This window comes from Aythya fuligula, chromosome 8 (assembly GCF_009819795.1).
Source record: "Aythya fuligula isolate bAytFul2 chromosome 8, bAytFul2.pri, whole genome shotgun sequence".
Taxonomy (NCBI): domain Eukaryota; kingdom Metazoa; phylum Chordata; class Aves; order Anseriformes; family Anatidae; genus Aythya; species Aythya fuligula.
Window position 1 is genome coordinate 19234185 of NC_045566.1, and position 1130037 is coordinate 20364221.

Sequence of the window (1130037 nt, forward strand, 5' to 3'; positions counted from 1 at the left end):
TTTATTGTTGTCCAGTTTGCTAATAAATAACTAAATAACAACAAAAAGAAAAAAAAATATATTGCCATAAGGAACAGATCTGAATGTGCAGAAGCATATGGGGAGAAGTCCACAGGGACAGAAGCTTGGAAAAAGAAAGACATAAGAAAGTAAAAACAGAAACAAACAAGCAAACAAAAAATGGGAAGGTGAGAGAGAGAATAGTTACAGGGGATTGAAAATGACCGAGAGCCAGAAAAGAACACAAAACTTCTTTGGAATGTGAACTTTTTAACAAATGTTCATCCCAAGAGCAGTACATATTTCTCATTTACTCTATTTAAGTAAATAATTTAATGAGCTCACTTTTAGGCAAATATGCTACTGAGCTTGTTGTTTAGTTTTGTTTTTATATTTTAAGTCCAAAAACACTTCCCATAAGTGTAAATTCTGAAAACATAGTTTTGGGGAATTTCTCAGTCCTTGCTGTCTTTCCTGCTATTATTTTTAGTTTATTTGTTTTGTTTTTAATTGGATCAAAAGTGCAGTTCTAAAAATGGCAATGTTTCCATGGAAGAGAGAAACGGTCTAATGGTCATTTTGAGAATCCATGACATTTGTAGCAACTAAAACTAATTTTTGAAAGGCAACTCTACAGTCAGATTTGTAAGATTTTTTTTCTTAGTGAGTAGATGTCCCACAATGATGTCATATTAGGCCAGCAGCCTACCAGATCATAAACACTACTGAAATATAACAATTTCTTTTTCAAGTAAATAATACTTGATTTGGTCACATTTCCAAAGGAGTAGCTGAAGTGCTTAATGTTCAGTATTTTAGCATGAATTACTGTTATGTCTTCTGGAGCTCTTCTATTTATTTTTATTTTTATTTTTATTTTTTTTAGAACATTTACTGAAGCCAAATCATTTTAAAACTTTAATAAAAATAACAATGTTAGTAATGTTATGAATCAAACCTTTGTTAAGTCTTGAAATGTTCTGAAGTGCTATACAATGTTATTTTGCAAACTGTCTTTATATTTCAATGACAGCTTCACAGAATAATTCCCTGAAGCCCTAGCTGTTCAAGATCTACAATGTTTAATGAAAAAAATAAATCAGTTACCAAGATCATTAGCATTATTACTAACTGCTACAATAGCATATTTAGCTATTACTTGCTCAATTGATTAGATATCTGGCAGTGCTTAAACAAATTCCCCACTTATAGAGGCAGTAGTCACCACTCTAACAGTTATAAAGAAGTACCAATCTCTTTCTTAAGCATGCTTTAAATTACTACCCTTTCTAATAAAAATGATAGACAAGTTGACAGATTAACGGAAAGAAGGCTTGTCTGTTAATACATCAGTGCTTTTTAACATGTAATGGAAAAAATGGGGCATCTCAAACAATGAACAGAAAAAGCTAAAGCTCAGAATTTTAAAGATGTTTTGAAAAATTCTTACACAGAAGCAAAGTTTTTGTATACACACTAAAATTATTCCTGTTTACTCTAGTGGAACAGTCTTTGGAAATAAATGTTTTAATTGTTTTAAATGTTTAAATGTTTCCAAACTGAACCTCTTCTACCAAGTCTAACTCTTCCTTGATCCAGACTTTCCCTCTGGTGTCAGGTGGCTGGGATTCCTGAAGGCTGTTTTTACCACCGAAGATATAAGTGGAGACACTGAGCACTTTTCTGTGTGGATATCTTCTCTTTGTCCTCTTTTGCCCAATGGGACTCCTGCATAGCTCAGGCTCAGCTGCCAGAGATTAACTTTTTGAGAGAGTTCCTAGTTCTGAGTTCCTCATCAGCCAACACTACACTTGGGTAACAGATGAGCGAGGGAAAACAGTGAGTTAGGAGCTGCCATTCAGCCAGCACAGGGGCCACTGTAGCTTCTGCTGAAATACCAGGATTGGAGGAATACACAGTTATCTCAGGACTAAATTTGTACACAGATATTCTAAATTTTTTTGACCATAACTAAAGATCAAACTATGAATCTCTTGAATCTTGCTTAAGAGCAAGTTCTTGTGAATGAAAATGGATTATTGATGCATTAAAACTAGATCATTCCCCAGTATTCCTCAGACACTCAGTAAAGCCTGAAAAACTCTGGTCTTTGGTATGACTGGCCTGCTTTTCAAATCACTTGCTCTGCCATAAATTTGAATAGTACTTAACTGATGGAGACTCTTAGCACACACTGGTACTGTTACACTTTGGAAAAATAGCCAGGACAGATTAAGGTTATCCAAACTGGTAATGTGTTGATTCTCCATATTAAATGCAAGACAGGATGGAGCAAAGAAATATAGATGAGTTCTTCAACACAAGGTGACCTTTCTCCATTAAATGCAGTGGGAACTCATTGCTTTATAGCATTCAAGCATTGAACTATGACAATATTAAAAAATTGAAAATATATATATATAATCTAGAAAGTGATTGTCTATGAAAATATTTGAAAAGGCCTTTGATAATTGTTTTTAAAATATTAAATGAAATCAAATGGATTCATAAGATCCTAAGGAATGCAAACATTCTGTAAAGTGGCATTCTTTTTGTAGTACAAAAACTATTAATTGGAAATCTAGAGGTTGGCAGTTTGCAGATTGGCAGCTCCATTGTAGAGTTTTATACAATTTAAGAAGCCATTCAAATATGTTACATAAAATCTCATGTATTGACAAGTCTTAAGTTCACAGAACAAAACAAGGCAGACCCATTTAACAGATAAGACATGAAAGAGAGATTGGGAAACTCATTTACAATCTAATAAGCCTATTGATGAAGTTAAAAATCCTACAGCAATAGAAGAAGGAAATGCATATTCATAACTAAGTTTCTATGTTGTGATCTGTGTGATGCATATACTTTTTTGGAATTAGTAAATCACCCAAATGACTCACAGTTAATGACTCTAATTAATGAAGAATATTAATGTATTGCTTTGACTTTCATCCTCAGATTTCATTTTTATAGACTATAAGAGACCTTGTTTTGTTTTGTAACATGCCGATTCATAAAAATTCTGCCAACTGTTGCAAATGCTTTCATTGCTTTCCTGCCTTTGACACTTCCAAGGTTGTTGTCATAACTGATAATTTTTCCTTCCATAAGGACACCTTTTTAAAACATAGAATGAAAGACATAGAATTCACCTCAGAAAATTTCTTTTGTGCGATTTTTGGGGAGATTGTGTACAGATTTAATTCAAAAATGCCACATGTATTGTCATCAAGCAGGATCCAAATGTATTGACTTGTGTAGCTGAAGTAGAATACATTATATTTACATATAAGTTCATATTATATCAGCTGTCTTTTTGGCCTTTCTCAATGTCTGGTTCTAATTTTAATGTAACAATTTTGTTCACACTAAGACTTTTTATGATTTGGGCCCAGTTTCCTCTCACTTAATCAGGGTAATCAGTAAACATCCATGAAATAACTATGGTCTTATGGGCTTAGGAGGCTTAATTAGAGCTGCAAGTTACACAGTTGGGGTAATAAGGATAAGCTCTAAGGTATGTTTTTTTCCGTATATCTTTTTCCCCTCTGGATTCATTGAAGATTCCTCTTTCTGACATTTTTGCCCCCGTTTACACTTCAGTAGGACTAGAAAAGTGTAGGGACATGCTTCAGTGTATCCTGTGCTTTAAAGGGACAGGATGTGAAGCTATATAGGTATATCTGAGACTCTGGCAGAGCAGAAAACATCACTGTAAGTGGAGATGTTGTGATTTCACACCAACAGTCAGCTAAGAACCACACAGCTGCTCTCTCTCATTCCCCCTCAGAAGAACAAGGGGAGAAAATACAAACAAAAAGCTCATGGATCGAGGTAATGATTATTCATTGATTACAGTCATAGGCAAAATAGACTCAACATAGGGAAGATAAATATGATTTTTTGTCAGTTAATAACAGACGAGCTCCTGCATGGGCCCTCAGCAGGATGCATCTTGCTTCTGACCATATCCACCTGCTTTGGTGTGGAGCCTTCTGCAGGCTGTATGGTGGGTATCTGCCACCATGTAGTACACCAAGGTCTGCAGGGGGAGAGCCAACTACACCATGGTCCTCTCCACAGGCGGTGGAGGAACCTCTGTGCTGACACCTAGAGCACCTCTTCCCCCTCCTGCTTCACTGACCTTGGCGTACGCAAGGTTGTTTCTCTCTACATTTTCTCAATCCCCCCTCCCAGCTGCTGCTGTGCAGCAGGTTTTCCCTTTCTTCAATGTGCTCTACCAGAGGCACAACCAGCATTGCTCATCAGCTGAGCTTTGGCCAGTGGCTGGTCCCTTTGGAGCCATCTGGAACTGGGTCTTACCCAACATAGGGAGAGCATAGGGAGAGCCTCTCACAGAGGCCACACCTGCAACCCCTCCCTTCCTCCCCCAATGAAATCCTTGCCACGTAAACCCCATACACTACCAAACCACATTTGTCTCAAAACAAGTTTCCTCACTTTTCCCCTTCTGATTCTTTGCCCCATCCCAACTGGGGACGGCGAGTGAGTGAGCAGCTGTGTGGCTTAGCTGTCTGCTGGGGTTATATCACAACACAGATCCCCCGTTAAGCCAAAACTGGTGAGGAGAAACCACATCTGCAGTTTTTCTCTTCTTAACAGCAAGCTAGAATGTATCTGATGAGCAGTAGATGACAGGCTTCAGGATGGCCCTTTAGAAAATAACATTTAATAATTTCGTTTTCTGACTTTTCAAGGATTATAAAAAAATTTACAGCACATTGGACTCTCACTGCAAACTCACAGCTTCTCTGCTACAGCATGAGGATCATTGCAGAGAGAACAAGAATACAATCCTGATCCAATGAATAAGCATGTTCATTCCTCTAGTGATCAGTGTTACTTATCTTTAACTCATTCCCAGATAAGTTTCTACCCTCCTCAGTTAAGCACTATTAAAGCTGATACTCTGTGCTACCCAGAGCCCATCAAAGGGGAGCAGATACGATTCAACAGAATAGTACCAAGAAACTTTTTACCACTGTTACACATACCTATTGAAAAGGGTAAGTGCACATTCACAAGAAAACCTTCATAGCAGATACCTAATTACTAATTCCATCTTTTCATTATCCCAGTGAAAGAAAATAAAGGCTGAATAAGTTTTTGGCTGTAAAAAAACTTCCATAATTGCTTCATCATTTTTTGAGGGATAATGCAAAAAATTTTATTCACAGAACAAAAATGTATCTTTTTACCATATTCCTATCTCAATGAAAAAGGATCAAAGAAATAAAAAGATTACGTATTCTGCTAAAGTTCTTTACCCTGCTTTTATTTTTGAAAAATAAACTTAACGGTTCCTCCTGAAAGAAGTCAATGTCTGTCCCAGCAGAATGCAGCACTCATGATCACCACTGTCCCAAATGTTTTTATCTTCTTTGTCTTGGAAGAAGAAGCCCAAACTTACTTTGCAGGTTATTTGCCCAACTACTCCATCATTTTGCAATGCAAAAAGCTTAAAACTCAGTCAAAAAATGTAGTACATTTGTAGTACATCAACAACACCTCTTTGTTAACCCACGTGGGAGAGAGATCCTAAGGCTACCCCGACAGGATTATACCATGTTAGAGGAATTACAGCCCATACTCTCCCTATTAGTTCTAGCTAAGTACATATTTCTTTGTCATGCAGTGTGGATGCACTGCCACAAACCACATTTCTGTATAACTTGGGTTCTAGTATGTGCAATTTATCAAACAAAATAAAATATTGTCCACAAGCAGAATGAAGAGTTACTTCTAACGTTCAATTCTCCTGGCTGTTAACACATCAAATAATCTTGATGACAGACCTTCTGCATTTACTTTTAACCATTTATTCTATTATTGTCGTAAGGCATGTGAATTTTCAATAACAGATGCAAATCTATTCCTCATATTACAGGGCATGTTATTTTCAGACAGGGTGTGTGCTTCAATGCCCAAAGAGAATGCTTGATGAAATCAGTAACCAAAATCTTCTCAGGAAGACTTAGATGTGAAAGACTGTGGACAAATAGATTATGCTGAATGAAAATTAATTTGTCATAAGTAGAAGTTACTTGTAATTGTTCAGTGACCATAACAGAGAGTGAGCAATAAATGTATTTCTAAATGTTTTCCTTCACTTCAATTACGAGATACATATTCTGCCAAAACTGAACTCTTCTAAATATATTGTCTCATTCAACCATGGAAACACTCTCTTTTAAGCACATATTTACTCTTTTTCATGAATACTAAAAGCCAGGCTAGCCTGCTTTGTTTCAGATATACAGCTCAAGGTCATTTTGCTTAGTGTGAGAAACATACAGCCCACGACACATGCTGACTGGTTCATAGAGCCAGCTGTAAATTTAGGCTTTGAAATCTACTGAATTCATTGGGTTGTGCAGTTCTTGTCAACAAAGGTACAATAAGTGGTTCAGTAAAACTACCTAGACATGCAGTATGAGTGCTTTACCATTGCCCTGTTTGGGCATCAAGCCCAGTCTCCCATTGCTCTAGGAAAAAAAAAAAAAATTGCTTTCAATACTGAAAAGTTACCTCTACAACTTACTGTTTGTGCATGCCTCATTGCTTCTTTGACATTTCTTCTTATAACTTAATCAAACTTAATGGACCTTTGATAATTTAGACCAGCTGACAGGTATGGTGGCCTTTCATGTTAGAGAGCTATATGACATTCAGCAGTTTCTTTTATACAGTGTGAGATACTATCCAATTTATTCTGAAAGCCTGTGGGAATGTTTTTTACAGAACAGCTCTTAGCAGGCAATAACAAGATGTTTCAGTGCTCATGGAGGCCTTTAAAGACTTGAGCAGCAAAGTTTTGTATTTATCTTCAAGGTCAATGAACATGACTCACCTTGAAGTAGATTGAAATACTTTTCCATAGCTCATACCGTCTTTGGTTTCATTTTTAAAACCACAGCAAATACATACATTATGTTGGTCTTATCGTATTTGCATATACTGGCTGCCTGTTCACACCAAGCCTACTTAATAACCATGTAGTATTGATAATCTACATTAATATCTAAATTCAGCAGTCAGGCAGGTAAAGATGAAAGATTCCTCTACACTTATTAGCTCCCTCTATCACAGTTCTTCACCACAAAATTTCTTGAAGTGTATCCTACAATACACAAACCAATTACAGGAAGGAGAAATAAAAGAGGTAAATGCGCTTAAGATGCACTGGCTGCCACCACCTCACATTAATAGCAGTGGCTGAAAGGACAGAAGTTTATGAAAGAAACAGTGTGTCTCAGCTAGCAAAAAGATAGTGAGAAGAATACCAAAGCATCCCAGAGTGGCATTGCTGTTAGCAGCACTCTCCCAGATAGTCTGCATCCATTGTCAATGGGAAGACATAATCATAAGGACAGAAAATATATACTGCAAAGCATACATTTTATTAGCTGAACACTTTGTAAGGTAGATATACCAATGCTGTTTTCTTTGTCTAATAGAAAAATCTTGAACCCGCTGGGTATGTGCATTTGGTGTTACAGCTAAACTGCATATGCATAACTGTAGACTGCAGAACGTGAAAAAATTCTAGTATTCATTTCATGCTTTATAGCTGATTTTAACCTTGCTACAACTGCAATAGAGGAAAAGATTCACTTGTAGTCTAAGCAATTTCTCTTCCTCCATTTTTTACAAATAAAGATTGTCACGTAAAACAAGTCATGGAACTCATATGCACAGTAAAACTCAGACACTGAAGTTAATTGATTAGTTAATAACTACTTTAGCTGTATCAATTTTCCTGTTACAAACAGGCCTGGAAATATACAGTAAATAAATTATTTACAAAGTCCTGTTCCTAACCTGTACTGGATAAGGAATTTTCCACAAGATAGATTTAACTTGTTAGTTGCTGGCAAATATCACGATTCAACATAGCAGTTGTAAACTGTCTACACTGAGCCAAAGAGCAGTATTCCTCTTTCATTCCACCAGTACTCTCATCAACACTGTCTTGCCGCCACAAGGAATGTGACAAACAAGTCTATATGATGTTCTACCTTCTTATATTAAGCTATTCCTCTAAAGGCATGACGACATCAGCAAAACTTGCAGCCTTACACTGGTGAGCTGATGACCAACTGTAATCCACATTTAAAGCAAAAAATAAATAAATAAATAAATAAATAAAATCTAAAGAATCTACAGTATAATTAAAATAGACCCTTTTGTATCCTGGCATTTCTTCATGATCAGATCATAAGACACTGGTTTATAGGTTTTTTATTTGTGTGTGTAATACACTGCTTGCTTGGCTACACAGTGCTTATTGATTAACATTCATGGGGAAAGAAAAAATTAAAAAATATATTCAAGAATGAATATATTCAAATATATTCAAGATAATAAATCTTTGTGAACATTTAAAGCAATTTATAGAAAATTACATTGAAGGGAGTTGGTCAGTTCAAATTCTAAATTGTATTTCCTGTCTTATTTTTGACTTGTCAAAGCTACTTTAAAAGACCATTAAAAAAAAAAAAAAAGTGTTCTTCACATCAACTTCTCTTCACATCAACTTCTCTTCACATCAACTTATTCTGGTTAATCCCCTAAATGTTAATTAGAAACCTAAAGAAATCATGGTACAAGTCAAAAGGGCCCTGTATTATCTCTGTCATCTCAGCAGGCTTGGAATAATGCAAATTAAAACACAAGGTACCTCATCTAATAAATTAAATAAAATGAGAGGTTTCTGTTTTTTTTAACAGATTTCATTTAAAAGACAAATTGCTTTCACATATTCACCCATAATATTTTTAATCATGTCATGAGACCATACAGGCAAGGATTTTTCTCTTTGCCCCCATTATTATTATTTTTGTTTCTCATCTATGACTGGGAAATCCTTGTAACAATAGTTTGCTATATGGTGTTGATTGTTATATTTCTGAATATTCGTTAGCTTTTAAAAATTAAGTCATAAAAAAAAAAATGCAGTTAGCATCAGTTTCTATACTTCTCCTGTTAGATTCAGTTATAAAATTAGACCTCATGGAGTTGTTCTTCATCTTTGCTTTATCTTTGAACATGTTACTAGTTCTCCAGAACCTTCCTGTTCTGAAATAGTGATCAAAATCACCTTTTCATCAGTTATACTTCCATTTGGGATTCTGATATTAGTAAGAACTATTCCACCATGATGCTGTTCTGGGTGTCCCAGAACCATAACATAAAAGTGAGGAAACATACAGGAATCAAAACAAGGATTTACAGTGAGAAGGAGTTGAATAAAATAATCTCCTTGTAAATCTTACTTAATTCGTTTAAATGTATGTTCTGGAAGAGTAAAATAAAATAACAACGTGTTTTTTGTTAAGGGATGTTAAGAGTGTGGCCATCTCCAGGTCCTGGAAAGCTTCCTATACCAGCATCATTAACTGGGAAGGCTATACTTTGTCAGTTTAGGGGATAGAAAGATAAAAGGCTGAAAGAACACTTTGGCCTCACGAAGAATATGCTACATTCCGCAACTTTAACCTTTTACTATAAAGCTTGGAAGAGCACAAGATTGTCACAAAACCACTGGAGAAATCCAGAAATTTTAGCTGGTAACATTCTATTATGCCTTTTATACTGAAGGGCAGGAAAATAACAGGAGAACTTTCCTACTACAGAGAGGCTTCTACTCCTAAAATACAACACAGCACACAGTTTTTCTTGGTACCTAGAAAATAGACCAATCATTAACAGTAAATGTAAAGCAGATCAGGCCTCAAAGTAAATCCAACACAGGAGAAATGCTGGTGTCTTGTCCAGTTTCAGAAGGACTTTTTCTCACAACTCTATCACTGTGTACCTATCTAAGATTTAATCTCTTCTGTTGTGCCAAATGTTGCATCAGCTGCAAGGTGGAATGAATCAACAACAGAAACAGAGACCTTGGGGTGGGGACTGTAGCAGAAGAAATCTGCTCAGTTCATTTATTTTAAAGTAAGTCAGGGTCAGATTGGTCTACTGATTTCTTAATGACATGCAATCAGTGAATTATACTTTCCAGATCAATATAAGCAAGAGGTAAACTACAGTATTAAACACTTGCAAAATGTTCATAAGCTCCTGCCAATTTCCGAGCACTACAGCTACTGCTAAAACCTCTAATCATATGCGAGTACACAGAGAGTGTGTTAAATACTTGCCTGTTAACCATCACACACTGGCATGGTGTGTTCTCCTTGCACATCCTCTTTGGGAGAATTCAATGCACCAGCTCCATGTGTACCCCTGCCACTCCCCACACATTGGTGACAAAGTCTCCCAGCAATCACACCTGCACACAGGTTGGGTCCCAGTGTGTGCTGCCCTACATACTGTCACACCAACAGCTGGCTGCTGCCTGCTTACCGTGTCCAGTAGAAAGAGCAAAGCTAGTAGGATGACATTTGTCGGTTTCCAACCACATTTTTGCTGTTGGTGTTTCCACTCCAAAATCACTTTTCTGCTGTTATCAATTTTTGTGTTACTCTTAATCCCCTTCTCAAGCTTTGTTTCAGAAGTTCCTTGTTCTACCCCTTACTTCTTGTGACACTATTTCTATTTTATACAACTACCTCCCTAAGGCAGTGAAATACAATTTCTTGCTGGTAAATGATGAAGGGGAGAAGTGAGGAAGGTACAAAGTTTTCATCACTACAATCTGTTAGTGGGATCCAGATATCTTTGATTTGACCCGGAAAGGGAAGAGCAAGTAAGGGATTTAAACTAAGTCACAGATGTGTGTAAACAGTGACAAATGTGAGCTCTGCACTGAGTGAAAGTCAAGTTACCTGCTGTAGTGGGTTTACGTGGCAAGGTTTTGGTAGCAGGGGGCCATAGGGTTGGTTTCTGTGAGAAAGATCTAGAAGCTGCCCCATGTTTGGGAAGGGCCCCATTGTTTTCCAGAGCTGAGCCAATAAGCGATGTTGTTTTGAGCCTCTGTGAGAGCATATTTAAGACAGGGAAAAAAAACGCTGTGCCACACAGCAGCTGGGAGAGTGAAGGGAGTGAGGAACAGCCTTGCAGGTGCCAAGGTCAGTGTAGAGGGAGGGGGAGAGGTGCTCCAGGCGCCGGAGCAGAAGTCCCCTGCGGCCTGTGGTGAGGACCATGGTGAAGCAGGATGTCCCCCTGCAGCCCATGGAGTACCACGGTGGAGCAGGGTTCTACGCTGCAGCCCGTGGAGGAGACCACGGTGGAGCAGATGGCCCTGCACCGATGGAGGCTGCCGCCTGTGGAAGACCCCTGCCGGAGCAGATTCTGGGCTGGACCTGTAGCCCATGGAGAGGAGACCACGCAGGAGCAGGTGACCTGGCAGGAGCTGCTGCCCATAGGGGAGCCAGGTTGGAGCAGTTTTCTCCTGAGGGATGGACCCCGTGGTACGGACCCATATCTGGAGCAGTTCTGGAAGAGCTGCTGCCTGTGGGAAGCCCACGCTGGATCAGTTCATCAAGGACTGCATCCCGTGGGTGGGACCCCACAGTACAGGGGACGAGAGTGACCGAGAAGGAGCAGCAGAGAAGAAGTGCTGTAGACTGACCATAACCCCCATTCCCCCGTTCCCCTGCGCCGCTCGGGGGGAGGAGGTGGAAGAGGGTGGATGGGGGGGAAGGTGCTTTTGTTTTCGTTTTTTTTTTTTCCTTTGTTTCTCACTTCTCTTGCTTGTTAGTAATGAGCAATAAATCTTACTATCTTCTTATGCTGAGTCTGTTTTGCCCATTACAATAATTATTGTGTGATTTTCTCGCCCTTATCTCAACCCTTGAGCCCTTTTTACATATTTTCTCCCCATTCTTCTTTGAGGAGGGGGAGTGAGAGAGCGGCTGTGGTGGAGCTCGGCTGCCCACTCGAGCAGAACCACGACATCTGCTATGTAGCAAGAATTAACTAGAACAATTTTTAACTCAGGTTCAATAAAATTAGCCTGACACTGACATCTATTGGCAGAATTCTGAAAGAGGAATTTTGGGTCAGTCTGGACTGAAATGGATGAAAAGAGAAATAAACTTTATTTCAAAAAAAAAGGATACCAGCTTGATCCAATTAAGTTTATTTCCAGCAGCTAAGAATCTGATTCTTAATCTATAAAAACATAAAGAACAATCCTTCAAACATTTACAAGCTCTCATAGTTCTATGTATTTACATGTTACAAATGTACATACACCGATGAAGGACTATAGTAAAAACATTTCAAGCTATGTAGTTTTAAAATCATGTAATTAAAAAGGTTCTCCCCTTCTTTTTTCAAAAGAGAATCACCTCTTTTGCCTGGCTGGCTATGCTGTGCTTAATGTGTCCTAAAATGCAGTTTACCCTCCTGGATGCCATTGTAATCAGCATCCAGCTGTGGCTCAGCAGGGTGGCCTGGCCCTAGGGAGGATGGTAGTAGGATGGGTAGGGCAGCACTGGGGTAAACTGGAAGAGGGTTCCAACTCAAATCAGGCACCAGTGCTAAAATCACCCACTGGGTACACGTAGAACAGAGAAAGCACACCCGGCCTCATCAACATGTCCCCTAGCCACTGCTCCTCTCTGGCTGTCCCCTGGCACATCCCTTCACACACGGTTTCTTTTCCCCTTCCCTGGGGGTGCCCACATCGGTGCAGAAGGCAGAACTGAAATCTCAGCTGAGGGGAAGTCTGAGGCAGGACACCCTGATAACCTTCAAACACAATGCAGACCAGCGTGCCTCCTCTGCCTTTAGTGGGGTGCTCATTACCCCCCCCCCCAAAGCACAACCAGGACCACGGTTCCTCGCTCCATGTCTGCATCTGACAGGGTCATAGGGAAGGCCCATACAGGGCTGCTGCAGGCTGAGCCCGTGCACCCAGCTCAGACACAGTCAGACACAGGGAGATGAGGGCAACAAACCCCTTCCCTTCCCTGGAGCTGCCCCGTGGAGAAGTGGGGAGGCTGTGATTGCCTGGCTGGCCCAGAAACTGCACTCATGATCCCACTTCCCCTGTGGCTCATCTCAGCATCACCCAGGGGATGTCCAGCCACACTCACAGAATATTTCCATCTCTCCTGGCAGGGCCACTGGCACTATGATCAGAGGAGAAAGTTTGGCTTCCTGTTCTTCAGGTTCAGACTTCAGCCTGCAGCATCTTCCAAGCACTGTGGAATGTTTTGCTCCAGGCTTGCTCTGTGCTCAGGGAACAAATAGCCCATATGTCCTGTTGGTGCTGAGACTGCAGCCTCCCAGCCCTGAGACGAGCCCTTGCCAAAGCTGAAAGTTTCATCTATCTGTCCTAGCCCAGCAAGCTATCAGGTGAGTTTCAATATAATCTTCTGCATCAAGGCCCCTCAACCCTGCAACACCAGCAGATGACTTTGGCTGTCATGGAAATTCAGTCCTGCCCACAGCATTATGGTTCATAGGCATTAGCATAGCTGTGGTGAATGTGGCCACAAGCCAGTGGTATTTTCTTGTGACTCACCTGATTGACTCACACATGGGTGCCAGAAACCTTTGCTGTGAAACTTTCTGAGGAAGCTTCCTTGTGAAACAAAACCTTTTGAAGCTTCATGTTCAAGTGTGTGGCTGGGAGCATAAACTACATTTCTTCCTACATATGCCTAAACTCCACTGTCTGATGAGAGGTTGACTTCCTTTTTCCCCTCGTTCAGGAGGCTTGGGGACACTTTCCCCCTGTATGCACAGTTGCTTTTTTCCATGAAATACTTAAGATTTAAGATACTTAAGAATACTTACTTTTTCCAGAAATACTTAAGAACTTCTTAGTATATGCACAAATAATTTCTAATTCTTATTATTATTGCTCTGGTATTTCCTGCAATTAGCACTGATAATTCAGTGGTGCCACACTCCTGTTTCCATTTGTAGCTGGCCAAAACTTCCATGAGCCCACCAAAACCCAGAGGAAAGAAGTGTTCTTGATGAAAATACCAATGTTTAATTTCATTTTATACACATCTGCTACTCCCACAAATTACATCAGTTTCAGTGTTACTCAATGCTTTCAAACATGGTTTGTGGCCAAGTGGTGTTAGTCTGCATGCCATAATTCAGGTTCAGCATAAATATTTCTGGAATATTGTTAATAAAGGCAGTTTTGGGGAGAAAAAAAAAAAAAAAGGTAATAGAAAGTGACAACAGAAGGACACAACTTACTGCCTAAACATATTGTTATACTAGAACTAGTAGAAATTGCCACTGGGGATTGGTGTACCTTAAAAAGCTTCAGCAGGTGCACAGGCAGATCCATGAGGTAAGGGATCTTTATATATATATATCTTTATATATAAGACCTTATATATAAGGTCTTAGACCTGTATGCCTGTCTATTTAGTAAACTGAAATAGGTCAGGACCTGACCAGGTTTTCCCACTGGAGCTCCAAGTCAAGTCAATCTCACTTCTGGCAGTGCCCAGAGGTTTGCTGCAGCAGAACAAGGTAGAGATTTTATCTTCATGAGGGTGGTGGAATCAAAAGGCAATTGTTTGCTGTCTCCTGGGCTAAGCTTCATTACTCACGATGGAGCTCGTGGGCTCTGATTGCTCCATCTTCTGGTATTTTCTGAAATGAGAGGGGGACAAACCTCTTGAGAGACCAAGTTCTTTGGTGCTACATTTCAGAGGCCTCCTGGACACATAGCCAGCAGCCAATGAGGCTGGAGCAGGAGCTATGTTGCTGAATGCAGTGACCCCCCGGGCCATTTCTTCCCCTCCTCTCCCAGTGCCACACAGCAGGGCAGAAAGAGCCTCACCTACGTCTCCAGACCCAAAGCACCACGATGGCAGCCACAGTCACACCTGCTGAAAGAGCAGCCACAAGCCCCGAGATCAGCACAGCCTTCGAGTTTCCTGAGAAACACACAGAGCAGGTGACCATGTGCTTTATATCTTCCATCCATTACCAGTGCCTGTCTGGTGGTGTAGGATGGTGCATCATCCCCATCCCTAGAACATACCCCAGGGGATAAGGAGGCTGCGAGTACCCAAGCTGCGGTGGCGTATACGGCAGGTGTAGCTATGCCCATCGCCAGGGCTCATGGCCAGCACGATGCGGAGCTGGTAGGTGAGGTCAGAGTTGGGCAAGATGGCACTAGTGGTGAGCGCTGGGCCTGGCAGCACCTCCTGGCCATCCCGCAGCCAGGCCACACTGATGGGCCGCGGGTAGAAGCCAGTGACATGGCAAACCAACAGGAGCTGGGCTGGACTAGGTGCACGAGCGAAGACGGTGGCCACGGGTGGCTCTGGGTAAGGGTAAAAGCAAGGGTTAGGGAGAACCCCAGCAGGGATATCACTTGGTCCCTGTGATGGGGGGCTTTGAGGTGGGCTGTGTCTGAGTTGGGGCGGTCTCACCTTGTCTTGCCAGAGCTGCCTTCCCATACCGGAGTAACAACTCCATGTCATCGACACAGGTATCGTTGAAGAGGACTTGTACCAGCTCACTGAAGGCGGTGTAGTTCTGGAGAGTGGCCTGGACATACCGTGACAGATCGGTGTCTTCATAGAGGATCCACTTGCCATGGTCCACATCATAGCTGAGGAAGTCCTGGCCATTGTAGCCAACATAGGCAAAGGCACGGGAGGTCCTGTTGGGGTATAGCTCACAGCCTGCCATGCACTGGACCACAAAAGGGTCTGGAAAGGAAGAGAGGAGAGAGATACGGTGTGAGGGGATGGGGTTGTGGTCAGTGTCTCAGGCACAGCACCGGGTCCTTCCCCACCTCCTGGACTCCAGTTCAGAGTGGAGATGCTGAGAACACCAGATACTCACAGGGCACATCCCTCGCACTAGCACCATCATTGATCAGGTGGCTGAACTTCTGCAGGTAGATTTTTATCATGTTCTCAATGGTGTCCCAGTCACTGCGGGGCAGGGCTGGGCGCACCCAGGGCTGATAGAAGTGGATACTCCAGGTGCGCTTGTCCAGAGCCCCAAGCTCTATGTCTTCCAGCAGGCCAAATCCCTCTGTGTCCACAAAGGAGGTGTTTTGGAAAGTGGAAATCTGGAGCAGCCGGACGGTGAAGGACCCTATGGGAGACCCTATGAGTCAGCAAGGGGAGAGGGGGACACAGGGAGAGGCCTGGGGAAAGCAAAGGGATAGAGGGATGGATTCTCAAGGTCATAGGAACCTGTGCTCCCCTGCCTCCCCGCCCCCCCAGCACACTGTGGCCTTGGCAGCCCCATCTCCCACCCTCCACAACCCTTAGAGGTGGATGCATTCCAGTCAGGGAGGAGGTGTGTACCCAGAGGACAAGCAGGGCTGCAGTGGCAAACACATGGAATGGGCAGGTGGGCAGGGAAAAAGGAGAAGCTTGCCTGTGAGGTCCACAGAAGGATAAAATGGGTGAGGAAGGACTCCCACTTACCTTCTGGATCTGCCCATGTGCCAGGCAGGAGGAGGAGGAGGAGGAAGAAGAGAGGGTGCTGCATGGTGAAAGTGGTGAGACCCTAAGCTTGCAGTTACTGCAGGAGGAAGAAAGGAGTGAAGGAGCCAGGGTCGCACACTTCTCGCCAAGGCAGCTCTACCCGGGAAGCTCCCGCTGTGCCAGTGTGTGCCTAGCACCCAATAGGACAAGCACTGAGGTTTTGGGGAGGGCCCCAAGGTTCCTTCCAAGGCGGGGCTAGGTTCTGACACCCTGGCCCTGGGGGGAATGTGGATGTAAGGCTGTTCCACTTGCTGTAAGTAGGGTTCCCTATGGACATGGTGACACCCCAACACCTAGAAGGTGCAGGTGGCTAGCTCCTCTATACCACTGCTGGTGAGGGTTGGGGTCCAGCCTGGCTGTGGGCCATGTTCACTGTCAGTGATGGGAATGTCTCTAGCTGCCATTTGCCTCTGGAGCTATTGACCCTGCATGGCACAGAAATCTCTATCCCACCTGCGCTGCCACCCCTGGAAACGAAGTTTTGCCATGACATGACCATCTTTCCCATGGGGGACACAAACTCCATTTCAACAGCCTAGCATCGTGCCTTGGCTCTCCATTCTCTCAAGATGGGCACTGGCCCCATGCCTGTTTGTCACTGTCCATGGATCCTGGAGACTGAGACCCGGTGCAGAGGTACCCCATGAGGGGTGTGGAGGGGACAATGGTCCCCACTTGCTGTCCTGACACCATTCCCCCTGCCACCTGAGCTCTGTCAGCTTGGGGTTGGGCTGCAACCTGGTGCTCCCCTTCTCTTCCCACCATCTTCGGTGTCACCCACTGTCTCCCCTCTCCAAGTGCCTCCAAGCCATAGAAATGGGAGTTGCAGGAGCCACAGCCCTCATTCCATCTCCCTGTTGTCACGTGGAATTTTTGCTTAGATCTAGTCTGAACCCTCTTCTAGCAGGGCTTTGTGCCATTCCTGTGTGGAACACCTACCTCTCAGATTCCCCTCTTCACAAAATTATAGATCACCTCTTTAGCCTTTTCTTCTCCAGACTAGACAAAGTGTCCCCAGCCTCTCCCCATAAGACCTACCTTTCATCCCTTTTACCATCTTTCTTGCCCTCCTCTGGATGCTTTCTAGGATCTTAATATTCCTTTGATATTGTGGAGACCAGAACAGCACACAATACTCACTGTGAGGCCACGCCAACTCTAAAAAGAGTGGGAAAATCACCTCTTTTGCCTGGCTCGCTATGCTATGCTTAATGTGTCCTAAAATGCAGTTTACCCTCCTGGATGCCATTGTAATCAGCATCCAGCTGTGGCTCAGCAGGGTGGCCTGGCCCTAGGGAGGATGGTAGTAGGATGGGTAGGGCAGCACTGGGGCAAACTGGAAGAGGGTCCCCACTCAGATCAGGCACCAGTGCTAAAATCACCCACTGGGTACACTTAGAACAGGGAAAGCACGCCCGGCCTCATCAACATGTCCCCTAGCCACTGCTCCTCTCTGGCTGTCCCCTGGCACATCCCTTCACCCATGGTTTCTTTTCCCCTTCCCTGGGGGTGCCCACATTGGTGCAGAAGGCAGAACTGAAATCTCAGCTGAGGGGAAGTCTGAGGCAGGACACCCTGATAACCTTCAAACACAATGCAGACCAGCGTGCCTCCTCTGCAGGGAGATGAGGGCAACAAACCCCTTCCCTTCCCTGGAGCTGCCCCGTGGAGAAGTGGGGAGGCTGTGATTGCCTGGCTGGCCCAGAAACTGCACTCATGATCCCACTTCCCCTGTGGCTCATCTCAGCATCACCCAGGGGATGTCCAGCCACACTCACAGAATATTTCCATCTCTCCTGGCAAGGCCACTGGCACTATGATCAGAGGAGAAAGTTTGGCTCCTGGGATAGGAAAGGGTAGCCTTAGGGAAGCCAGCAAAGGAAGGGTCACAGATGGACATTCATCCAAGTGGTCCTATCAGGTGGCTCTTGGGCCTTAAACTCCCCTCAGATGTCTGTCAGTCACTTCTGGCTGAGTAGCTGATACAGCAGCACCAGGTCCATTGCTTGTGGACGTTACTTTGAGTTCAGTCGTTGCAGGGTGTCTGATAGGCCAGTTTCAGGTATCTGGCTTTGCAGATGCTCATGATTTTTTCAATTCCCTCTGAATTTTCCTCAAATGTATCTTACTAGTGTATTGAACCAGAAGTTCTGTGTGCTCTCCTTATCAACCCTCGCTTTACTTGCCGTCATGTTTTCATTGCTTCTTTGTATTGACTTAGGACTTGTGATACCATAAAAGCCAGTCAAACTAAGACTAAATTTGGAGTCTTAGAAAGCAGGCATTCTTTAATCATTGTGCCAGACACACAGGGGATCACTGTACATAGTGTGCATGCCAAATTGTTCAAGCTATGGGGGTTATATGCAAGCAGAAGATACACTTTCATTAGATTTCCAAAAAACAATTAATACTTTCATACCATTTTCCAAAACTCCTTAAAATTTGTAAATGTCTGTGACACATGCTCATTTGTTTCTACTGGTGGTCTTTTGGGGTCTTCTGGAGGCCGTCTTCCTCACTGTGGTTGAACCCAGTTCTTGTGCATGCTCAGGCCAACTTGTTCTTTCCTATCTTGTTGTTTCAACTTAGGCGTGCTTTCTAATCTAAGTCATTTACATGTACACATCCAAGGAAATATGCATACCATGAGTTCCTCGCCCAATGTTCTGACACATCCTCCAGGCCTGGATCATCTACCCCTCACTTTGAGATAGAAGTCTGTATGTTCTTAAAAATAAAGCTGACTAATTAGTGATTAAGATAACATCAGGAATACGGCAGCATCAGGGATACGAAGTTTCTAAACTTCCTTCTGTCTAACTAAACATAGTAAAGGTTTGACCTATCTGCTCGTAAAACATTTTAGATTTGACTCCATTGCTCTATCAGGGAGAAAACCACGTGTCCTTTTGGCTCAGTATCAACTATAACAGAGGTCACAACTGCTTCCTCCTTCCTATTTTCACATTGTTTTGCTTAGAAAATGAATTCTTCTGTGATGTGACTTCTATATCCAAAATCTCCAAAATCTGACCTTGTGTTACATCAAGAGATGTGTTCAGCAAAGGAATAAAAAATCTCACTCCTTGGTTATCAGACTGGGGAAGGACTATACATATTCCCTGGTCAGCATGGATGTAAACTCTCACAAATCCCTTGATTAGTTCTTCTGCAAAGATTGGAGAATTATTGTGTCTACTACCTCTCTTCTCCCCTTAACTGATAGGGGGCAGGAAAAAGAGGATTGTCCAATATAGAAATGACACGTGCATCCTAAAACTACTAGCAAACCAACAAACAAATGCTAAACAAAGGCTAACCATCAGCATGTGTCCTGATAACACAGACACGCTTGACAGGTGGAGATTGGTTTCTTTCCTCTTCTCCCTGCAAGAAAAAGAAGAGGAAAACTTGGTCCTTTCTCAAGGTTGGACCTGATGATCTTTAAGGTCTTTTCCAACCTTAATGGTTCTATGATTCTATGATTCTAACTTCTGCCTAAGCTTAAACATGGAGAACACTCCAGGTCAAAAGTACACCCTAGCTAGGGCTCCCATGAAATACTGGTAGCCCTCAACCTCCTTTTACAACCTTTACACAAATTTCTTATCCATAGGTTCATGCCCGGTGCGCCTCACCAATATACACACGGAATCAGAATCCACACAAAGGTCTTTTAATTAAATATTTAATTACGTAATGCTGCAGGTACTTGGCAATCTTTCACAAAGCGAGCACACCTCTGACTTGTATCACCATTATTTATACAAAGCAAATTTGTGAAACTACCTCTCTGGCGACTTTTGATTGGCTGTCTTGGCTCACCCAACTTATCTCTACTGAGTTTGTGCATTACAGATGACCAGTGGGGAGGGGACAGGGACATAATAAATCCCATATTCGTATACACTAGCATCTTGGTGGGTACGATTTTTAATATGTTAATGACCCTTGATGAGCAAAAGGTTATCATAGGTCAGTCTGATTTTTTTCCTTCTTGTTGTTTAGCTTTCATCCTTTCATAGTGGTTTTACCTTGCTAGGCAGTTGAACTCCATCACAACCACACTATTACTCACCCTCCTCAGAAGAGGAGGGGAAAAAGAAAAGGAAAAAAACAACTCACTCATTGAAATAAGGGTAATTTAATTAAAGGAAAAATAATTAATGGAAAATTATTAATAATTAAATAAATTAACTAAAGGGAAAAGGAAAAGGGAAAAAAAAAAGTCATGTGGAAGCACAGAGAGAGAGGAAAGAAATTACTCTCTACTTCCCACCACCGAGTGATGCTTGACCATGTGGGGGGATGACACAGAAATGACTACAGTTTATGCTGACATTTAGAATTGAAAAAAAAAAAAAAAAAAAAAAAAAAAAAAAAAGTATCCTATCCAGTGGATACAGCCTTCATTGGCATCCCATTTAAAATAATGAAGAGATACCTGTGTGTCTGATAGGTGAAAGGGTGTGAGATGTTGTGCTGAGATTTTTGGAAAACTTGTGCCACTTTCTTTACAAAAAATTCTTAAACTTCAAAGAGAAAATAGAATTCTGTAGTATTAAATACTGTGACAGGCTAGTTGAGCCAGTCTGCTTGCATCTCACTCTGCACCCAACTAGCAAGGGGGTGGTGCTTGGGTTCAGGAACACAAGTTATGTAAAGGTTTTTTTAAAACCTTTTAAAACATAGCATTTTTTTAAAACAACATTTGGGACACATGCTAAATAAGGCCTTTACCAAGATATTTTGGCTACTTGTGCTACAGCCTGTATGGAATAACTTGATCTTTCTACTACCACTTACATGGGTAGGTCTTCAAAGCAGCAGCTTTCTGTGGAGCATATTAGTGCCTTTGACTAATGTTTCAAATCTAAAAGGTATTATGATTATGGATATAGATAAAATATATTTGAATATCCCAGGCAAAACTGGGATATAACTTTTGTTTTGTCTCATGTCTTAGTTTGTTCTTCTGGAAGTAATATCTGCTGTGTAGTGCCAGTACAAGAATTTCAGTAATTTGCTTTTTCCTTTGTGTACTCTGAACTGTTATACTTGGTATTGTTTGCAGTGTCCTGTTACCATTACTTCTAGCTCAAACTCAGTCTTTTAAGAGGCTCAGACTTGTCTTAGTAAATTCTTTCATTTTCTAAGTAGCCTTTCAGAAAGATGCAGGTATTCAACTGCAAACTCTGTATTAACAAGGTTTGTCTTGCAAAGTCATTGTTCAACAGGACAATGGAGGAGAAGTCCAAAGAACTCTTTTTTACAACCCTAGGCTGGCACCACTGCAATTTGGGTCTGCTGAGAGAAGAGAATGGGGAGACGCAAGCCATGGAAAGGCTGCTGTAAGAAAATTATAGAAAAAGAAATGTGCGTATCTTAAGTAACAATTCCTGAAGCCTTCCTGTTCCACCAGCTTTCAGTGGGACTTGATCTGTGGGCAACACAAAGAAGTAATTTGCATTAAGAAAAGGTTTTTACAGTATATTTTGATTGCTTTCTTGCCTGTTGTTTTATATGTTGAAACAGAGAACCAGAGAGGTGACTCTCTGAAATTAACTTTGGAGAGGTGACTTCAATTAAACACTGCTCTGTATCTTTCTCACCACAATTTGTTGTTGCAGTGGTTGTTTTTTTACAGCTCTGCTAATCACAACCACCTGATGGCACTGTTTCAGCAACTTCTATACAATGATTCTCTGTCCCTGTCATGGAGGGATATCCTTGTATCTGTGGTCTGTCAGGTAGCTCAAACTGTACGTCCTGATGTGAAGAACAGAGATGATGACATAGATATCCACCAGCCACATCAAAAGAATAAGCTTCAGACGGGGTTGTAAGGAAAGACAAAGAATGCATGTGCTGGCAGCACCTGCTATTTGAAGAGAAGGGTCATCCCCACTACCCTCAGCATGTTCAGTGGCCTTTGGATAATGTGGATTTTTAGGAAAAGTTGTAAAGAAATAACTTTGTATCCTGGGAAAGGATTTAAGTGCTTTATATAATGCTCTGGAGCTGACCTCTTCTTTCAGGCTGTAGGATGGAGAAGGTAGGGAAGAGCAACACTTCTGTAATGACTCGTTTTCTTTTTTAGCTTCTGTGTGTTTTATGCTTGGATTGGAGAGATACGCTGGATAAGTAACTTTCAGGACTCTGTGTATCAATCTATTGCCCTGTAACTCCCTGCTATAGAGGATTTAACTCTTCCCATGCTAATTACAACTACTTTTTTTTTGGAGGAAAACTTGATTGTTATGGGATGGTACTTTCAGGTCTACTAGATGTCCCAGAGATGACACTGCTGAACTGTAAGCAGCTGTAAGGCTGGAGCTGTAGCATGCAGCTCTTCTGAGACCTCTAAGGAAGCAGTGTCACTGAGGTTCACAGGCTCAGGCTTATTTTTGCTTGGCAGAAGTTTGTCTTGGGAGGCTTCTTTCGTTTGTAAGCAAGTTAAGGTCTGAGCAGAGCCTTACGTTACTTATGACAGTTCCGTAGCATCTCTTGAAGCACCAGTAACTGATGTTTCATGTCCTGAAGCCTAGCTTTGAAAAGTAGGTGTTCAGATGTGAAAACTCTCATAGGGATTTTATACGTCAGTAACACAAACACACCCTGAAATATGTCATTAGGAATCTGATTAATGTTTGTTCCTCATGTGACTGATTGTGATTCTAGGAAGAGCAGTCAACTTTTTGTGTTCAAATAGTAAGTAGAGGTTTGTTTATTAGTTTTTGTCATTCCAACTCTTGTTCATTTTTAGTGAAAACAGTATGTGCAAAGGCATATGCTCCCGATGGCCTGCAGAACTTCTGTTCCTTTGTTGTCTTCCAGTGTGTACTTGAATTTGCAAATCTGTATTTGTTGGCAGGAGCTTGGAGATCCTGGAACTTAATACTTGCTTTCACGTTGTTGTCTCTAATTTGCCAGACTTTAAGGAAAAGAGTTGTGTGTCCAGCATGACAGCATCTGATCTTTCATCTGATAATTGAGGGTGTAGAGGAAGCTTGAACAGTAGTCACAATAGCTATTCTGTTAGGTTTACAGCATTTAGAAGTTATGGGAATGTGTAACAGTTTTAAGTGTTTGACTTCTTTTGCTCTGTTAGATTCCTGGTGGAAAGAATCATGACTCCATGGCAGTGAATGGATTCGTTTGCACCAGGAATGTTGCACACAGAAAGGTAATGCAGACTGGATCGATGAAGTGCTGGCTGTAGTGCATGCTGAGGAAACAAATGTGTGCTAGAGGCTTCTCTCACCAGTCTGGAGGTGTATGGGCTTTTTACAGTTTGCTGAGCTCCTGAATAAGAATGTATTATAACGTGTTTCTTTTCAAAGCGGTTTTCTTTTATCTCAGAGATTCTAGTGAAGGGAGAAGAAAACGCTTCCCTTATGCATGTGTTATCTTTTTAACAGAATAATAAAGTGAAACTTTAAATAAAGCTGGAGATCAAAATGGAAGTGATCTGGATGGAGGCTCCAAGGTATGTCAAGCTTTAGTGTAGCTGGGGGGGGGGACTGCAGAATTTTCCAACACTTCACTCTTGCTGGACAGTAGCGGTGGAATTCCAAGAACTGGGTGTAACATAACAAAGAAGAATGTATCGCTCACAGAACCACAGAGTGGTCTGGGCTGGAAGGGACCTCAGGGACCACCTGGTTCCAACCACCCTGCCCAGGCAGGGCCGCCACCCACCGGGCCTCCGCAACACCCCCCACGACCGGGGCGGAAGCGCCCGGGGGCCGGAAGCCGGCCTCGCCCCGCCCCGCCTCCGCCCTCAGCGCGCACGCGCGGGGCGCGGCCGGGGGGCGCCTGCGCCGTGAGGCGGGCGGGGCCGGGCAGGGCTGTGGCGGCGGGCAGCGGGGCGGCCATGGCGAAGCACACGGTGTCGTCGGCCCGCTTCCGGAGGGTGGACGTGGACGAGTACGACGAGAACAAGTTCGTGGACGAGGAGGAAGGGGGAGACGGGCAGGCGGGGCCCGACGAGGGGGAGGTGGACTCGTGCCTCAGGCAATATCCTTCCGCAGCGGGGCGCGACGGGACGGGACGGGACGGAGGGAAGGGCAGGGCCCGAGACGGGGGGCAAGGCCCGGGGGGGCGGGAGGGACCGGGACGGGACGGGCCCGGCCCGGGCCCAGGCCCAGGCCCAGGCCGAGGGAGGGGAAGGGCCGTTCGGAAGGGCCGCTGTGGTCCCGCTGTTTGCCCGTCCTTATCCGCCCGGCACAGGGAACATGCTGGCCGCGCTGCAGGCGGCTCTGAAGAACCCCCCGATCAACACGAAGAACCAGGCGGTGAAGGTGAGGCGGGCGGCTCGCGAGGTTACGCCTTACCGGTGCCTCCCTGCTTCTGCAGCGCCAGCCCACAGCTGCCTGGGGGGGGAGGGTCGGGGAAGGCAGCGTTAGGGTATTGCCCGGTGTCCAAACACCTTTGGCCTCTGCTGTTTTAATCAAAAAGCTCAGATGTCATCTGTCTGTGTTCCTGTAACTCGATGCTAGGTCAGGTTTATTGGGTCCTTCAGTCAAGCTCAGTACAGCAAGTTCACCTGGCAGCACGTAGCCATAGCCAGTACTGAGCCACCAAGGAACCACAGCCTCTGACTAATGACGCTGCTAGCACAGCCAGACCGCGCACCTACAAAAAAGGAAGAACTGGTGGTTATTGCGCCCAATCAAAATTAAGCCATTAAAACCTCAGAAATTGCAAGCACGCCCCCTGAGACAGAATATAGGAGCATGCTGCCTGTATGTACTTCTGAATCTCCCCAGAATAAACCTCAAGTGGCTCAGGATTGCAGCGGCGAGAGCAACAGACAAATAAGATGAGGAACTGCCCAGATGTGGAGTGCCTGTGAAGGACTGTCCTCCCAGTGTGAGGGGAGCCCTACAGCCATGGTGCTGGGCTTTTCTGGCACAGGAGGTTTTTCACTGAGCTCTATCCCTTACCTGAGGGCTTTTACAGAGAAACAGCTGGTGTTTCTTACAGATCCTGCTGTCTAAGAGAGTGACCGTGTTTGTTTTCACATGGAGGACTTGTTTTCTTTAGATATGCGTTCATGTATTTAAGAATACAGTGTGAAGGCAATGGAATTGGAGAGGTCAGAGCAACTCAATTTTCATGTTTGGCTTCATTTTTAGTTGTGCTTGTGGAATTTAAGTTTTGCTCATAGTTCTTGCTGTGAGAAGTCTTTCTAAGTAGCTGTAGGACATAAACAAGAAAACTTACATCTGTAATTTCTGCAGGAGGAAGCTGCTGGAAGCATTCATATAATTGAATTACTTAAAAGTCTAACAAAATTGAGACCATTTTTCTTTCATACTCCCTCAGTGATGGGTGGGCAGGAAGACATGATTTATGCTGATTAGATAGATGCAGCTGTAATCATGCTACACAAATTCCTGGGCCTGAAACGATACCCAGACCGATTTGCAAATGGTTACTGATGCAGGATATTGTTAATGCTGCCGGGTTGCATCCTGCATGCCTGGGACAGCAGTTGGCTGTTTTGAAAGTTTTATTTGTGTGGCTTCCAGCAGTCACCACTTCCAGGTTGGCCAATACCAGTTCCATGGAATATGATAATTGCATCTCATTAAACAGTACAAAGGTGTGGAAAAGGCTCTGGTAACAGGGGAGGCCAGTCAAGTACTTAATCCTTTTTTTTTTTTTTTTTTGGAACTTGCCAGACCTTGAATTTCAATACAAAAATTTAATATTTAGTCCTAGCTTCACTTAATAGGTAGAAAATTGCAAAATGAGCAGAGGGGCAGAAGAACGTGAAGCAGAACAAACTCGTACTCTGTTGCGCTCTTCAGCACTGGGAGGCTATATCTGTTACACGACAGTATCACAATCTTTTGTACAAGCTGCTCTATTCAAACATATTTTAAAATTGCTAAAGAGAAGAATTCTAGTTCCACTTGTTCTGGAGGTGACTGGTGCTTGGATGTACTTTATGTGCAAATAAATATATCTCTGCTTTTCCTACTTGTTGACAGGATCGTGCAGAAAGCATTGTCCTGAAGGTTCTCATCTCTTTCAAAGCCAATGATATTGAGAAGGCAGTGCAGTCGCTGGATAAGAATGGCGTCGATCTGCTGATGAAGTACATCTACAAAGGCTTTGAGAGCCCTTCTGACAACAGCAGTGCTGTGCTGCTGCAGTGGCATGAGAAGGTGCGTGTCTAGGGCATGCTCCCACCCAGGTCCTTCTTGCTAGTAAATTCTTGGTCCTGGGCATGCTCCCTGAGCCTGGCAAGAACCTTCTTTCTGCCTGGTGAAACTGAAATGCCCCATTTTGCACAGGTGCTGTCCTGCACACTCAGAACTGTGTCATTCGTTTTCATAGTTCTGATTCCTTGGGTAAATATTCTACCTTTAAAATTTGATTTTTGTTAGACTGATGCAAACAAAATAGTTCAACCTAGTGATTCAGGCAGATGGAAGTAGAATTTCCTTCCTAGAGGGAAGCAAAATTTGCAATTTAGTTATGGAGGGAGATAAAGACAGTTATTTAATAAGCTTTTAAAACAAGTGTGGTTATGTTTCCCTGCTACACTGGGTGCTAGTCTTTTGCTTTTGATGTAAAGTGCTGGGAGATGCTCCTTTGAAATACAGTCAGGAGGTCTTTCCTGGCAGCAGTTGTTTCAGTCTGTAGCCACCTTGACCCAGAACTGCCTCTTTTCTCTTCTCAGGCCCTGGCTGCAGGAGGAGTGGGGTCCATTGTCCGCGTTTTGACTGCCAGGAAAACGGTTTAACTCCAGCAGGGAGCAACTGTCTGCCATCTGTGGCGGGGGAGATGCTGGTGCAAAACCCAACCAACTCAATGCCATTGCTGCCCTGTGGGCAGTGTCTGTCTCTCAGCTTGTCTTCTCACTGCTTCTTTCATACCTGACAAGTAATGCATATCATGATCTCTTCTTGTTAAACTCTGGAAAATTATGAAGGTGCAATTTTATTTCTAACAGGAATATTTGGTACTCAAGCATTTCAGTGGCATGTATGGAGCTACATATAAAACTTCGTGTTTAGGATGATTTGCATTTGTGTATAATTGTGGCAGATTTGGACCTGACTTTCCAAACAAAAGCTGAGGGACATAGGGCAATGTCTTAATTCTTTTTTACTAGCCAAGCAGCGGCTTGACATAAGATAAATATTTGAGAAGTGGAGCAGCTATTCCTGTAGGTAACGGGACCACGTTTTCTTTGGTCAGCCTCTGAACCTACAGCAGTGAACAGGACAGAATACAATGGCTTGCTTCTGACCGATCATCATTCCAAAAAGCTGAGTATTTTCTTTAACCTCACATCTCATGGCCAGTTCTGAAGTCTTGTCATCAGATGCCAGGCCCCCAGTGGGGAAGTCACACAGGATAAAGGTGCCTGTCCTGCAGTTTGGATGGTAGAATTTAAAGGGTTGATGGTCCATTTACACTGGAGCCCAATCCAGTGAACTCTCTATTTTGGGGAGTAAAGATCCTAAACAGGAGAAGACAAGGAGCTTTCACACAGCAAATCACCTTTCAGCAACTTGAATGTGATTTGATTCTCTCAAGCACAACGTGGTGGCTGCCTCTGGTAATCTGAGAAGCAAACACTGGTGTCCACACCAACCTTGCAAAGCTCCCATATTTTGTTTTCTAGATACAATTTTAAGGGTACCAGACAGTTAACATTCCTGTTGTACCACAGTGCGTTAGCTAGTGGGCAAATTAAGTTCTAAAATAAAGAGGAGTATTTTAGAAAGAATTAAGAAAGCCCAGGGTATCCCAGACCACAGATCACCACTGAAGGTCAGGGCCAGGACTGATGTAAACACGTTTTATGTTCACCATTTTACAGAAATTCAGTTGTGTAAAACTATTGGGGAATTTGTGAAACCTTTGCTGTTTTTTGATATCTGCTTTTTTGTTGTTTGGTTGTTTTTTTTGTTTTTTTTTTTAATAACAATAAAGACCAGACAAATAAATTGTCACTGAATATTTACCTGGAGTCTGAAATACCTTGGAGTTAACTGTTCAACTAACTTAATTTTTAATTCAGCAGGTGGCTGGCTACTCAAGGACTGACAAAAAAAAAAGAAGTTAAAAAGTAAGCCCTCCCTTATTTTTCTGGCTAAGCTTGCTTTATAGCAGTTACTTGTCCCTTTAAATAACATCAATACATGTGCGCAGCTTCATCCCACTATAAAAATCTTAAGTTATTTGAATATATTAAACACCCCAAAATGTTCCAAACCAGGACTACCAGAGATGTCGCTGCCTACGCTAAAATCTTACCAAGGGAGTGAGACCATCACAACCATGAATGGTAGGTGCTTCCTCAAGAGAGGAAAAACTGATGGCTTAGCAGGGTTGTTGTGTGGGTGAAACTCCTGATACCATGGCTGGGCTTTTGTTTGTCTTTCTGCTGACCCCAGCTCCAAGAGATTAAATGTTTAATTGTTAGTTTTAATAATTTAAGCAAATATAAAGTCCTGGGCTTGTCCAGTGGGCAGGATGACTGTGTGTGTGTCATTGCTAATGGTACACGTATTCACCTTGAACTCTTGAAGCATACAGAGAAAACTATTGGTGAGCACTCTGACATCTGAAGGGCAGCTCATATTTGTTACTCAAGTGATTGCTTTGGAAAACCAGAGCTAGTACCTTCGGAATACCCAAACCAAAGTGTCCTGATGCACCACATTTGCGTAGGAGTTGGTAAGAAGGCAGTTTCAGATGTTTTCCTCCTGTCCCACCTCCTCCGCTTCCTTTGTAGAAGAGCCAGCGTGGGTACCTCTGTCATTCAGCTCTGGAGACTGGTTTCTCTGCAAACTAGTCCAAATTTGGGGTGGAGAGAAGAAACTATTTTCAAAAACAACCAATGTCAAAGCAGGCCAGCTACCTCTAGGGGGTATTAGATAAACAAAGGCAACGAGAAGAATGATCTTAACATTTCCTGGATTCCCCATCAAAGTATCCGATGAAGGATTTAGAAGCATTTTTAATAATATGCATGCTTATTCCACCTATATTTTCAGGGGCGTGCTAAAAGAGGATGACTTGACAAGCACTGCTGTGGAGGTAGGAGTACAAGGTTTGCATGAAAGCTGCTTCTGTTAACTGCTATTAACTGAAACAGGAGAAGGCAGCTTACCAAGGAGCACTCCCGTTGCTCCTGTCTGGTGTGGCTGCCTCCAGGTGAGAGCCCAGATCCTCGGGCACGCGCTGCCACTGCCTGCTTACAAAGTGGAGCCTGAAGTGCAAGCTTGGACTCCCCAGTACTGGAGACACTCCATCAGCTTTGTTGGTTCATGAACCAATGATGTTGGAAGCTGAGCCCTACCCAGATGACTCTGGGCTGCCTTGGCCACAGCTGTTTGGAGAAGAACTGCAGCATGACGTATGGGCAGGTTCCTGGCAGGGAGAAAAGCATCTTCCAGGCCAGCAGTGAGGACTTCTCAGCTTGAAGAAACCCATTTATGCCCATATACACCTGGATATGGAGACACATGGGTCAGGAGAAGGAAACAGCAAGTTGTACATTGCACAGCGGCACTGGGGACCCACAGGAAACGAGGAAAACTGAAAGACACAGAAGAAAAAATCCCTATTTCAAGAAGGAAACCTTCACTGAAAAATACTCTACATACAAATGGGTCCCACTCCAAGGGGAATGGTATTTGGAGAGCTTCTCTAGGAAAGCTTTGTGCTGCCAAGCCTTCTTTGTGAGCATCTCACTACTGCTTTTAGCTTTGGCAGAAGTGTGTGGTAACAGCACCTTCCCGCTTTTGCAACAGCTGAGCACGTTAGGAGGGAAACTGCTGCCCTTGTGCTGCTGAGAGGTGCAGCCTTGCTGAGTCCGGGCTTTGATATGTTACCATCCCCATTATTCACTTCCTCTTGGACAAGAAATTAGTTTCTTCTTCTACATAGAGTTGGTAAAAGAAAGGGGAACAAGAGACACATTCTGTTACTAGAAAGGTTGTGTTTACCACAGTTTTGACATCGGACTTTGTATGTTACACTAAAAAAAAATAAAAATCAAGAAGAGGAGGAGTTGCTACGTGCATTTGCTGTGCCTGCATCTTTCAGATTCCATTTTTCTGTGAAACAGGAGGGAAAATGGCACTTGCCACATGGGTGATCTTGTATCCTCCTCCAGCCCCCTTGCACTGTTTCTGGGATCAGCCTGACCCACCAGTGCACTGAGGCAGATAACTAAACCAGAAGACAATTATTCCTGCAGCAGGTGAACCATTTCCTGCTAGATGGCATCTCCCAGCCACAGGAGATGGGAGAGAGAGTCAGAGCCTTGCAGGAGCCAACAGTGGTTTAACAAAACTGTGGAAGTCTGCTCTAACTGGGGTCAGCCTCTGCCCCATGGAGCTCAACAGCAGGAGGACAACATTGGATGGGGAAATGGAGCCAAGAGTAGGGAAAATGGATTGTGAAAAAAACTGTTTGTTAGGGACAGGAAAAGAGTCAGATCTCTGGAGTGGTGAGTGCTGTAATTCAATGCAAAATCTTCAACTACAGAGTGCATCCTCTTCCCACTATCTAAACCCTGGAGGGTAGAAGAGAGGTCAGGTTTGCTGCCCCTGAGCATTGAAATAGCTCTTCAAAATGAGATGTACAAGGCTTCTGAGCAGGTCTTCCTCATGGGAAGGACAAAAGGCTTCTGGGAGCGTTTTCACACCCCCTACCCAGGTACTCCCCTCCCTCTCTTCCACCACATTGGCTGGTTGCATTTCCCTCTGCTCTTTTGGAGGTCATGGAGCCTGCTCTGTGCTGCCCATAGTTGTTTTAGGAAGCCCATGGGAGCTGGCTGGGTGTAGTGGGATGCTGAGGAGACACTCAGCTTGCAACTGGAGAACGGAGGTTCAGGGATGGGTTCTGTCACACATTTCAAAGCCAGGCCTCATTGTTCAGCAGCTCGGGTTCTTTCCAGCCCTGAGCAGAAGTTGAGCAAGTCTCCTACTCAATCTTCCTCCTGTTGTAGGCATTATCTAGTTTGTTGGGGAAGTCTGAGTAAACACATGAGGGCAAAGTCTTGCTGACGTGTTTCATTTTCTTATGAAATGCGCGTCGCGTCACCGCAAGATGAGGCAGAGGCAAAGCACCAGGATTAGATGCTGTATGAGAGCACTGAACCCCAACCCTTCTGGGCCAGGAGGTCAGAGCCCTGTTCTCCCTCTGGGACTGTCACATGCTGAGCATCTCTTCTCCACCCAGCAACACTCCAGGGCCAGGCTGTGCTCCATAGTCCATGGAACAACCAGAAAGAAGTGTCACTGGGGTGACGACAAGGTGACAGTGCTGCTGGGGCTCAGCAGCCCCCAAAGGCCACTCTGGGCTGTAGTGCTCACCACACAGTTTTGTGAGCCCAACCTGATAGAGCGCTCAGCTGCCACCAAGCAGGGCTTTTGATGTAGCCCTCCCACAGAAGTGGAGCCCCCGGAGGGCTCAGCATGACACATGCTGAGCTCTGCGTGGAAACCCACTGCGGCAGGGGCAGCCTCTCTTCCACTTCCCCATCTTGGGCCGTGTTGCACTGACAGCAGTGAGGCCACTTCCTGGCAGGTTTGCGACACGGGCTGCAGAAAGGCAGAAGCACAGCTAAAAGGGAGCAGGGAGAGGTTGAACGAGGAAGACGGGCAGTGAGTCCCCCAGCGTGGCCGGGTACCCCGTGTCCTGCTCCCACCGCACCATGTCTCTGGTCGAGACGATCCGGCTGTGGCAAGAAGGGGTGTGTGCTGCAGACAGGAAGGAGTGGAGGGCAGCCCTGGATGCCTTCACAGCCGTGCAGAGCCCCCCGGCCAAAATCTGCTACAACATCGGCTGCATCCACCTCGTCCTGGGGAAGCTGGCTGAGGCAGAGGAGGTGAGCGCCACGGTGGGAGGGCTGGGATGGAGCTGTGACAGCCCCAGGCTGTTCTCTGTTCTCGCTGAGCTGGTTTACTCAGTGAGTCATGGATGGAGGCAGCAGCTGAGGCACAGAGCTTTCTGACAGCGCTCTCCCTCCTGGAGGCAGCCGCAGACCCAAGTGCCTGGTGCCAGATGCTTCCAGCTCCAAGAACAAGGAGCCTGGTGCAGGCTCTACCCCCCGGTGCTGCAGGGAGGCTTTGCCCACAAAGCCCAGCTTAGGACAGGTGGCTAAAGCAGACAGGACAGGCAGAGCCACTCTACAGCTTCAGTTTTCCTTCAAGACCTTCCCTTCTTACCCCTCGTTTTGCAGGCATTCACCCAGAGCATCAGCTGTGACAAGCACCTGGCTGTGGCCTATTTCCAGCGGGGAACCATCTTTTACAGGAGGCAGAAGTAAGTGGATGGGGTTCATGCTGTGGTTTTGCCCCCTGCAGTAATGCCAGCCTTTGGCTGAAAGCCGCTGTGGGTAGGTTGGTGGACCAGGAGCTAAAACACAGCCCCAGGAGGCAGGGAACTTCCCCATGGGGCATCTGAAGACACCACGAGGCCATGGGAGAGACCCAACCAAACTCAGTCAAGTTGAATTAAAGACTCATGGGGGCCCAGGTGGTGTATGAGGTGGGGAAGCCCTCTGACATTACCTTGTCCTCTCCTTCACAGCCACGAAATGGCCGTCAAGGATTTTAAGGAGGCACTGGCCCAGCTGCGAGGCAACCAGCTCATCGACTACAAGATCCTGGGGCTGCGGTACAGGCTCTTTGCTTGTGAGGTGAGAAAGCCTGACCAGCATTTTTGGCCTGTTCATTAGCAAAAAAGACAAAAGAAAAAAAAAAAAAAAAAAAAAACAGGGGAAAAACACCCTGCCTTGCAAAAAAACAAGCACGCTGGCACAGGGATGGGGAACCTAGGTGCTACCTAGGGATTTTATTAAGGTGGCAGAAAATCCAAATAGCAAGGGTTCAGTGCCTCTAAGAGCTGAGTTCTTGCTCCCATCCCTGTGGCAGATACTTTACAACATCGCACTGGTGTACGCCACGATGGAGGACTGGAAGAAAGCTGAGGAGCACCTGACGCTGGCAGCCTCCATGAAGAGTGAGCCCCAGCACAACAAGATTGACAGGGCAATGGAAGCTATCCTGGTAAGGAGCAGGCCTTACAGGGGGGTGCTTGCTCATGGTGTTCTGACAGGAAGGAGAGAGAAAGTCCCAGGAACAGGGAAAACACCTTTTAGCTACAGCTTTAGCTGTGCAGGAGAAAACTGTGGATGGCTGCACAAGACATGGGTGTCACAAGGAGGGGGAATGGTGGGAAGAGCTTTCAGGCACTGTGTTGGTAAGACGGGGCTAAAGAGATGCTGGAAGGGCTTGGGTGAGATTGGCACAGTGATGGTTTGGCTTTACGGAGTGAGACCTTCACCACAGAGATAGAAGGAAGGAAGGTGGCAGTGTGACAGTCCCTGATCGCACCCCTGAAGAGCACTGCAACTTTTCTATGCTACAGAAGCAGAAGCTCTATGAGCTGGTGGCAATTCCCCCAGGGAAGCTATTTCGACCAAATGAAAAGCAAGTGGCTCAGCTGGAGAAGAAAGACTACCTGGGAAAAGCCATGGTAAGAAAGAAGCATCTTCTTTATTCAAGCCAAGGCTGTGGGCTGAAGAGAGCTGCTGACCACCCGCTACCTCAGAGCCACCAGGCGCTGAGCTGATGCGCAGTGAGGCACTGTGACAGGGAACCAGTTTGCACCCTGGGGACAGCACCCTGCAGGAGCAGAAGAGATAAGCTCTGCAGAAATACACTTTTATCTGTGCAGCTCTGCAAGTCCTATTTTCAGTTTCCTTAGCGGGAGATTAGGGACAGTCACTCAGCAGTGAGACAGGAAGGCCCCACTGGAGCTTCTACCTGGGCCAAAATCTTGTTTGGGGTACCGGGGTTGGGGAGGAAATGAAGCTATTTAAACTCTGACACCAACAAGTGAACTCCAGTTCTCCCCCTGCTCACACTGAAGCAGTTTTTTCAGCTCAGACAATCCAACAGGACTTCTCTTGCACTAATGAGCAAAATCCAAGCAGTGGGGTGCACCCTTGGGCTCAAATCCTGGCAAGGCAGAACAGCCACCCAGGTGCCAGTACTGCTGCAGAAAGCAAACCTGGAGCATTCACACCCACAGAATTTGGCTTGGACAACAGCAGAGGAGGGCGGGTGTCAGAGATGAGAGGTCTAAGAGCAGATACAGGTTTAAGTCACCGTGTGTCTTCCTTTGGCTGTAGGTGGTGGCATCTGTTGTGGACAAGGATGATTTTTCTGGATTTGCTCCACTTCAACCACAGGTAAAGCTCTGGCCACCCACTCATGGTGCCCGCAGCACCGCAGCCCATGTGGTGTGGGTAGCTTTGAGTGTACGTGGGGATGGCGATGGCCATCCCACACCTTGCCCAGGGCTCCAGCGAGCGAAGACACTTGGTTTGTTCAGCCCAGAGCAGAGCAGGCTGAGGGGAGGCCTCATGGCTGCCTGCAGCTTCCTCGCTAAAGGAGCAGAGAGGGGCAGGCACTGAGCTCTGCTCTCTGGTGACAGCGACAGGACCTGAGGGAACAGCATGGAGCTGGGACAGGGGAGAGTCAGGCTGGGTGCTAGGGAAAGGTTCTGCACCCAGAGGTTGGTCAGACATTGGAACAGCTCCCAAGGGAAGCAGTCATGGCATTAAGACTGCCAGAGTTCAAGAAGCATTTGGACAACATTCTCAGATACAGTGTCTGACTTTTGGGTGGTCCTGTGTGGAGACAAGTTGGATTTGATGATCCTTGTGGATCCCTTCCAACTCAGGACATTCTATGATCCTATGATTCTAAGACCACCATGAACTTTCTGCTACTGCTGGGGGAGGATGAGGTGGAAGCTGCCCCCACATCTCAGCTGCTTTCTTCTTCATCAGAAGGTGCAGCCCACTCACATCTGTAGTTACGCTGGCTCCCTGAATGGAGAAGTAGTGGCCTGGTCACACATCCTCTGCCCCCACCGTGGGATGACTGATTTCAGCAGGGCCCACAGGGAGGTCACGAACCTGCCCCACAAGCCTCCTCAGGGCTGCTCTGTCTAAGCTCAAAACACCAGAGGATCAAGAGCAGTTCTGGTTTTGTTCCTTGTCTTCCTTTCTGGGTCTGTCAGCTCTTCACATTTGCCTCGATATTTTCCTGATGAAGTAACAACAATTTTCCATGGTTAAAGTCACCAGAGTTTTTTCAAGGGTCTTTTGAGAGGATACGAGGAAGCACAACCACTGCAGGCCTACAGTGCTGTTACGTGAGATAAAATACACTGCTTTCAACGCAACAGAGCTCCTTGCTCCAGGAGCCAGACATGCCTTACTATTTCAGTACAAAAGGAGCTTCTTCAGAGAGTTCATAACATCCACCTGACTTTACATTACAGAGGCAGGAGGGACTGTAAAGCTCTGTGACAGCAGCTGGGCGTTTTATAGTAACGGGATGATACACAGCAGCACAACGCACTGTTTAAGCCAGCTGATCTCTAACTCATGATTCCAACCCTCTGTGAGTATGTGAAGCTAAGAACACAAAACCAAACCAGGATCATGCCTCTGGAAATCATGAGGGGGAAGATTTGGAAACTGCTTATCTGAAGGAGCAAACGGACCAACCCAACACGGACCCGTGTAGGGATGACAAGAATGGGAGGAGACTGCAGGCCATTTCTGCAGACTAACCAGAATTTGCCAGATTACAGACAACTTTCTTTTTGTTCACAGGCCTCTGGTCCTCCACCCAGGCCCAAGACACCAGAAATCCTCAAGTAAGTTGGAGGAAAGGTGAGGAAACGTTAGCAGTGTTGCTAACAGACACAGCCAGGTCTGCTCCCGTCCCACGCCACCACAGCTGAGTGCCCAGCTAGCACCCAGAACTAACAGGGGGGAAAGAGAATGGACCAGAGAAACAAGGAAGCAGAGTTCAGGTCCCCTATGCAAAACAGCAGTATCACCTCCCCTCCTGACATGGCTTCCAAATCTAGGGCCCTCGAAGGGCAGCCGCACCGTGTCCTGTACGAGTTCATCCCAGAGACCACTGAGGAGCTGCAGGTCCTGCCAGGAAACATCGTCTTTGTCCTGAAGAAAGAGAAGGACAACTGGGCCACAGTGATGTTCAATGGCAAGGTACCAGGGGCAGGCTTGGCACAAGGGGGTAGATGATGGGGCTGGCACCAGGAGGGATTCAAGTCCCAGGGATTCTCCCATGTTCAGGGCTGGGACAACTCAGTCGCTTCCTCCAGCAGCAGGTTCCTTCCCACAAAGCAATCCTCCTTTGTCTCTGTACCCCTGCAGAAAGGGATCGTCCCCTGCAACTACCTCGAGCCCGTGGAACTCCAGAACAAGCTGCACAGCCAGGTAAGGAGCCCAGGAGGAGCTGGCATCCTGGGGGTTGGAGACAGATCCCCACACAGATCACCCAGCACTTGCTCTAGCAAAACTCAAAACTGCAACTCCTTCCCTCTTGTAACACTGTGGGGCTTCTGGCTCACGGTCATCTTGTTACTCTCACTGAGGCTAGAACTGCCTGGTTCCACCCCAAAATGATAGGTGGCATGGCAGAGCTCAGCCCCAAACCCCTGGCTCGGTGGGCTGGAGTGGGTCCCTAAGACAGGAGCACCCCAGGGCTGTGCCCGCTCCCTCAGGAGGGCTCCGAGTGACAGCACTGTCCTCTTCCCACCTGGCACAGGACGAAATCCCTCCTGAACCTGAGATCCCCGAGCCTCCCAGCTCCATTGCTCCAGCAAAGGCCCGTCGGCCAGCACCAGGTCAGTGTGGGGAATGGAAGGGGTGGGAGGACTTTGGGGACAAGCCTGGGGACAGCCTTCTCGGTGCTGTGTTCTCACAGCCGGTGCCATCTGTCAAGACCAGGGCTGGGGGCCAGCTTCTTCTGTTCTCCAGATCCTCTGGCCCCTTTTGACACCAAGGATGGGGAAGCATTAAGGCAGGAGACAACGCTGCAACTGCACTGTTGAGGATGGAGCAAACCAGAGCATGTAGGCCCCTCTGTGCTCCTAATTAGCACAGCAGCTAATGGAAAAAAGGGCCTGGAGATAGGAACAGGGCAAGTGACCCAGCTTGTGCAAGTCCCAGAGCAGGAAGATCATTGCAGGCTTCTCCTTAAAGCAGGGCATCTGGGATTATCAGAGTGCTGAGCTAGTTTTGGAGGCTCTGCCAGTGCCCTGGGGACTTCTGGCTGATGCTGCTCAGCAACCACATCCCAGGCTGGGGCTGTGGGTGCTGAGACACCAATTTGCCCCAAGCACAGCCTGGAGGAGAGGAGGCTCAGGGGTGACCTTATCGTTTTTTTTAGGTACCTCAAGGGAGGCTGTAGCGAGGTGGGGGTTGGCCTGTTCTCCCACGTGCCTGGTGACAGGACGAGGGGGAATGGGCTTAAGTTGAGCCAGGGGAGTTTTAGGTTAGATGTTAGGAAGAACTTCTTCACTGAAAGGGTTGTGAGGCACTGGAACAGGCTGCCCAGGGAAGTGGTGGAGTCACCATCCCTGGAAGTCTTCAAAAGACGCTTAGATGTAGAGCTTAGGGATATGGTTTAGTGGAGGGCTGTTAGTGTTAGGTTGGAGGTTGGACTCGATGACCTTGAGGTCTCTTCCAACCTAGAAAATTCTGTGATTCTGTGATGCTGTGAAACTGATGCCCAGCACCTCAAAAGTCAGTTCCCCTCCTCCCAGCCACATAAATGAGCTGAGGCAGCACTGGAGTCCCACTCCAAACCCAGCTAACTACCTCCAGGGCCCCCTCCCCAGGCAGGGAGGGCAAGCAGGAAACAAGACTGCAGCCCAAACACAGGCTCTTGCTGCAGGGAACAGGGCTTCTCTTTCACCCCAGAGCAGCCCACTCCAGCCCCCAACAATCAATCACTAGCACCAGGTCAGTGTCAGCACTGGGATTTGCACCATCTTTGCAAATTTCCAGCCCCAGAGAAAGACAGCTGGGAGAGGCCTATGTTACAGCACAGGCCAGCTCTCGCTTTGTCCACAAAGTCCAGTACTGGAGGTCATTCAGCTGTCAGAGCACAAGATACATCATTATTTGTGCTTGCAAATGCATTCATATTTTAAAGAAGTCCACCCAGGAGTAACATCCCAGCCCTAAAGCTCCTACCCCACGAATGCAGGACAGGCTCCACAGGGAGAAAGCAAGAACAGCACAGACCTGAATCAAGGCAGGGAAGACAGAGCCCAAACCTCTTTCCAGTGGTTACTGATAAACCCCATGTAAGGATCCCACCACAGCTGGCACCACTTCCATTTGAGTGACTACAGGTGGCTCCAAGGTTGGTTGGTGTCACTGCAGATCACAGAATCACAGAATTTCTAGGTTGGAAGAGACCTCAAGATCATCGAGTCCAACCTAACACTAACACGTCCTCCACTAAACCATATCACTAAGCTAGATAATGATGGGTGTCAAAGAGAAGGGCTACAGAAATACTGAAAACATTTATGCCCAGAGCAGTAACACTTACGCTGTTCCACATGCTGAGGCACTGTTTTCTTCTTCCTCAGACTATGTTCCTGTTGCTACAACGCAGCCCAGAGAAGCTACAGCGGTAAGATGTGTGTGGTGGGCATCACGGGAAGGTAGAGCCAGGGTCTACACTACAAACCAACACCTATTGCACGTCGAGAGGTGCTGGCATGCTTTGCAAGCACCATAGCCCTGGGAGTGCTTCAGCTTTTTGTCACTCAGGAGCTTCTCCAAAGCGTAACACAGGGACTAGCAAGATATCAGGGTCTGGGAGGTCTCCTCCAGAAGCAACAATCCCAACTGAAGACAAGAACAGAGGGGAAGGGAGTGGGGACACCTTGAATTTGGACACCTAGGAAGCCACACATGGTCACTAGATACCTAGTGCACTCCTGTGCTCTCTCCTGGGCCAAGCCCAGGGCAGCCAAGCAGCCACACATGCTACATAGCTTTGGTGGCCTAGCTCAGAAGTATTAAAGGCTGCCAATGGTAACAGGGATGGCTCCCAGACAGCTGATGGCACACAGCTCAGCTTTTACTGAGGTGACAGCATTTTCTGTGTCCCAGTTCCTCTCCCTGCCCACAGCAAGCCCCTGCGCTGCAAGCAGGCACAGCCCCGTGGGGAGAAGCCTCTGACACCCCCATTTTCCACTTGCAGGAAACCAAAACAGCACCTTGCATTCTCAAGGTGCATTACAAATACACAGTTGCAATGCAAGTCCAGCCAGGCCTCTCCTACAAAGAGCTCCTGAACCTCATTTGCAAGAAACTGGAGCTCCAGCCTGAGCACACACAGCTGAGGTGAGGTGCTGCCTGCTGAAGGGGCTGTGTTTTTGTCTCCCACCCTTACCCAAATCCTCTACGTGCCCAGGTACAAGCCTGTGGGCAGCGAGGAGCTGGTGACTCTGAGCACGGAGAATATGGAGGCAGCTTGGAGCCACAGCAAGGACAACTGCCTGACAGTGTGGTGCGACATCACAGAGGTCAGTGACAGCTGCTGGTGGCAGCCGCCTCTTCTGGTGGCAGGGCCTGGGGCTGAAACCTAAGCAGAGCTTGTCTGTCTTATTCTGGGACAAAAAGAGAAAAGCCAAGACATGTCTTTACCAGCTTATTTCCTGCCCTAGGGAGAGGGATTTTTACCAGAGGAGCCACAGAAGGCAATGCCGGAGGAGATGGGAGCAACCCAAGTGGTAGCACAGTACAATTATGAAGCCACCCAGCCCGAAGACCTGGAGTTTCAGGCAGGAGATGTGATACTTGTTTTATCCAAAGGTAACTATGCTCCTGCCGTGACAGGGGAAGGGAGGGACCTTCCAGCTGCGGTGAGGGCATGGGCCTGACTCCAAGATGCCAAGCACCTGCAGCAGCTCCTGTTAAGCTGCAGGCTCCCAGCACCTGCCAGTCAGGCCCAAATCCCTCGGGTACCTGGTGGCACAGAGGACAGGTGCCAGCAGTGCTTTAGCCAGCTCCTCAGGGCAACCTACAAGCTTCATTAGAGACATTGATCTCTTGCCCCAAGATCTCCACTTCTCTAAAGTAAACTGTTTCACAGTTGGGATCTGCAAAGCAGCAGCCTGGCCCAGGCAGCCTGCACCAAGAGGAGGCTGCTTCTCCTGCAAATTGCAGTTGGCCACCTTCAGATGGAAAACCGGCTGCTTGGATTCTTAAGTTAGCCTCAGTCTTCTTTAGTGATTGCATGAGAACTGATGTTTAAATACAAGCCAGGAATCTCAGCAAGAGCTAGTCTACATTTTTGACTTTGATCCTCTCACTTATGCCCAACAGCCAAGCAGGGAGGACAAGCTGGCTGTGCTGTAGCAAAGGCTGCAGGTGAGCCCAGCTTGAGTGAAAAATTAGCTACAGCGAGAGCTGCTTGCACAGGGCAACTGTTTCTTCCTCCCCTGAGCCTCTGAATAAAGCCATGACAGCAGAAATGGTTTTAAATGAGGAAAAAAAAAAAAAAAACACCACCACAAAATTACGATACCTTGCTACACGCAGCACTACCACTAAGTTGTGGAGCAGGGTTAGGCAGCTGTACACCAGTTCCTCCTCCAGTTGCACAGATGAAGTTTTACACGTTGCAACACTGATGAAGTAGTGTCATGAAGAGGGGGAAGTCATCACTGAGCTAGCTATACTATTTCCCATTAAGTTTTTTCCCTTGTTGGGTTTCTGACAGCAAGAGTTTTCAGAGCTCCCAGCTTTAATCACCCTGGGGTAGCAGAATCTTTTTGTTTGAGATGAACGTCGAACAGCAGGTGAAACTACGCTTTAGTTCTTATCTTGAAGGGGGCAGTCCCAGGTCTCTAATCACTTCTGCACTCTCATCTTGTTTCTGCTGTTATTCAAGGCAATTTCTGAGCCCACATCTGGCTTTAAGACCCCAATTCTCAAATTCTTAGCAGAAATACAACCTTGGAAAGCACCCTCTACTGCCTTCACCATCCCCGCCTGCTGTTGATGATAGTTTTAGATTAAAAGTTGGATGTTCAGCAAATAAAACCACTACATACTTTATTGTGGTTGTAATTCACGTGAATGCAGGCAGAGTGAGGAAAGGCAGCGATACAAAGTCTTTAATACTTACAGGCTTATTTGCCTACATAAATTGCATGGTTTCTCAACAGAAAAAACTTGCAACATTTCCAGGAACATACATAGTTTTATCTTTTCGGAAACTTAGCTGCTATATCTCAAAAACAAAACAAAACAAAAAAAAAAAACAAAACAAAACAAAAAAAAAACAAAAAACAAAACAAAACAAAACAAAACAAAAAAACTTCTATAATGATCTATTTTCCCACTTTGTTCAGTAGTGTATTGCTCTGTACAACTCCCTGAAAGGAAGGTGGGGGGAGCTGGCAGTCTTCTCACAGATAGCTGGTGATAGGACTAGAGGGAATGGCCTCAAGTTGTGCCAGGGGAGGTTCAGGTTGGAAATTAGGAGATATTTCCTCTCAGGAGCAGTCAGGCATTGGAACGGGTTGCCCAGGGAGGTGGTGGAGTCACCGTCCCTGGGAGCGTTTAAGGGAAGGTTGGACATGGTGCTTAAGGATGTGATTTAGTGGGTGACATTGGTGGTTGGTGGTAGGGGGGTGTTTGGAACAGATGATCTTGAAGGTTTCTTCCAACCCTAATAATTCTGTGATTCCTATCTCTAGACCTTGCTGTCTGCCTTTCTTCCTCAGACCTTCTCCCTGTTTCCACAGTCACCTCTCTATCAGGCTCTCAGGTGGCTATTTTATCTTAAAATGGTGAACTAAGGCCTGTCTGCAGCACACAAAGGTATGTTATTATCATGCTCCTGCACATCCCTGGAGTGACAAAAATTGTGTAAATTTTATCTTCCAGTGAATGAAGACTGGTTAGAAGGCCAGTGCAACGGGAAGATAGGCATCTTCCCATCTGCTTTCGTTCAAGATTGTAACACTAAAGACCCAGAAATCTGATTTCTAAAGAGCTAAAGGAGTCTTGGACACCAAAGAAAATTAAGAATTCAACTGTTGCAATCAAGTTTCCACATTAATCACTGCATCTGAAAATGGACTGAAAATATTATTGCTACATATATTAAAAGCTTTATTTTTGTTTTAACTTTTGCATTGCTCTGTCTGAAGCGGGTAGTTATCTTCCTGCTAGGGATACATGCAGTGCTAAGGCTGTGCTCACCAGCAGACTCTGCAGCACCAGCTCTGCCCCACCAACCAGCCCTTTGCCTGGGAAAATCCATGGCAGGGTGGTGCCAGTTGCTTTTACAGGCCCACTGACCTGGGGAGCTGCTCCTTGAGAAGCTATGGACCATGAAAGGCTGTACTCGAACAGAATTTACTTCCTTCAAACATTATTGCTCACTGCAAGAGCTTAATCAAAAGCCACTGCACAGCCTTGCCCTGCTCCACTGACAACCCTTCACACACGTACACATTTTCAGCTCTAGGGGTCGTTTCTGGGAGCTTTTTCTCAGCAGTCACAAGAGACAGTAATTTAAGATGACACTGCCACAGATCTCAGCAGGTCACCTGGTAGTAAAGTTGCTCCCTACACATTAGTCTGCATAACTGTAACTTCCATAACTTCTTCCATATCCAAATTAAACAGGTTTTAAACAGGTTTGTCCCCCTTCTGCCATTGGGTGCCATGACTCTGCTTTCACCATATTTAACCTTCCCTGGCTGCTGAGAGCTGCTCCTTCTGGCGTTTTAAAAATAGCTATGCTGCCCTGTCCTCAGAATGTGAGAGCTGGAGGCACAGCAAGCCCTCTGCTTCAGGGAGGTTTCCCCAGTTCTCACCCTATCACCCAGGTTCTGTACAACCCCACCCTCCCATTGACTTGCATCTCACATTTAAATTGAAAAGGAACTCATTCTGGAGAGTTGCATGGATAAAACAAACACCTGACCTCTCAAAAATGGAGCAGCTCTACAGCTTTCTTAACCTCCCTTTGACATGTCTGGAAGCATGCTGTTTAGAAACAACCAACAAGTGCAAGTGCCATCCTGATTTACAGGCAGGTCAACAGCAGAAGAATCCACGTCCTCCAGCTCCTGGTGCCTGTGCTCTACCAGATTCAGGTAATCCAGCCTGCAAGTGACAGAGCTTTGTAAGCTACTCCCAGCCCAGATTTATGATTGAGTACATAAAAACATATTGTACACAGGCAGCACAAAACCACAATCCGATTATCTGCACTGAGCCCAAGCCAGAATCTGTGATTTATTTAGTTCTCTTTCAGGAAAAAAAAAGAAAATCAACTCCAAACCTTCATCTGACTTATCCAGAGAAATACGCATTTTTGAAAGACTGCTGAGTTACACAGGAAATGAATGCTACACACAGACCTGGATGGAGAGAACATGGTTTAATTAAAGGCAAAGCTGATTTCAGCAGCTGCAGATCTTGCACAGACAGACAAAAAACACAAAAAAAGCTTACGACACAAACCAGTTTCTGTTGGGGGCCCCTTCCCTTGCTCCCCTGGACTCCGGAAGACAGGAGGGGAGTCCCAGCCAAGCGTCAGACGCGTTCCTGACACCGGATTCTCATGCACAAGTGGAGCGGTGTGGCTGGGACCCTGGCACGGCCGGGAGTGAGATGGTGAACCTGGTTAGCTCGTTTAGGGTGCAAGAGTCAGTGACAGTTCAAACACTGGAATGTCGCAGCTGCCGGGGCGCACAGCTCAATACACAAACGGGGAAGGCTGGGGATAGGTACAGAGGGGTTTGGTTCATATTAGCACTGGGTGGGAACTTCACTTTTTGGACTTGTTAAAGGAAATACATCTTCAAAATGCAACAAAGAACAGTGATGTTGCTAACGTGGAGAACGTGGGGGAGCTGCTCATACCCTCGGATGGGTATTGGGTCTCCATCTTCCCTTTTTGTATTCTGTCGGGGCTGCCCAGACTCCAGTGTCACTTAGGCTCCTGCATGTGCTTTGCTCTGCAGCTGACTTCCAGCTCAGAGATCCTGAACCATCACACAAACCCCTACTGCTAAACACAGCAAATGGACATTGAGATTGTTTCCGTAACTTCCCTGGGAAGCCTAACAAAAACGCTGTCCTTTCCTTTAATGAAGTTTCCAGTCTTCCTTCCCCCTAATAAATAGCAAATAAAACGTTTTTCTTTCCCTTCTGCACCTTTTCACATGTGAACAGCACTATGCTTTCTTCTACATGTGGGTTGCACATGTGTGTCCACGGTGCCTCAGATTCCTTTCTAGAACTGAAAGCCTGGGGGCTGCATCTGGGAGGGCAGGGGACGGGTTTCTGCAGAGCTGGTGTGTGCCTATGGGGGCTCGTACACTCCACATTGTCCAGGCTGACTGTCGTCTTTACCCAGTCCTGCTGGACCCCTGATTACTTTCTGCAAGATGTTGCACATTGGCAATAAAACTACTAGCATCCAGCGAAAATGGGAGGATGGGGAAAAAAAAAAAAAAAAAAAAACATTGAAAGCTTTCTACCTACCTATTAAAATGAGTCAGGCTGTGAATGCACAGACTAGCCTGCCCTTTGTGGGGCTAGCCACTATGCTACAGTAAAATGTACAGGAATCAAACATTAATTTAAAACCCCATAGCAGTTAAACTTGCTTGTCCAGCAGGGTGCTGCAATGCCCCACATCACTGATAATAGCTCAAACACCTACTGAGAGGAGGGCATTTCATGCTGGAGTCTCTAACCCACCCACAGGCTGGCTAAAGCCTTTGAGTGAAAGGAAGTGGTGTCAAGTGCCAGATTCTCCTTCATGAAACTCCTTCAGTAGCCCAGGAGATAAAGCCCACCTTGCCACCAACCTCCTCTGACCAGAGCAGCAACTGGGGCTTCTGTTGCTCTACACTGACTAAAACGCATGTCTCTGTATGGAAGAATTCAGTGTGATCTTACTACTGAGATAGTCATAAAGATGTTTAGGAGTAATTTCAACTACATTCTCAGTCAGCGAAGCAATCATTAATGGATTCCTATTTTATCTCCCCAAAGAGAGGAAAAGGATTGAGAAGTTCTCATTGGCTTCTCCCATCTGCCCTTCGTTCTCAGCTTTTACTTCCCATGTGGCTGGGGACATGCACAATGGAGAAGGTGAGAGGCGGTGATATCGGGTTACTGAGTGAGACAAACAGCAGTTCCTCTCTCCCTTCAGAGGGCCCAGGGATGGGAGAGTTCCTGATGTTGTTTTCTTGCACTGCAGACGTTTTGTGCACACTCAGTGGGTTGGTGGAGCACTTACGCCCTCCTGACAGCGAGGAACAGAAGAGAGGGCTGCCACCTGCACAGGACTGTGTGGGCCAGTCCTGCAAACCCAACATGCCATGGTTTATGGAGCCTTTGTTTGCACGGGTTGCCACCTCGTTCTCAATGCGGTGGGTTCATGGTGCCTTGTCCACGTTGCTGTTTCTGCTTCTGCTGCATTAACAGCTGCTCCAGGGCTGAGGGTCCTGGGTGCATCATGGAACTGGACCAGATGGACTAAAAGTAAACAGTCAACACTAGCATCTCCTTGTTTTCTTACAGATGAGGAGACTTTACTCATTTTCCCCTCTTCCCTTCGTCACTCATACCTGTCTTACCATGAAAGTCAGACTTCAAAAGGTGGCCTTCTAAAGGGAGCTCCCCTTGAAGCAGCTTACCCTCCCCACCAGAATCCTCATTACCATATAAATATATCCCACATTCACAATTACTAATTTTAGACCAGTCAAAGCAAATGTTATTTCTTCCAGTTCTGCCAGCCTGGTCTTGTTCCACAAAATATTCTAGAACAGCAAGAACTGAGAAACTGTGACATCTTCCAGAACTGGTCATGCCTCCCACATTGCCTACGTAAGCAAGGAATTTGCATGAAAAGCCTCCAAGGTTTGACCCTGAACCCCGACACCTGGAACAGCAGCGTGAGCTGCCTATAGCCACCAGACCCTGGCCCCATAGGCAAGTGCCTGTTCCCAAGCACAGCTTTATAGTTATAAGCCTTATAGTTAACTATACCTTCAGACTCTCCATGAGCACAGCTGAGGAGTCCTCTATGGCAGGGCCTTGGGCTGCCCAGGTGCCACTGGGAGTGCTGGGCTGGTGCCAGCTGCTCTCTGATGACGACGTTGCTGGGAGATAGTCCAGACCAAACCCTCCCATTGCTAAAATGGGGAAGAGAGACAAATTCAAAGGAATCTAGCAAAACCATTGCAAAAACAAACGTCAACAGCTGGCTTCATCCAGGCCTGGAACACAGCACTTGCCTGGCTTATCTGTTTTCCAGCGGTCTGCGATTCTCCTGTCTCTGTTGTCTGGAGTCCCAATAGGTCCGAAGTTGGAGAAGGGAACAGAATTGTGGTTATGGGTTGGAGGGGAGCTTGGCAAGCTGCTGGGGTTGGAGGAGTGAGGAGACTGGCTGGCTGGTGTCGAATGATCTAGTGATTACAAGGCAAGAGGGAAAAAGTGAAGAGAAACAGCAGGAGCCTCCTGATTTTGAATTTCATAGTGCTGCTGCAATTTCTGCCATCACTCAGTTTTCTCCAGTACTGAAGGTCAGTTTTTATTCCCTCTATTGCATGAGTAAATTCATAAATTCTGAGCGAAAGCATTTGCACATATACAATAATAGAATGACTGTGTTTAAGTGCACATACATGCCTACCAGAAAGCAAAAATCCAGGAAACCTCAAGAGGGCTGGCTAGTGAACAGTGAGCTTTCCCCTTGTTTCTTGAATAACTTCTCTCAAACAAACAAACCTATCTCCAAGCTTGACAAGCTAATAAAGAATAACTTTAGACCAAGGAGTTTGCAAGTTTACAACTTCAATTTGAATGTTTTACACTTCTTTGGGTCTTAAAGCAATTCAGACCAGAACTGAATACTGAGCAAAGCAGGAGTGCAGGCATGGAAGAGTCTCTCTGTGAGCAGGAGAGCGCGATGCCTGAAGAGAACAAAGCAGAGCAGGGTGCCAGGATGTATTCTTGTATGAGGAGGTGAAGTGAAAACTAAAACCCATGTAGTGTCATAAATCCTGCTAGAATAAAAGCACTTTGAAGCTCCCTTCATTTCATCAACAACAGTTCCTTCTGATTGGCTGCGAAAGTCTTGATATGACCAAAGAACATCTCCAATGGCTAAGTTATTTAAAGTCCTCTTTTTACATTCCTTCCCTCCCCTCACATTCTTGTGGACTTTTTTGGGATGGCAAGGTTATGACAACTCTAATGTGTTTTATGCCCTCAAGAAAATTGTTAAAGAAAAAGCTGGTTTGCTTTGTAGGCTGCTTTACCATTAAAAGAAATAGTGTCATACTTTCCTCCTCACTCTTCAATCATAGAGTTTTTCCTCTTTCAAATATCTGCTTTATAAAATCCAAATCTTCCTGGTTCTTCCAAAGAAGCAACATTAGAAGTACAATAATTTTTAAAATGCATAAAGTCCTACTCTCAAATGCTTGTCAGGAATTTAAGTTAAAGAGATTTCAGTATTCAACACTTCCTACAACTTTTATCCTGCTCAGCTACTTCAACTAAAAATCTAGGTTCTTACCCTATATTAGTGACAGAACCCCATCGCATTTCCAAGGATTATATATAAAGGAACACAGAAACCTTCAGACATTGTAAAGAAGATTTTTTTTAATTTCCAGTTACATTTAACTTGCAGTAGGCTCAGAATTAACTCCAATCCTCTTAAAATACACACAAGAAAAATTGTACCAGGATTACCTGAGCTGGCTGGAAGGGATGGAGACCATGGAGTCCCTTCAAAGAGAGAATATAGTGAAGTCTCCTGATGGGCAACTGAAGGGGTGACTTCTGTTTTTGTGCTGGTATTCATGTTTTTCCCATATACCTCATTAAACATGCTGTTATTTGGATATCTTTCCTGGAATAAAGAGAGTATGAGTACAGGATTTATTTGAAACACGGAGAACATATGAAGGAAATTATTGAAAAGGAAAAAGTGTTTTGATTTGTCACTCCTCAGAATCTTCTCTGAATGCTTTATTTAACCAAGTCCTTCACATCCTGAATCGGGGCCCATTTCTCCTGGCTGAATTGCAAAGCCTTCATGAAATTTTAAAATTTCTGCTCAAGAGACCCTGCTCTGCTCCTTGGAAGAGAAGGGGTGTTCCACTGGTTAGGAATAAAAATACTCCCACACCACAAAATGTGGGGATTCACCTTTTCACTCAACTCTACAATCCCACTGAAAGCAAACATCCCAGGAACTCAACAAGACTCAACAGTACCTCTGCAGAACAGTACCTAGGGTGAGTTTGGGAAGACAACTGATTTTCAACAATGGGAAAAGGCAAACAAAATAACCTTGTTAATACAGACTGAAATTAGGCCCGTGGATCTCCTTTCCAGTTTGCCATTAGTTTGCACTAAAGGATGTGCCCATACTTCTGCCATTGTCTAGCTAAACAGTAAGTCAGAACAGCAAAATGCTACCAGCTTTGGCCATCACATACCTGATTAAGAGAAAAGCCACTGAGAGATAGGAAAGATGATGACTGAGACATCAATTCTGACGGTTTTTCCAGCAGGGACTTCTTTGAAAAACCAGAAAAGGAAAACAAGCAGTTGGTTTTCAGTGTGGTCAGCAGGAGGAAAGTAAGCTACAAAAAACTGCCCAGGTATTTTTGTTTTAAACTTTTATTGCATTTTTGACCTCAGCACCGTGGAGGGCAGGGGGGAACAAACTAACAAATGCAGAAAATCAGAAGTTTTCCCATTAATTGTAATTAATAACTAAAAATCAACAGTCATGACAGCTGAGAGTCCCAAGAAACCCCACTGACAGCAGTTTCCCAGTTCTCAAGCGCCTCTGGCTGCTTCCACAGTCTGACACGTCTAGAGGGGATGTTCCTGCCAAACGCACCAACCCTGTGGATGTATAAAAACCTTGCACAAATGAGACAGGATCCTTTCCAGTGAGCAGAGTGCTCAGTCATGCCTGACAAGACCCTTGGACATTGCTATTCATTGATGGATTGTTTGTTACTTTCGAGTACTCCTGCTGTATAGACACTCAGAAGAATCACAGCTTGTCTTACTGACTAATTGGGTTAAACAGTTAAAGTTGCATTTATTTCTCCCTCATTTTCATTATAAATGACTACAGAAGAAGAAAAGTGTTTGCAGCAGAGGTTCCAAAACTCCCATGGGCTCCATGTTGAAATATTATGGCCTTTTCCATGACCTTTTCCATCTCTGCACCTCCTCCCATACAGCTATTATCTGCAGCCTAGTATTTCTCAGTTTTTGTTTTCAGTTCTTATTATGATTAAGCAATGAAAAATACTGATATGAATTATAACAGTATGAACCAAGCCTATTTAGGGAAGAGACAGAATTAGTTATCACTGAGACATAAAGGACAGAAAAACTGTAAAGCTTGGCTGGTAGAGAATTGAACACCCCTGACCTTAGGGTCAGGATCAAAAATTCACAGAATTAGTGAAGTCACAAGTAAAGCTGTGTGTGATCCAAAATTACGTCTGTAGTTTTGTTCCCTCTTGCCCCCAGACCAGCTCAGCACATCAGGTATTTTAAAATTTATAGTTCAAATAATAAGAAAAGCCCCTCCCTAACATGGTCTTAATACCTGGAATAACTTTGCTTTTATCCTGCAAGCTTGAGACAAACAGCCCCATTTTCTTGGCAAGCAGCTCCTAGCTTGTTAGATTTTCCAACTGACAACTCATTACTTTGAAAGCACGTTGTAAAAAGCAGACACAATTTGTACTCAGCACATCCACACAGCCTGCACAGAGAAGTGTTTCTGTCCATTTGCCAGCAGACAGCAACTGCAGGAGCTTCAAAGGAGGCTGCTGAAGCAGCAGCTGTTAGTTCCTTAGCAAAGGTATTGAAGAAGACAGCAATGGGTGTCTGCTTTGCTACTGGCTCCTCGGGACAACATGCAAATTAACGGAGGAATAGATTTATTAACCAGGGATTTTACACAGAGTCACAAAATACCCCTCACTGTTACAGCCACAGATCTGAAACACAAGTACTCACTGAGCGTGCCTGGAGCCACACAAGAAGCGCACTGTGTTTTTAGAGCTAAGTTAAGACTTCAGCAGCTCACAGGACCTCCAGCTATCAAGCTAGGAACACAGAAATGCAGACAAATCTCTCAGGCTGTCAAACTCCCTGCACTTCTATAGGAGTCAGTGATTATTTAGTCAGTTGCTTGCAGGGTTCTTCTAAAACCATCTGGCTCATTTGCAATCTCTTCTGCATTTACTAGGGTAGTTTCCCCCTGCCTTTATGTGTTTCCTACATGCAACTGTACCAAAGGCACTTGTTCTGATGACTTCCTTTCACTGCACACACCCTTGCCCCTGTTACCACGCCCAAACAACTGGGGAACAGGAAGTATCTTAAAGGGTGCATCAATGTGAACCAAAGGTTCAAATCCTGTGAACCGTGCTTACAAGAACACCCCACAATTATCCTGCTTTCTGAACAAACTGGCAGGTCTGGCTGTGGACCAAGAGCTATGTGGGATGCTACAGCACCTCCCCAGCTCTCCAGAGCCAGGGGCCTTGGGCTGAGCTCTCGCACGGAGACTGGCTCAGCAGCAGGAGGGAAGTGCAGAGGAGGGATGGGGAAGAGAAAGAAATTTCCCATTTCTTATAATTTCACAGAAGAAAGAGATGCCAGTTTGAATGAGAAGCAGCAGTATTAAGTCAAATACATACAAAGAGGCTTCGTCCAGGAAGAGAGGCGAGAGGCCCCAGCAGAGCTGGGTAAAGATCAGGAGGATTAGAGAAAATCAGCTCTTCCTCCTCCTCCAAGGCAGCCAGACTCTTTAACAGGTCCGGAGGAAGCAAAGGGGAGCTCTTGGGGTCCTAGTGACAGAAATGAGCACAGTGAGACAACAGAAGACAGAAAGGGAAGAGCAAGAGCCAAGTGGGGAGAGACTAAACCAAAGCAGGAGAGAGAAACCAACAGGAGAACAGCAGGCTGTGGCAAGGAGCGCAGCATGCACGAGTGTGAGATGAAAACAGTGCAACAGAAGTGGGTGGAAGCACACAGAAAAACGCTGAGCAAAAAACAAACCAGCCTCATGGCCTAAGGTGTAGCGGGAGAGGTCCTGCACCTCCCTGGTAAGTGGTGCAGCCAAAACGATGGGCAACTAATTGCAATCAATGCAGCACGTGCTTCCCACAGCATTACTGACAAATACTGAACCCATTTTCATATTAGAGGACAATAAACATGATTCTTCCTGAGAAGAAAGATCTTAAATTATTCTACAGCTGTAATTCAGGTTTCAGCTGAAATTACATTTGCATCTTCCCTCATCTGTTTGCAGAATTTAAACCCCCTGAGACACTGCCACTGTTAACAGCTACTGCACAATGGTATAGAAAAAATAAACTTTTAAGTGCTACGTCTTGAATTTTGAGAGGGATGCTTAAAACACAAGCATCGCTGGCACAGCCTCTGTTTGTACTGTGTTGTGCTTACACCAAGGCGGTTTCCGATTTAGGGATGAGAACAAGGCTTTGGCCCAGCCTCCATCTAAAAATCACAGCCTGACATCAGAGGAGAGGCAGTCTCCTGAATATTGTCTGTCTTTTCTCCCCAAAGGATAAGCTATGTGATCTCAGCTGACCTTTTGAAATTCCTGAGTGCATTTACAGAGGCATATCTGACCAAAGGTTTAAAAAGGCCTCTGTTTAAGTTTCCTTATAACCATCACCAGAAGCACTTCCAGACAATCCAGGACTTAATACATAACAAAGATTGCAGGCTTTTTATAAACTGCAGCACAAAGCAGAACTGCACCAAAGCAAACAGAAGTAAAGTATTCCATTAGTGCAACCAACAGCTAAGGGATGGAGTTCAGCACTCTTGCTACGTGGTGGGATTTGCAGGAGGAAAAAAAAAAACAAAATCAAAATGGGGTTGCTCCTACTATCCTCAATTTCTATCCCCAGTTTGGCTCTTGCAGCCTCACCTATTCAACACACTCAAGATACTCTGTGGGTGGCAAGAGTTTATCTAAAGGGTAAGAATTCAATTACAGTTATTTAGATGCACTCATGGTTTTCATCAGTTGCCAGACAAGTATTTTCCCTGTCAGCTGCCATGTGTCTTGGCCCAGCAGATGCAGTGCAGAGACCAGCGTCATGTCTACACTGAGCATGACTTACACCTATGTGAAAACAGGTCTTCAAGAGCCTGATCCCCCTCCACAGTCCACTGAAGCAGCAAATCCAGTACTGTACGCTGGGATCCCGTTTCCGAACATCCAGCTCCCTTGCAAATGTTTTCATTGATGCACTTGGGTCTACAGGGCATTACTACACTGGGCAAATTGCCTGAGCAATATCAGAGCCTCGCTAGATTTCACCACTTTTACATGGATCTTTACCTCAAAAGTCATCCTGGAGACAGCATCCTGCTCTGGGCGGAAGACTCCTTGCCGTTTCCCCCTGCGGTCCATGTTGGACTGCTGTGCCATCACCCTGTTGTCGGCCATGCCGTAGGAAGAGTCCCAGTAATATTCTGGCACCTTGACTTCTGAGGGGTTCTGGTTATATGGCTCCATTGGGAAAGGCTTCATTTTTTTCTCCAGAGGTTGCTGTTGCATCACAGGAGGCTGTAATGACTGTTCAAACAATTTTAGAGGGTCCTGGGCCTGCAGGTAATAGGACTGCTTTACAGGCATGATCTTCCCCAGAGAACCTTGGACTTGCGGCGGGTTCCAGAGCTGCTTTGACGAGTCTGTCTGTGGGTACTGAGGCAGAGATGCATGCTTTTGTCAGCAGGTAGGAACAATTAACATCAACTGGTTTTCTAACTTCAAGCTGTCATTCTAGCTGACTCATAGCAGATACTCTGCAAACATTCTCATCGACTACATTATTCACCAAAATTCAGTCTCAGTAGGCATACAGCCTCATCAAGCTCAAAGCCACCAGCCAAGCATAATCCCTACTCCAGTTCGGCACCTTACAGACACCTTTATTAAGGTACTGAACTGCTGCCCAGAGCAACAGGAGGGCCTCGCTTGCCATCAAGGCCAGACATGCCAGAAAGGAGGTTTTGTCAAGTACACAAGCACGAAACCAAGAGGAAGGAACTGACAGCGGAACCCAGTAAGCACACAGGAAAGAGCGAGTAGGGTGAAGATTCAGAGCCCATCCTCATTGCTCAAACAAGACTTATTTACAGAGGCCTAGGACAGAAATATCTCAGAATCATCACCTTCATACCTTGTCTACACACAGAAACACTTACAAAGATTACCATCTTCTCAGCCCAGTAGATACCTTCCTCTTAGTTACAGAATAGCAGGTTCATGACCACTAAAATTCAGCTGTTTTTCAAATTTGCCCAGAAGTTGACAGATCAAAATTCCACAGCGAGGTCTTTAACAACAACAGCATGAGGTAGACCGGGAACAGAAGTCTCCAACATCGCCAGTTATTTTTAAACACAGCTTAGGCACACTGTACTAGCCAGGCTTACCTGCTGGAACCCAGAGTGGTGTGGCGGGCTCTTCCCCAGGCCCTGCACAGCTTTTGTTGGGGACTGTTGCTGCTGCTGCTGGGCCAGCGCTTGGACCTGTAACTGGCCTGCTGACTGTGCTGTTGCCTGAGCTGGTAGAGATGAGAGGGGTTGCTGGGAGGGAGGTGGTGTTTGCTGAGCTCCCTGGGTCATTGGCCCCGGTCCAGAGGGCCGCTGCTGGCTGTAAGGAATGTGGGACTGTTTCCCACCTTGCACCTGGTTTCCTGCAGGTGAGTGAGCCGTGGGCTGGAGGAAGGTTCCTGGGACAGAAACGCCTCCCGGGAAGGTGTATCCCGTACTCATGGAGAAAGCCACAGGGGGAGGAACAACATAGGTCGGAGGTGGGAACCCTGCAAAACAAAGAGCCGTAACTGTAGTTTCCCAGCAGAAAGCAGCTTCCTCAAGAAAACATTCTGGTTTTTTTTTTATTTTATTTTTATTTTTTATTTTTTTTTATTTTGTACATTTAGAGCATCAGAACAGGAAACACCAAGCACAGTTTGCAGACAGGCACTATCATGTCCTTTTCCACCTTTGCAAGTACACAGCTATGATCACAGAGGGATTCGGAGCATTCTTCAGTTTTCTTCCAATATTCCAGGCACTGGCAACAGTCTGTCAGAGCAGCATCTAGGAGAGTTGCAGGATTGTCCCCATACCTCCACCTCCCTGCTCCTCCTCCCCTTTTTCACTCCCCATCATGTTTTTTTTGACGTGTTACCCCCAAAGTTCCCACCCCTTCAAACACACATTTCCAGACAATTTCTGCAGCACTGGACACAGAAGAAATCGATAAGTCTCCTGCCTCCCGCCAGAGCATCACCAGTCCTAGGATTAATTTAGGTAAGGAGATAAATGGCAAGCTAACCAATCCTCACATCTACAAGATCAATTTATTTCCTGTAGCTCACACTGAAAAGCCAAGTTTGGAAGGCACGATTTAATTCTATGACAGGCCATATTTCCTGCTGGCATTAAAACAGAGAAGAGGTCCCTCTCTCTTATATTGAGGAACTATGCAGAGGAGCTACAGGAAAGATACAGCTCCCAGCTATTTTGCGAGCAAAGATGGACAGTAAGGCATGACAGGAATGCTCCGCAACAAAATGGGAACACACAACACAGCAACAGCAAATGACACCACACAAATTACAGCTTAAAACATGAGCATCACTACAAAAGAAACCAAGCTAGAAAGAAAGCAGCGTGACTGATCTTTTGTAATAGTCGTACATACAGGGAACGCTTTCTCCTGGGCTAGCAGAAGACTTTGTCATGTTTTGACTTACTACAGAAACAGCCTCCTGTGAAATCTCTTGATCTTGTGCTAATCAAGAAGGAAGGTGGCAGATTTCATGGCAGACACTGATAACAAAACATAAGGAATCCTATTCATCTCATTTCAGTTCTGCTATGCCCCTTCTTTACAACACTAAGACTCTCACCATGAGAATGCACGTTCATTAGAACAGCCACTACCTTCAGAGGCTGTAACAGCTAAGAGCACAGACTTTTCTTTGCAGACAACTGTAAAACCACACATTGAAAGAACACAAGTTACCTGGCCGGCTAGGAAGGGGAGGGAAAGCTCCTGGGTGATGAATGGGGATGAACTGGGAACTGCTGGCCTGACTCGGAGTCTGAGTTACAGGTGTTTTCCTGGCTTCAGACACTGGAGTCTTCCTCATCTCTGTCTGGGATTTCACCTAATACAAAATAAAGCAAGAAGAAATTAGGTAACTTTTCCTGTAATTAACCAAATGTCTCAAGCCAAAAAACAAACTCAAATAGTCAGAGAATTTTCTTTTGCCCTAAGTTACTGGAGGAGGTTTGGAACATCAGAATCCAGTTCCTTCTTCTCTGGCCTCAGGCAGGTGACTTTGCCTCTCCTCAGACACTCCTTGCCTCACAAAAGCACTGGACAGATGCCCACCCAGAAGACTGCAACAGGCTCATCCTCTAGCAAGAGAGTGGGAAGCAGGCATAACATCCTCAGACCATACACAAAGGACTTACCATGCTGCTCACCTGCAATGCCTTAAGAACAAAAACAGAAGATGCAAATGCTATTACGCTTCTCCTAGGGCACTGCGTCGACCTACTTCAAGCTACTTACATGCAGCACCTTAGAAAACAAACTCTGCCACCTTCTTCCTAGGGAACTTTTCCAGCCTCATCTACACAGTGCAGCATATGCACAAACTCCTGCATATCATGAAATTCTTTCAAATAAGAGCATACACGACACATAGCTGAGGTGGTAACCTCTTTCAGTTTACCGTGAAATTGCTGTATGTTCTGTTAAAAGAGCTGCACCAGTTAAAGGCAGAGAGAAGAATGTAATGTAATGTTTACCTGATTCTGAGTCTGTTGCGGGCTGGGTCTTCCTGGAGAGGAAGACAGAGGGGAAGACTACTTTCCCTTTCTGTTCAGCTCGGCAGAACTGCCTGGAATGCAAGATGGAGCAGGCAGGAAAAAGACAGCAAGCAAAGAACCCGGGCAATATAGAAAGGGCCCAGGAGCAGACCTGATGCCAAGCCTCAGAGGTGACTGAAAGGGGTTTTTATCAGTGATCAAATAAAAAACCCAAACAATAATAAAAAAAAAACCAGCTGCGTGGGACTTCTTTCAACATTTAGAGCTACTGATTTGAAAGGACTAGGAGGGTAGGCACTTCCTTCCAAAATCAGTGATGGGGTGAAAATGCATTCAATCTTTCTCTTAAGTCTTTCTTAAATAACTCTGAATTTCCCCATTTTTAAATTATGGGAGTGTAGTTTGGTTTTTGTTTCATTAAAAAAGTAGCTTTTGAGACAGAGGTTTGGCTGTATTTTTCATCTCCCACTAGAAAAAGCTGGGAGGAAACTCCACCTCAGAGTCTGGCTGATGCTAAATGTCACAAATGATGGAGCAGCCCCTGCTCCCCCTCTCATGCCACAGCTGTTTGCTGCCCACCTGTACCCTTTATCACATTCTGTATGTTCAAATTATATCATGCTGTACCTTTTTTTCCTCTCTCCACAAGAAGCCAAACATTGTTACAACCCATACTGCATTCATTCTTTCATAGCAATGTCCAAATTCAAAGATGCTCTTCTTGCACAGGGATTTCAAAACACGAGCTCTAGTCCACCATAAACTCAAAGCTGCAATCAAACATTTCCAAAGGTGGCTTCCAAAAGACTCCCCTCATACAATTTATAGTGGGCTTTTAAAAGCTAAATAACTGAAATTGGTTAATCAAGAAAGCTTAATTTCAATCACTTCATTTGTTTCTCCTCGACCTCACCTCAAAAGCATCAATACTCCCACATCTTTACATCCCCAGCGGTCTCAAGAGTTCCCACTTGGTGCCTGGGAAGAGCATCGCTTCATCCCGGTGGCCTTTACATTACCTTGAGCAGGTCTGCATTACGCCTTCCTTTGCGCCCAACAGCATCTCCCCTCGAGGCCAGGTTCAACCTACGCCACGCTCGCATGATCCTGTCTGAGCACGCAAGTTTTCCGCCTATCTGTGAAACAGGACCAACTACTTCCCCTACAACATTCTTGACATTTTTGCTAAAGTAGGAGCTGCAGCTTTATAGAGTTTAGGCTTTTGAAAACAAAGAGCTACAGAGTAGACAAAGTTTGAAATTTCAGGGAAAGCCAAAGCAAAGCACTAGCAGACCATGAATTGGTACAAAGCCTAAGCAGGCATCTTAGCAGGGCAGGGAGCAAACCCTCCCCACGTCCTGGAGTAGGTGTGGGTAAATAAGTTCAGCAAACGGTGTTGTGATAGTTAAACTAAATAAAGCTGATAGAATTAAAAACTCCAAATTAGTTTCTCTTCAACAAAAGATGAAGTGTGACCAACCAGATCCAACACAGCACCCTATCCAGGAAAAATGCATTTCAAACCCAATGGTAAGTCTTAAGACCAAAAAAACAAACAAGTTTCTGATAAATTGACTGGGTTAAAATTACCTTCCCTACACAAGAGACCTACACTACTTCTTCGAGCATATTGGTTTTTCAGCCTCAAGCCCTTCTTTTGCAAGGCAGGGTCACAAACCCCGGCACAGGAGTTATGCTCAGGCCTGCAGCCACATTCCAGACATGTTCAGCAAATAAAGCCTAAACACCTGCCACTCCAACTCCCCTATCTAGACTGTTTTTCAGGTACCAGGCCGGTGTCAGTGACTCAAACAACTGTCACAGTTTCTGTGGGTTACTCCTCTTCCCCTTCCCACCCCTGCACAGACCCCATGCAAACCCAACGCAGGACTGCCCATGCAGACCTTCCCTTTCGTACTAACATTGCCTAATAAGAAATGATCAGAAGGAGAAGAACGATCCAAGGGTCCTACCAACACACACCAGAAAGACATGGAGCTGCTTTGTCTAGCCTAGGGAAAACAAAATTTCAGTAACAGGTCCTCAGAGCACTTGCAAAGAGAAGACTTGAGTTATTCTCTAGACCAACATGAGTTATTCTCTAGACCTGTCCTGGGAAGCAGTAGGTTTACGCAGTAGCAAGGGAGATGAAGTGCGTTAAGAAATGATTTCTGCTTGTAAGAACAGTGAAGAACTCACCCTGTTTCTCAAGGGAAATAACTGAATCTCCATTATCATTAAATGCCTCTAGACAACACCTGTCAATGGATGAGATACAGCCAAAACAATCCAGGTACAGATTACATCGACCCTGAAATTCTCCACCCTTATTCACTACAACTCTGTGGAAGCCAGAACAGTAAATTCACTCCCTACACACGAGGTGAGCATTTTTGTACATAGCGCTACATAAATGGGGGAAAAGAGCATGCCTTTAAAAAATACAAAAGAGAAAAGAACAGCTGATGTGAAAACCAACAATTCTCAACAAGCATCTCAGTGCAGAATTACAGGTTAAAAGCTGCGTGGCTTTTCTTACAACCACCGAGGGCCTCCTTACTGCACACGCAGTACAGAGGATCCTCCTCCAAGTAAACAACTCAGTGCTTTTGTGGTGTGTTCGATTTATTGCAAGCGCACAAGCCAACTGAACAGAAAATGCCCAGCTCCTTCACAACAACCACAGCATGGGTAATAGCATGACTAAGACCTGGCCATGCACGCTGCCCCTTGAACTGTTTGTGGAACAAAAGCTAGAAGGCTTTGTTGTTTGAGTTTGTTTTTTAAATACTGAACATACAAAAAAAATCGCCTTTCATTGCTCCCTACCTTTTCCTCCCCAATAAACTGAGACAGCATCACGGAAAAGGGCAGAGACCCAAAGTTTACTAATACCTGGTCTCTGAGACAGATTTTTTTTTTCCCCTTATGCATTAAGGGTACCTGCAGGCCCGCAGAAAGACCTTGGCTCTACTGATTTCTGTGCAAGCAGTGATGGCCCTGACACAAACATACTGCTAAGATGCAGTATCCCTTTGATCTAAAGGCTTACCTGAACTGCCACATTCTGCTTTCCTGCTTCCTGCATTTTATCCAAGCCGCATTTCTTGGTCTCATTCTTTCTTTTATTGTTATCCTTCTTCCCATCGTTCTTATTGGCTACTATTCCTTTGCTATAGTCCCGTCTTTCCCTACCTACATCTTTAGGTGGATAGATCCGCCCTTGATCTCTGTTCATTTCTCGTGGCTTAATATTTTCTTTGAACGTGACCATTGGTTTTTCTCCCGCATCACAGTTGTTGTTTAGACTTCTGCCAGAGGACAGAACTGATTTGAGTCCAGGGCTGCCATCTGTGGATAGTGGTTCTGCGATAGATGTTTCCTGCAAGGTGAGACTCTCTTTGGCTTCGCTAGAATCCTCTAGTAATAATTCCGGGATTTCCGTCAGAAACAACAGCTTTCCTACCTCATTTTCACACTGAATCAACCTAAAAAGACAGAAATTGAAAAGCAAATATGAATAGTTGGTGGCTTTTTTTTCCACAGGGTAACCTAACACTCTTGCTACAACTTCAAATACTGTTTCCACTCATCCCAGCTGTGCTTCGGTATCACTAAAGCGCCTCACTGGAGTGAAGCATCACATCCGAATGCATTCCTTATCAGAATTAGCTTAGGGAACAGTGGCATGCTGACACACAGAACATGTTACTAGCACTGTCAGTATCCTGAACTCACGTTATTTTGAATTGCTTGGTAAAATAACGAGAAAAATAAAGTTCACCTCTGGCACCTGTACTGCTTAAGCTTACAGAAGCAACTGAAACTCCCAGAAGCTATTTGCAGTTACCTTGGCTGATTATCAGCAATCCATTTGCCTGTGAAGATGAGTCGCTGTTGCCGTATCCGACGTTGTTGCCCTTCCTTATCTCCTGTAATCGCCTGGTGACCTTTGGAAAAATCCAAGTTCCTAACATTGAAATAGCACAGGGAATAATATTAATTACAGTTACCCTCAGCAAAAGCATGTTTCTTTAGAAATACAACTGGTCGGCATTATTTTGTCATAGGTTGTGATATTTCACCAGATTCTATTCAAAGTATGCTGTCTGATTTAGATTCAATTTTCTTCTCATAACATGTATCTACATTGAAGAGGGTCTTTTGTGTGTGTGTGTGTGCATGTTATTAGGTACAGGGACATAGTTAAAAACAGAAAAAGTAAAAACACAATTTTCAAGGGAAAAAATATTCCTTTCCTCATTTCTTAAATTATTTCTCTTTTATTTTATTAGTCTGAAGACTGCAGAAGAAAACTGAGCAATGTCATTGGCTCATGGCATTCCTCAGAGTTTTATTGAGGATTGGCATAGGATCTGTTTTCCTCTTCAGAATGCAGATGAAATCCTACGTTACCTATTACAGTCCCAAGATGATAGCTGCATCAATCCATATAGCAGCACGTGTTCATAAAGAAAGTATAGCAGCACGTGTTCATAAAGAAAGTAACCACAACAGGGGAGTGGCTATCAAAGCAGTGACACTAGCAAGGAGGCAGTTTCCTTCAGCTGTCACCTACCTGAATGAGGGTCTCAGAGCCAAGAATCCCTGCAACTCAAATTCTTCTGGAAGGGGGGTTGCTGGTGAATAGACAATAAAAATAAAAACAGCATTAACACTAATTACAGACACAAATTCACACCCCAGCAAGGTAACTATATACAGTAAAGCCTTCAACTAACATGTCCACTATACTTGTCTGCCCTACAAGCTGAGGAGCTCAAGAAGGAGAAAGCAGAGCAAGTCCGCTCAGCACAAGAAAGAAGCATTTGCAAAGCATTAGTGTGCACTAATACTAGAAGACAACTTATTGCATGTTTGCCTTTCAACTGCAATTTCCCACAACATCACAAAAAGCACGTATCATTCCCAGTCACAGAATCACAGAAAGTCAGGGATTGGAAGGGACCTTGAAAGATCATCTAAGTCCAATCCCCCTGCCCGAGCAGGAACACCTAGATCAGGTCACACAGGAACGTGTCCAGGCAGGTTTTGAGTGTCTCCAAAGAATGAGACTCCACAACCCATGTGGGCAGTCTGTTCCAGCGTTCTGTCACCCTCACCGTGAAGAATTTTCATCTCATATTTAAGAGGACCCTCCTGTGTTCCATCTTGCACCCATTGCACCTTGTCCTATCATTGGGTGTCACAGAGAAGCACCTGGCTCCATCCTCCTGACACTCACACTTAACATATTTATAAACATTAATGAAGTCACCCCTCGGTCTCCTCCAATCTAAAGAGACCCAGCTCCCTCAGCCTTTTCTTATAAGGGAGATGCTCCACTCCATCTTCCTCAGGGCTCTGCACTGGACTCTCTCAAGCAGTTCCCTGTCCTTCTTGAACTGAGGGGCCCAGAACTGGACACAATACTCCAAATGCAGTCTCACCAGGGCAGAGTAGAGGCTGAGAGAGGTTCTCCTCCCCACTGCTAACCACCCCCCCCACTTCTGATACACCCCAGGATGCCATTGGCCTTCTTGGCCACAAGGTCACAGTGCTGGCTCATGGTCATCCCGCTGTCCACCAGGACACCCAGGTCCCTCTCCCCTGTGCTGCTCTCCAGCAGTCCAGTCCCCAGCTTATACTGGTGCCTGGAGCTGTTCTTGCCCTGATGCGGGACTCTATACTTGCTCTTGTTATATTTCATTAAATTTCTCCCCGCCCAACTCTCCAGCCTGTCTAGGTCCCACTGGATGACAGCACAGCCTTCTGGTGTGTCATCCACTCCTCCCAGTTTAGTGTCATCAGCAAACTTGCTGACAGCACACTATTTCCTCATCTAAGCTGTTGATGAATGTATTAAATAATACTGGTCCCATTACCGACACTTCAGGGGTTCCACTAGATCCAGGCCTCCAACTAGACTCTGTCCCATTGACCACAACTCTCTGGCTTCTTCCCTTCAGCCAGTTCACAGCCCACCTCGCTACCTTAGACCACACTTCCTCGTTTAGCTGCAAGGATGCTATGGGTGATGATGTCAAAAGCTTTACTGAAATCAAGCTAGACCATGTTCACAGCTTTCCCGTCATTTATGTACCTGGTTATATCCTCATAAAAGGCTATCAGGTTGGTCAAGCACAACTCTCCCTTGGTGAAGCCATGCTGACTGCTCCTAATGACCCCTCTTATCCTTGATATACCTAGAGACAACCCCAAGGATAAGTCATTCCATCACCTTTCCAGGGGTGGAGGTGAGGCTGACTGGTCTATAGTTACCTGGGTCCTCCTTGTTGCCCTTTTTGAAGGCTAGAGTGATGTTTGCTTTCCTCCTGTCCCGACACCTCTCCTGTTCCCCATGACTTACCAAATATGATGGAGAGTGGCCTAGCAATGACTTCTACCAGCTCCCTCAGTACCCACGGGTGCATCCTATCAGGACCCATGGACTTACGGATGTCCAGCTTGCTTAATCAGTCCTTAACCCAGTCCTCATCAACTAAGGCAAACTCCTCCTTTATCCTGACTTCCTCTGGGACCCCAGAGGTACAGGGGGCTCCTCAGGACAGCCTCCAGCATTACAGACAGAGACAAAGAAGTAACTCTGCCTTCTCTTCATCTTCTGTCACCAAGGCACCCATCTCATTCATCAGTGGGTCTCCATTGTCTCTAGTGTTAGTTTTACCTGCAATGTATCTGAATTACTCTGTAATTGCCACCAGACCTCCTGACCAAACGTGGATTTCTAACTCCTCCTGCTTATTCCCCATGCTGCATGCATTGGTGTCCAGGCACTTCAGGGAGCAAGCTGAGCACACCAATTTCACCCCAGGGGGGAGGGAAGCCTTCAAGTCTGCATCAGTGCTAGAGAGCTGCCCCGCCAGTGCAAGCCCAGCTACAGCCACATCCCCCTTCGGATCTAGTTTAAAGCTTTCCAAATGAGCCAGCCCTTCTCACAGCACAGACCAGAAGCATCCTTACCATTATTATTGGACAGATCTTCTTCATGAGGCTGGAAGCTGTTTAGAAGAGAAATCAGCCATGGCCATATGCTGCAATCAGAAAAGAAACTAAGTGAAAACCACAAAACCCGAAACTTACTCACCTTACCAAGAAAACACTGAAATCTACTACACAGCCACAGCTTGCATTAGTCCTTTGATTCCCAATAAAAGGTTTTTCCCTCAAGCATCAGGGAAAATAAGACTGACTTGAAGAACCTAGTATTTTTAAGAAGCCATTGCAAAGTTACCCATGAAGCCAGACAGTCACAGTATGAGTTGCTTATAATCCAGCAACTCAGGAAATTTACCATGAATTTTACTAGACAAAAACATTGCATGAGCAGAAGTTGAGAACACTCTGAAGTCGTTTGCAATCAATGTTTTTCAGTCTAAAGCTGCCTACTCTCAGTGACAAAGTAAAGGAAACAGTTTGGAAGCAAAACAAATCACCGAGATACAGATGTACTTCTGGTTCCACTGACATTAGCAAAGCTCTGTGGCACTGGAACAGACACCAGAAAGACAAGAAGGTCTAAGTAATAGTTGCACTGAGTAAGGAGATTAAAGTGAAGGTTAGCTGGCAGTAACCCAGTCTTGCACCAGCAATAGCAGTGCAAACAATGACTAGAAATCCTTTACAAAGGCCCTGGAGCAAATCATTTAAAAATCACAATAATCACTGTATAGGCAGTTAACATTTAACTACCACCAACAGGCTGCTTTTTTTTTTTTTTTTTTTTTTAAAGCTACAGCCTAAAACTCTAAGCATCCTTCTCTGCTTTAGTGTTGGGCATCAAGTCACTGAAGGCAACAAATTAACTATTTCTTAAAGTGGAAATAGCAGGCACAGGTGTCCACTGTGCTCCTTATTAGCAAAATGAATCTTTGTCTTCCCTCAGCCAGGCTTTCAGCCATCATCTAACACCTGGACCGAAGAATGCAGCATGCACCTGAGAGCCTGAGGTTAGCCACTTCCCTGCACAGCTGCAGGGACAGTAAACACAATGTTTATATACTGTATATTCTGTATGCTAAAATAAGCAATAACTCCTTCCTCCCTGTGACTGACAAAAAACAAAACGAAAAAAGGGAGAGTACAAGTCTGTTGCAATCTACAGTAAATTCTAATCTTCTAGTACATTTGAAAAAAAGATTTTTGCAGTAAAAGATCTCTAAAGTAGAGTGATGTAGTAACACATGTAAAAAAAAAAAATCTAGATCCAGTGTGGCTGCCCCAGGGAAAGTTTGGAAAATTCATTTCCAACACACACACTAGTGTTGATATTTTGACTTCTGTCCTCAGTTCTTGCTTTCAGATTCATCTGCCATTCTAGATAAGCACCTTTCTTTCCCATTTCAGATGCTCAGTCTGTATGGAGTAGGGTTAGTTCTCCACAGGAGAACAATAAGCACAGAACAGGGACAACTGAAAGTTTAGAAAGGAGTAAGGATTATTTCTTGGTCTGAGAACACAACTACCTATGAACTCGGAGTAAGGAAGACTTCAAGTAATATAAAACAGACATCAGTTTATTCAGAGGCCAATAATGGCACGCGTGCTTGTGTGACCTGCAGCCAAACAATGCCTTTCATAAGGATTTTACAATGGAACTAGAAGGAAAACTAATTCTCACCAATAATGGGGAAGACAGATGTCATCTTAACTTTTGGGGCCAATGAATGGAATGACTACTAACTAGAGCCCATTTTGACGAATCTTAGCAGTACTTCACTTTAAGTTCAGCTGTACACATTACAGCTATTTGTTGCCCACTTCACAGCTCCTTTAAACAACATGTACCTGGCATTACTAGAGAATATTGTTATTTATAATATTGTACAATATAAAATATTGATTTTTAAATCTGTGATGTGATAAATACAAGTGGCATCTTTAAAGAGAACCTGTTACCGCTCTGGGTAGAGGGATCTACTCTGGCTAACTCAAAACATGTTTACACATGAGTATTCATTTTGGTGCTCCATAAAATACTACATGCATCAATCTGCAAGGACTACTTTACATTGAAGAGTCTTGAATAATCTTCACCATTAAAATAGTGGGATAAAGCCTTCCTTTAGAATACACATACAGCAATACTTACTACCTTATTACCTTCTGATAACAATTTGTTAACTTTTATTTTCCTTAGTGTTGCCTTTGCGAACTGCAGAAGCTCCTGAAGCTCTAGGACTTAACGTTCTGTACATGACCACCAAGTCTCAACACTTGTTCAGCATTTCCACAAACCAAGTTTACAGGTACCCCTGCTCCCCAGACATCAATGTACAGGAAGCACAAGCCATGGCCAGAATCACATCTTATAGCACAGACCACCTTGAGAGAGCTGGAAGCACCGTGGCAAATCACACAAGATCAGCTAAGCTGCTTTCACACTATTTTCCTTACAGTGGCCATCCTAGGAAAAATACCCATCCAGCTGTGTCAGTAGCAGTTGTTCCAATCTGAAGAAATACCTAACAGGCCAGAAATACTTTACTGAACTGCTACAATTCATGAAAAGTTAACAGGCTAGCTATAAATTGAACTCATTTTCAACTGTTTAAGCATAAATTTATGAGATTAGAGGTAGAAGTGAAAAATCAGAGCAACAACCCAGAACAGAAATGTCTGTACTGACATTTCTTCCCTACAAAATTCAACTTAATTCCAGGATCATGAGCCAGTAAAATTTTGGATTCCAGCTCTGCCCAAGCTGATGACTTACTGCAAGAAATTAAGGCAAGTTTTTTCCTGCCACCTCAATAAATCTGAGAAATCATTACAACAGACTTGACTAAGGCTCTACTAAGTAGTTACACTCAAGTCAGACATTAAAGTGGATCCTCTGATCTTATTAACTTAAAAGTTACAAGCAAACCTAAGGCCAATTAAAGCAGTGAATTTGCTGATATAGCACAAAAAAGTTTCACGATCACATTTATGAACGTTTTAGCACATGCACATTCTCTGGGATTTTTGATCAGTTATGTGATCAGCTTTCCTACTACCAATTTGTGTATCATCAGTCATTATTACCTTATGCAATTAAATGTATCAAAAGAAAGATTAACACTCACTACCGTCTTTCATCAACTACTGCCTCCTGGAAAACACTGGGCCTAAGTTTCAGCCAGTCCATTGAAACCTTCACAGCTGGAAGAGGATATGCAGCCCCAGAGTCTTCCTGATAGTCATTTTGTAAAGGGCACTTGCACAGAACTCCGAGAAAGGACACTGGAAACAGAGCACAGGGAAAACAAAAATCAGTGCAGGAGCAATACTTTAAAATTGGCCAAATAACCTCAAACAAATCCAGGTCCCAGAAAAAAAGCATACTTAAAGCGCTAGTTCTTTAAGTAGTACAATTACTTCATCTTAACAAATCCTCTGCCAGATCAGAGCATCTTCCTTCTTCCCCCCCCCTCACTATATATTTTTCTACAATTAAACATTTTTTCCCCCTTTTTCTTCCTCTAAGCATTATGGTAAATCCTTTTGACAAACTAACAAAACCTAGTGACACAAGCCCATAACAATCAGATCAGAAAATACTATTTATTTATTTATTTATTTATTTTTAAGTGGTCAACCATTTGTCTGCATTTTATTCACTTCCCTAGGTCAGGAGGCACACAAATGGAGTTAGCTCTGCAGGCAGGCCCGTTAGAGCACACACGCTGAGAAACAGTACCAGGCAAGTATGAACACAGTGCTTTCTCCAGATTCCAGTCTGGAGTTCGTGAAGTTCTGGTATGCAGAAATTTAGGTATTTATGAGCAAAGCCAAGCTAAGCATAATCCCTTTCAGATCAAGGGAATCAACATTATAGGAAGCCTAAAATGCTCTGCACTCCTACCTGATATTATCAAGGGCACAGAAGCAGCCAAGGCCCAGAGCCTATCGGCACCATTTCACCCTCAGTCCTGGCAAGTTAGAACTGCCTCCCATCAAAGTGTGAGAAACAACTCACACCACACTGCAGACAGCTGCAGAGCAGCCCTACAAACATGGTACTACCCACAGACAAGTCAGATCCAACTGAGCACCCAGGTCCTTCAGAATGGACCTTCAATGGACATATATTGGTACTTCAGAAACAGGGAAAATATATAGAGCTCTGTAAGGTTTCAAACAGGGGGGGGCACAAATCCAGTGGTCATTAACACTGCTAGACATAAATGACTGCACAACCATCTTGTCTTAACATATGATAGCAAATCACTAACGGATTCCACGTAAAACCAATCTAGAAATATAAGAATAAATAAATTCTCATACTTACTGAAGAGAGCCAGCAACTGTGTCCAGCAGAGCTGCTCATCCTGGCTGTAACTGTGCTGCTCTGTTTCATTGCTGAAGTCTCGCAGGTGATGCAGTTGGAACAGATTGATAACAGTAATATGTACCAACTGCTGAGAATTGAAGGCCTTTTGGAATAACAACCTCTGCAACAAAGACATACATACAGAGCATGCATTTTTACATGGCAAAGCACACCCTTAGAAGGATTAGTAGCCTCTACTGCACTGCTAGATTAATGTTCCTGCCCTCAAGGCAACACCCGTTCTAGATTGCTTTCAGGTCATCCCTAATAGCTCAGCACTCAGCTTTCCCAGCAGGACACAGGCAGATGCCTGCTGTTAAACCCAAGGTTTTTGCTGGTACACCAAGTCATACACACAACAAATCAGCACTCCCTTGGGAATGGCTCTCTCTCAGAGAACGCGTGCCTTTAACGTGCAATTACAGCATTGCAATGCAACTGCAAGAATTGCAAGGGCATGCACGTCCACTGCGGTTTTCAGCCTTTCCATGAAAAAGCAGAGATAGGGTGACATTTCAGAAGAAAAAACACCCCAGGAAAATTTAACTACACTGTGGTTATATATTAAAGACTAATTCCACATCTAACTTTATGGGTCATGGAGTGCTGTGGTTAACTGAAATAGCACAAGCTATTTACTGATGCACTTTAGCAGCTACATTGTAAGACATCTTTCTCAAAGCAGGAAAAAGAGATATCCTAAACCACAACCTAGGCATTCTGTTCAGATACACAGGCAGGCAGGCAAATTGACCAACCAGCGTAAGCATCAGAAAGAGGTCTGAGCTTCCTTTTCAACCTCCACTTTCAGTTACAGGCCTGAAGCACACAGCAGTCAACAACTGCCAGTGCCACCAGGAGCAGAGCTGGGGGCCTGGCTGAACTCTCCTACCTAGGACCTGTCTCCTCATTCAAAGTTGCCATCAGCCACGCAGCTGAAGTGGTTATCCACCACACAGGCAATTTCACATCCACATTCAACACATCTAAGTCAGAAGAGTTGCTCTCTAGTAAATTAAGCTCTCTGTTGCACAATGTAAATAAAAGTAATCTAAGCAACAAAGCAGGTCTCAATTAGAGCAGGGTTCTATTTTAACACTGTGGATCAGTTAAAGAAAAGGCTATTCCACATGCCTGAGCAATGCTCATAATTATTGATTATAGGCATTATGGAAAAAGCAATACTTGCTCAACAGCCAACACAACACACAAAGAGATACAATTATTTAATTTAGAAAATTCCCAGCATTCAAGCAGTTCACATTCAAAGCTCATACAATTCACAAGTTCCATTTCTCTGTTTTTATTTCAGTGACTGTTTGGACCTAGCTCTAGCAGCCCAATTAAATGCAAAAATTCAATGTAAATTGACACTGTAAAGACTATCTGTATTTCCTTACATTGCTAAAATCTGCTCCCTCTTTCTTAACTTCTAAAAGCATACTCTATTTGCTCTGTCAAACCTATCCATAATATCTGCTCATTCTCCACAATGAATGACATTGAAGAAACTGCTTCCAGGAGGCGACTAACAGTTAATATTATGTCCACTTTGAAATTGTACTACCTTGGATAAATACCTTAAGTTCGCTTTGTTGCAGTCTTTGCTATACTGTCCAACTTAATGAGCTGGCTGCATAATTAATGGATACTCCTGGATTTTCCAGAGGAAACATGTTCTGAATAGTTCTAGTCTACACACAAATTAAGGTTGTACTAGTACACTGCTTTTAGAGGCAAACCACTGGTAGGAGAGGCAAGTTGTGTGAGGAAGATTAAAAGCCATCTTAATAACCAGTGGGAGTGATGGAACACCATCCAGAAATCAAGCACTCAGAAGTCTTCAGGCAACTAAGCCAAGACTTTCCAGATGAACTGAGGGCTTTTCACAGGCATCAAAGAATCATCCAGGTTAAAAAGTAAAGAGCAGTTGTGGTCATTGATTTCTCCTGTATCTCCACCAACAACACGCCACGTCTCAAAAGGGAAAAAAAACTACTATTTGAAGAAGTCAACAGAACCATCTGTTATTAGCTGTGATACAAACCTTCCCTAACTGACTACTTGAATTTTCCATATTTTAGCATGTGAAAAAGTTATCACTGGACTGTAATTTCAGAACTCTGCTGCTAAAAACATTCTCTTCAATATACCAATTAAAACATTGTTAGAACTAACCTTGAACTGTTCTTCCAGCTTCTCTCGAAGAGGGCTCAGCTTCTCCAAACTCTTACTCAGGTACACATGGCCATGGAATTTAATAAATGCCTTGATGAAGTCAGACACACTCCATCGGGTCTTCACCTCATCACGACTACATTCAGAAAATAAGGACCTGGCTTTAGTCTTTGGAATTAGACAACTGCACATAACATTATAAACTTTCTCTGTGAAGTTTAAGAAAGGAGGAATGCCCGTGCAAGACTGCTTTTTCATATTGGCACAACGCCTTTTTCCTGCACTCACTATTCACACTCAAGTGCATCCCAGACAAATTGTTCTAAACATGCATAAGGATACTCTGATGAGGAAAAGGGTTAAGGAACTTGTGCTCAGTCTCCACTTCCAAATAAAACAACAATAAAAACAATTTCTGGCAAGGGAGTTACATTTAGAGGCAATCTCCTCCATCCTATCTGAGTAGAATTACCTCATGCCTAGTCTTACCTTTCCAGTGCTTTAGAAAGTGCTTTTTGTAGGTTAGTGGAGGCAGCTGGGAAAGGAAACTTCACAGCAATACTTCTGCAGTAGTAGAAAATCGTGGTCAAGTGGTCTCCTTTGGAAGAGGCTAGAATAGCCAACTGATTATAAGGCTGACCTAAAGGAGAGAAAGGAAATTTGTCCTCCAACAAGCTGTTATTGAGTGGAATGTGCTAGGTTTAAGCTGAAGTCTGCTCACTTTAAAAAGGGAACACAAAGCCATAAGATCTTTAGTAGACAACATTCAGATTTATCTACTAACCCTTTTACTCCAGCCTCATTATCAGTACCAATCAAAAGAAAAAGCTTTGAAACTCGTGATACAGATTTTTAAGCATATCATTAAAACAAGGCAACAATCATGCTGCAAGACTTTTGTCTAAACAAGATACTTTCAAACTAGACTTTTCCCATAACCATATTTATCATCCCCTATCTGGAAAAGATCTAATCCAGTTTTACCTCTTGAGGCAAATCAAGAGTTGTTTTTTTCCACCTATGGTGTAAAATTTTTGCTAGTTAGAATATGGAGAACTGTTTGGTTAAAACACTGCTAAAAAAATTAAGTACTGGTTTCACCAGCCTGGCTCAAAAATAATTCATCCTTCACGCCATCCCTAAGTTTCAGGCCACCATAACCCAATAACTAAAAAGCTTCATTCCAAAACTAATGAAGCTCTTAACTTGCATGAGTAACTTGAGAAGTACAATTTTAGCTCCCCAACTTTACAAATGGGAGTGTGAACAAGCAATGAAAGAAAAGTATGCCACTGGTAGACAAGTATTCATTAACTGTCCCTTATAGAATATACGTGTTAAACAGTGTAACGTAGCAGTAGAAGTCTTGGAGTGAAGCTGCACATTACCTTCTTTGTTATTAAATACTCATAAAGGAGAAAATTCACAAAGATCAGACAAACAGCTATTATTTAAATGACTTCCTGGTGGATCGGGCTTTGTTACTCAATTGCTTTGGGTATTAGGGGAAGGTCTTATACAACCTGTCAAGTTCCAAATCACCACATAAGAGAAGCAGATACTCCAAATCTTCCTTTTGAATTATAAACCTAAATGGTATCCCAGACTTACCATTAGAAGGGACAAGCTGAGCTGCATGTCTGTAGTAAGACTCTGCCTGGCTGGTCTGATTCCTATATCGAGCTAAAAACAGCAACAACAATTGAAATTGAGACCAAAAAAGCAACTTTCTTGCAATTACTTTAATACAAACCAGTTTTACCCGAAGAGCATTTTGCTATCATTTCGGAAATGAGCACAAGAACATACAATTAGACTGAGCAGCACAAAGATTCAACAGGTAGAATTTTAAGGCGATCATTTTTCCTCAGGTCTTTCCTCTTGTCATGGCTCATTATTTTTTATTCAGAAAGTTGCTGTGCCAGCAGCAACACATCCAGAGAGCTTCAAATATTTTTTCCTACTTCTCCACACAATCAACAACTAGATCTACTTTTAGGTTACTACATAAATAATTGGAGGTTACTGCAAAAATAGCACTTCCTACAACAACACATAGCTTTACTCTAAAGGAATAAGCCTGTTGAAATTAATGTAAAAATCAAAGTCTCACTTGTAAAAGGCTGGATCTAACTATCTTCTTTATATACAAGAGATTTAAAAGTATCGTTCTGAAATGGAGAAGTATGCTAGCCTGCTGCAACAAGTTTTTGTAATAGTTACTGGTTTCAACATTTCACTGTGCCTACCAGCTATAACATGACTATGTGATTAGTATGCTGAAACACAAGATTCCAGCAAATCACTAGAAAGCTACGCTTAACTGTCTCCATGCATTACTGTGTAACACATCAGAAAAGTCTAACAGCATTGCTTTCCAGACTTTCCCCCTGCAGCAACCAAATACACCATCAGCTGCTAATTTGGAGCACAGTTGGTCTAGCAGTTGCACAGGGAACGTACATACTCTTCCTTGTGAAGGCTGAACACTGAGGTAGAATTCAATGCTCCAACTCCTTTTGCTTAAGAAACTCACCAATATCTCCAAGGTGGACAAGGCAGTGCTGGCAGATGTAAGAGCAGGAGCTGGACTGCGGCTTCACTATGGCGCTGGTGTGCGTCTGTTTATTGCTAATGATTCCCAGCTGGGAAGACTTCACGCGACATGGCAAGTCTACATTAAAAACTGTGCACAATTCCTGTAATAACTAGAAAAGCGGGTCTAGTTTAGTAGCAGTTAGAGACAGTAATCAGAAAAGCATTGAAACAGCAGACAAAACCAGCACAGATCACTCAGAGACATGGATTAGTTAAACATATTTGAAGTGAACAAGCCTATGTTACTGAAAGAGAGACTTAAGAATTACATTATCTATATGGAAGACATGAAGTTTCATATTGCTTTATTCTTCCCAGAACCCTGAAGATATTTTTTTACTGAAGCTGTGCATCTCAGATCAGTAGGCATCTCAATCCCCACACTATTCAAATTACCAAGCATCAGGGGAGATTGATTATCAGAGGTCTCAAAATCTTGAATATATTTTTAAAATAGGTCACTTCAGGGGAAAACAATCTTTATACCTACATGAAGACACACCATTCTCTGGAAATAACAGAAAGAAATGCCGTTCTTCTTCTGTAGTTTGTTTCAACATCAGAAATAGCACTACCCTGACTTCAGCTTCAGGGAGAAGTGTGAACAAAACCAAGTTTATAGGCAATACAAGGCAAAAGTGACTGAGTTGTCCCACTGGATGGGCTGCCAAATCAGTAATCATTTGTGTGAAGCTAATGCTGAGGCTCAGAGAACTAGGCAGCAGCTACTTAATCAAATATCTCAAAAGCTGATTCAAGGAAAAGCTGAACTTTGCCATTCTAATTAGCACTTTTGAAGTTCTTCCTAATGGACTCCAGTCTAGAAATGAAAAGTTTGTTCTACTGTGTTACAGGGTTAAAACTTCAAGTAAAAATTGACAGACTTTTGCCGCTGGGAACACACTCAATCTCTACATGAAATAGACCTGTGGCAGAGTCCCACTTCTAGATAAAGGCTCTCAGAAAACCCAGGGCTGAGATGTGCACTACCAACAGCTAAAGACTCAACACAGGGTTCTTGTTTGCTGCAGAAAAAGATTTGTGTTAGATCTCCTTCCCCTTCTACTCCGTCTTTTATACAGTAGATAAAAATCTCCAAGCAAGAGGGACGTCACAGATAAAAGTGGGATAAAAGAGAAACTTGACATCTTCCAACACGCTGAATCACAAGAATTTGTGTTCTCCTTCAAAACTGTCATTTACAAAGGCCTCGCTGTTGGAGAGCGGGTATAATGGCTGAGGAAAGTCTTTAGACTAAAAATGGAACGATTAACATCACAAATGGAGAAAGACAACCTAGACTGTGGTGTCACGCACAAGAGCAAAGTTTCCTGAAACAATGCAGGGAAGAAAGACTTGTGCAAGACAAATGGCGTAGATGGCAGAAAACCCTTGGCAGTCACACCACAGCCTGTCAAACTGGCTGCTTTAAATCAGAAGCATTCCAAAAAGCAATGCCCAAGGGAAAAAAAGAAATAAAATCACAGATTCTAAAAAAAAAAAAAAAGTGTTGACTTGTACACGTTCAGAATGAAACTCAGAACTGATGAAGAATGACTTATTGCACATGTAACCTAAATCCAGTGCAAACTGAAATCGAGCATTGGAAAGACTACAGACAAAGAAACAGCAGTAAAGAGTAAGTACATGAACGTGATTTTGAAGTGAACTGAAAACTCACAGAAGATACTTAGCTGAAGAGCACTCATCAATACATCTTTGCATAATGGGAAGAAGAGCTCCTATATCTGAAGTTTGCACTTCCAGATTATTTTTGATAAAAACAAAATTGAGACTGAAGATGTGCTTGTAAGCTTAGAAGCCCTGATCAGAAGAACAGCAAGACATTACATGTTGTTAAATGCAAAGCAATATTCTTGGGGATAACCACCCTACTTAAATCCACAGCTGTGGAAGGCATTAAGTTAGGTTGCAATATAATTCAAAATAAAAAAGAAAAGCTGTATTTATTGTAGATAGCTCTTGGGAACCATGAACTCAATGCTTATGATTGGTGCGTAACAAGGAAGGGACACAGAACAAAGCACAAAACATTACACCATCACACAAATCCTCACAGTGCATCCACATTTTGGAACTAGCAGTTGCTGGAGCAGCACAGGAGACCAACAGAGGACAGTCAAAGCTTTGTGAAGGACCCACATGCACTTTAGCATAGGCTGAAGTATGCTTGCCTACAGACTACATGAATGTACCACAACCAACAGATTTTTTGCAACTCACCTGTGTGTAGAAGCCACTAGCTGCCTCTAAGAACAGAGAAAGGTTTGCCTGAACTTCGCTCCGATTTGGATTTGCTCTATTTTTCGCCTGACCCTGTAGCGTCGTGATCTGATTTTTAAAGGCATGATTCCAACTGCAAACAAAAGAATCATTTTCCTTGTTGTTTCGCAAGTGTAAGAAACTGGAAAACTGTTTAATCACATAGCATCAAACACGAAAATGGAGTATATTCAAATTCAGACATCATTCAGATAATAAATAATGTTAAATATGGAAGAATTACCATTTCCCACCTCTCATTACTACAGAAACCAATCCTGATACTGTATAGCTAACACTGCAACACCATAAATATTTGCTTGTAATTGCTTTGTTTTAGGCAGCACAGCTCTCTCCTCTTAAAACAAAATGTGAGGTGTAGAAATCTGAGGTAGAAATCACGCAGCAGATACAGGCATGGACAAGACAATTTTTGACAGTCTACTCATCCTGCCAGCCTCAGAGCCCTGGAAGAACCACGGGCCTTTCTCAGCTACCTGTTACAGCCTATGTCTGCCTCTTCGATAACAAGGACTGGACTTGGAGCATGGAGAAAACCCAGCACAATCTTCCCTGGATCCATAAAGTGCTTCTCATGAGTGTCTGGTAAAGTCCTCTCTTGATGCTCCTCCCTCTTCCTTCCCCTTTCGCCCAAATACACCTCAGAGAGCTTACAGCGAGGGGCTCTAACTGCTATTCAGCCTCTGCTAGATCTTGTTCAAAGCTCCTGGCGACTGCAGCAGGCAGTTTTCCTCCTTTCTGGAAACTTACAGCTTCAGCCCTTCCTTGACAGCACAGAAGACTGATGTTTCTTTCCTCATTCCCTTCCATCTTGCTCACCAAACCCCACTCTAATTGCCAAAGGTAAAATACTCATCTATTGAACTCTCTTAATCTACTGTATTTTTATGTTTCACCCTCAGCACAGCTCTCACGTTAAAGGAGATAAGGCAACTATTTCATAGGATACAAATCACTTTGTGAGCCTTGGGATTTCCTGCTCATCAGCCCAGGTTACACACATACACACAGAGAGGTTTATTGCAGTACTTACAGGTCCTGCTCCACTTTTTTATCTAAAGCATACTCCAAATCGGTCACTAGCATTTTCTGGTATAAGTCCTGTAAAGCCTGTCTGGATGTCCAGACTTCTGCTGGACCCAGCTTTGAATCTAAGCAAAAAAAAAAAAAAAAAAAAAAAAAAACAGACAAAAGGTTTTTGTAACACTTGAATTTACAGTCATTACAGCTGATTTTTCACTGACCTACCAAATTAAAGAATGCAGCGCAGTGTAAGACAGGCAATGCCAAACACCCACTTTTCCTCAGATTCATCACAATTTTGAAATAGAAAAACTACAGAGGGATTGGGGATTGACTCATTGGTCTCCTGCAACACAAGAACTAGGTAAGAGCAAAGTCAGCAGTGGGAAAGCTCAAAAAAAAAAAAAAAAAGAGACAGAAGGGGGTGATTCTCCCCAGCTCAACATGCAGAAGAACTTTTTGACAGTGGATAAATTTAAAAAAAAAAAAAAAAAGAGGAACCTGGAAAAATAGCGGAAAAAAATAATCACGTAAAACTAAACAGGAGAGTCCATGAGCCAGTGCTGCTGCTGTTGAGGAGAGCACAGTGGAGAAGTAGAGCTGCATGCTTGCCATTTTCTAACTCCCCTTCTGCAGTTCATCACTTCAGGGTGAGTGCAAACACTGTCCCAAGCTATCAGAGTTACACAGTCCAGTTTCCCATGCTTTATAAAATCACCTGTGCTGGGGCTGCTGGAGCACAAGGGACAAGCTAATCATCCCAGGGAAACCATTCTGCTGACAGCGCCTGCTGGGTGCAGGCAGGCCGTGCTCCCACAGGGCCCACACCGAGCCACGAGATGCGCTACGCCGAGGTGCTACACTCGGAGCAGGGGTTCATCGTGCAAGCTGCTTGCACGGCGTGGTTGGTACCTTAATGTAAACCATCCCCAATTGCCGTAACTACAGATGGTTTAAAAGTCAGCTCATAGCATTTTGTAGCAGTCACGGGCTGCACTTTGTAAGGCACGTGTTAGTGTAAATTCCCTCAAAACCAGCAAGATCCTTTCCCTGCTGCTAATCCAAAGTACAGCAAATCCTGTGGCAGTCTAGACAGGAGTCTCTCATCCCCAAACAGAGAGTAACAGGGTCACGATCTGTCTCTAAACACTTTTTAGCGCACTCAAAAGTCAACTTTAACAATACAGGTATTTTAGACAAAGAGATTGGCACAATTGTTAAGACTGTATTTATTTGCATATAAACCTTTACTTTCCAGAGGATTCTTAGGAATGGTAAGCATAAGGAACATATAAAAAGAAAGCAAGCAAAAATCAAGTATTATTAGCTAGATCAACCATCTAACAAAGACAATTACCTGTCATGTCAGCCTTCAGGACTTCTGCCTGCCTGTAAGAAAGCAATAAAACAGTAAATTAGAAATAGACTGATCAAAATAATCAAGTTATGCTAAAGCACATTCATGCACCAGTGAGTAGAGAAAGTGGGGCCAGCTCCTCTAAGGGCTGCCTACAGCCTAAAATGCCATATAGTTTATCCCCTGAATTATGGATTTAAATTACTGTTGCTAAACAGCATTTCTTCTACTTTCATACCATAAAAAAAGTCAACAGTTCACTTTCTCCTGCTTCGATTAAGTCTTTCAGAAAAAAAAAAAAAATATTATATATATATATATATACACACACACACACAGAACCTGTCACTGCATTTTAAACTTTGCCTGGCAGCAGTGTCCTGCCACATAAGCAATACCTGCTTACCTGTAAGCAGGGATCTGAAATTCACCCTGCCACATGTGAAACGCATTTGGAGAGGAGAGTTGTGATGGGTTTGGCATGGAGGCTCGGGAAGTACTGGAGCCAGGAGAAAGCCCCTCCTTGCCCCTGCCGGGGAGGCTGCACAAACAAGCATGCACTCTCTCAATGTCAAGTGGTGGTGACTATAAAAATAGCAGTTTCTCAGGTTGTTCTGGGTCCCACCTCCTCACCACAAACGAGGAAAGGTTTTGAGATCCACATTAGGATTAAGAAGTTATCACATGAGTCTCAGTGCTTCACCGGGAAGACACACACTGTGTGGCCCCTTCACCAAACCTGACTGCATTAAATGCAGGATCACCTCCAGCAACTGGCCACGAGGCACCAGAGCACCACCCAGAAAGCAATGGGATGCTCTGAGGGCTTTCATCAAGAATATCTTCACTGGTGCCAAAAGGAAAGCTGGACTTGCCTCACCAGCTGAGGCAGCCCGGTGATGCTTCAGTTCACAGGTTAGGAACAGCAGCAAGACAGAGCTGGCCCTGCCAGGTGCACAGCTATCTTTTTTGCTGTTCTGAGCAGCCAGCCAAGGCAATAACACAGCTTGGCTCACCCAGGAACACCCGCCGGTTCTGCAGGCTTCTTTCCTTTGAGCTGAGGCAGCCGCAGCTCCCGCAGAGCAGGACACCCAGCACCGCCACCACCACCCCCACGCTCCCCTCCCAGGAACGGGCTCTGCCCAGCCGCTGCTCTGCCCACATGGGACCACCTGCAACTACCAGCCTGGTAAAGGAGAAATGCAAACACCACCATTATAAAGGCTTCTCCTCCCTCCCCCCCAAAAAAGTTTGGCCCAGCTGTTTCCTGGAGAATTACTTTGCACCAAGTCAGTGCCACTGCTGAGAGATGCTCTGCAAACACACCACCCCACCAGCGTGGCTGGCCCTGGCCGACTGTGAAGGAAGATGCTGATGCCTTAGCCTTCAATATTCCTGTTACTACTGAGTAGTTCCCCAGAGCTTCTGCTGAAAGAGATCTTTGCTGGAACTTACACCAAAATTTTTTTCAATCTGTTTTGGAAGTCAGTCTTCAAATACCTTTAATGCTAATCTCAACAGCAGCTGCAAAGCAAACTGCCTTTTGTATTTCATAAGCTTGTGACACGCTAAAGGGATTATCACTATATTTTTTAATAAAATGCATAGGAGTTATTTCAATACTTCCTCGAGGCCAAAGGGATTAGTCAGGCTGGTCTCACACTTGCATGCTGCTTCTTGTTTCCACCTAAAGATAACCTCCAAATAAAACACCTGCACCCACGGTGGCTGAGATAGGGCAAGAGAGGACACACTGGGCACCAAACCTGCTCTGCCTTGCTGCCCAAATACCAGTATTTGAGAGAAAAGATGCACTGCCTTCACTGAAGTGCCTTTGCTGGTGCCTGTGGACTCCCAGTGGGCGCACACCGTGGCCACTGATACCTGCGAGAGGATCACGAATGGCTCTTCATTTGCAAGTCTCATCAGGCATCTGGCAATAAGCTCTTTTTATCCCTATCTTTTCCTGAACCAGCTCATGTTGAATTTGCATTAGAATGACTCACTCTGCTGCAAAAACGTGTTGCCTGTCAGCAAACTCAGCGCAGCTTGCCTTTTATCACCTCAAGACTATTCTGAAGCAGCTCCTTGCTTGGCTTGTCTCAGCAGTTGTCTTCAGGCCACGTCTTCCTGACCAGTTTGTAAGTCCAAAGCCAAAAAACACAAAACATAGTTCAAATGTATTTCAGGCATCTTTGTCAGAACGTACAGCTTGATGCGCTGTGCTAGCTGTTCAGTTACACTCTGCCTGGTGTTTTAGCTTGAAGCCCAAAGACAAAAGCCTTCTGTTCAATCCCTAAGCACCTGTTAGGCACTGCCTTTGTGTAACAGGTGGTTAGACACCTTAAATCCATACCCCAGACCATCACTTCTCTCTTACGAACTCAAATGTTGGCATTTATGGACCAAGCTTTCCAACTGTCTCATTGCCACCTGCCTTCAGACCCTTCACGTATCTCTAAAGTAAAGAATCCATTTTATTGTTGCCCCAAACCAGCTCACTTTGTTGCAATACAAATTCCTTGGCTTTATTATAATTCAACACACTCTTAAGAAAATCAGTCCCGTACGCACCATGCTGTAACTATTAGAGGCCACAGCAGTTTGAGGGAAGCACAGTTTTGTTAACCAGCTTCACCACTGAGCACAAAACGAAGCCCAGGTTTTCAAAGCAGCTGTCCTGGGCTGCCTCGCTGCCACACACTGCTTCCAAGGGGCACAACAGCCAGAGCCAAGATTCATTTACCCCACACTCCTTTCTCTTACACAGCAAGGAGGAGCTGGGTGAAATCTGTGATGGCCCAAGTCCTACAAAACCCATGAAAACTCCCAACCTTGCAGAAACACACAGCACAGCATGCTGTTTTCCACCATGCCTGAAGGGGAACTCCATTTGGTTTTCCCCTGGCAGCTCTGAAGCATCAGCAACTATTTCAGTTCCCCTATCAAATCCCAGATCCCCCTACACACACTGATAAGGAAGCAACAAAGGGAGTATAGGGGATTCTTCATTTGGGGAAGAAAAGGTCACTTTTCAATAATAGATTAACAAGAAAGCCAAATACACTTAACACAAGTTATCATTAAATGTTTAACCACTCCAACAGGTGGAAATGCTCACAAAGAAGCAATTCCAAAACAACACCGAGCAACCACTCTTCAATTTTCCTCCAAAGAAAAGTTAATTTCAACAAAAAAGAATTACAATGGTTTAGTACCTGAATATTGGTGTCTTGGTTTTGGTTGGGTTTTGGTTTTTGTTTTGTTTTAAAGTATGCTGTTGTCAATTTGGGGCTGAATCAACAGCTGAGAGAAGGGAGCGGAGAAAGGGGACACAGAATAGCATTATTTTATTTTTTTTTTTTAAATCTTATTTACTCCCTTTCTCCTAGTTCAGGCTCTATTAGAGGAGAGACAAAAGCAAGGGAGAGAGAATGCTCCCACAAGGAATAGCAAACACATTATGACCAGCTCTGGTACACTCACCTGAGTTTTCTAAAGTTTGCTCTGAAATCTCACCTACACTGCTTGTTAACTTTCCACCTCAGCCTACTGGTTACCTGGAACACTGTTTTACCAGAGACATGGGAAAAAAATAAACTCTACCTGGTTGTTGCTCGTGGTTGAGAGGAAAGAAGAAAAGCACAAGCCCTCCCTGTGTTCACCTTCCTGCAGGAGCTGACAGCAGAGCTCTTCAGCTAACCATGGCAGTGCTCGCACTACAGAAAAATTAGGAACCTATTACCCAGGGATTAAAACCAAGCATAACTACAAAAAGGCACGATGATAAAAGATTGAATGGACAAATGGCACTTGTAATACTTCTGGCACTAACACGCAGCAATTTCAAATAAAAAAAGGATGCAGACATTAAATTCTCACCTCAGGCCACACAACCAGCACTATTTCCTACAGAGCTGGACAAATCCACACAGATGGCCTGAGGTCTTGCAGTACCTGCGTGAGCAGCAGGGAGCTAGGGGAAGGAGGCTTTGTCACCTTGCCACACTCAGCTCCTGGCTGAGCCATGCAGCTCTTCATCCGGATGGGCTGCAAAACTTGAGAGTCCACCAGCAAAATTCACGTGCTCTGGGACATGTAGGAGCTGCTCTCTTGTCTGCGTTCAGCTGGAAGAGAAGCCGACCCCAGCAGCTTGGGGCTGGAGCATTTCATGAGCTCAGGACTGGAGCAGCACAGATGACACTACTGAGAGAGCTGCCCCTCTCTAGAAACTGAGCAGCTTGAAGTTTCTGAGCGCAAACTGGAGCCAAGTGGTTCCCGAGGAAAACCAACATGTATAAATAACCCTTGGCCTGCTTGGCGGTGTGGCTCAGCTGCAGAGCCCAGCAAACCCCAGAAGTTCTGCTCACAGCAGGTTGGGACCAACTCTGAAGCAAGCTGCTCGGTAACCTGTAACGCACCCCTCCAGCCTCCATAACTCACCAACCAGCTAGGATCAAGCTTCTGAGCAAGTCTGTAACTTCTACGGCTAGTCCTGCTTTGGGGGATTGCCCATTTTTACAAAAATCATTGTATTTCAAACATACATCTCAACCCCTCAGATACAGACTCAAAAAGGATCGTCTCTGAGCAGCTCATGCAGAGCAGAGCTGCTCACCATGCTCCCTCCACCCGCTGCAACGGCTGCAAAAAAGGCTCCACAGCACTGGGCTACAACCCCCAGCCCAAGGGAAAAAATGGCAAGGCTGGAAAGGACATCCAGAGACAAGGTATGCGATTCCCTCACCCCATCATTCCCACAAAACACCATACCGCATGCTTCCCAGCCCACCCCAGCCACACCGCCGGCCCCACAGAACTGCGGCCTGCCTTAAACCGAGCCATGCCTTACACCGAGACAGCGTTTTCTGCATCTCTGCTGCAGACTGAGTAAGAACTGATCGTGCCGGGAAAAGATCCGGCGTGAGTGCGTAATTAAAGGCCATTAGCTCAACGCCCGCGCGTGCTCCGCTCACAGAAGCCAGCTCAGCTCTGGCATTTCACTCCACAGCCACAATAGCTTGGACCTTGTCACCACACAAACGCTTCATGGAGTATTCTAGCACACCCAGAACAAATTGGAAAATAGAATGGTTTGGCACTGCATTTTGGCATTTGACAGAAAAGCATGGAAACTACATGAATCATGCCGCTTCAGCCTCAAGATCTGAGCTCCATATGCTCAGCGGTGCTATCAGCCCTGCAGAGAAGGCTTCCTGCAGCCAAGTCCTTCAAGGCTCAGAGGTCTTCTTCAAACACAAGCTACTCCTGGGCTGCATCCGAAAAACACAACTCCAGCATAGCAGTTGCCAGTTTCATAGTCCTCAAAGAATTATTTCAGGAGTTAACAGAAACAGTTACACACAAGGCACATCTTTATAACTATCTTCAATGCAAAGCAGGCAGAATTTTACCTGATTTTGAGACAGTATCCCAAAACTCTGCATACATAACAAAATGTTACAGGTAGACACCAAGCACCTTTAATGCTCGCTTCTACCCAGCAGGCTACAATGGAAGCTACCAAAATAGCCTGTAGTTGCCCAGACAGCATCAGCACGCATTTGGTATCTTCATGAGAAAGATACTGGACATACCTTTTGGGATAGCCTAAAGCTGTAGAGGTCACTGCAGTCTTTGAGGTCAAACCCAGGAAGATGGGTGTTTCAGCTCACCCCGCAAGCCATAATTCCCTACACCTGACTTTGCCCCAAGCCCTGTCACTCCTGCAGCATGCTTCAAAACTAAAAACATCTCGACAACAAGGTAGTACGGAGACATAGCACCAGGTGGGAAAATCTCCAGAAGTTCATCCCCTTACATACCCTGTGTGATATGCTCCTAAATTAAGGTATTCTGTATTAATTTGGATTAGTAGTAAGGATCCATAGTAAGCACTTCATCACTTCTTTTCTAGTTAAAGATTTTACATATAGGTTCAACTTCATGCGTATTGATGGTATTAACACGAACTAACATCCCTCCTAGATTTTTACAACAGGTTTACCCTGTATCTTTCAATCATTTTTTATATTCAGTAACCCATACCAAAAATAGCCTTCCTTGAATCTCACATTTCCATCCAAAATGAAATCACATTCCCTTTTTTGCTAGCAACTGCGGATGAATGTTGAAGCTCAAAGAGTTGCTTCTGTTTTCATACACTTCTTAAGTGACAAATTCTTTAAGACTACTCTTAGTGACATTCATAAAAGCAGACCTGCTTGCCCCCTGCCTCCCGAGGAACAGCCGGTTAGATCAAGCCTCTCTCCTCAGCACTTTTGTCACTGCATTGTCCTCTACCAGCATTTATACTGCTTCAAGACAACTAGCATCTAGGCAAGAGCCAAGCAAGTATCCCTCTTTCTCCCCCTCTTCACAGGGACAGATGATTAACTTTTCTATTTTTAGTTATTAGGAGGCTGTTCTACAAAGACTGCCCTAGAGACCCCTCTCAATTGCTCAAATGTACCTCAAACTAGGAGTACAAATGCTCAAAGGCCCTGGTACAAACATCCACTGACTGCAGAAGGAACCGAAGCTGGAGTCTGTCAAAGGTTTCTTACTGGCTCCGAGAAACCCTGGTTTAAAACAGGATGACATGGCACAGCTGCCTGCCACAAAGCAACACCCACGTGCTTTTGTTAAATCGGAGCGACCAAGGCAGGACACGGCAAAGCAAACTCCAGGAGGCTGGCTGTGCAGCAGAGAACACAATAGCAGAATTTCTAGGATTATCGTAGACCAAAGGGCTGAAAGATGGTCTTCCCAACTGATTTGTCACATATTCATTCCCCTCCCCTTCTGACATTAGCTGTAAGAAAGCTAATTAGCTCCTTCAAAGAAAGGGGAAAAAATATACAAAGTCAACTTACACATACCAGCATTAGATGAAGCAGAAAAGTGTTCACTAAGGCTGAGCATTAGGAGATACTTTCAACAACACAATGAAATTAAAATATGGGAAACAGACCTCTGACTTATTAGGGACATTCTAAGTACTTTCAGGAAAGTGACTTTTTCCCCCTACAGGTGGAAGACAAAATTAACTCTAGCAGGACTCCTAAGTACCTCAAGGGTATCTCTGATTTGAGTCCCACCAGTGAAATTTGGTCTGTGGCCCACAGCAGGGTAACAATCCCAAGAGACCCCTCAGCCTTCTGGTTCCTTATAATAACCCCTTGAGTGCAGAAGCCAGTGTGAATAACCTGAGAAATTCCTACTGGAATACAGAAAGAAAAGAAAGCAGACCTCACATTACTCCAAAAGCTCTTGTTCCATCATACCTCACAGCATGATGTTGATCTGAACGCGTGGCTGCAAATACAGCTTGGAGGAATAGAAACATGCAATATCCAGACACTGCTTGAGCAATTTCCCCCGCATTTGGTTGTCTAGGAAGACACCAAGCCTACAACCTGAACTGCTCCTCCAGCTCTTAAGTTTAAGTGGGAAGAGCAGCAGCGGCCACACAAGCCTGGAAACAGGGCCTGAAGGCAGCACTGTGAGCAGTGGTGACGAACCCGGGCTAACCGTAAGACTGCATCCCACAAGATGCTGCCCGCAGCCCGAGCGGCCAAGGCGCAGACAGAAGGGCCAGCAGTGCTCCCTCCTGTAGGGACCAGTGAGAAACCAGGGCCTGAGGGCAGAGCCACGGCCCCAGGTCACCCCACAGCACCACTCCTTACTACCACCCCTCGCTCCAACGCGTCTGCTCACACAAGCGGATCTCTGCTGGGAGGCCCGAGAGCAGCGATGAAGGGCCCTCAGCCCCCAGCAACTCCAGGCCCCCTCTCCTCCTTCCCCGACCAAAACACACACCCCATGATCCCTCCTCTCCTTCACCAGGCGGGGCAGGGAGGACTGAAGGCATCCAAAGCCGCCATCCTCCCTACCAGCCCAAGGGGCGCCCAGCAGCAGCTCCAGCCTCTTCTCCAGCGGGAAGCATCACGATGCCTGCAACAGCCAGAGCTGCAAACCCAGCAGCTCCACCTTCCAGGCAGATGGAATGACACGAAGCTTTAGGTTGCCTACTGTAGAAGGGAACGATACAATTCGGCACCCAAATCAGCTTATTCAGAGGCCACCACACACCTCATCGGAGAAGCCTAGGGTTACTCGTTATGAAGCTCCTGCAAGGACAATACTCTTTAGACAGAAGACGTGGATTTTATGGGTAGCTTGAATATCACAGTATGCGTTACATTCAGTACTGAAATAAAACAAGCTAAACCATCATCAAGTGGATGTTAACAGGCAAGTGTATCTTCTCACCATGCTCTAAAATAAAGAAACTTAACCCAAAGCCTCTGCAAGCCTGCACTCAGGGAAAGGGACAGCCTGTTCAAAGTGCTGTGTTCAGCTCAAGAACCCCGCTCCTAGCTCCAGTGAAACACCACTGGGTTACGCTGCCACAACAGGGCCCCCTCCTCTTCAACACAGGTCACACCGTGCAGGAATACACCGGTTAGAACAATACCCGCTGCAAGAGTCATCCCTCTAACCAGAAACGAATAAATAAACACAGCTGCAGCTTTACTTACACCAACTGCACTTGTAGGTCACTGGAACACTGCTTTGCAATAACCCCAAGCACGGCGCAGTAACAGCAGCCGCCACAGGCCATGCACTAAGGCAGCAAAAGGAGGGGTCGCAGCCCAGCCTGAAAGCTGGGGTACCACTGCGACAGCCACACCACTGATGCACGGGCACGCAGGGGTTCACGGATCCCAGCAAATGGGGCATTATTTCTTACTGCTACAGGTCAGTGAGTGCTTCAAGACAGCAAGCACTACATCGCCAGGAGCAGCAGCCCCTTGCTGTTAGCACCTCGCTCCTGCCGTGCACAAAGCTCCCCCGTCCATCAGCAGTACCTCAATGAATGGCACTGGGGAACGTGTTCCAGTTAAATGGAGGAAGCTAAAAAAGAGGAAATAAAGCAGTTCTCTGGAGACCTGGCCCAAAACGTACACTATCAAATCAGGGCCGAGGGGAGAGGGTGAGAGGAAGAGTGGGGTGCTCTTGCAAGCAGCAGCAGCTCTCCAGATGGCAAGCCCTTGGCAAGGCATTAAGGAAGAAGGGCCAAGTCACCTGCTCGCTGCAGCCTTCTCCCCCTGCCTGCATCCACACCGAGCCACCTCCCTGCCAGCCAAAACATGCCCATCAGTCCCTGAATGCCCACAGGACTTGGGCCCAGCCTCCCCGTCTGCCCCAACAGGACCTTGCAGCGGCGCAGGCTCAAACCCCACACACTTCGGCTAGCATGAAGCCCTGCATGTGCCTACTGAGCCCAGTGAGCTCTGCCCACCGCTCTCCAGCAGGAGTGCCGCTTGGATGGCTGCTCCAACCACACAGCTACCACCATGCCGATGGGAACTGTCAGCACCGAGACTCCTGTCCCTCTGCAGATGGGTCAACTGCATCAGAAGCACTGGAGGAAGTGGAGCGACAGCTGGCAAGCAGGATGTTCACAGGAGCCTTGCTTCCTTGGGCAAAACACAGCGTAAGGTCTACGAGAGATGATGTGACCTTAGTGCAAGTTGCCCCTGGGTGGCAGAAGGATGTAAAAAGCCCCAAAAAGTCCATGAGAAAAAAAAAAAGGGGGAGCTGCTTGGCTACAGCTGCCTGGCACACACTGAGAGGACAGACCCAAGGGACACAGCGTGTGTCTGGGGGCTTGCAGCAGGAAGCATTTATTCCAGCAGGTAGCTCTGGGGGAATTGCTTAATGTCTTTTTGTCCTTTTTTTTTATTTTAATTCTTTTTACTCCATAGGTCACCACACAAAGCTTGTAGATCTGCAGTAAGCAGTACTCATCATCAATCTTATTTGCCTTTAAAACCACGGCCCTCTGCCTTGAAGAATAGCTGCTCGTGTTAAATAACGGCAGTAAGTCTAGTTACCAAGTGCCAGGAACAGCTCGTATAGACAACAAAGAAGGAACGCTCTTCCCTTTACTTCTCCCCAGAGAAAACACCTTGCTAAGAAGTGCCTCCCAAAAGGCCAGCGCAGCTTTCTGACCTCTCTACTACTCCTCTCCTGTTTAAAATCCAAGAGTAAACAATGCATGAAAGTAGCATTAATCATTGCAGAACATTTTAAAAAAACAGAGGGAAAGCTTTCCCAGACCCAGTGGATGTGAAGACAAGCCACAAAGGACTGCAGACCAGCCAGAGCGAACTCTCTAAAGCCCCAGGTTGCACTCACCCAGCTTGGGGCAAGGGGCAGCAGCCACAAGCCCATGGGCTGGGATAAAAAGATGAAGCCAGGCCGCCAGCAGTGGCACATGGCAGGAAGGCGAGCACAAGGTTCAGACAACACAAAGGAGGAGCAGCACGGGCTGTCTCCTTCCTTAGGGGCTGTCAAGCCCTGAACAACCTGCTGCGACACCGGGGGGCTGCCCCTCCTGGAGAGGGGGTTAAGACAGGGACTGCTGAGGTCACCTCCAGCCCCAGTGACCCCATCAGCTCCAGGCAGTTTGCTCCAGCCATGCACTGCTGGACTCTTAACCCTGAGCTGACATTTACTAACCTTTTTCCTTCCATATACTCTCAAGGTAGTTAGCTGGCTCTGCTCTGGGCTTCAAGCAGTACTGGTTTGTGCCTTTCGGGCACCGACACACATCGGTTTTACATCCTCCTCCTCAGGGATCGGTACCAGGACACGTTCACACGCGAAGGCTGCAGCACTAAATCACCTCTGCTCCTGCCCTCCTCCACTAACAAGGAAGAAACCTGGTGAGAGGTGTGTCACGGCCTGGCAGACAGCAACGGAGCAACCGCACAGACACGGCAGATGCAGAGGTTAATGGAGCTACTGATGAGTCTTTGAAAAGAGAGCCACGATTTAAATTATTAAAGCAGTCAAACCTTTAATGAAGTTGGTTATAGCCTCATCCTAAGACTAAAGGAAACTACCTCCCGGTTCGTCAGCACCAGGATTTCTAAGCAGTGTTTGAGCCCTGTAATTCAGGCACTTTTTATGCTACGTTTACATAGTGCTAAAAGCCACAATTTACCGGAGTAATGCCACATGTAACTTGAAACTGGAGTTCACAGCTCTGTAAAACACAATCCAGACGGTCACGTCTCCGCCAAACTGCGACACTTCTGAGTCCACGTTGACTACACTTGGAACGTTAGCATGCAGAATTGGCAGTGAAGCTCTTTCCTTAGAGCAAAGACAAGAGGAGTAGGTGGGTTCAAGCTTAGTACTGTCTTTAAAAAGGAATTTTCAGTGGTATTATGTTAGAGATCCCATCGGCAGTATAATTTGCTTCTAAGTGCCTTCTGTAGCTAGCAGGATACATGAAATGTTTAAGATGCCTGTCCCACAAGATCAATTTGATGTATGGGGAATACCTGAAGACTCCCCAAGCAGCATGAATTTGGCCAGATCAGACACACCAGGCTGAGAATGCATTCACCTGAACAGAGAGGTGCAAACTCTGCCGCCCTCCTCAGAGCTCTTTAAAAGAACTTTCTGATGTTTTTACTCACCTGACTAGATTGAGGGATCTTGGTAAAGTGTCTCAAAGACAGACCCAAGAGAAGTACCTAGGAAACTTAACTCAGAAGAGACAGAATGCAACCTGGTCCTCCTGAGAGGTGACCTTGAAAAGGATATTGCATGCAGGAAAGCGAAGACCTCCAACACTATCACGATATATGAAGATGACTTGAAAAAGGACTTCAGAGAGACTGGGTACATTAAGTCTGACCTTCTCTGTTCTTTCTGGAAAACTTCTGTAGGAGCACCAGCTGCTTCTCAGCTCTTGCACTCTTACTGAAGGGTCAGGATCTTTTAAGAACAGCATTTTAGAACAACTGATTCGTGTACATATACACACACACACACACATATATATATAGACAACGAGAGGCTGGTAGGGGAGGAGTTAAGGCACTCTGGCCAAGAGTCCCTTTCTTCCCTGCTCATTCTCTTCACTGTCTCTTGATTCTTGCAGAGTCATTATTTCACTAGTTATTCAAGCATTACACGGTCACCTCAGAAATTCAGCTCTCTCCTACCTAAACTTCAAACACACAGAGAAAGGTTTTTCACACAAACTTTTCTGTCCCTCATTAGCTTTATGAAGCAAAAGACTAGCAGAGACAAACTGCCCTGCACCTTTACCCAGCTCAACATTTTTTAAGCTACCTTTTTGTATCATTACCCTTTATCTGTCTGTTCCTTCACCATTCCATGTGGATAGAGCTTATGATGCTGGCGCCAGGAGGATGCCCTCCTCCGTAAAAGGACTAACAGACCTGGCTCTGAGAGCTTGAGGCCTTCTTCCCTCATTAGCCTGGGCTGCAGCATCCAGTTCCCAGCAGCTCAATTTCTGCCCTATGCAAATGAAAGAACTAAACATACACAGTAACACCGCTGTGGACATAAAAGGCATCTTGCAGATTTAAGGAAACTGCCCCCAAGCCTACCCTCTCCACAGAGAACTGAAACAAACACTGTGCAGAGGGAAAACGTGCACGTTGCTGGCTACAGACTGCTTGGAAAGTTTTGGGGGCTTCCCCCCCTTTCTTTTTTCCTTTTTCTGAAGGAGATCAGGTTTGTGGTGGCAAACCCAGGAATCACCAGATATAAGGTATTAGCACCCAGTGCTCAGTCCTGTCACATTAGGCACTACACAAAACAGAGCGGTCTGAAAATACACTACAGGCTGAGCTACACCATCAGAGGAGCAAAGTTAGCAGAGAGAGGTGACTACTGCCCACGTGCTGCAGGCGAGGAGGATCTCCAGCTTGGCACAGAACAAGGAGTGCCAAGAAAAGGCCTGGGGGTGCAGGAAGGTGCCTTGGGCAGGACACACGCGGCTGGGGCAGCGCTGCCTTGCAGGAACACAAGGCAGTCACAGGCTCATAGCCACGGGGGGGGAGCTGCAACATGATTAAGACAGATATTAAAGTGACTCTTGTACCAGCAGAGGAGAGCTGACAACAGACGTTTTAGACCTTGCATTCATGAAGTGTCTGGAAAAATGGAAGAAGCAGCTAAGACAGCGCAGGTTATAGATCTAATTGGGAAGAAAAAAAACCTTGTGAACTTGTTACTAGAGAAAAGATCAGCTACTTCTAGGGGGCGAAGGCTTGAGTTGGGATCTGGACCACCAGGGAGGCAGGCGCAGATAAGATTAAGAAGAACAGATGGATCTGAAGAATCAGTACAGAGGCACAGCTGAGGTGCTTCACAACGGTAGTCAAGAATTGTTTGGGAAATACAAGAACCTCCTGGAACCCGCTCTAGAAACCTGCCCAGGCCTTTAAGTCTCCAGAAAGAGCCAGCATGTCTTTCTGGTAGCACTACACCTTTCCCACGAGGCGCCCCGGAAGGCTGGGAGGTGCACAACACCCCCTCCTTCAGCACGTTACAGACACCGAAAGGCCACCGGCGTCTCACAACTCTCCTTTCCACAACTGTAAGACAAAAAAAGCATTTCGTGCCCGCCGAGGGAGCCTGCAGGAAGCCAGGCGGTGCCAGCCCCCAGCAAGACCCGGGGCCCGCGTCCCGGCCGGCACTCCCAGCCGCCCAGCTCCAGCCGGCGGGGGCACGGCAGGGCCGCCCCGCAGGGCCCGGCAGCTCCCCGCCGCCCCGGGGCACGGCGTGACCTTGCGGCGGGGCCGGGGCCGGGGCAAGGAGGGCCGGGGGCCGAGGGCCGTCCCCGCTCTGCTCTGCGCCGAGGCTGCCCCGGCCCGAGCCTCCCCGGCCCCGTGGCGGGGCTGGGCCCGGAGCCCCCCGAGCCCCCCGCGGCCTCGCCCGGCGGCAGGAGGCGCCCCCCCGCCCCCGGCAGGGCTCTCACCGGAGATACTGCGCGCACAGCAGGCTCATCCTCCGCCGCTCAGCCGCCGCCGCCGCGCCGCCCCGCCGCGGCTCTCACAGGCCGGGCCGGCCCCACGCCCCCAGGCCGCCGCCGCTGCCACCGCCGCCTCCGGCCGCCGCCGCCATCTTCCCGTGCAGGGCCGCGGGGAGGGGCGGGAGGGGAGGGGCCGGGGGCCGCGCTCCGGCCGGGCACGGGCCGCACCGGGAGGAGGAGCTGGAGCCGGAGCCGCCGCCGCTTCAGGTGCGGGTGCGGGTGCAGCCGCCGCACGGCTCCGTCCCGTCCCGTCCCGTCCCGTCCCCGCCGCCCCTCCGGGCCCTCCCGCCCCGCCGGCCGCACTTCCGGGCCCGGCCCCGCCGCCACTTCCGGCGGCGCCACCGGCAAAGCCTTCCCCGCGCCTTGCCCCCCCCTTCCCCTGAATGGCGGCCGCCGATTGGCTGCCCCGCTGCTATGGCAACCCCCGGAGGGGAGGGGGCCGAGCGGGCTGTCGCCATGGCAACCGCGGCGCCGGCCCAGCGCGGCCCCCGATCTCCTCAGCGAGCGGGCGGGCGGGCGGGCGGGCAGCTCGAGGCCCTGCCCCACGCCGACATATCGCGACTCAGTGTGTGTGCGCACACGGACGGGGCTTGCCTACAGCCGCCTCGCCACTGGGTTCGGGCCCAAACTGGGCTTTGCGCTGAGAAAGCACCCCCCTCACCACCACCACCCCCAGCGCAGCAGCCATTTGGCCGCCTGGGCCCGCCTGAGGCAGCGGGGCAGGAATGTGAGGGGGGAGCACGAAGCCACAGCGCAGTCACCGGGGCACCCGCAGGGGCAGGGCGCTGAGGGGCCGGCACGGGCTGCCCGCAGGAGCTGTGGATGCCCCGTCCCGGCCGGTGCTGGAGGCCCGGCTGGATGGGGCCTTGGCAAGGCCCCTGAGGACAAAGCACAAACTGTGTTTTGAAAACGAACCCCTCGTGTTTTGTTTTGTTTTCCAGGTTGAAAGGAGAACACCCTCGGGGAAGTGGTGTTCGTGTTGGAACAGAAGCCTCCTGAGATGACGGGATCGGTTTCCTGGTTTCCTGGCAGCTCCCAGTGCAGCACCCTGGGCAGGGCTTGGGGCTCTGCCTCCATCCCTCCTCTGCGTGGGCTCTTCCCTGCAGAGTGGGAACAAACTGGGCAGCACTGGGCAAACTGGGGCTGCTCTCACCTGCCCAGAGCTTACTCTGGGGTCCAGGGTCTGCGCCTCATCCCTTCGTCTGCCTCAGCCAAACCTTTCCACCTTTTTCTACCTCTTTAGCTAGACAGGAGCCCCTGCCAGAGGCTTCCTCTGAGGCAGAACAACACTGTACAGCATGACTATAGCACAGCCACCAAACTGCAAAGGGTACTCTGGAATGTCCTCTGCTTCCTGTACCCCATGGCAGCAAGGCCTTGGTGCTACCTGCACTGTTATTATGTAAATTAAAAGGTGGCTGCAAGGACAATTTGATATATATTATTTTTTTAGCCAGCATTAACACCGTGATGGACTTTATACAATGCAACTGGAGCACTGGCTTGTCTCTGTGACTCTGAGTGCACTTCTGAGCAGAACAGGTTGGGTCTGTCCAAACAGGAATTTTCAGTGCTGCCTCACCCTAAACTCAGCTTCTGCATGTGGATTCAAAGACAGAAGCTTAATTTGGGGTGTTTTGGCTGTGTGGCACATCCAGGGTGGCACATTCTGGCTTCCTGCAACATCTGTCCATCCCACGCACATGGATCTCATCCCTCATGCAGCGTTGGGAAGAAGCAAGGAGTGGGCTGCATTGACTCAGTGGCTGTCTTTAGTCTTGTTCGAGTCCAGTTCACCTCAAAAGCCCCGAGAGAGTTGCATGGGGCAGAACTGATTCCTGAGTCTTGGGCAGCTTGCCACACTGGGGAACGAACAGCCCTGGTGTTTCTTATTAATTTCTACTCCAAACCTTTTTGGAGTCAAGGCTCCTTCCATTTAAGGAGGAGTCACAAGTCTATCTCCATTTAGTTTTATTCAAAGAGAGTTGTGATAAAGGTCTTATCTTCAAAGAAGCAGATTTCTCAGAGAGGTCAGAGCGTATTATAATTTTTATTGCTAATGAGTCAATAATTGTGGTCTACCATTTTATTAATTACATGGTACTGGGAAGGATTTGATCCACAGATGAGCCCGGTTGACCAGATAGCCCAAGAACGCAGTGAATAGCAATGTATCCTGGCTCTGCAACACAGTCAAAATGCTGAGGAGTGAAGGGATCCTGATCCCAAAAGTGAATCTGCTTGGCATCCTTCAGCAGCCTAAAACACTGCAGAGCCCAAGGTGTCCTTTTTGTGCGTGTAAACTCTCCCCGTTTTCACAAAGGCCACCTGCTGACTCCCCACCTCAGTATCAGACCTTGACTTGTGGATCTGTGAGACATCACACCGGGCTGCCATTCCAGGTGAAAACCTGGGATCATGGAAAGCTGAGAGTACAGAGTGCAACAACCAGATGAGAAAACCCCAGATCCTCTGCCGATTTGGTGATTATTTCAATCTCAGTATTCTGAATCTGGGAAATGAGCACTTGAAGCAATTGAAGAACTTGAAGGAAGAAACAAAGTATGAAGATACCTAAACAATCTTAATTTTGCCCTGTATCAGTCTCTCTCAGTAATTATGTTGCTGTTATTAAAATGTATTTGTTGTCATCCCAGATTTTATTACATGGGTTTTTAATCAGTGACATGTTAGTGACAAAAGCCTTGTCTTATCCTAATTATAGCCTTGTGGCTCCAAATACAGTCTATATGCAAAACTTTAGAAAATTTGAGTCTATATGGGTGTGTAAAGTCTTCATTGTTCCCTTGCAAATACCATTCCAGACAAAGAAAAAATGTGAGACAAAGAAAAAAAAATGTAAAAATGCTGCATTCCTTAAAGAAATCCCTTTTAATCCTTGTAATTCAGAAAGTATCTAATGGATTTACTCTTAATTCTGACAGTGTGTGCTGCACGTTCTTGACAGAAGTACTTACACACTAAATAAAAGCCAAATCCCTCTTGGAAGGGAAGGACAAAGCCTCCATCTCGCAGCCCCTGCCTGCCCAGCTCAGAGCATAACTGTGCAGATCAATCCTGCACGGCCGAGCTGTAACCTCAGACAGAATCGGGGACGGAAAAGTGCCAGCAGAGCTGATTGCATCTGTGGCCAATGCTCAGCTGCTGCATATAAGCAGGAGAGAAATCTGCTACCAAGCTGACCTTCCCCCAGAGATAGCCTGACGAGGCAGTGTCACATCCCAGGAGTGCTGGGGATGTTTGCAGAGGTGGCTACACCAGGCTCTTAGGTCCACGATCTCAATGCCCCCAAGGGCCCCCAGCAGCTTCACCCCACAGCACCCTGTGGCAGCTTTGTCCAGGCCACGAGCCATGCAGGGAGCAAAAGCTGTTGAGCTGGAGGAGGTGCTCAGTGGTTCTGCTCGGGAACCTTCACACCTCGGCTGGAAGTCACTCTGTTCACTGGACAAGGGCCCTGCTCTCTCCTTCCTTGTTTGGATGGCCGTGTATGACTTGGGGCACCAGAAAGGGACATCCCGCAGGCTGTCCCATCCTGTGTGGCCTCAAACCTACCATAGCTCTGGCAGCTCCCTCCAGCTCAGCCACGCTTGTGCCACAGCAGCTGCCCCTGCGCTTCTAGTTTGTGCGCTGTGTGGTCACTGTCACCAACTGGCTCAGCTTGGCTGTCTCCCTTATGCTTTGGATTAAGAAAAAATTGTGCTTGGAGCACCTCGCCTGAGCTTTAGTTTCTTTCCTGCAAAAGGAGGCAAGGCGCAGTGGAGTGAGGCGAGGAGCCCTGGGAGCATCGCTGCCTGCGCTGTGCCCGGGCTGCAGCTGCTGCCTCTGCTAAAGGCGCCGAAGCATCTGCAGTGGGAAAGCAGCACCCCCGTCCCCCGGCAGCAGATGTAGGGCCATTCTCCCAGCGCCCTTCTCCCCTCCCGGCCACCGGGGGGAGGCTGCGGGAGGCGGCCCCGGCCCCGGCCCCGCCCCGGCCCCGCTCCCCCCCGCTCCGCCTCCGCCGCAACCGCACCGAGACACAAAAAAAGCGGCTGGGGCCGGGCCGGGGCCATGACGGAGACCACCAAGACCCACGTTATCCTGCTGGCCTGCGGCAGCTTCAACCCCATCACCAAGGGCCACATCCAGATGTTCGGTGAGGCTCCGCGGGGGAGCGGCCCGGGGGGGGCGACACCGGGGGCGGCGGGGCCGGGGCGGCGGGGCCGGGGCTGTCCGCGGCCGTGTGGTGCTGAAGGCCGGGGGGGAGCAGCAGCAGCAGGAGGAGGAGGAGGAGGAGGAGGAAGAAGAGGAGGAGGCGAGGTCCCGGCCTCGCCAGCAGCCGGAGGCCGCCGAGGAAGACGGCTCCGCTGTGGGGAGCGGCACAAGGCGCAGGGGGGGCCCCGTTTGCGCTCCCCTTGTCGCGCCCCTGCCCCTAAGACCCCCGGGGCCGTCCCGGCAGTGTCCGCCAGCCTGCGGTCTCCGCAGCGCTTTTATTTTCCCCCTGGCTGGGGAGGGAGGAGGGAGGGAGCGGGCCAAGCAGCTACAGCCAGGTATGGCGTAAGGGAAGGAAAATACGGGCAGCTGCTGGAGGGATCGGGCTGCCCAGCCGTGTGTGTCCGATCGTCAGCCGCAGGGGTCGGACACGCCGGTGGTCGGTGTCACCGAGCGCCCGAGGGGAGCGCCGGGTGGCGGGGATGCCGAAAGCACTGCTCCAGCCTGCTCAGGGGAAAGGCAGGGATGGAGGGAGGCAGGGATGGAGGCAGGGAGGAAGGGCAGTCGCTGTCAAAGACAGTCTGGCGTGCCATAAATACTGACTGCCCGGATAAAGCTCGGGCTGCCTGGAGATCCCCGTACATCAGCCGCTCGCCTGAGAACGTGGGTGCTGCGAGGGTTCTGCATCCACGGCACACCGCCCCACGGCATGGAAGTGCAGAGATCGGCCGGCTCCTCGCACACGCCTGCCCAGGGCACGCAGAGAGGATCCATCCCCGATGGCTGGTGGGGGATTTCAGGCTGGAGAGCAGGTGCTGAAGGGCTTGTGCTACAGCTGGGGAAGCATCCCTGGGGTTTCTATCAGCTGTACGCAGGTTTCTAAGAACAAATAATAATAATAATAATAATTGAAATCAGCTTGGGGTATTTCTGCATCAGACCTTGTTTTTGTAGATTATCATGAGATGGTCAGCAGGCCAGAAAATAACGGCTTTCTGGATGCAAATGATTACATTGTAATTTCTTTTCCTAAGTGCCAGCAGATTTTCTGGACACCAATATACCCAAAACTTCAAAAAACCCATTCCATAAGCTAAAACCAATTGCAAACAAAAAGGAACAAGAGGAACTATTTAAAAATCAAAACATAATTAAATGAAATTACAGGGTCTTGGTTGTGACCATTGATAAAACGGATTCCTGTAATCCATATTATTAGAGATGACGTTCTGATTAAGAAAGGTAAAACTAAAAATATCAATGTGGCCCATATTCAATGGACTAAAAAACAGTAACAACATTTAGAAAATAAGGATCAGTAAAATATTGTTTTGCAGTTGACACACGAGATTTTTTTTCTTTTTTTTTGGCTCAGTGCTGTTCAGTATCTTTTATCAATGACCTGGAAGAAAATATATAATCCCCGCTGGTAAAAAGCGCCAATGACTCCAAAGTGGATAGAACAGGAATTAATGATGATAACGAGTCAGTTGTGCTGCCCGACGTGGTCTGTTTGATAGAAATGCCTTACTTGAACAGTGAAGTCAAATGCAAAGTCATGTGTCCAGCGAGGAGGAATGCACGTCACATATAAACAACAGGCAAACAAATGTCTTCTGCCAAACCGTGATGTTGTCAAGGACTGAGGAACAATCGTACGGAGTGCACTGCATACAAACAGTGCGATGCTGTAGAAAAAACAGCTAGTGCAATCCTTGTGCATGCGAGCAGGGGAGTATCAAGCAGAAGAAGAGAGGTTGCCTCGTTTTTACATACTGCATTAGCAAACCCTTCCTGGAAGAACAGTAACGAGAATTGCATTAGCTCCGGAAACCAGGCTTTATGGTGAGAGCGGAGAGAGGCTCGGTCTAGATTTACAAAAGCCACAAAGGAGAAACGAGATCATGGCCTAGGGGTGTCTGCACGAGGGAGGGATGTGGGACCGGGGGGGGGCTGCTTCTCTTGGCAGAGGAGGGACTGATGACATGCCAGGAGCAGGTTGGGATGCCACACAAGTTCAGACTAGAAATCTGGTGTGTGCTGTTGAGTGAAATTAATCAAAGAGTAGAAAAAGACATTCAGGCACCTGGTGGATTTTCCATCACTGGAAGGCTTTAAATCAGAACTCAGCAGTTTTCTAGGAAGACATGTTTTAGCTCAGAGAGGATGGCTTGATGTGGAAATTTTCTGTCTGTATGTCCTGGAGAGATCCTGGACTGTAAGGTCCTGAGAAACCGGGACAGGGACATGAGAGTCTTCTACAACTAAAGGACATGGAAATTAGTTCCTAAATCCCTGTCCATTTTTGTTTGAGGACTCCCTCACTCCCTTTTTAAAAGAGGAATCGTATGAGGGCAGGGAAATCATGACCAAAACTTGTATTGATCCTTGAGCTCTGTGCTATGAGAGCCCAACAGAAAGAGTGTCCTGTCCTGTAAATGCTGTATTTCCAAGAGCTGAATTTGTGCAAAATGACTGTCTTTATTTTTTCAGATAAATATTTCGGCTTCATTGGCCTGTTACAGTTAGTTGCCTACCATAAAGAGATACCATTTATCTATTTAATTCGTGGCACCAATTAAGCTGAGAGAACATATAAAACTTGCACTGGCATGTCACTATAGACATACCACTGTATGCCCATCACATGTCTCAGTCTGGATCTTACCGTGTTTTATTCAGGCCAAACCCCAAATTCAGGATTTTTTCCTGAATGAGAGGTGTTATTTGTTAGTTATTTGAAAGGCTCTTCTAATGGGGGAAATGTTTCCCTAATTTCCCCTGAATGTAAATTTAAGACTCATTATCATGATGCTCAGGTTTCGAGGAAGCTGGGAACTTGTCCCAGCCCCAGACCTCCAGCTGCAGTCCGTGGCTGACCCTGGCATCCATGAAGGTACTGCAGCCGGGCTCCTTCCCTCTCCACCAGTTCCATGGCTGGGTCAGTGGGGCTCACCAAGCGAGCCTGATCTGTGTCTGTGCATATACAATAAACATCTTACATAAAAGCTAATAATTAACACAAAACATAAATATTGCATATAAGGAAAAGGAGGTGAGATGCTTTGCTGTACAGCTGTCCGCTTTAAGGGCTTGCGACAACACCCACATAGCCCTGAAAACACTCTGAGTTATTTGTGGTGTTAGATGTGCTTTGAGATGTACGTGTATTCTGAGTCACAACTTTAAGTTGTATTTTCTATATTTATGTGGCAACAAGAAACTCAGCCTAGGATGTGGTGGGGGGGAAGGAAAGCTGGGAGGAAAGAAGAAGGCAGAGGTGGTTTAATGAGGCTTTAACATGATCACTGGTGGGCTTCAGCCTGCGGTGAGAAGCACCCATCCTGGCCTCACTGCAGTTCTCCCCATGTGAGCAATGCCACCCAAAGGACAAGAGCCAACGGGCCAATGTCAAAAGCAAAATACTATCTGCATGGTGATGCAAACGGACTGGAGCCTGTGCCGGCGCTCTGCCAGCTTTGACAAGTAAAGCGTTTCCCTGCCACGTCCCAGCACAGGGAACCCCAGCACAGCTGTGTCTCCTGCAGAGCACAAAACCACAGGGCAGCCTCCAGAGCAAGATGGAAAGCATAGCTTAAACTAAAAAAAAAAAAAAAAAATGTAGTTCACTTTGAAGGTAGTCTTGGGCATAGTATGGGATTAAAGGTGTCCCTGTGCAAGGTCACAGGCTGCAGGGTCGGTGTGGTTCCCTCTCAGGGTGTTTCAGGGTTGGAGAGGGAGGTAATGAAGTGCTGGAGCTGAGGGGAAGAGTTTCTGTTGGGGGAGCTGCTTTGTAGCACTGCATGGGAAAGGGCTTGTCCCATCCCATAAATGTACAAGATCTGTGGGGTTGTCCCGATAATTCCTGCAGCCGAACCTCAGGGACTGGAAGGAGGCGTATCAGGTCAATCAAAAGGCAGTGCTTTAATATTGATTTTTTGTTTATTTGTTTTTCTTAAATTATAGAACAAAAGGTTACTCTCCAAATGCAATATTTCCCATTTTGGCACTTCTGACACATGTCAAACCTGACCTGTGCACTCCTCCACCCCTATTTCCCCCTCTGTTCATCAGGCTTTGGTTAGTGGAGCGTTTCCTGGCCCCTCTGCCCTGGCAGAGGATGGTTTCAAGCCCTGGTGGTGCAGTGCTCATGGGATCCTGGAGGCTGGGTCACGGGGGATGCTCAGAGCTGGATTTGAAGGCAGCACTTTGGGCAAACCCCAAAAGGGACACAGTGCTCTTATTTCACTCTGTCAGAGGTGTCTGGTTTTATTTACACCATTTTTTTTTCTGCACTATCAAGCACTGATAGCAAATGGGTGATTTTAATTAAATCTATGGTGTCTGCCTGCATCCAGACTTCCTCATCTGCTGCAGCTTGGTTTATCGAGCCCTAGGTTGCTGAGCAGGGGCTCTCAGCACCCTACGCACTTTACATCTGTTTGGCCATGGATATGCCCACACACTTCATTTCACACAGCTCCGAGCCCTGGGCACGTGTAGAGAAGCAGAGCTTGTGCGTTGGGGGAATCTCAAGCCCTGAAATTCAGCAAATCTCCACTACCTTCCCTTCCCCACCCTTTTTGTCTAACTAGAACTGAACTTTCCCCATATTCGACGTGCATCTGTCGTTGAGGTGAGCTTGTATCCCAGCCATTAAGATGGGTAAAAAATCTCTCTGACACCATGAAATACAAGGCAGCAGTCTGAAATACAATACTTCGGCAAACAATGGCAGAGGGCTCCGCCATTAAAAGTAAAACTCTCCGGTGCTTTGCTTCTTAAGAGAATTTGAGCTATTAAAAATCCCAGCAGGCTGAGCCGCTCGCTGCTTGTTCAAAGCAGCCCCTGGAGCTCCTCTGCGCTACATCAGTGGGCTTTGGAGCCAAAAGGACCAAGCCTGGGAAGGAAAGGGGAAGGAAAAAGCAGGGGCTGAGGCTTTTGTCACTCTTGTGTTGTTTCAGTAGCCTGAATTTCAGGAGTCACGTTGTCTTACTAGTTGAGACAGCTGAAGTGCAAGGCAGCTTAATGAGCTCTGCACTGCCTGGAACAGGGCTGGGAGAGACGGGTGAGCAGAGGGACAGCTCGTCCTGTCCCCTCTTCCTTAAGTGCAAAAATATCTGCAGATGACCAGAAGCAAAATTCCCCCTCTAGCAAAAGCTCATCAGGGATGTGAGAGAGGCTTTGCCTCTGCAGCCAGCACCATGAGCAGGAAGCGAAGGCTGCCTCATGCTGCCATTTCATCCCTGCAGAGATCTAGCCATGCCCTTAGGTCCAGTGATTGACGATCAAGGTGGGCGAGGGGGCCCAGGGTGGGCTGGAGGACATCGCAGATGGTGAGGTGCGCATTTGGGCCTGGTTTTGCTCCCCGCTGAGGTGCCAGAGCGTGGCTGGGCTTGGGGAGTGCTGGCAGCAGAGGGATCAGCAGAAACAGGAGAGATGTTATTTGTAACCCTCCAGGTGAGTTATCGGACATCGGAAGTCATAGTAGGGCAAACTCCACTCCTCCGTGCTCACATCTTAGCATCCTTTACGTTAACTTGGGCTGGGCTCTGAAGCACCCAGAGGAGGACCCACTGCCCCCCAGCTTCCATCATCTCCAGTATCTCATCCCATCCTTCTGATCCCCAGAGCAGAGGAGCTTCCCTAGCACCAACTGAAACTCCATCAATAACTGCTCAAGGAGTCTTCTAAACTATTTATAAGCTCTTAAATATTTAGCAGTATTTGTTACAGCTGGTGAGGCTCTGCATTGTCTCTAAAACAACACCCCCTGCTGAAACGTGCCACGTGCTACCTTCTGCTTCAATCAAATGCAAGCAAACCCAGAAATTCACTCCTACAACCTCATTCAAGCAAGAACCAGGGGCTCTACTTCCATTTCAAAACCAGAGGCTCACACTAAGATGCTCACACCTCCGGCATGGTCTGCCCTGTTACTTTTGAGCAGCAGCCCGTGCAATGTTGAGGACATCGCCTAGCTGCGTGCTGTGCTCACATCTCTCCTGCATCCTTGGGCACGTTGCTTCAGCTCTCCCAGCTGGTGCCTCTAATACAGCAGGATTATTGAGATTTTGAGAAGATGCAGAAGAGCTCCCATGGAGCATGGGGAACCCAGACGGAGCAGCTTTGCTTGCAGCTTCTTTGCTTGATGCCTGGGGGCATCAGGAGGGTGATGGGGGTCTCAGGAGCCACCATGCAACTGCACCCCAGCAGGGGCAGTGCCCGTCCCTGCCCCCCCCAGGGCTGTGCCCAGGCAGCGTGCTCACTGGGATGTGCTGCCACAGTTTGGATATGCAAGACAAACCCCATTTGATTGCACAAGAAAGGAAGCTGGTGGAAAACAAGTGAAAAAAATCCTCTTTTTTCTCCTTTAAAACAAAAAAAAATGCTCTTGGTGACAAGGATGTACCAGCCTGCAGCTGGCTGCAGTGGGGAGCGGCACCTCTCTGGGGATGAACAGCGAGGCACCTGTCCTACATCCACCAGCATCCTGGCAGAAGAAGAATGGGACCATTTCCACGGCAGGATAGTGAAAATATTTGCCATGTGCCTTCTGCTGCTGAGTTTGTCCTACTTGACTCTATCCACAGGCCCGAGGCAATAAAAGTGAGCAGTTGGGAATAGCTGGAACACACTCACCTTTGTTTGCCAAAGGGTTTACTTTGGTTACTGATATTTGGGCTCTAATCAAAGTAGAGACACAGCCATGTGATGCAAGTTTGGGGTCAGACCCTGGGGGGAATGGGAGGATCTTTGCTGTGGGCTGGTGTTTCCCCAAAAAAACGGCCGGTGGGTTCCTTGGGGAGATGGGCAAGGAAAAAAGCAGCCAGCGGAGGTGTACTCACATCCCCAGGGGTTCGTGGCAAAACCAGACCACTTTGTCTCTGCAGCACCTTCTTTCCTTCCTTCCTGCTCAGGAGGGCACAGCTCTGCACCATTCCCTGCTGCAGTTCAGTGGGCTTGGGGCATTTTTTCCTCAAATGCTCACCTGTAATCATTTTGGCCCGTTTCTCTCTAAACACTGCACTGGAAGAGGAAGGAGCTCAGCACCTTTCTCCCACAGCAAGTCGCACCTGCAGAGTCAGTGCCCACCCACAGGCACCAGTGCAGCTCTGGTGCCAGGAAGCAGCTGCCATAACAATGCCCCTGCACACACTGCTCCTCAGCTCCAGGTGGGATCACCCAGAGGGGAAAAGCACCCTGGCCTGGGTAAGGCTGTCCCTGCGATGTGTCCTCTCAGGCTCCGTGACCCGGACCCAGACAGACTGGCACTGGCCTGATCCCTTCCAAGGCCCCATCTGGCCAGGTCTCTTTGTAGGTCAGCTCACTGGGAACTGACTCAGCCTTCAACCTTCTCTCTCTCTTTTATTTTTTTTTTAAAGTCATGATGCCATGAGTGGGCCACAGATGGCAATGGCCTGAGCATCCTTACTCATCCTTCAGGCGGCTCTCCAGGGCCCAGGGGGGTTGCAGGGAGGATATGCAGGCGCTGCATCTCTGGAGGCTTTAGAACCTCGGCTTCCACCTCTAGTATCAAGGTATCCTGCTGGCTGGTTCTTTTTTGTGCCTGTGAGAAGCCATTAAAAGAAGAGTGCAGCAACAACTGAAGCCATTTAGCATGGAAGTCCCTCCCGATCTTCTTTATCCAATGCCTGGGTGCAGCTCGGGACTAAAGGAGTGGGGGGAAAGTGTAACGGAGCAATTAGCTTGGAGATGAAAAATCATTAAGCATTAACGGGGCTTAATGGGATAGCTCTACCCCCTCCTCCCGCTTCTTTGGAAAGTGAAGCTCTCCTTGGAGAGCAGCCAGGGCTTGTTTCTGCAGCAGGGACATCGCCGTGAGCCCTGGAGAGCAGGGCTGCTGAAGCCAGGCGGGCGGGCAAGGGGTGCTGGGGGACAGAGAAACGACAGATTTGTCACACAGGTCAGCCTCGAGAGCTGTCCCAGCCCGGTGCCCGAATTCATTTTTCAGCATTATTTGAAGGCCCAAGTGGATGCAGCTACAAATACATCCCCGATTTGGCATTCGGAATCATATATATATGTATTTGTATACATCACTCAATTAGGCCAAGAATACCTACTGGCTCCTTGCCTGACTTAGGCAGAGGGTATGGAACAAGATTTAGACTCAAAAGTGCTGCCGGCTAAAGGATAAAGCATTGTGCTTGCGTATCTGGGTCACTGGTCCCCGCAGGAGCAGGAATTTTGGCTTGGGGGGAAGGCATCCACCCTGCCCTCAGTGCCTGTGCAGGTTTGTAGCAGGGGCTCCGCAGCATCCCCCAGGCTGCATCTCCTTGCCTGGGAGAAAACAAAGGAGAGAGGAACTCGGAGGGGCGGGGATGGATCGGGGACAAAGGCAAAACATTTGAAATCCCACCTTGAAAGATTAAGCACAAGGAATATTTGATTTCATTAACATCAATTGAGGCAATGGAGTGGTGCCAGTGGGGCAGAAGTGTTATGATTAAATATAGTTGGTGAAAATCTCCAAAAAGAAATGTCTCTTAAATAAGCATCGACTTCCTAGCAGGGGAGCAGGATGCTATTTCTGGAGCGATCTGGACACAAAACAATCATTTATCGTTTCTCTAGCCCTGGAGCATGCCCTGTGATCAGTCCTTGCCTCACCATTGTCTCAGAGGGGGCGGCAGTGCCAAACCCATACAAAATCCACTGGTGGCAGAGGGGAGGAAGGCTGGGCTGGGGACACAACCCCTGCCAGCAGGGAGGTGTCAGCAGGACCCGTGTCCCCCCAGCGGGCTCCTTCTGTCCTTCCCTGGCTCGGTAATGGTTGATGCCTGACGGCGTGGACGTGGTAGTGTTTGTCACATGGTGCTGGGCAAAACCAGGCTGAGGAAGGGCCTGGAGGTTGGGGCACAAGGAGGGCAGCTCAGTCCTGCTCTTCTGGCCACAACGCTGGAGGAAAGCCCACCGCTGGCACTGGGATGCTCAACACCAGCCCTCCTGCTGCTCCGTGTGACGTGCCCAGCTGCTGCCCCGTCCCACCAGGTACCAGCACTGGTGGAGGGGAGACTTCAGAGGATGCAGAGAAGCATGTCAGCTCCCACCACCGACATTTTCCTCACCAAGAAGCTGTTTCATTTCAGTCCAGCCCTGCTCTCTCAGGCCAGCCTCAAGAGCCATCGGTTTGGAAACCTTGTCACCAGGCTGAGCGCAGTGACAAACAGGCCAGGAACCCAACAAACCTGGGACCCAGACTCCTGAGACCAATGGCTTTACTGACAAAATCTCGTGTTTTTTTTTTTTTTTTTTTGCTTGTTTGTTTGTTAGTTTTTTTCCAAGCAGCAATCTTTGCATAAGCAGGGAGATAAGGCCAGGAGCTGCACTGATGGCTGACCATAAGGAATACAGATGAGAAGAGCAATGCGACACCTTTGCATTATCTTTGGCACCCCTATGTCTGCAGGGAGTCTTCAACCTGCTCCTCACAAGCAGCATACTTTGCATGAAAGATAAAAGTTTTATTTAAATAGGCATTTTCTGAGAGGGCATAATGGCCCAGGGTTTTGGAGGAAGCACTGAGCACCACAGTGTCGGAGCAGCCATGACTGCTCAAAGCAACGATCCAACAAATCCAGCATCCTGCTTCCAGCTCCAGAAACCAAGAAAAAACAACCAAACCAAACAAGTAAACCCACAGGTCATACTTTGGCATGGAGCAACTCAGCTTAACCCCACCATGTGCACAGCACCGTGCTTTTGGGCTGGAAGACCCAAAGGCAGACGAAGACTCACCCTCAGCTCTTTCAACACGAGTTGTGACCTCCACCACTTTCCACCATCCACGCTGTGGGCACCACCATCCCCTCTTAGAAGACCTAAAGCAATTTTCTCTTGCCTCGTATAGAGAACGACACTCAAGGCTGGATAAGCTTATGTGTTTGGACAGGCATGGCTACAGCTGCCTGTAGCTTTCTTTATCTCTACATTGAAGAGTAATTCAGTCCAAGAAAATTAAATCTGTGAAAAAAAAAAAAAGGCTTTAATGCAGTTTTGTGATTACAGCACTGATGTGCCACAAACTCACACCACCATCTTGTGACATCCCAAAGCCATGGTGCCACCTGCCCCAGGTCCTCTGCCACTGTCCCAGCATTTATCTTCTGTCTCCTGGTGTTTGGTATTTCTGTCACAGATGTCAAACTCTTGCAAACGCAAATCCCAACTTTTAAATATATATTTTGTAGAGCAACAGAATTCTTTCAGGTTTCTCAAAAGGCTGATGTGCAGTGAGATAGCAAGTTAACAATTCAGAGCAAAAACATCCACCTCCTCCCTCCCGTGAGCTGCACCACCGGGGCACCTGGGCATCTGAAAGGATTTGTCCTCCCGAGGCTGTTGGACTTGCTATAGAAACAGGCAAGCACTTTCTCTGCCTACAGCTGCTGGAATTATACAGGATCTCTTGGGCTTCCACTCCTTTGCTTGCAGGTGCCCAGAGGTTTTTCCAAAGGGCACTCACGTCCAGTCTCTCCTGAGAGCTGCTGTGGAGAGGATGTGGCGCAGGTTGGGGTCAGTGCCCAGGGGTGTGGGATCAGAGCTGGGCTAGCTCACACTCACACAGCCCTCAGTAAGTGTGTATCTGGCTCAATTTTTTGGTTCTGGCCACCAAAAACTTGGGCCCAACTAAGAGTATAGGTCACCTTCACAACCATGAAGCCATTCTGCCTTCCTTAGAGTTAATTTGACAAAGATGATGCACACAAACAGGAAGCTTGGAGGTGAACGGGTTGCTGTTTTCAGTCTTCTCATGGCAAGTAAAATCAGTCCAGGGCAAATCAGGAACTAATGAGAGGATGTGTTAATTTAGAAGTCCATGAGCATTTTTGTTAGATTTTTTTTTGTCTTAGTATTTTAAATGCAAAACTTATATTCTATGCTGTCTTTTTTATTTATTTATTTATTTTCCTAGTCTGTTAGAGATCTCAGGGCAGGTTCAGGAAAAAAAAAATACAATTTCCCCCTTCACAACTGACTAACTTTAGAGGTACTCCTGGGAAAGCCGTTAACATGAAGGATGTGGGGCTGTTAGAGTGGGTCCAGAGGAGGGCACAAAGATGATCGAGGGGCTGGAGCACCTCTCCTATGAAGAAAGGCTGAGAGAGCTGGGGCTGTTCAGCTTAAAGAAGAGAAGGCTTTGGGGTAACCCCATTGCAACCTTGCAATATAAAGGGGTCTTATAAAAAGGACGGAGAAGGACTCTGTACTCAGGTAGATAATGACAGGACTAGGGGGAATGGTTTTAAACTAAAAGAGGGGAGATTTGCATTCGAGGTTAGAAGGAAATTCTTCACTCAGAGGGTGGTGAGGCACTGGAACAGCTTGTCCAGAGAGGTTGTGGCTGCCCCATCCCTGGAGGTGTCCAAGACCAGGTTAGATGAGGCCCTGGGCAGCCTGATCTAGTGGGTGGTCACAGAATCACAGAATTGTCTAGGTTGGAAAAGACCTCAAGATCATCGAGTTCAACCTCTGAACTAACACTAACAAATCCTCCACTAAACCATATCGCTAAGTTCAACATCTAAATGTCTTTTAAAGACCTCCAGGGATGGTGACTCCACCACTTCCCTGGGCAGCCCATTCCAATGCTTCAGAACCCTCTCAGTAGAGAAGTTCTTCCTAATATCCAACCTAAAACACCCCTGGCACAACTTTAGCCCATTCCCCCTGGTCCTGTCACCAGGCACGTGGGAGAATAGACCAACCCCCACTTCTCTATAGCCTCCTTTAATGTACTTATAAAGAGCAATAAGGTCGCCCCTGAGCCTCATTTTCTCCAGGCTGAACAAACCCAGCTCCCTCAGCCACTCCTCATAGGACTTGTTCTCCAGACCCTTCACCAGCTTTGTCACCCTTCTCTGGACTCTTTCGAGCACCTCCATGTCCTTCTTGTAGCAAGGGGCCCAAAACTGAACACAGTACTCGAGGTGCAGCCTCACCAGAGCCAAGTACAGGGGGGACAATCACTTCCCTAGACCTGCTGGCCACGCTGCTTATTATGCAAGCCAGGATGCTGTTGGCCTTCTTGGCCAGCTGAGCACACTGCTGGCTCATATTCAGCTGACTATCAACCAATACTCCCAGGTCCTTCTCTGCCAGGCAGCTTTCTAACCACTCAACCATCTTCAGACTTCCAAATCTACAGGAACACTTTGGCTGCAGCCTAAAAGCCACATGGGGGAGAGCATTGCCTGCGATGTCGAGCAGGGACCTCTTTCCATTCCTCCTCAACTCCTAGGTCACCTTCCTCTGCCTGACAGCAACAGGGCAGGGGGTCCATCCCCATTTGGGGTGTCTCACCCTGGTACCTGTCCTTCAGGCCACGCAGGGAGTTGCTTCACGAGTCTATCTCATGCTCACACTCTCTGATATCCCTCAACCTCTCGACCTCCTCCTTGAGTTCTGCCATGAGGCAGACCAGGTCGTCCACCTGCTTGCACCTCACGCACACAGTCTCTTTGCCCCCCACAGGTGGTAGCAACAGGCTCAGGCACTCCCTGCACCCGGAGACCTGAACTGCCACAGTTTTGAGCGGGCAGTCGGTCTGGGTGTGTACAGACTTCCTGGAGAGCGCACTGTGCCTGGTGTACACCATTGCAGCTGAGCTAGCGGTAGGCGTTAGAGGAGGTGTTTGTATGGGCAGGGGGGAGCGCTCTGCCCTTCCTGCTCGCCCTGCATGTGCGAACTGCCGCGCCACGCCCCGTTTGCCCGTCCTCTTCGCCGCTCTCCTGGTTGTTCGCGCTCCCTTGGGGCAGTTTATGAACCGTCGAGGAGGGGGCGCTGCTGGCTCCGCCTACGCCTCCTCGCCTCGTTCCCCTCCCTCGTGAGGGCTGCCGGGTCCTGGTGGCTCCCTCGAGTGGGCTTGGTGCCAGAAAAATTAGCCCTGCCAGTCCGATCCCCCTCTCCGCTGCAGAACACGTCTGACCCAGATCCGATCGCCTCGGCAAGTCAGGGTGTCCCTGCCCATGGCAGGGGGTTGGAACCAGCTGATCCGTGAGGTCTCTTCCAACCCGAGCCATTCTGTGATTCTATCAACATCAATAACAGCATGCAAGGAGCATCCAAGAGGCAGAAGCTGCCACTCTTTCCCTACAATTCCTCTTTTTAAAACACAAAATGGAGAAGAAAGGCTTTTTTTTTTCATGACAGTAGGCTACAAAGGGAAGTCCCAGGGAAGTCACCACATAATCCTCATCCCGCAGCTATAAATGGGAACAAAGCTCCCTTTCTCCAACACTCCTCCATTGAATGCACATAGGAGTCTGGGGTCAGAGCAAGATTTTAGGCTTTTCTGGGGACTGGTTCAGTGTTTGTGGAGGTCCTGAGCATGCACAAGGGGCTCTCAAGTTTCTGCATAGGGTCTTTTTATGTACATAACTTATACCACACATAGCAATAATCATGCAGGAGCACTGATTTTAGCAACCTGCCCCAAAGGGGACAGCCACCTTCACCCAACGCCCCTACTCCTCTCAAAACCCCTTTCCAACCCATTTTCTCTCCCTTGGTTATCACAGGGCTGAGCAAGCCAAGATGTCCTCCCCACTCCTCTGCACAAATCAAATTATTCAACCCCATTTTAATTCCTTCAGACACCAGCATGTACAGGGCACAAGGACTGGGAAGAAAGCCAGAGAGAGGATTTAGGGGGAGTCTAAGAGGCGCACTAAGGCTGACAAATGTCTCACTGGCTGTCCCAGGGGCATGGCAATCACAATACCTTTCTTGAATTCTATATGTCCCAAAAGCGGTTTTAATGAAAAATATTCCTTTTTCTGCATGTCAAAACTTGGAGGAACAAAATAATTTTTTAATCAGCCCTGCAGAAGACAATAAAAGGCAGCGGAGGATGAAGATGTTAGAACCCTTGCCTAAATGATGGAAATTACTAATTTTGGGGGGTGCAAGAGGTACCAGATTCACAGCTGGGAGCTGAGGGTGCAGCTTTTAGGGCAAGGCAGGTGGTGGCTATATGAAGCTGGAGGTGAACCCCTCAAAGGGCTTTTGGCAAAACCAAAAATATGGTTTTGCAGAGCTTGGTGGGTTGGGCTGGTGCATTGACCCCCTCTTGTTCTTCCCCTCCAGAGAGGGCCCGCGATTACCTGCACAAGACTGGGCGGTTCATCGTCATTGGTGGCATCGTCTCACCTGTGCATGACTCCTATGGGAAGATGGTGAGTTGTCCCCGTGATCTCTTTCCTCTCTGTATGCGCCATGTTGAGCGTGCTGGAGCCACGGGAATGCCTCCAAGAAGATGGAGAGGGATAAAACCACACAGGCTTTAGGTAAAACTTGCAGTGAGAGCCTGTAACCAGCTAAAACTAGAGAGCAAAGAGATGGTGGTCATTCTGCTTGGGTTGGGTTGTCTAAATGATTTTAAAACCTAGTTTTATTTTGAGGAGAACAGCAATATAAGTGAGCTTTAGAAGTGTGTTCTAGAGAAAAACAAACAAGAAAAAAAAGCAAACAGCATAGGAGTGGAGATGTTCTGCCTTGCCCAGCATCCTGGGTCTGCAGCCACCATACCTCAGCCTCGCGGACTGCCGCAGCTCTGAGAGGCAGGACTCCCCCTCACCCAGGAATGAGGAGTTTAAATTGCTTTTTGCAGCTGTGTTTATGGGCCATCTTTTAATCTTCATTTTGATCGCTCCTTCACTCCTCTCCTGCAGGGCCTGGTCTCCAGCCGGCACCGCCTGACCATGTGCCAGCTGGCCGTGCAGTCCTCCGACTGGATCCGGTGAGTGGCCCCGATGGTCCTCATGGTCCTCGTGGTCCCTTCCAGCCTGAATAGTCTGTGGGTGACAGAGTCAGAGCCACCCTGGGAACAGGCACTAGGACCAACGGGCCGGCAAGCACTGGCCCGCAGGAGGCCCACATCTGAGATGGGACCAGCATCTCAGCTGCCTTCAGGAGGGAGGGTCATAGCACACATAGACGCGTCCGAGCCAAGTGGAATTTGGGTACCTTGAGCAGGAAGGAGCCTGGGCACGGACACACGTGTTCGGGTCCTGTCCCGCACAGGGAACTGTGCAAGGAAGGGACAAGTGGGGATGAAGCCATCAGGGAGAGCTGGGTGGAAGGGCTGGAGGAAGGCCACATGAGGACATCAGCCCATGCTGTTGCTCCTGCAGGGTGGACCCCTGGGAGTGCTATCAGGACACCTGGCAGACCACCTGCAGCGTGCTGGAGCACCACCGTGACCTGATGAAGGTGAGTGCCCTTCTGCTGTGGGCACCCTGCGACCTAATCCCATGCCAGGATCAGGCAGCCATCCTCCACCCAGCTGGTGCTCCTGAACCCAGAGGTGGGCACCAAAGACCAAAACAGAGAAGATGCAGACAATTGGCTGAGCTGGAGGAGTGTGTGAGGCCCCTTGCCACAGCTATTGTATTGCTCCTCCTCCCTGCACACAAAAGCAAACGGAGCCCTTCAGATCAGCTACTCGTGTTGTCACCAGTAAGCAGGGGCCAAGCAAGGAGCAGTAGATAACAAGGAACACTTCCTCTAAAGCAGAACTGTCCAAATGCCCAGGCAAAACTTCTCAGAACTTATGAGCACCTCCAAGTGACAGAGGTTGCACCTGCCTGTGCACAAGACAACAGCAACTTTGCCAGCCTTAAGGGCCAGTGCAAAAACCCAACCTCACTGTCCTAGTCACAACTCGTTGGGCCCAAGACCCATCTGGTGGGGGTCACATAGCAACAGGAATCCTAAAATGAGTCTGGATGTGTCTGTCACTAGTGATGACCTTCATCTCTGGGTACAGGGGCTTGCTACCAGGGTGGTAAAAGTTTTGGGAGGCACCTCCAGTCCTGGGGAAGCCACCCTTTCAATTAAACTTCTTCCTTGCTGCAGAGAGTGACTGGCTGCATCCTCTCCAACGTCAACACCCCCTCCATGACCCCTGTGATCGGACAGCCCCAGAATGAGTCTCCGCAGCCCATCTACCAGAACAACAACGTTTCCAACAAGCCCACCGCAGGTAGGTGGCACTGGGGGTAGAGAGGAGGAGCTGGCCACCCGGTCCTCACATCCGAGCCCAAGCTACCAAACACATGCCTCTTTGGGTTGAGCTCTCCCAAGTTCCTCCAGCTCATCCTCCTCCACCGCTAATGGTGGAGCAGAGATTTCTCTCATCCTTCTCACAGTTATTTGGTGTGCTGGCACCACTGGAGATAGGGAACGGCAGGGTGCTTGAACTCTTTGCAGCCCTGGGATCCCCAAGATTGACCGGAGGCACCTGCCTCATGACTCATACTTATTTTTGGTTGTCTTTCCTAAATCAAACAAAAGATTTCTATACCTCCATGTTAAGCTGCCCCATGTCCATGCTCCTGATGAAAACCAGCCCAGCTCCCTCTACTCTCCTGGCTGCATATTTCTGCCCTTCTCTGCTCCATCTGAAAAAAAAAAATCGTTTTTCGGCTGGCCTGGGTCAGGTCTCTCAACAGGATCCATTGCACCTAATGGATATTTGGTTATTTGAGGCTGAGCCATCTGCCAGAGGAGGTGGCAGGAGCTGTAGTACCCATGTGTGGGAGCCTCCCGTACTCTGTGCAAGTGGTCAGCCCATCTTACCTCTTTTCTTCTCTGCCTTTAGCAAAGATCCTGGGGAAGGTGGGAGAAAGCCTGAGTCGGATTTGCTGTGTTCGTCCGCCCATGGAGCGCTTCACCTTTGTGGGTAGGTACAGGAGACACCCAGCACCACCTCCAGGCCCTCTTTCCCTCCCCAGCACCCTTGCCAGGCACTAGCACTTCTCTTCTGCCTCCCCCCAGATGAAAACGCCAACCTGGGGACAGTGATGAGATACGAGGAGATTGGTGAGTACCCAGCCCCTCGCCATGCCGTGCCGGTGCTCAGCAGTGCAGGAACCCTGGTGGCAAGGGACCTGGGACCATCAGCTCCCAAGGGCCTTCCAGATTTCTCTGTGGATCAAGCCCCCACAGCGGATCACAGAGCACTTATGCGCGTCCATAAAATGCAGAAATGACCCCTGTCCCATGGTATATCTCACCTCCAGGGCACAGCAGCTACCTAGGGGCAGACAGCACTGACACAGCAGCACACAAGAGGAGATGAGATAGTGTATGGGGTAGTTCGGGGTGAACTTTCTGTTTGGCACCACTGGGGATGCAAGAAGGACCGTGGGATCTTTAGCAGGACATGTTTTGGCAGGGGGGAGGGGATTTTTTTTGGTGGAAGGACTCACTCAAGCAGAGCAATGGGATGACAGCAAGGAGGGGAGGTCTGCCCAGCCCTGTTTGCCCCACCTCTGAGCTCTTCCACTTCCTTCCTTCAGAACTCCGCATCCTCCTGCTCTGTGGCAGTGACCTGCTGGAGTCCTTCTGCATCCCTGGCCTCTGGAATGAGTCTGACGTGAGTCACCGCTGGGACCCCCCCGTGCACCTTCCCCAGGCTCCATCCCTCCTCCGCTGCTGCCTCCCCTGTACCCAGCGCTGCTGGGAGCTGCCCAGGTCCTCCAGGCTCATAGGAGCTACCCGTGCTGTCCCCACTGCCCCCAGCCCATTCCTCCCCTGCACAAGTAACCACGTCAGCAACCCTGCACAGCTTTCCTGGCCTCCAAACCTGTGCCTGCTTGCACAGGGTCACCCAAGGGACAGCTGCTGCAGGATAACCCTCTCCTAGGGGATTTTGAAGAATGCACTCCCATTTATTTTCTCTTGGAAGGAGACAGGATCAAGTAGGTGCGTGCCCCAACAGAGTAAGGTGACAAGGTGGGAAAGTAGAGTTTTACAAAACTGCTGTAAGAGAAGCATTGTCCTGACATTAGAAATTGAAGACATTTGAAACAATATCAACAGCTTACACTCAATGAAAGAAGCATGAGTAATAATAATAACAACAACGATTAAAGGAGAAAAAATAATAATAATAAAGGAAGAAAGAAAAAAGGAATTAAGACTAAGAAGAAAAATCATCTTGAATCCTCAGCCAGATGTTGTCTGACACCATCTCACGGTGGGGCAGGGAGCGAGCCAGCTGCAATAATGGCTGTGGTGGAGTTGGTGGGGAGAGCAGGCATCTGAAACTACATCCAGATTGCAGAATGCAAGGCGAGAGATGGAAAAGTCTCTTCTCCCTTGCAAAAGCAGATCCGACCTGCAGATGGCAAATTACCCCTATAGAGATGCCTAGCTCTGCGTTTTGCTCAGATGTTGGTGCTTTTACAGTGAACTGCTAGGATTCTGGCACGGTTCAGTGCTCTGAGACACGAACCCATCTCAAACACCAGCCCGAGGGAGAGGGGCTGGATTACTGACCTGCTCATCCCCTTCTGTGCGCTGAATCACAGCTGGTGACTGCTGGAAATAAAAAATGCTTCAGCCAGCTCTGGGCAAGTCACTTTGCCCCAGGCTGGTGGGAGCAAGCTGCATGGTGCTGGGATCAGTGCCTCCAAACCTCTTCCCTTCCGTCCTGAACCCAGCCATGGTGAGACAGCCTTGGAGCACCATCTCAGGGAGAACAGTAAATAATAATGTAAACACAAAGAGGGCCAGGGATGAAGGGCTGTGCAGACAACGTGCCTGACCCAGCAGTGCAGCTGCAGCCTCTTCCACTCAAATCTCCAGTGAGGCAGAGTTCATGTGCTCCTCAGGCAACATCTGCTGCTGCTAGCCTTTCCACCATGACAGGTCCTCCCTAAAGCCTAACTTTGACCTCCATTAATAGAATTTAACCCTGTTCCTTTTTATTTCATCTACCACAGACCACTCAACATGTCACCAGCAGCACTCCTTAATAAATCCAAGTTTCTCTCAAAGGTTGCCCAGAAAGGGAGGAAATTTGAGACTAGCTCCATCCAGACCTTTGCTAAGCATTCATGGTGTGTGCAGCTCCATTTTGGGGGGGTGGGGGGGTAGGGTGGGATGGGAGATGGTAGCAGTTTTTGCACTGGGGTTATGAAAACTCTCTTTGGATTGATTCTAGATGGAGGTGATCGTTGGGGAGTTCGGGATTGTGGTGGTCCCCCGGGATGGAGCAGACCCTGATCGGATCATGAACCACTCCTCAATACTCCGCAAGTACAAGGTAAGGGGATTCACACACAGTCAGGGAATCAGAGAATACCCCAAGCTGGAACTAGAGGATCATTAAGTCCAAGGACCACCCAAAAATCAGACCCTGTGTCTCAGAGCATTGTCCAAATGCTCCTTGAACTCCAGCAGCTCGGTGCTGTGCCCACTACCCTGGGAAACCTGTCCCAGTGCCCTACCACCTCTGGGTGCAGAACCTTTCCCTAACCCCCAGCCTGACCCTGCCCTGTCCCAGCTCCATGCCGTTCCCTCGGGTCCTGTCGCTGTCCCCAGAGAGCAGAGCTCAGCGCCTGCCCCTCCACTCCCCTCATGATGGAGCTGCAGGCCGCCATGAGGTCTGCCCTCAGCCTGCTCTATGTGGGCTGAACAAACCAAGGGGCTTCATCCATTCCTCACACATCTTTCCCTCCAGACACTTCATTATCTTTGTTGCCCTCACTGTTGCCCTTTGCTGCACTACTTCCATGAGATGAAACTTTCTTGTGAGCCCAAATGAGAGCCTCAAAGTGCCACCCGGCCCCACCAACATCACACAGGGCTTGGGGGAGTGGCAGACAATTCCACCTTGGTTTTGCCCCTGCTGCTTACAGGGATCAGCAATGGGGCCACCAAGCCCTGCCCAGCTCCCTGTCATCAACTGGGCACTGGCTGACACCAACTTTCAGGCCATCCCTTTGCTTCTTTCTTCTTCCTCCCTCCACAGAGCAACATCCTGGTGGTGAAGGATGACTCGAACCACCCCATGTCAGTCATCAGCTCCACCAAAAGCAGGTGGGTGATGCTGAGGGCCTCCTGCTATGGGGGGGAATCAGGGTGTCCCCAGCCAAACCCTCCATCCATGGGGACACCACGGTGTTCCCAGCCCTGGTCAGCCCTGGAAAGGGGCCACCCAACCCCTCTGACCCATCCTCTTCTCCCACTCCCCCAGACTGGCCCTGCAGCATGGGGATGGACATGTCGTGGATTACCTCTGCCAGCCCGTAATTGACTACATCCTCAAGAGCCAGCTCTACATCAATGCCTCTGGCTAAGCACCTGAGGCCCTGCAGCAAGACAACCCTGTTGCCCCACGTCCCTACAGCTCTCCATCACACTTTTCTCTCTCTTTCTGTGTCTCCATCTCTCCCCACCCCACAGCCTCTCACTCCCGGCGCCGACGCTCCATAGTGCAGCAACATCTAGCGGCACAGCCCCGCGGGGAAAGGTTTGGTCTCCTTTTTTTTGGGAACTGCCCTCCCCATCATGTGTGGGGAGGGAGGGGGACAGAGATGTGCTCAGTGTGCTCGGGGAAGGAGGCAGCTCTGGCACACCTCCCCCACACATGTCACTGGGAAATGGTCCCCCCAGTCCAACCTCCCAGCATGCTCAGAGCAGGGGCTTCCTCTTTGGCATCATCTTACCCTACTTAAGCTCAATACATCTAGGTGGACTTTTTTTTTTTTTTTTTTTAATTAGTTGCAATGTCAGCCCCGTGGAGCTCTTGCCCCAGTGCCCTGCTTCCAAATGTCCAAATGAATCCTGGTGGGTAGTGGACAGGTGTAACACAGCTGGTTCGGTGCCCCACCACAGGTGGACCTCCTCAGGCCAGCAGTAGGACAACCCAAAATCCTTCTCTTGACCCTAAAAATTAAGGAGATGGTATTTCTGAAGGAGTAAACACTATTGCCAAAGCATTACTTGCTGGAGAGTATGTCACGTCTCACCTTTCCTTGGCTGCCAGTGAGCCCAGCCCATCCCAAGGCAAGCAGAGCTGGGGTGAGGCTATACTCCAGCCCACATCAGAGCGGATGGCCCACAGCACCTAGACAGGGACCTGCCATTTCCAAGGCCAAGAAGTGTGGGAGAAAGAAGAGGGATGAAGCAGGAGGCAACCCAAAGCCACTGATGAGAATTGCCTCAGGCCTGGATGAGCTTCATGGAGACCAGGTCTTGCCTCATCCTCTAGCCTCCAGCTCTCTGTTTCTACCTGTAAACTCCCCCCTTTTCTCTTCACTCCAATCCTTGAAGAGTTTATTAAATTCATGATATTTTTGCCCTCCCAAAACTGGCTTTGGATACTCCACACATCCCCTGGGACAAGCCAGTCTCCTACTTTCACGCCTGTGATATGCCCTGTGTAACCTGCTCAGCCAAATGCCCCAAACCAGGGCAGGTAACATGGAGCAAAAGAAATTAAGTCCTGCGGAGACAAAGGTTACTGAAGTGGGACACCCTCCTGCTGGGTATGCCCAGGATGAAAGGAATCTGCTTCCCCTGATTGCTCAGCCTCATGGAAGGACGACAGCCGCAAGGAGGAAGGTACAGTCCTGCTCTACTCCTCACCTTCTCCCCTCCCTTTGCTCCTTCTAACCTTGTATCTCTAGTGTCTATAGCTCCTGGACCCATTCCCCAAAGACCCGGGCTGACGAGGCCTAGGGAACCCCCTGCCACAGCACACCTGCTCTCCATGATCCCCAGGGCAGCACTGTGACCAGCTGCTGCTCCCCAGCAAGGGCCAGTACTGTGCTGTCACACACGAAGGCTGAGACTCCTCCAGGGTGTTTCAGGGAAAGAGCTGAATTTACTTCTTCCTTAAACTCTACAAAGAGTCATGAGCTGGAAGCTTCAAAGACGGAAGCTTCAAAGATGAGACACTGCACTAAGCGTGGTGACCTGCTGGACACTGCAGTCCTCTGTGCTGTAAATCTGCCGCAGCCCGCTCCAGAGAAGGCAGCTGGCATCTCTGCAACAGCAAGTGACCTCGGGCAAGACAACATTGCCTGCAAACTCCAGGTCCTCACAGCGCACAGGGTTTCATGAGCAGCAGCTAGCAGCTCTGCAGAGAAGGACCAAACCAGAGAGAGTGGCCAGAGCATGCAGGAATCAGCCCGCAGGGATGCCTCTGCTCCTGAGATGTCCTTCTGCTAGTTTGAGCTGCTAACTAACATCCTACCGAGCCCCTTAGCTAATGCATTGGGCAGGTACCCCTAGCTTTGTTTCTTGTCCATAAATACCCAATGTCTGTAAGCCAGTGGCTAGATTCCTCTAAATCCATCGTCCTCACTGTCCTGTGTGGTCAGTTTTTCAGCCTCTCCATCCTTTCAAACCCAGCACAGAAGTTATTCTAGACAACAGCCTCAGACATCACGCTCAGTTTTTAGCTCCAAGCTGGAGGAGAAAAAATAATGTTAGAAGCCAGCCTCCAACACACACAAACACAAAGGGATTTTAACCTCTAGGAAAAGTGAAGCAGCTTTGAAGAGGGAGGAAGGATGGTGGATTTTAATGGTGGAAATGGGAAAACAAAAGAGGAGACACTAAGGAGTGAAGGTGGCACGTCTGAGAGCAAACTCAGATCCCCTTCTCCCTCCCTCCCTCAGGTACACGAGATGGGACGTGCGGGAAGCCAGCTGGCTTTCAATCTCATCGTGTTTAGGATGGCATGCCTTAGAGACATAGCGTTGTGATAGGGATGATGAATATATTCTGTCTTACTAGTCTTATCTACGCCTTCATGTATCTGCTCAGTAAAACTCACAGTACGGGGCGAGAATGGGGTGGGAGGGGGGTTTGTAACAGGTCAGTCAATGCTGGGATTGGTTTTGAAAACGGCTCTGGGTGGGTATGGGAAAGATCATCCCTCGAGATCCACGTAGACGGTGGGGAGGCGAGGAAGGGGGTGTCCAGCACATGGGTGGGGTGGGAGGAAGCTCTTGTGTTTGGGTCTTTGAATCTCCAATTTTAAAGTGTGGTTTGCTGAAAGAGAAATGAACTTCAAATGCCTTTTGGAAAAAAAAATAAAATGTGGGGGGAGGGGGGTGTTGAAGTTGCCATGCCACCAATATCACTTTTGTGAAAGGTTTTGGAGCCTAATTTTTTTTTCTTCTGTTGCTATATGAAGAAATTGGTCATTGACAAAAGAAAAGTCTTTATCAGCAAAATGTTTAAATTATGTAATAAACAAAAGAAAAGAAAAAACAGATGCTGCTGGTGTCGTCTTTCACCACTGCTGTGTCTTTTTAAACCAGTGCCAAGACAGAGTCAGTACAAGGAGTGCACGCTGCTGGGAGAACTCATGGACATCCTCGCCAAAGCATGGCACTGGAGAAGATAAACCAGTAGGCTAGAGCCAGCCAAAAGTATTCATTATTTATTGGCCTCCTCCCTTTCAAAAACCCAACTCATAAAAGAATAAAGTTGGCTCTGTAATACCTGTCCTATCCTGTACAACAGGAGAAGGAAAACATGCCAAAGGCAAGAATATTGCTTAAATACAAAGACAACACAGACAATTACTCAGTATACCTTTATCAAGCAAAAGCACAGGCACTGCTTTACCAGAGAATCAGAGCTAACGGGGTGGGTGAGTCCCCCAGCACGTCCTCCTCTGCCCAGAGCCGCCTCCTTCACCACTATGCAGGTCAGGGGTCTTCAGCAGGGCTGACCAGCACCTGAGAGCTCCCCCAAATGGCCTCTAAAGGAAGCTGGAAATAGTGGCAGAAGGAGGTGGGCCCACAGGAAAGCAGCAGGTGGCTGAAGGGAGGATCGCAGGCTTCTGCTACTCCACGCTCTGCTCAGAAAAGACTTATGGCAGAAACAACCTGTGCACTCAGGACTAGTGCCCTTTGGGAAACATCCCACACCACACTTGAGGAAGGGGAGGGATCGGGCAGCACCAAACCAGAGGTGGAGAAACATTCAAGCCATTTTCAGTATTCTAAAACAGATCAAATTAAAGTGCTGGCACTGCAGCAAGGATGGGACTGGGCTCTCAGATGCCAACGTTTTGGCTGATTCCCCCAGAGAAAGCTCCTGTTCCTGGGACAAGTGCCTCAGCTCCTGAGTGCCTGTGCAGAGGGGAAACAACCTTGCTTTTCCTGGGCACATCCAGGGAGCTGCCTGGTACCAAACTGACCGGTCACAGAAGGGAAAGTTGTGCTCGTGTGCCTGTGTGTGATGGGCTGCTAGGGAGACCCATGTTTGCCCAGAAGGAGCTTTGACAAAAGCCCATTCCTCAAGGACTTTGGGACCCAAAAAGAAAGGGTGTCCTTTCCTCTTTGCTGAAGGGGACAGGTGGAGCAGAGGAAAGACTTTCCACTTCAGAAGCCCCAGCAGTCCCCTCCTCCACTGACCTGCTAGTACAGGATCCCCTCCTTCCTCCATCTAGCATATCACCCCGAGCTCCAAGCCAACTGGCATCATTTTCTTTCCCCTCTGTTCTGCCTGCCTGCAATGCATGGTGGAAGACCTGCAACTTTATGAAAGGGGTCAGCAGCAGCATCTGATGCTGAATCTCTAAGACACACTAAAAAAACACACCAGGACTATTTCCAGCAAGGCCAGTACTGGGCAAGCTGGGAGGAGAGAGCCATGAGAAGCATCACCAGTGCCGTGGCTCAAACCTCATCCCAGCTTCCACTTCACACTGCTCAGTCCCTACCTGCTGAGCTCCAGAAAGTGAGGAAAAGTCCCACAAAGAGCACAAGGAGGTGGCAGCGGTGTGAAAAGCAAGGAAAGGGCCTTCAGTCCTTCTGTGTGTACCAGACAAGGAGAGGGGATCCAAAGGGGTTGGAGAACCTCTCAGCCCTGAGCTTCAGGCTCAGAACATGACCATGCAAACTCCCCAGGCTGGCACCAAGCAACCCCCCCCCCTGCACCTCAGAGAACTGTGGAAGGAATGGGCTTCTTGGTCAGCAGCACCTTCACACAAGCAGGTGTCTCCTTCCTCCTGAAATTGAGGGACGGATTATTTTGAAAATCAGGGACTCTCCCGGGCCAGTGTGACAAGACGAACTTCAGCTGCTATGCTAAACTCAAGTGTAAAGCTTAGTTTGACACAAGTCCGACACAGCTGATCCTGCCAGGCCTGGGGAGAGCAGCTGGGCCAGGCTCTCCCACCTTCAGCCGGGCTCAGGCTACAGCCTTCCTGGAGCTGGCTCAAGGTAATTCAATGGCTTTTGTGTTGTAGCAGCCAGGAGGAAGACTTCTCTGGATGTCCTCCAGGTTCTTAATATCTGCTAGGATCTCATCAATGCTCATGTCCAGTTTCTGTACCCGGACCTTCTGCAGCGTGGCTCTTTGCTCCAGCTCTGACATCTGTATCTTCAGCCGGTTGGTTTTGGTTTTGGCTTTACCAAAATTCAGCTCAAGCTGCTTCAGGCCTTCTTCATCCACAGCACCAGGCTGGTCTGTTGCACGGGAGGGAAACAAGGAATAAGTAACCATGGGTGGAGGCTGAGGACTAGCTCCTCCTAGATACTTCAGCTTTACCCTGCTCTCCAGCCAATTTACAGGTGCCATCTGAGGCAACTTCCCACAAAACACTCGGCACCCCTATGCAGAGCTCAGTGGTGGCCTGATTTGAACTACACGGTTACAGCAACATTGCAAAACCTACTCATCAGATGCAGCAGCTCCTCCAGGGCGCTTAGTGTCTCCTGCACAGCCACCTCTGCCTGGTCAGCCTCATAATGGACGCTTTGAGCTTCCTGAGCTGTCTGAAGAATGCAAGGTGGAAGCTGTAAAGCAGTCTTGCCCAAATGTCAGCAGGGAAGGGGACAAGGTGTGGGAGCCAGGGACCCACCTCGCGTATCATAGCGGTATCCGCCTCAACCTCTGACATCTTGCCCTTGAATTCTCCATCCACTTCTTTGGCCTCGTGCTGCAGGGCTGCCACTGCCTTCTCCAGGGCAAGAACACCGTCAGCCGTTTTGTTGGCCTCCAGCTTCAGCCGTGTGAGCTCCTACAGAAGGGAAAGGCATTTTGCTCAGGGGCAGAGCATGGCTGGAATCACTCTGGGTGTACCCAGGCGTGGAGCTGGTGGGAACTGGGTCCTTCCAGGGACCCTGGGACCCAAATTATCACAGGTTCTCCTGCGTCCTTCATGTGCTCTCACCAGCTGGTGCAGACAGTTGTTTGTATGATAAGGGCTCAGCCCATCTGGCACACGCTGGTGAGTCCCTGGGGAATTACAACACGCAGTTTGGGTGTCAGACCCAAAAGCACCAAACCTGGGATCTCATTAGCCTGTCAGCAACTCCGGCCGTGGCAGTGACAGGCAAGGGCTCAGGGTGAAAAATCCCCTTGGTCACCAAGAGGTGGCTACAGAAAGATGCTACAGAGATCCCCATGGGACAAATTTGCCTGCGGAGATCCCCATGCACCCACTCTTTTCCAGCTACCTCAGGTATCTCTGCACAATCCACTATAGACAAAAGTCAACAAAAAAGCCAATGCATCACATCCACCACACAGACCACAGGGGTCACCAGCCATCTCCTCCTCCACGGTTTGTCCTTCCAAACCTCTTTTTGTCAACAATAGCACCAGGGCTTGTCCTCACCTGCTGGATCCCCATGGTGATTTCCTTCGCTTCTCCTGCTACACTGCTGGCTGCTTTGGATTCAGAAGCAGCATTGCCCAGGATGGTTTCGGCTCGGTCTGTCTTCTCCCTGGCACTTGCTACCATGCTGCTGATAACTGGAAGCCTCCTCATAGCATCTTCAGCTTCCCTTCTCTTGTCATCTGCTTGCAGGTTAAACTCTAAAGGAAATGCACATCAGCATGAAGTGGCATTACCTACGTGAGAACTCATGAGGGGGAGAAAAGGAAAGGTTTTCCTCCTGGCTTGGCCTGGTTTAGACTTCTCTCATCTTCCACAAAGTCTGCCCACAATGGCAACAGCACAGGTAAGAAAGGAGGAGAGAAGCAATTGCCAGAGAGGATCTGCTACAGGTGTTTGCTCCTTCTCATGAGCTGCTGGTCTGGTGGGGGCACTGGGACAGTCACCAGGCACTGGGCATCATGTCCCCACCACAGACACGGTGCAGAGCAGCACATGGTGCTCTGAGGACGTCTCTGAGGACATTTCTGGCAGAGGCCACCTGCAGCCCACTGAGCGTGTTCAGCTGTAACATGGAACTTGGGGGGAGGAAGAGGTCAGGAGCACAAGGTTACCCCGCAGGCTCTTCAGGATCTGCTCCACTTCATAAAAGGTGGCGTTGCCGGCACTCACGGCTTGCAGGGCTGTAGTCCTGGCGAGGTTGGCTCGGGACAGCAACTGGGTCAGCATCTGTGACAGACCGAGGGGACACAGTGAGGTGAAGGACATGGCACAGGAGCATCAGATGGTCCCAGGGCAGTCACAGGAACCACAGCAGCAGCCTGCAAGGAGCTGTGCTGAGAGAGAAGACTGCAAGCCCATTCCCAAATGCCTGCTGTTTCCCCTGAACCCAGGTTACCACAGCCTGATCTATCAGCAGAGGCTTGCGTGAGTGCTCCTCACCCGGCTCAAGCCACCGTGAGCCACCTTAGCTCCGGTTTGTCCTGGAGCAGGTCCCTAACCTGCCTCACGTGGAGGAGGTGTGCTAAGGAGAGCCTGCAGCAGCAGCTCTGAGCACATGGTGGCATCTCACTCCAGCTCTGGCAGAACCAGAAGAAGGTGGGACCAACCCCAATGGGCTGTGTTTGGGGAAATGTGCCACCTGCAGCACGGCAGAGTGACATCCAGCCCCTTTGGAGCACAGGGGAGGACAGCACGTAGTAACTGCAACACAAGGGACATGCCACCTGCAGCTCAAGCTCAAGGTGACTCAGTCAGTGCCTTACTGCTCTCTCGCCTTCTCCTCTCTGCAGCAGCTGCTTGATTTCTTCTTCCCAGTGGCCCGTGCGACTCTGCAGCTGCCTGTACTGTGCCATATACATGTCCACCATGCTCAGGAAAGCATTTGCATCCTTCTTCAGCTGGGTTGCCTCCCCCTGAAACACAAAGATGGAATCACTGCCTTGGGGGGGCTCAATGTCACCCTGTTGCTCACAGGGAGCTGTGGCAAGCAGCAATGGATGCTTGTACCACAGCCAGCTGCAGGAGCAAAAGGGTGAGGAGTGGGACAACCAGGGCCCAGCTGAGATGGGGTCCTGGAACGGGATGAGCTGGTGGAGGGGCAGGATGAAAGGGGATGGCTTGGCACGTCAGGATCAAAGCCCTCACCTCAAAGGACCCAAAACTGGTCTTCATCAGGCGGGAGAGGGAGCTGAGGAGCATCAGGCTGCTCTGATAAGCCTTGTCTGCCTCAGAGGCTGTCCTGTCAGCCTCAGCATCCAGACCTCCAGCCAGTGACTTCAGCTTCTCATACCTGCGCAGATACAATGTGTAAGACTAAACCCAAGGACTGAAGTCAAGTCCTACCGTCCTGCCTCCAGCTGCATGTTTCTGAAACATAGCTGAGGAGGCAGAGGTGGGGACACAGAGGGTTGGACACCCCTCTCCTCCATCCCACAGCCCCTCTCCCCCCGCTGAGACACAGCCAGCAACTTACTTCTGGAGCAGCCCTTGCAGGGAGCCAGAGGCTGCTGCCTCCCCACTCACAGCCATGCGCACCAGCTCCAGCGCCTGCTGCGAGTCGTCCTGCGCCGCCTTCGTGGCTTGCTCGATGATGTTGGCTGCTTGCATGTGGCTGAAAAGCACAGGAGGAGCCTTGTGAGAAGAGCTTCCCCCCCCAAGTTTCTTCCATAGATTTCCTTTGCGGTTTTATCCAGAGGTGCTGGATCAGGCTCTCCCAGGAAATGTCATTTGAGAAGGGGACCTGCACCTTGGGATCAGCTGCTTCGCTTGTCTCTCTTGCATCTCCCCAGGGCAGAGGAGCACCAGATGAACAGATAGATGCTGCCTGTTCCAGCTGGATGCCCATGGGCCAAACTCTGACCAGGAGTTTGACATCAACCAAGCTCTGACCAGGAGTTTGACATCAACCAAGATGCTTGTAAGACACACTGCCCAACATCACTCTCATGGAGGACACCAAAGGCAACCCAGCAGACATGTCTCCCCTGCTCCTGGACTTGTATGGAGCCCATGGGAGCTGCAGCATCAGGGCTAGGCAAGGCCACCAAACTGGGTCCTCCCATGTCCCCAGCAGGCTCTCGGTCCACTGCCAGCACCGCAAGGAGGGACTCACCTGTTGGCTAACCTCAGAGCCTCTTGGGCCAGGATCAAGAACTTGTTTGAGCCTCCAGGGAAGTGTGAAACTGGAATAGTCTGAGGAGAGAGGGAGAGAGGTGTGATCGCTCTTTCCTGGCCTTGCATCCAATTCACCAGGGAGAAAAGCAGCTGTAGCATGCTAAACCTCCAGAGTCACCCAAAGACCCTTGCCTGCAGCTCTCCAGATCCCAGCCCTACAGAAAGAGCCAGTCCTATCCACCACAATTTCTTCTCTGCTCACAAAAAAAACACCATAACTGTAACACATCAAATTCTTGCTCTCTCCATGGACTTTTTCACCTGGTGGCTGGTCTGAACTAAGAGTGTGTCACACCAAGGTGCTCTTACCACTCGACCCAGGGTGGCTCCACTTCGGTCCAGGTCCAGCCTGGCTCTCTCCAGCAGCTGCCTGGTGTCCTCCACCTGCCTCTCATACTGCCTGCTGAGAGACCTCAGCCTCTCCACCGTCGCCTTGGTATCATCCAACTGGCTCTGGCAACTGGACCCTTGTCCCTTCATCCTGGTTACACGGCTTTCCAGAGATCTGTCGGAGGCTGGGAAGAGGAAAGAGGGAGGCAGTGGCTTAAATGAAGTGCAAAAAGGCAGGGACAGCAAAACCACAATGTGATACGACACAGGTTGCCCCTTCCCTTGGACTCTCAGTGGTCCCATGCGATGGACATGCTCAGGGAAGCACACAGAGCTGCCCCAGACCGTCATCTCCTGAACGATTTCTCTCAAGAGACAAATGTCCTCTCCACGGAGGCACCCCCAGAAGCTGCTCCCTCCCGGCCTACTCCTCCAGCCCTGTCTGATGGCAACCCTTGTGTGGTACCTTGCAGGCTGAGAGCTTCTCCAAGGATGGCCTGCAACGTCTCCTCAGCCAGCTGCATCTTCCTCTCCAGCTCCTTATCCATGACCCCGCCGCCAGCTTGTGCCTCTGAGAAAAGCAGCTCCAGTTCCTGCAGCTGCTGCAGGTACAGGTCCACCTGCAAAACACAGAAGGTCATCAGTGCATGGCCACCAAACCTGTGGTGGAGAGGCCAGGGCATGAGCCAGACCCACGGCATAGAAATATGGAGTGAGGAGTTGTTTTATTAGGTGAACACTGCTTGCTGTGGGCACAGCAGGCCAGCAGCTCTAGGTCATCGTTTTTTTCATCAGTTGAGTCAGATGCAAGCACAAACTTCAGGCACAGCCTGCAGAACCACCTTTCCCTCTTGTGGGGAACCCAGGGACAAGATGCTTGAGGGTAACTGTATCTTTGCATTCATTCCAGTGCAAAGCCTCTCATTTCTGCTCAGCTGCTGCCTTGCTGATCACAGACATAACAAGGGCCACCGTGAAGAGCCAGAAGGACCACAGCATCAGGGCTTCACCTGCTAACAGCTAGACTGAGACAACGACTGGGCTCTGCACCTCAGGGCTGGCTGCAAATCTGCTGCCTGACTCTGCGCAGAGAGTGGCCTGCCCAGAGGGACAGACGGATGGACACAGGGACACCCACCTGGGCTTTCACCTGGCTATAGCAAGCTGGGCACTCGCTCTGCTCGCAGTCAGGGCCCTCAAAGCCAGGCTTGCAGATGCAGCTCCCATCACTCCGGCATGTCAGGGGCTCGGCCCCCACCAAGTTGCAGTTGCAGGCTGTGGAGCATGGCGACAGGTTAGAGTGGCCAAGGACCAGGACCTTCCCTGCTCCTTGCTCTGGGCACATCTTTCCACCCACTGCCTCTCCCTGCTTCCCTCTAACCTCGCTTTCCCACCGCTTGTCCACAGGTGGGAAGTGTCCTAGGGAAGCCCCTAGGACACACATCAGCCCCCTCAAGGCACCCCATGCTCTGTCCCCAGGGCCCTGCCACCACTGGGGAGCATGCACCTCCTGCCCGTGCTGGAGAGGGAGATCTGCCTTGGGTAAGGCAGCTTGCCTTGGGTAAGCACTGCGAGCAAACACCCCTTGTCACCTCTGCCAAGGGCTTGGAGCACAGAACAAACACCAAAAGCCACGAGGCCAAAGTGCAAATGCACAGGGTCCATTAAACCTTCTTGCATGCCAGCATGGACTTTCTTATTCATCCCCGGTGGTGGTGCTCAGACCATGTCCACCACAGGTTCACTCCTACTTGGCCCCAGGGTGCTGCTGTGTGGTTTTTGGGTGCCGCACGTACAGCCCCCTGCAGCCATGGGCTCCAGCTTGATGAAACCTCCTGCACCCAGGCAGTGTCCTCGAGCACAGCCCCCCACCCATCCCTGTCCTCGTACCCTGGCACTTGTCGGCAGGGTTGGGGGCCAGGGGGTTCCCAAAGAAGCCGTCCTTGCAGCGGTCGCAGTAGAAGCCGGCTGTGTTGTAGATGCACTTGAGGCACTCGCCCGTCCGGCGGTCGCAGTTCCCCACGGCATTGGGCTCCACGTTGCCATTGCACTGGCAGGGCTGGCATGGCCGGGAGGCTGCAGGGTCTCCAAAGTAGCCGTCAGCACAGTACTCGCAGTTGGGCCCTGAGAAAGGCAGGGCGAGAAAAGCTCAGGGTGTTGGCCACAAACTGGAGGCCCCCAGCCTCCCTCGGCCCATGGGACGGGGACGCTGTGCCTGAAGGCTGCCACCTCCCATATGCCGAGTGCCCAATGAGCTCCTAAAAGCTGGGTGCAATGATTTTCCTTGGCGAGTCATGTCCTCCTGATCCCCTCCATCCCCATCAATCCTTTTCCCCATGTATTTTATCTGTTTGTACAGTAACTTGCCCAGGTGACTGCAGGAACAGCTCTGTTTATGTACAGCACATGCAGCTCCAGGGCAGGGCACGCACATTTGCACAGCCCTTGGCACGATGGGTGCTGGTGCTTTGCCTGAACACCAGGTTACCAGCAAGAGCAGCAGTGGGGTACACGGGTGGGGAAGCCTTGACGAGAAGACATGATTGCCCACCCAGCCCATGGACACCCACACCTCCACCTAAAGCACACGAAAACCCCTGGGGATGGACTAACAGACCAGAGCAAGGGCATTACCTGCAGCTCCAGGAGGGCAGTGGTCACAGACGACTTCTTCTCTGCCCAGCACCACCGAGCAGCCCTGGCCGTTGTTGCAGGGACATGCCCTGCAGCCGTGAGGGGGCCGGCGGTCTCGGTAGAAGCCGAATGGGCAGCTGATGCTGTTGCCCACATTTTCATCTCCCGAGTAGCATTCACCTGAGGGAGGAAGGACAGGGTATGGGACAAGCCTTTTGCTGTCACCCCGCCCAGCAGGACACCCTCTGTGAATCCAAGCACACACAACGTGCTCATGACTCCTCTTACCAGTGTCTGGGTCACAAATTCCTCCCCCTTGGCAGCTGCAGGGCACGCAGATGCTGAACGGCCCCATGCTAGGAGCGTCTCTTCGGTAGCCAGCAGCACAGCTCTCACAGAACTGCCCCTGGTACCCGTCAGGACACTGGCACCGCTCCACCCAGGGTGCGAGGATGCCAGCAGCAGGCTGTGCTGACACCAGGGTGATGTTGTCGATGTAGCCGGTGCCTGGTGGGAAATGCAGCAGCTCACCTGCAAGATCCTAGCTTGCTCTGCAAGCCCCCGCGTCTCTGCATCCATCTGCACACAGGCTGTGCTGCCAGACACAATGAGCAGGGGCAGGTGGACCAGAGCTAAGGTCTTGTTTTCCCCGCCCCATGGTTGTTGGCATCCTGCTAAAGCCCTTCATGATTTCATTTGGCCTGTGTTATGACATGTTTTTCTTTGTTAAACACCATTTAACATGGCTGTCTCCAGCTGGAGACTTGTCTGCAGCAAGGAGAGCTAAGCCTTGTGGCTCCCTCCACTTACTGTACTCCCCAAAGGTGGCTCGGATCCAGAGGGCCGTCAGGTTCCCCAGCAGCCTGCGATATTCAAAGTAATTCAGCCTGGGGCTCCACTTGCTGCTGGGGTGCTCATCCAACCTGTGCACGGGACCAGGTAGAAGCTGTGTTGAATACCATGAGCTGTCCCAGCTGCTCTTTCCCATCTCCCTCCTGTGCCCAAAGCACCAGGGGACAACCTCCACTGGCACAACTGGCACCAAGCGAAGCCCCCATCCCGACTCAGGACAGATCCTACCACCCTCTCACCCTCATCCTTGTCCACGAGGAGAGATGCACGGAGCACCAACCCAAACCACGTAAGCCTGGCCACCTCTGAGGGACCTTAGCTAGGTCCCTGAGCTCCCCAAGCTCACCCTGCCCAAATCCTGAGCTTCACCTGAAGGTGTACGTCTGGCTGACGCCACAGGGCAGGATCTTCCCGGGAGGCAAGAAGGGGGCAGTGACTCGCAGGCCAGCTCCTTCCAGGACCACGTCGTGTGGGGAGGGCTGCTGTCCCCCTCGGTCCAGGCGGTAATCAAAGGAGAGCACCTGACCGTAGCTCAGCTGCTGGTTCCCAAGGAATTTGGCTGCAAATGGAAGCAGGGAAGAGGACAGGAGGGAAGGAATTACAGGCTTAAAGTTTTGCTTTCCTCTGGAAGGCACACTCTGCAGGGTCAGACCAAGCAGCACTGCAATGGCTGACCCCAGCATCACCTCTCAGGGTGGGGAAGCACTGGGGATGTCACCTCCCTGCCCCAGGATGGTCCCTTCACTCTGCCCATGCCACCTCCTTCCCCAGCCCCACAGACCCCCGTGGGTCACCCCTTTCTGCCTCGATCAGCTGGGCTCCGTGCATACCAGGTGCCACAAAGTAGAGCGCTTCCCACGTCCTCGCTGCTATGAACACGTCCTGGTGGCGCGGAGACCACTGGAGCTCAGCTGGGTACCCATTCTCGTGGACCCCTGTCCAGCCTTCTGCACCTGGAGGGCAAGCACAGAGGAAGCACCCCCAGTCAGAGACAGGGAAGGGTGCTTCCAGCTCTCCAGCATCTTCTGCAAGCTGCATCTTTCAAAAAAAAAACAACTCTGGTTTGTCTTGACCTGCTTGCGTCCACACCCTGCTTGTACCCACACCAGCAACCTCTTTGACAGCAGCTGGGAACTCCAGGGCTCCTCCGGTGACTAAAGGGCAGGAGGGTGGCAATGACCCCCCCCCCCCCCCGCACAACAGCCCTGGGGCTGCAGGGATGGCCTCACCTTGCTGGAAGCTGGAGGTGATCCTGTGGACACTGTAATTCTCAGCGCTGACACATGAGGACGAGTGTCCGTAGCAGAAACACGGTGAGCATCCTGCTGGGTTTCTGGCATCCAAGTTATAGAAGTTTGGTTTGCACCTGGAAAAGAAAGGCTACAATGCTCGCGTGGTTTTCTTCCTCTCCCTCCCACGCTCAGCCTGCTGTAGGGCACAAACCTGCACACAGCAAACTCAACCAACCCTCTGAAGACAGCCATGTGCACCCACTGCTGCCTTTCAGGGCTGCCCCCAGGCCAGGGCAGCAGGGCAGGCATCTCCCCTCCCGCAGGGGGGCTTGGTGAGCAGCTGGGAGCGGGGATGAGCCCCCTATCACCCACCTGTCGCAGCGCTCACCAGCAGTGCCGGCCTTGCAGATGCAGCGGCCCGAGCTGCACTCCCCTGTGCTGCCAGCTGGGTCACAGGCACACTGCAGGCTCCTGCAACGGGGACAGCAGGGACACCACAATTACCTCCAGATCCACAGGAGGCTCGGTGCCGCAGAGCACTGGTCATACAAGACACCAGAGAATCCCCCCTCTCCCCCCAGCTGGACCAGGGTGGGGCACAACGAGTAGGAGGAGGCTGCAGCACTGATGGTGCAGCACTGACCAAGAGGCACTTCCAAAGGTGCTTAACACGTGAAGGGGGCTGGTCCTGGAGGGGTCTGGCCCTGGAGGTGGTCCCCATGGCTGTCCCCACACATGGCCAGCCGCCAGCACTTACTGCCCGTGTCTCTGGCACCCGGCCTCGGAGAAGGAGTGGAAGCCCGGCTGGCAGCGGTCGCACTTCTCGCCCATCACACCGGGTTTGCAGCTGCAGCGGCCGTCACTGTTGCACTGAGGGCTGAGGGAGCCTGGATGGAGGAGCTGAGTTGGATTTTTCCACTCAAAGCAACCCAAAGTATGGGGTGTCCCCCCTGCTCTCTCTGCTTGCCACCTATTTTTTGTGTTTGTGGGAGTGCCCCGGGCATCATTTCTCCTTAAAACTGCAGCAATGTGAAAAGCAGGCAGAGGAACTGGGGCCGGGGGGACTGAAGCTTTCCACCCACCCCACAGCTGGTGGCCCTTTGCAACATGTCCTGTCCCCAGGTGTGATGCTCTGAGCTCAGGAATTAGCCTTTCACTTTTACAAGTGGGAGGCACAGGGCAGACCTGGCCACAGCGCAGCCTTTTTGGGGGCTTGTTGGTGGGCCATTCTTCCTCTCTGTTCTCTTTCCCTCCTCCCACCATCCACAAGCTCTGCCAGGGCTACTGAGCCAAGCCTTGCACAAGTGCGAATGCACTCGATGGAGTTGGGCATCACCAGAGGAACCTCCTGGGGACCACGCGGAGAAGAATAGGGAGTAAGACCCAGAGAGGCATCAGGGTGTTTTGCTGGGACCTCTCCATCTCCCCCTTCTTCAGGGACAAGGAGTGGGATCCAATGTCCCTGATTCCCCTCCAAGGACTGCCCTGTGAGCACCATGCTCCACAACCAGCAAGGGGCACCAACCTCGGGTTCTTTAGGGCTGGAAAATGTAGCAGAAGCTCAATAAGCAAACTCTTTAGGCCTCCCTAACCCCACCGCCCTGTCAGCCCCGGTGGTGGCCCCGTACCCTGGGGGTGGCAGCGGCAGGGCAGGCAGCAGTCCCCGTTGTGCTGGCGGAAGTATCCCTCCTTGCAGCGCTCACAGCGGGGGCCCTCGGTGTTGCCCAGGCAGCCGAGGCAGCGGTACCCGTTCCCCGTCTCCATCAGCAGGTGCCAGTCAAAGACGCACTGCCTGGACATCCCATTGCAGTCGCAGGCTGGGGAGAAGAAAAGAGGAGGTTAGAGGGAAGGGCACTGACTGTGAAGCTTGCCTGTGACCTGAGGAACAAGTCCAGGCCACACAAATCTCCCAAAATGGGCTCGGCGATGCTCTCAGTCCCATCCTAGAGAGTTACCAGCCACGGCCATGGGAGGCCATGCTCCACGGTGGAGAGCTGTGCCACCAGCACAAGGCATGCTTTGCTGCCAGTTATTTCCAGGGCAAATATGGGAGGGCATCAAGCAATGTTTTATGCTTGCTCGACAGCTGAACGTTTATTGGTGCACCACATTCAAGGCTCCGAAAGGGGGAGGCAGGTGGGATGAGAGCTGCTGTGGACAATGCAACCTTGCTGAAAAGGGACTTGTGGCCAAGGCAGTGCTGTCTTCCCATCTGTCCGCTTGCTCCGAGGGAAAGTGGGGCCACCCAGGTCACCTCCAGCAGGACCCAAGCCCCTGCAGCACAGCCTGGCCCCAGCCTTGCCCCCAGCCCCCAGCCGTCTTACTGCAGAGTGTCTCAGTTCAGCAGCATCACCAACTAGAGCAGCTGAGGTTGGGAATTCTCCCTGGCAAAGACAGGCAGCAGAAGGACATGACCTGAGGGATGAAGCAGGATGCTCAAGGATGCAAAGCCTGCTGAGGAGCTGCTCCAAGATGCCCTGGTGCTGCCCACAAAGGTCCGTCCCAAGCTGGCTTCCACCTAGTGCCCTCAGCAACTGAAGACCTCTGTCCCCCCCACCCCGGGGCCCCTGCCATTCCTGGGCCAAGGCTGAGCCTTCAGGCCCACTGCCAGTGCTGACAGATGCCCTCGGATGCCCATCAGCACTCGTGTACCTGAGCAGCACGTTCAGCCCAGCCTGATACTGAGAGGAACGCAAACAGGGACAGAGCTTTCCTAGCTCCAGCAAGTGTGGCTCTTGGTCCAGCCCTGCCACTGGGAGCCCAACACCCAGCAGCAGTTCCACTGCCCAGCCTGCTGGGGACACCTGCAGGAGCCCGAGTCCTGCCTTGGTCGGTGTGGAAGAAACGCCCAAAGCCTCAGTAAACAACCTCCAGTGACCAAAGGGCAGAAATGATTAAAAAAAAAAAAAATCTCCAAAAGAAGCACCGTGGTATTCTGTTTCCCAAGGTATTTGCACTCACCTGCAGGCTGTGACTGCTTGGTGCCCGTCCCCTCCCCTCCATATTAAAGCATTTAACCCCACCCACACCTCGCCCTGCACAATCCAGAGGATTTAACAATCCAGAGGATTTACCAGCGTGCCAAATCACAGCTCCCCAGGGAAGGAAAGCCTGTTCTCAGGTCTTGCTCCAAGGCTGAAGCATGTTGAGAACTGACTCCCAGCCTTGGCACGGATTCAGGGCTGGCTAACAAGAAGCTGTTCACAATGCTACTGCAGGTCGGTGCCATGGCCTCACCGCTGCTGCTGGTCTTCTCCTGGGGCCTGGCGGGCTTTGGCAGGCCGAGCGTTACCACAGGCAAAGCAAGATGGAGCGGGCTTGAAGCCAAGGACAGGAGCTGCTCTGCAGCCGGCTGCCCCAAGGCTCTACCCACAGATTTCTTCAGTGCCGCATTGGGATGAGGGAGGTCTGGGGCATGCATCCAGTAGGACCTCGCTCCCCAAGCTTCCACCCAGCAGAAAAAAAAAAAACATGAAAAATGTTTGGTTGCTGTGCTGACGTAAACCCCAACATGGGAAAGGCTTGGAGAAGGAGACAGTTCTTTCCAACGCAGCGAATAAGCACGCTGTGCCTTGGCTACAGACACTGTGCTGCCGACTTTGAGATGCATACATGTACCACAGCAGCCAGCACCAGGCCAGAGATGTCAGCTTGTCTGCATGCTTGCTGTTGTAGGTGCTCTGCAGCCCAGTAAGCTTCCATTGGATCTCCCCAAGCCAAGAATCGCAGCCAGGAGCCTCCAAGTCTTCGCTGAAGTCTTCAAACATCCATTGCCACCCAGAGGAGCTCAGTGCTGTAAGCCCCTCACCTTCCTTGTACACCCCAGCCCACCTCCACTCAGACAACCAAAGCCCTTTTTTCCTCCCTCATTTCCCAGTCCAAGGGTTGGAGAGCTGTGAGCCCCCTCCACCCTAGCTCATCCCTGTACCCTGGAGAATCTTAAACAGCCCCAACCAACACCCAGGGATGTGTGTGCTGCAGCCAAGGCAGCGAGCAGAGGCAGAAAATAAAAATCTCCATCGGTATTTTAGAACACAATTATGGCTGCTGTAGTAATTACCCAATTAGCAAGCAAACCAAATTAGGTCTGTCCTTTAAAAACGCACTCATTCAGCACTTTTTTCCCCTGTCATGTTCCACTGCACTTAAATGAAATCTGGTACCAAGGGACCTGCTTCAAACCCTGCAAGCCTACTTCCAAGCAGCAGTACTACAGAGAATCAAACAAAAACTGAGGCTGCTCAGCATTTATGAAGACTATGTAAAGAGCCAATTTTGGTCTTGAGGACTGCATGCATCCCGTGAGGCTCCAACTTGCACAAAACACAAACTCTGCACGTGTTGCTGCTGGATCCTGGACACTTCCAGCTCTTCCTCAGGCTCAGCACACATGCTGGTTATCAGCAGCGGCAGGCAAACAAACCCCTTCCCTGTGCAATCCTCGTGCTCACACCCAAATCCCACCCAGGCAGCCAAGCTTTCCTCAGAAAGCAATAAAGTAATTACACCCAAACACGTTTCTCAAAAGGGATGCTGGTAAAAACCGGTCTAGGTGGTCACAGGAATTTAGCTCCAGAGAAAGCCTGAGGAGAAGCACCGTCAGGTGTGGGCTTAACCCCAGCAGCAGGAGGGGAGAGCGTGGCCCGGCAGAAGAGCACTGCTGGACCCTAAGAGCTCCACATTCGCGGGGCTGGCAGCAAAGCTGCCAGCAGGACAGCTTTCCAGCCTCAGAGCGGACCTCCCCAGCCCCCTGAAAGCCTCACCTTCTCCTCCTTCAGTGCTGAGGGCTGCGAGCAGTGGGGACACTGCCAGGACCACGAGCCAGCACCTGGCCATCGCCACAGCCCTGTGGCAGGCGCTGGGCACGCAAAGCCCCAGTTCCAGGCTGCTGCACTCAAGCTCTGTTCTTATTTGCGATCCCCCCCCCCACACACACCCTGGTGGTTTTTATCAGCTCCTCCACCTGAGTCACTCCCAGCAGGAAGAGCACGGGTGCCTTGCTCTGACTCACCGGGAACAGGGGAGCCCAGCCCAGCAGCGCAGCCAGGCGCACATGCGCCTGCCGCCAGCCGAAGGCATTGCCAACAACGGGACGCAGCACCCCGAGGGCCTCCTGGTGGCACCATCCCAGGGAAAAGGGCTGCTGGGACAACATGAATTCAATGGTGGCTGCCCAGCTCTGTCCTGTCCACCCTCCTCCATATGGGCTTTTCCACCACCCTCCAGGCAGGTCTGCACATAGGAGCGGGGCTGCCCGGGCATGCAGGCGGCGCAAGAAGTAGCGGAGTGAGACGGGATGAGATCATGGGGAGCCCGAGGAGGGGGGACAGGGGCTGCCTGCACAGCCTCCCGGCTGCTGAGCCACCCTGCCAGAGCAGGGCTGGAGGAAGGCAGGAAGAGAAGCCCAGCAGGACCCACAGCCAAAGGCTGCTGGGGATGCAAAAAGCCCCTGAAGTCAGCTTGGACACATGCTAACAAAAAAAAAAATAAATCTATCAGGATCTACAGGCATTTGGAACAGGAAATCCCCAGACCTAGAGATGGGAGAAAGGCTGGGAATTATCAGCGACTGTCATGCGTGTCATGCTTTTACACCTGAGACAGAAAATAAGGTTAAACAGGCCATTGGCCTGGCCCAGTACAACTGCGTTTGTGCTGGAAAAGGCTGAGGAGCAGACACCCCAGAGCCCCGTGCCCATCGGCGTTTTGGTCCCAAGGGCTGCAGACTTGCTGCATGAGACCTGAAGGCAGATCTGCCTTGCTCCTCACCTGCACGTCTGAGGCAGCCACAACCAAGTCCGCTCTGGAGCTGACTGGCTCCAGAAGGACCCACCGTTGGCCAAGCCAAGCCAGTGAGCACGTTTTGAAGAACGGGAAAAACTGCTGCAGGACAGCAGTGGGGAGAGAGAAAATGTAGAGGAAACAGCTCTGCAGACACCGAGGTCAGTGAAGGAGGGGAGTTCTTCTCTAAGAGCTGCAGCCTGGGGGAAGCCCACTGAGGACCAGTTTGGGAAGGACAGCATCCCATGGGAGGGGTCCAGGGAACCATCTCCCTGTCCTTATCTCAACCCTTGAGCCTATTCTCACTGTATTTTTTCCCCACCTATCTTTGAGGAGTGGGAATGAGAGAGCACAGCAGTGGCATTAATTTTGCTATCAGTGTGAAACCTCCACACCAGGGCCTCCCAGCCCGGCCCATAGCCAAACACACAGGAGAAATGGGACGCTGGCACATCCCTATGACCCCCCAAAAGCAGCCCCGAGGCTGATCTCAGGGAAGGATGGTCCTCATGCTGCAGCTCAGCACTGCTTATTGCCTCGATTTGTGACCACGAGTGGGTCACAGACACCAACACCTGCAGATGAAGGTGCCCAACAAGTTCACCCCCAGACCAACGCTGCAGTTACCTTTCTGCCTCAGGGACTGGAGCCCAGCCCAAATTAGGCTAACACTCTGCTCCTTCCAGAGCTAACAGATCTGGGCTAATTAACACTCAGGTCGCCTCCTGAACCTTTGAAGGTGCCCAACAGCCTCTGCACACTGATGGACCCAGCGGTGACTCAGGGCTTCCCTCACCGCCTCCTCATGCCGTGGTGACCTTCTCGTACAACCAGCCCGAATGCACTGCCTTTTGGTGACTCCGTTTGCCAAGTTTAACTTGCCTCTGCCGACTGATTCAACTCTCTTTTACAAACAGGCTGCTCCCTTTTAATTGCATACACTGTGTCTTAATATAGCTCACAACAAGGAAACTAGCTTCACAAATGCAGTAGTGGCATGTTGACATTTGACAACCAAGATTGTCTTGTCTGATTCTTTCATTATTTTTTAAGTAGTGAGACAAAAACACCGCATTCCCACCTACTTGGCAGAGTTCCTATAGGCCTGTTTATTCCTTTAGTGAAATGCACTTAATCCGTTCTGCTCCAAAACTCAAATTCTTGACCGAGTTCTCTATTAGACCAGATCTTGCCATCAGGAAGCTTTTCACAAGAATTGCGATTTTTCCTTATTTGGCTCTTTCTTGTTATTCCTTCTGTCTCGCCATTTGCACTCAGCCTCTGACCTCACTTCTGCAAACAAGCACTGACACAGCTCGCTCTCTAGTCATTTCTGCATATTTGCTTTGGTTACTCTGACTTCGTCATCCTCCACCAGCACTCAAAGTCACCTCTAAAAGCTGCATTAATGCACTCAGACACTGCCCAAAGCAGAGTTTCAAGGCCGTGATTTTCAAAACACACTAGACCTGAAAAAAACTGGTGCCCACCACCCACTGCAGGAGAATTGTCACCCACTGTGATGGCAGCGCTGGCTGGAGAAGGCCTTACACAAACGTTGCTGCTCCCTTGGGGCCTGTGCAGAAGTGGGTTCTCCTCAGGTGCTTGCTGGCTTGCTTTCCTTCCAGCCACTGTTGCCCCACGTGCACGTGCTCACCTACATGTGTCCACGTACTGCAAAACCTGTCAGCATAAGGAGCTTCCTCCCAGTCCCACAGTGCCTAAAGCAGAACACCAGTTGGTTAATCCTTTAAACACAGCCCCTTGCTCAGGAACATCCTTCAGAAGACATCCTTTGGCACTTCTGTGGTTTTTATGTACACTTCTGGCGTACCTGGAGGCACAGCTTGGCAGCTGGGACAGCCCATGTTCAGGAAAGGCAAAGCCTCTAACTTCAGCTACACAGAGCAGAAAAGAGATGGAGAATTTGGGCAAGAGCTTGGTGGGACCCCCAGGACCCAGCCGTGCTCACCAGAGCCAGTGGCCCCTCGGGTCACGGGGGGGCAGAAGAACAAGAACCCAGCCGGACCCCAGCAGCAGTCCCACCACCTCCACATTTTACTCCAGCAAGGCATAAAAAATACACAGCCTTTGGCTCAGGGAAGCCATGTCTCATATGCTAAAAATTCCCCCTGGATTACGGGGCGGGCTGAGCTGAGAGCCACCCCTAGTGACAGGAGTGACCCCGCAAAGATCACAGCCTCGGGGCCGCCTTTCTCTGGCTGGGACCCAGGCCCTGCCTGCGGGGCCACGGCGCTGAGCAAGCGGGGCAGGGTGCAGTGAGGAAACGCCGTCACGTCTGGCCTCGCCTCGCCACCGCCCTGCCTGTACACGAGGGGATGAGACACAGACAGGTAGGCAGGCAGACAGGCAGGGACTCTGGCATTTCTGTCCTGCTGTGCTCTCCCCTTTGCCTCCACAGAGCAGCCTGGGAAGGGCCCCAAGCTCCACGAAGCCCCGCAGAGCTCCCACTTTCGCTAGGACAAGCACCCGGCTGCTTTTCACCCTAGCTGTGAAGACCCCTCCACTGCCCAGCTCCTCGCCATTGCCAGCTGACCCCTGGGGCAGCCCCACCTTCCTCCAGAGAGCACAGGCATGGAGTTTGACCTCTGAGAGTGGAAAAAGTCCCCAGAAATTAGAGAAAAGCCAGCAAAGCATGTTGCATCCCCCATGAGCAAGGTCCCTCCTCTTGATGTCCACCTCAAAGCCAAGCTCAGCCCCTGCTGGGCAGAAACATCCCCCTCAGATCCTGGGTGGACTCCTGGGCTCAAATACTTGACAAGCTTCCTCAGCCCACTTCCTTTCACACTGCCTTGTTTCCCAGGTCACAGCAGCGAACAAGCCTGGAGAGAGGCTGCTGGGGAGCAGGTCCCTCGGGTCCCCACATCCCTGCAGCTCCTCACTGGCCATGGTGGCATCTCCTGCCAGGGTCAGGCACTCCAGCCCGTGATCTGTTATCACAGTCATCTTTCCTAACATTCAAAACTTAATTCAGGAATGAAATCTCTTCGCTCTTGCTGACAGGACACAGGAACAACAGAGAACACCCAGGTTGTCAGCAGTTCCTGTTGAAGAAAACCCAGGTCCTTTATGTAGGGTTTCCATTTCCCTTTCAGTCCTTTCACCCCAGAGGCCCTTGCTTTTCAGCAAGCCAGCTTTAAGCATACAAGATCGTACCCCTGAAGTGCAAAGAGCCACCCCTCCAACCTCCTGTTCCTTCAAGAAGAGCTCAGATCCAACAGCGTTGCACAGACGGGACACACTCTTATTTCCAAAGGATTGGAAAAACAGCAGTGTAAAATTCATTGCAGTCAGTGCAACTCAGCTCTGGACACAGAGAGAAACCTGTGTTCAGTGTGTCCATTTGCAGCCCGCTGCAGGAATTTGCAAATTACTTTTCTCCTCCCTTCCCTGCCCCTCACCCTGCTCTTCCAGCTCACTGAGCAAGAGAAGAACCCCGTAACAGAGACAGACCCACATCAACCAGCGCCAAAAAAGCAAAACTCAAAGGAATCCCAGTGTATAGGGGGTTACAAATATTCAGACTTTATTATAAATAAGAAATACTGTTTTATACATAAAAACTGCAAGTGTTGCATTTTGTTCACCGCCCCAGACAGCGAGACCACAGATTAAGGCAAAAAAGCTGAAGTGAAGGCACATACTGAGGGGGCCACAGTCAGGAATCAAGTGATGAAGGGACCGCCATGCGCTGCCCGCGACACCCAGCACCCCACCAGCAGCTGTCCCAACATCACCTTACACAAAGAAATAACTGGACTTATACAATGAGTAATGGCTGTAATGCAGTAGTGATTAAGAGATCGCTTATAAAGATTTTTTTTTTTTTATTTAAAAATAAAATTCTGTTAAAAACAGCTTAACAACAACAAAAAAAAAATAGAAGAGAAAGCAGGAAACCTTAGGCCTGAGGTCAGCCAGGGCATGCGCGCATCTTCACATCTGCTCTTCTCACAGCCTTGGCAGAGAGGTGACGTGGTTAGACAGCCATCTGACCAGAGCAGCCAGCCAGAAAACACTGATGTGAAGGTCCCACGGGCGTGGGCAAGCATAGGGAAACTCTCCTCCAGGGGTGGGATTGGTATGTTCACAGGTGGGGGCAAACCCCAAGGCAGTTTTTGGTAAATTGCAAGAACTCTAGGAAGATGGGTATAAGAGAGAGGCAGGGTTTGCTAGAAACATCCCCTCTCCCCGCAGCAGTTTGAGGATGCGCTCAGCCTCCAGTTACGTCCTCACTCCTTGCACAGAGGTCTGAACCCCAAACCCAGCTCTGACCACCTCAACACCGGGTCCCGACAGCGCTCCAGCTCCTCACAGTCCAGCTGCGAAACTGCCGCCACTCCCAGAGCATCGCGGCCAGAACCTGGAGGGCCCAAAGCGCCCGTCCCCCGGCTGCAGCAGCAGGCGTGGGTCACTGCTGGCCCCATGCCATGCGGATGCTGAGAACACGCACTGGGGGAAGAGGGTGGGAGCCCTGCTAGAGGAAACAGCGGGCTCCAAGGGGGTTATATGGACAGAAGCGATACGTGGTGCACGTGCCTTGATGGTTACAGGGGAAAGCACGTAGAGGAGGCCAGGCTGTGCCACTCTGGAAATATGGCTGAGTATATTTACACACGCATACACATGCACACGAGAGACTTCCTCACACTATAATCATGATAAAAACGGAAAAAAAATATCACATTCACACAAAAAATATAAATTTGAAATAATTAATAGCACCAGTGTGTGTCAGATAATAATTTCTTCCCCGCTACGCAAACGTACAAAGTTGCATAGTGTTTAAGGATAGATATATGCTGGATCTTAAGGAAGAGAGAGAGGGGGTGCTGGGCTGGAGCCATGGAGGAAGCTGCAGAGGGTGCTCTCGTATCAGAGGAGGGCTGAGGGAGGAGTGAAGGGCTCCCACTGCTGCCTCCCAGCACCACCAAGCAGCTGGCAGTGGGAAGCACTGCCTCAGGAGGAACCTGAAAGCTGCTCTTTCAGCCAGGTTGGGGGGGGGGGGGGGAAAGTACGGTGAGAGCAATACCAAAAAGTGTAAAAATACTACTAGCCTCCTTCAGGAAGACGATGGGGAGAAAGACCTTCTCATTTACATCTTCAAGCCCTCTTCCTTCCCTACCCAAACACATTCAGGTTGAAGTTCAGACCAGCTGTCAGAGCTCTCTGGATGGCAGCTCTCCTCTTCAGCAAGATTTCTGCTGCTTGAACAAATGAATCTGTCAGTCAGACACCTGTAGCCTAAAACAAAGATCCTCTGGTGATCTGAGGGCAACACCTCCAGATGGGAACTCAGCTCATCACTTCCAGACTCCCCAGCCTGGACTACCCAACCGGCAGCTGCTTGCAGACTGCACACAAAACTTCTGCTCCACAGGCCCGCAGCAGTGCTGGCAAGACCTACCACTCCCCTAGCATCCCATCTTCCCAAAAAGCTCCTCTCAGAGGCTGCATTATTCTCAGAGCGATGCATCATCACAGAAAGCATTTCAGAAAGAGGCTTAGGATATTTCATAAAAGGCTACCAATGGTTTTGATTGGCCACTAGTCAACGTAACGAAACAAAATAAAAAAAAATCACAGGGTTAGAAGTTGGGAACAGGGATCTGAATGAGTGCAGCTATACTGGCCATTACAGTAATACTTTGGTAGCCAACCTCCTTCCTTCATAGGGACAGAGCTCTGGGACCAAGGATTTTACAGTCAAGGGGAGAAGAAAGGAGAGAAAGTAGAGTTAGTTTTGCCTTGCTGTATACAGCTCACATGGTTATTTCTGAACCACAGAATAAAGAGTCCAGAGCATCTCTCATCCTTGCACTAATTAAAGGGAAACTGTCTGAGAAAGGGGTGAAGGTGGAGTGCTCAGGAAGACAATTTATATAAAAAACCCTTTGATGCCCAACGACGGATATTTAATTCGCCTCTCTTAAAAAAAAAAATTAAAAAAAAAAAACTTTTCAACTTATCCTGATTTGAAAAGAGAACAGTGGCTACGAGCCACGAAGAGTTGGGGATTTGAAGAAGGTAAGGTGTGTTAAGGCACTCCATAGCCAAACCATTGCTCCACCAGTCACCCGGGGAATACCCTCCACCCCCAGCGCTCCCTTAGGGTTTCTCAATGGACGGGGTGTTAAAACAGCCAGATGGCAAGGTCTTCTTGATGTCTTCCAGGTTGCTAATGTCTTTCAGGATTTCCTCAATGTCCCTGTTGTAGGCCTGTATTGCATCATCTTGCTTCCTGGCTTCTCTCTCAAGCAAAGACACTTTCTGGTCCAGGTCGCTACTTCTCATCTGGTCTTTGGCACTATTCAGGGTACCCTCAATCTCGTTCAGTTTGTTCAAGTCCACCGTCTCCAGTTGCCCTGAGAAGCCAGAAGGAAATAGACCATTAAAAAGGTTTTGAAGCACTGCTTTCGGGTGCTTACACACAGCAGAGCCCCTGCTCTGAACGAGTGAACCAAGATCTCCATCAGACTGTCCATCTCTGCATTAAAATAGGACCACGTGAATTGGCTGCACACTCCAGTGCCTCAAAAATAGTCCTCAGCTTGCAGGAAAGCAGTACTGAACACTGCACAGTGAGCTTTGAAGCTAACGCAGAGAAAAAGAAAAAAAAGAAAAAAACACTTGCCAAAAGCACATAAACCCAATTTCTAAAAAAAGAAAAAAGAAAAAAAAAGAGCTATTTGATTCATGGCACAGCACCACACAACACTGGCTGCCAGCACTTCCCAAACAGGAGACAGGAAAACACTCAAAGGAATATAGCACATATAAAGAGAGCCTTACCTAGTTGATCTAAAAGATCGTTAATGACAGTAAGCAAGCTGTTCACAGAGTTCTTCGCTTTTCTTGCATTGTCTTCTGCCTCCTGGGCTGCCTGTGAAGCCTGCAGGGTGAAAAAAAAACAAGAGCACAATAAACTCTGTAGGGTTTATGAAACCACTGCCTCTCCTTTTCATGCATTTGCCCAAGCAGTTGCACATATCCGTTTCCTCTCTCCAAAATGATCTCTGTGCTGAGATACCTGTCACAGCGTTGGCAAAGACAACCTTCAAATACTCAGTTTTCTACAAGAAAGGATGTGGATCCCTGGTAACTAAGAAGAGTTATGCATGAGAAGTTAGAACAGAGTCAGGTTTCTGTTAAAATAAAAGTACTATGTTAAGGAAACTGGCTCTCAAAGTTGAGTAATGAACCTATGGTAAGGTTACTATAGGAGCTCCTTCATTAGTCTCATGCATTCAATTCCACTTAAAATTTGGCAGATAGAGAATACTAACTGCACCCAGTGAGCAGAAGAAGGCTTGCACTGGCAGGACAGCAGGGAGAATACATCTTCTTGCCTCTGCTGTCAGCGTCACTTACCATGCCTGCCATCATCATGTCCTGATCAGCATCATCTTGCTTTCGCTTCAGCTCTTTTTCTGCTTCCTGGAGTTGCTTCATCATGTCATCCACTTCTTTGGCCAGCCCCGTCACATCAGAGAAAGTCTTGTCAGCTTCAGCTCTGGTAGCAGCAGCACTCTACAGCCAACATGGGAAGAGGATGGAAACAGGCAGTGAAGGCGTCGAACATTCTGGAACAGAGTTTATGCAAATACACGCCAATACCTCCGGAAGGTTGGCTCCAGAACTGCAAGGGACTCACCTTCTGAACAGAACTGGCGATCTTCTCAGCATCATCTGCTTTAGCCTTGGCTTCGCGGGCATCAGCAGCAGCATTGCCAAGTGCCATCTCTGCCTGGCGTGTCTTATTGTTGGCTTCAGCAATGGTCCGGGTGATGGCAGGAATCTTCTTCAGTGCCTCCTCAGCTGCTGTCTTGTTGTCGTTCACTCGCTTATCAAAATCTAAGAAAGGGCAAAACAGATTCTCATCATCTGCTCCAGAAGAGCTTTGGGATGCTTCTCTGACCAAACTACCTCCTTGAAATTAGAGGGAAGAACAGCAAACTGGGGTCTGGGGGTGCACACACTTGCAGTTCACACTGTTACACATCATCTCAGGCTAAATAAGTAAGCTGGCCAAAAAGGAGATTTCTAGTCATTGGAAAGACTTCCATTTTCCTTTAAAAAAGCCAGAAGAATCTGTCCAACACTTGGGTACTGGCAACAGCATGACTCATTTAACTGAGATGGCTATACTGCAGAGTTACCTCTCTAAGAATTAAGGGATTCCCTGCAAGTGTTTTCTCTTTACCTTTCAGGTTGCTGAGAATGGTATTAGCCTCCTGCAGTGTGCCGTTGCCTTTCCGAGCAGCTTCCTCAGCCAGGGCTTTTGCTGCATCTGCTCGAGCCAGGAGCTGGTCTGCAGTCTAAGGAGACAAGACATCCATCAACATACTCTTACCATTTGATGGATGACCATGTAGGCCTCTCAGAAAGTATCATTTAGCATGAAACACCACTGCAATACGGAACTGCAGTGATCCCCTAAGTGAATGGCAATACTTCCTCTGAAATCATAGTAAATTCTGGTACTTTGGAACACCATCCTGAATACACACCTGCCAAATATACCAACTCTCCAATGTACCAAAATGTACCAATGTACCAACTCTCCAAATATCCCAACTCTCCACAATGAAGTGGCTTTAGCATTTCCTTCACAGGACCATTCCTCAATATTTGTGTAAGTAACAAACACTGCTGAGATATGACTGAGTAAGGCCAAGTCTTTCACATCTGGGCAGTTATTTGTTTGTTTTTTTCTTCTTCCTTTCAGGGAACAAAAGCCTGCACAAAACAGAACTGACCTGCTGCTCCGTCTTCCCTTTCTCCAAAAGGTTCTTTACTTCCTGCTCCTTTCCTTTCATGTCTTCTCTCAAGTCTTCATAGTCTTTCAGCTTCCTTGCTATTAGTTGATCTAACTCCTCTGCTTCCTTCTTGATCTTATTTGCTTCATTCTGCGTGTAGAAATCAGAAACAAATGCAGATTCTCCGAACATTAAAGAAATTCTGAACAGGTGACAAAACATAGTATAATTTCTAATGTTGAAACAGGCAGAAGTGATGACAAGTTATAGCTGTAACTTTGCTCCTTCAAAGTTCCAAATACAATGGTCTGTGCAGTGCAGGACAGGGGATGCCAACACTTTTGTGCGTAAGAAAGTCTGCACTACTACAGTGAGTGAAGGAAACGGAGCAGCTCTGCAGACTTCAGCGGGGACCGGATTCTTTGCACTTTTTGATTCAAGCCATGATGTCTGACAAATAACATTTCACTCTTTTTTTTTGTCCTTCAGAGACTGTGGGAGGGTCTATGTTTGCAGTTTCCTGCTTGTTAATCTCTTGCATAAAGAGCAATATAGAAGTCTCAGTGATACCTTGATGGATGAAAATTCCACAGACAGATGTAGAGTAACATTAGCAGAGCACATACAACATGTGCCTGCAACCTAGCGTGCTGCCTTAATGATCATCCACACCTGTCTTTACAAAATACTATGTATGATGCTTCATTCATGTACCTCTAGCCCTGTGGAATCCACGGTGGGCAGACTGGTGAGATTAGCATAGATTTGAAGGGCCTTGTTTCCAGCTTCCTCTGCCTCTGTAAGCACCTTGTCAGCCTGTTTCTCTAGGTCCCGAGAAATGTTCCTTGCTTGATTATATCTAATTAAAAAAAAAACAAAACAACAAAAAAAGAGCAAACCACAGATCCAGTTACTCTATAATTCTTTTGGTAGACTCAAACTTACTGAACAAGTAGAGAGGCTAAAACAGAGGCAACTGTCGTAAGATCTAAAGCATAAAATGCTAAAAAGGCATCTTAAACTTAAGTACTGCTCTAAAGCCAGGAAATAAAAACAATTTTCTGTTGCTGACTCACTTCTGGTTGAGCTCATCAATATCATTCGCTGTTTGGTTTTCCCCAGCCAAGGTCTTCAGCAGTAGCTGATACGCTTCTGTGGAAGTATCATTTGCTGCCTTGGCTACACGAACAATCTCATCCGCTTCTTGCTTGTGTCTGGACAAGATTACAGAAGAAAAATAACGCCATTGGAATTGTTAAGCAGCAGTTTCTATCCTCAACTCTAAGTTTTTATTTTCTCCTATTTTTCCTTCCTTCACCCAGATTTGCACAGCTGCAACATTTGCAATGGAAGATGCTGTTTGGGAACATCTCTGCAACCACAAACGTTACTCCAGCAGCACCCATGAGACCAGTCTATGAGCACCCACTACGGCCACACATGTCCCTGGTGCACAGACACAGCGTTTGCCCAAACACACAGGTGTGCACCCAGACCAAACCTCATTTCCCCCCCTCTTCTAGGTGGCTGTAGGGCACTGATGTGGGCTGGGGAGCATGCAGCACCACAGGCTACCTTTCAGCCAGCTTACGGGCCTCTTCTGCCAACAGAGTCATGTTGTTAGGGTCGCCAGTTGACTCCGGAGGTGTAATGGACTGGAAAAAAAGGAAGAAAAAATACCTTGAAGCTCTACTACCATATTTTATTCATCAATGCTTTAAACATTTATTGTCATGATCTAAATGCTTTGAGATGTGTCTAACCTACTTTTGGCCTCTCTATTTTTTCTTAAGTTCATGCAGTTTATACTAGCAGTTACCCCTTAAAAGCAAATGTTTTGGTATTTATTTATTTTAATATTTTTCTTTGAGCAGGGGGCTAAGATACGATTTATGACAGATAATTGAGATTTTCCTTTGTTTTCCACATTACTGAGTAAAGGAGAAGATGCTTCCATAGCAAGTTTGCTACAAGAGAGAGAAAGAGCAGAGAAACACACCCAGACAGCACAGCAAGGAAAGGCCCTGTCCTCTCCTTGCCCCACCGGATCTCCACTGCACACTCACCACATTGTCAGCTGCCATCTTTGCTTTCTCTAGCATATCAGAAGCTGTCGTGATCAGGTCTTCTGTGGCTTCCACCCGTTTCCGGGCTTTCTCTGCTAAGTCCTCCGTCTCCTGCACAGTGTTCTGGATGTTCCTCAGCCTGTTGAGCTGACTCACTAGTGTGCTGTTGATGTTTTTGAGACGATCCATCAGGCCCTGATCTACATCTGAAAGACACGATACAAAAGAGGAAGCAAAATTGATTACAGCAGGAAGAGAAGTTGGAGCAGCAGCTTACCTTTGCAGGCAACAGGTTGGCAGATTAACCCCCTATTGAAAGGGGACTTAGCAAAGCTGTTTCATGAATCAGTTCACTTGAGATCGAAGCCATCACCAGAATGTGCATAAGAGTCATTAACTACTAATGAGACAGTCTGCTGGGTGTCTGAACTGGCTCTAACAGGAGATTTGTGTTCAGAATCATTTTTCACCTCTACATTGATTAAAAAAAAAAAAAAAAAAAGACAACAGAGCTGCTCCTCATTAGGTATGAAACATCTGCTTTGCTAATTCTTTTTTATCTTAATTACTACAAGGGCAGTACAGCCCTTCTCTTTGGCCAATGGTGGCTCCCCCCCGAGAACCTCCAGACAGAGCAGCTGCAAGATCTGCAGAACAGCAAATCCACCCCAACTCTTCCCAGCTTTCAGCATCCCTCTGGACTGGGGAGGACAAACAACCCAGCCTTGGTTCTTCTATCTGTAGAACCTATGACCACCCAAAATACCCAAATTCTTGACCACCAGGTAACTCCTCAGAAAAATGTCATAATAATGGAGCCATAAAACACAGATGCATGCCTCAGGACCAGAAAGAATTATTTGTGAAAAGGTGAGAGCACTGTTAAGAAATAAAGTAAAAGAAGCCCACACACATCCAAACTTATGATTTTTTACAAATACATTGTGTCCTCACCTTGTAGCACATCCTATGTATTGAATGTGCACATTTAATGTCTTTAAAAAAAATGCATCAAGTAGAAAAGCACAAATAAATGTCACATGGGCTTTTTGCAAGGGTAGGACTTGCATTTAACTTGTCTTTTCTTGAGTGAGGATGTGGAAAGAAAGACAAAAAACACCACCACAAAACCCAATCCATGCCCTAACCTTACCACAATGCCCACTCTCTCACCTCCTACTCAGGACTACTGTTATCTAGGTGTGGATGCTAGGCAGGGAACATAAAGCTACCCCAGTTAGAACTCAGAAGAGTTTCATGAATCATTCCCGCTACCAGCAGGAATCTTTCCAAGCAAATGACACGTGATGTCAGATTTTTGCCAGCTTTTCCCAGTTTCGCAAAAAGGGGACAAATTTTTTCAGAAGTGGTTTCAAATTAAGAATCTTCTTCAAGTTGCTCTTCTCCAGAATACACATCAACTTACGTGTTAAAAACCTCTCAGCAAAAATTCAAATTCCTAAATGCCCTGCTCACAGACATCCTACAGTAAAGAACCTCTTTGAAGCAGTGTTTAACAGGAAAAACACCTACAGGCCACCGTAACAGCACTTTTCAGACCATTATACACTTTATGGTGGGATAATAAAACCTGCCAGTAGGATTTTGAAGCTTTCGTTCTAATCACTGATGATAACCCAACAAGAAATGCTTTATCCCAAGGTATCTGAGCAAATTTGTGAACATTTTCACCATTTCTTACTGGTGAAAGCTGCAGAAACACAGATGTACCCATCCGCGTACTGGAAAGTCTTCTGCTTCTTTACAAAGCAAGTAATCTTCCTTTGCACATGGAGGAGAGGGTAAGACTTCTATCTATTATACAAAGGCAGATCTTTCTTTGCTTAAATAAAGACCATGGGGAACACCAGGGATAAAATCACAGCCCTCGTTGTTTCAGTGATAACACGTACAGTCTCAGCACTACCCAAAATAGTTGTCTATCCTAACGCACAGTACAGGCCTGAAATTAAAAGCTTTGCATCCTAAGGGAATGTGCACGTCAAGCAAAGACCTCATTTCTCCTTAGTCCATGCCTGATCGGCTCAACTCACCTTTGCTGTTTTGTGCTTCTCGGAGCAGCTCCATGACATCTCTTTCTGCCTGCTTCAACCTCTCCTCAAAGGCTTGGTCAGTTACAGTTTCTTCTCCCGTACCCAGATTCGCTATAAGATTTTCCAGCTCCTGAAGCCTCTCTCGCTGCTCTGCCACCTGCACGAGAGGGATGGAGCAGAGCTACAGCATGGAGCGAGGAGCAGTCAATATATTTGCTGATGGGCAAATAGTTATGGTGCGTGGCACTGACTCTGGAAACCAAACAGTTACATTTGTGGCCTTACCTTATCTTTCACTAGTCGGTAACATGCAGGACACTCCTGACAGCCTGGCCACGACCGGTTATAGAAATAGTTCTCCTCACACTGGTCGCAGCGGGTCCCCACAAAGCCTTCCTTGCACTCGCAGCGACCGTCCTCCCGGCACTGCAGGGAACGTGAACCCTCAGGGTCACAATCGCACGCTGCAGGGAAGTCAAACCTCAGTCAGATCTGAGAGGACGCAGAAATACCCTACAGCTACAGACCATTCCCTGCGAACCAACAGGGGACCCACCAAAACACAGACAGAGCTCTGCTCCCCAGCAGAGTGCTGCCACACATGGGAAGGCACACCGTGTAGCTGGACACAGCTCATTTCATGTCAAACTGTATTAATAGTTTTGCCATTGCCTCTTCCACAAAACATTTTAATTTCTTACCCCATTGCATTGTAACCAACTTCACTTTTTTTTTTTCCCCCCCCCTCTCTTGAGAGGTGGGGATATGAGGAGAAAAGTTTGGACCATACTCTTTTGCAATTATGTTTACAAGGTATGTTGCTCCTCAACACTGGATCTGTGAACTGAGACCACTTGCAGGGAATCTCACTTACGTTTGCAGCCTTCAGGGCCAAATCCGAAGTGGTTGGCCTCGCATCTGTCACAACGCTGCCCGGTGACGCCAGGCTGGCACTCGCACTGCCCTGTTCGTATGTCGCACTGGCCGTTGGTGGAGCCCAGTGCATGGCAGTCACACCTGGAGGACACAGCCACAGGTTAGGTGGTGACAACAGACAGCAGGCATGAGTGAAGCACCTCTGAAGGAGCCCTAGTGAGCACAGCTGGAAGTTTCCATGCCTGTGGAGTGACTTTGCAGTGCAGATATGGGACAAGGCACTGAGCCTTTGAACCATGCAAGGTCACTTGGTGGTTGCACTAAAAAAGGAACCCACGAGCCCCGGCTACCAACGATCACGCAGCCACGTGACATGTTTCTATTTAAAACTCTGATTTAAAGCTATTTATAAAGCTATTTATAAGTCAAGCTTTTTGTACAGCCTTCGGAGCTGCTCCTTAACTCCTGCTCCTCCCTGCCCTTGGCAGCATCAACACAAAACACCAGTTACTTGTGAGAAATACCACATTCCTCCACCTGCTAAACACAGATCCTCCAAAACCAGGCTCATTGCCCCATGCCAAGGTGACTTACCTCTCACAGCCACGTCCGCTCTGGAGGTTGAAGAAGCCAGGCTCGCAAGCACTGCAGTCCCTCTCGGTGACATGCGAGAGGCACTCGCACTGCCCCGTCACTTGATTGCAGCTTGTCTGTTGATTCACAGTGCCATAGGGATTACAGTGACATGCTGCAAAAAGAAAAAGAATGGGAAGCATCACCCAAAGGCAGTTCTAAGGGACAAAACTGCTTTTAAATGCAAGAGGAAAAGACTCTTACCCCGGCACTTGTCAGCAGGGTTGGGGGCCAGGGGGTTCCCGAAGAAGCCGTCTTTGCAGCGGTCGCAGTAGAAGCCGGCTGTGTTGTAGATGCACTTGAGGCACTCCCCTGTCTGGCGGTTGCAGTTCCCCACAGCGTTAGGATCGATGTTGTCATTGCACTGGCATAGGCGGCAAGGCCTCACAGCGCCGTTCTCACCAAGTGGGTCCCCAAAATAGGCATCGTCACACAGCTCGCATCTTTTGCCTGGGGCAGGACAGAAGCACACGTGCTACAGCAGAGAGCCCACTGCTGCAGTCTCACCTGGCCTCCTTCTGCAGCCCCCCAAGAAGTACACTCCTCAGCTTCTTCCCTTTTTCTCCTTGTGAAGGAACCAGAAAGGTGCACAAGACTACACAAGAATCCCTCTCTATCTCTAAATTTAACCCTTTTTCACTGGAACTTCGTGTTATGAATTATTTCAGCTTCCCCCTTCCCTCCTATCACCTCAAGCCATATTTGCTGTAATTTGTTGTTAGTAGGTAGAACTCAGCTGGACACCACTGCTTCAGGAAGCCACATGGCCAAGGAGACCTGCTGAACCTCCACAGGCAGCCACAAAGCATCCAAGCCAGCAGTTCCCAAAGCTCATTGCAGACACATCATTGCCAGCCAGCTAAAAGCTGTTTCTTTGGCAGCTCTTACATACACCATCCATCTTTCCCTTCACCTTTCCCACCACATCACAACCACATACAGAAAGATGGGAGTCAAGAGGGACCCTTGTGTGACCCTGTCAGCTACAAGTAAAGCTGAGCTCATACTCATGCCTGAGCTGCAGGGGACTTCGAACTCAGGCCCCCAGGCTCTGCTTTAGTTCACAAAGTGGTGGCACCCATGGCAACTCCCAGGAGCTGCTCTAAATAGTGTGTCTGTGTGCTTGATCAGGGGCTTTCCTAAGCATTTAAGGCATTTACAGGTAGTCTGTACTTTGGACTCTTTCATGCCAAGCATAAAATCAACAGAGAAGCACTGAGGCTGCCAACCATTTTACGTCTTATTTGCTGTTGGCAAGCAGAACAAAAAGCTCCACTTAACAACTCAAGTACATGCTCAGCCTTCACGGTTTATCATTAAGAAAAAAGAGCAGCACCTGTTCACATATTTCTCTTTAGAACTGTTGAGTATAAATTTGGCCTTGTACTTTTCGATTGGTATGCATGAGTCAACGCAGCCTTCCTACTTTATCCATGCAGGACACTGGCGCTCTTGCTGCAAGCATCCCAAGGTGCCTCTGGCTGGCAAATAGGAGGCTCATCTTCTAATTTTGTTTCAGTCTGACCCATCCTTCCTGGCTCTTTTAGATCTATCAAACTTTCAGCCCAATGCCACACAATTATGTGTACTAGACTCTGTACCAGAAGCTAGCATGGCTCAGATACATAGCAGAGAAACATCTGGGCTTTGTACAGATTAAATCTTTGTTACCCTTTTGATCTTAAGAGAAGGGCACAAAGAACAGTTCTGCATCCCTGAGCCTTACAAGAGAGAGAAAATAGGTCTAGAAGAAGGGAGAAATAAATTGCATTTGAACCTGGAGACACAGCAGTTGTCAGTGCCACTCACTGTGGGTCACAGCAGCAGAACTGGTACAAGACATGTCCACGGGCACATGGGGTGTAGAACAAAGCCCTTTCTGGTAAGGACTCACCTGTTGTGCCAGCCTGGCAGCTGGTGCACACAACCTCCCTTGTGCGGGGCACGATGGCACAGCTGGAGCCACCAGGGCACGGGCAGGGCTGGCAGTCTGAGGCCGTGCCTGCCGTTGCATCCCCGTAATACCCATCGCTGCACTTCTCACAGTGAGACCCCGCTGTGTTATCCCTACAGTTGCACACACCTGGAACAGAGAACACATTTTTTTATTCTTCATCCAACACAGGAAGGAGAACAGCCCCCTGGCTGCTCCCTTTCCCATCACCCCTTCTTACCTGTCTCAGGATCACACGTCTCGCTGTGCCCGTTGCAAGTGCAAGGCACGCAGGGGCTGTAGGGCCCGAGACCGGGTGTTTCTCGGCGGTACCCAGAGGAGCAGCGCTCACAGAACTGCCCCTCGTAGCCTGCTGGACAGGAGCAGCTCTCCACCCATGCTGCAGGCACGCCGGGCCCGGGGAGAGCACTTGTGATGGTAACATCATCCAGGTGGCCAGCACCTGAGAACCAGAGAGGGGAAATACTTCATCAGCATTTCACCTAGTGCATCAGAACTGCACAAGAGATAGGTCTGCAGCTGATAAGGTGAATCAAGAAGCAAAATCCTCCAGGGAAGTTTAGATAGATGAGCAAAGATGCAATATAGATCACACAGGGCATGTGCAGGGCTAGAAAGTCGAGAACAACAAGCCAGAGGAGGATGCTGAGTACAAGCAAGTACTGTCAGCGAAAAGAAGTTATGCTTTACACGCATACGGTTTCCATTTCCAAATCAAATACCGAAAACAATTTCTGCCTTTCTAGGGAGGACAGACCATCTCTCCAGCAATTTAAATACACCTTCCTCAAGCAGTGTCTGTAAACCATGCCTCAGGGCAAACTCTTCAGCATTTGAAAGCTTCCCCCCCCACCCCAACCCACCCCTTCCCTGGAGCAGAACTGTGCCTGGACACACAATAATACAATAGCCAGTGTGTGTTACAGCACTAGGCTTGTACTGCTGTAGTGGCTCTTAAGCACTGAGCAGAGCCCCCAGCTTCTGTGTTATTAGCAACTGCTATGGTGCCATAGGGACAGCTTGCTCCACACCTTTGCCCCCCTCCTCTTCACCACCCTGCATTCTGCTTTATGAACAACCTCTACTCAAAACACTTGCAGCTTCCTCATCTTCCCCAAACGCAGATTTGTCCTTTGTACATACTTGTTTTTAAACTCAGAAAATCCTTCACATGGCAGTATCCAAAGATTCAAATATTTTTGCCTCTAATTAGTGCCTGATTTTCATAAATCCTCGTCATGGGGTACTTTTGAACATGTTCAGCACATGCTGTGCTTTCAATACCTTGTCCTCCACACTTGTCCTGCCAAGGCACGATTAGAAAACAGGGGAAGTTAACTGTTCCTGGAGAAATTATTTTAGACTCCCTACATCTCCTTTACTGTGTCCTTCAGGACTCTGCATTACATATTACCACCAATCTGGAAGACGCTGGCTGCACAACACAGCAGAACTCCACATTTAGAAGCACAGAACCACATCTGCTCCCCAGAGCAGCATCAGCAGGTAATGAGTGCTCATTTTGAGACTCTCACAGGCAGCACTTTGCTTCCCCATCCCCTCTCCAGAAAGCCCGAGAGAAGCTCTTGCACTGCAAGGCCAGGTAGAAAGCAATTCCACATGGCTCTGCCAAATTAACTCTCCACAGCTATTTATGACCAGGTCTTGTAATAAAACAACTAGAGCACTGGACAAAAGGGTCTGTCTGCCCCTCTTTTCTGTGATGCTCTGCTCAGTGACTCACTTCTCTCGCTGTATGTCCCACGGATCTTGATGGCAGTCAAATTGTGGAGAAGCTTCTGAAAGTCGAACGCAGACAGAGCAGGCCTCCACGGGTAATCGGTGGCCTCATGGAGCCTAGGGAGAAGAACTGTGTATCATTTGCAAAGCTTTCAGATACTAACAGCTGTGCTCTTTTAAAGCACCATTTCCAACAATGGTATGCGATTGCCACATACTTTGCATACATTTATGCAACACTGATGAACAGCGAGTTTCAAATTAACCTGATAAGACTGCTCTTGCGAGCTTAAATTAATGCTGTTTGTGTTCTCAAGAGCTGATAGGGCAGGGTGCACAGCAGGCTAGGTCCCAGCTGCTCCAGCCTCTTGCTGGGCTGGGACCACACTCACCTGAAGGTGTAGGTCAGTGGGCTCTCACTGGGGTAGGAGTTGCCCTGGGCAATGAGAGGCACTGACACTCTCAGCCCAGCCCCTTCCAGCACCAGGTCCTCTGCAGAAAGGCGTGTGTCTCGTCTGTCCACACGGAAGGAGAAGGTCAGGTTCTGACCATAACTCAAAACTTGGTTGCCCAAGAACTTGCCTGAAATGGGAAGAAATCTTTACAGTCAGGGGATAGAGAATGGGAAGATCACAGGCAGTGCAGAAAACCTCGCTTCTTGAATGACCTACGTGGTGCAACAAAATACATGGGGAAGTAGCTGTCTGAGATGACAGAGATATCCTGGGTCTCTGCACTCCACTGGAGGGGGACTTCTGAGCCGTCACGTTGTTCAGCACGCCACTCATCCTCTCCTGAAAACCAAATGTACAAGGATCAACACCCTTTGAAGGAGCAGCTTTGCACAGACTACTCACATCATACTGCAAGCTGCTTATATATAACTAATTTGCATTTTATACACTGGTACTAACTGACCTGAGTCAGTTATTGGAATGCTGACCTGAACCCTCTGAATTTTGAGCCCTATAAAAAATACTTTTCAACATCTTCATTTCTAAAGACCTCAGTAAAGAACTGGAAAACCTGAAGTCATCTATGACTTGATGCAAATTTCAGCCTTCATAAGAGCTGTTCTCCATTGGAATTTTAACTAAAAATATGTTCTTTTTAGACTATGCAGAATGAAAACATTTCTATGCAGGAAACTGTATGAAAAAAGATTTGTGCACAGCTTACACATCCATCAGAAACCCACCTGTTTTATTCAGAGCCATTTAACCCAGGATCTAAAATGATTATAATACTCTCAAACTCCTCATTCGGCTCTAAAATTGAGAAAATGCCCCTTCTCAGATACTCTCTGTTATAAAATTTTACAACACTTACTTAAAACCGTGAGGTGTACGTTAAGCACAGTGGGTGCCTGAGGCCAAAGCAGCGAATTCCTTCCACCCCAACTGAACAAACAACCTGAAGACGGGGAAGCTCCCATTGACTTCAGTAACTCAGCACTTCCGAGAAAGGGATCCTGTACCTGCCTGCCCAAAGTTTGCTATCCCACACAGGGAGGAAAGAGCACGATTTTAATCGCTTCTCATGCTTTGGTCTACAGCCCAACCTGAGATACAAAGACGGACTCGATTTTACCGAACTGGAAGCTGGAGGTGATGCTGTAGATGCTGTAGCCAACAGCATTGGTGCAAACTGAGGAGTGTCCAAAACAGAAGCAGGGGGTACAGCCTCTTGGATTTGAGGGATCCAGATGGAAAAACCCAGGTTTGCATCTGCATATGCAATGGAAAAAGAATTAATTTCCTTGATGTTTACTCCAGGCCATTGCTCAAATATTTCTCATTCTTGAAACAAAGCCACAGGAAGAGAAACTCACCTCTCACAGTGGAAGCCTTCAACATTGTCCTTGCAAGTACATCGTCCTGTTTCGACATTGCATTCACCTGTGCTACCAGCAGGATTGCAAGAACAGGGCCTGAGAGAGACAAGAGAGAGGATAATTCATTAAAGCCGCACAGCCCTGAAAATGTATCTGCTTTTTCTTTTAGACAGAGGTTCCTCCACCAAAGAGCAGCAGTTCCCCCTTACCTGCACCCAGCCTCAGAGAGGGAGTGGAAACCTGGCTGGCACCGGTCACATTTATCACCCATCACACCAGGTTTGCAGCTGCACTGGCCGTAGCTATCGCACTGCGTGCTGAGGGAGCCTGTGGGGAATCAAGGGACAGGGACCTTAACAGACCCACGGAACTGTATGAGCTCGTGATTTTCTTCAGCTCTTGAAGCATGAAAGATACACAAGAAAAAGTCTGAGGCATAGCTTCAAGCTGGTGAGTGATGCCTTACAGGTCCCTGTTTTTCCATTGCAACTCTAAAGAGACAAACCTTTACCTACTTTTCCAAAAACAAAACTGTTGTCAGCTTTAAGTATTCTTTCCAACTACCCTTTTTATATGTACCTTTACCCTTTCATTGCATGCTCCTCCTTATTCCTCTTCTGTCCTCAATGCTGTCTTTGCCTGCCTAATTCCCTGCCTTTTCTTTCCCTGCAACACATCCTTTCTGAGATTTTATACCCTAAATCCTGTGTTCTTTCTAATTATCATTTACCCGTTGCCAGGAGATATTCTGACCTCTTCTCCCCCTCATGTTACAATTTTCTCCATTGACTCCCGAGTTGAATTTAAATACTGAATTGTCTCCTCAGAGAGAGTCTGCATGTGACACTATTAACCTTAATAAATTCTATAGCAAAAATCTTTTTTGACAGGACACATTCCTCAAAAGTACTGCTCACAAGTAGAAAGGGACTTGCACAAACAGTAGCACAGGTTTCTTTAATCTGAGGCAGACAAAATACTGTTTTCCCAAGCACCAATGCAGCCAGCAGACTACAATTTGTCAGCATTGTGAGAGTTAACTACCAGAATAAAAGTATATAAAAATACAGGAATAGTTGCTTCTTTCCACTTTGATCCACACTGGAAGATTATAGCAAAGCAGAAAGTTGTGATATGATGAGGTCAGACAGAAGAGAGAGAAGAACTCACAAAGCCTTCACCATATGCAGAGTTTAAATATCCATTGCAGTCCCACTATTGAATACTTAGGAAAAAACACTAATCAGATGGAAAACTAACATCTAAACTGATTCAGGGGCTTCAAATACTCATGGGGTGACAGTGTGCCATGGCATACAAGCTGATGGCTAAAGTTATAATGCCCTTTGAAATTCATCCTTAAATACCTGAGACATCACCTCACTCCTTCTCCCACTCCCTGACACAAACCCTGTGCACAAACACGCCGTAAAATAAGGTCAGGCACAAGAACCAGGGAGAGCAGAGGGAGAAGAAAGAGGCCTTTCTTGGTCATACGTTTCACAACTGTGCAACTCTCTGACCAAATTAGATAGGAGACATACCCTGCCAGACCTCTTGCTGGCTGCTTTTAGGGCATGCCACAAGCAATTACTTATTCCAGCTACTCTATTTTGGAACCTAACATCATATCTTACTATCTGTTACCCTTTGTTTCCTTCACCCGTATTTGTCATGGGACTGGTGTAGTTATGGGATTGCTCCATACAGGTCAAGTGGTTCCCTTGGCTACAACAGGTTGGTTCTCCTGCCAGAATTTTTTCCAATCATTTTAAAAAAAAATGAGTCTGACTACATATTTTGAGTCAACTTTGTTTTTTTCTCACCCCCTTTTGTGTTTAAGGTTTCAGAAGTTTATATTTACAGTGCTTAGATACTCAGTAGGAGAAATTGATGCTGCTAATGCTCTCTACCATTCTTCAGTATGAATAACTTCCAGAAATATCCACCCGCATAATCTTGTTTATTAAGAATTTAAACGAGCACTTCAGTGCTGGGTGTGTCCAGGGTAACACATACACAGTTGTGAAAAAAAAAAGACAACTACTTTAGAGCACATTTGAAGGAGGAAATGATGCAGTGGTGATCCATCTGCCCCTGCCACCCCATCCCCAGTTAGATCCAAGGATAATTTTAACCATAATACAACCCAATAAACATTTCCTGTGTAGGCCAAAAGAAAAAAAAAATCTCTTTTTACCCCTACAGTTTGCCAAGAGCTGAAAAACAGAGAAGAGCTTGCATGAACTTCCGTGCATAAATATTTGCTGCCTCTACTTACCAACTGGGTTGCAGTTGCAGGGCAGACATCCCTCCTCACTCCCAAGGCGGTAGAAGCTGTCCCTGCACCTCTCGCAGTGGGCACCATCAGTGTTATCCTGGCAGCCCACGCAGTGGCCACCGTGGCCTGTTGAGCGGTACAGCTCGGGATCGAAGTAGCACTCTTGGGACCTCCCATTGCAGTCGCAAGCTGCAGAAAAAGGGTATCATCCATGAGTGGTGTGTGTGTGGCTGTCCAGAGCCCAGCCATCACAAGACCCACTACACACAGCTGAATATTCAGCTTGGAGAAAGAACCTTTAACCATCCTGAGACATTTGTGCAGCAGTGAGAAGAAAGAGGAAAAAATGTGTTTTTGCAGCAGTTGCAGGTACAAGGCTGCAATGATGAAATGGGCTTGATGTGCCAAACCAGCACATGGCTACACCAGCTGTCAGCACAGACCTCGAGCACTTCATCCCGTCCATCCCCTAGGGGAGGGAAATGACTGGCAGTGCCACCAAGCACCCGAGACCATGGACAGGCAGGGCTGGAAGATACCCGGCATCGCACCCTCGGGCCAGGCTGCCACTTCCAGCCAACACGCTGCCTCCCACACAGCAACACTGATCTCAGCTGTGCAAACAAGCACCAGAAGATATCAGTAAGGGCTGACCCCATGCTGCACGAAGAGTTTCTGCTCTGGGAGCAGGCAGATCATGGATTTCATCTGTTTGGGGAGCAGGAGAGCTGGGTTTCGGTGGCCTGTCAAGGGAAGCCACAGGTCTCCACCAGACAGCTGGGAACTATCAGCACACACAGAGGTCAGACAGGAAGAAAGCTTTTCTGTCTGAAAAAGCTCCCCATAAAGTAAACTAGCAGGAGCTTTGGTCTGTGACACAAAACTGAGAAAAATTTGGTCCTGGAGATTCACATTTGCAGCCCAGAACTGTTGCAAGTCTTGAAACTGGATGAAACAGTTTGCAAGTAACTAAAAAACAATAATCCAAATGGAAGAGGAAGTCAGAATACCAAATGAGCTTTGTAAAGGACATTTACACTCCAGCATACTAAATGCAGGCTTTTTTTCTAGTACAAGCTGTTAAGTTTTTGTGGCAAATCTTTCCTAAAGGTCACTCCAATCCTCCAGAAAGGAGATACCCCTTTGTACAAATCTTCCAGAAAGGTCCTACAGGACAGGAATGACAAACCCAAGGCAACATTCTTCAAAAGACCTGGATGTGCTCAGAGTAGCACAAGGAAATGGACTTTGCTCTATTTTCTCATCAGCTTATACTCTGGGACAGGAATCTGAGCTCATTTTGAGAGTGCCTTATGTGTGCAAATCCCTGAGGAGAATCTGAATGCTGACACGATAACAGTAACAGCCCATCTGCAGCCATGCGCTTCATCAGAGAACAAGCAGGACATTCTGTCTAAATGCCAGATAAAATACAGCATTTGGTTGTTTCAGTTCAAGGTCTGCCTCTAAGGGAAGCTCTGGTCTTCTTCCTCTGAAAATGTGGGCAGGCATTTGAACTTAGATTATTACATTATCTAAACTCACACTGAAGGCTCTCTGTAACCTGAGATACTTCCAGAGGCATTAAGAGGGATTTAAAGCATCTCCATCTTGAGAGCACAAATCCTACAAGCAGTTTATTGGACATGTATTCCTAAACCACTGGGGAAACTGTATTCAAGACCCTTAGCACTGGCTAACTGGAGCTGAGCCTTAAAACCATGCAAGACCAGCACGACAACAGAGGCAGGGGACCAAAACCATGAGCAATTTCCGTGCAAGGCACGTTCACACATACGCAAGCATTCATTGGCACTCTCTGCTGTCGCTCTCCTCCACGGCCGGTCATTGAAGAAAGGAAGGCACTTTTCACAGTCGACCCCAAAGGTGTTGTGCTTGCAGTTGCAGACCAGCTTCCCAAGCTCATTCCTCACGCACTCACTTGCATGACCGTTGCATTTGCATCTGGGTAACAAGACAAGGAACAGGTATTTAAACTTCAACAATCCAGGTCACCCACAGAGCAATCCAGAAAACAACGCCCAGATCTCAAAGTCTGAGACAAGACATATTTGAACGTGTAAGACTCTGGCAAAACTGCTAACACAGTTACTATGAAACAAGCAGGTGTAGCATGCTCAAGGCAAGCATTTAAAGAGCAAGAAGGCTAACCTGCCTCCTCTGAAGTCCAACACTGAAGTAGAATAAACTGAGCAGGAGAAGTAAAAATGTTGGGTTTAGACTAGTATGCATCTCTCTCATGAAAGTCCAAGAAGAGATGCGCACACTGGCCACATGCTACCGTTCGTAAGGGTAAGAAATAAATTAGCACAAGGTGACTGATACCAAAGCCCAGTCTCAGGACTGCTCTCTACAAACAACCTGAGACACTCCATTGGTCCCAACTCTATTTATGAAAACATTTTACTGTCAGAAAGTTAAGATTAAAGCATTTTGCAATATGCTTTAGCAAAAGGAAACGGCCACAGAGAACCATGGCACTGTACAGTGCTTCAGATCTTTGCAGGATTTGTCCCCCAATATTTAGGTGTAGCATGTCAAAAATCTCAACATCTCTGCTTTTATTCTAGGCTACACGTAAAGCAAAACCACAAAAAGCATTGGGTAGAAAAAGGTTTTTTTCCCTTTCATTTTACATTCTTGTCACTCTTTTTGTACCCCTTCCCTGATTGCTTAACATTTGATCTAATCAGGAAAATAAAATATTCAATCTGCATGTCCCTGAAATTTATAGCCTCAATAGGTAATACGTAGTGTTTGCAAGCTTCACAAGACGCATTCTACTGCATTTTTGACTTAGGACAGTCAATAAAGACTGGAACCTAACGGTCCACGTGAGTATAATCAAAAACTTTAAAGCACTTCAGTAATCCTGACAAAAAGCTTCAAACAAATACATAGGTTTGTTGTTTACTCACCTACCACCCACGGCAAAATCAGAAATAGCATAGTAATATGACTTGAGAACTTTGGGGTCGTTGAAAACTTCATCTCCAAAGGTGTTCAGACGGTTGAGGCTCACCCTGATGTCAGTAGCCGTCACCCATTCCTAGAGCAGACAAAAATCCCATCAGAGTACATACACATCAGACGTAGCCCTCCAGTGCACGTCAGCACCGTATCGTTAGCAGCTGTATTTACACTCAGTAAGTCACGCCAGCAGTCATTCATCAGTCAGCACGCTCCTGCCTCATCATTTCCCCCTCTGTACCTCTGAGGCTCACGCGTCCCTGCCCAGGAAGCCTCGCATCATATCCTCTCGGTTCAGATAAGTTTTCCAGACACCCCTCCTGTCCCTGCCTCCCCTTCCCCGTGCCTCCCCGGGTGCTGGCTGCTCTCAGCCGGGAAGCCGTGGGCAACATCTTCAGCAAACAGAGCGGGGGGCCTGTGTGCTGCCCTCACATACCTCACCGGCTGACAACAGCTTTCTTGCAAAGCAAGAATGGAAAAAGCTTTAGGGTATGCTCGTCTGCAGCCACACACCTCCAGACAAAAAGACACAGACAGATGAGTGAGGGTGGGAAGAAAAACAGGCAGGCAGATCTGACTTGCAACACAAGAGCTTTTCATAATATTTACACAGCATCTTCAGCACAGTACCCTACCCTCCTCCAGCAACAGCCAGCAAACGTAGCTTGTCCCCAAATTCCATGTCATCTTCAGCCTGTGACTACTATTAGCACCACACTGTTCTTGTTACAGCTTTTGCAATACTTCTTTCCTTCAAACACCATAAAGAATATGGGAAAAACATCCATGCATGTACAACTGCACTGCAGCAATGATGCTGATTAACCAGCACAATAAGAAGATTTGCTGAATTACAAACACTGGCATAAACACAGGGAAATGCTGAGCACAAAACACACACTGACTTCAGTTCTGAAAAGCAATGCCAGAGGTTTGCATGTATTTTAGGAAACCAGTGGTCAGGTCTCCATTCCTATGGGAGTTTATGGGAAGATCACGCATCGTACCACTAACTTGGGATCTCTGTTCACCCTTAATGACCGGACTCTGCTCACAGCAAGGTCTAGCTGCATGAACAAGGTGGCCAAATTGGCTCTTTTCCATTTTGTGTGTTTTTCTCTTTTCCATTAATCTTTATTTTCCTTTATATAATTGAGCCTTACCAGACCCTGCTTTTCTGCCCTCTGGCTGCAGATCAGAGGCAGGCGAGCCCCGTACCTGCTGGGCGCCCACAGCTCAGTGTGCTCTTGCTAATCTATGAGAACAGGGAAGGACGGCTGACGCGAGGGCGTGCCGGTCACAGCTCCAGAGGAAGGAGACAAGCCCCGATGGGGCAAATTCCACAGCTTGAGCTCTTTGTTGCAATGTAATCTGGAAAAGTCATCAAGCAGCACAGAGAAAATTGCGAGTAAACTGGATAAACTGGTGCTACTGGTATGCTCCAGACCACTACCCAGCCAGTGCTGTGAATGGTAAGAACAAAAGACCCCCCACTAAACCCCTTATCCAAGCCTTTTGTAAGAGAAACTAAATGCTGTAGATAAAACCAAGCTCCCCCCACCACAGCACACGAGATAGAACAAGTTAGAGTTTCAAATAATCCTTTAATTGTTTAGAAGAATACCACATTTCTTAAACTTTCATGCTCAAAATCTACATGCAAATGCCTCAAATATCAATCTGATACAGGCACTACCATCTCCTGGTCTTTTTGAAACAGCAAGATGCACACAACTGCCTTCTAAGTTGGCAGAGGTAAGTATCCAATAATTTCCGTTAAGCCTCTTAAAAGTCATCTTTCATGCCACTAATTTTTTTTTTTTGTTGTTGTTTTTACCATAAACTTACTTTTGATAGAGTCTAGAGTTTACTCTTTCTTCAAATGCATTTCTTCGGATCGTTCAACCCAACTTACCTGTCCAACGGTCCTTCAGGCTGAATAAGGGCTGTAAGTGCAGCCCACAGTTCACACAAAGCTGCCACCCATGACAGCTAAGCAAAAGAACTCAGCCCAGACCATCTGATATGCTCCCGCTCGCGTACCTGTAGCACAGGGCTGTTGTCAAAGTTGTAGGCACTGGGTCGCCCCTCCAGCGTTGAGAAAGCCACGTTGCCCCCAGTGAGAGGGGAGATGTCACTGAACTCATCCGTGCAGAGTGCCTGCTGCTCATCCTCTCCAGTCCGAATAAAACCCCGATTGACTTTGTTATAGGTGCTCTCACAGGACCCGCTGTAGTACTGGTAGGGCACCCACGGGCCATCTTCCCTGGTGCGTTTGTAGATTGCAAAGCTCTCCGGCCGGCTGGTGTGGAACTTCAGACGCACGTATGTGATGTCGAAGGCCTTTCCTGCGGGTGAGAGGAGAAAGTCATGAGAAAGACTCAACTTAAAACAAAGACTGAGGAGACTGCACCACAGTTCTGTTTAGAACATCTCCTCTAGGACCATCCAGTAGGATGAGCAGTGCCCAGTAGCACCAGCACTGTATTTCCCAGCAAAGACAAGGTGAAGATACCAATGGAGAAAGTCAACAGGAAGACTGAGTAGATAAATAAACAGATCTATGGATTTCAGTGCAACCAAACACACAGCTCGTGAGCTCTAATTCGTTTCTACAGGCATCACTGATAATGTCCGTATGCCCAAAGGATGACAGATTACAACAGATACATTAACAGTTTGTGTCTGTTGAGATTCTCTCTGCTGACTTGAGTGCCCACCCCTGAGCACTAAGCCAGCCATGAGGGGCTTCACACCCACAAGAAAACCTTTAGCCTCTTCACATTGCTGCATTCTTCACCTTGGCATTCCTGCACCAGGAGCAGGCATGTTGCACTGGCCAAGCTGCTTGCTAGCTGTTACTGCTGCACCTTGGCCAGCAGGCTGTGGGCGATCACCCCATCCCGGAGCTAAATGCATGCTAGATTTTGGATTTGCCGCGGGCAGCCAACAGCCGTATGGAAACGTGAGAGGCACAGCCACCAGCACGCAGCTGGGAGCACGCAAGGACAAGGCGAGGTTTGTCTAGGACAAATCATCAGGAGTTTCATCTCTGCCGCGCTCTTCTACCCTCCCACCACCTCCGAGAAAAACACTGCTCGGAGCACAGCCTGCAGCAGCCGCTGCTCTTCACTTACAAAAAAAAAGCCACCAGAAGAGTTTCAACTGATCAAGACTCAGGCTCTCTCTGCCTGGAGGTCATGCAGATTTAACCTCAATTTGTAAAAATGAGCTAACTACACTGTGTTAAAGTTTAACACAAGGCTTTGCACCTGCTGAAGAGTGGTTCACTGCACAAGTTAAAACAAACCAGGCAGCACAAGGCAATGGGAACAGTGTGCGCCTCTAAGCACATATGCAAAAACCTGACTGCAATGAAAATCCACCTGCAACTGAAGTCCTTCCATACCTAGCCTGACTTAAATCAGCTCAGCTTCATGCAAGGTAGGCTTTGAACTGGAGTTAATGAGCGACTCCAGACAAGATGTTCTATCTCCCCATCTCTCCGTGAGACGTGGGGTTTGCAGGTGCCGCTCTGCAGGTGGGAGCCTTGCCCCAGGGTTGTGCTGAAGCCCCTTCTTGTGGTCACACCGGCTGCAAGATGCACACACGATACTCGGGCTGGAGACACCAAGTGGTCAGGCTTGGGTCGGTGGCCGCAGCTCCCGTGTGCAGGACACCAGGAGCAGTCCGTGCTAGGCACGCTCACTGCATGGCCGGTGCAGATGACTCGCTGTCCTTTCTGACCACTGGGAACACAGAAGCAGGAAGAAAAGCGTGCTAAAGGATCCAGAACTCAGCACATCAGCACACACACGTACATACAGCACGTGACAAATTGATGCTGGCATGTAGCAAGGACACACACACACACAAAAGACCAAGCTCATGTTTAAAGGCTAAATCTGACAATACTCCTGCCTACCAGAAGGGCTATTTTAGGGTATGCCGTGGAAGACAACTGGGGCATTGTACAGACACAATCTCTCTCCCCGGCACTTCCTACAAAAGACTCACTACTATTTATATAGTGTACAAGCTGATGATGACCGAAGCACAAGACTGGAAGCCAGATATTCACGATCTGTGGCTCTTGCTCAATACCAGCTCACTGTTGGTTTGGGGTCAAGCCACTTGACACGAGCTCCTCACACTCAGAAGGCAACAAGTGAGAAGCAATCACACTGTTGACGACAAATTGATTCCACAGAAGCCAGAAATTCTAAGTGTGAACACTCAACATCATAACACAACTTGGGATAAGCCTCCAATTGCTGCCCAGTTCAAGCAGGAGATGAGCAACCCCTTTCTATTTAGAAGCATTTTTTGTATGAGTCTCAGCACAAAGCGAGGAGGAAGCAGCATATATCAGGTGTTTAAATCAGACCCTCACAGGCTTCCCATTTCTCCTGCTATGTGGTCTCTTCTCAAGAACAACCCCTCACCGAAGGCAAAGAGTGCTAAAAGGTGAAGAGCAGGTAAGCAGAACTTCAAGGCAAGCACAGACACAAACCGATAGCCAGACGTGCACAAATAGCTTGGTTTTCTTCAGCTAGGACAGCCTCTCTAGATAGAAGCAAAACACAAGTTCAGGCTTCATCAAGATGACTTCAAGGAGGAAATGCGGTGAAAGAACCCAGCGAATGAAGAGGAGAAGCGGGCTTGTGCTTACACTCTGCAAACACAAAATGCTCTAGCAGGAAGGGCAGCTCACAGCCTGCATGTCCCAAAAAAAAGAAACAGATTGTCAGGTTTGCAGGGCTGTCCCAACAAAAACAACCATGCCACCTCCACAGCACGCAAACAACCCCGTTTTTTTTCCCCTTCTCTACTACTAGATTATAGCTCTGTTCCCCAATCAGGTCTCCTACAGATCCCTGCAAAACAAAACAAAACAAAAAACAGCTAAGCTAAAGGTACAACACGTGCAGAATGCACTCTCGGCAGCACAAAACCATTTTTCCACAGAAATCTCCCATGCTAAATGGAAAGAACCCTCCCCTTCTCCGCCTGCAGTTTTACACCATGGGCCAACAAAAACACACTGGAAACTGCACGGGTTTGCCCAGGTGAAAATAAATTCATTTCAGCTGGCACTGGAACTCCTTGAGAGGCCTTGCTGATGGCGTGACACAGGAATGCAGTTAGTGCACGCAGCAGGGCTGTGCTCCAGCACTGTATCAGCTCGCCACGGGTAAATACTGCTGGAACAATAGCGTTTACCCAAGACAGCTGACAGTGTTGAAATACGTTTTCCCCCTGTTTATACTGAGTGCAAAAGCTGTGCTTAGCAGCCTGGCCACTAGCAGGGCTCTTCAAGGTTGCAGAGCCTTTTTGCTAGCAAAGCTAAGCCTTCCAGGCTGCCTTCGAGTCTTGCAGGGCTGAATAAATACATGCTACTATTACCCTGAGACATGGCAACAGCAATAACTAGGTGAAAGGCAGTTCTAAACGTTTAATTTGGAAGACAAGAAGTTATTGCTCTTCTGTTCCTAGACGTTGATCATTTTTTTAATCACGGTTTGGTCCACTTGGTCTCACATACGAGCAGTCTCTTAAAGCAGGCACACGGATAAGCCTTCAAGGAAGCACTTCAGTTCCAGATTTTAGCAAGCCTGTGTGGTGAAGGGGGAGAGGGGGCGAAGATGGTGTCAGAGATGTTCCCTGTGCCGAAAGCTGCTAAACACTACCCCCAGCAACCTGACCGTGTTGTCAAGCTGGCCACAACCTCCAGGCAAGCTGATGGATGTCAGCAGGGTCATCTCCCACTTCTGCGTCCCAAGGTCTAGCAGGACACATACTATGCTGAAAACCATAAGGATAGCCTGGAAAATTTAAGTAAATGCTATTTAGATCTTTACAAGAAACTCTTCCCTTTCCCCCCAAGTTAGGAATTCATCCCTAGACACAAAAGGCCTCCTTGTGCTCAGGCCCCTCAGAAGGGATGGATAATTTACATCAGGAAAGCATCCCGCCAGCTGGCACTCTGACTACAAGCACTGGATTGTGAGCAGATGCCTTTGAGATAAGCCCCGACCGACACTTGCCTCCTTCATTATCGGTCCGCTCACATCCTCTGCATGGCTTCAGAAAGAGCTCACGCTCCCTCTCCTTTATTCTCTGCAACTCAGTACAGCCCCAGAGCAGTAAGCTTTAAAATGCAGCTGTTAAGTTTTGCTGCTGAGGATAAAAGTCTGTCCGAGAAGACCACGTCAGGCAGAGTCAAACTTCTGCACAAGTATTTTCAGCAAAATTCCCTGAATAGTAATGGAACAGCTCAGCTTTGCTCTGAATGTTTCTCTTTTGGTTAGCTCTGGTTTCAAGCAGCGTTTTTCTTAGAGACACCTGCTGACGACAATTCCATGTAAAATTTAAAAGACCTGAAGACAACACGGTAGCATATTTATTACTTTGTTACTAGATTTCATTTCCAATTCACAATGACGAGACAGAGCGAGCAGCTCTCAATACCCCTGGCATTTCCTTTTGCTTTTTGACCCGTCTGACCCGTCCCACTCTCAGCCCCAGGACAAAAGGCCAGGTTTGCCAGCCCACAGAACTGGAAGGCACTCACAGCCATGCACCCTTCTTGTTCTCCCTCCTAACTCCATTCTGCCTTCCTGAACCACCACCCATCATCCAGCACAGTGTTGAACCAGCAAAAGACTCGAGGGCAGCGAAACACTTATCTGCTCCTCTCTGAGGAATGAAGAACTACCAGCAATAGCAGGAGGCAGCAGCCCCCACCACGTACAGGGCGTAGCAGAGGTACTGCGACCCTACACGAGCAGGAAGCTGCAAGGAACACACACACTGATGCTGGCAAGTTAGCGAGCTCTTATTTAAGACTGATTGCTGCTTCCTGAGTCCACTACTCCAGACTCAGCTACTGCCATGATTTTGGGCAGCCTTCCATGCTAGAAACCCTCCCTAGAGCACAGGCACAGGGACCACTGGTGCAAAGGCAGTATTTAAGAAGGAGTTATCCCATCCTGCAGAATGGGAAAGGGTTTTCCAGCATGCAGACAAGCAATGAAAGCAGGACAGTAGTTGGAAGGATAGGAGAATGAGAAACTTCCAGAGCAACTTGCTCTTTTGGAATAAAATAGGTTTAGTAAACATCAGCCCAACACCTGCAAGACACATAACTGGTAAGTTATGTCGCTTGCATCACATACACATGAAATGGCCAAACTTATGACAAAAAGCAAGAAATTATTATAGTTCTAGAGCAAATATCTGTTGTAACTACACCCTAGCTTTTCTGGGAAAATTTGTGGAGGAGGAAGATTACAGCACTGGTGTTGCACATAAAATGGAATAGCCAGAGAATGAAGAAAAAAAAAAAAAAAAAAGAAAAGAAAATGCAGGGTTTCTCCTTTTCCGATGATCTTCCTTAGAAAAACAACACCATGCAGCATCATGGACGACAGATCTCATTCTGAACCTTCCTGGCCTTCCTGGGAGCACATGTGAAAAGTGGTAATGAGAAAGCTTCGGTTGATTTTCTTGTCTTCTCCTGAAGGACCCAGGGATTCAGGCAGGTGTGTCGTGAACAAGAAAGGTCTGAAGGATTTTAACATAACCTAATTACAAACCACATTCTACCAAATGAGATTTCGGCACGCAGAGCTCCACAGAGTTGCGTGTTTGCATTTTTAAGAAAGTCCCTGGAGAAACAAGTACAGATTGCTTTTTCTAGGCATTCGTACCAAAACAGGGCAGGAGGAAGGAAATGCGTTTGGGACACTCGGTGGAACTGGTGCAGCCTTTAGCACACTGGAACGAACATGAACTCCCACCACCCCATGAGGTCATGCATTCTTCCAAGCACTCCTGAACAAAGGCACAATTGACTTGGGAGTGTAGGCGGTCCGGACAGCAAAAGGCTGCCTAGTAAATTATTGCATAATAATCCAACATTGATAAGTCATCAAGGCTGCTTGTTCCAGTCATGTTTCCAAAGGGGGAGGAGGGGAAAGTTGCTTTCCCCTGCATGGGCTGCAGGCAGCCTCAGGAAATAATTAAAAAAAAAAAAAAAAAGAAAAGAAAAAGAAAAAACACATTTTTTTCATCTGATGTTGAGAAGTCAGCGTGTGGATCAGCATAAAAATCAGAAAATGTTGTCCAATAATTCAGTAAGGCTTGCTGCTTTATTTGTACAGCTTTGATGCAAAGATGTTAAGTTGACTTCCCAAAAAAGCCAGCTGTGTTTATTCATTAGGGACTGGAAAGACAGATACCATGTACAACACGGAAGTCCTATCTGCACAAGCAGCCTCAAAGCCCTTTTTCAGCACAAATGATAAAAGCTTGTTTTAAAAAGGCAAGTACAGACGGATCACAGATGATCGAGGGCTCCATGTGCCATTTTGGGAGGGGCTCTATTTTGTTCATGTACCCAGACTGCAAAGCTACCTCCTGCTACCAGCATCAGCACCAAGGCAAGAAGATCTGGGTGACAGCAGATTGGGATCCTTGACAAGTTCATCTGCTGGTATGAAGTGGCCAGAAACTGCTCCATGGCCTGTGCTCAACAGCTATGGGTCAAACCAAGTTGCTCTTTCGACTCAAGAGGTATTGTAGAGTTGGGGTTTACTGCCTACCTCTCCCCCAAACGAGAGCAAGCTGTTTTTTGCCCTTTATTCCCAGCAGAAGGCAAGGCAACTGCCAAGAAGCAATCATTTCACCACTGATTCACTGTAATGACCCCACCACCAGTGACTTCAGCAGTTGCAATCCCTTAAATGTGGCAGCTCCCACCCGATCCCCATCCCAAGGGACCCTGGAGCCACAGCGAGGTTCAGTTTTCCAACCAAGTGCCTCCTGCAGGAGATGCAGCTACCACCCAGTAGGAACTGAAGCAAGCAGCCACCAGCACAGCCCACACAACAGAGCAGAACTGGTGGCACCAGGAGGTCAGAGATCCACCGAAGAGCATTCAGCTGAGCCGTGTATAGGCAGCACTTCCCATCCCTGGCAATGGGGTAAGATGCCTCTCTTACAGCTGGTTCTTGGGTAAAGTATCTTGGGAGGAACCAAACCAAACCTGACCCACTGTCATGTTTTTCTCATAGGATTCAAGTTAAAGTGACAAAATAAGTCACAAAAGAAGCAGAAGTTTAAATAGCAACAAAATGAAGGTGTAGCTACTTGTATGTGATGTTTGGCCAACTGTGAAATGTAACTTCTTGCAAGAAGAACAAGCTTCATCAGATTGTGCTGCAGTGCCTTGCAAACAGGCTGTGTGAGTACCAGGTGATCTGCTGAGAACGGCAAAGCCATGTATGTAAAGGACATGCAGATTTTACTCACTTGCCATGGAAAAAAAAAAAAAAAAAAAGTTGAACCAGAGAAGCCTTTTAGCAGGGAGGGAAGGCAGTGCAGGGCTTTCCTGAGGTCCGCTCTTCTTCTGTGCGGGGGCAGCGCGAGCTCCCCCAGAAGCGCTGTGCTCTGGCCCCTCGCTCTTTCAACCTGCACATGTCCTGCACGTGCAGTGCCAGGGCTCTGCAAGGCCAGCAAACCCGAGTGACAAGCCCAAGCACCCGGCCACAGGCAGCAGAGGGGACGTGGGTCAGGCCTGCCTGGGCTGGCGGGACACCGAGCAGCCCCTGCGCTCCCATCTCTAGACCCAGCCCAACAACGCAGCCCCCAGCTCCTGTTACATGAGGGTCTTTGGGCTGTCCCCTCGCCTCCATGTGCTCATAACCCGCAGCAGCTCTAATGCCTAACTTTGCTCCTATCTGAATCAGACATCAAAAATACACAACTTGTGCTGTTGAGCCTAATTATAAACATGTTAAATTAAACGACTATACAGAGCAGCAAATCCAGCAGCTGCTCTAGGAGTGAGACAAGTTGTCCAGACCAGTGCTGTCTTCACAACCAGCAGGAGGCGATAACATCTTCCTAGCCTGAAACCATCCAAATTCCAGAGAATTCGGTGGTTTATCTCCCTCCTGCCCCTGCCCTTCCACCTCCCACTCACCAGGCAAAGATTTTTTTCAGACACAGGCCATAACTAACGCTGCAGCTAGTTGGAAAGAGCGCTGCTGCTGTTCGCATCCATCACCTGGCTCAGGGCAGCCAGGACAGCTTTCTTTTTTCTCCAGTACTTAGCAAGTTTTGCATTCTTCAATAACTGTTTGAGAGAATTAACTTCTAGCACATCTGAATGGCATCATTCAGCACAGCCCAGAGCTTCCACACCTTCCATCTCTCCATCACACTGAGAAACCTCTGCCTTTTCCACCAGCCTGTCTCTCCTCCTGCCAGAGCCCTGCCTGGATCTCAAGTAGCAGTTCCCATGCCTTCACACTATTCCTTAATGCATTTTATGTGAATTACAGGCTTATGTACAAGCTATCACTATTTGTGAAACAAATTACAGCAATATCCATAAGGACCGTTTTCAACCAGCCACCCACACAATAGTTTTACTTTCTCAGCCTATTAAGCTGAGGAAGGAATTGGGATAAACAGGCTTGGCAAAGCCATTGCTGGAGCGAGGCCATTTCCAAAACAAAGCTTGCCGCTGACTTATGTTTCAAATATGTTTTGGAAAGTCAGAAGCAAAGTTTCTCTCATTTTTATGTTCTTTCTCGAAGCAGAGAGGGAACTGCACTTAAGTTCTCCACTCACGACAGCAGCTAGTGAGTGCCTTCAAACCCGCACCTGGAGAATGAAATGCACACACCGAAAACACTCGTGAAGGTTACAAAGGTACATTAAAACACCCAAGTTCATGTACATCTACACATCCTTTCTGGAAAGGCACCAAATCTCTAGACACAGTGATTATTTTAAGGAGAGAGAATTCAGCAAAACCAGAAAGCATACTTGAGAAGGAAGCATGGCTTAGCTCGACCATTTTCCCACAGAAACAGCTCAATAGGATTATGTCAGAAAACCACTAACAAAAAAATGAAACTGGGTGCTCTCTATTGACACTTCAAAGGGGATGCTAACTCCAGGCTTCTGAGTACAGTCAGCTTCAAGATCTGACATCCTTGGTTAATGCAAGGACAGACTACAATAGAGACAAATCTGCTTTGTGTCAGGCTCAAAAAAAAAAAAAAAATCAACACCAAACCTAGATTTGGAAAGTTATCTGTACATCAAAACTCCTCCCTAACTAGGCTACAGGCTGGATTTATTTATATATATATATATATTAAAAAAATGCACGTGTGCACAACCTTTCCTTACCATTTTGTGTCAGAGGGAGATCTCCAGACAAAGAACATCACTTTGCTGCTACTTTATAAAGGAAAGATTTCAAAAGCTACCGACCTCGCAGCTGGAAGTGAGACTAAACACCACCTGGGATATTGCTGAGGCAATGTAACATCAAACAAGTTTCCTACAAACTATGTTTTCCGAGAAGAGCCCTGGTGGAAACAAAACATTAGATGTTAACAAAAGAAAAGACCATTCACAGGGACGTTCATTTCTAGAGCTTATCTGCTGGTCTGACACAAAGGCTGTACTACCACTCCATATAAAGCCAAATGGTAGTGACTTGTTCCTGATGACAGGAATGCAAGCAAACCCTAATAACTCCCCAATTAATTCACCTTGTTAGGAGTTGAACAGGGTGGCAGTTATATCGTAAAGAACAGGCTGAGCAGGCTGGTGGAAGCTACTCAAAGAAATACGTTTTATTTCCCAGATGGTCAGGGGTCACGACACTCAAGAAGTCAGAGCTGCCTTTAAGGAAAGAACTGTGGATTAGGAACAGCTGCAGAAACACAGAACAAAGTCCAGACAAGGCAAAAGAAAACCCACTCACTTCACAAGGAGTAGGTTCACCAGCCCCAGGGTTACTGTGCAGGACGCTGCAGGGAGGTCACTGCAGAACCCCCTGCCAGCAGCCTTCAGCAACTGCCCGAGCAGCACCCCGCGCCCAGTCAAATCCCAAAGGCACTCTCCAGCCTTTGCTTCCATCACCTTCAGTGATAGTCAAATCCAAACCTAAGGCTCCTTCAACCTACAAACACTCCATCAGAGCTGAAGAGCATCATGCTCTTCAGTCTGCTGGTGGCCTAGAGCATCAAGGGCTTTGCTTCTCCAAAAGCTCACTGCAGTATAACCGTGTCTCCTTGTTCCCCAGATGGGTTCCTCATTCAGAGGTCAAGGGAAACTACCACCACACCAACCCCAAATGTCAGTCTTCAGATTTCACCATTAGTAAAACATCAGGGTGTCTAAACGTAAAAAACTGGAAAAGTGTGGGCAGCTCATGGGAAGCCAGCAGTTGGAAAATGGAATAATTTAATCTGCTTGACACCGCCCAGGAAGATAAGCTTCTTACTTCTACCTTCCTAAATACTGTCACCACTCCCTCCTGAGCAAGGAGCTAGCTAAAGCCATCAATACATTTATCACTCCCAGATGGATTTGTGTAACTCAGTGCAACAGAAATGACAAAAAAACGAAGATACCAAATCATACAAATTCTAGATTTGCTTATTTGATAGCCTGATCAGATAAATATTTTTTAAAGCCTACCATTTCCCACTAAACTTCTGATATCAAATGAAGGCATCGATATATATTGTCAAAGTAATTAATAGGTTCAGTCATAGACCAAAAAATAAAACCGATTAATTTTAAGCCCTCAGCAGCAGCACACATCAGCCACAATGACACAGAAATCTTGTGGCACAATGCACACCCTCGTGGGTCTCCCCACAAATTCATGAACAAAACATTTTAGTGAATGAGATTCAGCAGTAGCACAAGCCTCTGAAGGAAGAAAAAAAGGCAAACCCAGGATCTGTCCACATTAAGGAAACACTATAAACATGCTGGAGAAATGGGGGAAGGATTTTCACTCATCAAAAATGCACATACCATCAACACTGCCTTCTAACCTTCAAACCCACTTGGACTTCTCATTATAGACCCTCACACCAGAATATAAGTGAAAAACCTTACTTGAGTGTTTCTAGCTTGAAAATAACGAGTGCCAGAAATGGAAAGCTTTCCAAGGACTTCATCTCTTGTCTTAAATCAAGGTGTTTTGTTACTGTAGATCAGCAGATGAACAGGAGAGGCAGTAGGACAACTCAGCGGCTGTTGAGATCTTCTCAGGTGAAGTGAGACATTCAAAGCAGGCAATCGAGACCTGCACAGTTCCCAATATTTTAGCAATACAACAGGAAGGGTGGGACGGAAGCAGCCCAGTGAATAGAGGAATTAATAACATATGGCTTCCTACATACAAGCCTCCTGAGTTATGGAAGGGAAGTCCTGCATCTTCTGATCTCCTTGACAGGGATACCTCACACCTGACTGCAGAAGCCAAAACCCACAAGAGGTGAAGATGAGTGTTTGAATCCTGGTTCCCTCTGGCTGACTTTTTTGATAACGCTAACAAGAACTGTCATTACCGCAGAGAGCTTCCTTCTTCTATCCAGCCAAGCAGAAAGAGAGGAAAGTGTTCAGAAACTATGCGGGGCACGACAGGGCACAGACCAAATTCTTGGGTGAGTTACTTCCTAAGATGCATTCCAGAACCAGAAGCACAACTGCCTCATGTTTGCAAAGAGTAAACTAATGGCTACGGTTTCCTGAGTCACACTGAAAATTTCCATGAGCCTCCTGTCACACTGTCATAAAGAGGCTTTAGCACACAAAGTAAATGGAATGATACCGGATGGAACAGCCTCCCTCTGCATGAGCAAACGGACAGCAACAACCTTCTTGGATGTCTCACTGCTCTGAAGACTTGGTGGGTGGATTTGGGAAATGGTTTCATTCACAGCCTACTCCAAAAGCAGAACAAACCTCAGAGAACTTCAAATTTATGGACAAGTTGAGCGCATGCTCAGATTTCCTTTCACCATGGTCTAATAACCCTGTATTTTGCTGTAAATTACTTGCATGAATACAATAATATTATTTTTATCTGGAAAAAAAAAAAAAAAAACTTTAAAGGAGATAAAATTTGTATTTCATAAAAAGTCAGAGTCACATCTAAGCTCATTCAACAGCTTCTACTACCAGCTGCCTGCTCAGACGTGAGGAAATTTTCTTAAGAAAAAGTTTTTCAGTGCACCCAATATAGTTTAATTTCAGGTCTCCTCACATAAACCAAGGCAAAGGAAAGGGTTGCTATAAAAAGCTATCAGCCTGTGATTAGACATGCCAGATTTTACACAGATGACAACAGGAGAGACTTAAATCAATACTAACAATAGCATTAATCATTTCCAGACCTGGGCTACTTCTGCAAGAAGTTGTTTGAGCATTTTAACTCAATTGCTCTTTGCAAAGCAAAAGACAGAAGAAAAAAGTTAATTTTCAGTTGATTAAAAACAGCAATGGACTTTTACTGTTATTACTTTTTTATTGTTATTACTTTTTTGTTATTACTTTTTATTGTTATTACTTTTTATTGTTATAGGCGTATAAAGAAATCCAGATGAGTGCTGCTAATTTTTGAAACGTGGTGAGAACAGTAGGAAAAAAGGTACAAACCTGAACAAAAAAATTGACAGCCTGGGGGAAGATGCGGGTTGTTTTCCTGGAATAGCTGGTTTTGCTGAGAAAAAGGCAGTCCTATAATTTAAAGTGCAGTATATACGGTGGTAAAGTACTGCTAGAGTAAGCAGAGCTTACTTTGGAAAACACCTATGGGAAAAGGACCTTTAGGAAGTTTTTGGATGCATTCATGCTTGAACTCCTACCCCTTACTTCAGCTGTAAGCATGCAGTTTCCTCCTCTCAGTCTTCCTCTATCCAAAAACCCTACTTGCTGAAGGTAAGTCAATGTGAGCAATAACAGAAATAAAATTTGAGAGACTTCAGTTAAAAATCTGTGTAAGCCAAGTACTTTTTATCCAGACAAAGGTCTCTGCTCCAGAACGGAGCACAAAATCACATCAGTACACTGAGCAGATGCGGCTTTGTTTTCTCCAGTAACACTCAGCTTATCACCTAGCCAGATCGGGTTACTTCATATTTTAATTTATGTTGTAGAAGGATAGGGCTGTTGGACAGATTTGCTTTTTAAGAGCGTTTCAATCTCCCAGGAACATTAAGTACACAAACTATGTAAAGCTTCATTAACCAAGTGACCAAGTAGTAATGGTCCCGCGATTTAAAGCACATTGCCTAACACGGCCATATCCTCCCCCAGACTCACTGGCTGAAGAGAAATCATTTCCCCCCAACTCATGGGAAAACAAAGCCAGGCTGTTCCCAGCCCTTTCAGGGACATGCCAATGAGCTTTGGAAACAAGATGAACTTCACTAGTAAAGCTGTAAGCATGAAGATGAGATGCAAAAGAGGAAAATCAGGATGCTGTTTAATTGCATTCATATATTACATTGTCACACCAAAAATAACGTGGTTTTTTTTCTGATTTTTTTTTTAACAGTTCTTCTCAAGAGCCAACTGTTTCCCTCTAGACAGAGCACTCAAATATTTCAAGGTCCCTCTGACATAAATATCTTTAGAGCTGAAAAAAGGTGGATTTACTCATGTATTTGCTAAGCAAAGTTTCCCTAAATATTTGCATCTCCATAGCAAACAAACATGAAGCTGTGCTGATCCTATCTGCATTGAATAGTCTCTACCTAGGGTTTAAAGGAGCACCAGAGGGAGGAAAAAAAAAAAAAAAAAAAAGTAGAAAAAAACCACCACCACCACTAATTTCTAGGTATGAGACCTTTGAGGTTATGTTCCAGGCTTCGATGGACACTCACTGTCAGCACACAGGAGGCTTGCAGCTCTTCCTTTTCCCACACCCCTTTGAAATCCCTTTAGAAGCAGCTAATCGCCCCCAGTTCCCACTTCCCTGTCAAACAATGAGGCACTACGATGTTGGGATAATCCCTCAATCCTAATACCCACCATTAACAGTGAATCTTGGAAGTGTATTCAAACAAAACATCATTCAGAAGAAAAAAAGAACAAAAACAAAACTTCAAGACTATTTAAAAAAAAAAAAAAGATGAAATAATGAAAGGTTGATAAGAAACCTGTAGCTAAAGAGCTGACTTAACTCCTGATCTAATCTATTTATTTTTCAGAACACTGAATGAAAAAAATATGGAAATCTCCCAGCCAAAGTCAAGGTATTTAAATTTTTCCAAAGAATCCTTTATTTAGTGATTTTTCTATGCATGGCATCTTCAACAGTGTGTCTGTGGTTATGCTATACATATACAACGTTCAATTCATTTTAAAGTCAAAATTAAACTCTAGATTTGTTTTCCAGAACAGGACATCAACACACCCCTTATAACATTTTTGCATGACTCCCCCTTTACAAACTGCATGATCATGGACATGTTCAACTTTTGTAGGTTTGGAAGGTAGGTTTAGGTTTTGTAGGTAGGTGTAGGTTTTGTATATTTGAAATAATGCAAAAAGAGAGAAATATTAATATTTGCACTAACTCTGCAGTCCTCCGGCACTACTACAGATGGGAGGACAGGTGATCATCATCTTACATTGCATTGGTACCTGCACAGCTTTGGCAAAAGTGCTTTTTTTTTGGTTCCATGCAAGTATGGAAGCTGTTAAGATGAGCCACAACCATTGCTCAACTCTCCTTCTCCTCAAGGGAATGCATTAAGAAAGGAAGAAGAAATTAAAAAACTCAGGTCTACAGTGAAGTCTCCAGAGGGAAAGCCCATCGCGTCCTGCACCCAGCTGAGTGTGCAGGCCTGGGAAGGATGGTGCTCCACAGAGGACTGCCAAAACCACTCACACCAGATACGCCACATCTGGTCTGTTTTCATTGCTCAGTGTCTGGACAGCCCAACCAAGCACAAACTGTGCTAACATCTTTGTTTTTCCTCTTGTTTATCCTTTAACTTGCAGCTGCAGAGAAGCCTCCCCTTCCCATCGCAGAAGCCCCACCGGGCCCCAACTGCAGAACAGCACGTAAAACAAATCCAGCTCCTCCACCCACCGAGCTGCAATGTCACAAGCTTCAAGCAGAAGGCTCCAGCATCCATCCTGGCAGCAGAGGAATGGCATCAACTGCTTTGATGGACAATGGGTTGGACAGAGTGGCTGAGCTGGCATCCCCACCTCCACCCTTCCCAAAAAAGGATAATCCCTGTATTCATCTGACCACTTAATATTTTACATTTGCCGAGGCTTTATCCAACAGGAAATTAAAGCATTGTGTTGCTGGCTTAAAAGAGCTTTTCAGTGTTTTACAAAATTTTGCTCCTTTAAGTATTGAGGTTATCCCTACTTCGGAAAAAGGTAGGTAGGGCTTTGAGACGCTACACTCATACACTCTCAAAACCAATCCAAGGAGCTTTAATTGATATTCAGCATAAAGACAGAAGAGCTTAAATGATGTACCACAGCAGTTTGCACTGAATGGGATTTATTTTGCACCAGAGTAGAAGGTAGGTGTTCCCACTGAAGCCCATCAACCTCCATCTGCAGACAGACAGCCAACTTCACTGGTTTTCCCAAAACACATCCAGCACTGCTGCATGTACATCCAAGAGTGCCATTTCCCATAGCAGCTTTTCAGTCCCAAGTCTTCTCATATCTAGAATTTTTCCTCCCTTCTCCAAGTTCATAAAGGGGACAGACGATCTTGGAACTATTTTGCAAGGTGTGGAGTGAAGAAGATGCCAAGGGCAAGAAGCCTATCTGAGCTGCACTGCTCCAGGAGAACAAGCTTGTCATTTGTCCTCCCCTCAGACTCTCCTTTTCCTGCTGGAGCTGCTAAAATCAAATGTAAAACAAGCACCATTGTAAATTGCAGATAATCACTTCCTAATGACAGCAGTGAAAAATCCCTGAGTATACGTTCAGCAGATTTTTTTTTAACCTTGTCTTCAGTGATGTTACCACAGAGATTTGGACCCCACTGGGCATTCCCATTCTCCCTTCACTATATCTTCCATTACTAAAACCAATTAATGATTCAATTAATCCCACCTGCCAATGAAGACTCATCCAGTAATGTATGGCTGAGTGTTTTGCCCAGTGTAGCCAAGAATTAACGCAGATCAGTGGAAGTGAATGTGTCAAACACCTCCCTCCATCAGGCGATCTTCCACACATCCATGGAGCATTCTATTTGCTGTGCTACAGAATAACCTAACATTGCTGCAGCCTTCTGAAACGCCTCTGAAACCACCTAACCAGCTTCATTAGTACTGGCTTCAGGAGCTGTGTCATCTGCAAATATTACCTCTTCACCTTTTAAAGAGATTAAAAACCACAGATGCCAACAGAGGTTCTTGAGAAATCCCACTGCTAACCTCTGATGAAAACTGACTGCATTTTTTTTTAAACCCCTCGCCACAAGGAAATCTTGAAGAGTAAAAACCTGCTAAAGCCTCTCCCATACTCTAGCAAATACTCTCTTTTTTCATGCCAGGAATGTACCTCCGACAGCTTATTCCTCTATCCCCAGCCCAACGCGGCCACAGAGCTTCTTCCCTCCCTGCCAGTCACCAGCACATCCTCTCAGCTGCACATCAGGAATACTAATAGCTTCTTGTTTATTCTTTAATTTTAAAAGACCATACAACATCTGGAACAACAACTGCAGGCTTCAAGCCTCCCAGACGTTGCAATGCTGGGGCCCCTGCCCTTTAGAGCCAGCACACACCCCCAGCCCAGGGGACAGGTTTACTCCAGCAAAGATAAAAGGCGATCCGCGCTTCTATCCTCCTTCCTCCCCTGGCCAGAGATTTGCTCTCAAATGTACAAACCAAGGCAGATCTGGCATTTGTTTATGTATATTTACACAGTCTGTTTACAGAAGTCACTGGAATTAATAAAAGAAATCATTTAATCTGACCACAGGGGGTGCGGGAAGGGGAGAAAACGCTGTAAAATTAGAAATAAGAACCATCTGTTCCTCCTGACAGCCCCTGTCCACCCTTCCAGCTTGGGTGAATTCTCTGGAGTGGGCTTCAGCAGGGCAAAGAGATGTCTTCTGCCATCACCCTGATCTTCACACGCTTCCAGAAAATAACAGCTTACTGTAACCCTATCTGCAGGGGTAAATGTTAAAAACAGGCACAAGCATCCAACTGTCTGGATGGAGCCCTGCTCTGGATGGAGCCAGGCAGCTGCCAGCGGTGCCCAGGGCCAAGCCCAGAGGCAGGACTCAGCCCGCAGCCCCTCAGGCAGCACCTCGGGGCCTGGCACAGGCTGCCCACGGAGGCTGGGGGGCTCTTCCCTGAGGGGCTTCCAGAGCCGCCTGGACGTGGGGCTGGGCACCAGCTGGGGGGCCCTGCTGGGACAGACCTGGGGTCTCCCCTCCCAAAACAGCTGAGAGTAACCAAGACGTAAAGTGTGGCCACAAAGAACAACCAGACCTGAAGCTGGAAGCATAATAGCTATATATTCACCACACCAGTAAAGTCAGTGACGCATGCAGTTACAGCCTACAGCTCACCAGTGGTGTGCGAGCAACACCACCACAATAGCAAGGAAACATGGCAGAACACCAAACCCCTCTGGATTTACTGTGTTAAAGTCCCATTCAATGGAAAACCTATAGGTTGTTTGAGTAATGCTGCAGCACGTGTTCCCATGCTTAAAAAAAAGCATATTCAAAACTCCAGCTAGAGAAACCTCAGTTATGTATTAGAAGATTTCTTGTTTTTCAATAAATGACATCCTGAACTATCAGATTAAAACAAATACATCTAGTAGTACTCAGATGTCGATCACAACTGAAACCTGTAGCCATGAGGTCACTAAGGAACAAGACCAAAAAAAAAAAAAAAGACACACCTATTTCTATAATCCCCCCCACCCCAGACACACGTGTAGCCCCCTCCAGACTGCTCCTGAGACACACTTCCATTACAATTTCTGCTTTATAAAACAGTAAAAAAAAAAAAAAACACACACAAATTAAGAGATCAGCTTGCAATTGACAGCAGTAAAAACTTGTCCTGGTGAGAGATGATGAGGAAAGGGCTTCACATCTGCCCTAAGACAAAACTTCATTTGAGATTTTTTTCCTTCCTACTTCCTTTAAATTTCAAGCAAAATGTTTGCCAATTACCTACTCAGATGAGCACTTCTCATTTCTTAATGGGGCTTTGTCACTTCACCAACTGAAAGTATGAAGTTCTGCAAATCAGGAAATTCTAGATGTAGGGAAGCATCAAGTCCACAGACTTTAAACACAAGGATGTCCAATAAGAGGAACAGAGACGAGGAGACATCCCTTGATCCTACCCTGCACACTTGGTATAACCACTGAGTGTGATGTTCCCATGTTGTCAGATACAGAAAATGGGTGAGCCAGTCTCCTTTTTCCAGTTTTCCAGTTAATTTTGGACAGAGATGCATCCTCACTTAGGCTGTTTTTCTTCATAGCACAGACTTGTCCAAGTCTGATTTTTTTTTTTTTTTTTTACACAAATTATCCCACATGAACAGGACTATTGCTGAACTCCACAGATGGAAACAGATGCTGCCGCCCTCCATGCTGGCTCCACATCTCTCAGATAAATTCTGCACCTGCAGTAAAATAAATTCTGCATCGTGTGTAGCAAACATGGCAGAGGCGAGAGCAGCACTGAGGAACCACAGACCTCGCAGGAAATGGATGCAGGGAGGTCTGTGGCCCTGCCTGCAAGCAGCATTGGCACTTCTGTAGCGAACTTACTAAGAAATCAAAAAGCCTTTTCTTCGGGAAGGAACCAAGCCAGAGAAAAAAACATTGCATGCAACAGAGTTGGATGTTCTAAAATAGGTATATTTTCAAAAGTTTTGAAGAATTAAAACACTATAAACATTTTCCTCTGCCTGCACCAGACAGAAGTAGAACACAAGCCTGTTCCATACCAGCACCAGAGGACAGGCAGAAACAAAATGTTTCAGGCATTTTTCAGGAGCAAAGCTGTAAGGAGTTACCGATGTGGAGATCACTTCGCATGTAGCCGACCAGCCAGCACACCAGTGGCATCACCCCATAAGCAGGCTGGGTAGAGATACAAAATATTTCACATTCAAGAAAAATCACTTGGCATCTTCCCTACTAGTTCTATCTAGATCAGGAACCTGAAACTCTGTTCCTAGGCTCCAGACCAGTGCTAAAATAAACAGAAACCAGGCTACAGTGTCCAGACCAACTTCTTTCCCTAAAGCATGAAAGCCAGAAGTGTTCCTAGTGATATATTGCTTTAAGCAAAAATGTGTATTTTGGCAAAACTTCACTTAGTTGAAAGTACTCCGGCCTGCTCTTTGGACAGTAAAAAAGGAAGCATCCAGCTGAGAGCCCACTGCTATCTCTGCTCTCTGGAAAAAAAAATCAGTTTTGGAGCAAACAGTTCTGCAAATGAAACCGCATGCGCTATTTTCAGTGGAAAATGAAGTTTTCCTTTAAAGAGTACACACCTGTAGCATGCCTGAGGTTTGAAAGTCTGCCCAGGAGCAGTAGCTCCAGATAGAAGCCCTCAAGCAGAGCAGCACTCATGGGTGGCTCTGGTAAAGCTGCAGGATGGAGTCCCCGTAACAGAAATTTGAGCATCTCTGTCCTAGAACAAAGCTCTCTGTCGTGCCCAGCTCTGCCAACAAATCACGAACTTTCCTTCACCAAAACCCTGAGTGGATCTGAAGGTGAAACACCATCTGGATGTCAGGTCACTAGACAGTCCTAAGGGCATCCCTAGAGCTAGAACACAAACTCAGGAACCACCAGTTTCCTCCTTTGATTCACAACCAGTGCATCCATCAGTTTAATCTTCTACTTCTCTACCATGCCATGAAGCCTCTCAATGGCATAGAAAGGTAATGAATCTGTAGGTCAATTCCTGAAATACACGTATCAAAGCTTTTTTTTTTTTTTTTTTTTTTTTTTTTTTTTTTAATATAACCGCCTTCCAAGAGTGGTTTATAGACTACTGCTTACATTCTCCTCACTCTCATGCAACCTCCAGCTGTATCACATTGTAACAGCAGAGAGGTTTGTCTCAATTACCAATTACTACTTACTCCTATCACTGTTTGATAATTCAGCACAGAGTTTGGAAACATCTGAATTCATCTCCAAGGTAAATGCCTCAATCAGAAAAACAGGATGACCATCAGCTTCTGGCAATTCCTAGCTCTGCAAACCCTCATTTCAAGGGGCTGTGCTGCACTCAGGATATAAATCATTGGAAAAAAAAATAGGAAAAGCAACTAAATACCATTTTCATTTCTCTAATGGCCTCCTGTTCCAGAAAGGAAAATAAAAAAAAAAAAAAAGTTTGCCAGGGCTGTATTTTTACATGTTCAAAGACAAGGGGAGGTTTCTCTCTGCCACTTACAGATTGATGTGATCATTTCCAAAACCAGGAGAGCAATCAAAAACTGCACAGAGAGCAACATGCAAGAACCCTGAGATACATGCAAAAGCACTTCATTCATAAAGAGCAGGATGAACATCTGAAAGCCAGGATGCACAAACAGGAAAGCCGCAGTCCCTGAAAACAATAGGATCAGCCAGGTCACCTTTCTGGGTTTTGCCACCAATTGTTTGCCTGTACTTTTGCAGAGACTGGAGAAGTTTAACATGTATGTGCCTAAGAGTGCTTTGTTTGGCTGGGGATCCCAGCACCACCACTGAAGGACACCTTGGGAAAGTCTTACATGAGGTATCCATTTAATAACTGGGGACAAGAACTAAAAACTGGAAGTCAAAACACAATCTACAGAACTAGTGGGTGACACCCATCACTGGTGAGCAAGAGAGGAAGGCATGACAAGCAGCTTGACTTTTCCTACTACCAATTCTACAACAGAAGCCACATCCCCTTATGTGGCCATCCAGCTCTGGAGGACGCATGCAAGTGCAAGCAGCCAGGTGAAGACCACTCATCTCTGATTCTGCCTTTTTTTTTCTTAAAAAAGTTTGATTAGCCACAATGCCATAGAAAAAAAAATTCTGAAATCTTTTTCTCTCTTTTTTTTTTTTTCTTTCCAACCACACAAAATAATTACGTGCAAAATGCTGGGGGAAAACATTGAAAAAACTTGGCTATATCCAACTGACAGAGTTTCATCTTTTTTTTAAAAAAAAAAAAAAAAAAGTCATACCCAGTGCGGTTGTGCCTCTGCTGCACACCAAAAGCAACGAATGGTTGTGAAAAGATTCCCAAGCTGGTATAAAGCTGCAAGCAGGAAGCAGATCTGAAACAAGGGGGTTTGGCAGGGAAAAAAGAAAAAAAAAAAAAAAACACAAAGAGGAAATGGAGTCTTGTACGCAAGAGGCAATGCAAACATGAAACTGAATACCAAGTCGTTGCTAAAGTTCAACCACTTCAAGTCTCAATTTATTCCACAGAAGTGGAAAAGGCCATGAAAAAATACTTAAAAAGTAAAAACCAAGTAACTGGAAAAAAAAAAAAAAAAACACAACTAAGAAGCTTTTATCCCCCCCAGAGCTAAGTATCTGAAGCTTTCTACACCAACCAGGCATGAAAAATTCCCTGAGAATAAGCCAGCTGCCAGCTATATTCCCAATTTAGCACAGAAATTCTGTGACCTATGACAGTGAACATTTTGGAAGTTATTTCTCCACAAGGAGAAATAGAAACTTTTAAAAAAGTCTTACAGAAGCATGATACTCACTTGAACTCCAAAAAAAGAAACAGTGTTTTCTCACCAAAAAAAAAAAATCTAGTCTCCATTAGCCTCCAGAAACGTTAAGATAATTCGCCAGCATTTGCAATTAATTGTTGAAGATAGAAAGTAAGCATGTGCGCTCCATCCGAACATAAGCCCACTTTGGCTACGCACCTTGTGAAGTCAGGATGGGGGCAATCCCACCAGGCTGCTGTGCCGTCACGGACCTGCTGCGTCCAAGAAAATAAAGAACTTTCCCACATTTGGAATAAAGCACAACCAGTAAATGACATTGACCCAGTTATTTATTTTTATAAGGTCATTTTTTTACACATGCTTCTTTAGGATCTCTTTATGTTACTACAATCATCCACTGAATAGGGTGCTACTGAGCCATATGGAAAAGAGTATCCTAGTCCTAACATGTAATGCAGAGTTTGGGTAAGGAAGCAAAATTAACTGTTCCTTGTCAACACACATTCTGCTGGACTGCATCTTGAAAGTCAGCAGATCCTATTAAATCAGACTGAACATAGAGGGAATCTTAACAATAGGGGCGAGGGGTATAAAACCCCTTGCAATGCAAAGAACGAAAGGAGCAATTGCTACACTGCAAAAACCTGAATGTCAGCAAAAAGCCTCCCTTATTCCCACAACTATACATTCACCAGACTGGATTTTCTTTGACCATTTTAGGCAAGCTAAAAAAAAAAAAAAAAGCAGCTTTTTACGTTTCCCTTACGTTTGCCGTATGTCCTAATTTCTCGCAGAAGTGTGGTTCCACACGAGTTACAGATGACTTTCACAGCTGTGGAGGAGACAGCTGGGTACAGAATAATATCTGGCAAGTGCTGTGCAGGCTTGAGATAAGCCTATATATCTGCTGAAGCAATCAGCAACAGCACAATAAAATCTGTGTGGTCACCCTTAGATTTCAGCGATGACAAAAGGCAGATACCAACAGCTGACAGCTACTATGAAGAAGGCAATTTCAGACTGGAGGAACAGGAAACTTCCTCCATCATTTCGGGCGCTGTTTACATTTGGAAGCTCTTCTCTGCAGTAGCAACAGCCAAGGCGAGGCTGCCTGTGGCTTCAGTTTGTATTTGGGGACACAGCTCCATAGTGACTGAGTCCCAAGCAGCAGCCCTGCCTGCCTTTCCTTCCCTTCTGAAATGCTCACCTTCCCTTTGGGGCATGCTTGGTAAAGTTTGGGGTCCTGAAAAATTAATTTTTTCTAGTGCATACAGCTACTTTGACAGGTGGTGGAGGGGTGGGAATCATAGAAACTCACTTATTTGCTTTGGTTTCCTTCCATTTTGTTCTACTCTAGGATGGATACAAGGTGATCCAACCTTGTCTCAATCCTCTGCAGCTGACTTTACTGGGAAGGACTAAGTTGGGAGGTCTTCACCCAAGCTGCTGCCACGTCTTATCATTACTTGTATTTTATTTATTTATATTTATAGTCTTGCCTGCGGAGTGATTAAACAAGGAAAAAAGGATTTCAGCAGAGGAAGAAGTTACCAAAAAGCAGTTGGTGCCTCAGATACTATCTCAGGTTCTTCTTCTGACTATCTTTACAGCTGGTGTCCTCTTCATCACAAAAGGCAGAAGTAATTCAGAAATCCTGAGCTGTCTGTTATTTGGACTATTTGGCCTACATAATGGGTGGCAGCACACTGAGAGGGTAGCGAATCCAAAAGATGGTCTCCTCTTAGCGCAGAAAAGCAGCTCCTCGGTGCTGGGTCAAGATGACATCAGAGAGATCTTAAAAACGCAGCACTTCTTAAAATACACAGTATGCATCAGCTTCCAGCAAGCCTGTCAACACCAAAACAATAGCCCTGCCTTGAGCACTTCTATTTTTAACATTTTCCATCTGTGCACAGGACAACTATTTAATAAATCTAAGGGAAACAGAACTGAAGGAGTTGAAGGAACTTTTTCAGAGCAAACCCAATTAACATGAACACAAGCTGTAACCTCCAGCAGCCCAAATGCATCACAGGGATTCCTGAACAAGCATCACATGGCAGCCTCGGAGACAGGACAGATGCTGAAAACTGATGCCTGATCATCTGGGAGCACAACAGCAGGTGACAGAGTTGAGCCTAACACAAAGTTTCCTGTGTAATATGCTTGTGCCATGGAGCAAACGTCACCTGGCATGGCTGCCACAGAGAATGGGTGTTGTAAGGGAGCAGGGTGATCCTAAACAGCTTGTTATTCCATAGATGCACCTAATGCCTTGAATTTTCTTTAGGATGCTGAGGACTGTGCTGTAAATGCAAGCAGTACAAGAACACCTGGAAGCCCCCATGGATGCACAGACTACCCTTAGCGAACAAGCGTTAGCTTGAACTCAGCTCACGCTCAGACTGAGGACACTTTGCCCTAAAACGGTCACAAGCCTGCTGCAGTGGAAAGAAACTACGCATTGCACATCTAAAAACAAAGTTTATGCAGAGGTTTCTCCCGTTAGCAGGGAGGAAGGGCCCAGGACCCCCAGCAGCAGCATGACAGTGGCCCCACGGCTTGAATGCCCCAACACCTTCGCACTGTTTTTCAAACCAAGGCCGTTTGGGGCAGCTTTCAAGTGTTATTCAGACAGGAGACAGTTGACAGCTCACCTCCATCCACAGCAGTGAGAAGAAAGGAGAAAAAAAAAAAAAGCTGCACTACAAAACTCTGCCCGCACTTACAAAGAAGTCTTTGGTAACCTGAATGAAGAGCACTTGCTCCCATGATTCAGGCACCACTACACATATACAACCCTTATGTGCAGAAATGAAAGCTGTCGGGGTGTGTGCTCCATCCAAGCCCCTCACAACCCAGGAACCCAAGCGGGCAGGTGGCTCCTGCTCCCGGCACAGCGCCTCTGGTCACAGAGCCAGGGCCTGCCCCTCAGCGCCACTGGATCCTCTGCAGTGGCCTGGGCAGGAGCTGCTGCATACCTGCACAAAAATTCATAGCTCTAAGGGTTTTCTTGCTCATCGCTGTGTGGGTAGGACACATAAATGGAGAACTCTAAGTAAAGCCCTAAGGTATGCTAAGCTCCTTTTCCATCCCTCCAGGCAGCCACAAATTAAGTAGGTGAAAGTTGCATCAGAAAAAAAGAAAAAAAAATACTCTCCTTAAGACTAATGAATCCCGCTCATTTTCTGGCCCAAAAAGCATGTTTTCGGCCATTGGTTTTGCATCTGTATTCTACAAAGACTTGCAGGGCTGTGTCCTCCAAGATGGGTTTGCCAGCCGTGCATCCCTGGGGAAGGTTTTCAATAAAAGAAATGCTGACACAGCACCAACCTGGCCAGCCTGACAGTAATTCTGCAGGAGCTGTTTAAGCAGCTAACCCAAGGCACTGAGACACAACAGACATCTCCAGGCTCTGTCTGTCATTCAGTAGTTTGATTGGCTCTGGGATGGGTGTTGTCAAGCAGCAGCACAGGAGGCTTTTATGGGCTTTATCTCATCCATCACTACAGAAGCTCTTAGCCCATAAAAAAAAAAAGTCATTACCTTATTAATATTAAAATGAGTGTATAAATGTAATTGTATTTGGATGCACCAGCTGATACTTCAGCATTATTTATGAAAATTAGGTTTAGTCTTCACATCAATTCATCTTAATTATGATGAACAGATTTAAAAGAGACACTATTGATCAATCCTTCGCCCCTGAATCTGCTTTCCAGAGCATCAAACAGCTGCATAAATATCACTTTGTCCACTTATTTTAATGGATTATTAATTTTTAAAAGTTTGCTTATGCAAAGTCAGCTAGAACAAGCTAGGACAGCTGAATCTCAAACTAAAATGAAGATGTTTTACATAAAGTAAAACTATGTAAGAATTCTGTGTTTAAGTCAGAACACAAACATGCGTATTTTATTTATGAAAACCCTTCCCCAGAAAGGCCCTATAATATCTCAACCTTTTTCCTAGGTTTGTCAGCTGAATGATCTGCATCCCTGTGGCAAGGCCCAAAAGAGAAATTTTAGCTTGCTCATTTCTTTCTTTTACTGAAGTCTGAGCATCAAAAACTCTGAGTAGCTTTACATAAACCAAAGTGCTCACTTCTGATTAGAATTACTGCAAGGCTCTTTGTAAAAAAAAAAAAAAAAATCCACCACACTTTAGGGTGTTTCCAAAATCGGCTGAAACTTGTGTAAGTTGTGTCCAGTCCCTGCCGCAGGCTGTGCATTCCCAGCACTTCTTCCCCTTCAGCCAGCACTTGCATGGCCCCAGGCACATTGCAGCAGTGATCCCCTTATCTCCAAACCCACCAAAAAGGTTATCTTTCGATCAAGGAAGCCACTAGGACTTGATGAAACAAGCTGAGAGGCTCAACCCAGGGCTGCAGATCCGTGCCCCCAGCCCCAGCAGAGCAGCAGGAGTACCTTGGTGGCACAGGGACACTGCACCTTCACCTCCTGCCTCCAAAACAAAGCACAAGGCCACTGCGGGAACACTGCGCAGTGTTTCTGCTCTGCAATGTGCTGTCACAGTAACTGAGTGCAGAGACAGCATAAAAACTGCGGGAGTTGGGGAAGAAGGAAGGGAAAGAAGTAGGTGCACAACACAAAATGGTACAGCCTGGGCGAGGAGTTGAGCAACTCATGAACGTTGTCCATTATTCAAGCCAGAAGTGAAAGCCCAGGCTTCCTACAGAGCATCCTTATTGCTCGTACTTAATTTTGGAGGAGCTTAACGATGATTTGTTTGTTTTTTACCTTGCAAATGCTCTTCAAAGAAGAAGCGGTGTATGTCCTTTAGGCATGAGGATGGAAGGCATTCCTGGAATGATGTACCAACTATTTATTGATTCATTTTTAATTGCCAGTTCGGAATGACAAGTCATCTTTTCCAACAGCTTAAGAAACCTACTCTTTAAGTCTTTAAACATACTTTTCTCAGGGATGTAAAAAAAAGTACACTAAGCTAGGACTTAAACGTTCTTTCAACTACAAATGCTCACTTCTACTTCAAAGCAATGGTCTCTGCTACTAGAGTTTAACTAGTTTATCATTAACTGTGTGATAGCTTTTGATGTTCGACTCTAAAATACCTCAAACCATCACTGCTTGTCCTGGAGGCTCAAGGTATACCCCACCACTCAGCTTACATCTGAGAAGGCAGAAGTGGTCTTCACAGCTATCTTGAAGGGCCGGACACTTGGAAAATTTACCAAGATGTGGTGGTTTTACTCAGGTGGGCAGCTGAACTCCACCTCAACTGCTCCTCAAAGAGGAAGGGGGAGAAAATATGAAGCAAAGGACTCAAGGGTTGAGATAAGGACAGGGAGATCACTCAACAAGTATCATGATGGGCAAAACAGACTCAGAGTAGGGAGATAGTAAAATTTATTGGCTATTACTAACAAGCTAGAGAACTGAAAAACAAAGAAAAAAAAAAAAAACAACCTTTCACCCATCCACCCTCTTCCACCTCCTCTCCCCAAGCGGTGCAGGGGAACAGGGTCTGCAGTCAGTCCGTAGCACTTCATCTCCGCCGCTCCTTCACGGTCACTCTCTGCCCCTGCTCCCCGTGGGATCCCTCCCACGGGATGCCGTCCTTCCTGAACTGAGCCTGCGGGGGCTGCCCACAGGCAGCAGCTCTTCAAGAATTGCTCCCACACAGCTCCATACCACAGGGTCCATCCGTGCTGGAGCAGTTTGCTCCTGACAAGTCCCCCACAGGTGGGCGGCAGCTCCCCCGAGACCCTCTGCTCCTGCGTGGGCTCCTCTCCACAAGCTGAAGCTCCAGCCCGGGGCCTGCTCCTGCAGGGGCTCTCCATGGGCCGCAGCCTCCTCCAGGCCACATCCACCTGCTCCACTGGGGGCTCCTCCACGGGCTGCAGCGTGGAGATCTGCTCCATGTGGGACCCATGGGCTGCAGGGGGACAGCCTGCTCCACCAGGGGCCTCTGGATTCTTCTCACAGAAGCCACCCCAATGGCTCCCCACTACCGAAACCTTGCCACATAAACCCACTACACAGGCACGTATTTTTTGTTTCTCTTTTAAAAATGCACGGTGAGGCAGTCATTATTTCAGACCTGACAAGACACCTTGTGCTACCACCTGAAGCAAGAGCCACTTCTCACCCAAGGGGTGGCCAAGCATCACGTACCTGATGAGCTGCCACTGTATTTAAAACGCCCTTCACAGGCATTGCGCCCGCTTGCCAAGCAAAACATTTTAGCAATCAATTAACTTTTCTGCTGAGTTTCCTGTGACAAAAAAAAATGGCTTTCAGAAGTCAGCACGAGAAGAGCAAAAGCTGACAGACCACAACCACGTGTTTCAAGACAAGCTTGCCTCGAAGCACCGCGGGCAGCCAGCACAACTACCTGCACAAGGCGAAGGCTTCTGGAGATGGCACACGTCCACAGACGGACGTGCTTCATGCTCCCTTTGTGCTTTGGACTATTACCAATAGATTTCTTGGACAAGTCGGGACACGCACCAACCCTCAGAGGGGGCGATGAAGAAAGCTTTCCTGCGCTGTGCTAATTACACACAGGGAGCACAGACGTGAAAGTGAGCTTGAGAGGGAGCCGAGGGTTGGTTCATTTCACATCTGCACCTTCTGTGGGTCCGGTGGCGACACCGACTCATTTGCTTGAGGTTTCTTGGAGCCGGGCTCTCATGGTTTCCCCAGAGCCACCAATGGCTTCCTGCGGTGGGATGGGGCACAGGACTGCTGGGCTCGACAAAAGCCAGGGGGCTGCCAGCACTGCTGTGAATTTCAAAGAGTCGTGCTATTTAGTCAGGCAGAGTTTAAACTTTCTGGTACACAGTGCTAATGACACAGATTAACAACTCTAAACTGCATTCATTTTGCTGAACAACCTCTCTTCCCACAAACCCTTTCTATACACTGTGTAAGCACTCAATACCACTCCTGCCCATGGGATCACCCTTTCAAAACACATTTAATTCCCTCCCACTGTTTTCAAGTTAACGTAGATTTTTTAGGGGTGGGGAAGAAACAGAAAAGCTGGATTTGTGTGACAGAAAGGCTGGGGAACAGGGTCCCTCCCATCTGCCAGAGCAGCATGTTAATTTTCTACCAAGCGTTCCACAACAGAACAATGCCACAGCCCCTGAGGTTGCAAAACAGACGGCTTGGATGACATGAAAAAGGCTATTAATTCGCAGACAAATTAACGAGGAGACAGTTGGTACAAGGTTTGCAATAGGAAGAACCAAGCTTCCCTTCCTATGAACACTTCTGGCCTCTTCCATGCAATAGCTACTGACACTGTGTGCACAGAAATCAATGTCACCAGCCCAGACCACACCACGGCTGCAGCAGCGCATCCAAATCCTGGGCAGTAATAAACATTAACTTGGTTAAAACGTATGGAGAGACCAGAGCCAGCTACTCAAGCACACCCAAAAAACAAACCAGTTCCTTCCCTGGTGTGACCAAAAATTTCACCTCTGCTGGTGACTGCAATGTTCCTCAACAGCCAGAGCTGCAGCCGCATCACAGCTTCTCCAGACCGTTTTCAGACACTACTGTTGGGTGCTACGAATTAGGAGCAAAATATGATTTGTCATCAAAAAGCAGGATTTTTATTGCCAGGCTTGTACTCACAGAGAATCAAGGCAAGAAACCCAATTTGGGGAATCTTCTGATGATCTTCCCCAACACTACCTACATAGAGAGTTGAACACATTTTCCCAGATCTCTCTAAATGTATCAGTGGATACCAAATTAAATACCTTTTAATAGTCCCTTCTGGGGGACAGTTCATGAAGTTGTGCAATCCTCACCCAAATAAAGGCTGGCAGCAGTGCCAACAGAGCACACCAACTTGGGATGCTCTGAGTTTGGGATTTCTGGCCTTCCAGCACCTCCCAAGCTGATATGGACTTATTCTTACACAGCTCCTGCACCTTATGAGGGATGGAAGTACAGGAAAGTAAGGTCAGGAAGAAATCTGCAGCAGAGAAAATACCCCTCAAACTGACCAAAGCAGCTGTGTTGTAAGCAGTACTCCTGCCTGTTTGCCCTGGGTAGATGAGTGATATGGTCTCCTCCCCGAGGCTTTCAGCCAGATGTTTGCAGTTCACACACAGTTCACAGCAGCAGGACTGGGAAGGTCTATGGTGACTCACAGTGACACATCAAACCTTCCACACAGGATGCCAATGATGGGGAACGCCAATGATGGGGTCAATAAATGTTTCTTTTAAACTCATCTACTCAGACAGCTTCTAGTAATTTTTTCCTCATCCAGTAGCCTCAAATCTCCAGTGTTTAGAAATTTACCCATGAAAAGAAAAATGCATTGTTTATAACTGCCCTTTTAGGATAATAAACGACACCAATTACTTGCAAGAGAGCTCTAGTTTCAGATCAGTAGCTCTGCAAGTCATTTCATTGTTTCCTAGAGGCATTTACTACCATATGAAATATCAATCCCTCACGAAAACCACAAGCTTCCATTCCCAACCAGAAGTCAAGGACTGGCACCACGACAACCGACTTCAATGTTTTCAGACAAATTACCAATGGATAAAAGCCATTCCGTGTGAGAAAGTGGCAGCGTGTACGTACAGACGTATGCAGAGTCACTCTGCTCAGAGAGCAGAAGAGCAGTGATGTGCAATGCCAGTAATTTAACCAGTTAACTCATGCCTGCAGAGTGCCGGTCGACCTCCACTGAACATCCATCCCTTCCCAGTGCAGCGTGAAATCTCTGGAGAGGAGGAGCTGGGGGGCAGGGAGCAGGCTGGGAGGTAAAGCAGGCAGAAAGCTGCATTTCATTCAGTAGGGAATGATCACGGGAGTTTGGTTTATTCAGAGTTCAAGCATTTGCATGGCTAGCAAGAAACGCTTGCAAGCCTACGCCTGGTCAGCTCCCACAGACGCCCAACTGTCCGAGTGCCCAGGTAAGTAAGCTCAGCCTCCCTGTCTTGAGGCTTGCTCAGGGTTTTCCAAGTCTCACAGAATCATCTAGGTTGGAAGACACCTCCAAGATCATCAAGTCCAACCTCTGACCTAACACTAACCAGTCCTCCACTAAACCATATCACTGAGCTCTACATCTAAACATCTTTTAAAGACCTCCAGGGATGGTGACTCAACCACTTCCGTGGGCAACTTAACAACCCTTCTCAGTAAAGAGGTTTTTCTTAATATCCAACCTAAACCTCCCTTAGCGCAACTTCAGCCCGTTCTCCCTCGTCCTGTCACCAGGCACGTGGGAGAACAGACCAACCCCCACCTCGCTACAGCCTCCTTTAAGGTACCTATAGGGAGCAATAAGGTCGCCCCTGAGCCTCCTCTTCTCCAGACTGAACAATCCCAGCTCCCTCAACCTCTCGTCGGAAGACTTGTTCTCCAGACCCCTCACCAGCTTCGTTGCCTTTCTCTGGACTCGCTCAAGCACCTCAATGATCTTCCTGCAGTGAGTGGCCCAGCATCTCCTCACTTCATGCTTTTCACATCTTCTTCCTAACCCTCCACACATTAAGAATCAACAGCGAGAAGAGCTGAGGTTTTATGATGAAATGATGACTAAAGAACATTAGGGCATCCAACTACGGTGCACTCAGAGTGTCCTAGGTGTGAGGAATCCCCTCAAATTACACAGCTCATGAACATCAGCACCAGGGAAATGGGAGCAGGAGGGAAGCAAAGCCCAGGCACACTGCAAGGAGCTGAGGAAAGGAACAGAAAGCCAGGGGCAGATAGAGGAGAGGGGCCAGAAAACACAAGAGTGAAGCCAACAGGGGGTCAGCAAGAAGATGAGAGAAACCATATGTGGTTGAATCACCAGATCATTCACAACTTCCATCAAGCAAGTGACTCAGCACTGCAAAACTGCACGCAGTACGCTCCTCAAGCCAGGCTAGTGGGAGCCAGGAGACCGACCCACCAAGGAACCCAGAGAAGGTCCTGAAGCACAGGAGACACCAAAGCAGTGGCAGGGAGGCATCAGCACCAGAACCAGAGCAGGGAGAGCTGGACCACACCGTGCACAGCACAGCAAGGAGGCAGTACCGGCTCCAGCAGATGCAGATATGCAGGATACCCACAAATAAACTATGCTCGGGAGCTCACAGGCAGCAGTGTGGCCTCTCTAGGGCTCATCCCCCGGGACTGGCTGTGCAGCCTAGCTCACTGCAGGGGACTGTCGGGAAGAACATCCCACACAAAATCCCATAGGATGGGACATGCAGAGGACTGCACATGAAAGGACCATAAATAACCAACATAATTGGAAACGAACCACAGAAGTCCCTGGACAAGAAAGATTTCTTTTCACTTAGTTAAGCAATTTTACTTAACGCTATGATGCCAAGAAGCATTTTTCCAGAAGGGAATGATTTTTCATCCCATTAATCCCAGTAAGAGATAGTACCAACACAAACGGAGCATTTAGTTTACAGCATAAGAAAGTATCACAAAAAGGGACTGCTTATCCCTCTTGAAGACAGAGGTTCGATACAACCATTTCCTTAAAGCCCCAAGAGAGACGTTATCTTTGAATTAAAAGAGCTGCTTTCCAAAACTATATACATTGAAGCAAAATATACAAGGAAAGGAAAGAAAATCCTTTTTACCAACAAATCTGCTCAGGATCCCTGGCACTTTTCCCCCCTCAGAAATTACTCAGCCCACGTGCCAGGTGCTCACCACGGCAGAACCAGGCCTTTTCTGGTGCCCAAGGAGGCTGAGCTATAAAGCAGACCTTGAAAAGATAAATCACAAGATGAAAGCAATTTGCTGAGAACTGGACTGCTGCCAACTTGAGACTTTGCCGAGTTCACTCGGCCCTGGAACAGGGGAGAGAAGAAGTGCCACGGAGAAACCATGCGGCCGCGCGCACACCGTCCACTTAGACATGGAGGGGCCAAGGAACAACAAGCCCTGTCATCAAGCAGATCTTGATGTGTCATGGAATTTAGGTGTTTTGTTTTTAGAAGATTCCCAAGATGTAGCTGGCCTTTCTGTCAGGAAGGGCCGAGCCCCCCTTCCAGCTCAGCCTGCCCAGCGTTGGGACCAACTCTGCACCCAGCCTTCCCTCAAGAGCATCCCACGCCCCTGACGCTGAACTGGGGGATTCCCTTGCTGCCCTCCCAGAAGATGTGGCACGCAATGCAAAGCAAGGCCAGATAAACTGTTCTCCAAGTACTTCTCTCTGCAACAAAGACAAGAACACTACCGAGAGCTGATCCACAAATCCACAAACCCCATGTCTTTGCAAGATCTCACTACACCACCTCACCAAAAAGCTCACAAACCTTCCCCTTCCCCCACAAAACAACCATGCCCCAAAACAAATGCACAGATAAACCCTAAAGCTATCTGGAATTCTGCCTCCTATATAACAAGATAATACTGGCTTACCTACACACAAAAAAATCCTATAATAGTTTTTGGATACTATTTCTGAAAGAGGAAATTTTGAAATTCTCCATTAGTGAACACAGCTGTGTTGTGTCAGAACTGCAGGCATGATTACCACTGGAAACTTCTCTTTGATGACTATCACATTGGAATATCTGCAACAAGTAGAAGCATGGAAACCAGGAGAGCTTTGCCACCCAGTTTCAAAACAAAATGCTGAAGATTACTGAATAATACATAGGGGGCTTGGGGGTTTTTGTTTTTTAAGTCATCTCTCAAATAGGGCTGGACCAGCAGAAAAGAGATTAAAGACTGAGGCTGGGTGGTTTGCATTTAACTTAAATAAAGTTTCCTTACCATTTCTGTTCCTTTTTGCAGCTGAAATCTCCACCACTGTAGGAGCTTCTGTAGAGGGGAGAGTCTGAGAACTTGCGATGTGCTCCCTCAGAAGTACGCAGTGCCCCCTGTGAAGGCTCACAGCACGGTACCAGCCCGTACCTGTGGCCTGGCAGGCTGTGGGAGGTAGCCTCACCCCCACGGCCCCGCTTGACAGCCGTACGCTTCTGCGGGCAGCAGCTTTCTAATCTCACAGCACAAAGGGTGTGCTGAGCACCCAGCCAGAGCACTCGTCGGTGCCGATGGGATGGCCAACGCCGCCCTCGCACGAGCACGTTTCTAGAAAGAAGTCGCTGTGACGGCAGCAGAACAGGGACGGGCCCCTCTCACACACCCAAGAGCAGTCGGTCGCATCCAGCGTGCAGACAAGACACGGCAAACACGGTCTAATAATGCACCTGCTTTCACAGGCACGCAGGGCAGACCACCACCAACGCGCCCTCAATCTCACGCCGCTCACAGGCTGCCACGGGCCGACAAACCAACCCCAAGTCCATCCTCAGGGAAGGCCTTTGCCTTAAGCTGCTGAAACATCACAGCGAGTTTGGAACAGAGCTAGCATTGCCACAGGTCCTCGACACAGGCACCCACCCATGCTTGTCCTTCACCTACAGCCAGTGAATTTCCCTGGGCTCACCGTGCCTGGGCCAAAACCAGGCTTATGCCACAGGACAGCTGAGGCCACACAGCTCCTGCAGCCTACGGGGCAGTTACAGAACTCATGTTATTTTCTGAACCAACTTTAAAATGCATTGTGCTAGCCACTAATAAGCAAGACTCGATGAAGAAGAGACACATAAGCGTAGGCTGACCTGATTTTATCCCACATGCCAGCTAAGGCACAGGTAGACAGCAGCCAGCCCGCGCGGGAGCTACCACAGCACTACCAGCAGCAGCAATCAGAGCACCGGGGCCCCAAGGACATGAGCGGTACCAGCACTGCCCTGGCAAGAGCTGCATAATGAAGGACATCAACGCTATGCTCTTTATGCTGCAGTTTAAGTATTATGGTAAACCAGAGGCTGCAGATCAGTGTCATTCTTCATTTCCATGAAAAGCAGCGGCCCGAGATTTTTGCTTGCAGCCTTGCCAAGGCCAAGCCAGCCCCCTGGAGCTTTGGGCTGCAAATCAAATGCTACTGAGCAAACCAGAAATTTTTCAGTAAGCTCAGCAAACAATAGTTTCCAAGATTTAAAACTACAAAAACAGCTATGTGTCTGTGTCAAAACTGGTGATTAATCCTTCCAGCAATTCAGGGCAAGCACCACAAATAGCAGCTATTTCTGCTGCAGAAACACCACCCAATCGCAGCTCGCTCCATCCCCTAAAATAAGTGCTCTGCCATGTATAGTATTCCCAAATGCCTCACTGCCATCAGCATCCCAAGAAGGACGCAGGACAGAGGAATTGGAGAAAACTTTGGAATTTAAGGAGTATGTGAGTAGCGATAAACAGCTTTAGAGCTACTTTATATAACTGCACCGAACAACTGCTGGCCACTAAAAAAACTGATCTCTTAACTACTCATGTTGAAACCTGCAAAATGTAAATCAAGCCTTTGTGAGGCCAACTAAAATAGAGTCCCCTCAGGGCTCTGCAAATACCACAGAGAAGGCACTGGAGCACTGGGCAAGCCATTCCCAGCCCAGGTCCAACAACGTCTCCCGAGGACTTCCCAACAAATTGCACTGCTAAGGTGCTGTGTTCGGCACAGAGGACTCTTCCAAATTAAATGGCTTGCACAATAAAAAACCTTTACTGAAGAAAGATTATAGATGCAGGATAAAGCCCCTGCAGAAGGTAATGCGGGTCAGGAACTGAGCTCCTCAGCCTGCCCCCTCCATGCTCTGCTGTTTGGGAATAACCAGCACCATGCTGGGTGAGCCCGCTTGCTGAGTAGGCTCTCACCTGAGTAGGTAGTGAGAGCATCCCCTAAAAGCCCTAATTTGAAAGCCAAACTAGTAACTGAGGAGGATCTTAGGCTGGAGTCACAGTGTACTTGGGCACTCACAAACCTGGAGTGCCTACGTAAGTGCTAGGAACACTCTGCCAATGAATCAATCACCTTTTCTCAGGGTTTAGTTTTAACTCCTTATGCAAACCTTTACGTGCAAACAACCCACTTGCTTGATTTAGTTCCATGCCTGTTTCCTAGGAAGGCAGCGCCCGGCCAGCCTGCAAGGTTTCACCAGGACAACCTGCGGTGACTGCTTGCTTCCCAGCTGCATAACTGAATACTTGAGTTAGGGCACGTTTTGTGGCCCTTCCTTTAAAAAAAAAAAAAAAAAAAAGCTGCCTTTCTGTGCTTAAAAAAAAAAAAAAAAATCTCTTCTGCTACAAACAACTGGCAAATCAAACTGAAGCTGAACATAAAAGCTGGCATCTTGCCTAGGTTTCCTTGCAAATGCCTTCAAATGGCAGTCATGCCCCAAAGTACACTTCGCAGGCAGAGTATATATAACCAAGCATCGGTACTCTCCTCAAAGCCAAATAAAGGACTGAGCGGTTAGAAAAGGGGGAGGTGAAGGAGCCTCACAACCCATTTCTCCTAACAGCCAGGGGCTTTAATGAGTTTTCTTTATCTTACATTGACAAGATGCCGACCGTCATGGAGAGGGGTGCTTACAGACCAGCCTGCAGCACGGATTTCAGAAGAAGCCACGAGCAGCAGGGCTCAGCTCTAATTGTGACCCAGCCCCACAAACACAGCTGACATGTTTGTTACAACAGACAGTGCAGAGGAAGATTGGACAGAAGCAGGACTGCTTGCAGCAAAGCTGCCGGTGTGCCGAGGATGGATGCTGCCCCTTCATCCAAGGAAGGAAATGCTGGGATCCCAACAGCTGGAACCAAGCCTTTGCCAGCACCGGGAATAGTCCACACTTCTTCTTGTCCTCTTCTTCCAGTGTTTAAAGCTTTACCCCAAGGCTTTGTTTTGCTGCATGAGGGGTCTAACTAGCAAAGCCGTACTAAAACGTGCACACAAAGTGCTGGGGAGATGCCAGGACTGTCCCAGTGCTGCAAGCAGAAGTGAACGGCACAGGCTGTAAAAACGATGGGACTCTGACTTCAGAAACAAGCAAAGACAACTACCTACACATCGCAGCGTCTCAGCTTCCACACTCAGCTTAAAAGACGTCATCACTTCCCTGAAGTCCCTGATTCTTGGAATGCATGGGAATAAGGGGGTAGGGTGGCACTGGAAAAAAGGAAGATTACTTTGGGCAAGGCTCAGATAGAAAGTACTCAGCCTCAGGAGCTGGCAGCTGGAGGAAGCAAGGGGATGCTTTTAAGAAAGTGGAAGGGAAGGTCATGGCGGTGCGCTCCTGCTCTCACCCATCAGCTCGCTTACATGCGAACCAGAGACACGCTCACTTCTCCAGAGCTCTCGGGGAAAGGCTCTTACTTGGAGGGCCTTGGTGCTCTTTCATACGAAGATAAGAAGCATTTATGACTGCTGATAGCCATTTCTAGAAGGGGTGGTAATTTCCCCTCTCTTCTGTGAGCATCATAATTTTTGGGCTGAGACCTCCTGTCCACACACACCTGCAACTTCATAATGCTGATCCACGCTATTCTCTATACCAAGCTGCCTGCTAGCATCCAATTCCCAAGCTAAGGTTTTTAAACTTGACGTGTAAATTCTTAGAATTTCCAAAGAAGTTACAAGGCCCAACAGCCTGCTTTCACATGTTGACAACAGCCTTGCAACTCTTATTTGCCTTCTGCTGTGGCAGGAAAACATTACCCTGCTCTGCACAGGCCGAACATCATTGTACGTTAATCAAGACATCCCAAGCTGGCAGAAACTCAGCGCAGGACAGCATTTGCAAGCTGGAGGCACAGAGGGGATGCTGCCAGCCCTGAAGGGGCACACAGCAGTGCTGAGCAGCCAGGATAGCAGCACTTTAAAAGTAAAGGCAGCTGCAGCATCAAGTGGGTCCTTGGAGATCATGCAGAACCAGCTGTGTAGAAGGGCTTCATGCCCCCAAACGCCTCACAAAACCATACAACACCACCTGCATAAGTAGCTTAACACTTCGCTATTAAGTCTTCTTAAAATTAACTCCTGCCACCATCAAGCCTAGAGCAAGTACCTCATAGTTGGGAAGGCAGCTTTCCCTTAAGACAAACCCGAAACCCATGTGATTGACAGACACCACATTGCAGTGCCACAATATTGATTTGCCAGCGATGTTTTAAAGATGGTGTTTTCATGAAAGACACAAGCACACTTCTTCAAAGCCTGGGACACAGCACATCATTTGTTCCAGTATGTTAGAAAAGTGGATTGTTTTTCAAATGATACACACACACAGAGCTGCACAGGATCAAATGCAGCAGTAATGCAGATAAGCCTATAAACTAAGGTTTACCTTGATATAAAGGGTTATGATGATGATCTAAGGTTTACCTTAATATAAAGGATTATGATGATGTTCTATTAATAAATTAAATCAACTCTTAGCTTACTGCTTTCTCCAATGACGAGAATAACAATTCCCGATGTACAAGAAGTAAAAACTAAAGCAGAAAAAGAGATGTTACTGCCCGCCCTAACCCAAACGCGCTCCCCTAGCCCCGGTAACGCCGGTGTGCTCATCGCAGCGCTCCCAACACGAGGGGCTCTGCAGGTGGGTGCAGCCGGCAGGCGCTGCTGCCAGGGGAGCCCACGGCTCGCCTCCATCACATGAGACACGGGCGCATCCCACCCAAAGGTCCCGAAGCCCAACGCCCACCTCCCCGACCCCAAGCGGGGCTGTCTGCAGGACGAGGCGCGTCGCTGGGCTCCGGGGCGGGGGCTGCGGGCGGCACGCCGGGGCCGTGCGGTTACCCCGGTTAATTAGCGACCCCTCGGCGACTCCCCCCCCGAGGGGCTGCTGACCCCGCGCCGCCTTACCCAGGTGCAGGGTGAGGTTGACGGCGGCGGGGTGCTGCACGCCGGCCAGCATGCTCTGGCTCTGCCACCAGGTGGTGTCGGCCTGGCTGTTGTAGTCGGTGAGGAAGGCGGCGCCGTGCCGCAGGTGGGGCTGGGCGGCGTCGCAGAGGTGGCACGACTGGGTGACGCCGGTGACGCCGGTCTGCACGCAGTACTCCTCGGCCGGCGACCCGCACGTGTTGGTGGCCACCACCGTGGCGTTGAAGGCGGCGTTGACGAACTCGGGCATGCAGCGCTGCGGCCGCCCGCTCCGCTCCTCCGCGCACTCGTCCATGGCGGCGCCGCAGCCGCGGGGCAGCGCCAGGGCCGCCAGCGCCGCCAGCACCAGCGGCAGCGCCCGGCGCCCGCCGCCGCGCATGGCGGCGGGGCTCGGGCCGAGGGGGCCGGGGGGCGGCGGGGGCTGCCTGGGGCCGCCGCGCAGCTCCGAGCCGCCGACTCGCGCCCTGCTCCCGCTGCGGGCTGGGCCGGGCCGCGCCGCGCCGCCGGGCGGAGCCGGGCGAGCTGCCGAGGGGCGGGCGGGCGGCGCGGGGCAGGCCGGGAGCTGCCCCCGGCCGCCATGGCCCGGCCCGGCCCCGCCGCTGGAATGCGGGGAGGGGGGGACGGGGGCGGCCGCGGAGGGGAGGCGGAGGGCGGGGACCCGCGGCGCGGCGCCGCCCGGGGGGCTCCGGGGCTGGCTGCAGGCTGCGGGTCCCGAGCCGGAGGGGTGCTGCTGACAGGAGGAGCGGGCGGCTGGGCTGGGAGCACCGGAGAGCACCGAGTCCCCGCGCTCGGTTCTGCCCACCAGAACCCGCTTCGTTCCCTTGGCCGCGGTTTCTCCCCTGCCACGCGTGTTTGTAACGCTGCGGCGGAGCGATGCGGCCACGCTTTGCTCACCCAGCTCGCGCTGATCTCGCCAAAATCAGAATTACACCTCCGCGAGCCTGAGCTGTGCTCGCTCTTCAGCGCCTTACCTGCTGAAACAGTCCGTCAAAGCTTGGAGCCTAGCAAAGCATCCCAGCGTATTCCCCGTAAATACATTGCTTTTGCAACACACAAAAATAAATAAAATATTCTTTTCCCACTTAGCTATTTGAGCTCACATAAATGAAGCAGGTTTTAAGCAGTTACCAATTGCCATCTTCATGTATGAAAGTGCACAATTCCTTTTCCATGGAAAAGGCTCCATGTTGTCAGGGCTTACAGCCCAAATCTGTTTCATTTAGGCACTGGGAAACCCTTCACTGCTGCCAGGTTACTGACCCGGACTCGAATCTGAAAGGGAAGGTGTCACAAGTAATAATTCTGGGGTCAGTATTTATCTGGTGCTGATAGAGCAGGACAGCCAGGTAACCTCTCTAACTTTCCAGTGCTTACAGGGCGAATAACAGTAACAGTACCTGGGTCAATAAATTCTTGTGACTGGAAAATCCCACGAAGTAGAGTGAGTCAAGCTGTGTGGGAGGAGTTGCCTGAAAGGAAGGAAGGACTGCTAAATAGATAGGACTTTAGTCTGGGCACAACAACAAAACTTACGGGTAACCACCAAAAAAGAGCAAATAATATTTGTGGATAATGTTGGTAACTGTGCTGGGCTTAGACAGCATGGGGATAAATGAAAGAATAGTGAAAAAATGACATGGCAACTTCTTTGAAAGCAGGTTCAAGTATTCAAGCACTTATTGCCCCAAACTGCGCTAACTGCAATGATACCAAGGCTCAGAAAAACATGCTCTGTATTTAGCCAAGAGGTGGTCAGGAAAAAATATATAAAGATGACTGTAAAAAATGGCACTTTGTTACTTTAATTCTTCTTTGAGGTACTCAGATTAAATTAAATGAATGAGAGCAAGAGGGGAGAGAGTCAGAACAAAGAGATGAAATGCGAAAAAGCAAAAGCACCATAAAAACCTGAGAGGAAACAGCCTTTATTACAGTAGCACCACTTACAGGAAATAGAAGAAGAAAATGGCTATTTTCTTTCCATGTGATCAACAACAACAACAAAATTGCAACAAGGTATTGTACATCCACAAGCAGTTTGAAAGAAAGTACAAGCACAGTTAATCTCTCTCCTTCCACAGCAGCTCAAGGAAAACACTAACACACCTACATAAAGAGCCTTTTTACTTTTCTGCAAGGAACAGATGAGACATGCTTGTCTTGCAGAATTAAATTAAGTAGATACATTTGACCCACTTGGGGTTATAAAGTCCAGAATGTTTCTAGTAAGCATCACAGGACAACACACATTTTAAGTTTTGGTCTTCCCATACTCATTTATCTTCATTAGTTGTTCATACAAAAAATTTCAATGCACATGCTAAGGAAAACTGTTCACAAGTTTTAGACTGTCAAAGCTGAGCCTGGTTGCTCCATGGGTCTCAATTTTTAAAACAGGTTGTTAGAAGTTATTCCCACAAAGAAAAACAACAAGCATGAAAACTGCTCAACACCTAAACATTTCACTGCATACTTTTATGTCAGTTTACACGAAAAAACAAATGACAGAAAAGCCCTGTGCTATCAGTCTTATAGAGTTATCAGCCACCGGAGAAGGCACCCAAGCGACCTGATGTTACTTTTCACAATCTGCCTGTTCTGGGAGATGTAGGAAGAAGTTTCCAGCAGCTGCATTTGAACAATTTGCCTCTCAGGCTGGCACAGCCAGCAGAGGAAGTGTGTGCAGTGGTGGGAGATGAAGCACACTTGGCTCTGCCCTGCCGTGACCCCCATAACGCAGAGGCTTCCCACAGGCCCGTCTACTTTTCTCAGTGGACACAATCCAAACAACAGTAATTACAGCAGACATACACTCCCCGTCCACCAAATAAACAAAAACACTTAAAAGAAAGCAAGTCAGCAGATTTGCCACAGGGTCAGTACAAAAAAATAAAATAAAATAAATAAAATAAATTCAGAAACGCTGGGTGACAAAATTCAGGTGGCTTTACAGGTATATGTGAAAAGAAACCACACTGCAGTTTTCTGTAAGGTATCAGCAAACACAGAGAAAACCTGCTCTAAGCACTTTGATTTTATTAAGATAAAAGCAAAGTTTTAGGCACTCTTGATTTTCTGTATAAAGTTGAAATCTTTATTTTAAAAAGTTGGCTTAAATATTTTGACTGACAATTCCAGCTGGGATAATCTGTATAATTACACTGAAGCATACAAAATGCTGCAAATTTTAATCAGCTGATCCATCATATCTTTCTAGTGTCCGAAGTGAAACAATCGAAGTACAAGGTGTGATTTCAATTCCATCCCTGCCAGCTCAGCACTGCTTCAGTCTTGGCATCAACTGCAACAACAAAAAAGCTTGATTTCTCCAGGCAACAACCTACAGGCATAGCTGAAACTGAAGAGAAAAGTTTTGCCAGAGTTAATGTACCTCACAGTTTATTACAACAAGGATTGCAGGAACTGCAGATGGGGAACTACTTTAAGGATCTAAGGATATCTTTCCACATGTAATGCAACAAATGCAACTTAGAACTAATGCTAGAAGTGCACAAGAAATGCAATTCTGTATTACGATATGGTTTAAGGCCATCCTGCTTAGAGAAGTCCTGCAATCAACAATGGGTCTGCAGAAAATGTGAATTATTCTGGTAAATGTCTGAGGTTTCAGTATAATCTTTGTCCACTATCAACAGCAGTAAAAGTAAAGAATAAACCAGATAACTGTGCTAGTTACTAAATAGTTATATATATCATGGTTTTATGGAAGCAGAGAGTTACAGCATTTATAAATAAATCTGGAATAGAAACTGATAGCTGTGAAAGCAGAAGGCGTTTCATAAAGTGTTTTATTGAAGTCTGACTTTCTAGTCACTCTTTTGCAGATTATCCTAAATAAGCCCATGCAGCAACTATCGGTAGGTGAATAAAAAAATCTCTAAATGCATTAATGAAAAGTAATCTGCTTCTTACAAGTTTCTGCAAACCCGGGAGAAATGGAGAGAGAAGCATATCTATTCTGGAGTGGGTCTGGGATGTATCCTAACCTTCTCTTGTAAGACTGTAATGTGGCAAAAAAAAAAACTAAAATGAAAATTAAAGATGAAAGGACTGTGCAGTTTTTCATCTTCATATTGTGGATTCAAACACATCCCATCCTTTAAACAAAAAACACTTTTGCTTAATAGCTGTTTGGTGGTGTGTATGAAATTAATTAGTAATCTCTGTTTTCTAGCAAGTGAGAATTATCTTCTATCTTTATCCTCTCTTTCCATTCCCTTCTCCAAGACCTCTACTTGCCTGACCACAATGAGCTCCTGCCTTTGTAAAGCTCACTGACGACTGCGAAAGGGGCACACATGGATGGGTGAGTTCAACCTTGAAACATCCAGTGAACTTCTTAGAGATGAGATATTCCTCAACGCTCCTCTTCTCCCCTTGTAGCTCTCCCAATCTCAATCAATGCACATGCAGTGCACTGCAAGGATGGAAGTGTGTGAAAGGAACTGGTTAAACTTATCTCTGTATGCTATTACATCTCTAAAATATAGCCAGCAAATTCACCAAGAACAGTCTCAAGCTGTGTCACCTTTGTCGACTGATGTATGCTCTGCCACCAAGAAGTTACAGCAATGCTTAGCTTTCCAACATGCTGTAAAGAGCAGGAATCATTTACCCAGACCCATTCGAATAATGTCTGAGTCCTGTTCTTCATTGATGTGCCCAGCAATGCATATCCTTCACGTGCATGAGCTGGAGCTGTTTACACTAACTGTAGAGCATTCCCAGTAGAATTATCTTCCAAGGCTGATAAAATGCTATCCCAGAAAGTAGCGCGTGTTCTGGGGGTGGTCATGAGTATCTCACCATAAAGGATGTTGACCTATGTGACCACAGTCAAATTGTTTAACAAATATCCTTCCTGAACTTCCAGCAAAAATCCCAAGATCTTTTGCAATACACAGCTGGGTAACTCCTTTTGCCCAATGTCTCCAGGCTGACATTTTCTTCCCAGTTAATTGTTAACTATTGTGTATGGTCACAAACTGTTTTTTTCATAGCATGATCTGCTAGTTGTCTTCTCATGATCATTGTTTTATTAATAATAAAACTGGTTGCTGTCTCATCACTTGTGAAACCCTTCTTTTCCTCATAGAAATGGCTGTTGAGAGCAACCCTAAATCAAGCATACCCCTCATTTTAAGAACTCTCATTTATAAGCTTAATGCTCTTTTAGCATAGTTCTTAAGATCTCCAAAAACAAACAAACCAAAATAGCACAGCCTCTAAGAAAGTTAGGTGCAGAAAATAATTGGTAAGAAATCAAAAAAGATCAAAAAAGATACTTGCTGATTAGCCCAGAAGACAGACCAAGCAACGGAGACAGTCCTGTAAAGAACTGTGGACAAAAGTTGTAACAGATGCTGATTCATTTTGACTGTTTCTAGAAGGAAAACTCATCACTGGAAATCCAGGATTCCTAAACTTCCAAAGTCAGATCAACCATCTAACGGAGGGGGCAGTCAGTTGAGAAGTCATCATCTTTCAGATGACTGATTTTAGATGAGCAGAGCTCACGTTTCTCCCGCTAAATAAACAGTTTGTCTTGCCAAGCAAGCTGCAGTTTGATTTGTTGTTATTCCTGAAGAGTTAAAACTTGGGTGCCCTGCTGGACAATGATAACAATAACACATAACTTGGGGATCTGTAGATTCTCTGGTCACCCCTACTGCTTGTTCCTCCTTTTAAAGCTTCTCAGCAACCTGTCTCTGCTCCTGTGTGGAAGTGAACTGAAGCAGAGTTGTTTCTCCTTTACATGACTTGGAGCATACAGTGAACGGTGAGGACCTGCAAGGAGTTTGACCCTACAGAGCTGTCTCTGCGATACACACCCATGCCTGTTCCTGGCCGTGTATCTGGCGTGCCCCATCTCTAGTCTTGGTTCTCCCCAGCTCACTCCATTCTCCCCTGCACTGCCTGCATGCCTGCTGGCAGTCAGACAGTGACCAGCTGAGAGGACAGAAGACACATTCTCTGCATTGGAAAAAACTACTACTGCAAAGGACTAAATAGTCAAAAGAAGCAATTCAGGGAAAATCTGTTCAGCTCCTGTAGCCAAGGAGCAAAAAATGAAAATACAATACTCAGAATGAACACAATCTTCTGAATACACAGCTGTTAAACCCTACAAAGTCACTGCAAAGCTACAGAACAAACATGAACTACAGTTTTCAGAAGTTTGTGACACAGACATCTTTAGACAGACATTTGCAAGAACACTCAAAGTTTATTTTTGACATCAAGATCATTCTACTATCAAACACCAATCCCTTGATCTAGAATTCAGAAGGAGCAGTGTCCCAGTGCAGTACGCACAGTGGCTTTGACATAAGTTGCACGCTGTAGTACGCACCGACATTTCCATCTGATCCAAATCACTCTGCATACTACATGCAGTTTCAGTGAAATAAATAGTAAGTCTGGCAAAATTACAAACAACTGAAAGGTCAAGGTCAAAAACGCTACAGGTCTAACAATGCTACCAGTTTTGTTTACAGCACAATAAGGAAGGCTAATTTTGTTTTAGCAGAAAAGAGGGCATAGGCGAGGGGTTTGACCTTCCTAGCAGCATCGCAATTGTACTGTTGACTTTTTTCATGTTCCTTGTCAGATCACGTAAACATTGTATCCTCATTCCTTCCTGTCTATAAAAGCATCTGACACCTATCCATTAACACAATGCTGCACCCGCTGTGTGCTCTTGGGCAATGTGCCATCCTCTCTGGTCCATCACATCTTTTTAAACTGAACTCTGCACGGTAAGTCACCAGAAAGGACCGTCGTGGTGGGATAACACAGTACCATTACTGCCTTAATATTATTTTATATCTCCTGGTTTTTCTTCCTCTGACTCCAGCCTGCCAGGATTTATGGCTCTTCTGTATTGTGAACCATTGCTAAGCCTTCTAAGTAAGTTAACAGCAGTCAGATATAGGTCTAGTGAGCTTCTGAACAGCACCCACAACTCCTGCTGCAAAAAGCTGGGAGAAGTGCCAACACTCTGATATCCTACCCTTTCTTCCCTTGTCTTAGAGCCAACAAAAGCTTGTCCAAAGACCAATCAGGCTGGGTCTTGTGGGAAAGAGGATACCATCTGTGGAGGCTAGAGGCTGTAGCTAGGGCTGTGTCTACCCTCTCAGTCATCGGCTAAAGAGGAGGGAAGTCACATCTCTTGGGATTGTTAAGTCTTCCAGTCTCGCAATCATAAGAGGAACTATGAAAAATGTAAACGTGCAAGACCCGTTCTCTGGTAGTTGTCATCGATAGCTACCACAGGACTGGAAGACATGCTAATTTTGCAGGCACTAGGAATTAATTCTGATCCATAAAGCAGAGTGTTGAAACCTCATTAGATGACATCTTGAGTCCTCTTCTTCACTGGCACAGCTATGCAAATCCTTCACAGGAAAACACATGTTGGAGCAAATTCCTTTTTCCTTTTTTTTTTTTTCCTGTGTCCGTAATTATTTGAATAATAAGAGAATTTAGTCTCCTACTTTTAGGCATTCAAATCGCTATGTAAACCCACACTACTAATTATGGATTATTAAGCAAAGTGAAAAATTAGGAGCTGTCAGGGAAGGAAATGACATTTTTAAACTCATAAGTGATCATCATAAACAATAGGAAAATGTCTAAAATGCTTTATAAACATTGTTTACTGATAAATGTCTCCTGTTTTGGCTTTTGATGTACCCCGAGCAAAGTACTTAAGGAAAAGATTTGAAAATGTATTAAAATAACTTTTCGTAGTTGTCTTTTGCTTGCTGTGAACGTCAACATACTGCCCACATTTTAATTTCTCCTACTCAGTGCAGCATGGAAACATAAGAAAGACAAAGACAGGTGTTCAGAAAAATGCCGTGATTGCAAAGGGATGGTTAATTCTAAAACATGTGTCCTGCTCTTTTACTTGTCCGATCTTTAAATAGGAAATCTGTACTCTCTTCAACTGGTAATAATTTCTTTCGTTTTGGAGCTCAATACAATCATTACATCAGAGAACTTAATTCAATTAAAAGCCCTTAACTGCAGTATTTATCTAATAATTCATTTTAGGTATGTTAATTTACCCTCAGCTATTACCCTCACCTATTGTCATGTCTTTTTAAAATCATATGAAAAAGTTAAAATCAATATTTATTGCATTGATTTATTAAAAAATGAACTGCAATCATCTGTCATGGGGTTAACTTACAGTAAGCACCAGGAGAGTGTACAGAGGATAGGCTACAGCTTTACACGGTGATCATGTCAATCTCTCCCACTTCGGTTTTCTGGCAAAGATTCATCTCAGATGCCTGTTGGTTGAAGACAGTTGTATTTCAATTAGCATTGAAATGACATAGATACAGATAGATACCAGAACATGCTTCTTAAAAGTTATTTCCTACATGATTTTAAATCACAGGATACTCTTTAACATAGCACCTCATTGTCACTTCTCATTGTTTTTTTAACCTAGAATGTGCTTTTCGTTGGTCCACTTTTGGCTTGTGTCATTCTCAAAGCACATTTCACACTTCCTTTCAACCACTAGCTTGTGGCAACCAAGTTTTTGCTACCCAAACTGTTTAACTCCAAAGGTTAAGAAAACAAAAAGCCTCCAGAATATAAACATCTTTATGTAGTAACACATACCTAGCATACCATTTTCATCAACACTTCAGTGCAGTTCAAAAGGTCTATAATAGTATCTGAAATGTTATATGTGTTTGTTCGTGTTCACATTTTCGCAAATTTAAAACAATTAAGTGTTACTGCATATGCATATTAGTAGGGAAGTGTGCCTTACTGAATGCTATTGATTTATCAGTCATCACCAGATAACACTTCCTGGATTTTGTACACTTCATTTAAAGGCTCTTACAAACCCAGACAGAATAGACACATTAAGCTTCCCTTTCATTTTACCAAATCACCTACCTTTCTTCTTAAAATGATATTGGTTGCAAAACGGGTGAGTTGCATTTAATAATTTTGGCCAGATAGGAATCCCTCCAGGTTACTCCCTTCTAGCTCATTTAAGCAAACATAAAGCTACTTCCCCACGCTGTAGCTGAAAGCACAATAAGCTTCCAGATAATCACTAAGAGTTCCTTTTAACTTGTCTCAATTTGGGAAAATACTTAAAGTTCCTTCCCTCCTTCTCTCTTTCCCTCCTTCCCTCCCTCCTTCCTTCCTTCCTTTCTTTTTTTCCCCCCACCTTTTCTTTATGTTTTCCAGCCATTTCATGCCCTGCCTGCATATGAGACTGTCCCAAAGTCCCAAAGGAGCCAAGCTGCAGGAGAATTCCCTGGTTTCCACCTTTAGAAGGAATCAGGCTTGAAAGCTTTTACAAGTATTTATCTCCAATACAGGAGTCCACATTTTTAACGAATTCTGTCTTTCTGAACAAGAGGCAGTAAAAACTATTCAGTCACTGGAAGCCACATGGCCAAATCTCAGTTTAGCAACATCTGGATTTCTAAACAGAGAAAAAAGAATGAATAACAGCGCACAAATAGATGGCAGATAGCTTTATTAGTCCCCTGAAGTGTACAACAGACAGTTAGCATTTTTCTCATACTGATCCCAAGTACTCACTGTCAAATTTCCTTCCAAGTCTCAGTTGGGACAGCAGATGTTCTCCCAGTGTGTTATTCCCCTCACATCATGCAGTCAGGATTGCCAATTATTTCAGGTTCCAGAGTACAAACAGGACTTCGCTCAATGAAGCAATTGTTCATCCCACTACAAATTATGTATGATAATTCTGCAAGCTTCTGTTGAATTCCTCCTTCAGGGAAGCTAGTATGTGAAGGGGTGATGAGAAGACCTGATGGCACCAGGTAAGGTGGTAAGAGGTAGCTTGTGGTTGCTCTCAGTAAGAATGCTTCTTGCTGTCTTGTGCATCTGGAAGAACGCTGGACAAAACGTTATACTCATTGTTAAGTCATTAATGCACCATTATTTTTTTTTTGCTATATATTTTGGGAATTTAAGGAATCATCAATGCTAGTTCTCTATAAAATGATTTGTGTGATCAACAGCAACATACAAATTCGATGTTCTTTGGTAGATAAGACACTTACAGATTTATTCAGAGCCATGTTATTGGCTCAGGGTTGTAATAAAAAGAAAAAATCATGAAATGTACTGATAACAACTCTCACTCAGCTGAATATCTTGAGTAATCAAGTTAGTAGGGGGTGTAGGATACAGCAACTTTGAAAAAGGAGATGAGCTGCCAGATGGGCTATTTCAAAGAGTGCTTACCAGCATCATGCTGCTTTGAACTGGTCAGAAGGATTCCCAGTCTTCACAAGAAGGACAGAGAGCCAGTAGTTTATTTTGTTGTTGTCCCAACCTGAACTGTCACTCACTTTCAAATTGTGGCATTGCATAAGGCCATCATGACTCTTCCGACTACATTATTGTTTCTGTAGCTGGGCAGCATTTTTCACATTTCCTGAATTCTTCACATTTCCTGAAACTTGAGGAGTTTGAAATCTCCAGTAAATGGCTGGTTTGAAGAATGATTACCAGGAATGGCAGAAATCAAGTGGGCTTGTTAGGTATGTGCAGTCCGGGAGCACACAAGAGGCAGAGCAGTCCTGAAACAGTGAGATAGCAGCGGGTTAGTACAACAGCAGAGCAGCATCAGATAGCGTGTGAGCTGGGAGGCAGCTGGCAGACTAACCAGGTACTCTGGTTAGTCTGACACAGACACACGAGCATTATGAGATGCAGCCTAGGTGTGAATCCAGCAAAGTGAACGCTGCAACATTTCTCATGTGACAATACATTATTTAGATGCAGATTGCCTTGTTTGGTTTTTTACTTTGTCTATTAACTACTGTCATGTTTCTTTAGCGTATTCTCTCCTCTTTTTCAGTGGCTTTCCTCTTAATCTGGGCCCACAGACAGAACTACACGGGTAGTTTTACAGAATAGTGCAAGGTAATACATGGGGAAGGTACATCTTTTGTTCTGAACACTTAAAACCAGGCAGAGGGTGCCAGCAATGCAATGGCAAATACCTTTTGGAAAAACTGAAGATGAAAGAAAAGAACTGGCTTGGAATTTGAAAGACTAAACAAGAGCATATCATTATCAATTCTGAAGATTTAATTACTCTTCTGTTGGAAAAGCTGTTGAGGTAGCTTCTTTGCCTATATTCTATACCAATGATATCCATGATATCTATCTTGTTGACCCATGAAAACTCATGAGAGGCAAATGACCTATATAGTCTATTTAATATAGCAGCATTTCACCAGGGGTCTCTCACAGTGAAAGGAGTTATCTTTCCGTGGGATAAAATGAACATTACTAAGCATAGTATGTTGTCATTAGAGATTTTTTTATTTTTTTTACTTAGAAAGAAAATTCATGTTCTCTTTTAAGACTTCGGTTATGTAAACACTTTCATCTCCAGATTAAGTTCCCAGCCGTCTCTTGGATAAGTCAACTAGACTGAAGGCTTTTCCTTAGACCTATTTTTGGCCTTGGATATTTTGTGATCACTTCAAGCACTCTCCAAATTTTTAACACTATGACAATGTCGGATGTGACAGTTGGGCATATTTTAAAAGTAAATTTTCCACTATCATATGCTGAAGTAATATTAATGTTTTTATGCATGTACGCCTTGTCAGTCACTGTGTGCTCAAATCTTTTTGCTCACTTATCAATGGTGATTTATAAGCCCACCTCAGAGACAGCATTCTACATAGCCAGCTGGGCAGCTCTGGTTTTACTAAACGTGCTTTTCTGACCCAGACTCAGAATACATTGAGAACAATAAATAAATAAATAAATAGTCCTGTATCTATATTTAAGTTTACAGTAACTTCTCTTGCTTTCATCTGTTTTGGAAAGTCTCCATTCAGACTTTGAAGATCACCCTTGTACAGACTGAACTTTGAAAGTTTCAGAGAACTGAAGGCTCAGTGAAGCTGGAAGCAACTCAAAGTAAGGTATATAGTGTGGGAAAGTTAAATAAGCTATTTGCGGTGTTTAGACAACTTTGAATATATGTCATGTGCAATGAGTGAAATAACTATCTTGTAAAATGTAAATTCAGAAACTAGCACTTGGGACACTTAAATACACTTCTGTTACTTACTTGTTGATGCTGGTTACTATAGTTATCTGATGTAGCCACTACTTTTAATGTGTATTGCACATGGACTCAAAAATATTCTGCCTGGAAAGAATTACAGAAAGCTAAGATACTACTCTCACAAATACTGATTTTTTAGTTTAATGTTATAGACCATTTATTTTTACGGAATTTTCAGGAATCATAAGAAGCTTTGTGAATTGAATCACAAGATCATACAACCATGTCTCTGTAGTTCCGTGTGTGTACGATGATACAAATGCAAAGAGGTACTTAGATATGTAGCCTGTTGTCTAAAATAGGCTCCTTGCAAGCAACCTCTGAGTTTATCATCTCAGCTCAAAGTCGCCTCACCTTTTGCTGAACCATTTTCTTTTAATTTAGAAAATATACAAGACACCTGGTTGGTAACAGTTTGGAGGAACTGGACTATTGCATAACTTTACTGGAAGCTTACCTTGTCAATGGACAGGACAATGCTGGATTTGAGTTGCCCAGGCTTTGGAAATTGTGAAGTATTTGGCACTTTTTGCACTATTTTATCATTCACAGATGATGCAATTTTAAAAAGGAACTGTATCTGTAGCAGAAATATTGGAAAGCTTACTTCAGCTTGATAATAGCACAAGAGGAATGACATAGAAAACTTGAATCTTAAGTGCAATAAAACTCAAAATGCATTTTGAGTAAATCCACTCCCCATAGCTAGAAAGATATTCTGGCCCAACATGCTGACCTAAAGACTGAATTGTTTAAAATTTCTGTCAAGCAAATACAGTCTGGAAGACTAAAAGATAAAACTCTTTTCCTAAGTTTCAAAACCAATAATTTTGGACTTTGTTCTGAGTTGGGGAAGAAAGAGTAATCTCCATCTGAAACTCTTCAGGCTTTGAAAACGTGAAAATACTTTCAAATTTAGCTGCTTCGCTTCATTTTTGGTGCCTCCCACTTAGAATAAAGATTATAGAATGGCAGTGTATAGTTTGTAAAAGAATTTTCTCATAATCATTTGACTTGTTTTTTCTCACTTTATGTACCGTAACCTATTTCAAAAATTGCAAAGCCTCTTAGCAGGGGAGGAGGTGAGGGTGCCTTGAGCATGCAGCTCATGAAGACAATGCATACATGACTCCCAGAAGAGAACAGCAACAGTTATTCCCACGGTGGGTTTTGCTTCTCTTAGTCTTTCTTGTTAATAGTAGTAAAAGTATCATATATGTAAATAGTCCTCAGAATGTTGAAAGATTATCATGTTCTTGCCAAGAGTGAGCATGCAGGATCTGCTTCCAAGCAAATGCAAAACCTTTTGTTTTCAGTCCAACACAAGATCACTTCCTTCAGCTTCATTAGTGATGTTTAATGGTAGTCAGATGGTTGGTTGCTGCTCTTCGCTCCAAGGGTTGGGAACGTGCTGGTATGAAAACTGGAGTTTAGCTCTGACTCTTCCACCGACTGATGCTGATTTTTAGTGGTCATAAGCATATGCAGATGAACATATTTCTGCATGACTTGCCCTAATTTATAAAAACAAAACAAAAAAAAACCACTCACATTCACTCAAAGCACTCAAAAATTCAGAACTCAAATTCTGACCCAAATTCCCGTCCTCTTATGGGTGCCAGATGCTTTGTGATCCAGAAGCTGCTATGGAAAAGGAGAAAAGCCCTTCTGAACTTCTGTGATAACTGCGCTTCAGGGCAGGCTGCTGCTTCCCACCGCAGTGCCATCACGTCAGGGATGCTCGCAAGGCCGAGTGCCTCTCGTACACTGGTGCCTTGCCTGAAAAAGCTGGAAGTTCTTCAGTTCGGCAGGCACTTTGTCTCTCAGCTGTGGGAAGGATTTCTGCAGGATGTTGATCCACCACTGGTGACTGGTTTTGTTCAGTTCTTTGTGGTTGGTGTGGCTTAACCCACCTGCTGTTTCACCACCCTTGCTCTTTTTATCAGCACAGTAGAGCCACCCAGCTTCTACTGGCACAGGCCAGCATATAAAAGCACACCTCTTGTACCCAAGTGCACCACTCAAGTGCAAAAAACAGATGAAGCCTCTACAGATAAAGCTGCAGGAATATTTTTCCCTTCTCCTTCTGTCCTTTTGTGGTAGACTGCTGCCTTGCCCAAAGATGAGCTAAACCAAACTCCAGTCCAAGGCTATTGCAGAGTTTCTGGCTATTCATGCAAGCAGCCTGACAACTCCACCAGCCAAACTAAATGTCTGTGATAGCCCTAAGGGAGGAGGATGAACCATTTTATGGCAGCTGTAAAAGGTCATATAGTAAATACCAGTGCTACTGCTCATCTGTTGTCCCAGCCGATACAGTTTGGGGAGAGGGGGTGTGGTGTGCATGCGAGCGAGCTGTTCAAAGCTCTTTCCTGGCTCTTCACGATTCAGGTTACAAGCTAGAGAACTGGAAAAACTTGGCTGATCAATTTGGGGTTGTTCTACCTATCTTGAAATGGTTGTTCAAATGAGGTAAACCTCAAAACTTGAAAAAGACTTGAAAACCCGTGTCCTGAAATACACATTTTGCCTATTATACAAAAATTCATGCATGGTCTGGAGTTTGTTTTTGTTTATAAGGGCAGAAGCACTAGAAGACATTATTAGATTCTATAAATATCTAAAAACTCAATGTTGTTTCACTATCAGAGGCTTACTACAAATCTTCTAATTCGGCTTTTCTTAAATACAGAATCAAACTGTTTTCATTATTGTGATTGGTTTTCATGTTATAAGTTTAGTAGCCCTTTCCTTCTGCTTCCATAGTTTTTGCAACAACATGTTTCACATTTTCACATTTCCTTAAGTTTTATGTCTTCACAGGGATTTACTTGGGATACTGCTTGAAACTTCTAATAATGTTACTAATCTCAAAATCGTGAGAAACTAAGAAAATTTTGCTTTTTTTGTATGCTACCAATTATATTCTGCAGAAAAACAACTAAGTTTTATTGTACCAGAGTGCTCCCTACTCTACCTACCCACAAATGATAGGTATGCCAGAATTTACTCTCATTTAACTATATTATCTGCAGTCTTTCCATATTAGGAAAATTATTACAAGCTTTTACATTTTAGCATTTTAAATTTTCTTAAATCTTCCTGCTACACTGGTACATGCATACATTCCATATTGCTGCTCTATTCACTTACAGATTGTAACATGAATATTTCCTTTGTGACTTCATTTGGAAGGGCCAGGATGATGCTAACAAATTAGTGGCTTCAGGACAATAGCTCATTTCAAGAACACATTTGTACATCCACACTCTAAACAGGCAACTTTAAATGATGTTAATATTGTAAAATAAACCATTTAAAAACTAGAAGTGCCACAGCTCTAGATATGCCATAAGGCACTGCAGTAGCCGTGAACAGGCATGATCACATGCTACTTTTCCACACTCTCCTAAGAAAACAGCTCCTGGGACTGCCTGTCGATCACTTTCCTTCATATGCTTCTGAAAGTCCTGTCAGACTTCAGTAAAACCGTCTCAAGGGCTGACCTTCATAGATAATTTTCAATGAGTTCAAATAGTACAAATACGCAGACAATTACATGCAGTAAGCTCACATACTTTAAATGCAGTTCTCTAGCAAACAATTGTTTCTGTTGTCCGTAGAACAATTATATTTTTTAATCAAATGTCTACTTTTGTTAATGCAGAGCTTGAGTGGTACCCGCTGAATGCACAAATGATTTATTAAAATTCACATTTAATCCATCTTACTATAAATAAAGTAGCTTTCACTGCTTGCATATCCATCAGCTGATATGTGGCTACACACAGCACACAATCTAAAGAACGTATGTTTCACATATGAAAGTGGATTAAATCTTCTGTTTGGAATTGCATGGGAAATCTGACAGTGTCAGGGAGAATTATTTTTTTTCTGATGTAAATAAGCATATAAATCCCTTAATTATTACTTGAGTATATATCAGAAGGACTCAGATATAAAAATACTTCGCATTTTAAGAGGGATAGTGGGCAGAAACTTATTAGGCAAAATGTTCTATTTAGTATCTGGCACAGAATAGTAAAAATAGTAAAGAATAAAGATACATATATATACACACATACATATATATATATTAGTCTTTACCATAATGTATCTTTGTATTAATAGATAACATAGTGTGTTTTGATTCTAACATTTATAGCCATGGTCTTTAGTTGTCCTGAGACTTTTGAGATCTGATGAGCACCTGGTATCTATGGATTCTTTCTTCTACACTGGTTCCTTAAATTCATTTTCAGAAAAATCTTCTGTTGGACTAGAAGAACTTGTAATGTCGAACTCTACTCTTTCAGCCACTACAGATGTATGAACAAAGCTTGTGCTTTGGCCAGTGCCAGATTCTGAGTCACGCAAAGATTTTTACAAAATTAAACCTTATAATACTGCCATGGAAAATACTACACCACGGGGAGTTTCTCACAGAAGTTTTCTCCCCTGCAGACCATATCCATATAGTTCCCTCACTGCAGGGTTTGGATGATTGTAAATCCTCAAATTCTTTCTTGCCACTAAATCCCAGAACTGATCAGGCTGGCAGTGTGATGGGATGAAAGGTATAGAATCATAGAATATCCCCAGTTGGAAGGGACCCATAAGGATCATCGAGTGCAACTCCTGGCACCACACAGGTCTACCCAAAAATTCAAAGAGGTAGAGGATAAGTATAAAACAGATGTAGAAGAACATTTTCAGGAATGTCATTTCTTGCACTGAATGAAGTAGAGTATGTAAACATACATATAATTAAAACTAAATAAAACTGTAACAGATCCACCTCCCTGTGTATCTGCATTAACTTCAGAATCTGTAAAGAAACTGCATGTCTGTCTAAGACTCCTACGTGCCACCTACCGCTTATCTTTTTACAGAGGTAGGACTAGACTTTCAGCTGTTTGTTCTCCATCCTTAGGTGAGAATTTGTGCCAATGATCACAGCAGTAGTGGCAGTCAGCACAGAGCTACACGACCAATCATACTATTATTATTTGTGCTTACCGTGGTTGAAAATTTTCTTTTTTCTTGCAATGTGTTCCTTTCAACATGTCGCAACTGCATCAGCATATTTTCCAGGAAGACAACTCTTACTCTCTTCCATCCCTTAAAAAAAAAAAAAAAAAAAAAAAAAAAAAGTTGGCTACAATGAGCAACTAATTCATTTAAGAGAAGGTAAGAGGAAAAATGGATAACTACATAGCAGACACTGACTATAGGACTATAGGTCAGGAGCTTAGTTATGCACAAAAGCAGTAGTTAGGAAAAAAAAAAGGGGGCAATTCTTCATTTATAGTCTCTACGTATAGTCTTTCTGCCTTTTCTTTTTTTTCAAGCCAAAGCATTGGAGGAAAACTTGAAATTCCTCTCCCAGAATACAGTCCTGGTACATAAAGAATCAGTTGCTTTTGCAAAGAGCTAACAAAAAGTATGGTGCAGTTGATTTTTAAATTGTATTTGAATTTACAATTTTACTTTCACTTCTTTAGTTCACTCTGATCTAGGAAGTGGTACTCATTCGTTTCTGCACAGGTGAAAGACTTTCCTACAGATGCCCCACCTCAGCAACATGAAAACTTGAATATGGCTTATGGAAGTTGGCACCGTGGAGGCCACATGGTCATTTTTCCCAGGACAAAACATGGCTGTAAAGTTATCCATGTCAACTAAAGACATTAATATTAGATCTTAGCATTGTGGTCTTTTATAACTTACTGGTCTTTTTGGTCTTTATGAACTGGAGCTCTGAGGCAGTCCTGATCAATGGTTCTTAACAAATGTTAGAAAAAAAGTTTACCAGAGCTTTTAATCGGATTTAAAACTTTAAGTGTGAGAATAAACAGCAGAGTACAATTAGTTAATTACTACCAAGGGAGAAATGCTGTGCAGCTGGAATGCAGTATAGCAGGACTTGGTGAAAATGAGGTTTAACAAAACTTATCTTAAATCAGCATAAAATTCATCAGTAATGGCACCTATAAAGTAGGCAGTCCCTCTTTCCTAATGAAACTTTAAAGGTGTGGGGGTTTTGTTTATTTTTCAAAAGAAGGTCAACATCAGCACTGTATTTAACACTTTCATAAGGTGACAGGTTTAATTATAAATTAGCACCAACAAACTTTCCAGCCCTACTTATCACACCTTGCAGATTTGAAGCCTGCAAGCACCTAACTGGTGCTTCACTTGCATACATTGCCTTGTTCAGCTTGATGTTAGCTGGTCTCACACCTTGTAAAATACAGCATCAGGTTCTGAGTTTATCTTTTACTTCATCATTTCTAAATTCTTTTTAGTATCCCAAAAACAATGCAAAAATACTCCTCCAATTCCTGTGTGCCATCCTACCTCCAGGTGAGAAAGTTTACTGGAATGCCTCCTGTAAAAGTTGGCTCTTGTGTGCTGCAAAGGCTTGTGCTAACTGGAAGAGCAGAAATCCCAGCAGTGGTATAGATAAACTGAAGGCATTCCTCACACCTCGGTCTTTTATCCTCCACTTCTCTGCCCAGACACACAATGCATGTGCTTCACCAAGGCCAACAACTGTCAGTGATAGCAAACACTAAGGCAGCACCCGATGCTTCTTTAAAAGATTTTCTTATCCTCCTGGAACCAATGTGTATGGGTTTGGTCACTTTGAAAAAACAGTGCTTCACGCAAAGCCTCTGGCGTGGATTGTTTGTTCAGTGCTTGTTTATTTTAAGGATGCTTTAATGCAGCTTCCTGTTACTGCTGAGCACAAAGAATATCAAACAGATTTTCAGAGCTCTTGACAGTGTCAAGAAGATCAGCAGGAGGCTGGGACATAGGCAATGAAGTGCCATGCTGACATTAATTGCTTGAAGCTTCTTTTGCTTCATTTGCCTTCCCATCCCTGGAACTCCTGGTGTGTTTGCTGATTTATTTATTTATTTGTTTATTCCCAGCAGTTCTCCAGCTTTAATTTGTTGCAGTTACCTGAATGTAAACTGCTCATGTAGATAGATGCATTTTTTTTCTTTTTTTCTTTTTTTTTTTTTTAAGGGAGATTTTGAACAAGGCAAGAGAAAATCTCAGAGCTTGTGTGTGTCTCTTTGTTGCATATAACAAACACTACCAAGCTGATGATGCTTGAACCGCCAAACTGTTTTCAGGCAGCCACTTTCAGGTAATTTTCTTGTCAAAGCTCAGGATGAACAGACATGTTCCAGATTAGAAGTGTTCACACCTTCATCTTTTTTTCCTGTTTTTAAACACTAACTGCATCTTTTTCAGAGACAGCTAAGGCATCATTGACTTGCCTGCTAAGCCTCACACTTTTATAAAATTGTATCAGTGATACCAGCTTTCCCCTGGCTGGTATTCCTCACAGCATTTTTGATTTGCAGACAGGAAAAGAGATCAATTACCTAACTGTAAAGCTAACTTGGTCAGTTTTCTCAAGAACAGTATCTGGACACTTTTAACACTTGCTATATAGCTCAAGTACAAATGTTTTGAATAAATCCACAGAAAGAATCTTTACTATAAAGATATTGCTCACAGAAAAGATTTCGAGAGAAGGCCTCATCCTCCACCTACTTTCCCTTTAAGCTTTCTCCAGGTAAAGATCTTGTAGAAGTTCTGTTGAATTTCTCTCCATTGGTGGAAATCTCTCTATGTCTAGAGTTTTTCCATTCTTACCCTGAGATACATTATGCGAAGTGCTGCCTGAGTAATACCACGTAGAGGAAATGAATTTTCTGCATATTTACTCTAACAGTACAATAAAAGACAGATTCTCGTATTTCCTCTGTGCCTGACTCTGACAGGCTGTTCCCAAGCGACGGGACCTCAAAGACAAAAGTTAACATGGTGTATTTCTCATCTCTCTCTATGCCTTTGTGTTTTCTGTTCTGATTACCAGACTTTTGAAATCGAGCAGTTTACAAGAACAGTGTTTGTGTTTTCTGTTTAATGCAGCATGGTGCATACAAACAGGAAGGCAAGCATGACGTCCAGCTTGAAGAAATTAAGATAAAAGTTGGCTTAATGGCAACTTTGCAATTTGTTGGTAGCATTTTTAGTATTTCTGTGAAGCTTTCAAACTAGCAAGATAAAAATTCAAGTAAACAACTGACAAGTATTATCCTCCATATTATTGTTTTGACACTATTGACAATATTTCTCTTACTCTTCTCCTTTTCCATTTGGAACTGGAAAAACAGAAAAAAAATGCAACTGTTTCAAAAGCCACTCATGAGAGTTTAGCAGTATCAAAAGCCTAAGGTACAAAGCTAATGCACCTTACATTGGTACAGCTAGGAACAGCCAGTGGTGCCGTGGTTGCTGATCTGACCAGTTGACTAAAAGTAAATTGTGTATTAAGGTCTGAGGGAATTGGAGTATGTGCTCACGGGCTTCTCTGACCATCACAGATAGCTCAGTTACTGGGGCTCAGGTGCTTCATTTGCCTTGTATTTCAAATGACTGAATTTGTTGCACAAAACAATGTGAGTGTTCTGACAAGCTGGCTTTTTGAAACAAAGCACAGCTTAATTTACTGACACAGTAAACTCATCTCAACCTCAATTTTTACTGTGAAAACACACATGTCATGTCAAGTTAATTTTCAAATTTATGTACCCAGGTTGTTTAAGGATGTCAATCCTCGTTTAGACCACTCTATTAATTTCTGGCACAGGAAATGTTGCCAGGGATTAAAGCTTTCCCAATTAATTTGCCCTGATGGACTAGATGTAAAAAAACAGACAACATTGTTAAGCACAACTTTCATGCTGGACATTCCTTAAAACATAAAACACTAGCACAGAAAAAAAGATCAACTATACTGTAATTTCTAGATGCTAAATAGTCCGTGTCACCTCCGCTTCAACCTGCATTCTGTGTCATTCTCAGGTCTCTGTACTCTTGGAAGCTCCATCTCAGCAGCAACTTGCAACACAGGAACATGACCTGCAGAATTTCATACACTATTGTTACTTGACTATACTTTTAAATGTCAAACGTCAATTTTTAAAACAATTCCTACAAGCAATATTAAGACAGATTTAATCTTTTTGTCAATGACTGGTGCCAAGCTGTACTCCAGAAGCATAGCCATCTTAGGGAGTAACAAAATCCATCACTGCAAAAGTATCAGAACCAGTGAGATCTCACATCACAGCCTTGGTGGCATTAAGGTAATGTTTTACAGTCTTTTTCCAGCAATAGTAGATAGATAATAAACAATAGTAGATAACAGATAGATAATAGTAGATAGTAGATAATAGTAGATAATAACTTTACTGTTGCAAATTAGAACTTTTTTTTTTTTTAATAGAGCTGAGAACAATCATATTTACTCTAAAGAGGGAATTTCTTTAGCTAGGACTTAACATCAAAGTACACCCAGTAAAACTGTTTTCAGCCAGCATCATACAATATTTATTGTACACATACTTCATAATCCCTAGTACCCACACAAAGACCTGAACAGATCAACAAAATCTTAACCAGAGTAGCAGGACTGAGTAATGGAAAAAACAGTAAAACTGCTGTCAAAAGCATGGCCAATTCACTAGAGTTCATCCGAACTCTTCCCAGTATTCCAGTTCTGTTTCTGCCCATGCCAAGGCTGAGGCAGTGCTGAGCAGCTGAACAGCCTGTTGCTGTAGGGCCATCCCCTTAACCTCTGTTTTGTGCTCACCTTGCATTCATCTCCCCTTTAAATGCTGACTTCTTTTGAAGACCAGGAATAGCTAGAGAGAAAGACAGAAAGCTTTAACAGATAATAGATCATCTTTAAGACCTGGAGGCTTGATACTGAAATTTTTAAGAATAATTCTCTTTAAAATCATTGGACATCTGCTTCAGGTTTCCAGTCTTGTGTTAGTAACACAACCGGAATAAGACGAAGTTGGGGGGACAAGCAAAGGAAAGCCAGTTTTGTCTGGGCGCAATAAATACAGATGCAAAAAGGGAACGTGGCTAACGCTACAGCACATCTTTCAATGTCCATCTCTTCTGCTTCCCTAATAGGTTGTACCAGTTCCCAAGCTGGAGATTTTCAGTAACAACAGCCATGGAGAAACCATTCTCCAACCTACACAAACACTTACATCAGCAGATGGCACTGGGGAGTTTAATGCTTGAGCTTTATACAGTTTTTAAGAACTCTTCATTAGAAATACAGGAAATGCTGTACTTTACTCAAACACCGGTACCCCCATGCCCCTGTAAATACAACCAATTATTGGTTCTGAATAATCCAATGCCTGCTGGGTTATCGGGGGGGGTTAATTTCATCAGGCATGGTAGCAGAAATTTTGTACAGAGCTGCTCCCACAGATGCCTCGTGGTCTCCTGAAGCCCTGCAGTACCAAGTGTGTGCACAGAAGCAGTCAGTCCCTGCCTGCTGCTGCGCCCGGCCAGCGTAGCTCTTCCTGTGGTCAGGTATACATGAGGTAAGGGAGCCCAGCCAGTTTGGGCCAAAACAAAATCATTTACGTACACATTTAGTGTGAACTGGAGCACTTTGCTCATCTTGTTCATACAAGAGTTCCTGCACAACAGTAAAAACAGCCTGACTGTAGGACACCCTTACCAGTAATCTGTGCCTCCACTCCTGTTCCAGGTCACTTCTCTGGTCCTAGTCTGAGAGGTGAGGAGGAAACCATACCTCACTGGAGTTTTGTGGGGCTTTTTATCCCTTTTGCACTGGTATACTTCTGCAAACACAAGTCAGCCAGCAAAGCTCTGGATGTCTGGAATCCACAGGCTATAATTTCAATGAATTCTAATTAAAAAGGCACTCTCACATGTTTTTGGAATAATGAAGCGTGACTATTTTGGAATAGGAATGTAAACAAACACTGCCTCAGATTAAGGGCACAGTTCACGTCAGGTTCTGCAGACACGAGAACCATCACATACAGCAGTCTTGGAAAAGGTATTCCATGTTCCCGCATCATCTGAATAAGCAAAAGAACTCCTCAGCTGCTGGGCCATGAAGTGCAACACAGCATGCACTACGACAGTGGCTGGCTGCAAAGGAACAAAGTACTGCCTGGCATAGACAGAAAACCACTACAGCAAGGCCTATTTGCACAGTTTATTAGACAACAAAGAAAAATCCCCACTGAGTCCAGGTTCTGTAACTTGAAATTTGTTTAGCAGAGAATGGTTTTAGACAATGCTGAGATTTCTTCAGAATGCCTTGTACTTCCTACAACCAAAACTAACAACAGATGGCTTCAAAATCTAAATCCAAATCCTATACCTGCTTATATGATCATAGGGATATTTACTTTGTTCCTCACAAAATACACTGAAGTGCATGTCTAAGGTGCCCTTTGTTTTGATTCTAAACTAGTAATGGCTCACAAGTGTGTTCATTTTCCTCTGCCTAAGAAGACTTGAATAAGGGGCAATAAATGGGTGCAAGCACAGCTGAATGTTTGTTTTGTTTCTAGAGAAAGCGATGAAGAAGTTTGCCCAAAATAAAGTTGGATTATCTTGTCTATGAAAGTCATTGTGGTTTGGAACAGGCGATGACAGAGCTTTTATTCATGAGAGCTGTTTGTCCTTCCTGTGGAAACAGGCAGTGATTTGTCTCCATCAGACCCTGAACATGACAATTTTACATATGCTCAGACTATTGACCTTGCAGCAAAAGCCTAAAGCTCCTTTCCACACCAGCCACAATTCTCCTGGTGATACTAGCTCTGGGCTTCTGCAGCCTCTATGAGCAGTGAGCTGACAGCTTGAAGCTGCTGTTTGGGCACTTGGTGTCCCTGGGGGCAGAGGCGGTGAGTGCTCCCTGTGTCCTGAGCTCTGACGGCATGAGCCAGCAGAGGCAAGCTAACCTTGCATCAGCAGCCATCAGGCTGATGCCTGCACCTGATGGCCTGGAGAGCTGATGGATCGCATTTGCTCGTTTGGTGGGTCCAGCTGCTAAATGATCCCCAGATTTTTAGTCACCTAAATGGAGAGCCTCCATTGCAGCATGCACAGCAGGGATGCAGGCAGCCACGCTGTGGGGCATTTTCAGCTTGATCCTAGAGCAGAAACAATTACATTAGACATATCACAACTTCCAGGGGAGAACCTGTTATGGTTCAAATTAAAGATAAAATTAAATTTGCTCTTCAGATTTAACATACTTAGGTAACACTTAATACATAATCCTTATTGCCAAAACAGAAAGATACAGAAACAAAGCAAACTAAAACTACGTGGCTCCTTAAGATCTTGAAAGGAACAGGCCACAGTCAAACATACCAGTGAACTAGACTTAAGCAATTCTTCACCTTTGTTTTACAGGCTGGGAAGTTAAAAAAAAAAAAAAAAAAAAAGACATCCAGATGGTATTTGGTCATGGGCATAAAATGCATGCTGCCAGAGCCAAATGACAAATCTTTAGCATTTCTCTCCTCCAGCCATGTTTCTGACACTTAAAAATAAAGTTTTCCCAGCCTCTCGCTTGAGGGAAGGTGCAAAATACATAGTATCTCTTATTCAAGTTCCAATTAACGTAGATTTTCATGGCAATTACCTAGTGTCATGTTTTCAGTTTAAGCAGAAACCACTACACATGCTCAAAAAAGAGACACTTCTTAAGAGGCTGTCCTTACTGCAAGAAACCTTGCTAATACAAGGGTTATTCACAAAAATCTCTTCAGGGCACTTCCCAGGCAGAGTGAACCCTAGTGTTGCACACAGCTGGTTTCAAGAGGAGGCGGCGCACATCAGGGTATTGCCATCATGGCACCTCAAGTAACTGCACAGGCACCACAACCAGGCTTGTAGGCTACTTTTTTTCCAAACACACACACAAAAAAGGTGGTAAATACTTGATGTTCTGGGTGCTGAGAGGGCAGCTGACAGATGACTTGTGGAAGGCATTGTGCCCCTCAGTGTTAAGAATTTTCCTCTTCTCCTTGTGGCAGCAGACATTGGGGTAGACCCAAAAGCAAGCAAGGAGATTACAACATCTAGATTATTATCTGGTCCAGTGCTGTTAAACGGTTGAGTCATCAAACATTCTGTTGACAGAGAACAGAAGACTGGCTAGCATCCATGGGTCATGTACAGCAATTGTTTAGGATCCTGGATCAATGCATTTTCTGATTCAATCAACTGGCAGATGGGCATCTGCTCTCAAACGACCTCTGCACTCAAAGCATTTCAGTTCTACATTTAGTTTCCAATTAATTCATGGATAGCAAAAAGCTAAAAAATACTACTACAAAGAGGTATTTTTCTCTCCCAAGCTCTTCAAAAACAAGGAGCGAGAGGTTTGCCCAGAATGTGCTGTACCACAGTATGTTTCCTGTCATTTGTTTTGGAGACAGATCTTTTGGGGGAGGTCAGAATGGATGTTTTCATTAGCTTATTTGTTACAAACTTCCCCAGAGTCTCTGGTGGCTTGTTTTCAGGTCATCTTGCCCAGAAATAAAGTTAAAGATAAATGCAGCAATGATTCTAACAGCATGAGGAGAAAAAAAAAAATAATTTAGGAAAAAAAAAAAAGAGAGAAAAAATAACAAAGGGAGAGGATCATTTGCAGAATCCTGCCAGCCATGCCATATTGACTAAACAAGCTCCTCAAGGACATGTGGCAAATTCAGAACCTGGTCATCAGTTTTAAAATAGCAATTTTGGAAAATTGAATAATATGTCACATTATTGCACATCTTTCCTGCTGCACAAACCCAGAAAACCAAAGGACACATAGCACGATGTTTAGATCACACAGACTCCCTCAGGCTAATAAAAAGGAGTGAGAAGCACAGTGCTTACAGAACACGTTTTATGGATGCAACGAGTGAAGAACAAAGAAAACCAGAGAGGTAACTCTCTAAGGAGAATTAGTCAAACATAATTTTAATCATGAAGCCCTAATGCCAGCCTCCAAAATCGCCCTATATCACACCTCAGCCATCACAACATCCGTTTTTCTGTCTGTTAGGCAACTATAAGAAAATGAGACAGCACTAAAATTTCATCTGAACACAGCTGTAAAGGCAGAAGATATTTAGGGCATGCCTCTATGGTTGTGTGTTCATCAGAGATTATCTTGTTTATTTATCCCTCATATCAGAATGAAAAACACGATCATAAATTGCTATGTCCACGTAGAATCTCATTCTCTAGGAAGACAGAACTTGTACCTTTCAGCTGGACTATTGCTTTCCAAGTCATTCGTAAGCATAGCCATGCTCAGTCTTTTGTGTTCACAAAATCTTTTTCCTGCTTCTTCACCACCCATTCTAGAACACAGATTGAATTAGCGGTCCATGCAAGAAAAGGATTGACAATCTGGCTGTTAAAGCAGCCAATGACATATCTAGTGCAGTCACACAACTGCTCACCATAACTTCTAAACAGATTTTGTACCTTGCATCATCCCAGGCTTGGAAGACTGAGAGCGAAGTTAGGCGATCTGAAAACCTGCTCCCAGCACAATTCCTATGGACACAATCCGGCCATTTGCATTCACTGATGGTAGGTTTGGGGAGCAGGTGGCTAGAGGCAGTACAAACAGCATGTCCCACATTGAAAGAAACCTCAAAAGGCATCAGAATGGGGTTTATCAAACCCTTGGCAACAATAAAGTCAAAGAAGTGCAGTGGCTGTTTACAGATCGAAGGGTCTCATGGGTGTCCCTAACTTTCTGGCCATTTGACCATAAGCATTAACTCTGCTTCATAATTTCATGTTCTCTTGCGCTCTCTTGCCCTCTCTCTCTCAAATTTGCATGCCAAAGAAAACCAGCACAAATATAATCTCTAAAAACTCTTAAGAAACCAAGGAAAAATGCAGACTTACTGTTTACATGCTCTACAGACTCAGGCATCAAATACTCTGGAAAACATCAGCCTAATTAGACCATTTACATTTCTTGCCTCAGCAATAAAATGGGAAAGCAAGCAAACAAAGAACTCCTTAGCCACCATCAAATCCATTTTTTAGTACCTACTGATCTCAAAATCCTAAAGAAATGCATTTCTTATCAGCAAAGTAAAAAAGCACTAACCATTTTCAGATCATTAAATTTGAATGCATATCCCTTCAGTTTTTATTCTGGTCTCCCCTCTATGTACAAGCATTGTAGTCTCTTTACACTTTTTTTTTAACACAAAAGTCATCAAATAGATATTTCAGTTATTGGAAATGTTAAGAAATGCTTATTTAGTGATATTTACAAAGCATGCTTAGGTTTGAGATCACTGTTTTAAACCTTGCTTCTTTTTACTCGTATTCTGGCTAGTTCCTTGAAGAAACTGGGGAGACTGCTTAACCCCCACTTCAGTTTCTTTTTTAGGAGGATATTGATTGATGTTTGCATATTCAGAAACTGGAGATTTAACTACTTCACATAATACTGAAAACTCAGGTTAGCAAACTGTGGAAAGTAGTAATTATACAAAAAAAAAAAAAATACACAACAGTTAATCTCTCCTTTTTATTAGTTTTATAGTAGCTCTGTTAATGCCTTAGGCACTAGACTGAATCTATGTCATACACAACAGTGCCACAGCTGGAAAACAGGAAGCTGGAAGCCAGCATCAGTCACTGGTAAAATAACAAAACAAGCCTTAAGTTTAAAGGCTCAAATTTATTAAAGGAAAGAAAATCCACTTGGGAATTCAAATATTTCTTCAGCTGGAAAAAGACATTGCCACCCACACAATCTACTACAAAAAGCTACTACACAATCTAGCAAGAGAGATGTTAAAGCAGTTTGTAAATGACCACCCTGCATGGGAAATCACTTGGACTCACCTTTGTTAACACACTACCTTGTGGACAAACGGTGGTACCTCTTAGTGTGCATTCTGCTTCCATCACTGCACCCAAAGGTGGTGGTTTTATTGCTTTGGCCAAAAAATGTTACATTCCTCCCAACTGCAGCAATTTGATGCTCAAAGCTATTTCACAAAATGGTGTTCAGAACCTTTCAGGTGTCATATGAGTTTGAAGTCTGGAATGAGAAGACAACAAAAAGCATGCATTTTTTTGAACATGCACTTTGATCACCATCATGGGTCATTCCATCAGCATGAAGTATCACCTCCTCAGCCCCCCAAGCAAATACTGTTTCCTAGTCAATCCATCCACACTTACTGTACTCTTCTAAGAGTATTTGTTTTCCATTCTTCTCTATTCTTATCTCAGGGAAAATGTAAAATGTAAATGCACAGAGGGTACAGCCCTCACATCGCCAGTACCCAGTCTGGTTTCTAGCATGAGTTGACCATGCAAAGAGTCAGCTTGCAGCATGTTTGTGTCCAGCCCCAAACACGTCCCTTTCCACTTGTCTCCTACATGGCTAAGGAAGGACTTCCATTTCTGAGAAAACAATCTGCTTTCTGATGGCCTCATATTAGCACTTCCATATTTGTTCTTCTCTCAGCTCCATACCAACTCCACCTGCATCTTTCTGCTTTGATCACTAAGAGTAAGTATTTTTTTGCTGCGTACTTTCCAAGATTGTTTTTCTGGTAGCAAAAAGATCTGTTAGAAAGAGAGAGAGCTCTTAAGTCTCTATCTGTGGCACAGCATTGTTAGTGATCATTTAGCTTGCTGGTTGAAATTATGAACTCCCAGGAATGGCTGTTCAACAATGTTGCTCAATGTACTGAGCAACAGACAGTAGAAAATGTTTCAGAACACCACAGATTTCACATTCTGATAGCATCAGATTTAGTTGGTATCTCTCTCTGCATAAGTCCACAAAACACACACTTTCCTTATTAGACACCATGGATCTAGCAGGTTTTGTTTCTACATTCCCCACAGGAAAGTAACCTTCAAGGCATGAAGACCCATGATGGCTTCAGTAGCCTAATATCAGTTTAAGGTCAAATATTATTTTTTAAAATCACTGCATTGTGCTAGAATAATATCTACTAGACTAGATCTAAAAAATCTGGTCAATTTAGGGGAGGTTTTTGATCAACTGATACTTTTAGAGGTTACAAAAAGTTGAATTATGGTTGCATGTTCAGAAACTGGAGAGCAGATAGAGCAGCTATGCTCCAACTGCTACCTGAAAGGGGCACTGTAGGTTTCCCGAGGGAGACCAGTGAGTGTAACAGCTGTGCAGACTTCTGCAACTGGCAAAAAATTTCCATGGCTCTAGTAAACGAGAAACAGTTTAACCAATAGAAGATCCCAAGTTTCAGCAGCAGGGAAGGTGGAGCAGTTCAGCAGCAAGAAGGGTCTTCCAGGCCACAGAACGAGGATGGAGAGAAAAGTAACAACTGTCTTGCCTTATTTTTCCCACCTAAGCAAAATAACTGAGATGTCCAAGAATTCATGCATCTCCTTTGTTTCCTCAATTTACTTCCCATGTTTGATCAGAAGTAGCATGGAACAGTTTTTAGAGAGCTCTCCGAAGTTATTGTATTTCTGAAGGACAAAGCCTCACCCTTCAAAGAGAGTTCTACTGCACAGAAAACACACACACGTGTCCAGCTCTTCCTTTCCACTACTCCAAATTAGTTTTTTATGCCCAGACCATGGCGCAGTTTGTTATGTTATTGTGAGCAGTGAACAGCTTCACTTTTTGTCTGTTTCAAAAAGAGCAAAATATCAGATGTCCCTCATCTTAAGTCCTGCCAAATCAGCTCTTATTTTCTTCCTTGCAGCCACACTGCTTCTAAGAAGCAAACCGCCCCTGTTGGACTAGCTAAGCTTTGGCTACTTAGCCATCTGTCTGAAACTAAAGCACCACACTATTTATAAAGCAGTGCTCTGGGCTATACACAGAATGAGATTCTCAGAGCTGTCTTAAAAGCTTAAAATTCTAATGCAATTAGTGAGATCCCTATGCGTAATTTGCTCAGAGAACATGCATAGCAAGACAGGAGCCATAATAGACTACAAAATTCTTCCTATTTTCCACTGGCTATATGCTCTGTGTTTTTAATACTCATTTGGCAGCTCACATATTTCAAATTCGCATGGAGACCCAGTGACACCTCACATGAATGCAGATGACCAAAAGCAGCCTACTGAAATGCCAGCGTGGTTTGTAACTGTATGGAATGGCTAAAGACAATGCACATTTGTCTTCAGGGAGCTAGAGTCCTAAATTCAGCTCTGTGACTATGGGAACACAAGGCAGTTTTGTGTGTTCAGAAAACCTTTTTTGCATTCCAAAGAACAGCATTTACAAAACAAAAAGCTGTTTCATTTGCAGCAGTCTATAAGATAGAGCACATCATTGATGGTAATGCTGGTCTCCGCCAGAGCGATAGATAAAATAGCCTGTACAAACAGGAAATGTGTACTGAAATAGTTGGTCTGAAAAAGTTAAGGATCTTCTGCCAGATAAACTACATAACCTCTTGTCAAAAAATTCAACAATATATTCTGCAACAGCACAAAGTATGTTAATGTCAACACAGAAAAGGCTCTCATACTCCAGGAGGCATGGGATGAAACACTCAACACTGTTCCTCCAAAGGAATCTGTGAATGAAGAAGTGAAATTCTATACTGGCAGCTTTCTACAACATGAAAACAAGAAAGTCTGTTACTGTGTAAATCTCCTTTCTTCTTTGCCTAACATAATTATTTCTACCCATTCATTTTCATGCCAAATCAATCCAATTCTCCAAGTCACTTATGCAACTCTTGTCTTTACACACAGACAGATGTTTCCTTTGGAAAAGAAGATTAAATACAATAAACACAGTGGCTTGTACCAAAGCCTGGATTCATTTCTATAGGCTTCTGCATTGTATATATACATCAAGTTCCAGCCAGGCAAGGAAGCAAGTACAACTCCCAAGACATTCAGAGTCCTGATGTACATTAGCAGAGCCTCAATGAGTTCAAAAGAAGTTTCTTTCTCATTCAGCTGAGAGAAGAAACTGTGTACTTATGGACCACATTCATCACTGCAAATAAGGCTCCAATTGCCCGACAAAAAAATAAAAGGGAAGGGAAGGGAAGGGAAGGGAAGGGAAGGGAAGGGAAGGGAAGGGAAGGGAAGGGAAGGGAAGGGAAGGGAAGGGAAGGGAAGGGAAGGGAAGGGAAGGGAAGGGAAGGGAAGGGAAGGGAAGGGAAGGGAAGGGAAGGGAAGGGAAGGGAAGGGAAGGGAAGGGAAGGGAAGGGAAGGGAAGGGAAGGGAAGGGAAGGGAAGGGAAGGGAAGGGAAGGGAAGGGAAACAATATAAATTTAATTTACTCAACCTGTGAAGACTGGCTGGCCAGACAAACAGGAAAATGGAAATAAAGACAATCTCAGGCACTGCTCACAGAATGACTCACAATGAGCAGTTCAAATTCTGCCTCCCCAGCTTTCTATTACAAGAATGGTGTTGCATTTCCATTGCATTAACTTGTAACTCAATACAATTTTGCAGCAGGAAGCTAGCAAACTAATTTAACTTCAGTTCAGATGAACGAGTATAATGTTTAAATAAGAAAATTCAAGACTTCTCTCAAAAAAAATGATTTTTAAAAATTCCAAATAATTGAGCTTTGGAGTAGTTTCAGATCTACAAATTAAAATACAATTGTATATGAAAATTTAGAACTTTCTGACACAGATCACATTATTTTAAATGTTTTTTCTTCTTTAGAATCAAGAGAATACCAGAAATGTTGCAAGTGAGACTCATGGAAGACTGCAGTAAGGACATTTTCTTGTATTCCTTAAAAAAGAACCAACCAAACAAAAAAACAAAAAACCATCCCAAACATATTTATTCATAAAAAATATAAGTTTATAAAACTGAAAAAATGGAAACCACAACAAAATCTAGCAGCAGCAGCAGCATGCATTATTTCTGGCCACAACACGCAATTGTTTCACTAGAAACAATGTAAGCTCTGATGATTTTTTTGACTATTCCAAATGTGTAAAAATCCAAAAACATCAATTATTTATGCACAATCTGTTATGCGTGATTTTTATTTAGGAGGAGGAGCACATGTGAATTTTCTGGTGGAACAGGCAGAAAACCAAAAAAGGGTAACACCCACCTGGGTCCAACTGAAATTTAACACCCTCCAAATGCCTTCAGGAAGATTCTGCCAAACTCATTTTTCCTATAGGAGATTCTGCTACAAACAAAGTTAGTTGTAATGAAAAGATAAATAAAACGTCCTCAAAGCACATTTCTATAGAAGCAAATATAAGTATATTTAAGATTTATTTGCACACAGGCACCTACAGTCACCCAACCAACCACTGCAAGCAGTTCAGCACTCTTTCAATTCGCAGTGGTACGTCAACACTTAGCTAGATCATAGCAATTGTAAACCTTGCACGTCCATGAAGAAGTCACTCACATCTCAGAACCAAGGCTCATCACCCTCATTTCAAGATTTAGGGATGTTACCACTCTGGATAAAATGGTGTACAAACCAAGTCAAGGGCAGCAAAATGAAGAGAGAAGGAAGAAACTTCAGAAAGGAATGTGGAGACACCATATTTTTCTCTCAAGGACTTTAATTGCTCTCTTTTAAATGTTAGTGGTTCTGGTAAAGAATTCTGCTTTAACAAGTGGCGCTGTGGAGCACTGCAAATAAGTGTGTGTAGCCACTGTCACCAAAATTATTTCTAACCCTTGATACATAGCAGGTGACTAAAACTACCAAACTCGCTGTGGTCAGGCCCAATTCGAGTCTATTTATATTCTTCTCAAATCTCCTTTTGGAAAAACATGGTTCAGACACGCATTGGCATTTTCCAAGGTCCAGTTCTAACACAGCTCATCATTTAAGTCCTCTACTTCTGAAGGTCTAGTATGGAAAAAAGAAAGTTCCATACAGCATTCTATAAAAGCATTTCTACCCCAAAAGGTAGCCCTGACCTACTGAATTTCAGCAATTACAAAACCAACTGCTTCAGCACCCACGGCAAGCTAACAAATACTGTTCCATATCTTACATCCAAGACAATTCAAAATATTCTATATGAATACAAACACACAAACCAACAAACAAACGAAAAAAAAATAAAACACTAACGCCCTTAGGAAGTGACAAAACCATGGTCTATGATTACACTTTGAATTCTTCCCATTTTGAAGCTAACAGATCAAACCACCTCCACTCCATTCAAGATACAGAGCATGCCATCACTGCTTAGGATCTAGCCGTGCAGCACACGGCATTGCCATGAAACTAACTGGTCCATCAGAAATAACACAGCTCCTATTAACAAAGGGCTTCACCCAGGCTAATGAGGCATGGACACTGCTTCCACTACCCAAACTATGTAACTTAGATACATCTTTAACAGGACACTGCAAAAGGACTCTTCCTTCCCCTCCCAACATTCAATACATAGCTTCATGCTTTAGTTACTGTACTCCAAAACTGTTGTAAAGATAAGAGGCACCTTCCTCCTCAGCTTTTATGTCAAACATCATAACAAGCAGTGATCCCACTACACAGGAGGAGCTACAGCAGAAGGCATCTGTGGTTTAGAAAAATCATCACATTTTCAATGTCTGGTTTGAAATGTCCGTGATGGTGCTGTTTCTGTGTGTTTGTATTTAATATATACAATATTATATATCACAATGTGCCATTTAAAACAATTCCCAGTGTCAGTATTGGTATTAAACATTTTTATATTCACCCGTGAAATGCACTTTCCAGGAACTGTGAATTCTCCCCCAGATTCACCAGTTAGGCAGAGCAAAACACAGGTGTTTTTACCAGATCATCCTCCATCATTCACCGTCTATATTCCAGGCTTCCAGCACTGCAAGCAGAAGCTCTGCAGGTTCACTTCTCTTCACTGCACACGGGAGCCAAACTGAACTCCTGAAATTAAATGCACCTGGATGCACAGCACTGCAATCAAAGATTAACCTTTGGGAAGAAGAAAGAGAGGCTTACACCAAAAGCAGGAATTTTGTCCCTTTTCATTTCATTCACCTGAACTAAGTGACAAAATCTCAAACATCGTTCTTTGTGGAATTGCCTGTGACAACATAGTTAAAGCCTTCCACCTGAGCCTGTAAATAAAGAGACTTGCTGCACATACAAGTTAAAGTGTCTTGAAAATCAGTAAGTAATACAGAAATACGAAATTCGACTTGCTAATAAGCACAGAATAAATATTACCAAGCATTATTACATATCATTGTATATATCTATAGCTATCTACATAGATAGACACAAACGTTCCCATAGGTTTTGAACATATAGCTTGTGGCCAGAAAATATACCTATTAAAGAAAACGCCTGCAGTCCATTCCCAGGGAGTGTGAGTGTTTCCCGAAATCTCGTTGAAGAAAATGAATCAGTGCAGGGAGGGATACTGCCGAAACACAGCAGCGAACTTTGCACAGCTTCACCTTCCTCGGCCTTAACCCCAAAGCCCCGGACGAAAACACCAGGAGCGAGCTTGTGCGTCCTCTGCTGTTGTTCCTCATGATGACAGCGAGCAAGGCTGTCAGAAACAGAGCCATGCTTTGGAATAGCAGCCTTACACCCTGCTAGCTTGACTGAGAGGCTGCTACAAAGCTTGAACATAGGAAGCTTATTTAAAATTCAGACCAACCAGACATTTTCTACCTGTTTTTTCTGCGACCACTGCCCCTCATTTTAAATCGTTTTCTTCCCTTTTACATCCGTAGTCAGTAACTCTATTTCATCTCAGCTTCACATGCATAGATCGTTTATGCACTTCTGACTTCTGCTCTTTGTTCTGCTGAGCATGTGAACGGTTTTAACTAAAATACAATTTCTTCTTCTGGGAAAAAACATAACAAAACAAAACAACACCCCAAAACAGGCAGATTTGCAACAGTCCAGCCAGCCTCAACCACAGTTTTGTACAACAGCATTACCAGTAGATTGCATCCATTCTTTGGTGTTGTCACACAGGTAGCTAACACTCATTTCCTCACCACCAAACACACTTTTCTGGGATTCTGCTTAAGAGGTTCCAAATAACGGGTTTTGACTTCCAGCACTATCAGTTTGCCAGGAAAACGGTAACACCAATGAAACTGGGTTTAAAACCATTGCCCCATATCACAAAAATTATAAAAGGGAATGTTTTAGGGAGCACCCTCCATTCATCCGTTAAGTGTCTGTGAGCAGTCACTAGCCCTCAACACACAAAAAACCTAATGGTTCAACGAGCTAAGTGAGCACACAGCCTCCTCTGGAATAACGTGCAACCTCAGCCTCAGTACCTTAAGCCTCGTTCAGTATCACTGTGCTTCCCAGACTTGTTACTGGGTTTTTGGTGGGGAAGATGAAGGAGGAGGAAGGGTACAAGGACAGATTCAACGCTCATTGCAAATCTGGTATTTCTTACAACTAACCCACAGTACAAGTACCTCGTGCCAGTCAGCTCCTTCCCAAAGCCAACCTGAATTCCAAGCTTCTGCTGCCACAGTCATGACTCCTGGAGCCAAGCACAGAGCAGTATTGTAACACCACACACACCAGATGGCAATTCAACAAATTTTTTTTAATGCATTTCAACACAGGTTCAGCACATGACCATAGTTCTTTACAGCTGATGTTTTAAAATAAGAGCGTTTTTCCATGCTACTTTCCCCTGACAAAGTAGATCAGTGCACTTCGCACTCACAGGCAGGAAGCAGGGATGTTCTGGCTGTCACACCGCCAAGCTTGCAGCCAGCTGGGTGTCTCCAGGCACCCTCTGAGCACCCAGTTGCCCACACCGAGCTACCACGGGTCAGAGCAGGGGCTCCCCAGGCATCCCACCCACTGCCAGCTGCAAGCACCGGACAGCCACCCCACAGCATCACCCCGTGCCTCCCAGCTGCAGCTGGGCAGCCGGAGGGAGAAGCAGGAGCAGTGTGAGGCTGAGGGACACAAGGGGGCAGGGCCACTGGTGTGCTGTGAGGAAAAAGCTGCAGTGGCACCCACTCATTAGAGAGCCAAAGGCTGTTAGAAAAGTTTTGTTTTAAATTGTGTGTTAAGTGAAGGTGTGCAAAGGCAACGAGAGGAGGCACAATCGGTGTCCCAATGACTTTGTGACAAACAAGGAAACACCAGCCTGAGCAAGCAGATGTTTAAAAGAGCAGTGTTTAAAACAGAGTAGTGTTTAAAAACACACTAGTGCTGGAGACGCTCAGCAAGGGAAGACAAAACATGGTCTAAGTGGAAGGAGGTGCAGGCCTTTTTTTTTTTTTTTTTAAGACACCAGCTGGTCCTGGGCAGTGAAGAGCTCCACAGCAGCAGAGCAGAGTTACACGAGAAGGTGACTATGCATGTGCCAGCTGTGCCCGGATGAGGCTCAGGCACACTGCCAACTCCCTGAAAGAAATCACAGCCAAACCATCTCCTGGGGAATGTGCCGAGTGATGGTGAATCCCAGAAAAGGAGCCTCTACTTCCAGACCAACAGGGGATGAAGTCAGTCACTATTGGGCCACACAATGCTATCCAGCTTGGCTTTGGCCTTGGCAATGAACTCCTCAGAGGCATTAACAAGTGGAGGCCGGGGAGGTCCCATGGGGATGCCAGAAACAAAAGTCATTACAGCTTTCGTCTGTGCAACACCAAAACCTGGGCAGATGAAAGCAACAATCAGGTCACTTACAGATCATTTCACTCAAACCAGTCTCTGTGTAGGTGTCAAAAAGCAGGAACAGTGTGACCTGCCATCGTCCAGGCTTTAAGCGCTTCTCGGAAGTGAGAACAGTGCAATGAAGAAGAGATGATCATGTTTGGAGGCAGGAAAGACATTACAGTAAAAATCAGACCTACTTATTACACTTATTTATTTAATATATTGATACTACTATTGTTTCCCTTCTACAGATAGAGAGGCAAAGTATTTTCTCAGATGTCCACTTTACTTTTTGCAACCCAACATTTGCAGCCACCCCTGATGCAACCTACAGAGTACTCACATAGAATAAAGTCTTGGGAGTAGCAACATCCTACTGGCGTGTGGCAGTGACACTAGGCACCTGCTTACACCTCTACGAGAAACTTCAGGGGACCTACCTGTCCATATCTCAAGTCTTCTTATGCATCTCTGAGCTCTTGCTCTGACTTTTAACCTGAAAGTTTAGCCAGATTCATCAGGGTTTATATACAGTATGTGTAGCAAAAACACATCGGACCATTCTATTCATTATGTGAAAACCATGAAACATCCCAGTCTCCCTCCAATACTCTGGCTTGGTTGCTTTAAATTGCTTTTTAAATTACAACTTGGTTTTGTTTTTAAAAATCATTCCATTTCAGAATACTTTGGCCTTATACAGCCTGGAACTGGATTAATCTTTAATTACAGTAAGGAAGGGGAGACAAGCATCAGAGCTGTGTTATCCTACTTAGGCATCACAATCTCAGAAAAATGGCTCTCCAGAAATTATGTTAAAATGGGCTTTTGGAGGCAGAAAAAGAAAAACTAACAAAAAAAAACAAAACAAAAACCACAGAAATAGTATAAGAAAAAAGGAAAATCACAGAGAGAATCACAGAGAGTCACAGCTTTGAACCTCTTTTTGCAGCAGAAGGAAGGAAGTGACAGTGGGTTCTCTCAGGGATGCTTGGTCAGCTCCCTTTGAGCTCCCAGCTGCTATCAACTCAGGAAACTGCATAAGCAACAGTTTCTCATTGTGAAATCTTTCAGGAAGGAAATTCTGAGGGTACAGCAACAGGAGAATTTCTGGAGCATTGAGTCTGCATTTTAAGATATAGAAAGGGACAAGGGCAGTGTATAACTTACCTAGTTTGATGACAAAGTTGAGAAATTCCCCAATGAGAAACTAGAATAGACAAACAGCAGCTTATTCACCCCTTCACATTTTAAGATGTAAAAGCACCTAGAGCTGTTATGTTATTTACATACATGCAATTGGTGCACAGCTTTAAGAAAAGCCCTTGGCCACCTAGCCAGCCTGTGTGAAATACTAACTCTACTCCAGTGGAACAGGGAAGGTAGGGGTGGCTATTAGAAAGCCATCAGTCTCAGTCTCTTTACTAATGCTCAGGCTGTCTCTTGCTGCAAGCAGTCTGAGAATACTGGCAAGTCTCACATCAGGCTCTAAAGATTTTAAATCTGAACAGATCAGATGTCCTTTAGACGTTCATCTTGCAGTCATTTCTACATGTATTTTAAGGCAAAAGAAGGATGCATCAAATGTCCCAACAGGACATTAAAATGCTGAGTATAGTTTGGATACTGATTGCTCAGAACTCCTCAAAAACCTTCAAGCAGCCCAAGACCAGGAGGGGTCAGAGCTGAGCTGATTTCGGAAAGCTTTCTGCATTACCTCAGGTAAACTATCACCGGAATAGTCCTAGCCAAGGGGCTTGGCCACTGTGAACTTGTTCAAGAAAAAAAGGCCAGGCCATTGCCCGCTCTGCATAGATGAGATCTAAGTGTTGAAGGATAAATAAAGAAGTCTTGGTTAGAAGTAAGTCAGTAAAGACTGGTCAAAATGCAAGGAGAGTGAATAATAAGCAGAGGGTTGGAACTAAAAGAAATTTACTCTAATAAAGGTATCTCAGTGTATGGGTGACAAAACCACATAGAAAAAAACACTCCCAGCACAGTTAAAGGAGAAAGAAGCCTAGTGGGGACAGCGAAAATACTGTACCTGATACTTTTGTGCTAATGCAAGGTCTGGCTTTGCAAAAGCTTGCAACATCAGCTTGGTTTTTCTACCCAAATAGTTGTATGTGCTGCCAAAGACAAACAAACAAACAAGCCAATCAGTAAATGCAAAGGGGGAGCTTAGAACCACTGAAACAAAGTAGCCGTAAGTATTGCCTGTTGACATTATCAGAATGCCATTGTTACCTTCCTGCAGTTTATGAATGGTTAAAAGTCAAGCATCAGAAGTATGCGAGCCCTATGGAAGAGTTTATGAGATCAGATTTCTCTCCCCATTTCTTTCCAAACAGGATTATTTTTCAAACTTACGAATAAAAAGAAATAATTGGACAATACTGAAGTTCAGCATGCTAACTGTACTAAATTCAGAATACAAACTTCCCAGTTATTTGTTCTTTTAATGGATCATCTACTAAAAGCTAAGGTGGCATAGAGGAATTCATTTAAGCAATCTCACAGCCTAGTACAAGGGGCAGAAGTCAAACCAGAAAAACTCAGCACGCATTGTTGCAGAGCCCATTTCCTCACAGACTTCTCATGTGAACTAAAGTAAATCATTTTTACCTTTCTGGGTTTTGGTTCCTTATCCATATAATGAAGATAAAAGCAATTTCCTACTTTGAAAAGTTGCCATGAGCATAAAGAAATATGCTGAAACCTAAGGGTAGACTTAGTAGCATGGTTTAGTGGTGGACTTTAGTACTAGGTTAAAGGTTGGACAAGATGAGAGACCTTTTCCCACCTGAATGATTCCATGATTCTGTGGTCAGCTCACAGACTGCAACAATAACCACCTAAACTAACCCACTCTGAGGTCCCAGATGGTAGTCAAGCATCATAAGCACTGGAGCTAGCTTGTCTGTCTGTTCTGTACCGTGCAGCTTTACCCTAGAGAATCCCCCAGCACCGTGACGGAGGACGGTCACAGAAGCACCATGCAGACAGTGGAAGATACACCAGTAAGGTGTGTGTGGGAGGGGGACGGGAGTCCAAGCCATACTGACCTTCCAACTGCTCCGTTTACCCCTACTGCCAGTGCACCCAACAGTTGCTAGTTTGGCATGTGGGGAGAAAGAGAACATTTTTACTTTATTTAACAAAAGAAAGAGGGAAAAAAAAAAGGGGGGGGGGGGGAAGCATAGCAAAACTAGCTGGTACTGAATGTCCAGGATTATTTTTTTCCTCAAGGGAGCCTCTTACCTCATCCACCCCGTAGAGAAATGCAAACTGTTCGCTCCCATTCTTGTTTATACACTGTGCAAGGTCCAAGAGGTCTGTGTCGCTAAACTTCACACCCTGGAAGGTGGGGATCTGCTCTCTTATTCCATCCAGCAACTCTTCAACACGAACTGTGCATAACAGCAGCCTCACATGAAGAAACACATCCCTGCTCTGGGAGATTTCCCTGTTTCCTCCCCACTTAATATTTACAAGTTAATCACTTTTGGCCTAAGCTTGGTAAACTACATAGTTCTAAACCGACCCATCAGACAACGTCAGTGTCATTACTTCCCAAAGTTACAACAAAGGCATTTTCTCTGAAACATTCCTTTTGCCAGATTAGAAATAAAAACCATGGATAAGTGAAAACTGAGCAACGAACTGGCAACAAAGAATAAATATAAATTCATACACCCAGAAACACCACATAACCTGGTGCCTAGGGCAAACAACTTATGATCTGTATTCTATTCCTTATTCCTCTGCTAAATATTTTGGGGAAGGATGCTAAGCAGAAGCCCCATACTGCTGGTAGGCCAGTCACACCAGCTGCTAGGGTTTCTCAGGATGCTACATGTCTAGGGGCTCAGGAAGAGCTGACTAAGAAGTACTTACTCTTTACACCCGTCAGAGGAGGAATGTGATAGTAATAAAATGGAACCCCAGGGGCTTCAGATGCAACTTTCTGTAAGAAAGCAACCAGTTCATCTGGAAGAAAACAACCAAGTACCCCCGTAAGACAAGGAGACCAGCCGCAGTGACAGAGTTCAGATGCACAGCAGACAGGGTCTGGGGATAGGCCATCCACAGTTTGCATACCCTGTACAGCCAATAATATAAAAACCTGCACACATCACAAAAATCAACTGTAACACAGCTCAGTGGAAGACCCTAGGGAAGGCAAAGGTATTTATTGCAAACCAAACTGATTTCAGTATTTCACACTCATTCTCTTACAGAAATACATACCCTCACACATCCAAGCCTCAGGACCTCAAACACCAGACCAAGTGGTCTCTCCTACCTGTGCACAACACAGAGGACAAGGGATGAAGTTTACATCCGCCTTATTAGGGTTCTGCTCAACTGGTGATAGCAAACAGGTCCCTCAACAACTTTTTTTTGCATCATTTTAGGAATCAGAGAGTTATTACAGTTTATATTCTTCCCGAGAATCTTTTCACTGCATCATACATAAATCTTAGACAATCTTTGTATTGGCACAGCAGGAAGAATAATGTCAAAGAGCCATGTGCTAAAACCTTGCTGTCATCCTACTACAATCACAGCAAAGACCTTCAGCTAATGTTTGTGCTGTTCCTCTGTGCTTACCAGTTTGATTGCCACTGACTGTGTCCTTGGCTATCAATTCCAGCCATTCTGGCAATCCACTCCTGTTTCTTCTGGTACTTTCATATAAACAATTCCAGTCATAATTAGTTCAGACAAAATTTAATATTTCTATTACAAATCTTCACATCATGTGGTTCTTTTACATTATGGTCATCATGTTGAAAGCAAAACCACTCAGTTTGTAAGTTTTGAGGTAACCCTAGGTGCACAGAACCAAGAGATGGATAACCCTGCTGGGGCAAAGGTATGCCTCAAAGTCACAACCATCACCTCAATAACAAGGGACACTGCTGTATCAACAGCTTATTGAGTTAGTCAGCACAGAACTGACTGCTTTCTAGAGCAGCCCAGATCAAGCACAAACTCAGTGCTCTCTGTTCAGAAGACAGGGTAGTTAACTACTCTTTCAATGAGCAACTCCTCATTTCACAACATGCTAACAAGATATATCCCAAATGGCATTCATCACACTTTTTATTGTGAGACTTCTTGAAGACCATCCTTGAAAAAAACATTCTCCTTTTAGGTTTTGTTTTCTCTTGATGCCAGACTCGGCACAGGTGTACAAACATTACCACCAGAATAGTTTCCAAAGAAGGAAGAGAGCACATGCGAGAGCTATGATAAAGGATTATTGCACTGCTGAAATGCCCATCCTTTCAGAATATTCTTCAAGATGTGGAATTTGGAAGAGAAATCTTGCAAGCAGCTGGAAACTCTTCTATTTCTCAGAGGAAAGCCACACTTCCTCCACAAGAAGCAGTATTATCATCAGTGGTCCTCAAGAGTTCTTGAGCTCTCTTTTACCAGAAAATACGGCTAGTGGCTTGAAGGCAATAGAATAGGGCCTCAGGAGGTCTGGCAATCACATCTACTCACCTTTGTTTGTGGGTTTGAAGAAGAAGGGGGCTATTACAGCAATACCGCTAGCACCTATGGCTGCTGCGTGTCTTGCCTATGAAAGAGAGAACAGAAAATACCTGAAGGTACATCTACTTTTTTTTTTTTTTATTACACACATAGTGAAAAGGAATCGTATTATATACGCACCAGGTCTTGGGACTCTGGTAGACTTAGTGCTCCCACATGAATGATCACATGATCTAGTCTGCATAAGAACAAATTCAGAAGGTTTTAGTGATGGTGAAAAATACCAGTCTGCCTAAATGAATCAGTTCAGACCAGGAAGCCACAGAACAAGAACTTCACTGGGCTAAATTAAAAGACAGCCTGTCTGATCCTGCCAAGAGCATTTTCCAGGTTCCAGTCCATCAGTCCTGTTTCTGTGTTTCACCTTTATATCCACACAGACCGTAAGCCTTCACATCAGTTTATTACTGCTCACTATCTCCCTCCTACTCCAAAACACCCCCTTCTCTCCACATCTTCTGACAGCAACTAAGGAGAAGACAGAGGCAAGTGATAGAAGACTACAATAGGTGCAGGAGACAGAGAAGAGACTTGCACTTAGACACATGACTGAAGATATAGGTTGAATTCCTTCTTTTGCCACTGACTTTGCATACTTTACACCACAGCTTCCCCCATACCAAATAATTTAATGAATATATTAAAAGGTTAAGAAATGCTCACAGGGCTTTAAATAGCCCTTTCCTTCCCTCCATCCTTCAGTCTACCAAAGAGGAGCACTCTTACAAGCTCCCCAAGGAGTAGGAATGGATACCAGCTAACTGGCAGCGACAAAAAAGCAAGCTTCTCTGAAAAAGGAGCTGGGGAATAAAGCCCAACAACAAAATACTCAAAGGAAAAAAAAAAAAAAAAAGCTATCATCAAATGTTTCTTTTCATGGCTATACATGTCTTAGGCAAGCCTATATAATAACACGAGATTTAGAATTCCCGTTTCCTCTCAGCTACTCACTTGTCTTTTCCTTGGCGCACCCATTCTTCTGCCAGCTGCTTCCTTTCCTGGATGCTAAGGGACAGGCCTTCTCCTGTGGTGCCATTCACTGTTTCAACACAATACAATACAGCTGCTGAGGCCTGGCCTACAGGCATTGCTTTTCCTGAAGGTAAGTACTGACAATTTTGATGAAATTAAGCAGAATTATATTTCCTCCAATTCATTTTAAGATAACAGTGGTCTGCACCAGCATCTGCAAGGGGATTACAGCGTTATCATTGCTAAATGCCTGCATCCAAAACCTGGGTATTTCAGCTGATGAAACTGTTAAACCTTCTTCCCCCAGCAATGAGACAAATGCACGAAGTGACAAGCAGCTAGCCAGGTAGAGGGACTTTCATTCCTCCATGCCCAGGAAAAGGTCTGACATTTGGTGAGTGAAACCATGTATCTGAGGCTAAAGCACCTCTTGAAAAGAAGGAAATGTCAGTATGCTCAGTCACAAAACAACAGATTAAACAAACAGCTGAAGTTATTAGCACGCTCCATTTTTCATTCTGCCACTCTTAACTGAAATTTCGAACAGAATTCTCAGCGCTGGCTTCAGCTTAGTAAAGTACACAAGGCTGTGAACAAATGTGGTTTAGCAGATGCTGTATTATCTATCCAGACACCCCTAAGCCCTGGCAGCAGCCTCTTAGATGGAGGCAGAAGAGAAGGATGAGAGCAGTGACCACTCCAGTATCACCCAGTGCATTGGAGGGCTCCTAGAGAAGCTCACGTGGCTTTGATGAGCCCATAGGATTCTCTGCAATGCTGAGCGGATGTTATTTAAGTCAGATGATTATGTCCTGCTTGGTCAACGGGAAGTATCATTCAATTAAGTCTTGTCTGCCAGCACAGCATTATCCATTCATTGCTTCATCCAGTTACTGTATGAAGGCAATGCTTATTTCACCCCGCACAGAAATGGTGTGTAGGCAAAAGATCTCTTAAGTATTGCTTACACTCTTTCCACTGATGAATATAATTATCACTGAGGATCCCACATCCACAGTCCCTCCCATTACAGCTCTTATCAGGCAAGATATCATAGGTTTGCTATCCAGGTAAAAGGAACATAACACACTTTCTGTGGGAAAACAAAACAAAACAAAAAACTTACCAAAGATGTTCTTCACATTCTGCTCCCTTACCAGATAATCCACATATTGGCGAATCACTGAAAGATTGATTTGTCTGAAATGAAAGGAACCGCAGCAACCTTAGGAGCCTTAGCAACTCTAAGTCTCTATTTACAGAAATTTTAAACTTAGTGATAAAGTAACCAAAAATAAAGACATGTATTTCTGATGTCTTGGATTTGTACACACACAAATACCCCAAGGTATGACACCTTCAGCACATGCTACATTCCACAAGAAATTAGGTAGACTCAAACCTTTTGGACTGTTAGGGAAACCAAGAGTTCCTTAAGACCACAAATATATTTGTGCACATGCTGGCAAACAGTTAAACTATACTTGTAACTGCTGGACACAGACCGTGTAATGGTGTCTGTTGCATGTGACTTTGACCTCTCTCTCTCTCTCTCTCTCTCTCTCTCTCTCTCTCTCTCTCATTAAAGAATGAGGGAAGCAGACTTCCCTGACAAACAATGGAAACTGAATTCTAGATTTATCTTCTCTCCAGAGCAAATTTATTTTGTTTATCAGTGTGTAATTTTCCTTTGCTGTTTCCATACGTTTCCACTCTCCACATACTATGTTGCAATAAATTCAAGAAGTAATAACAAATGAAATCAGAATCAAGTTTCCTTTAAATTAAGAAATTAAGCAGTGACTGTGATGCAAATGAGTTCCCTTACTGTGATAGTACTCTGCTTTACAGTATTTTTCAAAACTAAAGGCTAATATTTAGAAGAATGTATTAGCAACTCTCAACCTTGTCCCTCAGAAACACACGTGGATCTTGACAAATCTGAGAAGCTCAGGGTCCTTTCCTGATTCCAAACAAGTCTGTCTTGCAACATCAAAATACAGTAATGACGCATCTGTTTATCGTCATTTCTTTGAGAAAGGCAGAATTTCAGCTCTTGATTTGATGTTATTTTTGGAACTGTGCAATCCCTGCAATATTTTCTTCCGGTTTAAACTAATTCTGTGCACACATGTATAAACTTAAAAATTTGCAAAAGATAGCCAGGGGTAAGAAACGGGTATACAGACATCGGATTTAAAGAATCATTGCCCAGTTCACAAGAGCTCTTCTAATCAGGACTGTGATTTGCCTTAACAAGTTTGAAAGTACTCTATTCATATGACCTTACTGTGATTTAATTTGCATCTACCAAAACAATAGAAAAGCAGGTGAAAGACTGATCCAAACTCTCCAAACCCCGACCTACAGCACTTGCTGGGGAACAGGAGGACACAGGGGCTAGGGGAACCTGGAGAGCAGTTTCTCACCTAGACGTCTCCTCCCTCATCAGAGACCTGATTTAGAAACGAACCAGATCTGATCTGTTCCCAGTAGGAAAGGAGGAGAGCGGTGGATTAAGGGAATAGTTGCCAGAGCAGTTTGACAACACTCCGTGCCATGGTGCGAGGTAAGGCTTACCCATCGGGAGTCATGGGAGTGATGGCAGCTGCCACGAGACCCTCCAGCTTCTTTCCGGGTGTCATTGAGCTGTTGGGGAAAGGAAGAGAGAAAAGTGATTCCCACCTTTAAGCTTTGTTTCGGCTCACTGCAGTTCACAACAAAACCGGACAGGCAAAGTTCAGAAGAAGTGGACTTTGCGTTGGCATTATTTTGAGCTGAGAACGGCACTTGGAGACCATTTTGACAGCTTGCTGCGGGCAGCACCATCCCGGGAGAGGAACGGGCTCGGTACGCGCTGCAGCAATGCAGCGGGGCGGGCTGAGCGCCGAGCGGGGACCGCGCCCAGGCCGCCCCCAGACCCCCCAGCTCCCCCCGGCTCCCTTCCCCTCCTCTCCCCTCACCTCCCCGGCGGCTCGGCGGCGGCAGTGGGGGGCCCCGCTCGGCCCCGCTCCGCCTCACCCCGCCCCGCCGCGGGGCCGGGCCTGCCGGCGTGAGGCGGAGGCCGCGGGCTGCCCCTCGCGCTGAGGCGTGGAGGGGACTCGGGGCGAATTTCTCGTGAAATAGCAAAGTGCAATCGCCTGGCATGCAGCGGGGGGCTGCGCTTGGGTCATACCAGCCCTTGGGTCAACTATGAGCCAGCAGCGTGCCCAGGTGGCCAAGAGGGCCGAGTGGCTTGTACCAAGAGCAGTGCAGCCAGCAGGGTTGGGAAGCGAGTGCCCCTCTGTGCAGTGAGCCCGCACCTCCAGCCCTGTGTGCGGTTTTGAGCCCCTCTCTACCAGAAGGACAAACAGCAGGAGTTGGGAGGACTGAAGGAACCGGGGCTGCTTACTCTGGAGCAGAAGTGACCGAGGGAAGACCACATCGTGCCCTGCAACTCCCTGACAGGAGGCTGCAGTGAGGAGGGTGTTGGTCTCTCCTTGTGCCAAGGATGTGGAGAAGAACTTCTTCACAGCAGGGGTGCTTAGGCACTTAACAGGCTGCTCAGGACAGTGGTGCAGTCGCTTACCCTGGACTTACTTAGGAGACGTGGATGTATCACTTGGTGACATGGTTTAACGGTGGCCTTGGCAGCATTAGGTGATGGTTGGACTCGATGTTCTTATGGGTCTTCTCCAACCTAAATAATTCCATGAGTTATGGCACTGAACAAACAAGCAGAAGACAATGGCTAATGGGCTGCTAAAACCGCTGCCCACACGCAGCCCATGTGGCTTTTGTTTTCTTCTCCCACGTGTGGTTTTGCCAGATGTGTAGCACAGGCAGCGCAGTCTGGGCCCCATGGAGAAATGAAGCTCCTGCACAGCACAACTCTCCCCATCCTTCCTGGGGAAAATCAGCTGGGTTTTCTACACCTGTTCCTCATCCCTAAAGCAGGTGCAGGGAGACATTCTGCCTTCAGCATGCACTTCCAGATCTTCCATTATAACGCTTTTTCTGACTACCTAGTATCTACAAAAACAATCCCCTGTTGTTGTGTGCTCTGGGAGCACATTTTTCATGTAGTCACATAATAATCTCAGAGGTTGGGATTCTGGTATTCCTCCTCCATTCCAAAATATGCACGCTGTGGGCTATTCACACTGTGATCACTTTCTCTGGGATTTGGCTTCACTAGCAGGTTCTCACAAAGCACATGTATTTTTCCTTTCTTTGAGGCTCTGAGAAGAGCCTTTCTCATTCTTTGAGACATCCCCTCTTCTCTGTGCTCTTTCCATCCATATGGGTAATGTGGAATCTCTTTCTCCAAACTGAACCATCCCAGCTCCATCAGCCTCTCCTTGTAATAGATTCTCCAACTCCATAACCATCTTCAAGGCTCTTCAGGGGATGGGCTGTAGTAAGTCCATGTATTCCATGCAACAGAGAAGCCCAGCACCAGCTGTGTCTCTCTGGTGCTGACCAGAGGGGAAGGATTGCCTCCCCCTCAACCTGCTGGCAAAGCACTGCCTTAACGCAGAGCATGATACTGCTGGCTCATGTTCAGCTTCGCAGCAGGACCCCCAGGTCCTCTCCTGCCAAGCTGCTTTCCACCTGGTGAGCCCCCAGCAAGCACTTGGTTGAACTCCATGAGGTTCCTGTCAGCCCAGGTCTCCAGCCTGCCCAGGTCCCTCCGGATGCCTGCACAGCCGCCTGGTCTGCCAACCTCTCTTCCCAGCTTTGTGTTTCCATCTGCAGACTTGTTGAGGGTGTTCTCTTACACATCATCTGGGTCACTACTGAAGAGCTTAAGCTGTATTTGCCCCAGAACAGTATCTCTAGCAAGGTTCAGAGGCAGTTCAGTGCTGCATAGAGACATTTAGAGGAAGTTTTGAAGATTTTTTGAGTATATTAACAGAATTTTAGAGCTACTCAGTGCTGCTGGCAAAATCTGGCCACATAAGCTCAATGCATTGACAGCATATGAAACTTTTATAATGGGTTGAAGTGGATTTGATTCTTCTGAGGCCTGATGAATATACAAGAGACTTATGGGAAATTAAATGAATATGTATTTGTCCCACTAATATAAGCACACTGCCATTAACTGTTGGGGTGCAAGTTAGGTGGAGCTATCCCCCTTGCGTCCAGCATGTGTGCACAGCGCCATATAAACATACCTGCTTCGTAACTATTCCAAGGTTATAGTCTGTTTTCCACAAGTCAGGTTAGACCTGCTTAGAACAGTCTGTAGGAGTTACAGATTGGTCTAGAGGGATTTTAGAGCTGCTTAGTGCACTTCAGAGGAATTTTAGAGCTGCGTAAGAGTTTAGAATTGCATAGTAGAAAATTAAAGATATTTTAGAAGTATTTAAAGGTATATTATTGCTGCTTACAGCAAGACACAGGAGCTTTAGTTTAGAGGAACTCCGACTGTTTTAGAAGAGGCACAAGAGTTTTCAGTTGTTTAGAGTACTTTACAGCAGTTTCTGCACGCTTTACAAGACATTAGAAACATCGAATGGTTTGGGTTGGAAGGGACCTTAAAGCTAGTCCAACCCCTCACCATGTCAGGGATCTTTCACTAGATAGGTTTAGAGCTGCTAACTGTTTTTAGATGTGTTAGATCAGTTCAGACAGGCTTGGAGCTTCTCTGCACTCATCAGCATGATCGAGTTTTAAAGGATCGAAGAGAGGTTTTAGCATGGTTTCTCTAAAAAACAGTTTCAAAACTGTGGAAGAGTTTTAGAGCAGTTGCATAGAGATAGAGAGGGTTTTGAGACGTATTTTGTGGTATGTTAGTATTGCTCAAAGCAGTGTAAAGGAGCTTAGATGAGAGTAGTGCTGTTTTCAGAGTGGTAAAACGGAGCTTTTGGAGTTTATAGCTGCTCACCCTTGTTTATAGCTGATTCTGGAACTGTGTAAAGAAGTCCAGACTGGTTTAGAGGTGCTCTAGAGTATTTTAGAACCGCTTAAATGATTTTTAAAAGTTGGCTGTAGCAATTAAGGGCTGTAATACAGCTCTTTAAGAGCCTGTGTTGCATAGCTCTCTAGTGCTATTTCAGAGGGGTTTAGAGCACCTCAAAACATCTCCAAGCAGTTTTAAAGGTTTTTGGTGGAGTTGTAGAGTCCCAAATGAAATTCAGAGGTTTTCAGATCAATATAGAGGAATTCTAGATAAGATCAGATCAACCTGAAAGCTCCTTGGAGCATGTTTAGGAGGATATTGGTGCAGTTCAGAGGACCACAGCACTCTTTAAGGGGTATTACAGTTCCTCAGAACCTCTTAGAGTGCTTTTGAGGAGTTTTAGAAGAACTTGAGGAGGTTTTGAGATCTTTAGAACTGTTTACATGAAGTTTTAAGGCATCTTAAAGGTGGTAATAATTTGAGATATTCAGAACTATTTAGTGGCTGTTTATAGCTGATTAGAAGAGTTTTAGAGTGGTTTAGAGGCCATTTAGAGTTGTATAAATTACATCTGTTTTGAAGCAATGGCCTCACTGCAGCAATATGGAGGTCCTCACCACTTCTCAGAGCTGATTAGAGGACTTTTAGAGCAATTTAGAAGTGATATATACTGGTTTAGAGCTGCCTAGAGGGGGTTAAAGTCTTACAGTAGTCTTACAGTAGATTAGAGACATTTTGAGAAATTTTGGAGTTGCCCTAGCCCATTACCTCCCCAGTTCAGAGCTGAGGTCTGTCAGCCCAGAGCCCAGCCCAGGGCTGCGACTGTCTTCCTGCATCTTTCATAGCCACGATGACTGTTTCAGACACCCCACACTGCCTCTGTCCCTCTTACCTAGCCCTTGGGTGCAGGTTTGCTATTTCAGGGCAGCCTTTGCTTATCTCAGAAGGAATGTAATTAAGAAAATGATCGTAAAGACTGTAAGGCTCGCAGATATTTACACTGATAAAGCCCCTTGCAATTACCAGAAGACAAGAAAAAGAATGTGCTTTAGCCCAAGCTGGTGTGCAAGTTATTTCACAGTGGTTTGAAGGGCAGCATGGGTTCAGTTCAGCAGCACTATACAATACAGTGGATAATTACTAAACCTCCTCCAGGCACCAGCAAATAACCACCTGCACAGAATGAGAATTCTCCCTGAAAATGCAAGAGTTGCACTAGGCTGAAACTCACACCCATGCTTTACTTTTCTCTATCTTGTAAAATCCTGCCATCCCAATGCACCAGTTCAGGGTCCACTACAGAGCAATCAGCAGTGACATGTATGGGAATACAGCATTCTACGGATGATCCTTCCCCTGAAGGAAAGAAGAAAAGGAGTTTACTGTGGCCATTTAAAATACTTCCTCTCCTTTATACTCATTTTAAGTGTGTGTTTAATGTCTTTTTTTTTTTTTTTTTAATATGTAAAAACAAGTTTAGAAAAATTTAAATGGCTGTGGAAATTTATATTCAGGAAAATATAAATTCAGGGGAGAACGTAAAATTTGCACTGTAAATTTTGGGAAAAGCAGAAGAAAGGTTTAGGCTGGCTGCAGCTGCAGCGTGCTGTGCAACGACCGGAAAAGTGTTTCCCCAGTTGCCACAGAAATAAGCAGGAAAGTGTTAGCGGTGCCAAAACTCAGAGGATAAGGACACCACCAACAAAAATCAATTGGTATTTTTCCAAACCAATTAGAGGAATAAAAGCATGGTTTTATAGATTTAAGCATTTTTTCTCTATGGGAAATAAACAAACATTAATGTCAAAAGCTTATCTAAATTACCACATAAGGTAATTTCAAGTAGGGAATTTATAAACACCAGAGGTTTTGTGCCAAGAGGCTAAACTTGCCATGTGCCAACATAACCGATTGACATGCCCATCAAAAGTGCTCCATTATTCAAATCACTGCTTCGCTAAGGCTGGTTAACTACTAAAGCCAAAGGTCCTCTAAGTTTCCTCTGGAGTCTGTTAGGTTGGGGTATGGCTTTTGTTGTTGTTGCTCTGCTAACATTTCCAACATTTGCAACGCTAACTATAAGTACCACCCCTGTCCTGTACTTTTACTTTGCCCACACCACAATTCTGTACACCTACACAGTCCTGACATCTGCATTTTCCCATTTCTTAAGCTATCAAGTTGTACTGGGTCTGGCTGGAGTTTTGTTTGGGCATAATTAAAACAGAGGTTTGCTTCCATTTGTCTTTGAAGTAAATAAATGTATCTGGATACCATTTTCCTTTAAAGATGATACACTTACTCAAGTCTATTTTTAGAACTAAGAGGAAGTACAAAAGCCTAAATGGTGGCAGAAATTCAAAAAGGTAACATCCATGAAAGCGAAGAAATTTGGTTAAATACCATTTGGCTGCTGATTCTCATCTTGTCTTTTGACACTCAGAAATGCATCATCCAAGCAGCTGGCGTGACGTCATTACATGTATAGTGTCCACCTTGCTTTCTCTGCTCTGAATCTGAAGGTGCAGAAGTTCTCAGATTTTAAATTTGAGTTTGAAACTGGTAAGTTGGATATCAGTACTGTCTGGAATACCACCAGTTACCAGTTTAACTCTTCTTGAATTGAACATAACCTGGAAGATTTTCCTAATTTAGGACTTTTGTTAATTTTCCTGACAGATACTCACTTGTGTGTCTGCTGCAGAAAACGCTTGGCATGCCAAAATATTACTAAGATGTCAGGATGAATAAACTTTTAATATTACCAGAAACAGATACTAGAGAGTATTCAAGTGTAAAGCTTTAGAGGTACAAAGAACTGTGACTATCTAATGGCTCCCTTTGTGAACTAAAGGCACTCTTTACAACCAAGATGGTTTGAGGGAGTAAAACTCACCTCAGAACACAAACAACAGTGCCATCTGCTGCAGGAAACCACATCAGCCTATTTTATAAGGAGAGATAGAGACCAGATTCTTAGTGAAAGCATCTCTGGAGGCCTGCATAATCTAAGTAAAAAATAAATAAATAAAAAAGTCCCCCAGAAGCTCACCACTTTTTCACATCTGTTTTGGAGAAAGTGGAAAACAATATTTTAGGAGAGCAGTTATTTAATATTTCTTTTATGCTCTGGACCTGTTTCCAGCAACTCTGGACATGTTCTCAGGTCCATGGGACTCCAAAAAGAAACCCTGGGATCTCTAGAGCAATTTCTGTATACCTTGATCTTTTTCTCAGACTCTTGGGGCTGTTCCCATCATCATTGCCTTCAGCAGTCAGGAGCTTATCCCAGACCCCAAGCAGAGGAGCTGCCAGGTGGTCTCACCCCATGCATCATAAAGATGGGAGAAAGCTGAGAATGAGATGGAGGGGAGGGGAGGCCAAACCAGGTGAAGAAGAGAAGGAAGAAGTCACCTTAAAGACTAGAAAGGTGCAGCAAATAAAGAAAATGCAGCACCATTCTGCTCCTGCCCTTAAGGACCGGGCAACAAGCAGTTGCTTGAAGGACTGCTGGAAGATGCATGTAGAGAAATGAGTCTTGCTGGAGGTGAAAGTGAATACCTACCTTCATCCAGAGAGCCCATCTAGTAGCTGAGAGACAGAAGCTTTGGGCTGCCATTGTGGTTTTTAACTATCTCCTTCTCATTATGGCTTGAGAGCAGTATTTGTTGTACGGATGGTTGGTGACTTCAAACACTGGACTTCAGAAAGAGGATTAATTTGCATGGGAAGCTGAACTCACTTCATATCCTTCTAGAACTGAATGGGGAGTGCATGTTTTCTGTGGATTTAGGTAATTATTAATGCTGGCTAAAGAAGTTTACTGGCTTAATTGCTTGTGGAGTTCAGCTGATAGCTAGATCCCTAAACAGATTCATATTAAAAATAACCCTTATTTTGGAAATAAGACAAGTGAATAAAGCAGAAAAAGCTTCCAATTTCTCCCTGGGCTCTTTCAAGATAGAGGAGAGGAAGGTTTAGGGATGTTTTTCATGACAGCCAGAGGGATTAATAAAGAATAATTCTTCAAATCTAGAATGATTCAGAAATGCAACCTTCAGCAAGAGAATCTTGGAAAATGCTAATGCAGCAGTGATCCAGAGTGGCGTTACATGTAGAATGCTTTTTATTTGGACAAAATGAGTCAGTTCCATGCAATCTCTGACTAAGTGATCTACTAGCAAGGAGTCATTCGTTTGGAACGATTTTAGGTTTTGCTCTCATTGAGAGCTGTTGTCTCATTCACACAAACTATCTTGATGTCAGCTCTTCAAGGTAGTAGGGAGATGCCTTAGCTTTGTGTGTCCCTTGAAATATACAAAAAGCACATGGACAAAATCCACAGAGGCTTCTCCAGGAAGCAAGTGATTACTGGCTGAAGGGCAATCAAATGGCAACAAATTGGTGTGCTGACATAAAATATGTATGCTACAGCACAAGGTCTAAACAGCAGCTCATTGGAGTTAGAGGAGAGATTGCACTTTTTTGCAAGGGTTAACATGGGGTCTACTTTAGTACATTCGACTGCTTCTTTAAAAGATGGTAGATTTGTCTTACTTCTATTTCCCTACCAGAAGTGAAAATAAAAGAATTTGCTAGAAAGTTTCCTCTTTCTTTAGAGCAAGAAGTTTAGAGACCTGCGGTTTAACCTGGCTGGCAGCTCAGAACCGCACAGCCGATTGCTCCCCACCCCCCCCCATCACCCTACTTGGGATGGGGGGGAGAATCAAAAAAAGGTGAAAGCCTGTGGGTTGAGATAAAGACAGTTTATTAGGACAGAAAATAATAATAATAATAATAATAATGATGTGTACAAGTGATGCACAATGCAGTAGACTGCGATGCCTGGTCTATCCCTGAGCAGCCGGTCCCCCAGACCCCAGCCAGCCCCCCATATTAATTGCTCTGCATGACCCCATAAGGTATGGAATAGCCCTGTGGCCAGTTGGGGTCAGCTGTCCTGGGTCTGTCCCCTCCCAGCTCCTGCAGCACAACCAGCCTGCCTGCTGGCAGGACAGAGCAAGAAGCTGGAAAGTCCTTGGCTTAGTGTAGGCACTGCTCTGCAACAATTAAAACATCAGTGTGGCATCAACGTTATTTTTATCCTAAATCCCAAACACAACACCCTACCAGCTCCTAGGAGGAAAATTAACTCTATCCTAGCTGAAACCAGGAAACTTCTTTAGGGAGATGAATTAGCAGAAAGACACGGATTATCTAACCACGTGTAAAGACATTTTTTCTGCCCAGACTATTATTTATAGTAGAAATAAACATCACATGGTTTACTTCTCTGTTGTGAAGTAGGAGCTTCTGCATCACCTGCTGTTTGCAAAAGCAAATGCAATTTATACCTTAAGATTCTCATTTCTGTTAAACCATAATCATTACCAAGAGCAAGGTTGATGCTGTGAGCAGCTTAGGCAAAAAAGCAAAACTGCCTGGAGCATGTGCACAGCACACGTTCCTCTCTGTCCCTTACACGCTATTTTTTTGTATTAGAATACAGATTTGTCAGTCATAAGAACATAACTTAAAAATATCATGAAATGTACCGTAGCTTTTTCATGAGCTCCATGTCCAATACTGACACAAGAATTCAGTGAAGATTCATCCCTTTGTGCAAGCCATGTGTGCCTGCCTCTGTGCATACAGGTGACCTAAAATGCCTTGCCTAAATCTGACAGCAGCGGCTGTAATGTTGCCATAGAACAGACAGAAGCATTTTTGCTTTACAGCATGTTATTTAACGTATTGTTTGGGCTTGTTAATGGTAAGTGTAGGTAGAGTCTATAGAGAAGAAAAATGGAAATCTCAACTGATTGTATCAAAGGCTTCTTCCTATACTTACCCACCATGCGCTTCTAGCCTGAAACACTGGTACCTAAACACAAACTGTGCACAGGAGTATCTGCTCAAACAGTACAGTTACAGCCAGAAACTGCAAGCTTCTGTAGTGCCTGTGAGCTTGTACTCTCATTTCTGCTTCTTTTGTTTACAACAGTGCAAAAAAATATTGCTTTGTCAGCTAATCTAGAGAATACCAGCCACGTGCCATACATATCCCAGCTCCTCCTCCCCAGTTATATAGGGTAAGGGTGCATATATAGTTAGGTACCAGACACATGGCCTCACACCTGCCCTGCTGTCTCTTACTACTGTTGGCATGTCCTCACAGTGCATATGTGGAAAACAATGGAGTGTTGAAAAACAACCTCTTGGGAAACACTGGCGATTGTTCTCAAACTTCGGGCTACTCCACCAGGAACAGTTGGCTGTTTGTTGGGGACAGAAATGTCAGCTGGACACATACATACTGACTGGGGATTTGTTGTGGGTCTCTCCAGAACAAAACAAGAATTCACAGTGGGCTTGTGTTTATCTACATTTTAGTTGCCACCCCCTTTCAAGGCAATACTCCTCTGTACAAAAGATCAAGGTTAACTGTGTTGAGATGGACCAAACTGCGGTGGCAGGGTGTAGGTTTTTTACTACTTTACTACTACTTCTCTGCTCTGAAGAAAGTAATTACCAGCACACACTTTACAGTAAAATTAGGTTGAGAGAGTAACATAACAGCTAACCTGACACAAGCAAATGCCTCTGCATGCCTTTAGCTCCGATGCAGTGCCTGCCATGTAGCAGCTTCTTCTTCTCCAAAATGCCCTGCTGAATTTCCTGTTTGATCCAAACAGAACACAGGTGAAACAGAGACCGTTTACTCCATAAAAGTGCTAAACCTGCAGGGAACTGTTCTGAGGCCTTAGCACATTCTACCAGGCTCAACTAGTAAACCCCACTTCACACCAGCCCACTTTTGTGGCATTAGGGAGCAGTGTGCAAGAGCTATTTGGCTTTTTTTTTTTTTTTTTAATTTCCCTTTCAGAACAGGCGTGTATCAAACAACATTCCACATGAAGTGTTCTCAGAAATCGAACTGCAAAATTCAATCTGCTTTCCTGTGCTGGTACCTAAATGCACCTGGAGCTGCTGCTGGTTAAATGAAGAGTCCAGCTTAACTTTGTGTGAAGCACAACAGATTTTCACAATAGCTTTGTACAATCCCTTTGTGCAGATATCCAAGGGCTAAGGGGTCTGATCAGTCTTGAACGCTGTTCAAAACAGCCAGTCATTACAGAACACTGTCTGTCTTTCATACCGGGTCAGCAGAAATCTTGTGAGGATGGTCTTAGCTGTTTGCAGCCAGATCTGTACCCACCATTTCACCCCAGAGTTAAAAAGGAAAAGCTTTCATTTTCTAACATCCCCTTGCAATCTGAGCAGGGGGCGTATGACATTACTTTTTTGTACATTTCTTTCTCCCGAGAGCACAAAACCTACCGCTGACCTCAACATAAGTAGGCACAGTGCCATGGAAGCTGGTGGAAGTTACACAAGGGTGTGAAACGGTTTGTGGAGCCAGATCACACACTGGACCCAATGTTGGCTCGTGGGCTGTAGGTGGGGCTTTCGGCATTTGTGTGGGAGCTCTCCAATGAGACCCAGAGGGGTCAGGCTACAACATCTGGTTTTCATAAGAGCATCTCCCTCCAGTAGGGCTGAGGCATGGGCGGGGTTTGATCGAACTAAAATAAACACCGACATGCAGCATCTGCTACGTGCAGCCTCAGAAGGACAGCCTAATAGTTAAGACGACAGCTTATTCACCAAAATGTAAGTATGTCCACTTTCTGCACTTTAAAAATATAATTAGCAGCTCTATGGAATATCGTATTCTGGCTGTGTTTACTCACAGTCTCTGGAGGTGCTTGCAAGGAATTCAAGTATAAATATTTGGAGGGTTCTTGGTGTTCTCCATATAATTGCCTTATGTAACTCAATTATTTCTTACACGCAGCCACGACAGTATTGGCTGCAGTTACAGAAGTTCTGTGAGCAGCAGCTAAGAAGAGGTTTAAGGAGGGGTTGGGATTGGCACACAGAAACAAGCCAGCTAATACAGCAGCACATTTAAGCAGAGGAACATTTACTTCTCTGCTTTCTAAGATACCCAGGGAGCACAAACCAAGCATGTTTTCTATCGAGGTGTAGCAATGAGAAATAAAGTGAAGTGCCAGCAAAGCGTTATCAATTTTTTTTGAAATGGTAGCGTATAAAACATATTCACACAGTAAATTTCCATATAGATTGTTCACATTTACTTCCAATAACACAGTTGGATTTGTGCCTTCTTGTTATGTTTGGATGATACATGTACGTATATACTATTGATAAAAAGTGAAACGTAATGGACGTATAACAGTCCATTCCAGTCTGACTGCTGAACTTCATGCAGGTACCTTTCTTCAGGATGGGACAGGGAGGGGAACAGTGCCTGCTTTTTTTTTTTTTTGTAATCAGTATCCAGCTGCATTGTTCTGGTATTCACACCACTACTCCACAACAACGGGAGCTACTAGAAAACACTTTTCAACTTGTGCATGTATGTGTGCTCCTTAAAGGATTATATGTGAAATCAGTGCCAACAGGTTGGGTTGTTTTTTTTTTTTTTTCAATAAAATTCATAGATCCCAAACAGAAAACTCGCTGTAGCCACCTCAAAACCAGGGTAAAGGAGATCAGAACTGAACAGCAGTCTGCAGCAGTGTATGGTTACAGTGAATACGTACTACTGCAGCTACCAGAATATCTCAAGAGATAACAGGACCATCATGTTTAAGACAGCATACCTTGAAGACTTTAAAAAATGCTGATCACAGATTGCACACGGTCTATCCGTTGTGTTAGATACCACCATCATTCAGCAAACTGAAACACTTGTGGACTTCAGGAATCAAGTGTCAGTGATCTGAGGTGGCATGATTTCACCGTGGCTCTCAGAGCAATGCTGTATACCTGCTGCTGGAAGTGGGGGATGCTGTCAGTTATAGCACCTTGAATTCAGTGTTTACGAAAGCCCGTGAAAGAAGTGGTCACGAGTCACAGAGCAATCAACAGCTTCTTGTGTGGGCAGCTATGAACAGCTGAGGAGGCAGAGAAATTAAAATTAACCCCAAAGCTGCTACTGCTGCCCAAGAAATACACAATAAAGTCATGTTCTGAGAAGACAATGCATTATGATCGAAGTATCACGAATCTTGCTGAATTAATGGCATGCTGCCATTGCAAATTGAGGTGCATGCTAAGGGTATTGTAATAAGGATATTGTAACAGAAAGCAGAGACTTTCTCTGGATGTAGTTGTGTAGTGCTATCTGCCTGGTGTTGACAAAAATGATAAACCAAGGCTCCAAATATTTCAAGGTAAGACTTAAAGAGCTCTCAATATTTCAGTAGTGGTTCTGATTATTTTGGAACAATGAGGTGAAGTTGAGTGTTTTCATGTTTTCAGCATTCTCCTTCCATGTGAAGGCTAGATAGGAAAGCAGCAACATATTCATAAATAACAAAAATCTCACCCAGTCACCAGACTCCGGAAGGTCTTCAAGGCATCAACTACTATGAGATTTCCAATAACGTTACGTACGCCATCAGTACTACAGCAGCCACCAACAGTGCACCTTCTCATCCAGGTGCAAAGTGGTTTAACTGCTCGGGTCCATTTCACTTGCAGGATGATTTCCACCTTCTGTTTTGCAGCCAGGAAATGCCCTCACTTCACAGGGAAGGCAGCTTACACTGAATGATGAACACTCCAACAGCAGCCTAGCCATGGTTTCACGATCTTGTTTCATGATCTTGTTTCTCTGTTCCCTCACAGCTAAAAAGATTTCAGGTCTTTTCGTTGAAACCCTTAGGATAAGGGTAATTTCTGGGACAATTACCTTTCAGAAGGCGTCTGGTCTTTGCCTGAACTTAGTCTTTGGTGCATATGTTACTGATAGGTCGGAGACCAGAGGCTGAGAAAAGCCTCTTAAATTTAGCAGAGAAGCCCTAATGTTTTCTCATATCCCATTCATACTGCATTGAGTGGAGGCCAATGAACTGTGTCTACCTTTCAGCTCCACCACGATGATCAAATCCTTCAAGCAAACATTTCTGTCCCTGGATCTGCAGTCCCCTCGGTGGAACACAGCAGAGACAACGGTAACTCCTAAAGGCCAGGAGAACAGAGTTTTCCATTGTCAGTGTGGATTTAGGATTCCCAGTCTGAGAACGAGCATGAAGGAAGTGTTCCTACACTGTTCATGCCTAATTGCAAAGGGGGCAACAAGCACACCTACTCCTAAGCTCTGAAGAGCTCCATCTAAGGCAGAATAGCATGGTTTTGCAATGGAAGTGTCAGAATTTGACCCTGGGGGTACACCTGTAACTGCATGCTATGAGGCTGCCAGGGGTTATTTAATCACAATCCTTCCAGGCTGATTTGGAAAGAGTAGCCCTTTGTGTCATTAGTATTCATCTTGTGGTTACTGTGACTTTTGCTACCTTCCAGGCAAAGGATTATGAACTGCGCCAGTACGAAACAGCTAAGTGGGTCAGCACAGTCATCAGAGGAGAGACCCAGAAAGAAGCATTGCGCCAGGGCTTCTGGAAACTCTTCCACTACATCCAAGGGAAGAATGAGAAAGGTAGAACATGCTGGGTTTGAACTGCTACAAGCACAAATTAGATGATGCCAAGTAGCTTACAGCAGTAGATAACCTTGGACACAGAGACTTTTCCTAGTCTAACACCCACCTGCCTACACTAGGCCACCATACCTCTTCCAAGGCCCTCAGGGATTACACCTTAGAGGGATGCTGAAAACTCTGTTCCAAGGACCACATAGGATTGAAGGAGCTGCAGCCTGGACAGTGAGAAATTGCTCTACAGTTAGAAATGAAAACAGAATGTGGCAGTACATTCCTTTGCATCAATGTGCAAAAGAACAGTAATGCTGGGAAGTTGTTTTGGCACGTGGTTTTAGGCAGCCTGCATCATCCCTTAGAGTTGCATTCAGACACTGTCTTTGCTTTCAGCTCATTACACTTTCTACCCTCCTTTAGAGATGAAGATTGATATGACTGTGCCAGTGACATGTCTGGTAAAGCGTGGCTGTGCAGACTTCAAGGTCTCTTTCTTTGTGCCATTTGAACACCAGGACTCCCCCCCCCAGCCCACAGACTCAGATGTGTTTATTGAGGAGCGGAAGGCAGCAGCTGTCTTTGTCCGGTAAGCTCACAGAGGGTTGGGGCTCACCTAGCAGGTCTACATTCTTACTTGCATCTGATTTTTAACTGTGCATAGTGAATACACACTATTTAGAGCCTGGAGTTTAGATGCAGCAGTCATTCACCCTGACAACTTCTGATGTGCCATTTAGTAACTACAAACTGCGTGAGAACTGCTCAAATACTGCATTGCTTCCCCACCCTGTCATCTCTTCGGCAATGCAAAGCAGGGAGCAGATATTTTGGCCTTCTACAAATTGTATAACCCCCCCCCCCCCTTTTTTTTTTTTAAACTTCAACCAGGTCCTTCAGTGGATTTGCCTCAACAGAGAAATATGCTGAGGAAGCTGAAGTCTTGGCCAGAATCTTAAGAAACAGAGGCCAACTATTCCACGAAGATTTCTTCTACACTGCAGGCTATGACAGTCCCTTCAAACTCTTCAACAGGCACAATGAAGTGTGGTATTTTAAGAAGTAATGCAGGGGAGGAATACTAAGAGGCTACTAACCAGTTCTGAATGAAAATAGACCTTATTAATGGCTTTTGCTTTAGTGCAGAAGAGATTTAATTTGCACATGAACACAGCAACATCTCTAATTCACTTTATCTAGGATGAAAAACTGTTCAGCCTAAGAAGATTTCAGTTCTGTTCTACAGAGACGTCATTGAAGTTTAAGTAGTTCACAGAGGCTGGGTTATGAGGGAGATGAAACTTAATTCTGTTCCTCATACTGAAAATCTCTTGGTAGCACTAATTATCTGAAAACATTCCTGCACAAGCATTTGTATGTCTGATTCTACTTCTTGGTAGAATTGCCACAGTAATAGTTCAAGTGTTACAGATTAAGTTCTTCATAAAACTTTTACCCTATTGATATTACACCTGAAGCACCACAGAAATATGGGGAAGTACATTAAATCTTTTTTTTTTTTTAAATAAAGAAACCTGGCACTAATTAGCTTTGGGAATAAAGCAAATCTTAACAGGCCCCAGTGCCACCCAAATGTTTATATTTAACAGGATTATCAAAACCTCCCTCCTCTGCTTATAGCTTTGTCTCCTGAAGGCTGAATGCTATCTTGCCCCAGAAAAATTATACTCAATCCAGGGGAAGCATGTCAGAATACAAGCTATATATTGTTGCTCCATTATAGACTGTCTCTATACTGTTTCCATAGTTGGTGTTTTTGAGCAATATTTTATCTTTTGGAATTATCTGACTAAAAAGCTCTTAAGAGAAGTTGCATCAGCCGCTATGGGTCTTGGAATGAGCTAGTATCAGCACTTCAGCAGGCTTCAGTCTCAACAAAAACAAAGCTCTCCAAGTAGTTGCAGTCCAATAAAGCACCAGATCTTCTTACTGAAATTATTGCTGAAATTAGCATAATTAAGTCATGTATTACCAGACATACAAGTTTAGAACCAAATAGGCAAATCATGTTTAGCTCCCACCTATGAAACACTGAATGTACTTCTTTGTAGGTTTGCCTAAATCCAGACAGAGCAGACTGGAGTTGACATGAACTCTGACACTGGCAATAGCCACACATCCTCTACAGTGAAGAACACTTGCAGGACTAGCATTACCTAGTTTGCTCCCTGCCCTAAAGTCAAACATTTGAAGCTTTTACAAAATAGCCTAGAGCTAGCTTACAGCAAGCCCTTCAAGTCAGAAAGCAGTTGACAACAAAAGGCAGAGTTTACAAAATTTTATTGGCTCCAATTAGTGTATGAGGTAAATGTTACCACCGCAAAGTCTTGGCTTCCTAATGCTGTTCATGCAAGTGTAGCCCATTATTCTGGGATCTTCCACCTATTAAGTACAGCATAAGAACCATTATAAGGCACCAAACCAGCACAAGAAGCTGACTGGAACAGCTCAGACCTTAGATTTTCATCTCTGTTCAGTGAGAGAGTTCAAGCTAAGGTTTTAATCATCATTTGGTTCCAGCAAATAAGTTTTTATTACTACAGTTACACTCACCTTTCTCATTCCTCATATTAGTTTCAAAGTTGCCTCCTCACCTAAAGAAAGAAAATGCAGTTAGCACACAGTAGCACAACTACTAGAAGTTCCTCTCAGCAGTTGTGTAGCCTCAGAAAGAATGGAACGGAAGTGGTGATATCACAGTAACTCATCTGGCAGAATCAAGTTTCATCAGTGGCTACAGAAATTCCGTACATTTAAGAAAGAATCTGTGTGATCTTACCCAGTGAGGCAGCTGACAATAGTTCATTCCTAAGGAAGAGAGAAATTGTTTCAAAATAAGGTATCGCTATACGCAACTTCATAAAGCTATGAAATTCTATACAAATTAATTTTAACCTATAACAAGGCTGCATTTTGGCCACCAAGTGACAACTTCAACATTTAACATTCAAATAGAATACAAAAACTTAATCTTAATTGAATTAGCAATACAGAATTACTAATATCAGAAGAACCACAAAAAAGTAGTTGGTTAGATTTGCTTTATGATACTGTCCCTCCCCAGAGAGACAGTTGGAGTAAGTTATGATACCTAAAATACAAGTCCCATGAAGGACATGTTTTTGAGATGAACTTAAATAGGCAATTTATTGTAGGTGAGACTGGGTCTAGTTGAGAAAAGTTTGTACAGTCTGGAACTTCAATTTGATGTGTGTACATTGAACAAAACCACAATTGCTACCACTCAGGTGATTTTTGCCAACTACAGGATATTAGATTTTTTTTTTTAATTATTTCAGGAGTGCAGCAGTGTTACACTGTCAGTTCATAAAACAGCCAGGTACATCAGGTAAGAGTTATGATGGGAATTGTATGCTTGCTGCTGTATTACATTAACAATATTGTATCAGCTTAAGTAGTTTCCACAATTTTTTTATTTTTTTATTTTTTATTTTTATTTTTATTTTATTTTATTTATTTTTTATTTTTTTTTTTTTTTTTACTATTTCCACTGTGTAAAGACAAAATAAGAAGCTTGAGTCATGGAGGCCACATCTTTTGCTCATACAAACTGAACTCTACATTAAGTTTGTCAGTGACTATAGTTAAGAAATTGTCAGGGTACCAAAGCTGCTGGAAAACCTCCTATAGTGAAGTTCATTCTTGCTCCATGCACATCATTTTTATTCCCACAATGGCTCGGAGTGGAAGATGCACAATAAAAAATATATCTAATTATGCACTAATCTTATGCACTTAACATAACAGAAATATTGCAGAAATTACTGGACCACCACGATCAATAAAATGTTCTATTTTACACTTACCTCAAAAAAGCAAAATCTTGGTTCTCACACACTCCTTCCTTCTCAGCTTCACTCTGTAACAAGTGCATTTTTATTAACACTCTACTTGGCCATGCTTGAACAGTTAATCTGAATGTGTGTACTGTTTCAGATCAAGAGTCCTCCTCAGTCTTCTTCAGAGAGATTCCCATTGCTTAAAATTCATCATCACAAACAGTACATGCTTAGAGTAGCTTAACATCTACCTCTTCACTCATACCACATAACTCTCATCTTGCCTGAGACAGGGAATTTACCAGATTACTCTGAATATAAGATCAGTACTGTCTGCCAAAGCCCACTGCATGCATTGAACAGCAAATAGGCATACTGTTTTCAATCAGCAGAACTCACTGATGCAAGCTCTGCGCTGCTGAGTAAAGGCACGTTCTTTCTGATCAACTAGAAAGTCAAATTGTGCAAAGCAGTCACATATTTCAATTGGTCTACACTATTTATTGCCAGGTCAGGAAAGCAGTTAGCATTTCAGTACAAAATGTTATCTTATGGCAATTGAGAAGCAAACAGCTTACCTAACATCTGTCACAGAGTATCTGGTAGTTCTTCCATTCTCAAAACTAAAATAAAAAAAAACAAAATAAAAGTTTCAGTGCAATGCTAATGTTATATTCCAACCATCAGACTTCAACGAACTTCCATTCTTGTTGCAACCATCACCACCTCTTTGCACTGTCTTTAGGGGTTCCACACACAGGTTGAAACTACTTACTGGTGCTCACAAATGCCCTCAGACTAACCTGTCATTCATCTGATGGCAGCCAGAAGCACGCATGTTACATCAACACCACCCCAGAAAAAGCCAGGTAAACTATCTCAAAGCATTCTGCTCTAGAAGAGATCCTCAATTACAGTTCCCTAAATTACAGTTCATATCAGTGGCATTTTATACCAACTGCACATCAACATTATTAGTACTATTGCCACTATTTTTACAGCTACTGTCAGTTACAGGGTCTTTCAGTAAAGAGCAGTCTACATTAGTAGTTTCAGGTCAGACATTTGACAACATCATTACAACCCTGTAAGACATGCCACGCCTGTCTGCAAAATTACCAGATTATTTAAAAACTTCTCAAATAATTTCAGTCTTCCACATAAGATTCAATCCCCAGCACCTTGGTAAGTGAGGTTTGCTGGCTGCTAATAACTTGTGAAAATCTTGAAGGAGCCTACTACGTAAACAGGCACCAAAAGATGGCACTACAATTAGGGGCCAGCACCTCACAACTTCCCCATCCCACAGCACAGCTATAAGCAGTTATACAAATTCACTGGGAACTTACTTTTTCCTTGAGCACTACCAGCTGGTACCACCTCACAGCTCTACCACAACAGCACTAGAAAAAAACACAGAATCAGGACAGCACATAAACAGACACAGGAATGAAATCCAGTCAGATGCCTGAAGTCAGATAGAGCTAATTGCAGACCTCCACAATTGAAGTCAGTGTGTTTGCATTTCATCATACAGGCAGCTTATACTATCAGTCTGTGGACTGCTATCTGCTTTAGGAAGAAGGCAAACAGTGCAATCAGAGCAACTTCAGGAGCTCACAGATGCACTAAGTTTAGCAAAACCAGTCTGCCAAGTATGGGTCTTATCCAGCAGTTCTTCCCTTATGCATCCACCTGGTTTGGCTGAAAAGCAAGCAGCCAACACCACCCCCTTTGCCCACACCAAATACTTCACTTCACATGTATATTCTAGGCTTTCTACACTAATAAACTTGCAAAGTTGAAATAAGTACTTACATCATGACAAGAAACAACTCAGGAGTCTGCAAAGGAAAAGTCACTGTTAGTTGTGGTCCAGGAGAAAGTTTTAGCATAACAACTCCAAAGGCTGTATCAGTGTTTAGTCAAGTTTTATCCTCACTGGGATCAGAGACCTGATTCAACATCACATACAGCAAACTGCAGCGCTCCCATTCCCTTCCACAAGGGGGCCCAAACCAATCTCCCAGCTCTCAACATGAGATATCACTGCTGAGACTGCAGAAATCAGCACACCTCTAAAGTGGGAACACCTGACATTCAGACTGGTCCAACCAGGAAAAGCATTTTGGATACTGAACTCATAATTTCCTAAACATAAATGTAGCAGTACCACATTTATTTACAGAAGTGTTCTGTGAAATTTTAACCCTCCAAAATAATTACTTCATATTTCTATTGTGAAACATAAGGCACACTTAGGGCAGTTATATCTTTGCTTCACATTTTCCAGGAACAGAATGTATTTGCAGACTCATCTATAAACAGAAGTTCCCAGGCTGAAATGCAGCCCAGTAGCTGACCTATTACTTCACAAGAGCAGCACAGCCAAACATAGCATCCAACTAAAACATCTTCTATTACCTTCAGTTTGAGAAGTCTCGTCTTTGCCAAAATCACTGACAGGTGAAAGCTTCTCACACCCAGCACAGGCATTCTGTCTCTGTCCAGGGCATTCTGCAAAGCAACACTTACAAGACTTAGAGCATGAACACCAGATGAGCCAAGTTTTCACTAAAAACTACATAGCAAACCCTCTTCATCCTACATTTCAGCATTTGTCTGTCTCCTTTCCTGATCTTCTGAAGGGCTTGACAAAATGCAACAGAGGGTAGCATTTCACTGTAAGCTTTCCATTTCAGTTCTCTGTCAACTTATCCTAAGGTACAGGAGGCTGCATCAGATAGGAGCGAAAGACTGAACAAGTGATCACCACTGATCATCTGCTGAACTATGCTATCATCATACGCAGCCTTTTCATGGACAGAAAGCTGGTTTTCACAGACACAGGCAATATAATATTTACCTTGCATAGCTTGTAGCTGCTTCTCCCAGTGCCTGCAACAAGAGAAAAATCAGATTCCCTCAGCTTTCTTGGCCAAGTCTACAATTTCCAAGCAATATACCACAACAGCAAGATACATCAGATAGGAGCGAAAGACAAAACTGTGTTCATCACAATAATCTCTGCTGAACTATGCTATCATCACTGTATCTGCTGTGGAGTAATAGTATTGACCAATCTCCTGTGATAGCTTTGGAAAATTGAATTCCCCAAAGAAAAAAATTAAAGAAATATTCAGGAGTATTTTGAATACTATGAAGCATCTATTATTTCTGTGCATTAGCAGAAAATAATCCCAGAACATTTCTTATCCATTTTACACACCCCACTGCCATGTGGCAGCAGCTCCATTGAGGAACCCTCAGCAGACTCCATAATGGTTTTTTTTCTTACCAGGTGATGTTTTTTCTGTAAGTGCATGATTCAAAACCTGAAAGAAAAAAAGCTTATGAGAAGTTTGTCTAAAGTCAAAATATCCAGGTGAATTCTAAGCTGTTGTGCCTCAGATGGAAATCATGGTGGTATGAGCTCTCATCATTGTCTTGGTCAAGAGTAGCAAACTATATTAGTCATCATTGTGGCACAAGAGGGAAAACTTAGCATAGGGAATACAGTTTGCCTACTGGTCACTAAAATAAGAAATGTACTATAGACAAACAGCAAATCCTTAAACACCATTTTATGTTAAATTTTCAGTTTTATATTTACCTTGTGAAGTAGCATCAAGTCTTCATATTGAGCAGCAGACCTAGAGGAAACAGGATAGTTTGAAGTGTGTGTAGAACCAGGTGCAGTATCTCTGACTGTGACACTAATAACAGAAAAAAGCCTCAGTGCAGAGTTTTCAGAAATCACTTCTGTCCACTACTCTAATAACTGAAAACATCACAGGCTCTCCAATTTAGTTATCAATCCTGATAGCTACAAGCACTTTTCTCTAGTCTGTTGCTGTGCATGATGAAATAGCAGTAACAAAGGAAACAGAGGTATCCATTATACTCCTGTAGTCCAATTAGAAGCTGCAATAGTGTTTTTGAACAGAAGCCTCACATCCCATCCTCAGCACAAAGAGCACATGACTCTTACTAGTAGCATGAAAACTACTCAGAGACATCAGTCAACTGCTGCATTACAAATGCTGGTCCTGCAATGTTCTGGGACACAGGAGTACCCCAGGCTAGTATCTGCAAGTACACCTACACAACAGTTTATTTCCCAAATTAAAATCTGCATTTCAGCAGCTGTACTTACCTTTTTTAAAGCCACCAAAGCACATTTAAGCAGAGGAACATTTACTTCTCTGCTTTCTAAGATACCCAGGGAGCACAAACCAAGCATGTTTTCTATCGAGGTGTAGCAATGAGAAATAAAGTGAAGTGCCAGCAAAGCGTTATCAATTTTTTTTGAAATGGTAGCGTATAAAACATATTCACACAGTAAATTTCCATATAGATTGTTCACATTTACTTCCAATAACACAGTTGGATTTGTGCCTTCTTGTTATGTTTGGATGATACATGTACGTATATACTATTGATAAAAAGTGAAACGTAATGGACGTATAACAGTCCATTCCAGTCTGACTGCTGAACTTCATGCAGGTACCTTTCTTCAGGATGGGACAGGGAGGGGAACAGTGCCTGCTTTTTTTTTTTTTTGTAATCAGTATCCAGCTGCATTGTTCTGGTATTCACACCACTACTCCACAACAACGGGAGCTACTAGAAAACACTTTTCAACTTGTGCATGTATGTGTGCTCCTTAAAGGATTATATGTGAAATCAGTGCCAACAGGTTGGGTTGTTTTTTTTTTTTTTTTCAATAAAATTCATAGATCCCAAACAGAAAACTCGCTGTAGCCACCTCAAAACCAGGGTAAAGGAGATCAGAACTGAACAGCAGTCTGCAGCAGTGTATGGTTACAGTGAATACGTACTACTGCAGCTACCAGAATATCTCAAGAGATAACAGGACCATCATGTTTAAGACAGCATACCTTGAAGACTTTAAAAAATGCTGATCACAGATTGCACACGGTCTATCCGTTGTGTTAGATACCACCATCATTCAGCAAACTGAAACACTTGTGGACTTCAGGAATCAAGTGTCAGTGATCTGAGGTGGCATGATTTCACCGTGGCTCTCAGAGCAATGCTGTATACCTGCTGCTGGAAGTGGGGGATGCTGTCAGTTATAGCACCTTGAATTCAGTGTTTACGAAAGCCCGTGAAAGAAGTGGTCACGAGTCACAGAGCAATCAACAGCTTCTTGTGTGGGCAGCTATGAACAGCTGAGGAGGCAGAGAAATTAAAATTAACCCCAAAGCTGCTACTGCTGCCCAAGAAATACACAATAAAGTCATGTTCTGAGAAGACAATGCATTATGATCGAAGTATCACGAATCTTGCTGAATTAATGGCATGCTGCCATTGCAAATTGAGGTGCATGCTAAGGGTATTGTAATAAGGATATTGTAACAGAAAGCAGAGACTTTCTCTGGATGTAGTTGTGTAGTGCTATCTGCCTGGTGTTGACAAAAATGATAAACCAAGGCTCCAAATATTTCAAGGTAAGACTTAAAGAGCTCTCAATATTTCAGTAGTGGTTCTGATTATTTTGGAACAATGAGGTGAAGTTGAGTGTTTTCATGTTTTCAGCATTCTCCTTCCATGTGAAGGCTAGATAGGAAAGCAGCAACATATTCATAAATAACAAAAATCTCACCCAGTCACCAGACTCCGGAAGGTCTTCAAGGCATCAACTACTATGAGATTTCCAATAACGTTACGTACGCCATCAGTACTACAGCAGCCACCAACAGTGCACCTTCTCATCCAGGTGCAAAGTGGTTTAACTGCTCGGGTCCATTTCACTTGCAGGATGATTTCCACCTTCTGTTTTGCAGCCAGGAAATGCCCTCACTTCACAGGGAAGGCAGCTTACACTGAATGATGAACACTCCAACAGCAGCCTAGCCATGGTTTCACGATCTTGTTTCATGATCTTGTTTCTCTGTTCCCTCACAGCTAAAAAGATTTCAGGTCTTTTCGTTGAAACCCTTAGGATAAGGGTAATTTCTGGGACAATTACCTTTCAGAAGGCGTCTGGTCTTTGCCTGAACTTAGTCTTTGGTGCATATGTTACTGATAGGTCGGAGACCAGAGGCTGAGAAAAGCCTCTTAAATTTAGCAGAGAAGCCCTAATGTTTTCTCATATCCCATTCATACTGCATTGAGTGGAGGCCAATGAACTGTGTCTACCTTTCAGCTCCACCACGATGATCAAATCCTTCAAGCAAACATTTCTGTCCCTGGATCTGCAGTCCCCTCGGTGGAACACAGCAGAGACAACGGTAACTCCTAAAGGCCAGGAGAACAGAGTTTTCCATTGTCAGTGTGGATTTAGGATTCCCAGTCTGAGAACGAGCATGAAGGAAGTGTTCCTACACTGTTCATGCCTAATTGCAAAGGGGGCAACAAGCACACCTACTCCTAAGCTCTGAAGAGCTCCATCTAAGGCAGAATAGCATGGTTTTGCAATGGAAGTGTCAGAATTTGACCCTGGGGGTACACCTGTAACTGCAGCTATGAGGCTGCCAGGGGTTATTTAATCACAATCCTTCCAGGCTGATTTGGAAAGAGTAGCCCTTTGTGTCATTAGTATTCATCTTGTGGTTACTGTGACTTTTGCTACCTTCCAGGCAAAGGATTATGAACTGCGCCAGTACGAAACAGCTAAGTGGGTCAGCACAGTCATCAGAGGAGAGACCCAGAAAGAAGCATTGCGCCAGGGCTTCTGGAAACTCTTCCACTACATCCAAGGGAAGAATGAGAAAGGTAGAACATGCTGGGTTTGAACTGCTACAAGCACAAATTAGATGATGCCAAGTAGCTTACAGCAGTAGATAACCTTGGACACAGAGACTTTTCCTAGTCTAACACCCACCTGCCTACACTAGGCCACCATACCTCTTCCAAGGCCCTCAGGGATTACACCTAGAGGGATGCTGAAAACTCTGTTCCAAGGACCACATAGGATTGAAGGAGCTGCAGCCTGGACAGTGAGAAATTGCTCTACAGTTAGAAATGAAAACAGAATGTGGCAGTACATTCCTTTGCATCAATGTGCAAAAGAACAGTAATGCTGGGAAGTTGTTTTGGCACGTGGTTTTAGGCAGCCTGCATCATCCCTTAGAGTTGCATTCAGACACTGTCTTTGCTTTCAGCTCATTACACTTTCTACCCTCCTTTAGAGATGAAGATTGATATGACTGTGCCAGTGACATGTCTGGTAAAGCGTGGCTGTGCAGACTTCAAGGTCTCTTTCTTTGTGCCATTTGAACACCAGGACTCCCCCCCCCAGCCCACAGACTCAGATGTGTTTATTGAGGAGCGGAAGGCAGCAGCTGTCTTTGTCCGGTAAGCTCACAGAGGGTTGGGGCTCACCTAGCAGGTCTACATTCTTACTTGCATCTGATTTTTAACTGTGCATAGTGAATACACACTATTTAGAGCCTGGAGTTTAGATGCAGCAGTCATTCACCCTGACAACTTCTGATGTGCCATTTAGTAACTACAAACTGCGTGAGAACTGCTCAAATACTGCATTGCTTCCCCACCCTGTCATCTCTTCGGCAATGCAAAGCAGGGAGCAGATATTTTGGCCTTCTACAAATTGTATAACCCCCCCCCCCCCTTTTTTTTTTTTTAAACTTCAACCAGGTCCTTCAGTGGATTTGCCTCAACAGAGAAATATGCTGAGGAAGCTGAAGTCTTGGCCAGAATCTTAAGAAACAGAGGCCAACTATTCCACGAAGATTTCTTCTACACTGCAGGCTATGACAGTCCCTTCAAACTCTTCAACAGGCACAATGAAGTGTGGTATTTTAAGAAGTAATGCAGGGGAGGAATACTAAGAGGCTACTAACCAGTTCTGAATGAAAATAGACCTTATTAATGGCTTTTGCTTTAGTGCAGAAGAGATTTAATTTGCACATGAACACAGCAACATCTCTAATTCACTTTATCTAGGATGAAAAACTGTTCAGCCTAAGAAGATTTCAGTTCTGTTCTACAGAGACGTCATTGAAGTTTAAGTAGTTCACAGAGGCTGGGTTATGAGGGAGATGAAACTTAATTCTGTTCCTCATACTGAAAATCTCTTGGTAGCACTAATTATCTGAAAACATTCCTGCACAAGCATTTGTATGTCTGATTCTACTTCTTGGTAGAATTGCCACAGTAATAGTTCAAGTGTTACAGATTAAGTTCTTCATAAAACTTTTCCCCTATTGATATTACACCTGAAGCACCACAGAAATATGGGGAAGTACATTAAATCTTTTTTTTTTTTTAAATAAAGAAACCTGGCACTAATTAGCTTTGGGAATAAAGCAAATCTTAACAGGCCCCAGTGCCACCCAAATGTTTATATTTAACAGGATTATCAAAACCTCCCTCCTCTGCTTATAGCTTTGTCTCCTGAAGGCTGAATGCTATCTTGCCCCAGAAAAATTATACTCAATCCAGGGGAAGCATGTCAGAATACAAGCTATATATTGTTGCTCCATTATAGACTGTCTCTATACTGTTTCCATAGTTGGTGTTTTTGAGCAATATTTTATCTTTTGGAATTATCTGACTAAAAAGCTCTTAAGAGAAGTTGCATCAGCCGCTATGGGTCTTGGAATGAGCTAGTATCAGCACTTCAGCAGGCTTCAGTCTCAACAAAAACAAAGCTCTCCAAGTAGTTGCAGTCCAATAAAGCACCAGATCTTCTTACTGAAATTATTGCTGAAATTAGCATAATTAAGTCATGTATTACCAGACATACAAGTTTAGAACCAAATAGGCAAATCATGTTTAGCTCCCACCTATGAAACACTGAATGTACTTCTTTGTAGGTTTGCCTAAATCCAGACAGAGCAGACTGGAGTTGACATGAACTCTGACACTGGCAATAGCCACACATCCTCTACAGTGAAGAACACTTGCAGGACTAGCATTACCTAGTTTGCTCCCTGCCCTAAAGTCAAACATTTGAAGCTTTTACAAAATAGCCTAGAGCTAGCTTACAGCAAGCCCTTCAAGTCAGAAAGCAGTTGACAACAAAAGGCAGAGTTTACAAAATTTTATTGGCTCCAATTAGTGTATGAGGTAAATGTTACCACCGCAAAGTCTTGGCTTCCTAATGCTGTTCATGCAAGTGTAGCCCATTATTCTGGGATCTTCCACCTATTAAGTACAGCATAAGAACCATTATAAGGCACCAAACCAGCACAAGAAGCTGACTGGAACAGCTCAGACCTTAGATTTTCATCTCTGTTCAGTGAGAGAGTTCAAGCTAAGGTTTTAATCATCATTTGGTTCCAGCAAATAAGTTTTTATTACTACAGTTACACTCACCTTTCTCATTCCTCATATTAGTTTCAAAGTTGCCTCCTCACCTAAAGAAAGAAAATGCAGTTAGCACACAGTAGCACAACTACTAGAAGTTCCTCTCAGCAGTTGTGTAGCCTCAGAAAGAATGGAACGGAAGTGGTGATATCACAGTAACTCATCTGGCAGAATCAAGTTTCATCAGTGGCTACAGAAATTCCGTACATTTAAGAAAGAATCTGTGTGATCTTACCCAGTGAGGCAGCTGACAATAGTTCATTCCTAAGGAAGAGAGAAATTGTTTCAAAATAAGGTATCGCTATACGCAACTTCATAAAGCTATGAAATTCTATACAAATTAATTTTAACCTATAACAAGGCTGCATTTTGGCCACCAAGTGACAACTTCAACATTTAACATTCAAATAGAATACAAAAACTTAATCTTAATTGAATTAGCAATACAGAATTACTAATATCAGAAGAACCACAAAAAAGTAGTTGGTTATATTTGCTTTATGATACTGTCCCTCCCCAGAGAGACAGTTGGAGTAAGTTATGATACCTAAAATACAAGTCCCATGAAGGACATGTTTTTGAGATGAACTTAAATAGGCAATTTATTGTAGGTGAGACTGGGTCTAGTTGAGAAAAGTTTGTACAGTCTGGAACTTCAATTTGATGTGTGTACATTGAACAAAACCACAATTGCTACCACTCAGGTGATTTTTGCCAACTACAGGATATTAGATTTTTTTTTTTAATTATTTCAGGAGTGCAGCAGTGTTACACTGTCAGTTCATAAAACAGCCAGGTACATCAGGTAAGAGTTATGATGGGAATTGTATGCTTGCTGCTGTATTACATTAACAATATTGTATCAGCTTAAGTAGTTTCCACAATTTTTTTATTTTTTTATTTTTTATTTTTATTTTTATTTTATTTTATTTTATTTTTTATTTTTTTTTTTTTTTACTATTTCCACTGTGTAAAGACAAAATAAGAAGCTTGAGTCATGGAGGCCACATCTTTTGCTCATACAAACTGAACTCTACATTAAGTTTGTCAGTGACTATAGTTAAGAAATTGTCAGGGTACCAAAGCTGCTGGAAAACCTCCTATAGTGAAGTTCATTCTTGCTCCATGCACATCATTTTTATTCCCACAATGGCTCGGAGTGGAAGATGCACAATAAAAAATATATCTAATTATGCACTAATCTTATGCACTTAACATAACAGAAATATTGCAGAAATTACTGGACCACCACGATCAATAAAATGTTCTATTTTACACTTACCTCAAAAAAGCAAAATCTTGGTTCTCACACACTCCTTCCTTCTCAGCTTCACTCTGTAACAAGTGCATTTTTATTAACACTCTACTTGGCCATGCTTGAACAGTTAATCTGAATGTGTGTACTGTTTCAGATCAAGAGTCCTCCTCAGTCTTCTTCAGAGAGATTCCCATTGCTTAAAATTCATCATCACAAACAGTACATGCTTAGAGTAGCTTAACATCTACCTCTTCACTCATACCACATAACTCTCATCTTGCCTGAGACAGGGAATTTACCAGATTACTCTGAATATAAGATCAGTACTGTCTGCCAAAGCCCACTGCATGCATTGAACAGCAAATAGGCATACTGTTTTCAATCAGCAGAACTCACTGATGCAAGCTCTGCGCTGCTGAGTAAAGGCACGTTCTTTCTGATCAACTAGAAAGTCAAATTGTGCAAAGCAGTCACATATTTCAATTGGTCTACACTATTTATTGCCAGGTCAGGAAAGCAGTTAGCATTTCAGTACAAAATGTTATCTTATGGCAATTGAGAAGCAAACAGCTTACCTAACATCTGTCACAGAGTATCTGGTAGTTCTTCCATTCTCAAAACTAAAATAAAAAAAAACAAAATAAAAGTTTCAGTGCAATGCTAATGTTATATTCCAACCATCAGACTTCAACGAACTTCCATTCTTGTTGCAACCATCACCACCTCTTTGCACTGTCTTTAGGGGTTCCACACACAGGTTGAAACTACTTACTGGTGCTCACAAATGCCCTCAGACTAACCTGTCATTCATCTGATGGCAGCCAGAAGCACGCATGTTACATCAACACCACCCCAGAAAAAGCCAGGTAAACTATCTCAAAGCATTCTGCTCTAGAAGAGATCCTCAATTACAGTTCCCTAAATTACAGTTCATATCAGTGGCATTTTATACCAACTGCACATCAACATTATTAGTACTATTGCCACTATTTTTACAGCTACTGTCAGTTACAGGGTCTTTCAGTAAAGAGCAGTCTACATTAGTAGTTTCAGGTCAGACATTTGACAACATCATTACAACCCTGTAAGACATGCCACGCCTGTCTGCAAAATTACCAGATTATTTAAAAACTTCTCAAATAATTTCAGTCTTCCACATAAGATTCAATCCCCAGCACCTTGGTAAGTGAGGTTTGCTGGCTGCTAATAACTTGTGAAAATCTTGAAGGAGCCTACTACGTAAACAGGCACCAAAAGATGGCACTACAATTAGGGGCCAGCACCTCACAACTTCCCCATCCCACAGCACAGCTATAAGCAGTTATACAAATTCACTGGGAACTTACTTTTTCCTTGAGCACTACCAGCTGGTACCACCTCACAGCTCTACCACAACAGCACTAGAAAAAAACACAGAATCAGGACAGCACATAAACAGACACAGGAATGAAATCCAGTCAGATGCCTGAAGTCAGATAGAGCTAATTGCAGACCTCCACAATTGAAGTCAGTGTGTTTGCATTTCATCATACAGGCAGCTTATACTATCAGTCTGTGGACTGCTATCTGCTTTAGGAAGAAGGCAAACAGTGCAATCAGAGCAACTTCAGGAGCTCACAGATGCACTAAGTTTAGCAAAACCAGTCTGCCAAGTATGGGTCTTATCCAGCAGTTCTTCCCTTATGCATCCACCTGGTTTGGCTGAAAAGCAAGCAGCCAACACCACCCCCTTTGCCCACACCAAATACTTCACTTCACATGTATATTCTAGGCTTTCTACACTAATAAACTTGCAAAGTTGAAATAAGTACTTACATCATGACAAGAAACAACTCAGGAGTCTGCAAAGGAAAAGTCACTGTTAGTTGTGGTCCAGGAGAAAGTTTTAGCATAACAACTCCAAAGGCTGTATCAGTGTTTAGTCAAGTTTTATCCTCACTGGGATCAGAGACCTGATTCAACATCACATACAGCAAACTGCAGCGCTCCCATTCCCTTCCACAAGGGGGCCCAAACCAATCTCCCAGCTCTCAACATGAGATATCACTGCTGAGACTGCAGAAATCAGCACACCTCTAAAGTGGGAACACCTGACATTCAGACTGGTCCAACCAGGAAAAGCATTTTGGATACTGAACTCATAATTTCCTAAACATAAATGTAGCAGTACCACATTTATTTACAGAAGTGTTCTGTGAAATTTTAACCCTCCAAAATAATTACTTCATATTTCTATTGTGAAACATAAGGCACACTTAGGGCAGTTATATCTTTGCTTCACATTTTCCAGGAACAGAATGTATTTGCAGACTCATCTATAAACAGAAGTTCCCAGGCTGAAATGCAGCCCAGTAGCTGACCTATTACTTCACAAGAGCAGCACAGCCAAACATAGCATCCAACTAAAACATCTTCTATTACCTTCAGTTTGAGAAGTCTCGTCTTTGCCAAAATCACTGACAGGTGAAAGCTTCTCACACCCAGCACAGGCATTCTGTCTCTGTCCAGGGCATTCTGCAAAGCAACACTTACAAGACTTAGAGCATGAACACCAGATGAGCCAAGTTTTCACTAAAAACTACATAGCAAACCCTCTTCATCCTACATTTCAGCATTTGTCTGTCTCCTTTCCTGATCTTCTGAAGGGCTTGACAAAATGCAACAGAGGGTAGCATTTCACTGTAAGCTTTCCATTTCAGTTCTCTGTCAACTTATCCTAAGGTACAGGAGGCTGCATCAGATAGGAGCGAAAGACTGAACAAGTGATCACCACTGATCATCTGCTGAACTATGCTATCATCATACGCAGCCTTTTCATGGACAGAAAGCTGGTTTTCACAGACACAGGCAATATAATATTTACCTTGCATAGCTTGTAGCTGCTTCTCCCAGTGCCTGCAACAAGAGAAAAATCAGATTCCCTCAGCTTTCTTGGCCAAGTCTACAATTTCCAAGCAATATACCACAACAGCAAGATACATCAGATAGGAGCGAAAGACAAAACTGTGTTCATCACAATAATCTCTGCTGAACTATGCTATCATCACTGTATCTGCTGTGGAGTAATAGTATTGACCAATCTCCTGTGATAGCTTTGGAAAATTGAATTCCCCAAAGAAAAAAATTAAAGAAATATTCAGGAGTATTTTGAATACTATGAAGCATCTATTATTTCTGTGCATTAGCAGAAAATAATCCCAGAACATTTCTTATCCATTTTACACACCCCACTGCCATGTGGCAGCAGCTCCATTGAGGAACCCTCAGCAGACTCCATAATGGTTTTTTTTCTTACCAGGTGATGTTTTTTCTGTAAGTGCATGATTCAAAACCTGAAAGAAAAAAAGCTTATGAGAAGTTTGTCTAAAGTCAAAATATCCAGGTGAATTCTAAGCTGTTGTGCCTCAGATGGAAATCATGGTGGTATGAGCTCTCATCATTGTCTTGGTCAAGAGTAGCAAACTATATTAGTCATCATTGTGGCACAAGAGGGAAAACTTAGCATAGGGAATACAGTTTGCCTACTGGTCACTAAAATAAGAAATGTACTATAGACAAACAGCAAATCCTTAAACACCATTTTATGTTAAATTTTCAGTTTTATATTTACCTTGTGAAGTAGCATCAAGTCTTCATATTGAGCAGCAGACCTAGAGGAAACAGGATAGTTTGAAGTGTGTGTAGAACCAGGTGCAGTATCTCTGACTGTGACACTAATAACAGAAAAAAGCCTCAGTGCAGAGTTTTCAGAAATCACTTCTGTCCACTACTCTAATAACTGAAAACATCACAGGCTCTCCAATTTAGTTATCAATCCTGATAGCTACAAGCACTTTTCTCTAGTCTGTTGCTGTGCATGATGAAATAGCAGTAACAAAGGAAACAGAGGTATCCATTATACTCCTGTAGTCCAATTAGAAGCTGCAATAGTGTTTTTGAACAGAAGCCTCACATCCCATCCTCAGCACAAAGAGCACATGACTCTTACTAGTAGCATGAAAACTACTCAGAGACATCAGTCAACTGCTGCATTACAAATGCTGGTCCTGCAATGTTCTGGGACACAGGAGTACCCCAGGCTAGTATCTGCAAGTACACCTACACAACAGTTTATTTCCCAAATTAAAATCTGCATTTCAGCAGCTGTACTTACCTTTTTTAAAGCCACCAAAGAGGCAAGAGTGTACTTGATGCATCTTACACTGAAATCAAAAGAACAAGCATTACTTTTTAAGAGATTAATGTCATTGCAGTCACCCATTCCCTTCACAATATTTAAGTAAAACTCAAAGCAAAGCCCTGAGCTTTACAGTAGAAGCCTTCCCTGATACAATAGAAACAAGCCTGCAAAAGTAACTTCTAATCCTTTTTTTTTAATTTAGGCAAAAATCACAGGATCTTTTTTCCTTTAACTTTTAACCTTCTCTCCCGCCCCCACTGCAGTGCGCGCCCGGCCAGCCCTGCGGCCACGAGCTGCCCTGGGTGCCGCAGCGCCCCGCTCCGCGCCCAGCTCAGCGGTGTTGGCATTCATCAGCCCCTCAGATGTCCCTACCAACACGGTTCTCATCATGCGCAGGCACGCGGCGGGCTGCAGGATCCCACCTACCCCCCCCCCCCCCGCCTCCCGGCACGAGGCCCGGCTCCCTTCAGGGCGCACCCCGAGGCCTAGGCCGCGGCCTAGTCCCCGCGGCCCCAATCCGCCTCCATCCTCCTCCGCCAGCGCCCGCCGCGGACCCACCGCGCCCCGCCGCGCCTCCGCACCGCCCGCCGGTACCGTCAAAAGGCCGGGAGGGGGGCACAACGCCGCGTGCTGCCGAGCCGCACCGGGAGCGTCGCAGAGCCCCCGATCCGCTCCGCCGCCGCGCCTCGCCTCGAAAGGCCGCGCGCCCCCCGCGCGCCCCTTATATAGCCGCGCCGCGGTGACGTCAGCGCGCCGAGCCCCGCCCCCTGAGCAGGGCGGGGCGGGGCGGGGCGGGGCGGGGCGGGGCGGGGCGGGAGGGGGGATTTTCTTCCTGGGCGGGGGGGGGATGAGGGGGGGGGCAGCGTTGCGCTTCCGGGCCGGCGCCGGGGCCGATCCCAGCCCCGGGAGGTGAGTGCGGGGCGGGCGGGGGGGGCCGGGGGGATCCGAGCCGCGCGGGGCGGCCCCGAGGGGAGCGGGGGGCGGGGGGGGCAGCGCCCGGCCCCGGCGCACGGGGCTCCCCCGGGACTCAGCGCGCTCCCGGCTGAGGCCGCCCGCGGCCGCCGCCAGCGCCCCGCAGCCCCGCGGGGCTGGGCTCGTGCCCCCCGCTGCGGGCAGCGCTCCGGGGGCAGGGCGCGGGGAGGTCGCGGACCCGGTCCCGGCCCTGGTCCCGCGGGGTTGTGGTGCCGGGGGTGCGGGGAGCGGGGTCGCCCAGCGCCGCCGCCGCGACCCCCAGCGCAGCGGGGAGCGCCAGGGCTGTGTCGGCTCTGCCGGGGAGAGCCCCGCGGCGCGGCTGCATTCCTCCTGCCTCCCTGTGCTTCGTCCTCCCGCAGGGGAAGGGGGCAGAAAGCTTCCAGACGCCGCAGCCTCAAAAGACGAGCAGAGAGCGAAGACACCGACCGCACGCCCCCCCGGTGCATGGTGCCGTTAACGTGACAGGTAGGGCAGCGGGGTGGCAGCGGGGTGGCATCGGCCTGGCCGCGCCTGAAGCGCTGCTCCGAGCCCTGTGCCGGCGCGGCTCTGCGTGCTACAAGCCGCTTCCTCGTCCTTTGTGGGTTTTGTCGCTTCCTCCCGAAGATAGGGCGAGGGGAGCAGCAGCCTTCAGATGTGGCACTGTTGAGCTGCACCTTGGGAAGTTGGATGCAGCCCTGAGCTCATCCGCCCGGCAGCCGTCCCCTGGTTTAGCAATCCCCGTGCGCGACCTCGGGAGATTGACAGGCTGCTCTGCAGCTTCAGGTTTAGTAACATATTTTGCCAAGTTTGCACAAAGGCAGTTCTGGCACACGAACATGCACTATCCTGCAGCGCCCGTAGCTGAGAACGAAAAAACGTGCCGAAGCTCTAGGCCCCTGCCCTCCGAAGGCACATGTGCGTGAGCTGAGGCATGCGCTGGGCCCTTTTATTCGGAGATTTCTCAGAGTAGGCACTGTCAGCCTCAGTATTCCTGGACTGCCCGAAATTGTTTAGATATCTGCAGCACTCTGCCTAATCAACACTTCAGATGCCATCCAACTGGGGAGCAGCTCGTGCCACGAGAGGTCTTTAATGAAGGTATTTATTTTCCTTTTTTTTTTTTTTTTTTTTCTGGTGTGTGTGTGTGGGGGGGTGAGTTTACGGCTAATTTTGGACCATTCTGAATTTTGACCATATATGGTCAGGACTTCTTTTCAAACTTTGCCAAAATGAAATGTGATGATTATAAAAAAAAAAAAAAAAAAAAAAGAGAGAAATTACGGAAAGGAAAGTAGGAGAGCTCGTGTGCTAATCCCCATTGTTCACAAGGCATATTCTGCTGTGCGCAGCACCTCAAACTACACAGTCGTTGGCTGCTTTTCTCGTGGAGTCGTTTGAGCCGGCTGGATGGTCGATGTGTTGGTGGCTGGAGCTGGTTACTGCTCTTTTGCTTTCACTGGCCTGGTGTCTGTTTTCTGCCCTGTGTCGGAAGTGCCACAATTGATGAAAATCTTTGTTTTAATGACGCGATTAAGAGGTCTTGAGTGCAAACACGTGCTGGTCAGCTTTTGAAAAGTCACTGGGGAAGACTTAGGCCCCTGTCTCTCCTTCATGATTCCTGCTCTGTAAAGGACAATCTTGTAACAATATTTATTTCCACTTCCAAAATGCTTAGAAGGTACAAGTGTTAAGTATTTTAATCCCTTATGCAATCATTACCTATTTTTAGAACCTGAACCATTTTCAGTGTTCTTTTTACAATGCAAATGCGCTTTTATTGAGGCTTGCAGAATGAACTGTTTCGAGCACTTAAGCCACAGGGAACGGGGATCTGTCAGGGACTGTTTTAACATAATGTTTGTAAAAGGCAATGTACAGAACATAAAGATCTGCTGTGAGCCACTTGTAAATTAAGCACTGAAAGCTCTCTAAAAATCCCGATATTTCAAACTGAATAGATGTAGATGAAGAAGGCTCTAAATGCAGAGGACAGAGCAGCTTTGTTAATGACAGCTTGTTTGTTTTTTTTTCTTTCTCGATCGGGTTACACCTGCAAGCGGGACAGCCATGGAGAAGAGCGGGAACATTCAGCTGGAGATTCCTGACTTCAGTAACTCTGTCCTGAGCCACCTGAACCAGCTGCGCATGCAGGGCCGCCTGTGTGACATCGTGGTCAACGTGCAGGGGCAAGCTTTCCGCGCTCACAAGGTGGTGCTGGCTGCCAGCTCGCCCTACTTCCGCGACCATATGTCCTTGAACGAAATGAGCACAGTTTCCATTTCTGTCATCAAGAACCCGTCTGTTTTTGAGCAGCTCCTTTCCTTTTGTTACACCGGTAGGATATGCCTGCAGCTGGCTGACATCATCAGTTACCTAACGGCTGCCAGTTTCTTGCAGATGCAGCACATCATAGACAAATGCACGCAGATTCTCGAGGGAATTCACTTCAAAATTAACGTGGCAGAGGTAGAAGCGGAGTTGAGCCAGACCAGGACAAAGCATCAGGAGAGACCCCCAGAGTCTCACCGGGTGACGCCAAATCTCAACCGTTCCCTGAGCCCTCGTCACAACGCCCCGAAAGGGAGCCGCCTGGGCCAGGTTAGCACAGTGCTGGACATCCGGGAACTCAGCCCACCAGAGGAGTCTACCAGCCCCCAGATCATCGAACAGAGCTCAGATGTGGAAAGCAGGGAACCCATCCTGCGGATCAACAGAGCGGGACAGTGGTATGTCGAGACGGGAGCAGGAGACCGCGGCGGACGGAGCGACGATGACGTCCGAGTGCTGGGAGGAGTGCGCATTAAAATGGAGAACCTGGAGGAGTGGCTAGGGGCAGAGAATCAGCCGTCAGGAGAAGACGGGAGCAGTGCTGAGGAGGTCACAGCGATGGTGATTGACACCACAGGCCACGGATCAATGAGCCAAGAGACTTACGCGTTAGGGTCCTCAGGGGCCAAAGTGGTCAGGCCGACCAGCAGTGAGATTGACAGGTGAGTTCTCTTCAGCTTATGTCCTGACCTTGGCTGTAAGAGGAGACTGAGATGATTTTCACTTGGTTGGGTTGGTGCTTTTGAACGTTTCCCCCTAATATTTCACGTGTCCTTCTTAAGCCTAAGCACTGGAGGATTTTTTTCCTCGCGTTACAGAGTGTATCTGGTTTGGGTCATAATGTTTTGGCTGGACAGCCATCAGCCCAGGATCTCCAGGTGTAGGCTAGCTTGGGATCGTTAGTGCTCACAGATGTATAGAGTGGAATCTCTGCCTCTCAGCGTTTCAGCTGACGCAGGGTTTTTGTCTAAAAAAGAAGTTGCCGTGAAGCCTCAGTAGATGCCATGCTCAGCACTGGAATTAACAAGGTCGTATACAATACGTTACGCAAAGTACCATTGTAATGATGCCTTCTGGCCTGAAAATCTGGGAGTTGTTCTGTTCTAGGAACAAGCTGGCTACCAGCTGTAGGTCAAGAGGAAGCTTTCTTCCTGGTGGTCCAGGATAGCAGTGGGTCCTGGGGTTGCATCTGTTGAAGCAGTTGTGGTGGGGAGCCCATTGGCCTCTGCTGTTGTTTGGATTTATATGAAACAGCAAAAAGCCTATACTGGGAATAGGGGGTGAAATATGCTGTGTTTTGTTTCTTCGTCCATTTGCTTCCCCGGCACTGCAGCATTTGTTTCCTTGCCCTTAGCTCAGACCAAAGAATGGATCTGATAAAGAGCGGATCTTGTGTGTCTGAGAGGGCTTGCATTTGATGGCGGGAGGTTCCCTTCACACTCCTCCTCTTCCAGCTCAGTCCCTCTGGTCCTCCGGGGGAACAGCTCCCCGGAAACAGTGGATATTCCATCACTTACCATTTAATAAACCAGTCCGTGGGAGTTATGTTGAGCTGGCCCTTGGGAGAGCAAGCCTTTCCTAGCCTCTCGACTCTTCACCATGGGTCAGCGGGCCCCAAGCATCTCTTTTTTACACTGCACTCAGTATCCACTGTTTCCTACTTGGAGTCCCTGGCATCACTTTTGTGATATGCCGTAGTTTCACACTCACAAGGGGGATAAGCACGAGGGTGGTATGTGAGAGGTGCCCTTAGAGAACCAGTTTCTCCTCCTGTTGGAGAGTTCCTGAGTCACTGGGCCCATATCAATTTACTTGCTTGCAATAGCAACCCAAAAGCTCTCTGTGACTGAACTGGAAGCCAAATGACTCAGTTTTATTTTTCAGATGTTAAGACTGAAACCACAGACCAGTATGACTTGGTTTTTCCTTTATACTTGCGCTGTTCCGCCTCCTGTGTGTTAGCTGGTGAGGATGAAGAGATGCTATACAGGTGCCTCTATTGCTCACCCGTTGTTCTACACACCATAGTGACCTGATGCCCATTAAAAACTCCATTTACACTCTTCCCCCACCCCACAGATTTAGCCCTTCTGGCAGCATGGTTGCTGTGACTGAGCGGTACAGATCAAAAAGCGAGTCTCCCGGGCGGATGGATGAGCCCAAGCAGCCCAGTTCCCAGGTAGGCAGTTCCAGCAGTTTGCAAGTAAACGTTGGTGTTGAAGGTTAAGGGGACTACGTTGCGGTGTAGCATGTAACCTTTTATATTTGCAAGCAATGCTGTTTGTAAAACGAGGACCAAATATTTACTAGTGGCAAGGGTTTGGTTGCCCATCCTCAGAATGCATGCCGTCAGTGTATGGTGTATAGCTGATTCTGTCTGTTGGTTGGGATTTCGTCCAGATACCTGGAAAACATGAGGAGTTTCTCTTGTTGTCTGAGGGCGTAAATGTCAACCCTCATTCTGGGCAGGGCACCAACTCCTGAGGAGAAACCCTGTTCACCTGGATCTGTGCTAAAACACTGCCAGCAAGTGCCCGAGCTGAAGGAAGAGGCGTTAGCTGGCTTCTGTAGGGGGCTGGGGGGTGACAACATGCAAACCTTTTCCTACTGGTACCAAAACCATTCCAAAAAGCACTCCAAGTACTACACCAGTAAAGCTTTTGGGTGGAGTATCGGAGGACTGGGGGTTTGTACAGAGGTCTCTTGTCTTTTGTCCCTTGTCTAATTCTTCTGTTGCATGCAGTCAGTGTTGCAGTGACAGTAGCGCAAGGACATCACCCAGCACCCTGTGGAAGGACATCTCGTGTTCCTGACACATAAGTAATGTGTTAGTTTGTAATCAAATGACTTTGCTGGAAGCATGTGAGGAGTTACCAGGCTGCTTTGACCTTGAGTAAGACTGAGTGAAGTGAAGAATAAAAACCATGATTTCTGTCTGCTAGCTTCCGGATGCCCTTCGATAAAACGATACCTTTTTGCTCTTATTTTGCCAAAGGCCTGTTTTGGGTCCTCAGAATATGTCTAGAAAATTTCAGGTCAAACTAACCCTCCAGGGCAAATGCAACAGAAAGCAATTTCAGCTCTAAGTATGGAAAAGATGCTGTTACTTCTCTGTAGTGAGACAGCCGCAATCTTAGAACCGTGGGCTTCAACACATGCAGGGAAGTGCTGTCACCTTTCACACTTCTGCTGTTCCCACGTCAATGTTATAAACAGCCTGCCTGCAATCCCTGCCTGGTGGCAGCGTGCGAGGGAGGCACCACAGCTGTGTGCATCTCCTTTAGTTCCGAGCAGCTTGCCACTGCTTGTGCAGCTGCACTCGGCGGTGCCTGGCACGGTTACACTGCTCCTTGTGTGTGCCCAGCCCCAGCTGTCGGGGCAGAGGCTCTTGTGCGTTCACACTGGTTGCTCCTCCATGCTTGGCATCCTCAGGAAAAGGCGTGAGGCTTGGAGTACAAACACGTAGGCCTTCAGGGGCTGTCTAGGTGTGCTGCCTCCGGGTACAGCAGCTCCAGAAAGCAGTGCCTGCGGCTGTCCTCGAGCCGTGTGGCTGAGGGATGCCCGTGGCTCTTTGGCTTGCAGCAGGCGGCGAAGAGCTGCTGCTCCTTGCTGTGCGTCTTGGAGCCGGTCGCAGCTCGCTCTGCTCAGCCTCTCCCCTGCAATATCGCGGGGGTGGATGGATTGCGTAAGCCTTTAGTCAAACGTGAGCCATTATAAAATGAAGCCTGAGGGACACCTGAACAAATACCCACGTGAAATGACACCCGGAGAGTTTCAGACGTGAGCTGGAGTTTATTCCACCTTCTTGTTACTGTAAGCTTATTAATTGGCTTTTTTCTAACATTTAATAAGTATAGCAGAATACGGTATACAGTATTTTAGTCAAACTGCTCCAAGATTTTTTGGGGAAAAAAAACGGAGTAGCTTGTATTGACACCTTTGATCCACAGCTCAGTCAGTGGCTAACTGCCCTCCTGACAAAGGCTGTATTTTCTTCCCCAGACCCAGTGAATGGCTTGGCAGAGGGGGCCGCTAGCAGAGGTTTCTAATTGATTGCTCATTTGTCTCCAGCCCCAAGGCTCCAGTTAAGCACTTAAATGTGTGCTTGAGGTTGCAGGCATTAGTGCTGTTGATTTCTAGGTTTGGCACATGCTCCAGTGCTTAACTGGACTGGGGCCTAGAGGAAGAAACAGCAGATCTTTTCCGCATAGTTTTTTTTTTTTTTCTTTTTAAGCTGCTTGTTTTTTGTTTTGGTTTGGTTTTAATCTGTTTTTTCCTTCGCAGGGGGAAGAATCAGCCATGATTGGAGTGAGTGGTTACGTGGAATATCTCCGGGAGCAGGAAGTTTCGGAGCGCTGGTTCCGGTACAACCCACGGCTCACCTGCATTTACTGCGCCAAATCCTTCAACCAGAAGGGCAGCCTGGACCGGCACATGCGGCTCCACATGGGCATCACACCTTTTGTCTGCCGCATGTGTGGGAAGAAGTACACCCGCAAGGATCAGCTGGAGTATCACATCCGCAAGCACACAGGCAACAAGCCCTTTCACTGCCACGTCTGTGGCAAAAGCTTCCCTTTCCAGGCCATCCTCAACCAGCACTTTCGCAAGAACCACCCTGGCTGCGTGCCTCTGGAGGGGCCTCACAGCATTTCCCCCGAGACCACCGTCACGTCTCGGGGGCAGGCGGAGGAAGAGTCTCCCCCGCAGGAGGAAGCTGTTGCCGTGGGGGAGACGGCACAGGGATCTGTGTCCACCACTGGGCCAGACTGAAAGGCAGCGGCAGGGTGTGGGGAGGAAGGACCACCTTCCCGTTTTGGCTCTAGAGAGTCAGCACCAACCTGGCAGGCTGGTACTGTAATTAGTGCAATGCCACCATTGGACAGAAAGAAGCTCCCAAGATGTTGCCAAAATAGAAAAATCTTTCTCTCTCTCTCTCTTTCTCTCACAACACCCCACAAACATAGTGTTAAAGGTTTTTCTCCCTTATTCCTCATCTTCCTGAGGAAAAACAAGACAACTGTGTCAATCAACTTCTTCTTATTCAGGGATCGACAGGATTTAAAATTTTTGTAATGTTCGATAGCGATCATTCGGGACAAGCAGTCCTTTTTATTTCTCAAAAGATTGTGGCCCAGCTGCCAATTCCTGCCAGCGCAGAGCCAGTGAGCCTGGCTGCTCCTCGCTGTGTCTTCTGGCCCGCATCAGAGGGGCAAGCAGGGGCGAGGGGCACTTGCCTTTCTCCCTTTCCCAGGTAGTGGCCACGTTAAAAAAAACAAACAGACTGTCCTAGTGGAACCTGCCTTGCCTGACTATATTTATCCCTGTCTTATTTTTGGTGTGTCTCTTTTTACATTTTTACGTAAACTATTATTTTAGGGCTTTTGGCTTGCCCGTTCCAGGCGTGTGGCCTCCTGCCCCTTGTTAAAAGCGGGCAGGGCTATGAAGCAGCATTCTAGAGGTCAGCAAAATTTGAAGCGCTTAGGCTACTGAAAGAGAAATTTAGCAGCTGTGAGGTTTGCGTCACTCTAATGTGTGGGGAGAAGGTTTGGAGGGGTCTTTCGGAGAGGGTTGTCCTCTGCTGGTGCTGATCTGGAGGGTTCGGAGCGCTCCGACGTCCTGAGCGCTGCGCTGCCATGCTTCAGGTGCTGCCAGGCTTTAGGAAGAGGTTTGTTTGCTGGCTGAATGGAGGAGTTAGAGGCTGGCTACCAAAGTCGTCCTTCACCCCAGCTCCCCCCTTGACACGCACTTGATCTTTTATAACAGCAATATGGTTTACTGAGATACTGTAATCCCAGCCAAGCAATCATGGGTGGTTGCTTTTGAACATGTTTCTACAAACTAGTTTGATAACTTTTTTATTGCTGAAATGAAAAAAGAAAACCCTACTTTATTTCCTCGTAATGGTTCAGGAAACTTAATATCAGTGGTTCCTAGAGCAATCACAACTCTGTCCCGTTGCATGGACTTAAACTTTTGTATTCTAAGAAGCTCTGATGTTTAGAGCAAGTTTAGCAAACCTGGAGAGACATGCCTGTGTTGTGTATTGTAGGTGTTTGCACGTGCTTACGTGTTTCCTAAACAGAAAAGCATGGGACAGGTAGATAAGTGCAAATATCTTGACATCTTCTGAAGAAGTCTTTTTAAAAATATGCAATACTTTAAGAGTTTTCTTTGGTTCTGTTGCTGAGTTGTTGGTGATGGAAGGGGAAAATGCACGACAGGTTGCGCAGATCGGGTTTGGGAGAGGACATTTGGTTGAAGGGATTCTCTTTAGGATTTTTAAAGTGTGTCTTAGGGAAGGATGAAGTTCTGATCCTTAGGACGATGGGAGGAACAATGAGACATTGAAAAAGAAACACATTCCAGCTTGCTTTTGCAAAGAAAGCTGGACAAGTGGTTACAGCGTGGTCTTGGCAGGCAGGAGGCTTTCTGAGTGCAAACAAAGCTTCTCCTGCTGCCTGCCTGCACAGCTTTGGGCACAGGGAATATTTCCTGGCCTCGCTTTCCCCACCTGCAAATTGGGACTCGTGATCATTTTCCTGCCCTGTTAGAGGCAAGAATTTGGAGAAGGGCGAAGTGGTCTTGCCCGCCCTCCACTTTGAAGAGGCAAAGGGTCTCACTGTTCCTCCCACGTCTCTCAAAAGGCAGACATGGCTCTGATGCTGTGGTGTGTGGGGAGGGGAAGGGCTTGGTGCCAGGATCAGGTGCACCAGGGACGTGCTCCTAAGAGAGGAGCCTTGGCAGGTGTTCTGAGCAGGGCACCTGCCCAGCGCAAGTTCCTTGACCGTTTCGAACAGGACAACTGACATCTCCCCTTCCGTTTTCCTTCTGTCCCTTCTTCTTCCTCTCCTGTCAAGTGCATCGACACGCAGGGGATGATGTTCTGAGCAGCCAACCAAGGGACCAGCCCTGTTCAGTTTCCTGTCAAAGGTCAAAGAGTAAGGTTGCCAGAGAGTAGTCGCAGAAGATGAGAGGTAAGAGGGTGGCTAAGGTAGGTTTCGTTGCAATCGAGGTGCGGGGAGGAGCGGAGATACGCAGAATATGCTGCTTTAGTCATAGCTTTTGAAGTTACCAAAAATCATTAAGAAAAAAAGTTAAAAACTTTGAAGTCCTATCCCGTTCACACTAGAGAGTGTCAAAAGTTACTTTTAGTTGCTTCAAAGATTTTTTTAAGTGTTTTAAAATAGAACTTTTAAAATAATACTACCAAACTATAAAAACATAAGATTATTTATATACATATATTATATATAAATATAGTGGGAAAGTTTCCCTGCTAAGCTTGCTGTGAAGAGAAGGGTGAAGGTGCAGTAACTGCTATACAAGCAACATTTTTCAGAAACAGATGGCAACTGATCCATCAAAGCTTAGTGATGAAGGGCTGACATAAAATGGTGAATGCCTTATTTGTATGGCATAGCTGTGAGTTTCTTGAGCAGGTTTTTGTTTTTGTTTTACTGTATTGATACTGTGAATGGAGGAGCATCCTAGCAGCCCGGGGTGAGATTGGTGCATCCTGTTTGGCTGATTTGCTACTTTTAATTGGCCTGGTGAAAGTCGTGAAATTGTTCCTTCATATTGTTCTAGGCTAGCCTGAAAACAAAGCTTGTGAAAGGTTTTCTTTTTTTCTTTTTTCTTTTTTTTTTTTTTGGTGCAGAGGTTGCCACTGTACAAATGATCATTTCTGATTGCATGCAAAAGAGCCAATATTCTTGCCCAGGCCTCATTGAGGTGAAGTTTATAAGCTTGTAACTAGAGTCAGTATAAGGAATGGTAGTGGGAATCATTTTAATATTATTTCTGTACATTTAATGGACATGTATGTGTACGTATGTGTGGAAATCATGGTGTCTCTAATGCTTTTGTGAGCCGTGCTGAAAGCCGTCGAGGCCAGCTGCGCTAGGAGAGGGAACCAGTTCAGGAGGAGTTGTTTGTTCAACTTTTCTTTCAGCGATTGGCTTCCTCAGCGCAGATGCGGCTGCAACTGCAGGATCAGGGCTTGGAGGCTGTGTGCAGGCTGGAAAGACCTCGTGTGAGTTTTCCAGCAGCGCTGCAGCTGCTTGGGGTCGCTTCCCGTAGTGGCGTGGTAACATCTTTTGTTGCATCTCCATCTTGTAGCTCCACTGAAGCTGTGGAGAAACAGGTGCCGGCTTTCCAAGTGCCAGTGCTTCTGCGATGGGTTGAGGCACGGCTTGGCATTTCCACATCTAGCTTCAGCTTTTTCCCCTTTGCCAAAACTGTGATTTCAACTGTGATTCAAGGAGGATGTGAAGCGAACTGTCGTGTTTTAATACCTCTGTAACTTAACATTTCTGTCAGCTTCAGAGCTAGGGCTTGCTAACCCGTTTGTTTGCTCGCCTCAGGCAGCAGAGGGAACGTGCTCTGTTTCTGCAGCCTTCCTTTTTGGAGGGGGAACGCATTCCGTAGGTCTTTGCAGCGGCAAGGAAACCTTCCCGATGTGAAGTGTTGCGGTTCTCCCCGTGAGCCTGCAGAAAGCCCCAGTGCCAAGGCACAGCAGGGCAAAGCGCGGTGCTGCGGACGTTCCCTGCTGCTGCTGGGCTCCCTGTGAATAGCTGTGAAAATAACAGGAATTGTATTAATACTGTGCTGCTGCTTGGGGGAAAAGCTAACAGCCTTCCTCTCGGGAGGATGACTGGCGTAGGGCTGGAAGAGAGAAAGAAGCAGAACAGGCCGAGGCTGCTTACTTGCAGCAGCTACAGAGAGGGGGTTGTGAAATGTGAATTTCTAACGGGAGGCAGAGAACATGCTTGGCCACCTAACGCTGGCCGGGAACACCGGCCTGTGCAGAGCAGTCCTGTGGCACGGCCATGCCACCCGCCGCTGGCTTCCCGGTGCAGCTCCTTGTCAGGCTGCTGCCGCCAGGTCGTGGCCCTTTGCTTCACCGATGTCTCCTCTGAAATACTTTTAAGCTGTGATCTGTTTAACCGAGCTTGCCGAAGGTTGGGTGGCTGAAGGCAGGAAGAATAGAAAGCATGTAGTGCCTCTGCGGCTGTTTCAAACCTGGCCGAGGTCGGCAGGGGCTGACCGTGGGCACTGGCCAGCCGCCGGGGCTGGAATGGTGCTTGGAGCAAGCTGCGGCCTCGTGGGAAGGCACAGCGGGGCAGGCACAGGGCCAGGAGCTCAGCCCTCTTCAAACTGAGGCCAAAACACATCAGTGAGACCGATCTCTGTGCTCGGCCTGCTCCTGCTTTGTGACAACTCAGTGACTTTTTAGCCAGGGCAGTTAGTCCCACGCCTCTCCGCCGCGATGATTTCACTTAATAATGTCACATAAAAGTTTGACGCGCAGTTCTTTAAATACTTCTAAGCAGTCTGGTCCTTGAGGACAGTCCTTCGTTGGGTGATGGAACCCATGTTGTGGGTTTGCAAGAGCAACGTTGTAGCTTTTATTTGCTTGGCCCTTCCTCTTCCCAGCAGAAGCCAGTGTACAAAAAGACAACTGAACAGGTGCAGTTGGTTTGGGAGGAAGGTAGCTTGCAAGAGAGACTGAGTCATGCACCTTTAACGCCGAGGAAAATTAGCACCCCTTAAACTTATTATTTAATCTTCATAATAACCTTCTGTTTGATACTTGACGTGCCAACGTCGCTGTGCCATTCAGGCATCCGAGTGTTCCTGCAGCTAAGTGACACCGATGCTGTTCTTCCCAGAAAAGTTTGGGGGATGGGAGAGGTCAGGGGGCTGTGATTCAGAAAACTTCTGGTGTTTCTTCTAGGCTTGGGCTCTGAGTTTCTGCAGTCAGAAACCCGGAGCCTTTGGGTGGAGCTGACTGCTATTATTCTGTAAGGTGGCGCTCCAGTGGTGAGCACTACCCACACCAGGGGCTGAGATCATGCACAGGGCTTTGACATCGTCAGCGGAAGGTCCTAAAGAGCAGCTAAATATCTTTATTTTAATCATTGTCACTCAAAGGATATTTTAATATAAAATGCATACATACATCTGTATGTAGGTTTATATAGAGAGATATATTTGTAACCAAATAAAAGCTAGAACTATGCAAACACTACTGGCTGCTGCTTGAAACTAACACCTACCAGAATATTTTGGAATACTTTGGAGTATATTTGTTGCCTTTTTTTTTTTTTCTTTTTTTTCTTTTAAATAAAAAATGCAGCAGGGGCCAAAGTTTTGCTGCAGTTAGTCTCAATAGAAGCTTAGATCATTCTGAATCTGGAATCTGCTCATAAGTGGGTTATAAAAGTATCTGAAGAGTCCTCCAAACTCTAAAATATATCCAGCTGCGTTAGTATTATTGCTGAAAAGCTTTTGTTTGCAAAACATAGGAAAATTCAGAGGCTGGGACTGGGAGAGATGGAACTGTGGTGTTAGGGATGGTAGGTAGAGAAGAGGTAGAGTCAATAATGCGGGTGTTTGAAGAGGAAGGCCTGGGAGCATTTTCTTTCCAGACATAGGACTGAGTTGGCTACAAGGCATCTTCATTGTGAACATCTCCGTCCTTGGGACGGAGGCTGTGATCAAAGCAGGACTGGGCTGAGTTCTGGTCCCAGGGAGGTACTGGAAATCTTCCTGTTGAGACTGATGGTGCCAGAGTTCAGAGTGCTGGGAGAAATTTCATGGGGTTTCTACCATTTCTTTGTGCCGGATCCGATCTTTGCTTTTAGGTTTAGCTAAAACATATCCGTCTGGAATCTTCACTGACCCGTTTGACTTTTTGTTCTTAGGGACTGTAGAAAATTCAGGTTTCTTATAACATTATCCTCATCCCAACTGTGAACAAGTTACTACTGCTTCTAATTTATTGTCTTTCTGTTCCTGAACGTCTGTGTCATCTGGCTGATTACCAGTGCCACCTTGCAGTGCTCCATTAGCTTTTATGCACAGGGAATTGTTGCAATGGATAAGGTGATGAAGCTAGTTGGAAGAGTAGAAGCCTTTGGAGAGTAGCTTTTGCTTCCTCTAGCTGTCGTTAGGGAGTGCACACACACGTACCAGTATATGCATATATATGTATACATATATAAAGTATTTCAGTATAAACTCATTTAGCATTATTGTTTAATTTATATTTTAATCCAGTTATAAACCAAAGTATTACAGCTTGTGAAATGATGCTTCTTGGAAAGATCGTTGTTGACAAAAATGCAGGTAAGATGGAAGAACTTGTTCTTTTGAATGCTAGAGACTGGAAACCTCGGGTGGATTTAAGGCGTGCTAGTAAGGTTGGATTGTGGGGAGACAGCATGGGTGACCACGTGAAATGCTGTTGGTTTTTGTCTCACACAGTTTAACTTGGTGCTGGAGGAACTGCTACAGGAGCAGTGTGGCCTGGCAGAGACGAGGCACTTGCCTCTGCTGGAGGCGGTTTGAGTTTGTGCTTTGACCAGGTCTCGGCAGCGCTTCTGCTGCTGGACTGCCCCAGCAGAACTGCTCCGGAGCCCGAGCCGCCCCGCTGTGCCTGTTGGCCACAAAGCACCGTGCCTCTGCCCCGCCTGGTGATTTGGGGTACTTTAAAGAAGAATAAGGACTTCCCTGCTGGAATGCCTCAAGGATTTTCCTGCAAGGGAACTTGAGAGTGGCTTTGCCTTATGCTGTAAGATGGATCTGAAGTGATCCTCTGCCTGACCCTGTCCTGGTCAGCGCGGGATTAGGGTGATTTTTTGATACCGATGGGACAGACTGACTCGGTTCTGGCACTGGTTCTGCCTCTGTCCCCAGTGGCTTGCTGTTTCAAGCTGTGGTGTCTAACCAGGGTTGGAGGCAGGAGGTTCATGTTGAGGTGGAGTAGAGCTGCCACTGGACCCAATGCTCCAGGGCTTTGGCTCCTCTGTGCTGTCACAGTGATTAAAGCCAGCCCCGAGGGAGTTTCCAGGGCCTTCTGAAGGCTTCTGGACATCTTTGACGTACAGAGAAGTGGTTTTGTTAAACAAAATCAAGGCTTAAAGATGCAGTGTTCTCCATGGCACTTAAGTGTTCTGTAGGAAAACGAGCACATTCTGGCAAGCCCAGAAGTAAAAAGGGAGAAGGTGGCAAATCAGACCGTGGTCTGGCACAACTGGGTGCTGGAGAGAGGAGGCCACAAAAACAACTGCCAGTGTGTTCAGTCTCTAGCTTAGTCTTTTAGAAAACAGGCACTTGCTATTTAGTGATGTCTAGAGGTGCAGGTATTTTGTAGTAACCTCTGAAGAGATGCATGTTTTGTTGTCAGCAATGGAAAGAGGAAATGGGTTCAACAGTGAAATCTGGCTATTTTTTTCTCTATGAGGGGAGTAATTGCCTTTCCGAGGAACTTACAAATGCTACAACTTGACCACAAAAAGTCTCCTGCAGGCTTAGCAGCAGCCGTGCTTCCTCTTGCTCTCCTGCTAAGCCCGCATGCCAGAGGCTCTTTTTATGGCAAGCTTCCCTGCATCCCTCCTATCGAGCAGTGTGATACCCACCCACCCTTGTTGATTAAGTTCATTTAATACTCTCCAGCAGGATTAGTGCGTACTCGCAGCTCCTGGTGTACACGCAATACAATTTATAGCTCCTGAGTTCAGATCTGGCAAATATAAAAAGCCTGTAAGCTAATCTATTTCTAATTGTAGTCACTGGGGACTGCGGGCTGAGTACAAGAGCCCTTCTGTGCTGCACCAGTGCCTAGCAAAGCGTCACGGCCTCTGCTTTGCTTGGGTTTTGTGAGGAAAGAGATTCCATCAGGCTGAGGCATCCCGTAACCCTTCTTGGGGCAGGAGGACACTTCTCTGCTCTGCTGGCAGGGAGGAGAAGTACCTTAGACTGAGCTCTGGCTGCTAACTGGGCAGAACAGTTACTGAGACAGCCGTATGTGAAATTTCTGCCACTTCTCTTTAAATAACTTTCAGTAATATATATCCGTACATGCATAGCATTAGTTTTACAGAAAGATAGCCCTTTTCGCTGAAAATGCCCCAAACTGAACATTGAGTAGCAGCAGTGTGCTGCACGGGGCGGCTCCTCGGTGCTTAGGGGGTTGCTGCAGGGGTGTGCCTGAGGCTTTGGGCAAGGGTGTTGGAATTTCCTTCCCTTGTAATTGCTCTGATGGCTTTGGGACACTGCCCACAAAGCTGCTTTTTGTTTTTAAAGCTTTAATTCCTATCATGGAAATGCTGAAAAATCACAGGTCCCCTCCTCCCTGATTACTTTTAAGCTGTTTAGGTAATCTTGATGTGGCATGACGGCTTTCACTTTGTCATCTACATGCAACTTCTCCGTGAACTAGCCCAGAAGAGCCAGCCCGCTGCCAACGGGTTTACCTCTGCTGTTCAGGCACCTGCACTAGGAAACTTGTCGGACTTCACAGACAATCGGTTCAAGTCCGGGGCTGTAGGATCTGATGCTCGTAGCAGGGCTTCCCTGCTGCCGAGGGGCTGGGTTAGCTGGGGGACCAGAGCTGGGGGCTGTGCCGCAGCCTGGACCAAGTCACCGGGTGCTGGTGCCCACTTGTTGGGGTCCGTGATGTGAGGGACGTGGGCTGGGCTTTCTCCTGAAGTTTGCCTCGTGACTTCCCACAGACTGCTGCCTTCAGCTGCAGGACTGTCAGCACCGAGGATATGCTGGGGGGATCTGGGCAGGGGATCCCGTAGCTTCAGAACCAGAAGCAGCAGGATGTGCCAAGCGCTTCTGCGAATGAAGAATAAAAACTGCTTTTGGCAGGGTGGTAGAGCAGACCTGGGGGTACTGGCTGGTAACATATGTTCAGCTACTTGTTTTTTCAGGGTGAGATGAGCCATTTCAGAAATCTGGGACAGGAACAGTGGTAGCATTTGAGCCCTGCCTTCTCACTCCAGGCGGCCACCGAGACCCACAGCAGGTATGTCCGTGTCGCCGCCAGGGTGGGAGGGAAGGGAGCCCCAGTACCCGGCCGGGAGCGTGGAGCTGGCACGCTGCAGGGGGAGAGGCAGCCCCGTGCCAGAGGTGCCCCAGGTAAATCGTCACCATCAGTTTTATTTAAAAAAAAAAAAAAGTATTCTAATTGGGTGATGGTGAGCTGGCAAGGAAAGTAGGTTGGCAAGGAGGGAGAAAAGGCACGTGTCCTCTGAAATACGAGGCGGGCTCATCTGCTCTCAGCACCAGCTGTGGCTGTTGCCACTGGAAGGCAACAGGAGGTGTTGAGTGGAATGGGGGTAGGTGAAACGACAGCACAGCATCCCTGGGGAGAAGCGTGTGTGGATGTTGCGGGCAGGGAAAGGGCTGTTTTGGAACCTGCCTGTGTGCAGGAGCGTGCGGGAAGCCTCGTGGTCTTGGAAGACAAGAGATGCTCATGCCCAGTTCAGAAGCATTGGAGCTGAACATCGCCGGTGTTCTCTGCTCTGGGATCTGCAGAGCTCTTCAAGGGATCTGAGAATGGAACCTAAGGAAATGAGCCAGGTTGTAGTGCAGGAAACTTTGCCCTGCAGATTTTGGAAACTCCCTTGGGAGAACCTCAAGGGTGGCAAGTGACAGTTGAGAACAGGTAGCACCAGGCAGATTGCAAAGTGCTGTTTTCTGAATATTATGCTTTCTAGCATGTGTTAAAGCTGTTGAAGACAGAAGTTTGCTTTCATTTCAGTACTCTTTCCTTCATGCCATTCCTTCTACTTAAACTCCGCAGCCAAGGAGAGGGTGTAGAGAAGACAGAGCCAAACCTCTCAGAGGCGCGTGGTGGAAGGAGCAGCAGCAGTAGGCAGAAGTTTGTACACGGGAAGTTCAGGTTAGGTATAATGAGAAACTTTTTCACCATGAACATAGCCAAACATTGGAACAGGTTGTCCAAAGAGCCTGTGAGCTCTCCAGCCTTGGAGATACTCAAGACCTGGCAGGTAAAACCCTGAGCAACCTGCTTGAAGCAAGCCCTGCTTCAAGGTGGGAGGCTTGGACCCAAGGGTCTGCCCCTCCCTCGGGTATGTGGGGCTCCTCTGTCACCCCACAGGGGTGTGAGGCACTGCCCCGCCACATGCTGTGAAGCGAGGGGTAGAGCCTTACCCCACCACTGCATTTCCATGTCACATTGTGTTTTTTTTTCAATTTGTCAAGGATTAATCCATGACAGAGCATCTTGTCTACAAAGGTCTGTGGAGAAGTCCAGCTGCGCCCAAGTGTGAGTGCAGCCTCCTTTTTTTCATCAGACTAAGCCAAGCTATATATATATTTTTTATAGAATTATCATATAAAAATGGGCAGCTTTAATGGGCTTCCTAGTTCCTATCAGTTAAGCTTTTGAAATATATTCAGGTGTCTTTTAAATACTGCTGTGTAACTTCCTTGTTTAATCTGACATATTCTGAGTTATTATTTTTCTGCAGTTGTCTAAGGCAGTACTTTAAGAAAATAAGTGCATTAATTTTTTGCCAACTGTCAGTTATGTTAAGCCTCCAGCTTTACTTAGATTTTGTAAATGTGCTTAATCCTCCTCAGCTTTATGGTTAAATGTCTTCATTATTTTTATTATTAATTGCAGTGAACTTATTTATTTAAACCTTCCCATTACATTTGCAGTCTGAACCAATACCATTCACTAAGGCCCACAAAAACTGTGAAACTCACTAGAAAGTAAAAATGAAGCTAAATTGGTTAATTTTACTACTGGTCATAAAATACAGAAAGTAGCAGCATTAAAAAAAAATAAATTACTGAGTCTGGGGGAGGAATCATGAAGCCTCAGACAAGAAACTTCACTTGGAAATGAGCTACAACCTGATGATCTTTCACTGGTTCCCCATTTGGGCAAGGTCAGAAGCTGTCTTGAGATCGAGAGGTTTTTCTGGGGTCCTTTTTTTTTTTTTTATTGATGCGTTTAGGGCATTGGTTTGGTCTGGATGCTCCCATGATGCTATTTTCTTAGACATCTTACACGTCTAAGGAAACTATGGATTACTGTGAAGCTTTTATTTAATACTTTATTGCATTAAGGTGGTAACTGAGCAACTGTTGGCTTAACAGAGGCACGGGCTGGTGTGGAGAAGGAAGGTGCCATGCCGGTGTTGAGGCAGGTAGCTGTGAGTTACACTAACACAACAGGGACAGTGCAATTCTCTGGATTACAGCTTCGAGTCTGGCTAAAAGCGTGAAACGTGCCTCGCATCACCCCTGCGGCTGGTCCCTGGCCCTGGGGTGCTTTGCTGGATGCACCAACGTGACCAAAAGTCAAAGTGAAGCAGTCTCACATTTGCTCTGTGAAAATACAGGGACGGGGTTGCTGTCAGCACAGGCTGTCCCGTGTGCGTGGTTAGAGGCTGAGGGCAAATGTGGTCAGGGACTCATTTTGTGCATGGTGCAGGTACTTTCCTTAGGGGTTTGAGAGTTTCCAAAGCCAGGGTTCTGCTGTTAGGTGAAGCAGCAGATCTGGATCGCAGGATCCAGATGGATCACATCCATTTGGGGATGGAGGGCAGAATTTGTCCTGCCCTCTGCCCAAGATGAAAGCCCTTCAGCTCCCCTGAAGTTCTTGCCTGGAAAAAAGCCCTGCGCCACTTTCCAGGGCTGTGTTGTCACAGAGCAAGCAACTATGAGAAAGATGTTGAAGCGCAAGGGGAGCGTTGTCACTCAAATAAGGCATGTTTCTTTTGTGATTGTGTACATAATATTGCTGACAGGTAGGAGAAGACAGGCCAAGGACAGAGTAATCCTTGCTGGCAGAACAGGGACTTTGCTGAATAAGCTCTTTTAAAAGTTGAGTTAGGAAGAGAATAATATGCAGCTCTATGTTCTTGTGGTAATTTATTCCTCACCTTGGGCCCCGTGCTTACAAGGAGGGCCAGTGAAGGACAAGGGCAGACTGTATCAGAGGCTAGTTGACAGAAACGAAAGCAAGCTATTCAAAATAGTGCTTTTGTCTGAAAAAGGGAAGGGAATGTACGTCGTTTTCCCCTAAGCCTCTGGTCTCTTAAACACTAGCTAAAGCTCTCGTGAGCTGTGCCCCAGTTGTTGCTGAAGGTGCCCTCTGCCCCCTCCTTTCCCCAGCCTCACCCCCCTTTCCTGTACAACACTGTGAATAGGACACCAGTAGCTCTTTTTAACATTTCCATTGAACTTGCTCAGAGCATGAAATGCTGTCTGATGCTGTCACGTGGTGACACTGCAGAAGATGAGCTGTGACTGAGAGCCCTGTTCAGCCCAACAATAACCCCCAAACAGGGACACCGCTGATTTAGCGCTTCCACGTGGAACAGTGGAAGAGAAGAGCATTGTAACAGGAGTTAACAACCTAAGTGGCTTTATATAGCAATTTGCTAATCAAATTTGATTTCGTAACAAGCTAAACTGACAATCAATTTCTAAAATAGAAAAAGCCTCTTGGAGGGAATAGTTGAGTATGTCTTCAACAGAAAGATTTAACTGGGCTAACTTCTAATGAAGAGCACAGGAGTTTTTTTCCTTTTTGATTTTGAGCAATCACTCCAGAAATTGAGTTGCATTAAGCAGCAGAAGATTCGCAGGACAGTAACTACCTCTCTCTCTCGGAGTGCTGAGGTTGCCATGCTACACACTATCAGCAAAGCTTTCACTTCAAACAGATTTGTTTTCCTTACCTCCGTTTCAGAAACGCAGGTCTGCTCTGTAAAGTGACTCTATGAAAATGGCATCGGGCAGGAGCGGGGAGAGCCTTTCAGGTGCCACAGTCCCCCTGACGCTGGTTCCTCGCCATGCAACCCCTGGGGACGAGCTGCGGGGCTGTGAGCGTGCAGGGTGCGTGCGTTCCTTCGCGTGTCCTGCGTCGCAGCAAGCTGGCCGGGGGCCGCAGGCTGAACTGCTAACCAGGACCCGAGCTAGCAGCACGGAGGGGGAGAGGAGAATCCCTCTCCCTTCCGCCTCCAAGGGAGCAAGAGCAGTGAAAAAGCAATAAACTTAAATAAAAATAACACTTTTATACGTCGGTCATTAGTCAGCAGATCTGACTCTGCAAATTTATATATATTATACAAGCATACAGGGAGCAGATCTGTCACAAAAAGGTGCCATTTTTTTCTAAGCAGAGTCCCTTTCCAAACTAGAACAGCACTTTAAAAAGGTTCCTCTTAAATAAAAAAAATAAATAAAAAAGAAAAAAAAAAAAAAAAAGAAAAACCCTTTACTGAAGAAATGCACTTTAAATGGTAAGATGAGTATGGCTGTTGCAGGCTTTCGAGACAGCCGTACAGGCAGGGGGCTCGCCGCCAGCCACAGCCCGGGAGGGAGCGATGGTGCCAGACCCTCGGCTGCCACCGGCAGCCCCAAAACTACCGCAGCTCTACCTCCCGCTCCCGCACCCCTCCGGGCCCGGTGCTGCCCCTGCCAATGTTATGGACAGGATTTTCCACCCCGACCGCAAAGCTGGTCGCAGCTCAGCCGTGCTGTAGCACTAACAGGACTGGCATGCGTTGACCTGTTGGAATACTTTCGTAACGTGATCAAAAAAACAACAACAAAAAAAACACCCTTGCCTGTAAAGACTCTTGAAACCCCATTTGTGGTAGGTCAGAAGTTGCACCCAGTTGTGACACAGCAGGCGGCCTATCCGTGGGCACCAGGCTGAGCAAAGCCATGGTGAAGCTGTTACTGAGGTTGGGGGGGAGTCCGTACTGTAGATATGGAGCCCTAGTCAGTTCAGTATTTAAAAATAATAATTAAAATCCAAGTTGGTGTGTCCCACATTGATTCCGCTCTAAGCTGCTTTGCAGAGTAACCATTAATAAGAAAAATTGTGCTGTCACCATCAGCTGTTGGCCTAGAAATCCAACTTTTTAGGACAAGTGTCCTAAGACTCAAGACTTATTTTCACAGTTCAGAAATTTCCTGCTGTGCTATTATTTTTTCAATTTTATTTTTGGTTGCAATCCTTGTTTCAAAAAAAAAAAAAAAAGTCAGTGTTCACACTTAGTCTGCAGTAGGTTGAAGTGTGATCCTGCTGTGTGTAACTTGTGGATATCAGACTGTTCTTAAAATGATTTTACAAGCTGTGCCCAAGCTGGTCCTCTGCCCTGGCTTTTCTTTTCCTCGTCCAGTGGCAGCTGGCAGAAGCAGATGCCCCAGCGGGGCTGCCTGCTCGCAGGCTGGTCACATACAGCAACAGCCGCTGCTGCTGGAAGGGGCCAGGCAAAGGCAGCGCGAGAACCAGAGTTGGGGAAGGGGGGAAAAAAAAAAAAAAAAAGGTAGAGGGATTGTACAATTGCATTTAAAGCAGTTTAACAAAAAGCGCTCTCATCAGACAGCTTTAAGAACAATGTGAATGAGAACTTAGCAACTTGGGTAGGAATCTTTGAAAATTCTATAAATGTATACTTGAAATTCTGTTTGTATTAAAACAAATTGCATTTTCTTCTTTCTTTTAACACTGTGTAAAAGAACATTATGCATGTGAGTGGTTTGAGAATTAAATGGTTTAATACTCAGATCCTGGTCTGTCTCTTGTAGCCACCCAGTCCTGGCTGATGTTGGCTTTCTCTGGGCTGCCCAGGCAGGACGGGCACCCAACCCTTCTGATCAGCAGTGCTGAGAGCACCCCAACCCTGCTGCCCTCAGCTTACCAGCGTGGCAGAGCCTGAACTGTCCCAGGCTGCTTTTCCTGTCACCTTAGATGCCTTCTGGTCCTGGGTTTTGAGCTTTGTCTACCACTTCTGCAGGCTCAGCCCTTTGCAGTCCCTTGGGCTGGGGAAGCCACTGCTCTCACACCCGATTCCTGTTGCAGCAAGAGGGCTTCCCCAGCTGCTGATACCAGAGGAAGCATTTTGGTTCAGTGCCATGTTAGGGAGATCCAGGCGTATCCTCAACCTTCCTTTTCTTTTTCCCCCCACCATCTTCAATGTCTGCAGTGTAGAACGATCACAACAAGAAAGGCAAAGGTTACAGGCAGAGATCGTACACAGCTGGAGCTGTGAAACGAGGTAAGCAAGCAGAAGGCAGCACCCAGCAAGAAAAGCAGCAGAGGTGGGTGTGGTAAGGGAAAGTGAGCTTTCTGACCCCTTTGTTATTTCCAAAATGCTCCCCCTTGTCTCCCAGAGTTCCAGCCTCTGTGTTAAAGTTGCTGCATGCAGTTTCTTTCAGAGGCATTACTCCAGATAAGCACACCAACAGGAGGATTTAAGACCCTCAGCATCACAAATGTCAGTGCCTCGTAGGCCTCTTCTCTGCGTAGGGCACTGACTGCAACAGCCATGAGATGCAGCAGAGAAGACAACTCTCCATGTCTGAACTGTGCAATACAGGTGCTCAAACCTTCCTCCTACAGGAGTGCTGCAAAGCCCAACTGCTCCCAAAACCACTCCCAAAACTACGATGGCCCCAGCCACGACCACACATCCTCCCGTGCTAGTCTTCCCACAGACTATTCACATCTGTGAACTACCTCACTGTTGGCGTGCCGAGGCACCTGCTGCTAAGAGGAAACCTTTCTAGAAACAAGTTTTACTGGTCCTACAAAATCCAGGTGAAGTTGCACTCTGGGGAGTGCCATCTGCCTGCACAGAAGCAGCTGCCTGCACACAGCACATCTGGAACACGTACCACGAGCAGGACCGGACCATGCTTTCACTGCCTTTTTTGCTCGTTTTAACCAGCTGCCTTGAACACAGAACTCAGAGAGAAAAGCTCATCACACTTCACTTCTGCATCTCAAAGGCAACCCTGCCAGAGGTCCCACTGCAGCATAACCACCTCGGGTAGACCAGAATTCAAATCACACACATGGCGTGGCAGCAGGCCAGCAAGCCTCAGCTCTAGGAGTACACTCAGGTGAAATAGCAAACTCACACACAGCTGGAGATGGCAGTTGCATTAGTTGCAGCTATCACCTTAGTAGGACATCACCACTGTCCAGAGCCACCCCCGCTACAGTAACTTGAATGTGGAGCTAGTTTGAAGCTTACTTCTCAAAACAACAGATTCAGGAGCCTTGGCTACATGAGGCTTTCACCAGCGCCTGTACAGCACTTGGACACATCAGACACACCAAAGCTGCTGGCAAGGAGGACTCTGCTGCTCGGCAGCTCTTCCACCCAGCATCTGTTCAGTGCCAAACTTCAGAAAGATGTTTCTGGCCCAGCAAGCACGTGCCCTCTGGCTGTGGCAGTTCCACTGGCCTTGCCAGCTGTTCTGCCGGGACTGAGGAGCGTAGGTAAGGGCGCGTTCCTTGACAAGTCTCGGAAGCAACTTAGTGAAAAGCGTCCATTCAGAGATCAGTTTGTTACAGACAGACGTATAGGCTTTTAATGTACTGGGGGATCAGAGTTACAGTTTGATGCCTGAAAGGGAGGAGGGGTTGGATACAAGAACAACAGCGATGCTGGACTCAGTCCTGGATGCCACAAAAAATTCAGTTTCCTCTGAGCAAGAAGGAGAGGTGCCCTCTGAGACCCCCTCACCTGATGACCCAAAACCCCCGGCAGCGATGTGGGCTGCGTGCCGATACCCTACTGCCCCTTTTTCAAGGGCAGAAAGGGAGAAGTGAGGCCCTGACAGCCCATTTAGGAGCAAGGATCAGATATTCTGCCCATGAAGATGATGGTGTTGAGGGCGGCTTCCCGGATGAAAAGCAAGAAGGGCCTGTTGGCTTCAAAGATAATTCTGTTCATAGGGAAGGAGCGGCCGGAGACAAGGACGGCTGTGGCCGCTGATGCCTCGCTGCCTTCTTCATTCACCTACCAACCAAAAGAGAAGATGGGTTTAAAATACAGGCATTATGCAGCAGTTGGAGGGCTCTCCCTCCTACCCCACCAGTTTGGAGCACAAGATGACAGCACAGGTCAGAGCACATTCTTTTACATTGGTAAAGAGGAGATCTCTACCCAAGGAAGGCAGGAGGATAGCACTGCCAGCCCAACCGTGCCAAGCTGTGCCACCCACCCGGCACACACCTGCCATGAAATAAGCAGGAAAGAGCACTTGAGTCTTGTCACAAAGCTTTGGATCAGGCCTCAGGCTCCCATCGTGTCCTACTTGTGCTCCCAACACCTGCAGCATCACTGGGGGCTGAGCACCTTTACACGCTCAAGGTACTGAGGTTCTACCTTACCCCAGAGCCCCAAATCACTGAGGAAGTGACCACCACTGGTCCAGAGCTACTTTTTTCCCTTTATGCTTCAAGTTTTTAAAAGAAAGAGCAAAACATATCCTGGGACAAAAGAAGGCTTACCTCAAGGAAGGCTTTGTGGAAAGCCTCAGATACGTACAGGTCTGTACGGCCCTCTGCAACTATGCCTGAAACCCAGAATAACAGAATGGGGAGAGTTACAACAATGTATGGAGAGAGCAGCTCAAGATACAAAACACCTCCATCCTTCATGACCTTTCATGACCTGTGTTCAAAACAGAAGGCACATTTGCCCTAAAACAAGGATATCCTCCATCAACTGTAATTGATTACTCAACTCCCATGCCCTTGGTGCTGAGCAGGGCTGTGCGTCCTCGATGAGGACAGAGCACTGAGTCCCTCATGGGTGTAGCATCACTTCAATGTGGGCACAGTCTTTTTCCTCACGTGTTGCCCTGGCACCTGCAGAGGAGCGGTTATACCTCCACCTCCACCACCCCATTTCCACATCTGACCTGGGAGTCTCGCATTTTCTGGACTGAAGAGATCTTCCAGCCCCATTTTTCTCAGCTTCTCCTTGACACTGAAGCTGTCCTCAATGCGGAAGCGAGGGAGAGAGACTGTGAGAGAGACCTCCCGCATGGAGTCTATCCAGTCCTGCAGCTTCTCCGATGTCAGGTCTCGCTCTACCTCCACCAGCGGCGTCCCAGCATAGGGCAGGACCAGCACCATTGTGATATCGTTCCCCTTGTAAGGCAGCTCCATCACCTGCACTTTGTCCTGGGGAACGGATGCGTGGTGGAATTTGGACTCTTGGTACATGATTGGGACTTGACAGGTCTCCCCGTTGGCTTTATGAAACAAATCCAGTCTTGTGTTCGGAGTCGGGAACTGTGATTTCCAGTGCCCCTACAAGGGAGATTGAGGAGCACAGAGACAAACATGAGCATCATTACTCCCCCCAGGGAAGTTGGCTGCTCCACCAAGTTTTGTTAGCTGTACCTTAAAATAAATGGTGTTGACCAGGACCAGGACAGTGAGATCATTGATGCTTCCCTCTGGGATCACTTCTGTAATGCGCCTCTCTGTCTTATTAGCCACCCACTCATTTATGATCTTCCTGGAAAGCTCTGGCTTCTCCTGAAGGACGAGACCAAAATAGGTTAAGTCAAGGGTTATAAAAAACTTCTTTGTAACCCTTCTGTAGGAGGCATTACAGGGTGCACGCTGAGGAAGGACACCGCACAGTGCTGCAGTGTTTAGAAATTAGGAGCTGCGAAGTGATTGTGGTTAAGGAGCTGGGACAGGAGGAGCTGTGTCCTGTCCTCCCGCCTGCCTTCACTTGTGTCCTGCATGCCCAGAGCGTGGCACTGCCTGCGGGCAGGAGGTGAGGACGCAGCAAAAGCAGAAGGGCAGGGAGGAAAAAAACACTCCCCTCCCTCTGCCACAAACCAAAAAAAAAAAAAAAAAAACCCACACAGAAAAAAAAGACACACACAAACAACAGAAGTTCACACTCACTTTGAAGTTCAACGGCCAGAGTTTGGCTCCATACACTATTTCGCTGATGTTCTGGTAGGTCTCGTTAAAGACCAAAGATTTCTCTCCAAAGAGGCGGTTGGCTGATATTAGCTCCGACGATTTGTTGGCTTTCTTGTAAAGCCGGCAGTTGAGCTTGGCAAAGAAGAAGTGGACCTGGTCGGACGTCTTTTCTGAAATAGTATCAAACTGGAAGACCTGGAGGGGCCAAGCAGCGAGAAGAGATTCACCAGCCAGCTCCTGTACTCCCCCACAGCTCCAGGATCCCACCAGCAGCCTTTGCCCTCCCTCACCAGCCTAAGCCACAGAACTGAGAGCTCTACAGGCCTTCAGAGCTTTTGCCCCCCAAGTTTTTCCTCTGTGCCCCCAACCTCTGTCAGGGAACCAGTTCCAGCCCAACATGTGAGCCACCAGGCTTTCCCCAGCGCTGTTACAACCAGCACAGTCCATGCTCAGGGATTCAACCCCCCTGCCCCAGCCCCAGGGGGCCTCACACAAGGCGGGCAGCATGGCAGGGGCCTGGAGGCAGCTCCTGGGTCAGCACAGGCCACAGGAGGTTTGGGCTAAGCCCTCCCATGAGAAGGCCGAAGGCTGCTCCTTCCCAGGAGCAATTCTCATGGTCTGCTGAGTAATTCTGGTACTTGTTATCTGTTTTCTAGGATGTAGCAATTGCTTTGAGGGTAGGTTTCTGCAGCGCATTTTTTTCTCCCTAATCTGTTCCTAGCTGCCAACTGGAAGAACAATTCGAATTTGTCAGCTAGTCTCCAGCTCAAGGCTTTAGGCACAGAAAATCCCACAGCACAGCGCTCACAGACATCTGGGATCCCTGGCACCACCTCCTATGGGAGGGCACTGGCTCAGCGAGAGAAGGGTCCCCTCAGCAGGGGGGGCTGGCCAAGAGGGGAAGGATTTCAGCATTTTGCTGGTCTGCCCCCAGACTGCAGATGACCACAGGTGGTCCCTGCAGAGCTGGGATCTGAACACAACGAGGCACGAGCAGCCTCACGTCTTCCTCCCCAGGGGCTGTTTAACCCAATGGTGCTTCTCAAGCCAGAGAGCCACCCTGACACGGATGGCTCTCGGCAGCTGTTGGCCACCGTCACCTCTGCAGCCTTTCAGCCCTTGGTGACGGCTACAGGGAAGGGCTGAGGAAACACCACCGACCTCCATGAGCTGCTGCAGGGTGTCACCACACGCTCCGAGCTTGGTCATGGCGAAGGCTGTAGAAATGCTGAGGGGCGACATGAAGATGTTTTCTCCATTGTCCTTGGAGTCGGCCAGGTACTTGTAGAAGACGATGGCGAAGCGCGAGTTGGCATTTGACAGCTCCCAGACCCGGGGGTTAGTGGACTCCGGGATCTTGCTCTTGCCCTTCCCTGGCTCTTGCCCCTCGCCCTCCTGGAACTTCTTCTCAGGGTTGCGATAGATGCACATGGGGTTCACCGGGATGTCGCGGGGCTTCGCAGTGCAAATATCTTCCACAACATAGGGCTTAGGGGCAGCCAGGCCCCAGACGCTGAAGAGACACACCACAAAGAGATGCATTGTCCTGGAACCAGAGAGAGAGCTCACTAGGCACCCGCCTGCCCAAGAAATCCCCAGTATTGTCACAGCACCCGAGCAGCAGGACCGCCACTGTACCCCCCTCCCATTGCCCTTTCATATTGCAGCTGCAGGACGAAGCAGGAGCAGGAATGCCTCGGAGCACACTCTGCTTTTACACATGACATAATGAGAACAGTGCTTTCCTACAGCCCCGGGTGCCTGTTTTTAAGCAGCCCTGGCAAATTGGTGCAAGGACATGTGGATCAAAGGTCTGAGCCTCCCCCACTGTACAGCTGCCAGAGCTGGGTCTGCAGTTCAGTTGCATTTATGCTTCTGTACAGCTCCTACCCAGCTTCCTCGTGTGGAGGGCCCCTAGGTGCCACAAGCTTGGCAGACAAGCCAGCCTTAGACAAAATGTTTGACCGTTTCCTTCCCCTCTTCCAGTCCTTCCAAGCGCTGAGCATCTTCAGTCCCTAAAAAGCGCACTACATACAATCATATGGTGTAGCCAGGGTATTGCAGCTATTCCCATCCATGCTGCGATAAAAACTGACTGTCCCTGTTACCTGAGGAGGTGAGACTAACATCAGTGACCACATTCCAGCAAAAACAGGTCTTGAAAAGTCTCCTAGAAAGCCAGAGATCATTTACATTTCCACCTCTGCTAAAGCAAGGGATGCCCCTCCCACCAGCACTGGCAGCAAACCCTTGCTGGCCATGCAGGGGCTGATGAAGCAGCACGCAAGGCCTTCTGCACGGAGTGGTTTGGAGATGCCCTTTACGTGACTCTGTCGGGTTTATTCACGTGTCCTGCGGGAGGAAGCTCACAGACCACAGCCACAGCAGCTTGGGAAACAACTGCTGGAAAGGGCTGGCAGCTTGCCCAGGACGTGCCCGCTGTGGAAGAGAAGCATCCAGCTTGGGTCTCCGCCTGCCCCCGTGCGCTCAGCGCTGCAGTAACCGCGCTGCCGTGTGAGGAACCAGAGCAAGGACAAGCTGCGTTCACCACCGGTGCTGCCTGTCTCTGCAGCACCTGGTGATCTGGGATGTGGGAGACCTCTGCCTTCTTTCACAGTCCCCTCACCGGGCTCTTGAGCAACAACTTCATCTGGGCTCCAGTTCTTCTGCAAAAGCAGCGATTACCTCATTTGGCACCAAGGCTGCGTTGAGCCCTGAGGGGCCCTCTCCAGCTAATAGCATAGCAACAAGCACTGCAAGAAAACATGCCAAAACAAGATGTTCTTGCTCAGGCCATGGCCACTCTTGGTGGTAAAAACAAACAGATTATCTTTCAAAAGGTTTAGTACGGGTGTGCAGAGCAGCTGCAACACCACGAAGAGCAAAACCTAAACCAGGCAGGAAGTCAGCCGCCCTGACACCAAAACCACCCAGGGCAGGAGGGGAAGAGAAAGGAAAGCTGTTCAGATGCTTTTGGGAGAGGTATGGTCACAAGGAGCACGATTGCCTGCTTCTTTCAAGGCAAAGGCAGATGTTGGCGCCTCGCGCTATGCATAAAACCCAGCACACAGGGGAAGGGAGCACGTGTAGACTGCATGGTACAGTCCCGACTCCGTAAGTTAGGAGGTGATACAGAATTTTACACTTAACGCCTTAATTCAGATTTATCAGCCACTTTGGCCAGCTCAGCCCACCCAGTGCACGTACACAGCATTTTCAGGACGAGGGGAAACACAAGGCCTGCAGAGAACGCCCTCTACAAGAAGGGAGGGCTGCCCGTTAGAGCAGGAGCCCTCCCTAGCTGAGGCCAGCTCAGTGCCGTGTCACTCTGCTGAGAAGCGGCCCGCCTCCCTCCGCAGCTCTTCGCCTTCCCCTTTCCCCCTGCAGCACTGCCACGCATCCATATGGCAACCGCTCTCATCCTGGAAGGATCCCAAAAGCATTACAGCAACATCGCTGTCTAAAAAGGGTTACTGGCAGGGAAGAATGTACAAACTGGGAAGGGCTCATTTTTTCTGGGAGAAGTGTAGAAAGCCAAGAAGCAAGTTGCTGAATCAGCTTGAAACCAGAAGACTCCAGGCAAAGGCAGAGAAGCCCCCAGCCCACGCCTGCCGTGTGACACAGCCGGGCTGCAGCCAGCACAGCACATCCCCACCCTGCCGCCGCTCGGCTCTACAGGGAAGGGCAGCCACAAATGGGGCTCAGAGCCCCCAGCTTGGGGAGCTCCCCCAGACACGCCGGGCTGAAACTGCCATCGCTCTCTGCTGTGGCACAAACGTCCTGCAGCACTCGCAGGGAGTACCAGGCAGTCCAGCAGCTCACACCACTTGAAGATGACTTATGCGCTCAAAAAGAGCTTTCCCTGATCCCCTGAGAGCCCCCAAATGGAGCAGAGAGCAAATCAGCACTGCTCCTTTCCAGCCAGCTCAGGGACTGGTGCACACAAGGGACAAGACCCAAGCACAGCACAAGCACCAGCAGGCCCGTGTGAGAGCCGGGCTGGCAGAGCCTTCTCCAAACAGCTCCTCTGGCCCATGCCCGGAACAAGAGAGCAGGCTGGCAGCAGCCTGGGTTCACAGGCTCCTACAAAGGGAAATGAACCTGTGACAAGGAGTTAATTAAAAATGAAAGAAGAGTGGAATTGGTTTCTCTTACCTGGCCCGCTGCCTCCAGCCTTCTGCTTTTGGGATGTAAAGACAAGTTGTTGAGAAGACAGGCAGTCTTGCTCGAGACCTGAGGGTGCCCAAATCAGTCCAAAGCAGTTTCCCCACTGGGTTTCTGTGCTTGAGCAGAGCACAGACGAAAGCAGAGGGTGGGAGGGGAGTAGGATGCTGAGGCCAAAGGCTGATGACCAGCTGCAGAAGGTTAAGCAAAGAGCAGAAAAAAACAGTGTTTGGTTTGAAAGAGGTTTTAAAGTTCAATCTGACAAGGGAAAGTTTGACCACCCATCGCACACCAATGCCAGCTGCCCATTTCTTGCCAATAAGAAAATTATCTGCTCATGAAAAAACTTTCAGGAGGGCAAATAAAAACCTGATCATCCTAAGGTATTTGTAAACCTCACATTAGCATCTCATAACTCAGCAAAATGCTTCTTTCTGCCCCGAGCCCTATCACTGTCCCATCAGTCCGTTTCCCAAACAAATGGGCACAATGTAGGACAATCCACCCCGCTTCCTGCCCCGTGGTTTCCAACACACGCCCTCCTAAATCCCCTCACCTTTCCACTTGCACAGCTGGGCAGCTGCGGGTTAACAGCCTCCACCCTGGCCCAAGCAGTGCTGGGGGCAGCATTGAGCAACAGATTTCAGGTCTAGGACACAGCTGCCCCACAAAGGGAGCGGCGCTGCCTCCGAACATGGCAGCGCAGGAGCTGGCTGGCTCTGCAGGCACCAAAGCCAACCGCTACTGGCCCAGTAAGAGCCAAGGTCTCAGCGGACAACACAGCTGCAGACTGGAATTAAATGGGACAAAGATTGGGGAAGTAAGTGCCAAAGAGGATGGCATGCTCTGCACCCAGCTTTGCTTTAGGGGTTCTCCCCCACAGCCCGTGGCCACAAGTGCCGCTCTCACAGTGGCTTTGTACAACACGAGCACCGTACCTGCTGTGCCTTCGTGCTTGCTCTCATCTCTTCCACAAACTGGGGGGATCTTCACCAAGAACAAGCACAGAAGCTACAGGATCCCCTCCAAACAGTGCCCAGCAGCACACCCAAACCCACAAGCCCCTCATGTTTGCTTTCTGCCTGATGCAGGCCGGGGCAGGAAGCACCCAGCAGAGCAGATCTGTGATGCAAGGCGGGGATTCACTGCAGTGTTTTTGGCCACGTGGTAGCACAGGAGGTAAAATGTGCTCTGTGAGGACAGGCTTGCACGCTGTACCTGCTTGGGGTGCTCCATGAGGCGGCTGGTTTCCATGTGCTGAGGCGACACACGGGCTCACAGATCCCAGAGCCTTCAGAGGGAATCAGAGAGTCTCCACTCCCAGCAGGCAGATACCCACGCACAGGCTTCCATTCATCCCACACTGAGGCAGTTCAAGGCAGTAAAAAAACAACCCACGAGCAAACATCTCCATACTCTGCACACCCCATACAGCTGGGGCTAACGTGAATGAACCGCCAGCAGTGTGACAAGGCACAGGAGCACTGCGACTTCACGTTCCTTGCAAACTGAGGCAACTGCCGGCATCCACACTGCAGGCAAGCCAGCTGCTTCCTCGAGGTATCCCAACCCTTGGGGAAGGGCTGACAGGATCTTTAAGCTGCCCGAGCTGTGCCCTAAAGGGTGGCTGACAAAAGCATCTAGGTGCAGCACTTCAGTGCCAGTTAATTATGGGTTCAGTTCAAAGCAACAACTCAGCAGCGGTGCCTGGGCTGTACCTAAGGAAGCATCCAAAATGCCAAGTGCTTTACAGCAAGTCCCTGGCTGCCTGATGGTGCTAGGGCAGAGACTTGTTCTCCCAAAGCTGCAGAGGGGTCCCAGCTCACACCGAGCAGCCACCAGCTGCCCCAACCCAACCCAACTACAGCACGGGCAGCCTGGGGCAAAGGGGATCAGGCACCTGCAGCCTCTGCTGCACTCACAGGCAAGAGCTGGGGAGTCAGAGCTGCACTCACGGGTCAGGGAAAGCACAAGACAACGATGGCCCAGCCAGGGATGTCGTGTCAGGGTGCTGCTGCCTTCCCTGAGCCCCCTCAGCACAGCACACGGCTCCCTGCCAGCTCTGCGGGAGCATCACAGGCTCTGCTTTTCGCAAAAAAGAGCCCTGAGCTACTGAGAGCGACTGAGAGCAGCAGGGAGAGGCGAGTCATGTTTTCTGAATGTGCTTGCATGGCCCTCGTTTTGGAGAACCTGGAAAGAACCTAGAAAGAGACAGCCATTAAACATACCTGAGAGGTAAGCAAATTCACATCGATTTCGGTTCGTGCTTTGAGTGCTCAATGCTGTTCTGTGGTGGTGCTCAGGGAAGACACACTGAGCAAGGTGGGACGAGGGAATCTCAAGTTCTGGGCCAGGCTTTGCAGCTCACTCCTCTCCTGGTATCCCCACCCAAAGGTGAGAAGTTTTTCCAGCAGCTGCCATCCACTCGGACCAGCCTCCCCTCCTTGCCATGCAGTTTCCCCAAAGCTCCTGAGTTAAAGCCGCTCCTTTCCAATGGGATCAGACCCTCCACAGCACTGCAGATGTTTTTTTTTTTTAGAAACCAACTGCTTGACAGAAACTCTGCAGCTTTTTATTAAAGCCCCTGAGCGTCCTGCAACTCTCAGACCAGTGGGAGAATGGGAAAGAAAGCCTTCACCAGTAGCAACGCCTATTTTTCTGCTGGATTGCTAGCTAAACACACCTCCCTTTACAGGAACTGAATGTTTCGAGCCCTCCAGTGAGGAAGCTCAGCTGTGTGATGCGTGAGGGGCCCTAACGGCGATGATGGGCTTTGGGTTAGCCAAGTGAGCACCTCATGCTGGATCTCTCCAAGTAGCAAAGGAGATTATTCTGAATATCCTTCCTTGTTCAAAGGAGCTGCTTGGCTTACACCAGCAGAGCCACCAGAGCACAGACCAGACCCTAAGAGAGGGGCACGGCTTCTCTGCTGTTCAGCATCGCTTGTGCTCCAGCACAGCGGAGAATAAACTTGCCTTGGTCTGAAGGAAGCCTTCAATTGTCAGGACATCACATCCCACTTCAGAGAAGGTACACTCATCCGAGACAGAAAATGAGAGATATTTCAAAGTGTTCACCATTAATTTATCATTTAATATAAATGCTGACAGAAAAGCAGATACGACCTTGTAGACACTTTCATCTATTTACAAACCAAGTAGCGAATCACCACCTTTCCACTCAATAAAGTATTTGTTTGTTGAATCTGCAGCTCAAAGGACCCTTACACACTATGTGGAAGCAGGGAGAGGCTGAGTCAGCTTTAGGAGGGAGAAAAACAAGGTGAAGAAAGAAATCGCATTTTGACATATGGCTTTTTCTACATAACCACCATGCACACACAACAGGTCTCCGCCTCCCCATTCTTTAGTAAGAAGTAACACTGTTGGCTCTACAGGTTAAAAAAGAGACAAACTCTGCTTTTTGGATCTCTGGATCCTCTTGCCTTTTGCCTCCTTCAATCTGCTCTGTTCCACTTCAGCACAATACCTAAAGGCTTTTCTTTCACATTTAAAAAAGTCTGTTGCAGGAGTAAAGACACAGGGAGTCAGAGTGAACTCCTCTGCTCTTTTTGTCATCTCAGAGACTTTCCAACAGGCAGCAAAGCCTCTAACATTTCAAGGGAAGACATCTCAATGCCTTACAGGCCTCAGTGTCTCCCCACGACTAGACCTGTATGTAAAAAGCTTCAAATTTCCCCTGAATTTGCAAAGAATTCAGTTTATGGAATTCTTCTCGTACATCCTACTTAATCTCTACTCCTAGTAAAAGTGTTCTGGTAGTTACAAACAATACATATTCACAACAGCACTCCAACAGTCAGCCATCCCCATAAGGCTCAAGATTTTTTTTTTTTGGATGGGGAAGAAAAGCAGGAAAGGAAGAAAACAGCAGGAGGAGGAGAAAAGCAACTAAAGAACCAGTTCAATAAACAGAAATAATGACATTTTGTTTAGCATTGACTTTTGAGAACAGCAGACAGGGAATTTCACTTATCCAATGTCCTAAATAAATTCAAGAAATAGTTCATAACCTGACTCAACAAATCTCACGGTCTCCTTTATTACCTAGACTATCCTTTTTATTTTTTTGTTAAATATACCTCTGCAGGGCACAATCACATACAATCAATACGATTGGAAAATTACATGAGCTCTATCCCAAGCATATATGCACCAATGTTAAAAAGTTATTTAAAAAACCAACCAAACAAACAAAAAATAAACTCCACCCAAAAAGGTGATAATGACTGCAGAATGTCTCGGGGAGACTTGTACAGAACTAATAAGATCAAAGAAAACTAGGCTTACAAAAACAGGAGAAAAAAATGTCATCTATAGAGAAATCCCACAACTGGAAGCAGACGATTTCAAAGAAGGGGGGGGGAACTGTCACAGAACAGATCCCGCAACTCTTCCTCCCTCCTCCCACGCATGCCTTGCCTCACCTCTTCTTCCCCATAGCAACAAACACAATGGGGAAGGAGCTCTCGACACTATGCTACCGGTTATAGAAAACAGGGAAAATAATCAAGCTCCAGTACAGTTGCTAAGCTGACTTCAGGGAAAGCTTCTCTTAGCATAGAGGCTGTTTACACAGCAAGCAGAGGCCAAAAGGGGTAAGGGGAACTTCTTAAAATCACAAAACCAAAGTCATTTGGTGTGCTAGATTTGCCCATGTTAGAGCAGCTTCCCTTAGGAGAGGCTGTGGATTGAAGGTACCAATTGGTAAACTGTGCAGCAGCTGCAATGCGAACAGTGTTCTCTTCTGTCTCTAGTTGCTTTATACATTTATGAAGTACTGCTGCCAAGTTTCGTTTTAAAAAGCTAGAAATAAAGAGGTCAGTGCACACGTCCAGTTGTGGGATCCATCCAGTACACAACCTGGTTTGGATGCCAAAGACTTGTGAGTACTGTCTGCCACAGAGTTAGTAAATCCATTTAACATTACAAAGAAGCAAATAATTTCTTAAACATCAAATACTCCACAAGATTTTTTTCCTTACAGATATATATTTTGCCCACATACATTTCATATGTAATCACATCATCTTTTTTTATTCTTCTTCTTTTCAGAGACACTGCACCACCTGTTGTTTCTACCTTTCCCAAGATTGCGTTTTGTTAAATTGAAACTGATAACGTGTGTTTCTAAAACTTTCATTTGTTTCCTGGAGTATGAAAACTTCCAACCTGTATGTCCAAAGATACTCACTTTGTTGGATGAAGTTAGGTACCTGAATGTTCCAAAATGTTGAACACCTGGCAATCTGCACTAACATCTTACATAAACTCACTGAAATTGCAAAGATTACCTGGGAAAAAAAACAATTATTTAGGTTACTAAGCTACAGACATCCAATTTTCATTACTGTGGTCACATATTCTAAGCTTCAAATGACTGGGATGTTCCTGATGCAGAAAGAAGAGGATACAGACAAATCCAAATTCCCACATGCTGCTGGGATGTAAAAAGCTGCACCCTCTTCACTTACCATAGTGTTCAGAGAGTTTCTGCAGAATGATATTACACTTGCCATTTAAAAAAATAAAAATCATTATTAAATTAAGTTTGCTCTTCTTTCCCTGCTAATCAAGGCTCTACCTGCATGACAATAAGTGCCTTGAAGACTGTGACAACACTGAACAGCTACATTCTTCTTCCTACACAAGAATAAAGACCACATGTTAACTGTGTAAACAGGCTTGACTGGGATAACATTTCCCTAAATCACTTACTTATGTAACTTGAACTCGCTCTTCAGCCTCTTTCATCCTCCTTTCAGTAGGAAATAATGCAGTTGATAACAGTTGAGTATGAAAAAGAGAATCCCCAATGAGGTTTAACATTTTAGATTACATTTGATCTGAGAAAGATCAATTTGAGCTACGTAGCCTGTGTGCTCACATCCTGCAAGTACCAGCCACCTGACTTCTAGCACCAAGGCCATACCTTAAGAGGTGGCTCAGAAGAGCTGTTTCACTTTCCTCAAATTCAGAGTTTACACGCAAAGAAGGCAGATGTTCTTCCAGTTCATTTCTAAATTCCTATTTAGACAACTCAAGAATTTTGTTTCCTTTTTTTTTTTTGTCCAAGGAAATTGATCTATTATCATACAAAACATTAAGTTGCTGACACACTTTGTTAAAAAAAAGTCAGTGCTAACAGCATTGGAAGCGTGTGTTTTCTAAACATGACAAAAATTGAGTATGACAGTAAGATCATGCCACAGTCAGCCTTGTGATGTTCCTTCTAGGTATTCTAAGACTACAAATACGTCTTCAAACACACAGACATATACCAAACTTGCATACTGCTGATGTGTTTTTTGTTTGTTTCCCACTTTAGAACAGAGAAGATGAGTTGGCACTCCTGCTGTTGAGCCTCCTGATTATTAGTACTGAATTTCTTGGACCATACAAGCGGCTCTGAAACAGCTAGTTTGTACTAGGGTTCTTCAGGACACCACCTTCTAACCTGCTTCATTATAGTCCAGATTATAAATGGAAATCAGCAATTATGCTACTCAGATTCCTCTCTGAACCCCAAAACCTTAATAGCAGTCTGCAAGAGTTTAAGTTAGATCAAGGAAGGGAAATGCAAGTGACTTACTGTATTATCAATGAAAAGCTTCATTCCTAATCTTTTCTAAAGAAGAATTTGCCCCCACCTTACTCAATTCTTGCCATCATGAGACAATGTCATCATACAAGTTTGCTTCTTCCACATCTAATTTAATGTAATGGTAGTTTGACATATCTTTTCAGTTCCAATGGGCTTAACAGTCACATCTGCACCACACATTATCCTTTCCCGTAACTGAAGAGATTTAAAATCAGTATTCAAGTCAATTTAGATTGAAACTAAGACAAGGCTTCTTTGACAATATAAAACTTCTGTTCCTTCTCCCTCTCTAAATGAGCCACTCCATCAGCTGGGGGAGTGCACGTGAGACTAAAAACATGTCAGAATACCCCAGATACATCTCAGTACATTGCAAATCGCGTGACTACATGGAATGATTTTCCACAATTCAATGCATGGATAAGGCTTAACAATCAGGAACTTTAAAAAATTTCTATTAGGATAATACAGTCAACTCACAAAACCCTACAAAGATTTGACAATCAAATGGCTACACCAGGAAAAAAAAAAGTGTAAAGCACAAGTCTTTGGCTCTCCTTTAAAGAAAAACAGCAGTTTACCATGTTTATACAGATCCCCCGTTTGCCTACCAGTAGGGGCAATATCACATTTGTGCATCACTGAGTAATAACACCATTAGAAAAGGCAACTTCACAGAAGTTATTGGCTAAGCGAATTCATTTGAATGCTCTGTTTTGAGGCAGCAAGCTGTCACTGTTACACAATCAGGGAGGGTGAATGGGAAAGCCACAGAAGGAAAGAAAGGAAGGTACAGACAAAAGGGAGAGAATAAAGCTCAGAGGAAACTAGACAAAAGGAGTTGAGAAGAAAGAGGACAACAGTGCTGCAAGTTTTGAAAGGTACTCTGATCTAAAGAAAAAAAGGGCTGCTCTAAAATGGGACAGGATACACCAGTGCACAAAAGGAGCAGATGAAGACGTGGAGGTTTCTCTTATTTAGAGAACTAGGACATAAGAGAAGAAGCAGAGATGGTTACAAGGGAAGAAGGAAAATAACACTACAGCATAAAACAAACCACTTCTACAATGACCGAATCACTGTTCGACATACTAAAGCTTAACCTAACACCTGAAGCTTCCCATTCTGAGGGGTTTGTCCATGCTGGGGCTGAAACTCCCGTATCAACAAGTGTTCAAAGATGTCTACTGCAGTACAAAATTCAGCCTACCTACTAAATAACGCAGTAGTGCCCTAATGGTATTGTAGCATTGTTACTACTTGCCCCAGTAGGAGGGACTGAGCCACTGCCTAGGTGAGACCAGTTTCACTCAGCTAACAGTATTTCTGTACAGCCCGGGCCATGATAGGACCAAGCAATATAGAGTTGCTCCAGGGGTGCTGTAACCACAATTGCTTCCCTTACATGTACTATCAGTGCTATTAGCATGCTTTTTCAGAAAAAGTGAAAATTTTACGTGCAGCTTTCAAAAAGACTTAAAAGCATGCACTGTATTTTTGCTGTTTGACTTCAGTCAACTCAACTTTTCCAGGGAAGCAGGGAAAAGGCAGGAGAGGGGAAAAAACCCAAAGCCAAAAATCAATATTGTTGGTAGATATTAAACAAACTGTTTAACAAGCCGAACTATAATACTGGGCAAACAGGCCTTTCACCTGGACACATTGATCACAACAAGGACACTATGCACAAAGTACAGCATGGAGAGCTGGACAAAGAAAAAAAAACAGTAAGGTCTCCCTTCTAATCCACGGGTTTTGGAAGCATTCACCATACGTAGGCCAGTAAAGGCAATCTGAATAGCTTCACTATTAATAGAACACCTCCCAAGAGCAGAAGTGGAGAGAAGGGGAGGGGAGGAAGGTAAATCAATCAGGAAAGGAAAATAGCTGGCACAAGTAATAAAAGGTGAAAAGTATTTTGCCCCTCCACATTTTTCTTCCTAGTGTTGAAAATGAATCTGTAGTTTCAAATTCATCATAACCATTTTTGACAATTCAGTTTACATAAACTGAATTCAGTTTACATAAAAAACCACTGCTATCAAAGAAAAGGTACATTCTGGGCTTGTCCTCCTAGATGCGAATATTGCACTCATTATCTCAGCTAAAACAAGCTCCCTGTGTTAATGAAGACACAGCAGGAAGAAGAGTTAAAATCAGCCAGGAGGTGGCTGACCTGACGGTGGTGCTCTGCGCTTAGGGATGGGAGAATGCAGCAAGGTGCCTGTGGCAGCTGAGTGGTGAGCATGCTGCCAGGGGAACCCTCTACTCATCACCAAGCCCAGGGCAGAGGAGGGAGGAACAGACCTGACAGGCTCAAAACTGCATTAGCCCAGTTCTGCTCAGCTCCTAAGGGAGAAGCTGGAATGCCAGGCTTCAGGTAGGAGATATGGATGTATGGGGGCGGGCGAAGCTGTTCTAGTGCAAAGACGATTCTTTGCTGAAAGTTAGAGGGATTTTAAAAAAAAAAAAAAAAAAAAAAAAAGCAAGCTTCAAAACTACTCTTAGCAGTTAAGAGGCCATAGTTCAACTAAGAGAGAAATAAACCTGTGTAAAGACATATGGAGAAGGTGGGTGTGTGCTGAAAAATGCCTTTATTTTCATTCAGTGCTTCTACCTCCCAGACATTTGATCACAACAGCTGCGCTCATGCGAAAAAATTCTTAAAACATACCCAATATATATACAGATATAACTATGTATATATGTATATATATATTTATATATAAATTTTTATTTAAATAAAAAAGAAAGCTCGAATCCCAAGCCAATATGTGTATCAAATCCTTTGACCAGCCAGGTCTGTAGGGCATAATCAAATTCAATGTGAAATAGTATACAAACGCGGTGCCTTGACTGGGCAAATTAAATAATTGCTACTCAAAAGAGTCTTCTGTTTGGACTCTCCTACTGGTAGGCAATAGTGGGACTGTATCCCCTCCCACCCCCCATTTTGTTTTATTTAACAGTATGATGAATGCAAAGCTTAGCCCAAGGTAGCTATGACCTCAGCAGGAGTTAAGGTTAAGGAAAAAACTAAAAACCAAGAAAATTATTAACTCTTGCTTTACCCAACCAAAGCAATGCAGTAATTTATTACATAACCAGTGCTTTCTGATTTAGTAGTCTAACCCAGAAAGAAAAAAATGAGAATGGGCCAAGAAGATGCAGAGGGAGCAGCACTTGAAAATTAATCTCCACAGAGTTCTTTGTATACAGGGTCTCACCCCAGTGCATGCAGATAAGTCAAAAAAAATGTGCAGCAAGAACAACTTTTTTTTCTAAAACTTTTAAAGAAAACAGATCTAGAAAGGCTTATGTTTTTTCCAAGTTATGCTTAAAAAGCCAAAGTTGCTTTTCACTATTATTGACAGAATCAATGCTGAAGCTTACATGGCATTTTTGATGCAACTTTCCTCCTGTGAAACATGAATCTAGGAAAGACTCAGTGCAGCGGTGACAGATAACCTGCAAATTGATTCTGAGGCATCTGATATTGATGCATACAGACCCTAAACAATGGGAACCTTAAAAGAGAAAAAAATGTTTTTGAAAGATTACTATCACTTACATGCACAAATCAAAGACGACTTTCTTCTCAGAAAAAGGCTCTCACAACAGCATTACCACTAATTAACTGGTGTACCATTGAACAGAAATAAGAAAACAATCAGGTCATAGAAGTTATGATGTTTTGATAGTAATTAAATAGCAGTGAAGAAATAACAAAGGCAAGAGTTGCTGAGAGGGTGGCACACTTTAAAGATCTGCTTCAAAAAGCAGAGGTCAGAAAGACCCTTAGCATTAACCTAATTGTACAGACTTCGGGTATGCTTATTTTAAAGGCCCAATGAAAATTGGAAACAAAACAAAACAACAAAAACAACAAAGCAACAAATGCTGGATGACCCAGCACAGTTGAGCAACCCATTTGCCGTTAACATCCTTCCAGCAACTGCACAGCCTTATGTTTTCCTTGTTTGCTATTTCTGCCTTGCTTGTGCTGCACAGCCTTCACTGGGTACTCAAGCCTCTTTACCCCAGGCCCCAGCTAACCAGCTTCGGAAATACCCATGTTGTAGTAGATCAGTCTGCATACAGCTGATCGCCTTAGCCCCAACAGAAAACAATACGCCAGCAACCTTTAAATAAAATGTGTATTGGACACTTCTTTTGTTCTTGTTTTAATCACACGTGCTGTGATAGGGCTTATGCTATGGACTGCACTGGTTGCATTGAAAAGATTCTGTCATTTGTACTTTAAATTTAAATTATTTAAAGAAGAATAAGTCTTGCAAAACCTAAGGTTCAGTTCCTAGCTACAAGGGAAAGATTTATTTTAAGAATTAAACTTGCTGCACATCTTTTGACACTGCAATTCACAGCTACTCTCCAACCCTCATTCCTTGTTTACTCTTAGATCACACAAGGAAGTGGCCAGGTTGTTTTATTTGTCAAGAAATTAAAGTGATAAGGAACTATGCACTGGCTATGTAATAATACCAAAATAAAAGAAAAACCTACTTCATTAAGATCATACAATTAATCAAACAGAGTATATATATAATATCTTTTTTTTTAAGCCCTGGGACCCAAGGCGTCCAAAGTTATTAAAATAAAGTTCATTCACAGAACAAAAACAAATTTAATTTGAATCGCTTGCAGATACTGCTAATTTTCATTTTTTTTTTAATTAAAAAATGCGTTAATGTGAACTATGTGCAGGATTTGTTTCTAGTAGTTGTGTTTGTGCACATTGCCTCTGGACCTGCTGCTCTGCTACTGCTGTTACTCCTGGGTTTCTCCAATCACCCCTGGAAAAAAACGTGATGGAAGCTAACAACACCCCAGCAAAAGAAACTCTGGGGTATGCTGGCCTCACTTCATGGAGCAGATGTGGGTGTAACTCCCACTCTCTGGGAGTCGTGGTTGTCTCCTCCTCCCTCTGGGTCCTCTGACAGGCTGAGAGATGCTGTCTTGTTTGACAGGAGGCCGATGTTCTCCTGTGTCAAGGCAGATCCATTTGGAACATCACTGCTGAAAGAAAGTTGCAAGGAGAAAGGGGGTGGGGGTAGAGAGAAGTAATTACTCAAGGTTTTTTTTTGTTTGTTTGTTTGTTTGTTTGTTTAAAAAAAAAAAAGCAAAAGGAGTTCAATACTTGCTGCTGTAGCACCTCAATAAACAGTTCTGAACACATGTAGGCATGTAAAGACAAGCCTTGTCCAATCAACAGGTCGCCTCCTATGCTTCAGATAAGTATCAGAGAGAAAAAAAATAAGGCTAATTGCAGATCAGAACTCAAGGATTGGTTATAAGAAGTGTGGACTTCATAAGCTATTGAGATGGATACATTTCCTGAATAAATACACTTTCTGAATAAATATGCAGATTCCAAACCGCTCATGTGAAGTTTTATAAACTTGACTTAACGAAGTATCTGCAGCACTTGAGCATTTCTGTTTAAGTATGACTGAGGTAGCTAACAGAAAACAGCTGCTACATGGACTCCCAGCATTGCTAGCCAACAACTTACTTCACGTAAGTATGAAATAAAAAGATTAAAGTAATCCCAGCATTTGTGGTAAAAAGTTGCTGCCTACTAATAAAAGTAAACTTCATTTCAAAGTTACAATATACCTTCCTAGAAAACATTCATATTACTAACCTTAACTGGGTGGAATAACTTCCCGCTGCATTTGGAACATTTCTTTTCCTTGAAACTAAAACAGCAGATAAAAATTTCTTTTATAGTTGTTGTGCTTCTCCTACTTCACCCTACTAAACATCCAATACGGAGTAGATGGACTTCTGGTCTGGCAAATACGTCATTGTTTCTGCTACATTAATTGATATACAGCTACCTGCCAGCTGCAATTCAAACAAGCGCTATAAAACCTTAATGGGTGTGATCTTTTTCTAGTAGATGCTTGCATATCAGAGATGATTTAGCAAGGTGTATTATTTATAAATCAGAGATTGCCTCTGGTTAAATCACTCTCTTGTTGCGCAAAGGGAGACTGAAGACCCATGTTCACTAACCTGAATGTTAGTGCGAGGTCCTCAGCTGGAACCTTGCTTTGTGGTTCTAATTGTCCATTTTCTGTCTGTTTAGTGGTGCCCAGTTTGTTTTTTATATCCAGTGAAGACTGGCTCTCCTTTAGAAAAAAAAAAGGATAGAAGAAAAAAAATCTTTAACACAGTGTTAAAAAAATTGAGACTTTTTTCTTTGGGACCAATGATGAAAGCCTGTAAATTGGAGTTGTACAGTGTAGCCCACAAAAGCCATGAGACGAGAGACTTGCTAAGACACATTTATCCTCTCAGGACACAGTATTTCCTGAAAGGAAGGGATAATTCTTGTAACAACAAGCAAAGACCACAGACTGTAACAGCACACAGACTACTGAATGCTAGCCTGTACCTGCAGAAAATGTTTTCTGTATTAGAGCAGTTTACAAATCTCATGGCACAGTGACCTCGGAGACAACTCAAGGCTTTCAACAAACTCAATGCCACACATTTTCAAACAGCAACAAAATAACAGCAAAGTATTTTAAAGTGTCTCCAATTCAAGTTCTTCACAAAGAAGAAACAAGAAACATCTCTAGAAGTTTTGAAGAGGAGAGAAGTGATGAGGGAGATGGGGGACTCCACCTATGGTCATCCAGCAGAGAGCCTTTTGCCAGGGTGGAAGGGCTGCAGCCATCTGCACGGCCCTCTGCTCCACCTCTCTGCCTCCCAGCCCCACAGCACTCACCATGCTCAGCTCACGGGTTCTCTTCCCAATTTCCCTTTCCACCTGGTGTAGCTCCAAGCTCAGCTGCTCACTTGAGATCATCCCAGGCCACTTGGGAGGTGGGGGTGGGGGCTGTGGTTGGCCTGCCAGGGTAGTCGCCTCCCTCTGCAACAGCAGCCTGTTACTACCAGCCTAAATACATAAAGCCAAGCACATACACAACTGAGCACACAGCACGCTGAGCACAGAAAGGGCACTAGGCCATAACTCTGGAGTATTGCTTATTTGCAAAACCGAGTACTCTCTCTGCATGCTTAAAAAGGTCCCAGTTGAAATCACTTCCAAGGCAAGTTTAAACATTTCTTTTTCCATGCAGCCAAGTCTTTTCCTTTTTAAACAAGCAACGTGAAATAGCGTCTACTGTAATGAATTTACACGGATTTTCCCTGCATACCCTTTCCTTATTGAAATTAAGGTGAAGCACATGAGCAAAACCAATACTCTTTTGTAAGCTACTTGTTGAATAAAAGGTAACAGATAAGCAAACTTGCTGCTTTGTTTATACTAGTAGAATTTTTCAAAGCTCTACGTTAGAGTTCAGTATTAGTACAAGTCACATAAAATGTTGTAAGAGGTGGACATCAATACGTAGCTCTCGACTGACCCAGATAAAGAAGCACAGGAACAAAGAAGGTCAGATGACTACAATCCCTTGCAAGCTACCAGCAGCCAAGTAAAGGCAGTAACCATGTCAGGCACTTAAAAAAAAAAAATCTGGAAACATCTGGGAATCAGTTCCTTATGTTTGTGCTCTGCGTTTAAACACAGAAAACACTATCTACTACTCCATGCAGCCAAACGTCTGGCTGGGCTAACAAGTGGAAATGCTCATTTGTTTGATAAGAAAGCAAGATAATCTAGTTCTTTATGCTCAGACTGATTTTGGTGATTGTGACAACCTTCTAACAGGTAAATTAATAAAGCCTTCTGGATTTCAAATACCTAGTTGCATCTTTGAACACAAGGGACAAATCTGTTGTTACTCAAAATAACTGACAAGTTCCAACAAATCCAAATTATGGCAAACCAAAGTTCAAACCTGACTACGGAGGATTTATCGCTGACACATTTGCAATAATAATGAGGAGGAGAGGCAGGCCACTTCGGGTTGTTGAAACTTTCCAATACTCTTCTGTTGTGGCAAAGGCAGTCATGCAAAATTTAAAACAATTCCTCCTCTGGTTCCCAAACACGAACACAAGTTATACTCCAAGTAACTACTACTTTTAACTGTTGTTGCCACTTCAAATTTGTTAGCTATTAAGACAAATTTGCAATAACCCCTCAGCCATAACAGAAGTTATCAGGTAACGGTAGCTTCAGTGGGAACTGCAGTCCACCATTTATAGCAGTTCCTTCCAGGAAAACACTAATATGACTAGTGGCTGAGGCATCTAGAATACATGTGGTTTTTTGTAGACAGAACATGTACTGATTTTTTTTTCCTAGGAAAGGAAAAAAAAATGCAACTAAAGCTTTAGTACATCCATTGTTTCACAATGCCTTGACATTTCTCCTATTTCTCACAAAATAGGAACAGAAGTATCAGCTCATTAATTCTTTTACAAATGCAGACTCCCATCTTTCCTTGTTTTTCAAGTGACTACATTTGTTCTAAACAAGGAGACAAAATATTGAGTTTTAAGTTTTCAAGCTAAACATCTTTAATATCTATTTTCTTTACTCATGTGTCTTAAGCCATTTAGGAAGAAACAGGCACAACACAAAGCCAAACACTGAACAGATGAAGGTCAAAGCTTTCTGTACATAAAATCAGACATTTTCAATGGCAGTGAAGCCAAGAGGAACAGATACATCAAAAAAGTGTGCCTCTGAGTTAACAGGTGAACAGAGGGGGAGCGAGAGAGATAATGAAAGCAAACATGAATGAGCACAGAGTGCAGCTTCAAATATGGTGTTGATTTCCATAATGCGAAGAGTAGGGAAGTTTCTGCTGCTAAGCAGACAAGTTTACACTTGTACCACAGGTCTGATGACTGGCATCAGAGGATTAAATATCGCTACAGAGTGTTATTAGAGTCGGAGAAGGATTATCAGCGTATGTAAAGTAGCTTTGCTAGCTTCATCTCTCTCTTCCACTCCTTAACACCCTTACAGATGGTACCAACCTCTAGTCCTCGCATTTGTGTCTGCTGGCTAATCTGGTGGTCCACTTGCTGCAGCTCCATGCGCAGCTGCTGCTCCCGCTCAGCTGAAGGCAACTGTTTTCCATGACCAGCCACATCTGACATGGACAGTCTCTCCCTTTGGGATCAGAAAAATATTCAAAAGTAAGGAGATTTCAAAAAATATTTCCTCAGCTGCCACAGGAAGAGATAAAATGAAGATCTAGACAATGGCAAAGAAAAAAAAAAAAAAACACAAACAAAACACTCCTACCTGTCATTGAAACGTCCCTGAGAAGGTATATTTTGATGGGGAGAATAAGGAGAGCCTCCCCAGCCACCATGAGTTCCATAAGGACTGTAGTCTGCAAGTGAACAGAAAAAATCATGTTGCAATCCTGCAAAACTGTCCTTCAACACACAGAGCAAGACAGACATTAGAAAATAATCAGGAAGGCCAGCTCTCTAAGAGTACAGAAGTCTAATATTTCCATTTCTGAAATTAACACAAAAATACAGCATGAGAAGTCACACATGCGTAAGGCAGGACTCTTCCTGTATGTGCAACGAGAGTTGCTATGGACTTTCTCAGTGGAAAAACAGCTTCAGCATCTCCAGAGTCTACAAGTTTGTGAAGGACTTCAGACATTCAGGTCACTAGGGGAAAATATCTGACAGCCACTGTAAGAACAATCATTTTTATTACCCAAGTCTCTAAAAGGCCTGAGTGTTGATTGATAATTCTGCAATACTTAGTTAATACCAGTTTGCAGATTAAGCCTTCATAGAAAGCTGAGTTCTATCTGTGATAAAGTCTAGAAAGTTGTTTCTTGAATTAATCAAAAGAGTTTTGTTTTTGTATCCTGCAGTTAACACCTGAAAAATCTAGAAGGAAGTTTTGGGGAAATATCATTAAAAAAAAAAAAAAAAAAAAAAAAAGTAAAGATTATTCAGTACACCTCAAAAAAGAGAGCAGCTTTAGGAGTACGATATACAGCCATACTATACATATGTTTAGAAAACAGATGCATAGAAAGATAGAAAGAACTTCCTAGTTTATTGGTTTTTCCTAACAGTACTCAAAACTATAGCTGCATTAAGCCTGCAGCTGCAACCACCTATGAGCGCAGTACAGTACTTTATGTTACGATGGTTTTCCATTACATATCTGAGAAAGCAGTAGGTTTCTAGAAAGCTTTAAATTTAAATTTAAAAGAAGCTTCATCTGAGAGGGACCAACAGAACAAAGTAATTTTTCCAGAACAGTGACACCAGATTACCATTGCATTACCTGTGCACAAACTCGTCCTTGGAACAGGAAGTCGTGCAGCCTTTTTCTTTGGGCTTGTCAGTCTCCCGTAGCCCTATCTACAGTTATTTTAGTGTCTTAACATACATCTGATTTATATTTCTTAGACAAGAAACAAGCTGATAAGGGCTGCCTCCAACTTGCACTATACTGTAGCACTGAAGAAAATAGCAACAACCTGCAAAATCCCAGAGCACACATCCTACCTGAAATAATCGATTTGGTGGAAGCTCCCTGAACCGCCATGGCCTGCATGGGACCAGAATTCTGGTACATTGCTTTGGAAGTACGAGAGATAGCCCCAAATCTCGACACAGTTGGTCGGTCTCCAAATGGAATGAGGTCATCATCGCCAGTCTCTGCTGCTCTTCTCTGCATGTCCAAGCGTTGGTCACGCATGGCTTTACTATCTACATTCTACAAGAGATGGGAAAGGCAGTCAAGAACTTGACCAGAAGAGAACAAAAACACATTGCTTTTATAACAAGCTGACACCGGTATAGCAATCTCTCTCATATTCTTGATTCCTTTCACCCTTCAACTACACTTCCTGTTCTGCAGTTTGTAACTCCATTGTTAAGAGTTCGCACCTCTGTAACAGCCTAACTTGAGCCAACCGTTAGTACCACCACCGTGAAAGCTGCAGGATTAATTCTGATCAAACCAATAGAAAGGAGCAGCAGCAAAAGGAAGTAAAGAGAGAAAGTTTACTTGCACAAGAGAGAAAGAACTCCAGAACGAAGTCAAAGAGATCAGTAGGCATCGTGGAGGAATATACATTCCTTTCATAGTTCAAAAGAAATTCCTCTGAAGCCCAGCCTTAAGGCCCGTATCATCTAACAGACTGCAGATGACTCAAAATGAGAATTACTCAGTAGAACACTTGTATTGGACACATCCAGTACATCTTTCCATAGTCAGATTTTTCTTTAAGGAGTAGTACTGCTTGGAATGTCCAGCTTTCTAACTCAAAGTCAGAGTTACACACTCATGGGTCACAAATGAACAGATAAACCCAACAGTTAAGGGTTAAAAACAACTTTGCTACAGTGCAAAATTAAATTAAAACTCTACAAGTTTTCATTGGGTACAAGGACTGGTGGAAACAAAGTAGCATAGCTAATTAGGAGTAAAGGGGGTGTAAAAAGAAATCACTACTGAGCTGGAAACTAAAGAAACTCAACATGCTAAAACTGAAAGAACCGTTAGACAACATCTACTTCAGAATTCTAAAAAAAACTTGTGCCATTTTAATCTTGAGCCTGTCAGATGCTAGCACCATTTCTAATTTGTTTCTTTTTACTGAGTGGGGAGGAAAGAAAGTAGCGCCATTTAAAGTGCCACCTGCATGAAATCCAACATAATACAGTCCCAGATGATACTACTCTTATCCTTAAGAAAAGGAATCTCACATGAACAACAATAAATAGAGAAAGAATTAATTCATTTGCCACCTGTAGAGAAGGTCTCCTGAGAATTTTTTTTCCCTGTGAAGAGACAAAAACCTGAAAAGCAGCAAAGATCCCATTTGTTTTCCTGGGATACAGCTCTGGGGCAGAATGTTAGCAATGAAAAAGGAGGCTGCTTCTTCTCAACTAAGTTAGTCTGTTTGCAGTTTTCTAGCAGTAAGAGTGAAATACAAGAATTTTCTGTTGGTTTCCTTGAAGGCTGCCACTTCAACAGCAATATGAAAATACTGAGCATAACCTCAGCTCTTCCTCAAGCTAACTGTGACAGTGTTATGACTCAAGCCAAATACGTTCTGTAGTACAGAGCAGTAGAGGCCAAGTAAAACTGAACCAAAGCTGTATATGAAATTACTTTTCTAGATTTTTTTTTTATTTTTTCTCCAGGAGAAAGCCTTCTTTTTGTTCCCAGTTCCCACAGTTCCTTCAAGGCTTTCAAAGAAAGCTATTCAGCAGAAACCAAAAAAGAAATAAAATAGCATTGGTATTTCAGTCAGTGGTTTTTGTTTGTTTCCTCCATTCAAGATCCCCAGTAATAACACCCTAGCAGCCCTGCCTCTTTCTTTTTGCACTAGGAAAATAGCAGCTGCACAAAATAAGATTATAGACACTCAGAGTTTTAGCGAAGGATAGAATATGCAGAACCTACAGTTTGAAATAATTTTCAGGAAGAATCAGTCTAGTGTTATGTTACGATTACACTTCTCTTGAAAAGTTCCAAGCAAGTTTAGGGTATTCTTGTGGTCACAAAAATCACAAAAGAAACATTTAAGTAGAAGCTAGTAGCACTGCTACCACAATCATCACTCTGTACACATTCTTTGACCACAACGCATTTTTGAGCTTAAACACAATCACTGCCATCATCCTGGAAAGTAAATGGAAGAGGCCTTCCCAACTCAGAGGTATAAATTTTCCTCCTGTGTTCCCCTAATCCCTACATACCGCCATCTCCACGCTCCTTGCTGCCACAACATCTTTGGGTTTTGCATCTTTGGTTCCAATGTAGGAGCCGATGGTGTCACAGGACCAGGGAGAATACTGGCTGTAGTCATTTCCTTTGTACTTCCCAGCTACCTTCAGGTCTTCATCCAAGTACTGTACAAAAACAAAAATCTGGTTCTGTCAGTGAGGGGAAGAAGCACGTTCACAGCCACAGCTACTTAGTTCAACAGCAGGGAACTTGAAGAAAAATACCACAAGGATTTTTATTTATTTTTAAAATTTGATCCATTTGGAGTTGGACCACAACAAGCACAAAATTCCAATCACCTGGCTACACTCCCAGTGCTGACTGCTCACTTGGCCAGTATGAAAGTGGTATTTTAACCTTGGATAAAAACAAACAAAAAAACACTTCTAGCAAGCTGTTACTTAATTCTAAACATGTCAGGAGTAAACGATGCAAAGTCCAGTGGCTGTAAAGGCCGACTCCAATTAATAGTGGCTTGACCTCATTCTCTTGGTTGCTCCAGAAGTAGATCATGTAGGATCAGTGGTAGATCACAGAACAGCCAGCCAGATTGAAGGCTGCACTATAAGGACTTCCCACCCACAACACAAAATCTCTCCACCATAAGTTTTCCAATGTTGTGCTGTTAAAATTTTCTTGTTATCTTCACTCCTCACCACACACAAACTCAGTGTTTTCTAAACATGTTTTTGAATCAGTTTTGTCAAAATATGCTTACCTCCTCCGAATGAAAAGGATGGGGCAAGGTTGGTGAAGGTGCAAAAGGAGGTGGAGAAATCACTTTCCTCTCCTCTAGCTGGGCCATGATCTCCTTCCTTCGTCGGTGAAGTTCATCCAGACTGGGATGAGGCTGAAACAAAGACAGAAATACATTACAAAACTTATGAGGTACTAATATACAAAATTACTACTTTAGAAAATGCTGTTTATCCAAACAAAGCATAACTGCTATATGCTGCAAGAAGAGGAAAATTATACTTATCTACTTCGAACACTAAACTGGATCCTGCTTTTTTTTTGCACGTTAACATCATTACAGTTACCGAGTTGATTACAATTACTGAGTTAACCAGTGAGTAGATTGCCTCCCAGTTTTTGATCAGCTTTATCAAATGCACCCCCTTCTGAAACTTCAAGCTTGTAATTCCTCATAAAACCCATCACCTCACTGCAAAAATATTCAATTTCTCAAGTAATTCATTTTTTCTTCTCACAGACACAGCTACAAAAATGCCGTTTAAAAACCATACCCTGTGGCATGAAGGTCTGATCTGACTGAGATGTGGAGCCACTGGGCAATAACCCTCTGTTTGCTGGTATCTGTCCCTGGATTCAGGTACATAGGAGGGTACAGCCGCTTGGGGAATTTCAATAGGCACAGGGCTTCCTCGGACCATCTCCTCTCGTTGATATGGCTGCACAGGGGGGTACACACGACGGCTGTCATAGTGTGGTGGGTAAATGGGTTGTCCCATAGGAGGATACTGCTGCGGCTGTGTGTACTGTGAGCTCACCACACGATCCTGCAGGTAGGGTGGGTAATGGTCTAGATAAGGTGGACCAGGTTCAGGAGCTGATGGAGGAGGTCGCACAAAGCGAGACATGGTCTGAGGATAGTAAACTCCTGAAATTAGGCAACAAGAAGAGACAAACAAGATACAGAATGTAATTATGACAACCGTTCATAGAAAGTAAAGATTTGTTCTGCCTCCTGGACAGCAGATGCAAATTTTAATACTCTGAACCACCAATGACTTCTAAGATTGAAACCTTCAGATAACCAGAAGGTACAGTAATTTATCTGGCACTTCTGGATAATTCAAATACATACATGGACACATGCACACCACTAACAATGAGCACATTCAATTTAGTGGACAACCGAGATCTTCTTTGGCACGCAGAAGTCAAATATAAGCTTTGTTCCCCAAAAATGCTCTGCAACTTTTTTTTTCTTCCCACTTTTAGTTTTTCATTCCTTCTTTTCCTTTCATGTTAGCTTATCTTCACTTTGTCTCCAATCTTACATTACATGACAAACATCATTCCCTACCTTTATAATTGTGTCTTTTCTTTTAAAAATCCCCTTCATTATTTTCTTTCTCCATTTGGCCTCTACATACTTGCAACTTCTCCCCTTATTTCCTTTTCTTTTCCCTTTATTTCCTTTTTATACTGTTTTCTTTTGTGCCCAGCACTTTTCTAATATCACTTGTCTCTAACTATCTCACACACGTGAAGACAGTTCTGAAATACCCATACACTTTTCAATGAGTACTTTTACCCCGCAAGCATAAACCCTTCTCAGGAACAGAGTCTTCAGTCAAGACATAAAAAGCCTGCTGAGAGGCAGCTCAGTAACTGCATTTACATGCTTAATACATCTGTATGTCAGACATGTCAATTTCCATTGTATTTATACCATAACCACATTAATTCCCACGGCTCATGTAACATAAGAAAACTCTAACTTAGTAACTTAAGTAAACACCAGGGAGGGAAAGAAGAATAAAATCAGCACGAAACTCAAAAACGAGACAGAACTTGGTCTCAAACTCACCTTGTTGGTATGGTGCTGGCTCAAACGGGGGGGCAGCTCCTCTGTGATCCTGATAAAACATATCTGCTTGCTGAGTACTATACAACTGAGACCCACGCGGTACCATTTGCAACTGCTTTGTGACAGACACTGAAGGCAGATCTGTTGGTGCCCGAGCAGGCACAGGATGAGGGTTCACTGGTAAGGCAGAAATAGAGTTCTTGGGGACAGATTCCAACCTAAAAAGTAGAAAGATGACATTGCACATTAAGGCCTGATATAGCTCACTGGTTCCTTGTCTATATTCCACCTTGTGAAGACTTTAATCATGTTTTCCAATTAAAATACAAGCAACCAGGGACATTAAGCAGTTTACAGCTTTAGCTTTAGTTTTCTACTGCACTCTACCACTACAAAACATCAACACCAGCCCCCAGACTAAAGAACAACAAAAAAAAAGTTCTTTTTTTTTTTTTCTCCTAGAGAATGGGTTTACTTGGTTCTACTGCATATTTACACACATGACACTTTCAACAAGTTAGGAAGACCCGTACAAGTCAGGAGGGGATCCAGGGGCACTGCTACTCAGATGGTCCATCTTCCCTGGCTTCAGAGCAGTTTCATAACCGGAGTCAGTCCCTCGAGAAATAAGTTGCGTCACTGTGCTGCCTGATGACACAATTCCATTTGGCAGAGCAGAGGTTTTCCTGTTGGGCAAGTCCACTCCCCCTTCATCCGAGAGGATAGCTCCTGAAGGTAGGCCCACTTCGTTCAGCTGGCCCAGGGAGGCACTCAGGGGTCTTCTTGGAACCAGACGCTTGTTCATTTTACGAAATCTTGAGAAAAAGAGATCATACATCAAAAATTGAAACAAAACGCTGAAAGGAATTTCAAGCTGTTGTTTTTTTTCCCCCCAAATACAGGTGCTACTCAAAGCTTGAAGTTGTAATTCAAATTTCCTAGGGGCTAGTGAGAGATATGTTTTTCATAGCAATGAAATTCTACCATATATCTGACCTGTTCATAGCAACTTTAATCAGAAGAACTAGTATCAGTCACACTAAGGATGGATTTGTCATGACAAGTATACCAACTATTCAGAGCTCAGGTTCCCACAGCAAGTTTAAAATCTTACCTCCTGTACATACATCCATTACAACTGTAGCAAAACCAAACAAAACCAAATATCACAAAATACTACCCATAATAATGGAAACTTAGAAATAAGAATTACAGGCTATTCAAGTCATTTTATTTAGAGAATAAAATGATAGCAAACAATTAAAGGGATCAAAGAAGATGAAAAGATTCCGTTACACCATTTGTCTGACAACAAGACAACCTAAGTCTTTAGTGCAATATGATATCATATATTAAAGCAGTTTGCCAAGATTTATGCTGCTATAGTCATATGCAGCTTTACCACTTGCACGGCTTGATAAATGAAGTGATTTCAGAGATAGTATTTCTAAACACAGTGTAATTCCAAAAATCTAACTGCTTCTGATAAGTCTAAACAAACACGAGCCTTTTAAGGTTTGACAAAAATCAGCAGACTGATGGTACTGGACTAACAGAGCAAATTCCAGAGTTGAAGGTCCTCCACTAAACCTCCTGCCATTAGACAGATACCAGAATGCAGGTGGGATGGCGTATCTGTCAGCCTGAGCGTTCCCAGTGGTTATAACTGCAGAACAAGGGGCTGTTCCCTATCTAGGAAGCCTTCAAAGGGGTTGAATGGGTTGAAGCCAACACTTCCAAATCGTATCTAGCAAACAAAGTGAGATAACACAGACTAGGAGAGTACACACATTGCTGCAGACAAGGAAGAAAGTGGGCCATTATACTCTAGCACTCAATCCTTGGATAATCTTCAGGTTTGGCCACATAAACAGGATTATCAGCAATGCAGCCAGTAGGAAAAAAAGTATTTTATATTTTTTAAATATGTGACTGACTGTATAGAGGCAGACAATTCTTACCATATATATCTGGGCTGTTCACCTGTAAGAGTTCAGTGGCAAGACATGTTAACTATCTTGTAGCTAACTCTGTAACTCTCCAGCAGCACCCCTCTTTCCTGGCTGGGTCACCCACGTACCCGAACTGTCAGTTCACGCTGCACAGTACTGACAGTGGACATCATTCAGAATGTGGAAAAAGGAGTAAACAAACAGGGATATCACCACGCTGTCAGCACCTGAGTAGGGCCAGACCACCTGTGGCTTTCTAATCATTTGCTGCTCCGAACTTATTCTGGCATCTCCTGTCAGACAAGTGAATCAGCTGGAGGGAGACACAGAGGCAAGCTGAAGTGAACTCCCCAGGTGAACTTACTGCTTCACCTGGGCATCCTGCTCAATGCCCAAACCAGTTCTCTACTGAAAAGCAGCAACAGGATGTTGGGAAACCACTGTTATGTTCTGCCTGGCAATTACTTCTGGTCATCTCCCTTCTATTAGGTCTCTTAGAGATGCAGTATTTGATAGCTCCTGACCCTTCTTCTGTGAAGGTTTGCAAGCAACTTGCAAGAGGATGATGACTAGACGCCCCTGCTCATTCATCTAGAGCACAACAGCATGCTCAAAAGAGAGACAAACATGTATAACACACATTCAGATCAAAAGTGACAGGAAGAGCTCATACAGTATTTTATATAATAAAATGCTTTGAAAGAAACCAAGTTGTACAGTGCTGCCCTCTGGATTCTTTTGAACAAATTTATGAATGTTTGCTGCAGTGTGTGAGGGACAAATTTCTTGTAACACCAAAAAATTAACCTATGCAAACAGGGTCTTCATCCCTTGCCAAGAAGGGGAATCAGCTGCTTTTTAAGCAGGTCTAGATTATAATTTGCAATCTAAGGCATTACCACATACTACCCTATAACATCTCTTGTAAAATTAAAGCTAATATATATATAACATATATATATAATACATATATATGTTATATTATATATATATAGGATCTACATAGCAACAGCAATTTTCTCCCCCAAAAAAGCATTTCAGATTTTCTCCCATGCATATTGTACATACCAAGTATTTCTAAAAGGAAAACAATTAATGTAATATTTGCTCAAAGGAATTAAGCATAGATAAGAGACACAAGGAAGAATCAGAACTCAAAGTACTCCAACCACCTACAGAAACCACCACAACCTGAAGCAGAACATTCACCTTGCTTCACCCCAGGACAACATTACTACTACAGCAAACAATCCAGTCTGGATAAATTAGGCCTCCTCCACCCGCAAACCTGATGAACTGTCTTTCTTGACATACGCGACTAGTTTGGTGGTGAGAATACTGACTCACCACCCTTGATAACCACCCAAAACGGCACTACCATTCTCCATTTTCTTAATACTATGACAAAAGGGAAAAATTAAATAAAATAAATAAATAAAACAACTGTTTCTGCACATGTATCAAAGTCCTATTCTCTGAGATTTTGAATAACCGCTTTTGTCATTCTAAAACCATGTGCGCTGCTCTTTTTTCTTCCTATTTTGCCTATGCATTACATGCTATACAGCTAGTGAACTGCTGTATCAGTATTTCCAGTTTTAGACTTTAAGAAATCTACCAGTATCATCCTCTCTCTCACACCCAATTAAAAAGCCAGGATGAAAATCATAAAGGACTGACCACAATAGATGCAATCTAGTAGTATTTTAAGCCACACTTATGAGATAATGAACAAAGAAAGCCTACCCCCAACATCTCTAACACTTCTTGTGGAAATGTCAAATTTTCAAGCTGCTGTTGTATAAAGCAAAATATTTCATATTTGAGAATAAACAGCTCCAAAACCTAACAGGTGACTGTTGTAAAATTTTCATGTTATTTCTTGCCAATGTAATAGATAAGCAATGCTTCCTCTCCTCATTCCTAGATATGATTAAAAAAAAAAAAAAACTCCTAAGGATAAGGCGAAGCAAATGATTTGTACACTTACTTTTCTAGCTCTTCCTGTGAATGTGCAAAGGTGCAGCTGGCTCCTCGGGGGCATCCTCCTCTCTGTTTCATGTCTCGGCACATGTATGTCTTGTACTTGCTGTGCTGAGGAGGCTGGCAAGGTTAAAAAAACACAAGGAATATACCAGATGTAACAGCACTTAACCAAGAACTCAAGACATCCTTTTATTAAGAGAGAGGCACAACTGCTGAATATTCCTTCAATTTAAACATTCCAAAGGGTATCTAATGTGAAGCAACTGGAGCAGTATTGATGTTTGGTTGTTCAACAGAACATTAAAAGAATAGTTGTTTTGACAACTAAGGCACTATCACACTTTTAAAACTTGTTTATTCATTCCTGGATCTTGACTGGAACATAGTTTTAAGTTTCTGGAAACAGTTCAGTGAACAAAACTGATACAGACTGGAGAAAGATAATACCATGCTTAATCAGAAATTGCCAAATATTGATCAGGCTTTGTAGTAGACGGAAAATAAACGCACTTTGGTCAGTTACTTTTCCATTGCTTTCTGTTAGCTCAAAAACAGCACTGAATTATCCCTTTGATCTCTAAGAGTTAAACTTCACCAAGACACTTTGTGTCCTCCTTCGGACTAGAAGTCTCTTGATTACCTCTAATAATTATTTTTAGTAATAAATGTTGAGGATTCAGTCTTACTCCTACACAGATCATCAGGATATAGGCTGTCTTATAGATTCCTGTTAGTTTAAAAATATACAGTGCCTCGCTGCAATCTCACCATCTGCATGTATGCCTGTTTTCCAATCTTTAAATCAATTTTGACAGAAGGCCTGAGGTGGTCTTGAAGTTATTGAAATGCACAAAATTAAATCAGTTGGAGGCAGAAATATTCCATATCAGACTTCTCACCAAGGAAAAGGTCTGTAAAAGTAGACTCTTGCTTTGTGAGAAACTCAGCCAGAAGATGCAAATCTGTAAGAAGTCATCTGCAGACTGTTCTTTTTTTTTTTCTCTTGCTATCTACTACAGTGAAAAAGGATTTAGGCAGAATGTATGTGAGCTGCACAGCCCTCTGCTGGCCACTGTTGCTAGCCAGCAAAACTCTGCCCCAAACTCAGCATACATCCCCCTTCCCACCTGGAGGTTGTGTGTTCCTTTACGAGCATATGCCAGGTCTAGGCAATGGCCCCTCCAGAACAAAAACCTTCATTGTTTTTCCCACCCTGATTTCCACTTGTGTATTCCTACTGCCTTTCCTCTTGCCAGTAACTGTGCTCATTAGACATCTGAGTGAATGCAAAAAGGTAGAAGAGCTGAAATAATTTACTTTGATTTTTCTTCCCCCTTGTCCTAAGAGAATCTTTCTACCTGTTCAGCTCCCTGAACCAGCTCTCCAGGAGGCTGAGTGCCAAGACAGAGAGGGAATGGGAACATATGACAAGCAGCTTTGTCTTTCTGCAGCATCTAGCATTTAGATCAACTTAGCTATACAACAAAATGAGATCAAAGGAACATGTGGTAAGATGTAATTGTGAGATAAGCTAGTATGTATTTGGCAACATCAATTTCTGAAACAATAGCAAAAAAATGGTTTAGAAACCCAGATGGTTCCTTCACATGAAGTCTTCCTAAATCTTTAAACTTTATACACCATTAAATACAGGTGTAAGATTCTTTTCATTAACAGAGCGACTTGGCTGAAATGTGTCATTAAAAACAAGAAAATTCCCACAGATCACAGTGTGAGGCACCCCAGCTCCTCCTCCCCACCCTCTAATGAGGAGTGTTAATTCATATCCCTATTCTTGTAGCTTGATCAGATTGTTTTCTTTTCGTCTTAGTGAGCTGTGCAAATCCATGTTTTTTTTTTTTTTTTTTTTTTAAATATGAAAGAGTAGCAACATTCTCAACCTGCTCCCTGTGAAACCAAATCTCTCCAGGTGGCACTAACAAACATCTGCTATTAGAAAGAGCCAGATAAGATTTACGAGTAAGCTTTTCTTGTATGATTTGGCTTTTACCTGTTGCTGATCTGTTCCTTTCTTGCTGTGATTCTGGATATAATCAACTAAGCCATGAACAACCGTCCTCACGGCAACCAGTCCATTTTCCAGTTGTTCCCATGTTGGAGGTGGAGCATCTATAGCATCGACAGGAAACAGAGAATATATATATAGGAAGAAAAAGAAAGTCAGAAGGATTTTCTAAAACCAGGTTTACTAAGAAACCACCAATATCATATTTTTTTTGTTGCTTCTGATAAAGCTTCACAAACGTCATTGAACAAGGATTAAGCACTTTAATTCAGAGATACGTACCACGTAATGAATAAAGGTATGTATAGAGTCAAGATTGAACCACACATAATATCAAACGGGCCACTCTATCAGCCATTTATTACCATGTCAAATCTCCTTTTACAAGAGCTTTCATATTCCAAAGACCTCCAGAGAAAATGCCTTGTACAAAATCTCCATGTAATGGATAATCTGTCTCAAAATCCCACTTCACAAATTAGGCAAGATTATTCTGTATAAATGCCATCATCACTTGCCTAGATCATGCAGTCACTGAACAGCAACCAAAATTGTTGTATCCCACATGGAAACATGTCACAAGGCTAGTATATGCAGCAGAGCATCTAACACAAAGCAGTGCAAATAAATTTCAGGCTTAATTCTAGAGGGGTACTTGCTCTATCTAGCTGACTGACACACTTGTCTAACCATTTAATCTGTTCCAGCAGGTGACACTCCCACTGGGTGCTGACACACTCTGCTGCAATACACAGGACCTCCAAGTGTTTCTCTAAGCGCCTTTCAAGATCTTTAACAGAATTATGTTCCGCTCACAAGTACATGACACTTGCAGAGGAGCTGCAATGTACCTATAGAACAGCAGGGAAGCAACTCAATAGCACAGCAGAGCAATGACTTCAAAATCAGACTTCCCTACTGAAACTTCCGGCAAGGCTATTAGTGATTCCACTTTCCTTACCACTCTTTGGCTAACAAATTGCTAGTACGCACTGTTTTGTCTCTGGCTAGTTACAATATGAACGATTTGGGAAGAAAGTACTGCCTTGCCTTTAACTGTGAAGTACAACTGTGAGAAAACTTTGTTTCTCACATAACTGGTCCTCATTTGAAAGGTCAGTTTATTTGCTTAAACAGACAGAAACTAAGAACTATGACTCCTGATGTCACAGTTTAGGCATTAACACACTTGATTAGTTTTGGTTTTAACAAAAATTAATGGGTATAAAACTTCAACTACAGCACTATCCCTTCCATCCCTACTCCCTCAGGGGGTCCATACTCATATTGCTACTGACTTTTCCAACACTTTCCATCTCTCTTCTGTCAACGTCTTGGATTTTATTTACCCTTTATGCTCTTTCCAGCTTAATTTCCCCTTCCCAGACCATTGTTCACACTTCTACAGAATTCTAAATCAACAAGGAAAACAATAAATTCCTTAGCATAACACACCTGTCTCATTAAGACCAATTCTTGCCCAGCTTCTGTCTTTTCTGTAATTCCTTTCTTAAGGAATATCCCCAGTTTGTAAATAAATTTGCTCTGGTAAAGAACTGGAGAGGAAAAAAACTCAGACTGGTAGCTAAGGCTTTGCATTACGGGCTCTAATGATAATCCTGTTGCTTTGCAAATCTGGTTTCCAACAGCAGCATGTGTAATAAACAGGGAAAAGGATAAGAGTAAGACTGCTGCCAGTCTCTCCAGTTAGAATTGCCTAATATAAGGCACACACCATGTAATCTCACAGAATTGTATGTATCCAATATCCTCATTCATGCTCACCTAGTGCTGTCAAACAAAGAAGATACCTTCTGAGAAGTTGTAAAATTATTCCTGACACTCTTGAATTTATTTTAGCTTCAAAATAGTTTTTTCACACAAATCACTGCTGTTCCCAGGCTGGTTATAAATACCATTTGAGAATCTTAAGTTTGAGTTACAGAAGATGTCTCCTACCACTTGAGAAACAATTTTTTAAACCGTTAACACTTTAAAGGCTCTTCTTGCTAAACCAAACGTGGTGGTTTCTTTTGGTCCCCCAGCCCTGCAAAACATCTAGACTGACCTGGACTGGGATCAATATTTGCCAGGAGCTCAAGGTGAGGTCGAAGACGATTCAGGTTAGCTGGATCTCCAGTCCTCTGAAGAGCAATAGTTAATTCCTGAACACTCTGTGCAAACGAGGCTGGGGTCTGCAACTTAAAAAAATTATAATAATTAACTTTCTACAGGCAAAGCAATCCTCAGCGTTTCTAATGGTTGCTCCACAAGATCACAGAGCTGCCTTACAAAACTGGACTATTTTTTAACTCACACAAGCTGACTTCAGCACCTTGTATTAAATTCCTTCTATGGTATTATGAACACACCCTTTTTTGACATTAGATATTGAAACGCAGTCCTAAATAGACAAAACAAGCTGGCATTACTTCTAGCAATGTAACCTGTCTTTTCTGTGTTGTACTAGCACCCAGAAAGAAATGCAGATATTAGAAAACATTTAAGTAAGATTTCTGAACAGTCTGGTATCTCCAATCCCTGAACCAACAGCACTGCATCCTGGTTTACACCAAATGCAGATGACAGTAAAGAGCAAGATGGTAGAAGGAAAAAGATTACTAGCATCCCCGCATATTAAGTATTGAAAAATATCGTAACTCTACCTAGAGCCTTCATATGTCCTCTGTCAGAACACCTGAAAATGTGGGCAAATATATGAATACGTAGCAGTCCTTGGAGCCAATCCTCCTGAATGGCAACCCAAAGCGATCATTTCACAGCTTTTGTAACTGTTCAAAGCATTACAGTTCAGTTCTTCCCAGCTAATTTAGGCACTTTTACGTGTTGCCTAACATCTGGGGGGAAATCCCCTAATTTAAACGTTTAGGGAACATTTTAAACGTTTTAGGGAACACAGGACAAATGTTCCCTCTAACCAAAATGAGGTATGAGCATTTCCAAATGCTAAGTCATTGTATTTAAGAAACATGTTTCAACATCTCTTATTTCATTCACGTACAGACTAGGAGACTGATTTTCTTCCAACTTATTGGCTAGCTCCCTGCCTGAAAACGTGAACCATTAACCTCTCCTGCCACGTTCACAGTTATCATATGTTCACAAAGGACACCTCCCAGCTAGCCCCGGTGCAGCTAACCCCTGTGGCTTCTCACTTGCTGACAGAGGTAAAGAAGAAAGAGATAGCAAGATGGCAGAGGGAGCAAGATTCACTAGGTTACAGTTATAATTATTCAAGCCATAACAGGTTTTGAAATAATACAGCAAATGATTAATGGGTGAGTACACCTGGGTACAATGCGTGTATATATCAAGCATTCAAATTACAAGCATATAAACCTAAAACAGTTGCAAGGAAGATAAAGTGGGCTGGTCTTAGGTGGCTTTACCTTATCAATGATAGACTGCATGTGGGATTTGTGAGATTGGTCTCCGTATAACAGGGAGGACCACTGATCTGGTGCAATGCGTAAACCTGCTTCCATAGCAATTTGAACAATCTGGGAATCATGTTCCCTTCTCAGAGCTTCGTAAGTCCGAAATTCCTCCTTCAATTGCATCAGGGAGGAATCCTCATCACGCTTTGTCACCTAGTGGGGAGAAACAAGCCAAATACAATTAAACAGGGTAAGAAGATGTAAAGTCCAAGGCAAGAGAAATTGTTAGCCAGCAAGTAAATTCTTCCTCCCAAATGAAACCGAACTACGATAGTATGCAGCCAACACCACCAGTGGTTCCTACTAAAATAACACTTGTCCACTTCTCGGTGGTTGCGGTTAATATCAAATATAGTTTACTCAGAATCTGACCCAAACATTGGTGGCAGTATCAGACTTCATAAACAACTTGACAGCCTCTAGACTTTACTTCTCAAACCAGGGTATTTTGTTTGTATTGCACATTTTTGTTTTAGGGTATCAGTACCAGCAACAAAGCATTTTTCTAATTTAACAAGAGTGAAAGACATTGAAGTAGAGCACCTAGGAATGGACCATTAAATAGTGTAAAGCACCATAAACAGCTTAAATTCACTTTATTACAATTCTGGTACTCCAGTGCCTTGCATTTCTTTCTATCCATATCACCATTCAATTAACAGAACTGGAGATTTTCCAGCTTTAAGACTCTTCTAAGGAGATAAGCCACACCGACTTACATACAGGTTTTGTTACTGTGCATCTATTAAGCCTGGACAACACCCAAACTTAGATTTACAGCTTAAACTTCCAATTTCAGCCTACACTGCCACCACAGATGTAGGAGAAAGAACTCTCTAAACACATTCCGGACTTGATTAGGAATACTTCTTATAACCATACATATTTTTAGACACAATCAATAGTACAGGACAACGAAAACTGAAAATGAAGAACAAAAATGTGCATTTGTACACATTTTTGTATGTTTAAATGTGTACTGAAATGAATTTTAAATTGAGACATCTTTTTGCTATATAAAGAAATATTTCCCTGCATTATGAAGTCTCCAGGCAGGATCTTCTTCATACCTTGAAGCATGAGGCTCTGTAAAGAAGCTGGACAACGTGCCCAATGCTAGTTTTAGAAGCCTGAGGAAATCGTGGCTCCAGTCTCTGAACCACAAAGAGAACCAAGACCTTCCGTGACAACGCAGATCCATCTTCCAGAGCTAGCAGAACCAGCTTTAAAGCCTCCTCTTGCATGGCTGGAGGGAAAACAATGAGAAGAGAAAGATGAGAGAAGACCAAGGAAGATATCAGCATTGTTTCATGTTTCCCTACAAGTAAGGGTGGGAGACCAGGTACAAGCCACACACGTGTACTTCCAGATTACCAGACTGTGACTGCAGAAATATTTTCTTTTATTATTATTACTTTTTTTTTTTTTTTTTTGCTTTATTCTTTTTTGGGTATCAGATGATAGGAAGACTTCTTCATTCCTGTCTGTATCTCTGTTCTAGTATAAGTTTTTGAAGTGCATTATCCCCACACCTTTCCCAGCACAGAATGCTGCCATACTGAGGCACAACAAGGCTGCTTCCTGGGCAGGTAAAAGTAATTAGTGTCCCCACAAATATATTAGGCGATGTACCACTAAGTATTTGACTAGATAACAAGCCTCTTTGATCCTTGCAGCAGTGCATAAGTTAGCATCCCAAGGTTACTCTTCCTTTATCTATTTCAGTGGTTAAAAAAAAAAACAACAAACACTTCTGTTTTAAGCAACTGGCTTCCTATTTCACAGCATTCTTTTTTGTTGGTACTCAGAAAGTTAACTCTACATGTTCAGTAACCAGACTTTTTTTTTTAAAGCAAATTTGATTTAGTGTTCTATGGAAAAGAATTTAGATTTCTAAATACGTAACTTAAAAAAAAAAAAAAAAAAAAAAAGACTTGACACACCCATACTCTATGGGTACCAGATCTCTTCTACACAACTCTAGAAGGGTCTTGCCTCTCCAAAGGACAGCTGAGAGACTATTTTCTATTTTATTTTATCACAAGAACAAAAGAACACAGAGCAGTCAGAATTTTACAGATTTGCAAAAGCACTAAAAAAGCGAAAAGTCCATGACAACATCCTAATAGCTATATCATTAATTCTGAAGACCTACTATTATAAAATCAGGCCAGTGCCCAATAAAAATCACTCGGACAATTTCAGTCACAGTTTCTTAGTCCTTCCTAATTCTGAATTGCTTCTAGTACACAAGCAGTACTACATGTGTGTTACCTACCTGGGCCAAGAAACTGGCACCCCCTGGCTCTCACTGCAGCCCAAAGGTTAGAAGAAAGTTGCTGAGGATTTTGATGCTGAAGAATGAGCTCTGTGACTGTTCTTTCACCAAGTGACCGTGCAGCACGCATAGCTCTGATCCGTCCTTCTTCCTCCACTAGCTGGCAGTGAACTAGTGTCACAAGTTTCCTTTGCATAGGACGACTTAGAACGCTCTGAGTAGTACTGTTAAGACCCACACCTTCAAAATAAAACAAAGCAGAAAAAATATCAGCTACCTCTTAACTCCTCCTCTTGTGCCAGCCTTCAGCTGCCGTGCTGGAGAAATGCAAAACTAGTTCTCCTGATGTCCACTTGTTAAACAGAACACCTCAGAGAAGGGATATCATCACTTCGTTTTTGTCAGTTTGTTTCACCCAGCATTACAAGCTGACAGCTCCATGCAGTCAGCCTTCCCACAGATTGATGTTTTTGTCTCTGTGACTGCTTTGGCTGTCTAAGATGTTACAAATTCTCCCCCCATGTAGGAAGTCTGCTCTGAACCTTCCCCGATGGATTCTCAGGTGTCTCCTCAAGGACAGGATCATGCTGTAGCCCTTCCCTTATTTGTGGGCTTCAGGGATCACTGTCTTCTTTAACCACCTGTCCATTTTCAGACGTAGAGTATCTTACCTATATTTGAGATCGATGCTGCTTTGACCTACCCAAACTAAACTGGTATGACCCAAACACTTTTGAGCTCACGTGAACAAATACATTCACAGATGTTCTGGGAACCACTGAGAGCAGGGTAAGAAACAAGTCACCAGACACAGAGCTACCTCGCTGAGCTTGTTCTGCAGCACGGGCCACGTTCATTAGGGCACTACTACTCAAGAGTGGTTACGGTACTACTGTTGTGCTGTACAAGTTAGAAAAGCTTGAGAGAACTTTTTGTAAAAGTCTAGTTTTGGAAACCTGACACCCATATTGCTCACCTCTCCTATTTCATTGGCTTCTACATCTAGGAAGGGTTGGCAGGTTTTCCAAGTCCACCATACGCAAGGTAGGTAAAATACATACTCTGGAACTCAGTTCAATTTTGTTACTTTAGAATTACTCAGACAATCCTGCACTTGTATATAATCTTATATATCAAAGTATTACTTGTTTCTCTTGTAGGTCCTATATCCAGTAGTTCTCTTGTTTCAGTTGATTCTTCTGCTACAAACATGCTGCACTACAGTTATCTCAAAGCAAAGCAGAAGTCAAACCATGATTTTTAGCTTTATCTAGTTTACTGAGGTGAATTCAACTAAGTTTGTCTCAACTTACTGTACCATGGCCAAATGTGCCTCAGCATTTTCTAGGCGTTATTTTTGACTTAAGGACTTAGAATTTATTTTCCCCAAATGAAGACATAACCCTAATGCCTAGGAAAGTGTTTTCAACCACCAGTCATTTTTAAACTAGATCTGTATCAATTTTTCCCCTAATAGACTAACTAGTCATTTGGACAGTTTGCTATGCACGTTACGTGTTTCCATATTTCATTTTGAAAGGAAACCATGTAGGAATTACCTCTTGCGCTGCTGAGTGGTTTGAGGTACAATGCTAATTCTTCCACACATTTCTTGCCCTCCTCATAATGCTTGGTATCTTCAGCTCCACTACATAAAGTAATTGGCTGCTGCTCAGGAACCTGAGAAGAGATGACGTACGTTTATGACAAATATGCATAAATAACAGGCAGTCATACTTACAAATGCCACATGAAACTAGTTAATATCAAGCATTTCCTGTTTTGTTCTTCTTCTCAGTGTTTTTCTACATTAGTAAGCATTTTTTTCCAGCTTGTTTAGTGAACAAATGGCAAAAAAAAACTATCAGTTAAACGGAAGATTAAACTAGGCAGAAAATTTATGGTTGTATCAGACTTTTTATTTAGTGGCTGACAGGAAATAGAAGCATAACAAGAGATATATTAGCATGAGAAACTTAGCATTCTTTGCTACTATAAATTTTTGTTAAAGTCACATGAATATTGAGACATCTCTAGAGCTGGCTGACCAAATATAGAACAGATCAGACAAACTCTAGCTTGCAAGAACATGCAGATTCACATCTAGGGCCTCACAGCTCTGATACCATCCAGGGCTAAGTGATCTGAGCTGTGTAGGTGGGAGAAATACCAAGCAGCAGATGCACTAGGCCACCCTTGCAGTGTATTCTGCCCAGGCCCAGTCAAGCAAGCAAAAAGACCACGTTACCCTGCATAGTACGAAGGAATACAAACTGCAGGTACCAATCTGGCAGCACAGGACAGTTACAGGCTTGATTTTATTTTTATTATGTTTTGGCTATGGCATTTATTCCTTCATCCAGGCATTCACCAGAAAACAATCATTTTTGAAGGGATGTTGAATCCCACCCCCTGCAGGTGTTTTTTTTTCCTCCTCCAATTTCAATTCCTACAGCTTTAACAAATCTGGGGGTGCAGCACAGCACCGTAGACAAACACTACTACTCAGCAATCAACTCAACAACTACAGGGTAGCATAAAGAACAGGAATTTTTCAGAAGACTAAACACAGGCACTTTTTGCGTATGCTACTGAAGTGCAAATAGATCTCAGACTGACTTCCACCATTTCCAAGTCAATCACTACAACATAATGCTAATCCTATGCAGCTGCTCACCCGAGCCTCAACCTGGAAGCACAAGTCTTCAATGCTTGAGCTGCAGACTGCTACGGACCCGTTAACCTTCACACATAAGTACCCCAGCCATGTCAAGAGTAACATTACAATGGCAGCAGTGAATAGAAGCCGTGAACTGATATAAACGTACCTCACCACAACCGTGGACAGGAGTTTTCCTATTAATTTTAACAGAAATCATGTTCCAGTGACATGATCACGCTTCTACAGGCCTACATGCTGAGTTGGGGGGAAATTCTCATTCTGACAGGCCTCAGAGAAAGCAGGGTTACTACTTGCATAACTCCTGCTTTGAAAGTCAGCAACAAAAAAAGCCTCCCAGTGCAAAACACAAGCTGCAACAATTACAAGAGTTGATACCACTCCAGAAACAAGATAATCAAAACAGCCTGGATCAGACACTTTTACTCCTCCTACAGGGGAAAACATGAGTTTAATCACACCAAGACAGGAAGGGTAGCCTGGATGCTTTCCACAGACTACAGTTAACTTATGAGGGATTTGTTTTCCTGTTTCTAAACAAGAAAGATTTCGCAAAAGTAGATTTTTGTAGCCCGATCTTACAGAGGTGAAGTGTAACTGTTTCACCAACACCAACCTCAGCCCTGCTGGCTTCTTGTGACTTGGGCACCAGGCATTAATTAACACTCTGGCATTCCCTTCCATGCTAACAGAACACCCCACCTCCTTTTCAAAGCCACTGCCATTTTCCCAGGCTGCTGTCTGGGAAGTCCTACCAGCACAACTGGCTCACTGATCCCACAGTGTGCATCTCATGCATTTGTGCCGAGACAGGCACTGCGCAGTCTCTGCCCTATCTCCAGCTGTAATGTATTTGGGGGAAATTCCCTCTTGCTCCTGCAAGCGTGCAGTCCGCCAACAGCACCGACTTGAAATGCAAGCACAGCACCACGACAGGCAGCAGACAGAGCGGGCTGGGAGCAGACAGGGCAGGAAGCAGCACTCAGCCTGGGATTTCTGTCTGGAATCGGTGCTGGGTTAGTGTGCATTCACGGCAGTGGCCTGGAATGCCGGACACAGCACAACACAGCTGGCAGCACACGGGCTGTCTGGCCAGCTCACAGAAAGCCTCCCCTGGCCCAGGAAAAAGCTGGCACAGGAAAACTGCCAAGAGTTGAAGAAACTATTCAACACTGTGCCTCTGCACGTCAGTCCCTTTTCTCCTCTTTGCAAGGGAAGCTTTAACATAAAATCCGAAGGTCCTGCACAGCTGTACTTCTGGTAAAACAACAGCTCGACAGAGATTTAACTTCCATCTTAAGCTGAAGCAAGCGTCACATGGAATGATAACACAAGAGGCTTATTTTGTGGCTTCAGGAGCCTTCAGAAGAGAATACATTTCTCCCCACATGGATCACACCACTGAGGATGAAATAACTCCCAGAAAAGCTTACGAGTAATTTATCCTTTTGCTGGTACTACTATACACAGTTCCAAGGCTTCCCCCCCTACTATTTCAGATTAGGGGAACAGCACTGACCAAGAAAAAAAAAAAAAAAAAAAAAAGAACAAAAAGCCATGATTCACAAAAGTCACATAAGAGCTGTATTTTAATGTTGGCTCTATCAAACAATCGCTGGGGGACAAGTGAGAAATCATTCAAGTTCAAAGCATTTTCACTTCCCCTTCTCAAAATATCTCTGAGAGCATGACCAAAGTGTCCGGCATGTCTGTTTACAATGCCTCTTGAGAACCTCAAAATAGATGCCCCGCAGAATGAGTTCATGATTTTCATCCTCATTCAATATTCCATTTTCTCAGACACCACACCCTTCACAGTTTTAGTTTTCACTGCAAGTACATTTACATAACACAACGAATGCCTCCCAAGGGAGGCTCGAACAAGACCAGAAAAATAACCTCAGATGCTTTATTTAAGCCTTGCTCATTCTGTGCACATCTGCCTGAGTGACAGGGGCAGGTACCGCGCGGTGGAATGCTGCCCATCAGCGTGGCTGCACGCGGCTGCAGGATGAGGCAGGTTGCTCGGTGCGAGGGGGGGGGGGGGGGGGCGCCGAAAAGAATGCTAATGCACCATCCTCCATCCCCACGGATGGATGTCTTGTTTCCTGCTAAGAAACAACCAAAAAAAAAACAAACCAAGGCCACAGCCCACTGCCCAGTTCCTGAAGGAGCCTTCACCAAGGATAACTTCTTCACAGAAAATTCCTGTCATGGCGCTCGCTTCACCAGAAGCTACACCACCACATCACCAAGCGGTAATTCAAGCTTTGCAGCCGCAGTCTTCCCCTTTTCAAAGGGCTATGAGTTAAGATCACTCAGCACGTTCTCTCATTGTGCACATGATTCCGCTGCCTGCTGCCTGGAATTGCATTTATCATGTCCACAGGAAACTACGGAAGAAATTAAACCACCACAGGAATTACTGCCACTTGATGTCACCTGTTTGGAGTGCACACAATGCAGTTTCAGGTGCCGCAGAAAACAGGAGGGAAGAGATTAGATGACAGGTCCATGACTAGCACCTTCAAAACACTGCCCTGGTCATGTTTAAAATATTTACGTACCGTGAGTAATACAGGGATGCTTGAATAGTTAACATGCAAAACCTCGTTCCCTTAGAAATTGGCTTAAGGGATTTTTTTCCTCTACCTAAGAAGTTTAAAAAGCAAGCTATCCCAGGGATGATCTAATAAAGCCTTTCCGATTTGTATTAGAGGCACTGTGCCTCCCTTCCCTCACACTGTTCTTAGCTCTCTCTGAAGTGCTCAGCTAGTTCCAGCCCTCCCAGGAATAACAACTCTCACCCCCTCCTTCCAAGCCCTTCTCCCCTGGCCTTCAGAGGCTGATCCTATCTACGTGCGTGCCAAACTACCCAGCTACATTCCCACTGAACAGACCCTGTGTCCATGCTCGGTGTGCCCCACACTATGGCAGGGAAGCAGAAATTTGAAACTCTGCAACAGTTTTTGTATCAAGTATGGTTTTAAATTGGGAAACAATTTTACTCCTTGGAAAGGGGTGGGAAGAGGGAAAATTCATGAGCAGACAATAATTCAAGCAGGAAACCAACACTCTTCACCACGAGAGCAACAAAACCTTCACAAAGATAATGCTCTTATTAAGAAAATAGGTTACTGCTCCTCAGGTGCCTGTGTGACAAGTTCAGCACATTTTCTGCAGAAATACAGTCCTGCTTGCTTCACCCCGTGGCTCTGTGTGAAAGCCAGCCGATGTGACTTGCCCTGGAATCCTGTCGATGCTGCCAGTCACAGCAGAAGAGATTTGTTTCATGAACTGCCTGTTCTCCTCCTCTGCCTCCAGCAAAAAGCACACAACGCTTATAAACGTGTGAACTTTTCAGAAACCTCCCCAAAGGGAGAAGAACAAACTGTTCTTTTCTCCCCCGGATAAAAGCTATAATTGTGTTCTACTGTATTTCCATCTAAAAGGAAGCCCGCTTTTTGGGATTCATCATTTAAAAATAAAGCATTACAGGTCTCTACGGACTCAGGTTAAGGTACACACGGGTTTGTTGGAGATTAGGGGAGTTTAAAGACACACACAGCCTCCTGAAACTAAGACAAGAAGTGGAACAATAACGTGGGCTTTGTTTTGTTACGGAAATTGATGATACCGCTTGTTTCGTGCTCTGGCTTGCTGCTCTCAGATCGTTTTTGTTGATGTGTACCAAAGAGAGCCCATCTTCTTCATGAGACAGAGCTCGAAGTAGGTATAGTTTCTCTGCAGCACTGTTTTTTTGTCCATCAGCGAAGCCTTCCTCTGCAAAAGATGTCAAGCCTGGCCATTCTTAAAGAGACTCGAGGAAAAAAGCCACTGTTTCCCTGTCCTTCCCAGCAGAGCAGTCTAATTATGCTCTAGTACTCCAGAGTCTGGTAAACACTGCAAGAGGTGCCAGGAAGGGAAGGAGAAGAGGAGAAAGGATGGTGACTTACACTGAATGCTAATTTCATTCACAGCACTGCAACATGCTCACTGAAACTAGGAGAGCTGAGGGTGTGTGTGTGTACAAGTTTCTCTTAAGGGGAACGTGGGGACAGAAATAAAAGCCCCACTAAGCCCACCAATTACTGCTCACGTCACACACTGCAGTGAGCAAGCATGCATGCAGGAATGGGTGACAAACAAGAGGCAAGAGAGTACAGTCTCTTTTGGTGACATTTGCAGGTTTTAAGGTCACCATGAAACAAGGTTCTATGAATCTGGATTGTGGAAAATTTAAGATATGAAAAGGAGCACAAAAAAATATGCCATTAGGTCAAAATCTGAACCTAGAGCTCAGAGGGCTCTCAGGACACATACAGCACTGCCATACCCTTCTTCACACATACAGATGAGGAAGTTCTGACTAGCTAACTAGCAAAACCAGAATAAAACTCACAATTAATTGTAACAGGGGCTGGGTGATTTTCCATCTCATTCCACAGGATCTTCTTTTTGTGGAAATTCTAATTTAAGCTATCCCATAGCTTCCTACATAGACAAAGTATAACAAAGGTACACAAAACCACCAAACAAATGCAGAAGCAAAGACCTTTATCATAAATGTGGACATTTGGCTATAGTCGGAACTACTCTAGAAACTCCAAAGAGGAAGGAAGAAAGATACAAAGGAGCAAGAGGGGAAGAAGAGAATGGTAATATTTATGGCATCACCCACAGATCTCACACTGCTTGGAAGCCCTTCAAGGGTGGCAGCATATGCACATTACAGAAATGGAAGCACAGAAGCTCATTATCCTCTCCTGCAGAGCAGGATGAATCACCAGTACAGCCAGAAACACAAGGCAATTTTAAATCTTCTGATACAAGTTCCATACCAATACACCGCATGAAGAAGAGAAATAAGCATTCCTTGATAAACAAAAACACAGAACAAAAAAGGAAGTCGTAAAACCACACCTGGATCTTTGTCATAGTACCTTGTGAAAAATATCTTAAGAACACATTCTCCTTTTACAGTTTTTCCACAACACAGGTTATCTCTTTTCCCTGACCTACACATCTCCCTGAACTTTCTGCTGAAACTCTGCTGAACCCAGACAGGGAAGCAGGAAATGGGAAAACAACGGCCACTACAAGGGAACTGCATTCCTTCTACATTTCTGCTTCTTACCCGTAAGTTTGACACAATCATCCCTTCTCTCCCCAAGATCATGACCCTGTCCAGCCTTGGGAGGTATGGGCTGCAAGAAACTGCTGATGCTCTAACCACGATACGCTTATATCAATTTAAGCCTGTGCTGCAACTGAACAGGACAGTCCTTCTTTCCCCTGGCCCCTCTCCCTAGGCTGCCAGTAGCACCAGTGGAGTACTCATTCTGGTCAGAACATCCTTCATCTGGCCTCAGTGCACCCCTGCCAGCAGAAAGGGGCAGGCTCTCCCATTCTCCTGAGGGGGTTTAGATTAACATCAGCTCACAAAGTTATCTATCTCGTGCTTTCAGCAGAGCACAGATGGTCACACCTTAGAGAAGAAGGAAGGGAACAGAACCAGCCCTTTTGATTTAGTGTAGTTGTGAGCTGTCGACAAACCTAACACCAAATCAGTCAGTGACCAGTAGAAGCAAGATCTGACCTGCTGTTCCACTAGAGCAGGTCAGAGATCTAAAACCTATAATCACCACAGTCAGCCTACAGAAAGGTAGATGTCTCTTCTACACTGTAACATTCTTTATTCATGAGTCTTTTTACTCCTTTGCTTTTGGAGGACAACACAGAAAGAGATAAAAAAAAAAAAAAAAAAGCATTGCTACCTGAGCACCCACTAGCTGCAGCAAGGCCGAGTTCACAGGAAGGAGTTCAATGTCGGTGTTGATAGTGGTCTGGTCAAAGGGGCACGCCTTCCGGTGGAGCTTGTTGAGGCACATCTTGCAGACAGTGTGGCCGCAACCCAAGCTGATGGGCTTTCGGATCGTTTCGTCGAAAGTCTGTGTGCAAATTGGGCAGGAGAGAAAATCTGTCCATTGTGGAGCTTGTACAGGCATTGCTTCAGGAGTTAATTGACAGGACAAAAATCTAAAGCACAGATTCCACTGGAATCAAAATCTTTGAAAAAAAAGTCTGTTTGTTTTTAAATATCTTCTGTAAGTACAGACGGTCAGCACATAGTGTGAAACATAACCTAAAAGAGAAGAGAAACACAGTTAGCATTCTCTGCTGGAACAGGCATTTCAAATCCTTTGTGCTATGCAAACGCCACTCACAGACGTATAGCTCAGCTAGGAGGGTAGTTCTAACATTAAATAGACTGAGTCACAACCTGTTTTAATTCCAGCTACTCTATGGCACTGGAAAAGCCACTTAGAACTGTTTCTGCTGTTAGGCATCCTTAAAAAAAAAGCAAGGTAGGTATCCACCTGAAGTTATGAGGCTGGATTAATTTTCCATTTTAATGTTTTCTTCTTTACAGGCAAGCTAATTAGCTTCAACTAGATTTGAAACAAAACAAGACATTTTTAAAAGCATTATTGTACTGATTCTACTAAAACAATATTTATTTATTTAAAGTATTGATTAAAATTTTACTTTGACAAGGCTTCATCCAAAACCCGTATCACGAGCAAGTTTCCCCCGCCTTCAGGGGCTCCAGGCTGGCACACAGTGACTCTGCAGACACATCTGGGCTGCCACAGCCTCAGCAGTGCGGGGTGAATGGCTGGGGTGCAGCCAGATACCACCTGCATCAGCACAGCTCACACACAGTGCCAGGTAACACCCCCTGCTGCTACTACAGCACCAGTCCCAGGCTCAAGCGGATTCCCATAGACCTGCATTATGCCACAGGGACTTATCTGGGCACATCTCAATTATCCTGGGAATCCCCACGTGTTACAGGGTGTAAGTCAGCACTGCAAACTTGCCCTCAGCCTGTCCACCAAGCAGCGCCGTTCCTCAAAAGAAGGAAGAACTTCCACAAGTCATTTCTGACTCTAAGAGCAAGAACTGTCTCTCAAGAAAACCCTTTCTAAGCCTGATTTATATCATTAATTCCCTATCTAGAGATTTTATAGGCAGAGAAAGTCAAATTTTCTCTAATGCATTGACAGATGACACAAACACCATAACAGACGAGAACCCGGAGGCAGTCTGTTATTTGCCACTTTCGTATCAACACACAGAGGAAGCGAATGTTACTACCTGTGAGGGAGTGGGAAGATAAGACACCTCTCTGGGACGATAAAGAAATGCAAGACTACTTAATGCACACGATGAACGTTAAAAAACAGCACACAGGAGACATGAATTGATGTGAATAGAATCATTATCAGAAGCAAAATCAATAATGAACAAACTCAGTGTCTGTCCCGCTCTCTATAACCTGTGAAGTCAGCAAAAACCAGCTCAGGTAACACAGAATTAGTGCCAGGTTTTTCTCCATCTCTCACTTTCCCACACCGCATTGGCTTAGGCTTTACACCAAGGAGAGAGCACTCGCTTGCTATAATCTGTTTAAACAGAAGCAAAGCCAGCAACCTTTCACCAAATCTTAGCTATAACAAAAAGGAGAAAAACGTGAAAACAAGAAAAATCTCAACACCAAGTAAAGGCCAAGAGAAACTTCAAGTTAGAATTGCATAATTAAGAATCAAAGCATTTTAAAACAGCAACAAAAATGGGATGCTAAAACAGGCTGAAAAGCCCCAGGCTTTTGTTCCAGAGTGCAGCGCGATGTTGTTCACAGTTAACATCATTTTGCCAAGGCAAACAATGAACAGTCACTAGTTAAGCTTTTAGCCGTGTTTCAACAGCACATCCAAAGCTTAGTTCTAAAGCTAATAAAAATAAGAGGCTACCTATATCATCACAAGATGCACAGCACCATACAGCCACATAACGAGGTACCCGCTGCAAGTCCGTTTCCTCGGCAGCACCCTGTGTGGATAGAGGCACTGCAGGTGCTAACCCCAACATACCAGTATCCTGCAGCGCGTGCTGAATGGTGTTTTTCCCTAAATGACCTCTTTATTAGAAAACCAGTATTTTTCATCTTGTCAGCAGACCGCCACATCAAACCCATTACTAGTGCCTCATTATATTCCAAAGGAAAACATGTACACTGGTCAGTTACTTGAATGAGCTAACTGCCTAAAACATTTAGGGAATTTACTTGCAAGCCTCCCCTTCCTTTATTGATTCCCTTTATTAATAAGCCTTGGCATTCAGCATCTCATCTAGAATCACTCTTTGTGAGCCAATCTGTAATAGGAACTACCTTGAAACACTACAATCCTCTCTGCAAAGAGTGTCAGTACACAGCTTCACAAGGAGCGTGCATCCTGCCGTACACCATCCGAGGTTCACAGTTTAAGAGCTGAATCACATTGCTTCCTTCCTACCCTGCTGGCATTAAAATAGCCAGAAACAATTTCCCAGACTCATCTGCAATTCAGAAGTAATTGGAACAGTCTATTTGAAACATTGATTATTAACCACCGTGTTAAACCAAGCATTAACAAGAGGAGCAATTTCTTACTGAGAAAATCTAAAAGCAGACACTAACACGAAGCTACCCTGCCAACAGAGCGAGTGGGGGAGCACAGAGACTTCACCAGCCCAGACTCAGAAGTGGAAAGAGGAGACTTCAGCACACATTAACACAGGAGTTAACTAATTAAAAAAACAGAGACATGTTGTTCCTGCTCATACCAGCACAATGAAGTAGGTCACATTTATTTAGTCTTAATGTTAGAGAGAGAAGTTTCTGTTTTCCAGTCGGGGGAGGGAGTAATTCGTAGCATCACTGGTCCCTTAGCAAGTGTTGAAGGACAGCAAGGCAGGTTCCAAAACGCTAGGAAGCAAAGGAAGGCAGGCTTACACACAAGCACACTGCAGGAGGGTCCTCAGCAGCCCCAGCCTGGCGCTGAGCAGCCAGGCCAGAAGGGCACTCCCACCCAAGCAGGGGTGAGATGGCTACAGAGGCACATCTCACTGGGGGTGAAAGCTCCCCTTCTGCCTCACAGAGTTCCCTGCCGCCCCTCACTGCGCTGAGCTTTTCGCTCTGCAGCACCTGGGGACAAGTCCTGGTGCCTAAACACCAGAGGAAGGCCGCTGATAGCGCTGACAATAGAAAATACGTCTGGGAGCAACCTCAGGAAGCCATCCATCCATTTCAGAGCAGTCTAACTGCCGAAACAGATGGCTAACTGGCTCGATCCAGCCAACCTTTTCCCCACAGAGGAAAATAGCTGTTGGAGCACCAAAACCTGTTCCGCCAATAAATCTCCCAAACAGAACAGCACAGAACCAGGAACTCCTCTGGTCCCGTGGCCAGTGGGAATGGCACGGCAGGGACCGACAGCTCCCAGGGCTGGCACTGCCCCAAGCACTGCCGCTGCCACGCAGCTCTCCACATCCACGGCTTCAGTTTCCCAGCTGGGTCCTCAGTCTTTGGGCTTGGAAGCGGTCGTGCACCGAGATCCAATAGAAACCTTACCCAGACACAAAGCGTACGGACGGGTGGGGTAGGTAAGAAGTGAAACTGGGGAAGATGCATCATTTGTACAAGGTCTGTGACTTGCCATGACCTTGTAAGTCAGAAAACACTTAGTTTCCAAGAACTGCTTTAAACACAGGAGACATTACAAGCTGCAAGGAGACAATGGCAAACAGTGTTTCATTGCCACAGACAGCTATCAGAACCACCACTGCTGGAAGAGGGAACAATTCCCAGAACAGATAAGGTAGAAAAAGCACATGCATGCCTTCATGGGACAACACTTTTTAAATATGCCTCTCCAGGATTATGCCAGAAGTACGGAGTCTGGTGAGCACAATGTAAAGCCTGCAAGCAAACCATACCAATTTGGGTAAGATCCCCCTCCCCAGGACATTATGACTTCTTAGCCCACTCTGCCTTCTCTTTCACACGTTAACTCCCAATATTTTAAACATTTACACATACATCTTCATGCATGACTGAAGATAAATACACGCTAGAAAAGAAGACCAGAAACTACACAGGTGCTGTCATATACAGGCGTGTAGTGAATAAGAGGTTAGGGACATTATTTGAATTGCTAGCATTTTGAACAGGGCCCACCATTTGCTCAAGTAATAGGCCACAGATCTCAGGACAAGGAGGAGTCAACACACTTGCCTAGAAATTAGTTACCAATATTTCAGTTGCTAGTGTCATTTTATGCTATACCACGCACCTAGCCTACTCTAAATGGAGGTAATAGGCTTTTTTTTGTTCTGTTTTGCAAGCAAGCTTTACTACCACTGGTTTGCCTTCAGCTTTCTACTCACACACTGTGGTGTGGGGAAGAACACAAGAAAAAAAAAGCTACAAGACATCCATGGTGCAAGAACTGGAAAATACGGACCTGTAACTAGGAATGAAGAAGACCCAATGAAGACTAGGAATGAAGAAGACGTACCTTGGACACTGCACTGGGACCAGAGACAGTCTGAACATATGAAATGTCTGCATGCAAGTCTCCTGCTTATGCTTAGCGCTGTACAGGCTTTATTTTTCCAGTTAGAATTTGGAAAAAAATCACTGAGGTCTCTTCTCTTCTGGATCCTCCCCCATCCCCCCAAAATCCTTGAGATTCCATCCTTAACCCAGACTGGAAATGTCACACTGCGATCAGATCAGTGACCTGTCTCCCCTGGGATGCCACCGGAGAGCTCTGCCGGTGCTTCAGACAGCCAAGCCTCGGCACAGCGGCACGACGCTGTCTCATGTTCCCTGCTCAGGCCGAGGCCACAGAGGTGGAGCTGCCTCCTGCCCCAGCCGTGTTCTGCCTCAGGGCCAGAGCCTCTCAGGCACAACTGGAAAGCTTCTGCAGCTTCGCCCTTGGAGATGAAAATGCTTTTAAAATCCACACTGCCTTGTGCCAGTACCTGCTGGCACCAAGCTCTGCATGTAATGACACCCAGGCAGACTCCCTTCTGCTTTCGGTTAAAATTCAACTCCCTCCGAGTTCACTGCGCTCCCCGAGCCCCTGGGTACAAGCCCCAGGTATCAGCCGACTTCCTCCCAGCCGCAGTACTCGGACCTAGCTCCGAGCCCAGCAGTCCCTATCATGTGTCCCTTCGTCACAGCCGCTCTCCACGGGGCAGGCCGGCCGCAGTCACGTTACACTCAGGCAGATGACTCAGCACACCTCCAGGGCAGCCCTGCTCCCTCTGCAGTTTCAGGACACCCATCTCTTAAAAGCACTGCCTGCTGCCCTGGCTGTACAGGGCTCCTTACGGTAGTTCACTCAGCTTTTCTCACCCAAGCAGTATCAGCTTTTTTTGGACGTTTGAAGACCAAAATTCTGGGTAATGGTAATTTTTACCCACCTGCTTTTCATTTTGTCCTGAAGCTGTATTATTTTTACTTTGTCTTACTCAGAAATAAACCCAGCAGAACTTCCTCCAACAGCGAGCACACAAGCAAGCCTACTTAGTGCAAAGCTTAATGCAAAAGCAGTTCCTCATTGCCAAAACAAACTGAGCCTTGCCAACCAACCTGCTCATGCAAATACAGCTCTTAGCTAATCTATAATGTAATCTACTAAGGAAAACACCAGTTCATTATTTTCAAGACTCTTACTCCTTGGTAGTACCATAAAGATTTCTGAGAAAGAGTAACCTGCCCAAAGATGGGATCCTCTCTCATACTGGACTGATGTGGTGAGGCACGAATTACTTCAAAACCCCTCTGACTCTTGAGATGAAAAACAACTCAACAGCCTAAACAAAGCAAGCAGGTAACAGTAAAACAATTCCCGGCTAACGAGGACTACCTGATGCACACAGCACAGCCCTGCCCAACAACCAGACCCCTCTGCTACCACACAGACATGACCGATTTTCACTGGTGCTTCACAAGCAATATTTAAGTAAATAAGCCTCCCAATCTACTGCACTCTAGGTAGCGCAGATCATTTCTGCGTACACAAATAGCTTCTGTTTCCTGATGGGAAGCACAGCACATGATACTTAAAGTATCCAATTTTAATTTTTGGGAAAAACCGGCAAGCTAACCATTGTTCAAGAGTGTGAAACTCTGAGCAGCCAGAAGTAATCGGTTGTTTATAGGCCTAGCAAACACACTGTTCTCAAAAGGCATGCTGAAGCCACACACACACACACCCCAAAGCCAACCTCCTAGTCTGCAGAACAGGACAAATACCAGCCAGCGTTTTCCCTATCTAGTTCCACAGAAAAGTTTCTGGGGACAGGGGTAGAAAAAAGAAAGAAAGAGAAAAAGAAAAGGAAGAAAAAAAGGAGAGAAGAGAGAAAAAGAGAAAGAAAGCCCATGTCTGACCAGACAAGAGTAGGCAGAAGAAAAATCTTCTTACCTCCACCCGGGGAGCTCCATGAACACCGCTACCACGACAAGCCCAGAATAGTATTTCTGACAGGTTGAGCTTTTCCACCCCTCTCCCGTTTGCTCTCTGAAACTTTGCCGTGCACCCCAGGCTGGCGGCAAGTGCAGCGCTTCCTCATTCCTCCCCTGCCGCGCATGCCCGCCCCCCGGCAGCTGAGCACTCGCCCAGAAGACAGACCTCAGTAACAAAAGAAATTCCCACCCAACAGCAAATCCTGGAAGTCTGTGTGTAACATGTTCCCACCCTTTTTTCAAAGCCATGTAAAAACCATCAGGCTCTGGTGACCAGAAGAATCTTTAAAAAAAAAAAAAAAAGAAAAAGAAAAGTTACAAATGTCACCAAGCTTCTGTCCCAACCCCCTGAAGCTCAGGTAAATCAGGTTCAAGGTTTGCTTTGTCTTCCTCAGTAACGTATCTGAGCTATGAAAACAGATGAAGAAATGGATCTACTGTCATGCAAGTCTCTTGTTTTGGCAATCTGTAAAGTTCCTTCGGAAAATGGGGCCAATTAAGGACAAAATGTTATAATCCCTCATTTGAAACTTCCTGGCTTGTAACACCACGAGGGGCAGGGAGGGAGTATCATAACTCTGCTCTAGTATCTCCCCAACAGAGGATCTAAAAGCAATTGAGAACAATTTGAGTTTCACAACATCCCATAAGGCAAGAGCTGAAGTCTCCTACAGACCAAAAAACTGATGAATAAAGTTATTTACTCAGCATTTCGTGAGGGGGAAAAACAAAACAAAACAAACAAAAAAAGAACGAAGCTTAATGTGTCTTTTTCTTGACTTCTTAACTTTCCTTCAGTATTTGATCACTTACAGTATTGGGATCAAGAACAGGAAAAGGCAACACATGTGGAAAGGCAGCTGAGACCTCCCTGCTCATACTCCCTGACAGCACAGCCTGCGCTTGGCTGGGACAGTAAAAGTGTTCATGGAAGACAGACGTGACTAACTTCATCTTTTCTGGTTGATATCAGACAGCCCTTACAGCTTGTTTAAAAGAAAGGGGAAGTGACCAACCCCTAATAACAAATGGCTTCATGGTCTATTACCTAGGAAAAATTTTTTACCAACAACCATAGGGACAACTAAACCCACAGCTGATTCAGGCTGGGGAGTGAGCAGCAGACAAGCAGGGCCAGAACACTGTATTTTCATTGCAGTTTAATCACCTGCATGGAAAATGCACAAACTCTTATAACAGCAGCACAATGAGTAAACCTGAATTAAAAATCAGGGACGAACCAAACAGATTAGCAGCAGATAGCATCTGAAATATCCACTGCGGTTTTCAGAGGAGTGGCTTTGGTCCCACAGGTCGAAGACTTGGGAGCTACCAGCCTTGCTCGTAAGAAGTGATGGAAGCAAACCCCTCTCTTTCTCCCGGAAGCAGACGCCAATCGAAGGGCTGCTTTCTGAACACCTAAGAATTAGAACAGCTAATTTGAGAATGAGAGCTAATTATCAAGCAATTGATGTGCCCCCAGACAGCTACATGCTGACACAACTGAGTCTGAAATTGGGCAGCACACCAGCCACATAAACACCTCACCAAACAAAGCAACCTAAACAGCAGTGAACTTCAAAAAGAGAAAGCTACAGGAACTAGGCAGCCAACTAGAGACGGTGAACACTTTCGATGCACAGGCATCTGATGTGCTTGCTTCAGTGAAACATTTTTTCTATCCATCTTCTAGTGACGTGAAGTATCAAAAGCAGCATGCCAATAACGAGATGGGCATTTGCTAATGAGGCAATCTAGATTAAATATCAAAATCACAAAGGCCAGTATTGTTCTTTCCCATGCAGGAAAAAGCTATGGCTACCTGACTACTACTAGAGGTGTTCCAGAGCTGAGAAGTAAGTTTAGGAAAAGGGGAAAATCAAGACCTTATTGCCACTGCAAGGCCTTCATCATGTCTTAGACTGAGATAAGTAGACATGAATCATTTTGTGAAGATCCAGGATGATTCACTGACATAGATGGCAAAAAAACAAAAACAAAAAACAATCTAACAACAAAACATAAAAAAATAAAAAAATAGAAAGTGTTGTTTGTCACCTACTCTCTACTAAGATTTCTGTCCCAGCTTGATTCAGCAGCTGTAGTACTGCTTTGATGCCAGTAATTCTACAGCTACAATAATGCTACCACTGCAATAGGTAGCTGTGAGATGGAGAAGGGTAGAATTAAAGTTTGCCTAGTGACTTACCAAAAACTGTCCAAAAATAAAAAGCAGCCTTCCCCAGCCTCCAATAACACAGTCTCTAATAATTGCCACCACCACCTGCAAACTTTTACAAAAGCATCTCAGCCACTCTTTCTGAAAAGAAAAAAAAATATCAGAAATTACCAAAGCTGGAATTCTGGGAGCTGTGTAGGTGTTTCTGTTAGTTTGTCTCAAAACAAAACTAACAAAAAATAAAACAAAACAAAGAAGTTTACAGTTACAACTTTAATGAACATAAGTCTAGATTTACAGGCCTAGAGTTACAGGATAATCAGGTAATAAGTTTGAACTTCCCACCCAGCTCCTTCCCCCTCTGTTCAATGGATCGCATTGCATTATTGACTCTACCAAAGAGGTTTTGACTTAAAGTTACCTAGTAGACTGAAAACAAACCAAGCAACCACCACCAACAAAAAACCCTCACATGTCCAACGTTACAGGTGACACAGAAAGGAAAGGCTGAAACATGCTGCAAGTGTAGAATTAAGTGAATAAACCTGGCTACTGCCAAGCAGAGGAAAAAAAGCTGCAGCATCAATTTCACTGAATCATTAAAAGAGTAAAACGCAAATGTAAAAATTCCACTTTACACAGAACTTCACAGGGATTCAGGAAACAAGTATTCTACGTGTTCATTTGAAAATTTTGACTCAGGAGTTCCTCTTCCTTCTACTTGCTTTGACTAGGAGTTGGTTTTTCTTGTCACTGAGTAGATGCTGCCTCCATTTAAAGGCTTTACGTTAATAGCTGTTTACATAACAGTAGTCTCTAATAAAGCTTCAGTTACTCTATTTACCTTCAACTGCAGTTTATTTTGGAAGACTGCATTTAAACATCAAAAAGATCTTTTAATAAAAGCACAAAGTCATCAAAGAGCAGTAATGAATTTTTAAGCCACAGAAACCTACCGAAGCATTGCATGCCTGCCTGTTTCTTAATTCAGGAGTTCATTTTATTAAATGTACTGTAATCAAAAGAAGGGATCTCCTATTTTATGTTGTATACAAAATAATCTGTAGACCACTGGGATATTATTTCAAAAGGTAATAGAGTATCTAGGTTATTGGTACAGCATTCATGATAGCAGGCATTCAGAACAACATTTTGCACCCCCAACCCCATTTTAATTCTACTCCATTATGTTCTCCATTCTCAAATGTTTTGAGAAAGAATTATTAAACTACATCAGCTTCAAGAACTCAACTGCTCTTCTTTGGGAACCTATTCAGCCAACCACGTGATATCACTTCTACATTAGTACAAAATTGTATGATATCATCAGCTTTGCAGAAAAGGCACAGGTTTGTAAACATTTGTCAGAACACTGCTTTGCCTACCACCACACTGCAGCCACAGCCACTTTCAAGCAGCAGAGGTGAGGAGCTGCTATCAGAGGATAATCTAAATTTTCCCCATTCTTCTCCCAGCTCACAGTTTAAGACTTGCTGTGCTTGTCTCATGAAGAACTAAAACCAGTATTGTTAGAAGTTTTTTTACTGGAAATACCTCTACCTACAAGCGGGACAATCTAAAGGTGGCTTAACACCACAGCAACAGAAACCTACCTCACTAAGGCACCAGACAGACCCATACTGCTCACCACACGCTAACATGGGCTAACCATTTTAACCTTGAAGACTGAAGCATCCAGACTTGTGTTTTAACTGCATGCCCAATGAAGACAGTTAAACAAATGTATTAAACAAACATATTTGGGGTTTGCAGTGCAGGTTTGTGCGGGGCTTACACTGGAGCAAATCAGAACCATTTCTTGGAGAGACAGCATGGCCTCGCACGTGCCAGCTCTAGATCAGACACATCTGTGTCATCTGTATCTGGGCCACAAACCGCCACAACCAAATCCCTCTCCTTCCCACGTTAGCTCTTTACAGGCTCCAGGAGCTGCTCCAGCTCTGTCAGCTGGTCAAGCAGTCTTGGGAACACTAGGGAAAGAGGGAGGAAGCACAGAAAGGGGAAACTGCGAGAGAGCTGCTTATAGCATCAACACGTGCTCACCAGGTTTTTAGATGCAGTTCCACGAGCAGCTTCTTGTGCAACAACTAGAGCAACAGACTTTTAAAGTACATTTTCACTAATAGAATCCATCTCTGATGTAGCAGCTAAATTTTCAAACCCTACTAAGCAACCCTACCAACGAGGATGACTAGAATAACAGTCAGGCATGACAAGAGCAGGTGAAATGGAACATGCAACTCAAACGACCACAATCGATCGAATTGCTCCTTTATGCTAAGTGCGCCTACAAAGGCATCTATGCTTCAGAAGTAATGCTCCACATCTAGGTTTAACCAATGTTTCTCAACAGTGCAATTCATGCAAATACAGTCAAACCATCCTTTTGGCTCACCACGGGGAGCAAAGTGCTCTCTGAATATGAGCAAATGCTGTAGCAGCTTGTACCTCTTCAAGTTTTCCACTGCTCCTAGAACCAGAGTTGCAAATGCAGAGGCCATCATGTAAATGCTACAGTAGCTAACAAAAATAGCTCAAGGGGACCAAACTAAGCCACATATGCCCCTCTGGCAACCCCTGCAGCAGCCTCACTGATTATAATAGTAGGAATATTAAGACAAAGAACATAAGTTTCACAGATGACTATTCTGCTTGTTTCCATGACAGAGGCTGCAGCTGTGTTTTAATAACCAACCTAGCTAAAGCTCTGGAGTCATCCAAGGTTAAGAGGCAGATTGTTGCAGTAATGGCACCAAGCCTGGAGAGTTTCAGCTCTGTTGCAACTGTTGCACAAAAAAAATGAAGCTACTCAAACATACTGTTCCAAGATTTTCTCCACACCTCTGAGCACAGTTTTGTTACAAAAAGTCAAACACAAAGCAACACAGACAAACCTGCTCAACAATTCTAAGTAGTTTTAAATTACCACTCACACATGGCTCAAAAGTCTTTGAATATCAGTACCAGAGGTCACACCACCTTTGCTGGAAAGCAGGTTAATTCAGGTACTTCTGACTCAGAAGGTAATTGAGCCTCATTTGCTTTAAATGCTACTGGCATGGTGATTCAATTTGTAGAATTGCTAAAAAGAGCAGTCCCAGAGGCCAGAAATAGCCTGGGGCAAGCTGCTATGCCTGAATGGGATTTTTCAACTTAACCCTTCAATTAAAAAAAAAAAAAAAAAAAAAAAAAAAAAAAAAAAAAAAAAAAAAAAAAAAAAAAAAGCACTGCTCTGGTATTTTGGTATTAATCTCACCTTCCAGATTTATAAATAGCATCTTTTCTTTACAACTTCGTAAAATCATTAAAAAACAATACTCATGTGGTTTTAGTGAATGGAAACTAAGGGCTTAAGTCTCAAGGTTTCCATTAACCACCTACCCTTATCCAATAACAGACATTTCAGAGCTTAACCACAAAAAAGAATACTACACAGTTTTTGATATATACTTTTTTAAATACACCTAACAATGCAAGACAGTTCTGTAAAAAGGAAAAAAGGAAAGCCTTGAACCTCCCATTGATCCTCCTATCAGTAATGGATGAGAATTATAATTATCTTTGGCAGAAGCCTGACTTCAAATAAGAAAAAGGACTATCGGATAATCTCTTAATAGGGGATTTTGAATTATAAAATCCTTTTAAAAGTTTCAAGTTACATAACTTGAACATGATCGAAGCAAAAGGGTAAAATACAATCCCAGGAAGTTACCTGTTAAAATCCACTGCCAACTTGCTGAATTTTGCTACTTGAGCCTTGTAATAGGAGATCTATTACAGAAATGTACTTCTTTCAGAACAGAGCGCTCTTATTTGCTGCTGACTTAGCAGAGCGCTGTTTACACAGTTTATACAGTTAAGTATTACAAGATTTACTCATCTCCAAAAACATATTACCACCATGTTTTAGCAGTATCAGCAACTGGAACCAAGTAAAATAAAAATACAGAGGATACTTCACCTCACGTGTCCTATTGCCAGAATTTTATCAGTATAAAGCACAGAACTCCTCACGGCATGCTAACTAGTCTATGTTTTTAAAAGCAAAGGGTAAACTTCTGCTAAAGAACCTCATTCATTAAGGAAAGGACTAGAAGGCATCCAGAAAGAAAACTGGAGTAGCTCCTCAGTGAAATGTCTTTGTACTTCACTTGGGTGTTCTGACCCCTGCTAAGGATTTTCTTATGGAAGCAGCCCCAGCCCAGCAGGAGCTGGTACCAGGCACACCACCACAGGCTGCAGCAAGACTACACGCGTTTGGGCCCTCACACGCCCTCTGACTGCAGCATTACTTGTTCCAGTACTTTGAGAGAGAATCTGGTAATAAATATTGCAGTTACTGTACACATTGACCACACTGAAAGCTACTTGGGTTTTTGAAGTTTCCTTCTTTTAGAGTCTTAAAATGGAGCGCATGCGTTTAGCTGCCAATCACACTTCCTTTGCTGCAAACCAAGACAGAGTAAGCACTAAGTAAGCCTCACACTGACAGTATTTGCATGAGTAGATCATTTAAACCCTCTGTCCTGTGCTGTGTAAGGCCCCAGTTAGACAGCAGGTATCTAAATATATTGTAAGGCAGAAGAAGGGAAAACCAGACATCGAAACCATCTTACCACCCATGTCGTCAACGCCTCTCTATACCAATGCCTCTTTAGTGGCTTGGGAATAAAAGCTATGACTGTAAGCTAAAACCAAAAGACAAACAATCCAAAGGAAAATTCTCAAAATCCATAAAACAAAACTACTGTGAAGCCCTTGCAGTTGGTCTGAGAATTATTTTCTTTGATATACCAAGCCTAACAGGAACAAAGCATTTAAATGTATTTATTAGCATACTGCAGTCATTGGATTTTCACAGGCTTACTGACAATTTTCATTCCATAGTGACAGCTCATATATCAGCCCACTGCAGCAACCTGACTGATTTTATTCCCACTTCTCAAAAGCTACACTAATTCATTAATGCAATTTCAGGACTTATCAGCTGGGCTTGGAGGAAAGGATTGCTGTCACTCACTTCCCTTTCCTTAAGGCTCCCCATTGCTGTCACATGAAATGGTCTGAGGGTTTTTTCTTCCCCTCTCCTGGGAAAGGGCAGTGGGACAAGACAACTACCATTTTTATTTTGCAGGTGAATGCATACATTACTCAAAGGCAAACACAATGGTACGTATTTTTTTCTTCAGATTTTACATAAGAGAAACTATGCATGTGATCATTTTAATGCCTAGTGAGTAATACCAACACCACACCCCGCTCTCATCGTGCAGTGCCTAATGCGATAGCCACGCCATTACGTCCTCAAATACCAACGCATGCAATTTACTTTACCATTTACTCCTGTGGGTGCCTTCTTCCACGTATGTCCTGAAATCATCTAAATCATACCCAAGCTTCAGCTTGACAGTGATCAAGTTATTCTATTCTGAACTGGTCTAGCAAAGCTAAAAACCCACATAAAAATGGCTGTGACCATGTAATTCCTCCTTAGAAACACACCCAGAGACATCCCCGCCCAGTCCTTGTGTGCAATTTTGTTAGAAACATTTGACCGAGAAGTTCCACTGAGAAAGGAGTGACTGAAATGCTAACTACAGATTTCTGCTTGCTAAAGCCATGGAAATCCTCGCTCAGGCTTTGAAAACAGGGCGGGGGAATACTTAGTTTCTATTAGTTGCAACGCAGAGACATTGATGCTTAATGTAGAATAATCCAACTGGTTTGTTTCTGACACACCTGGTACAGAAAAAAATAGCTAAAAAAAACACACTTAAGGTAGCTTGCCCTTTTTAATGCCATCTGAATAGTCCTGTTTTTATTCATTCCTTTTTGCAAATGCTATAGAACTGAGACAGAACATCACACGTTACGGAGACGTGAAAGTGTTGCCAAGCGTTCCCCCACCCCTCTGGAACATACTCTGCAAAAATTACAGTGCTTCGAGAGAGAATAAGTCTCAACAGCTCTGGTAATAGGAAAAAGAGGATACATCTCGTACAAGTATAACCTATGGAATGTGTTTTCATTTGTGGCCACAAAGCTGCCAAGCTTCCCCTACGAGAGCTCTCTTATTCTAACCCAGTCAGACTTTATCAGCAGCTCTGAAACAACAAAGCCAAAACAAAAATGCCATTCTCCAAATTCACTCAGGCAACCAAAGGTGACTTACTGTAAGTCCTTAACTTGAGAAGTACCAACTGAACCACGCCTTTTTGCTTTCTGGTCAAGTGTTTCAGAGAGCATTGTCCACAGCACCATTCTTCTGCACTAAGGCACAATTATGAACGTGAGATAAGTTATTCATCTCTTTGCAGCTCCTCGACACAAACACATCCTTAAACCTGACAAACGGAATAGATGATTCAGAAGAGAAAAACAGAGGAAAACATGTAGTAAGCTGTCTGCAAGTCAGGAAAAGGCTCTTTGCAAAGTACAACACAATAGCTAAGCAGCATACAAAAGGTATTGTACAAGCCATGCCTTCAGACAGCAGTCACGTGAACACAAATACAAGAAACTAACAACGCACACAAGCATTAGCAACATCAGAAAACATCCCTGATGGCTCACACTTTTCTGTAGAGTCCAACAACTGCTGGCTACAAAGCAGTCATTTAAAATAGTCTGGATTATTCCAACCGAAGTTTAAATTTAAAGGATTAATAGCCTGGACTTTTCCAACCAAAGAAAGTTTAAAAAAGGAATTCTCACTTTCCTGATAACATTTTCCTTCTACTTGTTGCACACATCACCTACAAAGAAGTCACAGTATCCAGGCTTCCATTTTTAAGGCCTGAGCCGTTAAACAAAGAAGATAAAAATTAAAAAAATAAATCACCATTTTAACTAAACTGCAAGGTTTTTGCAGCACTACTAAGATCTCTCCTTTAATTAATTCTACAGGAGGCCTTTTCACGCAATTAAACAGGAGAATGACTCATAAACAGGAAGGACAGCCTGAATTGCAGCCTCTGGTTTAACTTACCAATCCATTTCAACAAGCCAGTTTAACCTAACTTATTTTTATCTTTCAAATTTACAGCAACAGCCAAAGTAGTCACGAGGGAGTGTGCCACGAACAATGCTTCCAAACTTCTCATCAGTTCCAGAGGAAGCAGTGACATTTTGAGAGTTGACAGCAAAGTCCAAGAACAAAGAGTCCCACAGCCGCTCCATTACCCAAGCAGCCCATCCTGGATTATCAAAGCAACAAAATTAATAAGCAATATGCCATCTCTGTTACCTTATCTAGATGAATTGAATAGTGGCTCAGATCAGAACAAAGCTTTTAAAAAAACAAACAAACCAACCCAACAGAATACTTAGAAGAAAAGTAGCTAATACCACAGAAAGATCATTAAAGACATCAATGCATTGAGGAGAAAATAACCCGCAAAAACCAGAGCATTGTAGCACACAAGCAAAGACCCTTATAATAAAGTCATTTGAAGTCTGAAAAGACACATGGGAAAGTGATATTTTCTTTCATTTGTTCTTTATCATTTTTGTTTTTGTCCTGATCTATTCTTGAGACAAAATCCACGTTCCCTTTACAAAGCAAGTAAAGCTAAGAATTCGTGTTCTTTTGGAACTGCTGAATAAAAGCTGCTGAGTACAAGCTGGTCATTTTCTAGCTTTCAAAAAATATAAATATTTTTGAATGTTAACATCTAACCACACAATAGTTATTAATATTGAAACTGTCATTGTTCACCTATGTTGTTGTAAGGAACAACTATTTAATCACGATCTTTTGAATTTGATTGTTTCTGTTGTTTACAACACAGTACTTTGTCAATTTGGTATGTTACTTGAGAACACCTGAGTTCGCCAGACAAGTCTTAAAAAGAAAAAAAATAAATCACTCAACTGCCACGTAAAGGACTTTTTAGTTGCTCTAGGAGAGCTCAAAAAATGCCTACCTCTTCAAGCCCTAAGTCAGCTAGAACGCACACCACAAGTACTGTGCAGGTGTTCTATGTAAGGAGGGGGAGGTTGAGACTTGCTTCCCAGCACGTTACACACTGCTCTTTCTTCTATACCTCCTCTGTGAAGCAGGACATTTTGCTCTTTCATAGTTCCACAAAACACCCAGAACACCTGACTGTGGCACAAAATTCAGGCTTGATTTTGTAAAACAGGCTGAAATACAAACCATCTCAAACAGAGACGATTGCTTCACTGGACTCATGAGCACAAACAGATATTTTCAAAATTTCATTAACATGATGTTCACTTGTAAAGAGAGGGCTTCTACTGAGTCTCTCAGAGAACAGCCTACACCCTGAAACATGAGATTTACTCATCATTAGGTCTGATCATAACTGCCAGAGTTAGGAATAGTCATAAAATAATGTTTACACAGCATGTCACAAGTTCAGAGTGCCATGTAAGCTAATCAAACTCACTTTCTATTTCTTTTAAATTGGCTGATAATTTCCAAGGTCTTTTTTTTTGTTGTTGTTGTTGTTGTTTTGTTTTTGTTTGTTTTTTTTTTAGATACAAACCACTTTAGCCTTGCTGTGCTGTGATTACCAGATGCAACAGATACAAACACTGAAGGAACTCACCACTTTCATTTGTTTGTACAGTTCCAAATGTCAAATAGTACCTGAAGAACTTCCATTCCAAACTGATAACAAAAGGAAGGGGAAAAAAAAAGAACAAGCAAAAAACATGTGACTTACAAGACAAGCAGGAGCCAGTAGTTAAAAGTTGTATTTAATTCTCATTTTTGCAGGAAAGCAGGCATTTATATTACACAATCATTGTAGTAAAACATGGAAGAGTTACTGATTCACATACAACTGCTACAAACAACTGAAGAGGATTAAGTCAGTATGAATAACGTTTACTCTAAAAACAAAGCACAGAGAATGTAAAATGCTACTGAACAGTGGGAGTGTTCCAAAGAAGCTGGTTTACTAATAAGTGGGTAATTAAAACCACCCCCCTCAGCATGAATTTCAATTCATTCTCATTGCAATACCTCCCCTGAACCTGACTCCTTTTGCCTCAAAAGACAGCTCTTAAATTTGAGTTGGAGACCAACACTGCCTGCAACAATTTATCAAAAATAATTAGCTTGCAGGTCCCTGAAGACCTTCAGTGCATACTAAACAGACAGGATTCCTGCTTCTCTACCAGAAGTTTCCTTTCAAAACAGAAGGGAAGTTAGAAGTTTTAATTGAAAAACCTTCCAGCTTGTTCACCATTTTAACTGAAGTAATTGCTATAAATGACTTGAAGAGGAAATTCTGAGAAGGCCTTTAGAACCAGGCTAACAGCACTATTGTTTCATCAGCTGATCAACCAGAAGTTTGTAACGAACAACAAATTTTAAAACAACCAGACCTCAACCTTCAAAGCTTGTCCTGACAGGGTTTGGTAAACAGGGAAGCGTTCTGAAAAACGATACTTGGAATGCCTGGATCATATGTTAAACCTAACTGCCTGCTTTTAAACAGTAGTTAAAAAGCATGATTTTAAAAACACATACTTAAACAGAATAGTGAAGGGATGAGAGTAACCAGGCTTCGTTAAAACAATAAACAAACCAAAAGGAATCAGGAACCTCCCAGAGCAGCATGGATTTCAGTTACTACAGCTATTCCACATGCTTTGTTTCTTCAGCAGGCTTGCAGCCGAAGTGCAATCATAGCACAGAAGTCCCAGATTAACACAACGTGCACCCCATTGTAGTTCTAAACATTTGTGTAATTGACGAATGGTGCTTTCTGAGAAGAATTACAAAAAAAAACCCACACTGATTTTGCAAGATTTTTTTGCAAGGAATCAGTGGTGGGATGGCTCTGTATAGCAAGAATGTTGTCACTTATGGCTATTTTAGTGACATAGAGGTTGGGATGAATAATTGTCAATAAACCCTGCAGCTTCTGGAATGCTGAATTCAACTCGCCTTACCACTGTATTACCCATCACTGAAGCAAACACCCTTTACTGCACTGTCTCAAAATACAGAGCAACCAGAGTGCCACTATCTGTGTGAAGCAAAGGAAAGATTGGTTCCTTTCCTTCTGCTACACTTGCAATACTCCTCAGTTTCACTGGGTATCTTCCATTTCTTATATTGCAAAACAGGAAAAAAATATATTTAATTGTCAAAACAATCCTCTTCCCTTAATTCCTGTCATCTTCCTCCCAACCACCTCTCAGGTGAAGATTTTTTCTACGTTCCCATTAATTCCTCTTTTTTAATCATATAGGTAACATTGTACAAAATAGCGTAGGTAAAGGCACACAATCAAGTGACACAGATTTTTTGTTTTTCTACATGTAGCCTTTATGCTTCCTAAGATCCTGTTTTCTTTTTTCCAAGAAGAGTATGCTGAGTAATAGCTTCCATGTAGAAATCTGCAAAGGATGTCTAGGTCCTTTATCTGTGTGAATTCAAGTCTTTAGATTTTTCAAATGTCAATGGTTGGTGCTCAGGAAGTGCTGCTAACCAGATGAGGTGACATTTCTCATCTAAATAAGGCATCAGTCTCTTGCTCACAACAAGTTAAAGCTTGGCCCAGAGCCAAGAGCTACCTTCTCAATGGTAACCTGCTCTTGTTATTCTGCCAGTCTTACTGCAAATTATTCCAAGTCTGCCTGCGTAACATTTCTGTAACATGTTGCTGATGTACATAACAAGCCATTTGCACCTGCCAGACCACACGTACACACCTTCTTTCAAACTACATTAAAGACGAACCTCCTGGGAAAAATAAATAAATAAATCTTGCACAAAACATTTATCTAACAATTCCAGCACAGAGCACTGTACTACTGGTATTGCTCCTGGCCACACAAACTTCCAGCAAAAGATCTAGGAATCTTGATATTTCAATCAGAAGAGCTAGTTCCCCCTTCACCTGGTACCACACAACGAGTTGTTATCATGCAGTAACAGGAAAGTTATTTCCAAAAACACTCTAACCAGACAGCGTTTTATGTCAGAAGGACTATTTTAACAACCTAATAGGGCTTCACCTTCTTCCCAGTTACGTATTTCCACAAATAAAAAAAAGCATTAGAAATCATATAGGTCTTTGAAATCTAATACCATTGCAGCTTTTACCGTACCGGTAATGAAGAAAATGAAACCGATGCAAGATAATGTCATCAGAAGTACTTCTTGAGAAAAACAAGTGACCGAAGTAAGTGATGGGAACTGCACCCAATATCTACGTACAGAGAGGAAAGTAACAAGAGTAAATATTTGTGGTTTTCCTTTTCAGTTATCGTGAGTCTGTAAGACTTCAGATTGCTTTACTGTAATATAGCCTACACTGAAGTAACCTTGAAGGTCACACCAATTTCAGCTGGTGCTGAATGTTTATATAATAACCTTTCAAAACAGAAACACATTATATATTTATTCGGTATGATAATAGCTGCATATTCATTACCAAGTGCAGTCCAAGGCATTAACTTCAAAGTACAAATTCTCCCGTGGCTTATCTCTCATGTACTTTGAGCCAGATTTCTTTTTTGGCCTAGCAGACCATATTACTTGGTATGCTCCAGCAAACAACTATTCTCCAACTTACTGGGGAGCAAAACCACACAGTTTTATCTGTCAGATGATTCAGTGAATCTAATGGGGAAAAGAATTTTACATGATGCATGGACTTTGCAAGTTCTACAAAGGATTGTCTGCTTAAAAGGTATTGTACAGCTGCGGCAGTCTGCTGCATAGCTATTTTGAGACACTGGGGATGCATGTTTGAGTCTAAATGCAGATGAGCACTTTCCTTTTCGTGCAGTTTTACACTTCATGTTATTTGAAAGCTACAACTTCACAAGTTCTTCCACAGGGATGAAATATTTTTTCCAGGTATCCAGCGTGTAAGCTATGATTTCTCAGGTGGAGTAAAAAAGGTAATTATCTTTCATATTATTAAATAGTACAAAACAGGAAGGGTCAATTTCCTGTTTTTAAGTATCAGACACCCTTTTACCGCAGTGGTTAGTTAGGAGATACAGACACTAGATGATGGTGAAGTTGGATATCACACTTCACCATCACCAGAGGTGATCACTATCATCACCTGCAAGACCTCTGAATTAAATATAAATAATTTAGGTCAATATTTTTTAATATACTTGCTCATTGAATCTTAGCATCTGCAGTGCTTAATTGAACAAGATAGACAAAGGTTTCCACCCAGATTGCTGGTCAATCACTGGCAGAGGTTTCTAAAAACAATCCTGTTCATTTCTGTCATCTGCTTTAACATGACCAAGTAGTATTATATAGCAATATGTGTCCTAAGATGCTCTTATATTAAATCTTGACATATTACTGAATGCAATTACTGGACTCATACATTCACCTGTTCATCGGAACATTAGATTTTAAAATTCTTAACAGCATACAATAATATTACAAGTCTCCAGAATATTTTTGTTTTAAACTAAAATAATTTGGATGCAACACTCACAAAACCCAGAAAACATACAAACAACTTCCCACCCATCTCCATTAACATTAATGCTGCACAAAAGTGACAGATGAGCATGGCACTCAAGACTCCGGTTGTCAAAACAGAGTATGTTGACAGCACCTGCATTTCCAAACCTCCCTCAACCCAACCCATCAAGCTGTCTGCTTTGACAGAACCTTTTCTAGGACAGGAAGGTAAAGCTATAAGCAGCTGCAGAGAAAAAGAAACGTGCCTTACTGATAAAGTCTGTCTCTATTTATGTTAGTGGAAACCATAAGTTCATATCCACATTAGGTATTAACAGATGAAAGAAAGCCATGGTCCATGGGTCTACTGGTGAAGCTTAGAAACTGCCAGTGATGCGCACACTTTTCCTAAGAACACCAGGCTACTTGTACAACCAGGAAGGCTCCTATTAGCTTCATGGACTCCAAATAGAGATATAGAAAATAGAGATATTTACAGTTGATAGAGCACCAACCCTGCTACCCTCGTAAAACTAAAGGGGTAAAAAAAAATAAAAATAAAAAGTTTAGGAATGCACATTTCCGTCTTGTAGTATCCGAGAGTTGCCTAACAATTCTGTGTAGGTATATAACGAGAGTAGAGCATAAACAAAGAACTTAACAGTGGCATTTCTCTTACAAGCAGGATCATTAAAAGATAGCACTGCTGAAACAGTTACAGTGATTAAAGCAGCTCCGCTACAGCCGAGGTTGCCTTGTCCCTTTTGATTATTTGAATCATTTTTTACTTGGCCATTTTCAGTATAATAAAAACCACAGTGAAAACAGTACCTACTATGTGGGGAGGGAGGGGCAGAAGATTTTTCAGTCATACTTGACCAAAAATTAAAAGTAAGAGAGCTATTCTTAGGTAAAAGACATACATCCGTGTGGAGAAAATTAAATATTCCCACTTCTGAGGAAAAAATAAGCACATCGGTTTGCTCTTCATAAAATGGCACAGACTCCACAATGGCTTTTGAGGACAAAAACCGACACCAGGGCATTCCCAACCACCAAAACACATTAAAACGCGGCTGTGCCAATGCCGCACTCCCGGCACGAAACCTTACCCATCCTCGCCCTGTCATCCGACAGCTAAAATAACGCCAAAAACTAGTGAAAGCGAGCGGAGTTTCTGTTGTGTTCTGTCACGGCCGGGGCCACCTCGCTCTTCCCTCAGGCGCCACAGACAAAAGGGCGACAACCGGCGGGGGGAGGGCGGCGCGGAGAAGGGGGCTCCGGCCTTCCCTCTGCTGCTGCTGCTGCGCCTGGTGCTGGTTGAACCGTGCGGGGATTTGCTTTTCTCTTCTTTCCAGGCACACACGGCCCCTGGAAAAACAGCAGCAGGCGCAGGCCGCGCACAAAAGCCGCCTGTCGCTCCCCCGCCGTAGCCTGAGGCAATGCTGCTTCGCCCCCACCCGGCCGGGCCCAACCGCTGGGCCCTCCCCGCCCCCCTTTGCCTCCGCCGGCCTCAGCAGCTCCCTCCCCGGGGCGCTCAGAAATCGAGCCCGGCAGAAGCCCGAGGCCTAGCGAGGCGAGCAGCAGCAGCAGCAGGGGCCCCAGCGCCAAGCACAGCCCCCACCCCTCCGCCTCGACCCCTCTCTGGGACGGGGGCGCAGCCCTCTCGCCCTCACCCCATTGTTCCCCGCACCCCCGGCTCCGTTCCCCTCCGGGGAAGCAGCGCACTCACCACACGGGCCGGGCTCCCCCCGCAGCGGCCACCGGCCCCCTCAGCTGCGGCACACGGGGGTGGCCGCAGCGTCCTGCGCCTCCAGCACCCACTGGCTCCGGGGCGCCGCCGCCGCCTCCCGTCGCCCCGCCGCCACCGCCGCTGCAGCAGCGGCCATCTTGTGCGTCGGCTGCCTCCCCGCTCCGCTCCGCTCCGCCTCGCCTGCCTGCCCGCACCGCCTCGCCGCTGCCGCCCGCCCCTTCCTGCGCCCGGCCCCCCCCCGGCAGGTGGGGAGGAACCGGCAGAAAGAGCCGAGTCACGGGCTGGAGCCCGGGGACAGCCCTGCGGGGCGAGGGGCCGGCGCTGCCGGGCGGGGGTGCTGTCACCCGCCGCGGGGCGGGCATCGCGAGTTCCTGTCAGGAGCAGCAGGCGCTCCCCTCTCCCCTTCGTGCCTTTTGGGTTGTTGTAGCTTTTTTTTTTCCTTCTTTCATCCACCTTGTTTCCTCCTCCCTAGCGTTCACCGCGGCTGCAGCGAGGCTGTAGGGCCGAGGTTGTAGCTCTCGGTTACGTTACGTGTGTCCCGAGGAGCCGGGTGCGGTCCCGCAGCCCCCCGCAGCCCCCCGCAGCCCGCCATTTTACCTCAGCGCCCGCAGCCGAGGGAGCCCTGCCTCAGCGGGGCGCGCTGCTCTGCCCTGCTCTGCCCCCCGGGACTGCCTCACGCCACCAAACCTTAGAGTTTGGGGTTGGTTTCTTACTTTAAAGGGTGGTGTGTGTGCGTTTGCATGTGTGTGTGTGGGGAAATTAATGCTGCTCCCCATCCTGCGTATCCGTGCAGTTCAGAGGCCTCATTTCTTTATTCACCAGGCCCCCTGGAAGGCGCAGAGCTTGGCTTGCTGCTGAAGAAGGTCCTTCCTTAGCTTGCTTTGCTGCAGGATACATTTGTTTCATCATCATCCTCAACAAATATAAAGGTAAGAGGTGATGGGGACCCAGCAAGCCCTACTGCATCACGTACTATCTGGAACTATGTTTCTACATTTCGTCTACTTAAGAAGTTTTGAAATGAAGTCTTGAAGGATTTTTCCATATATTCATGACAACTTGCTGCACTGAGTTAGCACATACGGATTGCTATTTAGTTCTCAAAGCATTTTGAAACTGACATCGGGATATTTCAAGGTAGCATCAATTTGATTCACGTTTGAAGAAAACATGAACTGATATATAAGATGCTAAGGAATTTTGCCAACAAAATGACAAAACAAAATTTTGTTTTGATAACAAATACTGGGTTCAATGGTCCCATCCTGTTCCCCAGATATGTTATTATGTCTGTGCCTAGCAGGAGGCCTAAATGTCTGTAGTGGGCTCTCTGGCACCAGCACCCAGGTGAAGTAACATCAGTCAGAGGCAAAGCTTGGCACATGATTTGTTTTGTATGGCTTCTCTTGCACCTTGTTACTTAAGAAAATTCAGTGCTATAAAAACCACTAATAGCTAATTCTATGCTTTGCCCTTTCTATAAGGTGTTACGTAATCTCATCCTGATTTTTTTTTCCCTCTCATTCCCCTTTTATGAAAGGCTTTGATGTGCTAACCCAAAGTGAAGGCCTGTGCAGGATACTGTGTGTGGAATCACTGCATTTCTAAAGGCTTTACCCTACTGTAGGGAGCATGCGCTGCATTATCAGTTCAACATCCCAGCTGCAGAGGACTGCATGACCTTGAGACACCATTGAAACGATGCAATGTCAGGTCGGAAATAACCAGGCCCAGAGCCAGGGTCTTGAGACAGCAACCTGCAAAAGGAAGCTGGATCATGACATGCAGACACAAACCCGGAAACAATTAGCAGAGCTAGATTCCTAGACAAAAGGTAAAATTTACATGGTAGAATTTAATATTCAGCTCACATTTCTGGCTTTTGTATTGATTGCAGACTGCTGTGATTTTCACATTAATTTTACAAGAACTGTGGTGATGGTAGCTAAACATGAATTCTGTCACTTTTAAAAAAGAAATTGTCTATGACAGACTTTCACCAAAACAGTTAAGCTTAACGTTTTTCAAGGATCGGTGCTTGAATAAAATAATATTAAGAACAACTTTAGTTTCTGAAAACAAAGTTTTCTTGCCATAGTCACAGGCATTTGAGGTTTTATGAACAGAGAAGATTAAGATCTTTCCAAAGACCACCTTTAAATTAGCTAGACTCAATTCTAAATGAAATTGCAACCTAGGTTCTAAGTTGTGTGTTCTAAATTACCCATTAGCGATGTTCCTTGGCCTGTTTTCCTCTGTTGGCTAGAGAATTGAGACAGCTTTGTGAATTGGACCCTTCCTTCAGCAATAATGAGTTAGTGTGAATTACAAACAGAAGTGCAACTTTGACAGTTTAACATGGAAGTGTGAGTCTTAAGCATTATGGCTGTTCTCTTGTTATATCAAAGAGCTTAACAAATGACTTAAACAAATCTAAAGGGATGTTTGCAAGCATCAGAACCTTTAGTACCATTGTTACAAAATTAAATATCTTAATAAATGATTTAATTGAGAGTACCAAAGTTTACCAGATTCAGAAGCTGGAGATGACCACAGGTTAGTGTGTTATTACATTTTTACCATTATGTTGGCATACAAATACTTCCTACAATGCCCAAATGAAACATTGAGATCACTTATTCCTAATGACTGTATAAATTATGTAAGAGTCTTTGTCTTGAAGTATAGTCTTTCATATAACCAATTGGCAAATCACAGCATGGTTTATTAAAAAAAAACAACAACAGAATCATCATATTCATATCTAATTAGTCCTTCTTCTTGTGAACGAATCAAGAAGTGATATCACTGCATATTATCCTAGATCAGTTTAAATATCCGCTTCATCCTTTTACTCTAATTTAAAACTTTACATAACACAGAAAATTTTGAACCAGCATTTGTCATCTTTTGCAGCCTGCTTTCCTAAATGTTACACTAGAAATGTGAACCTTACTGAAGTTATTAGTATCCTGTTCAGACACAGAAGCCAGCACGAGGAACTAAAATGCTAGGTGTTCACTGCAACCTTTGTTTAAAGTTACAGAAACTATAAATGGTCAAGGCCTCAGGACATCCTCTTACTTCCTAGTGTATATCAAGTGGTTGTACACTGCACATCATATCATCCCGGTGTTTTCTTCAGTCGAGTTTTTAATACTCCAGTCTGGAGACCTTACCACTTCCTATAGTCAGTTCCTATATATGGTTCCTGTTTATTGAAAGGTTTTCATTTTCAGGTAGCTTATGTTTGCCCTAGCATTTAATTCTATGACCACTTAGTAAATTCTATCCAGTATTTACTTGCTAACAACAATTTTCAGTATTACAGCACAGTTTACCACAGTACTGCATTGTTTAGAGAAGTGCGATCTGGAATGACCTATGTAACTATGACCATGCAAAGATGCATGCATGCTCTAAATTTCAAAACCCATTTTAGAACTTCATCTGATTAACGCTTTTCTAGCTGATTATTCTTAATTCTGAATTTAAAACATTCAGAAATTTGTAGATGCGATTGTTCCCTCTTTTTTTCAAGAACTGATCTCACTAAATAGCTAGATTATTTTAATGTCTACCCTCTGCAGTTATCCCGCATTTCTTCCTTCATGATACACTGCTTTCACATATGAAACACAAAACATTTGCTTTTAGGATTACTGTTTTCATATCTCATTGCAGCTTGTTATTAATTCTGCTGTCATTTATCTCTAATTATTCAAATTGTTCTTTATTGTCCTGAAAAATCCACAGGAATTAGTTTAGATTCTAGAACGACATGTGTCAATTTTCCATGACTTTTTTTTTTTCCTCACCAAAGAGGTGCTAATGTAGGCACAATTCTAGGATGTTATATTTGTGGACAACCTAGTAACCTTCAGATTATACATTCAAAATCTATCCCTCCATTAGAGTGTATTACCGAAAGGAAAAAGGTAAAATATCAGTGCAGCTGTCAGGTGGTATCATTTTGATTATTCAATTTTTGTATTACTGTTTCCATATAAGCTTCAATGCAGTAATACAATAGCTGTCTTCATAAAAAGAAAGACTTTTAATGCGTTGGCAGTGTTTCAGTTTGCTATTTCAGTTATCTACATGACCACTAAAGCTGATAATAATGGAAAATTTCTCATTTTGAAACCTGTGATATCAAAATGAAAGGCAAGATTTAAATATTTTCCCAAAGGGCTGCAATCATTAAAAAACGTCATTGCTGTAGAAATAAAAAAAATCACACATCCAAAATTATTGCATTTGTGATGTAAAACAAAATAAAAAAGAAAATCTTTAGCACTTTTTAGCTCAGTATCTAAACCATAACATACGAAGTTTAGATTTAATTTATACAACAGAAGCCTTAATGATGTAATGGGATGTGAAAGGCACAAGTGTAAGATGAAAAGTAATTCCATGAATGTACTTTCACTTTCAATCATTCAATTCATACAAGCAAGATAATAGTATGTAACTCAGCAACTGTTATCAGATTTCTTTAAAAAATTGTAAAACTTAGTAACTACAAAGTAACTACAGTTACTTGATGGTATGCAAAATAGATTTGCAGAATATCAATGCAGTTCACATTTGCATTTTCAGACTACTAGGAATGAAAAAATAACATTTCCAGTATGAAGGAAAAGAAGGAACGAGGAAGGTAAGAAAATTCCCTCTGATTTCTCATTAGAGGTTCCACTCTGATTTCTCATTAGAGGTACCATCTCATTAGCCTCCCTGTCCCACTGACAGGGATCACTTCATAGTGAGTGGCACAGATGCTCATGGTACTCCTTTTTGCTTACATGCCATTGCCTTGTTTGCTTTGATCCCACAGCTTCGAGTGTCATTCAGCAACATTTCTTTCTAGGCATAAGGGAAAAAAAAAAACACCTTGAAGCATTATAAAATATAAGAAGTAACAACATGACAAGAACACAGACCCACTCTGAGGCTGTGGGGATATCAGAGATTTAATGTTCACTGGGCAGAGCAAGTCAAAGGCACTACAATGTATTTGTTGTTCTGGTGCCCTCTGCTGAAATAACCATCTGTTTGGCTTCTGAATCCCCCAGGGAGAGCCAGGAGTCCTATGTGCCAAGTGCCATATGCTGCCACCTCTTTATCTTGCATTTTAGTTCCTTGATTTAGTTCCTTTTCTCTCTGTCTCAACAAAAAACAGAAGCACAAGCCTTTCCTTCCCTTCCTCCCTAGTACTTCTGTTGAAATTTATCTTTTCTTCCTTCATAAAGTTGTTGCATTGCAGCCTGCAACAGCCTTTCACTGGTTTCAGGAAAACAACATGAGTTGTGATGATGAAAATTAAGAAAATAACATTTTATAAGAATTCCATCTCATGTATAAAACCAAGAACCACCTAAAGTAGCCACATTATTTTTGTTCCTTTCTGGCAGCTTCCTCATGTTCTGTAAAACTGGGGGGAAAATGAAAGACGAGTAGGATGATACAGTCAGCACGGTTTTTCTACAGCAAGTCAATGTGTTTGTTTAGCTGCACGTAAAACCACAGCCTTACTCTCACTTTGAAGGGGAAGCTATAGAGGTTAAGTAACTGCTCAGGTTCACATCACAAGCAGTGGCAAGATGTGGAATAAAACCCAGATCTCACGGTCTGGTCTCCTGTTCCAACCACTAGACCTCACTACATCCTCCACACCTATGCAAATTACAGTAATTGCATTATGACTAAACTGCTGTCTGAGTAATTTTTCCAATCAAATTTCCAAGTTAGAGTACAAGTAAAAAGTGGGACTGTCTTAATTCTCCATGGTGGCATGACATTTCTGCAGTAAAATAAAACATGCTGCCTATTCCAGGAGTTATCCTTGCTTTGTGTCCCATGTAAAGACTCAAGTTTTGTACTGGTTTGCTTTAAGAACATCTGATACAGGACTTCCCCAGTGCATCTTCCAGCAATCATGACTATCAGTTGTTGTAGGAAAATAAAAGTAAAGGAGGAAACAAGCTTTAGCTAATTTTAACACATGAATGAATACATAAATTTGGATTATTATTATCATTTAGCTACTGTGGATATCTAGTAGCTTCTACTTTTTCAGATCTCAATTCTAGCACTTTTTTAAAAGTATGTTTTTTCAAGTAATTGCAGGGGGAAATAATATATCATCCCTCACTGTTTCTTGAAAAGAGTACTATAAATTTAGTAAGATATAGCTACACCACATGCTTGATAAACAGATTACAAAAATATTTTTTTTCAGAAGGAACATGTCATTTTTTTTTAGGTAGGCTGAGATTGTTTTTGTGAGATTGTAGCTGTATGGTTATTTCCGTAATTCTTTTACCAGAGTCTACATATCGCATTCTACTTTCACAAGCAAATTCTATCACACACAAAACCCTACCTCTTTGCTACAAATTTCCTCCCCTGCTTTTAAATTTATTTTCAATAGAATATTTTCATTTTATTCTTTCTCTCATTACTGGTAAAACACTGTTACATAACATCCTAGGAGTTCAATTTGAGCAGGAAACACACAAGTATGATTTGTTTTTATTGTTAGTAATCTGATGTGTCAAGTGATGCTGTCTACTCTTCTTTAATTCCAGCAGGTGAAGGAGGAGGCATTTACAGAAGAAGAAAAAAGAGATTTCACCAAAGCGAATCCGTGAGTTGATTGAACAATAGTAACTAAGTAGTGGAATTAGCTCACATCACTAGACAGGAAGAAATAGTAATTGTGGTTTGGCTAGTAAACTACTGATATAATTGCTACAGAACAAAACAACAAAAAAAAACACAACCAAATGAAGAAAAAAACAAAACAACAACAACAAAAAACACAAACAAACAAAAAATAACAACAGTGCAAGAATCGGAAAATACTCTGCAAATGTGATTACAGATGTGGCTTGTATATACATTTTTAAGACATTCAAATAATTTTAGTATAAGTGACTTCAGTTTATTGGAGATAAATGAAAACTAATTTCATATTCATTGAGGTACCCAGAAGGCTACAACATGGGTAAAAGTTTTAGCCTGTTAACAAAGTTAAAGTATTTTGAGAAGCGTTCTTTCTGGCCTGTTAGGTATGTTTCTCATTCTCATACATAAGGCCACAGTATCTCAAGTCTAGTTGTCTCCAATACTTCTGGTGTTCCAGTGGGTCTGCTTGGAAATTAGGAGTAAGAAAGAAAGAGAGACTCGTCTTGCTGTCATTGCAGTTTTTATAACTTGGCTGTAGTTGAACTTCATTTCAGCAGTTTGATATGGAAAGGTTGTTTATGCTGCAGTTTATCACTGTCTCGCCTAAGCGGCAGCTTTTCTTATCAGCATTTCCATTAGCACATAATGCTTTGCAATAAAAAAAAGGAGTGTCCTCTTTTTCATACACAATAAAAGTCCCTCTCCTTAGATTTTCTTCCACAGGAAATGCACATGCATATATATGCTTATTTGTGTATTAAAGAGACAAGATAAAACTGTTTCTACTCCACATAGGTGAGTCAAACATTGAAAAGCACATGAGAGTGTACACAGACCTATTCACTGATTTATCAGATCTAACAGCCACAACCCACAAGTGTCAGGAGGCAATTAACTTGCTTTGTATTTATTGTACTTCTCAAGCTCACAAATCTAAAGGAGAATCATTGGAATGCAACATAAAAATTCTAAAAATCTGACCCTCCATCTACCTTTACATTTACCTGCTAAAAGAAAAAACAAACAACAAACCCAAACAAACAACAACAAAAACAGAAACCATTGAGAAATAAACTGTAATTTTAAACGATATTATTAGCAAATACTGAGCTGCAGCGTAGCATGGTAAATTATTGCTTCTCAAGTTTTTGGAAGTCTTGTCACAGGAATCTGCTACTTCCTGAGACTATAAGTGCTGGGTTGCTCTGCATTTTTCATTTTTTCTCTGCAACATGAAGGAAATATGTACTCTGTTAATCTTGTATCTTATAGCCATTGCCGCTCAGCCGTCTGTTCAGGGATTAGATCTTGTTAACAACCAACTGATAGATATTTTCCTCAGAAAACAGTTAATCGCACTCCGATTTTCCTATTCTTCTGAACTTTTCAGATGAAGGGATTGCTTTGGAGGTCAGGGATTCTCATACTAGATACATATGCTGATGAGCAGAGACACACTGACAATACAGAAGCTTTTTTGCCCCCTGTCATTTTGTACCCCGTTAAGACTGACATTTTGTCTTAGTCCTTACACCTTTGTAGGGCATCACTAATGGAACCTACCAATTGTGGTTTACCACAGACGGGCCTGAAGTTATATCAGCTTTTCTGCTGTTAAGATTCAGAAGCACATTTTTACAGCAACTTTTAGGCACGTCTTGCATTTTTGAATGAGATCAACAGATGGGGATTTATGGAAATAAGACCCTTGGCTTTAAAGGCAGAAGAGTATATAGATGTGGCAACAGTTACAGATATTTAGATCAGAGAATGTGTGTAATACACACAATGTTCATGTGGGTATGGGTGTATGTTTGTATGTTTATATAATACGAATAGTTGTGGATATTCTTTGTGTGCATATATATCAACAGCAAAGCACTTGGTGATGTGGTGATAACATTTCCTATCACACATCTTTGCGCTTACTTTGTTTCTTAAACAAGATAGCGATCTTCTAACTCAGCAGCATCTAATGTAAGCATGAAATGTCATGACGATAAGACTTCCGTAAAACATATTATTGTCAAGTGGATCTATATTACATGCACAGTGAAGTGACAGCTTACATGACACAGCTTTATCTCCATGGGTCTTCTGAAAATGGATATAATCCTTGTCAGTTTTTGCAGGAAAGTGACCTGTTTTTCCAGCCCCATTTCATGTAAAAATTCTATTCCTAGGTACTTAATGTGTTAAAATAGCCTTTTTTAAAAAAAAAACACTCTTCTGCCAAATCTGAGCTTGATACTAATTACATTATCAAACCTACGTTTCTCAGAAGGAGGCAGCTTCTTTGTTATGTATTCTATTCCATCTCCCATCCCCCAAAAGGAAAAAGGCTTCTCCCTTCATTCTACTGACCAGTTATTTAGTAGAGCCCCCTGGTTTAGCAAGGCCATTTGGAACCTGACACTTGATTCAGGTGTTACAGAGCAGCACCAGGAAGGCCACTAACAGCCCAGTCACTCTAGCACAATGACCTCGTGCTTGCATTCCTGTGTAAGGTCATACACTGTTACAAATGGCTGTGAGACAGTAGAAAATTATTTGAAAAACTTAATGGTTGGACCAGATGATCTTGAAGGTCTTTTCCAACCTTAATGATTCTGTGAAACCTTACTCATATCAGGAAACTTGCAGCTAGAAAAGTCTTCTGCTGAGCCTGGTGAGAGACAGGGACATTGTTTCTCGTCAGCCAGGCACAGGACATGTTGATAGGTAGCAAAAGGATTTTTAGGTTCATGATGTTATATGGATGTCTTTGGGTACAGATCACAGCTCTAAAAAGTGTGTAGTTAACAAAAGGGTTGCTGTTCTTTTTTAATGTTCTAATTTCATGAAAATAATTTTACACTTCTAATTAAAAGCAGTGTATATCAATTTATTCTCTGTAAAATAGAGTAACGCTGTTTTTTGAGACAGGTGAAGTTTGTGGATTCAGCCTACATCTGTAACTGTTCAAAGGCCACATCTTCATCTTAAAAGTGGTAGCAATGTTTTCTGTATTTTCTGCCACGTAATTACTGCTGAAAATAAGCTACTTCTTAAGTTCCAAATGCTGTCAGATTCATACTGATTTGTTCTGTCAGAAATAACTTGTAGACTCACTTCTGTACTATTGAACTACCAAATATAGGAAACCAACAATCACATTATAAAACAAATAGTCTATATTCTGATCCTCGTTATGTGGACAGAATTCAACAGTGTGTTTATTTAGTGCTGTGTCAAGTTTAATTAGAATTAGACAATGTGTTGGACATCTTTAACACATCTTGTATCTAGAAAGTCTCAACAAGTATTTAAACTGTGAAATATTTCCCATAAACTTCAAATATTAATTAATTACTTGTTGAAGAGGATTTGACTCGATTTTATCTCTGGCATGTGATGTTTGGCACCAGCCCTATGGTTTTAAGGGTATCAAATCTCCCTGGAGAAAAGCCACTTCATGAGCTGTTCCTAAGTATTTCCAGTGCTGTTCTAAACGTGTAAGAAGTCACTCCGTTTTCTGAGTTCTAAAGCATGTTCCAGCAATAAAATCAATATATTAGGCTAGTGTGCTCAGAGGTACTGTAAAGACCCGAGGCAGTGTCCCTGTGATGATGCTAGGGTCTTAGCTGTGTGGGAAAAACAGCATGGCGGGATCAGTTCTAAACACTTTAAGGTTTTATTTTTATTTTTGAGCTTCTGGTTTAAAACAATATACAAAAGCACATACAAAGACCAAAAGTTTCTGGAACCGTTCTGTCCATACAAGTTACACACAGGTATATCTGAAAATAGAATATATTTTTCCAGCTTACCTGCCCCAAAATTGTTGGTTTTGTTCCAAACTATGTAACTTTCTCCAATTATTTACGTGGATAAGATAGATTACCTCCTGAATAGGAATCCTGCCTCGAGCCTATTTTCAGACATTTCAGGCAGTCCCTCACAGTGTCCTGGATTCTGATTCAGACAAGTCTCTAGTGGTGGCAGGAGCGGGTGCTGGCAATGCCCCTTCTGGGCAAATGCTGGATGACCTTGGCTTTGGCTCTCCATTATCCTTTAGAGAAGGTTAAATGGCATTCCTGTCAAAACAAGTACTTATATGTGACCTTTGCAGCATTCAGGTTGTGAAAATAATGCAAATGGACTTTATAGCTCCAATTTAGAATGCAGCTGGATTCCTTAATCACCATCTGTCCAGCAATATTAGCCTTCAGCTCCCCATAGTGGATACTACAGGAGAGGCCTGGCATTGATTTATTTTTTTTATTTTTATTTTTTTTACTTCAGTGGATTTTAAAATAAAAGATTTTCTTCTCAGCTTGTGGATGCTCTATGTCTTCAGGGTTTTTCTCATACCTCTCAGGACATTACAGGTGATTATTTGTGATAATCAGTGCTTTAGCCTGAGAGTTTATTATGCAGCAAAAAGTTATTTCCATTACTAAACAGTTGAGCTGGTGTGTGTATTTACTTTTCTCATAAACAATCTGCTTTCTTCATTTCAAATTCTCATATTGCCCAGGCTGGACATTTCATATGTCTTTGCTGGCTTTTCAAGTATCTATCTGAACTTCTTTCAGTCACGCTCAGGTTTTCCAGACTTCTGGTAGCTTTTCACATTCTCCGCAGAACTCTCCCTGATTGAAGGAGGTGCCCAAAACAGAGAACTTTTCTTCACTAAAAGCCTTTTTGAGCTCAGTGGAGTGGAAACATTACTTCACTTTTCTTGTGCTTGACAGTCTTTTTCTTCCAGTAAAGTCGTCACAGTTTTTTTTTACAACCCTGAATCACTGTTGACTCATTTTCTTTTGTGAACTGCTCTGAACCAAGACTTCTTTTTGTAAATTAACTACTTAGCCAGTTTGTCTCCAGCTTACAGTTTTGCAGTCAGTTATTCCCAGCTCTACTTGAGTTTCTTGCCTCATGGAATTACATCCTATTTACTTTAGAACTTTGTTTCAACTTGCCGTGATTTGTTCAGTTCTGTCTTCCAAAATGCTTGCAGCTCTCACCTGAACAGGATATCCTTCACAAGGATAATAAAAATATTCTCTGTCATACGGCACCAGGTAACATTAGGCAGTTTGAGATTCAGGACATAAATATTTGGAAATCTCACATGCTACAAACTTCTGGTTTTGAATGTGTGACACAACTTCTCGTTTAGAATATGTGACACTCAGAAGTAACTCAGCTACTTACCTATGTGAAACTTACATGACATGGTTACAAAATGACACTCAGAAATAACCTAGTTACTTCTGACTGTAACTGAGTTACTTCTGAGTGTCATTTTCTAACCATGTCATGTAAGTTTCACATAGGCCACGTTCCTCTAGCCTTCTTATGAGAAGGGTGGATGATATAGCATGGGAATCCTCGCTGAAGCCAAGATCCCATGATTTATTTTTGACGTGTTCTTGATGATTTTTTTTAACACTTATTAATATTAAAAACATGACTTTCAGTTCTTCATGTTTATTACCCATATTCTCACAGAAGTGTGTCGCATCTGAGGATAATGACAGTTAATTTGTTTAATCGTGTTCCTCTCCTCTAATATTCTTCCCCCTTAATCTTTCTTAATTCTTCACACTGTTGTGGTTTATCTGAACCCTGTGGTGCGATAAAAACAGTCTGAAGATTATTTTACACCAGCTGCAGACAACTAGGACAGATAGCTCTAAGAGTGCATAATAGTAATACCAACAGAGAAACACTAATAATGCACACAACTGACCAAATAGTCCCGCATACAGTGGGCCAAATAGCTCTGTGGGAATGCTCACCCGTCTGCTTGCTTTGCCAGTCTTGAGAGCAGTTTGCTGCAGCACCGCAATGCAAAACGGCTGAGTAACAAATAAGCCAGCTCTGGGCCTTTTTGCATATTCAAAATGTGTCTGCTTTTCTTACATGAGAATTAAATGCTTGGATATATCAACTTTAAGTAGCTGCACTCTTAAAGTGATTTAAAAAGAGATCTAAAAATTGCACTTCGGCGTTACTGCTGCTGCAAGTGGTTGTGCTTCAGCCTTTCCCCTGTCCCCAGCCGCGCAGCCCTGCAGCAGGCAGCAGAAGCGGGACGTGCTGCAGCCCTGCATCATGCAGGACACGAGCTGCCTGCTGCGCTGCTGTCTGTCCGTCTGTCCTGGCTGTCCAGCGACAAGACACCCGCGTACACCCAGCGCCCGCAGGGCAGTCTGCGTGTCCCAGGCTCGCTGTTGGTGGCACTGACGGTTGTTTAGTGCTGGGGCCTGATGTTCCTCGAGGCTCCGAGGCTCCCTGTCTGACATGGAAAGGGCGCCAGTGAGCTGCGTAAGCTGTGGGGTTCATTTAAATGCAATTTGTTTCACACAAAAGGCAAAAGAAAAGAAAGCAACGGGACAACCTTTCATTATTTACACATAAACACTGCGGATATTTACTTAAACATACACGTCTATTTACCGTTTACACATTAAATATTTATTTAGCCGTACAAAAACACTGCTGATAAACAACCCACAGCTGGGATCCGCCGGCGGAAAAGTTTGGTTATCCCACGCCGGTCCTGTCGTGCCGTAGCTGGATCACCGGAGCCCCTGGGCGCTCAGCAGCCTCCCTGCGAGCCGCGCCGCTTCCCGGGGGCCGGAGGGCGACGTCTTTGCCGTGGGCGGGCCGCGCCCGAGCCGCTGCTCCTGGCCGCCGGGCGAGGCGAGGGACGCGCTGCCCCCGGGGGCACCCGGGCCGCTGAGGCGCCGAGGGGGCGGCGGTAGCGGCGGGTAACGGCTCGGAGCGGGGCGGGGACGGGAGGGAAGGGGAGGGCAGAGCGGGGAAGGAGGGGAAGGAAGCGGCGCTGCCGGAACGTGGCCGGCGCTGGCTCGGCCCTGAGGCGGCTGCGCGGCCCGCTGAGCCCCGCCGAGCCCCGGCGGCCCGGCCTGCCGCTGCCGCTGCCCTGCGGCCGGAGGCGGCCTGAGGCGGAGGCGGGCTGGGACGGGCCGCAGGGCGGTAAGCGGGAGGCGCCGCCGCCGGGGGGCTCGGGGAGGGAAGGGGAGGGGGCGGCTCCCTGAGGGGAAGCGGCGGGGGGCGGGAGGGCACCGGGGGCCGGCGGCCGTCCCGGCACCGCGGGGCTGCCTCCGAGCCGCCGCCCCGGCCCCAGGAAAGGGGAGGTGGGAGGGGGGCAGCCGGGAGAGAAACTTGGTGCGGGGCCGGGAGCGCTGCGCTGCCGCCCTGCTCCCGCGTAGGGCAAGGGGAGCCCCTTCCCAGGAGTCAGCGAGCCGCTGGCCTAAATCCGCCTCGTCTGCGTCGCTCGGGCTCACCCACCTTGCTGTGGTTCTTTTCTTCCTCCGTCTTCTACTTCTCACCAGCTCCCTTCCACAGTTAGGCCCTCCCTGGTCGTGGCTTGGCACAAAAATCCCTGTCTTGAGGTAAAGTACTTGAAAAAGCAGCTGAGAGCATCTGAAGTGGGTATGGCGCTCTGAATGAGCTGGGCTCGGCAGCTCTGCCTGTCTGCAAGTTTGTGAAGTGTGGCGCGTACTTTGGTCCTGCTGTCACTCTGCGAGCTCTGTGAAGACTGCTTGGTTGTGATTGCCTTGAGTAAATAACTTACTGCGTCTCCTACCCGCGTGCTAGTGGGCATCCCTTCTTTTCTGTGAGAGGGTGGAAAAAAAGATGTAAAATGGCAACGTTATGGTTTTTGAAGACAGTAACAGGTCTGGTAAGAAATAAGAAGTAGCCTGCTTAGGTAAGCATTGCTTCTCTCTTTCTCAGTCAGGCTGTACTCCCACGATCTTGTTGGTGACTTTTCAGACAGAGCTCTGCAGAAGGGCAGCTGGCTTTTCTGTCCCCAAAGGGACTTCTCAGTGACACCATCTCCCTGCATGCTCGGGCAGGCAGCGTAGCCTTGTTTGACTGAGCCTGAAGGTGTAGGTGAGGATCCCAGGTGACTGTCATAAGTCATCATGTGCCGTGTCTTCTGAAGGCTTATGGGGGGTATGGGATAGGTTCTGCAAGCTCTGCCTGCATCTAGGTAGCACTGTAGGCAATGCTGTTTGTTTGTGTGGGTTTTGTGGTATTGATGGTGCTACTTGCGAGGTTAGTTGGCAGGCTAAGCTTGAAGGGACTACTGCTGCAGTTACACACAGGAAGCACAAATTGACTCGCTGTTGTAGGAATTGAAGCTAACTCAGAATGTGGTTTTTTGAAGTACTCTGCAACGTTCTCTTTAAGGTAGTTACAGCAAAATGTAGTACTGCTCAGTTAAAAACAGCATTCAGTCCTTTGAAAAGTGATCAAGATTCGGTGATGTTAGTAATGGAATTTCAAAAACATCCAGGCCATAATGTGGCTTTCTGGGGAAACCAAGTTGCTGGTGTGTTCTCAAGGGCAAGTGAAGACAATCTGAGTTGTGGTTACTCCTTCCCTGTGTCATGAATGGGACTCATGCAACCAAGAAGTGAGTTAGTCAAGAGAACTAATCTGGGCAAAAAGTAGTACTTCTTAATTTATTTTTTTTCCCTTCCCAAGTTACTTTTTGGTTAGAACAACTTCCTGAACTAGTTCACTTGCCTGGTCTTATGGATATTGTCTCCAGCTGAAGGAGGAGGAAGTGTGTTTTGGTAGGGAGGAAGGAACAGCTGCGGTCCTGGTGCAGTCGCAGCCTGTGATGGGTATCTGGGTCGTGCTTTTATGGCCGGTAAGTTAATCTAAGAAGGCACCGCTACTAAAAGAAGCTGCCCTGAGTGTATGATTGGTATATGGTGCTTGTGTTGAAGGTAGCAGGTGATATTAAGGGTGTAGGAGCTCCTGTGTGCTGCCATCCCTTGGTCATGAAACCCTGGTGTCATTTGTCTTTTTTTTTCTCTTCTCTCTTAGCAGCAGAGCCACCTCTGGTTCTGTATTTTAATTCTGCTTGTCCCCAGTAGCAGTTTGCTCTCTCCTTTGCATACCCTTTCTTCTCGCTAAACCTGCCGTTGATTCATTAATTGTGAAGAACGATCTGGGTGTTTTTAGACAGGGGTGTTTGTGCAGTTATTCCGCTCAAATTTAAAAATAATCATCCATATATTTTTGTTATTTCTGTTATAACAGGAAGGTTATTTCAAACTTGACTGACTTCAGTAATTGCTAACCTTCTGATTTCCAGTTTGAATTAATTCGTCATTAGGTTATATCCATTCTGTGTACCCAATGGACTGATACACCGTATCAGCACTCTTAATTTTGGTGTAGCAGGACTCTGAAACAAATGGATGCAAAAATGTGTCAAATTGCAACACTGAAGCTTTTTTCCCTTCTGGCCACTGGCTGTACTAATCTTTCCTGTAATTGCTTTTTCTCCCCATGAATTTTAATGTTGACCTAAGTGAAAATTGAACCATACCTTTCAAATATTAACATAAGCTTTGTAGAAGTATTCTTTTAAAGAAGACTAAGATGTTTTAAAGTATATTTTCATAAGACTAAAATTTATGACAGCTTGTTCCAGCCTCAATCTTAGTTTGTTCTAATGGTACAGCTTTTAAAGGAGCCATTATTGTAACCTGAATCACTTAGGGGTTTCTCTTTGCTTTGATAGAATCCTGCTTGAGAGGCAAAGCTTGAAATTTTTGAAAAGAGATTGAAATTGATTTATTTCACCTTTTCATGTGTTCTTAACTTCAACAAGAAACAGAAGTTGTGTTACAAAGTATTAAAAAAAATACCTCCATGGATTTTTAAGGTTTGTTTGGTGTGTGTGTGTGTGACTGCTTATAAGTGATACCTAAATAAGTTTCTAAAACCTGCTAAGTAGATTACTCTGAAAGATGAGTAAGGCCATTGTGGGAAAACTCAGTTATATTGTTGCTTTGCGGAGATGTTTCCTGTTCTTTGGCAAGAGCAGCAGGAACAAAGGTCTTCCTAATGTTTTTAAGCAGACCGAAGAAAAATTAAAGTTTCTGCCACAAAGCAAGACAGGTCACAGCCCTCTGCTTTCCTGGTCTTGTCATCCCTGAGACTTGAATCAGAATACCAAAGATGGTGTGTTTTCTTTCTAGGTCAAATGAGCTTAAAAGTGCAAAATTAACACTAGAAACATGTTTCTGTATGAGTTACAGGGAAGCACAGTGGTAAAATGGAAAAAAGTTTAAAGGGCAAGTGGCCGAGGGATGTTTACGTTTGTGCGTACTGCATCAGATGAGTGCTTCCTATATGTACAGGACAGCTGCAATTCTTAAATACATAACTAGCTTATTCTGTCTTGGATACAGGACTTTGCACTTGTCTCTGTTGAACTTCATGAGGCTCCTGCCAGCACATTTCTCTAGCTTGTCCCCATCCTTTTGAAAGGAGCATGTCCACGTCCTTTCCATTTCCTGAAAAAAAATGTTGCTTGTTTACCCAGTGCCTGCCTCACCAGTCTGGCTCTGAGGATACCATGAGAGACCGTGTTGATTGCCTGCTGTGTGAAGTGCTCTTCCATCATCCCCTAAACGGGCCATCTTGCAGAAAGCTGGTGTGTTGGTCAGGTGTCATTTGCCCTTGGTAAATCCACACTAGCTGTTCCCAGTCACCTTCTTGTCCATCTGGGCAGGACGGTTTGCTCCATCGTCCTCTCATGGACTTAGGCTGGTCTGTAGCTACCCAGGTCTTCCTCTTCCACCCCTCTTGAAGCTGGATGTGATATTTGCTTTTCTTCCAGTCGTAAGGAACCTTCCCCAGGCTTACAGCCTTTTAAAAACTTGCGGAGTGTGGTCTCTGTGACATTGGCCAGCTCCCTCTGGGCTCCAAGTTGCACCCACCTGGAAGCACACAGAGTTGTGTGCTTCTGTCTTGCTCAAGTGCTTCCAAACTCCATCTTCTTCTTTTGGAGGTCATTCTTCATTCCAGCAGACTGTGCTACCAAGCGCAGGGGTGCGGGAGGCTTGAGTGCAGGCCCTACAAGTGAAAACTGGGGCAAAACAGGCACCAAGCATGTCAACCTTTTCTGTGTCCTGTCTGAAAAGCAGAGGGCAGCGTGTACTCTGGTGCCAAAGAGACAAAGCAAGTTGAAAAAATGAACTAGACCTTAATTTTTGGCACAACTAAAAATAATAAATTCCAGGTAGAAATTTACAGCTTCAGTGTGTGTCCTTCCCTGTTGTGCACTGTAAATAACAAGTTGTTTATACTTAGGAGCAAGCTGGTTGAATTAATACTCAATGCAATCCATACACAAGTGCTTTCAATTGGAGTTCATTTTACATCTCTTTGTTGCTGCATAAACCCATTTTAGAAATCACTGGAATAAAACTTTGAAATTGTACCATTTTATTTGTGTGGAGGGGATAATTTGTTTCATGCTCTTGTTCAACCCTGCACATGTTATTCTTGTGTTTATGTCTTAGCAATTCAAGGACAAACAAAGTAGTTCTGGAAGTCGGTGAGCTGTAGTCTGCAGAGTGTTTGAAAAGAAAGTTCTTGTGTGGTTTGAACTCTCTGTGTGTGCTTGACGTTGCCTGTGACTTCTGAATGGGTGTAAGTGTTTGGGTTTGTGTTGATGTTGACTTAACCACAGGTTTATCTTGGTACTGTTTTTGGCTGGGTATGTCAATTATAGCATAGCTGTGGGGGTCTGAGTAGGTCTCTGGCATTGATTCAGTCTTGCAATACGATTTGTAGCATGGCTGGGAATTCAGAATTGATTGCTGGTGGAAGGTATTTGAGAGGAGTTACGTTTCCATGCAGTACTGTGCTCAATAAACCCTGTAGTAATGGTAAAATTGCAGCCTGGATGTTTGCCTTTCAAACGTGATCGTTTGTTTTATGTTCGGATGCTGGTAAACTCTTGTTACGGTGAAGCTTGTCCCTCGTGGTGGCCGATAACTCTGTGACTTAATGGTTCAACTGCTTTTCAGGGTCTCTCACATGATTCCGGAATAGGAAAGAAGAGGCCAAGGGGCAGAAGAAAAAAGAGGTGTTTTTTAAGTACCAGCAAATTCTCAGAATAGAATTTCAGTCAGTGTCTGAATCTAAGAACAGATCCCGAAAGCTGTTTGGTAGGTGGCTGAGCAAGATTTCCTCTTTGCTGTTGGGCTGAGGAGTGAGGTGTAGCACGGTGGTGACCTGGGTGAGGCATGGAGCAGACATGGAGGCAATGGGCAGCAAAGCCCTTTCTTGGTACTTGCTGTAAAGCTTGCGTGGTGGTAATCCTTTTAACATAAAAAACCTGTTTTGAGGAGCTTATTTATGACCAATCCCTGATGTTTTCTTTTTCTTGCAGGTAAATGCAGTTGTGAGAATATTTGCTACTTTCTCTCTTTATAGTCTTTCCTTTGCACAGCTTCTATAGGGCAGGTTTCCTACTGCAGGACGTAACTGTGTGAGCTGCCAGAGGAGAGTTACTGCGTAGTCATGGCCAAGTCCCAAAGGTACCCTTTTGGCAGTGAACAGCCCTTCTTAAACCTCCGTGCTTTCAGGGTGCAGAGATGAGTTCAACAGTGGCACTGTTTAGTAGAGCACAGCTGCTGGTTCTGGCTAACTTAGGTCCGTCATGTGCACCCTAAGACACGCACCAAGTTTTCCCTGGTGGGAATTGTGCACTGGGCAGCGATCTGTTGCAGCTGTCCATGCGTTTGGTAAGCTAATGCTCTCATTTTCCTTTTGGAAGAAAAAATGAGCGAGGGCTTTCTCTGAGAATCTTAAAGATTGACTTTTAGTATGTCAATATGTTTAGTACGTTTAGTAGTGTTTAGTTAATTTTAATAATATTCATTATTATTAGGGAGATAACACTTTTTATTATAAATATTTCTCGTTAAGAAACCAATAAATATAAACAACTGCTGCATTGAATTGCTTTTCTGTTCAGTACCATTATTATATAAGGAATGCCTTAGTTGGTGCATTGTCATCATGTGGTTGTTTATATACAAAACCAAATCCGTAACTTTAAGTTAGAAATAGGTGTAGAAATTTAATAGCTGGCTAAACTTTTAAAATAGGCTTGCAAAAATAATTTGCAGGTTTTTATTTATATTTATTTACACTTAAGGAACGTGCTGGTATATTTCTCTTCATTAAGAATGTTTGAACACTGCAAATTGATTTTTTTTTCCACAGGAGACAGTTTTTGGCTGGTCTTCTGGAAGGAGAAAAAAAAAGAAAGGAAAACAAGAACCTTAGGCTGGGCCATTTGAAGTGCCTGTGGCAGAGACGTGGTTTCTTTCCCCTCCATTCTACAAACCCGATGCTTTATTTTGTTCTCTGGCGTATGCTTTCATTATTTCCTGTTATTTTGAACTCACATCTCACAAGTTACTTCTTGGTGGCAGTGCTGCCTAAGTAACGGTTGTCCCCAGTCCTTGCTGCCTGGTTTTGTCTGTTCTGTGCAGTGGCTGTGTGAACACGGGGGCTTGCTGAGCCAAGCATTGCAGTGGCTGAAGGAGTGCTCTAATCCTCCTTTCTTTCCCTGGGGTTCTTTGTCAGTCACGTAAGTTGTCCAGCCTCTTTCAGCGCAGTACTGCCTGGACACTCGCAGTGGGAGCAGATGGTGGGAGGGGAAGCAGCTTTTTTAGGCAGTTCGTCACCTCCTGTGTCTTCAAGGTATTAATGAACTATCTGTAGCTTGTAAGTATTGATGTTTTCAGCTTGAATCGGCATGTGTGTAAGCATCTGAGTACAAAACAGCAATTAAGTTGAAAGAGATGAAAGAGAGCTTGATGTGCATGCCAGTAGTAGGTCTGGGAGTAAAACCTGAATTAGAGCTCCGACTGGGCAGTGCAATGAAGATGAGCCTGTGGAAATATCAGTCCTTTCTGTTTGTGTGCAGTTTGTGTTTGTTCCTGGACAGCTTTACCATAAAATGTTTTTTTTTATCCATGTTATACTTGATCCTAATTGTTAATACTTTAATCATTTGTTTTGGCTTTACAAAATTTCAAGAAACTGGCAACTGTTAGCTAGATTTTTTTTTTTTTTTGGGGGGGGGGGAATAACTGTTCAGTGTTTTTAAGTCAAAAAAAAAAAAAAGTGATTAAGGGCACAGAAAACTCAGTAACTGATTGCACATTGTTTTGAACATTAATTGTTAACTGTTCGTTGCTGCAGGTATGTATAAAAACTGTTAGGAGAGAGGAGATGGTTGATGAAAACGTCCAAGGAAATCAGTTGTCAAGCCCCAAAAGACTAACATGAAGTTGGAAGTTCCTTGTTACGGCTTCTATACTTGCCTTTGACTATTACAATTTCTCTATTTTGATTCTTTTTTTGTTTTATTGAGACATCAGAAACTGAGACCCCCCTATGAAGGGGTCAAACTGAGGGACAGCGTAGATGAGTATCTAACTTCTGGTGGTAGCCAGAGAGATAAGGACAAAGGGTACGTAGTAAGACAAAGACAGGTGCTGCTCCTTCCAGTGTATCCTCCCAGTTTCCACCCCGGCCTCTGTGATCCTGCTTCTTGTTCCTTCTGGTAGCTGTATGCTTTCTGAGGTGGTATTGTGGAACATGGAAAAAGCAGCTGCGTTATTTTATATATTTTCTACGAAACTCCCAGGAAGCGCCGCAGTAACGTTCCGTTCTTACACTCTGTAGGAGTGCAGTGAATACCATCTGCTTTGCTGGGACTTGCGAACAGGTGAATTTTTGTTCCCTGCTACACACAGAGCTTGAACACTTTGTTGGATTTGTTGAAGACTGAAGTTCGACTTGAACGCGTGGCAGAATGCTGGAGCTCATCTAGGTTGTACTTTGTGTTTGGGGTTTGGATTCCTTGCATTGTAAATCGTTTGCTTGTCCCATGGATTAATGGCTTTTGTGAGTGTGAAAGGAGATGAGTGATCCCTATGATTATGTCCTACAGCACATCCTGCTAAACGAGTTTATGGGTATCAGAATAATTACTGTCCTTTCGTTGGGTAGGTGAATACGAGTTGTAAGAGTTGATTGTGTCGAAACTTTAGAAGTGTATTGCTGGGATGCATCTGAGAGGTTCATGGCTGTGGCTCCTTTCTAATTTTGACTCTGTTGTTCTTGGCAGTATAGCAGGATTTAAAAATCCAAATGATAATGTGGAGTATAAATTTCAGCACCAAAACAGTGAGGCGTCAGTCAGGCACTTCACTCCAGCTTTTTCCTGGTGGTGTCAGCTTTATCCATTGTAACGCCGGCTTTGAGGTTATTGTGGGCCCCCCCCTCATTACCTGTTGCACTCCTGCAGTCTCTCAGCTGAATGTCTGCCATTTTGCTGCCTTGTCCTGAGCTTAGGGGCTTGATAATGGGATGTTCCCATAGTGGTGCTCAAGGTAGCATGTTGAAAATGCTGTTATGGAAAGTAAATCCTTGTGTAATTATTAGAAGGTGAACTTCTGTCATTAGTAGTTCTGTGAATTTTATATTTTGCATTAGTTGACTGTAATACCCTCCTCTTGTTTCGTGAAGTAAAAATGTTTAATTGGAGTAGTGTAGTATGTAAATATCGATAGTGAGTTTTATATCTATGTTTAATGACAACCACACATAGATTGTGCTGAAACCCACAGCACAGCGTGCTTTTTTGGGGGGAAGTTAACTTAGCCTTTGAGAGATTGAGACTGTGTTTTTTAAAAAAACAAACAAAACAACAGCCAAAACCAATCCAACTGCATCTTTTTGGCTCAGGATTTTTTGGAATGGGTTTGTTTAGTTAAAAAGATCACACAACCAAAATCTTCCCAAAGAATGCACAGTTCTTAATAAATACATAATGCTTTGTTTTAGTCAAGGAAGGTATGTGGTATTCCTTGGCATGTGTCTTTCAGAAAGTTTCATGTGCGCCTCTTACCAGTTTCTAAAAGAGTTTGGGGACTTTGGAAAATACGAAGTGACCTGCATGTTGAGACCAAACCACTTTCTTCTCATCTTGATTGATGACATGAGCAAATTGTATTGATCCTTCAGACTTAACATGGAAAAAGCAGAAATAGAAATTTATTGTTATTATTATGTGATTAGATGGACAGAGCAGTTTATTAGTACCAGGTGTATCTGGTTACGTAGTGCCCTGTTCTTACCAGTGAAGTCTGTTTTTCTGGGAGAGAACCACTTTCATTTTCTCAATTCTTCTAAAACCTGTCATGACCTTTGAAACTAGTTCTAGAGCGGCGTCGCAGAATATCGTTATAAAAACTTGCCCGGGGAATGTGGGATATCAGCAGATGACTGCTGGCATGCAGAGGTATTAAGAATTTACTGGTCAAATCAAAACTAAATACTGTTTACACCTCTACAGTTCAACATGCACAGGACTAAGGGAGGCAATAGTTAAAGCCACGTACTGTAGCTTTTAGTTGTGTACACCGTTATGTACTTACTACAGTCAGGTTTCCCAATGTGAAGCAGTTAACCTGACTTTCAGGAGGTTTCACTTTCAGTTAGTCTCAGCCCTTAAAAGAACTGTTGTCTCCATCTTTTCATGCTCTATCTAAATATTTAATTTTTCAAGTGATGATTTAAGATCTTAGCTTGGATTCTAAAAGATTTTAAGTGTGTTACTTCTGTAGAAAGTATTTGTTTTTAATGGGAAGCTTTGTTTTGCTTTATGTTATAAAGAAAATGTTTTTCTTATCTATTTTTGGGTGCACTGTTGAGACTGGACAGTCTTGCTGCAAAAGCAGGAGAACTTTTGGTGGCTGTCTAACTAAAACTCATAGGTCTTGCCATTTTGGAAAATCCATAAATGAGTAGTGTTGGAAAAAAAAAAAGTCTGGAGTGGCTGCTCATTTACAGCTTATGATTGCTGTGACATCTGCTAGAACGAAAGACACAAGACTAAGGAAAATAACATTAAAATAGGCTAGGAAGTATCATTTGTTCAGCCTGCGGTGGTAGCGTTTGACCAGCTGCAGTTTAACAGCATCTGAGAAGTGGGAATCTCACTTCCTGTGGTCAGAGAGCACAAAGGTAGTTCCTGGGGTTGTGAACAAAACACTGTAATTTCATCTTGAATCTGTGAAACTTAATATTCCCCAAATTTATTCTGCAAACTTAAGATCACAATTGTAATGTATGGCACAGATTCCTCTGAGGAACAAGGGGTGTAGTAGCTCAGGAGGCAGGCAGTGAATCGAGGTGTCTGGAAGAGACAATTCATAAGGCACTCGTTTGGCACGGGGAAAGATTGGCACCCAGGATCTCTACTGCCTTAGATCAGCCTGCTCTTCCATATGGTCTGCTTTGCATTACATCATGGGGTGTCTTTTTTTTTTTTTTTTTTTTTTCTTTAATTTGGAAATAATAGCTTGTGGAGAAAATACCTGGTTAAAACTTTCAGTGTATTTAATGGAGAGAGGTTGTCCCATAGGCTAAATTGAACTGATGCTGTTATTTTTACTATCAGGGAATAAAACATTAACACCCTTTTAAAACACTGGTTGTCCTATGCTACTGCCACCCTCTGGAATATAGGTCATGAGATTTTTGGAGTGAGTGGCCATATGGTTTAGTAAATTAGCTAGTGCTTGGGTTCAGTTTGAATGCTGCCTGGAAGCATCATCTTGCAATGAAGAGCAGAGGAAACCGACGTGCTGCCCAGGCAGACTGTAGCTGAGAAAAATCGGGCACTCTTTGCTGCTACCTTATATTTTCCAAAGTAAGAAATGACTTACCGGCCCAAGAAGCCAAGTGTTAGTGCTTAGCTGATGGCAGGGAAGCAGTGTGAAGAAGTACTTCAGGGCTCATTTACGTTGGTTGCTCTGTCCTTGAGGTACAACGAGCTGCTGTGCTTAAGCAAGTTGTCTGAAATCCTGGGAGGCTACCGAGTAAGCCTGGGTACCAGAACACTTGATGTGCAGATTTACTGTATTTGTGTGTGTTTCTGCCATAAGACACAAAAAGAGTAACCTCTGTAGGGTAGTGGAAGCTGCCATATTTACACTTATTTCTGAAGTATATATTTTGAAAGGTGGATAGAGAGGACAATAGCTTTGCTTTTAATTGGCAGAATATCAAAAAATTCTTTAAATTGGTTCAATACTAATTGGATTAGCTGCTACTGGTTATACTTGTAAACAGCATAAAGTAGCATGCGTCAGTAAGAAGCAGGTATGCTGGTGTCGTCTGTTTGTTAGCTCCTTTCTCCTGCCACTCACTTGTGCGTGTGGACAAATCTTAGGCCTGAATAATTGTTTCTCTCTTCCTAAAAACACCCCCCTCAACCTTATTTGTAACTCTGTTTTGTCTAGCGTGTAGCTTGTTCACTGCAATGCTTTTTTCTTGGTTTGTGGAGTTTGTGCAAATGAAAGTATCCAGCTTACTGGCGGCTACCTCTGTGGCTAGCAGCTTACCTGATGTTTTTTCATTCACCTGGACTGATCTTTCATCTAGCATTTATGATACCCTTCCCTCTGCCCCTAAATTGTAGGGGGTTTGGATTGGTGGATTGGGTTTGTTTTACATCTGCTCCTCATCTTCCCTCTTGCCTTTGATTTGCAGCGGTGGCTGATCTCTGCTGAAGAGAAGAGATGGCCCTTCTCTGCTGGGCTGTAAATGTCAGCTGCTTCCTTGCCTGAGTCACACTCCGCTGATATGCCAAGCACATGCCTACCATCGTTCTGGAAGGGTTCTTCACACTGGTCGTCTTAGAGTTAAGGTGAATAAGACCAGCAGTTTTCCCAGAATGACTCCCAAACTATTCATCTCTGCAATCTTTGAGTGGTTCAGTGGCTTATGCATAATCCAGTTTCAGCTCAGCAAAGCAGTTTCTCTCCTTTAGAATAAAGAGCATGGCATTCAAAATAGGATCTGTTTAAAAGGTTGTGCTAAAATTTATTTTGTAAGATCTGTGTGCAGTATGCTTTTGAAGGAAAATATACATTTTCTTGTTTATGTAGTTTTCTTTTGTTTCTGTCTTCCTTTAAGAGTTATTCCTTGGCTACAAAATTGACATAAGACCAGTCTGTATCTAGGCCTCTTGTTTCTCTGTATCTAGGCACCCGGTACAACAACTCAAAACAGTCTGCTGTCTGTGAACAGCCTCATTATTTGCTGTTGTGTATTAAATAGGAGTTTGCTTTCACAGAGGAGGCAGTGTTGCCAAAATAAGCTCTGTGGTTACTTTTCAGTTATATGGTTGATTTTTCTTTTCTTGTGTGTGTGTGTGTGTGGTTGTTTTTTTTCCTGTTGTTGTTTTGAGCTCTTAACATTGCTTTAATGGAAATTAGAAGATGCTTTTATACATATACATATCTATACGTATTAATATTTTAATATGATATGTTTTAATGTTTTATACAGCAGCAATCTCTTTGTGTTAGGTTGATTTTAATTTCAGGAAACACTATTGGTAAGCCAAGTAAATGCTAATTTTGTTTTTTCCAGATGTTCTTTACAATGCCTTTCACAGCCAGAACTAGGATTTTGGGAAACAATTGATGGATCATGGACCAGTAGTAGTGTGAACATAGGGACTTAGCTTCTTATAAGAACATTACACAGAGAGAATTTGGCATTAAGAGTAAAATTACAGTGCTGTTGATTTTGGTGAGATTTATGCACTGGTTTTATGAAACGTAGAGTTTTCAGCTGCATATGCATGTACTCGGTCAATAGGAAAGAAAAGGATTTTGTGGGAGATGGTTAGCTGCGCTGCTTAAACGTACAATGTAGTAAGGAATTTTAGAAAGCTATTCAGTCTTTGAGTGAAAAAGCATTGAAAAGCTAAAGCTTTGTGAAGTGTTTGTTGGCTTTCTGAAGAAGGTATGCCTCTCTAGTGGTAGCTACCTCACTGGGTGAGACTTCTGGTAGCAGTGTTTTGACATGCTGCTTAAAATACAAAGTAATGGTAAAGATACTCGGTTATTTGTGTGTGTGTGTGTGTAGGACTGTCCACGTCTGTCTGGTTTCCAGCTTCCTTAGCAGCAAATTAAAATATAATGCCCACCACTTCAGCAAACTGCAACTCTAAGTCACATCTGTGCTTTCAAGTGAAGTTGGCTAAATGCTCTTTTCGCACACGTGCGTTGCATTGTGTGGCTCAAAAAGGGAACAAGTTACGCTTCTCGGTGTACATTTGCACTTCAAACATCTGTTAGCAGAAGGTGAATCACTGCATAGTTTTATGAGACTTTCCAATTCGGAAAGCTCCCACAGAGTCCCTTGAAGAATATCAGTTCTGAAAAGAAGTAGGATTTGTTTACTGGTATGTTGAATGTAATACTGAAAGAAAATGAAATATAGGCCAAACCTACAGTGAACATCAGCAGTAACTTTGAAATACTCGAACGTGAACTGAAAGTAAACACAAAAATGTCAGGTAACTGCTTCAGAAGATTAGTTCCTGTTAAAGTTGGCATTTGCTAATGGGGACCAGTCTGAGGAACTTTCTGAATTTAGTCAGGTCTGCAAAGCAAGTCCCTTCTGGAAAGTCGCTGACCCTTCCTTTGATTCTCTCTTTCCTGTGGAAGACATGAGTCCTCCAGAGCTGCTGTTCTTCAGCTTCTCTTGCTCTTCTGCCACTGAGGCTGGCTTTGGCAGTTGCGATGAACCCATGGTGCCTTATTGGAATGAAGCAGAGAAGCTCCTAGGTTTGGGCCTTCTAACGCTTAGCACTGTACGCATATGCAGTGAGTTCTGGTCTCTGGCCACAAAACACTCGTAGTCCAACAGGAGTGGCTTAGCTTTTGTCTAGGACTTTGTATAAGCAAGGCGTTGGGAACTGAAGTACAGAAAGACAAAATGAGCGGTGTAAAGCTCATGGAGAAAAGCAACAGCTTTTCTTCGTTTGTCATAGTACCACTAGAACTTAAAATATTTTGCAGAGGAAGTTCTTCCCCCCCGCCCCCCTCTTTTAGGTAAATCTGATTACTTTCTATGTCCAATATATTTTGTTTTGAAAAGCTGTTTGTCAGAAAGCCCTTTCTGAGATTGTTCCTCTTTTAGAATTGCAGTCGTTTCATCATACAGTTGCTTTATTTAGCAGAGTTTTGGGATAATTTCTTCCTGAGTAATTGTTGCTGAGTTTCTGAATTGTTTTCTTTGTGGTATTGCTCATCAGTGTGGAGGAAGAATTATCTTCTCTACAGGAAAGAATGTGACTGCTCAAGATACTTCTTTTGTAGAAATTACTTCCTTGCGGTAGTAGTACATACTTCCAGTATTACTGTCAAGAGAACTTTGAAAGCACAATTTATTGTCATCTTTTTGAAGGCATTGTTGGACGAGCCCTTCTGACTCTTCGCCCTGCTGGTTTGGGTAGTGACCGTCTAGCCTGTGGTTTTTATCCTTTGAGTGCTGTTGCCAGACCCGAAGGTGTATTCACACCATTTGAAACTGCATTAGCAGCTTAAACAAAGCCACTGGACTTCATGCAAAAGCAGGTGAGGTGTGTTACTTCTATGGACTTTCCTGTCCCTGACTGTCAAGTGCAGTTTGAGAAGTAACTGAATACAAATGCTAAACCTCTTTCATTGAGTATTCTGAGAGAGCCTTCAGCTCCAGGATCATCTGCTGGTAATTTCAGGGAATAAACTGAACAGGACTGTAGGCTGTATAGCCGTCTATACCTTCTGATTAATGCAATCAACAATAATTAAAAAAAAATATAAAAAAAAATATTTCTGAGTTTAGTAGGGGGCCTGTTCTTTGCATATGCCTACTTGTGATACTGTCATTTGTTTTTTGACTTTTGTAAGGAAAAGGGGAGTTCAGGTTTATAACTCTGCAATGACTAAGGACTGAAAGTCCTTAATATGGGGTGAAGCTAATGAAGAAAGGGAAATAACATAATGATCTACTGATGTCCAGAAGTCGTTTGCCTTTTTTCTTGTTAATACAGTATAAAAAACCCTCTCAGGTGTTCTATTCCTTCTGTTCCCCAAATAACCTTGATTCATTCAAATGAGGTTTTTATTCTCTTCATTGCTTTTCTTCAAAAGTGCTTAGCCGAAGTATTAGAACCCGTGTATTTATGATGTGGAAAAAATAAACAAACATCATTTTCCCTCTATCTAGCTTACTTCTTAAAATGCTATAAATCTCAGTAATCTTCTTGAGACTCCTAGTCAAATTATTAAACGCTCATGAACTTAAGTAAAATGGTTTAATTTTGAGTACAACTTGATCACGATTCTTGGTATATTTTCAGGCATTAAAAATTATTTTTGATCACAGATTGGTCATGCAATATTGTATGGAAAGCTTTTGCTTTCTGAATGGCATGTGACTTGAAAGGGGGAGGAAACGAGCAATCTGTTCACAGCGAGATGTTCATCCTTATAATATCCACGTTTTCCATAGTTTCCATTATTTTTAATTTGTCACCTGGCATGATGTCTATCATGGGCATCAAGAGGTGGTCTTAGCAGAAGACCTGTGTGGTTTGTAGACTTGTAACTGTGCTTGTGTGGGATGAGGAGTGTAGAGAAGCATTCTTCTGGTCAAGGAACTCACCTCCTGAACGGCTGACCTGTGCGTGTTCATCTTTGGCTGTCAAGTGGAGACTGCCGGGGTTTTAACTGAGTTGGGGTAAAGAGCATCGGGTGAATAATGCTGATGGCAGCTTGGAGTAGGCTGGAATGAAAAGGTCGGGGTGGTAATTTATTCAGCTAGTATAGCTGTGTCTGGAAAAAGGTATGTGTCTGCACTCAGTGTGGTGGTTCAAGCTTGAACTATGCTCTAAAATACATTAAGTGCTTTGCAAATTGAATGTAATTGCAAGAATGCGTATGGTATGCTTTTAGCAAATTTGCACAGAATTAGAAACTCCCTGCAGTCATCTGCTGTTTATAATACTTCCTTCGTCTTCCTTATTTAGGAAGTAGGACTTCCCTTAAACTATCTTTATCCACATAAGGCAAGAAAAAACCTCAGTATGCCTTCCTTGTTTTGTTATCATTTTCTCTGGCTTTACCTGTATTTGTTTTTTCATCGCCTTCAAAGAATTCCATAAAGTGACGTTCTGCTATTGTATTGAGGATTGGCTTTGAAATTAATACTCATTTTCAGTTGGACTGGCTCTTTATTGCAAATAATAGATAGGTTCTTCAGTAACATTTTTCCAAGATTACATTTGTTAAAAAGCAACTAGATGGGGTTAATAAACTGCTCATAATGTACTCAGTGTCGTATATATAGATTTGGTTTTGTCTCTTGCCAGAAAGACCTTTAAAGCAAAGATACTTCAAAACACTGAAACAAAACTGACAGCAGTGGTGAATCCATTACTGAGGCTTGGGCAGAGCTCACCTTACATCATTTGTCTGCAAAAAATTCCTGCTTGTGAGTTCAACTCACTGCTGATCCAAATTTCTAATCTCTCTCTCAGTATTTTAGCCATTGCTTGGTGGCCTTTTTCTAACGTGAGTCTCCTAGCAAATTTTTGTGCTATAATACAAGTTAGTTATTTGAAGAATTTGAGTTCTTTAGTTGCTCTGAGACTTCTGGGTATAATGCCCTCGCTGCCTTGAAAGGTAAAATTGTGACTGCGTTAGGGAGAGGGAAAATATTTTGGTGGAGCTGTGTGTACATGGTTTTGACAAACCAAGTCTTTAAAAGACCAAAAGCATATTGACTGTGGTTTCAAAAGTGATACAAAATATTTTTGTATTGAAAGCGTAGTTCCCACGTTTGTCTTTTGATTCCAAATTACTGAACTGCTTCTTGTAGCTAGCAGGTTTAAATAACGCTTGCTGAGAAAGGAAGAGGGCTTTCATGGCTTTTCTTAAGTGATGTTTTTGTAGTTCCCTCTAGGTAGACCTAAATTTGCGTTCTTTTCGTGATCACTTCTTGTTTTGAAACTGTAGCTCAGAAGGAGGCAGGGCCCAAGCAGTGTTTTAGGTCTCTACATCAAGGTAAAAATTGTGTTCGGCCTTGCAAATATGGCAGTAGGGAGCAGTTTTTGTCCCCCACTGCTCTAAGTGATCCTTCAGAACTCTGTGGCTTACGCACACCAATGCCCAGTGCTTAGCCAGACTAGGATTTTTCGGGAAATTGATATGGAAGCATACCATGTCTGCAGGTATCTGCTATTTATCAAAAGTATCTGGGGAAAAAAAAAGTAATTATATGTGTGTGTGTATGTATATTTGTGTGTGTGTGTATATATATATATATATATATATATATACACACACACACATTTTAAAGAGAAAAAAATCACAGATATACTTTATTTTGAAAATAGCATGTATTGTCCAGTGTTCTTCATTCTAGGATGTTGTTCCCTAAGGGACCAGGAAAGATGTTCTGAATTGATGTAGGTGATGATTTCTTTGTGTTGGATACCTACAGTAGCTGTCGACATTCTGAAGTTCTGGTATTGGTCTTGATTGTGCAGGGCTTTTGTGTTTGTTTGCTTTTGTTTTTTAATGAACTTGCTATGTAAAGAAATACCAATAAATTGCTATTTTTTGTTATTTTTTTCCCCTTTGTGGACAGGAGAAAACTTGTTCAAGTATTTACAGGCTATTTCTTTGCTTTGTTTGTGCAAGTAACAGAATTAACTCTATTGTAGACAATTTCAGAGAAACTTGCTGAGAAGGATGTGATTGTGGTTTAGTATCATCTTTGACTTCATCAGTAGATATAATAATGAAAAAACAACTAACATAATAGCCTGTTAAATATGTTTTAATTTGTATAGTATACACTTCGATACATAATTTCTGGAAAACGAGTTATCAGATTATCTGCATCTTCACATAACCTGTATGCCACTCTAGTTAAGAAACAGATCTTTATGAGGGAGAAAGGAAAAAGGTGGGAATTTGGGAGATAGAGGGAGCAGGCTCTGGAGGATTATAAACAGAAGTGTAAGCTCCAAAGTAGGCTTGTTTTTGTGTTACCCATACACATAGATAACAGTTTCTGCTGTTGAATCATAGAATTTTTAATTAGACACCCTAAAAATCACACTTCCTATTAAAAATGAACTTGTATATCAATGAAATCAGTTTGAGAAATGTCATCAAGCACATTATAATGAATTTGTGTGACTTTAAGTATGATATTATCGTACAGAAACTTCCTATTACAACTATTATCATATTATTTACAGCTTGGAAACTCATTCCTTAACATTTTCCTTCTTCTTTAGGTTATTTTGGCAGGAGAAGACTACTGACCTGAGATGGAAGTCAAAACATCATTTAGTAAAGCCAGTAGAATTCCTGAAACTGTATCCTCGTTAATTAATGAAGATTTTGTCCTGGTTAATCAGCAGTCTGAGGACTCTGGAAAAGATGAAAAACCTCAGCTAAAGGTTTACTACTGCTTTATTTTAAATAAGTATTAAGATTCCTGCTGTTTCCATATACTTGCACCCCTTGTAGGTGTGGGACAATTGATGAAACAATTGAAATGGATTGGATATGGCTAAGAAAATAAGATTTTTCTATAAGAAAAGATTCTATAAGATTTCTATAAGATTTTTCTATAAGGAAAAATCTGCAACAAAGTCTGTTATATTCTTTGAATGGAGAATCTAAGCACACAAACCCGTTAATTGAAGAGGTGTCTGTAGGTTTTAGATGGTTGTTGGACTAGCAGTGTGAATATGTGCAGTGTACATAATGGGAGGATACACTGGGTTATATTTGATTTAATTTTCTTGATTCTGAGATCTTTGGTTTCAGTGCAATTTAGTACTAAGCTTTGAGGTATACATTAGTGTCCTCTGAAACTAGAAACTTATTGCCAATTTTGACTGGTGAGTGGGTAGTGTAGCAGTCTGCCAGGTGAAAATAGAACGGAAGTAGCTGGCTCCACTTCTGGTGTGTTGTGTGACTCAGGAGGAAGAATGCAGCTGTGGCCAGGTTACTTGTTTTCCCAGATTGTAAAGATTGTAAAATGTAATAGTCAAACTACAAGTAGCTATAAAAACTGTCATACCCTTCTACTTACAGGTATTTTCGAATGGAGATGATCAGCTGGAGAAGGCAATGGAAGAGATACTGAGGGATTCTGAAAAAGACCAGAACAATGCTCTCCAAGAAGGTTCCAGTGATGCCTGCAGCCAGGCAGCTGGAAATGGGTCAGCAGATCAAACAAATCAGCCATCTTTGCACCTTGTTTTAGACCCTTCTGCTACAGGTATTGACAAAATGCTTCCTCATCTTATATCCTGTTCCCAATCATATATGGCAGTTCTTTCCTTTAAAGTTTGAAGTTAAAACGAATATAATGCTTTCTGGAACTTCATTTGGTAACTGTTCTGGAGAATAGCCTGTACAGATCGTGCTTGGATCAATACCCCTTGCTATTCAGTTTTGGTCAATATTAATATTAAGCTGCTGAGTGGATTTCTTACTGTTGGAGTTGGACTTCTTACTCCCATGCTTCTCAGAAGCAACTGGAGATTTTGCTCTTAAACTTATTCAGAAAACCATACGTGAAAAATAAAACCAAATAGTTAAAAAAAAAAAACAAACAAACGTTTTCTTCATTTTCAGAAGTGTCTGCACCAAGGCCATCTTCTCCTACTGAACCCCTGGAAGAGGACAGTGTATTGTTTAACAAACTGACTTATTTAGGTTGCATGAAGGTGTCTGCCCCTCGGAACGAGCCAGAAGCTCTACGTGCCATGGCAAACATGAAATACTCATGTCAGGCCCCTTTACCCGTAACGCTTTATGTTCCAAATGTTCCAGAAGGCTCTGTAAGGTAATGTACAAATGTTCCTTTTGTTACTTGCACAGACGTGTAAAAGACGAGTTCTTTGTTGCTCACGTGGGGAAGTAGAGTTGTTGGATTTGGGGCTAGGATTCTTGTACGCTACAGTGGAAAACTTTGTCTTTGAAAGGGAAGCGATTTATCTGTGGAAGCGCTGCATTTGTGAACCCATTCACTGCTTTGTGGTTATTTTCCCTAAAGCCTATGAAGGTTGATTTCAGCCTTTTCAAACCAATGAATCATGAAAATGAAATGTGAAGCTGGATCTTTTCAGTGTGGGATTACTCTGAGGGTCAAATTCTCTGTACTAATTATCAGTAACTGCCCACTTGTTAGCTGTAGAGCCACATAAGCATCTTGTTCAACGATTACTGGTATTTTGGAAAGGGAGAGCTGATGATGCCTGTTTTCTCCCATTTTTTTCTATTGTGTAATCACCTGCAAGGTAAATACGTTGAGGTAGTGGTAGTCCTGCAGGTCTTGGGTTAGCTGAGGGAGTTTGTTTTATTCTTTCATTCTTCTTGAGGGATTGAGATGTTAGACTCTACTTCAAGACATAGCTATGGTAAAGCGAGGTCTCACCTGTGCCTGTCTCACAATGCATGCGTCGATTATCTCCAGATAGTAGAAAACATTTTTTTGTTTCCTGTGAGAAGGATCTTTTAATTAGTGATGAAAATGTCCTGTTAATCAGAATACAATAAAGGTTTTATCTGCAGCGGCCCCACATCCAGAAATAGGGAGCATCTTAATATTCAGGGGTTTTTACTTATTTATTTTAACTCTGAAGTTGAGATTTCTAAAGAATCTGGTTAGATTTCCTTCATTTCCTGTCTTCCTCTGGTAAGAGACATGGGTTCTTGGTCTAATTTAACTCTTGTCCTTAGTTTCTTGATAAATTAAATGTCTGAGCTTCTTGACCTTCTTTCTTCATCTTCTTGTGAAAACTGTGTTGACTATAATCTTCCCTAGACAGAGAGAGCTTTAGGCATATAAATTATTTTCTTCCATTTTGGTCTTTGAACTCGATTTAAGATTTCATTTGAGGATTTGAGGTTATGGCAATACTTCATTTGAATTAGGAAATTGCACTGCATGCTTTAAGTATGGCAGCTGTCACATGGGCGTTAGAAGTTAGGTTTGCTGTACTTATTTTCACAGATGCTGTGTGGCCATTCAAGAAGGTTGTTTTCTTGCAAGTAAAAACAGGTTTCTTTTATCTTTAATTGTAGAAGGCCACCTGTAAGGTAAAGACAGCATAAGAATCTGTGCAGAACTGTAAAGTTGAATCCGTGTGTGGTATAATATGCTCCATCGAAGTTCAAGTGACACCAGTGCCATTTTTGAGTGTTTCCATTCCTAATACCTGGCAACTTATCTGAAGTTCTATGTCACATGTCGCTCCAGTATTACAGTATGCTGAATCCTCTCTGGGCTTTTCTTGCCATTGGAAGAATACTTCTTTATTGTTTCTGACTTGGGATTCTGTTCATGTAACTAATGCTTAGTCAGCCTTGGTGTGAATGTGCATATGCATAAAGAGTGAGGAGACAGAGGAAGTCTGTGTTGCTCTGTTAGTGCTTGAAATTCATTGTGCAGTTGTCCATTGTGAGCACACTGTTCTCTTTAAAGTTTCTCAAATACTCTTTGGATTGTTTTAGGAGTTTGAAATGAGTTTAAAGCTTTGTGTGAGCCCTTAGAGCAGTGTAAGTAGCAGTTAGAGGGAAGGACTGGATGGGAAGGCACGTATACCCTTCTGGTGCTGCTGAAGCAGAAGTTATCCTGCCTGAGAGTGTGATTAGATCTGCAGCCAGCATACTGATAAGCCAGAGCATTACACAGCAATTTCTTCTTGATGGACCTACATACAGAGTGTTGTTGCTGTGATCTTTTCTTATTATCATTTGTTTTCTGCATTTATTTTCATAGTTGTTAATGCAATTTTCATGCAGTTTTTTTTTCTTTTAGAGAAGCAAACACAAAACTTTCATTTACATTGATTATTTTTTTTCAGTGCTAAGGTTGTTTTCTAGTATGATAAACATCTTTTTTTGTTTTTGTTTTTTTTTTTTTTTAAAGTGGCACCTTGGAAGTATTTCAAGGGAGTTACTATATTTGTCATAGATGTATCGGTCCACTGAAGTTTTCTGAGATTACAAAGATGAGGAGGGTGAAAAGCCTAATTCCACTGGAAATGGTTTTTGTTTTTGAGCACAAGCCTGTTTGACAAACACATATAAATTATTAATTTTCTATAAATACCTAATTAGCTCAAAGGGTAGGGCAGTATAATAAATTCAGATGTTCACGGCAGACTGGATTTTACATTTTTGGTGTTTTTAAAGCTGTTGTGATTCATGATCACTTAACACTGCAGGAATTGTTTACTAAGATAAATAGTTTTACATGTTCTGCATAAACAATGCTTCCTTAAATGGATTTTTCTTTGGTCTTTGTATGCAAATTATGTTTTCACAGCTGTGGTGGTTTCTACATTTCTGCTTTTGTTTCTCATAAATGATTGCAGAGCAATGGTGGTCAGTATTATTGCATGAGATAGAGGTACTATATTTGTCTTACGGAGTGTAATAGGGGCTTAACTTGTTTTAAAACCCAAAATATTTATCTCTTAAAGCTGGAACCTGACATACCTGTACCTACTCTGCATCTTGTATGCTTGAATTTAATAGTAATTACAGTTTAGATATTTTTTTAATTGCAGGAAAATCTTTTAGGTATGTCTGTTTTACTGACCTTTTTACTTGATCTTCCCTGTTCCTTCTCTCAACAGAATAATAGATCAATCGAGCAATGTGGAGATAGCTTCTTTTCCGATCTATAAGGTGTTGTTTTGTGTGCGTGGACAAACTGGAACTTCAGAGAGTGACTGTTTTGCATTCACTGAAAGCAGTTGTGGAACAGAGGAGTTCCAGATTCATGTTTTCTCCTGTGAGATTAAAGAGGCAGTGAGTATTAAGTGCTCTATAGTGACTCATATAAAGGATGGAAGGCATATCTGAAAAAGTTATTCTTGATGTGGAAACTTATATATTGCCGTGAAAAATACATGGATATTAACACGTAATGGATTTTACAGAACGTGCAGGTGGTCATATGTGAATATTAATAAAAATTAAAAGTTATACTCTAGAAAGCCTAGATTTAAGGTATTTTGTTTTTCAGGCATCATTTGGGTAGGTTTCAGACTCATTTTATAGTGTAGATCTTTGAGATTTACAAAGAATCATCTTACAGTACTATGGTTGCCCTATTTATTTTGGCAAGAATTGCATGATAGCTTGAGAGAAGGATTTTCTAGGGTAGAAAAATAAAGGATGGAAAAGAAGAATCTTATTTTTTAATGTTTGCATGAGCAAGCTGTGAGATGTATTTTCAAATGCATTACTTGAAATATAAATTGTTAAGTGTCCTCTAATGGTTTGCATTCCCAATCTTGTAATGTGTATTAACTTACTGAGTATTACAGCAGAAGTGAATATGATATGAATAGAAATAGGTAATATTACTATTGAATTTGCTTGGCTATTAAACACCAGATGTGATTGGTGGTGTTTTTTGTATTGTTTTTGTTGTTTTTTGTTTTTCTTTGGTATAAAAGGCAAGTGACAGTAATTCTAGAATTGACTGAATTTGGGATTGACTTCAGAAACTGTTGTATATTGGGATTTGTTCCTTAAGATAACATATCATAATACCACATTAAAATATACTGTGGTTTTTTATAATACCACTATTTCTTTTGCTTTTCTGCAGGTCAGCCGAATTTTATATAGCTTTTCAACAGCATTCAAACGTTCTTCCAAACAAGCATCTGATCATGTTAAGGACTTTGTTCTTCCCACTCCAGATAGTGATGTGTACACTTTCAGTGTTTCCTTAGAAGTCAAAGAAGATGATGGAAAAGGAAATTTTAGGTAAGCTGAATGGAAAAGTAGAAATTGTTCTGAATCATGCATGCTTGCAAAATTCACAACTCCTATGTTGCGGTGAAACTCATTTGACTTCTTTCCATTAGTAGACTTGCTATAAGTAGAAAGCTGTTGCTCTGTTTTTACTTTTTTTTTTTTACTTTTTTTTTTTTTTTTCCCCCACATGTTTTCTATATAAAGGTTAAAAAATCAGCATCCATTTTTCAAATTAGCTTCTTTTGAAGACATTTTTTGGTAGAGATGCTCAAGATACATCTGTGCATATGGAAAAGACAGGAAGTCTGTACAAACTTCTGTTAAAACAGTTTTTCTGAATAAATAAAAGTTAGTACTCTTTTAATTGAGATTTTTGTAAGCTAACTAATTCCAAATTCATTGTAAGTTTGGAAAATTGTAAACTACTCTGAGCATTACAGGGGAACAAAATAATTTTTGCTTAACAGTTAATTACATAAATTTTGGAATGGACGAGAGAGTTGATGATGTGAAAATGTCCTCTTTATTTTTTGCTTCATATGTATTATACTTGCTATTATTTCAAAACACAAAATACCCCATGAATTATTGGCTATGTGGGCCTGATAAATCCTGTGGGCAGTTACGATGCTACATACGAACCAAAGTGAAACTTCAGTGGCTGTTTATTAATTTATGACTATATTATGAGAGGTTCTCTCAAATTAACTTACCATTTAAGTTGGTTACTACTGTCTCTTCTGTATTTAACAGTTAATCTTCTCTATCTGTACTAAAGGAGCTTCTTTATTATTATTCTTTTAGCCCAGTACCAAAGGATAGAGATAAATTGTATTTCAAACTTAAACAGGGAATTGAGAAGAAAGTGGTTATTACAGTTCAACAACTCTCGAACAAAGAACTGGCCATTGAAAGGTAAGAGTAATAAGATAATGCGGATTAAGTTTTTGTGAGGAAAGTATTTAATCTACTTTTCCCTGGAAAAAGAAAGAAAAACAACAGTAGCATAGTATTATTGAATAATATAATTAATTTCTAGGTGCACAGTTCAGTTTCAAAGTTCTCTTGAAGTAATTTGTGTGATTGTTAAGATGGAAACAAGATGTCTTGGAAACATAGTATGTAATAGTCAAACTTCTCTTTTTGCATTTTAAATGTATTTTTTGAATGTGCTATTAGGATACTTATGGCATTCAAATGCTTTTGATTTTACTTTTTGTTGTTCTTAAGTAAAGCAGAAACACACGTTTATTGTAAGGCTGTATTATCAGCATCTCACTGTTTAGAGAAAGTGACCAAATTAGATTGTCTGGGCTATGTTAAACTCTGGAGAATATTTTTCCATTAGATCAATGTACTAGAATAGTACAAATTTGGACTCAATCCAGTGGTTAGAAGCAATCTCTTGTTGGAATCTTCCAAGACCAGTAGGATTTCATTGTAGTTTGTTTTTTTAAAAGTATGTTTCTAATGTTTATCTTTAAGTAGTGGTGAAGATCTTGGGACTGGTTGATAATCCATGTTATTTAGTAAAGTTATTAGTAAAGTTATAATAAAGTAAATATTATATTTACTGGAAATTAAATGAGGGGAACTCTTTTAGAATGAATAATTTGATCTTTGTGCAAGACATTTGCACAAGAAGCAGACCATGCACGTGAAGAATAACAATTAGTTAATGGGTTCGTTAACAGTAGACACTTGCTGCTACGATAGTGGGTATTGTATTAGCTTAAATTAGAAAATTCCTTCTTGATATCTCTATTTTTAAAAAGAGCAAATGCCACCAGATGGCAATCTTATCATAAAAGTAACAATAGGAGAATTCGAGTTTATTGAAAAGGGAATTCAGGATAACAGGAGTATCAAAAAAAAAAAAACAACAACAACTCATAAAACCTGATTGATCTGTGTGCTTTCAAGGTATTTTTTTCAAAAATGAAACAAAACATTTAGACGAGGGATATAGAGCAGAGATTTTTAACGATAATGCTTTTCTATTGTAAAACTGTGCTTTTGCTATTCATCAGTTTAAACAATCTATTTTCAATAGGATTAAATTTTTAATTTAAATAATGTTGGCTTGAAATTTCAGTTCATGACTGATGAACTATTTTAAGCATTTCTGAATAACATTGAATCTCTATACATAATTTTCTTTGTGGGGGACCTTGAGGAGTCTGCTTTTTTTTTTGTTTTTCTCCTAAAACTACCTTCATTAGAATTGAACGTTTATTTTGGTGTTATTTAGAACGACTCAATTTAGATGTTATTTTTATCACCACAAACTTGCTGATAAAAGTCGTGTAATAGATATGACACACACAAGCTTGTAAGTCATTTTATATACTCTTGGAGCATAATATATATGCGTGTGTTACACTATATAATAATACAATAAAACTGGTGTAAAAGATCAATTGAGCTTGCCTAAGAGAACACCAAAAGTCTCGGAAATATTTTTAAGTGAAATTATAATGCAAAAAGGAGGTTGCTAAAGAAATATGTTCTCTGGTCTAAGGAGTTCCAGAATCTTTATTGGCAGTCTCAGAAAATCAACCTGATACCACTGGCAGAACCTCTGCTGATGCCACTTCCTGGCGTTCAGGCTGGGCCCCTGGCTGGGTTGGATAGCACAGGTTACCCACAGCCAAGATACTCTGTCCCTTCCTACCTTTGTGGCCTGTTCTTGAACAAGCCCTGTGGAGCTTGCCTATTTTTATCTTGGTTGGAGCAGGTGAAGAAGCAACGTTCACTCCTGTCTCCCAGGTTTGAGTCATGGTGGCACTGCATTGGTTCGTTCCCCCAGTGTGGGATATCAAGTCTCTGTTTATGGGGTTCAGGAAGAAAATTCTAGTTACTAATTAGGGGGCTTTAAGAGTTGATTTTTTTTTTTTTTTTTTTTTTGAGAGTGAACAGCCTTTTATTTGGAGAAGTTCTAGAACTGACTCTGTTGGTTTTAAAATAGTGGTGTTTAAATATACTGTGCTACCATTCATACAGGAGAGTTACTTGCAAGTTATACAGATATTCCTTAGGTTAAGGTCTAGACTTGATGTCCTTAGAAGTGATATGCAGAATATTGGCTGTTTGCTGAGTGTTACTGGAAACTCATAGATCATGTTATCATGTTAATGTAATACCACTGGCTTTATTGGTGGGTAGCATTTGTATTTATACAAATGAAAATCTATATTAGTGAGGAATAGCTTAAATTCTTTTTCTTTTTACAGGTGTAGAAACTAGCTGAGTTTAAACAGAGTAGTGTACCTGTGTGTAGTCACTTGATAGCCAGCTCTAAGTGCAGAAAAGCCACAGCTCAGAAATGGCAGGACTGAAGCCCATGGTCTTTACAGGTCTTTCTGAAACTGAGGTGTGTGGTAGGTTGTTATCATTCTTCTGAAGGTGATGTTCGTAGCTGTCATTTTCACTTCTAAAATTGGTGGCTGAGCACAGTGACAACTGTTTGTGTAAAATCAAGCTCCTCTGCAAGCAGAGGTCTTGAGCTCCTTTAGTTCAGTTAAACTCAGTTTAGTCTTTTGAACTTCAAAGAGAAGCCCTGACTCTTCCTGTAGCAGGATGTCACCAGTCATCGTAAGTACCTATTTCTGTGAGAGGCAGGGGTTGCTTGTTGCCGACTCAGTCTTTTAGAAGCATACTTCTCAAACATTTTGGCTGGCACACGCCAGAATTTTTGTGTGCCTCTGAGAGAAGCACAGCAAGAGCTGGGATCTGTGAGCTGTTGCCTTTGAAAAGCATGGTTATTTTGCCTACATCTGAATCTCAGCCTCAGTGTTTTCTTTAGTAGATGTGCCAGAAGCTGGTGACTCCTCTGTTATAAGTTATAGATTATTCTTAGCTATTTCCACCTCAGGAACTAAAAATAGTGCAGTTGGTCTACTGTAACATTCTGCCTGGTCTAATTAGTCCTCCAGAGAAGTCTGCACATGTGGTTAAGTACAAGTCCTGGCATCCTAGCTACCATTGTTTTACATGGCACTGCCATAGGCTGTGTAGATACATCTGCATTGCTGCCTAATATTTCATTTACCACTTCACTTTTTAGGACTTTTGTAGTGCAGGAGCATGGGTAAGAAAAAATACCATTATGGATGTAAGTTAATGTATAAAAGTAATGAGGTAGAAAACAAAAATCATATATCCAAATGTGCTAGGGCCAAAAGTAATAGATGGTGTAATAATAGCTTATGTTAAGACTATCTTTTACAGTTCATATAGCATTATTGAAACAGTAATTGCTATTCTATCTCTGTTGATGATAGTGTTCTTGCCTGAAAGCTGTGAAACTATTCTGTCTTCTCTACTTTCCTATGACTGTTTAAATGATGCCTTACAATTTCTGCTTGCTGAGAAATCAAAATTTTCCTTTGGATAACTGGCCCAGATGACAGAAGAGTTTTTGTTGAGCCTTAGAGAAGGTGGGAGTGGGAGCTCCTCATAGTGCTTTCCCATAGCTTGTGGGGTACAGAGGAGAGGGAGCCAGTCTCTTCTTGGGAATGCGGAGTGGTAGGATTAGAGTCAATGGACACAAGTTACCTCCCTGGAAACTCCTCTGAGTTAGGCCAGTTGTTGTCAATATGAAGGGAGTTGAGCACTGGAACGGATTGCCCAGAAAGGTTATTTACTTTGTTTTTTTTTTTTTTTTTTTTTTTTCTTATTTGAGATCTAACATTAAAAAGTCTGTGCAAACCAGCTTGCACCTTATGTTATAAATACATAATTTGGTTCAATATTTTTCATTCATCATGGAGTATGCTCAAAGGAGAGATACAAATGTGATTTGCAGAAACTTCAGAACTGAATTTGTGCTTTCAATAGTCAGGAAGTTCAAAAGTTTAAATGATTGTTCACAAATCATTTAAATCATTTTTTTCCTTTTAACTACAAATCTTTTTTGATACTTTTAAATGACTCCACTGGAATTCTGGAATTCAAAACCCTGGCTTATTTACTATCTCCGTGGTGGAGTAATCTCATAGAGTTGCTAAATGGGCATAAAACTTCCTTTGTCTTTTCTGCTTAGGTTGCAAACTCTTTAAGGCAGAAGCTGCTTCCTACTCTTTTATGTATGCACATTTTAAATTGTGGGTAATGGTAGGATTCCTCAAAGTCTTGTTGTCTTGATTTCCTTAGAAGGATGCCAACAATAAAGCACTATGAGGGCTACAGTATGGAATATTGCATACAGTTCTGGGCCCCTTGCTTCGGGTTCGAGGACACAGAACTGCTTGAGAGAGCCCAGCACAGAGCCCCGAGGACGATTAAGGGAGTGGGGCATCTCCTTTACGAGGGAAGGCTGAGGGAGATGGGTCTCTTTAGCTTGGAGAAGAGGAGACAGGGGTGACTTCATCAATGTTTTTAAATACGTGAAGTGTGAGTGTCAGGAGGATGGAGCCAGGCTCTTCTTGGTGACACCCAAAGATAGGACAAGGGGCAATGGGTGCAAGCTGGAACGCAGGAGGTTCTGCTTGAATATGAGAAGAAACTTTTTTACACTGAGGGTAACAGAACGCTAGAACAGGCTGCCCAGGGGGGTTGTGGAGTCTTCTCTGGAGACTTTTAAAACCTGCCTGGACACGTTCCTGCATGACCTGATCTAGGTGTTCCTGCTCTGGCAGGGGGATTGGACTAGATGACTTTTCAAGGTCCCTTCCAATTTGTAACATTCTATGATACTGTGATAACAATTCCTATTATGTGATCAGTAAGTATAAATAAACAAGAGGTACATCTTGAGATAGCTGCTGGTTGTTAAAATGCCATTAAAACCCAAGAAGAAAACATGACCTTTTGTCTAAAGAGAAGGAGACAGTAGAGAATAGGCATACATACAGAAGTGGTTATTGGCACATGGAACTATCCCAGGATACTTAAGGAGGTGATTTTTGCTCTTAGCAAATGGAAAGGGTGCGAGGAAGGTATGAGCCTACTTGCTCTGGTTTATCAGATCACTTCTGGCATGCAGTGAAGATAGTGGGATTGGTATAGAATCTATTTGAGCAAAATTAAACCTAGCTGTTTGTGCTGGATTAATACTGTGTTGTAGGGCTATGGTGTTTTTGATCTCATCCTAATCACGTTAATCACGTGTGTTGTCACAAGAGGTCAACAATGTAAAAGATGAAGGCCATAAGTTGCAATCATGAAGAGCCCTTGTGTCTGCAAAATACAGAACTTTGGTCTTAAGAAAGAGAACAAAAGTCTAAAAATAGAGCAAATTCTTATTTTAAGGGTCTGTGAGGCTAGGTGATGCTGCACTAGTAAGGTTATGAGTGATACAGTATGTGAAATTGTTACATTCATTTAGTTGTATGAAAGCAATTTTAAAAATAATTCCTAAATTCATTTTTGCTAGGGACTGAGTGAATTTCTTCTGTTCAATCTCTTTATAACGTACATGAATTGTTGGTATCCTTAAACCTAATATTTTAAGTTGTCTTTAAGAATAATTGTTTCTTCATAGGTTAGACACCAATTTCTGTTGTCTTTATTTTGGAAAATAATTTCATTGTCATTTCTGTAATCTGTGTTGTGGTATTTCCTGAGCATTACCATAATTCTAGCAAAAAATGACTAAGATTTGTTTTTATATTTGAGGCAGTGGGTAGCTGTGTCATTATGTTCAATAAAGTATTTTTATCTTTGAAATGATAATTTTTTTTTAATAAAACTTCACAGATGCTTTGGGATGCTACTAAGCCCTGGACGAAATGTGAAGAACAGTGACATGCATTTACTAGACATGGTAATGCTTAGTTCTAATAGTCCACTTAGATACAGGTGATTTAAAAACCAAATGAAAAACAAGCAGAAAAAACACAACCAAATAAAAGCACCCCCCAAAAATAAATCTCCCATTGTTTGTATTTGTTTGCTTCTGTTTTCTTAAATCCTGGATTTTATATCTTAGAACTAGAAACAGATGGTATGTGTAATGGACAAAATATTTCAATTAATTTCAAAACCTGTGGCATCTGTTTTTGTTAAATTGATGGAGACAACAATGAGGTCAGTTGATAGCTGGTTATTACATATAACCAAGCTTTCTGTATTGTGTTAAGCACGTTGCCTAAAAATATAGAGCAAGTAATTGAGTTTTTTTTTCTTATATATATATATATATATATATATATATATATATATATACACACACACACACACTTGGGCATTAAGGAAGTGGTGTTATTTTTTTTCTGAAAAAAATACATTTTCCATATTTCCAAAAATAACATTTCCATTGCTGAAAATTTTGCCATTATTTGCTTCATTTGAATTTAAATTCTTGTTCAGAACTTGAAGTAGTCGCTTGTCTTTTAAAATAAATATTTAAAAAGTATGTTGGTAAGCTGTCTTGCCTTCAGTTTCTTATATAAAATATTTTTTTTTCCATTATACATAATATTTCTTTTTTCTCTTCCCTATACCCTTTTTCAATCCATTATATCTGCTCCATTATAATCCATTATATTCTTTATTTAGGTTGTGTTTTCTTGATTGAACACAATGTTACTCTGAGCTTCCCAGAACTGTTTTCCCCACTCCCAGTCTCTTTGATCTACAGTCATGACTCTAGTAAAATCCTGTATGTTTTCACTTTTAGGAATCCATGGGAAAGAGTTCTGATGGGAAGGCTTACATAATTACTGGAATATGGAATCCTAATGCACCAATGTTTCTAGTACTTAATGAGGAAACACCTAAAGGTAGTTTAATTCTTAAATTTGTTTTTTATGTGACATGAGTTTGATGTATGCATGTTTTCCTGGGAATCATGGTGTATATGTCTGACTACATATACCACCATGTTCCAAGCATCCATGGCTAAAAGCAGAACTTGTGTATATAAATGTATGTGACATAAAAATGTGATGTTCATAGAGCATTGAGCATCATAGAGCATTGGGAAGGTGGAAGCAATGCATGGAAGTGCTTTAATATATAGCATAGTTCCTTATCCTTAGAATTGATGTTCTCTGATGTGATGTGAAGTTTGACTGCAAACCTGGAGTTTGTTTCCTGTCCCAAGGCAGAGTTTGTATCAGTTGTGTAAAGGCATATCTAAGTATATACGGTTAGTGGTGGTGTTCTTGCTGCTCAATTTTCAAATCACGTTATTTCTAGTAGTGTGTAGGCTACTGTGTGAAACTACTTGCTGTGAAGCTTGACATGGTTTCCATTTTAAGATACGACTTTGTGTTTGCATGTGGCTTTTGTTGTTTTTGAAATTCCCACTTGCTTCTTTGGTCTTGTGAGAAATACCTCAATAGTTTTCTCCGACAGGGTCTTCTGTAAAGCTATTTTATTTGCGATTGCAGTGGCGGGTGTCCTGCCAGCCAGGAGTGCCCAGCAAAAGTGTATCATAACCTTTTCTTCTCTATTACCTAATGCTTGATTCCTCCTGTTTCCTCATTGACTGAGTACTACGGGTTCACAAACTACTTGATGCTTATTACTATACTTTATATGTACAATTTTATTTGACCAACCATTAATTTCTCCTTTTCCTTTGTTTTCTTTCCTTCTTCTCTTGTGACTAGAGGGCCTGTTACTTTTTGTTTTCACTGATTTTGCACTGCTCCTCCTGTTTTTCTTAGCTATCCTCCTTATTTTGGGACAGTGGGACCTTCCCCTTATCTGCTTCACATACTCCCCACTGCTATGCCACTGTCAGGCCTGCACAATCACTTTAGAATATGCAAGGTTAGTGAAATTTTCCGCTGCTAAAACACAACTTTGTCTCTCACAGTCTGAGAAGACAAAAGGGCCTGGGGATCCATTATGTATGATTCTCAATATTTGTTTTAAAAAGCTGTGCTTCTTGGATGATAGATACCAGTTGTATTACAAAATGATGATTGCTAACCTTCTCTGTGATGATATAAGTTTCCAGAACCACCAATCCTTTTCTTGCTTTGTAAACCTGCAAGATAAACTTGGACTATTTCTGTGTCATCTTCTGGTCAGTTTATCCCGTGTTCTGCTCTACTTAAAAAAGTTTGAGTTAGGCTTAAGTATGAGGAAAAAAATAGCATTGCATACTGCTGCTATGAAGATAGCCAAGCACAAAGAATGGGACAGGGATGGATAAAAAGTATCCTAATGCTGTTTTCCATGCATGACGCTTTGAATCTGTTTGCACAGATATTTTTTTTTTCCAAAAAAAAAAGTCATCGGAGTTATCATCAGATTAATAAATCAGATGCAATAGAATGAGTAATTTATAGAAAATGGTTTCAGTTTGAACAACAGTTTGTCATTTATTGTTTTAATTTTTGACACTTTTTCTGTACGTGACTTCTTGTGTTTTAGATAAGCGTGTGTACATGACGGTGGCAGTGGATATGGTTGTCACTGAAGTAGTAGAACCAGTGCGGTTTTTGCTGGAGACTGTTGTGCGTGTGTATCCTGCTAATGAACGCTTCTGGTACTTCAGCAGAAAAACCTTCACAGAAACATTTTATATGAAGCTAAAACAGGTACCGTGGTTTTTTTTTTTTTTTTTTTTTTTTTTTTAAGAAAATTTGATGCTGGGAGCATTTGTTTTGTCTGTTTTAATTTGTCCTTTACAAAAGTTAGTATGGCACTGCACCTTAGGGTTTTTTAACTTGTTGAAATGTTTAAATACCTTACGGTTAAGTAGCATATAGAAGTGTTCGATGCCTTTGTAAACTGAATTATTATATACGTCATAAGTCATTGGCTTTGTGGGCTTAAACAATTTTGAATCTGTCTATTGAATTCTCTATAACTTCATATAATCAGATGTAGGCACAGACATCTAAAACAAGTCTGTTTGGTAAAAATCAGGAAATGACATTAATTGTTCACTGTAAAATCAACTAATACGTAACATGGAAATCCTGGGTGTTAAGATTCAAAATACCAAGATAGGTGGCTGAAAGGATGTAATCAATTAAAGGCAGAGGAACCTTATGCAGTGGTTTGAGTTAGGCCATTACTACTTTTTTTTTCAAAGTATCTTGGAAGGGTGCATTTATTTCTTCCTCAAGCACTAAGAGATGATATATCCATCCATCTCATCTGGTCACGTTTGTTCAATAGTTACCTACTGAGTAGACTGCTAAGGACTCCTTCATTCTGGCATTGGGTAAGGTACATAAAGTGTATGCCTTCCTGTTATCAATATACGATGATATACAACGCATCCTCGTGCAGAGAGTTTTGACCTGCTTTCTCCAAAGATTTACCATTGAATCATAGAATGTGGGGTTCTTGGTTCAAAAAGGGAACAACAGAGGCTAGCTGTATCATTTGCACTGGAATCATGATCTATTATCTTTGACTAATGAAACCAAATAGGAGTGATTTAATTCTACTGAGCCTAGTGTGAATGTTTTAATTGTCATCATCCTATGGGGTGTAGTAATGGGTCTGGCAAAACAAGCTGTGTTCATGCTATGTAGCAAAAGTGCAGCTGTGTTTAACACTTAAAGTAAATAAATAGCATGAAATGCTGTTTATGTAATTCTTCTGCAGATTAGCATAGTAACTTGGAATTCAAGAAAATGTGAGAAAACCAAGTGTTACATGCAAATGTTGAGGATATCTACATTTTCAATTTAAGGAAATCACATTCGAAGATATTACTTTTTCAACTGTTGGATACATAGCTATAATCAATTAACCTTTCCGCTTAAATCAGTTAAAACCCTACCAGTTTTAGTTTTGAGTACTACGGATGCTTTCCTTTTGCTTTCTCACCCCTTATAATGTGACAACACACACATGCCTCCCTTCCCTGAAGAAACACAAGCTTTTCTTCCGGCTGTAAAATTCCGAGGAGCTGTTCTGCAGACTTTCAGGGAAGGAGCATTTTTAATCCTGGCAATTTTACTCCAAGATTAGGCCCTGGTGATGGAAGACAGGATCTCTGGTCGACCTGTAGCAAGTCGTTACTCAACCAATTATCTGTTGGGTAATTTGTATTACAAGAGCTGTTGATAGATAACTCAGTAAAACTCAGTAAATAACTTGCAGGTAACGCTGAAAGAAGCTATATATAAGGACGCTTTCTTCTTTAAAAATAACTTTGCAGATGGCATTGAGATCAGCCACTTGCGGACCATTTTGGAAAGTAGTTGAATTTAAGTGCATTTTAGCGAACCAGAAAGCTGTTATCAGTAGCCTCAGTTGTAGGATAGGTGTTTTCCTCTGTGCAGGACAGTGAATGCTGTGGTATAGTTTGCCTGCTGATGTAAAATCATGACAGCAGTGCAATCCATTATTGTACAAGCGTAGCCTGTTTGACTGTAGCTGAGAAATTCAGGCATGCTGTCTGCCCAGTTCTGAGTTCCAGTGTGCAGAGTCCTTGGCAAGAAGCTTTTGACTTGGGCTGTCTGAGCAAGGTGCCCTTCCCAGTAAAGAAGCATTCATTACGGAGGTTCAGAAAGAAAGGAAGTAATGGAGTATCATTTCCCAGGGTGAGACTTGCCCATAAGGAGAGAAAAATCAAAATTCTGGTGAGGAAAGAATCCTGTACACCTGCTAGTCTGAACCCAAATTTGTGAGGGGCAGTCAGGTATGAGAAACGACATAAATGCAGGTTGCCGTGAGGTTTAGGACTGCTATAAACATACTGCCATGCTGCTGATACACATTCTCATCATCAAAACACGACCTTTGGAAAGGTTGTTGTAGATAACAAATTCAGGCTTCAGAAAAACAACTAACCAAGTTACTTGCATTGTGTACAGATGGTCTTGCAGTTAAGCAGAACATGTGCAAGGACCTGAAGACGCATGATTCTTGTATGTTGCAGAAGAATTCATAGTACCTCTCATGCCTTACTCCATGAAAAATAAAAGCTACAGATAGTGATGGTGAATAATGCTACAGGCATCAATATCTGATTGATTTAGCCAAGTACTTTGTAATTATATGATAAAGGTGTTCTGTGAGAATAAAACAAGTAGAATGTAATAATGTAATAGCTTGCTAAATATTTAAAAGACAGAACAAAACAAAAAAAAAAAACAAGCGCCTTTATGCCTCCGTCCCAAAGTTCATTAAACACTTTGAGAAGCTCAGTCAGCAAAACTGATTGATAGTAGGAACCACATGACTGTCTTCTTCCAGGGTGTATCAGCTTTAAAGGAAGCAGATCTGAATGATTAATATCTCTGAAATAGTATAGATTTTCTCAATATAAAATTACTCATGTTGTTTTAGTACAAGCAGTCCTTATTTAAGCTACCTATCTGCATAATGTCAACAGCTTGTCGAAATTGCTAGTTCTGTTTAGTCGTTTCCAGCAAAAGGTGTCATGGAGTCGTCTTCCAACTCCTTCATAGTTTTGCTTTTGAATTAAATTGAATACACTCTGTGATTATATTCTTTTTCTTTTTCATGGTTAATTTGATGTTTTTAATATGCTCAAAAATTGTCTTATTAGACAAGAGCACAAAGAACAAAACAGAACAAAATTTTGTGCTGGTTCTAGTCCATTTAATATAGTCATTAGTTTGCATTTTGTACAATTCTCTGCACGTATATTAACCACTGCATGTAACTGAATAATAATTGTGTTCAGAACTTTAACTCAGAGGAAAAACTAGAGTTGACTTTACTTTAAAAACTTGCAGCGTTGTATCCAGTGGGGTATGGTTAACTAACTGTTTTCACGTCGAAGTTCACTGAATGTGAAAGACAAAGATTAAACTCTGACCTTCTCCAGTTTTAAGTAAAAATAAAACAATTTTCCCCTGCCCCCCAACTTTTGAGGTAGTTTGCCTTGGAAGTTATTGCACTACCAGAGGCAGATTTGGAAGAAAAGCTGCTCTTACAGAACAAAGTGTTTTCTGTTGAAAATGTTCTGCCCCCAAATCCATAGCTGCAGACACCACACTCAAAATTCCAAAGTTTCCAAGTTAAATTATGTGATAAATTAATGTATATACATGACCTCTACACATGTACACAGTCATATGAGCATATTTTTATATATATAATCAAACTTAGGCTACAAACACAAATTTTGTAGCTAGATACAGCAGATACATATCCCTATTGAGAGGAATATAGTATAAGTTATACTCTCTGGAATAAAGATGAGTTGGTCTGTTTTGTTTTGTTTTGTTTTCTTTTCTGGGGTTGGTGGTGAAACACTAAGGAGTTTTTCATGATTTATGACTTAACGTTCTGTTGTTTCTTTAGTCTTGTCTTTACCTAATAAAACCCTTAAACTTTTTTTTCTCTAAGTCATTTGATTCCTGTTTAAGTGGTGATGTCAGTTATTCCATTTTTTTTCCTATTCTCCCCTATTTTCTTTTGCTGCAGTTTCTCTTTGACCTCATCTCATTGTATCTGTGCTTAAATGGAAAAGCCTTTCTGTCATAGTTCTGAATGATAATTAAGATGGTGTCTAGGAGGCAGCTTTGGAAGTAATGCTGGTTTATTTGCAACTTCTGACTGTAATCCTTAAAAGAGAAGCACAGTTATGTTTTGCTGCCAGCCTACATATGCCATTACAAAGGAATCTGAGGGAGTCTTCCCCAAACTATTCTTTAGCCATGATATGATTTTTTTTTTGTCTGTGTTTTGGTTTGGTTTTGGCAGACCATTAGAACTGTATTAGTCAATAGTGGGGTCCTATACATGTGTGTATTTTGTTTTAGTCCGAAGGAAAAAGCCACACGAGTACTGGGGATCCAATTTATGAGGTTGTCAGTCTACAAAGAGAATCTGCAAGAGAGGAAGAACTGGTCAGCCCAACAAGTGGAGGAGGACCCATATCATCCCAGGAGGATGAGGCAGACGAAGGTAAGAATAAGTGAGCACTCACAGTTTCCATAGATAAGACTATTACATTTCTCCTGTTAATTTACTCATTTAATTCTTCCTGTTTGTGTCTATTAGAAGTACAGCTGGACAGTAAGATCACACACAATTTCCTTCTAGCAGCAGTTCTTTAGCATTAGCATTTTTCCCTGCACCATTATTTGTAGTTCTTTCAATACCAGCAGTAGACGGTGCATGTCCATTTTTCTGTGCACTTCAGAATTGGTTACTGCTGCACTTGTGCTCTGCTAATAAGATAGAAAACATTTTCTGGAGTGTTTTTTCATCTGACCAGAAAGCATTTGCCTTCAGTGTGCTGCTAAAGAATGACATTGAAATGGCTGGCTGTAAACGCCTATGTACAGGAAAACCAAACAAAATTGATGTGGAAATGGGCTCAAAGACAATTCCTCTGCCCCCAAACTGTGGGCCTAGCATGTGAGTTTTTCTCACTTCTAAATGGGGCTTATCAGAATACTTCTAGGTTCAGTTGGTGATCATGTTGGGGATTGCTGATGTTTCTGGAACCAGAGTATTTGCCTTCTCATCCCAAAGCTTATGGTTCCTCAGGGTATTGCCACATGTTTTTTGGAGCCCTTGGCCAACTGTAGTCCATGTGTACCCCGAGGGCTAGCTCATAGCCTTCAGAATAGGCTTTTAGTGCCAGCTTTGATTTGAATATTTGACCTACCAGAACTCATGATAGTTCTACAGTTATTCTTCAGATTTCTGGCACTGTTCTGTCAGTACTGTAAAAAGTTTTTCTTATTGGAAAAATAAGTGGAAAAAATCCATTTTGATTCTTAGTTGATTGTAAATGGTTGGATATTGGTTCTGATTCACATTGCATAAACTCTGTCACTAATGCGGGAGCAGACAGATCTGGTTACTCCCTACTGTTTACAAACAACAGCAGCAACAAACGCAAATCCCAGGTGACACTAGGCTTAGAAGAACAGAGCTAACAGAGCTGGTCTTTGCAGAATTGGAAACCTTCCACCCCTTCCATGGGAGGGAACAGGATAGCTATTGACTATCACTGACATTCCACTATCAATTCTAAATAGTAAAAATGCTGTTGTCTCTAACAGAGCTTTTGTATTAAATGGGTACTTGGGATTACTTTGATTATAGCAGGAATTATTTCAGATTGACCTTTGAGTCTTGTAGTTCAGTGTAGTGAAGTTCAACATCTGTGGGTGTTCTTTTGTTTGCTGGATGTTAGAGCTGTAAGAGAATGTTTTCTGTAGCTTGTCTGGTAGGACAGAGTTTAAGTAATTACTTGAACGCTTTTTTTGCTTGTTTTTAATATTGCTTCTCACCAAGAAGAGCAAAGTGCTGTTCTTGAGTTTGATGAATGTAGCACAATTAGCAATAATGTAGATATTATCCTCTTGGTGCTATTATAAAGCTGTTTTACTTTATTATAGGGTAAAAGTATTCCACTGAGGAACCTGAGTTTAACTTTGGTTTAGCTTCCTAATGCTAGTTTCCATATTTTAAATGTAGATTACTTCCTAAGAGAAGACATTAAAAATATCATGATGTGACTCTGTTCTCATGGAAACTGCATTTAGAGCTATCTGCCTAGAAGTTATCTATCCTAGTGGATATGCAGGTTAAATGAGTCACTGCCAGTTGTTCTAAATAAATCTCTTCATTCTTTTTCTTTCTTTTTCTTTTCAGGGTACTAATTATGATGATGGAAAAAGAACTTGAGTTTACAATGTCTTGTCTTAGCCTTGGAAGAAGGCTTTTTCTTTTGTCTAATGTTAAGGCCATATAGATTTTTCTGCTTGCTATCATGGCAAGTGTGCATTATAAGGAATATTAGATAGGCCAGAGGCTGGTATTCCCATTTAGAGATATTGAGGATTATCATCTCTTTTCTTCTCTCTTTTTTTTTTTTTTTTTTGCTATATCTTTAGCTACATCCTATATCCCCACAGAACATTACTTAATTTAGTCCAGAAACACTACATACTGCAGTTTCATTTGTATAATGCTGTAAGAATGCATGTTTCATGTGCACCTTACCTGATTTCTGTGTACGCTGTGCATCTTACTTAGTAAGATGCCTTATGTTAGTAGTATGTGAATAAAGATGTTTTTAAGAAAGCATTTTTTTCAGTATTCTTGTTCTTTTTTGCTTTAATGAAAAGCCAAATGTATTTTCCCAAAACAAGACTGTTTGCTTTTTTTTTTTTTTTTTTTTTTTTTTTAATTTTAGCCTCTCTTTTATGTAGCTTTTCAGCTGAAAAATGATCTTTGCAAAGACTTTGAGATAGCTACTTAAGAGATCTTTCAGGTCAACGTGGAGTTTTTAATAAAATTATTAATATCATAATAGATATTTCTGGCAACCTAGACTCGTAAGGTTTCCTGCTTTGGAAATAATGTTTTGCTTTTTTTTTTTTTATGTTTATTTCTTGTGGATTTTTTTTTTTTCTCCTTGGTAAGAAGTTTTCTCTTAAATTCAGGCTCTAATCTTTTTTTTTTTTAAAAAAAAAAAAAGCTTCAAATAAAATAGATTTATTACCAATGAGCTGAAAAGGATACTTTTTAATATTGAATTATGAGTAGAACCTTGTAAAAAGGTGCAGAGCACTATTGAGTGAACTAACCTTTCTGCTTTTTGGTGTGTTAAGAATGAGTGAGAACACATACAGAAAGCTTGATTGCATCTTGCATTATTCAGAAAAGTCAAAGCTGCATGGACCACTTTTACTGTCATGTCATTCTGAGGCAGGGTGAAGTGGCTGCATGTGTGAGCCTAAGGACTGGAGAAAACTGGTTTCTGACAAAAGCATTTGCAAGGAGAATGTAGTCCTGGAAACATTTAAGTGACAAAGGGGAAGAATAATTCTGCTTATTTTAGCAGAAGTGCTGGTTAGACAATAGATGAAATCATGACCTTTTGTTCTAATATTTTAATTATTATTTTTTAAGTGGTCTAACTTTTCAGGAGAATACCAGATAACTATTTGAGATTCATTTTAAATCAAATATTGTTAGGATCGTAAAGATCATTGTAAATAAGAGCAATTCTGTTTGAAAACACAAAATACTCTGTGTTTCCAAAGTCTTTAAACTGATTGTAATTAAGCTGAGGATTTTTTTAATTTTTACTTTTCAGTTTTATGTGGTCCCAAGTGTCTGGTTTCTAGCTCTTGTCCCAGGCCATTAATTGCAGGGTAAACACTGCATGTTATGTTTAGTAGACATCCCAAAGCAGGTAATTCATGCTAGGTAAAAGGTAACATGCCTACCAAGTCTCCAAAAGAAGCTCCTAAAAATGAGTTGTAGATTGCCTCTAGAACAGTCTGAAATGACTTCCAGGAATGCAGTACTATCTGTGCTTGTGTTTTTTGATTTTTTTTTTTAATTATTTTTTTCTCCTGCAACATTAAATTTCTTGATCTTTTAAAATATTACATTTCTGACAGCTGGGAATTGAGCAGAGATCTAGCTGACAGCACAGGGGATACTGATCCATAAACAGTTGGCTTAGACCAAGAAGGATCCTATTGAAATGTGTTCAGAGCTTAGCAATTGGCTTTTAATAAGGAGAAATTATATATAAATATCAAGCTGTAGGAGTAAGAAAGGGCAGAAGAGAAGAAATAACAAACATAATAGGGTAATGCTTTCTGTCTGTTCCCTCTAGTTATCTTGGCTCTACGTACAAAGAGAAGTATTCTACAATAGAAAAATTAATATATAAGATGTGGAAATTCAGTGAAATTTGACAATGAAAGTAGATTAAAAGGGTAGAGAATCCTGAAAGCTTCAAAGAAATTGAGATAGTAATGTTTTGGAAGAGCACAAAAAGACAGGGTGGGTACAATAATTCAGAGGTGGGCAATAGTAAATGATTAGAGATGATCGGCAAGACTAAATTAAGATCCTGGGTCAAACGTTGTGGGTGGGTAGAGGCTGTTTTCAGGAATCAAAAAAGCAAAAGAGTAGAGGAGGTGGTGTTTTAGGAGTCAATAAAGCTATTGAGAGTATTTTCTGATAAAACAGGGGCTTGTGACCAGGGAGAGTATGAACACACGAGGATGACTGAGTGAGACAAATGCCATTAGCACTATGGAAATAATGAACTCTGCATTTTTATCCTATTTAAAAATAGCTTTATGTAATTCATAAGAAACGTTTCTTAGAATAGCTCAACGCAGAATAATGTTGCTAGGTACTAAACAAGATAAATCTATATTGAAGTCTTATTCTTACAATAAAAATGAACTAAAATTTAAAAAATCGTAAATCCATTAGGCCATTTGGCTAGTGTTTATCTTCATCTCTTACGGAACTTCAGCAAAGGTGAAGTGTCTGATTTTTAAAGTGCTTTGGAGGAATATGAATCTGTAGCTTCCAAGTGGGAAAAAAAAAATATTCTTGATGTCATTTTATGGGCTGTAGTATCCGTTGTCTTGGATTTTCATGCCTTACAGGTTAACATCTGTAATTAAAAATGTACTTGATTGACTTCTCCAGCTATTTTTGTGCTGCCAAAAAGAATGTGATCACTTTGTTATTATAAATTAAAAAAAAAGAAAAAGAAAAAAGAAAAAGGCAGAATACTTTTTTTTTTTAGTTTGCTCTGGAAGGTGTTATTGATAGTTACAGCTGTGTTCAGATCTATTTGTGCATATTCAGTTTTACTCATGCAAGTATGGCCTTTCTGTTAAAAAAGCAAGAATTTCAAATGTTTTCAATTTGAAGCAATTTTGTGGCTTTCAAGTCAATTTCATTGTGATGAAATTGCAGGGTTATATATGAAATGGAAACAACCTGAAAATTCTCCAGCAACATGAAAATTCTCTCAATTGCAGTTTTACAGGTAAATGGATACAAAGGGACAGTCACCTGGCAGGGACTTGTGTTCTTTCCTGTCATTTAATCCAGATCTCAGAGTTCATCTGTGAACTGGGTTTCCAGGCTAGGCCATCTAGAGCCATGTGTGACTTTCTCTGGAGTATTGTGTTCCAGAGGACATACCTGCAAGGTGCTTGTGGGAACATGGTTTTGTAAGGGATTCTTTCCCTGGTAAAATACCTTGTTTCGCTTTGTGAAGCTCAAGGCAAAATATCATTCCAGAACTCTGTCCTGTTGTTCATGAATAGTGGAGGGGAATCTTTCAGCTTTTGGGGTTTATTCTTTGAGTGCACAGGTGAAATCTGGTTCTTTGATTTCAACCTTTTTTTTGTATTAATTTACATAAAATAACTTCAGATTGTGGTATAAAACAGACATTTTTCTCACAATAAGTGAGATTAAATTTGCATCTTGTCCAGAAGCAATAACAGATTATTTTGAATGTTTCGATGCTTTATTTCTGTAGTGGTCTTTTCCTTGTCTGCCTACAAGCAGTATGGTAGCGTAAAAGTTGTTTGAAAAAGGATTTGCTGCTTTTTGGATTGCTGTTGGCTTCTTACGAATTAGAGCTTCCTATTGCTAGAGGATCTTCCCAGGTGTCAGTCATGAGTGCCATGGCTTTGTGTGCCTCAGAGTGCCACCATTATGCTCATACAAATTCACGTTTCATATCAGTTAAAAAACAAAAAAACAAAAAACAAAAAAAACAAGTGCCTTTATATAGAGGTGATTACAAAGACTTCTCAACAAACAGTTCCCCACAGCTTGTTACTAATAATTGGGAGGTTCTTGTCTCTTTTTGGGTTTGGTAATTAACTTTAGCTGTTTTGTTCAGCCTTTGTATTTCATAAGTGGCTTAAATACTGCCCTGGCACTTTAAATAAACCATGGGCAATATACAATTCTAATGTTTTTGTAACATTGATTTTTTTTTTAAACATAGATATATCAAATGTGGCATTAGACATTAATCTATAAATTTTAAAATTCATAATATGGCAAATACAGAATAACAAATGGCATTGTCTTAGAATTGTGACAGCATCTCAAACTTGATTTTTTCTTGCGTGTTCTCAAAGCTGTCATTTTTCAGACAGCATAGAACATGGGGAAGATGTTTATGTTTACAAGAATACCTCCACTGTGCAGCATTTAGTTGGCTTTGTCATTTGTGTGGGAGCAGAACTACTCAACTGAAGTGATAATTTCCTCCACTTTTTATTCAGCTTTAAGCATTTTTACATCCAACATAGAGAAGTCATGGTGGCACACTTGTATGTTCACTACAGGAGGGTAGGAGCATCACTTTGCACGTTTCTACACTCAGATTTGGCTGAACAGCTCAGGCTTATTTTTGTGAGTTTTAAATCAATCTTTTTTAATGTGACAGCAGTGCAGTGCCTATGTAGCAACTATATGATTTGGAACTGAGATATATGCTTAAATGCAGAAATTTTTATTAAAAAGGAAACGACAGCTTTGCCAATGGGAGTGATTTCTAAGGGGAAGGTTAGGTCGTTCGAGAGGTATTGCACAGACTTCATAACCTGTGCAAAAAGCATTATTGTTTGCAGTGTGAATATAACAGGGAGTGAAATACGGCATCATCTCTTCCACCTTCTTTCAATGCTTATCAGCTGTAGGTGTTTTCAGTCTGGGTTTCCAGTTGCAGAGAGAAGTAATTAAGTTTGTAGGTTTCTTGCAAAGTAATGAAAATTTTGGAATTCATCAACATTAACTTATGTTTGAGTGACACTAAGTAACAAATGTATACATTTATAGTTCATAAAAAGGAATAGGAATAAAAATACCTTTTGCTATTACTGGTTAACTTTTAGGGGAAAACTTAGAATCCTTTTTGGTTTTGGTCTCTTTATATGTACTTCAGTAGCTGCTAAATTATTTTTCTTCAAGTTTATTGTGTAACTTAAGTATTAACGGAAGTTTATTGTGAGCAGAATTCAGTGCAAGTTTTCTTTGTTCATATTCATAAAACTTTTTTTTTCTGGTTCTGATTAATTTTCTTTCAGACAAATTGGGAAATATGCTGTATTTGCTCACTTTACTGAGCAGAATTTACTGAGGATCATCATTGTGTAAATATATCACTCGAAAGGCATTTTGAAATATTTTGTCTTCATCAAAATACTTTGTAATGCATTAAAAAGTTGAATCATTCTGCAAATCTACCTTATTTGATAATACAGTGAATTTCATGGCTTAAACTTTGTTTCACTCTTGTCTTTTCTGTAGCTCGTGCTCTATAATTTCCTGTTACCTTATAAATGGAAGCTTGCTTTTTTTGTGGCCTTTCTCACGATCCTCTTTCATTTCATACGTACAGAATGATTCCATGTCAGTAACGTCTATATCTTGTTGCCCTGATAATATGCTGCCAACTTCAGCTCCCCCTTCATTTTTGTTCTTCTCCTACATAAAAATCAAGCTTCTCATTTTTGAATTATTCCAATTCTATTCACACCTATCTTCACAACCTAATTTCCTTCTCCTACAGGCTGCCCTGCTCAGGTTGCTCCAACTATATTATTTTTCAGTTCCACCTACTCTTTATTTCACTTGCAACAGCTTCTCAATTAAAACTCATTAAAAATCCTTCTTTCTTCTTCATCTCAGTGCTCAAACCCCACCTGTTCATTTTTTTTTTCCTGCTATCTTCATGCATTTCCCGTCATTTTAGGATGTATTTTGCTTCTTTGCTTTTATGCTTGAACTCTTGGAATGAACAATATAGTTCTGTACTTTATTTGTATTTTTTGTTAACAGACAAATTAGTTTGACTCCTAAGGCACTGCTGTATTTCAGGTAATCTTGTAGACTTCTTGAAGCAGAGCAGACCTACCTTCCCAAAAGGTAGCTCTATATCTAGATAATGTATCTTTGTATCTAGCTCTGTATCTGGTTTCATCTAGGGGTTCTCCATGTTCTGCATTTGTGGGCTCAAAAGCATTGTGTTACCAAAATGAACAAGGGGGAAGGAAAAGCCAACATTTGTGTGTGTGTGTTAATTTCTGTGGGGTATTTGCTTACAGTAAAGAGCTACTGTCTGTGTAATTCTTCTGTTTTGAACACTTGATGTCTCAATATTTTGTTTGAACATGGCTCATCAAGCAAATACAGACTAGTTGAAGGGAGAAGGCAGAAATGAGCAGAAGCCTCATGTGGAAAGAAGTGGAGTTTTCGAGAGAAATAAGAATACAGAAGATTTTTCTTTTTGTTGCAAGATGTGCTAATATTGTTTTCTGTGGCAACTCTGTTTAAGACAAAGTAACATTGGCATAAGTTGCAGAAAGAAAGAATTAGATTAGCAGTGAGAGATACAGTCCACGAGTTACAGTAATGAAGTCCTTGGAGTGAACTGCTCAGGAAGATGACTGGAGGGTTGTAGCGTTAGCTTAGAACAGTATCTTCAAGGGTCTAAATGATCAAGACCTGTGTTGTCTTTAGCCTAGTTCAAAAAGTGCCAACTTGGATAACCTACCGGAGCTGTCTCATAAGGCTTGACTTTATTACTCTGTGGGTTTCCTAGGAGATAGTCAAAGCCTCTTCTGGTTTTACAGTACTGCAGATGTGGACAACCATAGGGTGGCCTGCTGTGGCAGTTCATCATTTGTGAATGTTGTAGTAGAAAAAGAAACAACCCCTCTAACCTTACTGCCACTGGATATCAAGTGGAATAATTGTGAAAGTTCAAGTTGTTTTCCATTAAAATTAGCCTTTCAGGGTGTTCTGGGTTAGACTAGATCCAAAGAGGTGCCTCTGCTGTGTGGATGACAGGCCACATGAGGATGCATTTTGCAAATTATTTGTTACCAAGAATAATGAGCCAAAGTTTGTTTTTCTACAAAGTGGTAAAAGGTCTTTCATATGAGCAGTCATATTTCTACAGGATGGAGTCTGTTTTTAAAGGGGCAAAAAAGTTGTAATTGAGCCTGGTAAGTGGAGTATTGTAACATAACAAATGTTAGTGCTGGGCCACTTAAAATACAACTCCCTGTCCCCTATTCAAAATAGTCTGCTCATATAATGAATAACTTATGTAATGAGTGTTTCTAAGCAGAGTAGGCACAAAATTACATACATCCAATAGGCTGCCAGTCTTCTTTTTAGTTAGTCATTAATTATAGTTTGTTCTTGAATGTTCCTGCAGATTTTTCAAAGAGGCCACTTGTGTTTGTCTATAGGCATACTAACAAAAGCAGCCTATATGCAAAATCTGTCATCTGCAGATCTTCCCCCCAACCCCAGTAGCATCTGTATGTGCTTCAGTATTTATCTCATGCAAATGGCCAATGTCTAAAACAAAATACAAGAAGAAAAGCAAGTACACTGGGCCAGGAGTAAGGTTATGGGCTGGTCAGTCTAACCTCAGTCTGTGGGACAGTTAGGGAAGAAGTCCTCCTGCAAGTTGGTTCTAACCACCTGAAGGATAGCAACGTGATTAGGAACAGACTACATCGATGGATGAAGGGCAAACCATCGCTTTCCTGTGACAAGGTGACCAGTGCTGTGGATGAGAAAAGAGCAGTGGGTGCTGTGTACCTTGACTTTAGCAGGGACTTCAACACAGCATCACAGTGTCCATACCATTAAATTGATGAGATAGGGACTGGAAAAGTGAAAAGTAATGTGGTTGAAAAGTTGGCTGGACTGTTGGGCTGAAGGGATTGCTCAGTGATGCAAAGTCCAACTGGCAGTCAGTAAGAAGTGGTATATTTCAGGGGTTGGTGTCGGGATCAGTGATATTCAAGGTCTTTAATAATGACCTGGACAGTGGGGCTGGGCACAGTCTCAGCAGGTTTGTGGACAACACCAACCACCGGGTCGGTGTGCTGGAGGGCAGGGCTGCTGCTCAGAGTGACTGAGGGACACACTGGAGAAAAGAGCTGCTGGGAACCTCATGGAGCTCCAAGAAAGGCAAATGTAAATCCTGTATCTGTGATAGAAGAACTGTGTGACAATACAGGCTGGGGGCTAACTATCTGGGAGGCATCTCTGTAAAAAGTACCTGGAGATCTTTTCACCTGAGTGGAAAAAAACCTGCAAGGAGCCAGCAGGGTGGCCTCGCAGCAAAGAAGGCTGAGCCCAGCAGTCCACAGGTCCAAGGAGAGCTCTATCCCCTCTCCTCAGAGCTTGTGAGACTGCACTGGAGCACTGCATCCAACGCTGGCCCCCCCAGTACAAGACAGACAGACACACTGGAGCAAGTCCAGTGGATGGCACCAAGCTGGCCAGAGGGCAGGAGCACATGCCATATCTTAAAGAGTTAAGGAATTGCGTTCATTCAGGCTGGAAAAGAAAGCTTGCACGGAGGAGAGCCTTGTTGTTATCAGCTAATACATCAGAGGACTCAGGGGTGGACCGAGACTTTTCTCAGAGGTGTACAATGATGTGCCGAGGGGCTGCAGGCATCAGACACAAGTTGGAACAGGATCTGATCAGATAAGAGGACTTGTTTTAAACCACGATCCTGGTCCAGTAGCAGAATGGGTTGTCTGCAGAGATTCAAGAATCTTCTTTCTTGAAGGTCTTCAAGACTACCCTTGCTTTCAGGTCCCTGGGTGACCTGATCTAATTCAAGCTGTTTGGAGTAGGAGGTTGGACTAGATGACCTCCAGAGGTCTCTTCCAGCCCAAATTATTCTAGGATTCTGTGCTGAAGCTGTATGGAGTGATGCTGGCTGTGGAAGTGCAGTCCTTCAGCCTTGCTTTAAAAAGACTCTGAATTTAGAGAATTGTTTCATGGGGCACCCATGAATTATCCATCCACAAGGTAAGAATAAGTAATACGGTTAAGCAAAAAGGCAGAGAGGCTTGATGTTATCTGTAAGTATTCTTAAAGGCTATTTGTGTGTCCACACGTTCACAACCCAGCCCTTCAGGTTTGCTTCTTTGCAAATGTCACCTAGCCTCTTCCTGTTCTGATGAGGCATAGGTTTAATTTTGCAGGTTAGAGGCACTGAGAGCAGGGCGTATAAAAGAGGAAGGGAAAAATACACAGTATGGCTAGAGGAAGGGATCTGTTGCATTCCCTGCAGAATCAGACAGGATGTAATCATGCTCTGGCTAATGCTGCTGGCTTATAGATACTACAGAATGTGGGGAAAATGTGCGAAAGCACACTTCAGGGAAGAATATCTGCAGTTAAATATCCCTCCGAAGATACCCCTCCCCCCTCCATTTATACTTGATTTCTTAAACAGATCAGAATATGTAAATAATCTTCAGGATGGAAACAAAGCAGAGATTTTTTTTAAAGCTGTTTATTCTCTACCTTTTGCCCCGCTCTATTTTGAAGTTTGACATTAGTGTCTTTTGAAAGGGAGCATATGGTAGTTCTAATTAAGGCCTGTGATTTTCTGACATACAACTGAATAATACATTCCAAATACTGTTAAGCCTTCCAGATGAAATAATTTTCAGGGCTGAAGCACAGTAGCTTTATAATCCATCTTGCTGGAATATATATGCTGTGTAACACTGATCTCCTTAATAACTTTGAAGAATTTGATGTACAATACCAGAGCAGCAAGGAAAGAAGGGTTTTGTTTCTGTTTTGTCTGATGCTATTGGCAAGCTAAGTTTGGATCAGATAACAATCAATGTGCTTTGTTCCTGAAAGTATTCCTTGTAGCTTTGTTTTTAAATGTTTTGGTCAGATTGAAATTTAATACATTCATCTTTATCAGGTTTTGTTTCAGATTGCTAGATTTGTTTGTTTTACCAGTCCCCCTGGTAGAGATGTTGTAACTCTTCAGTCTCTCCAAAGTAATTCAGATCTCTTGAGACCTCTGTGCCAGATTGTCTTGCTCTACCTTGAATGTGTGAAACCTTTTTGAAATAGTGGTTTATGACAAATTTCTAATGTGAGTCAGGTTTCTTGAGATTCTTAATATGTACCATATGTTCATCTTATGTCTCTGAATTGCCAGGATACTCTTACAATCTAGAGAAGGTTTCCTCAAATTCTTTTTCTCAGTTTCTAGGGGAGGTAGTAGGGCAGCATTTATAATTGATCTCTTTTATCCAGTTAGGCACAAATCAGGAGAGGAGAGGATTTAAAGAATGCAATGCATTTAAACATTTTAACTTTTTATATATATATATTACCAACATCGATATAAAGTGAGATTTCCTTGTAGAATACTTTAGGTAATTTTAAAATTAAAGGAAAGTTTAGTCTTCAAATTATATATATATATACATATATATATATATTTTTTCCCCCACTGGAGCTTAATGGTTATTGGAAGACCTTTTAGAGTGATATCAGATTTTAGTGAAAATTGTGTTGTGTGTTTTTTGTTGTTGTTGTTGTTTTTTTTTTTTTTTTTTTAGGATCTTCATGTTTCCATCTTTAAATATAGGGAATATATGCAAAGGCTTGCAAATCCTTAGAATCATAATTTTCCTGTAGATTTATGATGAATGTTTTCAACTTCTATTTCAAATTAAACAATACAGCTTTACAGACCCAAAAATATAAAACCAACCTGCACTTAAATACTTCCCACTGTAATTTAAAGCACGTGAGAAATCTTTTCATTTCTTTTCCTTTTCTCTCAGGACAGCATTTTTGCTGTTATTTGTCTTTGAAATACAGTATCTGCCATCATTTGTCCTCATGTTTTGTTATCAAAATAAGAAATCTGTGATGTTGTTATTAATGACTTGCACTTGGCAAAACTATTAATTCGAAAGGTGTAGTTGAAAACAGAATGACAAAGATGAAGACTTAAGGGGATAACTGTGTAAGTATTGATGGTCCTTCTGTACCTGAACTCCAGTTGTCAACAAGAAGTCAGATACGAAGTGTTTAATGTACCTGAGGAATTAAAAATACTAGGTCAGCAACCGATGTGACTGGACTGATTGACTAGTTAAGGGATTCTGGGAGCAGATATGGCTTTAATCCTTCTTTTGTTTTATTTTAGCTTCTTAAGATAACTCGGTTCATAGCAAAGAACAACCTTAGAGACCTTCTATCATCTAAATCATCATGGTCCCAGAGGCCTCCAAGGGTAAAGGGACTACTTCAGTGTCTCCTTTTGGGTTGGGTTTCTTGTTTAGTTTTTAGCAATACTTTATTCAGATAAAACTGGAATAACTGCAAAGACATGTTCATGTGATGAGCCATTCTTAAAAGTTACTGTTCCACTTACTCTGAACAGCTGTACGGAGTTCTAAGACACTTTTAAACAGGATATGGTTACTGCTTATTTGAGCCCACAGTCACAGGCTCATGTTATCTCTTCTAGTTCTGTGTGTTTGTCATATATAATGCCCTATATTCCTACGTAAGTAATTTGTTCTTAATATTTTTGAGGTTTCTTATCCATTTTAAGCATTGTTTTCTGTCCCATGCAATATGACCTCTAATGTCACAGTGTCATTTTTGCTGCTCTTCTGTGAACTTATTTCAGTACAAAGTTCTTTCATTCATTGCTCCATGGAGGCTGAGAATGGTGTGCCACGTGAGAGCAGAGTGCTGTGTAATGGTTGAAGTGTACTGGAGCACTGTTAGCTGCTGTGTTTTACAAGAGACTTCTCTTTGTGTGAAATACAGAGTGGATGTGACTTTTAGATCATTTTTCATTGTGAAATATCATTGAACGGAGAGTTGACTGCCTTGAATCCTTTCTCTTGTAATGCTTTTCTACATCTCAACCCTTTTCCCCATAACAACATTGTGAATTGTTCCCTAGACTTCTCTTAAAGTTTATGGTAACTTTACTAATACACTTTTTTTTTTTTTTATTAAATCAAATCTACTATACTTTCTTCAGATTTCCACTAATACTTTCTATGTCCCCTTGGTTTTAAAACTGATAAGTGAGAAGACTTTGTCTGGTACATATATGTATGCATCTTTATTGTCTGTTCTTTTTGGTAAATCTGTGCATGCTTTTGTTTTCTTGTTTGTGTCTTTGTTTTTATTTTGCAGAGAGTGATAATGAACTCTCCAGTGGCACTGGTGATGTGTCAAAGGATTGTCCTGAGAAGATTTTGTATTCCTGGGGAGAATTACTAGTGAGATGGTAATGCTGTTTTTTTGCTTGTTTTTCAATTTAGACTTTAAATACTAACCTTGTCTTTGTTTTGAGACCTGTATGCTCTTGTGCAGGAGGTTTGAAACTTCAATTTATGTAGTTTAAAAACTAAAATGCAAAACACTGAAGTGTATTTATAAATTTGGTTTGAAAGGTGAAAGGTGCTGGTAAATCCCTTTATTTTAACTTAGCTGTTTGACAAATGTTTTCTCCAGTTTCTGTGCAAGTCTTATTTCTTTCAGTGTTTTGGAGTATGTCTCTTTATGCTCTCACTGCTTGAACGAGTTTTCAAATAAAGAATTTCTGGCCACTTGGCTTCCTTGAGGTTGGATGTTGAACCCTCCTGAATCTCAGTGCCTCTTAGTGCTAGGATATAAAAGACGGAGTAAATCTAGTCTGCCATTGTGCTAGCTGATATGCATTTAACTAACTGATTTGTTTAGGAACACTTTTTTTCCTTTGATGTGCTGCATGTAATCACTTAAAAAGAGATTCCAGGAAGACTCTGACCCTCACTTAAACTCTTTCTGGTGAAGAGTAAGATGAGGATTATTTGAAAGCCTAAAGTGTATTCTTAGCAGTGTTATTTCTGTGGTTTAATTAAATGCTTCAGCAGCAGCATATATTTTGCCAAGAGAGAAAAAGTCTCTATTTGCTACCTCTGCAAGACCTTATGCTACTAGCAAATGCCAGAACCACTTATTTGGTTTTTCCCTTTTTAAGTAATAGCTCCTGCTGTCTGGGACAAATATAATCAGAGGTTCTTAATTTGAAATTGCCAAAGTCGTTTTTTCCGAACACCAAAAAGAGCAGAAAAACATTTTTAGGACTTATTCAGATGTTTTTCCCGTATGCTTGGCCACCTTGTAGTTTTAGAGAAAACCAGCTTTTTGCTGCAGAGCTGATCTTTAATGGACATCTCATGGAAAAGTTTCCTCAAATGAGACCACCAGATTCTTAAAAGGACCCTTCCTTCTTGTTGTCGTTTTATTATGTTGTTATTCAAATTTCTGGTGAAAGATTTTTGGGGGGATGCACAAATATTTAATACAATGATTGTATGAATATTCCCACTATGGGCCCTCTGAATGATTAAGAAAATATTGAGGAAATGTGTGGAAGTGAGTTGATCCCTACACAGAAGTATGTTTTCCTCATCTGCAGTGGCTGTAAACGGATTTGCTCTGGGGCTATTTAGAACTCTCCAAGGCCTGTTCTAAAGGGCATCCCAAGTGAGTTTATAAATTGCTTGGAATTTTACATCTGTCTAAAATTTTGTTTGTACATTCTACAAGACTAATTAGCGAAGCCATTTTGAGCCCTTAGAAGAGCTGTGTGGCAGGTCTGTTTCAGTCTCCATTGCATTTGCATGGAAAGATGTTACCTTTTTTTTTTTTTTTTTTTTTTCTTGCATAAACTTGACTGTCCATTGATTCAGTTAGTTTTAAGTTTTGCCTGTGACAAATATCTGGACTCGTGTAGGTAAACATGCTGAAGTAAAGAACTGGTTGACTGCCCACAGCTCATTCTCTCCAGTTTCACGTAGCCAATAATTTCTTCATCTTAGTCAAGTACATTATTCAACAAGAAAAAAAAAAACAAAAACACTTTTGTAGGAAACTATTTTGTAGCCCTAACATAAGTATAGAGACTTAACGCAGAGGATTATTTAGTAGCCAAAACACTAAATAATTTTTAGCCCAGCTAAAGTGAGTTAAAGGAAGAGAAGTGGGATATCCCAGCCAGCTTGAAGACTAGCAGTAGCAAATATCTTCTTTAGGAGTGTTTCACATAATGTTACTTTTTGAGATAAATTCAAGCATATAAAATACTTGGGTTCTTGAACAGTGTTATGTTATATCTTAAGAACAAAACCTGGAAAGCGTAACAGATGAAAAACGGTAACAATTTGAAAACTAAAAATAGATTGAAATCTTCTAGCGTTTTAAACGTTGCACCATATGCTAAAGGAATATCTGTGCACTTGCAGAAACCATAAATAAACAAAAATTAACATTTCCACTTGGAGAACTGGTGTGCTGATTTGTCTCTTAGATGAAAAATTTCTTGCATTTTAGATGCTTCCTGTCATTTAATTAAAATGTCACTGTAACCTAATGGGCTGACTCAGCAGAAACATTGCTCTAAGTCTCCTTCAAAGGGTACCATATAACAAGGAATAAGAATAATTTCACAACAAGGTATGATAAACAGTTGGAAATTAGTGGAATACCTATTAATTTATTTCACAAAGCATACCACTTACTGCATCCTCAGCACTAAAGATTTTCTTGCAAGCTGGACTAGTTTAGCTGAGTACTTGTCAAGGTGGAGCATAGTTAGCATTGCTGTTCTATGTCCTTGCTCTTTGACCTTTTAAAATGATGCATTTGAACTTTACGCAAGAAAATTATAGCACTTTGTTACAAATTAAACATGTCAGCATCCATGAATGACCCACATGCTAAAGGATAAGACTGGGTGTAAGGCAGGCTTTTATTTAAAGCTCTTTTCTGTTACAGTCTGGCCAGAAAATCTCTAGCAATGTAATGTGCCTGGGCCTCTATACCAGGGAGGGAAAAAAAGTATATTTGTTCAATATTGCAGAACACGAGAGTGAGGGTTATTAATGATCAGACTCTTTCCCAGACAGATATTCGGAAACAGAGAGGTTGCTTTTTAAAGCTAGTTCTGCTCTACAGCAGGCACTAGCATTGCAAAAACATTGCCTCTACTGTAAAGCTTTGTAAATGTTTGGCAAATACATTAAAATATTGTGTGCTGTAGAATGCTTCATTCTTAGTTCCAAATATGGTTAGGAGTAAGGATGGTGGTGTAACATGGAAGGAGCATCTCTGTTAGTTGTTGCCATAAGCTATTTGTATTGTTTCTTAGTGTCACTGAAAAAGCTCTGTAACATTTATATGGGAATGTACCTTTTTAGGTGTTGATTTTGTGTTACCTACTTGTTGAGTCCTTAGAGAATGCCTTCTGTATTTCATATGTAATGCATATGACCAAATTAATTTAATATGCAGTGTCTTGTGAATGGTTCTTATTTGCACAACTTGTGTTTTAAGTTTCTAGTGTCTTTTATTTATTTATTCCTAAATTCCATCACTTTGTAACTGTTTAGAGTGTCTTGTTCTCTTAATAGTCCTGTGGATGGGACATTGTTTTTTGTTTCTATCTTTTTCCCATCACAAGAGTACTAACGTGACGTGCTACAAAACATACTGAAAAAGAGAAGAGGGGCTACGTAATGGCCTTCAGTTAGGCTGAGTAAATAATAAACTTTGAAATGATTTGTGTTGCACTACACGCTTACAAATACAGATAGTTACTGTGCTGAACAGAGTAAGGGCATTATAGAACAAGTTTCTCCCTCCACCCCCATTTCCCAGTGATTTGGGACGAGTATATCATGGATATCGTCCTCTGAGCATGGGAAAAAGGAAATTATTTAGAGCACATTTTAAATTTAAACTATAGTGGTAAACTGTTCACATACTAATGACCTGTTTCAAAGAATGAGTACTCTAAACATTTACAGAAAATTGAGGGTCAAATTATGGGTTATGTAGTTTATGTAATTCAGTGGCAGCTTGGTAGAATTTGGCTAAACTGCCATTCTCACTGTTCTCCTACCAGTAAAAATGAGAAACATAACAATGGTCAAAACAATAACGAAGCAAATTGTTGTCAGCATTTCCTACATTAGACAAGATAGAGCCAATGCATGCATTCTTCCTGCTGCATTGTTATGAAAATTGCCATAACCAGTCAAAGCCAGGTTTAATCTACGTCAGTAAACACCATTATCTCAAAAAGACTTTTTAAATATCTGTGACTGAAAGCTCAGCAATATCGTGTGCAGTAATCATCTCCTAAAGGTATGGGCTCAGTAACTAGTTTATGTTTGGAAAATACGTGATCTTCAGTATCCAACGGGTCTGATTACAGCCTTCTGGTGGCTGTATACACCCGATTTTTGTAGGACGAATTATGTGCTGCTGGGGAGTCAGCCTGGAAGTGTGCTCCAGCGTTGTTTGGTGTGTACAAGCAGGTAGTAAAATGCCAGCGCAGCCCACTAGCAGGTGTGTTTGGAGAGCTGGGATTTCGCAAAGCTGTGTGCAAGGGCTACTGCTTTGTGGGGCTTGCAATATCCTCTTGGCATTAAGTGTAAAAACTTCAACTTGAACCTTTGCATTAGTACTCTTAAAATCACCTTTTAGTTGTTTTCCAAATTTTTTTCCCCTGTACGGATTATTTTTCCTTTCATTTTTTTAACCTATGCTAAACATATACATTGAAGAAATATTTAGATCGAACTGTTTTCACAGATAGCATAGTCCTCTCTTTCAATTCAAATTGTTCTTTATTAGCCAGTTTAGATCAATTTCTGCAATTGTTTATTGTTCTAATTAATATCTCTAATCCTCCCAGGATTAATTTTGGAAATCGCTATGTTCTGCTGCTGGTGGTTATTGTAAATCCTTGCAGCAATTTTTCTTCCCATCTGAAGAATACTAGTTTAGTATGAGCAGTACAAGAATTATTTATTTGTCAGTTGATCACTCTTAATTTTCGGAGTAACATTGGAAAGTTGGAAAACTTCTCATATTTGTATCTTGATATCTGTTTCTGTAGAGTAATAGATGAATGATTGTCTGTTTCTTAGGCACAATAACCTTGTCGTGAGACCTAATGGATTATCTGCACTGGTGAAAAGAGGTGTTCCCGAAGCGCTGAGGGCAGAGGTTTGGCAGTTGCTGGCAGGATGCCATGACAACCAGGCGATGCTGGACAAATACAGAATTCTCATCACAATGGTAAGTGACTTTTTTTCTTGTTTTTTTTTTTTTTTTTTTTTTTTTTTTTTGGCATTTTACTCAGTTAAAATGAATTACACTGGCAGCAATTTTTTTCAGTGGCAAAGCAGCAGAAGAGTGAAACAGTTTGACTTGTTTGAAGCAACTGAAGTTGTGATTAGGTGACTTTACCTCCTGCCATGGGTACCTGCTGAATGGCATTAACAATGGAAATTGCTGACCTATATCTGTAGTAATACTTGACATTTAGCTTTCTATGCACTTGCTGTGATGATAATAAGCACATCAGCTTGTTGTTTGGTGGTGTTGTTTTTTAACTTCATGTTTTTTTCAGCAATTTCTGTTCACTGCATACTTCAGTTTACTGTTTCATTTTGGTTTTGCTTTAGTAACAAATAAGAAAGCAAGCTTGTGGGGTTTTTATTTTGTTGTTTATTTATAAAAGAAATTTAGAGGTATTTTACTTAGCAGGAGCTACTCTCCTTGCTGTACAGGCAGCTTGAGAAGAGAATCTTGTCAGGAATCTCCTGTTCTGTATGCTAATGCTGCCAGTGCAGTTAATAACCACTTCAAGTTGTCTGTAGCCTGTTCCAAAGTGCTTATAGCTGTGATTTAAAGATTGAGAACCACTGTACTAGCAAAAACTCTGTTCAGTTTCAGGAAGTACCCTCACTGTAGTCCTAAAATTCTTGCAAGGCAGGGTGCTTACGCACTCTGAGGAAAAAAGTGGTATCAAAAATGGTCATAATGACACAAAGAGATGAAGATACTCTCTACATGTTGCTCAAAGAAAGTGTTGGATTTGTTAGCTGGAGAAGGGACCATCTGTCCATGCGCAAGTTCTGGGGTACAGTAAACACTTCGTTTCATAATGTTGTGACATCTTTTTGATGCTTGCCCTCCTAATCTGATCTACCAGCTTTCTTACTAAAGTTTAAGAGTGTCCCTGGAGTGAGATTTGTCATCATGGCTTCTTTTTCCTTTACTAATAAAGGTATTTTGATAGTGTAAACCTTTCTTTTTGACGTGGTAGCTAGGTTATATTTTCCTTAGGAACCATTCACAGGACATCTGTCAGCTGCATGTTGCATCAAAACCACCTCCATTATTTTGCCCTTGCTTTCCAAAAGTGGGGAAGATGTTTGTTGCACAGCGGAGGAGGGAGTGGAAAACTTCTAAAATACAATCCTGATCTTGAAGCTAGGGCCTCATGCCTTAAAAATACCTTGCTACATTTGTCCTTTTCATGGCAGAAATATTTCAGTGACGTTATGTTGGAAGACGATATTGCATATAGTATTTAATATAAAAAAAAAAAATACACTGGTATGGATTATAAAATTAAATTCTATTCTGAAGCATTTGTGCAAACTCAGTTTTCTTCTAAAGTAAAACACTTTTATTCTGAAATCCAACTTTCTTGGATTGTCTGACTGTATGTAATTGCTGGTGCCTACACCATTTGGCATACATTAGATTAAAGGATTCATGAAAAGAAATGAACAAGAGAAATACTATGCCAAAGCAAAAATAAGGTATGTTTTGAGGAATAGCTAACGTTAGGTGTGTTGGAAACACTTGTCTGTTTCATTTTGGTGTGCTTATAATGTGAATTAGGCTCTTTATAAATAAATAGGCATATATATATTCTCTGAATCCGACTAAAATTTTTGTAATAGTGTAGTAGTAGATCTTAAGTGTATCAATAATGAGATGCATGTTAAACAGATTTATTGAGTATTCATTGTTCACTTCTGTATGAAAAAGCAGAACTGATTTTTTTCTTCATTGTATGCTACCATCCCAATATACAAATGTGTACTTGATTTTTTCCATAATTAACTATTCTTCCCATCAAATGCATAGCTTTAATTTTGATTCTTTCGGTTTACTCATGAGTCTGGACAGATTCATTGTCTCCTTGTATTTTGGTCATTCTGCTATATTGTCTCTGTCTTAATTAGGCTCACTTCTGATGTTTTTGCGTGTGTCTTGACCATTCAGTATTCTGTAAGCGTGGGCATCCTTGAGCACATTTCTGTAAGACAGCCCAAGGCGGTAAGAGATGGCAGGGTTCTGCACTGGGCAGTCCTGAGGATCGAGTGCACTGAGATATAAGAAGCAGGATCAACAGCTGAACCTGAACCCACTGCCTGCTTCCCTCCTTGTATGGCTCTTCCTTTGACAGCTCCCTGCTACAGCTGGCTTGCCTTGGAAGTTTGATGCCGTGTCCCATGCTGCTCAATTTTCTAGCTCTTTGTAACAGCTCTTCCAGCAGAGCCCTCTCTGAACGCCCTGGTGGAAAAATCTCTGTGCCTGGAGATTTGTAAGAAAGTACATTTATACAGGTGCAGGGTTTTTTGTTTGTTTGTTTGTTTTTGGCCTGGTGATCAAAATAACACAGCTAAATTGTGTCATTCGTAGTGAAAGGGTATAGAGCACTGTGGTCATTAACACATTAGCTGTTACTAGTAAGGTAAGGAATACTGGACAGTTTTGTTGAGTGAGGCTTGACTTTAAAAGCATCTTTGTTTATATGAGATGTAAATTTTTTTTCTAAAGTAAATTTTAGAGGCCTAACTTGAGGAACAAGTCTTGAAAACTGTCATTTCACTGTCACGAGTTGAATGTTAAACCCAGTAGCTGGAATTACCAGTATTGAACATATGATGCCTAATTTGTGACTTCAGTTTCTGGGGATCAGAGAGAACTATGTTAAATGCTGGGACTTTAAAGGAACTTTAAAACTACTCCAGTGTTGCTGGTTAAGTTCTGGTAAAACTGCTTACTAATGGAGGAAAACAGTGTTGTTGGCAGGCTGAAAATGTGTCCCTTGTGATGAACTGAATGATAGCAGAGTCTCAACATTTAAATTTACTTCAGAGATTGTGATATAGACATTTGTTGTTTTATGCCAATTGCATGCAGTTTGTGCAGAAGTGATATGTTAGATTGGCCAACTATTATTCACATCACTTGACAAATCTGGTGTGCATGTTACAGCATGCGTGTGTGCGTGTATATATATATATTATATATATGTATTCATCACTGTGCAGAGCTCTGAAATCTACTGCAGAGTTTTTCTGTTAGAAAACTGCTTTTTTCAGTGTGTTGTGTAAGAGAGTGAGTAATTTGGGATTTGTTTTAGTGTTTCACTTCAGCACAAAGGAAAACAAAATCTCCGTCCTGTAAGAAAAATGAGTGCCATACCATCTCCAAGAGGCACGTCCCATGTTCATCTTGTGCACTGGAGGCTGACAGTCAAGAACGTCCTAGTGAACTGAGTTTCCATTCTCATACCAGGGTCTTCACACGCTGATACGTTCCCCATTTCTGGCTGAGTTTGGAGTTCTAGGAGGGCAGGGATACAGAAATACTTCTGCTCACAGAAACATTTCTTACATCTCCTGCTGAGTTCCAGCTTGGTGATTTCTCTGGGCCTCTTAGAAATCTTTACTGGAGCACAATAGCAGGCCTTGCATACAATTTTAGAGAGTAGGAGTTGTGATTTGGCAGCTGTTTCCCTTCTGGCATATATGTAAATCTGCACTGTATGACAGAATCTTCCTTAGTTACCTTTCTGGTATGCGTGCCATAGGCTTTTGACCCTGCTGCATGTGGTACAGCACAGAGAGGGGAAAAGAAAACATACGTTAGAAGAGAGAAATATGTATTTCTCTCTCTTAAGGGGAAAAACGAAGGCAAAACAGTGTGACAGCACTGCTTATGTGATGATAATGAAGGGGTAATATATGTGATGATAATGAAGGGGTAATGCTGGTATATAGAGCTTTTGTAAAAGCATGTCAGGCCCATTTGTTAGATGAAGGCAGATAGAAGAACAGATGCACAAGTGAGGGTCACTTTGTTGAGGGAGTTTTTTCTCCTGCTTACCTTGGCAGTGTTTCACGTTCACCTTTGTGGTCCCTCTCAAGATGCTTAGGTGGACTGCTCCAATGATGAGATATATTTTGAACTCCCATAAACTAACCACCAGCAAGCCACAGTTTGTCTGCCTCATTACAGTTGAAGGCTCTGTCCCTGTCAGAATGGGTGTCAGGCATTGTTGATGCTAAATTACTAGAAATCTGTTGCCACTTGATGGTGGTAATAAAGCAACTTACTAAAGTGCACTTGTTACATTTGAAATGGAACAGATGTTTTATTTCTTACATTTATGCTGCCCATTAATAATGTTTTGCTTTTGTATTTTAGATGTTTTCCTTCTTGCATGTGTTTTCCCTGTTGAGTTTGTAGGGCAAGGCTTCTATTCACCTTTTCAGTGTTATGGGTTACTGGGTTCCTATTCCTTAGCACTGTTACTGTTGAAACTACCTTCTTTCAGGTCCTTTTTCTTAAGTTTAGAAAGCAACACGTGTCAGGGCTATATGGAGTTGCTTATGTAAAATAAAGAAAACGGAAAAAGAAAACAGCCACTCACGTTCTGTAGTTTGAAAACTTTGGGATGGATCCTTCTGAGCCAAGATTTATGATTTGGTTAATAGTATAATTCCTCAGTAAGAGATCTTCCATTTACAATCTGATTTCCACTAAGAAACGAGCAGTATGTATAAAGTTAATTTAACAGCATATGCAGAGAAGTTTGAAATGCTGCTGATTCTCTGGATTAAGAAAACAAAATCTCTCTTCAATTCTCATTTTTCTTTTCCCTCACTAGAATCAGAGCAAGAAGCCTGGTTTCAGATGAACTAGGCTTTGGTAGTAATGCGTTACTCAAGAGCAACGAAAGTTGACGTATGAATGTGAATGCCAATTTTTGAAATGGCTGATGATTTTGAGTCAAAAGGCTTAAAGAAAGACTATATGTCTGTCCTTCCAAATGACTTTCAAGAGAACCAAAAATAAGATTGTTTGTTGTCATAATTACCTTTGGCAATATGAGCATGTGCCCAGAACAGTTAGAGATAATAACTAATTAAAAGGTCAAGCTTGAGAAGAGCTGGCCAAAAAATAGCTTTGTGTGCTGACTGTGTAATGTTGGTTTCTGTCTGGGCCAATAACATACCAAGTCATTCTACAGTAGAGTGAAAATCTGGAGAATTTTCCCAAATCTCAAAGCAAATATGAGATGTTTTGATTTGGGGATTATATATTGTCGAATCATGAAAATAATTTATGTCAGTAATGTGGTTATTTTAAATCAGTACTAATCACACTGAAGTAAAATTCTCTTGCAGTAAGGACCAGCTATATGGAAGTTTGTTAGGGCATCTAGCTGATTTAGAGCTAATATACATAGTTTATTATTTCTTTTCTGACCAGTACTGGAATTTCTGACTCCTACAAGACACATCCTCTCATTTTAAAGGAGTGAATAAATAAAAAATAAACACCAAAACCCAAACCAAACAAAAACAACGGTATGATTTCCTACGTCTGTATACCTTTCAAATTAAGTTCTGCAGGTCCAGGTACAAAATTAAAGATTAACACTTGTTTGCTGGAAAGAATAGTAACTTATGGCAAATAGAAGCAGTCTGCATTCAAGAATGAAATTGCACTTTACATATTGCTTATACTAATATACTAAATTTCTCGTACCCATGTACTCAGAAGCCCTGAGGTGTGTGCGCCTGGCTGCATTGGCCAGGGTCAGCTGTGTGATGCGTGGAGGACAAGGGATGCTGGCTGTGAAGTGCTCCCTACATCTCCTGGGTTTATCTTGGTTATTCTCAACAAACTTTTATTTTTAACAAGTTTTTTGCCCTCTTTAAGAGCGGGGCATTTCTTATGGCACAGTCCTTTCCCACAAAGCTTGCTTTCTTCAGCCTCTGGATCAGTCACGTCGCTGCCCCTCGCCTCCGCTTCCTCCTTGCGGGTGCGTTGGAGGCTTGCGGCCTGTCCTGGTGGCAGGGCTGGTGCGTGGTGGCTTTGCTGCCCTCTCCAGCTGGCTGGGCATCTCTCGTGGGGCCTGAGCAGCGTGCGGCCTTCTGCTTGAGGTGTGGCAGGACGCTTCTCGTCTGCCACTTGGGCTGCTGTTTCTTCTGCCCATTGTGTGTCAGCGCTTGTCCTTCTCCTAGCCCTGTCTCTATTGTTTCTTCTGGTGCTTTTGCAAGCAGATGCTGCCATTCGTGCTTCTTTCAGATCGATCTTAAGACTTCTGTTACAAATCTCTAAGAGTTACAGTAGAGAAAAACATTTGAATAAGCCCAGTTTCATTGTTCTAAGCACCTTCTCAGAACACAAGTGTTTTCATTGTAGTAGGGCTGTGGGACGTCTGAAGAACGGGTGTCAGCATCTTATCCCAGAAGTGTAATGGTAATCTCTTGTCCAAAAGTAAAAGTTAAAAATGGGATAGGTAAAATTAGCAAGTAGTGTTGTTGAAGTTTCATCATCTGCTTAAGCATAGCCATTGAATTAACTTCATTAAACTGTTTTTCTTGGTGCATCTGTCTCCAAAAAGATCTCAAAGGATTGAAGATGAACTTTCATGTAAACTCAATACAGAAATGTTTCCCTTTAACACTTTGAAATTACTGACACTGTTCCAAAGTAAAAAGGGTATTTGCTTCTTTGTTTCATATGTAATATTTGCTTTATTTTCTTTTAGTGCTTGCTTGTTAGCATAGGTAGAAATAGAATGTGGAGGAGATTACAAATGAACCATTCTGTCCATGTAAATGTAGTTGACTTGGAAACTGGTGCTGTGATGTCACTGCTTTTTTATTTGTGTGAAATAGTTTAGCCATGGTTTGAGAGGATTACTTATTTAGGAAGACTGTTTTGCTTGGAGTAGAAAATTAATCAAGCTTGTTATTTGCAGCTATACCAAAGGTTATTAGGTTAGCAGTAGGAAGGGGAATATCTTTTGTCCCAATGGCATCGTGCAGGGTTCCACTGCTCAGTGTTCTGAGACTAATTAATCAGTAAGGGAGGCTAATTAAAAAGATGACTGTTCACCAGCTGCCACAGCAGGTTGGTTAATGGACTGAAACATTAGAGTATTTTTGTGGCAAATATTTGTGTTTAGAATTCTGTATCTTTGTCCTCAGTGAAAATGGGTGAGTTTATGCTTCTGCGCAAAGTGCAACAACTTAATGCATTTGTAAAAATAAATAAATAAATAATAATAATAATAATAATAATAAATGACTGCTTAAGCATTTTCTGATGTGTTATTAAATGCAGCTTATTCACTATATTATATTTAGTCCAATCAATTTGCACTTATACTGCAGCCTTCCTTAACGCATCTCCAAATTCTCTAAAGCAGTAAATAATAATGAAAGACAATGCAGCCCAAGAGTAGGCAGACAAGCTTTAAAACCTGGAGGTCTTAAAAATTATTTTCTTTGAATCACCGACTTTTGTAAATCAAGAGTGTTCTACAAGTGGTTTAAAAAAAAAAAAAAGAGTACATATCTATGCTTTGTGTGACCCTGATTCAAATACGTGTCCATTAGAATAGGAAGAACATAAAATTCCTGATGAAAAATGCACTAACCTGTTTCCACAGTCTGATATCTTCATTTGGCACTTAAAATCCAGGAAGCGTTTAGTGTTAAGGCTGCAGATGCTAGGGCCTTACTGTTGGTAGCAACAAAGAAACGGTACCATTTCTCAAATGCATGAAGGAGGTAGCTACTTTGTCTACAAACACTATAAATGATTGCCTGGAGACTGATGAAAACATATGAGCACACCAAGATCTTGACAAAGCATGTGAGTTGGAGTTGTCCTCCCGGGTAACTAGTTATGATGAGGCAGTTTTGTGCAGTGATGGAGATTTCAAAACAGAACCGAAGGATCAGAAATGCGTACAGGACACAGCCCCTGATAAAAAGGCAACAAAAAGAATATGCATTGCATCAGAGCTGAGAGGACAAAGTAAATTTCTGGTGTTTACACTAAAGGCCTTTAGGCCTCATTGCTGCCTGTTCAGCCTTGCTAACATTCAATTACGAAAAAGTAATTTCATAACTCACTTTTAGGGTATTATAAAGGCTGCTCTTGAGAGCTGCATAGACAAGTGATAGTGTAAGTATGGTTTGCATATGCTGTGGAACAGCTACTTTGTTCTGGGTAGATGCAAGAGGAAAAGGTAATGGTGTCTGGAAAAAGAGCGGAACAAAAATAGAGTGTAATCGGGAGCAGAAGAGACACAAGCCAGCAGCCATGGAAACCTGAAGTAATGTTTTACAGTGACAGTGTTCTGTATTACTTTGGAAATAATGAAGTAGAACAGCTCTTGCTTGTACTTTTCATAGTACGTTTGAAAAACTTTCACAAGAGTAATTAAAATGTGCTGAGTGTGTAAAGCATGCCAAAGGGCATCCAGTGAAAGGCCAGCTCCAGGGCTGGTGTGGATGACAGAGATGACAGACTTCTGAGAAGCTTGTCCACGCTGATAGGGGCCGTGGCTATTGACCTGTTGGTAAGTTTGCCACTGTAATTTACGTAATGAGTGTTTTAGATGCCAGCTGTTTTTTGACTGTTCCTAGTATTAAAAGCAAAGGTTTTAAAAGCAATAACAGCCTGGGAGTATTGAAGGAGAGGTTGGACATGGTGCTTAGGGACATGGTTTAGGGGGTAGCATTGGTGGTGGGGTGATGGTTGATGATCTTGGAGGTCTTTTCCAACCTTAATACTTCTATAATTCTAATCTGCGTTTTCTGCCCTGTTCAGTGGGGAGCATCCAGTATCCTCTGAGCTCTGCATGTGGTTACAGATACTACAGACACAGCATGCCCGTCTCCATGTTGTCTTTTTAACAATCAGTGGGAAATTTCAATGGTAATACTTTGGAAAATGCCAAGCTGTAATATTTTTGTTGTTCTAGCATTTTTTATCTTATTTTTTTTTATGCTAACTAGAAAAGGTTTTGCTTCACTTCTAAAGAGATTAGGTATCAAGAATGGTATAGTTATATGCTTCTCAGTTATTTAAAAATAAGCGTTATGAGGATCAGGTATTAAGAAAAACATTTTTTATTTGACCAGAATGAATACTACTTGTTTTATTGCTTTTTTAATTAGATGCTTAGATATGAAGTAAAATAACTGTAGAGGAACGGATCACTGAGAGATGTGTATGTAACATTTCCAGTTTCATGTTTGTTTTAAATTCAATTTATTCAATATGTATAGGCAGATTCACAAGCTTTACTTACCCCTACCTTCCCTGAAAAAGGGGAGGGCTAGGATAACTTTTACTTACCAATTTTGTTAAACTTACATTGTTCATTTTGTGGCATGTAGATTCTTGACATTTTGTTAATTTTATGTGTTTTGTAGAGAAGGATAAGACCATATGGTGGTTGGATTGATAGGACGCCTCATTTTTGGTATAAGCTGAGCTGTTATTCCTTGTGGTTGGTTTTCTGCTTGTTTGAATTATTTTAGTGGTGCTGCATGTTGTGGAATAATAAATTAGAGATGAACTGAAAATACTTACAGAAATTAATAAGGAAGTATTGCCTCTGAAGAGCAGAGGTTGACAGAAGTTTTAATTCTTTAAATAGCTTCATTTAAATTCAGACTTCAGATAAAAGGTTTAGTTTATTACGAATGTACCAAGGTACCTAGTTTCATAGTAAATGTTAATACTTCTGTTACAAATTCAGGAATAAAGTGTCCCTAAGGTGAATTTAATTTGTCAAGTTTTGATTCATTTATAGCTCATCTGGAGAAAATCTTTCAATTTTTGTGTGCGCAAAATGAAAATCTTGTGTTCACTCTTCATGTTAAAAGAAATTCTTATGTTTAATGACAGCTCTTTTCAGGAAAAAAAGGAATAGCATCCATTAATAATTTTTATTTAATAATAATTTTAACCTTTATGCATGATATTTGAGGTATAAAACATAAAGAATTCTCTTGCAATTTTTTTGTACATAACCACTTATGATAGCATTAAAACGACACAATGCAATTCCGGGCTCTTGGGACACTGTACGACCTACTAGCTCTAAAATGCTATAAATTAACACATTTGTTCTGAAGGGTAGAGTGCAAATGAGATTTGCATTTGTCCTCTTGGAGACCATGTTCTGCTGTGGTCTCTGTGACTTTATAATCTGTTATCTGCAGAAGTAGGGGAGCGCAGTTGTTCATCACTTAAAATAGAATGATAGTAACAGTATTATGGCCTGAGTGGGTTTAAATGATGGTTACTGGAAGAATTGATACTTAAATTGATATTCTCATCAACTCTGTGTGTGTGTATAGCATATATGCAATATATGTATAGTATATATATGCTGATAATAGCATTTTGTTGGGCAAGATGAAGCAGGGATGTCTCAGTGTCTTGCTGTATCTTTACAATGTAGCGAGCAATAAGAGCTGGTAGTTCTGGTAAATTCTTTGCGCCTCAGAGCTTGTTCCTAAAATCCCTGATGCCCCTCTGTAGATAAAATGCTACTAGATATCCTGGGTTAACTTGCATACTGGTTTGTTAAGAGGTGTTCAGTTTTCCTGTAGCAGTAATGATGTTGATGCTGAGAGAGCAGCCACAGCAGAATTCGGTAGAGGTGTCAGTGTTCTGTGCTGCTCCTTTCTGAAGTTCTCTGCAGCGTGTTGTCTTTCTGCAATGCATATGTATCCTGTGCCTGCATCTTTCTGCTTAATCTGAACAGTGCCCTACACCATATCAAATAGTTGTGTGTGGACAATTGCAAGAGCACTGCAATTCCTGACAATATACATATTTTTTTTCTTTTTAAGTCAGCCTCCTCAGGGTATCACCTTTCATTTGAAATTCTTTGTATGCCAACTTCTTAACCATGCCTTGCTCTCAAACAGAGGTTGGGTATCTGGAGTTCGGGAGGCTGCGTTACTCAAGGGCTGGAGTTATCTGACGGTGACTGGAGGAGACGAAGCATCATTTTGCATATGTTACTGTAACGGAGCAGTTAGTTTGAGAGGAGTTCAGCGATATATATAGGATCTGCAGTCTAGGAGTTGGAAGACTGCACTGAAAAACGCAGTAATTGTATTTTAAATGCCTTGTTTATAAGGCTGACTAATTTCTGTTATTGCGTGTATAAATTAATAGTGGCATTAGTCTTTGGGAGAAATCTGGGACAGCCTGAATCTGACATGTGAATTGGAAGGCCATTTGTGTGTCAGCTGCATGCAGAACTGCCACAGTGGATCCCAGTGCGGTGATTCCATCTAAAAAGGATTTTCTTGAAAATCTGAATTGCGTTTGAATGGTTTTTGCCTGAATTCAAGCTGTAAGTTCTGTTGTATGATTTTGAAAGGTTGTTTAAATTCTTAGGAATAAGAGTACCAGCCCAATCTGAGGTCCTGAACTTCCTCACGTAGAAAAGGGTGCAAAATACAGTTCGTAAAATAAGCGGTATTTCCTGTGCCTGCTTGATGAAAGCTATTGTTTCTAAATCCTTTTTAAGAGAGCTGACTACCTAATTGCTGGTTTCAATGTGTCAGTGTTTGATGTGATGGGAGTTAGAGAGCCCTGGATGCTCAGAAAAGAACACTAAGAATCAAAGGATCCCGAAGTACTCTTCATGTCTAGCTTTTTATTTCATAGCATCATAGAATATCCCGAACTGGAAGGGACCTGTAAGAATCATCGAATACAACTCCTGGCACCACACAGGTCTACCCAAGAAAATCAGACCATATTACTAAGAGCACAGTCCAAACGCTGCTTAAACTCCAACAGGCTTGGTGCTGTGACTGTGTCCCTGGCGAGCCTGTTCCAGTGCACAGCCACTCACTCAGTGAAGAACCTTTTCCTGATGTCCAGCCTGACCCTCCCCTGTCGCAGATTGACACCTTTCCCTCGGGTCCTATCACCAGTCACTAAAGAGAAGAGATCAGCGCCTGCTCCCCCTCGTGAGGAAGCTGTAGGCTGTGATGAGGACTCCCCTCAGCCTCCTCTTCTCCAGGCTGAACAGGCCAAGTGACCTCAGCCACTCCTCATAAGTCTTCCCCTCTAGGCCCTTCCCTGTCTTTGTAGCCCCTATTTCTCTTTAGGAACCACAGTTTGAAGTCTCTTAAAATACCTTTGTTATCAAGGCTAACAGTGGTGGTCAATGCTTTAGTAAAGCACGTTTTACTACAGCGGTGGACAGTTCACAAACATTAAAATTGTAACAACAACAGCAACCAAAAAAAGGCTTGACATGCACATGTAGAAAAATTAAAGCATACGTACGTGATGAACACAACATTTAAATTCCAACTGGAATTTAATATAGGGGAGAATGCAGATACCTATTTCAAGCTTAACTTATGTATGACTTCTTTATATTGTACTTTGGGATTTTATCACTACTCATTTTTTCTTTTTCTGTGATATTCTTCTAAGGGGATGAGCTAGTATTAACTACATTTCACAGCAATCACTTGGAAGGCAATGAGAGACCTATAGATCTTATTTACTGCCTGTATCCCATAAACGTTTTCCCTTTGTAGTGATGAGTATACTCATACCAATTAAGAGTAATTTCCCTATCAGTACCAAATTCACAGCTGCTGAGGTAAACTAACTAAAAGGAGACAATTGCTGTCTGCTAGTGCATTTACTCTTCCTAGTAATCTTTTATGTAGGTTTCTGTGAACATACACAAATATTTTGGCAGCTAAGAATTTTTTCTGGTTGTGAATTTTCATCAGATGTTTTTCGAGCTGACAATTGAATATTAGTGATATGGAGCTGTATCACTTTTAATCAGATACCATATTTGATAAAGCCATGTTTGTGTGGCCAGCTGGTCTCAGAAGTGATCCTGTGTCAAAATACAACCTTTTTCTGACCAGGTAGTACAATATATACAGTCTGAATCTAAAACTAAAGCTTCTCATTTGGGGGTGCAGTTTCAGACTATGCCTTATCCAGGCTGTCAGCTTGCCAGAAGAGGTTTCTTCTACTTCAGTTACAAGGCTGTTGCATCATGGTCGCTTGTAGATTTTTATTTAGAAAACTTCCTTCCCCACATTTCCCTGTCAGGGCAGTGAGGCTGCCTCTGCGGGTAGCTGTGGTGTATGGGCTGAGATGGGAGCATGCAGCTGGGACAGGGCAGGAGGAGCAAGGGGCTGTCTTCTGGCAGCCTTCAGATAGCTTTGGGTTAATGGAAAACTGCACTTGAGCTATACTTCTTGTTATGGCAAGTGTTATACTACCTGTGTGGCAAAGGAATTAGTGGCACCTTTTGGAATGATGCTGCCTTTAAAAAAAAAAAAAAATAAATGAACTCATAACTGTAATTTCAGAAACTGCTTTTGGTCTCTGTTGTCACACCTTGCAGCATTTCCTTTGCCTTTCTATGAAAATCACTTGCTCTCAAATTCTTCTTTTATGGAAAATTACAAATATAAAAACATGCGTTAGGGATAAAATGGGCCTGCACAAATTAGAATAAATATTCTTTTGGGATGCTTATATATATTATATGTTTGGTGCAGAATGGCTATATCTGATATAAAAAGAAATGTGCCCTCCGGATGGATTAATGTAGCTGTCAGTTAAGTGGCATGATATTTGGACTGCTGCACATTTTCTTTGAACTGAAAGACTTGCACTTCAGGCAAACATGCAGTTGATTAATTTTAGAAAATTATACAATGAGGAAACTAATTTCATAGAAAGCTCAGAACAGCATGTTTTCTGTCTTCAGTAACTGGTTGAGTCAGCAGCAAGCCTTGAGAATACGCAGCCTGACTCCTTGCGCCTAGGCATTACAGAGAACACTTTCTGAAATTTTTATTTAAACTTTGATATTCTTATGTCTAAGGTTTATCTTTGCTGATGAAAATTTATGTATAGCGACTCTAGTACATGGAGTTTCCTTTGGTGAATCTGTGACAAAGTCAAGAGCTTCTGTAATTAATGTATTTTCCTGCATTGTTATTTGCACTTTAGAAATACTTGTAGCTTCGTGGGATGCCTAAGAGGGAATGAGTTTCCTGTGCACCTAATCTTGTGGATTAATATGGAGGTTGGGGAAGCAAAACTGCACAAAAATTTGTTACCCTTGCTGCACTTCCTTATGCGTTGCTTGATTTACGAGGTGCAGCTCTTGATTTCTGTGCAGGATTTGATCTGATTCTTTTAGCCCAAACCAGAATTCTTGGCCATGCACCCTGTGCACATTGAAAGCTCTGGTGGACAGAGCCAAGGCTTTCATGTGGGTCAGAGAAGAGTTGAGTAATGCTACTAGGAACCTTGGTGAACAGCAGGGAAGACCAAGTGCAAGGCAGGTACCGTGCTAAAATGTTAGCCCTCATGGAGAACGCAAGCAAATGCTACGTGCGTGGTTCCAGTGGAAGGATTTCCATTATAAGTTACTCTTCAAAATCGTAAGTCTCTGAAACATCAGTTAAATACTTTGCTTAATATTAATTAAGGCTTATCTGGCTATGAGCCTTGGAAAGTTTCACAGTGCAAGGTTCTATTAACTTTTTAATTGAAGTGGCAATTTTGGCACCTGTCAAGAGCTGGCTGTCGGAGAGTGAGTTCTCTGTGCCTTTGCTGCACTGTCGAAGCCCTTGCGTAAGCTAAGAGCCCTGTAAAGATGGTCAACCAAGTATCAGAAATTTAAGTATAGTACTATCTTGTAATTATAGCCATGTCTATAATCCCATCTATATAAAGGGGCAGAACTCTGCTTGCTCAGACAGAGGACTTCTGGTGTTCCTGAACTTTTCAATGCTTGATTTAAAACCATCAAGTAACTTTCAGTTATATATTGTTCTCTGATTGCTGTGCTGACATAGTGTCCAGTCGCAGTTTATGGTGGTAATGAGCTGCTGTGTGATGCAGGGCTCACTAAGGCTGCCAGGGCATTAAGAAGGGAGCACGAGGTGTGGGGACTCAGAAAGCCCAATTTTCTGTTTGCCTTCACATCCTGCCTTGTGCTCTGCAGAGCAATCTGAAACCTGCGCTAATTGTGGTCTCCCAAGCAGAGTCAAAAAAAGGAACACTACTTGTCTCTGAAGCTCGTTCTGAAAATTGAGTCATAGACGTTACATTTTAAGCCAAGAGAATGTTTGATTATTCTACTTTTGACTGCCTTTAAAATTCTAGTTGCCATAACAACTTTATTTCTTTATTTTTAGCACATCAGTTGCCATAACAATAAAATATAGCTTTTTGAATGTAACCATTTTTTCCTCACTTTTTATTTTGCTTTGTTTTACAAATAACCTTTTGGGGGGGGTGGGGAGGGGAATGTAGCAAAGCTCTTCCCCTGTGAGCACTTTGGTTAGAACATGAGCTGAATTTTTTTTTTTTTTTTAATCTACTTTATCTGATTTCTTATGGAGTTTTTTGACTAATGATTGTTTTCATAAATTGTGCATCAAAAATAATGCAGATATTAGCGTGTAGTCTCTTCTTTTGTAGAAAATGACCACTGAGATTTTATTTTTATGCATTGTATATAGTGTATTACAGTACTGTAACTGAGTAATTTCCAATCTCTTTATTTCACTGTATAGAATAGCTATAAATAAGATGTAGCAACTGCTGCTGAAATAGGGAGTGTTTTTCTTTACTCTGTTGAAAGCTGTCCTTTCTGTTTGTTTGTTTGTTTTCTTACTGGAAGATTGTTTTGCAGCCAATAACTCCATTTTTGTCATGTCATTCTTTATCTATCTTTCATTAAAAATATGAGGACAAATTATGCTCAGTTTGCTCTTGCAGCAAACATAAGAGACGTGTTGGGAAGAAGGGTGTTCAGTAAACATTCTGTGTGCCTTTTCAAGCCAAATTAATTCCAGTGGCCATGTAAAAATAACTGCCACTGGCATACTATGCAAATAAAACAGGTAGCACCCACTGCTTCCATTTCTTCCCACGTGGCCTTCCCAGGCATAATGTCAATTAGTTGGAGTCCAGTATGTCGCGCAGTGTATTTATCTACCAAGCTGGGGCACTTGTGTGATGTGATACCTCTTCAAACCCTGTGAGATTCATGTTTAGCTTCAAAGCTCAATTTTGAGCAGAAGGGAAAAGGTTTATTAGTTAATTTAATATTAGTGATAGAAGCTGGACTTGAACTTGATCTATAGACTTGATCTCTGTATTCCCTGATAGAGTCCTTTCCAAAAACATTTCTAGATTCTCTCAAAAATGCTGTCTTTTGCCTGGGATTTAGCAATCCACAACATCATTTGCCCAGTGAGTGTTGTTAAGGCATGCGTGCACATGGAATGTCTCAATGCTAGTATTAAAGACATCTACATCTGATGTGCAGATGTAAGGTAAAATTAAAAACGAAGTGAATATGAAGTACTTAGTAATTTACCTACAGAAATTGTATCGTTTTTTTGTTTTGTTTTGTTTTGAGGTTTCATGGAAGCAAAGCTTATGTAGATACACGTATTCCTTTTTTGGCTGCATAGATTTATCAGATACTTGGACCTGAAAAGATTTGTAATACTTTTTGCAAGACCTAAAATCAATTTATAAACAAGCCCTCTGTTTTTAAATGTATATAAGTGGTAAGTTTTATGAGGTAATGGGATAAAATATACTTGGAAAATCTTAGAGGGGGAATACATGCATTAAAAAGCAAACTCATTGAATTGTCTCTGCTTGGACATAATAACAAGAGAGGCCTGTACACAGAGTGCATGAATTGGAAAATTCTGTTCTTCAGTTTGCTGCTACTGTTTTTTTTTTTATTAAAGGGATATTTAAGCTATTAACGGTACTGACAAAGTATGTGTTCAATTTAATTTTTTTCTTTTGCTAATATGGCAAATAACGCCAATTTTTATTCAAAAAAAATATCAGAACTAATTTCGCAGCTCACATAACATTTTGTGTGTGCCAATTTCTAGACTTATATATAAACGTCCTCATTATATAATACAATCAAACTAGTTTAAGACAAAATTCACTAGATACTGGAAGTTGAATGTATTTAGATGTTATTAAACTTGTAATGTAGTTACCAGCTGAGAGATGATTTTATAAACTTGAATTAGCTAACTTTTAACTCTGGAAGGAAAAAATAGGTCAGTAATTCTTGCTTTCAGGGGCATTTTCAAACATCTGTCACTGCCAGGTTCCATATCTGTGAGTCTACTTCAGATGCTATTGTATGCTAAATTTTCCCTCCAGACTTCTTGGTGTAGGACTGTTCCTGATCCTTTCTCCTGCGTGGTATTGATGTAAGTGTGTGCTGATATTTCTCTTGCAGTGTGGAGTCTCTAAGTGATACCTCTTCAGCAGTTCCAGCTGGGAGGAAAATTCAGTCTAAATGAAGCTGAGCTTAAAACCCATAAAAAGAAATCGTACCACATTACGGTTTATAAATAGTTTTTATGCCATATTCTTTCCATGCTCCTCTTTTCCATTTCTTCACAAAACTGGTGGAATAGTAATACCGAGTAGCACATTGTTTAAAGATAGTTGTCTAAAAATCACAGATTTACTTGGGTGGTTTTCACCTTTTTCTTCTTGGGAAACAGTGAGTCCACATTTGGGATTGGTACCATGTGTTCCTCGGCAGATTTTGCACTAAAACAAATTCTGAATCTTTTAGCTCTTAACTGATTTTGCCTATACCAACAGGTAAAGCTGTCATTTTTGCTCCTAATTGTCCTGTTTGTGCAGTGTTTTTCTGAGCTAGAGCCGCCTCTTTTATCCTTGAGGAAGCTCTATTTAAAATAATCTGTTAAAAGAAAAGTTTAGGGTGGAACATGACCATTGTATAAGCAAATCAAAACTGAATTGTCTGTGTAACTAGACACGCGTTTCCAGCCAGCCCATCTTCTTATTAGGCTGGGTGCTCTGGGAAAATGCACCAGGACCGTTTAATATAGCCTGCGGCCATAAAAAGAGGAATTGAAGCCATTTCTGGCATGCATCTGTGAATTCGTCACCCAATGCTAGCTGCCAGTTAACAATTAGTTAGAAAAGAGAACTGGAGTGAAGCGGATAATTCTGAAGGATTTAAAACTATTTTTGAGAAGAAAATAAATTATGCATGCAAACGCAGTGTGCGTTGTAACTTTCAGCACAGATTCTCAGTAATCATGCGTAGCACATTAATGCAGCGTATTTTCCACCATCCTTCTAAGCCCGTATACTGTGTACACACCTATTTTTGTTAAAAGTAAGCTGACAGTGTTGCGCTGGGAGCTTTTATAGGATGGGTTTGTCATTGTGAAGGTTAATAATATTGTACTGAGATGGAAAAGAATTCGGAAGCACATGCAGTGGTGGCCATTAGTAGTTTGCAGATGTGTGGCACTGGCATTGAGCTCAGTGGTATGTTTCAGGGATAAAATAGAGATGGTGCTCTTGGAAGAACTTCAAGAATTAATATTGGGCACAATTTTTCTTTTTTTTCTTTTCTTTTCTTTTTTTTTTAAAGGCAATGAAGAATGCAAGTTATATGTGCATGTATTTCAACTTTATTCTTTGTTGCATCCAAACTTGTGATTCCGAAAGACTGACACATGTATATGGTTTTGATCCTTGTGTTTACATCTTGGTAGTTGCTTTTGGGCAAGCCTCAAAGCTTGGCTTCCTAATCAACACTGCAAATGATTATTCATCATTTGAACTCATTTTAAATCAAAATCACCTTTAAAAGGTCATGCTGTAGTTTAAAACAACTACTTATCTTGCGTTATGTGGAAAGACAAAGTAGGTGAGCATAATGTTTGTGATTTTTTAATAGGTATGCTGAAATGGAATTATAATACTGACCGAGTTTATGCTTTTGTGAAGTCAGCTGGAATCCTTTTGAACATACTCTCTCATGGTGCACAGTTGTGATACATTTTTAGAATACTGTTATGAACATATCTGTAGGATGTACTGCCTGGCTTGACACAGACAAAAGTATTAGTAAAAGCACAGCTAGGTCAAAATGTGCCTCTAAAAAGTTTAAAGGAATGTGATATTAAAATCAGTATTATTAAAAAAAAATCAGTATTATTTTAATACACGAGGAATGATTCCCATAGGACAAGGGTAATACTGTGCTATTCAGACTATTCTCTAGGTTTCATCATTTCTTTATTTACAGTTCTCTTAATTGCTATCTTTTGCCCTGTGATACATTTAACAGGTGTAACTTTTAATTGTCTCTTGAAAGCAGCTCAATGTAATTAATAGCTAATTCAATTTTGTTTGCTCTAGTGTATTTCCACACACACAGACTGTTTTATGCTAGGATAGCTGCACAGCACATGGGTTTGTTATGGTGCTTGAAAGGCAGAAGGACGATTTGGAATGAAAAGCATGCTCTTTTAGAATGTAAGTATGCTTTCACAAACCGCTAACTAAGCATGAGTCACGTAATCAAAAGCAAGAGTTAAAGGAAAAGTCGGGGCTCTTCATCGGGCTGCCTGGAGCACTGGTGCTTAGTGAGTCTGCATGCTTTTGCCACTGAACTTTTTTAAAGCTATGTCTGGTTTAAGGACAGTTGGATTAGTTTTAATGGCAGCCACATGATCCTGTCTGTGGGCACCTCTATAATTTTTTGCTTTTCATACCATTCCTAAGACCTTTTTTCATGTTTCCATTTTCATTTTTTGTTCATTTTAGGGCTTTTTTTTAATCATATGTGGTCAGTTAGTAAATAGCATCCTTACACAGCATTAATCCTAAACACTGTTTTTTCAAGCAGGTGCTATGTGTAATTCTCGACAAATGTTAATTATCACCATTCATTACACTTCACAGCAATTCCCTGAAGAAAATTCACTTCTTGATAGATAGCTTATTCCAGGGTGTTTTATTTATATTGTTGGAGGCATGGAAGATTGGTGGGATATGTCACTCCAAATAATGCATGTGAAGTGAGTTCCATTTGTCCTAGGAGCTATGGCATAATCCTGAGAACCCTCTCCTGAACAAAAATGTTCTTTAACGTAAAATTCAGAAAATTCATGAGATCATAAGTAGTAATGTTTTAAGGGAAATTGTAGCAGTTTAAGAATTTTTTTAATACTTTCTAAATACATGAATAACATTTGTAGCTAGTTCTGAAGCTACAAACTTCAGGGGTGTTAAATGTTTACTAACAGCACAAAGGGCTGCACAATAGTTGCAAACGTGCATGCCCAGCTTTCTCTCCTGATCCACCACAACACAGAAAAGCAACCTGAAGAGACACCTTTGTTCTATAGGCTGAGAAGAAGGTGGGTGGAAGAAAATATCAAAGACTTGGGCAAAAGAAAAGGAGTTGGTAGAGAGCTGTGAAGTAACTGCTGTGTTCTGCATCCCATGCTCTCAGCTGCATCTCCCTGCTCTGATCAATGGCTTTCTTTAAAAAAGATTTTAGAGAAATTTAGTCCATTTAGTCCAGCTGACAATCCAATATTTTAACAGAGTCTTGGAAGCCTTCAAAGGATAAATGAGTGATGCAATGAGAGAGATGTTGCTTTGTGCATTGCAGGATCTGCTTGCATTAGTCCTGTTTTCTTATGAAAAAAAAAAAAAAAGAAGAGGGGGGAGAAGGATTTGGAAAATGGCAATATTCGGATTCATTTTCAGATAAGAGAAATGAGAAATAGGTTGCTTCCTTGCTCGGAGCTCCTAAGTCAACTTCTGGACAGGCTGTTTCTGTCAGAGCTTTCCCTTGCTTCCTTGCAGGGCCATGCCCATCCCTACAACTATCACAGGCTTTCTTTCTTTTCAGACATGAAGCTCGAGTTCCTTTCACATCTCCTGATTTTAGCAGGGTGCTTTGGTGTGAGTCTCCTGTTTTGGATGGTAACTTCTGTTGTTTCTAGATGATTCCCAAAGAAGGTGTGGAATCACTGCTTCCATTCAGCTTGAAGGAAGAGTGCTTCGTCCTCCTGGACAGCACCATCTGTGGGATTTATGCTGCATGCAAAATACCTACCTAGGGACACCTATTAGATTCTGCCACTATAACTACTCTTTCTCACTTCCTTTTCTTTAGATGCAAATGAAATTGTGAAGCGCGTTTTGTTTAGAACTGTGCCAGCATCCCTGATGTGTCTTTCCCCAGTGAAAACTTTTTCTGTACAGCTTTTTAACATGCTGCTTCTGATGAACTGTTCCAGTAATCTTGTAAACTTCTGGCTGCAATCGTGTAGTCTCACCAGGACTAGCTGATTTGTGCTTTAATTTTCACTCGCCTCCAAATGCAAGTAAAATCCCGTACAGGTTGGTGCAGCCACTCCGCTGCAGTTTGCCCCGGGAGCAGCAGCGGGTGCTGCAGCCGCTGGCAGCTCACAGCAGGCCCTTTGTTTCTGTAGCAGAGGAACTCTGGTCGTAAAGAAAGAATTGAGATGTCCTTACTCTTCAATCACTCTGTCCCTTTCATTACAATTCAGGCAACAAGCGTTCTACCTGCAGCGAAAACCAACCAGCAGAGGTTGCCATTGATTTTTCTGTTCCCTCTTACCTGCTGAGCAGCTCTAGGCCTTCTTGTACAAGACCTGCAGTATTTGGGTGATGTGAGGGCTTGTTGTCAGAGCTCGGGCCTGTGCATGCACTATCAGGTGCTGCAGGGTTGTCCATCACCCGGGGGTGACCCCACGAAGGTGATTTGGTTGCAGTGGTGGCTGTAACGGGGGAGTCTTAGGAGTTAGCACTGCTCAAATCCATATCCAGCACAAGGGACTGGGATTGTCATGTCTGCGGTCTGCTTAGTTTTAGGCTTTGCCGTTGCTCATCTGCCTTGCCCGTGGGTCTCTTTCTAACAGGCCCTTTGTTTCTCTAGTGCTAACCCCAGCCTGGCCTGAGGAGGGGAGGGAGAAGCCCTGCCTGTGCCCTCGGTGTGTGTGGTGCTTTGTTCTGCTGCTGCACAGGAGGAAGGAGAACTGCTCCCTGCTCCACCTCTGCTCCCCATAGGTCTTGCTTAGAGCCCTACATGCAGACTGTAAATGTGGTCCGCAAATTTGTCCTAGCCGTTCACCATTTTGAGGTACCGGAGCGCTTTTTGTCTTCTCTTCAGTCCTTCGACGGCGGGCTCTGCACTTGCCGCGGGGCGTTACTGCGACCCCTTCCCCACAGCTCCGCCCGCTTTCGGGGCGCCCTGCCGGCAGCCCCCGGGCCGCGTCCCGCACCCCGCCGCCGTTCCCCCGCCGCGCTGCGGGGGGCGCCCAGCCGCGGCCATCGGCTCCTCGGCTGGGAGGAGGAGGAGGAGGTGGTGGAGGAGGAGGAGGAGGAGCAGGAGCAGGAGCTCGGGTGCCCGGGGGGGGCCGGAGGGGAGCGGCGGCAGCGGCCCCGGCCGCCCGGCGGGGAGCGCAGCGCCCTGCCCAGCCGCCCGGCGCAGGGCGAGGAGGATGCGCTCGGGGGGGGCTCGTCCTGCTGCCCGCACACGGGGCCGGGGAGCGGCGGGCTGGGACGTGCCGGCAGCCGGAGGGCTGAAGGACCGGAACCGTTGGGGGATGTGATAAAAGCCGATAAAAGCCGAAGGACTTGGTGCGCGGCGTGGCGGTGCGCGGCGGGAGGCGAACTCCGGGAAAGCGAGCTTGCCGTCGAGCTGCTGCAAGGGAATCGAAGACGATTTTTCTTTTCTGGTAGCTGAAATTCCTCTCGAAGACCCGGCAAGGACTGCCGAAAGCTCCAGAGAGGTTCCGGTACTTTTGCAGAGACTTGAAGCGAACGCCAGCGGAATATCTCAATGACCTTGGAAATCATTTTATGTGGATTCATTAATTCTCACCGCCAGTCTTCTGGTCTCAGGAACTCCAGGATTAAAGATGGTTTTAACCTGCTAGGGGCCTTTCAAAAAGCAAGATTGTATGCTATTAATTACCTGCCTAATGATTCCTGAACTAATCAAGCATTTACTTTAAACTGAACGCAGAAGATGCTTTCTTGTAATGTTTGCTTTCTCCACAACTGCGAATAAAATGAGCAAGGTAATGTCCTGCAATTAGAAGAACAATTTTGTTTACACAATTGTTATTATGCCGGTCATCTAATAAATCTAGCAATTCTAAAACTACCTAGAAGAAGCAGCAGAATAACAGAATAATGGAGTAGTAAACAATGGCAGCTTTTCTAGTCAAATCAGCATTTCATTAGCCTCACAGCAGAATGCAGATGGAAGTTTCTGTTCGTGTAGTGTGGGGGTTTGTGAAATGATTCAGGTGTTGCTACAGAGGTGAGCAATATCATGGATATAGCTATAAACTCCTGTGTGCCGACCCACTCTAGCAGATACAGCAGAGTTTCTAAAGATGATTATTTTAAATTGCCATTGCTGAAATTAAATTCAAGAGGATTTATTTTGTCTGTGGGGACCTTGAATTATGCTCCTGGCATTAATAATTGTAATGGACTATAACTGTTTAAAGGAATTATGAATATTGACACAAGTCTCCAAATTCTATTCTTAAACCCTTTGGATTTTTAAATGAGTAGACACGATCTTCCTCATTGTATGTGAGCTGTATGTTTTCTTTCTTGGGAGTCAGAGGACACATCTGCCTTGTCCCTCACCTGTCTCCCTCCAAATAAAATTCATTATTCATACCCAAACAGTGGTGAGTCTATTGGAATTAACCTTGACAAAAGTGTTTTCCTTTACCTTTCTAATGAATAGCATGGAGACAGAGTACCATCTCCTGAACAGAGCCAGAACAGACAGCATTAGATGATGAACTTTTTCATTTACTCTCAAGTCACTCTGTGATTTAAATTGAGACATTAAAAAGATTGCCTCCAGCAACCGCTGGACCAGGAAACCTGAGCTGTACCAAGATTCCTCCTTCCTTTCCTTCCCCTCACCCCCCTGTATTCCAAAGTAAATGACTTTCTCAGGAAAATAAACAGATTTCCCTGTCATACCCTGGGAAATGAAGGTGGCTCTTCAGTTTTTATTTCCGTATTTCACGGTACCTGTTTGTTTTAGAAGTGCCTTGTGTTTGTAAAGATTGCTCAAGAGCACTGGAGGAGCTGATCAGTGGCCTTTCTCTTTCTGGCTTTTTTTTCTTTGCTTTTTTTTTTTTTTTTTTTTCATTTGTTTTCCTTTCCTTCTTTCTTTTCTTTCTCTCTTTTTTTCTTTCTTACTTTCTTTCCTTAAAGCTAAGGTGTGCCAGAGGTGATGCACTGATGCTGAGGAGGCATCAACAGCTCTGGAACTGTAGAACCCTCTCAAATGTAAGCACTGGCAGTGTCTACAGAGAGATCGTGAGACGCTGAAGCAGAGCTTAGCTGCTGTTAAGCATGTCATCTGCTCGCTAACACTCAGAGCGCAGTGTTCCCTAATCACAAAACATGAACCAGTCCCGATGGATTGAATGGAGGACTCTGAATCTGAGCAGTAGTGTTACGAACATATCTGAGCACCTCTCCTGCCCTCTTGGATTTGGTCACTACAATGCAGTTGACATCTGTATCCTTGAGACGGTTGTTATTATCTTGCTAACTTTTTTAATTATTGCGGGTAACTTAACTGTGATATTTGTTTTCCACTGTGCTCCACTTCTGCACCATTATACCACCAGCTATTTTATCCAGACCATGGCCTACGCTGATCTTCTTGTTGGAGTTAGCTGCTTGGTTCCTACCTTGTCACTGCTTCACTATTCAACAGGTGTCCACGAGTCCTTGACCTGTCAAGTTTTCGGATATATCATCTCTGTGCTAAAAAGCGTGTCTATGGCGTGTCTTGCTTGCATCAGTGTGGATCGCTATCTCGCTATAACAAAGCCTCTCTCCTATAACCAACTGGTCACACCTTGTCGCTTGAGAATCTGCATCATTTTGATCTGGATATACTCTTGTCTGATCTTCTTGCCTTCCTTTTTTGGTTGGGGAAAACCTGGTTACCATGGAGATATTTTTGAATGGTGTGCTACCTCCTGGCTAACTAATGCCTATTTTACTGGCTTTATTGTGTGCTTACTGTACGCTCCCGCTGCCTTTGTCATTTGTTTCACATATTTCCACATCTTTAAAATCTGCCGGCAGCACACCAAAGAGATCAATGATCGGAGAGCTCGATTTCCTAGCCACGAAGTGGATGCTGCTGGGGAGACTGGGCACAGCCCTGACCGCCGCTATGCCATGGTGTTGTTTCGGATAACCAGCGTGTTCTACATGCTGTGGCTCCCTTATATCATATACTTTCTGCTGGAGAGCTCTAGGGTGTTGGAAAACCCAGCACTTTCCTTCTTAACAACGTGGCTTGCTATAAGCAATAGTTTCTGCAACTGTGTGATCTATAGCCTCTCCAACAGTGTCTTCAGGCTGGGACTGCGGAGACTGTCAGAGACAATATGTTCATCTTGTATGTGTTTAAAAGACAGGGATGTACGGGACCCTAAACCAAGGAAACGGGCTAATTCCTGCTCCATTTAAAGAGAACTGGTGTGTGTCGTCAAACACGGAGTTTTGATAGTATTTGCTGTATCTGGGAACTTACCAGAAGAGGAATGTTTACGTGATTAGTGTGCTATGCTGTTAGAGCTGAGTTTAAAAGTGCTTTTGGAAAAGAGAAAAGCTGCTCTAAGAGGGGTCACTGAACTTTGCATATAGCTCTTGTGCAATTGTGAGGAGAGCCGTTCAACAGAGGTGATGAAGAAAGTCAGAACTAAAATCTTCCAAAGGGCATGTTATACCTACCACATCAAAGGAGGTTCCTCATAAAATAAATAAGTTAGTTACTACCTTACATTTTTGCCCTTGTAGAAAAGTTGTCTTACTATCTTTGTGTCAGAATATACTGTAGCCTTCTGAATTTAAATATATTTAAGAGGCAACAATCAACTACACAGTAAGTGGCTATCTGTAAATTATATTCCTGAGGACTTACAGTAGATGTTGCAGATTAATAACCAGCTCTGTCTCTGCTCAGATCTTGTACAATTTTCAGTTTTACAAACAGTCCGCAACGCGTAAAACCTACACCGGGCATGATGCTTTTGGATAAAATGGCACATTCTGGTACAACTTTCACAGACCCTTGCCCTCATTTCCCCTATTATTTATTTATTTATTTATTTATTTAACTATTTAACTATTTTCCCTCCATTCTGTGCATCTCTAAATTCCATCAAGTTGCAGTGCTTCAGTTTGAGGACACCTACAAGGTAAAATGAGTTTCAAATCACTCTTCCTGGAGAAAGCAATACCCTTTCCTGGCCAGCTGAGTATCTGCAGCTGCCCGTGTACAATGACTTTTTCAGTCTTTCATTCTCTCAGTCCTGTTAAATTAGCACACAGTATTGATGTAGTGTCCTTTAGGGTGTACTAAAGCTTTTTCTTTATTGGCTACACAGATAATCCTAATGCAAATATGATAATCACACACAGCAGTGTGCTATTCTGCTTAGAAAATTAAAAATAAATAACAGAACCTTTTATTTGGGAAGTCTGAATAGCTTACTGTTGTAGCTGTCAATCCTTTGTGTGAACCTAGCTTGCACATACTGTATTCTTTTTTATCAAAAATTTTTTTAGAGAAAATGTAAATTGTGGTCTGTGCCTAATGTTTTCATAGCACATGGAATAGGTCAATGCTACAGGATTAAAAAAAAAAAAAACTCATTTTAAGAGAACTACTTCTGTGCAGTTGTTGAATCGATGTTTGTTGGACAAGTGCTTTTGGAGAAGGTGAACAAGACAGTCTAGTATTAAATACAGGCAAAGAGCTTCAGTATTTCCTTTTGTAGTGAACTGACTTTCAGGTCCACTGATTGAAACTTTTTTATTTTGCAAGGGCGCACGTTAGGTTTGTGTAATAAACTGCCAGGGGTTCAGATGCATGCCAATCAATAAAATACTTAAATTATTATTTTGAACCAAATGTAATTTTCTTAGATGGTTATTGGCTTTTAAAGAAGGCCCAATTATTGATTATTGGTGCCTTTTAACACTGCACTATTATTCCTTCTTTCACCAAAATGCATATGTAAAGACCGTGCCTATTACTTTTTGTACCAGAAGCTAGCCACGTTTGCACACCTGTGGTTTGACTCTAGATCTCCCTTAATTATGTACTCTGTTTTGTTGAGGTGGTTCTGAACCCCTGTACATTTTTAAACGTGTAAGAAAGTTGAAACAATGGAATAAAGTAGTATTATGTATATCAAACCCAGCCTTGGCTTTAGTTCCCTGCTGTTACACTCTGTTCTCTGTGAAAGTTCCTCTGGGCTCCGATCACCTTACAAAGGAACTCATGAAGGACTTACAAGTTAACTATTTAAAATCCCAAACTCAAAGCTGTTTGCTTTCTGTCTTAAGTATTTGTATGCTGGTTCCTAACATTGCACAACCTTTAAAGCAGATTGAAATACATCTTGAAACATTCCTCTGGCTAAGCTGAGCTGTTGCTGACAATTAGCCCTGACCTATTATGGAAAAATGAGTAGCTCTCCTTCTGTGGACCTCGTATTCCTCCACGTCTATGGGAATGGGCCTGTCGCCTTCTTTTGAAAAGTTGCCGTTTATTTCCAAAGATTATTTTGGGCTGCTCCAGAAGGTTGTGTAAGCCTGTTTCTTCTCTCAAACAAGACTTGGATTTGTTTAGTTCTGTGATTATCTGTATTGTTTCCTGCTTAGTTAGGTTCTCAGTGTGCAAGACTTAGTCAAGGAACAGTGAAATATCTCATCTCTCCCAGCTCACGCGGCTGGTGCCATACTGATAACGTAGTTCTACAGCTGTGCTCCAGAGCTGGGTGCTTCCTGCTTCTGGTTTTGTTGGCAGTCCTGGTAACGGGTTTCTGTGTGACCTCCAGAAATTCAAGAAAGGCTCTAGAAAATCCTTGAAGTTGGACAAACCTTTTATTAAAAACAAGAAACACGTCTTGAAGGCAGTAGAATATCTATTTAGCATGGTACTGTAACTACAAACATGTAGAAATACACAAGCTAACTCGTTCATATTGGTAGTGCCTTAGTTGAACCCTGCTTGTAAAACCTCAACAGAGTTGACACACATCAACTCGGAGCTTTACTGCCTGCAAGCGGGAGGCCAGGCCGGGAGGCTCCCTCTCTGCAGAGGCTGCAGCACAAGGTTACTCACCAGCTGCTGGCCCCTTGCCCCACAGGGCAGAGTTAGCAATACATCCCTCTCATCGTGCTGAGCTTGTTGAGTTATCAGGAGGGAGTGAAGATTTCTCTTTTCCTTAGGCAGGCTTTGAAGGGAGAAGATATAGCAGAAGTCCACTGCCCTGCACACAAATCCTAGTTTTCTATACTCCTCACCTTTTTTTTTTTTTTTTTTTTTTTTTTTTTTTTTTCTTCCTTAACCATCAACATAACATTGGTGGAAGAGCACTAATTTGCTTGTTGGGAGCCTGAATTTCACTATTTCACTTTCTCTAAAATCAGAATTCATTCTGTTGTCTGTAAACCTGAGTCTCCTACTTTCCTGGAAAGTGTCAAATTAAACATCTTCAACAGAGTTAAATACCGCATTTCCTATTGCTGCTTTCAAGGTGATGGGATTTGACCCAGTGGTTAGTCATGCGAATTTTTAAGTTTAGTGTTTCATTTTTCAAAAGTGCTTTCTAAACTCATAATGTATTTATTTTTTTTTTAAGGGAGGTTTGTTATTGTTTTACTAATGCTATCTGAGGATTCCAGCTGGTGCTGACTTCTCTTCCAAAAATGATAAAGGCAGACGTTTCGATGGATAAAAAAAAAAAGTCCAACAGAAATTTCAGTCACTCAATCTGTCACTTTTAATTTTCAATCTGTATAAAGTTCCATGATGTTGTATGAAAATCTGATTAAGGAATGGGACTTCTAAAGCTGGCATCTCGTACACAAAAATGTTTTAAGAGTATGTTATCCCAGTTTCATGTGCCTAAAGTTCTTCATGAGGTATAAAGTTGCAAGTAATAAGATCACATAATGCTAACCAAATAAATAGATCTGATCGCACCATTACTGATATTATAGGTAATAAGGTAATTGCTAAAGCTTTAGGTTCCTTAAAAAAAAAAAAGGGGGGGGGGGAGCTAACAGCTACTTATATGTAAAATAGTAAATAAAAAGGTTAAAGTGAAGAGAGACATCTAATAGGTAAGCAAAACAAACATGCGTGGATTTCTTTTGTGCCGTTAGGTTTCTCTGGAATACTTCTGCTTGTAGGAGGCAAGGTAAAGGTCAACTGTGTTACTGTGTTTAGAAACTCATGTCTCCAGCCTAAGGAAAAGGAAAAAAAAAAATAAATCCTGTAATGGCAGAAAAAATGCTACCAGAAAAGTATTATTTTCTTCTCCAACTACTATTTGCTTCCTTCTTTTCTGGAATAGCTGAGTGAATTCCTCTTCAAAATAGTCTTTAAAGGGAAAAACAACTGTAGTAATGAAAAGCACAAGGCTGTCTTTTAAATGTTTAATTACTGTTTTTCTTATAGGAAGATTTTTTTTTCCACTTACAAACCCATCTTGTGATTGTACTTGGTAAAGCATGAGGTCTCATACCAGGCTTATTTTTATGCAAAATCTTTGTGCATCCTTTGTTGAAAAGTTGTGTTCTGCTTTACTGAGCCACCTTTCCCAGGTACATTTTACGAAGACTTTTGAAAATAGCATTTATTTCATTTTTACAAATATTTTTATGTTATTAGTGTTTGGCAACTGAATATCTGTAGTGATGCTCAGTTTTTATCCTCTCCAAAATTAATAAAAATGTCTTTTTTTTTTTTTTTTTTTTTTTTTTTTTTTAGTAAAGTAACTTACTAGTCAGTATTAGAAATTGGCTATTGAGAAAAAGTGGGTCGATATAACAATTTGCAATTTCATTAGCTTCTTATCCTGTGCATGACAAATGGAGCTGAAATATAAACAACAGATAGTTGCTGCAACAGGGTATCAAGTTGCTGGGAAATGCATCAGGGTTTCTGCTCTCCCAAAGCTGGTTTTCAGCATGGAACTGTTTCATCTTTCCGTATGGCGGCGGTAGCCCAGCAAATAACCATATGGATTGTTTTGTGCTGCTGCTGGAGTGTTGAGGCTCTGTACGCCAACGTCCGAGCTGCTGCGAATGCGCCTTAACCAAAGGTCTGGCTCAGTCCTGGAGCTGGCCCTGCCAAGGGGACGTGCCAGAGGTTCATCAGGCCATGGGTGCCGGGGGAGGCCAGTCAGCGGAGGTGGCAGCAGCCTCCTCAGCTAGCCTCTAGGATCGCCTCTTCTGCAGGGCTTTCAGTTCTGCTGTCACTGTCACCAGAAGGATCGGTTTAAGCCTTTGACTTACTGCCCCCTGTACCCTTGCCCTTTCTCTTTGGGCTGTTTTAAGTGCAGGGTCTACATCGTTCAACAAATTCACTGAATTAGGTAAAATATTTTGCGTGTCACTTGACTGGCGAAACCTGGCATCGCTTTGTTATCTAGGTGATGATTAATTTTTAGGCCTTTCCAGAAAAGGAAGCATCCTGGAGGTAGCATTTTCTTGTCGCTTGCAGACTGTCTGGAATGTTGCTTAAAGACGGCATTTTCCAAAGACTGCGTGATTTTTGCTAAACCAAATACCAAGTTAAAGTAAAATCTGTTTTTTTTTCCCATTTATCCTATACGTGTTTATTTTTTTTTAGTTGATACTGAATTCATATGTAGATCTCTGCAGTCATTAAGTGTTTTTAATTGTTAACAATGGACTATGTCATTATTGTAGATCAGTGGGATGAAAGCGATTCAGAAGGATATTTAAGGTAGCTTCCTACTCACAGATTTTTCTAGTCAAGCTTAAAAGGCATGACTCCTTTCTCCATCTGATGTTAGGAAAATCCTTCCAGAAAATATGATGTGAGCTCAACAAGCTTTAAGTGCTAAAGGAACAGTACGTGAGTGGAGGAGAAGCTGTTAATGGCTCTGTTCCCCAGCACAACCTCAAGAAAACATCAACAAAATCTAATCTCCCTTTAACATATATGATTTCTGTGGACTTTTCCTTTGTCTGTACTGTGTAAAAAGTACTGTGAAAGTACTGTGAAGGATAGGTCGAATATAAGGAAACCTTAGTGCTGTCAGCTGTGCTGACAGGAGGCTGGGAAAAGCAATTTCAGGCAGTAAAAATGCCTGGAGATTTTGGGATTTTATCACAGTCTTATGCTGACTCCTGCCAAACATAACCCTCTTGAGAAGAAGGTGATAGAAGTGCTACAGGCTTTTCATTTTACTGTTAATCACCCTGTGACTCGATTTGAGCAAAGCGAAGGCGATTCTGATCGAAATGCAGCTTCTATAAATGCAGTCATTACCAGGCAAAAAAGTTGTACGTTTTGCATATGATATTCACTCAGGCCTCAAAGCTTGTAATCTAAATTTTACAATCAGCAATATCAGAAAAAGTGACAAAACACAAAGTTTTTTGTGAAGAGGAAGCTCAGAGATGTCAGCATTAATCACGTGAGGGTGTTTCTGCATCTTGGTGATACTGCTTTTTCGGTCTTTGTTTTCTTTAACTGAAATGCATATGCCTGTTGGCTTGTTTCTCTTCTTTTGTAAATTATTTGAATAAGCACAAATTCTTTTCATCATGGAAGAGGTCTGTTTTATGAAATATTTTCGTGAAAAATTGGATAGTGCCTTGGGGAAGTATGATCGAGTGCTCCCTGGGAGAAAGTGCAATGTGTTCCTAGCAAAACATACAAGTGCTTTGAATTTCATACACTTCAGTTAGGGAAGTCTTCAGATGTCTGTATGCAGTGAAAGTTTCTGGTCCTTGAATGTGTCTCTCAAGTGATATTTATGCTTGTGCATGTATTATTTAAAAGCTGTTCTTGCGTGACATTTGAATTTATAATTGCAAATGGACAAGTGGTATTTCCAGCGATCAGGCAGACTCGTTCTGACCTATGAAAGATGCCTGCTGAACCCACAGGCTGTTAAGGCTCCCGGAGTGATGGCAGCGCACAGGTTCTCGTGAGCTGTGCTGTTGTGGGGGGCACAAGGCCAGGATGTGCAGACTGAGGCAGGAGAGCTGCTGGATGAGCCTCTCCGTGGCTCTGGGGCACGGCAGCGGGTGACCTCTGGCTGAGTACTTTGTATTAATACCGTTGTGTTACTGTACGTCTGTGCTCACATCTGCGCTTAAACGCCAGCTGTCAAATACAAGGCGTTTGTGTCATTTTGGAAGATGCATTCTCTCGTCTTTCCTGCTGAGATTCCTGTAGATCCCTTTCAGTACCACGTGCCATTTAAACCTCTGATTCATGCTCACTGACTAAACCGGCCGTGGTTTAAATGGTTCCAGTTGCAGCAGCAGAGGCAGCAGAACGAAACATGCCTGTGCCTCGCCTCCTTTTACCTTGGCGCTCCCAGGTCAGGCTGGCAGCTCCGAGCAGAGCCACGTTTCAGGGGCAGGGCTATGACATCCAGTGCGCTGGTGTGGCCGCCAAGCCCTCATGTGCTCTCGTACCCACGCTGAGTGGGGTTCAGCAGCCAGAAAAGGGCTGTGGGAGACAGCTGAAGGCAGCAGTGCCTTAAATGGCTTCTACAAGGTTTTTGCAGGGTTTAGAATAGTAAGGAAATTAGTAGAAAGTTTTATTGAAAAAAGGGGAAAAAGAGAGCTTCGTATGCTGAGAGTAATGAATTACTGGGTCAGGAACTGATGGATCTCTTTTTAACCTGTGCCCTCACAAGGTAAACAGGATCTTCATCAGAGAGTTTCAGTATAACCAGGTGGATTGTGGACACTTCAGTTTTTGTAATGATTATTGTGCAACTATACGTCCTTAAGGCTTGTAAACAGTCATATAATGGCAAGGTTCCAGTGGCAGCTTCTTCTTCATTTCAAGGGCTTTGGGGACCACTTTGTGGCTAGAGTCAGATGAGCACCAAGCATATGCTAAAACAACCAAAGCCAAAACAGTCAACGCTGGCTATCGGTGAAAGACCTTTATCCAAAACTGCTTTCTCCATAATACTGGCTACTTAAATGTTTTCCAGGCCACACTTCATATTGGCGTATGAAGATGACGTAAAACACTAAGAAATCTAATAAATATAATTACATAATATAATAAAATTAGTTTTAAGATTTTTAATTTTTCAACTCAGGACTTTAGGAGACCATATTTTCTGATATTCGGTATCTTGGGATCCAATTAATTATTTTCCTTTGCTGGCTGTGCTTTATGTTGACCTCTGGCATGTGTTGCTTTTTTTTTTAATTCAATCTTAAATTTGAATTTGAATTTTAAATTCAATTTTGCTGTTACTTAGATGTTCTTCACTTGACTCATGTAAAAGCCTTTATGAGAATATTAGAAAGATCTCGTCCTTCACGGGAACACTATTGAGCCTTAAATCTACTTAGGATGTATTCCATTGTACCTAAAAGGAGCTGCTGTTGTACCTTTTTTACCAGATTTCAGGTGTCTTGGCAATAAGCCTCAGCTCTGGGTGCCAAGTTCTCCAACTTCTTCTGTTGAGCTAGAATAATGTTTGCCACTGATTTTTTTTGTAAATGTTACTGACTAAAGAAACTCTGTTCTGGTGGTGAATCAACATTCTATTCTATAGAAATTTCTATCGCTATGGTATGTATTTCCTTTGATTTTGATGAGAGCATATGAGGGTTATTGCTTACGTGCAGCTAGAAGTTGCGTCCATGTTATCCCTGTGAATTTGTGGCTCCTTTCTTCTGGTTTGCCTTTCTTCTGCCTTGGAAAGCTCGTTTGGGGGGGGCGTGGGGGGAAGTGTGTTTGTGATGGTTGGTCGTTGATACAATTGTGCTTTGATGGTCATTTTATTTTATGAATTTCACTGCATTAGCGATGCCTGTATTTTAAAAATAAAAGTCATGGCAAAGTGCTCTTGTAATAATGGTATTGATTTTGTTTGTGGTCGAAAATAAATTTATAGCAAGACAATTTTCATTGGTAAAAGAAGATTTCAAATGTGATGTAGGTGAGGAACACCTGCTGATAATTTATTTGGGGAAAGATTTGAATTTCAAATGGCAGCTGAGATTCAAGAAAGAAATGTAAATGCTGATCCTGAAGTAAAGCAGCCCTCGTTTTTCAGCTGGTAATGAAATGAGTTGTGTCCGTCTCCTGTCAGCAAGAGGTTCTGGGTTACCAGAAGTCATCGTGTGGAAACATTAGTTTAACAAGCAGCAGCCAACCCCAAAGCTCTGGGATAGTAGTAGTTAAAATAAAGAAAACTATTTGAAAGCATCGCTACCATCAGCATGGCATGCCAGGGTCTTGAATATTGTGTGCAAGCCTGGGCTGTGGTGTTCCAGCTGGAGGAGTGGTGGGGACCTGCTTGGCCCTAAGGCAGAGTGGAGGGGCTGGGGGTTTGGGCCTGGGGTTTGGGTCCAGGGCTTGGGCCCAGGACTTGGTCTGGGGGCTTGGGCCTGGGACAGGAGAAGGAGGCACAGGGCAGTGAGAGGCCTGCATGAGGCCTGAGTGCCCTGGGCAGGAGGGCGGCTCACAGTTGCTCGCTGTCTCCCTTCCAGTGGAATAAATGAAGATTGAGGTAGTGGAATGAAAGCAAAGCCTGCGGAGTGATGAAACTGGGGGATGCATTGACAAAAGACACTTTTCCATAGCCACTGTTGGCACCTGCTGGTGCAGGTGGCATGATGCCAGAGCTGAGGGTCAGCCTGAACGGTCTGCTCATAATTCCTGCTGTCGCATTGTTGCATCTTTAATACTTTTCTTATACTAACCTTGAATACTCCTTTTCATAGTTTTTCTGTCAGGAAGAGAATGCACAATTTACTGCATCTGTTTTTTATGAATAAAATTGTGAGTGAAACATGGACATCTGTGGCTGTGCATCTTTGTGTGTCTGTGGAACATGGCTGTGAGAATAGAAGTGTCAGGATGATCAAGTGTCCCCATCGTTTCTGCCTGCTGAAGCAGAATATCTGTTGGAAGAGCACCATCAAAGCAGTAGTTCTGATATCAAGTGGTAGGGGGTAAACTTCTCCTTTTTTCCCCCAGTAATCATAGTAGCTAGGAGCCATTTTCAGCAAGTGTTACTGGCAGTCCACAGCAAAAAGGGCTTCTTAGCCCTTTCTAAACATCTTTTTTGTTGTTTGTTTTAAAATATAGAGTTGACTGAAGTTAACAGGGAAACTAAGAAAGTCCCACAGTGAACAAGGCAAGTGCCTTGATGAGCCATAGTAAGGATGGAGTATGACTGTGTTGTTCAACTAGTAATTAGCAGCATGTCATTTATTTTCAGAAACAACGCATCATCCATTCAGAAATAAAACCAAAATTCAAACCAGAATTCTGTGAAACTGGGGCTGATATATTTATGGAGTTGGAAGCAGCATCTAGTTTGCTCTGCCCGTCAGTGTATCTCCGTAACTGTATGTTCTCACCAGCTTTTTGTAGAGGAGAGCTATTTCATCCCACTCCTTTCATTCTGCAATTAGATAAGTTAAATATGGCTTGTCCCTAATAACAAGTTCTCATTTTCTTTTAAAACCAGCATCAGTAGTGGTGTTCTGTGAATAAAATGTGATGTTTGATGTACGTTCAGATCCTTTCCCCACTTAGATGCCTCATATAAACATTAGCGCCTTGTCTGGTTTGTGTTCTTACAGAATTTAAGCAGGCTTGCAGAAGCCAGCAAGATGATGGGAACTTTTAGTTTTCTTCTGTATGAAGTGTTTCTCAAATAATAACAGATATACTTGTGCAGTTGACCTTGAAATTTCAGGCAGATATTTGGTTTATACTATAGCTTTGTGTTTGGGAAACATTCTTGTTACTACTCATTTAAAACACTGAAAAATTAAGGTATAGGTACTAACAAGCACTTCAAACATGCCTCTCAACAGTATTTACATTCATGCACAGAAAAATTTCGGTCTAGAAGTCAGCAGAACTTTACAATATTTTCAGCAAGATGCCTTTTTGTAGCTTTTACATGTCGCAGCTTGTTCCAATGATTAATTGTAGGTAATTTGGTTCAACACTTCATCCTTTCTTCAAGTAAAATTCCCATTGACTTTTGGAGAAATCTTGAATTTTAAGGAGCCTTGGCTCAGTTCTCTACATTCAGTCTACCAGTGATATGGAAAGCCTTAAACTTGTGATTTTTAGGCAAGTGCATGACGTGACTCATGATTGGCTCCATTGCAGTAGGAGGGAATGCATCAGCAGCATTACTAATGAGAACAGAAGTCTCACAGAAAAAAGTGTGCATCCGTGTGTGTGTGTATGCTAAACTGAAAATAAAGTTAACTTATGTCCAAAAAAAAAATCACATTTTTCATCTCTGTTAAGAAAAACTGCTAAAATGCTAGACCATAAAAGAAAAAAAAAAAAGGAGCGAATGTTTCAGTCTGGTTTGCTACATTGCACTTCATATTTTCAGTCCATTTCCAGAACAAGCAAATTGACCAGCAGGATTGCAAAACAATATTAATTTTCCATGTATGTAAACATGCTAATAATTTAAGGGTATTAAACTCTATTTTATAAGATTAGTAAATAAATAAATAAATAAATAAATGTAGATATAGTTCGTTGCGGTAAACACATGACAGTTTAAAAAGTATAACTGCAGAATATTGCTTTGGAATGACTGTGTCTGAATTCCAAAGAGTTTAGCTAAATTTTGTTGTAGTTTCTTTGTTGAGCCCTCCCAACCCAATCTATTCTGAAAACCGTATTGCATTGCTCTTATTTTGTAGTTTAATAGGCATATCGACAGCTTTTCTTTAAGTGAAGTAATGCCATATGAACAAAAAGGCTTTAAGTATTTTATAATAAATTCATTCATTCAAGATCAAGTCTTATTTTTTATTATTGCCATCTGATACTGTCCATTTTACTTGGCAGAATACTTGAACATTCAAAAATAGTGTTGAAACCTCAAATCCTCTAGGAAATATATATACATTTTGAAATCAAAAACACAGTTTTCTATTTATGATTTAGACTGTGATCCTCACAAAACAATCTTATTTAATTGTTTACTGTTGTGTAGAATTTTTGTTAGATATTTAACATGGTTCCTTGACCACTGCTACAAGGAGCTTTTTTTCTGTGAGAGTTTTCCACATAACAGAAGACTGTTGGTCTTACCTCAGTTTATTATTTGTGCCTTCTTTATTGTCCACAGGAAAATAATCTCATGCATATAAATCAAGTTCAGGTCATATCTTTTGCTGTTACAGCTGGAGAAAATGTTTCATCTCGGTTCAGTCTTCTCAGCTCTTTCTGGGTCTTTGCAGCAGCATCCCTAGCTGTATTTGAGTGGGCCTGCTTTCTTATTAATCATTTTCCTTTAAAATTAGGGCAATATTTGCATACATTGTGTTACATTTGTATTTAATTGTTCTTAAAATTTCATTGATTTGGATAGATTTAGAGCCTGAATTTAGAATTTGGTGCCAGTAAATTTGTATCCTGTCTTGCTCACTGCCACAATCTTTTACAAGTATTTTGGAAGATTGGTAACTTGGATCCTCATCAACCATGTAGTTATAGGTTGTAAAACAGGCAGCCTTCGATTAACACTCATTTTATTAGTAGTAAGGTCATTCATAAGACATAAAATGGTGTGTAGGAATAGACACAAATCTATGCTAAGGTCTCTTTGACCTTGTGTTCTGCAATTCTGGCTTTAAAGATACCAAACCTAAAACCCACCTCAAACTCACAAAATGAATTCCTGAAGCCAGGACCTAGTCAGGCCACATAGGCCTACGAGCAGGCTTATGTCAGCCTCATGTGCGAGCACATGCATTGAATTTCATACACACAAGGCAGAAGCTAGATGTGTTATGTTCCAGATGTGTTTTTGTGCTCCGATGACTGTCTTCCCTTAAAAACTCTTAAAACTTTTCCTCTATCAGAGAACAGGCCAAGCGACACTGGAATTCTGATGGAAATTATTATTATCATTATCATCATTATTATTATTATTATTATTATTATTATTATTATTATTATTATTATTATTATTATTATTATTATTATTATTATTTTATTGGTGTGAGCAAAGAATTGTGTGTAGGTTTGCTGTTAGGGCTTATGTAAAATGTGAGGCTGGAGGAGGACATCCTTCCCTCTCAGCCTGCCACACGCAGAGATCCCATCTGGGGCATGGGATGAACTCCAGATAGGGCTTGGAATGCACCCAGGAGATGGTACAGAAACCTTGAAGCAAGCACAACAAAACAGAACCAAGCAAAGCTTTTCGGTGATGCAAGGGTTTTTTCGTGTGCAGGAGGCTACAAAGTGTTAATTCCCTCCAGCCAGTGTGGGAAGTTTGGGAAAGGGGCAAGTTTTAGGGGTTTCAAGAATGTTTTGGCTGAAACCTTATGCCTTGTTTTGGAGGGTGTTTCTTCTTGTGGTACTGTCAAATACAGGCTTCTGGAGCAATGCTCTTTTTATTCTCTAGTTAATTTATTTCTCCTAGTAGGACTGAGCATGAGAGAAAAGAGAAGCCTACACAGCCATCCTTACCTATCCTAGATTATATTTCTAACATTTTGGTATTTGTTTCTGTGAAAAGTCATTTTCTCAGACCTGTGAAGTAAAATCTTCCTTAGAAAAGCAAAAACTATTTTTTTTTTCCTTTGGATGGTTTTAAATTGCTGTTTTTTCTTATTGTTATACATCATTTTTTGATTTCAAAATATACCCGTAAGTCCAAATTTGATCTGATCTGGGGCATTCACAGTCTCTTAGTTTATATTCAGCTTATATTACCTAAACTTTAAGTAATAATATTTTAATTCTGTCATCAGGTATAATCTATCCAGTAATAATTCTGTTTAAAACAAAACAGAAACTAACTTATTCAGATCGTGCAAGAGCTCAGCTTCTAACTAATTTTGCACTTTCAGATCATCCATGTTTCTCTTGCCAAGGTTTCCCTTTGGTAGTTGATTGGTAACCCCAGTTCTCAATTTCTCATGTGCTGGGTCCACAGCTGCTCCAGATCTCTACTTGGGGTTTGTCTTTCGGTTTAAAAGATCTTACTGCTCTGAGAAGGTGTCAGAGGGAGCTTGGTGATCTGAATTGAAATCCTCAGGTCCTATTCAGACACAAGTCAGGCAGGGTTTCTTTGTCATCTGCTCCTGCTCACACCGTACTCGCTATTACAGGGCAGATACCCACAGGATATGGTCTGCAAATTTAAAGGTCATTCTTAAGTGGTTATCAGAGAGGCAATGAATAATCAAGAAAGGTAGCATTTTGTGAGGCAAAAAATAAATCACATGGCTCAGAGAGCTTTGTGTATTGTGATCTTTTTTGATGGTGTAATAGATAGAGGTAGGTGAGGCTGCACCTCAAGTGCTGCGTTCAGCTTTGGGCCCCTCACTACACGAAGCACATCGAGGCCCTGGAGCGTGTCCAGAGAAGGGCTACAGAGCTGCTGAAGGGCCTGAAACACAAGTCCTGTGAGGGGCAGTAGAGAGAATTGGGGTTGTTTCGTCTGGAGAAGAGGAGGCTCAGGGGAGACCTCAGTGCTCTCTGCAACTCCCTGAAAGGAAGGTGTGGGGAGCTGGGGGTCGGCCTCTTCTCACAGGTAACCAGTGATAGGACTAGAGGGAACGGCCTCAAGTTGCTCCAGGGGAGGTTCAGGTTGGAAATGAGGAGACATTTCCTCTCAGAAGGAGCAGTCAGGCACTGGGACAGGTTGCCCCCGGAAGTGGTGGAGTCACCGTCCCTGGGGGTGTTTGAGGAAAGGTTGGACCTGGTGCTTAGGGACATCGGTTAGTGGGTGACATTGGTGGTAGGGTTGGACCAGATGATCTTAGAGGTCTTTTCCAACCTTAATGATTCTGTGATTCTATGGACTGCGCTTTGAAACTTGGGGATTTAAAGTTAAGTTCCCAAATACACATGCGGGGCTACTGAGTAGTCCTGGCCTGATTTTTCAGGGTTACTGAGCAACCCAAAATCCAAGTCAAATCACTCAGCAACTGTGGATTTGTTAGTAAAACAAGTAAGGAATCCTCACAGGTAACTTATAAACTTCCTGAGATTTGGAATTTGGTCATTTTCTTCTAACTAAGTTTGCATGGTGATTGTTTTCAGCCTGGTTAGGGATTATGAATACTTAATCTTTTATTTTTGATTGTTGGCTTCCAGGAGTTGAAAGTTTTGTCACTGATGTAAATACTGTTAGGAGTTAAACGTAATGGATACACCATCAGAATGAATCCTGTTTCCATTTTTCCTGTTTTTCATTCATTTATGTATTTTTAAATACCATTTATTTTGTCAGTCTTCTGTTTTTTTTTCCGATTCTCCTTTTTCCTTGTAGTTACAGGCAAGCGCTTTCTGCCTTTTCCAACAAATGGTGCTCTGAAAATTATCTCTGTTGCATTGTTCTGAGGGCACTGTGAGTGGAAGCACTGTGGCTGCAAATGCAGAGGAGAAAGAGCTGCTCCACAAGGGAACTGAAAGTAACTGGATGATTTGAGTCCTTTCCGAGACCGTGTCTAGGTGGTTCCTCCTGAAGGATGAGTGCAGCTGAATCCAGCTACGTGGCTGCATGCCAGCCAGCACATGCCTTAGGATGCTCTGATTCTGCCTTTTGGATCTGGCAGTTGTCTAGCATTTGGTTGAGATCAGAAGGGAGCAGAAAAGTTAGGCTACCTTTCTGAATACAAGTTATAATTATGGTATTGGTATCAAGTGTTTTTATACTACTACTTCCAGTTTAAGTTGGGAACTGGAAATCTCTAGGGCATGAACAGTTAATACTTAATAAAGAGCACTTGCAAAGTAAGCAAGTTTTTGTTGAGCAAAACATATTTCAAAGATACAGAGTTGTATTCCAAGTTGTGAGCATTTTAACTGGGTAAAAGACTTAGATGAGAGCTTGGACAGTGTAGGGGAAAACAAAGCCAGATGAAACAAGGGCTTGTTGTAAGCTGTTGTCCATTGCTTTCATGATGGGTTGTATCCATTGTATCCTTAACAGAGAGCTTGGTTTTGCTGGGCTCCATTGTAATGAAATTTATGAAGTAGGCTACTCTTTTAACAAATTCAGTGGTCATACTTCTGTCTGGTGTCTAGGACTGGTGATAGGATGGGCGACGTACTGTTGTTCTTCATCAAATACATATGAAGTTGTTTCTGCTAGGTGGTGGCAGGTGGGTAAGAATAAGTCATGTTTTGGCTCTGTTGGAACCAACACTGTTCATTTTCTCTATCTCTTTCCATCAACGAGTAGAGAATTTTTTAAGCTTCTTGTTGATGCCAAGAAGCAGACAGCACCCACTCCTTCACGCTCTTTTTTTTTTCCAGTTCCACGGTGTGCATAACAAAATAATTACCTTAGCAATGAGAGGTTTCCTAGAAGTTGGCACTGTTACATTTGTATTTGCTATCTTGATCCTGAGCGTTAATAATCATGAAACAGGATTAGCAATGTAACGTTTGGGAACACCTTGTTTGTTTGCCCCTGGTAATTCTTGGTGTGAGGCAATTTGCACTGGAGAGCTTTGCAGCATCCCTGGCTAAGAAATAAAATAACATCTTTTCTGAGGCAGTAGCGCAGTTTTGTTGAGGTGAATGACGTGTTTTAGAAAAACTGCTTTTAGTGCTTACAATTCTCCCTGCCAGCTGCATGTTTTCAAATCCTATGTGTGAGCTCTGGGAGCTGTGCCTCCTGTCCTGGGGCACTGTGCGGAGCAGGGCTGTGCCAGAACCGGTGCTGCTGAAACAGAGCTGGAAGCCAGAGCTCCGCAGAGGCTTTTCAGGAAAGCTGCAGGTGCACCTTGCAGCATGGTTAGGACAGTTTTCTGGAGTTTGGAGGTATTTCTTGGTTAAAGTGTGAAGAAAATCTCTGCTTCTGCAGAGGTTGCATTTGCTAGAGATCAAAACCAAAACAGCTTACACATACTTCACAATGAAAACAGGAAAAAAAAATTATACTGGTGTTAGTGATAAGTTTGTCTCCATTAAATAATTTGACGAGCGGTGTAGTATTTTAGAAAACTTAATCCCAGAGGGTCAACACACTTCAAACACCTCTGTTATTTCTGTGTAAAGTAGAAAGACATTTAGTAATGACTTCTGTTACAGACAGTGTGTTAACAGCATCTGAAGGGTACTGCATCCTGGCACAGCACTAACTGTGTGTCCTGTCTGTACTGTTTCATTCTATTGCCATTGTATAAGGGATACTGTACAGTGAAAAAATACCTTTTTAATACCAACCTTTTCACGCATCCCCTGCTTGCAAGTACAGTTACTCATTCATGCTCATACTATTCCAAAGTGGATGCGGTTATACAGGAAAAATACCTGAGCCACATGGACAGAGCATTAAAATTCTCGTAAGAGTCTGGGTTGTTAGTGCAGAAAACCCCATGCGCAGGCATTAATGGTTCTCCACTGTAGTTGATTTTCTAACGCCTGAGTAAAATAGCAGGATAATTCTAATACTTGCATGGATGCTGCTGTGTATGGAGTCTTCAATCACAGGTTTATGGGATTGTTGTAGCATTACTTATGGGGAGGTCGCATCAGTGATAAATTGTATTGGTATTTATGGGCAATGTGTCTCGGGATGAATTATTAACAGGGTGTAAATAAATGGATAGTTTTGAAGTGCTGTTGTCAGCCCTATAGGTCACGAGGCTGTATTCTAAGTAGGCAGCTGAGAAAAGCTGTTAGCACTGTGACTAGGTAACTGCAGGCACCATAGTGGTGCTCCTCATCCTCTTCGTTTTGCAGATGCTGCTGCTGACAGGTTTTTATCATACGCCTCTCACTTCCCCCTGCCTGGGTAGATGCAAATGGCTCAGCCGTTCTGTCCTCCCAAAACAACTAAATTCTTCATGGTATCAAGGAGATAGCAGTGTGCGTTTCTTTTAATAATGATAAAACCCCAGCCTACCCCCAAAAGTAAAGAAAAAATACAAGTCTTTAGACAGGGGAGCAAGTGGGATTGTTAAGTTGTGGTGCCCTTTGTGGATGAAATTGAGCTGTTGTCTATGGGAGCAATTAATTTGAATTATAAAATTGCATATTTTTTTCTAAAAATCAACAACATAGAAGAAAGGGATATGAGTACAGCTTATTCAGAGTTACCTGAGTCAAACAAAATCTGTGTCATGAGGAAGAAGAATGTTTTACCCAAAATTTAAACAAGCGACGGGAGATTTTTGTGAAGGACATTGCACTTACATTCCCTACTTGAGCCCTCAAAGACAAACAAGCAAACAAACAAACAAAACCTCAGCTCCCTAGCTCACCAAACATTCCAGGCTTTAAGAAACATGAAGGTGGTATCCACGTGTGCTTTTAACTTGCTTGTTATTCACAGATGCTATAACTGAGCGCCTTTAAAAGTGTACACTGCCCAACAGTGACTACAGAGACAAGGAAGAATGTGATCTAGTGAGAATATTGTGTTTGAAATCATTAATTTCCTCTGTCTTTATTGATGGTTGTATACATTTTGTCTATGGGTAAGAAGCTAAGACCTGGAGGTGTCAAGCGGCTTTGTGCTACGTGCCAGTGAAAATCCTCTCCTCCTGCCACTCACCGGGGGCAAGCAGAGGTGATGCCAAGTGAGGGAAAGCAGGAATCCCACAGTGGTTGGGGAAGATTCATTTCCATATGAAACAAGACTAAAAATACATCTTAATGCATCACTGGTATCGATGTATTGGTGAGAGCAAGTTTAATGAAAAGCTGTCTTATGCGTTTACAGGATAACATTGTTCCTGTAATTGGGCACTGAAAGCAGGCCTTGTTATTTGTTTCAACAAATGCCACAGAAATGACAAGATAAAGAAGTGAGGTCATGGAATGATGATGAAGCCTTTAAAAAAGATTTAAAATAGAAACAATATAAGCGAACACTTCCAATTATGAGATAGTGCATGAATGGTATCAGTGCTACTGTATAGTCAGCAGTGTTAAAGTTATTGTAACAGAACATGTTCTCAGGATGCAGACAAAGTTTTATAGAGCCTGCTCCACTCGATCAATGAAACGATACTTGAGAAAAAGAAGAGAATGGATAAGAAATATATTTTGAAGTGGAGTGTCTAACACACTGCTCTGTCTGAAGCCATAGGTGAGAATTTCAGTAGTCCGATGGTTCCTTATATTACAAAGCCTGTGTGTATGGCTCTGCTGCAGGGGAAACATGGGGCAGGCTGCAGGGCCCCAGGAGTTCCGCGGGGTGACCTGGCCTTCGGTGTCTCGCTTGTCCTGCACTCATCCCTTTGTACAGAGTGGTGAGCGATGGAGAGGCTGTGCCAGGCGCTCTGCTCTGTGCCTTGCTGCGGGTGCTGGGGGCTGGCTGACGGGGCTGTGGGTGGCTGTTCTCCTTCCGAGCTGCTCCGTGGGCTTGGCCAGGAAAATGCAAGTGAGGGGCTGCAGGGTAGGGAGCCCTGCACCCTCTCAGGCTACCTGTAAGCAGCTAAAGGGAAATTGAGACTGTGTGCTTCAGGCAGCAAGAGGAGCTTCCCTTGCTGATCTGTGCTGAGCAGTTTTCATAATAACATGTCAAACTTTATTATAGAGTTACTTTCCTTAAGGAGAGAAAGGGAAGTATAATCTCCCACTTTCGATTTCGCTCAATTTTATGTCTTTACATTAGTAATTGATTAAAATGAGATCACTTTTCCTCAGAAATTCGTTTGCAATTTGCAGTGAGGAGCATCAGAAGACTGCAATGCCTGTTGTCTTCGGTCCCCATTACGAGCAGCAGCGGCCTGCCTCTGCCTTCAGCAGGGTAGCTGCCAGTAGGCAGAAGCACGCTGGGGAACGTCGCTTCTTGGGAGTGCTGCTGCCAAAAGAAATGACATTGAAGCTCATGTTGGTTGTGTTTAACACACACATATTTTGCAGGGGGATTTAGCAACAGTTAAGTGGAAGTGACGCTTCCCTGCTTTAAGAAAGGTTTTGGTATAAAATATTCCAACCCAGGGACAGTGTGTAACGTTCTGGGTGCTAAACAGGTGTGTGGAGTAGGCATTTGTCTTAATTATGGTCAGTCATTTTCTTCTTAAAAGTGAAATACTAATATGATTTGCTTTTTAATTTATGCTGGACGCTTGGCAAAGCCAACAGCGTTGCCGGGCAAACCTGGTTATGGTCAGTCCCAGCCCTTTGTTGTGGTTTCTGCGGTAAGGAGACTCTGCTGGCTGGGGACAAATAGCACGGCCCCAGCCTATGCAGGAAACATGATTCATTTCCTTCAAGCTGCTGCCCCCCCAGCCCATGTCCGTGCCTCCCTCCCGGTTCCTTTGGATTTCGTAGGTGTTGTGTTTGCTGCAAGGAAACTTCAGTAGAAATTCTTGAGGTTTAAAGTTGAAAAACCACCCAACGCACACAACAGTTAAAAAAATAAAAATAATAAAACAGGAGGAGGTGTTTGCAGGTGGGAGTTGAGATGAATAACAAGCTAACCTCAGCTTTGTTTCTTCGGTCTTTGGAAAAATACATGTCTTCTCTCCTCTCTCCTCACCTCCGTGACAAAAGCACTCAACTCCCTTGCCTGCATTATCCCCAGCGCAGTGTGAGGGAACTGGGCCCGCCGGGCTGAGCTGCTTTGGTGGCGGCCAGCGGTGCCTTGGCCAGTGCTTGCTGCTGGTTCTGCTCCACACATCTCTACAGAGGTGCGTGTGTCTACGTGCAGGACGTAGAAGCATCCTCACTGCTGAAAAATACTGTGAAAAGGGATAGATTTGTTTGCATGCCCATTTCAATGTATATAAACTGACTGTGAACATGTGCTACATCAGCACACGAAACCAATTGTGGAAATGATTCTATTACTGAAAAGCAGAGGAACTGGAATCCACAAGGTCCCAGGACTTGTAATGCTTTTATTGGTAAGGCCTTTGATAAAATTTGTATTTCTGGAGTTAAAAATGAGTAGTTATTAGATTATCTTAAACTCATCCACATAGGATAAACAAGATTAAACATTTAGTGATGGAGAGCCTTGCTCATAGCAACACGGACACTTTCTTGTTCAGGAGAAATAACCAGCCACTAGTTTTAACCTTCTAATTGCAATGATTCTTAAATAATTACTGAAAAAAAAAACTTTAATTTCACAAAATCCATTCTTATCTAAAAAGCAGGACCCAAATACGAGCAGATTAGCTGCTGTCTGCACTCTGTTTTTGGCTGTTGGTCTCTGTAAATGTCAAAGAGATGTATGTTGTGGTACTAACAGGTCTGACATGGATTGCTTTCAAATTCATTCTGGTCGTTCTGATTCCCATCTCCTGGGCCTGATCAGTGGTATAATTACTGCCGTTTTTCCTTGAAGAAAAAGATCCTTGAAGAAGAGGAGCCTGTAATCACATTATTTTACAGCCTCGCTTTCTGTCTGCATTATGTTATTTTCATGCATTTCAACTTGATTGAAAATGCAATTTTTCTTTTTTCAATTTCTATATCACTTATTTTTCTTAAAATGTTATTTCTAACTTCAATGCATATAATTTCTTCAAGACTTCCTGTGTTTGATTGGGAGATATTGATTTATACGTATCTAAATTTAGGGTTGAAATACAGCATACTGTACATGCCATTGTCTTTTAATTGTAGGGAGTGCAGAACCATTTTTAGGTCTTACAAAATAAGATTCTTATTCTTAAAATGTGACCAATTATCTAATACAATCCTTTGTGACTGTGGGTTTGCATGGAACATGGCACAGCAAGCAGTGACGTGTAAGCTCTCTTTTGAGGAATATGTATTGTATTTTTAAAATACCTGCTGACAAGCGCTGCCAGAATTAGGCAGAAAAATTAGATTAAGAAGGTATTAGAAGCATGAACCTAATATCTGACATGCCACAGGTTTGTAACTGTGTATTGACTAATATCTTAATTTCATGAACTCAACCATGCATATTCAGTTTTCCTACTTCTATGACTGTATCTGTTCTTGTTTTATATCCCATATCACTGCGGCATCTAGCAATATTTTAAGAGTCTGTATGTACTCAGGCTGTGTTTTGTTTTAGTTGGACATAGTTCTAAAACTTAGAAATAAAAAGGCATATTTTTTGATGGCGCTTTCAAAGACACATTCATATGGTTAATCTCCATGTGAGCGCAGCGATGTTTCCAAAAGGTAAGGAACAACTTTTTGGGGAAAGATGATCTAGATATTGGCAGCCATAGCGGCAGTGCAGAAAGAGGCGTGCGGCACTGCTGCTGCATCTTGCTTCTCTTTGTTATAAATGAAGTCTCATCTCAATCTGAATTTAGTAATATTTATAAAAGAATATTTATAAAAGGTATAAAAGGCAAGTAAACAGCGCTGGGTGTGCAGGGAGTTTACACTCCACCAACACGCACACACAAACATCAAACATTCTAAATATACAGAACATTGCTAAACCCAAATACGCCTATACATACGTACAGTCAGGAAAGCTAGCAAACAATCCTTTAAGTTCCATGACTTAACAGTCTCCACTTTCTATTCCTTTTCTTGACTACAAACAAGTCTCCATTTTCCATTGCTTTTGAACAATATCTCTTGCTTTAAGTTGTCAAGCAACTTGGCCTTCAGGCCTTATGTATCCCGTTCTTCCTGGATCGAAGAAAAGCATATCCATCTCCTTTTCAAGGCCAATAGGCCTGGGTCAAAAGGCATGTCCAGGTCACCAGGGGGCGGAACAGCAAAAGACTTTGATGGCTGTAGCAGCAGAGGCATAGCAGTTGGATCAGTAAAGGAGCCAGCCTGCAGCTCCCTCACTGTCTGGTAAACCACACATTTGTGATTGTGGCCCCACAGGCCTCCATGCTTCTCTCAGCTTGAGCTTCTCTCCAGCTCCGGTGCGCCCATTTCCAGCAACTTTCAGTATGAGCTTCTCTGAGTGGTTTGCTGAGTCTGGCCGAACCCATCTTCATGAGGCGATCGATGTGCCTGTTCCCGTCCTGGTCTCCGTTCCACTAGCCTGTTCCTTTTCATTCCTTCTTTCTGCTTCTTTATTGATGACATAAGGCAGCTCGATGTGATGAATTTCTATTTTTATTTTTATTTTATTTTATTTTTTATCTTGAGGACAGGCACCCCTCTTATATCCTTCTCCCCACAGCAGTTCTCTTCAAAACAACTTTTCATTGGTCAACAACTTTGCATATAACAGCAACGGCAAACACCCAAAAACTTCCATGCCTTAACAGCTGGAGAACAAGCCACCCGAGACTGCATGGAGTCTCCTGAATCACCCTTCTTAGTTCCCTCTAAACTCTTTTACATTCCTGATGGCCTCATCGTTAAGAGTCTGATGTTATCATCAATGATGGGGCTTGCTGACCTCCATGGCCACACTCCCACATCTCCCCCTTCTTTATTAATATCAACCATTTTCTCGACACGAATTACCACTCCATATATAACATCTTTGAGTGAAATACAGCTTCCACTCTATTTTGGCTAAAAGTTTCAACTTTGTTTGTGCTGTCATTTCCTTCTCCCTTTAAGCTCATGTATGATTTTCCACCAGGAGGTATGGAGGAATGTCTCGAGGCAGTACGACTGAAGAATGGCAGAGCTCAAGCACCTTTCCAGTTCCGCCCCTCCAGTTTTGTTTTGTCCTTCATGACTGCAAGTCAGGCTCTATTTTTCAGCACGAAATTTGAAGTGCAGTTGTTGAAATACTGTATTAGAAACTAAAAGAAGCATAAAAATTAGGAAAAGCCTTGAAAATGTAATTGTATGTAGTAGTGAACTACTAAAAGCTGTTCAGCAGTACATGTCGTGAGTGTTTAATTAGAGAAGTTAAAAGGTTGGTACTTGTGATTTTCCAGATGATTGAAGGCATTCAAAGCTTTTCAAGTCCGTGCCACTTCTCGACTCTCCTCCCACCTCTATTTTTTCATTCTCCTTTGGTTACCTCTGTGTGTGAGTCAGGGAGAGATGAAAAGAAATAATTATCAAAGCAGAAGAACACAGAATGAACAAATTAGATATTTTTTAAAATATTGTCAAATTCTGAGCTATATTTAGCACTCCTTTAGCATGGCAGAAGAATGGAGATGTGCGTTATATTTTGAGTTAACACATATTTGCAAATTGCATGATACTAAGAATATTCCTCAAAAGCAAGTATTGATGCAGCTCAACGCATATAAAAGAGAGAAGCTTTTAAATCAAACAGCGTGAATTTTTTATGTGTTGGGATCTTCTCTTTACTATTCACAACCTTTTAAACTTGTGTGAAGACTCTCTACCAAGATTTTCATTTATTACATGCAGTTTTTCATGGTAATATTTAGATTTGTCTTCTCTTCTGGTAGACAAGTGCTCCCTACCCTGTCAGTCATTTGCCCCTCGCATGGCAGTAGTCTGCTTTCTTTGGGGATTTGGGAAAGAGCTTGGAGGGGGCTGCCTCTGACTGCTCACTGGGCTGGATACAGATGAATTGGATTAAATTCTGTCCTTGGTTTAAGAAGGATTTAAATAGATATTTCTAATGTCTCAAGGTCCTAGCTTTGAGGTGAACAGCAGAAGTGAGATGGATGTGCTCTGCGCATTGGAAGAATTTAGGATTTGTTAGGCCAGAGAAAGCAAGCGAAGCTGAGCTCTGAAGCCTCATAATTTGGGATGCTTTCTCGGAAAAGGAGATTTTCAAAAGAAGTTTCTGACTTAAGTTACAGTTCCGAGTATAGCTCGTGTGTCTCAGTCCCATGGCAGTTCGCTCATTTTCCCCCTCTGTGCCTAGTTACTGTGCTTTAATTTTTGAAGTGTTTTGATGCAATTGATGTGTCAGATTTTGCTGGGCTGCATCTCCTTACACTTGTCAGTGGGCAACTTTCCCCTTCCTCCCAGTGGGCTGTTTTCCTGCCTTTTCTCAGTTTCCACGCACACAGTTTGCCTGTCTATCCTGCTTTTTTTGGGTTGGTGGCTTTTTTTCTTCTAAATTTCATTTAGCAGTTAAGTGAGGAAGATGGTTTCAGTGCTGGACACCTTTTCTCTGAGGCTTTTCTGTCTTATATTGAACTCAGAACTTATTTTTTTCCTAAGGAAAAGAAGCCTGTGTAAGGAATTGATAAGTAATTGCAACAGTTTTTAACATTAGTCATTAAGATTCAATAAAATATTTAATTATCTCTCATTTTCTTCTTTCCAAATATTATAGTTTTTAGTGACAGATATTAACTGCAATGGAAATGACCAAAGGTGATTATAAATAAAAGAGATACTGGCATTTTGGTTTTCATTGTCCAAATGGATACATAAGAATGACAGCACATAATTCATATTAAAAGACACTGTGTCAATTCGTATTTAAACAATCGCTAATTGTATTTCCACTGCTTAAAAGCAAATCTTTCACCTGCTATGAAAGTGTTTTGTGGTGCTAAATTATTTCAGTATATTGCTTTTGTATCCCTTTGATAGATTTTTTTGGGGTTTCACCAACAACGGTATCCCAGACTTGTTTCTGGAAGTTGTTTTTTTCATCATGCTGGCTGTGTAAATGTCCTAAGGAATGTTCTGTGCGAAAATATGGACTTGATTCAGGATAGAGCTGTAGAAGTAGGGAAGAATAAAATCTGTGCTAAATTAGTTTAATCACAGATTAAGTGGAGGGATTTAAAAATAGGTAGTCTCAGATGGCATTTGATAAAGGTAATTAAAGCATGAAGAGTAATGATAAAAATCGTTTGTTCTGCTGCTCACCTGTAGTGCTTCAGGCTTAATGTTTAACAATCAAAGCACTTGTTTCTGGCCTGGAAACCTCACGGAGATGGAAACTCCTTGTCTGCTGCTGAAATGCTTGTTAGCCTCCACTAAATATACACATCTCTAAAGAAATAGACTGTTTCCAAAGGTATTGACATGGGAGCTTGTTGTGTTTTAACCATTCATTCGGGGCTGCATTTTTTCACAGAAATACCATCCAGAGAGAGTGATGTGTTAAAAGAAAAAAAAAAAAAAAAAAAAAAAAGGTCTTTTATTAATTTCTCATGTGTATTATTTTAATATGAGTTGCAAATCCATTAAAACTCACATGATGCTGGCTAGCATAGCTCGCTAGGTGGATATTCTTGTGTGAAGGCGTGGTGACCAGCTGTGCCCATGAGGGTCCACAAGGTGTACAGTAAGTGGGTGCGTGTCCTCCCCCTCTTTCTCCTCCTTGTGCATCGTCCCCCTCCTTTTCTTTCTCCTCCTCCCCCATCCTCCTGGTTCTCCTCCTGGTTCAGGGCTGCCTCCCAGGGCAGGGGGATGTGAGCACGTTGAAGTCACTGCAGGACAGGGCCATGGTTGCTGGAGATACTTGACCATTGCTGAATGTGGTCCTGAGCAACTTGTTCCAGCTGTCCCTGCCAGGCAGTCTCCAGAGATGCCTTCCAGCCTCAACAACTCTGTAATTCACTACTGGTTGAGGAACTCTAAAATTGCAGGAATTTGGCCGTGTATTTCTGTTGTGATAAGGATTTTTTGAAGCTGTGTTGATTATTAGCTTAAGCTCTCCATGTATTAGTGTTTCTTTGTGCTCAGGAGAAACCTCCTGTGTGCTTTTTTGCTTATTCAGACAGATGAATTTATCTTTTCAAGAATGAGATGAAAGTTTTACAAAGGATGTGTCTTACCCCATTTGGCAATCTGAACATATAATTGAAAAAAAAATCTTTGATAGTCACTTATGAGAAACTAAAATTCTGCCAGCTACCTTGGAAGAGATAATGAATGCTCCTGTTACACTAGCTCCTCCACTGAGACGAATTCTCAGGTGAAGGAAAAGTGGATGTTTAAAGTGTCAAGATTGTGCAAGTTAACAATACGTGGGTTAAAGTATGTTAAAGATTACCTTGTCAGAAAGATTACCTTCTAAAAAGTAAATGTGAGTATTTGCTATCTCCTCCTACTGACTTGTTCTGTAGCTACTAAAGTGTCTACTACGTGCTCGGTACTTCACTCCTCACACTGAGCTGCTGAGCATGAAGACAGGCTTTGTGCATGCTCACAACAGAAATACAAAAACTTTGGCAGATGCTTGCTGCTGTTGGGGGAAATAATAGTGACCACCAGCTGCTGTCGTCCTGAACCAGACAACTGAGCTGGGACAAGTTCTTACCACTGCAAGTGACTTTAGAGCAAAGTTGGGAGCCTGACTCTGGAGTGGGATCTTATTTATCGCCTCAGAATTTCATCTTCCCTTCTCCAGATCTTGTTGGAGAGTTCTAGTCCATACAGCATGTCCTAAATAGAAACGGAGCCAGGAGAAGCTGCAGTGTGTCCGAGGGGTCCAGCCCGGAGACACAACCAGAGATGGGGAGAGGAAGACTAGTCTGGAGGTCGCCTAGTCCAACCTGCTTCCCGGAGCTGGACGGCCACTATCCCTAAAAGTAGGAAGCTGCAGCTTGGTCTAGTGAGGCCTTGAGACCTCCAAGGGGGGCGCTGAATGTGCTCCATGTAACCTGTTGTGCTGGGGCACTGCCTTCCTAGCGCCGGGTCAGTGCACAGCACCTTCGGGATGCTGTGTCACAGGTGCCAGGTGCAGAAGAATAACTGCTTCCCTCGAGCCACTGTAGGGAATGTATAAATGAACTAGCAGAGAAATGAGAGCTTCGTTTAGAAAGCATTGACAATATTGAAGAACAAAATGTGTGCAATGTGACAAAAGTACTCAAAGAAAATGAGTGTTTGAAAAAGAAGCAAAATGTGCTTGCTCGATCTACTGATAATTCTACAAATACAGATTTATAAATGTAAGAAGTACTGCTGAATTTTGTGTCATTTCTGAATGGTGTGGCCAAAATCTTTATGTAGAGAGAGCTTTTGCTTTACAACAGAAAAGCCACAGCAGTGCTGCTGCTCGGCAGTTCTGATCCCGTCCACAATGAGAGCAGAAACGAGCCCTGAAGGATTGAATTGTGAGAGAGAGGAGAAAAGAGAAATCAAATGGCCTGTCTTCTTTTTTTTTTTCCCAAATTAACTGTGTTATTTGGCAGACAGTAATTTTGTGGTCAACTTTCTTTCAATTTATTTCCTAGGGAAATGACACGGTTATCAGCCCTGTTGGTCGTGTGTGCTCCTAGGGGTCACCTCCATCCTTGGGCTGGGGATTGCTTGAAAGGTCGGGGACTGCTGGACATCTGAACTGCCTGGGTTACATTGGAAGCAAACAGCTACCTTCTGGTCACTCTGAGTCGAAGCAACACTCACAGGGTCTGTCCCCAGTGTCCAGCACTGGGCCACGATGCTGGACAGCACTGAGGGCTTGGGTGGTGGACGGCAAACCCTCGTCTCCTACCTCACTCCCGAGTCCTGATGCTGACTCATTCAGGTTAGGTCTGGCTCCCCAGCCGGATTATTTTTGGCTACTGCGGTTGATATTTGAGGTTTATTTTTATCTATTACTAATTTCTCTGTAACTGGAAGTAAAAATGGTGTCATTGTGAAGAATCGCTACAGTAAGAAAAGTGCCTGCAGACTCCACACGGTATTATTAATTATCCTTTTAAGGTTCTCTTAGCCTCCATATGATTTCTTTACAGCACACAGTCTCGAACCAGCAGTTAATTACAGCGATGCCGCCTTCGCTCCTCACCTCATTATCTCCGGCTCACACCCGGGCCCTGCGTGGCTGCCGGCTCCCAGCCGCGGGCCTGGCAGAGCGCGGGGTGAGCGCGCCAGCAGCGCCTTCGGCACAGGAGCCGGCTGGCAGATGGTGCAGGCACTATTTATAGCTCCGGCCAAGCTGCCCGAGGTGAGCGCTGCCCAAACAGTCTACCAGGATTGTTTGCAGCTATTAGGAGACCGAGAAGACAATTGGAGGAGGGAAAAAAAAAAGTCAGCATTTGCATTCTGCAGAAGCCACCTTGGAAATGTGGAAGTCTCCTTTAGTATTGATTTCTGCATTTTGTAAACAGTGGAAGCTATTTTTGCTTTTGATTTCTGCCCTGTCTCCTCCAGGCACCCTGCAAGCCTTCCGCAGAAGCCTCCCTTGCAGCTCCCTAGCACTCTTCATGGCTGAGCTTGAAGAATTTATTGTTCTGTGGAAGTTGTGCTGCCATGGCAACTCAGGCACACTGAATTTTAATTGCAAGGCACAATATATGTTTATGAAAATAATTAATAAAAATGCTAACAGGGATGATTTTATTACCTTAGTGGTATCTTTTCTCCTGTGGTATATTTTCTCCTGTCTTTCTCACTCTTGCTATTTTGCTGAAAAAGGATGCACTGGGGCAGAATTTTTTTAAATGACTAATTTTGCCGTTTTCACCTTAACCTTTTTTTTTTCTTTTTCTTTTTTTTTTTTTTGAAAGGTCCAGTGAAACATTGTTTTCTCAGTGTTTAACCCAGGCATGTATGGTCAATGTCTTTCAAATGTCATATCAAATGCTGTAACTAATTTTTGTACCGGAGCAGTCAATTTTGTGCAAGCAGATGCACACAATCCTTCAGATCCAGGCTTTGGGCTGATAGGACCCTGTGTGAGAAGGCAGAATGAAGAGATAGTATTTAAGTTTTGTATTAGTCAAGCAAACTTCTATTGCTTTCCAGTTACTGTCGCCTTTTTTTGTGTTCTGTAAGTGTTTGGCAGGTGCTCAGCCCAGCATCTGACCTGCTGCTGCCGTGCCAGCAGAGCGTGTGAGACAGATCCCTCTTCTCCCCCTGTGTGCTGTGTAGGACAGCCATGTTTGCACAGAATAAACCCAAACTGGAGAAACAGCGCTGTCAGTAACTTGAAATGGAGGCAGGGTGCACTGGGTGTAATCCTTGCAGGAGGTGAATTTCCTTATTGCATCTCATTCAACAGTCCAAGTCTGTTTTTGGTACCAACTGTGGGTTCTGACTGTAAGCCACACACTAGCCCTGTCTGCTCGTGAATAGCTAATTTTGGTTATTATGATGAAATATTTTATATTTTTATTTTAAAAAGAATTAAAGATGACCTGACTGGTTAGTTATGAACTGAATGAGGCACTGACCTAGTGCTCTCAATATGGCAAGTCTGCTTAGTTTCTCCACACGTTCTCCGCATTTCTCCCTGTCCCTCAGGCATGAAGATTTTTATGCCGTAGCTGCTAGTAAAGTGAAATGTCATCTAGCTCGTTACCACATTTTTTGCTGGGTACATACAATATATGAATTTAAATGCTAATGAGTAGATTTTTTTTTTTGAGGTGTGGTGCCTTGTGAAGTTTCTCTTAAAAATAAGGAAACTGAACAAGACTTCTTCCTTTAAAGATTAGTAGTATGTGGTATCAGTGAGACTTTCTTTTGGGACAGGAAAGCCAACTCCAATTCAATTATGTGTGTATGCATCACCACTTGTTACCGACTTTCTCAGGTGTTCACAAAATACTACCTCTGTTACGATACATTGTGCATTTAATGTGCTGGCTTAATGATTTTCATTGCTGTGTGATAGCTTTCAAATGGATGGGAAAACAAAAATACATTCTGCTCATTAAAGGGTTGTGTATCAAGTTCAACTTCATTAGTTTTGATTAGGACTGAGCCGGTGCCATCTGTGCTGTCAGTATTGTACATCTTTCACAGAAAAGATGAGAGATCTGAAATCCAATTCTCTCATGGTGTATTGCCCTCTTACTTTGTGTGGTTTTGTACAAAATTAACTTGGCTGGATTCCATTTCTTTGTAGCTGAGCTTTTTATTTTTGGCTTCAGGTACCCAGCAGCAATCTTTGGGCCAAGTTTTGATCTTGTGTGCCTGAATGGTTACCCTGATTTTTTTTTTCCGTGCTTCAAGTTTGTTGGTTTCAATGTATTTTCAAAACTGAGAAATACAGTGGTGTGATATCACCGTTTTTATAAAAAGCAGTAGAGAAAAAGTTGCCTGAGATAATACGGGAGTATCTTTAGAAGTATTTATGAAGCATTCAGAGCTGTACAGGCTGCAGTAACGAGGTGCAGAGAGCTAGGTCCTGCCTGGCAGAAGAGTTCTTGTGGGATCACCCATGAGTGGAACAAGCACTTGGAGTTCATTTACCAGCTTCTAGGAGTCCGCTACCAAGTCAGCCAAACCTGATCTCTTTTTAAAACAGAATCACAGAATCATTTAAGTTGGAGAAGACCTCTAAGATCATCTGGTCCAACTTTAACCTTGCCCTCAAAGGCAAGGTTACAGCGCTTTTGGGGCTGTTCTTTGCACATGGCCATTCCTACGGTGCTTTGTGAGATGGAATTCTTCAGATTTATTTATTTTTTAAGGGCTAGAAGGAATGTAGCAGGTGTGCAGATAATCTGGGAGCTAATGAATCGTGCCAGGTACTACCCGAGCTCTCATTTCATGAAGCAGCTTCTCTTGATCTGTTCTGTCTACTGCTTTCAGCTGAAAAGGATCTTTACACTTTGTCCTATAAGAAATATTGTCTGGCCCAAGGCTGCAGCTGTTCGAAAGCTGGGACATGGAGAGTTCCTTGGCAGCTTATGTGGGTCTGAACTGGGGCTGCAGCCTGCCTTCCAACTTCCCCGCGGACACCCCAACCTCCTCTGCTGCTCTGTTGCCTCTGTGGCTCCTACAGGCAGCCGGGGCACACACCAGGCAGTTGGCCCAGCTGGAAATGACCGCTGCCTTTCCTCTGTGGTAGCTGTGGCCTCCTTCAGTTCAGCATATGGTTAGTTCAGTGCCGGCCCCAGCTTAAGGGAGTGTGCGGGGACGTGTAGTCCACAGGCAGCATGGTTCGGGTAGCTGTCTTTATAAGGGACAAGATGACTTTTTAGCATTCGTGTAGCACACTCACCCTAAGATCTCAAAAAAAAAAAAACAAAACAAAACAGAGTGGCTTTGCTGCCTACACGTAGCAGCAGAGCCCAGGCAGTGTCTTTAGTGACTCGAGGCATCCACCAGTGCTTTCTAGTGTTGTGACTGTGTCTTAAAACAGCTTGTGTGGTTCGATGTTACAGTAAGTGGTGTGAATTTTAGACAAGTCCTGGATTCACAGTGCCATTTCCCACTGTTACTTCCATTTTATTTGGCAAGCCTGAAGAAATCCCCTATCTGGCTTGCTGCCTTCACCTCTGAAGTGACGTGCTCTCTGCCGTGCTTGCCCGCGTGCTTGCAGTGCTCGAGCTGCAGTCGCCGCCTGTGCTGCTCTAGGAGACTCTCTCCTCTCTGGGAGGCAGCTGTAAAATAAGTAGTAAGCCTAATGAAGCATGATGAATTATTGGCCTGCAAATTAACAGTTAAGTACTTTGGGTTTATTTATTTTATTTTTTTTTTCTAAGACCCAGACATCTGTGCTTGTTTTCTCAAAAAGTAAAGAACAACCCCACAGCGTTGAAGTATTTCCAGAGAATCCTCTAGGGAAGAAGTGTGGAAAAAAACGTTGATGAAAAATACATTTAGTTTGCTCCTATGGTGAGAGTAATGTAGTATTTAAAGTGTGAGTTGAGCGTACTTTGAATGTAAGGTAGCGGTATCACATATTACTTTGGTGTTGTTCCATGGAGATAAGTCCTTTCCAGCCTAGAAACACTGCTGCTGGGTACTGCTCTGAGGTGCACTCATTGCAGTGTCAATGTAAGGGGGCGTGCTATTAACGGTGTCGTTTGTGAGCGTTTTCCACCTCTTTTGTCTTCAGAGGTTTCCCAGTACTGTTTATTTCTCTTAGTAGTTTCCTCCAATCATTCTCTCAATTATTGATGAGGCCTTCCCTCGGAGCATTTGTTCATAATGAATGATTTCAAAGACAAATAAATTTTCCCCTCAGCAAATTAAGTGTAGTACCCTCTTGTAGTGTTTTATATCATTTTCTTGGAAGGGCACATTGGGAAAACCAATCCGAAGCACAAGCTACTTTGTTGGAAGTTGAATGCATTATGTATGTTTCTTTTACAAAGCTACAGTCCCTGGCATACATGTATTTGGGATGACTGAAAATGACAGGCAGCAGTGTGATTTGCAAATGGTATGACAAATCTTCCTTTTAAGTTAGCATTTTGTATATTAGTATTTTGTTTTTATATAGAATCATAGAATGCTTTGGGTTGGAAGGGACCTCAAAGACTACCTGGCTCCAGCCCCCAGCCATGGGCAGGGCCCCTCCACCAGCACAGGCTGCCCCCAGCCCCATCCAGCCTACAATCTAAAATGTGGATTAATTAATTCCGTGCTGGGTCTGGAAATCAGGGACAATCAGTGCTATCAGATTGCATGGCGTTTTCTTGTAAATGAAGGCTTGATCTGTGGCTTTATCATCATGTGTTCTTCTTTTCCTCTTTGTAGCCCAACCCAAAATGTCTTGCTGGAGGAAGCGATATCATTAGGGCAGCTGGGAAGCAGCTGAGTTAACGTGTCCCCTGGCCACTAGGAGCCTGCGATCTTTGTGTGTGTTATTCAGCACAGCTGAATCCTTACCTTCTTCAGGGCACCCCAGCGGGCAGGAGGAAACACCATCAGCCCTGCTCAGTCTGAGTCATCTTTGAGACTGAACTCAGCAGTGCTGAATGTACGGGGTACCTTTCACCCCTTCTCGCCACCAATTTGACTTGTGATGAGCTCTTTAAGCAGCAGAGTATATGAAGTAATACAAGGTAACTGGAAAAATCACAATCATAGTATACAAGATTTGATAGCTCTCTAGAGTTTTAAACCCAGAACCTTAATTTCTCCACACTGCTTTTTTTTTTTTTTTCAATGTAATTTAAATGTCCTTTATTTATTTATTTATTTTTACTTTATTTGTTTGCCATTTCTGGCTGACAGTGGTTCTCAAATTAGGCAGAACTTTTAGGTCATTTTTCTACTGCTTTCTTTGAAATGATAAGTTTAGCAGGAGGAAATCTGTAGTGATAATTCCAAAATCTGTCTTCAGGCTGATCTTCCATATTTTGTCTCTTCTTTATGTGACATAAAGCAGAGCTGAACTAAAAATAGGCTATGAACTTTAATATAGTTAACTGCTGATTAAGCCACTGTCACACTTCGTTTTTAAGAGCAGCAATGTGCAGAGAGATTTAATAGGGTTAAAAATTAGATAAAAGCTTTTCCAATTACAAAGCTAGCATTATCTGTTAAATAAATAGCTCCCTACCTTACTCTGAGACAAGCATTGCAATTTGTTTATTTAAATTTTCATTATTAATAGGATAATGTTTTCTGATAGCTTTGCAATAAATTAGGCCTCAAGTCAAATACTTCTACAGTCTCTGGAGATCATGTCTTTTCCAGTTTAGGGACAGCTTGGGAAAGAGGTGGCTGTCATGGAGAAGAGTACTATGCAATATCAAAGCAGGAGAAACTCCAGGTGTTTACTAGATGCACATTCTGTTTTGCCTATAAATAGCAATCTACGTTTACACTTACTTATTCGTTGCATAAAAAGCTGCTGATATTCAACAGAAAACTTTGGTACCATATTCTGTTTAGAATCAAATGTGGTTTTATACAGTACTTTTGGTGTTTTCTATCTTTTATATTGGATATTGACAGGCATTTATATAGTGGGATTTTAATCTTTTGCCTCTGCTTAATCTCTCCATGAGAGCCTGCAACCCACTTTGCTGTGACAGCAGGTTTAGGTTTCTGTCTTGGTCCTGAGAAGGTGCAAGTGCTGGTAAGGTTCAGGATCTGCGATGCCCTGGTCAACAGATCAGTGGTTATCAGTAGTTATCATCATTAAGATAATTAGTTGGTTTTAGTGAGAATGAAGTCCTTTTGGATCATAGTTATAAAGCAGCCTGGGGAGTTTTCCAATGCAAAAATCCTCATGGGAATGTACGCCATAATGCTGTCCCATGCTAGGTGGCATGGCACAAAAGAAATGTGCCCTTTGCTTTTCTAAACGGGGTTGTTGGTGTGCTACTAAGCTGGTCTTTCTGCTGATCCTCGCAGAGGTATGTCTTTTGAGCTTGTACGGGCTGTGTCGCCTCACATTGCCTCCTGGGATTTGCAAGTCTCTGCTCTGTGCTCTTAGACAGGGATTGTAAGGCCAGAGGGTGAGTGGAGAGGCAAGGGCTGTACCCTGGAAGCTTTACCACTGAAAGCTTTAGATACCTGCGTGGGGCAGCAAAATGAGATGCTTTTCACAATGGGTTGTGCAGCTGTATCGTTCTGCTCCGGATATGAGATTTTATTACAACAATGTAACTGGATAGCTGTGGTAAAGTTCCTTTAATTACTTAATAAGGTTTATCCGCTCCCCCACTTTCTCTTGAATACGAAGTAGTTTCAGCAACTGCTAGCAGCATGTGCAGTTTTCAGCAAGCTGCTATTAAATCTGAGACTCCTTGAGTGAGATGTCCTCCTCTGCTGGACTGAGCAGCTCTGCAGGTTTTGCTGGGCCTCAACCGAAAGCACTTACAAAGGAAAGTTTGGCCATTCTGCTGTAATCTGTGTGAGAAGAGCCCAGATTTCGCAAATTTGGTAGAGTTTGTTGTTTCTGTGTGAGTTTAGTCATACTTTGTGTTTGTTGGTGGTACTTTTTGCTTTTGGCATTGTTAGCTTGTTTACATTTGCTGGCAACACAAATAACTTCTGTAAAATAGTTTTGTCCGTCTAGTTTATTCCTTACTTTGCAGTCAGGAAAAGAATGAGTGTGAGAAGCGTGTAGTGTGTTCTGTGGGACTCATTTCATCCTCCGACCTTGTTCTGCACAGCTTCAAAGTGATAATACACACATTCTTATAAACCTATATGACATTCTGTTTTAAAATAGAACTAAATACCAGTTTACAGAAAGCAGCTTCATAAATTGCTTTTGACCTTCTAGATTAAAATTCCTTCTGGATTAAAAATTCTAACAACCCAAAACTTGGATGGATCTCACTTCTATGTGCCAAATGATCAGAAGTAATGTAGGCTATTATCTGTAAACCTCAAAGGCTACCAAGTATTTCAGAAGGAACAACCCCTGAAAATATAATAGAAACATTATGTGACTGATAGATTTTACCTACATAGAAATACAGATGGGAGGCAGAAATGGCTGGAAATGGATGTAGATATGAATGCGTGATGAGAGAGAAATGTAAACTCAGAAGTAGTGAGAAGCTATCTTTTTTTCAATAGTTTCTGATACACATCTATACATCTGTAAGTCGATCTTTCAATTACTATTTCCTTCAGTTGGCAAATTAACAGTTGTACCTGATGGTGAAAGTTGCAAACAGCCTAGTAAAACTCCTTGAATTAGGTTTAGATGAGCCATGATCAGATAGATAAGGAATCACACAAGATAACAAAATAAGATAGGGAAGTGTCTGTTAAGAAATGCACTGAAGCTACAGTAATGCTTGTCAGAAGGAGTAATAGGAACAGGAATGAGCACTTGTGATCTGTGTTGTTTTCAGTAGTACCTGTAAGTACCCAGGCTAATGTCAGTAATGCCGCGTATTCCATGTGTTCTTCAGTCTTGGCTTCTATCAGTGATAAAGTGCAAGAAGTGAGCATCAGTATCAAAAAATGGCAAAATGCACTTAAATAATCCCAAAGCAGAGAAGCAACTTCAGGAAGTCTAAAGTTCAATGTGCATCAGCTTTATAGGAGTTACAGAATTCTTGACGGTAGGATTGTTTCAATAGTGTAGTATATATTTAAAATAAGAAAAGAAAGCCTTTTCATCGATCTAATAGCTATAACCAGATTTTACAAAATTCTGTAGTTTGCATAGTGCAAAAGCAATTTGGATTTTCTTTAAAACTGATTTTTATTTATTTAAATGAAGATAAGGTATTTGATTTACAGCTTCCTTTTATGCAAGAAGAACTAAATACAATCTCTCTGGTACTTCTCTTTTGTCTTGTTTTGTTTTATATCCCATGATTTCTTCTTGTTCCTCTCCATTTTGCCATCACTTCTTGGCTTCACTTCTGTCCCTTCAGTCTCAGTCTGCTTCTCCCCTGCCCTGTACTTCACTCCCTCCTTGCTGCTCATTGCCCAGTGACTGCTTTGCATGGTGACAGTCTGGCAGTGTTTGTTATCTTATTCTGCTGCTGACCAGCCCATCGTAATCATGTTTGTGAAGCACTCGAGGTCATTCAGCCACAGGTTGGAACCTTTCCTGCACCTCAGGCAAATACACACGTAATGAAGTAACTCAATTCATGTGAAGTATTTAGTCTGGAAAGCCAAGAGGATAAAATAAAGGAGGAAGTGAAGTGAAGACAAGGTTACCTCTTCACTGTAACCTTGTCTCTGTATGTTATCCTTCTTTATACAACCAAAATGTGCTCCCAGTTCCATGGCTCTGGGCGATTCCTCTGCAGACAGCAGCTTAATGTGAGTTTCCTTGATTTATGAGGAGTCATTTTGCTGGCAGTTTTGAGAAGACTTCAGAAGTCCCAAGAAATTGCCTTTCCAGCCAGCCCTGCCAAGCCCCAGGGGAGGATGCTTCTGTGTCTTTCCAGTTTCCTGTCATACCTGACTGGAGGATGCCTGCTTGTTACAGCTTCTGCCTACCACCAAGATCCTTTTAGGTGCTCTCAGAGGTGCTAAGGGTGTGGATGTTACTAAGCCTACTTAATTTTCTGGTGTTTTATGGGTGGGCTTTGAGTTTTGGCAGACCTCGGTATAGATCCTGGTGGATGAGAATTAATTTTGTGTGCAAGCAGCCTTATCTCTAAAAAGTGTGGAAATAATCTTCTTTGCGTCAAATGTAATGATCAAGTAACATAATAAACAAGGCTCCAGAATTATAAAATTGTGTTCAATTGATGATTACTGTTGAAAAATACTGTAAAAAAATATAGTTGACTTCAGAGAAATGAACTTTTTTTTTTGGGGGGGGGGGGAAGGAGGTGTGGGGGGAAGGAAGGGAGTGTTGTTAATTTTTACCCATTGAGCTTTGCCTTATATATCATGTGGTTTTCAACATGGACGTTACTGTAAGTGAGTAACACAGCTGAGACATGTTTTGACTTTAAATGCATGGAAGGCACTTTTGTAAAAGCAAGTGCTGTCTCATGGTATTTTTCCAGTAATATCCTTTGTGTGAAGGGATTAACATGTTTTTGTGATTTGTTTTCATTTTATCACTGTAACTTTGTTTTATTCCTCCATGCCTGAGGGTTTTTACTGAAGTGGGCTCATTGCATCTTCTGATGATAAAAGTAGCTATTTTCTTGCGTCTCATGGTTATTCCTTGTTTCTGATGGGATGGGAAATCATTGATTTTCTTTTTGTTTTGCAGATTGGCACAAATGTCAAAGTTGCCAAGAAGGGCAGTGTTGATCCAATTAGAATTAGCATATTTAAACAGATTCCCTTTTTTTTTTGTCCTCAAGAATGTATGCACAGACAGAAATTTTGTTCATGTGTTACTTTTGAAAACTAAGGAATTCAGAAAGAGATCTTTGTGAAGTGACAGCATTATCTGTAAACCCAGAAAACCTCCCCATTTTAATCAGAATAATTGGAATAAACTAAACTTAATCATTAAATAAGAGGTAGATGTAGGCTCTGTTGACTGATTCCAAGAAGAAAGAACAACTGAAGTATCCCTGGACTATAGGCTTATGCCTATACAGCAGGTACACTCTGAGAAGTAGTATATAGAAAACAGATATCATTTGAAACTAAGTTAGGGTTATTTTAGTGCACTGTGCTGTCTTTGTACTGTCTGGTCTTTATTGTTATGACCCATATATGACCAGATTAATGCTCTCTAATGTCAGTACTGTATTGATCTGAATCTTAGGTGGTACTGAATCTAAAGTGAATTTCATTTTCAAACAATAGGAATAAAACAGACCAAAGTACAAAGGCAAAAATGGAGCTGCTTTTGGTGATTCACACACAGCCCCATAGGTCCCAATTATTGGCAGAGCTCTATAGCGTGGTCCTTCCTTTGTAATCTGCAGCTGTCACACTGCTGGCTCTGCTGGTAAGAGTGGGATTTAGGGGACTTCAGGGTTTATGCTGAATTAAGGGATTGAGGTAGCCTGAAAGCGCTGCTTCTGCTTGTGAATTACAGGTGCAATTAGAAGGAGCTACTTAATGTGGTCATTTCTAGCCCCCATTCTGGGGGCCAACAAACTGGAAAGCAGCTTGGCAGAAAATGACCTGGGGGTCCTAGGTGGCACCGAGTTGAACATGAGCAAAGGAGGTCTCTGGTACCCTGCTGCTGCATGAGGAGGTCTGGGGGAGCTCATCCATGTCTCTAACTACCCCCACAGGGGTATGGAAAGGACAGAGCCAGGCCCAGAGGCAGGGCTCAGCCCGCAGCCCCTCAGGCAGCACCTTGGGGCCTGGCACAGGCTGCCCATGGAGGCTGGGGGGCTCCTCCCTGAGGGGCTTCCAGAGCCGCCTGGACGTGGGGCTGGGCACCAGCTGGGGGGACCCTGCTGGGGCAGGCCTGGGGCCTGAGGAACCAGGAGCCCTGTCAGCCTCAGCCGGTCTGGGATTCTGTTATTCTCTTCATTGCAGTATTGGTTCATCTGCCACTGTATGAAAGATTTCTAGTAATACACTCAGATATTGACAATCAGCCTAGGGAGCACCTGCTTAAAGCTACTTTATCTATACGGGGCATTATCAGCAGGTGAAGGCCCCTTCATGCTACATTAAACAGGAGAGGATTTGAGGAAAGGGTTAAAGCAGAACTGTAGCCCCTGTGTGTCAGCATCTCTAGATTGTTTATGTCCAGGATCCATCTTGCAGCAAATTCCAGAGCTGTGTTCGCAGTACGTGCCACCTGTGGTGACTGTGGTGGCTCAGCAGAGACTTGGGTAAGCGCGGTTTCAGCAGCTGTCTCTAGTGTCTGATACACTCAGAAAGATTCAGTGAGGAAATGTACATCAAGTGTTGACCAAACAGTAGATGAATAGAACATTATTTCCAGAATTTTATTTAAAAAGCAGTAACAAACAGAATAATATCTTATGTAAATGATATACTAGCCTTGCATAGCTTTTCCTTTTAGCACAGTGTTGTGTCACCTCCATAATCACTTCTGTGTTAGGAATAAAAGTGCTCGACATACACTAATTGCTTATTTGTGGATATTATCACTCTAGATTTATAAATGAGGAACTTGATGCTCAGAAATTAATAAACAAAATTCAGTATATCTACAATTGAATCGGGTTCAGAGGCAGAAATGAAAACCATGTGCTTGTATTTCTGCCCTTTACTCTAACCATCTGGCTGGCCTTCATCTTCTGCAGTGCACTGATTCCTGAAGCTGCAATAAAGACTTTAAGATATCATTGAAGAGTGGTTTTGGTGTTAAATACTCCAAACAAGCTAAAGAGCCTTGCTCTTCAGTGTTCAAGTCCGATATGAATGCCGAGTGATACCAAGGGCTGCCAGTGAAACCATCAGGTTTTGTATTTCTTATATAAAGAACAAACAAAAACACATGGACAAAAGTAGATTTAATTTCAGAATTAGTAAAAACATGCTGAAAGAGATACTGACTACACAGACATCTACTTGGTCAGTGATGCTGCAGGAGATGAATCTTGTAGGCACTAGGTTTTTAAATGAGTTTACTTTTTTTAAATGTCTTTTTAGCTAGTAACTGTAGTTTTCTTTCTTACGTAAGAAAGAAAAATCTTTCTTGTAGTGAAGATTTCAAGACACTTAATAAAATTGAGCAAAGTTTTGTAGCACTACCTTTTTGATTTTATGTAAACAGTTTCAACATAGTCTTTCACAGCCATCTGCCAAGGGTGCAGTTCAGTATTGCTTGTTAGAAGCAGGCTTACCTGCTTCTGGAAGTTACCCAGTGAGTTGGTGGTAGAGTTGGGAATATTTGAATTTCAAATTACAGATTAATCACAAAAACATTTTTTCTAGCCTTTACAAATAGAATTGCATCTCTAACAGAGGAGACATAAGCAAAAACCATATCTAAAAATAAGCAAACCAGAAGGAACTTGAACAAAATTAACTTGCTACATAAATATGTTAGTGGATTAAATTTTTTTCTTGCCTGTTAATGAGGTAGTGCCTATACACTTTTCTAAGATAAGAGGTGAACTACTGGTGAGTAACCTGGACAACATGTCTTTCACCTGGTCTAATTGTTCTGTTCTTCGTATCCTCTGCAGAGGTGAACCTTCCTAAGTAATAGCTATTAAAAACAAGAAAAAAAAAAAAAAAAAGATAAAATCCACTGCTTAAAAAATTCTCTCCTCTCCACCTTTTAACAAAAATGTTTGATATCATTTTTGCTTAAGATTGTCTGACACAAGTAAAGCCCCAAACACAATAAAATCAAAATTGAAATGCTGTCATATCTACAAATAGATGCACATGGCCCGTCATGCCAACTGTACATCATATGGAAAAGAAAGAAACCCAAAGCCATCTGCTTATGTACAGAGTTCTTTATATCTTGTGGGAGATCAGGGAGCTTTCAAGATAAGTGTTCAGGGGAAACTGGCTTCACAGCTTACTATGCCAATGGCAAAAATTTGAGCCTGGTGCATTCAAAATTTGATCTCTAGCCTGGTAGTACAAACAGCATTTTTCTTTTGACATTTTTCATAAAGGATATGGCAGAGGAAATAGAATAAATTATCTATCAGTCGCATACCAGAGAGGGACAGTGTAAAGAACAAGGGAAGGAGAATAAAACACAAAGATAGTAAAGGTCATGGAAAGTCTTTGTTTTTGAGAATGAGTGAGCACATGCAGAATGAGTATTTTGTAGCTGATCTAATGTTGCTGTGATTTGCTACAGAAAAATGTCATCTGGTTTGTGACTGATTGATGGCTCAACCCTGATAAGAGCTGAGCTGCTTCTGCCTTACCTGTGAGAATGCTACAACAGCATGTCGTTTTTTATAGCTGCATGTAGAATAATCGTTGCATTTATGCCAAGGAGAGAAGAGAGACTGACGCTATATTCAGTTCTAGGTTTGAGCTGCCAGAAGCACAGGTCTGCTCAGGTTGGAGCTACTGATGGGGGGGTCTTTCTGCTTGGGGAAAGCAGTTTTGCCCAAGCAATGCAGCGGTCACAATTTGCAAAGTGCAGTTGACCAATGTATTTACTGAGCTAACCTAAGTGTTATGTTCATGTCAAATATCTTGATGTGTGCCTTTTTTTTAAAGTCTCTACAGAGTAATCCACTGCTTTTTTCTCAGTTTGCTTCTTTGTTAATTAGTACTCTTGTGTGTTTTCTGCTCTCTGCTGAATAAAAGCTGATGATGATAGAAATACCTATTTATAGAAAAGAGCTGAACTACAAGGTGTATATTACAAAAATGCTATAGAAGAACTGAACATAAGCCAAACCTCTTTTATTGACTGTTTTTAAAAGGAAGAGCTATTGATTTTTTTTTCCCAGATATTTATTGGTAAAGAACCTGGGATTTTGTTGGATCACACTTCTACTGAGAGGGCTATAATGTGTATGGAAAATGATGAGAGAAAGGGGTTGATGATATTTCATAGAGGTATCATCTATCAGAGGTCATTGTCATCTGGAGAGTTCCCAGATGACAATTATGCAGCATAAGTCCTGTGAGGGGCAGCTGAGGGAGCTGGGGGTGTTTAGTCTGGAGAAGAGGAGGCTCAGGGGAGACCTCAGTGCTCTCTGCAACTCCCTGAAAGGAAGGTGTGGGGAGCTGGGGGTCGGCCTCTTCTCACAGGTAACCAGTGATAGGACTAGAGGGAACGGCCTCAAGTTGCTCCAGGGGAGGTTCAGGCTGGAAATGAGGAGACATTTCTTCTCAGAAGAGCAGTCAGGCACTGGGACGGGTTGCCCAGGGAGGTGGTGGAGTCACCGTCCCTGGGGGTATTTAAGGAGAGGTTGGACACGGTGCTTAGGGACATGGTTTAGAGGATGACATTGGTAATATGGTGCTGGTTGGACCAGATCATTTTGGAGGTCTTTTCCAACCTTAATGATTCTATGGTTCTGTGATTTGTGTGCATGTGCTGGCACAGTGGGATGGTAGGTTTCATTGAAAGCAGGAGTTTGGGAGCATGTCAGTAATAAGGAGGGGCAAAGCTGCATGCTAGGTACATGGCTCATTGCAGACCAATACTGACTGATTTGTGTGTTCTGTGCTTGCTACCTATTTGTGAAGGTGGAGAATTTAAAGCTATTAGTCCTATTCCCATTAGAGTAACACACATCTTAGTTGTATGTGTGGAACTGTATAAGAACACCAAAAAAATCTTTAAGGAACAAAATAAGCAAAATGAAAAACAAAGTTATTTCTTCAGCAACATGTGTCGCGTACTGAAACAATGTCTAATAACATGGACTTGACAGTCAATAATTACATTTACAGCATTTCAGGATTAAGAACCATGAATGATGCGTTTCCACATCATGTATCTCTGGCTAAAAGAGTGATAGACACCTGTGGCAGCCTGGGAGTGTTGCTTTCCATATAGGTCACAAGAGTTTTGGTATCTAGTCCCAAAGGAGTACGACACATCAGACTTACGATGTACTGTAGTATTAGATGCTGAAAACATTTTGATTATTTATTTTTTCTTATTTCCTGACACTGCGGTACCTGGCTATTTTGGGGTAGTGAAGAGATAAAGCACGGGTGGGACAATCTGATGAAAGATCAGCTGCTTACACCTCACCAGAAATGCAGACCTTGTAATTGGGTTCATTCAGGTGAACTTGTGCTGACTCTTTGGCACATATAAATCATTTTGTTTCTGCATGTAATGGAATAAAACCAAACCAGAAAGGTTTTTTATGAGATTAGAGATAAACCTTTGGAACTTAAGAGGTGCGGTATAAAATTGTCTACTCATATGCATTCTGACTCAGTCTCAATCACCCACAGTTCTGTGGTTTTGGTGTCTTCTTCCCAGAATCCCTGCCGTATTGTATACAGAAAGAATAGGACTTATCTAATGGGCAGGGTTTTGTTTGTTTGTTTTTCCTTCCCCACTTATTATTTTTCATTGTGTAACCCTGTGCCTTACTATAAACCATTCAAATCAGGATTTGAGGATGAAGTTATTATTTTCCGATTTGGCATTTCTGTAGGACTCAATCACTGCAGTATTTCTGCACTTCAGATGTTAATTGATTTCCACAACACCCCACTGAGATGGGGAATTATTATTAACCAGGGAAATGGAGCACAAGGATATCGAGGTCAGAAGTACTGCTCAGTTTGAGTGCCAGGTTTGAGACACCTGTGACCTAGTTTATTGTTTTTCTTAGTATTCACATAAAACTTTTGAAGCAACTCTCCTTCCTTTCCTTGCGTTGTAAGTGATTCTGCATTTCTCCATACCGAGTCCACAGCGGTAATACAGGCAGCTATGTAATAAGGAAAACTCAACCAACGACTTGCAATTTTTCTTGTGGAAGCTGTATGCCTGTTTTCACAAAAGAATTTAAGGGTATTAGTTTGGAAAAGGATCTGAGTCTTAACAACCAGCATCAAGAGGCCGTGCCCTGAGAGATTTTTCTGTCTTCATTGCATTCTTCTGGCACATACCATCCATATCCTCCAGCTCTTACAACAAAGGAAAGCAAGGCAGGAGGCACTTTTACCGCATAAGCCAAAATCCATCTCCAGAATAGGTACTCTCAGGACAATACATGAGCAGGAATCTCATTTGAAGTGTCTGAAGTGCTCCTAATTAAAACATAATTCCTGATATACATACACAGTGATTGCCCTATATTTCTTACTTTGAGTGCCTCTATAGCCTTAATTTTCTTTTACTGTTTATTTTAATGTAAATAGCTTTCTTTCTCTGTATTTCTATTTCAGTCTGCCTTCTGGCATCCTACGTCCACATTCAGTGGCGTCTCAATAGTGCAAAACAACAGCAGTGTCGACAAGTCAGTATACCAGTACAGTTGCTTCACAGTTGCAGAACTTCAGCTGTTTTAAAGTGTGACGACTCAAAATAGAGAACTTGTTCAGTAGGATGTCAGCTGTCATAAAGTTGACATATGAAGATAATTCTTTTCCTCAGTAGAATATTGTTTCTCTGAGTTGGCAGCACAGAAATTATTAGAAGTGAGAAAGATCGTTAGAACTCGTCATGCTTTGATAGCCATCTCACCTTATCTTTTTTTTTTTTTTTTTTTTTCATAAGAAATTAACTAATCATGAGTTTCAGAAGAATAAAAACTGTCTCTGAAATCCTGAATTAGGATAAGGGTAAACTAATCTGCAGTGGTACTCCTGAGAACAGGGCTATAAATGAATTCTGTTTGAAAAAAGGCAGAAAATTTAACATTTTTTTGTAGATATATATATTTTAGTAGTAGTTCTACACTGATCTCTCTGGACTTTTTTTTTTTTTTTTAAACTCATGGTTTTGTAGTATTTCAGATGGATGTTGTCTTTAGAGAAAAAGTTTGTTCTGTCTTTTATTTTAAATTCCTTTTTCTGTCCATTTAGTTTCCAATTATTTTCCCCTAGCTTTTTAGACGTGCCTGTTCTTACTGATGAATGAAGCCTCTGCTTCAGAATCCTTCCAAGGCAGTAAAAGTGAATTTGTATTTGGGCCCTTACACAGATATTTTGTGGTCCTCCTGTGGACATCTACGCTGGCAGCTTTTATGTGCTCACAGTTAAGGAAAAGACAGAAGTACAGGGAAGTCAAACATCATCTGCCTGTAGGACAGGAGAAAGATGAGTGTGGTGGACAAAGTGGCCCTCCTCTGACTTTCTTTCAAATGCCTGCATCTTTCCAAACTTGTGCTGAAGAATGAACAGGAAAATTATTTGTTTATATGAGAAAAAGTGATTATTATAAAGATACAAGTATAAAATAGAAGGGTTTTTCAAAGAGTGACTTGTTTACTGCCAATTGTAAGAAAAAGAGAAGATGCTGAACCAAGATATTGATTCTTTATCATGCATATTTTTATGGGAGTTTTCACAGGCGTCTTTCACTGTTCATGCTGTGAAGCTTATATATTTCAGGTAGTTTCACGAACAGTCACCATGAACCACCTAGAAACTGGAGGAATTGAAGTTTTTAACATCATTCTTAAGGCTAATCGAGACTGTGCCACTTGAAAAAGGGTATTTTAGGCAGTGCATTACAATTACTTTGCAGTGGTCAACAGCACAGCACTGTTACAGAGGTCTGTGCTTTCGCAGGAGTTTTGTTTGCTTCTGCATCTCTCAAAGGCTGGGGTTGGCCTCATTCAGAGTGAGACCACCAGGGTCCCGTTCTCTTTGGAGAGCATGCCTGCAGCAGGATGGTCAGTCCTGGGAGGTGCTCATGGGCAGTCAGAGAGGGATCAGACGTCAGGGTTTCAGCCTGTAGTGGGATTGTTCTCACAGCAGTATTTCTAGCATAAATCTGCTTCCAGACTGATATTTGGGGCATTGATATGAGAGCACTGAGTTGCCGTCCTCGCTGTGGGCCCTGAAGTTTTGTTTGCTGCAGCTGTGCCTGACCAGGCGGCCCCGTGTGGTACGGGAAGCCCAGCAGGCTTGGTAACTGTTCTGTGCCGGTGGGTCTTAAATGCTGCTCAGGGCAATTCCTAGGAATGTCACCAACCTGTCAGACCTGTCGGAGAGGGGGAGACTGCCATTATTTAGCTGCTCTTGTGTTTAGAAGCCAAGTAAATGAAAATACTCATTAAAGAAGTCTGTTTAGAGAGCTGCTCATTATTAAACATTTATTATTATTCCTGGTTTTGTTGCATGTGATTTAAACTGCGTGGTTAGTTTCAGTCGCTAATAGTTGTGTGATGCTTAGAGATCCTGCAAGTCCTGATGGTAACCTGGTGGAAGCACAAAAGCATGTTTATTTTCTCCAGCTGTATCAGCAAGTGTAATAAAAACACCTCCTCTCTGCAAGCTTTCCTCTTCTCAGCACATAACAACATGCCTGGTATTTTACAAAATACAGATTGCGTTGTTGCCTTGTACTAAAGATGTTACTGTCAAGCAAAGGGAGAGCAACAGTTGAGATCACTGAAAATTAGGGCGTCAGAAACAGAACATTCAGGATAGCAAAGATTCACAGAAGACCTGAACTTTGGGGGGAAAGTGGGGAGAGGAAAGAGGAAGACTGCTGTGTGCAACACCGGAGGATTGGACTGGGTCCAGAGGGTGTGGAGGAAGGATGGAGCTGAGGTGTAACACGGCAAGTTGAGAACAAAGGGAACAGAAGATTACTCAAAGGAGTGCTGGTAGAAAACAAGTTAATGCCACATTTGCACTTGATGCAACTCTAGCTATTGTCTTAGCTCAAATGGGAGTGAATGGAGAAACCACATGATTTCCTTGAGCTTAGGAAAAAAAAGGTTTATGATCTTTGGAAAAGAGGGCAGGCCACTCAGGAGGACTGTAAGGATGTTGTAAGGCCAACTGTATGAAGTTCAACAAGGCCAAGTGCCGGGTCCTGCACCTGGGGCACAACAACCCCAAGCAGAGCTACAGGCTGGGAGATGAGTGGTTGGAGAGCTGCCAGGCAGAGAAGGACCTGGGAGTGATGGTTGATAGTCAGCCGAATATGAGCCAGCAGTGTGCTCAGGTGGCCAAGAAGGCCAACGGCATCCTGGCTTGTATCAGGAACAGTGTGGCCAGCAGGGCTAGGGAGGTGATCGTCCCCCTGTACTCGGCTCTGGTGAGGCCGCACCTCGAGTACTGTGTTCAGTTTTGGGCCCCTCGCTCGAGGTGCTCGAGCGAGTCCAGAGAAGGGCAATGAAGCTTGTGAGGGGTCTGGAGAACAAGTCCTGTGAGGAGCGGCTGAGGGAGCTGGGCTTGTTCAGCCTGGAGAAAAGGAGGCTCAGGGGTGACCTTATCATTCTCCACAGGTAACTTAAAGGAGGCTGTAGCGAGGTGGAGGTTGGTCTGTTCTCCCACATGCCTGGTGACAGAACAAGGGGGAATGGGCTAAAGTTGCACCGGGGGTGTTTTAGGTTGGGTATTAGGAAGAACTTCTTTACTGAGAGGGTTGTGAGGCATTGGAACAGGCTGCCCAGGGAAGTGGTGGAGTCACCATCCCTGGAGGTCTTTAAAAGACATTTAGATGTAGAGCTCAGTGATATGGTTTAGTGGAGGACTGGTTAGTGTTAGGTCAGAGGTTGGACTAGGTGATCTTGGAGGTCTTTTCCAACCTAGATGATTCTGTGATTTTGATCTCTTGGGTTTTCAGTTTCCCATCTCTGGGGTAGCTGGGAGCTGCTTGTTTCATGGAGCCACAGACTCACAGAAGGGTTTGGGTTGGAAGGGACCTCGAAGCTCACCTAATCCTCCCCCTGCCATGGGCAGGATCACCTCCTGCTGGAGCAGGTTGCCCAGGGCCCCACCAGCCTGACCTTGGGTACTTGCAGGCAGCTGCCTTATTGCACAGCGTAGGTACACTGTAGGGCCTTTATGGGATTAGGAAACCACCTAAACCTGGGAGATTACCTGGTTGCTGACTCCAGCGGGTTTAAAACTTTTTTTTTTTTTTTTTTTTTTTTTTTTTTTTTTTTTGTGGAGCGTCCTGGATTACAAACTGTAATCTGAGGGCTTCTCTATGGTAAACAGATGTATTTTGTTCTCAAGATAAAAGTGTTTATAAAGGATTTCTTTCCTAAATTGCATGTGTAGTTTCTGTTGGTTTTTCGTTCAGGATTACAAAGGTAATAATTAAAAGCAGTGTTTGCTATTTACTGACCTAAAGGTACTATCTCCTACTGAGAGTAACTGGAACCCAAAGATAATGGATTAGCTGCTGCAGTTCCAGCTCTGACGCTTTGGTATCACTTCCTCATACACACAGTAGCATTTCTCAGCTCTTTTTGCAACGATTTCCAGCTTTTCATAGCAATACAGTGTTGTAAGCAATTACTTCTTTATCTACAGAGGCAGGTATGGCTAGAGATCAATTCAGTTGACTAAACAGGGGCATTCGGTGTCATTTTAGATGTATGTGGGTATGCAGATCGTCCATGTAGAGCTTGCAGAGATGATGCAGCACTTACAGGAGGCTTGTATCCTTCTGCAGTAGCAGCTGCTTATCAGGCAAGGTATTTTAGGGCTTCTAAAACGGCATTTGACACACATGTTTAGGCACCTGAACTTATCCCTAGTTCCTTGTCAATGTAAAAATGAAATTAAAAGCTATCAAAGGTGTTCTAATAGCAAGGAGGATATGAGATTTACCTGAAAGTATAACATTTTCTTGTACTATTTCTGATTTTGTTCTCTTAAAGACCACTTAACAATGGACTTTGAACATTTCTAAGTAATAGCTCTAATTTGTAATTAACATGGTTTTTATGGTAGATTGATATACATTTAAAATTAATACCTCTGAGCCTTTGAGAGATGGTCTGATTTTCTTTTTTTGCTTGTAGAGAAATACAGTAAGCATATGTTCTGTAGGAAAAATGCACCTACAATTAAATAACCAGTCATTTTCTATGAGTTCTGAAGTTGAACTGCAAGCCTGAAGGGCAGAAAACATGCCACGTTGCTCTTGTTAAACTGTCAAATTATTACTGTGTTCAAAACTAGAAGCTTTTCAGTTTCTTCCCAAAGCATTTTTGGAGTATGACTCAGTCAGTAAAGCAGTTATCTAACGTAACCACATCGACTGCACATAGAATTTTGTGTTCTGTTTGTTTAATTACACTGTTACCAAACCAATATTTTGGGATTTTTCTCTCATTTTACAGGATTCTGCTCAAGAGAGTGTCATCACACGAGATATTCATCGTACATTTCCAGCACATGATTATTTCAAAGATACAGAAGGAGACGGTCAGGAATCTCTATACAAAATCTGTAAGGTACAGTCAGTACTCTGAATTTTCAAGTGTTCATGTTTTTGCTGTGATTGTATTTTGCCCTGCTAACCTTGTTCTGATCCAAATCACTAATCAATACATTTTTAACACTTTACTTGGATGTATGTGAAGAATAGTACTAGGTATCCTGAAATAGTTTTTGTAACTTAGCATTTTGTATCTCCTAAGATGCACGTGAGAAGAGCTGAGGCTCACGTGAGTTTTACTGACAGGCAGCTTGCTATCAGAGGGCCGTTTCAGTAGAAGAATGGTGGATTAAAACTTTTTTCCTCCCTCCTGGCAGAGAGGATTTCAGAGGAAGAGAAATCCACAGAGCAAACTTTGCAGTTAGATTAAGCAGGAATATCTCTGAGATAATTATCTAGAGAACAAGTTAGCTGACCTTTCCACAACTGATTTCTGTGTATAGCTTTTCACTCACAACTTCAGAGCACCTCTGATCAAGGAAAAGTCTAATGTTTTTCAATTTAAATACATATATAGGGAAGGTGAAGTACTAAGTGAACAGATTTGGCTGGGCTATACAGATAGAGTTTTGTTGCTCAGGAGGGATCCGGAAGGTAGAACATTGCAGCTAGATAGGTAATTCTCTTGCTGTCAGATTTTATTGTGTTTTTGGCAGTTAGTTTTTGTTTTACATTTTTTTCTACATGTAGAAAAAATGACAAAGACATTTCTACTGCTCTTCTTTTCCTTATTACTCTGTTTCCTCCTCCAGCTGATTTATAGACAGAAATGATGGAGTTGTCATAACAAGTAGACATGAGTGTCCTGCCTTTGGGGTATATTGATACGTATTCCTGTTCTTCAGATAAATTCTATGATGATACAGTCTGCTATTCAAACAGTAATTTGGACAACTGTTAAAAATAGCTGCTTAGGTTACATATATTGAAGTTCATTGTCCTAAATAATCCACATAAAAATTAATAATAGGAAAATAAAAGATCAGGGAGGACTTCGGACCAGTTATATTGATTTCTCACTAATCTTGGAGGGCTTTGAAAAGAAAAACTAGGATGGGTAGGTAATTATTCACTTGTCAGTTTGCTATCAGTTAAGTGAAAAATGATGGAATGGCATTCAGCTTATCAAGAATTAAATGTGAGAAGTATATTATAATGAATGCCTGTAAGTTTATTGAAAATAGATCTTGACAAGCTAACATAAAAAAAGGAAATACGATTTTCTTTGGTGAAGGCAATTTTATCACAATTCTGTAGAACATGTAGTCTGATGCAATGCTAAGAAAATTATAATCACTGGACTAGTTAGAATATGAATAAAATACACTTTAAAGAATTAAAAACTGTCTAACAGGTTGCTAAAGGTAGCAGCATTGAATCAAATGTATTTCAAACAAGGTGTCACGAAGATCTCTTGTTTATTTGATGTTCTCCTGTTAGTCACCTAAAAGAAAACAGAAAAGTCATTTCTGATAAAAATTTGTAGGGGACACGGAGAAGGGAATGGTAAATAATGAAGTGTAGAAGGATGTGTATGTAGATGAAGCTTAGGTAGGAATAGAATCACTTGAACAACTCAGTCTTTTACAGTTGCTGCAGCTGCTTTTCATTACAGTGTCCAGAATTAGATGACTACTGCTAAATTGGAAAGAATCTGTAGAAGTTCCATGCCAAGGATGAACTTGATTTGAGAACATTCTTTGGAAAGAAAATCTCATTCTCATGAATGGGTATCTTAGCTTATTTTGTTTAATAAAGAGAAGATAAAGGAAGGAAACTGATTGAACTAGAAATGACTTAACAGACTTTTCTGTCTAGCAGACAGCTTCAGAGAGGTAGACATTTCAGTCCTTTCTGGGTTGTCTGTAGCAAAAGTGAAGAACTGCACTTCTCTCCCACAGCCAGGGCTTTTTCTGCCCTCTGGACCTCTACTTCTGCAGAGAAAGGAGCTGCAGATGTTGCTTCTCTCACCCTCAGGTTTCTGGAAGAGCCTAGATGAGAGTCCACCAGCATGTGCATCAGGTTGAGGACTGCTTTTCCCTTGAAACATTCTCTATCTGCAGTCGAATCACCTCTGCCATTTTGCCACTCTATTTATATGAACAGGTTCTGCATAGCATCTTTGCAATCAGCTTTTAATTTACTACTCTAAGCAGCTTTGTATCATCACCAGACTTCGTTTCTGTGCTATTTTTTGTGTTCTGTATGATTTATGGATATTTTCAGCAGCATCAGACCTAGCATATATTTCTGTAAGATTCTGCAAGAGACTTCACCTTCATTCTGTGGGCGAAAACCGACTGTTTATTCCTTCCCTTGATTTCCTATCATTTAATCAATTATTTGAGCCTTCTTCTGTGGCAGCTGAGTTTCCTAAAAAGTCTTTGGGAAGGAATCTTGTTGAATGTCTTTTAAAAATCCCTGTATACTATACTGACTGCCTTATTCTTTTATGTACTCAGTGGTTCCTTCAAAGAAGGATTTGTGAAGCATTGCTTCCTAGTATAACAGCCATATTGAATATTCAACATTGAATTATTCATAAGTTTACTGCTTTTATTCTTGCCAGTTTCTACCTACTTGCCAGTATGGAGATGAAGCTTAACTGTAAAGTGTATTTCTAGGCAGCCCCTTTTCCTCATACTTGTACAGTTTTCTGAAATGGTGATGGCTTTGTTCTGCAAATGACCCATCTATGGCTGTGTCTAGCTGGACCTTGAGTTTGTTATTGACTTGGTGAGTTTTAGAGGAATACTCTTAAAAACTAATTAATTTTCTTATAAAGTTGCCATTCCACTGGCTGCTCTGTTACTGGAATAACTTCCATCAGAGGTGCTAATGCACTCACACCCTTCTTCTGAAATGGCAACAGGATGTTTGAAGAATGGGATTGCTGAATGAGGCCAGAAGAGGGACTACCCTCCCTCCTCAAGGTAAAGAGCTGAGGAGCGTTTTCTCCATGCCCTACTGGAAAGAGAGTTGATCTGAGCAGTCAGATAAAAAGGAAAAGCATTAAAAGCTCACTGCCTCATATGAACAGGTCTGTCAGTTCTAGTTCAATCTCTTAATCTCTTCTTCAGAACAGTGGGAAATCAGGAAAGATGGAAACTTCTTCAGTTGCATAACATTTATGTGACAAAGTAAAGTATCTAAAAATAAACTTTAAGGCTGACAGTGGTGATAAGGAATGAAAAAAGTTCCAGATCGGAGATTTCACTTGAGGACATCGCATAAGCTAGATTTTCCAGAGCAAGCATCTTCAGGAAATACTTACATTTCTTGCACCCTTTCTGTTTAAATAACATGAAAATTCAAGCTATATTTAAAGAGTTAATTCGCTGTGTTACAAAGCATAGCAGAAAAGTACTCTTGACCTCCTTCCATGCTTGCATATGTAGTTAACAGCTCTATCCTTCAGGGAATCAAGGTGTGTGGCTCTTGAGTTTTGGAGGGTACGCAGTGCACTATGTAATGCGAGATATGTTTTCTCTAATTTTTTGATTAAAGTAACTCCTCTTTGATAAACAACCACTGTGATGTTAATAGCAGGAACTGAATATGTTGCCTGGTAATCAGTTTATCTAGGTTAATAATCTTACTGGACAAACTGAGAAAATTATATACAACATCTCTGTGTTTTTGTGAAAGTGGTTGAATAATTTTTCAGAGATTTGGAGTTGGTGTCAGTGTTTTCCAGTGAAAAAGGCATTATGAAAAGCTATGAATCATTTGTGTCATGATGTATTTTTGTTACTGAGTACTTATCTCCTTGCTTTATCAAATTCGGAGCTTTTTCTTAGACCCAGTCATACTTGCCTGGGATCAGTGTGATTTTTGGCTTGAAAAGAGACACTGCATTTCAGCAGTTGTCACAATGCCTGTTTGTTGATACCCAGATTAGTAGAGGGAATGATGAACTGTTTTTCTAGTAAAGCTAATACTTTACTCTCTTTGCTGTATAATTGAAATGCGAAAATGTCTTTGAATTGCTCTTTTGTGACCAGTAGCTTCTATATCGTGCTAAGCAACAAATGATGGATTACTCTAGGCTCATCCTCCAGCATGGCAGAACTGCTGCTGAATGCCATCCTGTTTTTTTTTTTTTGTTTGTTTGTTTGTATGTTTTGTTTTGTTTTCATTTTCACGTTGTTGCAGCATCTTCTTTCATATTATGACCTCTTTTCTGCATGCACGTGTTCTTCTGCATTTCTCAATATTTTCTTAGTATCTCTTCAAGTTTACAAATGAGTGGTTTAAGTATTTGTCCCCTTTGGTTTAATTACTTGTCAAAGAGCAGGTCTATTTCATTGCTATAGCAGTCTATTGTATTTTAGAATATACATAGGAGCATAAACAGAATCTGTTAAGAATCATTTTTCATCTATTTTTAGTTGTTTATTTTCTTCACTACTGGATTGAAGAGCAGTTTTAGTAAATATTGTTTCTTATTTCATGCAAAGGATTTTTAATGTTGCCTTGTCTTCTTCAATTTCTGTATTAATAAGGTTCCTCCTCTGTGCATCTGTGCTTAGCGAGGCAGCAGCAGTACTGTTCCTGCATATGGATTTTCTGCTGAGACTGTACTAGTAAAAAGGTCAGGGTTGTGAATCTCAAGTGCTAGAAATGGAGTAAAGACTTTACTGTGTTCAGGGGCTTGCCTGAGTGAGTGCGAACCCATCTTTGTTCCCTGGGCCTTTGCTAGGCCTGTGGCTCTGTAGGAGGTATAGTGCATATGGTACAGCTGCCCCTCAGGGACACTCAATAAATGAGTAACTAATTTTGAAAAATGCACTTTTCAGTTAACATGGAAATTCCCTGTAGGATGGGACAGTCGTAGGAATATCCCTACCTTCAGACTGTTGGCCCTGTAATAAATTTAGATGTGGAGCCTTACATTGTACTATTAGGTGTGGCGTTTTAAATTGTGCTCTCACTGACAGCTTCTTCAGGCACCATGCAGGTTTTTAACTCTACTGAGATGGACTCCAGCACAGAGTCATCTCTGTATCAAACACCGAGAAGATGTCCTGGATTGTTTCTGTCATTTCGGTAGTGACACAGAGAATAAGTCAAGGGAGCAAATCAGGCTTATAATTCTAAAAATTTTGCATTTCTGTTACATTTTCTGGCTTTTTTTCCCAGGGACAGAGATATCTAGCATGGCTGTTAACAAGCAGCTTGCCAGTTCGCCTGTCACTATTTCAGAGAAGCGAGTTCCCTGTGCCAGAAAACTTTACTATTGACAAGAGAGACACCGGTACTGCAGATGAGGAATGGAGATCTGTAGGGCCTCTGCTTGTACCTTTTCCACGGCATTGCTGTGAAGCGTGTCTGTATGGGTGGGGGGGGATGAAAGCTCTGGCAAACAAGAGAAAGATCTTTTTATGAGGCAGGCACTATAGAAATATTTATCAAGAGATCTGCTTAATTTCTGATGTAATTGTAATTAATGGAATTGAGTTACTATGGTAAAGGCAAATTGGCAGTGTGACTGTAAGCTGATACTTACTAGTTAGTGTTTTGCATTTTGCTGCTATTTCAAGTACATGTGAACCTTCAGGAAGTATAAGCAATACTTTCCGTGCTTATGAGGACAAAATGGTGAACAAAGTTCAGTCTGGAATGCAAGATGTGCTCCTTACTCTTCCTTTTCTCAAACCGTTAGGACTGATACATAGTAATTGCAGAAATCCCAAAGCTGAGTTATTACATTCAGATCAGCAACCTTTCATTTTTCAGCAGTACATACCTAGAATTTTTGTATCCATGGAAGATTCTGATCTCGGAAGATTTTCCTCCAATAATTATTTTAAAGAAGAATTTCTGTCCATCTCTGGATTCTTCAACCACTTTCCCAATATGCATGTGGTTTAAAAAAAAAAAAAAAAAATCACTCCCAGAAAGAAGTCTACTTCTGTGATTCTCTACCATGGACTTTTTTTGATGAGACTCTTTTGCTTCCAAACTGTTCGCTTTCTGATGATTTGCTAATAACTGCACACTTCAGCTCTGCAGAAGACAGACAGTTATTAAAAAGACACTTTAATTCTGTAGATGAGGTCTTCGTTAAGTTAAAAGGAATTAAAATAGGCTTTGAGACAGAATTGTTATTAAATCTCAGTTGTGAGAAAGAGAATATTTCAGATCCTGGTTAATTGATGCATTGTGACTGGAGGTTCCTGAAGAGCTTAAGAAAATAACAACTGAAAGTTTACTACATTATCAAAGCTTGTCGTGGGAAAAATCCCATTCTCTTGAAATTACAAAGTAAACAGTGACTTCAGTGGAAGTAGGAGGTTTGGGATTTTGCTTTGCTTTCATGTTTCATACAGAAAAACAAAGTTAATGCTCCTAAATTCCTTGAAAGGATAAATCTTAATTCATCTTAGATCTTTTATCAAGAACTTAATATTATTGAGGTATCTGTAGGCAGCATCCTTATTTTTGAGGGTATTTTGGTTAATTACATCACATTTCAGCAATAACAAGTCCCATAGGTTATTTAAAACCAAATAATAATAATAATAATTGGAAATATGCATAAAGCTTCAAAAATGCATTTGCTTGGGGCAAATAAAATGAAACCATGTAGATTCTACAGACTATTTTTTTTTTAAATAAAAATCTTTTGCTTTGACTTATCAGCAGATTTTTTTCCAGTTTGATCTAATTCTCATGTTCAGATCTAAGTATCTTGTAACAGCTGCTTTTGAAGATGAGTTGTGGGGAGGGGCCTAGTGGAAATTAATTTAAAAACAAAACAAAAAACAAGCAGATTCAACAGTTAATACATACATATATATTTTCTTTAATAGTTCATGGTTTCTTCTAGGACATGTTAGAAATGTTCCAAGATATGTCCCATTTACTGGACCTCTCAGATGTGTTTCTCTTATGTCCTATGTATATACATGTCCACTAATTAACTTGCAATTTTTTAAAACCAAATTATCCAAAACTACTTGTTTGTAGTCCCATGGATTTCCTCTTTTTTACAAATGTCTCCCATTTGTTGTCTGTTCTTCTGATTAAGTAAGCCAATTAATGGTTTACCAGTTTATTTTCCTTTGAAACTTTGTGTCCACACTGTCTGTTCTTAATAAATTTTTAGTATTTTTTTGATCATTTTAATTTATAATTTCTTTCTGAAACTCAGTTGGAGAAAGACCCTTCAACACATTCCCTGTTAGAAGTGGTTCCAGCAGGATGACAACCTCAGTGATTATTCTGCAATAAAACAGACACCAGGAAAGTTCCTGTGGTTTTGTGCTGGAGTTAAAATACAATTTTGTACATCATGTTTCATCATGTATTTTCCAAGTAGAAACTTTGCCTTCCTGCTCTGGATGTGTTTGAAAATCGATTTATTATTAGTCTTATTGTGCTCAGGAAGTTGGTCATGAGAAAGTTCTTTGGTCTTCCTTTATATTTTTATGCTTAAAATGCAGAGCGAGGCTTTTCTTGTTGTTTGTTTCCTCCTGCTTTTCCCCCATTTTCTATCTTTTGCCACAATTTCATTTTGTTTCACAATCTCCAAGGCATATCTTTTTCTTTCTGACAGCTTTCCTTACCTCACTTTTTGTCTATGCTAATTCTGGAGGCAGTTTGTTTGCTCCACTGTGTTGATTTCCCAGTAGTTTTGTTGTTGTTGTTGTTGTTGTTTTGTTTTTTGTTTTATAAAAAAAAAAAAAAATTGTTTGCATTAGTTCAATGCTGTTTTCAGCAAACTATTAGCTATTGTGCTAACATTGCTTCTGATAAGAGAATTTTCTGCAAATTATTACTGTTGCAGTATTATTACTTCTCAAGACAAAGGGAGCCTCCCCAAAAGGTCAATCATCTACTATTTTTCAGCTTGGATTTTTTGTTGTTGTTGTTAAGTAAAATAAAAGTGTTTTATGCAGTATGAAGAAATCATAAATCAAATTTATTATTTGCAATTTGGCATATCTGGAGCTGGCCTTTCAAAAGCAGAAATAATGCATCTTTTAGGAGTGCTACGGAAACAAACTAATAGGCATCCATAAACTGATAGATTTGGGGAACAAAGACATAAAGACTCTATTTACTGTGTATTATTAACCAGAGATGGTTTTAATAAGCCCTATGCAATATTAATTTAAGCGTTGAAAGTAATTTCTGTTAATTCCATGTTTGGAAGCTAAAGAGTAATTTAAAATTCACTTTTTCAAGGACAGCACCCTTATTTCTAGTTCCAAGTTCTGTGCCTGTTATTGTATCCTTCTGGAGTTATTTTGTGTATTTTGCTTTTATGGCTTGAATAGGTGAAACCAATAAGCAACTTATAATGGTTCCTTAATTTTTTATTTTTTATTTTTGGCAATAATTTGTGTGATTAGTCTTCTTGTATTTACTTGACAAATGAAAATGAGCAGTGGGTTGGAATCCAGGTCACCCCAGTTCCAACTGCTGGGGACCAGCAGCAGCACAGACAAATGCCCAGTGATGGTAAGGCATGCTTTGGCTTTTCACAGTGCTGCAATTGTAGTAGGAGATGTATGGCTGAGTTGTTTGCAAACAGTGACCTTTAGCGGAATACTCAGTGAATATTCTTGATGGAAATCTTCTCTACTGGAGTCAGCGCATAATTTCTTAGAAATATTTCTTTCTTTGTTTCTGCCAGTCAGAGTGAAAAAGAAAGGTGGTTTAAAGACTTGACATACATTTTGGCCTCCATTTCAATGTTCTGGCAGAAATTATTGGCAATTATATTAATGCACTTGGCTTAAAAGGAACCAAATGTCTTTCTGAGAAAAAATTCTTGACTTTTGAGGCACTTCTAAAATCCAGTGGGGCAGACCCCTGTGGCTTTGGTTCCCCCAGCACTACTCTTGTCGTTCATCCTGCTTCCACTTACTGAATTTGCAATCTGATTCCATTGCAAACTTAAAACCTGCAGGTAAGCACAGTGTTCCAGTTCGAAACACGCTTGGCTGTAAGCGGTGCTGGAGGTAGTCCGGGGGCAAAGCACATTTCTTGGTTCACGTGGCTTGTTCCTGGAGCTCTGGCCTGGTGCTGCTGTTGTGCTTCGCCTTGCTTTTCTCTCAGGATGGCTGTCTTTCTGCTGTCAGTCCTGCTCCTGCTTACTTTCTCAAGTCTCCTCAGATTTTTAACATCCTCTAACATCTCTTTCAAAACAGTATTCATCATCTTGTCTCTGAAAAGCAAAGAGGAAGGGAAGGTCAGTTATTTTTAATAGGAAGAAAAAAGTGGCGCAGCCATCATACTGTAGGAGAAGGAGTCTTCATTTTTCAGCATAGCAAGGAAATGGAAAAGCTGTTTCTGATGAAACTTTCAGTGTAGGGTAGTGCTCAGTGATTTTCAAACTAACAGCCTCAGATCCTGAACTTTCATGATGTAAAGATTTGTTTTTCCAGAACGAAGTAAAGAAGCACGCTCCCCATCACACAAAGGCACCTGGTTCGTAGCTTACATTTTTTATATTCCCATTATTTCATTACTGAAATGAAATTCCCATTCCTCAGTGAAATTATCTCCAGTTTAGGTGAAGGGAAATTGCATCCAACTCTTTTCATGCTGTTTTAAAAATAAAAATAGACAAATACAATGTTCATGGAAGACTCAGGGCGAAATACCCAGGTTTTCCTAAGTGCACTGAAAACCTATGCAAGGTGGGTTACAATCTCACTCCATTTATTATTTTAGCCTGCATGGTTGTACGTATTCTGAATATCAAAATGTAATACAATCAATAGCAAATGAGTAAATACATTCTGAGTATATGTTGACTTTTATTTTTTCTAGGCATACTCTGTCTATGATGAAGACATTGGATATTGCCAGGGACAGTCCTTCCTTGCAGCTGTGCTACTCCTCCATGTGAGTTAATTGCAAAATGAAAGCTTTGATATTTGAAGCCAAAGCAGCTTTAAAATCAGTAGTACTGGAACATAGTGTTTGACAGATACTTACTCTTGTTTATTTGTCTCTGTTCATTTTCCTGTTGTTGCTTTTTGGCAAACAGTGAATAATGGCTTCTATCTTTACGGATGTAGATTTCATTTATCTAGGAGAAATCTGATAAATTATCAAGCATTTCTGTGTCAAAAACAGACACCGATGAGTTACATTTTTCCTTTGAATTTAATTCTTATGTAGGTAAACTTCCTTTGGGTTTAAGGGAGATATTCTCAGAGTAGCCAACAGGAGCAAGCAGTCTCATTAATTTTCAGTGTCCTAAGGACATTTTGTAATATCTTTTGAATGAGAGCTGAATTTGAACATTAGTATTTTAGCCTGTAACCAAGAACTGTAGAAACTTGGATCTGTCACCTCCTGTATATGAGTATGTACATGTATGTGTATAGTGATAGGGAGATAAATAAACAGTTTTTATATTTGGCTTTAACTTTGATCATGTTTCAGTGGAAAAGAAACAGATTCAAATAGTATGGATATTGGTGGATATTGTAAAGAATTTCTGAATAAAACTCCCCAGACATCAACAGCAACTCTAATTCAGGCCATTACCTTTTTCTATCAAGCTTTAATTAATAAATTATTAATCATGGTTGAAATATGCTTTAGATTGTGGTTTTGGATAGGACGTTGGTGGCATATATGCTACATGTACTCTCCCTAAGGCATCAAGAAATCAAATTCTGATCAATTCAACTATAATTTGTAATTCCTAGTGAGATCTAAGACTCCTCGAATATTTATGGAGCATGACACACAGTGGAAGTGTTATAGAGAAGCTTTAGATTTCTCAAGAGTAAACCTGAAATTAGTCAGGTTATTGCAGTCCCACATATGCTGCAAATCACCTCATCTCTCAGTTATTTTGCGAGTAAATTTTTACCCAAAGAAGTTGTTTAATTTCCACTGGAAGAATAAGCCAATTGCAATACGGGAGGGTTTTAGAAATGAGTAGGTGTCACATTCTTAATGTTCAACTAATACTTAGCTCCTTTCTCTTGGTAGTGTGCTGTCATCACGATAGAGACTCACCTTTGTTTCCAGTGTTTCTGCAGTTAGAAGAAATTGGCCTGTTATGTGGGGAATACTAAATGGCAATTGCACTCATTTTAATTTGCCCTTTGTAATGTTTGCTTTCATAATAGGATATTAAACTGAAATAATCAGAGAAAGGGGGGAAGGGAAGCTGTGTCACTCATGTAAGTTGGGAGCTTCCCAGGATGTCCTTGAACTTGTGTTTTTCTCAAATTTTCCAACCAATCTGTATCTGTGAAAGCTTGTGAGATCCTCTCTAACTCTCCAGTCTTTGCATGGATTCTATCCCCTTTCCTTTCCCCCTTTTTTCTGGGACAGGCTATCATTTCCCTTCAGTGTAGATATCTTTCAGGGATGGTTGGGTAACCTGAACTTCCATCCTGGCTTTTTGTGATTTTCCTGCTTTGGTGAAATCCCCATCAAAGATGAGCAAGTAATTTCTAGTCATGGGAGACCAGTGTTGCCAACTCTGATAGTTTTACTGTTAGTCTCATAATATTTGATTATTTTTTTTCTCACTGTCTAACTCTTGGAATCATTACTACGTGAAAAAATAAAAATTCATTAAAAAAAAAAAAAAAGCAGGTAAATTTCTGGCTTTTGTGATTCCAAGTAAAAATAATAAGGGACAGATAGCTGAATGTTTAAAACCAGAAATGCCCAAAATAGGCATTTTCTTAAAAATAATAATAATTTTAAAAAAAAAGATAAACTTCATTTTATGATTTTGAATTCTTGGGGTTGGTAATATTGGAGAACCTACGTCCACAGAGTGAGGACTCCATGGCCTCTGCCTTTATGTCCTTTGGCCCAGTACTCACCTCTGTTCCCTCTCCCTGTGCTGGGGGAGGAATGACTGTCAATGCACGTGTGTCTGAGCATGCAAGGTAGGTGTGCTTGTGCATGAGCATCTGTCATTTTATTAGAAATAATTGTTACCTTACAAAAAATGTACATGCTTTCATTTTATTCTAGAGCAGATTCAAGCTTTTTGGTCAGGATAAAACATTTTCTTCCCTTTTCTTTGTCTGCAGCCTTTATCCGCTGTCAGTGGGGATTGTTCTGACCAGATAAAATGGTGATAAAGAGCACAGATTTCTAAGAGCTTGTCCTAGGTGAATCTAGCCTGCACAGATAGCTAGCAGCTGACTTGGCAGTTCTTTATTCCAACTAGTTATTTTTATATATGCTGTCTGAAAATGAAAATGTCCACACATGGCCCTGGAGACAGGGCACAATCATAGGCTGAATTACAAAAGATAAAACCTGGAAGGTAAATATCATCAGACTAAAATTCTCTTTGAAAAAATACTGAGCTTTTATCTATTGCTGATATTTGATAAGGGACTGGCACGAGAGTGAATGAGGGAGTATACTAAAAGGTCAAGAATTGCCATTCTTGATACTCAGTAATTGTTTTCATTTGTAACAGTCTGGTGCCTGCAAAAGCAAGGTGTTTTTTTCAAAGACCTGATCTGTGGCCTGCAGGGACTCTGCTTGTGCATGTCTCCTTCCTGTGTTACCTGAAGGCATGGGGGAAAAGGGAAATGGCAGCACTGGAGGTTTGATGACACAGGGCTTCCCACAAATTCGACACTTTATAAGTTCAAGCCAATAAATCAGAGTGGCCCACATAGCTTTTCCATCAGTACCACCTTCTGAAATTCTGTTGGATGAGAAATTTTGGTCAAACTGGAATAGAGAGCTTATGGAGATACGGCTTCCGAAAAAAATCACAATGTTAATAGGGGGGAGCGGTCCCTCCAAGCTCCCAAGGAGGTTCTGTTGGCAAAACTTGTTATTTCCTTATTCATCGTTTGAAACCTGACTTCAGAGATTTTCATGTCTTGGGGTTTGGATGAAAGTAAACAAGCATTATTCTCACTAAGGGTTCTTTATCTTAGCTCTCCTGCTTTTTTCACTTAATCAAGTTTCTCTCAATAGAAATCAGTGTCTTGGGATGTTGTTTTTCTTTTTCTTCCCTTTTATTTATTTATTTATTTATTTATTTTTAACTCATATTCTGAGAGTTGTGTGCTGGTTGATCTCGTACCTATTGGCAGAAAGAATACTGATGACAGTATCGGGGTGCTTTGCTGAAAATTTTAATATATCCCAGTTTTTGAATTCGTTGTTCCTGAGGTATTTAAGCATACGTGTGTGTGTGTGTGTTTCTATCTGTATAAAGAATTTCCATCCTCAGCTCAGTTTTCTAAATTATGTTTGTGTATTTTTCCAGATGCCAGAGGAGCAGGCATTCTGTGTATTTGTGAAAATAATGTATGACTATGGCTTGAGGGACCTCTACAGAAATAACTTTGAAGATCTCCATTGCAAATTTTTCCAGCTGGAGAAGTTAATGCAGGTGGGGCCAGAGTAACAAATTATTCTACTTTCGTAAATGGAAATATTGGTGAGGAGACTAATGTTTTGATTTCATAACCTACTGTATGATAAAACCCCTCTCCTTTAAGGTAGTATAGAACCAAAGCAGGGAAGTTTAATATCTGGATCCAAACATTGTGAGTCAGATTTATTTATAATTTCTTGATTTCTTTCATATACCAATCTTGCTGCTAATCTTTGTATTGAAGCAGAGTATGTATCTGTGTTTTTTTCACTCTCTGTTTGCTTACTGTCTCTCCTCCCTGTTTTGTTATGCTACTTAGAGAGAATTTTTCTGTTCTGTTAAGGCCAGCAAATCTTTTGGACTCCCACCATCAGTGTCCTACTTTCTATGAATTGTGTTGATGGTTAAGAGGTCAGGCAAATCAGGACATCCTGATGCTTATGAAATACAAATCAAGTGTAGGTTATTTTACAGATTTTGCTGTAATTTCAGTACATCGCTCTTTTTCAGATGTAATTATATCATATTCAAAGCAATTTAAATAAAAGGTTGCAGGTTTTACACATTGGTGTTCTGACTAATAAGCACTTACTAACAGTCCATTAAGCCTTGACCTGGATTTCTGTTATTATAGTGAAAACTAGCTGCTAGAGTCATTTACCATAAATGAACATCCATACCTCTGAGATTTGTTAAAACAAACAAAAACGTTCACAGACCACAATTAATTGAATGATCTTTTTTCAGATTTCAAACTGTGCATATTTCCTACTTGATCAAGTACAATTTAATACTAATTAATTTGATTCTTAACACTAGTATATGGTCTTTTCAATATTTATGTTATGGGCATAAAGCTTTTTACTCCATTGACAGAAAATGAGTATATCATCAGTGTAGAGTATAATTATCGGTGATTATTTTGTGTTGGTTATATATGTTCCTAGTTAGAGACATTGTGTGATGAAGTCATGAACATTAGTGTGCTGTGCTGCTTTCATGCTCTGCAAGGTGGTCTATTACTTGTTTAGCAGAATAATTTGCAAGAAGACACAGTTAAGAAGTAACTTTTAAAAACATATACCATGCATGACATAGATTTCACATCTGCTCTGCCTTTTTCCCGTTGAAGATTTTGTAATTTCTCAGTATTACCTAATAGTATGTTGTTTGATGCCATGACAGAATCCATAGTGAATATTTTCCTACAAATTGTAACCATGGCCACTGAAAGTTATAAAGAAACATTACCATTGCTCTAAAGAAGCCAGGATTTCACTTTATGTTTTTCAGTCTTTAGCAACCTGGTACTTGCTGGCAATGCAGATGATGAACCTGAAGTAATGAGTAATACTGAAACATTTATTTTTTCTTTTACTCTAGGAGCAGTTACCTGACTTGTATAGCCATTTCTCAGACCTCAATTTGGAAGCTCATATGTATGCATCCCAGTGGTTCCTCACTCTTTTCACTGCCAAGTTTCCACTCTGCATGGTCTTCCACATCATTGACTTACTACTTTGTGAGGTAAAAATACCTTGAATCAGGAATCCCTTTCTCCATCCCCCAAATGTGTTAAGAACTTTCATCTTTCTTTGTTTCATTTCATTGGAGTAATTTACTGTTTAATTTCAAAATGTGTATACTAAATTCTTTAGAAACCATGGTTATATCGAGAAAGATGTTCAGTGAAATGCTGGTTTGGTTTTCAAATTAGAATGGTGGATCGCTTCATTCTTTGTGAAGGGATCTAATTAAGAATATCTGATGTACACATCTGTTCTAATTTAATTTGTTAATAATTTATTCAAAGTTAGGAATTCTAATCTTTTGAAGATACCTAGTAGGCTTTTAGTAGGAAAACTCCCCAGATTTTCTGATTCAGAATGCCTAAAGACTGTAAGGATATTGCATGCTGCTTTGATGGCCTGGTATTAAACAAATAATGAGAACTGGTAAGCATCTCAATTGAATGAAGCTCTTTCCATCCTATTTTTTTTCTAATATTCCAACTAAGGAATACATTACTGCAAGTACAGAATGGTACATTTCTGAATTGTAGACATGTGAACTTTGTTTAAAAAAATAGAATGGAATGGGAAAAAAAAAAAAAAGGAACGTTAATTTTGGTGAGGTGTTAGTACTTCTTTTTGTCACTGAGAAGTCAGGGCATAGAGATGGTCGTATTCTACTTGTGTATTTTGAAAAATATGTATATATAATTGATATTTTCAGATGCAAAGGGCTTCACAAGTATGAAACACTGCTGGCTCTAGTTTCTTCTGTTCATTTCTTACTGTGAAGTATTCTACTTGTGAATTTTCAGTCTTGCTGCACACATGTTGGTAATATTAATTGCAAAACAAATATTGTCCACTACTCATAACTCAATACTTTTTCCTTAAGAGTATTACTTCCGCATATTGGTGCTCGGTTATCAAAAAGAGGTGAGCTAATACTTCCAGGAATCAATTCCATGTTTCCATATAAGTATGTTTTGCTTTTGACTTATCTGAGCTCTGATTTTTCACTACGCCTTGATTATTTAAGTAAGCAAATAGAAAGAGAGCAGAAGTTGTTAGTCTTGTTTCATCTTTGCCCTCCTTTTTGCAGAGATGGTTATGCAATAGATGAACATAATACCCTGACCACTTTTGAATTGTTAGTGAGCTCATTTTCCGAATGGACTTCTGGTGTGGATTTGATCATTCTTTGCTAGTTGAGTTCATTTCTTCATTCTGATATTGGTGTACAGTTGATCTCAGAAATAACAGTTTTAAGAAATAGTTTGTCAAGAAGTACAGAACACCATTTCCTGGTGGCGATCATTCTGCTAGCAGTATAGTTACATCCTGACTTAAGCTCTTGCACTTCTTATTATATTAAGTTTGATGACAAAATACGCTGAAGAAATATTTCAGTCATTGTTAATATAGATTTGAAGTTTACAGTGAAAAAAAAAAAACCTTCCCCATTAAATATCTCACATCTGGCAGTGTTCATCTCAAAAGGTCTGAAGGAATTTCTCTGGGAAGGAAGGTGAAGGAATCCAAAAAGAAAGTGATAGAATCAACAGTAGAGTCTGCTAGGGAAAGAGAAACTTGTTAGCATCTGTGAAGGGTAACCACATAAAGCTAGAGAAACATCTTTTACAACAGTTAAAAATAAATCAGAACTGGTAAGAAAATTGATTTCAAATGGGAAGATGCATGCAGACATCTTGAGAAACAGTGGGGCAATGCGTAAACAGCATACTGAGGCAACAGCGTAGACTATCAAACTGCTCCTAATGTTCATGAGTCAACCAGTCTGGAGTGTAACAGGCAATTAGTTCTGAGAATCTGTGAAAGAAGCATAGATTAAAATTACATTAAAATGAAGATCTAGTTGGCCCTCATTGTAGAAGGAAAATGATATCAAAGGACTTGGGTCTGTTCAGCCTGGAGAAAAGAAGACTGAGAGAGGATCTCATCAATGTTTATAAATACCTGAGGCGTGGGAGACAGTGGGATTTGGTCAACCTCTTTTCAGTGGTTTGTGGGGACAGGATAAGGGGTAATGGTCACAAGATAGAGCGCAGGAAAATTCTGTGCCAACGTGCAAAAGAACTTCTTCACAGTGAGGGTGACGGAGCACTGGAACAGGCTGCCCAGGGAGGTTGTGGAGTCTCCTTCTCTGGAGATATTCAAGGCCCGTCTGGATGCCTACCTGGGCAACTTGCTCTAGGGAACCTGATTTGGCAAGGGGGTTGGACCTGATGATCTCTTGAGGTACCTTCCAACCCCCGCGATTCTGTGTGATTCTGTGACTAGACAGACTAGGCAAGAAATCATTCCTTAATGAGGGACTGAAATCATATTGTGAAGCTGTCCGTCCAGTCAGCCTCCAGAAGGAGCAGTCAAAAAATAATTTTGGTCTGCATTAAATTGCTCTTTACTTTATCTCTGAACAAACAGCATGCCTGTAATTCCAGCAACTGGAAGGAGAAAAAAACAGTTGCAGCTGCTAACACCAGAGCATATTCTTCTGGAAAAAAAAAAAATCTTTGAAGGCTTTTTTTTTTTTTTTTAATAAGCTTCCAGCCTTCTCATTAATTTTTCATAAATACAGATGAATTTTAAGTAGCTTCAGTTTCCTTCCTGGCTGTGCTTTCTCCATATCTCTGTTCTGTCAGTCACTGACAAACTGTTTACATCACATGTGACTCCTATGAAAGAAAAATATTGGGGGAAGAAAAAGACTTAAACCATTGCTGCCTGGGTGCTGCAAACTGGACATCCCAAGGGAGGTTCTCTGGTGCCCACAAAAGTACTTGAGTTATGGATGGACAGTTTGGGTCATGCAGGAATTCTTGGATGAGATTTGTCTTTTTAGTTTTTGACTCTGGCTGGAAGAGTGACGTTGACCATTACAGATACCTTTTAACTCTCAATCCAGAGAGGACTGGGTAAGTGGGCACATCTGCTTCCCTTGCTCGTGTTGTGGGATGGCAGCAGCCCAGCTGGGACGTGGCCCTCCTGAGCAAGACCAAATCCAGGGATGTGGCAGCCCATGAACTATTTGCTACATTGGGATATGAGAATAATCGAGAAACTTTTAAAATCACATCAAAATGCGTGCCATTACATTGAAGGTCTTTTCATCATTCTCAACTTAAATATGACTTGATAGATAAATAAATAAATAAATAGCCCAAACTCGTATGAATTTTGGACTTGCTGTGACCTGTACATGATTCTTTCATCCTGTTGTCTTCCTCTGACCTTTTTTTTTTTAAGCCATATGCAGACTGTTGAAGATGTCATTCAACCCCCAAATTACCCAAATTTCCAGTGGCCTTAGAATTCTGCCTTGATAACTGTAGGACAGAGTCTGTCACCCAGGGTTATCCAAGAAGGAAATGTATTGAAGTGATTTGTCTTTCCTTGGACAGCAACTTGAAGAAAATTTCGGGCTTGCAGGCTGGTAATCCATAGTGCCATGGTACATATTATAAGGCTTAATACTTCACGTTTGACTGTAATAAAAAAACAAACAAACAAACAAACAAAAAAACACACACAACCTGTAGATCCAGTTGAAAGCTTTTATATGATTACAGCAAAGTGCTTGCTTTTGAGCTTGGCTACGCAGATAAATTTGAACATGTCAACATCAGCTGAAGATCTTTCTACAAGGCTCCTTTTAGCTGCCTGTTTCAACACTTCGTTAGCCTCCTTTTGCTATTTCTATTTGCATTAAAGAGTAACTTTATGATAAAAATCCAAGTGCTGTGTGGACTTGTTGGTCTTATCCATCAATGTGATATTATGGTATTGAACACCTTGTGAGTCTGCTTTGTTTTGCTGCCTTCTTTTACTGCAAATTTTAAATTATTTGTTTAACTTTTAACATTCAACTTCCTTTTGCATTTTAAAATTTACAATTCAGAATTAAAATATGTGTTTTAGAAGTACTAAATAAGTGACATTAAGAAAAGGGGGAAAAAAAGGAGAAAAGGAGAAAAGAGAAATGAAAAAAAATGGTTGACAGACAACTTAAAAGCATTTTTTTAAAATTTCATGAAAAGAAAATACTCAAATCAGTTGGGGGATGGGTGGACACACGCACACACACACAGAAGCTCAAGGTTTTATTTGGTTATTACATGGTTATTAACCTGGAACTTTGAAGCTTTATTGGTAACCTGCCTTTGTCTGGCTGTTTTTGTGTGCAGTTCCTGAAGATACAAAATACACAAGATTGTACATCTTTGCTTTCAAGGAGTATAAAAAAACCCTTCATGCTGCCTTTTCGGGGCTGGTACAGAAATTTATATATTATAGTGTCAGTAATTATATAGTCTTCTTACAAAAATTGATAGTTTGACTACTGAGCTACGATTTTATGATCAGAACTAAATAGGAGAGGAAGCAACTGGTTATCTGTCACTTTTGAATATTAAATAATTCAATGTTTTCTATACAGCTAGTATCAGAGAAGTGAAACTGCGTTTCCCAGGACTACATAGCAGCACGGGGGAAGATGTTGGCCTTTCTTTATCAAGTATCACATTTTGAATTTCATATAAAGCGGCTTTTATAATCAGTTTTGATAAACTACCTGTGATGGTGAAGGCTAATGGGTGTGGGCTTTTATTATTATTATTATTATCATTATATTTTATTTTAAATAGAAATTAAAGTGTGCCTTCTTGCTGGCAAATGAACACCTATCGCTGGTGAAACCGTGGCCCTGTGTTATATAGGCGTGGTGCCTGGGAGCACTGCTTTGTAGTGAAATAATGAAAACCTTAGACAGCGTATAACTATCAGTGCTGAGGCTGTGGTTTCTGTCTTACATGTGCCGTACTGAAGAAGGGGTGTCCCAGGACCCCCTGAGCTGTGTGAAGTCGCTCAGACGCTAAGACCAGCCATCGCTGAGCGTTTGTCCTAACTGCAGAGTGGGTACCCCAACGGGCTGCTGGTTTGTGTCTGTCACTGCCAGATACTTCTGTGATCCCTTCAGCAGAGTTGAGAAAGAACAGATTAACGTTTTAATTTATTAAACTTCCTCAGGAACCAAGTCAGGAACAAGCCCACTTCCTCTGTAAATCAACATGCAGATGAAGTGTGAATTAAGTAAAATATTGTGCCTGGATTTTTATCTTCTGTAGAGCCACAGGGAAAGATTTGGAAAATTTTTGGAATTAATGATTGTTGTCACATTGTTTGCATTTGTTAACCCTTCAAGCTGTGACAGTTTTAATAAACCTTACAACACAGCTGACAGGGCTTGCTAAAAATCAAATCTATTTCAGTAAAAACACATTAAAAACAAGACTGAAGTAATGAGTAGATATAGATCTGTGCTGAAACTTCTCTCATTATTCCCATGCTATTTACAAAAGTAAAGCCAATGTCATATGTGTGAGCTGGAAAAGGCTGGGGGGGTTGTTTGTTTTCCTTCTTATGAATGCAGGCAATGTGACTGGCGTGCAGACTGCGTCCTTCCTCCTGCCCGGTGCTCCTTGCATTATGGCTGCTCGGGAGCCAAGTCTCCTTTTGGAAGTCTTTATCAGCCACTGCTCCTTCTTGCAAAGAGACTGGAAAGGATTTCTTTCTGAGGCTGTTACAGTTGGGTTTTAAGTGGCTTAAGATGAAGGAGAGTGGGCTGTGTCTCAGGCTGCAGATGGAAGAGACTCGGATTTGAACATGTGTGTCCACTTGGGTAACACTGGTGTGCTACCTTTGGGGCTTGCTATGCTGAGGAAGAAAGTATGCATGGGTTAGTTGGTTTAAGGCCTTCCACACAGTCAGGCACAAGTTGCTATATAAAAATCTTTATTTTTAAAATGGCATATATCAAGACTGTTAGGGTCTGAAATGTTGTCATTAAGGAGCGTGTCCCAGAATAATGTTACAAAAGCATAGCTACATTTGTGCAGTGTTCTTAAATCAAAGTATGACATGTACCTATACGTACAGTGTGTGGAGAGTCTCTTATCTCCTAAAACAGATGTTACTTTAAATGTTGTGAGGCAAAAGAAAGCTAGAAAATTAAGGTGATCCATAACCTAGAAAAAGGTAAGGAATTTTAAGTTGATTATCTGTGGAATAGAAATGACTTTTCTGCATCGAGAAGCATCTGCTGACATATCAGCTGTTATCATCATCTTCATTGCAAAAACCTAGGGTGTGCAGTAGGGTTAGCTCAGGTTTTCTGGCCCTGGATGCTTTGCTTTTATGTATTTAGGTGAATTATGTAAATCCATGCTAAAAGAAAGTTTAGCTTAATTTGTCTGATGACTACTGCCGTGTTATTTTTCAGTACTAGAAGATAAACTAAAAAGAATGAAAAAAGGATGTAGTATTTGATTGGGTGCTTTATGGATGAGCAACTTTTTGAAGTTGTTGTATGTGTGTGTTTGAAATGTTCAGATTATTATAATTAAGATTTTAAATTTATTTTCTAACTGAAGGCCATAAGAAGCATTGGGTGTTGGGATATAAAATTTCAATCAAAAGCAGAAATATTAGAGGTATATAACAAAATGTTCTATATTGCCACAGGGATACACGAGATGCTCTATTATCTTTTAAAGCTATACAGATTTTATAAGAATTCAAGTGTGGATTGAGGAGAAGAGTATTTTAATAGAGCACATTCAAGAGGTTCTTGGAGAGACACAAGATTTAACACAACCCTTTACACTGTGTTGTCCAGCTGTTCCTGTGAGCATCCATAATTTATGTGTCTTCCATTCATAGCTGCAGCTTGTTTATCCCGAAAATAACAAGGCTGGTGATAAATGCTCAGCATGAGCAAAGAAAAAACTGCTTCACAGCAATCTGCAATTCAAGATAACTTATGTGAACAGAAGGTACCTTTTTGGTGATGTTGATAAATGTTGTGATCCCAAAACATTGGGGCTGCTTCTGTTCTGAGATGCAGGTGAAAAGTTGCCGAAGATGAGGGATCCAAGCGAATGACCTAGTTGTGCCTTGCTGGGGTGAGACAGCTCATGTTGTATCACAATATGTCTCTGAATTATTTTCTCCATCGCTACTGAAAGATTTTAGCCACTTACTAGTTGATGTTCACTTGGTTGATTTTTCTAGGAATATAGTTAATTTCCATAATGCTTGCTTAACACCAGTGCCATCTGCTGTATTTGAGTAGCAGCATAGTCTAGGCAGCTTTGGCAGTACTGAAAAACACTTCAGAAATAACTGAAGGAAAAGGATCACAAATAGGAGAGTGATATTCTGTGAACAAATCCAGGAAGCTAAGCTAATTTGGGGACTGTTTTTAAAAGACAGGGTGGTGCAGCCTGCCTCTGCCAAAACACATTCTGTTACTTTGTACTTGGAACTTGAGGTTGTGCTGGATTTTTTGATAAAATACGTAAAATCAGAAAGTGAACTTTGCATTCAGGTGCATGTTGGAGAGGGGCAATGAAGGCAAAGGCAAGGGCCAAGGCTGTGTTGTCACTGGGAAAGGGACATCATGAATAACGAGTGTTGGGAAAGAGATCAGATGGTGTGGGGGCATGCATTTTCCTTGTGTTGTGTGACTGGGGGAACATGCAGAGGGGAAGGAGACACGTCTCTCTCAACAGGTGTTCTGAGCCCCTCATCTTGTCTCTTCTGAAGAAACTTGGGGTCTGGAAGATTTCTGCTTCTCTCAATGTGTCTAATGGTCATCCCATTTCCCTGTGAGAGTTGGAGGACCTGTCTGTCTACAGAGATCTGAGGTCTCTTTTTCCATCCCCTGATGTGGATTCAGACTCTTTTCTCTGTCCCTATATTAATCAGGTTAAGAAAGAGGGAAAGGAATGTCAAAAGGCCATCAGATTTAAACCTCTGAAAACCAGAAGAGCCAGTACCTGATGTTAGTAGATGGCTTGGTCAAGCAAATGGAGAAGGCATGCTGCCAGCCCATAACCAGCTGCCAGTGAATTAGGAGCATGCCACTGCAGAAACGCCAGATGTCAGGGAGCAATTTGATATGTAGAAATGACTTAAAATCCCACGGCTGTAATGTTCGTTCTTTGAAAACAGTCACAGAAGCTGGACAGAAAAAGGGCTAATCTCATAGCACGCTTGACCTTCATCCAGCCTTAGCAACATCTTAGAAGCAAATTACGTGAAAGTCAGCCAAAGCATCTAAATATTTACTAGCACTCCTAAATCACATTCATTTCTGTTAGAAGCAAACAACCAAAGAAAATGTAATGCAAAATCTTATTTTCATGGTTTCCTGGTACTATTACTCACATGCCTTTTCATGCTGTAAAATACAGAAAAATAGCACAATGAATACTGAATCCCATGGTACCATTTTTAATTATCTCCATGGTACCTGCTTATCTAATAACTCAGTCAACTGGTCTTAATTGGGTCTGTATATTACCCACCACATTGTAGTATCAGGATGGAGAAATGTGCATTTTCTTTGCTTCTTTTACGTGTTTATAACATTTCCTGCTGTGAGTTTTTGTTGGAGCAATATATATGGGCGCACTGCAGGAAAACCAGTTTGCAAAGTCAGCTGTACCTCATACTCTAGCAGTAAGATCTTTTTGCAATATTTCTTTTCTCCAAGATAACTGTTTAGTAAGAAGGCTGTCCATTGCTTATACAAACCTTGATATTTTACACAATAATAAGATCATGTTTTTGTAGCTTTTAGTTATATGAAGTCAAACCAGAATTTGAAAATTAAGTTTCTTTTGACCTACTAGAGCAAGAGCTGTGAAGTAATTTTCCAGTGGAACTTAGCAATTCTTTTTGTGTGTGTCCATGATCTGCTAGGTTAGCAAGAGCTAATAATTCAAAGGGTATGTTAGTAGCTAAAGCAATAACCATGACTGAACACAAATGCACGTAGATGAGCTGTGTACAAGTGCAGACAGTTTTTGTAGCAAGAACTATACCTTTTATCTGGTGCCTTATTTGAGTGAGTTGGCCTTTCTTTCCTTTAGTTGTCCTGTTGCTGAGCTTGCATAAACACATGAGCCTATGCATCTAAGTAAAAGATCCAAATTAACGTGCAGATCCCTGCAGAGTGTGCTCCAAGTTTGCATTACTTACAAAGAGAAATTTGAGCTTCAGAGCATGTATTTGTGGTGTCAGCAAAGTAAATATATTTGTGACATCCCTAAAATTTGTTGTGTATTCTCAACATATTACAGTTGCCAAACAAATGTTTTGCTGAAAGCAATCCAAAACATAAATAGAATTTTAATTCTCCTTTAGAGTTTGTAACCCCAATTACCCTCTACAGCTCTTTTGAAAGAGTGTGCAGTCAAACACATCATTATGAAACACTTTCAAATAATGAAACAATGTCAAATGAACTTCAGTGGAATAGCTAATCTCTCTCTCTTTTTTAAAGGGGAAAAAAAATGGAAAATTCAGTTATTAGAAAACTAGCACAGGTTAACTGGTTCTTGATGACATGTCATGTGAGTCTGGAGACTTCTCAGCCCATCCTTAAGTGCTTATACATTCTTCTTCACTTGGTGTGGAGCTTCAGGGAATGTTGCATCGATATCTTCCCTACTTCCCACTATGTGTCACTCATATCTAGGAACAAAGCCACAGATAAGGGTGCTCATGTTAAATGAATTTCTCATACATTCTTTGAAGAGATTCACTTCCTTTTATTTGTGGAAATGATGCGGGGGTGCTGCCCTGTAACCAGAGGAAGGTCTGTCAGATGGTTTGGGCTGGAGAGGGATTATTGCTAGTATTTAATGTAGCCTAACTTCCCAACAGGCTTCTGTCAGCTAAGCAAAGCTTTAAAATGTGTGATAAACTCCAAAGAAGTCCCCATGACAAATGTTGTCCAGATACTGTATGATTAAATTGTTTGGCCTAACTCTTCTGTCTTCTCTGCGCCAGGCTGGTGAGCTTTGGCCTGTATGAGTTTACTGCTTCCTCAACACCCTTTTTTCCTGTCTCTTGGCAGATTTGCTAGGTCAGATGGATAGCTGTGCCTCCTCGCTTCTACAGGAAGCCACTAGCACCCTTTCTGTTGCAAATCACACCCAATAAGACCACTTTAATAGGCTCTTTGTCATCTTTGTTTGTTATTCCTTGTTCCCAATCCACTTTGAGGTCTTTGCGGAAGTCATCTCGTTTCAAAGCGCACAGCAAGTCGAACTGAGGGCACCTCAAGGAGGGCTTCTGTCTTTATGGGGAGTCACAGCTGCAGAGGGTGTTAGGGAACGGGGAAAACCTCTCACTAGAAGAAGGTTAACATAATAATATTTCCACTTATTTTAAGCCAGCCTTGATGTCAGTGTACATGTATCATGCGGTTGAAGCATTACATTTTTAGAGTCTCAGGAGATATGGTTTCAGGGTTTTGCTCATGAGAATTAGCTAGAACCTGATGGAAAGTACAGTCTTTTAACATAAATTTAGACAAATGGGTACATGATAAGCAGGAGCCTTAGAAGGTTGTAAGGTAGCACAAAGGTTGGGAAAGGGAACATTTCCATTTCTCTTACCTCCTTGACTGCAGAATAGCAGAGTTGTCTGCTTTGACATGGGTTTGTTCGTTCTCCAGAAGTCCTGAGCACGAGCACTTTCATAGACCTCCTTGAGGCCTCTACACAAGCTTAAGAGGGTTCATAAATAACACCTGCTGGAAGAAAGAAGATACTGTGCAGGTGCTTGACTGGACAGATAAGCCTCTAGACAGGCTGTCGTAGGAGCTGCTGGGCTTTCTGCAAAATGCTAACTAAAAGTGCTGTGGAGGAGCATATCCACACACTGTGTTCCTGGGGCTGTTGCCCATGGGCTTCATGTCTGAATCTGCACACTGTACACCCCTCCAGCATGCGTGCAGCATCAGTGAACCCCTTGGGGTGCAAGACAAGAGAATGGCTGCATGAGGAATGATATGACACAATGATAGGCCCCCAACCATTCCTGTGCTCTAATAACAGTTCTGGTTTAGAATCCTGAATATTTTTAATTTTGGCTGTTGCATGTTAAACAAGTGAGTGCTTAGGTAATTATCGACAACTTTCATGTTTGCAAGGATGTTTTTAATATTAAGATCAGATCTTCATGACATTAAAGCATTTGCTTCAAAATGGGTTAAACATAGGAACTTTGGTTTTAAAGAGTAATTATCTAAAGCTTATTTAATATGGGCTCACTCCTCTTCCCAGTTGTGGATGATTTGTATGTACTTTCATTTTTCCATTATAAAATTGCTGGAGGGATATTGCTAGCAATGATTTATATGTCTGGTACACATTGGTATTTTTGGTACTTCTGCTTCTAAAATAGATGGAGGAGTTTAAGCTGAATCTTATAAATCAGTGTGTTGTAAATAAAGTAGGCTTTTAAATAAGAGATTGTGGGGGAAAAAAAAAAAAAAGAGTTGAGCTAGCCTCCTTTTTCATAATCATAATCATTAAACTTGGCTATATCAGAACAGTCTTCCATGCGCTAGGAAAAAGTCATTCAAGTATGCAGATCAGTGGTTACACAATGAGTTGTTAAAATGGGTGGGTAAGGTGCTGCACTGGAAATGTAAAGCATTGTGCTGGAAATCCAAGCACCTGAGCAGAAGCCACCTCCAATTCACCCAGCTGTCGACGGGTATTCATCCTTAAGGTGCAGAAAGTCCGAGCTGGTCAGCATGGAGCTGCCGTTGCCTGCAGCACTTGCTGCCTCTGCTCTGCAGTATTGCCTTGGTGTGGGAGTTACCTCTCCTGTGGAGGAAAGGGAAAGGTGCAAATTGCTTTCTGTTCTCAGGAATAATGGGGTGCCAATGCAGTTCTGTATAAACGTCTTAAGTCTTTTGGCTTTCTCGTTTTTGGGTGTTTGTGGGTTGCACATCTAATGTAACGTTAGGGAATCTGTGAGCCACCCTGGGCATGGTGAGGCAGGAAAAAGAGCTGGGGATCCTCAAGGCAGGAGGAAACCCATTTCTGCCACATTTGTTCTCCATACAAAGAGTTATGATGAGGAGAAACAGGAAGGAGTGTGATTAGTGTGAATTCATGAACAATTTGAGTTTCAGGCAAGTCAGAAAAAAAATATTTAAAAAATAAACGAAGACTGGTTTTGTTTTGTTTTTTCTTTTTTCTTGCTAATGCCGGAAAATATACAGGACATGAATTCCTCAGTAATCCAACAGTTATGCATTTTACCTAGTCATAAAATAACTAAATCTGATCAACCAGTTAGAAAGAAAGCAGAATGTTTGCCATAGCCTGTAGTTGTGACTCTCATTTATACATTGAATGCTCATACTGAATCCTCTCTGTTAGTAAATAATAGTTGTTAATGTGTCATGACTGTGCACAATGAAGTGATGGCTTCAAGTGGATATTTGGAATAAAAGTGGGAGTGCTGTGAACTTAATTCACTGCTGCTGGTGCTCTGGTGTTAAGTGTCATGACTGAAATTCACAGCCAGACTTTTTTTCTATTAAAATTAAGTATAAAGAGCAAAATAACTATTGTATTTGAAATATTTGTTATCCCCTTTGGAAAGGAGTTTCCCATGAATGTTTTCTTTTTTTTTGGTTCAGTCCTGCTGCAATTGTGACCTCTAGTGGAAAAAGCCAGTTTGTTATCATAATGATGATGCATCAAATTGCAAAGTAATTCATTGTGTTGCAATATTCATTATGGCTGATGTAGTAGCATTTCCAAGACTAATTAATGGTAAAATCCCTTCAAGGCACTGTATGTATGTAATGTCAGTGTCACTTGCGTGCAAATCTGTTAAGACATTTTTAGGTATCTGCTCTGAAAGATGTTACAAAGAAAGATTTATCTTTCCATTAAAGAAACATATAAGAAGATATGTTAAATATAATCCAGGATATACGGCATTCTGAACACGAAGGACATGAGGCCCACATGGCTCAGTGCCAGGTCCTGCACTTTGGCCACAACAACCCCATGCAGTGCTACAGGCTTTGGGCAGAGTGGCAGGAAAGCTGTGCAGAGGAAAAGGATCTGGGGGTGTTGGTGGATGCTTACCTGAACATGAGCCAGCAGGGTGCCCAGGTGGGCAAGAAGGCCAACGGCGTCCTGGATTGTATCAGGAATAGTGCAGCCAGCGGGACCAGGGAGGTGATCATCCCACTGTACTCTTCTCTGGTGAGGCTGCACCTCGAGTGCTGTGTTCAGCTTTGGGCCCCTCACTACAAGAAGGATATTGAGGCCCTGGAGCGTGTCCAGAGATGGGCTACGAAGCTGGTGAAGGGCCTGAAACACAAGTCCTGTGAGGGGCAGCTGAGGGAGCTGGGGGTGTTTAGTCTGGAGAAGAGGAGGCTCAGGGGAGACCTCAGTGCTCTCTGCAATTCCCTGAAAGGAAGGTGTGGGGAGCTGGGGGTTGGACTCTTCTCACAGGTAACCAGTGATAGGACTAGAGGAAATGGCCTCAAGTTGCATCAGGGGAGTTTCAGGTTGGAAATGAGGAGACATTTCCTCTCAGAAGGAGCAGTCAGGCACTGGGACGGGTTACCCCCGGAAGTGGTGGAGTCACCGTCCCTGGGGGTGTTTGAGGAAAGGTTGGGCCTGGTGCTTAGGGACATGGGTTAGTGAGTGACGTTGCTGGCAAGGTAATGGTTGGACCAGATGAACTGGGAGGGCTTTTCCAGCCTTAATGTTTCTATGGTTTTATGATAACACGGCAAATAAGAATTACATAAGGTATTTTTCATATTTGGATGATCTTGAAGCTATTTATAAAGTTAAATTACCCAGGTAGGTAGGCACAGTTGCCACTGCCAGGCAGAGGGGGGTGCACACAGCAGTGGGGCTGCTGGCCCTTGGCTGGCTGTACAGTAGGACCCCAAGAGCACTTTCAGCTAAGGTGCTCTAAAGGGGCATCCTTCAGTGTGTGCTTCCTTGGCTTCTGAGAAAATCTCAGGCTCTCAGTTGTCAAAAAGATGCTGAAAAATAGCGGAGGAATGGAATTCCAGATTTTTGTATAAAACAAGTGGAAATGTAGCCTTTTTCACCCCTCTGTAGTCAGTAAATGAAGTGCTGTGTGCTTTCTTTGATTTTTAAGTGATTAGACATTGTCACTGTATCATTTACTGAATGGATTTCTGTATACATGTGTTTCCAGCTTTTGTGAACCAGAAATCAGACTATTTGATGCAGATATCGATTTGCTGACCTATGAAATGGTTTTGACTTAGGCTATTACCAGGTGTATTTTGTACTTGTGTTTTTTTGTTGTTGCTTTAATGGTGTGTGTGAAAGATTTTACATGATTAATCTTGGCTTTCGGTTACTAGGCAAAAATCTTATCATCTTATCATTTTCTTGAGGACCTGCTTATGACAATATTCTGCACTGTTTGTGAAAAATATTGGGAGGAACCAAAAATCTGGAGGGATGTCCTGTGACATGCAGGGCACCTGGCTAATGACAGTGAGATTCCTAAAGCTCCCAAGAGCCTTTATTTTCTCCAGCCAGGAGTTTGGAAGCTGGGCCTTGGGGCTTTAATGATGAACTTTGAAGTATAGCAGAGAAAAGAGGCATTCCCTAGGGATTTGCAGTATCTCGTTAAATATGCTACATAATGATAAGTAATAGGGAAAAGAGATTTGTATATGGGGAATGATTGAAATCTCTTTCTTCTTATTTTTCAGGGCATGAACATAATCTTTCATGTAGCCTTGGCTCTCTTAAAGGTAAGCCATTGATTAGAAGCTTTTTTATTCAACCGTATGGAATGTTTTCTCCAGCTGAATGTATTGTGTTGAAAGGGAATGATAACGGTGGGACTTCTGGGGGAGGGAGCAGAGGAGAAATATCATAGGTAGAGGTGTCTTCGGAATTACACTTACAGTAAATTTGTTTTTATTAAACTTAATCATGTTCCAATGTTCCTGGAACAAGGAGTGCAGTCTCAGGATTTAAGTGTCTTCCGTGCAATTACTATTTAGAAAACAATTATGATTCACTTCACAGGGTATTTCTTTTGTGGCTGGATTCTTTCATATCAATACGCAAGAAAAGTAATTGAATATTATTTGGTATTAAATGTATTTGTAATGCCAAGAGAGGAATGGAAGCCTTTTATGAAATGGGTAACTTCTACCTTTCATTTAGGTGAACAGCATTTACCTAAAGCACAAAAACCCCACTGACCTCTAGGTAAACCACTGGTCCTTTGGATGGCAGCGAGACAGCTCAAAAGTAACTTATATCAACGTTCACAAGTTGTGCAGTTATATAAACTGGCTTTGAGACTGTGGGTGTACACCCAGAGGTCAGAACAACTCCTCAGAAAATGTGATGAACGTTAGAAAGGACTAAAATCCTTAATTCAGACAAGTTATACCGCAAATTTATTTTTCAAGCCAAGTTTCTTTTAACAGACAATGCTCAGTCTTTTTATTTTATGTACATTCCACAATACACTGTTTTTCCAGTTGAACATTTCTCTTTGGCCTTTCCAGGAGAGGAAAATTCAAGGAAGTATTTTGTTAGTGTTATTATAAAACTATTTTCTAGGCTAAGGAGTTTTAAGAGTTGTTTTCTAATTCTGCTTGTAGTGATTCTTCTTGTGCTTATGCAGGATTCTCTATCTGCCTCTTTGGTAGTAATGGGCTCTAAATGGTAAGGGAAGTATTATCCTGATAAAATATTTCTGTATCATAGCCAAAAACAACTGTGAAGAAGATACAGCTAAGTAGGCTAGGATTCTAAATCAGAAGCGTTCACATCAGAGCACATTTCCAAGTGTTACCAGCACAGGGCTGGTGATTGTCTATCATCAAATTAGCATTATGAATTGCTCTCAAGCAGGAATTGCTGTTCTGTTAGGGGGTAAAATAATTTCATACCTGGAGACCTGAAATAATTTTTTCCTGTTCAGATGTGTTCATAACCTCTCTTAACCATTAAAGACAATGTGCTTTATTTTACTGGTCTTTTTAAATTGAAGAAAGTGAATACGAGTGCTGCAGAACAACAGCTTTAAAAGCTGTGAGTTTCTAAGGCGTGCTTCTTGCTGATTCTGAAACAGATGAGAACAATTAGTAAGGATTTGTTCTATGTTAAAACAGAGCTATATGTTCTCATCCTCAATCTCTTATATTAGTTTCAGTTTGGAGGAAGTCATAAATCAGAGGAATATCTGAGTCTTTACTCTGCAAATGCCAATTTTCTCACATTTTTGTGAAGTGTGTGCTTCTCAGTCCCTTACTAAATAACAACAGAAAGCTTTTAGATTGATCTTCCTCTTACTCAGTGCAGTTTCTCACTGTTGCAACCAGCTGCTTGTATTTAAAGTGAGTGGCTGTTGGTTTTGAAACGACAGTACTACTTCTGTGACCAATTACCCATGACATCTCAATGCAAAAAAAAAACCACGCATTTAAGACACGAGAGGAATCCTTTCCCTTTCCACCTCCCACATACTGAGCATGTTTGCAGCAATGAGCAGCTAGCAGATTAAAGCTCTTCAGCCACAGAGGCCATCATTTGTAATAGGGCATTAATCTGATTTATCAAAGTATAAACAGAGTCTTATTTTTGTGTAGCTTTCCAATGCCTGTCGCTTCAGCAGGCACTGCTCATCAGTGTGCTCACCAGTCACGCTATCCAGCTGGTGGCAGCATTTTGCAGTTTGACATTAATCATTCAGTTACGTCATGTTGAGACTGCACCTGAATTAACATCCAGTGAGCTGAGCTAATAGCATAGACATTCCTTGCTTTTCATTTGCTGAGCATCGGAAAACATGGTGAATTCAGCACTGGGGTGTGAGAAGAGCCCTAGTGCTGAGAAAGGCAGCATAGACCAGTGTGGTTCAGAACAAGTCAGCAAACAACATTGTATTGGTGTTTTCACTTACAAAATCTCCAGTAAGACTTAGTTGAGAGTGACAGAGCAAAATGAACCATTCCAGTGCCAGCATATTTTCTGGTCTCTTTTGTCATCAGCTAGTTAGTTTCTTTGTCAGAAAATACAAAATAAACATGAAAATCTTCACATGTGGCAAGAAAGAAAGAAAGGAAAAAAAAAAGCAATAAGCTTTGTTTCAAATTTGCATATTTCTGTAATTATTTCCGTAAACTTATGTTTCTGATCTTGCTACCTCGGGAAAAAAATAAAAAGCTAAATGCATGCTTTAGTTTGGAATTAGCAAAATGAGGCAAGTATTAAAATATGTGATGTGGAAAAATCAGGTTCTAGGTTAGGTTACTACCTACTGACGAGGGAAGAAAGTTTCATAAACTGGAAACATAAGAAGTAACCACAGGTTTTTAAGGTAAGTCTACGTCCTAATTTTCTTTCCAGGGGATGCTCTACTCCTAGCTTGTGGTTTGTAACACCACTCAACGGCTAGGTTGTTGAAAGTTATTTCATCTGTGTAACCATTAAAAATGCATAGCTTAATGCCAGAGAAAAGCTATGGTTTTCATTGGTAAAGTACATGATACTCAAATTGAAATGGGTAGAAAATAGTAAGAAACAAATAAAGTATTTGTTGTTTATCATCTAGAGCTTCACTTCAGTAGGTATGTTGTCTTACAGTCAGCACTGCTATGTGTTGGTCCTTGAACTCAGGCAAATGGGAGCAGCATTTCTGATAGGGGCTCTGAGGTCTTAGGCTCCTGCTCTAGGCTATGCTCTCTGATGGTAACTGTGTGTTACATGAACAAGGCGGTGGTGGTTGTTGGTTATTTCTGTTGCCACCTTTCAGTCTCCGTGCTGTTTGTGGCAGTGTGTGCCTAACAGATTAGGAAGAATACCAGTTACACTGGCAGGGACAGCAGGTGATTCTATTAATTCTTAAATTAATAGATTAGTTGATACAAAGGCTCGTTTAAAAAATAATAATAATGATAAAAAAATTTGCAAAGTTGCCCTAGCTTATGAGGATTATTTGATATTTTTATATTATTATGCATGTGGACTGTAAAGGAACTTCTGGGCCAAAGAAATGCTTCTCTGCTGAATCGCACCATTACGTGACGTGGCAGCCATTTTATAAGCTAGTAACAGCAACAAAATTGTTGGTGGAAGGCCATTTTTTGCTTTTTGCATATATATATTTTTTTCTGCAACATTACTCTTGTTTCAGTCTAAACTTACTACTCAGCTTTCTACACTTCCCTGGTCTTAGATCAACTGTGTCCTTTATCTTAAATAGCCCTCTTGCAGAGACATGCTGGTGTTTCTCACCTTGAAGTATTTATAACTATCAATCATATTCTTTACTAAACAAATCAATATTCTTGGTATTCTTGAACCCTTGAACATCTTAGTAGTGGCCTTCTGCATCTGCTCAAATCTGCGTTTGTCTTTTTGGATGTGAATGACTGGATCTTTGAGAGAGGTTGTGTTGTGTTTCCTGTGTTGACATTGTATTCCTTATTTCTAGAAGAATCTACTTTATCTGATTACCATTAGGATTGTATTGTTCTCATATGTTTGTATGGAATAATATTCATGATTAACCAGCGTGATCCACAAATCCTGTTTCACCACTTTAGGTATGGAGGACTTCAGTAAGGGCAAAAAAAATGAATAAAATTATTCTGTACCAAAATAGACATTTACGTTTCACTTCTTAATTAACAGATTACAGGTTATATATTTATTTTTTTATTTCACTTCCAAGGCACTCATTTCTTTGAACAGACATTTGACCTAATCTGTCTTGGATTTTGTCTGTGATTTATCTCTTGCATTACCACTTAATGCCAACCCAGAACTTTAAAACCAAATCTGAAATTTTGTTCTGTGTTAAAGGCATAGCACAAAAATTTATGCTCATGTGAAGCAGACATACCAAAGATAGCTAGAGTAGTGATTCAGTCTTATAGGCACTGGATTCTGTTGTTTGTGGGTAAGTTACTCCTATTTCTTCAGGGAGCTATGTGGCTTGCATTGTAACCCAAATAGCCGGTGTAACATCCCTGAAAATAAAGCCGCCTTTTGTCACTCAACACATGCCCGGTGCTGAAATTACCACTTGCCACTATCTTTATTTGCCATCTTCACTTGCCACTATATTCATTCAGAGTAGCAATTGTCAGCTATCACTTATATGTAAAATTGATAGTTTTTTTTTCCTATTTGCATCAATTTACACTTTTCTACGTTGACTTGTAATTTACCGTACTATTTCCCAGTCATTCAGTCTCTTACAGTCCTCCAGCAATTCTTTACTGTAATCCCATGTCTTTAAAACCCTGAATAATTTAGTAACATTCGCCAACATTGTCACCCTGAGATTCACCCTCTATTCACCCTCTTTTCCAAGCCATTTAAGAACAGGCTAACCAGCACGGACCCCAACACAGATCACTGTTGGAATCTGCTCTGAAAATTAATTTTGTTGTGTTCTCTCTAATAATGTTAAAGATGTAAACGTCACTCAATTCAGATTACACAGTTGTGATTAGACCCAGAGAACACAAAGGACAAAGTAATTTCTGATAAGGTAAGAGGTGAAGCTCTCATTGTGGGCATGATGTAATTGGTATGGATTTTCAGAGTTGTTCTGGTGCAGAATTTGTCTTATTCTTTGTAGAAATAAACTTGAAAGAGAGCTTTCTATTTTATTCTTCTAGTTTTATATTCTATTTAGCTTTTCAAAGCCGGTTACTTTTGCCAGTAAAACACTAAACACTAAAATGTTAAAGGCAATCCAATTCCTTTTTTTTTTTTTTTTTTTTTTTGGACAGTTGACATAGAAAAGAGAGATGTTATCATACATAGGCAATTAGCAATTGATATAGCAATTATGAAAATGTTCAGTGTATCTCAGTGCTGACCTTTCAGTACCATGCCCCATTATCGTAAACATTTTATATTCTTGTCAACATAAAGCACAGGATAGGAGGTAGGACTAGTGATGCTTTTGCCGGGAAGATGGGGACAGAGAGAAGATACACTTGGCTAGGCTATGGGAGAATGTGGAGAATGTGTGGGCAGGGGAAGCAGAAAGGGAGAAAGGAATCCACGGCACTCACACGCTTGTATAACCCAGTGCCAGCGGTGCGGATGTTTGTTGCATGGATAGGAAGGCCAGAAACAGAGAATTGTATTTAAAAGCCCAGGTAGCCTACAATATGGAAATCAAAGCTCAAATAATAGGTGTTTAGCATAAGGTATTCTACTTCATGTGCAAGAATACAGGACAGCAAGCTAACGGTAGGGTAAGAGCAGTGGTGAAGGCACAGAAAGGAGCAGTGAAGTCTACGTGAAAGGAAAATCACAATTCCTCATCAGACATGGGTAAAAATAAGATGCAGTGTTCAGTTAGGATGTGGAGTATCTGAGAATGGCAGGGAGTATAAAATATCTTAAACTGCAAATCTAAATGACAGATCACTGTTACGCTGTGTGAAGAACTGGCATGATTTTCTCCCACATACTGTTTTGATATTCCCCCCAGCTCTTCTTCCAAAGAAGAGGCATAACAACAACAATGAAAGCCACGAAGTTTTTGTAGAATGAGAGCTGAAAAACCTAATAAACACTGGGCATTGGATTTTAGCTGATAATTCAGGTTTTTTTGTGAAGCTTTGGAACTTTTCAGGTTTTAGAGACCTATTTTTAAAGCAAGTAATCCAGGCCTGATGTAAAAATTGTAATGATGGTAGTAGACCACATCCCTTGGGATGCTAGTCCTGTAGTTAATTTTCCTCATTCCTAAAAATTTGAACCTTATTTCTAACCTGAATTCATCTGGTTTTAGCCTCTAACTATTGGATCCTATTACAACTTTCTAGAATTAAAGACTTTAATTAATAATCACTTCGTTCCATTATTCATAAGCCCAGACATTACCCAAAGTGAACCAAATGCAAAACTCTGTAAAGATGAGAGCTAGTAGCTTAAGTTTGGTTTATGCAAGGAAAAAAATAAGGCTTTTTATATGGACAGCACTCAGTTCTCTGTCCACAAGTTGTGTTTGGTCACCACTGACTCTTCCCATTCACCCCTATGCTTCCGGTTACGTCTGTATCTTCTTTGTTTCCCAAAGCACACAACAGAACACTCTTATTTCTTCCTTTTAATATTTTGAGTAATATTTTCATTCCCATATTGAGAATAGAACCTGAATGTCCCTTGAATATCATGCGTGCCCGCAGGTGTTTAAGCTAGATGTAAGCACTTGAAAAATTCCACACACACACACAAAAAAAGATCTACTTTCTTTTCTTTAAACCCCTTGCCCTACAAACATAGCTCACTGAGGTGAGACTTCAAGCTGTGATATATGACTGATCGTGGTCCTTGCCTATGCACAGAGCACAAGCTCAGCCTGGGCAGAAGCGCCATCACCTCTCTCTTCGCAGTCCTGCTCTGTGCTCTGCTCCATCTGGGTGGGTTTCCTCTGCAAAGCAGCATCTCACAGCCCATGGTGCTTCAGCCAGCTTTCAGGTGATAACCTGTATAAAAGAGCTCATTCAATACTGCACAAAATTTGCTGGCGAATTTGGTGGTGAAGTCAACTTCAATCCCATTTTGCCCCAGGAGAGTTCGCTGAGGCCTCATTGTTGTCAGTTGTTGTCTCTGACCTGTGACTTCTGCTCTTTCTGATGCTTCCGTTCTCCCACCTGCTTCACGTGTCTCCGTGAGCCAAGGTGACCTGTGTGCATGGGGAGATTTTCAATGATACTGTCCCTTTTTTTCATCTCTTCTTCTTCCAAGAAAACTTGCTTGTATTAGAAAGGAGTCTGGTATGGGTGGTGTATCAGACTGTACGAAATGAATTTATTTTTCTCTGCCATTTGCAGTTTTTATTTACGCTTGTTCATGGCATATTAAAATTAGTGTTCATATTTGAACTACTTGTGAACATCTTTCTTATTTCAATTCAACAAATCCAAGCTACTGATTTTTACTTTGCATTAGTATTTTAAATGATTTTTCTTGACATGATAGACAAATGGCTTTTATATCAAAAATAATGTATTTGCAGAAGTGTTTGCAATTGCTCTGCTTTAGATCTCCAGATCTCCTTGCGATATTTTAAATTATCGCCTTTCTCTGTGTTGGAATCTGTGCAATATCACCGCTGTGATTGAAAAGTGTATTGTTCTGTTACAGAGCCCAGGTTATAATTAGGCAGTGCAAAAGGGAAGCAGCATAAAAACATGCTTTCTAAAATACAGAACCGCAGAAATAGCCTGCTGCGTTGTCCTTAACCAGATGGCAGAGGCACCTGGCCTGCTCCCCGCACAGGGAAGATGCGAGGCAATTTAATGTGTGACATCACAGCATTTCCTTACAAACGTGCAGTTAATTTCTAGAACCAATTGAAATGCACATGCTGACATCATCCCCTCTCTACTGATTGTATCCAGGTTTAGAAACGCCTCTGGAGAAGACAGTGCTGGAAATGATCGTTATTTAAATTATTTAACTCGATCCTGCGCAGGCTAGGCTACATCTCCCTGGCTTTTCGGAAGCCGGCTGCTGCCCTCCTCGCCAGCAGTCCCTGGCGGTGTCCTTGCCCCGCTCCAGTTTGGCAGCCTGGGAGGGAGGTAGGAGGGTCCCTGCCCTACCTGCCCGGCTCCAGATTGCACTTTGTCTGTGCTTGCGTTATGCAGAAGCAGATCGACCAAAAGTCATTCCACTGCCTGGCAGGCTGATTTCTCCCTAAACATCGAGCGTTAGAGGATGCGGTTCATGTACACGAGCCTTGGATCCAGCAGCAAAACCCGTCACAGTTGAATTGATGTAAGGTAGACGGGGAGGGGGAGCTCATCCGTCCAGCCGCTCACTATTGGCTTCTTATTACGGCATTCTCCCCCGAGACGCACGCTGCATGCTCATTCACCCCCTCCCAGCCCCCTCCTCTCCTACCCCTTCATTACTGATGCACAGCAAGAGGCAGCAGCAGCAGCCGCCACGCTTGTCACGGATCCGAGCTTGCAATGAGCTCATCCTTTTCTCTTTGCAGCTTCCTAACTGCCCTGGCTTTATTGCTCTTATTGCTGCTGCTGTCTGCTCACACACACAGTCTCAGACACGCTGAGCCCTGAGAGCTCTCCATTGCTTTCCTTCTGTCAGAGCTTTCCTGCACTCATTTTCTGCCATTTTCCTGCCTTTTAGGTACATTTTAGATCCATGTTTTCTTTGGTTTCTTTTTCAAATCTACTTCGGACTCTGGCTGAGCCAGCACAGTGGATCATATTTTTCCTTGATTCTTAGCAAAGATGCTTTTCTCATTTTGAGAGTGTCTGCTGTGCTGTAGACGCCCATCTGAACCGATAGCAAAGAGCTCAGGCTGGCTCTTCTGGCACTGCACTTTTTGAAATTGTGGTTAAAAGCCTGTTCTTCTCACTCTGGATACTTACTACTTACTGCTCATGGAAGAAGGGGTACCTTGCAAAACCCCAGCTGCCAAGCTCACACCACCTGTCAAAAAGTCACAGGACATGCATGACGAGAGAAGCAAGCTGGTGAATGAGTATGCATGTCGGGTGCTGGAACTTCTGGGGATGGGGCATCGCCTGTTTGTGCCTCGGCTGCTTGCGGTGAGATCACGTTTTCTTGAAATTAATTCTCTGTGAATTTGCCATCTTTCCTCCCAAACCTGCTTTCCCCCCAGGATTCTTTATGCTGAACAGAGGTGTGAGATGTCTCCTCTTTTTTTCCTTGGCTTCTTACAACCCTAAGCACCGACTCTTTCTTCTTCCTGGCATCCTGGGAGGGCTGAACACAGGTCCTGCTGCTGGGAGCCAGTGCCACTCCTTCAGCAGCTTGAAGGGTCGCAACCAGGTCTGCATCACCGAAAAATCTTTTCTAAAGCTGTGAATGCTTTTGTTCTCAGTTCTGCAATGACTGCAGATAAGCAGCATGCCCTGTCTACTTCTAGGTGCTGATGGAAAGTGAGTTAATTCTCTGCAGTTCAAATCTTACACTTGTGACATCAAAGGTTTGTTTTAAGCATTCATAACATTTAAGCTGTGTTGATGTGTTTTGGTTTTCTGCTGTTTCTATATTCGGTTTTGACAAGGCAGGTGACACCATGTAAAAAAAAAAGTTTAAAATACATGTGTGGAATTATCTGGGAAATAAATTGTTAAAGATGTTCTTATCTGTCATAGCAACTGATGTCTGTGTGTGAAATGGCCTGAAATCGGTGTGGCATCTTATGGTACACAGAAGTACGCCTTCATCATTGCTGCTGCTGTGCAAAACACACCCAAAGCCACGAAATAGCAGAGAATCTGAAAGTCAGCAACTAGCCCTAGCTGGGTCTGCTCTGGGGTGCCATAAACTGAGCTACAGCCCTGGGGCATGCCTGCTCAGTGGTGTGACACCAGAATGTCATTTTTATGGGATGCCTGGGAAAAGAGTGCTTTTACTGACCTGTACCATGTTCTTGTGGCTTGGTGCCTTTCCTTCATTTCCACGCCCTGCGTAGTCCTGTATTGTGGTGTTATGGAGTGACATGTCTTGCATTTTCATCGTGCTGCTGAACCTCTGCTTGGTGTTCTGCAGTACCCTCAGATAAATGATGGTGATCTGTGCATTGCAAGATGCTCAAAAAAAATAATAAAAAAAAAAAAGCAGGTAGCTGAGTCTGTGTTGTGTTCCAAACGTTGTTAGATGGTAGGGACAATGTTCACAAAGTCTTAAATTGCTAGTAAAGTGAAGATGAATTTGGATACCTACAGGCACTTGTAGAATTGGGTGTAGTGCCTGCCGTAATGGCTAATAATGCATGGCTGAAGCTGCTGTGTTTGTAAGCATTATGCCAGTCTAGCTCAAAGTGCATCTAAACCTTCTTCCATCCCATCCAGCTGCTTTAGTGCTGTTGGTCTCCTGGTCAAGGACTACCAAATCATTCTGAATTGTTTTGTGATGACCTCTAAGGAAGCAGAGGCAAAAATACAAAGCTCTTTTTCACTTGACTTAATCAGGCTTTGGAGCTGACCCTCCTGATAGGGCATACCAGGGAATTCAGTGTACTTCAGCAGCCAGACATCTGAGCTTTGCTGAATGACATTATTTTATTTATTTAAAAAAAGGGGAGGGGAAGGAAAAAGGCAAAACAATACACACAATGCTTGTGTTATCAAAGAGCCTTGATTTGTGAAGTCAATGTGATTTCCTGCCAGGTTTTATTAGCTAAATATACCTCTTTTGACATATATCCCTTCTGACATATACCCATTCCATGGAGGACTAGAGACTGTTTCTGATGATTTAAAAAAAAAAAAAATTAGAAAAGCCTGAGGACCAAGAATTTGTACTTTAATCAGAACTAAAGATACTTCAAAACCTTGGACTTTTGTAAAATTAAGAAGTAGATTCTTTTGTGCATATATAAGCATCATTCTCTGCTGTGGTTTGGGGAATAAATGCCTATGACAGGCAGAATATATACCTATATAATATATATAGTTGTATATATATATATTATACCTATAGGTATAGGTATAATAATAACACTATATAATAGTGTTATTTGAAAAATATAATCTGTAACCTCAGAAAAATTCAGATCACCTGCTCACTGGCATCAGTTATATGTGATGATGAGCAAGTGGAACAGCACTAATTCTGTGTGGATTTTTCCCCTTGGGGATATCTGTGGGTGGGTAGAGCTAGGAGATTTTTTGTTTGCTCTTCCACACATTCATCAGCATTTTACAGGGCAGAATGAACATTGCCTTTCATAAGTCTGGATCTGCACACAAACACCTGTGTAATTTTGAGCAGAGGTGCACTGCTGTATGTAGGCAGTGGGCAAGCAGAGGATCCCTGCTGGATGCCAACTCATCGTGCACAAAACCCCAACTAGGCCTTCTGAAAGCTTTTGCCTATAGTCAGGTTATATTTTTTTGCCGTGACACTTTTATACCAAGCCGTGTTTAACAGAGAACACAGATTTTAACAGGAAAAAATATATGTCTTTGTGACAGTATAGCTTTCCCAGCAAAGAAGAGCGTAGAAGTGATGCCAATGAAAGGAGGCTTTTGATGGATCGTGTTGGAAGTGCATGCCAGCGCACCTGTGGCAGGGTAGCTTTGCCAGTCCATCTGTCCCCAGCCTGGATTCCAAGTCCACCCATCCTGGCAGTCCTTGGAAGCTCAGCAGGTCAACTTCCTCCTCTTGGAGCCATTTCACAGTCCTCAGGTCAAAGGGCAGCACAGCACAAAATCATGCAACATGCAGCATTGCAGTCTGCTGCTACCAGTGGGAAGGGAACCATCAGGTTAGAAAAAACACCTCCCATACCTTCATGTTACACTGCAGCTTCTACAAGAACTTAAAATCACACAGTACATGTTAAGGATTTTTAATATTAAATATCAATATTAAATATTATAGTCTGTGAAATTAGTGTAAAATTACATGTGAGCATTTTGAATTTTCTGACAGCAAATTTAATAGTGGAGTAGAGTATGGCTGGATTCTTCTCTGCCTTTTACTTCATCTTGTTCCTGATTCATATTCCTAAGATTGTACAGCACGTACTTTATGTTCGCTCACATTCTATAGAAATTCTGTGTGTATATACCGTATGCATAGAACACTACAGATTTTTTTTTTTTTTTATCTGTTTGTGTAAAAGAGGAAGAATTAAATTAAGGAAGTGCCATGTGGTTGATCTGAAATTTCTTCTGCTCTATAAGTTCCCAGGTGGGAACAGGAGATTCAGTTGGTACAGTCAGTAAGGAATGAGACTGCAAAATTAATAATTGAAGACAGAAAAATTAAATTAAAGAAAAAAGCCAAGCCTATGTCTTAATCACATTTCCCTAAGTATTTTGGAGATGGCAGTAGTAACAGTATTTACTTTAAAATGATGATGATGATAATAGTAATAATAAAAAAAACATCATTTAAGTCTCAAAAAAAAGAGCTGTGATGATCTGTTTTTCAGAACTTTGCAATTTCACAGAACTTTGTCTATTGACTTGAAAGTTTGCTGATTAATTCTGCAAAGGGGCTTGTCCTAAGTTTCAAATAATCCAATTAAGATCATTTTATGAACATATTGAAATACTTAAGTGATGTGGGAAGGACATGTGAGGGAACGTGTATAGCCAAACCCTAAAACGCAAGCTGAGAGTTTAGAAGTTCATTGGAAGTTGACGTTATGTTCATAGTTCTCAGTGAGGCTCATCTTTTGCCTGTTGTTTTTCTTTATATATTTTATACAAAAATATGATTATTTAAGAATTACATCTTGAATATTAAAAAATGCCCTGAAGTCCCAATGTGCCCCAAAATACAATGTACCTGCCAAATGTGAATTATTGCTTCATTAGACTTACAGATGGTTTATTGAAATGAGTTGTTCAGGAGATCCATGAGCTGAGTGACATGAACCAGCAAATTTACAAATCTCTGCCTGTCAAACAGCTGCCAAAAGGTGCCTGAAATGTCTTTATGATTTATTGATTAAAATCACAAAATGTCAAGAAATGTGAATAATAAAACAACAATGCTATACACTTTTTTGTACTGCATATATCGTATATGTATAAAAAATGTATATTTGTATGTATTTATATACACATACTGATTTTTGTTGTTTCCTGTTTTTAATTAGTACCTGAAAAGCTTTGTTTGCATAATTTAGGCCAAAAAAAGCATTAACTATACAAAATGCAAAACCCAGTTAACATTGCTCTCAAAAGATTACTTTGATTTCTTCTGATTTTAATAGTGAAACTCTAACTTTCTGGTCAACAGATTATTTTAATGAAATGAAAATACTCAGCCAAGTAGAAAGAGCTGAATGTTAGGGGCCTACCTCTCACTTTATTGACATATATAATATTCTGGACTGGAAATGCAGCAGCAAGCTTGTCTCCAAAGAGGGCAAATGTATAATGTTGTAGGGAAATCTGTTTGACCTGTATGGCAAAAACAGCAGTCAGCATTGTGGAGAGAGAGGGGGGGAAATCACTTTGGAGTCAGCTGGTTGTTAAACCAATTACTGCTTTTCTATCACCGTTATCCAGCTGAACTTTGCCCAGAGTGCCTTGGTTGTCAGCGTGGCTTCTGGCACAGAGCACTGCTCGCTGCCAGCAGGTCACCCCAAATACAGCCCGCTGTGCGTCCGAAGCACTGACCAAGCCTCAAGCATGGCAAAAGCGTATACAGCCTTACTAAACCTTGTCCAGAAGAAAAACAGTGTGCAGAGGAGGAAATGGATGTGTTGGCCGTAGCTGTGTTCACGAGTGGGTCTGATTCATTAGGTGCCTAAGTGCACCAGCTCACTGTCCACATGACATTGGTCTTGTCAGATGGAGCCTCAGCCAGATAGTCCTTCTGCCAAAGTTTTGTGGACAGAATCAGATGTGAGAGTTGGTAAAGCTGAGCATTTCTCATCCACATCCTGAAAGCAGCTTTTGTTGTGTCCTTGCAGTGATGACCCAGCAGCTACCTTGGCTGCAAGTGAAGGGAGGATCAAAGAGATCTTGAGGGAACTCTGAGCAGCTTGAAGACAAAGTTAGAAAATGCTGAAGTCAAAGGGAAAGAGATCTGCCAAAGCAACTTCAGCTGCATTTAGAGTTTTCTCACTCTTACCTTGAGATTAATGTAGCAGAAACTACTAGTAAGTCTTCAGCAGGGTGTACAGTATGATCATCTCCAGAAATATGTAGGGTAATAGGTAAATGTACAGAATGGATATTTTGTTGGTCTTGATTGAGGAAGCCAAAGGACAGGTTGCTGTGCTGTCCCCAAAGTGGAAGGTTGGACACTGAGCAGTGATGATTATTGGTGCTCGGGTGGCAGACCTCTGATGTCAGCTCATGTTCTCCGCTATCGGAAATGCTGGATAACCATGAAAATGCCCTCTTAAATTCTGTGGTTCCCAGTTTTGTTCATCATTAAAAATCCATTCAAAAACCCTTCTCCATTTCCCCATCAGATAAAGCTTGGTCAAACTGCTATGTTTTAGTGGACCCAGCTGTAGCATTTTTAGCAGGACTATGGAATATGTCAAGCCGTGTTGGAGTCTTGCTGTTGCATGCTCGTAGTATCTGCAGTACCACATTGAAGTTCAGTTTGCTTTGGGAAGCAATATACTTGTACTTTTAATAAAATGTTTTACATAGTAGGTTTAATTAGTTTCATGTAAATGAGCTACTGAGACTTGTTAATATGATACATAGGGAGAATTTGTAAATAAAACCCATTAGTATTTTTTTTTTTTTTCTGTAGTGAGAATTAAATTTATTTCTACTTATTTGAAACAAATCTAACACCGAGGAGAAAGAAGAGTATCATCTAGTCTTACCTCTTTCATGACAAGGACTGCTGTTTTCCCAGTTCTTCCAGTGTGGAGCCAGATCCCATGTGTTTGGCTGCAGCATGTTTGCTGGAAAGTGGTTGTGTGGAAGCAGCAACGGATTTTGGGTGGGTGAGAGGATAGCTTAGGAAAGGAGAGCCCCTTCAGCAAAGGCACCTGTGTCTCTCTGGAGGTGTCGGCTGAAGTGTGGTGGTACACAGCTCCAGCCTCCGTGGTGCTGCTCTGTACGCTGACACATGTTCCTTTGTTCCTTCTGGCTTAAAAGACATTCACATTTTGAGGTGATGTCCTGAATGTCTTGTCTGGATGTACAGTCTCTGTGAACCTTTTTAAGGAACAGCCTAAAGGCTTGCTTTTGCATATCTGTAAAATCTTCTGGTATAGTTCTCGCATCTCCAAAAATTAATGCATTTGTCCCTGACCCATGAATCATATTACTCCGTCAGTAGCAGAACTGGATTAATGCTGAGTGTTTAACATTTTCTGACCTGTTAGGCTTGCTACCACAGTGAGAGGTACAGTCTTATGAGAAATATCGAAATAAACATGTGAAACATTTTCTGGCAGAGTGTTCTTTGAGAAATTGTGTCACAGACTTCTACATATTGACTTGCTGATGCCTCTTATGAGTCATATGCATTTTTGCTTCTGCTGTTCATGTCTGCAACCATATCTATGTATCTATGTATTATCTTTTTAGGGTAGCACTATAAAAATCAGCGATGTTCTAAAGCATAAGCTCTCTAAAAACATTATGGATTCTCCTAGGTTTTTATTGTTTGCTTGGTTTTGTTTTGTTTTGTTTTTCCCTTACTCAGTTTCATCTTGACAGGCTTAGCCAGAATCCCTTTCTTACCCTGCAGGTACAGAAGGATGAAATACATTAATGTGTTGTAGTCCTCTGATTGTGCTACTCTGCCTGGGATTCCTGGGATAAGTTTTAGCCTCTGTCTTGTTTTATGAGAAATGGATTAGAGAGCCGATTTTAAAGAGGATGTTTTTTGGGCTAATGTGAATGTTGGTGGTTTGGAATGCAGTCAGTAAATGACAAATCCAGTAAAAGTGCACGACTACATGTTCTCAGTGTTTAGCGTAGTTCTCTGTGTTTGATTGCAGACCTCAAAAGAGGACCTTCTACAAGCTGATTTTGAAGGAGCTTTAAAATTCTTCAGGGTTCAGCTGCCCAAGAGGTACAGAGCTGAGGAGAACGCCAGGAGACTGATGGAACAAGCTTGCAACATTAAGGTAAGGGCAGTTTTCATTTCCGCTCATTCACCCAGAGTTCTTACAGAAAAAGTAAGGTACTGTGTATAAGAATGACAGTAGCACGTGCAAAGTAAAGCAATGAAATCATTAATTTATTATTTTTGGTGTATGTATGTATATCTGTACACACTTATTATATTTAAAGAAAGTACAGCACAGAGCTTTACCCTCTTTGCTTTGGCACATTCTTAATAATTAAAACAGTAAACTTATGATCGAAAAATGGCACAGTCAAAACTTGCTAATTCATTGATTTATAAATAGTGACAGCACTAAACAATGAATCAAATATCTGATGATCATCATGGTTGTATATTGTTTGTTTCGCCCCAAAGCTATTTATTTGCAGAGCGCCGCTCTCTGTATAAAACAATTGAAGTGGAGTAGAAACTTAGTTTTGTTTGTCTATCAAGCTTACCAAGAGAGAACATCTTTTTTATGTTCTATGCTACCAAGACCATGCTATACACCCACAGGATGACCCAAGAAAGAGCCATGGGATGGGTTTTAACATTTGATTTTGAAATAAGTGGTTTTGTTACTTCTTGAAGTGTGAGCACTGATGGGAAATGTGTGTTTAGTGTGGTCCAATAATGGGCCAAGACCATGTGAACAGAAAGATTGCTCCTCTAACACTTTGCTTTATATCTCTCTCAATGTGTTTATTCACTTGCTTTTGTGCTGCTTGATTTCATAGTTTGTGTAATTTAAGGATTTATCAAGTACAGTAACATTATCTTTATGTTGTTTATTCAGTCCATATTTTTCTGATGAGAGGTTAAAATAGAAGTTCTCATGGTACTTTTTGGAATAGATGTTTATCGATTTTCTTGGGCTTCCCTTTCTAATTTCTTCTTGTACAATACATTGCAAGCCATATGATATTTTTTATGATTTTTTTCAATTTGTACTGGGTATGTATTTCTAAGATGTGTTTTATTGGAAAGTATTTTGAAATGCATTTGAGGCAGATGGTAAGTGCACAGTGCCCTGCATGGGTTCAGCACGTGGGGCCTTTTAAAAGGAGAGAGTGAAATTCTGGACTCCTCTTTAGGTGGATTCAGGGTCAAGAATTATGACCTGGGATTAGCAGAGATGGGAAATAGCAGAAGATTCAAGCTGCCTTCTGCTGTGTTAATAACAGCCCACCCTTGCAAGGAGCCTAGCTGGGTTCTACTTGCCCACTGGGCTTGCAGTGCATTCCTTCATGCAGTGTAAGGCAATAGCAGGGGATCAAAACCGTCCTGAGCAAAACTGTTCTGATAGTTAGGCTCAGAACAGCTAAGCCTGTGGAGAGGCATGTTCTGAGATTCAGAGACTTTTAGTTGAGTTTGTCATCAGGATTAATAGCATAGTTTGGAAAACTAATCTAAATGGGAGGAACTCTGGACATCGGGGGATGTTGTAATCAGTGAGTAGCTTGTGGGTACTCTCATGGAGAACTGAGGTGGTCTGAAGTAGGGCCATGACTCATCTTAGCTCAGTGAATGTAGGTTTGCTTACAGCAGCTCTCTGCCTTTCTGAGTCACCAGCCTGCACGTGGGGTTATGCAGTGCCCATTTTCATCAAAAGTGGCAGAAAATGTGGAAGACTTACATGAATGTAATGCAACAAAACCCAGTGCAAGATCTTATCGGAGGAGAGGGTTGTAGTTACTTGGACTACATCTGTTTTCACTCACCTGTGCTCCTTCTGTCATGGATTTCATGCACGCCGGTGGCCACGCACTCACCACCACCAGGCCTACTGCTTGGCCAGGTGCACCCGTGTGTGGTGAGGAGGGCCAGTGGCTGTAACATCCTCACTACGTCTCTTGGGTTCCTCTTGGCCAATGTCAATAAACTGTTAGGCAAGTTTTTTGCCCTCTTTAAGAGCGGGGCATTTCTTACGGCACAGTCCTTTCCCTCAAAGCTTGCTTTCTTCAGCCTCTGGATCAGTCACGTCGCTGCCCCTCGCCTCCGCTTCCTCCTTGCGGGTGCGTTGGAGGCTTGCGGCCTGTCCTGGTGGCAGGGCTGGTGCGTGGTGGCTTTGCTGCCCTCTCCAGCTGGCTGGGCATCTCTCGTGGGGCCTGAGCAGCGTGCGGCCTTCTGCTTGAGGTGTGGCAGGACGCTTCTCGTCTGCCACTTGGGCTGCTGTCTCTTCTGCCCATTGTGTGTCAGTGCTTGTCCTTCTCCTAGCCCTGTCTCTATTGTTTCTTCTGGTGCTTTTGCAAGCAGATGCTGCCATTCCTACTTCTTTCAGACTGCTCTCAGTATTTGTTACGCATCCCTACTGAGTGATTATGTGGTGCCTTGACTCTGTTAACTTGATGTCCCACATTAAATTAAAACACAAGGGTTGAACTGACTTCACATTCACAGTTTTTATTTATTTGGATCATTTTTCTCACTTTTGCCAAGTAGAATGTCTTTAGAGAGCCAAGTCTGAATCAAGGGAGCATGACCTCTGACTGCAGATGGCACATTAACTGTTTGATAGGCAGTAAAGAAAATCAGCTCATGAGGAAGAAAGTGATGAGGAGTAACCAACATGGATTTAAGAATGGGAAATGACACTTAGCCAAGCTGATAGCCTTCCATGACGAGACGTCTGGCTTGGTGGATGAGGGGAGAGCTGAGGATGTTGCTTATCTCAAGCACAGAAAGGCTTGTGATGCTGTCTCCCATAACATCCTCACAAACAAACTGATGAAGAAGTGGACTGGAATCTGGCTGAACTGCTCAGTTTAATGGGTTGTGGTTAGCAGGGTGAACTGCTGGAGGACAGCCACTGGTGTTGTACCCCAGGGGCTGATACTGGCATATTCTTCAGCTTCTTCATTAATGACTTGGAGGACAGAGAAAAAAGAATCCTCAGAGAGTTGCAGATGATTATTTTTTTTAAACTTCAGTGGTGATCGGACACAGTAACAGGTTGTCCAAAGGGAGTTGTGGAGCCTCCATCTGTGGAGATACTGAAAACACAACCGGTCCTGAACAGCCAGCTTTACCTAACCCTGCTTTGGGTAGGTGGGCTGGACAAGATGATCTCCAAAGTTCCCATCCAACCTCAATTTTTCTGTCAGTCTTTAATTAGTTATAACATGGTCTGTATTTACAAACAGGAACGAATAATTACACAAGTTGACATGCTCAAATAAGAAATTACGGTCTTGATAGTTACATTACAAGAGGTCCTAGGGACTGCAGAGGTTACATGAAGAATAGTTAGCTGTACTGTTGAATGCAGCAAAACCCGTGCTGTTAAAAAAGGCAACAAACAAAACCATTAAACGTGTATTTTCTGTTGTATAAGTCAGGCACTGTGTGTCTTCCACTGCTTCTCACTAGTGTATTAGTATTTGTAGACCAAACACCAGATGTTTGTAGGGTAAGCATCACACAGTAAGTGCCAGGGAGTGTTTTAGGTTTGTAAACTAATGACTGAGGCATAAAAACTTGAGAACAGAGTCATTGTGTAGTCAGACTTCATATTTGTGCTATATCTTTTGCAATATTTCTTTTCTTTTTTTTTTTTTTAATTCCAAGTTACTACAAAATGCGTGCTTTAACAAGTAATTATCCACCTTTTGCTTTTTTTTTTGCTTTTTTTGCTTTTTTTTTCTGCCATGAGCTCCGTCATGGTTCTAGAGAAGGCAAAAGAAAAAAGGCATGGCATTTTTTCCCCTTAGTTTCACACTTAAGTTTAACTCATGATTTCAGGAGCTAACCCTCAGATTTTAAAGGTGCTGTACTGGAAATAGTAGTCTTGTCATCTGATTTTAAAAACAAATTTAAAAGAATTAGCATGAAACTCTCCCTTGAGAACAATTCTGCGAATACAAAGAAAAAAATCCTATTAATTGAAAATTGTATTTAAAATGCGTTAGAGCCTGTCTCATTCAATTAAGGACTATCCATGGTGATCACCAACCAGGTCTGAATTTCCATAACTTACCACTGAGGAAATCATTGTGATCAAAGTCAGTGGAATTAGAAATAATGGCAGTATTTCCTGGCATGTGATTGTTGGATAGAATTCCGTGGCTTAGGAATGTTCTGTAGTAATTCATACTATGAAATAATATAGCCTAAGAAGCTTCCTGTCAGTTTCCACATATGCGTGTTACATAATTGGAGAGTAGGGTCCCACTGATACCCGGCTGATGTATTATATCCATCATTTGCAGAATATAAGATTTGTTCAGGTGGAAGAGACTGAATTTGTGAAAGTATCTGCTGAGACTCTTAGGGTAGATAGAGACCTGCATTGCATAAATTTCCCAGCTCAGAAACAGCCAAACAGAGGAGAAAGACATTAATCCTCTGAGTAGGATGTCAGATGCTAATTTAAGGGCTAATAAAAATTTAATAAAAGATGAAAATGACAAAAGATTAAATTCGGAGTTAATAAATGGGAGATATTCCTCCTTTGTTTCCTGTTGGTCTTCTGCTTCTAATGACCATACCTTCCATTTTGCAATGGCCTTTATGGAAGGAGGGGCGTATTCCTCCCAGAGCATCCAGCAAGCTTTACAGTAGTAAAAATGGGCTCGAGGATGATAATTTCCTACATGACCAGAGCATCTTGCATATTATGTCTCTGTGATAAAAAGTAACCCTAGAATGATGAACAGTGCTTTTTTTGCTCATGCTCTTGGGGGTGATGGTGGAATTCAGAGTTTTTTCTGTGTGTCTGGAAACTCAGTGTGATGAATGAATGAAGAAAGAAAGTGTTTATTCTAGATGAACGAAGGTTAAACTTAATGTTGCTGTTTTATTAAAACAACAGCACATTTGACATACTAGCTCAATCTGTCTGAGTTACATTTTACATCTCCTAATGCAATTTCTCTTGCAGAGATCTGTGTATGTCCTAAGGAAAGTGTCATGTTGTTTCACTTTAATACAGGAAGCCTACCACCTCTATTCTTACACTTGACTTCAGTCAGTTGAACTGTAGATTGGGACAAAGTAAGGGGCATTGTGAGATTTTCTCCATAGGGAAATGTCTCGGTTTGACAGTACTTGAGTGAACTTGGAGAGTTCTGCTCATTTCTGTCCTGCGGTCTTTCAAAGACGAGGAGTTGGCATTCAAACCATGTTACATTGCAGACCGAGAGATGCCCCGCAGCTGAGCATAGCAGACAGGTAAGTGGAGAGCTACCGGGAACATCACTGTAGGCAGCCATCTCTTGGGGCCTGTGAAGGTTGGGGGAAGCCATGGAAGAGGCTCTACAAACACTGAGTAAAAGAACCTGCAGGACAGATTTTGTGATTGAAGGGCAGCTGCTGCAATGACACCTTCCTTCATGTAGCCCAGGAATAGCAGTGTCACCTTTTCTACTCTGTCATCACCATGAGTGGCTGGAAAGACCTGGCAGAAGTTCTTATAGGAGAAGCCACTTCCTAGCCATGTAGTGGTCTCCCCTCTCTGGAGGAAATGCAGCTGCTCAGTAGACCCAGCAGTGCTACGGGGTTGCTGCTCTCAACACCTCAGAAGCAAAGGGCCTTGAGAAAAAAATAATGGCTTTTTCAGTGTGTAGTGGGTTTACTTGGCAGTGTTTTGGTAGCGGGGGGCCATAGGGGTGGCTTCTGTGAGAAGAATGCAGAAGCTGCCCCATGTTAGATAAGGGGTCTGCTGCCTGCCAGAGCTGAGCACCCCCACAGCTGGTCTTGCAACAAAAGCTGTGTCTTGGCTCATGGGGAAACTGCATGAGCAGAGCCAAAGGTTGGTAGCAGGAGCTGTACAAAAGTTCTCCTTTCAGGGTAGTTCTTTGTGTAGTTTTAAAACAGATTAACTTTAATGATTTCGCTGTTTCAATGTTTTGAAAATTCAAACCGATGTTTTGAAGCTAACACCTTGGTATTGTGAGAGATGGTAAAAGAACACATGCAGCAGAAAGCAAAAGAGATACTGTGGAAAGGCTCTGAAACTGCACAAGGTTTTTATTCCTTTGGTTCTTCCAGCAATATATCTAATTCATCTTCCAATATAAAGGACAGGAAAAAAATTGCTCATTTATCAACTTCTCAAGAAAACACCAAACTAAACTGAAAAGAATTGTGTTTAGATCTATAGAAAACCCTGCTGTGTCTGGATGTGATTTCTTATTAAAAGCCAATGATCAATTCCACTTATGCCTGCGCTGTTATCTCCGTAGTGCAGGATCCTATTGTTGCTGTAAGGAGGGTCATGTTTTTTAATGCCTGCTCTGTTTTCAACTTTAGCTTCTTCCTTTCTGCTTGGCTTTGTGGTATAATGCAGCACAATGGCCTGGCATCTGGAAATCATATTAAAGTGGCAACAGTAGTGCAGTGGATTTAGATGTTTAATACTATCGTCACCTTGCTGATAAATGTTAACAATGTAGGAAGAGTCATGCATTTAAAAATCACTTTCAGCTATGAAGTATTTATTTGAACTCTACATATCTGTTTTTCCAGTGAGCAGACATGATGCTTGTGTTTGGTAGTGAGGTTAGATTTTCATGGTGTATAAGCATTAGGAAAACTTCTCTCTCTCTTTTTTTTTTTTTTTCATTTGCTTTGAGTTGGCATTGTAAATTGAATCAGGTCAATTGGTAATTTTTATCAACAGGGAAGGAATATGATTTTCTTATTAATAATTGCATATAATCACATTTTAACCATCTAAAGTATCTTTGCAACCAGACTGAATACAAATTGAATACAAATGTTGGTGTCCTTGTAGTACCCATTTGTCTGCATGTGTGCTTGTACTTCTCAGAGTAATGCCATCAACAAGAAGAGTGTTGAAGGTAAGGGTTTTTAAAGTACTGTATAAGTTAGAGCCATTGTCCAGATTCCCAGCAAGTGTATGACAGTATATATCATTAAGAGATTTGCACTAGATAGTATAAGTTTAGTTGAGTACAGTATTGACATCTGGAATATATTCCAAGCGTTGACATTTGAAAACTGTTCCATGGTCCAGCAGGCCACAGGTAGCATATATTCTATATATTTTAACTTCCATTTTGTTCAGCGTCATGCTGTCAGGAGTCACAGCTGTCCAGGAGGACAGATGTTTCCCCTTTCAGACCCACAGAAGGAAAGCATGCTCAGAAGATCTTTTGGCTCAAGCTTCTTGAATCTGGCTCTTTCCATCTGCATGAATAACAACTCCTTTGCTTCCTCAGATCTTGGTATGAATAGCTCCTCTGTTTCTTCAAGAAAACCTACATGCTTCTTCTAGTAATGTCTCAGAATATCTGTGTGTGATAATTTCTCTCTGAACCTGCATTGTTACCCACATGGGAGGAGGACACAGTCATAGGGTCAGATGGATAGCACAAAGGTGCAGATTGTCTATAGAGATTGATTTCTTCCAGAGTAAGCTTAAATTAACCTGACTTTAATTCAGAATGACTAGGCATGTCAAACCTAGCAAATGTATTTCATTGCATGTTGTATTTGCTAAAAAGCTCGTTTGGATTGTGCAAAACTACTACAATTTTAAGTTGAAGTTGATTTTTTCTAGGAGAAACTCCAGATTTTTTGGAGAGGAGGGGGAAAATAAGTGTAATCTTCCACCCTCTTTGTGAAGGGGTGCCAAAAATAGTACAGAGAGCAATAGATAAAGGTGGCATGGACTCTCACTGACATTTCTGTCTTCTGTGATCTTTGATACAATTTGTCTAAAATAACTCAGTTCTATGAAAGCGAAATTTTTTCCCAAGTTTGATAGGACACATGAATCCCATATGCAGGTTGGCTGGGAGATTTTGTTAGGTCCTGACTAACCTCCTGTATGGTGACGAGTAAGGATATTGTATAAAAAGTTTTTTATATCCAGTGGTCTGAAGGACAAGTGGTTGCAGAGTATGTAGAGTCACAGTTAACACTGTGAGCTTCAAGGTCATCTTAGTTGTTCTTTAGATGAGAAAGTCTAAACTCTCTCATCCTTTGAAGAAAAAAAAACCACCCGAATGAAAGAGCTGCCTGTAACTGTTTCTTCTGAGGGATGCCTTGAGTCTGAATATGGAGAAAGACTGTGATGTTGGAGTCCAGCAGGTTTGCAGTACCTCTTGTTCACAGTAAGATGTGTTCTTCTTTTAGACACTTCTGTGACACACAAGAGGCTGTAGACGAAAAACAAATGTATCCCAGGATCGATACTTATGACCAGACTGAAAGATAAACAGAAAGCTAGGCTTTCCTGTTCTGTGGAGGAAGGTGTAGTTAAAAGTGCAGGTTCGAAAATTTCTAGAAATGAGGCCTATGCTTGTATTGGCCAAGCATTCCTTCAGCAGCAGCAAAACTGCTCAGGCTTAAGAAGGCAGAAACCTTCCTGGAGGTGGAAACTCATCTCTTCTTCTCTTGGGCTCATTCAGGCAGTCAGACCTGAGGAAACAGGCAGCACCTCAGCAGTAAGCAGCACAGCTTACTTCCAAGGAAACTTGGAAGAAATCTGTTTCTTCATATACAAAAGACCCTGGTGCCAAATTGCTGAAACCTTTGCTAACCTGAGTCTTTGTCTTGTCTGTGATAACCTATTTTTAACTGCAGGATCCCATAGAATATAGTGTCTTTATTCTTTTAAAACTCAGTTCCTGTAAATACAGATAAATTCTGTATTCTCCCTTCTGAACAGTGGGGAAAAAAGCTCTGTTGTCTGTTGGAAGTTCCTTGCTAGCAAAGAGAGTTATTATCTATTTCTATGCTTAGAAATCTTAGAAAATTTGCATTTGGAAGAGATTACATCTTGGCAGAAGTTTCAAGCTGCCTTGTGTCATATTTGATCAACCTTTCTGATATGCATCTTTGTCAGAAGTACTGTGATTATTTTGTTTCTACAGATGTTATAGAATTTAAAGCTTAAATTATTGGAAATGAGTCTTGACTTACACAAACCTCAGGTAATCCAGAGTCAATTACTACTGCATGGGGTGACTTAGGGGAAAAAGTGGATGATTCATTCTCAGCGTAGTGCAGAGGGCAGTTGGGTCTGGTCTGTTATCTGAGAAATTAAATGAAGTAACAGAACTCTGAGGCACTATGCCATACTTACACCTAAAGCTAAACTTTAAAAATAAAATAACAATAAAAAATAAAGTTAGGAAAAAAAAAAAAAAAGACAAAGGTTGACAATGTTCTTCTTTTTTTTTTTTTTTTCCCCAGAGCTTTTGCAAATAAACAAAGAAAAGACTCTGGGGACAGTGTCTTTGTGCAGTTTTTTGCTGGTGTTTGGTTTCTTAGGCACCTGCAGATGAAGTTCTGCACTTTAAAAATAAGTGTACAAACAAAACTAAGTATAGAAAAGTGGCAGTATGCATTTTATAAATGCAAAGGTCTGCAGTGACAGCAGCTTTTAGAACTGAGGTCCCTATTAATAACTTCCCATTACAAACCCTGGCTACTATTTTTGCCATTATTGATACAGTTCTAAGTCAAATGCAGTGAGTGATTACTTGATTGTTATCTAAGCAATATGCAGCTACTGGAGTAGAAGTTTAGCTGAGTGCTTTGTAAGGCAATATTCACGTTTTTAGGATTTCCTTGTTGCTTTGCTTCAGGATTTTCTAGTGTCCTGAAGTTAATTCATTTTAATTTTGCTATATTATAGGCTTGTTTCTCTTGTGGAGAGTAAGTCGTGTAGTAAATATAGGGTTCAATTGTTCATATAATTTAATTTGTTTGTGTTTGGGCTTAAGTAAATGCAGGTGTGTTGAGGACTTGAAGAACTCCTGGGGGTCTTGGGAGGCTGGGAACAGGTTCCTACTCCTCTTTGCTTACACTTCCCCAGTTTCTCATCTCCACAACAAAAAGTAAAAGGGGAGGAAAAAGTTAAAAAGCATCAGTGTAGGTCAGGTCACTGGAAAACATTGCCAACGTATCAATGATTTTTCTCTTCAATTGTTTAAGCAGCAGTTGAAGATTCAGTCCTCGTAGTGGTTTCATATCTGTTTATAATTCTTTCAACTTCTTTACTTACTTAATACAATTACCTTCACAATAATTCTTAACCAAAATTTGACTCTGCAAGTGAAGTTAGTCAAAAGCTGGGGGGGGACAACAAACAAACAAACAAACCAAACAAAAACAAACAAAAAACATTCAAGCAACAGAAAATCTCATCTCTGAGTAATTAATCAGCATAATACGTACTCTCTTAAATTGGGAAGTGTAGGGTACACTCGGTGTGCGTACATGACTCAGGCCCAAAGACAGCATGTCACATTGAGTCACCCAGTTACTGTGACAACAGAGCTGCAAACCCGGCAGCTTCAACAGACCTTTAGCCCAGCTGCATCTGCACATTTCACCACCCTGGAGGGGGATATTTTTCACTCCTTTCCCAAACAAGAAATAGAGGTGTGCTTCCATGAACAGAAATATGACGTGGCTGATACAGCTTGGAGGCCTTGACCTCTGAGAAAAATAAAACTAAAGCTAAAGTTCTTAGCAGAGTCAAGTGATTGTCTGAACAGCTTTTTCCTAATCCCAGAAATCCTTTTGTTAACCCATAGCTTAGAGCACAAGATCAATGACCTTATCGTCCATCCTCCTGAGGAACAATTTTACAGCAGTCTGAGAAAGCCACCTGATTGTGCCTCATGGGATGCTTCATCCTTACACAGTAGGGAATATCGATTATCTCAGCTAGTCAAGAGTTGTGGAAGAAATTGGAAACAGATCAAGGCTTTGATTCCTAAGTGGCTAACGAGAATGCTTCGTCCTGCTTGCTCACGCTGACATGCTCCCTCTCTCCCCAGAGGTAGCTGGTTGCAAGATACTGTGTTCAATAACATCTGCATCTTCTGATAAGCTACCTTCCTCACTTGAGGCTCTTTTTCCAATGTTAATGGCACAAGAAAAAATTATTGTCAGGCTGTTAGTTTTGATGACTTTGCAATCTGTGTGACCTGTCAGAAATGAGATAAAAAATCATCACCTTCTCGGTGCTGTATTATTTTAAGTAGCCCTGAAAACAGTACATGTGATTTCTTTATTCGTGAGGTAAAAATGAAAGGGAGCTTCTTGCAGTGAGGAGCTGCAGTTCGATGCCTGCAGAATATAGATCCGAACAAACCCATTGCAAGGAAGAAAAGAGAAAACAGTCATTCTTACATAGGTCCATATGGACATAAATCTCATCACTTTTAATAGCAGCAGGATGTTCAGAGGCACTTTAGGCTTTTGTTTCTCTTGTAATAAAAGGTTAAATTCAAGCGTGTGTTGTAATGAACTTCCTTCAAGTGTACATAATTTGTTCTTTCCTTTTCCAAGCACAGCTTGAAGCAGGGTGTGTTCCTTTTTGAGGGGGAAGGACATGGATCAAGAAAGTACATCTTGCCGGGGACAGTTTGCGTCTCCCCCAGCAGGGTGCTTTGATGATGGGCTCATGCCAACGCAGTGACTCTCTAGCCCAGTGGAATCTCTTTTTGCAACCTGTTTTGTCGTTCTGCCCTGAGATGCACCAGAGCCTTCTCTCCTGCTGCTGTGACAATCCTGACCACTCTGGGACTCAACCAAGAGGTGCCTGGGCAAGACTGGAGGAAGTGGCACTAGGAGGGTGTGCTGGGGATCGAGGTGCTGCCTGGATTAGGTAACCCTCAAAAACCCTCCTCCTCTTGTTCTCTGGCAGCAGAGTAGCTCCTGACCTGAAGTGAAAAAGAATCATCACAGACACCACTGATTCACTCCGAGGTGAATTAGGAGGACATGTGGCTGTGGGACGAGCCAGAAATCCGTCTTGCATTCTGCTTGCGCTCATCAATCTCTCTCCATCTGGCAGCTTCTCCTCCGGAAGCAGACTGAGGCCCTAATGGCCTAAGTGAGCAGGAAACGAGCAGCACATTTATAGATTGAGTGCTGGGCTGAGAGCGCACACAGCACTCATCAGGAACCCTGCTCTGCTGGGAGTGGCCAGGAGTCCCTCTTTGTTTTCCTTCCAGCTTTCTTTATTGTAACATCCACATTTCAGTAAGAATAATGTCTGATAGACGTACTGTGTCACAAACAATGTTTACAGACTACCTGTTTAAACAGGTGAACTATTTACCTGTATCCCTTACAGGTTTCCAGCCTTTGATCTGCAGTATAAGAATGCTATGCAAGATCTTGTACCATCATGGGAATTTGGGGGTAGGGGAGAGGAGGAAAAAAATGAAAAATGATTTCAAGTCAGTGAGGTGAAGGATTTCATGGGTCCTTACTCATCCAGGAGGGCATGTGTTGAAAAAGCACCTGCCTTAGGGTTATGTGTGTCTGTGTTTTGTATTTGTTTCCTTTGTGTTGCTTTTATGATAAAAAGCAAGTTTTAAGGATTAACAAGAGGACAAACAAGCCTATGCTTCTTGGAAATAAGAGCAATAATGGCTCTTAACTTTTTATGTGCCTTACACTACACTAATGGACCTAAACTGGTATTTTTATTCTAAAGGCAAATTTGTTGACATAAAGAAAGGAAGCTTGGCTGCTACAGAAGTGTAAAGAACATACAGTAAACTTCTGTAGGAAGATACTGAGCTTTTAGTTTTGTGCCTTGTCCAAGAAGATACCGAGCTTTTAGTTTTGTGGCCTTGTCCAAGTAGGAAGTAATTACAGCATAATTAAATTCTGAAAGTCTGGAAACCATGACGATTGACAGAATGACATTTTAAGAGAAATAAGCATGTGTATTAATGCATCTTGTCCTTCAAGCTCCTAAGCATTGTTGATCCTGTCTGCTCCTCCAGCTTCCCCTTCTCTTCTGCTCTTAATATAATCTCTACCCTGCATATACTTGAAGTGGCTTCTGCAGGCAGTGCAGGCAGCTGTTTGCCATGCAAGGAAGACTGCTTCCCCATAAACTGGGGCTAAGCAGTGGAAAATGAGCAGTGTTGGGTCGTAGTTAATCTTTTAAATAAAAGTCTGTGTGGTAGAGAGTGATGTGAGCCAGTTGCTGTGCGTTGCTTTGCCCTATAACTAGGATATTTGTATGAATATAGCAACCTTTTTTAAACTCTCTGGGGAGGTTAAAACCTGAAATGCATGCTGGCAAAGATTCACTTAGGAAAGTTGGAAAATGAACTCCCTTTTGAGTTTTGTTAGTGTTTGGTTCATATGACCTGAAATAAGCACATCTCTCTTAAGTCACTCATTTTGCTCAAGTTCAGAAGCTGTATGCTCAGACATAGCTCTTTGGCCAAGCAAAAAGAAAAAGCACCCAGGTATATGAGATTAGTGTGCTTCTCCAGCAATGTGATCACATTGTTCCCAACTGATTATAGTTGCCTATAGGTTGTTTTCTTGTGTTCATGGACTGTGAATATCTCAGGACAATCTGTTCTCTCTCCGTGTTTCTTTCCTCTGAGACTCGTCCTTACACCTTTGATAGATTCTCTTAATAGGCTCATTAAGGAAATGGAGGGCATCTCTCCTAAATGTTTGCCAAATCAGGAAGCCTCAGTTGCCTTCTTTCCAACCCCAAACAGGAAAAGAAAACATTGCCAAAGGTGCCTCAGCATGTGTAGCTCCCCAAGGACCCAGAAATCATGCCCGTAATTATGCAGTTTGAAAATGGCCAATGTACTCTACAATCTGTAATTTACTGCTATGAAACATGATGGCTTGTAAAACAAGTTTCCGCTGTTCTTTTTATGTGTAAAAAGCAAGGGAAAGGTCCACTTAGCATTCCTTTCCTAACCTGACTGCCTTCTTGCACCGCCGTCCCATGGGTGGTGGAGTGGGGATCCACAGCTGTGAGGGACCAGCTTCATATGCATTTAGCAGTGGAATCCATCTAGCTGTTGCAATCTGGCTCCAGAGTAAGTGACCTGGAGAAATCTTTCATTCAAAACTCTATTCGAGGCTCCTATTTCCATGAAATGTTTACCAGCGTTGTTCTTGCTGTTCTCATTACTCTGTTCTCTGTAATCGCTGCTGTCTATGTAATGATCCTCAGTGGCCACATGGGGTTGTTGCAGAAGGCTGGAGAAGCAACATGATTTAGAATTATTTGGCCAGAATAAGTGGGTCTGTAAAGCTGAGATTCAGTTACTTGAAAGATTCACAGGGAGCAAATTCCTTAAGTGAAAGCTGAGATGGCATTGAGATAACCCAGAGCTGAAGTAATGGGGAGATGTGTTAGATGATTCTGAAAATGCAGTGTACAGTCAGCTGTCACTTACATAGCAAGGGTAGTCTGATGTGATTGGGTTTGAGATTTAAGATTGTTAACAAGTAATTAACTCGCGAGGTGACTGGAATGGACATCATTTGAATAAAGACTGAATTATTAACATGCCAGGTGTGCTTTGGAGTTTAGCAGGATGCAGGCAGGACAGAGCCCCTTTGCCACTGTAATTACAGCCTCCCCCACCCTCGGGAAGCACCCTTAGAAGATGCCTGCTGTGTCAGCTCATTGAGGTATTGCTCTTCTCCCCCTGCCTTTCTGGGGACACCTTCCCGGCCCCACAGAAGACAAACTGCAGGTAAACCTGCCAATTCCCTGCAGCCTCAGCCTGCAGCAGCCCGCTTGTTGCCAGGCAACCTCCAAAGTACGGGCTAGGCCGCAGGCCTCTGCTTGTCTGCAGCTGGCCCTCGACTCTATGGCTTTATTTGTGCTCTTCACCTCCTTATTCAGCTAAACAGATTTCTCCCACAACACGGAAGCAGGGCTGAAGGCCTCCGAGTCGCAGCAGTGCACCTTGCCTATCTGCCTGTCTTTTCTCAAGCAGCACCAGCCCTGTTTCTGCTGTTTTTCCTGGCCAGCAGCTGAGCAAACCCTCATGCTGTTTGCCAAGCTGCAGCAGCAGCCCCCAGGGGGCTGGAAGTATATTTTAGAGGCGTAGCTGGCCATGGACCGCTGTACTCAGTGTGAATCTGTTTGGTCCCAACAGTTCTTGATGGATTAAAAACAAACAAACAAAAAGGCGAGGCAGCTTTAAGCCATTTTTATGTTTGGTTTATTTCTGGCTGCTTTGATTTCAGCTTTATCTGTGTTGCAGGCTTCATGTAGCCTAAGTAGGTCTGTGAAGAATGAAAAGATGTTATCCCTTACCTGGGAATAGCCCTCCTGCAGAAGCAGTTACACAGGAAGAGCTGCATTTTTGTGGGGTGCGGCTGGGCTACCAGCCAGGGCACAGGTTTGCCTTCAGTTGTATCGGCTAGAGGAACAGGTTGCTGCTAGAGGATTTGTTGTACAGACCAACCGGCAGCATGTTTGCAGTGGCTGCACCTGGATGGACAAAGGAGAGCAGAAGCGGAACGAAGCCATTTTTTCTGGACGTGCTCCCAAACTGGGGGAAGGTAGAGATAGTTTATGTGCAGCATCCCGTGTCGCCCAGAGGATCTCCTTGCCAAGCAAAAGTCAGCACCACTGGTTTTCATGGCTTTTCACAACCAGGAAAGTGTTAAGTGAAATAACAGAATAACAGAGTCCAACTTTATATGTCATGGTAGCATTGGTCATGCCAGCGTGATCGTTCAACTCCAGAGATAACTTTGATGACAGAACTACTGCGCTTTTCAGTAAGGGCTTGAAGAGCATCTGTTCAGATGCTCTCACAAACTCCAATATTTTGCACCTTTACTCCATGCTGTAGAGCTTGAGAAAGAGGAGAAGGAATCCTGTAGAGATTTATTTAGAACAAACAGCTACCAAAATGTTTTTTCTTCCTTTTTTCCTTTTATGTTTTCTACTTTTTCATTTCATCATGCACACACGATATTAATGAGCTGATTGTCTGGACTACGCTTCTCTGGCAGCTGTTGCCTTGTGGTCCTCTCCTTACTGCCTTGTCTGCTACAGACTGACAGCTTTTTTGTCTGTGTTGTAGTTTTCATCACAGACTTCTTTTTGGTAGAAAGTCATTTTTCTGCTTTGGTGATCCATCCATTACCTGACCCTCTCTGGAGAAGAACAAAGACAAGCACATGAATGCTTTGTTTTGTATGTGCACTCCAGCAGAACAGGGGTTGTGTACAATGCCTAGTGTAATTTTTTTTTATTTTTTTTTTAACATCAAAGTAAGATAAGAAAGTTGAGGTTTTATGTCCAGATTGAATTTTGGCCGTACTTGCTTTAAGCATTCAGTTACCTGTTTGGAAAACTAAAATATTTCTGGGAGCGGTTTGGCATTCTTGTATTAGCTGTATTCTGGTATTTTCTAAAGGAACTCTTGACCTTTTTGTCATTCATGACACACGTTTATCACTGGGATATCATGTTGTGCTATTTGCATTAGTGTGTACGTCTTGGTGCCATTATTCACTTAGAGCCCTGAAGTTTCCTGGGGGCTCAATCAAGTATTTTTCTCAGGTGTACTTGAGGCTGAGTTGTGAGCAAAACAGAGGAGGCTGAGAGCCATCTGAAATGCCCTAAAATAACTTCTACTGCCCTGAGAATTTGTTTCAGGTACTTTTAGCAAGATTGAGTTAATGGATCTTAATTTCATTAAATGAGGATAGAAAGAATAGGATCTTTCATATAGGAAGAAGTCAGATGTTTTAGGGAGTGGAAAATCATGAGTAATACCCAGAAAGAGGCAAGTGGCTAGTGTGGATGGGGATCCCTACCCTTGTCATTGCTCTCCCTACCTGATGGACTTGGCTTTTGTTCTGTACATTCACGGGGTGTCAAATTAATATTTCATAGAGTCATAGAGTGGCCTGGGTTGGAAGGGACCTTCATGATCTAGTTCCAACCCCCCAATATATATACCCCTATATTTCAGTCCTGAATTTTCAAGTCAAGGCAAAATGCAGGGTGATTTGCAGTGATGAGAAAGGATGAAGTATACCTGGCTGAGAGAGACACTGCAGGAGATGTAGCTGCTCTGAGGCTACAGGATCAGTATTGTCAGTGTTCTTGCACCCAGCCAGCTGCCTGTAACCTGGAATCCTGCAACTGAAAGATTCAAGAAGGGCACAGGAATGCAAACAGTACTGACAAAGGAAGCTCAGCTCATACATTCCTGATAGATGGCCAAAAGTGTGGAGATCCTAAGATAAGGTGCTCAATCTTTAGCTCACAGTAAGCTTTTTCTTTTGGTGCTGTTTTACTCCATTGTGAGAGACAAGAAAAATTTGACTCAGACCTGTCTTGTCTTTCTCTATATATTGTATATTCCTAAATGGGGATAATGAAACTATTATTTTTATCCCAACATGGTTCAGCAGAGATAGCATCCATCTCAGTAATGTCAATAGTATGCAACAAAATGAATGCTCTGTATCACAAGAATTGCTTATGCAATTCATTCACGTCACTCACCTTATAACCACAAGGGGACCACTTTATGTACCACTAAATCAGTTGCCAGTCCCCAGCCAACTCTTCCAGTGCCAGGAGTGTTGCTAAGTCTGTAGTTCTCCAGCTTATTGTAAAGTTCTGCAGTGAGGTGTTTCTCTAGAAGCAAAAAGTAGTGTAACATACCAGTAAATCAACACCTTGGGCTGAGGAAAGTGATCAAGAACGGTGATCAAGTCTATCACTACTTTTACAGAATAATTAGAGGAGGAGCTTAGGACATCTGTAACCTTTCAAAACATTACATAAATCACTAGGATTTACATTACATATAGTATCCACGTAGAGACAGCAATATAGCTTTTCTTTTTATGTTAGTTATTAATTAGCTTATTATTTTTTATTAGCTTTTTTCCTTCCTTTTCAGATCAGTATCATGTTTACACTATCAGATAAACTAGCACGATTCACTATTGCTGTAGGCCAAAGAAGGAACACTAGGGCTTTTTCTTGTTGTTTCCAAATGAGTGAACTAATGAAGACGCTGATTTTCCCCCTATTCATTTGAACTGTAAACCCAGAGTTGAAATCTGGTGGAAGGGATCCTTTCTGAATACTGGTGGTTGGCAGGCTGAAGCTGCTGCCTTTTATCATAACCAACATTAAAACTGAGAGAAGCAGAAAGTAAGAGAAGCCAAAGAATGATCTCTCATAGTTATTCACGGCTATATGCCCAACTTTCCCATTTTTTAGGCTTTTTCTGTTTGTCTTAGGGATTGACTTTGACAGACAGTGAAAACAATGATGCTGATCATATAAAAAGTGTAATTTAGAAAATCATTATGGAAATTTATAGTAGAAACCTCTTTTTTTAAAACTTATTTTTGCAACTCATCCTAAATTTTATTGCAACCTTTGTTTTTGTGCTGTTGTGTTGGTTTGGGTTTTTTCCTTCAAATCAAGCAGGAATTACCTCTCATGTACTCCATGTACTTCCCTTGCATTCCTTGCAGAAGGAATTACGCTTAAACACCTCCCCTCTATACCAGGCACGTTGAAAATCAAGAACAGGTTAAAAGCTGTGGTTCAATTTTCTCTCTAAATATAGCTCTTTTTTTTTGAACATTGAGGGGAGTCAACAGCAACAGAGCAAGCTTCCAAGAGAGCGCAGCCCTCGCGCTCATGGCAGAAATGCCAACATCAGCTTGAGCAGTACGTTGTGTGCAGCCTTCACACAGGGGTACAAGGAGAAAATGTTCCCTTGCCCTGCAGACATCTGTGCTAAGCTGGACCAATTCTTGTCTTTATTTTTTTAAGGGAGCGTCTCATTTCTTTTAGTCGTGGAGGTATAATAATAGCAATAATACCAGAGCTGTAGTTCAAAGTTTAAATAAAAAATAAACTTGGAATAAGACAAATGAGGAGGGAAGAAGGGTGTGTTGAAATATTTCAGGTTGTCTGCTGGCTGAAATACCTCATTATCATGCTGTTCCAGTAAAGTGTGTAAGAATCTGCCTTCTCTCCCCCCTCCACACATACCATTTGAGCTCTTCGAATAAGCTTATTAACAGTCAAATTGAGACAAGTTAATCTTTAAATCATATATAAATACAGAAGCTTTTCCCATTGTGGTATTTTGAGGCATTAAACACAGATGCAGATTTTCACAGTAGGAGACTAGATCAGCACAGTTAAGCACTGAAATAGTTTGTCTCCCAAATCATCTTCTGAGAACAGAATTTCCCTTTCACTGTACTAAGTGATGATGAATAAGGATTTAGCAGCAAAGGATAATGCCAGGCTTAGATTAGTGGATGGTGCAGGTATCTTCTATGGCTGATCAGTTTGCACAGTCCAGAGCTGCTTCCCTCCTCTGGATGTGACCTGTACAAATCCCTCCATCTTCTCCTCTGGAGGACCACTGAGACTTCTTTCCCAGCAAACAGATCTCATGTCAAATGCTTTCTATATCTGACCCCTCTTACTCACCTTCAGTATGAATATGTACTAGCAAGTATGGTTTTCTGGACCTTTTTTGGCTACATTTCATCCTTTGACCTCCAAGCTAATATTTTCATCTTTAACTCCATCATAGTGGGACACACTGCTCTCCTGGAAAGCAGCAGTAGTTTATACTTTTAATGTATAATGCATGAAATGATCCCATTTCAGAGTCTACAAGCATTCCTCAGTCTAGACTGCCTCTCACAGTCAAGCTGTCTGACTTCTAAACCTCAACCACCAAGATACTCGGACTAGTCTGTCTGGTTTAATCCAGTGTGGTTGACACCATGTGCCATATCCTGCTCATCCACATAATTTCTTTATCTCATCTTCTAAGCAATCATAGTCCTGATTTATTTTTTGTTTGGGGGACATACCATTACTATTGTGTTAGGTACACATCAAAATGTCTCACCTTTCCCATTCAGCTTTCATCGGGGCTCCCGGTAGAAGATGGCCACAAACCTTTCTGGAGCTTCGCCAGAAAGGGGTTTTATGTGGGGCTTCAGACAGAGGTACCAGCACAGCCCCTGCCTAACCACTGCAGAGCAGGATGGGCTACAGTGGTTTTGTGCCAGCCAGCTCGTGTTGTGATGGATGGAGGGTGCACTGTAGTCCTGCTTTTATTATTATTCTTATTATTTGGACTACAGGAATTTTTCATAGTGCCTGGCTCCTCAGTCTTTTGTTCGTTCTCGTTTTTTCTTGTCCCAGGCTAAAGGGCAGGTGCAAAGTTACAGTAACTAAATATACTAAATCACTGTGTAATACAGGGCACACCAGGCAGGGCACTCTGGAGAAAACTTGACAGACAAATTACTAACAAGAATAACAAGAATAGTGATAGTATAACCTATAGTTTTGCACTTTTCCTGGATTTTGCCATTATTAATCTACCACCAGGAGGTAGATAATGACTGTTAATCCCTGTTTAGGGAGGTAAAGATAAATTTGTGGGTATGTATCTACCTGGAGAAAGAAAGTCAGGAGTGGGGTTCAGCCTTGAGTCTCTTCGTGTGACGAACACCACTTCTCAATGTGCTACGAGACATTAATTAATGTCGATCATTTACTTGAAATAAAAAGCCAGTTGACCATGGATGAGGATAGCAGTACAAATCTATACTTATTGTATGATTATTGCCTGTATGAAAAACTGGTTCTTTTATCCAGATGATTTTTTTTGCTTGATGAAATTGGCTCTGCTTGCATTAGCCTGCCTGCTGTTTGGGTGAAATCCCAGAACTGAAATACGAAATATGTCCAGAAAGCCAGTAAGTAATGTTAAGTGCAAAGCACTCCTACTACAACTCTTATGCTAATTTTCTTGAACAATACTTGATCCCATTTTTTTTTCTTTTAAATACTAGTTGTAGCAATAAATTCAACAATTTTAACATAAAATTTCCTGTGTGGGATCACTTTATTACAGAATTTAGTTCTTAATGGCATTTGCCTGGTCATAATGTCATACAAACCATTGTTCATTTCTTGGATTAATAGCCCCAGAGAAGATGTACAAGAGACGTTTATCAGATTATTTATCTTTGTCCCTTCGGCAGCTGGAGGGACCTGTTTGCATTTATTTGGCCCCAAGGGCACAGATTCAGGAGATGCTGGCCATGGCCTGGAGCACATCTGAGGTTCCCTGGGACTTCCCCTACTCCTGCCCTGCTCTAGCTTCCCTCCCTGTGTATGTTGTGGGTGCCCACTGCCACTGAGCTGGGAGGAGGTAAAAAATAATTCCGCAAAGAGACGGGGCAAAACACAAAACAAGTGGCAGAAGTGTGCTGCCTCGGGGGAAATTATGCCCTAAGTCAGGTTAGGAATTTCTGTCTTCTGAATGGTTTCTGTGTGGAAATCTGTGATGCAAACCAGTGTGACCCCACTGGGAGTGCCTTAGGATCAGAGTGGCTGTTTGTGTGTCGTGAAGCTCATTAGGAGCATCTCTTGCCTCTGCAAGCAGAAAAAAAAAAATCACCTATTTTCCTAATATAAATGGATGGCTAGGAAAGAGTAATGCTCATCTATTGTAAGCCTCACTACGTTGTATTGGGTTCTACATTCGATGCATGCCCTGGCTGTGCTGTAAAATCCATTTTCTCAAAAGCCAAAGACTTCCAGAAAGCTTACAGTAAGCTTCAGCGTGACTTTTACTTGGTAGCAAAAGCTGCTCAGGGATGTCTGGTGCACTGCATGTGCTGCGCCCTGCTGCGTTCACCTCCCGTGACACCGCAGCTCTTTGTAGGGCCACACAATAAACCACGGCAGGAATTAGGCCAGGTGAGAGCCCTGTGCTGGCTTTGCCTCTGAAAAACACAAGCCAAAAGTCACCCCAACTCCCATACAAGCTTTTGGCAGATGAGAAAGAAGTTCAGGAAGAGAGGTAGTTTTGCCAGACAGCTGGCATCTGAGGAGAACTTAGCTGAAGAGAGGAAATCACTGCTGGTGCCCTTAAAAAGTGACAGTGGCAGCATGGAAAAGAAATATGGAAACAGAAATTAAAAATGTGAATTTAACTAAAATTAAAAAGAGAGTCGTAAGTTAATTTAAAAGGCTGCAGAATATTCTGTCATGGACTGAGCTGACTGATAGCGAGTATGTACCTGTAGTCTAGCATCCAGTTATGCTGCTTTTTAATCTTTTTCAAGTTCATACAATTTTTAGAAATCAGATGGGTGGGTTTGTTTTAGCCAGCTTCACACCCTTGTTTAGCTGTAGTTCAAGCTGTAGTTTCATGTAAATGTCAAACTTGAAATGCAGACTTGACACAAGCCCTTTAAAATTGCAGGCATTAAGAACAGGCTCTGAGAAACGGAGCCAATACACAGAGCAGAATTAATTGAGAATATACTTTCAAAAATACAGGGAGTGACCTTCAGAAGCTTGTGGGGCTGTCAGCTGGCTTGTTCTGCCTGTTGTGATTTTGGTGGTGAGGCTGATGGTTTGAGGACTTTTTTCCCAAGCCTTGAGGATAAGTTAGGCGCTGCGGGGAAGGCAATTCCTACGTGGCAGATATGGAGGGTGCAGGATGAGCACTTAGTTGGGCACACAGGTGACTGGGAAAGGCTGGAAGGAGGGTACCCGAGCGTTTTCTGCTACGTTCACTTCAATCCTAATTTTGTAAAGGTCCCTGCCTCTTTTACAGTGAGTTTGCTTTCCTGTACAACTGAAGCAGACGAGGGAGATGGTACCAGCATCTTTTATTATCTGTGCTCCCAGTTGATAATGCAAAAGGCAGAGCTGGCAACATAACTGAAGAACCAAAGGCCTTGCCCCTTTTCCTACGTGTGCAGCAGGCCACATGTTTACACGGAGGGGGAGAGCGCGGCAGCATCACCGGCTGGGTGGAAAAGCCCCTGCCTCAGCAATTGCAGCCCCGCTGACCTCTGCCACCGCTGGAGGGAGGATATTCACTCCTTCCAGCCAGCTTTCAGCTGTGAAAATGAGGTTACAGTTCTACCCGCTCTCGTATCCTAAGAATGTGGCATGGCTGCGGATGCTGCGGGTTTACCCGTGGAAGTACATGTGCTAAAGCACGTCGAGCCCAGATTTTTCCACACGTTGGGAGGATTATTTTAGGAGAAACACAGGTGCACACACCCACTTACTTGGGAAAAAAAATAGGCCATGCTATTTGACATTTTAAATAATAAAAATAAAACTTGGAGATGCGATTGCTGAACCAGCCTGATCAGCCTGAACCTGCTGGCTGCTTTTATCAACTGGCATAGAGCATTCTCCGTGAGCAATGGCTTAGTATTCAGAGCTCACTTTGAATCCAAAAGCACCCCTAGAGATATTCCTGATGTCTAAAACCGGAACAGAGTTATGAATAACATTGTAGCATTGCTGAGGGCTACACAGCACAATAGTAGAGGATTTGCTGCTTAATCCGGGGGATTGCCACCTTTGTGAAGGGCAGGCAGCTGCTCCCCACCTTGTGTCCCAACACAGAGATTTCATCTGGCTGCTAGATGGGCACAGCAGAGACTTGTTGGGGGCAGCAACACGACCTGTGCTTGATCAGCTGCGACAAGGGGGCTTCAGGTGGGACCGCGGGTAACTTCCATGCATGCTGAAAAGTTGGGGTGTTCGCTGTGCTCCGATGGTCAGCTGGCCCTCCTTGGGTGAGGAGAGAAGGTGGCTTCATTTTGGGATTCACAGTGTTTGACTCTGTATGAAGTCTTTTTCACTGCCGGTTGTGTTGGAAACAGTTGATACTGGTCACTGCTGGGTAAGGGAGGTACCGAGAGAGCTTGATACTATCATTATTCATTCTCATTTGGGTGAAAAAAACACCCTGTAAGCTTACCCTGAATGCTGCCGAATGCCATTTCAAGTGCTATGAAAGGAGTGTTATGTTTCCTTATCTGAAGGCTGCTGTAAACTTCCCAGCGTCATTAATACAAGAAAAGCAAATGGCAGCAAGTGACATTTCAGAAGCACAGCGGCAGTAATGAGTGCTTAGCCAGAAACGGCACATACCTCACCTAAGTAACGCTTTCCCGTCTATCAGAAGATCCCGTCCCTGTCAGCTAGCAGTAAGACATTCCTGGGGGTGGAGTGAGAGTGAATTTATCTTGGGAGTGAGCAGGTTTTGCTTTGCTAAGCTAGCTGGTTTGCTCAATTCAGGAATTTTCCATTCACCTCTGTTATCCACCAGCACAGAAATCCCAACAAATGTAATTAGGGCTACTTACCTTAATTAGTTAAAGGTTATCTGCAGCTCACCTGTCCTTCTGCGAGCTCTCCTCTGTCATCTTGACTGCTCGGGTGAACCGTTTCTCCAAAAACTGCTGCTTTGGAGGTATGCTTTCAAAATACGTTGCGTGAGGGACTGCTCCTGCTCCTTGGGGAAGGCAGCTGCAAGGTAGAGCTGGTGTTACACAGAGAAGTGCTATTTGATTCAAAGCTGCACTATGTGGTTTTTGTAGTTTTTTTGACAGATTATTCATCAGTTCAGTAGTCCGAAATATTGGGGGGGGGGTGACTGTATTGAAATTCCGGCAAGAATGCGTGGTGTGGCCTGGGGAGGTAGTCACGGGTATCTCCATGCTTGCTGCCTTTTCCTTTCCAGTGTTTGCTGCTTCCACCAGTTTAGCCCACAAGTTTTAGTCTAACCGTATTGAAATACTTATTAAAATTTTGTGCTCTGTTTCATGTTGAATGCAGCACAGACTGTTAATGTGAATGCAGACTGCAGGTTCACAGAGATCTGGAGGCAGCTCAGCCATCCTAGCTTGAAATAACAGCTGAAAAACATCCTTTTTAAAGTGAAGATACGCATTAGCCAACATCCAAAATCAGTTGTTAGTTCCCGTGATTGCTAGTTAGAACATGCCAAAATTGTCAGCCCTCTGTTAAGGAGATATGTGAGAATTACTCAGGCAATGGTACATTAGAAGCCTGTAGATCGAGCTCTGTTAAGTCATCAAACCCCTTCTGTTGAAGGTGAAAAAAGGAAATAGAGATTCAGGCTCTTAATTCCTTACAAATAAAAATGCCTGTTCTCTAAATCAGCAGAGGGATCCGAGTAGCTGCAGCTGCCGAGCACGTCTGATAATTTGCATTCCCCACCTCCTGCCCTTATTGCAGAATTAAATTGGTCCCTCATTAACATGGCAGTGTTTGTTGTTACACTGCGCGCTCTCTCCCCTGTGCATACATGACTATTCAAATGTAATCTCAGGCCGTGCTCAGAGCCTCTGAGCGATTGCCAGCGAGGCGGGGGCACTGTGGGAAGTTATTTTCTTTACCTCTCACAACAGGTGCCTTTGTCAGTGCGCCGCGTAGGCACCCGTGCTCCTGCCTGGGCGAGCCGAGGAGCAGCGCCTTGGAGCATTACGCTTTTAACTTCTCCTACAAAAACAGAAAAAAAAAACAAAACACCACACAAGGTGATGAAGCCAAAGAGGAAGCGGTCATTTAAAGTACTTCTGAAAACATGAGCAGATTTTAGCATATCAGGTATGATTTTTTTTTATAGGTGACACAAAGAGCAAACCTCTGAGCTGGATGTTGCTTCAGGATCTGAATCTGAAGTGTCCCTGCTGCGGGAAATAATTGGAAAAACTCTGTAAGCCTTTGAAGAAGGATAAAGATTTAAAAAAAAAATATAGAGGCATTTCAAGGAAAAAATACCTTTCTTCGTCCTGCAAGGGTTAAGCATGATCAGAAGCTGCTTTAGACTCCAGGATTTAACCTCAAGTACTGCATTTTTGTTTGCTATAAGCCTATTAGAATTCTCTCTGTTTCCTAGCAATAACATGTAATTTCTCCCCCTATTTAAGTGAAATACATGTTGAGTTTTTAATCCTGAATGCTACAGCTGTTGCTCAAATTTCCTATTCAAATGCAAATAGCACCTGGTTCTACTTAGACATCCATGTAATCTTTGACAAGGATACTTCAAGAGCACGGGAAAAAGAGAGCAGTGAGGTGCGTCTTGCCCTGCTAGCTCTGGAAAGCAAGAGCTTAAACATCTGCTACTGGCAAGTTGAACTGGATACTTCTACCAGGTTTGCAGCACCCAGCACATACTCTATTTTGGGACAAATGCACATCTGAAGTGATTTATGCTTCTCGAGCAGGTACAATTTTTTATATATATATTTTTTTCCAGGAAGAACAAAAGGCTTCCAGAGAGGAGAATGTAGCAGAGGAATCTAAGCAAAAGTGCTGGCTTAGTTAGAAGTTTTACCTTGCCAAAGTATCCTGAGAAGAGTTTCTGCTGGGGATGTGTGTTTGTTTTGTTTTCCAAACTATTTATTATTTTCTAGATTTTCATTTATAGCTTTGAGAATATTGATTTTTAATTTTTTTTCCACATTTTTTTCCTCACACTAGCTTTTTCTCTCTGTCAGATGTTATGATAAGTGAACTGGCAAGTCAGAAGTAATTTGAAAGACAACTTTGCTGCTTAGGGCTCTGAGACAAGATAGCATATTGCTTAACTGAAAGCAAAGCAGTCCTGGATTCAGGTTAAAAACCTTCTGCTGTGAACATTTTCAATTGGATAAATTGATTTTATTTCAATTGTGGAGGTTCAAGCTGATTCAAGGAAGATTTTACGCATTTCATTTGCGCTTTGCACGACTGTTTTACTGTGTTATGAATGGAAACTGAAGGACTCTTTTGTGGGGGGGTTGTGACTTGAGACCGTCATCTTCCTGCGAAAAGCAAGGAACCAAGTGGCACAAAACACAGTTCAGCTCTGCCTACAAGAGAAGGTGAATGTTTCTTAAGAGTTTCAAAGGAGAGATTTAGAAACTCATGGAAATCTCCAGGGAACGTTTGAAAGAAATCATCATAACACTGTTCTCTGTGAACTTACAAACAAGCCAAAAGAACTAACTCCCTGGGAAGCAAACCTCTGCTGAACAAGAATATCAGCTTTCTCTGGAGGAAAGCTAGATATAAAGAAAAAACTATCACTACCAAGTTTGAGAACAACAGAAGGGATTCCAGTTCTGCTGCCAAGTGCTGGTGGATCATTTCTTGATTAATTCTGATCTGGTTTGGCTACTGCTTTTTCACCTGCAGCCTAATACTGGAACTTAAACTACTTGCTGGGATTTTTTCAAACTTCAGGAGATGTTTTTGCAAGTGGGCTGTTGAGAATATGAGCAGGTGTTTCATATGTGCTTCCTGTAATAATAAAAGGCACCCTCGAGAGGGAAGCCTGTGTGAGAGCTGGTTTGCTAGGTCATATTTTCTCTTGTGACACTCCTTCCTCGTTAGCTTCTTCAGGTGGGTGTGAACAACTGACAAAGAACTGAGCCAAGGTTCAGGCTCGGATCGTGAACCTGCTCTCGCTGCTAACGGCAGCTTGCCGGCAAAATGATGGAAGAGATCTCCATAATGGTGGCTTACGATGCCCATGTTTTTAGCCAGCTGTGTGATGAAGACTTTCTAGCCAATCTGGTGGCAGTCAGCAAACCCAAATCTGTGGTAGGTGTTCCTCTTGCTCCTTTGTCAGTAGTGCTTAAGGTTATACTCTTTACAGTGGTTCAGTTCTTCTGCTGAAAACTATGTATTATTTATCTATTTTTTCTCTTTTATTACCTTTTCAGCAATTTACTTTTATCAACAAAATTAAAATTAACCCTTTATTTCAGTGGAGATAAGATTATTAAAATAATAACTTTCTGGGTTGCTAAGTTTAGAAGAGGACAACCTGCTTAGTAGCAAAATAATTGAAGTAATATTTTGGAAATCCTACTGAAATAAACTGAACTCTTCCAACAGTGGAATTGGCACTAAATGCTGTAAGCTCTTCCTGTGTCTGAACATGTCAGTTAAAGATTCAGGCCTGGGATCAGTGATATAGGTCACCCTCAGTCACTGAGTCTCTGAGGATGATTTAACACTTTTCTATGATCTTCTGAAATCAACTTAAGTACCTGTAGGAACTTCTTAGTCAAATTGTCTCTTGCTTTTTTGATAAGTAGCATATTTGTGTAAGTTACATGCAGTGTGAGCATCTGCTGCCCCCATGGAGATCCCAGCTCTTCTAGGGAGCTGCACTGAAGTCGCTGGTTTGAACTCTGAAATTTGGTGCCAAAATTCATCTTTGGTCTCAAATCGTACAGCTGAGCCCCTGTGTGAGTCAATCAACCCAGAATGAGTTGAAAGAAGACTTTGAAAATATATGAATGTCTAGATGTGGAGCCTAGCTTGAAAGCAGATACTGTTCAAATTTCACTGTGAATACAAATCAGGCTAATTATTTAGCAATCCAATTAAGCATTTGTGTTTGCAGATTTTGGTCTGTGAATGTATCCACGCACTAAGCACATCCTAAAGCTACCTGAGGTGGTTTGTTAAACTGCAACAAAGGAGGTGCTCTCAGAAGAGAATAATTTGGCTTTCTTGCCACACTGTGTAAAACCTTCCTACGTGTATTTCCTGCTTGGGTTTTTCTGCCTGTGCACAAATTCATCTTCTGCATCTCCCCCAGACCCTCACACCTGAATGAGGGTTTGCCCGGTCCCTTTGGTTGGGATGCCCTTCGCTGTCTCACCCGGACGTGAGGTGTGCTGGAGCAGCTGGCTATCAGTATGTAGCTAATCAGCATGGCAATCCAGACAAGCTGTGTACTTCCACGTGCCTTGGTTAGAGACCAGGCTCCATATAGCTTTTATCTTAGCCAGTGTACCAGGGGCTGCCTGCTGTGCTGGGGTCTCCCGGGTGAGCTGGCATGCTGCTGTGCTCTGGGGCTAACCCTAGTTGGTTAGATAAGAATCCGTGCGGTAAGGAAGCACGTCATGGGTGGCTTACCCGATAATTTAGACCTTTGAAAAGTGCTGCTTAGATGGCTTCAGTGGTGGCCTCTGTGCTCTATGGCTTCAGAGAAGAAACAAAGGATGCTGCCTTATGGACCTGGCTCGGGGTGCGTGGATTGCCCTGGGTCAGGAGCACCACGTAACAGCTCCTCCAGGTGCTTGCCCTGCTGAAGAGGCGATGAAATAACTTTTTTATTTTAGTGATTTCTCAGTGAAGTAACTGCTTACCTCCTAGCAAACAAATATTACGAGAGGAAAAAGTATCATTATTAATGTTTTTGATAAGATATGAGTGGTTGACTTTCCTGCAAGTGTGTGTTCATAGCAGCTCTGTTGCTCCCCTGAATTAAGGAGCATTAACATATTTCAGTGCATTATGCTGCCAGTTACTAAGTGAAGGTGGTTGTTTTTTTTTTTTCCGGATTTACATAGGAAATATTCGGTCTTTAAAATTGTTTTTGAAATGTTTAAGATATGCTAACAGTGGTGCAGTCAACCTAAGTAGGTTTAAGATGAAGCTCAACAAAATGGTGATAGGATTAAAGGATGCGTGGGAGCCTGTGCTACTATGGCATGACTCAGAAAGTTTCTTTCGGTTCTCTGTTGCTACGTTTAATCATGGGACAAGTGGGGATATGTTGGGGCAAATCCTACTGACTCTATCCTGGTCGCTTTACCAGTCTGCACCAAAGTATGTGCTGTCCGTAAAGCAAGGTTCTGCAGAACGAATTTGCAGAGTTTTCCTTTATTCTGAGAGTTTGTTACCATCATGGGTGTTTTTGTACCTGGGAATTCATCTGTTTGTTTGCAAAATCAAGGCTTGGCTATTTTTCAAGGTGTTTCTAGTATGCTTTTCTGGCTGCAGAGAAAAGTTAAAATATGATTCCAGTCGTATTTCCAAATGGAAAAAGGGAGCATTTCGGTGGAACATGTAGCAGTGCTTTTAGTGTTGCTTTCATGCAATACCAGACAAGTTAGTGGGAGTACTTGCTCTCTGTAAGAAACCTCGTACAGTACCAGCAGGTATTTGCTGTGTGTTTCAATGGCAATTAACTCCGGCTGGTATTAATTCAATTTCAGTGTTTTGGGGGAATAATGAAAAATAATTTAAAATAGAGGATGCCATAAAGGTAGGTGATCTGAGATAAAGTTTTGTTAGATGTGCCCCAAAGCAACACTGCATGACAGCAGTCCTGTAAGGTATCTTTTCATAAACCTAGTCCTGTTGCAGCATGACCATGGCACCTGGGGTATTTGCTCTGTAGTCTTGCTTCTCTGCCGGTTTGCATCTTAGGTAATCACTTGCACCTGTGCAAAAGGATTTTGCACTGTTAACCATCATGATATGGTCTCGAGGAGGGGCAGCTGGCTATAGCGAGAAAGAAGCACACAGAACCAGACAAATAGTGTCAGTAAGTGTGGGATCAGGATAACCTTCCTTTAGTTTGCTATGTCCTTGAGGGAACATTTCTTTATGTTATTCCGAGGCTACATTGCACAGAAGTGCAAAGAAGCATGTAAGTTGACTGCTGTGTTACTTTGTGCAAGAACCGAGTAGCTTTCCTCTAGGGAATTTAAATTCTCAACTTATCTGCAGAAAACTTGGATCCGAGGAGTTACAAATGTGCTGTGCTAAGTGGTATAATCCTCTTAATCCAGGGTTGAAGGACATTCTTCTGGAAAGCTTCGTTGTATTCTCATTTGCCTGCCTGCCTTGCCCCTCTGTTTAGGGGGATTATCAGGCATTTTACAGAAATCCTTTGTGGTTAGACACCAGCAGACCCTGCCACAATGATTTCTCTGTTTCCCATAGAGGCGGTGGAGGCAAACTGAGGAGGTGAGAGGGGACAGGTTCATGGCACAGCGGGTGGAGAGCTGAGGGTCAATGCCCAGGGTGCAGGGGTCTGTGGCCGGACCACTGGCACCTGGCTAAAAGTTGGTTTTGGGGTTGCCAGTGGGCTCAATGCTGAGGGTTGGTGCTGTTTAACATCTTCAGGCCTAGCCACTAACAGAGGACGAGCCTTCATTTTCAGCTGGCAGAAACTTGGTTTTCAGGTGGCAGAACCACAAGGGTGCATCTCAAGTACTGAAACCCATCGAGAGCTGCTGACAGAAAGGGATATTCCCAACCGGAGCGAGTTCGGCAGGGGGCTACAGACTCTTCTCAGAGATTCACAATGAAAATGCAAGAGGAATGGTCATGATTGGCAGCAAAGCAAATTCTGGTTTAATATAAGGGAAAGCAATTCTGCTGGGGGAGCCCCCAGCATCTCCACCCTTAGAGGCTCAATAATTGAGCTCATGCTAGAAGCTTTCAATGACTGAAGCTTTCAATAATTCAAGCTAGTCCTGCCTAAGCAGGAGGCTGGACCACGTGCCCAGTGGAAAGCCCTTCCAATCTCCGTTTGTCTGTGAGTTTGTAATTCTGTCGTCTCCTGTGGGGTCTCACAGTTAGGAGGAGCTGCCAGCACATGAGAACCACATTTCTGTGGGTGGTATTATCCCCAGCTTGCTGCTGTTGCTGCTGCCAAAAGAAGAAAAAGAGTTTGGGTGGTCACTGTTACTAGGACTGGCTCTTTCCAGCAGATTTAATCCTCATCTGTGCCTTTCCCATTATCCTTCCTTTCTCTTTTCCCTTCCCAAAAGAAGCAGAGATCCAGCTTTCAGGAGCTCTCTAGGAGCTCTCATCTCTGCCCCTGCTCCTCCATAGGGCAGGGTCAGATTCTGCCCTAATCCTCTCGCTTTTTCTTTGGAGAAGCATAATTTTTCTTATATATATATATATAATAAGAAATACAATAACAGTTTGTTATAATCAGGTAATCCCAGAAGAAAAAAAAGAAACATCTAATCATTTTTGTCTTTCCCTTCTCTTCATCGTTCAAGTCCCTTGTCCTCTATGATAGCAGCACTCAGCTATGTTCCCTTTAAAAATCTGAAGATTTTTTAAACTTTCGTGTGTTTCACTCATAACCTGTCACCCTTGTTGTTTCTATATCTTTGATGCAGTTTCTTCTACCAGTACAAATCTTCAGTCTCCCAAAAAGTCAAATGAGGCTTGTTTATGTGAAGTAATAAAGACAACGAATATCATCTGAATTTTTATTTATAAAATAATACATACAACCTATTATGCTTTAGGGCGTCAGCTCTCCAATGTTATCTTCTTCCACTGAAGCTCATCAGGATTTGAAATAGGTAAAGAAACTGCTCGTGTGAAGCTGATGAAATGGGCAGTAGTGTCAGCCTGTGGTTTGCTTGGTAACTCTTACTTCAGATTTGACAGTGTGACTAACAAACATTAGTTGGCTAGCAACTTTTTTTCTCATCAAGACTTGATTGACACATTTGGATGCTAAAACTAAGCACATTTAAAATAAAATGCCTTGTTTCCGGTGTTTTAAACTTTAAAATTCCAGCATAATTAGGAAAACGGGCACAGCTTCCACAGCGACAGCGTGAAACACCTGTATGTGAAATCCTTTCAGGCCAGAGAGGCATTAACCTCCCTGCAATGGGGAAGCTCCTGGTCCTTTCTGCTGCTAATAACACAGCCTTAATTATGGAGCAGGCACTTGTCTGATAACACTCAAAGTGCATGTTTAATGTACATAAATCCAGCCCCAAATGTGCGTCTTATAAACAGTGGAGCAGCGTATGTTTTACGGCACGGTACTGTGCAGCTGGCGTGTAGTTTGACTCTTCTTCCTGCCTAGCTGACCTTCTTCACTCATTAAACATGAAAATGAGTAACTGGTACTGAAATACCTCGGGCTGCTTGTTTTTATATTGCATCCCATTTGCTTTCTGCCATCCTGGACCTCCAGCTTGTGGCACCAAAATGTCTTGGCAGCAGTGCGTTACTGCTGCAGGGCAGAAGTGGACAGAGGCGAAGCTGCAGCCCTTGGTGCAGGGGCAGAAAGCAGCCAGCTCCCTGCTGTGCTGCTGGCTGGCAGCTCTGCTGGGTCCCTGCTTGTTCCTCTGAGGGTTCCTCTTCCTAGCCACGTGTCATCTGCAGATTTCATCAACAGGATTGGATTTTTCACTTCCTGGTCACTGATGTAACATCTAACAGAGCCGGATCTTTACGAGTCCCAGAAGAAACACTTTTGAATATCATTAACCAAACATGAAAAGTGTCACTGAGTAGCAATTGCCTTTGGTAATGGTGTTCTGTTGTTTGTTTGTTTTTGACCCATCTCCTAAGCTTTCAAATTCATGCTATTATATACTCTTCTGTTTGTTTTTTTTTTGGTTGGTTGGTTGGTTTTTTTGTTTTGTTTTTTAAATCTGTCATGTGGTAGTGAACCCAGTGCTAGAAAAGCCCAGTAAAGCTGTAAAGTTACTTTTATTAGAGGAAAAAAAAAAACAGAACGGTATCTCCACTTCACAAAATCACATTGATGTGGAACTGGCCACGTTCCTGTGCCAATTATCAGCTGGATCCTTATCAGTTTATCAGAGCTGGGGTGTGTGGTTTTCTGGGTTTCAGCTAACCAACTGAAGTGATCCAGGTGATTTGATTTGTGCCTTGCAAATATTGGTAATAACAGAATTCTCTTTTAGTCTAAGTGAATCTCTGCTGTGTTCAAGGATTTACTAAAAATGAACATCAGTGGGCCAGAGACCTCCTCTGCTAGTTCTGTCAGTACTTCTCTACTGCCTGAAACTGTACGGCCTGGTTTCCAACAGAGTAATGCTATTTTCTGGACACTTCTGACTCTTCTGTATAATGTTTTTGAGCTCTATTAACATATGTGAACAGCAGAGGAATCCTATTGTTTCCAATATGCTGTAGAATAAATTCTGTGTTGGCCTTCATTAGGCTGAACTTGAAACTTTTTATCTTCTGCTTTTAACGTTTTTTTGTCACTAACTTTGTTCCTGTTCAATAACCTGTATTATTTTCCATTCATGTTTTCTTCATGATTAAATGTGCTGCTTCTTGCTGTCCTCATACAGTAATTGGATCAAGAAGGATTTAATCAAACAATCTTTCTAATAAAGCACTCAAGAGTGGGATATTTCAGTATTTTGGAGCTTCCTCATTTTCTTCTTAGAAATAATTCCAGGAAAATTGATACACGCTTTCTAGGTACTCTAGAAAATCCACCACTGTTACAAGCACATTTGGGAGAAGTGAAATAAGTTTCCAAACATGATCAGTTCACTAAGCCTTTAGGTTCATTGACCTGGAATGTGTTGGGTATCAGTAAAAATGTCTGCAACTGAAGAAGTGTAGGTTGCGAGCTACTTTGTACTAGGCCACATTTCATAATTGAAGTACAGAAGTAAAGTAACAGCTTATCAGAAGTCCTATGTGAGGCAGCATGCAATTTGCTTCTCTCCCCACAGGTGAGATAGGTCAGGTAAGATTGGTACGGCCACTTCAAATCTCTTAGATACAGGAGCTGTCATAAGATGAGAAAGTGAAGTCAGAATAAAGGTTGGAAGCTCCTGAAGTTGAGCCCTCCAGCGTTCTTACCTCACTTCTCACTTCTGTAGGTTGCCATTAATGTAATCCATTGCCACTTACTTAAAGCCATACACAAAACCCAAACTTGTGTGTGCAGTTATAAGAGATGCAGAGTACACATTTATCCATTTTCTGTTAATACCTCCATGAGGTTAATCCAATTTGAAAGGAGTGCTGAAACTAGATAAAAATGAAATTCATCTCTTTATAAAAGCCTAACTTTTTAAGTATTAGAATGTGAATAAAAAGTTCATACAGGTGGATGTATTAGTTAAAATATTCTGTGTTTGTTATCTACAACTGTTGTCACTCTTTGAAACCCGTTCTCGGGAGAATTTGACACATATAACTCCCGACCTTGTCTCTGGATGTACATTCCAGTTTCTCTTACCCTGGTGTTTGCGCTTTCATGCACTGTTGTATGCCCATCTTTGTTTTTCTGCTTCCTTATAGCTGTGTCAATATGAACTTAGCACAAAAAAAAAAAAAAGACCTGGAGTGCTGGTTATGCTGGTCATGTTGTTGTGAAGCTGTAGGCTGTCTTTTGTGCTAAGAAAAATCCCAATGGTTTGATTTCAGAGTAGCATATTAGGTAAGTCAAGGCAGAGTTCAGCATATGCACAAAGCGCTGTGGTTCTGGCAATCCCTGCCAAGTCACAAGGTGCTGCAAGTTGCAGCATTAGGGAGTTTGTTCAGCCTTTACCCCGGGTGCCACAAGAGCGTGTAGGCAACACCAAGCGCACGCAGATGGTTTAGGCTGAGCTGTCAGCACTGTTGAGGCAGCACGGAGTTCAGTTACCCACCAGCTGGGTGCCTGGGTCTTTCCCTGCCAAGAGGAAGGGGAGATGGAAGAGGCAGGCCTGGGACGGAGAGCTCAGAAAGAAAATGGGGCTGTGCTGCTGAGGTGGGGATGGCACCAGAGGGTGAAAAAGGTGGGAGTTAGGTGTTGCTGCTAACGTTATCTGACCTTTTCCACAAAAAGTGGGTGTTTTCGCTTTGTGGGAACTTTTTCTTTTGTAGAGTCCTTTCTTGAGAGGCGGTGGCAGCCTGGGTTTCCAGCTGGCCTTGGCATTGTGGCCATGTGTGGCCTTCAGCCCCTCCTGCCTGACGCATGCCTCCTGCTGCTGCCGGTGCCGAGATGCTGCTGGGCTTCCACCTGCTGGATGGTGAGGTGGTGAGTCCTGGTCCATCAGCAGTGGGTTAACCTAGCAGCGTCTCATGTAGTTGCAATGGATGAGAGCAAGTCTTCTGTGTGGGGGTTTATAGGTTGTGTTTACCACTCACTACGCCCACCTCGTCTCTCTCAGGGCTGGTGAGCAGCGGTGCTGTGCGCTCCCTTCCCCAGAGGTGCTCTCCAGCAGCACTCACAGCCTGTCACCGGGCAGCTGATGCTCTCAGACTCTCCGAGCCTGCCCTGCCTCCAGTGACCTGCTGGCTCCGTGACAAGAGGCTTTGCAGGTCCCATATAGGCTGAAAAATACACAAAATACGGCAAAACCCAAAGCCTCGTTAAAGGCACGGAGGAAACCTCGGCAGATGAAGGACTGTAAAGCTATCAGAGCAGGGCAAGCATTAGTTATCTGCCTAAAATACTGCCATCAGTGAGTGTTCCCAATACCTGGGAAACCGGGCGGTGTCTGACGTGCGTTTTCAAAATGCCTTCATTTATTGTGCTGCTTTAAACAATGAGGTTTTTATTTTGAGGCTTTTAGCGGTGTTTTTTTTATGGGGTTGGGCAAGTAGAAGGAAGGCATGGCTTTTGAGAAGATGTGGTAAAAGTTGTGTTAATTACTGAAAGGGAGGTAAGAGTATTTGATGTAACAGAAATGGCTGCGGAGCCCTGAGTGTAAGTGTATAATGATTCAGCCGTAATAAAGAAGAGGTACGTATTTTCTGCTTGTGGAGTAATGCACTAGAAAGTAATTGCTCTTAATAACCTGGGGGCTTGAATTATTCATAAAAGTAATGAAAGGTGTTCTTAGCATCAAGGACCTCACCACACATCAGAGAAATCTGACTGCGATTTTAAGGACACTTGCAAATGTAAGTGTGACAGCAGTAAGACTTTCTTAATATTGTGACGCAAAACGATTGATGTAAAACAACATTAACAAAATAATCCATGCTCAGAGAGCACCAGCAGGTTCCTCAGCAATGAACACAGCTAGCTCTTGGACATATGGCTTACACTTGCAATCCTCCTGCTCAGGAAGAAGACTTATATATATATATATATATATATATATATATATATTTTAATTTTATTATTATTATTATCATTTTTATTTTTTTTAAACAATCAGCCCTGTGCTGTGCAGGCAGTGTGACAGGAGGCAAGATGGGATGTGATAGTTCAGCAGTGTCCTGTGGACAGCTGGTTGCACCAGCCTCGTGGCAGGCTTCGGGTGCATTCAGCTGAGGGCGTGTAAGCTGCAAGCTGTTGGTTCTGTGGGCTAAATCTGTTCAATGGGACCGGCTTTACAGCCTCGATAATAGCAATATTTTTTACCGGGTTACTGATCAGTTGCTAGCCTCATGTTGGCAGTTTCCCGTAAGTGTGCCAGTAGATAGATCTGTGTTAGCGTCAGGATCTTACAGACGGGGCTGGAAAGGGAACCCAAATACAGTGCAGCTGCTTCCTCTAGCTGGGGAGAGGTTGTTTCTTTGTGAAGTCACGCAAGAAAATTCCTGTGGGCTTTTTCCTGATTTTCTGATTCTGTTGTCCCAGGGACACAGGTGAAGACTTCACTTCTCTTCCCAATCCCTTCTGTTTCATTACTGTGATGTGTGAAGAAATGTGTCAAGAAGCCCAGGCCACGGGATTAGATTTTATTCATCCCAGATGTTCAACACTTCATGCCGCCACAGGCTCTCATGTGGCAGTGACAAGGACAAGGGTGATTGAACTGGGAGGGAGTCATGGCAGAAAGTTTGAAAACTGCTGCTCAAGTCACACTTCATCCCTTTCAGAAAAAGTGGGGGGCAGTGCAGAGGGGTGGTAGTGGTATTTTGCACATGAATCCGAGTCATGAGATTTTAGGCACTGCAACGTGAAAAAAACACCTTGGGGCTGGGGGAGAGGAGTGGCTGACATGTCAGCTCTTAGAGTGTACAGGCGACAAACCTGGCACGGTGACCCTCAGTCAGGCAGCGTGCCTTTGAGGTGGGATTTATTGGTGAGCCGCGTGGGCACCACCAGGGAAAGCACTGTTCTAACGGAGAGCGTTTTGTTGCACCACCATGGCATTCCCTTCTCTCCCAAAAGCCAAAATGATTCCACTTGGTTTGTTTTTCAAATTTACTGAATTTCACCATTTTCTCTGTATTGAGACAGGATTTCTCCATGGGCTTTCTAGGGCTGCATGTAGTGTAACATAACAGTCCTCATTTCTTTTCATTGGCGTGGCTTAGGTCTACAGCAAAGAACGATGCACCTCGAAATGGGGGAGAGCTGAGGGTCTGGTTCTGCAGAGTCACCAAGGAGGTGTGTGAGTGTGTGTGTGTATAGACACGTATATACATAGTAAAACCTTTAGCACCAAGTGCTTTATACTGAAAGGTGTAAGAAAGACATATAACATCACACAGAACTCTTATTTTGCAAGGTACAAACCAACAGATAAGGTCTGTGATGGAAAAACTGCTGCTGTTGGTAGAAAACTCTTATGGAGAGCAGGACTTTGTCCCAAATGTCTGGTCAGTGCATCAGTTCCACCACCTACCCACTCCTAGCCCGTGTCCTCAGGATATATCAGGATTTCCATTTAGCTTACGTAGTCTTCTGTGGCAGAGACCTTGTCGTTCGGACATTCTTTAAATTATGTCGGATAATACAAATGACCTGTGTACAGACCTCTTCCATCTAGAACGTTTGGAATATTTTCATCCTTCACAACAGTGCTCCTGTTGACCAGAGCTGATTTAAATGCAAAATGGTTGCTTGCTGACAAAGCAGGTGTAGCTGTTTCCCTTCACCGTGTACATCTCAGTACTAAAGCCCTTATCTATATGAGAGGAAGCAGTTTTTGTCTGTGAGCAGCTAGACATCCGTTGCAAGTATATAAAATAATCAGCCATTTCTAAGCACTGCTTTTAAGCCACTCAGGATGTTGGGTGTGGGTTTTTTGTTGTTTTGTTCTTGCTGAAACATAGTGTTAAAGTGGATAATAAACCCTCCATAGCTCAAAGTGCAAAGGAATTTTTGAATGCTGAAAACTAATTTGGGAATCTGGAGGTGAATATTTTGAAGAATCTCTGCCACAAGGCATAACGTGCTTTTCTGGAGCCTTTTTTTTTTTAATGCAGATTCCCCTGTAGTCCATATATGTGCCTCCAAAACACAAGTACTGCAATGAGTGCCAAAGTACGCTCCGGTGTTCAGAGCCACAGCTTGGGGAATCTGAATTTCTTGTTCTCTTTCCCTGTGTTGCTGGTGGATTGCTGTATAAAGAAGCTTCCCGAATATCTTTCGGCCTCAGCTAACTCTTAACTAAGTTCACTGTACTGTTAACTGAGCCTAACTAAGCAGATCTGTAAACAGAAGGGCCATGGCAGAATAATGTGTTATGCCAGGTTCCACAGGTTTAGATGAATGGAAATACGCTAGAGACTGAAGACTGACAAAAGGATCTGCTTTTGGAAATCATCCAGCGTTGCTGATCATGGCTACTGCCATTTTGAATCACAGCAAATTGTGCGGGTACGCTGTAAGCTTGCAACCTGCCTTTCCTCTTTTTATAAATTTCTATGCGTGTCTCAGCTGCAATTGAGATATTTTAATAGTGGGGTGATGTGAAAGAGTTGAATAAAAATAAAAGTTCAAAGCAAAGCTGATTTGCTTTGCCCCCAGCCAGCATTCAGCCTGGATTTGTGTTATCCTGAAGGCTCTCTTCAGGAGGTCTTACACCTACAGAACTGCCAAAGAGGTCGTGAACAGAAGGAATAAACCTCAACCCTGCAATGAAGGCACACTTAGGTGCGCTGTTTCAGAGCAAGCTGCTTTGCTGATATGAAAAGAGCATCTCTGTAAGTTCTTTTTTACAACTACAGGGTAGTGAGAGATGCTGCTCTGCAGCAGGCAGCCAGACAGGCGCACGTGAAGCAGACGATCTCTCCAGCATAGTGGACCTTTCCAAGGAATTCCAGGCAACATCTCCTTCCTGTCTCTGTAGATGGCAAAGTAACATCTGACATTCAGGGCTCTTACCGTGCTGCTGGCAATGCATGAGCGCGAGCAGAGTAACAGCAGTGCGGACCCACCTTTACCCGCTGCGACGGGACTGCAGGTTTTGTGCTGCAAATTTGCGCAAAGCCAGGCTGCAGTGAGGATAATGCTAGAATCAGATAAGAGGCTTCTTCACAAAAACTTTTTGACCATGTTGCCCTAAACCCAGGGGTGATACAACATTCAATGAGATTTGTGGCTGTGTTTTAGAATGGGGATGTCAGGGTCCTGGCAGTGATACTGCAGCAAGGAGAAACAGTGATGACAGTTGTTCCACTTGCTTCACTGCAGGTTTGAAATCAGCCTGTTATCAGCAAGCCCTTCACTGCACAGTGACAAAAGGAGAGGCGGGAATCCTTCAAACTGTGTTCCAGCTTGTGCATTTTATTTAGGAAAGAGCTGATTTTAATCCCTACATTCATTCTCCATATGAATGCTGCAGAATTTCTTTCTGCAGACAGTGTGAATGGAGTTTTGTGAGAAACTCTGATTTGGCCTTTTTCCTTTCAGACTTCATGCTTGTGGCTAATATTTCATTGGAGATAAAGTTGTTCTGATTGTTTTGCATAATGTCTCTATATGACATCCCACTCATCCCCTTTAAAATCTAATCCAAGAGACAAGTCTGTTGTGTCAACATGTTTCTGTGAGTTTTTTCTTTTTTGTTACTGTATCCTCCCAAAAGAAAAATAAATTGCTTATCTACTTCTGCATCTTATTTCCAGTGCCAGATCTTGCAAGGTGTTTCTTCACACCTTTTGCCAACCATGCTTTGAAGGAAGGATGATACATCTATCCACATCAATGACTGAATAGTAAAGCATCAAGTCAGTTTCTTCATGTATTAAATTTGAGTCTTAATTTGGCTTAATGAAGTGCTGAGCTGGACTATCCTTCCTTGAATCTAATTTGTCTTTTAAATATGAAGTATTAATTAGAGAAAAGTGAGACAGCAACTTCAGATGTGAACAAAGACAATGCATGAAATCTGTTTGGTTTAATTCCACTAATCCACCTTCTGAAGTTCTGTTTAAAGCTTGCCATCTTCACAGGACACACCTCAGAGAACCAAGCATCATGTCAAAATTAGCTTGCTTTTAATACTGTTTTAAACCATCACGTGAAGAAAACTAAGTATGCACAAGTGTAACTGGGATTCCCTCGAGGGGAGCATGTAGCTGTGGTTTTGTGAGAGCCACTTGGAGCCAGTGCTCACTTGCAGAGCGAGGGCTGGACGCTGGTCCTGGGGTGCTGGCCCTGTCCTCTCCGAGCACCATGTGTGCTGGGGAGCGCAGCTTACAGCAGTGGGTAGAGTGGGGCACTGCAGGCTGAGGCACGTGACAGACGGGGAAAAAAGGGAAGTGGGACTGTAGGGTGTCTGTGGCTGCTGTCGGTGCGCACCCTAATCTCCTGTGTTGGTCACCAGCACGTCACATAACCTCATCTTTGAGGGAATGCAAGTCCCTGGCATCACTCCTAAATGCCAAGTGCATATGTAGCCAGGGAAACAGCAGAATTTTGACGACTTCAGAAATGGGAAAGGAAAGCATCACACAGTTTGGGCGCTGGCTGCGTGTCCCCAGTGCGTTTCTCAGAACCAGAAGGTGTGCAGAGAGCTGAATGCTGACTGTACTGGTCGCTTGATGAGACTATGTATTTTTGGAGGCTTTATGCAATGCTAGAAAGCAAGAGAAGGGGGAATGTGGGAAAGATGCTCTGCCCTGTGTGGCACTCTGATGATACTGGAAATTGGAAAACAGGTAATGGGATCTATCTGGATCAGCCTCTGGCTGTCTTCTGCATGTTCAGGAAATCACTTTACATCTCTGCTTCCATTTCCTTGGCTGCCAAATGAACATAATGATAACTACCTCTTCTGAGTGCTCGTGCTTCATTAGAGCAATAAAACATTTCAGAGGAAGGAGTCATAGATGTGTGATTTATTAATCCAGCAAGGTCAGACTGAACTGCCTGTAAACAGCAAAAGAAATTGCAGAATGAGGGAGAGGTCTCTTGGAGCTGAGTGAATGCCGATGCTCGGCACGCTGCCAGTGAGCAAGATTGCCAGAGAAGGTGAAGCAGATCTTTCAAGTCTTGCCTGAACAGGGAGCCAGCTAAAAAACAAGTATTTTTTTCTCACCTGAGGCATATCAGCTCACTGCAGTGACTCCTTGGATGCTCCATGCACCTGTCTATTATTTTTTCCAGAAAGAATTTTTGTTTGTTCATTTCTTCTGCATGGACGTTTTGTTAAGATGCTCTGCGTGGCTTTTTCTGTATGTATGACTAGTTGTGATGTGATTTTATGCATGAAGACAATAAAATAAAGTGAGTCAAGAAGATACTGAGATAAACAGATGAACAATATTTATAAACCATGAGAGTCTCCTAAATTTGATAACCATCAGTTCTAGCCAATATGTCTCGTGGTGCTTAAGGAAGAAGAAATCAATATTACAGAAGCTTTTACAGAAAATTTATGAGCACGCTTTGTTCAGGAGCAATCCATGAAGACCAAAGCACAGCTAGCACTAGGTGCTTATAGAAGGGCTTAAAGACAAGTCCCTTGCTGAATTCACAAATTGTTTAAGGGCATTAAATTAGGAAATATGGAAACAGGCTTTAATTTTGTTGTTGTTGTTGTTTTAGTTTAGCAGGGTATTTGCAGAAGGAGAAAGTGCTGTAATAAATCACAAAACTTCTTTGAATACTGTGGCTGAATAGACAATAACAGAGTAACCTAGTCTCTGCCAGAGTTATGAAGCATACCTGCTAGGGTTTGTATTTCATGGGATAAGTGGATTAGTATGAACTGGTTCTCTAATAGGACTTTCCTACCACAACAAAATCCTTAAGATAGAATTGCACTGTATTTAGGTACTGCTTTCCAATTAAGACAAGGTTGTAGTGTACATTGGCATTGCCATGCCAAAGCCAGGATATTCTTTTGATGAGCACAGAAGCCATTTTCTAACTACAACGCTGCATATTCTCATGTACCCTGATGCTTTGATCGGGGTTTAGTATATTTGCTGCTAACACTGGTAAAGAAACATTGGCACGCCACTTGCTGGAGAGCAGACCAGGCGTGCGGACCCTGCGCTTGGTCCCAGCACACAGCTGCTGGTCCATGGGTGGCTCTTGGAGGAGTTGTGAACTTGCCCCTGCTGTGGCCACAGAGGACCCAGGCATGGTCCTACTCACAGCTGTGAATCAAAACTGAGGAATGTAAAGAAGAGATGAGTGGTTGGTGGGAAGAGTTACAGGGTGTTAAGACGTGCCCTCTTGATTCGTGAGCTTGATTCCTGCTGAAGGATTCATGTGGCTGCATGCGTGGCACGCTTCTCTCCCTCTCTCTCTGTAGTGAGAGTTACTTCTTATTTGTACTGTAAAAGCTTAGTTAAAAGCACCAGAATCAGGAAAATATTTAGTTGAAGAGATCATCTCCTAAGTCTCACCTATGTTGCACCTTTTTGCTATACTGCCCCATGATGTTTCCCTCATGCCTATCTTAATTTTGTGCTGGTAGCACACAGGAGCATAAAATGCCAAAATAACACAAGAGAGCTGGGTCTGGAGGATCCTCGTAATGCTCCAGCCTGGAAGCCTTGATCTGTTTCTCTGGGTAAGATTAAAGTAAGCATTTTTGAAGGAGGGAATAGATGAGGCTTTGGATGTGTGATGGGTTTACGGAGTTCAAAATGCTGTGCCGAACTGATTTCTTATTCTTGATTACTAAATAGCCTCAGTGGTTTCAAGTTGCAGCTAAGACAAAAAGGGCTGGTTGTGTACCTCGTGTGTTGCCCGGCTGAAAAGTTAAAAAGCGCCTCTCATTAAATAATTTGTATTTCACTGTGGTTTGCAATACTGAGTGATAGAAGTGAAATTTGCATCTGTACGTCCGAAACACTGAAAGTTTTTGTTTCCCCTTTACTTTGCTTTTTTTTAAGGGGGGGGGGGGCTTGTGTAAGATTTCATCTGTGATTGTGGGCATCAGTATGGCTTTGTTAGCACTGTCTGCTTCTCCAGGATAGCTCCTTGCACACTCTGCTGTGCAGGTCACGGGTTTCATGTTTTCTCCTGTACCTCCCAGAGGCCTCTCTGCAGTGACGCTGAGAACTTGCTGGTCCCATCCCGTATCACAGAGGAAGGAGGTATTGGACTGAAAACCAGTAACAAAACCACATGTAAAAATGTATCTCTGCTCATTGGCAGTAATTTTGTGCCCTCAGGCAAGGTGACAGTGGCATGCCCTTGCACCAGCAGTTAGCTAGACAAGATCAATACATACAAGAGGAAGAGACAGATACATAACAGATCAGAAATACATAACAAAACAGAAAGAGCATGTATTTACAAGTCCTGATGGTGTGTTGTGTTAGTGATCTCTCTGGATGCCAGCATATGATAATGGGCAGCTTCTCATTGTACAGCAGAGGTACAGTAATGCTATTACTGGTCTCCAGAGAGAGGCAGGATGGCTCGTAACGCATGGCGTTACCAATTAGGTGAAAGTAAAGCAAAGGATCTCCATGCGTTGTTTAAAAACATACTTGGGCTCTCTGTGTACCTTGTTTCATGTTCAAAGCTGTGCTTTCCCAGAAATCAAACTCCCTGGGACTTGACCTTTCTGCCTCGTTGTTTACCAAACGGCTTGTGATTTCTGTGTTGTTGCTTTGCTGCTTCCCTGCTGCGGCTGGAAGCGAGTGCTGCAGCATCTCCACCTTAGCCTAGGATTCTGGTGCCAGACTGCATGAGGGCATTGGTCACAAGCTAGCAATTTAGACATTAATACTCTTTCAGCAATAAAAACCATTACTTTGATCTCCCCCAGGGAACTGTCCAGTCCTTGTGCATGCACACTCTTTTCTTCTAATCTCAGTGGTAGCAGTTTTTTTGCTAAGGCACTTTGTTTTAGTGAATCATACATATCAAAGCATATTTTCCTCATCCCTGTTCTCTCAATCCTGTTTTTTGTGGTTCTTTCCTTCTTGTTTCTCTCATTAAAACGTCTCTCCTTCACTCTCATTTTCTGCTAAGTATTTGAAAAATTAACAACAGTAGGCGCAGAAGGATTTCTGCCAGTGTGAACTGTATTGGTAAGTGTTTGACATGGCTTGCTGAGTAGGGACGGGGGGGCAATGGGGAGCGACTTCATTCATCAGCAGCTTTCCAGCACTTGCTTTGCTTCCTGTTTGCAGGCAGAGCTTTCAGGCAGCCTGTCCAGCATTTCTCTAATCTCTAAATACACGTCTTCCAAATGTGTTCCACAGGTGCCAACAAAAAAGCTGAAGAAATATGAGAAAGAGTACCAAACAATGCGAGAGAGTCAGCTGCAACAGGAAGATCCCATGGACAGATACAAGGTATGGGAGATGCTGTATGGGAACTTGGTTCGTTGGCTACTTTCTGTGGGAAGTGATCCAGTTCTAGCAGTTAAGCAGAGGTACGTGTACCACGCTCACCTCTCTAGGATATGCTGATGCAGATTTTAGGGAATTAAAATGGCAGGTGAAACTTTCTTGAAAGAGCACTTTGAACGCTTGGACTTAGTGTTTTACAGGAGTATTTGAATCACAATTTGTTACTCTCAAGACATCTTCAAATAGCCACATATAATATTTTTCTTCTTTCAGTTTATATGTTTGTAGGTAACTCTCCTGCTGTTGCACTTTTACGGGAGATCTTCATGAGACGCAGAAACAAAGGGTGATTCTCAGCTACAGACACAAAAAGGAGAAAATACATATTGTTCTAGCACAAGCTGTATGCAGTAACATCCACAGAGACTTTTGGAAGATGAACTCTTCCTTGACTGATATGATCCTTGTTTTTCATCTGTTTGTAGGAAATGTTAGTAATTTTTTTTTGCTAATATGATGCCTAGTACAGTGGGATCCTGAGCTCGCCTGGAGTCCTAATGTACTACTGCAATAGAATTCATAGTAATAAATATCCTGCTTTAGATCAGCAGAGGAGTAGAGCTTCAGTTATTCATATGATAACTTGATAGTTCACCAAAAAAAAAATAATAGTTTTTAAATTTTGGATCAGTATTGCTTATCATTCTGGTGTATTTATTTTATTGTTACTGATACATTCTGTTGCCATAGATTTTTGTGTGATGGAGGTTCTGCCTCTATGTTTACACTTTACATAGAGTTCAGGATTCATTTATTACTTGCTTATTTTAAAAAGAGGTTAGATTTCCTTAGGTGAAGCTGCCAGAATTGAAGCACTTTACTGCATATTGCCCAGTTTTGCTGGGAATTGATGTTGCTTACACACACCTGTATTGTTATCCTGCTGTTCTTCATTGTGCCTTATTATGTGAAGTGACAATGCTGTTGGTATAGAGAATGCCTGGAATGTGGAGTAGTAAATAATAGGGCGTGCAAAGGTTTACACAGTATGTGAACGTAAGGAAAGTACACCATGTTCAGAAAACCACAGTGTGAAAACCTGTGGCAAAAGACTATGCCGTGCTTCATAAATAGGATGAGATAGAGTTACAGTTACAGAGAAAGTAAAACTGACTTTTTTAATTTTTATTTTTTTAAAGTATTTACCTGTGAACATCAATGTTTTAAATATAGTTTTTTATGTTAAGGAGTGTACGTTTTATGGTTCATGAGGACCGGGACTGCTGTAGCAGCCAAGAGTTGTTAACCAGAAAATTTCTATTAAAAAAAAATAAAATAAAAATTAAGTGGTTCACTCATGCTACTGTGGAATTAAAATAATGCTTAAAACCCAAAGAAGGCTTCTTTAAAGCTCTGTAGGAGCACCTTAACTAGTTAATCTTGGGCAACTGATGGTGAAGAATATATGCTCGTTTGCAGTTGGGGGATAATTAAAAAGTAGCTCTTTGGCCCCTGCGTGTGTGAGTCACTGTCACAGTCAAGATCACAGCCCAAGTTTGGGCTTGTACTTTTGTAACTCACTGGATTGGTTCTGCTCTTCTTACTGAGGCTGTGATTAGAGAGAGGCTCCATAACTGGTTAGCTTCACATTAAATGCACAGTTTGGACTCATTTTTCAGCTGACGGATGTCATGGAGAAATGCTTGTAAGTGTTCTCTGCTTCTTGTCTTGCTTGATTTTATTTATGTGTCTGGCTGAGATTGGTGGGAATGGACATTTCCATAGTGTTTCCTAGTGGGCAGAAAGTAAAAAGTCAGCTTCACTTCCCTTAAAAGATCATACAGCAGCCCGTATGCTTACAAATGCATTTTGTTTTGGCAGCGTCAGTGCTAGACGCTGTCCAGCTGGGCTTGGTTTGGGAAATGACTGAGTCTCCACTGCTTTGAAGAGCTGGTATTGCCTCTGAGCACAGCATTGCTGCTAGCTCCCTCTGGCCTTGCGTGCTCTCTGCCTGGGCTGTGCCCCCAAGGCCCACGTTGTTAAACTTTTTACAGCTTCTCTTCCAGAACAAAATGTTATTTTAATTTACTACCCAGGAAGGAGGTGTTCCTTAGATGCATGGAGATCCACGCCGAACATTCCTCTTCTAGGTCGAGGAGGAAACATGCTTTCAGTTTGTTGACAGTTTTTAGTTATAGCTTTTACAGATTTGTTGTTTGCAGCGTATCACAGTTCTTGTTGCCAAAAGAGATTTGTTGGGACTATAGAGGTGTACCACAGCAATGGGGGTGTGTTGGCACTTCGGAATTGCAGTGAGGAAGGACGTCTCCCTGTGAAATGACCTTCTGGGCACAGGAGTGCTGGGGCTGAGGAGCCCCGGGAAAAATGCCCTGTGTCTGAGGGCTGAGGGCAGCAGGGGTGTATCCAGCCAGCTGGCAGCTGCTGCTCCAAAGCCACCAACCTGAGTGCTCCGTAAGCTCCAGAAGAGGACTGGTTTTGTGAAGCCAGGCCTGCCGTTCACCAGTCACGTTTTCTTGAGAGGTTGAGTTCACGTGCTACAGTAAGATGTGTTACATGCCACAGGAGTTCCTGTGCAGCTCCTGTTTCACATGTTGATTGCAGTAGATTTGATTTACCAAAAGAACGGTATTAAAGAGAGCAATAAGGTTTGGTGTTTTTCTCCTGTATTTACAAGTTTTATGTAGGAAAAGTGTTTTGTTTTTTTGTGTTTTTCTTTTTTTGGATGTTTTCACAGTCAACTAATTTTATCTTCTATTACACATAACAAGCTATCACTCATATTTTTGTCAGATTTTAAAAGGTTGTAAAAGTAAACAAGTTCTAAATTCCTGTTTGCCACCAGTTTTCATGATTTTTAGTTAAAATAAATTAAAAATTGCCTATAGAAGTCAATAAAAAAGTGACCTGTATGTGCAGAAAAAACAGCAATATTATTCAGATTGATATTTTTCTATAATTTTTTTTTTCCGTGTTTGAGAACAGAACATCTCATGTAACAGGGTTGTGGTTGATTTGATAAGAAATTGCTGAAGTTGGATCTAGGAATCTTTGAGTTTAAATAAAAAGGATATGTTCATGCAAAGTTGGCTGGAGTTTTCCAGTCAGACCCTGCCTGTGCCCAGGGTTCTGTTCTGAAGGTAGGAATGCATTTTCATCTGTGGACTTTGTTGCGTGACAGAGATGTTGTCTGTCTGAATAAAGGTAATTTGGAGATAACAGCCTTTTGTGTCTTTGAAGTGGAAGCAAAAACTAATACACTGGTCATTTTTATTCAGAGTCCTGGTAACTGCCATGAGGAGAAATGTAAGGTAACTCCTGATGTAGATTTTTTGTTTGTTTCTGGTTTTAAGAAAAAGGAAAGGAAAAAAAAAAAAAGTGCTATGGCACTTCTGGGAATATTTTTTGAGTCAACAAGCAAAAAACACAAACCACCTCCGGGTGCTTGAGTTTTGCTTCCCATGAAAGGTTTTCCTGGACAGTTTGCTGTAAAAGCCTTTTGGCTTTCTAGGTGGCGTTTTACAGGATTTTCCTTCAGAGCTGCCTTCACAAGCCAGAGGTCTTTCCAATGGGCTTACGAAGACCTCAGTTTGCTTGCATCTAGGAAAGTGAATTTTAATTCATGCTGTCATTCTGCCACTGAGGACCTGTTCTTGCCCAAAGATCTGTGGTTTGGGTGTTTGTTCATCAGCAAATGTGACACTGAATTGCTTAACAAGGTTTGTGACTCATTACACCCAGCTTGAGTAGCAGCATAGAGAGAATACCTCATCATCACTAGTCATGTCTGGTATCGCTCCTTCATGCTGGCTGGATGGGAGCAAAGGGTGGAGTCTAAGCCTTTCGGTCTTCCTGGGCTGAGGCTCGCCTGCTGCTCTCAAGTTTGTCTTCTTTCTGTCAAGTACGTAATGGAAGTTGGAGAATATCCTCTTTAAAAATAGGAACCAAAAACCCACTGAAGATTTGGCTATTTTATTTTATTTTGGCTACTTTTGTTGGTATTAAAAATTATTTTATATCCTGTTTTCACTGTCTTTACACCAATGGTTGAAAGCAGTATTTGGTCTGTGACTTTACTGGAGGTAAGTTTTTTTTGTGTTTGTCCGTACCAGCGGTGTTTGTCCCTTTTGGAAATGCAGTATCCTCCTTTTAAAAGAGTTCACCAGATGCCTTTTGTAACAGGAAAGAGGTATTTGGGAAAGAGGGAATCTTGTGTTTTAATGATTGTAGAAACCTAGAAACTGGGTGATACTGAAGAGAAGGAAATTGTTGGTATAGTCAGTAAATTGTTAGTGGTGTCTGGAGAAAAGGCAGGGAGCTGTCAGTTTACACTGAGGACAACTAACAGGTCTGACTAGTTGGCTAATGTCAGGTTACAAAATACTGCTTGCGAGTCCTGCTATAATGAACCAGCTCCATCTATTGAGCTTCATTCCATTGCAACTGGTATTTTATAAAAACCCTGTGTATATCTCAGAGGCATCGGAAGTAATTTGCTAGATACAAAAAGCACTGTTTGATATTTTTGTCTTCATTGTGTAACGTTAGGTTTTATTTAGACGTAAGCAGATAAGAGTTTCCTCCTGAGGAAGGAGGCAGTTTTTCACTGCTAGATCTGGGGGGAGGAGCTGGAAAGGACAAACCATCTAATCGCACATACTGCCCTGTGTGGAGGAAGAGTAAAGGTGGCCCAATGAGAGACTCAGCTCTTAGATATTGACTGGATGTCCAAGGTAAGAGATATTTAACTTATTAAAAACGTATTGTGTAAATTTCAGTTTAAGAGGAGGATAGCGCATTTCCAACCACGTAGCTTGCTTTCCACTTGTCTGCGAATGCAAAGCAGGAACTCCGAACTTCACACCGTGCAGCTTGCTTTGCGGACACAGAAGCTTTTGGCAAAAGCATAGCAAAAATGTTAAAGCAAACTTCTTTCTGGGTTATTTTGTGGAAGTCTAAGAACTTGCTGATTTCTTGCTCTAAGCAACATCCCTACAAAAAGGTATTGGTGCTGTAGCACTTGACAGTAATACAGTCCTGATTTTGTCCCAGTTTCTAAGTGAACTTATGACTTTTTGATAACTGCTCACTAACAGACCTGTGTCTATATAAACCAACACTTCTTGGATGGTCTGAACAAAATACAGAAATAAAGCTTCATTGGAGTTGTTTATTATTATTATTACTGAAGATAGCAATTTGCTGTTATGCTTCCAAGTATATATCATCCCTACAGGATAATTTTACTTTAAAAATTCCTTGTCTCAAACAGAATATGATGCGATTAAAAAAAAATCCCCAAAGTTAGGTGTCTTTTAGCAGTGGTTATTTTAATTGTGTGAAATCACAAGTATTTTAGGGTTTCTATAACAAAACAAAGTTATTTAAAGTACAGTCTTTTGGGGAGGAAATGAACTTACTTTCCTGTAAAGGGTAGTGCACAATCCACTTACACAATAATGTCCCAGTAAGAAGAAGGTATTTGCAGAGGTTCTGCTTCCTGCCACAGAGGAAGCTAAGACAAAGAAGAGACCTTTTTTAGCATCCTCTTAGAACTGTAGTTGTCCTTTTTTAAGACAGGCATGCAAAAACTTTTTGAAACAGATGAAAAGCAGTTGTTTCACTGTGGTGAGCTTTGGAAAGAATTATTTGAGCATAGCTGGTGAACAAGAGGAAGTGAAGACTGGTGAATAATATGCTTATGCAAAGAAATCACATTTTGTAGGAAAACATTCAATGAGCAACTCTTGAAATATTTTTGCTGTTCTAAGTGCTGTTAATATATTCCCTTTTACTGTATTTCTTTGGAGACCATAACCTTTCAAGTGGCCTTTTTGAGATGTTAGCATGTAGGTTACTGTTTCTCCATCTATAAACTTCCATGTGAACTTTGCATTTTTCTTGAGTTTCCACAGCAAACAGATTCCATTTCCAGTCTCTTTTGCAGTCACTATGTGACTGAAAGTCAGCAATTTTTTTTGCTCTCTCAAAATCTGTTTGAGAAGGGCACCTGTATCAGACTCACCTCACTGTGTTCTTCTGAAGCCAGGGGATTTGATGTGGACTCCTGGAAGTCCACCAACCCACAGATACCTTCTGAATATAATTATGCTTCTCAGCCCTAAATAACAGTCACATAAATTGATTTTTAAGAAACATGAATTGCTGGTTTTCTTTTTTTTCCAATGCATTACCTTCACCAGTTAGTGCTCTATGTAGTCATTTCTGCCTTTATGGAGCAGGTAGGAGGTGCCTGCAGTCTTGAAGGTCTACATTTCGTGTTGTCGTGCATCGTGGGCAGAACAGGTTCTGGACCTGTGCTCAGGGACTGATGTCCCCTCTCCATCTGGCACTTTTTCTCAGCAGGTGTCCTGTAAAACGTACCTGTTGTCACTGGTGCAAGTTACAGAGAAAGCATACAGGTGGATGTACATGTTATATGAGTTGTAAGGAGTTCCCTTCTAAATGCTGTTCTTTACTGGTCCCACAGAGGACGAATGGTTGGTACCACAGCATCTCCAGAATGGACTATTTTTATGGATTGCCTGCAGATTAGGTTTTGTAAAATGGGGCAGAGGACAGCTTTCTGCATGGAAACATTATTTCGAGTTATCTCCCTGTTCACTGCTGCTGGGTGGGATTTTATCTGTCTGATTCCTCCTCATCAAAGGAAATAAGAAAGCAGATGTTTTTATTGAGAGGACTGTGTTTACTTTTGACAGAGAAACCCTACAATCAGTGTGTCACTTATGTGACTCAAACATAACCATTGGGATGTAAGTGGAATTGCTGCATTTGCACTGCTGGCTTAATTCACTGTTGTTTCCCAGAGCAGCAGTCCTGTCTTAATGTGCACTCTTGCCTTATCAGTGTTTTATACATACAACATATTCGCTTACTGCTCTTTAATATTGATAAGAGTTAATTTCCTCTTTTGGTTGTTCCTTTCTTTCTGCAGAGGGAAAATCGCAGGCTCCAAGAAGCTAGCATGAGGCTGGAGCAGGAGAACGATGACCTTGCCCATGAGCTTGTTACAAGCAAAATTGCCTTACGGAATGACCTGGACCAGGTAATGCTGAAGGAGATGGCTCCAAACTCCAGCTTCGCAATGCTAGTTTTAGTAGCCCTGTTGTTTGCTCAAGTGAAAGCATTTACACAAAATTAAAAGCATTGGTATTTGTGCCTTTGTTTTCCTGACAGCCTTAATTCTAGTTGCTGTATCTCCACGTGGATGCAGGCAGAGGCATACACAGTGTATTATTAACACTGACCGTACCTTCTCTGTTGCAGTTCATTTTACAAAATGTAAGCCATAATCTTTTAGGCAGGTACCAAAGAACAAACGTTTACTGGAAAAAGGTATGATATATTCCTCAAAAGAGCGATTGTAAGGGAAGTTGCTTTGCAGAATGTCTGCTACCTTATGTGGATCTATTTTTTTCACAGCAATTTCAGTATAGCCAACTACATTAAAGAGAATGAAGTGGTGTGGTATGAAATACAGGAGGGCCATATTCCACCACCCCTCATGATTAGCATCTTGCTTAGTGAAGGCTGTAGTGCCTCTTACAATGTAAAATCTTTTCCTGCAGGGGTCTCTCAATTTGATTTTCTGTATTTATTTGGCTTCTTTATCTAACCTCAGAATTGTAAACATCATTGGCCACAGTAGTGTATTTCTATTTAGTCAGACCCTTGGCAGCTAGGTACTTCTGATGTGGATTCGTGTGATTCTAAAAATCTGAGGCACCTTGGTGAGCAAGCACGGGCAGATAACCACTTTGCCTGCTGGAGTGGGCATTGCAGTGTAGAAGACAAAAACACTGCATCGAGGTGCTCTGTCTTCCCCAGGAATAGCTGTATGTAAAGCAGCTTTATATCTGCTTCTGCCCCTGCTGTGTTCTGAAGTATCATCACAAAGCTGTTAGACATACCTTTGCCAGCCCCATTCTTTGCTCTCCTGCATTTTAGCAGTTTCTCTGTAGATGAGTGGCTCCATTAAGTGTTCCCACACCCCACCTCAGTTCAGTGGCACTGAAAGAAAAGCTTTGTGCTGCTGCATTTCTCACTCGCAAGGAGAGGTGATACTGTACACCATGGCAGGTGCTTGGAAAACCTGGAATGACCATATAAAAGGAGGAAAGATTTTTAGTTGATTCTCCGAAGTATGTCCTAAACAAGTCTTTTGTCAAAAATACTTTTGTTATCCCTGAGCTCTTTTGTTTTGAGATGTCAGCCTTATCCCTCGTCTGTTCTATTGCTTCTCATTTTTGCTTTCTCCCATACAGCCTTGTATATGCAGTGAGCAATGCAGAAATCCTCAGTCCATCTTTTCAGACGAAGTCTTGGTGGAGCTGCTTCAGCTGCTCACAGTCACCACTAACACCCTCATTAATAATTAACACTGTAGCAGTAGATAAGCTAATACCATTGGTAGTAGAAAAAAACAAAGCGCAGGTCAGAGATAATATCTGCGCTGTTGTTGTTTGTAATATCATTTTCCCTCTTGTATTTCCAGCAAGTAAGTAATATTTGACTACAGTCATTGCCTGTTCTGCTCAGTAACTGGGTGGTGGAAGTGATGTGTTGCAGTATGTATCTCCCAGTTGGGGAAGTCAACAGAATACATCCAGGTGTTGAAAAATACATTTCTCTCCTGGTGCTCAATCTGGTGATCTGTGAGGACAGTGCTCTCAGAATCCAAAAAATTCCCAGTATATATCTACATAAGCTTGGCCCCTTAAAGAAAGGAGAAAGTTTGTATTCTCCAGTACACACGCAGTATCAAGGCTCTCCAGGAAACAATTGTTAACAAACCTTTTTTTCTGGTGGTTCTCTTTGTCTCTTATACTTGTCTAAGCTCTGATGCTTTGTAAGGTACACTGCAGGCAACTAGCCTGAAAGATAGAAAAATTAAATGTTATCTAAAGTTACACAGGAGCTGAATCATGCTTCCTTCTCTTACATTAATATCATTCCCAACAAAAATATTTTATATATCATTTGTATTACGACATATGATCTATGCTCACCTGTCACCTGGGTGTGGGTAACACTTGACAAAAGGGTTCTTTTCCACAGTTGAAGCACAAAGAAATAATTTAGAAAATAGCTACTTGAAAAGGGAATTTCATTTACAAAATAGGTTGGGTGAGCCATCGAGGGCAGGAAAAGGCAACTCTAGATCATGAAGCTGCAGTATTTGTGAGATATATACACACCGATACACTTATATTGGCACAGATAACATGATTTACACCAGTGTTTCTAATTCTAGGCTGAAGACAAAGCTGATGTTTTGAACAAGGAACTTCTCCTGACCAAACAGAAACTAGTGGAGACGGAGGAAGAGAAACGGAAGCAGGAAGAGGAAACCGCTCAGGTAAGGCATTCTCCAGTCTTTCCTACTAAGCTGAATGCAAGCAAAAGGATAATCTGAAAAGCATGAATGTATTGTGGTTACGGAAGGGATTTTTGTCTTCAAAATGCAGTGGCAATTAAAAGTTCAAAGTGCCAGGGTATTTTTTTTTCTAAGTATATGTTTCAGTGTTTTCCTGAATGTCCAATTTTCTGTATCTTACTCCCTTCCCAGTATTATAACAATCATTTTCATAGGTGGTAAGCAGTCACAACTAAGGAGGCATGATTAGATGTCTCTTAATTATCTACAGAGGGTTACTGGAGGAATTGTTGCCTTCTAAGAGGCTGCTGGTTCACTGAAACAAAGCTATGGGCATTCCTCTCAGAAGCTAGAATCAACAGGACAGAACTGAGGTTTGGAGTGATTTTGCTGCCCAGACCTGGCTTCACTCAATTGCAGAATGTTTAGTCTTAGTCTTTTGATCCTGCATATCTTATGTGCTGAATACTGATGTACATGTAAGCATGCTTTGAGAATGATACAGGGGCTCTCATTTTTGCCATTTGACAACACTGACTATAACAATTGATATTTTTTCTTCTTTTTTTTTCCTCTCTCTGCAAGTTCTGTGGTTAGTATATAAAAGGCAATGGAGGCCTTAATCCTGCTGAGATGGCTCTCCATGTTTAGTGGTTCTTAATGGTGGAGGAATGAGTTAGCTGGCACAACTAAAACAGATTCCTGCTTCTGTTTCTCTTTGTCGGCAACTAAAAATATTTTTTTCCTTCTGTTTTGGGGATGAGCGTGATAGTGCTGAGAGATTCTTCTCCTTGTTCCATCTCCAAACAATTTGTCTGCCCAAACCCCCTGTGACAGTGTGCAGAGGAAAAACAAACAAACAAACAACCCAACAACAAAGCATGTAACTGTGGACCGTGCTGCACACGGAGAAAGAAAATTCCTGTACAGGACAGTTCTCTGAACAATGATACACTGTATCACAGTATAGACATTTTTTTGTTATCGTAGATGTTTGTATATTGAGTAAATCAGACTTTCTACTTCTGAAGCACTGGAAATTGGTAAGAAAAAGATGTAGAATTGTTGTAAACACAGCAAGACTTTGAGAGAACAATTTGATGATGCATTTTGAAACCTTTTTTCAGTGTACTGTGTAACTTCTCTCCTTCAACTCCTAGCTGAAGGAAGTCTTCAGGAAGCAGCTAGAGAAGGCAGAATCTGAGATTAAGAAAACCACAGCCATTATTGCAGACTATAAACAGGTAATGGTTCTAAAGACACCCTCTTGTATTTATTTGTAAACTCTTTTCAACATGTCCTGAGAGCTGAACTTTTAGAGTTGCTTATCTCATCCTTTAAATAAGATATGTTATGTTTTAGGCTTTCAAAAAGCATTATAATTTGTGATAAATCTTTTTGATTTTCCTAATAGTCTGCTAATTTGGGGAATGAAGAATAACCCTTCTTTAAGCTATTTTGTGTACTGTAGGATGAATGTTTCTTTGCTGTGTGACATAATGCAGTGGAAATATCATAAACCCGTTAATCAATAAAATGTTCTGGTGTCCATGTTCAGGTTCTATGTTGAATGCTGCCATTTTTTTTGGTCTCCGTTATCCCCAACAGTGGATTTGTTGAGGGGGAACACACGTACCTACCTGAGTGAGGCAGAATTTAAGAAATGTTAGCTCTAATAAAAAAAAAAAAAAAAAAAAAAAAAAAAAAAAAAAAAAGCTAAAAAGATTAAGTAATATTTTAATAAAATAAACTTTATCTAAGAGACTGCTTTCTCTGCTCCAGATTTGTTCCCAGCTGAGTACCAGGCTGGAAAAACAGCAGGCAGCCAGTAAAGATGAACTGGAAGTTGTGAAGGTGAGAGTGATGCCCCTACATACAGGACGGCTCTAACGCAAGTGTGGTCAGTGACACAAAACAAAAGGGGAAGTGAAATTTATTGCAACAACTGTGACATCCAAACAGCTGCACTGATAGCCCCATGTGCATTTTTCACACAATGTGAATGATTCAAGGGTGTATCTCCTTCCAGTGTTCTTTATCTTGTATCATACAGGCTGGAACTCTCAAACTGAAGTGCATATAGATTTTCATGTAGAAATGTATACTTTTGGCAAAAATGTACAGAGGCTGTATTTACTTAGATTTTTTATTTAAATGAAAACAAAAGATGTCTCTCTAGAGGAGAAAACGTGCTGCTACTCCAGCATGCATGCTGGAGGGGATCAGCATTGCTATTAGGCCACTGTTTATCTTTGGCTTTCTACACTTGCCTACTGTGTAAGTTAAGCAGAACAATTTTAAGTAATTAGCACAACTTGGTTCATACCCAGAATTTCCATAGCAGTTCCTCCTCTCCCTTCTAGTATCTGCACTGATGGTAAATATTTCCTGATCAGGTAATAATTCCATCCCTCTTCTGTGTCACTACTGAGTAGGCAGAATCATTTTCTCTCTGCTGTAACTTCTAGTTTTTTCCTTAGTACTCAAGCTGAACCTGATTTGTTGCTTTGTAGTGGTAATTTTTATCTGTTATTCATCCAAAAATACACTAGTATAGATGTTCCTATAATTTGCTGAACAGTTCAATATCCTGTGTTTGTTTGTGACCCAGGCCAGCTGTGCTATATCTTCAGCCATGAGCGGCTGGCTCACCTTGCCAGGTAGCATGAAAACTTTACTACTGTGTGTCAGATGTTGTTAGCAAAAAGGACCGTCCCCTAGGAAGCTAAACAAGCATCAGGAAGGTAGCATTGTCCCTTGCAGCAAACGCAGGCTGACTGCTTGCTTCTGGAAATGTGGAAAAGTTACCTGGGTTTCTTGGAAATATCAAAATCTGTACGAAAATTTGGTCAAGTGCTTTTGTGGAAGTTCCCAGCATGTAATTTATTCTTCTGAATTGTGCTGACATAAATACTGCAAAATATGAAACAGCTTTGGTAGCAAGAAGGTTTGAGTAATGAAGAGGAGCAAAGGCATTATCAGAGCATGCTAAATAGGCTTTAGGATTTCTTTATACTGTTTCATGCATTCAGGAAGTTGTTCAAGAAATTCTCAAATTCTCTTAATGTCAAGTGTGAAAACTTCAGCACAGAAAGGCAATCTAACATAAAAATGGCTCTTCCAAGAAACAGAGCGACTCCTGTAACATGGATTAAAAACGAGCTTTCTGGCTATTTCAGGGTAAAGTGATGGCCTGCAAACACTGCAGTGAGATTTTCAGTAAAGAGGGGACACTGAAGCTGCCTTCACTAAGCATGGAGAATAAAGGCATAGAAACAGATGACGAGAAGGATGCACTGAAGAAGCAACTGAGAGAGATGGAGCTGGAACTTGCACAGACCAAACTGCAGCTTGTGGAAGCCAAGTGCAAAATTCAGGTACGTGGAATGCAGGTACTGCAGGGCAGTCTCCTTAGCCTTGTCGTACTCTGTCCAAGTTGATCCGTGCAAGTTATGAATCATGGGGTTAAAAATGGCGCTAAAGGGAGCATATGCCTGTACCTGCTCTATACCTGTGAACTTCCAGAATCTTAGGATTGTCTGTTTTTGTTGTTGTTGTTGTTTGTTTGCTTGCTTTTAAAAAGAGAGAGAAGAACAAAAGAAAAGAGATTTCCATTTGTATGTCTAAATACTGTTTCAGTGATTTCAATGTTTTTCTCCCCAGTGCCTGGGAGGTTGCAAGGAACTGAGTCTGAAGATGCTCTTTTTTGTTTGTTTGTTTGTTTTTGATCAATTCTGACCATTTTGCTTTCTTAGGAGCTGGAGCATCAGAGAGGAGCCCTTATGAATGAAATCCAAGCTGCCAAGAACTCTTGGTTTAGCAAAACTCTGAACTCTATTAAAACTGCCACAGGCACACAGCCACCACAGCAGCCTCAGCAACCCCTGCCACCCAAAGAGGGCAGTACATAGTTCCAGCCAGACCTCATACAAGAGCACAAAGAACAACACAACTGAAACCCTGGAGGATTCTTCCAGTGGTCTCTCCTCTTGGGTAAAGGACAAAAGGCAGGAGTGCAGGCTTGAAGTGAAATTCTTCAATGTTTTTCATTCATTCTGATGTGATCCTTTTCAAAGGGGAAAAAATATTCTGTTTTATGTTGAATTCTTACTTCCCAAACTGCCTTGCTGAAAGCCACGTTCTGATACCTTCATACTTTTACACTTTATTTTATATGACTAGATGTTAAAATGAATAAATAATTCAAAACTAGCTCTTTAATACATGACTAATTATTCAAAATTATTTTTATCTTGCATAGAAGTTGTTTTTTTTTCTTCTGGAGGAAGAGAGAATGGAAAATGTAAAGTACTGCAGCATAATCTCTTCACAGAAAGCACAGTGTAACAAGTACTAGTGTGTGTGTGAGTGTCTAGGATAACTTATGCCCTGGGACCATCTCAGAAGTTTATCGCAGTGACTACGTCCTGCAGAAAAGCACTTTTTCACTTTTTTGTAAAGCTTAGGCCATAGCAAAGAAGCAAAGATAGTCTTGCACTGTCTTGGCACAATTGTTTGTGAGCTTCCCGGATAATTTCATAGTTTTGATCATTTTTTTCTTCAGAAATGCAAATAGTGCAGTTCTTTGTAGCACTGAGTAGCACTGTTGTTTATTTACAACTGAACTGGAATTTAACATAGTTACCTAGTTCCCCTTTTTTATTTCATGTTTATACTAAGAATGCCAAGAAAGAATTCCTTCCACTGGGAGAAAGGGAAAACTGTTCAACATTTATTCGATGTTTTTTCTGATAAGCCAACTGAAAACCTTGCATAGTTTTGACCTTTTGTAAGTCCTGTGCAATAAAGGGTAGCTTTTATGAATAAAATTAACAAAAACTTTTCCCTGGGTCTATATTCAATTTTTGAGTTTTACACGGAAGTGAGGTGTCAAATAAAACAAACAACAGGCTTTTGCTGCACTGATGAAGAAATCACCACAAAAACAAGATCAATTTGCCATAAATATTTGGCTAGGAAATGCTATATCGGTATTACTTATTTTTATAAAAACAAACATTTTCAACTCTAATACAAAGCTTAGACTTTTCCCATGGGATAGACTTCTCTGATGATTCCCAAACCTCTCTGTTTGTTTTATATCTCTAAGGTAAGAAAATTCAAAAGTGTTTGTTTTGACTGAACATAAAGTGTTTATAGAAATACTTCTTTCATGGAAAATTAAACTATTGCTTGAACTGATGGAATATTTTTTTAATTATACTTGTCATGTCTATAAGGTGGTCTTGCAGATAAATATTGCTGGACAAAAGGTTGTGTATTAATTGTTCCATTTACAAAATTGTTCCAAGTACATTTGTTCTCTTTTGATCTTTTTTTAATTCAAAGGAATGCCATATCTTGTCCGTTTTGTACAATAAAAATTAATGATACTCATCTTGTGCTTTGTTGTCAAGCATAATTGTGAATTACTTCAAACAGGGCGGTACAAGTTTAATGTTTACTTGTGCCAGAGGAACAATTCTGAAAGGCAGTCACTTGTTTGAAGTAGAGATCAAAATATAATCACTGTCCTGACACAACTATCCTGCGATGAACTTCTAACTCTCTTCTAAGAATAAGGAGTTTAAAATGTTGGTATTTTTTTAAAGTACCTGCAAGAAAAGTGATAATCTGGAAACCTTAACAGGGTGAGGGAAAAAAAAAAAAAAGAAAAAAAAAATAGGAAAATGCAGAAGGGATCTCTTTTGCAAAGAGAAAAAAAAAAAATCTTCCTTTTTGTGGTCACTTCTAATAATATTTGCAAAGATGCTTCCATTCTGTAGGCTATCTAAACCTAGCATTATTAACTCACTTATCAGTACCATTTCACACTTGAAATAAACAGTGAAATAAATTTGAAGTGACACTTAAGAACACTTGATTGGTATGGTGAGAGTACTGTGCTGATGAGTGACACCAATGGTTGGACAAGTGTCCACATTTCTCATGTCATTTATCTTAAATCATACTTACAGGTGGATTTAAAACCTTGATTGGAAAAATGCAGTAATAATAATAATAATAAAAATGTTAAGACTGTGATTCCCTGAGCAGCTGAGTTCATGTAACAGCTCACTGCTGCTCCCTGCTCCAGCTCCCTGATGTACAGTCATGTCCCTATCCTTTTTATGGCACTTACTAGAGGTGATTCAAATTAAAAATTAAAAGTCTTGATTTTTTTTTCCCCATTTAGTCTTTTGCCAAGTCAATGTGTTACATCATGTAAAGGGTCCAATGAGAGAGAGTAAGTGGATGAGTGAAGCAGTACTTCCCCAGTTCATCAAAAAGGAAGTGTTAAATAAGCTTCCATGTTTCATAGAACTAGCTTTGACACACTATCATCCTTCTCATTGTAATATCTCTCTGACTGTGGAAGTTGAGTTTCTGTGAGAAATACATGTTTGCTACCTGCTAGCCATGATGATTTCAACACCCTGTAGGATAGGAACTGGCTTACCTTGTGCCTCTCACAGCACCAAAAAAGTTTCAGAAGGCAATGGCTGAATTACACATTTTTGGCAATGATGTAAGGGCAGTAAGCGACTTTCACCTTCCATCTGTGCATCCCGGGTAGCATTCGTAGCAGTGGCACTTGGAAGAGTAATATTTATGTGGAAACTATCTTCTCAAAATTACTGAAGGAATGAGAAAAATAGCTCTATGTTATTATCTTGATGAACAAGCATAGTTAAATGCAGAAACAAGGAAAGCAGCAGAGCTGCAGGATTAAACCAGGCAAGCTAAAGCTGCCTGCTGACTGTACATGCTGTTGAGATACTCAGTTTCTTGTAAGAAAAAAAAATCTGTTTTAATTAGTCCTTTCAGCAGTGGTTGATGGAGTACTTGCTATAAATAATCATATCCCAGACCAACTGATCTGTCAGGGATAGCTGGTTCAATATTCAGATTTTCAGAGGGAAACATCATCAAAGTCTTGCTGAAACTTATTTTCATGTGGCACTGGAACCCACTTCTTAAGATTCGAATGATTCTTTTTTTTCTTCTCCTTAGTCGGTATCGAACTATGTATCAACATAAAAATTGTATTGAAGATAATTTGAATGTTATAAATATATCTTTATGGAACTAAATCTATTTTTTAATTTTATTGAGAATGCACAGTTCTGAAATAAAGCCTTTACTTTGATTAGGGACAAACCTCCAAAGAATATTTTTAGTACAACTGCTTTATCTTGTCAGATTCTAATCTTCTCCTGAGATGCCCAATACAATATGAAAAAAAAAGGGGGGGGGTGTGAGGGGGAAATACACAACTGCTTTTTTCCACTTTAAAAAGTATTTACTTTGACTGTAACACTTTACAGGATAAATGAAGCAAGGCTGATTTAGTTCTGCAGTACATCTGTGAACTAGTCTTGGATTATCTTTGTGACTCAAACTTACTACACTAAAGTAATAGCACTTCACTTACTTCAACAAATTCTAAACATACCTAGAAATAATTAAAGACAGTAACATAGAAAATATCATGGGTGGCTTTAATCCAAGAAACTGCCCGAGAAACTGCAAAGTCCCTGAGATCCATACCAGTGAATGATTAGTAAAACCTGTATCAGGAGAGGTAGTCAGCTGTGTAATCAGTACTACCAGCTGACAAACATTTCTTTGTATTGCCTGTTAATTAGTATATTGTCTAATTTGCTACGGTTAATTTACATGTTAGATAAACTTTTTTTTTCCTTGTTAGACATTTTAAAGAACTGAATTTAAAGAACTGGTTTGCCCTTAAAATTTCTTCTAAATAGATGCTTTCACCTGTGCCATTGTGTGAAAAACAACACGGAATAAAGACAGCTGTTTACAACAGGAGAGGGAGCTCCAACATCTAACAGAAATAATTCAGGGCCTTGACAAAGCACAAAGGAGCCCATTGACTTCAGTGTCCCGGTATCAGTTGCTGACTGAACTTGGCACTTAGAAGTCAATACAAATCTAACTTTATTGACATAAAAACTTAAAAAATACATCAGAAATTAATGCTTTTTCCACAGGAAACAAGGAAGTCCATTCCCTTCAAGTAGTTTCAGTGAGATCTGTGAAACTGCTTGTATGTGTCAAAGAACCTCTTATTTTGATTTCCTGTTAGACACGAGGATAATTGCCATACTTCTATGTAATCTAGTAAATCTAAATACCTTTGGCATTGAAAACAGAAACTCCGTTGTCTTACAATGCTGGTTTTCTCCCAGCTGCTGTAGGGAAAACCCTACTCTATGTCATTTTGGTTGACCAGCATGCCTCTTTTACAGCTCAACCCTGCAGAAAAGGCCGTTGTACAAACAGCTGGGTGCACAAAACACACAATGCTGTGCATGCCCAGGGCTGTGGGTGCACACAGCACCAGGCATCACATTGTTCTCACAAATGTGAAGGCTTGAACTAGATTCTATTTTCATCTATTATGCTAGTATCCTACTGGGAGCTGTCCCGTTACCTCTTTCCAAGTAACAGTACTAAGGGGAGATACAACGAAGCACTGATTTTTGGACCTTTCAAGTTAGATTATACATCACAGCAGCCATTAAAACTGGGCTAATCCATAGTTGGTTTTGGGAAATTCAAAGAATTTGGAACTGGATGACTAATTATCAGCATTGATAAAGATCCTAACTTTTCTAACTCAGAAGTCTACACAATTTGTTTCAGGATCATAACTTAAGACGTACAGGTTAATCCTCCAGGAATACAGGGCTCTCCATTTCTCCTGGAATCCAGCTGCTTTGCGACTGAATGTATTTCATGTTATTTTTACCTGGGAAAAAAAAAAAATATGGGTAGAGAACTAGAACATTACTTCCTCTTATTTTCTTATTCAGTGGGACTTGCTTTTATTTAACCTGTAAAGGAATATATATGTATCTTTGGAAAACTATATCTTATATATAGAATAATATATAGGAAACTGAATCACAAAGGGATAAATACAGCAAAAGGATTTGGTATCACAGACTTCATTTGTGATTTGATACCACCAGAATCTTGAGCTGTACTAATTTCCTTTCAGTTTCTCTTATTTTTGTATTTTATATGATACATGGATGCTACTACCAATGCAAACAAAAGCAGATGTTCTCAGCTTTTTCTCCAGATTCCAATACCCCCCTTCCAGTAACTCTTAGGGACACACTGGTACTGATACCATCTTCAAAACTACCAGGAGCTCTCTTGAGCTTTGGGAACTATTGCTTTCCCAAGTAAGAGGATTCTCTGGCTTATTTAAACAGGGAAAAGATGGCAAGGCAGAAGAGGGTCTAATCAAGTATGATTCTGAACCAGAGCACTCTTGTCTGCCATTCAAGGTGGCTTCACTTCAGCACACTGAAAATAGAGAGCAGCTTCATCATGCTGATGAACAATGACATTTTCCGGGTTTGTAGTTGCATTTGTTATCTGGTTATGGTCCTAGTATATAAAATACACTTTACTAGATAAACGTGGGGAAAAAGAACATTATAGTGCTGTGAGACTTTTAACTGAGAACAGCTTAGTACTGCCAGTTCTTGTGTAACAAATCCATGTATTATATAAAGTATAATACAGAAATATAAGTGTAATGCTTGTTATTAAAAGTGCAATTTAATGTACATGGTCACAACAAATGTTTACTTTTTTAATTGTTACAGAATTGTTTGGATCAGTACCTTGTTATCATTGTGTGAACGATGCCTTGTAAAATAAATGGAAATGCAAACAAAATGGGAATAAGGTGCTTATTTTCATAAGCCACTTAAACAGCTTAAATCTGTTTGCAATAGCAAATTGCTGAGTTGGGTTTTCTGGTACAGTTCATTCCACTTGGTTATTTTCAAGCAGCACTGTTGTGCTAGGACACTGGCTCTGCAGACTAGCTGCCTGAAACGTGTATGTCCCATAGCTAATTCCCAGCTGGCAGTATAGTGTACCTGTGCACAGGGGTAACCCATACCACAGTAATCCGATGGATAGGCACTGCTAGAAAGCTAACTGGTCACCTGGGCACTCCTCTCCAAACACTGCTCTGAGTTTCCAGCATAGAGAACACAGTAGTAAACACACTTTTAGGAAAAGTTGTTCGTATACAGCAGTGGGGAAGCAGGAGTGGCTAAGGACTTCATGCTGCCCTAGCAGTGTGCAAGAGAAATGGGCACCATGCCTGAAGGAAGAGAAGCAGGGAGCAGGAGGAGCCATCAAGAGACAGAAACCCATTAAATAAGCATGACCATGTTACATATTTCCAGATAAAATCAACTGGTGCAGCTTCAAACACTGTGGCTGAAAATCTGCAAGCTGAAGCTCAGTACTAGGAACTTTAAACATGACCACAGCGTTGGTTATTACAGCTCGTCAGTTAGTTACTAACAGTTTCTGAAGCCCCGGACCAGAGGGTTATGTCAAACACTTCAATACGTCTGTTAAAACTGATTTGTGGAACTCAGCCTTGAAAACCAGTCTTTGGCTTCTGGTTTTCCATGACTTTCTTATCTTACTGGGATCTATTCTTCCCTCCATACCTTTGCAAAAAAAAAAACCCTCTACAGATTAACTAACTCCTGGATGGCCACTTTAAAAAAGGGGAAAAAAAAAAAAAAAAAAAAAAGGTGCACAAATCAACAAGTGAACTGACATTCCTCAATTTCATAAATTAGATGTTAGTATCTGGCACCCTTTCATTTAAAGAAAGTTGCTTTTCAAACGCAGAGTGGCTGTATCCTGCCTCGGGCTCCCTCTTTCATAAGACACCTGGAGGAAGACGCTGAGTCTCACTCACAATCTTTCCACCACTGAAAGATTGCGAATGCATTTTATTTTTCCTCCTCTGGGAAATCTCAGTGCTCGAATGAGACCTGGGAATACACACGTTTTATTTTTTTTTTAGTACACTGACTCAGTAACTGGTGAGACACATTTCGGTGTACTTTTCCCTTTGAGCACCTCCGGTAGAAATACCTGAGGAAAGCCATGCCAAGCCTTCTCCACAGGACCACCGTGTGTCATCAAAGCTCCCCTGGCCCACGGCAGGGTACAAAGAAAGATCGGAAAACGCCTGTTTGGGTCGCTCCGACACGGCCGGGACGGGCCAGGAGCCGCTCCCTCAGCTACTGCCGGGGCGCTGCCTCAGGGCGCAGCTAACGGTCGCTAACCGCCTCCAACGGTCGCCAACGGCCGCCGTGCCCCTCCCGTTCCGCTCGGCCGGCGGAAGGCGGCGGCGGGCTCCCGGAGGAAGAGGAGGAGGCAGCGACGCCATTTCCGCGGGGCGGGAGGCCGGAAGGTTCCAGAGGGGCCGCGGAGCCGCCGCTAGGGAGGCGCAGCGCAGCGCCGCGCAGTACCGCTCGCGACATGGCCGCCGCGCGCGAGGAGGTGAGCGGGAGCCTCATCCCCCCCCTCCTCCATCCGCCGTGAGGGCGGAGCGGCTCCGAGCGCGGGGAGAGGGCACCCGCGGGGGCAGCCGGGTGGGGAGTTGGATGCTGGTGAGGAGCGGGCGGCCTCGTGCTTCGCAGCGCACGGAGGGGTGGGCGGGCGGCTGCTGGGGCTGAGCGTGCTGCACCCGGCGGGCTCGGAGGCGCTGTGAGTGAAGGAGCTCAGCCGTGAGCCTGCATTGAAAAGGAGGGCGTAACTCACGCGCGTTGCGATCTCTCGTTTGCGAACCAGTTGCTGAAAGATTTGGAAGAGGTTAAAGAATTGCTTGTGAAAGTCACGAGGAAGCGGCTCCGCGATGTGCTGCTGACAGAAAAGCACAAGCTGGAGCTAGAAATCAAGAATCAGCCTCTGCCAAAGCCAAAGGATGCGGTAGAAGAAGAAAAGTCATCGCTGGGAGGGTACACGGTGAAAATAAACAATTATGGTAGGTTTACTTTTCTTAATGCGTTTTACAGGTTAGGCATCTCCCTGAAGAGGAGCCTGGGAGGCATTAGTGTGAGTTACAGGTACCATTTAGTGCTATTGAGAAGTTCTCACAAATGTTAATTTCATACTAGAGACCTTACTTTAAAAGCTTCTGTGTGCTTACTGTGCTGTCCCAACCATGGCATGGTTAATTCTGTCTGGGTGATAGTTGTTCAGTACTGGTGGAGTGTCTTAAGGGTCCCTGGTGTACCAGCTAGTATTTTTCCATTGCCTAATACTTACTAAGAATTAAAGAGTGAGCTTTGGTTTCTCTGCTTGCCATATAGGTGAAAGGAGAAGGAATTGCTCAAGATACTTGCTGTGCAGGGGAAAAGTGGGTCATGGAAACTGCAGCAAAACCAGACCTCTACCTCTGACTCCCCCCTACGCAGACGGGGTTGCTGTCCTTTTACCTGAGTTGATACATGGCTTTTCACAGAATTTAGAGAAGTTAGGGAACACGGCTATGTATGCATCTCCTTTTGCTCTTGAATTATGCCCAATTCACATCTATCTCTTGTTTCTCTGAAGATTTTTTTAATAAGGCATAGGTCATGGTCATTGTGGGGATGTTAGAATGGAATGTGTGAAGTTTATGGATGGAAGCTAGATCTTGATCTTTTTCCCTTGCAGGTTGGGATCAGTCAGATAAGTTTATTAAGATTTACATCTCTTTAAATGGAGTTCAGAAGCTCCCAGCAGAGAATGTGCAGGTGAATTTCACAGAGAGGTGAGTTGATCTTGTTGCACCATGCCACAAGGAGAGCACTGTTGAAGAAAGTTATTTGCAATGCAGAAATGTGTTTTGTTGAGTGCTGTTCTGCATCAGCCATGCCCAATGCTTCCCCCCTTTTCTCCCTTCTATTTATTTACTTAGCACATACCCTTAAGTATAGTGCTCCTTAAAGTGTTTTTTTTTTTTTTTTTTTTTTTTACTTTAATTTAAAAATGCTTGTTATACCTCATTGTGGTTGACAGGGTATGTAGTGTTAGCCCTGTTTTTTGATGGTGATAGAACTGAAATGTTGATTAAATAAATCTGCTTTACCAAGGTTGTAGGAGGCCAATGAGATAGAAAGAACCCCAAAGATTTGTTGTGAAGTCTGAGTAGGTCCTTTTCAGTACTCAGCATTAAATCCAATTGAAGATTTGGAAGCCTTGAGTAGAAAGTAATTCAAGCCAGGTGAAGTGCCCCAGAAATGAACCTGCTAAAGGGCTTTCAGACACTATTTTTGGTGGCAGGGTAGAACAGTCTCCCACCAGCTGGAATATTTTTTAATACCTTCCCTCTCCCCACCTTCTGGTTCCAGGTCGTTTGATCTTCTAGTTAAGAATCTGAATGGGAAGAACTACACCATGACCTTCAACAACCTCCTGAAACCCATCTCTGTGGAAGGCAGCTCTAGGAAGGTCAGTGCATCCCATCTGTTACAGATCTTTAGGCCCCTTACACAGTACCATGTTTGTTGACTAGTTTAAGAGGTCCAGTGCTAACCTTCAGTCTATAAAGTGTCTAACAGTTTATCGATAAAGTGTTTTCCCTGTGAACATGATCTGTAATAATCTGTAGTTGTCACAATTGTGGAATCAATCTCTGGAGACCATGACCATGGGCTTCTACCCCAAAAGATCATGAATAGATACTATAGACTTTTTAAAATAGCTTTCCAACAGGATTTCAGAAATAATTAAGCAGAAAATTCCACTAAGCATCTATTATTTGCAATTTTAGAGTAGACAGGAGGCTTGACAGCAGACTGAAACCCTGGGTAGCTTAAAGAGGTATAATGCCCAAAACAGTGTCTAAAACTTGCTCTGATTTTCTTAGGGGTGCATTGCTCTGCATTGAATACCAGTGACATTTCACTGGTGATGACTGCAACTAGTAATACTGTCTTTACTTTGCTACTTGTAGCACCTTTGAACCAAAGCACATCATTGAACTAAATAATAATTCAATTTGAAATTGCTCTAAAACTAGACTTGTACAAAATTAAAACAAATAAGTGAGAGTGATGTGCCAGTGATTTTTAATATGATGCAGAAACAAGCAATGGTCGTTTTGCTTTCTGAATTAAGCCAAAGCTCAAGCAGAACTTTGTTTGCTGTGGCATGTAGAGGTTTTGTAAAATTTAGGTCAGGGTTGCAATTAAACAGGCTTTGCTTTTAACTTGCAGACATACTGCAAGATTAAGCAATGTCCTTAAACTAGTTTCTTACCCTTGGAGAAATGAGTTGGGAAAGCATCTACCAAAACAAGGTATTCTAAAAACTCCTGTAAATATAGTCACCAGACAATCCTGGATACATTTAGTATCCTAAAAATTACTGAATGATGCTTTTACAGCACTGCATGCTCTTCTCTACCAGAAAATTAGTACTATGCTATAGTGTCAGTATGGTAGTACTGTGCTACTCTACAATGAGGTTATGACTTAGTGCCCTGAGGCTGAATAGATATTGCAACTTCTGTATATTACCTAAAATCAATAGCAGAAATAAACGCTTCAGGAATTTGCAGGGATAGAAAGACACTTACATCATAAGCTCATCTTATTCATTGTGATTGTAACTATTATTCTTTAGTATTCTAAATTCGTGTCTTGCTGTTCTCCATACAGATAAAGACGGACACAGTCCTTGTGATGTGTAGGAAGAAGCGGGAGGAAAAGTGGGATTGTCTTACTCAAGTGGAAAAAGAAAGCAAAGAGAAAGAGTAAGTGTTTCTGTACTCCTCTATCTCATCTTCTGTTAATTGTTTCCCAAATTGCTTTAGGAACAGTGCATTTCAACTCTTCTCTTGCCTGTGTAGTCAAACTGAAAACTGCTGCTCTGGGGGATAAGCCCATAAGGTATTTGAAAATCATTAGGTTAGTATATATATTATTATTTTTTTGGTGCACTTTTAATGCACTTTTTTTGTGGAGGGAGGTGCACTTAGAGCAGCTGTCAGCCTCTCTTCTACTGATTTATTGCTAGTGATGAATGTTGCATCATTAGAAATGTGACAGATAAGGCCTGCAGTGAAAGTGCTGGAGATAATTAACCAAATAAAGAGTCAGTTACATCTTGCTGGCTGCATTCCTTTCAAGAACTGCTCTAGTGAGATTGACTGTTTTTAAGCTAAGTATATATTTCCTGCAGCTATGCTGGTCAAAATAATTATATAATTTTTTTGTGTGTTTGAAGTGCCTGCACAAAACCCCAGTATCCTTCTGGCAAAACAGGTTTTTGCTTACCTGGATTATTGTACAAAATTTCAAGCTAATTTAGATTACTGTGCTTCAAGTGCTTGGGAGCAATCCTACATGCAGCTTAGGTGCTGGATATGAAAGGGTGATAAACTACAGCAGGAGACACCTGCATGCAGGATTTTTTTTTAATATATCTAAATAGAAAATGTTGTACATAATACTCTGATATTGTTTTACAATAAACACATTTTCATCCAAAAGTGTTCTTCCTTGGAGTGTGGAAGCACTCACTTTTGAGATGCTTAGGCCTGCCAATGACTGATCACTTTGTGTATCTCTGTAGGATGACTTGCTTAGACTGATTAGTCCTAGCTAACCAGAGCAAAACTATTTTCCCATCCCACAACATCCCAAACAGCACTGGAGATCAGGAGAAGACGATTTGACTCCCGATACACATTGCTGGAGGGACTGGGTCATTTTATTTAATGTCTTGTGCAGAGAAGTACCATACGCTGCCCAGCCTGTCAGGACTAATACTGCTGCCATATTCAAAGGCTTGGAGTATGACAAGTTACTTTCTAAAAGTGCTGGGGACTTTGAGGCTGGTAGCTAGCCCCGTACTTGGGTAACTTGCTCCCTCTGCTGTTTTATTGTCATCTGCATGTTTTTCAGGTAGCCTGCAGCTATGCTAGTAACTACCTATGTTGGCACATTCTGGGTCTGTTATGTTCGGGTCCTGCTCTGTAGGATTAATTCTGGGTGGTGCTTCAAGGATCATGTTCATTGCAAAATGCTTCCTGTTATCCTTAATAGGACAGCTCAAAGTGGTCATGCACTTACTCTGAGTAGACCCTTAAGGATTTTCTCTCTTTATGTGGTGACAGTTGTGACTGAAGACTTACACAATCTAAGACTTTGCCAAAGCAAAATCTTGATACCAAGATGTTTCTAACAAATATTAGTGTTTGGGTTTTGCAGAGAATTGTTAGATATGCCTCATATTCTTGTATGTATCCATCTTGCAGGAAGGCTGCCTATGACACCTCAGATCCTAGTGAGGGGCTTATGAACCTTTTAAAAAAGATGTATGCAGAAGGAGATGATGAAATGAAGCGCACCATCAACAAGGCCTGGGTTGAAAGCAGAGAAAAGCAATCCAAAGGGGACATACCAATGGATATTTGAAAGTACTCTAAGGGCCGCCTTAATATTGATCTTCCATGTGAGACTCACTGTGCTGCAAAGATCATTGTTTACAAAACCTTCTTCCAAGCAAAGACAGTCATTTTCCATTTCAGGTTGGAGAAAATATTTAAATAAAATAGCTTATAAAGCATTTCCTTCAGTCAAGTGGCTCACCATCTCCTGAAGAGTGGAGCGTAGGTAAATCCTTACCCCTCCCTGAAAAAGCATCTCAGCTGAGTGGAGTCTTTTCTGAAACTGAGAACAGAATGTAAAAGAAAAGGAATCCTAAACTAAGACGGGTCAAAGCCTCTCTGTTGCAAGTGACAATGGTACCCATCTGGTTACTGGGACTAATGTCATGCTAACTGCTGGGGTGGGTTTTTTGATGACGTGGGAAAGTATGTTGAAGAGTAAATACGATAAATGCTGAAGAAAGTAGAACCACTATCTCAAGACAGTGCACTTGCTATTAGAGCAGAAAAAAAATGATGTTTATGATGTGGTATTAAAATTGAATGATTACTTAGAAATTAACTACTGCCTGTTTAACGTTTTACGGCTTTTGAAAATGAAAACAGCTCATAAACCTCTGTGCTAATTCTGACCTCCTTGGGGTGTCTTTGAGGTGGCATCAGTCACAGGAGAACAGTGAGCTGCTGATGCTAGGTAGTGAGTTCACCCTGGCTCTAGCAGTATATAATGAAAAGATAAAAGCTTCGTTATCTCCTATCGACTTTGAAGAGTTTTAAGGTAACAGAGTAAGTAGTACATTAAGATAGTTTATGCTCCAAAATTTGACAAAATTGAAGGTGATAGGTTGCTCTTAACGTGCTGCCTGTGTCTTCCATCTGATGGCAGTACGACTTGGCCTATTTAATTGCAGCCTCTCCCTGCTACTGTGAGGGACAGAATAGCCATTTCCTCTTTTATTGCCCTGCTTTGAAGAAGAGTACATGGCAAACATGAACTTAGCAGCAGGCTTGGTTGGGGTTACTGTTTCCTTCCTGCTTCCTTCTCATGTCTTTCCCGAGGACAAATTTATTTGATGTTACCTGCCAAATTAATCAAGCCATTACTCTCCTGTTGTGGTCTGGACTTAATCGCTACCTTGTAATTAAAGAACTGGACCAAGCTCTGCACTGTAAGTAGGAGAGGAATATTAGCATGTTGTAGTTTCTAATAGGTCCTTTATCCACTCTGTCTGTTTGTACATGTATTAAGTTTGCATAGCAAAAGTATCTAAACCTATGGCCATGTTTTATTTTTCAGTTCATGTTCCTTGTTCATGGTGGAATACTACTTTGCCCTGTTCTGCAGTTTCACTTACGCTTTTACCCAAATTACCATCGTGAACGCAATCGTATGGTGACAAAAAAAAGTGCTTAAATGAGCCTATGCTGTATGTCTTTATTTCTGATGTTGCCCTTATCACAAACCACAGATTAGTTCTGCAACAATCAGTGATTTTTCTCCTCTCATAATAAAACCGCCTTTCACACAGACCAGCTTAGTGCAGTTATCAGCTGACTGACAAAAAGCAACATACCAGTCACAATCTAGTAAATGCATGTAATGAATTAGCATGGCTCTTCTTCCTTCTGTATCAGTTTGATGCTGGGCTCATCCACAGGACAGTCTTGAACGCACAAACGGAGTTTGTGTTTTCTGCCTGAGCGTACATCCATTCAGCGATCTACCACATGGCCCTCTGTATCCCAGACATCTGAGCGTGATCAGCAAAATGGCGGAAAACAATTCTGCTCAGCCTCCACCGCCTCTTCACCCCCCGAGGGCGGGATGTCAGAACACACCTATTTCGGATTCTCACAGGGCAGCTGTCCCGAGGCAATGCAGCAATCTCTTTATCAGCCACTTCCTAAAACAGAAGACCACAGCACAGAGCGTAACTATGTTCCCTGTGAATATGAAGTCTTATTTCCAGACCTCACAGCAGAGCTGTAAAATAGGTATCACCACAAGCTACCATTACCTCATGATTATGCTTGACCTTTTGATAGTAAACTTCCTCCTGCCCTTCCTTCTGGGCATCCTAACAGTGAATGTAAGATGACCTCCATGGAGGCCTCAAATTTAAACTTACAACCTGAAGCTAAAAATAAAAGCTGAAACAAACAGAACTACCTCAAGCCAAGTAAAAATAGAGTGGGCTAGTCCTTTAAGTTGAATTGAATTTAAATCAATTTCTTGTTAACTGTCTTCCTATGTAATATACTTTGATGTCAGTAAAAGGGATTTCACCCTTCAACAGGTGCTACAGGCAGAGAAGGACAGGTCAAAGTGTCTCTGCTCTAATGAGAAGGCTTAAGAAAGTTCTTTTTCTGTACAAGAGAGCAAAAACAGTTTTCAAAAAGCATGAGGTTGCAGCAACTGGAATTTCAGAACAAGTATGTTTAGCCAGGAAATGCAGTCTAAAAGAAGATGCTTGAGGTTAGGTAAGCGTCTAACTGTAGCACTCTTAATATGCTAAATTTTTAAGGAAAGAAGGGCTTAAAGAATCCTATGGTAGGAAACCTTGGTGGTTAAATGAAGGTCTGATGCTGGACTACAAAATCTCCCGTTATGTTGCATACTCCTGTTACAGAGTGCTGAAAAGCAATAATGTCAGGTTATCTTGTAAGGGGATCCTCCCTTTCAAAAGAGGACAGGATCAAGAGAGCAGCCAGGTGACTTTCAACTTTAGTAAAGGCAAGGTCAGCGGGACTTTTTGTCTTGGAACATTCTGTAGTTACTGCTTTTGATGTCCCATCAAGCACCTTACTTGTGTATGTGCTTGTATACCTACAATTTATCTAACAGGGCCAACCGCTCGCAGTATTTTTTTAGCTTATTTAATTCCTAGGATTTTTATTAAGAAAGCAGCCTATACTTTCAGAGAACTCACAGCTTCTTCTTTTAAGATGTTACATTTGGAGTCCAAATAACATTTTGTAGAGGAGGTAAAAGTTACTTTCCTTAAGTTTTTGTTTCTAACTGCTGCTACAACTGTGACTTCAAAAGGTGACAAAAGCAGCTGAGGAATACCAAAAACAAAGCCAGGTGCAATCTGCCCTCCCACCCTTGCGTGAACATTCAACACAAACTAGACTTGCCAAGAAGATGGTAAAATCAGTACATAAAAGCAGATTCACAAACTTTCTCTCCCAGGACTTTCAAGAATGGAAGTATATCCCCACAACTAGGCATGATCAGACCAAATATATACATGAATATTTTAAGAGTATTTCAAACACTTGAAAATATTCTTAATGCTTACTAAGAAAGGCTGACTGCAGGGCAGCAAATATGTATACTTTAGAAAACACCTAATGCCCAGATCTGATGCAAATTTTATGTGCTTCTAGCTCACGCAAAAAGTTAAAATTACCTATTTTTAATCAAATAGGTGACTTTGGCAGGATCAGGCTTTCAAGTTTCTAAATAAACGCAAGAGCCAAAATCCTAAGTTTACTTAGGCAACTATAAAAGTAACCATATAATACGCCATCATGGAAAACAGCTTTCCAAAGGTATGTAACTGATAACTAAGGAGCTGAGTTTTCACTGTATGTAGTGTTACAGCTACTACTTCAGGAGAGGCACTGGTGTAAGATGCCAACAAAGCCAGGAGCGTGCCCTGTTGTTATCACCTGGCCCAGCTGGTCAGTTTTAAATGCAGTGCCTGCAGCAGTGCTAACAGCCACGGGAGCCCTCACAGCGTGCCCGCAGGGCCCAGCTGAGCGCAGCGGCCCAGTACCTGCAGCTCCTTGGGCAGGATGGTGTTCTTTCGGATGGCGTTGATCCGCAGCCGCTCGTCAGCATACTCGTACGCCAGCTTCCTCCTCTTCACATCGCGCAGCATCCTCCAGTCCACGAAGTAGCTCCGCACTTGTCTTGTGCACGGTGAGGGGAGAACCTAATTAAAAAAAAAATCACCCACACTCGTTTTGCTTATTTGCCCAGTTCAGGTACGAATTACTCCCATAAACTTGAATTTGCCGGGCTTTTCCTAATTCCCTTCCCGCAGTGCAGCTCCTAAGACATTTCGCATTTTAGTTCGCAAAAGCCAGCGCGGAATTAATCTATCATCCAGCAGACACAAATAACCTCACAGTTTACCCCCCTCCAGCCCCCCAGTTGTTCTCAGGCGCCTCCCCCGGAGCCCCACGGGGGCCGTGCCCGCCGCCGCGGCGCCCTGAGGCGGCCGGGTTGCTGGAAGGGGCTGCCGGTGGCGCTGACCTGCCCAGCCGCCCGCAGCGCCCAGCGCAGCGCGGCCGCCGCCATCTTCTCGGCACCGCGCCTGGGCCCCCGCGAGCGCCACCAGCGGTCGCTGCCCGGCCTCGCCCTGACTGGAAGCCCGCCCGCAGCCCCCAAACGCGGTGCTGCCCACCCGCATCGACGGCCTCAGGGGTGCCTGGGAGGGGAAGGAAGTTAAAAACTGGGGTCTGTGCTCAGTCTTTCCTGCTATAGTGAAACAATTTCCTCTGCTTTTGTGGCTGGAAAAAGTAAAGAACCCGAACCACTTCAGAGGGTTGTGTATTATATGTCAGCCTCTGTAATACCTCCTTCATTAGGGTGACTGAGCAGCTTCCACAAAAACCTCTGGATCTGTCCAAAAGGATCAGAGGTTGGAAGAGGAAAGTTTGTAGAAATGATGGGGGAGAGTTCCATCAGGAAAATGTGATGCAGTGACATTAAAGCATTCACCACATTATGGGAACATTTTCAAGGAAAAAGAAAAAAAAAGCAATGCAGCTGTTGTTATATATGGAGTGGTAATTCAAGTCGAGAAGTTGGTTGATACTAATAAAGAAGAGGGAGATTTGGGAGTGTGGCCATGGGGGTCAGCAAGCCCTGTGGTTGATGGTAACATCAGACTCTTAACAATGAGGCCATCAGAAATATAAAAAAAAAAATGTTCGTGTGTGCGTGTTGGTGGAGCATAGACTCCCTGCACACCCAGCACTGTTTCCTTGCCTTTTATACCTTTTATAAATATTCCTTTTATAAATATTACTAAATTACGATTAAGTTGAGACTTCATATATAACAGCCCTGACATACAATCCCGAGAAGGTGTAGGATGTTTAAGGCTCCAGGTGAGCGTTGCCTACTGCTCAGCCCATTTAAACCAACCCAAAAGGGGGGGGAAGGCAGCAAAAAGTGCTTAGTGCCACAAAGCAGGCGGGGTACGGACCTCACAGCAGGGCTGCTCAACGAGCACCCATCCCAGGGCCCCCTGTGGGGTCCACACACGTGTGGGGTCCATCCCAGCATCGGGTCACTTCTGCCCTGTAAGGCAGACCTGAGGTGCAGGGGGCCCTGGCGGAGGCAGAGCCAGGTGTGCTTGGGTTTGTGTCACTCCTGGTGGGTTCTGTGGGTTTTAGGAGAGCAGCGATACCCCGCAGCCGGTCACGGGTGGGTGCCGGCCCCACAGGGCTCGCTGGCGGTGCCCAGCAGCCGGCAGCGCCCCACGGCACTGCGAGCCCCCCGCTCGCCGGGAAAGGGGCGTGCCCTCATTAGCATGCGGCGCGGTGCACGCTGGGCACCTCGCCCTGACCTAAAGGCAGCCGCAGCGCGGGGCTTTATATACCCTCCTGGCACCCATAGTGCCGTCCGGGGGAAGCTCACCGCCGAGGCCACCCACGGGGTGCCCGTCACCCGCCGGCCCCGCCTCGGGGAAGGTCTGAGGGAAGGGCCGCCCGCGGCCCCAGCAGGGCCCCGCCCGCGCGGGCGGGTGAGCCACCAGCAAGGGGGGGCGCCGCGCAGGGCCGGCCTGGGCAGGAGAAGCGGGGGCGGGGAAGCTCCCTCGGCCTCCCCCCGCCCCGGCGGATGCCCGTGGCCCCGCGGCGCCTTGAGACAGACTCACGGCCGGCGCGCTGAGTCCAATGGGTGGGGTGGGGCACGGCCCCACAACCCAATTCAGACTACTCTCCCCCGGGCGCCATTTTGTAGAGACACCCCCAGCATCCTGCGACAGAAACACCCACCCGCACCGCCAACGCTTGGACAGAAACAGCTACTCAAAATACTCAAAACCCCACACCTAACGTTTATAGTGTCAGAAACACTTCAAAAACCCGCACCCCCAACATTTTGTTATATATGGAGTAATTCGTGTCGGTAATTCGTGTCGAGAAAGTGGTTGCTATTAAGAAAGAAGGGGGAGATTTGGGAGTGTGGCCACGGGGGTCGGAAAGCCCCGTGGTTGATGGTGACATCAGACTCTTAACGATGAGGCCATCAGGAATATAAAGGGAACAAAGGAAGGGTGATTCAGGAGACTCCATGCAGTCTCAGGGTTGCTTGTTCTCCAGCCGTTAAGGCATGGAAGTCTCTGGGTGTTTGCCGTTGCTGTTATATGCAAAGTTGTTTGACCAATGAAAAGTTGTTTTGAAAAGGACTGCTGTGGGGAGAAGGGCATAAGAGGAAAGCCTGTCCTCGAGATAAAAAAAAAGGCAACACAATACAATGAAGTTATGCCATCAATAAAGGAGAAAGAAGGAATGAAAAGGAACAGGCTAGCAGAACGGAGACCAGGACGGGAACAGGCACATTGATCGCCTCATGAAGATAGGTTCGGCCACACTCAGCAAACTGCTCAGAGAAGCTCGTACTGACAGTCGCTGGAAATGGGCGCACCGGAGCTGGGAAGAAGCTCAAGCTGAGAGAAGCGGACCCGCGCACACAACTGCCTCTTGCTGGTAAGCAGTTGCGCATTATGGGAAATCATACGACCTTAGAAACAAAGACTGTCCTGGTAACCTTACAGCTTATTCTCCTTACTAACAATCAGACAGTTTATGATCCTGAAATATAGGACCAAATTGAGGTCAAGGTGTGGGACTGCTACGAAAAATGACAAGGTAGTGCCGGGATTGCTCGGCACCTGGCGAGCAGTCTCTGAGGCCTTAAAGAGCCCTGTGGGACCACAATCAGAAACATGCGGTTTGCCAGATAGTGAAGAAGCTGCGGGCTCCTTTACTGATCTGACTGCTACACCATGGGCCCCTCTGCTGCTACAGCCATCGAAGGCTTTTGCTGTTACATCTCCTGGTGACCTGGACGCGCCTTTTGACCCAGGCCCCATTGGCCTTGAAAAGGAGATGGATACGCTCTTCTTCAATCCAGAAGGAACGGGATATGTAAGGCCCGAAGATCAAGTTGCTTGACAACTTAAAGCAAGACATATTGTTCAAAAGGGATGGAAAATGGAGACTGTTGTTTGTAATCAAGAAAAGCAATGGAAAACGGAGACTCTTAAGTCATGGAACTTAAAGGATTGTTTGTTACCTTTTATGATTGTATAGGTGTACTCGGGTTTAGTATGTAAAAGCAATGTTCTGTATATTTAGAATGCTTGATATTCGTGTGTGCGTGTTGGTGGAGCGTAGACTCCCCACACACTCAGCGCTGTTTACTTGCCTTTTATAGCTTTTATACTGTTTATAAGTATAAATATTACTAGATTCAGATTGAGTTGAGACTTCATTTATAACACAGCCAACCTGTTAACTGACCTGAAAGTTTCTGCCCTGTGAATGTGCTCAGCTGATACCACTGATATATGTTACACAGAGAAACTGGCATAGAGGGAAGATGTGTGACTGGCATGGAAACAGGTTTCTGGTGTTTGCAGGGAGAAAGATTCAAGACTTATTCCCTGATTATAATGTGTATAATTTCCTATTTCTGCATCTTTCCAGATGGTAAAATCAATCTGTAGTGTATAGGCAGTGAAAATTAATAAAGGGGGCAGATGTGATCAAAGGACATTTGCATATTAGACCACATATTTACTTATTTAGTATTTTGTCATATTTCCCTCAGGTGTCTGCATGCTTGTTAGATGGTCCAGATAAGCAAGAAGAGCAGGAGAAGGAGAATTATTATTTCATCCAAAGCTAAAGCCTTTCTCAAGTCTCTCTATAGCATCAAACAGTGCAATCAGCACCTAACAAGCTGTGCAGGTGGGAAAATGAGGTCCCTTGAAAGAATACCATGTTGAGAAAGGTCTGCCAAAGAAGGCTGAGGAATAGCAGAAGCTTTGAGTTGTGGTCTCTTTTGGTGGGATCACTAGGTGGGATGTGTGTTGGAGCTGGTCACTGCCTAGGGTTAGGGACTGGGTTATGGTTCAAACATGAATGTGGGTTAGTGGTTGGAGAGAGAAAAGTGCAGACCCGCTGTGTGAGTGGGGTGGGGAAGGGTCTGCCAAAGAAGGATTAAGTGTACCAAAAGCCTTTTGGTTTTGTGTAGTTTTGGGTCTTTTTGGTGGGCTTTCTGTGTGGGGTGTGTAATGGAGCTACTCACTGCCTAGGGTTAGGGTTTGGAGAAAGTGCAAAGCTTCCTGGAGAGTTTATGGTGTTTTATTTTAATGCAAGAAAATGTGTCTTACTTCACACCCTGTCCATCCGTGGCTAAAATCTTCATGTGTATAGATAGTCCTTACCATCTCGAGTTTTTTACAGACAGTTTCTGCTTACAGAGACGTAAAGTAACTGGTCAGAGTCCTTGGATAGATTTTTATCTAAAAACATGTCTGTATAACACAGGTGCTTATGATTATCTTCTGGGCACCTTAGTAATAAGGGAAATTCTTCACTCGAAGGGCAGTGAGGCACTGGCACAGACTGCCCAGAAAAGCTGTGGATGTCCCATCCCTGGGGCTAAAGTGTTTAAGGCCAGGTTGGATGGGGCTTTGGGCTACCTTGTCTGGTGGGAGGTGGTTCTGGCCATTGCAGAAGCAGGTGATCTCTAATGTCCCTTCCAACCCTTCTGTTATGCTATGACAACTGTAATTTTTATTTGAGTATTGCTGCTTTTTAAAAGTGTTACGCTTTTGCTCTTGGTGTGTTGACTATACATGAATTTCACACCTCTTGTTCTTCAAAATTGCTTTTGAACATGTGGGTCTTCACAGCAGTGCTGAGGTGTTTTTTGCCACATGTACAGGTCTGGAAGGGCTTTCTGTGTGAGGTGGAGCATAAAATGAATAGGATGAGCTTCTTTCTGCTGGTAGGATGGACAACACTGAGTGGGGGATCCCTCCCAAACCCCCGAGGCAGTTCCCTAGGCAGTATGTGGGAAGGAAACACCCAGAGACCTTATTGGTTCCTTTAATTTGGAGCGTGGGGACTTAAATTCACTGCAGAGAGCAGTGGAGTGGTTTGCAGCTGGGCTGGGAAGAGAAGAGATCTCTGTGAGCTGTCAGCTTGCCCAGATCAGCTCTGCAAGTTGCAGATACATCAGAAGAGCTCTGTAAAAGGCAACTGAAAGTACTTGAAAGGTAAGAGAAGTGTTTTATTTTTTAACCTCTGACATTCTTGTTGTTTCTGAATGAAAAATCCATCTGTAGTATGTGTACTCTAAAGGTTTGAAAGCCTCACACAAACATCAACAACCCTATGTTATGGGGATGTATTATTACTGCAAAACATGTAGTGTATGGAGCAGTAGTTAGTGTCACTCCTGGCTGAAGGGATTAAGGTTTAACAGGCTGTCTCTTCCAGTGGTATGAAACCTGCTGAAAGAAATGGGAGTTTTGCCATTGGCTTTATTGGAAGCAGGCTTTAACCTACAAACTAGTTATTTTAGAATGCTTGTTCCTGGCAATTTCCATTTTTGGCTCTCATTTCTGTGTCATAGCGATTGTTTTAAAAGCCCTTTCATACAGCAGGTCTTCCTGGAATTTGATCACATTTACATGTTATAATTGCAACAAACATTCTAAATGATTGCTTCGTACTTTCTCACCTAAAATCTCCTTCTGTGCTTTCTAATGTACCTCTTCACAGACTCCATGTGGAAGTCAATTCAGTAGAAGGTCTTTACCACATAAAATGAAATAGACTACTGTTTCCACAATAATACCACTTTATTGTATATACTGGTTATATGTGTGTGTATGTATATATATACACACACACACATATATATATGAAAGACATTCTGTGGATAGGTAAAATTGATTAAATACAGGTGTTACAACATTTTTGAACTATACATGCAACAAAACAAAGATTTTCCTCATGAAAAGCCAACTGCCTTAAGCTGGGAACTACTGATCTAACAGAAGAGAGAGAAGAGAGCTAGGGAATTTGTTACAAAATGCACATTTATCCTAACCAGTAAATGTGAAAACACTGGTAAGCTTCTCTGCCCTTTCTAATGAGTATGTACCATTTTGGAAGCAATCTGTCATTCACGTGTGAAGAGTTGGTACACCTTGCTTATCAGACATCGCAAAAGGATTTGTGTCGCAGAGTATCTGTTACTCCTCTTGTGTTCTTCAGGAAACCTCCCCTGGCTTTAGGATGGTTAGATGTGCCTGCTTTTCTAACTCAGCAATTAGGAAACTGCCACCTCCTATGTTTCCAGTACTGTGGTACAACTTGGCAACTTCTGCTCTAGCTCAAGCTTGCAAAATGCTGTGCACAAAAAATAGCCTGATACATTGGCCCTTGGTACTTAAAAAGCTCAGGTCTCAGCCCACGTCTCCTTTTTTTTTCTGTTTTCCTTCAGCTTTAATTCATATTGCTTTTATTGTTGCTTTGCATAACTCTCGCTGTGTCCATACACATGTATTCCTTCTGCTGATGGACTAGGCCTCCTGGTCCCTGGTAATACTGGTTTTATTTCTCCATGGTCTTCTCTTCTGGGGACAGCTCTTTAATCATCCTCCAGCACGGTTAGTTCCCCACATTGCTCAGTCCTTGATCTTATTAATTGTTTCTGCCTCTCTCTTCCTTCTGCAGCCCCAGGGCTGTCCTGGACCTGCATGTCCTTTCTGCGCTGACTACAAGTTCTCTTTCTCTCCTCTGTCCCATCTCCATCCACACCACCTGGGTGACATGCTTCTAGTATTCACACCTGGGTCTTTATCAACTCCTGCCTTGATTGGACCAGCATCCAGTCGTGCATTGTCCCCAGAAGTTCATACTGCAAAGGTATGTACCCCAAACCTTCAAGCACTGACGTGTAGGGTGGAAAAAGCCTTACAGACTTAGATTGTTGAAGTCTTCCTCAGAAGTACTCTGAGAGCTGGAGAGGTCCTTTCCAGCTTTGGTTATCCTCTGCTTTCTTCTATGAAGGTTAAAAAGATGTGAGCAGAGCTTCTTCCATCCGTTTCCTTGGGAGAATGTTGTGTAGCCTAATAGGTCTGACTGCTAGGCATTCTTTCCTAAATTCTTCCGTTCCTTAGTCCCCCATTATCACTAGCTACATATATGACGCGATATTCTCCACAACGAGTCAGTTAAACCCACTCTTTAACAGCAGGGGAAAATCTCCTTATTACAAGATAATGAAGCCAAAATAGCTGTCCTTCTCTTTCATTATGCTTAACAGAAATGCTTACGTTCAGGAGTTTTTCCTCTTGAATGATCTCCAGCCCCAGGAAAATCTGAGATCAGTTGGTGGTTTTCAGGAAGCCCTAATTTGTAATGATATCATGATGTAACCTCGGATGGTATTCAGGACTCCGTGCTGAGAGAAGGGATTTTGTGTGTACTTGGGGGGGTGGGATTGGATTCAGGGCCCTCACGTCCATAGGTCTGGAAATAAAGAAGAAGGATATAGGGAAGAAGCCCTGCCTCAGCAGGGCAACATATCCTTTGTCCACCCTCCTTTTCTCTAACAGTAAGTTAAATGTAGTAAAATACATGCTGAATGGAGGGAAAAAAACAAACTGCTCCTTGGGAATGAGAAGCAGGGGTGATGCCTTTATTATATATAATTCATACAAGAAAATTAAGAAAGTCTTGAAATCCGTGCTCTATTTTGTTGGATGTCAGTAATTTTGCTTGGAGGGAAATGAGGTAGTGCTGTAGTGGTCTACGTGCATAATATGATAGTGGTAGTGTTTTGGTCTGTTTTTAGTAACCAAAGCCTCATGTTTCTGAGCATGAAGAAGACCTTCCTGTACAATGGTGGATGTGGACCTAATGGTAGTGATTTTTCCAAATGAAAGGCACATACAGGGATATTTCACAGAAACGGTTTGCTTTTATCATAATTGAGGACCTGGTGACTTTCAGAAACATAATTATAGTAGGAACAGTAGAGGAGCTGAAAACTTAGTGTTCTGTATGGTTGTTTAGGAGTGAAGTCTGCTGTTACTTCAAAAAGTATTATCTGGGAGATCGCTATTGTCTGGATTCAGATGTGCTGTTACTATGGATACATATTGGCCAAATGTTTTCTAGTTGTCACACTACCTAATTTAGCACTTAAAGTTTTTTTTTTTTTTTTTCTTCTGCTTGTGCACTGAATAACATGACTGCTTACTAAGTCGCATATGGTGGCATTTTGGTTTTGCATCCTGTGAGATGAAATTCAAAGCTTTTAACCAAGGATATATCACCTTCTGTACAGACTGACACCATTAATGCCAAAATTCAGGTTGTAATGTGGAATAAGCTAACAAATAAATTTAAATTTAGACTTCTAATTTTACAGTTTATCCTTCCACCCAATGTTTGTTCAGTTTCTCCCTTCCTGTTATTCTTGTGTAGAAGGTATTCCTTTCTGAACTCCAAAATTCTTCTGTGGTTAACAACATAAAAGTTTTACAGCAAACAGTTTTGTTCTTGCTGAAGACTTTACCCTAAATGTTTGGACTTCGCTTTTGACTTTTAAATGTCAATGCAGTTCAACAGTAATTATTTTTAAGCCTTAGTTCTGATATTTAATCAGCCTGAAAAAAAAGCTCTTCCTATGTACATCTGCGGGGTAGGAAAGAAAGAATATTTTTGAAATAAAAGTACAGGAAAACAAATGGGTTTACAACTTATCCTCACCGTGTATTAAGAGTTGCTCTAGTAGCTTCTAAATGAGCCTTGCCATTGCTGAGATAACACATCAGATATTGAGTCAAAGCAAAATAAACTTCAAGTTCCCCAAGCAGAGCCAGTGTTCAGGTACACAAATTACTAACAAGTCAATTTAAAATGGAGGAAATGTTTGAATTCCCCCAGTCCAGGTAACAGCGTAGGCTCTGCACTATATTGGGTGAGGAGGCTGGGTTTCATTTCATGCATCATTTGAGTCCCACAGCTAAAACCCAATAATCTAAAGGGCTTTTTTGAAGTCATGGACTAAGTCAGAGGTAATCAACACGACAGCTTGGAGCTGCAGGTAGCCAGTTCAGATGTCTCTCAGGACAGCTGTACCAAAAGTGAGCATTTTGAGAGACTTAATGAGGTGAGGTGATGCAAAACTGTCAGTCCTGCCTCTCCAAAGCAGGTGTCCTCAGCTCCACAGAAGCCTCTTTTCTGTCTTCAGCAGGCAGAAGCAGAGATGGGGACTCTAAGACAAGGGCTGGCACTGTGTCAGGTCAGCGCACGGTGTTGTCAGGCCCTGTGCTGAAGGTGGTACATTTGGAGAACCACAGGCTGTGGATGTCGGGAGGAGGACATGGATGTTTGATGCTGCGGTGCAGATGGGCATGAGTCATTTTCCAGCTGCAATCAGCCATATATTTTATCCCAGTTCCCACTGCTCTTAGCTGACCTCAGAAAGTGCTCTACTTGTTATATTGAAAGATAAATGATAGCTCTCTGAATTTTTACTGGGCACAGCATCACCATAGTTGTCAAGCTTCTAGTTGAAAACCATGAGAGCTGAGGTGCTGCTGGAGATCACTTACCATGACCTGCCAATTGGTAATTTGGACCACAACTAGGAAACTGATACAGTGGCTGTTGTAACTGCAGTGGGGTGGGAAGAGCTATGGTGTAATTAATAATTGCAGAGGACTATGATGTTGTCATGTGAGAATTGCAAGTTTAAAGCTCCTAGTCAGGAGTTCTAGAAGCATGACTCTTTTCGAGGTGCTGACCAACCTAGTTCTGAATCAGGACAAAGTCGAGAAGTTGTCTTAAAAAATAATAATAATCATGAAATCCATCTTTCTGACCACATTTCTTACATTTTCTTCTTTTTGAAAGTAGCTGTGCTGTTTCAGGGATCAGTGCTTCCTCTGAAAACCTGCTGGATGGATTTCCAGAGCTGGTTTGCCTTCCTAGTTGGGGTATTGCTGTGCTGTGCTGTTCAGACATCTGCCGTTCAACTTCCTGCCTCTGACAACTGCACCAGCAATGGTCAACGAATATCCTTCAGCCACTCCTACAAGATTGACTTGCCAACGTCTTCTCAGATCAAGGTGGAGGCAGATCCATTGCAGCATGTGGACAACAGTGAGGTGCAGCTAGATCCTGGGGAGACTGAGGAAAACAAAGAGCAGAATATCATCTTTAGGCACAACATCCATGTGCACAAACCCAAAGGGGACTGTGAAACTCTGGCCCACATCAAAGGTCTGCTTGAGAGGATGGAGAAGCTAGAGAAACAAATGGCAGAGCTGAGAGAAGTCTGCAGCCCTCAGAAGTGCTGTGGGGGAAGCCAAGGTACCTAATAATTGCAGTATCTGTTTGTTTGTTTGTTTTTCTTCCCACATATAGCTTTTTTTCCTCAGAGATCTGGGGACTGGAATTCATCTGTAAGGGGTTATGGAGGTTCCCTGTGAGTGAAATGCTTGAGTCCTGTGGATGAAGTGGTGCTTGGGGTTCTGCGATGTGAAAAGAAATACCGAGGTCCCAAAATGCATTAGTATGCACCATTTCTGAAACCAGTGCAAGGGAAATCTCCCCAGGCATGTAGATGGGAGGATTCAATGAAGGAATTTTGGAGTAGAAGATGGAGAAGGCCCTTTTTGTTACCGTCTTTCCTTTCTCATTTCTGCCTCCAGAATTTTTCAGTTGTTGAAAATCATTAGCTTTATTTCTTCTTTGATACCTGACTAAAAGAGGAGCAGAGTTTCTGGTGCTGATGTTTTGTGGCAGCCACTGGCTCTGCCTGCAATCCCAGGCTTATTCAGCATGGCCTCTAAGAAAGGATTTAACAAACTGGTGTTGTTTGAGGAATGGATGCAGGGAGAAGTGCTAAGTCCTTGGATACATGAAACAAACAAACAAACAAACAAAAAAAGACTTATAGCAGATAGGAATAATGTGCTCTCCATCTTTACAGTAACAGTGGTGAGAAGTGGTGAGCTTCACTGACAACCAGGAAGATTGAGGTTAGAGGCTGTGAAAAGCTTTCTAGTTTATTGTTTGGTGTGTTTGTGGAATCTGCACTGCTGCTGACCCTGGACAAATGGACTGGGAAAGACAACAGTGGAGGTGGTCACCTTTGGACGAGGGGCAGGTGGCCCATGTGATGCCTTCAGGTCTTTCCAGCCCATGTTTTCCCATGATAATTAAGCTTTCCCTTTAGTGGCCTTGAACGCACCTTCTCATTGCTCTGTTCCTAACTTTTTTCCTTTTTATTTTTTTTTCTTTCACCTGCATGCTGTCCTGGTGCTCTGGCCAGGCATCTCTCCCTGCAGCGGCCACGGGACATTCCTGTACGAGACGTGCAGCTGTAAGTGCTCCGAGGGCTGGGAGGGCAGTGACTGCTCCCGCCCCACCTGCCGCTGCCACGGCCGTGGGCGCTGTGATGGTGGGAAGTGTGTCTGTGATGAGCCCTATTTTGGTGAGGATTGCAGCCAGCAGCTCTGTCCTGAGAACTGCAGTGGCAATGGGATCTGTGACACAGCCAGAGGGGTCTGCCAGTGCTATGAGGAGTTCACCGGAGAGGACTGCAGTGAGAAACGATGTCCCGGGGACTGCAGTGGCAATGGGTTTTGTGACACAGGAGAGTGCTACTGCCATGAGGGCTTCTTTGGCCCTGACTGCTCCCAGGGTAAGAAAAGCTTGTGAGTTATTTCTGCCTCCTTTCTTTCATTCTGAGTTTCCCTTTTTCCCTCCCTGAGAAGAACTGGGCTAATCCCACAGGCAAGCCAAACCTGGAGTCACCATATTTCTCTCCAAGTTCCTGCTGGGATTGTGCTCAAGGATTGCTGAGTGGTCCATATCTTCAAGAATTGCCTGGAAAACATTTCTGAATGAGGGAAAGGAGAAAACACAGGTTAAAGTACAAACCTACCTATGTGTAGCAGCTGAAGGAGAGAGAGAGAGAGAGGAAAATGAGAGTATCCTATAAAAAAAAAAAAAGTTGTTTGGTATCTCAGCACAGTACTAGTTTAATCAAGAAGTCTGTGTTTGATGCCATAATCAGAAAAAGCTGGAAGGAAAATGAAGAGGGACTCCTGGCCACTCCCAGCAGAGCAGGGTTCCTGATGAGTGCTGTGTGCACTCTCAGCCCAGCACTCAATCTATAAATGTGCTGCTTGTTTCCTGCTCACTTAGGCCATTAGGGCCTCAGTCTGCTTCCGGGGGAGAAGCTGCCAGAAGGAGGGAGATTGACGAGTGCAATCAGAATGCAAGATGGATTTCTGGCATGTCCCACAGCCACGCGTCCTCCTAATTCACCTCAGAGTGAATCTGTCTGATGATCCCTTTCACTTCAGGCCAGGAGCTTCTCTGCACATCTCCTGGGTTTTGTACAGTCCAGGAATTATTTTCCAGTCCATAAAAGGAATAATTAAATAGTGACTTTCTCATTCAGACAGACAAGGAGGTGAATGTTTGCTCTACAGATGGATGCTTTCTTTCTCTTCTAGTGCTTGCTCCTCAGAACCTGCGCCTGCTGAACTCCACAGAGGACTCCCTGACTGTCAGCTGGGACCAAGTGATTGATGTGGATAATTACCTCATTAGCTATTACCCAGTAGAACATGAGATGTTGGTGAAACAAGTCCATGTGCCCAAAGAGCGGCTCAGCTATGACATTGTGGGTCTCCACCCCAGCACCACATACAATGTCACACTACGTCATGTAAAGAAGGGGATTACCAGTGAGCCCAAGCATCTAGAAGCAAGCACAGGTAGGACCTGACAGTCTTTTTCTTCAGGGTCAAGATCTGTAGATCTTTAAATTTAGTTTCAAGCAACTAGAGCAAATGGTTTGACTTTGCAGGTTTTCAGTGTCCTGTCTGAATGCTGAAGAGCAGTTTCTCTTCCCAATCCCAGTCACAGTTTTCTGTTGTTTTCTTCTGGAGAATCTCTCTCTAGATCTGTGTTGCTGGAGCTGAAAGTATTGCAAGTTTCCTCTCTCCTTTTGTCTTGTCCAAATTGGACTGGCGTTGACACCTCTGAATTTCAGGGAATCCATGATGTTGCCCCCTGCAAGGAGCAGAAATAAAAGCAAGCAAAAAGGCAGCATGTTATTAAGACTAGCGTACTGTTTGACTAGATGAAGAAGACACTTCAGAGTAGGGAGGACATAGTTTCTATGTACACATCTGCCAAACATGCCTGCAGCAGTAAGTTTTCCTCATAGTCTCTTTCCAGGACTGAATGAACCTGATGTTACTGAGAACAGGAGGTTGTGTATGGAAAGACTGTATTTGAAGCAGTCTCTCTAGAAATGAAATGCTATTTTATTAGCAGCTCATGGCATGCTGGCTGCCTGCCCTTGGCCAAAAGTGAGAAGTTGGGTTATTTTGACTTTTTCTTTTTTTTTTTTTTTTTTTTTCCCTAGCACAATAGGTGGGAGATGATAACATGCCAACTCAAGAGCTTTCTGTCTCATGGATAAAACTAAGCCTTTTTAAAAACATGTTGTGCTGTACCGATGTAGCTTTTCAGTTTCGCTGAGGAAAATGTCTCGGGTCTAAGAGAAGGCAACTGGGGAGGGAGGAGGACCTTATAGTCACTTTCTGATGCTGATGCTGCTTCCTCCGGGCACTCTGCTTTGTGCTTTCCAGTCCTGTCAGCACCCAGTGCCATCTGGATGGCAGAGGAGATGGAGCACTCCCTAGAAGTGGAGTGGGAGAACCCACCAATGGATGTGGATTATTACAAGCTGAAGTTCAGGTCCCTGGTGGAGATGGATGAGAAGCAGGTTGTGGTACCCAAAAGCAGTGACCCCAAGAGCAGACACATTGTGACTGGTGAGTACTTGTGACTATTCCAAATTGGACAAGGACAGGGAGAAGTGGTAGGAGTGATTGATTTTGGTCATAGTCCTGAGACAATTCTCTCTCAAGTGTTCTCCTTCACCTTCTGACCACTGTAGGCCGGAGTAAGATCTACTGGGATTCCCCTGTCCCATAATAACGGGTACCTCCACAAGGAGAAAGTTTCTGTGCCATATGGATAACAGGTTTCAAGGTATTCAGCTTTAATTCTGTTCTTGTCAGAAATAAAGCATTTTCTATTTCAGAGCTGGGAATACGGATGTTGGGGAAGTCCTCACTTACTGTGGTCAATGTAAACCCTAATGGCAACACTGGAGTGCTACCAAGGCATTCTCAAGATGAATGGAAGTTTAGATAGAAATCCACGTTTTACTTTGATCTCTGCTGCAAACTTTTGTTGTAGACTTGTGTAGAATTGTGTAGACTAAACAAAATAGCTTTGTTTAAGAAAAAATTCTGTCTTTCCTACTTGTTGGTAATGCTCCCTTTTGCTCTTATTAGGCCTGAAACCTGGCACGGAGTACGAGGTCACTGTCATACCTGTGAAAGATGGTAAAGAGGGGAAACCATCCTCAGTGAGTGGCAAGACTGGTAGGTGGGAAGTTTCTTTGATGCTAATGATGTTACTACAGGGTTCAGGGACAGTTCAAGGCTGCGAAAGGTACTCAGTTGGCTGTTTTCTTTATGCATACTGCAGTCAGGCGGGGGTACTTATGTGTTGTTTAAGCTTGTCTATGCTGTTTGTTAAACACTAAACCTAGTCTTAGCTCAGTCTTCTGCCTTGGTTTTAAACCTACGGTATCTTTACCCTTAATTTGAAATGAGCTCAGAGCCAGGCCCAGCAGTAACTCTGAGTTTGCTTGTTCATGCCTTCCCTACCCAGACCATTGACAATTTAGTCTTGCTGAGACCTAGCACACAATTTCCAGTCTGTGTATAGCTGCTGCTGATGACTGCTTTGCAGACATTGGCTGCTGGTGATTTGTCTGGCCTCTGAGCTCAGGAGCAATAAAAAAGAAGGTAAGTTCTTCTTCCTTCTTGTATTCCCTGGCTCCAGCATTATTTTTCTGTTCACCAGGCTGTGACTGAACAGTAGTGGATATTTTTCCTATAAATGGCAGCACAGTCATTCCAGACTTTTAAGCAGGTCTGGAAAATCTGTTGGTTCTTTGATGCTTCAAACTCTTCAAAAACATGGCAGAATGTTTATGGGGTAGTTACTGTATTGCAAAAGGGAGTCTGAAGAATTTTGAAGTCTCATTCTACCTGTAAAACACTGGAAACTCTGAAAATCGATTTTCTTACAAAAGGGAGGGCGAGCGGCATCCAAAGACTGGAAAATACCAAATCAGGCCTGACATTCCTGAGTAAATTGTTCCATTAAAAATAAATTGATGTAAGACAACAAAACCTACAGCCTCTCCACTGTCATTTTAAGGCTGTGCTTCTTGCACATAGATTCTGTTTATTTGAAACTCCTATAGGTTAAGGTTAATGATCCTTGTGGGTCCCTTTCAACTCAGGGTATTCTATGATGGCATGATTCTATGAGTGCCCTTTGCTCATGTTTTCAAGCTGTTCTTCACAAACGTGGGGGCAGGAAAACTTGAAAAAAAAATCACAATGAATCCTGTTCATTTTCTTATATAACCTCTGAAATTTAGGACTAGAACAAATACCAGTTATTGCAAGAGCCAACACTAAACATCACCTAAAATAGCAGTAGTCTGGGGGAGTCTGAGAGACAGGTTTGCAGGGTAGGCAGAAAGGAAGAAGCAACAAATGGCTGACACCAGAGACCCAGAAAGGATGAGTGCTGTGAGAAGGGCAGGCGCAGAGGTAGTGCTAGAATCATTACCCAAAGAAAGTGAGGTAAGAGGACTGTAAGATCTTCCTACAGAAAGTAATAGATTGTTTCATCTAGAAGGCAGAAAAATCTTGGTTTCTTCCTACCCTGACTATTCTGGATCCTTATGGATACCTTTCTTTCTTGAGGGGCTGTAGGAGGAGCCTGGATGACCGTTAAAACTGGCTAGAGCAGCAAGGCAAAATGAAGGAAATGTGTCCATGCTATGACAGGTATATCTATGGATTAACTTTCATGGAGTTTCCTAATCCTTTGTTTCAAAATGTTCTCCCAGGAATTGATAGCCCAACCAATGTGGTGACAGACCGAGTGTCAGAGGATACAGCCACTGTCTCATGGAATAAAGTGGAGGCTCCCATAGACAGGTACATGGTGAGATACACTTCAGATGATGGGGACATCAAGGAAATAGAGGTGGGCAGTGAAAACAGCATCATCACCTTACTGGATCTGAAGCCAGGCATGGAATATATCATCCACATCTGGGCAGAGAAGGGTCCCCAGAGGAGCAAGAAGGCCAGCACCAGAGCTGTGACAGGTAAGTTGTAGCAGCAGCAGGAGGAGGGAGCTAGGTTTGGATTTCAAACTCAATTTATTAATGTTTCAGTACAGCTTCTGCATTGCATGGGTTTTTAATAAGGCAAAAAAATCATGTCATTTTTACCTGTGTGGCTGAACAGGTCTCCAGCTTAGGAGAAGGTTCTTCTTTTTGAGTCCTGTTAAGGACCAGTTACTGTCAGTAGTGAGAGCACTGAAACACAGCCAAAGCTAAAGCCTTGTAACTGGAATGTGTAATTTATGCCTTGTCTTAAAAATGCCATAAGCCACCTCTAAGCTGTTCGCTGGGTGACTCTTGTGACCTTGCCCAGCTGTGCTGTGGGCTCATACAGGTTTTTCACAGTCATAACAGGGTTCCTTAAAAAGGAAAAGCAAATGTATTGGTATCATGTCATAAGGTAAGAATCATGTCAGGAATCAAATCTCCTGAACAGGACATTTGGTCACTGTCCCCTGGTGGCAGGGAGCTTTAATTGCAGGGGTGCTTGCAGCTGCATCTGCAGCTCGATTGGGGAACTCCTTGAAGCACTGTTTTGCACAGTTCTTATGGTTCAGCCAGCCACGTGGCCGTGCAGGAGCAGTTTCCATCGACTGTTTTAGACCATTGTGATCACCACAGTGCTATACTAAAACTTCTAATAACTATTTCTGCTTATAGAAATCGACAGCCCAACTAAGCTGTTGACTGACCAAGTGACAGAGGATGCAATTACTGTTTCCTGGAACAAAGTCCTGGCTTCAATAGACAGATACAGAGTGAGTTACACATCGGCTGATGGGTATACAGAGGAGAGAGAAGTGGAGAAAGACAAGAATGTCACCATCTTAGCAGGACTGAAGACGGGCATGGAGTATGTGATTCGTGTCTGGGCAGAAAAGGGAGAACAACAGAGCAAGAGGGCCAGCACTGAGGCTGTGACAGGTAAGAGAACAAGGGTGAATTAAGAGCATAAGTGACAGCCCAGCTTCGCCTTAATGCTGAATAAGCCTCTCCCAAGGCAGTTTTACTGCTTTTTTTTTTTTTTTTTTTTTTTTTTTTGGGGTGGGGGGTGTGGGAAGTCCTGTAGGTGGGTACTCCTGGAGTCTCCTCCAGGAGTCTCCTGGTGGCTCAGCACAGCCAGACTGTGACAACTTGTGTTTTTAACTTTTCACTCTGCAGATATTGACAGTCCCGCTCACCTGGTGACTGATCAAGTGACAGAAAGGACAGCCACTATCTCCTGGGACAGGGTCCACGCTCCCATAGATAGGTACATGCTGAACTACACCTCTGCTGATGGTGGCACTGAGGAGATAGAAGTGGGGAAGAACAAGGCTGCCACAACTCTGATAGAACTGAAACCTGGCACTAAATATGTCATCTACCTCTGGGCAGAGAAGGGAACCCGGCAGAGCAAGAGGACCAGCACTGAGGCAGTGACAGGTATCTCGGGAGAATCTCTGTGGTACTACACAACACTGTGATGCAAAGGTGATCTCTGTTTCTGGCCCATTTCCTTCTGGCTTGTTGCAGAGCATATGCTAGACAGCAGTTCATCTTGTGGTCGCCTATGATGAGAAAACATCCATGTTCCCAGCACCTTCAGATAGAAAGCTTCAGATAGAAATGGTGTCGCTCCTTGAGTCAAGAGGAAAAATGCTAATTGCTTATAGGAACTAATAACTGAACTGGTCTGTTCAGAAACTATCAGAGCAGCAGAGGCTGCATTGTGCTTTAGTAAAGCACTGTGGTCCTCACCAGCACTGCCTGCTGATTTTGGTGTCCAGGTGTGGCTGAGTGCTGCCCGGCAGTGTATATTGCTGCTGTTGAACCCTGCTCAAACTTAAGGTGGTTCAACTACTGCCACTAATAAGAAAAGTGTTTACCTGTGAATCCGGACTTGGAAGGGAATGATCCCATTTTACTCATCTTCTATAACTTGAAAAGGTAGAGAATTGTCTGAGCCCAGAAGAAGTCTCTTAAATATCAGTAATTCATTTAATATAATGAAGGCTTTTGCTCACAGGAATTGGCTGCTTAGCTAGGCTGAAGACTGACTGACTGGCAGCTTCCTGGGAATGGGGGATAGATGGGGCAGGACACAGGTCTTATGACCCTGATTAACTTGAAACCAGACATGGTGTACACCATCTATATCATGGGTCTTTAGAAAGCAAGAGCTTTAAAGAGCAACGTGTATGTCTTTCAGTTACTCATGCTTTATATTTCACACTTTATTTCTTAGAAATGGACAGCCCAAAGAATCTGGTAGCAGACCAAGTGACAGAGGACTCAGCCACCATCTCTTGGGATAGCGTCGAAGCTCCCATAGATAGGTATATGGTGAGCTACACTTCTGCTGATGGGGACACCAAGGAAATGGAAGTGGGGAAAGCCAAGAGCATTACAACTCTGACAGGACTAAATGCAGGCATGAAGTATACCATCCATCTCTGGGCAGAGTTGGGAAGCAAACAGAGCAAGAGGGCAAGCACGGATGTACTGACAGGTAACTGTGGGTGGAAGGGAAGAGGAACAGGGTAGAGCCCCACTCTCTTGTTATTTTACGGTTTGTGGTCTCCAATTGCATTAGTGGGTAATGAAGATCCACAGTGGTAAACCCATTCTGGAGATAAGTGTGTGATTATAGCCTGGTATAGCAGAGACTATTACAGGCTGCAACAGAAGAGGCAGATGTCATAACACAGGAGTTGTGACAGCTGAGTACTGACCTTATTTCACTTGTCCTTAATCAAAAGTGTGCAGTGCTTTGCATGCTGCTATCGAGCCTAACAGTAACAGAGGTTTAACATCCGAAAGTTAAAATGTCTTAGATTCAGGGACAGTTAAAAATAATGGCCTGACTCATGACCCTAGGCTGGTCCTAGGAGACTGCGAAACAGGCTTAAATCTGTCCTGTTCAGTCAGCCATAAGGATTATGGTGTTCTGGGAATATTTCAAGGTCACTCCATATCCACTGGCCTTGCTAACGTACATTTTTTTAGCTTCTGAGTCAAGCTGGTGTGAGATAGAACAGATAAAGCTTAGATTTGGGGCAAGATGCCAGACAGTTCCCCAGTGCTTACAGAGGTTGAGGACAGCTGATGGGGACAAATGAAGAAACTCAAGGAGAGTTTCAGCAAACTGTTTTTTTTTTTTTTTTTTTTTTTTTTTTCCAACTAGAATGAAAATGGATGCATATAGAAATTTCACAAGAAGTGAAACTGCCCAGAGAGGGAATGCATTTAGCATCAGTAGGGATATTTTTGATATATCTGCACACTTTTTTTCCTCGTAGTGATGTATTTCCAAATAAAATGACACCTGATAAAACAGTCCAACTTCTGATGAAAAAAATACATTTCTTAACTCTAGGTGATGGTTGCTTATTCCCTATCATTAAAACAAGCTGTAGCAGGGAGCTATTTGCAGTAATATCCTTAAGCCGTGGAAATTGCTGGCCTTTAGGAATAGCACTGTCAAATCTGAGGACTGCCTCTAAGGCTGCACTTCCCATCACTTGTTTTTTCTAATGGATTTGATACCTTTTAGCTCCCTCTTCTGTCCAACATGAGGTGTACATGTAATGAGCACCTCTAAGAGGATTTCTGAGTCATTTCATTTAAAGCAATCGTGTAGTAGTCTCCCATACCAAGCATGAGTTCACTAACAATGACCTAATGCTTCACTCAGGAACCTATTGAATGGCTATCTTCAATTATAATGGATAGCTTGTGTTTTGAACAACATGTGTGACTTCAGAGTTCTGTCACTTTGTTGTATTTGGTGTTTTGATTTCTTCTGTTTTTATACGTTTGTTAAGTGGTAACCCTATGTACACAGAATCCAGAGAAGCCACACTGCTCTGCTCTTCTTGTTTATCTAAAAAAGACATGGCTTGGCCTTGTCTTCATCTCTGGCCTTCTCACAAGTCTAATATTTCATTGTTGCGTTATAATCCTTGTTACCATTGTCCTCCTAATGCTCTTCAAGGTCTGAAAGACCTTGCCTGGTTTATAGAGACAAGAACTGAATCAAAGGGCAAGTTAAATAGTATGCCCATTGTCAACCAGAGATCTACAGAGGAATTGTGCTGAATTACTCAGTTGTAGTTTGCCATAAACTCAGGCATGCTTCAGGGTTGGAGCACTCTTCCCTCAAGGCCTGTACTGCCCACCAAGTAACCTCTCTCTAAAACATGGAAGTCCATAAGAACCTACTGCTGTTTTCTATAAGAGATTCCACAAACACCAGAATATAGCAAGCATAGGGTGAAAATTAGTGAGAGGCTGCTTCCATTAGTGTTACTACTAGCTGAGCTTTAGAAATTTGCTTTTATCATTAGGGAAGCACTGGACCCCTGTTGTGGTTACCTCATAAGACAGATGCTTTTTGACACTTGCTGTGAACTGCCTTTTTCTAGGGCTTCTCAGGCAGGTGGATCAGGGGCTCCCAGACCCTGGGAGTCCCTGTACAGTTGAGCCAGTTGCAGGGCTGCAAAGCACCAAGTCTGATCTATAACAGACCTTGCCATGGTTGGTCTAGGCTGCTTCTTGCTAGCCATGAGCTTCACCAAGTAACTTCTGTAGTTCCCAGGTAACAGGATCAGGCATTGAAAGTTCTGCTCAGGCTCTATGATGGAGTTGCTGTCTTTCCTTTATGCAAAGGGACTTGAATCTTCATTTCTTTTTCAATAGAGATTGATCCTCCCAAGAACCTGCGTGTATCAGATGTGACTCAGTCTACTGGTGTAGTTACCTGGACTCCTCCTGCAGCACAGATTGATGGCTATTCTCTGACCTACCAGGGTCCAGATGGCACCAGCAAGGTATGGTGAATTCCTCAGCCCTGCCGAACCCTCTGAGATAACCCCTGTGGTTATAGGCTCTGCCAGTTGGATCTCGTGGGTGTATGGACAACAGGGAAACAATGTTGAGGGGGAATCTATGCTATCCATAGCCTGGGGAGGCAGAACCTAAGGCTTTCAGGAGTAGAAGCTGTGGAGGGACTTTGTGACGGTGCAATGCCTCTTCCCAACAGATGTTCAGGGTGAAGAGAACAGGTTTGCTACTTCAGTTTGCTTTTCTAACATGGAAGAGTAGCACTCAGCAGGGATAAAGTAATAGTGTCGTAACAGTGTTTCATGAGACCCTGCTCCAATTTTTCCTTCTGAGGAAATGGACTCCACATCTCAAGGGTATGCAGCCAGTGTGTGCCTGTCTGAACTCTACAAGAAAAGCCCATAAATAGATACAGAGTGTGAGGCACTGTAGTCCAGAAAAGCTAAATGCTATTCAAACTTGGGTTGATCTTCAGTTGTTTTATTTGGCAGGCAGTGCAGCTGGGTCCTAGAGAACAACGGTTTGTGCTGGAAGGACTGGAACAAGGAACAAAATATACCATTTTTGTGATGGCCTATAAGGGAGATCGCCAGAGCAGAAAGACAGACAGTACCTTCTCAACAGGTAGGATCGGGCCTTGGTGTTTCACTTTCCCCTGGGCTCTGCAGCTGTTATGTTTTATGGTAAAGGTCAGGGATGGAGTTCCTGTTCTACAGATACACTGGGAAACTATGTGATCAGAAGCAAGCCATCTAGTGAGTCAACAGCTTGTCTTCTGGCTGATTGTCCGTTCTAAGCCACACCATCTGGAGGCTTGAGAACACAACAGGATGGAGCAAGTGGAGATTGCCCACATTGGTCAGTGCTGCTGGCAAACCTTGCTGGCCAAGGGCAGGACAAAGCCTCCTGGTGAGCTGCCAGCAGGCAGAAGAGATTATAAGCTAGGGATTGTTCTGCACCGTTCTCTTAATAATAGGGTGCAGTTATATAAGTACTGTTGTAGCATTGGGCAGCTGCCTGGGTGGTTTTCAGAGATCAGGATATGTGCACCAGGATGACAGCAAATCAAACAAAATCTCACGCCAGCTTGATGTGGGAGTCTCTTGTACCATGCCAGTCCTCACAGAGGGTGCCAATTGTGGACGGGTTGTGAGATGCAGAGAAAATAAACTCCCTGATTACTGGCATTCCCACCATCACAGGCAAGGGCTCCTTGTCCTGCTCTCACTGTGACCCAAGACGGCATCTCTTGCAGCCTCTGGTGGCCCCATCCATGTGCCAGCTCCCAAGCAGTGGGGAAGGCTGCCTGCAGCTACCTGCTGGTGCAGCTGGGCACTTCCTTTTCTTCTCATCCAGAACCATTGTCTGTAGGAGATTCCTAAGGGTGTGAGATGCCTGCTCCAGCTTTATGGCCTACCTTGCTGATGTTCTGTCTTGCCCTCTCTCTTCTCCCAGTTAGCTTCCTCTACCCACACCCAGCAGACTGCAGCCAGATACAGCAGAATGGAGATGCCCTGAGCGGCACGTACACCATTTACCTCAATGGAGACAGCAGCAGGCCAATGCAGGTGTACTGTGACATGACCACTGATGGAGGCGGGTGGATAGTGAGTGCTTCTCTGATTTATTTTTATTTTTTAAATGAATGTGGTCAAGTGAACCTCATACTGGGCTTAGCTGATGCTTTTTCCTCTGCTGCCCTGCTGTGTTTCAGCTCCTGCCTTGATGGAGTAGCAATGTTTTAGGAAGGGAGGTGGATGTTGATGGATAACCCTCAGACAGACAGTAGAAAAGCTGTGAGAGGCTGAGTGGCTCAAAAGCTTGACGGGGGATGCTGGACTCTTCATTACTTGTTCATGAGTGTGACTCGAGGCTTATATTGTTGCTGATTGAGGGTAATCACTGAGTTATGGCAGTTTAATATGCTGCCTCTTGCCAGTTGGGGCAAAGACAAGTTAGTACAACTTATCTTAAAGATCTTTTGTAATAAATTGACTAAGCTAGGTTATCTCATCTTGACCACAGTGTAAGGTTACATGTATGGACAGTTAATGCAGTTCAGCTGATGGTAATATTTTAAATGCTAGTACTGTGAGTCTGCACCCGGACTGTGACCACACAAGTGAGTCACTCAAGGGAAGCTGGAGGGAGAACACAGGCACTTTGAGGTGAAGAATTTGTATAAGGGTGAAATAATGAATCTGAGATTCTCCCTAAATGACCAAATAAAAAATCTTCATTCCCTTCTTCAATTTTTTTCACTGATAAGTGATTTTCTCCACTGAAACACATTGTGTGTTACTGCCCAAGTCCTGCTGATTCTGGTGAAGTTTAGAAACCTAAAGGTACCTCTGTATCTTGTCCATAAGCCTGATTCGCCCAAGTGTTGAGATCACGTGGGGATTTGCAGGATCCTTGCCTGCAGGGATTAGTGGAAAAGTAAATTGTACAATTTGTACAACTAAGTATTCATCCCAGGTGTTTTTTCGCTCTACAATTACCTTAAAGGAGGGTATAGCGAGATGGAGATGGGTCTCTTTTCCCAAGCGCTAAGTGAGAAGACAAGAAGAAATGGCCTTAAATTGTGCCAAGGCAGTGTAGGTTGGCTATTAGGAAAAAATTCTTCACTGAAAGGAAGGATTGTGAAGTATTGGAACAAGCTACTCAGGAAAAGTAGCTGAGTCACTGGGGATCTGAGGTCACTGAGTCTATGGAGAGGTCTTCAAAAAACATGCGGATGTAGTGCTTGGTGACATGGTTTAGTGGGGGACTTGGCAGTGCTGGGTTAAAGGTTGGACCAGATGATCTTAGAGGTGTTTTTCAACCTTAGTGAGTATTTGATTCTCTGGAGTCAGAAAATGAAAACGAATGCATGTGTACCCTGATCAGCTGCAGCATACCATTAGCTAGATTTGTCTGTTCCTGAACACTTCACCTTTCAGAGTGTATTTGAATCACAATGAGGATTTCTTACCCCAATACTGTTTGTCTCTCCTCAGCCTGCTGTAAACTCTCACTCAGCAATTCTTGCTTTGCAGGTGTTTCAGAGGCGGAACACAGGCGAGCTGGATTTCTACAAACGTTGGAAAAATTATGTGGAAGGCTTCGGAGATCCCACTGGGGAATTTTGGCTTGGTACAGTACAAGGGTGTTACTGGTGAAGAGCTGAAGATTAGCGTTGTAGAAGCACCTAAATGTTGAAATACCCAGGCCCTGCTGAGCCTTCAGTCTTCACCTGTCAGCTTTTGTGTCTTCCCTGGAAGTGCTAATGAAACACTGAGGATCTGTAAAGGCTTGCTAAGTCTTTCCACTGACAAGTTTGAGGTTTGGAGTGGTCCCAGAGCAAGCCAAATTCTGGAAATTGCATGCTCCTATAAGAGGAGAAATAAAGAAATTACATTGATGAAAATGTAAAATCCATGGTATTGTGCAAAACCTAGTGTGCTGTCATTTTTGTTAGCTAGCTCTGCTTGGATCAGAGAATCCAGCCCTAAATAGGTCAAGGTCTTTGGAGCAAGGGTCTTTGAATGTTGGAAAAAATAATTGGAAAAAATAATTGGAAAAATAATGTTGCACAGTCTGTCTCATGCTGCTTTAAGCTTTTTTTTTTTTTTTTTTTTTCCCTGACAATGTTATCTCTTGACAAAAAAAAATGGGGTAAGACAGCATAAGCTTGGCAAAATGTCATGACAGCATCAAGCAGGGAAGGAGGCAGGCAGGAAATAGCTGATTTAACCAAAATGGCCACAGGGTGAGATTCCAGGACTGCAAAGGTGAACAGGCTTTTCCCTTTTAAAAGTATTTTTTTTTTTTTTTTTCTTCCCTCTAGGTCTTGACCAGCTGCACAATCTCACAAGCAGCAGCCCCATCCGCTATGAGCTGCGGGTGGATCTGCGGACAGCCAATGAGTCTGCCTACGCTGTCTACGACTTCTTCCAGGTTGCCTCTAGCAGAGAGAGATACAGGCTGTCGGTGGGGAATTACAGAGGCAATGCTGGTGAGGAGTGCCTGTGACTCGTGCTCCCTCTGCTTCACACAGGGGAGCAAATGCTGGGGCCTTTATGTTGATTTTGCCAGTAGCATGGCAGCTTGTTAGGTCAGGTTAGATTGGATGTGGCTCGTTTTGAGGAGAGATGTCTGTACTTCCCAGGAGGACTGAGCAGGGCTGTCTCCTGTTGAGGATGGGAGAAAGTTGCTCTTTTGCTGGGAAGAGAATTGCTCTGTGACCCAGAGAAACACCAGCTGAACAGGCATGAAGCAGTTCCATGAGATAACCTGTGCCCATGGGGGAGCAACTTCTGGGGCTCCCCAGCTAAGAAATACAAAGAGAACTTTTTTTTTTTTGTTCAGAAGGGGAGTTTGCTCAGCAGTAGGATCTATCCTCGTGCTGGCTTCTGCCACTAGCAAATCCTTACCATTGCCATTGTGTCCATAGTCTTCCACTTACTTTTTAATCTCCTGCTGCCCTAAGATCTGCATCTTCAGCAGCAGAGGACCCAGCCCTTGGACATGGCCTCTAATAGCAGCCAATTAGAAATTATTCTCCAGCCCCATCCTGCATTGTTGCCTTTCCCCTGACAGGCCTGCTTTGTTCTGCCTGACATAAACACTCAAGCCGAGCAACTGCACTCCCTTATTCCTATTCACGTCTGCAATTCCTTTCCTTAGGGGATGCCATGACCTACCACAATGGCTGGAAGTTCACAACGTGGGACAGAGACAATGATGTGGCTCTCAGCAACTGTGCTCTGACACACCATGGCGCGTGGTGGTACAAGAACTGCCACTTGGCCAACCTTAACGGGAAATACGGGGAGAGCAAACACAGTGAGGTGAGTGGCACATCCCTCTGTGATGGTCAGCTCTTCTCGCTAGCCTTAGGAAGACTCACAGAGGGTGGGTGCTGCAGCAGAAGAGATTGCCAAGGCTATTTTAACTCATTTCATGTGAAAGGAAAATTATCCATAAGGAAGCTCACGGATCTTACTCAGTTATTCTCCCTCGATCCAGAGGGTTTGAGCTCACAGCCTCCTGATTCCTGTGTGGATGGAGATATTGGAGGTGGAGCTGTCTTGATGCACAGGGGAACAGAGAAAAGAGCAAGTGCTTTCAGTACATGCCTTGATGTGTGTCTTATTGTACATTCTGATTTTTGTGCTTGAAGACAGCTCAGTCCAGTTGGGTTCCAAAGCAGACAGATTTAGTTTGTATTAGGAGTGTCTGGAAAACTGATTACAATTACAGCCAAAATCTGGTGAACAATAGCATCTCTGTTTGTGGGGTGGAGGGAGAGTGGCAAACTCCTAGCACCGATCTGCTTGCTTTAATAAAAGGCATTCCTTGTTTTTTTTTTCCCAGGGAGTGAACTGGGAGCCATGGAAGGGCCATGAGTTCTCCATCCCTTTTACCGAGATGAAGATCCGTCCTCAGTCTTCTAGTAATGAGTCAATCCTTGGGAGGAGGAAGAGAACTCTACAGGGAAGGAGGAAGAAGATCAGGGCTTAAATTGTCCTCTGTGCAGGACCCCAAAATTATTATTTGGTATTTCTTATCAAAGTTAGGTTTGGATGACTTTTTCCAACACTTTGGAAGCAACTGTTGACCAACTTGCCCCCAGAAGGCTCTGTGTCTGCAGCCCAGCCTGCTTCCAGCCTTTGGAGCTCCTGACAGGTGATCTGTCAGAGACTGGGAGGGGGCTCGCTGGGGGTATTAGGCTTGTAGCTTCCCTGGTTGGCTAAATGTGACAAGGACCTGCTTGATCCAATGTATGCAACTTTTATGAATTGCATGTAAAACAAGTGTTAATACATGCTATTGTTTCTTAAAACCCAGCTTGCTGACTCCTTGTTTCTCTGGTGCCATCCACCTCAGACTTCAACAAAAATAAATTTGATCCCACTGAAAAATGAAAGCTCCCTACATTGTACCAGAGGGCACTTTCCTGAGACAGTCTCCTTCACTTGGTCTGTAGTCCTCGTTTCTTTTCCCCTCATCTTCTGGGGCACAGCATTCCTTTCTCTGCCTCCAGTCAAACTGCTGGGCTTTGGGAGACATTGTCAGGCTGTTAGCAGGGCTCATTAACCCAGGCAAAGTCTGTAGTCTGGCTTCCTCAGGTTCCTCAAGCTCCAATATCACATCTTTCCAAGTAAAAATTCTGCTCTATGTTCAGCTTGTCTCTTCTTGTCTCCCAGTCAGATGACAAGCCTGAGGAGACATGCAGTGAATTAATGTTCATGCTCCCAGATGATGCCCAGAAAAAGGTGAGACTGTGAGGGTTACAGTCCTCCAAGCTCTTACTACCATCCCAGACCTCTACATGATGCTTACCTGATACAGGCCAGGAAGAAAATCCTCTGTGCGACTGTTCCATCTGCCGCCCTCTGCTTTTTCATTAGCAGTGTGGGTAGCCAGTGATTCTGAAATCAAATCGCTTATCATCCAACCCTAAAATGAGCATCTTTGAATTAAACTGATCATCCTGCACGCTCTCCCTCAGGCTTTTCTTTCAGGCTGTCTGCAGATTCAGGTGGGCTCCAGCATCTGGTTTCACATTTGGCTGCTTTCTTCTTCACAACCATAAAGGTGAGTTTTACTTTCTTGCCCTGAGCAGATATGTAAATTCTGGACCATCAGTTACAGCCAAGGAAGAAGTATGAGCTCACCAAACGATGCTTGCTTAAAGGCTTGCTTGTCTGAGCAGATTGGAATGTGATTGTCCTATGTCTTAGTGGCTTCTTCTATCCCAGTGCTAAGCTGAGCAACACGTTTTAAAGAATATTTATCAGACTGGGGAAGCAATAAAATTACAAATAAAGGAAGTCTGAAAATATTTCTGTCGTCTTTGCTTTGGGTGGTAGAATTATTATTGTTTTCAATTTAAACTAAGCTTTCTTTACAGAGGTGGAGTAATACCAGGCCCATAGCATTGCCAGAGCTATGTGGAAAAACTGGCACCATAACAATTAGTCCTTTGGAGTCTGCTCCAGAATGGAGACGGGGACTACGTGATCTCTTCATGACTTGATACTGCAAAGCAATTAACTGCTCTGTGGCTGCTAGGACCTGGCTGAGGAGAGCTAGCCAGAGAGTTGCCTCAAAGGTGAGCTCTAAATTCTTTGTACTACTTTCATTTCTATGTTGCTTGTCGGGGTGGGCAGGCAGAGACTCAGCTGAGCTGCATGAGGACATCCAAGCCCCCCCATATGAGGGAAGGAAGAGAGTAATGGAGGGCGGAGAGGAAAGGAAAATTGCACTTGAAGTGTTTTGCAGCTCTTTGCTAAGAGCATGAGAAAAGGACTTGGGAAAAGGAGAGAGATTATTTTTTGTGCTTAAGTGATTCCTCGCCATCATGCACTTGTCTGCATGAGAGGACAGGTTTCACTGTGATGGTCAGTTAAGGGGCATGGTGCAGGTGTGAGGCAGGTGAGCGAGGGGAACCTGAGGACTAGCCTTACGCAACAGCACTCTAAAATCAAATGTATGCTCTAAAAAGCAGCAGGAATGACTGCTCCCAGCAGCTCGTCCCTGTGCAATCCACAGAGGCAAAACATGATCCTCCCCCAAAGCTGAAACTTACTTGGGAGCAGGGAATGTTCTCTTAAGAAGGCTGGGCTTTGTATCTCAGAGCTAAAGGCAAGTGAGGCACCTTATTAGCAGTTTTGGAGGTGGCATTTACTTTTCCCTTCTAAGTGTGGGCCCTCCCCTTCACTCGGAAGGGCAGTCACCGGCAGCTGCTAGAGCTATGTGGGAAGTCAGTGTTTCCGAACAGCCACGGGATGGCATCCTCTCTTCATGCTAGCTTAGGAGAATGTGTCCTGTATCCAGCTGGCCTCCATAGAAAGACCTTTTTGGGGTTAACCAGTCTGTATTACAGCTTTAGAAGCTCAGACTGCTCCAATAACACAATTTCTTTGCCTGCAGGAGCTGGCTGGTCTGGTTTGAAGGCTTGGGCTGCTTGGGGTAGTCCCAGAAAAAAAATTGACATCCTCTTACTGCCCTTGTTTTGAGGCTATACCCAGCCCTGCAGTGGCTGTGCCTTAGGGCCAGAACAGCTTCTCAAAGCTTCTGCCTTGCAAATTTTGTGGACGGTGAGGTTTGCAGTGTGCCCAGGGCAGAACTTCAGTCCCAGAAGCATGCACTGCCTCGGCATCACTGGCTTGATGGGGATCGTGCTGTTGATGGCCATGCCAGGACCCATCTGCTGTGTTATGTCAGGCTCAGCACAGCCGCTGCTGCTGCTGGCACTTGGAGGGCTGAACTCTGCACAACGCAGCTGTGCGGAGCTGGTGGAATCCTCACCCACCTCCCCACTGTCCCCCCCACTTCCCAGTGGTGTAACTCAGCATTCAGTGGGCTATGGAGAGAGAAGACAGCAGCGTCTCACTGCCCCGGGCGCTAGCTTAGCAAGCAGCCATGCTGCTTTTGGTCATTGCTTCAACCTTTCTTGGCTGAAGAAATAACACAACACTCAATGAGAATCCAATTCTCCCCTCCTAGGGGTGTTTCAGGAGCGTGTGGGACAGTTTTGGCAATCCCTGGACTGCTCCAGTTTAAGGGATGATCAACTTGACCCCCCCAGCCCCGGGGGCAGGTTTCATTTTTGTTTGTTTTCATGGACAGGGAGCTCTGCAGCCACTCACTGCCCCATTTGGGGAAGCTCTGGCCCTGCTGCATGCCTGGTGCAGACAGCTGCGAGGAGCTGCAGACACCGTGAAATACTTGTCTGATGAAAATCAGCTGGGGCTCATTCTGTGTTGCAGACCCTCCACAAGGAGGAAAAAAGCAGCGTTTTGAGCTGCAAAGAGTTTTTTTTCTTCCTCCTGCTACTTTTTGCCCTTGGGGAGAGGAGCTCGACTGTGTTCATTAGCAAGGTGAGGCCATTAAACTTGATTAAGCTAAGCTGTTTCTTTAAGAAAACATCTCGGAGCTGCACAGCTGGCTGCAGACAGGAAGGCACAGAGCCTCTGACCACTGAGCTCTCCCGCTGTCTTATCTAGGGCCAGGGCACAGATACAAGAAAAATTTCCCCATGAAAGTAAACATGACTGAGAGCTAGAGATACGGCACTTGATTACAGTTTTGCAGTAATTTATTTTTGTAAAAAAAAAAAAAAAAAAAAAAAAGGCAAAAAGTTTATTTTTTCCCCTGTTGCATGGACTCCTTAGGAAAATAAGAGGTCTATGCTGAAATGAAGTTGCAGGGAGACAGTGCAGGGGTGGCTGCAGTGCAGGGCCCACGTGGCGGCGTTTCTGTACCGTGCTGCTCTCGCCTCCTCGCCACGGTGGGTGCTGTGGGGTCACCCCGCAGCCCCTTCTTGGTCTGGCTGAACTGGGGGAGCAGTACCTGGCCAGGGGACGGATGTTTCTCTCTGGGATTAGGTGTGGCAAAGCCTCATTCTCCCACCATTATATGTGGCTTCCTGTTCTGGAGGAGGAGGGAGCTGCTTGTTTCAATGGTCACAAAGTGAAGTGGGAAATAAGGCACATATGGGGGCAATTTAAGCCCTGCGTGAGGAGGAGCCTGGCCTCAAGGCTGTCACCAACACAGCCAGACGGAGCCAAGCCCTGTGATGTGACATTAGCGTCACCGCCCTGGTGGAGGCGGACAAACTGGGGCCGGGTGACACAAGTGACCGCTGGGAACTGGTGGCTTTCCCACCCGGGAGCTGGGAAAATGGCACTGCCTTTCCTCAGGCTGGATGTGGCCACGTCCAGCAGCTCCATCCAGGCTTGTCCTTGTGGGTTTGGCTTCTCCTCCCCAGATGTCTGGCTCTCGTTGGCAGCTCCAGTCTGCACCAGGGGCTTTAAAAAGTGGTAAAAAGCAGGAGGATGCAGGGCAAAAAATGGATGTGATGAAGCCTCTGATCACACCTGCGCATCCCTCTCTGGCAAAGCAAACTGGGGGAGACAGAGCCTGGTGGGATGGAGAGCGGGGCGCAGAGGAGATCCCCCAGCTCCTCAGGAGGTAGGTTTGGGGGGAGCAGAGGGTTAAACCTGAGCTGGGTGTGGGCTGGTAGCTGCTGAGGCCGGCTGAGCTATCGCTTGTCCAAGGAGGTGATGGAGAGACGAGGATGATGGAGATGGAGATGGGTGTGGGATCCAGCTGGGTAGGAAGGACAGGATGTACCCTCCAGCACATCCCAAATCCCAGATGCAGCTGTCTCAACAGCCATACAGCAGCTGGGAGAGCTGCCCGGCTGGCAGCAGCATGTGCTGGTGGGTCTGCGCATGTCCCAGTGCGTGGCATGGGCCGAGAGGAGGGCTGAGTGTGCCAGGCAAGTGTCTCTGCTGCTCCGATACCGATTCAGTGTGCCTAGCCCCCGGCAGAGGGGGCCTTTGGTCCTGCTCTTTAGTAGTCATTCAATAAATAACACTAATGCCCGTAGCTGAACTGTTACACAGCCTCAGGTTGCGTCTCTGCTCTTGCAGTAGCACAGAGGTGGTGCAGCCTTTGCTGCAGCACGGTGAGCTCTTCAAAGGCAAGTCTGCACAAAACAGTCTTTCAAGGAACATTTTTGAAGTGCTGGTGCAAAAGGGCTGGTCTTGCGGCCTCCTCGCTCCTTCCTGCCTCTAGGCTGGGTGGTAGCGTGGACTTCTGCTTTGCTGCCTTAAATTGGGTCCTGAGGTCTCTGAGGTCGGGCTGAGTTGCACCTCGTGGTGCTCTTATTGCCTTTGGTTTGGGGGCCAGAGGGGACAGGATGCCTCTGTGCCGTGCTGTAATGCTGCGCTCGGCTTGCTTTGTGACTCCAAGGTGAGGGGGTGCACAGCCTGGTGGCGGGTCACCCCCAGGTGCTCAGTGGGACCGGTGTCCGTACATGCGTGTGTGTCCTTCACCGGGGTTTTGAGCTTCGGGCACACCGCTGCAGTGCGGGACACAAACCTGCGTCCAACTGCCTTGCTCTGTGCTCACCCTTTGGTGCTGGGCTCTGCCTCTTCTCAAAGTCACTGTGAAATGGCAGCAGTTTTGGCATCTCCTTGCCCCTCGTAGTGCGCAGCTGGAAGGACCGGCAGCATCTGCGGGGACAGACCGTGTGTCCTCTTGTCTGCTAGATGGGCAAGGATGGCCTCTTGTCCAGCAAGAGCAGCTTGGGCTGAGCTGAGATCCACAGGTCCTCTTCATCCTTCTTCTTCTTCTTCTTCTTGTTCTTCTTGTTCTTGTCGGCGTGTGGCTGTCCCTTGCTGCTGGGGCCGCCTTTCTTCCTATTTTGCCGCCGCCGCCGCCAGCTGGAGAAGCAGCAGTGGCAGCAGATGAAAATGGACGCGATGAGGACGACAAAGGGCAGGCCCATCAGCACTACGAGGCAGACAGTGTTGAAGACTCCCTCCTTGTGCTTGGTGCGGATGAGTTCCAAGATGGAATTAAAGAAAGAGCTGATCTTCTGCTCCATGTTGCCCCCTGGGCAGCAGGCTCCCTCTGCTTGAAGGCCCCTTGGGATACGTTTGGCTCCTGGAAAGAGCTATCGGGCTTCACAAGTGGCTCTGGATGGTGCCTGCAGAGACAAGAAATCACACAAGTCAGTTGCCTGCACCCTTGGCATTTTTTTCCTTGGAGATGCCAGCATGGCCAAAGCCTCTGCAGGGTGAGAGGTCTGCAGCCACAGAGGGGTCTGGCCAAGCGTCCCTCCAGCGAGGAGCACTCAGTAGGTGAGAGCCTGCTGAACCTGAGCAGATCACCCGTGGTGTGGTGCGGGACCCCAGTCCCCAGAGAGCAGCCCTGCACCCAATTCCACCTCTGTGTGAGCAGGGGCTGTCTGCAGGAGTGGGATGAGCCTTGGCCTGGGATAGAGGAGTCTCTGTGACTCACCTGGGAATTGCTCCAAGGCTTGGGCAGGGCTGAGGAACATTTTTGTGGCATGACGCGAGGTTTTCCTCTCCCTTGGAGGGAAAGGTGCTGCTGAGCCCCAGGTTTTTGGGGAAACCCTCCTGCAGGCAACCCGCCATGGAGGCAGGCAGGGGTAAGGGAGCTGCTGCCTCCACTCCCAGCTCTGGTCCTGCCTTAGGGCCAGACAAAGCTCCTCTGGGGCCTTTGAGCCCTGAATTTGAAGTTTTGGGGTCACTGAATTATGGACTGTGCAGACAGAGCCAGCAGGAGCAACATCAGGCTCTAAGACCATGTTTCACCCTTGCTCCATGTTTTACATCGGTGTCTCAGCCTTTGGTCTTCAAGCCCTACAGCCTTTCCAGGGAATACCGAAATCCCAGTGTGCACCAATGGGGAAACTGAGGTACGGTAAAAGGAAAACCAGACTTTCACAGGGTGACAACTCAGCTGTACAGCCTGAACCCCAGTGATGTCCCGGAGGGGCTGCTCGCCATCACCAGCAGCCAGACCCAGGGCGAAGCGGAGAAATTTTGAGCAGAGCCAACAGCCACTGGCAGCTGGGCTCTGCTCAGATGACCCCCCAATCTCTGGGTCTCTGACTGCTCCTGCAGAGACCACACTCCCCCAGGGAGGAACAGGAGCAGCCCTGGCCTGCTTTTGCTTGAAGCTTCTACGACTGCGGTGCTATCATTCCCCGCTCTGAACCATGCTTATTGCTGTTGCAGCACCTGTGGCCTCGAGGATGCTCGTGCATGCAGCACTGTGGGTTTCCGCTGCACTTTGCCATGCACATCCTCCCGCCTAGCCTCACAGTCACACACCCTCCTGGTGACCAGAAAAAACCACCCGGTCTGAAAAAGAAACCAAAAGAGCCCCACCTAGCCCTAAACATAGCGCTTGTGACACCCCCAGAGGAAGCGGGGCTCTCCGTCAGGGGCGGTATCTGGGCAGGCAGGCTCCAAGGGGCAGCACCAAAGGGAAAATCCTGCCTTTGGAAGCGCTGCATCTTCTGCTTCCTGCACGCTCAAAGGGAAACTAAAAAAGGGTTTGTTCCCAGGGGAGGTACAGGACCGTCCCCTGGTGCCCATTGCTACTTCTGTTGCCCCCAGGTTCTGCACAGGGGGAACGCAGAGGGCAGCTTCTTTCAGATGCTCGGTGTCCCAAATTGCCTTCTCTCAGAGGCCTTTTTTTAGTAGAGATGTCATAAAGGTTAAATGGCAGCACAAATAAACAGAGCAGCTTTCCCTCGGCCTGAGCCATCTGCGCGAGGCAAGTTTGCCATTTATCCATAAATACCCTGGCCATTCATTATCCAGGCAGGAACATTGCCTCCTATGATACACTTAACTCCAAAAAGCAAGCAAACAAACAAACAAAACAACACAAGACCAACAACCGCCTTAGTTTCAGACAAAACAGGATGTACAGTTTTATTCCTGCACTGAGCTGCTTCGTGTTTACTGCCTCTGAGCTTCAGAGGAGGGAAGGAGGGCTGGGACTTCCTTTTAAGCTCATAATTAATTGTTTGCAGTTTAAAAAAAAAAAAGAAAAGCAGAGCCCTTTGAAATGCTTCCACTTGAAAATGGATCTGAATGTGCTGAAAAAAAGCCCTGACTGGTTGATTTTGGGATGTGCCTGGCCCAGAGGGACCTTCCTGGCTGAGGCATGTGGGGAAGCAGTGGAGCAGTGGGTCCCAACCCGAGCCCACCGACGTGGGGTAATGGCACCGGGGGCTGCGGTGCAGCGACCCAGCAGTATCCCTCCGAGGGCCCTGGCACTGCCCTGTGCCGAAACCACAGCCCCGGCCACCTCCGAGCACGGCTCTGCAGCTGGTTTATAAACGCCTTTTCTTTTTGGTGTGCGCATCGCCCTTTGTTTTGCAGATGAAGAGATGTCTATGTGCTAAAGAAAGGGGTTCTTCAGTTTTAAAGAACAGAGGGGAGGGGAGAGCAGGAAAACTGGTGCCTTTGGAGCCTGTGAGCGCAAGGGGTTAGCCGAGGCCACTCGTTGCTAGCTCAAAGGCTGCCTCAGTGCAGCCTCACCGTTTCGGAAAATTTCATGGTGTTGCTCAGTTTGGTGAAGCCACAGCATCTCCCTCCAAGAGAGAGGATGGAGAGGGAGAGCTGTGTCCATGCTATGGCCCCTGATGGACCTGAGCTCAGAGCCCGCAGAGCTGCTGGCAGGAGCTTGGCTGTTTTTCTCGGTCAAGGTATGGGACCAAAAATTGGGCCAGGGAGGTGTTCAGAGACAGGGCAGTGTCTTTGGGAAGGCTGCTCAATGCCCTGCTAAATGAGCTCTTTGTTCTTGGGTAGCCAGCACTGGCAGCATGTCAGGGGAAAGCTGACACGGTAACTCGCTCGGGAAATCCTGTGGTGGGGACATGGGGCTGGGGCTGCTCTCTGTGCCCCTTGTGTAAGGTTTTATTGACCATTGGTGCCCAGCGTCGGCTCTTTTAACTGGCGTCGGCTGGAAGCGAGCCGATTTTCAAGGGCGGGGAGCATCTCCTGCGTTACGGGCGGCCGTGGGTGGAAAACAAGCACAAACTGGGGCCAACACTCCTGGCTGGGGAGGCAAAGGAACCAAAACACAGAGTTGCCTTGGCAATGCCAGCTCGCCCATGCCTGAGACTGAGCGACCGCAGCGTGGGGGCCAGAGGTGAAGATTGTAGGGAGGCGGCAGCTCCCTGAGAGTGGGGCTGGGACCTGCTACGTGCGGACTTCTCCCTCGGGGCCTGCTGACACAGCTGGCACAGGGGTGGCAAGGCACGTATGGAGGGAGGACATCCACTTCCCCTTTGCACCTGCAGGCTTGAAGGGAACCCGGGTGAAATCTGACCCTGAGGGCCAGCGGTTCCCTTCCTAGCCGTGCCTGCACACTGCCCTGCTGGAAACGAGGCATAACACCAGCCTGGCCAGCCGGCATCCCCAACCCACAGCAGGCTCGGGAGATGTTCCTCAAATGGTAAAAAATCCAAACGCACACCAAAAGCCACCACCCAAGCCCAAACCCAAGCGAGCCTTCGCCTTTCTCCCCCTTCCACCCTTCCAGCCCGCAGCGGTGCCGGCGCTCCCACCCCCAGCCCCAAAACTCCCGCTGCGGGCGCTGGATACCAGGCGCACAGCCAAACTCCGCCGTGAGCTCGGCCCCATCCCTGCGCCCCCCTCCCCATCAGCACGGCCCCGGCCCGGCCACCCGAAGCCCCCCGGCGCTGTCAGGGCTCCCGCAGCGCCCCCCCGGCCCGCAGCCCCTGCCCGCCCCCGACCTGCGCTCCGAGGCCTTCCTCCGTCTGCCCCGCGTCCCCGGCCAGGTGCTCGCCCAAACTCCGCCGGGGAGGCGACGACGACGCCGGGGCCCCCCCTCCCCTTCCCTTCCCTCCGCCCTCCCGGGGAGGGAACGGGCGCCCGGCCCCGCTGCCTCCGCCCCCGGCCGGCCCCTCCCGGACCCCCCCGGCCCCGAGCCCGCCCCCACGGGGGCGCCCCGAGAGGGGTCTGGGGGCTCCACAACTTTATTTAGTTCTGGTTGAGCAACGCCAGCCCCTCCGCCGGGTCCTGGGGGGCAAAGTGGAAGCATCCCCGGAGTCGCCCTCAGCGCCCGTGCCCCTCACGGTGCCAGCTCCCGTCACGGGGCACCGCGATGGCGCTGGGTTGGCATGGGAGGCTTCGCGCAGCCACCAGCTTTTTGGGGGCTCGGAGCCCACCACCTGCTCCTCTCACCCGTCCGCCACGCTGCCCCGCAGGCCGTGGGGCCACCCTGGCTCCTACAGCGTGTGCTGGGTAATGGCAAAAGGGGCACCCCCTGGGCAGGAGGTGCCCAGCGTGCCCGGGTGCTGCGGACGCCTTTGCTGTTTTTCAGAAGCGGCACCGAGTAAGAGGAAGCTGTGACTCAGAGGCCAATGAATCATTCCCACGCCGGATTTACGCCACTTTTTTTTTTTCTTCCTCCTGGCTCTCCAGCTCAGGCTGAGGAACCTGTGGAGACCTTTGTGGGAGTTTTGGTCCCTTTAAAGCTGGAACAAGACCTAAAAGTTTGGGAAAAGCTGAAGTGCCTCTGGCTGGCAGAGAAAACAGCACCAGTAGTGCATCGGCGCTCCAGGCGTGAGCCTACGCATCCCATAGGAGCCACGGGAGCTCACAGCAAATCGCCTATTTTTACCCAAAGCATGCAATCCCCCAGGACTTGTTTTGTTTGTTTTTAACCCAAATCAAGGGCAAAATCGTGGCTGGAAAGATGCGTCCCACAGCTGAGAGCTCTTTTTGCCCCAGCCCCTAGCCGACATTAACGGGTGTGCATTCGCTGCAGCACTGCTTTTCAGGCAAATGTTTACTACATTCAATCGCAATTGTTACGTGATGTTAATTCCTCCTTGCTCAGGCTTGCCAGCAAACCCACCGCTTGCTGCAAACTTTTCCCCATCGAGGTGTTGCAGCCTTGCACCCTCACCCCCAAATTTCCCGATTTTGCCTCCCAGGCAGCACAGACAGGAGCGGCCGTAGGCATGGGCACACCTTCCCCTCGGCTCTCTGTTTGCACACACTGGCCCAGCTTAAAGTAAGCAATGGAAAACTCTGCTCCCAGGGAAACATTCCTTTCATTTTTCCCCGATGCTTCTGCCTTTTCCTTCCCTCTACCCCCTCCCAGCTATAAAAAAAAAAAAAAAGAAAGAAAGAAAAAATAAAAAGGGAGGCTGCAGTTTAAACACCAAAAATAAAGCATGCCCAGTCACTCACTGGATAAAAATAGCAGCCCTTGGTATTTATTTGAACAGCAGCAGTCGCCTTTCCGGCTTTGGAGCAAAACCTGAGAGGTGGGAGGAGGATGGGATGGGCGATACTTTGGAGGAGAGGGTGAGCATGGCACAGTGCCTTGGCTGGCATCATGGAGTTTGGGGTCTGGGGGGCTCAATGGCAGCCTTTCCTCTCCCAAGGTTCGCTCTGCAATTTGCTGTGTAAGTGGGAACGGGGATCCCAGCACCCGTTGCCTCCCAAGGCTGTGTTTTTTGGGGGGGGTGTCAACCACCTGCGTGGGAACAAGCAATGCCAGGACACAGCCTCGGTGCCCACGGGGTTTTCCTTCCCCAGGGTCTGTATCTGACCTGGCTTCTCTCCATCGGGATTGCTGGCTGCAAGGCGGCCTCCTGGGGGTTAATGCCTGTGAGTGGAGATGCCGGTTGGGTTGGTTGGATTTCTTTCCCTTTATTATTATTACTACTTTTTAATCTCATGCTGCTCTGAACACCTGGTTTCTGCCTGATGCTGAGAGCTGCCAAAATTCCCTTTTAGGCAAAAACACGTTCGTGTTTGTGGGAGCAGGGTCGCAGCTGGCTCCCCCCTCCCAGCCGTGCTCTTTCCCTCAGCTGAGCGGTGCCCTTGGGGCCCCTGGGTGCAGCACCGCCAAACCTGAGCCCAGGGGAGCAGTAAGAGCTGGGCAAGGTGATGCCATTTCTTTAATGATAAGCAGCTGCCTAATTAAAAAAAAAAAAAAAAAAAAAAAAAAGCCAGTTGCAAGTTGTTTCTGTGGGACATGCCACTTGCTGGTGCCTCTGGGGAGTTGAAGCTCGGCTCTCGAGGGGCTGGACCACTCTGCCTGGTGGCACCGGCCCCACCAGGGGCTTGGACCACCTCAGATGGGATTTCCCAGATGTGTCTCTTGTTCCAGAGCTCTTGGTCACCTTGGCAGACTTTGGCTGCTGGAGCTGAAATTTAACCCGAATCTTCCCTGCTCCAGGAGCAGCAGCTCAGGATTTGAGGTGTTTGGGGTATTTTACAGGGGGTCCCCATGTGCTGCAGACCCCTGGCTGCCAGTGTTGGTTGGTGGCACTGCCCTGAGCTGCCCCTGCTCACGCAGGCTCTGCAGGGAGAACAGCAGCTGGGTGCCTGAGGAAACGAAAGCGAGATGCAAATTGTGGGAGGTGAAAGAGGCAAAACATGCCTGAGGCCTTCCTCTTACAGCAGCTTTACCTCTTCTTGCCCCCCCCCAGGAGGATGCTGGAGCTGGTGGGCAGGGGCAGCTCTGGGTCATGGGTGAGGAACCGATACGAGACGGGGAGTGGGCAGATGCTGGCTGCTTTCGACATGACTCGGGTGCCCTGGGGACGTGGGAGCAGGAGGGCAGCCCAAGGGCCTGGGCCTGTCCCCAGCGGCAGGGGGACATGGGATGCTGGCACTCCTCCATCCCTCCATGCCACTCCTCATGCCACAGTGCCCCTTCCTCCCCCCCTGCCCCCAGTTTCTCTCATCGGCTTGTCAAATCACTAATGATAGGATTTCCCACCTTATCGCTCCTTCTTTCACTTTCTGGAGGGTTTTTCTTGCAAAGCTGCTTTCTTTTCTCCCTCCTCAACATCCTCTTTTGTTGTGATGTCACCAAGGCTAGGGACAGCATGGGGACAAGGGGCTGTTGTGAACACCAAAGATGGCTTCTGCATCCCCCTCGCTCTGGGCACAGGGATGAGGTGATGGGCAGAGAAAGGAGGATGGTGGGGTGGCTTCAGGAGAGGAGGTAGCGGGTTAATACTGCAGTTGTTCAGGCTCTGGGTTTGGGACTGGTGTCTGCCAGCCTGATCGGGGACCTTTGTCCGTGCTCCCGATGTTTGCTGGTGGGACAAAGTTCCTGAGCATCGCTCATGCAAGAAGGGGACTTTGGTAAGAGGGCTCTGATGAAACGTTTCAGGACAAAGTGCAGGCAGCAGGGCTGGGGGCTCTGCTCAGGCTGGAAGAGCCCCGGGGGAATGTGGCTGCCGTGCACAGCCCAGGAGGGAGGCGAGAGATGTGAAATGGCACCACGCAACTACACCTTGTTCAGTGCTGGATGGGGACCCTGGTGGGGCTGCCATCCAGCTCACTCATTTCTAAAAGGCTTTGTGGGCCTTGCTTGGTGCAAATCAGAGCCATTCTGGCCCTGGGCCTGCACTGGGCCATTGCCAGAGCAGCACACAGGGGCTGTTGAGTGCAGGCAGTGCTCGGCCGGGGCTCCCGGCAGTGGGGGGGCCGTGGCTGTGCCCCATGCACAGCGGTTCCTTTTTTTCTCTCAAATTGGAGCGAGAAACAGAAGTTTAGCAACCACCACCAAGCAAATTCCCCTGGTTTTGTCTCTCCAAAATTAAATTTTACAAATATTGTAGCAGTCTGGCAGAAGGGCTTCTTTCAGGCTTTCTCATCCCGGCTGGCAACACAGCGAGCATGGAAATTCAGGAGGAGGAGATCTAAATAAAGCCTCTGTGCGAAACGAAGGGAAACTTCCCATGCTCTCTGAAATTCAGACTTGTCCTGGAGATTTTGCTAAATTAAGGTTTTATTCTTTTTTACCAGGAGCACGTTCTGCTGGTGGAAGGAGGCTGCCTTGCAATTTGGCTTTTGAGGGGTTCCTTCGTGCTGGGGACAGATTCGTGTTTAAATCAGGAGGGGGCTTTAACCAAAGGTGTCGGGGTCTCCAGCTCCACTCCCGATCACTGGCACTGGTTGGTTTCTCTAGCTGTGAACTGCAGAGCTGAAGGCCCCTGGGAGCAGTTGAATTTGTGAACAGAAACTGAGGCCAAGGAGCAGCTCTGCCCCCGGCTTGCTCCTGCTGTACCTGGAGCCTAAGGACCAGCCACCCTGACCCAACTGTGGGGTCTCTCTCTTCTTCTGAATGGGGTGCGGGGGTAACTTGGTCCGGAGGAGACCTCAGAGGCTCAGGTCCCTGCTGCCCCAAGCAGACAGGGTTGCTCAGGGCTTTCTCCTTCTGGATCCTGAGAACTTCCAAGGATGGAGACTGCCCAGCCCCTCTGTGCTGGGCTGTACCCAGTGTTCCTCCTTTTTTAAATTTATTTTTATTTTTAGCCCAGTTGCTCTGCCCTTTGTGTCTCAGTTGCTGTGTCCCCCTTCATGTTTCTTTGCACACTTGGCGAGCACGAAGACCACGTTCTCCCAGCCTAGAAGAACCTCGTGGCACAAACCCCTGGCACCCATGGCCAAGCTGTTGGGACACAAAAAAGCAGGAGGGGTCCTGGGTAGGTCCTGAGGAGGCGAGTCCCTGGTGGGAGAACAGGGTCAGGGCTTGGTGCCAGGGTTGGATGGGTGCTAGGGGCAGGGGACACGGACAGGCGGGGACACAGACAGGCACACAGCTCGCTCCTTCGGTATCTTTTATTAATGTATAGAAAATGCATTAAAAAAAGGAACTATACATAGCCTAAGAGCGGTCAGGACTAAAAATACTAGTTAACAATGGTTAACAAGCGTCGATCCCATTCTCCCAGCTACGTTTTCATTACGGGGTGGGGAGGGTTGTTTAATATATTATTTATTTATTTTCTTTATGCATTTATCTGCTTTCATCTTCCCCCTCATTTGGCTGCAGTGGTCTGTGTTTTAGTTCATTAGAATCTGTCCAAGGGATTTCATTGCCTCCATTCTTCCTTCTTATCTGCGTGTGTTTGTTTTTATTTTCTTATTTATTTGTTTTGGATTTTTGAAGCAATCAGCACAATTGCAGTGTAATGCCTGCATGCAGGGGACTGCTTTCTGTTGGGCTGGTTCTGTCTCAGTGCCACCATCCCTCCAAGAAGCTGCTGGCACCTGCAGAGCTTTGGGCTTGCACCCCCAGGCTGGGTGCCGAGGGGGCCTGGAGGGCAGCATTTCCCCAGGGATGAGCCTTTCCCCCCCCATACCCCCAGACCTCTCCCCTACAGGGGCAGGGAGATGGCACCATCCCCACTCAGACACCAGCTGGTATAGGGAGGGGGGGAAGGTGGCCCTGGAGGGTGCAACCCATGTGTGGGGGGCTTGGTTGGGTGGTTGGTGGGGCTGGGCTTGGCCCCAGGACAGAGCCTTTGGTCAATGGGTGTAAGGATTAAAGTTTTTTTTGGGGAGTGAGAACTCTTTGTTGGCAGTGTCTGGGAGGGTCAAGGCTCATGGGCACTGCCGGGGGTGTGTGGCCACCCCAGGAGTGGGAGCTTTGGTTCCTGCTGAACTCCATCAGGGTGCCCTAAGCTCTGCTTCACGTGGGGTAAATATCCCCTTGAGAAAGAGTTGAGGGTACATTTAGGCTCGTACTGCACTTTGAGATGCCCATGGTGAAGGAACACAAAGAGAAGGAGCAGAGGCAAAGGCTTCTCCCCAGTCTTTGAGTGGCGCTGACACTCCTCCAGCATCCTTCTGCCAAAGCCCAGATATTTCCAGGGAGGCCTCTTCAATAAATTATCCATCTCTGAACACTGTCTTGAGGATCAGTGTACTGAGAGCAGCTTTTCCTTTCAGGCCTTTTTTCTTTGGCTGTGTTTTAAAGCAGCACATGGTTGAAAGATGGGCTTCAGGTCAGCTGGGAATGGAAATGGAGGGAAAGAAAACATTGGGCAAGAGATGAGAAAGCTCCTTGGTGTTTCCTTCTAGGGTTTCGGGGTTAAAAGTAAGATGTGGCTTTGCAAGGCTGGGAGGTCCTGTGGGTCTTCTGCTGGATGATGGACATGAGGTGGCTCTGCAGGACCGGTGTGGGTTGGGGAGGGGCTTCAGGTTCATTCTGGGGTCTAAGACAAGCCTGGGCCATACAAACTGGTTGGGCATAGCCCGGCGATGGGCCACGTACTGGAGCGATGTTCTCTTGAGATGAGCACCGTGCAGGACCCAGCCTTCATTCCTGGGAGTGTCAGGCCTGAGCCACCCTGATGAGGGACAGGGCCAAAGTTGCTGTATTTGGAGAATGAATTCTGAAAAAAAATGGCTTGCCCTTTTCTGGGTGATGGAGGATACAAAGAGGCTGTACTCAGTCATCTGGCCACTCTGTAGCATCACCATTAAACACAAGTTTGCTTGAAGCCACTGGCAGGAGCTTAGTCCAAAAAAAAATGTCATCGTGAGCTGATGAAAAATAAATTTCTGAAAAACTGCATCTTGTCTATGGACAACGTGAACGAGGGGCAATGGCCCGGAGGATCTGGTCATCACTGCTGATCATTTGCCTGGGCTTGGGTTAGGTTGTCACCAGGAGAGCAAAACTGCAGCTTGTAAATATCTTTCCTTTCCAAAGATTTTAGCAACTTCAGTGTTGCTTCACCAAACTAATGGAAAGGCAGCACCCTGCTGCCATGTGTGAGACAAGGGATGCAACGACAGCAGTGCCTGGGCAAAGGGTCCCTGAACCATCAGGACAGCAATGGAGAGAAGCCAAGCAGGCAAGAGCAGACCAAGAATCAGGGAGGAGCCAGGGTTTTGCACTGGTGAGGGCTCCTTTGTTGTTCTGAAAGAACCTGTTTGGTTTACAATAACACTGGAAGGTTGAATATTATCTCCAAGGGCGTCCCTCAGACCCAGCGATGGGGTGGTGTCAGCCGGGCTCTCTCATCCCAGCCACAGGACTTATAAGAGGGATGACAGATGTAAGCAGGGAGGGAGGGACGCATGTCAGGAAACCTGCTCAAAGAATAATCAGCCTCTTTGAGAATCTTCTTTTGAGCCTCCTGGAAAAGCAAGGCAAGTTTTGATTTTCTCTTTGTTTTGTGCTTATGAAAAAAGAGGTTTCTTGCCTTCCCCTTGATAGTAAATGCCGAGCTCCCCATTTCCCACTGACGTCTCTTCATTTCACTTGGGTGCACCAGCAAACAGCACCATCCGAGACAGGAGATGAATGCCATCCTCTGTAAGTCTCTGCTCCTGGCTATAACCACCACACAACAGTGCTTTTGTTAGGGCACTTCTTACCTACCAAAGCTTGGTGGTGGGGAAAAATGTTACCGTGCTGGTCAAGTAGGAGGCTTCTTCACCTTTAATCAGCTCTACCTGATGCCACCTGTTGGCTCTTTGGCTCCTAAAATGGAGTGGGCTGCTCAGGAGGCATGAGATACTGCCATCAGTGACACTGCCTGTGTCAGATCCTATCATCTTGCTCAGCTGGCTGCTGCACCTGGTGCCTGATTTAATGCTGATGGGAAGGAAGAAGAGATGCCTCATTTCTGCATGAGCTGCAGCATCCTCCCTGTGGTCAGATGGCATGTTGTGAGCTGACTGGCTGAAGGTCCAGACCCTGTATCCGATCCTGACCTGGAGTTTGGCTGAGCTCGTGTGTCAATGCACAGCATGCATGAAGAGGCTGCGTTTCCTGCTGGAGGCCTTTCTTCAGCTCCACAGCAGCGATGAGTAATGTTAGCTAACCAAGGAACATGACCACGAAAGAGACACTGGCCTGAATTATAAGCTACTGCAAAGATGCCTTTATGTTCCCATCTGGAAGATGTTTCTTGAGACAAAGCAGCTTCAGTGTGATCAAATCAAAAAGCAGTGTTTAGCATTTGTAATGCTCCCTCAGCTGTGAATCCAGTGATGAGCTGCATTGTCCTCGGACTTGTGGACAAGTCCCTTCTCCGAGGAACAATGCACAGCATTGACCGCAGCCCTCTGCGGAGGAGTGGATCCAGACAGATGGACACTTGGGTTTGTGAAGGTGGTGCCGATGACAGCAGAGCACAACCAAGGCTACCTGAAGTTTCTGTCTTCCTTAAGATGAGAGAAATTAAGGATGGGAAGGGTGAACATGTCTGCCTTTCATAGGTCTCCAAGTGCTCCGAAGTCTGAATGGACCAAGACTTCCTTCAAAGAGGGGAAAGAACTGATCTCCCATTAGAAAGATGGTGATACCAAGGCACTATTTGGGTCCCTCTTGTGATGGCAGAGAAGAGGGATGGTGTAGGAGAGGGAAGGGACTGGGCATTTCCCAGCTTGCATATATCCTTCTTCAGCTGCTGGCATCATTTCTCCACTTGCTGGAGGCCCCTGGACATGGCACCTGGGCTGGGCTGGGGTTGTGCAGTAGTTTATTGGTTGCTGGTCCTTCTCTGTGGCTCTTTGGTTTGCACCCAGTGACCTCTGTGAGTGACAATGCCATGGCATACAGAGAAAGCAGAGGAAACAGGCCCTAACAAGACTGCCAGACTGCATGAATCTTTTTTTTTTTTTTTTTTTTTTTTTTTTTGTTCTTTTTTTCCCTTTTTCTTTTTTTCCTCTCCCAGCATATGAGTTGTGTGTTCTCTGTGTCTCACCTATGTATGCAGACCTTTTCCAGGTCCTCCTGGTGACCCCTGCGATAACCAAAGCTCAGGACAGGATGCCAGGGGGGAGAGGTGACCCCCTGCCTGCTGGGGGAGCTGGTGCCCATGGGGTGGCACAGAGCTGGTGGGGTGGCCCTGGCTGCACCAAGGTCCCTGTCGGGAAGGGTTCTGCCATGAGCCCTGTGGCAAAAGCATCTGACAGGGTATTGCTGGGGTATTGACTTCTCTAAGTCTTTTAACAAAAATATCAAAAATCTATCGGTCTCTTTCCTTTCGTGTTAAGGGCCAAAGTACTGGGGTAGGGAGACTGGAAATTTGGTATTTCTCTGGGACAGATGCAAAGCAATGAGGTCTTTCCTCTCCCACAGCCCTTGCTTGTGCTGTGGTTCCCTCCAGGACTTATGAGGGTCAGGTTGCTATCTCAGAGGAGCAGTATTTTTTTTCCCCCTTTTCATATTATAAAATACAAACAAATGACAGAAAAGGTCAAGTGGTGGGAGAGGGGGTCGGCTGGCTCAGAGCTGTAGGGACCGTCGCTTCCTCCCAGAGATGTTACGGTGGTTGTAAGGTCGCATCTTCATTTCCACGAAGGGGATGGAGAACTCGTGGCCTTTCCAATGGTACCAGTTAATTCCCTGGCAGGAGGAAAATAGAGGTTCAGGGTAAAGAAAGACCCGTACGTGAAACTAGAGTGGAAGAGGAAGGAAACAAGCTTGACTGCCTAGAGAAGCCAGAAGGAAGAACCTGCTGCAGTGGGAACGAGAAACTCTTCAGCTGCTGTGGCTTTGCTTGTTTTTTTCTCCCACAGCTCAAAGGTTCCTGATCAGGTTTGATGTATGCATTTTTTAGTGTAACTTAACAGCCTGCTATGGTAAATAACCAAGGCAGCCAAAGCGAGGCATGAAGCCCCAGTAGCTCAAAGGAGGCTTTGCTTGTTCTGGCTGCTACAGAGTCACCCCAGCTGTGATCTTCACCCCATGAACCGGCCGCAGGGCCCCAGCCCCAGCCTGCTGCTGGGCTGGGTCCCACCACAAGGAGTGATGCTGAGGGTTCACAGCCCAGCTCGGCCCTTACCTGGCTGTGCCGGGCCTCTCCGTACTTGCCATTGAGGTTGGTCCGATGGCAGTTCTTGTACCACCAGGCCCCCTTGTAGGACATGGCACAGTTGGTCACAGCCACGTCATTGTCTCTGTCCTTGGTGGAGAAGGGGCGGCCCTGATGGTAGGTGAGGGAGTCCCCTGCGGAAAGAGATGCTGTTAAGGGCGATGGACAAACATGCTTGCTCTTGGCTTGCATGCCTCAATGCCCAAGCCATCTGGTCTTTCACAAGGAAATTGGGGTGTTCTAGTATGTGTGTCAGCCTATCGGTCACCAGCTCCAACAGCTGAAGGCTGGCGGGGTGGTGTGGGAATGACGTTTACTGGAACTGCCCACAGTTGGTTCATCTGAGGGCCTCTGCTGTTGAGTTGGGATCAGTGCAGACCATAGCAAATCCTAGAGCCTATTTGGATTTGGTAGGTAATTTGGTAGTAATCTGAGTCTGGATCTGAATTTTGGTACTTTAGAAATGAACGAACCCCCCTGATTTCTTGCAGCCTGCATCTGCTGTGTAACTGCAGGACTTTGTCATCCTCCTTCCCTCCAGTTATACAAGGGGAACTTCTCCCAGAGGAGACCAAGCATTTGTCTCTTGAACCAAGATGTTTGGCTTATCTTTTTTCCTCTGGGTAAGGGGTGTTTTGGAAGGCATGTGATGTCTTTTTCTGCCCAAGCCACCTCCTTGCTATGGGGAGAGCAGCTCCTTTTGGGGGAGAGAAGAGCACTGCATGAGTGCAGCTGCAGAGCTGGAAGCCCAGAGGGCTATTAAATCCAGGACTATTTTTCTTCCCAAGCTGTGGGAAGAGCTTTAAGCGAGGTTGACCCACACAGGTGGGCTCATGGAGGCTTGCAGTCACTGGACACTTCTATCCCCGCCAGAGGGGCTGTAGCTGTACCTCTACTCCTCTTCTCAGGGAAGAGACCCCATGTTCTCCTCCCTTCACCCACCATTTTCTGGTGGGCAAAGCTGCTGTGTCAACTGAGCAAACAGGCGTGAGTGTCCTTGCGAAACTGGCTATGGTCTGGTCTGTGTGGGACAAACCCATGCAGAGGATTTCAGATTTTTCCATGGCTGTAGGGGAGGGTGAGAAACACACCCTGTGGCACAGCATCACTAGTGAGCTGAGGAGGCTGTTGAGTGAGGGGATACCTCTGACAATTGACCTGATAATCTGAACAGCAATGGCTCTGATATTTACTATCTGATCCCCGATGGAAAATTCCCTATGTCCTTAGTGTGATTTATCATCCTGGTTTACGTGATGAACTGCGGGAAGGCAGGAAGGACTATGGGTTTGCATCTTGCTGCTCCAGAAGAGCAAGCTCTGATGTTGGGATTCCCTCTACAGCTGCAGAGCCACTGGTGGCAGGATTTCCCTACTCCACGGGAGGGGCTGTACCAGAAGTGCCATTGTAGTCTCCTATTCGGAGCTTGTAGAGGCTCCTGGAGTCGCCGATGGAGAACTTGTCGTAGTAGGCGTACGCCGCGTCCTGACCATCCCTCATGTCTATTCGCAGCTCATAGCGCCCCTGGGATGTGATCTTGTGTATGTTGTCCAGGCCTGGAGAGACATGCAGCGAGATGTTGGTGAGATGTGGCACCTGGGTCTGCTCTGAGAGCAAACAAAAAAGCTCCAGGCAAATAAACTGCTTCTGGGAAGTGAGAGCAAGGAGAGGAGCCAGAGAGCAACTTCTGGTTAAGCCTTTCTCTCTTGAGGCACTGGTAGGGGCTGAGCTCTGTCCCCACTCAAGCTTCAGCTCCCTGTGACTATGGGAGGTGGGCTCAAGTCTCAGCTCTCTGCATGCTGCTGAAGCGGGGGGGAGCCCTGGTGCTGCTGGTGTTGCCCACCCACCTTGGGCTTCAGCTGAGGCATGAGACAGAGCGTGGCTATGCTGGAGGGCCGGCTTGTGTTCAGATCTTGGGGGAGAATGCTCCTTTTCAGAGCTGGGTCAGATCTCCTATTCCCCCCTTTCCTACTTTGGGTAACTCACTGGCTAAGGCTGGGAGAGATCTTTGAGATGTGGTCCTCCATCACAACCTCTCAACAAGGGAAAATCCTGGCTCTTGAAGAGCCCCATCATGACCCCTCCTCAGCTGCCACATGGAGCACCCAGGGCACCTTCACAGCGTGCTTTTTGGTCCCATGCCCATGTGTGCCTTCCCGACACAGCATCAGGGAACAAACAAGGGAAGGAAAAGGGTCTGGGGAGTGCAGGGGAGTGGTGAGAAGAGACAGCTGGGGCTGGGGAGGAAATTGTGCCAACACAGTGAGCTCAAACCTGACACTTAAATGAAGGTCTTACCCAGCCAAAACTCGTCCTCCAGGTTGCCGAAGCCGACGCGGTAATCTGCCCATTTCCGGAAGAAATCGGTCAGTCCGTTCTGCCGCCTCTGGAAAACCTGCAGCAGGGAAAAGCCGGAGGAAAGCCTGGTGAGAAGTGGGACGAGCTAGCTGGGCTTTGGGATATACACAGCCTGGGGCGTGCTCTGCCCTTTCACAGAGCCTTTCAGGAGAGAAAACTGCAATACCCAGCTGGGGCCTGTTAATTTCAGCCATGCAGTCAATTCGGGTGCAGACAGGTAAGCTAAAGACAAGCTAGAAGATTATGGCATATTAATGCCATAATGGGCCTAGGAGGGAAGATTCAGCTTCAAACTCCCTGCTGTACCCACGGCACAGTTTCTCTGGCTTTCTAGCACGTGATTTCTGTTTGGCCGGCTCCTCTGTGATACCCAAGGGGATACTCTGAAGCAGAGTGAAATTTCCCAGCTAAAAAAAACAAACACAAAACCACTGCAAGAACTCAGCGTTTGAGGAAGCACTTTTTTTTTTTTTTTTTTTTTTTTTTTGGCCTTGTTTTGACTGTACATCAAGGGGGGTTTTGGGTAATACATGTGAGCGAGTGTTTGACACGAATAACATCAAAGTGCCAGAGCATTGTTTACCTAGGTTGCCAGTCCATCTAAGTCAAGACAAGCAGTGATTGTGCAGTTCAACAGCAAAACAGGCATTTGCATCTGAAATGCTCCTGTGCAGACCCAATCTGGGTGATGCCTGACACCATCATATTGCAGGCTGTGTGAATCATTCCTTATGAAAGCTCCTAGACATTAATTTCATTTCTAAAACAATAAATCAGCTCAGCTTCACTCACAGATTTTGTTCTCTAAAAGCACTGCAAATGTGTCAAATAAATCAAGGGGCATTTCTCCAAGTGTAACTATTATTACTGGAGCGTGGGCCATTCCCCATGGTGTGTGAAACGAAGCGAGCAATATTAAGCTTGCTCTTGTTCCTGCGCGGCGTGGTGCTCGGCTTTGCTGGCAGGATGGGGCTTGGCTCCTTTGCGATGGGGACAGCGTGTACGGGGGCTGCAGGGAGTGGTTCTGTCACTGTTCCCATTGAGCTGCAGTCTCTGGGTTGATGCTGGGGCTGCTGTGCTGCTGGAGGTGCTGCCCGTTAGGAGAGCTGGGGGAGCAGCTAGGGTTTTGTCATGATGCAGGCAGTATAGGGCCACAGCACCTTCTTGTTCCTCTAGGAACAGCCTGTGTTCCCAGGAAAGACACTATTCAAGCAATCAACATCTGAGGGAGAAGGAAAACATCAAAGCCTGCCCTTGGTGCACTCGCTACTCACAATCCAGCCGCCCCCGTCTGTGGTCATGTCGCAGTACACCTGCACCCGCTGGCCGAGGTCCCCGTTGATGGAGATGGTGTAGACGCCACTCAGCGTGTCTCCGTTCATCAGGTGCTGGGCACAGTCCTGAGGGTTGGCAAAGATGCGGCCACCTGTAAAATTAAAAAAAATATATAAATCGGGCAGGGGAACAACCTTTCCGCGTGTCTTGGGCCCTGCTGGTTACAATCCAGGAAGGGTCTAACTTGGCTTCTGCCAAGTCCCATATTATTCTGCAAGGCGGTGGCCACTTTACATCCATCAGCATTGGAGAATGTAATGGAATAATCTCTGCACATATTAATTAATCTCCTGCACATCCTGTATTGGAAAGGTGTGCGGTAACATCATGGTGAGTGATGAGGCTCACTTCTTGGCCCATCTTTCTGCACTGTGTCTGAAACCCTGGGGTTTAAGCGTATTTGGACATTACTGGCGTATTTGGACAGCTGTGAAAATACCAAAACCTGTTTTTCTCTTAGGATTGCCAACTCTAAATAAGTTTTTATGATTTTACTGACTCCAGGGGAATGCTCCTGATCGATGTCCTTGTAAATGATGTCAGACTTGCACTGGGCTGATAGTCGCTTCAAAATTGAGTAGGAATTCATTCACGTGAGATGCTGGAGATTGACAGCATGAGCCCTGTGGCCATGTTCCAGGTGTCTTCCGTTGAAGACACATCTCATTTGGGGGACAGAGCTTAAGGGAGTCTCAACTGTGAGATCTCGGCAGCAATAGGAGGTCAGCTCTGTGTTCATTTTCTTTCTCATTTACTGTGAAAAGGGGACCTGCATCTTTTTTTTTTTTTTTTCTTCCATTGTCCAGATGACAGGGTACAGAGTAGGCAACGTGGATGTTGGCTTTCAAGAGCCTCTCGAGAGGAGACCTCAAGAGGGCGTGAGGGATGTGCTGTGTGCACCCATCCTGACTGCGTGACACCAGGACAAGGGTTCAGAACATCTGTTACTTCCCAAACCCCTGTGCCCTGAAGACCCAGAGGCGGTCGTTTTTTCCAAATATTGGAGATCCCCTATTTTTTTCCTGCCTCTGCAGTTTGTAGCACAAGGTCTGGTGAGACAGCGTTCACATTTTGTAGCATTCAGCAATGAAAACTGCTTCAAAGACATCCACTCTAGGCTCCCCTGAGCTCTGTGGAGATTACTTGTTTCTTAATTTATATTCATATCTTTAAGAGCCAAGCAGACCTTGAAAGGCATTTCAAACCACTATAAATTATAAATATTGTATCTGTTTCTTCCTTTTGTCCCATCTGTATACAACTCCCCAAGAACCTTATGCAAACATGAAACAAAGCGGCAGAGCTATTAATATGTCAGAGGGAATGGAGGAAACCTGGGATGTGTACTGTGAGCATAAGGAAGCAAAACATTTTAAATTAAGCCTTTTTTTTTTTTTTTTTCCCCTTTCATTTTCTTTTTCTCCTCAAACACAACTCCTCCTTTTCTATGGGGTAGATAGGGAGAAATTGGTTTCCTGCTAACGCCTACCTTAAGGCAAATTAAACCTCTCTTCAGATGCTGCATTAGCTGGCAATAATGTCTCTAATGCCATCAAGGTCCCAAATTTTTGTTTAATGGAAGCAGTGCTCTCATTGCCTGATGTGAGTGGGTTTCTGTTGATTTCTCTTTGCTAAGAAGCCATCCCTAAGAGGTTCTGTCCCTGACTCCAGAGCAGCCTCGAAGATTACAGACATTTTTCCGTCGCCTGCCTGAATTGCACTGGCTTTATGCGCCCACATAAGAGATGAGAAAAACAGGAGAGCCTCATCCATAGAAAAGAGTCTTGTCTTTTTTTTGTTGACGTAAATAGTTTCTATTATCTCTTGAAAGCAGGTGAGGGGACCTTTGCATGTAACGAGGATGGGGAAGTGTATTCACAGCAGATTCAAAGAAAACTCTCTTAATCGAACTGGCAGCACAGATGGGGGGAATTTTGGTGTAGGGGCATGGGCATCATCCTCTGGCTGCTCAGTGCTTTTGAAGCCCAGCAGAAATGCAATTGTATTCAGCCCTGAACAAAATGCACTCTGGCCATTAAGTGCATGGTTCTAATGTGAATAGTTGCAGAGGGTGGGGGCAACAGTGACATTTTCATCCAAGCTTTGTTCTTGCACGTGTGAGCACTGTGGTGGCTGTGAGTACCTATCACTTGATTTAGAAAGGAAACCATTCCCCTTGCCTTAGCAGATTGTGACTTCTCTCTAATTAGATGGGGGAGGAATAATGCAACCAGACAAAATCGGTGGGATCACAGTCCTGAAGGCATACAGGCTCTGCCTCCACTAGAGGTGGTAGAGATGCACCTCCTTGATATTCACACCAGGTCAGACCATGTCTACAGTGTGGGGAGACGAACCAGGTCTCTCCCAGCTCACTATAAGACTGTGGTGGCACATTTTGTCAACTTTAATGTTTTTCCCTCTAGTTACCTCTTTGAGGAGAGGCAAGGGCAAGGCAAAGGGCCTGGTGGAAATGGGAGAGTGGGTGCCCGGCAGCACCATGGGTCATGGAAACAAGTACACCTGTGGATCTGGTGAAATGATGCTTGAGGAGGAACAGCCCATAAGGGTGATGAGTGGTGTGAGCCTCACCTGTGGTGAAGGTAGTGGAGATGAAGCCACTCCGCATGGCGTTTTGGGCAGCTTGCAGGCGCACGGTGTACTCTGTGGTCTCAGAAAGCCCCTCCAGGCGGATCCATGTGTCCTCGGCATCCACAATCAGCTCCTGTACATGGGTCCCAGAAGGAGGTAGACACCAAGAGCAACAGATGAGAAAAACGATGGGGAGCCTAAAGAGCAAGCGAGGAGGGAAGGGAAGCTGCAGCCCTTGGTGCCTGGCTGAGGATGCTGCATGGCTGCTTATGACCCCTGGACTAAGTCAGCAGGAGGCCAGTGGATCACCTTTGGGATGGTGCAGGTAAGACAAAGCTAGCTGGTTCAGATGCAGGAGGTTTAAATGCTTGCATTCTGTGTGCTCTATTTACCAGCGGTGCTGGGACCTGCACATCCTCAATACTGGGCATGACTGATTGCCCAATCACTGTAAGGAGCAGAGCTGGCCAAGCTTGGATACCAGACAGTTTTGGCTCCATCAGATGTTGTCAGGTTAATTTTTCTGGTCACCAGCCAATGCCACACAGCGTTGTACTGAACCCCTTCTGCAAAGCTGTTGCCCTTTGGCTGCTGCAAGCCAGTCGTGCTGGCAAAGGAAGTAAGATAATTTGCAGTGACACACTTCTGCTAGTGTTTGTAGCAGTTCCTCCAGGCAGACAGGTATGGACACACTCATTAAGTAATCAAATATATTGTATTGCGGGATTAATTAGCTGTCTGTACCTATCTTAATCTTTGCAAGAAGGGCAAACCACTTTGTTAACATCTCTGTTTGCTGGATATTTTTTTCCTGCCTCATCTTGCTTCACAATTGTCTTTCACAAGCTGTGAATTTTGTCTGTTCCTTCAGACTTCCCAGCTATACCCTCTTTGTCCAGACTTGCCTGTGTGTGCAGAGACTTTGCCCTAGGCAATCATTTTCAGCTTTCTCTGATAGTTTATCTAAAGTAAGTTTTGCTCCTGAAGAGTGTAGTATGCCCTTCTGGTCTCCCTGGCCTGGAGAGCATCTTTTTTTTTGCTTTGTTGGGTTTCCCCTGCTCGCTTCTCCATGATCTCGGTGTCCCCCGCCTTACAGAGCCCCTCTCTCCAGGAGGACTCACCTTGCGGCTGCCGTCGGTCGATCTGTAAGTCATGATGTAGTTCTCGATCTCTCCCACGGGAGGCAACCAGGAGAGGAGGGCACTCCGCCGAGTGACTTCGCTTGCAGTCAAGTTGCTCGGAGGATCCAAAACTGCAAGGGTGGATGGGCACGCAGGGAAGTACAGGTCCTCACACACTTCCCCCCCTCCCAGCCTGCTCAAACCTGCTCCCCATCCCAGTGGGTTGGGATTCGACCCCCCCCCCCCAACCGCGTGCTACAGCCCAAAGTCCATCCTTGCCCTCAGTTTCCAGCCCTGATCACCCATCCCCTGCAGAGCTCTGCAAACCTCTAAACGCCCTCTGCATGCTCTCTGAAGTGGAGTGTCTCTGAAATGCATGCGATACTGGGTCTATCAAGCTCCTTGGAAACTAAAAAGGTTGGAGACTATGGCCTTGGGAAAGAAGGAGACCAAGTCAAGGGTCTTCTCAGGAAACTACATCCAGGGGAAATCAAAGAAAGAGGTGGATGGATGTTGAAAGAGTGAAACTGAAGATTAATGTTTCCAGTGGTGAAATTCCTGTTCTTGTGTTGTGTCCACACCAGCCCTTGGGTGTCCTTTTGGCACATGGCTACATTATTTGTAATGAGAGTTTAGGCTCAGACTTTTTGGCCTCTTTTCCTGCGGTGGGCGAATGGCTGGGGGCATACAACAGGGCACGTGTCTGTACGTACGAGTTGTGAAGTTGGTGCTGATGGTCTGGCTGGTGAGGGGCCCATTGGTGGCGTACATAACGACCGTGTAGGTGGTGCTGGGCAGAAGGTTGGTCAGCTGGTACTCCTGGTTGGTCCCATCCACAAGAATTGTTTCTCCTGCAACTGTAAGCCAGAAGAGGTGAGTTAGGATAGGAGCTCCTCTGAAATACAGCTGAGAGCATGACCTCACGGTCAAAAAACCTTATATTGCTGAAATACCGTGTTCAGGAGCTGAGCAGCAGGGGTGGTACTCAGTCTGAAGGATGGTCTTATTTTGCCACAGTGCATATATTTGCCCGCTGCTTTCTTTCCCTTCTATAGCAGGACTCATGGGCTTGCCACATGTTGGGTTTGCGTGGGATGGGAGATGTGTGGGGACTTGCTTGCCCCTGGGCTGCCAGCGGGCCAGTTAGTGAAGTGGGAGAATCCCAGTCCCCATGTGGACTGCCATGCAATGGGGCTGGATGGTGGGCAGTGGAGATACATAGGACCCCTGCAGGATGAGCTGGTGCCCGGGGATGGGGAAAGTCCCACCACCCACCAGCAGATGCGTTCCCAAAGGAGGGACTCCTTCCTGTGGGGGACGACCACCAAGCTCCCAGGATTAGGGTGGGGGAGAAGTGGAGGTGAGCTGAAATGGAGCCCCAGCAAAGCTTGCAGCAGAGGGTTGTGGGGTCTAATCGCACCTGCGTGGCGGGTGAGGACAAGGACGTAGCTCTCCACGTCCATCAGCGGCGGGTTCCACTGCAGCAGTGCCTCCGTGGGGGTGATATTGGTGGCCGTGACACCCAAGGGGGCATCCATGGCTGCAGAGGGAATGGATTTGGACAGTCAGGTGCATGAAGAGACTGGACTGCAAACTGGAAGGGCTTCTTGTGGGCCTGCCTCGATGCCCAGGCACACATGCATGCCTGTAGAAGAGTTATTGCTGCCCTAGCTGGAGAGCAAAGCTTGCACTGCTTTGCTACTTGGCGTTGTCTTCCACTGTTTTCTTGATGCATGGTATGGGAAGTTAGGTTTTTTGTTTTGTTTTGTTTTAGGTTTTGAGGAGTCTGCAGATAGCAGAGTGTTTTATTCTTGTAATAGATGCTGTTTGTGTTAGGGCTTTGACACATCTTTCCCCAGGGATTATTTCTGGAAGCCTGTACTTCCTTTAGGAAAGGTTCTTATGGGTGTCCAACATCACTTCTCTGGCCTGGTACTCAGATTTATTACTCCCTCCATGACAATCCATGTATATATGGGAAAAAGTTTCCTTAGACATACTTTGAAAGTCCGCAGTGGGCCCTTGTGAGCCCCACTCATCATGAGTGAGAACCATTAGGTTCACCCCACTCTCACCTGTCTGATTGCCAGCACAAGCAGGGGCCAGAGCTGGCACAGTTTGATCACTGCCTGTCCCCTAGGAGCCCTGTCCCACCTGTGTACGTGGTGATGGAGGCCACTTCACTTTCCTCTCGGCCCCGCACGCTTTTCACCCCAATCTCGTACTTTGTGGCAGGCTGCAGGCGGTGGAGGCTGTACTCGGTGGCATCACTAGCGATGGCAGCGCTGTCTGTCCTCCCTGCAGGGACAGAGCCAAGAGCATTGGTGACACGGCTGGTCCCTGTGTCCCGTGGGGAGGAGAGGGCAATGCCACAAACCCCCTCCGGGGCTGACAGTGGGGGCAACTGGGTTCTGTGCCTGCAGGTGGATGCCCCTGTGCTGGCTTGACCTTTTCAGCATCATAGACAAAAACTGAGGCTCAGGGGTTGGAGGTGAGCTGGGGGAGGCTGGTGGAGGAGGTGGGATCTGGGGAGCTGTGCTGATTGTGGCTGGGGTCATGCAGTGGTATGGGACTGGCCTCTGCCCCTGATCCCATCCCCAGCAGCTGCTTTTGCACCACCTTCTCCAAAAGAAAAGGAAAAGCAAAATGGGCTGCAGCTATTTGGACACTTCTAAAGCCCTTTCCTTAGCTTACGTCCAGGGCCACATGCACCCTGGGGTACAGCACTGCCAAGAGGGAAACTCCACGACGTCCCACCCATTACCTTCATTGGCACGGTAGGATATTCTGTAGTGGTCAAAAGCAGCGACAGGAGGGCTCCAGTAGACGATCATGGAGTCCTGGGTGATGTTGCCCACCCTAAGGTCCTTCGGTGCATCCATCCCTGGTGAGATGGAGCAGAAAGCAAAGCTGTGGGAGGCAGGTCCACTCCACGTCCCCTCGCCCTCCCTCCCGGGAGGGTCCCGTGCCCGGCGGGTACCTGTCGTGATGGAGCCCACGACGGGCTCGGAGCTGACCGCGCCATGGACGGCCACCAGCGACACCAGGTACTCGGTGGACGGCCGCAAGCCTGTCAGGCTGGCATGCTTGAGGGTGCCATCGAGCACCAGCCGCTGCGCCGCCTCCTCATCCCGGGGGCTGTAGGTGAGGACCAGGTGGTCTGCTGGTGGGGACGGGTCACTCCACGTGATGTTCACGCTGGAGGATGTCAGCTGGGAGAAGTGCAGCTGCGTGATGGGCCGGACCCCTGCAAACCGGAGAGGGGAGGGTCAGCCCACGCTGTCTGCAGTTCCCAGCCTCCAGGTTGTACCTAGTGCTGTGCACCAGTCCTCGCCTGGCAGATAGCAAGCAGAGGTGGCAAAGCCCTGGGTCTGGGTGATCTGGTGGGCTGAAACTGGGATCCAGAGGCAGAACTGGGAGGAGGAAATTATGTTTTGCTCAGCTCTGCCTGCAAACATGCTCCATCCCAGCTCTGTGTGATGGGTGGTGGAGCCATCCTGCTATACCTGCTGTAAGCTGTCTGGGCTTCTCAAAATTTTTTTTTTTTTTTTTTTTTTTTTCCTCCTAGAGGTGCTTTTGAGGCTCCTCAAGGCCTGTTTTCTCCTCCTTATGGACACATGGGCCACTCTGACCACAGAGGACAGCAGGGGCTGGCAGTTCCCCCAACCCCACATCCTTGTTATGGGAGCCTCCAGCCAAGCAAGCATGGTCAGTGCCAGCATCTGAGGGGACAGGACCCCTGCACTGGCAGGGCCATCACCCTTCTCAGGTCCATGGACATGCTCTCGTGTGGATGGATTGCCTCCAGCTCTCATGCCTGTCACCATCTCATGCGTTTTGGTGCCAGGGACGTGTAGACTGGTAGCAAAGCCAGCCCTGTGCTTGGCCTCTGCTCTGCTTCTTTTTCTTTACCTGTGAAAGCATCCACGGTGGCCTCCAGGCTCTGCTGACGTCCCCTCTCAGCGATGATGGTGATCGTGTACTCTGTCCCGGGCTCCAGCTCCGAGAGGGTGAGCTGTGACTTTTCTGGGGACACTGTCACTTCAGAGGCCATCCCTGAGGCAGGGGTGAAGGTGACTCGGTAGTGGTCGATGGGACCCATGGCTTTGGTCCAGGCCAGTGAGATGGATGTCTCCGTGGAGGCCGTCACCAGGAGGTCACGGGGGCTGTCAAGCTCTGTGGGTTGGGTGTTGCAAATGCTTGTCCCCACGCACGGGTTGTCCCATGGGGGATGTGGGAGCTGGTGGTGGTGGGGCATAGGATCAGGCTGTGCTGAATGGGGCCAAACTCACCGGTTCTGGCGTTCATGGTCGCTGGCACGCTCTGCTGGCTATCCATCACGGCCGTAATCCCAATGCCATACTCTGTCCCCGGCACCAGGTCTGCCAGTGGGTGGAAAGGACACAAAGGTGCATGAGAGCAGCACCTGGATGGGTGGTCCTGGGGTGTGAGCCCTCCATCCCACGGCTGGGGACTGGGGGGCCCTACTGTTTGTCCCCAGGATGACCAGCTGTCCCACAGCTCAGCAGCTCCTCCGGGTGTTGTAGGAGAGCTGAGCATTTTTTAAAAGCCCCCAGATGCCTTTGGATAGGGAAATGGGATTAGTCTAGCTCAGAAATAACCAATTTATTAAAGCTGTTACTGAGGTCTGCGGTAATTGCTGGCATCAAGACAGAAACTGTGTGAGAGAGAGAGGGAGTGAGCTGAGATGGGAATGATAAAGTAGCTGTATTTGTTTCTGTAGTGATTCAACATCAAATATTGTCACAGGGTTGGTGTCTCAAAAAGAAATACATTATGCAGAGTAAATGAAACACACATTAATTAGTAAAGGCACAGTCTAGCTGGGAGCCGACTCAGGCATGTTGCTTGTGGTGGACGTATCCTGTGGTTCTCTCGCAGGGAATGGGAATCAAGCTAATCAAGATAATTTCCTCTACACCTGTTGCTGGTGGCTGCTTTATCTCTGTGGGACATCTCCTGTGTCTGTCTATCTCCCCTGCTTGGCATTTGGCAGCTACATTTATCTCCTCCCAATGGTGTATTGATCTTTCCCACTGGGTTAGAGAAAGCCATAAGCCTTCCAGCCCTACCTCTTCTCTCCCAGCAATTTTGGATAGGGAAAAATCACCAATATTTCTGACAGCTGTGCCAATTCACATCTCTGGAAAGAGACTTATGGGGCAGATCAAGGCTTGCTGGGTTTTAAAATTTTTGATAAGCTCTGCACAGCACCATTCCTCATCACTTTTCCTGGGGACAAAAGAAGGCTTTTATTCTGTGGATCCCACCAGGTCCTCAGCAGCTGGAAATCCACCTCAACAGGCTGCACCAGGGGTAAGGAAACCCTAGAGGAAGGGGCTGCCACGTGCTTGAAGCTACGTGAAGCTACGGAGAGGCTGTCTTCAGCTCTCCTGCCAGCTGCAGTGGTTGTCTTCTCTTCCTCTCCATCTCATCTAGCAAGGCAGCCCATGACCTAGAGAACACGGGACCAGATCCCCCATCCCTTAGACTTGGTGCTGCCATGACTGCATGTTTGCATTTGACTTTTCCACTGAATGTACTTGTTCCTGTAGACACAAATGACAGAGGTGTTTGAACCTGAGATAATGTGGAAGAACCTGGTTCCATGCTATACTGAAGATCTAGATGAGTGTCAAGCTTAATGAATGATTTTTTTTTTTTTTTTTTAATATAGAAGCAATTTTTTCCCTCTAAAATGCCACTAGAGCTGCAAATCTGGCAGACAACCAGTTGTAGCTGAGAAAGGAAAATAGGTCTTGGATGGTTCTTCATGGTGCTCTTGCAAAGGGTGTTTGGGATGTCCCTGGTGAGGCTGGCAGTGGGAGGTAGTGGCGTTTGCTGAGCACAGTGACACCTGCATGCTAGCCTGGACCATGCAGTTCTGGGGGTACTTGCTCAGAAATGGCATCCCTGGGTTTGGGTTTGCTTTGTGCGGATTTGGAAAAAAGCAAAGAACTCAATTATGGGGTATCAGTGTCCCAGCAAGGGTGTGGGGAATAATATTTTTCTCTAGATCAATCTAAAACACCTTTCTCTTTCCATTTCTCACTCTGCTTTTTGTCAGCTCTGTTTGGGACCCTGGGGCAGCTTCACCGAGGTTCACCACTGTCCTCCTAGCTGAGCATCACCCCAACCCGTGGAAGGAAAATAGAGGTCTGTCCTGAGGAAAACCTTCTCTCCAGTAAGTAGAAACCCCAAATCAGCCTCAAGTCTGTGCCAGGGCCAGGGCAAGCACACAGTAGTGCTGGTCTGGGCTCTCCCTTGCCCTAACTGCTTGTGAGGAGGATGAGTATGATGCGTGGGTGGGGGCATACCTGTGAGGGTGGCCCGGGTGGTGGGGCCAGTGTCCCGTGGCACCAGAACCTCATGGTAGTGCTCTCCAGCTAGGGTGCTGTAGACCACCCTGTAGCTGTGTGCCTCCGCCTCGCTGTTGTCCCAGGCGAGCTCAAGGCTGGCGGGTGTCCGTGAGCCCACCCGCAGGTTCTTGGGGGCATCAATCTCTGCGTGACACAAGGGAGAGAGGCACAGTCTCACCACCAGGCTCTGGGAGCCATGGCGAGGGGACCCAGGTGGCACATCCCCATGGCTGGGGGGCATCTGCTGTCACCTCCTACTCAGCACAGACCTGGGGGTGCCACTCGTGAGTTCACTGGGACCAAAGCTATAAAGCCACCAAACATTGGCCTGAACTCCTAGAAAACCTCGAACATCTTTGCAGACTTGTTTGTGCTCAGACACTGTCCAGGCTGACCAAGTGGTTTATTAGTGCTGCCGAGGCTGTGTGCCTGGATTTGCACGGTAATCCCTCCTGCGAGCAATGGGTTTGGGCAGGGCAGGGTCTGGTGGCTGCTGAGTGTTGCTGTGAGCAGGGCATTAACACCTGCTCTGGGTCTGGCCTCAGGAGGGTTTTTTTATGCTGTCATTTAGAAATAAAGCGAGGAAGGCCAACTCAGTGAAGCAATCGCAAAGAACATCTCATCCTAAGTACATACCTACACAGATATATACACACACAACTCACACACTGCGGTTATTGTAATAGGAGCCTAGTATCCACCAGTGATGTACATGACAAGTAATTTATATGCCATAAAAGAGCACTGATTTATGCTCTCTACCTCTTCCTTTATGGCATGGTAAATTAAACCTGTTAGCTATCTGCAGGCTCAACATTAATTAAGGTTTTACTGACCAGTTCGGCTATTCATATACGATATAAAATAAGATAACTATGTTTTTGACTGGGCTGCTTCCAGCTGCTTGATTGCCAATTTTTCAGGCAATGCCTTGGCTCTCAATGCTGAGCGGGTACAGGAGCATTGTCTTAAATTGAGACCTCCCTGGTGCACACTGATCTGTGGGTGGTATTAGGGAAGTAAATTGCTGTGTTTGTGGGGGTTGTTTAGTTTGGAGAATGGGAGGCTGAGGGGAGTCCCCATCGCTATCTGCAACTCCCTGACAGGAGGCTGCAACAAGGAGGGGATTGGTCTCTTTTCTCAGGTGACAAGCAATGGGACATAAGGAAAAGGCCTCAAGTTGTGCCAGGGGAGGTTAGACTGGCCATTAGGGAAAATTTCTTCACAGGGAGGGTCAAGCACGGTAGTGTGCTGCCCGGGGAAGTGAGGGATTCCCCATCCCTGGAGGTATTTGAGAGACATGAAGATGTGGCACTGAGGGACATGGGTTAGTGATGGGACTCGGTAGGTCAGTTTGATGGCTGGACTTGGTGATCTAGAAGGTCTTTTCCAACCTAGATGACCCCATGATGTTATGATTCCATTTGTTCTGTAATGGGATGCAAGACACCTTCCTCCAGGTGTCTTCTCTTGGACCTGCACCCTAACCATCCCACTGCTTCCTCCCAAGCAGCAGCCCAAACCCTGAGCTCATTCATGCTGGGGAGAAAAATCCATGCTGCTAAAGCATGGACGCGTGCAGTGAGCCTTCAGGGGGGGCTGGCACTGCCCCCACTCCCCCCACCCACCCACCCACATGCCCGCCATATGCTTTGGCCTCAATCCCCCGGCCAGCTCCTCCGGCTACCTGTGGTGAACTGGGCGAGGGCCGGCCGGCTCTCGTTGGCACCCCGGAGGGCGCTGACGGCGAGGTGGTAGCGGGCACCGGGGCGCAGGGCCTGCAGGGAGTACTGGCTGAGGGGGGGCTGCAGGCGGAAGGTGGTCCTCCCGCCCTCCCCGTCCGCCAGCCCGTACTTCAGCAGGATGGCGTCCACCCGGGCACGCGGGGGCGTCCACTCCACGAAGGCCACCGTGTCGGAGACGTCCCGCACCAGGATCTGCGTCGGGCCGTCGATGACTGCGGAGGGTTGGGGGGAAAGGGGTGGTGGTTATTTGGGGAGGGTGAGGTAGGGAGTGCAGCAGATACGGGAATTCAACCTGACCTTCAGAGTGGCGTGGATTAAAGGTCACGTGGGCGAGGGACTTGACCCCTCCAACTCCAGGTGCTCAGGAGCCTGGTCCTGGTGGGTTCCCAGTCCCTTATTCCAGTCTCCTGGCTCTTTCTCAAACCCTCTGCACTTCCCCCTTATCTCCTCCTCAGCTTTGAACACCAGAGCAGGACCCAGTAGCTCTCCGGTCAATGCCCATTACAGATATAATGAAACTTCTGCCCTTCTCTCAAGCTGGGTGTTGGCAACAATTCCTCTTGGGCTTTTTTTCAGGAGGCATTGCCTGGGATAAAACCTCCTACATTTAGCTGTGGTCCATTTTCTTTGCTCCTAGATAACTGCTCAGACTCAGCAACGCATTGAAAAACATAGTTTTCCTTTGTGCCAGGCTCTTCAAGCCATTCAAACTGCTCTTATCGATGATCTCCTTCCACTCAATTTACTCTTTTCCTAGCCCTTCTGTCATTGAGAAAATTTATCAGCAATGATGTTATGTCTGTTATGCCTTTTGAAAAGCGTTGACAGTGTGTTAAATAACATGGGGCCAAGGACTGATCCAACCATCAAGAGCTGAGGAACGCCTCTAGAAATGTTCCTGCTTCAGTGCCAACTCCCGCTTTGTAGCTAAGCTGAGGGATCAGCTCCTGGAGCTGTCAATGTGTCGGTGCTGGGGGGAGAGAAGAAAATGCCACTGGTGGGTCCTTGTAACCAGCTGGGAGTGGGGCTATGGTGGGTGTCCACCACCGAACCTGCTCACATAAAGGGGATTTAGCTAAAGCATTCATACAGGAGAGAGACTAAGACTGTTTTGGACATTTTTATCTCTTTTGCGGAGAATCAAGCTCTTTCTCCTCCTGGACCCGCCAGTGCTTATCCCAGGGCCCAGGTGAGGGATGTTTTGAGTCCTGTGGGACCATCAGCATCTAACTGCTGCATGGATGGATGCTCCTGTGCCGTGGCACTGCTAACGCACTGGCAACCTGTTTGATCACTGCTGTGACCAGAAGGTGGGGAAAAAGGCACGCTGAACTATCTTATAGTTCAGACTGTACTGCATATGAATATGGCCAAGGTACTGTACGTATCAGAAATGTCACTACATAATAAAGGTGTGCTGAATCCTGTACCCCTGGGTGGGAAAGTGCTGGGGGAGATGTGCATGGGCAGGGGTGAGCAGGATGCAGTGGTGCTGGAGAACATCGAGTGCTGCTTGGTCCCAGCACAAGGTGCTGAGGCAGAACAAGGGTGGTGGGGGCAACACTGTGGGAGCACTGCAGAGGAAGGCAGGCCAGCGTAAGGACCCCTTCATGGAGAGAACCAGGAGCCCACTGGCCCAGCTGCGCTCCCCCTCACTAAGGTCAACCACTGAGTTTGATGTACCAGCCTCTCTATTTCTTTCCCCTGCCTTCCTAGGGAATGGGAAAGGTTTCGGCTCGACCAGGAGATGTCTCTGTTAAGCCGTGTCAAGCAGAGCAGGACTGTGCTGAGAAAGCCCAGATCTTCAGCAAGCCAGGGGCTGCTGCTGGTGAGGGAACCCTCCCTTCAATCCACACCACCTCTGCCTCCCCAAAACCTCAAATTTAGCAGCCCGGAGAGAACAGCACCTTGTTACAATCCTCTGGGAGCTATCAAAATGCTGTTTCCATTTGCAACAGCTTGGACAGAGGTAGAGGTTTGCCTGGCTGCCAAGGCGGGCTGCAGCAGCTCTGGCCTGGAAAGCACCTTTTCCCTGCACTCTGCCCATTGCCATGTCCTCCTTGGCACGGAGGAGACCTTATTCTTCATCAAGCTGTTTCTGGCTCCCTGCCCCAGTGCCTAATTTGCCTGAATGGGTGGGAGTAGAGGGTGTTTAGTAGCATGAAAGCAGGTGGGAGTTTTAATCTGCTACAGATGAGTAGGCAGTGCAATTACAGAGACGGTTCTTGGGGGTGTCCCGCCTCCAAAATGTGGCTCAGGTGAGATAAGCAGAGAAGAGGAATTATTCTGTTTCTCCAACTATATTAATACAAGCTGACCAGAGCCATGGCTCCCAACCCCATTAACCTTACCACTCTTTTTGTGCTCTCAGCAATTTGAAGGGAGAGGGTCAAAAAGTCTATTGCTGTGATGCACTTCTAGCTTGGGCACTTGGGTTGTGCTAGGCATCCAAATTCAGGATGTTGGATTGAAGAAAACCAATTTTGTGTGCCTGATGCCCCAAATATCTGGCTTGGACAGCTTTTTGGCCCTGTTTTTTTTTTTTTTTTTTTTTTTTTTTTTTTTTTTTTTTTTGAGCTGGTTTTGCTACAGGAGGGCTGCAAGTTCCCCGATACAGTGTATGGCAGAGTGGCTACTGGTGCTGGTTGGCTATACCCTGATTGCCAAATATCATTAGATCCAAATATCCTCAAATATCATTAGAGAGGCCACTTGGTGAGACAGTCAAAACCCTCATTTTGAGCCAAGTGGGAACCCAAACTCATGTATTTTCAGATTACAAAATATCCCTGCAGAAGACATCACTATCTTTATCCATGTTGGGCTGCAGGGATGCTCTTGCTTCTGGGACCTTATTTTGGGGATGAAACATGGGATGCTGCAGTCCTTGGCCACATGCTGCCTGGGGCTGGGCTCACTCACGGGTGGAGACGCTGTCGGAGGCAGGGGGGCTCCTGGCTTGGTCCTTGAGGGCCACCACGGTGACGGTGTACTCCTCACCCGGCTTCAGCCCTGTCTGGTTGAAGGTGGTGACGGTGCTGGGGAGCTGGGCGATCACACCGCCCTCGTTGTTCTGCCAGGGGACGGGGTGAGAAAAAGCATCGAGAATGAGAAATGGGTTAAAACACACACACACACAAAGCTTTTTAAGGATGAATACAGGCGGATTCCACACATCCAGTCCTATACCCCTCACACTGATATGTCCCACCATGGAGATGTAGAACCTGGGGTGAAGTCACCCACGAAGTGTGAAGCACCCAAGATTTTAGGCTGAGAAATCCTTCCTTCCCCATCCCCTTTTTCTCTTCCTCCTCCCAGCCCCCCCCCCCCGCCCCTTCCCCCCCTTTCTGTACTTTGCCATCTGTATATCTGCTGTTCCCCAGAACAGAAAAGATAATAAAAAACAAACCCTGCACTCCTTTTGCCTGCATGGCTGTTATTCAGGTGCCAGGATCTTTCAGCATTTCATACAGGGATGAAACCGTAACATCTTTATTTTGGCACCCTGTCCTTTTAAAGTATATTGATTAAATTTGCTATACTTTGTGTTTTGTGCTCTGAAAAACTCAAGTCTTTTAAGTAACTGCAAATGTCACCTTCCCTGCCAGTGTTTGGACAATGGATCTTTTCTTCCTGCTGTCTTCACCAATGATGCACTAAACAAATCTCTGCACATAGCTCTCAATTCATATTAATCTATTTTTCTCATTAAACAGGAAATCTTCCATTTTATCCATAAATTGCCATCTTACCTTTCCTAATTTTCTTTTCTAAATCTGTCATCACTTCTGCTTTTCACTGATCACCATGCAGAGCTGGTCTCATTACCCCAGATATCTCTGCATTGGTTTTAGTTCCCATTTCTTCCCCCAGTACAAGCAGCAGATGTGCAATCCCCACCTGAGACAGTTTTTGGGGACCAATAGCAATGTGGGGGTGCAGAGAGTGGCTTGCTCAGGGGGAGGGTGTGCACACCCCTGTGGGGCCACCAAGGACAAAATTAGTCTCCTCACACCCTGTTTTTGGAAAGGCAGATTGACCTCGATTTGCAAGCCCACAGCATAGGGGTTATTTACAACAACACTGCTTTACTGATGTTCTTTTTTATTATATAAATATATTTATTTATTTATTCACGTTGCCACCTCTTGGACTAGATTTTGCTTTTAACTGGGGTGCGGCAATGGTTTTGTGTCTGCCTGAGCAAGCGTGACTCCCAGGCAGCCGGGGACACAGCACCCTCTGCCTTGTTTTGGGAGAAAAGCCACTGGTAGAGACTTGAGAGAGTCTGATTTCAGCAGCAGGAGCAAAACCGCATCTTTACAATGCAAGACCACATGCCTGATGGACAGATGTTAAAATTAAAGCCCTGTGAGCTGCAGCCCTTCCCTCCTCTGAAAACCTGCCCCAAGGAACATCCATCCTTTTGCACTTTATCCCTTTGTTTCCTGAAAACTTTCTCACTGGTTTTAAGCTTATAAAAGGGAAATGAGAGACAACAAAAAGGGAAATGGGAGACAAATGGGAGTTTGCATTAGTTTGCATGAGGCTGGCTTAAGAAAAAAATATTGCTGATGTCACTGTGGGAGAGAAAGTTACTTCTATCCCACAAATTCCTTACCCTAAAATGTGTCTATACCCATTTATCTGTTCCAGGGGAATGTTGTTGAGATTAATTCACGTGTATTGGTGAAATGCTTCAAAGATACGCTGGGTTTTCATTACTAGGCTCAGGTGGCCTTTTCATGGCGTAGCCTTATTTCATTCCAAAATACGAAATTTTTGTATTCCATCCCAGTGCCCTTAGGTTTGTAACCATGGTACCCAAACTTTGCCTTCCAACACAATTTGTGTATCTAAAATTGCACCAAGATGCTCCCAGCCCTTTTTGGAAGTGGGGAATGAGTTATTTCAAGCCCTCAGGTCCCTGTTTTGTGCTGCGTCTCATGACGCTTTGCAGTTAAGAGCTGTTAAAACTTTGGGGCCGAGTTCTGCTGTGCTCTAACTGCCCAGAGCTGCCTCTGACTCCAGTGAGGATTTTGTACAAGAGAAAACGGCATAATTGAGCCCTTAATCAGCATTTCTTTTACTGCTGAGGATTGAATGCCTCTTATAAAGAGGCTCCATATACAATTGAAGCTATACTTATGGCTAAATGGTCTAGAAATTATGAATATAGATGAAATACTTGATGTACAATTTTTGTTACTGCACATGGAAAATATGTGATATTTAGGGCAACACTTTCATCCTTTTCATCTTTTCTGGCACCAATTCTACCTGTTCATCACCACAATTAAAATGCCGTGGCAGGAATTATCTGAGCATGTGGCTTGAGGAAGCTGGAGGTCTGAGAGCTAATGGCTGGTTGGTTAGGTCTGGGCTTTTTGGGGTGGCTTAAGGTGCAGAAAGATAGAGGGAAGGGTCATGGCAAAGGAGATGGAAGGGAAAAAGAGGAGGTGGCAACAAGAAGCAGCAAAGCTGGAAGATGTCCTTATATATATATTTTTTTTGAGGGGGGGGAATTTCTTTGAGAACTTGTGTCTTGATAACGAAGACTGATGGGGAAACACTAGCCATCAATTTGAGTTTGAGATGTTTGGGGTTGTCTGACAGGAAGCATGAAAACTGCAAAACAAGGTTGTTGTTTGTTTGTTTGTTTGTTTTGGGGGGGAGGGTATTTGGCCCTGCTGGCTCAATATGGTTAGGGTGTAACTGCAATGCTGTGCTGGGGATGGGGGTAGTGGTACCTTGGGGATGAAGCTGATCTCCCAGCCATCAAAGGGAAAGGAGAAGGGCTCCCACTGCACCTCCGCCGTTGTCTCTGTGATGGTCTTGAACTTCAGCCCCTGCGGTGTGGCCAAGTCTGGAAGGGATCAGGAGGTGGTGAGAGCCAGAGCATCCTCCCTGAGGCTATTTTGTTATCAGGACGATAGAAATGAGGCCCTCTTGGTCCATGTTAGCAGTCATTGTCCCTTTGTCTCCCCTCTGAAAGGGCTGGAGGGAGAGGAAGGGGATGCCCTCCCTTGCAGCATCCTGATGCATTGCAACTAATGACACCATGCAAATGAACTGAGCAATGGGGTTGCAAAAGGGGTATCTGGATAGCTTGTTCTCCCCTTCTCTATCTGTCTTGTTTCCAAGGATGTTTTCTGGAGGCTGCTGTCACAGTTTTCACAGTATTCCTGTTTCCTTCTTGTGTGTTATGGTCCCAGACAGCACTAGTTATCTTGTGATGGACAGCAACATCCCTTCTTGCTGCGCTATCACCTGTATGGTGGGGATTTGTCATGGGGACTCCATCCAGAATAGGGAGCAAAATCTGTGACTTTTACAATATATCACAAATATGTAAAGTATTTGGGGCTCTGGGGGCTTCAACTAAACAGTGGATGTTTCCTTGATTTTCAGCCATTTGGGTTTTCAAACTGAGACTTCCTGTGGAGAGTGGACACATCTCTGCCTCTCCTATATCCCCATACAGATATATATATGGATAAAAATACTCCCAATATATATTTTTGAAGGCTCAATTTTCTGCTGCTAGAAGGTTTTCATGGAAAATGTGAGTCAGCTTGAGCAAGCTGCACAACAACATGGCAAGGCAATGTGTTATGTTAGGAAAGCCATCCTAGAAGATGGCAATTATGAAATGGATTAACCCTGACAGGCTGCTGTGAAAGCTCCTCATTACACGGGCGAGCGCTGTCTTCTTCAGCCACCTGACAAGCATCACCCCTGGTTATCTGGGCACCGACTGACAAGTGCAGTCAGATACTTACTGGTTGTCACCTTGGCGGTAACAGGGATGCTCAAGACATCGCTGATGACCGCGTAGATGCTGACGTTGTAGGCGACGCCTGGCTCCAGCTCTGTGATGGTGATGGTGCTCCAGTCCCCAGGCACCCGCTGCTGGAGCTGGGTCACCCCCGGCCCCGCCGGCTGGTAGGAGATGACGTACTCGGTGGCTGCTCCAGGGCTGTCCCACGCCAGCTCGATGGAGCCGTCGGTAATCCCCGTCACGCGCAGGTTTTCGGGAGGAGCCACTGATGAGAAGGGTAGAGGGAAGGAGAGCATCAGGACACACATGGCTTATCCTCTGGCCATGGGTAAGGGAGGGTGGGCCTCTTGGCTGAATGTGGGTTTGGGCTCTTGGCCAGGGATCAGCTGTGAGTATGTAGTGTTACCTGCAACTGCAAGCCAAAGGGCCAGGAGAACCTGATTGCACTGCTGTTGTAACAGGAGCTTACCACCAACATTTGGACATGAGTCACTGACTTTTAACTCACCTCCCAAACTGCCATGCATAGAATCTTTGGGCACAGGGACAGGAGGGAGGCAGTCAAGCTGCTGCACCTGAGCAAGTCCTGCATGATGTGCTCTACCATGTATGGGTTCCTCCCAAGCTTTGTGGTGCTCCTATGGGGCTCTGGACACCTCGAAGCCCTTCCTCACACATTAGGATCTGTCACCCCACACACCTTACCTGCTGAGCAGTCCTGCCCTCCATAACCATCCTCGCAGACACAGATGCCATCCTGGCAGATGCCACGTCCACTGCAGGCGTTGGGACACCGCAACCACCCGCAGTCCTCTCCGGCATAGCCCTCCACGCACACACAGGTGCCGTTGGTGCAGTACCCCTTGCCCGAGCAGTCACGGGGGCAGCGGGGCTGGGAGCAGTCCTCCCCAGCGAAGCCCTCCTCGCAGACACACTCTCCATCCACGCAGAGCCCGCGGGCACCGCAGCCGGCGGGGCAGCGGAGCTGGGAGCAGTCCTCACCGCCGTAGTCGTTGTCGCAGACGCACTGGCCCTCCAGGCAGACGCCACGGCTGGAGCAGCCCCGGGGGCAGCGGGGCTCCGAGCAGTTGCTGCCAGCCCAGCCCTCGCTGCAGACGCAGCGGCACGACTCCAGGCTGAAGTTCCCATGGCCGCTGCACGGCAGGGTGTAATCCAGGCGCCCTGCAAAAGGACCCAGGGTGGGCGGTCAGAGCCCTGCCGCTGGGGCTCGGGGACGGGGTGCAAGCAGGGGGAGCATGGTACTCCCTACAGCTGCGCTCCCCTGGCTCAGGGGAGTTGGTGGCTTTAGGGCTGGAGAAGGCATGATTTGCAGGATGGGCGATGCTGGGGCTTGTGTTAGGCTTCAGGCATGTCTCCTCTGGAGCTCTGGCCTCCATGGGGTGCCATCAGCCCTATCAGGTGCAAGAGTTTCCTTTGCTTTCTTTTTAGCTCCCCAGACCTCTTAGTGGGGAAACAAAACAAAACAAAACAAAAACACAACAAACAAACAAACAAAATCCTTTCCTGTCCAAGTCCTCTGCACCTGCCACAACTTAACTGGCTCTGTTGTCTGTTGTCTCCTCTCCACCTGCTGTTTCACCGTACAGTTGAGAGGTCCTGGTCTCTTACAAGAGGCAGCTCTGTACCCAGAGACATCATGTCTGCCCCTACCCTGTTGACTCTGATTGGGATAGAGCTGTTGGCTTTGCACACGGGTTCAGATAGAGAATCACAGGATCATTTAGGTTGGAAAAGACCTCAGAGATCATCTGGTTCAACCTTTAACCCAGCACTGCCAAGTCTCCCAGCAAACCATGCCACCAAGCACTACATCTACATGTTTTTTGAAGACCTCCATGGATGGTGACTCAACCACTTCCATGAGCAGCCTGTTCCAAGACTTCACAACCCTTTCAATGACACAATTTTTCATAATATCCAATCTAGACTTCCCCTGGTGCAACTTGGGACAATTTCCTCTTGTCTTCAATGCGCATGGGGGTTGTGGGAAAGTAGGGAAGACATGGAGCCACCACTTGCAGTGTCCCCCTGTCACTCAGCAGACTTGCTCTGGGGAGGGGATGGGCACATGAGGATAAGGGATAAGTTGCTCTGACTTTGCCAGAGCTTCCCGCTATTCCCCCATGACATGGACATGATGCTCCAGCTTTGGGTTTACCATTCTGACTTATTTTTCTCCTGCTAATTTTCACTGCTTTTCTTTCTTTTTCTGTGTAAAACACAGAAGAAGAGAAACCCTTCCAGCCCTTAGGAAGCCTCTACACCATGCAGAGCACAAACCACTGGACTTTTTGTCCCCTCAGCTGAATTTCTCATCCTATCTATTACAGCTCTGCCTATGGCATAGGCATCAGATACTCCTGTAGAAGGGCTTAGTTGTATGCTGTGCCAGACAGACATATTTGGGTGGCTTTGCAGAATACTTCCCACATTGGGAATGGTGATCAGGTTCTCTTCAGAGCCCAGCCACCAGTGGAGTTATCAAAGAGAGAGAGTGCTCGTATGTTTGCTGGAAGACAGCAGCTTTCTGTGGGGAAGCACCTCAGGCTGCGGGGTTGGGATCCTGATCTCATTTGCAGTGCAGTGAATTGAAAGCGACTCAGGTAAAATGAATGAGATTACTCCAGTTTTACCTCGGTACACATCTGCGATCCGAGTGGAGGCTCCAACAAGTGATAAATGTTTAATGGGACGGGCTATGTATGTTGCAAACAACCCAAATTCGCCCATTAGTATTTTAAATGAATTCCTTTAAATCAGGTTTTTCTCGTTGTGCTTTCCACTTGGTTTTAACCCTTGCTGTGCACACATCTGTGGCCTGCATGGGTGTTTTCCATCCCCTTTCATCCAGTCACACTGTTGATGGGAGCCACATCAGGAGCGCCCCAGCAGGACTGAGCTGCACCAGGTGCCCTTCCAGACAGCACCTTTGATGAAGCTACCTGAGATGTAGGAAACCACTTGAGAGCTAGCACCTGCACTACTGAAAGGTAGCCTCTAGCCCAAATCTTTCATAACCCATCTCATTATTTCATTATCTCATATTACAGAGGGAACGAGCTGCATCTTTACCAAAGAAACCCTGATGGGTTTCTCAGAGAGCTTCAACAATTGCATGCATTGTTATTCAGATGAAGTATCCTGTTGATGGTTTTGTGCATTTGTTATAGGTTTTGTTTGAGTCTTTTAAGGCAATAGAAGTTGTTCTCTGTATTCATTTATTTATTTATTTATTTGCTTACATTTTCATAGGCACTGACTGTCCCTGCAGAGAAGATGAAGAAGCTTATTGCTGGCTCCTGCAGTGCTGCCTTCAGCCTGGGGACAGCCGAGGAGAACAGCAGATATTTCTCCCCTCCCTGCCCCATGAACAGTGGCAGATCTTTAACAGAATTGTGGGGAGAACACAGTTGGGGAACTCACCCTTCTAACCCCTCAGCAGATGTAATTTTATTTTTAATGAGATTTTGGCTCTGCCCGGCGGGTACCTTTTTGATCATGGGGTTTTCACAGCAAGTGAGCCTTGGGCACTTGAGTTACTGAATCCTCCCAGGGACTTTCCTGTCTTGGAGGCTCTAAGCTGGGCTTTTCCCTAAGAACACAGCCATTAGTGAACATAGGTTTTCCTCCATCACTACTTCGAGTGGCATCACCATCTCTGCATTTCTCCTGCCTTCGGCTCGAGCCCTGAGCCCCCAGCAAGAGCTAACAGGATCACATTACTACCTGTGGCTGCATTTTCTTGGCAGCAATTGGAGTTGCATTGGTCGCGGAGCATGGAGACCTCCCTCTCCAGCATCTCAATCCTGCTCAGCAGCTCCTGCAGGGACGGGAGGGAGGTGGAGCACTTGCAGGCCTGCTTGGGCAAGTTAATCCTGTGGGTGAAGGTGACCTGGCTCTCGCTGTCGGAGGTCTGCTCCGTGTACTCCGCCAGCCTGTCGTCTTCTGAACTCACCTCCTCGGCCGAAGGCTTGAGCATGGAGGAGCAGCAGCTGTCCAGGGGGATGTTGATGTTGTAGATGTGGTGGAAGACCATGGGCTGCTCTTTGATGGGTGGACTGCAGTTGGCAAGACCACCCTCCTCATCCACGGCTGGCCGCTCGGCTGGCTCTGTTGTCACCTCCAGCCGGCACTCGAAAGGCTTGAGGACGGTGCCCAGCAGTAGCAAGTTGAAGCTGAGGAGCACGTTCCTCAGCACTGGGTTTTCACTGTCAGTCCCCATTTTTCTGGGACAGGGAAAAGCCTTCTAAGCCAGCCTTGGTCAGCCAAGTGGAGGGAGGACCTGAGGACACAGAAGAAAAGGGAGCATTGTTGGCACAGGCCCTGCAGCTGTGTGCAGGGTAGAGAAGCAGAATTGTCCAGAGGGATGTGGGGCCAGCTCAACATGAGCACAGCCCTGTTGGCTTTGGTGAAGTCCAGACTGGGTCCAGGAGGAACCCACAGGTGGTGGGGAGCAGGTGGGCCTCCCCCTGCCCACCTTTGGGCATGCTGCCCCTGCCTTCTGGTGCTGATGGCCCAGACCTTTGTGCCACCCCAATAACCCCTGGTGCAGCCCTCAAATGGTGGCAGAGGCAGCTTCTTCTCCCTGTTATATTTTTAAAGGAAAATGGTTAATTTGGTACTAATGAAGCCTCACATGCTCATGTATCTGGCAGGAACACCCCTTATGGGTTCTGCATTCAGTGCAACACCAGTACTGAGCAGTATGAAGGGTTAAGGCACGGGTGAAGGTGCCGCATCCCTGCCTTAGGTCCTAACTCGGTGCCCCAGGAGCTGAGCCCAGGGTTGCTAAGCTTCCTCCAGTAGCTATAGGAACGGCAGCCTTGACGCTAAACACCGTTAAATTACACCACGCAAGCTTGAGCTCCTTTAGGTTTGTGCTCTGAGCAGACAAATCCCTCGTGTTGAAGTGGCTTCACCTCCTACCCGTGCTCTGGATTATGGGTTAAAATTGCTTTGATTTGAAACAAAACAACTTCTCATTTCCATACCAGCTGTGACCCCCCAGGTGCCAATCTTGGCTCAAAGGCCACCCTTATCTGCAGCCTGAAATCCCCAGTGCCATCCTGCTTGTGCTGGGGATGGATTCAGCCCCATTACTCTCGCTGGGACTATTGTGTGCTGACCACCAGGCACATAAATCCAGACAATGGGTTCCTCATGGTTTTGGTAAAAAGGTGCAAGGAGCTGAAGAGCTCCTCACTGCATCACCAGAAATTTTACCAAAGCTCTAAGAAGTCATGAACTTCAGGTATTATTCAGAGCCAAGATGTGGTCCTGTTGAGATGGGACCTGCCTTGAAGGGCCAAGGCATGTGCAGTGCCAAGAGATAGGAATTGCCCCATCCACTACAACATGCTCCTTCTGGGACTTTTGGTGGCAGGATGAGGTGGGATGACAACCTGGGGTTCTCCAGCAGGATGGGTGCAATAGCTCAGTGGTTGGGTTTCTGGGGATGGGAGAGGATAAAGGTGTGCTGCTTTGGTGTGATCTGACTTTGCTGCTGTCTGCAAGTGCCGTAATCTCGAGCAGTTTCCCTCTCTCACTGCCATTACCCCCTGCTCTGAAGCTCCTATCCAGCTCCCCAGGGAGCGGCTGTGCCTCTCCCTCTTCCCCTGTTGCTCAATGAAAATATTTCCTTACTGATTCCTCTCCTACAATACCAAGGTACTCCTGTAAATACAACTATTCAGACAACTCACAGCATTTATGGGGTTATTATCCCACATTACTGCAGCGTTCCTGCTGCACTTTTTCTTCTCACGAGCAGGCATGTGGGACACGTTTGGTAGGCTCTCTTTCTTTTTGTTTATGGTTTCTGGCAAAGCAAGAAAAATGGAAATAAAATGGAAACAACTCCAAGGTGGAGTGACCACCTCTTTCACCTTTGCTCCTCATGGTGACTTTGTCCATGCTCACAGGGGAGGGAAAGGAGGAGGACACCTGAGAAGACAACAAGGTGGGGTGGGTGTACCTTAAGCAGTGTTTTGGGGCTACTTACCCAAAGCTGGGGACAACTAAGCAACTCAACTCGTGAGACTAACCAGAAAGTTAAGCTTGAGTGCCTTCAACCTGATGGTGAAGGCACTGGGTCCATCCAGGGCTTTTCTCCTTCGACACCCCTGCAACACCCCGTGGATGAGCCTTGCTCAAGGGGGGCTGCTCTCAGAGCCCCCCAACACCTCCTCCCCAATCCTTACCACCTCCTGACCTCCCCCACAGCTTCTTGGTGGCCCTGGCTGACCTACGGGTGGCACAGGGACTAATTAGCACTGCCTGCGTTTGATTGACTTGCTGGCATGAGAGACTCACCGCGAGCTCCTTGGCCTCTCTCCCTGCTTTTTTTTTTTTTTTTTTTTTTTTTTTGTGTGTGTGTGTGTTTGTGTATGTTCCATAGGAAAGTAATTATGGCCACATGCCAGTGCGCAGAGCCAGGCTGGAGCTTCGAAGTGAGCCCTGTTGCAGGGCTGCAGAGCAACCTCAGTGGTGGGAACAAAATAAAGTCCTCCCAAACACCTCGCCGCCCAGGAGAACCCAGCCTGGCCGCTGGAAGTGCTTGCAGGTAGGATGGAGGAGAGTGTGTGCACGGCCATGAGGACTAGGTAAGGATGGTGAGCAGGTCACGTGGCTCACAGCTTCAATGTCATGGTTGGGCTTGGTCACCTTGGAGATTCTTTCCAACCTAGATGTGTCTGTGATTCCGTGACCCCAACCCACAGACAAAAAGACATCCATTTGCTCATAGAAACCACCAGGTTCATGGACCCGAACCCAATACTCGTCGTGCTGGGTGCCCGTGGGACACTGCTCAGCGCTCATTTCTGGGCAGCAAATGGTGGCATCACCTGGGTGGATGGATGGCTTCAGGTGGTGGTGCTGCAGGGGCAGTTGCATCCCCACAACATGATGCTAGGAGAGCTTTCTCTTTATTTTCTTTTATTATTATAAACAGAGTTGTGGGAACAATTTGGGGCTGCATGCACAGTTTGAAAGGTCAGGACTTGTCTATCCAGGAAGAGAAGTCGCATTAATGACAGGTTTGCAGGTGAATTTTGGCCAGCCCAGGCAGGAGTTTAAATTAAGGTTCAAATTCAAGTTTGGCAGGTGTCGAACGCTCAGCTCCAAAATGCTTCAGCTTAGGGGATCTGAGAAAAAATCAATCTGATACCATTTATGTGCACGGGGCTCAATAAAATGAAACAATCTAAAACTGAGAAAAACATTTGAGCACTTTTGCCCAAAATGTAACAGAGCCCAGTGCTCTCTTTCCCTCCCAAACAGCCTCTCCGCACACAGGATTTGCATCTTAGGGGCCACTGAAGGAAGAAATAGAGAAAAAAAAAATCCTGCAGAGCGTCCTCCTTAAATATATATTGTAGGTTATTTTTACATGTTGCAGTCCTGAGCAGCATCTGTGGCCCCTTTTTTATTGCCTTGCAAGTGCAGTCACAGCAGGCACAACTCACACCATGGGACCGGCACAGGTATGGCACAGCTGCAAAATATGGAGGGGGGAACACAAGAGGGACGTGGTGAGCACTGTGCTGGGGACGATTTAAGATTTGGACAGCCCAAGAGCATCTCCAAGTGAAACCAGATTGAATGCCTTGCTTTGGGGCATCAGGTGCCCCAGCAGTCCTGGGGGGGCCGGGGCTGTGGATGGATGCGAGCTGGCTCTCGAGCTGTGCCGGGGATGCCCGGGGAGCGAGCACCTCCCCCTGCTGACTAATTGCATGGTTAAGCATGAAATACTCTGATGCTTTTAACAGCATTCCCCAACTATATGTGGAGGAAGAAATCTATAGTTCCCCGAGCTGCCTGTAAATTCAGCAGGCTTAATAATTCATGTGTGCCTTTGTGATCACAGCCTACATTATATCTTTCTTTCATTACATACTCTTTTATTGAATTTTCACGGCATATATCAATAGCCTCTATAAGCTCCCACGGGAAAGGATGAGCGCAAAGTTTTAGGGCAAACTCATTTCATTAACACATCAGCAGCTGAGGCCTGAATCTGGCCCACAGCACCCAGCTGTACGAGACACCTTGCTGCAGAGTTTTGTAGACTCTTTTTACCCAGGAACACACAAATTCATGGTTTTGGACGGGGCTAGAATTTTTTGGATTTCCTACCCTTCAGTGACACAGCCACGAGCTGTGTTTCTGACCCCTGAAATGAAGCTCTGCTGGCCCTGGAGCAGCTCTGGTGATGCTCTGAAGCCATAAAGCTGGAATTAACCATAATTGCAGAGCATTGCAGGGCACAAACACCCTCTAAATCCTCTTCAATTACGTGATAGTACTTAATCACATGGCAACTGGAATTTAAGCACAGAAATAAATACAATGTTATTTTTGTCTTTGGCAGGGACATTGGTAATGAATTTTGGAGGGTGATGGAGGACCTGCTGGCACGGCATGGTGGGGGCTGCGTGGTGGGGCTGCCATCGCTTTGCATCCCACAGAGATTTATCGTGAACTGCTGAGAAATCTGACAAAACGGTTGGGCTTTTAGCTCTTCCTGTATCCTTGTCTGGCTCAGCTTTTTCTCTGCTACTCTGTTTTTTGCCTATCCTAAATGGACTTCAGGTGCAAATGACCATGTGATTGCTTTCTACTTACGGCTACATTTAGCACCTGTATGGCAGGAGCTCAGTGTGGGGATCTGGTGCAGCACCACACGAGTGTGCAGAGTTGCCCTCCTTCCCTTTCTCTCCCCTGCTCCCCTTGCCATCATCCCTCCCTCTTCCCATCCTTGCACAGGCAGAGACTCATGGACAGACGGTGGCAGGGCCACGTGGCCATCCTCCAGCACGGAGGGAACCCAGTGCAAGAGAGAGCCTGGATCCCCAGTGGATTCATCTCACATGAATTACACTGGCTTCAGGTCCCTCTTGGCCATGTGCATGAGGTGTTTTTTTTTTTTCCCCCATTTGCTCTCAGCACACAGCAGCAAAGCCTCGTGCTCATGTACTGGGTGCTTGCTGTCATGTTTCATTAGTGAGCGAGCCGTCCTGGCCCTCCTCGCAGCCTTGCACTTAGCCGCGGTGGATGCAAATTCCCTTACTTAGGGAGCCCCCATCCTGGCTCCACCAAAGTGCTGCCAGCTATCACCCCCCTGCACGGATATTATGCAAATTAAAGATGCACGGAAGGGGCTGGGAAGCTAGATGCATTGGCCAGGGGGCCATGCAAAGGGCAGGAGGCGAGCACTGCTGGAAGGCAGAGTTGCGTCGGATTTCATCTGTGGCACCAGGGCACCTGGCCCCAAAACGGGATTTGGAAGTGCTGCCACAGGACTGCATGGCAAAGAAATGCCCGTCGGGCATGTCTTTGCATTCATTTTCCCCTGGGTGTGTATTTTTACACTGTGGAGAAGGAGCAGACCTGATGCGCCCCTCAGGTCGTGCGTGCTCTGGCATACCTCAGATTGTTTATACCTAGACTGGAAAATTCTCATTTTTCTCCCTTTTTAACATATCACTCAAGCTAAGCCATGGACTGCGGCTGATTCACATGCAACCTGGCAGGTGGCAGCAGGGATCACACTGTTTGAACCCTCCAATATTTGATATTTCCTACCAATTGCAGTTTCTGCAGAGTTTCCCCCAGTTATTCAGCAAAGCAGCAGACACTTGTGCCAGACTTTGCTCCCCTGGACGGAGCACACAGCCTCCCCCCACACAAGTAACACCGGCTGTGCATCGAGCAGCGTACTGCTCGTGCACCAACCACCTCCCATACCTTAACCTCAGCATTTTGGGAGAGCAGCAGAGATGCTCACCCCCAGCCCCATAGCAGGGCTCAAGATGATTTCTACCATCAAAAAGACAACCAGAGCAAGGAAATGAATCGTAGACCTGCTGCAGAGACTTCATTTGATAAATAATGTATATAGAGTTTGCAGTAATAACCACTATTTTTTTTTTTCCTGAGCCAGCCAGCTGGGCTGTGTTTGACACATCCTCGCTGTACTGTCAGATAGGTTAATCTGTTTTACTTATTTTATTATTTTTTTTTCCATGCCAGGTGAGCCTTGTGTGTGCGTATGGAGAGGAGGTGGCAGCCCTGGGTATGCACAGGGCTGCCTGCAGGTACTGGCTGCCCCAAACCCAGGGCTGCTGCTCCCTTCATCAGCCTTGAGCACACACCCATCTCCCGCTGCTTCCCCACAAGCACAGGGCACAGCTCGCCAGCTCCATTGTCTCTGGTTTAGTCCTGCCACCAAATTCTTGAGGTAGAGTGGGAAACCCCCAGTCTGTCCCCATTTTACGTCCCTGTGTAGGACCTGGTAGCAGCGTCTGTGCCTTTTATTGCAGGGAAAATAAAGGTGATTGGGAAGCCTCAGTGCACCAGCATGGACTTGCACAGAAGACCTGAGTCAGGCTGAGTTTTTATTGCCCTATAATAGGCAAGTACCTCATTAAGGAGTGGATATAAATGTGTAATATAATTTTGCTGAGCTTGGAGCCGGTGCAGGGCATGAGAGCTTGGAAGCAAGCCTGCTGGTCTGTCAGGCTTTCTAAGCTCCAGCTTGGTTTTGCTCACTTAAATTATCCCACTAGCATCATGAGTGTTGGGGTTGGACAGTTTACAAGCAAGCACTTAAAATCAATTTTTTTTTTTTCCTTTTTTTTTTTTTTCTTCTGAAGAATTGCATGCTGAAGGAGACCCCTTCAATGCTGTGGCAGTGATGTGACACAACCCCTGTCACCAGCAGAAAAGTTCATTGTGCTCTGCTCCCTCCTCCCTCCATCCCCAGTGCCAACCCATGCACATACACAGTTGCCCTTTGCTGATCAGGGAAGGCTGATTCAGCACTTCTTATTTCTCTGAGTTGGTGAATTTTATAATTTCTAAGCCCAGATTAGCCACAGTCATCTGGAGCACTCTTTCTTGCCTGCCTTTGCTGCCCTTTCCCTTTTGATCCAAAGGGTAGATAAATAATGATAAATAACACACTGTGGTCTTCCTGTAGGGCTTGCTGAACTGAGAAACGAGATCACTTGGACGGCAATTGCAGCACCGTAGGAAGGGGGGAAATAGCCAAAAATATTTGCAGAGTTGGAGTGCAGCAGTGCGAAAGCCAGGGATTATTGGTTGTGAGGTGCTTCTGCATAAACCTGCGAGCAAACACCTCCTGGTGCCAGCCGGGAGCAGGACACAGCCACTAACTGAGATGGACAGGGGCTGCCACTCCCACACCCTAAATACAGCAAACAGAAAGATAGTGACTTCTTCACCACGGGGGCACTGGCACTGGGTCTGTCCGTCTGTCCTGTGCCTGGGTGCTGGGGCAGACCCACTACAGTTCCCACCATAAGAAGATGCAAGTTCATGTTGAGTTGATTTAAAATGATTTATTTATTTATTTTACCCAAAATACTTTAGTGAAAAGTGCTGACGGCAACAGGATCCGTTCCTCCAGCATTTATCTAGTGGCTCAGCCTGTGCCTGCACACCTCTGGCTGTTGGTGTCAGGTTTGTAATTATGTTCTTGTTAGCACATTTTATTTTTTTCTGGGGGGTGGGTAGGTGATGGAAACATGCCTACATTTCATGTCAGCCTTTCTTGGCATGTCAGAAAGCGTTTTCTATTTGCCATGACAGCAGGAGCTTAAATCAAAGCTTAAATATCCATAAAAACCTATTGGTTGCTGAATTGCCTGGTCCTGCGGCTGGCAGCCAGCTGATCCTGCAAAATCCACAGAAAAATGGGACCTGGGACAAGGTAAGGACCTGAGGGAGCAAATCTGCTCCCTCTGCTCCAGCTCCCATTCCCTCCAACACAGAGCTGACTTTCCAACCTCCTGGTCCTTGGGATGGAGAGGAGTGAGGAGATGGCCCTGTGCTCCATGGGAGTCTGGGGAAGGGCTGGGGCTGAAAATATATTTTTATTTTATTTTATTTTTAGACAACCCCTTGGTGGTGCAACATCAGAGCTCCTCCTTGCCCAAACACTGGCTCAGCCTGGGCTGACTTCCAGGTGAAACAGCTCATGGATCCAAGGCTGCGCTGTCCTGGTGATTCACTCTGCCACAGGGAGGGCATCTCAGAGCCAGCAAATTTTTGTTCCCCCCCAATTTAATACCAGCTCCAGCATGCAAAGAGGTGCCTGGCAGGGTCCACGAGCCCTGGCTAAAGACTGAACATGCACAGATCTGTGCGCACATGGACTGAGTAATGCCCAGCTTTGGGGCTGCAATGTACCCCAATTTTATTCCAAACTAAAGGACCATGGATATAGAGTGGGGAGTCCGACACATAAATCCTTGCAAGGCTTACACTAAGAATTAAAAAGAATCTGCAACTAATGGAAAATGTAACTTCGGTTGCATTTCTTTGCTTTTTGTCCCCTTGAAAGTAATAAAGAATTTAATAGAAAATGATTTTCTTACAGGTTTTTTGTGGCTCATGCTCTATGAAAGTGAGAGAATTATTCTCCCTGCCATAAAAATGTATTGGCTAGTTAAAACCACTCTTAGAAAGAGCAACCCGAGCTATTAAATCCTACAGGTTTCAGGGTAACCCTGCTAGCTGCGTTGCTATTACATCCTGTGGGACTTTTCCACAGGGTACAGTTTCTTAGGAAACTCAGACCATGCACGACAGTACTTGGGCATCTACAAGAGCCAAAATCACAGCAATAACATCTCCTGCATACTGGGGATTTTATCCCCCTGACTTATTTTATTTTTCCATTTTCTCTCCAGCCACCTGATGAGGTGTGGGGATGCCACCAGCAGGTGGGTCGACACCCGCCCATGGTGCTGCAGGAACCCTGGTCCTGGTGCAGCTCCTAGCCCCATGGCCCCATTTATTAGATAGATAGATAGATAGATAGATAGATAGATAGATAGATAGATAGATATTTTTTCCCCTACATCCAACAGCCCTGACCCAGAAGGACCAGTGAACATCCCAGACCCATGAATCTCTGAGGAACTCTCCGAGCATCCTGGCCAACCCTGTACCAGAGACATAGGATGTCATCTCCCTGCTACAGACCTCTCCTGCAATGACAGCACCTTAGGGGTGAAGATTTTTGCTACATGACAGTGCTCACAGTTTTTCTGTCTTATTATTTATCAGGGCTGGAACTTGTGGTGATAACACAAACGGGAGTTTTTCTACCAACGTCTCTGGGCTGGTTAGCCATTAAAGGATCTGTGCACATGCTGGTCCTGAAGTCAGGCCAACTTTCTCTTCCAATTTCCCCTCCTATCCTTCATCCTCACTGCCTGTTTTCCCTTTGGGAGACCTGTTGTAGTGATTTTTTTTTTTTCTTTCATTTTTTTTTCCCCTGTATATAGCAGAGTTTGATTTGGCGGCCAGCCAGGGGACTTGCAATTGCTTTGTCCTTTGGTCTGTTGGGTTATTTCGACTTCATGTTTCTCTATTGGGAAACTGATTAAGACCAAAAAAAAAAGTCCCATCTTCGACGGAAAATGGACTTTCAGTGATAAAAAAGATGTTCCTAGGTTATCCTGGAGGCAGGTGCAATCTCCTGTGTTCTTTTTTTTCATTTTTTTTTGGCCTTGATTTATTTATTTATTTATTTATTTATTTATTTATTTTTACTTGTTAGCTCTTTCTTTTTTTTTTTTTTTTCCACAGGTGCTTGAGCATTTAAAGGATGCTTCTCCCCTTCTCAGGCAGGCACAGATGTTACTTTAAACCCATGAAATCCTATCCCCTAGAAGCAGAGGCATGCTTTGGTGTGGAATGTCCCCGGGGGTGGATGACCTAAAGGCTGGTGGAGGCAGGCTTACCATTGTGGTGGCCTGTCCTTGACCTCCGATGGCCATTGCCAAGGCATTCTGGTCATGCCAGCTTGCTGGCAAAGCAAAGATGTGCCAAACACCTGCCAGAGAAATGCCAAAAAATGGCAGTGAAAAACAAAAAGTGGTGAGATCAGAAAGGGGATGAGAAGGCACATAACAAGGAGAGTGTGGTTGAGTATGGCAAATAAAAAGGGTGATGTAGTCTTAGAGCTTTGTTGTAGGTCTTAAATAGGATTATGGGGATAAACAGGACCCAGTGTAGCTTGTTTGGGAAGAAGGAAACTGGCCACAAAGGAATGAAGGAAAACGGGGCTCCATGAACAGGGCATTTCTCCTGAAGGTTAGCAAGGGGCCGGCAGCAGGTTACTTGGATGTGGGTAACCTGAAAGGGGTGGCCAAAATAGGGTGAAACTGTTGGGCCAGACCTCACGTGAGTTAGGGTGGCGAGGTGGGTGGATGCGAGGGGCTTTTCTAACCTCAGGTGCCTCCACACCGTGCAACCTCATGGCAACAGTGCCTTCGATTACACGGACACCTCATGGGAGAGGTACGACAGGATGGAGCCATTCAGATCTCAGGGTATGTGATGGCAACATCTCGTTTCCAATGATGGAGAAAGCTACTGGAGAAGCTGCTATTCTGGCTCTAATTTGGGCTAATAGAGAAGAACTGTCTGAAAAAAAAAGTGGGAGGTAATTTCAGGAAATAAATTACAAAATAGCGGAGCGCACAGTGCCACGAGAAAAGGAGCGAGAACAGCAGAGTGAGGATAATGGACCGAAAAAAACTCAGGGAACTGGTAGGTAACATCGCTAGGGAAGATGATCTGAGGGATAAAGAGAGCAGGGAAGCTTGCAATTACGTAAAGTGACTGTTCTAGGGGCACCAAAACAAGCCTTCCTGATGCAGTGGGATAGGAGGAAAGTGGCTCAGACAAAAAGGGTAGCAGAAAAGGGGAAATGAGGGCAGAAACCCAGTGATGGGGTTGGCAGAGCAGATGCTCAGCTAGGTATGAACAGGACAAGCTCCAACAGGCCATCAACCTAAAGGCTGTGAAAAAAACTTTTTGTAAATGCATTGGACAGGGAAGGGGAACTAAGGAGAGACCGAGCTCACTGCCTCCGTGGAGAGGGGGAGCTGAGAGGATCCACTGTGGGCTGTGCTTCAGCCCTCCCTCCCAGACAGCTAATTAGGCCAGGGTAATCATGGTGGGCTTACGAGGTTTCTCCAAGAGCTGCTGGTGGCAAGTGAGCATCTCTTCAGCAGGGCAACTGGAAGCCTGGCTCCAAAACAGGGAGCATTATGAGAAGGCAGGGAGAATTACAAGAAGTCATTAAGCAATCAATTTGTAAGAACCTGGAGGGTAATGAGGCTACAAAGCAGCAATCAGCACAGGTTTGTCGAGAACAAATGTGAAACCAATTTGCTCCTATGATGGGATACCTGCTCTTGAGGCGCAGGAGATATGCCAGAACTTGGTGATGAGGCTTGAACTGATGTGTGCAAGTCCCAAAAGCAGGATAAAGAACTTGGTCTGGTGTGGTCCTCACCACGAGGAGAGGAGAGGTGGTTGAAACACCTCCCTCAAGCCATCTGGGGAGAGAATTGAGGGTCTCCAGCCCAGCTGTCTCCAAGGGGTGGGTTAAGGCTGGTGATGTTGGTGAGCAAGCTCATGTGGAGAGGGAACGGAGTCAGAAACAGCGATGAGCTCAGCAAATGGCATGAGCAGGCTGCAAGCACCAAGGTGGAGGTGCACAAGGGTGATGGAGAAATCACTTAGAGCAACTCCAAACCAGGCATTAACAGGACTGCAGGAAGGACTGGGGACTGTGTGCTGAGCTCAGGAGGAGACGACCCGATGCACGTGGCTGAAAATGACAACCGCGAGGCACGGTGGCATCAGCTGCCCTCTGCCTCGTCCCCTGAGGCAGTGCCTGTGCTGCTGAGATGAGCTCACTCGTGTGTCTGTCCTGGCCAGGCGCTGACATCGCAGCTCTGCCCGCAAGGACCAGCCCTGCTCTTGCTAGGTCCTGCTGCAGTCACCAGCTGGTCCCAGTCACCGTCAACTCCACTGCAGGGGCTCCTCATCCTCATCTTCATCCTCGCCACCAGCTGCCCCCTGCTCCCCGTCTCAGAGCCCTGAAGGACAGCCCTGCCCTAAAGCAAACCTCACAGGGCTTGCCCAGGACTTGTTCTTGTGTCTCTGCCTTGCACCTCGTGCTCGTGCTGCAGTGCAACGTCCCTGCTGCCACCACCTCCGCACTGCGTCCCCAGGGCCATGGTCCTGCCGTGCTCGCTACGTGTCCACATTTGTCTGAACAGTTGACCCCTTCAGTTATTATTAGCTTCCTGGTCACCTCCACCACTGCCTGTCATGATGAATTAGAAATATAGTCCTCTCTGCATCATGGTCCTCGATAAACCAACCGTCTCTCCTACCTGCTGCAGTCACCTCATTATAACTCCATTACCTTTAACAACAACTCCATTACCACCCATTATCTTTCTTATCATCTCCTTTACAAGGCTGTTATCTGCTCCTCCTCCTCTACAGCCATCCCCTCCTCAATTACGATTCCATTATCTTTATTACCACCCCATTAGAGTCATAATTATTCCCATCACAATTCCAGGACCTACTCCTCCATCCCGACAAGCCGGTGTCTCCTGCAGCCCCCCCACCGCCACCAGCACCACTCTGCACTGCCTCTGTTGGGTAGCGCTGTCATCACCACCCGCCCTGTGCTCAGCATCATCCCTGTGATGATGGCAATATTTTAATTAGTCTTCATTACAGTTTTACCGATTTTATTTTATTTTTTATATATATATATATATATATATTTTTTTTTTTTTGCTGTTATTGCTTGCTTTATCAGCCATTTTCCTTTCCCTGTTGTGGTTGGGATTGGTGCCTGGTTGTGAGCTGATGCTTCGGTCCATGGCATTGCACTGATTTGCACCAGCTCTGAGTGGGTATCTTCCCCTCATCCTCTATCACAATTGCAGCATTTTCACCTCTGCTAAAGCCCTAATTGGTGACATTATCCTTCCATTAGCCTCCAGCTTCCCTGGTGGGTGCGACCACCTCCTCCCACCATCAGTGCCCCCTCTCCTGCCCAGGCAGGGGAACATCTGCAACCCTCCCTGATTTTCCATGCCTACAGCTTCCAACGGCTCCAGGCATGGCTTATTCCTTTCATTTTCCCCGTGGTTTTCGTGGAAGAAAGGTTTTTGTTGCAAAGGTGCCCACTTCCACAAATTCCCATGGTGCAGCCCTGAGCACCGCATCCTGTCGGTGCTGTTCTGGTGGCTGCTGTGCTCTGGGCAATGCCAAAACCGCCCACCCTTCAGCCACAGCACCAGCAGCTTCCTGAAACCACCTTATTCACTCAGGAGAGGCATTCAAAAGCTCCTTCATTGGCATTAATAGTAGGGGGAGAGTCTCTTGCCCAGCACAGGGAGGGCTGCACCAGCACTGCACCCCTTGCTCCATGGTTTTGGGGATCTGGCAGTGTTGTATCTCACTGAATATCACGGGAACAGGGCAGGGCAGAGCATTAGCTTCTTATGAAACCTTCCTGGCTTATCAAGCATGATCAGGGCATCATAATCCAGGTTTTATCAGCTGATCACAGCCCCTTCTCCGTGTGTGGCCGCACAAAAATATCACAGGCAAAAACCAGGAGCGTTTAAACCTGGTGCTGGTGAAGGTGCTGGGCTGGGCTCCTCCACCTCTGGGGCACTGCTCTACCTGGAGAGAAAGGGTGGGAGAGAGCCTGGGTGTTTTGGGCACCATTTTGGGTGCTATGTAGGAACAGGGCACTGCTGTGTCCACCCTATGGCACTGAGCAGAAGCCTGCAGGTTACAGAGCCACAGAATTACCAGAGGATTGGGAAAACACCTCTCTGTGAGAGATTCAGAGAGCTGAGCCTGTTTAGTTTATCAAGAAGATTGAGAGGTGATTTCATTTATTCCTGTAAGAACTGTCAAGGCAGGGAAACACTAAAGAAGGCACTAAAGATCTCCTGAAAGCTGCGGAGAAGAGCAGAGGGGGATGGCAGGGAGCAAAGGCAGGTGGATTTGGGTGACTGATGCAGCACACGTGGATTACAGTGCGAGCGATGCCCGTCTGCAGCAAGCGATGCTGCAACATGTGCTGGGCATCCCCAGGCCCTGTCCGTCTGAAGGCAGCGCTCAGGGGCTGTGTGTGGAGCTGGGGAATTGGGGTGTTGGGAACTGTTAATTATGCCGGGCTGACGGGTAATTAACGTCGGCAGGGCGAGCTGCGATTTCGATCATGTTCGGATGCCCTGGGGTTATTTCCCACGATCGATGCAGTGCATAAATAATGCATCCCATGGCAGGGGGGAACGCTGCCTATCGTTATCAGACTCTGTGCTGTTTGGATCAGTGATGCTAGGAGGGAACACGGCTTAGGGCAAAAGGGAAAAATGGGAATAAATACACTGGTGGGGCTTTGCTAATTCTAGCTCGGCTGAAGTGGAATAAATGAAGGGAGACAGTGCAGTTCTCATTGCTCAGCTACTATTTCTAGATTGCTATAGGATGGGTATAATAGAGGGCAGTGGGGAATTTGGGTGTCAAAGGAAAGGATTCGGCTGACGAGCTGGCAAGGCACAGGGTGCTGTGTTTAAAGCAGGGCCAGGAAGGAGCCTGACTCTCTGGGCTTCCAGCTTTAATCTGTAGCCACAGGTTGCCTCTTAAAAGGCATCAGCAGGGCTCGCCTGAGCGAGCTGCCTCACTGCTGTAACCTGCTGTCCATTCCAACCACTAAACCGCATTATTTTGATATTTTTTTTTGTTGCTAAAAAAGACAAGGAAGTGGCAGAAAGTGGGCAGTGTGGTGTCCAACACTTTAAAGATTCAGACAACACAGCCAGCAAACCCGTGCTGGAAGAGCTGGTGCCACCGAGGCACAAGCATGCTGAACATCTGGAGAGGGAGCACCTGGGAGGTTGTTTTTTTTTTGTTTGTTTGTTTGTTTGTTTGTTTGTTTTTTTCTGGTTGTTGTTGGTTTTGTTGTCTTTTAATTAAATGGAAACTGTTTGGTGAGGTCAGTAAATGATTTGGGGGCCCAGCCCTTTTTTTGCTGTAGAGCCCCATGGGGCTGCTGCCTTGGGTTTGCGAGCTGTGGTTAAGAGCAAGCCCACTGCAAACCGCAAGGCTGGGAAGGGAGCACCTTGGGGAGTCTTTAAACACCGCTTAATTACATTAGCTATACATCAGCCGAGGGATAATTCACCATCTCGAGACAGACACTTTAATCCTGGCAGCAGGATGGAACCAGAAGTGCGCAGGGGCTGATGCAGGATGCTCTGCTCCCTGGGTACTGCCAAGGGGCTGAGAACTGCTGCCGATGCCTTGTAAAGGACTGGCCCCAGGGGCTTCACTGGCAGCGGGTTTCTGAGTGTGCCCAGATACCCTCCTGAAGGAGCAATTTAGTATTTGCAAGACCCCAGCTGCTAGCTGGGTTTGGGGTTTGCTCCCCCAGTCCTGCTCTGTGGGGCTGGCAAATCCGGCTCAGAGCTGGCTCCCACACCATCATCAAGCTACAAACACTCCCGGAGAGAAAACTGGCACTTAGTACATGCTGGTACAGCCATGGGGTCATTCCCTTTCTCTGTATCTCCAATACTCAGAGATTTGGAGCTCGGCTGGTGGGGACAGGGCTTTCCAGCCCCCCAGGTCTGCAGCCCAGATGGTCTGCACAGATTACTGCAGCCTCAGGAGCCACCAATCCCGGGCAGTTTGGCAGGGCTGAATTCCCTCCAAATGACAAAAATAAATAAAATCTCTTCACATTAGATGCTGGGAAGCCCATGAAAAAGCTGTGTACACAGTGAAAACAAATACGTGGTTAAATAGCCTCTCCAACAGTATTTCTCTAAAACGCCTCTCTAAATAACGCAGAGTGAAAGGCTTGCTCAGCAGTGATTAACCTCCGCTCGGGAAGATGCTCTGTATCAAATCATTACCGTCAGCTGATTAAAAACGAATTAAACCGAACAGAAAACAATTCCCAAAACATCATCTCTCCTTTTGAATGCAACGCCCAGATGCGAATCATAGCACACCCTATCCCACTGAAGAGCATGTGGAGGCACCTGGAGAGCCTGAGGATGAAGGGCAAAGGAGATGCAGAGAGGGATGGGGCGAAATAACTCAACCTGGAGACAGCTCTGCCTCGAGGGCCCTTCTTATTTCCAAGCTGCCGGTTTAGAAAAATAAAATAAATGAAGTAACGGGGAAGGACTGCAGCTGATTTAGCAGCCTTCGTCTGCTTGGCATCCGGTGGAGGTCTGAGAGGTCAGGAAGGACAGGCAGGTGGGAGAGATCCGCGCCGTGCCAGGCGCTGGCACCATCTCCCATTCCTGCCAATCAAGCCTCGCCAGCTTTTAATTGCCACGCTCCATGTGACTCCAAGCAATGGCAAAGCATCAAATGCTGCTTCTCATGCTAGCTTTTTTTTTTTTTTTTTTTTTTTTTTTTTTAAAGTAATCCCATTTTTCTTGTTCATTTCCCTAGTAACTGCACAATTGTTGGGTCCCATCAGTTCTGCCCTTCTTGGGGTTGACTCTCTTGGGGGCTACATCAGGGCAGGTTGGACTGGACATTGGGAACAATTTCTTCATGTGGAGGAAGGGTGGCCAAGCACTGGAGTGGGCTGCCCAGGGAGGTGGGGTGTCCCCATCCCTGGAGGTGTTTCAGAGATGAGGATATGGCACCGAGGGACGTGGGTTAGGACTTGGTAGGTCAGGTTGATGGCTGGAGTAGGTGATCTTCAAGGTCTTTTCCAGCCTAGAAGGTTCTGTGACTCTATGATCCTAGAGATGTGCTGCCCCATTGCCTAAGCTGGAGGGAGGAAGGAGGAAGGCCCCAAAATTCCTGCTGCTTGGACAAAAATCTGCAGTATTACTAAGGAGAGCCTAATTACCAAATCTAATTACAAAGGGGAGTAAAACACCTGGATTTTTATTTTTTTTTTTGGCTTTTGGAAAGTGTCTTATGTATCATAAAAAATGAATAATGGACAACCAAGTGAGCCCATCATCCTGATACATTAATGAGAACCTATTTGGAGCCACCAAACCCGTGACTCAGCAGGTTGAGAAGTTGCAAAAACTGTCACGGTGATGCCCTGCAGAGGCTCCACGACCTCATCCTTTCTTGTGCCCCCTGAAACCAGCAGAAAACACAAACAGCAGTGTTAATAGGAGCGCATATCTATGCACCCAGTTCTTATATACCTAGATACCAGCACGGCACCTGGGCTGTGCCAGCAGGAACTTTCCCCCACACTTTGCTGGGGCGTCCTGGTGGGATACCACCGCCCTCGCCTCCTGCAGCACCCATGCCGGAGGGCTTGGTGCATCCTCTGCTTCTCTTCCCGAGAGCAAAAGGAGCCCGTGCCCAGCCCAGTGGTGCTGCTCTGGGTTTTGGCTGGTGCAAGGCGATGCAATTAATAGCCCAGCCCACTTTGCAGAGCCATCGGGGTGTCGTTAAGGGGGGAGGGAAGGCACCATGGTGTCGGTCTGCAGTGCAGGGAATAAGCACCACTGTGCAACTTGCTTTGTTCCCAACAGCTTTTTTTGACTAGGGCTGTAAAATTAATGTTTCAGCAGATAGCCGAGAAAATAGGAGGCTGTATAAAGTAACTTGGGGCTTGGCAGGGGAATTCAAATGAGCTGCATTTGGGAGATGCCGGGGTTTTCTTCCTTTCCTGTCGTCTCCCCACCCCGCAGGCTGTGAGAGGCAGTGGTGTCTGGGCGGTGATGACGACCCTGTCCCCATCCTCTGCCCCCAGCTTCTCTCATCTCACCACTTACTTAACCACCCAGTTTTTCTCCCCATCACTTCCATGCTCTCTTTTTACCCAGCTCTCCAACAACTCAGCCCCTGCTTTATTCCCATCTAACCTCCCTCGCCTCTCCCTCGCAATCTGGGTTGGAGCGTTACCTATTTATATTCTTAACCTTTGCCTCTCTTTCCTCTGCCTCTTTAATCTGTGCATCGATCTTGTTTACCACCCCCATTGCTTCTCTCCTCTTGTGCCCATCACTGCCCTGTGCTCCTGGCCCCAGCCCTGAGTCCCCACCAGCACAGCACCTGGTGACATTTCCTCCATGCACCACAGCCTGGTGGCAGATCGGTATGGGCACAGCACCTCAGCATCCTATCCTGGGGACTTTTCACCTGGTTTGGGGATTTAGCCTACTAACAGAGAAGTTTTCTCCTGCGCATCAGCATCAAGGGAGTGGCGATGTACAGGGGCACCCTGCTTTTCCCAAATTCCTTCACCCAGAGGGGTGAAGGAAGGGGGGCTGGAGAAAAGTCCCTCCTGCTCCTCATCTCCTTGCCAAAGCCTTCACCTGTGACACCCACCTTGCCCTGGCACCAAGCCGTGCTGCAAAACGCCAGCTTGCCTGCAGGAAAAACATAGCCTAGGAGGGTTGGTTGCCTCACTGTGTTCTGCCTGGCCCTGCATGCATTTTTTTCCCCTGCCTCTCCCTCCCCGGAGGGTGACAATTTTCCTTGTGCTCACTCCCGCCTCCGTTGTGTCATTTTTGGGTGCTCGCCCCAGGGACTGGACTTCTTCCAGCCACATGCTGCAGGCGCAGCCAAAAAAAGGCCACCCGTGCACGTGTGCTGATCAAAGCCCAGCCTGCCCCGCGGGCTGCTAAGCAAAATTCTGGGGGCTCATTTTCACCAAGAGCTCCCCCCGCCATTCCTCCCCCCAACCCCATGCCAGGCACCGCACATATTGAAGCTGAAAAAAAAGCCTTTTTTTAGTAGAGAAATCCCCTGGCTCTTCCCTCCAAGTGGGGACGTGGCTGTTAGGGTGACAACAGAAGGTGCAGAGCTGGGTACCTGCGGATTGATGGGCTGTGCTAGCCTTCGCAGCACGATGGGTGTCCCCAAATCCTGGGGTGGGTGTCCCCAAACCCTGTGCATCAAGTGCAGCCTTGCTGGAAGAAACCCTGCCCTTCGCATGCTCAATTAAAGATGTCAGGTTTTTACCTGTAATGTATTTGTAACACTGGCCCTAGCTGAAACCCCTGGCTCAGTGCCTGTGCCTCAGTTTCCCTAAGCTGTCTGAGTGCCCTGGAGACCTCTGCTCCCCCCCCAGTGCTGGAGGTTAATTAACTAGGTAATTAAGTAATGAACCCCACAATCACAAAGTTGGTGTGGCTTTAGTTACAGCTATTCCACCGGGCTGCAAATTACTGGGAAATGGGAGTTTTGTACTCAGCTGCAGTGCCGGCGTTACCGATAATCAAGAGGCGCCTGTGATGGGGACAAAGTGCAGAGAGAGAGAGAACATGGTAATTACTGTGTAATTACAGTAACGATTGGAGCGATGTTGTAAGGCGAACATGGGGCAAACACCCATCCAGGACATCGGCGGCTCCATGGGACAGGAGGGAGGACTGAGAGGCTCAAATTGTACTGCGAAGCCTCAGAGCTGGATCTCTTTAACTCCCCTGCTGCCCTGCTTAACACAGCTGTGTAAATTACTAATCCCGTGGTTTCTGCTCCTGGTTCCAGTGGTGGAGTCCCTTAGCTTCACAGGGCACTTTTGGGGGGTTAAAATTCATTGTCCCATCCAGCCCTGGAACTCTTCAGCCCCTCTGGGTGCAGTGGGCTGTCACTCCTGCATCGTGGGTGCTGGTGGCAGGGGCATCTTTGCTTGGTCGCGCCACACATCCCTTCTGCCCACACTGGTGCTCAGGTCTGTCCTGAAATACGTTTGTCTGACCAGGCCATCCAACCCCAATTTCAGGACTTCTCCTCTCTCCAGCCCTATTTGTTATTAATTTTTGGAACCCGTTGGAAACAGACTGGTTTTGACGCTGGGGGACTCGCTGTCGCCAGCGGCTGACCAGCTCCCATCAGTCCCGCATGGTGGGGCTGGCACAGAGCGTGGGGTTTGTGGGCATCAATGGGGCAGCCAAAACTCAGGCAGCAGGTCGGGGAAGCACGGGATCACACCCGGTGTCACCTTGGGATCACTCCTGGTGTCACCTTGGGACTGGTCCTGGTGTCACCTGGGGCTCACATGGAGGGCTGGCCATCAGCTGCAGCGTGCAGCCCTGAAATGAGGGAGATCCACGTACGCCAGGCTCACTGTGGGTGCTGCAAAAGCCTATTTGGATGGCACCGAGGCGTACACAAGACCATCAGTCTAGTGGCCAGGGTCTAATTAAAGCCTCTAATCAAGGCCCCTTTGACACGGCTGTCTCACAGGTTGAGTTGTGAGGAAAGAGGGAGGAGGCGAATGAAGGGGAAAAGTTTGGCAGAGGGGAGCTGCAGCACTACAAGCTGATGGATGCCACCCCAGGGCCCCCAAAGTGAGGGACAGGGACAGCATCGCCCCACCTGGGGACTGGCGGGGACAGTCCCATGGTCCCCATGGTCCCCACGGCCAGGGCCAGGCAGAGCATCACCCGTACCGCCGCCCTGCCAGCACCCATTTCCATGGAAACCTGCCCTGGTGCTCCTTTAAGGAAATCATCCCCTTCCTTCCTTCACTCCTCCTGTCCCCTTCCTCTCCTCATTGCCACCTCTTCCCCAGGCTCCTCTCCCCTCCCTCCCCGCTCCTTATCTCAGCCCCTCTCATCTCCCAGCCTTTGTGCCGCTGCCTGTCTCCACTCAGCGCGCTCCTTATCTCCTCTCCCCCCCACTCCGGCTCTGTTTACATCGCTAAAACACTTGTCCAGGTCAAACACGTTTTCCTGATAACCACATTTCCATTGATTGCTGGGAAGAAAATCCTCTGGAGCAGCAGATTCTGTGCTCTGGGGATCGATAACAGGAAGCCCTTTTACCCCAGCCCAGTGAGCCACAGCCCGAGGGCGTGGGACCCCCAGGGGAATTTGGGGGGCGACCCAAAAAGCGAGTGGTGCCCATTTCCCACTCACTGCCACCAGCACCCAGGGGTCACCCTGGCCATGCGGAGGTGACAAACCATTGCATCCCACCGGGGACACCTGCGTGCTGCTGCAGGGTGCTGCACACCCAGGCAGCCCCACCATCTGCAGCCCCGCTGGGAGCTGGAGCAGACCCCGGGTGGGCTCCCGCTGCCTGCTAATGCACTTGCGAGGGGGAAGCTCATGCGTTTCCACAGCGAGTGGCTTAGCCATAAATCCACAATCGATAAAGAGAAATTTAAAGGGATTAAGGCTTTCTGCTTCTGCTGCAAAGGAGCTGCTCCCCGCCAGGGTCTCTGCTCCCAGACCACTGCCGTGGGACATCAGGGTGAGACATGGCCGTGGGTGCCCATGGGTCCCACCGCCGTCTCCTGGGTACCTGCAGGGATGCCATGGTCAAAATTCACCCCAGAGGATTTTATTTTATTTTGTTTACAATAAAATTGCTGAGTGGCACCTAACCTACTGTGCAAATCGATGCCTCAACCACAGGCTTGGCCCATGGTTTACCTCGTCCGCAGCAAAGCACCAAGGGCAAGCCTGGGAACTGCAGCCAAATGAGCCGTGCCATTTGGTGAAAAAGAGGAAATTAAAATAATAAAAGCTTAGCAAGAAGCCAGCCCCGGTGCTCCCTGTGGCCAGGCTGCCCCTGCAAACTCCTAGGGCTCGGGACCGGGGGAGCTGGCACAGCGCAGCACAGCGGAGCGTTGGTAATGAGAATGAATCCAAAGTTTCCATGGGGCTTTAATAAAGTCCTGCTGCAGAGGGTGAGGGGAGATGTGCAATTCTGTAATGCTTGGGAATGGGCTGAAAGGCTGGGAAAAAAGAAGCAAGAGCCCCGCAGGCATGGTGGGTTTGTGGGTTAGGCTGCTGGGGGGATATAGTGTGTGCGTGGGGAGACAGAACCAAAATGGTGATGTCTTGGGTTAAATCAGCAGCGTGTGGCTGGAGGCAGAAAGCAAAGCCAGCGCCAGTGTGGGAAGCCTTGGAGCAAAAATACCCAGGTCTAATGCTGAGGTCTGAGCCCTTCCTGAAGGCAAACCAATGCCATGGGTGTCTGTGGGGCTGGAGGGGGCTCTGCCCCATGCCCCCCACCTGGCTGCAAGCCAACGGCACTGCTAAACCTCTGCCCTGCTGGGATGGCTTTTTTAATTGGATTGTGACAAACATTTAATACCTAATAGAGCTCACACCAGCACAGTTAATTAAGGATGTGACTAATCCAATTCACTCGTGGGAGCGCGGGAGGAGATGAGCGGGAGTGAGCGCGTGTATGGGGGGGCAGCAGAGGGGAGGGAGCCGGATGGGGAGAAATCAGCTTAACTGCTATCGCCATTCCTTTCATTTTGTGTGCACTCATAAATGATGAAGAAAGGCTTTTCTTTGCTGGTTTTTACTCCCCGCTCCCCCACCCCTTCCTCTGGGGGGGAAGCTGAGCACCACGGGAGTATCCCTGCTGTGGGTGCGATGCGGGACCCCAGCGCAGCCCCGCAGCGTGGCAGCCTTGTGCCGGGGCACGTAGTGCCGGCCGGGCCAGCTGTGCCAACATCTGTATGCTGGTCACTCCCCGTCCCCCCGGAGTTTATAAATAAAACAAGTGGAGTTATTTTAGCCCCACGGACAGGGCTGTCTCCCGCAGCACAGAGCTGCTCTTTCTCCGTCTCGAGTTCATTGTTATTCCCCAGCTGAGAACAGGGCGCGGATTGAGCGAGGTCCCCATCTGCGGCGGGCAGCCGGAGAGAGCCTCTCTTCATGCGAGTGCCTGACGCAATAAATAGCGCTTTTCAGCCGAGCCGGGAGGGAAACAAAAGCCCGGAGCAGGGAAGAGAGTGTGGTGAGGCTGGTGAGGGAGAGGGACGGGTCGGGAGCAGGAGGGGGAGATGGAGGGGAGGGAGAGGGGAAGAAGCAACTAACGAGGAGGCTGCGAAGCTTCGTGGCCCGGCTTTGGGCCATTGGCTTTCCCACCCACTTGCCCAGGGAGATGAAGCATCCCTGGGTGCACTGGCCCAGGCTGTCTGAACCAGGCAACGCTTACCCCGAGCGGGACACCGATCCCCTTCCCTCGAGCATCCCCGAGCCACCCGATTCGCAGGGCGATTGCACAGCGCCGAGCAGGACTCCAGCACAAGGCTAACAAAACCCCTGCACTTCAGCAGAACGGCAAGCAGACGGATTCACCCCAGATTTGCTCACTGATTCCCTGCCCAGAGGGGACCCGGTGCTGCTGCACGGGCACTCTCCCAGCCTCCACCTGCACGGGGACGCCACATCCCTGGCAGCAGTGGGGATGCTGCGGGTGAGCACAGAACAGCCAAAAACCACATCATCCATCCTGGTTTAGCTGCCAAGAGGGGTGCTCAGCAGTAATGAATGAGGAATTACACAGAGGGCTCATCCCTTCTGTGGCTGGGAGCCCTCCGTGGCGCTCCAGCCCTGTCCCCCTTGTAGGAAATAGTTACTTACATTAAAACTATTTGCTAAATGAAGCAATTCCTTGAGCTCTATCTCAGAACTGTTTGTCTGCTTTACTCTGTTCCTAGTGCTCTGTGATAAATTATCTGGGTAATTAAGGGTAAGTTTAAAGCTCATGCTTTGCAATGGGATTTCCTTGGACATCTCAGGGTGTGGGGGGGTCCTGTTAGCACCAGCTTGAGCATTTCCCCCAGGAACCCCTGCTGCACCCGAAGGGAAAACAGCCCGATCTATCCCAATCAATCTGCATTTAATTACCAGCCGAGAGCTCCAGCTGGCTAATTTGGAGGCAACCGGCCTCCGGCGTCAGGGCTGTGCTCTTGCTCAGGGATGGGCTTTAGGAATCAGGAGTATTTTCAGAGCTTTCTGCTGATTATCATGATTTCAGCTGAAATAAAGGGAAGAGGTTCACATTTCCAGTTTGGAAAGGGTGATTAGGGACTGAAATGGGTTGGAAACATGGATGCGAGGGGGATGTTGCATGAACCAAACCATCCTTGCCCCTCTTGCCTCCCAGCTGGAGACAGGAGACTCGGAGAGCAGACATCACCTGTGCTGCCCTTTTTGATGAGGGCTTTTGGGTGGTCTTGACTCCCCTATGCCCCCCAGCTGCCCACAGGGGGCACGGAGGGAGGATTTAGCATCACTGTGATGCCTGCCACACCAGCAAACCCAGCAGCAACCAGCCATGGGGTCACAAAACAACCACGGACCACATGTGAAGGAGACCAAACCCCAGCTGAAGAGCAGGGGCATTTCTACACAACCTCTCAAGCCTTAGCAAGAGCCTGCATGTGGCCACAACACCTCACAGCACTGCAAGTCCTGCAGGACCTTGGCTCTGCTCCTCACGCAGAGGCAGTGAGCGCTGCTTGGACCTTCCTCTCATGGGTGACCCCCAGTCTGCCCCCCCGGGATGCTGGCCACGAGGGTCACCACCTCCAGGAAGGCACCAGAGCCAGGGCCAGTGGTGGGACAGCCCAGGCTGCACCTCCAGCCCTTCAATTTTTGCCTCCCCTGCAGCTGTGTTGCTGGAGGGGAGCACCGGTGCTTACGGACCTGCAAGGCTTTGACACTGCAAGGCAACAGGGAACAAAGCACGGGGGGAAATCAAACAGGTCCCTGGGGATCATCAGGAAGCTGCTGCAGGAGGTTGCGAGGGGTAATTATAGAGGTAAAGTGAAGGATTTAGAAATCAGGCTCTGAGATAAGCATAAGGAGACAGGGGGGCTTAGAAGAGGAGGGCTGGGGAGTGTATTGTGGTGCAGCCCCATATGGATCTGTCCCCGACCCCTGCAGCCATGCCAGTACCAAGAAGAGGAGAAGGGGAGCAGAGGAGAGAAGGAGAAGAGGACCATGCCGCAGCCACTGGAGCCCGTTCCTTGGGAAGGCTCACAGACCTCTGAGAGGTCCAAAGCATCCCACAAAGAGCCCCCTGGGACCAGGGACGTCCTGGCAGCGATGTTTGGGCAGCCATTCCCAACCATTCCCAGCTGAGAGCAGGGTGCCCAGCTCCATGACCAGGTGGCTTTTGAGTGTCTCCAAGAACAAAGACTCCCTGGCCTCTCTGGGCAGCCCGTGCTGGTGCCCTGTCACCCACACGGTGACCCTTGGGTGCTCCTGTCCCTTTGCCACCTGGTAGCCCTCTCTGGGTGCTCCAGTAGCTCCGTGTCTCTTGACTTGGGGAGCCCAGGATTGGGTCCAGCACCCCAGGTGTGACCTCGCCAGTGCTAGGTGGAGAGGAAAAGGCACCTCCTTGGTATGCTGGCAGCAGAATGCAGCCCAGGATTTCTGCCCACCGTGGTGCCCACCGGGACCCCCAGGCTCAGCTCTCAATGTGACATCTCCACAGGCAGCGCACAGCCGGCTGCAGCTCCAGCCCCCATCCCGGGCTGGATTCCTCCAAACTTTGGGTCTACTTCAGACAATACCATAAGAAATCCATCTGTGCAACTGAGCCAAAGCTACCGGCTGAGTACCTTGTCCTAAGCTACCCTTGTCCCAGGCAGCCCCAAGCTACATCATCCTACGCAACCACCCTTTGGGGCAAGGAGCCGAGGAGCCCTCCAGCGCTGCAGCCTCAGCAGTGCCCGTCCCTGTGGCCCATGGTCAGACACAGTGGGGCTGGCTCTCCTCCTGGGGTGAAAACAGATGCTTTTGGTGCACTTCTCCAGGATACAGGAGGATACCACAGATTCCTCCATAAATTTCCTTCTTCTTTAATATTTTTTCCCAATCATTTGTATTCCCCACTGCCCCAGCCCACTTCTCCCTGGGGACAAGGGCTGTAAGAGCCCGCAGCAGGGCTGGGGGGATCTGACCAGCCCTGGGTTCGCCCTCGCTGCAGTTTTAGCTCTGGTCTGGCTGTGGGGCACGTGGCCGAGCCCCTGCGTGTCCCCTGTCCCCCAGTGCCACGCTGATGGGGATGGCGAGCGGCGGCAGCTAATGACATTGACATTTCATTTCTCATTACAGACACAATTAAAAGCAGAGGGGATTATAAGCGGCTGCCACGCCATGTCACCGTGCTGCCGGCTTTATCCCTTCTGCTTGGGCAGCTCCGTCAATGAATCGACTCCTTCCAGCACCTCACTTGTGGCTCTGCTCCGTTTGTTTATGTAATGCCTCCCAGCACCGACCTCGCACCCGCACGCCCCTGCTCACTGACGAGCATTTTCTCGACGCGTTCGCCACGCGCCCCGGCAAGACGAGTGGGGCCAGGGGGCTGCCGAAGCTGGGGGAGCCTGCCAGGAGCTCTGACAGGTCCCTGCTGATGGAGTGTGCCGAATTCATCCCTGCCTGGGGCACGGCCGTGCCTCTCCTTCGCCGGCTGCTCGGAGCGCCGGGCTCCCCGGGGAGCGGCTCGGCAGGGATGCTCCAGCCCCAGCTCCTGATGGAGGAAAGAGGCCGCTGAGATCTGGCGTGTGGTGGTGCCAGCGGGGCCCTTTCCTCCGTTTTGTTTTCTCTCCGGCTCCACGAAATGACAGGGCTGGCGTTCAGACCCTCCGGGTTCCGCCCCAAACCCCCCCAGGTTTCACCCCAAAACGCAGCCACGCGCGGGGCGCCTCCGAGCTATTCCCGAGCAAGCAAGAGAAGGAGGAGAAAAAAAAAAAAAAAAAAAAAAAAAAAAAAAAAAAAAAAAAAGGAACCTCGTTCAAACTTTGAACGCGACCAGAGAGAGCCGGGCTTTGGGCAGCCCCCGCTGCTCGGCGGGGCCCGGGTGGCCTCGGGGCTGGGGCTGCCCCCACCCAGCCCGCCCGGAGCCGGGGCTGCCGCCTGAGAGGAGTCCCCGTGGGAAGGGGAGCCGTGGGCTGGAGGGAAGGGGTGTGGGGACGGAGGCACAAGGAGGCACAAGGAGGTACAAGGAGGCACAAGGAGCACGGAGCGGGGGGTGCAGCGAGGTGTCCCCGGCGCTGCCCGCAGGACGCAGCGAGATGCAGCCCCCCCCCGCTGCCTCCTCTCGCCGTGTGACGCAGGTGCCGAGAGCCAAATTTCCTCAACCTCCTTCCAGCAACGAAGGGAACTCGCAGAAAGTGCGAGCGGCTTTTGCCGCACCCCCCCGATCCCCCGACCCTCTCCCCAACCGCCTTTCCCCCCCGCGCATCCCTCCCTCCCCCAAATAAAACCTGCGCCCCCCGCCCCCCCTCCCCGGCCGGGCTCCGTCCCCCCGCCGCCTCCCTCCGAGCCTGGGGGGCGATGGGGGGCGATGGGCTGGGGGCGATGCGGTGGTCGGGGGGGGCTGCAGGGGCGGCGGGGGCCGGGCAGCGCGGGGGATGCGGGGCGCGGGGTGCGGAGCGCGGGGTGCGGGTGCGGAGCTGTCCGCGGTGCTGGAGGCACTCACCGGGCCGGGCCGGCTCCTCCTGCCGCCGCCGTCGGGTGGGAATTTGGGGAGCCCCCGCTCCGGAGGGGTCCCCGGGCTCGGCCTGGCGCCGGCAGCCCCGCTGCCTGCTGCGGCGGAGCGGAGCGACCCCGGCACTGCCTGGCTGCCGCTCCCTCCCCTGCTTAAATTTCAGCAGCTTGTTTTTTTTTTTTTTTCTTCTCCTTTTTTTTTTTTTTTTTTTTTTTTTTTTTTTTTTTTTTTCCTGCTCGCCCCTCTTCTCCCCTCGCTCCCCGCTCCGGGCTCTCCTCCCAGCACGCAGCCACCTAGCGGGCAGAAGCGGGAGGAAAAGCCCGCCCGAAAACCCAGGCGGCACTGCTGCTGCTGCTGCTCCTGGTGCTGCTGCTGGTGCTCCTGGTGCTGCTGCTGGTGCTGATGCTCCTGATGCTGCTGCTCCTCCTGCTCCTGGTGCTGCTGCTGCTGGTGCTGCATCGCCGCCCCCGCCGGCCCTGCTGCAAGGCGGCTGCCCCGGGGGATGCAGCATCTCCAAAGGGGCGTGCGGGGAAGGCAGCACCATGAAATTCCCAGGAGGAGCACAAAAAAAAAAAAAAAAAAAAAGTAACAGTGACAAAGTAAGAGATGGAAGGAGTGAGCCCGCTGAGTTTGGCTGGGTTGGGAATGCAAAGCAGCAGGGCAACTGCACGCAACAAGGGTTGGGCCTTGCTTCCCTGCTGAGGGTTAACAGGGGTGGAAACTGCCACTGGTGTGTGGGGCTTCCTGCCCTGTTGGACCACAGCATCACAGAACAATGGGATGGTTAGGGTTGGAAGGGGCCCTAAAGGTCACCTGGTCCCAACCACGCTAGGTCCTTTCTACCCAACACCTCCCGCTAGAGCCCCATCCAACATCCACAGGGACCGGGCATCTGCAGCTTCCCTGGGCAGCCTGTACCAGTGCCTCACCGCCCTCTGAGTGAAGAACTTCCTCCAATATCTCATCTAAACCCACCCTTTTTTAGTTTAAAGCCACTGCACCACGTCCCATTGCTGCTCTGCCCAGCAGACAGTCCCCCTCCATCCCTCCCGCAGGCCCCCTTCAGGTGATGGGTGCCAGCAGCTGCTCCAGACCTTGGGGAAGGATAAAAAGGCCAAGCTGGCACTGGGGTTTTTACACCTGTCCTTGTGCATCTCAGTTAAAAAGCCCTGAGTTCAGCAGTCCCTGCTGCTCCTGCAGAGCCACGCACTGGCGTCACCTTGAACAGGAGAAATGAGCCCAAATCCCCCGCGGCCGCTGCCTCAAATACGGCCAGGAGGAAGTGCCAATTGAGTTCTCTCCTTGCAGATTTAAAGCTATTTGTGAATTCCTGACAAATCCACCCAATTACCATCACCCAGCCAAAAAAAAAAAAAAAAAAAAAAAAAAAAAGCAGGGAAGATCCTGAAGAGATTGTGATGTTGTATTTTAACAGATTCAGAGCACTCTGATTCCTTTCGATTTCACAACTTAGCTGAATATTCAAAGTAATGAGCCTCCCAAAGCTTTGTGCTCAGCGAGGAGTAGTGCCGTTGCTGGCTGAGGTTATTTCCCAGCTGAGCTGGTTCACCAAAGTTGGAAAAGGCAAAGCCAGCCTGAGGATGCGCGTGGGGTTAGGCAGTTTCCAGCAGTGGCTCCAACCTAATCCTTATGAGCCACACTGCACGGCTCCGGGGCAGAGGCAGCAACCTCACCAGCATCAGCAAGCAGAAGCACCAATACCTGGCTGGTGTCCTGGGCAAACCTCAACCCAACCTTTCCACACGTCCTGCGCCCTCATATCAACCCCCAGAAATCTGCTCCCATGCAGCAGCTGGGCAAGGGTGAACGCTGCTGGGTGCGTATGGAGCAAAGCAAAACCAGGCGGCAGCCCTGGGCTGGAGAGGCCAGCAAGTGGCCCTGCAAGCAGCGTGTTTGACCTTGCTGGGCAGAAACCGGGGAATTTTTTTTGGCTGAACATTAATATTACTGTGCGGCATCGCTGCGCGCTCGCGCTGCTCCAGCAGGCGGGTCGCAGCTGAAACCGCGTATATAAAATGCTTATTACGAGCAGATAGCTTTCTGAAAACATCCAATAAAGCTGTGTTTATAGACCACAGGCAGCACACAAGAAACCAAATGGATTTTTCATTTTGCCTCTGAAGGAAATGACCCAGTGGTGCCGCTGACAGCACGGACACCTGTTGCTCTTTGGGAGAGGTGGCGCTGTAGGAAAAAGAATTTTAAAAAGAGAAAACAAAAAAAAAAGAAAAACAACAAAAAGGATCCAAAAGGGTTCCGGCTTTGGAGAAAAGCCACCGGGTGGATCTGCGCTCCTGCTGCTTTCAGCACAACTGCTTTGGCTTTGTGGGCATCTTGCCCCATCTCTGCCAGTCTTGTCCCAGACTGGTGCAGCAATTGCACAGCAGCAGTTGTCCCCCTAGCAGGGGCTTCGCCAGGCTGCTCCCATCACACAGCCTCCAAACGCTACGCATTTGGAAAGCAAATGGTGCTGAACTGAGCCCCAGTGTTGCACTTGGGCATCCTCTTCACTGGCAAAATACAACCCGGCTCCCCCAGGCACGATGCTGTGGTGCGTGGCCATGGAGTCCGAGCTCGCCCTGGGGACGCAGCATTGGGAAATCCTGTGGCTTGCAGTGCAGAGCAGAGGCAGACAGAGCAGCTGCAGCAGGAAACAAGTCAATGCCCAGCAGAAAAGCTCCCCTTGCTCCCCTGCTCAATGGCAGAGACCTGGCACCTTCTCCGTGGCTTTTGGGGACGAGGTTGGTGGCATTTCTGCAGGGGCAGATTGAGGCCGTGCCTCCGGCCACCCATCCTCCTCTTTGGTCCTTCTCCCTCTCCGGCTTCCATGCCGTCCCAGGTAAGTGGTGCTGATGTTAACGCCTCACCATCAAAGCATCATTGCAGCACAAGCCCTTGTTTTCTCATTTGTCCGTGCTGAGAGCATCTCCATCACCAGAATAAATCACTCAAAAAGGAAGGCAAGAGGCTGGGTGATGTCCCCAGCCCTCACGGAGGAGTGTGTTTAATGTCGGGTTCATCGCTGGCTGAGCCTCAGGTGGCACCGGGAAGACAGAAGCAAGGGGTTCACAGGCACAGAGCTGTCCTTCTGCAGGGGCATTTCAGTGCCTCTCTGACTTAAATGAGTCCAGGCAAGCAGGATTATTTATTCTGAAAGAGAATCTTTGGCCACAATGCTGGATGACGTAAAGCAAGGGCAGGCAAGTTTTTTACCCCATCATGTCCAGAAAACAGTATTTTTGGATGTTCTCCTCTTTGCAACCTCTTGTTTCACAGACTTTCCAAAACCTTGTTCCTAGAAAATCTCCTTTACCCAAACCAACCCCCTCCTACCCAGGCGCCCACACCACAGCCCCACCAGTGCTGCTGAAACCGATAGCTTTGCGTCAGGGTAACGAGAGGCTTCGCCAGCTTGCAGACAGACAAATAGCTCTGTAAACAGCTACAGGAAAAATAGGCACCCTGGGGACATTGTTACACGGACCACGCTAAGCACAGGGATTTTAAACCATGATTTTTGTGGCAAACAAGCCCGACATGCTCGCAGCGTGGGCGCTCGCACGCTGCATCTGGCTTGCTCGCCGCTTGCTGCTGCTCTTCTCCAAACCTTGGGGCACCGGGTGAGGGTGGCTCGGTCCTTGGGCACAGGCACAGTTTGAGGGGGTGGGCAGAGGAGTGGCATCAGCCCCAGGGTGGGGGACCCTCGCCTTCTGCATCTCCATCCCCTCCTCAGCCGTGGGGCAGAGGGGAGCGCAGGGGGAATTTGCAGCAGCGTACAGCGGGCTCCTGTTTTTTTTTTAAAATGCAAAATTCCCTTGGGTGCTGCTCTTACCAAGAAAATTCATTCCAATGTTGCAGCACGTTAAGGAGGGTATTAAAGCAATTACATTCCACGTTCAGGTTTAGCGTCTGGTACTGAAATGAGACTCTGGCAGCCCTGCGTGCCGTGGGGAGGAGGGCTCCGGCAGCAGCCAGTGGCTCTGGGGACAGAAGTGGCCAGAAGGGGACTCGCTCCACAGCTGCATCACCCGCTGCCATACAACAGCCCCTGCCTCCCACAGCTCCCTGAGGGACAAGAGGAAGGAGGGATCCTTGCCCCCACTCCTGTTCTGCGGGATAAGATGCTTGGGCTTTGCATGGTGGTGAATTCACGCTCATTACACAGCTGGGTAAAACTGAGCCCAGGCAGGGCCAGCAGCTGGGAGTGCCCAGCTCTGCTGGGTTGTTGAACAGCCTGCAGCTGGCTTGTGGCAGTCCTGCAAACCCCAGCTCCTGTTCACCATCATTCAGCTCCGTTTCTTGGGCAGGAACTTAACAGCAACAGGAGTCAACCCAAACTTGTGTCCTGGGGATGCTGCAGCAGGGTTTATGTGCGCTGCTGTCCCTGCAGCTCTGTCCCTGACTGCCAGCAGCTCAATGCCCCCTGCTCGATGTTCCCAGCCCTGTAACAACACCTTCACCAACAGACAGGGGCTTGGGGCTCACCGGGTCCCACCAAGCCAGAGCACAGCACAGGACTTGTTCTGCAAGGAAGCAGCACGTAGGTAGGGGTGTTGGCATCACGGGGCTGCACATGGGTTATTAGGAAAGAAAGATGATAAATAAAGATAAATGGATGAAAGTGGAGCATGCTGGCAACCCTTCTCCATCATCCCTTTTCTTCCCTAAGTAGATCAAATTATGACCTGAAATCACTGAATGCATATTTTATTATGTGGATAATTTAAAGGATGAAGGCGAGAGAGAGAATTTGTAAGGCACAGTCATGTTAAAAGACAAAGAATTACCATTAATCTCCTATGGGGAAAAAAGAAGAGGAGGAAAGGAAACGTGGAGGGGGAAAGAGAGCACATGGGATGCTGCCTGCTCTTGGGCACCAGAAACCCGGCGGGTGACCAGTGTGTGTTATTCTCCCACCCCTCCGTGAGCATCATTTTGGCACCCGTGCTGTTCCCAAATAATTTCTGAGCCCCAGTGCTGCTCAGTCCCCAACTCATCCTCACAGTCTGCTGGGCTTTGGCTCAGTGTCACCCATCCGTGATGGGAGCAGCGATGCTCTCATGCCTTGGAGGGGTCGCCCCGCTTCGCTGCCCCTCTGCCCCCACCACAGATCAATAGTGCCTTCAGGGTGTTTTTTGCTGCTGTCGAGCAAATGCAAACCAGCAGGGGAGGAGTGGTCCCTGAAAGACGGAAAGGAGAAGTAATTCTGTAAAAAAGATCCCCTAAACCCATTTACCCATGAGGATGCTCCTGAGCCTGGGGAGAGCTCCAGCAGGAGCATCCCCATGGGTAAATGGGTTTAGGGTCCAGCTCTGGACCCTAAGTGGGTTTAGCAGGTCCAGCCCTGCTGTGGCATTTGGCCAAAGGGGGTCCCGCAGCCCCAAGGAGGCACCAAGACTGCTCCTTACCTGCATGTGGATGTTCCTGCACCCATCTCCATCTACTGCGAGGGGCCCAGCCCCAAGGGACGAGGTGGGGTAGGGCGCAGGCACCGGCTGGCAGTGGAGGGGGGGACACACGAGCAAGTGGCTGCCAACCTTGTAAAAGGGGCCACCCCTACAGCAACCCCAGGAAAAGGAGCTGGCGCCCAGCACAGAGCCTTGCCCAGGGCCCCGGCTGCACGGGCACAGCCAGGGTGGGATTGGCGTTGGGCTCGCACTGCTGGCTCAGTTTGGGCTGTCACTTGCTATTATTCATGCCTCCTAAGGATGGCCTTTACATTCTTCATATTTGAAAGCCTCCAAATTATTTTCTTCGACTGCCTGGGAGGATTTTGGAGACGAAGTGACAGCGTGCTCCCAGCCCTCTCCTGCCGTCCAACTGTGGCTGATCCAAGCGGGCAGAGATTTTGGGGAGGATGCTGGGGCTGGTGCTGCTCATTCAAGTCCCTGAGGAGATCCCACATCACTCCCTCACCCGAGGGCTTTTTCCTGCTGCTTGATTTTATAGGACAAATTCTGATCCTGCGATGGTGAATCATCACCCAGACCCAGATTTAAGGGGTGAAAGTCAAAATGGAAACATTGAAACCTGCTGCTTTTGAAAAGCCTCCTGAAGTGGTTTGCTAAGGTGGAGCAGAGAAGGAAGCTGTGCTTTAACCCACCCAACCACTTTATTATCAAAGCCCCTGAAGATGTGGACCAAATACCCTTGTACTGCCTTGTTGAACAGAGAGGATAAGACCCACAATCCAAGAACCTGCTCTGAAAGCAAACCCAAAGCAAAGCATCTGGTGATGGTCACCAGAAGGCTGTGGGGATGCCTACAGCCGCCTCTCTGAAGGAAGAAGAGATGTGGGCTCTGGTCCCATGTCACAGGTCCTGCTACACCTGGGCTTGCCTTCTTGCTTTCTTCAAGGCACGCATCATGGTGCTGCTGCACCTCTGACCGCTGCCTGCTGGCTATTGCTGGCCTCCAAAAAAGAGAAAGAGGACTCATGAACAAGGAAGGAGCTGGACTTGCCTTTCCAATTATCTGTGGGTGTCTTTGCAACCTTCCGTGGTTAAACAGAATTACTCTAAACAAACAAGGACCCAGCACGCGGGTCGAACGCTGGCATTCGCGGCCTGCCTGCGCTCACTGAAGAGCACCAACATATTGATATTAATTTAAATTTCCCCTTGACCATCATTTTCAATTCCCTCCAGCTATGAACTCCTTTCTAGCACTGAAGCATGTTCCTCCTACTCTTCTATTGAATGCTTTGAAATTAATTAAAGAGGCTGGCTTGCCGTGCGGGATTTCCAATTCCCTTTCTCAAAGAAAAGCCTTCCTCGCCCAGCACCTCTCCCAGGGACACAAACACCGGAGGCAAAACCAAAAACTATTCTGGACCAGTGTCCACCACCTGCAGTTAACTTTTGCAGTGAGAGCAGCTCAGCACTGGACTGAGTTTCCCAGAGGGACTTACGAATCTCTGTCCTGGCTCGGTCACGCGTTTGAGCATCTCCAAGCCCTGGATGGCTTCTCAAGGCAGCAGACGAGACCCTTTGCAAGGCTGCGCAGTCAGCACATTGCCTCTTCTGCAGGCACAGTGACTGGGAGGGGGCCCTGTCCTTCCACATGGGTCGCTTTTCTTTAGGGTAACACACGGCAAAGCAAGGGCTTGGGAGAGCAGCGACTAAGTTGGAAGAAATTGAACCAAACGCTGCTAAAAGATTACAGTAAGTAATTATATGCAGCTTAATATACATCAACAGCAGAGAGTTACCTGAAGGAAGGAAAATTAAGGGGATTAAAATAAAGAGCGTATCACTTGTGACAAAAAGACAAAGACAAAAAATGCCATCAACTTGTGTTTATGAGCTGCTGTGTTTCTAATTAGGGCCAGACACCAAATTTGCATTTTATCTTGATTGAAGCAGAATGAAAACCTAAAAAATAAAGAAGGCTGATGTTAAACTGTTTTCCCTGCTTAATTCGAGGAGTAACCTTGCAGCATTCAAAATAGCTGTTTTCCCTTCTGTTTTTGAGCATCTCGGCTTCAGCAGAGCCATTTCAATTTAAAACACAGAGGCCGCTCAACGTGGGGGGCAGAGAAGGCAGGCAGGCGCTTGACAAAAAGTGGCTGCCCGTGGCACAGAGCTGGGGTACAAGGGGAAGCGCCCACAGGCTCTCATCAAAACACCAGACACAACAACAGCAGCTCACAGAATAAATCAATAGGCACCAATAAATGAGAGAGGCTGGGGGAAAGCTGAGATCGAAGCGAGGGAAAGCAGAGGGGGCAAGGGCTGCTGGCAGGGCTCAGGGCGCAGTCACCCACCAGCAGCCTCTGGAAATGGGCACTTGGCAGGGAGCATCGGCTGCCCCGACTCTGACAGAGCCAATTTCGATCCCTTCTGCCACAGTGACTCTGGTGACTCACGTGGCTGAGACCTGCAGATAGTACCCCAGAGCAGGACAAACACCATCTTGTGATTTTTCTCATTCCCCTGGCATGCCAGTGACCGTGGGCGAAGCCCAGCGCGCACAGGGTGCTGCCCACACAGCTCCTGCAGCTCAGCGCCCTGCGCTTCCTCCCCCCAGCCATGACTCTGCCAAATGATCGTGTCCTACACCCACCTGCTGAGAGCCACGGCCGTCAGCTCAAGGAACCAAGGAACGCACAAACTGACGCAGGACAGGATCTGTCCCCAGCTTTGCTACGAGCCTTCATCCCTTCTCCTTTGTTTCATACTAAGATACTAAGAGCATCTTTTATTTTTATTTTTTTTTTGCCTTGTGACCAAAGGAGGTCGCAAGACCCCACAACCCTTCTGGGAAGAGCAGTATCAGGTGTTTAACACGTGAAGGACATACAACACCTTTCAGCAGCTACAGCTGCTTGATGGGTGGCCTGAGTGGAGCAGGACTTCACTCTGCCCATGCAGAGAGCGCTATGCCTGTGCAGCAACCCCAGCCTCAGGGACACAAGGGAGATGAGCACGGCTGTGAGTGAATCCCAGGAGTGCTGTCTGTGAATGGAAACGCTTCCTCCAGGTACTGCTGCACATATCACACCTTTGCCAGACACAACCAGAACAGACACTCCACCCACCAACTCCGCCTCCCAGCCTAACAAGTCCTGGCAGCTCCCCAGGACTGTTACTCCTGAAGTCTGTCTGCACCTTCTTACCCCCCCGTATTCTGCCAACAAAGCAACAACAACTCTTAGCTTCACGCTTTATTCCCCCTCTGTATGTACAATTTAAGTGTATGCATGACCATTAAAAATAAGGCTACTTATATCATGGCTCTGAAACACATTACAAACCAACTCCATCCCCTCTCTTATTACAACGTTCACAATGCTCAGCTCCCACGGATGGTTTGCAGAGGGGCAAACGCAATCGGACCACACGGGACAGTAGTGGTGCAGGGCTTTGGTAACTGGATCAAGAGACTTTCTACTCTAGCTGGGATAGTCAAACACAGCCAGATCAGTGGTGGTGAGGTCGTTACTGCGCGACGTCTCGGTGAGGTCAGTCCGGGTGCCAGGTTCAGGTCACTTCAGCACAGTTGTTGGCAGGCAGCAGGAAGGGCCAGGCTCACGTGGGTGAATGGATGACTTGCTCCTCTCCTTCGGAGCAGCCCCTTTGGGTTGAAGCATGGGCACAAAGAAGAGCAAGGAAGCTGCCCTTCTCTTCTTGACAACCAGAGGACTACAGTCTCCAGCGGCGTCAACCTGGGTGACAATTTCTCAACATTTAATGCATCTAAAATAAAAATCAAAAAGTCAAAGGAACAACTCAACCATATCTCAAAATGAATTGCTTGCGTGTCCAGGTACGGCTTGGAGACTTTTTTCCCCCCAGTAGGGATGAACAGTCCAGGTAAAGGTAACTGGAGATGTGCAACTGACAGCAGCCCTGTGTGGTCCTGTAAGTTCCCTTCCCAAGAAAATCTGTTCCCATATGCAACAAGAGAGAATCTTCCAGCTTCAGCTTGTGGCTCAATAAATTTTATTATTCCTTTTTGTTTTTATTTAAAAGAATTTGTTTTCCTATCATAAAAATTAGACAACCATACCACCACCAGCAGCAGCAAAGTCTGTGGAGTTAATGTTGATGGCAGACAGTTCACTGGTGTTCCCAGTGTCTCAAAATGTCCTCAAAAGTCCATAAATGGAAAACAAAAAAAACAAACGCGATGGTTTTGGGGAAGAACATCAAGGTGGTTTCGGTTTCTTGTCCCACTGAGGATTCCAGATGAACACTGTAGCATATCAGCAGGACCAAGTACCTCAAGCCTTGAGAGAAAACCCTTCATACCAGCTCCAGTACCTGATTAATAGGGAAGACAAGACATTTAGAATATGAATTTACGACACTCATTACCTCCTATATCAGCATATAGATCACTAGGACATGTCTGACCCTTCCTGTCTCCCCTTTTCCCCTTTACTCACCAGCACGCAGTAATACCACGCGATGAGACAAGAACTGTGAGGGGTGGCACCTGCTGAGTGATTTGTACAGCCAGTAATACCCCAGGCTGGTTTTAGCAGGGAGGGCTAAAGGCTTTAGCCCACAAGTATAGGATGGCACGGCTGAAGGGGGTTTGTGCCCATGGTGTAATTGCAAATTCAGCCCTTTCCCAGGCCCTGCCAGACCATCACACCATCCCCCCTGCCTGCTGATAAATTCAAATGGAAATATCACAATTCAAATAACCTTGGCTGTTTACACATTCCTCCCTCCACCTTCTCTCATTAAGAAGCAAAGAGCATGAGCAAAACCTCTCCTGTTGCTGCTTAATTCACTTAAAGATATCAACAGCATCTGTATGCTTTGCCCATTTTACTAAGAAGGAAGTGACCGAAGTAACAAGCAACCAGTTCCAAAGCCTGATAAATTAGTCACCTACAAACAAAAGGCTACAGCATCACACACTGCAATAACAGGAGTAACCATACCACTTGTGGCCTAAAAAAAGGAAGAAAAAAATAAATTTTGTCACACACACAGAGGACACTTGGGTCTCCCCTCATTTCTGCCTTTTCAGTGATTTTTTTCTGGATTTTTTTTTCTTTTTTTTTTTTTTTTTTCCAGCATCGTACAGATTATTGGCTCTGGTCTGGTTTCACAGAACTGCCAGCACAACAGGGGCACAAGGGAGAATCGGGAGGAGTCTCACAGCTTCACCAGGGTGGCAACCCAGCATGCAGCTTTGCAGACAGCAAGTAAATACCTTTATCAGCAGCTACAGAGTGTCAGAGCTCTGGGCCACATGCACGCAGCACTAACCACCAAGCCCCAAGAGCATGGTGAGGTGAATGCTGCTGAGCTCAGTCAAGGATGATAGTGGATCCAAGGCTCTCCAGAGCAGCCAGCACCTGGGCTTGGAACTAATTTTGCCTGGCTACCCATTTGATACGCACGCGAAGGGGGACAAAGCCTTTTTCATATTGCTCGATGCTTCGTGGATAGAAATGCATCGAACAGATATTCTGGAGAGACTTTTATCTGAGTGCTGAAAACCTGGCAAAACATTCGCTTCTCTTCTGTGCACGGGGAAGGCTGTTGCTTTCATAAAACCCTACGCTGGCAGCTGCTGTCTGTTAAAGTCAGTCCGTGCGCTTGGAGTAGGCAAGGCGAGGGAGCATCCCTGCTCATTTCAAGCACTGCTCTAGCTGGCTGCACATCAGGAGCTCAGCTTTCAGCTCTACTGCACCCCACATCGGCAGCAGCCAGAGAACGGGGTCTGGCTAATGCCAGCGAGCTAACGCAGAGCCTCCTCTGCTGTCACAAAAATCAACACGAGCGCGTGGAGATGTTTGTGCCAGACAGCACTAATTTAAAACCTCCCCATTCAAAGCAACGCCACGCAGCTGCTTTTGAACCAATGCGAAAACCCAGCGGCTGCTGTGGCAACTGAGACATGGCACCTATTATCAGTCAAGAAAAATACTGCATACATAAAACCCAGCGCCGGGCCCAGGTTTAATCTAAGCAGCACATCACTGCCGAGCACCGAGCTCTCCCCGATGCAAGCTGGTTTCCCTGCGCACCACCCAGAGTGGTGGAGGCATGGTGGGTGCTGGGCAGCTGCCAGCAGCTTTTCTCCACCTCGTCTCTACCTCTGTTTCATTGCTCTTGTGCTGTCTGCTCATTCCTCCGTGTGCCAGAGGCAAATACATCATTTAAATTGCAAACTTCCACAGCTGGGATGACCTCCTCTAATGGTTTCTCCTGGCTGTACCATGTCTGTGACCTTGCTCTTTGCTAACAACGGATTCAAGTGCTTAAAGAGAAGATGCATGAAATAACTTACCTTAATTGTACCCTGACTGTTAGCAGCAATCAGCACGTTGGACTCCTGAAAAAAAGAAGAGGCACTGTCACAATTCACCATTGACAGTTTTCCCCCCCCCCCCTTTTTTTTTTTTTTTTTTGAAGCAGTAGTGAAGTAGTTTGCTTTTTCCTTTAGATATTAGGGGTAGATCTGATTGCAAGAGAACTTAACTCTTCCCATTTCCAGGGTGCTCTGGAAGCTGAAAGTCTTTATAAAAAGTTATGTTGCCTTAAAGAATTAGAAAGCAATAATCCTTACTGCTTGTACAGAGCTTTAAATCTCAAAAGCAATTTACAAACATGAATTAATCCTTACAGCCTCCCTGTGAAGTGGGCAAATAACAACAATCATTTTCATCTTTTGGCAGCATATGGACAAAGGTCTCTGGTGCCTTTCTTAACTGAACTGACTCATCAACGTGACAAAACCTCTCCAGCTCTGAGGCCACCCAACCTCCTGCCCAGCTGAGAGGTTTCAGACCAGTAAAACAAAGAGCAGCAGCTTTGTCTTACCCACCATTAGAAAGCAATAGCAACTACACAAAATTTGGAGGAGAAGAAAGGGCTTCAGCCCTGCTATTACTCAGAAAGACAGCATCGATTTACCTCCTGCAAATTGATGGAATTTCCTTTGGAGATATCCTGGTTGTCTGCAAATTAATGCTCCGCCACCCCAGCTGGGCAACCCCAGGCTAACAGCAGGTGCCAGCCACGGACAGGAGAGCTTCTGCCCTTCAGACTGAACTCCTGACGTGACCAGCGAGTGCAAACACACCCTCCCGAACCAAAACCTTTTGGGGAAGGGAAGCCCCAAAGGAACCAGGTGCCAAAAACCCTATCAGAAGTGAGCGCTGGGGCAATGGCACCAGTGGTCATAGGCGATGCTGCCAAACCGCCCAGCACAAGCTGCTTTGTCTGAGGGTAGCTGGTATTTTTTTTCCTCAGGCATGTCTTTCAATTTCTCATGCTGCTGCTATCCATCCTCATAGAAACTCGCTGTAATTATCCCGTCACTTAACACCTGCATTTTTAGAGGAAGCCGGTGACTGGAACAGCCCCGCTGGCATTTGGGGCTGGAGGTGGAGAGGCAGCCCCGTGGGCAGCAGGTACAATGTGGTCAGGGCACAAGGGGATGGATGGACTTGCATGCTGCCTCGCCACCAGATTCAGGAGCCTGCACAGCCACCAGCTCTCAAGCAGAGGGAGAGAAATCCTTTCTGACATGAAAACCCACTGATCAGGTAAGAGCAGCCTTCTGATAGCCTGCTGGGCTAATTGTTATAAATAGATTTGTTCACCCCCAGTACTACCCATTAGGGGATTAGTTACGACTCCTGGTATTATCTCAGCAATGATCCTCCAAAGTCAAAGCTCCCAAGAAGAAAATACATCCTCAAAGGAAGCATATACTCCAATTTCCATTAATTTGGTGGCTAGCAAAGTCTAATCCTGTGAACTCCCCAGCTCCTGGTTAACAGTTACAATCAGAAAACACCAGGGGGAACGCAGATCTAAGTGTGCTTTGGGAACCAGAACAGGTACCAGATTGCTCTGGGATGCCTGATAGGATTTTGGAAGAGAGGCACGGGTACCAATCTGTTGAGAAGTGCCAGAGACTTGAACTCCTGGGTACAGACAATCCAGGGTCTGAACGATTCCCGTTTTCACTGCAAGTGATTGGTAATTCATCCTGTGGCTGCAGTCTGCTGGGGTACCACTGTAAATGAACTCTGGCTCAATGAACAGTTTTACCTTGCTAAATAAAATAAAAATGCCAGAGAGTAATATACTCTCTCTCTCTTGTTCTTCAGAGGCACAGTTTTTTTTCAGCAGGGTCTGAGCTAATCACTGCTCTGCTGCTTTCATCCAGAAACAGGAGACACAAACAGGAGCAGACAGCAGCAAAATTAGCACCAAATCTGTCATGGAACGAACAGCGACTCGTGTGTTAAGGCGCTCTAACATTGCTTCTCTGGGAACACAGCTAAGTAACTTCTTGAATCCTCTAGAGGAACAACTCTCTTCCTTCTGTGTTGCCTGTAAAACAGCCAATACATTCAATGCGTTAAAACCTAAGCAAGTCACAAAGACGCTTAGATAGTAGGAAGAGACCTGCAGGTTTCTAACTTGCAACAGCCATGCACTGAACCGACCTTTTTGGACAGGGCACACGTGAATGGAGTTACCTCAAAAGACAACCACCACGGCCACCTAGCTGGTGGGATACCTATTTCCCCTGTGGCACCGCTACAAGCATCTACAGATCTCAGGCTATCACTGTCAGCTTCGCTTGCACGTCCTGCTTTATCGCTACCACTTTGTGACTCTGTAGGGCAGGAAGGTCAGAAGGTTGGCCTTCTCCATCCCTCCTTGCTTGCTGCAGGGGCCAAAAGCTCCCCAAGCAGAGGCAGGAAAATGCAGAACAATGCAGAATCCACCACAACTGAGTAGTCCTGGCTCTGGAGAAATGGGTTTGTGAAATGACTCTAAGCACGCACCTGCGTGGGGTCCTGCTGCAGGAGGTCAGCAGCTGTAGCCCTTCGAGGCAGCGGGTGCCAGCTGCCTTTGCTAAAACAAGATTGAAGGGGCAAACACAAAAGGAACAAGTACAATCAAAATTGAGAGAAGGGTTTACTGCCTGGCAAACAACAGCATTTTGTTCCATACGGTTGCTAATCTCAAGTATTATTTCACCCCTGCGGAAAGCCATAGTCTGTGCTACCTGATGAGATGTGGCAACCTCTCCTATGCCCATCAGTGCAGATAAGGAGTGAGGGGTGGAGACGTGACACAGCGTGCTCGGGTTCCCCACACTGAGATAGCGTGGCATTTCAATAAGCCAGGGACAGACATTGACAGGAGACTGTTTAAGAGTTTTGGTCCTGTTAAATCAACAGAAAAAAGCAAGGCTCTGGGAAAGTCAGCAGAACGCACTGCTGCTTGCCTCTTGGAGACACAGAGGAATTTAAGAGGATTAACTGCCAAATGTAGGTGCGCCTCAAGACTCTCATCAGGGAAATGAGATATCATTATCAGATATTAAGGGAAGTCTGAAGAACAGTTCCTTGACACTGGGAAGGATAAGCCCACCACAAATCTTTTACTTCCTGGAGACTGGATGTATATCCACATGAAGGTAGGCATTATGCAAAATGAAGTTGTAAATCAGACTTGGGAACAAAGACAGACCAGATGCAAGCACCTCTGTCCTCAGCCTGACATCCCCATCACCTGGAACCAGCACTGGAAGAATGTGATTCATCCACCCACAGCAACTTCAGAGCATTTACCCTTGGGATTCAAAGGGACTTTCACTGATTGCGCCAAAAGAAATTGCCACAGCACACTCTTGAGGGGAAAGAAAAACAAAATCAAATTTGGGACCTTCCTGAGTAGATGAGATACCTGCTACATTCATCATTCAACGGAATTATTCACCTGGTGACAGCTGGGTTTTGAAGCACTCTGATTTGCTCCCCTCCTAGATGAGCCCTGTATGTGGATGGCCCTGGGGAAGCAATTTGTACAGGGAAGGGAGGGTGGGGAAGGAGGGCCTGGCTGACTGCTGGCATTCATGCAACAGTAGTCAGCACTAGGAGAATCAGAAATGATCTGAAAGTTTCATGAAACTTGAAGAAAACTTAGCCAAAAAAATTGAAGCCCTGAAAATTGTCAGAGCTGCTTCAGTGTAATAAGGAATAAGACTCTGGGCAAGAAAACACTGGGTGGGGGGACCTAGCTAAAAATGTCACCCAGACAGACAGTGGTTACAACTGCAATGAGGACACATGTCTACTTGGAAAGCATGCTGATATTCAGGCAGACAACTCCACAGAGCAACTGCAAGGGTCATCTCTGGCCATCTCCCCTCATTACCGAAGAGGTGAGCAAGGGATCACTCCGTATGTCCCTTGAGGATGCTCTCTGTCCACCCCAAGCATTGCAGAGAGCACTGAAGTCTCCCCTGAGCCTCCTCTTCCCCAGCCCAAACACCCCCAGCTCCCTCAGCCGCCCCTCACAGGATTTGTGCTCCAGTCCCCTCACCAGCTTTGTAGCCCTTCTCTGGACACGCTCCAGGGCCTCCGTGTCCTTCATGTAGTGAGGGGCCCAAAACCAAACCCAGCACTTGAGGTGCAGCCTCACCAGAGCTGAATACAAGGAATGATCACCTCCCTGGCCCTGCTGGCTGCACTATTCCTGATACAAGCCAGGACACTGGTGGCCTTCTTGGCCACATGGGCACACTGCTGGCTCATGTTCTGCAAATGGGGCAGCTTTGTGAAAGCTGTTCTTACCAGGAACAGAGTCAGAGCTCTTAAAGAGGTGGGAAATGCACCGGGTAGCTAACAGCTCTGACCGCGTATGCAAATACATAAAAGATGCAGAAGCACTCTTCAGTGCTGTTAGCCAGACAAAGCTACGCTTCAAACAGACTTATCCAGCTGCTTCCCACCAGGACCACACTGAGGAAGAAGGAAAGCTTGGTTAAAGGAAAAATCATACAATCTGTACTTATTTCCTACGTTTGTACTCCCCCCCCGCCTTCTACAAACAGCAGCAACAATGCAATGGGATGAAGAAGTTGTTGGTTAGGAGGATTAAGGTACTGATAGTGGAGAAAGATGTTCCTACAAGTTATATGCGCACACATTTGTGCAATAGACTGAAAATCTTATTTGGGACTTCCACTGTATCATAAATAATTACAGGCCAAGAAGTTTGTGCCTCTCCCATTCCCACATTTCTGCACAAATAAAGCGCATTCCCCCCAGCCTTCCAGCCCCATAGCCATTGAGGTAAGCATAAATTTTCTGGATTTTCAGCAAGAGTTGTTCTATAGATTCACAGCTAGGATTCTTAAAGATCTTATTTTAAATTAGCAACTTCTCACCTTCCCGCCCCAGCAGACGTTTTTGCTAACAAATGCCTGGTTTGTCAGCAATTCCCTTTCAAGCAGACAGACTCACTGCCGACTAACCCCGAACATGCATTCAAAGGAGCTAGAGCCCTAATTAAGTAAAGCTGTTGGAACAATGGGAAAATATAGTGGGTGAAAAAGCTTGGCCATTGTTTTATGTTATTTATAGATGGAATAAGAGTGCACAGTTGAACTAAATCTAGTGCTGTTTGCACAAAAAGCCATTTCTTCAGCAGTAAAGCTGCTCGGTCCGTACTGAGGATGGCCATTAGTCAGCGCTGGCTTTTAGGACTAAAGCCGCTGACCATCTTCAAGACATTTCACTGTACGCTTCCACATCTACATCACACACGAAGCCTTTTCATATATCAAGATGTGTGAAAGTAGCTCCCCAACAGAACACCAATGCTTGACTGCTCTCTACCTTGTAATTAGCAGATTATAATGGCTCTTCACTCTAAATCCCTCAAGATCCCGTTATTTTCTTGTTGCATGACTCAAGTCAGCTTTCATTTTTGAAAGAAAATTACAAATCCTAACCTGTGAAACACGATGAACTTCCAACATATAAGTTTTTTTGTTTGTTTGTTTTTTGTTTTTTTAAAGAGTTAAACTAGTAAATGACAATTCCTCCCATCAGGGTAATACACTGCACACAGAATTATCTTTTTTCCATTGTCGTGATACAATCTTTAATCGATGAATGGGTGCACAGTACAATTGTTTAAGAGCAATGCACAACCCATTATTTCCCTGCGTTCCAGAATTTACTTCATGTGCCATCACAACTGCCTAACATTAATCCCTTCTGAATAAATTTAACAGAATACTATCTCCACTAGGAACATCAGGCCCAAGCAGAATTACTTCTTTAAGCTGAGAAGTTCTTTAAAGAAGTTCTTTATTTATTGTCTTACACGCAAACTATGCCATACCAAGACTTTTCAGTAGCAGCACCATCCAGCTCTTCAGGTTTTAAATCTGGAACAGAACACACATGCCTAAATGGTGAGTTTTTTAATCCTTGGAAACTGTATTTTTATCTTGTTCTGAAGGTAATTCCTTTATACACGGAGATCAAGCCTCCTTAGGCTTATCTGAGGAAAAAAATGCGATGACTAAATAAATCTAAAAAAGGTCTCATCTGTGCTTCTTTCTAACTCCAGCTGTAGATACTGAGGTTTTTTCCCCTCTCCAAGTTTATAAATGCTACACAATCACACCTGCATAGCATAATAAAGACATTTTCTTAACACATTAACCTACAGATTTACAGATGACAACACTCCTTTGGCTTGCTTTCTTTGGAAAGAGTTGCCCACAACCATACATGCACTCATGAAGCTTTTTCTCATGTAGGAATCCATGGGTACTCTATAAAGGGAAAAAGCATTCAACCAAATTAGTTTTCCTCATCCTGCCTCATGCAGAGCTTGAAGCTTCTTCACGAGATCTTCACGAATCTAGCCTCCCTACGAAGTGAGAATAGGCAGAAATTCAGCATCTCATTGAATCCCTGCCCTCATTTTTCTGCAATTCCATACTTTAACCTCTTTTCCATGGACGCTTTTATTAGGTTTTCTGACACTTCCACATCTGGCATTTTCCAACTGCAACTCCCAAAACATGAACATATCCTTCTTTCCTACCCTAAGAAAGCATCCCCGAAGAAGCAGTCTGCTCATTTTGGGATTTTACACTTAATGTATTTTCCTACTTCTATTCAGACCAAACTCAGCACAAGAAGATACCACGCAACTGGAAGCTTATTTGCTACTATATACACCCAGGTTTCTGTATTCACAGCACGCGGGTGCTCAGAGGAAAGCAGTCCAAGGCTTGCTCCAATGACACACTCAAATAAGTAGTAAGCTATCTCTCAGCCAAGTGAGAAATCACTTTTTCATAGCATGACCATTCTTTTCAGCGTGCAGCTCTCAAGAAAACAAGCTCAACAAGGCAACTAAAGACCAGGCTAGAAGAAAAGAGGCACACACATGGACGGAGCTGCATGCAACTGGGCACCGATTTGCTCCCTTCTGAATTCAAGATGCAAATGGGGCCAATGAAACTGCTTGGAAGAGGGCAAAGAAATCTGTACAAAGGGAAGAGCCAGCCAGCAAAGCCCACCCTAGGAACTGCTGGCATGTTACAGGCAACCACCTCTGTAATTTAGTCGTTTTGGAACCAAACTGCTTTTGATGAGTGCCTAATTTATTTAGAATACAAGATGAGAATAACTTGTCACAGGCTTATTACTCTGCACCTAGTGCATGCTGAACTACACAGCTTAAACAGCTGTTGCACATCCATCGTCAGGCCAGGTAGAGAGACATGTTAAAACCAAATTATGTTGCTATTAACATACACACCCACCAACCCCTCTCCCTCCCCAACGGGCAAGTTTTCTCCTCCTTTACATGTGCAAATACTGAGCCCCACTGCCCATCTATCTGTGATGAGATCTCTAAAGCTGCTCATTTCTATCACCATATACTGTGGGATTTCAGCCACTCCCCACAAACAATCAGCTCAAGGCCTTGAACAAAGCGCCAGCAGTATATAAATATAGCTTGCAATAAGCCTACAAAAAACATATACATAAACATGCAACACATTAGCATCAATTCTGCAAAACCACAGGAAATAGTTAGGCATTAGTTTTGTGAAAACAGCTTTTAGCATCTATTCTATTAGTACTAAAGCCCCCAAACATTCATTTGGCAATTCTACATAATGCGATGCAGCGCGGCGCTCGACAACTGCATCGTCCAAGAAGTGCATTCTTATGCCCATACATTTTCCTCCTTCCCTCCCTCCCTCCTTCCTCTTCTGTTTGTTGCACTCAGTCATTACCTCATGCTGGAGGTGATGAATTTAATCTCTTCGCAACCAAGGTCATGCCGCCCTGCCCATCAGTGCTGCATGTGGCAAAAGGAAGCCCTGGGGTGCGGGTATTACTATTGTTATCACTGCTGCGTATGCCTCCCTCCTAAACGCTCATTTTTTAATCAGAGAAAATGTGTGATCTGAGAAATCACCACCAACTCTGCATATGAGTACTCAGAAGTGTGACCTAAATCTGGTGCTTTAGATTTTCATTTCGTGCAGACCAACTGCAAACCATCAGGGATCAAAGGCTGTAAACAGAAGTCACTAGAACGTGAAAAGCCTCTTCAGATCTAGCTCCCCCGAATTACACAAGCAGTTTACTCGACAAACACAGCCTACTGCGAGTGCTGCACAGCCCAGTCCCCAAGCACAGCAAGGACCACTGCTCCCAACTGCTGCCCTGGGCTGCTGCGGGGGAAGGAACAGAGAGATGCTGCTGGGAAACCCCTGAGAGATGCCAGAGACATCCCTGGCTATGCTCCTCAGCTCCTTGCTCCTCTGGAACTTGGAGCACTCTCCTTGCCCCACTGCGAAGGGCAAACTCCAATTTGTTTAAACCCTTCTTCATGTTTAGATAGCTCTCCTATGCATCTCTTTCACTCTAAAGATGTGTTCCCCCATCCCTCTCACCTTCTCTTTACTTCTTCCTTCTCATTTTCAGCAAGTCAGTGCTTCCTCTCCCAGCTACACTACATCCAACACTTTCCAGCTGCTCAGTTCCCTCTTTCAAACCTTCACACAGAAAGGGACAACTCCCTGGTTTGTGCAAAAACACTTCCATCTTTCCCAGACCATCTGTCCATATCCTTTGGGGATTTCGTATGTGAGGGATCAGTCCCTCACATAGGTTCTCTCATCACAACCCTACTTTCAGTGCTCTGTTCTCCAGTTTCAGGTGCCCGACCTACAGCACCATGCCACGTCTTTGCATCTCCGCTCTCCCTGCCTTTGTGAATCCAGCCTTGTAAATCCCGCTTCCCTTTATTTCCAACCCTTTTGCCTCCAGCACACTGTCACTAACACCAGCGTGCACGTTTTGCTTGGGTTCAGAAAAGGAATGGACGAGGGCTGACCCTCCGCTCCAGCCCCAGCATCCAGCCACTTGACCAACCGCACCTGCTGCCGCACGCCTCCTCTCTGTACTTCCAGGCCCCTGAACTCCTTAGTGCACGAGGATGCCATACCTCTTCCCCTGGTGCTGCCTTGGCTGTCAGCTACAGCTTATTCACCTCAAACATCTGCCTGGTTAGAGAACAGAAGAACATAAGGAGGCAGAAGCCTTGAGGTTAGAGGCTGAAGCTCCACGTGACTTTGTGGGAAGATATAACCACTGCTGGGCCAGGAGCCGTCAGCAGGAGGTGATCCACGTCAGCAGCCTGGCACACACGTTCCCCCAGACATCCTTCCTTTGCTGCTTTTTTCCTGGAACACCAAGCTAATTTCATACGTCATCTGCTACGTCGAACTGGAGCGTGCACTTCTGAACGCTGACAAATGGTTTCTAAGTCAGTCCAAGAGGAATGGTTCAATGACACCTCCCATGCCCTCCAAAACTCAGCGCACTGCTGATCCTGCCAATGGTTTCCCCAGGCCATGCACTGGCGGTGAGGTCCTGAATTAAAACAGTCTCCACATGGAGACACCACGGAATAACTCATTAGGTGGCCAAGCTCCTGCTTCCCTTTCTCTCCCAATGCCATTTACGTCCTTTAAGTTTCCAGTACCAGTTTAATCCTCTAAACAGGGGGAGTGCTGTAGGCTTAAAATTGACCTAACCCACCTTGATGCTAATATTTTAAATTATTAAGTCTTAGTTCTCTAATGCCAATAAATCATTTATATGTGCACATTTAATTAACAATCCAATCAGTAAAAACAACTTAGCATTCACACAGCATACTTTACCAGAGGAACCAAAGACACATTACAACATTAATTAAGAGTAACAAATGTCCTGGTGAGGCAGCTGAAGCATTATCCTACTTTGACATGTGGGGAAACCGAGGCAGCACCCCCAGTGGATTTGCTCAAGGTTAATCCAGATGTTCACAACGAGGCACTGAAGACAAGAAGCAGCAAGTAATCCCCCTGAGATTTCACTCTTCTAATAAGCATTCCTTTTCTGAGCTGTGCCATTTATTTATTTGCTGACGAGAGACCTGTTCCAGCTGCACTCCTCTCCCAGACGGACCAGGGGCACAAACCCCATCAGGCACACTGAACCCCTCCAGCCCACAGCAGCCTGCCAGGTGAGGCTGAAGGCACCAGGCCCAATGTGCTACCTAGCCGAGGGGTTGGGACAACATGCAGTGGCCCTTCAATGTCAGAAAATACCAGGAGCCCCACCATCCTTGCTCCTCTACAAAGCTGTGGCTTCACCTGTGCTTCAGGCCCTGCAGAGCCCCTCCTGCTGTTGCCCCTTCCCTTCTCACATCCACGCCAGCTGTTTGAGGACATGCTCCGTGTCCTGAGCCTAAACAGTTCTGGATCCAGCACTTTAGTTTGATTCCCCTGGTTGGTACAGAAAAAGCAGTGGTTCTTGGGACCGATGCTATAGCTGACAGCCAAATTGATTTGCCCACAGTGCTGTCAGTGATGGCTTTTTTTTTTTGGTAGCGCCTGGCAGCCACCTGGAATTCAGCACAGCAGCCCATCCCAGGCAGGTCCAGCCTTGTGCTTGCTGAAGCTCATTAATTCTGCTCTGTATGCAGTTACTTGCTGTTGTAATGCTTTAGGTTTCCCAATTATCACGTGATGAAGCATTTCAGACCCAGATGATGCCTACTGTCAGTCCCTTTAATTCAACAGCATGCCTGTAAGCAAGAACAGCTGCATTTTTGGAAGTTTTCACTGAAATGCAGAGGAGCTCATCTCCTCAACCTCTTTGGCAACTGGATCTCTGAAATCAAGGGACCTGAGTACCGATGCCTTACGACGGCAGGATGCAGAGCCGTCCTTCTCTGAGCACAGTGATGCACAAAGCCTTGCTTAGCCACATGGGACTAAACCCATCGCATGACACTGTCCCCTCAAAGCAAAAGTGGAAGAACAATTAATGCATTATTGTCACAGATGGTGGAAATCAACATGGGAGAAGGGGTTAATCCTAAAAGATGTCAGGAATGGCAGAGAGCCAAGCTGAGTCAGGCTGGCTGGGTCAGCAAGAGGGGAAGGTTTTGGCAAAAAAAACTCACAAAATGGCTGATGGACTAAGGAAATGAATTTATTTAAAACTGATAACGGATTCATACTCTGCTACTGTTCATTTTATATGGCTTGGCTGTCAAGCCTTCAGGGGCAATAAACTGTCACTTGCTGTCTGCTTGGACAATACCTAGCAAATTGGATCTTATACCGATTGCAGCTCCTCTGCGTTGCCCTAATGAAAGTCACCTCCACCTGCCACACATGCAAAAAAGCTCACGTTCAGACAAGCCGAACCCAGACAGCTCATTTGTAAGCTTTAACTGTAATAATGTTCCCTGAACATCCCCATCCGTTCTGACGTGAAATCCCGCCGCCAAGCCAAAACAGAGCCCTGATAGCACAGCAACGAGGGAGCCGCGGCGGATGCTGCGCGGTGCCTGCAGCAGGCTGCTGGCTGGAGACCACGATCCGTCACCTCTGACTGCAGCTAGGCGAAAGGGTCGGGGCGACGGTGGTTCAGACTGCACAGGTTAACGTCTCCCTCTGCAAGCAAGCCAACTTTGAAGGCTCGGGACATATGTTAAAATCCTGACCGGTTTGTTAATGGGTCTTGGAATGACGCTGCACAGGGACTCGAGCACTCTGATACCTGCAGAACACACATTAACTATTCTGGATGCTCATGCCAGCTGGAAAAGAAACACGATGGTTTCGCTGCATCTGCAAGGCTTCTAATTGTGTTTCTGGATGGGCCAGAAGTTTGGCAGCCATGGAAATCAAAGCCTTCATTTCTCTTTAAGCCAGGGCTGGTATTTCTAACAGCAACTGGAACAAAACCAAGGGTTTAAGTGCCAAGGCTGAGGATGCTGTTTGTAGGGGGAAAATGACAGCACACCTGAGATGCTATACCTCCACCCAAGGCTGCACACAGGGAAGGTAGGGGTTTAGGTGCCTGCGTGGGAAGCAGAACTACAGCAAGGGCAGGGGAAGTGAGGCTCAGCAGGAGAATGGAAATATCTGACCCCTGTCAGGCTGCTTCTACCCTAAGGGCTGCAGCTGCGTGGTGGTAAGAACAGAAGAGGAAAGGATACCTGCCTGCAAGACGGCCCAGCCTGTAGCTGTATAAACCACTCCAGGAAATGTAAAAATAAATATACACAAAAATATATATACACACCCACTTCCTTTTTTTTAGGGCAGGAGAAAATACACAAGCTGCAACTCTGAACACAAGTGTTTTCACAGAACAGTTTTCACCACACTGGAAGGAGAAGTGTCAGGGGAAAAAAAGTTAGAAAAGATATCAGGGGGAAGGCACAAGGACAAAAATCCATGAAGCAGCCTAGAACATAGCATGGCTTGTGTATCACGAGTGAAACCACCAGCACCTGGTGAGAAAAGGGACAAATTGTTTCTTGCAGAGAAAGTGTTAATATTAGTATGTATCTAAGCTCCATGAAGTTATCCCTATATTAGTGTTATTTATACCATACACCTGTTTTGGAAAGAGGAATTGATTTAATGAATAAAAGTTTAATTAAGGTAAAACAATAGTTTCCATTAATCTTGAAACAATTCACAACCTGCTGCTCTCCTTTAACTTTCAATCCAGCTAATGGTATAAACAGGCTCAACTGCAGCACTACATACCTGAAACCTCCTGCAATGCAGACAAAGCAGCGCTTTACCTAGAAACAGGAAGCCTTCTCTCCCAAAAATAGCATTTCAAAGTGCTCCAAACACAGCAAGCAAATATTTTCACTGGCCAGGGCATCATATGAACACAAAGGAAAATCACACGGTAGATAATCTGTTGATAAACTAGAGGTTGCCACTGAAAACCAGCTACAGCCTCTAGTCATTTTCTTCCTCTGCTTTCTATTCTGGTGCAACAGGGTAAGCATGGATAAGGATGGGGCAGCGGCGCTGGGCATCCTCCCCCAGTCCCCCAGGCAGCAGAGCCAGCCCCCAGCTCACCCACAGATGAGAATGAGGTTGGAGCCAGGCTGGCTCGAGGTCAGCATGGTCTCCATAAATCCTTATCGTCATGAGCATATGCACAAGGGAGCTGAACTGGACCTCGAGCTGGGTCATGCTTGCAAGGCTGTCAGGCAGGGTGCTGCCTTTCACTGAAAGAAAGCGTGGCATTGCTGAAGGAAGCTATGTTGCAGCCCGCCTGACATTTTTGCGAGTCAGCTCTCAAAGGAAGGCCACGTTGCAAAATATCAGCGTTGATTACCAAATGGTACTGCTGGTGTTGAAAGACATACAGTAAATTGAATTTTAATAAAGGTATGACTGTACATAAAAGGTGAAGAACTTCATTAAACATAACCATGCGGTGTACAGATGATACATATGAGGCTGTTTCTCTAATATCCTACTTCTGATGCTTTCTCTACTGCATTTACCTGGGGGAGAAGGGAGCAGGAAGAGACAATGGCTATGCCTTAGCTACTGAGATTGATGAGAGCACAGCTTTATAGCTTTAGTGCAGTAAGTGCCAAGCATGACATCTTCCCTACTTAGTTCTGCAGAATGAACTATTCAAAAGGTAATAATGAACTTCACATCATCTGAAGGACTCAATTGTGCTCTGCTGCCTGCTTCCCTGATCCCATCCATCTAAAACAGCCCAGGATCCAGAAGGACAAGTGAAACCAGCAACAGAAATGCACCTGAGAAATCAGAAATCACTGGGTCATTCAACTGTTGAAAAGCGTTTTAGATTTAAAAACTATGAGAATGCAAAAATAATTGCAATCCTTGGTGGGTTGTTAAGTCAGAAGAAAGATGTAGGATGTCTTTAGGTAAGTTCACTGATTGTGAGAGGAGGAAAAAAACCAGCCACCCTAACTTGACACACAACCCTTACAGCCAGAGAGAAATTTCCCTATTCTTTCACCTCACCTCCCTGCAACTCACTCGCCTTTTGGAGGGACACCAGGACATGGCCTCTGCATTCTAATTGCATTTGCTACTCTACTGATTGCGTGGACTTCAGTGGGCAAAATCAGTGGGGCTCACGTATCAGGTATTCTCCACAATACTGGATGAGAAGTCATCTGAAGCTCTAGATGGGTGTTTTTGTCTACAGCCTTTAAATAATTCAGGGAGAAGAGCTGTCAAGCTGAATCTGCAAAGCCCCCTTGACTTTGTACTTACGCTATTAGCCCGACTGCCTATTGTTTACAAAGACGAAAGGGAAAACATTACAGGTTTATATGTCCGCAGAGGAGGGGAGTCAAGGACTAGAATAACAAGGGCTATCCATACAGAAGCCAAAAAAATGGATGGGAAAGCAGAAGATTCAATAAACGAAGTACAGTTGTACCAGCAAAACAGCAGAAGAAAGTTTCTGGTTCAGTCATGCTATAAATAAACAACGCCAGTGGTTGCATGCATGTCATTCTTTAAAAAGGAAAACCCCAAATGCAAATGGTAACTTCAATTAATTAGCAATTAAAAGCACTATTTTTCAGATACACAGCTGCAACCACCTCTTCCAGATCTGTCTCACTTCTGCAAAACAGTGACAGGAACCAGGCAGCAGGCCAGCGCTCATCCAAAAAAACTCAAGAGAGCAATTCCATCCTCCCTGCTTTTCCTTTCAGTACCTGGGCTTTCTGGGCACACAAACATGGTCAGGTCTGTTGAAGATTCACTGGAGCCTGTCTGGGGACACCAACAGATGACTGCAATGGCCCTTGGCATGCCAGGGAGCTCTCACACTCTGAGGTGCCTTTTAGATACTAATATATGGATATATTTAAGTGACTCTGGGACATGAACAGCTTTGATGGGCTTTTGCACAGTTATTTTCAACCAAAACTGTAAAGCTGGCTCACAGCATATTACTGCCTCTAGAAGCAGCAGGACAAACTGAGAAGGAAGGGGAACCCCAGGACGTGGAGACCTGCTCCATCCCATGCACTTTTCCAGCAGAATTTAATCACCTCTCCAGCCAGCTTGCTATAAACCTAACGAGGACTTGAAAAAAGGACATTTTAATACAAAACACAACAGCTCTGATTATAGTCTTTGTTTACTACGGGGCTGGGCTACCCCTAAGCAATTATGCTTAGCTTTGGGTTGCCAATGCCCCCCTTTGGACCTTCACAGCTGGCAGCAGAACAAGCTGTGAAAGCAGCTGCAGGAGCTGTATCGGCCCATTTTGGCTTAAAACATGTATGGAGGGGAACGATCCAGTTTAGTTGGCTCTCCTAAAGCAGACAGAGACCTCCACTTTACTCTAGGAAGACTGCAACAGTGGACAAAACACTCTTCGTTTGCCCACGACTGGTCCCAACTGGTCCAGCAGCTTCCAGCCCTCGACAACTTGATTAAAACAGACTTTGGTACAGTCCTTTATCCACAGCTTCCGCCTGCATCAAATCCTAAATGAAACGTGATTGAGTGCATGCAAATAAGCTGGAGAAAAGAGGATTCAAATAATCGAAAAATTATCATTAAGTGCGCAAGTTTAACTCAGAAGGTCAGAGTCACTCTGGCCACAAGAAAGAGGCTGCACAGGACACAGGCACAACAGGGCTTGACAAGGCACGAAAGGCTCCTTTCTTATTCACTTGGTGACTGCTAGCTAGCAGCAGTGCCTGAAGCTGCAGTGCCTTTAATAAGCCCCTAAATCTCCTGGCCTTGACTACCCTCCTAAACCACAGGGAGCAGCGTGCCAGCAACGTGCTGGCTGCCAGTGTCCTTACAGCAAGGCCATTAAACAACACGTACACTTTTTTTTTTTTAGATGCGGTACATGCATCTATTACCAGTTCCCGAGTGTTACTGATCACAAACCATTTTCTTGTGGCAGTCCTCAAATTATGTGATGGACTATCAAGCTTGCAGGTCACAGCCTGGAAGTCCTCAAATTAGATGCTCCCCTCCACCCCATGCTCTCATCTTGCTCCTCCAAAAGCGAAAAAACAAACCTAAAAAAGATGAAATCGTTATTCTGTGCTGTAACTGGAGATTTAAGACAACCTGCATGCTCTACATGCTTCCTGCTGAAAAACAGGAGATTAAAGAGGCATTAATTCTTAAAAGTTATGTTTTTGTTGTTAGCATTGCTGCAGCATAAGCACAAAGTCAGGGCTGGCAGCAGCAGTGGGAGCGAGGGGAGGCTGCAGCTTTGCCCAGCGATGCCCACTGCAGGGTCCTGCAGGGCTGTCAAAAGGTCTGGGCAGCTGGAGCCTCCATTTGTCTTTCCTTGCTATTTTTTTGTTTTGACAGAATCTGAAACAAGGTTCCCAGTCTGGAAATACAGCTGCACTAAGGTACTTGAATTTCTGTCCTGACAACTGCACAAAATCAGCAGTGGCTCAGTTAGTGGCAGACCTTTAAGCTGTCAGAGGCTTTTGCGGGTGGAAGGAAACCTTTATTCTTATTGCAAGACAAAATTCCTAATATGCTACACAGATTTAGCCCATTCCACACAACAGCTCATGACAACTTTAGCTTATGACAACTTAAAAAAAATCAAAAAATATTTCCTTTCTAAAGAGCCAGAAAATAAAGAAAAAGCATCTTCATGTGGTGCACATCACAAGTAGTTCATATACTCATGATTTCTCAGTATTGCAGGACTGAAAAAGGATTTTGATAAAGTGAGATCTGGGTAACGTTCTACATCACTGTTTAAGGACAATTCAATCATCTTCTGGATTAAGTCTTGCTCCCGATTAATCTTAAGAGAGCGATGAATAGAAAATCCAGGTCCCAGGAATGAGGAAGATTTTATCTGTAAACCCAATTCACGAGTAAAATCATCTCGCTTACAATGGATAATTCTAGTACTGTTCAAGTTATTTTCACACAGTGGGTATAAAAATTATCTCTAGATATCTCAAATTGAAATGACTGTTTTTAACCCTCATTCTGAGAACATGCACAGATTAACAATACTGTATCAAAAAAGGAGCTCAACAATCAAGAAATCCATTAAGCTACCAATGACACTAACAGCCAAGGGGATGTTTAAGAAGATTCAAGCCCATAATGAAAAAAATCACGCCATTTACTACTGGAATTGCAGGAAGGAACAAGTCCCTTGTTTAGAGACACAGTACCTCTGATTTCATATCCTTCAGCTACACAAATATGAGAATACAAACCTGAGCTCTGCTGATGAGGGAAGACAACAAACAATTCCAGCATTTGATTACTTTTTTATTATTAATTTCCAGCTAATCTGCTTCCTCCTTCCTTTTTTACTACCCTTTAAATGCTCTTTCTGAAGAGACGCTGCTGCTGACTTACTCCTTAATAGACATCATGGCTCTGGAGCTGGAGAACAAGGCAGGTACCTGCTGTTTCCTTGCAGGCTCTCAAAGTCTGAGAATATAGGACAAAGCACAGTGAATCTGAGAAGATAAAAACAACTGGACTAAACAAGACCTACTTCTTGTCGCAGCACACCTATATATGCTGCTACATCAGCAGCAGGAGGACAGCTCCTGCAAGAAGTTCACAATCAACTACCCTAGCCACAGCTTCCAGGCAAGAACTAAATGATGCAATAAGAAAGGGATCCTAGAAAAAAAACAAAACAACACAAAGCACATACACAGTATGTGTTCCTCTGGGTAAGGAGAGGCAGAGACAGCATGGCTTAGTGTGCATCAGATTCGTTACTTCATTAATTTTTATTTATAGGGAGATGGAGTCAAATTCCCCATTTGTGTGTCACCATTCCAGATATAAAGAATACAGAAGCCCCATCCTGGCTGAGAACACATTTGTCTGCATCATAAAACCACCTTAAACCTGCTCAGAAAGGAAAACGGAAACTTTAAAGTCTATATAAAAATGAATTCTCACCCGTTCTGGTGTGGGGAGGGAGCCATAATTCCCAGGTTCAAAACAGGGATCAAAAGCTAAAGATTTTGAGACTGCAGTTGGCTTACAAGGAGACGGTCTTGTCCCCACCTGCACATTCAGTCAGCTCTGCTCCTGGGAAAAGCAAGGAGCATTTTTACAGGAACCGCAGGGATGGCTGCAGAAAGCATCCAAGGGACTTGGAGAGGGTTTGAGTTTGCAATCAAGGATGCCCTGGGAAGGGTGCTGCCAGCGAAGTGAGCCTCCTTGCCCTGGAAGCATACCGCTATCCAAACATTTATCTAAAAGAAATCTTTAAAGCAGTATTTTTCTTATACAAACATCTGAGCACCAGCAGAGTGATTTTCAGTGTGACTCTCTGCTTACCCTTCGTAAGGTAAATATATACTCTAACGTTTTGGAACAAGGAAAACTCGCGCATTCCCAGCGCAGGCTGCTTGCTGCAACACCAGCACCCAGATTTCGCAAGCTGCTAACTCCTGTTTTACCTCCCGTTCTCAAACGTTGCCTAACTTCTGCCAAATGAGAACCTAACGAAGAGAGAAAGGCTACAACAAGATGAATCCTTTTGTACTAAATAAGGACATTTGTATTTCACTTCCAGCTCATTTCTCTTTTTTTTAAAACTGCTGCTGGCTCAAATTTATCCTTGCTAATGCTGGAGCTAACATGTGAGCTCTAAACCAAGACACACACAGAAGCACTATTAACCTCCTATTTTAATCAAGGATATTTTGCTCTAAACAAGAGAAGACTTTCCACAAGCACACACTTCCCAGACTAGACAGGCTTTCCATTAGTGGGTGGTCTGGAGAACAAACTTGTCCCAATCAGCCTGCTTTGTAAAGAAGTCTGTCTTGGAAGAGAAAGGCAACAATTGCTCAATCGAATTGATCAACCAAGAAACTAGGAAGAAAAAATATTCATGTATGCTTGCTTTGGAGGCTTGACCAAGGATAAGGATGCTGAGTCTCTGCCAGTGAGGAGGGGTGTGGTTTCTCCTGCTGCAATTAATTTATAACACTATCTACAGATTAAAGAAAAAAAGCTGCTTTTACCTGTAATGGATCTGAACCAATCTTTCCTCCCAGTATATGTAATACTGCTTATCTTCCCTCCAGTATCTCTCATTATTATAAATAAGTGGAAAACAATGCAGTTGTCTCATCTGTCTGCGCCTCTCTGCTCAGCTTAATATTCACTTCAGACATATGAAGTAAATCTAGAAAATCCACTATTGCATCGCACAGCTTACTTTCCTACAGCTTTAGCAACCAAATAAAAGTTCAGGAAGCGATTCTGATATACAACAGCATGAAAGAGGTGTTGCTGTTTGAGGCACTGCTTTCCTCGCAGAGCCTTGTGTGAAGGCAAACCCCGCTGCGCAGCTGCACGAGCAACACCACCAGCACCACTCCTGGCCAGGAGGTACCCATTAAATTGTAAAACATCATTTTCAAGCCATACCGGATTCCCTTCCTTAGGCAGGGCTGATTGTTATAACTGTAGGTATTCAACAGAAAATAATCACGTCCTAATTACATACCCAGGTAGTTTTGATTCCAGCTGACTGCGTGCAGGTAGCTAGCTCATCTGGCCTTGGTTAGGAGGTCATGACAACACTGAGAAGCCTGGGGTAGTTTAACTAGGCTAAAGAGACAAATCTTTTTTGCTGATAGAAAAGCAGCACGACAAAAGCTGAAATTCTTGCCTTACTAAAAAGCAATGCAATTGATGTTAAACTGGTCACAAGTTATGGGGTTTCAGGATGCTCTGGCATTTTGCTATTGATAATGGAAGTGCAGAAAGCATAAGGAAGCCTCCAGAAGGATTACTCCAAAGCCAAGAACTGTTAATGTAGAGACCTGCATAAAGCAAAGCTTTTGCAGACCTGTGCATAAACGCTTCTACTTCCATTTCACCCAGAGGTTAAATTATCTGATCAAAATCTTGTGCTGGAAAGAAAAAAAAATCAGTTCATATTTTTTCCACTTCATTTAGACTCTGTAAAACATTAAATCCTTGCCAGTAAAACTGCTTAATTAGGAGCACCAGAGCACAAGGTTGATGCAGCTCATGAACCACAACTCCTGAATGGTGGTGGCCTTGCAGAACTCGCTGTCAGGAGGTACACCAGAAAATGAGAAAAAAATATTGAGAGGTTGCTTTGACGGTAATTGAAGCAGTCACTTTTTTTTTTTTTTTTTTAAAGGGGATGAGGTTATAAAACCACCTTCAAGCAGCAGTGACAGCAGAACATCAGCAGTGAGCGTTCCAGATATCCTCGGTGCGGGAATTGTGCTGCTCCACTGAAGATGACTTTTGGGTGATGGTGAGCCTGATACCAATGGCTTCCTGAAACCTGAATCGCTCTTACTCCTCTGAAACCAGGCTCCTTCTTCAGCACAAAGTGGTGAGATGTATTTTTACCCTCACATTTCCATCTTAAACAGCCCCTTCATCTACTTCATAAACGACAAACCAAGTACTGCCTAGCTCCCTGAGTAGCTTCACATAGCCAGAGCTCATCTCACAGGCTCCTTTGTTCCAACCAGAGATGTCAGCAGATAGATGGCACTTCAAAAAAAAAAAACGAAACCACAAGCAAAGCCAGATGAACTTATCAGGGGACAGGATAGCAGAGGCTGCTTGTGTAGTCTTTGTGACTAATCCAGAAGAGACCACCTTTTGTTGGCGTTTGAGATCAGGCAACAGAAGCAGACTCCAGTACCTGCAAACCTTGCTTGTTTCTTGCAAGGACTTACTGCTTGCAGTGTCTTGGAGCAAAGCCCCCTGTGCAGGGACAAGAAGGGGGCAGAAGCGTTATTTGGGGAGTGGGGTGGAAGAAATATTAGAAGTAGGTCTTCCTATCCAAAGGCTATGAGTTCTGGGGGAAGAGAGAGCAAGCCTGCCCCCTGTAAAGCCTCGTACTACAGAGGATGAAAAAACGAGGCTGAGCTCTCTCACAAAGACATCAAGAACAAACGGAAAAGAGGAGCTGACAACTCACAGTAAGCAGGTTTCTAGGCTTCATCTGAAAAAAAAATATATGTAAACCTTATAACAACCTAATTAATTGTTTGATTCAGCATCTTTACAGCCCAGCAGGACATGTATCAGAGTTCAGTCCAAGGGTCCAACAGCAGCACTGCAGAGGTTTGATGGGGGAGGAAAAATCATACCAAAGTTTAATTTCATAAGCAAATGCTCCCTGAATACAAATCTCTTATTTGCCCTCTACAGAATACATAAGGGTGTCCCTGAGCATTACCATAATACAAGCAATTTTCTATTAACTGGTCCTGTTGGGGATACAGCATATGTGAAGGGCCCCACAATACATACTGCTGCTCCTCAGCTTGTATGGTACAACGGGGAACAAAGGATGGAGCTGGGAATGAAGTCAAGGTTCCAGGTGCATTCCTGACTTGGGTTCATCCATTATACAACTCAGACCTTTATAATGAATTGATGGTTACTAAAGCAGCAGAGTCCCAACAGGGGAGAAACACAGCCACTTACAAGTTTAATGACAGCTGCAGAGACTTTGCGCCCCCAGCTCACAGCATGTACCATACCAACGCAATTTCTGATTGTGTGGGGGTACTGCTATTTTCTTAAAACCTAGGAAACAACAAGAACCTGCGTGGACCTCTGCTTACAGTGGAGTGAACTGCAATCCATTATCCATACAGCTGCACCGCCGGGATCAGCTACTGAGCTGTAGTGTCAACAGTACTCAGAGTTATGCTGACCACCGTGTCATTCACTTGCTCTAGGAAGGAGATGACTCCAAGAAGGAAGATGTCAGTCCCATCTGCATCACGCTTCTCCCGGCACTAGGAGAGATGCGTTGGTAAGCAAATATCAGCTACGGAAGTCTGAATGTAAGTATTGCCTTCATTCAAGCGGTATGTGCAACTTTGATCTTTCTTCACTTCTAAAAAACATCACCCCCGTGGCAATTTTCTGTGATTTATGCAGGAAAAAAGATACACACCTCACCTTGCAGGAGGAGAGAGAAATTGAGTTTGTAAATGTAAACTTAAAACTAACAAATGAAAAAAAAAGAACCACCTACACTTCTTGGAAAGGCTATTCTTAAAATAGAAGCTAGAATGATATCAGACTGCTGCAGTACCACAGGGGACCTGAACTTCCAGGGCTGAACAAAGGCGACAGCCTCATCCCCTCTGCTCGCACAGGCTGCTCTGCATCTAGAAAAGGAAGAGTTAACATATGCATTATGTACCAGCTACCTGCTGTCATGCCGTGTCGAGCCCTGAAACAGCAAAATAGGGGAGGCGAGGCATCTTTTTCTGCCCCCAAATGCCCCTCAGCAGACATGATGAGCGCGCAGAAGCCAGTGCTAGGGGCAGTGCCTGACACCCTTCAGCCCTGTCCCTGGTGCTTGCCCCCATGCTCCATGGGAGGGAGCTCAGAGGGCACCCTGCAGCCGGGGGAAGGTGGTAATGAAAGAGCATTTACCAATATTTGTCTTCTTGTACGAAAGAGTCCAACTTAAACACTTTCTCCTAAAGCCTATAATTTGCATAATCACATTACCAAGATGGTCTTTCACACGGACTGAAGTGTCAAAACATTGAAGTTTCAATATAATGCACGAACCATTAATAATAGAGGATGTTTTTCCCCAAGAAGTTCTCTGCAGTTGGACTTCCAGGATTGTGATGAGGAGTAAAACACTGTTATAGAGTAACTTCTTTTTTTTTTAATTAATTCTCTTTGGCCAAACAAACCAAAGCCCCAGAATGAGTGTTTGAAGAGATGCGGGTATAAAAGAATATGGACATGTTCAAAACAAAGGAGCACGCATACTGAACTACTGACTTTTTTTTAATGTCTAAGGTAGAAACTATTCTGCACACAACAATAGTTTTCAAGTGGCATACAAAACAAAATATACCGTGTATGTTGGTATGCATAAGTAATAAGGTAAGATTTGGAAGAAAACCTCAAGCATGCCTGATGTTATCTTGCAATATTCTAGCTGCCACTGAAGATCCGAGATTCCCAAGCAAATAAAAGGAGGAAAAGACATGAAAAAGGTAGATTGTAAATATGTTTTATTTCCCTTCTAAGGCTGGAAAGTGTGAAGCAGCTAAGTAAAAAAGCCGAAAATGTCTTGTTTAAAGCACAGCCAAAGGCCAGAGAGAAGAGGGCATTTAGAGAAGAGTGGGAAGCTATCACACAGCTTCCAGCTTCACAGCATGCACGCTACGGGGCTTAGGCAAGTTCCACCAGAGGGAAGAAAATCTTTGAAGATTTTTAGGAGGGGGAGAGGAAAAAAAAAAAGAATAAATCTGATCAAAGCTACGTCTCCTAGCTTTCTTAAAAGCCGATCATTCTCAGCTTGCCATAAACTGCTGTGTGTATCAGTCACAAGGGAAAACTACTGCATTTCCAGGACACTGCAATGCCACACCAGAGAATAACCTGCAAGAACACCACTTTGGGAGATGCTGCTCAGGAATGCCGGGGCCAGCTTCCAAGGAACCTAAGTCGGGCCCTGCTTCAAGCAAGAAAAGATGAAGCAGAAAACATCAGGTCCCCTCCAGGGACACGCTCCCACTGCTGCCTGCGCAGCCACCTGGACCAGAAGGAGGCAAAGGATGGTCTGGGTTTGACCACTTCATGCAGGCTTTCTTCTCTCCCCTATGATAGATACACTTCAGTAATCTGAAGCTTCACTGCTATCTGAACAACTAGCTGAGGATGCTCTGAAAATAAGCAAACCTGAGCCAAAGACATAAGTCAAAATTCTGGACAGTTTTGAGACCTTAAACTTTTCAGCAGCAAAGAAGCACAAAAATATGAAGTGTTCCTCCTGTTCTCCCCCCCAATCCCATTGAAAATTTGAAGTTACAAGGGACGTAGTTGCACTCGATACAAGTTACTCAGGAATGTCACTGAATAAGCAATTTGGTTATTTGGGAATGACAAAGGAGGTTTCATTTCTAACGTTCATAAGTCATCCAAATTAATTAGTGCTTTAAAATGGCAATGAATCACTTCCCGAAATAATTTGTATTGGCTAAATTAAATCCAGTGAAGGGAGCCAATTTGCTGATTGTAAATTATCAGAATCCACGCTAGCTCATGTGTATGCTGCGTACCATTTATTAGGCTACTGGGAAACAAAGGATGGCTACTTTTCATCACTGAACAAGATTACAGCCCTATTAAATGACCAGCTTATTGTGAAATAATTACAGGTTTCTATTTAAAGAATTCAAGCCAGACATCATTAAGAAACAAAGCTGAGCGTTGAGGGAAGTTGAAAAAAAACAAACAGAGGAAAAGCTTGCTTTCCAAAGAGCTGCACCAAAAACCTACCTGAAGGGAATATTTCCATCTTCAAAGATTAATGAAGGTTAGTTCGGAGATGTAAGACTAGTTATGAAGATCTCTGTCACATGAGTGCCTAAAGGCAGCCTGAAGCCCCAAAGTCCCACAGCCTGCTTCTTGCACTGGTGGCTGGACAGTTGTTTCCAGACTCCTCTAAATTGACCTGACTGTTGTGGAGTGCCAGCAAGGTGAGGAAATGCACACCAGCACCTCCCATGTCATGCAAAGCAGATGGCTGCACAGCGCTGCCGTGCCCCTGCTCTTCCCCCTGCTGCAGTCCTCCCAGCACACAGCCCCCGACCCTCTCATTAGAGCTAGGTACCTTGGACAGTCTGCAGCACTGCTCTCAATGCATCCCCTTCCTTACCCCTCTAAAAGACGAAACATATGTATATTTTATACATACACACACAAATAAGTAAGGCTTTACCTAAGCTAATTTACATAGCATTTTCCTGCTCTTAGCTTTATCTCCTTACTCGTATCGAAACCTTGACATTTCAGCTTGAGAAATCTTTCCCCAGCTAACCTGCTTATCAGCAGTAATGAATACTCATGCAAACAGGTACAAAATTAAATGGAGTCTTTACAGTGATTATGATAGATTGAGCCACGCTTAATCTACATAATCAAATTGCTTCTGTGTTCAGCAGTAATACCTTTTTGCTGTCCTGGGAGCAGGTTCAGCATTGGTTTCTCTTTTGACAGCTTCTTTCTGAGAAATGCTAACCATGACTGGGAAAGGGGCTATTTGACATACAACAATTGAAGAGATGTGCGATTCACATCTTGGACTCTGGAATATGGCAAACCGGGTCCAAACAAAAGGTGTCCCCTTTATGGAAGAGGAGAACATCATGTCTTTAGTCTGCTTAGATGCTAACAAAATAGAAGAATGTATGCAGCCATCTCAAGACCAGATTTGGGTTTCAAATCAAGTTAGGTAAGTCCTGCTGAGGTGCCAGAAATAAGGGATGACAGGTATATTAAAAAAAAACTTGACTTGTGAAACAAAGATTTGGTTCTGGGGGGATTCTGAAATGTGTCTCTGATCCTGCTTCTAACTTACCAACTCATATTAGCAGGTCACTTTGGCCAACAATTTCCTGAAGCCTTCTCTAATTTTCAAAGAGGAAAAAGAAGCGACAAATGGCATTACCCACAAAATACTAATGATTGCCTTAAAAAAAAAATTATAGCCCGTTTACCGTTGTCCAAAATGCAGCATCAAAAGCAGCACAAAGGCTTGCTCCCTGAAGTACATGCTGAAACGTTTCTCTTTGAATAGTCTAACAAATACTACCCTACAAGTTAGTGCTCATTTCTAAATATTACTTAACTGTAAGAGTTGAAAAATAAATAAGCCTTACGCAAAAAGCTAATAAGCGCTTACAAAGAACAGTTTCTCTAACTCAATACAGCTTCAACATGTGGAAAAAACACACTGCCTGTACCTCCACAGCTGGAGAAGCGACAGCTAGAGTAGAAAGGTCTCTGCATCATCCTAAGCAGGGGAAGACCAAGAGAGGGGGAAACAACAGTGGATTCTGGCAAGGACTGCTGGCACAGCTAGACTTTGGCTCAGGAGAAAGGAAAGAGCTTGAATTATACAAAAATAGATTTAAGAAAGAATCAATGACATTTCATCTGAAAGTTCTGGTTTAAGTTTTAATTAGGATCCAAGATTTTGCACTTAAGTGCGTGAAATGGAGCACATGTACTTCTGCTTCCCAAGATAACTGACAGATCTGAAACTTACTCATCTCAAAAGGTTAATTAAAGAACAATCCTTGAGAGCACCGCCATGGGGAAACAGAAGAGTCTGCTCCGCTGGGGTGTCCTGGGGAAAAGCTGGCACGCTACACCCGCAGCCCCCTGCCTGAAAGACTCCCATTTGCAAACCAAAGTTACTGCACAGCGACCACTGCTGTGGAGATGAGCAAGATGGTGTTGAACTGGCCCAACAAGGCACAGAGACCAGCACAAAGCTTACCCACAGCGTTTGCTACAGCTCTTTGGCAGGCTTCCTAGCCTGTGCTGAGCTCTGCACTTCGACATAGGTATCCTCCAGCAGAACCAGCATGACCACCCCCAGCAGTAAGAGTAGGTGTGGTAGCTCTTGTAATGAGGAAACTAAGGCCGGGTGACTCACTCAGGATCAAAGTCTGCAATTAAGCTAGAAATAGGCTGTAAGTTTGCCAATTCCCAAACATGCTGACAGCACTGCAAGGCAAAGGACTTCTCTCATCCGAGCATCATTAAAAAACACGCCGGCTTTTAGGGAGCCCATACATACGCAGCTCATTTGAGGATCTTGTCAATTTAAGAAACGTTATCAAAAAGGAGAATAAAAGTTCCATCATTTTAGCAAGACTTTGCGGATGTAAGTGACCTTTGGCTGTGCAGTAATTTAATTTCCAAAGAACATGAGCAAAGTCTCAATTAGACCTGAGAGGACCACTACACCCTTACAAGAGGGAGGAGAAGTGTGCGGGCGCGTCGCTGAAGAGCACTTCACGTCTTGGGGAGGCTGGAGGGATGGTACAAGGAAACATGAAGGCTTCTTGGCAAAAGCAAGCGTGACTGCTTGCTTGCGATGTAAAGCAGGATGACACGCACTGCAGACATGCAAAGCAAAATGCTCAGCCAGTGGCTCTCAGATCACAGGCAGCTTTTTGCTGTTTTCATTACAAACTGAAGCCAGGTACCAAGGCTACCATGGGAGAAACACTAATTTGAAAGTAGCCCAGGGAAAAGCAGAGGAGTGATAGGAAAAAAAATCAGAGTGGTGACAGATTCTGAATGCTGCTTAACAATGGAAAACTTGAATGTTATTTGGTGCAATCTTTGTGGGCCTGATTTAACTGTTCCTGACCTGTTATGGTTTTGAATTCTTACATTTTCATTGCACAGATTTTTTCATTTTTAGTTATGAAGAATTGTTTGACAGCCCTTGGTGACTGCTCAGAAGTTCCCCAGCGGTTTGAACAGCAGGTTTGTAAAGCACAATAAGCCCGGTAAGGAGCGAGCAGCAACAGAAATAATGCAAGGGGTGAGACCACAATTGTCGTGTGGTCTGAAGGAAAGCTGGACAGGAAGTCAGCAGGACAACCCAACAGAAAAACACTGTAGTAAAGAAAGTTAAAGAAAGGGCGTATGTGGACCCAGGTTCCCACAGCACATTTTTATCCAGCAGAAACAAAATTACACAACTTCCAATAGTCACTCTTCATCTGAGATGTGCGATCTGTATATATGAAATCCCCAGCCAGAAAAACAGTGACCCTACATCATTTACTCTCGTGCCCACTGCTCCAACTGAAACACCCCACTTTTCAATTTTCAATTGCAAGTGCGATCTATTATTTCAGATGCTTGATCTTTGTTTATTTTTATTTTTTCTTTGCTCAGAAGCTTTCATCTGACATTCGTGACAGTTAGAGCTGAATCACAGTTGTGGGGGCAGTTTCTTCATACTGAAACAGATTGGTAGATGTTACCCTTCCGAAATGTTATCTTTGTGAATGCAATGTCTCAGGACATCAATTAGGCAACATTCCATTTTAGATGCTTGATAAGACTGCATTTAGGATGAGCTCCTCTCCTCCTCCTCCCAGCAAACCAGTTAAATATCTGATTTTCAAACACTTACATACGAGAGAGTCACTTGCTCAAGGTTTTTTTTTTTTTTTTTTTACACAAGGTTTTCAAAGAGACTCAAAATTTACAAGCAGCATTCTTGGCCTCCAAAGCAGCCCCACGCCTGAAGAACACTCTCAGAAGTGGATTCAGGTCTGCTTGTGGCATCAGTACATGCTTTATATATATGAATTGCCTGTCACTGAGGTAACTGCAACCTGGGCTCACCTTTTACATATCTAAACATGCGGCATGTATTTCAATGAGCAAGCCCATGTGGACAGTGTAACATTTAAATAAAGGTGTGCAGTATCTGTAAATGTTAAAGCAACAAAACTGCTGCACAACACACAAACAAATTGCATGTCAAACACACACTTCTGCTTTGGGGGTTTCAGATACAGAAGAAAATAAATTCAGACACAGAGGTAGAAGAATTTAGACCACAGCAATCTCTTGTCCCCCAACATTCCCCCCCCGCCCAGTCCACAGTGCTTCAGTTACCCTGCAGCTCTTGACTTTCTTACACTGGTCTGTACTATCCATGAACAGGGAAACACCAAATGCAGTTAAATCCTCAGCGATGTCAAAGCAAGCAGGAGGCATCCCTTTAGCACCCAGCCAGCTGAACGAGCAGGAAGCTTACCCCATCTGGAAGCGCCCTCCAGCAGACAGCACTCACAAACTCATTGGTGTCATCTTCCTTCCTGTCCTTGTCCAGGACGCTCTTGACCGTATCAAACTTGAACGTCAGCAGTGTCTTTGAGAGGCCCTTATAGTATAGGTAAAGGGAATTATTTTCACTTCCTGGAAATAAAAAGTAAATATGCAAGATTACATTCTGCAAAGAGGCACAAAAATAAGGCTTCTTAGCTCTTCTGTTGTTTAAAGACGTGACACTTCCTCCTAGTAGTTATCATTGTGCTCATGGTGCCTTAGCAACTTGGCATGCTCCACAGCAAACTTTCACAATGCTTAAAGCAGAGCCAGGCTTTATTACAAGACAACTGTAAAATATCCAGGACCCCAACCTTACTCCAGAACTTCCTTAGGGCCCAGCAATCCGAGCAGTGCATCTACACTAGCACGTGGAATGCCTGCTTGGCGTTACAGCCATGAGGCAGGTAGCACTGTCAGTTTTGCTTGCAGTAATCAAATATGACAGCTTGGTCTATGGAGGTTTAAGTAAGAGAAACTATACAGTGTGAAGACTTTGTTTAGAAATCCATCCCAATTTCTGCCTTGCAAGCTGTGGAGAGATCAGAGAACACACAAGCTAAGGTCCTCCTCCCTGCTGCACTGGAGCAGCCATCCCACAGGGCTCAGCATGCCATTGCTCTTCCACCAAGACTTGAGGATTTGCAGAGTTTCAACAGCCTGACGTAAGTGGCAAAGAGACAAGCTTCCAAAGGAGTTACTGCTTAAGGGTGATTTAGTCTTCTGGAAGCTGTTCACACTGAGGGTGTCATTGCTTCACCATGCAGAATGCTGTACGAAGTGACAAGAATGTGACTGCTTGTATGGTCCAGGCTACTGACCTTTCTTAGAAAGGTACAGGAGGATGTGTCAGTTGATAAACTTTAAAGACAAACACTATCAACAGCAACTGCATCAGCAATGAGCTTTTGGTGACAGCAAACCCGAATCACCATATACAAAGACCTCATCTTTAATGAGAAGAAACTAAGTTCATAACTCCTTAAATCAGGCTCCTTACACCATTCCTCATGAGGGGAGAGGAGGATGGAAGCTCAGACCGATCCTCTAATTAAGAGGTCCACGCAGCTATGTGGTACCTTGCTGATATGCTTTGCAAACAGAGAGGCAGGAGCTCCAAGGAGTCACTCTAACACGTGTCAGGGTGGCTGCTCTACTCACCACAGGCAATGTAGTCCCCATTGGACGCCAGCCCTACAAAATTCTTCTCGTTGATGTGACCCTTGAAGGAGCGCAAACAGTGAGGTTTCCCTACGTTCCAGAGCTTCAGCTGACTGTCTGTTGACCTGAAAACAACACTTAAAGTCACACTGCTGCCATATGGCAGGTAATGCTCACTTGAAACGCTGCTCCTTAACACTCTGCTTGCAATGGAAGTGTAGGAAGTCTTGGTGCACTCAGTGAGATTTATTTCACTTTCAATCACATGCAACCCAGCTTGAACTTGGAAAAGGATCACATCATTTTAAAAGACCATCAAAATGCATTACATGTTTGAATAAAAAAATTCCTATTACTCTCCTTTTCTCCAATCAATTGCAGAATTCTCCACTGAACTGTACACAGCCTGTGGTCCTTCACCGCCTCCTCCAAATCCTTGCAGATCCAGGACACTTTTTTTTAATGTAACCTCTACAGAATAGACAAAGGCTGTTCCTTTCTGCCTGCTTGCTCCAACTCTCATTCATGCCTTTACAGCCCTCAAGGTAGGAAGCAGTCTCCTCCCCTCCAGCTGCCCTGAAAGCAGGATGTTCTCCTCCTACCCAGCATCCGGGGACTGCCTGGATACAAATCTCAAACTTTCACTGTTTTCACCTTGACAGCGAAGCTAAATATTACTTTTAAAAATACACAACTCTGCTGGGATAAAATCAAAATCAATGTTTTACTTTGCTCCCCCACATGCAGACATACCTGCCTTCAAAATGTTTTTCTGTTTACCATAAGCAAACACTTCCCTTTTGGCAAAAGAAGGGAGGTGTGGGTAGTCTTCTACACCTGGCAGAGCTCAGCTAAACTAGGAAGACCTCGGTTTCTGAGAGAGATACAGGATTAATTTGTCTCCCCAAATCCAAGGGAACTTGAGTCTCTCACCTCCCAGGAGGTAATTCTCCAGCAAATGCCACCTTTGGATATTCTTACACTCCCTGACTTACAGGGATGCAATCCACAGGACATCTAGAAGTGCTGATGTGGTGGGGACCAGAGTCCAGCTAACCTACTCTTGAGAAAAAGAGAGCTGTTCTAATCTGAAATTTGAAAGGGATTGGGAGTAGGACCTGTCACCCTGCTGAGGTGGGAGAGAGGGGAGGCAGGTACAGGTTGTGTTACCCAACCTTTCTGCTTTCCAAGTATTAGAAGCTGAAAGAAAAAAACAACAATATCCATCAAATATTCCTGACATTAGTCCTGTACCAATGTCACATTTGCCTAAAAATATAGCACAAGAGAGAGATGCACCTCGTGCTCTACTGCAAAAACCTTATCTCAGCCCTCAATGACAGCTGGAATGACAAAGGAGTGATAAGGGAGCTGCAGCAAGATTTGTTAGTCATTTGTAATAATAGCACGAGGTCAGATCACAACAAAGGTATGAACTTTATCTCTAATACTATGACTCGAGCAGAAGTGCAATCCTGGTCCCAGGTCTTGACTGGGGGCACCCTAAAACAGGGTATTTGGTTTCTGTCTGATTGTTCCACATCCATTGCTGCCCTATGCTGCAGCTCCCTTCCCTTCTCTTGTACTTACCACCACAGCAAAACATTGAAAGGGGAAAAAGATATATACCACTTTTTCTTTTTTTGCCCAGAGGTAGAGGGACAAGCTTTCTTTGCTATTAGGGTAGCAATATTATTTTTAAAGCACTGCTTTTTAAAGCTTCAGAGTTGCTTGGAAACTAAACACTTCTGAAAACAGAGTGAAGCAGTGAAAGAAAATCCCTGGTCTACAAGCTGTCAGGTTCCTGTGATAGCTCGTGCTCTCAGCTAACCCATCAAGAAGACCTTACGTACATAGGCACTTAACCGCCACGTTATATTCTAGATCTCCCTGTTAAAATAAAAACACTTAACCTATTAACTAATGGAATGCTCTTCCTGTTAACAATTTCTCATCAAGCCCTAGCCATGTTTTCATTGCTTCGGACAAGTGTGCCATGTAAGATGACAGTTACCTGCCACTGTACCACAAGGACAGGAAAAGGCCACTGATCCCTCTGCTATTACACTGCTCTTCTGGTTTCATACCCTCTCCAAAAAAAACATCATGGATGTGCTGCTCTGTTAAATCTGCCTCTCTGTAAATCAGCACTGCAATCAGCGTGTTGTGCTAAATACCAGGCAGTTCAGAACATCCCTGAGGTCAAAACCTAACTCTATAAAGCACAGTAAATCAATGCAATCTATAAAACAGCTTTAGTTAAAAAATTTAGAGAATATGAACATACTTTTTTTTCCCCCCTTAAAAGGGATTAGTGCTTTGTTTTTGGGAGTCACTACTGCCGACTGCCCAGTTTGCAAAATTAAGACATGAAAAATCTACTCTCCCCACCATTTCTTGCTGTTCACACACAAAGATAGGTGAGCCCTGCAGTTAGTTCCCTGTCCAGGTCTGACAGCCCTATTTCTATTCCTCCCAGGACTCAGGGATAGCCATTCTCAAGCAGGAAAGTGCCATTTTGTCCTGAAGCATCACACATACGATGCTCCACTTGATCATGGCTGTAAAACATTCCCAAGTTCCTTACATCCCTATTAAATGCTTTCTTCTTAGTCAGATTTGGTTCAAAGCGTTCAATTTAATTTGCTCTGTGTTCCAGGTACGAATTAGCACCCTTACAAAGAGCTATAATGCTAATAGAATTAAGAAGAGAGGAACTGGTAAGCAGCACTAGAAATCACCAGGGAATCTTCCATCACACTGCTCACATCAGCATAATTCACCAGCAGTCTGGATGCTCACACAAACACCTTAAAAAAAAGCTCTGCTTTGGCTCCAGACTGCTTGAGCAAGCTACATGCAAACCGAGGACAGAACTGGGGTAGATAACCATCCCCTCAGCACAAGGCAGCAAGCCTACTTTCTGGGACTAGACCTAACCCCATGATTCAGTCCTGCTGCCCTCTGATGGCAATACATTCACATGTAACACCTATGATACACACCCCTGGCAGCCTACAGACCCCAAAGGTTTCTTGCGTTTTCCCAATCATTTAACAGTTACTTTAAATACACATTTAATTTCCCCATGTGATCCGACAGACACACTCATTCCTACATGCAGGAAAACATACCTAGAACTGAGGCAGCCCCGTGGTTTTGGGGCACTTCTATCCAAGTTGCTTTCGGGCCACGGCCAAACATCCTCTTGGGATGTAGCAATACTATTTGATCACTTCTGTCACTCCCCAGCTGCCCTGTTAGTGCACATTGGTAACATCCCCGAGGCTGCCAGCAAACCTGTGCTCAGGAGCACCCCCTGCACACAAGCTCTTCAGAAGGGGACCATCCACTTGCACTGTCCCAAACTCAGGGCTTGTGGTCAGAAACTGGATCTGTTTGCCTCAGCGTTCCTCTTAAGCTTTTTAGCTCCACAAGACAGAGCAGAGCCAAGTGACACCAGGAACAAATTGCTATTTTCATCTTTGAAAAAGCAACGATCTGCTTCCGAAAAGCACAGCAGCGACTGTGCACACCCACCCACACCGGGGAACTCGCACGAGGGCCCCAATGACTGCCAGAAGCCAAGGGCTACGAGGTTTTTAGCCTACCTAATAGGAAATACTTACGCGGAGACAATTTCTTCCCCACTCACAAATTTTGCATAGGAGACTGCCTTGCGATGCCCTTTGAACACCATGATGGGCTGCTTAGTGTTGCGGAGGTCGTAGTAGTGGACACAGTGATCTGGGGATGAGAAAGAAGAGGTCAAATTCATCCGCTGGGGAGGACACACGGGACCTCTCAGAGGGAATCAGCTCATGCTGGAAGCCCTGACAATGGTTTCCACATGGAAACCTCACCTAGGGTAAATAGTCTGCACTATTGGAAAGTAGCATTTAAAAGCAGACTGCTTAGAACAGCCCCAAAATTTAGTTCTGCAAACCCCACTTAGCCCACATGCAAGGCAGCAGCTAAGAGGACCCTCGCTGCTCCTGCCTCCCTTCTTGGCACCATGCCTGGGCAGGCTAATTGCCAGTTCTCATTCCCTGCTCCCCCCTCTTTCCTTCCTCAATCTGTCCCCTCTTGGAAAACTGTTCAGAAACCTTAGGCTACACACTCAGCCTGTCCACTGCTTCACAGCAGAGTGGAAAAGAGTGCCTGAATTTCTTATGGGTAACCCCTATACTTTAGTTTTTGGCTTTATTACCAAGAGAGAATTAGCATTTCTGCTAATGAGAGAGCAGAGACTGGATTCCAATTCTTCTTAAGATTTAATTCGCAGATGTGCTGCAGTGCCACAGCCACATAAAAGGGATTGCAACAGAATCAGTGGTACGCTTTATTTTCTGCACAACTGTGTCAATTCCCAGGAAAACAGAAAAAGGAAAGCAAAAATAGCAGCCCCCATGAGATCCAAGCCCCAAAGACACCCAGTACTCTTTCCAGCTCAGCAAGGTTAATAAGCTACTCCCTCCCTGACTTGCCATCATTAATGTCGGGCTTCATTTAATTATCCCCTGCTGTTCTGGACATTCAGGGAGGGGAGGCCACATGCGTGCATGGAGACAGAGCAGGAAGCCTCCCTTCTCAGCAGGCAACTCGCAGCACCCAGACAGCAGCTGAAAACTGCTCTGACCCTCCTCCCGCTGAAACAGCACACCCCCAGTGGCAGATCGTCACAGAGATTGCATGAAGATGCATTTAAATGCCAGTAGCCACAGCTATTTTCGTATTTGCACGGAGTTTCAAAGCAGGGCTCTCAGCCATACAAACAGCGCCCGGCTGTCTCAGAATCCCATGTGGTTCGAGAGATAACTGGATTCCTATTGATCAGGCTACAGCTCTAGAAGCTGCCTTCAGAGCAAATGCAGCTTTCCACCTGCATTACTGGGCTAATTGCTGGCCACAGCAGGACAGGGGACTACAGGAGCAACCTGCAGCAAAGCGTGGTGAGCAGGCAAGTCGTCCTCCTCTTTGCTTTGGCCATCTGCGTATCACTCCAGCACCAGTGAGGTCTCCAGTAAAACTTCCCAACTGTCTCCCCCCCCCCCCCCCAGACCCTTCTCTACATCCCTCAGGCTTCCTCCACGGGGTGCAGCAGGGTTCGGGCAGTGATGGGAGCTCAGCAGCTCTCATGCCCGCCCCTATGAGTGCTGAAACGCCAGCAGTGCCGCACCCCAAGCGTTCCTTCTCAGGCCCCCATTTTTTCTTCCCCCGAAATGAAAACCCTCAGAACTGCTGCTACTATCAACCAAAATCCCCAGAGCATCCCTACTATGTGGGCATTTTCATCGTCTTGAGAACATCTCGCTCCCTTCCACCTCTTGGAAAACTCAGCCAAAAGCAGACCCATTTCCCAGCCTGGCCAGCACACCTGATCCTGGAGCTAGGAAACAGTTAAGTGGTGATTGTTATTTTAACAAGCAGAAATGATTCCAGCAGGGCTTTCTATTAGGAGCCAGGTAGCAGATAAGCCCCTCAAGCCTCTTTTTGCTCCCAGTTTCAGCCTCCCCTCCAGCTGGCCTGTCATTAGGACACCTTCTGAGCACCAGATTTTATCCTTCAGAGGGTGACAGGGACAGGAAGGTTCCTGCGGAGGGCCCTGTCAGCAGCTGGAGCAATGCTGAGCATGAGAGCTGGAGCAGGAAAAGCCAAGGCCATTTGCTGTGAAGGGCCATGAAGTTGCATTTGCCTTCTGAACATCACCACAAACAGCTGTAAGGCCTCTGGCAGCTGGCCCCAGCACAATGTGCCTCACCGTACCGGCAGGGCCATCAATCACTGCCTGCTCTCAGTGCAGCAAGAGAAAGGGAACAGCAAGGCTGGGGGGTTCTAAAATTAGCCACTTAATTATTAATTGATTATTTCAGCAGCCAAAGTGTTGGCACACAATCAGTGTTTTTTTTTGTTTTTGTTTTTTTTTTTTTAATTCAACCGAAGCAGCTATTTTTAAGTAGATGTATGAAGACGTGTGCCTCCCGCATTCATTAAAACCCGAACAGGTGGTCATGTTTTACAGTTAAAGAGATACTCTCTCTTTTAGGCCATATGGGCTTTCCGAAAACAAGATAAAAATGCCATCTGCTGAGGAAGCAGAGAGCCTGGAAATGAAGCTAATGAGAAAAATACAACTCCCAGGTAGGCTGGCAGGAGCCTCGTGGGGCACATTTGGATGAACTGAGGCTGGCCATGAGGACAGCATCAGGGGCACGAAGCTCGGCACGGCTCCAAGCAGGGGCAGTGCTGCTCCCAGCTGACGGTCAGCAAAAGAGTGGGCACCAAGGGGACACAAAGTTCCCAAACTCTGCAGCAGCTCCAAACTCAAACGCCGTTTGCTCCTGCCCTCGGCATTTCTAGAAGCCACAAAGTGCCTGCGTTTCATTGCTAGCCAGCACGCACAGGCTTATTTGCTTCTCATTCTGCTCCTCAACCATCAGCATTATAATCAACTTTCAGTATGTGTTTGTTTTTTCAGCTCCACAGTTTCTATCCCTGGCCAGAAAACTCACTTAAAATAATTTCAGCTTGAAAACAATGCTTCCACAGTTAAAAGTCTCCTGCCTAACCTTAGGCAGCAACAACTTACTGCTTTACTCTGTCTTTTGTATTCTGGCTTAATTGAAATATACATGAGATAATGGGAAAGAACATGTATACATACCGGAACAAATTAAACACTCCAAAGTGATTCTCATCCAGTTCAATGTCGCTGCATAAGCTGAGCAAGACAGAGTCCTGCTGCCGCTCCTCCTGAATCCCAGTTCTCTCCAGCAGGCCATATTATGTCTATTTCATCTATTTTATTTTTTTTTTTTTTTGAATGGTCTCAAAAAGCAAAAAGAGCAGCTCAGCTTTGCTGCTGCTGCTGAGAGGTCACAGACCACGAGTCTGAGTTTTTTAATAGTGCTTTGCCAGATCTGCTTGCTTCCTGGAAGGAGGCTACGCTCTCACCTTCGAGCTGCTTAGTTACAACTAATCACAAATTCGGACTTCTTAGCGCAAGTGCTGACAACTCCAACAAAACTTCCAAGAGATCTCACTGCCTCTTCAGGAAATATAGCCCATGTCAGCAGAGGCTGGCATCACTCACTGCTTATCAGCTCATAAATTCCCAAGAATGCAGCCAGCAGGAGCAGGGCAGGTGGGAAGGCCACTTCTGCAGCGTGCAAGGGGAGGAGGTGAGCATCTCCCTCTGCAAGGGAGGGGGGCCAGTGAACAAATCGATGATGTGGTTACACAATCTTAGGAAATCAGGTTAAGAACTTCTGAAAAGAGCTGGGAATTGCTAATTGAGCCAGTAGCATCTTAGATAATTTTCAGACTGTTCAAAAAGGATGTAATTGCTCTTGTATTTTTCGCTGTTTAAACAAAAAGAGGTAAAGTCCGCCTTTTGCTAAAAGCGATTTCCCTTACTCTTCAGGAGATTTGTTACTAAAATTCACAAAGCAGCTGTTACTAGAAGGCTCGAGGCTCACATCACCTAGTGCAAAACTCTTAAAACGTACTGAGGAGCAGCAACTCCAAGGCAAGCTCTCTGCAGGAAGGTCTAGGAGGGTGCACCACACAGCAGCACCGTGCTGGGTTGCACGGAGCACCAGTCCCACAGGGGTGGTGACGCATGCCCACTGAAGCAGAGCAACTGAGCTCTGCAGGTACCCAGCAATTCTGAGCCACCTTCATCTTCCATGCCATGTGCTTCACCCACCTTCACCACCACCATTTACCACCCTAGAGCTACTTACAGGCCATCCAAGGCTTTTTTTTTTTTTTTTTTTTTTGATCAAGAGCCACTTACTAGAAGAAATATCATCAAGCAATGGGCAGCAAAACACCAATTTACCTGCAAGGCAACAATTCTACATTCAAGGGATGTAATGACTAGAAAGCCCCAAGAGATGCACGCAAAGGTCCTGTAGCTCTCCTCTGGAAAATGGAATTGCAGAAGAACTAATGACCATTTTTCTTACTTCATACAGAAATGCATATTTCTCAACTGTTCAATATTTCTCCTATTGATCTACTCAAAAAATAAGTAATTTACATTGCCTTCATTTTTCAAGTGCTTATATGCCTGAGAATGCAAGTGGTGCTCACTGCTACAGATGAACATTACAGCCAAGAAATGCCCATATCCATAAAATTAAGTCCGAGCGGAGCAAACTAGGTGTTACTAAGGTCTGTTAAGAGGTCTTCTGTTACCAAAGCACATTCTGGACTTTTGTTTTCTTTTAAATAATCAATATCTTCAATAGCAAACTTAGGGATCAAATTCATTTTCTATATAAATGCTCCAGCTGCTGCCTGCAGTCCTGCTCGCCTCGTGCTGCTGCTGTTCTACTGAAACAGAAGCCCAGGGTAGGGCACAGCCTTATATATGTTTCCCTCATACTTCTTTGATAGCGATAACCCTGTTTATTTAGCGTCTTGTGTCAGTGGTTGATTATCCCCTCAGTTTTGTCTGTTTGTTTTTCTCCCCGATATTCAAGTCTTGATCCAAGGCTGCCCATTTTCACCGTAACAAAAGCCCGCATGTAGGCAGTGAGAAGCAGAGACGCCAATACAAGCCTGAGTGAGGGGTGGAGGAGGATTATTAAATGAATTGTCCAGCAACATTAAAACTGAAGCCAGGCAGAGCTGGTGCAAGATGCCTGTGGTCTCCCACAGTTAGGTTATAAAGAAACAAAAGAAAAAATAACCTTTAATAAAATGTTAACAAAAAGCCCACATGGTATCTTCAGAACGAAACATGAGAGGCATAATTTCATGGAGTTTGATTCTATTTCTACATCTGATGGTTAAAAAATGATTTTAGAAATCCTGAAGGAAGCATCCACCACTCAAAACATATTGAAAGAATTCACTGAAATCTGATTATTTATATTTAAACATCTACCTATAGGAATTGAGCTTCCCTTTCACATATTTCTCCTCTGTATACGAAGCATACAAGAATACTTAGTGCACAGAAAGGACAGACTGAAGACTTTAAGGCTACCAGATTTATTTCTTTCTGCTGAACAAGTTGCCTAGATGAGCTAAACACAAACACATCCCAAAGCCTTCAAGTGTCCTAAGTCCAGTGGCTCAAACAAAAGCTTGTGTTTCAAGTGTGTGGGTGAAAAGAAAGAGCACACATTATCACTCCCATGAGTGCTATTCCAGAAAGGGAAGGGCAAGACACTTTAATGAATTTTTGTTCAACAGACACAACCAACCAATAGAACAACTGATTTTTAACATCAAGACAAGTTAAACAGAAGTCTTTTTCTGCCAGGCTCAATGTGATTTCTCCCTAAAAAAAGCAAGTTTGCATCCTCAGAGGTAAAATCTTAGGCTAGACTAGAAAAAGGAAACAATCAGGAGGCTTACATACAACGTTGGTTTTCAGTGCTGAAAACTCTCCTGTTAGTACAGAGCAAGAGGAAGGAGATAAAAGGGACTAACATCCCAATTTTAAATCCTGATTTCAAAATAAACTCAAATGAACAGTAGCACACTGAAGTACAACGGGCTGTATTGCAGTACTTGAGAGATGGCTTTACATACTGGATGCCTTTGTCCTCACAGAAACCTGAACAAGGGCCAAATAAACAAGCACTGCTCTTCCTCAAACATCTGAGGAAAGAGAGCTGCTATCAGAGTCCAAACACTGAAGATGAGAACTTTTACGAGATCTTACAAAAGCCTCAGTGCTACTCTTGACCTCAAAGCCATCAGAGCCATACTTGAAAACTATTACTTGAAAACTAAGACATACTTGAAAACTATTAAGAAGAAAGCTGAACCTCCCTAGTGGACCTTCTACCTACCTCCATACCAGGAAACAGAGCCTCCCCAACGGCAGCGATTTCCTCAGAGGCTGGTCAAAAAACAACTCAGGATTTAATTACGAGAAAGTCAAAACAAACTTAATCCTTATGCAGAGTGCAATTTCTGATTAAAATCCACTTTTGCTCAAGGGCCCTTAAAATCATAGAACTATGTGAGATGGATTCCAGAGGTCTCTTCCAACCAGATCTTCTTACTCAGAAGAGGGTCATGTGCAAAGTTAGATTCAACTCAAGTTCAGTAACTGTGCTCAAGTCCTAGTCAGTCAAGCTCTGAGCATCTCCAGAGATGGAGATTCTACAAACTGTTCTCTGGTCCTGGCTGTCCTGAAGAGCGCTCTTATGTCAAAGGATTAGGAAGAATATTTTTTTAATCCAAATTTACCTAAGCTATTTGCTATTGACATAAGAAAGATAAGGCATTTGTCTTCTTAGATCTTTCAGGTTTTGTCTATGTACTCCCACATGCTGGAGGAGGCATGAGGTACTGCCATTCAACCTTTGTTCTCCTGTAATTAAGTTTATTCTTACTAGTTAAAAAAAAAAAAGAAGATGAACTAAGATGAACTACTGAATTTTAACTTTTGCAGAGTCTGTAATACCAAACAACAGCATTTAAAGACATACACTCATGTGACTGAGGTGGCTTTGGTCAAAAGAGTCATGAATGAAGTAAAGTTTCCTCCCTGACAGCAGAGAGGTGGGAGTGGAGTTTGACCATCCATGTGTGGGTCTTGCTCTGGAGAGAAGACTGGACAGAGTTGAACACTCCAGCTTTGGAAATAATACAACTCACCAAGACATGTAAAAATGGGTGCTCTCCAGGGCAGAAGAGAGTATGGAATAAGTGGATCTTTACTATAGCAACAGAAAGCCAAGATGTTATTTGGGCATTCAAGAAAGAATGGCAAGAAAGCCTCCCAGCCAAGGAAGCACTATAAAGAGAGATTCATTTCACTCAAAGCAATACCAGAATGGGCTAGGATCAGTACAGGCTTTGTCTTCTCTCCCTGAAAATGCTTGTGATAAACCAATGTGATAGTTTCCACTACATAAAGGACATGGATGCTCTGGGAAAATGAATGAAGACAATGCATTAAACATGGGAAATAACACAGACTTGAATTCAAGAGAACAAAAGCCCTGCAATGAAAATTAACACAAGAATTTTCTGAGGAAGAAATGAGATAAATATCGACAGTGAGCTGACATCAGCATCCTCTTTACAAACCATTTCCCTTACTGTAAGTGAAGAGATTAAAAATGGGTTTGATGCAGCTTGACGCTAAGAACCTCTGGCATACCAAACTGTGCAGAGCATTTTGCTGAAGAACGCACCACGCTGTTTTCCACTTGCAGCACGACAAATCACATGAGGAGAGAACACAGAAAACCATCTCACCCTAATGTCTCCTTGTTGGAAGATCATCACAGCACGGGCAAAGCCAACTGATATTTATTTTTCCTGCTCACACCTTCCCTTCAAGAGAACCAACAAAAAAAAGAAAAATCTACCCCAATACAGTCATTGTTACAGGCACAATTAAAACGTTTCCTGGATATAGCTTTGTATTTATAGCATTCTGTTACAGAACCAAAGTACTTGTAATTTCTGTAACTAAGTCAAAATTATCCATTTGACACATTTATTTTACCTCTTATTTTTATCTGAGTTCCCTTAGCAGTAAAAGAACATTTTTTCTCTGAATAACCATCTTCTTTTGCCCCAGGGGAATTTTGGCAATCTATTCGAGGAGCAACGCTCTGGTCTGCAGCAGTGAACTGGAACAAAGTCCTTATTTTGTATTTTGTGTGTGTGCTTGACATAATTTGGGATGCAGTACTTCATTCATGTTTGCTATCAGAGTTCTGTCTAGACAAGTGGTCTCAAACTCCATTGTTCAAGACTCCCAGGGAGCTCCTGCACACCCTGTCTTCATAGGTGTTACAAGCATTCAACATCCACCCAAAAAGGGACCAGAGGTTGAGAAAAGCATTCAAGAGATTTTTCCCTGTAGGTCAGAACTCCTTCATGTGCTCCTCCCTTACATCATGCTCTTAGAAGTATACAACATTAAGCAAGCTCTGTATGATTTATTTTGCTGGTGGCAAAACCTGAAAATATATTGTCAGTAAAGAAGGCACAGAACCAGTGATGTTACAAAGGAGACGAAAGATTTCAAAAGTAAAGGAAGGCATGCAGGTATTTGGGGATGACTGCATTCTGACAGCTCAATCTCATTTTCCCACACCGCGATACAGATGATTTTAGAAGGCAATCGCCCATCGTATTTAGGGAACCCAACACAAATCCATCTCAGCTTTCCATGTAAATGAAGGCAGAGCACAGCTTTGAGAAGGAAATGCCTGATGGTGTTCTGTATGACTGACTGGATGATAAAAAAGCAGCATGGGAAACGCTCACCTCCATGAAAGCTGAATTCAAGAGAGCTGCAGTTGTATTCAACGCATCTGCTAGCCTCAGCTTCATCCCTGGCAAAACCAACAGCACAATAACCACTCTATCAAGGAAAGGCTCAGGAATGTGGAGGCAGGGGGTTACAGGTTAGCATTTGATATATTTTGCCAGAGCTCTACAGTAAAGACGATGCTTCAACCAGTGATTTTAATCTCTTACAACACCAACTGCACCTTTTTTTTTTTTTTTTAAATGTATATCAACACTAGCATTTCACTGAAGATCTATATCTCCCTCTACTGAACATAAGAAGGGAACAGCAGCCTTGATGGGAACTGTCAACTGGGTTTTTAACCTTCATATTCAACAGATTCCCTATGGTTTGAAGTTACAGATGACATTTGCCGGGGTATGGATAATGGTCTTCATGCACTGGGGACATTTTTTATTGACTTGTCAAAAGCTTTTGACACAGCAGCCCATAAAGCCTCCACTAAGTAACTTGCCTCATATTAAGGAGAGAAGGAGGAGACATAAAGTATTAGAGATCTTAATCAGTTGAGAAAAAGGGCTCAGATGGGAAGGGAAGCAAAACAGATTTCTCTAGAACTCCTTTGAAACTTTGACCTTTACGGTTTTAAAAAACTATAAGAGACTTCTCACAGGAATAAGGGCTAGCTAGTTTGCATGCAATTCAAAGATTGGTTCCTACCAGATTGCTGGGGAAAAAAATCAGTACGGATAAGGCAGATGTACCAACGTTACAAAACTAATTTAGAGAACAGCAGTAACAACCTACAGCTTTTAGAAGAATTCATTCTTTAAGACTGATGAAGAAAAAGTGAGTATAACCTACTGTTCTCCATAACTATGAACATGTTTGACTATATCCGCTAATGCACGCATATCAATGGCTAAAAATGAGTTTTACAACGCCTAGAATATGTGAAGAGGAGTCATTTTATAGTAAAAGGTGCCCCAACCCATGCTGTCTATACAGACTACATATCCTAAGATCTGAAACATCTCACATGAGCACCACGAGTCCTACTAGCACAGTGACTGCTGGATACATCCAAAGCCAGCAGCTCTAGATCCTGATTCTAGATATTTCCAGGACACGATGTTTGATCTCACTGCAAACCAGAGCACTGGCTACTGATTGACTCCAAGTACTGCAGGTCATGGAGCTGCGATGGAGGGGAGAGACAGCAATTGGACTCCAAGACTGCGTGCTCCGAGATGAGCTCATGCAGATAAGGTAACCTAAGATGTTAAAAAAGATAGATATGAAAATAAACATCCTCCCTAAGTTTTTAGGAGTATCTCTATGAAGCAACAGCTTTATATTTTTTGTTGTATCAGTGAACATCATACAATAACCACTCAACAAGCTTCAGAGCAATCAAACTGGCTCTAGGGAATGTGCAGACTGCTGACATGTGCCTTACAACAAGCAGCTGAGGACACAAGTTGGCCAAACTCTCAAAGCTGATGTTGGCCCAGTACTACGTTGTGCTTAAGTAGCCTGAGGAGACAAGCCTCCTGCTACCAGGTTCTGGAGACGGCCATTGATTCATCACCTAAACTGCTCTCAAAGCAGATTCCACTACTGTTGGAATAATGGATATAACAGATACTGTCCTGACCAGTAATATTGAAGCTTCAGATGAGAATGCTTCAACCAAAGCCCCACTAAAGATATGGTGGGGTATGCAGATGATGAAACAAGCACGGGAAGACTATAAGATGATACACAGGTATCCAATGTGGGAGAGAGGCAATCTGTGATCTAGCCAGGCAATGAAGTAAGCCATGTGAAGGGTTGCTGGGTTTGTACATGCATCTACAGCCTTACTTGTTGTCATCAGCTTCAGTTACAAATGGCTATCAGTTCCTCTTTAGGGGAACTCTCAACCTAGCACAAGCATTTAAAAATTCTCTTCTTGAAAACCACGTGCAAAGCTTAGATGCTCAGATGCTACAAAATGAAGCCTTCTAGATGACAGGTCGCACTGCATTTGCAGGTTACATGTTTTCCTATGCAGTGTAACAATTTTCACCAGTTTGTATGGAAAAAAAGTAGTGTATGTTGTAAAGTAATCCTGCACTGTACCCAAATAAGATACTGGAATGGTTCATCTCTGCAGCAGCTTGAAAAGGAGGTACCACACTAATGCGCTACAGAAGATCCATTCCAACAAGTAATTCCTTCCAATTGAGCTACTAGAAAAACTAACTTCACAAACTCCAGGTGTGAAATGGGTTAAACTACTAGGAACACAGCAGCAACCAGTAGCAAGAACAATTTGGCAGTTGGAGGAAAAGACGAATCTCAGAGTTGCCTATTCTGTTCCTGAATTTCAAGGCTCATTTCAATTTTAATTTGGATTTTGTAATGTTGAATAAATAACTTCTGCACCAGTCATAAGACAAAATGTTCAGGAAAAGAATATTTAAGCAAACAATTAGCACGCTTGTTTCTGCCACTGATAGATTTATCCTTTTCTCCAGAGAATCAAATGGAGCTTTGAGTTCATTTTATTTGTTCACTTGTTACTGAAGTGTGACAACCTCTAGGATAAAAGTTTGGTAACTCCCAGTAGGTCTCTAGAATGCGACTCACTCATTATTGCGAGCGCCTTATACAACAAATCAGAGATGACGTTTTCTGTGTACAGAATGTAAAAGCTTATATAACTTCATGAAGTTTCGTGAAATTCATGCACATATCTCCTGGATGCCTGCAAGCAGTTTCTTGTCCCCTCCTGACCTGCTGGGAAGCAGCCTCAGCACTAAGACACGCTGCAGCACAGCCTGAAGACTCAGGGACTCACCTGGCCTCAGATGGGCATGAACAGGCAAGCTGGTTTCACTGCAAACATCATCGGTTTCGATAACACCGTGTGGCTGCCGTTCTTCTCCTTGTCACGCCAGAAGCAGCAGCAGACTGAGCTACCAAGCAAGTCTGATCCGAGTCAGAAAGTCTCTTCAAACATGCATCAGGGCAGCAGAAGGCAGGTTGATACTTCACTTTATATTGCATCCCAGCATCATTTTAAAATCAAACCTTCAAGACCTTGTTCTAAACTGAACAATGTCACTAAGCTCAGCACTTCCCCCAACACATGCACTGTCAGTACAGATATATGATTGTTACCACTGAAGGAATTTGTTGTTTTGGCAAAATGACCCTCAGCAGATTGAGCAGGTAGTGTAGGTGCTTTCAAAGGCTGCCACAACTGAAACACTTGCCATGGTTTCTGGAATGAGTTTAGCCCCCAAGACGTCCAGTGTGCACTTCTGAATCATGGACCTTGTCCTCTTCTTTCCTTGCCAACAACCTCAGAAATTAAGGACTAGAGGACACTTGCTGAATACCCACAAAAAAGGTAAGACACGCGAAGCCCAACAGACCTAACAGGCAAGTCCTTGACTGCTGCATGCCCTGCCAATTTCAGAAAGGCTCAATTTGGAAGTGTTGCTGTAAACTTCAGGGTTGGTCATGCTTCGAGGAAATGCCTGACCCTTGCCTGTGCATTTGAATACTGCACTCAATTCACGTGCTAAAGATAATGTTGTAGCTTAAGCTCAAAGAAGCTGCCCAACTCCACCCTAAACATGTCATATATTTGCACAAATGGACTCTTTCTGAGTCACTGTAGGTTTTCGACAGAGCGGAGTACTTACCCAGGAGAATCTATTAAGGTAGGACCTTGCTTTCAGCTGGAAAACATTAATTCACTTCCAAAAAGGCATACTGCCTTCTTGGTCATTAATATCACATCATTCTCCTAAGCCGAGTGACAAGGCAGGCAAGTCACCCAGATCTGAGGAAGCATGAAAGGCTAGCTCTACAGAGAGATATTTGGAAGAGAGAAATCACTGCTCCAGTTACTGCAGAAAAATCAATATTTCACTGGACAAGGATGGTCTCCAAAGCAGTCCTGCTTAGACACCGAGTATATTAGCAAAATTGAATGATGCTGATAAAGAAGCCACACGTGACCCTGAACTGTAAGTGCATCAGGGCTGTGCAGAGATTTTAAGGGGTGATGGAACAGTTGAAAATCAAAACAAAGCTGTTGACATAGCAACAGGAGCCCTTTTCATGTTGTACGCTGTGAAGCAGAATCATTAGTTTTGTGGCCTTTCAACAACAAATGGAAGGCTCCAGCGTTCAAAGCCAGAGTATGACGCTGCTCTGTAATGCTGTAGATGTTGCAAGATTTTTAAATAGCATGCAAAACCTTCTAGGCAAGGGCAAAAACCATCTTGGAAGACCAACCACATTCTTGGGAAGCGTTCTGGCACAGCAGCATTGTACAAGTAGGGAAATGAGGAGGAGAGACAGAATGGGCAAGAAATGCACGAACAGGAGAAAGGTAAAAGCCTCAGCACTATGGAGAGACTTCCCCAGTGCAGAGGGTCTCAAACTCTGAGGCTGTAATTTTAGGTAAGCATTAAAGTCAACATAAATCAGCACTGTCCTGTGTTTTCCCAGGTCAGGTCACCTGAACCCATGCTGTCAACGGTTTATGACAATGCAGTAAGACCTGACCATGGTTAAAACTCACTCAACAAAACCATTAATCTCTGAATATGTCATAGCTGTTCTGCTGCACCTCTCCATCTACCTGTACTGCTTCCACTTGTTTGTAGAACTCTTGGAGAGCAGGCGCTCTCTGTCTCACATCTGTGCGGCACTGAGGAGTCCCCCTCACCCCCAAACCAACCTACCAGATTTGTGGGTCCCACAGGGAAAAAAAAAAATAGCATTCAAGAAGATGCCTCCAGTGTAAGAACTTTGGAATCTGAAGTTTTGATGATCTGATCTCCTAATATATGGGAAATAAAAGGTCAGTGGTAGCTGCTGACAGTATCACAGCACGCCACGATAAAGCATTGCTACTACAAAGAGCTATGCTTAGCTCATCGAGTTCGCAGACAGTCTGATCTCACCCGGGCTGCACAACTTGGCCATTCAAACTGCAAACTGCATGTATTCGCAGCCTTTTTTTTTTTTTTTTTTTTTTTTTTAGAAGGGAAACAGTACTGCTAGAAAATATATAGGTTGAGGGCATCAGTGCTGTTGCTGAGGCAGAACAATAACAACTTTGGTCATGATTTATATAGCTAATTTCAGGATAAAGCCCTATCTATTTTTAAAAAGAAAAGACTACAAAATTACCTGATTTTGTATTCGGCAGTGATTACAGTTTATACTGCACAATGTTTCAACTCAGTAAGCATGCAAATAGAATATTTTATTGAAGTAACAGACAAAAGGGATCTTTTCTTCTTTATATGCCCTCTCCACTGCAACAGATTTTATCAGGTTGCAGTCAGATGTGATAGCTTTCTTCTAACCTGAAGTGCCTGTCGAATTTTAGGAAAATTATTTCCTAAACCAAATATTCATTTCTCTCCTTTTAGGCTCCTCTTCCACTTTATTGCTCATTTGTTCTGTTTTAAGTCACAAAAATGATCTTTTGGTCATCTAAAAGCTTTCAGAGCAAAGAGCCCAGAGAAGAAACATCCATCACTAATATTAGATGGTAATCCTGGGATTTGCTTCTATAGTAGCAGCTAAGCACAGTTTTCCATGCATTGAACTCGAAGCCCACCCAGTACTTCATGCTAAAGGAGCATTCCCCACACAGAAGCATAGTGTTATCACTTTTGACCACAGCTGTATCTAAACCAGAGCCCCACAGCGACTGAAGCAGAGGCTTCAACCAAGAAACCCACAGCTACAAGAGATTTCAGTTCCAACCCACATCAAGCCCTTCTCAGGAGATTTTGTTTAAGACTGACACTTCATCTTCTCCTGCTGTTGCTAAGGGCAGGGACCTGCCCAGGAACTCAGCATGGGGAAATGGATGACCATTTCAACAGGCTGCTGCATCAGCTCACCTAACTGGTACCACGTGTTGGTAGACCTTCTGAAATTTTGGGGAGATATGAAGATAAAGGGAATTCTTCCAAAACTGGAGCAAGTCTGGAAGTACAAAGCTACCTCCGCATATTTTACCCAAGCGCAACTGTATGGCAACGCTGACAGAAGTCAGCCAAGAGTCAACATTTTACTAACAAATGAGAAGGAATCCATAAACTGAGACAAGGTAGAAAGAATCTTAAGATAATCATCCTGTTTTTATGGATAACACAAGGGGGGAACCACCACAGAGATTCAAGGAGAAAGCTAGTCTAGTTGAAGCATCTGATTATGAAGACTGACTTCAAAGAGGCATCCTGAATAGATGGACACTAGTGGGCATGATGCCTTTGTCAAGGGCAGAGCAGAACATTTCATTAATCAAGATGTAAAAGAACAAGGCCTTACAAAAAGGGATCACAGCTATATGGAAAGTTGAAGTTCCATCAAATCAACGAATACAAGTATACACAGGAGCAGTACTGCTGCTTAAAGACTGCACAAAACTCTGCTGTGAGCACAGTGTTAGTAAGTCTCGGCTCCTTTATCACTGGATAAAGCACTGAGAAAGTAGTTGACATTCTCAGAACTGGAACTTCAATGAGCAAGCCCTGGCAAAGACAAGCCAGCTTTCTAAAACTGCCCCTTATAGTGGTCAATGAATTAGTATCTTGTACTGCTCATCTTTATTCCTACAGAGGGAAACAGGAACCTCCAAATTCATGTGTCCAAAGTGTGTGCATTAATACTGCTTAAAGAAAACAGCTTTTACTCTTCCTTTATGAAGATTAGAGCTCACATGACAAATCACACTATTTACAAGTTATATCACTTCTTTCCATAGACTGAATGAATTTAGTAAACATGATCATTTGGAACTCTTGGAGGAGAAAAAAATCCGTCTCTGCCATAACACATTAAACAGGACAGTGCCTACTTTCATATTCTACACAGAACAAAATAAACTTTTTGCCCTCGATTTTTCAGTTCAAAAATAAAACCACCTTTTAAGACCCCAGGATTTTTAATTTCACATATTTTTTCACATGTGTTTATGGCTGAAAGATCAATTACAATTCCTTTGTGGAAAATCATTCCCATCAGTTCAATTACTCCATGTAATTGTTTCAGCAATCATAGTTAAATATCCATTTTAATTTTTATTTAAAAACTTAATTACCAAGCATCAAGCAGATGTAAACACTTTAAAATTTTATCTGCTGTCTCCCTCCATGTTCTTCCCCAGTGCAAGTACCATTTTACCATCAGCGTTCTCTAAATCTCAAAAACACACGTGTAGTCATCTAAAACTTCCAACTAACCCATGGCACTCATTAATGCCTCTTTCCCAAAATAACTTGAAGACAAGACCATTGTGGTTCATCAGGCACAAGCATGGCCTGATGGATAGACACTCTGCTTTCATCTTATGTGCCCTACAGCTCCAAAAATCTTCACAGATTTATCTGTGCCTTGTCTCCCCTCTGCCTTTCAGGTGGAAAGGAATCCCAGTTACTGATTTATCAGGAAGAATTCTTTATTGTGGTGCTATTACATATCTATTTTAATCAGCAGCTGATTCATTTGGAGCTGGTGCTCTCATCTTTCCCTAGAGCCTCTCACAGATAGTCCCTTTCATTCAAATGCTGCTAGTAGGTATTGTAATTCAATTCTATTCTTGCATGTAATTCACTAACCTTCAGCGAGATGCCTGTCAAGCAAGTCAATATTTTACACTCCAACTTGAATCCATTTTTGCAGTGTATCAAAATGCAAATTTATTTTTTCTCTTCTAAGAGTCAAAATTTAAGTAGAACCAGACTGGAAATTGGAACATCTAAATGAAATGGCAAATCAGTGGTTGCAAGAATGTGATCAACATATCTCCCGAAGTCCAGAGATAGCTAGTGCCATCAGAACATCTAGTTACAAGCACATTAAAACTCCCCAAGGAGAAAGGAAATGCAGAGTTGGTTAAACATTTATAATAGGTACCTCTGAGTTTCAGTTGCTGCACGCATAGCACGACACAGTTTCCTCCCAAAGTGATATCTGCTCTGCTTTCAAGTCTTTGTATTATTACCAAAACCTATTTAACCTAAGTGAATAGAAGTCTCACCATGCCTTTCCCATTGACTACTTTAAAAAAAAAACACCACACAACATTAACAGAGATGCTTTGCCCAACATAGAAAACAGCCATCCACAGGGACTACAGTTGCAGCTATGGGAAACAAGTACAGCCAATCTTTTACAGCATGCCTCAGGTAAAACCAGTTAAAATTCCCAGTATGGCTTTGTAGCTTTCATAAGCAATGCTATAAATCAGGAAGAACAACTACCATGTTAACATATTAACCTAGCTTCCAGGCTCACAAACCTGAGATTTGCCTGGTAACCTTAGTTACCCCAATAAATACGCTCTGACTTGCTTTTGTGAGTTTTTATCTCTGATGGACACCCAAATTAAGAAGTTGGTTAAGAAGTTGGACTGCAGAACAGAGTTGACACTTGAGTATCATTGATGCCTTCTGGGTGACTGCACGCTTGAAGTCCTACTCAGAGGCATTTTAACTGCAAAGACACCTCAGTTCTGGGTACAGCAGCCAACCTCAAGTCTCCTGAAGAAGCAGCTTAAAACAAAGAAGAAACAGCATTTCTTTCTCAGAAGACCCTTTTACCTACCTGCACAGCCAAAAGCTAGGTGATACCTAGAAGAGGGGCTGAATTTCACACAGCACACATTCGCCTTGGCCTCGATGCTTGCTACTGAATTGTCCAAGTTGGTAGACCACAGCTTCACTAGAGAAACAAAAAGAGAGAAACAAATAAGCAAAAAACAAACTTTATCTGAAAGGTGTAAAACATAGTTCCTTTATACGTAAGATTTTCATGTATAAGATTCTGAACAACCTCAGTTACCAAGATGCTAATGATCAGAAAAGGTCAGATTGCAACCAATGGCTAGTGAGCCTGAGAACACTCTCCGGTACGTACACATCAGCATCTCCCGTGAGTATGGAGAAGGTCCACATCCCACGCAGCTGAGGGCTTCTTCAGAGCAGGTGACTCAATACATGTTATAATCTTAACATTTAAGACTAGAGGACTACAGATTCATATAATCAAGAGCAGGAAGACTTATGCCCTTTTTGTTCCTTGTTTCCTAGCCTGGCTGTACAGAAGAACTCCATGCTCCAAAGCAGAATTGCTTTGCACAGAATAAATACACCTAATTGTATGCTTAAGCACAGCAAGTAAGAACAACTTGTTTTATTCTCAAGGAACTGGCACAGACAGAAAAGAAATCAGTATGCTAGCTTCCTATGATGATATATTTCCTTAGTACAAAGGACTCTACTGTTTTGTGAGACTACTGTGTGAACATTGATTTAACCACATCATACGGAGTGAGCTCTTCCCCTGTGTACTGGCTTCAGGGCTTCCCAGGAAAACCAACAGAAAATACCACAGGCTTTTCAAAATTTAGCTTTCCCCTCCCTCCACAAAAATTTTGAGCATCATTTAACCTTAAAGATGAAGACTGTTAGGTGCTCCCCACATAATGCACCTTATTTTTAAAAGGTGCAGGTGAAACGCTGCCCTCAGTCTGGGCAAAGGGAGCAGCACACTGGCATCAACAGGGTCTGCTACAAAGACTTCAATCAAACAAACATTATCCCTTCCCCCTCTTCTCGATGAGGGGGTTGTGTAACATTTGAGTGTCATGAACAGCGTGCTGAGGAGTAGGCAGAGCAAGATAGAGGCTAGAGCTAAGGACTGAACATGCAGGAGCTACCCAAAGGCTTAATCCTTTAAACAGCTCCAAGAACTGCTTGGGCTTCTTCAGATCTGTAGCCAATGGGTCCTCTGCCACCTTTTGAGGGAAAGCTCACTTTGGAGGTAAAGGAGTGAGCAAAAATGGCAAAAAGGACCAGGAATAGTTTTCCCCAGTGTTTATTACCTCAATAAACAAATGAGGTAATAAGTAGCCTGACTGCACGTCCTCCCACCCTTAGAGTGCTCCTCTATGCCTCCTCTCGGCCATTTGTTCCCTGGAGCTTTGAAGGAGAAGCAAGACTTCCACATGGATTACTCAAACATGTTTTAGACAAGGTTTTACACAAGGAAAGGGAGGAACATTGGCAGGTTCATTCTAAGGCACCTTTTTTTTTTTTTTTTTTAAGTAGTACTGCCAGCAACAGAACACAACAAGACTGTGCTGTTTCTGACCATACGTAGGAGAATGGCTTCAAGAATGAAGGAAATACACGACTGCTCAGAGTGCACCACTCAAGCTTTTTAAAATACAGCCCTGTTGGCATCTGACAGCTGCCTGGAACCATTATAAAGCTGCACACAGATACCAGAAACAAACACTGATGCATGCTGTATTTGCATATAACTATTATGTAAAATTCAATGAAAACATCCCCCAACCTGTTGCTGGATTTTCAGAAATAAATCCATCCTTATTTACCTGAGCTATAATAAAGCTCTAGCTACGTTTCTAAATGAAACAAACAGCCTTACAAGCATAGCTTAAGATGCTCTCTGCTCCCAAGTGAGACTGGATGATATACCTCCCCAGTGTGTTTCTGCTGGGGGGGGGAGGAGGGCAGCAGAGAAATATAGAGCCAGGAAAAAGATAATTTGGCACAGTAGCAAAACATCAGTATTTTGCTTTAATGAACAGAGATGTTCAGTCTAAGTTGCAGTGGCAGTAGAGGACAACACGTTTAGGAAAGTGACAGCATAGGGAGCAAATAAGGTTGTGATTAGAGGATGCTGGCAGACAATACTGCTTAAACCTGAGGTGTGCAGGGAGGTTAAATGTTCTCACCATCCAGAGCAATGTTCTGCCCAAACCTAGGACTGAAAACACACACTTGCCTTGGAGCCTTCTATCTACTTATCGATACTTAAAGCTCTGTCCAAAGCGGACAAGTCTCTTCTTGACACCACCTCTCCTCTACTAAACAAATGGCCGTTGGGTCTCAGTTCTGTGGCAGAAGCTAATTGAGGGCTACGCTGCAACTTGGCTCATTTTTGGTTCAAGTCTTCAGGTCATAAGCTCAGCCATTTACCCTGGTGAAGAGACGACCTGTGTGTTCAAAGCCATCATAATATTCGTTACCACTGACAGACACAGATTAGAGTCTGCAGCAATTTCTGTGATCTAACTGCTGTGGGATACGCTAAGCTCCAATTATATCTTAGTCAGTGCCATTAAAAAGGATATATGCGACATCTAACAACGCATAATGAAACTTGTCAAGTTTTACCTGGAACTGTCCATTATTTTTGCAAAAAGAACTGACAGGTTAATAAAGCATAATTCATAAGGGTAGAGTTTATTTGCTGTAGCTTTCAACAATTTTGCTGAGGTCGAGGCAGTAATTATACAACACACAGATGTCTTTAACACTTAGAATTGTGTAAATGAGGCAAACAACCATCTGAGATTGACTATTTCTAAAACACATGTTCCCAAAGTGTATGTCTCCTAGTATTGCTGTTACTGACAGATACACCTCTGTGGCCAAGTGTCCCTTCACCAAAAAAATAAGATGCTGCCTCTTAAAAAAAAAAAAACACAAAAAAACTCCCCCCCTTTAAAAAGTGTCAGTCTTTTCAATATTCTTTTTATTGGGTTGGAGCTTTACACCAAGCGTGTCAGTTTATAAATTCATCTTCCATAGCTCAGTTCTGTGTCCCAGCACCGACAGAGATGTAATGCCTGCACTGCAGTAGCCGAAGGGGTCGATGTACCCAGCTGCCACGCTGAAGGTAAGAGCAGGAGCACGGTGTAAACTCAGGACTGTTAGCAGGCAACGACTTCACAGCATCCCTCATTGTTCACACAAAGCATAAGACAGTCAGGTATCTTGGTTGCCACTTTAACCATCAGCATTATCTTGACCTTTTGAGGCACTCCCTGTTGAATACGACCCTTAAATCTCCAAGAAATTATTGAACTGCTATTAGCCACGAAAATGAACAGACAAAGTTCAGCCTGATATTTTAAGAGCAGTTAAAGCAGCAGAAGCTGAAGGAGCTAGCTACCTTTGAAAATGAAGCACCAACGCTCTGAACATCCTCAAAGCTGGGGTGCAAACCCTGACATGCAGCTCCCAGCAATGCTGCACTCTTTCACGAAGCCAGCTCAGCAACCAAATTCATGGGTACTGTGAAAAATAGGTGCCAGTAATGCAGCTGTGGTCTCATTTACCAAGGCTGCACAGAAATAGTTCTCCCTTTTTGCAATGCAATAGTTACCTGCATTCCTCCTTGCCACGAGTCAAGGAAAAGTAACCTCCCACTGCAGCTCTGAGCCTTCAGGTGCTCCTGTTCTGCTCCACCTCTCCATTTTGTGCTGGTAAGAGTGAAGGGACTACAGCTAACAAGTGACATAAAACCAGGACTCTTCCTTTAGTTTCTCAAAGTTGCCTGCATTTCCATGTGTTTCGGAGAGCTTCAAAGACATCAGAAGAAAGAATAGGTGCTTGACTGCTCCAGAATTGGTCACTACCCTAGGGGAGGTTGAAATTCTACCCACAGGGCATTAGGTAATATCTTGCTCTCACTGTCTTGTGTCCTAACTTCACCCCAACCAGCAAACTGCATTCCTGGTCTGGAACAGAGAGCAATACTGGATTAGGAAACAGCTGCAAGTCTGCACTGGCTCCAGCACTACCCCAACCCTTTGATACTGATTGTATGCCTTCACAGAACTAAACCTTCTCCGCTGAAATAGCACAGCTTCACCTTTTCCTCCTTATGGGAGGAATCATTTTTCCTGCCATTACCAGAAACATATAAGAACTGAAATTAAGACCACGCACTTTCCCCAAACTGCTCATAGCACAAGTAAACATTTTAATTTTGCTCACTGCTGTCTCATGGGCTTACACTTTGGATCTCCAGGGACATACTCGACTACCTTTGCCCCTTTAAAAGGGAAGGGGGTGACAACCATAGATAAAAATGAGGTTTTCATGCATGCAATTATTCCAAATACAATAATGCTTCTATGCTCTCATTATCTGCTATTAAAGTACAAAGACCTTTCACAAATAAACATCCCGGATCATCTTCAACTAATGAACATGATGCAGGACCCAAGAATACCCAAGGATGTTGTTTCCAACTATATCAGAAGCATTTTATCCCTTGTGATACTCTGTTCATCAGCACCCCCTTTGCTGTGTATGAGCCATGGCAGAGCCTGTTCTGAAGCCCTGATGATAGGATTATTAATCTAAAAGCTCCTTTCCCAATACATGTCTACTGAGCACACCGAGTGCTTTAAAAATTAGCCTCTAACTTGAAAAGACTGAGAAAAGACAAGCAGATACGCAGGCATGCAGGAAGAACTGGCAAGGCTGTCACTTTTTTGCTGGCTTGTCCTGATCACTTGACAAGAAAATTTTATGCCCATGCTTTCCAGGGAAGCATGAAGAGATTAGCTCCAATTGCTCTGGTCACACCAGTATCTATCAACACTGAAATTTCTTGTTAGAAAGCCCAGTGCAGCAGCCTCATACAAGCAGAGAGGTAAAAGAACAGGAAGGTTACACAGCTCTTATATTTCCCACCAGACACTGTACCTGGCCAAACATGTCCTTAATGCATATTCAGAGCTGGCCAGAACAAAATTGAGCACTCATTAAGGTAAGCAAACAGATTAAAAAATATAAGTTAGGCAGACTTATAAGTTCAGACAACTTATAAATGTGAGGAAAAAGTAGCACTTAACTCTTTCAGTATGATGACTGAGATGGAAGTTGGACTCCAGAGTCAGTTTGATTTGGGTGTTTGCTGCTGTTGCTCTGTACCTTAAAGACTTAAAAGCTGTGCTTATTTCAAACACTCACAGAACTCCATTTGTCTCCAGTTGCTTATTATGTATGCAAATCACAGGCAAACCGTGGTAGGAGCAAAGGATAAAATGTTCTAGGCCAATTCTGCTCACCAAAACCCCGGTGTACCTTCAAAAGACCTTCATGGATTGAAGTGTGAGTTATGTCGATTTGCAAACGCTGCTACAGTCATTTCTAAGGAAATACTACACTTTTAGAAACTATTACTGAAAAAGTGAACTGTTAAACTAGAGACAAGAGCTCTGCTTGCAGCTGGCTTTGCAGGACAACTTGTTAACATGCTAATAAGTGTGTGTCTACCTGGAAGATAAGCTTTTTCAAATGCATAGCATGAGGGGGGGAGCAGAGCGATGGAAAGGCTGATAATTTACAAGGTGAATGTTCACTCACTGTATTTAAGCACAGAGAAAACTCTCCACTTCAACCAGAAGGAGGCAAGTGTATCAAAAACATCTAAAAAGCACCTTAAATATAAAATAATCATTAAAGCAATGCTGTAAATGAAATTACCAATGACATGAAGAATGTCAAATGTATTTGAAGAATACTAATGCAGTTTTCTTTTGAAACAGAATTTAAAAGCATTCTGCACAAGAAAGGTTTTCAAGGTTTAATGGATATATAAAATTTATCATTTCAAAGCAGACCATGAACAGCTCTGTCCAGAGCTGTATTAGCCCATCTAGGAGAGCTCATCCCCAAGGACTATGAAAGGGACTCTACAGCTCCTGCTGCTTAATAACTAAATTTGATCTTGTAAACACATTACAGATGAAATCTTGTTCATTAGGGATGAAGAACGTTACGTATTCTTCAGTGCTGTCTTTATTAGTTTCCTACAGCTTCTTAGGAAAGGAAGATTTTCCTACCAGTATGTTGGGAAAAGGCTCCCTTAAAGGATCTCCAAAAGCCCTTCGACAAATGGGCCCTGGAGCACAGAAGTTGAGAGCTTGTCCCAGCGCTCCCATTCAGTCCACGGCCCAGCTCCATTAAACTTAGAAACACCCTGCACATCATGAAAGCAAGAGGCTTCCTACCACGCACAATCTTTAACATTGAGAAATACAGGTAAAAATATGCCTTCTGCTGTTTAACTTCTGCTTTTTCACCGAAAACTGAATTTGTGAAATACAAATACACGCTGCTCTTTTAAAAGGCCCCAAGGCTTTAACTCAACAAGCTTAACTAATGTTAAAACACATTTTGCTTTGTTTAGTGATTTGGAAAATGCTAGAGAGCATACTACCTGAGAATTGTGAACATCATACCAAGAAATCTTAATCCAAACAAAGCCTCTCTTTCTCTAAGTTCTGAACAGTTTGGGAATATCTTGACACATTACCACATCAAGTACAATATCGAAGGCAGCTGAGGAATCAGCTACTTGAAATATCACATTTTTATGCCTCAAAGGGAATACACAAAGCACAAGCCTTCTGCACAGAGATGGGGAAAAAAAAAAATACCTTTTGCATCATCAGAGCCTGAAGCCAATAGTTTTGGGTCCATCAAGTTAAAGTCAACACTCCAGCACCTTTTTTCATGTTCCTGTTTAGAGAAAAAAAATATTGCATGGTAGTGAGTTGTAATCTGATAAAATAGTAAAAGAAAAATGCATGCTGTTTGGTATAAATCATCAGGAGATTCCTGGCCAGAAAACTTTAGTATATTTAGCAGTTTCTCAAGTAAAGCCTTTTCTCCCAGACAGACCAATGCTTGTATGGCATGCCAGACATGCCATGAAAGAAAACAACAGCAGAACAGCAATTTTGAAAGCTAAAACCAGTTTTTATTTTTGTTTATTTTTACTTTTGTTTTTAAATCTTGAAGCAATATTGAGTTCAGGAAATAAATGTTAAAGATCTGTTTTCCCAGCACAGTTTAGCTGCTGTTCCATTGCGTGCTGCCAATTATTGTAGTAGAACACAGCTATATCTCCTTATAATGATTAAGATGCGTGTTCATAAGCCATTCCAAACACCTCTTCTCTGGAAGTCCTGGAAATCCTTACCTTCCTATTCAATTGGGAAGCAAAACTTCTGGTGTCTAATCCTGTTTTTCCAAATGCATACTTATAAGCCTACTCCTCCCCAAAACACAAAAGAGCTGTATCTGCTATGCTGGCATATCCCACGTGGAAGCAAACCACTGCATTGAATAAATCTTTGTACAGGCCAGCAAGACAATAACATGAAAAGCTCACCAGGATAAAGTCACTAAAGGATTTCTAATACATGTGAAGCAGATGTCACTGTGTATGCCTTTAACTATGTAAATCCAAATACAAAAAATTCCAGTGATCTGATAAAGAAACAAAATTAGTTTGTTTTAACACAAGCAACAGCTGGTCCTATCCAGGCTCATTATTCAGTCTTAAAGAAATGCAAAAGGCATTTGTGAGGAAAACAGACAAGATTTTGTCCAGTATAATTTGTTTTTAATTGAGATACGCAGAGGATTAATGAAAACAAGCATTGTAAATGGCTAAAACACAACAAAAGAACAAACAAAGCCTTAAGTAGGAATTAAAACTTAATTGAACTGTCAAGAAAGGAGAACTGAAGGCTAGCCTGCAGTTCATTGCCACTGACCACTTTCAATGCAGTATTCTACCTATGGAAGACCCTGCAGCACTTCCAACCTCTCCCTGAATGGGCTGTCTTTTCTTCCAGCAGCCTCCTTGGTCTGATCACAAGGCCTCACTGCTGAGCTCAGTCCACTTCTGCGCACGCACTGCTCTGCTGAGCACAGAACTCCATCAGGAAGCCTTCTGCCTACTGGTCCCTTCTGCCAGACTTACCAGTTGCACCTGCATCTTGCTCTTCTGCTTTACAAGCACCTGCAACAGCAAATCACTGCAGGATTTTACAGAAGGCTTTTGACAAAGACAGACGTGGAACAGGTACAGAGAGAGAAAGAGAGGTTTCTAAAGAAAGGCAAGACAGAAGTTCAAGAAACTCATTTCTCCCCGTACAGATTCCCTGCCTGTGAGCAGCAGCAAGAAAACATCAACCATTTCATGCCTGTAACAAGAAGATATAGGTGACTCCTTCAGAGGACTACAGCTCCATAAAGCTGTATGGATGAGCCATTTGCCAAACAGAAGCACAATCTATTTTGCCTTGTGAAGCTTGTAAGCCTACTGCTGAACAAAAAGCTGCATCTTAGCCCTAACACTGCTCCCCTGACACGGTCTATAGCATGGGGAAGTGTTGCTCACTGACTGTACATTACCTGGTAGACCTTGGATCTTTGTCCTGTGAACCCATCCCACAGGATGACGGTGCCTTCATAGTCGCTGCTGGCTAGCAGGTTCTTGTGGTAACTACTCCAGCTGATACAGCTAAAAAAAAGAGACACAGTCAGTCTTACCTTAAATCACACCTTACAACAAAAAAATCATGCTTGCAATATGTCAGTCTCTTTGCACAATGTTCAACAAGGGATGATCTTGAATGTCTTTTCCAACCTAGATGATTCTATGATCTGGTCAGTCACTTCACTGAAACATTTAAGAGGTGCCAAAACCAAAACTCGCCGGAAACATAGCAAACCTTCCACCATGAGCTAAAAGAAAAGCTTTACTTGCTTGAGTGATGTCAGTTGCTCCAACAGGAAATACTAGGATTTGGTTGGTTTTGTTTATTTTAAGATACATCCATCTCTAATAATGCTGTTGTTCTGCTGCTTGAATTCCACAAAAAGCTCAGAGCTCAGGGTTTGATGACTTCGTCTCTTGCCAAGAGCTACTACTTTTATCATTACCACAAGGATAACTACTTGCCTAGCAGAAGCTATACACGCAAAACATATAGCTGCATGGAGGACAAACCAACCCCTCTCCCTACAATACACCCAACAGCAAACACATACCTACACGCACAATGAAAGCCTGTGACTTCTGACAAAGTACTTTCAGCTATCTGCACATGGGGGGAAGCCCCTTCCAATTCAGAAGGGAACAGCAGTTTAGGAGATGTTTCTTACCAGGAAGGATATTGCTTGGCTTATATTTTAAACTGAATTAAGTGGCTATGTAAAACTAAGCGACAATTCCACTGACAAACTCTAACTGCTAGCAGACAAAACAAGCGCAACAATACTGCCAAGTCACATTCAGACTGTTCTGGCACTATGCCTCCACTCTGCCTCCTGAAAATCTGACAGAGGTAAGCAAATTTGTAATACTTGTTCACCAATTTTTGGACCATCTGGCACAAAAGCACGCCAGTTGGTATCAACTGTGATGCATGTAGCAGAAACTGAACTGACAGAGCCAATTCACGCAGGTCATCAAACAGCTCTGACACAGTTAACTAGATTATGGCAGCCTTAAGGCCAAGTTTTAACCAACAATAATGCTGGAAGTCCACGTTCCTGTAACTTTTTAGTAATCCTTCGATTAGTGCAGCCACGCTTTGAAGTCCGATGTAGATACATGGAATCCCTAAGGAGCATTTTCACCTTGGCAAATTCTTGGTTCCACTAAACACTTGCATCCTGTTTTCCTTAGGAGTCAGGCACTTGCAGAGGGGAAAATCCTTTTCCTTTGTTAAGGCAGTTTAAAAATATAAGCACTACTGTTCTTTGATTAGCTGAATAACTACAAGCAACTCTGGTGTCCTATTCCTGACCATGCTCTAGCTTACCGGGGCATGAATATAACTTTGTAATTACAGGGAGACTATGAACACCAACTGCAGTCACAACTGATTGCTACATTGCTGTGGCACAAACAAGTTTCTTTGATGTTCTGGAGCAGCTGAGTAATGGGAGGCAAGAAACTCAGCTGGTTTCTAAGAGAAATTTGAAGAGAGATATTTGAAGAGATGTGTGAAAAAAATAACGCACTGTTGGTGCTCGTATCAACGGGAAACTTCACCGGGTAATCCAAAAAGACTTCCAGCTCTGACATGCTCTGTCTGTAAAAGTTACTCCAACTTAAAACACAAGACCAAGTCATCCAACAGTCCCATTTTCCCACAAGTCTCCCGCACCACTGCGTGATGCCTGGAAAATGATTTCAGGACCTTCCTTCCCCCATGCATCTTGGGAAGCTTGCTTTATGGAAACGGCCGCACTTCTGCCTGTGCCCACACCTCCCTACAGCTCACATACTTGCACACTGCTTTCTCCTAACAGCCTCTATTGTTTTTAAAGCTTTGCTTTCAGAAGTTTGAAAGTTTTACTTACCCAATAAAATCTTTACCTTGTACCATCAGCTGAAGAGAGCTGAGGTGACACAGTTTAGGTAGTGCTTCTCCTGGTTTCACATCTTCCAGAATAAGTCATTAATTAGAAAGGGTTAGTGTCACCTCACCTTGCAAGTTCAAGGTTGTCCCTAGAGTTAGCACTAGGATCACCAGGAACGCATCACTATGTTGATGCTACCACCTTCAGGTGCCCACAGAAAAGCAGGTCTTGAGTCTGCCATTTACTGGAAGCCTCGCTCAGAGGCTCAGGGGGCTCCCTGAGGACAGGTGCAGCTGGCAGGCACTGCTCACCAGGACTAGGAGATTAGGAGATGAAGGCTGCAGCAGTCCAGAGATAAGAGATAACCACACCTGACATCTGCAGCCTCCGTCCCATACGTAGGACAGCTGACCACTGATGGAAGGAGAAGTGGTTCAGAGCTCTACAGCTACAGCACGAGGCCCTGGGCTGGGAGCAGCCTCCAAGTAATAGCGGGGGTAAACAATGCACTAGACATTTATCTGCTTAAAGCTTTTCCCCTGACGCCTCACCTCCACTTGAGTCAGGGCTTCAAGGAGACAGCTGAAGAAAGAAATACCGAAGTTCAGCCATAGATGAGCAGACAGAATACAGCACAGGGCCAAGTCCCAGAGAATGCACTCCTCTATCCAGACAGCAGTGAGAGCACATCAGGCAGGTGGAGAGAAGGGGAGATGTGCTGGTGCCTGGCTGGTTAGGGGATCTGTGCTAGGGGAACACAAGAGCCCTGTCTGACCTGCAAGAGAGAGCTAGGAAATGCAAAATAAACTATGCAGAGGGTAATAGTATCACTGGATCTTGAAAAAAAAAAAAAAAAAGTCAGCCCTAATGATGAAAATTCAGAACTATTAAGTGTGTAAAAAAAAAAAAAAAAACCCTACAGTGTAACAGTGCTGTCTGAGACGTGCTAGATCTAAGGATGTAAGTAATGTCAAGTTTATAGGGAGAAGTAATATGTTATCAGATCAATCGATACCGATGGAGAAAAATGAAGGCTTTCTGTGCCCAAAAGCACATTTATTAGACTTAGCGCAGCGAAGAGCAGGCTGTGTGTTCTGCACCACCTAAGCCTGCTGGTGCTAACAAGGGGTTAATGCTCACTTGGAAAGCATTTGTAGGTAGAGTGAGACAGGGAAAATGGGAACTGACAGGTGAAAAATGTTTGGGGATTTGCAGCGACTAAGTGGTTCAATTAACACCTTTTAAGTCACACACACCATAAATCTTTCATTTTTAAGGAATATGATTAAAGGATCATAATAAGACAAAACCAATCCTGTTCCACCTCTCTGCTTTAATTCTTCCCTCATCACCTGACTCTCTGCAAAGTCTGAAATTAGAAACATTCTCCCTGACACTGCAGTACTTAAGCTTCTTTATAAGTTAAAGCCTCAAAAGTAACTTTTTGTAGAGCACAATTCAGGGTTGGATCAGACAGAGGGGGGCTCCCTCTCCAGGTAAAGGACACTTACCTGATCATTCGCCCTATTAAAATGAAAAACAAGCTGTTCTGCACACCCCTACCCTGACTGCCCCATGGTTGTATTCTCTGGCATCTGTGACAGTACAGAGCTGAATAAAAAAACAGCTGTCCTGTGGCTGGGACATTGCAGTGTCTCTCTTTAATGGGGCTTCTCTGGGATGTACAGAGGTCTGGATGGTACTGCAGTGTTCCCTTCTGTGGGGGCACAGATCTCTCTTCCTCGCCCAACATGGGGGATTTTGATGAAACCTGCAAAGCCTTTATCTTCTGGTGCTTTAGTAAGGTGTTATCATGGGTAACAAATTGGGTAAGACTCAGAAGTATATAGGTAAGCAAGATGGAGACAGGGAAAGGAAAAGGTGAAGGGAGATGGACCAAAAATGCAGCTTCCTCAGTCCTCAGATGAATTAAGCACCAAAACCCCAGAGCACGTAAAAACAACCTTTTGCAGACAACCTGCAGCCACACACAGGGTTAAAAAAAAAAAAAATGAAATATGGATGCTGTGAGGTATGATACAAGAGATAGTTACCTAAGGTTGAGACAATGCATAATAAAAAGGGGTTGTTGCATAATGAAAAGGGGTTATGCAAGGTCAGCTGTTATTTTAAACACTAGTAACCATCCTTTTCAGTTTTTGTTTTGTTCTTCAATCCAGAAACAGTGCAACAGCTGCACCCCAGCCATCTACCTTGCTCTAATTTCTGGCAGCTTTATTTCCTAGGAGATTAGCTGGGAAAAACGCTACAAGCAGGTCTCACTGTTTCAGCAGTGGGTGATTAGCTCTCATTCTCCTAACCTCATCATCAGATCTGGACACACGGAAATCCCGACCCCAGGAAGATTTCTGTTCATCTCATTCAGTGACACGAGGGGGCTGGCTCAGTTAGTGCTGTCAGTCATGCTGCTGTTCCTTCCATGAACCAATGCTTTTATGGCTGAAAGGTCTCAAATCCAGGATCAAGTTAGCAGGTGTCAACAGCCCCTCTGGCAAGTGACCTAAACAGAGTTAAAGCTTTTAATAAGGCATAGAACTGCTGTGGTCTGATGTGCTTCTGAGTGCCAAACGCTTGGGATCCAGTCTATTACTATGAGTCAACTGATGCCCAGTCATTTTACAACAGAAATGCTTTTAAGGGAATAATCCATTACTGGCAAGGAGCATCCATGTAGCAATGCTAACCAAATACTTCAGAGACATGCAGAATTACACCATCACAACAAGTGTTTAAGGACATTTTTTTTTCCCCCTAATCAATCCAAAGGAAGTGTTTTGTAGGTTTAAGAGGAATAGTTCTGCAGAACGACTACTTCATTTCACTCCAAAATGAGGCAGCTACTCTGGAAACTGGAATTAATAGAAGTTGAGTGCATACTTTTTATAGCCTGTTTAGTGTTATATGTTTTCTGCAGTGGAAATACAGACGTCCAACAACCATTTGTGAAGTTTTTCAGCATAAAGAGTTCATACCTCTCCAAACAGCAGACCGAACTGAAGAGCGCCATGCTGAGTTGTTGACTAATTTAAAACTTAATTTTGGGAAGCGAGTGACATTTTAAAACCTGACAGCAACGTGCCCATGAACTGCTATTAGGCTAGAGCAATCATACGTTTGATTTACTGACACCAAAAAATGAGAACAATAAAATACTAGCAGCCTGCTAAAAAAGAGACCTTCTGATGCTTTGCTTTTACTGCAGTCGACTAAACAGATGCAGCTGATTTGGGAGGTTTGGGTAACATCTATCACTGAAGTACAGGTGCTGCAAACACACAGCAGTGGGCATGCAGAATATTAAACACGTATTTCAAAGGCGTGTTTACCTAACCACACTTGCACATCACCTATTATAGATTAACAAGGCCTAAAGCTTATTTCTTTTACCTGAACACTAGCTTTCCTGTTTTTGTGTTTGTTTTTTTTCCCCCCTCCTGCAACCTATGGTAAAGCAACAATTCTGCTTCTTGAATAAATCCCAGGAGAGCAGCAGCTCGCTGTTCACCCTGTCCCTCTTTTCCCCTACCACCCCCTGCTCTGGGGTGGGGGGGAGCTGCAGATTATCGCCTGCCACTGCCAGGGACGCCGCAAATCACAATTAGCTCACAGGGTGCTGTTTATAGCTCCTACACAATGCCAGGATTTGCTTCTTGCGCTGAAGCTATGAATCTGTAAATGGGATTTTTATGAGGATTTGTGTGTCAGCTTGTGTTTTTCCTGGAAGCTTCTGCCTCTGTCATCCCCAGGGGACGTGGCGCGCATTTACCAGAACACTGACACACCAACTTCCTCCCCATTCTTAAAAATAAAGATCAGAAAGCTCAGCAGATGATGAAAAAGGAAGGTATTTAAGAAGCTGGTGGGTGTAGAGAGGGGGCTGGAAAAGAGGAAGAAAGGCTCGGATACAGCTCCAGGCAAGCCTGCAGCCCAGCACTGCCTGTGCAAAACCAGAGCCTGCAGCAGGCTCCGTGCTGGGCTGGTGCCAGTGGTGGCCGGGCAAGGGCTTCCCCACAGCTGCATCAGGACAGCGGGCTTGCTCCCAGCCCTCCAGTGCTCTCACAGACATCCCTCAGTGCCACTGCTCCCCCGACAGTCGTGTCACCGACGTAAGCAGTAGCGCCTCGTGCTCCAGCATCACCGCCTGGAACGAGGTTACCCAGGATCCACGCAGGGCGAGCATCCCCTGACGTCTGTCAGGAAAGCAAAGCCGCCTGCAGAGAGGGGAAGGGACCCTACAAGCCGTGCTGCTGTCACATGCCAGCTATGACAGAGCACATCACCAGATCCCAGATGTGTGCTGTCCCCACGTCTCTGCAGGACGTGCCCGGGACAGGCTGAACATCCTCAGCTGTCTGTAGAGCACCACACCAGCAGCTAACACTGTCTTGAGCAAGCTCATTTTATTTGCTTTCTAAATGGCCTCCTAAAAACAGCCGAGAACTCGAAGCTTTCCACAAGGCAACCCTACGACAAATGGGTTTTTGAATGGCAGCATGCCGGGGTCCAACCAAGGTCCAAAAATCCAACCAAGATCTTCAGCAGAATCCCCAAGAGATAGCGGGCAAGAGATGTACCACCCACATAGCACTACAAGAATACACCTGTCCCTGGCATCAGAAAGGGCACTAGCAAGTAGTCAGAATAAGCCTTTGGAAGATCCCGTACTGCCACCCGAATTAAGATCAAACAGCTTTAAGCCAAGGCTTTCTACAAGCAGGCTCCACTTGTTTGGTTTTTACTACAACCCAGGCACATTTTCAGCATACTGCAATATTCTCTAACACAATTACTGTCTTCCTATATAAGTTTTCCCTCAAGCTATGCCACCTCAGAATAGCAAATTATTATACTCTTTTACACTGTGACAGCGAGCCACAGGACCAGTGACTGGCAGCACAGCTAATGGATATAGCAAGGATGCATTTGAGTGACAGCCTCACTTTATTTGTCAAAACCAAGAGCACCCACATGCAGAAGGAAGGCTGATATAATGTGAAGGTGCCAATGGGAAAGAAAAAGAAAAAAAGCATTTCCTGGGACCAATGAGCGAAACTAGAGCAAGGAAACGAAGAGGACCTTGTCCACCTCCGCTGAGGCAGGCTGTCAGAGGACAATACATTTAGCATCATCGTATATTTTTATATATATGTGCATAGAATTTGAGAAAGAGAAGTGTTGAACGCAAGCAGTGTCTTGTCTGGAGCGCAAAGCTGACAGGAGTAACATCACTGGATGCGGTGATGCAGCTCTACGCACCAGTGACTGCCGGGAAAGGCAGAACAAACAATTACCTAACGCCTGGCAGGGCTGTCGGGGCAGATTCCTATCAAATGTGAAGCAGCAAGTTCGGAAGTAGACTCAGAAGGAAATACGGAGTTCATATTTTCCCTTTCTAATTAAGGCAAGAGGTATTAATCAACTGCAAGATTGTTCCATTATTCTGCTCTTCTCTTCAGAATAACGGAGCTGAGCAGCATGAACTGACTATATTTGCTCCAAAAAAAAAGCAGAGCGTTTCACAAGTCCAGCAAAACAATCTCCAACAGCAATATGGCTTATCAATACAAGTTCCTCTCGTACTGTTTATGTCCATCTCCTCACAGGCAATAAATCAGAGGGGGGAAAAAGACAGTTGAAAGAGACTGGCATAAATACCAATGTCATGAAAAGAGAGCAGGCAAGAATGAAGAAAGCCAGTAGTTGATTAGAAAAGGCTCATTCTAAGCAAAAGGGTGCATTTAAATAAATGCATACTGTATACAAACACAGGTGCACAGGGAGAGAGCCTATTACATTTGTATGCTGCCTAGTCCATAATGAACACCTTCACTCAAATAGAGAAATCTGGAAAGCTAGTCCCTAAGTAGTTGTATTTACATCTTCTCCTCCATAAAATACACATATACAATAATCAACATAACCAACAGAAGCGTGACTTATCTATCTTATGGAACATATCAGGTACAAAATTATTCTTTTATGCTATAAAGCAGACTTGCAAACATTATTATTCTTGTTGTACACCATTTTATTTTAGTAGAAGCTGGACTTACATAAATCTGTTGCCTACTCTTTTGCAGGTGCTTTACTGTTTTAAAAATGTAGAGTACTGTGTAAAAACAAACGAGTTCAGGAGTGCTGAAGTTTTCTCTTATAGCACGGGATTGGTTTGATTGCTTATATTATTTACCTTTGAACTGTAACTGAATTTTTGAATTAGGCCTTTTTTTAAGTTACATTAGTTGGATTCTTTCAATTGAAATTCTGGGGTGGTCTATAATTTCTTTGACTTGAATCATCTAAAAAGATTAGAGATCTGGTTGACAGTTAACGATAGAAGCACAAAGCCAAAAATCAAGCAAAGTCTTTTCCCAAAAGCTCAACATAAGGAGGCTCAAACACTACTTCAAGCAGATATAAATTCATCGGCAGAAGGTGCACATGAGGCATGTTTCTTGAGGACTAGCAGCTTCTTAGCACAATGGAAAGGATCCAGTCAACAAAATGAACAGAGCATGAAAGAACTGGTGGCTCTTATGAAGAGCCAGGGACAAAAGTTATCTTTAGATAAGCTCAGTCATTACCTGTAGCAGATCCACTACTCTGGTTTTACTCTGCTTTTAACCAAGTGCGTATCCAAGAGCATTTACAAGGAACATGAAGACAGTTCACTACCATATGCCCCTCTTACTGCCTGAACACCTGGGCCTGCTGTTCCCTTGGATGAGCCTGGCATACCCAATCCTTTGTGCCACCACCACCTTGTCCCACTCAGAACTTGAAGCAAGCTCTCTACCAGCTCCTGCTTTCCACCCTTCCCTTCCCTGCCAAACATTACTGAAATGAATGAAGAAAGCAAAACAGCCACTAGACAAAATAAAAAAGGTGATTCGAGTGTAAATGCAAAGTCAACACCTACCTGATTTTGGAATTACAGGTCATTTCATTCTCAGGGTAGTGAATATCCACTGCATCCTGAATGACTGTACCATACTCATAGACTTTAATCTTCTTTGTCACCCCAGCAATGGCAAAGTAGTCACAGTCTCGGTCAAACTCAATACTAGGGAAAAAAAAGCACAGATTGAGAACCATGCCACACAAGACATGCACTTAGCAGCAGGGTATTTTACCATCTGAACCTTCAGTTTGGCAGAGCTGACGATCATGATCCTTTTGAAGAGTGCAGTTAGCAAAGACCCCATTCAGAGCACCTTAGAAAGGTCTGGCAAACAGTTTTCTTGCTCTCAGGCACCATCTTCTAATCCCCTCCAAGTGCACATACATTTTGATTTACAAATTAACTTTTGTTCAGGTGCTCTAGAAGTTTTTACAGTTCAACTACACCAGCTACATTATACAGCACCTGAACATCAAAGCTGACAGCTCACCCTGGAAACATGCTTAAAATTCAGCTGTATGGTCTTTGAAAACAAGATGCTATGGGATAACTGCCAATTAATTTCTTTTGGTTGCATTGCTCCATCCCTTAGCTCTTGTATACAGCAGCTTAGTGAACTGTAAGTGTCAATGCAGAGTAAATCAGTACTTGTAGAAAAAAGCCCTCTAAATTCCCTAAGCAACAACAAAGGGCTAAAATGCATATCATCGATACTGTAAAACACTTGCACACTATGACTTCCACTTAGGGTTGCTCCTGGAAACATAGGCACTTACTTTCTTGAACTGCAGGGCAAGTTTGTAATAGATACCAATGAAGTTGCAAGTAAAAGCAGTCACCTCATAACAAAGTTAAGCTGCAAATGAGAAAAGCCTGGGGTTGTACATGACACACATCTGAGAGGGATGCAGGCAGCAGGTTATACAGAGCTCGCGTCATTGCTACTTTCACAGCTTGCAAGGGCTCGAGAGAAATCCATTAAACATCCAGTAGCCAGAGAAGTAAACCTGCTTTCTAGAAGTAGCTCCTTATTCTGAAGGAGCCTGAGGTTCAGCAGGAGGGATGCCTGCAGACACCTATCAAAAATTTGGTGCTACTCCTAGAAAGTGGTTGGGTGCAGCATTTGCCCTCAGTCCCCAGGTTGCTATGATGGGGTGCCAGATCTTCTCAAATCTCTTGACGAAGCAATCTTCTACTACTTCCACAGATCCCTCTTGGGCCTTACCCACTCAGTAATTAAAATTTCAATCTCACCGGTCCCTACCACAACTTTTTCAAGAAGCCATGGCATTTGCGCACCAGCCAGCAAGTTCTGAATGACAGCAGAGAACACCTAGCTTTGGCTGATCAGATTTTCACATTCATACAGCCTGTAAATCCTGAGCTGAGGCACTTAAGGTAACTTCCTACAGTCAGAAAGCAACGAACCAGTTAAAAGAGGGGGCTCTTCAGGCTGCCCTCACAGCTTCAGCAGCTCATGTTTTACTACCCCTTGCAATAGCTGAGAAGCTGAAGGCACTACAATGCTTTCAAGGGAAGATAAATTCAACTGCCAGTTTTCAGATCCTCGTAAAGGATCAAGTTATCCAGTTATTTTTAAACCACAGAAGAGGACTGTTGATATGCAGTCTGATGACACAAAATAATTCAATGAAGCAGCTTGAAATTTGGCCTTTTAACTCCAGAACCTAAAATTCACCAGAGCAGCAGCAGGAGACAGCCCCACCATGACTGGGTTTACTGGAGAAGTCAGTTAGGCAGGCCAAGCCTGCCAAATCACAAGCCCAGAAAAAGGTAAAGAAAATGAACGTGCTAATGGCTGGGGATTAAAGTAGGCAAGAATGCACCTGTTTATATAAAATGGGAGAGGCAAAGCAAGCAGTAAAGCAGCAAGCTGCTTTCACCCCTCCTCAGATCTCTGTCAGCCCCATTACTTTTTATACAGGCAGGACAAAAGCACCTTTCAGGCCTGTCTTGTCTTGCCAGCTCACTCTGCTCTATGGAAGAATTTTATAATCAAAAGTCCATATACCGAAAGAATGGATTTACTTGTATCACAATCTTAATTGAACTGCTGTCTCGGCTCCTGTTTACTGCCCCGTAGATTCAGGTAGAGCACAACCAAACTGATGGCAGCAATTCATCTACTTGGGTTCAATTTATACCTTCATCCTTCTGCTGAAGAAAAATAATATATTACCATGTCTTGCAAAAAGCCAAGTTATTAGAACAGAACACTGTCTCACCTGGGGTAGGTTTGCTTCTCCAAATAAGAAATTTGAATTAATGCTAAAGACATACTGTAGACATAACAAATGAGTATTTCAATATGTCAGTAAAGTTAACATACCATTAAAAAATTAATAAAAAGAATCAGCCAATGAAACGGATTGCCAGACCTGCGACCTTCAAACAGTATCAAAGACACTGCAGGGAGAAAACTGATGCACAAATAAACCACCACCTGCTCAGATGTTCGTCGGCCATGAGAAAGGCAGGCAAACCCAGCACAGCAACCTCACGCAGCATTGCGCCCTGCCCTCCACAAACAATGCATGGCACACAGCGCTCGTACAAAACATTTCTACTTCTCTGCCAGTCAGCCTTTAGGAAGTGGTTTACAAAAAAGAGAAATACGAACAGTTTAAACAACTAATGGAGCAGATTATTTACCATACAAAACCATTCCTAATATCTGCAAAGCTCTGCTTCCCCCTGGACTGATCAGGATTAGGACAAACAGCCCACTTGCATGGTAACAGTTATTTCCATGCTTTTTCCTGCAAGTCTTCTAAACGTGTTTAGTATTAAGCAGGGCTCATTTGCATTTAACTAGCTCGATGGAATTCCTGTCACTTACTGTCTGAAGCCTTTTTGTTTCAATATAACACTGGCTTACACACATTTATCTGTATGAAATTCAGAGAACTTGGTTTTATTTGTTGCCAACAGACACAATGGGGCTAACTCTTGAAACCTGGTTTTCAGGTGACACATTTATATAGTCAAAGCATGTGAGAGAGCAGGTGGACTATAAACCCACCTCAACTCCAGCCTGAAGCAACCACCTCTAGAGACTGCAGGTTGTCCTCTGCACTGAGGGCTAAGACAGCTCATCACCAGAAATACCCAAACTGGCCAAGAACGTGGCTGCTTTCTGCAGCTCATGAATGGGCTTACCCTGAGAAAAAGAGTACAACTGCCTGGCTGGCACAGAGAAGGAAGGAAGGAAGCCCAAGATGCCACAGCAGGGCAGCAAAGCATGGGCCGCAGGTAAAAAGACAGGGCACATCACTGTCACAAGTTAGTCAATGTCAGCAACAATGTTTGTTTAATGAACTTGATGGTTTTCTTCATTTGTCCTTCCCAAGAAGGAAAAACCCATAGTTTGATTTTTCTAATGAGCTAAGGAGATACTTTAAAACAAGCTTCAAAAACTATTAGAAGGAAGGCTAAAAGAACATGAAAAACTAATAAAACCAAGAAACTGCTGTAGTATTTTCTGTTATTTCCAATATTTAAGGAAGTGCTGGAGGTAAGCCATACTTCAAGCATTTGAGCATCCACTGCAGTTTCCTTTCAGACTAGCAGTGACCCTTGCTCCTCGAATCTGTGCACATTAGAAGCAATTAACAATTGGTTTTTCCTCCTCCCTCCTTTTTAAAGCCAACGCTTTTGAACTCCATTTCTGACAAACAACTATCTGAATTTTTATAAGGAATCTTTTGGGGACACAAGAACTGCTGAGCTTTTTTGAAAAGATTTATCAATGCGCTACAGAATTTACTTGTAGAGATCAAATTGAAAGGAACCAATTGTCCTGTTTTAGGGAAAACAAGACAGACATCTCCAATTCCCGAGCCACTGCTTTATTTTTCCTACAAAGTCAAGCAACCAGCCTCATATGGAAAGCAAAGGCACTCTCCAGAATTCTGATTTCTCTGCTGCTTTTCCTTATTCTCAATCTGAGATTATAAATCAACTTCTTCATTTTAATTCTAAAACCCATGACCTTGGAGAGCACTTGTAGCTAACAAATGGAATTAGGAAATAAATTGCTTCTGAAACATGTCTGGAAGCTCGGCTTGGCATTGAGGGCAGACCTGTGGGGACCCAGTGAAGAATGAGTATTTCCCATTTTTACCACAGTATAAAGCCTTGCTACATTTGCATCCCGATGGTTGTGTTTGCCACATGCCCAGAGGACACACTGGAGCTGGAGAACGCATACAGATGGGCAATCAGAATAATTAAAGGAACAGAGCAGCTGCCTTACAAGGGAGGCACCAGAAAGGCTGAACTCTTGGCTTTGGCTAACAGAGGGCTGAGGGAGGGGAAAAGTGAGGCTGACAAAGCCATAGTGTTTACAAACCAGGTGACAGCACAACTGGTGTTGAAACACTTCATACTAGAACTAGCAAGCAGTCGCCAGAAGACTCACTTGGCATAGACAAAGGTTTGCTTTGTCCCACCACTGTCACCCAATCCTTGCTGCTGCATGGCACGGTGGTGGTGGCAGGGAGAACCTGACACTGGTAATCCCTGAACACTGTTTCCACTACACACACACTACAATCACCACTAGTCATGAATCCTGACTTGGTAACAAGACTGAGGGCAGCAGAAGGTGCCACTTCCACAGAGCATACAATTCAGTCCCTCCCATGGGACTGTATACGATTTAAGACTGAATACACCAAATCCTGTCAATTCTACTTCTAGCTAATACCAGGCTATTTTTACTTCTACGTCTCCAGTCCCATTTGCCATCTTACCTTGGCCCCACATCAATGGGGATGTGGACAGATTGCTCTCTTTAAATTGGGGAAAACATTAACTAGCGAGAGACAGGTGGGGTGACAGCAGCAGTGTTTGTTCTTTGCTTACATTTCCTGAAAGTCTCACTTCATGCTCCCACTCCTCAGCCTCTCAGGGATATTCTGTCGCTTCAACAATCCCCAAGCCTATTCCTTGGAGCCTGTTCGCCTACTTCCAACATCCATTTAGAAACAATGAAGTCAAAAGAGTATAAATATAGGTAACAGTCCAACATCGTGACCACCACTGCAGACTGTTTGGCACCTGGGACCAATACAGAAATTCGTATTAACATCACATGCCTGAGAGACTGTTTTTACAGCAGACTTTTATTTTAAGGCAATGTAATTAGTGTCACTAAGTGTGCACTAGCATACTAATTTGTGGTTTTAAAAACAAAGCTACGTTCAGGCATAGGAAGCTGCTCTAACAATACTCATTTTGTGCTTCATCACCTCAAAGACAAAGTTTTGTCACATATAAAAGCAAAGGTTACCGAGACAAAGTGTATGAGTGTATGAAGTTTCAGTATCAAAAGACTATTATGCTAAAGCTGTACATGGCTAAAATATTGTTTTTCTTTTTAAATTGTAAAGCAACAGTTGCATCAGTTACTCCTTACTGCAGAGCACCATCTAAATGAAGTCTGTCACTGGGCAAAGTCCTGAGCCAGTGAGCTCAGACATAGAGCACCATCAGTCCATGTCCCACCCCATTCCAGTTGCTGTGCTGCAAGGGAGGTTTTTTAAATCAGCTGTGCCAGCACACCACAACCCCAGCCAGGCCACTGTAGTCCCTAAATCTGAGGAAGTCCCCCTTAAAGAAAGGCCCATCAGTTCTGCAGACTGCTGTACAGGCAGACAAGTTAGCTATCCAAACGAGACACTACTTACTGATTCCCTCACAGCAAACATCTTCATCCTTAAGAACCGCATCAACCAGGGTTAGACACGACCCCAGATCATCAGAAAATTAGCTTGATTAGAGGACAAATCTGACAGACGTCTCAGCTACCATAATTATGGCCTCTTAATGGATCAGATTCAAGACTAATTGAGATCTGACGAAGAACTGATTTTGGTGGATGAGACATCCCAGAAGACAACCTGTGGAGCACAAAGCACTCTAAATATAGTAACAGCCCAGGACTATTCCACTCGTTGCAGAGGTTAGATTTACTGCCTGTACATTTTTTTGCTTCAAGCAGTGATTTGGATGCATCCTCTTCACCTAACCCCATGTTTGGTTAGGGGATTCTGCAGGCTGCCTGGCATGTTCCTTACCAGGCCATGGAGAAACCTGTGCTGAGGACACCGCAGGAACCTCCACCTCCCAACAGGCAACAGGACACGAAGATGTCTGAATGCGGGGAAGAGTTATCAAGTATAAAATGAGGTTATCTTTCACAAACATTTGCCACTTTTTGTGAAATAGGAAGTCTCCACATCCCCTATGCCACAGGTCAAGACTATTTTATTTATTTATTTTTTAAATCAAAAGTAGCTTGCAGATGGAATCGGTTTTGGGCTTCCACCATTTCTACTATTTTCATTCTGATCTCTTTTCAAAAAGGAACATGGGTAAGTTCTGTGCAAGGTTCAAGTGAAAAGGACAATTTCAGTAACATCAGCTCCATAACTGACCCAGCAGAAACAAAGCCAGGGGGGAAAGAGGAGCGAAGGGAAGGAGAACACACAACTGAGCTAACCGAGCACTAACTGAGCACAAGTCTGTCAGCCCCAAATGGCAGCTGGTCCTAACAGGAGAAACTTCCTGCCACTTGTAAAGAGACGCATAGAAGCAAACAACCCCGTCACTCGGGAAGGCCTTCCTATTCCCTGAGCACACCTACAGTTCCCATTTACTTCCCACCCCCAAGGACTCCCTCACCCCCAGCAGTGAGGAAGCTCACCCAGTACCTGCAGTTATTTCTGTTCTGCCTACAGCCAGACTGCAAGAACTGGAAGAAATACCCAACCTTGTAGTCCCTTTGATATAGTGCTTTTCTAGAAAAAAAGCTGAACATCCATTTGAACCCTTGTTCAGAGATCTCAGTTTTAATCTAGGTCTCCTCTAGCAAAGGGAAAGTGCTTTAGGAAGTAAGCATTCCTGCCCAAGATTAAGTACATCACTTTCTATGAAGAAATACCATTAGATGTTTCCCTCTGACCAAACCACGGGTGTGTCCATGAACTGAGTAGCACCAAGAAAGGGATGGGCAGAAGCACTTGGGAGCTCCAGAACAGCAGGCAGACAGCCTGGGAAAATCGCATGCAGTACAGAACATGAGGGCTGTGAGCTGCATGCCTGAGAGTTCCCTTTTTTCTTTTCCCTGTTAGGCATTCACCGTTAACTTACCACAAAGAGTATGAAGTAGATCCGGACCTGAACCAGGGCAGTAGATGGAGAATACACCAAAGCTTCAGTTTTACCTCTGCTGGAGCCAAGAGAATCTCTTCCCATCTATCCGGAAGAAGCCTGCTGGAGCCCCAGTAGCAGAACTGGGCAAGCCAGCAGCCCTCCTACAGTGGTATCACTCCTCACCATCCCACAAGAAGGCATGGTGCTGGCCAACAGCCCAGACTCCTGTGTTGCTGGTTACAGCACATCTCCCCATCAACAGCACAGAGGATCCTGAGCTATTTCAGTTTGATCCCGTTTCTTGGAGCAGTTTGGGATACTCCAGCTGTAGATTCAGCAGCACCAGCTGCTCTTTGAATGGACCTCAGGTACCCACACCTGCCACTGCACCTCCTCCAGGCTTCAAGCAGCTGATGGAAACAGAGGCTTGCTTAGCAGCAGCCTCTTTGTAGCATGACAATAAGCCAGCAGAATGTCAGCTCTTTGTGTGTTGATTATAAGCTTTTACTCATAACCACTCCTATCAGCTGGGAAACAAATAAGGAAAGACACCACTGTTTATTAAGTCTGCACTGCACAGAGAAGGTGAGTCCTCAACTCTTGAGCTCTCACAAAGACATTATTGCACCAATCATGCTGCAGTCACACTTCCAGCGTCTTTCTCACAGCCACTGTAGCCTAGAGTTTTATTCTGCTCTGTTTGAAGAAAGGTATAAAAAGGTACCAAGTTGACTAAGTAATGTCATTAGACCTAGTTCTAAGACTATTTCATGCTTTCAAAAATCCTTTTATGTGTAATGAAATGCCATCAGTTCTAACAGAGACAACTTAGCAATACTTCCAATCCACTCAGTATATTTAAAGGAGAATATTAAACTGAAATTGAGGTTTGGTAGGTTTAGCTCCATCTCTCAGTTCTGAAGTCAAAACCAACATAGCTACTTCCATGCTTTTTCAAATCACTAGATGAAATAGAATTATTCCTTTTTTAAACCCAATGAGAGAGTGAATGCACTATGCTATGAAAAAGGCTGCTTCCAGCAATAGCTCAGCTTTCAAAACCAAGATCCCCTCTGTTTTGGTGGGGAAGCAACCCTGAAACTAATCTCCTCTAAATACAACCCCAAAACCCCTTCTAACTTTATGAGACTGTGTAGCTAGGGACATTCTATTCTACTAAATAAGTTTTATTCATATAAGTATTCAGGGGAACCTAGCTTAATTAGCACTAATGATGAGAAAACCTATAGGGAACTACTGAATTTTGCAAGCAACTGAACATAAAGCGTATTGATAAAAAGCCACTTTACTGCCAGGCGATGCTCTTCTGCATGCTGAAGAGAAGACGACGACAGTCCCAGGGTTTATATGCCAGATACACAGAAGTACAATGAGCCAAAGTCACTGCAGACAACTACCGTGCAAGTTAATGAGGATTAGATTCAGTTGTTTCAAAAGCACCATTTTTAAATAAGCTAGGGTAGACAAATGTTAACCAAAAATTGCCAACGGTTAAGTGCAGAATGTTTATCATTTTTTCTTATGATGCCATTTAACATTTGAGCCAAATTGTCGGTCTGCCTGCTGTAATATTTCAGGTAACCTATTCCTATTTGAAGAACAGGACCCTCCCTTTCCCCCAGCTTTGCTGATATTACCAGCTTATTAACAGCTCTGACAGTAGCACAAGCACAGCTTGAACATCATAAAATATTAAGGTAGAAGAGGCTTTAGGTCTCCAAACATACTCACCTGTTCTGCTTTCAAGCTTGAGAAACTCTTTCAGAAAGGAAGCTGGCAGCCTCTTCCCATGCTGTATACGAAGCAGGTTTGAGAGAGTAAAAAACTTTTTCCACACCAAAGCCTAACTCAGACCAGTTGAAAGGTTGTCTGTACAGCAGTACCATCCTAGCAGGATCATGCCATCAAGTAGGCATAAACTGAGTCACTTCTGATAGATATTCAAGTCCTCTCTGAGCATAAAACCAATCAAGAGCTTGCAAGCTTGTTTCCAAGCCACCACATTTATTATGCCCCCAACAAAGGTTTTGTTTCTCCAAACCAGAGCACCGCAGCTGCAAACACAGCTGAAGGGGCAGTGGGACAAACATTAAAAAAAGGAGTTCAGCATCAGAAACATCCATCAGCCTTGGGACTGTAAAACACAGTCCTTCCACAGGCTCCAATATCCTTCATTTATGTTTTATGCAGAAAAAGTCAACCTGACTTCCGCCATCATTTACACAAATAGGTATATACATGCTTGTTTGTATGATTACAAGATCATATCCATCAGTATCACTTCATAACTGATTCTACAACACTTAGGCAACACATGAATCCAAAGCATCCTTGTCTCACCCTGTATTTATTACTAGAGCCAACATTAATAACCATTTTTAATTACCATTTGCTCAAGCCTCTTCTCCAGGCTGAACTGCTGGTAGGGTTCTCTGAGCTGTTAAAGACCACCCCACACATCTCCGCACGCCAACCTGTCATTTAACAAACTAACTCCCCTAATCAAGGAAGGAAAACAAAAAAAAAAAATCTAAAGGTGTGCTAATTATTCAGGTAATGACCTGCTGCCAAAGCAAGGCATTTCCAACAGGTATGGCTAGAAATTAAAAGAGACCCCAATAAACCACCTGCACCATTAACAATGGGCTTTGTTTCCTCGAGCAATCAGCCCAGAGGCTCACTGCATCCAACTCAACAGTTATGGAAAGCTGTAAAATTGAGAATGGGGGGAGGCAAGTTTGTGAAATTCATGAAAAATCTGTCCTTGGCTTTGTCAATGCCATTTTCCACACAGAAGATGCTGCAAAACCACAGCCTCCATGGCTGCAAGTCCTATTTCTGAGGTCAGATCACAGCCATCGCCTGCCAGCAGTGCTGCCTGTTGCACAGACAGGAGCAGGAACAGAAGGGCAGCTGCCTGCAGCCTCACAGAAAATCATAGAAAAGCCTGTTGGACTGAGCAGTCAGGAAGGGGGGGGGGGATACAGTGATGTACATGCCTTCCATATGCTAGCAGCCTCCATCCTGGATATCCACCTCTCAGAGGACGTTTTTGCACTACAGCATCTGCTGTCAATCCCTGCGCTTTTACAGAGCCAGTCCTTGAAGAGCCCGGTCTCATTCGAATAAATGGTCCTCTGCCAGTTAACACCCCTTCTCAAGCGGGGCATCCCAAAGTACAACGAAGCAAACCTCACTTTGCATGGTGGCAGAGCCACAGGAGGACATGGCTTCTCCTTCAAAGAGAAGATGCTCAGCAGGAAGCCACAAACACGACAAGCTGACCACATGCCTTTAGTGCAAGCCCACAGTCCACAGGCTTAGAATTGATTTATAAGCCTTGACAAATGGCACTTAACTACAGGTTGCTTTAGTTAATGACACAACACAAGATATCCAGGCTGGAAGGGACCCTGGGAGGTCTGCAGTCCAACACCACCTCTTCAGGTCTGCTCCAGTGCTCAGCAGCACAGGGCTGCAGCCAGGGGGCACCACGCAGCATCTCCCAAGAACCGCTCGCATCAGCTGCAGGAAATTGCTCCACATTATAGAAGAGATCATGAGGAACAATCATTCTGTTTAATACATTTGGTTTAAAAGCTGATTCCCACATTGATCAAGGACTCTTCAATACTTTTTCAGACTATTCATAAAAATTCATAAAATTTGATTTAAATTAAAAAACCCATCTAATTATCTGCAGATGGAGACAGCTTTGAAGTACTAAAAGCTTAATGGGAAAAAGATCGTCTTACTACCAGATAGTCTGAAATTACTAGAGAAAAGAACGTCCCACTGGTGGCTATGGAACTTTCATTCATTAGCTTCCCAATTTAAAATTATGTAAATTTTATCCCTAAAAGTAAATGCAGATGTAAGAACAGACTTCTGACTCTCTGCAATGTCAACACAAGCACCAGAAAGTTTATTTTTTCCATCAAGGACTGGAGATATGACCTGGCAAGTTCACCTTGGGTTTCACAGTCCCTTCTGGGATACAGGGCTGTCCTCAGGACCAGGAGGGTTACATTGCTGAGCTGAGATTGCCCCGAAGTCAGAGCTGGGAGCTGACACCTGTGTAACCCTCCTGCTGGTTACACATCTTATTCGGCTTCTGCTCACAGGATCCAGACCACAGCCCTGTACTAGGAAATGTGTGAGTTCTATGCTCAAGAGGAGAGAAAGTAATAGAAAAGCTGCTTTTGTTTTTCCCAGCTCAAATTAAACACAATTCCACTTCAACCCCAAACAGCCTCTGGTCTGGAGGCCAAAACTTCACGTGAGTCAAAGTAACATAACAGAGCCAGAGGAAGGGCTCAAACACTGACGAGGTTCAGGTATTACTTTTCGCATATCCTCTGCCACTCTGCAGTTAAAGTTGCTTTACCTGAGCATTTCTCTTCTCTCCAGTTCGGAAGAACAAGCCAAGACAGATCCATCCACAGTTTAGAACTGCCACCTTTAAATAAGAGCCCATTTCAAAAAATGATTGACTTAGAAAAAGCTATAAGAAAAATTCAGCCCTCCTCATTTCTCACCTCCTCAGCATCTATTGCACTCAGACGTGATCCTGTGAAGGATAAACCCACTTGCGCGTTTCTTTCATTCATCTTTACCACCGAGATAGAGGCATCACTGGTCACAAACTTAATAAAAGCGCTCATCTAATCCCAGCCAGCACAGTGCATTAAAAAAAAAAAAAAGCAAAAGAGACTTGTTATGGTAGATACAGAACTAAAAGGCACCTTATTAAGTACAGATCTCAGAATTTATATGGACGAGCAAGTAAGCTGAAGTAAAAAGGGGAATGAAAGAATAGAGTGGTTCAGTGAATAGACGGAAAATGTCCTCCTAATGGTTTTTTTCTTTTAATGTCACCTTTGAAGAAAGGACTTCAGGTCATGTTACTGAAAGGGTCAACACAAACAAAAAGTACAACCTTGAAACTGTGGCTTAATTGTACTGTTTGAATGCTCAGGAAGGTCTCTTCAGATCCACTACACTGCTTAGAGGCAACAGAATAAGTAATAAAACAATAAATCAAAAAACCAGCAGACCCCAAAGGTAAAAGCCATATCTTGATGAGTGAGATTTCAGCAGCCAAATATTTTATTTTTGCTTTAATGAGGTAAATAACTAAGCCTCTAGGCAAATATAGCTTTGGCTGTACTTTGACTGTATCCAAAGAGCTTTGTATACAAAGCCCTTTGGATGTCATTTTAAGACCTTCTGGAGAAGTGGTAAACTAGCCCAGAAGCATTTGAAGTATAAGCAATTATGAAAACCTACATACCATTTGCCCCAGAATCTTCAGGGCTTCTGGGACAGAAGCACCCCCGTTTCCACCAGACACGGGGACTCCAGCAGGCACAGCCAGCTTGCTGATAACCAGATTTCAGACAGACATCTTGCTGTAGCCTTCCTGCTATTTTTCTGTTCATTTTTTTTTTGAAATATGAAAGACTGCCACATTATTCTCTGAAGGCCTCTGACAGCGCTAAAGCAATTTTCTACATAAATCATTGTAATGCTAACGCTGCAGTTTACGGTCTCATCTTTAAAAGAAAGCCTTCTACTATTTACTGCCTCAGTAAGTGGAGAAAAGAGAAGTTAAGCTCTCACGACTGCTCTGTCTGGGGGCATAATAAATGCAAAATTTATTCCTTGGCCCAATTCTAGCAAAACTTCACATGCTCAGGAAAGCCATGTAAACACTTTGTGCTTGGAAAACTGGGCGTAGAAGAGACATTTAGCATATTGAGCTATACACACATTCATACTGCAAAGCATGCTCAAAGTCACCCTGATGTTAACAGAAGCAAAACCAAACAACTAGCCACTGCAAATCTTCCCATTTATTTCCACTGCTCATCCTCTGTTGGTCTTTCCTGAAGCAAGTACGGGTTAAAGAGGAGGGTTACAATTCTCATGCATGTGCCCTGCTTCTAAGCAAAGCAAGAACGCCTGGCCCGGCTTCCCATCTTGCAGCACGCACCTTATTCAATAAAATAGCAAATCCCTGATGGAAGATGCAGCTTAGGGACCGGCTGCTGCCCACCCCCTGCACTGCAACCACCGGCTGCCACCGTGTGGATGCTGCCTGGGGAGCGCCAGCACTGGAGCACTGGCTCCTCGTCAGCCTGAAAGGCAACAGCAGCTTTCCTCGTACTTCACCAGGATGTTTCCAGGTAACACAACATGCAGGGGGTTGTTGATCATCTTTTATTAGTCCTCCAGTAGTCCAGGCATTCATAAATATGCTTGTAGCAAGTGGCTCAGGAGAGTACTCCTAATGCTCAGCTGGGGGGCTTTTTCAGCCTGCTTATAAACAGTCTTTAATTACACTTTTCATTCCTTTCCCATAAATCCAGTTTTATTTCCCTTATAAATAAACTAGGTTTTGCAGATAAGGAACATGTTTCCATCAACTTCCTTCGCACACAGAGTTAATATATCTTAAGCTTCAAGCCAAGTGGAGTTTTCAGAGCCCGGTGCACGTTAAAGCAATGCAAACCAAGCACCCCTGTATTCTGTCAGTTTATAATATCCCTTTATTTGATATATTTAAAAAAGCTACATTACATACAAGGAAGTTTAACTTCAGATAAATCCCACTTAGATTACTAAATATAGTTAAAACATCCCCTTTAAAATACAGGTGATTGGGTTTTGGTTGTTTTTGTGTTTTTGCTGGATTTTTTTTTTTTTTTTTTTTTTATTGATGATCCCTTATTTGTAAACCTTATTTGCTATGTATGGACAGATTTTTGTCAACAGCAACAGCTAACCAGTAAGACTCACCTTTTTGTCATTTATTTTAAGGTTCCTACAGAATGCCCAGGAGCACATTTAGGAATCAGTGTATGTATGTGTTTATCTGGTCCTATAAACAATAAAACTTTTCACAGCATTTCACTCAGTGAGAAATCTTTTTAAAGCACCCTGGTAATTAATTCACCCCATCCGTGGTTACCCGTGAGTTTTTATTATCCTAAGCTGCCCTCACCAAGACTCACACACCTCACTTATTACTTTCAGAGGCTCTCTTTGAACTTGAGCCTACTAATTAGGATGAAGAACAATAGTGAACAGCAGAATGTGTTGGACAGCACATATTATATACAAATTCTTGATTAACAAATTCAAACTTTAAAGGAACTGTTTGGCTAGCCAGAAGCTAACTAGAGTTACAGCAGCAGAACATTCGGCAGCATTTCTTTACCAAAGCACTTAAGGACACACTCTAATGTGAACTCTTACTCAGCCCACATACTAAAAACAACTAAAAATTTATTGAATGCTTCTAATAAGAAGTACAAGCAAGGGAGGAACATTAAGTTGGAATCCAAGCTTTTTGGAGTTAAATGCACTGAACATTAAATAACTACCGATTCTAGCGCTGGCTTGGAGGGAGGCCCTGAAGTATCTTCATTTTTAACAACAATAAAACACATACTTTTCAAACCTATATTTCACCCAAGAATTATAATACCTTCAAAACCAGAGTGAGATTTACTGCCCTTCCAGCATTTTCTAACCAAATACCACAAAAATGCTGTTCTTGCAGAATGTCAAGGAGAGAAAAGGGCAAAGGAGCAAGATCCAATCCATGCTCAAGTTGGTAGCTAAGGAAGTTTGTCTATGTTGCAGTGAGATTCCCATCTGCATTTCATTGCAGCTAGCATGAACCCAATCAGTGCAGGTTAAATATACGTCAGATCAGTGATTACTGTGTTCTGACCTCTGTGAACAAGTCGGACATTACACATTCCTGCTACATATTGCAGTAGTTAAGGGATCAATGCTGCTTTAAAAATATATATATTTTATGCTACACATGCTTCAATTTTTTCATGTAATGCGTATTTCTTGTAGTATTTCAAGAAATATTCAAGCTGTTTTGTCACTGTCTGAATTGCTCTAGTGGAAGGTATTAGATCTAGACTCTGAAAGCCCAAGCTCAATTCATCATATTATTGTAATGTTTCTTTCAAGACCTCAGGTATGGCCACTCCGGATCCCATGCTCCCTACCTATAAAATAGGGATGATACAACCACTCCTCATCAGAAGGTTGCTGTGAACAAATGCATTTCATTTTGTAAAATGTGCCTGGGAAGAGCTAATGGGTCCTGAATACGTGCCATATAGAAAAAAAATACTAATTAATATATTGCATCATCTTTTCTGACACTACCAACAACTCTAAACAGGCTACCACAGACTAATTAAATCCCTCAGGGTATGCTTCCACAGCTGCTGAAACCAGCTGAAGGTAAGGGCTGCTGGCAGGTCCCAGCCTCTCCCCATCCCATGTGTTCTCTCAGGCTTGAGAGCTGGTTCATGGTATTAAACTAGAAGAAACTAACCCTGTTAAACATTTCACCAACTTCGGTGTCTCAACAGGTCCACTGCAGGCTCAGATGAACTTCAGTGGTGCACAGGATGTGACCATCCCACGTGGCAGAGGGTGCAGAGATATCGTTGGCAAGAGCAGAGTTATTGAGTTGGCTTCACCACAACCACCCCCTCACTAGTTTGAGCACGGTAAACAGCTTTCAACACTTAGCAGAGGTCAAGCAATCACAGCTATAAACAACTCAGCTATTTACTACCTGCCATTATGACTGGCTCCACCAACACCATTTAACACCAGCACGGATTCATCATTACCAATTCCAAAAAAAAAAAAAAGGTGTTTCTTAAAATCCTAGACTTGTATCACTTATAATGCAACCATACTAACATGAAGAGCACCGAGCCCACAACAGGCTTCATGTCTTCCCAGAAAGGCTGCAGATGCTCATGAGCATCTCAAAGGTTCCGCACTTGGTCTTGAATACAAACTGGAAGAAAATAGTACTGTGGTACTCAAGTGCCTTCACAGATCAATGATAACCATACATCTGCCAAACTATTTCAGGAAGCCACAGTCAAGCGTTGTACGTGTACAGACCATAACTTGTTTAATACAAGTCATTAATTTGGCCTCAGCTGCCTGTATTGCCATGAAACGCGCTGTTAGAGGCACAGTATTTCTTACCTGGAGACTATGCTGGAGCCATTGTAGAGGTCACTAGCATAGGACAGCGTTGCCAGGGGGCGGACAGAATTGTAGCGTGTGAACTTGGATAGACACTCCTGAAACTCATCCAGCTGGCTTGTGGTTCTGCTGTCATCTAGGGAGGGGTACCAGAGTTGGGGAGGATGAAGAATAATAAGGTGAATAAACACAGCAGCAAACAATCATCAAAATGCATATCTTCATGTGACACCACATCTGCCTGTTATTTGGGAAGGATTCTTGGTCAAAAACAGGTTTTATTTCCCACCTCTAGCATTCCCTGAAGGCAGCAGGATTTTCAGAGTGTAAATTAAGTCTTTCCAGTGAACCTACTGCATTGAGAATCCGCCTAGTGATCACAAATACAGCTTTCCTGGTAGATGAGCTCACTTATTTTAGTCAAATTCAAAGCCCGTAGGCCATGAAGATTATTAACAGAAAATCCTTAAGCACATCAACATGCAGCGTAAAGAATATGTCTAGCATTCAATGGAAGTGAAAATATATTCCTTTTCCCCTGAATTGTACTTCAGTTACAATATGCCTACATTTGGTGTCAATTACATTCCAAATACTTCTAGCAGAAAATATTTCTCTTGTTACTCCAAAAGCAACAGAGCTAGGGGAGAGCTGTTTCATGGCTGGAGAAGGGAGACAAGCATGAAACCAGAAGACTCCCTGAGCTGTAAGCTTTGTGGAATTATGACCTTCAGCAGACAAGGTGAAATTGAGCCAGCTTGAATAATGATGATAAACATTCTGTGGAAAATGGAAGTTTGCTACAAAAGTTAAAACTAAATTGCAGTATAGATAACTAAAAATTATTCCCTGCAACCTCAAGTCCTAACTTTCCTCAGTACGAATGGAATTTTGTTTAAACCGTTTTAAAATTTGGAATTTCCTAAATAAGGAAAAATTCCTAGCTTACAGCAATGCCCTGTGGACAAGCCAGCTTTCCTGAAAGTGATCATGCATCTGCAGTCAAACACCAGACAGAGCCCTCAGGCTTTGCAACTATCCCCAGAATTTGCAGCAGTTCCCCCTTTCTTCCTCTAACGCTACATTTCTGTTGTCTTTTTGCACGATAGTGTAAGAGACCAAGCTGAGAGCAGTGATCACTAACACACAGCACCTCAGTTTACAGGCAGGCCAGCATGCAAGTCACAGCACTGCACACCTCGCCTTCTGTTAGACTACTGCAGCAGCAGCAGCGTGCACACTCCTCACTTGTGCCTCTGAAGTCATGAATTCATGCTCTAGTTATCCTTATCAGTTCCTTATCAATAGCATAAGGAAGTGACAAAGCTCAACTCCCTAGAAGTCTTTGGAAATAGTGGGGTGAAAAGAAAAACAAGGTTTCAATGGTAAAATTCAACTATGATTTCTGGTGGGAAAACAGAATAATCACTTTCTGCACCTTGGTAATTCCCTGCCATCAGAAATAATTATACTGCTCCACAGTCATAAGGCATTTTGAAGTCTCCCTCACACACTGTTTAATGTTTGATTGTATAAAGGAACAGGGGAGGCCAGTAATTAGCATGTTTAAGGGTCCTGGCTGTGGGTACATTACCCATGTCAGATGGATCAAAATAGGCAAAATGAACAAAGTACTGCTCTAAATTAAATCATCTGCACCTGACCGCTACAGGAAACAGCTTGAGAAGTATGTAAACATCAGTCAGTATTTTTCAAAGACTCCTTCCTCCTCCTTTGACACTTTAATAGGCGCAAATAGCTGCTACTCTTCCATTTCCCATATTTTGAGATCAAGCACACAGTCCTCCTATAATTTATTCTGTATCTATGCCTGGAAAACCAAGTGTTATTTCTCAAGACATTTTCCCTGTCAAAGTGCAAGGCCATTTCATAATTACAGTTATATTACTTCTCCACTCCTTAGTAGAAGGCTCTCAGGCATCTCCTGCAAAAACATGTATCTTGCAAAAAGCATATAGCCACATTAAATCCTATTTAAAATGTGTCAAAAAGCAGGAATGACTCCGAATAGAAGAAAACCTAATTAAGTATTACAGGTTATCCCTTATTTAGGGAAAAACTCACACTTGCAAATCCTCCACTCTTGGTGCAGCTGACACACAAATAAAACAGTTTCATCACATTCATATTTATAGTTCCAATTATGAAGAAGGATGCCTTCCACAAGGGAATGCCGGGAAAAGTCCCATTTGTTATCCTCTGTTAATAAAGGTATTATTTTAACATGAACACAGTTATGCATCACCCAGATAACACTGTATGAAAGCATCTCAGTGTGATCTGTGAAGTGCTGTAGTCTGCAAAGCATTGCTAGCACTTCAGTGCAGACAGGCTGGTCATACACAAGCAGCTTCTCCAATCTTCCAGCTCCTGAAGCACTCTCCCAGTGTGTCACACTCTGTTAAAGTTATGCTGCTGTGCACAAGACCTGAGCCAGGCACCACCCTGAAATAGATATGCCCAGGTCTTTCACCCAAGTATGAGCTCCCCTAAAATGTCTGGTAGCCTTTAAAAATAAAGGCTATTTAAAAAAAAAAAATGAAAAAAGAAATAAGACCTTGATGATTTTGAAGTGGATAAAACTCAAACTAAATCCACAGAGGAGAACAGCAGGAATTTCTGCCCTGGCTTGCTTGCTGATACGTCCTCTGGAGGTTGATCCTTGCCTTCCAAGGCTGAGGGAAGATATTCTGCCGCAGCAACCTCTGCCTGGTTCCCTCTTAAGCCTTTGAGGTTTCTCTCATCCCTGGTGGCTCCCCACTCATTCTTGCGCTCTGCCCTTCTTTGTATAAGCTGAGGCTCAGAGCCTGGTGTGGCAGATCTCTTGCGTGCCACAGCTCATCATACAGAACTTCCCCCCAAAGCTTGCTTCTTCCCCAGGGGAGCCAGAGAACAACCCTCCTCTCCCTCAAGAGGCATTCATTTGACCCATTCATTTCTGAGGAGAATCTTCTTATGTAATTAAGAACCATCCATCCTCTATGTAACAATTACTCTAGCTGCTGTCACACTGTTACTCAATTATGAATGAGGCAATCTAGGCAACTGTGAAAACAGCTTTTAATTCTACAAAACAAGTATTAAATCTAAGGTGTGCCCCATGGGATAATGACATGCCTGCACACTCAGCTTGTATGCTTCAAGCCATTTTTTAACCAAGACTCATGATCTAGACAACATGCAAGTGTCATATTGCCTGTTAAATATGTAAGCATTTATCAACTTGTTTTTACTGCTGCGTTTTAACTGCTGCGTTTATACCACACCTAGTAGAAAGGCTACCCAGGCACTGCTTTCAAGCATTCACATCTTCAGGACAAGCATCGGTGAAGTTGTTTGTTACACATTATGCCCTTTCACAGTACAGCATTACAGCACAATATACAACTCCCTCCTAAATGATGGAATCGTTTTATAAGCTTAAAAACCTCAAAGATCAGTCAAAAACCTAGGTGGGATTATTTGAGTTATACACAAATATGCAGAGCAAAATTCCCAGGCAGGGGAAAGGTAAAGGCTGCTCTCTCTTTTCTGCAGACTAGGACTGTAGAAGTTAACTAATGTCAGGAGCTGAATACTGAGCAAGAACTCACCTGAGACACGTGTCATCCTTGTGGAAAAATAGCACTGCTCTAGGTCCTCAAAGTGAGCCGTGAGCCGCTTCCGTCGTGAGGCTAGCGTGCTGTTATACCAGGGCTGCTTTTTGGTCTGAATGGAGGAGAGAACCTTCTTCAGAAAAGTAAAGCCAGGCCTGGGTTCTATTTCAGTAGATTTTAATAAATTGCAAACAGTTTATAGATTATATCTGGCTAGTTAAAAAGTTTACAGTGACAATAAATCTCTTATTACTATCAACAGTTATGCTTAGAGTCTCATATTGTCAAGTTACAGGGTGCATACAAGCAGCTGCTTTTTGACAGTACTTGTTTTCTGAATCTTTGCAAATTCAGCTTCATACACAGAATAGCAGCAACCCCTGGAGTTTCCAGTTCTCACACCACATGGACTTGGGCATTCTTGCTAGAGCTCTGAAAAACTGCTTGAAAAGAGGGGTTGTTTATTTTAAGGAGGTAGTTACTAAATTATTTCTTTTAAAGTAACTCAGTAACTATAAAATAAGCAAATGAAGCAGAGATACACTAAGACACCATCAAGTTCAAAGGTTAGTTGAAAAGAAGTCCTTGGAAATATAAAAGTCATTTCCCAATCTATGTAAGCAGCAGTAGTGAGAGACAGAAGCAAGGGACTGAAACTGCATCCACCACCTCTCCCCCAAGAAGAACCAGAAAACCAAGTACTTGCTGTAATCGCTAGTGAAAGGAACAAATTCCTCTATTACAGGAGAGGCATGAAGAGCACCTTGCTTTTAGTTAAAGTCTCACACATCACACTTGCTCAGAGCTAATGAGGAAACGCTAGAAGATCCAAGAACCATCAAGCTCCATAACGAAGGCTTCCTAGTGAGCACCCCGAACGTGCACAGGGGCTGTAGTGCCACTCACCAGCACTAACAAAACCCATCCAGCACACACCAGGAAGGACTTAACTCCCCCTCAATCCATGCAGGAGAACAGGCTGCATGCATTACAACCATCCAGAAAGCTACCAAGGATTAACTAAGTTTATAACCTAGTCTGAAGTTCTTACAGCTGTATGAACAGTATCTTAACTATCTTAACTTATAAGGAGGAAAGCAAACCCCAAGCCACAAGATCTCCAAATGTCAGCTCCTGTGCGAGGCCCCCAGCTATGTGCTGGCATCATGACTCACAACCACACACTGACTGTGCCTCTGCTCAACAGCTTCTTCTTGCAAGCAGCTCCAATCTCAAAACACAGCTCCAACGCTGGGAAGTACTTCTACCTCAACACCTTTTAACTGCAATTTTCTAAAGCTTCAACAGCTTTAAGAGAGCTTTAATGGAACACTCTTATGGCATCTCTCTTAATTTGGAGCACCAGCCTGCGAGGGCTCCAGCCTCTCTCGGCACACCAGAAGCACGAAGGGCTCAAAACAACTCCAAGTGCTGAGCAGCAAGCACTTCAGTCTTGTTAAGACAAACTGCCTGCAACGTGATGAGTGATATAACCCAAGCCTAAATCTGCTAGATGGGTCCGGTACACACCGAGGTAGCCCCCGTGTTTTGAAGCAGCTTGCCTGCCATTTCACACAGCTGCTTGGTCTCCAGAGGAAAATCCCCCTGGAGCAGGTCTCCAGTGATCCAGCTGTCCTGGGAACCCATCTGCATTAAGCCATCTTGACATGATGCTCAGCAGCTAAGGATTTTAAGCAACTTTTTTTTTTTTTTTTTTTTTAAAAACCAAACCATGTGATGAGCTTCTAAGCAAACAAGTCTGCTTCACAGCTACTTGTTAAGCAATGCCAGGAAACAGGAGTGAAGAAATAATGGGAAATAAGAGAAAACTGCTCACTGTGTTATGGAAACTAAGAAACCTGTTATGGTTGTTCCAGCTGAGAACATTAGTTAAGATTACTCTTATCAAGAGTTATTCTTCTGCCTGAACTCCAGTAGGCACCCCAAGGAGTCCTCTTAAACAGAAAGAGCTTCACAGCTGTATACAAGCTCCTGATTGCCAGCAAAAACGAGAGGTACTGCAACTAAATACTACCTGCAGGATTCCCCAGGACCTATGCAACTTGTCCACCGTTTATTTAAAATTGTCCTGTAGCTCAGTGATATATAAATTCTTCTTAAAGAACACATTTGCAAGCAATGCCAAGAGTCATCATATCAGGAAAGCACGATATGCTGTCCATTCCAGCATGGCTGTGTACTGCAGCTGTACTGAATCTAAGATTTCTGGTGTGACTGACAGTTTAAAGTACACAATTGAATTCACATTCTTAGAACTGTTTTTACTGTAAATAACTTTTCGCTGTAAACTCTTGTTGAAATGAGACTACCTTTGAATGAAAGGCTTAAGAGTTCTCTCTCAACTCCCGATCCAAACATACATTAAAGTTTGATTAGCAAATTTGCACTGGAGAATACAGTCTTTGCACTGTCAAGGACAAAAAATCGCATTTGAGGACAAAAAATTACTCTCACAAATAAGACTGTCACAGGAATGACTAGAAAATCTAGGTTGTTTGTTCTGTGCAGTACAGCTATGCCATTTCTTTCCACTTCAAAGGAAAAATTAAAGCACCGAGGCAAGTAGTGCCAGCGGAGAACAAACACACACTATAACATATCAGTCCCGAACATAAAACCCCCACCGAGAATTTACATGCCCTTTAGAGCATGGTGGAGCTGCAATCCTTCATTCAAGCAAGAACCTCACAGACCACAGTATCAGGAACTACAAACTTCCTTCCACAGGCTAACATAGGAAAGTTTCTCATGACCAATTAGTTACACAGCTGCAAAAAGCCCCAGATTCAGGTCTATCAGTTACTGTCAGACAGGATCCAGCAGCACTTGCACCTGTTAATTTGCTAGTTGCTTAATACTTGTGTGCCCACCAAGAGAGCACCAGAGACATGAGTTTGCATGTAACCAGCAACCAGCCTAAATAAGAACTTCTCTATAACCAAACCCCTTTTGAAGCAGTGAGCTGGATACCAGTGTGATCTTCACAGCTCAGCTGATCTGCCCCCAACTGACAGCACTGCCATGGGTTTGGAGCTAGGCCACGCAGGTCGAACCGAGTTTAGAGGCTGCCTGCCAAACTGCTTCATTATGTGCTCAACTTCTTGCCCTTTGCAATATGAAGTCTTAGTACAGTTTGTAAGGCCCTAACAATGACAGACTACAAGACAACTGTATGTTTGGAGAACAACTGTTCCTGTATTAGAAGTCAGATTTGATCCAAAACTATTTAGGTCAATGCAAAAGGTGAGGAATTTACATCCCTTCCAAAATACTGCTGACTTGAAGAGATGGAGAGCAAAACATGTCCCCTCTGCCTTGGTAGAGTCAGCTTTGGGAATTAAGTCACAATCTAAATACACTAGATTAATTTTCTTTGTCTGCATTACTATGAACATTCATTATCATGAACAGTCATTTCTGAGGCTAAAATCATAGAATGTCTCGGGTTGGAAGGGACCTCAAGGATCACCCAGTTCGAACCCCACCCCCTGCCATAGGCAGGGACACCACCCACTAGATCAGGTTGCCCAGGGCCTCATCTAACCTGGACTTGAACACCTCCAGGGATGGGGCATCCACAGCCTCTCAGGGCAACCTGTGCCAGTGCCTCACCTCCCTCTGAGTGAAGAATTTCCTCCTAACCTCAAATTTAAGTCTCCATACTTTTAGGTTATAAACCATTCCCCCTTGTCGTTATCTGATGGACTAAAGAGTTGCTCTCCTTCCCGCCCCCCCCCCCTTTTTTTTTTTTTTTTTTAATATAAGACCCCTTAAAGGACTGAAAGGTTGCAATAAGGTCTCCTTGTAGCCTTCTCCTATAGGATGAGCAGCCCCAGATCTCTCAGCCTCTCTTTGTAGGAGAGGTGCTCCAGCCCCTTGAGTATCTTTGTGCCCTCCTCTGGACCCACTCTAACAGCCCCACATCCTTCTGGTGCTGGGGACCCCAGACCTGGACATAGCACTGCAGGTGGGGCATCACCAGGGCAGAGCAGAGGGGGACAATCCCCTGCAGTTTGCCCTCATAACCAGTTAAAGCAAGAGGCCAGTTCACTGGCACCCTGAATTGTGTTATGTTTTTCTTAATCTCTCCCCAACCTCCACATCTGCTACTCCTTTCCCCCGTGTGCAGACACATGTATTACCTTACCTGAGAACTGCCACTGAAGCCTGGAGGCTGGCTGTACTCCGTGGAGTCAATAATACTACTGCAAAACCAAAAGAAATAGTCTGCTTAAATCACTGTACAATCATCCTTTATCCTTTCCAACCCATTTTTCTCTCCCATCCTCGTACATCCTGTAGAACCACTTGCCTTTGAAATCCATTTTACAGACAGGGAGCACAAGGTTGTTTTTTGTTTGGGGGGCTGGGAGGGATGTAGGTTTTCTTGTTGTGTTTTTTTTTTTTTTTTTTTTTTTTTTTTAAATACAGGATGTCTACAACAGAATGCTGATCATCTTTGTATATACAAGAAATTTGTTTACTGTCACACACAATTAAGTGTAGCGCAATCTAATAATTTTTAATTAGAATGCAAAGTCATCTTCTGTACAAAATATGCAGGGTAGGACATTCTGAAAATAACATGCCACCAATGGATTTCGCTTCCTTTGAAAAAAGGGAAATTTAATGCTGTGACATTTGAAACAGCACCATGAACAAGAAGATAGAGGAACCAACTTAAGGAAGACAAGTGTTCACGGCATTTCTGAATCAATACAGGATACCAGCAACAAAACATAGAATTAAACCCAATACCGACAGCCAGGATTATTACTGGAAACCGCTACCATGCATAATCAGTATTTATGACACAGCATACCTTAAATCGCTGTTTCCAAAAACATATGCTAACTCCAGAAATTCAACTTCCAAAGAATGCAAAAGCATCTGATACAGTCAGAAAACAGGTGGTTCAGTATTCTTATACACATGGGCAAAATATTTAGCCATCAGAATACAACACCAGAGCCAGATTAAAACTTACTAAAAAATTTAAAATACAGGTTAACATAAAAGAATACCGTTTTAATAGTTACAGAGAACACATTGTAAATATCATCATGGCTTGTTTCTGGAAATCTTTATTCTGTAACTCATTTCTGCTATGTCACTTGGCTTGGACAGAAAAGAAGCTATGCTCATTATTCTCAGTTTTACTTATACGGTAACCCTGGATTTAAGCACTGCTTGGGAAAATTGAAGGTTTCTTTAAAAAGCTGCCAGAACATTCGTTTGTCCTGGTTTTGTACAAGACAGTTGTGCCTCTTGATGTTTATGTAATAGCTGCCAGAACTGATGCGTACACTTGACATCCTTGGTCATAAAACAAGTGGTCTGGCTGAAATGCCAGTCAGGGTACCTGCAAATCTAGAAGGATAAAATAGTGGTACTAGTGCTTAAATATTTCTCTGAATGTTTTAAAGCTCCCCTGGAGGTAGAAGGAAGTAGAAACAGATGATGAGAGATGATTTTAAAGTATCGCTAGTGGCTAACTAGCGAGATGAGATTGATTGGAGTTCTGTTACAAGCAAGACAAAAGCTACAAACAAAGAAAATCTAAGGGATAAAAATCATTATCTGCTGCTAGCTATTGCAGGGAGAAAGCAGCAGAGCTTTTTCAAGCACGGTCAGGGACAATGAACTTTAAATTAGAATGTGGCCACAAGAAATAATGAAACACGTACAGCAGATCCTGCCAGGAACAGCATGAGTAAGACACTTGGCTGGAAAGCAATGAAAAAGTACTCCACTCCGAGACAGGTATAGTGGCAATTAACAGCAAAACACAGAGACTTAGAGCGTCTAGTCTCGTTCTGCTGCAGGTTGTCTGGTGATGTAGAGCCTTCAAGAGTGCAGACGTCATTTCCCTAACCAGAATACAAATTCAAAGTCATTTCTGTGCAGAGCCTGTAGCAGAGTTAGCTGGCATAAGCTTGTATGTTTTCCTTTTAAAAAACAGGAAGCAAATAATCAGAAAAATGCAAGTTTCCTCTAAACTCTTCTTAAGAAGCTGCAGCAGTAGGCTCAGTTAAGAGATCCAGCTACACTAAAATGACACATTTTAAAATCTGGAACAAGAAGAACAGCAACGCAGCAACCTGTGGTCTATAAATCACATTTGTTATGGTCTTATGCATGTGAAGAGTAATTAGAACAAATGGAGGGGAAGGAGATCAGGATTTTGATAACTGACCCTGAGTTACCAGGCAACTAATTTTTAGATCAGAATCTTTCCTGAGAAATGCCTATTAGAGTGATCGTTTGTTATTGCTAGTACTACCTGAACAGCTAGTCACAGAAGTTGCTTACTTGTATCTCTTGTTTGCACCATTTACTGATAGCAAAAATAGCACATACGCCTGTTCAGAAAAACCCTACCCAGAACTATTTGTTCTTTTCCCTATTCTTCCCATCTTGTTCTCTATTAGTATACAAACCCAGCAATCTGCAATCCTGTAAACAAGTGCCATGCTATTACCCAATTGAATATTTCATCATACCCTGAACAAGCATAAAGGGGAAAATGTTTGTTTCTTGAAGCAGAGAGTGTATTGAACACGACAGCATTCGCTTTTTTGCTAAGGGACTTAAAAAGGAAGATGGGTGGGAGGCACTGTAGTTTCACATTTTCAATCTGTTTGGGATAGGAAACAAAGCTATTAAAGATGAAAAGACACAGAATTAATGGAGCAAGCTTGTAATTCGGAGGAAGCAGATGAATAAGGGCAAGTCACCAGAGACCAGATAAAACTTGGAATTCCAGAGAACTATATTCTTGAGCTTTAAATTCAAAGGCTAAAGAAACTATTTTTTAGATCTCAGCTTGGATCCTTGGCCTTGTGCTATTTATGACACAAAATAGTAAATTTATATGACTATTTAATTTCAGTGTATTAAGCATGTTAACAAGTTATATTCTTTATTAAATATACATACTATTTTAATTCTGTTAAAATATTAAACTTGCAGATACTTAAACTTCTAACTGAAGTTAAATGAAGGAAGTGAAGCTATCTCAGAAACATTTGTATTTCATTCTTACTGATTCACAGCATCAATAAATGCACTTTGAAGATTAAATATATCAGTTAACATAGAACTGGAAAAACCAGCAGATTAAAGCTCCTATCAGTTGTTCTGCACTATTCTTTCCAATAAGGAGTAACAGTTAATTCATGAGATACTCTCCAGAACTTTTATTTAATGATGAAAAGAGAATGAATTTCAAGGGGTAGAAGTTTCCGGAATCAGAGGTTGGGTAATTTAAGCCAATTCAATTACTTGAAATACATAAAAACAACTTCTGAATAGGACAGGGATAGAAGCTGCAACAGCCAGGCAAAAAGTGATACCTGTTCAAACACCACCTTCACCTACTATTTTCTTTGCACACTCAGAACTACCTCTAACGCAGCAGTGTCAGTAAGAAATAGAAAAGCAGGTCTTACACTGAGAGAGAAGGCAACTCCAAACACTACAGAAAAACCCTAAACACTTCGTTTTACCACACTCTTGGTATTGTTTTGTAACAGGGGAAAACAACCTACAAAGGTTCAAGACCCAGCCAAGATGGAACTGGACAAACATAATAAGACCTGGCAAAAACACAAACTCATGGTCTCTGCACCTGCCATAATCTGATCCACACCATCTCCCAGCAGACCTTAGCTGAAGCTCCCTGAAATATTCGAGACATTATCTTGCATCTTCCAAAGGAAGAACTGAAAACAACTGACCCTAGCACACAAAATAAGCAGGCATGGAGAAATAGTAAGAACTCTCAGTAGACTGAAACCAGTATAGGTCACACGCAGCAGATTTGTGAACTCTTTCACAAAGAGTCCTGGGCTTAAAATATTTTCTCAGGTGTCAATAGGTTTCAACAGAAAGTTCTTTGGGAGCTTGTTTGTTAACTTGCCCCAAGTAACACACATCTACTCATAAATACAATCTTCCTAGAAAAAAGGTTTCTAGGCCTGAAGCCATTCAACATAGAAGTAACAAGTCCAGCCCAACCCATGCCTAAGTTTTCCTCAAGTAGCAGTAACTTGAAACAAACCACAAGCAAAACTGTTTAATAGCCAATAACCGGTGAACTGGTAGAACCTGACAAAAATCTCATCTTCACAAAACTGCTGCTTAGCAGAACAGCAGTAACCCACATGAAGATGCACCTGCATCCAAAAATTGGGCAAACAGCAGAGTAACAAACACTGCTCCCATCCATCTTGGCCGTATTCCCATCCCTTCCCTCAGGGCCAACTAGAATTTCCTAGAAATGAGAGATACTTGTCTCTATATCCAGAAACAGCATCTCAGTAAAAGCCCCAGCTGCTACTGCTACGCTCCATAACAAAGCACTATACCGAAATGTGTCCAGGAGAGGAAATCTGATCGTTTCTTTCTCACTTCTGTACTACCAGGTTTAGAACCCCTAGTTGTAGAAAAGGTACTGAGAAAATTTTATAACAAAGTCAACCACAAAGAACTCTACTATTAGGAAAATACACTTGGGAGAAGTAGTAGAGATGATCATTTAATAACATAACTTGGCCCTGTAAAATCTGAGCTTTCCTACAGCCAAAAAATAGGGCTATGAAGAAGTGGAACACTACAAACCCTGGCACGTGCAACTTGGACATAAGAAGCATCTGCAATTTTGTCATCAAGAAACCAGACTATGCAATATTTCAGACAAAAATCCATATTGAAAGTATGTTATTAGAAATATATTTCATTAAATCAAATCAGACATTAAAACATGCATACTCTTGATTCTGTTTAAATCTGATTCTGTGAGCCTATACCTTTAGACACTCATGCTGAGTGGAAAAGCTATAGGACAACAGTATCATACAAAATTTAGACTTTTCATATGCAAAACAAAACTGCATAGTGTTCAGGAAAGGTAGTATGTATTTAATAGTAACATTTCATACCATAGCAAAGGCCTAGAATTCAAGTTAACTAATCCATTCTACATTTAAAATTATCAGCTTTCCACAGTATCTGGGTAAGAGATGTGGTTTTTCATCCAACTATAGTCTCAGATGGTGTTTGCTTTCTTTGCTTTCACTGCTTTCTTCTACTAGAGTTTGTATCAATCAAAAACAGAACAGGTAAATACTGTATGGTACCCAAAGTCTAGTTTTGTTTGTGTTTTGTGCATTGCATGGAAAAGACTAACAAGTATAGTGCAATATGTACAGTCCCAAATCCACATTCCGAGTTGCAAGGTCCATACCTGTGCGAAGGTGAAGGAGCTTCGAACTGTGGCACTGTACTGTCCTCACTGACTGGGGAATACAAGCCACTCATTTCCTGAAACAGAAAGCCACATTACAGCAAAGCTGACAATACATGAATACATGAACATTTCAATATATGGTATTTACAGAGGTGTTTTTTTCCCCTCCAAGCAAATAACCAACTGTATCTGCATTTCTTCAGCTTCCACCTAGAAGTCGTCATACTTTTCCTTTCAGTTTCGCTCCAATTGTGTTTATGAAACTCCACAGTGATTCCCCCCCTGCCCCAAAAGAGCAGTTATGAAGCTTATACTCAAAAAGAAAAAAAATGATTCAGTTAACATCAATGGCCTCTAACCCAGTACCTCTCAAACATAGCAGAACAAGCAAGCTCTAACCACACTTCTGACATAGATGCAAGCTTTTATCTATAGCCTTCACAGCTATAAAGTCATGTTGGATGTGGGTCAGGGCAAGAACGGCCAAAAGAAGGCAAAGCAAAGGTGGCATCGTGCCTTAGACTTGAAAGAGGATATATCAACCTTCTGTGGGACAGATGCACAACAGAAACTTTGCACATGAACTTGGCTTTGTCACTTGAAGACTAAATCACTGCAGTGCACCCAGTAGGAGATTCTATCTTTAACCCATTTGAGAAATGAAAGCTATGAAGGATGCTGCAGCTCATTAGGTAGGGGGGCAAGGTGTTCCAGGACAACATTACTGGAGCTTTTTAAATTCCCACTAGGTGCCCATTAGTTGTTAGGTAGAAAGTAAGATATTTGTGACAAAAGACTTCCCAGACTTCAGAGGTCAGCCGTAAGGTCACTGTCACACACTGGATGCATATTCCAGCTGCCGTCCACTGAAGGACTTGATTAAAGAGCAGAAAAGCAGGGAGCTAGATATTCTTCAAGGAATCCAACAGCTTTGGGAATAGTTTCTCCTAAATCTGAAGGCCTATTTTACCAGTCTAACAAGCAAATTTATATTTATTTCCCAAGAATGGGAAGATTCAGGAAAGCCAGCTTGTTACCTACCAAGCTATAATTTGTGCAGCTATCATCTGAAGGGAAGTTCTGGCGGTTGTCAGTTTTATTTATATTTTGATTATTCATCAGCATTTATATGAATTGTAAGTAAATGAAGAAACCTAATAGGCTTTTGGGCAGTGCATGGAAGCTGGCAGTGAAGTAGCAGACATGCAAATTGATTTCCAAGAAGCTCTAAGGGAACTCTGTTTTTGAGAGGTGGCCAAATTTGATGCATTCGTGAAAGTTGCCTATTTCACAATCAAAACACTAAAATGATTACAGGGAAGGACCAAACAGAAACCTGAAGAACTAAATAAGTACAGAAAGATTACGCTGATGGGTTTACAAATACTTAAAGAATAATTCTTAAAGTCTAAAGAGATCCCTACCAAAATTAGAAGAATTACATCAGGAAGTAGCAGATTCTTTCTGCTTTGACATGACAGGAGCTGGTTCTGTTCCTACCCTGCCTCTGTGTTACAGCTCTCTCGTGCACCCCAGTACATCTCCATCCTAACAGTGGCACACTTAAAATTTAAATACCCTGTGCAAACAGCCAGAATAGGGCAACAAACAAAAATCAGTTACAATCAATAAACCAGCTGTTGATTTCTGGTGGTTATTCTAAAATACTTACTACCCATACAAAGAAATTGAAAGATATTATTATATAAGAGATAAGTTTCCATAAAGCGCCCTCTTACCAACCTGCAGCTTGCACACATCAACTATATGAACAAATTAAAGAAAGAACATCATCTGTTCGTTTTCCCATTACTGAACCCAACACCATAAATTTAACACAGCAGCCCCACAGCAAGGCAGACAGCTTGATGGAAATGAAAAATTGCCAGAGTTGGAACATTGGGGCACCTCACCTCTACTCGTTTAATATCTTCTTCCAGAACACTTAGCTCCTTCTGGATCTGTTCCAATTGCTGTGGATAAGAGAATGAGAGAAATCTAAATCAATCTGCACTGCACCACCACCATAAAGAAAGATCTCTTTAGGGAGAAACCTTAACCATTTTAATTAGCATACTACATTATTCAAAAGTCAATAGGCAGTTCATATGCACAGATTAACGCAAGTAGGCATGCAAACTACATTCAAGACAAAGTTGCTATCATGTAACGGTAAAAAAAAAAAAAAACAAGAGCATGAGGTACTTGGATTTTAATCACAAAGAGACCCACATTATGCAAGTAATGCTTCTGTAGTCCCCCATGCAAGATATTTACCTTCCATGCAAGGTATTTACAACTAGTTTACAAGCACTGAACATGATCTGGGAAAAACACCATGAACAAGACAGCAACCATTTTATCCTTTAATATGAAATACTTTACTAAAACTATTAAGGGTGTTTCTCTCACTGGCAGCTAACCTGCCAATTGATAATTTAATGTTACTGGCAAGATTTTCAGATTGGCAAAAAATACCTGTTATGACCAGGGAGAGATTTGCTCCTGGCACCAACCATCATGGTGTTTCTTTCAAGGTGAACTACTTACCTCAGTTACTTCACAGACAGTGGTCAACCTAACCAAGGGCTGTCTTTGAAAGGGTCAGACAGGAACTTACACACTCGGTCATTCTCTTTCCCTTCTGTGGGTCACACTGGTTTTGGGGAATACTTTTCAGTCAATATCCCAGCTTTGCTCGTTTCTCATAACTGAGAGGACATGGACTTGAGGACTACCATTTATTCCGAGGCAAGACCATCCCCTGCTTACCAGCTTGAATCCCCACCCTACTTCAGCAAACCTCTCTTGTCCAAACACCCGCACATGCTATGCCCAGCCTTGCAAGACTCTAGCAGACTCACTTCTCTAGGTGGGAGCTCCAAGTCCGGGCCTACCCTGACCAATCCCAGCTCCAGTGTAAGCCTGGTTCACCAAGACACACAGCCCTAATGAAGAAATTGAGAACTGGAAGCCCAGCTGACTTGCCTCAACTCGCAATAAAAAGCTGCAGACAGCTAGCACTGTGGCATTTGACCAGAAGCTATTACCAAGTTGGCAAGTCCACTGAAAGCACACTAAGCACAACGCATTTTTTGAAGGCTTGACAAATTTTTTGCTTTCAGAATTTACAAGGGAATATCAAATAGTCCAAACCCAAAATTATTAGTATCGCATTACATAGTACACTTAGTATGACATATTCCCAAGAACATTTGGCAAAATACTTCCAAAGATTTACTCCCTCAAGTGCTTAGGCCTGATTTTAAAATGACAGCCTTTTGTTTTTAAGCAAACAAACCCTATCAATAACATTCCCACTGTTGATCAGCATTGCTAATTCTTATGTGTAACCCACTACTCTAATTTACCTTTTCAACATTAAGAACGCCTGTCCCTGAAGGCAGGAGAGGACTGCTGGGTCTATGTCTGTTTCTATGGCCGATTCTTCTGTGGAACAACATGAGATTGTACCTGTATCCTAATCTTTCTACTCTGAAGTTTTCAGTTCATACTTAATTTTAGTCACAGACAGCACAAGTTTAATGGTTTAAACCTAGACTGCCACATATAATTTACAAACCACTACACCATAACAGATAATTCCATTTTCACTTGCAAAACCTACAGCAAGAATAGCAGGTGGTGCTATAGCTCCAAGATTAGTGGTAAAGCTAAGTGACACTCACACAGCATGGGTCCTGCCTGTACTCAGCTCTAGCAGTCAAATACCATTAGTCCCCCACTTTCATAAACTTCATTTAAAAATGAAGTTACAAAAACACACTGAGAAGTTCCAAAATTACAGCAAGGAAATCAGCTATTCTACAATGCCCTGGCTCATAGCCAAACGAGAATACTGAAAAATAACTGATGGTGGTTGTCACCACATAAACAGGAGAACTTTTTATAGGCACCAGAGCAGAGGCATTTTATCAGCCAGCTTTCATTAAATATTGCAGAGAACCAAAAGAACCAGATTTGGAACGTAATTTACTGGGGCTAAAGTTTCCTTCTAGTTACATTGGGGCAACTTGAACCTATCAAGCTTCACAGGTAAAGCCTAAAAATAAGGCAAGTGCATTGCATGGTTACTGTAGGAAGAGACTTCTTACCCCCATCAGCAAACGGGTTCCTAATGCCCATGCAGAGACCTTTTTTCTGGTAGGTCAACTTAAGTGTTTCATGGTTTTGCTTTAATCTATCAAAGCCCTTAAATCTGTTCATGTTCATTCCAATTAAACTCTGAATAAAGAGACTGATTTATAAATTGCCAGCCATTGAGGAACATTTAGGGAAAGCTAGATAAATTATAGTCCTTGTAGTATATCCAGACTTATAGGCCCTTAATTTGATTTTCAATCTTGTTGGGCACCAAAAAAATAATAATAATAATAACAAATCAAGCCGAGTCCTGTCCTGGTGACGAGCAGAATCATGCCTGTCAGGCTCTAGATTAAGTCAGCATAACACCTAGAATGAATGCTTAAATAAGTGCTAAAATAGAAGCACATAGTATAAACTCTCCCCCGACACAGATGCTTTCCCTGAACTGAAAGGAACAACGTGGACAAGCAGAAGGCTTCAGTTCAGCAGTTATAACACACCTAGTTGTTTCCACATCACAGTAGATAAACTACAAGAAGTAGGTGTATAATGTTCTGGTCCCAGATTACACAAATGCATGTGTACAAAAGGAAAAGGATGATCTCAAAATAGGTTGTTCTTATAACCTCTGGAAAACAAGTTTCAGAACATGCAAGTCATGAACTAATGGCCTGGAAAAATAGGATGTCAAGGAGCTGCATGTCAGTTACAAAAAACAAGCTAAAGGCACAACTCAGAGCTAGTCTCAGCTGAGCTACAAGGACAGACAAGCTCACACAGTGAATGAGCTGCACAGCTCTGCAGTGTGAGTACACAACTTGACTCCCACCCCACAACAACCAGTCAAAAATGCTTCCAGTACAGGCAGAATATAGCCCCCTTCCAAGTACAGACTCTTCAAAGGTTGCTGAAGAATTAAAGAATAAAAGCATGACTACTGGCAACCTGCTTGCTTAAATAACCTAGCAGTAATAGGCAAAAAAAAAAAAAGTGAAAGCAATGGCCAAGGAAAGAAACAGACTCAGCAGTTAGAAAAAAAGGAGCTACCATAGCAGGGAACATAGGCTCTCGTAGCTTTCTTATTAGATAACCTTTTAGATCCAAGCCCTTCAGACCACCAAGCAGTCCCCAAGAACCCTCTGGTTTGTATACATATCTAGACAGTTTCAGACTCAAGAGTTCCCTAAATACAACTCTCAGCCCTGGACTACGTGCATGAAGTGACATCATCTCAGTGCAGCTATGCACAGATACAGCTCTCACCACCACCAAAACACTCCTGACTTTGCATACAAGAATCTAGGTTGGGAATACTAACTTGGGTTTACACAGCACTAGAGGCCAGGATATGGTCAGAACAGGATTTCAGTCAGCTATCTACCAACAAGTGTAGCTGGGCACAGAGCTGTTTCCCATCCTCGTGCTTCCTGTTTTTCCTGGACTGAAGGCCCACGAGGCAGTGACTTCATTTGTTGTGTTTGTACAGCACAGACAAAAAGCAGTCCTGATTGGGTCTCCTTGTCCAGATTTAAGTACTTACAAGAAAAGCTGCCATTACATCGGAGTTGTTCACACTAAACCTGGCATTTTTCTTAACTTTGTTCATTCACTGATGGATGCAGGATGCTACCATCTAGACCAGGGCTCAGCAGAATTTCCTGGTGTCAAGGAGAAGGCCTGGAAAGAAACAGCCTCGAAAAATGCATGCGGGAAAGAGCCATACACCCTTGATCAACTGTGTTTCAAACTTTAGAAAAGGCACAAGAATAGCAGAATTTATTTTCAATGGAAATATTGTGAAATTACTAATGCAACTCCCACCGAGCAGCTTAAATAGAATTTCAGGATTCATGTTTTTAGAAACAAGTCACATTATGTTCAGACACACACCCTCAATGCTCTGATCCAGAAGTTTCACCACCCTACATACAATAGATCAAGACAAAAAAGAAACTTCATCCAATGTTATCTCTTTCTACTTATCTTTCCATCAACTTGTCTTCTAACAAACTTGAGTATAAACTTCAGTATATTAGCAGCTGAACCTCAGTTCAGACCCCCAAGAAACTGATTTACAGTTTCTTACCATAAAACTGAATACCTCAACTGCATCTCTACAATGAATTAGATCAATTTCTCTGAAAGCCAGCTGGACGTCTCATCTGTCTCAGGGTTTTCCTTCCATTATTGCTTCTAACACAGCCTATTATAACATACAGGGCAAGTACAGCAAGGAAGTAATCTTCAGAGTTGAAAGAGATTTTAGCCTTTTAAATTAACTGCAAATTTTGACATCAAATTCCATTTGCTAAAAGCTTTGATGTTACGAAGTCTTTGCATAAGTGAAAAATGATGCAATGTTTTTTGGTATGAAGACATGAAGAGTGCATGAGTCTCTGAATGTTGTTTTCATTGGTCAAATGTGGAATCCAAGCCTTTTAGGCATATAGGCAGGCCATCCATAGCAGACTTGCCTGCAGGGAATATTTCTGTGGTCAATACTTCCTCCAAATGGCAACCATTTCTTCTTGATTGGGGACGAGGTAACAGAAGTTTGAAGACAGCATCCTTGTTGGATCAACGCACAGAATTCCTGCAAGCAGGAGGGTGGAGATACATGGCTGACCAAAAGTGTTTCATACTTTTAATTTCTACCCAGTTGCCCACTATAAATCCTCCAGTTTGGGTTGTGAGAGCAAGACTTTGAATGCTTACTAATATGGTCTGATTGAAGGGTATCACAAGAGAAGGACTGGTAGGGCAAGAAAGAAAATTGTCTAAACATTTAGATTAATTCAGAATTTATTACATCCCGACACAATGCCAGTTAGCTCCTAGGGTTAAGAGATGCCCCCTCTTTCTTTGGAAAGATCTCTCCACAGAAGAAAGAAAGGACAATCAGCTAGTATATACTGAAATTTTTATGGTAATCCCTAGCCTGCTGCTCATACATTAACTGCATCCTTGGCTTATCACTGCAGTCAGAACTCATGTCTCTAATTGAGCAGCTTAGAAATGCAAATAGATTTAAAATACCAGTTATTTAAGTGCAACGCAAGGGAAAGAGTACTATAGCTATAAATTCACCTCAGGAGTCCTGGAATGTAATCAAGACTATATGACAACATAAGAGTATAACAGATTTCTTGTTCTGTCACCTCCTCTTGCTTATTCATTAGTTCATCCATGTGTGTATGCACAGAACAATAAGATCTGACAGGTGAAGTGATTAACAAGCTAATGACATCCCTGGAGAATTCATGCTTGTAACTCCCTGCAATTATCCCACAAAAACTAATAACTCCTCTTATTTTTAGTATTTAACATGCTCATAATATGGAGTAAGTGGAGATGCTCGGGTAGATGCGTATCTGAGGCTGAAAACAGTGATGATGATTCTGAAATGCTGAGCAGGCACTCAGCACAGAAAACCTGAGAACACTGCAGGATTACTCCTCTGCCCCACGATATTTAAGAGCTGAAAACAGACCCCTTGTGTTAGCAGATATGAAAGAGGTCTCGTCACATTATATCTCATGTCTAACAAACATTATTAGAAACAAAAAGCCCATGAAGTGTAAAGATGAAGTGACAGCCGTCAAAAGCAGGATGAATGCATCTAGGGGATATCACCTGCACATTGCTGAACTTGATTTGTGATACCAATCATTAAGCTAATTATCTTCCTTCAGCAAGCAAATGTTCTACTTCACAGAAATGCATAACAGACTCTCCATTAAGTAGCTATGCTAAAAATGTTTTAGGACAAATTATACATAACACATAAGCATACATATGCACAGGTACATAGGTGTGGTGGTGTCTTGCTTTATGTTGTAGGATTAAAATCATGACAAGGCAATTAGTAAAAAGTCTCCTTAAATAATGAAAACAGAACTGAGCAGAACTGTGTTACCTGGTATCATCAGCTTTCTTACAAAGGGTTCAAGACGAAAACATGATCATTTAAAAGTATTTCAAGTTTAACTTTCATTAAGTATTTACGCAACACAACTAAGCTAACAGCATTAAAATTCTGGCATTAAAATATAAATTTAAAGATGTCACAGGTTGGTCATTTTGTTTCTTATTACTATTTTGAAGAAAAACCAAGTCAAGTATTTTGTTATTAAACTTGACCTTCTAGAGTCCTTGGATCTTTTATTTCAACAGAAGAGAATGCTGGATGAAAAAAATGGGAAGTGTGCATTCAATTAACTATGCACACATATGGAAAGGCATGCAGCCACGCTACATTTGCTTTTGAGACAACCAACTATTGTGGATGATCAATACATTCCTTCCCTCCAAAACATATTCTGTTGAAAAAGTATTTTCAAGCTTTAGCCATTTGTTTTCAATCTTTTACAAAGTCAGTTTTTTTTTTTTTTTTTTTTCCCATTAGTATTGCCAGGAGTTTGTTTTTTGCCATATTGCCATAGGTCAGAAAGAAAACAAGATATAACCTTAAAAGAAAAAGGACTTGCAAATACCTTCGTGCAAAATACATGCAGTAAATTTCAACTTGAAAGATCAATGTTTTGGAAAGTTATGAGCACATCAAAACAGGATTTCTAATGGAAACTTCTGCAGGTGCTAAACCTCACATTTATCTTCTAGAGAAATGATGAAAGCGCAAGGAAGAGGCATTTGTCAAAAAGACTTTACTACAGCAATATTCTGAATTCTTAAGTATAAGTCTATAGAGTTTTCTTCTAGGTATAAACAGCCCACCAATATGCTCAGAAGTCACCATTTCTGGGAAACAGAAGGGAAAAAAACTTCTTAGTGAAGTAAGCAAGGAGGCTTACAGGTGGTTAATTTTATGCTCTGAACATGTTATGAAACAATAAGCAAGTACACTAACCCTGGGATAATAATTGTATTAGCAAACACTGTACCTAGTCTCTACATAAGAAACTGGAGTCTGATAAGTAAAACCTGTTAATAAAATCATGCAATAAATAATATTCAAAGAGGCACACCAGAAAAAGTTAACAAGGAAATTGCATATTTCTTTAAACATTTAAGACAGATTTGAAACAGGCACTCTCAACCTACACAAAAGCAACTTTCCTTTTTTTAAAAAAACAAAACAAAACACACACATGGTACACCTATAGCTTACTGAGTGAAATTCCAATTGCTCTGTGGTCATCTTTACTAGAACCACAATTGAATTAGTAAAAAACAAAAAAAAAAAAAACCACGAGTAGTGATCCTTCACATTGCCTCCACAAAATAAAGCCTGCTGACATGACTCTTAGCTACAGTGAATACCTTGCAGAAGCATTCCAAGGTCCTTGCATGCTGAGTTCCATCTTTACTTCTTAAGAAGTCACCTTCTACAGCATCAGAATACATACATATCCCCGACAACCTTCCTCTGCTTTACTTCATTAAGATCATCTAAAGCCCTCTTCGGAACTAGCACCTCAGGTTTCCACAGACATCTCCATGCAGGTTACACCCAGATACACCTGCACCACAGGCATAAGCCATGTCCTTGCTCCAAACAGTAGTTCTACTATCCAAATAAAAATGTGTTTGTTTTCTTTTTTCTATAAAGTAGTATGTGTAACAAACTCTGCTGCCTACAGGGAGGAGCTTAGGATTTCCTGTAGCAGAAGTACCAGCTGGATTAATTTAATCTAGCAGTACAGCTGGAGTCTTGATCACTGAATACACGTTCTGATATCTTCCCAAAACTATCTTATTGACTGCTCTGCATTTTCCATGCTTCTATCCATTGTTTCTTATCAACCAAAAAGAAAGATTGCTAGTACAAGTCTGACAAGGCTTCATTTCCTTTAAGAAGAATGGCAAGGCTAGATGCTAACACTACGGCAAGCTCTGAACGGACAGGCCTGCACAGAGGTCTTTTGAGATGTGACAGTCTGCATTTCATGTTGGGATACAAAGGGCGGGGGGGGGGGACAGGGTTAAAGAAATTACACCAGAAGAAATCTCAACACCAGAGGGAACACAAGCAGGGACAAAGGATCTGAAGTAAATCCTCTGTCCCAATAAGCTTCAGGATGTTCCCAAGGCCAGTTCTTAGCCTTAAAAATGATGGAGTCCCCGTCCATTACTGCTAAAGGCAATGGTACACACATAATAGAAAAGGTTCCCCAGGTGCTGAACACAGTCAGTGGAAGAACACCACACATGTTAAAAAAAAGTGAAGCTATGCAGTTTCCCTTCATCCATCCCACTCAACACGTGACCTAAGGCAGGCACCAATAGCACTTCCTTCTGCAAGACTTGTTGCAACTCAGTTTCAGCTGCAGGAGAGCAAAGCCAAGCCATCATTGTTTTTTATTCTTGGTATTGCCCCCAAACGCCTTGCACTTGAACCATTACTCAAAAAAAGGATGCCCCGGCTGTGTATGAGCCTCCTGCCACACCAGCTTCACAGTTCACCTCCCAGACAAACATGGTTCTTGTGAAATTTGGGAAATCTTGCAACAGTCCTTCAAGCTGCATCAAGTTTTCACAGAAGGTATTTAATGAGCACACGTGGACAATGGCTGGAGCCTGCATTAGTTCTGCCACAAAGATTATTCAAGTTGCTTAAACTCACTGGATAGTCCTAAACATTAGGAATAGAAGAAAAATGAAAATAGATATTCTGAGGATTGAGGGGTGTCATAAAGTAACTTCCTACCACTTTAAAAAAATAGATGTGGAGATGCCTCAGTGGTTTCAAACAGCGCTCCTGCCTTTGCTGTTTAACCAAAACCAACAGAAATAAAGATTTTCTTTTTAACCTTGAAGGCTTAAACAAATAGTCTGCTTCATGCTTCGGGATGACTCTGCAACCAGACCCTCAAACCATTCCGAAAAATGTTTCTCATGCGCACTGCCTTAACATGGTTCAAGTTTGCAGCACTTTGCATTCACACTGTTGGGTCTGATGTTCCGCATCAAAGAACAGTGCCTCCTGAAAGCTTTTCCTTTTGTGGTTTTCACCATCATTTCTCTAGGTTTCTAGGATATTTCTGGTACCAGGGTTTATGCTATTTGTATGACAGTTATAAATGAGAAGTCCCAAACCATGAAAGACAATATATTTGATTATGGAACCCTCTCTAATTCCTTAGGAGGCTCATTTTGAGACAAATGAGGAAGAGCACAGACTATTTGTTCTTTTGTGGCACAGCATTAGTCATGGCATTTGATACGCTAAAAAGAAAAAAAAAAAAATGAGACAGACCAGTTTCATTCCTCCTCAGGCTTTCAACTTTTCCATTACAGAAAATATCTTGTTTCAAGAATTTGGTAAAGCATGTGGGAAGAAGAGAACTACAGGATAGAGATTCCAAATTGAATTTACATCAGTGAGAGACAAAAAGGCAAGAGATTAAGAACTGAAGGCATCACACAAACAGATTAACTTCCCTTGAATCCCATATATCATCTGCATGAGACTTCCCCAAACAGGCCTTGTCTTTTTCTTTAAAGAGATAATGTCAGGCTAACACATCACTTAAACAGAAGCAAAACGACAGAAGGCCACAAACAACACCCCACCAGCTGAAAAACAAAGCAAGTTACCTCTCGTTTATTTCTTCTGGCAACTTTAAGAAATTCCATGAGGATCTGCAATTGGGCAGCATGGGACTCCTGTAACACAGTAAATAAGAGTGTTTCTCTTAATATCTATCCAACAGTTACACAAACATTCATTTTATATACAGAAATTCACACTTTGCATAAAAACGGCTTTCAGAGACAAGGAAAGGAAAATAGGTTAATGCAGTTTTAAGAACAGTAGTTATCCTTTGCCTCACGTGTGTTAAAGTTTTGTTTGGATCACAACTTTTTACATGAAGGCAGAAATCCTTGTAGCAGTTCTTGTTTGTGTATTTCTGAAGAGTTACTAATAAGAGGAAATGCTTTTCTTTGTCTACTGCACCTGAAATTGCTTTTGGAATACAGATTCTTTGAAGACTAATCTTCTGTCCTAGAAGATCATTAGTGTCCACTTCTGTGATTTTCATACTTCAGTATGCTACTTCTGTATGAAAAAACACTGCCTGCCAAAACTAACATTTGAAATTATGTAAAGGGATGACTGCTGAAGACTTCGTGAATGGAAGACAAAAATTACTGGTGAAATTGAAAATATCCATTTCCAATCTTTCCATAACAGGTCATTTGCCTCAACCATTGGTTTAATATTTTCACCTAAATTAGCCAAAAACATATCAGAGCAAGAGAAGAGGTGCATAACAGGGAAAAAAAAATAAATGTATTTTAGCATTAATATAGCCCTAATCCTATCCCAGCATTCTAAAGCTTCATTTCACCACCTACAGAAATACTTGCCACTAGAGGACTGTGAACATACACTCAAAAAGGTTCAGGATATTATTGCATACAAACCATTAAAGACAGAGGGGACAGGAAAAGTAGAGAGATCAGGAGGCAAGAAAACTATTTTTCATGAGATATTCTTATTCTTCCTCCCCAGCCCTTTGAATATAATTTAAAAAGTGAAGCAAGTAGAAATAAAATGTTTAGCGTTCTTGAAGTGTCAAGCTGGGTTTTTTGTCCTTTTTTTTTTTTAGGACTTAGTATCCTTAAAAGATATTCCTGCTTAGAAGCACCTATACACTAGATCTTGTTTCTTTGTTTCACATTTGTCACAAGTGTGAAACAGCCTTGAGTACAAAGTGCTTTTACTCTGAAGTTATGAACTTTACTCCCACTTCATTTTCACTGAACCACAATGAAAGAGTTATGTACAAGCCCCCCACACAAGACAGTAACATAATTTTGCTCAAAGTCGATAAAAGTTTTCCAGTTAGCCTGTGGTTCTGATAGGAGGAGAGTAAGTAAACATTAATTCTGCAAGAGCGAATAAGATAAGCAGTTTCTAATACAACTTTTCCTCACCTGTTTTAAAACATCATTGAAATTCTACTCCAACTTCACTTGGCCAAATTTATAATTCAGTTGATTTTAGAAGGTCTGGTTCTTTTAACTGCAAAATGCTCATCTGAGACTAACAGCATGGAATGACCAAATACATAACAACTATCCCAACCTAGCCATGTTGCAGTTAAATCATAGAAATAGCTCTGCCTAAGCCACATTGCTTAAGTCTTCAAACTGACTTAATATGAGACATCTGAACTTTCACTACAATTTTTCTTTAAGAGGACAGCGACATAAAAAGAAAAAGCTATTAACTTTCATTTAAAAAGGACACAAGAGATTTCTTACTGCTTCCAACTGCTTCTTTTTTTGCACCAGCAGCTCCAGCATCAGGTTGACATTAGCCAAGTCAAGATTGTCTTGATCAGTTCCCAACAAATCTTGAATTATCTGCCACCTATGGCCATTCTAGAAAGATGAGAGACATTGGAGAGACATTAAGTTCAAGACACCCATGGCTATATCCAGCAACAGATATTAAAGGCAAAAATGCAATATTTCATCCCTTTGTAAAAACCTCAAAGCACAGGAATCACAATTCCCAACCCTCCCACATGTACAGGCCATAGCTCTTCTGTCCTACTGCTCTGTGTAACTGCTTATCTTGTTCGGAAGATATTTTGAGAACTTGTACTTTATGAGAGCACAGCTACTGCTAGGAAGAGATTATTAGAGCCACAATTTTATCCGATTTGTGCCCTAGTTTCTAAGAACATATTTCTAGGGAGAGAAACAGTGTTGTTTATTGAAGCTCAGTTCAGTTACATCCATCTGAAATATTGTTAAGTGGCAATACCTTTTAATTTTTTAACCAAGTAATAGGTAAAGCCTTAATACTAAATGCAAATGTTAGAAAGTAGTATTGGTCTGTTTCTTTAATTCCCACGCTATTCCTCTTCGGAGCATTTTCATAGGAAATGAAAGAGCAAGAAAGAAGACGAAACTAATCAAGGTGATCTTTTCATTCAACCCGTTAGAACTGAGAAGTACTCCTTGGAGAACAAGCACATTACCATGAAGCCCATTCTCCCTTCTCTACAGGTTGTTTGCCCTTCTTGTTGTCAGTAAAGTTAGCAAAAAAAAGTATCTTTTAGAACAGGAAAGGCTGAATAATATGTTAACACTAGGCACAGCTTTGCATTAGGAAACCTCAGGATGTGGTTGAAAGGTCTTTAGGCCTTCAAAAAAAAAAAAAAGAAAAAAAGCTGGATCAAAAAACCCTGTCCTCTGAAGCTATCACGCTAAATCAAGATATTTAGGTTTGCAAGCAACTAGAAATGCCACCCTATCTAAAGCAGACAATTTCTAAGAGGCTATAACCTATTTGTATTGGCAAGATTAAGACAAAGAATGTAACATTCATACAGAACATTATTTCTTTTTACACAACACTTAGAACCTGTAGAAGCCACAGACAAAAAGCACAGCACAATTTCAACCTAGAACAACTAGAAAAAAATAACTTTAAATCAAATCAACATGCTATATAAGACAGATTTTACGTAGTACAACTTAACTTTCAGGGCATAATTTCATTTTCATAAGAATGAAATGAGAATAAGCATCAGATTTATGAAAAAGGAACATTTCTCTTTTTATTTGGGAGATGGACTGCCCCACAAGGAGTTTGTTTTGGACATAAACACAGAATTAAAAGTTAAATGTGTTGAAGACTACTTCAAAAGGAAAAGAGGCAAAATATTAACCTTGAAAAAAAATTCTTCCAGAAATGGAAAGCAATTGGAATACGGTTTACATGTTTGTCAGGCTCAATAGGCAAGGTTGAAGAGAAAGATGTCTGAATAAATTGAGAAGTGGATAGGAAAAGACTCAAATATCTATAACAGCTCAGATTCTAGAATTACATTTGCAGTACAGACAAGACTGCTATATATTTGTTTGATATACGGTATAAATCTTGCCCTAGCCATCACTGAAGGGACTAAAATACAATCTTTACTGACTAGTGCTATTATTTTATTAATCTGCACTATTCAGAAAGCTTCAGAGATGCCGTAACGTGATTTCTTAATTAATGAGACATATCCTTTGCCAAGAAATGGTGCTTAACACAGGATTCATTTGCTGTAACATGTCTTTAATAATTTAACTTAACATCAAAAGTAGTACAAGAGGAGAGCATGCATATTAAGGAGCTCATACAGCAGCAAAGCTGCTCTTTTTAGAAGATGTTGGTATTTTTATTTGTTGCCAAGAGATAGACCCAACTTTTTGGAATAATTCACTGTAGATTTCCATCTGATGGCAGTTATCTAACTTAGATGCATCTACTGGCAGTTTTTAAAGGTGCTTTCTGTGAAAGTGGAACCAAATCCCAAGAAGTTATTGTACATGCCTTCAGGTTAGCTGCGTGCATTTTAAATGAGATATTAAATCCTTTATATTTTATCTTGAATATAGAACTGACTGCAAGTAAATGAATGAATCTTTGAAGACTGCTCTTTTCTAAAGCATACAACTACCAAAAGCATAGTTTTCTGCAATGCAGTCCTTAAACTAATAACACTTCAATAGAGCTGTACTTTTTAAACTGAGAAAAACAGGGGCTCTGATTTTCAGTATTACCTTGCATCCTTATTTATGACTTATATAGAAGCCAAGGAAGGAAACCAGACATAGTAAGACAATTATTATGCAAGTTTCCTGGTTAATATCATATACTCTTTTTGATCTTAATGTACAGGAGCATCCACTGCTGCAGTACAGGGTTTCCCTCAACCAGGAATGCAGCTCAGGCTAATTCGCACTCTGATTCCGTGACATGAACAAAGTTTAGAAGAGAACCAGGCAGTTTTTTCTGGGATGAGAGCCAGAACACCACTACTCCAAACACATCCTTCTCCCTCTTGTGGTTGGTATTATCCTTCCATTTCTCTGTAGAACGTAACTTCTCACACATGATCACACAAGCGTGTAGCACTTATGATCATTTATTAGTCTTATTGTAGCTGTAATTTCCAGCACTGAATGAAGATTATTACCTTTAAACAAGTGTGCTTCTAAGGGTAGTTTCCCACGTTATATTCAAGATATTACATGACATTTAGTTACACTAACACAGCTTGCTTTTACCTGTAAAACAGCTGGCAGGAAGAAGTGGAATTATCAAGGTTGAAGGAATACAGTGCCACCGATATCTGTACTACTACCCCATAAAGCAAATTCATGCAACAGCTCAACAATACAATTTATTCGAAATTAAGCCACATAATAACAATTGCTGTATAAAACCATTAAATAAAGTAAGAAAGTTGGAACATACGGTGCTACTCACTGAATGGTCCAGTTTGAATCTTTTCTCCTCAGATCTCTGTTTTTGTTTAAGAATCAGTTCATTGACTGAAAAACAAATAGACGTAAAAAGAGATTAGTTTTGAGCTCTCAAAATAAGTATATAAAATCCACCTCTATTTTTTTTAATTATAAATTCCACAGTAAGTTTACTAGCAGTTGAAACAGTAGGACATTTTGTCCATTTTTCTCTAACCAATTTCTTCTTTGGACAATTTGTTAAGGATAGAGATTTAAAAAAAAAAATCAGTAAACATAATGCCTACACATCCCTAAAATTGCTTCATTTATTTATTTTTAAGTACCATGGTTTTCCAGCTTTAAGGCAGATGTACATCTAAGAGGAGTATGAAGGAAATAAAACATTAACAGACTTACTACAGGCTGAGAACAAGTGCAGCCAAATAGAACAACTTGCTCCTTTAAATCACTACATTCTTTGCTTCAGTTATTTTTGCTACAGTTTTATTTCACTCCAGCTTAGCAAACACTGTAAAGAGACCAAGATAAGCTCACCCCTTTACATGTATACCTCTTTTTTTTTTTTTAATACATCCTCCAAGACTTGCCTCAGCACCATCTTCTGCACAACATGCTTGGGTCTAAATCAGGATGACTGTTTCTGAAGCATTCATTGACTACCATAGCTTTTAATCTATTATTAAACAGATATCCCAGCATATGAAATCAAGATTTAGTTTAATTTCGATATTTCACACTCCAATGCATTTTTCTTTGGTGTTTTCTCCTCATAACCCACTATTTAACTATTTCCAGTGAAGATCATTTTCCTTCTTTGCTTATGCAGCGATTAATTAGGATTGCATATGTGTACGAATATTTTATGTAATTTACACACACACACCACTTGGACCACGCCGTAGTCACCAAAGCAGTACCATAAGTAATTCAGCCTCCCCCTTTCAGTGTTCATACTTTGAAAACAGCACAAGTTCTTGATTATTAAACAGACAATGCAGGAAAACAAAAGTAGAGATCCAAATCTCAAGTCGCCAGAAAACATCTTCATTTTGTTTTTTATAGCATGCATAAAGCAACAAGTCAGTCTCCCTGCTGTAACTCAGCATACATAAGACTGCTAGAGACAATGGAGTGTAACAACCTATACTACTAACCACTTTTTTTTAAAAATAAAAAAGTTGACCACTTTTTTTTAAAAAAAAAAAAAAAAAAAAAAAAGCAGTTGACCAAAGGAGTGATGCTTGGCCTTCATTTTCAATATCTGCAAGCAAGTTATTTATAGGATGAATTTACAAGTACATGCCTTCCATCACAACAAAGATGTTTCTTACAAAAACAAGCCTGGAACTCACCTAAGAAGTTGGGATAAAGATGATCTATGTTGTCCACAACATAGTTACATTTGGGACATCTGTTATTGTCTTCCAAGCTCTGGTGAATACATTTATAGCTGTTTAAAAGACAAGATAAAGTACGTAAACATAAAGAAAAAAACATAAGTACAAAGGAAATAGCATCAACCTTAGATAATGTGTACTTGACTTGCACTGCTAGCTAACAGCTGTGTTGTCGAGAACTTACAGTGGAGTCAAAGCATTCCAATATTGACTAGGAGCATGCTACAGCAAAAAAAAAAAAAAAATGAAGTTTCTTGGCAAGGATTACAAAAAGGTATTTAAGTACTTCACTCCTTTATTTCACTGAGGATTATGGCAACTTGCATACTTCAGTTATGCTTGAATCTTGAATTTGTGCCCTGCTTCCACACGCAGAGCTAGCAGACAGACTGTGTTATTCAGCAGCAACTTTTCCAGGTTAGCCAAATAGTTTGCAAGTGACACTGAAAACTACTGTGCACTTCACGTAATCGAGCACTGACAAAAGTATCTTCACCAGGGTCTCACATTTCCCCTCTGCCTCTCAGCAGCTATTAATACGAGTCACTCCAGAGTCACTGTTGAGCTCTTAGCTATTTGAGGGACAGAGTAACTCCAAAGATGCACTTTAACATTAAATTTAAGCACCTCACTCTCTAAGAACCAAGCTTGATGTCAATTTCAAAAGGTATCAGACAACATTGCTCTGTTCTTCCTAAGTAAAGGTATTTGAATGCCTCTTATCTTGGACTTTTGAAAAAGTGTTACAGATCACCAGGTTAAAATATTACATATAGGGCATAAAATCAGATGTTATCTTACCCGTATACATATAGAGGTCAAAACATTCTGAAAGTTAACTGATTCTGTTGCTCAAGGTGTTTTATGCTACTAAAATATTACTTCTTGAAAAGGTGGGAGATTTGTTTCTGTTTAACAGACACCATAACAGTATGGAATACAGCAAACATTAAAGCCTGATAGTTCAGCATTTATTCCAACCCCTAGTTGAGATCCAGAGGAGCAGATAACTGTACACCTGCCCCAGAGGATTCTTGTATGTTTCCACGAAACATTCTTGCTCCTTGTGACAACCAGAGATAACATACTGAAACAATGTGAACCTTGAACCTATTTGATACAAGAGCTTCCTAGTAAACATTTTGCAAAGAGAAAAAGATCAATGGGGAAAAGAAAGAAACAAGCCTAAAGCATCTTCTCTGAAGTTTAATAGAATCACCCTAGACAACCTGGAAGCCACTTCAAACCGTATGCTCTTGCACGAAGGAAGAGAGAACCTCCCAACACCAACGCTGGCTCCTGTGACCTCTGTAACAGCAGGACCCACTGCTTCAGGTGGTAACAGAAAGCTTCCATTTCCCAAGAAAATAAGCTGACAAACTGCTCTGACTCTGAGCATGGAATGCTACCAACAGTTTATGACCATTTTATTGCATTACAGAGGAAATCATGGTGGCACAAAGTTTGGGTTTTAACACTTCATAGACTTCATTTTAGTTTAACTGGTAACCACCTTTTAAATTTTGATTTTGATTTCTTCAGCGCAGGGACAGAAAACAGAAGTAGCAGTAAACTCAAGGAAAGGGTTTCACAATGATGTCAGGTCACCAGCACCGCGTGATACAAAGATCTTACCAGAAGCTGTGTCCACATTTCGTCATGTAGGCTTCTTCAATCATATCAAAACAGATGGGGCTGAAAACAAAATCAAAGACATCTTTTTAAGTTAAAAAAAAAAAAAAAAAAAAAAAAAAAAGAAGTATTAATTCAAAGCAGCTACCCAATCACTCGTAGGTAATCTTTTCTGTTTGTAAAGCAGAAGAGGACAAAAAAAGTGCAACAGCAGCTAGGCAGAATAAAGATCAAAAGGGCAATCGAGGGCTCTATGGCCTTGGAACGATCCTGCAGTTTGCTACAACTGGAAACCAGGTGAGCCTTCACTGGTGAGGCTTTCAACAGCTGCAAAATCTCAAGCTATCAGTACTAAATCTCAAACTGATCATAAACATTTGTTTTTATTGTGAACAGACACAAGGTGTTTATAAGCAATGCCAAAATCAGTTTATTCTCCTATTTTTCAGCCAACAGCCATTCATAACCAACTGCCTTCATAACTGCCAAGGACCAGGCAGGGAGCTGACAGGAGAAGGACGTGCAACTGTTACAGGACTGCTAACAGCTTTTGCAAAGCATCCATCTTCTCCAAAGTTCAGTTCAAAACACCTGACCTCAGACCACACCACTGGCTGAGCAGGTGTGATTTCACCTCCATTTCTCCCCCTCTAGGCTGAAAGGCCCATCGCCAACGCTCCTGAGAAGTCAGTCCCACATCTCATCGCTTTTTTCAGAGAATAGAAATTTGTGAGACCCCGCTAGGCATTTAAACATGAGAAGGAGATACCTCTACAGGCTTTAAAAATAGTATTTGGAGATGAAGTTGCAGCCTCTACCAACTCGATCCCCGTCAGAGTGACCAAACTGGGCATCATGGATGGCTCAAAGAGTTTGCCCACCCTGGGGCACAAACCAGGTTGTCTTCAACATCCCAGCACATCAGCTACATACACATGGCTTAGAAGCAAACAAATCAAACCAGAACATTATTCTTTGAACCAACCAAGCCACTGCCCACCAATTGTTCCCCAGAAGAAGCCACAAAAATGATTAACGACCACCTGCCCCTCTCTTCCCTAGCAGGTCCTTTTCTGCAAAAAAGATGTGTGAACATCTGAGGCTGGTTTCTCCCCACTGGTGACAGAGCTAAACTTCTCTGCCTTCTTCTAATCGTGCCACATAACACAGCCCCACTCCCCACAAATGCTAAAAACTGCTGCTTCCTACGGGGTCGGGTGTGTTTTCTCCAGCACACCCCTGCATTTCTTGCAGGCAGTGCACTAGGGACCAAGACTACCATGCTGTTCTGGCTGCAGTCAGATGTGGCAAATCAGAGCTAAACAAGGAAGATGTCCTCCTGACACCACAGCTACTCCGGGCCCCCATTTCCAAACTTATTCTTCTCCATACCAGCTTGACTGGAGAAGTGACAGAATTGAAACAGCTGAGAAAAAGTGATCAGAGCCCACAGAAACAGCCATTCAGCACAGGGTCATTCAACAGAGCCTGAAGTTTCCATTAAGAACAGTTTCACCCCAAAACGCTGACTGATTTACAAATGGAAACAAGACTGATATCTCAATACTTATCAAAGCCAAGCTGGCTGTTACATGAGAGTTGCTGTGTGCCATTTGTTTTAATGGATCCTAGAGAGGGAAGGTTAAGAACAGATTAGAGGCCAGAGGCAGGAACATGAGCCATACTGCAGCTTGCAGCATGTGCCAAAGCTGAGCAGCACAGGTATGGCAAAATCAAGGCTCCTATGAGTGAGGTAACTCTTATTCTCTACTTGAGAGCCTTAAGCAGCAGTGCCATGTAAAAAGATGCAAAGTACTTCAGCAGCCATAGATTTCAGTGTTCCTTACCAGATACCGATACCTTATTTACTCAACAGTTCCTTGTCCAGCACTTTCTGCAAAGGCTTATCAGGTATTTTCTTTCTCCATGGTTGAGACATCAGGGCAGATATCAAACATTTTTGTTTTAACCAACTACTTGCCTCTGCATTTTGCCAGCTGTTTTCAGAGTACTTCAAGTGCTTTTGTCAACCTCAGCTACCTGAACACCTGGTGGAAACAGTCACTATAAAATTCAAGCACATTTTATACTTCCTTCTGTCCCACACCAAACAGGACCTGCTTACAGCTTCTCCCTCCTGTTCTGTTCTTCCTGGGCCTGAGAAGAAAGCGGGACCGACTCCAGGCTCTGTCATTTCCTCAGAGCGTGACCAGTTAAAGAGCACTGCCATTACTATCTGATCAGTACGAAGCTATAACACAAGAACAGATTATGGAGTTATCATTGTTTCAGATTACAGAACTGTCATAAAGAGCTGTTTAGGGTAACATTTCAGTTTGTGACCTCCAGTCAGTTTGAAGCACTCCTTATTAAAGGAACTTACCAGATCACAAACATACAAACATACTCAGTCCATGCCTGGCATCACCATTAATGGGTAAATACCTAAGAAAAGACTCAAGTCTACCTCTAAGTGTAGCAAACAGTGCTTCCTACAGCCAGGTAAGCTGGCTGTACCTCTCCAGGTCTGTATGCCACATACTCTTTTCCACATGTTCGTATTTATGAAAGAGCTCAGAAACAAGCACTGATATGAAACAGCCTCTGAAAAGTCAGCCTGCAGTATGATCCCCTCCATCTGGGAAGCAAAGCAGAGAGTAACTGGTTTTAGAAAGGTTTAGTGAACCATTAATTGGGAGGGTTAAGGTAAGGCTTGGGAAAACCGTAGGCAATTACACTGCTGGAGAGAAGGAAATCCTCCAATTAGAGGATTCCCTTTCAGACAGACACTCTCCAGGCAACTGCAGAAAGGCCTGCCTGCAGAAGCAGCACAAAGTCTGCCTTCAAATCCACAGCGTGCACAAAGAGGCACAAAAAGTTTCTCTCACCACCACGCAGTTGGCAAGTCAGACACACACACTTTCCTGGTGGGGCACGCCACACTTCCAGGAAGGTGCTGCGTACCACAAACAGCACCCATGTACAAACTCCTGACGTACACTTGCTGAACGTTTCACAACCCAGCCCAGCAAGGTATGCCAACGTTTGGGTTAAAGCCTCAGCCTCGCAGTGCTGAGAGGGCATTTTTGGATGACAGACAGGCAGGTTGCGCACACTGTTTACAGTATTTCCACACGCACCTGCACACACGCAACTCACCCAAACTTCTCTTTTCTTTCCCAACTTCAGCCTGGTGCAGGCAGGACCTGCTGCAGACTTTACAGCTGCCGCTACCAGGAACTCACGGCCCACGTGCAGAAAAATTGTCAAACGCTCCCCTCCCTGCAGCTGGCAGTGGCTTGACAGCATCCTTATGGAAAAATGGCACACAGAAAGCTCCTGCCTCTCAGGCTGGGACAGCCAAAGCTCGCTTAAATCAATTATTTAAGCCCTCACACATGCACCCGTCTTACTGGACATTGCTCAGAACTCCAAAGTTGCCAGCTGAGCTTTTATTTCTGTGCTACATAACTGTATTGCTACCTCAAAAAAAAAGATAAGTACTATAATTTGAATCTACTGTTAATATAAACAAGAACAAGCCCTACAGCCCACAGAAACACACGGCAGTGAGGAACCCAGGTAAGTTAACTATAATTATCACTTGCTCTTAAAGGTTCTGACCTGCACTTAAATACACCCAGCATGGCTCTCCTGTAAATACCAAGAGGGGGACAGGAATAGACATTTTGCCTTGATTACTGCTCAGCTGATTTTTCCTTCTCACTTAGTTCAGCCAGCAGTACTCCTGGATGAGGAGAAAACAACTCATTATGCACTCTCCTTGAAGCACTTACCTGCACAAAAAACAGTAAGAAACCCTGCTTTTTGAACCAATTCAAAATATTTCAACTGTCCCTTTCCCAAGGGAAACTTACTTCGTTTCCCTTCCCTCCAAACACATTCAGGTCTACAACAGACAACAAACACAGAGCAAAAGATAACTCTAAAGGGACAGGGAGTGATCGCTGCAGACCAGCCCTGCTGGAGCATTACAGCAGTGGGAAGGAAGAAGCAAGAACACTCACAGCCAGAAAACCCATGAGCAGCAGCAAGGCAGACATCTCCCAAAACAAGTTCCCCTAAATGCATCTAACACGGCCTGGCACTCAGAGCAGGACCGCCGCTGATCAGGGACGTACGCTCACCCCAACTCTGCTGCAGAGCAAGCCACTACCCACAGGGAGAAGTAATGATCAGAAATTACTCCTTATTACTAGCCAGTAGTTGCTGGTTTTCCTGCCACTAACTTTTCAGCAGCTTCAGGTTCTCACTTTAGTAGTAGGGATATTTCCTATCTACCCTGCCAGATCGCTTACAAAGCTATAGGATCGGGTCTGCAGGATTTCGCTACGATGCCTGTCCTGCAGAGATGCCAAACACCTGACCCTCACCTGGAAGTCAGCACAGCCAGACAAGGCCACCCTGCCAGCTGTTGTCCGTTTCTTTTCCTACTGTTTTACGGGTTCCTTCAGATGCACGACTTTCCTCTAACCCATGCTTGTCTCCAGTATCTCATCATCACGGTTCGCCTCTCAGCTGTGAACACTTACCCCAACTTTCTGTTCTCACATTTTAGTACATCCAGCCAGCTATAAAAGCCAAACCTACTCCTTATGTTTGAAGATTTGAAAGCCATTAGCAATAGGGTGCTCTTTAAAACCCAGCATTACCAGCTAGTTCTCAACGCAGAGCCTCGCTCCCCCACACCTGCCAAAGGGGCACTTCCAGTCAAGACCTGCAGTTTGGGCCAAACATTAGGACAACACATGAAGGGACTCCAGACGAACCTTTATCTCATCATCGCAGATTTTTCCTACCCATCTGGTTTTAGGTGCGAGGCTGACACAAGCACTACCGTTATGTCACGCCAGCCGACCATCCCCAGCAAAGCCCACGAGGGTTTCGCTGGCTCTGTCAGGATCAGCAGCCACGAGCCTCACACCTCACCTGGAGGGGCACGAACCCCAAACGGGGCAGCAGCAGCCCTGTGCTTACCTCCAGAAGGGCCACCTCGCCTCGGGGCCCTCCTGGGGGCGGCCTGGCTGTGTTGGGAGGCAGGGCGAGCCCTTCCCTTCCCGGGGGCACAGCCGAGCCGGGTGCCCGCGGGGCCGCCCCTACTATCGCCGCCCGCCCCGCGCTGTCGCGATACGCCCCCCCCCACCCCTCTCACCACACGAAGTCGTTGCTCTTGTCCTCGTAGGAGTTGATGAGCCCGTTGCAGAGCGGGGTGAGCAGCGGCCTCTTCCTGCTGCTGCCGCCGCTCGCCGAGGAGCCTCCCCCCCCCCCTCCTCCTCCTCCTCCTCCTCCCGCTCCGGGCCGCGCCGCCGCCGCCAGCCGGGCCAGCCCCGCGCCCGCCGCCACCGCCGCGCCCGAGCCCGACACGGCGGCCGCCACCAGCACAGGCCGCGGCGCCGAGCCGCCCGAGGAGGACGAGCCGGGCGCCATGGCCGCGGCCGAGGAGGAGGAGGAGGAGGAGGAGGAGGCGGCGGCGGGCGGCGCGGCGGGGTGCGGCGGCGGGCGGCTGCCCGACATGCCGAGGCCGGGCCGGGCGGAGCGGGGCCGAGCGCGGCGGCGGCCGCCTCAGCGCATCGCCGGGCGAGCGGGCGGCGCCAGCGGAGCGATAAAGTTGGTTCAAAAAATATTTAAAAAAAAATTAAAAAGGAAGAAAAAAAAAAAAGCAGCCCCCCCAAACCCAAACGCGCCCGCCCGAGCGCCCCCGGCCCGGCGCTGGTTCAAGCTTTATTGACAGGCGGACACACGGCGCCGCGCATGCGCCGCCCGCGGCGGGGCGGGCTCCGGCTGCCCTCAGGGCGGAGCGGGCCCGGGGCTGGCGGCGGAGCCTCCCCGCGGAGCCGCCCCGCGCTCGGCGCTGCCCCCGGGCGGTGCCTGCGGAGCCCTCCCGGGAGGCGCGGCGCTGCCGGGACGGGCCGCGGGGTGCTGGGGCAGCTCCGCTGTGGAGGTGGGCGGGTGGGGGTCTTCTGCCCTCCGCCATTTCGCCTCCTGCGCCGTTCCTTGCCCTCAGCCCGTGGTGGTTGGTGCTTGACACCCGCAGCAGTCCCGGGCAGTCCATGCAGCCATAGAAACATTGAGGGTGGAAAAGCCCTTCAAGATCATCGGCTCCAACCACCAGTATCACCCACCAAACCGTGTCCCTAAGCACCAGGTCCAACATCTCCTCAAACACCCACAGGGACGGTGACTCCACCACCTCCCTGGGCAACCTGTCCCAGTGCCTGACTGCTCTTCTGAGCAGAAATGTCTTCTCATTGCCAGCCTGAACCTCCCCTGGCACAACTTGAGGCCATTCCCTCTAGTCCTCTAGCTAGCTACCTGTGAGAAGAGGCCGACCCCCAGCTCCCCACCCCTTCTTTTCAGGGAGTTGCAGAGAGCAATGAGGTCTCCCCTGAGACCTATAGGGGCCTTCCTATAGTAAGCTGAACACAGCACTCAAGGTGCAGCCTCACCTACCTCTGTCACATCATCAAAAAAGATCACAATACACAAAGCTCTCCAAGACGTGAATCGTTTTTTGCCCCATAAAATGCTACCTTTCTGGATTATTCATTGCCTTCCTGATAACCATTTAAGAAAGACCTTTAAATTTGTAGACCATATCCTGTGGGCGGGTTCCCCCGGTTCACGAGTGGCCCCCCAAAGCCTGGGTCCATCCCGTTTTCCCCCTCCCTGGGTGCAGCGGAGGCCCCATGGGGCAGGAGGCCAGCCCTGGCTGAGGGGAAGGGGACCCGTCATGGAGGTGCAGCTGGGAAACGGGGAGTGCTGGCGAGGAGAGCGTGGGGTGAAAGCAGCCGCCCCTCTGGCTTTTTGTGGGGGAGAGGTAGGAAAGTGCAGAGGATGGCTGAAAGAGCGAGGAGGTGTTCCCAGCTACTGTGTCTTTATTACAGTGCTGAGGAGCAAGGTTGTCATGTTGTCCCTTGAGGATGCTCTCTGTCCACCCCAAGCATCCATCACCGGAGGAGCTTCAAGGACGAGGAAGGAGCCACTTGTATCCCATGGGATGCTGTCACTCACAATTCTCTACTCTGCTGAGGTTTTCTACACAAACTGAATGTTGTCCAGCCCCGCAGAAAGGCATCATGCCTGGTAAGGAGTTAGCACTTTATGCTGGGCTTGAGCCTACTCTCTGCCCAAGCAATTCATAATCCCACTAACCAGACCCAGGGAATGTGCCAGTTTCCCTACAAGAAGGTAGTAGTCCCCAGTTTTACGGAAGCTAGGGCAGCCCTCTTCCATAAAGTTCTAGAAAGTTAATGCATAAAGCAATAATGAATGATGCCCCAAAGATGCTTTGTGTGTCAAGGAAAACGTTTCCTCCAGCCCCAGGATTCTGTGAGACAAACTGAAGGCAGAGGGCTTCATGAAACAGCACTGCCTGCTTCTCGGCTTGGCCAGACATAATGCAGAAAGATACCAGTTCTTTCGTTTCTCTTCAAATGACCTGTAGAGGTGTATTGCCTACTTTGCACTGAGTAACTGTATTGTCTGCCATCAGCTTTTCCTGTCTAGGGTTAAAGAGATTTTGAGGCAGCTGGGGAAACTCAAGGGCATTCCCCAAGGATGGTAATCCTAAACCCAGGTATGGGAAAACGCCCAGAGAGATCAGCTCTGCAGCACTCCTCCCAGTGCAGGCAGCAGAGTGTACCTTCAGTCGTCTGCAAAACCAGTATGAGAGCTGGTAAAACTGGTCTGAGAGAAAAAGGTGGCTTCAGGTAGGCAGTGTTGGTCAGATGTCTCTGGTGCATGTGGCAGGGCTGGCCACATTCTGCATCTCCCAAAGGGAGTGCAGTGAACCCCAGCTCTTGTTTTGCTGGGGGGGTGCTGATGTGCATGGACAGCTGTGGGGTGCAATCCCTGATCTCCCCAGATGCAGCTGGGCATTTGCTTTTTTGTTTACTCCTAATGTTGAGAAACAAACAAACAAACAAACAAACCACAAACCTGAGTCTGGGAAGTCAGAGCAACTTTTCTTTAAGAGCTGGGTCAGAGTTGTCTCACCTTTATAAGATGACATCTGCCATTACTGTCACTCCCATGATTTAACCCCTTGTAGCTGCTATTGAAAACTTTCCTTTTCATAGTTATTGTGGGTTTTATTTGTTTTCTGGGGGATGAGCCAAAGATTCTTCCCCTTGTTTCTATAAATAGCCTTCTGACTGGAAAGTCTCAGTTCTAATCCCACAAAGACACTGAAACACATCGATTCCCACTGATTTCAGTGGAGGCTGAAGCCATGCAATTTTTTGATACTTAATATTACTGGCTGTGATCCAGGGAGGAAAAAGTGGGCCAGGTAAAAGCTTTTAAGGGTCAGATATTTCCCCTCTGATGTAACTGGCCTTCCCTGCACCACCTCCACCTGCAGGCCTAGTGGTGAGTGTGGCACTCAGCACCTTCGGCATTGAAAGACCAACTCCCTAATACCTGAGCTTCAGGATATCATTATGAACTCCCAGAGGCCCCTGAAGCAAAGACCTTTTCTGCACTGCCCAGATGAATACTGAACAGCCTCTGGCTTCTGCTAACCACCTGAAACCTTTCCTTCCTAGGGTTACCTTGCATTACCAGCTTCAAGATCAATGTATGCAGCCTAAGGGAAGATTACATGCTACTTCTTAGAGATACCTGTGTGTTGTAGCAGGATAAAGGACACGGTTTTAATGTTCACAGCTTTAAAGCTCACCACAGCTGGAACAGTGGCATGCCAGTTATCCTCAAGTCTCTGTTAGCACAAAATGAGCACTAAATTAATTTGCTACAGTCCAAATATTGACAACAGTTATTAGGCTCGGTGGCAGGGGTACAGGAGTGAAACAATAGATCAGCTGTAAGGGATTTTTCTGTTCCCTGCAGTAAGCTGCATGCCCATTGCTTACACGGCCCTGTGGCTGGGATCCCATTTGGGAGCAAAACTTGTGCTGGGTTCAGTGCAGGGGAGAGTGGGGATCTCTGCACTCCCTTGTAGTACGTTCTTCCTGGGGTCCTGTTCAAACCTGTCCCAAAGAATCCCTCTGTTTCCTCACTTAACCTGGGTGTTAAGCTTATGTCTTCTCTTAAAGGAGATAAACGTGTCCGTACCTTCAAAGGTGTGTGGAGCACAGCAAGGCAAGCGCCTTGTACCCAGCCCATCATTCAGTGCCCTGAAACCTAGACTGAAAACAGCTCGGTTACCCCAGGATAAGCTGCCTCTATCTGCCTTAGGGATTATTTTGCACAACAAAACTGGTGTTTCTAATAGGAGTACATTTTGGAAAACCGGCTGTAGGAACCTGCTCTTATTTTACCATATTGTCCACCCTCCGAAGGTGGGCACTGACTGCGTCCTGAACAGCATCATTCTGGTTCTTGTCCTGCGCGAGCAGTGGTGACACACTAGCCCTAACATAGGAAGGAGCAGAAAAGTTGTGTCTATAGGTGAGTGAACCTTAATAGCAATGTAGGTTCTGTTCTTCTGGGTACGTAAATCCTGCTCATTATAAGCCCCACTTTGTGACTTTTATATCTGCAGATCCATTTCCCTGTGCAACAGGCCGCTGCAGCCATGATACCCACTCCTGGCACAGCTGCAGGAATCGTGAAGGACGCCAGGGAGTCTGCAACTCCTTCCACGCAGAGCAACGCTGGCCAGGTGTTTGGGGAAGTGACATTCAAGTCCCAGGTTCCGCTCCTGACTGCCGGTGACTCATTAGGAAAATTACTTCTGCTCCCGTTGCAGAGCCTGTGGTTGCCACCTAATTTCCACCAGGGCCGTTACCCTGTTCAGGTGCACTGCAGCCCCCGGTAGGAGCTGCCATCAGGCTTGGGAATTGCTGCTCCAGAGGTCATTAGAGAGCCTTATTAATAATCATTGCATTAACCTCCCAGCTAGCCAGTGACAGAAACGCCATTTCTCTCATTTTCTAGCTGAAAAAAAATGAAGCATGGAGAGATTCATCACCTGGTTACAGAGTCAATGGCAACTCTTACTGCTCCATAAATCTGAAAATTAGGCTGTCAGCAACTTCTCCTAAAGCAAACCTGCAGCACAGCTGTCCAAGAGACCCAGTTCCTACCCGTTAGGCACACTCCCTCCTCTGCTTACCGGGAGAAACCAGGACACACATCTCCAAGCTTTAATTCCTGAAGCCAGGCACAGAGGAGTGGGAATCTGGAGGGCGCGGTGGATGGGCAGTATTGGCTTTTTTCTTTTAAATTTCCTTTCTGTTTTAAAAGTGCAGAATCAAATATTGCTGGGAGGGAGGGTGCTTAGTGACATCTGTTATAGTTAGGATTGTACAATGCTATTTAAAAATAGTTTTTTTTTTTGTTTTTTTTTGTTTTTTTTTCCAATGCTTTATAACAACACCTTTGCCACTCCCAGGAGGAGTTTGGTGCATTAGCCTTAACCTAACTCCAAGCTAGTGTGGAGATTTTGAGCAAATGTGATTTAAGCATCATTTTCAGAAATAAAGAACCAGCTAAGTAAAATATTAACATTTAGTGCTGCATTTGAACAGCTCTGATCATTTGAAGAAAATAAAAAGTGGTTATCTGGGAAAGGTGTCACCTCTTGGCTGCCAACTGGACTGTTCAGAACTTCTGAAGTGGGGTTTGATTTGGTTGAGCTAAAATGAGGTTAAAAACACTTGGTGGTTCTCCTGTGATACTGAAATGCTGTCTCCAAGGTTCCTGGGTGCTGCAGAGACCCAACCAGCAATGCACGTGCAACTCCGCTTCCACGTGTGCGGTCTGTGGCGAAGCTGCAGGGGAGCCTGACTTCATTTCTGACCCACCCAAGCAGAAACACCCGACTCACTGCTCAGAATTTTGAAATCACTTTTACAAGGGGAAAAACAAACAGATAGTATCTTATTACTAAACACCGCATTGAAATGCGCGTGCCCAGGGGTAGGGTGCAGGTTGCCTTATGGGACTATTTTTGCTGAGAGTCTTCGACCTTGCATTCAAGGAGTGGGCTTCCCAGGAAACATTAACTAAGCCTCTGTCCACTGCTCAGTGTAAGCAGGGCTGCTGCAGGTTTCTCTCTCACACAGGCTTGGCCTGTCCTCGAGTTGAGCAGCCCTGGGTCTGCCTCGGGATGCTGTACTAATTGTTTTAATAAAAATGAATTTGGCATCTCTGCCCAGGTTGATTTCTTTCCCACAAAATATAATCAACAATGATGTAGTTTGTGTGCCCTTATGATGTATAACAGGTCAATTTAGTGGCTTGCAATTGTTTTTTGAGCATTACTGTGTGCTGATATCTCCTGTGAACTTTCTCCAATATGTTACGGACAGCAAAATCATCTGCCTTGCCTGTTACCACCTGTGAGGACTTACTTCATGGCTTGAAATCTCCTCGTGGTCCCAGCTGCCGAGGTCTGGTGCTTGCCTAAGCCACGGGGCTCAGTGGTGTTTTTAAAGAAGTGTGTGTGTGGCTTAGGTTGCTGTAAGTTTTCAAAAAATCAGGAACTGAAACTCATATGCAGAAATCTATTTCAAATCTCAGCATTTTGGAGCCTGTTGAATGACCATGCCAGGGCTGACCGGGCTGAATATGTTCCAGTCCACTGTCATTCTCCAGGATAGATCCTCCTGGTACAGACTGGTAGGTTATGAAAACTTTCCCCTTCTACGGAAGGCAGCTGCCACCAAGGGCATGTCCAGGGGTGATGCACCGACCTGCTGCAGGTTTCCAGCCTGGGAAATTTCACACTGCCCAGTTGTCAAACTGAGCTTTTCCCTCTGTTTGTGTGCTATTCTTCATTGCCCAAAGCCAGTGCTGGGCGCATCTCCTCCTTGATGTAGGAAGCAAAGTGATGCGGTGAGAAAAATTGTCCTAAGAGCTCTGCAGTTTTCACCACCCTTGCACTTTTCTTTTCTGACCCCGGAGTGCCCAGGCACGTGCACATGGCACTTCATTCTGAAAAGGGGGGAGAAAGATGGGCAGCAGCAAGTCCCCTACATCTCTTCCCAAGTGTGTGCACAGAGGGGAGCTCTACCCTTGTGTAGTGTCTGCTTTCCAAGTGGATTTCCTTGAAGCTGGAGCAGCCCAGAGCTCTGTCATTGCAGGGGTGCATCCCTGGGGGCTGACTTTCAGCAGAGAAATAGGGGGGAAGTTCAGCTCTGCCTCTTGTGTCACACTAGGAACCCGAGGGCACCAAAAAGCCTCAACTGCCCTGAACAGTCCCACCTGGAACCTGCACCCATGCACCCACTGGCTGGGGATGTATTTAGGGTCAGGTCTGGGCCTCTCCTCCTGCTCTGATCTGTGCTTGTGTCCATCCCTTGTCCTGCCTTCTGGCTGGGTGTGGGGTCTGCTCCCCAGCCCTGCCTCCCGGGTGGGCTGGGGGCCTGACCGATGGCTGGGGTGCCCGAGGGACCCTGCTAGCAGCACCCAGTGCAGCCAGGGCGATGTCAGGGCTCGTGTGAGCCAGCAGCTGCTGGCTTTGGGCAGGTTGGTGGGTGGCTGGGGAAAGCTGCTGGCTTCGCCCTGCTCCCTGGGCGAGCTCCGGCACTGAGGGTGCCTGTGCAGCAGCAGCAGCACTGGGGGGGCTCCCTGGCGATGGGAAGGCTCCCCCCGAGCCTAGGGGTGCCGAAGGAGCGGCTTGCTCTCACTACCGGGCTTTGCCATCAGAGGGCAAGCTCAGCCCGGGCAAAAGAGCTGCCAGGGCTCCTGCCTCGGGTACCAGCACAGCCAGCAAGCCCTTCCCTGCCCGGGACTAGACACCCAGCAGAAATTGCATCCAAGCAACAGACGTGGAGCTGGAAAAAAAAGGCAGTGCTGTTTGGTGTTTGCTTCCTATCCAGCACCCTGCTGCTCCCCAGAGTGGCTGCACAGCCCCAGCGAAAACGGTGGGGTGAAAAAAGCACCCCAAGGGGGGCAGGAGGCTGAGCAGCTCTGGGTGTTGGAGCTGTGCTCCCTGGTGCTGAGCTAGCGGAGGCACAGCGCTCCCCGGGGTGGGCTTGCTGCTGCCCACCACGCTCAGCTGGGGTTATTTCCCAGCAGGGGAAATGCTCCCTGTGCCCCAGGTTCGGCTCACACGAAGGCAGCCTCTGTGGGAGCAGTTTCCCCAAAGCCTTCATGCTGTAGAGGAAGGCAAAAGGCCTTTTTTCTGGGCTTTTTTTGAGCCGCCTGCACTGGCACACGGTCCCCGCTGCCAGCCCCCGTCTGAGGCTCTCCCGGGGCATTTGGCGAGGGTCCGCATCTCGCCAGCCCCACCGCCACACGCTTCCCCCTCTCCTTGCCTCTTCCAATGAGTTTCAGCTTTAATCCACACCCCCCTCCTCGCCCAGAGTCTTCCTTCAAAAAGCCTGACGCTGGAGAGCTTTTCAGAGAGGAATAATGAACCAGACGCTTTCCCGGTGTCTCTCTTTGTTTTTTTCCAGCCGTGGGTCTCCCCTGAGGACAGAGGGCCCTTTGTGCTCCATGGGGTCCCCTTACAAAAGGGGGCTTGTGAACAGAGCATCCTCCTGTCGGGTACCACATCAAACTGAGTTTTTTCCACCTGCCCTCCTAGGCATGGCCAGGGTAAAAGCCCTTTCTGTGAGCCGATAGCTTTAGCCTTGGCACCTCACCATGCACACACGTAGGATCGCTCGGTGCCATCCCGCTGCCCACCGTCTTCCAGCCAGAGGGTAAACGAAGGGTTAACCTGGCTGTCATCTTCTCCCCTGCCCGTTCGGTGTTTGGACTGAAGCCACGTTTCGTTCTCTCGATGGCTGATAATTGAATAAACTCTGCATCTCGAGTGAATTTAAAACCAGAGAGCTCTCCCCACCAGAAGTCGATGCATTCCCCTCGCAGGGATTTCTGTCTGGAGCGAACTCCTCAGCTGGAGCAGCAGCCGCCTCTTTTGGGGGACAAGGGCATGCCCGCGAGCAGTTGGTTCTGCCTCATGGGGCTTTACATTTAGTTCTGTACGGGCATAAAGGAGATCCCTGTTTGTTCCCTGCTGAAATGTAAGGCTGCAGCCTCAAAAACGGCCTTAAAGCTACTTAGCCATAAGTAACTCGCCTGTGGCTCGGTGATGTCCAGGATCCTTGCCCCATATCACAAGGAGAGGAAGACGGAGGCTTCACATGCTACTGACGTGGGTCTTGGTGTGGCTGGAGGAAGGGGACTGCGATGTAGCTGATTAACATCATGCTAATTAAATATTGGGTACTTCTCATGTACCCTCGCCATAAATCACCATTAGTTTCAGGTGGCAAATTCCCGTTGTAACTTAATGTGTGAGCACACGGTTGAACCTGAGGAAAGCTGTCTCCTGCAACACCAAGACCGATGATTTGTGGAGCTATTTAAAATATATTAGCTTTGGTCCTTCTTTGTATTCCCTTTTCACAGATATTCACACAAATGCCTTTGAGTCTGGGAACCAGCAGCTTTTTGGCATGTGTTCATTTTGCAAACAGGGGCATTCACACCAGAAATGCAGCTCTAGGCTTCCGTATCCACGCGGCCGGCAGGCAGGGATGCTCCATGCAATCTGTGCCCCAGCAGAAATACCTGGCACGGCTCGTGTTTCCAGCCTCACCCAGCAAAATAATTGCATGGAGCTGCTTACTGTCAATCTGCTGACTGCCTGTTATTAATAGGAGAGACGGACTGAATAATTAGGACTAATGATTAAATTAGAGAAAGTTGCCATCTACTCACGAATAGTTTGGGGAGAGAGGCAGCATCCGACAATTAAACGGATAGGCAAAAATGATTTGTTCCTCATTGCAAACATGCTCCTCTCCCACTGCCTGGCTTTCATCCCTCTTTGAGCAGCCACCCTGATACTGGGGTGTTCGGATGGTGTGAGAGATTCGTGAAGTTGCAGGATGCCCTTTAACTAACTTTGACCATCCCAAAGCTAGTTGTGGCAGCAAAAGCTGTCATCTGGGATCCCTCAATTGCCAAAGGGATGATCAAGCAGATGTCTGAGGGTGATTGGTGCTGTCTTAGCCAGTTTCCTCAAATACCTGGGATAAATTAACCTCTGAACTCCTTCTCGTCTCTTTACTGACCAAAGACAGAGCCTGGATGTTTTGCTCGGTTTAGACAACCAACCTGCCAGATACCTCATGTGAGGTGAGGTAAATTCATACTGGGTGTTGTAGCGATTTTCCATAGAGTAGTCCAGGGAAGATCAGATACCCAAGGGTCTGGTGAACGTGTAAAAGTCTTCTCTAGACCACCCTGGGCTCACCGCTATTCACAGACAACCCTTGTGCGCACTTTCTTCTCAGCCGCCCTCTGCCCACGAGCACATTTTTGTTGAGACTGGTTTTCAGCAAAGGTGGGGAAGCTCTGAAAAAGGTCACCCCACAAAAGTTCACTTCAAGTGTTGAAATCCCTTTGTTCCCAAGCGGGAACAGTTCTCGGGGTGGTTGCTCTCCCAAGAACTGTTGAGCCAACTCATTTTCTGGTAGGAAAGGTGCCAGCGTGTTGAAAGCTGAGGGAATTCTGTGGAACACGTTCAGAAAGCAAATGATTGATTCACGATCATCTGTGGTGGAAAACTGATTCCAGGAATTGCGTGCGTGCCAAGCTGAAGCCCATCAAAGCCAGGGAAAAGGCATCTCTGAATTCAGGTCATCAGTCAGCGATGGGAAATGTCCCGAGGCCCCGATACAGGAAAGCTGAAACATCCAGCGTGCGCTTAAGTTTAACCAACCTCCGTTAACGTCAACGGTGATAAAATTAAACATGAGGTCAAGATTTTGGATAAGGATGCTTTATGGCCCGAAGGCTTACGTGGCCGAGAAGGTCAGGCTGAAGAGCCGGGGCGTTCAATATTGAGGAATCTAATCAAGGAGCTCCTGCGTAAGCTGCCGCGTGAATCAGTGAATAATTTGGAATAACAGACACATCTGAGTAATTCTTGACCTACTGGCAGACGATTCACGCAGACAGGCAACATCCATCAGCAGCGTTATCCCTCACAGAGGTCCTCTTTGGAGGCTCACTGGCCTCCACCCAGCTGATGGAAGGAGAAGCTGGGGGCGGCTGGGGGACGAGGGGGAGCAGAGCCAGCCCTCCACCCGCCGCTGCCCAAAGGACCACTGGAACAACAGGGATTTAGGGCAAAGGGAGACCCCTGGGTGCTTCAGGCTGTCCTTGAGAAGGATGGGGTGAAGGCAAAGTGTAGGGCACTGCGATGAAGACGCAATGCCCCATCCTTGCTCAGCCTTCCCCGTGGCCCCGTTTTGCCATAGCTTATAAGTCGTTCTCCAAAGTGAAGCTCCGGTGCATGTCTCTGCCTTCAGCCCCCAGCACGCTTTGCTGTTAAAGATACCCCAAATGTATGTGTGAAACGGGAAACACCACAGCTACAGATAAAGCCTAACCTGGAGATCTGACCGAAACACGGAATAAAAGAATCAAAATCTGTAGAAAACCAAACTCAGTCCTGTTCATCCCAAAGCAACTTGTTTAAGGAGATTTGTAAATTGTAGTAGGAGCTAAGCAGAGCTGCTCAGGAGAAGCAGCCAAATGGCACGGCCTGCTGTGAGCTTCCCCGGGGGTTCCCATGGACCAGGGGGCTCTGGGCTGTACCGGGCATTTTGGGAGCAGGAGGACCCCATGTCCTGCAGGGACATGGCCCAGCCATCGGCCTGGCTCCCAGCTGTGGAGCGGAGAGGGGTGCTGGCGTGGGAAGGGGGCATCGCAGTGCCATGGGATTGGGAGCACCCAGAGCACCCAGCAGGGGTGGGGAGAGCTCCCTGGGACCCCACGCGGAGAGCTGCACCTGCTCCAAGCAGACAGGGAGTTCTGCTCCAAGCCGTCATCTGTGGGACTGACGATTTGCCAGAAAGACTTAAAAAAATAGAGTAAAACCCAAACACAGCCAGAACAAGAATCTATAAAATATCAACAGGGGGAAAGAGCATCTTCAATGCATTTGCTTGATCAAGGTCAGGCCTGGAGATGCCAGAGTAAGGGACAAAAAAGGCTTTATTTTATTTATTTTATTCCTTTTATATATTCTTTCCAGTGGAAAGTGAAGCAGCATGTACATCTCTTGTTTCCCCAGAGTGCTCCCACCATGTCTTGGGGGTGGGCAGCAGCTTGGAGCCGTGCTCAGCCCCCTACCCTCCCATTTCTCCCCCAGTTTCTGTGCACCCTTTGTATGGGTGGTGCTGTGCCAGTCTCCAGCAGGGGGACAAGGCGCTGTCCCCGCCAGCTGGCATCTGCGTGCGTGGCAGATAGCCATCGAGCTGCTGCTGCTGAGCTTTGAGAGCCACTATAAAAAGAGGTTGACAAGATCAAATGCTAATAGCGAGGTTTTCTGAAGGTCGAAATCGATCTTCTTGAGGGCGTTCGTGACAGGGAGATGCCAGAAGAAACCAAATAACCAGTGCATCGTGGAGTAAATCATTTAATTTTAAATGCTCTCTGGGAAGGACCCTATGAGGGAAAAAAAAAAAAAAAAAAAAAAAAAAAAAAAAAAAAAAAAAAACTTAAAAACCCAGCCCTAAGTGCTTGGAAAGCTGCTGCTCTTCTATACCTCCCCTTCGCTGCAACACACAGGGCATCACAGCCCTGAGCTAGAGGTGACAAGCCTGTTGCTGCTCTGTGCTGCCCTGCAGGTGGTCGGTCCCGGCTTGTCTTCTCCTTTCAGCTCACAGATCCACCTCTGTCCCCGTGGGCAGCAGGACAGGGCATGTGGTTAGCCCTGCCTACCAAGGACATGTTCCCAGCCCCCAAAAATTCACGGCTCAGGGCACCCCGAGCACCCCACTGATGTGTTAACAGCCCCTGGAGGACTTTCCTGGCTCAGCCCTGAGCACAGGTTTGGGTCTGGCCCCAAAGCCAACGCAGACATGCTTTTAGGAAGGGCTGGCCCTGGCCATCCAGCAAAGCACCACGAGGTAGCTCGGAGACCCAGAGGTCCCTCATGCAGTCCCCATCCTTGCCTTTCCCCTCCTTCTCCCCCCGTTCCTCCTCTCTGCCACTCTCTGCTAATGGATCCAGCGTGCAGAAAGGAGGTTTCCGAAAAGATCTCTGAACCCAAAGAGACAGCCGGGAGATGGAGAGAGAAAGAGGCTTTCTGAATATTGAATTAAGGCTGTCTCCAGTATTATTGAATTCCCATAAGAAGGCAGCCAGTGAGCCCACTGCTTTAGTGTCCTATGAATATTTCATTGCTCGACTCCAGCTCTGTGCAAACAGTTCCACTGCACAAAAGCACCTTTTTGGCTGGTGGGCTCCTTTCCGAGCAAGTGGCGAGTGCCACCAGGCTTGCACCGGCTACCAAGTCACCGCAGCTTGCGGACACAGCCGTCTGACACCAAACCAAGCTAAATTTGCCAAAGCGGGGAGATCCTTTCTCACAACCCAGCCAGCAATTCCCAGAAGACAGCAGGTCAGGGCTCAGAAAGAGTTGAGAAGGGGAAAGAAAAGGGGAGCAGAATCAATAAAGAGCTGGGATGTGGCAACTGCCCTGCTGGCAGCCCTGTGCTGATGGCAGTGGGGCTTGGTGCCTCTGTCCCCATTAAAATTTTGTTTGCTTCTGCTTGCAGACTGGCAGCAAACCCTGTTCACCAGTGCTACAGAGGATTCTGGTGCAGGAGCATCGCTTGCCTACATCACACAGATGAAAAGGGGGCCTCGGGTGCTGCAAGAAGAGGTTTTCTTTTCCCCCAGCATTGTTTCTGCCTGTCTCTTGCACAAATTCAAAGCTGCACAGGGGGAAAGACAGAAAAAGAAAAATCAATCAAACCACTCCAAAACTCGTAAATGGCCGAGTGTGATTTGGGACTGAAGCTCTTCCTGGGTCTGCTCTTGACTGCCTCACCTCATCATGGTTTGCTGCCCCCTCTCAGGACGGTGTTCTTCACTAGGGTCAGTGCCCTCCTTGTGCCACCCCCTGCCTCTCCTCCGGGAGCTTCCCCTGAAATCACTCTGCCATGGGTGATCCTGCTCAGAGGCAGCCGTGGCCAAAACCCCTCTCTGCTTGTCGGTGAGCCTGGAGCTCTCCCAGGCTCAGCACTTCACACCTCCCCGCACTCTGCCAGATGCTGCTGTGCAGATCTGGAGTGATCCAAGTCCGGAGGGGGCTGGCTAATTCCATTGCTTTCTTCTTGTCTTTTTTTTTTTTTTTTTTTTCTTTCAGTCTGGAAGCACTCTTCAAAGGGCAACTTAATGAGAATTAATTATTTTATTGTAGGCAGGGCAGATAATGCTGCTTGTTGCTGAGGTTACCCAATACCTCCCATTATAAGGCTGTGTTTCCCATTGCTTAGAACAGTGCCCAAGGCACAACCGTTTAGGCAGAAATCATCTGCCAGAGGTTTGCCTCAGCCTGAACTCTGGAAAATTTCAGCCACATTGGGTCAGCTATTTCCAAGAAAGGCCAGAGGGATGACATTTGCTTTGCCTGTACCCAAGCAGCCTTCCTGAACCTCTTTGGAAAGCTGTAATGTCCTGCGCTTCATCAGGGGATGGGGAATTTTGGCAACGGCCCTTAAGGAACCCTTAAAGAGTACCCTTAATGCTGCCCAGAGCAGAAACCCCTTGAAAAAGCTCTTGATGGGACCACGCTTGTGTCCCACACCAGTTCCTATTGAGCCCAGGATGGGGAAGGGGCGCAGGGGCCCCATTTCTCCTTCTGGGCACCTGCCTGGTGCAAGCAGGGGGCCTCCAGGCACCTTCAGCCTGTCTCAGCCACTTGCCCCCAGCAGGAGGTGACAAGAGAGGTGGCACGGTGCTTTCTGAGCATCCCACTTTCCTCTCCTCTGGGGCGAGATGGATCAAGGGGCTGCCTCTCCCGTGTGCTGGTGTGGCCCCGGAGCAGCCTGTTCTTTCAATAATGGATGAGAACACACCGCTCCAGCACCACGCCGCTTTTGCAATTCAATGAGGAGAAAGAAGAAGCCCGGGTTAAACGGGGCGGCGCGGCTCCTCCATGCACGTGCGTTCCTCACGCATGCGTGGGGTCCCCATGGGTGAGTTCCTCCGAGCTGCCCATCGCGTGCCACCGTGAGCCCCTGGCCAAACCCAGTCCCGGTTACAGCTGCAGACGGCTTCAAGCCCATCCTCAGATCCTGAATCCTATTCCTCCGGGATGGTGGGCATCCAGCTCGGGCCGGCATCATCTCAGCTGGGTTCGGGCCACGGGGAGCCGTGCCCGCACCGTCTGCCCCGGCGGAGCCCGCGGGGTGCAGAGTCGTTTGGCGTGCATTAGGGCAGGCAAGATGGATTGCTCAGCTCCTAACTAGGACAGGGAGATAAGCATAATGGATGGACGGTCAAAGAGCAACTGTGCTTTAGATAGATGAATAAATCACTTTGATTGTTCGTACGTAAACAGGAGATGCCAGCGGGACTTAGCTCTCCAAGCGGGGCGCATCTAAATTAAGCCCTATGATTGCTTTTGAGGATCTAAAAGGTGTCTGAAGTGCCCCTTGTTAATTGAGAAACCCCTCTGGCCACACACCTGCAGCACAACCAGTGTCTCTCAACACTCAGCCGCAAGCCTGCATCCCTCCAGCCCCTTGGGGACTGCCACACCATGTCCCCCTGCCATCATTTCTGGAGAAGAAGAAGGCAAGGGAGAAGGGCAGCGTCCTTTGCCAAGGGAGGTGACTGCACAGCCTTGCCTTCCAGCACCCCTCTGACCAGCATGGGCTATGGCCACCAGCCCAGGACATCGTCCACCCCAGCTGTGCCCTGGCAGCAGGACGGGTCTTCGGCAGGCTTTGCAGCAGGCGCGGTGCCCTTAGGTCCAGAGGAAGCTCTGCTCCAGCATCTCCAGCACCTGGAGATGGGGCGATGGGGTTGGGCAAAGCCAGCACCCACACACTTCCCTGGTCTCCTCTTGCTCCCAGCAGCCCATGTGCTCTGCACGGCTGTGCCCACCATGCTCCCAGCCCAGAGTACAGGGACATATTTCTCACCCCAAGTGGTAGAGACTGAGTGCCTGGTTTCAGCCCAACACGGGGCTGGAACAGGGATGCTGGCTTGCAGCTGCCGGGCAGAGGGGCACGCTCACGGTGCCCACCTGGAGCAAGGGGACCGCATGGTCTGTGTCTCCAGACAAGCCCCAGGAGCCAGCAAGGCTCCTGTCTCCATTAAGCCTCCCTCACACCACCAGCTGCTGGTCTGTCCTCTGCAGCCCGGCTCCAGAGATGCTTCTCACCTTCCTCCAGGGCTGACCAAGCCCTGTGGTACCCCAGGGCTTTGCCTCCCATCGTTTCCCCCAGCTCCAGCCCCGCCGGGCCCTTGGGTGCCAATCCTGCTCCCTTTACCCAGCCCTCGTCCCGCTGGCCTCCCCCTCCTTCCCTGCCTGCTCGTTGCCTTAATCACCCTCTGATCAATCTCAGGAGGAACCAGCAATGCGGGAATGGCAGATGGGGAACAGAGCATGAATATTAATTAGCACCGAATTCCAAACAGAGGACTTTAATTACATTAAAAGCGCAGGCTCGGAGGCAGTGACTTACTTCCTGCCGTAAATCTGTTGACAGGCCATTTGCCTCCGTGGTGTCAGTGCTCCCTGACGAACGAAAATATACATTTAGAGGGCTCGTGCATGTGGGGAAATCGGTTCTTGTTTCCTAAAATGCAAAAGCAAGCTGGCGTGCCAGTGAGAGGGCTTCTCTCTCTGGGAGGATTCGGGGAAATAATTATTAGTATAATTACCTGGTAACAATACGCCTGTTCTGGGAGCTCTGCTCCTCGGGCTGGAAAACTCCAGCGCACGGGTAAGACCTGCTGCTTTGTTATTTGTGGTCTGGTCACTGGGGGGAGACCAAGAACCGCAGCGTCCTCACCGGGGTTTGGGTGCCGTGGTCCCCACAGAGCCGCCACGCGCCCGGGAGCATCACCGTCCATCCTCTGTCCTCCTCGGGGGGCTTGGCTGGGGTGGCCCTGCCAAAGCTCAGGGGGGGTGAATGGGAGCCAACGGGGCCACACCAGAGCCTGGGGGGCAGGAGGGGACACGAGAACATGGTCGGGTGGCTGGCGATGAGCTTCTGCCACCGCAGCTGCTGGCTGCAGGGGATGGATGCCTCTGGAGATGCCTCCAGAACAGCCTCCCCCCAAGCCGTGCCGGGGCAGCTTGCCATGCACAGAAAGTGAACCCCACAGGCACGTTGCCCACATTTGCCCTTTTTCTGCATGGATCTGAAGCTGGAGCCTCCAGGCCTGTGTTACCGATGGGTATGGAGGGTGCACAATGAGCTCGCCCCCTGCTCTGCCTGTCCTGCCCCTGCGCACAAAGGTGGAGGTGCCAAGGTGCAAGGCAAGGTGTGAGCTTTGCCACTTGTCCTCCACAAAGCACCACATTCCCCAGCAGAGGTATGGGTGCACACAGCAAGGTGGTCGCTGGGTGATGGGGTTGTGCTGGGCGATGCTCCAAGGCCCACTGAATCCTTGGAGCTTCCCCCAGGCCTCCCGGGAAGTACCTGCCAGCAGACAGTCTCTCGCCTCCCTCTTGAACGGGAACAATCCTGCGGGGTGGGCACCCACCTCTGAGTAACCCCCAGCACCCCAGGGACCATCTGTGCAGCTCCAAAAGAAGCCGCAAAAAAATAAATTGAGGGGAGAAAAAGGGAAAACCCTAACCTTGGAAGGTTAGAGGAGACTCAAGGGTTTATGTGGGCTTTGCCAGCCAACAGAAACCACGACACGGCACGGCGTTTCCTTGCCGTGATGCACTCGGCCAGAAGAAGCCAGGATGGCAGCGTGTTTTGGAGCAGCAGTCAGGATGCACCTCTGAGTGCCAGATATAAATGCATAGAGAAATGCAGGGGGCAGAGCAAAAGCTGTCTGGAGACAGCGAGGCTTGTTTGCACAAGGGATTGCTCTGACATGCAGGGACAGCCGCCCCAACCCAAAATACGCAGAGATGCTATAGTGCAGGCAGCACATCCAAGGGGCACCAGCGAGCAGATGTTGGTGCAGGCACGGGGAGGTTGGAGATGCAGCAAGGACATGTCCCTGTCCCACTGAGACCTGCCTGCTGTGAGCTTGGTGCTCTCCTGTAGCTCCTGCCAGCAGACCGGGGCTCTGCAGGGAGGGATTTTGGAAGCAAGCTCTGCTCCGTGCCGTCTGTATCAAGATGCTCCTCCTGCAGGTGGCTGTGAGCTGGTGTCCTCCAGGAGCACGCCTCTGCTGCTGGCACCGGGACCACAGCATCCTGCCTCTTCCATCTCTTCCCCTAAGCAGATGCCAGGGACACAGAAATAAACTCATAAACCCCTGACTTAATGGGGCTGAAACTCCCGACAGACAGCGGCCCGCAGAGCCGCGGGACAGCCCCAGCCTCACTCCTTGCTTCCTCATGCCCGCTGGAGGAGCTGCGTGGTGTAAAGGCGGCTATGTCCCTGCCCTGTGGGAGCTGCTGGAATAATTTTCAATATCTGAGACACCCCATCTGGCAAAGGTCGTGCTCTGTTCTCTCGACGGTCTTAATTTAGCACCCGCAAGTTCTTGGTGATGTGCAAAATGCCGGGGCGCAGACATTCCCCGCAGAGATGTCAACGTCTGCAGCATCCTCACCTCCTGGCTGGGAGCAAGTGGTTCGTACTGGGGGCTCGTCGAAGCTCACTGGTTTCGCCTGGGGCTCCCAGCACCCCTGCCGCAGACCCGAGGATGAGGGAGCAGTCAGATCCTGCTGGGCTACTCCTCGCTGTTATTTAAAGCTTGTTCTGCAGCTCTGTGTCCAAAGGAGCTGAGGTCATGTACATCGCTTTTCAAATGCTTGAGCTGGTTTTAGACAAATCCAGCTTGGAGAAAATATCGTCACATGGGAGTGAGTGGCACGGAGAGGGCTGCGGGAGCTCAGCCTTCCTATCAGACTTTGGAGAATCCCATCCAGTGAGCCTGCGGGAGGGCTCTGGCAGACACATGCAGCATTACCCCTGGCCCTGTTACGAGAGGTGTGAGCTCGGCCACGAGGCACACAGGAGAGGGGGCTCAGGGGGGTTCACAGCCGGATTTTTGGGGCTGTTGGCATTGGCACCAACCGTGTACGGGGGCTTCTCTGCAGAGCAGCCCGAGGCAGGAACCCAGAGAGTTCCCAAGCAAACCTCCAGCGTGCAAGGCCAGAGCCTGACCTCAGGGGTCCTGGTCATCTGAACGGGCTCCTAATCTGCTTGGGAAAAGATGCGGCGGCCGGGGGGAGGCCGGGCTGTGCCCCCAGACGCTTTGATTGCTCAGGCTTGCTGCCTCAGCCCACAAGGTCTGGCTGCCCTGCGGTGAACAAAAAAGTCAGATTCTCCCCGTGTCTTTATTCCTACATCGAGCTCTCCGGTGGTTTCCTACAGAGGAGCAGAGGGTGAGGAAGGCTTTCGCTGATGGCTCTTGACAGGCGTGGGGAAAGGCAGGGCTCAGCCCCAGCTCCTGCTGAAACGCTGCTGCTCGCCTCCCCCCGGCACGGGCAGCGTCAGGTCAGGCACAGCCCTGCCCCTGCCCCAGCTGTGCCACCTTGGGGGGCACCCAGCAGGGACCTGCAGCCTCTTCTCCTCCCTCCCCTCCTGCACCGGGCTTCCTGGTGCAAGCATCTCTCTCCTGGTGCTGCGGGCAGGGCTGGCACCCAGCTGGGACCTCCGGCAGACGTCCTCCCCTCGGATGTCCCCGAGGGAGCCCACGGGGCTGCATTGCTCCATGGCACCGCCGGGCTGGGGCAGGTGGAGGCCAGGGGCTGGAGCATCTTCTGCCACCTGCAAGCAGTGGGGCAACGAAGCTCAGCAACAGCTCACGGTGGCAAAGCAAAACAGGGGTGGCTCTGCTCCGTACCCCCGTCACCCTGGGGAGATTTCACCCAGAGATTTTGCCACGATGCTCCTGCCCACCTTGTCCTCCTGCAGAGCCTGCACGGGTACATTTCTGTGTTTCAGGTTTTGTTTCTGCAGTGCTGGACCCACCCCAACCAGGCCATCCCTTGGGAGCGGGCACACACATTTGGGGCTCTCCTGGCTCCTTGGGGTGCAGGCTCCTGGTCTGGTGGCTGGGTAGCACAGCGGGGTGCATGGCGAGATGACGAACAACTGCTTAACATCAGGTCACTGCCATTCAAAATGGGCCGTCCCGCGGGATCCGCCGTTATCAGGCCCTGGTAGACGGGGCTATCGGGAGCTCGGCTCATTCCTGAACAAGTACGCACTGTAAGCAACGCCTGCTGGCGTTTGCCCCAGGACAACACGCCGTCGGGGCCGCCCCAGCCGTGCCAAGCTCTGGGTTATCTCGCCCAGTGCCCCCGCGCTGCCTGGGGAGCCCCAAACCTCCCCACATCCCTGGGTGCTGGACCCCTCTTGCGCCCCAGGACAGGCAGCTCCTTGGGATCTCCTGGGACTCCTGTTCCAGCTCTGATGTCCTCGCATGCCCCACACGTGTCCTCTCCCCTCCACGTGTGTCCTCCCCATGCCCTTACCTCTCCCTGTGCTCGCACCTCCCTCCCTGCTTCCCGGGGGCTCGGCGATTCTCCGTGCCACCCCTCTTGGCCCTCCGGTTTTCCCAGCCCTACTATTTTTTGTGCCCCCCTCCTGCCAGCTCTTTGGGAAGAAAACAAGCCCCCCGCAGCCAGCTCCTGCCGCTTGCTCTTAAATCCCTTCCCTCCTGCCTCGCTGCTTCGAAAGCCGGTACCCTGGAAGGGGCCTCCCAGCTCTCGCTGGCAACCCTGCTTCGGACTGACCGCCACAGATAGTGTTTTGGAGAGAAATAAAAAAAAAGAAAAATAAAATAAGAAGAAGGAAAAGAAAAGCCTTGCAGAGTGTACCTGCCTTAACGAGCTTGCACGAGGGTTTCTGGGGGGGAGCTCTGGGAGCTGCCGTGCCCACCCGTGGGCTCGGGGCACCCTTTGTGGTGTGGGTGCCCCCCAGCCGGGTGGGGGCCATGCAAGGTGGGTCTGGGGGGCTTTGCTCTGTCCCTCTCGCCTGGCCGAGGCGCCTCCAGCCCACCTTGCTGCACGTGGCCAACAGATGGGATCATTGTTCGGGAAGGGAGACGGAAAGAAAGAAAAAAACAAAAAGCACCGAAAAACAAGAAGGAGGGAAAAAAAGAAGGGCAGGCCGGCCGGGGGCACCCCGCGGCTCTCTCCGGGCGGATTTCCCACACGGAGCCCCCCGGCTCAGCCCTCGGGGGGGGCTGGGGGTGCCCCCTCCTCTCGCCCACCCCCAGGAGAGGAGCGGGATGGAGGCGACGGCACGGCCGGAGCCAGAACCGGAGCGCAGCGCGGGCTCGGTTCAACTTGGGAAGGAAATAATAATAATAATGGTCCTAATAAATAAAGAGAAAGAAAAGCGGAGGAGCCCCGCGCCGGACTGCCAGGCTGGAGAGCGGTGAGCGGAGGAAGAGGCGAGGACGGGGAAGGCTGCGGGGAGCGTGGGAGCGGCGGGGGCAGCCGGGGCTGTGTCCGCAGGTGCTGCCCCTGCTCCTGCTGCGGCTCCGGCTCCGCTCCGCATCCCGTCCCCGTCCCCGTCCCCGGGCCGTGCCGAGCCGTGCCGAGCCGGGGAGCAGGTCCCGGCGGGGTGCAGCGGCCGGGAGGGCGGAGGGAGGGAGGGGAGGGCGATGCGTCGCTCGGGGTTTATTAGATTGGACATAATCATCTTTAAATAAGGCAGCCCCCCCCTCCAACCCCTCCCCGGCGGGGGGAGCGGAGCGCCTCGGGGCTTTCTAGATAAGGGCGCCCGGCGCATCCCTCCCGGTGCCGGCGGGCAGCGGCGGCGCGGCGAGAGCGGGAGCCCCGGCCCCGCCGCAGGCACAGGGGGTCCCCGCGGCGGTGCCCTCGCCCTCCCCCTCCTCCTCCTCCTCCTTCTTCTCCTCCTCCTCCTCCTCCTCCCGGGCCCGCAGGAGCGGACAGAGGAGAGCGGCGCCGGGGAAAAGTTGGGGGCAGCGGCAGCGGCGGGGACCCGGGGAGGATGCCCCGGCGCTGCCCCGGCTGCCGCCCGCCGCCCCCCTGAGCGCCCCCCACCGTCCCCCCCTCCCCAAAACCCCGGGGTCTCCACCCCCGGTCCCGTCCCCCCCCCCCCGCCTCCCCCGGCGCCCCTCTCCGTCCCCCGGGGCCATGCCGAGCCTCGGGGCTCCCCCGGCCGCGCTGCTGCTGCTGGCGGCGCTGAGCCTGGCCCGCGGGGTGCCCCGGCCCCCCCTCCCCGGCCCCCCGGAGCTTTGCGGCTTGGAGGCTCCGAGCCGCCGGGCCTCCCCCCCGCACCACCCCTACGGGCTGTACCCGGGCCGGGCCGCCCAGGGGGTGCTCGGCGCCGCCGCCCCCGGGAGGCCGCGGGGTCGGAGGCCGCGGGGAGCCGGGGGTGGAGGCGAGGAGGAGCGGGGCGAGGCGGAGGGGAGGCCGCGGGGCCGGGCGCCGCAGGTGCCGAGCCCCCCCCGGGCCCGGCCGCTGCCCGCCCTGTACTTCTCCGGAGGCCGGGAGACGCTGGCGGCGAGGCCGGAGGCGCTGCCCGAGGTGCCGCGGGAGCGTTTCACCCTGGAGCTGTGGGTGAAGGCGGAGGGAGGACAGAGCAACCCGGCCGTCATCGCAGGTAACGCCCGGCCCGACGGGGGCACGGCGGGGGCGCGTCCGGGGGCGCCGGGGGCTCGGCCGGCCCGAGACGGGAGGAGGGACCCGGCCGGGGGCAGGGGGGGGCTGCCCGGCAACGGGGACACCGCCGAGCGCCGGGCGCTGCTCACCTGCGGCAGGTGACGTCCCCGCCCCGCTCCCCCGACCCCAAAGTGTCCCCTCCCCGTCCCAAGCCCCCCGCCGTCGCGGGACCCCAAACGGGCGCCCGGGCTGCGGGGCTCGGCCCCTGCGCGCCCCGGGGCTGAGGCACGGAGCCCCCCCGCTCCTTCCTCCACCTCCCCTCTCCTCCTCCTCCTCCTCCTCCTCCTCCTCCTCCTCCTCCTCCTCCTCCTCCCCGCCGGCGGAGCCCCGGGACCCTGCGGCCGCACGGTGGCAGCCGCGCCGCACGCACGGCCCCGGCCCCGGCCCCATTCCCGGCCGGGCTCCCCGGTGCCCCCCCGGCAGGCTGCGGGCTCTGTGTCCCCCCCCCGGGGCTCCCTTCTTCGGCTTTGGGGGGCGCTTGGCGCTGGGAGCGAGCCCGCAGCATCCCCAGCCGAGCCAGCGGGCAGGGGATGGAGAGCTGCGGGCAGAGGGCACCGGCACACGGCGGCCCCTCGGGAGAGCCGGGGGGCTGCTGCAGCCCCGTGCCGAGCCGCATCGGAGGGCTGGGTGGAGAAACCCTCCCGTTACCCTAACTCCCTTCCCAATTGCCACCCTCCCCCGGGCGCGTTGCTTAAATTTCCCTCCCCTTTTGCTGGGCGATGGCTGCATCCCCGTCCCCCAGCCTCACCGCACCCGCAGCACAGCTGTTTGCACCTGGAGCTCGGCCCCGCAGGTGTTAGGCTTAACTTTTCCCAGCTAGTTTCCTTTCTTTTCTTTTTATCAAGGCTTTTTTTTTTTTCTTTTTTTTTTTCTTTTTTTTTCTTTTTCCTTGCCGGGGGTGGGCCAGTTGTTACACAGCGACCACTGGCACCCGCTCGGGCAGCCAATATCTCCCGCTCCGCACTCAAGCTCCGGAGGCTTGAGTCAGCCTCCGGCTCTCTGAGTCACCCGCCGCTTCCCACCCTCGCCCTGCAGCTGGGAACGCGGGGCCGGCTGCCCGGGACGGGGACAGGGCGGCGGGGACGTCTTTGATGCAGGCAGGTGACACAGAGAGCTGCTGGCCCAGGGCTTGTGCCCTGCAGGGACCGAGCCCTGGGGCCACCTGCAACCCTGGGGCCACCTGCAGCCGTGGAGGAGCTGGAGATGCTCCCGATCCCCTGTGCACATGTGAGGGAAGGTGGGAGGAGAGCGAGGCAGAGCTGAGCATCTCCAAGCTTTCCCACCTTGCACCCGGCTGGGATTTGGTGTTGCTCAGATCAGAGGCAGTCTTGTTGGGTCGGAAGATCCCTCACCAGAGGCATCCCCAGACTTGTTCCCAGGTGTCTTCCTGGGGCTGCAGCTCCGTTGCTGCTTGGTCCCCAGGGGTGACCAGGAGGTGACACTTGGGGACCTGGGTGTACCGAGCGGGCAGCAGAGCACCTGGCCCGATGGAGAAGGTGCTGTGAGCGTGCTCCTTACAACGTGGGGCACCTCACCTTTTTGGACACTTCTCCATCAAACATTTTTCCTGACAACTTTTCTGCAATCGCAAGCTGCAGCAGAACCAATGGGGTTTATTATTTCTTGGCTGTCTCAGCTTCTCCAGCCTTATACCCTGATGCTTTGGGGGGCGTTTTTGCAGCCAGTTTTTTCACGTATCAGTGCTCAAGCAGCGCTGCTTCTCTTCACTTTTTTGCACTGCTGCCAGCAGCCCTTGTTTTAAAACCCGGCGTTATCGCTCTAATCACTGATGAACGTCACAGGCCAGGTTCCGCTCCCCCTTCCCCATCCTCCAGACGAGATCCAGGTCCAAACACCTTCCAGCCAGCCCTCTGTCCACGAACACGCTCAGCTTCGCCTTCCCACGGCTGCCAGGCTCCTTCTCCTGCCTCCTGCTTTTTGGCTTTGCTCTGTCTCGTCCTGGGGAGGTTTATCGGGGTGGGAGCTCAGTGGGGTGGAGGGGATGGTGTTGATGGGCTTATCCCGAAGCCTTGCTCTGGGGTGGGATGCTGAGGTACAGGGCTCGGGGGGCTCAAGCTCTGCCTGCTTGCAGGATTTTCAAGATGGTTCAAATTCCAGCCCATCGCTGCTGGCTGGAGGGAGATTCAGGATGGGGCCAAGATTTTTTTCAAAGCAAAGCAGCCCAGCTTCATGCCTGAGAAAGGCATCTTCAAGTGCTTGGCTCTTGCCTTCTGAAAAACCCGACCTGTCAACAGCCAGAGTGTCAAAACATGCTGGGAAACGGGGCCAGCCCTGCCCCCATGCCAAGGTGCCACTGGTGGGGCTCGGAAGCAATGCTGAGCTCACCAGCCCCAGGTGACGACTCCACAGATGTCCCAGCTGTGGTGGCAGCCACCAGGAGATGGCTGCCAGAGCCGTGGTGGCCTCAGGTGCTTCCAGGCACCCATGGCAGCGCCACAGCCATTAACCCAAGAGGATGGAGGGAGACAGGGAGTGAGTCTGGGTGACGGGACACTGAGCTGCCTCGGAGATGGAGGAGCCCAGAACCACTTTGTTCAAGCAGCGGGTCCATTGCCCCTTGCTGGGTCATGCACAGCCCAAAGCTCGGGTTGGCGATGCGCTTGGGTGCACAGTGAGATGCGCTCTCCTTCCATGCTCTTTGGCCTCTCCTCCCCTCCTGGCTGTGTTCTTCCTCCCTTCTCCATCCAGCCTCTCTGGCTGTAGCCCCCTCCTGGCTCACCCAAACGGTGACCAGCGCCTGCTGCCCAGCCTCTGGCCACCTGCTTTTTTCTGCATCTTTCCCAACACATCCAAAACCTCCCCTCACCCTTTCTCCCCCAAGCAGAAGCCCGGCGGTGCAGATTTTGCATCCTTGCTGCTGCCGGTGCTTAGCTTCTCTGACAGCTCCTCAGCAGAGCATCCCAGCAGGTGCAGGAGACCCTGGGATGCCACGAGGATGCTCGTGGAGCTCCAGCCCTCACCGCCTCTCCTTTCTTTCCATCCCCATCCCCTCTGCAGGCGTCTTCGACAACTGCTCGCACACGGCCAGCGATAAGGGCTGGGCTCTGGGCATCCGCGCCCTGCGGCTGGGCGGCAAGAAGGACGCCCGCTTCTTCTTCTCCCTCCGCACCGACCGGGCGACCGCCGCCACCGAGGTGACCGGGTCCCACCGCTACCGCCCGGACACCTGGACCCACCTGGCTGCCAGCTACGACGGGCACTGGATGTCCCTATACGTGGATGGGGCGCGGGTGGGCCGCGCTGGTGGGCAGCGGGGACCCCTGCACAGCACTTTCATGGCCTCCTGCCGCACCCTGCTGCTGGGAGGGGATGCCTGGGGGGACGCCCATGCTTTTCGGGGACACCTGGCCGGGCTGGCCCTGTGGCAGAGAGCCCTGCCCCAGCCCCAGCTCCAGCGGCCCTTCCTGGAGGAGGCAGCTTTGGGGGTGGCACCGGTGCTGGCCGCCGGCTTGGACGCCCCGGAGCAGCGCTGGGCGCCTTTCCGCGAGGGCTCCTTCCCCCGGCGCCAGGCGCTGCTGCCCCCCGCGCCCCCCATCCTTCGCCCGCTGGGTCCCCCGGCCTGCGGGCAGACAGCATGTGACAACGTGGAGCTGGTCTCCCACTACAACCAGCACTGGCCACTGCGGGGGGCCAAGGCGGTGCGGTACCGCGTGGTGAGCCTGGCCGAGGACGGCGGCGGGCGGCCGACGGTGAGCCGTGAGCAGGTCTGGCGGCAGCACCGGGCGCTGAGCGACGCTTTCCGTCCCTACAACATCTCCTGGCAGCTCAGCCTGCTGGAGGTGCGCAACTCCTCCCTGCGCCGCCGCGCCGTGCTGCTGGGCTGCGAGCCCAGCAAGGTGGGCAACGAGCGCTGCGACCCCGAGTGCGAGCACCCCCTGACTGGCTACGACGGTGGGGACTGCCGCCGGCCCGGCCGCTGCTTCTCCTGGAAGCGTCGCGACGGCGTCTGCCACATGGAGTGCAACAACATGCTGGACGACTTCGACGATGGCGACTGCTGCGACCCGCACGCTGCCGACGTGGGCAGGACCTGCTTCGACCCCGACTCGCCCCAGCGGTAGGTGTGGGGGGGTTGGGGGCTGCGGTGCCACCGGAGCTGCCCCGCGCGTGGTCGGTGCTTGTGCCAGACACAGCAGCTTCGTGGCGTGGGGTCTGGCCGCCGGTGTGTGTGCGGGTGCAAGATGCCCATGGGGCATCCGTGTGTGGTGCGGTGCCCCTGGATGCCCCCCGTGCTGGGGGGGCTGCCCTCGGTGTGCTCTGTGCACCGTCCTCCTCCCCCGGCGCAGGCTGCCGGAGCCTCTGAAGTGCCGGCGCTGATGGCTTCCAGCACTCGTGGCGCTGCCAGATGTGCTCTCTGGCCAGAGACAGGGGAAAAAAAAAAAAAAAAAGACATGGCTTTTCCTTTTTTTTTTTTTTTTTTTTTTTTAAGTCATTTCTGTCTCAGTGTCAGAGAGAGCTGCGTGTTCCCCGTGGCCGTGGGGCTCCCCCCCTGCCCATCCCCACCGAGGGCAGCACTGCCCCCAGGGAGCACATGTTCAAGGGAGGGTTTAGGGAGGCGTAGCTCCTTTGGTCTCCTCTCTCCATCACTTTTACTCTCTAGGCTGTGCAAGCAGGTAGGCTGTGGCCATAAATACTTCTTTCTTCCCAAGCCAGCCTCTGATCTCTGCCAGCTCCCAGGTGGGGACCGCAGGGCAGAGGGAAGCAGGTGCCTGAGGGCTGGGCAGTGGCTCTGGGGCCCTTCCCTCCTTCTCAAGCTTTTCTCACACTCCGGGGGAGGACGAGGAGCCTTTCTCCCAGTGCTTCCCTCCAGCCATGGAGCCACACACGATGCCTCTGCCCAAGTACCCCCAGCAGATTTTTCCCCACCCCTGGAAGTCTCTTTGGTGGCAGCCACCATCACCACCCTGTCTCTGCCCGTCCTCCTGCTTCCCAGCGTGGTGAGCGAGCTCTTTCCTAAGCACTGGGGGACGAGCGGTCCTCCTGCCTGCCCCACTGCTCTCCACGTGTGGTGGCCACCCATGGCCACTTGGCCACCAGGCGGGACTTTGCTTCTCCATAGGAGCATGGCCAAGGCTTGGTCCTTGCCCTGTGTGTGCAGCGAGAGGAATGTTTTCATCCTCAGACAAGAAGGGCTCCACCTTAAAATAAAAAAGGCCAAATTTTTGCTGGTATGAATCAGGGCTTCCATTTGTCAGGATTTTCCCCTGAAAGTTGGGAAAGAAAAAAAATAAAAAGAAAACACAACAAAAAACAACACACACACAAAGCAAAACAAAACAAAAACCTTGCTTCTGTGGGAAAGGAATGGGAAAATGGGAACACTAGGGAAATAACAAATCTTTTGCAATTTTTCTTTCCGCAGACCTCGTTGGTCTGCATATAAGACAAGATTGATTGTAGGCTAAGCTCCGAAGGAGAAATCCAGTGTGCCCTGCATTTGGGAAATGTGGGGGCACAAACTGAACCCTGCTGCTGCTCAGCTCCCCCTGGCTGCCATTCCCTGCCCTCGGGGAGCATTGGCACAGCCCTTGCCTCGGGCACCCCAGCAGCTGTGGTAGGCATATGGAGCAGTTGCACCCCGTTGTTTTTCTGGGAAAAACATTGGGAAATTGGTAGCGTGGGTCTGGGAAATGGTGAGGTGATCCAGAGCTGCTTGCATGGCTGGGTCAGTGCCGTTCAGTTGCCGGTGGATACCCCCAAATACACAAGCTCAAGGCGTTTTGCTTGGGGAAAGCTCCTGCTGAGCCAGTACATTTGGCTTTAGCCATAATTTGGCCAAACGAAGGTTTATGAGGAGTGGGGCAGCTGAGGAGCCTGCAGGAGGACTTTCAGGGTGGAAGCCAAAACGAGGGAAATAACGCGAAATAAAAGCAAACCGACCGAGGAAGGGCAGCCCGGGAGGAGCCGGGTGCTGGGAGGTGAGCGGGGGCAGGCAGCAGGATGCCCCCGGCCACGCTCCAGCTGCCGACACCTCCTTTCAGAGCAAGGTGGCACAACAAAGCCCCAGGACTTTTCGTGCGGTGAATCATCCCCATCGTATTTCACTTCGAGGCAGCGGTTTGGGTGTGAATGCTTCTCAGTACTGCCAAAAATCATCCAAAGGAGAAAGCTGGAGCGAGGCACCAGGCGATTTCTTGCCAGGGCTGTGGACAGATGCAGTTTTGGTGAAGGGTCTCTGTGCCTTGGCTCCCGTGACTTTAAGCACTTGTAAACGCCTTTAATGTCCTAGCTGATCCCTCACCTCCCTGGGGCTGCAGCTTGGAGAAGGACAAATGATGTCTGTGGAGGGAGCTGTGCTCTGTAGCTGGTGGAGATCTCAGTGTGCTTCCCCTCCTTGGCTGTGCTGAGCACAGGATGGAGAGGGGGTCTGAAGGAAGGGTGGCAGGGCTGCGGGGCAGGAACGACACTGACCAGTGCTGTGCCAGGACACCGTGCCCAGGCCATGGGGCATCTCCACTCGGCCACCTGGGCTGGGACACAGCCAGTCCCACAGCACCCCTACAGCACCCCCAGCACAGCTCAGCCAGGGGCTGGGTGCTGGTGGCTGGCTCCACGCAGAGCCAGCCCAGAAGACAGCACATCAAGGACATCCCAGCCACCCTGACTCACCATGGGAAGCGGGAGGGGACGGACAACGACAGGAGGGCTGTCGGCTGTCATCCTTTGCCCAGTCTCACCAGGTTTTAAAGCATTTTCCAGGAGCTGGTGGCAGCGCGGTGCCAGGGGCCGGGGTAACATCCGCGCTGATTTGCTGCAGACACGCATCTCCTTGCAGCGCCTGAGCGCCGCGGTAATTGGCATTCTTGGAAGGAAAGCAGCAACAGCTCATTAGCAGCAATTAACACTCAGCGAGGGTCCCCCTCGGGCAGCTAGTCAATGAGTCTGGTGTGTGACACAGGGAGCGTGAAAAGGAAAACCAGAGGGCGGCCCACGTAAGGGCAGAGCTGCCGGGCCCTGTCTCAGCACCCCGGAACCCAGCAGAACCAGCACAAGGAACAGCAGGAGGTGGAAAACCACCGGGCTCCGCCAGCCCCACCAGAAGCACGGATGCTGGAGGAGATGGTCCCTAAAGGGACAGCCACAAGGGAAAAAGGGGCTGTGGCACCTCCGTGCTATGTCTCTGCCATGGCGCTGAAGGCTGTGTAGGAGAAGGAGAGGTATGGGGCAGTGTCTGAGCTCTCCCTGCCCCACGCCTCCCCTTTCCCTCCTGCACACACATCCTCAGAGCCTTGTTCAGCTCTGCCTCCCCTGGGACGGCCACAGCTGCGGTACGGAGCTGTCTGATCCGCCGGGCGCCTGATGAGCCTTAATGCAGGCGTAGCTGGGCTCCCCCCTAAGGGAGGGATGCTTAATTGGGTTAAGGTCCTTCGGGACCCTCCTGCTTTCGAAGTAGTGCCTTCAGAAGCTGACCCAGATTAACCTCAGGGAATGTCTCCTGTGGACACCCCCGAGGACTCATGGCTCTGAGCTGCTCCCAGCCCTCCAGTCGTTGTCAGGAAATTTGGCTGATTGCCCAATGGACATTAAAGGTGTCCCGGGGAGAGCAGGTGAGGCAAGGATGGCCTCCTGCTTCTTCTCCTCTCTGGCAGAGGTGCTGGAGAGGAGCATTGATTAACAGGGCTTTTTTTAGAGTCTGATGGATTTCTTGGTGGCGGTGTTAATGTTTTATGAGAGCCCTTGGACTGAGCCCATAAAAATCTTCGTCTCTCCTTGTGGGAAAGCCCACTCTCTCTGGGCTCTTCCCATTGATTTCTAATTTCAAACCTTGGCAAAGACAGATGGGACTGTCCTGGGTAGAGCCCCTGATACCACAAGGACAGGCTGCCTGCCGAGGCGCTGATGATGTGACCGAGAGCTCATGTCTCTGCGATCCTGCTTCTGGGTGCCTGAGCTTCCCCCGAGCCCGAGGCTGGGGCAATGCTCCTGGATTTGCTTTTGACTGGCTGGGTTCCCCCAGGGTGCCACGCAGGAGGAGGACAACCCAAATCGCCTGTGAGCAGCGGGAGTGGGTCCCTGCCCAGGGCTGCAGGCAGTCTGGGCGCTTTTGGGGGAAAACAGCCTGCCCAGATGTGAGCTATTGTTCTGGGAGCTCCCACCACCCTGGGGCACAGCTGTATCAAGAGGACAATTGTGAGGAACAGCGTGTCCGGGGGCTGGGACTGGGGGGTTTTGCTCTTTGTCCTGGCTTTCAGCACTCCTCTGTGTTCCTCCTCACCCCGCCGTGCTCGTGTCTGTGGCTGTGAGCCCAGGAAACACCGAAGTGGGGTGGCCCAGTGGCACCCCATCAGCTCCATGTCAGGGGGTCCTGGGGGTTATTTATCCACGTTTGGGTTGGCAAGTGGGGCTGCAGACACAGGAATCTAGTTTTCCTTGGCCCGACCAGCCCCATTATTTAGGAAATCAGATCGTCCCTCTGCAGAGGGGACAGGACTGCCCAGGCTAGGCACGGCCTGAGCCCCCCAGAACAGCCCAAGGCTCTGCTGGGGGGCTCTGGATGCTGAGCGCTGGTGACTGTCGCCTGCCAAGGGCTGTGCTGGGGACCAGAGGCAGCCCCAGGGTTGGCTTTTTGTGTTGTTTGTTTGTGGTTAACGTAGAATTGTTACATTGCAAAGCTTCCCCAATAAATTATCCCGTGTCCTTTTTATATCTGCGAGGGAGGCATTTTTAGAGTGCTGGCTTGCGCGCGCCGCACTCCGGCTGGGACACCCAATTGCTGGGACCTAAAAATAAGTTGGAGGCTGAGGACTTGTTTTTTCCCCTATCTTTTTTTTTTTTTTTTTTTTTTAATTAATTTATTTTTTTTTTTAAAGAAGAGGCAGAGATGTTTGGGTTGAACAGATTCCTTTTCCTCTCTTTGTGCATATCGATCCCCATCCCAGCCAATGTCAAGGCTACAAACATTTGCCCTTCAGTGAGAAGCTCGGGGTGAATGCAGCAACGTCTCAGGTCTCTCTGCAGCCCTGCCTTCTTCCCAGCAGCAATCTGAGGCACTTCGCACAGAGGAGGATGCAGGAGGTGGAGGCACCAGGTGAAAAGCTGGACTCTTGCCTTCCATTGAACAGCAGTGGGGGATGTAGGTGCCTACTTTCTTTAATGCCTTTGAAAGCCCTGTGCAGCAAAGGCTGTGTGTTCTGCAGTGTTTTTTAAGCATGGACCCACCTGCCTGTGCTGTGGGGAAGGGTAATACCAGCTGGGGAAACTGGGGCACAGAACTCCCTGCCACCACGTCCCCTGGCTGTGCAGCGCAGTGCTGGGGCTCTGTCTCCTGTCCCTCAGGTCCTAGAGGGACAGGAGACAGAGATAGAGGGGTAAAAGAGGCATTTAATGTGAGGAGATGAAGCTGTTCTGTCCTGACTAGCTGCGAGGCAAAAATCTGAGCTGGTGTCTGCACAGTCCTCCCTTGCCTGGGTTGCTTGGAGTCTCTTGGCCACGTGCAGCCCGTGCAGTGGCAGCGGAGGACAGGAGCCTTGCACCCACCTGTGTTGTCCCTGCTTTATGCTCCAGGGGACACCCACTTGTTTGCAGAGACCCCTTTATCCCCCTGTGCTGCTATTTCATTTATTCTGATGTGAGCAAAAAGTGAGAAGGAGCTGATTTACAGCAGATCCCCTCCCATGGTCTGAATGGGGACTGAGCTTATCTGCACAGCCTGAGGCAGGGGAAGAGTGCTGCAAGGCTCAGCCCTGGCCCTGGAAGTTTTTTATTTTCCTTTGAAACAAACAATCCAGGCGGAAAGTGAACCATACCTGGTTCTGTTTAGCTTGGAGCCTGCTCTAGAATAACTTGCCACTGTTGAGTTCAGACTGGTGAAACCGCAAGGGGCTGTGAGCGTATTCCTGCGCTCCCCCCGCGCGCGCACATGTTCTGTGTAACGCAGCCTCTCGGCCGCCAGCATCAACAGCAGGAAGAGCAGGCGAGCGCTTATCCTGCCCTGGGGACGGCCGGGCTCTCCGAGGCGTGCTGGTGGGCGCTGGAGCTGGGCTGCTGCTGCTGCTTGCGTGGGTTTTTGGAGCCAAGCCGTGTGGAGAAGGGCTGCAGGGCTCCCTGCTCCAGGTCGGGTCTGGAGCTCTTCTCCTTGCAAATTCTGTGTGTTAGCTCCCCCAGTTCAGCGCTCTGTTCCTGTTCTCAGAGGTGATGATGCCTCATGCCGACGGCTCCCCTAGAATCAGAGAATCATAACCACAGAATGGCTTGGGTTGGAAGGGACCTCAAGGATCACCCAGTTCCAACCCTCTGCCATAGGCAGGGATGCCACCCACTAGGTCAGGTTGCTTAGGGCCTCATCCAACCTCCCCTCTTCTTCCCAAGGGCCAGCCTCTCAGACAACCCTTGTGTAGCCCCCATAGGTGTGCAGGGGCTTCCCCACTTGCTAGGTCTGTGCCCTCGGGGTGGCCAGGCTTGTGCTTTGGGGGATGAAGGAGGGGGGTCAGAAGTCACTGTGATGGTCTGATCATCCTTTGTGCCCGCTGTGTATGAAGAGGAGACGGTGTTCTCCTCTTTGCAAAGCCCCCAGGCTGGTTTCAGACAAGAATCTCATATCCATGTCCCTGCGGGCTCCTGAAAATGGGCAGCCAGGGGAGGGACAATGGGCCTAAGGTGGGGAGTAACAGCAGCCCATGCTGAGCCCTTGGAGATCTCAGAGAGCTGCTAGGTTTGGGGGGAAATAACCATAAATCTATGTCTCAGTTTGGGGATTTGGGCTTCCTTTGGAATTTGTTCCTATTTATGGTTTTGGTCCATGTTAACCCCCAGATAAACCAAGTTTTCTGGCTGGGACTTTGAGTGCAGGATCATCAACTGGGAGCTTGTAGGTTGAGCTTAATCCCAGGGGTCTCGGAGGTGTGCTTGGCTTTTGAGCTCTCCCTGGGAGCAATGGGCAGCCCTCGGGGACACAGAGGATGAGGTGCTCTGTGTCCTCTGCTCCCTGCACGAGAACCCAGCTCTTCTGAAAGCCTGGCTCTCCATCGCCACCCGCCCTGATGAAAGACGTCCTCCTACCTTTGTGGGTCTCGGATGGGTCGCGTGTTTTCAGATGATCTCACCCGTGAGGAAATTGCAAGTCTCTTTGAGGAAGAGATGGCCATGATTCATGCCGATAGAAATAGAAAGGCCAAACAAGCAAATGGAAACTCCCTATTGACCATGTCCCTGCAATTTAAAAGGGTTTTTACTACCTATTCCAGTACGCATTTGAAAATCATATGCATTTACTCTTACATACTACAATCAGATGGTTTTTAAGCCATTAAGGCCCATTGGGTCAATAACTACCATTTTCAAAAATCTATTAAATACCCATTTCCGTGGAAATAGAGCTTCTGCAATTGATCACTGCTACCAACTCCCATTAAAATAAACCCCAAATGCTATCAACTCCCCCAAGATGTAGAGCACTAAAACACAGATTGCTGGGACAAATTTATCCCAGGGGAAAGTTGATGGCCCATTATACTTAAGCAACACAAGAATTGTCACATAAGCCAGGAAGTTTATGGGACTTGCATGGGCTTGTCTTCCCCGAGGGGCTGAAAAGGAAGGTTTACGGGGTGAATCGGTAGTACTAACACAAGCTCAAAGCCAGCCTCTCCGGGGATCTTTTTGGGAAACATCTGGCGTATTTTGTATTAACTTTCAAGTGAGTGTTGCCTTTGGTTGTTTGGCAGAATGAAATGATGCTCTAGGGCTGAGGAGCTGTAAGAAACAATGAATTTGTGGATCTGTTCTTGGTGTCACAGGGTTCTCCAAGCAGAATTATACAAGGTGTGTGTGGGTGTGGGTGACACACACCTCTGAGGCTGCAAGAGGGAAATCTGTGAGGAAGGTCACCTTACAGAAATGAGGATGTCCTTCTTCCAATCCTTGTCTCTCTGCTCTGGGAGGGAAGCTCTTTTGGGCTGCTGGTGTTGTGATGGACTCTAAAGTGGGCTGTGGAGGTGTGAGCATGGTGGGATTGTAGGAGATCGCTGCAGGTTGTCCCTGGGTGAGAAGTGGCTTGAGGTGGAAGGATGGTGCCCAGGGGCTTGGAAACATGGGGGAGAAAGAGTTGTGGTGGGGACACCCACTCTCCCACACGGCTGGTAGCTCTTCCCACGCATGGGAGATGAGAGCTGTGCAAGTCCCAAAAGCCACTGTGGAGCAGAGGCTTGGTGTCCCTGCTCATCACTGGAGGGTGATAGCTCGGGCAGGTCCCCACCTGGAGATGGCCCAAGGAGCTAGGCCCACTTTCCCAGGCTCCCACTGCAAATACCTGACACCCACCAATTTTTTTTTTATCTATGAACACTTTCATTCCTGCACTTTAATCTCAATTACATCGAGCTTCAGCCCCCTTTCCTGCTCAGAGAGCTCGTTCCTTCTGTTGCTGCTCTTATTTCTCGAAGGTTTTTTTACTTTTTGCTTTCAGCCTGGCTTCAGGGAGTTCCCGTTTCCCCCTGCTCTCCCCAGCCTCCCAGATGCAGCCTGTCTGCTGGTCAGTCCTGTTTTTCCATTCTTAAGTCAAGACCTGTCTTTATCTCTCTATTTAAGTTAATCTCAATCAATCCATCATTAATTCAGGACAAGTTTTCTTTCTTTCATCGGCTCTTTCATAATTCTTACACTGCTTACCAAAACCAGGTCTAAAATAGCACTGGCTTTTTCTGGTGCAATGATTATTTAGTAAAGAATTTTGTTAGCAAACACTTCCAGGAATAGCTGGATCATGCCAACGTTAGCAGCATTTACTCTTCAGCCTATCTCAGGGCAAAATGCCCTGCACGGCTTTCTAGTCTGACACTAACGTTATTGTTCTTTCTTACCCAAATCTGACCTCAAGAAGCTGCACGCTCCCCTCTGATGTAACATCTGCTGTGTGCTAACAGGCTGCAGCCTTCTTGGTCTCTTTCCCCAGTAAATCTGCACAGAAGGGTCACAGCCTTGAACCACAGCCCCTTTCTGATCCTGTCCGCAGCTTTGCCAGTGCAGCTCTCCGACCCTGCAGCATCAGCAGCTGCTTCAGTCCCAAAGCCAAATCCACCTCCCACGTGGAGACAGAGGGTTTCCTCTGAATGCAGCAGGAATTGGTCTTGTGTAAGGGAAACCCCTGATCCTGAAGGCACAATACAGGGGTTTTGGACTGTCACCCTTTTTTACATCTTAACGCTCAGCTCCTCGTGCTAATAGTAAAGTGTCTCCTACACAATGCTGTTGGTGGTGGCTGCTTCCTCCTTCCCATTATTCTTTCACTGACAGTGAGGTGTATGTGTTGTTCTCATCCCCTGTGCACCCAAATGGCTTTGGGCTCCTTTCCTGGGCTCGGTTTTGAGGACCGCCATCAGTCTAGTCTGGAGGCAGACCAGACAACCCATCCTGGCTTGCACTCAGTGCCCAGCTGGTAGCATGTCCAGAAGGGAGGCAAGGTTGAGCATCACCTGGGAATTCCCATGCTGGGAGCAGGGATGAGGATTCACAAATTCTAGTAAGGGGGATTCATGCATGCAGACAGAGCCTGAGTCTGGAAGACTCTTCAGAGGAAGAGTCCTTTGGTGGAGTGAACTGAAGATGTCCATTTTGGCTCGCAGTCTGGAAGAACATCTCTTCACTGATGAAATGGGGAGTTGAGAGAGTCTGTCCTCAGAAGTATTCATGCCACTTGATCTAGCACCTATCTTCATGGATTGAGTTGTGGCTCTTCTGGTTTCAGCTGATTTTTCAGAAGAAATGTTGCTGTGCATTATCTTAACCCTTTGCAACCTTGCAGACGCATGTCAGCACACCAAAAATATTACTGGTGCTTGTTCCTGGGAAGTCTGAGGAATTCCTCATTTGTCAAACAAAGGTTTGGGTTGGAAAAAAGGAGCGTCCCTGCTTGGCAGGAGCAGGAAGAGGAATTTCCTTGTGGTGGGTGAGGGACATGAAAGCAGAATCCCCTGTGACTTCATTAGGCTGAATGGTTAGCTTGGAGCTGGCTGGGTCTCAAGTATTTTCCAGCTGTCCATGGAGGGCACTTGGACAACTTCCATCCAACCCCACTCCCACATCCCCTCTGAAAGGTCTACAGGGAGAAGACTCCTATTTTTGCATTGCAGTGGAATTCCTGTGGCATTACACATGCATCCTTTGCAATACCCAGAGAATTGGGATTGATTTATGGTGCTGCATGGGGTACGTGCTGGCCTTGCTTTTCATTCAGAAGTGCCATCTTTTGTCTTTCACTGGTAATGGTCATTTTTATGGCACCAAGTCTTCCTGTTGTGATAAGGCTATCACTAAAACCTGCTGTTCTTGCTTCTCTTCTCCCACTTTAAACCAAATCAGGCTTATATCACAGTTTGCCCATTCTACTGCTGCTTGGAGAAACACGTTGCTTTCTCTGTTGGCCAAACCAACCCAGAGCTTTACTTACAAGCACAAGAGGAAAGATGTTTTCTTCACTGTGGGCTAGGAAAAAAAATGTGCAGGCAAACACATGAGAAGGGAGGTGAGGGTTTTCCTGCGAGGCACAGTCTTCCTATTGTGACTGGGTGTCACAGAGGAGATAGAGATGGGCTCTGAGAAGAGCTGCATGGCGAGAGGACAGAAACTGATGGACACAAGTCAGAATGTGAGAAGTTTGTATTAGGCATTAGGAGTCTTTATTTCCATCAGGATATCTAAAGGTTGCCAAGAGAGGGAGTGAAACCTCTGTCCTTGGAGAAGTTCAGGTCTCAGCGGGACATGGCCCTGAGCAATTTGGTGTAATTAGACCTGCTCTGAACAAAATAGGGTCAGACCAGTTGGCCTGAGGAGGTCCTCTTCACCTGCAGCTGTGAGTCTTGGATTCCACAGTTCTTTGGTGACAGTCACTGAAGCTGCTTGACTTGCCTTCCTTCCCTCCCTTCAGTAGCCTGAAATGTCACACAGTGAGAGCATGTTGTCATTGCCCATGCAGAGCTGTGTGCAGGGATGCAGCTACTCCTTAGGCTGAGGTGGTCTTGCCATGCAGGTAGCTGCTCACCAGTGAGGCTTTTACGTTCTTGGAAAAGGGTTTGTTTTGAATCTGGCAAACCTGATCACCTTTCTCTGCCTGTCTTCTGTCTTCTGCTTTATTCTTTGGGTTGTGAGGTGGTTTTTTTTTTTGTGTTTTGGCTTTTTTTTTTTTTCTGCTCAGCTGAAATCTATGTCTTCATGTGTCCTTCTGGCTCTCCCTGTGTATGTGTGCTGGTTTGCAGCACTCACCGTGCCATAAATACCATCTAGTTTGGAATACTCAGTCTTGAAGGAGTTGGGAAGCTATTTGGGGAGCAGAGGAGAGGGCTGTCATTTGGCCCATTTGTGGAGACCAAAGGCTGCTCTGCTTCCCCCCAGGGAAAATCACAGAAGCGCCAAAGAGGAGGGAGAGCATGACCTTGGCAGTAAGTGACAGACAAAGACGCCAGTTGCATGCTCCTTGTCTCAGCTGAGGATGCCAGTGGGAAATATGGACTGAGGGGAATCAGAGTTGTCCATTCTAGAGTTGTTTTGGTCTTGCTCGTGTCTTTGGGGACACCAGCAGGATGATGTTTGTGCTTTCCCTGTCATAGCGGGTGAAATCGGGGTCCTTTTGTCTCCTTCTCCACCCAACCCATGAGCATCTCAGTGCTGAAACTGCTCCCCCTACACTTTACACAGCCCCGAGCCATCCAAATCTCTCAATGGAGGAAATTAGTTATTTATAATTAAGGGTTGACAAAAAATGTTGCTAGTGTCAAGGGAACAGCAGGCGACAGCCAGAAAAACATCATGTCTCCAGAAGAGAGGCGGCGGGAATATCCCTCTGAATAGGGCTGACGTCAGCCCTCGGAATTTGGACAGCCTGGAAGGCTTTGGGGCTATTTTTCCAAGATATCATAGGTCAGGAATCAACGTTATTTTTAATTCTGTGTCCCCCGAGCAGCTCTGGTGCATGAGGGAGACTTTTTCTCCCTGTTCCCCCTCCTTACACTCTATTTCTATGAAATTTTTGCTTCTCTTCCTTCCGACTCATGCCACAAATATGTCCTTCAGGTTTATTTATTCTTCTCCCTATCTATTCCTCCCGGCCTGCTCCCGTCTTGGTTGGGTTGAAGAGATGGCGTCAGCGTGGCGCGTGTCTGGGATGCTCAGGCGAGACATCACAGAGAAGAGATCATGTTATCCTAATTTGCCGTTTCCGGTTGGAAGAGTTTTTCTCTCCGCAAGCTGATGTGGCTGGGGAAAGTGTTCTGGGAATGCTGCTTTGTGGTGGGAGATCTCAGGGCCTGGTGAAGACAAGCTGGTCATCTCATCCCATCGCTAAATGCTGCCATACGCATCAGCCAAGATTTTCTGAAGTAGGTGAAGTTTTGGAGCTCCTTTGCCCCTGGGAATGTGGGGAGATGCCCAGGCCAGGATGGCCCCTCAGGGGGGTCAGCAGATCCCCATTACCTGCAGGGAGAGGCAGTCAGCAGGTCCCAGTTACCTGATACTTCCCGAGGCAGTAATGGCTTTTGAAAATCTTTGCTATTTCAGATGCAGGGAAATGGTCACCCTTGGGTTTCACGCACTCCTTTCCACATGTCATCCTGCTTTAGTATGCTTCTGAAATCTTGTTCCTTTATTTTTATTTTTTATTCACTTTTTCCTCCTCCTCTTCCCTTTGCTGTAGCAACCTCTCTCTTTCTAAACAAGTATGTTGGTATAATAACTTCACTAGGGATCTTGCCATTTCAAACAGTGTATTTGCACATTTCTCACTGCTTTCCCTGCTCGTTTCACATCTTGGATGAGAATATGCCTTTTTCCTCTTAGCCCGTGTTTAACTTTTTGTCCTTTCTTCCATAATTCAACACGGTGAGGAATGTGCTAATGGATGCCACTTTTACAGAAGCTGCTCACTCACATACAGCCGGTGTGCCTTCACGGCTAGTCCAGCGTAAAGAAACTCTTGTGTTCCCTTCGTGAGCTCTCCATGCAGCTCGAAGATGCCAATTGCTCCTGGAAGCAGGGGGATAAGCGAAATGCTTTCCACCACCTTAATGTTGCTATTGGCTTTATGCTGCAGATTTAGTCATTCTTATGACATATTTCCACAATGGTGCATTTCCATCATCATTCCACAGTGATGTACTTGAAGCCTTTCCATGCGTTTTTTTTCCGCTTAGGACCTCTGAAATTAATGCAGTCTTCCCTTTGGTTTCGTAAACTGTGGGGTCAGACTCCTCAGACTTTGAAGACCTGGAGACATGTCTTCTAGGACTACCTGTCCCAGCGCTGTCTCAGCCCATGAGGGTCATGGCACTGACAGTGGAAACAGTAGTACTTAATTTAAGAGAGTATCTGGCACTTACAGCACAGCCCAAGGCCCTGCAGTCCCACTACTATTATTATTGGAATTGGCGTTGTTATTATTAAGTTAGATCCTGATCCTTTTACACTGCTGAGGACATGAACTCTGTAAAGACCAATGCTGTTGGTGTACTGGTGAAGGCAGTGTAGATCTCCAATCTGTGCAGAAAGCACTACACAGGGGAGAATAAAACCTAAATCTCCCAACTACCACTTTTCTCCGAGCACAGAGACATGCCAGCCCTGCAGGAGTAGTGAGGATCGTTGTCGTGATGCCCAGGTGCCCATGGTGTTACTGCTCTGCTGTTCGCTGTAGGACAGGTGCAAAGTGACCTTTAGAAATGGATGTATTGCATATCCCCATTCCAGTATTTTATTTTATTTTATTTTATTTTATTTTATTTTATTTTATTTTATTTTATTTTATTTTATTTTATTTTATTTTATTTTATTTTATTTTATTTTATTTTATTTATTTTATTTTATTTTTTACTCCTACGACTGTTTATCTTCAGCTCTGGAGACTGGAGGAGAGACAGCCAGCAGTGTCATTAGGAGGCTTCCCCCTCTAGACATGCCCCTTGGTGGAGCTGTCTCCAGACCTGTTCCCCTCTCCTCATTAAGCTTATTTTGGAGTTTAGTTGGTACTTCTCCACCCTTCTGCAGCCATCCCAGACCACCCCCTCTCAGAGGGAGCTCTCTCCAAGGTCAGGCCATGCTCTGTTTTGAGCAGAACTGGAAGAGAGATGTCTCAGAGCGAAGTTGGAGGAACCTTTTGCTCATGTTCTTCCCTACAGAACATGCAGGCGTGGGGGCGAGGTGGCACCCCGTGGCACACGCCTGTGTCCTGCAGGGACTCCTTGTTCTTACCACCCTCTGCCACCTCCCACCAGACCGCTTGTCCTGAGGAAGCGGGCAAAGAGGAGAGCCATGGCTGTGAAAGCCTCCAGATTAGAGAAGCTGGGGAAATGTCTTAATATTTGTGTAACTGCATCTCACCTAAAGACGTCTCTAACAGTCCCTGCTCCTCCCGCACTTTACCAAGTTGGTCCCAGGCAGCTGAGGATGGAGTCTCCAGGCCTGCTGGCCCCTTGCCCCCCTATCTACAGGCAGCTCTTGCTTTTCCTCTTTGCCCCACCGATGTGTTTGCTGACTGTCTCCTCTCCCTCGTCCTTGCAGGGTGTACATGAGCGTGAAGGAGCTGAAGGAGGCCCTGCAGCTGAACAGCACCCACTTCCTCAACGTTTACTTTGCCAGCTCAGTGAGGGAAGAGTTGGCTGGTGCTGCCACTTGGCCATGGGATAAAGAGGCTCTTAGTCACCTCGGTAAGCAAGCGAACCTACCCGTGGGGCCTTGGGGGCGTTGGCTTCTCTCTCTCGGTGGGCTTAGCCAGAAGAGGCACTAGACTTTGCTCTCAGGTAGAGTGGGAGAAAAAGTAAGCTCATGTTTTGAGACAAAGCCTTTTGCCTTCAGTTACAGGTGCTTAGGGAGGTTTTGGAGTTATCACCTCTAGTTTAGCCCTTCTGTGGCAGGAGCTGGTGTTTTGGCACTGAATTGTGTTCAGTTCACCCCAGCCTTTTGGGATGGGGGCAGCTGGGAAAGTGAGCACAGACTTCCACTGCCATGGCTTGGCTCAACACTGAGGACGTGTAATGAACATCAAAAGTCACGGTAACAGGCTCTCTGCTTCTGTATAGAAAGGAGTCATCTGTTCCTAATGTCTATATGGATGGGGCTTTCAGGTAGCCACAAGCTCTGTTAGTGGTGAGGGCAGGGAATCAGTGGGGCAGGGAGTGAGGGGAAAGCTGCAGGTTCACCATCGGTGCTGGCTCTGGAGGGGGAATAAGAGTTGTACTTGTCCAGATGCTTTAGGTGAGGAGGATTCTCTGAGACCTTCCTGGCCTATCCACCAGGGTTCTGGAAATGGTGAACTTCACTCTGCAGTGCTTAATGACAAACATATAAACCAGGAGCCTTGGTGACCTCAGAGCCAAGGCTCCTGAGCTGAACAGGCAGTGAGCTTTAGCCACTTCCAAATCCAGCTGCAAATGTGAGGATGACTATCAAATTAAACCTCGTTTTTATAACTTGGCTTGCTACCTGCTGAAGGCAAGGTATTCTGGCTTCAGTGAATTCAAGGCAAGCCATTAAGGTCATCAGTCTTGGCAGACTGTGAAATTGTTAAAACGGCAGCTGCTTCGCTAGAATGTAAATGTACCGTGTGTTTTCTCCTATTTCTGTTGTCTCTTTTTTTTCCTGCCTCTCCCTCCACCTCTTCAATGTCAGAATTTTCTGGCAAGGCCCTTTACACTTTGTAGTCAAAACATCTAAAGTGTTTCTCAATAAGTAACTGGAAATAATTACTCGTGACACCTGCGCAGCAGACCTAGACCTTCTGCTTTTACAAGTGCGTGATGTTCAACCCTTAAAGTTTTACGCCGCTCTTAAAGACCTGTTTTAAAGTTCTTTTGTGCCAGTTTCCCTCCCTCAATGAGTTTCAGGGCTGGTTTTTCAATAGCATATTGCTACAATTGCTTGTCGAGGAAGGCAAACCTCCATGAAATTTATTCCTTCAGCTTCCAGAAATCACTTCCAAGGCTCAGCTGGACAATCATCTTACTACAGCAAGTGCTTCAGCCACACATGTTCTTGTCAGACCCCTCCCGATGGCTTGCAAGGAGGTGTACGGAAGGGTAATCAGGGTAACTGGTTTAATCAAAAGCTTGCATTTAACTCTGGTCTTGGAGTTTGTGTCCAGCCAGAGTCCTTAAGCAGGGGTTGCACCATCTGGAAATGTTGGATCAGGGTTTTACCAGGGAGGTTCAGGGGAAAAGGGGTGTTGTCCTGGCTCTGGTGCCAGAGCTGTGAAGTGTGAAGCTGGATCTGAACTTCTCTGAAGCTCTGGCACAGACCAAAGACTTCGGTTCAAGACAGTCCTTGGTTTTAGATTTAATGAGCTGGGGAGGGAGGGTGACAGATTCTCTTCTCTGTAAACAGTAGGCTCCAGCACATCATCAAGTGTTTTGTACTAGGCACAGTGTATACCATTGTCAGTGCAGAAGAAATTTAGGACTGAGCAGGAGGTTACCTGCTCTGAGTAAATCTGAAGGTACAGTAGGGAGGAAAGAGCAAAGAAAGCCTTGGGAGGAGTGAATAGTAGCTTGAGAAAATTTCCTGAGCTTTAAGGCCCTAGCAGTGACCAGGGATGCCAACAGGCTTTTACAGAAGAGAGGAATCAGTCTCCAGAAAGACACTGTTCTTCCCTTCTTGCGATGATTCTTGCAGGTCTCCTGCCTCTCCTGATGTTAATGGCTTAGGTCAGCCCACAGGTTTTGCTCCCCCTGTGCCGCTGTCTCTTCCTGTGGAGTAGAAATGCCACCTTGCAAACATAGACCCTGCCCCATTGGCTTTCTTTTGCTTTGATTCTCCAACAAAATCAGGTTGATTCCTTGAGTATCACTTGACTTCCCTAAGAAGCTAACTTGCCTCCTGGCCAGACTTTCCTCCCCACTTTTCTCCATTTGTCTCTCTGAAATGGACTTTCTTAGATGTTTTCAAGAGAAGTACCATGAGACTTCTCTCCAACTGCCTTTCTTTATTCTGTTTCAACCTCTTCTCTCATCCCAAAGCTCGCTAAACATATTGTTTCCAAATTGTCCTTCTCTTCTTCTCTAGATGGTTTTAATCTGCCCTCTGGACTTTGAACTCTGTAGAAACTCTTTCATGCCCTCCAAGTGTGTCCATCAAGAAGGTCCTCTTCACCTTCCTGTTGGCATTGTCACCTTCTGGAAGTTTCAGAAAATTTTGTTTTTTCTTCTCTTTTGTTCACCTATGATTGTTTTTGGAGTATTGTAAATTACATGAACATTCCAATGCTGATGACCTGCAGATCCATTGCTCTCCTCCAGGTTGTTTTCCTGAATAAATTCAAATTTCATGCAGTTTCTGCAGACTTACTGTCTTAGCCCAGTAGCAATACCAACAAATAGCAGCTATGTTCCTTGAGGCGTAAAGGGTAATGACTGACTTGGAGAGGGTGAACTGGTCTGTGACATCTCTATAGGCAATATTTCAGTTGCTTTACAGCTTCCAGACAGAGACAGCTTGTACCCAGCCAGCAGAAGAAGCAAAATCTCAAGTCTGTTTGCAGTGCTTCATCTAACCATACTTTGTCTCAGTGTTTCCACCATAATCACAGTCAGTTCTTCTCAAATTCAGAGTGTTCTTGCTAGGAGTCCAGGACTAATTTTCTGAGAACTTGCAAGTAAATCTCTTTAACTGCAAAACACAGAGATGAAGAACTCCTGTCCTATATAAAATTCATCTTTCCGCAACGGAAAGCCTTGCCTCAAAAATCCCAGCAATGCAATAATGTAGACACTTCAAACTTTGTCTAGTTGCATGTGAACGGTATTTGCATAAACATGGTTGAAAGGCAATGGGAGCATGAATATTTGATGTTATAAACATTTTCTGTAGTTATATAAGCTGAGGCCAGCTCATATATCTGCTGAGGTCATTGGATCCTGACGGAGGGCCAGTCGTTCACCAGAGGTACCTCTAGCAGCGGCCATCTTCCTGCCTGACTAACCACCGTGCGTTTGTTCCACCAGCTGCCATTCTCCAGTTGCCCAGCCTTGGTTTGGCAGGCACGTCCAAAGACGTCTCTGGTTCACCTACCCTTGATGCCATGGGGACACGACACTGACATTTTTAGCTTGGCTGTGCAAATGCTGATCCTGGGGGGGTTCTTTGGTCTTGTCCTCAGGCATGAGAGGACGAGGTCACTTAACACCTGATTTAGTACACCTCCCAGAGCAGAAGGAGGTAAAGGTGGAAGGAAAGATCTGATGTGCAGAGGAAGGAGAGGGGACACTGTTCTTGTTGCAACGGGATGTTATGAACACCTCCATATCTTGCCTTCATAGCAGAGACCCTCCAAGTGGGGAAATGCAACTCCCAGGTCTAAAGCTGGGGGGTTCTTGGAACCCTTTGCTCACCAGGGAGCTGTGGGGAGAATGGAGGGATGGGGAAGGTCTGGAAGACAGGCACTGTTCTCATGCTGTTTCTAATCCTGCCATCTAATTAGCTGTAAGAAGGACTAAAAATACGACTGTCCTTGTGGAGTGTGGGGGAGGAATGGGATAGGGGAAGCCAGCAGAGAGGAGGGAGTGACAGGGTATCCCAGCCTTGGCATCCCTCCCCTGCGACAGTTTTCTCTCTCCCTGCATCAGAATCCCATTTTTTCCCCTGTTTGGGAAGAGCATCAGGTTTCTGGTGGAAGGAGGATGGTTTGGTCGCAGGGCCGCTGGTGCCCCTCAGGCCCGTCTTTGTGGTTAGTGCTGCAGGATTCGTGCAGGGCTTTCACATCTCACTCGTTTTGTTTATGAACATTATTTTCTTTCTGCATGCACATTCCTCCTTTCAGACCTTTGGGCAGGCAGCCCCCTGCCTTGTTCAGGCTTGGGTTTGGCTGCAGAGTTGCCTTTCCTTTCTGTTTTCTCTGTTTGCTTTGAAATGAGAAGTAGCTTTCTATATGCCCACTAGGTTCTCCGTCGATGGGGTGCCCTCTGCTATCTACAGTATTTGCCAGCCTGAGAGCTGGGAGAGAGGAAGCGTGCAAAAACCTTCTGAACGACAGGATACAGTCGAACATGAAGGTCCTGAAAGGATTTTCAAGCTCTGTAGCTTATTGTGGCTCATAACCAGTCAGATCTATAGGACCAAGGTACAAGGTCCTTTACTCCAGTGCTCTGGGGAGAAAGGGCATGCGGTCACTATGTGCCCCATCCTTTGCCTTGGGCCAACAAAATGCCTGGGTTTAGCCTCCACATTGGGGACAAAGCATGAGGAAAAACAACCACCGTGAGTTTTTTGCTAGGAAGTGGTGCCATTTCATGCCACTGCTGCCTCCCAGCCCCTCTGTGAGCCACACGCAGCGCAGGGCGCTGCATGGAAGGTGCCACCCTTACTTCCTCACCCTTTCAACCTGTTGGGCTTGGAAGAATTGCTCAGGGAATCTCAGAAGGCCCTTTCCAGCCCCAGCCCCGTGTTCATAAAGCACGGCTCCACCAGAGGAGTCGCAGTCCTGCTGGTCCCCTGCCAGGGACACTGTGATCTGAAGAAAGCCCTCGCTTGGAGGGAATGCCCTGTACTTGAGGACAGGAGGTAGGCCAGCAGCGCACGGAGCTGATTCAGGAGCAGATTTCAAGCTGTCTATGCTGTGGCTGGAGACAGGATCGCACGGTGGCCCTCTGCCAGTTTTAACTTTGCTGGCAGGGGCAGCGATCAGCAGCAGAGATGCAGTAGCAGAGGCTTTGCTGTGAGGTAGCTGGCACAGTAAATTCTCCAGGGCCTTGCAAAGGAGGGAGCAAGCTGCACGGGAGCCAACTATTCACTGCACTGCCATCCGAGCTGTCTAGGTTAACAGTAGTTGGGTAAAAACAGCCTGCCATGCCATGGAGGTATTGCCTGGAGTTGGCCTGGGCACATGTTGGGAGCTGCTTTTTTCCCTCTTGTCTTGATGATATTTCCCAGCCCTTGCTCCTGCACCGCAGGGCAGCACAGAGAAGTGGCTGGAACAAGGAGAAGGGGATGAGGAAGGAGATGGCCACTGAAAAACAGGGAGAAGAGGAGAAGTTTTGAAAGAAGTTTGTTTGGGCAAAATACAGAAAAGAAAAGGAAGAGAGAGGAGAAGAGGGGCAAGTTTTGTTCTTGAGCATCTTCCACAGAGAGCTGCCCAGCTGGTGTGGGGCACGGCTGTCATTACAGGATGTGCATCCTGCCTTGGCAGTCAGATCTGGCGGCGAGCAAAGGGAAGGCTCTGCTCCTCTTGGCTTTCCTCGACATCATTGCTCCTTCCTCTTCTCATAACGGGCAGGTGGGCAGGAGAGGAGAAACGCTTTGTCCAGCAGGCTGCTCGGGGCAAGGTGAGCATGGGACCTACCCAGTGCTTTTGGATCTTCTGGACTCTTGCTGAAGGTGGCTCCCAGCTGGCAAAGCCAAGCATGTCAAGACTTTGCGAGGCAATTGGTTCTCATCTGCCGTAGGAGCTGGCATACTTTAGCCACCTGGGCCTGGGGGTGAGCTGTCTAATCTCTCCTCTGGTTCAAAAGATTTTCCCTGTAAGCCCAGGTCTCAGTTTGGTGCCCCAGCTCCAGACTTCATTTGGAGTTTTAAGTGTGAACCAAAGTAGACAATGACTTATAAACACAGAGGGAAATGGTAGCTGAAACAACTGAAGACTTTTTGGGGAGCAATATGGTCAGAAGGGGGAAGAGAAACCAGCCACCCTACTCTGAAGCAAGGGAGCCTTCTTCCAACCCTGCAAGGCCAATACTGGCCCCCACCTGGCACCTCCTTTGTGACCTAGAAGCACAGTGAGAAGAATTTTAGCCAGCACAAGTGAGTAAGGGCAGCTGCTCGCTGTCGCTTTCTTACAATGATTTCCTTGTGCTTGAAATTCCAGGTGGTGTTGTCCTCAACCCTGCTTATTATGGTATGCATGGCCACACGAACACCATGATCCACGAAGTGGGACATGTCCTGGGGCTGTACCATGTCTTTAAGGGAGTGAGCGAGAGGGAATCTTGTGACGATCCCTGCAGGGAGACAACTCCGTCTATGGAGACGGGAGACCTCTGCGCTGACACTGCCCCGACCCCAAAGAGTAAGCTCTGTCGGGACCCAGACCCTACCAATGACACCTGTGGCCAGATGCATTTCACGGGGACGCCCTTCAACAACTACATGAGCTACACAGGTGAGGAGCAGTCATTGCTAGAAATGGGAAGGGGTGACCTCTGCGAGAAACTTGTGTTTCACTCCCTTCCGCCTTGCTCCCCAGCTAACGTGCTCCCTCCTGGTGTGCGAGGATGCGGTTGCAGGAACCTCATAGCCCCTCTCTTGCTGTGGTTTCCATCCCTCCCTGCCTGCCTGCCCGTGGCTTGCTGGAAGTGCACTGAGGCTGCTCTGCCTTCCTGTTGGCATGTGCTTGTTCTCCTGTCCTGAAGCAGTGTTATTATTATTATTAATTTATTTACGGTTACTTATTATGACCGGAGCCACCGTGGCAAGCGCGGGGTTGTGGAGCTGCTGAGGCAGTGCCATCTTGTGGCCCTGGGGACACACGACACCAGCCATCCCTGGCAGGAGAGCCACCAGGCGCTGGTGTCTCCCAGGTCTCCCCAGGAGGGTTCTCCAAAAGAGGATTCGGGGATCAGGGAGAGTGCCAGCTGATCCCTGCCACCCTCATCCTGACCGCTGTTCCCCCAGATGATGACTGCACCAACACCTTCACCCCCAACCAAGTGGCCCGGATGCATTGCTACCTGGACCTGGTGTACCAGCGCTGGAGCCAGAGCAAGAAGCCTGCGCCCATCCCAATCCCACCCATGGTCACGGGGCAGACTCAGGACTCCCTCAGCATCTACTGGCTGCCTCCCATCAGCGGTGTTATCCACGAGAGGTGAGAGAGCAACATCCTCCTCACATCGGTTTACTTGTGCAGGGATCTGCCGGGGCAGAGAGCAGGGGATGGGGGGAGCCTTTTGGGAGTCAGTGAAGACACCAGGGAGGGCTGGCACACCCCTCGTGCCCCCTGCCAGCTGGCGAGTCTCACCCCAGCCTTAGCAAGCACCCATTCCTGCAGCTGCCCTGGTGATGGAGGGTGTAGATCTGGTCCTGGCACCTTCTTCCCTGTGACCAGCTCCTGCGGATCTGGGCTGTGTGCAGGGCTCTCCCACCAGCCTCTGCCATCGGGGTGTGGGGAGGCGATGCCAAGGAGCATCGGGAGGTGATGCCAATTCTTAAACCCAAGAGTGCAATCACGGAATGAAAAACGAGCTTCATTTAGCACTTATTGTATAAAATAGCCATTTACCAGGAGGAAATGCAGCCTTGTGGTTAAGGCAGGGAGCTGGAACCGCAAGAGCTGGGTTTCGTTCCCAGCGCTGTCGCAGACTGGCGGTGTAACTAACTGGGGGTAACTTGAGGGATGTTTCAAGCAGGAGAAATGGAATCAGTCATTTGGCCTCCTCCGGCAGCTGTCTTCCTTTTATCTTGCTAATGCTGGGGAGTCACTGAGACCTGGACAAGCAGCTCCTGCCTCTGTTCAGCAGCCCCTCTAACTAAAGCAGTTCAGTTTCCACCAATTTTCAGGTCTATGTTTTTATTATTGGACCTTAAGCACATCTTAGAGATTTCAAGCTTGCTTAAAAGCTGCTTCACAAAGCCGTCTTTTGCAATTTAAATGAAGTGTTTTAGGGCCACTGACACAAGCATGGTTCCATGGTTGCTGTCTTTTCAAAGAATTAATGTTCTCCATGATGGGCCTTTCATGCTGGGGGTGGCAGGAACCTGTTACCCACCCAGGCATGAGAGCCTCCTGGTGCTGGGTGTTGTGAGCCATTCAGACAAGAACAATCTGTCGTGGGGCTTCCTGAGAAGTTGGGTTCCTTGGTTTTCTAGCTTCGTATCTGATCCTGCTTGAGCAAACTTGTATGGAAATGTAACTGGCCATGATTATACACGCAATTCCTTTGTGTCTGTGGTCTGCAGGGAGCTGGACACTCTCTGTGATGACTGTGCTGAAGACGGCACTTTCCGTCAGTATGTGCACGAGGCCTCGTCCCCTCGGGTCTGCGACTCCTCTGGCTACTGGACCCCAGAAGAGGCAGAAGGTACTCTCATCCTCTCTCTCCTTGTCCGTGAATCCTCTGGGTGGAGATGAGGTCTTGCTGGGAGAAGGAAAAGGAGCTTTTCTTTGAGAGAGTGAACCTTCTCCTCTTCAACGAGGCTTGCTAGTGCAGGAGGTGCCCAGAAGGTACCCAGAAGGTTTCATTGAAATAAAAGGCTTACAATATAGATATTGGGGCCTCATCCAAAACCATGGGGACGTTCCCAGGCTTTGAGACCACTCCGTCCGAAGGGAGCAGGAGAAGCCCCTTGCCCAGTCCCACGCATTGTGTACCAAGTCCTGGCTGATCGGAGTCGGATGCTATTCTTGCTGGTTTGCAGAGCTACTTCATGAGCTGCCTGGGAGCTCTGGCTCACAAGGTCATGCAGCTGCTGCAGAAGTTTTTGGGCTTTCTATGCTGCAGAAGGGGCAGGAGACCAGGTGAAACAATCCCATGTAGTGTGCACGCTGCTGTTGAAACCTGTGGAGCCAGAGGATCTGCTAGTCCTGTGTGTCTACATGTGTTTGAGCCACTAAGGCTGGCTGAAAATGCACCAGGGACTGCTGAGAAAGTACAGCTGGGACTTCGTTACCCCCTTGGGACAAAGCCCATGCTTTGAGAACAGGAGCGTCAGCATATAGCTGGGGTTCAGTGCCTGAAAACTCATCTCTAGATTTGGCATATCATAGGATTATCTTCTGCTAGCATTGCAAATCACACACACACATGCATGCGCACACAGGCAAGTTAAAGAAATAATCAAATTTGTGCTTATTCAGTGATACCAAACAAATCAAAGCTTGGCTCATTTATCTTCAGTAGTTCCTGTTTCCCCTGCCTGTCTGATTCACTGGCAAATTAAAACTGCAGCTGGAAGTATTGGATGTTTTTTTCTCCTTTGCATGAGCCTGTAATTATCACAAGCTCATGTTGGCTCTGGTGGAAAAGAGACAGGTTTTAAGGTTTTTAGAAGAGGAAAGTTAAATGGATGCAGGCTTTGAACTGCTGCTCCCTAAGGAACGCTTGCAGTGGTTTATGGAGACAAGAGTATTTCACTACAGGATGATGAAATCTGGTGATGCTTTCTGAGACTGAAAGCCCAATGCTACATCTGTCTTGCTGAGTGCTAATCCTCCACCAGGGGAAGAAAGCTGGACAGCTGTGGCCAGCCTGGGCACCATACTGGAGGTTCTGGTGGCCCTCAGCAAGCCTTCTGCACCCATGAGACCACACAGCAAGCTTTGTGTCCTCCAGCCACGTCCAGGCAGGTGCTAGAGCTACTGGTGGCACCAAGACCTGATGCAGTGTGGGTACCAATATCCTGTCTGTCAGAGGGCTTGGCAGATCTGATGCTACCAGGAGATGGGAGGCCAGTGGTGCTTGTTGCTTTCTGCGATGTCCACGACCTCTGGAACCTGCAGCTATAGCACAGATGCATAAGCTCCTATGGGGACCCTGTGGGGAGGATGGCCCCTTTGGGTCACCTGTAAGGTCAGCTGTCGCCTGGTTCTCATCCTCTTCTTTGTCCTTCTGCCTAGGGCCCCCAGACGTGGATCAGCCCTGCGAGCCCAGCCTGCAGGCCTGGAGCCCAGAGCTCCACCTGTACCACATGAACATGACCGTGCCTTGCCCACAGCCGGATGGCTGCATCCTGGAGCTGCGCTTCCTGCACCCCGTCTACCCTGATTCCCTCACCCTCTGGACCACGTACCTCTCCACTGACTCACCCAAGGCACTGTCTGACATCGAAATCCTGACAGAGCAGGGGGAGTCCATCCATTTGGGCCCCCTGGACACCTTCTGTGACGTCCCTTTTACCGTGAAGCTCAACATCCACAAGAAGGTGTCCGGAGTCAAAATCTACACCTTCGATGAGAGGATGGAGATAGACACGGCCCTGCTGACCTCCATGCCCCACAGCTCCCTCTGCTCCTCCTGCAAGCTGATCCGATACCGTGTCCTCCGCGAGCCCCCCTTTGCAGATGGATCCCCCGCCACGGCAGCACAGGCGCACCGCGAGTTTGTCGATACGTGAGTGCCAGCCGCGGGCCCCCAAGTGGGTTTGTGTCTGGCCCGGTGCTGTGAGCAGACTCCATGCTCGAGCTCACAGGGTTACAAGGCCCGGCCACTGTGTCTTGCTGCAAGCAGCCTCCCCGCCTGCCATCGAGGAAGCTTGTTGCTGCCCCGTTGCATTAGCACAGGCCTTGCCAAGGAGTTGAGGCTAACAAGAAGGAACTCATTAAACCCAGAAATGAGGCTAGTAAAGTGGTTGTTAGAGTTCATGCAGCTTCTCCCCGGCTCAGTCCCTCAGGGAAGGAATGGCAGGCCCCTCTGCATGACCTGGCAGCAGCTCTCTTCCCACAGCAGCTGCCTCTGGCAGCTTAGGGTATGAAGACGCATGTCCAGCCACAGCACTGCCTGGGCACAGACATGTGATTCCTGTAACAGGGGCGATCAAATTTTTTTGCAGGTTGCATGGGTTGTTCCCTCCTGCTCCTTGCTCACATCCTCCATGTTCCTGCAGGGAAGTGACGCCTGGGCAGGTGTACCACTACCAGGTACAGGCCGTCTCTGGGACAACCCTGGGAGAAGCTTCCCCACCGCTCGTCCACGTCCACGGAGCACCCTACTGTGGGGATGGGAAGGTGACCGCGTAAGTCAAGAAACCCATGCTCTCATCTGAGGGTCTTTAAGCTGGCAGGTCATCCTGCCCAAAAGGGAAGTGCAGGGTTGGTCCTCCACCCAGGGGTACCGGCCTGAAGATAGCTGTGCTCCCAGCATAGGAGATGGAGATGGTCTTTGTGAGGAGCAGGGTCTGGATGAGGGGTCCAACCTGAACTTTGTCCCCGTTTTCATCCCCTGGGCATGATGCAGTGTCTTTTCTCCTCCCTCTTACCCCATGCGGTGTTCTTCCTTTTCTCCCCCCTTCTATGGAAATGGACCTGAGGCATGGAGTCCTCACTTGTTATGAGGCAGAAGCACCCAGGGAGTGTGAGTCAAGGGTGGTGTTAACACATCTGGGTGATGTCCTCTTAGGAGCCTAGAGGAAGAATGTGATGATGGGGACTTGCTGGATGGAGATGGCTGCTCCAGGAAGTGTAAGAAGGAAAAAGGCTTCAACTGTGTCGGTGAGTCTGAGTAGATTTGAGATACCCTTGCTAGGCAGAAATCAAAACAGTGAACTGCTCTCACTTCCCTCATAACAGTCCTTAGAGCACATGGTGGTGCACGTCACTGTAATAAAATGTGGATCTGCAGCTGGAGTGATCTACAGGACTTGTCAGGCCCTCATGATAGGAAATCCCAGGGCCAAATGACCAGCACGCCTCCTGGGAGAGGAGCTGTGTGTGCCTGCAGCCTGGTATGCAAGCAGGGCATTCTCCATCTCCTTGCAGGAGAGCCGAGCCTGTGCTACGTGCATGATGGAGACGGCGTGTGTGAGCCCTTTGAGAAAACAAGCAGTGTCCTAGACTGCGGTCCCTACACGCCCAACGGATACGTGGACCTGTGGGCAGCAAAAGCCTATGCCTCGCATCAGGATGAGAAGTCCTGCCCTGCTTCCTTGGCCACTGGAGAGCCTGTTGCGAAGGTAAGTGAAGGCATGACAGAAAAAAAGACTTTTCTAGCCCATCCCCACCCCCTCCCAGTAAAGCTGGGGGATTTGCTGTCTGAGCAGGATTTTACTGAGGCAGAAATCAAAGCTTCAGAGCAGCTCTGGAAGTGTTGACTGACTACTGTGCTCCCATGCAGAGAGCCAGTAGAAGACCAGAGCATTTCCTACAACCCTCTTGCAGTAGTTTCTAGGGCCAGGAATTGCAGTCCATGGAGGAGTTTCTCATCAAATGGGGGGCACCTCCCCTGTATGCAGTAAGGGACCACCCCTGTCCCACCAGCTAAGTACACGTGAGCAGTGGTTCAAAAAAAAAAAAAAAAAAAAAAAAAAAAAAAAGTAATACCTTATAAAATTGGGGCCTGAAAGGATAAAATCACATGTACATCAACATCTGTGCTGCTCTCAGGCTGTCTGATCTGAAGCCAAAGAAAAAATCAATGGGAGAATCATCTTTCATATAGGCTTTGGAGCAGGGCCCTGGAGGTCCTCGGATGGGATTTCACCTGATCAGTGTTAACATGGTGTAACATGGTGTGTGTGTGTGTGTGTGTGTATTCTTTCCTAGCAAGCTGAAGAAGGGGAATAAGTGTGTAGAGAGGGCACATTTTTAGCCATTTATATGTGCACTTCAGCTGATCTGATGATCTGTGTATCATGAAGATGGTTCCTTGCTTAGTTAAATTGTCCGTATGCACGTGATTAGTGGGATGCCTTGGGCTTGGGTGTCTAATCCTCTAGAAGGACACACGTATCTCCCAGGCTTTGTCCCCCAGGCCTAGAGGGAGGCCTGGCACACCGCAGGGCACCAAATGGTGCTGAAACCTGGTATTCAGGCAAAAAAATCTCATCTTTAGATCTTGTTGGCTCAGTCACAATCCAGAGACTATGGTCTTTCTGCCATCCTACAGCCTGTCTCAGGTCCACAGGCACCATGAGGTACTTCAACAGCATATTTACACCACCCCAAAAGGACAAAGGCTTTCTGCACACATGTATGAGGAACACCTCAGGGTCCTTACCTCTGCTTCACACTGTGTTGAGCCTCCCCTTAGTTCCTGTAGGTGCTCTTTAATTCTTTCTCTTACTTCCCTCTCTTCTTTCTGGGTTGAAAAAAAACAACAATACAAACCTCTCTTCTTTCAGGCATGTAAATCCTACCTTCACGCTGTGCCAAAGGACCTTTCCCAGGCTGCTTGGTTCCCATGTTCTCGCAGCCAAGACAATGCTCAGGATCCAAATGAGGAGAGGATGCCCTTGGGCGGTGAGAAAGTTTGGCTCAAGGTAAGCGAGGGCGTGTGGTCAGGCACAGAAAGATATGCTTGCCTTTATCCCAACACTTTGGTGACCAAGGCCAGTCCTCTTCTGCCCTTCTGTAGGAGCTCTGGCAGCCTGAAAAGCTGCTCGGATGGGACTGTATACCCTACCAAGGTCTTTGCAAACCCTGGATGCCTGTGGCTGGGTCTTAGGTAGTTGCCCCATTCCCACTGTGAACAGCAAGCCCATCCTGGGGCAGACTGCCAGGAGGAGGGCTGTGCCAGAAACCAGAAGCCCACAGAAATGTTTTGAGGCTGAGAAACAACTTGCTCCTGACTACTCCCTGCAGTCGAGCTGTGCTGTTACACCCGCAAAAGGGTGGGCACAAGCTGGCTGAGCTGTGCTAAAGGCCTGGGTTGTTGCTGTTGTTGCTCCCCACGGCTGGGAAAAGCAGCAGCGGGTGCTTCAGAAGCTGTGAGGGTTATAAGAAGAGCAGCATCTTTGGGGATGCTGGGTCACCTGCTGCCTGAGCCTCCAAGAGAGGCTGCTCTCAACACGCCAGGATAAAGATCAGAACATCTGCTCTTTAGCCTCATGAAAATCCCACTTCCAGTTGGCTTCACCTGGAGATGTACTGTCCTCCTGCCTCGGTGACTCCACACCTAAGGAGACGCTTTTATGTGCCCAAGCTGCTGGTCCCCAGCCTGCGCTGGTCTTGGGAGGGTGTCTGGCACATCAACCTCTCCATCCCAGCAGGCAGGGCAGGGAAGAGCCGAGGGCTGGGCCAAGGCGGTTTTTACAGTGTTGATTTTCTGACTGCAGCCACAGTTTGGAGGTTTCGTGGCTGCTGCCTCGTGTTACTGGAAAGATGGGTTGTGGCTTGCTGCTTCCTCAGCAGCCTGAGGGACACCTTGCCCTGCTTGGCTGGAGGCTGTCTAGAGAGGACCTCGTCCTGGGACTCTCAGAGCCTCAGGGAATCACCAAACCCAAGCCAATAAACTTCGCTCTTGCCTCTCCATCCTCTCTGAGGTCCTCTCCAAAGAACTTCCTTTAACTGATTTTTTTCCCCCCCTCTGTCTGTGCTCACAACCTACTTTCCAGGTTCAGTCTCTGGTGTAGGCCATGACGGACGCACCTCCTTTCTTCCTTTGCTAGTGAGAAGGCAGAAATCTCCCTCTCTGCCCTACCTAGATGAAAGCTTGCTCTCCACTTCTCACCGGGGGTTAAAGCATGTTCCAGTTTTATTGGAGCTTGTGGTCAGTTCTCTTCCTCTATGGATGTTTATATTAAAGACTTTCATTATTGGTTCTCCATGCTCTCTTTAGGAGTGCTATTATTTTCCGCCCATAAAATTATTTATGGACTAGTAATAAATATGCCCTTTTCTTTCTCTCTCTCTCTTTTTTTTTTTTAATAGTTTTCCTGATTGGTAACATATTGGGTTGGGAAAGACAGATTCTTGTTGACAATTTGCCTAGCACGCCCGCCTGTGCGGACAGGAACGGTGCTGCTCCTACATGCGTGCACATGTAATTTCGTGGCTACCACCCCCCTCAGCCAGCTCAGAGCTGCACCTGTGTCACCTGGGCTAAAACCATGCCACGAGCCTCACCACAGTGTAGGAATTGCTTCCTACCTCCTCACGAGGTAGCACCAATGAGCGAGGAAAAGGTTGGGTCGTGTTGTAGGGGGGCAAGAGGTGCACGTGGCTGTACCACCTAATGAAGCATCGACCGTGCAGATGGGAATAATTACCACTTGCAGATCTGCGGCCATGCTTTGTTCTCTGTTTGCAACACATCCGATGCAGGGAGGAATCAAAATCACTTGGAGGCAAGTCACGATGCGTAACACACAGGAAATTAAATGTGAAGGGGGGCAGGGAGGGAGAAGAAAAATTAAACAGATAGCCTGCTGTGGTCAAACACAAAATATGTAAAAATAAATTAAGAAGTTTTTTTTTTTTTTTTTTTTTTTTTTTAAAGTAAATTGGGATGTTAGGTAATCCAGCTGCCCTGGCTCTAACTTGGGGCCACTGAGTGCACTCCGGCAGGCTGGGAGACCTGAGCTGTCACCCAAGGCTGGCTGCTGTCAGTGGCTGTGCCACTTTGGCTGCCTAGGTGGGATAGGGAGCAGTGGGGCAGGTGCTGTCCTCACCCCATGCTAGCACCGGCCGAGAGCTGAGCTCTGTGGTGTGCAAGGGCAGTGCCCAGCATGGCTGGGCTGAAACGCCGCTTGGTGGCTGCTCTCCGGGCTGTGCCTGGCCAGCCGGGACTTGTCCTCCTCCCAAATGCAGCTTCGCCTTGAATTTCTGGACTCCATCTATGCCTGCATTCAACAAAAACACTCCATAGGGTGGATCTGGATTGAAACACATCTTGGCGCTGGGTGTGGGGGGGTCTGGGGTGGGGGAGAAAAACATTTCTATCCTCTTACTTCCCAGGAACGTCTGCCCCGCCGTGATTGATGCCACCCATTTCCCAGCTGCCTCCTGTAGCCTTCAGGGCTGCAGACAAGTGGGGAGCTGTCAGCTCTCCGAGCAGGCAGGACTTCCTGCCACAAATCTTTCCACGTGTTGGCTGACGGACAGCTCGCGCTCGCTCTGGCTTCTGGGGCCGTGTCTTGTTTTTAGTGGAAATAGTGTGGCAGCAGAGCCGGGGCTTGCACTACCCAGGTGCCTCGCTGGTGTAGAAGGGGGAACCTGGCGAGGAAGGGCAGAGAAAGGGGGATCCAGGTCTTGGTCAAACAGGGCTTCGTTTTAACAGCAGCAAGTGGGGAAGCTGGGGAGATGCCATAAATGTATGGCAAGGCAGGACTGGTGCACGTGGGAAATAGTAGTGAAGGGAAAGGAGGAGGGGAAGGACCATGTTCCTGCACCCTCCTTTCCTTCCCCCTGCCCATTCACTGACCCCACGCAGTGTGTGAACCCCAACCCTCCTCTCCCCACCTGCTCCCTCCTTGCCTCCCTCTGGTGCCATCAGGAGGGTTGCACCAGGTGTGTGTGCTCCGACTCTCCCCCAGGTGTGCTTTGAGCGACCCGCAGTGCCCACGTCCATCCTGGTCTTCCTGGCCTCTGACGGCACGGCCCCGAGCGACCAGCACAAGCCGAGGGTGACCGTCCAGCTGAGCAACGTGGAAGGGCTGAACCGCTCCTTGGGTGAGCACCGGGCGCAGCGCCTCTGCTGCCCAAACTGTGCTCTGGGCTTGTCTGCCAAGACACGTGGGCAAGCAGGGGTGGTGGTGGAGCACTGGAATGAGACACGGTGCTACCAGCGCTGAGCCTGGGCCTTCTTTTCTCCTCTTCACCTCGCAGGGACGCACGAGCTGTCGTGTCAGCACAACCCGCTCGTCATCGATGCAACCCGCGGCCAGAAGGACCCGTCCTACCGGGCCGGGTCGGTGCTGCTCAACTTCTCCTCCCCGCTCGTGGGCATCGCAGCCGTGGCCTTGCGGACGCCAGCTCTGCCGGGCTCTGCTGACCCCACCACCTGCCTGCTGCCACACGAGGAGGGACACGGCCATCAGCGATACAGGTATTGCCGCCTCGGGCGCCTTTCCAGGGGCTCTGGGCTTGGGTTTTGCTGGGTTTGGCTCCATGCAGGGAGTGCCTGAGCTTGAACTGGGGGGAAGGGAGTGGACCAGGTGGCCCCTTCCAAACCCAGCTGCTCTGTGACCACTCTTCATCCTCAAAGAGTTGCTTTGTGACTGTTCTCAGGTGGGTTTTGAATTGTTACTGGAAAGGCAGGTGTAATTAGACTTGATTTGTTTATCTCGCTGCATGGGTGAGGGGGCAGGAAAGCAGACTTTGTGCATGGCCTGTGCATATGCACAGAAGTGCATGAAGGCAGTGTTTCCTGATGGGAAAGCCAAGCTCTCTCTGCTGAGCAGCTATTGCTGAGGGTTTCTTCTGTGTGTGCTTTGCTGACATCATCCCACCCAGTCCTTTACTTCCCTGCAATATGGGGAACATGGACAAAGCTCCCCCTGCCACGGCTGGCAGCCTCCCTTTGCTGGCTTGGGCTGCCTTGCTGATAAAGACGATAGCTGCCACAGTGCTTTGATGCCAGGCATGCAGCAGTGCCCGAGTGTCTTTGTAAAGCTGTGAAGGAGAGGAGGTGTTTACAGAATGGGGTGCTGCTTTCCAGGCAGCTTGAGCTAGCAAAGGCACAGGTAAGGACCATCACCCAAGATAGGTTAAGTCGACAAGGCAGCAAGAGCATGCAGACATGAGGAGGGACAAGGGGATGATACCCAGCTTTGACCTGGAGCAGTAGTGGGGCTGGCAACCCCTGGTTGCTAAAATCACGTAACTGGGAATGCTGAGTTTGGGTCTGAGCTATTGTGGAGGCACTAAGAGCAAAGGGCTCTGGCTAGGGTCATCGCATCGCTACTCCTGTCGTTATTTTTCTGCTGCTGATGGCCCTGGATGGATGAACATCCCTGATAATGAATGAGCGTGTGTGTGTTTGTCTAAAAGCTTGTGGGATCATGGTGTGATTGATTTATGTAGAGTTCTGGAAGCTGTGAATATCCAGCAGTTGCTTTTTACTTTTTTTTTTTTTTTTTTAAGTGCATGTGTGATTTATACAGAAACATAAATCTTAGTGAGTCAGCATATAAATATTATTCTCAGCCTTACATTAAAGGATCAGTGTCCACCTGAAATGCAGTCCGTTTCCTCCTGGTAGCTGTTACAGCTATGTACACACATGCTTCCAAGCCCCTAGCCAACTGATGTGGTTTTTCAATTACATTTTCTCATCCTTTAAAATAATTTTGTGCTCTCATTGCTTGAGAGCTTCCCCCTCCCCCTCAGAAGTGGCTGGAAGGATGAACAGACTGACCAGACATAGCTCAGCATCGCTTATGCATGGGCAGAAGTACATAAAGGGACAGAGGAAAGTAAACTTTTCATAAAAACATACAGCTGGTGAGAGAGAAGAAGCTTCAAGGGGAGACCCTGTCAGCTCATTTTCTGTTAGACACCAGTGGATCCACATCAGTAGGGATCCAATCCCACCTTCAGGAAAAACACCACTTCCAGTGTCGGGAAAGAGGAAGGCAGCAAAGTCAGGCATGGGGCTGGCCTTTGGAGAAGAGATTTCCGGAGCAGTTTCCTCTGGCCAGAGGCATCGTGAGGTTCCAGCCATTAACAGGGTGGACACAGGGCTGAAATCAGCCTTGTTACAGTGTCTTAAAAATCTTCTGCTCATCACCCAGGCAGGAAGAATGGCAAAGTGATTAGCTTCAGCCCTTCCTTATCATGAAGCAGCTTCAAGCACCCCAAGCCCAGTCTGCTGGCCTCCCTGCAGTGACCTTCCCTGCTCAGCTGCGAGGGGGCAGGATGTTAAACTGCAGGTTATGCACGTGTCTTTAGGAAACACGCTAAGCAAATCAGATCCCCAGAGTCTGAGGAGTAGGAAATGCTATTTATAGTGTTGCTTTTCTGGACAAGAAGCTTGAATATTTAGAGGGGATAAGGCTTTGATTTACAATCTCCAGTAGTCTTGCTAATAATAAAGGATCTGCCTTTGCTAAGTCAGGAAAGGTCCAAGTATTTTTTTCCCTTTTATTGTGTTTATAAAATCTATTTCATATCCAAAACAAATGTTCAGTAGTACTTTTATTTTTCAGGGCTAATAATTGGTTTCACATAAGGGCAGGTGGAATCTGGGGAAAAGTATCCCTATTAAAAAAAAAAAAAAAAAAGAATGTAAAATCTTTATAGGTTTAGAGATATTCAACTGTAAAAGATCATAGAAGATCTGTGTTATTCCAATAAAAAGTTGAATTGACCATTCGCATGCACCCAGCCTCGCATACACAGTACGTGCATGTAAGTGCTTTCCTAAAATAACCCAAGAAAGGGACAGCAACAAAAGCAAGAAAGAAACGAGGTTTCCTGACTTCAGCCTAGAAATGCTCGTTGCCAAAATAATAAATATGACTGCTTGGTATTTCTGCAACATCTTTCATCTTGAAGGATCTCAAAGTGCTTTGCAGGCTTAGGAAAACAAAGAGATCACGTTTCTGCTGGTGAAATGCAGCCATCTCCAGGTCAGGATGCAGAAGGCGATTGTCGCTAGAAAAACACGTCCTTGTTTTGAAGAAAGAGTTGTCTTCTCCCTTCAAACCCACCTCAGGCATCACAGGTGGGAAGAGCACTGGCAGACCAAAGTGGCATGGACCTTGACCCTCGCTACCAGCACCACCACCCCCCCTCTCCACTGGGCTCTTTTTCGCATTCTGCACCGAATCGCAACCACATGAGGTCGAGCAGAAACCAGACTTTTAATAAGTTCCCTGAAAATTCCCATCTGCAGAGATATACGTGCCTGGTATGAAACTGGATGCAGGGCACTCTCCTGTGGGTCTGTCCCTTCCAGACCAAGCAGCACCTAGAGCAGGGAGCGCTGCCCCTCGACAGGACTGCCGTCCCACCAGGCTCGGGCTCTCTACCTTTCATGCTTTTCTTTGTATTTTAACACTGAGCCACAATCCCTCCTGTTTTCCTTGGTACAGACTATATAGTGAACCAGGGGAACATTGTTCATTTCCTCTGTTATTTTTATTTTTAGCTCAGTTTTATTTTTAGCGTGTTTTATTTTATGTTAGCATATGCTGGGAAATGCCTTGGCAAGTTAACAGGCAAGGTGCTACAAAATGCAGGCTGCATTGTGCTTCTATTTCCTGCGTGCCTGCCCTCCTCTGCGCCTTCAGAACTTCATTTTGTGCACTCAAGGGGAGCCTGGCCGGGCTTCCTCCTTCATGGAAGGGGACTGTCAGGAAGGGAAAGTCAGAGGGAGGAGGAGAGTTGTATCTGTTAGTGTTAAAAGATAGCTGCGTCTGTGCGGCTCTGTGCACATCCTCTCTCCTTGCCTGCAGGACAAAACTTCTCAAGAACCAAGTGGTCCTGACTACCACCTTTCCCAGGGCATGGGCTTACCTCAGCCTTTGGCTCTGCCCTCAAACCTCTCAAGGTGCCTCTCCTGTGGCAGCAGAGGTGACAATGCAAACCCTCGGAGGTGCTAGGACCATCTCCAGGGGCTGCTCCATACCCTTTGCTCTCCGCAGCCCAGCTACCTTCTTGGTTTTAATGTTTCTTATATGGGCTTTTTTAGGATGCTCAAGGCCTCTTCTGCCTTTCTCTGGGGTTAGCCAGTCTCACCTAGGGAAAACACATTTCTCAGCACAATTTATTTTCACCAGTTTGATCCTGAGAGTTGAACACAGCAGCTGAACAGTTCAGGAACAGTCTGCTTGGTGTCACCTTAGAGGAAGGGCCACCTGGTCCCAAAAATATTCCTTAAATGTGGCCAGCCCCTGATACGCAGCAGAAAGGTGAGCTGCCATGGACATGCTGTGTGTGATGCAAGGGACATTCCCTTCCTGGCTCAGGCACACCTCCTGGTGAGACCCTTGAACCTTGGTCTTGATTCCCTCACTCTCTTACCAGTAGGGACATTATGCGAATCACGCAAAGCCCTCTGTCCTCCCTGTGTCCCACGAAGAAGGGAAGGAGCTCTGGGAGACCCGGGTTTGCTCCTGGAGGCCCTCAGTGTACCGCTGCAGCCAGCCTGACCCGTTCTGCCCTGCCTTCCCCAGTGTTGCACACAGGCAACGACATTTTGCCCAGAAGCTGGATTAAACACATCCTTCAGAAAGCTTTCCTATCTTCTATTACAGACTGCAGGAGGTGATGAGTTCAGCATCTCCCCTGCTGAGCTATTCTTGCATCCAGTAACCCTCTGTGCTGAGAAGTGGCCTCTTTCATGATTTCAGGATGAAAGCTGTCCATCTCCAGCTCCAGTCACTGCCTTTTGCTCCATCCTCCCCAGCAAGGGATTGTCTCCCTCTACTTCACCCTTGTGAGGCCCCACCTGTAGTGCTGCCTCCAGGTCTGGGGCCCCCAGCACCAGAAGGATGTGGGGTTGTTAGATCGGGTCCAGAGGAGGCCACGAGGATGATCGAGGATGGTCACAGCAAGGCATGCGGCCTGGCAGACACATCCTGCCCGCGTGCTGTGTTCAGGAAGGAGCCAGGCCAGCTCCTCACAGCAGGATGAAGGTACAGCCCATCCTGCCTCAGGCTGGGAAGCACAACAGCCCAAACCCAGCGTCCTGTCCAGCCCTGCTTTCTGAGCTTCTGTAAACCTAGTTTGGTGCATTCGACATCTCACTGGTACCTCCTCTCTATCTGTGAGGTGGATGACAGCAGATGACTCATAGGGATGTTATTTTTTTGGCAAGTTTCTTTGGGAGTCGCATACAGAAGCAAACATCTTTTCTTGAGGTGGCAGCCTCAGTGAAGATCTTAATCAAGAAGTATCACCACCGTTGGGTCTGTACATGCAGCCTGCTCCCACAAGGACGGTTGCCATCAGGTTTACTGTAATAGTGTGAGACCTTTCCCCTTCATGAGAAACATGCCTGAAGGGAGAAGAAATTTCCAAGTATTTCCAAAACACCTTTTCTCATTTCCCGGCTATCCTCTTTCGCTAGACCGCATTGGGGTAAACATCTTTTATCTCACTGATGTTCAGTGCCGCAATCCAGACTCCACCAGAGTGTATGCAGTGACTACTTTCAACTTGGGGAGATTTGGCTGAAGCCTTTACCTTTCCATCAACACCTCCTACAGCCCCTTCTCCCCCAGATTTGCACTATGAGATGAACTTCATATAATAATAATTTTCCCCTGCTAAAGTTGGAGCTTGATGTTAAGGGCTGTTTTAGGAGCAATGTTTGGGCTGAAAACTAGGGTAGATACTACAGTAATTTATGGATGATTTATTGTACTTTAGGCAGCTGCACTGTATTTGGCTTGGCTTTGCTTGACTTGGGTAAATCCATCAATATTTTCTGGGTTCCGTGAAATAATTGCTGTAAAATGCAAAACTTTAGCTTTTCAGAATTTGGGTTTCATTACAACAAAATGATCCCTTCTTACCAGCATTGTCACCACTGGTTCAACATGTTCCCCTGGTGGTGGTTGCCTCACATATTTATTAAAGAATGATGAAGAATCCCAAAGGAAAATCTTTACCCTAAGTGTATAGAATTGGTCCCATTTCATAAGAAAGCTCTTATCATTCCAGAGTACTTAAGGCCATCCCTAGGCAGAATTTCACAAATTTCCAGGTCTGAAATTCTCTTTCATGTATGAGTTATGGAACTCGATAAGCCCAGAAAGTCATGCAGGCTGGTGCTGATGTGGAATAAGTTAGGAGAAAAAGCTTTGCATTTTGTAAAAATGTTGTTGACAAATCATTAGTTTGAGCTTCAAAGGGTGCTGGGATAAAAATGGAAATTTTTTTTAGATGTTTCACACAGAAAAAAAAAATATATTGGCTCGCCATACGTCTTAAATGGTCTGAACCAGAAATGGCCAAATGTCAGGAGTTTGCAGCTGTGATACAGGAATTTCATTTATCATCAAAAGGAGAAAGAGCTCCTTCATGCTGAGATCAGAACTGGGCTAACTACACCGTTTCCTTGTCCAGCCTTCGTTGGGGTGTTCCAGCGGCTGGGAGCAATGATTTATTCCATTGCATTACCCGAGCCATAGTAAGGCACGATGGAGCCAGGCCACATGGCTTTTCTTGTCCTACACTTGTATGGCATCAGGCTCAAAGATGTCCTGACGCAGAATAATGCAAAGGCACTCACAGTGGTGTTGGCAATGATAAAGGAAGTGATCAAGGCAAAGCATGTAGATAGAATGACTTTTTGCTTTGTTTTTAATTGAGCTTACTGATGTATTTGAGAATAGCAGCCAGCTTTCAGTGATGAGAGCCCCTCTTTAGGTCTGGAATAGCAGCATTAGACTTCAAAGTACAGGCTGAGAGCTCAGAGCTACTCAGGACTTGAGAACATGCCTCAGATGGTGTCCAAACTAAAATGTAGTGTTTTTTTTTTTTCTTTTTTTTTTTTTTTTTTTTTTTTTTTTTTTTTGTGGGATGTGGGCATTGGTCGTCACACAGAGAGAACAGCAGCAGGTTAGTCACCTTCTGGGGCTAAGAGAGAAAGATAAAAGATATCTGCACATATAGAACGTGCAAGGTAATGCACGTGAGGTGTATATAAAAAGGAATGTTTCAACCTCACATTATGATACACAGCTATAAATCTCCCCATATACCTACCTCTACAAATCATGGTGCGTTTGTAACATAGTCAGTAACGTGCGTGTTTCTTGGTCTGCTTTCTACCAGCACTGCCAGTTGTGTGTCCAAACTGGTGGAAAGCAGAGCTGCAAACGATGCATGCCGTGTTAGTGCTGTCACCAGACAGCAGACGTCCGGAGGACCAGGGCTGTGTCACTGCTCCACCAGCACCCGTGGAGCTGCCCTTGGCCCAGCTGGATGCACTTGGAGGTGCCACCACAATGAGCGTGGCCTCACGAGCAGATGAATGTGGGTCAGGACAGCGCCTGCATCCCGGGGAGGTGCAGCAGGGGCAGGGACCGTGTGTGCGTGCACGGGGGGCGCGGACAGGGAGCAAAGCAGCTGCCCGGAGAAGGTAGCTGCAGGAGGGGATAGGGCCACAATTGGTACCAGATGCCCTCAGAAGCTAATGACCTGACAAACGCTCTGCTCATAAAACAAATTCTTTAAAAAGGAAGCAAATGGAAATATAAGCTAGTGAAAGAATTTGCAGCAGCTGCCCTGAAACCATTTCTCACTTCATAAACAGGTCTGCATTGAAAAAACAGCCTCTTTTTTCTTGTTCTCCTTTGTGGTCCCCTCCCGTGCCGTTCCTCCCCTCTGCCTGTGCCCACCAGCTCTTGCAGGGCTGTGGCCCCCAGGTTTCCACCGTGCCTTTGGCTCGGCAGACTTGTCCAGACTCAGCGGCACATTGCGTTCCCTTAATATCCATGTCAGTACCGGGTTTTTTGTCGTTTGAGGAATTTCTAGCCATGTGTCCTCAGCTGGAGGGCTTGAGCAAATGCGGGAGGCAAAGGCAGCACGACATATGCTTCCTGTGGGCCAAACGTAGTGCACAAAATTGGGGCAGCCCTGTGCAAAGTGGGGCTTGGCCAGGGAGCAGGGGAGCATCAAGGGGCATCTTCTGCTCCCCCTATATTGCCTGGAGCTGCAGCACCTCTGCCCCACTCCAGGAGGGCTGCTGTCAACCTTAGCACCACTTGCAAAAGGATAAAAACAAAGAAACAAGCAAAAAACAAGAGTCATGGCCACCAAATGTCCTAGGTATGCCCCAGCTGAGCCTATAGGGCTGGACAGATGCACGTGGAGATGTTCTTGTTCCCGAAGAGCCTGGCATCACCGCAGCTTAGCACAGCCACGTGGACATGAAGCTCTGGACTCTGCTGACAGGCCTGGGAGGGGTCTGCATGTAGTTTGAAGAACATCTCATGGATGGCATGAATCTGCAGGGGCTCCTTCTTCAGCTAAACCATTTTTTTGCAGTTGGAGCATCCCCCGTGGGTTCTCTGATGTCCAATGCAGTGCTTGATGTGCCTGTTGCCCTTCTAGGAGTAGAGGCTTTAAAAGGCTTCTTCATCTTTTCTTCCTGTCCACTTGTTGCTGCTAATCTTGTCATTAAATAGCAGCACAGGGAACTCTTACTTCACACTAAAGCTGACTGAAATTGAGGTGTGGGTTCAAAACTTACTGGGAAGGAGGAACACCCAATGTTGCTGTCTGGGCTTTGTTGCCTCTGGAAAGCCAAGCCTAGAATAAGCAGGGGCTGAGGAATAGGCATGCATCTCTGTACCCACCCGTGGCCTGCTGGGCATCCCATGCAGGTGCCACCTGGAGAGCCGCCCCCTGCTGCACAACGCCAGGGGCCTGCTGGCTGACCCCTTCCCTCTTCTTCTCCGTAGCTGTGCCCACGGTGCCTGTGCAGGGCTGGGAAGCTGTACGAAACCCCCTATTGCTCACACCGCCAGCATGAACTGCACCTCTGATGGCCCGAGGCACATGGAGTGCTCCATCACCTGCGAAAAGGGCTTCATGCTCCGCTCCAGCAATGGGAAGAGCCTGGGCTCCACGCAGGTGAGTGACTGCTGGGCTGGTTGAGAATGGGCTTAAGCAGCCCAGGGTGGTTGGTGTGGCCCCAGGACACGTTGTCCTTCCAAACCCAGGCTTTTTCAATGAACCTCAGGCTGATGACGGCCCTGGCACTGGACCTCAGTGCTGGTGGAGCTGCTCCGGACCCTCTCCTTCCTCTGCTGCCATTCCCCCAGGTTCCCAAGCCCCGTGCAGCCACAGCTCTGCCAGGCTAAATGCCACTGCAGGGGACATCCCAGGCTGGGGTGGTGCACTCCCAGAGGGAGAGGAAGGCATTTCTCTTCTCTGGATGGGCACTGCTGGGAGGGCTAAGCATCCCAGGGGCGTTTTCTCTTTTAAAGTTGAAGTTAGAGGCTCGGGGAAAAAAAAATGACATCCTTGCAGAGCGACTATATTTAGAGGGCTGCAGAGGAGAGCAGCCTCCAGGAGCTTTTCTTCCTTTGCGCTGTGCTACTATACTGCTGCCCAGCCCCTGGGGCAGTGCAGAGGTCAGCAAGAAAGAGCTCATCCAGCAGCCTCAGGGCTGTGCTGGCCACCACGCAGGCCTGAAGGGAAGAGCAGAGCCAGGCTGTGGAAGCAGGGTGGACCTCTCTGCCCTCCAGAGAGCTGCAGGTGCTCGCCCCTGGCAGGCACGTGTCCTGTGAGAGGTGCTAGAAATTCCTTTCCTGGTCTGTGGGGAGGATAGAGGAGAGCATGGTGTAGCCAGCAACTTCATTCGCATGCCTGCAGCTCGCCACATTTCCCTAGTCTCCGACAGTTTGCCTGTATGACCCTGCATACCTGTATACATCTCCTGGCATTTTAAGGAAAAATGCACAACTCTCCACTGGGTGTCCTCTCCACCTGGCTCAGTTTCACCACGATCCTGCCATGCACCAGAGAGCACCAGGCTAAAAGTTAGTGATGTCCCTCAGGGCCACCACGTCCAGGTTCCATCTGGATGTGCTGGCTGGGAGGACAGACCACAGGCAGCGTGGTTGTGCTCAGTCAACGAAGGGGCAACAGGAGGAGTTGAAATAAACCTGTTTTTTTTGTTGTTGTTGTTTTGTTTTGTTTTTTCCCCTGCAGACCCTCTCTGAGGAGTGCTGGATTCGGGTTAGTGGGCTGGGGATAGCAACTGTGGCCCGCCATCGTGTTTTGGCAAGGTCCAGGGCACATACTGACCACATTTAGGCCTGGCACCCCTGGTAGTTGGGACTCTGGTTCTCATGCAATCCCCCGGACTCATAATTACAACTTATAAATACTGGTAGACAAACCTCAGATTTCAGTGGGCTCCATGGGCACGACAGGACCAGGACATTTGGGGAAAAACAGTCAACAGGAGAGGTGTACATCAACAGCTGTGTTAAGAGTTGGTCTTGTAGGGGAGAACAAAGCATTGCACAGAGCTGGGAATAACTTGTAGTTCAGGAAATTTTGGGGTATTTTGAAGGGATATCTTTTGGCCCTTAATGTGCTCTAGCACCGCTTAGACAATGTCACACTTGGAGGCAAGCAGTTACAGAAGGCCTCTAGAGGTGACTTGCGTGTCACCCCAGGGACCAATCACTGCTTTCACACCCTCAGCATCATGCCTTGAACCCCAAGGAATGCCACACTGTGCCACACAAAGTCCCTGAAACCTGAGCCAGCCCGTTTGGCTGCGGTACTAGAACATGCTGTTAGAGCTGGGTTTTGGGGGTCTGATGGAGCCTCACTTTCTCCGCAGCAGGATGTGGTTCTGACGTGCAGCTCAGGGCGGTGGGACCGATCTGTGACTTGTGACCCTGTTGACTGCGGTGTCCCTGACCAGTCGCATGTCTACTACGCCAAGTTCTCCTGCCCCAAAGGGACCACCTACCTGAAGCGATGCTCCTTCTCCTGCGTCCACCCAGCCAAGCTTCAAGGTACGGTCTGGAGTGCCAGGGGATTTAACCCTCCCTTTTTGGTGCCACCTCTCCGTGCGTGTCCCTAGGTATTTCGAAGTGACCATTGCTACTTTGAATGTCCTGGGTGTCCTCGCCTCTGCCAGCCAGGTGAGCTCTTGGGAGACCTCCCTACATGGTGAGCATCCATCCCTCTTGAGCAGGGACACCGTGGTGTGGGGATGCTCCCTCTGACGCTCACCCCCTGGCTGGCGACCCATATCCACTCCCCTCAGGGTGTTGGGATGTCTTCTTCTGAGACCTGGTGAGGTCTGGCAGGCTCCAGCATTATGGGGATGAGGGAGGCCAGAAGAGTGTAGGGATCCAGTGCAGACAAACAGGGAGGACTTCAGAGAGCCAAAAATGGGCTGGTGGCTGTGGGAAAGCATATGGTTCAGGAAGCCTGGGGCACTATAAAGCCGTAGAGACTGATGCCCACAGCTGCAGAGCAGTCTCGGAGATGTGCACCACCCAGACACACAGCAGTCCTCCAGACACGCCATGGCCTGGCTTTCATTCTGCCGACTCCATCAATACCCACAGGAATGTTTTTAAGCCAAGTCGGAGAAAGAGAGCTACTGTTCCTGTCTATACAAGGCTGAGCTGGATGGGATTTCGTGGGTAATTGCCTTGACAGCTTCAAGCATTGGGACTTTATGTGAGTTTCCACCAGCGCCTTTGCTCCGAACAATCGCATACAACAAATCATTTTAATGGGTGCCCTATTTTATGGCGACATTTATAGCTGAAACGTATGAGAATCATTTACTGTTTTTTTAGTTAAATCTACGGAGCAAAAACTGCAGGGAATTAAGGTCTCATTTCATGACAGGAGGGACGCCGGCAGATCCCAGCGTGAGCTGATCAAAGGGTAGCGCACGAACGACAACTCGACAGACCAAATTCTGCACAAACCCATGCCATTGCCTTCGGTGGGTCAACTGAGGGCAGGGCTTGAAGCCGATATTTCCCTCACAGCCTCCTCTTGTTCCCGTTGAAGTCAACGGGAGGTTTGCCACGGGCTCCCTTGGCGGGAGGCATCCCATCCGTGGAGTGCCCTGGGTGGCTTCCAGCAGCTGACACAAGTCCTGGTGGTGCTCAGCCAAGGCTGTCGAGGCGCGCGGGTAGACTCGCAGAGGTCCAGCTGCCGAGCTGTTGAGGCAGGAACGTGTCTGCTGCTTGTACTCCCCAAAGGCTGGCGTCCTTATGGGCAGCCTCTCAGTGCTAATAAATGCTTAGAACAGGAAGGGAAGGGATCGCATGGCTCCTGCCACAGCACTTGGAGGTGGGGACAACCCATTCGCCTTGCCGCCGGGAGCACCGGCCCGTCGGGAACGCAAGCGCTGAGCGGAGCCACGGTCTTGCCCTTGTCCAAGAGCAGCTGTATGCAGAGCGGTGATCCTATAAAAAGAAAGTGATGCTCAGTTCCCTGTCAACTTTGAGGTCAGAATTCCCAGTTACACGAGGTAGGGCTCCTGCATCTGTCCTGCTGGCACTTCCCATCTTGTGCTGTACACGTGGCAAGATGGCTTGTAAGGGCAGGTGTTGGACAAGCTGCAGAAAGCACCCAGGGAGACTGAAGTTGAGCTGAAATAAATACGAGAGAGAGGTAGTCATATACAAAGCCCCCAGCCCACTGACAACTCTCCTGAGGTATCACCAGAGAGGGGAATTAAAGGGAGAGTTGGGGGAAGATGTGCAGAACCAAAATCGCATCTCCAGCCCCTAGCTGTCCAACTAGCCCATGGTCTTCCAATTTGTTGCTTCCCTTTGTGCCCACGCCCACTCTAACAAGAGGACTTTTGAACCCAAACACGCTGCTTCTCTCCTGGTGCCAGGAATGAACCAGTGGCTGACCTGCCTGGAGGACGGTCTCTGGTCACTCCCCGAAGCCTACTGCAAGCTGGAGTGTGACGCGCCTCCCGTGGTGCCCAACGCCAAGCTCCTGGTCCCGCGGTGCCTGCAGGGTAACCACGACGTGGGCTCTGTCTGCCGCTACAAGTGCAAACCTGGATACCACGTGGCCGAGAACACAGCAGGCAAACCAAAAAAGTAAGTCTGTGGTGGATCTGCCACCACTCCTCCCTGCCTCCCCTCCTTCCAGCTTGGAGGAGGATGGGCCATGGTACGCTGCATTTATTGGAGCCCTGCTTTGGCTGCTGGGATAGACACGAGGCAGAGCAGCTGACTCTGGTTGTGCTTATTTCCTCAGATGTGAGAGGTATTCTCCTAATTTAGGTCACAGCAGGTGGGAATGAGATGTAAGCTGCCATTGAGCACGTTAAGTGCAAGTTAAGTGCCTTAACCTAAAGCACATGAGTTGTCCCACACACCTCAATGCACTTGTCACTTGCTGAAAATGAAGCACATACAGAAGTGTGTGCAGGCTCTCAGGTAATTAGCTAATGATGTACCAAGATGCTAGAAGACTCCTGGAGCTGCCGCCTTTCCTCAAAGCAACAATCCCAGCGCCGTGACCTGTTTTAGTTGTAACAATTGACAGCCTTCTGTCAGGGTTAACATTTTACCCCCTGCATGTCTTGTCTAAATTTAATCTCAAACATTTGTAGTTCAGTTGGAGAAGATTTTCCCAGTGCTTCAGGGAAAAATTCCTGGTGATTCACTAGCACTGTGCTGGGCCAATAACATGATGCTGGTGGGTAGAGCAGCGTTTTGTCTGCGATACCTCCAGCTGAAGTCCCCATTGGGTCTGGTCACTACAGATTCCCTGGCACAGGCGGGGTCCTCCCCAGAGTCCTGGTGCTAGCCCAAATCAAGTAATTACGTGCTAATTGTTTAATGCCCCCTTCCAGTTTTAATTGGATGCAGACCTCAGCTCTGCTTAGCTCTGGGGTAGGGTTGTTGTGCACTGGGAAGCTGTTGCCAAATTTCTTGCCTAGTAATGAAGGAAGTGGTTTCTGTAAACAGCTTTTCACAGTGTTAGGAGGATTTCTTGGGCCAGGGGGAGCTGAGCAAATTACGATTATGGCTATGGTCACATGGACTGCTTTGCAAACCGTGGAGCAGCTCGGATGCCTGTGGCATTCAGGCACTGGATGTGCAATCAGATCAACACAGCTTGCACAGTTAGGTTGTCTCACCCATGCTGCCACAAGCACTGGGGAAAAGGATGCCCTCTGGGAGAACCCAGCGCTCCTCTGATGCGTGGGACATCCCTACAGGCCCGAACAGCCTGTAAGTCAAGTCAAGGAAAATCACATGAAATTGTTTACATTTTCATGGCAAAGGATGTTGAGATAGCGCTTTCCCATTTGCTCGTATCGTTATTACTAATCCACCCAATATCTTTGACAGTAGGGCACAATCCTATTACAGCAAGCAAAAAAAATAAAAAAAATAAAAAGTTAACAAGCAGAAAATCTGTTGCTTTCTCATGTATGTTAACTGCTCTATGAGTGGCCTGATCCAAAGCAAAAACCCTGGAAGTGTCTGCGCACTGCTTCATCTGGAGCTCTGTGCATGCACTCAGCTTCAGTGCAAGCCCCTTGGCACGTGCAGCGAGCAGCAGCTACTAGTCAGTACATGGGCCAGTCGATTACTAGGTTGCTGGAAATCCTTCTGGTGTTTCAGGCCTGGCAGGCAGACCATCAGAGCTGCCAGAGGGGTTGCTCTCTGTTCAGGGACGTTTTTGGAGAATGGAGTTGTTAGAGAAGGGGACGGGGAGCTCTGGAAGGGGTTGGCACTGGTGGGGTTCAGGCTCCTGATGTGCTGGTGAGGGAGTAGGGTTTCAGCTGAAGACTCAGGCATCAGGTTTTGGGGTGTTCTGAGATCTCTCTGGGCTCTTTCTGGGTTCAGCAAGCTGAGTTCATGGTCTGTTATCTCTGCGTCATCCACCAATCCAGCAAGAACCAGCCCTGTAAAAGATTTGGTGCTGTACAGGTGTTGGTGGGCACAAGAAAGCATGACTGCAGTGTCTGACCAGCCTTCTGCAGTGCCTTTCCCTCCCACACGCCGTGCAGAACACCACGGCTGCTGCACCTGGACTGGGGCTCCAAGCCCTGAGCCTTGCCCCTAAGATTGTAGGGCGATGGTGCCCACCTTCCTGAGCCTGGCTGGGATCCAGCTGTCTCTGTCCCACTCGAGATGCTCTTGGACACAGACGCTTGTGTGGTTTCCTCACTTCTGTTTTGTTAGTTGAATGTTACTGCAGGGGCAGGCGCTCACACAAGGATGCTTAGGAGGCTTCCGCAATCTTTTGAAGTTCATTTCCCATAGCATAGGTGGAAGAGAAAGAGGATAAAGAAATACGTAGGCTCAGAGAAGATGCTCTGGTGGGACACACCTGGTGGTTCGTCTCCTGCTCCTGCTTGCTCCCTCCCTCACTGTTACCCCTTCCTGGGACTACTCCTGAAAGGGCAGAGGCGAGAAGCTGGCCAGCATGACCAGGAGATGTGTCAGTGAGCAAGGAACGAACGGCCCATCACCGGAGATCACGGGAGCCATGAGACAGCTCCCACGGGGATGTCAGCCCCTCCAACCCCCTGCCCTGTTCAAAGTCCATGGCGGGCTGGTGGAGAGGAAGAGGAGGTGAAGGAGAGCATGGCCTGGAAGAAGTTAGGAGCCTGAGGGCTGGCAGTGCATCAGAAAGACCTCAGCAGGCAGAGCAGGACAGCCCAACCCCGCAGCATCGCAGCTTGGCAGGGCACGGGGCCATTGCACATCTGTGGTGGGTACAAAGGCATGGGGCTCCTGCTTCCCCTGCCCACATCTGGCCCCTTCCAGATAAAAGGCAAACACACAGCAGTGGAGAGAGCCAGAAAGCCAGGTAAAGAAAACACAGGCTGTCAACTGGGCTCCCATGTCATTTCCACCTCTCGGGCCTCTGATGAAGATTTACAGCCCGGGTTGCCCAGGCTGTTTGGAGCGAGGGGTGGAGAGCAGCAGAGGTCCTACAGGACGGCATAGCTTTCTTTTAATTTACCGGCAAATCTCCCTCCTTCCTCCCCTCTCCTTTTTGAAGCCATCGGTCTCCTGCCCTGGGAGATGAGGTGGGCTTTGGGCTCATTTATCACCGTTCCTGCGTGGTGGACCCCAGCCCAGGGCTGGATCCTGGCCAGGCCCCTGTGCTCTCAGCTCCTGGAGCTCGACGAAGCTCATGCCTTCACGTCAGGCACAGCCCTCGCTGGCCTCAGGCGTCTCCCCTGCCTCCTTTCCCCATCAGACATTGGATTGCCCAGTTGGAGGGGGAAGCGTTGACTCCGATTTTCCTGGCTTCCTTGTTAATCCTCAAGAAATGCCGCTAACCCAGATCAGAAGAAGTCAGGGGGTCTGGAAACTTCAAGCTGCTACAAGTTCCTTTTTTTTTTTTTTTTCAATTTTATTTATTTTTTAAAGCCTCTCCCTTCCCTTCTCCGTGCCTGAATACAAACTGCCCACTTCACACGCCCAGCAGTGGTCCCCACGCCACCTTCTGCCCTGGGGTCAGCCCAGGCCACCCAGTTTTGAAGTTTGTGGTACAGAGGCTCGTGGTGGGGAGAGCCTCCAGAGCAAGGCAGGCTCTTGGCCCAGGTCTGGAGGGGATGCAGGGAGAAGCTGGGGCCTCCAGCACCGCATCAAGATCAGGAGCCCCAGAGAAGGCAATGGGGCTGCGAACCACAGCACGTAGCCACACGAGGTGCCGTGGGGTGCCTTCTCCCCAGCCCTTCCCCAAGTCCTCGCTGAAGGGCCTCCACTGCGATGTGGGAGACGTGATTCAGAAGAGCAACAGTGACGTGCAGTGGCTGCATCAGTTATATATCAGGTGGCCGGGTGTACTCCTGCTTTGTGAAGGTTTTTTGCTCGGTGCCAGAGGCTTTGCACTGCCGGTTTGCTGCTCTTGCCCCGAAGCCATCACTTTGACCTCCCGCGTGGCTGTGGTGCAGCCGTGCACGAAAAGCCTCCTCTGCTCGGATTTACCCCTTGCCTGCCAGGCAATGCAAGGAGGGGAAACGGCTGCGTGAGGAGCCAACCCTCCGATGCACATCAGTGCCTCACGTTACGTGCCTTCGCTGGCCTTCAAAGGTAGGCAAAGTGTTCGGAGCAGCAGGTCTGATGGGGACGTCTTTGAAAGGCAGTGAGCATCATCCTAGGGGAAAGGGCAGCAACTGGGAATATGAAATCACCAGGGGGCTGAAGCTGCAGATGTCCGCAATGGGATCTAGAGATGTTTCTCCCCATCTCCCTTCCAAAATCTGATGTGGTTTCAGTTTCCTTCTGCCAATTTGAGGCTGCTGGTCCCAGGAGGGCATTGCAGGACTGCTCACTGCTGGGATGCTCACACCGTGGCAGCTCATGTTCCTGGCGTGGTCTGGTGGGGAGATTTTTGGCAGAGCTCTGGGGGCTCTGCCGTGTCCCATCCCTTGCTGTGCCTTCTCCTTGTTACTGGTTGGAGCCTGTGTTTGTCAGAGCAGGAAACGTCTATCACTTGTATGAAATCCCTAGGAAAACAAAACAAACAAAAAAACAACACAGGTATCTAATTCCTGAAGGGACAAGGGGACTCTGAAAGCTTGGGACTGCAGAAACGTACATGCCCCCTTTGGGGTCAACCAGACATGCTCTGGGGCTAGAGAGCACATCTCTCTGTCCACAGCATGGTCCTGCCTAGGGTCCTGGGGTGCTCGTAGCATTCTCTGAGGGGTGCTTGCGTGGAGGTGTGAAGGGCAGGTTGACCCCCCTCTGCTCCGTGGGCTCACAGGGACATCACCAAGCCCACTGCCTCCCGCTCTGGTGGCAAGGCATGAGCACTGTCCCCTCGCTGCACCAGGCTGAGTGACCCTGCCCTGTGCAGCGGGGGCACCCAGGTGGTGAACAAGGGGCAGTTCAGTGCCTCCCCTGGGGGGTTCTCCAGCCCCGCACCGGGCAGCAGAGGAGACACCAAATCCCCTCTGTGTACCCGTGGTGTGCTACAAACGCCTGGAGCCCTGCCTGCTGGCACCCCAGGGGGAGCGGGCAGAGGCTAGCAGCCGGAGCAGGCATCTGGTGGAAAGTGACGGGAGCCTGTTACAGAGGGGGAAAAGTCTCATTAAGGACCTGCAGTCAGCTCAGGGTGAAGCTCATCAGCGCTGTCAAAAGCCACGTGTCATTGCTGGGTCGCGGCGATGTGTCCCCAGCTCGCCCAAAGCCTCCCGGGGGGGTTTCATGTCCCTGTGCAGATGATGCGACATCTGTATTCCTGCCAAGGAGAGGAGACGGAGAAGCGGGTGGGCTCCGCTTCTGGCCTTTTGCTCCTTTTCTTTTTCATCATCTTTTTGGCAAGTGGTTCTCGCTGGGGCTGTTTCAGCAGCACAAGATGGTGTTGGTCTGCTCCGGTGCGGCAGCTCCTCGGCGAGAGTGGGATTGACAGCTCTGGCCAGCGTACAAAGAGGAGCCTCAGGAGGAGCTGGGCACGGGCCAGCAGGATTTACTGGGGGAGGCTCGCTCCTCCGAGCAAAATATGCAGCTACTGGCGGCAGGACAAGGCAACGCGGCGCACGTACCCGCAGGGGCTGCAGGGCAGGGAGAGAGCAGTTAGAAGTGCTGCAGTAGATGGTGGGAGGGTGAGAAAAAGTGCCTGGGACTCCTAAACCAGTGCGAGGGGAAGGGAAGGTCCTGGCTGAGCATGGGTTGTGCTGGAGAGTGGCATAGCAAAGCCCCACGCCTGGGGGTTTGAGAACCAAGGAGGGGCATCCAGGCTGCTCCTGCCTCTGTGGGATGCACGGCCAAGAGATAAGGGATGTGTTTTGGGAGGCTGCAGCCCAGCTTTCCACCTCTGTCTCCCCAGGAAGTTCCTGAAGATCCAGTGCCTGGAAAGCGGGCAGTGGGAAGAGGGGCACTGCGTCCCTGTGGTGTGCGAGCCACCCCCGCCGGTCTTTGAGGGCATGTACAACTGCACCCAGGGCTTCGAGCTGGACAGCCAGTGCGTGCTGAACTGCGAGCCGCCAGGCATGCGGGTGAGTGACGGGGACAGGGGGAGATCGGCCGCACCTGGGGCTTCACAGAGCCTCAAAACAGCAGGGCTGGGCGCTTGGGTGCCACCAAAGAGCCACTGCCCCTCTGCTTTCCAGGTTCCCATTGTCTGCACCAAGGAGGGCTCGTGGACGGAGGAGTTCACGCTGTGTGAGAGCCTGCAGGGCACCTGCCCGCCACCCCCGGAGCTGAACCTGGTGGAGTACAAGTGCGAGCAGGGACACGGCATAGGTGAGAGCAGGCTGAAGCTAAGCATAAACGCAACCCCCGTGTTGATTCAGCCCTCCCGGAGAGCTAGCTGGAAGGTCACGGTGACTCCTCTTTGTGTGCCAATCCCCACTAAATCCATGGAAATGTTTTCTCTTCTGTCCCCTTTCTGAACACAGAGCCTGTGGGTGGCTTTAACCCTGTGCATAGTTGTGTTCATGGGCAAGACTGAAGCTAAAACCGTGTAAGCATTTCTTCAGAAGGAGCAAGGACTCGTCCCTGGGGCGAGCCCAGCCCTCTGCAGTGTTTTTCCCACCCTCCAGCCCTTCACTCCCCGCATGGTCTCTGCCCTTGTTACGACTGCTGACATTTGCAGGGTTAATGAGGCAGGCCCTAGATAAAAGCTGGAGTGACAATTGTGTGTAACAGGGCACTTTCACCAGACGAGGGACCACATCATCCATTTCTTTCTCCAAGACTCAGTCGCTTTTCAGCCGCAACGCTCAGTCACAGTCGTTACATCCCATCTAGCATCCTGCTGGATAGGACATTTGGGCACAACCGGGGTCTGAGCAAAATTGGCTGAGGCAGGGCTGAAGCTGAGCTTCAGACAGACCTGATGTGAAGCTGGGAATAGGGCTGGGACCCACATGGTTTTCTAGGGTGGCTTTTTTACATTTTTTTTCTTTTCCTCCTGGGTCATAGGAAGGTGTAGAAAAACTATGAGAGGTGCTTCTTGACATGTGAACAAACATCCCATAGCATCCAGGCCAGTTGTGTTCTCCTGCTGGATCCTACGTCCTGCCATCAGGGCTTGGATCTGTCTCTTAGGGCACGTTCAATTCTTATCTCATCCAGGAGAGGTAAATCAGCCATCAAAAAACTCCAGTAGGCTCTTGTAATAAGTCAGGATTTGGGGAAGGAATTGTCAAGTGCTAGGGGGCTACGGGTCTCCTTCACACCCACCTCTGCCCAAAGTGAGGAGCCTGCAGGTTGGGACCTGGTGCCCGCCTGTAACACGCCGCTGCCTGGTTCCTGCTGGAAGCCCTCAAGGCTGTCTCTCCTTCCGCAGGCGCTGTGTGCACACCCTCCTGTATTATACCCCCCAGCGACCCCGTCATACTGCCCGAAAATGTAACTGCTGAGACTATGGATCACCGTCTGCAGCCCACCAGAGTCCAGGTACATGGGGAGGTGGCGTCCCTGTAGCAGGGGATTCACTGGCCACGTAGGTGGGGCCCTCAAAATATTTATCATGTGGCCAAATCTGTCCTCCCTCCTCTGCATCTGGTGCTTTTCCATACCAGCACTTTCCTTTGCCCGTCTTGAGCCCTCCTGGGTAAATTGGTGTGGCAGTGGAGGAGCAGCTGGGCGATGAATGCGTGTGGCTATTCAGGCTCACCCATGCCCAGGCGGAGGATGCTACTGCACAGCCTCCTGCTCTCCGAAACCGAAGCTCGGCATAAGCCATCAGCTCTTGAGTGAGCTTTCCAGGACTTGCAGGATGCCTCCGCAAAGGAAGCTAAAGGCAGGAATCCCACTGACTTTTGGGACACGCCGCATGCCTGGATCTGGCTGTTACTGTCAGCCAAGGCACTGGGAGGATTGAGCATGGAGAAAAAGCCGCCCCTGGCACTGGGCAGGGTGCAAGCCCTGGTCCCCGCTCACCTGGCAGCGGTGAAGCATCCCCGGGCAGGCATCTCTGTGCTGGGGAGGAGGCATCGCCGTCAGCTGGAAGGTGGCTCCTGCTGCCAGGACCCGCTGGCCGCCCGCTCCCCTCTCCCTCCCCAGCCCTTACTCATTCTGTAGGCAAAACAGCTCAAATAGCTCGCATAGTTTGGATCTCGACGGCACGACTTTCCCAAAAAGCAGCTCCGCCGGGGTAATATTTCTTAAAATAAAACCGAGATGCAGAAGGAAGGAGGTGGAACAAAGAAAAGCAAACAGCCTTCCCCGGAGCCGGCGCCCCCATGCAGGCGCTGCGCCCTCCTCCCCGGGGGCCCAGCATCATCCCCACTCCGTGCCTGCGGGCGCTGCCCTGCCTCGGCTCCAAGCAGCAGACCCGCAGCACGGCGCTGCCGGGGGCGAGGACGCCCGTGGCGTGTGGGATTGCGGAGCACGAGCCTTGGAAGGAGGCACCGGGTGGCTTGGCCACTGGTTCTCGTGCAAGGGAGGCAGTTTGGAGCAGGGAAGAAAGGCGTTATTTTAAGCAGCGGCGCTGCCCCTTGCCAGCAGCCTTGTTTTCCCCTCTGCCTCGTTCCCCTTTACACCACCCAGCCCTCCCACCGGGCTTGTGTTCCCGGGGGCTGCCAGGCTCCCCAGGTGATGGGGTCGATGCAACAACCCACACAAGGGGTGGCACCGGTGGTTTTCAGCACTGATCCATCGCATCCCACTGCCAAGCAGGTTTGGGGATTCGTTCAAGTCGTACAGAAACCACGTATGAAATGTCCCAGTGGGGCTGGGATTCGAGTATCTTTTGGGATGAGCAGGAATTGGCCATCCTGGGCCTCTCTGCCCAATCTGATTGCAACTGCTTCTGAGTCTGCCTTCTCTGCACTGACCGAGGACCCTGAGGACACTGGACCTCGGGACCAGGTTTGCTCCTGGCAACACATCAGGTTGGACTGGAGGCTTCCTGGTGCAGGATGGAGCTGAGAAACACAACAGAAGCCCAGGATGGCACGTGAAGCAGAGAGAGATGCCACCAGGCAGCCTGCAGCTACCTTGCCCTTCCCCAGCCACATCCAAACCTGCTGCTAAAGCATAGACCCAGGCAGAGCTGCCACATCCCGTGCTGCCGTGCATCCTGCAGACGCCAGAGCCAGGCTGGGGAAGACATACGTGCCCGTCCGTGCAGCTCCTGTGCTATGGAGGGCATCCTAGGACACTTTCACAGGCCAGCTCTCGTTTTATGGGGCCTCAGATTTCAAAGCCTGCCTGAGCTTTACAAGGAGGAAATTGTCTGTGTGGTGGGGCTTTTCTTCCCCCATATAATCATGTGTGCTCCCAACAACCCCCTTCTGAATTACGGGGATGGAGCGTTCCAGTTAGATGAAACCGAGACCTCTGCATCTTGCTCTTGTGTCCAGTTGGCTGCAGCAGCTAACTTCAAGCCTCGTAAATACCAGCAATGACCTCAATGGCGTGGGTGAACGTGAGCCTGGTGTATCCAGACCCGGCCAAGTTCAGGGACGTGGGTCCTCAGGTGTCCCCCCTCCCCCCTGCTGCCCCGGGGACACGGCTCTTGGAGCCTGAGCAGGACTCAATGGGCGAATTGATGCCGGCATCCAGCGACCGCAGGCTGGACGGGAAGTTGCTAAATCCAGCTGGGTGCAATGAGATGAATGGAGGGCTCCTGTCTGTGGTGGCTGCAGATGGCTTCTTCCCAGCTTGGCTGGTGGCCACCGTGGCATAGTGCTGCCAGCCAAACCCGGTTCCCTGGAGATCCCTGCCATCTCTCCTTGTCCTCTCCCTGTTGTGCATATATATATATATATATATATACATACACCCACATGCCTATTTGTCTAGCCTCTGTTTTGAGCAACATGCCCTGCTCTGTGGGTGAAGCTGGTGCTACCTTGCTGGGCTTCAAGAGGTGAAGGGAGGGCTCGGGGGTGATGCTGCTGCCCTGCCCGTGATGTCGAGGGAACCCCTATGCCCCCAGGAAGCGGTCGTGGTGGCTGCCCTGCCTCTGCCACCTCCTCTAACTGCTGTTTTCTCCTCTCCTCCTCAGCACATTGTATGCACAGGCAGGCTGCGATGGTACCCAGACCCCTCCGGCATTCACTGCATCCAGTCGTGTGAGGTGAGTTGCGGCCGGGAGCCTTCACCGCACGCTTGCTCCACATGGGGCCGGGGCTTGCAGGCCAAGCAGGAGACCAGAGCAAGCACACTTGGCAGCGCGTGGTGGAAGCAAGCTGGGTTTTCAGAGCTACCACGGACACCAGAGAGGGGGGAGGAAACTCCCCGGGCACACTGAGAGTTAGTGGGAAACCAGCCAGAAGCTTGCAGATACCACAGGCTCTCAGGTGCAACTCCTGGCTCTGCGGGCTCTGCCAGCCCACAGCCAGGTCTGGGCCAGTAGGGTGGATTCCTGGAGATGAAGGGACCAGAGGTAAGACGCCTTTCCCCATCTGCAGGAGCTGCAGGGACGAGGTGAGGTCTGCAATGAGCTGGCACGGGGCATCATGATGTCCTGGCGTGTCAGCGGCTGGGGCGATGCTGGGGGTGAGCCTGCAGCGTGCCGCTCAGCTGCAGAGCGGGGCCAGGGCTTCAGACCGCGCTTCCTTCCTCACGCTCTTCTTGGCCAGCACGAGAAGAAAATTCTAGCAAAAGGATTTCACTGGCAAGGGGTATCCCCAAAATGTGCACACTGACTCCAAGCCTGAATATTTCCTTAACCAGAACTGCAGTTCTGGAGTAATATGGGTCCAGAAAAGCCCGGTGTGACTCACACGTCCAACCAAAACAAGGAGGATTTCCAACGTCGTGTGTGCAAAACAAACCGCTCCCCAAGAATCTGCAGACAAAGAATTCCTTGCAGAAATTGGTTAGCCACTCATTTCGTTTTGAATAATTACCAGGCAGGAGAAAATCATAGGCAGCCTGGAGTCAGTTCGCAGAGGAAATGAAAAATAGGCAGTCTTTGTCGAGCACTATTTGTTATTATGATTGAGGGTAAAAAAAAAAAAAGGGGGGGGGGGAATCTGGAATGTTGTATGCTGAAAATTTGGGATTTTTACCAAAAAGGAAAATGTAAATGAAGTCTGCACACCAAAAATAGCTTTGGGTTTTGCTGATTTTTTTTTTTTCTTTTTTGGATGCATTCATTTCAATGCAAATGATCAGTTTTGCTCACTGATTCTGCCTAGCTCAGCTCTTTGTCGGCTGAACTACAGGAGAAGGGGCAGCATATACCACCATGTATGACCAGACGGTCTCAGTGCTGCAGGGGGCACGTCCCCAGGGAGGAAATGTTGTGCTCAACAGGACATGCAGTAGTTATTTCCCAAAACTGATTGTCGTGCTGTGTCTCTCCTGTAACCCATGGGCTACTAGCTTAGGGGAATAGGCTGCTGTGTGCTAGAGAGGTGTTGGATGGTCAAGTACCATGGCTTGGTGGTGGATCCAGTATCTTGGGATCTCCGTGTCTTTCTATAGCATGCCTTTCAGCTTGGCTCTAGGGCAATGTCTTTGAAGCAGGATGGTTCTGCACCTCACCTTTGGTCTGTGTCTTCAGCAGGAGGTCCCATAAAGGATGATGGAAAAATGCCAGCCTGTTTGTGTGTGCTTGAGAGAGAGGGACTGACTACATGAATTTCACACCAAGTCTCTGTCTCACACCAAGTCTCTCCTCTCTTCTCGTTAGCCACCTAAACATGCTTGTGGCCAACACAAGCTCTTTCTGTTCCTGGATGCTTGTCATCCCCATTTACTTTTAGAAAGCAATCCCAGACAACAGTTATAGCCTACAGCTATAACAAGCAAGCCAAAATCTTGTAGTGTCCTAAGAGCAAAAAAAGAGTCCACTCTCATCTTTCCAATTGTATACTTTTCTACACCTTCTCTGTTTTCAATTATTCTTTCAACAGGAATGACCAAGCAGTACATACTCTTCCCGCTGAGATCTCACCAAAGCCCTGCAAGAAAGCCTTTGTGTGCAGGAAATCTCTCGTTTGATAGGACCCAGGAACATAGCTGTCATTTCTGCAGTTGCATCAGTCTGGCAGCTCAGAGAGATCCTGAGGTCAGCAAGTACACCCAGATCTTTCTCTGCATCCTTTGTTTCCAACTGATGAGCTCCAAGCTAACAGCAGATGTTTTACTATCAGTATAAGAGCTTGCCCTTCAATTTTACACAAGCGAATGTCATCCTGTTTCTCTCCCTAGTTCTCCAGGTCATCTAACTATTTGTCAGATAACCTGATCCTCCTCTGTGGAACAATGTCTTCTTCCTTGTTAGCAATTTCATCAGCCCAGGACTATTTTTAAGGTCACAGTCACTCACTGCAATACTAATGAAGATTCATCCTTCAGATTGTTTCTTTTGCCCTCGTGCTTTCCTTTTAGAAACAGCTCACAGTCGCCTCGTCCCTGTTCTCCTCCTCCCTTCTCATGTCTTTGATTACTCTTTTCATTGGGTTTTCTTCCACAATCTTGCAGGTCATTAAGTCTTGCTAGACAACTTATTTTATTTTATTTTATTTTATTTTATTTTATTTTATTTTATTTTATTTTATTTTATTTTATTTTATTTTATTTTATTTTATTTTATTTTATTTTAACATGGGTTTTATAGTAGTCATCATATTGCCACAAAGCACAACTATTACCTAAACTGTCTCATTCAAAGTATTTCTCTGGTGTCTATTTGGCACTAGGGAGAAGAGAGGTGTTACCAGTCCCCTCATTTGATTGGGGGAAATGCCCTGAACATCATTCCCACCTCATCTGTACTTGCTTGCACCCACATCGCCTCACTGCCCTTCGTCTCCTGCCTCCATCCTTGTGACCAAAAGCCCTGCAGATCTTGGAGGTCATTTCACTTGGGGGCCAAATTCCTGTGGGATGTGGGGACATCAGATGGCAAGAGTAGGGTAGAGAAGGAATACAGCCCATTAATCTGGCTTTGCTGCATGACACCTCCCTCCCCATCCCTTATTTTTGTGTCTCCTTCATTTGCCTGCACAAGAAATGTTCTGCTTTTTTAGCTTCTCATGGTTCAGCTTTGACTTGCCAGCTGTGCAGGCCACCCTAGTCCCAGATTCCTCCTCATTTCCCTGCAATACCTCACCAGGGGTACCTCCTTTAGGAGCCCAGCCTCTGCTCTCCACTGAGCAGACAACTGCTGTTCCAGTGGCCTGTCCATGTCCCCTCAGGTCCACATCACCCCTCAGAGATGTCACTGTCTCTCCACTGACGGCAGAGAGCACGTTGGGTGAGGAAACATTCTCATTTGGCCATTTCAGCTAGGGGAGCAGCCCTACCTGGGAGGAATGCAGGCCTCCTGCCTGCTGTTCAGCCTCTTCCTGGAGGACGCACTTCAGGCTGGGGCATGGCAGTAGCCACCAAGCCCAGCCTCAACCCACCCGGCCCCACCTCACCCATCTCCCGCTGGAAATTTCAAGTCACTGCGCAGCAGCACCAGAGTGATGCTCACTCATCATTCTCAAACTCTGGCGGCAAGACCAGCCTGCCTGCTCATCCCTCTCGCTCCTCTCCCCACCTCCTTTCTCTTTCCATTAATCTGGTCGTCCATCTGCCTCCCGGTCTCTCGCTGCACCTTGCCAAGTTCCCCATCCCCGCGGCGCAGAGGCACGTAGTTGGGGATGCAAAGCCTTCCAGGAGCTCGTCAGGAATACGAGTTAGCGCTGAGCGCACTTCGCCTCTCGAGGGCCAGCGGAACATCTCATCCCCTGCCATCAGCAGAAAAACAGACGGCAGCACCAGGGGGAGAGGGAGGGGGCTTGGGGCTGGGTGGAGGAGGAGAGAAGGCTCTCCTCCCCACCGTGAGCCTGGTGCTGTGCTCGGTCCATGCGTGAGGGTGGCCAGTATTTGCCACATCTCTGAAAGGAGAGCATCTTCCAGTCCACGCTACTCATCAGCTCTGCACCCCTATTTCTCCCACCGTAGGGACTCCTCTCTTTTCATACTGCGGTTCCAGTGGAAAAGCTCGCTTATTTTATCATCACCATGTTTACTCAGCATTACTCACAGGATGGTGCCACCGCCACCATCCTGCTCAGAGCCACATGGGCTGCTCTCACAGCGATCAAGCAGACACAGGCAGCCAAGACCTCCTGCAACAACATTATGACCTCACCATCGGCTCTGTTCCACCATTGTGTGAAGGCAGCAAAGGGTTAATTGCAGTTTTAATTGCGGTAGGTGCCCTTTTGGGGAACAGCCGAGGGGAAGGCTGGGGGGCTCTGCCTGAGGCTGGGGCATGGCCGGAGGCTTGGCCACAAGATGGCTGCCTGGCGCGCTGGGTGCTGGCGGGTTGAGCTGCTGGGGCCTTCTCAGGTCTTCGCCACACAAGGACAAGGTCTCACTGCCCTTGCGTGTGCTACCGACTGTGTTATCATGATCATAAAATGCTAAGCTGTTCTCTCTTTCGTGGTTTTCCTGAGTAATTGCAGTGGCAATTAGGAGTTAGGGATCAAAGCGTGGTGCTGGCTGCTAGCTGTTACCGCGGTTCGTGACCCAACAGGTAGCTGAGGACCCTGAAGGATCCTTGGCCCTCCTCACCGCTATGCATAAAACCCTCCCTTGGCATGTCTGTGGCCTGGGGCCAGCATTTGTCAGCCGCAATTAACCCCTTTGAGAATGCATGCAATAGGGACGTTGGGAAGTCTCATCTAAAATCAAGGTCCCACCGTGCATTAAAGCGATGGGAGATGAGGTGTGGCACCCTGCTGGCGTGTCCTCACCATCGACGGGACCACTGTGTTCTCAGACCCTCAGGACTCTGGTTTTATGCCATGGCAAAGCTCAGCTCAGGAAAGCAGGCAGGAGCATGATGCTTGCTCTCCTGGTGCTTAGGGCAGTGAGGACTGCAGGTGACCCAGTTTCTCTGAGGAGACTCTCTGGAGCAACCAGGTATTTTAGCATGGCCAGAATATAAAGTCACCCTCTCATCCTGCTCATATCACCACTGTCTCATCTCCTATCCCCATGGGAGCATTTTGTGACTCTTCTATACAGTCTGCACTCTTCCTCTGCCTGCCACCTGACTTTGAAAATGGGGAGAGGATCCTACTGCTCTTTTTGTAAGAAAGCAAGAGGCTGTGCGACTGCTGTTCCCTCGAAGGTCTTGCCAAAGCCTAAAAGCCCGTGTGGTCCAGGTGACCAAAAAGGACTCTGTGAGTGGCCCAAGGCTCTGGTACATTCGCATATTGGTTAGTGTGTGCCATGTTGGCCTCCACATCTCCAGAGGATACAGTGAAGCAATCAAAGTGATTAAAGGGATGCCACAGCTAGGCATCTTGAAAAGACTGGGACTCTCCAGTTTGGAGAGCAGGAGGCTGCTGGAGGTTTGCCAAGTCACAGAGGTGCTGGGTAAGATGGACGCAGAACTAGGGAGCGCTGCCAGAGGCTAGCAAGGGGGTTTCAAACAGGTGAAAGAAAATATCTTGTACACAGTGAGCCCTGAACTCTGAACCTGGCTGGCAGGTGAGGCTGCAGAGGTGGGCAGTAGCTTTAAGTTCAGGAAGGGATTTAAAATATTCGAGGACATAGGATGCTTAAAGAGATACAAATAGGACCAGGCAGGGCTGTATGAGCAGGAGAGAACCTTTGTCCCCTGCACACATGTGGAGTGTGATTACAGAGATCACATTTTCTTAAGAGACAATGCAACCAGAGGGAAGCAAAGCAATCACACAGGAGCGTGGTGAAAGGGACAGGTTGCAGAGCCCCCGTCCTGCTCTCCCCTCTCTCTGCAGAGCCTTCGTGCAGCCAGGGGCACAGACAGAGGAGTGGAAAGCCACTGAAAGCACCCGCTGAAATAAAAATCAGCGAGTTGCATTGGATAATAAACAAACATCCCCGAGCGTAGCCCAGCCAACTGCTCTTCCAACACGAATATTCCCCTTCAGCTCCTTCATCCCTCGTACATTGTTTTTCTTTCTGTTTAAGATCTGTAACAAGAACTTGGCAGAAACCAGATACAAGTGGGTCAGGAGGCCCTTGTGGTTTTCAGGGCTTGTTTTCCATAACCCGTTCTATCCTGCAACATATTTTGCACGAACGGCTTGGCAGGAGATCCCCTGCCGGGCAGCAGGCGAGGTGCTGGGGCAGGGCGGCAGGCTGGTGCTCGTGGCAGGGGAAGCCCAGGCTTCCTGCGTGCGGGGACCCACCTCGGGGAGCCCCGGGCTTGCCAGGAGCACTGTCTCCACGCGGCATCTCCCTGTCCTCCCCCTTGCCTGCTCTCTGCTTCTTCTGGGCGCTTCCTCCCCCCATCTGCTGTGAGCACTGAGATCAGGGTGTAGAAAGGATAAGGGGAATCCACCCTGACCAGATCACGGACCAGATGCTTTTATTCAGGCAAAGATCTGCTCTCATGTGGTGTTCACCTACACCTACACCACCTTCCCATCCCCTCCTTCCCTCATGCCCCCACAGGCTGTGCAGAGCCCTTTCCAGATTGCCATCTGCTGAGATGCAGGCTCTCTGAGGAGCAAGGGTCAGGGCTGAAGAAACATCCCTGGGCCCAGATGTTTGCAGGAAACCCAATGTCCACGGGATCCTCTTTGCCTGCAGCACCTCCAAATTACCAAGGCTACTGGGAGCTGGGCAGTTGCTTGCTTGCCTTGGGCACCACAGTCCAAGTGATGGCACATAGGCTGAAACCAGACAGCAGGGTGCCTCCTTTCAGCCCATCCCTTCTTCCTTCAAGTATTCCTTCGAGTACATGGAGTGCTCTTTCTCAAGCAGCCAGCCTCTGTTTTCTTTATGAGGCGTGGGCCGCAGGATGCCAGAACTGGAGCAGATTTTCCTGAAGACCTGAGAAGGTGATGAAAGCAGCCTGCATGTTGTGCTGATAAGGAATGGCTCAAGGACACCAGCAAACTCAGAAACAACTGGTGTTTCTCTGTTTTGCTTTCTGGCTGTGTCAGAGGTGTTGGGGCGGGTCTGTGACTTCTCCAAGCAAGCCATCCTGTAGGCACGTGGCTCCGAGGGACAGCTGTGACAGTTCAAAAGCAGCACAGAAACTAGGTAGTGCAGAAATATTGGGTCAAGTGCTGGGTCTGCAGGAATTTCTCTTTCCTCTTCCTCGAGCCACTTGTCCCAGGTGCTTCTTGCCAAATTTCTCGATCTCTCCTCTCTAGAGTTCTCTTTCCCTGGGTGAAGTCAGCCAGGTAGCACTTGCTTGCTGTTTGAAGTGGCCCAGAGCAGTGAGGCATCCCAAAAAAAAAACTTTTGAGCTGTTGCCAGCTCTGTTCCCTCTCTGTCCCTCCCTGTGTTTTTCAGAGCTGATTTCCTCCTTGCGTGCTGGAGAGCCTCAGGAAAGAGAGAGGGAAAGTCAGCGTGCTTGGGGTGTTGGGGAGGGGGGAGAAAAAATAATGAAATAAAAGACACTCTGCAACAGAGAGAGGGCCAAGAAAAATATTTAATCCAAACAATGAACATTGTCATTTCCTCCCACAGTCTGCATTCCCCGTCAACTTCCCTGGGCAAGCCAGGGGAGCCAAGAATTGCCGGGCTCTCTGCCCCACCAGCGTCAGTGTGTGCAGGGAAGGGATGCGTCCTGGGGACACTGTGCTGGAGCATCCCTTTAGCTGTGGCTGTGGCTGGAGGGACTGAAAGCAGCCTGTGTTTTCTGTAAGGGAACAGTGGTTTGGAGCAATGCTGAAGGGATGGAGACAGGGATTTTTCCACAGGGGAATTTTTAGGGACCCAAGTAAAGACTGTGGGGTGGTGGATGCACAGCAGGGTTGTGTGAACCAGCCTTTAGCAAGGCCTAGGGCACCCTTCATGTCCTCCAAGAGACATCCTGAAATAGCAGAGCTCTCTGAAGCACCTTGCCTGGGGACTGTGGTGGCCCAGGTCTTGTGCAGCCTCCTTGTGCTCACCATCCTCCTCCGTGCAGCAGCTTTCGCATATGTGCTGTGAGATCTGCGGCTGTCCCCGAGGGGAGCAAGTCCCTCATGGAGGCTTATCACTTAGTCACATCCCTGTGTCCCTTGTTGCACCATCTCCCTTCGATCTTCTCCAGTCTTCCCACCCAAGCCCTGGCAGACACTCACGCCACAAGAGCAGAAACAGCAGCGATGAAGCTGATGCACAAGGTGTGGGGCCGAGAGCATCAGCAGCTTTTCCAGGGCTGGTCCCCGTGCCAAAATGATGCTCGTCCAGGGCTGCTTTGAAAGCTACAGCTTTCCAGAGAGGCACCTGTGTGGTGGCATGTGGCCATCCTGGCATGTACGTTGTCCGAGGCCTTCCACATCAAAGCCCAAAATACTGATGCCCAAAGTGAAGGACGTGAGGACCTGTGTTTCCTCTCTGGATGGGATCACCATGGCTGCAAAGCCCAGGACCTGGAGGCTGGGGGAAAACATTTTGCTTACTGAGGCTGGATTAATCCCCAAAAATGGGGATCTGGGCTTTTTCTAGCTAGAGGCAGACTGAAATCACAAGCATTTTCCACAGCAGTGCAGTAGAGCTGTTCAGTACATAATTGGCCAGGTGTATGCTGCACTTTTTTTTTTTTTAACTTTTTTTTTCAACCTTCCTCTGAAGCATCTGGAATGGGTCATTGCCAAAAGCAAGGTACTGGGGCTTCAGGTCTGCTCAACCAGAGCAAAACCTGCGTTCCTGAGACGTGCTGTTGACCAACCGCCCGTGACGCAGCACCGAAGTATGTGCAGTACTGATGGCATCTGTGGTTTATCTGCCGTGCTTCGCCGCCTTCCCCAAACCCAGCCTCTCCGGCTGTCTTGCTCACCACCATTCCTGTCACACCCTTCCAGGCTCTTTTGCAGTGAATCAACTCACTTATAAGGCGGTTTGAAGAAAGCATCTGGACCCCGTCCACCTCGCCAGTGACACTGGGGCAAGAGCCAAGGAGGTGGCCCTGGAGCTCCCTGCACTGTCAGATTTGGATCAGCCAGCCGTGGGGACAGAGCCAGTGAGTTCAGCCCCAGCCCTGGGGGCTCTGCAGGATGGAGGAAAAAGCTGTGAGCAAAACACTGGATGCGTGGTTACTATTTTTATTAGGGCAGCGCACCGCCTGGGCCCTGCAGTGCCAGATGCCGATCTCCACGTGCTAACACATGTCCTGGCGATGCTCCTGTCTGAACAAGGAAGATGGATGATATAGCCCGGTTCATGGTGGCACGCAGCCTGGCCAAACAGCTCCCTGTCACATCCTAAAACACTTACAGGTCCTTCTGGGAGTCACCAGCATGCTCCAACCTCCCTTCACCCCATGCTGGCATTGCTTCCTGCAGAGCTGCATGGCTCGAAGACTGGCTGCAGGTGTCTGTAGGTGATTCTCTCTCTCACATCACCTGTTTGTAGCTGTTTGCACTGCCCATGTCCTCCCCGGCCATGACTCTTACGAGACCTCAATGAGACTGATGCAAGTATGGACAGAGGAAAGCCAAAGCCCATGGATGTGCCCCCATAAATGAAGGGCATCCAGCAGCACCATAGTTTTCTCTTTCTGCTTGCCAAGACTGAAACCAGCTGGAGGCTCTCTGGGCAAAGCGACAGGATGCGTGGTGTCTCCCCTGGGGATCTGCTGAGAGGTGCAGCATCTCCTCGCCAGCCCGTCCCTGGTAGCTCACCTTGATCTGCTGCAGCCCTGTCAGAACTGAGACTGCCCCAGCCCATCCTGGGGCTGCGAGGAGCAGGGCTGGCGGTCCCCAACCCATGCTCCTGGCTCTCTGGAGCCTCCGGTCCAATTAGTCATTTCTTATTTTCCCCTCATATGTTTTTCCAATGTAATTCGGAGCATGAGCTGTTAAGTTTCCCCAACAAGTGTTGCCATAGGAGCCTGTATTTGTTTAGGGTGGGGTACGGGCTCCAGCGGGTTGAGGGGAGGGGGGCAATTAGCCCTAATAGGTGTAGGGAGAAAGCAAGAGCCTCTTCTTGCTCATCCTGTCCCTGCCTCTGTCCTCCCCCACCTTGCACACAAGACACAATCTGGAAATCATTTCAGACCTGTGCAGCCGGGACCGGCAATCCTCTGCAGTAATTAGATGGAAACTGCAGGAGCAGCAGGTGTTGTTTTGCCAGTGAGTCATGACACATGGAGCAAAGCTCAAGGAAAAACTCTGCCGTGAAAGCAAATCACATCCAGAGCGCGTCCCCGCCAGCAGCCAGCCCCCAGCCTGTGTCCCTGCACCTGCCAGCCCCAGCATCGCCACCCCAGCCCACCGCATCTCGGCCCAGACACGTTTGCTCACCATCCTTTGAGAGCCACTGGAGGTTTTCTTTGGAAGAAGACGAGGAGTGCGTGCCCTATTGCACTGGTGAAATCGCTCCCCAGGGTCCTCTGGGCTTCAGACAGGTGGATGTCCCCATGGAGAACCAACGCGGGGCTCAGCTGGCCAAAACCAGCAACCACCCTGCCTCTGTTCCTCAGTTTCCTCATGGGAGAAATGCCAGCAGTCCTCCTTAGCTTCCCAAGGGGCTGGGAGTGCTGGGGACTTCTGCGAGGCACGAGGTGAGAGCCATCGTGCAGAGCCCCCTCTCCCTGGGCTTAGGACGAGCTTTGCAGAGGGCTCGGCTTCAGGGCTTCGTGCATCTTCTGGCAGCTGTGCTGCTTGCCCACATCCCCTGGGAACTCAGGTGCAGTGGTTCCTGGGCTGGAAAGAGGCTTGGATGAGCAGCTGGGGGCATGAAAAGAAAACTCTACCCAGCTGCCTGGGGTAGCCCCAGGGCTGTAGGTGGCTGCAGCAGCGCTAGCGCCGACGGGTTCAGCAGCTTGCCATAACCCCTGCGCCTGTTCCCTGCACTGGGGGAGCAGAGGGGCCATGTTGGGCCCCAGCCTAGGGCTGACAAAAAGACACGTTGGTTTCCTGGTTTGGGTTCGGCTCTGGTGTGAATCAGTGGCACTGTCACCGTGCTGGCCTCAGCACAGTCGGTGCGGGCGGCCCCGGTGCGGTGACATTTCTCTGCAGGCTGCTACGTGGTTAAGCAGCACTGTGGGTGAGTGGCCACCAAAGGCCAGGGTCGGGTGTGTTCTCCTAAGCCCTGTTGCCACCTGGGGCCTCCAGACCCAGTGAAACAGGCCGGCTGCTTCCATGAGCAACGGGATGGCCAGGTTTCCACCAGGAGCCTCTCTGATGACAGCAGTCCTCCTGGAGGATGGCCACGGTTGCTGGGCCAGTAGCTACCAGCACAGAGCGGGAGAATTATTTCATTACTAATCACCCAGCTAATGAATGGCCTCTCCGTTCTGTTAGCACATTGGGTTGTTGCTTGGCGGGGCTGATGTGGATCTGCGATAAATAAACCTCAGCTGCAGATCGTTCCTGACAGCTTTTTGCAAGTGCTCCACATGCACGCAGTTCGGCTGCACCCGTCGCACGGCCTCGTTTCGCAGCCCCACTTGGCTGCTGCTCAGCTCCAGTTGCTTGTTTCTCTTCTCTGATCAGATGACTCATGTAACTAAACATAACAAAAAAAAAAAAAAAAAAAAGAAAAAAGAAAATAAAGTGGATTTCTGAATGGCTGTTTGTGCCATTTAATATTTCTGGTCAGAAAGCTATTCTCTTGGAATAGCTTTCTGTTTCCACATTACTGCTGAAAGCACAGGAGGTTGCTAATGATGGGGCATTTGTCTGGGCTGCACAAGGGCAAGCTGGGCACCGTTACCCCCAGGGGGCCAGGTGGGGGCCCCACTGACTCATCAGTAGGCTGATGCCCTCTCCACTCAAGCCAGAGTTGGATTTTGCCTACAGAGAGCTAGTGCTCGAAGATCCCTTCTCTTCTTCCCACCCAGACACCAGATAATAGCCGTGCAGTCCAACCTGGCAAGGTTTGGCAGAGCCGTGTGCTGTGGATTGGGCAAGAGCCTCCACTGGAGAGCCTAGAGGAATCAGGGGGCGATTCCCCTGGGGTAGGGCCATACCAGGAGCATTCTGGAAAAGGTTTAGTCCTTGCAACCAGCACTTGCCAGCGTTGGCTTGGCTTGGGCACAAGTGCTCCTGGGGGACTCCTGACCTTGCCAAACCTCTCTCATAGTCTAAAGGATGCTCCATTGCTCCTCATAACAGCCTCTCTGTTTTTAGCTGCCCAAGCCAGGTCACCAGGCTCAACCTCAGAGCCAAGCTCTTTGGGAAGAGGGGTGATGGAGGGAAGATCTGGTCCAGCCTCTCACCGAGCCCTGCCCTGGCAGTGAGCACGCAGAGAGCAGGATTACAGGGGCACTGCATGAGGATAGTGTTAGAAGGTGGACGAGCAGGTGAGGTGGTGAACTCACTCCTAGGTGGGCTGCGCTGGGCTCTGTGGAGAGGTGCTGAGTAGGATGGGGTCTTGTGGCACTCAGTGGGATGGGGTCTTGTGGCACTCAGTCTGTTGCCCCCTCATGCAGTGTGGATTTACCTTCTCGTTTCCTGGCACAATTCCCTTGGGCAGAGGAAGCCCATCCCAAAGCTGCTGCCCCGTGAGCACCGTCTTCTGGTGGCCCTTGGCTTGGGGTTAGGCTGTGCATCTTGGAACAAGGCCCTGCCTCATCAGGGGCACATGGTGGCCTTGCTGAGGACCAAGGATCTCTGCTTTTGGGGGCAACCTTCCACTTCTGAATAACCCTTTCATCTATGACTCCTTTCTCTAGCCCTTCCAAGCAGATGGCTGGTGTGACACCATCAACAACCGGGCATACTGCCAGTACGACGGGGGTGACTGCTGCTCCTCCACACTGTCCTCCAGGAAGGTAAGTGCCTGGATTTAGGAGTAAGTGGTCACTGCTAGCCATGTTGTTTGGCTTTCCTGGCTGCAGAAACTGGCCTGCAAGGCAATTCTCCCATCAACAAACCCATGATTTTAAACCAAAGCCAGCTGAAGCTGATAGACATCGGTTCCACTGATTACAGTGAGGTTTGGACCCATGCCAGTGCGACTGAGAGCTCAACCCAGCTCCCGCTGAAGCTCACAGGATTCCCTCTCATTTTGGGCAATAAGTCCCAAATAAATGATTTCCATCATAGTGCTAGTCATGGTGAGTCAGAAGTCACCTTGTATAACAGAGCAATCTCAAGGGACTTTGGCATTTGGCATGGTCTGTTGGCATCTGCTGTGGGTTGATTTTCCCTCCCAGCACTCGGGGTAAAGAAGGAGGAATAGCACAGAGCGAGCAACGCAGCGGAAGAGTTGTGCAGACCCTTCTTTGTCTCCCACCACAACCACCCCTCCCATCTAACTCGCTATCCAGTACTCACAGCCCATCCTTCCTAAACATATCCAACAGCAAAACAAACCATAGGGCACGAGATAATTTCTCACTGCAAAAATATGTGAATTTGGATCTTCTCATCTTTGTTGTGGAGCTTGAATCATTTTTCCTTTCATCACACACACATACAGAGAGAAAGGGAAAAATGAAATCCTGGGAAGATCCAGCTGAGATAGGAGAGAAAAGGCTTTACACCCAAGTGATGAGTGAAGCCTGTGTACCGGTATCACATCTCAGAGCCAGGCATGGCTCTCAAGGGTTTGAGACATCTGCATTTCTGGCCAAAATACAGGATGGGTTTGCAGTGGAAGGCAGGGGGATTCAGTCCCATGGCTCTCAGGAGACCCAGCCCCAGCTCATGACCCTCCTAGGTCCCAGCTCTCCAGCAGCATGAGTTCCTCCAAGGAGTGCAAAAGATGAGGCCGTGCTACCTCCGTGCTGTGGCTGAGCCGGGAAGAGCCAGCAGTGGGCTGAAGGACAGCACCACAGGCTCAGGCATGGACACGGCGGGCTTTCCACCATGGGTCAAAGTAAAACCCAAACCTAGACGTGCCTCACCTAGTCCAAATGGTTAACACCCACCAGGGGACAGTTCTCCCGAGGGTTTGACTTTTGGAGCACGAGACTCAAGCTGACCCCGATGGCAGAATTTGAAATGCAAGTTACTGAAGAGGAAAACGCTAAGAACAAACCTCAGCTGTGGGTCGCAGCTACCACTGGGGACACCCCATGGTGGAGCTGTTTTCTGGTGGGTGTAGAGCCCAGCAGTCACCACCACACCAACATCAGCCCAAAGTCTGTCCGTACCGAGGTGGAGAAGGCTGGTGGAGCTGCAGGGCTGCTGGCAGGCCAGGGGCCTCGAAGCGGAGGCTTGCTCTGGTCTTACCTCTCCCTTGTGTCCCGCTAGGTGATCCCATTTGCTGCTGACTGTGACCAGGACGAATGCACGTGCCGTGACCCGGCGGCGGAGGAGAACCAGTAGCGGGGCCGTGGAGGACCTCTGTCGGTCAGGCGAGCGCCCGAGGAGCGAAGGGGCACCAGCAGGTGGTGGCAGGGTGCCGGGGGCAGGAGGCCTGAGGACGAGCCGGGCAGGAGGATGGCAGTGGAAGCCACGGAGCAGGTGGTGGCTGTGGAACAGGAGGCCGGGCGGTCCCATCCCCATCACCGCACCCTGCCTCACAGGCTCCTGCCCGGGACTTCGGGGTCTGGCCCGAGGGGCTCAGCGCAGGGTCCAGCACCAAGAGCCCAGACGCTGCCACGGACGTGTGTCCTGGACCGGCGTCTGAGCGTTTGTCTTTGCTCTGGATTTTGTCACTATTCACCCCCCTCCCTCTGCTGTACAGGCTTCTTTTAGCAAGGTCGAGGTAGTTGTGATCTCTGCAAATATTTAAACTTAATTATATATATATATACATATATATATATAATATATAAAAATATATATTATATTTTCTTTGCTCTTGATGAAGCTGAGAAAGGATACCCTTTGTCACACACCCATGCTGCTGTGAAGTACAAACCATTGGGAAAAGGGCAGGTCCGGGCGGGAAGAGCAGGGAATTCCCCCTCGTTTGCTGAGAGGGAGCTGGAAGGAGGACAGAGAGAGAAGCCAAACATCCCAGCCAAGCCAGGAGAGAGCTCCCAGGTGGGAGGCATGGAGGCCAGGGCCTCGAGGTGTTCTCGGTATCTGCCGAAGGCAAGTTTTGCCCTTGGGATTTGCCTGCTGCTGGTCCTGGAACAGGATTTTGAGGTTGAGAAGTGTTGCTGTACCCTGGACGCACCACAGCTGGTGAGATCCAGCTAGATGAGGGATGTGACGGGCAAGCTGGAGTAACTGTGATGCTCTGAGATGAAGGAAGCTGAAGTGGCCCTTCTTTTCTTTCCCCACATCTCCAAGCATAAGCTTCAGTCAGCAGCTCTTGGGGGAGACCAGGCCGTGTAGAACAGGGAGGGACAGGACCCAGATGACCTGTCAGGACACCTTGAACATCATCTGCTGCTGCTGAGCTTCTCCTTATTGCTATCTCTGTGGCCCAGTCCATTGCACTGCACATCCAGTCAATGAGTTTCTTCCTCCTGTAGATACAAAGTGAAAATCTTCAGATTCTCTCCTCACCCCGAAAAGGCCCAGCTAGAAATTTTGCCCCCTGCCCCGAAGCTTGGTGTGGGACCCTGGGCCAGCCCCATAATGTGGCAGGCTGGGAAGGGCCCAGCTCCAGCTGGGGCTGTCACTGATGGTTTTGTGCTGCAAAGAGAAAAGGGATGGAAGGAGGAGAGCTGAGAAGGGACCCCAGAGCAGGAGCACAGAAACCCATCTGTGTCCAGGAGGCTCTGCAGCTCCAGGCTCAGGCTGGGAGGCCCAAGGCTGCTCAGCTGCATCCTCAGTGCCTGGCCTGAGCCGGTGGAGTCAGGCTCCAAGCCAGGGTTTGTCTGGTGCAGGAGCGATGGAGAGAGGGTGACACGGTGTGGAGAGACCAGGGATTTTCAAGGCATCCTTTGGCTTTTACTAGCATCCTCCTCACAGCGCTTTTTGTCAGGCATCTCCCAAAGTTATATTTGGCTGAAGGACAGGAGCAGGGGGCAGAGGCACCTGGACATCCCACCAGCACTGAAGCAGGAGATGCCGTGTCCTTCTCCAAGCCCTGAGTGCTCCCATTACCCGCTGGTCACATCCTGTCCTGCCCTCGCTGCGTGCCCTGGCCCAGGCAGGGATGCTCAAGGGGGTGCTGGGACCCACCTCCTCTGGACATTTCTGGTCCTGTCAAGCACAAGCAAAAACACCCCATCTTTTCACCCAAATGCACCGTCAGTTTGGCAGAGCTGCAATTGTTTGGCTTCAAGCAACTTTTCAATCAAATAATAATAATAATAATAATGAAATGGAAAAAGAAAAATAAGCCCCTCTGTGAGTCTGATGCCCCATGGAAGATGCAGCTCAGGTGTCCCATCCCACTCCATCACAGGGAAGGGGACACCCAGGGCCCCCCAGGCGCAGGCACAGCAGGAGTGGGGGACACCATGGGGACCTGGTGGCCAGGGGGTTGTGGTGGCCACACGTACACGGGACGAGGGTGACACGCAGAGGGAGATGGGAGAATTTCAAGCCTTGGCATCTTATCACCTGCCTGATGTCAGCGTTACCTGGGCACCTATGTGTTTAGATGCTGAAATTGTACACTTTTTGCATGAAAATCCTGGTCTCGGTCATGGCTTGTCCCTGATCACCAAGGGCAGGAAGGGACGGGAGGGCTGGAGGTGCTGGCTTGGCTGGTAGAGATCTGTGCTTCTCATGGCTGAATAGCTTCTACATACCGAAATATTGTTCTTCTATAGCGACACTGAGCGGTTTTTGTCCCCTTTAGGGTTTTATTCACAACGGAGGCTGCTGCTATTTTTATTTTTTTGTATTTGATAATTATTTTTTATAAAAATCTATGAAAAATAAATAATCTTCTCATCCACCACCTCTCCTGCCTCTTTGCTTCAGCTGATGGGGTCCGGGCTGGGAACAGAGGTGGTCCGGTGGCTCCTGCACCTACCTGACCCACAGCCCTCCTCTGCCCCAAACCACGGACTCCCCCAGCACTGTCCCAGCCCACCAGGAGAAGGCCTTTTGGGTTTGGGGGAACCTCAATGTCCTCCACCAGCTGCAAGGACAATTTTGCAGCCAGGCAAGAAGGGTGACCATCACCTCTTCGTGCCAAGTGGCCTTTCACTGCTTATACTACAAACTGCCCCACAGCTGGTGTCTTTTGGTAATTAACCCACCATAAAAGTAGGAGATTTGTGTGTGTGTGTGTGTGTGTGTGTGTGTGTGTGTGTGTGTGTATTTCATGTGCCACCTCCCTGGGGACAGGGAGCACAGGATGGCTCACATCAGTGCCCAACATGCCAAATGGTACCCTGGCAAGAGAGTTAAAAACAAAAATGATAAGAAAGGTGCTTAATAATTTTAGAAAGCCTTATATTAATTTATTTTTTAACAACCACTTATTATTTGCACACACAGACAAAAAGCCCTGCATGAGGTGGGTGGCACCACAGTGCTGGGCTCCAGTTCTGCCATCAGATGGTGGTGAGCCCAATGGATGCCAGTGACTTCAGCACCCACCATCGTGGAGTGTAACGGGGACCAGGACAAGCTATTGCCACAGTGCCAGCTGAGCCCGGTCCCATGGATGTCCCCAAATCCCACAAACATCCTATGTCCCCAAGACAGGGGACATCCACAGATGGTGGCCACATCCCAACCAGGGCCAGCCCGTTTGGTCATGTCCTAGGGGCTCCAGGATGGTTTGTTCAGAGGAAATATTGCCTTTTGTAGACTTTAAGGAAAAGAGCTTCCAGGGCTTCTCTTTCCCATTGCCAATGTGACTATTCCAAACCTCTCCCCCCATCAGACCAGGGCTGTAGCCCACAAGGCAATGTCCCCCTGTCCAGACACTGGCTCTCAGCGCTCACCTGCCCCAGTGCGGGGTGGTCCCCAGGGAGCCCCTGCACCCTCTGGCAGCTCCGCGGCAGGGTTTGAGCAGCCCAAACCCGAGCTAGGAGCTGTTTGTCTTTCCTCCACCACACGCCTCCCTTGCAGACGCCGGAGAAGGTGAGTCACGGCCGAGCGAGCGGAAAGGTCGGGCAGGACTGGAAAACACAAGCGACGGCAGTGGGCTGGGGGGCTGATGGATGCCGTGGGGCAGCGCCGAGGCTACAGAAGGCAACAACATCCCAAATTTCCTCCTGGCATGAGCATGTCACCGGCCCCAGCCCCAGAGAGGGGCAATGGGAAGAGGACATGCAAGGAGGAGCCCCTCGCCCTGGCTGCGTGCTGGGTGAGCCCTGCTCCATCACCAGACACCTGGGGGGGCGAGGGCGGCTCGGTGCTGTCGAACACCCGTCCCCTTGTCACCACAGCCCGGGTGTGTGGGGCCCTTCCTTCTGCCGGCAATTGGAGCCAGATGTGCTGATGGAAACAAGCTGAGCCGCCCGGGCTCATGCTGCTGCTGGAAGGCAGGGAGGCCACGGCAAGCCCTGGGGGTGCTGGGTGTGGGGACACAACAGGGCTGCCTCCAGCACTGCCCTTCACAGCACACCCAGGGGGGTCTGGGGTGCTCCTGTTGGGGATGCTCAACCCATCCTGAGCGTCCCTCTGTATTATCTTCTATCTGTCACGTCCCTTGTCCTGCCTTTATATCCTGCTCCCTCTCCTCCTCCAGCAGCCACACGCCTCCCCCTGGTGAGCACCAGCCCCTCCTTCGCTCCTGGTCTTTGCAGGAAGCCTCTCGCTGCTCCCCGGAGGAGGAACAGCAGTTCCCAGTGACACCCGATGTCCCCAGAGCACAGATTCCCACCAGAACCAGATTTTTATGGAGGACAATTCATTAAGAGGCCCCACAGCCTCAAGCATGGGAGGGAGCCACCAAGCAACCAGCACTCCAGCTGTGGGGCTTGCACTTAAAACAAAACAGGGCCAATGTCTAGGGCAGTAGCCAAGTGAAGAGCAGTTTTTCCATCCCATCCCATCCCCTCCTTCCCACCAACCACCCAGCCTCGAAGCAAGAGAGCCAGGCCCACGCGTCCCCAAGACAAGGGGGACATGCAGTCGAGCAGGGTGGTGGCTCTTCCAGATACACAGACTGGGTTTTTGGAAGCTTTGGCAGCAGCTGGGATGCCCAAGGAGTCCATGCTGAACTTACAAAATGAGGTGGTTACTGGCACCGTGGGGACATGGTGTCTTGCGTGAGGGCTGCAGTGCTGGGATGTTACCCATGCCTGCTCTAAAATGAAGAAATCCCTGCAAGCACCTCCTTGTAGAGGGTAAATAAAGTCTGCTGGCCAACAGCAGCCTTTCCAACACACACACACAGAGCTGAATGGCACTTAAACCAGCAGATTTTCATCATTTTAGAACGCCAAAATCAGGGAATCACACCTGCATGCTTCTGGGAGCTGGAAGACACAGGTGGGAACAAGGCTGGGGCTGTGCCTACCCCCTCTCCAGGCCCTAATGCTGCCTTTCCCTTCAGCTGGTGGTGCATCCTTTACAGCCCACGTTGCCCTGTTGGGGGTGACTTTCTCCCCTGGCTTTCACATTAGGATCTTCCAACACAGCAATTCATGCCTGTGACCCCATCTCACTGCCATGCAGCCTCTCTCCTCCTCTTCCTCCTCTTTCTCTTCCTCCTCCTCCTTCACAGGTCATTGTGCAACAAGCTGGTGGCAGCCACAGCAGTGAGCTGCATGGAAAATAGTAGAAGGAAAGTATCGGGTGTATTTTTAACTTATTTTCCTGCAATTTAGCAGTGGGAAGAGAGAAAAAAAATCAATTTGTTCCATGAGGCGGAATGAAGTCTGGTTTCCTATGGATTTGTGCTCCATAGCCCCTAAATCCCCCCTCTCCCATATCCTGCCAGGCGTCCTGTCTGCGCTCACAGCAATCCCCAGCCGCCCCCGGGTCTCCCACCTCCTGGCAGGGCTGGTGGCAACATGCAGCAGACCAGGGGAAGGGCCCTGCCGCCACCAGTGTGCTGCCTCTGGATGCTCAATTGCATTGTAAGTGAATTTTAAGGCATCCTTTACGTCTCCCACACCTGCTCAGGCACCGCTTTTTGCATCGCTTGTAGGCAGCTGATGTTCTCAATGCTGCTGCTCCTCTGCCAGGGGTCTGCCAAGTGGGGCAGGGGGTGGTGGACCACCAGACCGCATGGTCCCATCCACCTGCTATCTGAAAACAGGCTAAAAGGCATTTTTTGGGAATCCATTCCCAAATTCCCAGCATCCATGGAGGTTTGCGAAGCAAAGCCCCTTGCTGAGGGTGTGTTAACACCGCCCACCCCCCAAACCCAAAGGGATCTGGACCTTCCTGTGCCGGTGGAGCAGGTGAGGGTAACCGAGGCGAGGCTCCTTCCGTGCTTTGGGACTTGGCTAACCTGCTGGGCAGACGGGCTAATGCTGAACTCATGTGAAGAGGCAAAGAGTTCAAAGCCTTGGAGCTTTTCATCCGCTCCCAAGAGATGACATCAGCTGGACCAAAACTGCAAACAAACATCCCAGATTGCCAGAGCCACGGATTACTAACAGCTCCATTTAATAGTCGGTTAAATTATCATCTGGAGTTGTACATAGTGCTAGTGACTTTGTTGTTGTTGTTGTTCTTTAAAACCTTTTTTTTTTTTTTTTTTTTTTTTAAGTAATCTGGAAGGGTTTTGCATTTCTTGCCATGTGGCTGTCCAACCCTAGAGCACCCTACTTTCAATCTACAGTAGTAAAATGTCACATTAGAGTTTTAATATAACATCAAGGAACATGAATTGTAGCCATCTTTTTAAAGAAAAGGACCAAACCATCTTTATATGTTAAATAACGGCACAACAAGTAAAAGGTAGTAATGCTATTACAGGGGAAGGGGTGCAGCAAAGAAAAGTTAATGACCCAGAGGTTCATCTCAGGTGAATGGTCATTTGTTAATTCGGAAATAAAACAAGGAGAGAGGGCAGGAGGGTGAGGGAGGTTGGGAAAAAAACAAAACACGTTGTATTCTCCTGTGGTTGGCAGCACGGAAAGAGGCAGGAGTCCACAAGAGGAAACACTGTGCAGAGCCAGGGCTGGCTGTTTGGGGCAGGAGCCTTCGGCAGATGAAGTCCTCTAGCTCTGCAGGGAAGGGGATGCCTCGGGGCTAACTGAGCAGCTGTCTGAGATGAGCATATGTGCTATAACTCAGGGATTTGGGAAAAAAAATAAAATAAAATAGTAATAATACAAGTTTGGGCAAGCCAGGGCTGCCACGAAAATGGGCACACACCGCACCAAGACAGGCATGTGGCGACTCCGCGACAGTCACCCAGGTGCCACAGAGTGGTGCCTGCCATGGGCTGGTGACAATGAATCCCACCCTGTGCGAGGGTCTTGGTGTCCGACCTCGTGTGGGTCACCTCGCCCTCACCCTTAGGGTGTGCCTCTCCCAGCCAAGGGAGCCCTCACCCAACCACAAGGCTCAAAGGAGGCTCTGCAGTGTTTCAAGTGACCATGCAAGGGCTTAGAAATTGTAGAGTGGGAGCAGAAGAGAAACATCTGCAGGGCCCCGTGGTAAGTTCTGCGTCTGGGTGAAAAAGCCACCGAGCACACGGGGTTTTCCTGGCAGAGTCAGGGTGCGTGGCTGGCTGGCTGCGCCCGCCCTGCTCCTGCACCTCATAAGCAACACGAGGGAGGAGGCTGCTCCCAAAAGGAAAACCGTCTGTGTTTCCTATAAAGGCCACGTAAGCAGTATTACATGGCCAGCTACCAAGTCGCATCCGGGCCAGAGCAGCCTCTGTCCAAGCATCCCTCTGAGGCACTGCGTGGAGGTGCCCTTTGCTCACCGCTGGCCGGCTGCCTGGATGGAAGCTAAAGGATGTCTCAGTGTCGGCTGGAAGGAAAAAGAGACCGAACCAAAGCGTCTTGGCCAAGATTCCCCGTGGCTGAAAGGAAATGGAGCACCTGCCCATGTGTACCTGAGCATGGAGATGGTGCTGGGCTTGCTCTGAGCACCAAGCCCTCGGCAGCGTTTAGTACATGAAAATGGAAGGAAACGTGAGGGGAAGCCTGAAGGCTCTGGTAGACTTCTTGCTTGCAAAAATCAGGTGTTTGGCTGCTGAGCCCTGCCAGATGAACTCCTTACACAAATGACACTCGGATGCCCAGGTAATACTGATTGCTGGTGGCTGTGCCCAGCAGCTCTCCCACCCAGCCTAGTTGCCCCTGCGTGAGAGCTCTGCCCATGGGGAGGAAAAAATGCAGCACTGTCCTGCTGGGGGATGCTTGTGTGCTCTGATCGGCTGCTGTGCGACTTCTGCGGCACGGCGCCGGTGGCCGTGACCGGCTGCAGGCCATGGCAGCCTCCCCTCCAGTGCTGCACAAATACTGAAGCCGTGTCCTCAGCAGGTAGTGCGAGGAACGAGGTGGAAAATCAAAAAAGACAAGGCTGAAGATTGCTCCTGCCAAGACTGAAAAATGAAAAGGAAATTTCGCTCTGAAGAGGCATCATAAAAAATCTCTCTGCGGGACTCCTGGCTTGTCCAGATCAAAGGTGCACAGCTGGCAAGTCCAGAGGTGCCTCCTCTGCGAACCAGGCTGGTAGCTGAGGCTAAAATGAAGCCGTTTGCTGCCTCCAACAGCATCAGTGGTAACAGGGTTTTGGGGAACGGTTTGCTCTGAATGGAGCCCAGCCTCCATTTTTCAGCTTTTGACAAGCACTAGTTTGTCATTGCTTCTAAGTCTTTATTACGGTGGGTTAAAAAATAAATAAATAAAAATAAAAAAAAAGGAAGGGATTTTTGAGTTGACTTCCTAGGAGTTTGGTCCCACGAGAAAAAAGATCGCGCTGTCCAGCTGACCGCTGGCCCTGCAGCCAGGCTGCCTCTGCCCCGAGCACCCTGCGTCTCCGAGCTGACAGGGAGCTGGCCGTGGCAGAGGAGCCCCGAGGAGGTGGGCTCACCGCCGCCCATCTCCTCCCCTCACCTGGGCCAATGACACCACAGCTGAGCCAAGTCTCATCCAGACCTCATGCTTTACAACTGTAAAAATAAACCAAAAAAAAACAAACAAACAAAAACACAACAAATACACCCCAAACACCCTCTTGGCTGCCTGGTGGCTGTCTTGCTCAGCGATAACCATTAGCATTTCATCCTGACCTGCATGCCCGTCTCTGTTTCCCCAGCTCTCCCTTCCCACCTGTGTCACCGTGCTTCTCCTGTGACCAGTGGCCCCTAGTGGCTGGGGCAGGGACACGGGGTGGTGCAGAGGGCCGTGCCCCACAGCCTGCCGTCTCCGTGCCCCCGCGCCCACCACAAGGAACCTCTTGGCAACATGAACGGAACAAACCAAGAAAACAGGGTCCCACAAGACTCCTAACTAGAAAGACTTTTGGCCAAGCCGAAGAAGAAACTAATACTGAGGCAGAACTGCACAGAGCAGCCATTTCGCTCCCGGTCCCAATTTTTGTCTCCAGAGACACCCTCCCTCCCCACTGTGGGTCCGTATATAAAACCCTCCCCGCCGCCCCAGCAGGGCCGGCGTGCAGGCGGGTGCCTGCATCCCTCAGTAGTCCTTGTCCCCGTAGTCGTTGTAGAGGACGCTCAGTGTCTGCTCCTCGCACGTCTTCTTGAGGTCCCGGCTGAGCTCCGACCAGTCGAGCCCGTAGGGTTTGATCTCGCTGTAGCGGCAGGCGAGGTACTTGAGGGACGAGCGCTGGAGGCTGATCTTGGGCTCCTGCAGGAGGCCGTGGCACCAGCTGCTGAGGTCTGCCAGCTGCGAGAGGATGAGGCCAGCCTTCCTGCGGCGGGGGCGACGGAAGCACCACGGGGAGCGGTGGGGAGGGCAGGATGACAGCATGGGGAAAGAAAAGTGAAGGTGGTTAAAGGGTGCCCGAGCCCAAAGAGTGTCTCAAGCGGCATCGCCTGACACCGCTGCAGCTCTAAGACCCCAAATCACAGGGTGGGAGAGGGGGAGAAAAGAGGCAGGGGGGAGAAATGTGAGGAGCCGTCAGGCACATGCGGGGAGCATCGCTCCCTTACCACCACGTGGCTGAGGGGGATGTGGTGGAAGAGAAATGTACAGCGTTGGGAACCAGCCTGCTGGGACATCACTGAGCATGAAAGAGATTTAGGGGGAAAAAAAAAAAAAAAACAACACTCAAACTATCATGCCTGTCATCTGTATTAGGCTGGCTTGTGGGGTTTTGTTATGAGCCCCATAAGATGCGGTGTCATAAAATGTAAGTACAGTCAACGACACTCCTGACACATGACTTATAATGCTTAATAACAGTTTAGGAAATGTGTCCCACAGGACAGCGTGCAAGCTAGAAGGAATACATCAACGCATACAACATCAGCTTAACACAGAAAAGCTCTGAAAGAGAAACCCCCCCTCTCTTTTGAACATGTATTTTCCGTGTTTTCTGGTTGCAGGGAAAGAAACGAGCAGCAGGGGTTGGTAAGGAGCCGTCAGGCAGCCCATGCTGCTTGTGCGACCCAGCCAAGAAAGCCAGGGGAAGGGGTCGGGAGGCAGGGGGACAGGAGGGCTGGGCACGAGCCACCCCCTGCAGCAGGGCCCCTGCAGCACCCCCAGAGCAGCACCACTTTGGTGTGAGCTTGTGCTGATAATGAGGAAGTGCTAAACCACCAGCCCCTCGTGCTGGATTAGTTACAAGAGCAGCACGGGCGATCCTGGCCAAATACAACCCAAATTGTCTCTTTTTCTCTTCAGGCTTTTTTTTTCTCTGAAAGTTGTGCTTCTAATGCTCTTATCGAGAGCAACACTTTGTTCAGATAAAACGCGTTATGTTCGTTTTAAACGTGTCTAGCACTTCAGGTGATCTCAGGGGAATCTGGCAAATGTGTAGGTAATGGATCCAAATGAAGTGTCTTGCAGGTGAGTATTACATGTGCCTGGAAACCCAGACAAAACTGTCATTGTCCCAAGGGCTGGAACAAGTTTCTCCCAGCCAGCTTCAAGGTCACTTTTTGGGCTGGCATAGACAAGGAACAGGAGACACGTCCCCATGGTTGCAGTAACTCTGCACGGGGCAGGCAGCAGAGAGGCAAATCGGGATGCTGGGGACAAAAACCTTTGTCACACTCTTGCTTGGATAAGCAGGGGCTGCAAGCCACAGCTCTCCCCTTGCTGGCTCCATGTGGCTGCAGCTCCAGGCTGGACAGGTCTGACACCAATAGGGAGGCCGCAAACACCAGCGAGCTCCACCAGGATCCGCACCAAAGCCTCTTTTCACTTGTGGCTTGCTGGAAAACGACCCGCCCTCCTCTCCACGTCTTCGTATGCAAAGTCCAGGGCTCTCTGCAGCCTTTCCCAGACTGGGAGGGACCGTCTCGCTTCGGTAACCCTGACCGAGCTATCTGCACGCAATACTTGCTTCCCTCAGCCCAGCAGCCAGCCCTGGTGAGCAGGACGATGAGTGTGAGCAGAGCCAAAGGCGGCACGGCAGCGCGGAGCTGGGGGAGCATCGCCGAGTCGCTCGCGTGGGTCTGCGTCCAGCACTTCAAAGGAGCAGCAGCAGCAGCCATACAAATCCTCCGTCTGCTGGCTAAACAATGTCATCTGCGAGTGATTTGTCCTGTCACCACCAGTCTGGATGCTTCGCCCTCGCAGACGATCAGACAGGAGGCTTGCTTTCCAAGATTTGTCATCACCAGATCCCGCTGCAGCTGCCTCAACCTCTCCTTCCAAGCAGCGCGAGCTGCGAGCACTTCATCAGCAGCTTGTGTCACCCCACCCTAAGCTCTCCAGCATTTCCAGCGGGTGGAATTAACCCTCTGACTTGCAGCAAACAGCAACATTTGGTCATCCCATGGCACTTCTGGTCACCCTGTGCCAACACTGCTCTGCCCTGTGGGGCTTGAGCAAATGGCTTCCACCCCACGTCCTGGTGGTGCTGTGCTCTCCTCACTGGTATCACGAGCACTGACGGCAATGCCTGCCCTGGACAGTGGCAGTGGCTGTGTGACAAACCCAGTGTGTCACTTCACTTGCTCCTCACACAAACCACTGCAGCAGATGTCAGACAGGCTGTGCAAACCGGGGCTGGATTTCACGTGTGGCAACGGAGATGGTCCTACTCACATCCTGGGAATGAAGCCATAACCAGAAGTCTCCGTACACTGGGAGGTTGCTCCCAAGCTTTGACGCTCTGCCTTAGAGACTTCAAGTTTCTTAGAAAATAAATAGAAAAAGGGGAAAGAGGAGAAAAGCCAGCTTTGCCCCAGGAAGCTGAGGATCACTGGAGGGTTTCCCAGCAAAGCTGAACTAGGAGGGATGTGAAGGGATGCTACAAGCAAGACAGCCACCAGGTATCTACTGAGACCTTCTGCCTCCCTAGTGGAGACTTGGAGAGCAGAAAAGGTACGTGTGCTCTCTGATCCTCTGCCAGAAATCCACCCGTGATCACCTGGAGAAGCAGGGCTGGAAGGGAGCCAGAGGTGAGACTGATGAGAGGAGGTGTTGAGCAGGGGGACCGTGCGTTTCCCAGATGGGATCTGTTGCTGACGTACATCTGAAGAAATGCTGAATACTGGACGGGCTCAGGACTCCAGTTTTGTGGAGGCCAGCTGCTAGGAAACACCACTGCAACCCACATAATTTCTCAGCCCAGCTTGCTTAACCGCCCGGAAACAGCCACGTTACTGGAAAACCACTCAGACAGGGGCAGGCACGGGAGGAGACAAGCAGAAGGGGACATCTGGGGACACAGGGCAGGGGACATCTGGGGACACAGGGCAGGAAACATCCCATCTCCAGGCAGCTGCAGGGGTGGTGCTGAGATCAGCACACAGACAAGTCAAGCCAAAGCCCAGGAGAAGAACAGACGCGTACAACCAGACCCTGTGCTTGTGTTGGCACACACAGCAAGCCCACCCAGCTCCTGAGCCTACCTGGGCCCCAGCTCGTCTTCACAGCGCCAGGTGAACTCCCCAAAGCTCTCGTAGTGCTGGTTGTAGTGGTACAGCACTCGGTGCAGGCTGGGGGAGCCCAGGTCCAGCAGGGTGTTGTAGGCTGTCTGCTGCTCCTTGCCACTGGTGTAGCCGTTGAAGAGGTTGTAGATCTTGTCGGCAATTTCTGGGCAGGAGGACAAGGGCTAGTCAGTGGGGTGCAAGAGATGAGCACAAAGAACAAAGCCCACCAGGACAATGCTTGGCTCTGGTGGAACCATGAGGCACATCTTCCACGGCCTTTACTGGAGCCAAGATTTGTCCCCCGGGGTATGATTAATGTCGTATCAAGGCACTAGAGGAACAACAGAGAGAAGGCATCACCCGGACTCAGCTGGACTAATCAATCCAATGTAGGCTCCCGTAGTTTGATCCAATTAGGAGGAGAAACGGGTGGTGTCATCAGGTACTGGTGGTGAAATACCATTTATTTACCAGAAGGAACACAACTGGGATTACTTTGGGCATCACAGATGCTATCAGTCACTTGGGCAGGTCAGGTCAGGTCTTCTCAGCTATTCCCCCGCCCGTGCCCAATATGTCCCCAGAGCCTACCCCTCCACCTATCTTAGCATGAGCACAGGCTGCTTCTGTGCTTGTTTGTGGGGGGAATGGGTTCCTCCTGCTGCCCCCCGTGCCAGCCTTCAGCATCACGCACTGCCTGGGCCATCGGGGGTGCAGGGGACATTGAGGCCAGGACAGAAGCAGCCAGTGGGTACAATCAGTGGGCACAGTCAGTGGGGAACCCCCCATCACTGGTCCCAAGCATCACCCTAGGCATGCTCACCCTGTGACCACAGACATACAGATTTGGGGTGGTTTTGTACCCCCTTTCCAAGCCCTGCCCAAGTCCCAGCCAGGCCTCCACATCTTGCACAACAAAGCTGCTTTCCAGTACTCCCAGCTGTATATGCAAAGTGTCAGGCCAGCACCAGCTCCACCTCACCTTGAGCTTTCACATCATCTACCACGGGGCAGGGCGTCTTCACCGTCACATCACTGGACCTGGAGCGTCTCCCTGTGTTGTCGACTCCCCAGAGGGTGAACCTGGCCGAGGAGGACAGCGGTGAAGGCTCCCGAGCCCTCACGCACACCCGAGCAGTGTCCCACGGGCGGAGGTGACTCACATGTAGGTGGTGTCGGGCTCCAGGCAGCGGATGATGAGGGAGATGGTGGAGGAGAGCCTGTCGGGCACCTGGGCTGGCATGGCACAGGGAGACTTGGCACCAGAGATGATGTCGTCCACGAAGCTCAGCACCATCTCTACGGGGACAGAGAAGGACGCACCGTGGGTGATGGTACCGGTGTCCCCAGGGCTGGCACCTCTGCAGCACGGCAGGCAGGGAGGGGCTGCTTTCTTTCCCACAGGATAAGGTAATTTTAGCAGCATCCCCTTGCAAAGAGAGAGGCAGAAGCTCCAACACCTCCATCCCACCCGCCACCCAGAGGCAGCCCCCACTCACCGGTCTCCACCTTGGAGTGGTCCATCCTGTCGGTGACTTTCTCCTGGCGGAGCAGGTAGTCGACGATCTGAACCCCGATGGGGGGCTCCGAGTGCCCCCACTCCAGCACCACCAGCGTGCTGCTGGGCTCGTGCACAGTGGAGAGCCGCAGGCTGGGGGGCAATGCCGGCCCGTCAGTGTCCCCAGAGGGACAGGTCCACCAGCAGCCCTGCCACCCACCTGGATAGAGGTGACCCCCCTTCTCTGCCCCCTCCCAGCTGTGGGCACACTGCTCCCCAGAGCTCCTTCCTTGAGGTTGCTCTACCAGGACGGATCCAAAACCCCATCCCCAATGCCCAACTGAATTTGGAAAAGGCACTGCATCTCTGCACCCCCTGCCTGGTTCCCACATCCCCCATCCGCTCGCACCCCTGCCCCACAGAGCCACCCAGGGCCCACCACCATGGGGCCATCGCCACCCCCTTGCAGGACCACCGAGGGTCCAGGCACGGGGACCTACATGGGGTGGGGGAGAGGCGCACAGGTGGGCAGCCCGTCGGCCCCGAAGGCACTCGAGTCGCAGCGGCACCAGTCCTCGATGACGTCCCCGCTGCCCGAGCACCACAGCGAGCTCATGGTGGCCTCCTGCAAGAGCTGGGAGGGAGGAGAAGGGGCTGAGCACCAGGTGGGCATCCCACCACCAGAGCTTGTGCTCATCCATTCCCCATGGGTGAGGCCAAAACGGTTCAGCATGACCCATCCACCCTGGGGATGAGGTCAAGGGCCACCAATGCCACCCTGATGCCACCCCAGCTCCTCACCCGCTGGGTCTGGTTGTTGGTGACCAGCTCATAGATGGGGGCTGCCTTGGTGACCTCAAGCAGGATGGGCTCAGCCGGCGTGTCGGGGCCGGAGGCGACGTGGCAGAGGGGGCAGGACGAGGGGCAGCGCCCGCGGCTCTGGCACTCCATCCGCACGCCGGCCGCCATGCGCTTGGTGCCCGACTCAGAGAGGCTGGCGATGTACTCGGGGAAGGTGAGCACCTTGGGGTCCCGCTCACGCTCCTCCGACTCATCCGAGGGGGAGTTGCCTGGAGAAGGGGGGGAAAAGAGGGGCACGGGGGTGGGCTCCAAGCCATCAGTCAGGGGATGGTCCCAGGAGAGAAGGCTCCGAGGAAGGCAGCGCCCAGAGGACCCCCTGTGTCTGTAAGGGCTGCTCTGTAGGGATGAAATGCTGACTGGCCTCAAGAGCAGGCGTCAGAATGGGAAAATCCACCCTGGCCTCTTGTCTCCCAGTGCCTCAGTTTCCCCAGCCCTTGCAGCAGGTCCCCACGAGAGGGAGCCTCCTTCTTGCAGCTGGAGGCTCAGGAGGAACAACCTGGCTGCCTCCCCCAGCAATCAGCCCGACCGCCGATTTCTCCTCTCTACTCCTTTGATTCTCACAAGCCCCCACCAAGACCAGCAGCCCGCAGGCATTGAGGCACCAAAGCACACTGCACACCCACAGGGACAGGTGCACAGCAGCGATGTGGACTCCCACCTCCAAAAGGCCTGCACGTGGCAGCACCCTCACGAATGCAGGCTGCAAATTGCCCCGAGCTGCCCTCAATCATCCCCACGGCTCCAAAAGCTGCAGCCACTGCTGGCACAGCGGGCCCCAGATTGCCTTCCTACCCTGTGCTGAGGCATCTGTGCCTCACACTGCTGTGTGTGCCTGCACATGGGCATTTTGTATTGTTTTTTTTCCCCTCCTTTTTAATTTTATTTTGTATCTTAGCGTTGCTCTCTGCAGAGGCAAACAGCTCAGCCTGCCAATCCCTCCTAGAGGCAGACAAACCAAAAACAAGGGATGCAGATCCAAAGAGCTCAGAATAAGCAGAAAAGATGTGTCAGTGCTTCCAGATGGCCAGGAAGTTCCTGAGATGGCTACAAAGCCACCCACCAAGACTTCCTCTGGTCCATCCATTGCACCTGTGCTCGGTTTCCTCTGTGGGGAAGGGAGATCAGGAGCGATTCCCTTTTGGGATCTGCCTCAGGGCTGGCTCTTTGCATCTGTCCACCTTTCCCCCCAAGAAATGTAGGGGGAGGGCTGGAGGGGGCACGTGTCCTGCACTGGAAAAGGGCTTTCAGACAGGACAGGTGGCCAGAGGGCTTGGGAAAGCCTCTCCCTCTAGCACCACCAGCCCCAAATATCCCCCGCTGAGTGTGCCAGAAGCGCATACCATCACCCCCACAGTCACCAAAGACCACGACGGGTGTGATGGAGGTGGGCAAGGTTGCAGCCAGGCTGGGGAATGGGGTCTTTCCTGGGTTTGGCTTTCAAAGCATGGACATGAGGCAGAAGAAAATGGTGAGACGGAGGCAGTCCTACAGGTTCAGCACCACTGCAGCCCCCAGCCGGGCTGCGATGGGGCTTTTCCAAGCTCTTTGCAAAGGTGCCCAGCGCCCCGATGCCACCACATCCCCGTGGTGTCATCGTGAAAAAAGGGCTGGCGTTGACAAGGACAAGGCAGGCTGGTGGGGTGGGAAGAAGCTACGGAGGCTGAGGCCACTGCGGGATGCTGTGCAGAGATCTTCCTATTGCAAGGGTCGGCCAAGCCAATCTCTGAGACCCCTGCGAGGAAAACAGGGCTGTTAGACAAAAACCCGGGTATGAGAGCATTGCTCGGCTACCCCATCGAGCTGGAAATGGATCACTTTGGGCTAGCTGTGAATTGCAGCTTCACAGGCACCAGGGGAAAGCAGAGGAGCCAGAGAATGAGTTGTCTCTTGCAATTTCTCAGTCGATATCCAGCTCCTGACGTTTGCAAACAAAAAGGAAAGGAGGGAAAGTGGCAGGTGCCAGAGCGAAACCGAAATGTGATACTGTGGGTGGAAAGAGACTGCCAGACCTGAAAAGCCTCCAAGCAGGAAAATCAAAGAGGAGGAAATTGCAGGAGGGGAAAAAAAAAAAAAAAAAAAAAAAAAGTACTCGCAATCAAAAGATGCTACATCTGGAAACAGCCCTCAGCAAAACAGCAGCAGGTCTGGACTCTTGCAGGTGGGCTCAGGAAGGCATCCAGGCTCCAGGAGGCCTCAGCCCGCAGCATCCAGGCTCAGAAATGAACGTTTTCCACCCGAGGGGTCACCCACACCCAGGATTTTGAGCTTTCCTGCTGCTTCTAATGCAGTGTGCAGATGCTTCCTTCTCTGTACTGAAGGCAGAGCCAGGACTGGGCTCCCGCAGGCTCCCCCCTTTTCCCAGAGCCCGGTGACCAGTTCGTCACTGGTGTGCAGACAGTAAAACACAGCGCTGGCACCCGGGGAGAAGAGAAAACATTAGCAGAAGGAAAGTCTGGCCCCGGGATGTGAGTGGAAGAGAGCAGATAGGGAGGAGACAAAGGGAGCGAAGGGACGGGATTAAAGACAAATAGCAGCTAAGTCCAGAATCAGACAGGACGGCTTGGTGGGATTAGCGCATTCATCTTTCATCTCCCTGGGGGTTTGGGTATTTATACGCCTTGCTGGCCCGGGCTGACGCTGGCTGCAGTCCACGGGGGTCCTTTGACCACAACAGCAGGGTGGAAATAAGAAAATGAGGTTGGATGCAGCCTCTGCAAGGGCTGGGCGCTCTCCCTGTTGTGCAGAGGGCAAACCCAGCTTCTGCTCAGCAGGCAGCGGGGTGGCTTTGGGGACCTGTCCCAGGGCTCCTACCTTTGCTGATGTCCTCGTACTCCAGCCAGAGCTGCCGCTGGACCTGCCTGTTGGGGTACCAGATGGAGCAGGACTCCTCGAAGCCGTACACGGCCTCCTGGATGTAGTGGTTGCCAAACTGGTCCAGCAGCGCCACGAAATCCCCACGGGAGGTGGCCCCATCCAGAGAGTGGAGCGCGTTGCTGAAGGCTGGGGGGGAAAAGGGGGGAGATGCCCAAACCCCTGCAGACACCGAGCCCCTTGGGCCCTCCGGACCAGCCAACCCTAAGCCCACCACTCAGCAGAAGGTGCCGTGTCCTCTCGCCACCCCTTTTGGCCCCACTTACACTGGGAGATGGTGAGCTGGTTGAGCCGGACATGGTACATGACGGACTGCACCTTCCAGTGCTGCAGGAGCGGGTACCCAGACACCTCGCTGAAGTTCACCATCCCTGCCAGAGAGAGGACACGGCGCTCAGCACCGCTCAGCACCACTGCCAGGCGTGGGGACACCGTGGAGGGCGCAGTGCCTTGTGCCATGCCCGGCGCTGTGCACCCTACGGGGTGGGAAGGAGGCATGGAAAGGACCAGCACTCATCATGTCCCCGCCGTCAGCTGCTCCGCGGCAATTAAAATCATGGCTTTGAAGGAAAAATGATGGCTTCGTTTCATCCTGCCGTCCGGGGCTCCGCGGCGGAAGATAACGAGCCTCCTCCTGCCTCCCTCCCGGTGGCCGCTCCCCAGACATGCCCAGGTGTGCTAATTACTTCGCTAATGAGAGTTGCGCTTTTTAATGAGCTGTTGGCAGGCCTGGGAACGGTCACCGTCACGCCACAGCTGCGGCCAACACGGAGGCCCAGGGGACAGAGCAGGACACGTGTGCATGGGGAAATCGCCCTCCTGTGCTCACAGTCCCTTGGGCACTGTGGCAATGCTGGGGCTGAGCAAGACCAGAAACCCTCCCAAGATGGCCTGGATGAGGATGAGGGTGGTCAACCCAGGGACAGACCCAGCTCCTGAGAGCCAAATCCTGGGACAAAGCCCGAGAAAGGGAACTGAGGCTGCTCACAGCTCTGATGTTGGTGGCCAGAGCATCCCACAGCTGGCTGTACACCTCCAGTGCAGCACACCACTGCTTGGCAGCCGAGCAGCCACGCAGCAGGGCTCAGGCAGGACAACAACGTGCCCCCCCCCTCCGCAGAGAGGAGGAGAGGCAGAGGATAAGGAGGATGCGGTACTCTGCCTCCCAGTGCCGCTTCCTTCAGCGCCGGCTGCTGCCAACAGCTTCAAAGCCTCGCTCGTCCCCGCAAAGTGTTTATGCAAAAACAGCCCTTCCTTACTCAGCAGCTCTGCCTCTCGTGTATTCACAGCAATGCCCAGATCTGCCTACTGACAAGCACAGAAGATTTCACTCCTTTTCCTTTTTTTTTTTCTTCTCTCTCTTTTTTTCCCCTCCTAATCAGCCACAAAGAGCCAGCAGAGCAGTGGGAAATGAATACAGCAATTTGCTGGCTTCTGTCTCCCTGGCGTCATTGCCAGCAAAGTCCCTGGCCCCCATCCCCTCTGTGATGCCGTGGCCGTGGTGGCACTGCCTTTGTCACCCCTGCGGCACCCTCCAGGCTAGGAACCCACCGTGACCTTGGTGCTCATGGTCAATGGTCTGTGAGGACAAACCAAAATATTGTGGTTTTGAATGCTTCTTTACAACAATTTCTGGCTTGGAAATCAAATTAAAGGCATTTGGAAAACATTTTTTGCCTGGAAGAAGAAAAATCTTTTTGAAAACCCCCCAGCTCTCCGGTGGGCACCTGAGCTGTTAGCCACACAATTAATTCACAGCCTGTGCCCCGCAAACGGGCAGCCTGGCAGCAGGCAGCCTGCAACAGCAATGCTACTGACTGCCCCCGTTTGCAGGTGGCTGAAATAAAATCGGGAAACGTGCCGCCTTCCCCTTGCAGGGCTGGGCACGGGGTGCTGCAGCCAGGCAGGATATTTCACACAGCATCCCCAGGAGGGTGTAGGTCTGGCCGGGCTCACTCACCGGTGAGGAACTCGGGGTCAGGTGTGGGGTCTGAGAGCTCCTCTTGGCACTGGTTCTCCAGGGGCACCGTGGCCACCACCAGCCCATCTGGCAGCTGCTGCTCCAGGCCCCGGGCAAAGTTGTTCTGCCTGGAAATTAATTGGGGAGAGAGGAGGATTGGGTGAGGGGACAAGGGATGGCAACACCTGGCTGGCAACCCACTCCAAAAACCCAGCACCAAGCCTCTGGGCATGGGTTATGAAGACAGATGTGGTTTCAGATGTGCCTGCCCTGCCAGCCCCTCGGTCTTCTGCAAAACTTGGCCAGAGATGGCTGAACCACACACTGTGCTCTTGGAAACCCTGCCAGCGGCCACCTCCCCACGTCCCCCCTTACCTAAAGGTCCCTTTGAGCACCTGCCCTGGGGCCACCTCCTTGGAGTGGTTGTTGTAGCCATAGAAGATCTCCCCAAAGAGCGTCTGGTTCATGGGCAGCTCGCGGGGCTCGCCGCAGTCCCCCGCCTCAGGGCACGACTCGGAGATGAGCTGGCAGGACCGCCCGTCCACACCCAGCTTGTAGTCCTCGATGCACCTGGCAAGCCAGCATCGGGGCCCCATCACCTGCAGCCCCACCAGCGAGGCCCAAGCCACTCCAGGTGGGACACCCAGAAATGAGGACACCCTCAAAGCCACCCAGCCCCTGGGGCCACTTTGCATTTTGCGTTTTGCTTGGGAAGAGGTTATGGTGCAGAAACCCCCACGTGCTCTCAGTTCACTTGGCCAAGGCCACCTGTGTGCCCTCACGGAGCGAGGAGGGGTCTCCTGCTCCCGGGGACACGGAGGTCCCCATGCTGGGGACGGTGCTGGGGGGCTCACCCACAGAACATGAGGATGTTGTAGAGCAGGGGGTCGTCGGGCAGGGGCACCATCTGCTGCAGGCACAGCTGCTCGCAGCCCCCGTTGAAGCCGTCAGAGCAGTCGACGCCGACGTGGCGGTCGTAGCAGCCCGTGCCGTCCTTCATGGGGCTCAGTCCCGCTGGGCACTGGTGGAGGGGAAAGCGAGAGAGATGAGGGGAGCCCAGCCAGCCAAAAGTGGCTCCTGGGATGAAATCCCAGCTGGGTTGGGCAGAGAGGAGGCTGTGGAGGTGGTGGGTGCTAAAATGCTGCTCCCTGAGGCCCCTCCACCAGCACAGAACACGCTACAGGTCATAGGGACACCTGAAAGAGCCACCAGGTGCCCCCAAAACACAAAAAATATTCACTCTGGGGTAATGAGGAGAGCAGGAGGCATCTCTTCCTCCTCCGCCCTGTCCCCCCACCACGCACCACGCAGCCCGTTGAGTCCAGCTTGCGGTCGGCGATGCAGCGGAAATTCTTGCTGCAGCCCCCGTTGTCCCTGGTGCAGTCCCGGACGGGGCCAAAGGAGTCGAGGAGAACCTCCAGGCTGTCGAAGGAGGAGGAGGTCATCAGCTCTTCCCTGTGAGGAGGGGGAGAAGGTGTTTCACTGCTCTGGTTGGCACTGCTCTGGTTGGCAGCAGACGTACCAACCCCCAAGCTCTCACCACCCCCACGTCCTTTGGGTTGTCCCCCTGGCTGCAGAGCCACACCAGGCTGTTACAGACCCTCGTCCCCGCTCTGCAGTCACACCCACCTGACCTCCACTGCGTCCTCCATCACCGTCATGTCGGTCTTGCACTTGGCCGAGGGGTTGATGGCCAGCTCAGCCGGAGGGATGACGAAGCTCTTGCTCAGTGGCAGCCACATGCCCTCCCCCAGGGTGTAGGTGAACCTGGCAGGGGAGCAGGCACACAGGGGGGCACCGCACCCAGAGGGCCACCCTTGTGTCACATCAATGCGGCGACATCATGCAGATGTCCACCTCCACCAAAACCCAGCCCTTGAACCCATCCCTCTCCCTGGGGTGGTCCCAAACCCATCCCCAGCTGGATGCAGGTATCTCCAGCACCCATCCGCCAGGAGCATGCTGCTGGGGAGCAGGAGGAGAGGTGACGAGGGATTATTCATGTATTTATTCCTCCTCTCTGAGGTGTCCAGGGAAAAGGAAAGCACTTCTCCTTTTGGTAGAAATCCTCCTTCAGAACCTACATCTTGCTCTCCTTGTGGATGGGGAGGAGGAACTGGCTGCTGGGCATCCAGCATCCCATGAAACCCACGTGGCCGCTGTAGTAGGACCACGCCAGCCATGCTCACAAGTCCCCAGGAGGTGGCACAGGACACCATGCTTGGCCATGCCATCACCAGCCTGCTGCACCCTCCCCAGGACCAGCACCAGGCAGCGGCCAAACCAGCAGGGAGGTCCAAGGGGTGGGGATAAGGTTGAAGCAGGGCTTACCGAAAAATCTTGTCGGATGGCTGCTCGCCCAGCACCAGGTCGAAGCCACGCTGGAATATGGTGTATGGCCAAGGTCTGGAGGAGAAGCACAAGGACATCACGCTGGCATCCCCAAATATCTCCCTGGCTGCGTGCTATGTGCTGCAGCAAGAGCCACTGCACCTGTGGCACACACACATGGGTGCAAGCACAGAATAGGTCCTGGGATCACATAGCACAAACCAAGCCAGGACAAGGCAGGAAAATAGCCCCACACCCAAGATGTTTGGCCTTTTTTTTTTTTTTTTCTCCCAATTTTTAGGAGTTAGGATCCTATATGGCTGGTGCCCCCATTCAGTGGCATACCTCGCCGTTTATTTCGGGGTACAAGCTTGGCTCCAGCCCCCCCTTCCCATCACTGCAGAGCATCTGTGAGCCTCACACCCCTGCACACTCGGGTACCACCCACCTGCTCCCACAGTGGAGATTTTTATCACATCCATCAAACTGCAAAAAGCAACCCAAAACACATCTGAAACTTTCCTCTGCGAGCCTTCTGGAAGGAAGCATCTCAGGCCCAGGGACAGTTTCAACCCCTTGCCTTATTCCCCTTCAGTTTCATAGTTTCAGGTGGCGTGGGTGCTAACCCAAACCCAGACAAAGCTTTTATTTCCTTTATCCTGAAAAATTTACAGCTTTTAGCATCATTTACACAGCATCTTTTGTGGAGCATTCTCTGCATTTTTTACACAGCATCCATTGCAGAGAGACTGGCAAGTCAGAGACCAGAAAAAAATAAATAAAGAAAAAAAAATGCAGGATACCAGACAAGGGGAATCGCAACCAGACCCAACCAAATCCCATTTGCAAGGCAAGCTCAGAGCTGGGAAGAGAAAGAGATTTTTCCACCCTGCCACCTTTAAGAGACCCGGTGAGAGCTCGCCTCCCCGCAAGGGGCACCACAAGCACCTTGCTCCAGCAAGCCTGGGGATTTTCTCTCCAGGCAATTACAGCTCTCCTGCATAAGCACTTCAATTTCTAATCTGAAGTTATTTCAGCAAGGACAAAAAAAAATAAAAATCCTGATTGCAGGATTAGAGCACGCTGCTCATTTCCTGGCCGGGACACAATGGCACTGCTGTGGCCGGCTGGGCGCAGGGGATTACATCCAGCGCCTCGCCCCGGATAAGGCCCTCTTGCTCCTTGTGCCTCGCCAGCGCCTTGAATGCTGCACATCCCCGCCTCCCTGCAGATAGATGGGCTTTATTCTTGCTTCTCCGGAGTGTGCCAGGCTGGGAACAAAAGCAGAGCATGGTATTGTTCCTTGGCGGGTCGGGTGGGAAAATGGTGGTGGAGAGCCACGCTCTGCATGCCCCGGTGCTCAGCCCAAAAGTGGCAGTGCCATGGGAGCCCAGGAGACAGCACCGCCGTGCCACTCAGCCTCCAGTCTGCCTGCGAGGTGCAAATCAGCTCCCAGGACACGTTATGCCCCCCAGTGTCCGACTTCCAACTGTGCCTAAAATTTTGTGCTCTGAGCCTGGCTCTCCAGGAGCTCCACACTGACTGTTCCTCCCAGGCAGACAAAAGTCCCCTCCTCTCCTACTTGTGCCTCCTGCTGCAGAGGGTGGGGGGAGAAGTTCTCCCCCACTCACATCTCACCCCCTCCATCACTGGCGTGTCCCCCCCGTGGCTCTGGTGCTGTTTCATCCCCTCTTTCTTCCCCTGTGCCCATGCAGCTGCCTGTCTCCCCACCTCCTGTGCTCCGCAGGCGCCTCGCTGCTCTGCTTTCCTTGCTCTTGGCAGGTATTTTGGCTGCGTGGCCTTCCAAGCTCACAAAGGGTACAGAGACAGATCAGAAGCAGCTCTGCATCTGATCAGATTGGATTAAATGGGCCAGAAATGACAGCCCTTGGCTCCCTGCAAGCCTTGGCATCTGAAACAACAAAACGGGGGGTCCACGGGGCAGCCGACAGCCAGAAAGCTCACCAAGCACCGTGAGCGAGTGCCTACAGCCAAAGCTCTGCCAATGCATCCCCGGGACGGTCTTCAGGCCTCTTGTTTTTTCCAGCTGGACTCACACCCTGCTCCAGACCCAGGCTCAAGGGGAAGCTCCCGATGTGCCAGACAAGCCCTCGGGACCTGGTGCTGTTGGCATTTCTCTGATTTACCTCCCCTGCACCCCAGAGCTGTACCTGCCTTGCAGCCCCACGGGGACAAGGTCAGACCGACCTCCAGCCTTGGGAGCCACCCTTGTTATCTATGGGGCTTTTTTGCCTCTGTTGGATAAGGAACTAAAGCCTGGGCCCATGGGACATGGCAGCGATGAGCTAACCTGGGGCTGCTGGAAGGGAGCTGGCAGGGAGAGCCGAAGGTGCTGAGAAGTTGCTACACATGAGCACGGCTGCAGTGCCACCAGAGAATTAGGTGGTTGGTGGTTATGGTCTTAAAACAGGTCTGGGCCACGGCCCCTTGATGCTTTTTGGGGTTTCCACCTAGTGCCAGCCCCACTGAGGCTCTGCCTGGCCAGGGTCTCGCCAGGCTCCGGCTGCTGTTCCCCTGCCCACCTCCCCGCCCGCTGCCCTCCCTTCCAAGCGGCTCTTTATTAAAAATGCTAATGCTGGCACTTTCTCCTGGGCTGCCCGTAAATCTGCGAGGAGAATGGGGCGGGGAGGAGGAGGCGGAGGGGTGGTTTGGTGAAAGGATCTGAAAGAAAGACGAGCTTTTTATCTGGCCGTCCTTCCAGCTCGCAAAGCCGCGGCGCACAGCGGGGGATAGAAAGAGGCAGAGGAGAAAGAAAAAAAAAAAAAAGATAGGCAGAAAAAGGAGTGTAAAAATAAAAAGGGAGAGAAAGAAAAGAGCTTAAGCAGGGAAAGTGCTGTCCTTGTCACTTTTCCATGTCCCTGGCTGCTCTGTGGGGTTGGAGGGGATGGGACACGGGTGGGTACACAGCACAGAGGGGGGCACGGGGACAGCTCCACACAGAAGGGGCACCGTGCAGAGGGAGTGAGCAGGGCAGGGATAAAGGGGTGCCCTGCCCTGCTGGGGTGGTCCAATTTGGCTGTGGGATTTTGCTGTCCCCCCAAAAGGGGGAAGCATTTGGGGCTGGGGACCCCCAGCAAATCCACGCTCTGCAAGGAGATGCTCCCAGTGCAAACCAGTGGTGAGCACAAGGATCCCACTGCTGACTTTAGGGGGAACTTCCCTGGGAAGAGCCAGGGCAGGAGATGACCACAGCAGGAGACAGCCACATTGACCAAATCACCTTAAACTGGCCCCAAACCTCCCCTTGCAGTGGTGAAGAACGAAAATAGAGGAAAATGCACATTGAGGCCCTTAAATGCCAAGGGTGTTAGACCTCACTGGGGGTGTCTCCCAGGTAAGGAGACACCCGGTGAGGGGACAGCCATCAGCCATCGCGTTGCAGGTGCAAGGGGTCAAGAAATTAGGGAGGTGGGCAGGCTACCCGGGTGCACAGCTCACCGATGTGACTTCCAGGACAGTCCTAGCATGGTGCCACCCTGGGAATCCGGTTGGATCAGCCAGGTTGGCCAGATTGCTGGAAAGCTACCTGAGAAATGTTGGAGAAGAAGCCGCGGGGCAGCTAATTAAAAATGCATATCAAAGTCGGGAGGCAGGCGGCTAACAAACAGGCAACGCACAGCAGATTTGTTTAAAACAGCTGAAGAGCAGCACACAAAAGCAGACGATCAAAATATATCTGCTGCACATGATCAAAAAGTTCTCGTTTTTGAAAAACTGGTGCTGATTTAGGGACCGGATGCGTTCAGTAAAGGATGCATGGTGATGGCACGGCTCTCGGTGTGGTACCCAAAATACACGCAGCACACAAAGCCACTGCAAATAAAGTTCAAAGATGAGCTCGCCTTCACGAGCAAAATTAGATGCTGCTGAGTGCACAGACACTGACTCAAATGATAATCACTGTAAATAAAAACAAACCAATCGGAAACGCATCCAGAGCCTCGCAGTGCGCTTTCAGATAAAAGCGCCGCTCTGTCAGCGCTGAGAGACTGTGCCCAAGCATCCCAGCAGTGCTCCGCAGCACGACCGAGGGGCTGGCAAAAGCAAAGCCCCCTCCGGTCCTGCTTTTGTGCCCTGCCCCCCAAAAAAACACCATAAATCCCGGCTTAAGGTTGCAAGTTCCGCAGGGAGTTGAGCAAACTGGAGGAGCTGCGACAAGAGAGCCCCAACCCATCAGAGCACCCACGGACCCAGGGAAAGGCCGGGGGGCTTGTGGTGGTCCCATCCTGGCCAGTCACAAACGCTGCTGCAGGACGGAAGGCAGAGCACAAACACAGCAAAATCCTATAATGCCAAAACCGCACATGGGAAAAAACAAGTTCCCTGGTCCTATTTATCCCGGGGACGATGCCAAAGACCCCTTTGAATTACGTCGAGCAAACAACTCCTTATTAAAGGGCAGGAGCGGATTTGTCCTTCCTGCCCTTGGCTTCCCTCCCGCCTGCTGCCATCTGTATTTTTTCCTAATAACCAGCCTTTTCTCCCCTCTCCCTTTAGATGGAGCAGCTAGGTCAGCGAGGAGCTAGCTGAGGTGCTCAGCTGCAGTCCCACACCCCAGAAGCACAGCAGCAGGAAGCCAGCACTCACGGATGCGTGTTGGAGCACAAAGTCATTCTCCCCCTTGCTCTGTGCATGCTGGCTGTGGGCTCCTCCAGCCCAACAGGAGACACTCAGCGTGTCCTCAGCAATGGGGGAAAGGGGAAGACCCCATCCCTATGCCCCCATCCATTAAGAGGGGATGGGGGAGCCATGGAGAGCTGGGGACATCCCTGACGGTCGCTTGTCCCCCTTGTTTTTTTTTGCTGTGTCTGAGCTTTCTGCATGCTACCAAAACATCAGGAAATTTTGCTCTTGTTCTTCTGGGGGTATGATGATGTCAGGCAAACATCTCCTGGTGCTGGCTGCCAAAGCAGAGCCCCCAGAAGGAGAAGAGGAACAGCCCGATGCTCTGTGGGGGCTGTTCACTCTGAAACCTAATAACGGCAACATCTATGCCAGCGCTCCTCAGCTCTGACGACTTCAAACAACAAAAATCCTCACCTCCTGAGGAGCCCCTGCAGAGCTCACAGCTCACGGTTCACCAAGGTGCTTTTAACTCTTTCACCAAAGAGGATTTCCCACAGCCCTGCCACACCGTGCTGCCGCCCGAGCCTGGGCACAGCACTGGGAGCACACTCACCCCTGGTTGGTGCCCCACTCATTCCGGATGCAGAGGTGCTTATGGACGGGGTCCTTCATGTAGCCCTCGTAGCAGAGACACTCACCTACGGGGAGAGGGGGGACATCAGGGACAGAGGGCCCCGCAGGACCCCCACTGCCCCCGGCTTACCGGTCTCGGGGTCGCACTGGTGCTCGCAGGGGTCGAGGAGGCGGCGGGCGCAGAGGTCCAGGGCCCAGGGCCCGCTGGAGTTTTGCTGGGAGAAGAGGACGACCTGCGCCGGGTTCAGCCAGTCGCTGGCGTCCAGCTGGCTGCCCTCCAGCAAGATAAACCGGCTCCCTGCCGCCCGGGGGGCAATCAGCGGCTCAACTCTCAGCTCTCCATCCCCTGACAGTGCCCTCCAGCCCGTGACAATGCCATCCGTCCGATGACAGTGTCCCCTGTCCCGTGACAGCCTCTTCCATCCCATGACGGTCCCCTCCATCCCGTGACGGTCCCCCCCACCCCACATCCATCTCTTGCATCCCTCACCCATCCCCTCCATCCTGCAGCAGCCACCTCCGCATTGAGTGCATCCCCACCATCCCACCCCCATCCCCTCTGCCCCACGCTGCTGTCCTCCACCCCAAACCCATCCCCTCCATCCTGCACCCACCTCACACCCACCCCCTCCATCGTTCCCCCTTCCCCTCTGTTACAGCTCCCAGTGCACGGCTGAGGGAGCTCGGGGGGAGCCACGGGGCACTCACCATCGGCGATGAGGTGCTCGGGGACGTGGAGGGTGATCTTGACAACGAGGGGGCAGCTCATGTGTGAGGAGCACACCAGGCTGATCACGCAGCTCGTCACGCTGATGAGGGTCAGCGTGGTCTTGTTCACGGGGCTGCGGGGGGACCCCACTGCAAGGCACAAAAACTCTCTCAGACCCAAGACCCAGCCACCCGGGAGAGTGCTCAGAGGGGTCCTGGGCTCTGCATCCCCATCCTTGCCCCCCACACCGTGGGGCAAGCCCACAGGGAAAGCCTGATGAGCAGGCAGAGCTGGGGGACATCGGGGTTCAGAGACCCGCTCACTGCCTGCCTGCACCCACCTCGGCTGCGCCTCCGGCTCCGCGAGGGGTCTGTGTAAAAGGTCAGCTGGGGATCGGTGTCCGCCTCCGTCCCCGAGTCCCCCTCGGGGTTAAGAAACGCCGAGCCGGCTGTGGGGGACACCAAGTGTCGTCACGGCGGGGTGACTGCATGCACACCTCATCCTCCATCACCCTCTGCTGCTGTGGCCTTGGAGGCTGAAGCTGGACGCAGATCTTCTCCCTCCCCACCACAGCCCCCATTGCCTTGCAACTTCTCCCCCCTGCCACAGCTCCCAGCCCCAAATCCCAAACCCCCATTTCCATCCTGCAGCACAGCTCTCGCCCCACCACTCCCGTGGGTCTGGGCAGTTTGGGGAGCTGCCAGGGGCTGGCACGTCCCCGTACACCCCGCACCTCGCGCCTTGTTGTTGATGCGCTTGCGCTGGCTGCTGGAGGTGTGGGAGAGCAGCGTGGCCTGCTGGTGGTTGGCGTCCACGGGGCTGGTGGCGATGATGTTGTCCTTGTACTTGTTCATCAGGGACAGCTTGGCGTTGTCGCTCCCTAGGCGGGAAGAATCGAAGGCAACATCTTTCAGGGACAAAGACCGAAAAAAGAAGAAAAGAAGGGAGGCGAGAAAGAGATTTCCTTCGATGGACCCCCAGCATCCGTGCAAGGTGACTGTGGCTGGTGGACCAGTCTGCCCCGTCCACCAAGCCCATAAAAATACTGAGGTTCAGCATTCCCCCTCCTCCCAGGGCACTTCTGCATATCCAGGTCTGCAAAGAAAATCCCTGGAGAGCTGTGGGAACCACAGCATAGCTGTCCCAAACTGTGCCTTGACTAAGAGGGTTTCACTTGTACGGCTCATTTGGCAATACAGCCAACAAGCAAGTGTGTTACGAGCCTCAAATAATCTCTGTTGGTGATTAGAAGAGCATTAACTCTGAATCATACTGATAGCAAGCCTAATTTTAATATTAAAAACCTCAGCTGGTGCAGACACCAGGAGTTCTGGGATGGAAAAGGGAATTTGGGAAGGTCACCATGGGGGAGCTCGGAGGAAACACCATCTGGGTCCTCAGCCAGGCCACAGGAATCACAGTTTTTCCCCCCCAAAGTTCTACCTTGCCTTGTCCAACTGCGTGCCACTCAATGGGGACCACCCTCAACTAGCAGCCAAAACCCCACTAAGATCCCACATGCGAGGGAGTCCCAGAGAAACGGGCCAAACCCTGGAGGGAAAATGCACACGCGCGAGGAAGATGAGGCAGAAAGGGCCCGGTTTGGCCCCATAGCTTCCCAACCTGGCGTGAGGTCCATGCTGGACTTCTCATTGCACCCCTGCAGCGAGTCCAGGGTGCGGGTGACCTGGCTGGCGAAGTCCTCGCCGCCGTTCATGCACTCGCGCTGGAGGTGGTGCCGCAGGTCGGTGATGTCGTACTCGTAGCCGTCCAGGATGGGGGTCTCGCGGATGCTGAGGGTGCCGCTGGAGTTGTGGCCCTGCACGCGGGCGTTGCGCAGGCTCTCCCGCCCGTGGCCCCCGATCAGCACCGAGGGGATGTAGTGGATCTCGTTGGCCGCCTCGGCGCTGGCGCTCTTCTGGGGCTGCGGCACGCGGCGCCGCTTGCACCACCGCCGGCGGGTGTAGAGGATCATCACCAGGCAGAGGATGGAGAGCAGCAGTGCAATCATCCCTCCCTGCAGGACCAAGGGCGAGCAGGGCTCAGGGGGGGTCCAGCAAACAGCCCCGGGGCGCTGGGAGGGGGGACAGGCTGGGAGAAGCCCGGCCACGCTGATAAGAGCATTCTGGCACCGGGGGGGGTAAAGCCTGCCTCGAGCTGGACCGGCTTTGAAGTCACCACCGAGGCGTGAAAAGGCAACGTTTAAAGTAGAGCGTGTTTTGTTTCGCGCTCCCGCGACAGCTTTGAAAGCAGAGGCCGGGTTTATTGCAGGCAAACACTCCTAGGGGCAACTTTTTCTGACCCATTTCCAGCCGCTTTCAGTGCTGTCGCTCTTAATCTTGGGAGATTTTCCCAGGGCGTCCTGCGGAAATTTCAGCATGCAGGAAGAGACGAAGGCTTGGGGGCACACGGCTGGAGAAGCTCTGGCCCCACAGTGCTGGAGATGGCCAAAAGCACACCCAGCCCTGCCACCCCCCCCTCTGTCCCCAAGACCACCCCCCATGGAGATGGCACTGCTGCAGCATGGACGGAGGCGGTGAGATGAAAGCTCTCGCTGGCCCCCTGTGCCAATAATAATAATAATAACAATAATAATAATAGTGCCAGCTAAGAGCTCCCTGGTCATCTGCAGCTCCAGCCCCCTCCTCTTTTTCAAGCAATAGGTGATCTTGATAAAATAAAACGCAAGTAACAATCTGCTCCATTAGGACAAAACATTAAGGAAATTATTGAATGAGAAGCAGGAGAAGCGGCTGGAAAAGGAGCTGTAACAGCCATTATGGCTTAGCCCTCTTCCATTCCCAGGATAATGGAGCTGCAATATACCCTCCCAGCCCTCCTTACAAAATTTGTTTAAAAGAAAAAAAAAGAAAAAGACAAAGGAGGAGAATCCAGTGATGGAGGACACAGGCAGCCAGGGCCCAGTTCTCTATGGGGTTTAAATCCCTTTGGGTTCCTCTGATTCCCGAATGTGGATCCTATTCCCTGTCCCCACCGGAGATGGCTCCTACGTCACAGCTCCCATCACCCCTGGAAGGGTTCACCCATGGGTGGGGGGTGACACGGGGACTTTGCTGCCTTTCCTCAGCTGCCCTCTGCGTGCGGCTCTCACCCCAAAGAGCAGGCAGCTCTGCCTGCTGCCTGAGCTGGGCGGCTGGTAAACGAGGAGACCAAGCTGGAGCTCGAGCCGAGTGGAAGCCCCTTGGCTGCAGATGTCTATAAAAGCCCCGTTATTTAACTGAAACAGCAGTTTTTCTGCCCTGGTAGTCCGAGAACCCATGAGGAAAAGCAGATGGTGGCCACTTGAGGTTTCAAGATATTTCAAGAGTTTTACTCCAGGAGTAAAAAAAACAGTGGTGGAGCCACCTGCCTTGCTGAAGGGGCCAGGGCACCACCTCAGCCCCCAGCTCCTCCCCACGGGAGCACAGAAATCCTCCATCCCCTCCCACCGGGCACTTGGGAAAAGCCTCCAAGGGGTCCCGGCGCTGCACATGAGTTGCATGAGGATTTCTGGCATGGCCCACGTGCCATGATGAACACAGCCCCTTGCTCACGCTTCTCTCCGAAGGGGAAAGAAAGAAAATCAGCCTTGAACATTACACGTGACTGACGCTGGGCACAGAAGCCAAGCTCTATTTGTCAGGATGCTGCCAGAGCAGAGCTGGGAGTGATGGAGAAGAGGGGAAGATTCAATCCACACTTACACATTTTGGTACAGGGGTTGCGGGCATAATTTCCATCAGTTTGATAACAACTTTATTTCATGCACTCCTGCCCAGGTCTGTGTACTCAGTGGTGTCCAAGAGCACCAAAACAACAGCAGCAGAGCAGGACAACCGTCCCCCCAGTGATGCAGGCTCATGGGATGGGAGCCAGGATGGTGACAAAAATAAGGAAAGGGACCAAAATGGGTTTGGGGTTGGCTTTGCCAGAACTTTTTCTTTTTTTTATTATTTTTTTTTCCTCGAGACTAATCAAGCGCAAATGATGGAGGAGAAACCTGGCCCCAGGCTGCAATCTGGAAGAGCTACCGACGCTCTCATTAGGGTAGGCACCATTAAACAGCCTGTTTGCAGCCTCGGCAGCACATTGTCTCCAGCTAATTATCTTCCAGCGGCTCAGAAATTGTCAGTTCTTCAGATTTTTTTCCGAGACAAGAAAAAAAAAATAAAAACACAGCCCCGACTCCAAAGCAGGCACCTCTGCGTGCACCAGTGGCTGGAGGGGTGCGTTCAGCCCACCCCTGAGGCTCAGCTCCCCGTCCCGGGGCGCGAGGAGCAGCGGGAGCAGACACCCTAAACCAGCACCTACCATGACGGAGATGTGGAGGATCCTCAGCTCCTCCTCTGCCGACTCAGTCTGGGGCTCATCGGTGGGCTCGAAGCCGGGCAGGTTGGGGGCCCCATCCTGGTGGTGGATGTGGAAGAGCAGCGTGCCGTTCTCCAGCCACTGCTGCCGCCAGCGCACCAGCGGGATGTCGTCTGTGTTGCCTGAAATCTCTGCAAAAAAAAAAAAAAAAAAACAAAAAACAACACAAAAGGTGGTCATGAAGGGAATGCAGAGCAGGAGGGGACACCAGGGATGTGTCTGCTTCTTCCCCAAAAATTGGTGGAGGGAGCAGCCAGGGGATGGTATGTGACCATGGATACCCAGCAGCATGGCTTTTGCCTGTAAGCTCCACATTGCATACAGCCCGGCTGTGGGTGCAGAGGATACAACCTCTCTGGGCAGTGATGGGATCAAGGGGGCTGTGCTGCTAATTACTGCAAACAAATGCCATGAATGGGGAAAGGTGCACGTGGCTGCCATCACACCTGCAGCTCCGGCTCTCACTGAGATGCGTTCAGAGGTTCCCAACCACGTTCTGCAGCTCCCCCCATGGGACACAGCCTCAAGACCTGCAGCAGCACCTGCACCTTCTGCCTGAGCACCCTGACCCTTTGGCTTCAGGGTCCAGGAGCACAGGGATGGACAGGCAGAGCACTTGAGTTATTTCCCTGAAAATGCAAGCTCTGTTCACATTTGCATCCCACGGAGGCACAGCTTCTGCCCTGCACTGCCCCATCTGTGCCGCCCACTTTGGTGCTGGCAGGAGCCCACCCGTGCCTGTGCTGCAGATTGTCACCTGTATTTGGCTTTTCTCAAGCTGCTTTTAAATGAAAGCTGGAATTCAATTACAACGACAAAAAACACAAAACATTTTAAATGTACTGTTAATTAATTTCATTAAGCTGCCTTAAGTGAGCTAACTACTGGGGGGGGGGGACTGCATCAGAAACCAGGTTCAGCCCTTCCAGAGCGATCTGATTAATCAAACGAAACATTAGCTGCAGCGAGAGAGTTGGCAGGGTGTTCCTGCTCAGCACGGGCTCTGTTTCTGGCAGCAATCAGCACGCTTCCAGTGTCCCAAGCAGAGAGATGCTGAGCTCTCCTCGAGCCACCGCAGCAAAGCCGAGAGCATCTCTGCAGCCAGAAGCACTTTTGAAATTCCCTCTAAGCGCCAAGCTGCGTGTTTCGGCACACAGATCCCCTTTGAAAATCTGGTCCCGGGAGCCACCAGGGTTTGAAGCAGCCCGTCTCCTCCTCTCCCACCTGGTCTTTATTCATGGGCTGGAAGGGGAAAACAAGCTTCCCTGCCTCCTCAGCTCCCCACGGCTTCCCAACTTCAAATGAACTATTTCAAATTGAAGAAAATATTCTCCCTGCACCTGCCTGCTAACGTGAAATTAGGAGTAATTAAGGCAAGGGCTTTTATGCACAACAGGAACTCAACGTACTGACATTTGGAAAAATGTAAATACCAGCATTTCCCCCATTGTGAAGACTGGAAATAATAGATACTAAGTATATGACATTGTGACATTTAGAAAGCTGGAGTTAAAGATGTTTTCCCCTGATCTGACATATCATTGAAAAAGCAGCACCCTTCAGCTCATTAATATTTGAGGAGGACTCCTTGATGGAAGTTATTTAAATGATTAATAGATTATAGTAAATTTAGGCCTTAAAATAGGTTGTCATAATTTCAAATTTATTTAAACGGGCTTATTTTTAAAAGAAAAATGTATTTCAATAAAAAATGGATTTAAGAGATTTAAAAGAGCACCACCCAGCTGCGGAGCTCCCATGTGTGATCCCCTCCCAGCCCGCTGCACTCCCTCCTGCCGCCGCATCGGCCACAAGTCAGAGGTGCTGGGAGCAGGAAAGCATCCCAGGAGTCAGCTCCACCACCCCAAACAGGTGGGCTACCACCACCATGGCATCACCCCACGGGGCAAGGCTGCTCCTCCACTTCTGCTCCTGCAGAACCAGATTGGAGAGCATCATCCTCAGACCTCCTCCTCCTCCTCCTCTCCCCAGGGGTCTTGGCAGCTCTCTGGCTGCCCCATTATGCTCAATTTTTGTTCAAAAACAGATTTATCCACGCTGTCCTGTCCCCTTAAAGTTTTCCTGGAGCTTGGCTCAAGCAACAGCAAGACCAAGATAAAGACCAAGACCAAGACCAACACAGAGCCACCTCATATCTTTGCTCTCCCACTCCAGCATGCTTCATCTTGTCTCACTCTCCAAGCAGACCTCTCATCAGCTGGTGAGAGATGCTACCACACCCCCCAGAGCCTGCTGGGGCCATTTATCTGGGTGCTAACAGGGCTCAGCTTGTCACTGGGGCAGGTGGGGGCCCACCCCATTGTCCAGCTGGTGGGTGTCAGCCCGGTGCCACGGGCCCAGCTGATCCCAGAGGAGGTGAGGAAAGTAGGCAGAAAGACCCCGGAGCAGGCAGAAAGCCAACCAAGGGCGAAGGGAGGAGGATAATTTCAAGTTCAAAGTTTGAAAGATATTGATGATAGGCCTGGTCCCCGCCTGGCTTTCATTAAAGCCTTGGATGTGAAGCCATTAACGCCACTATTAACTTCTTGCACCTCTGTTAAAAAATAGCCTGCCCGAGTCAGGGGTTAATAACAGCAGGAGACCACTAATTACGCTGTGCCACGCTCACCTGGTACCGAAAGCAGCCCGGGTTCCTCACGTCCACAGGAGCAGCAGCCCCCAGATTCCCCATCTGGTGCCTCCAACATCAGGGCCAGGGCGGCTCCTCTCCCTCACCACCTGTGAGGGGAGGCTGGGGAGGAGCGAGGCAAGGAGAGGAGAGCAGGGAAGTCTGGATGAAGTTGCTGCAGGTGGTGGAGTTACACCTGCTTCATTATCACCCCAATAAACCCATTTTCCTGGGGAGAGCCGCAGCAAGCCCTGGCCTTCGTCTCTGCATGCTCTTTTGCAGCAAGGCCAGGTTTGTGTGTGCACACAGAGACACCGTGCCCAAGCCCAGGAAACATCAAAAGCAGGGTCCCAGCACCAACACGGAGCCATTCCTCCATCCTCTTTCCCCCACAATGCCTCAGGAAGGAAAAACACATAAAATGAGCAACTCTCCTCAAAAACAAATGCAAGCCAACATTTTTTATGGAAAAAAAAAAAAAAAAGGCAAAACAATTTTCCTTTCCATTTGGAAGTGTTTTGCACTAATAGATGCCTCTGATTAGTCAAATGAACTCTGCCATAATGTCAGTCTCTGCAGAGTGCAGCTTTTGACTCGGACTTATATTTCCTCATTAACATTTAAACCTGGCTTATTTTCCATCTGGAACCTAACTGTGCTTTTATTTAAGTTCCACATTTGCTCCATGCCTGAACCTCACAGGTCCTTTAAAAGGCTCTGTCCCAGGTGAAGCAAGCCTTGGCCCCCAAGGGCTCAGGAGCCCTCCCTATGGTGAGCCGCTCGCCCTGCGCTGGGACCTCAGCAGTTGGGATGTCAGAATCCATATCCTGGTATAGGAGCAGGTTTTACTTCTGAGGTTTTACTGACGCATCTTTCATGGGGTGATATTCATGTTTTTATGGGCCTGTTTAAACAAAATCACATTCATCACTGACTATCCATATTTTATTTGCATTTTTTTCCCCTCCCCAACGTCAGGCAGGAAAACCAGCTCACTCTGGAGGTCACTCTACCTTTTTAAGACAACCCAGCTTTCCTGAACCAGCAAGAACAAACCTCATTTTACCTGTCAGGAGACGGCATTTTGGGGCAAAATTTCCACAAGACCCACAGGCATGGGACAACCTGGAGTCTCGAGGAAAAGGCACCCAGCTACTAGTGGAGTGTCCTCTGGAGAGGTCAGAGATGTCACCCTACCACGCTGCCTGCACCTGGGGCTGGTGCACGTGGAGCCCTCGGCTGCTGTAGCTAGGTTGACAGCTAGCCAGGTTTCCCCTTGAAATATAGGGTGCCTTTGCTTTTGGGAAGGTCATCGAAGAGTTGCTTTTCAAAGCTGTACTCACACTCTACCCTCAAACTGGGGTTTTTATCCCAAATATGCCATGGCCCTAACGCTTCCCTTTAACAGCAACCCTTTGGAGTGACACTGTGCCACGTTTCCAGAGCAAAGGACCCTGATTCATCAGGAACTGGTTCAAGGTGACCAGTTTTACTCCATAGCTGCTGACCCTACAGTCTGCCATGTCCCATTGCTCCTCTCTGCAGACCCACAGATGTGTCCAACCACAACTGTGCAACGTCACCTTTAAAGCTATTTTCCACCAGTTCTGTCAATCTTGGCCAAAAGCTGCGAAAATCTTGGCTGATGTGCACGGCTGAGATAAGCAGGCTGGGACATGTGTCGGTGGTGGATTTGGTGGATTTTCACTCCTGTTTTGTTAGTTCGGTCCCATTTACCTCAACCAGGAAACACATAGGGGCTGTGGGAAGAGAACAAACCCACGTCCTGGACCAACATGTGGAAGACAAGCTCGTGAAAACCACACAAAACCCCACACCGTGACAGCACGTGAACATATATGATATATAGGATACATGCCAGCAACTGAAGAGACGCAAAATTGATGTTTAAATCCCCAGAAGGCCCACATTTGCAGTGGATATCCCAGCCCAACACCCTGCAATGCCATCGTATCACCTCCTCCTGAAGGAAGCATGGATCTCCACAGAAAGAGCCCAAACGATGGCAAAGTTCCCAGTTAGCCACAGAAAACTGCTGCGCTGGCCTCCCAGCAAATACCAGGGCAGACTCAGCTTTAGGAAACTGGAATCAGCATCCTCCAGATCCCACTCTACTCTTGTCTACTGGCTTGGAGAGCCCCATAGCTCTCCCACTGCCTCTGTTGGGCTCTCTAACACTTGAAATTAGGAAGCATCATGGCCAAAGAGCAAAGTACTGGGAAAAAGGCAAACTTTTCCAGCAAATGGCATGGAAATAGCCCACATCAGGAAGATTTACAGGGGAGGAACACCCAAGAGGAGATGCAGCCAGGGGGTTCCCTGCACCGATCGGAGGAGCACAGGGGATTTCACATTCCCCATCTTTGCCCTCCATATGGACACAGCAGCAGAGCTGGCTCAATGGCAGTACTCATGGAGGAGGTTTTAGAGCAAAGAGGTTTTAGAGGAAAGGGACAGAAGCAGAGCATGAACTGCTCGTCCTCGTTGATGCTCACTTACAAGCACCGGAGAGGACAACTGACACACCACTGACTGCTCAGAAAGAGCAAGCGACCAACCAGAGGAACAAATTTGATGGAAAAGACCCCAATCTCTTAAAAGAGCTCTTGTGCATCATGGAAATTACAGACCAATAAATCCTACTTCTGCCCAGCACAGTCTGTTAGAGGAGCCAGTAGGTGCGTGGGTGAATGTGGGTCACGCAGCACTGTGAGCCAGCAGATAAGGGTGATCCAGTTTGATGGACCCGTTTCAAAGAGCTCTTGTCAAAATCAGCCCTCACATCTCTCCGGAGAACCCAGATAGGGAGATTACAAGAAGGAAAGTCCTCTCAAAGCCCACCAGGCAGAGGAGGTAAGAGGTTACTCCTTAAGAAAAAAGGAGGTTACCAAGGCGCCCCACAGAGATCTTCATCAGGACCTCGGCTGCTCAGGAACGTGCTGGAAGAGGAGGTGAATGACAAAGTTGGTCACCAGTGCTAAATTTAGGCTCCTCGAAGCCAAAGCTGTGAAATGCTAGAGGAAAAGTGGGCAAGGAAGTGGGCAGGTGAAATGCAAGTTTGGTGACAGCACGCCACTCTTGAAAGCTGCCAGCAGGATTCAGGTCAGGCATCTCATAACAGAGGCAGCAAAAGGGGCTTAGGGGGGGAGACAAGGAAGCGGAGATGTCAGAAGTGGTTTGTGGAGAAGAGAAACCAACTGTGCTAGGGCTCCTCGGCAAGGAAAACAAACAACTGAGCAGGGAGATGATAAAAGCCTATAAAATCATAAAGCCAGTGGAGCAGTGGAAAAGGCAATGATTATTCACTATTTCTCACTTTGCAAGAATTAGGAATGGAAAAACTAACAAAAGACTATGTTTCATCCACCATAAAGCATGAAAGCACTGAGAAAGGAACCAATTTTGGGGAAGACAGATACACCAGCAGCGATCGAGGCCAGCAGCCCAGAGGCAAATCCAAGCTGGAGAAACTCCTGCAACGCACAGCAAGGGCCAGCAGCAGCGGTGGCGGGGCAGGCGGGGGAGGCAGGGGGATGCATTACAGCGACGACACGGACCTCACTTCAAGGGTAAATCTAGCCCGCTCCCGCAGACTAATTTGTTTAAGTGCTCGTTACACCGAGGCCAAGAGGTCGGGAGAATTAGACATCATTTTGGCGTCCTCGGCACAGGAAATGAGCGCGGCCGCTCACTGAGCGTCTGCCATGGGGACCTGCCTGTCTGATGGGGCACACGGGACCAAAATAACCCTGCACACTCCTGTGCCAAGAGTTTCTCTAAGAGGTGGGTCTCCTCTTCCTCCCATCTCCTCTGACACCGGTCCCAGGGGATGGAGAAGGTGCTGTATGGGCTAGAGCCAACTGCAGCCTAGTGCCATAAACCCCTCAGCCTTTAGGAGCACTTATCAATTTCAAGCTCCACTTTCAAGTTTGTGGAGAGGCTTGAAGATGACAGGGAGGAGGCAAGAAAAAAAAATCAGGGAAGAAAGATGTAGAAGGGGAAAAAGTTGTCTGCGCATCTTGAATTTATCACTCTTGAGAGAAAAGCTTGTCAAGAGGGCCAGAGACCAGCCAGCGCGCGGTGATCAATGTGAGGACTTTTGGGTCTAGTCAAGCTTGTTTCAGATTTACAGGAACTGAATAGAGGTATAAATCTGTCACTGCCTGACGAAAATGGAGGTAATTAAATCTGCAGGTGTATATAATTGTCATATTGATGATCTATATAAATCAGCGGGGCCAGCAGAGGCACCAAGCACCAAGTTGAGCACAGAGCCTCCCCACAAGGAGTTTTCTGCCCACCTGCATTGCAAGGGGCAATGGGTGGGTGGGCACGGGCTGAGGGGACACCTGTGTCACCTGCCCCTTGAGCCTCCCCTCCCCTCCCATCCCTTCCCCTCTCTGTGGGCTGATCCCCAGGGAATTCCCCACGGTGCCAGGAGGATGAGGAGTCCAAGACGGTGAAGGTTCCAGGAGGATGAAGGCACAAGGAAGAGGAGGGGTTCAGGAGGATGAAGACATCAGCCCTGAGCTGCTGCTCGCAGAAAGTGGATGCCACGGGGGCTCCTCACAGTCTCTTTGAAGCACCGAGCCCAGGTGCAAGCAGGGCACTGACTTGATCTTGTAGCAATTTTTGATTTTTTTTTTTCCCTCTCTTTAATATATTTTAACCTTTGTTATTTTGGGAACTTTGAAGCCTAAGCTGCTCGGAGCTGGCTGCCTTTGTCAGAAGGACAGAAAGTGCAGAGTGGGAGCTCGGAAGGGGGGGATAAAAGGCAGACAAACCACAGCAGAGCTCTGCCCTTGGAGACCTCTGAAGATCCAAACCCCTTCTCCTCACGTTTTTAGACCCCTCTCCCACCCAGCTCAGGGGTAGAGACCATGGGCCCAGTCCCTTCCAGCTGGCTGGGAGCAGGAGCAGCGCGATGGCCGAGGGACGGGGTGGCAGAGGAAGGCTTTCCTGCATCATCCTCACCCGCCGGCACCCCACACTCACACGCCAGCCCCTCTGCTACGTAGCAGGGAGGGGGAATGGGATAATTAAACATATAAACGAGGGTTCTGCATTGCAGTCCGAGTTATGTAACAGGGCTCTTCATCTCCAGCACGCCTCGGCTGGATCGTGGCTGCGCGTCAGGGCAGCGCGGCGTTTACCTGCCGGGCTCTTCAGGCAGGGAGCGAGGCTGTGGGGAGAAAGCTGGGGGGAAAAATTAAGAGGAAAGCATCCTGGTTTTGTCAGGGCAATGCTGCCATCCCGGCGTGCCATCGGGGATGGAGCTGGGGTGCTGAGAGCGGGGCTGGAGGGACGCTGCACCCCGTTTTAGCAAATATGCAGCATTTCGGTAAACAAGTGCAATTAAACCCAATCGAGGAGCAAGCTGTGTTTCAGGCATCTGGAGAGCACAGAGCCCTGCCAGACTCCAGGCTGTGGCGAACTGCAGGCTCCTGCACTGCCAGACACAGCTTTTCTTTATCCCCAGGGCTCCCTTCTCCCCCGTGCAGCTGCCACTGGGGGGGGGGAGGAGGACACAGGAGGGATGCTTGGGGCCAGATCCACCCTCGCCCACCGCCTCCTCTGACCCAAAGGATGTTCCTCGTGTTTGAAACCTAATTGAAAAAGATTTTAATGATTTTTTGTCCTTCTGAAGAGGCAGAGTCCTCTGGCTGATAACCAGCCACGCACCTTACTCTGAGCAAGGAAAGTGGGAAACATAATAAGGAGAAGCTTTTACAGCCAGATCTGGGAAGGGTTTGAGCAAATGGACACGACTCGAGCGATGTTTCTCTCCCATACCCACCAGCATTTCCATCATCCACCCAACAGGACTGAGGTCCTTCAGGTCTGAGTGGCCAAGGCGTGATGCGCACCCAGGGAGAGAGCATCTCCCTCTAAAAAGACTTAAAAAAAAAAAGAAAAAAAAGTTGGGTTGCTTTTTGTCCTGAAACAAAGCTGCAGTTGCTGCTGTGCTTGCTGAACCACGCATCTCAGAGACCTGCTGAAACTTCACCACCAACCTGTGCCAAAAAAATGGGTGCTCTCCAGCACCAAACCCATCTGCTTCTGCGCTGAGCACCAGGGAAAAGCCCGGGGAGCTGCATCCAGGTGTGCTGCCAGGAGCCACCTGTGCTCTCCTGCGAAACGCCACCGCCCTCCCACAGGTGGGACAACAGCTCCCCACCAGCACGAGTGCTGCTGGGAGGCAGGCTCCGGGGAGGCTCTGCAGCACGTGGGCTCCCTGCGCACAGCCAGCATCTCCAGGAGGCTTCCCCGTGGCTGGGGACGCTGGGGACATCATTAGGGGACTGGGCACCATGGAAGCGCCGCGCTGAGCCGGGCTTAGCCCCCCGTGGGAGCACAGCTGCCAAGCAGACCCTGGCAAGAAAACTTGGGACCACCACGTCTCCCTCCCCAGATGTCCTCCCGGCCCACCAAAGCCCACTGGGCTGATTTGTCCCCCTGGTGCATCCGTTGAGCCCCCCACGGAGGGAGAAGGGTGGCTCTGAGCCCCGGCGGCGCGTTGCCAGAGCCGTGCCCTCGCCCTCCCGCTCCCCTCGGGATGTTCAAATTAATTGGCTTGTCTCCTGGAGCTGTTAGCTGGAACAAATAAAAGGGAAAGGGGGGGTGCCAAAACCCATAATAAGGTCTACAGTTCCTCTGAGCTACAAGGGCTGCTTTAAATTTCGTTTTTTTTTTTTTCTCTCCCTCTCTCTTTCTTTTTTTTTCATTTGAAGGAGGTTTCCATGGTAACTGTCTCCCATCACACAAGAGCCTGTCCCCGGGATATTTCGGGGTTGCTAATATCTGCCTTCCCAGGCAGCCACCGTGTTGTGACGGTGACATCTCGGTCGGGTTTTTCGGTGCCCGCCGCTCCAGGTGCCACCACCGGCCCTGGATGAGCAGGGGGGACCAGAGGGACACTTGGCCATGAGGCCACCGTTTGGAGCAGGGCTACTTTGGGGGAAAACCAAGCTCTGTGTGGCCACCCCAGGGCTGGCCAGACCCTTCCAGGCTCCCCCGTGCTCAAACACCACCAAATCCCACCCAGAATCTCCCTGAAAAGGCAGGGCTGGTCTGTCCGTAACACCTCCTGCCACCTTCTCCAACCCTTCTCCATCTCCTTCTCCTACCGGGTTGGTTTTCAGCTGGATCGCTTCCCCGCAGGAGCAGAGCCAGCTCTCTACATCCCCGATATCTGCTTGCTCTGCTATGCTCATTAGTCATACTAATTACTGAAATGCCTCAGAGCCTGCCAGCACAGGGACCATGCCTCCTCCTGCACCACGGTCACACACCCAGGCTTCTGTGACCGACGTGCCACCACCAGCTAGTGACCAGCCCTTCTCGACACCGAGCAGCCAGCAACGAGCAATCAAACTCTTCCCTTTTTTTAGGAAAATCCTCCCGACCTGCATGCTGCTGCTGGGCGCGAGCCCCAGCAACGTGCCAGTAAAAGGACGCTCCATTTGCAATGACAGAGCTGCCAGTACCCAGACGCCTCCTTAGTCCTGGGAGGTAAAAATCCCTTCATCTGAAGGGCTCCTCTGCAGCGAGATGCTGCCCCCCAGTAATGACTGCCCTGTGCCCCGTTTAGCTGGATAAGCAGTCCTAAAAAAATTAAACAGAAGGTGGGAAATGGGATGGAGCCCAGGAGCAAAACCTGCTGGCTTGGGGACGGCAGAGCAGAGGCAGGTGGCGGAGTGGCAAAGCTTTGGAGGGCTTTTGAAGCACCCACGCAGGCAGCATGCCCCCCGAAACTGCATCCACAAGGGACAGGGCTCTGTGGGGATGGGAGTGAGGAATAAGGCTGTGAGTTCAGCAAGATGGGAGCATCGTTCTGCTCACCTAGCAGCCAAAACGGGGGGAACCAGACCCCCGCAGCTGCCCCACAGCCAGACGCCCACGGAGCCCCAGGGCAGTGGCAGTGGCACAAGCTCTGCAGTGGGCTCCCCCCACTGCTTTCTGGGTCAGGGAGATGCCCCAGCCCCGCTGCCGCTGGAGCTGGCTGGATGCACGGTTGCTGTGGCAACGGGTTCCCAGAGACAAAATCCCAATTTTTTTTTTTTCCAGGAAAAAAAATAAATAAATAAAATATACAGCAGCCCTCCATAGCTGGTATGCCACCGAAACACTCGCTCCCGGCCAAGGGGGCAGTGGGGGGCTGTGAGGGTGCCTTCAGCATGAAAATCAGGTGCCAAAGCAGCAGAGAGAGGAGATTTTGCAGCACTGAGGCCTCAGCGATGACCGGCAGATGTTCGCTGGAGAACAGAGGAGGTGGCAAACATCGGCACGGACGGAAGCACCCTGCACCACGCAGTGTTAGGGCGCCAGGGACATCATCCCGCCAGCTGCAGGAACGCGGGAGCATAGATCATAGCGGCGGGTCTCGGTGCATGCGACAGTGTCCAGGATCAAAGCCAAGTTCAATTAATGGCTCACAATCTTATTAGAGAAATTATTTCAGGATCTTGAGTAAAAGTCCGATATATCCACTCCATTCCATTAGTCAGGCTCATTTAGTAATTCAATCAATCTAAGCAAGGCAATTGAGCTCCTCTGGTATAATTTAACTCGGTTATTCTCTGGGTACTTAAGAATTTCTTAATATTTGCTCCATTATTTCACCATTACACCTATTCTCAGGTGCAAGGTTAGCACCAATGCGATGCTGTGGGTCCCACGGCAGGGTGGACCAGCCCCACTGCACCCCACTGTCGTGCCCTAGCCTTGGGGACAGGAGATGGGGATGGGGAAGGGGAGCTCCATCAGCAAAGGTGGGGTGCCTTCACCTCCCCAGAAATGAAGCCGAGCCATGGTTTGGGCACGGGGATCGCCTCGGTGTGCAAAGAGCTCCCCATTATTTTATTTCAGGGTGGAGGGAGGATGTGACCATCAAGGAACACCACTTTCAGCCTGACACACGTGGCAGGCAAGTGATGGGAGCTCTGCTCCTTGTGGGCAGAGGCAGCTTTGGGTGTTGGGAGGTTTAAGGGCTCCCCATGGCTTTGCCACAGGAAGGAGGCGCTTTGGGTGACCAAAGTAACAAGCACCACCTGCCCCTTGGGGGTCCGTCCCGCTGCCACCCTGACCTCAATGCCCCCAAGCACCCTACAGCAGAGCCAAGAGCATAGCAGAGAAAATATAAAAGCATAGAAAAATAAATAAATTAATTAAAAGGGCAAGAAATGGTTAGGTATTTCAGGGAGATATCCTGCAGCGGTTAAATATGCCCAGCTCATCAGTGCCTTTGAAAGATCTCACCCCTCTAAAAAATTAGAATTGATTTTGTATTTAAAAAGGAATCTATTTAATTTGAAAGTAAGATAATTTGAAATTGTGACAGCTTGTATTAAGGCCCGAGTTTATGATAATCCATTAAAGTCACTGGGGCTGGGAGCATCTGTCTGCTGAGCAGGTGAGGCGGCCAGCCAAGGCCCGGGCAGCAGGGGACACTTCTGGGGACACGAGGGGACACGGTGCCACTGTCCCAGAGCAGCTCAGCGTGGCTGCAAACTGGGTAGGCAAAAAAAGCTCATTTGGCTCATCCAAACCCAGGGAGAACAGGACATTTTGGCATCTTGAACCCACCAGCTCAGCTCCCCAGCATTCTCGTGCTTCGAGCCCATTTTGTGCACCAAACGCATTTCGCGACTCCTCTTTGGTACGTTGATGAGAAGGGAAAGGAGGCAGAGATGCTGCCTTTTGTGCATTTTTAATTGCATTGCCACGGGAAGCCAGGCTGCTCGGAAATACCCCGCTTGCCGTTTATAACCTGAGAGGGAAGGGACCAAAGAAGTCCGCAGCCCGCCTGAGTGCGCAGCCAGCTAATGACATATCAAATGCGGATTGATGCCGCCGAGCCAACGGGCCAGGAAGAAGGGGTTGCGAAGGTTGGCAGAAAGGGAATATTGAGCTGAAAATTAGCATTTCTTAATGGCCACTGAGCGGTGAGAGGCAGCCTTCCTTCAGGAAAGCCATAACTAATGCAACGAGCACCAAGTGAGATGAAAGGCAGCGACTGAGGCTCCCCCGATTTAAATAAGGACGAAGCAGGGCGCTGCTCCATCCCCACCTCCCAGTGCGTGCCAGTGAGCACGGGAGGTGCTGTGCACGTGTCTGAGATGCTGCCATGCGAACACGGGGCACCAAACCCCTGAGCAGCTGCAGTCCCTGCCCAGTGCCCCCCCATCAATAAACGGGGGCAATAAAACCCCACAAACAACCTGCTATCCCTCTGCTTTGGGAGGAACTCGGAGCGGGGACCAGCAAGCTCATGGAGCTCATGGACTCCCTGAAGCAACTTTTCCAACCCCCTGGGAAGACTCCAAGGAGGACAGGGAGCTGCCAGGGCACCCAAGGGGGTTGTAAAGAAATTGGGGCAAGCTCACAGAGTAACACGGTTATGCCCATGTTTGCCCTCGGATAAATCCATGCTAGCTTTGGTGCAAAGTGAATGAGAGTGCTCAGCACCAGCCAGGGATGCTCCTCTGCCCCAGGGGCTTCTTGGGCTGGGGGCTCTCCAGGTGCAGAGGACACGGCCCCTGAGGTAGCAAGGCTGGGTCTTGTGAGACCTCTGTGCACTGGAGGGCTTCCCCCAGCCAGCACAGCACCCAGGATGATGACGGCAGTGATGATGATAATAATGGTAACAGCAATAACAACAACAACAACAACAATAATAATAATATCAACAACAATAATAATAATAACAATAATGACACTGCACAAGGTGGCCATGCCAAGCTGGCACATCCCCTGCTGGGAGGGACGGAGACGAAGCAAGGAGTCACCCAGGCAAAGCCACGGGGACAGTGAGCCCCCGGGGTGCCCATCCTGCTGCTCCAGCACCCCCGCACCCTGCCACAGCCCCAGGCACCCGCAGGCTCGCAGGGGACCGATATCACAGCAGAGCCCACCACGACGCACCCTGGGACCCCTCCCCATGCAGCACCACGCATCCCAGCCCCGGATGCGAAGGGCAGGAGCGTCCCACGCCCCAGAGCCATGTGTGTCCGGCTCCTCGGGAGCGGGTCCGAGGAGGGGACGAGAGCCCGTGCTGCTTTTGGGGCGTCAATGCCACGCGTGCGCGGCTCCGCAGCATCCGCTGCGCTGCGGCCCCGTTGCCAGAGCAACGCTCCCTGGCCTCCGCCGCAGCATCACACAGAGGAGTTGTGCCACGGGTGGGGACATCGCATCCCACAGCCCCCTCCAGCCATCCCCCATTCCCTGGGCACAAAACCAGGGGTGTCCCCCAACCTCCCCCCCATGGCATCTCCATCCCTGCACCCTCCTCTGCCGTTCCCATGGGAGCAGGGGGATGCCCGTGCAGCAGCCAGCGCTACTCTGAGCCAGGACCACGGGTTTTCTGCAGGAGGTCTGGGGGACGGGAGGGTGACAAAGCACTGGGGACACAACCCAGAGAGGGGCCGTTGCAGGAGGTGGCCATCAGCATGCAAAGCCATTCGCCAGCACATTATTTTGGGGACAGCACGCAGGCAAGGGGGGCATACTGAACACGTCACGGGGCACCCAAAGGTGCTGGCAGGGTGCACAGGAGGCACGCACAGACACGGCGGGGGTGCAGCTGTGGAGCCCACCCAGGGCTTACATGGGGGGTTGGTAGGAAATTGGTATTCGGCACAAATATCACTGAAAATTAAAAATTGCAGTGGCTGCTACAGCGCGGCTGGCGCCAAGGGGAGCGGGTGCCCGCGTCCGGGTGGCGGAGGCCTTGCTCTGATCCCAGCACAAACAAAGCAGCAAGTGGTCAGCTTTTGGATGACAATAAAAAAATAAATAAAAATATATATGGCTATAAAACACACACAGCAGAATGAGGCCACCAGATCTGAGGAAACGGAGCCCAGGCAGCGCAGGGAGGTACCTGGTCATGGGGGGGGGAGTGCAGCCTGGCCCACGCGAGCAGGCCGCGGCGTGGGGACCCGGGGGGGCTGTGGCAGGGCCCCCGCGGGCAGAGCGTGGGGACCGCCGGGGACATTTTCCCACCGGCCTCCGCTCGGGGGGGCTCCGGCGGCCTCCCCCCGGCCTCGGGCTGCGGGCCGCCGACCGGGGCGAGCCCCAGGGTGGCGGCCCCCGTGATGCCGCCCCGGGAGAGGCGCAGGGAGCCCCCCAAACCCCCTCCCCGGCCCCGGCCTCCGGGAGCGCACGCTGCGGCGGGGCGGCCGGGGCAGGGATGCCGCAGGGAGGAGCCCCCCGGGCGGGGATGCTGGGGATGCTCGGCTCACCCAGCACGAAGTAGGGCAGCTCGGTGTTCTCCAGGTCGTCCACCACCACCATCTCGCCGGGGAAGTCGTTGCGCACGGAGAAGAGCAGCTTGGGCTCGGCGGCCGACGGGCCGTGCATGATGCTCAGGTCGTTCTCCCGCAGGAAAGGCAGCGCCGACACCGTGATGCTCTTCAGCTTGCACTCCAGCTCCTTGGCCGCCGCCTCCGCCGCCGCCTCGGCGGGGCCGCTGCCCGCCGCCAGGCAGCACCCGGCCAGCAGGGCGCACAGCCCGGCCCAAGCCATCCCGCAGCCCCGCCGCTCCGAGCCCCGGCCGGGCGGCGGCGGCGAGGGGCGGGGACGCGGGGCACGGCGCCTCCCCGTGCGGCACGGCACGGCACGGCTCGGCACGGCACGGCACGGCACGGCTCGGCACGGCACGGTTCGCCGGAAATTAAATCCCCCCTCCCCGCCCCGTTCTCAATCTCAGCCTCGTTGAATGGGGAGGGTGCTTTCGGAGTTGGGAAAGGATGGGGAGGAGGGAGTGGGGGACACGGGGGACACTGCACACACACGGCCCGGTACGGAACTGCTGCCAGCACGGCGGGGAAATGTAAGGGAAAATGAAAGGGGGGTGTAAGGGAAGGGTGGAGGAAATGTAAAGGGAAATAAGGGGGGGGCAGAAGGGGAGCGTGAAGGAAATATAGCGGGGTGGGGGGGATAGAATATAAGGAAAAAAGATGGGGAGAATATGGGAAAATATAATATTTTATGTTTTTTTATATATAATATAAATAAAAGTGATGTGGATTTTGTAATATTTTATATTATTTAATATAATAAATGGGGAGAAAATGGAAAAAAATATAGGATAATATAGGGGAAAATATGAGGAAAACATAAGGAAAAATATAAAGAAATAATAAGGAAAAATACAAAGACAATATAAAGGCTATATAATGGAAGATAAGGGGAAAAAAAAAAAAAAAAAAAAAGTAAAAATACAGTAAAAACCCACAGCAGTGTTTTGTAAGATGGGGCCTGGCCTTCTCTTTGGGGGCAGAAGCCCCCTGGCAGGCTGCCCACGGCTCTCTGCTCAGTGGGGCCCAGAAACCGACCCCAAAGCCCTGCCCCAACCAGCGGGAAGCCGATGGGACCCCCGGGGTCCCCACTTGGGGGGGCGGCTGTTGCCCAGGAGCATCCCCCTGCCGTGGGAGGAAAATAACGCGTGGCAGGGGGCACGGGCAGAGGGACAGACCGTGGGTAAAGACACAAGTGGAGGAATTGGCTGTGGGAAAGGACCCAAGCAGAAGAACTGGCCCTGGGAAATGACACGCGTGGAGGGATAGACCATGGGAAAGGGCACAAGCAGAGAAAATGACCGTGGGAAATGACACGAGTGGAGGAACTGGCCGTGGGAAACGACGCGAGGGAGCCCCCCACGCCGGGCCCGCTCCCCCCAAACACCACCCACCTCGTCCCCAAACCCAGCTCTGCAATACCCGGCCGTGGGACGCAGGAGGAGCGCGGGGCTGCGTGGAGACCCTTTCCCAGGGGAAACCCTTTTCGGGGGGGGACCCCCGCCTTTTGGGGGACCCCCCCTTTTGGGGGACCCCCTCCCCTTTCAGGGGACATGCAGCCAGCGGGCTGGAGGCGGGGGGCTGCCGCCTGCTGGGGCTCACCACGGGCACTGCCGGCTCCGCGCTCTCCCCGCCGCAGCCGCCCGGAGCGCCCCGCGCCCCCCACGCGTGTCCGCGCCCCCCGCGCCCCCACGAGGCGAGCGGCCGCGGGAGCACCAATGGGAGGGCCCGGGGAGGCAGGCGGCGCCGCTGATTGGCTGCGGCCCGTGCATATATCAGGGGGCGGCCGAGGGCGAGCGTGGAGGCGGCGGCGGCGGCCGCGGAGCGCGGCGGGACCCGGGTGGCCGCTGCCCGCCGGGGGGCTCCGCGCCATGGGGCGGCGGGGCCGGGCCCGGGGGGGCTGAGCCGGAGCAGGAGGGGACGGGGCAGGACGGGACGGGGCAGGACGGGACGGAGAACCCCGGAGCCTGGGGTAAGCCCTCGGGAGCGCGGAGCATCCCCGGGGGGCGGCCGGAGCTCGGGATGAGGATGATGTCGCGATTATCGGGATGCTGAGGCAGGGCGGTGGGGTGCCCCACGCTGCCTGTGTCCCCCCCTGCTCCCCGCGGGCAGCCCGCTAGGGATGCGCTGCCGCCGCTCGGTGACCTTGTCCCGGGGGGGACGAGCCCCTGCGGCCGGGTTTGTCCCGGGACGGAGCGCGGAGCTGCCCCCGGGGGGGCTGGGGGGCAGCGGGGGGCTGCGAGCCGCGCCGGGGCCAGGAGAGCCCCGGGACGGCAGCAGCGGGGAAGGTGCCCTCTAAAATGCCCAAACGCGCCCCCACCCCGCCGGGCACGCAGCGATCAACAGCTGGACCCTGGGAGCCGGGGGGGAGGGGGATAAGGGGGCTCCCGGCCTCGGTGCCGCCGCACGGTTCCCGGGGCGAGAGGGGGAGGATGCGGGATGCCCGTGTGGGGCCGGGAGTGGGGGCTCGGGGAGCGGGGGCTCGGCTCTTCCCCTGCTCCCCCCCGGTCTTTAATTTCGGGAGGAACCCAAACTCTGAGAGCTCTGCCTCCCCTTTTCGGGGGAGCCCCGCGCTATGTCCCCCTCTCCCCCCGAGCGCTGCGTTGGCACGGGCTGGAGGTGCTGGGGGTCCTGGGGTGCCCCCAAACCCCCCTCGGTGGTCCCGGGGCCGGGCCGGGCGCTGCGGGACCTGCCGGCAGGTGTCAGTGTCCCCCCTCCGTCTGCAGCCGGGAGGGTCGGTGCCGAGGACCCCCCTGCGCTCTCCCCAGGATAGGTTTTGGGGGGGGATCAAGGGCGTGTTTGCTCTCCGAGAGCAGCGGGCTGAGCCCGGCATGAGGGCAGGGCTGGGGAGATCTGGGGGGGCCCCGCTGACACCCCACATCTCATCCCAGCACCAGCCCCGTGTTCCCCAGGCTGCCCGTGCCCGGCTGCTGCCGTGCCTCGCTGACACCCGGTGCCACGCTGGTGACACTAAGCAGGGAGAGGGGTGGCTGGGAGCTTCCTCGCCTCGCACCGGTGCCCACCCTGGCAGCGGGGAGGGGGACGCGGGGATGCCTGGGGCTGGGAGCTCGGCCTGAGGCTGGAGGAGCCGCTGCTGCGCTGGAGGGAGCCGTGCTCCACATCGCTCTGCTCAGAGGGCTCCTGCCTGCGGGTGTGAAAGTCTCCAGCAAGCGAAGCCAGAGGGCACAGCACATGGCACCGGTGTGGTGTGGGGCGCCCAGCTGCCACCTCCCTCCACCGCAGCCCGGGCTTCATCTCATTTGATGTCTTATGCAAATCCTTCGCTCCCTGAGTCCGGGGATTTTCTGACATTTTCCTTTGCTTTCTCCTCAAAGTTCCTCACTCTAAGGAGAGCTAATAAAAGGAGCCCAATTCACAGAGTCCTGCAGGTTTCTTAACCAGCCTGCTGGGCTGTGAGGGGGCAAGGCACTGACTTACCGAAGCCCCTTTGCAATAGCAAGAAGCAGGGATGGGCTCAGAGCGGTGGCTGGGATCTCTAACGCCGCCGCTCAGGCAAGGACAGCAGGCTGGGAGGTGGCTGTCCCCGTGCTCGGGAGCTGCGGGCCCGCTGCCAGCGCCCCGCCGTGCCCGCTTTGCTGCCCATTACCACGCCGCTGCCGCCACGGCGGTGCCTGGCTCGCGCCCGTCCTTCCCCTGGCAGATCGATGCAGCCCCGGCGCTTCCTCGGGACGCGATGCAGGCGTGGGTGGGAAGAGGCAGGGCTGGGTCCTGCGTGGCCCTGGGTGGGGGCAGAGCTGGGCTGGTGGCTCAGCTTGCATTGGCACACGCAGCCAAGTCAGCCCACTCCAGGCACTAAACTGCACTTAGCCTCTGCCCAGCCTCTCTTAAGCGGCCTTAATTTGATAAACCGTCCCTGCATTTAACAGGAAGGTGACTCGGTTCAGGTTGCATTCCCACTAAGAGGCATCTCTGTGGGGCTCAGTGCTCCCCCATCACTGCTTCATGGCTGGCCCTGTCCCAGGGGGTGCTGGGGCACCCACACCAGGGGTGCTCGTGGGGTGCTCGATGCACCCTGAGCCAGCCCAGCCTCTCCCCGGCGCACGCCTTGTGCGGCATGTACGTGGCCGGATCAGTGTCTGCAGCGTGAAAGGGCAGAAATCAATGTTAATGTCCCTGACAATTAGCTAATGTCTTAATTATCGAACTCCGCTTGATTAGCAGTGGAGCGCGTGGCTCCAGAGCTGCTTCACCGCTGGCATTGAAGCGAGCATGATGTGGCCTGAGGCAGCAGGGTGCTGCTGCTGGCATGGGGCTCCTGTGGCTCAGCCCCGCTGCTCATGGGCACCTGAGGGGGAGGAGGGAGCCTCGAGAGGTGGAAATTTACAGCAAGTTATTTTTGAGATGCAGCTCATACGACCAGTGGTGTGGGGGACAGGCGTGGGACATCATCAAAGGGACCCCGGGCTTCGTCCTGTGGGCAGTGGGGACACAAGGCTGCAAGGAGACCAGGCAGGCCTGGCCAGGAAGCAGGCTGTGGTCCTGGACAGGTCTGCCAAGAATATTTGCATTGGCCCGTCTCTTCCTTTGCTTTAAGGTTTTTATAGAAAAAGGGGAAGGAAAAAAAAATAATTAGCAAGCTGGAAGTTCTCCAGCTTTTGTGATACAAACCCTAAATCAAAAAAAAAAAATAAAAAAAAGAGGGGTAGTCAGATGCTTCTTATCAAATCTCCATTCTTTTGGATCAAGGATAAGTGATTAGGAAGTTATTTCCAGCTCTAGTAGTGAGGTCAAGGGGGTCACTTGCTACCAAAGAGCTTTGCTGTCCCCTGCTTCTGTACGTCCATCCTGATTTCACTTAACCCACCACCAACATAAATAATAAATATGGTAACGATGGTGCGGGATAGCCACCCCTGGTGCCTTCCCATCCCGCCTGGCCTGTCACACTTCTGTCAGCAGCGATTCTCACGTGCGCAGCACCTACCGCACCCTGGTGTGCACGCCTCCACCCGCGGTCTCACCACCAGGCTGCACGCAGGCGGCTGTCCCGGCACCCCGGCGAGCCCCTCTGCTTTGTTCACAAGTGCCAGGGATCCAGCTGAGCCTGCATCATCAACACGCACCCTTAAGGGTTTAAAAATAGAAGAGGTGGGGAAAAAAAAAATATAATAATACGTGTTTAATCACGGTGATTCATCCACCACAGCCCCTGTTCGGCAGAGCGTGGGGCTGGCGAGTGTTTGGTGGTTCCTGCTACGGGGAATGAAAACACGGTGGCTATGGGGTCCCCAAAACCTTGTCCCATCTCAGAGCTAGCCTGCTGCTGGGGGCTTCTCCTAGGTTTTAACTTGCAGCAGAGTCTGGGGATGGAGCACAAAGCTGCCAGGCGGGCAGGGTAAGCCCCAGATCTGGCCATTTGAAGTCTGCAGCCTTTGCTGGGCTCCAGAGATAAGCCCGGGAGCCCTCCCTGCATCCATCCCCGGCTCAGGAGTGGGCAGCGGCTCTCCCCGCCCTGGCCCAGTTCCATATCTTTACGCCCAGCATTTACATCGGCTAATGAAGAACAAGTCAGTTCTGATGTTCCTGCGCTGACTTTGAACTCGGCTCTGTTTGAAGCGGGTTTTCAGGCAGCCAGCCCTCGCGGCACGAGGCAGGAAGCCTCTCCCTGCCCCAGCCTGGCCAGCTGGGAGCCACGCGCCTCGCGGCTCCAGCGAGCAAAAGGCAAATTTGGGCTCTTACCCCAGGCTGCTGCTCCCGTGTTTAAGATGCTCGGCGCCAATGCTACCACCAGAAGGGTCTCAGCTCATGATAAATGCTGGTTGGCCTCAAGACACTGATGCGGTCAGCCCAGGCAGCTGCAGGGTAGATGAGAAGCTTGTGCAGCCACCCCAGATGACCTACACATCCTCATGGTGCATCCCCCAGATGCTCCATGCCCCATGTCAATTTGGGGCGGAGGAATTGTCCCCACCTAGCCTGTCACTTCTGGCCAGCAGGACCAGGATGAGGTTGCCCCATTCTCACAATCCATCCCCCACTCGGTGCCGTTGCAGGGCAGGGCCCGTCCCTGAGGAGCGCGGCGGGGCGAGAGAATGAAGAAGCCGGCCGGGCGGCAGCAGCATGGGGCGGCAGGACCTGCGGCGTGCTGACGGGCCCCCCCCGATGCTCCCGTGGCCGCTGGCCCTGCTGGCCCTGAGTGCATGCTGCGGGGCGGGCGGCGCGGTGCCTGAGCAGCATGCCGCCGGCGCCGCGTCCCCTTCGTCCCCATCCTCATCCTCTCCCGGCCGGGCACCCCTGGACTGGCTCCTCACCGACCGGGGTCCCTTCTACCGAGCCCAGGAGTACGTGGACTTCACGGAGCGCTACCGGCAGGGTTTCACCACCAGGTACAGGATCTACAGGTGAGAGGCAGCGCCAAGGGCGGTGGGGTCGTGGGGAGGGGGTTTGATCCCCGTGGGGGCTCCAGGTCTCCCCCCAGCAAGGGAGCAGCCGGTCCCCACCCTACGCACATTTGGCTGCAGAGGCTGGTGGGGTCTTTTCAGCCCATCCCCACCGTGTGCTGGGCTGGCCAGGATGCGGCCCCAGGCAGGTGTTTCCCCAACCCAGCAGCAGTTTGCAGTGCAGGGTGAGATGCAAGCACACAGCTAGGATGCTACAGGAGCAGGGCTGATGTTGGGGGTCCTCACAAAGCCCCCTGCAGCCCAGGAGGTGTTTGTGGCACCAGAGCAAGCCCTGCTGCACCCTACCTGGAGACCTGACGTCAGTGCAGGGACGGCTGCGTTGTTATGAAGCCCGGCACCCCCAGGGAGCTCATTTCCCCTTCTCCCCTTCCCTGCACGCTGCTATCCTCCGGGGCTGCTGCTGGTGACGGAGGTGGGACAGGAAGGAGCACCCGCTGGGACAGCAGCCGGCTTGCACCAAGGAGGAGGAGGAGGAGGAAGACAACCTGCAGGCAGCCTCGCTTTGCCCATGGGATGGGACCAAGGGGGACCTGGTGCAGTGCTGGTGGCCTCCATCCCTGCATATCCCACTGCACCCGGGAGAGGGAGCATCACCCCCCTCACCCCAGCATCATGCTTTTTGAGCCCAAAAGTCACCATGGGAGGCAGGCCGGTGCCTGCCGAGTCCCTCAGCTGCTTCGTGCCCATCTTCCCTCCCTCCTCCTCCTTCTCCTCTTTCTCTCCCAATCAGCTCTAATTAAACTGTTGGAGAGACACCGCCTGGTTTTAATTAGAGCAAAACGCTGAAGATTAGGCTGAAGCTGGCCGCTGGGTGTTGACAGGGCTGTTGGTTGAGGCAGCAGCAGGCTGGCACAGCCCGCGGTGCTGGGGGCTCCCGGATGGCACAGAGATGTCACCCAGCGCCAGCCCATCCTGCCCTCCTCCTTCCCCACTGCCATCCCACCACGCTTCGGGTCTGCTCGAGGCACACGGTCAACCCCCTGCCCCTACAAGAGCCCACTGGTGGAGGGGAAAGGCCAGATCCTGCCCTGCTCTGAGCAACCCAAGCTTTCAGTGGGGTCCAGCACCAGTGTCCCACGTCCTGCCGTCACCGTGCCCGCCACCCCCAGCATCCTCACCCCATCCACTGCCTCGTCCCGGTACCTCCAGCTTCAAAGAGAGCGCTGCCCGTTATCCAGAGACACCAGACCTTGGATTTCCACCTGGATCCCTGGGGATGAGGATGGATGAGGCTGGCAGGATGAGGTCTGGCCCAGCAGGCTGGCACAGGCAGCAGAGTGGTGACAGTGTCCCAGCAGAGGTGACACCAATGTCACATGCACAGCTCTGATGCCTCCCATCAGTGGCTCAGGGTGGGATGGAGCCTTGCACCTGGGCACCCCATTCCCCACCCACCTCTGTGGCTCTCACCACCGCTCTCCTCACCTTCGTCCCACAGGGAGTTCGCCCGCTGGAAGGTGAACAACCTGGCCCTGGAGAGGAAGGACTTCTTCAGCTTGCCGCTGCCCCTCGCCCCCGAATTCATCCGCAACATCCGCCTGCTGGGGCGCAGGCCCAGCCTGCAGCAGGTCACCGACAGCATCATCAAGAAGTACGGCACACACTTCTTGCTCGCTGCCACGCTGGGAGGTGAGCTGGGAGGGAAGCTGCCCGCTCCGGCAGCCACCCCCAAGCACAGGGAAGGGGAACAGGAGGGCAGTGAGCACTGGTGGGACCTGGGGGAGAAATGTTGACACAAAGGGGAGCCCAGCAGCCCCCCGTAGCATGGCATGTTCCCACAGGAGAGGAGTCGCTGACCATTTTTGTGGATAAGCGCAAGCTGAGCCGCAGGGCAGAGCCCGCGGGGGCTGGGAACAGCTCGGCGGTGTCGCTGGAGACGCTGCACCAGCTGGCGGCCTCCTACTTCATCGACCGGGAGAGCACGCTGCGCCGGCTGCACCACATCCAGATCGCCACCGCCGCCATCAAGGTGGGCGAGGGCGCGAGGGAGGGGACGGCGGGCAGGGGGACGGCGGCGAGGCAGGGGCAGAGCAAAGTTTGGCCCACCCGCGTTATTTATGGGAAATCGGGCGCGCTAATGAAGGCGCGTTTTTCAGCGGGGCTGCCGGCTGTCGACAAGGCAATTAGCAGGCAACTATTTCTCCTCTCCGAGCTGCTGCCGCAGCGCCTTGCGAGCTGAGGCACGGCCACGGGCTGTCTGCAGCCCCCTCCGTGCACAGTGCCGTGTGGCAGCACGCAGCCCTGGCCCCCTGCCCTGTCCCTTAGCCCCTGTGGGTCCCACCTAGGTGACAGAGACGCGGACGGGGCCGCTCGGCTGCAGCAACTACGACAACCTGGACTCGGTGAGCTCGGTGCTGGTGCAGAGCCCGGAGAACAAGGTGCAGCTGCAAGGTAGGGCCCGTGCAGCGGGGACAGCACGAGTGCCACCGAGGGGTGCTGGCAGGCAGGCAGGGAGGCATGCAGGGTGCTGGATCAGGCTGCTGCTTTAAGAAAAAAAAAACAAACAAACAAACAAAAAAAACACTAAAAATAAATCAAAGCTGGCCAGGAAGGGGCCGCTGCTCCTCTGCCAAGAGGAGCCGCAATCGATGGAGAGCCCAGACAGGCGGCTCCACTCCGAATGGATGTGGGCACCCAGGAGGGACACGGGTTGGGATGGGGTCCAGGCTGGGCGTGCCGGGTGCCCTGACCACCCCGGGGGCTCCCTCCTGCCTGCAGGGCTGCAGACGGTGCTCCCCCCGCACCTCCGGGAGCGTTTTGTGGCAGCTGCCCTGAGCTACATTGCCTGCGGCTCGGCCGGGGAGCTGCTGTGCCGCCAGAGTGACTGCCGCTGCCAGTGCCAGCCCGCCTTCCCCCACTGCAACTGCCCCGAGGCCGACGTGCAGGCGCTGGAAGGCAGCCTCGCCCAGCTCCATCGCGCCTGGGAGAGCCACCACGGCCAGTTCGAGGAGTCAGGTGAGGCTGGGGGAAAGCTCCGCGGGTGCTGGGACCCAGACCCCAAAGCAGCTCTGTGCCTGGAGCTCTCCAGCTGGCCCTGATGCTGTAGCAGTGGTGGGTGGCAAACGCATCTGGGGAGCACCCATGGGTGCTCAGGATGGGTGGGGGGTGCTGCAGGGGCACCAGAGGATCCATGTTTAGCATGTAGGATGGGTCTTGCCATGAAAAATAAGAAGCCTGCGGGCATTTTTTAATGGGAAGTGACAACCTCTGGTGACACCAAGGACAGGGTCTGGTCACACCAGCCCCCTGAGAGCCATCCCAGGGTGTTGCAGGGCAGTGAGGGCAGCGCTGCGTGGTGGGCCACCACTGTCCCAGCAACCCTCAGAGCTTGGGGAAGGGAGCACATGGAAGGAAAAGACCTTCCCTCACACCTTGTGGAGACACATCCCCACCAATATTTAAGCGGGGAGGGGGGGAATCCCTGAAGGAAGGACCCTGCCTGGAGGGAGGTTGGCTCCTGCTTTACCTTTGCTTTCTTCTCTCGCTGCTCACCCCACTGGGCTTGCTGACTCAGTCTCTCTTCTCACAGAGGAGTTCCAGGCACTGGTGAAGAGGCTCCCAGGGGACCGTTTCCTGAACAGGACGGCCATCTCCCACTTCTGGGCCATGGACCTGGATGTCCAGCACCGCTACCAGCAGCTGGGCACCAGCCTGAAGCTGCTCGCCAGGAAAACCCACCGCATCATCCGCAGGCTCTTCAACCTCAGCAAACGCTGCCACCGGCAGCCTCACTTCAAACTGCCCAAGGAGAGGTAGGCTGCCATGCTCCCCGTCCCCTGAGGAGACACCGGCAGAGCTCCGAGTGGGGCTCAGCCCCATGGCTGGGACCAGAGGGGCTCCCACCTTGCTGGGGGGAACTCCTGGGGTGGGTGGGCAGTAGAGGCAGCTTTGCCACCTGGGGACATGGTCCTCAGAGGTTGGGTTCAAGGTGAAAAACCAGGCTTGGTTGAGTTGTGTTGCCCTCAAGAAGTGAACAGAGGGCGGGTGGCCCTTCAGAGCCCCCCTAAGCACCTGTCCTCCCCGTCCCTTCTCCTCTAGGTCGCTTCCTTACTGGTGGAGCCGTGCACAGTCGCTCCTCTACTGCAGCGAGACCGCTGTGCCCGGGACCTTCCTGGAGGAAAGCCACAGCTGCACGTGCCCCTTGGAGCAGCCCTCCTGCCAGGGGTCCATTCCGTGTGCCTTGGGCGAGGGGACAGCCTGTGCCAGCTGCGCCGAGGAGAACACCACCCGCTGCGGGGCGTGCAACCAGGGCTACGTGCTGGCCCAGGGCTCGTGCCGCCCCGAGGTGGCTGACTCGCTGGAGCACTACCTGGGGCTGGAGACAGACCTGCAGGACTTGGAGCTCAAGTACCTCCTGCAGAAGCGGGACAGCCGCATCGAGGTGCACTCCATCTTCATCAGCAACGACATGCGCCTGGGCAGCTGGTTCGACCCCTCCTGGAGGAAGCGCATGCTCCTGACCCTGAAGAGCAACAAGTACAAGCCCGGGCTGGTGCACGTCATGCTGGCCCTCTCCCTGCAGATCTGCCTCACCAAGAACAGCACGCTGGAGCCCGTCATGGCCATCTATGTCAACCCCTTTGGGGGGAGCCACTCGGAGAGCTGGTTCGTGCCCGTCAACGAGGGCAGCTTCCCAGACTGGGAAAGGACTAACGTGGATGCCTCTGCCCAGTGCCAAAACTGGACGCTCACCTTGGGCAACAAGTGGAAGACCTTCTTTGAGACAGTCCATGTCTACCTGCGGAGCCGCATCAAGTCTCTGGACGACAGCTCCAACGAGACGATCTACTATGAGCCCCTGGAAATGGCAGACCCCTCCAAGAACCTGGGGTACATGAAAATCAACAGCCTGCAGGTCTTCGGCTACAGCCTGCCCTTTGAGCCGGACGCCATACGCGACCTGATCCTGCAGCTGGACTACCCCTACACGCAGGGCTCCCAGGACTCGGCCATGCTGCAGCTGGTGGAGATCAGGGACCGGGTGAACAGGCTGTCGCCCCCCGGCAAAACCCGCCTCGACCTCTTCACCTGCCTGCTGCGCCACCGGCTCAAGCTGGCCAACAATGAGGTGGCCAGGATCCAGTCCTCCCTGCGGGCCTTCAGCGCCAAGCTGCCCAACGCAGTGGAGCAGGAGACGGGCAAACTGTGCAGCTAACAGCCAGGGCTGCTCAGACAGCGGAGCGACAGGGACGGGAGAGAGGAAAAACACCCCCGACAGATTAAATCAAGGCCTTACCTTAGTGCCAACTGCGTGCTTCCACAGTACACCCAGCCACTGGCTGAAGGGATGCAGGGCTCAAGCGGAGGAAGGCAGCAGGACCTAGGGCACGGGATGACTCTGGTGGGGACATTGCTTCTGCTCGAGCACGCCACGCTGGTGGCCAAGGGGATGTGCTGCTGGCTGGGGGACACAGCTCCGATGGAGGCAGCTGCTGGCCCCACCACAGCGAACCCCTCAAGACCCCAACCTGGTGCACACCATCAGTTCCTCCAGCGACAATCTCCGTAGTGCCCCAGCTTCATAGGCTTTTTAAAATGTCTTTCTGCTGATGCTCTCACATCCCAACCTTCCTGCGGCTGCGTCCTCGCACGTGGCATGGGGGGGACCAAGATGTGATGGGCAGAGCCGAGGCACCACCACCCCGCACACGGGCAGGGACCTGGCGTCTGCCCCATGGGCACTGCTGTTGTGGACACCGGGAGAGACCTCTGGGCCACTTTTCTTTACAGCAAAACAAGAGCAAGAGAAGGAAAGAGAAGGAAAAAAATGTTTTATTTATGTATTTATTTGGTTGGTTTGGGAGGGAGTTTTTTAAGCCTATTTATTTGGGGAGGGTAATTTCTCGTCGGTGGCTCCAGCCAAGGGACATCTTAGTAAAATGTATCTGTTTAATATATTTTTTAAAAAAATGCCTTTTTTTGAGCAAGAGTAACCAAAACAACTGAGAAAAAAAAAAAAAAAAAAAAAAGAACACTTACTGTCATCTCTGGCCCTGGCTTCTCCATTGCCATGCTGCAGGGGGGTGGTGAGGAGACCCCCGTGCTGTGTCCCCAGGGCAGAGGTTGGGAGCTCAGCCCATGCTGGCCGGCCCTCTGCCTCCCACCAAGGGCTTGGTTAGCTGCCAGGGCTGTGCCAGGGGCTCTGAGGCGGCCCATTATGACCGTCAGATGCACTCACTGTGGCACATAGCACCTCCTCGGGCATGGTAGATGGAGGCTCTCATAGTAGGAGCCTCTCATAGTGCCCCGAAGATGCGGTGTGGAAGGAGACGAGCACTTACTGACCTCAGCCGCCCTTTCTGGGCACTCAGCCACATAGATGATGGTCAGAGCTGTGCCGTGGTGCCCTTCCCTGGGCTGTGGAGGGAGGTTGCTCCATACCTGCAGTGTCCTCATTGCCCTCCTCGTTCATTGTCCCTTAGAAGGGGCAAAAACCAGGTGCAGCTCATCCTGAATGCCCCCAAAGCTGCCTCAGCTCCCCATCAGCTAAACCCAGCGCAGGCAGCAAGGGCAGCACTGCATCCCCCATCACAGGGTCTTCAAAAGACATCACTTCCAGCCCCATGGAGGTAAGACAGGAGTGGGAAAGCCCCCTTCCTACCCTGCTTCCTACCCCAGGGCTGAAGAAGAGCAGCAGCCCCACTGCTCAAGGCAATCTTCACGACTCTGCCAAATCCTCCCTGGCTGCCAAAACTTGTCTGTGTGACGGCTGGAAGAGCCACGGCAACCCGGATTCATCTCTCCTGCTGCTCCCCCTCTCCTCCATCCTTGGGCAATACAGATGAAGAGATAAGCAGGAGGAAAATAAAAGCGGAGTAGATAAACTATATTCCCTGTCTGATCCATCAATCCATCAGGCAGCCTATTGTGTTTACAGCATCCCTCAAGCTGTCACCTGGACTTCTGCTCTCTGTACAGCTGTCATCCTTTGCCCGTGTCTCCTGGTCCTAAAAAGAGAAAAGTCAGGCAATGAAACACACAGGGAGGACGGGGGGGTTACAGCCATCATCTTGGTGAGGGTCAGGGTGGGACATCTGCCCCAACAGGGAGGGAGAGGCAGCCCTGGGTGTGCTAGGGAGGGATAGGACGGGTCACAGCTGAGCAGGAAAGCAGTGACCTGGGGGATGTGGTAGTGGCAGCACCCCCTGCCCGAGCAGGTGGCACCAGGGAACATGCTTGGAGTGCGGGGAAAAAACAGACTGCCCCTTGACCAGCCACCCTCCCTCACCACCCTCCTCATAACGTGGGCTGGGTGCGTGGCAGAGATGCCCCTGAGCACGCAAGGGATCTCCACGTACACACCCAACCAGCAAAGCAAACCACAGGAGGCAGTCCCTACGAACCCAAGGGCACAAATTGGGCAGCCTAAGGCCTTTTTGCCTCCAGCTGCTCAGCCAACACCACTCTGCTGTTTGCAGGGCTTGGAGCTGCGCCGTGCCTCAGTTTCCCCGCCTGCACAAACACGCTGTGCTCCAGCACCCAGGTTTGTGCCCACACCACACCACATCCCAGCAGCACCCGCATAGCCAAGAGGCGAGACGAAGCCTTGCCGCTTCTTTCTCAGCCTTGTCTGTTATTTCCCCATCTCCTGACAAGCTCAGAAGTGCAACCGAGGTGGCAAATTAGCACCAGAGACTCGTTAATTGGCAGGCAGGAGCCTTCCCCTGCTGTTTGGGTTGTCATCAGCTGCTTCAGCACATTTTCCCTCTCTCCTTCAGTCTATTTTCTCCCCTTTGCAGTGGTTTTCCTCCCCGATCCCTCACTTTGAAAGCCACCAGCCCTGCACCTTCCATGAGCTCTTGGCTCTGTTCCTGCATCACAGAGCCACTGCAACGCACCCACGTTGTTTTTCCAAACTAGTTTGCCTGTTTCGCTGATTTAACAGCCCAAAATTACAGTGTATAAACCATGGGGAATACGATAAATCCCCAGCGGCTGCTGGGAGGGGAGAGGTGCCTGGAGCTGACCTGCTCCTGGGCTGCATCCTGACCCCATCCCACAGGGGGTCCCCTCTCTCCCAAGAGGTGGCAGCGTTGGGAGCGGTGCTCTCAGGAAGGCTCCTGAGGGAACAGACGCAGTGATTACCCAAATTAGTTTCTAATAGCTTTTATCTCCTAATTTCTACTTTGTCAAGTGCTAAAATCCATTAATAACCAAGAGACCATGTGGAAAAACATTTAACATCCCAGCTGCCAAGAGCTCCCACCTCTGTCACACTCCAGCAAGGTTGAGGGAGAAAGGAAAAAAAAAAAACTAAAAATAAATTCAATTTTCCTCCCAGCACGTCAGCGGAGCAAGAGGAGAACCGTGCACACAGAGCTGGGGATCCCACACCCCGTGCCCCCAGCGCTGTGGTCCCCTGGCTGCAGGGAGGTGTCCCCAAGGGTGACGTCCCCCTGAAAGTGACTGTTGGTTGCTGGGGGTAAGGGCACGAAGAGAAATACCCCCAGACACACACAGTCCATAAAACTACAGTCTGTTTCCCCTCTAATTGGTAATAAATGTAAATGTTTAGTTATGCCCGGCTTGGGAGCTATGAAAAACACATCTGGCTGGCTGGCGCCTCTGCCTGCCATCTGCGGCGCACAGGGAAGGGGAGCACACGCACGCGTGTGTGTGTGTGTGTATGTGCACACCTGAGTGTGTGCAGGAGCTGCAGGAGGAGAAGGTTGGCTGGGTGGCCCCTCCACCAGGCCCACACCATCCCCTCACCCAGCAGCAGCTCCAGCCCCACGGACACTGCTGTCACCGCTGCTGTCCCTGTCCCTGCTGAGCCCACACCTCACCGTGCCCACAGGGAGCCCCTGGAGCCCCCCTTCCTCCTCCTCCTCACTCTTCCTCCAGCAGCGCCGCCTCTTCCTTTGAAGCAGGTTTTTCTCAGAGCTGCTTTTTCTGGACCGTCCCAGAAGAGTCCGCGCGCTCATCCCTCCCCTCGCCTTGATCAAGGCTGAAGCCTGACATCCGAGCGCGCTGATCAAAGCCGTGTCTCCGGGTGAGATTTGCTGGCAAGGAACAGCAACAGTTGGTGCCGAGCTGGTCCGGGAACACCACCGCGGATGCTGGTGGGGAAAAAAAAAAAAAAAAAAAAAAAAAAAAAAAGAGAGAAGCCACTGCACTGATGGTGGGAGGCATGAAGGACCTCATGGCACCCGGAGCAGTGAGCCAAAGGGGTCGTCACTGCTGCTTTGAGGTCCCCAAGTGTGGGCCAGCAGCCAAAGCACCTCCCCGGCTGCTCACACCCACTGTCGGGTTTGGGTCTTCATCCCCCAGAAAGGCTGGAGGCGGGAGGAAAGGCCAGCGGTGACGTCCGCAACATGCTCCTGGCAGCCCGCGAGCCGCCGCGGCAGCTGGCTTTGAGCACTTTTCATCTAATTCAATGAAAATGAGCTGTTCGAGTGAATGAAGATAATTTAATAATGAATAGCTCCAACTTATCGGAGAGGCTCTCCGTTCCTGCCTGACAGTCGCTGCCTCTAAGTGCAATTTAATAAGGGAATCACCATCAGTCAGCCCCGTGGTTGGAAATCAGCACTTTGCTGCTTGGGGGAAGCGCTCCGCACCTCCCTAAAAGCTGGGGCTGCTTCTTGAGTAGCCTAAAACCCAATGACTTGTAAAAAGGAAGAGAAAAAGAGCAGGGGAAAAAATAAAATAAAATAAAATGGCAGATCAGCACGTCTTCAGAGGCAAAATGTAATTAAAAATAAGAGCCAGCTTGAGGAACGCCGTAAGTCAGCCCATGCAGCAGTGAGGGCTGCAGGAGGAGGAGATGCTGCCTGAGCTGGCAGGGGGCAGAGCGGAGTGGTCCCGAGGGATCCCCAGGGGTCCCCAGGATGTAGCAGGTCAGTGCAGGAGGTTCTAGGGAGAACCACTGCTTGCTGCCAGCTGCTGCCCCACGTGCCACCATTCCCAGCAGGAATGGGGACATGCCAGCTGGCGAGGACCCTCAGCATGCACAGGGGTCGTGCCAGCCCTGGGTGGGATGCTAACAGTCCTCAGCACCCCAAAGTCCTTCTGTTCCAGCAGAAGGTGGTGGTAAAACAGCCGACACGTGAGCCACTAGCAGCACGTTGCTCCCCCGAGGCAGGGATCCACATCTCACCAAGCACCAGCCCCGGCAGCGCGGGGCCTCATCCTGCTCAGTGCTGCAGGCGCAGGTGTCAGCGTGGGGAACGCCAGCCCGGCGGATTCCTGCAGACACCTGCCAGCAGCGGGCGCTTAATTATTAATTGCGTTTCCAGTAGCAATTGTTGCTCGCGCCAGCGGAGTTGGACGAGACATCACAAGCAATTAGCAAGCCCTCCGCGCCGCTACGCTGCCGCCTGCTCAGCGCCCTGCTCACGTCCTCCTCAGGCTGCCAAGGGGGGAAGGAGGAACCCAGCCTCATCCACGGGTCGTCCCCTCCTGCAGCCACAGCACCAAGGTTGGGCAGGATCAGCCCCCGGCCCAGGTTTAATTGCCCATGGCTCCAGCACCCCTGAGCTGCTCCACAAGCAGAGCTATCCCAGGGCCCAGCGCCGGCCGCAGTCCAGGTGCTCAACCAAATTAATTTTTATCATAACCAAAGTGACCGGTCAGTGGTCTCCAACCAGGCTTTTCCTCGTTATTGAGACGGTTTCATAGCGAGAGCAATTTGGGGAGCTTATTTTCCACTTCATTGAGTGTCGTGTTGCCGCAAATGAATATATTCCTTGGTTGGTGTGATGGAAAATACAGCTGTAAACGCTTTCTGCTTCATTTGGGCAAAGAGCTCCAGATAGGACTAAATATAAAGAGAATTTAAATGCCGTACTTCATTAAAAAAGTTGTTTCCCATTCTCTTTCTTCCTGAAAATACAGGGCTGCTGGTGGAGAGTGCAGAAGGATTTAAATTTACATCAGTGTCATGCTGATGGAGCCGATCACCGCCTGCCCCTGACTGATGGCAGACGCCTGTCCCTGGCAGCTCGGGGAGGGAGCCCAAAGGCAGGGGACAGAGGAGCGGATGGGATGAGGTGCCCAATTCCCACCTGGTTGGTTAGGGACCCTTACCTGCTGCAGAGCCACCAGGGCCAAAAAGAAGACAAAATCCCCCTCGCCTTGGTGGCAGCTGGGATTGTGTCCGCACACAGGTCATAACTCCTAGGCTGCACAGGAGCACACAGGAGCAAGGCTTTCACAGGGGACAAAGTGACAACCACGACGCTCTCTCTTACCCTCAGCACAGGGCTCTGGCCAACCAGCTGCTCTCCACAGACCTGCACCCATGGGTAAGAACGAGCCACAACGATCTCCTTTCCCTTCCCTTTGTCCTCCTCTGAGCACGAAGCTTCCACCACTCGTTTGCCAGAAGCACCCAAGGTGCTCCACGAAGGTGGGGACAATGGGTGCCAGAGGCTCTCCAGGTCCCACCTCCAGCCCTGTGCCTTCTCCTTTGCCTTGCACGTGTGAACAGCAACCGCCTGGAAACCGGATCAAGGGTGACGTGATGCAATTATTACCTTAATGGCATCTCAAGGCTATCGGCGCCGGCTGGAAGTAAAACTTGTGTTGAACAAGTTTAATAAGCATATCATCTAGTACAATATTCGCACTGAGGGGCAGTGTGGCTTTAGGAAGGATTACAGTAGCTTTGCAGCTTTGCTTAGCTTTACATGGGATATTTCACACGCTGCAGATAAAGCAGGATGAGCCCGCCACAGCCGATAGCAGCAGCAACCCCTAACGCTGCCTCCCAGCCGCTGTTCAGCAGCAGATTATGGGCTCACCCCACAGTCTGAGACCAGGCTGCAGAGACTCTGGTCACCTCCTCAACAAGAGGACACCAACCCCTGGTGTCCCTCCTGCATCCCTGCATCCCCAGCAGGGACCTGCTGAAGGCGTCACACTGGCACAATGTTCTCCAGCAGGGTCCTGACCTGCTTCTGTAGACACCATGGAGAAGATCTGGGTTCCCCAGATCCTACAGACAGAGGCTGTATGGGACCTGGAGATGGTCCCAGGGCTGTGTTATGGGGACCTGGAAAGCAGCGGCTGCCGAGCCCATGCCCCCAAGAGCAAACTCCCTGCCACTGAGCAAGTAGTTTTCCGCACCTTGAGACCTTTCTATGCCCAACACATCGAAAATTTTTCATTATAATGATGAAAAATCAGGAGAGAGAAAGGCCTCCTCTCCAGCTCCCATGTGCTCACCCTGTGCAGAAGGTGCCAGTCAGCAAGTAAGGCACCAGGCTGCCCCGTGCTCCCCGGCCTTAGATAACGTCCTATATAAAGCACTTGCATCCGCATGCTGAGTGTCTCAGAAATACTGCTTCTGCCTAATATATGCATTGGTTTTTGCTCAGCTTTTGAACCAGCAGGTCGCCTGTTGTTAATTAATGCATCGCTGAAATTATGTTTGGGGGCTACTAAGGTTTATTGGGTAGAAAATTATTTCAAATACAGAGAGCAGGCAGTAAAGATTGGAAATATGTTTTCAAGTATAAACCTAATTGCTACAGGGAATCCCTTTGGGATCCATTTGGAGCCCTTGCTTTTTTATTTCCTTTCTCTGTTAATGACACAGCCAAGGTTTGTACAACAGCAAACGCACCACTGCATGCCGATGAAGGGGCAGCCAGCGGCTCAAGGTGGGACCCCGGACCTGGTGGTGGCCTTGGTGGCAAGGCTCAAGAGCAAGGTCCCCTCGGCCACCCACTGCCTCGGGGGTGCTGCCCATGCTTAAGTGCTTTCTTGGACCACAGCCCAACTGAACAGAGGTGTTTCAAGTGGCACAGATGGGATTTCTCATTTTTCTTTTTGTTCCCTTGCCGTGGCGGTGTCCCCATGGATGTAAGTAACGTCACGCTGGTGACCTGCACAGGGGGCTGACCTGCACGAACACTAGAGAAATTTGCTTCTTCAAAATCATCCTTGTTTCTGGCTGGGAGAACAGTAACGTTTCTTCCCAACCACTGCCTTGCTCCGTTCTGTCTGGCTCCTCGAGGAAGCATCCCCCTCCGAGACGCGCTCCCCATCGCAGCTTGGAGGGATTGGATACCAGCATCCAGCCCCAGTCTGAACCACCCACCCTCTAGAATTCCTCCTTCCACAAAATCACCGCCACCTCAAAACCACAGCCCAAACCAGCCCCAGTTATTATTTTTAAAGCTGCTCGGCCTGAGAGGCCGCCTTGGGAGCTGCAGGCATGTCCAGTTGTTCCCGATTCAACCCATGCTCTAACTTCAGCTTATGGCAGCCGTTACCAGCCTGGCAGGACGTGCTCACAATTAAGAAGGATGTGGGGAAACATGCCCTTTTTTCTTTTCTTCAAAGGCAGACGTCACAGGCTGTACCAGCCGCTGCTCCCCCAGCAGGAAGCTTGCTCTGAAACCGAGTCCCCAGCTGCCAGCATAAAGCCAACCCACGCAGCCTCAAACCCAGCAGACATCACCATTAAAGCAGCTTCAGAAACTTCCCTGAATTTCAGGAAATCTCTCCCTGTCCCCCAGACGTGGCTCCAGCACCTCAGAAAGGGGAATATCGCCAAGCTCATGAGCTAAACCAAGGGTCAGCGGGGACAAGGACTTCTCCTGCACCACAGGAGGACAGCAGGTGCCCTAAGGCACAGGATTAACACAAGACAAAGACAGCAAAGATCAGTCCAGTCTCACTTTCAACACACCAGGTGCCCAAGGACTCTCCTGTCTGGGAAGGCCAAATGGATAATCCTTCCTATGAATATTGAGAATTACCTTGGAACAGCGGATGGCCCTTCCCACCCGTGGTCCCTCCAGCATCATCTCTTTCAAGCCTCAGAAACTGCTTCTAAAAACCCAGGCTCCATTTTCTTATGACCAGCTTACCAGACAGGGATGCGTCTTGCTCTACTGGAGTCCTTACCAAAGCCACTGCCTTAATGGATGTCCTGCAAACCCTACTGGGGGCTAACACTGATCCCTCTCACTACGGCAGGTCTGGGATGTGGCCAAAGCATCCACAGGAACCCTCAGTAGGATCCCAAACCCTTGCCACTTTGCAAGTGATTTCTAGCTCCCATTCCATAGCAGCAAGGACCACTAACACCTGCTGGAAACTTCAATAAGGAGCCAGAGCACAAAGGATCTACATCTGTGAGAGCCAGCGGTGGAAGGAGGCGCCACCAGCCTCCAGGAGCAGATGCTGGAGGCTGGGAAGTGGCATTGGCTGCCCAGGAGCTCCTGGAGATGCTCTCAGTGCCGGCGCTGGCTGTGGACCCGGCCTCCAGCTGCACGCTGCTAAAAGCAGCACACCCGAGCCAGCTTTTATAAGGCCGGGGGAATTCAGGGGGTCCTCGTACCCCAGCAAAACTCCGGGATTTAGATGCTCAGCGATACGGTTGGAACAATTTCCTTGATCTTTTATTACCCTGGTAAATAATTTATTGGGACAGCCATTTTAAAAAATCCCATAAAAGACCCATAAAACATATTTATCTCTCACACACACACAGAAAAAAAAAAAAAAAAAAAAAAAAAAAGCTCTTTGGCTCCAACCAACAAGCTGAAAACTTGTTTGTATACTTCACTGCACATAAACTAACCAATGCCTTGTGACAGCTTTAAGCTTTTTAACAGCTTTCTCCCTGCTGCTCTTTATTTCCATTTTTCTCTCTATGACTTCAGAAGAAGAAGAAAAAAACAAAAAAACACTACGAGAAGTTTCTGCTTTTGGACAGACACTGACAGCTGGGAACTGCCCTCCACTTTTCCTGACACCCCGTACACAGGGTTGGTTGTGCACGAGCCCTGCACAGCCCACCAAGCCACATCTTTGTGCCTCAGTTTCCCCCTCTAAAAGGACACCCTCCTTTTCTGCCTTTTCATCCAAGATCTCCCTGTGGAGGATGGAGGTCTGTGAGCACCTTCTTACCAAAGAGCATCCATAAGGAACCTTTGTCTTCTCCTGCTGGCAGAGCACAGGGTCCTTTTCTGCACAAAGACATGAATAAATGGAGAATCCAAAAAGAGGGATGAAGAGCGCCTTTTCCCACCAAAGCCAGGCCCGAGCCACGCGTACCAAAGCTTTTTATTGCTCCCTTGGACACCAGAGGACCCAGCGGGCTGAAGCCTGGCCAGCAGGACGAGATCTCAGCCTGCTGCCAAAGCACAAAAGCAGAGCACAGCCGCGTTTAGCGCTGCGAGCGGGCTGCCTGGTGCCAAGCAGTCGCTGCCTCCAACAGCAGACAGATCCACATCCTCCTGCACTGTGCCCACAGACCCGGCCCTGCCAGCAAGACGCCAGCAGACACCAACATCTGGGCATGGGATGACTGACCTTCATGCGCGGGGACAGGCTGGGGTGTTTGTTCTCCTCCAGCAGGGAGCGAGGGAGACGTGGGGATAGCGGTGGAGCTGGCTGAGCATCCTGCTGCAGTGCAGAGCATGTCTCCAAAGCAGGCGGAGCAGCTCTGTGATCAGGGAGAGCGCAGCCCTCCCGTGCTGGATCAGCAGAGCCGGCCACCCGAGGGCTGCCAAGGCACGCAGCCGGCCAGGCGTGCATAGTGCCTGCTCCGGGTGGCACCTGGCTTCATCCCGACGTGAGCCAAAGAGCTGCTGCCCATGCCGGCTGGTTCCCCAGACCAACCTCTCCTCACCTCCACTGCTCGCTCTACAGGGAGAGGAGAAGCTCAGAGCCAAGTCTGGCAGCCAGCAGCTGGGCTGACAGAGCACAGGTCACGGAAAGAAGGCGAGTGGCCAAAGGAAGCTGGGGTCTCTGTGGGCTGAGCATCGCTTCTGCCCAGCTTCAGTGCCTGCAGGAGCACACGCATGGCACACGAGCTCTCAGCCAGTCTCCCCAGCAGGTTAAAGCCCAGCAGAGCCTCAGGCTTCAGGTGTGCATCACCTCTCCCACCTCATCCCCCTCTTCTCCAACTCTCATTGCTTCTTCCCAACACCTCCTCCCCATCCCGCAGCCGTAGAGCCATGGGGTTTCATCCTTCCTCAGCAGCAATAAAGGGAGCATCATAATTACCATCAGTGGAAGGAAGCAAAACGGACACTGCAAGCTGCAGGATGGCTTACAGCAGTCTTCCTAGAGCAGAAATGATGCCCAGAGCTACAAACCTGAGCAGATCCTTGCAGCCAAGGACAGACAGGCCTCCCCGGGAGAGGCTGAGGCTCCAGGCTTGGCTCTGGGACCACACCAGCATCCCCACATCCTGCAGCTCTTTCGGCTGGCGCTTCCAAACTGAGGAGCACATCAGTGGTTAACTCCATTTTCAGATTTAAAAGTCAAATGCTGCCACAGGAAATTAAAAGATAATGCAAGGAATTATTTAAAAAATTAATCTTTATTACTCTCCACTCCCAAGCTGCTAATAAAAAAATGTGTTCCTCATGCAGTCTCTATAAAAACAGGTTATAAAGCAGGGAAAGAGAGAAAAGCAGATGCTTTTAAAAAAATATCTATCATCCCTCCGCCCTGTCTGCCCATCACAGCTTTTCATCTACACCTGCACGTCAGCCCCCAGCAGTTTCGAACCCAGCCATCCCCTTTTACCCTGGGAGGCAATTATTCCCCTTTTCTATCTCCTCCCCCTTCCCCCCCCCCCATTTTACCTCTCCAGGAGATCAGCAACCCCTGCTCCAGAGAGCAGGCTAGAAGGTGTTTTTAATGGCACACCTTCCTTGCTCCAGGTATCTCTGAGCACTGTATAAAACAGAATGAATTATAGCTCATTACCAAAAGGGCAGGCATTGGGGAAGTAAACAAAGCAGCTATTACAGAAGCCAGCAACAGCTCCGCAATGCCAGAGCAGGGTTGAAACAAGCAGATCACCATGCCTGAGAGAGAGGTCAGGGCTCTTTGACTGCTCTGAGAAGCCAGAGGCTGAGAAGCAGGTGGCAATTGTGGTGGTTTATTTGCAGTGGTTTATTCCGAAGATGCTTCTGTCTGGAGCTGCGCTCAAGCAAGCAGCACGCTCCTTGGTTCTCGCTGGTCCTTGAGCCCACAAGGGAGACAGAGCACAGAGAGCCGACTGCATGCAGGAGCACCTGGAGCCCCACGCTGGGGCGGACACAGGGGTGGGGTGTCCCTCTGCGGGGAGGCGGCTCGCTGAGGAGGCTTTGACTATGATGGATGGTGCTGCGCCTAGTTCTCACTGATGTAGAAAATTAGAGAGAGATCGCTGCAGACACGGGCCCATCCGAGACACTTGTTGTCTGTCTCCCGCACACAGGCGCCTCTCCCAGGAGCCCCCCCTCCAGCTCATAGGCTCATCACTCAGAGTGCTCAGCTGGGAAAAGCAACACTTTTTTTTTCCCCCAAAAAAAATTACTTGATTATATTATTTTTGGACATGCATGAGGCGTTGATTTCCTCACTTAGCCACTTGTTTGCTTCTTCTCAGCTAGGAAAAAAAACAGCCCATCACTTTTTTTTTTTTTTTTTTTTTTTTTTTTAAATATCTCCTTGCCCAAGGTGCAGAAGAGGCTCTAGCCAGGACAGGAGCCTTTTTTTTTTTTTTTTTTTTTTTCCCCTGGAAATTGCTCCCTAAAACCAGTGACTTGTGATCCACCCTTGGGCAGATCTGAAAGTTGGGAACGGGAACTACACGGAGCAATGCTGCTGAGCTGATGTAACCTCATGCAGGATGGTCCCCTCCTGGCTTTCTCTCTTAACCAGTTACTGTTCTCTCTTAACCAGTTCTTGCCCTTCATCATGACTGGGTTTGTTCTCCATTACCTCTCTGCTAGACACCAAAATGTTTTGTAAAAGGTCTTGAAAAACCCATGTGTGCTTCCATATGAAATAACTCTAATGGTCTGCACATCAGCTCAGGCTGGTGGATCTTCAGGAGATGTGTCCCACTGAGGGACACAACCAGGCCCTTGCTTTGAAACAATGCCAACCCTCAGCAAGAAGTAACCTGCTTCTTGTTAGCCAGGCACAGCAGCCAAGCTCATTTCCCTCTAGCCCCAAGATCTCCAAGCAGGTCCAGAAGTGGCAGAGGACCTGCTCTGACCACCAATGGTCCCAAAGAAGCCCCATGCTCCCACCACGACCAGTCACCTCCCTTCCACCTTCCCAGGAGCAACTACAGGAGGATAGGGGCATTGCTACTTGGCAAGCATGGCTACAGGAGATGGACCGAGAGGTGGGATGTGAGATCTCCACCACTGGAAGGGGCAGGGAAACAGTTGGCTTTCCTTCATGACTCCCAACTCCTGCCAGCTCACCAGCCTGGGGCAGTCGAGCTTGTTTTTATGGAAAACGGGCAACTTTCTTTTCTGCTTTCGGGTAGATGGCGTGAGGCCATCAGCGACCTTGGGCAGCAGCACCCGGCTGGGGGCAGCACCCCCATTTTGCACCAGCCAGCCAAGCAGGTTGCAAATTTCCCTGAAACCCACCACCCAACAGGGATATCCAGGGTCCTAAAGTGGGGACGGTCACTACACCCAACCCTGGTGAGGCCTGGCTCCTTCCTAAACAGGACAACCCAGCCACCAGCACAGTCCTGCTGCTGCTCTGAGCACCCCCGCGGCCACCAAGCTCTGGGGGCTGGCAGCAAGCAGCAAACACCAAATTCAACCCAAAAGCCTGAGGCACTCAAGAAAGCCACGCAGGAGGGAGATTTGGAATAAAGCATCCCTCTCTCTCCCTCCCACAGCCACCAGAGACTGACCCCAGCATCTGCTCCCCATTTCCCCAGTGGTTCTTAATCATCTGCCCCCCTGGAAGTCCCTTCTCGGGGTGCAGAACAAGCCCCGCACATTTCCTCTCCCCCCACTCCATCTGCTAATGACTTCCCTCCTCAGAGGCTGTGCCTCCCCCAGCCCGATCTAATGGTGGGAAATTAGCATTAAAATGATAGCTTGCTATTAGCAGCGCCTCAGCTCCCTATCACGCTCCAGGAACGACAAATGACAGGCTGTGATTTCCCCGCCGCGATGCTGGGCAGAGGGAGCTGCAAGGAGCGCTGAAGTTACCCAGAAAAGTTTGAGGCTCGTCTCTCCCACCTCCCCTTCGCCATCCCCATCACGTTCATCCATAACGCAGGCAATCCTACAGCAGATGGCACCTGGGCAGGAAAGCAGACAAATTGGCTCCCACCTGCAGGAGCACGACGAGCTTTCAAAGCAGGCTGGCGCCTGCTCGCCAAGAGCCCCACGGCGTGGAGATACTGGAGGAGCCTGCCATCGCTCGCCTTCCTCCCTCCTCGCATGGTGGTTTGCAGCGTGGTGGTCCCTGCTGCATCCCTGCCCAGCCACAAGCAGGCAGCTGGCACCTCCCAGGAGCTGGTGGAAGGAGGGGACGGGCGCTGCCCCCGAGCCAGGCACCCAGAAGAGGTAATTCAGACCCAGAACCAATGGAGCGATGCTTTCTTTGTGTCAGCACAATGCTATGGTTTGGAGGGCTTGCAGCTAGCCTGGAGCTAGAAGGTTTTCTTGGGCCCCTGCTGAACATCCATCTGCTTGTCAAAAACCCAGCTCAGCTCAAGCTGCCAGCTCTCTCCTCCTGCCAAAGCGGGGGGCCGCCCTCCCAGAAAATTCCCCCCCTTGACCAGATAGCTGTGGCAGGAGTGCGGAGGCACTCATTTTGTTTTCTGCCTGCTCCTCCGAGCCCACCTGGCTCAATGCATTTCAGTACAGCCAGATTTTGGAAGCAGCTCACACCAGGCTGCAAGAAACCAAGAGTTAGGATGGAGGCGAGCACACCCAGCAGTGCCAAGGCAGGGCGTCACCTCCCGGGGACACCTGGGTGACCTGCAGAGTTACAGCCAGCTGGGCGCGTCCCTCCCTGCACAGCCTCCTCACGGGGACAGGGGACACACTGAGGACAAGACATGTGGGAGCACACGTAAGATGTGTTGAAAGCGCCCAAGGAGTCCTGTGCTAAAAGCTTCCATTCTGAAATCACATCTTTAGCCATGTGTGTAGGGTTGGACAGTCTCCTCCCTCTGTGTCATCCTCACTTCTATCCAAAACCACTTGGCATCAGCAAGAAAAGGCCAAGTGTCCTCGAGCCCCAGTCTGCCTGCTGCCCTTTAACGAGCCTGGGAGGTGAGATGCAAAACAAGAAGGGAAAGGTAGGTAGGAAAAGCAGGGTGAAACAGTCTCCGCAGCATTCCCACCAGCAACTCAGATGCAGGAGTGAGGAGAGGACTCATCCGATGATGGATGGCAGAGAGCTGAACCTTGGCGAGGTGGAACAAGAGCAGAAGGAAGCATTGCTCCCAAAGGCAATGCTCACACCTCCTCAGGATAAAAAAAAATAAAACAACCATCAGAGGCACCAGCAGCAGAAGAAGGGAAGGCACTCACCCTCCTGCACGTTGGTATTCAGCTCTGGTCTGCTGGAAGGGGCCACAATCCAACCGCACATTTGTATATTCACTGAGCCGTACACCCCGCTCTGCGGACTCCTGACAGATGCAGATGGCAAAGCCATTTTTCATCAGGTGAGGGAAAAGGGGAGAAAGGAAAACAAAACAAAGATAGGCTCAGGCATCAGCTGGAAAAGATGCAAGACAGGATCAGGGCTAATAGAGAAGCAGAATCAGATTAAGCTCTTGGATCTTGAAGTGCACAAAAAGGCCTGTCCCCTGCCTGTTTTCTAGCACAGCCTGGCAGCAGCAACCACCTCCATTCTTTCCTCCGTAAGCAGCTGGAAGATGAAAGCTGGACCCAGAGCAGCACTCGGGCTTTGCTGAAATCACCCTTGAGGACAGCAGGCTGGCAAAGGGGCTGCTGGAGCAGTATGGGCACAGGCACTTTTCTACCAGATTAGCTCCTGTTTAGAGGAGGCAAGAGCAAGCCTGGGGGGAACATTAGCCATTAAAACACATTTGTCTGTCATTCAGACCCCGACTTCTCTCAGGTCTGAGTTCTTGTGGCTCTGAGGGGATGGCCCTGGCAGACCTCCTGCTGGTCGGAGGCTGCCAGCATGGCAAGGGCTCCGTCTGCGCACTGCTCCCCAGGGTGACAAACAGCAGCTCCCAACAGCCCTGGTTTGTCTCAGACAGGGACAAGTGTCTGCCCCCTGGTCACCCACCCAGCAGCCCCTAGTGCTGGCAAGTTACCAGCACCACAGAGCTGCCTCCTGGCACAGTGAGAAGCAGTGCTCAGCGCTGAGTGCACCATCCCTGGGGCATCACACACATACGTCCCACTTGGTGCTGGGAGCAAGCAGCTCTTGATGTGAGCCAAAAGGAAAGGCAAGGAAGTAGCAGCCTCGTGGAGGAAAAGTGTCACCTCCTCCAGTGACATTCAGATAGCCACCGCCAGCCACAGCATCGCCTCCTCCACGTGCAATCGAAGCTGACAGTGATACTGCAAAGTATCAAAGCCTCTCCTGGCCTCCAGCCCCTGCACAGCACAGCCAGCAACATCTCACCACTTTGTTGAGCAATCAGATCTTCCTTCTCGGGGGTAAGCTTGCCTTGAAGCTCCTGATCCTTCTGGGCAACCCCGAGGAGGATTTCATGGTGATCTCTGCTGCATCCTCTTCGTTTCTAAAATGGGAGGCACACAGAAGCCAACATCTCCCTTTCAAAACACCACCCGTGTTCATAAGCTGAAGTCACCAAAGGTTTCTGGCTGCACAGTCAGACCCATCTGGGATGCTCCAACACCGCACCAACAGCTCTGCCACAAGTCAGAGCCCAACAGACCCAGGAGGGAAGGGAAATGGTGGCCAAGGCTAGCGCATGGCAGGGACTCACCCCAGCAGCCCTGCTGCTGCCTGTGGCATTTCCAGCTGACATTCAGTCCCCTCGCCCCGGGAACAGACAAGCATAGGGCTGGGGAAGGTTACTGCCGGGCCCTGGTGGAAATGTCATCCTACCACATATGCTTCGAGCAAGATTCACTCCCAAGCAGCCTCGCTCCATAATAAAAGTGTCAAAGCAGCTGACTTGCCTCCCCCCGACCTCATTGCCTCCAGATTTATCCTTCCTCGGGTCTCTCTCCCCTCTGTAAGCTAGCACGTGCCCTTCCTTGCAATAGGCTGGCGCTGAAACTCAACCAGCCGAGACCGTAGGAGGAAAAAAAAAAGAAAAAAAAAAAAGAAAAGGAAAAACAAGCCAGGTGAAGGGGTCAGGGAAAAAAAGCTCAGAAGCCAAGTTTTCCTCTAATTTTGTCTGCTCTCAGTTCAGAAAGGGAGAAGGAGAGAGCAAGAGGTGCCTCAATACAGGAACACTCTCCCTGCAAAAAAAGCAGCACAGACACCTGGGTGTGCAGCTGGTCCCTGAGTGCTCCTTTGGGTAGGGAAGGGAGAGCTTGGTGCAGCTCAGGGGAGGCATTCGGGAGCTTCTCTCCTCCACCACTATTTCACAAAAGAGGAAACTGAGGCACGAGGCACTTGGAAATTTGCACAGCCAGTTAGCAGCACAGCAAAAGCCTGAAGCTGACTGATTTCATGTCCCACGTCAACAACTTGGCTGCCAGGCTGAGGAAGCTCAAACCAGATTGCAACTGAAAAAAAAAAAAAAAAAACATCACAGAAGTGAATGTCCAAGCCCCTTGAGAGCCGTGCTGTGGTGGGCACCCCGAGAAGAGGCAGTGGAGGTGAGGCTCCCTGCAAGCTGCAGTCTCTGGGGCGCTGCGTTACCTCCATGGCAGGGCTGTGCTGGTGTGAGCACAGCATCGCGGGCACCTGCAGAGCAAGAACGGTCTTCAGGGAGTTAAAGAGAAATGTTAATGGTCCTTTGCAAAGAACTAAAAATATCCCCACTGGCCAGAGTTTGTTGGTTTGGTTGTCTGTTTTTTTCCCCCCCTTCTTTCTGCCTACAAAGGAACGTGTCTCACAAATTAAAACGATTTCCCTTCAACCTGCAAGACGGAACCTGGTGAGGCATCCTTATACTGTGAGTGGAGGACCAGACCTTCCTGTGCCAGGCTCCCAGCCGGGGTGCTGCGTGCACTTCCCTGGCACAACCGACACAAAGAGCAGAAGTGAGTCCTGGGCATCTCCACTGCCACGGGGGGACACAGACTAAGAGAAGATGACTGCAACAGCAGCCTGTGAAATGGCTTTCCTTGGAGAGAAGCAGAGAAAACCCCCTACCCCAAGGGCAGTCCTGTTACATTTGCAAACACGCTGCAGGAGGCAGAGCCCACGATACCTCCTGCGCTCCCAGACCTTATCGCCCAAGGACAACTTTTTCTGGCCTGTGCAAGGGCGCCCGTTCACTTGTAGACAGGCAGGAGAAAAGCAAAGCCATCCCCCAGGCTATAAAAGCCTGGTTCTCCATGTGGGGGCTGTTTCACACATCTGGATGCAGCCAGCCCTTAAAATTTGGCAGCTGGCACAAGCTGCTGGGACCGTGTTTGCTCGTCCTGTTAGCGCCGGGCAGGGCAGAGGTCCGGCAGGTGAGGTGAAGGGACACTTCATCTCTGTCAGGTCCTCCTCTGCTAATGAAAATATTTCTCCACTGTGTCCTCCAGAAGGTTTCCTTCAGCTCCAGCCCCCGTGTGATTGAAGGCTGATCTCTGTTCCTCTCAGCTGAGTGGCAGCCCATGAGGAAGGTGATGGATTGCACTTCCCTTCAGCTCGACGTTTAACGGTGCTGGCAAAAAAAGAAAGAGCCAGATGTTTGCAGCCTGTAAGCCAACTCCTCCCATATGGGGAGCTGGAAGAGCTCAAGCAGGAACGTCCCCCTCTGCCATGAGGGAGCCCCCCTGTAAACGGAGCCCTCCCTGAAGGGCCACGAAAGACAACCTGCCCTAACCAGCACCCTTAACAAGTCAGAGCTGGGACTAAGGACCATAGAGCTCCTCAGCCTCCTCTCTGCTGCTGCCCTGCTGTTTCTGCCCTTGCTGGAACAACCGAATCGCCCATCACGGTGCTCCCTGCACCCTCCACCTGCAAGGCTTCGCAGCTCTTCTCCTCCTTTGTGCCCCCCCCAGGCCACCAGCACTGCCGAGGACACCCAAGCACAGTGCCTCACGGCCTTGTGTTTGCTTTCCTTTCTCCTCTTCCTCATCTTCCCCCAGCCCTGCCCGCTGAGGCACTGAATGTTTATCAAGGAACAAAAGAAAACAAAAAAAACACACCCTACACTGGGAAGGAAAGGAGAAAATAAGGATATGGAGGCAGGAGGGAAAAGAAAAGAGACCTTCCAATTGCTGGTAACCAGCCCTGCTGCATGCCCACGTGCCCTCTCATACACCAGCGGGGTCAGGAACAGTGCTTTTCCCACCCCAAACCCTGCAGCAGAGGTAGAGGAGCTCACTCACAACTGGGAAATTGCCCACGGGGCCACCGCCTGCGCTCCCTTGGCCACCTGTCTGGGTTATTTGGCTAGTTTACCTTGGCAGGAGGGCTGCCAGCTACAGGCAGCGCCACGGGTGCCCACTCACGCAGCCGCAGACCACGCGGCTCTTGCTGAGCTGCCTTCCCCTCGGCGGGGGGACAGGCTTTGCTCCCAGCCGGGAGGAAGGAGGCACCCAGCACGCTGCCGCAGCGCGGGAGGCACTCAGCCAGCCACTAATGCTTCCCACCGTCTCAGAGCAAAGGGAGGAATTAGCTTTTATTAGCTCTTAGGAAGAGCGCATCACTCCTGCCCTCTCCTCCTCTCACGAGGCTTGTGCACAAGCTGCAAGTGAAGCAGAACTGACTTACCTCCTAGCCAGCAGCCCCAAACTCCTGTCGGGCTGTATAAATAACCCTGTAAGTCTCAGACAAGCTGGGAGCTGGGACAGAGCAATCCTCCAAAGGGTATTGCAGCGTCCTCGCTGCCCAGAAGTGCTTTAAAGAGCTGGGTGCTGGGCTTTGACACCTGCATCTCTCCGGTGGCACTACAGGGGTCCCAAAGAAGGGACCATCCTCCCTGCCAGCACAGTGTGTGGCTGTTCCTGCTGACAGCCGTGCCAGGGGCTGCTCTTTGGGGTGAGGTCCGTAGCTCCCTGCAGAGCCACGTGCGGTGCTCCTGACCGCCGGCACCCAGCCGCCAGCACGGTGAGGAATGGTGCTGCTCCATGCCAGCCGCTCTGGGGCTTGTTAGTGGGGTGATAAAGGGGATGAATGGCCCCAGAGAAATGCTCTGTCTCCTGCTGCGGCATTCATTATCTTTCAGCCAGGCAATTCTTCACGCCGGCCAGCAGCTCCGCGCTCGCTCGTTTGTTGTCCTCAGGGGCTGTTCCCGCAGAGCCCGTGCTCTGCTGCTCGCAGGCCCCTCCGGCAGTGGGAACACCAAGTGCAGCTCATGAACAGCCCGCAGCACGGCAGTCCGTGTCTCCTGGAGGTTTGCCTTGCTCCCACACAGCCCACTTGTCTTCCTAAGGCTCACAATTGGGAAACCAGAGCCACTACCAGCCCCCAGGGCGGCAGGAAGCAGAGCCAAGCACATTTTTAGCCTGAGTTCCTATGGGATGCAGAGCATACGCAGTCCTGCCACATCAGCCTGCCCCCTGCCCACTCCCCAGGAACTCCTGGCACTGAGAACAGATTTCAACCTGTCCTGACAAAGAGACAGAGGTCTCGGAGACAGGCAGAGTCTATAAATTTCAGGGGAACAGACTGTCAAACAGAGGATGGAAATTATTAGTACCTTCAAAACCGTAGTGTATCATCCATTATTAGACACCAGACATTCTGCGTGGGAGAGCAAGACGTTATAAATATCCCAGGAAGGGCAGATGCTCCATTCAGCACAAGCAGCTTACTAGACACCAGAGAATCTTAAACCCAAGCTATGGAGCCATAGGAGATACGAGCTCATGGATCCCACCGCACTCAGTACAAGTGGGAGAAGGATTTAGACCTGTTTGGCTGACATTAGAGCCAGCCAAGAAGGCACGTTAACCTTTGGCAAGCCTCTGGAAATGGGCCGTGTGCTTTTTTCTCACCTTTCTTCCAGTGACCAAGCCGAGGCCCCACTGCATTAACACCACTGGCCTAACCCCCCCGTGTTGCACGCATCAGGAGTCCATACAGACATGTCCAGACACTCCCTGAAAGAGAAGAGACATCTCCAGCTCCGAGGAGGAGCACTGATGGACTGAGCAGTTCTCCCCCCCTCCTGATCCCCCCACAGCACCTCTCTGCCACACGGACAGAGACTTCAGCCTCCAGCAAGATGTTTCATCGCAGGCTGCTGCCAGCAAGTGCCAGGAACGCAGCCCGAGGCAGAGGAGGAGCCTGGGGAGCTCGCAGCAGTACCACTTGCACATCATTAGCGGGCTGCTGAATCGCAGCACTCCAGCCTGTCCCCCTGCCCACCAGCCCCTGCTCCACAGCAGACCCTGCCCAGCCTCAGCGCGAGCACATTTACACGTTTACACGGCGGTGACAGCAGGGAGGTGGCAGGCAGCAGCACCCCACATCCCAGCCTGGCCACGCTGAGCTCCCCACCACCAGCAGGCAGCTCGCACCCCGCTCAGCCCCACGCTGCTGTCAGAGGGCAACGCCAGCAGCACGGGGCTGATGGCCGGCCTGCCACCTCCACCTCCCTTCAGTGACCCAATTAGGGGACCCTAATTAGACTGTTTCAGGGTGGAAGCTGGAGTCATTCTTGACAGGAATTCCCACTGCTGACCACTGCTCCCCGGGGTGGGAACAATTAGCAGCCAGCACAGCACACGGCCAGGCAAAGGTCATGGAGCTCGCAAGGCTGAGCACAGCCCCATCCACTGACCCCTGTGCAGGAGGAGCAGCCCCACAAGCTGTATAGGGGCAGAGCGGGCAGTCCATGGGCTTGTTTAGGACCTGCACAGACCCAGTCATTACCATTTCCAGCCTCAAGACAGCCAAAAGCCCTGGTAATGGAAAACAGCCATCTTCCCTTCAGCATGTGACCACAGCCCAGCTGGCCAGACCCATTTTGGGGAATTCTCTGATTTACCTGGTGAGGTCAAGTCCCAGGAGGTGCTGTCAGCCCAGTGGATCACATATCCTACATACCTGCAGGGCTTCAGCTCAGCAAAGAGAGAAGGTAAGCATGTGCCACAGCGCATCCTTTATTCCATTTCCTTCAGGGGTGCTTGACTCCCTGTTCTGCCAAACAAAAGGAGTGACAGCAATTGAATCTAGGCTTGTGTTTCTTACAAAAGAAAAAAAAATAAAATCCAGAAATCCAGTCACTGTATCCTAATTGTTCTGATCCAACCTTTCACAGCATTGCATTGAGCTAAAGGGCCGCACCTGAAAATATGCCAAGAGCTGCATGAAATGTTAATGTTGCAATTAAAACAATATGAATATTGCAGCACCGCTCTGCTGCTCCCCATCCACTGAACAATTCTCATTCAATGGAAGTCAAGTTACATTTGAGGAAATAATGAGGTCTGCTAATTAAGTCTGGCCTAGGAAGACAGCAGTCTTAAAAGGAAAAAAAAAAAAAAAAAATCAGATCTCCCCCAAAATGTGTACATTTGCTGCTGATTACCTGCAAAGGGAAATCATTAATGCTGTGCAATGCCAGGATCACAGGTCAGCACCATTGTCTTATTGCACACATCCAGAGGAAATTATCTTTTTAATGATAAAACACGTTAAGTCGTGACCCGCTTTGTCCCTAGGAGCCGAAGAGGAAATGCCAGGCTGACACTTTGCACATTCTGCAGGCAGAAATCAGACACCTGACAGCGAATGCCAAATTCAGGCCAGGCTAGCGAGAGGCAGGCGCAGGCTCCAAGGAGCTGAAGGCAGCAGCTAACGCTCGGCTGGCACGAGATGGATCCCAGGGAAGGGATTCAGCCTGGGCTGTAGCCTCAGCTCCCCAGCCACCAAGACAGCTGAGTGACAGTGATACCAGCTCAAGTCGGGGGAGGCCACAGTGAAGCAGGCCCCCAGCTGGTCCCTGGGGAAGGCAGACTGGGCAGGATCACCATGTTTTAACCCTAAAAAGAAGCAACAGAGGAAGACCCCTCCCAGTCCCTTGGCTGCTGCCCCAGGACACAAGCACACGTTGCAATGTCACGAGGACACAGCCTGCAAACAAGAAGTGTCAGATCCAGGGGTCCCCAAGGAAACCTATACCAAACACAGAAAACCCACAGCTTTCCCACCCTATTCTCGTCTTTCATCTTTTCCTCCCATATTTCTTTTCCTAAGCCAGTGGCTGGGGCTGTTCATGATCTCCCATCAGGTCTCCTGTGTTATTCCCAGCCCAAAGAACTGGGCAGGGAGTGTCTGACACCATGAATTTCGTGGGGAAAGCAGAAGGCTGGGAACGGGCCCATCACGTCATTCTGTTTGCTGTGCTGTTGCTGATCTGGCTGCCCTTTCTCTCAGTCAGAGTTTCAGCAGCACGTAACACCCACCCATCCTCTGTGACCTTTGCCATCAGACCCAGTCCTATCGAGCAGCTCGGAGCTGACCCGGGGCTGGAGAACAGCTTGCTGTCTAATGAGCAGGCTGCAGCAGCCCTATCTGCTCTGTCACCACTGCAACAGCCTTCCCTAATCTACCTCCCTGTTTCCCAGCAGAAAATGCATCCATTAGAGGAGAGAATGAGGCTGCTTGGGTCCTGGCTCATTTCTTGACCACTGCTGACTCTGAACTCCTGAATTCCAGCCTGTCTGAAACACAGACAGCCTTCCTCCTCACCTCCAGGCAGAGAACAAGACACGCAGATGGGACTTGGAAAACCAGAAGATCCAAATGTGGGGGAGCTCCAACCATCAAAAAGAAAACACTTCATGCAAAAGAGGAGAAAAACCCAGAGGAAAACATTGGTAAATACTTCCCACATCGTCCTAAGAGCCTCACGTACCCTTTCTATCCATCTGCGGCCTCCTGGAGATGCAGGAGCTATTTCTGGCCACCGAGGTCCACCCAGGCCACATCCCCCAGCAGCAGCTCATTTTGTTTGAGGGTGGGTAGGTGGTCTCCTGCGGCCAGCCCCCTCCTCGCCGCCTTCCCAGACACACCAGCACTTGCTGCTCTGAAGTGTCTGTTCTGCAATAAAGAGCAATAAACATGCCAGAGTAATTAATGTCTTAACAACTTATTACAATCCTCAGATAATTAATCACAAAAGCTAAACATGCTGTCTCACCCTCCTAATGTGTTAATGCTCTAATTATTATGCCTCAATTAAGGGGAAGTCAGCTCTCCTTGCTTGGAAGTGCACGTTTAATAAGGGTGCTTCAACGCCGGCACGTTGAAGTGGGAAGGGAGGGGGGCAGTGGGAGTGAAGGGAGCGGACACCATTTTTAATGAGGTTTCATGGGTGGCTCGAGGCGAGGAATTGACAGCCCCTTTCTGGGATCTCACACATGACTGCACGTGGAACTGGGGGCCATCTGCGGTGGCTCCGTGCTCCGCTTCCCAGCGGGCTATTTATAGGAGGAGCAGCATGTGGGGCATGGAGACGGCAGGGACTGGGGATGAGCAGCTATGTTTGGCCAGCGCCGAACAGCAGAGCTGGCAGCTCACAGAGCCAGCAGCAGCAGGAGTAGGTGGTGTCCTCCATCCAGCCCCTTTCTTGCTGGGTTTCCAGACACGCGGACACTTGTCACCACTCCTGTCCCACGGGATGTATCCGCACACCTGTGTCTCTCTCTCCAGCACAGTCCTGCCTCTGTGACTCACCTTGATTGAGCTAGCACTGGGGTGATAAGAACAGCCCTCAAAATCCAGGAGAGCCCCAGAGATGTGACAGACCAGCTCTTCTGACTTCAGCCCTCACCTGCTTGCCTTCCGCAGCTCCTTGTGGACATGTACAGCTGTGCGCCATGCCTCCGAGAGCACACCCCTTAACCATGATTGTTTTACAGGTGGAGAAATCAGAGGCCAAAGAGATTCTCTAAGGGACTTTGTGGTGGTTTCTACCTCTCTGGTGCCTGACTCTGAGCCTCTCTGGACATTGGAAAGCCTCAGAAAGGGGTTCTTGGTGGTGGTCAGGAGCTTGAGCAGACTGTAACAGTGTGCTGGGACCTGGGCCCCTCGCCACAATAGCAGGAGGTCCCTGCTGTAGCAAAGACACAGCTCTGTACCCACGTGTCCTCACTCCTAGGGAGGGCTTTTGGTGCAAAGCACAGTCAAGGCAAAGATGGCATCACCCCCAACCATCCTGCAGAGCAAGGGCTGCAGGGGAAGGGCCTGGTGAGAGGTGGCCCAGCTCTGCCATGCAGCAGGCATCCAGAGCTCAGCACCACGCAAGCAGCTCTAACAGAAGAATGGCTGGTGCCCAAATCTTCCCGACAAAGTCTACCAACAATTCCTTTTTCTGATGAAAAGCTTTTGAAACAACTCCTTCGCACCACCCCCCAAGTGGTTCTTCAGAAACAAGAAAGCTCCCCCCGAACCAGCCAGGATTCTGCTCCATCTGAGCCTTTTTAAATTTCTCAGACAAACAAAACACCAGAAGCATTTTCAGCCTAGGTTAGACTGGAAAACGATCACATTGCATTTCCTCAAAAATGAATGCACTGTGTAGGTTTGGATGGCTCCCTCTAAGGAATAAGGGAGAAGGAATAAGAAACGAAACAAAGCAAAGCAACCCGGAGGGGACATGAATTTTAAAATCCACGAACAGTTTTGGTTTTCAAATAATCAAAATGAAAAAATATTTCGCATAGTCACTTCCACAAAAATATTTTTGTCACCCTGATTGTTTGATGATTTCTCATGAAAAACAGGAAGAAAGCTGTCCAGCTCTGTCCATTCTGTCTGTAGCACCTCTGAAAGGGAGCTGAGGTCTCCCCACACACACAGACTGAGGATTTCCCCAGGGATGAGGGCTCCAGAGGAAGACTTGTGCACTGGGCATCCCTCGACGCTGCTCTTCATTCCAACATCAGCCTTGACCTGCCCAGACTTTCCCTCATCTCCTTGATGTTGATGACTTCAGGCATCCCGTTCTAGTTCCCCACACTGGGCTGGAGACACCTAGCACAGCACTTCATCTCAGAAGCCTCGCTTCACTCCACGAGCTGCTACATGGAGGCTCCACCAGAACCCAACTGTACAGCTATCTAGGACCAGATCATCAAATTTGTTTAGGTCTGGGCAAGCACAGCTCGCCATTACTATGTTTCTGGGGCTAGAAAATTTGGGTTGGTTATATTGGAGTCAGCCTGTTCAAAAGCATCAAGCCAGCTGAATATCTGGTGCCAGGAGTTTTGGTGAAGGTGACTGGCTTGTGCTAGCTTTCTCCAGCCCTACAGCATGCTATTTAAAAGGAAGAAGCAACACACGGACCCTGTGCTGGAATATTCTCCCTGGGATGCTCTGGGCCCTATTTAGCTCATACCTACTACCTGGACAAGGAAACAAACCTGAGCTTTCCTCCCTATGGGACCCATGTACCCAGTACCACTTGCTCTGCCAGCCTAAGCACTCATTCTCAGAAGCAAACAAAACAGAGATGGCGGGGGGGGGGGGGGGGTGGCTATGCTCCTTTGCACCTTTTCCAACTGAACTGTGAGCATCGGATGCTTGGAGTGAGCCACTGCCCCAAGAGCCTGAGCCACGGTCTCTTGCGTGCTTACACTAAGCAGCTACTGCCATCAAGCACAGGCAGGCAGGTTCCCAGCATCCTGGAGCAGGGCCTGGATTTTGAGGGCAGACTCTGGAAGAAAGCAGATAACCACTGCATGAATAAAATATGAGATGAAAGGACCATCAGACAAAAAAAGTCATTGCTTCCCAAAAATAGACAGGGGGTCCAAAGTGCTGGACCAAGGAGCCAGTGCCACCAGAACCCAGATATCCCCACCCTCACAGCCCCCATCAACAAGAGCTTTCTGAGTGTGCCTCACCCTCTCCCTCTGCCTGCTGCCTTTAAGACAGTGAGCAGCACGACAGCTGGGAAACCCAATCTGGTCCAAATTTTGTTACAACCCTGCTGGTTTTTATCCTTGTTTACCAGCATTAATTTTAATGGCTTTCCTACATTAACTTTGTCCTGAACCAGTCGGAGGAAAATTTTTGCTCACTTGCCTTCTGGAGAACAGTCTGGGTAATTTTCCCTCGTCACATAACGACCTGCCTGGGCTCCTCCGCAATGACAGCCACACTGTGTACTTTGTTGAGGGCAATAAACTTCCCAAGGCTGGGGGAAGGGGAGCTGCATAGCCCTGAATATGTAAATCCATGAACCATTCATCCAGTCTTTGTTCAGTCTGGGGTTTGGCTTGCACTGATCCAGCAGGTAGAATGTTCTTCCTCCTGTTCAGCCTGGAAGGGAGCTGCTGAGCCTGCACCAAGGCAAAGCAATGCTTGCAGCTCAAACAGCACCCTTCCCCAGGGTTTGGGCAGCTTTGAACTGGGTTTGTCACTGGCCATCTGTCTCTTATTTCCCCCCCCGAATCATTAAAAGTGCCTGTAAAACAGGTCCCAAAAGAGAAAACGGTGCTCAAATACGCACAGAGATGCTTTAGAGAGGCACCTTCCTGAAGGAAACTTCCCAGCAGTGTCCCACTTGGGCTCTGCAGGAGAGAGATATCTTCCTTCCCTTTGCTCACCAACCCCTTTCCTTCCCCCAGCTCTCAGAAAGCTCTGGCAGCCCAGGCCATGGAAAGCACAAGAAACACGCGGCACTTTGTCAGCACCTTTCTCTCCCTGTTACAAAACAGGGAACAGCTCTTTCCACCAAAGAAACACAAGGATTCAATTTGCGTATGTTCCCAAAGCCTTCTGTCCCAGAGCGTAGGAAAAGGAATATGGTCACACAAAAGAAAGCCATTTGATGCATGACATGGTGCCCACACTTTAAAATACAGATGTTCCCTCTGTGCTCCAAGGGGTGATTTGGAAGACAGAGGGCTCAGAAATCCCAGTACATCCAACTATGAGCACCTGGGCTGCTGTAGAGAGTGTTGCCATGGAAAGAAGAGGGAAGCAACAGTTAGCAGAGATGGCTGGGTTATTCCTACCAATTAACGTGAAGAATTTTGACTGCTCTTCTGTGTTTTCTGTAAGAACCTAGCAACCACCTCAGAAGTGTTACTCACACATCTCCAAAGCGTTTGGCAGGGTCGCACACATAGCAAGCTAGGCGAGCAGGGAGGGATAGCTCTCCCTTTTGAGGCCTCCTGAGCATGGGCACACTACAGGTGTGTGTTTGGGACGCCAGGATGCTCACGCAGCAGGTGCCGCCAGTCATTGGGGCACACGGCAGGCCACTCAGGACATCCAGGCTCTGCCTCCTGTGTCCCTCTAACATGCACGAGGCAGAACCAAGAGTGGCAAGGAAAAGGCTGGAAGAAGGAATTAGATGTTCTACCCTTGTGGGTTAAAATTGGGCGATTTGGCATTGCTCTAGTCAGAGGTCCTGTCTGGAGAATCCCCCTCCCAGGCCATCCTTACTGCTAACGTCAGCCTGCTGTATGGGTTCACCTCAGATGCTCTGCTTCCATGAAGAATCCTGATGCTCTGCACTAATAAAACAGAAGAAGAAACAAGACCTCTGAGATTGCAACAACTCCACCAGAGTCCAGGGAGTCAGAGACCACAGCATCCCATCTTCTTCTACTGCCCTGGAGTAAGGAAAAGGAGGGCACTCCACATGCACCAGTCTTGCCTCTTCCACAAAAGGGGCATTACAATCTGACAGAGAACATCTTCAGCCCATTCATTAAGTTCATGGCGTTAATTGATTTCTCTCCAACCAAGCCATAAAAACCAAAGCTGCATGCAAGCTGCATCCTAAAATATCCTTGTAAATCTCAGACACCACATTCATTAATTACAACCCAGTGATAGTTCAGGCCATTAGTTCTGGATGGTAACTTCATTTATTCCCGCGTTAATGCTTGATGTCAGTGGTTATCTCATTACCACTCTATTACTTACCTACTTAATCCATCATTATAGCCCAGGCCAGAAGGAAGGAATAGAGTTTGCCCTGTGTTGTAGGAAGACAATGCATCAAGCATCTAGGAATCACAAACAAAACACTTCTGTAATCTGCAAGCTGGGGTTATATCCATTAGAAGAGGAAACACGGATGAGAGTTGTTAACACAAACACGTTCCAACACTGAAAAATTGTGGATATTGAGGATTAGGGTTCCTCTTCAATCAGAAGCAAGAGCTTTGGCAAGAGTGGAAACGCATACTAACAGTCACACAAAATTGACCTTAACTCTGCCCTCCTCCTCTTTAGACTTTCCTTTCTCCAAACCCTGGGTTAGATTCGAACAGTTTCTGTCTTCAGCATGCTAAACACTCTGAAAAGGCAGGTCAGAGTATGGGCATTGGGAGCTGCTACCTGCTGAACGCTCCAGAAAACATCCAGGCAGAATTGCAGATACTGCTAGCCCTGAGCACTAGTGACAATGCACCTAACGCCACATAAAGATGCAGTAGTTACTCTCATTTCACAAACACACAGCTGGAGTTGCTCTCCTTTGGTGAGCAGGCACTTCTGAAGATGTGCTTTATTGCACCTGCAGTGCTCCTGCCTGTCCCTCCGCGCAACTTGACCTACTCGACGCACTGATCCAGCCCCCAGGGGTCCAATTTGGGTGTTTCAGCACAGAGAGCAACTTCTTTTCATTGCCGCCTTCATCCCCCAAATAGTCCTGTTGGAGACAGCGTTTCAACCTTTCCTTGTGAGGAGGAGCACTCCTGCTTGACTGAGAAAAAGGGAAGCCCCCTGAGGCTGACCAGCCGTGAAGCCAATACAGGAGCCAAGGGGGTGGGAAAGGGGCTCACAGGGACATTTCTGTTGCAGTAAGGCAGGTTCTCCTAAGAGCAAACAAAGTACCCCTGCTCTGCCTAGATATGATGCCCTTGCAATAGGCTGAATTCGGTTTTACTGCTTCTAAGTGACACGATACAGAAGGACTAAGGCCTCTAATGAGGAGGAAACTGATGCCACAGAGGCAGAGAGAAAAGATACAGCCCCAAGTGATGTCAGGATTGAAATATTACTGTTTTCCTCTGTGATCAGTAAACGCCCAGCTAATATGCCTGTACTGCTCAAAGTGGACTCTAAACAGTGCTGTGGCAAGACAACTGACAGGGCAAGCCTGCAAAATGCTGCAATCAGATGTAATTAAAATACCTTTGCTTCCCTGCCTCCAACCCCTCGGCAATGAAATCTATCACATGTTGTGGACAGAAAATAGTTAAAATTCCCCCTGAAGCTGGGCTGTTGACACCAGAGTGCACAGATTTTAATACATCTTTGATTAAACAGCTTTCTTGCAGAAAGCAAAGAGATGGGTGATGAGCCAGAGGACCATGCTAGAAAGAACAGCCCAGGGAAGGCAATTGCTGCTGCAGTGGAAAGCTGCCACCCCAGCCAACAGACCAGAGGCTAGAAGAGCCCCATCCCATGGGCAATAGGCTGCAGCTCTTTGCTCCCATGCCAGGCTGCTGCCCCCAAGCTCTCTGCCCCGACTCCAGCCAGGAACAGCATGCACACTGCAGTGTCCAGCCTCTTATGAGAGCCTGTGGTCAAAGCGAGCAGCAGAAAGGCTCAGAGTGCTCAGTGGGAGGCAGAGCCAGCATTTCCATCCCTGAAGTTACACAGCACGGGTGGATTCTCCAAGATGTTGCAGGATACCAGCTTGGAGAGCAGTTTTCCCCATAGGCATTCATAACATCTCTTTCTTGTTCCACCTCACACAGATGCTCTTGGACTGATAAGGAATGAACTCTGTTGGCAGAGGGGGGCAAAGATAAAGTCCTCCCCTGCCATCTATTTATATCAAGCCAGTAGGAACTCATTATCTTTTACATCTCTGGCACGCACAGCTGGAATCAGTCATCAGGCTGGAAAGTTATTAAAGGTGGGCAAGAGGGAGCCAGAACTCATTAACCCTGCTTTCTCAGAAAAGCAACCTCAAGATAAGAAGTAAGGGTGTTACAAGTGGGTTTGGGCAGCTGTCCTGTCCGACTCTTTGAGAGCTCAGAAAGAGAAAGCCCAGACAGGACAGTGAATTGAGCATAGCCCAGGAGCTCAGAACATGGCACAAAGAGACCTACTGCACCTAGAGCTGAGGTTACTGAGGTTAAATACCTCCAGTGGGCACACAGGCTCTGCAAAGGGTGCTACGGACATAAGGTGCAGGCCATGGATCAACACAAACTAGTGACCAGTGCTTACCAGTTCTGCACCTGTGTACTTTTGGCCTATAATGGTGGTCAGGAGCTCTGCAGCTGCTATTATCAGGTAGAGAAGCCTTGCACATATCCCAGAAGAAAAGGAGCTTTCCCATCATGTATTCAACAGGCTTTGTGTATGAAGATATTTGGTAAAATACTCCAGATCAGGAAGAAATTATAAATCAGAAAGAATAAGATATTCAGTATTGCCAGCTCTTGCAGTAGTAAAGCGCCTGCTCCTGGAGTCAGCGGATTTGCACAACATTCATCTCATTCCTCATCTACTTCAAAGGGTTCAACAAGAGGCTTGAAATCCATAATCCCCCCCCCCCACCACCCATCCCAGCCTGAAAGAAGCCAAGGCAAACAGCAAGAACCCCATATATTTGGCACCCACTTTGTTTTGCCAGGACTTGCCTGTCAGTACCCCACACAAACCTGACACTCGGGAACCATCAGCTATTTGCTCTTACACATTTTGAGACAGAGTGCTTTCGGTCCCACCCCTGCGCTATGTTCTGAGTCCTGGTTCACAAGCACAGTACAACAGATCTTCAGATCTGCAAATAGCTGAGAAGAAGCCGAGTTCCCTTCTGAGTCATCAGAAATCCAAAGCCACGCTAGCAAATGAACGGCCTCAGCAGCTGCAGAGAGCACTGCGCCTCCACCTTCCCTGCAGCACTTTAGTCTGGGTAAGTAAAATCATGTCTCCAACAAGAAAGCAGGTGTTTTAAAAACGTGTTCACCAATATGTCTCAATTAACAATGTTTTAAACACCATTTCACACCCAGCCCAAGTGAAGATACAGCTGTATCTGGGGCTGAGAGAGGAGTGCCCTCCCACAAGGTATCACAGCCACTTGGAGGCCTGATTTTTACACCTGGTAAAGGATTTGAGGCAGGTGGGCAGGAAGCATCTTTACCCTAAGGCTGCCTTAAGCAAAGTCTCATCTTTGAAAAGAGAGTTAGGCAATAAATGTGACCTTCTTGCAACTTCTCTTGCTCAAAAAGTCATTGCCCAAGACTTACTGTGGCTATATGTATGCAGGCACCTGCTCGCAGAGACAGAGAGAGGAGCAGCTGGTCCTCGCCTTGGTCTCTTGACGGTCAGTTCAGACACTGACATTTGAGCATTTTTTTTTCCCCCTGCAAACAAAACACATCAGCTGAGCACTCCCAGGGAAGTAGCACGGCCAGAGCAAACTCCCAGAAAAAGCCTTGGCAGCATTCCCCTTGCTCTGCGGCTGTGAGTGAGCTGGAGTAACAGAGCACGACACATGGAACAGCAGAAGCTGAACGACGCACGTGTTACTGCAAGGAAAATAAACAGTTTTATGGGGGCGGGGGGAAGGGAAAGCACGTCCCTAACAAATACTTATTAAAACACAACCTTATCCTCGTCTGACCCTAACTCCGACTGAAGAAAACTGGGAGACTGGCATAGCTGTCGGTGCACTCAGGCGATGTCACTGACTATCCATGTATATAATTGCCCAGGAGGTCCCAGAACAACCCCCTCGCCTTTCCTCTGGCATACTTAGCTGCATCAGTTTAAGTCACCAGTGTTTTTAAGGCTGCTCAGCCTTGCTCTCCAGGCTCCCAGAGCTCTCTGACATCAAAACATCTTCCAGTTACCCCAGACAGCCTCTCGGAGCAGCCAGTGCACCTTGTTCTCCTCTGCTTGTCTTGGATCCAGCAGGATACTCAAGTCGGAAGTCCTGCAACCCCTGCTGAAGATCTTCCATGTCTTTCGCAGAGATCAGCAAGGGAGGTGCTTCCCATCCAAGCCAGCCAGCATACTCCATCAAGAGAAGAGATAAATGGGTTTGGGGGCTTCAGAAAGCCCTCTAGCTTAGGACCCAAGTGTGTCTGTCCTATTAACAGCTACACCACTGCTTGACAGGAGCAGAAGCATGACCAGATTTTATTGATGCTAGGGGACATACAGATAAGAAATCTTAGGAAAGCTAGACGTGTGCTGAATGGTTTGACAGACTCATGAAAAAGGTCACCTCTGCTGACCACCCAGCCAGCAAAGGGCTTGGTGTAGCCTCCCCATCAGTCACTGCCCATCAAGCGTAATCACACGGCATAACAAGTCTTTAAATAAACTTCACATTTAAAAAGTAACAAAGAACCAGGAAAAAGAACACTGGAAGGGGAGAGAAGTTAAACCACTATAAGAAACCATGAAGACAATGCTCATTTCACAGTTTCATACCTGTAAGAGTTGATTTTTTTTGTTCCCCAGCTTCAATCACCTCTTTGTGAGTGAGATTTGGCACCATCCTGGGTCCCCTGAGGAAGCAGAGGCAAGGATTTTTCCAAAGGATTTGTCACCCATATCTCCTGCAATGCTCCCCTGGGGATTTTCTAATGAGCAAGGCTCTCTTCTGAAAAAATAAAAAAATAAATCTACCTTTAAAAGACTAGGCCATGGCCATGAGAAACCCAAGAGCAATATTTTTAACTTCAAGCCTCGCGTTTGCCCATCAGCACTGCTGCCCTCCACCTGTTTCAGTAGGATGTTTTCATTATTGTTCAATTTGCAGTGAGTTTAGCTTCACGTCCTTCATTGGATTATTTTTATATTTAATGTCCTCTCCTCTCCTACTCTTCTTTTTATAGAATGGTAATCCAAGTCCCTTGGTAAGGCTGAGTAATCTTGATCAGATTTTAATCAAAGTAAGCCAGATCCTCAGCTGCCAGGATTGATGCATCTGCCTTTAAATATTTGAACTATGTTGCTTTACCCCAGCAAGGAGCAAGCCCCGTCCTTTCAGAAAATTTAAATTCCTCCCTATGCATCAAACTAAAACAACAATACAGAACAAGCGACCTGCTGTGAAGGGGGTTTAATTTATAAAACCAATACCCAGGATTTCAGAACTAAATGAAAATCTGAGATAATCCCTCCCTAAATCCAGCCTGGGAAAAACACTCTGGACAGATCAGTATCAAGTAACTTCTTAAACACACTTTTTCCTCTTGTGAAATCTAGCGTCAAGCCTGAGTCAGAGGGAAGCTACCCACAGTGCCTCGCTCTGACATGACCCGGAGAATCGCATTTTCCACTGGTATAGAAATTGCATATTTTACCCATGCAGGCTTCTCCAGGATGGACCCGCTTCTGCTTTGTTCAGCAATGACCCTCAGTGTCTCTGCCAAACCCCAGCATCCAAAATCAGCATATTAGTTGAAAAATAATGAGATTTCTGGAATACAAAATGCTGGTTCCATTTTCCTTGCCTTTAAAGATGACATGTGCTGGCTTCCCTCCACAGATGAGAAAGATAAAAAAGTACTTACATGAAAGAGAGTCTCATCTAATCACCTGACTGCAGGAGACAAGGCTGAGGTTGAGAGGGAGGCTGTCCCATGGAACGTGTCAGGGTTTGGACTGCAGAGTCTAAGCCAAGACAGAAATAGATGACTGCCTGGCAGACTGGTAAAGGCAAACCAAGAGGGTTATACTGATTTACTTCCACATTTGGGGCTGAACTCCTTGGTAACATTAGGTTTTTCACAGGTTCTATTAGGTCATTTTCACTGAGACAGAAGCTAAATCAAAAGCACATCTTGTACTTAAGCATCTCCTGAGGAGTTACACCGATGCATCGCAGTAAAAATGCATTTCCATCCTTACTGCTAGGATGGTATATGGTTCTGGCAAAACCTGAAGACCTTTCTCTAGTTTCTGCCCACTCCTGAACAGGAGAAGGACAACTTGAGCATCTCATTCTGTCTTTAGACAATCAGCTGAACCTGCCCTCATTACTGGCTCCAGCTGGGTTAGCCAGGCAAGCTAGGATCAAATCCTGTCCTGCTCATGACTGTTTCTGCCACCCTGCTCCACAGCCACACAGCTCACTTTTGCTCTCCACACCCCAAAGTCAAGGCATGCCAAAGCTGCTAAAAATAAAGTCCTCCCCTTGGAAGAGCCCAAGACAGCCCAAGCCTTGAACTGCACTTGGATCTTTACCCTGTCCTTCACGCAAGCCCAGAAAAAACAGTGACCCACTCAGCTGAACAAACGATGCAGGATTAGATGCTGTCACATTAGGGACAAAGCCATAGGAAAGTGCTGTTAAGATGCTATTGCTCAATAAGGGGACCAAAGAATGGCTGAGAAAAAAAAAAAAAAAAAAAAAAAAAAAAAGACAAATCATCTGGTACTTATGGTAGTTTTAAGTAGAAAGCACAAAAAGACAGAGCTAAGGATGAGATGAGGAGTTTGTTTCTTCCCCCATGGCTCTTCCACTTCTCTGTGGAGTAGATGAGTGCTCCAACAGACACAACCCCACCAATTTCCCCCATACAGAAGGAACAACAGAAGAAGGAACAGCAAAGCCCCTGGTGTCACAGCCAGGGCACGGCCCCAAGTCCTGCATGTTTGGGGGACCATCCAGGCAGAGCTTGCCAGCAACTCTTCCCACCCACAGCCAGGCCAGGACAGATTTTGAGGAAGTCCTGGACCTGCAGTTAGCCTCTGTTGTTTGTGAAGAGCCAAAGGCCATCAGGAAGCATAGAGCTGACAGCATGGAGCCTGCAGAAGGCAAAAGATAAGGTATATAAGAGATAAGAAAGCAAGGGTAAGGGATCACTTGCCAATTCTCTTAGTCCTAGCCTCAGGGAGGTGAGAGACAACAATGCATTTAGCAAGAAAGGTTAAATCCAAGTTGCTGGTTGCTCTTCCAGCCTCTAGACTTGCCAGACAAGCTGCCCACACTGCACCAATCTGTCAGCAAGCAGACAGCTGGGAAAGCTAAGGCGAATCAGCTAAGGTGTGACTCAACACAGGTTGCATATTAATAGGCATTGCACACCTATTAAAGCGCCCTGCAAACAGTCTCACAAAGTAGCCTACATGGAGAACATCCACAGAGGGGTTAATGACCATCGGGTCCTGCAAGCAGGCTGTGTCTTTTGTCCATTCCTATTAGCTCACCCGAGCATCCCTGATGCGAGGCACGGGTTCCTGCAGCAGATGGTCTTATTAGTGCCCATGTGTGGCAATGAGGTGCCACCAACAGGTGGCCCAGACAGTAATCAAAGCACTTCACCCCACTTGCCCCAAAACAAGTTCAAGATCATGCCAAGGGCGACCAAGATCAAAGCAGAGAAAGATGTCATGCGTAAGTGGTCCGGATTATCCTCGCACGTCTTCTGTGCTGCTCAGGTCTCAGCTGGAGCATAATGTCCTGCTTGGGATGCTGACCTCCAAGACCATATGAACAACTGGAGACAGTCCAAAGGAGACAGACAACAGCAACTGGAAATCTGTAGGAGACTGTTGGCAAGGGAAGATGGAAAGCTGAAGACGTGGTTACATCTCCCAACAAGCAAAAAGGAAATAGGGGGAAAACCTGTTCCTAGCGCTGCTGTGGGAAGGACAAGAAATCATAATTTTAATTTAAAACAAGAGCCCTTTCAGTCCAGGAGTAGTAAAAGTTTCCAAGTGTATGGACTGCAAAAACACTAGGTAGTTGTCACTTCTCTGCTTTCTTCAAGACACCCGTACTTAAATTAAACCCTTTGGGCTGCACTACAGAAGACCCCATAACTCAGCCATGAGGCAGTCAAGAGAGTTACGAGCTCATTCTGCACTGCGACGTGGGAACAGATAGTCCAATGCCAGCAAAAAGGAAATTAATTTCCAGCTCATCATAAAAAAAAAAAAAAAAAAAAACAAAAAACAAAAAGCCACACAGCAGCTGCCGCTTAGAGGGACCTTTAAAAACCCTTCCAGAGTGAGAAGGACAGCAGGGGAGGGAGCGGGTCCATGCCATTTAATGGCTGGCAGGAGTAGGGGATGGAGTGGCAAATCTGGGTGAATACAGCATCTCCTGAGCTTTGGATCTGCTGGAATTTTGGCAGGAGACCAGGATTTGCACCATCCTCTTGGTATTTTTGTCCTACCTGCCCGCTGACTTCTTGTGAGTAAAACAAAAACAAACAAACAAACAAACAAAAAAACAACAAAAACAAACACACAAACAAACAAACAACTGTTTTGTTGGCTGCTTCATCATGGGTCTGCCCTGTTCCAGATGTACTTGCTGGAACTAATTTCTGCGTCATCTTCGTACTTGTCCAAGCCAAAACTCTTTCTTATGCTCTGTAGCCCAAACCACCCTGGATTTCAGCTCTTCATATATTTTTGGCTGGATCTGGAGCTCAGGGAGCTGGAGAGATGCTTGGAGAAACCAAGCAAGCTCTGCCTATTTGCCTCACTACTCATCCGAGAGCAGCTCAATACAGAGCCACGGCAAAGCCTCACCATCCGATGGCAAGTCTCCTAGTGACGCAGATAAGGCTCGCAGCAGGTTTCACTGGAGATCCAGCTGTTCCTGAAGGCCAGTCTTAAGTTTTAAGTCCAGAAATATTCGAGTTTATCCTCTCACGTTGACTCGCATTTGTGCGAGGCTTGGCTCAGACCATCACGTGTACATTTGCAAGGCTGAGCACAAAGTCAACTCAGCTGAGAAGAAACTTCTTGACCTCTTCCACCTCTCCACTCCTTCTCCCACGTGCATTGCTGGGAGAGCACGAGGCACGTCTGCACTGCAGCGAACTATCAGGCTCTGTGCTCTGCCTCCTGCTTTGTTTATAGAGAGTTTGTGGAGATTTGCAGGCCTAGTGATGAATTATAGGGAGGAAGACAAACATATTTTACTGTTCTGGGCGAGGAGCGCTGGAGTCCCACGGACATCTGGAGGAATTATTTGCAGAAAATTAACATTGTTTGTCATTTGCATGATGAACTTCTGGATCTCAAATGAATGATGGGAAGAAACCGGTGGGAGATGTTCATTATCCCTGATGGAGTGAAGCCCCTTGACATGATGCTAAGGTCGCCATGATCTATGGACCTGCTGACTGACAACTCCGAGTGCTCTGGAATTAAACACACGATATAACTGGGGGCGGAAGCGATCTGCCACATTAAATGCCGAGGCGTTAATAATTGTTGCTTGCCTCTGATTGCCGGAGTTTTGGATGCACTCGTTCTGGCTGTTTCACAGGGCAAACATGTTAACCCCTTCCTGACTACCCTGACGAATTTCAAAGGGCACAGCATTCAGCGAGACATCTGCAGGTATCCAGGCAGCATCACAGATTAAAAGTAGTTTTCCAGTCTTGCTTGTTTATCTCTTGATGTGTCTTTTGGGAACATGTTCTCAGAAGCTCCCTGACACAGATTCCCCACCTCTGGCTCTGCAGCAGCTTCGAGCCCCAGACTGCAGCACACCGCATACCTTCACCAGCCCTGCAAGGGAGATGCTCAAAGTCACAGCATGGCACAGAAGCCCCTCCAAGTTTTCCCAGTCCTCCAGCACAGCACACCTCGTTCCCACATCTGTTAATATTTGCCATTTGGGAGCTAACTTCAGGTTTCTTCCTTGCGGCTCCAACCTGCTCTGATGCCAGGGAGCAGCTCTTCTCAAGAGCTGGGAGTACCAACAGCCGCGAGGCAGGCACTCAGAGGAATCGCTTCTGAGAAACACTGTCTCACTTAGGACATGGCACTTGGCTTCCCAGCATCTCAGTTTCTTCCTTTGAAAACCTGAAATATTCTTTAACCTGCTTCTGAATATTGCTGCTATGTTCCCTGGGTCAGGGTTTCCTGAACTGGGGGAGAAGGTTCCCTCTCCCTCCCAAGCAAAGAGGCATGGCTGGGTACAGAAGGGGTGCGAGCTGTCCCCAGAGAGGAGCAGTGCAAGGGCATTAGCTGTGCCAGCCTCGTTAAAGAGGGCAAGAAAAGCAGAGGGCACTTGGGCCCGTATTGAATTCACTCACAGAAGCACTGCCTCAAGTTCTTTTGTAAGCTCCTCTCAATTCCTTTTACCGCTGCTTTCACCACCTACCTCTAAGCAGAGAAAGCAGCACTCCCCTTCCTCACAGAGCTGGGAAGACAAATTCACAGACATTTTTGAGACAAAGGGGAACAATGGGTACTTGCTGAAAGACAGAAATCAGAAACCCAAACGTTGGCTCAAAATGATGCCAGGACCACAGGAGCATCACCACACAACAAGGGAAGCAAGAGAAATCTTCAGCTGTGGACCCAAGCCTTGAGAGGAGCATGAAAGGACAGAGATCTGAGGAGGGATAATTGTACCGACAATATTCGCTGTGCAAAGGTACAGCAAAAATACACCGACACCTTGTCTCTTATCAAACAAAGCACCATGCTGATTAACACAGGCTGAAAACTCAGCCCCTGCCGCTCGGAAACATCTCAAGGCCATGACACAAGGAACAAGTGGATGGGGCAGCACGGTTTGATCTCACCGGGAAGGAGAGGGATGGGAACACTGTGTAGGTTTAGGGCAGGTGTGCAAGAGCCAGCACCGTACCCACCATCGTGCTGTGAACAAACACAGCCCAGGTAATGGCTCCACTCCAAGCTCTGTCCCCTCTTACTGGGATTGCAGCTGAGGCAGCGAAGAAAAATGAGCATCTGGAAGTCCATATGAATAAGCTAATGTCGCAGGGCTGTCAGTCATGTGCTAATACCCTTAGCTAAAGCAACATATTGATCCTGATTGCCTGGAATTGCACTTGAAAAGGGCTGGGTGACATTTCCAAGGAGACATGAGCTACTTTCAAGTCAATTAGCGGCATCGGAGGATTCGTGCCGAGGGGACGCGCTCACCTCTGAGGAATGCCAGGAGAGAATGAGAATTGAATTAAGCCTTTTCATACGCCGAGAAACAAATCCTTTAATGGCCTGTAACAGCTGACGGGACACTCAGGGTCGCCAAAAGCATGCTGGCAGCAGCTAGGTGAAGAAGCTTCCTGTGATGAAGCCGGGGACTGCAGAGGAGCTGAATCCCTGCTAAGAGCCCAGGAGGGCATGCAGCACTCCGTGGGATAATCCTCTAGATAAGGGAACGGGGGGAGCAAAGTGTAAGGTCCAGGTCAACAACACATGTAAAGCTCTCAAATCCTCTCCAGGTATCTGACCTCTCCTGGGGCTCAACAGGAACACCACAATCAGCAGCAGCTCACTTAGGACCGAACAGCATGGGACCCTGGTGGAACAAGCCCTCAATGATAAGCCCAAGGACCAAGGTACAGCCAGGATTTAAATGAGATCTTTTGTCAGCTGCTTTCCCCAGAAATTCCTTCTTTACATGGATCCCAAAGACTCCTACAGAGCCTACGACCCCAAACAAGTTTGAAACCAGCAGAGCAAACCCAAAGGCAGAGAAATCAGGGTAACTTTTCAATCCCTGATTCTTTTTCTACTTGCGGGTGCTCCGACCTATATTTAGTTTCCATGGTTCCTTTTATGTTCCTATAAACATGAGGCTTGTACCTGAATTCAAGGCTTTCTGGACAGCTTTACAAAGATGATTTCCTGCTTTCTTACAGCACCTGCGGTCATTCTGTCACACAAACCAAGGAGCGTAGCTCTTCGATCCCCGTGCAGAAGGGCGAGGAGTTCTGGTGAAAAGCACTTCAATCCATTTTGCAAGGTGAAAACAAATCCAGCAGCTACAGAATGACCAGGAAGCCTCGGAGGTCCCAGGAGCATTTGAATCATCCTGAATAAAGAATAGGGGAAAAAAACAGTAAGAGAAACCAAGATGTTTTCTCTGGTATCAGTTCTGCAAGGAGCTCTGCAAGCTCTCAGATACTGTAGGCTTTCTTACACAGACAGCTAATAACATCCGCCAGCCAGAAGCCCAGTGCCATCTTCACCACACCAGTGACATTCAGAGGCCTCAGAAATGCCAGTCTTCTGCATGTTGCACCAGCCCAGGGAAAGCTGCCCCTTCCCCACAGCCTCCAAAGCCAAGCGGCTCAGCCTAAGAGCCAAACCATGTCCTCACCCCCCCACCACACCAGGGATGCTGCAACAGGAGCACTGACAAGGTTTCCTGGCAGGAAACCACAGCTGCAGCACTGCACGTTTTGCTGGGGGGAGCAATCCCACAGCTTGCTCCCCATCCTTGCCACGAGGCAGGTTTTCCTAGTCCAGCACAAGCCAAGACCCTTGCTGCATGCTCCCAGCTTTCCCCCTTCCCTCTTCTCCCCACTGCCATGGCCCTGAGCTGAGGAACAGAGACAGCCAGCTTCAGTCCCCAAGGAAATCAAATGGAAATAGTTCCTTTTAACTCAGCTGAAGAAAAGAGACCGTGTTCATAAACCTGCAGGCTTCAAGAATAAATTGATCTCCTAATAGCCCCCACAGACAGGAGGGGGCTTGGGCAATGGATTCTCCCCTGGGTGAACCACCGAGTGTCCTTCCAAGTTCTCAGCCACCATCTCTCACTGGAGATCCTAGCACAGCTGGTGAATTTCCAAAGCCAAAACTGAAAGCAGAATTATGTCACACCCAACAAACCCTCCGGAGCCAGGACCCTCATCCTTTTGGTGACAGGCATTACACACACCTCAAAACAGAAGCACTTATCCAAAGTGCAGCCAGAAAGCTTAAGAAACCCATTTTCACTAGAACAACACAGAGGAGGGTGTCAGGCTCATTTCACAAGGACTGGTAGGAGCCCGGATCTCAATTAAAGCTAGCAAGGCTCAAAATAGCCTTTTGCAATATTTCAGCCTGCACCATAAACTGCAGGTCATATTTCTGAAAGCACCTGAGCGACACAAACGTCCGAGCTGCGGTTTCAAAGTGCCCCTTGTTTCAGCACCCGCATATTTTCCTCCGTGGATGGAATATGGTTAGGAGTGACACATGACTACTGTGCAGTACTAAAAAAGTCCAGCAGATCACACTGGTGCGGACAGAGGCTACGCTTACAGGCTGACAGCAGATGCATACAAGCGACTTTTCCAAGGCTGCACGGTAAATCCAAAACATAACAGAGACTAACCCCAGGTCCTCCAGACTCTCCGTTTTCTCCCAAACTGCTGCACTTTCCTTTGTCTGCTGTTAAAAGCCAACTTCAGGATACAGTATGGCAGCATGGACACGCTCAGCAGCCATTCCTCTAGTGAGGAGCACAACAGAGAGAGAGAATCCGCTCTTTGTGCGACAGGAAGAAAGCACAGGAGAGCAGCAGGGTGCTCCTGACAAGATGGGAAGGAAAGCAAAGGGGGTTTATATATTTTTTTTGCCTTTACTGTGAAGAGATGTCTGCATTTCCCTTATTAACGGTAAGGCTCAGCCCTAGCTAGAGAACAGCAGGAGAGGCTAAAAAATGGGATCTTTTCAAAGCACCATTTCTCTATAAATATTGAGCACAAGCTATTGCCCAAAAGAGCAGCCCATTAAGTTTCTGGGGCACTCTCAGCCGTGCAGGAAGCCAAATTTGTTGACTTAATGACCCCTTCTGTGTTTTCAAGCAAAGCAACACCATCCCGCCAGCCACCAGCAGCCCCGGAGGACCCCCACCCTCTCCAGGATGCCTTTGGTGTCTCTAAGGCTGCAGACAGGGCAGAGGTGGATGTGCCCAGCTGGCTAGGTGATGAGGGTTAAGGGTGGGCTCCGTGCTTGGTCAATGGAACAGTGAGTGAGAAGAGAGTTGGGGAAGCTAGAGGGTTGGGAACAGGGAGGACCTGCCCTGGGTTTAAAAGCTGTTTGCCCTCACCCTGCTTGCCATTACAAATTTCACGTCCTTGGCACAGACAACACAAAACCCAACCTTTTGTCAAGTTGGGGGGTTCAGGTCATTTTCCTCAGAGCCAGCTTTAATTCTCTTCAAGCCCCGATTCACCCCGGCACCCCCCATTGCAGCAGCCTCAGGGAACCCAGAACCAGTGACCCCAGAGCTCACATCCCCACACCAGCAACCTCTTAAATCCCCACACCCTGGGAGATCTTCCCCCTGCCTTCTCACATCTAGCCCTGAGGGCTCAGCTGTGTCTTTTCACATACACATTTTTATGGAGGCAGGGGAAATTAAGTTTTATTGCAATCAGGGCTGTGATTCTCTTTGTCACATGCTCCTACAACACGGGGCGTCGACATGACATGTATCACCAGGAGGGCCACCAGTAAAACCGCAAGAACTAGCAACCGAAAGACCTCAGTTCAGGCCAGAGGCAAGGAAAAGACACGACATGACAAGTGGCTGAACATCTTGTATTGCTCTCACATGTGTCCTCGGGTCAGGTGTGGAGCAAAGACAGTAAGCCAAGGCAATGAAACAACGCTGAGCATGTTTTCCTTGCCCTGTGCCATTCATACTCAAAGGCTGTTCCAGCTGCAGCTACACACTCCCCACGCAGCTATAGACAGCGAGGGTTTCTGCTCTTTAAATCTGCATCTCTAGTCTAAAAGCCTATGGGATAAAATCAGGCTTGGGAAAAGGAGCAAGGTCTAGCTTTCACCATCTAAGAGCTGGCTGAGCAACAGCCTGAGTGGCAACAGGACAGAGATAACAAAACCAAATCAGATAAAAAAAAAAATAAATCAGTTGTTCTATAAGGGCTTTCTGGAACCACTAGTTAATTAAGCTGGCAGTGGATAGGAGTCTATATAAGGAGTTCTGGTCATCCTCTGCAGGTGAGATTAAAGAAGGGGAGTGGGTTTTGGGGCCCACCCTCTGCCTGCCTGTAAAAAAGCAAACCTATTCTCTCTCTGCATGCTCTCTACTTTCACAGAGAAGCAAGAGTTAAAACCAAATCCAGGCTGCTTCAGCAAAAGCACAGACACTGCCAAGCACATGAACATGAGGGAGAAGGCAAGCACAAGCCCGCGGCTTGCAAGCTGCCCAGCTTTATTATTTTCTGAAAAAAGAGATATCTCTCAGTGCAAAGGTTTGTCAAGAAATACAAGGGATCCAATACCTGTGAGGAGCTCCTTCTGAAGCAATTCTCCTCTTGGGAGCACCATTTGGAAGCTGAGGAGCAGCTTTTTGCTTTGCCCCTTCTCAGCCCTCCCAGCTTCCCCCGCAGGTGCTGGTGCAACACCATTAGCACCCACAGACCCATGGACCTGCCCGCTCCGTGCCGCACTCCAGTGGCCTCAGCAGAGTTAATCCCAGACAGGATCTGCCTAAGTTTGTGCCCCTTCTGAATGTGTTCCATTCCACAAGGTGAACTGAAAAGGAAGAATGGATTTGGAAAGCCAGCCGTGAACAGGAACAAAGAAGTGCTGTTCTCTAAAGGCCCTCAATAACAGGGCTTTCTCACAGAAACCACAGAGCACCATGATGTCTCGGCACACAGGAAAGCCAAGGACTGCAATTACCTTTGTGAACATCCTTCAAGACACCACAGCAGCACTTTTTTCCCAAACCCAGCCCTTCCAAAAGTGATTCCTTCACAGGGTACCTTAAGCCCACTAAAGGTACCCTTGTAACCACAGTCCCATCCAAGGGTTTAAATCTCACCCAGGAGCTGAAGCCAGAAAAGTTAAGTGGTTTACACACTTCTGCTGAGATGAGTATCGTTTTCTCCTGGCTCCCCACATGACTTACAGCCCCCTCTGGGCAGTGCAGAATTGCTTTTGAAGAGCAGCTAGAAACACTTCAGCACTTTCTGAACAGATAAAAGGAGAGCTTGAATCCAGCACATTCTGAGGAAGAGGGAGATTTTGCTTCCCAGCAGCCATTTACAGCAGCAGCACAGCCTGGCCCGGGCAGCAGTAACCACCCTGGTGCCCCGGCACAGATCCCAGCACCACCCTGCAGTTGTGTTTGCCGTCGGAAGGAGCAGAACTGGACTCTGCCAGCCTCCAGTGAGCACTCAAATCCTACCACATTTATACACCCCTGCAACCATCCAGCTTCCCCAAGGCTCTGACTGCCAGCGTAACCACGGCAGAGCCAGCCCTGCTTTCACAGCCAGCTTAGGGGCAGATGCTGCAGAGGCTGCGAAGAGGAGCTGCAGGGAGGAAGGCACCAGCACATCCCAACTCTTCTCCAAACCACAGCAACGTGATGGGCTCTTGGCAGATAACAGCACAGTGTGGATGCAGAGCAGCAGACCAGTGGCAGCAGGACCCCAACAGGGCGAGCTGCACCCCAAAACCAGCAATGAAACCATGGGACTGAGCAGCAGCACACTATCCCTCCTCCCTCCATGTCTTGCTTGTCCCAGTCTCATGAGGCCTTCCAGCAGTTCGCAGCTCAGGAACATCTTTCATTAGTTTGCTTAAATGCTCTCCAAACCCATTTAAGCTTTAGCATCCCCAGTATCCTGTAGCAATGAGTTCCGCAGTTTGCATGCACACTGCGGCAAGCAATTTCTCCTTCTGAAGCATCCATAAAGTAATTTCACTGCAGATGCAGAGTGAGATGAAAAAATCAGGAGGCTGTCCGGAGGAAAAGAAATAAAAACAGCCACAGCTTTAGGAAAAAGAACTGGCAAGTAAAGGTTAAATGAACTAGGTTCATTCAGCCTAAAAAAAAAAAAAAAATTAAGAAAAAAAGAGAAGGCTAAGGCACAGAGGCATAACAATCTTCCAATAGCTAGCAGGTTATTAAGACAGAAGTCGATTGTTCTCTGTGTTCACAGTGGCAGGAGAAGAAGAAATAATTTAACTTGGAGCAAAGAAAGCTTAAGTTTAGACATTAAAAAAAACTTTCTCACCGGAACAGATATCAGGGAAGTTGCAGAATTTTTCACTGGAGACAACTACGGAAAGGTTAAGCAAACACCTGTGAGAAGGGGAAAGGTGTAATTGATCTTGCCTCAATGCCAACCTAGAAGGAGATTTATCTGCAGCAGCTCGTTCCAGCCCTCTGTTCTGCGATACGAACAAAACTTCCAAAATGCTTTCTTCATGCATTTTTAATTGCGTTTTAATTTTTATCCTCATGTAGCTTGAGACACGTAAAAGAAGCAGCCATGTCTAATAAATCAGGAATTACATGTTTCCCATTTCTCCAATGTAATAAAAAGATGTAAAAGTTCCAAATCAGAACAGATATATGTTAAGCTATACAGTCACATCAATAAATATGTATGGGTGTCGCGTCCCCTTCTGCTTTGCCAAAAATAGTACCAAATTATGCCAACCAATGAGAAACTATGTTTCATTAGGAAATGAACTTTAAAATACAAGATTAAAATGTGCTTTTTAAATCAAGATTTCCTGCTTGTTGATTTAAATCATGATTAAAATGGGTGATTTAAATCAACCATCCTGAACAAAACATGCATCTTTCTTAAGTCTTCAGGGTGGAGAAGACAGTGGTATCCTAAGGATCAGCCAGATAATTCTAGTTTCTACTACACTGCTCTTTCTCCAGCTAAGCAGTCCTATTGCGTTCATCTTTTGTGAACTAAAAGTAATTTCCCTACACAAGCCTGACACCCCGAGTCCCTTCCATTAACCTTCCCCAGACCTTGTGCCTGTACACCTCTCCTGCCCAAGGAGCATCATCAAGGAATTTCAAGCTGACACCGAATCAGGCTCAAACAAACTTCCCTGCTACAATTATAATCAGATCCTCCCTAGATGCAAATAACAGCCCCCACCCTTCCTTGCGTGGGCTCCAATCACGGCTCGTGAATAATTACGGCAGGATTTCAAGAGCCGCCCTCAAGAACAAGTGCACTGTGGAATCAACATGCCTTCTTGCGGGGCTCAAAGGGTAAAGACAAAGTGGGAACTGCCCGCCAGTGAAGCAGAGAACAGAGGGCCCCAGAGACTTCACTAAAAACAGCTGTTGAGCTTTTCATCCCCAAGTTAGAGCCATGACACCCATGAGAGATGCAGTGTACCTTTGCCAGACCTCCAGCGTGACCTCAAACATTTCATCCAGGGATGGCTGAGCCTCTCATCCCAGCCTTGTCTCATTTTCCTCTTCCCAGCACATATTCCCTTTGCTGCTCAGTGGACGTGGTAGCCAGACATCGTTAGGAACAGAGCAGAGTCTAAGTGAGGTTTGCAGGCTGAGGTGGCTCTGAAAACCCCACTGGGAGCTATAACCATGCCTCACACGTTTGGGTGGCACAATGCCAAAGCTGACCTGCAGTCCCTGAACTGACACAGCCATACAGCTTGATGCGTGGCCCTACTCCACAGAGAAAAAAAGTCACAGCCAAACACAGCAGGAGAGCACTGCTGGACATCGCACTCCTCAGCCCCACTGAAGAGCACCAGGGTCCCACAGCAGGCAGTGGCTCCACTCATCCACAGAAGGGACCTGAAACAGAAAGTAAATCCTGAGGGGTACATGGCCAGGACACCTCACAGCTTTCTCTTTCCTTTCCTCCAAACACCAACCTATGGTTCAGAAGACTGCCTAAACGGCTGTTAACTATAAGCTATTTTTATATATATATATAAAAAAAAAATTATTTCCAAACTTATCTAACAGATGGGCAGAGCGCTACCAAAGAGGCTGAGCTTCAGTTATTGCAAATCCAGAATGACTCTCCAGTCACTCCAGGCACATACAGCCACCTGACCGACCTACATGGGCCACGTGGACTACCCCAGTGCCAGAGCCTACCTTGCCATATTAGACTGGGAGAGAGATACCCTGAACCAAACTTTCCAGCAGTAATGTGTAAAGTGAAGTCAACTTGGTCAGCCCAAGAAAATAGCTCTGGGAATTATAAAGATCTCAGCCCCAATTAGTCCGTCCAGGAAGGAAACACCTCAGAGTCATTTTAACAGTCTTGACGGTGGTAATTTTAGTGGAATGGGAGGAGGAGTGGAAAAAAGGCATCAGCAAGGACAGAAGGGAGAGACACAAACAGTACAAGAGATGGAAAAGAAAAGCAAAGACGAGCACAAAGAAATAAGCAGAGCTCTAAGGGGGAGCGGAGAGCACAAAAAACAACTCAAATTTTTCTCAGTGTATACCGAGATTTCATCAGAAACAATACAATTCCACCAAGTAACACTTCAGTAGGAATGCAGCAAAAATGAGAATTCAGATTTTTTTCTCCTCCCCGTAAAATTGTAATTTTCTCTCTTTGGGCTCTTAAGAGTCAAAAAAATCAAAGAACTGAAAATTGTGAATGCTATTTTCTCATTTCTTTCTTCTTATCCCTGCCATTAAATGAAATAGAATGAATGGCACCTAGGCAGGATTCACCTTCCTTTCCCTTCCTACCTATTCTAACTTTTTTTTTAAAACAAAATATAAAGAGTCTGTAAAAGGAAAGGCTAACTTGTGTTGAAAATTATCTTTCTAGAAGTCAACAAAGCTTTGAACACAAGCACGGAATGGAAACAAAAGGCAGCAAAAACATTACTAAAAATAACTTTTAAGCTTCCCATTAAGTCCTTCTTTTCTGTACAGTGGATTTGGTTTTAACTCTTGCTTTAAATTGGCTGCTGTGTTGTCTGTTGTTTTTACTGATTTAATATTTCCCTCCGTGTGAAGTTGGGCGTCATAACAGGGCGCTGAGCAAGTCAGGCTTGGGATTTCCACCTCTGTATCAAAAGCCAAAATATGTTCTTGATCTCTTGGGCAGAACAGAAGAGAGTCCAGAGAGAGCCAGAGAGAGCATTAAAAACAAATTCAGCACCTTCCACAGAATGCGAGGCACCTCTTCTCTTTCTGTCTGTCATCCCAACCAATTCTCCTTGCCACCCGAGAAGCAGGCCAGCACCTGAGCATATTTCGCAGATCCTCCTGTGATTTGCAAACTCGCCCTGTGATGAGAGAAATCGGCAGCACACTAGTCTGCGTCTCCTGCTCTCAGCGAGCAAACTGACTGCCTGGCCCTGGTTTCTGTCATTAGAGACAGGAGTCATTAAGAATTCATGCCCACTGCCAACACTGCATTTTTGGAGAGGTCTTGCACTCAGGCAGAACTAATGAGCAGGCAAAGCAAGAGAACGACAGCTAAAGCAGAAAACACGCAGACAAATATATCCAAATTGAGAATGCAGACTTATCCGAAGGTCTTCTCCCCTCCAAGGTACTTCAGCAGCATCGCATAATGAAATGTTTACCCAGGGGAAAGGATGATTGTCATACCTGTTATATGGATGGGGAGGCTGAGGTAGGAAGAGTGTGACTTTATCCAGACACACTGGAGGGCTGTGTTCAAACTGGGACTGCATTTGAAAGGACTGGTCCTGACATATTCATTCAGCTGAGGAGATCACCAGGTGAAGACAGCACCATCACCTAGATGGGTCTGATGGCTGTGAATTCTCAGCTGTAAAAATAGGCCAGATAATGCCTGTCTGTCGAGGATTTACCCGCCTGTACTTGCAAAATACTTTGCAGTCATTGGACAAAGGATTTTTTATCAAAATGCAGCCAGAGGCTGGACAAGATAATAGCTTCCCCATCTTCCAGCTCCTGCAAAAAATCCTGCTGGTTTCTGCGAGCAGAAGGCAGTGCTTCTTGCTGTAGTTCCGCATGCAAGAGCCATCCTGTGGAGCATGTGCTTACCGCTAATAAGAGCCCTAAGTGCAGTGGGCGAGCAGAGAACTTAATCACATATAGGAACAGGGCATGCAGAGAAAGGACTCTCAGAGGGCTGGGCTCCCTCTGTGCCTGCGGAGCAGTTTGCATAACGAAGGATGCTCTCCATGTATACATGCGTGCGTACCGCTTCCCTGAATTGTGGCTGCTGGGAGAATCGTAACGAAAGCATTTCTCACTCACATCTGTTTACATTGTAAGCCATAACGTTACAGCAGCATTTATTCCTCCTTCTCTTCCCTTTCTCTTCCCTGCCTGCTTTTTCCCCAAGCATCCCATTTTTTTAGACCTATAACCCTGAAAATGATGCAAGTCTCCCATTGATTTCAATTGGCTTTTGTTTAAGGGCTTGATAGCTGAGAGAAAAATTGAATGATCATTCATTGAAAGAGACAGATTTGGCCCAGTTCCCCAGCTGGTGTAAATCAGCACAAGCCCACAGAGCTCGGAGGCTCCCTGCCCTCTGCTGATGGCTTCGCCCACTTGTGTGCACGCAAGGAATTTCAATGCTGCTGCCCTGCCCGTACTGCACACAGACCCAGCGTGCAGTTTTCAGCTCTGCTGAGCACTGCATGGCCAGGGCTCATCCTGCTCCCTCTTCCCACCCACAGCAGACACCTCCATGGTCAAGGCATCCTCACTCTGGCTTGGGAAAGGTGAAAGAGGACCTAGTTATGTATTTACTCTGCCTCCCTCTATCTCCTCACACACCAGAGCCCACCCAGCACCCCGTGGGGAGGCTGCCTCTGCTGGGAGCATGGCAAAAGGCACCGGGAGGATTTACAGCAGCAGGGGCCTAAGGCAAGACAAGACAAATGCCATGCATGACTCCGTAAGCCATGCTGCTGCTGGAAATCCTCTGGAATTAACTTCCCCCTGTGATGCAGATAACCCTTCCTTCCATAGCTCACCTGCATGTCCAGCCTGAGCAGGATGCTCCTGAGAGATGGGGATGAAAGAGGACCAGGAGAGGATGCTGCACACCACAACACTGCCATGTCAGGGTCTGGGGTCAGCCAGGGCTCTGAACAGGAATGAGGAGATGGGAGAGGGCCAAAGGTAACCAAACCTCTGCTAAAAGGTCTTCTTCCATGCATTTGCATTTACCTGAATCAAGGCATATTGCAGGAGACAGGCCCAGGGAACAAGAACTATTTGCCTACAGCCTGATCAGCTGGGTCCTCCTTCCCCCCCCAGAGGAAATTGCTTTGGTAGTCCAGGAACGGAAGGGAAGAGCCAAAGCCGTGAAATGATCAAGCTAACAAGAGGAAAATCTCCTCTGGCTGGCATGTCTCTTGCTCACCTTGATTAGCCGAGCAGGATATAGACATAAAATTACAATTGCTTCCTCCATTCCCCCTTGCCCCCCTTTGTGTGGGGAAGATGTTAAAAACGTCAGGCTTGATTTACCCTGACACTCTGACTGACTCACGATACCTATAAATCCTCCCCACCAAAGGCAATCTCCTCTTTACCTGCTGCACAGCTGCGGATGGCAAGGGGGAGAGGGGGGGGGGGAGACTGTCTCCCCCTCTCACCGTGTACATCAAGTCCAATAACTTCTTCTTTCACCTGCCTCAAAAGAGGAGACAGGGACCTTTTGTTCGGGTTGCTTATGCTTTGGTGTGAGTGTGTTTTAAACAAGGCCGAGTGATATCCCTTTCGCTTTGCGGCTGTCTGTGTTCATTTTTATTGATGCAAGAATCTGGGTATGTGCTGGAGCACACACGTTCAGCTCAATCTGACCACTGCCAACTGCATTACAGCTCAATTTCACCAGGGTGATTAGCTCCAAAAGGAGAAAGGGGGGGGGGGGGGGGAAGGGGGGGGAGGAAACGACAACCTATCCTCGTGCAAACTTCCAGGCAAGAGAGGCACAAAAAGCAATAGCTGGGGTGCGTTTTGGATAGAATAGCAATAGAAAGCTCTATCCAGGAGGGAAGGAAAAGGGGTGGATGAAAGGAGAGAGGGAAAGATCTAATAGGAGAAGTGAATGCAGTGCAATCTGGGATACAGTTCTGGCACATCTCCAGAGGCCGCAGTAGTTCCTACAGGATGGAGGCTTTCTTTTAAAAATACTAATGGGCTGATTTGCAGAGCTGCCTGGCTCCCAGATTTCCCACAGAAACTACTCCTCAAACATCATTAACATGTGCACACTGCTGAGAAAGCCTTCCAAATATGACCCTGCAGCCGTGCTGCCTGCCTGCAGAAACCAACTCCAGCAGTACCTAAATGAGAAATGGAAAGGATCTGCCTTCCCCTGCCCAGCCACCACGCACCATCCTCCCACTCAGGTGTTTGCTGTGGTACCATCAAGTCCCGTAGGTGGGCTGAAATTCACAACTTGGCTCTTACCTCTCAAGCCCACTGTCAGGCTTCAGCCTCATGTGGTGTCTGCTGCCCCACCAAGCCCAGATGTTTCTGGTCAGGACCATGATGTAGCCCACCAGCATCACAGCCCCTCCATCCCCGTGCTTTCTCAGCCACTACACAAGGCCACACACTGAGAGAGAAGACTCTGCGGACATCTGACCCTGAGGAGAGAAAGTGCTGTCAGTGAGACCTCAGCAGCTACATCCTCCATGGCTCAGCCCCTGAGCCCCTGCTTCACAATAGAGGATGCTCTGGGCAGAGGAAACACGGCCACAGCCTTGCAGAGGGGAGGAGGGAGGAAGTAAATGAGTGATGGGATACTTATGGCCCTCTTCTTTCTACAAACCCTTTGGTTGTGCTCTGCAATCCCCTGGGATCTGCCTTCCACAACAACCTAGGCCCACTTCACATCTATACTACCCTCTCGGACTCCACAGCAGCCCACGGTGATGAATTACGTATGTAATTATGCACTTCAGGAAAATGTACTTTCCTTCATTTGCTTTAAACCTTCTGCTTAATGAGTTCACTGGGTAACCCTCTTGAATCACAAGACATGGCAAACAATCATCTCTGCCACCTCTTCTTCTCCACTCTGGGCTGCATGATGCCTCGATTGCATCCCTCTCCTACCTGCCTCTTCTCTAAGCTGACACATCCCAATCTGCTTGATCTCTCCTTATTCAGAAGCTCCCCCATGCCTTTGATCACAATCTCTCTTTTTTTGACATTTCCTATAACCTTCCAAAAAGGATGATGACAACCCCAGAGGTGGCAGTCTCTCTCTCCTGGTAATGCTTATGTCTACTGCTGGTGTAGACCACCACAAAACATGGATGAGATATCCAAAACACACACCAGCGCTGGCAGAGAGCTGGCCATCACGCGCAGCTATTTGCACAGCCCAGCACCCCCTTGCCACAACTGTTCCAGATACTGAAGGCTCAACAACATTTTTCATGTTGTACTTTTAGGAGGTTGCTGGAAGGATACTTTGTCAAATTACTGGAGGGACTAACAAGACATATTCCGGAGCTTCAGGCTGCTTGTATTTACTAGCAGAACCACTACAGAGTTTATATCTTATCTACAAAAACAAACACAGAAACCTCTCCGTCCCAAGGGGGAGAAAACACCATTTGCACAGTACAATACAACCCAACAATTCTCAGTGACACTGGCACACTGAGCTCCCTTGCAATCTCCCGGTTAAGAAAAGTTCCAAAAATGTGTGTTGTGCGATAAACAAAAGCAGCCCTGCTGGAACTCTTGTGATATGGAAGCCTGTTTCTCTGTAGTTATTTATAAACTCTTCTTTCCAATAGTCGGTACCTTCATAAACTAGAGCAGATCAATACAACTGGAAAGTTAGAGGCAGATCAGAGGGAATTACATGGCATCTTGTATGCATCTTCAGAAATTTAAAGAGGAGAGCTGATCAAAACGTGTAGGTCACTAAACCTTCTTTTTTTTTTTCTCTTTTGAAACAGGTATTTTCTTCATTTCCAAATATTTTTTTTTCTGTTTGACATGAAAAATGTCTTTTTTTTTTTTTAATACTTTATTCTCACCCCCGAAACCAAGTAGTTTCTGTTTTTTTTTTTTTTTTTTTTTTTTTTTTTTTTTTTTTTTTACTGGAAAATGTAATATATTAGAAATCAAACATACCATGCTTCTGGCAGGGGGGTGAAGAGAAAAAGAAATCTGACATGAGTTATTGTATTTCAAGCCTTATTTTAGCCTTTTTTTTTTTTTTTTTTTTTTTTTTTTTTTTAAACTCAAACCCAGCCATTGCTTGGCTTCTAAGCTGTTCAAGAAAGAAAAGAAAAAGCGCTGTTTTCTCAGTGGAAGCACTGCAGCTTGTGGATAGCCACGTGGTTATTGTTCATGTGTGAAAAACTTACGGGCTCCAGGCTCCTGACACAGAACGGAGATCACCCCCAGCCATGGAACTGTGAGCACGGTTTGAGGATTTTTATTCTGCGAGGCCAGGAACCAAGTCCAACTCTCCAAGTTGCCTCTGAGCCACTTCCTCAGGCTGTCTGCAATCCAAATCAAATCACATCTGACTTCAAGCCAAGACCAGAAAACTTGATTATCTTTCTCCCCTATCCAATGGGAGATGGCAGGTTGAGGGGAAAGAGAAGGGAGGAGTGAAAAATTAACACAAGCACTTAAGATGTTATGAAACTGCAATATGCATCTCTAGCCTGCCCCCTGGCCCTGAAGCCCATACATTATTTAACAGAAAAGAAAGCATAAATGAGCCAGAACAATAGCTTGAGGGAGGGAGAGGAATATATATATATATTTTTAATTCTTTAAACCATGCCCATTAGTTTTGTTTCTTATTTAGGATACTGCATTAATCATGCTAATATTTTACAGCCGGGCTGTACACTTTAGCCATTACTTTAATCAAACCCATCAGCGTACCCAAGAACACGCTACCAGGTGGGAATAGCTGCTACCGCTTGCTGTTAATTACTTTGCATTTTACAGCAATCAGCAGCAGGGGCTGAGATCATAATAAATTCATGACTTATGGGTCCATAAAATCATTACCGTAGGAAAATATGTTTTATCAGGCATTCGTCGGGCTGCTGCTCAGAGAGAGATTTCTTGAAGGAAATGACACCCATGAAATTAAACCAATCCTTGCAGTCAGCAGAAATGCTAATGTGGGCATAAACAGAGCCGAGGCTTGTGCGGAGCGGCGGGGTGTGGGAGCGGAGGGATAGGAAGATGGAGAAGGAGAAGGGCTGGTGGGCAGCCAGCTGCCCAGGGCAGGTAGGACACAAGGAGGATGGGCAGCAGGGAGGACGACACTAGGATGCTAAGGGGAGACTCAGTGTAGGATGAAATTGGGGAAAGCACAGATGTGGAGAGAGAAGCAGCAGCGGTGGCAGGAAGGAGGTCTGCAGGAGCAGGAATTGGTGAGGGGAGATGGCCATGGCATTTACACCCTGCTGTGCCCCCCAGGGCTGGTCCCTGCCTTGGCCTCCAGGGACAAGAGGAGAATGAAGGCAGGTCTCAGCGGGGAAAGGCAGAGCATCAACAGCTTTGCAGCCCAGAGAGACATTGCTCCATGGTGCAACGTAAGCACACAGACACGGAGGGAAAGTCCCTCTCACGCTTTTAGTGGGAGGGATCCTTCCAGCTAAAGATGCATTGATTAGTTGATGTGCAGAGGCTTAAAAAGCCCAGGCTACATGCAGTTTCCCACGGCAATTTTCCAGGAGGAAACAACACATTCATGACAAATCACAACACCTCTTTGCTTACATGATGCGCCTGTGATTTTGTACATAGGTAACATCAGCTCAGCCAGAACTTCCTATCCCCAAATAGGACCATCTGAAAGCAGCAGCTTTAATTCAATCACCTGAAATCCCACACAGATAACATCAGATGTTACAGATGTGATCGGTGTGGGACCCGCTCAGCGCCAAACACTGCAGTGCCATCACAGTAAAATCAAGAACGACAGTGAAATCAAGCAGTGTCAAATTGACATAAAGCAGCAATAAAGAAGCTTCAAGATTTGAGAAGCATGAAAGGAGCCTAAATGAACTTGCTGAATAGTTTCTAAGTCTTTTCTGCACTCACATAAAATCCCATGGCACTTCTGGAGTCATTAGCCCTGCCAGTTCCTAAAAAAAAAAAAAAAAAAAAAAAAAAAAAATATATATATATATATACACACAATAAGTTCACTTTTAATTTTTTATTTTTTTTTCCAGTCGAAGACCAACTGAGCTTTCTTTGGCAAAGAGCCACTAGCTCTTCAAAGCTCTTGCATTTCTTGGCCTGTGAAAATGAAAAAGTGGATTGCGAGCTAGAAAATACCCCCGAAGTGTTAACTTGGCCAAGCCCTTGTTTTTTACTGTTTGTTTCAGTTTGAAAATACTAAGGAAGCTCAGCCATAGCTGGTTTGTTTGGTTTATTCGCCTCTTCCAATTATGCTGTGCAAACAGGGAACATTATTTAGTGTTACTTAAGCATGAAATTATAACAGATCATTTTAAATATCAACATCCTAAAAATAAATCTTTGTATCACGGCACAGCAGGACTAGATCTACTAGCTTGTTAACGTCCACCAGGGTGGGCAGATGGCAGGAAAACCACGGTGGAGAGCAATCCACGTACAAGATTTGTTGCTTTCCTTTGTGAGGATGGTGAGAACCTGGCCAGCTCAGCTCCATGCTGCTGCAGAGGGCCCCAGGAGGAAGCAGACACAGCAGCTGCGTGCCTGGTGTGCTCCTGAGCATCATCCAGCACTGAGCCCAGAAAAGCAGCACCAGCTGAGGGTCCCCTGCCACCTCCGTGGTGCCTGGATGTCACCTCTGGGGGAGGTGGTTGGTAGGAGGGTTTGTTATTCCCTCACCCCGGGGAGTCTTCCTGAAGGAAAAGCACCCCGTGCTGCTCCAAGCAGTAGCTATATCCCTACTCCTTGGAGAAGGGGAGATCCCCACACTGTGATGGGGAAGTCAGGGCTTTGGCCACACCACATTACAGCTCCTTCTCCAGATAATGCACCTGGATTTCTTTCCTTTAAAAACTTGGGAAACACGTGGAAATGGAGAAAAAGACAGGCCCATGCTGACTAAACTGAGAAGGGATGGGCCTTTGCCTACAGCTGGGATGTGCTCCCAGGCCATTTAAACTCAGAGGTTTTCACAGCACAGGAAGAACAGCCCCAGAGCTGCATTTGGCTGGCACCAACCCTCAGCATTCAGACACCCGGTGCCTCATCAGAGCCTCCTCGGCACCATGCTTGGTGCCTCAGAGCAAGCCCAGGGCCAAGCCTGCAGCACTGCTTACACCAAAGCCCTGCATGGCCCCACAAAACCAAAGGCCACCACAGCCATGCTGAGCTCCCCAAAAGCTGCAGCAGAGACACCCAGCCCCTCACCCTCCTTCTGGCCTGCCGTAAACCAGAACTCTTTGTGCAGAACAAACCGGGAGGAAGAGCAGGTTGCGGCAGAGCTCTGCTGTCCCCAGACACGCTGCTTTTCCTTTGCAAGCTGTCTTTACCTTAAGAAACCTTAATCACTCTAATCCCAGGCAGCAACCTGCTCCAACCACAGCCCAGACAGCTGCTCGCTGCTCCACATCCCTGGCCTGGTGTCAGCCCTGGCTGAGAGGGAGCAAGGAGAAACCAAGACCCGGGGCCAGGTGCTCCGCCAGCCCCCAGAGTTCCTAACCGCACAGCCTCGGCATGAGGGGCTGCTTTTCTGGGGGGTCAGCACCCCACCTCTAGTTAATCCCCTCCCTGCCTCCCACAGTGGCAGGAATGATCCACACCACGCTTGAAGATCACTGTGTCACTTCCCCCAAATTTCCAATGAGCAAAAAAGCACTGTTAAGCCGTACAGAAAATGGTGGATTTTTTTCTCTCAGAAAATATCATGCTCCAGCCAAGTCCACCTCCACCCCAAGGACCTAGGCCAGATAACCTGGGTGTCCCAGGCCCCTCACCTTCTTTCTTTCTTGCAACAGACTCCACGTGGGCTGTTACAACGGGGCCCATAAGTAACCTTATCTGACAGGTATTGCAGCCTGGAGATTTCCCCGCTACGGTCCTACCCGGCTATAAATATCTTTCTCTTCTTCAGGGAAAGAGCGTCTGACCCAAAGTGTATGAAGCTTCCTGACAGGCTGGGAAAGGAAGAGAAGAGGTTTAAATGTCAGCTAAAACAATCTTCATTTTCTTTTCTAAATTTGCAAAGCTCCCCGAGTCACTGGAGTGAGGCACATGCCTGTTTGAAGTTCAGCTTGAAAATCCTTTTGCAAAATATTTGCTGAAATACAATAATGCTGGAATTGGAGGGGATTAAAACTGCTTCTGTCCTTGCCCCCATCCCCCTGTAGCCCCTCTTTAAGAGGGTTTTTGTAGAGGCAGGGACTTACATCTCCATGTCTTGAAGGCGCAATACAAAAGAGAGCGGGAGAGAAATAAAAACGTAAAGCTCCTAACATTACTATTATTGAAATGCCTCATTTGACATTTTGACTGTTTCAATTAGCTAACAAGGAACGCTCTGCTTAATCCACCCTCAGATGCTGAAAGAAACTCTTTCCCTGCCTCCCCAGCCCCAATCCCTCTCTGCAGCTCTTCCCAGCCTCCCTCACCCCAAAACAAACATGCGGGTGATGCTCTAGCCCCACCGGCTGCCCCAGGGAGCTGGCTGACACCTTGGAGCATCCTTCTCCCAGCCTCTTCATGCCTTCACACACAGCACCAGGAATTCCAAGAAGCAAATAAATGGGCACCCCGAAAAGCCCAGAACAAACAGCCAGTGCCTTTTCTTACCATTTCAGGAAACACAGCACTAATGGGGCACTTCTAGACCATCAGAGAACAGGCCTCTCTCCCTTATTAGCACTAATCAACAAGGACTGCTTGCTGGTTTGAAATGCAGCATGCTGAAAAATTACCTGCAATGATGTGGTAGCCACAAGAGAGGGCTAAACACAGTGAAAAGGTTCCCCACCTCCTGCATGTGGTCCTGGGTTAATTTCATCGGGTTCGTTTCATTTCTCCGGGATTTACCTGCCACTATGATTTTATGCCAAGGAAACTGAAATGCTGGGAGCTCTCCTGCTGGCACAGGGAACGGCCGGAGCTTTCTGCCACAAAGCGTTTCACCACCTCTAAATGCACACACTCCATCCCATGAGTGAGCCATTGCATGCTGCTGGTCGGAGGGGGGCCGCAGGCATTAGAGGGCAAACACTGCTCATTCCATAAAACAAGGGCCACCACACTCAGCTGGGGGAGCTCTCAGGTGGATTGATTACCGTATGGGGAGCAATTGGCTTGCCTGGGGCACAAAAGCAATTTACTAGCTCTTCCACAGCTCCATTCCCACAGACAGCTCTCTGGGCACCACAAAGTGTGTTTTCTCCCAAGTCTGCAGGCAGAAGAAGGCATGGGGATAGAATGATGCACACGTGGCCATGTGGATGATGTTTGATGTTCACAGCACAATGACTCGCGGAAAACGGCGGGGCTCCTGAAGGCAGTAGGCTCTTATGAACCTTGGTCAGGCAATACTATCCATCCTTCACACCTGCTTGAGGAAGCCAGGAGGTTGAGAATACGAGGGAGATTTAAGTAGGGGGAACTTACTGGGATTCTTCCTGCTCTAACTAGGAGGCCTTTCGGGTCCAAACTCAAACATCTGGAGGCTGGCAGAGCAGAGGGAGCTGCCTGTCAAGCCAAGTGTTGATGGACAACAGGAGGTAGAGGCAAAGTGTCAACAGCAAGTAAAGGGCCTTTTTTTGGGGGGGAGGGGGGGGGGGTTCAAGACCAAACCTGCCCATAAAGAAGGGCTTGCACAACTGATGGGACAGATCCTGCCTATTTTATACCAACCACAACCTCAATCTCTTTGTCCTGTCCTGATCAAGATCAATGCGCTCCACGGGGGGGGAGAACAAAATCATGCTCATTCAGAATAGCCTTTTCATAGAGTCATTAAGGTTAGAAAAGCCCTCCAAGATCATCTGCTCCAACCATTCCCCTGCCACCAATGTCACCCACTAAACCACGTCCTTAAGCACCAGGTCCAGCCTCTCCTTCAACACCCCCAGGGACGGTGACGCCACCACCTCCCTGGGCAACCCGTCCCAATGCCTGACTGCTCTTCTGAGGACAAACGTCTCCTCATTTCCAACCTGAACCTCCCCTGGCACAACTTGAGGCCATTACCTCTAGTCCTATCACTGGTTACCTGTGAGAAGAGGCCAACCCCCAGCTCCCCACCCCTTCCTTTCAGACAGTTGCAGAGAGCAATGAGGTCTCCCCTGAGCCTCCTCTTCCCCAGCCCAAACACCCCCAGTTCCCTCAGCTGCCCCTCACAGGACTTGTGTCCCAGGCCCTTCACCAGCTTCGTAGCCCATCTCTGGACACGTTCCAGGGCTTCAGTGTCCTTCACATAGTGAGGATATTTGAGTTTTTCCTTTGCTACTTCAATAATTCCCTATGACCTCTGCTTGTCACAGGTATGTTAGAAAGATTTAATTTCCTCTAAGCACGAGAAAAAAGCAAAACTTATACAAGTGCTTCCAGAACCACTGTTCCCAGTGCAGCCTACCTTCCTGTAGCATGCAACCAGCTGGCTTTGTAAGGGCTGTGCCAGATGCCGCTGGCACTGCTGCTCTTCAGTACAAAGTTAACTTCCATCACAGGGATCTTTGCAGCAAAACACTTCTGCTGTAGTTCAAGAAAAAATTCGCATGCCAGGCAGCACTTAATTGAGAGCAAGCATGTGCCAGGAGAACAAACAACTAACAGAGGGGCAGGAAAGCTTCAAAGAAAAGCGACCCCAATCCTCTCCTGAAACCTCCTGGCTACTTTTGAGCTCCCAGCCCCACGAAAGACACATGGACTGTCATAAAGAAGATGAGCAAGAAGCCCCAACCTCTGAGCAGTGCTGGAGTCCCACCACATAATCACTCCAGCTCAGCTTCACCTTCAAGAACAGGGACGTGCTTCCCAGCTCCGTGACCAGCACCTTTCTGCTCTGTCATGCGGGAGCCTTCAGCTCATCGCCAGGTCCATTGCCAGCATGTAACTAATTGTCTGTGTGCCAACAGCTGATTAACCTAAGCACGTCTTCCCCCTGCCAGCTGTTCCTGCCCCAACATACACACAGCACGTTACCTCTCAGCCTTGCTTTTGTGAAGCCAAACTCTCAGTGTCTGATCTTCATGCCCCTGAATTTCTTTCTAGTCTCCTACATACCTGCTCCCTTTTGACTTCAGAAAAGGTGACCGGAGCATCCTCACTGCTCCTGATGGGGTCTCACCAAACCAGCTAATGACGGTGCTAACACGTCCCCCAGCCTACCACAAACACCTCACTGGGGCTTCCTACAATGCCATCTGCTCCAGCCTTGGTTGCAGCTCATCATCTTGCTGCCTCATACTCACCGGGGAAAACAAGTTAGCTAGGTTAAAGGTTGGACTCATGAGGTTAAAGGTTGGACTAGATGATCTTAGAGGTCTTTTCCAACCTAAATGATTCCATGATTCTAAGTGACCAGAAAGCTATGGAGGTCCTAGGGCAAATTTCCCTGGAAAGAAAAAAGAAGATTTAAGAAAAACAAAACGATAAATCTATAGACTGGGACTGGAGACCCAGCCCACCCTCATGACAGCTTTGAGAGATTTACTGTCTTCTAACTCTGTTAGCCAGGCAAAAAGACAAAATGTGTGCTGAGAGCTGGGCAGGATAACCAAACCATCTATCCAGAGCAGAACCTTGGAGCAACCCTGAAAATAAGAGACTTAGTTTCCCATATCCCCCAGAAGGGATTATCCCTCTGGGATGGTTCTTCTCACTCCCTGGCGCGGTGACACTCATGCATCCTCATCTGTATGCTCAGAAAGCCCAGGACACTGGGGACACAAACTTCCCTCAGCTCTTCCCCAGCATGGACACCACCAAGTTTGTTTAGACAAGGTCGCTTCACTTGCTTTGCTCCTCCGCATTCCCACTACCAAAAGGTTGGAGGTGATCTGGAAAAGTCCTTAATGTTCAGGAAGGGCAGCCGAAGTTCCACCAGCTCAGCACAGTGCCCAGGAGCCACTTCACCAGCAAGCAGAGCTGTGGCTTCATGAAAAAAGCACCACTGTGCATGCAGAAAGGAGCTGGCAACAACTCCCTCCCAGGCAATTGCCTAGATGATGCACAGGCACAAAATACCTGGTGCATCCCATCGAGAGGCACCCCTATTAATCATACCCCTCTGCAGTTAAAGTTATTTAATTCAGAGGTGAGAGAAGCTGCTCAGCTGTTTATGTCCAAGGGTTAAACTTGCCCCAGCCGCACACTAAACACATTTTTTACAATCTGGCAGTGATCCTTGCCTATTAAGCATCTCTGGCTTCAGAGAAGAGGTATTGATTTATTTCACTTTTATGGCTGGAGGTATTTATTCCTATTTGCTTTCTCGCTTCTTCGCCCCACCTGGGGTGGGGTGGAGAGGGATGAGGAGGAGAAAAAAATTGCAAGACTGGTGGAGCCAAGAGGTGATGACTCGTGGTTTTTTGATGGAGGGCATGAGGGCTGGGACAAGGGGGGTGGGAACCAGCTCCTGGGCTGTGTCAGGTTTTGTCACAGCTTTTATTTTCATGATAGAAAGGGGCAAATACGTGGCTGGAAGAAAAGGAAATCACATCAAACTTCAGAGGGAAGGCTCCTACCAAAGCTGTGTCCCCAAAGGGTGCTTTCTGAGTTACAGCTTGATTGATCTGTACCAGCCAAGGACCTCAGCAAATTTCTCCTGTGGGAAGAACGTCAACATTTTCCCATATCTTAAAATGAACCTGGAAAGGAAGATAAAACCCTGCTGCCACCGGGGACAAGCCTGGACTAATATACCTGACCCTGAGCCCCTTCCCCACACCACCAGACTCCCGTTTCCAGGCAGGACTCATGGGCAGGGCCCCCAGCACAGTTTCTAACGCTGCATTTCAGCTTTAGTCATCTGGCTTTGTTCTGCAGTGCCAGCACAAACACACTTCTTGCATTGGCACCACCTTTGCACACTCAAGCTCAAGGCCTGAGAAGACTCCGACTGCTGAATATCTGCCTGAGGTCAGCCACACTTCTCTTGGACTTTCTTTCCACAGCATCTGTCCAGCTGTCAAACACAGGCACAAACACAAACGAGCTTCACCCTCTGTCTTGTACCAAATTCTTCTGCCTCCTAGTCTGGGGCTGGCTTCTCAGAAATGCCAAAAAAGTCAATAGAAGACTCCAAACACGTCTATTTTCAGCAGCATCCAATGTCAATGTGACCCCCTGAAGCTCTGCCACGGAAACCTCTGGTGACGCAGGAGCAGCCCCCTTTGCCTCCTCGCACAACCACCCTTGCAAGCAGGAAGGAACAAAGCACCCTGCTCTCCTGTGCCTGCACAGCCTGTTTTGCAGCAGGCAAGCTTGCAGACAGGATGCCTTCCACCCCTGCGTGCACATAATGTGTACACAGCACACAAGCCTGCAGTCTTCAGGCACCACCTTGGGATTTAGGGAAACAGCTGTAACCAGGTTTCTGAAATCCCACAGCACTGGGTCTGGTGACAGAAAGCAAACAAGGACTTGGTTGCAATGCTCCGTGCTGGGAGGAGAGGGGGGAGAGGAGCATTGGGGCAGGGGTACCTGGGGGGGGGGAGTAGGCTTGCTCCAGCAAGGAGAGCTGGGGAAGGTACGAGGGAGGTGGGAGGTGTGTTTTGGGAGCAATGGGGTGAGCAGGGTTGGGGGCTTGGTACCCTATAGAGAAGGTGAAGCAGTTTGGGGTAGCAGAGCACAGCCTCCCAGCCTCCAGCCAGCTCTGCCCACCTTCCCCTGCTGCCAACGGGGCACGGGCCACGTGGGGCTAACACCTCTCCTCCTGAGCAGAGACGAGAGAAGCACATAACAGCAACACCCCAGCCAACAGAGCAAATGATGGGGGAATCCAACCCCCTCAGGAAGGGGCAGAGGATTTCTGGGCAGAGTTAGGAACCACCCAGAGACCCCTTAACTGCACCCCACTGGACCTGCATCAGCTGGGGTCTCCAGGCAGACCCAGGTCCCTGTCAATCCCCCCCTCGATGCTTCCTTGTACATCTTAGCCTAGGAAAGGAAAATTTCAGTTCCCACCCTGCTTGTTTGAGATCCCTCTGCATCAAAGAGAAGCCCACAGTCATCCAGAGCCAGGCAGACAACATGCAAATACCGAAAGAAGGAAAGAAAGGAGCAGGCAGGCGAGCTGGTGGCAGATAGCACGGGAGCTGCCACTGAGCGCAGCCAGTTCATGCTTCATTAGCATCCCCTCACCAAGCTGCGAGCACAGCCTTTCAGTCTGGCTACACACAGACAGGCAGGGAGGGAAGGATGCACATTTTCCATACGGAGCTGATCTCCCCCTTTCCAAAAGCCAGCCAGCCCCCACTGAGGCTTCCTTGGGCTGAAAGGTGCACAATTCTGCTCCAGCATCTCCCGCGCTAGTTAAATATACCTTCAGGCAAGCGTCAGGAGTGAGCCCAGTTTGAAACTTATTGTGTTGTCAAGATGACAAGTGCTCTGCCAGGCTGTTAGTCTCTGCTGCCCTTCCCGTGTCTGCTCCCTCTCCCCTTCTGCTCATTAGAAGCTCCCTTGATAAAGCAAGGCTGGCTTTTTCTTTTTTTTTTTTAAATCATTTAAATGTTTTCTTAACTTCAAAACATCAACAGCTGCGGGACTGCAAGAAGAGCAGCGATGACACTTTCCCTTCCATGCAGACGGAGGCTCAGCCCACCACAAGGCAGAAAGGCGGCTCGCTGGACGCAAAGCCACGGCAAAGAGCCCCAGCAAAGGGGCAGGGCAAGGCTGGAAGTCAGGCACCTGAAGCCCAAAGCACAGGCTAGAGAAAAGACCGTGCCCAAACCAGCTGCTCGTGCAGTGCAGGGTGGGAGGAAGCAGAACTGCATCCATAGGACAGACCCAAGGGGACAATCAGCAGCTTGACACACAGCTTTCTCCTTCGTAGCCTGCTTCTCAGTCCTTGGGCTTCCATATTCTTGGATTTCCACTCCTAGTTGTGGGGTCTTTAAGCATATCAGTTAAGGATGGAGTTAACCAGCTCTGCGAAGCACAAACCGATCTCCTCTTGAAAACAAGCTGACCCTTCCTACAGGCCTCCTATATTGCATCCTCCTGCCTGGGTTCCTCATAGCAATAAAATAATAATAAAGAACCCCACTACTCTTTTGCCCCTTTAGAAGTGTCAGAAAGCACACCGACTAGCAGCCCAAGGCCCTGGCAGAGCTTGCTCTACGTCTTGGCCAAGCTACTGAATCAGAGCAGCTTGAGAGGAGAGATGAATTAAGCACTCTCCTCTTTGCCTGCAAACAAAGGCCTAGGGGTGAGGAATAGAGGCCCTCGAAAACAGAAGGGACCCAGAGGACTGTCAGATATGCCTCTTGCCACAATTTAGCCTTCCTGTCGAGCTGCACTCCAGACTTAAAGCTTTCATTTTTTACTTTTACTCTGGTTTCCCCTGGAAAAGAGGTTTATGGAGCCGTGCGACGTGCCTGCCCATCCATCTCCCCCAGCACATGCTCCCCGGCAGTTCCGAGACCAGCAAACACGGGCAGAGGTATCACAACAAGGACAAGCGGGCAGAGGAGAGATCCTGCTGCTCTGAGCAACCTCTGCTGAGTGACGGAGGAGGATTCCCAGGAATCTGCTGGCCTCAGTGACTCCAGGCAGCAGCGAGTCCTGAGCTGCCGTGGGTGCCTCTCCTGCGTGGTCAGTCCTTCCCCTGGGATGGGCTCTGCTGCCTTCTGCGGGTGCTTGCAGCACCTGGCGCAGCGGTCCCGAGCTTGAGCCTTCGTGGTACTGCTGCCATATAAATAATCACGATTAGATACTCTAAATGAGCATCCCCATCTTCTAATAAACATCATAAAAATAGGAGAAATGAGACTTAATTCACTTTTATTGTCACAACTGACATGTTGCAAGATCTTAATTGGACTGAAAAGAGCTTCCAGTAAGGAGACGCTGTTTAACTAACTCATTAGCAGCAGCCTGACAGAGATGGATGCTCCAGTTTTAAGAGGAGGTGAAAAGGAAAAACAGATCCTATCCCATCCCCACCTGCCCACGGCCTCAGCACATCTCCCAGGCAGGGGCTTGCACTGAAGAGCCTCCTCTTCAACTCAGGCACACAGCAGCTAGCATAGCTTGCACCCATTCAAACACACCTGCCCCATGTCCCCAAAGCAGGGAGCTGTGGGCCAGAGCCAGAAAACAGCTAGGCTAAACTGAAAATATCGAGCCCTCTGCTATGCACTGCTCTCAGGATATTCAGAAGTCCCAGAGTAACAGGTACTCCCGAGGTCCTGAGAGGCAAGGCAAGGCGTGCAGCTCCTTATCTTCCCCTCACAAAGCAGAGGGACTGCTTTGCCTCGCACATTAAATAAGATCACCCTAGGGGCCAAGGCAGATAAAACATCACCCCCACCAGGCAAACTGTCTACTAAATTCTGAAACCCAGGGGCTAGGACAGAAAAAACAGTGCGGTTCTCACTGACACTGCAGCATCAGCAGCACCCCGAGCACCTCCCGAGCTACAGACAGACAGACAGACAGCCTCATGCTGTTTCTCTCCCCAGCAGATCTGGAGCAGTGCCTGGCTGGTTTACTCCAGCTCTCTCTGTCCCGATGCAGATAAATTTAGTTTTCTGCTCTCGCTGCCTGGGGAAGAGTAGGGAGGGGGAGCTGACATCTTTCAAATGAGACCTTAAAAATAAGCTGTCTGCACGTCTGGGCACTGAAGAATCCTGAACAGAGCTTTGTCTGGCTAAGCCAGCTTGCTCCAGCACCCTAACCAGGTTGTACCCTAACCAGCCTGCTCCCCACCTAGCAGCAGCCACACTTGTACAGCGTGCAGTCCTTGTTCACTGCACAACTGTCACCTCCAGCACCTCATTGTGCCAGGGATGCCCCTGGGGTGCCATCACGCTCTGTGCTGCACACACACACAGCGACAGTTCCTGCTCTTCGTCTCCTAAGGTCTTGACGGAGATCTGGAGGATGAGAGGGCAGGGATATTGAGCAGTTCCAAAGCCAGGAATAAAGCCCAGATCTCCTGCCTTCCCCAACCATGACCCACTCTAACCACTACGCCAGCTTCCCTTCCAGTGAGACGCTTACCTTCCCTGGGGCTGAAAGCTCCTCTGTGAAAGCAACTAAGCATTTGATAAAGAAAATAACAGGATGAATAAAACCATGTGTTTGTACAAGAAAGCTTTTGCTCTGATCTTTAGTGCTGCAGTATGTTTTGACCTACTACTGCAAGACTCAGCTACATCTTCCCTCCCTCCAAATGTGACAGAAGGCAAAAAAGAAGCCGCGACGGTTGCTGCAGAGCCCTGTGCTGGGATTCCAGCTGACAAACAGCATCAGCAGAGCTGCCCACACACATGGATTAAAACCCACACCCTCCTCTCTCCCGTCACCTGCAGGAAGTGCATGCACACACACACACACGGGGCCCGATTCCCTGCTCAGCCACGCGGCGAAATATCAGCAGCCTCCAACAGGTTTGTGCGCAAGGAGAAACACACCCACGAGGTACATTTCCTAATGAGGGCTGACATTTACCAGCTACCAGAGATCCCAAACTGCCAGGAATAAAACTTACAGGCAGAACCAGCTCTGCTTGGACAGGGCTGCTCCCTGGCAGCGTGGGCGGAGGTGGGCGCAGGCTCCAAGCAGTGGCTCGTCGCGGATAAGGAGCCCAGGTTGGTTTTGCTTGTAGCATCTGCTCTTGTGCAGCATCCAAGGGAAGGATCAATGACTCTAAGTGGCCTTTGGTACAGCCTCTACAGGCTCTTTGGCTACTGTGAAGCCCTGTTGGCTTATCAGGTCTGCATTGATACAGAGGTAAGAGGGACACTTATCACCACCAGAGGCTCACGGAGCAACGAAGGCCTCTGAAAAACACTAAAGCTGCTGGGATCTCACCACGAACAGGATTTTGACTGAGGTTTGTTCCAGAGAGCATCAGTGCCAACTCCTCTTCAGCATGGGCCAACCCTGAACCACACACAAACTAAGTGCATTTTGCATCGGACTCCAAAACCCTGCTGGACATGCCTCATCTGATTTACTACCGCTGCCAAGGAAGGTGGATTTATTCCCAAATTTAGCAGCTGCCAAATCAATGCGAGTGCTCACATGGGGATTTGCCACAAGCTTTTGTTAAGCCAGGGCAGGATTTTCACACTGCCTTTCCCTCGAGATGAATCAGGCCCACAGCTGGCAGTGTCCTCACTCACTCCATCACAGCCCAGGCTGCTCATCAGGTGCCCTGCTCCTGCCTGAATCCAGCAGCAATCCCTCTTGGAGCCAGTCACTCACCTTTCCTGGGTGACACAGTGACAGAAAACAAGCAGCTGACAAGGAAATGAGGTCAGGGCTCCAAATTGCTCTCCTAAACTTCCCCCCTGACTTGGCATGCATGGCACATGGCAGTGGGTTTATTTTTCAGCAAACAAGTTTCCTTTCTTCCAATCAACTCAGAGGCAATAAGAGGTGGGTTTCAACGAGGCATAAATCTGCCAGCAGCATATCAAGGCTTCTGAATAGCAAGGGCACAGACAATTGTCCAGTGGAAAAGAAAAAAAAGGTCAGAGCAGTAACTCTTGCAGTATTTGTTCCACAAACAGAGAAGGTTTACACAGCTTTTCTGGGCAATTATTGGGTAGGAAATAAATCTCAACAGAAACTCATCTTCTTCTCCCGCTTTGCAGCTGAATCTCTTTGCCTCACGCCCCTAGCAATGTCCCCAAAATGCTTTGCAACAAGATGTCAGTTACACAACCCAAGGCTGTGCCCAAAGAGCCAGTGGAGAACTGTATTAAATTTAATAGCATTGCTCCAGGTAATCTACGACCAGTTATAATCAATTGTCCATGCCCACTGCAGCATGACTATAGCCATCTTCAGTGCTGCAGGTGCAGGACTAGCTGAAAAAGCTCTGCGTGGGCTGGAGACAAGAGATAGCTTAGCACAGCCTTGAATACCTGGAGAGGCAGCGAGGAAGCCCAGCCCACAGCTGCTGGGCTTGTTTCAGGCTATGGTTCAAGGGCCCTTGGTGGACTGGAGAGCCCTGGCGCGAGCACACCAGCCCCGCAGAGACTGTTATCCTCACAGGGGGAAGCCAGTCTCTCCCCTTTGGTGTTAATTCAGCAAGGCAAGGAGAGGATCACAGTCTGTTGTGCACAGGGGGAACAACACAGAGGGAGGCAGGAAGGATTTCCCTTGCTGCAAAGCCAGGACAGGATGGGTGTCGCACTGCACCCTGCATCCCGACCCCAGCATCATTCCCCCACCCAGGGCCAGATACACTCCTCTGCAGCACTGGGGGAGCAGAGCACAAGCAGCCCAGGTGAGGAGCTGGGGCTGGCAGAGACAGGCCAGGAAGAGGTTTCCCAGGCCCTCCAACCACCACCACAAGCCCTGGAGCTGCCGCTTCATTCACCTGTATCTACATCCAGCCTGACACCCTGTCTGTAAATATTCCAACACCTCAGCCTCAGGGAGGCAGCCCTTTTAGACCACATTGCAAACACTTGCACACAAGGGCAGGCTCGAGGCAGAGGCATTAACAGCTGAAGTCCAGGCTGAGAACCACGACTGAAAGCCAGAAAGGAAGACCCAGATCCCAGGACAGCTGTTACCACAACGCCAGACTACAAGTCCAAGCAAGATCTTGGTCTAGCCTTTATTTCTGGTCCACAAAACAGAAAGAGTCCTCCCAAGATGAGGGTATAATTGGATTCATAAAACTTTGAGGAGCCGTAACATGGATGAACTGCTTGTCTGATCTTTGTTGAATACGGTGCTTGCTTTCCACCCTGCCTGACTAGGGACTTCAGAGGGGGGCTGTATTTTCTTGCCAGCTCCTGGGAGGACAATAGAGGGAAGGGTTACAGGATCCCAGTCTACACATGCTGCATTTCACAGCGCTCAGAGGCGGGAAGACATCCCCAGCTCTCTGAATCTTCCTCTCCTCTTTTTGACTGCAAGTGGGTTGAGCCCATGAAAAAGTGCAGCCGGGAAAAGCCCAGTGAGCTCAATACCCCTGGGAGCTGCAAGGACATCGGGGAGATGCTAAAAGCACGTGGCAGCTGGCTCCTCGGGCAGCCTGTCACTCAGACCTGCTTTTGGAGGGCCCTGAAGAAGGATTTGTAGCATTTGTAGCACGGGCAAGACAGATTTTTCTTGATCTAATGCTGTCTGTGGGGCCAGTGAGGGACAGCAGATTTCTGGTAGGCCTCCAAGCCTCCCTCCCTTGCCAGTGATGGCCAAAGAAAGTACCTGTTGCACTGGCACCCAGGAGAGATAATGAACACGGGCACAGCGTCCGAGCTGTGGTCTCCATCCAGCATCACGGCAGGAGCTCTGGGGAAGACAGAGGGCATTTATCCCAGCATCCCATCACTCAGGCGCTGAGCAGAGTGAGGTGCAGGAAAGAAGTAGCGAGTGACAGCTCTAAGTGTGAAGAAGTAATTACAGCCCTGTTTCCAGTGACATTTCCCTTCCCTAACCTCCCAGCTTTTCTCCTGCTGAACAGCAAGGCCCTGTTTCCACACGCACTCCCCTCCAGGCAGGCTGACTGCAGCAAATGGAGCTGCCCTGCTCAAGCATCCCTGCCTGCCCTCCTCGAGCACACGTGGGAAGCAAGCTGAACGTCAAGAACGCCAAGCACTTCGCCAGCAGCTCCCAGTCACAGCATGGCATCCGCATCACTCCAAAAAACCTGGTACCTCCCAGACCGACAGCAGCTCTCGGAGCGATCGAGCCAGAGCCAACTTTATCACGTGGAAGAAAGGAAAGCCAAAAAACTATTGTCCAGCCTGCTGAAACCACTGGTCCCCTGAGGTCACAAATCCCAGCCACTTTCAGGAAGTGATAAGAGGCAGCAGGGTGTTAAGCTGTCCACTCCAGCTCCGAGTAAATCTCAGAGCTTCCCCAAAGCTAGGCACGGAGAAGAATGGCACAGCTTGCCTGAAAGCAGCTCCTGGCCTCCTGAACAGTAACATTGCCATCTAGAGGCCCTCTTGCCTTGCTTCTGGAAGGGCCTGGTAAAACTTGGTAGGTATTTCCACCCTCCTGAGGCTCCTGCACAGAAGAGAGGTGTTAGCAGGGCCAGGGGCATGAAGGTGCATGTGTCACACTCCAGGAAATTTTCAATACCAGGTAAGGAATTTTAAAGGGTACTGCAATACTCAGCTGTGCTATTTGCTTGGGAGCACTTGGACACACGGAGGCTCAGCCAGAGCAGGGATGCTCTCTGCACAGCTCTATGTAAGGCTCAGAAGGAAGAGCAGGGTCCCAGGTCCCAGCCATGCAAGGGGGGAAAATGGGTCAGAAAATTCTACCCCCCACTGAGGAAGCCAGGCCTGCACCCAACCCTCCAGGGCTGCAAGCCAATGGTTGGAGGCAATATCTGGAACCACATGGGTCTGAACAGAAGATCTGGAGACCTAAATAAATCCATCACAGATCAGTCCATGAGAAAAAAGCCAGTGAGCAGGAGGAAAGGACAGCTTTTGGAGATGCCAGCTGAGAGACTCAGGCTTTCACAGCTGACCAGACAAAAAGCAACTGCAGATATGGTCCTATGGAGAGCTGCAGGACAACAAATGCCGTGCAGTCCAACAGGACAGGTGTGCTTCACTAGCAGCTGCCAGGAAGCTTAAGCCAGGAGAATTCAGCCCCAAAACCCAATAATTTTGTGGAGCACAATGCAGACCTAAGCCACCTCCCCACAGCTCTAAGGCTGTGGAACCAGAGTAACCCCCAGAGGCAGTAAAGGAGCGTGCCTAACCTGTCAACATGTCACAGACTGATATCTCAGCTTCCTAACACGCAGCTTCTCAAACAGCAGAGCTCAGCCTAGTTATGTACACTGCAAAGGTCTCAGCCACACGCAGCCCTCCACACTCACACCCAGCTTCTCTGTACCTTCAGTCAGGGGTTATCCAGCCACGCTCATCCTTTCTGAGGGCTCTTTTTCATTAGAGCTAAAGCCAGCGGTCCAGGAGCTGAGCAATAGAAAGCCCAGTAGCAATTCTACACCCTTCCCTATGCCACCAGGACAAGGGGCCAGCAACCACCCCCCCACACTTCCCATTTAGCACTTAGCAGGCACCCCCAGCAGCAGCCACTCAAGTGGGGGCCCAGCAACTGCTAAATCACTCCTTGAGCAGCACCAGCTGCAGCTTGGACACTAATTGCTCATTAGCACGAGTCACCTCTCACACGGCCATCTGGGCGGCTCCCCGAGTACCACAGCCCCCTCCTGCCCAGCTCCTGCATGGTCCTGGAGAGGGGGTCTCAACCTCAGAGCTGTGCTGTGATACTTGGGAACTCAGCACCCATGCTGGTGGTGGGTGCTCTGAGCACTTTGCTGCCAGGTTAAGTCAGTAAATATCCAGCTTTAGGCAATTCTGCAGCCAAACTATGATTTTTGTGCTGCTCGGGGCTCTCAAGGACAGTCTTAAGGATCTAGGCAATTTCTGTCAGACTTTTTGCGGAGCATGGCTCATCAAGCTGATACTCGGTCTTGATCACTACAGTGACCAACTTCCCAGAAAGAAAATAAGAAACCAAAATAAGTAATTCATCCCAGCAAGACCTCTCAACTTGCCATTTTAAAGAGCCGCAGCTCCTGGATGCTGTTTCTTTGCCCTCTGTGGTGCAGCAGGGCCTAGAAGCAACAGCAGTGGTTGGGATCCCTGATCAGCAGAGAGGGTCAGGCCTGCCAGAAAGGAGCATGATTCAGGCAGCAGACAAATGCCCCCTTTGGGCTGCTCACGGTGTCTTCCCCTGGTACGTTCAGTGCCCCACGGTGGGCACACACCTTGCACCAACCTCTCTGTATGTGGCAGTGCACATCGTGATGCAATCTGCACCTTTTCAAGCTCACCTGGGAAGCACCCTGCTCACACAGTCTGCAACTTCAGGCACATCCCCAAATCCAGATCAGCGCTTAGTAGGGAAGCCTTTGTCAGCAAAGATTAATTTCTGCAGTTTGCAGCTTTCTACCTGAGCTACCTTGGAGCTTGAGCTGTCTGGGGAGGAAAAGAAAAGATAATAAAATCCTCTGAATGCATTGATCAGAAAGAAAGTCTGGTTGGGTGTCCCACAATAATGTCACATTTTTACACTGGTGAATCTGCTAAAGAGTAGGAAAAAAACCAACCCACCACCTGAGTGGGGAAGGCGAGAGTCTATTTAAAAAAAAAAAAAAAAAAAAAAAAAAAAAAAAAAAAAGCAAGGGTTTTATAGAGAAACCACTATTTGTTCTTAATTAGGGCTGGTCCAGACCAGGTAACAATTACTGTTCTTGTGCCCGGAGCCACGCTTAGTGCTTGCTAACGGCTGAGTAAGAAGACACCCCGGGATGAAAGCCCCCGGCGCCTCTGAGGACTGACGATGGAGGCGAAGCTTCCTGGTAGCTTCTTCTTCTCCCTCTCTGCGGTGAGATTCGTGATGGATGCCTGAGTCCCAGCCCTCTTCTCCCACAACACATCATTCGATTTGCCGCAGACACGGGGCTGGAGGTCTCCGGCAGTGCTCAGCGTGCCAGGAGAGGTCAGCGTCTCTTTGAATAACGTCCTCGTGGAGCGCCAAGAAGTGACATCAAGCTTTGCCCCTTGCCACCCCCTTGGCACAGCGAGGACGCCAGTCAGCGCGGGGGTTCGAGGAGGCACATTCCCTGCCGTCTCTGGCTGCCCATGCATGATTTATACCTGCTGTGTCAGACAGACATTTACATACACTGGCACGGCCGTACACACTGCCTCCCCGCAGCTGCAGTGGGGCTTGCCCTCAGCGAGCCCATGTCCCCGGGGAGCAGGGCTGGAGGAAAGCGCTGGAGCCAGTGGGGAGGCTGCTGGGCACCCCGTTATCTCCCTGCGGAGAGCCGAGAAGAGCCCCATTACCTGCTCGTGCGTGGGGCATCTCCTGGGAGGGCACTCGGGAACGGACCCTACCCGGTGGCTGGTGGAGGGCTCACGCTGGCACAAGGGGATGCACATCGCAGGACGTTTGCCTCCCAACATCCATTTCCCAAACTCCCCTCCCAGCCACAGCACGGACCTGCAAGCCTTTCTGCTGCTCCCTGACCCTACTTTGCCAGGCACAGCTGGTTTGCAGCTCAGGCAAACCAGTGACGGCAGGCAGCTCACGGAGCAAGGAACAGCCAAAACACAGAAGAGACAGTCCCAGCCGCAGGGAGAGCAGCACCACAAAACGGGCAGGTTTTGCAGAGCACAGACCCCCAGCCAGCCCAGAACCTAGCTATGAAGTTCCCCCTCTTCCCAGCATTTTCAATTTCAAGTTACTAAATGGTTTTATTAAAACAACTCCGAACATCTCACACCAGGACAGGACCTGTGCTGTGTTTCCTCCTTTCCCCCCCTCCCACCCACCTCTCCCTTCGCCACTGCTCACCAGCCCAGACAGGAACGCACGTGAGCAGCCACCTGCAAGCACCCCGGAGGGCTCTGGAGCCTGCAGTTAATATTTACAGCGGTGTTTCTGCTTCTGCTGCTGCCTCTACCCAGCAGGGCCGGGGACGGTGGGGCTTTCAGGGCAGCGCTGCGAAGCACTCAATCTGAAATCACAAATATCGTCCCGCCACCGGTTGGCTCATCGCAGGGTCTTCCATCATCGTGGCCAACTGGGACCCTGGGTGATTTTCAGCTGCAAAGTCAGCATTCAGATGGGGCTGGTGCCGCTCTCCCCGCAAGGAACATCGTGTTTAAAAAACAAAGTGCAGCTAGGGAAATGGCGGGGGGGGGCAAGAGGAGAGATGCTCATTTGTCCTTGGCAGAGCAGCGCCGAGGCTCCAGCAAACACGCAGCTTTGAGGGCAGGGGAAAGCACTGGCAGCTACAAATTACTAATCAATGTCGGGTAACAACAACAGCAGCTAATAATGAAAGGCTGATCAGCTTACTATGGCAGTAATTATTCCTGACACCAGCCCTCTGAAGGGGCATCCAGGCTTAGCACGCTGTCTACCATGATGATAACCCAAGATAACTAGAGAAATTTTGTGCTGGAGGAAAGGAGGGGGAGAGGTAGAAGGGGGGAAAAAACTCAGCAATTAGCTAGACTTGTGGTGCTAATTACACTGTGAATGGTGTGCAGGCTTTGTCAGAGCTAACTTGAGCCTTACCCACGATGCTGTCGAGGTACGCGAGGTGCCAGCACACCTTGCAGAAAGCAGCAGTGACAAACGGTTTTGGCAGCTGGTTATTTTTGAGAACAACACGGCTCACTGCTGCCAGGGCCCGCTCAGCCCACCCTAAAATCTGCACCAGCCCTTTGCCATCACCCTTGCTTGGGGAGAAGCCTCACACTGCTGTATCAGCTGAAATTGCAGGGCTCCTCTCCATGTTTCCGGGTGGTGCTGAGCCTACTTTTATCAGGGTGCAGGACCAATCCAGGCTGCAAGCCTTTTGGGACGAGACACAGCCAACGTGAGACCAGAAACCTCCATTTACCAACGTGTCTGAGGAGTATGTGTTCAAAACATGCTGCCTTCACCCACCGCTGTACGGAAGGCTGTGGCTACAATGCTCTGCAGTGCTCCAGCAGCCAGCAAACCAAAACCCCCGTTGCTTCCAGCACATCCCACTCTCCACAAAAAGCCCTCACTGCCACCCGTGCCCCAGCAGAGGAAGGCTTCTTGCAGCCAGCAGGGGTAGCGACGTGAAGGTGCAAACACACGTGTGCTTCCCCCAACACCAGTGTGCTTCGTGCTGCGAGAACAGGTGAGAAAAAAACGTTAGCAGCCCCAAAGGCTTGCTATCACACATGCCTCCCTCACCCGCTTCTCTCCCAGGCAGCTGTAATCAAGCGCACCGTCTCCTTGCACCCTGCATCCATGAGGCTGCCGAATTGCTCTCTCGGTGGCTGTAAGCACTTTGCAGACATGAGCTTAGCAGCGAGGCGGCTGTTTTGGGTGCGGGTCACCAGCATAGTCCAGAGACTAAGAGATTGCAGCATCTCTATGTGCAGATCAATTCAGCTACAGCAGCAGCCCCCATCCTCCCCGGCTCTTTCCTCTACTCCCAGGCACACTGGCTTTGTCCCCTGAAGGGGTACAGAAGGCTCTCGGGCTGCCAGGTCTTTGCAGAGAGCCCTGCAGCCTGCTACCCCTGCAGAAATTCAATAGTCAGAGATGTCAAACACAAGTGAAGGTGCCTGTCAGCTCTGTGTTCATGGCCTGCTCCCCAAAGCTGCGTCCCTCTGCCCCACCCCGCAGGGTTTTCCTGCTGATGCCCTGGAAGATCCACCCCCCAGCCCACGAGCAGCGCTGCCATACAGCCCCAAATCCTATTACAGGGCAGTGCCGGGGGGACGTGGCTCCCAGCCCTTGCTCAAACAAAATCCTATTACAACAGAGATCCTGATTCCAGCCTTTATTTACAGAAATTATTATTACAAGGGACCCTGAGGGAAATCATGGCTGTGGGCTTTATACGCTGAATTCGTCATTGCTAGGGAAGAAGCCTCGTAACGCTTTGAGGCAGATAGTGAGATGCAAACTACCTCCGAGTTACATGTCATGGAGTGGGGAGGGGAAGGGGAAAAAAAAAAAAAACAAAAAAAAACACACCAAAACACAACCACAGACTAAGCTGTTGCAGGAGGAGAGGAAGGGGAAGGCATGCATATTTCTTTTGTCCAGCCCAAGGCAATTTCCATCAGCAAGGTGCACTAAATCCTTTGTACCGCTTGATTAAATTACAGCTGAGCTAAGCAGAGGCCCTAGTTCTGCAGAAAAAATAGCAGCCCGGCCTCAGCACCCTCTGCAGGACAAAGGGCCATGGCGCTGGCCGGGCAGGTGTGCAGCTCGAGGGGAGGCTGGGAGGAGAGAGACAAGGGAGAAGCTGCAGGGCTGAGGCAGTCCCGAGCCTGCACCACATGCAGCAGGCAGCTCGTGAACACCCGACAGCGGGGGGAATCAATAGGGCAAGGGGTGCCAGCGCCGGCACTGAATGTGAATGCGGGGCTGGAGCGTCTGCTTTTGGGCAGGAGGATACAGGTGAGGGAGGGGAGAGAAGCTGCACGGTGTCCTCTGGAGGTGGCACATGGGGACAGTCCTGCCCGTGGCTCCTGCACGGCGCTGCGGCATCGAGCGCCAACGCAGCCCCATGCTCAGAGCGCTGCCCTCTCTCCTACCTTGAGCTGGGGATACGAGCAGTGGAGGCAGGTAGCGGACAGACAGGAGGTCTCCTCGGGGCGGATCGGCCTGTCAGAGGCATGCCATGCAGGCACGCTGTGAGCGGGCACGAGGAGGAAGAGGAATCTGACCTTATGCAAACCCGCAGTCGGCACTGAGTGAGGCACTGGAGGAGGAGGGGAGCTGCTCCGCGCTGCGAGGTCCCACAGGCTGCGGCACAGCCAAGCAGCACCATCAGGGCTATAAATTGGGGTGCTGGCACCGGGCAGACCGCAGCGACTGCTCCCAGCACCCGCAGAGATCCGCGCTCCTGCCGCGGAGACCTCCAGCAGAAAGGTCTCCCTCACCCTGCAGGTGCTTGCATAAACAACCCGTCAGCGCTTTGCTGGCGCACAGCCAGAAAGTTTGACCCTAATGCTAGCTACACAGGTCACGGATGCTCTGACAGTCCCTGACATGCACACATTTTCAAGCAGATGTCCCTTCAGCCATCACCATCCACTTGTCTCTAGACATTAGGCACTCCACATGAAGGTATCTCCCCCCGGTGAGGGGCCCAGGGAGGCACCAGCACAGCACAACAACAACAGGGGAAGGCAAATCCTTGCGGACAACAGCAAGGTCCCGCCAGATGGGGGCTGCCACCAGCAGGACCTTGACAGCTCTCCAGGAGGGAACCCAGAGAAATGGTGCTGCTCAGAGGGGACACAAGCACAGGGTGCAATCTCAGCCTCAGGACTTCCCAAATTTGAGGCCAGGGCCAAACCATTCTTCCTTTGTGTCTTCAGCCCTCTCGGCCTCCTCCTGCGGCTTCCTCCACCAGCAAGGGAGGCCGTGGCCTTCCTCCCCTATGCAGATTGTGGCGCTGACAAGGCAGGGTAACGAGGGTGCTGGCCCCTGCGAGCTGTTTGCCAGCACTTCAAGGTGAATCTGACGACGCAGCTGCTTTCCTAAGTGTTAAGAACGTACTCCGCTCTGGCTTTTCATCTCAAGCAACACGCAGCATGAAGGGCAGCTTGCCAACACACACACACACACATACAAATAAAAAAAAATTACATGCAGGGCGAAAAGCATCACCCCTGGGAAATCTGCATCCAAGGAAGTCTGAAAACCTCCCCCCAAAAAGTGATATAAGCACAAGGTTATTCAAATCCCTCCCCTGCTGAGGCAGTCTCTTTCAATTTGTTCAGTGGAAGCATTTCACGCCTCACCTGCAGACTGACTGTTTCCTGAAGAAGGAGGGACCATAGAAAAGTTTGAGCACAGCAGAAAGCCAAGCCCAGATCATGCCTCTTGTTTTATTGCTTCTCCCCCACTGAGGCACACCAGGAGGGAGTTTTCGGAGAGGCTGGTGATCCTGTTAGCGTCCGAGCCACAGACAGTAAGCCAAGGCTGGAAGGAACAATACAGCCCTCTTCGTGAACTGGTCCTGCTTTTTTTTTTTTTTTTTGCTCTTTTTACAGTACAATGGGAGGCTAAACTCACACTCAAATAGCAGTGCTGGGGATGAGTCAGTCTTCACTGTTGTCAGCTGGAAGAAGGATGAAATTACATCGCTTATCAGCCACGAGCCAGCAGGGGAGGTGGCTGCAGGACCTGTGAGCCAGGCTGAGCCCAAAATAGGGATGTTCCCAAAAGCCTCAACCTTTTGCTCAATTCCTACACACGCTCAGCATTGCTCCAAAGCCTAAAAACAAGCTAAACATCTGCTTGCAGAGACAGCAATCTGCCTATAGAGGAGAAAACTCGTTGGGGGTTCGATGACAATTTTAGCACCAAATTGTGACAAGTTCTTAATGTTTTCAAGCTGGGAGTCCTGCAGGGTCAACGGACATGGACTCACTGATCACAATGTCTCTGAATGATCACACCCAGCTCTTGTCTGGCCATCTGGTTAAAGATCTGTATTACTCTGACCCTGCTCTAAAGCCAAGCCAACGTTTTACGGCTTCATTTTTTAGGATGGAAAATACTCCCTACCCCAAAGCTGCAGAGCAGTGGGAGCAGAAATGGAGGCGAGCATGGGGAGGATGAACACTCAAGGATGGTCACTTGGGGAGAGATGATGGATCACAGGGCAACATCCGTGCTTCTGATGGACTCACTGAAAATCAGACATTACAGTTTGACCCCTTTTACAAACCAGTGCCTCCACTCTCGCTGCCATTGCAGCAGCCTGGCTCCACCTTAGGCACTGCCACCTTTCCCATGTAGCTGGTTCCTCTCCCTGTTTTGGCCAGCAACCAAAAAGCAGACAGCCGGCAGGGTCTCACAGCTGACAGGCCAGCTAACAAGTCCGAGACGTGAAGCAGCTGAGCAACTGAAGCCATTGGTTGCAATTACTTGCAGCAGAGCCATGCCTCGGCCGCTCCACATAAATCTCAGTCCACTGAGGTTTCCCCAAGTCCTCCCATGTTAGCATTTATTAATGACACCTATTCCCTCACACGCCTCCCTCTCAAGATGCAAGAAGGGGAAGCCTGTCACAAAGAAAGAGCCACCTGATGTATTGCAGAAGACATTTCAGGAGCACCTCCCAGCTCCGAAGGCAGCTGGTGCTGCAGCCCTTTGCCCGCAAGAGAGGCGAGCGTGCTCCTGGGGCACGCTTAACCCCAAGAAGCCGTGACTCACCGACGTTTTCCTTCCGTAATTTGGAGTGTAACAGGCTGCGTAATGCCAGCTCAGGCTCAGTGATTCACATTGGAGGGGATGTGTGAGAGATCACCTCTTACCCAAATGGATATAATTTTGGCTGACAGCTGTAATGGGCACCGGAGCCCTGCTCTCCGTGCGAGATTCAGCCAGAGATGGCTGCAGCCTTCGCGAGGCCCAGCTCTCTGCCTGGAATACAAAGGGAGCAGCTGGCATCGAGATCGGTGCTTCAGGGACTGCGAGCTCAAGGCGGCTGCCTTCCCAAACGACCACGTAAAGCAGATAGAGGAGCTGCAGGCTAATTTGATGATTTAATCAATACGATAATTCTATTAATTCAATAGTTTGATACAAAGCCACTTCCTTTCTGTTTGATTTACCTGAGAGAACTTCATTTCAGAATTTTCATAGCTTAGCTGATCAAATACATAAACCAGGAAACGTGTTACTCAGATGGATTTTCTTTAACTGCAAATTGCAGGAGAGGCAGACCAAGCAATGACCCAGCAACCACGCAGCACGGCCCCGAGATTCCCACCTACAGTCATCACACAACCCCCTGGAGGCTCATCCCAAATGTAGGATGTTTCCTGGGCTGTGGGGCAGACGAACCAGGAGCGAACCCAGCAGAGAAGGGAGGTGCTGGTGCACCCATGTCCTCGTGTTCCACCTCTTCTGGAGGTTCGTGTCCCACCTCTTCTGGAGGTTCGTGTCCCACATCCAGCCTGGGGTCCAGCCACCTCTGGTGAAAAAGGACTGCTATCAGGTTTATAGCTGTTTCCATTTATAGGAAGAAGGAGTAATGAAGTGTCCTCCTTCGGGAGGTGCCTTTTTTTAGCTGTTGAACTGTTTTAACTTTGTTTCCTAAGGAAGCAGCAGCCAGAGAAGCCAACGAGCACTCCCACCTCCCTTGCCCGAAGGCACGTTCGCATGGTGAGCACCATCCTCCGTGGTACCACCTCCGAGAGAGCCACTGCAAGAGGCTGACAAGCCATGGTAGGAGCCTGCCAGGCTGCAGCAGCCCCTCCACAAGGCAGGGAATAGGCATCGTCCACCCCGTCCCAAAGGTCCCCCCGTGTCACTGGGCAGAGAGGAGAAGAGCAGCTCCCGGAGCTGGGGGTCTCCCCTTTCCCTGGGGTGTGCAGCAGCCTTACAGCAATAACACACACAGGCATGTAGTAACTCCCAGTGTCACCACAGCCTGCTTTCAGAATTATCTTTTTTTTTATTCCCCTTTCCCCACCTGACAATTAGCCAACGCCTGACACTGCCAGCAGAGATGCGGTAAAGGCAGCAGCAGGTCAGCCTCCTTCAAACAATTCCGGGGTCTTCCTGCCAGGTCCCTCTCTGGGTATCACCATCCCTCCAGCAAGAGAGAAAAGCCTCTAAATTAAAAAGGTCTGGACAGCAACCCACCAGCTCCCACTCCTGCCCTGATCAATGAAGCTTGCTAATTAAAAGCAGTTGACCTGAGCAAAGAGCGGCTTGGAGATTAGCCTGAGGGAGACAAGATTTAAGAATTAAATTACTTGACTGGTCTGTTCCATTTTACTCGACAACCCTGGTTTTCCCTCCTGCCACATGTAGGTAAACGGTGATTTTGAGGACTCGGTCCCAGTTTGTAGGGGCACAGATCAGAGAACGAGGCTCTGCTGTTTAATCCACCGCCAACAACCCCGTCCGTGTGCATCCATGTGGGGCTGTCGGAGCAGCGCTTGTCTGACTGCCAGGTGACAACTGCAGAACAGCCAGGGGGCACCTCAGTCCTCCAGCTTGATTAACTGGTCCTTTGCACCCTGCCACAGCACTGGGACCACAAGCAAGCATGCAAGCAATCCCCCTGGTGCTTGCTCTGACTCCATGGCTGGGGCCTCGCTGATGTATTCACCTCCGCCTGTAACCCTGGGGAGATTTATGCCTAGCAATCCAAGGGGACGACCACCACCCAAAAGCACGAGTGCCCAGGTCAGGTCCCCATCATCCCATCAACCAGTGAACTGCTGGTTTGAGAATCCCACCGCAGAGGGCTATAAAACAGACGGGAAGCCCTGAAGCACCACCGCACATAGCAAACATGCTGGGTCTCGTGTCTGGGGCCTCGCACTGTGCCCTGGAAGAGCAGCAAAGCAAACAGAGGGCTGCGCTCTTCGGAGAGCTCTCACATCTAATTTTCAGAGTTGCTCTGCCCTGCTCACGTCAGTGGGAGCTGCAGAGCCTCTGGAAACCCTGCTAATAGGAGGCAAAGGAGAGGAATGTAATGCTTCCTTGCTTCGGGAGAATTGGCTGGAAACGTGGCGTTGTTTTATCCATACGAGAAGAAATTCTGGTTCAAATATGAAATAGGCTCTCCTTCAGACGGTGATATTTCAGGACCTTCGCCACAAAATATCTGTAATGGAATTTGCCCAGAACATATGCATTTGCACAGGGAGAAAGAATATTCCTGGGAGAAAAGAGCAGTTTCCTTGCAGAATGCTCGGGGGTTTGTGTATGTTCCGCATATAATCTTGGCACTTGTTTTCTTTTTAAAATCACTGTGTTGGAGTTGAGGGGGATAAGACCAAGAAAAGGAGCCATGGCAATCTGCTGTGCATAACTCATTAATCCACTGCCCTGTTCCCTCCTGCATCCCTTCTCTTTCCCCATTCCAGACCCTTTCTTGCTGGGATGACTGGGGAGCTCTGGCACTCCTTGGGCTTGTGCTTGCTTCTAGAGGAGGTTGCTTCTGGATAAACTGCTCTCAGGGTCCTAGGTGATGTATCCAGTGGTGGTGACACTCCTGGCCCTCCTCTCCTATTCATTTCTGGCATGGCTGCAGGGCCTAAAGGTTTTCCCCATGCTCCAGGCCAACCTTCAGCTTCCCTTCCTCCATGGTTATGCTCTCTTCTCACCATCATGCAGCCTGCAGCAACCTGCTATTTTCCAGCCAGCATGGTTTGGACACACCTGAGACTGGACTGAATATCAGTGCAAGGCAATTTCTACTGCAGCTGCAACTCCCAGACTAAAATAACACTGCATAGCTTCCTCCAGTCCTCTTAAATATACTGTCTGTAGGGTGAGACAAGGAAGTGACTGCATAGCATCCAGCAAGAGGAGCTGGTCATAAATTATGACCCTAATGTACTACCATCAGAAAAAAAAAATAATAAAATTGCCTACCTGCAAATGCCAACCAAAGGAAAAATAATACAGCACCAGAAATGAAAGCAGAGCCAAGCTGCATCCCAACAAGCCAGTAACCCTCTCCACAGAGGAGGGTAAGTGCATGGCAGCAGGTGTGGAGTCACACACACCTCACTGCAAAACCACAGATCGGCCCCAAAGGTGCCTGGGGTGGAGGAAAGCCGTAAAGCTTGTGGGGGGCAGCTAGCCTATGTGGACATGTGGCTGATGCATTGCTTACACAAAGGTGTCTGCGATGTACCGAAACGCTGTCACTCAGAGCACAAGCCCTAATTCCCCTGCTGCTGTCACCGAAGTAACCCCTCGCTTTCATTACCGGGAGGGAGCCGATTGCAAAACCAACCACATTTTCTTCTGAAGGGAAGAAATTTCATCGGCACGCAGAAAGCCATCCTCATCTGACTTGTGAAGAAAGAGATTTCTTTCAAGAAAGCTCCTCTCTCCCGTGACACCTCCCTCCTGCCCAAGGCGAGAGCAGCAGAGGAAGGCGTGAAGAGCAGCAGTGCTGGATAGTCCATCAGAGCAGGGTGCTGAGCCACAGGCCCTTCCAGCTACCTGGCTGAAATTCAAATGCTGGATTAGTGTCTCTGGCACATTCTTAATAGGAGGCAAAGGAGAGGAATGTAATGCTTCCTTCCGGCCTTGCAGATCTATGAACCTCTCCCAGGTAGCAGACAGTCTGGCCCATCAAACGGAGGCTAGAATCAGAAATGAGGCCCATTTGTCAGATAAAATACCTAGGTCCGAGGAGCCAAGCTGAATCCGTATCAGGCAGAGATGCTGTAACAACACGGCAGCAGCTGGGAGCCCCAGTCAGGTGAAGGTCAGGGCTGCTTGGCATTCAGTGCAGTCACAGGCCTCTCAGAAATCCAGAACGAGCAAAGGACAAACACCTCCCCTTGGCAGGCTCGCTCCCCTCCAGCTGCATTTGATGGGCTTTGAAGGTTGGGAGCTTGGCGGGGCTGGCCGCAGCGAAACAGGGAGGAAAATGGACATATGGCAGGAGAGGTTAATCCTTAAAAACAGAAAGTGTTTTCGTTCATCTTCCCTTTGGTCACCAGGGTGGCGCCAGCTGTGACTTGTGTGCTGGGACTGAAAGGCAAACTCCAGCTGGAGCTCTCAAGAACCGGAGCCACTTCTATGTCTTCTTTATACTGAGTTGTGGCTTCCATAAAAAGGAGGGTGACAAGCCCTGAAGGTGCCCTTTAGCCATGTAACAGGAAAAGTACCGTGAAAGACAGACCTTGGTAGATCGCGATCCAAACGGGATGCACACAGCATCCCTCGGGGTCCGTGACAGCTTGCAGCCACCCGACAGCTCCGGGCAGGGCTCGGGCACTGCCTTCTGCCCAGAGCCCTTCAGCGGGTACAAGCAAGCGGGAGGGCTGCTGTTGCTCCCAGATTTGGAGCAACATGTCCCATTTCTACCACCAAATCCCTACAAAAGCAGAGCTTTCCCACCTCCCCCTTGGACAACTACAAGGACCAGCAGCTGGAAGCCCCTTCCCACTGCCAATCCCAGCGCCGAAGGACCTGCCATCTGCGCGGCAGCCTGCCTCCTCCACTGATTTGTTAAGTTTTTTGCCCTGATTGCACGCCTCGGGCAGGCGACAGTTGCTTTGTGCAGGACTTGGAGGGGGGAAGTTTTACAGCTTGGCTGCTGCCAACGCACAGATGTTACAGGCTGGGTCACGGCAAGGTGCTAAAGGCCTTCAGAAATGTTGCAAAGCATTAATTATGTTCCCGCAGCTGTTCTTTAACCCTCGTACGCTTCTCCTTTCTTCCAGGGGCTGCCAGAATGACAACTGTGAACGGGAAATCAAAGCAGGAGGCTTTGAAGGGAAGCAAAGCAGAGACGCTAAAGGTTAAGAGAAACAGCACTCTGAAAATAGGCTTTTTTTAAAGCTGCTTGTCCCTGCCATTTTTTGGAACGCCTCCTCCTCTCCCACTTGGTGCAGCGCTGAATCCAAACAGCACCCAAGGAGTGACAAAGAGCCCACCCAAACCCCGAGGCATTGTAAAGAGTGCCTCATCTGGAGGGCCAGCAAGTGCCGACGAGAGCAGGGAGATGGCTCTGCTCCCGACAGCCAGGGCTCCTGTCGGGGTTGCCCAGGGGAAACTCTGCTCGCCCAAACCCTGCAGACCCCACTGCAAACCCAAGCACCACTTGCACAGCCCCGGGGCTGGGCTGCGATGCAGGGAAGTGGTCTCGCCACCACCAGCAGGATCCCCCGTCCTCTCGCCCGAAGCTGCAGCCCGGCAGAGCAGAACTCCTTTTCAGACTCGCAGATGTTGTGTTCCTGAATCATCTGCCCGCACGGTTTGTGCTGGTGAGAGCAAACGAGATTGTTTCTGGAACCCTTTGTGCTGCAGCTCTCTGCACAATGAGCTCCCGCACACTTCCAGGCTAAATAACTTTTTATGTTAGAGATGAAGTAGGGGGGAGAAAAAAATACAGTCACAACAACAGCAAGCAAACAAGCAGAGGCTGTAGCAGCATAACAGCACGCTCTTATGGAAAAGCAACGCTGCTGTGCCTGCACACACCCCAAACTGCAGCATCTTCCAGCACCTTCCACGTTTAAAAAGGCAGGAAACTAACTGAAGACGACAAGCTTTGCCTGACATCTCCTGGACACATCTTCAGCCGGGGACGGTCACGACACAGCACGCTGGCCGGGACCTGAACTTGTGCTTAATGGACTCGGCTGCTGCTGCTCTCATCGGCTGCTGGCATGGGTATTAGCTCCATTGCCATCTCTGGAGCTCTGATAACTATAAAAGCCCGATGGACAGACCTTGAAAAGAGATCCACAATAGCATTAACCACTCTGAGCTCCGGGGCCGTGTCACACCTAACGGGGTGAAGGAGTTTCCTCCAGGCAGCTCAGGGCACTTCTCCTCCCTCACCCAAGCGGCTGGTGCCAGCCGCTCCTCCCTGCTGGGGACACCACGGGGGCACGCAGCCCCTGCAGGGGTTCCTCTCCCCCATTCCTTCAGAATAGCAGCGGGAATTGGGGATCACCACCATCACCCCAAATCAAGCTCACAGTCCTTCCTCGCTGGATGGGTTGTGCCCTTACCACCACGCAGACATGAGCTCCCTGCTCAGGTGGGCTCATGGCCAAATGACATCAGGGAAAAGGCTTTGCTGGGACAGCCTTCCTGTTAGACACCTCTGGAAACTCCCACGCTGCTTAAATATCGAGGCAGGAGACAACATTTTCATCTGCCTAATAGAGCTCTTCAAGCCACACGCAGTCACGTGGCCGAGGCCGGCTATTTTAGAACAATGCTCAGCCGAGACTTTTGTTTTCAGCAGAATAATTTAACACCCCTCTCTCGCAGAGTACTTTTGCCTCCAGATATCAGAGCCACTCAGAAAGGCAGGGTCAGCTATTCCAGGAAGGAAAAAAATAAATAAAAATAATAATAAAAAAATAAAGGCAGCAACAAAACCCACAGCACCTGTGATCCCAGGAGCAGAGGCCCCTACCTGCCCCACATCCCCTGCCCTGATGGAGGAGGCTTCTCCAGTGGCCGCTCTCCTCTGATCTCTCCACTTCTTTTGCGAGCAATTTTTTTTTTTTTTTAAATCTTTTTCAGCCTCCAAGTTCAAGTTACTTAAATTTCGCAGAGGGGCTGACATGTTCTGATGAAGACGATCCCATCGGTGTTATTGTCTGGCTGCCAGCTCCCGGGAAACAGGCGAGGCACGAGGGCGGATGCTGTTTTTAACCGGGGGCTGCGTCTGACTCGAGCGTTCGGGGAGTTAATGAGCGCTGTGCGGCGGGAGGGAGGGCCGGGGGAAAGCAAACACAGAAAGCTTTATTTTTACATGTCGTTATTTTTGTAAGAAAGACAAGCCAGGGACTTTATGGAGAGGGTCATAAAGGGGATTGTTTAACAGCAGAATTGCAGGTTTGCGGCTGGAAGAGCCTGCCGGGACATCCCGTGTTCCCACCCCGGGACAGCCAAGGTGTTCACACAGACACGCTGCAAACCTAGGGGGACAGCCTCTGCTGCCCTCCCCATGCACAGGGTGGGTCTGTGTGATGGGGTGAGGGGTCTCCAGGCTGTGCAGGCACCCTTGGAGCACCCACGCCAGCTCTGGAAGAGGCTCAGGCCACTCAGCACCACGCAGGCTGAGGCCAAACCCTGGAAAAGGTGGATAGGAGCAGCACATCTGACACTACTCCCCTTAAAGCAGCAGGGAACAGGTTAAAGGAGGAGATTTATAGACATATATCTTTGCCAGAACCACCAGGTGATCATGTGTACACATTTCTCTACTCTAAGACCTAATTTTCCACCATTTCCCTTGATTTGCTGTTCCTTTTCTCCCATTTCCTTGATTTAGGGCCCAATTATTTCTTGTCCTCTTGCCAGTGAAACAAAATATTTCATAAGCACTCCTGTCGTCTCCCCCCACTCCCTCCCTCCTCTGGATGCTGGTTTCAATGCCTGACTCATGCCTCGTGTTCTGCAAAATTTAGAGTATTTTAGTGAACACCTAACGATGATTTTACCATTTTTCACAGCGATGCAAATGGGATTTGGCACTGACGAGCTCCGTGTTGGAACTTAAGCAATTCTGTGGCCCCCGCAGCTCTGGCAGGTCTTTGCAAAGCAATCCCTGGGGACTGTCACCTGCAGACAATTTCCTTCTGACAAGGCTGTTTGCATCCTTCAGCAGGGACGAGCCCCACACTCTGTGCAGGGATGGGAAGAAGGCAGACGAGAAAACTCTGAAGCTCACCTGGATCCTGAGCAATCCGCAGATGTAAGTGGTTTGAGTGCAATTTCCACACAAGGGTAACATCAGTGAGAGCAACAGGACTGTGCTAGCACACGGCCACACTCTGGCTGGGCTGGGCTGGGCCAGCGGCTGGGTTTGTCGGGTCCACATCAGCCCTGGGTGCTGCTGCAAGGAAGAGCTGGGGACTGACACCCCTGCACAGGCAGATCCTTGTCCATCAGCTTACAGACAAGTTCTGCCCTCGTTAAAAAGAACCGTACAGAATCTGGGAAGGACAACGCTGCCTGTCCCTGGCAGGCCCCTGCTCTAATATTCCAAGTGCAATCAAGTCTTTGCAGTGGTTCACCACAGAAGGAGCCCTGAAGCCCACCCCTCACAGCAGCAGAGGACAGACGGATGTCTGTCAGAGCACTGAGCACCAGCCCATGGGAATAGCTCCAGGCGAACGCTCTCCTCTCCCCTTGGAGCAATGGCTTTACAACAGCTTTCCATCCTTCTCCCCCTGCCCGGGCCCGTGCACGCACAGCATACAGCATTTCTATAGCATCCTCCTACCAGTTCCCATAATCATTTCCAAACCTGTCACAATACAACACAACCATGAAAAAGACAGTTAAAATGCTATTTCAATACTGGCAACCTTTCTCAGGGAGATATATCGGTAAAGTTTGGTGAGGAAGGTTAGGGGAATGACAGCACAGATCAGGTCAGAGATTCCCTAGCCTGTGAGGGGGGAGAAAAAGCTGTTTGCTCTGAATCAAGTAGAGCAAGGACTCAAAACCGTGTCTCCCATGTTCTGAACTCATGTCTCACATCCCAGCTCCCACAGCCTTCCCCATAGCCAGAGTCTCTTCAATGTACACACACATCCAGCAAGGGGCATCTTCAGTGGTTCCAGTCCTTCCAGTGGCTGGTAGCACAAGGAGGAAAAATCCAGAGTGCCTGGAGGATGTAGAGGAAGGAATAGGAAGAGGCACTCTGTGGCAAACCGTCCGAGGTGGTTCAAGCTACATCTGCTTTTGACCCAAAAAGAAAATTCCCACAGCGCATGGAATAGTTTCCAAAACTGATTTTGGAAACCTGGCTCCATGCTCAGCCATCACTGATGGGGACAAGAAAGTTGGACACACTCTGGGAGACACAGAGCCCAGGCCCTAAAGCACCACACCAGACAGCCCCAGGCAGGTTAAAACAACGTTCTGTTATGGCATTGGGCTACTGCTCTCCAAAAAGCCTTGCAAAGTAATCAGCCACCAAATGCCACAAGAGAAAGATCGCTGCTAACACAAGAAGGGACGGGCATCCCTTTCCTTACCCTCATAGGATCAGCCCTGCCGACTGCACTGGCCTGGGGCTTGCTTGATTAACATCACTTTTAATTCCTCGTGCAGATGGGCTGGCTGGCAGCACCCCTCTGGGTGAAGCGGGCTCACCCCAGGCCCTGTGCAGCACACCAGCTTACCCCAGGGTGCCTGCCAGCCCCCTAAAGCCAGCATCAGGCAGTTCACATTCCTGCCAAGTTCCAGCATGGGGCTCAACATCCCTGGAAAGTGTTGGAAATAGTAAAAGCCAGCCACCGGGGCAGCTTTATATTGGATAGAGACATTCTACCCTCTAAAGTGTGTTTGGAAGGACTGCTACACTCCTTCCCTCCTCCTTCCTTATAGGAAAGGAGACAAATGTCTGGTCAGATGTTCACAGCCCTGGGCAAGGGAAGCACGGCACCCTAAGTGACAGCTAACAAAAGTACTGGAGAGCAGAGCTCAGGCACAGGCAGGGACTGCTCACACACCTGGCTCGCCCTGCCAGCGTGCCATCAAACCCAGACCACCTCCAGCAAGCCCGCTGCGGGTCTTTCGCAGCATCCCCCTGCAGCCCAGGGGCTGAGATGCTCATTAGAGCAAGCAGAGCCCTAGCCCTGAACGGCACAGGAGCTGTGTTTGGTCCTTGGAGAGCTCACTAAGCTAGTACTTCTGCATGAGACGGGTGCCTGTGCACCAGAACCTAAATATAGCTTGAAAAAATAAAATCAGGCTCTACTCCATCGGAGCAAGAGAGAAGTCTTCAGAGGGTAAACCAAGACAGGAGTGTTTGCTCAGATTTATGGGGAGTCTGAATAACAACTCGGAGAGATCTGAACCAAATCCATCCCCTCGGTGGAAGTGCAACTACATAACCCTGAAAGTCTAGCTATAACGGCCTTTGCTGCCTGCCAAAATCCACAAAGAGGGGACAAAAGGTCCCTTAATGACCTTCATCAGTGACTCAGATGACAGGACAGTGCACTGCCTGCGAGTTTGTGAATGAGACAAAGCAGGGAGAAGTGGTCAGCAGCCCAGATGGCTGCACTGCCATTCAGGGGGACCTCGACAGGCTGGAGAACCTCAGCAGGTTTATCGGGAAGACAAAGCCCCATGTGTGGGCAGGCACAACCCCGTGCACCAAGAAGGAGGAGCAAAGATGAGGGAGCCAGGGTCCTCTTGGTGGTAACAGGCATGAACTGAAATACAGAAATTCTGTTTAAACACACAACCTTCTTTACCATAAGGGCAATGAAACAGCTGACCAGGTTGCCAGGGAGGCGTCCACCCTTGGAGGTTCTCCAAGTCTGCTTCCCTGGAGATACTCAAGTGCTGCAGCTCCATCTGACCCTGCTTTGCGCAGGCAGGTTGGTCTAAATGATCCCTAGAGGTCCCTCCAACATCAGCTATTCTGCAATTCTGTTGGACATGGGATTCATGGCTCCCTATTTTGATGCTGGGAATAGCAGGGATGTGGCTAGGGCCACTGCAGATCTCCCATTCCTTGTCCCACCTCATCTGGTTTCTAGCACAGGGCTGGATTCAAAGAGCTCTGGCACTTTCCCCAAAAGGAGTTGTCAAACAACCTTGAGAAAGCAGACGTCTGCCAGAGATGAGCTTTTCCATTCATCTACGGGATGGATCAGATCACAAGAGCAGGGGCAACAGAAATCCTACAACACACCAGTCCTCATATGGTAAAACATCTCCCAGCCTTTTATTTGCAAAACTGGGGCAAAAAAAAAGACACCACGAGAGAGAAAGATGAAACTTGGTTTACTGGACCCTCCTAATGGAGCTCTAGTGCCTAGGATCAAAGATTAGTTGATTAAAATCCAATTTCAAAGCTTATTAACTTTTGAATGAGAAATGCTGCTATGGTGAGCTAACTCAGGCAGGCTATTTCTGGCTTGGCAGAAGTGGCTGGCAGGGAAAAACAGCTATTTGCTTATCAGCATCTAGCTTAGACCCGGACAAAGCAGGCAAATCCGACCTCCCCAGACCACTCTGTACAAAGACAAAATGAGCAGAGGGACTCCCCTCCGGTCAATGTGGTATAGCAAAGAACGGGACTAGCTCAGATGCAGAGAGCTCTGTCCTTAGAGCAGAGGCAGCACCACAAGCAGCTCTGTCCCCCTGTGCCAGGGCCGAGATCACCCGGCCCTGCTGCCAACCTAGGCAGCCAGCCAGCAAAGCTGAGATCTCCTTCTTGCCACCAGGTTTTATCCTGAGGGATGTAAATCCCTCTCCCAGCCTGAGATTTCCTCCAGCCCCCATCCAAGGATGTTTTAAAGCATGCAGGGTGCCGTGTGGACCTGTGTCCCGGAGCTTCGGGGTTAGACATATTCCTTGTCCCAAGAACAAATCGGGGGTAAGCACTGTCCTTTGGGGAGCCAGCTGACCCCATCCCCTCCTGCTCAAGCTGCCCCTCGCAGTACTGCCTGCAGAGTCCCCAGCTTCTCACCTCCTTCCCGCAGCAACCATGAGGACAAGAACCAAAGTACAGAACCACAGCAACTTCTGCAGGCTGTACGGGTCTTTCCTCTGCGGTACAGACCTTCTCAGAACATCTCTCACCCCGGCAGACAGTGTTTAGGGCCATCCACACACAATGGGCTTCACCTCTTCTGGTGAAGGACTGAATTTATCAGCCGAGTGCAGTAGTTGTCAAGATCAAGTATTGACAGGCTCTCAGGTGTGCCTGGCGAGGGTGCCAGCGTGAAGCACCAAGGTCTGCATCTGCCTCTCGCCCCACAGGCAGTGAAACACACGGCCTGTCCTCAAAAAGCCCCAGAACAAGCAGAGGTTAACGTCAAAGAGAGCCAGGAGAAAGACAACTCATGCCAGTGCATATTAAAGAGAAGGCAGCAGGTTGTCTGGGTGACCAAGTTTGCTTTGAGGAGAGGCTGGCGATAGGTACCTGACAAACATCTCTCCGGGAAGCAGCTTGGTACTTGTCTCTGCTCCCAGACTCAGATGCATGCTGTCCAGCGCAGCACATGGCTGGATGAGCCCCATTTTACTGCAGTCCTTCCACATCCAACCCTGAGTGGCCACCAGACCATTAAACAACACCCGTCTTTCTTCTTCAGGAAAAAGGCATCTTTTACATCCTGCCTCAGGCACACCGCTGGGCATGAAGGAGGAGCCATTTACCTTCCAGAGGATGAACGCTCATGGGCTCTGCTGGGCTGGAGCAACCTCCCTGCACGTTGACAGGAGCCCTTCCTCGGGATTCCTGCCCTCCTGGATCAGCCCAGGCTTTGAGGAGAGGGAGGTGGGTTATTCCCACACGCCTCACTGCAATCCCCAAGCAGGGCTGGTGCCTCTGGGGATGGGAGCAGCTCTGAGAGCACAACCCACAGGCCCTCCCCTCCCTGCCAAATGGAGCAGCAGCTCTCTGCGTGTGATGACAGAGAGGGGACAGCAGCACACCTCACCTACCTGCAGGCCAAAAGGGCTGGTGTCCCTGCACAGCCTGGGACAGAGCCAGGACATCAGCAGCAGTTTTGCGAGTGCCGTGCCACGCTGCGCCGCCTGCTCCCGCGGCAAGCCACGAGCGAGCTGTGAAACAGCGCTCGGAAGCGAGGACGACACCAGGGCACCCAAGCAGACGCTGAGGAGAGGTGACAGTAACAAGGAGGGTTATGTTTAGCCTCACATCTGTGCTGTTCGGAGGCTCTCTTCAGGGGGGTCGGTGGTGGGAACATCTCAAGAATAAATCTTTTACTTGAAAAAAAAAAAAAAAATCCAGCCAGGGAATAAAAAAGCAGTCTAAGAACAGTTCAACAGAGAGAGGCTGTTGAACAGAAGAGGCCAGGGGATGTGGAGAGTGGGCATGCGAGACCACTGGCACAGGACAGGACCCATGGGGTGGGCAGGCACGCTCCTGCTCTGCCTGCTTCATGGGATCATCTTGCAGGGGAAGCAGCAACTAGCTCCATTCTCACCTGAGCTCCTGCACTCCAAAGCCAGGCAGGAAGCCAGACGCTGGACAGGAGCTGGGACCTTCTGCTGAAGGTAGCCCGGAGTAGAGGACACGCCGAGTCTGTGAGCCTGAGCCTCAGAGCAGAACTAGCTGCTGCAGAGCGGGGATGAACATCGCAGAGCCCTCCCCACCTCCTCCAAAAAGCATCGGTACTTCTTTCTGTAGCCTCCCTCCATCCCAAAGTGCCTGGAGCAAACCCTACTGCAACAGCCAGTGCCAGCAGAAGAGCCCATGTTGTGTGCCCAGGACCACTCAGTGCCCACCAGGAGCTGCACGCCGCGGCAGCAGGAAACCAAACCCAGGCAGGCCCTGAGGGGACACTGCCCTGCCACCGCTTCCACAGCAAGTGACAGACCTGAGCCCCACTGCAGGGCAGGAGGCTGCACACCACGTTTCCTCCCTGCTAGATCCTAGGCACGTTCCCATCTGACCCCAGCCCTCCTGCACCCCGCCCAAGGCTGGACCGACTGGCTGAGATCAGCTCAGGCCCCACCTGCATGAACCCTACGTGCTCATATCAGAAATGCGAGTCCTTCATTTGCTTCATCCCGTAGTCACCGAAACGTAAGCATCACTCCTGGTCCTACTTCTGTATTTATTTTTATGGTTGCAGGTATTATAATTGTTGTACTAGCAGTGCTTTAGTTGCTATTATAAATACAAAAACTCACTTGCCTATACAAAATATATGTGCAGGCACGCATACACACACACTCACTCCTCTGCCTCTTGAGAAATGGGCCCGTTCCGCTTTCTTCTGCTACTGATAAAATATTGATTAGGGAATTTGAAAATTTGAAATGATTTAGGAGTCCCTGGATGGGAAACGTAATGTACTGTGCCGGTCGCATTATGAGCCATCCATCACCTGTCAGCAAGCAGCAAGAAAGTGACAGAATCAATACAAACGTGTCTGAAGATGGGTTTAACTCATTTCCCTTCCCCCTCGGGCAATGACTGGAGCATCCCAGCCCTAGGAGAAAGGAGGTTTGGGAACGGGCCGAGGCCAACCTCCAGCCACCCAAAGGGCAGGGGGTTACGCTCCTTCCACAGCAGTCCACCTGCGCCAGGCTGGGGAGCTAAGGGGAGCAGGCTTGGCCACATCAACATCCCGAAAGTAGCTGCCCCCCGACCCTGTGGGGTCAGCACACTGGGCTTATGTACCCGAGTCCTCTGCACGCATCGCAGCACCTCCCCATGGCACTGTGTGCCTCCTAGTGAAGCTCCTGACCAGCCTGGGACAGCTTTTGGTCTGTAAAGCCTCCCACTGCTGGTAAATGTTTTCAGCTCCTGTCTCTCCCTGCACACAGGCACTTCACCCCATGCCATGATCCCAGAACATCGTCCTGCTTTGGGAGAGACCAGGCTGGGCAATGCCACAGCGTGGATCTCTGCCTTGCTGCTGCCCACGTACATCTTCAGCATCACCTCCCCTTCTGCATCACACCTCCAGTCAGCACGGCCTGACCCAGCTACTTCCCAAATTACACCACAGAGCTTGTTTCCTAAGCATTTGTTGTTCTTCCTCAGTCTGAGAGTCTTTTAAAATAAAGGAGGGAGGGGAAAAAAAATAAAAATCCATCTGCAGGGTGATATATCGTGCTCCCATACTTTGCAGATGGATTCAATTGGCCTGTGATCCTATTTTGCAGATTCCCTCAGAGCACTGTAATTCATCCTGCGAGATGTTTCAAATGAGACTGGACAGAGCATGGGAGAAATGACAGGAGCCAAGAGCCCTGCTGTGCGGGCAGGGTGACCAGGCAGGCTATTGCTCATGTGTTATTAGAGTTAATTATTCTGAGGGCACACCACAGGAGGTGATGGCAGCACAAGGGCAGCTCAAACACAGCCGACAGAGCAGCCTGGGCATGGAGAGGCTGCTCCCAGCAGCAATCCCCAGCTCCAGCCTACCCACCACGGGCCAGCATCAACACCAGCTGCAGAGCACACTGTGTGGGATGAGAGGCAGAGCAGGGGAAAGGGGACACTTCACAGCAGGGGACACGCTCTGACCTACCATCCGTGGGGTACGAGAGCCAACAAGTTGCTGGGTGGGAGCAGCAAGGACCTCCATCCAAACTGGCCCCGGTCTTACCCCTTGTCCGGCTCTTCCCTGCTGTGTCAGGCAGCTTGTAGGTGCCACCTTCTTGTCTCCTGGGCAGCTGCTTTTCTTCCCTGTTCTTTCTGTAAGGGTGGAGGTTCAGCCTTTGAGCAGAATCAGGCTACTGACTTGGCCGTAGGAGGTTTTTAGCCCTTCTAGAGGGAGCAGCAGGAGCCAGACGGCTGCAACAGCCCAGCTCTGCCATTGCTGCTGCTGAGGCTGCAGGTAAAGCTTCTTACAGAAATTCTCATTTATTTTGCCTTTAGTTCTATTATTTAATAGACTGCAAAACCCTTAACGTGGGAGTGAGTTACTGCATCTCTGCAATTCACTCCGGATACATCCCTTCTACCTTAGCATCCCTAATAGACTCTATAAATGGCTTCCAAATCCAGCAGAAGTGGTCTATTTGCTGCCTAGTATACCATGTAATCTTTTGCAGAGGTGGTATTGATCTTGTTAAACCTGCAGCCATTGAGTCCTAAAAAGTGTCTCGGCATTTGCTTTCCTATAGCAAAGCAGCTCTTCTAGCCACGTAGCAACATGCAGGTGACAGCACCAGCCTACCCTGACCTGCAGACAAGACGGTCACTGGGTTTCTGAGACCAATTTAATAGGCAGTAGAGCCATGGCTACAGGGTATGTAGTCAGAAGCAATACCCAGTCTCACGAAAAAAACGTCTGAGTCATTTTAACTGTCAGGGACAGAAATTAAGGACTAATTCAGCCCGTAACAGGTACTGAATGCTTAGCCCAGAAGCAGTTTTGCTCATGGCTAATGGATTTTTCACAGTAAAGCTGGCTCGTGGCTCGAGGCGCACAGCTCCAGGACGCTCAAAAGATTCATTTGCAGCAGTCTTGCCAAATTTTCCTCACCCATTCACAAAAGGAGAAAGTCATGTGGTCACACTAGCACAATCCCCAACAAACAGCTTTAGCCGTGGCATTTTGCAAGCATCCCTCCTCCCCGCCCAGCCACTCCATATGCCCCAAGGCGAGCAGCAGGCTGCTGTGGCACCAGCACTGCCAGCATTACGTGCTCATCAGCAGGACAGGTGGTGGGCACGTGGTGGCACACGGACAGCTCAGGAATGGGATCCCAAAGAGCCAGTCTGGGATCTCACACAGATTCCTGAGGGGTTTGCTCCTCACTAGGAGGAACAACAAGGTCCTTTTAATGAGTACAGCTGGACCCCAAAGGCTGCTGTGCTGGAGAACAAATCACACTTGCATTAATGCGTTGGTGTGAACGGTCTCCAAGACTGCTTTGTGCAAATGGCTTTTGAGCAAGCTCCATAGGAAGTGAATTGCATTTTCTCTGCCAGCCCTCCACAAAGCAGCTAGCATCACAAATTCACACAGTCACGTGTATTTTTTTTCACGTTTTTCCATACAAAACCAAGATTCTTACCTCCCAAAACCCCCAGACCATGGCTATTTTGTACAACTTAGACACACAAAGCTTCTGCTCTTTGGGAGCTCCCTGTGTGATGGCCACCAGCTTTGTGTAACAGCTACCCAAGGAGGGCTCCTGGGGCGACTGAGGAGAGAAGGAAGAGACACCGACAGGCTGCTTTAGCCACACCAGTTTGGGCAAGCATTTCTCATACAGCAACCCCATCACTCATGCAAAGCAGCCATTTTGTATGGTCCAATCCATTGCTTTGCCTCCTTTCCCCACCTCTCCCATCAACATTTATCATTACAGGTCACCAGAACCCCTCGTGTCTTTCTCCCTGCAAGAAGGCTCACAGGTGACGTAGGCCTGGTGGGCCACAGACACCACCACAACTGTCTCCCAGAGCAGTTTGTGACATGGCTTTGCCTGGGGCAGGTGCTTTGAGCCTGGAGCATGCTCAGAGACCTTACCCTGCACCACCTGCAGTGGCTCCAGGGCCCCAGGCAGGAACAACTAACCTGTCCCATGTCACAGAGAGGAGAAGCAAGCAGTGCTGAGGCTGCACGAGGTAGAGCACGGGCAGAGGTGCCAAGCCGCAGAGCACAAAGTTAGAATTCTCTAAAAATACGCATATACATGTGCAGACATATGAAGCTCGCTTTTTTTTTTTTTTTTGGAGGAAAAGGAGCGCCACAGTATGCTGAGAAGGGAGCAGAGCAGAGTCCAACCAGAAACGTAACTGACACTATCGGATATGTTCCCACACCGCCCTGGCAGCAGCATCCGAGGAGAGGACAGATGGTAACTCCACAGAGAAACGTTAGGACCATGACTAGTGTCTTCCTCCTAGATGAGGCTCTCATGCTGCCAGCTTACATCAATAACGCGAGGAGGTGCTGATAAGTGGCGGCCGTCTGGCCCAGAGGCGCTGGGGTGCCAAGAGGAAGGGAGAGGGATGCAGTTCTCACCCTCTGACATTGATGCTGCCCCAGTTGTGTCAGCGCTGCTCGTCAGCCCATCTGTCACGGTGCTGGTTCCTTCTGGGCCTGCAGGACCGGCGAAGGCTGCTGCACGTGTTGGACCATTTATCTTCTCGGGTTGTTGGGACAACAGGCCTGACAGTCCCATCAGTTATCCCACAAAGCAGAGCCCAAACATATCCTCAGAGAAACGGATGGGGAACAACCGCAGGAACCAGGGGAACACCACAAGCTGAGGGGCTCCTGTGGCCTTAGGGGAATGCAAAGCAGCAGCACAGAGAGCACCAAAACCGGCATGAGAAGTCTGTGGGGAAGAGCCCTGGAAATTGAATCTTTTGCCCATCACCTGTCGTTGTACCTTAGCCAGGCCATCCATACCTATGTGCTGGCCACGTGTCCTGGAAGCAGTCGGGGACCTGCACCTCTCCCTCCCCCCAGAGAAGAACCAGGATGTATATGACAGATCATCAAGGCACTGAAAGAAACAGGCACAGGCATTAGCAACTGGGTGACTGAGAAAAAGTGTCCTACAAGTCCTCAGGACACTTGAGCAGGAGGAGCTGCTTCAGCAAGATGGCAAAAGAGGAGCCCTGCTCAAAAACTGCCACAACGAGAGCTCTTCCGACCAGTGCGCCTGTTCCCAAGGGACATGCCCCCAGGCCATGCATCGAGGCAGCTCCCGACTCCCTGCCCGTGCTGCCTTTTGGGTAGGGATGTCCCCATGAGTAATTATGATCCAGGTTCTCACCATCACCCCCAGCCGCCCACCTGCCCTGCTGACACCCCAGCAGAGCAGGAGCCCAGCCAACACAAGGCTCGGGATCTGTCCCAGCACCTCAGAACATGGCCGGGAGCCAGAGGCCAAGCTGAGGCCTAGAAAATGGAGGCTGTCTAGGTGGGGAGGAGGCAAGATGGGGAGATAGCTCTTCAGGCAAGTCATTTCAACTGCCTCGAGGAAACAGGCTGTTAAAGTGATGAAAATAAATGGGTTGCTTGAGAGTCTCAGAGCTGCTTTCAGAGAACGCTTTCACGTAGGAACGTTGATTGCAAATACTTATTAACCGCTCCTTCATTATCAAAGAGATGAGATACATATGTTTACATATTTTGATACGCTTTTATTAATCCTACTTACTGTTTAATTCCCTGCCCTGCACAGGCATGCGTGGTTATCAGAAGTCCCTCAAGCAGGAACAGGCCTTCAGTAAGAACCAAACTGGCTCTTGTGATCACAGCCTCCCAAAAGGAGGGTCTTCCTTTGGGCAGCTGCTATGGCCACCCACCCCTCTGGCTATTCACCACAGCCGTGAGCCAAGAGACCACAGGTCCCTCTAATTCAGCATCCCACCTCCAACAGCAGCCAAGCATGGTGCTGATGGAAGGAGCTTAACAGAAGGTGGAACGTGGAGGTCTTCTCCCAGTACACTTCTCTAGCTTCCAGCAGCATGGGTTTATAAACCCCTGAGCAGGCCCGTGCTGGAGGGGTACACAGGTTGGCAGCCCCTGGCCCCTTGGGCAGGGGGCTCTGTCCAAGAGAGGCATCGTGCTGACAGCCAGATTCCCGCAGGTTTTCAGAGCCCACATCACCACCAGCCCTCTTTCCAGAACTCCTGCCTGGGTGACAGCAATGTTTCAACTCAAAATTGCCCTCCAAACACAAGAGAAGCGCAAAGATGTTGGTATGGCCTCCAAATGGTACCTGGCCCAGGTTGCAGTCAGCCCAGGAACACATTTTGTTTTCAAAAAGAGCAAAATGACACTGAAAAGCCTGGTGTGCCACTGAGCCTTGGATTCTTCACCATTAGCACCTTGCCTTAAGACTGCACGCAGCACGGCTGGTGATCACAAGAGAAAATGGGAAATGGCTCTCTCTCCACACACAGCAGTTACAAAACACTGCATCAGAAGGGAAAACCCAGCAGGGCCCAAAGCAGATTGATCACAGGCATAAATTGAGAAGTGTGGCGTATCTGATGGTCTTCATTCCCTGGCAAATCTCTCTCATCAGCTCAAGCAATGAAAAAAGAGCTTAAGCTTTCTGCAAGTAGTGAGGACGTTGCTTTGGTGCAGCTGCAGCTTTCATACCTTCAGAGCAATGATGGTGGGTCACAGCAATGGGATGTTTCGGCACACAGACATCAGTTTCGCAGACCTCTAGGCCCTCAGCATCTCTGAGAAGTCCAGAAATTGAATCAGTGTCTTTGGCACAAAAGCCAGTCCCCAAGTAACCTGTAGGCAACATCTAGGTTCTGCTCCCCATCACACACCCCCTGCAGATACCTCCTTCAAAAGGGCCACCACGTTAGCCCCAGAAGTCACTGAACACCACATCCTGCTGGGCACAATCCTAACCCAGCGCCCACAAAGTCGTCTGAGAGCTACATCAAAGCATCTCTTCCACCGGGAGAGCCCTCAGACACAAAGCTCCGGGTCTGTCTGTATAACCCACGGAGTGTTTTTACCACAGAGAGCAAACAGCAGCAGGTCTTTCCGCATGCACAGACCTCATCCCTCCCTCATTGCAACCGTGCAGTCCCGGGGGCCTTAATTAACTGGCATGCCTTCTCACAGGGAGCTGCTCTGTTGGAACATTTACATGTTAAACTCCTTTGGACAAGTTCACAGGCGGGCGGCTAATCCTCTCCCAGGTTTCAATGTCATATCAATTTCCTGTTCGAAGCTGAGTTCTCTCCATCAGGGGGTTTTAAACTAATGAGATGCACTGAGGCCTTCAACTCTGGGAATATCAAATGCAGTGGGATTCAATTTCGCTTGATTTTCATGTGTTTTTCCCTTTGTAATTAACACCAGACAGCATGCAACTTCTCTTCATCTTACCACCAGATACAATCTCCTCTCATGACAAACATGTCAAGAAAGGTGATGCTTTTACCCTACACTGTCAAAGGCTTCTACGAAACTTTTTTGGCCTTTTTTTCTCCCTCTGTGAAGATAATTTACTGCCTCAAGATGATATTCAGTACTTAAGATCTCCAAGAGCAGTGGCATAGGTCCCTCAGGTCCTGCAGGTGCAGGAGGCCCTCCTGCTCCCTACTCACATGGATTATACTCCATGGAAACGCTGGTGCATGGACACAGGCTCACAGAGGATTTTGTAGGTCAGTAGGTCAGTCTTTCCTGCCCTCGTTAGAGGGCTGGGTATCTCCAGTGTTTCTGAGCAAAGATGAGCAGATATGAAACCATCTTGCAGTTCTCCCCAAGGCAACCCATTGGGCTTCCTACCATAGAGAATGTCCCTCATTTCACAGTGAATGCGGGCATATTTGGGTACCAAAGGCTTTCTGTGCTGTTAGGACATGACAGCCTGCAGCAGCCACAGCTTGGTGGCCAACACGCACCGTTTTTAAACATAAATGAGCACAGCTGTGCCACACCTGACAGGACACAGAAGGGAAGGTGATGCTCCTTTAGATCAGAGGAGTTTGGAACAATCCCTCTGTGTAGCATGGTGCACAGACCTGGTCAACTAAAGGGAAATTTCTACAGGTGCAGGCATATGAAGGTGTTGAAGGTGGATGTCCATTACTGTGACCAGATTCCAGCAAGATCCCAAGGCTCTGATCTGCCAAAAAACCCTGCAGAGGGGCTCCTGTGATCACTGTGGGCAGGGAACAACCCAGCCAACAGGGGAATAAGATTGCTCTACCTGAAAGCAGGGCAAGCAAGTGCTGCTTTGCTCCCCGTGGTCTCCTTTCTCCAGGACTGCAGCAGGTTGAAGCTCTTCCACAGATAAGAAAATAAGAGTCACCAGCCACCTAGGCCAAGCAGCTTGACCCTGGGCTCTCAGTATGGAGACCCATAAGAGTTCAGAGCAAGAGACCTTGATTTGGGGTCATCTCTCCAAGGTAGGCTTTTGACAAGCAATTTTGCAGCTATTCAAGGCATATATTAAATATGCACTGTTGAAAGGCACAGTGAAATGCCTATATGACATTTGCCAGATTAGTATGTAAAATACTTAATTAAAAACAAAACAAAACAAAACAAAAACTATTTTATCTATGAAATCTCAGTTGGCATCCAACTTTTCCACGTAGGGTAACAGATGTTGGAAGGGACTTTCCCTCAGTAACACAGCAAAATCCCATTTCCCAGACTCAAAATTATATTCCTCCCTCGTGCACATCACAGACATCAGGCAGTCATCTCATTCCTTGAGGTGATCCCAGCAAAAAGAGGCCATTGCAATAGATGTTGTGTCGTGTCTGCCCTCCCCTGCTCCCATCTCAGGGCCCTGGAGGACGTTGACTTTCACTAACCAACACATTTGCCACCTGAAGTTGCAACAACAAGCTCTCCTCTACCAGCAGTATCAGCAGTGTCCCAGTGAGTCCCCTTCCTGTTAATGTTCACACTGCTACGCAAGAGCCTGGAGAAGCAGCCAAGCCACCTCATTGCGCTGTGCCAGGAGCCCGCAAGTTCAAAGTCCTGAGCAGCACCTTGGAGCAGAGTTCATGAACACTTTATTATAGCTCCATCACGGAGTTCCCCGCACTGCCCAGCAGCTCCAAACGAGCCCTCTGTGGCCGTGACAGCCAGCACCACAGGACAACCGAGGTTTCATTAATATTCATGTCCCATTGACATCCGAGCAAGCAATGAAAGCAAGCTTTCTACAGCAGATCATTAAGTGGGGGAAAATGAGTGACCTCTTAAGACCAGCTGCATCACAGATGTCACCAGGAGCTGAAGGGACAGAGACAGGGTCACCACCCAGCACTTCTTTTAATAAATAACAGTTCTAAATGACTGTGGCCTTGCTATACCCAGCGGGACACACGTGAGACTAAAAGCAGCTGGGCAGAAGATGCCAGAAGCACAAGCTGGGCACCGCGGTGCCTCCTCTGTGCAGTGGGGAAAGCAAGGAAGGAACATCTCACCAGCCTAATTCCTAAATAAATCAGTGTTTTGGGCACAGCTAGCTCCAGCTCAGTGGGAACTGGAGCTGCCCCAAAAGCAGTCCATCCATACTCACCTGTCACAGGCACAGAGAGTATGTGCCCTCACTAACCTTCAAGGAACTCCGTATGCCAGTGACCCGTTTGAGAGCTCTTGCACCCCATCGCAGGCTGCTGGCGGGTTTCCAGCACCCCTCGGCTGCACTGTTACCTCCTGAATACGCAAGTCGTGGCTGGAACCATGCAGCCAGTCACCTTAATGCCAGCAGAAAGCATTTGCAGCCTGGTTCAGCTTCCAGCCATTTTCACTGAGAAATTTAAAGACCTTTGGGTCTGTAAAACAGTAGCGGGAGATATCACCAGCCCTCCTCATCCCTCTAGCAGTGTTGTGCGCACACCTACTGCCACGCTGTGCAGCACAATTCTGTCAGGAAACAATTCCTCTGGACAGCTCCTATGGCAATGACAGAGATGTGGATCCGTTTCTGAGCATGGCCTGAATGAAAGACATCTTCAGCTGCCCTCTTTTTGTCCCCAAGGGCCTTCCTAAGCAGGCAGCCAGTGTGGAGACACAGCAAGGCTGAGGGGAAGCAGGCAGCGACAGAGCCCCGCATCCTCAGAGCCTGGCACACACACACCTCCCTCTGCAAGCCAGTGGCATCGAGGAGCATCCCAGCACTCCCAGAGCATCCCAGCTCAGGGCATTTAACGGGAGCTCCCCCAGGCAGCAATTACAGCACTGCACGTAGCAGACACCCGATCTCAGATTACAGGCCCTAATTGCTGCTATCAGTCAGAGTAACACTTAGCGTCAGGTTAATGCATTTCCAGGGCTCCTAGGAGAGGATGGGGAAGAAAAAGAGAGCCTTAGTCCCAGTTTACCTCAAGTTCATCAGGAGGCCATAAGCAAGCAACTCACAGGCAAACTTCCCAGTTGAGGTGCCCCTCTGTAGACAATCAGATGCCCCGATTCCCCAGGATATTTAGTGTAGCTGCAAGCCCTGGGGAATCCCCTATTTCTTCTCAAAGGCTGGGCCAGCACCTCAGAGAATCACTGCGGTGCACCCCTAAGTGCACAACATGGGACAAATGGATCCTCTGTCTCCAGCCTTGTTGAGCTGAGCAGCGTGGTCCTGCAGGCCACAGGGCTTTGTCCCCAGCACAAAGATGTTCTCGCTACCTCTGAAGCGCCCAAAGCAGCACAGAAGAAAATCTCTCCCAGCCTCCCAGCCCAAGCAGACAGCTGGCCTGCCTCTACATTTCCACAGCAAGACGCTAATGGGAAATCACTTCTCACCCAGAGCCCAGCCCTCCCTGCTGCAAGGAGCCACCAACACCAGCCACAGCCTCGACGTTTTTTAAGCCCTTTGACTGAAGCCTGACACACGGTTCACACACACCAGACAATGCAGATCCACCCTCTGAACTTTTTCATGACTCCTGATCTCCATTCCCCCGTGCTATTGAGACCAAACAGCACACCAAGCTAGAAGCAAGTGAGCAAATTCCCACTGCCCCTCCCCATGTGTGGCTGAGCTGCCTCACCTGCCTCAGAAACACCTCACCAACTCCTTACAACCCCAGGGGTATCGAGAAAGGAGTTTGAAACTAAAAACCCGAGGAGCGAGCTCAAGACCATAAAACTTCTTTCTAAAAATATTTCCCCTGACATTTCAAATTTCATTCTGTTTCTCTGCCAACATGCAGGAGTCTCCGTGTCTGCTCAGGCAGAAACTGCTTGCCACCCTCATCCCTCGGCAGGGAAGAGACCTGCCATTCATTCCCCCTCCACCACCACCCTCACTTCTCCTCCGCTCAGGCTGCCCGCAGCTTGCTTGCCCCCAGTGCTGCCTGCTCCCTGCCTGCCGCTGCAAGCACAGTGCGTTATTTTAGCACCTCCGCCTTGCAGAAATACCAGATATTTGCACCTGTGCCATCTTACACAAGATCACTTTTCTCCCCAAAAAAGAGGTTTCCTAAGGGCCATGACACACAATCCCCAAAAGGTAGGATGTTTAAGGCTCCAGGTGAGTGCTGCCTACTGCTCAGCCCATTTAAACCAGCCCAAAAGGGGGGAAGGCAGCAAAAAGTGCTTAGTGCCACAAAGCAGGCGGGGTACGGACCTCACAGCAGGACTGCCCTACAAGCACCGGTATCCAGGGCCCCCTGTGGGGTCCACACACGTGTGGGGTCCATCCCAGCATCGGGTCGCTTCTACCCCGTAAGGCAGACCTGAGGTGCAGGGGGCCCTGGCGGAGGCAGAGCCAGGTGTGCTTGGGTTTGTGTCACCCCTGGTGGGTTTTGTAGGTTTTAGGGGAGCAGCGATACCCCGCAGCCGGTCACGGGTGGGTGCCGGCCCCACAGGGCTCGCTGGCGGTGCCCAGCAGCCGGCAGCGCCCCACGGCACTGCGAGCCCCCCGCTCGCCGGGAAAGGGGCGTGCCCTCATTAGCATGCGGCGCGGTGCACGCTGGGCACCTCGCCCTGACCTAAAGGCAGCCGCAGCGCGGGGCTTTATATACCCTCCTGGCACCCATAGTGCCGTCCGGGGGAAGCTCACCGCCGAGGCCACCCACGGGGTGCCCGTCACCCGCCGGCCCCGCCTCGGGGAAGGTCTGAGGGAAGGGCCGCCCGCGGCCCCAGCAGGGCCCCGCCCGCGCGGGCGGGTGAGCCACCAGCAAGGGGGGGCGCCGCGCAGGGCCGGCCTGGGCAGGAGAAGCGGGGGCGGGGAAGCTCCCTCGGCCTCCCCCCGCCCCGGCGGATGCTCGTGGCCCCGCGGCGCCTTGAGACAGACTCACGGCCGGCGCGCTGAGTCCAATGGGTGGGGTGGGGCACGGCCCCACAACCCAATTCAGACTACTCTCCCCCGGGCGCCATTTTGCAGAGACACCCCCAGCATCCTGCGACAGAAACACCCACCGCCAACGCTTGGACAGAAACAGCTACTCAAAATACTCAAAACCCCACACCTAACGTTTATAGTGTCAGAAACACTTCAAAAAGCCGCAGCCCCAATTTTGTTATATATGGAGTAATTCGTGTCGGTAATTCGTGTCGAGAAAGTGGTTGCTATTAATAAAGAAGGGGGAGATTTGGGAGTGTGGCCATGGGGGTCGGAAAGCCCCGTGGTTGATGGTGACATCAGACTCTTAACGATGAGGCCATCAGGAATATAAAGGGAACAAAGGAAGGGTGATTCAGGAGACTCCATGCAGTCTCAGGGTTGCTTGTTCTCCAACTGGTTTCTCGTTCTCCAGCTGTTAAGGCATGGAAGTCTCTGGGTGTTTGCCGTTGCTGTTATATGCAAAGTTGTTTGACCAATGAAAAGTTGTTTTGAAAAGGACTGCTGTGGGGAGAAGGGCATAAGAGGAGAGCCTGTCCTCGAGATAAAAAAAAAGGCAACACAATACAATGAAGTTATGCCATCAATAAAGGAGAAAGAAGGAATGAAAATGAACAGGCTAGCAGAACGGAGACCAGGACGGGAACAGGCACATTGATCGCCTCATGAAGATAGGTTCGGCCACACTCAGCAAACTGCTCAGAGCAGCTCGTACTGACAGTCGCTGGAAATGGGCGCACTGGAGCTGGGAAGAAGCTCAAGCTGAGAGAAGTGGACCCACGCACACAACTGCCCCTCGCTGGTAAGCAGTTGCGCATTATGGGAAATCATACGACCTTAGAAACAAAGACTGTCCTGGTAGCCTTATTCTCCTTACTAACAATCGGACAGTTTATGATCCTGAAATATGGGACCAAATGGAGGTCAAGGTGTGGGACTGCTACGAAAAACGACAAGGTAGTGCCGGGATTGCTCGGCACCTGGCGAGCAGTCTCTGAGGCCTTAAAGAGCCCTGTGGGACCACAGTCAGAAACGTGTGGTTTGCCAGACAATGAGGGAGCTGCGGGCTCCTTTACTGATCCCACTGCTACGCCATCGGCCCCTCTGCTGCTACAGCCATCGAAGGCTTTTGCTGTTACATCTCCTGGTAACCTGGACGCGCCTTTTGACCCAGGCCCTATTGGCCTTGAAAAGGAGATGGATGGTAACGGTTGCCATAGTAACAGTTGCCATGGTAACAGTTACAGTGGTAATGGTTGCCATGGTAACGGTTCCATAGTAACAGTTGCCCTGGTATAACCCATGGTAACGGTTGCCAGGGTAACATTTTATGACTGAAACACCCCCCAAAACCCTCATGCCTAACATTTTATGACAGAAACAGCCCACAAAATATGCACCCCCAACATTTTATGACAGAAACCTCCCCCCCAAAAAAATATCATTTTATGACAGAAACACCCCCCAAAAAACCCGTACCTAACATTTTATGACAGAAACACCCCCCCCAAAAAAAAAACTAACCTTTTATGACAGAAACTCC

The 1130037-nt window shown here is 46.2% G+C and overlaps 24 protein-coding genes, 1 long non-coding RNA gene and 18 other non-coding genes across 81 annotated transcripts; 13 read left to right on the plus strand and 30 right to left on the minus strand.

The window, feature by feature from the left end:
- Positions 1-14936: 14936 nt before the first annotated feature.
- Positions 14937-16819, minus strand: LOC116491902 (antigen-presenting glycoprotein CD1d-like). The gene is made up of 4 exons (XM_032192264.1): positions 16741-16819; positions 15760-16029; positions 15342-15623; positions 14937-15232 (listed from the first exon to the last, which is right to left on the minus strand). The coding sequence occupies exons 1-4, from the start codon at positions 16817-16819 to the stop codon at positions 14937-14939; spliced, it is 927 nt and encodes a 308-aa protein (XP_032048155.1).
- A 7434-nt stretch (positions 16820-24253) lies between these two features.
- Positions 24254-27453, plus strand: ARPC5 (actin related protein 2/3 complex subunit 5). Its single transcript, XM_032192532.1, has 4 exons — positions 24254-24437; positions 24649-24721; positions 26420-26596; positions 27115-27453. Exons 1-4 carry the CDS (start codon positions 24295-24297, stop codon positions 27175-27177), a joined length of 456 nt encoding a protein of 151 aa, XP_032048423.1. The 5' UTR covers positions 24254-24294; the 3' UTR covers positions 27178-27453.
- A 4659-nt stretch (positions 27454-32112) lies between these two features.
- Positions 32113-42308, plus strand: NCF2 (neutrophil cytosolic factor 2). The gene is made up of 15 exons (XM_032192266.1): positions 32113-32286; positions 32641-32723; positions 32991-33099; positions 33335-33469; positions 33831-33938; positions 34597-34656; positions 36094-36137; positions 36354-36495; positions 36664-36726; positions 37058-37136; positions 38895-38938; positions 39515-39657; positions 39728-39839; positions 39981-40128; positions 42211-42308. The coding sequence occupies exons 1-15, from the start codon at positions 32113-32115 to the stop codon at positions 42306-42308; spliced, it is 1542 nt and encodes a 513-aa protein (XP_032048157.1).
- A 1394-nt stretch (positions 42309-43702) lies between these two features.
- On the minus strand, positions 43703-90912 carry SMG7 (SMG7 nonsense mediated mRNA decay factor). 6 transcript variants are annotated; one of them, XM_032192124.1, is made up of 24 exons: positions 90856-90912; positions 77040-77071; positions 75693-75810; positions 74600-74732; positions 72294-72465; positions 71369-71440; positions 70247-70397; positions 69758-69893; positions 67538-67700; positions 66333-66489; positions 63229-63299; positions 60824-60884; positions 60095-60214; positions 59297-59732; positions 55430-55574; positions 54078-54218; positions 53830-53960; positions 52730-53095; positions 51048-51197; positions 48810-48890; positions 48058-48217; positions 46593-46763; positions 46345-46490; positions 43703-45828 (listed from the first exon to the last, which is right to left on the minus strand). In XM_032192124.1, exons 1-24 carry the CDS (start codon positions 90882-90884, stop codon positions 45715-45717), a joined length of 3456 nt encoding a protein of 1151 aa, XP_032048015.1. In that variant the 5' UTR covers positions 90885-90912; the 3' UTR covers positions 43703-45714. The 6 variants fall into 6 exon arrangements, with proteins under 6 accessions (XP_032048015.1, XP_032048014.1, XP_032048013.1 ...); XM_032192123.1 differs by having other exon boundaries at positions 53830-54218; positions 66336-66489; XM_032192122.1 differs by having other exon boundaries at positions 48810-48887; positions 53830-54218.
- Positions 90913-94915: 4003 nt separating this feature from the next.
- NMNAT2 (nicotinamide nucleotide adenylyltransferase 2) lies at positions 94916-118148 on the plus strand. The gene is made up of 11 exons (XM_032192143.1): positions 94916-95062; positions 109231-109319; positions 109815-109882; positions 110277-110355; positions 111001-111127; positions 111746-111826; positions 111922-111966; positions 112446-112522; positions 114095-114196; positions 114905-114972; positions 115130-118148. The coding sequence occupies exons 1-11, from the start codon at positions 94978-94980 to the stop codon at positions 115230-115232; spliced, it is 924 nt and encodes a 307-aa protein (XP_032048034.1). The 5' UTR covers positions 94916-94977; the 3' UTR covers positions 115233-118148.
- A 1969-nt stretch (positions 118149-120117) lies between these two features.
- On the minus strand, positions 120118-134082 carry LAMC2 (laminin subunit gamma 2). The gene is made up of 23 exons (XM_032192475.1): positions 134010-134082; positions 130875-131063; positions 130004-130133; positions 129619-129717; positions 129244-129380; positions 128845-128967; positions 128384-128573; positions 127973-128085; positions 127451-127669; positions 127163-127342; positions 126419-126652; positions 125667-125803; positions 124995-125148; positions 124508-124713; positions 124137-124216; positions 123498-123635; positions 123170-123314; positions 122788-122937; positions 122137-122251; positions 121523-121722; positions 120764-120922; positions 120578-120677; positions 120118-120368 (listed from the first exon to the last, which is right to left on the minus strand). The coding sequence occupies exons 1-23, from the start codon at positions 134080-134082 to the stop codon at positions 120118-120120; spliced, it is 3522 nt and encodes a 1173-aa protein (XP_032048366.1).
- A 4466-nt stretch (positions 134083-138548) lies between these two features.
- LAMC1 (laminin subunit gamma 1) lies at positions 138549-200866 on the minus strand. The gene is made up of 28 exons (XM_032192485.1): positions 200470-200866; positions 162280-162584; positions 160185-160315; positions 159044-159210; positions 157246-157434; positions 155174-155291; positions 154962-155060; positions 154721-154857; positions 153802-153924; positions 153523-153712; positions 153135-153247; positions 151611-151832; positions 151331-151519; positions 149641-149886; positions 149398-149551; positions 148802-148944; positions 148213-148391; positions 147928-148084; positions 145874-146079; positions 145383-145462; positions 144884-145021; positions 144522-144666; positions 143808-143957; positions 143252-143366; positions 142703-142902; positions 142420-142578; positions 141841-141940; positions 138549-141413 (listed from the first exon to the last, which is right to left on the minus strand). Exons 1-28 carry the CDS (start codon positions 200864-200866, stop codon positions 141157-141159), a joined length of 4809 nt encoding a protein of 1602 aa, XP_032048376.1. The 3' UTR covers positions 138549-141156.
- A 1524-nt stretch (positions 200867-202390) lies between these two features.
- On the minus strand, positions 202391-247276 carry NPL (N-acetylneuraminate pyruvate lyase). Of its 17 annotated transcripts, none has more exons than XM_032192365.1 (21): positions 247230-247276; positions 246231-246299; positions 244777-244850; positions 243630-243717; positions 242799-242856; positions 242628-242703; positions 241011-241103; positions 240375-240523; positions 240179-240225; positions 239158-239242; positions 238284-238323; positions 234788-237109; positions 232587-234428; positions 224567-228572; positions 222294-222345; positions 217634-217735; positions 213072-213194; positions 210766-211103; positions 210094-210413; positions 208706-208808; positions 202391-203788 (listed from the first exon to the last, which is right to left on the minus strand). In XM_032192365.1, the coding sequence occupies exons 1-12, from the start codon at positions 247259-247261 to the stop codon at positions 236958-236960; spliced, it is 963 nt and encodes a 320-aa protein (XP_032048256.1). In that variant the 5' UTR covers positions 247262-247276; the 3' UTR covers positions 202391-203788; positions 208706-208808; positions 210094-210413; positions 210766-211103; positions 213072-213194; positions 217634-217735; positions 222294-222345; positions 224567-228572; positions 232587-234428; positions 234788-236957. The 17 variants fall into 17 exon arrangements, with proteins under 17 accessions (XP_032048256.1, XP_032048260.1, XP_032048258.1 ...); XM_032192369.1 differs by having other exon boundaries at positions 232587-232667; positions 234273-237109; XM_032192367.1 differs by having other exon boundaries at positions 232587-232664; positions 234193-237109.
- A 9786-nt stretch (positions 247277-257062) lies between these two features.
- On the plus strand, positions 257063-263498 carry LOC116491711 (heme-binding protein 2-like). 2 transcript variants are annotated; one of them, XM_032191900.1, is made up of 5 exons: positions 257063-257215; positions 259499-259583; positions 259933-260068; positions 260486-260651; positions 260954-263498. In XM_032191900.1, exons 2-5 carry the CDS (start codon positions 259509-259511, stop codon positions 261126-261128), a joined length of 552 nt encoding a protein of 183 aa, XP_032047791.1. In that variant the 5' UTR covers positions 257063-257215; positions 259499-259508; the 3' UTR covers positions 261129-263498. The 2 variants fall into 2 exon arrangements, with proteins under 2 accessions (XP_032047791.1, XP_032047790.1); XM_032191899.1 differs by having other exon boundaries at positions 257064-257211.
- LOC116492261 lies at positions 262745-262819 on the minus strand. Its single transcript, XR_004253572.1, has one exon. It is a non-coding gene; the product is annotated as a small nucleolar RNA SNORD47 (small nucleolar RNA).
- A 531-nt stretch (positions 263499-264029) lies between the features above and the next one.
- Positions 264030-264108, minus strand: LOC116492252. Its single transcript, XR_004253563.1, has one exon. It is a non-coding gene; the product is annotated as a small nucleolar RNA SNORD79 (small nucleolar RNA).
- A 794-nt stretch (positions 264109-264902) lies between these two features.
- Positions 264903-264966, minus strand: LOC116492274. The gene has a single exon (XR_004253584.1). It is a non-coding gene; the product is annotated as a small nucleolar RNA SNORD78 (small nucleolar RNA).
- Positions 264967-265355: 389 nt separating this feature from the next.
- LOC116492264 lies at positions 265356-265421 on the minus strand. Its single transcript, XR_004253575.1, has one exon. It is a non-coding gene; the product is annotated as a small nucleolar RNA SNORD44 (small nucleolar RNA).
- A 1193-nt stretch (positions 265422-266614) lies between these two features.
- Positions 266615-266698, minus strand: LOC116492269. The gene has a single exon (XR_004253579.1). It is a non-coding gene; the product is annotated as a small nucleolar RNA snR60/Z15/Z230/Z193/J17 (small nucleolar RNA).
- Positions 266699-266858: 160 nt separating this feature from the next.
- On the minus strand, positions 266859-266941 carry LOC116492266. The gene has a single exon (XR_004253577.1). It is a non-coding gene; the product is annotated as a small nucleolar RNA snR60/Z15/Z230/Z193/J17 (small nucleolar RNA).
- Positions 266942-267286: 345 nt separating this feature from the next.
- On the minus strand, positions 267287-267371 carry LOC116492250. Its single transcript, XR_004253561.1, has one exon. It is a non-coding gene; the product is annotated as a small nucleolar RNA SNORD24 (small nucleolar RNA).
- A 243-nt stretch (positions 267372-267614) lies between these two features.
- On the minus strand, positions 267615-267682 carry LOC116492276. The gene has a single exon (XR_004253586.1). It is a non-coding gene; the product is annotated as a small nucleolar RNA SNORD75 (small nucleolar RNA).
- Positions 267683-269901: 2219 nt separating this feature from the next.
- On the plus strand, positions 269902-274054 carry LOC116491713 (heme-binding protein 2-like). Its single transcript, XM_032191901.1, has 4 exons — positions 269902-270140; positions 270489-270624; positions 271041-271206; positions 271510-274054. The coding sequence occupies exons 1-4, from the start codon at positions 270066-270068 to the stop codon at positions 271682-271684; spliced, it is 552 nt and encodes a 183-aa protein (XP_032047792.1). The 5' UTR covers positions 269902-270065; the 3' UTR covers positions 271685-274054.
- Positions 273301-273375, minus strand: LOC116492262. Its single transcript, XR_004253573.1, has one exon. It is a non-coding gene; the product is annotated as a small nucleolar RNA SNORD47 (small nucleolar RNA).
- A 530-nt stretch (positions 274055-274584) lies between the features above and the next one.
- On the minus strand, positions 274585-274663 carry LOC116492253. Its single transcript, XR_004253564.1, has one exon. It is a non-coding gene; the product is annotated as a small nucleolar RNA SNORD79 (small nucleolar RNA).
- A 794-nt stretch (positions 274664-275457) lies between these two features.
- On the minus strand, positions 275458-275521 carry LOC116492275. Its single transcript, XR_004253585.1, has one exon. It is a non-coding gene; the product is annotated as a small nucleolar RNA SNORD78 (small nucleolar RNA).
- Positions 275522-275910: 389 nt separating this feature from the next.
- LOC116492265 lies at positions 275911-275976 on the minus strand. The gene has a single exon (XR_004253576.1). It is a non-coding gene; the product is annotated as a small nucleolar RNA SNORD44 (small nucleolar RNA).
- A 1193-nt stretch (positions 275977-277169) lies between these two features.
- Positions 277170-277253, minus strand: LOC116492270. The gene has a single exon (XR_004253580.1). It is a non-coding gene; the product is annotated as a small nucleolar RNA snR60/Z15/Z230/Z193/J17 (small nucleolar RNA).
- Positions 277254-277413: 160 nt separating this feature from the next.
- Positions 277414-277496, minus strand: LOC116492267. The gene has a single exon (XR_004253578.1). It is a non-coding gene; the product is annotated as a small nucleolar RNA snR60/Z15/Z230/Z193/J17 (small nucleolar RNA).
- A 345-nt stretch (positions 277497-277841) lies between these two features.
- Positions 277842-277926, minus strand: LOC116492251. Its single transcript, XR_004253562.1, has one exon. It is a non-coding gene; the product is annotated as a small nucleolar RNA SNORD24 (small nucleolar RNA).
- A 243-nt stretch (positions 277927-278169) lies between these two features.
- Positions 278170-278237, minus strand: LOC116492277. The gene has a single exon (XR_004253587.1). It is a non-coding gene; the product is annotated as a small nucleolar RNA SNORD75 (small nucleolar RNA).
- A 706-nt stretch (positions 278238-278943) lies between these two features.
- LOC116492263 lies at positions 278944-279021 on the minus strand. Its single transcript, XR_004253574.1, has one exon. It is a non-coding gene; the product is annotated as a small nucleolar RNA SNORD74 (small nucleolar RNA).
- A 482-nt stretch (positions 279022-279503) lies between these two features.
- ZBTB37 (zinc finger and BTB domain containing 37) lies at positions 279504-289537 on the plus strand. 3 transcript variants are annotated; one of them, XM_032192482.1, is made up of 5 exons: positions 279504-279530; positions 279953-280058; positions 281630-282562; positions 283980-284079; positions 286185-289537. In XM_032192482.1, exons 3-5 carry the CDS (start codon positions 281640-281642, stop codon positions 286671-286673), a joined length of 1512 nt encoding a protein of 503 aa, XP_032048373.1. In that variant the 5' UTR covers positions 279504-279530; positions 279953-280058; positions 281630-281639; the 3' UTR covers positions 286674-289537. The 3 variants fall into 3 exon arrangements, with proteins under 3 accessions (XP_032048373.1, XP_032048375.1, XP_032048374.1); XM_032192483.1 differs by lacking the exons at positions 279504-279530; positions 279953-280058 and adding an exon at positions 280170-280670; XM_032192484.1 differs by lacking the exons at positions 283980-284079; positions 286185-289537 and having other exon boundaries at positions 281630-282566.
- A 13788-nt stretch (positions 289538-303325) lies between these two features.
- SERPINC1 (serpin family C member 1) lies at positions 303326-306975 on the minus strand. The gene is made up of 6 exons (XM_032192561.1): positions 306595-306975; positions 305413-305628; positions 304894-305031; positions 304407-304800; positions 303994-304058; positions 303326-303499 (listed from the first exon to the last, which is right to left on the minus strand). The coding sequence occupies exons 1-6, from the start codon at positions 306973-306975 to the stop codon at positions 303326-303328; spliced, it is 1368 nt and encodes a 455-aa protein (XP_032048452.1).
- Positions 306976-320879: 13904 nt separating this feature from the next.
- Positions 320880-374700, minus strand: RC3H1 (ring finger and CCCH-type domains 1). 5 transcript variants are annotated; one of them, XM_032192609.1, is made up of 20 exons: positions 374546-374700; positions 351609-351976; positions 344711-344831; positions 343152-343391; positions 341944-342119; positions 340826-341026; positions 339484-339616; positions 337401-337519; positions 335394-335506; positions 331985-332266; positions 331452-331669; positions 330142-330515; positions 329610-329741; positions 328864-329016; positions 326659-326869; positions 325418-325508; positions 325147-325282; positions 322979-323122; positions 322261-322376; positions 320880-321255 (listed from the first exon to the last, which is right to left on the minus strand). In XM_032192609.1, the coding sequence occupies exons 2-20, from the start codon at positions 351837-351839 to the stop codon at positions 321105-321107; spliced, it is 3342 nt and encodes a 1113-aa protein (XP_032048500.1). In that variant the 5' UTR covers positions 351840-351976; positions 374546-374700; the 3' UTR covers positions 320880-321104. The 5 variants fall into 5 exon arrangements, with proteins under 5 accessions (XP_032048500.1, XP_032048499.1, XP_032048498.1 ...); XM_032192608.1 differs by having other exon boundaries at positions 320880-321258; XM_032192607.1 differs by having other exon boundaries at positions 322979-323149.
- A 150-nt stretch (positions 374701-374850) lies between these two features.
- Positions 374851-379198, plus strand: LOC116491777. 2 transcript variants are annotated; one of them, XR_004253527.1, is made up of 3 exons: positions 374851-374983; positions 375389-375495; positions 379169-379198. It is a non-coding gene; the product is annotated as an uncharacterized LOC116491777 (long non-coding RNA). The 2 variants fall into 2 exon arrangements; XR_004253528.1 differs by lacking the exon at positions 374851-374983 and adding an exon at positions 375238-375266.
- A 7-nt stretch (positions 379199-379205) lies between these two features.
- RABGAP1L (RAB GTPase activating protein 1 like) lies at positions 379206-627720 on the plus strand. 7 transcript variants are annotated; one of them, XM_032192057.1, is made up of 27 exons: positions 379206-379226; positions 381157-381215; positions 406260-406424; positions 407068-407254; positions 407614-407824; positions 410625-410799; positions 411608-411768; positions 412564-412674; positions 418459-418525; positions 419381-419483; positions 421090-421256; positions 425415-425559; positions 439420-439513; positions 444207-444357; positions 518614-518727; positions 528498-528572; positions 531946-532071; positions 533440-533583; positions 548179-548220; positions 563901-564029; positions 608493-608585; positions 615559-615669; positions 617878-617982; positions 619161-619244; positions 619783-619854; positions 621180-621377; positions 621756-627720. In XM_032192057.1, exons 3-27 carry the CDS (start codon positions 406293-406295, stop codon positions 621909-621911), a joined length of 3153 nt encoding a protein of 1050 aa, XP_032047948.1. In that variant the 5' UTR covers positions 379206-379226; positions 381157-381215; positions 406260-406292; the 3' UTR covers positions 621912-627720. The 7 variants fall into 7 exon arrangements, with proteins under 7 accessions (XP_032047948.1, XP_032047951.1, XP_032047950.1 ...); XM_032192059.1 differs by lacking the exons at positions 379206-379226; positions 381157-381215 and adding an exon at positions 388171-388240; XM_032192060.1 differs by lacking the exons at positions 615559-615669; positions 617878-617982; positions 619161-619244; ... (1 more) ...; positions 621180-621377; positions 621756-627720 and adding an exon at positions 608856-611271.
- GPR52 (G protein-coupled receptor 52) lies at positions 468455-471336 on the plus strand. Its single transcript, XM_032192065.1, has one exon. It carries the CDS (start codon positions 468514-468516, stop codon positions 469597-469599), a length of 1086 nt encoding a protein of 361 aa, XP_032047956.1. The 5' UTR covers positions 468455-468513; the 3' UTR covers positions 469600-471336.
- A 1524-nt stretch (positions 627721-629244) lies between the features above and the next one.
- On the plus strand, positions 629245-635659 carry CACYBP (calcyclin binding protein). The gene is made up of 6 exons (XM_032192201.1): positions 629245-629361; positions 629653-629845; positions 630520-630616; positions 631197-631296; positions 632508-632602; positions 634109-635659. The coding sequence occupies exons 1-6, from the start codon at positions 629341-629343 to the stop codon at positions 634266-634268; spliced, it is 666 nt and encodes a 221-aa protein (XP_032048092.1). The 5' UTR covers positions 629245-629340; the 3' UTR covers positions 634269-635659.
- Positions 635648-638562, minus strand: MRPS14 (mitochondrial ribosomal protein S14). The gene is made up of 3 exons (XM_032192202.1): positions 638505-638562; positions 638023-638181; positions 635648-636144 (listed from the first exon to the last, which is right to left on the minus strand). Exons 1-3 carry the CDS (start codon positions 638547-638549, stop codon positions 635962-635964), a joined length of 387 nt encoding a protein of 128 aa, XP_032048093.1. The 5' UTR covers positions 638550-638562; the 3' UTR covers positions 635648-635961.
- Positions 638563-648258: 9696 nt separating this feature from the next.
- Positions 648259-665068, plus strand: TNN (tenascin N). Its single transcript, XM_032192474.1, has 16 exons — positions 648259-648670; positions 649635-650006; positions 650827-651090; positions 651973-652158; positions 652687-652776; positions 654327-654590; positions 655269-655532; positions 655770-656033; positions 656836-657099; positions 659289-659419; positions 659924-660056; positions 660888-661039; positions 662471-662567; positions 663262-663429; positions 664101-664264; positions 664791-665068. The coding sequence occupies exons 1-16, from the start codon at positions 648259-648261 to the stop codon at positions 664935-664937; spliced, it is 3372 nt and encodes a 1123-aa protein (XP_032048365.1). The 3' UTR covers positions 664938-665068.
- A 3510-nt stretch (positions 665069-668578) lies between these two features.
- KIAA0040 (KIAA0040 ortholog) lies at positions 668579-674573 on the minus strand. Its single transcript, XM_032192811.1, has 2 exons — positions 674515-674573; positions 668579-670920 (listed from the first exon to the last, which is right to left on the minus strand). The coding sequence occupies exon 2, from the start codon at positions 670816-670818 to the stop codon at positions 670477-670479; it is 342 nt and encodes a 113-aa protein (XP_032048702.1). The 5' UTR covers positions 670819-670920; positions 674515-674573; the 3' UTR covers positions 668579-670476.
- Positions 674574-679359: 4786 nt separating this feature from the next.
- Positions 679360-737976, minus strand: TNR (tenascin R). Its single transcript, XM_032191906.1, has 22 exons — positions 737762-737976; positions 710435-710990; positions 707393-707869; positions 706689-706952; positions 705657-705772; positions 702826-702976; positions 699846-700115; positions 698117-698302; positions 696071-696160; positions 695691-695954; positions 694759-695025; positions 694543-694662; positions 693933-694076; positions 693199-693318; positions 692492-692635; positions 691779-691909; positions 690658-690790; positions 688005-688156; positions 686671-686767; positions 685767-685928; positions 684343-684506; positions 679360-683903 (listed from the first exon to the last, which is right to left on the minus strand). The coding sequence occupies exons 2-22, from the start codon at positions 710928-710930 to the stop codon at positions 683784-683786; spliced, it is 4068 nt and encodes a 1355-aa protein (XP_032047797.1). The 5' UTR covers positions 710931-710990; positions 737762-737976; the 3' UTR covers positions 679360-683783.
- An 8465-nt stretch (positions 737977-746441) lies between these two features.
- On the minus strand, positions 746442-871483 carry COP1 (COP1 E3 ubiquitin ligase). The gene is made up of 20 exons (XM_032192085.1): positions 871122-871483; positions 865952-866011; positions 864272-864369; positions 862909-862985; positions 859914-860033; positions 858240-858308; positions 848489-848548; positions 846573-846649; positions 841473-841530; positions 837302-837416; positions 833688-833823; positions 817464-817607; positions 808565-808673; positions 806797-806878; positions 800133-800249; positions 782890-783007; positions 779261-779385; positions 778029-778189; positions 749546-749590; positions 746442-747555 (listed from the first exon to the last, which is right to left on the minus strand). The coding sequence occupies exons 1-20, from the start codon at positions 871481-871483 to the stop codon at positions 747538-747540; spliced, it is 2151 nt and encodes a 716-aa protein (XP_032047976.1). The 3' UTR covers positions 746442-747537.
- On the minus strand, positions 764708-764832 carry LOC116492272. Its single transcript, XR_004253582.1, has one exon.
- Positions 871484-890923: 19440 nt separating the features above from the next.
- On the plus strand, positions 890924-967744 carry PAPPA2 (pappalysin 2). The gene is made up of 23 exons (XM_032192267.1): positions 890924-891051; positions 893258-893418; positions 896496-897555; positions 911979-912124; positions 918268-918561; positions 919074-919266; positions 920358-920479; positions 922015-922507; positions 923001-923129; positions 923513-923604; positions 923872-924065; positions 925233-925370; positions 928365-928500; positions 928657-928876; positions 937188-937359; positions 939086-939263; positions 941120-941333; positions 947044-947212; positions 947327-947459; positions 948508-948617; positions 951175-951246; positions 963727-963825; positions 965252-967744. The coding sequence occupies exons 1-23, from the start codon at positions 890924-890926 to the stop codon at positions 965324-965326; spliced, it is 4728 nt and encodes a 1575-aa protein (XP_032048158.1). The 3' UTR covers positions 965327-967744.
- Positions 967745-971408: 3664 nt separating this feature from the next.
- Positions 971409-1012799, minus strand: ASTN1 (astrotactin 1). 4 transcript variants are annotated; one of them, XM_032191914.1, is made up of 24 exons: positions 1012497-1012555; positions 1000234-1000356; positions 997548-997735; positions 994860-995253; positions 993970-994143; positions 993577-993684; positions 993236-993385; positions 992658-992825; positions 992508-992592; positions 987308-987382; positions 986606-986743; positions 986281-986431; positions 985831-985997; positions 985352-985546; positions 984977-985104; positions 983283-983387; positions 982957-983145; positions 980086-980354; positions 979785-979918; positions 979286-979437; positions 978950-979085; positions 978769-978869; positions 977766-977949; positions 971409-974650 (listed from the first exon to the last, which is right to left on the minus strand). In XM_032191914.1, the coding sequence occupies exons 2-24, from the start codon at positions 1000310-1000312 to the stop codon at positions 974416-974418; spliced, it is 3705 nt and encodes a 1234-aa protein (XP_032047805.1). In that variant the 5' UTR covers positions 1000313-1000356; positions 1012497-1012555; the 3' UTR covers positions 971409-974415. The 4 variants fall into 4 exon arrangements, with proteins under 4 accessions (XP_032047805.1, XP_032047803.1, XP_032047802.1 ...); XM_032191912.1 differs by lacking the exon at positions 1000234-1000356 and having other exon boundaries at positions 993970-994116; positions 1012497-1012799; XM_032191911.1 differs by lacking the exon at positions 1000234-1000356 and having other exon boundaries at positions 1012497-1012799.
- Positions 1012800-1014474: 1675 nt separating this feature from the next.
- Positions 1014475-1024886, plus strand: BRINP2 (BMP/retinoic acid inducible neural specific 2). Its single transcript, XM_032192725.1, has 8 exons — positions 1014475-1014525; positions 1018568-1018915; positions 1020414-1020604; positions 1020757-1020944; positions 1021261-1021366; positions 1021694-1021930; positions 1022505-1022727; positions 1023014-1024886. The coding sequence occupies exons 2-8, from the start codon at positions 1018635-1018637 to the stop codon at positions 1024128-1024130; spliced, it is 2343 nt and encodes a 780-aa protein (XP_032048616.1). The 5' UTR covers positions 1014475-1014525; positions 1018568-1018634; the 3' UTR covers positions 1024131-1024886.
- Positions 1024887-1130037: the final 105151 nt, after the last annotated feature.

Bases quoted from the DNA above. Each gene is read 5' to 3' on its own strand.
- LOC116491902 (XM_032192264.1), bottom strand. From the start codon at position 16,819: ATGGCAGCTAGAGACATTCCCATCACTGACAGTGAACATGGCCCACAG. The intron at 16,030-16,740 runs GTATAGAGGAGC...GCTGACTCATAG, and splicing joins CCCAACCCTCACCAGCAGTG to GGTCTCCCATAGGGTCCTTC. The intron at 15,233-15,341 runs GTGAGACCGCCC...ACCCTTACCCAG, and splicing joins GGCAGCTCTGGCAAGACAAG to AGCCACCCGTGGCCACCGTC.
- ARPC5 (XM_032192532.1), top strand. From the start codon at position 24,295: ATGGCGAAGCACACGGTGTCGTCGGCCCGCTTCCGGAGGGTGGACGTG. The intron at 24,438-24,648 runs ATATCCTTCCGC...TCCGCCCGGCAC, and splicing joins GTGGACTCGTGCCTCAGGCA to AGGGAACATGCTGGCCGCGC. The intron at 24,722-26,419 runs GTGAGGCGGGCG...ACTTGTTGACAG, and splicing joins CGAAGAACCAGGCGGTGAAG to GATCGTGCAGAAAGCATTGT.
- NCF2 (XM_032192266.1), top strand. From the start codon at position 32,113: ATGTCTCTGGTCGAGACGATCCGGCTGTGGCAAGAAGGGGTGTGTGCT. The intron at 33,470-33,830 runs GTAAGGAGCAGG...TCTATGCTACAG, and splicing joins GGGCAATGGAAGCTATCCTG to AAGCAGAAGCTCTATGAGCT. The intron at 39,658-39,727 runs GTGAGGTGCTGC...CTACGTGCCCAG, and splicing joins CCTGAGCACACACAGCTGAG to GTACAAGCCTGTGGGCAGCG.
- SMG7 (XM_032192120.1), bottom strand. From the start codon at position 90,884: ATGAGCCTGCTGTGCGCGCAGTATCTCCG. The intron at 60,885-63,228 runs GTAAGGATGCTT...TCTATTCACCAG, and splicing joins AGATCTGTCCAATAATAATG to CAACCCCCCTTCCAGAAGAA. The intron at 53,096-53,829 runs GTAAGCCTGGCT...TCTCTGCCTCAG, and splicing joins ACCACTCTGGGTTCCAGCAG to TACCCACAGACAGACTCGTC.
- NMNAT2 (XM_032192143.1), top strand. From the start codon at position 94,978: ATGACGGAGACCACCAAGACCCACGTTATCCTGCTGGCCTGCGGCAGC. The intron at 109,320-109,814 runs GTGAGTTGTCCC...CCTCTCCTGCAG, and splicing joins ATGACTCCTATGGGAAGATG to GGCCTGGTCTCCAGCCGGCA. The intron at 112,523-114,094 runs GTGAGTCACCGC...GATTGATTCTAG, and splicing joins GCCTCTGGAATGAGTCTGAC to ATGGAGGTGATCGTTGGGGA.
- LAMC2 (XM_032192475.1), bottom strand. From the start codon at position 134,082: ATGGCCAGGTGCTGGCTCGTGGTCCTGGCAGTGTCCCCACTGCTCGCA. The intron at 129,718-130,003 runs GTAAGTGCTGGC...TCCCCGTTGCAG, and splicing joins GGGTGCCAGAGACACGGGCA to GAGCCTGCAGTGTGCCTGTG. The intron at 126,653-127,162 runs GTAATGCCCTTG...TGCCTTTCTCAG, and splicing joins CTGCCCTCCTGGAGCTGCAG to GGCCCAACTGCGAGTACTGT.
- LAMC1 (XM_032192485.1), bottom strand. From the start codon at position 200,866: ATGCGCGGCGGCGGGCGCCGGGCGCTGCCGCTGGTGCTGGCGGCGCTG. The intron at 160,316-162,279 runs GTACGCGAGCGG...TGTCTGCTCTAG, and splicing joins ACAACAGCCCTGTGCTACAG to GAATGGGTGACGGCTACTGA. The intron at 148,085-148,212 runs GTAAGGCCACAA...CCTCTCGTGCAG, and splicing joins ACCGACTAGTGAAAGATAAG to GTGGCAGAGCAGCGAGAGAG.
- NPL (XM_032192357.1), bottom strand. From the start codon at position 247,261: ATGTCACCAAGTGATACATCCACGTCTCCTAA. The intron at 242,704-242,798 runs GTGCGTATATAA...TCTCTTTCATAG, and splicing joins TACCAGAGTCCCAAGACCTG to GCAAGACACGCAGCAGCCAT. The intron at 240,524-241,010 runs GTAAGTACTTCT...TGTTATGCACAG, and splicing joins TCCTCTGACGGGTGTAAAGA to TTCGTGTTGAAGAGTTGCTG.
- LOC116491711 (XM_032191900.1), top strand. From the start codon at position 259,509: ATGATCAAATCCTTCAAGCAAACATTTCTGTCCCTGGATCTGCAGTCC. The intron at 259,584-259,932 runs GTAACTCCTAAA...GCTACCTTCCAG, and splicing joins GGAACACAGCAGAGACAACG to GCAAAGGATTATGAACTGCG. The intron at 260,069-260,485 runs GTAGAACATGCT...ACCCTCCTTTAG, and splicing joins CCAAGGGAAGAATGAGAAAG to AGATGAAGATTGATATGACT.
- LOC116491713 (XM_032191901.1), top strand. From the start codon at position 270,066: ATGATCAAATCCTTCAAGCAAACATTTCTGTCCCTGGATCTGCAGTCC. The intron at 270,625-271,040 runs GTAGAACATGCT...ACCCTCCTTTAG, and splicing joins CCAAGGGAAGAATGAGAAAG to AGATGAAGATTGATATGACT. The intron at 271,207-271,509 runs GTAAGCTCACAG...AACTTCAACCAG, and splicing joins GCAGCAGCTGTCTTTGTCCG to GTCCTTCAGTGGATTTGCCT.
- ZBTB37 (XM_032192482.1), top strand. From the start codon at position 281,640: ATGGAGAAGAGCGGGAACATTCAGCTGGAGATTCCTGACTTCAGTAAC. The intron at 282,563-283,979 runs GTGAGTTCTCTT...CCCACCCCACAG, and splicing joins ACCAGCAGTGAGATTGACAG to ATTTAGCCCTTCTGGCAGCA. The intron at 284,080-286,184 runs GTAGGCAGTTCC...TTTCCTTCGCAG, and splicing joins CCAAGCAGCCCAGTTCCCAG to GGGGAAGAATCAGCCATGAT.
- SERPINC1 (XM_032192561.1), bottom strand. From the start codon at position 306,975: ATGCATCTCTTTGTGGTGTGTCTCTTCAGCGTCTGGGGCCTGGCTGCC. The intron at 305,629-306,594 runs GTCGGTGGTGTT...TGGCCCCTCCAG, and splicing joins CCCTGCAGCAGCTCATGGAG to GTCTTCCAGTTTGATACTAT. The intron at 305,032-305,412 runs GTGAGTGTGAAC...CTCGTCCTTCAG, and splicing joins TCTGGCCGTTGAACTTCAAA to GAGAAGCCAGAGCTTTCCAG.
- RC3H1 (XM_032192604.1), bottom strand. From the start codon at position 351,839: ATGCCTGTACAAGCTCCACAATGGACAGATTTTCTCTCCTGCCCAATT. The intron at 331,670-331,984 runs GTACGGGTCTTC...TCTACTTTTTAG, and splicing joins CCTGGATCCCCTCCTGACTT to GTTGGAATCTGTCCCCAAGA. The intron at 325,509-326,658 runs GTAGGATGTGTG...GTTCACTTGCAG, and splicing joins CACCAAATCGATTATTTCAG to ACTACAGTCCTTATGGAACT.
- RABGAP1L (XM_032192057.1), top strand. From the start codon at position 406,293: ATGGAAGTCAAAACATCATTTAGTAAAGCCAGTAGAATTCCTGAAACT. The intron at 619,245-619,782 runs GTAATGGTTCTA...TCTCTGCTCCAG, and splicing joins TTATTGCAGACTATAAACAG to ATTTGTTCCCAGCTGAGTAC. The intron at 619,855-621,179 runs GTGAGAGTGATG...TGGCTATTTCAG, and splicing joins ATGAACTGGAAGTTGTGAAG to GGTAAAGTGATGGCCTGCAA.
- GPR52 (XM_032192065.1), top strand. From the start codon at position 468,514: ATGAACCAGTCCCGATGGATTGAATGGAGGACTCTGAATCTGAGCAGT.
- CACYBP (XM_032192201.1), top strand. From the start codon at position 629,341: ATGGCCGCCGCGCGCGAGGAG. The intron at 629,846-630,519 runs GTAGGTTTACTT...TTTCCCTTGCAG, and splicing joins GGTGAAAATAAACAATTATG to GTTGGGATCAGTCAGATAAG. The intron at 631,297-632,507 runs GTCAGTGCATCC...TTCTCCATACAG, and splicing joins TGGAAGGCAGCTCTAGGAAG to ATAAAGACGGACACAGTCCT.
- MRPS14 (XM_032192202.1), bottom strand. From the start codon at position 638,549: ATGGCGGCGGCCGCGCTGCGCTGGGCGCTGCGGGCGGCTGGGCAG. The intron at 638,182-638,504 runs GTCAGCGCCACC...TTTTTTAATTAG, and splicing joins CGCTGCGGGCGGCTGGGCAG to GTTCTCCCCTCACCGTGCAC. The intron at 636,145-638,022 runs GTACTGGGCCGC...CTTCTGTTTTAG, and splicing joins TCCTGCCCAAGGAGCTGCAG to GAAGTGGCTGATAAAGAGAT.
- TNN (XM_032192474.1), top strand. From the start codon at position 648,259: ATGGATTTCCAGAGCTGGTTTGCCTTCCTAGTTGGGGTATTGCTGTGC. The intron at 654,591-655,268 runs GTAAGTTGTAGC...TTCTGCTTATAG, and splicing joins CAGCACCAGAGCTGTGACAG to AAATCGACAGCCCAACTAAG. The intron at 660,057-660,887 runs GTAGGATCGGGC...CTCTTCTCCCAG, and splicing joins AGACAGTACCTTCTCAACAG to TTAGCTTCCTCTACCCACAC.
- KIAA0040 (XM_032192811.1), bottom strand. From the start codon at position 670,818: ATGGAGCAGAAGATCAGCTCTTTCTTTAATTCCATCTTGGAACTCATC.
- TNR (XM_032191906.1), bottom strand. From the start codon at position 710,930: ATGGGGACTGACAGTGAAAACCCAGTGCTGAGGAACGTGCTCCTCAGC. The intron at 700,116-702,825 runs GTGAGTGAGCCC...AACCCTCCGCAG, and splicing joins CTCCGACAGCGTCTCCACCC to TCATCGACGGCCCGACGCAG. The intron at 688,157-690,657 runs GTGAGGCTCACA...TTAATTTTACAG, and splicing joins CTCCACTACCTTCACCACAG to GTGGCCGCATCTTTGCCAAC.
- COP1 (XM_032192085.1), bottom strand. From the start codon at position 871,483: ATGTCGGGCAGCCGCCCGCCGCCGCACCCCGCCGCGCCGCCCGCCGCC. The intron at 833,824-837,301 runs GTGAGTTCTTGC...ACCCCTCCCTAG, and splicing joins AAGGATGACACGTGTCTCAG to ATGACAGCAGAACCACAAGC. The intron at 808,674-817,463 runs GTAGGTGTTGAC...TCTTTTTTTTAG, and splicing joins ACCTGTAATTCCAAAATCAG to CTGTATCAGCTGGAGTAGTT.
- PAPPA2 (XM_032192267.1), top strand. From the start codon at position 890,924: ATGACGAACAACTGCTTAACATCAGGTCACTGCCATTCAAAATGGGCC. The intron at 922,508-923,000 runs GTGAGTGCCAGC...ATGTTCCTGCAG, and splicing joins CACCGCGAGTTTGTCGATAC to GGAAGTGACGCCTGGGCAGG. The intron at 939,264-941,119 runs GTACGGTCTGGA...TCCTGGTGCCAG, and splicing joins CCACCCAGCCAAGCTTCAAG to GAATGAACCAGTGGCTGACC.
- ASTN1 (XM_032191911.1), bottom strand. From the start codon at position 1,012,779: ATGGCTTGGGCCGGGCTGTGCGCCCTGCTGGCCGGGTGCTGCCTGGCG. The intron at 985,105-985,351 runs GTAAGGGGGGAC...ATTAATTTCCAG, and splicing joins GTGCTCAAAGGGACCTTTAG to GCAGAACAACTTTGCCCGGG. The intron at 979,919-980,085 runs GTGAGGAGCTGG...CCTCCCTCCCAG, and splicing joins CCAACAACCAGACCCAGCGG to CTCTTGCAGGAGGCCACCAT.
- BRINP2 (XM_032192725.1), top strand. From the start codon at position 1,018,635: ATGGGGCGGCAGGACCTGCGGCGTGCTGACGGGCCCCCCCCGATGCTC. The intron at 1,018,916-1,020,413 runs GTGAGAGGCAGC...TTCGTCCCACAG, and splicing joins ACCAGGTACAGGATCTACAG to GGAGTTCGCCCGCTGGAAGG. The intron at 1,021,931-1,022,504 runs GTGAGGCTGGGG...CTCTTCTCACAG, and splicing joins CGGCCAGTTCGAGGAGTCAG to AGGAGTTCCAGGCACTGGTG.